General features: G+C 43.4%; 1 protein-coding gene and 2 non-coding genes across 5 annotated transcripts; all 3 read right to left on the bottom strand.

Moving 5' to 3' along the window:
* Positions 1 to 373,800: 373,800 nt before the first annotated feature.
* pik3r3b (phosphoinositide-3-kinase, regulatory subunit 3b (gamma)) lies at positions 373,801 to 984,577 on the bottom strand. 3 transcript variants are annotated; one of them, XM_041207743.1, is made up of 16 exons: positions 984,467 to 984,577; positions 983,388 to 984,044; positions 810,647 to 810,739; positions 804,399 to 804,476; positions 661,530 to 661,661; positions 615,144 to 615,345; positions 610,644 to 610,729; positions 401,456 to 401,567; positions 400,799 to 400,897; positions 383,749 to 383,929; positions 383,038 to 383,163; positions 381,215 to 381,357; positions 379,667 to 379,843; positions 379,458 to 379,532; positions 376,907 to 377,077; positions 373,801 to 374,685 (listed from the first exon to the last, which is right to left on the bottom strand). In XM_041207743.1, the coding sequence occupies exons 2-16, from the start codon at positions 983,698 to 983,700 to the stop codon at positions 374,487 to 374,489; spliced, it is 2,187 nt and encodes a 728-aa protein (XP_041063677.1). In that variant the 5' UTR covers positions 983,701 to 984,044; positions 984,467 to 984,577; the 3' UTR covers positions 373,801 to 374,486. The 3 variants fall into 3 exon arrangements, with proteins under 3 accessions (XP_041063677.1, XP_041063678.1, XP_041063679.1); XM_041207744.1 differs by lacking the exons at positions 610,644 to 610,729; positions 615,144 to 615,345; positions 661,530 to 661,661; ... (2 more) ...; positions 983,388 to 984,044; positions 984,467 to 984,577 and adding an exon at positions 417,610 to 418,022; XM_041207745.1 differs by lacking the exons at positions 610,644 to 610,729; positions 615,144 to 615,345; positions 661,530 to 661,661; ... (2 more) ...; positions 983,388 to 984,044; positions 984,467 to 984,577 and adding an exon at positions 416,162 to 416,265.
* On the bottom strand, positions 476,156 to 476,258 carry LOC121289490. The gene has a single exon (XR_005945586.1). It is a non-coding gene; the product is annotated as a U6 spliceosomal RNA (small nuclear RNA).
* On the bottom strand, positions 629,946 to 630,109 carry LOC121289477. The gene has a single exon (XR_005945576.1). It is a non-coding gene; the product is annotated as a U1 spliceosomal RNA (small nuclear RNA).
* Positions 984,578 to 1,153,433: the final 168,856 nt, after the last annotated feature.

Here is a 1,153,433-nt window from a genome sequence, read left to right as displayed (position 1 = left end):
TGCAGCAGCTCGCAACTTAGTGGAGCAGACCATCAGGATGCTGAAGATGTGATTCTGGTACCTGGACTGGTCTGGTGCAGCCCTGCAATACAGTCCATGGAGGGTGTCACACATCATTGTTATCTGCTGCATCCTTTACAACCTGGTGCTGCAACACGGAAAGGAGCTGGCTGAGGAGGAGATGGAGGAGCTGCACATCTCCTCCAATGAGGAGGACGCCGACAGGGTTGAGGGTGAAGGGGCCCTCAGTGGTGACAACGATGGGGATGAGGCTCTTGCACTGGCTAGACAAGGCAGGCACACTTGGGAGGCCATCATAGCTGCCAGATTTGCGGAGGATGATGATGACATACAGTGAGGTGCCCCCAGAGATCCCCACATCGCAGTTGTGAATGTTTGACTCCAGTCTGGGTTATCGCAGCGTCACTACCCTCTGTGAGAATGTTCCTGTCATGGAGATGCAGTGGAGGCCCTAATAGTCACTCAATTGCAGGAGGATGATGACGACGACATGCAATGAGAACACTTCACAGATCTTCACATTGCCTCTGAGAATGTCTGACTCCTATCTGGCCAAGAGCAGCTCGCTTGCGCTCCCAGATCAGGGCCATCTCAGAGACTCAGCCATGAAACTTTAAACACATCGGATGCTGTGTCCACCTTCAGCACCTCACCTCTTCAGGAGCTGGTGCACAGCATCACTGATCAAAGATGCTGGTGTGATAGGGGCCAGCCCCACCTTAAAGGTGCTGAGAGCACATAGAGAGAATGACAAAGCTCTGTGGTGCCTGCCCACTACATTCTGGCAGCAATGACCAGCAGCGTCGAGGTGCAGGCAACAGTAATGTTTCCAGGGAGTGTGAGGCTGGACCATCACTGTGGTCTGAAGACCACACAGATCACAGGGAAGAGGCCCTGGACTGAGACACCTGCCTTTTATCTTGTGCAGAAAGGTTTCACATCTGACTGACAAGAACATTGCTCATCAGAACAAGGAGTCATAGGCAGGGTGACATTCTTAGGGGTTTATTGACAATAGTGAACAGCACGTACAGGTGATCAACACCCATGGCCAGGCTGTGCAACTACTTTTACCTAACTTTCCTAACCCTGCTGCTACATCTTGGTGCTCCCCTAACAACCTCAGCGGAGGCGGAGGCAGCCTGCTGACTGCAACACCAGGTCTGTGATGACGCCACATGATGTCTGAGTTTCCTCTGGAGTGTCAAGACTTGGAGGGCCCCAGCCTGCTTTTGGGGTCCTGTTGTGTGGCAGTGGCACCCTCCTCGGCCTGTGAAGCTGGAGCTGGTCACAGGAAGAGGGGATTCAGATGGGCCTGTCACTCTCAGAGTTACCTGGGGGGATGACCCTGAAGTGTGCACCTGCTGATCCTCCTCCCTACAGGTGCCTGAGGGCCCCTCGCTGACTCCGGGAGCGGAAGGGGAGCTGAAGTGAGATCGAGCTGCCCAGCACCCCTGTCGCGATGGACTTAAGACTGTGCAGCAGTGCAGGAGTGACGTCCTGGACTAAGATCTCCATGGCAGCCACCACTCTACCAGTGTCCACTTTGGTGCATTGGCATGCCGGTGCTATCACCTCAGATTGAAGATGGATGGACTCCTCCACCGTGCCTTGCAATCTGAGGAGTGCCATGGACATCCCTTCCTGTTGTTCCCTAGCTTGTCTTTGCAGCTCCAGCAACTCTGACATGACCAAGTCCAGAGACTCGTCATCTGACTCGGACTCAGCAATGTTCTGGCCTCCAGCTGTCCTCTGAGTGCTGGGGACCTAGGAAGTCCCTGCCTCAGTCTGTTGTAGATCAGAAAGTGCGATGTGTTCACCAGACTGTGATCCTGAGGCTACTGTAAAGCTAGGTCCCACCAAGGTGTGTGTCTCTGTGCTGGTGGAGGGTGTGGGTGAGCACTGTGATGGGACTTCAGGGAGGATGCCTTGAGAATCCTCTTCAGAGGTTTCTTCGGAGCTTGGAGGCCCTGGGTCATGGACTCTGTTGGCTGTTTGGCAGATGTGCCTGTGAAAGCAAGGGGAGATAATTAGTACATGGCAGTGGCCTGTGAAAGAGGACACATCACTTATGGCACGGTTGTCTGATGAATGTTGCACTGCTGGATCCTCACTTGATAGAGCAGCACTGACCTCACCGTCAGCACAGAACCGGCCCGGTCATCGCTGGTCAGCTGGATGGCTCTGTTTTCAAAATCTGTCAGAACTTTGATCTCTGGCATCCCTACACCTGTCTGCGACCTTTCCCTCTGGTTGTGAGCCAGTTTGTCCTGCGTGGATAAAGAAGGGGAAAGTGTATCAGGGTGCCTGCCGGGCCAGATGATAAGTATGCCTGGCCTGTGTGGGTGGTGAATGGTCCCATTGACGAGATGAGGACAATGACGGTGAATGTGAAAGAGTGAATGATGAACTCCCTTGCACTGGCAGTGAGTGAGGGCCCTGTGGTTGTGTGATGGGTTTGTGAGTGTGTGAGTTGGGAGTGATCAGAAGAGTGACTTACCCTAGTGGAATGGAAGAGATCATTCATCCTTTTGCGGCACTAGATGGCTCTCCTCCTCTGAAGGGTGTTGATTCTGACCACTGCTGCCACCGCTTCCCAAGCCGGGTTGGTGACATTGCTACCCATCCTAAGGCCAGAGTGGGGGTAGAGGGCATCCCGCCGGGCCTCCACAGTATCCAGCAGTCGTTCAACGTATCTGTCGTTGAAGCAGGGGGACTGCAGTATTTTTGCCTTTGCTGGCTGTGTCTCCTGGGCAGCGGTGGTGAGCTGGTGGCAAAGAGTGCTTTGCTGGTGGCTGCCTTTTAAAGATGGTGGCTGGCATGATACAACAGCGGGGTGATGGTGAGTGGGTGAATAAGAGCCCACTTGCCATGGAAACGGCGTGGTTCACAGGAGTGAATTTATAATGAGGTGGGCTCGGGAAGATACGGTGTGAAAAGCCGCCATTTTCATTGGTGGGTAGGATTCCACTACCCGTTACTGCACTTAGTGCAATTCTGGGAAAATTCTGCCCAAAGAGTTCCAAGGTCTCACGACCCTCTGAGAGAAAAAAATTCTCCTCATCTCTAAAAGAGTGGCCCCTAATTTTAAAAGAGTGACCCTCGTCGTTCTGGACTCAGCCACAATAGGAAACATCGGACTGAATTTTCCATCCCTGTTGGAGTCAGGCATCATGGTGGGTGTGAGCGGACAATATGGTGGGAAGGCAAAAAATCGGCTTCACATCATCGTGAAACCAATTTCCGACTGTCCGCTCTGCCCATCAATGGCGGGCTGTGTTTCCCGCCTCCAGATGTCAGGAACATCATTTTAATACATTTGCATCTCATTACAAGTCCTGCTCGCTGGAATCAACCCATCACGCTGAATCACCCGGCTTCACAACACCATTTATAAGGGGTGCGCCTGGTGAGCTGAACTTCGAGTGGAACTCAGATTGCTCACTAATGTTGCCCAGCACTTGCGAGGGTCACCCCTTCGATTTCAAGGTTGAGGTGCCACGCGTTCAGGCGAGGGCACAGGGCAAGCCTTTTCCACCCGGCTGGCTGACAGTGTGGAGCCGAGGCAAGGGCTGCTCTGCTATTGGGCCAAGTTGTTGGGGGGGGTGCAAGGCACCACTCTGTGCTGAGAGTGGGGGGAGGGGTGCGAGGGCTGCATTGCATCTGAGGCGATTTGGGCTGGCATGGCAGCCTGGTCTGATGTTAGTGCAAAAGCACGTGTGGGGTGGGGGAAGGGAAGGGTAACTTTGTATAAAGCGACCATTCTTCCGCAGCTGAGACGTGATTTAAGTCGGGCCTCTAGCTTATCTGCCCATTCAATCAATGCAGAGGCATGAAAGTGCCACCAAATGCTCCAGAGCTTTTCAACCCTCAGGCACAGTCTGTAATCTAATGAGTGGTTTAATGGACTGTAGAATAGTTGGACGTCTGGGCAAGTTGTACAATCTTCTTGGAAAAGCTGGCCATGGTACAGTCACTGGTGGAGGTGCTCACAGCCTCTTGTCATCATTCAGTTTTGGACCAGTAGCCCCTATGGTTCAAGCTAACAGCACAGTGTGGGTTAGGAGAATGCCTGTGCCTGAGCTGAGAGCACAGCATGCAGTCCAGTGCCCAAAGATGCCACCAGTCGGTCAGGTGGAGTGGGGCGGAGTTGGGTGGGGTTTCAGACAACCATGCAAAACACTAAACTCTGGACATATAAGTGGTGGCCAGCACTCTCTAGGATGTGTTAAGGGGCCTTCAGACTTAACTAAGGGAGGTTCTTACCACACCCATGTTAACCCACATATCTCTCTCTTTTATCCTGAAGGAGGAGTGGAGCTAGGTGGCCTACCTGTGTACTTCATGGTGTAAAGAGAGTGGATACAACGGAGAAGAGAGCGAAGGAGGCACCTGGCTGGGTAGAGGGAGGAGCAGCACCCTCAGGGTGAAGGGGTGGCTGGGGCTCCCATGCATGCCGCTGAAGAGCCACAGCGAGCCATCACTGCTTAGTGCCTAGCTTGACCCAGGGTCCATAGGCGGCGCTTGTCATTCCTGTAGATGACCAAGAGCCAGTGTCACCAAAGACTGTGCGTGACTACGCAACTAGGCAGTCACATCTGCCACATGCTGCAGGATTTGGCCCCACGCGGACATGGAGGACATCCAGTGCCACTGGCTGTGAAAGTGACTGCGGCGCTCAATTTTTACACCAGCGACTCCTTTCAAGGCTCTACAGATGACCTCTCTGGGATATTGCAGGCCTCCATGCACAAATGCATCCATGAGGTCACGGACACCATCTTTGCCAGGCCACACAACTTTGTGCATTTCGCCTGGGACCAGGAAAACCAGGAAGCAAGATCGCTGGATTTGCCCAGATCTCTGGTTTCCCACAGGAGCAGGGTGCCATCGACTGCACTCATGTGGCAATCAGATCTCCGTGGCAACAAGCAGTCAACTATATCAACCGCAAGGGCTTCCACTCGCTGAATGTTTAGCTGGTGTGCGACCACCACAAATGCAGCCTCCAGGGACTTTCTGTGACTCCTGAATTCTCGGTAGGTCTCAGATCCCCGATGTCTTCCAGGGTCCAGAGAAGATGCAGGGTTGGCTCCTTGAGGACAAGGGCTACCCGCAGAGGACATGGCTGATGACACCCTTGTGGCAGCCCCAGAGTGCAGCAGACAGAAGGTACAATGAGGTGCATGCTACAACTGACACCTTGGTGGAGCAAACCATTGGAATGTTGAAAATGAGCTTCCAGTGCCTGTACTGGTCTGGTGGAGCCCTGAAATACAGTCCGCAGAAGTTGTCACACATCATCGTCGCCTGCTGCGCACTTCACAACCTGGCACTCTGACAGGGAGAGAAGCTGGCTGAGGAGGAGATGGAGGAGCTGCACGTCTCCTCCAATGAGGATGACGTCAACGGGCATGAGGGTGAGGAGGTCCTTGAAGGCGAGGATGATGGCGATGAGCCTGCTGCACATGTTGGTCCCACCGAGGTGTGTGTCGCTGCGCTGGTGGAGGCTGTGGGTGAGCGCTGTGACAGGTCTTCAACGGTGCTGTCCTCAGGGTCCTCATCCAAGGTGCTGTCGGAGCTGGAGTTGGGGCCAAGGTTGCTTGAGGGAGATGTGGCATGTGAGAAAAAGTGGAGATTATTAGTGCATGGCTGCCGCAGTACACAGAACAGTGGACTCGCAGGTGAGTCGCCAGAGAGATAATCTGGTGCATGATCCTCATTTAGATGCTTGGCACCGAACTCGCTGTTGCCACAGGAATAGTCCACATCATCTCTGGTCAGCTCTAACGTGCAGTCTTCGAAGGGAGTGAGGACCTTGATATCTGGCTCTCCACCCCGGGCCTGGAACCTCTCCCTTTTATTGTGTGCAATCTTGTCCTGTGTAAAGACAGGTGGAGAGAGTGTGAGCAAGGCGAATGCCAGGTCAAATGGGAAGGATGCCTGGTGCGCGTGTGTGTGCTGAGTTGCCTTGAATTTTCCTAAATGCCCTGCTATAACATTTTTAACAATAGCTCCTAACATTTTCCTTATAACAGATGTTAGGCTAACAGGCCTATAGTTTCCTGCTTTCTGTCTCCCTTCCTTTTTGAATAAAGGAGTTATATTTGCTACTTTTGAATCTAATGGAAGCTTCCCCAAATCTAGGGAATTTTGGAAAATTTAAACCAACGCATCAACTATCTCAATATCCAGGCTTAGGCTGACAAGTGGCAAGTAACATCTAGAAGGACAAGGGCAGTAGATAAATGGGAGCACCACCACCTAGAAGTTCCCCTCCAATTCACTCACTATGACTTGGAAATATATCATTGCTCCTTCACAGTCGCTGGATCAAAATCCTGGAACTCCCTTCCAAACAACACTGTGGGTGTACCTACACCACATGGACTGTAGCAGTTCAAGAAGGCAGCTCACCAGCACCTTCTCAAGGACAACTAGGGATGGGCAATAAATGCTGGCTCAGCAAAGCCCCTTTCCCATGAACGGATAGTTTTTCAAAAGCCACTTCTTTCAAGACTTTAGGGTGAAGTTATCTGGACCTGGAGATTTGTCAGCCCGCAGCCCCAGCAATTTGCTCAATACTACTCCCCTGGTGATTGTAATTTTCCCGAGTTCCTCCGTCCCTTCCATTTCCTGATTCACAGCTAGTTCCGGGATGTTATTTGCCTCGTCTATTATGAAGACCGAAGCAAAATACCTGTCTAATCCATTCGTCACCTCCCTACTTTCCATTATCAATTTCCCAGACGCACTCTCTATAGGACCAATGCTCACTTTGTTAACTCTCTTCTTATTTAAATATCTGTAGAAACTCTTTCTATCTGTCTTTATATTACTAACTAGCTTTCTCTCATACTCTATTTTTTCCCTTCTTATTAATCTTTTTGTCATTCTTTGCTGTCCTTTATATTCTTTCCAATCATCTAAGCTGCAACTGCCTTTGTGTAATTATACACTTTTTCTTTAAGTTTGATACTGTTTTTAGCTTTTTAGTTAGCCATGGATGGTGGGCCCTCCCCTTGGTATTTTTCTTTCTCATTGGAATGTATGTATTGGGCAAAAGGTTTAGCTTGGTGGGCTAGTACGTGCCCGACCCTGACGAGTGCAAAATGGTGCGTGATGACATCGGGTGATTGTCCTGACGTCATTGCACACTTGCATGATATTCTGGTTGGTGGGCACATGCCGGAGAGGGCAGCGTGCCCGTCAACAATTAAGAGGCCTATTAAGGCCATTAAAAAGTTAATTAAAATGGCTGGCGGGCAGGTGAAAATGCCAAGCGGCCTTTGCTCTTTGCACTTTTATGGAAGCCTCATTCACGGGCGTGAATAAAAATAAAATAAAAATTTTATCCACCGCTCACCACGCTCGCACCTCACCCCCTGCACATGTTTCACGCTGGGCAGGCCTTAGTTGGCCCACCAACATGAAATTGCAGACTGGCCCTGATCGCAGGTGGTGGTCGCCTTCCCAACCGGCCCCACCGATCCCGCCCAACAAGGGCAAGATTCTGCCCATTATGTGTATTCTGAAATATCCCTCTAAATGTCTACCACTGAACTCCTACTGACATATCCCTTAGCCGCATTTGCCAGTTCACTTTAGATAGCTCTGCTTTCATACCCTCATAATTGCTCTTATTAAGTCTTTATTTAGTCTTGGATGCTTTCGTTTCTCCCTCAAAATGAATGTAAAATTCAAACATATGATCGCTGCTACCTAGGGGTTCCTATCTCATTGCTGAACACCAGGGCTAGCATAGCTTGCTCGCTTGTTGGCTCCAGAACATGCTGTTCTATGAAACTATCCTGCAAATATTCTCTAAACCCCTCATCTACGCCACCTTTGCCCATCTGATTTTTCCAGTCTATATGTAGATTCAAATCCCCTATGACTATTGCTGTACCTTTCTGGCAAGCTCCCATTATCTCTTCTTTTATACTCTGTCCTATTGTGTAGTTACAATTAGGGGGTCTGTACACCACTCCCACAATTGACTTCTTACCTTTATCATTCTTCATCTCAACCCAAACTGCTTCAACATCCTGGTTTCCTGAACTTAGATCACCCTTCTCCAAGGTGCTAATGTCATCATTAATTAACAGAGCCACCCCTCAACCTTTTCCTAACTTCCTGTCCTTCCTAAATGTCACATACCCTTCAATATTCAGGTCCCAATCTATACCATCCTGTAGCCATGTCTCTATAATGGCTATCAGATCGTACTTATTTGTTTCTATTTGTACTGTCAGCTCATCTGTTTTGTTTTGAATGCTAAGTGCATTTAGATACAGAGCCTTTAGATTTGTCCTTTATATTTTTGTATTGTCTAGCCTTATCTGCTGATTTACACTTAGATTTGTACCCTCTGTCCCTTCCTGTCACAGTCTGTTTATCATTTCCCGCATTAATACCTGTCTCTCTTGCCTTGTCTCAACTGTTTGGTTTACTACTCTTGCCCTCACAATTCAGTTTAAAACTCTCTCTAATTCCCTAGTTGGTCACTCGCTAGGACACCAGCCCCAGCACGTTTCAGGTGTAGACCCTTCCAGGTCCCAATTTCCCCAATACTGGTGCCAGTGCTCCACAAACTGGAACCCACTTCTCTCACACCCATCTTTGAGCCACGCATTTCTCTAATTTTATTTGTCCTACGTCAATTTGCATGTGGCTTGGGGAATAATCCAGAAATTATTACCTTTGAGGTTCCGTTTCTTAATTTGGTGCCTAGCTCGTCATACTGACTATGCAGAGCCTCCTTCCTCATCCTGTCTATGCCGTTGGTACCTACATGGACCATGACCACTGATCCTCCCCCTCCTACTACAAGTTCCTCTCCAGCTCTGAGCAGATGTCCTGAACCCTGGCACTGGGCAGGCAACAAAGCTGTCTGGACTCTTCCTCTTTGCTACAGAGAACAGTATAAATTCCCCTTACTACCACTACATCCCTTTTTGCTCTCCCCGCTACTTGAATGGCTTCCTGTACCACGGTGCCATGGTCAGTTTACTCATCCATCCTGCAGCCGCCACTCTCATGCAAGCAAGCTGAGAGAGACTCAAACCCGTTGGATAATTGCAGAGGCTCACACTCCTGCACTCCTGCCCCTGGGTCCCCTTACCTGCCTCACTCACAGTCACACCCTCTTGCCCCTGGCCACTGACCAAATCAGAAGACCAATGATAGGAACACAGATTTTTATAGACCTATTATGCAGAGGTGTAATTTCAATACCTGCCAAAGACTTAACTCGTTTGGACAGCATTAGTTTTAAAAATAACAAAAAAAAAAATCAAGCTCATCCAATGGCAAAGCCACATAGAGCAGTTTGATTCTTAGGCCCCAGTTTTAATTCTAGGTGGATTTTGGCTGGATGGATTGTGGGGTGACAGTAAAACTAACACACTGTCTCAGAAAACAGGCATGGGACCTCATTGTCATTTCACAGGCAGGTTTCACACTTGATTTGCTGACTAGTTGGGAAACTCATTTACTTTATCAATGGATATTTTCAGAGGATCATCCAGAGGCCCACTTAAAGTGAGGCTGCAATCCTTTCTGTAAGATTTTTCAGTTTCATTTCTGAGAAAGGATTTTTTTTTTCATTGGAAGAGGGCATCACTGGCTAGGCCAGCATTTATTGTCTATGCCTAATTCTTGAACTGTGGAAGTCCATGTGTTGTAGGTACACAGTGCAGTTAGCAGGAAGTTTAGGAGTTTGATTCAGTGACAGTGGAGGATAGAGTTCCACGTCAGGATAGTGTGTTACTTGGAAGGGAACTTGCAACTGGTGATATTCTCATGTGTCTGTTGCCCTTGTCCTTCTAGGTGGTAAAGTTCATGGGCTTGAAGGTGCTGCTGAAGGGGCCTTGGTGTGTTGCTGCAGTGCATTTTGTAGATGGTACACACTACATTGGTGGTGCACAGCGTGCTGATAAACCCAGTCACTTTGTCCTGGCTGGTGTCGAGTATCTTGATTGTAGTTGGAACTGCATTTATCCAGACAAGTAGGGCGTATTCCATCACACTTATGACTTGTGCCTTTGGGAATCAGAAGGTGAGTTTCTTGCCATATCTAGCCTCTGACTTGCTCTTGTAGCCAGAGTATTTATATGGCTGATCCAGTTAAGTTTCTGGTCAATGGTAACCTCCAGGATATTGAAGGTGGGGATTTAGTGATAGTAATGGCTTTGAATGTCAAGAGGAGATGGGTTACATTCTCTTTTGTTAGAGATGGCCATTTGCTTACACTTGTGCGGCATGAATGTTACTTGCCACTTGTCAGGCAAGAAATCACTTGTGGGAGTGGTGTACAAGCCCCCTCACAGTACCCACATGGTAGGACAGAGTATAAAGGAAGAAATAATGGGAACTTGTCAGAAAGGTACAGAGATAATTATGGGGGATTTTAATCTACATATAGACTGGAAAATCAGATGGACAATGGTAGTCCAGATGAGGAGTGCATAGAATGTTTTCAGGATAGTTTCTTAGAATTGCATGTTCTGGAAGCAACCAGATAGTAAGCTATTCTATTGGTATTGTGCATTGAGATAGGGTTAATTAGTGACCTCATGGCGAAAGTAGCCCTAGGTAGCAGTGATCTTACTATGATTGAATTACATTCTGTTTGAGGGAGAGAAGAGTGGGCCTATGACTTGTATTTTAAACTTAAGTAAGGGTGATTATGACGGCATGAAAGCAGAGCTGGCTAAAGTGAACTGGCAAATTAGGTTAAGGGATAGGTCAACAGAGATGCCATGTCAGACATTTAAGGGGATATTTCAGAATGCACGGAATAGATACATTCCAAAGAGAAAGAAAAATTCCAAGGGGAGAACCCATCCTCCGTGGTTAACTAAAAAAGTTAAAGATAGCATCAAACTTAAAGAAAAAGCATATAATTGTGCAAGGATGAGTGGCAGGTCAGAAGATTGGGCAGAATATAAAGGACAGCAAAGAATGACCAAAAGATTAATAAGGAGGGAAAAATTAGAGTATGAGAGAAAGATAGCCAGAAATATAAAGACAGTTGGTAAGAATTTCTATAGACATTTAAACAAGAAAAGAGTCAAGAAAGTGAGCATTGGTGCTGTAGAAAGTGAGTCTGGGGAATTAATAATGGAAAATAAGGAGATGGCAGATGAATTGAACAGATATTTTGCATTGGTCTTCAACATAGAGGATTGAAGTCACATCCCAGAAATAGCTGTAGATCAGGAAGTAGAAAGGAGGGGGGAACTCAAGAAAATTTCAATCATCAAGTAAGTGGTACTGAGCAAATTGTTGGGGATGCGGGCTGACAAGTCCCAATCCTAGGGTCTTAAAAGAAGTGGCTAATGAGATAGTTGATGCGTTGGTTTTAATTTTCCAAAATTCCCTAGGCTCAGGAAGGTTCCATTAGATTGAAAAATAGCAAAAAGAGGGGAAGACAGAAAACAGGAAACTGCAGGCCAGTTGCTTAACATCAGTCATAGGGAAAATATTTGAAGCTATTATTAAAGATATTATAAGAGGACACTTAGAAAAATTCAAGGTAATCAACATGGTTTTGTGAGAGGGAAATCATGTTTAACCAATTTATTGGAGTTCTTGGAAAAATTAACAAGTGCTGTGGATAAAGGAGAACTGGTAGATGTGCTGTACTTAGATGTCCAGAAGGCATTTGATAAGGTGCCAAATCAAAGGTTATTGCAAAAAATAAATGCTCCTGCTGTAGCAGGTAACATAATGGCATGGATTGAAGATTGGCTGGCTAACAGGATACGGAGAATAAGCATAAATGGGTAATTTTCTGGTTGGAAAGATGTAATGAGTGGTATGTCACAGGGATCAGTGTTGGGGCCTCAAATTTTTACAATTTATATAAATCACTTGGATGAAGGGACCAAAGATATGGTTGCTAAATTTGCAGATGACTCAAAGATAGGTAGGAAATTAAGTTGTGAAGAGGACATAAGGAGGCTACAAAGGGATAGGATAAGTGAGTGGGCAAAGATCTGGAAAATATAGTATATTGTGGAAAATATGAAGCTGTCCATTTTGGCAGGAAGAATAAAAGATGAAAAGGGAGAAAGTCTAAAGGAGGCACAGGAACAGAGGGACCTTGGTGTATATATATGTACATAAGTCATTGAAAATGGCCGGGCATGCTAAGAGAGCAGTTAATAAAACATATAGTATCTTAGGCTTTATTCATAGGGACATTGAGTACAAACTTAAGGAGGTCATGTTGAACTTGTATAAGACACTAGTTAGGCCTCATCTGGTATACTGCATTCAGCTCTGGGTGCCATTTTTGAGGAAGAATGTGAAGGCGTTGGAGAGACCGCAGAGGAGATTCACAAGAATGACTCCAGGGGATGAAGAACTGTAGCTATGAGGATAGATTGGAGAGATTGGGACTGTTTTCCTTAGAGAAAAGGCTGAGAGGCGACTTGATAGAGGTAATCAACATCCTGAGGCATATGTACAGGATAAGTAGTGAGAAACTGTTCTCAGTCAAGGGAGTATCAAGAACTAGAGGACATAGGTTCAAAATAATTGGCAAAAGGAGTAAATGTGCTGTGAGGAAAAATATTTTCACGCAGAAGGTGGTTGGAGTCTGGAATGAACTTTCTGAGAGGGTGCTGGAGGCAGGTTAGATTGAGGTATTCAAAAAGAAATTGGATGGCTATCTGAAAAGAAAGAATGTGTATTGTTACAGGGATAAAGCAGGGGAATGAGACTAGGTAGAATGCCCTTTCAGGGAGCCGGTGCAGACTTGATGGGCCAAATGGCCTCCTTCTACATTGTAAAGATTCTGTGATTCTGTGAGAGGCTGAGGAACCTGGGTGTCCTAGTGCATGAATCACAAAAGGTTAGTATGCAGGTACAGCAAGTAGTTAGGAATGTTATCATTTATTGCGAGGGGAATTGAATACAAAGCTAGGGAGGTTATGCTTCAATTATACAGGGCATTGGCGAAAGCACATCTGGAGTACTGTGCACAGTGTTGGTCTCCTTATTTAAGGAAGGATGTAAGTGCATTGTAAGCAGTTCAGAGAAAGTTCACGAGATTAATATCTGGAATGCGAGTGTTGTCTTATGAGGAAAGGTTGGACAGGCTAGGCTTGTATCCACTGGAATTTAGAAGAGTAAGAGGTGACTTGATTGAAATTCATAAGATCCTGAAGGGTCTTGACAGGGTGGATGTAGACAGGATGTTTCCTCTTGTGGGAGAATCTAGAATGAGGGGTCACTGTTTAAAAATAAGCGGTTGCCCATTTAAACAGAGATGAGGAGAAATCTTTCCTCTCAGAGCTTCGTGAGTCTTTGGAACTCTCTTCGTCAAAAAATGGTAGAAGCAGAGTCTTTGAATATTTTTAAGGCAGAGGTAGATAGATTCTTGATAAGCAAGGGATGAAAGGTTATCAGGGGTAAGCAGGAATGTGGAGTTGAGGTTACAATCAAATCAGCCATCGTCTTACTGAATGGGAGAGCAGGGTCAGGGTGCCAAGTAGGCTGCTCTTGCTCATAATTCATATGTATGTATGTCTTGCTGCATGTGGGAATGGGCTGCTTCTGTATCTGAGGAGTCATAAATGAACTGAATGCTGCGCAATCATCAATGAACATCCCTACTTCTCACTGTGTGATGGTGGGAAGGAGATTGCTCTGAAATCCTTTTCTTTATTCTTTCATGGGAAATAAGCATCAATGGTAAGTCCAGCGTTTATTGCCCATCCCTATTTATGCTTGAGCAAGTGGCTTGCTAGGCCAGGACAGGACATTTAAGAATGAACTACATTACTGTAGGTCTGGAGCCACATGTAGTCCTATTAGGTAATGATAATGGATTAGTGGACTGGATAGTCACCTTGGCCACCATTATTAAAACTCACTTTATATTACAGATTTTTTAATTGAATTTAAATTCTACCAGCTGCTATGGTGGGACTTGAACACATATCCCCAGAGCATTAGCCTGGGCCTCTGGATTACAAGCACAGTGACATCACCATTACTCCACCATCTCCTCCAGTTACTAGCAAGCCCCTAAGTTCCCTGAGGCTTTCCTTGAGATCTTGCTGATAAAAGGTTAGAATATGGAGGCAAGTTATTTTGCCAGCCATTGGCAGGAGGATTCTGAAAAGCCAACACTTGATTTTTAGGCTTATTGGGTGACTGCGATCTTTGGAACCAGAATTGGATGTGAATTCTACTCTCAGCTGTGATTGGCTTCTGACAGTGATTTTGCACTGACTGGCCAATTAGCTGCCAGCCAGCGTGAAAGGCATGCTGGGAGAGGCTCAGCATTGTCGGGGGATAGGAAGAAGGCGGATGCTGTGATGAATGAGGGTGGGGCGGGGGGTTTAAAAGGAACTCCCCAAAGGTTGGCAATCATTGTGGACCTGCTTCAGAGAAGTGTTGAGATTTTCCAAGCATCAGGTTACTGTTTTGAGACCCTGTGCTGTGAAGTGTGGTTTGAATATGTCTTCTGCACCTGAAATCCATGCCAGGCAGGATGGAATTGGCTGGAGCCAGTCTGCCCCCTGCTTTTCTGATGAGTGCCTGTGGGTTCTACTGGAGGCTGCCAGTGCACGATGAGCGATATCGCTGCCACGAGACAGAAAGAGGAGGCCATCACGCTCAACAAAGAAGGCATAGACGGAGGTGGAAACTCTGGTCAGCGGACATGATGAAGTCCGAAGCACCTGGATACAGTCCAGGAAGAGGGTCAATGACCTTCTGCACTCTGCCAGGGTGAGTATTGATTCCAGGTGTAACCAGACGTGGAGAGATGTGTTTGTGTGTGGTAGCAATTGTTGGGACTCCCAGGTGTGAAATCCTGAGCTTAATTTTGCACATTTTCCTGTGCCGATAAAGATTGCATGTGATTAGATCAGATGGCTGGCATGTATGTAAGGGTGAAGTGTTGCAGTATGATGGGCACTTGAACCTATGTCTTTGTGGGGGAGGCTGGTATGTTGTGGCATCTAGAGGGGGGACTAATGAAAGCACTATTGACCTCACTGGAGAAAAGGAGTCACAATGCACAGGAGTGAGGACGAATGGGTGGTGGTGTCCCTAATCTGCTGATATTAAGTCAGGCCTTCAGAAGGCGTCTGAACATTGTGATCAGTCCACTGGTTGCAGAAAGGCAGAGGCCTCTGAGGAGGTTGAGAGTCCAGTGGACGGGGAAGAGTTTAGGGGAGGGCATGAGAGATGTAGGGCAGGTGAAATCCACTAATCCCTGTTGCCTGTTCAGAAGTCTTTGCTCAGCCGGATGTCCATTCTGAGAAGCTACCAGATTGCAGGCACGCTGCGTTCATAATGTGGCTCGAGACTTACATATATTCTCCCTCCCTCAGATGGAACATCCTCTAGACCCCAAAAGGAGCGCACGGACCCTCCCTTGACATCAGAGGTTGACCTGCCGCCAGATGCACCTGCATCACATCATCCCTCTGTACCATGCACTGGCACAATACAGGCATGCCAGTGGGCATAAGCATTTTGGAGTTGATGACAGTGCACAATAGGGAAGGAACATCACGCTCACTTGAGGAGCTGGTGGAGCCAAAGAGTCCACAGGGCAGCGGCAGTCGGAGGATTGCTGGAGACCAGAATGATGTTGAGCCTGAGGCAGATTTTGAGTCACTGGAGTCATTTATTAGGCGGCAAATGCTGGATGTCCAGCCGGAGGCACATGGAGACCTGGCAGAGATTTCTGAGGATCTGCGTGTCATGGTCTCTGCACTGGAGGAGTCCATGCGGAGTGTGAGCAATGTGTTGATCCTGAGCTCAGAACACACAGCCTCCTCCACAGCGAGAGTGGCGACTCTCATGGAGCGGCAGCTCCAGGAGCTCAATCAGGGGTTTCTGGGGTTGTGTTAAGACCTGCGAGCTCATACACTGGCAGTGACCTCAGCAGGTCACTGCCAATGTGAGAGATGGATGAGGCATCTAGTGACTTTGCTGACGTCTCATCATCTCTGGTGAACAGGGAGGTTCAAACAAATCTCATGTTGGCAGACAACCTGCAGCTCCAGGCATCCGGGGGCTCCTCTCAGGGTGCTGCTATTGATGGCAGGAGCTCCTCTGCCCCTTTGCCAGTGACCATCATCCCTGAAGAGAACGCAACGACTAAGGAGTGCCCAGCCATGGTGCTGGGCTCTCCTGCCCAGTCGGGCCCTCACGGACCCTGGTGACCAGAGGACGGCTGCCGAAGTCATCAAGGCCAATGGGCATCAAAGTCAGCAGCCTGTCTCCAATGCAGCTGCCAGCGAGGGGGAAGCACTCGTAAGGGGAAATTTAAATCACTATTGTCTTGTTCTTTTTCAATGATGCACACAGGCCGCCAACATTATAGCTGAGCTAACTTCATTCATAACATATTTTCCTAACATGAACACATATCTGTGCAGTAACTGAATTCTATCAAGACAGGCTCCAACATGTGTTATCTGACCTTCAACCCCCTAAGTCAGGTGACTCCATATCTAGCACACAGTACCACATAGTATCTAATACTGGAGTCCACTACCACAATCAGCTCTTATCATGACATTTCCCTTTTAAAAAAAATCAAACTTTTACACAACTCAGATACACAAAGTCTCTTATCTATTCTTTATCACTCTGTTTTGATCAGTCTGTTTTGTCTTTTAATCATCTCTGTATCTCTGTAGTTTTTTCACAATTTTCCACTGGATGTTCTGAATGGTGGCAGAGGTGATTTTGAAGGACAGGGAACCTTCTCCAGCTTTGTGTCACTATCACCCCTTGGATAGTATTCAAGACTCTCAGGCTTTGTCTGGTTATCTGTTGCTTCACTGGTGCATTCTGGTTTTTGATCTTCAGCGACACTTTCTGGTTCAGAGAAGGGTTACGTTTCATTTGTTTTCCATAAGAATGTCCAGTCTTTCCTGTACTGTTGTCTGCTTGGAGTCTGCACTATGTAAGACCTTGGTTCTCCTTTGATTCCTGTGACAACAGCAGGATTCCAGATCCCCTTATTCTGAATCCTCACTGTCCCTCCCATGTTCAGGCCAGGCAGAAGTCGGCACCTCAGTCAAAGTACTGTTTCTGTTCCTGCTGTCTTAGTTTGAGCAGGTCCTGCACACTACAGCTCACTGGCTGGGGAAATAACATTTGGGGCGCAGTTCTTAGTCTTCTCCCCATCAGGAGCTATGCTGGATTTGATCCAATGCCCTCTAATGCTATATTCCTGAAATCCAGGTCTCTTCCATCTGTCGTTGCCTTCTTCAACTGGTGTTTTAAGATCTGCACAGAACGTTCCACCATTCTGTTGGATTGTGGATATTTGGGGCTTGACTTAGTGTGGCAAAACTCCCAGTCCTGTGCAAATTTGCGAAACTCAGTGCCTAAGCATTGTGGACCGTTATCTGAGATGAACACTTCAGGTATGCTGTGGTGAGAAAAAATTGATTTTAAACGATTTATTACAGTGACGCTCTCACTATCATTTCTCAGCAGCACCTACTCAAAAAACTTTGAGTAATAATCTACTGCTAGTAGGTACTCACTGTTGTCAAAAGTGAACAAGTCCAATCCAATTTTCTGCCAGGGCCTCCCTGGAACACTATGTGGTTGGAATGGTTCTTTTTGTTGTGACTTACTGTACTCTTGACACACTGCACACACATTCACCATTTCCCCGATTCGTGCTCCCATTCCAGGCCAATACATTACATCTCAAGCTCTCCTCCTGTATGTTTCTGTGCTGAGGTGACTTTCATGTTTGCCCTGCAGCATTTCTTTCCTCAGTGTTGCACAAATTATGATCTTTCCTCCCTTAAAAAGTGTTCCTTCTGCTACACGAAGTTCCTCACAAAAGTTCCAGTATTCTTGTACAGCAGAAGGGGCTTCGCTCAGATGTGTGGGCCACCAGGTTGCACAATCTGCTGCAGTTTTCTCAGGGTGGTGTCGTTCTTGGTCATTTCCCTGACGTCATCCAGTTTGGTTACAGCCACAGGTAAGTTCTTTGTCAACAAGTGAACCTGTGTTTCAATTTCTTTATCTTCTTCCTCCGTGATGGGTAGGTATGCACGTGACAGAGTGCCTGCAATGTACAGTTCCTTCCTCAGTTTATATTTAACTCTGACCTGGTATTTCTGCAGATGCATTAGTAATCTTTCGATTCTTGGCGGTGCACTGTTCAGGGGCTTTTTAAGTATAGCTTCCAAAGGCTTATGATCATTCTCTACCACTACATCCTTGCCATAGGCAAACTGCTGGAAACATTCTAGACCAAACACAATTGCTAGCATTTCTTTCTCCATTTAGGCATACGGCTACTGTGTTTCAAACATTGTCTTTGAAGTGTATGCCACTGGTGCCTCATTTTGCAAGAGGACAGCCCCCAGGCCAGCCTTTGAAGCATCCACTGAGATCTTGACTGGCTGACTGACATCAAAATACTTTAACACTGGTGCCTGGGTCAGTGTTCTCTTCAGACTGGTCAAAGTTTCCTGGTGACTTTGTTGCTGGTGCCATTCCACATCATTTTGTAGAAGTTCTCTGAGAAGTGCTGTCAGGTCTGACATGTTCGGAATGAATTTCCCAAGATAGGTTACTGTTCCCAAAAACCTCCCAAGTCTTTCCGACATTCTGGAGGTGGCAGGTTCATGACTGCTTCGATTTTACTCAGGTCCAGCTTCAGTCCCTCAGTTGTTAGCACTTGTTCCAAGTATTTGATTTCATGAAGATCTATTTTGTACTTTTCCTTCTTCAGCTTGAAGTTCCTTTCTCTAGCTCTGGCCAGCACCTGTCTCAGTCTGTGGTCGAGTTCTTCTCGTGCGGCTCCCCAGACCAGCACATCGTCAATATAGGTTTCCATACCCTCTAACCCTTCAAACAGCTGCTTCACTGTTCTGTGGAATGCCTCCAGAGCTGAATCAATATCAAAAGTTAAGCGTAAAAACCTGTATCGCCCGTATGGTGTGCTGAAGGTACAGAGATAGGAGTTGCGTTTATCTAGCTTGACCCGCCAGAAGCCTGAACTCGCATCCAAGACTGAATAGTATTTGGCATCAGCTAACTTACACATGATCTCTTCTACTGTGGGCAGCTGGTAATGATCTCTTTGTACTGCCTGGTTTAGGTCTCTGGGTGCCAAACAGATTTACAGATTCACACCTGATTTTTCTACAGTTCCAACTGATTTAACACACTTTGTCGGTTCTTCAGTTTTCTTGATGATATGAAGTTTCTCCATTCTGTCCAATTCTGCTTCCAGTCGATCTCTCAGCATTACTGGTATTTTCCTGGGTGGGTGTATTTTGGGTGTCACAGTTTCATCAATCTTTATGGTCTGCTTTCCTTTTAGGCAACCAATCCCCTAGAACACGTCTTTATACGCGCTCGGGTGTCATCAATGGTGACAGTTATTATTCTCTTGATTAACTTCAGATTTTCACAAACTTTGATTCCAAGAATGGGTTTTGCATCAGCTTTCACCATTATGAATAGAAGTGCTCGAGACCGTTTTTTGTAGTTCACTTTAAGTGGGCACTTGCCTTCTGCTGTAATTTTTCACCTGTATAAGTAGGCAGCTTCACTTTTGTTTTAGTTAGCTGTTTTTCTTTGTTTACCTTATGACACAAGCTTATGGGAATGACATTTGCTCGTGCACCTCTGTCAAGCTTGAAATTCATCATCATGTTGGCAATTTTTTATTCAGCCTTCCACTCGTCTTCTTTGGAATTTGTTGTTAATGTGCCAACAAAATGTTCCATTTTAGTGTGTGTCAATCGTGTGCACTTTCTTCGATTTACACATCTTAGTGAAGTGATTTTGTTTATCACAGTTCTTACATTGCTTTCCGTAGGTTGGGCAACTACATGGTAAATGTTCTGTTCCACATTGGCTTCATTTAGGTGTTTTAATAGCAGTTTTGTTCTTTTTACGTTCAGACTGTCTATTTGTTCTTTCCCGATCTATTTCTGTTGACTTGCATCTAACTGGTTGACCTGTGAGGCTTATCATCTTCTGTCATTTGTTTAATCTGGCATTTCATCATCTCTGCCACTCTGCAGATATTTATTGCTTTCTCCAGCGTGAGATCAATTTCTCTCAAAAGCCATTCTCTCAAAGTGTCATTTGCGATCTTGCAAATTATTCTATCTCGGATGAGTGATTCTTCAAGTTTTCCAAATTCACACGATTTAGCTCATTTTCTCAGCTCAGTTACATACTGAATAATGCTGTCACTGCCTTGTGTGCACGTAAAAAATTGGTATCTTTCATATGGGATGTTTTTCTTAGGGCGGCAGTAGGCTTCGAATTTTTCCATTATTTCTTTCAAGTCATTTTGTTTCTCGTCACTTTCAAATGTGAATATATCATAGGCTTCTAGGGCTGCTTCCCCTGCTACCTGAAGAAAGATGGAAGACAGTACCTGAGGGTCTTTTTTATCACTGCCCATTGCTGTGAAGTACAGTTAGAATCGATGCTGGAACCTCCTCCAGTTTTTGGCAAGATTTCCCTCCAAACTGAGCTCAGTTGGTGGTTTTAGAACTTATATTGTTGCATTTAGTTTACTTCTGACACTATGTCTTGTTTTTTGTTTCAATGATGCACATAGGCCGTTGACATTGTAGCTAAGGTAACTTTACTGATAGCACATTTTCCTAACATGAATACATAGCTGCAGTGACTGAATTCTATCAAGACAGGCTCCAACATGTGCTATCTGACCTTCAATCCCCAGGTCAGGTGACTTCCTATCTAGTACAGAGTACCATATAGTATCCACTACTAGAGTCCACTGCGACAATCAACTATTATCCTGACAGCTATGATTACAGAATCATAGGGTTTCACGGGTGAATCGTTTATCATTGACATGTGTGTAATGGTGTTTGTATATCTCACACTTCACTATTACAATGTGAGATCATGTCCAATAGCCTTAGTGTTCTTCATGCAATTGTTAGGGTGGAGGCCTTGGAGTTGTGTGTCACACATAGACTGGGCTGGAAAGTTTATCTCAGAGGGAGGGACATGAGTGGAGGGTGACAGGAGGGCCTCATCAGCACTGATCAGTAAGGAGGCAGTCCCCTCGAGATCATTTTGACTCCTGGCTTTGGAGTCTTAAATGAAAGTCCTTGAATCAAGGCCTCCCTGATCTCCCTAATTACCATAAGCATCCTCAATGCGGGATCATGCTCCTCACCCTGGGGCTCTTCAGGCTCCTCCTCAGACTCAGCACTGGAATCGCCCTCTGCAGCCTCTGGAACAGCATTGCTGTTTTCATCTTCCAAAGGGTCCCTCCCTTGAGAGAGCCAGATTGGGTAGGGTGCAGCAGACAACAAAAATAGGGGAGATGGGCTCCAGAGGATATTGCAGCAATCCCCCTGAGCAGTCCAGGCAGTGAAACCTCATCTTGAGTAGGTCTATGGTCCTCTCAATGATTGCCCTTGTGGAGGTGTGACTGCAATTGTAGCTCTCCTCAGCTGCAGTCCTTGAGTGTCTCAGTGGTGTCATCAGCCACCTTTTCAGTGGATAGTCTTTGACCCCCAGTAACCAGCCATCCAAGCGAACTGGTGCAATGAGCTGTTCTCCTTCCCCATCATTCTCAACAGTTCCCTCCTTCCCATCATGTACTTCATCACCCAACATAAGAGCATACCATACCACCTCTAATTCTCATTAGAAACACACACTTAACTCTTCTTTAACCCCTTCACTGCAACCACTGGAAACATTCTCCTCTCCTCATTTGCTAGCCTTTGCACAATTGCCAACTTCTCTCATAGCACCTGGGATTGACGCAGGATGTAGGCATCATGGCAGCTTCCTGGATAACTGGCACAAACCTGCAGTGTCTCATTCCTGTGGTCTCACACAATCTGGATGTTTAGAAAGTGGAAGCCCTTTCAATTGACAAAGGTACCCAATCCCATCTGGTGCCTTTGTGGGCATGTGCAGGCAGCCAATGGCTCCAAAATTTGTGGAAATCCTGCAATTGCAGCAATTCCTCTGGCTTGCTCTGTCTGGCTGGCCTCATCTGTCCTGAAGTGAATGAAGGTATTGACCCTTTGGAGATAAACTTGATGCAGCTGTGGTCTGTGGATTGCGAGACTCCACTGAGATCTCCCACTACCCCTGGAAAGAATCTGAGGCATAAAATTTCAGGACTAATGTGTCACCTTCAGAGCCACTGGCATGGGATGGCCACCTTTACAGTTTGAGACTATTTTGGAGCTGATCATGTTGCAGGCAGAGGTAACATTTTCCCTGGAGAGGTGGAGCCTTCTTCAGCACTGAATCTCTGTCATGTCCAGGCAGTATGGTCGTTGCCTGTATGCTTTGCCAGCTGGGTATTAGCGCCTTCTCTGGACCCTCGTCCCTTGTAAATCCTGTCCCTTCTGGCAGCGCCTCTCAGTCCAGAGGGCAGACTCTGGGACAGTGCCTATGGGCAACTGGCCTCCTCTCCCTCTGGGCCCTCTCCTCCTCTTCTGAGGAGGTCCCTCCAGCTGAGTGCACAATCCCCATGTTTGACCTGATGGTTGCACACGTTTCAGCACTGAAGGGGCCTTTCTGTGGAAAGCCTCTTCAAATGTTAAGCAATCAGAGAATTATCCAAAACACCCAAAAAATGCCAATAACAATCTATAAGCCACCAACAAACTCCTAACTCCTCACCTTACCAACATCCTCTGGGCCTTTTATCCCGCCCTGGGTGTAGAATGAATGAAAAATGTGAAGGCCGCCTGGCTGATTGGCCCTTGCGCTGAGTGTAACAGAGCACAGGCCGCTCAAAATCGCTGTCAACTGAGGATTTAATTAGTCCTTTAATTATCGGTGGGCACCTACCAACCGAAATATCGTGAGGTGGCGTGATAATGTTGGGATGCCCTCTTGACGTCATCACACCCCATTTCATGAAATATCAGGCCTGCCGCCTGCCCGCATGGCAAAAGTAAAATTCTGGCCCAGGTTTACCTGGCATGAAGAGACATTGCACAGGTTGCCAGCTCCAGGATCACCCCTTTCAGGACCAACACAGGAAACGCTTTAATCAGCTCACAAAAATAACAAGGGTAGGTAGAGCTCTTCATTTCTACATCTTTCTCAACAATACATGAAAACAGCTCTTTCTCCTTCCCCATCATTCTCAACAGTTCCCTTCTTCCCATCACGTACTTCATCATCCAACATAAGAGCATACCATACCACCTCTAATTCTCATTAGAAACACACACTCACCTCTTCTTTAACCCCTTCACTGCAACCACTGGAAACATTCTCCTCTCCTCATTTGCTAGCCTTTGCACAATTGCCAACTTCTCTCATGGCTCCTTCACACTCCACGCACCTGCTTTCAGTTCAACATCAGATTACAACTTGTTTCTTCACCCTCAGTAGCTGTATAATAAGCAAAGGTCCCAGCCAGGCCCTCGCCAGGGAAGATGTATTATATCACATCCCCTCTACTGGATAAGTCATCATACAACACCAAGGAGAAGAATAAAACCATGGGAAAACCAAACAACCTCATTGTGCTGTTGGAGCTGAAACATCAAGTATTAGCACCAATAGCTTTTTCCAGAACTGTCAGGATAGGTGACTTCAAGGCTGGAGGTCTTCTGTGAATAAGGTCTCTATTATTTGTACTCCTTCACAAACATCTGAAAAATGCAGACTCACACAGTGATGTCCTGGGTCTTAGATGATTAGCCTCCAACAAGCACAACTGAAGCTGTAGTGTGAAGAAACATTAAAGTTTAGGCAGAGGGATATAGAAAGGTTAAGCAGCTGGGCAAAAATTTGGCAGATGGAATATAATGTGGGAAAAGTGAGGTTGTCCACTTTGGTAGGAAGAATAGAAAAACAAAATATTATTTAAATGGAGAGGGACTGCAGAATGTTGTGGTAGAGAGGAATCTAAGTGTACTTGTACAGGATCACAAAAAGTTAGCATGCAGATATGGCAAGAAATTAGGAAGGCAAATGGAATTTTGGCCTTTATTGCAAGGGGGCTGAAGTATAAAAGTAGGGATAGCTTGCTACAACTGTACAGAGCATTGGTGAGACCCCACCTGGAGCACAGTGTATCGTTTTGGTCAGTTTACTTCATGGGTGACATACTTGCATTGGAAGCAGTTCAAGGAAGGTTCACTATACCGATTCCTGGAATGAGGAAATGTTGAGCAGGTTGATTCATTGGTGCTTAGAAAAATGAGAATTGACCTTATTGAGACATATAAGATTCTGAGGGAGCTTGACAGGAGATGGAGAGGATGTTTCTCCTTGTGGAGGAATCTAGAACTAGGGGGCACTGTTTCAAAATAAGGGATATGCCATTTAAGATGGCGATGAGGAGGAATTTCTTCTCTCAGAGAGTTGTTAGTGTTGGAATTCTCTTCCTCAGCGAGCAGTGGAGGCTGAGTCATTCAATATATTTGAGGCTAAGTTAGACAGATTTTTGACTCACAAGGGAGTCAAAGTTTATGGGGACAGACAGAAAAGTGGAATTAAGGCCACAATCAGATCTGTCATGTCCTTAGTAAATGACAGAGCAGGCTCGAGAGGCCGAATGGCCATTCCTGCCCCTGTCCTTCTGTGCTGAAACAATTCTATAATTTCCAACATTCTTATAGTCCAGCTGCAGCATCCAGGAGTTCATTACACTCTCTAAGATTACCAGTAGAGTGCTGATGCCTAGTGGGGCTCTTCCAGTGATGTCCTGGGGCTGAGATAATTGGCCTATAGCAATCACAACCTCTTCCATGTGCTGTTGCTAGCTTTCCAATGGGAAGGAGTATCCAGACCCTTGAAATCAATTAAATATTTTCTGTTGCTGGGCAAGTTTCTCTGTATATTTGAAAATGTAGAAGAATAAAATAAAACAACCAGACAAACACATCAACAGATTAACTCAACAGCATAAGTCAAATGGCTCATACCTTGTGATTCAATGAATTAATTTGCATAATCAAATGCAACATTCAACTGGATAATTTAATTTGCGGCTGACAGTAAATCAAGATGCCGCTCAATAGTAAATTGTGAATTTTGCTGACCAATGCCATATCACCTTTCATTTATGGTTTTCACAGAAAAAGAGATGAAATGTGATCTCAAAATACTTGAGGAAATCCTGGAATTGACATGGAATTTAACTGTAAGTAGTCACTGTAAATAGGTGGCCCCTAAGATTAGACAACTCTATCACTGTCTGCCTGGCTGCTCTCAGTTAGTGAAAAATGTTGCTTGAAGATCTTAGTTTTGCTGTGTGGACAAAACAACAAATATTAATTAATGGTATCTAAAAGGTTGCATGTATAAATTGTATGGAATGTAATGTTTTATCTTTAAAAAAAATCTTGTAAATAATCTGTTATCTTCAATTTTACACAACATAACTGCTGTAAATGTTATTTTGATTACATATGTTTTCTCTTCTGTACAATCCACAATATGTAACTATTATCGGAATATCTCATTATAGAATAGATAGTATCTAATGCTATCTATCAACTTGTTATTATCCATTGACTGCTTTTCATCATTTGTTTTAGGCCTAGAAATTTGGCTGCATATCTCCCATTTTTTCAGACACTATGCCGGCCTACTAAGACCTCAAAAGAGTAGGCAGAAAACATGTCTCTACTTCTGTGGTCGTCGCCATATTGGGTAAGGGGAACAGAGATGTCATTCACCCAGACATGAAGCATGCATTATGACTTTTGCATATGCAAACATTAGGCCTAATGGATGCTCAAGGCCCCTGCTCTAACATTGCTTTACCCTGAGATAGCAAGTGCCACCATGGGCAGCACTTAGGGAAATAGATCCTATGGAATGTCCTTGACCAAAGAAAGAAGCAACATACCAGAATGTGGAGCTGTGGAGCCAGGAGAAGCAAGGCTGCTCCCCTCAATCCATATTAAAGACAACTCCAAATCCCAATTCCTGGGATTTGCACAAGAGAACTTTCCTGATCTGTATGTTTCTAGACAACAAGGAAGGAGACAGTGCTGGATCTAGTTTTGAGGAATGAAGTGGGCAAGTGGAATATGTTTCAGTGGGGAAACAGTGACTGTTATATCATCAGGTTTAGAGCAGTTATGAAACAAGACAAAGAACATTCAGACATGAAAATATTAATTGGCAGAGGACCAATAATGGATCTGGCCCAGGCAGATTGGAGTCAAAGATTATCAGACAAACAGTAACTGAGCAATTGGAGGTCTTCAAAGAGGAGTTACTTTGTGTACAGACTATCCATATTCCCATGAGGGAGAAAGGAGGTGCATCCAAAGCTAGCATCCCCAGATGACTAAACAGTTCAGATTAATTTTTCTTTTTATTCATTCACTGGATATGGATGTCATTGGCTAGGTCAGCATTTATTGTCCATCCCTAATTGCCCTTGAGAAGGTGGTGGTGAGCTGCCTTCTTGAACTTTTGCAGTCCACATGGTGTAGGTACACCTGCAGTGCTGTTAGGAAGTGAGTCCCAGGATTTTGACCCAGTGACAGTGAAGGAACAGCAATATATTTCCAAGTCAGGATGGTGAGTTGCTTGGAGGGGGAACTTCCAGGTGGTGCTGTTTCCATGCATCTGCTGCCCTTGTCCTTCTAGGTGGTAGAGATTATGGGTTTGCAAGGGACTTTCTATGGAACCTTGGTGAGATCCTGCAGTGCATCTTGTAGATGGTACACATTGCTGATACGTTGTGTCGGTGGTGGATGGAATGTTTGTGGATAAGGTACCAATCAAGCTTTGTGGATGGTGTCGAACTTCTTGAGTGTTGTTGGAGCTGCACTCATTGAGTTAAGTGGAGAGTATTCCATCACACTCCTGACTTGTGCCTTGTAGGTGCTGGACAGGCTTTGGGGAGTCAGGAGGTGAGTTACTCATTGCAGATTTCCTAGCCTCTGACCTGTTATTGTAGCTACAGTATTTATATGGCTAGTCCAGTTCAGTTTCTGGTCAATGGTAACCCCCAGGATGTTGATAGTGGGGGATTCAGTGATGATAATGCCATTGATTGTCAAAGTGCGATGGTTAGATTTTCTCTTGTTGGAGATGGTCATTGCCTGACACTTGTATGGTGTGTATGTTACTTATCACTTGTCAGTCCAAACCTGGATATTGTCCAGGTCTTGCTGCATTTGGACATAGACTGCTTCAATATCTGAGGAGTTGCGACTTATGCTGAACACTGTGCAATCATCAGCGAAAATTCCCATGTCTAACCTTATGACGGAAGGAAGGTCATTGTTGGAGCAGCTGGTTGGGCCTAGAACACTATCCCGAGGAACTGGAGCTGAGTTGATTAACTTCCAAAAATCTCAACAATTTTCCTTTGTGCTAGGTATGACTCCAACCTGAGGAGGGTTTTCCCCCGATCCCCATTGACTCCAGTTTTGTTAGGGCTCCTTGATACCACACTGTGTCAAACGTGGCCTTAATGTCAAGGGCAGTCACTCTCACCTCACCTTGTGAGTTCAGCTACTTTGTCCATGTTAAAACCAAGGTTTTATGAGGTGAGGAGCTGTGTGGCCCTGGCAGAACCCAAACTGGGCATCAGTGAGCAGGTTATCGCTAAACAAATGCCGCTTATAAATAGCACTGTTGATGACCCCTTCCATTACTTTACTGATGATCGAGAATAGACTGATGGGGTGGTTATTGGCCTAGTTGGATTTGTCCTGATTTTTGAGTACAGGACATACCTGGGCAATTTTCCACACAGCGGGTAGATGCCAGTGTTGTAGCTGGACTGGAACAGCTTGGCTAGGGGCGCGGCAAGTTCTGGACCACAAGCCTTCAGCACTATTGCCGCAATATTGTCAGGGCCCATAGCCTTTGCATATCCAGTGCCTTCAGCCATTTCTTGATATCACATGATGTGAATCGTTTCTATGGAACCTAAGACTGGCGTTTGTGATGCTGGGGACCTCTGGAGGAGGCCAAGATGGATCATCCACTCGGCACTTTTGGCTGAAGGTTATAGCAAATATCTTTTACACTGATGAGCTGGGCTCCTCCATCATTGAGGATGGGGATATTTGTGGAGCCTCCTCCTCCAGTGAGTTGTTCAATCATTCACCACCGTTCACGACTGGATGTGGCAAGCCTGCAGTGCTTAGATTTGATCCGTTGGTCGTGGGATCGTTTAGCTCTGTCTATCACTTGCTGCTTATGTTGTTTGGCATGCAAGTAATCCTTTGTTATAGCTTCTCCAGGCTGACACCTCATTTTTAGGTATGCTTGATGTTGCTCCCGGCATGCCCTCCTGCACTCTTCATTGAACCAGGGTTGACCCCCTGGTTGTTATAGAGTGGGGGATGTGCCAGGCCATGAGGTTACAGATTGTGTTTGAGTGCAATTCTGCTGCTGCTGCTGATGGTCCACAGCACCTCATGGGTGTCCAGTCTTGAACTGCTAGATCTGTTTGAAACTATCCTATTTAGCACAGTGGTAGTACCACACAACACGATGGAGGGTATCTTTAATGTGAAGGCAGGACTTTGCCTCCACAACAACTGTGTGGTTGTCATTCCTACCGATACTGTCATGGAAAGATGCATCTGCGGCAGCCAGGTTGGTGAGGATGAGATCAAGTGTGTTTTTCCCTCACCACCTGCCACAGACTCAGTCTAGCAGCTATGTCATTTAGGACTTGGCCAGCTCGGTCAGTAGTGGTGCTATCGAGCCACTCTTGATGATGAACATTGAAGTCCCCCCCACCCCGCAGAATACATTCTGTGCCCTTGCCACCCTCAGTGCTTCCTCCAAGTGAGGTCCAACATGGAGGAGCACTGATTCATCAACTGAAGGATGAGGATACGTAGTGATCAACAGGAGGCTTCCTTGCCCATGTTTGACCTAATACCATGAGACTTCATGGGGTCCGGAGTCAATGTTGAGGACACCCAAGGCAACTCCCTCCCGACTGTCTGCTACTTTGCCACCACCTCTGCTGGGTCTGTCCTGCCATTGGGACAGAACTTACCCAGGGATGGTGATGATGGTGGCATCTGGGACATTATCTGTAAGAAATGATTCTGTGAGGATGACTATGTCAGGCTGTTGCTTGACCAGTCTGTGAGTCAGCTTTCCCAATTTTGGTACTAGCCCCCAGATGTTAGTAAGGAGGACTTTGCAGGGTTGACAGGGCTGAATTTGCTGTTGTCGTTTTCTGTGCCTAGGTTGATGCCGGGTGACCCATCCAGTTTCATTCCTTTTTTGAGACTTTGTCACAGTTTAATACAATTGAGTGGCTTGCTAGGCCATTTCAGAGTCAACCACATTGCTGTGGAGTCACATGTAGGCCAGGCTGGGTAAGGAAGGCAGATTTCCTTCCCTAAAGGGAATTTGGAAGCCAAATGGATTTGTCCTGTTTTTTGTGTACGGGACACACCTGGGCAATTTTCCACAGAGACGGGTAGATGCCAGTGTTATAGCTGTACTGGAACAGCTTGGCTGGGGGCGCAGCAAGTTCTGGACCACAAGCCTTCAGCACTATTGCCGCAATATTGTCAGGGCCCATAGCCTTTGCAGTATCCAGTGCCTTCAGCCATTTCTTGATAACACATGATGTGAATTGAATTAGCTTAAGACTGGCGTCTGTGATGCTGGAGACCTCTGGCAGAGGCCGAGATGGATCATCCACTCGGCACTTTTGGCTGAAGGTTATAGCAAATATCTTTTACATTGATGTGCTGGGCTCTTCCATCATTTTTGAACAATTGCCAATGGCTTCATGGTAATCATTAGACTCTTAGATCTTCGTAGTTGAATTTAAATTCCACCAATGCCGTGGCAGGATTTGAACCGAGGTCCCCAGAGCATTAACCTGGGTTTCTGGCTTACTAGTCCAGTGACAATGCCACTGTGGAGCGTATTGAATTGGCTGAAGACTAACATCTGTGATGCTGGGGACCTCCAGAGGAAGCCAAGAAAGATCATCCATTCACCCAACACTTCTGGCTGAAGATTGTTGCAAATACTTCAGCCTTATCCTTTGCACTGAAGTGCTGGGCTCCTCCATCATTGAGCATGGGGATATTTGTGGAGCCCCCTACTCCAGTGTGTTGTTTAAAATGAAATAGAAAAAAGAGGCTTGTGGCAAATTTCAGGTTCATAATACAGTAGAGAACCAAAATGTATACAGAATAAGCAGGGGAGAGCTAACAAAAGGAAATAAAAGGGGCAAAGAGAGAGTATGAGAATAGCTTAGCAGCTAACTTCAGCCAAAAGGGAACCCAAAAGTGTTTAGAGACATAAAAGGATGAAAATTCAACTCCAAGGGTAACACAAAATGGGCGATATCAGAACAATGATACCCAGGAGCTTAATTGACCAGGGGCCTCATGCTTGATGCTCACCTTGCTGACACCACACTTGTCACTCATCCTGAGTTTAAACAGGGCTTGAGCTTTATGTTGAACTTTCCATATCAATGTTGGACATTCTAATTTTCTTTGTAAAGTGATTTTATAAACTTACCCATTTTCTATTTAGTAACAATGTCATGAAGAGATTAATGTCTATAATATTATTGGAAATTATTTTTTTTAAATAGAGTTTAGCAGTGTCTGTCTATGTGTGTGTTTGTGTGTGTGTCTTAATTAGATTAAAGCCAGCTAGGGTCTTTGATGTATAGAAAGAAATAGGTTTGAAATGGTAATTAGATAAACATGGGAAAGTTTGGAAACATAGGTGTTAAGAGTATACATTTGCATTTGTTGAATAAAGCATTCAAGAGTGGGAGTAAAATCTTGCACCTAGCTGGGAGACACCAAGCAATGTGTTTATATTACTAATAAAATTAGCAGGATGAAAATGTTATTGTTAGAAGATGTGACGTTAAAAGCCTAGGATGCAATGGAAAATTTACATTCAAAGGAAAAGCTGGTTATAAACAGAAAGGAGTTTGTTTGTGTAAGTCAGAGGCATTTAATATCTAACCAGTCTGTATGTGTGCAAGGAACCTCATTTTGAATTCATAAGATCAAATGTGCTTTGCCTGGGGTCTTTTAAAATCTATGCATTTTACTGTTGCCTTAATGGGGGTGTAATTGAGAGTCAGATTAATTAGGGGATTTTTGAAGTTATTATAGTAGTAATTTTGTAGACATATGTATGTGCTTACAATTTTCTTGCGCTAAGAAATGTTTAATTTAATTTTATAAAAAAAACCTCTTGAGACTCGGTGGTCTTATTACTACTGAATTCAAAGCCTGTATTTCGAAACATACAAATTGCAAAAATGGATTATGACAGTTGTTTCAAGTTTCCCTCTGGGATTTGAGCAACTCAGCCCTTACCATTGGCTGTGTCATAATAAACAAATAATACTTTACATTTTACTCTACACAGAAAGGTTATGCTCCACATAAAGTAAACTGGGAAAGGGTAGATCTTAACTTTGCAAAATTATTTAAAATTGCAAGTTGTCAACCTATTTTACCTCTCTTCCAATCACTGAGAATAAAAATAAAAATGTACCCCAAAGAATTGTTAAGTTGGCAAACAGAACTGGAGATAGAATTCAGTCATGAAAAGCATAACAAAAATCTGTACAATTAAAACACACATAACCTTTATAGATTTGTTTTTGAACATGAATCCATCTTCAAAATGAATCATATAAACTCATTTTTGAGCCTTTTTTGTAATTTATAATACCACACAAGATACATTGAAGAATAGCTGTGTAGGTTAGTTTAACTTTTCCCTTATTTTGTAAATTTGAAATGGATAAATGCAACTGAATACATCCAATGTGAATACATTTGACTAGTTCAGGTGGTTAGGATGTTTGTTTTCAATAAAGCTTTACTGCTACCAAAACCTGTTTGGTTTAGCAGAAAAGATCCAGTTTCTAATCAGACAAAGCAAGATTATTGAGATGGCAGAGGAGGGGTGGGGGAGGGGGTGGTGGTGGTGGTGGTGGTGTGGTTGGTGAAGAATAAATACAAAATAGAAATGAAACCAAAACATAATTGGAGAAGGTCTCTGAATTAGAATTGTATTTCTATCCTCTTCACAGAATCACAGAATTGTTACGGCGCAGAACGAGGCCATTTGTCCCATCATGTCTGCACCGGCTCTCTGAGCATTTTAACTTAGTTCCAATCTCCTGTCTTTTCCTCGTAACCCGGCAGATTGTTTCAGTTTAGATAATCATCCAATGCCCTCTTGAATGCTTCAATCAAACCTGCCTCCACCACACTTCCAGACATAGCATTCCAAACCCTAACTACTCACTGTGCGAAAAAGTTTTTTCTCACTTCGCATTTGCTTCTTTTGTAAAGCACTCTAAAACTATGCCCCCTGGTTCTTGATCCGTTTACGAGTGGGAACAGTTTCTCTCTATCTACTCTGTCCAGACCCATCAATATTTTGAAAACTTCTATCAAGTCTCTTCTCAGTCTTCTCATTTCCAAGGAAAAAAGTCCCAACTACTCCAATCTTTCCTTATAACTGAAGCGTCTCATCCCTGGAACCATTCTCATAAACCTCTTCTGCACTCCCTCCAATGTTTTCACATCCTTCCTATAGTGTGGCACCCAGAACTGTACACAATACTTCAGCTGAGGTCTAACCAGTGTCTTATATAAGTTCACCATAAGTTCCTTGCTCTTGTACTCTATGCCCCGATTAATGAAGCCTAGAACACTTTATGCTTTAGAAACAGCTCTCTCTACCTGTCCTGTCACCTTTGACTTATGTACATATACACCCAGGTCTATCTGCTCCTGCACACCCTTTAGATTGGTTTCCTTTATCTTATATTGTCTCTCCATGTTCTTTGTACCAAAGTGTATCACCTCACACTTCGCTGCATTGAGCTTCATCTGTCACCTTTCTGTCCACTCCACCAATGAGTCAATGTCCTTTTGAAGTTCTACACTGTCCTCCTCAGAGTTTACAATTCTCCCAAGTTTTGTGTCATCCGCAAACTTTGAAGTTGTCACCTGCACACCATTTATGTATATCAGGAAGGGCAAGGATCCCAATCCCGACCCCTGGGGAACTCTGCTACAAACTTTCTTCCAGCCCAAAAAATACCCATTAACCGTTACTCTCTGTTTCCTATCCCTCAGCCAATTTTGTATCTATGTTGTTACTGTCCCTTTTATTCCATGACTTATAACTTTTCTTACAAGTTGATTGTGTGGTCCTGTATCAAACACCTTTTGGAAGTCCATATACACTACATCAACAGCCTTGCCCTAATCAACCATCTCAAATACCTCTTCAAAAACTCCAGCAAATTAGTTAGACAAAATTTTCCTTTAACAAATCCTTGATAACTCTTCCGAATCAATCCAAATTTTTCAATGTGGCTATTAATTCTATCCAGAATAAATGGTTCTAGAAGTTTCTCCACCACCGAAGTTAAACCGACTAGTCTGTAATTGCAGGCCAGATCTTTACAACCTCTTTTGAACAAGGGCGTAATGTTTACAATTCTCCAGTGGTCCGGAATCTCCTCCGAGTCCAGGGAACCTTGAAAGATTATTGTCAGTGCCTCTGCAATTTCCACTCGCTTTCTTCAATATTCTTGGATGCATCTCATCTGGTCCTGGTGTCTTATCAACTTTAACTAACGACAGCTTATCCAATATCTCCTTATCAATTTTAAACCCTTCTAGTGACTGAGTTTCCTCTTTTGTCACCATGGCCTGGGCAGCATCTACCTTGTAGATAAAGACAGATGCAAGATATTCATGTAACGCCTCAGCAATGCCTCTTGCCTCTGTGTAAATCCCCTTTTCGGTCCCTAATCAGCCCAATTCTTCCTTTTACCACACTTTTACTATTGACATGTTTATAGAATACTTTGGGATTTATTTTTTATGTTAGCTGCCAGTCTTTTGTCATAATCCCTCTTTGCTTCTCATGTTTGCTTTTACACATCCCTTATGAACCTTCTGTATTCAGTTTGGTTCTCAGTTGTATTTGCTACTTGACACCTGTCATAAGCACACTTTTTCTTCTTTAACTTAACTTCTATCTTCTTTGTCATCCAGGAAGTTCTGGATTTGTTTGTCCTACCCTTCCCTGGGAAGAGAACCTCCCACTGTTCACTGACAGCCTGGAGGAGGATACACAGGGAGTCATCATTAAACTGTGGGGCCATCCATAATTGTTACTCAGCTGTTTCTGGTGGATGAGAGTGGTGATTGACTTTGGTGTGTGAACTTCTGTATCCAGCCTCTAGTGGCTCACAGTGAATCAGGAGCAATGGGGCTGACAGGATCAGGGTAGCCTCTCTATCCTTGACTGCCTGCATCTGCAATGCCCTCTGACCTTCTCTTCCAGACCCCAACTTGAGCAGAATCTCACTATTGGTGTCCCTTTAAACCTCCTGCCAGCAGCTTCTCCACCCTTGTCACTGCCTCCAAGCCCACCCTGTGTCTCTCTGTTGCCAGGTTTCCCATCAGCCAGCAGTTAGTTGGCCATCCAACGTTTGATTGATACATCCACTTCCGCTCCCATCCACGTCACCATTTCACTCCCCGTAAAATTCTGCCTTTCCAGTTGTAAATCAGTTATGACCTATATATGTTTGAGTGATCTAATGATAGAATGACACACTAGTGTTTGCTTTAACCTGTTCTTTATGTGCAGAAATAACTAAATGTCATAGTATTTCTATGCTTGTTAAAGTTAAATAAACTGAACCAAACATGCTGAATCACAAGCATTGTACAATAAAAGGTCTGGTTGTTAATGGAAGCTGTGAAGAGAAGGTATTTTCATAAGTTGGTTTCCCAGGCAGTATAAAACCACAAATGTAACCATGCCCATTTTCTCTGGGGACTCCCTTTTTAATTAATACACTTGTTTTTAGGTTTAACTGATTTTAAGAAAATACTTTTATCTTTTTTCCAAACTGCATAATAAAAGTATATTGCTTTATGGTTAGACTGCAAAAACCAAGGAACCGTCTATTGCTTCAGCTTTGCAGTCTGTCTTTAAAACTGCTAAAACGTTTTCTTTCTGTAACTCTTTTTGTAGTTTTAAATTGTGCAGCTGTTTGTCAGATCTGTCAAATATTTGCCATTCATGTGAACTGACATGATGTTAGATTGTTGGCTAGTTGGGCTGTTCATGTTTCTATTTTAGAAAAGAGTTTTATAAGCCTTACTGTCTTTCAACAAAGCTGTAAAAAGTCTTGTTAAAATGATTAGCTTTGCTCTGGAACAAAACAAAGGATGTTTCTTTAGAAAATTTAGTCTGAACGCAATTTTTTTTGAAAGACTCAGTAATGCCCATGATGACAAATTTCTTTGTGAAACTTTTGTCTTTTGTATGTAAGTTTATTTAAAACTTAAGGAGCAATGATTTAAGAAAAAGTGTCTGATCAACATCAGCCCCAAGGGTCATACAGGCTCGAAACATTAACTCTGTTTCTCTATTCACAGATGCTGTCAGACCTGCTGAGTTTTCCCAGCATTTCCTGTTTTTATGTCCGACCAACTTCTTGTTTCAATTTGGGTAGAAAGAATAGCCAGACAGCCACTGATCAATTCCATTTTGATAAATGTTGCACAAAACTGAGGCCTTCTGATGTAACTAATGTCATCACATTGTATGCATGTATGTTTAATTTTCCATATAGCTTTTCAGAAAACTATTTTTCATCCATTGGTAAATCATTATTCTAATACCTCTGTCCACAAATATTTCCCTGGATAATCTACTGACTTTGGAATTCCAAAAATGCTAGATTTTAACATGTTAGAACCAGGAAGGAAGATAAAATAATCCAAGTGGTGCCATCCATTGACCTAACAAGAACAATACAAGAACAATGTTCTTATTAGGTCAATGCACTGTACCACTTGAATTATTTCATCTCCCTTCATGGTTCCACCATTTTAAAAATCTTGAGGAAACTCGGAAGAGGAAAAGTTCACTTGACCCAGCACACCTGCTCCATGGGTCATGGGCAATATGTTCAATAATGGATAAAAGCAAAATACTGCAGATGCTGGAAATCTGAAACAAAAATAAAAATAGCTGGAAAAACTCAGCAGGTCTGACAGCATCTGCGGAGAGGAATACAGTTAATGTTTCAAGTCCATATGACTCTTCATCAGAACTGAGGAAAAATAGAAATGAGGTGAAATATAAGCTGGTTGAGGGGGGTGGGACAGGTAGAGCTGGATAGAGGGCCAGTGATAGGTGGAGGCAAAGAAATTCAATAATGGATTCCACCTAAATCATTTAAAGTCCTGAGGAAAAGCAGTGGCATGTTTGGTGGAGAAAATCTGCAATCATTCTGACGGGAATGTGGTAGACATGCGGTGAATTAGGTCGAGGCTCAGATATGCTAGGTCACAGCCTTCCTCAGGAATTTCTGTAGAGCTTTGTAAACAGCATAACCCTTTCCCAGTCCAGATAAGGCCTGGGGTATAAAAGAGGCATTTCCAGTGACCCAGCTGGAACGAGAATGGATGATGATGACCTACACTCCCAAGGATCAGGAAAATTCCTCAACCCCCTCACAAAAGATGCCAATAGGGGTACAGAGATTATGTTTCAAGGAGGGGATGCTACCATCCACCCCATTAATAGTGCAATCCACTGCAGTTGGATGACTGCATGCCTCTGATGACTTCGGCAGCGCCCCCTGGAAAGCCAAGGTCTTGAGGGCCCAGGATTGCTTTGGCTGTCCTCCCATGGGTCAGCTGCTCCCTCTGCAGTGACAGAGGACAAGGTTAAAGGGGACACAGGCAAAGGGGACTTGGAGGGAGAGCACAGTCTCTGAGATTCCCCAGTGGATGACCCAGGGGTGACCAGCTGCCGCACCTCCTACTTAGGGTGCCCGGGGGCCCTGGACTGACTTCTTGAGAGGAAGGAGCACCTGGACAGATGTCAAGGTGCCCCATTTCCCTCTCGGGTTGCTACTGCAGGAACTCACCCATGGCTACCGTACACATCTCCACATTCTGCTGCACCAGGGTCTCCATGGCATCCGCCATCCTTCCTATGGAGACCTCCATATGCCCACATGTGGGCACCACTTCATAAGAGAACAGGCAGGCGCACTCCTCCGACTCGCATGCCACTCTGTTAAGGGCTTCCAACAGCTCTGCGTGATCTTCCCCTGTCTTCTGCTGACTCTCCACGATGAGTTGGAAGGCTGAATCCAGAGACTCGTCGGCTGACTCGAACCTCACAGGTGCCACTTCCTCAGCAGTCTTACGAATGCCAGGGAGCTCAGCTGAACCTGCTTCCTCCTGCTGAACATGTGTCCCATGCAGTGACCACTAGATTGTGAACCCAAGCCTGTCCTAGATCTAGGTCCCAGTGGGGTGTGTGTCTCTGCACTGGTGGAGGGCTTGGGTAAGCGCTGTGATGGGTCTTCCAGGCTGTTTATTTCCAGCTCTTCAATGGAGGAGGTGTCCGCTTGGCTGGAGGTGAGGATGTGGATGGAACTGAGGGATTGGCTGGCTGAGGGTGTCGGTCACATGGCAGACTCCCTGTGAACCAAAGTAGAGATAATTAGTGCATGGCAGCAGAGTCAAAAGCAGGAGAGAAAGCACTCACAGCTGCATTGAGAAAGGGATGATGTGGTGCAGGATCCTCACGTGGGTGTTCACCACCGACCTCATTGTTGCCGCAGGCATGGACCACATCATGACCAGTCAGCATAATGGTACATTCCTCAAAGTGAGAGAGGAGCCTACTGTAGACCACTCCACCCCTATCTGGGACCTCTCCCTGCTGTAGAGAACTAGCTTCTCCGGCATGAAAGCAGATGAAGAGAGTGTGAGCAGGACAAAGAGTATTGCGTGGGATATTCGTGTGGTGAGTGAAGCCATGGACGGAATGAGGAAGTGAGCTCAAGAGGGTATGAGCCTGATGGAGATGTGAGGCTGTGGTGTTATCCCTTGGTGTGTGAGATCCTTGTGGATGTGTGATGGGTTTGGGAGCGTGTGAGTTGAGAATGATGAGAAGAGTGACTTACCCTGGTGGAACGGATGAGACCATTCATCCTCTTCCTGCACTGGATGGCTGTCCTCTTTTGCAGGGCATTGGCACTGACCACCGCTGCCACCACCTCTCATGCTGGATTTGTCACCTTGCTTGCTGGCTTTCACCCAGAGTGTGGGTAGAGGACATCGCGGTGTGCCTCCACTGCTTCCACTAGGTGTTCATGGTAGGCGTCACTAAATCTGGGGGCAACATGTTTACTCCCTTTGGCAGCCATGAATTTGCAGCAGCTTCCTATCCCGTGAAGAATGTTAACTCTTTGCAGAGGCAGCCTTGAAATATGGCACCTGATTTACTGATGGCCTGAGGTGATGGCAGGGCGGGCAAGTGAGAGGCTGCCCTGCCAGTGGCCCAGCGTGTTTCCCAGGAATGCATGATTAATGAGGCGGGTTTGGGACGATACAGCGTGAAAGGCCGCCATTGCAGCCAGAGGGTAAAATGCCCTTTTTCCCTCCCGCTGCTGCACTTAGTGCAAATCTGGGACGATTCCGTCCTGTATCTCTGCCCAAGAAAGATAAACACAGCAAGGCGATAGAACATTTTCACTTTGGCAAGGTACTTGCAGCAGTGGTAAATTACCATTCCTAATCTCTTATCCACTTGCAACTTTGTTAATGAACATCAATTATTTATGTACACATTTAATGTTTCCTATCTCAATTTGCATAACCTAATGATTTGTTAAAGTTTATTACTGAGCTGAAAAGAGATATGGTGCATAGGTAATTTAGATGTAACCACTTTACACAGAGGATGGTAAATATGTGGAATGAATAGCTTGTGGAGGCAGATGGTGTGGGAAATTTAGAGGATACCTGAAAAATCTATATTTTGAAAGGGTTAGATGTTTGACAGGTAATCATTTTTGGGTCCTGCCAATGGATTCCAGACTTTTCTACTCTGTACTTTCCTGTTTTATTCTAAAATGAGTGTCAGGATTTTCCATTCCAGTCCTAAGTCCCATGATGGGGTGGGAACCGGAAATGTTTCACTGTCATATCCGAGTGCCATGTTTAAAAGGCCCCCAGTCATCAACTTTTTTTGTCACAAACCCACCGTGGAAAAAGGAGATGGCCCAACGATCGCAGGGAGCTCCGGCCCTCAGATTCAGTTCATCCAAAATTCAGCACAGTAATGACCTCGCCCACAGACCTATTGCAGAAAAAAGCTAAAGTAGTCTGGAAGGAGACATGCCAGACAGCTTTCGAAAAGTTGAAAGCCATTTTAATGAACAAACCAGTGCTAGAAGACCCAAACTTTAACCAAGCATTTCAAGTAGCCATTGATGCTAGTGACACCAGGACAGGGGCTGTCCTCCTCCAGGAGGATGAATCAGGAATAGAGAGACCAATCGGGTACTTCTCCAAAAAACGAAACAAACATCTGAAACGATATTCTACAGTAGAAAAGAAAACCCTAGGCTTATTACTGGCTGTCAAAAACTTTGAGATACATGTCTGAAATGAATACACAGAGACGACAGTCTATACTGACCACAGCCTTTTAACCTTTGTGGAAAAATTCAAAACTCAGAATGCCATGGTATTCCACTGGAGTTTGATTCTCCAACCATATCACCTAAAATCATCCACATTGCAAGGAAATTGAACGTGATTGCAAATGCCCTGTCCAGAACTTACAGAGACCCAGTTAGAACTAAGGGGATAATTCAGACCAAGGATAAGAGAATGAATGGGATTGAATGTTTTTATTGTTTTATGTATTTTCTCTTCTTTTCTCAAGAGAGGGAGGTGTCATAACGACAGGAAGTTGTGACCAAGTAAGATCTAACTACAACTTCACCAGCTAACCATAGATATATTGCACTATTTAAAGAAAATACTTAAAAAAAAATACAAGAAAAGACACTGATCAAAAATGGCTGCCATGAGTTATTTGATGCCTGATACTGTAAGTTGGCCACTTCTCTGGAAAGTTTCAATATGAATTGCACTGCAGACTTGTTGCATGGAATTTCACAGGTTTACTTCAAACAGGGCCTCTCTTGAAAGGAAGGTTTTAAAATGCAAAGTACTGGACTTTGATCAGCAATAGTTCTATCAAGACAATGGGAATTGCTAACTAGCCAGGTACTCATCAGACATTCAAAACCCCAGTGGATGACAAAATAACACTATCTCCTGTTGGTTTCTATCTTGAAATGTATTAAAGGTTTCGGAGATGATAAGATCAAAGAAATGAGATTATTTGTTTTCAACAATGACTGCAAGACATGCTAATTGAATTGCTTTCCGGGAATATACGGACAGAAGTTTCAAAAACTGGTTCTGCCAAGCAGAATCAGGAGGAGGAGAAAAAAAATCGCAATCATCTAAAAACACTGCTGGAAGAGAGCTCTCCCTCTCTGAAGCTAAAAGAGTATCTTCAATAAAATGCAGACCTGAACCTGAACCTCAACTCCAGAATTCTACAGGGAAGCAACTAACTTCAAACAGCTGCAATGTTCAACAATCTACACCTCAAAGACAAGCAAAGGACTTAATCATATATCCTTTTAACTTATTATTGGACTCTAACTTTCTTAATTCTGATATGTGTGTGTGTGTGTTTATCATTGTGTCTTTATCATTTTTTCTTGGATTTAGTAACTAATAAACTCACTCTTTCTTTGACTCAAGCAAACCTGGTTTGATTTGCTCTTTATTAACAAATAAATACATTTGGGCTGGAAAAGGCATTTACAGGGAAAATAAATTTTAACACCTTTGTTGATACCAACTGAGGGGGCTGAATAGAAGAGGAGCCAGCTCACTCCTCCTCACCCGGTCATAGCAAAATCAAAGATTTCCCACTAACAGATTCCATTGATTTGAGTAGTTGTAGACAAGTGCCCTTTAAATGTGCTGGAAATGACACTATGCATTCCTCTTGCTAATTAGCCCAAAATGGCTTTGGAGTCTTAGTTGTGTTATGGTCTCGGTGGGGAAACCATAAACCAAAATAACCAAATTTACTGAATGACCACCAAATGAAGAAATTACCGATAAGATTTCATTTTATCACAAATTAAAATCAACATAAATTAAAGTGAATTTACAGGCAAATTATACTTCAAATAATAGGATAAATTTCACATTCAATAGCCAACACAACAAAGGTACGTCTTACACAACCACAAGCATTCCCCTTCAGAATGTATGGCATTACGTAGCTATCTAGTTCCACAAGATGCTGTTCTTTACTTACACAGGATCAGGAGTCCTATCTGACAACAGCTTTCACCCTCGAGTTTCATGGGCACGATTATCATCAGCAAGACACACTTTTGTGAACTCTCTCTCTTCATGTCACCAGAGCCCTGATGGCATAGCTTTCCAGAATTCCTTTTCAGCTGAATAACCATTAATACACTGGTTCACAGTTTGGCCACTTCTGGTAAAACACTCAGATATTTTGTGTGTCTAAATTATTCACACAGCCTTCCAGGTTTTAGACCTTTTAGCCAGTTCACACGGTATCTCCATAAGGTCCTTCCTTCTTTCCTGCCAAACAGAAAAACCGACCACCTCTGGGAGAGTTTTAGTTCTGCTCCTCACAAAAAGTCCTGCGCATTCCTCTGTCTGGCTCTGCTTTCTCTTTGTGTCTGCATCTGTGCTGATTGCCTTCAGCATCCAACTTCTTTGTCTTGCAACTCTCCTTTGTGTCCGTTCATGGCTTCTGTCTTACCTTTCTTCCTGTAGGTACTGCTTCCAGGTCAAGGGTCACCATCACACAGACTACTATTTCTTATTATCCAAGAAAATTACAGTTGTTTTACAATTGATACAAACTCTTAAAAGTCCTTATCAAGCCTTCTTAAAAACAACTTCAGGTTCCACAGACATTTTATGAAAATTACAAGTTTTTCTTACTATATTGCTTACAGGTCAAAGGGTGCCACACACGCAATCACTGTTTGTATACTGCAAAGAGGCTCCTGCATGTTCCTGGAGCTTCCCAACTTCCCTCTAGAGGGATGCAGCAAAATTGCTCTGGCTGGCAGCTAAGACAAGGCTGTAAGAACAATGCTACTATTTTGAGTGCATCACTATTCCTTCCCCACCCGCAAAGGAACAATTAACTCTGCCCTCTCTAAATTATTTGCCTGACCTTTTCCTGCTTTCACCTTTTGTGCTGTAACCAGGTTAGCTCCTTAAAAATTAAATTGCAAATTTTAAATGGATTGCACTTTGATAATTTTTTATTTCATTTTTTTAACAGAAGTTTTATCTATTCATACGCTTCAGCTTGATGGAACCATGTTGGCTGTGAACTTTGTCGGTGATCAATGAGGGTTACATTTCTTCAGGGTTAGAATGGTTCTATTGGTATCTCTGGCTCATGGTGCAAAGCTCTATTATAGAAAAATGCACTGGTACTTCCAGAACTGAGCAGGAAGTGTGTAAGGGAGTTAAAGACTATGAATGAAAGTTCTACCGCTATAGCCCAAAAGCCCAAAGTCAAATATAACAATGTATATTTATAACAATTATCCATTGTGCAGACTTTTTAAAATAATAATGCTCCTGTTAATAAAATTTTGCTTAAATGGTTTAAAATACCACCTTTACAACTGTCTGGGATTTACTCTTAGCGAGCATGAAATATTTAAAGCTGACATTTACAATACAGAAAATGAAACAGACAAACCAATAAAACACAAAGCAATAAAATGGAATGTTATGGTCAGAGGCAGGGTAGTGTAATGGGAAAGGAATTACGTCCCAATTCAGAGGAGCTTTTGAACCAGTATCCCTTAAAACAGAATTCTTTTGATGATTTGTTAAAATTGAATGTGTCCATTCCATGTTTGATACAAACAGATTTTGTGAAAGCTCTGTGATTAGGCAAGTAAAATTATCCTGTAAATGTTATGCTCTAAAATTGCAATACTTCTGCCTTTCTGAGGCAGTTTGCTATATTTTGCTATGGTCATTCATTTCGGGTTTCTGGACAGTGTATTCACCCTGTTGGGAAATTAGCCCCTCTGCTGCTCATGTCCTTTCTAATTCCAACCCTTCACCCAATTTACTCTACGTTTGAAAACATAGTTTCCTCAGATTAGTGGAAGTTGTGGTTTGAAGGAGTATTTTAAAAATTTGCAGGCATCTCTGCACAATATTGTGTGAATTCTGCAAAGCAGCCATTTTACTGATCCATAAAGATGAGGATTGGTCTCACCGTTTTGCATTTATTGAAATGGTCTGTGACTGAGGTAATTAGTAGGCAAGCGAGAACATGGCAAATGCTGACATTCTCACTGCTAGAAGCCCAACTCTTTTGGGCCTGCAGAAAGAATGCTGCACTTTGTAAAAAGAAATCTGGGGAGACTTGCAAAGTAAGCATGTAGTGATTTTCGTTTATTAAAACCTGGAGTCACCCAGTTGGCTCTAATCATTGCTGATAGTTCTAAGGAAAGTTCCCCTTCGTGCATAGCAGTTAGTGGAGCTGAGTTCCATTCAGAGCCTGTATACATGCTGTTGCTATTGAAAACTGCTTATTCAGCAGATTCCACTTTTACAAGCAGCCGCTTTGTGAGTGAAGGCCAGGCTGCCCTTTGTGCACAGCATTTACTCTTCTGCCTGAGGGAGCTTTTTTTTTAAGAATTTGTCGATTTTGTTGATCAGTTGCTGGAACAGGATCAGTGTGAATGAATGCCCTTTCCAAACTGAAAGGAAGTAAAACAGTCTTAAAACGTAAAAGAGAACAAAGTCTAGCTTTGTTTGAGACATTAACTGATCGGTAAGCTAAGCCGGTTTTTAAACTCAAGTTCATGTAAATTTTCAGACAAATGTGTGATTTATAAAAAAAATGATGACAAACAGAAAAGATTAACATTTATAAGAAGTTTCCAAGAATAATAGATCGAGTCAAATAGAATTCAACATTCAAACTATCAAAATTCTAATAAGAACAACATCTATCCATATAAATTTGCAACCCCGTTTGCAATTTATCTCCTTGTCTGGCTTTTCTTTCCTTAATGCCAGTTTTCCTTGTTTCCTTTGTTCTTTCATTTTTGTTGCACTCTTTTACTGTCCTTTATTCACTTTTAGAAGTATCAGCCTTGAATCAGTAGTATCTCTAGAGTCAGAGTTTGTGAGTTCAAGACCTATTCAGAGACTTGAGCACATAATCTAGTCCAGCGCTGATGTACTTAAAGACATCAGGCGGAATTTTCCACTCTTGGGACAATGTGCAGTGGCGGGTGGGAAAGGCGGCCGGATACCACCGGCCAGCGCAGCGGGTTTCCAGGCAGATTGTTCGTTTTTCACCTCATTACGTATGCATAAATGAAAAGCATGATGTATCACATGGCAAGGTGGGCTGGATTATGTCAGCCCCACTGATATCTCATTGGCTCCTATTTCCGGGCGCCATATTTAAACGGCACCCGTGCACACATCCTGCTCTCTGCAGTCCAGGACTTGTGGCAAGTGATGGCCCTGAGGAGGGCCAAGCACTGTGCTCCCAAGTTCAACAACATGGGACAAGCAGAACTCCTCCAGGCAGCTGAGGACGAACGAGAGATCTCTTACCCCTGTGATGGGAGCTGGAGGTCCACCAACCTCACAACCAAGACTTGGGAGCAGGTCGCCAGGGCGGTCAGTGCCAGTACTCCTCATAAGAAGACAGCTCTCCAGTGAAGGAAGAGAATGAATGATCCCATCCACTCTGCCAAGGTAAATCAGCCTTCTCCTCACTCTCAACTCACACCTTCATAAGGCTATCAGGCATTTGCAGGGTTACAGCCCACACTGATCTCACACATGTTATGGACATGAGAGGGTTTAATTAAAAACAGCCCTGATTTCTCCTCTCACCACCCGTCCGTAAACAGAAAGGCGTTTTTGATTTTTGATTTCCCTCTTTATGAGTGGTGACGTATTTTTCCCCAACCCCTCAGTTTTGGAGTGATCCAATCCTCTATTAATAAGCCCTCAGCAAACTCAAGATAGGGTAAAATCTGAGGGTTAGCTTATTTTACACATACTCAATACGTGGGGTGGGGTTGTTGCTATGTAACCCCAGTACATTCATAAAATGAAAGAGGGATAAGGGAAAGAAAGATTACAGAAAAAAATAAGAATTGTTGTTTCACGTGAGTCCAGGGTCTAGTAAGTCACTGTCCAAGGAAGGTCCTTTCAGATGGCTTTGTTAGGCAGGAGTCCTGAGCCAGAACCTTCAGGTCGGCAAGCAGGGCCAAATCTTTGGGTCAGTGAGCGGGGGTGGGTCCCGCTCGCCGACGCATAAAATGATGCGAGGTGACATCAGGCATGCGTCCCAATGTCACTGCACGTCATTCAGGTTTTCAGTTCAGTGGGCATGCACTGGAGTCGGCTGCACACCCGCAGAACTGTCAAAGGCCTATTAAGACCATTTAAATTCCAATTAAAATAATTAACTGAGCTGCTCGTCCAACCTTCCGTGGGCGGGATGAGGTTTCATGAAGGTTTTTAAACCTTAATAAATTTTTTAAATAAAATTCATAGACATATCCTAGCTCATGTGACATGTCACATGAGGGGACGTCTTAATTTTTTTTTTCCTTTGTTTAAATTTTTAAAAATTAACCTAATCTCCCTGAGGCAGCTCTGTGCCTCAGGGAGATTTCTGCACTCTTTCCCGTGCATGCATGAAAGAGCGCAGGCCCCGACTCAGCCTAGTCCCCCCCAATCTGGACAGGGAGCGCTCAGCGCTTCCAGGTGCATGTCATGCCCGACGGGTCTTAATTACTCCTCGGCCAATGGCGGCGCGCAGCTGATCGTGGGTAGCGATCAGCTGCGTATCCGCCCATGCCAACTCCAGCCCGACCCCCCCAGTAGAGAGAAAATTCTCCCCCTGGTCTTTTCCCTAGAAGTTCAGTTGAAGGCTGAGGCAGGTGAAGATGCAGAAAAGTATTCTTGTATTCTGGGAATTAATTCACTTTGTAGGTGAAATGCAGGATTCTTTCTAGAGACCAGGCTTTGAGAGAGACAGAGCCCAGAGGCAGGCTGCTATAGCTTGGAGTCCCATTTTCCCTTCTGAGGTTAAACTGTAACTGAAGATGGAGCTCAAAAGCTGTATAATTAAAGCAATTCAAACAGCTAAAGTCTCAATCATGTGAAAGGGTGGCTTCGGGTCGAGCTATTCAGCTAACAAGGCTCCTTGTGAAAACCCATTGGCCAGGATTTTCCGTTTGTTGGGTCGGCGCAGTGGGCAGGCATGGGTGCGGCCGGGAAACGGAATCGGGCCCCGACTGCGATTTCACACTGATTGGCCAATTAAAGGCCACCCAGGGTGAAATGTGTGCTGAGAATGTCAGTGCTGTCAGGGTGGGGGTGGGAGGAGTGTGAGCGCTAAGTCTGCACATGCATGAGGGATGCACACTGAAAGTTCCTGAAGGCACAGAGCTGAAGAATTTTACAATCAAAAATAAAGATTTTAAAAATAAGGGAAACATGTCCCACATGTGACTCAGGCAGATGGATGGGGACATACTGAAAATGATATTTAAAATTTATTATTTTTTTAAAATTACTGTTGGAAACCTCATCCTGCCCGTGGATGAGGTTTCCGAAAAAATCCAACAGCCACTTGGTCGATTCGCCCACCTGCCAATGGTAAGGTTGGATGGGAAATGAAAAGTATTGCTTAATTACTTAATTAATAGGCCTAATAGCCCTCTTAATTGTTGGCAGGTGTGCTGCTGACTCTCGTACGCATCCACTGACTGAAATATCGCGCAGGTGCACCATGGCATCAAGACGCTCGCCTGATGTCATTGTGCATAATTTTACACTCAATCAGATTGGGCACAGGAACGTAAAATCCTGCCCATTGTGTTTTGAGCAGGTAACTGTAGAACCATTGGCACAATGTTGGAGATAAGGAGTCACAAATAGCTCTGCCTTTGTCCATAGCTGGCTGATGCTTTCCCCTAGGAGCTCAGTTGAAGGCTGAGGCAGGTGAAGTAAAACACCACTGATTCTCTCAAACACACTCTTACATCTTCATCTCTTACCACATCCTGCTCGAGTCACGTCTTCAGCACATACATAGGTCCCCACAGCACCCACAGCAGACTGTCATGCTTCTCATCTGCCTTGGCATCCATCCTGCTTACAGTCTGTCCATCTGTCTTTATGGGGGACAAGATCACCCACAACAGGGAGAGATCCCAGACCAGAGTGGGGGATGCTGGAGTTCAGGCCACTCACCCTCTTTGAGGAGCAGGCTGCAGAGCTGGCTGGTGAGCACAGTGACCATTCCTGCACCAAAGGTGATCAGTGTCTCCCAACAAGCCAGTGAGGCCCCATCCATCAGTCTTCACCCACCTGCCGAAACAGCCAGTGCTCTTTAATGTAGGTTACTATCCAGCCAGTCACTAATTATCTCTTCTCTCTATTACAGCTACCAGCAAGAAAAGGAGGAGACACACCACCAACCAGCCCATCAGGCCCAGCCCCCAGGCCACCTTGGACGAGGATCCTGCGGGCCCACTAGATGTCGAGCCATCACTGAATTCACCTGCATCCTCCACCAGTGCAGAGACACATGCCTCAGTGGGACCTAGTTTTAGAGCAGGCTCGGGGTCACCATCTGGTAAGCAGAGCATAGATTTGGGTCTAAAGCAGGCAGAGTCAGTGACAGCCAAGGTGTCCAACGCTCAGAGGAGCCTCTGGAGTTATCCCTCAGGGAGATGTTGGAGTTCCAAAGGCAGGCAGGGGTACCGCAGACAGGGTTGTCAGAGGCCATAACCAGATTAGAATGGAGGATGGAGGAGTCTATCCACATTCTGTCTGATGTCATGGTACCGACATGCCAGCACATCGAGGTCAGCATTGGAAGGGTGGCGATTGCCACGAAGGCCTTGGTCCAGCAGAACACTCACTTTCTGCCAGATATGTGCATGAACCTGCACACCATCACTATAGCCATGAGTAGGATACATCAGTGGCTATGTGAGAGAAAGGGAGATCTTGATCTCCCTCCCGGAGCCCCTTTTCCTCAAGGAGTCAGAGAGGGGCACTTGGGCACCCACAGGAAAGAAGAATGTCAACTGGACACCCCTGACCAATCCACCCAGGACTCTCCAGGGCTGTCCATCCACCTCCAAGTCACCTCTTCCTGTGATCCCATTAAATCCAGCTGCTCAGCAGCCCCACAGCAGGAGACCCAAAGCAGGCCGGGGCCCTCCAGGCCTCACCTCCCAGAGGAAACCCACCAAGGTCATCACAGAGTACAGGGCAAAGAAGTCATCTGGTTGCCTTCACCTCTGCTGTGAAAGTCAGGGATGCACCAAGGTGTTGTGGTAGGGTAAGAAAAATTAAGAAATATTGAGAGCACAAACCTTCAGGTCCAAAGCAGCATCCTCCCATTTAACAGTCCGGCATCTGAGGCCTAGACACACACCTCTGATCTTGCATAGTTGTGACCATCTAGCAGACATTTCAGGAGTCATCAAGTGCTAGCTAGGTCCATAGCTCTGCATCATGCATGTGGAGAATGGGAACTACTATGGGGTGATATCTAGCTGTACACGCAGTCACGACATCATGCTACAGGCTGTTCACTCACTGTATATATTTTGCACATCTGTAAATATATTTTGCTTCTCTGAAAGTCTCAACTAGTGAAATCGCCTTTCTATCTGATGTATTACTCTGAGGTCGTAGAAGTGTAACAGATGCACCCCCCCCTCCTCACTTACCTCCCATTGTGTGCCTCAGGTCTATGGTGTCTCGCACAATCTCAGTACGGTGAGTTGCCTTTCTGTCCACAGCAGCAACATGAGCAAAGCCTTTTCCCCTATCGACATAGAAACATAGAAACATAGAAAATAGGAACAGGAGTAGGCCATTCGGCCCTTCAAGCCTGCTCTGCCATTCATTATGATCATGACTGATCATCCAACTCAATAGCCTGCTCCTGCTTTCTCCTTTGATCCCTTTCGCCCCAAGAGCTATATCTAACTCCTTCTTGAAAACATACAATGTTTTGGCCTCAACTACTTTCTGTGGTAATGAATTCCACAGGCTCACCACTCTCTGGGTGAAGACATTTCTCCTCATCTCAGTCCTAAATGGTCTACCCCGTATCCTCAGACTGTGACTCCTGGTTCTGGACTCCCCCACTATCAGGAATATCCTTCCTGCATCTACCCTGTCTAGTCTTGTTAGAATTATGTAGGTTTCTATGAGATCCCTCCTCATTCTTCTGAACTTCAGCGAATATAATCCTAACCGACTCAATCTCTCCCCATATGTTAGTCCCGCCATCCCAGGAATCAGTCTAGTAAACCTTCGCTGCACTCCCTCCATAGCAAGAACATCCTTCCTCAGATAAGGAGACCAAAACTGCACACAATATTCCAGGTGTGGTCTCACCAAGGCCCTGTACAATTGCAGCAAGACATCCCTGTTCCTGTACTCGAATCCTCTCGCTATGAAGGCCAACAAACCATTTGCCTTCTTTACCGCCTGCAGCACCTGCATGCTTACCTTTAGTGACTGGTGTACGAGGTCACCCAGGTCTCGTTGCACATTCCCCTCTCTCAATTTATAGCCATTCAGATAATAATCTGCCTTCCTGTTTTTGCTACCAAAGTGGATAATCTCACATTTATCCACATTATACTGCATCTGCTATGCATTTGCCCACTCACTCAGCTTGTCCAAATCACAGTGAAGCATCTCTGCATCCTCCTCACAGCTCACCCTCCCACCCAGCTTTGTGTCATCTGCAATTTGGAGATATTACATTTAGTTCCCTCATCTAAATTATTAATACATATTGTGAATAGCTGGGGTCCCAGCACTGATCCCTGCGATACCCCACTAGTCACTGCCTACCATTCGGAAAAAGACCCATTTATTCCTACACTTTGTTTCCTGTCTGCCAACCAGTTTTCTATCCATCTCAATACACTACCCCTAATTCCATGTGCTTTAATTTTATACGCCAATCTCTTATGTGGGACTTTGTTGAAAGCCTTCTGAAAATCCAAATAAACCACATCCACTGGCTCCCCCTCATCAACTCTACTAGTTACATTCTCGAAAAATTCCAGTAGATATGTCAAGCATGATTTCCCTTTTGTAAATCCATGCTGACTCTGTCAATTCTGCCACTGTTTTCCAAGTACTCAGCTGTTAACTCTTTTATAATGGACTCTAGAATTTACCCCACTACTGACGTCAGGCTGGCTGGTCTATAATTCCCTGTTTTTTCTCTACCTCCATTTTTAAATAGTGGGGTTACATTAGCTACCCTCCAATCTGTAGGAACTGTTCCAGAGTCTATAGAATCTCAGAATGTGACCACCAATGCATCCACTACTTCTAGGGCCACTTCCTTAAGTACTCTGGGACGTAGATTATCAAACCCTGGAGATTTATCAGCCTTCAATCCCAACAATTTCTCCAATACCATTTCCCTACTAATACTGATTTCTTTCAGTTCCTCCCTCTCACTAAACCCTGTGTTCCCCAACATTTCTGGTATGTCATTTGTGTCCTCCTTTTTGAAGACAGAACCAAAGTATGTATTTAGTTGTTCAGCCGTTTCTTTGTTCCCCATTATAAATTCTCCTGTTTCAGACTGTAAGGGACCTACATTTGTCTTCACCAATCTTTTTCTCTTTACATACCTATAGAAACTTTTACAGCCTGTTTTTATCTTCCCCATAAGCTTACTCTTGTACTCTATTCTTCCCTTCTTAATCAATCCCTTAGTCGTCCTTTGCTGAATTCTAAAGTGCTCCCAATCCTCAGGTCTGTTGTCTTTTCTGGCCAATTTGTACGCCTCTTCCTTGGATCTAATACTATCTCTAATTTCCCTTGTAAGCCATGGTTTGGCCACCTTTCCTGTTTTACTTTTGCGCCAAACTGGAATAAACAATTGTTGCAGTTCACCCATGCGCTCTTTGAACGCTTGCCATTGCCTATCCACCGTCATTCCCTTAAGTAACATTTCCCAATCCATCATAGCCAACTCATGCCTCATATCATCATAGTTTCCTTTATTAGGATTCAGGACCCTAGTCTCAGAATCAACTACATCACTCTCCATCTTGATGAAGAATTCTATCATATTATGGTCGTTCACTATGGTGGTTGGGCAATGCAAATCCTAGACTTACGTCAGAGGATCATATCATGTGGCCTCTTGAGTATAGATTTTGCAATTTTGTTTATTGTCCTGAGGCTGCTGCACTGAAGACTGGTCTATGTGGATCTTAATGGTTTTAATGGTGACCCACATTGGAGTCATTCTAACTTGTTGCATCTTTCAATGGCCTCCATGTAATGTCTGTCAGGCTTGGGTGTTGGTTACATTTCAAGTTGTAGTCGGGAATCTTAACTGCTCATAGCAGCCTGTAGCATGATGTCATGACCACGTGTACAGCTAGATATCACCCCATAGTAGCTCCCATTCTCCACCTGCATGATGCAGAGCTATGGACCTCGTTAGCACTTGATGACTCCTGAAATGTCTGCTAGATGGTCACAACAATGCAAGATCAGAGGTGAGTGTCTAGGCCTCAGATGCCAGACTAAATGGGAGGATGCTGCTTTGGACCTGAAGGTCTGGCTAGCCTGGTTTGACATAATCCCTGAGCCAACTCTCTGAAGGGCAATCAACATGGCTACCTGATTGTGACAATGTCATCAGTGTTCCAGATTTCCTGGTGTTTATCTGAAGCTGCTGGAAAATGTGGAGGCCTCACATGGGGGACAGAGCGAAACTCCACTACATCTGACATGAGTCCTTTATTATCAGTGAAGTTACTAAGTAATACCTAAATGCAGTGTCCAAGTTTACTGGGCCACCTAACACCCAGGTGCCAAGGCAATGCTGGACATGAACTTGGGAAGCTCCATACGAAGGCTGGGTCATGAATCCTTGTCAATGATCAGACGATAGTGATGTTGAAGCTCTCTTTGTGCACACAAAGCTGACCTGTCTCGCAGGCTCACATCCATGACTGAGCGTGACAGATCACTGCATCCTAAAGAACGATCTCATGCTGTGGACTCAGGATGAGGATGAGGCCAGAACTTTACTCTTGCAGAGGGATGGCCTGTGGAGAGATGCCGCAGCCCGGATTCAGATCAGTCCTCAGACTTTCACGTTAGAACCAGTGATTGACGATTTTCCTCCTTGAGGCCCCTTGCAACGCTCCAGTGCACTGAGGTTTGCGACGCTGCTTCTGCCTGTTGAAGGCTGCCATAGGCAGTGAAATGTTGCCGCAATGCTTGAAAAGACTGCGCCATATCTGATATCTTCACAGTGCGCTCTGGTGGAGTTCTTATCCCATGACAGAGCAGCCACATGCTCCAGAGGCTGTCTAGCCTTCCAAGAATGAGGCCATCGTCACACAAGATTGTGACTATTCATTCTGAGATTCATGTCCTTCATTGAGATGTTGAGCATAGCAAAGAAGATGTTAAGATTGAACCTGCACGGAGGGTACAGGTGAAAGAGGCTCATATGAGTTCGTCGCCTTCATTGTCCTGGAGCCTTGTGGCTCTGAGGATCTCACAGGCACGTCCGCAGTGTTTGGCCTGTGATATGGCCTCTTCCTCTAGGGGACTCAAAATCCTCACCCTCATTGACCTCATCCCGCTCAACATCCTTCTCATTGGAGGAGATGTGCAGCTCCGCCATCTCTCCATCTGGCAACTCATCCTCTCTATGGAGTGCCATCCCCAGGACTGTCTCTGCTTTTGCCCCCTCTTTCTTACCCCAACCCCAGTCATGTGTCTCTGTCCACCCCTTCCCTCCTATGCTCCAGTAAGTCACCTGCACCCCCCCTCCCAACACCCTGCCCCCACCCCCGCAACCCCTGCAGTTATGTGTCTCTGTCCAACCCTCCTTCCCGGGCTCCAGTCAACCACACCCCTCAATCAACCGTGTGCTTTCCAGCCCCCTCTTGCCTTCCTGCTGGTCTTGCCTGGGCAGCCTTGGAATGGAGTCGGAGCAGCCGCAGTGCAGTTGAAGGTAGGCGGCCACTGCGTGCACAAGCCTGGAAACTGTGTGTGAAGTACAGTTCGCCAGGTGCACATCAGTTCTATCTGGTTGTGATTCATGCCAGTCGAATGAGCTGCCAGCATTTGATTTGGATTGGGAGCGTGATTCCGGAGAGCTGGGTTTTTAATCAGCGTTCATGAGATGCAAAGGCATTGCAAACGTGGTTCACAACATGGCATAGTGGGCAACCCAACCCGCCATGTAACTTGAGAGTGGAAAATTGCAATTCATTTTTACGCCGGCAGGAAACTAACCTTAGGCCTCCCTCTAAATTTTCCAGTCCCACTTGCCATGATGCCCGCCGCTGGCAGATCAGAAAGTCCCGCCCCTCCTCCTTCACATATGACAATGAACTGCAGCCCTGCCTGCTCTATCGTTAAAGGTGGTGTAGGTTTGTAGGTAATGAGGAACACTGGCACAAGTATAGGAATTCTCAAGCAAGGTTGGGGGAAATAACATGTGGATCCAAATGGAGCAGCCAATTTGCACACAGCAAGGTTCCACAAATAGCAATGAGATAAATTATCAGAAAAGCTGTTATTTGGTGAGGGGCAATATTAGCCAGGGCAACCTCCAGCGTACTTGTTTGAACTGTGCAACGAGATCTTGCACATTCTTGTCATGGAAGAAAACCTATTGAAGATAGTACTTCATTGTGCTTCTCAAGATGAAGTATCTCAGTGTTGGACTATTTCTCTAGTTTTGGTGCAAATGTCAAAGATTTCCTGGTTAAATAGAATATGCATTGTGAGGAACAAACCTCCCTATACCCTTTCCTAGCAGCATGTTTTTACCCTGTTCCTTGAGGAAAGGTCCATTATGTCAATGCGTTTTCCACTTCCCACGTACATGCCTTCACTCGTATTGACTTTAATGAGTAATGGGGGGTTAAGTGGGGACACACTGGGTTGGATCTGGCCAGCCCCATGGAAATGGGTTGGAGGCAGGGGGACCGGGAAAGTCGGGGGAAGCTGTGTCAGGATGGCTCCCCAAAGCAGTGTCGCTGCCAGGGAGATTTCCCAGGGGTGGACATGGAACCAGACTGGCTGTCTAAACCATAGAGGCAGGCAGCCAATTAAGGTGATTAAGGCCCTATTAAGGGCAATATTGCAGCCTTGCTGACATTTTGCTGGCAGCCCTCCCATCCCGTGCTGGAGGCTGCCAACTCAATGGAAGTGGTGCCCCTGCGGCAGGCCTGGGGGGCCCATCCAAACTGGAGGCTCAAACAATTCCTCCGAGGGGCCTTCCAGCTTCATCCCTCATCATTACTGGATTTCATCCACTCTTCCAGGGGTGCCTACAGGCTGGGGCACCCTTGTGGTCCCTGACTTGCCTTAGAAGCGTCTATCTCTCTCAGTGTGGCTGCTGAGGCTCCGGAGTTGCTTGGCCTCTGATTAATCAGGAGGCCGCCTCCCAGAAGTTGGCACTGCCTGTTTCACTGCCTGCAAATGCAAGCTAGGGACCCCCATTTTGTCCCAACTGGTGGGGTCCTGAAGGCCGTGGGAAAATCCAGCCTAATAATCATTCAAAACCTGACTAAAAACATTCAAACTCCTGTTATTTAGGAGAATTACAATAAAGAAAAGGAGACAAGATTTTCATAGCATCAGAGGGGGCTAGATTCAAACACACCCCAGAGCTGAAAGCACTGCTTTTTATTTATTCATTCACAGGGTGTGGGCATCACTGGTTAGACCAGCATTTATTGCCCATCACTAATTGCCCTTGAGAAGGCGGTGGAGAGTCATCTCCTTGAACCACTGCAGTCCATGTGGTGTAGGTACACCCACAGTGCTGTTAGGGATGGGGTTCCAGGATTTTGACCCAGTGACAGTGAAGGAACGGCGATATATTTCCAAGTCAGGATGGTGAGTGACTTGGATGGGAAATTGTAGGTGTGGTGTTCTCATGCATCTGCTGCCCTTGTTCTTCTAGATGGTAGAGGTCCTGGGTTAGAAGGTGCTGCTGAAGGAGCTTTGGTGAGTTGCTGCAGTGTATCTTGCAGATGGTACACACTGCTGCCACCGTGTGTCAGTGGTGGAGGGAGTGAATGTTTAAGGTGGCAGATGGGGCGCCAATCAAGCGGGCTGCTTTGTCCTGGACGGCGTCAAGTTCCTTCAGTGTTGCAGGTGTTGCACTCATCCAGGCAAACGGAGGGTATTCCATCACACTCCTGACTTGTGCCTTGTAGATGGTGGACAGGTGTTGGTGAGGCAGGAGGTGAGTTACTTGTTGCAGGGTTCTCAGCCCCTGACCTGCTTTTGTAGTCACTGTACTTGTATAGCTACTCCAGTTCAATTTCTGGATATTGGCAAACCCCAAGAAGTTGATAGTGGGGGGATTCAGTGATGGTAATGCCATTGAATGTCAAGAGGCGATGGTTAGATTCTCTCTTGTTGGAGATGGTCATTGTCTGACACTTGTGTGGCGCGAATGTTACTTGCCACTTATCAGCCCAAGTCATAATGAGGTCAGGAGCTGAGTGGCCCTGATGGATCCCAAACTGAGTGTCAGTGAGCAGGTTGTTTCTGAGTAAGTGCACTTGATAGCACTGTCGATAACACCTTCCCTCACTTTACCGAGATTGAGATTAAACTGATGGGCAGTAATTGGCTGGGTTGGATTTGCCCTGCTTTTCATGGACAGGCCATACCTGGGCCATTTTACACACAGCCAGATAGATGCCAGTGTTGTAGCTGTGCTGGAACAGCTTGGCTAGGGGTGCGGCAAGTTCTGAAGCACAAGTCTTCAGGACTATTGCCGGAATATTGTCTGGGCCCATAGCCTTTGCACTATCCAGTGCCTTTAGCTGTTTCTTGATATCACGTGGAGTGAACTGAAATGGCTGAAGGCTGGCAACTGTGATGCTGGAGACCACAGGAGGAGGCTGAGATGGATTATCCACTCAGCACTTCTGGCTGAAGATTGTAACAAATGCTTTAGCCTTGTCTTTTGCCAAGATGTGCTGGGTGCCCTATTCTTGAGGATGAGGATATTTGTGGAGTTCCATCCTCCAGTGAGTTGTTTAATTGTTCACCACTATTCATGACTGGGTGTTGCAGGCCTACAGAGCTTAAATCTGCTCCATTGGTTGCAGGATTCCTTAGCTCCACTTATTGCATGCTGCTTCTGCTGTTTGGCATGCAAATAGTCCTAATTTGTAGTTTCACCAGGTTGAGATCATATTTTTCGATGTGTCTTGTGCTGCTCCTGGCATTCCCTCCTGCACTCTTCATTGAAGGTTGATGGCCTGGCTTGATGGTAATTGTAGAGTGGAGGATATGTCGGCCCATGAGGTTACAGATAATGTTCAAGTAAAATTCTGCAGCTGCTGATGGCCCACAGTGCCTCATGGATGCCCAGTCTTGAGTTGCTAGATCTGTTAAAAATCTATTCCATTTAGCACAGTGGTAGTGCCACACAGCACAATGGAGGGCATCCTCAAAGTGAAATTGTGGCTTCGTCTCCACAAGGACAGTGTGGTGTTCACCCCTATCAATACTGTCATGGACAGATGCATCTGCGACAGGTAGATTGGTGAGGTTGGGGTCAAGTAGGTTTTTCCCTTTTGTTGGTTCCCTCTCCAATTGCTGCAGATCCAGTCATATTCCTTAGGATACTGCCACCTCAGTCAGTAGCTGTGCTATCAAGCCACTCTTGGTGTTGGACATTGAAGTCACCCACACAAAGTTATTTTTGTGTCGCTGCCACCTTTAGTGCTTCCTCCAAGTGGTGTTCAACATAGAGGTGTACTAAATCATCAGCTGAGGAGGGTGGGGACAGCAGTGAGTTGTAATCAGCAGGAGATCTTCTGGTCCATGTTTGTCGTGAGACTTCATGGAGTCAGGAGTCAATGTTGAGGACTTATGGTGCAACTCCCCCCTGACTGAGCCATCAATTTTGCTCCGTACGTGCTGCCAGTGAAACAGGACGTACCCGGCGATGGTGATGGTGATGTCTGGGACATTGTCTATAAGGTATACTTCCATGAGTCTATCACAGTTTATTTTGCAGGATTTTGCATGAATGCTTGTGGACCATTCAAGAAGGACATTAGTGTTTGTTTGACGGTCCTCTCACTGAATCCACAAGAGGCAGCGGAGGCATTGCTATTGGAATTTTTCTAGTGATAAACGGTCCAGGTCTTACTGGTGTACAGGAGTGTGGTGATGATACCTGCTCTGTGCACTAGAATTTTTCTTGACTTGTGGAGGTCCTTGTTGTCAAACACTCACTGTTGTAGATTGTCTATGGCTGAGCTGGTGTTGGATGTTCTCTTCAATAGTGGTCTTTAGAGTGAGGTGGTTGCCAAGGTATGGGAAGTGCTCAACATAATGCAGAGTCCCTCCTTCAACATGTACAGCAGGGGGAATATTTGGCTGACCAGATGTGGGTTGATATATGAGCTTTGTTTTGGCAACATCCAAGGACAGGCCGAGTTTCTTGTATGCAGAATTGATGAGATCAAAAGTGACTTGCAAATCTGGTGCAGACTGGGCAATGAGACTGCAGTCATCCGCAAACTGTAGATCGTGTTTATCTTATGTTATGTGCCCCATGGATGATGAGGTTAAGGAGTTTTTTTTTTGATGTGTTTAAAATAATGAAGCAAATTAACAAGGTTGATGGAGATTCTTTCCTCTAGTAGGGAAATACAGAGCGTGAATGCATCAACTTGAATGTAGAATCTAAATGGTTAAAATCAAATCCAGTCAAAAGGAATTTTCCATATAAAGGACATATACAGTCTCAAAAAATGCAGAATCAATCAAAGCACTAAAAGGGAGATAAATACTGAGGTGGCAATGGGACGAATGAAGAAACACTTACATTTATATTAACAGTAATGGAGAGAGGCTAGCAATTAAAATTGAAAAATAAAAGACTGTAGATGGCAAACAGGCCGAGCGGGTGAATGGTCTGCTTCTGTTCAACAATAACTTGTATTTATTTAGCACAATAAAACATCCCAAGGAGCTGCACATGAGCATTATAAAGCAAAATGTGATGCTGAACCATGTAAGTTGGCCAGAATCTTGGCCAAAGATGTAGGTCCTGAGGAGCATTTTAAAGAAGGAAAATGAGGTAGAAAGGCAGAGAGGTTTAAGGAAGGAATTCCAGAGCTTAAGGCCTCAGAGCTGAAGGCATGGCCACCAATGGTGAAGCAATTAAAATTGGGAATTCTCAAGAATTGAAGGAGCACAGATATCCCAAAAGGTGTGAAGCTAAAGGAGATAACGCAGGGAGAGAGTGGGGAGGAAATGGCAGGATATGAAAAAGAATGAGAATTTTTAAATCAAGGCATTGTTTAACTGGGAGCCAGTGTAGGTCAGCAGGCACAGGGATAAAATGGATGAAGAGGACTTGGTGCAAGTAACGACATGGGCAGGAGCATTTCCAGTTCTGATCGACCTGAAAGGTTAACTCCGTTTCTCCCCACAGATGCTGCCTGACCTGCTGAGCTTTTCCAGTATTTTTTATTTTTATTTCAGATTTCTAGCATCTGTAGTATTTTGCTTAGCGTCTCCAGTATGTTTATCCAAATTGTTGCTGTGTTGTTTATGTTTGGAGATCATACTGTTCAAAACTGCAGTCTTCAGCCATTATTTCTATTGAAGTGAATTATATTAATTAAAATAACTAGTTCTGCCAAAATTTTACTTTAAATTTGTTTGCACCTGGCCTGCACACATCATTTCCCCACAGCAGTGCAGCTGAAATCAAATACTTCATGATGTGGGGCTGTGCAGTGTCACTCCTCTGCATTGTTGTTTCAGTGCTGCTTTTTTACAATATGTTTCCAGTTATTTCGATTGTTTTATGTAGTGTTTCCATTGAAAACATTGAAAGATCAGACACATTCATTGTGTTACTTTCATGGCATTTCATGCCCTCCTATGTAAAAATTTACAACAATCCCTTTCTTACAAGCTAATAAAGCCATTTTGAACATATGGCTTTAGGGGAGGAGGGTAGGGCCTATAAACATGAAATGCAATCATTTTAAAATGTTTAATATAATTTTTTTTTAGAACCTTAGCTTTATTACAAGTTTAAAATGGGCAACCTAAAATTATCAGGCTGTGTGGGGGGGATGATTAAGTTGCAAAATTAACTTGAATTCAACATGTATATTAAAATGGAACTGTAGATTCAAATAAGGTCTGTACTGAATCAGTTCCACTGCACATATGTTCACATTGAGATATTAAAGTTGTAATGCATTTTGCCCTTGCACCAACCTCCTGTGACTCAACATTTATCATCTCTCATCAGCTGGCTGAAATAGTTTCCAGTATAAAGATTGTGTTTGTAGAAAATTGATCTGGATTCTTTCAGAGCTTTGGAAAAAGAGCTATGTGAACGTAATGCAGAACTATAGCTGCGATGTTTTAACTACAGTAGCTGTACACAGCAGTCTTCATTTACACGACAAAATTGGATGACCACCTCTTCCTGATGTAAATGAAACCTATGTGCAGAGCGATTTAAGGAGTCTTTTCACAAGAGTGGTTTTGTATTACCTGTGCTGGAAGATTATTTTTGGAAGCCAGTCTTGCACATAGGCCTTTTTAATTTCCTGCAATGAAATATATTTGAAGCAAACGGCATCACCCATAACAGTACAGCTTGCCAAGAAGGAAAAAAAGGGCTAATTTAGCATCTTCTCAAAGAGCAATTTTAGTTAATAGGTGGGGCTAAGGACCAGAAGGCAATATTTAAGAGTCATATGCTGTATGCAATGGAGCTGTGTGAAGGAATAAAAAAGGCCATAATTCATTAAAATTAACTGTTGTTAAAAGATAATTGCATCAAAACCATGCTTAGTTGGTTATAGGAATGGCTGGTAGTATGCTATAAAGACTTGAACCAAAGATTAAGGGTGTAATTATAGATCACTATAGTCTTGATCTAGGATTCCCAATGTGGTTATCAAAATTGTAGTCACATTGCTCCTTCCATTGCTTGGTTCGCTGTAGGGAATTTGGTGTTTGGTAGTATGAAATGTAGGAAGACAAAATATTACTTTCTTTGTAGGGTGGCTTTGATGGAAGTACCTTGAGACATGTCACAATGAGAGGCACTGCTTGTTAATGTACTACAACCACTGGCAGCCAATGGAGGCACGTGACAAAAGATTAGCAAAGAAGCTCTTAACCCATAATATTGAAATAGTTGCCAATAAAAGGGTTAGAGATAAGAAGGGAATAACTTACACTGATCTACTTTTTATGAAGAACTTGACTTCAGACTAACACTGCAACTGCAGTAAGCCTTGTTTCCCATTGACGAGGAGGATTTTTTTTAGGTAAATGCCAATTTGAAACCAGTCTACTTCCTTTATGGGGTGTGTGTTCTAAATAAAATAGTAGTTAAATATTTTATGATACTCTATTCCATGTGAACTGAGGTCATGTGCTGTCAGCACCAAGAACGAACAATTGTCTAAAGGATCTTATTGACGAAAGGATGTTTGATACAGTTGCACACAATTGTTTTCTGTCACTATTTCCATATCAGAGTTTACTTGCCTAAATGGATGATTAAATTTTAGCAATGATGCCCAGAAAATTAGAGTTACTAATTGTTTTTTGATATCCTTGATCTCCTCTCACTGACCAGTAAGAAGTAAAATGTCAGATCAGTGAGCACTACAAAGGGCAACAGTTTGATTTCAAAGAGCAAGTTCTTTTTTGATGTCTTGCCCTCTCACGTCACTTACACTTGCCTACCAGAATGATTTATTGGACAGCACTGAAACTGACTCTTATTTTTGGACCAGAAATCTCAGGCACCAAAAAGAATCAGGGAAGGCTAGAAATGAACAGTTCTCGGGTGGTGAGAGATACAAATTACGGTATACCTGAAAATTGATTTCATTTCTCACAAAAGAGAGAAGATTCAAGCATGTTATACTTATCCACTAAAGAGAAACATGTTTTTTTCTTGTGGCGTGATTATAACACAACAAGGAATTTTTCCCCCAATATCTGTTAATGTTAGAATGTACAAACTGTGCAACCTATATTTCTTGCAGCAGTTTTCAAGGCCAAGAAGTTATATAATAAAGAGAGAGAAAATAAACTTTGAGTGTAAACTAGCAAGTAACATAAAAACGGACAGTAACAGCTTTGTTAAATATATAAAAAGGAAGAGAGAGGCCAAAGTGAACATAGGTCCCTCAGAGAATAAGGCTGGGGAAATAATAATGCGGAACAAGGAAATGGCAGAGGAGTTGAAAAACACTTGGCATCAGTCTTCAAGGTAGAAGGCACAAATAGCATTCCAAAATTACTAAATAATCAAGGGGCAAAAGTGGGGGAGGAAATAAATACAATAACTATCACTAGAGAAAAAGTACTAGGGAAACTCATGGAGCTAAAGGCCGTTGAGTCCCCTGGACCTGGTGGGTTGCATCCTAGGATATTAAAGGAAGTAGCTACAGGGATAGTGGATGCACCGGTAGTAATCTAGTAATCTTCCAAAAATCCTTAGATTCTGGAAATATCCCAAAGGATTGGAAAACTGCGAATGTAACGCCCTTATTCAAAAAGAGAGGGAGACAAAAAACCGGTAACAATAGGCCAGTTAGCTTAACATCCATCATTGGAAAAATGTTAGAGTCCATTATAAAGAATGTAATAGCAGAGCATTTAGAAATGCATAAACTAATCAAGCAAAGTCAACATGGCTTCATGAAGGGGAAATCATGCCTGACAAATTTATTAGAATTCTTTGAAGAGGTAACAAGCAGGATTGATAAAGGGGAACCAGTAGATGTAATATATTTGGATTTCCAAAAGGCATTTGATAAGATACCGCACATAGGCTACTTTAATAAGAGCCCATGATGTTGGGGATAGTATATTAACATGGGTAGACAATTAGTTAACTAATAGAAGACAGGGAATTGGGATAAGGGGGCATTTTCAGGATGGCACCCTGTAACTAGTGGAGTACCATAGGGAACAGTGCTGGGGCCACAATTATTTACAATATATATTAATGACTTGGATGAGGGAAGTGAATGTACTATCGCCAAGTTTGCGGAAAACACAAAAATAGATGTGAAGGCAAATGGTTAGGATGACAAAGAGTCTACAGAGGGATATAGACAGGTTGGGTGAGTGGGCAAAAACTTGGCAGATGGAATATAATGTGGGAAAATGTGAGATGATGCATTTTGGCAGGAAGAATAGAGGAGCTGAATATTAGTTAAATGGGGAAAGACTGCAGAAAGCTGCAGCACAGAGGGATTTGGGGGTCCTCATGCATGAATCACAAAAAGCTACCATACAAGTTCAGCAGGTAATAGGGAATGCAAATGGAATGTTGGCCTTTATTTCAAAGGGAATGGAGTATAAAAATAGGGAAGTCTTGCTATAACTATACAAGGCAATAGGTGGACCACACCTAGAATATTGTTAACAGTTTTGGTCCCCTTATCTAAAGAAAGATATACTAACATTGGAAGCAGTCCAGAGAAGGTTCACTGGGTTGATCCCGGGAATGGAGGGATTTTCTTATGAGGAGAGGTTGAGTAGTTTCGGCCTGTGCTCATTCGAGTTTAGAAGAATGAGAGGCAACCTTATTGAAACATATAATATTCTTAGGGGGCTTGACAGGGTAGATGCTGAGAGGTTGTTTCTCCTTGTGGGAGAATCTAAGACCAGAGGGCATAATCCATTTAAGACAGAGATGAGGCGGAGTTTCTTCTCTCAGAGGGTAGTGAATCTGTCGAATTCTTTACTGCAGAGGGCTGTAGAGGCTTGGTCGTTAAGTATATTCAAGGCTGAGATAAACAGATTTTTAATCACTAAGGGAATCAAGAGTTATAGAGAAAAAGCAGGAATGTGGAGTTGAGGTTTATCATATCAGCCATGATCTCACTGAATGGCAGAGCAGACTCAGTGGGCTGAATGGCCTACTCCTGCTCCTACGCCATACGATCTTATGGTCTAGTCCACTTGTGCTTATATTTTAATCAGATCAGGGGTTTCTTAGAAGACATGGTTTTATGATATAGAGTACTTACTTTCTCAGAAAATGTTGGGATAGGGGGGCAGTGTTTGTGGTGGAAGAGAAATACAGGGAGAGAAAAAGAGAGGATGATAAACACACTCTGGTTCTAGTCCAACAACTGGATATGCAAATTTTGACATTCTTTAAAATATGTGGTAATTTACATTTCTAAGCCCTTTCATGACAATACATTCCCACTGTAATATCCTAGTGCTGCACAGATCTGCTTGGATCTTCAAGGCTTTTCACTAAACCAGAAATTCTTAGTGCAACATTTGAAAGGGAGAATACCTGTTGAGCTGCATGTCAAAGTAATGTGCGTTGAATGATCAGGGAATCAAAAAATCTCATATCACAGAAGAAGGCCATTTGAACTGTTATGCCGGTCCCAGTTCTTTGAAAGAACTTTCTGATTTAGTATCAGATCTCAGCTTTTTCCCTGTAACCCAGCAAATTAATCTTCAAGTACATGTCCAATTGCCTTTTGAAAGTTCCTATGGAATCTGTTTCACCACCCTTTCAAGAAGTGGGTTCTATATTCGATTATCCCACTGTGTAAGAAATTTCTCTCTGTTTTCTCTTAGCTCATTTGCCAATTATTTTAAATCTATGACCTTTAGTTACCAATCCATCTCCAGGGGAAATAGTTTCTACCTGTTCTACAACAAAAAAATCATAATTTTGAATACCTCTATTAGGTCTCTCCTTAACCTTCTCTTCTCTAAGGAGAAGAATTCCAGCTTCTCTAGTCTCTCCACATAAGTGAATTCTCTGGTATCATCCCAATAAACCTCCCCTCTCCTGGGCCTTGATAGCCTTCTTAAAAGTGTGTTGCCCAGAATTGGTTACAATACTCTGGCTACAGCCTAACCAGAGATTTATAGAAGTTTAGTCTTACTTCCTTGTTTGTGCATTCAGTTGCCTATTTACAAAGTATCCCATACGTTTTCTTAACTGCCTTATAAACCTGCTCTGTCTCCTTCAAAGATTTGTGAATAAGTGCTCAAGGTCCCTCTGCACCCTCTTAAAATATTGCAATTTAGATTATACTGCCTTTCCATATTAAGTGCTTCAATTCACACTGATCCACATTAAACTGCACCTGCCATGTGTCTGCCCAATTCACCAGCCTGTCTATGACCTCCTGATGTCTGTTACTATCATGCTCACTGTCTACTAAGTTGCCAAATTTATTATCATCTGCAAACTTTGAAATTGTACTCCCCATTCCTAAATCCAAGTCATTTATATATAACAAGAGAAGCAATGGGCTTAATGCCGATAACTGGAACACTCCATTGCATACCCTTCTTGTCAGAAGAACATTCGTGAGATAAATCATTTAATTTTGCTTTATCTTTAGTGACAAATATTTAGCAGCCTGTGTGAGCCAGCTAATTTTTGGATTGAAAGCTCAATCATTTATGCTTAATTTAGGACTAATCCAAAACATGTTTTGATTGAGAGAAGTAGAAATGTGAGGAGGCATTAGGAGGCTCGACTATGGTGTGGCCAACAAAATATATCATTTGTCTGAACCATTGTCTACTTAAGGATTAGACATTGGTGCAACACCTATTGCCCGCTTCCTCCCTCAAGCTCGAGTTGATTAGTTCAATGGAAAATGACATTGCTTTTTGTGTCTACCAGTCAATCTATAACAATGTTGCATATGAGGAAATTGTGACCAAGTGTGGTCTTCAGGTGAAGCGGGATGAGAGGGTAGGGGTTAATTGGATCAATTCATACAGCTGTAAATCAATCCCTATGGCCAGAATTTCTCCCTTGGCGATTTGGGAGCGGGGCCCGGTCGCTGAGGGGAAAATGACGCAGGATGACGTTAGGAGGAATCCCCGACATCATCTCGGTCCCTTTAAATTTTCAGGAAGGCGGGCGGACAGCGAAATCAGCTGTCCGCCCACCGACCTGTCAATGGCCAATTGAGGCCATTGACAGAGTAATTAAAGTAATTAAAGGCCCTGCCCATCCAACCTTAAGGCTGGTGGACAGGCCAGTAGTCCCAGCGGACTTCTGATAATACATGAAACCTCATCCACATGTTCCTTGGTTTCATGTTCCTTTTTAAAATCTTTAATAAATGTAATGTGATATTTATTAACATGTCCCATCATGTGTGATGAGGGGGACATGTTAATAATATTTTTATTTCTCTATTTTTTAACTTTTGTACACTGTCAGTGATCTGCCTGAGACAGGACTTTGCCTCAGGGAGCAGCGCGCTCTTGCGTGAAAGAGTGCACTTTGACAGATGGGAATTCCCTCCCCCCCATCACAGGAATGCGCATAGCACTTCCTGTCGGGCAGGCCGCTGGGCGGGCCTTAATCGGCCCACCCACTCAAAATGGCGATGGGCCCAGTTTCGGTGGTGGGGGGGCGGCTGTGAGCCCACCACTGAGCCGGTGGGGCCCACACGCCATCCGAGGGCAAAATTCTGCCCAATGTTACAGAAATAGTCTGTTCTGATTTTAAGGTTTCTGCTTAAATTTGAATGACCACTTTTATCATGGAAACAGCCAACCTGAACTTGTCATGCTGCAGTTACATCTGCATGCCAGCCATGGCACTGCAGAACCTCCACAGCTGGGTAAGTGTAATTACAACTTGCCCCTCGTAGGAATTTGGTTTAAGCCCATTTTTAGCCCCAAAAGAGGCAGCGTGTTACAAGCATGAGCTAGATGCCAGAGGCCTGAGGCTCAGTTGAAATTGGTATAGGCAAGCTGCCAGTCATATTCCAGAGGCAACTTATTTGAGATTGAAGATGAAATTTGGATCTGCAGCTTCGCAGGAAGTGGTCGTCAGTCAAGTCCTGGGAGGGTTTTGAAGAATGGGAGGGGCAAGAGTTCAAGGGTGCTGTGTAGCAGGGAAGAACACTTCTGCTGTGGGTTACTTCTCAGGGCATAGCAACCTCTGCTTCACTCAGTGCTGACCAATGTTGCTGAAAGAAAAGAAAGTTGCATTTATATCATACCTTTCACAATCACAGAGTATCTCAAAACACTTTACAGACAAGTGCTTTTGAAATGTAATCAGTGTTGTAATGTGGGGAATGGAACAGCCAAATTGTGCACAGCAAGCTCCCACAAACAGCAATGTGGTAATGACCAGATAACCTGTTTTTGTGATGTTGGTTGATGGATAAATATTGGCTAGGACACCGAGCACAATTCCCCTCCTCACTTTAATGCCTCACCTGAAAGGTAACACCTCTAACAATGCAACACTCCCCTGATTTTAATGTTCAAGTCTTGAAAATTTTCTGACTCAGAGGGGAAAATGTTTATCAACTGAGCCATGCCTGACAAGGCATCTTTAAACAGAATTTAGGGTCCTTATTGGTGTAGGCCACCAATTTGATGCTCCAGGTTGAGTGTCAGTCAATTACCTTCAAGCAAAGGGCTGTTGCATTGGAGTGGTCCACAGGTAATTGCTTTAAAGACAAAGCAATTGAAGGCACTTGAGGTGGGCGTGGGCTACCATGAGAGAAAGGGCAATCAGGATGGGATCACCAGAACAGAAGGGCCAGTCGGGAGATGGTGAGGGGACTGGTAGAGAACAGCCAATTAGAAGGGGCCACCTTGAGGCAAGGCTAATCAGGAGGGGCATCACCAGAACAGAAGGACCAACTGGGAGATGCTGGGGGACTGGTAGAGAACGGCCAATTGCAAGGGGCCACTGGGAGAGAAAAGATGATTTGGAGGGAGGCTGAGGTTTCAGTCGAAAGTGTGATGTTGTGATTGGCCCAGATTTTGCACCGCTGAAAGAAACATCTCTTCACCCTCACAGGCCGGGATTTAACCCAACCCAGAAGTGGATGGTGATTGCCCTCCCGCTCTGACTCCTGTTTCCGGACCCATCTCGCGCTGATTGGCCAATTAATGGCCAGCAGGCGGTGTGACCAACTATTCATCGGCTGGCAGTGAGGACTGAGGTATCAGCCCTGTCATCAGCTGACACAGCAACGTGTGCTGGCACCATATCTAAAGAGCCATCTGCATCCGAACTCTGTCTCGGACCACTTTTGCTGCAGTATTTGTCCCTGCTAGAGGCTTCGGAAGAGCCCCTGAGGACTGACGCACTATTTGGCATTTTAGAAGTAAGATCCTGGGGGGCTCCACAGTTCAGTGACGACTCTGTGCACATTCTCCTCCAGGCTCCTCAGACAAGGGGGGAGGTCGAGGGACAGAAGGGGGTGACCTCCTTTTCTAACTAAGTAAGCTTGAACGGAGATTGTAGAGGCGGTCAGTGGCCATGGGGTCACCAGGGAACCTGGCTGCAGTTTTGCAAGCGGGTCAATGACCATCTCCACTCTGTAACATTGAGCGCCACACCTCAGTTTCCTTTCAGAGTCAGCAAATGGATAAGTGTGAAGGTATGGCTGCTGGGGAGGGAGAACCCACCATGTCATTGGTGATGGATTGAAGCTGCAGCATTTCCTTGGAGAGGAATGGCTGTCACTCTGTCAAGGTGTGTGAGCTTGGTATGACCTTCACAAAGTGGAATGGGCCAATGCCTCATGCATGCCAATGGCCACAAAGACAACAGCTTGGGTGCTGGCTGATAAGGCAATGGCCTGTCCTTGTGGGATAACTAATATTGTTCTTCCATGTTCCTGCGGAAAAGGACTCAGGACGCCAAGGAAATGGCCTGTCTTTTCTGCGTTGGCACCTGATCGCAGTCCCCTTTACGACCTTCTGTCACTTTCCCATCCTGAGGTTGCCCTCACAGGTGGCCTGGAGGCACTGCTGCTCCAAACTGTGTGCCCGTGCCTCCATTATCCTCCTTTGCTGGAGGATCTACTTCCTGAAAGAATGATGCTCGTGGCCTTTGGGCACTGCCAGGCTGAAGGGCCACCCTGCCACTGCATCGTTGCCCACCCCACCCATCCCTCAAGCCCCTCTGAATTGAGCCCAGTTCCAAGAGCTCAATGTTACAATGGGGGCTTTACCCCAGATCAATAGCTCTTCAACTTTCTCTTCTCCAAGCTAAACGCTGTCACCATGTGGTGCCTGTTTTCCCAAGAAGGCAAACTGCCTGACCCCGTGTCTGCTGATTGCAGCAATGACACCAGCTACTGACCCATTGCTGCCCTTAAAAAACTGTTCAGACTCCGACACCGCATGTCACCCATGCACTCATTGTAAAATTTGGCCCAAAAAATTGGAGCCTATTGGATCCTTAATGATGTTAAATACCTCTAAATTGCCTGTTTTGAAAAAGTATGTGCTGTTCGTACACGGGTTCCCATCCACAGCTGGTAAAATGCAATCCCAGCATGATGACGTTGAAGATCCTCCCCACACCACCTCACGCAATTTTAAGGCCTCCGTTGCTGTCCATCCCAGCCACAGTTTTACCCTTCTACTAGTAAAACCATCTTGTTTCCATCACCAGATGATATTGCCAACGAGACTGGCAAAGCAGCAAGCAAAAATCATGGCCACCATGTCTGTCTCAGGCCTTTTTGCTGATAATTGTACCCCAGCTAAAACATTTTTGCAGCATTTACTGCTCTTGTGGCTTTTCTATACCATACTTTAAAACTGGATAATTAAAATTAATTTTTAAAGTTTACAAATGCAACATATGTTAACCATTACACATCGGCACACTACACCAGGCAATCTGGCATATGCACAGCTTTAAAAACTTTTCTACCGAGCAGTGATTTAGTGCGCTGTTGTCAAAAAAATAGATTCAACACATATTCAAATGATAAAATGGAAACTCAATTTCTAGTTACATACCAGAGAAAGACCAGAAATGGCATCAGTCGCTCAACCTAAAATAAAAATACAGTTAATGCCAGTAATGTAATTATTAAATAGTATTGTATTTACAAAGGACAGGACAACAACAACAATTGGTATTTATAATTGTAGAAACATGTTTGGATGCCCTCTCAAGGGGAAATGGCGGTGCAGTGCTAATATCACTTGAATAGTAATCCAGAGGCCCAGGCTGATGTTCTTGGAACATGGGTTCAAATCCCACCACTGCAGCTGGTGGAATTTAAATTCAATTAACAAATCTAGAATTGAAGGCTCATCTCAGTAATGGTGACCATGAAACTGTCATCAATTGTTGTAAAAACCCATCTGGTTCACTGATGTAGTTTAGGGAAGGAAATCTACCATTCTTGTCTGGTCTGGTCTACATGTGACTGCAGACCCACAGATTAAATGCCCTCTGAAATGGCCTAGCAAGCCACTCAAGGGCAAATAGGGATGGGAAAAAAAATGCTGGGTTTGCCAGTGACACCCACACCCTGTGAAAAAAAATGTTATTATTAAATCGGCTACCCAATGCTCTGAAGTTCCCCCTTTAAACCTCTCTGTCTTTCCTGCCTTTATGATACTCTATAAAATCTAGCTATGTGACCGACATTTTGGGCACCTGTCCTAATATCTAATTATGTGACTTGGTGGCAAATTTTGTTTAATAATATGCCTGTGAAGCACCTTGGAACAGTTCAGTAGATTAAAGGTGCTATATCAATGCAAGTTGTTGATGCTCTTGTCTCTGACTCCTTATCATTAAACCATTAGAGCCTGCATGGATTCTTTGGGTGAATTTAATCAGAAAAGCATGACTCCCAACAGTGGGACATAAAGCGGGTGCCAGTTTTGGCCATGTGCCGAGAGTCACAATGTTGGGCACATGCTCACATGCAATTATGCAGCAGGGGTGGGCAGGAAGTGTCCACCCTCATAATCAGTTGACTCAATTCCAAGTTGGGATGGACTTTGAGAGGCCCATCCCTGCAAACATCCATTCGCTGCAGGCAGGGAGAACTGGAAATAAGTTTGCAGTAAGATCCTCCACCTGCAGAGCCATTAAACATTTTTTTTGCGATTCACAGCCTCCACCCACTTTGACAACTTCAAGAAGTATCCCAGATCACTCCTCCCTCTTCTCTACCAAATCATCCGCTTGGACAAGCATCACTGTCCCCCATTCATCCATGTCTGGATACAAAGCCTCAAGTTTCAGCAGTGCCACCCTCAGGTTCTCCTCCAGGCTGTCTGGGAACAGAGGGAGGTATCCTTCCCCAGGGTTGAAAATAGGAAGCCCTCCCGCTTGACCAAGGCAGCCTGGACAGAGATTACAGAGGGGCTGAGAAGCTGTGGGATTCAGGTACGAACATGGGTGGAGTGCCGCAAAAAGGTGAATGATCTCCTCCCATCCTCCTGGGTAAAAAGCAATGTGGTGTTGCATGGAAGGGCCTTTCATGAGGGTATCAAGCAATGGGACTTTGCAAGTCAGGAGAGAAATGGGCTGGAAAATGCGTGGCCATCATCAGAACCACATGACAATAGAGGCTAGACCATGTGGCAGTTGTAAATTATAAGGCAATTGGGTACCAGTTAGAATGAGTGGCCAGTATGTGGCATAGGGATGCATGGGGACAAAGATGTTAGGTGTCTCCTGACATGCCACTAAGTTTTCACTTTGTCATGTAGTACAAAGAGACCTTCAATGCCAGGGAGAGGGCCAAGACTGGAGGAGGACTGCCCAACCTAAAAGTTCTTATGCAATGTGAGGGGGAAGCCATTGGAGGTTGTGGGTGAACAGTGCAGCTGGTCCAAGGTAGGTGGAAAAGCTGGATTATCCAGACAGCAGAGTGAGAATTCCTCCTTCCTGGTGTTGACACATTGGCACATTAGAGAAATGTGTGAAACTAGTTTCCTGATAGACCAAGCTTCTCCTTAATGTCTTTCTTGTTGTTCTATACTGCAGGTCATCATCATAAGCTGAGAAGGCCCAAACCAATAGCGGAAAGCAATACTTCCACCTCTAAGGATGAAGACCAAGAATAACCAGAGGATACACTTGATCTGCTTCTCTCTCATCCTCCACCAACACATTTACACTCACACAGGTCTCGGAGGGTTTGTGTACAGAATTGAGACACAACACATGCTCATAATTGCCTCATGGACACATCCCAACAGCTGAGGGAGGCTGTGTCAGTTGAGATCCCGGACCGTTGGGAGGACTCTTGGGAATCAGTCTCAAGCTAAGCCCCAGGCTGATGGTGGACCTCTGGTCTCAGCCACAAAAGTCCGGCTGGAGATGCAGAACCAGGTAGGGGAGGCGGTGGCATAATGGTATTGTCACTGGATTAGCATTCCAGAGACCTGATCTGGGGACCCAGGTTTGAATTCTACCACGGCAAATGATGACACTTGAATCCGATAAAATAATAAAAGTCTAATGATGACCATGAAACCATTGTTGATTTTTGTTGTAAAAACTCATCTGGTTAATTAATGCCCTTTAGGGAAGGAAATCTGCCATGCTTACCTGATCTGGCCTACATGTGACTCCAGACCCACAGCAATGTGGTTGACTCTTAAAATGCCCTCTGAACGAGGGCAATTAGAGATGAACAATAAATGCTGGTCTAGCCAGCGATGCCTACATCCCATGAATGTATAAAAAAAAATCTGGTGAGGTGCCTTGCCTGGACAGTGGTGGAGTCCATCACTGTTGGGTTCTGCCATGTCTCCAGCATGCAAGCACATGGCTTCCTCCATGGGCAGGTTAGCCACTGCCAGGGAGAGTCAGGTCTATAGCATGATTATAAGTATGAAGACCTGGTCATGGGCTCATTATAGCAGTGGCTAGGTGAAAGGAGAATGAGGCACCAGGTGCCCCTGCTCCTCAGGGTTACGGGGGAATACATTACACACTAACAGAGAGGAGGAGTGCCTGCCACCACCCTGGCTGTATCCTCTCAGGGCACTGGTAAGGGGAGTCGGCCCTCCTCTTCCAGTGACCCCAGAGATCTCAGTAGGCAAGGCCCTCAAGGCCTCGGACCACCAGAATCATTGTATGAAATGGGACATTGCTCTTAACAGCCTGCCTCCTTATCAACTGCTAAAGTTGGGATCACACCATGGTGTAGTGGACGTAAGAGAAAAATTAAATGTCCTAGGGTGCATATTGCAGTGTTGTGCTTAATGATTGGCAATCGTTGAATGAAGGGCACTGAGATGCCTCTCACTTGTGTAGGCAGCAATGTGCCAGTGTGTTGGAGGTCTGTCTTTATTGAATGGTAATGTGTGTGGCATGATTTGTATTCTAAAGGCAATGTGATAGGCTGATCTTGCCCTTCCCATAATTTACGTGCCAAAGGGATTGGCTAAGGCTACTTACAAGCGCAGGAAGTGATGGGCTGCTGGTACAGTCATAGCTATGTCATTGTGGGCAAGGAGCAGAGAGATGACTCATCATAGCTTCAGTGACTTATGTGCCAGTGCGAAACCTGTATCTTCAGGGTCAGTCATCCCTTTACATCCTGTGTGATAAAGGACCACTCACCTTGACGTTCTAGGGGGGAAAGGACATGGGTAGTGGGGTAGCTCCACTGGAAGCTGGCAGTGGTGGGCACACATTCAGAGCAAGTAATGGTTTTCAGGCAATGTAGCAATGGTCAGGTAGGTACCTCATTCCTGGGCAAAACAATTGAAGATGAGCTTGGCTCTGATAGCTCTGGTGCATCTCTCCACAGCCCTGGCATTTTGCTGCAATATCTTTGTCCTCTTCCTCACATTTCTCTGTCATCATCATCATCTGAGGAGAGCAGTTCCTCCATGTCCTTGCATGGCAATTCCTCTCCCCTTTGCAATGGGGGGTTGGGCAATCCACAGCAGAGTACGACAATCCTGGACACCCTTTGTGGCGGGTATTGCAAAGCTCCACCAGAGTGGAGGAGGCAGCAGAAGCACATTTTCAGTAAGCCACTAGTCTTCTCTGTAATTGCCTGTTCGGTCCATGTGCTACATTAGAACACCCCACTGTAGGGCTGTGCAAATAACTCACTGGTGATATAAGCCCATCCTGAGGGGATGGCCCTTATCAGCCAGTGGCCTCAAATAGCTCTTGCAGCTGGGAGTTGCTTAAAATGCATGAGTCAGAAGAGCTCCCTGGGAAATGAGTACATAATTTTTTCTGGCGGTCACAGACCAGTTGGATGTTGAAGGAGTGAAACCCCTTCCGGTTTACAAGTACATGGGCTGTTCGCAGGGCACTCTAATGGCCACATTAGAGGCAGCAGATAGATGGGAACACGACTATCTGGAAGTTCCCCTCCAAGTCACTTACCATCCTGACTTGGAAATATATCGCTGTTCCTTCACAGTCACTGGATCAAAATCCTGGAACTCACTAGCTAACAGCACTGTGGGTGTACCTACATCACATGGACTGCGGCAGTTCAAGAAGGCAGCTCACCACCACCTTCTCAAGGGCAATTAGGGCTGGGCAATAAATGCTGGCCCAGCCAGCAAAGTCCACATCCCATGGATGAATAAAAAAACTGTGAGTGCAATTAATTACACCCTGTAGTGTGGGAACCGAGTGATGGGCCCGAGCAACTGCTCTTACAGCCTGGCTATCAGCATCTGTTGTGAATCAAATGAATTTGTTGGCCCTTCTGAACAAGGCATTGGTCACTGCACTTATGCAACTAAGTGTTGTAGTCTGCGAAATGACACACATGCAACACCCCCCCCACCCCACCCCCCGCCCCCATGGAATAATCCCCCACCCCTGGAATGAGCTGCCGGCATAGAAATTTAGAGCCACAATCACCTTGAAGGTGGCTAGAATCGGGTTCCCTCCAAAGCTGTGGGGCTGCAGGACTTGTTGAAGGACAGTGCTGGCCTCTTGGGAAAGCCTTAGGCATTTCTGGCATTGCCTCTCAGCCATCTGAGGGGAGTTGGTTCACATTCTGAACAGGTGCTGACATGCCAATGCTCTTCGGCAATGATGACAATCCTGATTGCCTTCCTCCTGACCTCCCTCCCCATCGGTTGGTTCTGGCTGATGGCCTTTGGACCTAGGTTGTTGTGTGAACATGGCCCTCTGGTGAATCCTCTCCTCCAATGCCCAAGATTGCAAAATATTGGGTGTATAAGACCCATTGCGAATCCATAAAGTGAACTGTGTGAGGAGGCAGTCAAAACTAAGAGCACCTTTGTTTACATGGCCTTCATTCCTATAGCAACGCATTTGACCAATGGGAATGCATGACCCTCCCACTAGCTACACCCAGAGCTCTCTTCCCATCCCATATTTGCCACCTCTCCCAATAACCTGATCCCCTTTGAGCTTAAAGTTTTGTAGCAGCCATGTCGATAGACTTGCAGAATGTGGCCCTGCATCTGCAGCCCATCCACCTCCATCCTCCCCTCCCACCCACAACCTTCTTGCCATCATCTTGGAGCCTCCCAACATCATCCTTGACCTGCCTTTGGTATCCCTCAACCCCCCTTCAGAGACCCTTGACCTGCCCTCCCACCAGCTGGACCTGCCTTGCTTCAAGTTTGATATCCCTTCTCTGATCGTTGACCTGCCAACTGCCTCCCATGGATATACAGGACCAGATTTCTGCAACGTCAGGTCCTTGTAGACTGAAAGCTGGCACCCCTCCCTTCAGGCACCTCCTCCCTACCCTGCTCACCCCCTCCCACATGCCAGTGTCCTGCTGCACTGTCATTCGAAGACCCAACCAGCACCACATTCTTGCCAGCCCAATTCTTGCACTGTTTGAGGACCCGACCACCACAACCCTCTCTCACTCTCCCGATTGTCCTTAATTCTACCTGACCATCCAGCTTCTCCTGCTCCCCTCTCCTGTGCTACTGAGTTAGACAGAGACAAAATATCACCTCAGATCCAAAGAATGAACAACCTCACCCGGGCTGCATGCCGTCTTTAAGTTGTCAGGAATCTGAAGCACGAGTTTCCTGTGTGCTGCTGCTGACTTAATTTGGTGAGGTTCCCATTTAATAAATATTTATGGTATCAATCACAAGGTAAATAGGTTCCCACCATTGGATGGTGTGATAGCCACTCCACCACTAACCTATCACTGACTGAATTTCTCAAACTCAACCCAACGTCAGGAAAGCAAGATTTTGCCTCCCACCTAATTAAGTGCCCCTGCCCGCCTTGTTTCCTGTTCCTACAGGCCCCATTAAATTCTGCCCCTTGGATTTTCAAATATAATGGTTAATACACCCAGCAATGCTGCATTTTGGATGTGGGTGACCACATTATCAGACATTCAACTCGGAGCTAGTTGCATTAAGAATTCACAAAAGATACAAATGAGATCATGGCTATATATATATGCAGTCTCACTGCTTGAACAGCATTACTGGAACTCATCCACTTTTTCAATTGGAACTCACATGCTTGGCCCATTTAGACATGTTATTCCTTACATTGGAATCTGCTTGGTGGCTGCATTAATTACTACAAATTGGTCCATAGATTTAATTGTTTAAGCTGTGGTGTTTTTGGGTTTCACTACAGCAGTTATTCATACTTCCCTCAAACTGCATCCCATTTGCCATTTATGGGTGTTAGTTGAGTCCCAGTATCTGAGCTTTCTGGTTAAATAGGACACGTAGGTTATCTGCTGCCCGCACCTCTCTGTTAGCTGGTTTTGAAACAGGAAGAGCAGATAAGAGTAGTAATTTTACACAGGCTAGCTTAGGAATTCAAGGTGATTCAAGCTCATTATGAAAAGGCCCATTGCCAATGGACATGTGGAGAGAAAGACCTGCCTCAACAAGAGGCAGAAGAGAATACCAGCCATCAGCCACTTGATGTGAGCTGGTGAACCTAAAGAAGGTATCTTGTGTTAGTTACATGCCTGATATGTTTCCTATCATATTTTATGGGCCAATGGATATACTGCTAAAATATAGGCATGGTGTGCAGTTGTTTTTAAGACTGTGAGACCCTCTAGCCCTCACCCCTCACACTCCTCACCCCAATACCACCGCTAAGCCCTCCATGCCACCTCCATGCCCCCATGTCATTTCAATGCTCCTTCCACAGCCCCCTGCATCCTCCATGCTCAGTCACCCAGAATGGACTATAGAACCCCTATGAGCCATATTTTAACAATGGCCAACCTTGAAATGCAATTAAAAACACCCATTCAAAAATCTCCTTTAAAAACTGCTGCTCTTGCAACCCTATAAAATTGCCAATCAGGACAGAGCCATTATGAGGCCATCTGTGAACTGTATCAACAGAAATAGATAATAGGTAGCCAGACATCTTCTTCCCCAGGTGCGCTTGGCCGAGGTCCAAAACTCACTATTGGATTAGATTAGTGGGGGTCTGTTTTCACAGGCAGAGTGCTGTCCTTGCTTTGATTGTTTGACATTTTTATGAGTTTGTAATAGATTATTATTTCTTTGAACTCTTTCTCTCAATGTCAGAATGTTTATTTGGACAAGATTAAAAGATGTGAAGTGAGGTAAAGTTTCTGTTATTGATCTATAATTGCTCTGTTTTATTGGCAATTTCATAGGGTTGTAAGAGCAGTGGTTTTTTTCAAATAAAATTTCTGAACAGATCCTTTTTCAAGTGCATTTCAAGACTTACCATTGTTATTATATGGCTCATTGATTCTTTAGTGCATCCTGGGTGAGTGAACATGAAGAATGCGGGGGACCATGGAAGGGGCAAGGAGGGGGCATTGGGGGCATCAGTAAGACATTTTGAATATACCTTTCAAAAGGTTCCTGAATCCAGACTATGATTTACGAATCCTCTGAGGGGCCATGAACCAAGTGTCCTTGAGAAGCTGTTTTGACTCCATGAAAATGGCAGAAGGGCTATAAGGTCCCTACAATTGCAATGGAATGGGCCAGGTCAGGAGTGCAGGGTGCAGGCTTACTACCCGCAACCTTATTCCACAGCAATAAAAATTGCCAGTGCCAGGAATAGGGGTGGGAACCCGGGAATTGGGTCCCCCCTACCATTTTTAAAGGCCTATGGAGTGGCCCGACTCCATAAAAATCTAGCACCGAGTATCTAATTTCTCAAAGGGAAGAAAATAGATAAAGAAAGGTCGAGCAGCAGAAACATATAGGAATCAGACACGGTTGTCAAGGGTATTGGTGCTTGTGCCTCCATTGAGGGACAGCACTTTAATCTGCAGCAGCTGTTCAGTGATGGTGGCTGAGGGATAGTGGGGCTTCAGCACAAAATGTGTTGGTGTGTCTGACTAGGAGCCACCTAATCTAGAAATGTTTCTACAAAGTCCTCTGAAGTGAAGTGAATGAAATTTTGTCTCAAGTCACAAGCATGTTGCTGCTCAAAGTGGGGCTGACATGTTCACTCACTGTGTTGCTTGCAGCCCCTTCCTATGTTGTTGCTTCATTTCATCCTGATGCTTCAACTCAAGACAAGCTAGTGGAATCTATAAAGAAGTGACTATGCATGTCAAATAATTTTGGGCAGACAATATGGCCGACTGCTGTGCAATAGGCAATTCCAAATCTGTATAGGCAAATGTATACAAATGACTAGTGAATCTAATGTTAAACAGAAAATCCAGGAATATCTCAAGTCAAGATAGCAGCATAAAAAAAAATTGCCAACCAAAGAACAAGCTCAAGAAATTTGAATGCAATTAATAGAGCTTAAGAGGACCTCGGAGTTTCTTTGCTGGTGGGCTTTTTGGCTATTAATAACTTTTTTTTAACTGTAGCAAAGATGCAAAGTATTGCAATTTCTGGAATGGATGCATCCTAGAACACACTGGTACATATTTTAATGAGGTTTGGACAATATAGTATCAGTCTCCAGTTCCAATGTAGACTCATGCAAAACTCAATGCTGGCACAGGACCAGTGCATTGACCAAATTCCCAATATTGCACTTTCTCACTGAAGTGTCAGCCTTTATTTTCTGCTCAAGTCTCTGGAGTGAGCCTTGAACCCACAATTTTCCACCTCAGAGACAAGAACCATGACTGACACCATCAGTGTACTTAAGGGACTGCTGAGCATTCTACAACCACTAGAAATGGGCAGGAGTTGCTCTTACTAATTTGTACCAGTATTAATATCTGAATTAAAAACCTCCATTGTAAAAGCAGTTAAAATCTATACTGGTTTTAAACTGAGTACCATTGAAAATCTTTTAGTTTTGAGAGATTTCAAGCTAGTTTAATCATCAGAACGTTCAAGCACAGTCAATCAAAGACCAATGCATGACAACATACAATGAACTATGCACACTTACCACCAGCTGGGAGCTCCATATCAAGTTTCAGGGACAGCTAGAAAAGACAGCTATACTATTGTGTACCAGAAAAAATACTTATTAAAAATCAAAGTAGAGTACAACATTCAATCATTGTGGATATATTTATGTTACCCCTGTAGTCAATTTGTATAAAGGGTTCATCACTTTGATGAGCAAATGAAAGAGAAACAGTATCTTGTTTTTCAAAGGAAGCAATAGTGACCTTTGATTTCTATTCTATGATTGATACAAAACTCAGATTCATCTGCAGCATAAAGAATGGATACTCATCCCCTTTGGATTTTAAACATTCTCTTTGATACTCAATAACACAAAGGATTGCAGAAAGCTTCCATAGTTTTATATATTTACTAAAGGACTTAGCTGAAAATGTATTGCAATGGACCAAAACAATGGGTTGTAACTTAAGTGTCAAATTTAGCGCTTTACACAATGTATGCAAGTTTAAAATAAATAGCAATAAAATGAATATAAGCCTATGAATTTGCATGAATGTACATCAGTTGCAGTATAATTATTGTTAAAGAACACAAAATAAATAAGATTATTGATTTTACTTGTAATAGGAAAGTAAAAATAACTGTTCAATTTATAGCACTGAAAATAGGTTTAGCACATTCAGCAAATGGTGCATCTTAGGACATATTCACATGACAAATTCAACATCAGTGGGAAACTGTTTAGGCTTTGCCATGGGACTAAACTCACATAGTGCAAATTGGATGAAACTAAGCCAAAAGTGAAGCAGAGTGAGTTTAAATTCAAGGGGTAGAATTTTTCTGTCGTTACCCATGCCTGACCTGAATGGGAGAAAAGTAGTGAGCAAGCGTCCTGATGTCATCGTGTGCTCGTGCGGCATTTCGGCCGATGGGTGCACACGAGAGGCGGTGGCGCACACAAGAGACAGCATCGTGCCCGCCGACAATTAAGAAGCCTATTAAGGCCCTTATTCAATTAATTGAATTGAATTTTTCACTGCCCGTCTGACCTTACGTCGGCGGGTGGGCAAATAGGTCAAGTGGCCTTTGCGTTTTTAGCAAAACTTCATCCATGGCGGGATGAGGTTTCGACCATTGATTTAAAAAAAATAAAAACTTTTAAAACTTAGAATCACATGAGGGGGCATGTATTCCTTATTTTCCAGTCTTTATTTTTCATGTCAAAATCTTCAGCTCCCTGAGGCAGGTCTATGCCTTCAGCGAGCTTTCAGTGAGCGCACCCGCGGGCATGCGCTGACTTCCACACTCCCCCCCTCCAACCCTGGGCAATGCTGAGCATTTCAATGTACGATTCACGCTGGCTGGCCGTTCATTGGCCAGCCAGCATAAAATCACGGTCGGGGCCTGATCGCGGGTGGTGGTCAGTTTTGCAACCACTCCTGGGCCCACCCGCTGCACTAGCCTGATGAGGTAAAAATCCTGCCCAAGGTCTACTCACCTACCAAACCCATCCTCATTAACGTACATTGGATCCTGACTCCTCAACACCTCCAATATAACATTTTCTTTCTTGTATTTAAATCTCATAAAGGCCTTGCCTGTGAACTCTTCCAGCTCTACCCCAGCCCCTCCCGCAACCCCCAAACTCTTCATTCCCTTGACTCTACGTCTGGTGCATTCCCATCTCTCTCTTCTATCCCCATTGGTGACTCTACTTATAGCTGCCTAAACCATAAACTCTGGAATTTTTTCCCTCAACCCCCATCTGCTTTTCCACTTCTCTCTCATCTTATAAGATATGATTTTTGAAACCCCTCTTCTGAAAGCTTTTTTCAACTTGGCACCCTTTTCTATTTTCATTATATTTCTGTGAAGCATCTTGGGACATTTGTCTAAATTAAAGGAGACATATAACAGTAAATTATTGTTGGTCAGTTACACCATAATGGTACGTTTTGAGCAAAGGAAAGCTGTTTCGTACTGACTCTACAGTTGTATTGTAAAATCATCCGTGGATTTAAAGAGAGATATTTTGCCCACTTAACCTAATTTTTCTGACCAGGATGTGTACTGGTGATGTAGAGTCTAACACAGATACTTACAGTTGAAATTACCCAAAGGCGAATGCCAATTCAGTTGTTCAATTATTTAACAAACTCCTCTTTGTTTTCCCACTTCTTTGAATTGAAAAGTCTTATTTGAATTTAAATAAAACATCGGCATTGTAAGTTATGTTAAACATGTCCAGCGATGTGCAACTTCATTAGGGACAACTAATCTTACAGTATTGTGATCTTGTGAGATTTGAAGTGCGTTAACTGTTCTGAAAATTACTCATGATTATATCTCCCAGCAGAAACCTGAAGGACGGACAGTTAAGACCCATCAAGGTACTTACCCGCCACCCTTACTAACCAATCTTTCCACATACATGGCAGCCAGTTTTCCACTAACTCATCCACCTACTGTGTTTTTGTTGCCTTTATTCTGGTGCATGGTAGTTATGTTCCTGGACTTATTGATAAGGCTGGAGACAATACTGTTAACAAACTCTACCTTTTATTTAACATTATGCTAACTATTTGCAAGGTAGTCTACACAAAACACTTTACATGGAATTATCTCTATCCATGCTCTGTTATCATGTGATCTTACATCACTGATTATGTAGACTATGTATTTACATATTTAATATTAACCCGTTATACTACCTCTCCCCCTAAGTCTCTGACTCAATAAATAATACTTAAATTATTCAACATCGACAATTGGTCTTTAGTTAATATCAGGACTGACTAGTTCCCACTACATCATAATGAAGACCCATGCAACAAATTATTGTGGTTAGAGAAGGGAATTCTTTTAACCTCACTTGCCTGTTGGAAAACTGATGTTATCAGATTAACTGCACATTTTACATGATGCCCGGATTGACTTTGACGGCAGATAACACAGTGTGATGTTGTGCTAAGCATCATGAACAAGGGTTAGCATCAGCACAGAAGAGGGCAGTAACAGAAGTGGCTTCTCTAAGCCCTGGGAATCTCTGAGGGTCTCCGGTAGTTGGTGGAGACCCTGGCTGTTATTGGGGATTGGGAGTGGGGAGTGTAATGGGGGAGGTCATGTGTAATTGAGGCCCAAGGCTTCCTTATGAGGCCCAGTGGAGCAATAAGCGCATCTGCTCTCTAGGTTGACAAGGAAAGCTGACAAGAAATGCTGCCTGGGTTTCTTGAGCCTAGGAAGCAGGTCCCAGGAGGTTTAGCCTGAAGGATAAGCCAACACTGACCTCACCAATCGCTTAGGTGTCAGCTTGTAATTGTAGATCAATCCTGTCCTGATTACATTAGGAGAGATATAATCATATGTAATTTTCAGAACAGTTAACGCACTTCAAAGCACACAAGATCACAATACTGTAAGATTAGTTATCTCTAATGAAGTCGCACATAGCTGGACATAATTAACATAACTTATAATGCCAATGTTTTATTTAAATTCAAATAAGAGTTTTATCAATCCAAAGAATTGGCAAAACAAAGAAGAGAGAGAGAGAGAGAAGTGGAGGGGGGGTGTGGTTGTAGGGACAAACAAGCAGTGATAGAAGCAGATCATCAAAATATGTCAACAACAATAGAACAAAAGAACACATACGTGTTAAAGTTGGTGATATTATCTAAACGAATGTGCTAATTAAGAATGGATGGTAGGGCACTCAAGGTATAGCTCTAGTGGGGGTGGGGAGAGCATAAAAGATTTTAAGATATTTAAAAATAATGGAAATAGTTGGGAAAAGAAAAATCTATATAATTTATTGGGGAAAAAAGGAAGGGGGAAACAGAAAGGGGGTGGGGATGGGGGAGGGAGCTCATGATCTAAACAACTTTAGTTCGTGAGCTCCCTCCCCCATCCCCACCCCCTTTCTGTTTCCCCCTTCCTTTTTTTTCCAATAAGTTATATAGATTTTTCTTTTCCCACCTATTTCCATTATTTTTAAATATCTTAAAATCCTTTATGCTTTCCCCACCCCCACTAGAGCTATACCTTGAGTGCCCTACCATCCATTCTTAATTAGCACATTCGTTTAGATAATATCATCAACTTTAACACCTATGTGTTCTTTTGTTCTATTGTTGTTGACATCTTTTGATGATCTGCTTCTATCACTGCTTGTTTGTACCTACAACCACACCCCCCCCCCCACTTCTCTCTCTCTCTCTCTCTTTCCGCACCCCCCACACACCTTAAACCAGCTTACATTTCAACTCTTTCTTGGACTTGAACTCAAGTTCTGTCGAAGGGTCATGAGGACTCGAAACATCAACTCTTTTCTTCTCCGCCGATGCTGCCAGACCTGCTGAGCTTTTCCAGGTAATTCTGTTTTTGTTTTGGATTTCCAGCATCCGCAGTTTTTTTTGTTTTTAAAACAAAGAAGAGTTTGTTAAATAAGTGAACAACTGAATTGGCATTCACCTTTAGGTAATTTCAACTGTAAGTAGCTGTGTCCGATTACGTGGCTGGGTCCGATTTTTATACTACAAGTGACCTGCTCGCCTGCTCAAAAGAGTAGGTTATTATGGGGAAGTAAGTGGGATTGGTGGGGGTTCCTGTCTCCATGCAGTTATTTTAATTGTTTCCCAGGTTTCTGTCAGGCTGGGGAAGTTAAAATTGGGCTCAATGATTTATTCACCTAGGAAGAGAAAAAAGAGAGTACAACTGTTAATGGGGTGAAAAGGATGTTGGAATGCAGTTAAAAACACTCTTAGTGCAATGTGCAATGAAATTTGGCAGTTGTAAGATGAATTTCAATCTTCTGATGAAGTAAAAAAAAACTACAACTTATATTTACATAGCACCTTTAATGGGATAAAACGCCGGTTTCACGGCAGCATTATAAAACAAATATGAAATTGAGTTGCGTAAGGTGCAAAAGTTTGGTCAAAGGGGAAGGTTTAAAGGAGGGCAGTGAGGTAAAGAGGTGGAGAGGTGCGGGGACTGAATTCCAGAGTTTAGGGCTTAGACAACTGAAGGCATGACCACCAATGATGGTGTGATTAAGGGATGCTCAAGAAGCCAGAATTAAATTAGCACAGGTATCTCAGAGGATTGTGGGGCTGGAGAAAATTACGATGGGGTGCTGAGATAATAGAGGGATTTGGGAAAAAAGGGTGAGAATTTTAGAATCAAGGTGTTGCTTGACCGGAAGCCAATGCAGGTCAGTGAGCACAGGAGTGACAGGTGAACAGGACTTGATGCGAGTTATGACAGAAGCAACAGAGTTTTGGATGACCTCAGGTTTATGGAGAATATAACATGGGAGATCAGCCAGGAGTGCATAGCAATGAAGTCTAGAGGTAACAACAGCAAGAATGATTGCTGGTTTCAGCTCATATCCTTAGTCCTCTTCTGTGCCCAGTGGCACATGAGGCACATGATTATGCCTGTTTCCAGGCATAATTTTTTCTGGAACAGGTCACCAGAGGCTGTAGTTTGAGTGGCACCACTCAGCATCAAGCATGGCTGACCAGAGGACTCTCCCACTCCTACTCCCTGCCATAGGCATATTGGAAAGATTTACAGGCTGATAATCAACCTATTTGGCCACATTATGAACGCACCTTCCTTGGCCATCAAGTCCTGGAGTGGGAATTGAACCCCAGAGCTTCCAGCTCAGATGCAGGGAGGCTACCCACTGTACCACAAGACCCCCTTTCAACTTATAAATCATGCTTATTTTTCGTAAATGTAAAACAAAGTTTATAAATAGTAGACGTTTGCTTATATCTATAGAAATGCCTCCAATTTTCCTGTCCCCTCAACCATGGAATTAAAACATATCGTTTAAATGTGGTTCACTGTGAAAAATTAAGGTAATAACCATTTTTAATGAAATCTTTTCAGTGGTTGGTGCAATTTTGAAATTATTAACAATATAAATAACTTCCTGTTCTTTCATGCAGTTCTTTTAAAAATTCATTTCTCATTCCATGTTGTTGGAATCGTAGCTTTTCTGCTTGGAGGCAAGCCAGAACTAGAGAGCGAAAGATTAATTCCAAGATTGATCACCTGGACGTTGGAAATGAGATCAAACACTGGAATTGTGAAATACTGTCTTAGGAAGCTCATTAAAGACTATGATGTATGTTGGGAATCTAAATAGTAAGGTTTAAAAACAAATTCCAGTCCCTTTTTAATTTGAGCCCATGGAAAATCAAGAATAAAGACTGAATGCTTTCTGGTCCATGGAACTGGGCAGCCTTTCAAACTGGTCTAGAAATAATGGTGAAAGGCAGAAGGGAGAATCTTAGGAATGCAAAAATCCCTGCCTCTGTACAATGTAAGCCAATTTCTGACAGCATTTTGGAACTGTTAAAAATTACAGAAGATTAAGAGAAAACAAGGTGGGGGAAGCAACTTTGACTTTGAGTGATAGCGTAAAATGGGTGATAGTGAATTGGTAGCCCAATTTCACTAATGTTCGACCCTTTGCTTCATTAACTGTTTGCCCTTAACTAAGTGATCATGATGAATATATAATCCTTGACAACCACTGTTGACAAGATATTTAGCCATGCAGTTGTGGGGGGGCAGTGTGGGGGGTGGTGGCATAATAGCTGAGTTTCATTCTGTCCTCCCCAATGTCCACATATACACATGTCCATCAGGAGTTGCTGCTCTAGCTAACAGAAGTAAGAACTTTGGTCCCCTCCCTAACCCAGGGCCTAAGCTTGGAAGCCAATATACACTGACCTGATTAAAAGTGCAATAGTTCGCATGAGGGTCGATGTCCTATCATAAAGTTGCTTTATTTTGGCAAATGTGAGAATAAAATGGAGGTTAAAAAGGTGCAAATCCTAATTTTAAAATCATTCATTTGTAAGAGGTCTCTTTCTCAGTGGAGAAAACATCCAATTCAACATCCTGCCTCACGTGATGCCTCTTCCTCTGCCACAAGTTGGCACTGTCATAGGGAGTCCAGCTATTTAAAGTGGGCAATTAAGGTTTCCCCCCGTTTTACAAAAAGCAACCAAACGCAAGGAAGTTTGAAAGTGAGGTTTGCAAATTACAGAGATGGACAAGCGGCACCTGAAAAAAATTAATGTTCCCTATTTTGTTTTCATTTGATGGATAATATTGTAATTATTATAGTGTAATTACACGCCATATCACGATGGCATGAAACCTATTTTTGGCCTTCTCGCCATATTGTCCTCCCACAACCTGCCATGATGTCTGAAGCCAACCAGGCTGGAAAATTCCAGTCTTAGTCTTCTCCCTGGACTGCATGTATTTTTTCACTCATTCATGGGTGTGAATGCTGCTGGCAAGGCTGGCATTTGTTGCCCATTCCTAACTGCCCTTGAGAAGGAGGGGGTAATTTGAAATATAAATGTCCCAAGTTAGATACAGTTGATCAAGGCCATTTGATCATCCAGAAAGGGTGCCTCTTTTTAACTGTCCTGTTTTAACATCCAACTGCTGCTTAAATGACTCTGGATCTTTTGCTTCCATTGCATTACTCTTAGCCAGGCTTGTCCAACCTTTTTTGCATGGGGATGCCATATTTCCATTTGTTCCTCACTCAAAAGCCAGAATTTTACATTGAATGTGTGAGTACACGCCCAACCCAGATTCACGTAAAATCGTGTGAGGAGACATTGGGCACCTGTCCTGATGTCAAAGCGCTCGTGAGCAACATTACAGTTGGCAGGTGCATGTGGGAGATGGAAACACGCCCGCCGACAATTAAACGGGTAATTAAGCCCATTAAGGAGCTAATTGTCAGCAATTTTACATGGCCTGTCCACTTTTAACGGTTGCTGGACAAACCAATCAGCCAGGCGGTCTTCACATTTTCGCTACAAACTCCATCCAGAGCGGGATGAAATGTCCGGGATTAAATAAACTAAAAGAAGACATCTGAGGGATGAGGTGTTATGTAGTCTGCTGTCAGGTGCTTGAATTTGTAGTATTGACAGAGTTTGCAGCAGTTTATTGACCTCATTTGATTTTTACAGTATTGCAGCTCCCTGAGGCAGCTCCACAGCAGCTGTCAGCCTTCAGGGAATGTCCATCCACATCCTCACTTCCCTCAGTGCCCACCCTCTTCCCACCCACCAACCCCACACTCCATTAGCGCTGAGCCTTTCTCATTGTGCGTTTCACACTTGCTGCCAGTTAATTGCCGGCCAGCATGAAATGGTGGTCGGGGGCCAATCGCAGCCGGAAGCAGATATCACATCCACTGCCAGGCCCACCAATCACGTGTGCCTAACAAGCTCAAGATTCAGGCCAAGGGGCCAATGATTTTCAAAAAGAAGTTGAGTGTGACAAAAAGAAACAACTTGATGAGCAAAATTAAAGCATTGTCAAAGCAATAAACTGATATTTTTTTTAAAATAGTAATTAATAAATTGACCATTAGAGGTTATCAGGATAAGTGTGTGTGTGTCTGGCTCAATCTCAGTCTCAGGGTGTTTACTCACTCACCCTCACTCTCACCTACTCTCACAATGGGTATGTGTTGGTGTGTAGGCATAAGGGCACTGAGAATCCTGAGACTGGGAGTGTGACATACAGACAGACAGACACATAAGAACGTAAGAACTAGGAGCAGGAATAGGCAATTCAGCCCCTCGAACCTGCCCCACCATTCAATACGATCATGGCTGATCTCATTTTGGTCTCAACTCCAATTTCCCGCCCGCTCCCCATAACCTTTCAACCCGTTACTAATTAAAAATCTGTCGATCTCCTCCTTAAATTTATTCAGCGTCCCAGCATCCACTGCACTCTGAGGTTGTGAATTCCACAGATTTACGACCCTTTGAGAAAAGTAATTCCTCCTCATCTTTGATTTAAATCTACCACCCCTTAGCCTAAAACTATGGTCTCTCGTTCTGGAATGCCCCAGAAGGGGAAACATCCACTCCATGTCTACTTTGTCTATCCCATTTAGCATCTTATATACCTCAAATAGATCTCTTTTCATCCTTCTAAACTCTCGTGAGTATAGGCCTAAACTGCTCAATCTCTCCTCATAAGACAAGACCCGCATCTCTGGAATCAATCTAGTGAACCTCCTCTGAACCGCCACCAGTGCAATTAAAGTAAAGGGACCAAAACTGTGCACTGTACTCCAAGTGCGGTCTCACCAATGCCTTGTACAGTTGCAACAACACTTCCTATTTTTATACTCAATTCCTTTAGCAATAAATGCCAAAATTCCATTTGCCTTCTTTATTACCTGCTGTATCTGCATATTAGATTTCAGCAATTCATGCACAAGGACACCCAGATCCCTCTGCACTGAAGCATTCTGAAGTTTCTCTCCATTTAAATAATAAGTCACCTTTTTATTCTTTTGACCAAAATGAATAACCTCAGACTTATCCACATTAAACTCCATCTGCCAAATTTTGGCCCATATCCTGTCCATATCCATTTGTAAATTTCTTATTTCTTCATTGCAACTTACTTTCCCACCTATTTTGGTGTCATCTGAAAATTTAGCTATATTACCTTCTATCCCTGAATCCAAGTCATTAATGTAGATTGTAAACAGACTCTCTCTCTCTCGCTGTAACTCTGTCTCACACACTCACACACTTACTCTCTCCCTCACTCTTAGACATATTAATAGTAGCGATCTCTCTTCCGTGCCCCAACCCGGGCCTTGCAGTCTCTCTCCCCACATACCCGGCCCGGCAGCCTCTCTCCTTCTTCGGGCCCCTCAGAATCTCTCCCCCATGGACCCGCATCACATTCTTTCTCCCCAAGCCCTGCAGAACCTCTCTTTTCCCCGTGCCACGTGGCACCTTCTCCTTGACCCGTGCCCCGCGGCACCTTCTCTTTCCCTTGCACCCCGCAGCATCGTCCCTCACCCCCACATCCCAGAGCATCTCTCTCTCCCCAGGACTCACAGCACCTTCTCTACCCTGGGCCCCCGCAACACCTTCTCTCCCCTGGTGCTCGCAGCACCTTCTCTCTCTTCTTTCCACCCGCTCTCCCCCCACCCCCCCTCCCCCCCGAAATCCTTTTTCTCCCCACAGCACACTTAGTGCCGCCGGTGATTGCTGCTCGTCCAATCAGAGGGTGTTTCTCTCCCATATTTTCTGCTGAGTGAGCCTATCACCAGCAAATGCTGGTGAGTGATGGCCTGTGATTGAAGGAGCAAACCTTGCAGAATCTTTAACTTCACTTACCTGTCTGAGGGCCAAATAGAATGGCTTTGGGGGCCACAATCTGGCCCACAGGCCATGGGTTAGGCAAGGCTGCCGTAAGCCCATTCCATGTGTTGATCACTCATTACATGATGAACATTCTGATATCAGTCCTAAATATACTTTTCATCGTTTGAACTTGTTTTCTCTTGGACTTATTATGGACTGTTATGGTACAGGTACTTGACCAATCAGATTGTGCAACTGTTTTTCTCCACAAGGGCCACCTAATTTAATTCCACTCTCTTGCACACATCCATAGCAGTATCCTCACAGTTTAGTACAAAAAGCATATACTTTTTCTTTCTGAGCCACGTAAACTTCTGTAATACAAACTCTCAAGTATTTTTCAATCTATTTTTATGCCTCAGTCATCCGATGCTCAAATAATAAAGGTAATTTTTGGTCATTTTTATTGCCAGAAATGAAAATGTCGCTTGAGCAAGTTGTTGAAGATTTTTTAAAAAGCATCATTTTGATCCTGTAATTCAGAATTCTGTTCCAGCAAAGTCAAGTGTGCCACCACTACGAGGAATCAAACCGGAGAACTTTATTGCATTTATTTAATCTTCTGGGAGAAATTTTAAAATCAATAGTTCTAGATTCTCAAATATGTCAGCAAGCCTCTCAAAATCTCCAAAGTAATGATAAAAAATGGCCCTTTAGATATGGGTTAGATAGACTTCAAAATCCATACCTTTCTTTGATGCAAAAGATTTATATTTTGAAAATAATCAGCTACAAATGAAAAGCATTGTTGTTACCATCACAGAAAACCTAGCTCTTTTGCAGTAAAGGAATAAAATAAGGTTCCCTGGCCCTCTTGCTACTTGATGAGATGAAGGGGGTCAAAGGAGAACAACATGTAAAAAAAATATTGCGGGGAAAAACTCAAATAAAAGTTAGTCAGATTCATCTTGCAGACTCTTGCAATGATATTTAATTTATCATAATTTAATTAAAATAATTAAATCAACAAGTCTGAGCTTGGACGGTGAGACTATTTGTATTTACATCCTTCCATTTCTGGGAGCAGGGTTTCAAAACAGCCCAGGTTGACGGCTATAAGCATCCAATGTGAAATGTTTGGGCTGTTTTAGCTTAGATTTTAATAGTCATTAGTCAACTACACAAAACTGCCCATTATTCAGCTCTAATTAATACTCAATTGGCCATTATGGTGAGAAAGTTCCTGCAATAGATGTTAAGCAAAAATGGAAATGTAGTGGAATGTGTTCTTGTAAGATTGGAGATTAAGACATTGTTGGGACAGAGTAGAATGAGATTTACTCTGCACCCAAGGCAAACCACAACTAATTTAAAAGTCTAAGTACTCTGGCAAAACTACGTTGGAACTATTGGCTGCAATTCTTCAAAAATGCATTAACAAGGACTCCCCTGTCACAAATCTTTTACTTTCCAAACATACTGAGCTCATTTTTCAAAACATTTGTGTTTTAGTGTGATCTGTTTAACTACAAAACAGTAACACTGATTTAGGATTTGTACTTCATTTCCAGTTAATCATTTGTGAAAGAACTGTGTTTGATCTGGTCTCTAACACTGGAAATGGGACAAATGAAAGGACCATCCTGGTAAAATAAGCATAAATTAGTTCTTTAATTTAACAAATGGATTGGTCTCATTTTTGGATAATAATGCATAAGTAAACTGATTCAATGTCAAATAAAAGATTACTTTGAAAAGCAGCACTTTTCTTTGTAGACCCATCCCTATTTTAAACTTTTAGAAGACACTATTCGCTGAATTCTTTAGGTGCTAAAGAGATGACCATGATTGGATCTTAAGCTGAAATGGGAAGACTTCAGTTTGGTGAAGGAGTTAAAGCCAGCACTAGGAATAGCAACCTGGGGACCTGTTAAACAGCTGATTGCCACTTAAGATGCCTGCGAGTGCTCATTAAAGAGGTTACATTGGATACGCACATATAAACATATGAATTAGGAGCAGGAGCAGTGCTACGACTGGTCCCTGGGTGAGGCCCTCCAATTTGTTAACTTCCCAATTTTGTTATGCTCCTGGATGAGGAAGAATGAGCTGGCTCACCTTCTTTGTTCAACCCCCTTGGATGGTTGCAACGAGATTAATTTATAAGGGATCCCTTCTCCCCATGGATACCTTTTCCCGAATCTATTTATTTTTTAGAAGGAGTCAATTTAACCATGCTTTCTTGAGTCAAAGAAAGAGTAAATTTATTAGTTACTAAAACCTCAGAAAAATAATGAAAATGCAAAACACATACACACAGATCAGAAATAAAAATAAAAAGTTAGAATCCAAATAAAAGTTTTTAAAAATATGAATCAGTCTTTGGCTTGTCCCTGAGGCATAGATGGTGGTACATTGCAGCCGTTAGGTTGGGTGATTCTGGTAGAGCTGACTTTGGTAGTTTCACAGTTAGTTTTGGAGACACTTGGTTCTGCAGAGTGGCTGAAGAGGCTGTCTTATTTCCTTTTTGATTGTGGCTTCTGCTGAGCCTTGCCTCCAGCAACAGAGAGAGAGAGAGAGAGACAGAGAAAGAGACTTCACTGGTAATTGCAGGGGTGACTAGTTGGTCCTCTTGTGCTGTCACTTTCACAATGCAACAGCATACTGGTTTTTTTTACCCATTTTTTACCTGTGTATTCCAGGGGAGGAAATAGTCACCTTTTGTTCATATCAGAACCAGTTACACATTCTGAGATACAAATCAATAGGAGATGGATTTTTGGGTGACTGCTGAGACATGCAAATTAGCCTTTTGTCTCTGCAGCCACAGGAGATTAAATTTCAGTCTTTTGTATCTTTCATATATCCCTTTAAAGTGTCTCTGCTTGAAGAAGGCCATTACACCTTTTCAGATGCAACATTCCATGTTCTCTCAGGACAGATCTATCAGTATAATCCATATAGGAACTTTCCAGAAAGTGGTCACTTTACATTATCAGCCATCTTTTGCTCAGTGTCCTTGCTTGTAATTTTTTTTAAAAACACACACGTCTTCCTCAAAAATTTCAATATGCTGTGAGTAATTCATGGTCTGTAATCTGCTGCTCGTGACAATAGGCCACTTGGTCCCTCGAGCCTGCTCCACAATTCAATAAGATCATGGCTGATCTGATTTTAACTTTGCATTCCTCCCTACCCCGATAACCTTTAACCTCCTTGTTTATCAAGAACTTAGCTCTGCCTTAAAGATAGAGTCATAGAGCCATAGAGGTCTGCAGCACAAAAAAAGGCCCTTTGACCCATTGAGTGTGCGCCAGTCAAATAAGTAGCTAACTATTCTAATCCCATTTTACAGCACTAGGCCCATTGCCTTGTATGCCATGGCATCGCAAGTGCACATCCAAATACTTCTTAAATTTTAAGAGGGTTTCTGCCTCTACCACTATTTCAGGCAGTGAGTTCCAGATTCCCACCACCGTCTGGGTGAAAAAATTCTTCCTCACATCCCCTCTAAACCTCCTGCCCCTTACTTAAAATCTATGCCCCCTAGTTATTGATCCCTCCACCAAGGGGAAAAGTTCCTTCCTGTCTACCCTATCTTCGCCCCTCATAATTTTATACACCTCAACCATGTTTCCACTCAATCTCCTCTGCTCCAGGGAAAATAACCCCCATCTACCCAATCTCTCCTCATAATTAAAACTCTCCAGCCCAGGCAACATCCTGATAAATCTCCTCTGCACTCTCTCTAGTGCAATCACATCCTTCCTATAATGCAGATTCCAGAACTGCACGCAATACCCTAGCTGTGACCTAACCAGCATTTTATACAGTTCCAGCATAACCTCCAGCTCTTATATTCTATGCCTTGGCTAATAAACGGAGGTATCCCATATGCCTTCTTAACCACCTTATCTACTGGTCTTGCTAACTTAAGGGGCTGGTGGATATGTACATCTAGGTCCCTCTGACGCTCGGTACTTCCTAGGGTCCTACCATTCTTCACGTATTCCCATGCCTTGTTTGTCCTGCCCAAGTGCATCACCTCACATTTATCCAGATTAAATTCCATTTGCCACTGATCAGCTCATCTGACCAGCCCATCTATATCCTCCTGTAATCTACGGCTATCCTCCTCAGTATATACCACCCCACCAATTTTCGTGTCATCCGCGAACTTACTGATCAACCCTCCTACGTTCAAGTCTAAATCATTTATATATACCACAAACAGCAAGGGATCCAACGCTGATCCCTGTGGAGCCCCATTGGACACTGGCATCCAGTCACAAAAACACCCCTCAACCGTCACCCTCTGCTTCCTCAGCCAATTCTGGATCCAACTTGCCAATTTGCCTTGGATCCCATGGGCTCTTACCTTTGTTATCAGTCTCCCATGCGGGACCTTATCAAAAAGGCTTGTTGAAGTCCAAGTAGACTACATCAAGTGCATTATCCTCATCTACGCACCTGGTAACCTCTTCAAAAAAATTCAATCAAATTGGTTAGACATGATCTCCCCATAACAAAACCATGCTGACTGTCCTTGATTAATCTCTGCCTCTCCAAGTATAGATGAATTATGTCTCTCAGAATTGCTTCCAATAGTTTCCCCACCACTGAGGTTAGACTGACTGGCCTATAGTTCCCTGGTTTATCCTTTCCTCCCTTCTTGAATAATGATACCACACTGGCTGTCCTCCAGTCCTCTGGCACCTTTCCTGTGGCCAGAGAGCTATTAAAAATTATTGCCAGCACCCCTGCTATCTCCTCCCTTGCCTCACTCAACAGCTTGGGATACATTTCATCCGGGCCTGGAGATTTATCTACTTTTAAGCCTGCCAGACACTTAGAACCTCCTCCCTTTCTATGCTAATTGCTTTAATTATATCACAGTCCTTCTGCCTCATTTCCATACCCATGTCGTCCCTCTCACTTGTGAACGCTGACACAAAGTATTCATTTAGAACCCTACGTACGTCTTCCTGCTCCACACACAAATTACCACTATTGTTCTTAATGGGCCCTACTCTTTCCCTAGTTATCCTCTTATTCTTAATGTACTTGTAAAATAACTTTGGATTTTCCTTTATTTTACCCGCCAATGTTTTTTCATGCCCCCTTTTTGCTCTCCTAATTTCCTTAATTTCCTTTCAAGGATATTCAAGGATTCTGACCCAACTGCCTTTCGAGGAAGAGAATTATAAAGTCTCCCAACCCTCTGAGAGAAAAGTTTTTTCTCATCCCTGTCCTAAATGGGCAACCCCTTATTTTGATGGCTACCCCTTCAAAGAACACTCTCTCCGAACAGACACCAGCTCCTGGAGAGTAAACAGGGCTTTGATGTTGATTTCAAACCCTACTTAAAGGAATACTCAACACTTAAAGGGATATTAACCATTTCATGGACAGTGCTGCTGGAGCCAAGAAGATGACCTTTGAATCATATTAGGAGACTTTCTAGGACATGTTGTTAAGTCCTCATTAACACTGGGGCAATATTTATTTCAGAAATTCCCTGAGAGATTCACCTGAAAAGAATAAGTGCTGAACTTGGAGTCACTAGAAGAAAGGGAATTAATTGGGCATGATCTTGCTAGGAATCCCCCTTAAGTCTGGGCAAAAAATGGGAGGAGGACACAAGGCTAGACAGAGGAGCCCCAGCTGCTCTTGGAGAGTGGGTTAGGGTGGGTATGGTGACAGCTTTCGCCTTTGTAAGTACAAGAAAATACTCCTCCTTTGGACCTTCTCCACTAGGACATCCAATGACACATCTGCGAAGCTGTGCACCCTTTCCTCAATCCCTGAGCCATCCTGCAATAGAGTGGCCGAATGTCAACTGGCAGTCTGGATTTCACCACAATGGGGACCTGTTCTGGTACCGGATGGTACCCAGTATTTGAAAAGATCACTGCCTCACACTGTTCGAAGCACTGCACAGCACAGGCAAGGGATGGCATATTCATTTTGTGAGCACTCAAAGTAAGTAATGATGAATCCAAAATGAAATATAGCAAAATCAACCAATTAGAGGGTCCAGAAGGTCACCCTATTGACTAAATGTTGGCTCATTCCCCTTATGGTCATATCCAGGTGGGTGTATGCCTATGAATAGAGGTCCTAGTGGACCCATCCTGAATCCTATTGACATCGTTTGTGAATAGCTGAGAAATTTGGGTAGTGAATCAGCAGCAGCACTTGCGGTTCATTTTAATTATTTATAACGGCAGGTCAGCTTGCCTCATAGTCATTTTCCATCTGTTCATGCACATGGGTTGACAGGTCAGGCAGCATAGCTTGTCCCTGTTATTTTTAACCCTCTGCCAATAGCCACCCTTTCCTGGTATATGCTGCTACATGCCAGCCAGAGGTCTCCACAACTTCAATTGAAGTGGGTGCAAGAAGCCCACAAACACTACTTTACGAAAACTACATCTAATCAGCAGTTGAGTGCTAACCCCGCACCTCCAAACTAGTTCAAATTGTGGTAATCAACATTTAGGACCAAAATTATCTGCTAAATCAAACCTTCAAACAGGCTAGTATTATTAGCCCTGCACCCATTTCACCCTTTGGCCAAAATAGCCCCCTTAGTTTTGCCTCACTCTTTCATTCCCCTGTGCTACAGTGGGCAAATAACTTTTAGGAATCACCGTGTGCTGGCTTAAACTAGCTGACAAGTGGAAAAGCAATGGGATTGACCCTCTGATTCTTCGGTGAGATGGGGAAGCACCTTGTCTCTGTTCTCCACAGATGACCCACTTGGCATCTACAATTCACCATGTGAACAAATCTGCATGGTATTTAGTTTCAACACGTTAATGTTTTCTTGTTTTGTGTGCATATTCTTACCTGTGCAGTATGTGGTCCTCCATGGTGAGTTAATAAAAACTGCAGTCCATTCTAAGTTGCCTGAGACCTGATGGTTCTCATACTGAAGTGGGAAAAGACCATTCTGCGGAAAGCACCAAGCAATTACCATGTCTTCAGAAACACTTGAGTTCCTTCTGTGGTTTTCTTCCACATTTCCTGCCTCAAGAGGTATCTGTTGAATAGACAAATAGGTGGGTCCTAAGAGGTTATTTAATCTTGATGGACGTTCCCTCTCATGATTTCCAACTGTCTGAGGAGTTTAGATTTAGATCTTAAATGATGTTCCTTTTAATCTGACCTGTGGACTTTGATCCATTGATGCATCTTCTACAGTATATGGTGCCTAGTATTTGATGTCATTCAATCATCAACCCTTGTAAATTGAACTTATTTTCTTCTCTTTTTCAGCATATATTTACTGCAGCACATATCTAATGCTAGTATTAACAATGTGTCAGTGTATTTGTAATTAATAGTATTAAGCATATAAATTGTAAGAATTGCAATTAATAAGAGAGATAGTAGATGAGACAACTAAAACTGTCTTTGTCACTTCTGTGGAGTTGATCAGGGAAGATAATATCTTCCAGAAGTTGTATTCATCAGCATTTTAAAAAATTTAAATCATCATCAACATTGGTTTAAACAAAGGTTAACAGAATCAACAGGAAGCATTTTCAAAAAAAAAATTATCACCAAGATGACAGCACAACAACCAAATAGAATTGAATTACAGTTCTGTGTTAACTCGATGAGGGGGATTAGAGTTTGGCAGCATAGAAGAGAACAGAGGAAAGAAAAGGCCTGAACATAAGAAACGTTAGGAACAAGAAAAGGCCACTGGGTCCAACAGTCCCCAACCTCTCCAATCGTGGTAAGAACAAAATAGTTGAAAGTTAACACATTCCACAATACACATTACCGTATATATTCTACAACAAACCCGTGAGTGTAAAATGCATATGCATTAGTTTCTCTGTAGGGTTAAAATCTTGAGCAGCAGCAAGGGTCAGTGTGTGTACACACTGTAGCTGTAATAGGGTAGGACAGGAGAACCATCGCTAGTTTAAACAGCTGTGAACATTGCTAATGGTACATAGGTGTGAAAAGCTGTGTGTTTAAACAGGTTTCTGTAATCATGTACCTGTCTTCAGGTTACAACAGATGTTCTAGCTGAATATGTACATAGGACAGTGGGGGAAGAGGGGACTGAAAATAAGAGAGAATAACTGAAATTAGAAAAGACGCAGAAGTCACATAATGTAAAGGAGGTAGAGGCAATTAAATGGTAAGTTGAGTGCAGACTGTGACATTAGTCGTCTCAATTTCTCTGCTCCTCTCACCCATTCTAATCTCTCTCTCTCTGAACTTACTGCATTCCATTCTCTCAGGTCCAACCCTGATATTGTCATCAAACCCGCTGACAAGGGTGGTGCTGTTGTCGTCTGGCGCACTGACCTCTACCTCACGGAGGCTGAGCGTCAACTCGCAGACACTTCCTCCTACCTCTCCCTGGACCATGACCCCACCACTGAACATCAAGCCATTGTTTCCAGGACTGTCACTGACCTCATCTCCTCTGGGGATCTTCCTCCCACAGCTTCCAACCTGATAGTCGCCCAACCTTGGACGGCCCGCTTCTATCTCCTACCCAAAATCCACAAACAGAACTGCCCCGGTAGACCGATCATCTCAGCTTGCTCCTGCCCCACAGAACTCATTTCTCGTTATCTTGACTCCCTTCTCTCTCCCCTTGTCCAGTCCCTTCCCACCTACATCCGTGATTCCTCTGACACCTTACGTCACATCAACAATTTCCAGTTCCCTGGCCCCAACCGCTTCCTCTTCACAATGGACGTCCAATCCCTCTACACCTCCATCCCCCACCAGGATGGTCTGAGGGCCCTTAGCTTCTTCCTCGAACAGAGGCCCGAACAATCCCCATCCACCACTACTCTCCTCCGTCCGGCTGAACTTGTTCTCACACTGAACAATTTCTCCTTCAACTCCTCTCACTTCCTCCAAATAAACGGTGTAGATATGGGTACCCGCATGGGCCCCAGCTATGCCTGTCTCTTTATGGGGTATGTGGAACATTCCTTGTTGCAGTCCTACTCCGGCCCCCTTCCACAACTCTTTCTCCGGTACATCGATGATTACTTCGGTGCTGCTTCATGCTCTCGTCGGGACTTGGAAAAATTTATTAATTTTGCTTCCAATCTCCACCCCTCCATCATTTTCACGTGGTCCATCTCTGACACTTCCCTTCCCTTCCTTGACCTCTCTGTCTCAATCTCTGGTGATAGACTGTCCACCAATATCCATTACAAACCCACCGACTCCCACAGCTACCTCGACTACAGCTCCTCACACCCCGCTTCCTGTAAGGACTCCATCCCATTCCCTCAGTTCCTTCGCCTCCGTCGCATCTGTTCCAATAATGCTACTTTCAAAAACAGTTCCTCTGACATGTCCTCCTTCTTCCTTAACCGAGGTTTTCCACCCACGGTTGTTGACAGGGCCCTCAACCGTCTCCGGCCCATCTCCCGCGCATCCGCCCTCACACCTTCTCCTCCCTCCCAGAAACATGATAGGGTCCCCCTTGTCCTCACTTATCACCCCACCAGCCTCCGCATTCAAAGGATCATCCTCCGCCATTTCCGCCAACTCCAGCACGATGCCACCACCAAACACATCTTCCCTTCATCCTCCCAATCGGCATTCCGTAGGGATCGCTCCCTCCGGGACACCCTGGTCTACTCCTCCATCACCCCCTACTCCTCAACCCCCTCCTATGGCACCACCCCATGCCCACGCAAAAGCTGCAACACCTGCCCCTTCACTTCCTCTCTCCTCACTGTCCAAGGGCCCAAACACTCTTTTCAAGTGAAGCAGCTTTTCAGTTGCATCTCCCCCAACTTACTCTACTGCATTCGTTGCTCCCAATGTGGTCTCCTCTACATTGGAGAGACCAAACGTAAACTGGGCGACCGCTTTGCAGAACACCTGCGGTCTGTCCGCAAGAATGACCCAAACCTCCCTGTCGCTTGCCATTTTAACACTCCACCCTGCTCTCTTGCCCACATGTCTGTCCTTGGCTTGCTGCATTGTTCCAGTGAAGCCCGACGCAAACTGGAGGAACAACACCTCATCTTCCGACTAGGCACTTTACAGCCTTCCGGACTGAATATTGAATTCAACAACTTTAGGTCTTGAACTCCCCCCTCCATTCCCACCCCCTTTCTGTTTCCCCCTTCCTTTTGTTTTTTTCCAATAAATTATATAGATTTTTCTTTTCCCACCTATTTCCATTATTTTTAAATATTGCAAATCTTTTATGCTCTCCCCACCCCCAGTAGAGCTATACCTTGAGTGCCCTACCATCCATTCTTAATTAACACATTCGTTTAGATAATATCACCAACTTTAACACCTATGTGTTCTTTTGTCCTGTTGTTTGTGACATCTTTTGATGATCTGCTTCTATCACTGCTTTTGCCTACAACCACACCACCCCCCCTCCGCTTCTCTCTCTCTCTCTCTTTCTCTCTCCCCACCCCCCCAACCCAAACCTTAAACCAGCTTATATTTCAACTCTTTCTTGGACTCGAACTCAAGTTCTGTTGAAGGGTCATGAGGACTCGAAACGTCAACTCTTTTCTTCTCCGCCGATGCTGCCAGACCTGCTGAGTTTTTCCTGGTAATTCTGTTTTCGTTCAGGAAGAAAATGTGCTGAGTATAACATTATGAACAAAATGAAAAATATTCAAACAGACTTGAGAACCAGGCTAACTGATGACCCAAAAATTCCATATGTAAATATCAGGAAATTTAAGAAAAGAATTGGGGGTCTATAGACTCTTGCCACCTATGGAAACTATAGCGTAGTAGACTTAGCTAAATAATATTGAGTGGCAAAATGATTATACATTTCTCTGTTTGAGAAAATGGGGTATTGTGTTTGATCAGGTATCTACTAGAATTTGCTTTCACAGCCATGTCTCTTCCCTTAGCAACTGTCTCTGGCCTCGACTTATTCCACACGGGCACCAACTGGAAAACAATCCTTTGTGTTTCCCGTCTTCCCACAATCACTGATATCTCCAAGATAATCAATGTTTCTTGAACTTCTGCTCTCACTGCATCCTGAAATATCTAAGAATTAGGAGCAGGAGGAGACCATTCAACCCTTTGTGCCTGCTCCGCCATTCAATACGATTATGATCTCGACTCCACTTTCTTGCCTTGTCTCCATTTCCCTTGATTTTTTGAGATCAAAAATGTATCAGTCTCAGTCTTGAATATGCTCAATGATTGAGTATCCACAACCCTCTAGGGTAGAGAATTCCAAAGTTTCACAATCTTCTGAGTGAAGAAATTTCTCCTCATTTCAGTCCTAAATGATTGACCCATATTCTAAGGCTGTGCCATAATGTTCTAGATTGCCCAGTCAGGGGAAATAACCTTTCATAACTACGCTGTCAAGCCCCTTCAGAATCTCGTACCTTATATGAGATAAGTTCTTCTAAATGCTGGAAAGTATAAACCTAATTTATTCAGCCTCTCAAAATATGACAACCCTCTCATCCTAGGAATTAATCTAGTGAACGTTCACTGTACCACCTCCAAGGCAAGTATATTCTGCTATAGGTATGAAGACTAAAGCTCTGTCCAGTATTCCAGATGTGGTGTCACCAAAGCTCTATACAATTGTAACAAGACTTCCATATTCTTGAACTCCAATCCCCTTGCAATAAAGGCTAACTGGCCATTTATCTGCCTAGGTGCTTGCTGTACCTGCATGCTAACTTGCTGTGATCCTTGTACAAGTACACCCAAGCATCTCCTAACATCAATATTTAAAGGTTTCATGCCAAAATTGGGAGAGCTGTCCCACAGACAACTCACTTCAGCCATACTCATGGAATCATACCTTACAGACAATGTCCCCGATGCCACCATCACCATCCTTGGATGTGTCCTATCCCACTGGCAGGCAGAAGGACCCACTGACTCAATCACCTTACCTACACTTCCCCACACCCTGCTTCCTATTCCATTCTCCTAGTTTCTCTGTTTCCATCACATCTGGTTTGATGCAACCTTCCATATTAGTGCATCTGCTATGTCATCCTTTTTCCTCAGCAGAAGATTCCCTCCCCCCATGGTTGATAGGGCCATCAATTGTGTCCTTTTCATTTCCCACACTTGTGCTCTCATTCCTTCCCGTCCCTCCCAGAACCATGATAAGGTTCCCCTTACCCTCACCTTCCACCCCACCAGACTTTGCATTCAACTGATCATCCTCTGCCATTTCCTCCAGATCCTGTGTGATGCCACCACATCTTCACCTTCTCCTCCCTTTTCAGCATTCCAAAGGGACTGATCCCACGGTGACACTCTGGTCCATTCATTAACTGCCTCCAATATACCTTCCCTTCCCTTCCCATGGCCCCTTTCCATGCAAGTGCAGGAGATATAACACTCTTTTCTCCTCTCTCCTCACCATTCAAGACCTAAGTGAAGCAGCAATTTACTTGTACTTTTTTCATTTTAGCATTCTGTATTTGCTGCTCATGACATGGCTTCCTCTGCAGTCAACTTTTCCAAACATCTCTGTTCAAGCTACAAACTTGACCCCAACTTCCAGTCACCTGTCATTTTATTTCCCTACCCCACCCCCACTCAGACTGTTTTGCCCTTGACCAGCCACATTGTGTTGAGGTTCATTAGAACAAGCTCAATGAACTGCATTTTGTCTTTCATATTGGCAATTTACAGCCTTCAGGACATTGAGTTCAACAATTTCAGGTCATAATTTCTGCTCCCATTATTAAATTCTTTGTTTTGTTTTTGGATGGCAGCTGGTGGTAATTATTATGTTTTACCCATTTATACCTTTGCTAAACTCATTTTTTGCTACTTTACTTGATTTCATTATCTGCACTCATAGGATTAGTTTCCACATATAAGCTGAAGACACAAAGCATTACATCTGTACTAGCTTTCTTTATACCTCTACTGCCTTTGTGTTGCCCAACAGTTTGTCCAACATCTAGTCTTGGATGAACTGCAACTTCCTCCAGCTGCAGCCCAATATTTTTTTGTGATTCTGCTCTGTAAAAGGAGGAGTAGGGCTGATTAGAGAGAGAGAGAAAGCTCCCAGGTTTACGTAGGTGGCAGTGAAGGTCTTAGTGATGGAGATCAACAGGAGGAGAGAGACTATTTTCTGTGGGGTCCAGGAATCAGAGCAGGTGGTCAGCGAGATCAATGCAAAATGTCAGCACCGAAGACTCTAGCAGCACTCCCAAAAAATTTTAATTGACATCACGTGGGTGGTCAAATTCATTCAATTGTTACAATCCCAGATGCAGTTAACACTGGACAAGTCAGATCCCAGAGTGAAGCTTCCTTGATAGATCCAAACATTTTTTAGAAATTATGGAGAAAAGTTACTGAATAAATTTACAGAAGTCTGCTGATCGACTTGAAATACAAAGAGTAAAATATTTATTAAAACAAGAAATGTGAACTATATTACGCCAAACAAAAAGGTTGGAAAGATCTCAATACAAACACAAGAAGCTGATTCAAATTCCCACTATTCCCCTAGCCCAGCAATATCTTTACAGACAGAGAAACCAGTGAAGAGTTGCCACTAGCTTTGCACAAAGGCTTCTTGCTTGGGACTGGCACAGTTGCAAATGGTTTGCTTCTGGTGAATTCCTGAGCATTCACTTGATGCTTCTCACCCAACTCGTATCTCTTCCCGAGGCACCCAAAACCACACTCTAAACTTCCTGTTTCTTCAAGTGCTGAGCAAACAAGTGAGTTCCCTAAACTCAGTCTTCCAATAGCATCTCTGCTAAACTGATCACTTTATTGAGTCCTATAACTGATTATTCAGTTGACTACTGTCCCACAAGCCTTCCAGTTTTTCTTCTCAGTGAGCTTAAAATCCCTGTATTCTCTCTCTGACACACACTCTGAACACCCCCTCTCAACTTCTGTCTGGATCATTGTTGCTAGGCAACAGTAAAGCTTTTCTACCTAGTTTTTTTCCCCAGAATCATTGAACTTTCACCGCCTTTTAGCCCATCTCTTTAACCTCAATGGTGTAAGAACTCATAAAAAATATAAAAACAAAAAAACTGCGGATGCTGGAAATCCAAAACAAAAACAGAATTACCTGGAAAAACTCAGCAGGTCTGGCAGCATCGGCGGAGAAGAAAAGAGTTGACGTTTCGAGTCCTCATGACCCTTCGACAGAACTTGGTTCTGTCGAAGGGTCATGAGGACTCGAAACGTCAACTCTTTTCTTCTCCGCCGATGCTGCCAGACCTGCTGAGTTTTTCCAGGTAATTCTGTTTTTGTCATAAAAAATATATATGTACAAACAAACCCAAAAGACCTGAAACCTTTTAGTCACAAGTCTATCCAGACTCTCAGACACCAAGGTTCATAAACAAAGCCTAAATGAATCTGAAACCATTTTTACCTTTCTTAACACAAATATATATATACATATAAATCAAACTAAAATTATACATTGTTCATAACACAATGCATCTTCACATGACACCTCCTAGCCACTAACCTCCCCCGCTGCTCAATGCATCACACCAGCATTACTCACCTATTAGCACACCTAACATCCAGATACTCCAATAAAAGCAAAATACTGCAGATGCTGGAGATCTGAAATAAAAACAAAATGCTAGAAAAGCTCAGCAGATCTGGCAGCATTTGTGGAGAGAGAAACAGGGTTAATATTTCTAGTCCAATATGACTGTTCTTTGGAACTGAGGAGAGGTAGAAATGTGAAGGCTTTTATGTGATCCTAGTGCTAGTCTGTATCTTGTTCTCATGTTTTGCTTTTAGAAAGCACTGAGCGTTTATTCTGCTATTAATACCTACTCTGGACCAATGCTTTGTCCCTTTACTACTCCAATTACTACTCTCTTTACTGGTTGTTCCATGAAATCTCTGTCATTTAATCTCTCCCGCCCTCTAACCTATCCCTGACCTCCCCTTTTACTCCAACTGACTGCACCCCGTCCCCTCTCCACCATTTTTCAACAGCATAAAACTCGTCACCTTGTTTCATGGCCTTGATCTGTCTAGTTACAGCAACTAGGCATGCAGTGATAAGTTTGGATTGCTGCTCTGCATCTCTGTCACTGCCAAATAAAATTCAGCTCTGAGTCACTGCAGCCCTATATTTGACCAGCAATCCTCTGCACAACATGCAGTAAGGAGAATAAATTCATTACATGCTGTTTAGGAGATGTATGAGCTAAAACACCATTTGTGAGGATTTGTTTTAATGATGTTTTGTTAATGAAACCAACTGTAACAAATTTAATCATTTAACTTTGTAATACAAGTTGAAACTTGCTGATTAAGCTATTCAGCAATGAGAGACAATACTTAAGCAGTCATTTTGCAAGGTGAGTGCAGGCTGCAGAATTGGCCCTGTAATGTTATCTTATTTTTGACCACAAGCCCTGTTTACCTCAGTTTCACCCCATCAGCTTCCCTTCACACAATACTGTAATTCTATAGTGCACACTACATTTAGAATAAAGCCTGATCCAGAGTGCCTTTTGTGTCACCAACACATCAAAGAATGTGAATGATGTAAGACATTGTAAAAGCAAATCTTGAGTGATACAACAATGTCTTCCGAACCTCAAGGTAGTGTCTTGTAACATCCTCCTATATGTATCATTTGGGATTTATAGTACTTGGACCTTGTTTACATGACTTGCTTACCTCTGAAAGCAAGAACTCTGGATGCAATTGTAACTAAAGCAAAACCATTGTCATCAGGCACTCGATCTGGAAAGGTTTTCGCTTGCTGCATCTGACTGCTCAGTAAAGTAAATCAGTAGTGGCCATTTTGACACAATTCAGCATTTTAGTTGGGCTGTTATGCAGGACATATTCCAGCCTGTAGTAGAGTATTGCTTAAATGTTGGCTATATGATATAAACTAAATGGGGCAGATTTTGACTTTCTGTGGTTATGTAAAATTACTTCAATGGATATAAAAATCACGAGAAGTAAAAATGGGTGTCAAAACCCACTTTACACAATTGCACATAGTCAAAATCTACCTTTTTGAGTGCAATATTGATTACCTAACATTGAGCAAATATCTGTTGCATTTTTTCATCTGAGGCAGGCATTCCTAAGAAATGTTTCATGAAAATTAAGATTTGCAAAGTACAAAGTGTAGCTAAACTATCTGCGGCCATTTTAGGCCTCCAGAAATTTTTGTTTTTTACAACCTAACTAAAGTTGAAGCTCGTGGAATTGAAGACAGATTATTAACCTGTTAGATTATTAATTGGCAGAGTGGCAGGAGGAAGAAAGTAGGGATAAAAGACAGGTAATCTAATTGGCAGGATGTGTGGTGTCCCACAAGGATCTGTTTGGGTGATGGAACAGGAAGTCACATCTCCAAATTTGCTGATGATGTAAAGGTAGGATGTCTTGTAATCAGCGATGATGGAAGCATAAAATCACAAAGAGATATTAATAAATTAACCGAATAGGGAAAATTGTGGCTAATGGATTTCAAGGTAGATAAATGTGAGGCCATTCGTTTCAGATGTAAAAAGGATAGAACACGGTATTTTCTAAATGGTGAAAAGATGGAAGCCATGGCAGGATAATGAGGCTTGATGTTCCCATTATACATATCATCAAAATGTCTTGAACAAGTACAGAAAATAATCAAAAGGCTAATGGAATATTGGCCTTTATATCAAGATAACACGAGGAGGGTAGAGGTCATGCTTCAGCTATACAAAGCCCTGGTTAGACCACAGCTGGAGTACTGTATGGTAGTTCAGGACAACATACTTTAAGAAGGATATATTGGCTTGTAAGGGTGTGCAGATCTACCAGAACTATACTTGGACTCAAAGGGTTAAATTACAAGGAGAGGTTACACAATCTAGGGTTATATTCCTTGAAGGTTAGTGATTAACTTGATTGAAGGATTCAATGTAGTTGCAGTATAAAGGGTTAACAGATGGGATATGGTAATGTATTACATAGATGATGATGTACTGCTGACATCATTGAGTCATGTGTTTGACACAAGAGAGAGAGAGAGAGAGTGTGTGGTTGGAACCATGCCTAGGATCTACATGCCTACTCTGTAACCTGTCTAGATGTAATACTACTAAACAAGTGTTGAGCAGATGCCAAAGTATGTCTACAGTCTGCCTAAGAACCAAGACCCATGTCTAGAATCCAAGCTGGAAGGGCACATCTCAGAACATGGTGGCAACCATGGAGGCATCGATGAGACATTGATGTAAAAAGACATCGGGGTTATTGAAGGAGCCACAAAGTGATAAAGCCTTTGAAAACTGCTTGAGAAATTTCAGCGGAAGAAGGAGACACACTGGAGAGAGGTAATGATGACTGTACCCGGTGAGCTGTCCCTGCACTTGCCCCACCCATTTGGCTGCCTCAAGAGCCTACAGAGTGGTCAGCAGTGATAGCTATGGAAATGCCATTTTCTCCAGTACCAAGCAGCATCAGGTCTTCACAAAAATGAGCTAAAGCTTCAAGTTACTTCCTTTCCTTATGCAGTAGACCCAGTAGCAGATGACGTCCTCTTAAGACAAGGTGTGCGGGAGTCTACCGTGGACTATTAAAGCCTTTGACACCTATTACAGCCCAAAACAAAATTTTGTAACTGAATGAGCATGTTTTAACCAGTGCTCACAACAACCTGGGGAATTGATTGAATTATTCCTAATCAACCTATATCTCCTAGCTAGTTCTTGCAGATTTGGGGCACTGAAAGATGAGATAATCTGTGATGGCATAATTGTGGGTGTCCTGGATGGAACATCTCTTTGAATTTCTGCAAACAAAAATGATCTTATTTGGATCAGTACTTGAGGTAGGTCAAGCTTAGAGCATTAATCGGGCTACAATTCATGGCGGCATCGAAGCTTCACATGGCTCCATAGATTAGGTCGGCCCACGGGCAGTGGCCCCACCCATACAAATCCCGCCAAATCAAGTGAAAGAGCTGGAAGCTCCAAGCCAGCAGCCATTTTGAGGTGCTTGCATTGTGGTATGAAAACCCAATATAGACGCCAAGACTGCCCAGCAGTTGGTGCAGAATGTTTCCAGTGTAGCAAAACTGGACATTTCAAGCACTTTTGCAAATCTAGTAATTTAATCAAAGTTACAGGCCAGAAAATATTTATGAAACACATTCCTTCCTAGGAATGGAAAGTCCAGAAAAGGACAAGACTACAGAGTTTGGAGGGGAAGTTGATAGTCATAATCCAAATTACTGGTTAGTTACCTTCCAAGTTCAACTCCAAGTTGGATACTACTTTTAAAATTGATGCTGGAGCTGTTGTTAACATATCAGCAGATGACATCAACTGGCTTCAGCCAATGACCCTTCTCCCATCAGACATCAAGTTACAAGATCTCAGTGGCATTGCCCTTCCAATAAAAGGCAGGATTATGGCTGCTATCAGCTACAGGGACCGACAGATTGTTGAATCTATCTATGTTCTTCACAATCAATATGCATCCTTATTGAGTGGTGATGTTGGCATACTTCTAGCAATCCTAGAAAAAAAGCTGATGGTCATCAGTTGAATGATTCACTGTCATCCATGCGATAATTTTCAACCTTTAAGATAGAAGCAGTGGAAATTCAGTCTTCAGAACTTGATGTGTGCAGCTCCAACAACACACAAGAAGCTGACATAATCCTGCAGCCCACTTGATTGGCACCCCATCCACCACCTTCAACATCCACTCCCTCCACCACCAACGCACTGTGGCAGAAGTGTATACTATCTACAAGATGCACTGCAGCAACTTACCAAGGCTCCTTCGACAGCACCTTCCAAATCCATGACCTCTACCACCTGGAAGAACAAGGGCAGCAGATGCATGGGGACACCACATCAGCAAGGGGCACATGGGGAGACAGGAGACTACGCTTGAGTGAGATGGGGACCGAGTGAGTATCGAATTAGGGTCACGTGGGAATTCGGTGCATGGGGGGGGGAAAGAGGTGTAGTATACATAGGAATTATTCTAAGTTAATTAAGAAGGTAATTAAATTAAGTTAACTAAATAACGTAAGTAACAATGGCAAGGCATGTGTTCTGTTGCTGCTGTGGAATGTGAGAGCTTTTGGATGCCAAAGTGATCCATGACAAACACATTTGCAGAAAATATAAGCAGCTAGAGGCTATTGATCTGGAAGCCAAACTGCAGACACTGCGCAACATGAAGGAGAGGGAGAAATACCTGGACACTTTATTCTAGAAGATGGTCATGCCTCTTAGAACAGAGTCATTGGTGAGGGACAGGAGTATGTGACTGTGAGTGAGGCAGGTAAAGGGACCAAGCAGGCAGTAGTGGAGGAGCCTCAGACTTTGTAATTGTCAAACAGGTTTGAGGTGTTCACAACCTGTGTGAAAAAGTGGGGGCTGCAAGGTTGGTGAGCAGGCTGGCCATGGCACCATGGTACAGGAAGCCATTCAAGCAGGGGGAGCGAAGAGGAATGTAGTGGTAATAGGGGACAATACAGTGAGGGGGATTGACACTGTTCTCTGTGGCAAAGAGCGAGAGTCTAGAAGGCTGTGTTGCCTACCCGGTGCCAGGTTTCAGGACATATGCTCAGGCCCCGAGAGGAGCTTGCAGTGGGAGGGGGAGGATCCAGTTGTCGTGGTCCATGTAAGTACCAATGACATAGGGAGGACTAGGAAGGAGGTTCTACATAGTCAGTATGAGGAGCTAGGTACCAAATTAAGATTACATGCAAATTGACATAGGGCAAATAAGATTAGAGAGATTAAAACATGTTTCAAAGACTGATGCGGGAGAAGTGGGTTCTGGTTTGAGGGGCACTGACATCAGCACTGGGGAAAGTAGGGGCTGTACTGTTGGGACAGTCTACACCCGAACAATGCATTGATTTAGACGATGGGAGCAAAGGCATGGTAGCTAAATTTGAAGATGACACAAAGAAAGGTAGGCAAGTATATTGTGAAGAGAACATAAGGAGGTTGCAGACAGATTTAAATAGGTTGAGTGAGTGGGAAAATATCTGACAGATGAAGTATAATTTGGGAAAATATGAAGTTTTTTACTTTGTCAGGAAGAATAAAAAAGCAGAGTATTACTTAAACAGAGAATGACTACAGAATTCCGAGCTGTAGAGAGATCTAGCTGTTCTAGCGGATGAGTCACAAAAAGTTGTTATGCAGGTGCAGCAAGTAATTATTAAGGATAATGGAATGTTACCCTTTCTTATGAGAGGAAGGATGTTATGCTTCAGTTATACAGGGCATTGGTGAGACCACATCTCAAATACTGTGTGTAGTTTTAGTCTCCTTAATCAAGGAAGGATGTAAATGCTTTGGAGGCAGTTCAGAGGAAGCTTACCAGATTGATTCCTGGAATAAGCTGGTTGTCTTATGAGGAAAGGTTGGACAGACTGGGTTTGTTTCCATTGGAGTTTAGAAGAGTGAGGGGGGGGGGCCTTAATTGAAGTATATAAGACCCTGAATGGTCTTGACAAAGTAGAGATGGAAAGGATGTTTCCTCTTGTGGATGAGCCTAGAACTAGGGACCACTGCTGTGAATTTAGAGGTTGCCCATTTAGGACAGAGATGAGGAGAATTTTTTTCTCTCAGAGGGTTGTGCGACTTTATTGTGGGTAGATGGGAATGTGGAATTTGAAACACAATCAGATTAGCCATGATCTTATTGAATGGCGGAGTGAGCTCGAGGAGCCGAATGGCTTACTTCTGCTCCTAATTCATATGTACCACCACCTGCAATTTCCCCTCCAAGCCACATGCCATCCTGACTTGGAACTATATCCTTCACTGTCACTGGGTCAAAATCCTGGAACTCCCTCCCTAATAGCACTGTGGGTGTACTTACACCACATGGACTACAAAGGTTCAAGAAGGCAGCTCACCACCACCTTCTGAAGGGTAATTAGAGATGGGCAATAAAAATGTTGGTTTAGCCAGTGATACCCAAGTCCCACAAATAGAATTTTAAAAAGGTAGATGGTCCTCCTGAAAAATCTTCGGGAAATCATCTCATTCTTTTCCTGACAGTCTTACAGTAAGTTGGTTGTTTTCTTCCTTCATTGTCTAAATTTGTTGAAATCTCAGGTCTTCAATGCCTTTTAAGTCTTTGATACTGCAGCGGAGGATACAGTTGTGATAGTCTTTCCTGGAGTTGAAGATCATTGCTCTTCTGAAGCTTCTTCCCAGAGTCCTTCAAGGGAGCAACAGGTTCCTCAAGAATGTCCTGAACCCTTCTCTTCTAGTCCCAGTGGTTCAAAGATTGATTCTCTTCAGTCTTCACTTTTGGATCAGTCTTTCGTTGAAAAGTCTTCATTGTCCTTGCACTTCAGTCCATCTAAAGCCTACACTCTGCTGCCCAGCAATGCTGACAATAATGATGCTAAATTGTTGTCATATCCTGCAGATAATGATGTCTTACCAGATGCAGAAGAAAGCCCTCGTCTCTTAGCCTAAGGGCCGAGAATGCTGAGGGGGATTGAATCCCCCAGGACAATGAGTTGGGGAAGGGAAGAGTGGGAGTTGGAGTTGAGTAGAATCTGTAGTTGTTAAAAGGAAGTCATAGAGATATATGTATAAATAGTTAGTTTCATGTTGTCAAAAAGCAGGGTATTACACTTGGGGGGAGGTGTAGGATAACAATTTACAGATGGGACATGATAATGTATTATGTAGAAGATGATGTATTACTGACATCAGTCAGTCATATGTTAGACTCTTGAGAGAGAGGTTGGAGTCATGCCTCAGAGCAACGTGCCGGTTGTTCAACCTGCTTAGATGTAGTACTAGTAAACATGTGTTGAGATACCAGAATATGTCTACAGTCTGTCTAAGAACAAAGTCCCATGCCTAGAGTCCAGAACAGTGGTAAGGAGAAGAGATGGGGTAGATCTAGAAAGAATATTTTCACTGGTTCAGGGAGTCTAGGACTAAGGGGCATAGTATAAAAATTAGAGCATGGCCTTTCAGGTGTGAAATGAGGAAAGATTTCTATACATAAAGGATTGTAGAAGTTTGGAACTGTCATCCACAAACAGCAATTGAGGCCACATCAATTGTAAATTATAAATCTGATATTGATAGACTTTCGTTATTCAAAGGTATTAAGGGACGTGGGGCAAAGACACATAGGTATATGGAGTTAGGTCACAGATCAACTGTGATCTCATTGAATGGCAGAACAGGCTTGAGGAGCAAAATGGCCTACATCTGTTCCTATGTTCCAATATGTCTAAGTTCCTAGCCCTTTTGATATAAAATATCTACTTTGGTACAGGTTAACTAAATAACAAAGCTTTTGTTTAGAAATGGAAATAAGTCTGAACAGTTAACAAGAGCATGGATGCTGTCCGAACATGCCAACCATGATGAATGAATATTCTACTTGTCAGTGTAAGTATATTGGATCCTGCAGTGAAGGCAACCCATCTCTACTGCCCACTCCAAATTAGTTCTTAATGATAAATCAATAAAGCAGACCATAGTCTATATTAAGTGACTGCCTGCATGTAACGACCACCTTAAAAATTCTCCAAGATTTCAAGGTACAATTAAATTTCACTGTACTGTCATATATCACCTCTTGCCACATAAACAAAATCAGTCAAATTAGCCTGAGGTGATTTTCTTTTTTATTAACTTAAGGCAAACAGCAACTAATTAGCTTTCCATTCATGAGCAAGTTGCCAAGGCTGGAAATGTAGACATTTAGACAGCCGCATATTAATTTTTATGTTATGTGTTTCTAAAAAATTGGATCCTACATCTATAAAATTTGAGTGGAAACCAGATGTCAGAAATTAGACAAAAGTTTGTTTGAAACAGCACGAAACATAGGAAATGCATTCTGTCTCATCGACTAAGCACACTAAATGGAATATTACTGAAAGCCAAACTGTGCATGCATTATCTATTGTGAGTCTTTCACCATGTGCCAGAGTATCAGTACCAGAGTGTAACATCTCCAAGGATGGGGGAAGGGAATTGGGACAAGCATTTTATTAAAACCTTGATCATTTTTTATGTGTGAGCAGTGGAGGTGGGGTTGGGTGAACATGTACTGTAACTGGTTTAACCTAAAAAAAATGTTATTTTACAGGCTGGCTCAAAAAGGTCATTATCATGCATTTTCCACTTTTCATGTACATTTACATCTTATATAAATAACTATAGAACACAACTGTTTTTTTGCACTTACCTGCTTTGGAATAGGTTTATTTTGTATTCCAGGCAATTAGTCGCACCATTCACAGTGTATATCTGCTGGAAAGGTCAGTCTGGAGAGGAGGGGAGGGGGGGTGGGGTGAGTGGAGAACAGATGCAATGAACACTGTCATACATTGCTCTCCAGCCTGCTAACCTTGTTCATTTTCACTCTTTTGTTTAGCAAAAAGGATTGAACCTGGCAGATTTTCGCACTTTGTGAAGTAGTTTAAAAATTCTTTTCTACCTTGCATACTCGTCTAATTAGACCCAGATGTCTGGCAATCGTTTTCTTGCTCTGCCACATTTTTTAACAGCTGCAGTTAAATATGAGTAGAGCCAAATACAACATCCGCTCTTTTTTTTACTTCATGTGCTTGGCTCAGTATTAGTGTGGCACCAGTTCTATGAAAGTCCTCAACCTTAGCTATTGAAAAAAGCTATGCTAATTTCCTGTCTGCCCAGGCAGTTTGGCCAATGAAAATTTCGATGACAGATTACACATTTTCCACCCTGTCCTATAGTGATCATCACAGGTGCATGAAATATGGTCAAGAATGAAGAGTAACATCAAATTAATTTGCCATGCCTGAAAGTATCAATGAGCATGTCAGAGGTTCACTGTGAAATATTTGCTTGTGACTTTATATTTCCTCAAAGCTTTAAAAACAAATCACCTTGGACTTATTTACTGTGGGCAGCATTTCCTTTTTAATAATTTCTGCTGGAGACCTGTTTTGTTGCCTCCAATCCAGAAAATATGAGGATGGAAATTTTTGTTCACCGTTACCTCAGTGTATCTGAAGATAAAGCCAATATTGTTACAATGAAGGGGATGTATGAGACCTGAAATATAAGCAGCACTGTAGAACCAGGCACAAGTCAAACTTGATGACATCTTTCCACCACATCCTTCAATTATGGTATCTATAGTGTTGAGTTCATTTTCAATGGAAACTCAGTTTGGGTTGAATGCTTGATTCCTAATTGGAAAATTGTGAGTTCAAGCTAATTGCAAGTCATATGGCTTTATTCACTGTTAAATCAATGGGTCTGATAGATTCCACCTTTCTGTTGAAGGGAGAGTTCATGATGACAAAGAGAAATTGGAAGAAACTGAGGATCCAAAGAAATTCTTCTTCTTGTGGTGTGCTGGTAACATCTAGCAGAATGAGTCCTGGTAATGGTGTCAGCATCAGAAATATTAGATTGATCCAAATATAAGTAATAAGTAGTTGTCTCTGACTTTGTAAAGTTGATGGCTATGTGTAAAAGTTGACTTCCTTGGAGTCCACATCAAAAATATGAAGATTGAATGCAGCAAAACTTTTTAAAAGCAGCAGAATGTCTACAAAACAACTCAGCTGCATTTGCCAGTATCTAATCTGTGAAAATGATGCAAAGTAAATGGTATTAGAAGATTTAAAGATTAAGCTGCAAGGTCTCATCTGGCAAGGCCAATGAAAATAAAATAAAAATCAATTGATAGTGCTGTGTCCTATACGAATTGAAGTATAACAAGCTATTCTAAATTTGTTTTTTAAATTAAGAATGAATTACCTAGGCAGGCACTTTATCCTTCTCAGGATTTGCACATGCTTAAGACTGACAGCCTGATCAACTATTCAAGACTGATAATACAGGAACATACAAGCAACTAAATTGATTAGTTCATTAGTGGAAATTTCAAACCCTTTCAATGCTGCTCTTGGTTGAGTAGTCTAAGATCAAGCTTTTTTATTTAACCTGAATTGTTTTCTGTGGCATTTCAGTATCCTTTCTCTATCCTATATTCTCATAAATACAGATATCACAACGTGGAAGCAGGCCATTTGGTCCAACCAGTCCATGTTGGCATTTAATCGCCACGTGAGCAAGTAATTTTAATAACATTTACCCAACCTGTCCCCATACCTCTTCAACCTATTCTCTTTCATTCATCTATCCAATCTGAAAAAGAACAATTATAGAAATAATTATCTGAATTTTAAAGTGCAGGAGCACATGGGGAGTTAAAACCGATGAAAGTGACAGCATCTGCTCCAACCCGCCGACATCCGTATTTAATTGCAACAGGTTAAGCTGCGTGTGAGCAACCTCCTCAGTAAAGGCAATATGTCCATTTCAATGCATTAATCATTCAATTGCATCCAGATCAACATGGTTTTTGTAATTTAACTGTTGGTTCATGGGTTACCTGGGCTTCCTGGAACTCGCCAGTGAAAGCAAGGCAAGAACACTCAGGCAATTGAGAGGGCTTGAGACATGACAGGGAAATATGCCAATAAGTTCTGAAACGACACAGTTGCTTTCTGATCTACTTGTGTGAAAGACCTTAGTATTTGTGCTGGGAGGTTATTTTGGCAACTTTTCAGGTTTGTCTGATCTCCACTTGGGAGATCTGGTGCTCTGGTCTGTTAGATCAGCATCATTTGTCACTTGGACTTCAAATGAGGACCAAGATGACCCACTGGAACAGCAACAGCCTGCTCTTCACAAACCTGCAGCTCCGCAGGAGAGCTGGGATCAGTGGAGAGGTGAACCCTGCAGAAGGCTATACCCATCACATGGTGTGCAGACAGATGATCAGCTTCTCTACATGTCTGAACACCAGTGTCTCAGTAGGCTGTCACTTCCGCTCGTGTAGGCTGATATTTGTGGCCTCCTGAGCTGATAGCCACACTTTACCAGTTCATGTTAAAATCACCAACATTCGCAACCTCTTTGCCTCTGGATTATCCCAGGGCTCTGCTGGAGACATTGGCTGCACACAAAAGCATAAGACTGGTGACTGATGCCTTGTTTGCCAGTGCAGGGGGTTATGTCAAAACTGCCACTGATGCCAGTTAAAATGAATGGAATTTCACCACTGCAGGGGCTTCCACCCACATCAATGTGCAGCTGATGTGCTTCCACAAAAGATGATTATACAGGATACACAAAGTTCCCCTGCAGGCAGCTGCCATGAGGCTTTCAAACTGTACCAGTCCACCCCCTGATCTTGTTGCACCTCAAAGCAGGCTGACCAACTGGCAGATCGGAGACCAGGGAAACCCAGTTCAAACATGGCAGATAACACCTGTGTAAAACCAAACCGATGAGGCTATATGACAACCAGATGTGACAATGAACAAGCAATTGGTATGCTGAAGATGTACTTCAACAGACCTGGAGATGCACACCAGCCAGGGTCTCCTAGCTGGTCATGATGTGCTGTGCTCCTGAACAATATTGCATAGCAGGGAGGTTTGGACCAGGAGGAGGAACAAGGCACGGAGCAAAGAGCCTCTTCCGACAATTCTTAGCAGGATGAGGAGGTGAACGATGATGTGGCCAGTACACCAGAGGCACAAATTGCTGCCTGGGATGTCCTTATAATTGCAAGTTTTAATTAGGTTCCACCAGTGCATATATCTGACAGTCATATGCAAAAACCCTTCCACCGCTCAGCCCCTTCCCTCCAACGCCAATCAGGCCTGCATAGAACCAAGTATCCCTTTCAGAGACACACATTGCTCACAATCAATGCATGTCTTATCATTCATCATGGGCAGAATTTTGAGCTTGGCGGGCGGGCATGGTCGGCGGGCCCGGGAGTGGCTGGGAAATGGGCCACCGCCCACGATCGGCCCCCAACCACGATATCTGGAGGGCCAATTAAGGCCCACGCAGCAAGAAACGTGGTTCTGCACTGGTCGGGTAGGACCGAGCAGGAGCGGGGACAGGGGCCTGTCAGCTGCCCGGTCCATTGGTGACCCGGTGGCTGGTTTAAAAACAACACAGACAGCTCCTTGAAGGCCACTGGAGAAGAAGACATCTTCAGTGTTGTCAGCAGGAAATTATGGCTTCCAGTGTGGTTGCAGACACCAGGCGGGAGGGCAGGTTGGGTGGGCACACAGCCACCCGTTTTTCAGATGAGTGTCTCGTGGTCCTCCTGGATGAGGAGGCTGCCAGGAGGGACACCCTTGTCACCAGGAATGGGAGGAGGAGGCCACCTCCATTGATCATTGAAAGACAATGACACCATGATGCAGATCTCCATGGTCTCACCAGGGTGCCTGGCATGCACAGTGACAGTGTGATGACTTAAACTAATGACATGTTGTTGTTCTCCCTTAGATTTGCCACCATGTACCCAATTGCAGGACCCTGAAGAGCCACCCCTAATGCCAAGGGAGCGCCAGGAGTCACACCCACTCTCTGAACTAGGCACCAGCGCAGATACCAGCACCTCAGTGAACTTTAGATCCTCGGCTAGAATGTCGGTGCACATTGGTGAGGGCACTTCACACTAGCTTGAGATGCAGGTGCAGGCAGCAAGTGCCCAGGGCACTGGCACTCAGAGGACAGCTGGAGATTAGGATGATGCTGAGTCGAAGGCAGATAATGAGCTTCTGGAGTTATCCATTAGGCAGCAGATGCTGGATGTCCAGCGAGATGCGCGGAAGGATCTGGTGGAGATCCATGAGGGTTAACGTGCCATGGTCTCCTTTATGGAGAAGTCCATGCGGAGCATTAGTATAGTGTTGACCCTCTTGCTGAACGGACTGCATCCTCCACTGACAGAGTGGCGACTCTCATGAGAGGCAGCTCCAAGAACAGAATCAGCAGTGCCTGGGGTTGCGCTCGGACAGATAAGCCCTCACACAGACACTGATCTCAGGTTGTCAATATCCATGTGGGAGATGGGTGAGGGACCCAGTGTCCCAGCTAGGTGCTGTCCAAAAATGGTGAGCAGGGAGGTCCAGAGAGACATCACATTGGCGCATGAGCTGCCTGTTCTTTCTGCGGGCTCCTCTCAGGGCACTCTGGATGATGGCAGCAGCTCGTCTGCCCCTCTGCCAGTGACCATGGCATCTGATGAGGCTGCGGTGACTGGGGAGATGCCAGCCATGGCACTGGCCGCTCCCTCCCAGGCTCCACTGGCCAGAGGACGAATGCCATGTTCATCAAGGCCAACAGGACAGTAGAGTTAGCAGGCTGCCTCCAATGCGGTGCCACTGAATGGGGAGCACCAAGACATAGCACTCGCAAATATAAGTTTAATGCACCATGAGCACAAGGGGGACTGGTCATGGGTGATCTTCTGTTGTGCAATGTTTTGGTTATGTTTACTGGTCTGGGGTTGAAAACCAGAGAAGGTTCTGTTAATTTGTTTGGACTGTCAAAATGAGATAAATTTTCTTTTGTCGTAATGGCCTGAGTATGCTTCACCTTTTTTATTTAATGTTGTGTATGTAATGCTGGATGTAGGTGGCTCCAAACTTTATTGCACAGGCACTGAGCATGGTCAAATAAAAGGGTCATTTCAGACATCCGGGATGGAGGTGGTTTCCCTGGCATGAGGTCGTAGCACTTATTTGACAACCTAGCTGAAGGAATCCCTGGTGTCTCTGCCTCCCTGAAGGTTACCGAGGTCTGCCTCTGCACCCTCAGCATTCTCCTCACCATGCTTCTCTTCTGAATCAATACTGGGTTCATCATCTTTGTCCTGTAGAGCTGCATCAAGATCCTTTTCTTCTAGTGGGTCTCCCCTTGCTAGATTGTGGAGAGCGCTGCATTTGACTATGTTCAGTGGCGCCCACTCTGGAGGGTATTGTAGTGCTCCCCCTGAACATGCTAGGCATGAGAAATGAATCTTCATAAGACCTATGGTTTCTCCACCACCGTCCTTGTGGATGCATGGCTCCTGTTATACCGCTGCTGTGCCTCTGTTCTTGGGTGGCAGAGAGGCATCATGAGCCACCTTTTGAGGGGATAGCCATTGTCACCCAGCAGCCATCCATCAAGTCGGGCTGGAGCACTGAAGAGCCTCGGCACCTGGGCGTGTCTCAGATGTAGGTGTCATGGGAGCTGCCAGGGTACCTTGCACAGACTTGCAGAATATGCATCCTTTGGTCACACACTATCTGCACGCTCATCAAGTGGAAGCCTTTCTGTTTATGAAGGCACCCGGCTGACCCACTGGGGCCTTTATGGCCACATGTGTGCAGTCGATGGCACCCCGGACATGGGGGAACCCAGCAATCACTGCAAAGCCATTGGTTCACTCAGTCTGGCTGGCCTCGTCCGTAAGGAAATGGATCAAAGTTGATACCTGCCTGAACAGAGCTTCTGTCACCAGCTTGACACAACTGTGGACAGCTGATTGGGAGACTCCATACAGATTCCCCCACTGATCCCTGGAAAGAGCCGGAGGCATAGAAGTTGAGGGCCACTGTGACCTTCAGAGCCACTGGCATGGGGTGTCCACCCACACAGTCGGAGCTGATCTCAGGCTCAATCATTTGACAAATGGACTTCACTGTCTCCCCGGAGATGCGGAGCCTCCTTCAGCATTGCACCTCAGACATATTGAGGTAGCTGCATCGCCACCTGTTTACCCTGGCAACAGGATAGTGGCATCTTCTGCAGTCCCTTCCTCCTTGTAATACCTGCTGGCCCTATGCCCCTGTGCCTGCGCCTCTCCTCCCACAGGTCCCTCTCCTACAAGTTGCATAGGGACACCTGACCTCCTCTCCCTTCTGCTGCTCTCTTCTTCCTCACAGGAGGTGCCTCCAGTGGAGACCACAATCCACATCACCAGAGATACAGAAGTCTGTCTGATACCTGGAAGAGTTCACACGGTCTGAATCCTTCAGAGTCCTTGGAGACACCAAGGAGACCTGAAATGAAGCCTGGAAATGCTAAGAATGAAGCCCCAAACAGAGATGAAGCTGCCAAGTACCAATAAGTCACCAGCAGTAAGCTATCTACCAAACTCCTCACTACTCATGCTGGCAATGCTGCTGATCCTTTTTAACCCATCCGTGGGTGAGGTTTTGCAAATTGTCGGCCGGCTGCCTGCCCAGTTAGCCTGTTTTGCCCGAGGAGCACAAAATCGCACGGGCAATGGAAAATCGGTGTCAATTGCCTTTTTAATAGACTTAACCAGCCTCTTAATTAATGGCGGGAGCGGCTCTGGCTCCTGCTTGCGCCCGCCCACTGTAATATCACACGATGATGTCAGGATGCTCACCTGGCGTCATCGCCTGCTATTTTACACTCTAGCAGTTCAGGCACGTGCCCGCCTGCTCAGTGAAAAATTCTGCCCCATAAGTGCAAAGGCCACCTGCCAGACAGTCGTCAAAAATAGGCAAAACAGGGAAGTTATGAAAAGACTTACAACTTACCAATCTAACAATTTGTAATATACCCATGTGCATTTCCTTGTAAAACCACAAATCTTTACTCTTCCTCTTCCAAGCACTTCAACGTGGTGCAACCATCTCTGTCTTCAGCAGAGGTAGAGGTGAGCTGCTTATATCCCTGTTTTGACATGGAGATGTTCTTAGCCTATGTCCTTTGGGTTTTGGAGTCCACCAAAACTTCTCCACCTGCTCCTGTGCAATAGTAAGCTTGGCCATTGGGAAACCAGGTAGCATGTGGCACACTGAACTGAGGGGTGGAAAGGATGAGTGGCAACACGACAAGTGTGGTTGAGCCAAGTCCCTACTTCCATGCCCCTTTCACCATCAGCCTTCTCATGGCCCATCCACGCTTCCCTGCTTGCAAATCAGCATGGTGCTGAAAAGCCAAGACTCAGATTTCATCAATCTTATTTAAAGTGGCATTCATTATGTGCAAAGCATTGGCGAGGGCCTGTGTGCACTCATCCATTTGATGCTCCATGTATAGTCCATGCTGTACTCTTTCCATGGTCAAAGGCATCATTGCAAGTGTCTGCAATATCATGCTTGGGACAGACCACTCCAATTTCTCTTAAAGCATGCACAGTGTGATTGGAAATCATGTCAGTAAATCATACATTCTTTGCCACTGTCCCAAAAGTATGCTCTTTTTTGACAGCCCCCGAGGTTCAGCATCTGTATTCAGATGAGCAGAGCTTGGAGTGTCCTGCACCCTCCGATGCAGACTCTCCACTGAAGTCTGTCTCGCCACCACCTGCCCTTGCTCACTTGTGATGTGCGAGTCACCAGGCAAAAACTGAAATATCTGCCAAACCAGTCCCACTGAAGTGTGAGTATCTGAGCTGGTACATGGTCTGCATAAGTCCTGTGAAGGTGCACCCTCAGAGATTGGCCTCCTCTGAGAGTCATTGTTGTCCCTCTGAACCACCTCCTGCATGCAGGCCCTTGAAGGTCCTTTGGGAGATTAAAGACATGAATTAGAACTGTCAAGGGAGAATGTTTTCTGCAAATATTACGCATATGATCATATCTCACTTGCTGCTGATGCCAAACCAACATGAGTGAGTGTTGTATGCTATATGACTGAGGGATCTTTAATTCTGTGGGAGCCCCCCATCTCCCCATCTCTGACTACCAAACTGTGACTCCACTGATGTCCAGTGCTTCCTGCTCTTCATTTGCCAGTTGAAAGATAGCTAGGGGACCACCTCCAGCTCTTTGCCTCTGCCTTGAATCCAGTGCTTTCTTCTTTTGCAAGGAGAGAAAAAAGAGACCAATGAGTGATAATAATCACATGCTTTGAAGCTTCTGCTAATTGCTTCCATTCTGCATACAACTCCACAATCTATCAAATTGCATGTTTGGACTGTCACTTTAAAGACGAGTTGAATAATCAACTCTGGCAGGTCATCATCATGCTCACTCACACCAATTCATTGGGAAACCTGGAAATAATATGCAAGTGCTATGACAGGGTTAAAAAGCCATTGACAGATGTGCTGCACTTACATCTGAGTTCTTCACATGGTACTGGGGCTTCCCACCAACCCAATTATCTTAAAATCTAGCCCAGAGATTTTTGCTATATACAACATAGTTAAAGGAATACAATGATTACATATAGCCGACAACATTTGCTATTAACTCACATGCAAGCCCTGTGGTAAAAGTGTCCATCTTTCATCGTTTTGCAATAATGCATTTTGTGTTGCATTGTTCTACCACTAAAATCATTGCAACAGATACAAGAGTAGAAATTCTGATTGGCAAGCTTCTTAAACAAATTTTTTAGATACTCATACTACAGACCCGTGTGTTTTTATGTGGTGGCATTAACCAGTTATTTTAATATCACACACAGGAATGTATTATGAATGTGTTAAGCATTTGTGCATGAAATGTGCTGATCAGAATTTCTATTCTACTGTAATTAATGCTACGCAGCATTTTTCACATTCTAAGTGCAATAGACTAGCTAAAACACCAAGGAAGCAGTTTATTACAGATTGGATCTTAATATCATAAGTCAAATTGATAGTTTGCAGAGGTGCTAAACATTTATACTGTTTAAGTGACTTTCAAATTGCATATTGAGTCCTGCTTTGCTACATTGAAATATTTTCCACAAGAACGCTTTGGTTTCTTTCTTCAATTTGGTTTGACTTTTTGAAATAAAATTAATTGTTGAAGATGACAGGGCAAGTTGAGAAAGTATTAAAAATGTAAATGGAATCCTGGGCTTTGTAAATAGAGGCAGAGAATACAAAAGGAAGTTATGTTGGGCTTTTATAAAACACTGGTTCGACCTCAACTGAAGTACTGCCTCCAATCCTGGGCACCATGTCTTAGGAAGGCTTTAGAAAGGATGCAGAACAGATTTGAGGATTGTTCCAAGTTACATAGATAAATTGGAGATGCTTGGGTTGTTCTCCTTAGAGAATAGAAGGTTGAGAGGGCTAGACAGAGCAGATGGAGAAAAACTATTCCCATTGGCAGTAGGGTTAAGGACCAGAGAACACTGTTTTAAAGCAATTGGCAAAAGAACTAAAAGTGACTTGAAATCTTTTTTACACAGCGGGTGGCCACAATCTGGAATAGACTGCCTGAGAGTGTAGCAGAGGCAGATTCAATCATGACTTTCAAAAAGGATTTAGGTAAGCACCTTGAGGGAAAACAATCGCAGGGCTTTGGGGAATGGGCAGAGAAGTGGGACAAGCTAAATTGCTCTTGCAGAGAGCCTGCATGGACTCCATGGGCTGAACAGCCTCCTTTCTGTGCTGTAATCATTCTATAATTCAATTAACTAGTTGCTATCTTTACTACCAATCTTAACTAATAAAACATACATATAGTTATAAAGTGTTTTTTCATCAGGCTACATCTCAAAGCACATGACAAAAATAATTATTTTCCAAGTGTAGTGACTGATTTTGTAAGTGTGAATGTACAAGCATAATTCAAAAAATCTTCCTTCTCATCCTTGAAATGAAATAGTGCTCCTCTCAGGCCTACTAGAATGGCCATAAAATTCAAAGAATCTAGCTGACAATGGGTCGCCGTCTATGATCAGGCCCCGACCACAATTTCACGCTGGATGGCCAATTAACAGCCAGCCAGCATGAAAGGTGGGCTGAAACGCTCAGTGCTGCCAGGGTGGGGGTGGGAGGAGCGTGAGCACTGAAGCCTACGCAAACGCGGGGGAGTGCACACTGAAAGCTCCCTGAAGGGACAGAGCTGCCTCAGGGAGCTGAAGGATTTTAAATACAAAAATAACATTTTACAAATGATGTAAACATGGCCCCACATGTGACTCAGTCACATGAAGAGGGACATGAAAAAACTGTCGAGCAAATTTTTTATTAACCGTTGGAAATCTCATCCCACCAGTGGATGAGGCTTCGTTAAAAATGCAAAGGCAGCCTGGCCTTTTGGCCCTTCTGCCACCTGAATGGTTCAGCAGGCAGCAAAAAATGCAAATTAATTCATTGCTTAAGTACCTTAATAGGCCTCTTAACTGTCGGCGGGTGCGCTGCCACCTCTCGGGCACACTCGCCGACCTAAAGATCGCGAGAGTGTGTGATGACGTCAGGAAACTCACCCGGCATCATCGCACACCACTTCACTCCCACTCTGATCGGGTGCGCACCCGCGTGTGGGACAAAAATTCTGCCCCTTATGAATTTTGTCCAGTCTTTGTTTTTCTGGTATGAACCATAAAAACTGAAATAAAAGATGAACCATTCTGCTTTTTTTCCATTTTTAGAATAAGGGGCTGACCATTTAGAACTGAAATGAGGAGAAATTCCTTCACTCAAACGGTTAAAGTCTTTGGAATTCTTTATCCTAGTGAGCTGTGGATGCTCATTCGACTCTATTCAAGACAGACACTGATAGATTTATGGACACCAGGTGGTAACAAGAGATATGGGGATAATGCAGGAAGGGGGAATTGAGGTAGAAGATGAGGCATTATCTTACTGAATGGCATTAAGTCCCTCCTGCTACATTGACACCACCACTTGCTCCATATGTGGCCTGCGCACTGTGACTTAACTTTTCAAGTTCCCGAGTGTATTCAACAGGTATGCATAGTTGTTCTTGTTACAGTACTTGAGAAAATGTTGGAGAAAATGTTGCTAGATGCTGTCTTTCTCTCAGCTACAGAAACTTTTGGGAGTTTGCCCATACAATAATAAGAGCAACAAGTTAGAATCTTGGCTCCAATAACATCCTTAAATAGATCTTGCATTGCAAGGAAATGGGCAGAATTTTCATTTTTAAAAATTATTTGTTCATGGGATGTGGGTTTCGCTGGTTGGGCCAGCATTTATTGCCCAACCCTAATTGCCCTTGAAAAGGCGGTGGCGAGCTGCCTTCTTGAATTGCTGCAGTCCCTGTGGTGTAGATACACCCATAGTACTGCCCAGGGTGTTGACTCAGTGACAGTGAAGGAACGGCAATATATTTCCAAGTCAAGTGAGTGGCTTGGAGGACAACTTCCAGGTGCTGGAGTTCCTATATGTCTGCTGCCCTTGTCCTTCTAGATGGTAATAATCATGGGTTTGGAAGGTGCTGTCTAAGGAGGCTTGGTGAATCCCTGCAGTGCATCTTGTAGATGGTACACTCAACTGCCACTGTGCGTCAGTGGAAGTGAATGTTTGTATATGGGGTGCCAATCAAGTGGACTGCTTTGTCCTGGATGGTGTCAATCTTCTTGTTGCTGGAGCTGCACCCATCCAGGCAAATGGAAAGTATTCCAACACACTCCTGACTTGTGCCTTGTAGATGGTGGACAGGCTTTGGGGAGTCAGGAGGTGAGTTACTCAACGCAGGATTCCTCGCCTCTAACCTGCCCTTGTAGCCGCAGTGTTTATATGGCTAGTCCAGTTCAATTTCTGGTCAATGATAATCCCCAGGATGTTGATAGTGGGGGACTCGGTGATGGTAATGTCATTGAATATCAAGGGGCGATGGTTGGATTCTCTCGGGAGATGGTCATTACCTGGCACTTGTGTGCCATAAATGTTACTTGCCACCTGTGAGCTCAAGCCTGAAAGTTGTCCAGGTCTTGCTGCATTTGGTCATGGACTGCTTCAGTGTCAGAGGAGTCATGAATGTTGCTGGACTTTATGTAATCATCAGCCAACATCCCCACTTCATTCTCACCTCTTACATCACTTTGGAGGAGTGTAGGAATGAAAGCATGGCTGAGAGGATTGCACATCAGTAATTGAACCCATCTGATTATCCAGTATTGAAATTTATTGAAGGAAAATCCATCAGGTTCTGTAGGGGTGTGCAAACAGCTTGATGGAATGTCTTTCTGCATTCTGCCTAATAAATACATATGTAATCTTATATCCTGTAGATCTAATAAGTGCAAAAGAAGTTTTAGTATTTATTAATACCTGTTTGAGAAATGTCTGTCCAAAGATCATTAAATCCTGATAAAAGTCTTGGGGAACAAATCCTATGGGCAGAATTTTATGTCTGACGTGCGGGTGGTGGAGTCCTCATGTCAGCACTTAAAATTTCGGGCGAGCGTCCCAATGTCAGCGCGCGGCATTGTGATATTTAGGTGGGCAGGCGCTATGAAGCACGACATGCGCCCACCATTAATTAAAGGCCTTGTTAAGGCCCTTAACCCGGCAATTGATGCTGATTTTGAGGAGCCCGTGCGATCTTCACCTCAGCACACGGGCCCAACGGGCAGGCAGGTAACTGATTTTTTAACAAAACTCATCCACAGGCGGGATATGTGGGCTCATGAGGGTTGTTAATGTTTTATCTGAAGCATTTATTGCAGAAAGTGTTTTAAACTTTCCTGTGTGATTGTTAGCATTTCACATCAATTTCCAGTAGCTTTCTCTGTACTTTGAAGCTTCAGCTCACCAGTCTGCAGACAGTAATCTTTATCGGGCCTGCAGCTTTCAGGAGGCCTCCATTTAGCCAGGGTATGTGTTCTGACATCTCCACTGGAGGCAGCTCCTCTGAGGAGGAAGGGAGGGATAGAATAAGGAGGAGGTCAGGACAGGACAATCAGCCTCCAAGGGAGCGGAGGCCAGGCGTAGGCACAAGGGACGCAATGCCAAGAGGTTGTCCAAGGTGCAAGGGGCCACAGAAGATGCCACTATACTGCTGCCAGGGTATACTGGCGGTGAAGCAGCTACCTCAATATGACTGAGGTGCGGTGCCGAAGGAGGCTCCGACTGTCAAGGGGGACAGTGAACTATATCTGTCAGATGATTGGCCCTGAGATCTCCCCTAACTGTGTCGGTGGGCACCCCATGCCAGGGGCTCTGAAGGTCACAGTTGCCCTCAACTTCTTTGCCTCCAGTTCCTTCCAGGGTTCGGTGGGTGATCTTTGCGGTGTCTCCCAATCAGCTGTCCCTACTTGTGTCAAGCAGATTACAAACGCTCTGTTCAGAAATGCATTGACCTTCATTGACTTCCACTGCGACCAGGCAAGTCAGGCACAGCGAGCCAGAGGCTTCGCGGCCATTGCTGGCTTCCCCCATGTCCAGGGTGCTATACACATGTGGCCATCAAGGTGCCAGCAGGTGAGGCCGGTGCCTTCGTCAACAGGGAGGGCTTCCGCTCTATGAACGTCCAGATAGTGTATGATCACAGGATGCAGATTCTGCAAGTTTATGCAAGGTACCCAGGCAGCTCCCATGACGCCTACATCCTCAGACACTCCCAGGTGCCAGGGCTCTTCTGTGCTCCAGCTCGGCTGGATGGTTCGCTGATGGGTGACAAGGGCTGTCCCCTTAGAAGGTTGCTCATGACGCCTCTCCGCCATCCAAGAACAGAAGCTGAGGTGCGTTACAATAGGAGCCACAGCACCACAAGGGCTGTAGTAGAGAGAGCCATCGGTCTTCTCAAGATGCGCTTCCATTGCCTGGACCGCTCGGGGGCGCACTCCAGTACCCCACAGATCGCGTCTCTGTGATATTGATAGCATGCTGAGCTCTGCACAATCTTGCACTGGAAAGGGAGGATGCAGTTGACAATGAAGACCTTGACGCAGTGGATGAGGTTGCACATGATGAATCCAGCAGTGGCTCAGAGGAGGAGGAAGCACAGGGCAATGATGAGGGGCAGCACGCCAACCCGCTACTACACCAAGGAGGCAGGGACACCCAGGACACTTTAATTCAATGAACCATCAGCTAGCTCCACACACATGGATCAGCAGGGCCGGCATTGCCTGGTGTTTCCACACGTGGCACTTAGGTGCTACATCTTCCACCTCATCAGCTGCAACTAAGGGCTTAGTACAGAAACATCAATGTCCACTCAAACACTCATGATATGCCTGTGAAACGTACAAATGCAGCGGAAAGGAAACACCCTCAGCCATGGTCAGAAATGTGGACTTTATTGCCACCAAAATAAACAACAAACGTTGCTCTGACACACATAATGAAATATTCCCTAATCTAGGGCCAACACAAATTCACCAGTGACAAAACAATGGAGTGCCGAACGTGCCTTATGCTTAAGTTTGCGGGTGCTATGTCTAGGTGCTGCCCCATCGCTCAGAGTGGCTTGTGAGACAGCCTGCTAACTCTGCTGTCCTGTTAGCCTCGATGACCTTGGTGACTGTCCTCTGGCTTGTGGAGCCTGTGATGGCCCCGCCTGGGAGGGAGTGGCCAGTTCCAGAACTGGCATCTCCCCAGTTGTTGCAGCCTCAATGGATGCATTGGTCACTGGCAGAGGGGCAGAGGAGCTGCTGCCCTCATCCGGAGCGCCCTGAGAGGAGCTCGCAGCGATGATAGGCAGCTGCTGCACCGATGTGAGGTCACATTAGACTTCCCTGCTCACCGCAGATGGATGGGCACCGAGCGGCGATACTTGGTGCCCAGAACATCTCCCATATTGCGAATGATCACCTGTGACCATTATCACTGTGAGGGCTTGCAGGTCAGAGCGTAACCCAACTGGAAGATTCTCATCTGCTAGAAGACCCTTTCCATGAAAGTCACCAATCTCTCCGGCTTTGGCGCCATCGGCACTCTCTGTCCATGCCATCTCCTCCAGCAATTGTGAAGTGCCCTCTCCACTGTGCCCCAGGACACTAGCCGATGTCATAATCCCCGCCAATGTGGTTGTCGCTGCACTGGTGCCTGGCTCGCTGAAAGGATTTGGCGCAAGTTGCAAGTCTTGGCCCTCAGGTGTGGAGGGGGGCTCTTGGTGGCGGCCATGCGGTGGTGATGCTGAAATTAACAACAAGGACAGTGCATCAGTTAGCGTTCAGTCAGTAACACCATTCATCCCTTTCCCCCCCCCAGCCTCATAAGTCGCTCACCCTTCAAGAACCTAAGGAGACGAACATTGGTGGGGTGGTAAATAGTCAAGAGAAGGCCCAAACATTACACACGTATACAGACAGGCTGGTTAGATGGCCTAAGGAATGCCACATGGAATGTTATGTGGATAAGTGTTGATTTAAGCACTTGGGCAAGACAAGCAAGGTACGGGAATACATGAGTAATAGTAGGACTGTGGGAAGTCACGACGATTACAGGGGCCTTGCTGGGCAGGCCCGTTAAGGTAGCAGAACAGGAACAAAAGGCGTTTAACAAGGTCAAAGCCAGACTTGCCTTTATTAGCCGAGGAATAGAATGGAGGAAAAGGGAGGTCATGTTGCAAGTGCAGAAAACGCTGTCAAGGCCACAGCTACACTTCTGCGTTCACTTGTGACCTGGGCTTCATGGGAGAAATGGCATTGGAGTGGGAAGAGTGCAGAGGTTCCTGACCTGGATGCATACTGGCCTGGAGAGTTGGAGTGATGAGGAAACATTACATACACTTGTGACATTTGCCATGGAGCACAGGAGATTGACAGGTCATATTATTGACCTTCATACCATTGTGAGGGGCATAGAACAGGTGGACAGAAGGCAACATTTCCTCTTGGCGCAGGGATGACTAACGTGGTGGCATTTATTTAAGTTGAGTGCCATGAGGTTGACAGGTGAGGTGCTGAGGACCTTTCGGACAGAGTAATGTGGGACGCACTGGCTGAAAGGGTGCTGGAGGTACAAACCCTCCTAAGATGCAATAAGTCTTTGGATGTGCAGCAGCGATGCCATGGCATGTTAGGCCATGGGGATAGTGGTCACAAATAGGATAAGGTGACTTTGGAAGGTGCTAGAGACACGCATCCTCAAGGGGCCGAGGGACCTTTGTGTATGACCCACACGTCTGACTGTATCAGTCTGTGAATGAGCAGTGTTGCTGCATTAATGATTGCAGCAACCATCAGTGCTTTTGATGGTGGGGAGACAGAGTGGATGGGACTGTGGCCCTCAAATACCTGGCAGCTGCACCCCAGCCTCGCCGACACCTGCCATCCTGGCCACCTGCCTCCTCCCCAGCTCCATGGCCTGCTCCTCATAAGTGGTGAGGTGCTGCAGCATGGCGTGCCCACCACCAGTCGGCAGATGCTCCCGGCTATTGTTGTCTGATTTTGCCTGCAGAACAGAGAAGAGCATTTATTGAGCTGATCGCTCATGTATTCTGCACGTGCATGCCACACCCCAAGCACAGTGGCCCATCTGAGGCCTCCAGTGGCTCCTGTCCACACTACTGGTGATCAGTCCCCAGAAGATAGTATGGCTGCTCCCAACCCCCTCCCCCAATGGCCACCTTGGACACATTCGGCGTCCATCACTTTGAATAACACACGGGTCTTAGCACCCATGGCAAGAAGGCGCAACTAGGTGTGGCAGATGGCTCTTGGCCATGACACCTTGAGGATCCCCTTCCACCATCTCATCCCCATCCATAAGTCATGTGTTGGAGTTCTGAGTATATGTCCAGCTGCATCCCCTGCTGGTTGCCCCCACACTACTCAAACACAACAAACACCAACATTTGCTGTGGGGAGAACTCATCTTCTCCTCAACCACTAAGGCTGATGTAAGCATGGTCACTATCTGTTTGCCTACCCAGCGTGCACCAAATGCCCAATGCAGTAACAACACTAAGACGTGGGGTGGTGGGGGGCCTCAAAGGCTAAGGCTCTCTGCTGAGTAAAATGGCCAAGGCCGACATGGTACTCACCCTTCCAGAGCACAACAAATCATTGAAGCACTTGCGGCACTGAGTTCCTGTGCACCACACAGCATCTTGAGAGCTGACCACCTCCACCACCTCCTGCCACGCCTGCCTGGTCACATGGGGGGCCCTCCCCATCCCATCCTCGGGAAACAACACCTCCCAATGATTTAACACCTCTTTCAGGAGGGCAGTAAGATGGGCATCGGAGAACCGAGGGGCACATTGGCCTCCCACTGGCCTACACTGTAGCCTGACCCCCTCCTCCTCCTCTGCCCTCACCTCTTCTGGAGCCCGGCCGCTGGCTGTGGTGAACAGCCTAAAGGAGGCTGCCTGGCTGTTCTATATACAGAATGCTGGTTCCCCATTGGAACCGGTGGTCTGAACACGCCCGCCGCTGATTTGAATTTCCCGCTGAACTCAGGACCCTGAAATGTGCTGGGTGGGCCTTAATCGGCCCACCCGTGCAAAATAGTGGCACGACCTGTTTCGCCGGAGACAATCGGCTCTGCGCCCACCGCCGATTGGGTCAGGCCCACCCACCCGACAAACGCAAAATTCAACCCTATAAGTTTAACTGGTCAACTACAAAGAGCAAGAAACCAACAAAAATAGTCCAGTTTTGATTCTACATTTCTAAGTCACAACAAAAAGTAGGAAAACAAGTCTATTTTTTGGAAAAGCCTTAACAATTTGGTGCCAACAGCAAAACATTTTTTTACATGAAATATAAATGTTAACAGGTTTCAACCGGAGCTGAGTGGTGAAGAGAACAATGCGGTTGATTAATTAAAGTCCTTGGCTCCTACCTCATGTTTTAATTAGCTCTCTGACCTTGATTCCAGCATAAAATCTGATGGTTAATTCATTGAAAACATACAGAATTCATCAATCTGAGTTGTACACAACCTCTACCACGGTGCTGACATTGCCAGCAACAGTCAAAGTCCCCAGCAATCTGAGCCTTTTTGCCAAGATCAGTTTCAACTTCAATCAGTATACTGTGGACAGATCCATCAAGGAGACCATGATCTTTGTTCACCACAGCAAACACCTTCAATGCTTTCCCAATATAAAAACAACAGCAAGATTAGAAGGCACTGCAATCCTTCCAGCTTACACAATTTCCCCAAAGTCCAAAGTGTATTTTGCTATGGAATCCCTGAGAGGCAATGCCAACTTGTCAATGGCGCCATTCATCAAATGCACAGGCTTGAGCTCCATTGAGGTAGCTCAATCCATGTTTCCCATAAAAAGAGATGTTCATTCTTTTATTTTGAGATAATATCCTGTGTTTGGTTTATTTGAAAGAGGAAAGGCTTGAAAATGGTTTCTAGAAGATCAGAATGGCCCTTTATCCCCTGGCAAGTTATATAGTTTTTTGAAGCAGTGCTTCAGGTTCCTGGACATACCAGGAAGAGTAGAGCTCTACAGTGGATCATTTTTGTTTGCTACGTGCCACACAGCTTTGCCAACTAAAGAGATTTAACCATGGAGGAGGTACATGAGAATGCCTGTTAACAGATAAGGGCATTGATAATGACCCAGACAGTTCACTGCTACAACCCTGTGCCAGATGACTTTTGCCTAAATTCCTGAATCTCTCTGGTAAAAAAGAGAGGCCTCAACTTATTATATTATATTGTATTATATTATATTCTATTTTTATTATATTATATTATATTGTATAACAGATGTCTCAATTTGTGAACAACGCAGTGGCCCAATACTCAATCACATCATTGTCCTCTGCAATACATTAACTACCATATATGGTCAACATTTGATCTACAGCTATAAACTGCAGATATAATACTTTGCACCTTCATAAGTAAACTGTCTAGTCAAGGTTGAAATAAACTGAAATCATTATTGCCTTTTAAATAATGTGTATGTGGCTCAACTACTTTCCTCTTGGCAACAGTGTATGATATGTTTTCTGGAATATACCTTAGTGCTGAATCCTTCTCCAATGGGTAGAATATGTGAAATGGCTGGTTGCTGCTTATCAATGTGAGCTTCTTGGGACTGAAATGGCCTTGTACCTCTTCATGATCAAAAGGTGGCCCTGCAATGTTTGATACAGTAGTGGTTTTCTGGCCCATCTTCTGTCATTTGAGTGTGGCACTGAATGGCCTTTGTGTGTGTGGTCTTACCTTGAGAGACAGCAACCTCATTTGCCCCTCATCCAGTCATGCTTCTGCCACTCCTTCACAAAGTTCAATGGGCTACTTGGGAGCAAACCCCTAGGTAACAATGAGCACACTGAAGCTCTGCATAATTGCATTCTCAATCTGATCCTCCATTGTATTGAAATCAGACAAGAATATCCCTTATATTTTAAGCCAAAATCCTTTAGAGCAGTGGTCTGAAAATTCTGAGGCTACAATTAGCTTGGGAATTCTCTCACCGGCTGTCAATTTATTATCCATTTTAACTTATCGCACAAACTCAAAATGATCCCCATTGGGTGAGTGAATATGGGTAAAGAAATATCAGCAAAAACTGGTTCATGCCCTCAGTGTGTGGGAGGCAATACAGCCTTATCCTTCACCATTCTCTTTGCTCTCATCATCAAATATTCCCACAGCTGTCTCTTCAAAAGCAGTCATGGATTTAAAAGAGTGTACCATTGCTCCCTACCGTTCTTTGCTCACTTCTCCTGAAATTAAGAAGTAGCATTAAAAATTTTAGAAGTCTCATAAGCACATACAATAACGCCCATGTCCATAGGAACAGGAGTAGACCGTTTAGCATCTTGAGCTTGTTCTGCCATGTAATGTAATCATGGCTGATGTGCGTGCCTTGCCTTATATCCCGTAATTCCCTTGATTAACAGAAATCTATCAATCTCCATTTTAAAACTAACATTTGAACGAATATCATTTGCAGAAGAGATTTTTTAATATGCTTTGCATATAACAGTGTTTCCTAAAGTCACTCTTGAACAGTCTGGCTCTAATTTTTAAGCTACATCCCCCAGTTCAAAATTTTCCAAACAGCATAAATAGTTTCTCTCCATCTACCTGTTCCCCTTAATATTTTGAAAACTTCAATCAAAGCACACCTTAATCTTCTAAATTCCAGGGACTACAATCCTAGATTGTGCAATCTCTGCTTACTTAGGAGGCAGCTAATATACTAAACATCCTTTATTAGCATTTTAACACATTTTAAAAACCCATGCTGCATTTATACTTTACTGTATACTCTCCACAGAATTATATTCTTTACAGGAAACAGTTTGGATTTACTCCCAGCTTCCAACAGGCTCACCTCACCCCGTTTCGCTGAGTTGTAACATTCAGTTACCATTGATGGTCCTTTTCCTCAGTCTTCTGAGAAGTTCCAAATAAACCTCCAGCGACATGGCTCACTCCGGTGATTCCTTCCCCTGGCAATGCCAGAATGAATCTTCCAGTGTCCTTAAGTTTCCAAGGGTTCTGTCCCTTCAATCAGAGAACACCGATATTTGTTCATTTCCCCCTGCTGTCCGCAACAGCTGCTGTTCCTCTCTCTCTCTCTCTCTCTCTGCAGGACACACATACACATGCTTGCTCTCTCTCTCTGTCTCTGCGTCCATGGTTTTGTTTTATCCCGTTCATAAACGATTGATCACTAAAGTTGAAACTCGTGGAATTAAGGGCAAAATATTGTCTTGGTTAAGAGATTGGAGGAACAGTAGGAGACAAAGAGCAAAGATACTCTAATTGGCAGCATGTGACTTGTGGTATCCCATATCAATCTGTGTTGGAGTCTCAACTATTCATCATATCTATTCACAACTTAGACGATGGGACAGAGATCCACATATCCAAGTTTGCTGATGATACCAGGATAGTTGACATTGTAAAAAGTGTAGGTAGAAGCATAAAATTAGAAAGAGATATGAATCGATTAAGTGAATGGACAATGCAGTGGTAAAGGGATTTCAACATAGGCAAGCATGAGTTCATCTGCTTTGGATTTAAAAAGAATAGATCAGGGTATGTTCTAAATAGTGAAAAGCTGGAAGCAAAGAGTCCTTGTATGTAAGTCATCAAAATCTGATAGACATGTGCAAAAAATAATCAAAAAGGCTGATAGAATGCTTGCCATTATATTCAGAGGACTGGAATTCAAGAGGGTAAAAGTCATGCTATGGATATGCAAAGAACCATCAGCCAGTCTGAGAACTAGACTCTGAAGCTAGCTATAAGTCATCAAGCAGCCAAAATACTTAACCTGTTCCAGTTTCAAAGTTCACCTGAGAACCAACCGCCTAGATATTTGACTCCAAGGAACCTCGCAACCTGCTGGAAACTCTTCGCATTATAAGACCCTTACTCCAACTTTAAATCATTGCAGCCAATCAAGAAACCGCAGGCTTGCCACACGGATGACTAAAAATCATAAATCAGAGACAGAATTAACTGTAATCTATAAAAATGCACTATCTTTACCTGTATCCAATCTGTGTGTGTCTGTGTGTGTGTGAGAGAGAGAGAGAGAGGGTGTGGCCTTGCCTTAATTCATAGTTAATGTGTGGGAATAAATAACCTTCTTTATTTTAAACTCACAAAAGCTTGCTGCTGATTATTTAAAAAAAAAATTGGAATCCATGCTCCAAGGGTAAGAAAAGACTCACGTCTTTCCATACAAAACATATTGATTGCAGGCAGTAAAAGAGCACAAATGTTCTGCCTATGACAATACCCTTTGCAATTTTTTTCCTGCTCTCTTTTTATTGTTCTTGCTATCTGTTTTGTCACCTTTTACTGCCTTTCATATCTTGCACGTTTGCCAGGATCAGCACTACTTTTTTGCATTTTTGTATGTTTTTCCATTTTGTTTCTTACGTCTTTAGTTGTCCGTAACTGCTTTTTTGGTAAGTAGAATTCTTGTCCCTTAGGGATATAAACTGGTCCTGTATCAAGTTAAATTCTCTTTTGAACACATCCACTGATCTTTTGCCATTTAATCCAATAGCAGATTTGTCCAGTTTACTGTGGACTGTCCCTGTCTCATCCCACTGAAATTGACCTTACTTAAATCTAAACTCTTAGTAGCTGTTTTGTATTTCTCCCTTTGCAACACTACATCAAATTCAATCATATTATGGTCATTGCTAATTAAATGTTCATGGACCATTAGGTTGTTAAGTAAATATGGCTCATTACTCATTATTAAATCTATTATTGGTTGCCCCACTGTTGGTTGTGGGGCATATAGTTATAGAAAACAGTTTTAAACACACTCAGGAAATCTTGCTACCTTTCTCACATGAGTTTATCTACATATCCCACCTATATGAAACTTAAAATCCCCTGTTAAAACTATTCTGACTTTTGCAACATGCTTGTCTAATCTCTGCATTAATACATTCAGCTACTTCACAGTTTCTATCAGATGGCCGCCCACACACCTTTCTTTTGGCATTAATGCTGTTTTTCTCCACATTTCTTAGTTCTGTCTCTTCATTTAATTACTTTATGTTGTTTTTGTTTTCCATTTACCTGTAGTGCTTAACATACAATTTCTGATTGTTGCACTACTCTCTTAGTTTATTTTAGAATTATTGTCTGTGCTATCTTTTCCACCTAAGCCCTCTCTCACCATTTACTAATTTAGAGGCCTTGCGGCCTACATGTTTATCCTTTCCACTAGGACCCTGGCCCCAGCCCAGTTCAGGTGAAGCTCAACCCAATGATTCAGTTCCTTCCTGTCCCTATACTGGCATCAGGGTCTCATAAAATGGGACCTCTCTTTGCCATGTCCCACCTTCAGCCACATGGTCACCTTCCTAATCTGCTTATATGTATGTCAATCTGCATGTGGTTTGGGTAATAGTCAAAAAAATTAAGTATGTTCTTTTATGCCATTTGTTCCAACATGGACTGCAATGACTGGATCCACCTCCTCTCTCCCCAACGTCCCATCAATGCCTCATCCTGGAACCAGGTAGGCATCATAGCAAGTGGGAATCTCGACCCTACTTACAAAGGGTGCCACCTGTCCCTGTAATTATAGAATACTAGTATCATATTATGCTTCCCCTCCTCCCCCTTTCAGATAGCTTCCTGCTCCAGGGTGCCATAGTCAGCATTCTGGCTGTCTTCATCCTTCCTCTCATAGGTAGCTAGTTCATTTTGCCTGCTAGGTGTTTTTGACTACTGTTCAAATCTTGTGCTGTTCTCCTGACCACTTCACCCAATCCTGCACTTGGTGTGATCGGAAGAAAATGAACACCTATCACACAGCTAGGTTTTGCAGAAAACATCTTTAAAAATGTAAATGTGACATGTTTCCAGTTGTAAATTCCTGCTGAAAAGTGTGCTCTGTTGCAGAATGAGTAAACATGTAGATCAATGGAAGAGCCATTTGCTTCCATGAAACCACAGTCCACGCACAATAGTATGTGAAGAAACTTTTTGTGAGGTGCATACTTTGCCCAACTACTTAGTATATGGAAATATTAAATACCTCTAACTCAGCAGATTTTTTTTGATGCCTGAAACAATTCTGCATATTTTGGCCTCCTCCTGAGCTCCCCAACATCACAGCTGCCAGCTTTCAGCCAATTCAATTCACTTCACATGATGTTGAGAAATGGCTGAAGGCACTGGATACTGCAAAGGCTATGGGCTCTGACAATATTCTGACAATAATACTGAAGACTTATGCTCCTGAACTTGCCTCACCCCTAGACAAGCTGTTCCAGTACAGCTACAACACTGGCATCTACCCGGCAAAGTGGAGTACTGCCCAGATATACCAAGTACACAAAAAGCAGGACAAATCCAACCCGGCCAATTACAATCCTATTAGCCTACTCTCAATTATCAGTAAAATGATGGAAGGGATCATCAACAATGCTGTCAAGCGGCACCTGGTTAGAAATATCCTGCTCATTGACACCCAATTTGGCTTCCACCAGGGTGACTAATCTCCTGACCTCATTACAGCCTTGATTCAAATATAGACAAAAGTGCTGAACTCCAGAGGTGACGTGAGGGTGACTGCCCTTGACATCAAGGCAGCATTTGACTGAGTATGGCATCAAGGAGCACTAGCAAAACTGGAGTCAGTGGGAATCAGGAGGAAAAGTCTCCACTGCTTGGAGTCATACCTAGCACAGAGGAAGATGGTTGTGGTTGTTGGAGGTCAATAATTTCAATTCCAGGACATTACTGCAGGAGTTCCTCAGGGTAGTGTCCTAGGCCCAAACGTCTTCAGCTGCTTCATCAATGACCTTCCCTCCATCATAGGGTCAGAAGTGGGGATGTTCACTGATTATTGCACAATGTTCAGTACTATTCATAACTCATCAGGTACTGAAGCAGTCCATGTCCAAATGCAGTTAAGACCTAGACAATATCTAGGTTTGGGCTGACAAGTGGCAAATAACATTCACTCCACACACATGTGCCAAGTAATGACCATTTCCAACAAGAGAGAATCCAACAGTCACTCCTTGACATTCAATGGCATTTTTATCACAGAATCCCCCACTATCAACAAACTGGGGGTTACCATTGACCAGAAACTGAACGTGACTAGCCATGGAAATACTGTGGCTACAAGAGCAGGTCAGTGGTGAGGAATTCTGTGGCAAGTAACTTGCCCCCTGACTCCCCAAAGCCTGTCCACCATTTAAAAGCCACAAATCAAGATCGTGACGGAACACTGTCCATTCGTTTGGCTAAATGCAGCTCCAACAACAGTCAAGAAGCTCAACACCATCCAGGACAAATTATCTGGCTTGTGTGCATCCTATCCACAAACATTCACTCCCTCTACCACCGATGCACTGTGGCAGCAGTATGTATCATCTACAAGATGCACTGCAGGAACTCACGAAGCCTCCTTAGTCAGCACCTTCCAAACCCACTACTATCTAGAAGGACAAGGGCAGCAGATACATGGGGACACCAGCACCTGGATGTTGCCCTCCAAGTCACTCACCATCCTGACTTGGAAATATATCGCTGTTCCGTCATTGTCGCTGGGTCAAAATCCTGGAACACCCTCCCTAATAGCACTGTGGGTGTACCTACACCACATGGACTGCAGCGGTTCAAGAAGGCAGCTCACCACCACCCTCTCAAGGACAATTAGGGATGGACAATAAATATTGCCTAGCCAACGATGCCCACATCCCATGACTGAATTTTAAAAAATGCTTTCAGGTGTAATGTTGTCAGCTTCCATGATGACCGTCATCCTCTTTCAGGCACTGAAATTGTCCTGAATTGTTGAATTCTGTAACCTTCCTTTAACTTACCTCATGAAACATAGAAACATAGGGCAGAATTTTATGGTAGTGGGATTTTACGTTCCTGCCGAAGCCAATGAGGTTTACAGTGTCTCGTTGTATTTTACTGTCCCGTCCCCGCCGAAACGGAGCCATAAAATTCTTCCCATAGAAAATAGGAGCAGGAGTAGGCCATTCAGCCCTTTGAGCCTGCTCTGCCATTCATTATGATAATGGCTGATCATCCAACTCAGTAGCCTGCTCACGCTTTCTCCCCATACCCTTTGATCCCTTTCGCCCCAAGAGCTATATCTAACTCCTTGAAAACATACAATGTTTTGGCCTCAACTACTTTCTGTGGTAGCGAATCCTACAGGCTTACCACTCTCTGGGTGAAGAAATTTCTCCTCATCTCAGTTCTAAATTGTCTACCCCATATCCTCACACTGTGACCCCTGGTTCTGGACTCCCCACCATCGGGAACATCCTTCCTGCTTCTACCCTGTCTAGTCCTGTTAGAATTTTATAGGCTTCTATGAGATTCCCCCCTCATTCTTCTGAGCTACAGCGAACATAATCCTAACCGACTCAATCTCTCCTCATTTGTCAGTCCCGCCATCCCAGGAATCAGTCTAGTAAACCTTTGCTGCACTCCCTCTATAGCAAGAACATCCTTCCTCAGATAAGGAGACCAAAACTGCACACAATATTCCAGGTGTGGTCTCACCAAGGCCCTGTACAATTGCAGCAAGACATCCCTCCTCCTGTACTTGAATCCTCTGGCTATGAAGGCCAACATACCATTTGCCTTCTTTACCACCTGCTGCACCAGCATGCTTACCTTCAGCAACTGGTGTACGAGGTCACCCAGATCTCTTTGCACATTCCCCTCCATCGATTTATAGCTATTCAGATAATAATCCGCCTTACTGTTTTTGCTACCAAAGTGGACAACCTCACATTAATCCACATTATATTGCATCTGCCATGCATTTGGCCAATCACTCAGTTTGTCCAAATCACACTGAAGCATTTCTGCATCCTCCTCACAGCTCATCCTCCCACCCAGCTTTTTGTCATCAGCAAATTTGGAGATATTACATTTAGTTCTCTCATCTAAATCTAATATATATGAAGCAATAGTTTCAGTTTTCATTTTGTGAATCATCGAGCTTTCCCTTACTGTGGCTCCATCACAGCTTCACTTTAAAAGATACAGCAGGAGTTTGCCAAACTGCCTTAGGTTAAACATCATGCTGCCTGTTTATTCGAATGATTGTAGTGTTCAGCTGAGTGGAGCCTATGCTGTTGGCTGGCTGAATGCTCAACAGGAAGCCTAGCAGTGTGCATGGCTAGTATGTGCTCCAACTAGCTTGCATCTCTTCAAGACAGCCTACCCTTCTTAAAGGGGCATTGTACTTATTATAAGGAAGCTTCTGCTGCTGACTGCATATAGTGCAAGTGGCTGCAAGGAGGAGGGCACCAAAAGGAGCAACACCCAAGAGTGAGATCCTCCAGGTTCTCGGATGTGGTGCTGGAGGCCTCAGTCCAGGAAGAGAGGAGAAAGGCCGTGTTTCCACATGTTACTAGGAGGCCTCAAGGTAGGGTATGGGAACAGGTGACCAGGCAGTCAATGCTCTGAGTCTGTCTGCTAGGACCTGGCAGCCAGGCTGCAAAAAGATCAATGGTCTCACATGAGTGGTCAAGGTCATTGAATTTGTCTTCACATGATTCCTCTTCCCACCATACCACCAACCTACTCAATGCACCACACCCTGCACTCACCCATCAACAGTCCCTGGCACTCAGGATTCAGAACTAACATTCAGATACCCTATCTCACGTACCTTCCAAAGATGCAACCTCATACCCACCTCTCACTGCTTCCATATACCTTCAGCTACACCCACTATTTTGAGGCCTGCAGCTTTCACTGCACCAGCTCTGACAGAACTGAATGTTGTGGCCAGTGGAGCTGGAAGACACACAACTTAAAGCTGCTACAGTTATGGGGTCATATTTCCAGTGCCTCAGAGTATGTAATGCTCTGAAGGCAGTGGAATTCAGCCTGGAGAGAGGAGGAGATCTGCACAGAGGGAAGAGGAGGACAGCTTTCCACAGAAGGCCCTACCCAGCAAAGGTCTTCAGGGGCAATTCCTCTACATGCACCTCAGCCAGAAGCAATGCCGGAGATACCTGCAATTCACCAAGTGGTTAATCACATAACTGTGTTACTGTTCCAACAGGACCTGCAGCCTCAGAGCAGGGTGAAGACGATGCTGCCAGTGACCATCAAGGTCACTGTTGCTCTCAATGTTTACGTGACTGGATGCTCCTGAACCAGAGAAAGGCACATTTGAAACATTTCCCAGTTCAATGTCCATTGCTGTGGCGGAGCCCCTCTACCCAGGAGATGCGAGTTCCATTGGCTTCTCAATAACCAGAGAGATGGTGAATGAACGGGCATGTGGCTTTGCCAGGTTAGTGGGATTCCCAATGGTACAGGGGGACATTGACTGCACTAGTGTCTCTATAGGTTCCACTTGTAAACAGGGAAATGTACAGGAGCCACAAAGTGTTTCACCTGATTGATGTGCAGTTAGTGTATGACCATGTCCAGTGCATTATGTCGGTGAATGTCCACTATTCTGGCAGCAGCCACGACGTCTCCACCCTGGTGCAGTCTGCAGCTCCAGCCATGCTCGGGCACGATGGAACTGAATTTTGTGACAGGTGAACCTGGGAGAAGCTTGAGAAAATTTGTAACCTTAGATTGTAAAACAGAATTTGATATCTAGTCCAAAAACAAAAATACCTGGAAAAACTCAGCAGGTCTGGGAGCATCTGTGGAGAGGAACACAGTTACCGTTTCGAGTCCCTATGACTCTTCAACAGAACTAAGTAAAAATAGACGAGAGGTGAAGTATAAGCTGGTTTAAGGGGGTGGGGGGGGGTGCGTAGGGTGGGTGGGCCAATAGAGCTGGATAGAGGGCCAGTGATAAGTGGAGATAACCAAAAGATGTCACAGACAAAAGGACAAAGAGGTGTTGAAGGTGGTGATATTATCTAAGGAATGTGCTAATTAAGGGTAGAAAGCAGGACAATATCTGGTCGTTGTATAGGGCCAGATTGGAATGCAATGCTTTAGCTTATTACCAACTCAGCAGTCTAACTCTTAAGAATGTACTAATTGAGTTGCCCACATCACAAATGACATTGAGACCCTGGGCACAAGATGAGAGAGGATTATAACTCCCAATCCATTATGGATAAAATCCAGAAAATTCTCTTAGAAAACTGATATCATTGATCGATAGCCAGTCAAAACCCACACCCAGCACTAGCGGCCACGCAGTGCTCTGATGGTGTTGTTTCTTAGATGCCCTTGGGGTGGGGTGCCTTCCTCCTCTGATGGGTCCATCATTTGTAATGCAAATTTGTGTGACAGTGAGCCCACAAGCATGATCTTGTGACCTGACACTGATTCTATCACCCCCAATTGAAACAGGCACCTCAGCATCCAAATGTGTGCTACTCAATAACTCTGTTGGATAAAAGACAAGGTTACCCTCACCAGAATTAATTTCAGGCCTATGAAGCGACAGGAGGTAAGGCTTTCTCTTGAGTACCATATCTGGCTGCAAACAGCAACAGATTCTTCTCTTGTGCACCCATTCATTCAAGTTTCACTCCTGCTAGCTCGTCAAAAGCACTTACAAACCTTACCAATAGGTGAAAATATTTAAAATACTTTTAAAACTAAAATAGGAATTAGATGAGGTAAAGTAAACAGATATAAATAATTAAGAACATGGAGAGAAAATGGACAAGATAATGGTTGAAAAAGAGGATTGGTGCTTATTTTGATGTCAGTGTCTGAGCTGAAAATGTGTATAAATAATTACTGGCCCAATTCAATGAAATTCTCTGGAGTTTTTGGCTCTATAAGAGTTACCAACATGATTTTTGGAGCATACAATATAATAGTACAAATCTTTATAAAACAATTATTTCATTAAAAGTACATAAATTGTATTGACTGTTAGGTATTCATTTTATTAACAAAGATCCTTTGTTTATGAAACCATTAATATTTTAATGTCGTGTACCAAATTATGATAACACATTCATCTTTTCAGTCAGTTCCAAATAAAAGTGGAAAAGGTTGAAAATTTGTACTTCTCAACGTCAAGAGAATTGATCATTTTCCACTTCTTCAATCAGTGCCAGTATCAATTACTTTGAAATCAGGCCAAAATTGGTTATAATGATGTAAAACTGTTTCTACACTGGCCCAAATTTTAAAAAATATCCAATGTTTCACCAAATGACCTTCCTTTTCCCATACCATGGAGAGGAAGAATCTTGTGCTAATTATTTACAAATTATGAGCAACTCAGTTCTGTGGAGCAGCGGTCAGGAAAGTTGAATTGACCCTGCCCAAACTCATTTCATTTAGGACACTTACATAAGAGTTTATTTTCTTTATTTGTTCATGAGATGTTGGCATCACTGGCTAAAGCAGCATTTATTGCCCATCCCAATTGCCCTTGAGATGGTGAAGGTGAGCTGCTTTCTTGAACTGCTGTAGTCCATCTGCTGTAGGAACACTCAGTGCTGTTAGGGAGGGAGTTCCAGGATTTTGACGCAGCAACAGTGAAGGAACAGCAATATAAGTCCAAGTCAGGATGGTGTGTGACTTGGAGGGGAACTTGTAAGTGGTTGTGTTCCCATGCATCTGCTGCCGTTGTCCTTCCAGGTGGTAGAGGTCATGGTTTGGAAGGTGCTGTTGAAGAAGCTTAAGTGAACTGCTGCAGTACATCTTGTAGATGGTACACATTGTTGCTACTATGCACGGTGGTGGAGGGAGTGAATGTTTAAGATGGTGGATGGGCCACCAATCAAGAGTGCAGAGATTTTAATCCCACCAACTGGACCCAAGACCCAAAGGGCAGTGTTCCAACTCACAGAACTACCAATATTAATATAAATCTTCATATAACAGTTTGGTTAACTCAGCAGTCTGTTGGTGACACCAATCTACTTATTGGATACTAACCAAAGCTGAAACAAGGGTATTGAAGAAAATATGAGTTTTCTCATGACCAAAAAGAGACAAACTTCCTCAGAAACCTCCTTTCCCCTATTTAAAAACAACAGAATCTAAACATTTTCTAACAAACATGTCTGCCAATAAATATTTTGATAGAGCGCTGTGATGTGGTGAGATACAGTCTCATAACACTGCAGTGAACAATGAAATTGTGTTTGGCTTCTGACTTCAATGTGACAAAAAGGATCTCAGTAAAAATGGTCCCAACAATGCATGTTAGACCAACAGAAACAATTTTGTTAAGAAAGAGCATGAGAGTCAATGCATATCATACGCCATTAAAGTAATACTAGGGAGAACATACAGGCAAACGAACATATGAATTAGGAGCAGGAGTAGGCCGCTCGGCCCTTCAAGCCTGCTCCACCATCCAATAAGATCATGGCTGATCTGATTGTAACCTCCAGTCCACAGATCTGCCTACCCCCGATCACCTTTCACCTGCTTGTTTATCAAGAATCTATCCAGCTGTGCCTTAAAAATATTCAAAGACTCTGCTTCCACTGATTTTTGAGGAAGACAGTACCAGAGACTCATAACCCTCTGATAGAAAAAAATTCACCTTATCTTTATCTTAAATTATGACCCCTTATTTTTAAACCATGACCCCCTAGTTCTAGATTCTCACACAAGAGGAGACATCCTTTCCACATCCATCCTGTCAAGACCCGTCAGAATCTTAAATTTCACAATCAAGTCCCCTCTTACTCTTCTAAACTACAGTGGATACATGCCTAACCTGTCCAACCTTTCCTCATAAGGTAACTCACCCATTCCTGATATTAGTCTAGGGAAAGTCTTCTCTAAACTTCTGCTAACATATGTATACCTTTCCTTAAATAAGGAGATCAAGGGCAGAATTGTCCCAGATTTGCACAAAGTGCGGTAGCGGGCAGGTAAAAGGATGTTTTACCCGCCAGCTACAATGACAGCTTTTCGCGACATATCGTCCCATCCCCGGCACATCCAGCCTCATTAATTATGCATTCATGGCCTGAATTCTACCCTTGGAGTGCGCCTGAAGTTGGTGTGGCCGGAAGCGGGTGTAAAACCTGCTCCCAGCTGAGTTTGCTCTATGAATGCCATCTTGCTCTGGGTGGCTAATTACGGCCCCGCCCAGCGTGAAATGCGACCGCCGGATGTGTTCTCCATGGGCGGGGGGTGGGAACGTGTTGGGCAATGGGTCCAATGGGGACCAGGCGGGGTGTTCAAAAAATTGAAGAGGCAGCTCCCTGAAGTCTGCCAGGAGTTGTCGGGGATGCTGAGGGAGCTGTTTGGAAGCATTCCAAGAAATGTCCTGGCGTCCAGCCATGGCCTCAGCAACTGGTGGTCATGGAAGGTGAGAAGGTAAGTCAGGTTGGCACTCTGCCCCCACCCCCCCATCCACCCACCCCCCTCCCCCCCCACCAGCCGTTTCTCAGATGAGTGTATGGGAGCACTGGTGGAGGAGGTCAGTGCCAGGTGGCATATCCTAATGCCCAGGGATGGCAAGAGAAGGCCGCCCCACCTGACCAAGAAGGCTTGGACAGAGGTTGCCGCCCAGGTCAGTGAGCACGATGTGGTGCACCGCATGTGGCTTCAGTTCTGCAAAAAGGTTCAATAACCTGCAAAGCTAAGTGCAGAAATGGCTTGGAGCTGTGCGCAGAACTTTAGTCAGGTGCCCGTTGCTCGGAAGGTTCGGGGTCTAAGAGTGTGTATGCCAACTGACACTGAAAGCTGCCCTGTCAAGGCTGGGATGTCAGCACGACTGGCCTCAGTGCATTGCAGGGTGGGAGGGCAGACAGGGGGGAACCAGGAAAGGACATTCAGGCAGACGGAGCAATAATGAGGCTATTTTTCCCTGTCAGGAGAAGAGCAGTTATAGTGGTGCAGAGCGCTGCAGAACTGGTGGAGGAGTGCCAAATCTGTGCATCCTCACAAAGCATGAAGGTGATACACTGGAGCTGGAATGCCACTGGCCAGCTCGCTCCTCCAGTCGCGGTGAGGAGGGTGTCTTGGATGAAGGTAAGAGAGCAGGTGACTGATGCGTATGCGGTGGGTACTGGAAACACAATGGGCTTCTCTCATCAGAAACTGAACTGTCATAGCCAGAGAGCCCATTGAAGCTTCAATGCAGATGGCACCATACAGCAGGTCTCCACTGTCTCCTCAGCCCACCTAGCATGCATAGTGGCTATGATGATTGAATGTACTGATCTTTTGCTCCAGTGGATGATGTATCTTTTGTACTGTCGACCCTGAGGACCCCCCATTGATCTCTGAGGAAGACATCCCACCTGCACCAGCGTCACACCATCTCTCTGCATCAAGCACCAGCGCAGATGCTCACACGTCGGTGACCATTTGTTATTTGGCTTCGCAGGTAAAGCACAGTAGTGAGGGCAGATCACACTTGCATGAGGAGCTGACAGAGGCAGAGAGCTCCCAGGGAGCTGACAGTGGGGATACAGCTAGAAACCAGGGCCTGTGTCTGAGGCAGTTGACGAGCTTCTGGAGTCGTCCATCAGGTGGCAGATGCTGGATGTCCAGACGGACATGCGGGGAGAACTGATGGAGATCCATGAGGGTCTGTGTGCCATGGTTTCCATCATGGAGGAGTCCATGCGATGCATGAGTTCTGCTTTGACCATTAACACTGAGACCACAGCCTCTTCCATTGAAGGAGCGACTCTCATGGAGAGGCAGCTTCAGGAACAGACTCAGGGCTTCCTGAGGTTCCTCAGGAGGTCACTGCCAATGTGAAAGATGGACGAGGCACCTAGTCTCCTGGCTAGGTCCCCGTCCACCAATGGTGAGCAGGGATGTGCAAATGCACCTCATGCTGGCAGTCGAGCTGCCTGTCGTCTCTGTGGGCTTCTCCCAGGGTGCTCTGGATGAGGCCACCAGTTCCTCTGCTCCTCTGCCAGTGCCACTGTATCTGATGATGCTGCGAGGACTGAGGAGTGCCCAGACATGGGACTGGATGCACCCTCCTAGGCAGAGCCTGCTCAGGCTCCAGCAGCCAAAGGATGATCGCCAAGGTCATCAGGACCACCAGGACAGCAGAGTCAGCAGGCTGCCTCCAACACCACTGTCAGCGATGGGGTGGGGGGGTGGTGGGGGGGACACCAAGACACAGCACCTGCAGATATAAGTTGAGGGCACCTTGAGCACAAGGTGACATTTTTTGCGTTAATCATTTTGACACTTGTTTTAGGGATCGACACTTTGTTTGTTCTTTGTTTGTTCAAGTGAAGTAACATAAATATTTACCTGTCTTAAATGGGGTGAGTTGACTGGATGGTTTGAATAGGTGCCAGATGCAGCACGGGCTTGTAAAAGTGTGGCGTTGTGTGGTGCTGGCCCACTGGGTTGAGTTCTCATTTATTGATTGTTAGAAAAGGAGACAGTGCCTTTGGTTTGACAAGGCCTTGATGCCTTGGATGCCTAGCTGACAGTTCATTCCATCAAAGCATCCCTGCTGTCCTTGCCTCCATGTGGGTTCCTGTCCTCTGCCTCGAGACTCTCACTCTGCACCTCCCCAGGGTCGTCCTCTGAGCCATCATTTGAGTCATCCTCCGTGGGCTGTGGAGTTGCCTCACTTTCCTCAGCCTCCAGTGGATCGCCCCCTTGCCAGAGCCAGGTTGTGCCGGGTGCAGCATATGATGACAATGAGGGAGACACACTCTGGAGGATACTGCAATGCTCCCCCTGACTGGTCCAGGTATCTGAAGTGCACCTTCAGCAGCCCAATGGTCTTCTCCACCACCGCCCTTGTGGAGGATTGACTCATGTTGTATCTCTCCTCAGCCTCAGTTCTTGGGTGATGGAGTGGGGTCATCAGCCACCTCTTCAAAGGATAGCCCTTGTCACCCAGGAGCCATTCATCCACTCCTGCAGGAGCCACGATCAGCCTTAGTACCTGTGAGTGCCGCAAGATGTAAGCATCATGTAAGCTCCCAGGGTAACGGGCACAAACTTGGAGAATCTGTGCCCTGTGGTCAGAGACAATCTAAACATTCATTGAGTGGAACCTCTTTCTGTTTACAAAAGCTCCAGGCTCACCCACTGGACCTTGATGGCCATGTGAGTACAATCTATTATACCCTGGACGCGGGGGAACCCAACAATCGCAGTGAACCTCATGGCCTCTCTGCCTGGCTCATCTTGCCTGTGCAGAAGTGGATGAACATGTGAATGTGTCTAAACATAGCATCAGTCACGAACTTGATGCCATTGTGTGCAGATGATTCAGAAATATCACACAGATCCCCCTACTGAGCCCTGAAAAGAACCAGGGGCATAGAAGTTGAGGGCTACTGTGACCTTCAAAGTCACTGGCATGGGGTGTCCACCCACGCAGTTGGAATGATCTCCGGACCTATCATGTGACATATTGCTGTCACTGTGTCCCTGGAGAGGCGGAGTCTGCTGCGGTACTGGACCTCGGACATCTGGAGGTAGTTCGAATGCTGCTGATCACTCTAGGCACTGGGCAGTGGTGTCTTCAGCGTGCCCTTCCGCCTTGGCCTCCCTGCTGGTTCTGCACCAACTGAGCCCGTGCCCCTCCTCTTAAAGGTCTGCCCCTGGGATGCTGCCCATGCCCACCTGGCCTCCTCCCCTCCTGCCCCTCTCATCCTCTTCAGAGGAGGTTCCACCAGTGGAATACACTATCCCCATTAGATGGGATGCAGAGGACCAATGCCTTGAAAATGAAGGAGCACTGTGCTGCAATACTCAGAGAAGCCTTCCAGGGAAGATAAGGACCTGAGTTGCTGCAAGGCAGGCTTGACAATCAAGCGAGAAGCCAAGAAACTCTGGGACAACTCTGTACTCACACAGAAAGGACTGGCAATGACAGAGAAAATGCTGCTGCTCCGGGGGCTTTTTGTCCAGCCTGTGGATGAAAAAGTGATTAAAACATGGGGAAGAATCTTCTGTTCGGCCTGTGGGGGTGGGCCCTGCATGCCAAAACGTAAAATGACACGCAGTGATGTCAGGTGTGCATCCCCAAGTCACCACGCATCATTCCGATCTTTCGGTTAGCGGGAGCGTGTCAGAGCTGGTTGCGCACCCGCCTAACTGTTAAAGGCCAGTTAAGGCCATTAATACACTAATTAACCTAATTGTCAGGGCTGCCCACCCAACTTTAAGGTTGGCGGGCAAGCGAAGAGCCCAGGCGGCTTTCGCATTTTTCATGAAATCTCATCTATGGGTGGGATGAGGTTTCATGAAGGGTGTATTAAATTATTAAATATTTTTTAAACATTTGATAAACATGTCCTGCGACAACAATGAGGTCGGTGGTGAACACCCACGTGAGGATCCTGCACCACATCATCCCTTTCTCAATGCAGCTGTGAGTGCTTTCTCTCCTGCTTTTGACTCTGCTGCCATGCACTATCTCTACTTTGGTTCACAGGGAGCTCTGCCAAGTGACCGACACCCTCAGCCAGCCAGTCCCTCAGCTCCATCCACGTCCTCACCTCCAGCCAAGAGGACACCTCCCCTCTTGAAGAGCTGGAAATAAGTAGCCTGGAAGACCTGTCACAGCGCTCATCCACACCCTCCATCAGCGCAGAGACACACACCTCGGTGGAACCTAGATCTAGAGCAGGCTCAGGTTCACAATCTGGTGGTCACCGCATGGACACGTATCCACAGCAGGAATATCAGGTTCAGCCGAGCTCCCTAGTACTCAGAGGACTGCTGGGGAAGAGGTATCTGTGAGGTCTGGGTCAGATGGCACGCCTCTGGATTCAGCCTTCCAACTCATCCTGGAGACTCAGCAAAGACAGTGGAACATAACGCAGATCTGTTAGATGCCCTCAACAGAGTGGCACGTGAGTCGGAGGAGTGCGTCCACCTACTCCCTAATGAAGTGTGCCTACATGTGTGCACATGGAGGTCTCCATGGGAAAGATGGCAGACGGCATGAAGACCCTGGTCCAGCAGAATGCGGAGATGTGTGCAGACCTGTACTCCATCGCGGTAGCCATGGATGAGTTCCTGCAGTGGCAATGTGAGAGGGAAATGGGGCAACTTGATGTACCTCCAGGTGCTCCTTCCCCTCGCAGAGTCAGAACGGGGCCCTCGGGCACCCAAAAGGAGGAGGAGCAGCAGCTGGACACCCCTGGGTCACCCATGCAGGAATCTCAGGGGATATCCTCTCCATCTGAGTCTCCTTTTCCTGTGACCCCCTCAACTTCTGTCACCTCAGGGGAACAATTGGCCCACAGGAAGACAGCCAAAGCAAGCTGGGGCCTTCATGGCCTTGGCTTTCCAGAGGACACATGCCAAAGTCATCAGAGACAACAGGACCAACTATTGCACAGGCTGTCTCCACCCCTCCTGCGGATGTCAGGGCAGCACCTAAATGTGTTAGACCTAGAAATGTTAAGAAAATCTGTTCATAGTTGGTTGCACGCATGAACATATTTTGTCCCTTTATAATCCGAAAATATATTCACTTTCGTTGAATAATGTGTAATGTTGTCCTTGAGCTTCATTGACAGGTCTGCGAGTCCTCCCACTGCATCGCCCCCTCCTCCACCCCACCCCACCATTAGCAGTGCAGCTGCGCGCAGCTGGAACACGAGTGATTCTGGAGGGAGGGGTGTGTGTGTTTGTGGCAGGCATTCTCCCATGCATGTGGAGCCTCCTTCCATTAACTCATCTTACTGACCCGAGCATTTTCAATGCTGCCTGCTGAGGTTCACTTTCAGTTGTCCATCTGAGCTGACCTGCATCTCCACCCACCCACTGATCGCACTCCCATGCAGCACCTGAGCCCGTCCAACATGAGGCTCTGCTCATTTTTGTTAGAGAAAAATGGTAGTTGTCGTATTTCTGCTCAGCTTCCCTGTTCTTTCCCTTCCCCTTCCCTCAGTCACCTATGTCCATTCCCCCACCACTGTTGACCCCTGACATCACCTTCCACCTCCCCACTATCGCCTACCAACCCGAACCCTTTTCTTTCCAGGTGAAAGTGTACATTCCCTACCTTCCTGAGAATACTACCCGCATTGAACTCCCTGACCTCCTCATTCCCACCCCCAAGGTCCATGTCTGCCTCTGAGTCCCCAACAACCACATTCACCCATCCTTTCTATCACCACCGTTGCGCCCTTACCCTCCCACCCCTCCAGCTCACTTCAGCCCCGCTTATACTCATCATTTCCTCTTACCAGATCCACCCTCAGTTCACTCCCCAGGAGGCAGCCGTTGACTCCACAGAGCCTTCTCTTGCACATTCACCTGGACATTGTCCCCCCTTACTCCCTCCTCCACCCTTACTCCTTTCCCCCCAAACTCCTTCCCTGACACCTTCCTGTCCCCTTACACCTATCTCCCCACTTGCCACATTCTCCCCCATTACACCCTCCTCCCCCTATATTCCCTCCTTCCCCCTTCCAACTTCACCCCCCCGAAAACCTTTGTACACCCCCCAACCTAACACACACAACACCTTAATTCCCCTGCCTCTCAAACTCAGCCCCCCCACCCCCCCCGTACATCTTTCTCTCCCAGTCAAGCCTTGACCTTCCTCTCCCACCAGCCCCCCAGTTCACCATCCTCTCCCACTCAGAGCTCAACCTTCCTCTCCCCACCCTGCTGATCATCCGTAGCAGCCCATGGCCAAGGCCGTGATGTTCCAAAGCAGACCTGAGACATTAGCAGAGATCTTCTAGCTTCCAAGAGCTGCTTTGTGACAGAAACATGTCCATAAGAATCCACCCAACATGAGATGCACGCGTTCCTCCAGGGGTCCGGTGGCTCTGGGGCTCCAGCAGCTTTTCTTCGGATGTCCGCGGTCTGAACAAGGCAATAACAGTAAGCCCTGGCTTCTGCATGTCACACTTGTTCAGATATGTTCTGGGCCAGTGTGTTTTCCTGCCAGCATAATGGTAAATCTGGCATGGGGGACAATTCCGGTCTGGCATTACTTTGCAACCCATTAGTGGGATGCCAAGTGGGTTCATGCCAGTCCCCAGTGGGATTGGTGTTCCGCCATGGAGGAACATGGCCATGTTCCGGCAGAGAGCATCTCTGCAGATGGTGGAACTTGAATTCAATAAACTTCTGGAATTAAAAACCTAATGATGACCATGAAACCATTGTCAATTGTTGTAAAATCTCTACTGGTTCACTAATGTCCTTTGGGGAAGGAAATCTGTCATCCTTACCTGGTCTGGCTTACACATGACTCCAGACCCACAACAATGTGGTTGACTCTTAAAAAGGGATGAAACTGCATGGACTATGATGTTGGTACCTACATGGACCATGACAACTGGATCTTCCAACTGCATGTTCTTTTACAGCCCTGACCAAATGTTCCGAACCATGGCACCAGGGAGGCAACATGGACTTCTGGACTCTCGCTCTTTACGACAGAGAACAGTGTCAATCCCTCTCACTATACTGTCCCCTATAACCACTACATGCCATTTTACTCCCCCCACTTGAATGCCTTCCTGCTCCACAGTGCCCTGGTCAGTCAGCTCATCAACCCAATCTACCCAGCAGAAAAAGGGTAAAATGGAGCATTCATTCTTACCGCTGTTATCACTGGATTCCTGCTGGTTGCCATTTTAACTGCTCACTGTAGTAAGGTGTCTGAGGTGTCGGCAAGGACAGGCTGACTTTTTGAAAGGACAGGCAGGAAGGAAAGGTTGGCGGGGTAGCTTTGTTAATACAAGATGGAGCAAGTACAATAGCAAGATATGATCTTGGATTGGAAGATGTAGAATCCATATGGGTGGAGGTAAGAAATAACAAGGGGAAAAAGACACTGGTAGGAGTTGTCTTTTGGGTCCCTGTCTGTAGCTATACTGTAGGACAGAGAATAAATCAGGAGATAAGAGAGCATGTTAAAAAGGCAGTATATTAATCATGGGTGACTTTAATTTTCATGTAGATTGGGAAAATCAAATTGGCAGAGGTAGACACAAGCAAGAATTCACAGAGTGTATTCAGGACAGTTTCTTAGAATAGTATGTTGTGAATCCAACCAGAGATCAGGCTATTTTGGATTGGGTAATGTGTAATGAGGCAGGTTTAATAAACAATCTCAGGGTAAAGGATCCCCTAGGAAACAGTGACCATAAAATGGTAGAATTTAGCATTCAGTTTGAGAATGAGAAATTTGGGTCAGAAACAACTGTGCTAAACTTAAATAAAGGTAATTACAATGGAATGAGGGCAGAGCTGGCTGGAGTGAATTGGGAAAGGAGTTTAGCAGAAAAGGCGGTTGATGAACAATGGCAGACATTTAAGAAATAGTTCATGACTCTCAACAAAGATATATCCCAGTGAGGAAGAAGAATTCAATGAAGAGGATAAACCAACCATGGTTAACCAAGGAAGTTAAAGACAGTATCAAATTGAAAAAAAAACATACAACGTGGTAAAGATTAGTGGTAAGCCAGAGGATTGGGAAAGTTTTAAAAACCAACAAAAGATGACCAAAAAAATAATAGAGGGAGGAAATAAACTTTGAGGGTAAACTAGCAAGTAATATAAAAATGGACAATAAGAGCTTCCTTAAATATATAAAAGGAAGAGGGAGGCCAAAGTAAACAAAGGCCCCTTAGAGAATAAAGCTGGGGAAATAATAATGGAGAACCAGGAAATGGCAGAGGAATTGAATAAATACTTTGCTTCAGTCTTCATGGTAGAAGATACAAATAGCATTCCAAAAATACTAAATAATCAAGGGGCAAAAGAGGGGGAGGTAATAAATACAATAACTATCACTAGAGAAAAAGTACCAGGGAAACTAATGGGGCTAAAGGCCAATAAGTCCCCTGGACCTGATAGGTTGCATCCTAGGATATTAAAGGAAGTAGCTACAGAGATAATGGATGCACTGGTAATAATCTTCCAAAAATCTTTAGATTCTGGAAAAGTCCCAAAGGGTTGGAGAATGGCCAATGTAACACCCTTATTCAAAAAGGAAGGGAGACAAAAACAGGTAACTATAGGCCAGTTAGCTTAACATCTGTCATTGGGAAAATGTTGGAGTCATTTGTAGTCATTTGGAGTCATTTGGAGTCAAATGTAATAGCAGAGCACTCAGAAATGCATAATCTAATCAAGCAGAGTCAACATGGCTTCGTGAAGGGGAAATCATGCCTAGCAAATTTATTAGAATTCTTTGAGGAGGTAACAAGCAGGATAGATAGATCTAATATATTTGGATTTCCAAAAGGCATTCAATAAGGTACTGCACATAAAGCTACTTAATAAGATAAGTGCCCCTGGTGTTGGGAGTAGTATATTAGCATGGATAGAGGGTTGGTTAACTAATAGAAGACAGAGAGTTGGGATAAGGGGACCTTTTTGGGGTGGCAACCTGTAACTTGTGGAGTGCCACCCTTTGGGACTTTTCCAAAGTCTAAGGATCAGTGCTGGGGCCTCAACTATTTACAATATATATTAATGACTTGGATGAAGGAGGTGAATGTACTATCACCAAGTTTGTGGATGACATAAAAGTAGGTGAGAAGGCAAGTGGTGAGGATGACACAAGGAGACTACAGAGGCATTTAGACAGGTTAAGTGAGTGGGTAAAAACTTAGCAGATGGAATATAAGGTGGGAAAATGTGAGGTTATGCACTTTGCCAGGAAGAATAGAGGAACTGAATATTATTTAAATGGAGAAAGACTGAAGAATGCTGCAGCACAGAAGGATTTGGGAGTCCTTGTGCATTAATCCCAAAAAGTTAACATACAAGTTCAACAGGTATTAGGGAAGGCAGGTGGAATGTTGGCCTCTCTTTCAAAGGGAATGGAATATAAAAATAGGGAAGCCTTGCTAAAACTATACAAGGTACTAGTTCGGCCACAGCTAGAACACTGTGAACAATTTTGGTCCCCTTATCTAAGGAAAGATATAATGATATTGGAGGCAGTCCAGAAAAGGTTCACTAGATTGATTCCGGGTATGGAGCGATTTTCTTATGAGGAGAGGTTGAGTAGCTTGGGCCTGCAATCATTGGAGTTTAGAAGAATGAGAGGCGACCTTATTGAAACATATAAGATTCTTAGGGGACCTGATAGGGTAGATGCTGAGAGGTTGTTTACCCTTGAGGGAGAGTCCAGGATCAAAGGACATAATCTCAGAGTAAGGGGGTGCCCGTTTAAAAAAGAGATGAGGAGGAATTTCTTCTCTCAGAGGGTAGTGAATCTGTGGAATTCTTTACCACAGTGGACTGTACAGGCTGGGCCATTAAGTATATTCAAGGCTGAGATAGAAAGATTTTTAATCAGTAAGGGAATCAAGGGTTACCAGGAAAAGCAGGAAAGTGGAGTTGAGGATTATGAGATCAGCCATGATCTCACTGAATGGCAGGGCAGTCTTGATGGGCCGAATGGCCTACTTCTGCTCCTATGTCTTATGGTCTGTCAAGAAAGAGTCATCATGCTCTCTCTGTCCTGTGTTTTTTCCCCTGCTGGTGGAGGCTTGTCAGGCCCTGGCTTCGGGCCCTGGAGGATCTGCCTATAACTGTATCTGGGCCCAGATTTGCACCTTCGTTGCAGTCAAACCTGGTGAGCAACTATGGCCATTAGGAAGGCTGGCTGCAGGATGTCAAAGCCACATCTGAGAGCCTTCATCTGCTATTTAATATAGTAAGACCAAGTGAAGGTACATTATTGTCATGAGTTTCATTTTCTGTATGACATTATTGCCCAAGTCCTCTTTTGGACCTAGAAAAGACGAGACTGCAAAGGTAAGGAAATTATTTAAATGATAAGTACTTGACAGATTACTGGCAGCAGTGAGCCATGCCAGGTTGTTGTGTTCTGGATGCCAGTGAGCATGTAACTGAAATCGTTAAGCAGAAAGAGAGGTGGTTGGGAAGGTGCTGGCAAATCCTACTGTTACAGACCTCCAACTTTACCATCTGAGATGCTGACTGCTGTGTGTCTTTCCATTATCTCAATAATGGCCTCCTATAGAGCGGAGAAATTTTGTAACCAACAGAGCCTCCTCTTCCATTGACTGCCTATCGCATGCAAGCTTGCTTGCAAGAAGAATAGAAATAGGTTAATATGTGCTGTAGCTTTCATCCCTCACCATGTATGGGTCAGCTTATCACAGTGAGGATGAAGACATGTTGAAGCAGCAACTAAGGCCAAGAGTGAGAAATGGTTTTGAGAGCAGTAATGGTCATTGAGGGCATGAGTGAACACAAAAAGGAGGTGCGGTGATACCTTTCCCACTGACTTATGGACAACCATGAAGCAAGGAAGGGAAGCAATGATTGTGCAGAGGTGAAGGGATTCTGTAAGGCTGTGCATAAAGTATGAGAGATGTGAATAGGATTCTCACCTTGGCATACTTGGTCAGATCATTAAATTACTTTCTGTGTTGTAGCCTGGCCCTGAAGAAAGCAATGCTTTCATTCACGTGTTGTGCTACTTCTCGCCATGCCCTTCCACTAACACACCTTGGCACCCATTGTCCATCCAAGGGAAAGGGAACCTTGCTCCTCTCATAAACCTGATCTATTGGCATCTTAAGCTACATATGAATACCTAGGGCCCTCCTAGAACTCTCCCTGCAGTTTCACAGTGTTGCTCCATTGATTTAGTAATGGCAACCAAAAATACCATTCCCTTAAACTGCACGGACCTTTGAGAACCTACAGTAGTTCTGAATTTCCCTCCTTCCAATTGGCAATTTACCTATGGAAAGCATGTTTTGTACTGGCAGCTCACTAGAGCATGCAAATCAGAGTTGATCTAGAATATGGAACTGGTCTGTTAGAGTTCTTCCGAAGTTGTTTCAAGCAGGGTGGATGTACTGTATTTGGATTTTAGAAAATATTCAGTAAGGTGCCACACAAGAGATCATTCCACAAAATTAGGACCAATGGAATTGGAGGTTATATACTAGAATGGATTGAGGATTGGTTAACAGAATAAGGATAAACTGGCGATTTTCTGGTTGGCAGACTGGGCCCACTTAGGTACAGCAAAGATTATTTCTTGGGCCTCAGCTATTTACAAAACATATCAATAACTTGATAAAAACAAAAAACTGTGGATGCTGGAAATCCAAAACAAAAACAGAATTACCTGGAAAAACTCAGCAGGTCTGGCAGCATCAAGAAGGGTCATGAGGACTCGAAACGTCAACTCTTTTCTTCTCCGCCGATGCTGCCAGACCTGCTGAGTTTTTCCAGGTAATTCTGTTTTTGTTTTTGATATCAATAACTTGGATTGGTTTAAGTGTAATGTATCCAAGTTTGCTGATGATACAAAACTAGGTAGGAAAGTAAACTGTGAGGAGGCTGCAAAGGGTTATGGGCAGGTTAAATGAGTGGGCAAGAGCATGACAGATGTAATATGTTGTGGAAAAACATGACGTTCTCCACCTTAGTAGGAAAATAAAAAAGAATATTTATTAAAAGGTGATAAAATAGGAAGTGTTGGCATTCAGAGGGACTTCAGTCTTGTGTATGAGTCACAGAAAGTTATTTGCCTTTATTACAAAGGAAGTCATGCATAAGATTAAAAAGTCCACACAGGACCCCAGCCTGTTCAATTTTTTGGTAGAAAAGTTTCTGGCTCTGATCCATTTCTAGATTTTTACATCAGTTTCAACGTAACTTCAGTCTTATCCCAGCCCTCAGGGACTCTGTTTATAATCGCATTTAAAGCAGTATAAACAAAAACCTCATAAATAAAGAGCAGTGTGGACTAAGGAGGAAAAGAGATAGTGTTGAGATTGTAATGTGCAAAACAATTTCAAAAATAAAACTGGCATTATGAAATATTTTGAGTTGAAACTGCAAATTCAAAAGACAAAAATGAGAAACATTGGGTTCCCCATCTCAGATTTGCACTAAGTTTTACGCACCAGCTGCAATGGTGGATTTTCTTGTTGTATCGTCCCAAACCTGCCACATTACTTATGCATCCCCAGGAAACATGCCACTTCCATGGCCGGCAGGCTCTCATTCACCTGCCACGCCATCACCTTGCCATTTCACCACACCGGACACCGGATTTTAAGTCCAGCCTCACATATACATTTCAGTGTTTCCAGCCCATGACTACAGCAGGGAATTTGTCCATGAAAGGCAAGAAGACTGCAGCCCCCAGGTTTAAAGCCTGGAATGCCATTTGGACACCGTGAAGGCCCACATGGTGTCCTCTACACCTGCTGTGGTTGCAGGATGGGCAGAGGAGTCACCAATCCAGCATGGCAGGCTCTGGCAGCAGTGGTCAGTGCCAAAGTTACACAGAAGAGGTTGGCCACCCAATGCAGATAGAGAATGAATGATCTCATCCATGTAGCCAGGGTAAGGCAACTATCTCATCACTCTAAATTCACACACTCAAGCCCAGCACACATTCACTGGCATCTCACTCACAGGCAGCTCAAGGGACATTGCCACCCATTCTCACACACATACCCTCACATGTCCATTTCCTCACCTCCTGTGGAGACTGCCTCCTCAGCCCTCACCATTTTGAGGCCACTTAGACAGATCAATATGTGCCCCCACACACACCTTGGGTTTCCTTCCTGCCCCAGTACAGGTCCCGTCCTGCAGCCTCTTCCTTGCCAGGAGCCACTTCTCCCCCTTCCCCAAGCAAGCCATAGCCCTGCGGCCATTGAAAAGCCACCCACACATGGCTAATCTGGTAGATAGAGACCTACCCATGAGCCCCCTAAAAGTGACGTAGTTCTGTCTGTGAAGCCTGGCACTGATGACTGTGAGTGCTGACCAAAGCAAGGTAGTCAAACAAATCTTGAACTCTCAAGTGAAGTGCAGCTGGCCAAGTGCATGTTGCTTATGTGCTGTTGTGAAACACGTCGGCATGCTTTCTTGCCGATGTGGGTGGACGATCCAGTGGGCGGTGGGTGAGGGGGTTGGGGGGGGGTGGGGGTTGGATGGTGGGGGTGCAGTGGCGTGTGATGAGTCGAGTCTGGCGGGCTAGCCTTATAATGATATGCTGATGTATTACAATTAGGTTCCCAATGCCCGATGGCAGGAAACACGGCCTGTCATTGGTGGAAGGAGCGGACAATCGCAAACTGGTTTCACGATGTCGTGAAACCGATTTTTGGCCTTCTCGCCATATTGTCCGCTCATGCCACGAACACATCCGATGGGGCAGGCATGGAAAACACCGGCCATTGTCAAAACTAAAATATGTCTTTTTTAAATGTGCGTGCACCACATTTTATTGAGACATAAAGCTGCCATTTTAGCATTAGTATCTGCTTTCTATCCAATGTACACAAATGGAAACCAGGATGCAGGTCACTGTTTTTGACTTGACAAACAGCTGTATTCTTCAGTTGGACATTTACATTCTACAGAGCAGATGAAGTCCCATTGAAGAATATAAAGAGCCTTCTAGGTTCGACATTTTAGAGTCAAAACTATAAAGGTCTTCAATAATTCTGCCTGATAATTACAGGTTTCCAAATGATACTGTACCCTTGTCTTTTCAGTCTGTCTCTGTAATGTCTGCTTTGGATAATGTTTATACCACAAACACCATTAGAGTATTGCAAACTTACAAATGCAGTGAAAGTACAGTACCTCCTACTTTACTGCATCATTCTTAATTGCACTGTGAGCTGCCTGTAGCACATGGAGCCTTTTTCCTTTGCTTTGCTGCAGGCAATGTTCATTATTTGCTGGGAGTCACTGCCATTGAGTCTGGCCACCCTCTGCTAATAGGTGTCCGTTCTTTGTCTGCGAGCTTTGACAGCAAGTGTCAGTAAGCTTTATGATCATTGGAGTATCACAGCTGAGCCTGGCACTGTCCTCAGCCAATGCCCACAGATATTCCAAAAATTGTCACTGGTTTATTTATTTTCCCCTATCTTGGGACTTGCTTCCAACACTCTCACCACAGAGTCAGAAGGTTGTGAGTTGAAATCCCATTCCACAATGTGAGTACATAATCTAAGCTAACATTTTAGTGCAGTACTAAGAGAGAGTGTTGCACTATCAGAAGTTGAGATAGTAAAATTGTTTGCATGTTTACATGGACTCCATGGCACTATTTGAAGAAAAGCAGTGAGCTGCTTTTGTCTCCAGGTCAACATTTTTCACTCATCCAGCACCACCAACAATTAATTCATCGTTCATCTCATTAATATTTGAAGGAATGTTACTATTTTTTACATTTACATACATAACAATAGTTACAACACTTTAAACCCAATTTGTGTGATGTAATGAGATACTACATAAATGTAAATCTTTTTTTTGCCTAACATCACTCCATTTGAGATTGGCTAAATTGGCTTTGGTACAACCCCAAAGAACTGCTTCAAAATCAACACATACCTCTATTAATTCACTGTAGGTTCAGGTCGTAACCCAAAATTGGACCTCACATTGAGCTACATACGTTGTTCTTGAGCTTTGCATGCCTCTTCCTTATCAATGTACTGATTGCCACAATGTTATCAGGCCTACCTGAGGCTGGGACTCAGGAGACTCCTGGCCACCTCTTCGAATATGGCTGACAGCCAACAGGAACACCACCAGAAAACAGGCAGTACAGGCCATGTCTTAAACTTATTAAGAGAGTTATGGCAAAAGCATGCCAGGGAATCAACAAACTTCCACGGCCAATTGGACCGGCCTTTAAGAGGGTACTGTATGTGCCATGATGTTACTAATAGTTAATCAGTGGAACTTACTTTCAGTGCACAACTGCAGGGACTTTGATATGCAGCTGCAAAGTGACGTAAAGGTCAGCTGCCTTGCACATAGGAAGGCAGAAAATGCTGAAATGGCACACATAAGCTAATGATAATTCACCAAGCAAACACCAGAAGCAATCCAATCTGTGCCTCATCAGTATAATCTTGAGTGTAGGAGCATGATTTGTTAGTCTTGTTAATAAGTACATTCATGCTAACACTTTTTCAATTGCATAATATTCTCTTGTTTCTATAAATTTTGTGAATATAAGCTTGTAAAATATTTACTTTTTTGGAATTCTGAAAGCAAATTATGTTTAAATTGTATCTCAGGCAGGAGACTGATCTAAACTGATTGCTTTGTGTGGCAACTTTCCAATTTTTATTTATTAGCCCTGGTCTGGTTTCTGTGGTGACCAATGTTATCTTAGTGTATGTAGTGAAGAGAGCATTACTGCGTGCAGAATAGAGTGCAGACTTCAAAGGTATTTTGTAGTTTAATAAGGATTACCATGAATTTATGATTAAATAAATCTTCCTTTTTCCTTCTGGAAAATCTCTTATCAATGAATGGGGCTAGCACATGCACACTGATAGGTGAAGGAGAACATTGCTTTCAAAACATTTCTGCTTAATGTCTGAAACCCAATAGCAGGAGAGGCATCTTTCCCTAAAATGTCCAGATTTATTATTTAAACTAATTGGTTTATTATGAAATTGAGAGGAGAGTCAATGGGAAGTACTCGACATTAACCTGCAGAAATGCTTGCAGATCAAGTAGAAAATAAAATGCACAGAACTATCTGTTTCTAACAGGAGAACTATTTATTCCAAGCATTATTGTCAGTTTTGCAGAGAAAGAAATTCATTGGCGAAATTATCCTCTGTAAACTAGGGGAGGTCTTGTGGTGCAATGGGTAATTTCCCTGCCTAGGAGCTCTGGGTTCAAGTCTCACACTGGGGCTTGATTGTCATAGAAGGTGTTTTCATAATGTGGCCAAGCTTATCATTGCTTGATTATCAACCTACAAATCCCTATAATATGCCTATGTCAGGTTCCATTTGTTTTGGTCTGTAGTGGGAGTTAGCATTTTAATAAAACACTCTGTATTAGTTGCAAATGCTATATGTATTCCATAAAACTGATAGAGGTGATGATGGCTTTCCTAATATACCTTTTAAAAACATACAGAATATGTTTAATAACTAAGATGTAAAAATTAAGTTCTCCAATCAAATCAAATGTTTCCATTACAAATGGAAATAAACCACTAGAATTAAAAATAATTCATTGTACATCAGCAAATCAAATGTTGTCTTGTCTGGTAATTATACATACCTGTATATACCTGCAAATATTGTGTAACCTAAGGTATAGCATATAAACTGTATCAAAACATTTCCTGCAAACCTTGTACAAAGCAGGAAACATCTGTAAGCTTTGCTACGTGAGTTAAAGTAAAACCGGTAGTTTTGTCAATCTTGACATGGCCTTGGATAAACTAGTGCTGGTGATGTGGGAGTCATGTGCCTAATACTAATCTGCAGTTGCTGTCAAAAGAAACAAGAGTCCAACCTTGAGTGCAATATAAATGTGTGTTCTGTCCTGCAAAAGTTGATGTTAATGTAAGCACCATTCATCCTCCTCTAGACAAGACGACAGGACAGTTTGAGTGAATACTTCTCCACAGCTGTCAGCAGTAATACGCTGTGACAGGCTTATAGGAGTCAGTGAGACAAGATAGGCAATGTTAGTTTCAAACTGTCTTTTGCCTCCCCCTTCCCTCTTGCTCAAGTCATGAGCCTGATAATGGAGTGGTTATGCTATGTTTCATAATTAATTTAAGAATTGAAATAATTAAGACAGTTTAAGAATAAATAGTCATTTGATAGTACAAAACTTGAGTATTGCTGAGAAAAGGGATGTCAAAGCTTTTCATCTTTCACTCATTGGGACACTTTGCCAGATTCCAACATAAGTGGAAAACAGCAATTTATGCTGTATGTGAAGACTGTGCTGATTGGTTGGCAAGTAGAATCTGATTGGTAGAGGCATTGCCATGGAGAATGCACCAGTAATGGTAATAGTTAACTGCCAAACATTGTTTGAAATTTAAATCAGGAAGTTTGACCCTGATTGGCCAAGGCATTGCCCTGAGGAATAAGTCAGCGAATGGCTGTCACTTATTTTGTTTAGCTAAAACTGGCACAATGTATGTGCATGTTCTTTCTGTCTGCAAAGAACAGGACCTGTGTATTAATATATGTAGCTTCTAGTACACGCAAATGTGCCACACCACGAGCCCCACTAACAATCTGAAATTGGTTGTCAGCGTAATTCTTTACATACTGAAGATTATTTAGCAAATGTTGCCCAATCACAGAATCACATCTAATGTTGAATACTGGGTTTTGAGTTTTGCAAACACAGGCTGGTTGGATACAGTCTGTACCTTACCTATTGTGAACAACAGCTGGGACATGCTGTTTGATATGATCCACCAGTCTATGGGACGTACAGCCTACATACCTAGCTTCACACTGGCACTGAATTCATATACCACGTTACTCATTTGTGTGATAGGCTGAAGGTCCTTTTGGCTTGACGGCCACATCCTGTTAGTGGTGGATACCACTTGTATTGCTACTGCATAGTAGCAGCGTGAAAAAGCTAGCTTCACCTATTGTTCAAATTTTTGAGATTTTTTGCCCTTCCATGGTAATCTGCGGTAGACTGGGCACTTTTAAGGGTCGAAAGTGATGGCCTTAGACCCATTTATGAGTTTGCCTGATTCACAGCACAAAATGATCTGATCAGGGTAGCCATTATCCTGCAGGATACCTTTGATGCAAACTATTTCAGCAGCAAGCTTGCAAGGTGAGCAAATGGCTCGGGCCCTGTCTACAAGGTTGCCAATAAGACCAATGTTAAAGCATGTGGAACTTTAAGAATCCCAATGCATATATTAACCAGCGAAGGTAGGTTTGTGGTAGATCATGGTAAAGAATCTCCTGGCAGATTTCTCAACTGGTACATCAAGGAAGGGGAGTTCATTTGACTCCTCCATTTCTAAGGTGAATTTGAGCACAGGATGGATTCCATTAAGACATATAAGAAAACTATTATACGCAGCTGCAGATTTAAATACAGCAAACATTCACATTGGCGAGACCAGAAGATCCCACTGGCGTGAGGGGCTGGAAAATTCCAGCCAGTGAAAAAACAATAAATTATGACGTTACAGGAAACTCATAAGTTGATTGGCCAGAAAGTTCTTAGCACAAGGGACTGTGTATAAATAGCTTGGTTAGTTCACTATTTTGAGGAAAAGTTTATAAATATCTGGATAAGAAAGAAAAGGTAAAACTTTAAACTTCAGAACTCAGTAATTTATTGGTAAGTGTACTGTTTTATTATTGGTAAGGTTTATTGGTGGTAATAAAGCTTATTGGGAGTTGTAGGAGTTATAGGTTATAAATTAACTAAGTTACAAAAAACAATTAATTAGCATTTTATTGTGTTTACTTAACTTCCAATTTTAGTGCAGTAAGTAAATAATTTGAGGCATGGCAGGGCTGCTCACACCCGCTGAGTGCACATCCTGTACCATGCGGGGACTCCAGCACACTACCCATGCTCTGGACAACTACATGCGCAGAAAGTATCACCAAATGGAAAAACTCGAGTACTATATCTTGGAACTCGCAGAGTTGCTGCTGTCACTGAGGTTCATTTGTGAGGATGAAAGCTTTGTGGATAGCACGTTTCAGGAGGTGGTCACCCTGCACCTTAACAAAGTGCAGGCAGAGAGGGACTGGGTAACAGGCAAACAGGCAAGAGAGACAAGGCAGTGCAGCATTCCCATGAGGACATCCCACTTTCTAACAGTAACTCAGTTCTGAGCACCAAGGGAGAGAGGGTTCCTTTGGAGAGAGCAGCAAAAGTCATGACCAGAACACCATGGGTGGCTCAGCTGTGCAGGGAGGGAGGAGAAAAGAGAGAAGAGCAATAGTGGCAGGGGATTCTATGGTTAGGGGAAAAGATAGGCACTTCTGTGGTCACAGACGTGATTCCAGGATGGCATGTTGCCTCCCTGGTGCAAGGGTCATGGATATTACCAAGCAGCTACAGAAAATTCTGGAGGGTGAGGGTGCCAGAGGTCATGGTTCACATTGGTATCAATGGTATAGGTAGAAAAAGGGATGAGGTTCTGCAGGCTGAGTTTAGGGGGATAGGAAAAAGATTAGTGAGCAGAATCTCAAAGGTAGTGTTCTCCGGATTACTCCCAACACCACGTACTATTGAGTATAGAATTAGGGGAATATACCAGGTTAATGCACAGCTGGAGAGATGGTGCAGGAGGGAGGGCTTCAGATTTCTGGGGCATTGGGACCAGTTCTGGGGAAGATGGGATCTGTACAAGCTGGATGGTGTACACCCGAATAGGACCGGGCCAAACGTCCTTGCAGGGAGATTTGCTAGCGTAGTTGGGGAGGGTTTAAACTAGATTGGCAGGGGATTGGGGAACCAAGGGCAGATTCAGATAAGGCAAATCCAGAGCAGGAGGCAGAAAATTAACAAGTGATTCTGCAAGGCAGAAGAGGCAAAGGTTAAAAAGTGTACAGCACAGGAATTTGGCAATGTTAAAAGGCATATATTTAAATACAAGGAGTATAGCAAACAGAGTTGATGAACTGGGTCACATAGACAAATGGCAGCACGATATCACTGCTCTAACAGAAACTTGGCTTAAAGAGTTACAAAATTAGAGTTCTCAAACAGGATAGGGAGGGTGATAAAAAAGGTGGGAGTGTAGCATTATTGGTTAAAGAATCAATTACAGTTGTGGGAAGGGATGATGTACTAAATGAATCATCAATTGAGGCCGTATGCGTTGAACTCAGGAATAAAAAAGGGGCAGCCACACTACTAGGAGTGTACTATAGACCCCTTAATAGTGAGAGGGAGATAGAAGAGAAAATATGTAGGCAAATTTCTAAGTGCAAAAGCAATAGGGCACTAATAGTTGTGGACTTCAACTACCCTAATATCAACAGTGTGAAGGGCACAAAATTCTTAAACTAAATTCAAGAGAATTTTTTTAGCCACCATGTAACAAGCCCAATGAGAGGGAGTGCAATTCTAGATTTACTCCTAGGAAATGAAGCTGGGTAAGTGGGTGAAGTAGTAGTGGGGGATCATTTTGGAGATGGTGGCCATAATAATATAATTATGGAAAAGGATAAAGATAGAACAGGAGAAAAAGTTCTAAATTGAGGAAAGACAAACTTTACGAACCTGAGAGGTGAACTGGTGAAAGTGCTTCTTGAAGGGAAATCAGTGACAGACCAATGGGAGGCATTCAAAAGCAAGATTCTACAGGCACAGTGTAGACATGTCTCCAAAAAGAAAAAGAGTGGTATTGTCAAATCTAGAGCCCTCTGTTTAACTAGAAGCATAAAGGGTAAGATAAAGCAGAAAAAGGAAGTTTATGACAGTCAGAAAAGAAATTAATATGTTAGAAAGCCCAGAAGAGTATAGAAAATACATTGGTGAAGTAAAAAATTAAATTGGAAAGCAAAGGGAGGATATGAAAAAATATTGGCAGGTAAAATCAAAGAAAACCCAAAGATGTTTCATTAGTACATTGAGAGCAAAACAATTAGTAAGGAAAAGGGGAGGGCCTGTTAGGGTTGTAGAAGGTAACTTACACGTTGATGCAGAAGATGTGGGCAAGATTCTTACTGAGTACTTTGTTTCTGTCTTCATAAAGGAGAGGCATGGTGCAGACATTCTAGTTAATGAGAAGGTGTATGAAACATTAGTAAAATAAGCATAATCGGAGATGAAGTACTGGAGAGACTGGCATCTTTGAAGATGGAAAGTCACCAGGGCCAGATGGATCTTATCCCAGGCTGTTAATGGAAGCCAGGGAGGAAATAGCAAATGCCCTAAGGATCATTTTTCAATCCTTACTAGATACAGGTGAGGTACCAGAGGATTGGAGATCTGCAAACATACCATTGTTTAAAAAGGGGGCAAGGGATAGGCCAAATAATTATAGGCTGGTCAGTCTGACTTCGGTGGTTGATAAATTATCAGAATCAATCACTTAGAAAGGCACAGATTGATCAGGGATAGTCAGCATGGTTTTGTTAAGGAAAAGTTGTGTTTTACTAACTTAATAGAATTTTTTGAAGAAGTAACAATGAGGATTGATGAGGGTAGTGCAGTGGATGTGGTCTGCATGGATTTTAGTAAGGCATTTGACAAGGTTCCACAAGACAGACTTGTCAAATATGCCCATGGGGTACAGGGGATCTAAGTTGGATCCAAAATTGGGTCAGTGACAGGAAACAAAGGGTAATGATCAATGGATATTTTAACGAATAGAAAACGGTTTCCAGTGGCATTCCACAGGGCTCAATGTTGGGGCCCTTGCTGTTTGTGGTATATATTAATGATTTGGACTTAAACGTGGAATGTGTGATTTGGAAATATGCAGTTGACACAAAAATCAGCCATGTAGCTGATAGTGAAGAGGATAGCTGTGGACTCCAGAATGATATCAATGGTTTGGTTGAGTTGGCGGAGAAGTGGCAAATGGAATTCAATCCAGAGAAGTTTGAGGTAATGCATTTTGAGAGAACAACCAAAGCAAGGGAATACTTAATAAATGGGAGGATATTGAGAGGGGTAGAGGAAGTGAGAGATCTTGGAGTGCATATCTTCAGGTCCCTGAAGATGGCAGGACAGGTGGATAAGGTAGTAAAGAAAGCATATGGAATGCGTTCCTTTATTGCATGAGGTATTGAATACAAGAGCAGAGATGTAATGATGGAACTGTATAAAATGCTGGTTAGGCCACAACTGGAGTTTTGTGTATAGTTCTGGTCACCGCATCACAGAAAGGACATAATTGTCCTAGAGACTACAGAAGAGATTTACAAGAATGGCTGGAAAATTGCAACAATGAGGAAAGATTAGGTTTTCCTTAGAACAGAGGAAACTGAGGGGTGACTTGATTGAGGTGTATAAAATTATGAGGGGCCTAGATACAGTAGACAGGGAAGACTTGTTTCTCCTAGCGGAGAGGTTAATTACCAGTGGTCACAGAGTTAAGGTGAGGGGATATTAGGAAAAAATTTCACCCAGAGGTTGTTAGGTGTCTATTTGCTGTTGGATTGGTGGTTGCAGCAGAAACCTCAACTCATTTAAAAAGTACCTGGATCTGCACCTGAAGTGCTGTAACCTGCAAGGTTATGGATCAAGTGCTGGAAGGTGGGATTAGAATGGAAGGCTAGATTTTTCAGTCAGCACAGACACAATGGGCTGAACAACCTCTTTCTGTGCCATAACCTTTCTATGGTTCTATGTGTAGAATTGGCCCTAGTTGTCTGGGGTTCAGTAGAGGTTTTATCCTGACTCACTCCTAGTGGCATTTTGGCCTCAACAAAACCCTTTCTTACTCCCACATCAGCCTGAATGAATACTGAACATGATATTTGCTATAGGATCTGGACTAAATTGATAAGAAAAAAAGACTTTCATTTACATAGCATATTTCATGACCACTGGATATCCCAAAATGTTTTACAACCAATGAAGAATTTTTGAAGTGCAATCTCTGTTGCAAAATGTGGGAAACATAGCAACCAGTTTGCACAGAGTAAGCTCCCACAAATGGCAATGTGATAATGATCGATCGGTTGTTTGTAGTGTTGATTTGAGGAATAAATAATTGGCCAGGGCACAAAGGATATCTTCCCCTGTTCTTCTTCAAAGTAGTGCCATGGGAGTTTTACATCCACCTGCAAGGACAAATATAGCCTTGGTTTAATGTTTCATCCAAAGATGACACCACTGACACTGCAGCACTTCTTCTGTACTGCACTGGAATGCCAGCCTGATTGTTGTGCTCAATTCATGGAGCGGGACTTGAACCCAGAATTGTTTGACTCAGAGGCAACTAAGCCACAGTTGACCCAAACAGAATAAAACAGAGCTAGGAATATATATTTACTATAAAATATCTGTTTTGTGCATGCCATGTGTAAATTCTGATTGTTTTGCGTACAATGCCTGTCTGTCAGTTTTGTTCTTCCTCAATGCTTAAAATATCTTCCTCGTCAACATTACTTAAATCTCTGAATTCTTTTAGTTTCTAACTAGTTATTTTCCATTTTTCTTATTCATCATTAATATCATCTTCCTCCCAAATCAAAATTTTCTTCCCAATCTGATTCTACCAAAATAATCATATTCCATGAAAATAAAATCCCAGAAATAGCCGTCACCAAAATTCACCACCCACCTAACTATGTATTTCTAAACTATAACCTATCACTTAACAAATAGAAATGGTTCATAAAGAAAAATGTTATCCATAAATGTGGCTCTGATGACTTCCATCCTCTTCTCCCCAAACAGCATGACACACACCACTAGGTCTGTTGCTTATATTTCACAATTGACATCCATCAAATTAATTCTCTATATTCTGAGACTTAATGGAATGGCCCGATGTAAACATGAGCATGCACCTATCTCAAATCAACCACCGTATGTCATCACATAACCAAAGCTCCAGCCAATGGACAAAGAAATGTGTTTCTTTACATAATACAAAATACAGATTTTTTACAGAGGCAGTAAAAGCTGACTGGTACAATTTTAAAAGGGGTGCAGGAACAGAGAGACCTGGGGCAAAATTTTTAGCTCGGAGCGCATGCATGTGCCCAACCCACTCGAGCGTAAAATGATGCGTATTGATGTCGGGCTAACCTCCCGACGTCAGCACACCATTGCGTGACATTTCAGTCGGCGGGCGCGTGCCAGAGTCAGCAGCATGCTCACCAACAATTAAAAGGCCTGTTAAGGCCATTAACAAAGTTATTAAAAGAAATATAAATTCCTAGCTCTGTTCACAACCTTGGTCACACATTTGATCCCGAGATGAGCTTCCAACATATTCGTGCCATCAAAAACCACCGATTTCCACCTCCATAACATTGTCCAACTTCACCCCAGTATTAGTTCATCTTCTGCTGAAACTATCATTCATGCCTTTGCTACCTCTAGACTCTTTTATTCCAACGCACTCCTGGCTGGTCTATCATATTCTACCTTTGGTAAACTTGAGATCATCGAAAACTCTGTTGTCTGCGCTTTAACTCTTCACAAGTCCCGTTCCCCTATCACCCCTGTGCCCACTGAGCTACATTGGCTCTTTATTTTCTTATCTTTGTTTTCAAATCCCTCCATGGCCTTGCCACTCCCTATTTCTCCTCCAACTCCACAAACCTCTGAGATATCTTCACTCCTCTAATTCTGGATTCTTGAGCATCCCAATTTTAACTGCTCCACCATTGGTGGCCACACCTTCAGTTGCCTAGGCCCCAAGCTCTGGAATTCCCTCACTACACCTCTCCACCTCGCTACTTCACTTTCTTCCTTCAAGACACTCCTTGAATCCAAAACAAAAACAGAATTACCTGGAAAAACTCAGCAGGTCTGGCAGCATCAGCGGAGAAGAAAAGAGTTGACGTTTCGAGTCCTCATGACCCTTCCACAGAACTGACTGAATATAAGGAGAGGGGTGAAATATAAGCTGGTTTAAGGTGGGGGAGGGGGTGGGGGGTGGGGAGAAAAGTGGGGGGGTAGTGTGGTTGTAGGGCCAAGCAAGCAGTGATAGGAGCAGATAATCAAAAGATGTCACAGACAAAAGAACAAAAGAACACAGAGGTGTTGAAGGTAGTGATATTATCTAAATGAATGTACTAATTAAGAATGGATGGTAGGGCACTCAAGGTACAGCTCTAGTGGGGGTGGGGTGGAAAGACTAGCAGGGCATAAAAGATTTAAAAATATTGGAAATAGGTGGGAAAAGAAAAATCTATATAAAGTATTGGAAAAAACAAAAGGAAGGGGGAAGAAACAGAAAGGGGGTGGGGATGGAGGAGGGAGTTCAAGATCTAAAGTTGTTGAATTCAATATTCAGTCCGAAAGGCTGTGAAGTGCCTGGTCGGAAGATGAGGTGCTGTTCCTCCAGTTTGCGTTGGGCTTCACTGGAACAATGCAGCAAGCCAAGGACAGACATGTGGGCAAGAAAGCAGGGTGGAGTGTTAAAATGGCAAGCGACAGGGAGGTTTGGGTCATTCTTGCGGACAGACCGCAGGTGTTCTGCAAAGTGGTCGCCCAGTTTACGTTTGGTCTCTCCAATGTAGAGGAGACCACATTGGGAGCAACGAATGCAGTAGACTAAGTTGGGGGAAATGCAAGCGAAATGCTGCTTCACTTGAAAGGAGTGTTTGGGCCCTTGGACGGTGAGCAGAGATGAAGTGAAGGGGCAGGTGTTGCATCTTTTGCGTGGGCATGGGGAGGTGCCATAGGAGGGGGTTGAGGAGTAGGGGGTGATGGAGGAGTGGACCAGGGTGTCCCAGAGGGAACAATCCCTAAGGAATGCGCCAGAGGGGGTGAAGGGAAGATGTGTTTGGTGGTGGCATCATGCTGGAGTTGGCGGAAATGGCGGAGGATGATCCTTTGAATGCGGAGGCTGGTGGGGTGATAAGTTAGGACAACGGGGACCCTATCATGTTTCTGGGAGGGAGGAGAAGGCGTGAGGGTGGATGCGCGGGAGATGGGCCAGACACGGTTGAGGGCCCTGTCAACGACCGTGGGTGGAAAACCTTGGTTAAGGAAGAAGGAGGACATGTCAGAGAAACTGTTTTTGAAGGTAGCAACATCAGAACAGATGTGACGGAGGCGAAGGAACTGAGAGAATGGGATGGAGTCCTTACAGGAAGCGGGGTGTGAGGAGCTGTAGTCGAGGTAGCTGTGGGAGTCGGTAGGCTTGTAATGAATATTGGTGGACAGTCTATCACCAGAAATTGAGACAGAGAGGTCAAGGAAGGGAAGGGAAGTGTCAGAGAAGGACCATGTGAAAATGATGGAGGGGTGGAGATTGGAAGCAAAATTAATAAATTTTTCCAAGTCAAGTATATTTTTAACTCCTTAAACCCTACCTACCAAGCTTTTGGTCATCTAACCTAACATCTCCTTATGCAGCATGGTGTCATATTTTGCTTTATAATGCTCCTGTGAAACACCTTGGGATTGTTCATTACGTTAAAGGGGCTATATAAATATAAGTTGTTGATGTTGGTAATGATTCTGCTATTGCCATTTACTATTCTTTTAAACTTATCTTTTGTTTGTTTATTTGTCCCATCACCCCTTTGCTTTGGATTATCATCCCTTTTTGTTAATAATCTATCCCACCTTGCACACTATCACAGACCTTCCCTTTTGTTCTTTGCTGTGCTGCTCCCAATACCTACTGTGCTTACTTTCATCAGTAACAGTTTCCAGTCTTGATGAAGTCACAGACATGAAACTTTAACTGTTTCTCTTTCTACAGATGCTGCCAAACCTATTGAACATTTCCAGCATTTTCTGTTTATATTTCAGATTTCCAGCATCCGACTTCTGCAGCAGATGAAAATGATCGGGTTAGATTCTGTGCAGTGTGCAAGACCTGAGCTAATAGTAACGTGCAATATAAGGTCTATACTCATTCCTCCCTTCTGTTGTTCTTGAAATCATAACTTAAATGCTACTCTGCCTGCAGCTGAACAGGTAATTTTCCTCAGCTCCTAGTCATAGGTTGTAAAGAAAATTATTTGTGTTCCATCTCTAGTCCCCAAATATTTTTGGCATCTATTGAATAGTGCGTTTTCATTGTTTTCCCAGCTAGTTATGGCTTCCACAAGAGGCAGTTCTCCAATAGAAGCATGTCGTGAAATGCAAATGGACTCCTAAAAGAACCTGGCAAATCAAACATGCCTGAAACTAAGCAATTTCTAAAAAGTGGCTGACTCATATCCTGCACTGTGAACATTGTTTAACTTGAGCTTTGTTTCAATTCAATTTTGAGCCAATTTCTTAATCTGTAAATTGACTATTTTTGGCTATAATGCTCCCTTTTCTAGCATGTCAAGTGTTTCATACTTTGATCTTACCAAAGCTAGTAAATGAATGTTTCTGCTACGTGACCAGAAATTGCACATTCTACACCCATTGCATTCGCTCCCATTAATTACATTTTTTTAGCTGTTAAAATTCCATTTTTGCCTTACTTTTTGGCGGAAGCTCAGATCCTTAACAAAGACATAATCAGTGTTGCTAAAGCACAGTAGTTTTGCACAGTGGGGGTGGTATTGAATGCAGGTGATGGAGGCCGGAGAGATGGCAAGAGCATCGACGGAATTTAATGCCTCTCAAGCACCTAAGTGGCCAGCAGTGGCCTTTCCTGGGATCAAGAACCCTGGAATCCAGCTCCCTGAGAGCTGCCAGCCAATCAGAGGCTGGCAGCTGTCCATTGCAGGCAATGCAAATGGTGGGGAGTGATGGCAGCTGCCAGCAATGCATCCTGGGAAAGGACTAGGATCATTGAGGGACTCCGACCACAGATGGGTGAGGCTGGGATGTGGGTCATGGGGTGTGGATTGCAGGAGATGATGGGGGGTGGGGCGGGGGGGGTGCGGGGTGTCAGCAGCAAGGGTAAGAGGATAACTCTCTGTGGGATCCACTCTTTCCAATGCCTGGTCCCTTGATCAGGCACTGAGTGCCTATCAACGAGGATTCCCACAGGGAGCAGGCTTTCTGTATCATGACTGCCCCGCCCACCATTGGGCAGATTTTTGCTCACTTAAAGGCCTCAGTTGGCAGTTTTGGGGGTGAGGGGTGGGGAAGGCCATCCATGAGTCTTTTTGCCCAGACTTAATTGTGGCATTGGTGGAATCCGCCCTTCTTGTCTGTTGAGCCATGAGAGCTTTTAAAATATGTTTTTCTCATTTCTGGATAAGTAGAATGATTTTTTTCTACATTTGCAACATATATAGAAAGTTGTAGATTTTGTAATATTTCATGCAAATTTCATTTCTTCACCTTTTCCTGCTATTACTTCAACAGTTCAGCAAACATGAAGAACAAAATGTGAACCATTCTACATGTTAGAAACAAGGCCATGACTTTCAAAAACTTTACAAGAACAAAAAACTCAAACTAATATTTCAATGGAAATTTCTTATCAGCAGATGCTTTAATTACATTTTTTTCCTTTCAAAATAAGCGATGGCTGGGATGAGGCGCGTTATACTTTTGGCTTCCCTGAATCAAGTACTTGCGAGCAATATATCCAAATGCAGTACAAGTCTCTTAATCTGCCAATGACGTGCCTTTCCCATAAATTCAGATGATAGCTCCTAACGGATCACATTGGATAATTCCATCCCCTTCACCAACCATTCTTTGCCACTCTGAGTCAGACTGTCAACTTACTCTGAATACCAAATTATGTGCAGTTTGTTGTTGTGGGATTGTAGGCACTGCTGGGATTTGAATTCAAATCCATTAAAGTCTTTTCATGCTGTTTGCTGTGAGATGCCTAAGTGAATTGAGAATGGCTAGCTTTGACCCTGTTCTTAATAGGGTCCAAAGTGCAAATGTTTCCATAATTAGCACCAGTACCTAGTAAATCTGTGGTCTCAATCAGAAGGGCCACAATGTGGCTCATGTTAGTGACAGAAATATTATTCTGATGAAATATGGGTGTTCTCTTGAGGATGTAATTAAGAACACAAGGAACATTACTTGGCATCTAGTCCATGTTGATATATTTGATCTTGGTATATTTGATGTAGGTGCAATAATTATTTTTAAAAAAATCTCCATTGCCCACAGCTCGATTAGAAAAACAAATGCACTCCAAAAGAAAACAAAGAGAAAAATGTTTTCCAATCTGTAAGTTATACTTGCTGATGTTTATGTAAAAATATGTCAAATTTTTATCCATTCATGGGTTATGGGCACCGCTGGGTAGGCCAGCATTTATTGCCCATCTCTAATTGTCCTTGAGAAGGTGGTGGTGAGCTGCCTTCTTGAACCACCACAATCCTCATGCTGTCAGTACACCCACTGTGCTGTTAGGGAGGGAGTTCCAGGATTTTGACCGTGACAGTGAAGGAATGGTGATATATTTCCAATTCAGTATGGTGAGTGGTTTGGAGGGGAAATTCCAGGCGGTGGTGTTCCCATGTGTCTGCTCCCCTTGTGCTTCTAGATGGTAGTGGTCGTCAGTTTGGAAGGCCCTGTCTAAGGAGGCTTGGTGAGATCCTGCAGTGCATCTTGTAAATGGTACACGCTACTGCTACTTTGTGTGGTGGTGGGTGAGTGAGTGTTTGTGGATGGGGTGCCAATCAAGTGGGCTGCTTTGTCCTGGATGGTGTCAAGCTTCTTGAGTGTTGTTGGAGCTGCACTCATCCAGGCAATTGGAGAGTATTCAATCACACTCCTGACTTAAACTAAGCATCAATGAGCAGGTTATTGCTAAGCAAGTGCTGCTTGATAGCACTGTTGATGACCCCTTCCATCACTTTATTGATGATGCAGGGTAGACTGATGGGGCGGCAATTGGCTGGGTTGGATTTGTACTGCTTTTTCTGTATAGGACATACCTGGGCAATTTTCAATATTGCCAGGTAGATGCTGGTGTTGTAGCTGTACTGGAACAGCTTGGCTAGGCACGTGGCCAGTTCTGGAGCACAAGTCTTCAGTACTATTGCTGGAATGTTGTCAGGGCCTATAACCTTTGCAGTATCCAATGCCTTCAGCCATTTCTTGATATCACGTGGAGTGAATCAGATTGGCTGAAGACCGGCATCTGTGATGCTGGGGACCTCCGGAGGGGGCCAAGATGGGTCACCTACTCAGCACTTCTAGTTTAAGGTTGTTGCGAATGCGTCAGCCTTATCCTTTGCACTGATGTGCTGGGCTCCCCCATCACTGCAAATGCGGATATTTGTGGAGGTCCTCCTCCCTCCTGTTCATAACATTCCAGAAATCAGAAAGACAAAGATATCCTGGAAAAAACAGAGCAAGTCTGTCAGTCTCTAAAGTGTGATAGGACTAAACCTCATACTGTATATTTTTATAAAATATATATAGATATATATCATGGCTATTTCTAAAAATTTAAAAGCGGATAAAGACATTTTAAAATTGTTGAATTTATGTCCGTCTGTGACCTCTGAACAAAAGGAGCTACCTGGCAGTATCAAAGAAATTTGCACCTTGTTATCTCTGAAGAGACACTAATGAAGCACCAAGTTCAAAGGGAACTATACAAATGCCATCTGCATTTCATAAACCAGGCTGGCCAACTGGAGTCTACCCGTCTGCTAGGACAAAGGCCCCTACAACCTTCCTTTCAATTCTTAATAGTTGAGACATTTAGCTATCTTGGGGACCCAAATGAGGGATATATACTCTTTGTCAAAGACACTGTGAAGAGGTGGCAGTCATGTGACATGGGCCCCTAGCTTTTGTAACCGGTAATATTGCATTGCTGTGCTAAAAAATGTCAGTCTGCCATTTTACCATCTAACCAGGAGCACCACAGAAAAGGAGCTCTGCCCAAGCTGTATACCTGACCCCATCCAGACTATTTCTGCTGGAACGTCTGTACCATCCCCAACAAGACTGATTCACCTCTGGGTGCCGATCTCATCGTGTGAAGTCAACTCCACCAGAAAAGTGAATTATACTGCATCGGTTTTCAACATTCCGACCTCCATGAAGGAATACCTAATTGGACTTTGATTCTGGACTCTGGAACCCACATGAGACACCATTTCTTTTCTCTGTGGTCTTTGCACTTTAAATCTTTCTTTACTCTATCCCTCTTTTACTGTATGAGTGCAAAGCGGGCAACATTACAACCCACCCCCCTTCTACATTTGAGCATGTGCAAATGAGCTGATTCTACCTCGTGTTTGCTGGGGGGTGGGGGTTATTAATAGAAATTGGATCACACCAAAACCTAGAGGTTGGGAAATATGCCACCACTTATAACGGGGGAAGCAAATCAAAAACACCTTTCTGTTTAGGAACAAGTGGTGAAAAGAGAAATTAGGGCTCCCCCTCCTCCTGTCTGTAACAATGGAAAGAAAAGACGAGTGCCCTTCTTCAGGACTGACATATGAAAAAGGGAAGCTTTTTCATCAAGTGAGAAATAAGGGGGTAACAAAATACCTAGAACAGAGGACATTAATGGAATGAAGCTGTTCAAAGAAAAGCAGGAGATTGTTTTGATGATGTAAAAGAGCAGCTTAGTTAGGCAATAGAAATATAAAGATATAGGGCAGAATTTTTCGCTCAGCATGCGGGTGTGCACCCAACACGCCCTCAAGCGTAAAATGGTGCACAATGACATCAGATGAGTGTTTCAGCCAGTGATCCGCGGGTGCCGGATGCACGCCCGCCATTAATTAAGAGGCCAGTTAAGGTCATTAAAATGTAAATTGACACCAATTTTTCATTGCCTGTGCGATGTCATATACATCGCATGGGCAATATGGGCAGGCAGCCAGCCGACAATTTTAAAAACCTTATCCATGGGCGGGATAAAAATAGTCAGCAGCATTGCCAGTGTGACTAATGAGGAGTTTGGTAGATAGTTTGCTGCTGGTAACTTATTAGTGTATGGCAACTTCATCTCTGTACAAGGTTTCATTGTTAGCATTCCCAGTCTTCATTTAAGGACTCCTTGGTGTATTCTTCCCACCTGGAGTCGGCAGCTACATTGCAATCCATAACTTTTACTCTCCTGCTGACAACCCCAAAGATGTCTTTGTTGCTGGCAGCCTTCCAGGGCCTGACTCTGCCGGTTTTAAACCGGCCGCTGGGTCACCATTGGACCCGACGGCCGACAGGCCCTTATCCCCACTCGCCCCTTCCCAATATTGGGGAGACGCCATTCATGCTCAGTGGGCCTCAAAATTCTGGCCATCAAAGAAATAAGGATGTGCTAATGTGCTAAGGGAATTAATAGGCCAACCAAGGAAACTAAAAATACAGAAAACCCACAGGTCATTTCTGAAATATTTAACAGAAAATCCAGAAAAATAAGTGGGGCTGCCAGTCCCAAAAGAGCATCAAATATGCAAATCCCTCCCCGCCCCCTTGGGTGGGCTCCCGAGCTGGCAGCGGTCCAAATTAATTTGTGGAAGTATTACCCCGTTCGTCTGGAGCCCACAAGTAAAACTGAACACAGTGTTCCAGGTGGGGTCTGCCAATGTCTCTATGCAGCTGAAGCATAACTTCCTTCCCTTTGTATTGCAGCCCTTTAAAGCCTTGTTAATTGCTTTTGGTACCTGTGCACTAGATTTAGTGATTTGTACACTTGGAGATCTAAATCCCTTTGTTCCATCACAGTTCCTAGTCTCTCCTTAAAAAAAACATTCAACGGCTACCATGTGCCAACTACTTCCTTCTTCCTGTAGCCAATGCTCGCCATTAAGAAAATGTTCCAATTTGTCAATTTTGAATCCAAAGTGGATGATCTCGCTTCTCCCATTAAATTACATCTGCCACAGTTTTGCCCATTCATTTAATCCCCAAAGCCACATGGATGTAGTTAATACACCCCATCACTCTGAAAAACACTTGTTCCAAGTGTTCCTTTCTCTGTAGTTAGCTGTCCATGTGTCTGTAGTTGTCAAGCTAACTTTAAAATCAAGTTTCTTCAGCAGAAAATTGTACAACAATAACGTATGACACAAGAACACAAGAAATAGGAACAGGAATTGACCATATGGCTCTTCGAGCCTACTCCTATTTCCTTAGTTATACCTCTTAGCCCTCCTGTCAAGGAGTATTCAGTGCATTGGCAGATCTGGCTCCCTAAAATGACTCCGTTGCATAAGAGTTGAGAATTGTGAGCAATTAAGACCAGTGTTAAATAAACATTAGTCAACATAGCTTTAAGCTAGAATGAAGCTGGCATCCCTTCAAAATGAAGCTGGATTGTGGTAATGGCCCAGTTTAGTCACTGTACAGGCAATTGAGTTATACTCATGCACAATGTGGAGGAATAAGAAGAAATTAAAAAGGACTTTTCCTAATCTCTTCCAATTTTATCATACTAAGACATCTGACAGGTTGCAGCTTTGTTTTGCCTGCTTTCAAATTTATTTTTGAACAACTGCTTTACAACCTAAAGATATGTCTTAAAAGGATTTATTAAAAGACAAATTTGCTGACTGGGCTGCCAAAGGCACAGATGGGAAAATTACAAACTATCTGAGTGAGAGACCAATAATTTAATAATGAAATTGCAGCCGTTATGATTGTGCGCCTTACTCAGCACAGACTGAGGGTTTTTTTGAACAAAGCCATAAGCACAGTCGAGAGCAACCAAGGCCCAGATTTTCACTCCCAGGTCAAGTGTATGGAGATGGGACAGTTCCCGGCTCCATGAACCCGACCCTTAAAAATGGGTGCCCAAACTTCCAATTTTTGGTGTGGAGTGTCACAGGCTAGAATAGGAGTCAGAGTGGGCGACTCCGGAAATAATGAGGGATCAGAGGTGGGCCTGGCGTGGTTTGGGCCGGGTGTAGTTAAAAAGCGGGCCCTCAGAAAGGCCCATTTGAGAGGCCAATGGTGTAGTCCTGTGCCTTGGAGGAAACGTCATTTCTCTTGTCAGGCGACTGTTCATGCTGTAAATGTTGTCCAACTGTTATCTGACCCCACAGCGGATGGGTTTTCTATGGTAGGATCATTATTCTTGCTGCCTAATCAAAGTGTACTCTACTGAACCATTGAAAACATGGAGTCGATACTCAAGACACAGCCATGGAGATGGCATTATCTTGCCACCACTGCCTGTTACAGATATTATGCAGCACGCAGTATATTATGAGGGTGGTGGATGGCTTGACCCCTCCCCCCACCCCACCCCCCCCCCAACTCTGAAGCAAAGTCAATGGGGAGGAAGTGCTGCCCTCTGAAGCTGCCGGTCAACTGGATTGGCTGGCATCTCCAGCGGTCCCAACAGTGCTAAGAATGCATTAGTGGGTGCTGCCAGGACTGCAACCAGTCCCAAGAAGGAGGCCCAATGGATCCTGGAGCATGGTAAATCTGGGGTATTGAGTGGGGAGGGTTAGGTCAATTCAGGGAGAGGGCAGGTGGATGTGGGTGGTAAGGAGGGATAACCCACCCCCCCACGACGTGCAAAGGGCACCCACCGAAGATAGTACCCCCTTCCTTCCTGCTCTTTAAAAAGTCTTTTGAAAAAAATCGGTCTGCCCATTCCTGCCTGACTGCCCATGCCAGCCCTGTTATGGCATTAGCAATGTATTACTGGAGCCAAATAAAAACAGGAAATATTGGAAAAACTCGGCAGGTCTGGCAGGATCTGTGGAGAGAGAAACAGAGCTTAAGTTTCAAGTCCATATGACTCTTCTTAGAGATCTTGCTTTTATTTTGCATTATTGAGGTCAATTGGCTTGTTAACAAGTCAATTGACCCTATATTACTTATTTAGGTATGGCAGGCAGGCTGCTGATTTCGGCACCTGCTCGCCTGTTGTGTTATGGGGGAGCTCAGGGGTGGACAGGAGGTGGTGGGGTTGGCACCTATCCTATTTTAAATGCCCCCACCCCTCACTGCTGAAAACATACCTGCAGGGGGCACATAAAATCCAGCCCATTGGGTGGATGAATGATGAACAGTACCATGGTCATTACCCCATCCACTTGCCCTCTCGCCACCCATCTATCAGGATACACCCACACTGTTGGCCCTTGACCATATTCCTCACATTGGTACACTGTCACGGCATAACCATGGGACTAAGGGGGGGAAACCAGCAGGGCTGCCAATGCTCGCGGGCGGAGAACAGCATGCAACCCTGGAGTGACAGTCGCAACATACATGACACCAACCTATTGTACAGAGCCATTTTCTCCACTAAACCTTACTGTAATCACTGCAGAGTTGATGAAAATGGTTCGTGCTTATAAGCACACGAATGTGAATGAGAGCATCGTAATGTGAATGGTTCGCGACCCTTTTCAATTTACATTTGTATTGTTAGACTGTCACACAGAAGAGACATGGAGGAAGGGATGGGTTCATCTGTTTAGGCGCCGTGGCAATCTCCATGGCCATCTGTTCCAAGGGACAGATGTGTCTCAGTCAGGCTGACCTACACCCAGTTTGGGCCATCTCTGTGGTGTTTTCTGCCCTTTTGGTCTGCAACAATAACATGAATTTATGTTAGCCTGATATATAATACATGGGGTGATATTGCTCTTCACTATGTCTGTATTTTCTGACCAGGGCTTCAAGGTAAAGGTCCAGAAGTGGAGACCAGTTCTCTACCCGACTGGCTGCTATAATCAACCTGCAGCAAGCAAAAAAGGTCTGGATTCAAAGAGCGGCTACAATGAACGTAGCAGACCATCCACGCTCATGGATTTTGTTCAAGAAAAGGTTCAATGACCTGTTGCAATCCGGTAATGTGAGTAGCTTGGCACATCCGCACAGAGCTCCAAGGGGTCATATCTGCACACTGCAGCTTGTATGTGGCTTGTATGTGTACACAGCTCATGTAGGTGAGCACAAAAAACACATGTGATTGAGAATAGTGATGCACAGACATAGTGAAGAGCAATATCCCCCCATGCATTATACATCAGGCTAACATAAATTCATGTTGTTGTTACAGACCAAGCCTCTCCGTCATGGTGAAAATCTGGGCCCAAGCATCTCTGATCCAGATAGCATCCAACTTCGACATACAACATTTACTTACAAAGGTTATTCTACAGTACCCAATTCATTTAGATATTATATGTGTATGAGAACTTCAAAGAAATGACTCAAAGCAGTTGGAATTATTCTTCCCATTCGAATTGCCTGCAGCTTTGAAGGAGAGGTCAGTTTCAGAGAGATGCTATTTATGCTGTCATGCTGGTCACCTTCAGTTTTCACTGCCGAGTTCTGGCACTCAGTCGTAGATTGGCAGGACAAAGTGGAAAAATGCCAAAAGCATTGAACTTGAAATGATCATTCAGGCCATCATACCCATTCCTTCCATAGTCAAAAAACTCAACCCACTTATAAAGTCCCTTAAGCAAATACTCCCCAAATCCAAAGACACAGTAACTTGGCAGTGAAAACTGAAGGTGACCAGCATGACAACATAAATAGCATCACTCTAAAACTGACCTCTCATTCAAAACTGCAGTCAGTTTGAATGGGAAGAATAATTCCAACTGCTTTGAGTCATTTCTTTTAAGTTCTGATACATGTATAATATCTAAATGAATTGGGTATTGTAAAATAACCTAAAACATTCAGGCCTTGTCAGGTCACTATGATTCAATCTTGCCATGCTGTCCGCCACAGACAGGCCCCCTTTTCCCTAACTCCAACAGCAGAGGATCATTGGGTGTTTGATGGTCTCAATTTAAAGCTATGACCATGACTTTCAATGTTGTTCCCAAATAAATATTTATCTAATTCCTCCTTGAAGGAGCTAATGATCAAGCCTCAGCTGTTTTTGCTAAATACACACGCAGATCTGTGGAGGAAAATGTTTCCTCTAATTCATTGTCTCTAGCTTTATATACTCTAGTCTACTAATGTCAAAAGGCCTGCTTCCATCTACATCACATACAGTATGCCATTTTAATAACTTGGATCAATTTTCCTCTCAATCTTTTCTCCAGTGATAACAACTTCAATTCCATGAGCTTCAGGGCTGTTGTCAGGCCAAATTTATGCAGCTCCTTTCAGAAAGAATTACTTGACTGAACCTCAGCTCTCTTCATTTGTTTAGGGCCCTAACTTCAAAATAGCCTTTCTCCCAGAGGATCCTCATCATTCTTCTCTGAACCCACTTCAAAGCACCAATATCCTTTTAAAAGTAGGGTACTGGAAATTACATAAATATTTTAGAGATGGCCTCATTTGTAATTTATATGAGGTTATATACATTATCACATGCCAAATGATCTTAGTATTTGAAAGCAGCTACAGAGAGACTGGAAACCTTCAATGAATGATTAGTAATTGTATATGGATCTTCTAACGGAAATCATATTCAGGGCCTTTCATAAGTTTTTATTTGCCATAGGACATCTTATCCTGATATGTGTTAATGTTACAACTTAGTGTTTTTTTAATGTTTTCTCCATGAATAGCCTAATAGCAGTCCTTGTAAGTGACTGTGGCCCCTACAATCGACAAGCTGTGCCTTCTCTATACTATTTCCTCACAGTGGTATATACACGATAGATCAGCAATTATACATTTTGTAGTAATCTGCTTACCTGATGCACCCTGCCAGAGGGCTTTGCACTGGGAGGAATCTGAGGTAAAATGGGAAGCCAATGCTCCATTGAAGTCAATCCCTGGTTCCAGAGTTTGTGAACTCAGTTTTTGAGGTTTCCTCTAAAAGCAAGTATGCAGAATAAGCATCACACTCAACTGAAAGCCCTGAGAACCATCCCTGAGGTCCTGAGACAGATGGTAGACATTGCAGCAGGGTCCAATGCTGCTTTTAATGCCAATATCCAAGAAAGATTCAACACAATACAATATTACATGGAGCCAGCGACAGCACCACAAATCTTTGCATCTGTGTCACTGACATGGGGATCTTCAGATCAGGGAGTGTATTCAGTATGGATGTTTTGATCACTGGCTTTCAGGTCTTGAGGGACAAATTATGAATATTAGTAGATTCAAGATTCAATATATCCAACCAGAGCGGATTGACAAAGTAAATAGAATATTGAACTGTATGATCAGGGCAGTAAAACACAAGTCAGGGAAAGTCTATAGTGCTTGGGTCAGACCACACCTTGAATACTCCGTTCAGTTCTGCTTATTGAGACATAGGAGAGACAGTCAAGTGCTGGGGCCGTCTTCTGGTTCTTTGTGGCATAAAAACTGAACTCATTTAAGAAAAAGCAGTAGAGGGGGGAATTTCAGATTTTTCCTGGATGAATTAAATAAGATGAAGTGAACAGCCCTTCTCATTCATAGGTATCTTGTGAACAGGCAATTATTGGGTATAGTGAATGTGAACATATTCAAACATTCAATAAACAATGGGCAGTATTTTGATTCAACAGGAAGTAGAGGAAAATGGGCTTGATGCCAAGGCAGGACATAGACTTCTAATGCTTGAGCAGATTCTACAAATTGTACAATGAGCTGTTTCTGTTCCTATGTTCTTATGTTTTTGAATTTATAACTTTTTTTTCCATAGAAAGAGCAGTATTTTAACAAATAGGTTCGCTAAACTTCAAGCCTAGCGTTTGCAAGGAAACAAATTTTGTGACATTTGTGGCTACTGTGCCTTTTAGTTGTGAGTACGTTGAATCTTTTCAGAATGTACGGGAATCTATTACGTTATGCTTTTGCTACATTCCTCCCAAAAATCACATTTGTAGCTTATGTAGAATCATAGAGCAGAATTTTACGTCCAGTGGGTGGGCGCGTGCACTACCCAATCAGGCGTCAAATAGCATATGAGGAGGTTGGGCGAGCGCCCCGATGTTCGCGATATTCCAGTCAGCGGGCGTGCTGTCGACTCTCGTGACAATTAAGAGTCCTATTAAAGCCATAAAAATTATTAATTAGGATGGATTTTTCGCTGTTCATCCAACCTTACAGTTGGCGGGCAGGTGAATCAGCCATGCGGCCTTTGCATTTTGAGGAAACATCATCCACGGGCGGAATGAGGTTTCCAACAATAATTTAAAAAGACATTAAAAATGTTGACATGATTTTCATTATGTATATGTTCATGTGCATGAGTCTTATGTGGGGACATTTTTTTCAGAATTTCCACATCTTTATTTTTGATTTTAAAATTCTCTAGCTCCCTGAGGCAGCTCTCTGACTTCAGGGAGCTTTCATTGCACACTCCCCCATGCCTGCACTGACTCCAGCATTCGCCCTCCTCATGCCCTCACCTCGGCAACACTGAGTCTTTCAGCACGTGTTTCACGCTGGCTGGCCATTAACTGGCCATTAATTGGCCAGCCAGCATGAAATCACGGTCGGGGGCCAATCACAGGCAGCGGGCCGTTTCCCAGCTGCTCCCAGGCCCACCCACCATGCCTGCCCGATGACCCAGAAATTCTGCCCAGAGAATGGCTACAGCCCCCAAGGAGGCTATTTGGCCCATTGTAACTGTATCAACTCTCTATAAAAGCACCCAGCTAGATCCAGTTCCTTGCCCTTTCCCTGTAGCCATGCAATCTTTTTTCCATTTATACAGTGATCCAATTCCATTTTGAAAGCCATGGTGGAAGCTACCTCCACAACACGCTCTGATATTGCATTCCAGATCCTAACCACTTGCTGCATGAAACTTTTTTTCTTTTATTGCCTTTGTTTCTTTTGCCTTTAATCAGTTTTTAACCCTTCTGCCAAAGGGAACAGTTTCATTCTGTCTATTCTGCCCAGACCCCCTCATGATTTTGAACACCTCCTTCAAATCACTTCCCCACTTTCTAAGGAAAACAGCCCCAGTTCCCCCAATCTATCCCTACGTAACTGAAGTCCCTCATCCCTCGAACTATATCTGTGAATCTTTTCTGCACTCCCTCTAATGCCTTCACACCCTTCCTAAAGTATGGTGCCCAGAATTGGACACAATACTTCAGTTATGGTCGAACTAGTGCAATATACAGGTTTATCATCATTCCCTTGCTTTTGTACTCTACGGGCTGGATCTTACGCCCAGTAACCCCATCCACCACCCCCCCACCCCCCACACTGCCCCCCCCCCCCCCAACCCCCCCCCACCCCCCCCCCAACCCCCACCCACCCCCCCCCCACCCCACCCCCACCTCCCCCCTCCCCCAACATAAAAAGTCGGTCGGGAATGGCCCACAAAAAGCCGGCAGCCCTACAATCACTTTACTCTCTGTGGGGTGTTAATTGGCTCAGGGTGACACTTCCTAGGGATCCAGGGAGGAAGTCCTGCCTTAGAAAGCTGCTGGCCAATCCAATTGGATGGCAGCTCTGCAGTCCCAGCAACTCCAGTTTTGAGCAGTGGCCATTTCTAGGACTATAGCCAGAATCCAAAGAAGAGGAGGCCCCAGTGAGGATGTGAGGGAGGTGGGGTCCAGGTTTGAGAAGCTAATGGGGAAGGGTTATAGGGGAGGTTATGACCTCCATAGGGCACAGGGAGCCCCCAAAGGAGAGCCACCCCTTCTTGCCCAACACCAGCTCACCCAATAAAAGCTGCTGGACTATCCACTTGGCATGAGCCTCCCCATGCCGTGGGTGAAACAGCAGTGGGGGCAGGATGAGGCACTAAAATGAACATTAATTGGTAATTTCAGGGCCTCAGTAGGCCCAAGGGCGAGCAGGTTGCCCAAAGCCTCCACTGCTGCTCGTAAAATGGGAGGCAGGTTGGGGGCAGGTGGGCGTGAAGGTGGCGAGCAGGACACATGCTGCATTTTTCAAGGCTCTCCACCTTCAATCAAGCTGGTGGCAGACTGTAAAATCCAATCCTATGCCTTGATTTATAAAGCTCAGGATCCTGAATGCCTTATTAACTGCCCTCTCAATCTGCCCTGCCACCTTCAATGATTTGTGCACATTAACTCCCAGATCTCTCTGCTCCTGCACCACCTTTAGAAATGTATCCTTTAGTTTACATTGCCCCTCCTCATTCTTCCTACCAAAATATGTCACTTCAGACTTCTCTGCATTAAATGTCATGTGCCACGTCTGCCCATTTAACAGTCTAAGTCAACTTGAAGTCTATTACTATTCTCATAGTTCACAAAACCTCCAAGTATTTATATTTCTTAATACTTCATATTTCTTGAACATTTGTTTTATCTACAGTACAAAGTGACAATACTTCAATATTGGCTGTAAAGCACTTTAGGATGTCCTGAGATCCTGAATGGCACGATACAATGCATGACTTTCTTTCTTGCTGTAGGTCATCTCAACCTGAAATGTTGGCCTGAATTTTCACCAAGTTTGATTGACTTGGAAGCTCTTTTAAAATGGTGGGTAGGTCTCGATTTTGGGATCCAGACTCCATTCCTGGGCTGTCTAATTTTTGGGAGTACCTTTAAAGGGTGTGGACTGGTTCCTGTCAAAAGTTCACATCCTACATTCCTGATCTGGCTGGCTCCATTGTGGAGATAGGCATGTCCTACTCCACAATTTTCATGGAGTCAGGCCAGGGTTTTAAAGAGTTGCGGTTCATGGCCACGTAGAAGAGTCTTGAACCCTAGTGTGCATGAGGGGACCTTTTAAGAGGTAAATTCAAAAGGTCCCCCTTATACCCCCTGTGCAAGCTCTGCCCTCCCACCCACTCTCTCAAGCCCCTCATGCTCCCATGCCCATCAACCCATCCCCTCAGACTGCTCATGCCCCCAATGCCAAGCTAGGATACTTCCATGCCCACTGACATACAGCACACTTTCTAGAACCAATTAACCCATAGTGTAAAGTGGTATGTCTGAAAAAAAGCTTTGAAAAAAGTAATCCTTTGATAACTTTCCCCTGCGCTTGAAAAAAATTCTGAACTGCAAGCTAATAAAGGTGTCAATCATCCAGGCCTTTCACAGTTTCAAAAAGCACAAACCCTTTAAACCACTTAATTTGTGTCAACAAACATTATAAAACTGGCTGCAGAGATCCGAGCGCCAGAGCTGTTAATAAAACAAAGTTTCCTCTGGGATGCAAGTATTCTTATATTAGAATAGTTGCCTGGGTGCTCAGCCAACCATATGTAATAAGGCTTGGCTGACAGCTATTGGAACACAAGAACACCTATATCCCAGAGGAAGCATTGTTTGATTGACACTTTAGGCTCTCTGAACTTTGTGATCAATTTCATATGGTTTCAAGGGTTTCTGGTTTTTAACACTTCAAAGGTCCTGGATGATTGACACTTTTATCAGCTTGCAGTCCAGGCTTTTTTTAAGCATAGGAGAAAACTATCAAGGGATTGCTGTTTTTCAAAGTTTTTTTTTACACATGCCACTATACACTGTGGGGTTCATTGGTTCTAGAAAGTGTACTGTGGATCAATGGGCATGGAAGTGACCTAGCTTGGCATAAGGGCCATGAGGGGCCATGGGAGTGGGTAGAGGGACATAGAGGGCATAAGAGGCTGAGGGGGTGGGTGGAAGGACAGAGATTGGCAAAGGGGGTATGAGGGGCACAGAGGTGGGTGGGGGCATGAAGTGGCATGGATGGAGCATAGGGAGTGTTTGGATGATGAAGTGGGTGTGATTGGAAAGGGCTGGGGGGGCCTTTGTGTTCTTTTTTACTGGTTCAAAGTCCCACGGCACCGAGGCAGGCCTTTTAAACAACCCTCCTCAGCACCTGGCTGTCCCTGTGGCTGCTTCCACACTTCATCACAGGTCGGCTGGCCCAACTCCAGCCTACACCCTGCCCCCAGCAATGAAGATCCTGCCTTTCTCCTGAAGCAGGCGGACCTAGCCGGGAATTTTCCCAACTCCCCCTACCCGCCTCGAGGTTGAAAATCCAGACCATTAACTCTGTTTCTCTCTCCATCAGATCAGCTGAAAATTTCCAGTATTTTTTGTTCTTATTTCAGATTTCCAGCATCCGCAGCATTTTCCTTTTGTATAAACATTTCTACACTAGTATCCAACAGTGGAATTTTCTGAGCCAGTTTCTTTAATCCATTGTGCCACTTAATCACCTAATAATCATGATATTGATATACTGTATTACATAACCACTACATAATGAGGAAAACCCCTTGTGTTGTTTTCTTTTTGTGCATATGAATTTAAATTGTGTTGTACAGAATTAATGTCGGCTTTCAGGGTTTCTTTGATTATTTTTTTCTACAGAAATGCTCAAATGTTGGGTTTTTAAGGTGGTTTAACCCAAGTTTTTTAATAAAACACTGACATGAAAGGTGGTTCAAATGCTAATAGGCAAGGCATTGAAGTTGTTTCTCTAAAGACCAAAACCCTAAGCAATTTATCAGCCAGTCTTGGGTAATCAATATACATCTCACACCAACTGTTTTGGGAGAGCATTGTCCTGGGTATTCAGCAAGAATCGTCTTGCATAAGCCCCTCTAGTTTTGAACTGAAGGAGATTAAAGTTAAGACAAAAACACTAACTGTCAGGTTTTTAAACAAAACGTTGCTGGGAATGTTTTTACCAATCTCAGAAGGCTAAAATACAAGAGGGTCATTAAAGATATTGGCCTGAAAACTAGTATAATTAACCCACTACGGTTGCTTTTGATTCAGGCAACATACAAATTTCATGCTACCTGCTGATTTGCATGATGGGTGCAAAACACACTGCTGAGTGACTGTACGCCTCAGCTGGAGGCCCACATTTGTGCAACACCAGCATTGCTTAAAATTAGCCTGCACTACTTAAAGCCCCTGTTAAAGGAGAGGTGCATTCTAGTTGGAGCAGGTGCTGGAACTGGTTACAGAAGAGAGAGTGGGCAAGAAGAACACAACCCTGGTGCAACAGGGCTTCTCAGCCATTAGGCTAAGGTCAAGAGTGGTATCTATTTGATCAGAGTTTCGAGTCTTCTAGTTTTGTTTGATTTTGGCTGGATCTCAAAGCTGGCTTCAGTTAATGTTCCCAATGCCCCAGCGAACTTCATTATGATTGGTGAACCTTTACACTGGGCTCACTCCTAATGTCAACAAAGTGAAGACTTGTGTTCAGTATGGTCAATATCAACACCGGAGCTCCAAGCCAAGGGATGTGTAACCATGAAGAAGTGGGAAGGCAGCAAATCAGTGGACTACATCTTCTTTTTAAAGAGAATCCTAATCAAATTTTGTAGAGAAGCAAATAGGCAAGGTGACATGTGGTAGCAGTGCCTCCTCTCCATTACAGGTAAGAACCTGCTCATGAGGTGCTAGGTGGTTTCAGTGTTGCTGTACATGCTGTAGTTTGACCCATACCTCACGCCTGATCCAGTGCAGTTATCTGAGCCATTTTCCCCTTTATCTGGAGATCAAAAATGAACTATGTCTGCAGGGAATGATGTACAAATCTCCAGACTAAGTATATGAACACGGTCTCCTTCTTAGCTATTGGCAATGTCATCCTTACCCTGCACTGAGGCTGCAGTTGTAGCTGTTGCAGATTTCAGTGAAGGCCTCCTTAGTGAAGTGAGGATATCTGAGGCACTATTCCTCACTGAGGTTCAAGTAGGACAATGAATGCCCTGTGTGGACATGACTGCCTGCTCAGAGCCCTTCTCTCTTTCTTCCTCCTCCCTCTTCCAGCAGCTTGTCCTGATCTGTGTCACCGCTACCCAGCCTGTCTGTCACGATGAATCCAAGATGGGTGTAAGCTAATGCACCCATGTCTGGAAGCAAGTGGTTTGTGCAGAATCCTTAAAGTCAAGACAACATGCAGCAACACGTGCCACACCCCCCAATAGACTTTAGCAACTTTAAAGAAATCTGGAAATCACCAAACAGTTTTACAATCCCAGAAACAGTCTGTAGAAATCAATCAGAAACTAACTTGAATGTAACTAATGATCCGTTTTACATACCAGTGGCTGCAGGAGTCCTTCTTGTTCTTGGGCATTCATTACCCACTTAAGGGCCTGAGTGGGCCGACAGGTGGCCCAATGCCACCCCTGCTGCCGGTATAATTGCGGTGGGGGCAGGGGCGAACAGGAAGGTGGCGGTCAGGAACCAGCTGTATTTAACAACCCCCGTGCCTTCAAACCCATCGGCGGGGTGCGCAAAATTCAGCCCCAGGTGTTACGGAACTAAATTTCATAGCCGTGTTATTTAAGTCAGGCAAGGTGGCCCACTGATGTGAGGTAGTGTAATATTGTTGTTATTTTGTATTGTTCCACAAATAAAAGTTACGCTTGTTGAATTAATTGAGTTTGATTAGAATTGTTGATTTGTATGTTCATTTGCTGTGAAATGAAGTTGCTTAAAGATTGATACTTGGTGCCATTTTATCAAGCATTTTTGAAAAGATTGGCTAGGTGCACCAGGGAGCACAGTGAAAGACATGAATATCCAAGCTCAGCTCACAAGATGGCAATTTTGCTGCCTCCCTGAATTATGCTATTTATATTTGGGTATTGGAAAGTACAGGCACCTTCCTGAACATAAGAAACAGATTTTCGGCTTCAAATGCAGTTGGCAATTGGGTGGTATTGTGCCCAATTTGAGAAAATTTATTTTTCTCGAGTTCCTATGCAAACATATCCACATATTGCTGATTGTAAAATCTACCATTACCCAATCGGGCATTGTTTTAAAGTGTAATTTTTGAAAAAAAATTTTGCTTAACAATATTGTTTGCAGGGCCATAACTTCCATGGAGTGGTAATCAGAGTCGAATTGCCACTCCGCTCCTAGTTACTTAACCTAAAATGAAGCTGCCAGGTGAGGCCAACTCAGACTGTGTGAGAAAGGTGCAGTGCAGTGCAGTGGGTTCCTGAGACCTTGTGTCGAGGGCAGCTGATTTGGAGGTAAGGAAGGCACGTCCCCTTTTTCATAGCACTAGCTGCTGAAAAGCAAGTAGTTTAAAAGTCCAGCCACATTGAGAAGCCAGGGAGAAGGTAAATTTGTAAGGTAAGTGGGTTATATGCGGGGGTCAGGGGAGGGGGAGTGGTGTGGTGCACGAGTTCAGTAGGGGGGTGATCAGGGAAGGTAGAGTCCTGATTGTATAAATTCAAACACATGCTTATTGGCCTCTGGACACTGGTGATTTTGTTGTATTTTAGGAAGAGACTGACAATCACAAGTTTTTTTCAAACTTTATAAAACTTAAAAAAACTTTTTAGCAGTGCAAGACCATCTCTTTCATGCGGATTGATATGGCTAGAAAAATATTAAATAAACAGGAGTCCGGTGCTGTCATACAGCAGGTAGCATTCCCTTGCGTTAATGCACTGCAAAAACCATATTACTTCCCCCTAAGACTAGTGCTTAAAGCCTTGTATATTTATTAACCAAACCATATGGTACCTTGATATCTATTCAATTATTTAGTAAACTTGTAACAATTTATTAGAAGTCTCCTATGTCCCAGAAATGATGCCTTCATGCTTAGTGTGAGTTAGTATTACAGTAATGATTGCTACCTATCTGTGGTATTCGATACAAAGAAATTCTGATGGGATGTCCAACTTGAGCTTTTGCATTCTTTGAAATGCAGAAAATGCCACATGACAAATTAGTGTGTGCGTGGGCTAAAGTTAATGGATTTATTTACAAGTAATGCAAAATGTAAAAGCAGTGAATCCCATCGAGATACATAAAATGATAGAATCATGGACTAGTACAACACAGAAGTGTTGTTTGCACTAGTTTGCACTAGCTCTTTCAAAGAGCAATCCATTTCAAATCCATTACTTAGAAAGTAACATGTGGAATTTTAACACCAGAAAATAGGAAGATTTGGGTGAGGTTGGAGGTTAAAATGTTGGATGGAATCTTGTGCCTTGCCCCATGGCGCATTTGGTGGTGGTGGGGCATTTGATCAGCCAGCGGGATGGCGGGTAATGTCCCCGCCACGTTCCTGCCTTCACTCCAATTAAGTCCATGGCGGAGAGACCTGTGGATGTCCTTCCTGCTGCACTGTCAACTGAGGCCCTTAAGTGGGCAATTAATTGCTGCGTAAGGGCCTCATCCTGCCACCGCTGGGATTAACCCACCTGTGGCACTTGCCATGCGGGAAGCACGAGAAGCAAACCCTGGGGTGTTTGCTTGTGGACTCCCAGGAGAAGTCCCTCGTTCAAAGGTACTCAGCGCCTGATCGGGGGTCCCGCATCTGGAAAGGGGCGGGGTGCCCACTGAAAGCCGTCCCCCTGCCCTTGCTGCCAAACCCTCTACCACCCCTGTGGCACAATCTCCCACATCACTCACCTGCGCCTGAGTCTCTCCTCAAACTGAAGCCTCAGGTGGGTGTAATACTGGCAGTAGGCTCTGCCTCCCCAGTGGTGCAGCTGCGTACAGGAGAGCTGCTGGCTGGCCTCTGATTGGCTAGCAATTCTCCATGGGTATGACTTCTGCCACTGGGGTCCTTGATCCTGGGGGAAGGCCCACCACTGACCTGTCAAGTGCCCGAGTGACACTTAATTCGACTGGCCTTCCCTAGAGTAAAATCCTCCTGTCACCTTTATTGAATCCAGCCCAAACTCCACAGTGTGCAGGACATCCTTCACATCAAGGTTACCCGCACTCTACCAGCTTTCCAGCTCTCAGCAGGTCGAGTAAGCTGAAGCTCCCCCATAGGATTAGTCCACATGAAGTTAAAATATCTTAGAATATATTGATGACTCAGCTTGATGACTGGTAGAACTTTGAATAAAACAATCTTTTAAAGACATTCATGATGTAACATTACATGTGGGTTTTATGATATTGTCATGGATTTCAGGTTACTATCTGTGTTTTGATTAGTATCATGGAAATTATTCCATGTTTGAGCCAGACCTTTACAGTTACCTTGTGAGGTGGAGTACTAATGTCTAGGTATTACTATTTTTCTGTAAACATCTCCCTTTCATCATTCAGAAGTCTCAGGTATTGAATTTGTGTGGTCTACAATCTATCAATTTGCAGGCACAAACATTTCATTTAAGTTGCTCTGCTTTTTGATTTTTGCACAAAGGTGTGCACACAAATAAAGAAAAACAGCCATTCTTCACTCAATACACTGGCAGGTTTGGACAGTTAACTCTTTTAGATATGTAACTGGCTGGAGTCATTCTTAAACAAATGAATTCATCCTTTCGCTCAAAAATCATGTACCGTAAAATAGACAAATCTCTATGGACAGAATTTAACGAGGACTCTGGGAATGGGAAGCGGGTCTAGTGGGCTAGGTTCATCAGGTAGGAGTCAGAATGTCAAAATCACAAGGGAGGGCTTCAGAATGAGAAATTAAGTCAGCAGCTTGGCAGTGGCGGGTCAAGCCTCACGCCATCCCATGTCAGGTTCCTCCCTTTGCATGTCATGAATACTTATGACATTAAAACCTTTTGAAATGTTGTCTTACCTTCAAGGCTAAGTCAGTGGCGCTGGGGAACCTCGTGACACCGGTTCAAGTCCATTTAAAGCATGCTTTGGCCAACTTTGTGCAGTTGTGTCTGAGGTGAGTGGTTGCCCTCATTGAACATTCTGCAGCACAAAGGAGAATGGCAGCTTGCCTCATGGATGGAGGCTGGCAAGGGCAATTCAGGGTTGTTGTGGGGGAGGTGGTCAGGTGGGGACATGGAGAGTGGGATAGGGCAGCAAAGAAGGATAGAGGATGGGGTCGGGGCAAGGGGGAGTGTAAGAGGACACCAAAGGAGGAAAGTTGGTGGGATCTGAGCTTGGGAGTGTTCAGTGAGAATGGGTGTGGTGGGAGTTTGCAGTCAGTGTAGGGAAACAAAATGAGGTGCCTAAAGGGCAGGACCAGTACTGTTCACATATGGGCCCTGTGTGTCAAAGCCAAGGTGCTGGCTGTCAGAGAGAATGTTTACAGTCACAGAGGGAATTTTGACTTGGTAGGGGTGCAGGTCCAGCTTGAGGTAGGGATATTCAAATGTCTCGTAGGGTGGTTCATGGGATCTAACAGAAGTTCTAAGAATGATGTGGGGAGGGTCTAGGAAAAGAGGAGGAATCTCAACCGGGATGGGGGTAGGATAAGGGGGGGAGAGATGGCATGTCCAATTGAACGATGACAGGGTCCAGGGTGACAGGCGGAGTTTCTAGGGTTACAAAGGGAAGGCGTACATTGATATTGGGAGGATCAAGAGGGATGGGGACAAAGTCGAAGATGACAGGGTGGAGGGTCATGGATTGCAAAGCGCGGGCCACTTGCACACTGTAGCTGGCCATTTTCAAAAACTCACTTGTAGCAGCCAGGAGTACAGATCCAATTGGGAGGATAGGTGGAGTTTTGGGTGTGGACTATAGGATAAGTAGAAAATCTTGCTGCTTAGCAGCCGTATGGTTGAAACACATGGACCTTTAGGTTCTCACATGGCTGTCTGCCCTTTTCACACAAGTCACTTGGCACACTATTTATAGTCTCCTACATTCAACCTTCTTATCCTCAGGAGCAGGAGGATGCGACAAAGGAGGGCTTCCGCTGATCAACAACTGAGGCCACAAGGCCAGTAGCAGGCAGCACCAGAGTGGGAGGGTAGTAAGCATAGGGCCATCCAGGGAAGGCATCAGAGAGGAAGATCACTGACCCGGCAGTGCATCTTCAGGACGTGGACAAGCTGCCTACAGATGCCAAAGAGTAAATACTAGAGACCCCTGAGGATGTCCTGGGAAACGGTCACTGAAATCTGCCAGATTGTGCAGCAAGACCAGCAGCCACATGGATTTGTCAATGGCCCTTAAAGTGACTGTGGCGCTCAACTTTTCTGCCACCAACTGCTTCCAGAGCTCCACAGGTGACATGTGTGCCAGCTTACAGGCTACCACACACAGGTACATCAAAGAGATGACCAATGCCCTCTTCCATCATGCCAATGCGTTCATCAGGTTCGCCATAGATGATGAGAGCCAAATGGCCAGGGCAATGGGCTTTGTGGCCATCGCTCGTTTCCCTAGAGGGGTAACTGGGCAAGGGGTAATTAACTGCATGCATGTTGCCATTAGAGCTCCCTCAGAACAATGAGTGGCATATATGAACTGCAAAGGATTTCACTCTCTAAATGTCCAACTGGTTTCTGACCACAGGTGGAGAATCATGCGAGACTGTGCTAATTTCCCAGGGAGCTCTCATGATTTGTGTATCCTGTGGAACTCCCAGCTTCCTGAGCTTTTCGAGGCTCCTTCCAAAATTTATGACTGGATCCTGGGTAACAATTACTTTTCTGCCTGCCCTGTTTGATGACACCAAGTGAAGCATCCCCACAGTGCAGCAGAAGAGCACGACAACACATCCCACACCTCCACCAGAGCCATCATCAAACAGACCGTTGGCATGTTAAAAATTTGCTTCCACTGTCTTGACAGACCATAAGATCCTAACACCACACAGCGTTTCACAGATAGTCATGGTATGTTGTGAACTGCACAATGTGGCCATGCAATGTGGCGAACCCTTGCATCGAGGTGACGGGAAGGAGCAACACTCCTTCTCAGATGAGGAAGAATGGGATGACCATCAGAAAGGGAAATGTGGATGAGCCTCCAATGGATGTCAGGACCACGGAGAAATATGCCAGGGATTCCAGGAACAATCTCATATACATGAGATTTGACCAAGATTGAGGCACATACATTACCCTATCCCATCGCTGGGACAGATTTGCCTTCTCAACCCCTGCCGCCCCTCCTCCTAGGGGCCACCTCTAAACCTGCATCTTCTACCACCTAGAATTGCAAGGAGTGTGGGCGTCTATCCTGCACACCATCTACAGAAGACCGTTACCCAGAAGAACTGATGCTCCAGTGGGTATACACCAAGCAGCTTATAATAACCAAAATCTCAGACCATTGACTTTACAATAGGCAGCCCCTGTCCCTGTGCAACACAATCTGAGGCAAGACCTCGACACCGCATAGAGTGCAGAGTCTGCAGAACCCCCATCTTCCTCTATGTCCCACAGAATTGCAACCATCTAAATGGGCACACACATTAACATTAAATAAAGACTGAAAGCACTAGAAATACTTAACAGGTCTGGCAGCATCTGTGGAGAGAGAAACAGAGTTAACATTTCAAATTGCATATGACCCATCTTCAGCCTTTCCTTTTGATTATGTGTCTGCTTGTCCTGCAGGAGAAAGTGGAGATTTGGTGACTTGACAAATGCCAACTCAGCCCTTTGTCTGCACCATCTCTATCACTCATACTGGCCCATCGATGTATTAGTTATTATCCAATCACTCACTCAACCAAGACTGTCACATGTTTTGGCCTCAGGTGCCAAGCAGTCCTGAGCTGACCACACATTCACCAGGCCATGCCTAGCTGCACACCTGCACGCATACATATCCTAATGCCCACACGACAGACGATCGCATGCCATCATGCCACTTACCTGGGCAGATCAAAGGACAATATATTTTATTGAGGGTGTTGTGATAGGATAAGCTTAAGGGGGGCTGAGGGATATGATGGGTTGCAAAACCAAATTGACCAAATTGCAGAACAAGCAGAGGTGGACATGGAGCCTCCCTGCTTGTCCAGGTGATCCTTTTATACCTGCTGAACTATCACCTGACAGCAGGACCCTCCAATGGAAACTTGCCGTGTTTCTCATGCCCACCGCTGGCCCTTTAAGTTTTCCTGTGAATCGCATGGGTGCTGGCTCCTGATATGAAAGCAAAAGAGGCGCTTTCTTCCGGTTCTGCTGTCAGGCGTGCCACTGATTAAATTCCACCTATTTTTCCACATCTTGTTCTGCATTTGCAGTAAGGGGCAGAATTTACTGCTTGTGGGAACTCGATCCAGTACAGACCACTGTGCTGTTCCCTGCCTCACAGGTTCATGGTGAATCATGTACAGAGTCTGATACTAGACACTTTGCCAGCTCCTTCCGAATTCTCACTCATCTACAACATCTAAGACAAACAAATCTACTAGTTCTTCCATTTTCCTGATTTATTCACTTATAGAGTCCATTACTAGGCATTTTTTCTGCTGCAGAAGCACTTTGCCACTGTTGAAATTGCTCAAAATTGCTTGGCCAAGACTGGAAAGCATAATGCATGCTAGTGCCCCGCCACTTAGTGACACAGCGTGCTGGTAAACCACACTTTTGCAGCTCCAGATGACCAAATACAGACCATCAAGTAATTTTCTTCCTTCCTATACAATATTGCAAATTGTTTTATTTTATTCAGCAATTGACTTTCAAACACTGAAGATGCAAAACTTCAAAGAAATAGTAAATCATCGTGCAGCAGTAATGTGAAAATAAGATGGTAACTATGGTAACACAGTTCACAGGTCCGACAGCTTGATGTAACTTGATTTAAGTATGTGAAGCTGTCAGTATAAGTACTTACGGACCACTATTACAAAGCATAAAAGAGGTAATTATGTACCATCAAAGTTAAAGGCAGAATTATTGAATATTTGCTGAATTGTCTTAATAATCTTTCTGTAGATCTAATAGAGCTGCTATAATTCAGCACCATTACTCAGAGGGATAATGACACATTATGTGGAAATGAAATAGTTGCCTTGAGATAGTGGGCATGCTGTGGGGCAGCAAGGAGTGGAGAGTCATGGATCACCTTAATGTGTGCCAGCCAAATAGAAGAACTAAAGCAGGAATAGTCACTGAAATTTAGCTCGACTGAATCCCTCTTATATTTCTTTGTAGAAAACACATTGGTAAGGATGTTGACACAAAGAAGCTGGGTTTCAGTCAGAGATGATTTTGGGTACATTTTCATCTTTACTGCTGGGGTATAATACACTGCCCAGGCAAACTATGGAGAAGATGCTTGGCAGAAAGAGCTATACACTCGTACCGCAGGGGTTCTCAAACTGTGGTCAGCAAGGTTCCCCCAGATGGTCCACAGGCTACCAGTCTTGAGAGGAAACCACTGCTGAAGCCAGAACCGCCATCCTCACCACTCGCATGATGTCACACAACCAGACAGGCTCCAGAATGTGCAGATGAGTCGACAAAAGCACAAACTACAACAAGGTAGTTTTAAAGGCAATATTTATATTATTGTTGGTTTTCTTTGATTAAAATAGTCATAAGATAAATCTTAGTTCCTCAGAAGAAAATTATTGTGATGCTTTCAGAACACAGAATAAAATATTTCAAAATAAATATTTTTTTTGTTGTATTAATGTTTGTAATCTAAAAATGAACTTTTTTTTGGAGTGACAAGCGAAAGTGGGTGGTGTAGGATCAGGAGGAGGCCCACGTGTTCTTTTCCCCTGCCTAAGTGGTCATCAGACAGTCATTTTGACTTCGTGCAATTGCATAAAATGGCTGATAACAATTTGGCCACCTGTTCTACAACTCTCGTGAATGTTAATTCCATGGAGTCACAATGACCCTGAAAGTGCTTTATTCCAGGGTGCAGCTGAACATAATAGATGCTGTGGCACAATTTGAAGAAAAACAGAAGGTTATCATGGTGTTCGGGCAACATTCCTTCCTTAAGCAGTATCGCCAACCATACGAATGAACAAACTTTCCATTTCTCTGGCTGGCCTCTAGTACATCCTGACCCTCTCGTTGCCGATGAATGGCTGTTGTGCCATCAGCCACCTAGGTCCCACTCTCTAGAGTTCCCTCTTTAATTCCCTTTGGTTGTTCATTTTCTCCTTTTTTAAGGCCCTCCTTAAAAGTCACATTTAATACCAAGCTCTTGGTCCCTCTTCTCTATACCTTGGTGAAGCTCCTTGAGATATTTTTCCATGCTAATAGTACATTGTTGATTTTGTTACAGCTGGGTGAGGAGGAGTGAATTGGCTCCCCTTCTATTCAGTCCCCTCGGCTGGTCGCGACAAAGGCTTAAAAATTTATTTTCTACATAAATGCCTTTTCCAATTCAAATGTATTTTATGTGTAATAAGGAGCCAATCAAATCAAGTTTTCTTGAGTCAAAAAAAAGAAGTTTATTAGTTATTAAACCCGAGAGAAAAATAATAAAGACATGATCTATCGATCACACGCACACACACACACACACACACACACACACACACACACACACACACACACACACACACAGAAGTAAGAAAGCTAGAGTCCAATAGAAAGTCAAAAGAATATAGGATTAAAGCATTTGCTTGTCGTAGATTGTAGAACATTGTGGGCATTTGAAGTTAGTTGGTTTCCTGTATAATTCTCAGTTGCCTTGATTGATTCAGGTCTGCACTTTGTAGACACTCCTTTAGCTTGAGAGAGAGATATTTTTTGCTTTCAGATGACTATCATGTTTCTTTCTCCTTTTTCCTGATTCTGCTTCTTAGACCCCGTTTTTTAAACTCCTGTCTGTATATTGCCAGAAAGGCATTCGATTAGCATGTCTTGCAGTCATTGTTGCAGACCAAGTAATCCCATTTTTTGATCTTTTCATCTCTGAAACCTTTGACACATTTCAAGATAGAGATAGGGTTATTTTGCCCTCCATAGGGGGTTTTGAATGTCTGATGAGTATCTGGCAGCTTAGCAGTTCCCATTGTCTTGATAGAACTACAGCTTATCAAAAGTTCAGCACTTTGCATTTTAATACCTCCCTTTCAAGAGAGTACCTGTTTGAAGTAGACCTTGGCACCCCTAGGTTGAAATTCCATATGGCAGGTCTGCAGTGCAATTCATACAGAAACTTTCCAAAGGAGTGGTCAACTTTACAATATCAGATCAGGTGACTCATGGTAGCCATTTTTAGTTCAGTGTCTTTTCTTGTATTTTTTTTTAAAACAGGTCTTCTTTAAACAGTTCAATATACCTGTGATTAGCTGGTGAAGTTGTCGGTAGCTTTCACTCAATCCCAATTTCCTGTCATTGCGACATTATTATGATTGTTATTATTTAGATTTGTCATTTTGGTCACTGTGACACCAAAAATATACTCAAGCCCTGGAACTGGTGCAAAAAAAAAGAGCCACAAGGATAATTCCCAAACTCAGAAGAGTCAGCAAGGAGAAACATTGGCTTTTCAATATTAAAAGCAGACATCTGAGGGTGATTTTATAGAAATATACAGGATTGCAGAAGGTAATTCTGGAGAATTACTTTAAATCAAATCACGAAAGCGGACAGGAGATCACAGATTCAAACAAGCAAAAGGCAAATTTAAGACTGAAAATAAGTTTTCTTCACATAAATAATGATCAATACATGGGACGAACTTTAAGATACAGCAGTGAAGATGTAAACCCTTGCATCATTTAAGAATCAATTGGATAGCATAATGGGTGAACTTTGGGGTCATTTATGATGGAAGCTCAAATAGATCAACTGGCCTTCCTCATCCATAATTAACTTACATTCTGGTGACGTGTGTTTTCATGACATTTGCCTACCTAATGACAGTGATTGTAAGTTGAAAAGTACTTAATTAGGATATGAAGCAATGTCTGATTTAGGATGTCAGATGAGGTAGTTAATGAATGCAAGTTGTTCTTTCTACTTTAGAGGGTGGTACTTTCTGCTATATACAAATCAGAATGTCCTCTGAAATGTAATTGGAATAAAACTCAGATGAAAATGGCATGCCCTGATAGTTACAGGGAGGCAGGAAGATAAGGCTGAAAACAACTATAGGGCCCAACAAGGGGCCCTGGAGGTCTTGACGTTTGTAACGGCAGGACCTCATTAACGTTTTCTAGTTCCCTCTCCCAAATGGCAGCCAGCCAAATGGGCATGAGAAAACACCAGCAACAGGAGACTACAGGGGATGCTCGACAGTGTTTGGAAATGGGGGAAGTGGGGGTATGTAGCCAATCGTGACTGGAGGGCTTGGGGGGAGATCTACATTCAGGAGAAGGGGAAAGGTTGGTGATCAGGGCTGGGTAAAGGCTGAAGGCTTCCATGAAATGCCTGGGGTAATACTCCTGCTTCTCCTGGGACACTTAGAGAACCAGGCCCCTCTCCACTAGTTCAGCTGCCAAGTTTCCTGATCCCTTGGAAATCTGTGCACCAGCAAACTTCAAATTGGGGTCCCAATTGAACTGTGGGAGCCCAATTTAAATTAATTGTTAAATTAAGTTAATCTTCAAGTTAATTAGTTGTTCAACCCCCTGCCTCTGGCCTGGTCAGTTGCACACCCTGATATCTACTGCTGTAAAAAGGCGGTGGTCGCATGCACAATGTGTTGGGGTCACATACCATGCCTTTCACTTTTTAACCCCCATGACTCTATTCCACCTGTCCTGGGGAGCACGGTGGTTGTGGAAGATTGGGGAGTGTGAGGGATGATATTGAGATGAAAATTTCTGCGAAAAGAACAATGAATGATGCATCAACCTCATTAGAAAACTTGAGTTCTCCATAATAACTTTTGGGAGCAAATTTTAATAAAAATACACCAATAAATATCATTCCAGCAAACAAGCCTTCCAAAATTCTTAGGGAAAGACTACCAATTCTGCAATGGTCATACATAAACTTAGAATGCCTGGTGCACAGAGATTTGTGACACTAGCTCATCAAATAGTGATATCAGTCCCCTACAGCTGACCAGGACAAATTGGAGTTTGCAATGTATAGGAGCGTTAGGGATTTCCACAACTCTTGAACATCAGTTATTAGGGATTATGCATTATTTAAGAATATACTTTTTTTCCATTTTATGTGGCAGTACTGACAATATTGTCTAGGGAATTGGTTTCAAGGAATTCCTGGGAATGACAGCTTGACAGCTGATGTTGAATTAACTTATGCAGTTGAAATAATGCAATTGTAGCAGCTGTCTGTATCTATCTCCACTGCTCTCTCACCCTCCTGGACTAAGTGACTCATCCAATCCAGTTTCCCAGGTGATTCACTGTTTAAATAAAATGGAAAGGCAGAAACAAAAGCAATAATGCTGAGGTCAGCGATAAATTCTTCTTTTACAATTTCCCCTCGTGGGGAGGGGACACAGTTTCAAAATAAGGGTCTCCCATTTAAGATGGAGATGAGGAGGAATTTCTTCTGACAGAGGGTTGCTAGTCTTTGGAATTCGCTTTTACAGAGAGCAGTGGAAGCTGGGTCATTGAATTTCAAGGCTGAATTAGACTGATTTTTGATCTACAAGGGAATCATAGGTTAAGGGGTACAGACAGGAAAGTAGAGTTGAGGCCACAATCTGGTCTGACATTATCTTATTGAGGGACCAAATGGCCTATTCCTGCTCCTATTTCTTATGTTCTTATGTTTTTATATAGGCCTCGTATCCGTTTCTCCAGCAAACAGGGTAGCAAACGTGCAGAGTTTGAGGCACTGGGCAGCAACACGGGAGAATGAAGATTTTCACACTTATAATTGGATACAAATATCTCAAACAGCATTGTAGATGTACCTATCCCACATGGACTGCAGCGGTTCAAGGAGATGGCTCACCACCACCTTCTCAAGGGGAGTGAAGGGTGGGCAACAAATGATGGCCTTGCCAGTGATGCTCATATCTTATGAACAAATTTAAAAAAGCATATTCTTTTGTCTACTGACTTCTTTTAGCTGCCTTATAACGGCTAAATGGGTCACATCATGGCTTATTTCGAGGGGGTATCTCAGCACTCCCTAACTCTCACACAGCCAGCTGCATTGTGTGGCCTTCCTGGGCTGACAGGCATCTGAGATGTTCTGCCAGTGGCTCAGGATTGTGGCCAGGATATTGAGATGAGGGATCCCTCCCTGATACTGGAAGGTTTGGTGGGTTCAGCAGCAAAGGTTTCTGAGCAGGATTGGGGTGGGGGTCTCATGGCTGCACTTCCAAACACTGTACTAGCCTATGAACTTTCCAACTACAGACTTTGCTTATGTCCATAACTCCTCTCTCCATTACCTAAATCTATTGCTTTATTGAAAATATTGGCATTGATTCAGCCATTGGAAATTTCCTCAGGATTTTCCCCATCAGCAACTGTAACTTTGCTGGAAGGTCAGCAGAAATCCTGGTTCAAAATGTAAAAAGAGATTCTAATGATCCTCCAGCAAACCCAATCAGGAATCTCCTGAAGAAGTATCTGGGCATGTATTTTCCTGCAATAATGAAGCTTGTAGTAGAGGTATGAGGCTTTAGATGGCAACACCTGCAACAATATCTTGCATTAATGTGGCGCATTCAACATGAAAAAAATATCTGAAGGTGCTTCACAGTTATAATCAGGAATAAAAAAGCCAATAGTCTCAAAATGGAGTTCCATAGAATTGCTTGTTGGCAGCACAATTAGAGCTCCAAGGAGCTAAACCGGCAGCTAATTTGCTGTCAGCCACTTCCAGCATAGCCCACATGGATCATTGAGTTTAGAAGGGTGGGAATGTGGGCAGGCCATGTTGCACGAGAGGCATACAGGATGGATAGATTATGACATCACTCAGTGTCTAACACTGCTTTGGCACCTGACCTGTCATTTTGGACCACACAAACCCTGTTTGCACCCTCCCTTAAACACTGCCAGCTGGACATGCGCTTAGCTGCACAAGGGACCCCCACAGTAGAGGTATTTAAAAACATGACATGGGCTTTTGGGAGAGTGCTTCTGACTTTATTTAATGCTTCAGAATTAGTGGAAGTATTGTGTACTGCATTGTTTGAGGAGCTCTCACAAGTTGGAGTCAGAAGGGACTGGTACTGGAACTTTGCAAGGAACTGAGTGGAAATTGAAGATCACAGATCAGAAAGCTTGCTCTCATTCATGGAGACTAAAGTTTCAGTCCCTCTTGAGCTGCAGTATGACATGGAGATGGAGCTGAGCCAACAGGGAGCTGTGTAGCAGGAGGAGGGGGGGGGGTTGTTTCTAGAAAAACTGTTGCCATTGTTTTTGGCCTCATCACAAACTCTGTAGCCGGCTATTGGTGTCATTCCCCTACCCAGAACTGTCTCAGGTTGAACCGGACTGTTTGTAATCATGGTGTCCCATCTGACTCTGAGGTTAACTTCTGACCCTAAAACCTCTCCTATTGCCTAGGTCCACCTCTGTAACAATGTCTATCTCTGCCTCTATCTCAGCCCATCCTCTGTCAAACCTCATCCATGCCACATTTGTCAACTTCAGACCCCATTATTCCAATGCTTTCTTGGACGATTTCATATCGCCACTCTCCATAAACTTGAGCTCTATCCTATCTTGCAGTAAATGCCATGTATCTGTTAACTGAATACTTATTGACGAAACCTGACACTGCACAGCTTATGATTATTTCCCACCGAAAATAGCTATTGCGTTCCTATTTATGTCCTAAGGCCCCGGTGTTTTATCATGTTACGAAACACAGAAACCGGGAATTTAGAAACTGGTAGACACGTTTGTAATTCTGCATCAATTCCTTTTTAAGGGCTGCATTGTTTTCAGTCTCCTTGCTAGCATGCAATTCTGATGAAACAATGACTTGAAGCTGCTTTGTAGAGAACTGCTTAGTAACTCGTGATGGCAATTATGGATGTTCTGAGGTAAATTCTATCAGTACCTCTGACTTTTACAGTTTTTGGGTTGGGGTGAGGGGGAGGTGGGTAGGTACATTTGTGAACAATTTACTTAGCAGCTCCTCTTCTTAACCTATAGAGCTGAATCTTTAGCTCAGCTAGCAGGGAAGTGGCCCGCTTGTCGAGGTGTGTGTCCCGACATCACGGTGCGTCATTTAGACTTTCAATTCGGTGGGCACACACCCGAGTCGTCTGTGTGCCCGCTGAACTGTCAAAGACATAGTATGGCCATTTAACTCTCAATTAAAATAATTAACGGAGCTGCTCGTCCAACCTTAAGGTTGGCGGGCAGGCAAAGAGCCCAGGTGGCCTTGACATTTTTCATGGAACCTCATCCACGGGTGGGATGAGGTTTCATGAATGATTTTAAATTTTGACAAAAATTTTTATTGAAATTAATGCACATGTCCCAGCTCACGTGACAGTTTCACATGAGGGAACATGTCATAAAAATTTTCTCACCACTTTATTAAACTTTTTGGACTTAAAACTAATCTCCCTGGGGCACTTCAGTGCCTCAGGAGATTTCTGCACTCTGTGACGTGCATGCGCGAAAGAGCACAGGCCCCGACTCAGGCAACCCCCACCCCGCCCACACAGGGAGTGCACAGCGCTTCCGGGCGCGCATCACGCCGGGTGGGCCTTAATTGGCCCACCCACATAAAATGGCGGCCCAGACCCGAACGGTCTGCGCCCATCCGCACCCGCTCCCACTCCGCCCACCCGACAGGCAGAAAATCCTGCCCATGAAATACCTATCCAGATTCCAGGCACAGCAGTTAGATAGACTAGCTAAGTAATCCTTGATACAAGCTTACCCAGTTCTCTTTGTTGCCAAACAACGTCTTCAAATGTACAACAGTAATGTTCTTTTCCCCCCAGTTAGCCATTTTCCATGACTACAGATGGGGTTGCAGACAACAAAATTCCATCACCATCGGAGTATTTACATTTGTGTCTTATAGCAACTTGTTTTAGCTACAGAATATTTGGCAGACTTTTGTCAACTTTTAAAGATACATTTGTCTTTTTGGAATTAAAATTAAAACATCCAACTCAGGCCGGGTGAGAAAGGCACAGTGCAGCAGGTTCCCAAGGCCTTGCGTTGAGGGCAGCAGAGTCAGAGTTAAGGAAGCCACGCCCCCTTTTTTTACAGCACTAGCTGCTTTAAAGCAGGTAGGTTTAAAAGTACAGCTACTTTGAGAAGCCAGGGAGAAGGTAGGTTAGGAAGGTAAGTGGGTAGGATTAGGGGTTGGGGGGCTGGGGTTGGTGGGGTGGTTGGGCGATGGGTGCACGGTGGGGTGGTGAGGGGGAGTCAGTGGGGAGGGAATCAGGTGGTCAACGGGGGGGGGTGGTCGGGCATTCAAGGGGGGTTGTTAGTGGGGTGGTGGAGGTCAGGTGGTGGGAGGCCAAGTCAGTGTGGAGGAAATTGGATGGTCAGTTGGGGGGTGTCAGCTGGTCAGAGGTTTGTCAGTGGCGGGGGTGGGGTCTGGTGGTCTTGGGGTGGCCACAGAGGGGGGTTGCGGAGAATAGTCGGGGGAAGGGAAGGGCAGCCTGGGGGCTCCACTGGGGGGGGAGGGCTTGAGGGTTGCGGAGAGTAGCTGGGACTTAGTTGTTGGGGGTGGTCAGGGGGTGGGGGGTGTAGTCAGGGGTTGGGTGTAGTGTGGGGGTGGGGACGGAAGTCGAGGAGTGGGGGGGGGCCCATGGGAGGATAAGTGTATAGGGGTGTGGGGGAAGTCCCATACTGGGTTGGAGGACTGTAGCGGGATGGTCCCATAGGAGGTCTTCTGTCTAATCTTCTGTCCTACATGCATAAAAACATATCTAATATTTTGAAGATCTGTGAGGCTGAAAATTTGTGGCTGTGTCTGTCGGGGAGGTGTGTGATGGAAAAGGCTTTGTGGGTTCCTGATATGACAGGTCCAGCCTTCCCTGCCAGTTCCCATGTGGGGCCTTATTGGGCCACACTCCCCAACTCCTACCTCAGGATTGTTTTCACATTGGTACGACCCTCATATGCACAGTATTTCCAGCAACAACAACGTGCATTTATATAGTGCCCTTAACATAGTAAAATGTCCAGAAGCATCATCAAACAAAATTTGACACTGAGCCACATAAGGGCAAGTGACCAAATGCTTGGTGAAAGAGAAAAAAGCGAGTGTTCTGGGGTAGCAGGCTAGAAGAAAAGGGTCTGGGAAAATAACAGGGAGCCATGTCAAGATGGCTCCATGGCACAGTCCTGCCACAAGCTTCCCAGCGACGGGCCTGGATGCCGATTGGCTACTCATCAAACAGAGCCAATTTATACAATTAAAGGCCCTATTAAGGGAATTTCACTGGGAAGCCGGTGGTCTGGAGTTGCATGGGGAAGCCACTGACTTCATGGAGACAGCCACCCTGCAGCCGTTCAAGGGGCCATTGGAGTGGAGGTTCCATGCCCCAACGAGGGGGCCCTGGGCAAGGCAGGCAGCACCTGTTGCCTCAGCAATCCTTCTGCAGCAGCCTACCTGCTCCTGGTTTCGAATTTTTTACTTATCTGTTCAAGAGTCCCTCCATGTTGAGGCACCCTCTCGATTCACAACCTATCTCAGCAGCACCCACCTCTCCCGGTGTGGCTGCTGAGTCTTCAGAGCTGCCAGCCCTTTGGTTGGGCTAGCAGCATCTACATCCCACCCACCATCTTTAATTGGACGGTGCACCTGGAGGCGGCCAACTTAGGAAACTGCCTCCGGGAAAATTGTTGAGCCGGTCCCACTGCCAGAAAGTGTGGGCTTAGAATCCCCATTTGGTCCCAAAATTGGGATCCAGAAGCCCATGGTAAAATCTTGCCCTGTGTATCTCGGACAGGTTCCTTCTCAGCTCTCTCCTTTTGGGAATAAAAAGTTAGTTTCTTCACTCACTGTTTATCTTAATAATTCAATCCTCTGTCACGTATACAATCCTATAAAACTTGGAATAATTGATAAACAGCTTGAAAAAAGCTAACAGAAGTTCTAAAAAAGAGTTGTTCACTCCAAGAAAGAGCTACAACAAAGAAACAAGCCTGAATGACCACAATCCCAGTTCAACATAACTGAGTAAATTAAACTCCTTTTCAGGATTGTTATTAGCGTTTGGTGATCATTTTCCACAAATTCAGTTACTTTTCTGTGAAAAGTGAAAACAATGGGTTCATTCTCATTAGAGTTTCCCCTCCGCTACGCAGAGGAAGCATTCAGGGCCAGTGGTTTTGAAGGACTGCAAAGGGGTGAAATGGGGCCTGTAAGGTGCATTACACACTAGACCCAAAAAACGTGGGACAAGGTATGGTGTAAGCAGTTTGTTGATTTTGGGTCACAAATACAGACAGTGTAAAAAGCGACTTCAAACACTGCATACAAAGTGGATAGTTGGCATCCATGAGTTATACCTCGTCTTGGTCAACAGAATTACTGGAGTCTAAGTTCAAAGTCAATAACATTGGTAAAATGAACAGAATGATAATAAGTTTAGCAGTGAGAAGATCCATGTCCAATTTGCATGTCTGTTCAAGACACTGCTACTCTAGCTGAGCCAATTTGTAGGCAGTCATGGCAGTGGCCTGAAAAGAACATAAGTCCCCGTCCTGAAGCCTCTCCACCCCCCGCCCCGTGCTCCTATTGTCGCCTGCCATTTGCTGCAGCTTTGATGGGGAGGCCCCAAGAAGAAATTTAGGATGATCCTCTAGCCTTACTGTTCTGACTTACCTTGGTTGTGGTTCACATGTATCATGACCCATTTTGCACACCAATGAGTTTAAGTCTCATAGGTTTATCTACATAGTATAAACATTTTAAAATTATTTATTTTCCTAGAAACTGAGTTGTGAAACCTTTAACTTTTGCTTTTTATCCCTGGCTAAAGTAAATATTGTAGAACTATAAAAGCAAAATATAAAATTACATTTTTTTTTAAATCCTACAAAATACTAACTATTCAGTATGATTAGAGTAATTCATGTTATATATTATATCAATAAATACAGCTTCTGTCAAAACTTTCATGAGGACAATCTCACTCAGCCTCTTCTGAAGTTCCCCACCATCAGCAATGTTGATGTCTAGCCTGTATGGGTCACTTGACTAAGAATCAATTGAAGAATACTGAAGGTTATGGGACCTGACAACAAATGGACTATGGTGCTGAAGGCCTGCATGTCACAATTAGTTACTCTACTAGCTAAGCTTATCCAATGCACCACTTGGCAATTTGCCCTATGCCCCCGTCCTGATGCCTCTCCCACCCCCGTGCCCCTTGCCCTATTGTCGCCTGCCATTTGCTGCAGCTTTGATGGGGAGGCCCCAGGAAAAAATTTAGGATGATCTTCCAGCCTTACTGTTCTGACTTACCTTGGTTGTGATTCACATGGATCATGACCCATTTCGCACACCAATGAGTTTGAGTCCCATAGGTTTATCTACATAGTATAAACATTTTAAAATGTGCCCTATCCCTATCAACAAAAGAAACAAGATAAATCTGATCTGGCCAATCTCATCCTATCAGCTTCTTCCCAAACTTCCAACATTCCAAAAGGGGATACATTTCTAAAGGGCTTCATTGCCTGTAAAGCACTTTGGGATGTCCTGAGGTCATGGAAGGTGCTATATAAATGCAAGCCTTTCTCATTTTATTCAGTGAGAAGTCAGTGCAGAGTGTGACAGGACAGTAGAATGTGGAGATTAGATTTAATGGGTGTAATTAGATGTAACAATTGAAATTTTAATTTCTATATTTCACTGTATTTTGAGGTTACATTTATTTTAATTTTAAATACTAGGGTATGGAAAGTTGCTTATTTGTTGCCTTGATATTAAATTGGTTTAAAGTGGTGATGGGTAAATATTGAATACCAAAGAGGTGTGATTAGATGTCTGATTGCCAGTTTCTTTCCCTGGAAAAGATGGGATATTGTTTAAAGTGTGACGGGATAAGTGAATAATGAGAGCTTGATTTTGAGATATGAGAGTCCATTGGAGCGTTTAAGAGGTGAGAGTCCTGCAGATTTTAGTCTTGGCTTTTGAACTCGAGGAATTCTTTACCCAAAAGTTAAAAGTTGCATAAAGTAAGTAAAAGTTTGATTCTTGCAGCTCCTGGCACTTGTGGGAGTCCAGACAATCTACATTTTTTAAAGTTAAAAACAAAGGGCTGGCAATTTAGGCAACCCTTATAATGCATGTGGAGTTCTACATGGGCTACCATGGATTCTGAGAAGCAGCATATTTGTATTGTGTTGAAGCAGTAACCCTTCAGAGCACAGTGGCCCATCTGAGGCCTCCATTGGCCAGAGGGCCTTTGTGCTCAAATAAGAATTGGCCACACTCTGCAGCGTAAGAGAGGGTGATGAGTTTCAGGATTGCACTCTCCACCATACAGTTACCCAAAAGGGAGCATTGGACATCTCAGGACACAGGAATATCATAGAAAGGAAGATGTGAGCGACATATCTGCAAGAGTAACAGAGGGACAAAACTCACAGCCGAAAAAGAGGCCCAGATTTTCTGGAGTGGTGCAACAGAGCAATATTGTGGCACTAATATAAAAACAAAAAAACTGCGGATGCTGGAAATCCAAAACAAAAACATAATTACCTGGAAAAACTCAGCAGGTCTGGCAGCATCGGCGGAGAAGAAAAGAGTTGACGTTTCGAGTCCTCATGACCCTTCGACAGAACTTGAGTTCTCAAGTTCTCAAGTTGAGAACTCAAGTTCTGTCGAAGGGTCATGAGGACTCGAAACGTCAACTCTTTTCTTCTCCGCCGATGCTGCCAGACCTGCTGAGTTTTTCCAGGTAATTCTGTTTTTGTTTTTAATATTGTGGCACTGTTGAGTATGGGAATAAATAAGTGAGTGCAAGAGGCAGATGGGCTACAAGAATAGTGCGGCAGTGGTAGAGCAATCTTTTTTGCAGTTGTGACCAGGAATCCCAACAGTTACTTTTCCAGGGTGAAGAACATCGGGGAATAAAGTGGGGTAAAGGCCTGGAAAGGGAAGGAGAGTAACTGGAAATTGTGGCCCACATTGGACATTGTTGTGAGTGGTCACTGATCACCAGTAGTGTGGACAGGAGCCAATGGAGGCCTCAGATGGGCCACTGTGCTTGGGGTGCGGCATGCACGTGCAGAGTACATGAGTTGGTACCATTGACAGAGTTGATCAGTAGTCATTTCTTAGATGGAAACTTCATGTTTATTTACAAAGATATTCAGTGCAACACAAGTGCTTCCAACTCAAACTCTATCTCTACGCTACTACTAACTACTGACTACTGAGGGAGCCTGCGCTACTCTCCTATTGGTTACTAAAGATCATGTGATCTTCCTTATACAGCATTATTCTTAAAGGTATATTACACACTAAATAAAACTATAATTACCAGATCCCTCCCCCTTTACTCAGGTATACATTTTATATTTACAAGTACAAATTTCTCAAGACAACAAATATTTACACTGGGTATGGAATTTACAAATTCAGTCTTTCAGGTGGTTTCCAACACATGTCTTATGGATGGGGATGAGATGGTGGAAGGGGAGCCTCAAGGTGTCGTGGCCAAGAACCATCTGCTGGCCTCGGTGCCACACCTAGTCGTGCCTCCTTCCCACGGGCACTAAGACTCGTGTGTTATTCAAAGTGATGGCTGCCGAATGTGTCCAAGGTGGCCATTGGGGGAGGGGGTTGGGAGCAGCCGTACTATCTTTTGGGGACTGATCACCAGTAGTGTGGACAGGAGCCAATGGAGGCCTCAGATGGGCCACTGTGCTTGGGGTGTGGCATGCACGTGCAGAGTACATGAGTGATCAGCTCAATAAATGCTCTTCTCTGTTTGGCAGGCAAAAACTGAGAGTAATATGCGGGAGTGGCAGTGGACTGGTGGGCACGCCATGCTGCAGCACCTCACCACTTATGAGGAGCAGGCCATGGAGCTGGGGAGGAGGCAGGAGGCCAGGACGGCAGGTGTCGGCGAGGCTGGGGTGCAGCGGCCAGGTATTTGAGGGTCACAGTCCCATCCACTCTGTCTCCCCACCATCAAAAGCACTGATGGTTGCTGCAATCATTAATGCAGCAACACTGCTCATTCACAGACAGAGACAGTCAGATGTCCCTTGGCCCCTTGAGGATGCGTGTCTCTAGCACCTTCCAAAGTCACCTTATCCTATTTGTGACCACTATCCCTATGGCCTAACATGCCATGGCATCGCTGCTGCACATCCAAAGACTTATTGCATCTTAGGAGGGTTTGTACCTCCACCACCCTTTCAGCCAGTGTGTCCCACATTACTCTGTCCGAAAGGTCCTCAGCACCTCACCTGTCAACCTCATGACACTCAACTTAAATAAATGCCACCACATTAGTCATCCCTGCGCCAAGAGGAAATGTTGCCTTCTGTCCACCTGTTCTATGCCCCTCATAACGGTATGAAGGTCAATAATATGACCTGTCAATCTCCTGTGCTCCATGGCAAATGTCACAAGTGTATGCAATGTTTCCTCATCACCGCAACTCTCCAGGCCAGTATGCATCCAGGTCAGGAACCTCTGCACTCTTCCCACTCCAATGCCATCCCTCCCATGGAGCCCGGGTCACAAGTGAATGCAGAAGTGTAGCTGTGGCCTCGACAGCGTTTTCTGCACTTGCAACATGACCTCCCTTTTCCTTCATTTTATTCCTCGGCTAATAAAGGCAAGTCTGGCTTTGACCTTGTTAAACGTCTTTTGTTCCTGTTCTGCTACCTTAACGGGCCTGCCCAGCAAGGCCCCTGTAATCGTCGTGACTTCCCATGGTCCTACCATTACTCATGTATTCCCGTACCTTGCTTGTCTTGCCCAAGTGCTTAACCGAACACTTATCCAAATAACATTCCATGTGGCATTCCATCTGACCAGGCTGTCTGTATGCGTGTTTAATGTTTGGGCCTCCTCTTGACTATTTACCACCCCACCAATGTTCTTCTCTTTAGGTTCTTGAAGGGTGAGCGACTTATGAGGCTGGGGGGGGGAAAGGGATGAATGGTGTTACTGACTGAACGCTAACTGATGCACTGTCCTTGTTGTGAATTTCAATATCACCACCTCATGGCCACCACCAACACGCCCAGAGACCCCCTTCACACCTGAGGGCCAAGACTTGCAACTTGCGCCACATCCTTTCAGTGAGCCAGGCACCAGTGCAGCGACAAACGCTTCAGTGGGGATTGTGACATTGGCTGGTATCCCGGGTCACAGTGGAGAGGGCACTTCACAATCGCTGGAGGAGATAGCACGGACAGAGAGTGCCAATGGAGCCAGCACCCAGAGGACTGCAGAGGACCAGGCAAATGCTGAGTCGGGCAGTGATGATGTGCCTCTGGAGATGTCAGCCATGCAGCAGCTGCAGGACAAATGGCAGGGTGCGTGGAAGTATCTGGCAGGGTTGCATGAGGGTGTGCTTCAGTTGGTCTCTGTGGTGGAGGGATCCAGGCAGAGTGTCAGTGAAGGTATGAACCTCAGGACAGAGCTTCAGGCTTCCTCCATTGAGAGATTGGCGACTTTCATGGAGAGGGGCTTCAATCAGATTGAGACTCTTCTGATTGGGTTACGCTCTGACCTGCAAGCCCTCACTGCGCTAATGGCCACAGGTGGTCAATTGCAATATGGGAGATGTTCTGGGCACCAAGTGTCGCCGCTCGGTGCCCATCCATCTGCAGTGAGCAGGGAGTCCAATGTGACCTCACGTCGGAGCAGCAGCTGCCTGTTGTCTCTTTATACAGACTGCTGGTTCCCCATTGGAACCGGTGGTCTGAACACGCCCACCACCGATTTAATTTTCCCGATGAACATGGGAGTCGGAACCCTGACGGCTCCTCTCAGGGTGCTCCGGATGAGGGCAGCAGCTCTTCCGTCCCTCTGCCAGTGACCATTGCATCCACTGAGGCTGCGACAACTGGGGAGGTGCCAGTTCTGGAACTGGCCACTCCCGCCCAGGCGGGGCCATCATAGGCTCCATGGGCCAGAGGACGGTCACCAAGGTCATCAAGACCAACAGGACAGCAGAGTCAGCAGGCTGTCTCTCAAGCCACTCTGAGTGATGGGGCGGCACCAAGACGTAGCACCCGAAAACGTAAGCATAAGGCATGTTGGGCACTCCATGGTTTGTCACTGGTAATTTTGTGTTGGCCCTAGATTAGGGAATATTTCATTATGTGCGTCAGAGCGACGTTTGTTGTTTATTTTGGTGGGAATAAAGTCCACTTTTCTGACCATGTTTCCTTTGTGCTGCATTTTTATGTTTCGCAGACATCTCATGAGTGTTTGAATGGACATTGATGTTTCTGTAGTTGCAGCTGATGAGGTGCCACGTGTGGAAGGGCCAGGCAATGCCGGCCCTGCTGATCCATGTGTGTGGAGCTAGCTGACGGTTCATTCAATTAAAGTGTCCTGGGTGTCCCTGCCTCCTTGGTGTAGTAGCGGGTTGGCGTGCTGCCCCTCATCATTGCGCTGTGCTTCCTCCTCCTCTGAGCCACTGCTGGATTCATCATCTGCAGCCTCAACCACTGTGTCTAGGTCTTCATCGTCAACTGCATCCTCCCTTTCCAGCGCAAGATTGTGCAGAGCTCAGCATGCTACCACTATCAGAGAGACGCGATCTGGGGGTACTGGAGTGCGCCCCCTGAGCGGTCCAGGCAACGGAAGCGCATCTTGAGAAGACCAATGGTTCTCTCCACCACAGCCCTTGTGGTGCCCTGCCTCCTATTGTACCGCTGCTCAGCTTCTGTTCTTGGATGGCTTAGTGGCGTCATGAGCCACCTTCTGAGGGGACAGCCCTTGTCACCCAGCAGCCAACCATCCAGCCGGGCCGGAGCACTGAAGAGCCCCGGCACCTGGGAGTGTCTGAGGATGTAAGCATCGTGGGAGCTGCCTGGGTACCTTGCACAGACTTGTAGAATCTGCATCCTGTGATCACACACTATCTGCACATTCATGGAGTGGAAGCCCTTCCTGTTGACGAAGGCACCGGGCTCACTTGCTGGCACCTTGATGGCCACATGTGTACAGTCTATTGCACCCTGGATGCAGGGGAAGCCAGCAATGGCTGCGAAGCCTCTGGCTCGCTATGCCCGACTTGCTTGGTCACAGCGGAAGTGAATAAAGTTCAATGCACGCCTGAATAGAGCGTCTGTGACCCACTTGACACAAGTGTAGACAGCTGATTGGGAGACACCACAAAGATCGCTCACCGAGCCTTGGAAGGAGCCAGATGCATAGAAGTGGAGGGCAGCTGTGAGTGTCAGAGCCACTGGCATGGGGTGCCCACCCACACAGTTAGGGGAGATCTCAGGGCCAATCATCTAACAGATATAGTTATCTGTCTCCCTTGACAGACCCCCCTTCGGCACTGCACCTCAGTCATACTGAGGTAGCTGCTTCGCCGCCTGTATACCCTGGCAGCAGTATAGTGGCGTCTTCTGTGGCCCCTTCCACCTTGGACAACCTCTTGGTCCTGCGCCCCTTGTGCCTACGCCTGGCCTCCCAAAGGTGGCTCCCCTGGAGGCTGATTGTCCACTCCTGGCTTCCTCCTTATTCTATCCCTCCCTTCCTCCTCAGAGGAGCTGTCTCCAGTGGAGATGTCAGAATACATACCCTGGCTAAATGGAGGCCTCCGGAAAGCTGCAGGCCCGATAAAGATTACTGCCTGCAGACTGGTGAGCTGAAGCTTCAAAGTACAGAGAAAGCTATTGGAAATCGATGTGAACTGCTAACAATCACACAGGCAAGCTTAAAACCCTTTCTGCATTAAATTCTTAAGAAAAAAAATGAACAATCCCTCTGATCCCACATATCCCACCCGTGGATGACATTTGTTAAAAAATCAGTTACCCGTCTGCCCGTTAGGCCCGTGCGCCGAGGCAAAGTTCGCACGGTACCCTCAAAATTGGCGTCAGTTGCCGAGTTAAGGGCCTTAACAAGGCCTTTAATTAATGGTGGGGGCACATCGTGCTTCATAGCACATTCGCCCACCTAAATATTGTGATGGCGTGCACTGACGTTGGGACACTCACGCGACATTTTAAGCGCTAACTTGTGGGCTCTGCCGCCCGCATGTCAGCCATAAAATTCTGCCCATTGTTCCCATGAAAGGTCCTGCATATTCAAAGTATAACCACACCCATGGTCTTCCTGACCACTCCCAAGGGTATAACGGAGCTGTTTATGGTATGACATTGCACACAATTCTTCACTAAACCCTCTATTTCACCATCCATCCCAGGCCACCATACGTAGCTGCATGTTATGGTCTTCATTCGGGATATTCCTGGATGTGCACTATGTAGTTCAATTAACAGTGGCTGCCTTTCCTTTGGGGGTGCTATCACTCATGCTCCCCACAATAGGATACCATCCTGGCTGATTATTTCATGTCTTCTGTTAAAGTACGGTTTCATTTAGTCAGATACGGGTTCTTATGACCAATGATGAAGCACTTGTTCTCGTACTAGGACTGGGTCCCAATTTGTGCAGTCTCTAATCTGTCGAGCGCCTACTGGCAAGGAATCTAAAAAATTTAACAATAAATCAAGCTCCTGTGGAACTGGGATATCCTGGTCATTTACTTATAAAGGCAAATGACTAAGTACATCGGCGTTTGCCAGGCCTATGTACGAAAGGGTACTTGTATGCTGTCAGGGTTAAAGGCTGATTTGTGTTTCTGTGTATTCTTTCTACGTACCTTCTTTCTAGCGCTGACTTTAATCTCGGCCTTCTTTTTGACTTCACTCTTGGCCAGACTACTCTCAGGTGCAAGCTCAACTTGAGTGAGCTCAGTGGTGAGTTGAGTCAGCTCAGTGGTTGAATCTCCCAAAATTTCATTTGTCTGCTTTGAAAATTCTGCGACTTTTGCCTCCTAAGCCTCTTTTGCTTCATTTAGCTGATTCTTCAGCTCTTCCATCTGTTTTTTGTGTTTGTTTGCTGCCTCCAGGAAAATTGAGCATTGTTTGTGTCTTCTCTGCCAACTCATTCTTCAGTTTATTCAGAGAGGTGCTGAATTCTTTGTTTCTCTTCATACTTTTCCAGGGATATAAACTTTGACCTGAAGGAGTCCTGTAGAGTGTGAAGGTCTTTCAGCAGGCTTTCTTTTTCCTTTCAGAGGTTGCTCACCTTATCTTGAACTCTGTTATCAAGTGTGGTCTCTTCGAGTTCCTTTTGCTGTCCTACCATGTTTTGGCTTGAGACAGCCTGCACTTCATCGGGTTGTTGAGTCCTTACACACTCCTTTTCTAAAACAGGAACATTTTCTGCTTCCTTTTGGAATCTCAGTGGCCAATCAATGTTAATTTTCCTTAGCCAGTTTCACCCTAGAAGGCTTGGTGCTCTGCCTCTCAATACCAACACTGGTAGCTTTGCCGATTGGCTTCCATAATGGACAGTTACTCTGCCTTTGACTTAATGTCTTCACCCATGCATGTTTTTAGTTTTGCAGCTGTTTCTTCAAATTGATGTTCCCCATTATTCATATATCTGTAGTGGAAACTCCTGTGTCCACTTCCATTCTAACAGGTCCGCCAATTAATTTCACTGCTACAAATATTGGTTCTGTTTTTCCAACTTTCAGATTAAGCAATGAGTAAATGTCTGAATTTGTTGTTTCAGGCTTTTCTACCTTGTAGATCTCACTGGGTTTTTTTCTTTTGTTTAAAAGTCTGCTTGAATCTTTCCTTGCATTGTCTCATTATATGTCCATTTCTGTGACAATAATAGCATTCATTTTTTTATATTGCCGATCATTAAAAGACTGTTTGTTTCCACCTCTATTGAAATTATTTCTGCTAAGTTTATTTTCCTTATTTTGTGGCTAGCGGGGGCTGTTTCCCGTTTCCCAGCAAAGGCTTGCATTTTCACACCCTTTTTAGCTGAGGTTTCCCACCCGATGTGCAGCATGGTGCCGTTTTGCACACCCTTTATGGCTTTGGAATCACTTACTGCATTTTCCATGTCCAGTGCTATCTCTAGCACCTTCTTGAAATTTAATCTCTTCTGAATCATGTTCTCATTCACACCTCACACTAAACGATCTCTGAGCATATCGTTTAGAGATGTTCCAAACTCACAATGTTCCGTTAACTGCTTCAAACATGCCACATAGCATGCAACTGTCTCTCCTGGGGCTCTACGTCTCAAGTTAATCTTGAATCTTTGCATCATTACTGAGGGCTTTGATTGATAACGACCCTTCACAAGATCCACCAATTCATCAAAACTTTTTGAATCAGCGGCAGTGGGTGCCATCAAATTTCAAATCAAGCCATAGGCTTTATTGCCACATGTACTTAAGAAGATCACTCACCTCTTCTCTTCGCCCATAATCTCGATCGCTTGGAAAAAGGTGAGACATTCAATGAAATGAGACCAGTTGTTTGTTGCTGGATCAAAAGAATCAAATCTTCTGAATTGCAACATTTCGTTGATTTGAACGGAATTTTACACTCACTGGTCGAGGTAGAGTGCCAATTTCTTTTCACTTGATTTCTTCTGTTAAACTTGTTTTATCCTCATCACCAGTTTGTTGTGAGTGGTGGCCAATTTGGTACAATTGATAGAGTTGATCCGCAGACATTTCTTAGGTGGAAACTTTATGGCCAGGAGTTTACAGTCGGCGTGTGGGGACTGGCCCGACATGCCAGCACATAAAATGAAGCGCAATGACATCAGGCATGCATCCCGACGTCATCGCAATGTTTCGTTTGGCTGGCACACGCCGGAGTCGGCTGCATGCCAGCCAATAATTGAAAGGCCTATTAAGGCCATTAACAAAGTAGTTAATTTCAAGTTTACGCCTCCCATCCAACCTTAAGGTTGGTGGGCAGGCGAAAAGGCCAAACAGCCTTTACGTTTTTTAGGAAACCTCATGCATGAGCGAGATTAGGTTTCCTAAAGTTTTTATGAATTAAATAAAAAGCTTTTCTGAAAAATAAAAACATGTCCCACCTCATGTGATACAGTCACATGAGGGAACATGTTTCATTAAATATTTATTATATTCATTTATCTTTTTCAAAAGCCCTTCAATCTCCCTGAGGCAGCGCCATGCCTCAGGGAGATTGAAGTGCTCTTACGCGCATGGACGAAAGAACGCTGGACCCGACTCTGTCCTCCCCATGCCTGCACAGGTCCACTTGTGTATTACGCTGGGCAGGCCTTAATTGGCCCATCCACATAAAATGGTGGTGCGGAGCCAATTGCGGGCAGCATTCAGCTCCACGTCTGCCCCGACTGCGCCCATCGAGCCCACCCAACGTGGGAAAAAATCAGGCCTATGTTTAAGTACAAAGATACTCAGTAGCAACTACACGTGTGCTTCCAACTCAAACTCTATCTCTACGCTACTGACTACTAACTACAGACTACTGACTAATGAGGTAACCCACGTTACTCTGCTATTGGATACTAAAGATCATGTGATCTTCCTTAACAAGCATTAGTCTTAAAGGTTTATAACACGCTAAATAAATGACCATGAAACCAGTGTCGATTGTCATAAAAGCCCATCTGGTTCACTAATGTCCTTTAGGGAAGGAAATTTGCTGTCCTTACCTGGTTTGGCCTACATGTGACTCCAGGCCCACAACAATGCAGTTGACTTTTAAATGTCCTCTGAACAAGGGCAATTAGGGATGGGCAATAAATGCTGGCCTAGCCAGTGACGCCCATAGCCCATGAACAAACAAAAAAAGAACCATAATTACCACAGACATAGAACACAAGAACACAAGAAATAGGGACAGGAGTAGACCAAAGGGCCTGTCAAGTCTGCTATGCTATTCAATATGGCCATGGGCCTTGGGCTTCACCTTCACTTTCTCACCCATTCCCCATATCCCTTGATTCCCTGACAGACCAATAATCTATCTATCCATCTATCTATCCCAGCCTTAAATGTGTTCAAAGATGCAACATCCACAACTGTCTAGGGTAGAGAGTACATCTGAGAACTGGTAATGGCAGTTTTTTTTTCATTTGTTCATGGGGTGTGAGCATTGCTGACAAACCAGCATTTATTGTGCATCCTTAATTGCTCTTGAGAAGACGGTGGTGAGCCACCTTATTGAACGGCAGCAGTCCATATGCTGTAGGTACATCCACATTGCTGTAAGGAAAGGAGCTCCAGGATTTTGAACCAACAACAGATATAATTCCAAGTCAGGATGGTGTGTGGCTTGGAAGAGAACTCGAAGATGATGGTTGGCTACTAAAATAACAGCTTTGAACCGATGAGAAATTTTGTGATTGGCTATGCTTTGATGCATTATTTTGTGGGGTTGAGCTCCTAGCCTGAAACCTTACTATATACAAGAATGTGTCATAGGTGTAGCTTCAGCACAATGGCCCACATTTTCGCACCCGAAGGTGGGCAGAGTTGGGAAATTTTTCAGCTTGCCAAACATGCCTTGGGAAAAAGTGGGGGATGTAGGTGCATGCTGGATTTGAGCCTGTTGGTCCAGAAATAGTTTGGAGGCAGCCGTAGGGGCTGCCGAGTACTGAGTGGGCTGGTTAAAAGGCCCACCTCGATGTTCTGGGACTTTGTCCCAGTTTGTGGTTGAATACCAGGGCTCACAAGGCCTCATCAGATCATACCCCAGTACACCTCATCCACTCCACATGCTACATCCATGCCAACTCATGCCAACCCATTCCCCCACCAACCACCCCATGACCCCTCATACCCTCCATGCTGAACTATTCCCTAATTCATTCCCATGGCTCCTTATAGTCCCAAAGGCAAAATAGTGCCAACTCATGCCAAAAAATGCCCCTCCACCCATGGCTATTTACTCTTACACCCTCCATTTAACTCACCCAGTATCCACCATGGGCAGACTTCAGGAGCCATGCTGAGATGAAATAAAGTTTTAAGTATCTGTTAGAGACTTGGCTATGTAAAATACACATTCATTGATGAAAGCCTATTCAATACTTTTAAATCCCCTCAAGTACTTGATCCTTTATAAAACAAACATTTGTATTCATAGCCCCATATGAAGGACAACTAATCCCTTACTAACCTCTTGGAGCTGTCAAACTGTTAATTTACAGCCTCCCACTGTGATAATGATAGATCATGGAAGCTGTCAAGTAGTAATGTTACTATAATAATAGCCCTTAGGGTTGTGTCAACAAACAGCTATTGAAACTGAAAGCACTGATTTTTTTCAACTCAGAGACACAGCAAGCTGTTTTAATTTAAAGGGCATGGGATTTAAACAACTTGACAGCTTCTCAGTTCCACAAATGTTATCCACCTTTTACAAGCATAAGGACCACACTCCAGCAAAAAAAAAAGGGGGTCTGTTTGAACTCAGCACTGAAAAAGTAGTATCTGTCAGGAATGGGAGTGGGACTTCCAGATCAAGGGTCCTGGCACCATTTTGGATAAGGTGTGGAGTCTCCAAGGATCCATGAAAATCTGGGCCTATCTCCTTGATCTAATCATATGGCCATGTGCTTACAGCAGACAAGATTCCTTCTCCAAATCAGTGAGGCATGCTAAAGTTTCCTCTTTAAGGCTATTTCAAAATAGATCTGAGCCTACAATTTCTGATGTGTTGATCTTACAGTTACCCCAATATTTTGAATTCACTAAAGCCGGTCACAGGTAAAACTCATTTGATTTAACTGGGTCTCCCAAATTACCGTAAGTCTTCAGGGCCCCAGATAGAATGCTGACCTGAATTTAGTGTAAGTCCCGCCTTCTGATGTCATAGAGAATTTGGTACAGAATGAATAATTGGATGTTCTGGAAATCTTGATGATATCCGTTGCTGATGTAATTATGCCAGTAATCTGCAGATATACACCCGTCAAACAGTACAAGGCAGAATGCTAGGATAAAGTTTGCAGCTAGTCTACATGTAGATTAACACCACGATTTAGGTTGAATGTAGGAGAGTAGTGCATTCAGTTTGCTGCCTAATGATTTGGTTTTCTTGGACTTTAATCAGTAGAGGAGGCTTAACAGCAGGCCAAGTGAAGTGGCTCATTCCCATTTGAATAGACCTACATATTTTCTGATTGCTATGCTGGTGAGGAGAAACGGATATACTGACTGTGCAAAAGCTTTGAAACTTGGCCAATGTTGCTTAAGCTAAAATCTTATTTTATTAAAGTTGATAGTTACCACAACGAAACTGGCCCAGTTTTGTAATGCATTCTGACTAACTGAAACCCTGAGGTGGACGGATCAATAATCCCCATTATTGGATGTCTCTTCTTGAAATACCATTTAATGGATTACAGAACCCTGGATTTCTGAAGTCTTGATGGTAACAGCAACCAACATTCCCAACAGCTGAACTCCTTCACGACTTGGTTATTTGTACACATTTTTTTCATTAGGGCAGCCTGCTTAAGCAACTCTTGCCATTTATCAGTGCTTTTATTACTTTAAAAGGAGCCAATCATTCAAATGTAGAATCATCTTTTTGTAAAGGGAGGAACATTGATTTCAATGCACAATCCTTTTCAGAGTCAGGGGTGCTGATTGGCTGCATTAACATGTGGTTACAGGAGATAAATTAACTAACAAAAATAAACTTTAAGGGTTTGGGAACAGACTTTTCTTTTAATTCATTTTGAGCCACATTGCATTTGCACTAACTAAAATTTGATTTGAGTCGAGTCAACTAATTTCTCATGTAAAGCAGCAACTGTAATCCTGCTGTACTTTGCTTCCCCACAGTTCCAAACTCTGGGAGGCAGCAGAAGGGGCTTCTAAAACTATTATCAAGTATACATTCAGAATGGCTCCTTCTTGGGGCAAGATCTATGAAATGCAGCAATGTTGAAATCAAATTATTGATCTGTACCAGCAGGAACAAGGCTCAGTACGTGCCTAACCAAAACAAAATGTTAACCATTAGCAACCAGTTTTATGCCCCATCAGCTGTCAATCAACTTGCCCTCTGACATATCTCCCTGTAGAGAAATATCTTATCGTTTTTTAGTAGACTTCTCCAAACATCCTGACAATGATCTAGAATTACCAGCTGGATAATGTCAAATGTAAATCCACACCACTGGTTTGTGGTGTGACGTTCAGTGAACCAATTCACTGCCCTATTACTGCCTGTCTGTTAGATTTTTAACTCTATGGCATCAATGGTAATCTGACTATCCTAAAGAATATCATCTCATACAGGAAAATAGCCAAATCATGAATTAGCCATCTTAAAGATTGTATTTAAAGGGGAAAATTACTCTGACGATAATTGAGATGAGTGGCTAGAGCTTACCTCTAGATGTCTTCCAATGAGTATTTTTAAAAGGAAGAATTATACCCTAGGATTTAGTTTTCAATCTGGGATTGGGAACCCACCACTTGGATAATTTCTGGGTCCTGATCCAATGTCACATCTGCAGTGCCCACATGAAGCAATCTTCAGAAGTAAATGCAATTGGGTGGGCAGTGAGATGAGCGCCCAATTAGCAGCACCGAGCTCTGTCACAAGGTGAGAGCTGCCTGCAGAACATGAGCATCAAAGGCAGATAGCAACCATGACAGAGCCTGCTGCTGCCTTGCAGAAGAATGAAGGCAGCACATCGGAGGGCCAGCACTCTCACCTCTCATGAAAGCGGCCAAAGCGCCAACTAAAAGATACTGCGCCCAACCTCACATAAAAACTCCTAGTGGGAAAAAATCTTTCATCGTTAAAAAAATGAGTTAACCGTTCCACATATTGAAGTTGACAGCTGTCCACTAATGAGTATCAGACTATTCAGGTTTGGCAAATCAGGGATTTGCAATTTGAAAATTGCCTTCTGGACTTTCCTGTCCCATTAATAAATTCCTCAAGGAGATTAATGGGCTATTAATTAAAGGGGGTTCCTGACTCCACATACTCCACTCATGCTTTGGAAATTCCAATGGGTGTGGAGGTGTCAGGGCACTAGTATGCCAGCTGGTGACCTATTTTCAATATAATAAATTAAAAACAAAATACTGCAGATGTTGGAAATCTGGAACAAAAACAGAAAATGCTGGAAAAACTCAGCAGGTCTAACAGCATCTGTGGAGGGGGAAACAGAGTTGACATTTTGAGTCTATATGATCCTTCTTCAAAATTAAAGAGAGGTAGAAATGTGATTAAATTTATATTGTTAATGAGGGTGGAGTAGGTGAAGCTGGATAGAAGGCCAGTGATAGATGGGGGCTAAGAAGAGATTGACAAAGATGTCATGAACAAAATGACATAAGTAGTATTAATGGTAGTGTAAGAGCTAAAAAAATATGCTGATAATGGCAAAGGTAAGAAAGCAGAATGTGATAATAGCAGAACAAGGGTAAGCACTCTGAAAAGAACAACATGAACAAGTGACAGATGGCCGTTGTGGGGGGAAGGGGTAGTGGTGGGAAAAAGGATCGAAAATGAGATAAAAGGTGGGGATTAACATATGGGATAAAACAATGAATGAATGAATAAAAATAAGAATAAAAAATAAATTAATAAAAATGAATTTTGAAAAAAGGGATAAAAAAGGGGTGAAGATAGAGGAGACAATTCATGGTCTGAAGTTGTTGAACTCAATGTGTTAAGTCCAGAAGGCTGTAAAGTGCTTAATCGGAAGGTGCTGTTCCTCCAGTTTTCATTGGGCTTCACTGAAACATTGCAGCAGGCCAAGGATGGACATGTGAGAATGAGAGCAGGATGATGCATTAAAATGGCAAGCAACAGGAAGGTCTGGGTCATGCTTGTGGACAGATCAAAGGTGTTCCGCAAGGCGATCCCCCAGTCTGCATTTGGTCTCTCCAATGTAGAAGAGACCGCATTCGGAGCAGCAAATGCAGTAGACCAAATTGAAGGGGGTGCGAGTGAAGCACTGCGATAAGTTTAACAGGCATCATACAATCATGGTACATTGTTTGTGCCAGTGTTTACAGGGCTGGGGAATGCTAATATTTTCAATGTTATTCTTTGATTTCGTTCCAAGATACAGTCAAAATACATAATTTATTCAACCAGGTGTGAGGGCAGAGGTGCGGGAGGTGGGTTGGACACGGGTGGGGACCCTGTCAACCACAGTGGGTGGGAAAACTTGGTTAAGGAAGAAGGAAGGAATTGAGACAAATTAAAGAAGAAATTTTCAAATTGCACATGCTTCTGTTCTTGCCCCCATAGTAATTAAAATCCCTACCCTGATTTCAGTAGGAATGGGCAGTTGGGGGAGGGGTGGGGCTAGCAGTAAACTCCTTTTATCTTGCCAGCATGAGGACCATGTAATTTTATCTGCTGGGGCTCATTTGAATAAGATAGACAGGATGTCCATCAATTCTTCTGTCCAATAACAGAGGAAATGGGCTCTGGTGATATTGGCAAATGGTGCCTCTTTGCAGCATATCTGCTTCCGACTGCCTGATTAAAATCCTGGTGGTCAGCACTAACTTTTTAACTTTACTGTAAGTTTAACAGGCATCATACAATCATGGTACATTGTTTGTACCAGTGTTTACAGGGCTGGGGAATGCTAATATTTTCAATATTATTCTTTGATTTTGTTCTAAGATACAGTCAAAATACATAATTTATTCAACCAGATAGAGATCATTTCTGCAAGAAAATGCTTTGAATGCAGTAAATAATTCTGCTTAAATCAATAGCCTGACACCCACACAACTTAGTTTAAACAGTTTAATTGTTATTTGGAGTCCTGCAGACAAATGATACTCCTGCAGTCTAATATAAATTAGATTATAATTAATCATTTTAGTATAATGTACTATATTAATACAAATGATTATATTAATTAATGGTCTGACTGCAGCAGTGACCCTCATATTTGTGGGTCTCAAACTGCTGCTCAGATTATAGTTACAGCGAAAAGCATGGAGTCATATTCCTTCACTTTTAGCAATTGGAATCCTAGATTTGATGGGAGCACAGCAGGAGGGAAACTAATTAGGAAAAGAAGGTGGACAGAGGCTGCAGGTTGAGCACTCCTTCCTCTAGTACCCAATTTTGCCAATAAATTTTTTAATAGTACAGAAATGCAGAAAGGTAGCCAAACCCAATTTTCTGATGGGAGACATTCCCTAAATTGGATAGGCTACAGTTGCAGGGAAAGCATCCTAGAGAACTTCACCTGTAGCACTCTTGGTTAAGGATTGGAAGTTTGTGCAAGGAAGCAGCTCTTAAAGTGATGCAACCACCCTTTTAAGAATTGGTTGTGATGGGGACAGAAAAATGATGTAATTGGGCACATTGGCACAGTGGTGACAGGTGGGCAATGCTACCTTGGATGCTGCAGAGTTAGAGCTCTCGCCATATGAGATACACAAAAGGAGGCTGGTGTTTTTGAGATGTTGGCTGACATCTAGAAGGAATGCAGGTGCAAGCTGCACAAGGAGAGGACACAACAATTCCAGCCAATCACCTAGTTGTAAATAAGGAATGGGTTTGTTAGTATCTGGAGGAAAGTGATAGAAAACCCCCCAAAATCCATACCCTTTCTGGAGTATTCCCACCATGCTATTGACCAGAAATATGGTATGGAGCAAAGGCCTCATACTTAGGCCAAGACTGGGATCTACACTCTTATGTTTGATGTCCAGGAATGTGGCAGAATATTATTCCTCCCCAACCCCAACAAGAGTAATGAGAGAGGATGAGGCAGGGACTCCCTGTGCCAGGAGTTCCTGCATTTATGCCCTTTAGTGGGCATAACATCAGAGGAAGTTTGCTCTGTTAGACCAAGCATACCCACTCACCAAACATTTATAGAGGGATCAAGCTGGGATTGTGGCCTGAACATCCAGGAAGAAGGCAGGTTTTGTTTGAAAATGAGGAATTCTATGAATGCAACTTCCCTACCTGTCCCTGCTAAATAGCTGAGAGCATTAGGAGAACATTGATGTTCACAGGACTGGCAACCTCAACCAGACCTGCCAGCCTAGCTAGCATTGTTGCAACCCCAGTGTGCTCCCTGCAGCACAGACATTGCCATTGGTAAGCAAAATAGGGAATGTTCTCCTAACTCTGGACGATGCTTTGTAGTCACCAGCAAAGGCTCCTGGTGTGCACATCTCAGAATTTCCAAAGTGGATCACGTCACACCTCCCCACATTACATTCTATCTGCCATTTACTTGTCCACTCACTCAACCTGTCTATATCCCTTTTGCAATGTCTTTGTGTCCTGCTCACTGATTTCTTTGCCATCTAACTTTGAATTGTCAACAAACTTGGATGCATTACACTCAGTCCCCTCAGTTTCTAAATAGCTGAGGTCCAAGAACTAATTCTTACAGTACCCTATTAACTATAGCCTAACAGCCAGAAATTAGCTCTGAAAATGAGTCATATAGACTGGAAATGTTAACTCTGCTTCTCTCTCCACAGATGTTGACAGCGTGTTGAGTTTTACCAGCATTTTCTGTTTTTATTTGAGATTTCAAGCATCCACAGTATTTTGCTTTTAACCTGAAATTAATCAGGTTTTAGTACTTTGTGTTTTCTGTCTGTGAACCAATCTTCAATTCATGTTGATATTTTATCCCCAATCCCATGAACACTAATTTTGTACCTTATCAAATGCTTTTCGAAAATCCAAATACACTCCATCCACTGGTTCCCCCTTATCTGCCCTGCTTGTTACAACCTCAAAAAAATCTGTACACGTTTGTCAAACATGACTTCTCTTTCATAAATTTGTGTTTCCTCTGCTTAATCATATTATGATTTTCTAACTGTTCCATTACCATGTCCCGAGTAATAAATAGATCCTAGTATTTTCTCTACTAACTGCCAACTCTCAAGGAAGATGCTGAGACCCCAGCCCCCCATCCTCTGCCTGAGGGTTTCCCATCCACAATGGTGGCCTGGCAGCTGTGGCTATATTTTAATCAAAAATTTTTATAAGTTTCTTCGAGGGTGCCTCAAGATGGAGGGCACTGATTGACCAGGTCAGGGAAAATCACTGCCGGGTGACAGTTCCCCTGACAGTGCAGGTTTGGAACCCACATTTGTTACCAACATTGGGATCCCGACTCAAAACTGAAAATTCTGCCCATACTTCCTGTTTTCTCTCTGCCTCCTTTCTTGAACAGTAGGGTTATGTTTGCTACCTTCAATCCATGGAAATTGTTCTAGAATCTTCAGGATTTTGGAAGATCAAAATGAAAGCACCCGCTATCTCTGTAGCTACCTCTTTTAAAACCCTCAGATGCAGATCATCAGGTTCAGGGGGTTTGGCAGCTTTAATTCTCCAGTGCTATCTCCTTCCTTCTTCTTAGGCAGTCCCTCAAGATCAAAGATAGCTTGCTTCCACTCCACTTCAATAGGCTCTGAGATAGCTGGTAAGTCCACTAGATGATCTATAGACTCTGTTACATGTAAGGCAAGTGGTGCTTGAGTAGGAGGTGTTTGGAGGATTGTACACTCCTTTGATGCCTCGACTTCATCTCTGTGTGCTCCTCACAAAGTCTCTCAATGTGTTTGTTGCCTTCCCAAATAAACAGTCTTCATTTTGGTCAGTCACAAGCCGGGAGCCAGGGACTCCCACGCATCAGCAGGAATGGTTGATCTTTTCAGCAATGCTTTCAGGACATCCCTAAAGCATTCCTGCTGCCCTGCTGGGATTCTCCAGCCCCAACAAAGTTCTGAGTAGAACAGTTGCTTCAGGGGTCTGATGTTCAACATATAAAAGATATGTCCTACCCAGCGGAGCTGGTTTAGAGTGATTAGTGCCTAAATACCAGACATGTTGGCCTTGGTGAGGACCCTGCTTTTCAATCGTCTTTCTCCATCGGATTCAGAGGAACTTGCGAAGGCACCACTGATGGTAATTCTCCAGTGCTTTGAGGTGCTTGTTATAGGTAATCTACCTCTATGGAGCATATAGGTGCGCCGGGATCACTGCAGCCCAGTAAACCATGATATTAGTCTTGGGTTTAAGATTCTGGCCCTCAAATACTCTTTTCCTTAGTCAGCTGAAGGGTGAGTTGACACATTGGAGGCAATGATTAATTTTGTCATCCATTCTGCCTTCATCAAAAGGAGGCTCCCAAGATACGGAAAATGGTCAACTGTACTGCACATGCAGCTCAAGCAGTTATCACAAAAGCAACACAGCAACACATATTGCATCTTGCTCATGAACGACATCCAGGTGTTGTCCAACAATGATCCTATGAGGCAGTCTGGTGTCCAGCAATAGATCACAGTCAATAGAAGACTTCATTAAGAACTGCACAGTTTATACAATGAAAAATCTGTTAAACTGTGGGCAGAATTTTGCCCTTGATGGGCGGGCGGGCCCCACCAGCTGGGCAGCGGCCAGGCAGCCGATCGTCACTGCCAAAATGGTCTCCACCGCCATTTTAAGTGGGCGGGCCAATTAAGGCCTGCCCACCGGGCCACCTGACAGGAAGCGCTATGTGCTTCCTGTGTGGGCGGGGGGATTCCCCAATTGCCAGAGTGAGCTCTTTTGCGCGCATCACACATCTCCTTGAGACTAAGTGCTGCCTCAGGGAAAGTGCTGAAAGTTTTTGAACGGTAAAAAATAGAAAAATAAAAAAATTATTAACATGTCCCCCTCATGTGACAGTGTCGCATGAGATGAGACATATTAATAAATATCACAGAAACTTTATTAAAGTGTTTTAAAACTGACATGAAACCCCATCCCACCAGTGGATGAGGTTTCACGTTTTTTCAGAATCCCACCGGGGCTCCTGGCCTACCCGCCAACCTTAAGGTTGGACGGGCAGGGCCTTTAATTGATTTAACTACCCTGTCAATGGCCTCCATTGGCCATTGGGGTTCCCACCAACATCATCATGCATCATTTTCGCGTTGGCAAGCGGGCCCCGCCCCCAGCTCACCGACGGAAAAGTTCTGCCCCATGTCTTGCACCTCTACAACTGCCCCCATGGCTAATAAAACCAAGGCAAAAACTCCAAGCTGATATTTTTGGAGAAGGGCAACCAGCCCCTAGGAATCCATATTTTCTGTTTGTTGTTCATCGTCTACTTAGCAAATGACCAGAAATTGCTGCAACAAATTCCATAACCACCACTTCAGTCACTGACATTCTAGACAAGTTGTTTATGAAATGGGGTTAGCTTGAGATTATCATGCAGGACCATAGACCAGTTTGTTTCCAGTCAGTTCACAGAGTTCCTAGCAACGTAAGGAATTCATCAGCATCTGGCATCGCGGTACAACCTGCAATCAAATGTTGACATTGAGTGATTCAGCAGGATGATAAAGCATAGTCTGAGAGCTAGTGTGTCAGAGGGGAAATATAGCACTAGGACATAAGTGAACCAGATGGGTATTTACAACAATCAGCAATGGTTTCACGGTCATCATCAGGATTTTAATTCTAGATTTTTATTAAGTTTAAATTTCACCATCTGCCATGTCAAACCCAGGTCCCCAGAGCATTACCCTGGGCCTCTGGGTTACCACCAGTCCAGTGACAATACCACCACGCCACCGCCTCCCTGCTGTGGATCACTAGGGTTTGTTTCACCTGCAAATGTGCACTTTTTCTATTTTTCCACACAATGTAAATATTAACAAACGACATCAGGCATGTGAAATTCTATTGTTTAATGGTGAGATAGGAAAAGAGGGTTGAAGTGGTGAAGGGGACCAAAGGTCCTTGAAAGAGTTCAGTGAAATTTCTGGACAGATGTGCATCCATCATTGGTGATAAGAGTAGGTTTATTCAAGGCTGCATATTTAATAGAAATCTTCCCAAGAACGCTCAAAATTCCAGACCAAACCATCCTCTCAGGTTAGAAGGGTTCACCTGAAATATGCCTGGATCAGGTGCTCCCTCATGTTGATGGTATCCTATAAGACCATAAGACATAGGAGCAAAAGTAGGCCATTTGGCCCATCATGTCTGCTCTGCCATTCAATGATATCATGGCTGATCTGATAATCTTCAACTCCACTTTCCTGTCTTTTCCCCATAGCCCTTGATTCCCTTACTGATTAAAAACATGTCTATCTCAGCCTTGAATATACTTAACGACCCAGCCTCTACAACCCTCAGCGGTAAAGAATTCCACAGATTCACTATCTTCTGAGAGAAGAAATTCCTCCTCATCTCTGTCTTAAATGGGCAACCCTGTACACTGAGATTATGCCCTCTGGTCCTAGATTCCTCCACAAGTGGAAACAACCTCTCAGCACCTACCCTGTCAAGCCCCCTAAGGATCGTATCTGTTTCAATAAGGTCGCCTCTCATTCCTCTAAATTCCAAAGAGTACAGGCCCAATCTACTCAGCCTCTCCTCATAGGGGAGAATTTTCTCCCCGTCGTGGGGGGGGTGGGGGGGGGTGGGGGGGGTTGTGTGGGGGCAAACACGGCCGAGTGCGCAGCCGATCATCATGCCCGCAAAAGGACATAGAAATCTCCCTGAGGCACAGTGGTACCTCAGGGAGATTACTTTCACATATAAAACATTGAATAAAGAGAGGAAAAAAATTTAAGGACATGTCCCCTCATGTGAAACTGTCACATGAGCTGGGACATGCCCATTAATGTTAATAAAAATTTTTCCAACACTTTGAAAACATTCAAGAAACCTCATCCCGCCTGTGGGTGAGGTACCATGAAAAATGCAAAGGCCACTTGGGCTCTTCATCTGCCTGCCAACTTTAAGGTTGGACAGGCAGCTCAGGTCAGTTATTTAACTGATTGTTGAAAAGATCAAACATGCCCACCGAACTGAAAATCTGAATGACGCGCAGTGACTTCAGGACGCACACACGACATCACCCTACATCATTTTATGCCTCGGTGAGCGGGGCCCACCCCCACTCGCTGAGCTGAAGATTCTTCCCATGAGAAAAATCCCTCCATACCAGGGATCAACTAGTGAACCTTCTCTGGACTGCCTCCAGTGCCAATATACCTTTCCTTAGATAAGGGGGCCAAAACTGTTCACAGTATTCTAAGTATGGTCTAACTAGTGCCTTGTATAATTTTAGCAAGACTTCCCTATTTTTATACTCCATTCCCGTTGAAATAAAGGCCAACATTCCATTTGCTTTACCTATTACCTGCTGAACTTGTATGCTAGCTTTTTGTGATTCATGCATGATGACCTCTGTGCTGCATCTTTGAGTCTTTCTTCATTTAAATAATATTCAGCTCCTCTATTCTTCCTGCCAAGGTGCATAATCTCACATTTTCCCACATTATATTCCATCTGCTAAGTTTTTGCCCAATTACTTAACCTGTCTATATCCCTCCGTAGACTCTGTGTGTCATCTCACCACTTGCCTTCGCACCTATTTTTGTGTCATCTGAAAAATTGGCGATAATACATTCACTTCCCTCATCCAAATCATTAATATATATTGTAAATAATTGATTCCCAGCACTGATCCCTGTGGTACTCCACTAGTTACAGGGTGCCATCTTGAAAATGCCCCCCTTATCCTAACTCTGTCTTCTATTAGTTTGCCTCTCCTCTATCCATGCTAATATACTACCCCAATCACTATGGGCTCTTACCTTATTAAATAGCCTTATGTGTGGTACCTTATCAAACACCTTTTGGAAATCCAAATATATTATATCTACTGTTTTCCTTTTACCTATCCTGCCTGTTACCTCCTCAAAGAGTTCTAATAAAATTTTCAGGCATGATTTCCCCTGTATGAAGCCATGCTGACTCTGCTTGATTATATTATGCATTTCTAAATGCACTGCTATTACATCCTTTATAATAGATGCCAACATTTTCCCAATGACGGATGTTAAACTAACTGGCCAATATTTACCTGTTTTTTGTCTCCCTCCCTTTTTGAATAAGGGTGTTACATTGGCAGTTTTCCAATCCTCTGGGACTTTTCCAGAATCTAAGGATTTGCATCCACTTTTTGTGTAGCTACTCCCTTTAATATCCTGGATACAACCCATCAGGTCCACGAGACTTACCAGCCTTTAGCCCATTTGTTTCCCTAGTGCTTTTCCCATAGATGGCTATTGTATTTATTTCCTACCCCCTCCCCCTCCGCTTTGGCTCCTTGATTATTTAATATTTTTCTGTTGAGACCCTTGAGCCCATCATGGGGCCCAGCTACCTCACTGTGCAGCCAGTTTACCTGTTTTCTGTACCTTCCCCCTCCTCCTGCTCTTCCTCCGATCAGCTGTGTTGGTCCTGGGCTTCATCCCCTTCAAGGCTGTGGAGAGAACAACAGAACACAACAACGTGTGAGCAGATGGCTCTGTGGCTCCATCTCGGGTTCACATAAAGGGGTGAGTAATCATCTCTTCAAGGAATATCCCTTATCCCCTAGAATCTATGCACAGAGTTTGGGAGTGGAATGAAGAGTTGCAGCACTCTTGTCTGCTGGGGTCTGAAGGAGTCGCAGCAGTTTTCAGGATACAGGGGACATACATGCAGGAATCTCTTGTTGCACTCGCAACCCAGTTGAAGATTGAAGGAATGGAAGCCCTTCCTGTTGATGAATCTCACTAGCTGCTCAGTTAGTGCCTTGATGACCACTTGGGTTGAATTAATGATGCCATTCACCAGTATCCAGTATTGGAGACAAATCCAAATGCATTTTGTGCCTGTGAAGCTGATTCCATCTGGAATTGAACAACCGGCCAGCTGTCGTATATAGGACATTAGAAATCTTTGAGGTACAATTGTATGCATGGTCAGCCTTTGCACCCAACACCAATTAAGACCCTTAAGTGGCCAATTAGGGGCCTCTTCCTGCCACTGCTGGGATTAACCCAGCTCCAGGTGAGCCAGCCAACGTGCCGCCTGCACAATTGTTAAAAGAGTACAGGGGGATGGGAAGACTGTCTTTTGGACATTCGAATCCTGATTGAGGACACAGGTTTTGGGGAGGAGGATACCCGCTGAGAACCAACCTCCCAACCCACTTTGTTTCTAAATCCCCTGCCTCCCTCTCCCAGTGACCCCCACAGCGAGAAACAACCCCTCCCAACTCCCCATCCCCTACCATTACTTACCTTTCTCCTGGGAGCTGGGACTCTGGGGATTGCCATTTTACCAGCAGCCACAGCCTCCTCCAAGGCGCTGTCGACCTCTGATTGGCCTGCTGGTGTCCTGGATCTGCCTGATTCCAATGAAGAGGCAGTACTGGTCTCTCACCAGCTCTCCAGTGGCAGGTGAGACCATCACCTCCAACAGAAGATTCTGTCTGTGGAGTCTCATTCCTTCAGATTTTAATGGTTGGAGATTTTAAAAATGTTAAATGTATTTTTTTTTACTTTTCTGTCTATTTTGTTTCTCCCTATTAATCTAATTTTTCACTCTCTTTATTTCTCTTTCAGTACCCCAATTGACAGTGAGTTCACTGACTCTAATTTATACTTCCTCTCTGCCCTTGTGTTGGTTATCTCACAATTCTGCTATCTGTTTGATTAAGGATTCACACAGTTGCCTGCCCTTTTCATTCAGATCCCAGATACCTTGTCGCCTTTGCTGTGAATATATTAGCTCACATTTCAATGGCTTGTCACGTGGAAATTTTAAAAACTTAAAACGCACAAGGACAAGTCTTACGAATGGCAGATGCTGTTAAATTCCCTTCTACAGCAAATTCAGGCCCATTATGAATTGCAATAATGGCACCTTGTGCTCTTTTACACAAAAATATTGCAACCACTCACCACAGGTGACAGCCTAAAGCACTAGTCAGACCCACAGGGAGACCAATCACTTAATAAAATAGAGTTTCTTTCCATCAGGTTGAATTCACAATGTTTTTATTTCTTGGGGAAGGAGGAGGGAGAGGAGTCAGAGGGTTTGATGCCAATAAATGGTGCTGCACTCATACAAGCAGATGTTTCAAATTCTCCAAAATAATAATGCAGGTATTTTCAGGCCTTTTACTGATGTTGTGACTCTGCGTCGCTAGAATATTTATCCAGGGTTTTTCTTGAGTGCCTGCCAACTCTGTGCTGTGGAAATAATAAACCACTTGCATCTGAAAAAACAAAATGTAGCTTTATAAAAATGACTTGGTACCATGTACGGCTAGAAATGAAAGTGAGGAAGCTGAAAGAAACCAACATTTGGGCAGGATCAAAGAAAACTTCCTTGCACCGTGCTTAAAAAGTTTTTTCCGTTTATTTGAGCAGCTTCTGAAATGAAGGCTGCTTTTGTTCTGGTGTATTTTTTTTTTCACTTTGATGCAATGCTGAGCCCTGATAAACGTTGTAAAATTTCACCATTCATCCTTTAGTACCAGCCAATGTAATATAACTTCTGAACAAAAATTCAATATTGAGTTTATTCCATAGGTAGTGTAACCTCATCAGCCTTTCCTTTTTTAATTTATGTTTTTAAAGAACGACCTGCATTTATATTGTGCCTTTCGCCACCGCAGGACATCCCAAAGAATTTTAAGCTTTACTGTATAAGTCAATCAAATGTCCAAAAAATGTTTTTATATAGATAGGCATTAAGGAAAGTTTGAGTGTCTCACACTAGACAAACCTGGCTTGAGCATACTCTATGTTGATACTGATTTCAAAAAGTGTATAAATATTTCATTATCATTCACTAATATCCTTCACTCAACAGCAGAAAGTCTGCCAAGAAATCTTTAAGGCAACCTGATTTGGAATACAATATATTGGTGGAGTTACTAGGATTTTATTGATCATGGCAAAAAAAAAGGTCATTGTAACATAGAATAGCTATTTGGCCCAATGTGTTTGGCCTGGGGGCAGCTCCTGTTCTATCTCTTGAAAGTTTATTTCCATTCCTTTCGCTTACACATTTTTTATATCCTTCCTCTCAAATATTTTCCTAATTCCCTTTTAAATGATGCGATAAAGGCCAAGTCCTCGGCCATAGAAGCTATATCATGGGAAACTGTGATTGAAGTGTGTGAATTTCTAACTACCAATTTTATTGAGTGAAAACTCATGGGTCCTGTTATTTCAGTGCTGAGTTCAAACAAACTGCATTTTGCTGAAGCAAGGGCCTTAACCCAGAACGTGGGAGATCTTATAAGGTTCAACATAAATACTTGTGAAGGGTGGATAAGGTCTTGAGAACTGACAAGCTGTGAAGTTATTTAAATCCCCAGTCCTTTAAAAATGAAAAGTAATAAGATGTTTGTGTCTATGAAAGTTGAAAAAAAATCTGTTCTAGCACTTACAATAGCTGTTTGTTGCCATCCTCAAGGACTATAATTATATCATTTTTAATGCTTGGCTACATTCCACAACCTACGATTATTTCATCAGAGGGTCCTAAATTCACAGTTTGATTGACAGCTCGGAGGGTATTAAAGGATTGGAGTCATGAATGCAAGTCTGTTTTTATAAGGGAATAATTACTTGAGAGTTTGAATAGGCTTTCATGAATGGAAGTGTTTATAATATTTATAATTTGAAGGCTGTCATAGATAGTTACACCTTTATTTTATTTCAGCATGGCTGAGGTCTATCCATGGTGGATACTGTGTGAGTTGGCATTGAGGATGTAAGGGCAAAGGGTTGTAGGTAGGGCGTATGGGTTGGATTCAGTTGGCAAGAGGGCCATAAAGGGCCACAGGTGTGGGTTGGGGAATGAGTTGGCATGAATTGGTATGGGGGTTGATTGGGTGTGTAGGGTGAGGGCTGATGGCCTAAACGTTATGGAAACAACTAGGACAAAATCCCAGGAAACCAAGCAGGCCTTTTAAACAGCGCACCTCGGCACACAGCAGCCCCTGTGGCCGCCTCTGCTCTGCATCTCAGGGCGGTGGGCCCAACTCCAGCCCACACCCACTCCCTGAGGTGAAAAATCAGGCCTGACAGAGAAGTTTCTCCTGAGACGGGTGCAGTGAGCTGGCAAATTTCCCAACTCACAATATCGGCCTCTGGAACAAAAATTCAGTCCAATGTCTCTCTCTTCCTGCAACTATTTCCCTCATTCTTTCCTATTCTGTAATTATTTCTGTGAAGCTTCTCACTGTCTTTCTGTTGCCATCCATTCCTTTTCTTTCTATATATTTTCCTTTCACGTTTCTCACTGTAAAATTTGTGGGGAAATTTTTAACCCCCAAAAATAGGTGTGTTCAGAGTGGTCGGAAAGTTAAAATTTAAAAAATTCTTATCCAAACCCAAGCTGCCTCAAATATGCCCACTTCTGGTTATAATGGTGGTGAGAAATGAGGTGGTGACCAACCCACGCTCAGGAGATGGATACCTTGTTTAAATAAGAATTTTTCAGGACAACCTCCCACCTTGCAATCTCCCCCACAAGCATTCAACGATTTCCTCCAGGGGCCTCCCATACTCTCCTCCACTCTCCCCACCCCGTGCTCTCCAGGCTCCCCCGTGCTCTCCACTCTCCCCCATGTTTTCCCCCAGGCAACTACGTCCCTCCCCCCTACCCCACCCCTCCCCCACCAACCATGTTCTCCAGTCTCCTCCTTGCTCTCTTCTAGGCTCCCCGGTGTTTTCCTTCAGGTGCCCCCTGTACACTCCTCCAGGCTCCCCCGTTCTCTTCTCCATGGCCCTGCCCACATCCTCCATTGCCCCCTTGCAGTGTCCTTCAGGGACCACCCCTCCCGTGTCCTCCAATGTCCCCTGCAATTTCTTCTATTGGCCTGCTACAATCCTGCTATATTCCTCACACTCCACCTCCCCCCACCCCATGATCCCTGATTTCTATCTCCTTCCCCTATGCTTCTCAGCTCCACCCTGCTCTCATAAGTCAACCTAACCAACAGGCAGCCAGCATATCAATGTAGGTGGCGGTGGTCAGGAAACTGATTACAAAAGATGGATGAAAGGTCCCAGATCTGAAACGTTAACTCCGTTTCTCTCTCCACTGATGCTGTCAGACCTGGTAAGTATTTCCAGCATTTTCTACTTTTATTCCAAAAATGGTCATCAGGTTTAGCTGTCCAATTCAGCATGATTTGAGGGAAACCCATTCTCTGGATCTTAGACTACAGGAGGAAGGAATCAGAGTAAGTGCAGAAAATCTGGCCACAATCTTCCAATCTCCTTCAATATAGGAATAGTGCCAGAGGACTGCATGATTTCAAATGTTACATCCCTATTCCAAATAGGGGAAAGGAGTAAACCCAACAATTCCAGAACAGTCAGCCTAACATCAGTGATGGAGAAACCTTTGGAGACATTAATCCAGGACAAAATGAAGTGGCACATGGGAAAACATAAGTTAATAAATGAAAGGCAACATGGATTATATAAAGGAAAACTTTGGTTAAACTTATTGAGTTCTTTGGTGAAGTAATGGAGAGGGTTGATGAGGGTATAATGGTTGATGTTGATATATGGACTTTCACAAGGCTTTTGATAAAGTACCATATAATATATTTGTTGGCAAAATTAAAGCCCATGGGATGAATGTGACAGCCAAAGCATGGATACAAATTAGCTAAAGGACAAAAGCTGAGAATAGTGGTGAACATTTTTTTCAGGCTGGAAGGAAGCATGCAATGGTATCCCCAGGGGTTGATGTTGGGACCGCTGCTCTTTTTGATATATATTAATAACCCGGACTTAATACACAGGGAATCATTCCAAATATTGTAGATTACATGAAACTTGGAAATGTAGTAAATAGTGAAGAGGATAGTAACGGAGTTCAAGAGGACATGCTGGTAAATTGGGCAGATATATGGCATGTACAACTTAACCCAGAGAAATGTGAAGAGATTACTTTTGGTAGGAAGAATGAAGCAAAGCAATATAAACTAAATGGTATGATTTTAAGGGGGATGCAGGAACAGACCTGGGATGTACGTACACCAAGATTTCAAGTTAGCAGGACAAGTTGAGAAAGCCATTAAAGAGCATACAGAGTCCTTGGCTTTATAAATAGAGGCATATATTACAAAAGCAAGGTTATGCCAAGCTTTTATAAATCATTAGTTAGGCATCAGCCAGAGTATTGTGGCTCTGGGCCCCACTGGGTTACCATTGACCAGAAACTGAACTGGACTAGCCATATAAATATTGTGGCTACAAGAGCAGGTCAGAGGCTAGGAATCCTGCAATGAGTAACTCAACTCCTGACTCCCCAAAGCCTGTCCACCATCTACAAGGCACAAGTCAGGGGTGTGATGGAATACTCCCCAATTGCCTGGATCACTGCAGCTCCAACAACACTCAAGAAGCTTGACACCATCCAGGACAAAGCAGCCCGCAAGATTGGCACCACATCCATAAACATTCACTCCCTCCACCACTAGTGTGGCAGCAGTAGCAGCAGTGTATACCATCTACAAGATGCACTGCAGAAATTCACCAAGACTCCTTAGGCAACGTCTTCCAAACCCCCGACCACTACCATCTAGAAGGACAAGGACAGCAGATAGATGGGAACACCGCCATCTGCAAGTTCCCCTCCAAGTCACTCACCATCCTGACTTGGAAATATATCGCTGTTCCTTCACTGTCGCTGGGTCAAAATCCTGGAACTCCCTCCCTAACAGCACTGTGGGTGTACCTACACCACATGGACTGCAGTGGTTCAGGAAGGCAGCTCACCACCACCTTTTCAAGGGCAACTAGGGCTGGGCAATAAATACCTGGCCCAGCCAGTGAAGCTCACATCCTGTGAATGAATTTTTAAAAAAATTTAGGAAGGATGTTAAGAAAGCCTTGGAGAGAATGCAGAGGGTGTTTGCTAGAATGATAGCAGGTATGAAATCACAATTCCATAGAGAAACAAGAAAAACTGCGGTTGTCCTCCTTAGAGCAGAGAAGGTTAAGGGGAGGTTTGATAGAAGTGTTCAAAATCATGAAGGGTTTTGAAAAGGTAGATAAAAGGAAACTGTTTCAAGTGACAGATGAGTTGGTAACCAAAAGGCACAGATTTAATTAATTGGCAAAAGTCCCAGAGGAAAAAAAAATACAGTAAGTTGTGATTTGGAATGCACGGCCTGAAAAAGTGGAAGCAGATTCAATAATGACTCTCAATCGGAATTGGATAAATACTTGAAGTGAAAAAATTTACACGGTTATGGGAAAGGAGCAGAGGAGCTCAAAACCTAGCCAATGAATTTTCTCAGGGCTTCTCTTGCTTTGCTGCTGTAAATTCAGCGTGAGCCTGAGGATTTTACCAAACCTCTGCTGACGTTATGGCGGTGGAGCAGAGAGAAGCCCCAAGGAAATTCACCCCCACCCCAGCCATCCTGACTTATCCAGTTCAACTGAGTGAGTAATGAAAACAGAGTTGATCAGGGGGAAATTGCAGAAAATCGCATATTTTTTGTCTCACTCGCATACATCCGTCCACAAATTGACAGGTGCTTCCTGCGCACATGAGACGTTCCAGTGCTAAATTGGACACAGCTAAAAGTGGGCAGAGATCCAGCATAGGGTCTCTGTCCAAATTTCCAGTTGAGTTTGATGAATTTATACTTGAAAATTGTCCAAGCCCAATTGGGAAATCTAATCTCTGGTGCTGGCACTCGGGAGCTCTGAGGATCTGGGATTGTTGAGCACTGGGTGTGGGGGGAGGGAGTTGGGAACATAGCCATGAGCACCGATTCCAAGGAAATGTAGAAATGTGAGAGGTTTTCACTTTGTTTAAACATACTAGGCATTGATCCATGTAATGTGAAAATGAGTATCATATGTAGAGATTGGCAGGGGGACCTTGGTAGAGGCAGATACAACGACAGTGGAACTTATTTAGCCTGATTGATTTGGGTGACCTTTAGTTTGACCATTACATCCGGTTGCTTACTGCACACAGTAATGGGGTGGTGCACTTTGTTAATAAGACAGACAAGGAACTGACAAACAGTATTAAAGAGCTACAAACTCTAGATATGGCATAAATGCATCAGAGGTTAGAGAAAGACATTAGACTAAGGCAGAATATTGTGGCCATAGTTGAAGCAGCAAATGAATTAGAGGAAATAGCAAAATGCTGTCAATTTATGAAAGGTAAGGTAAGCCTCATTCAAAGGTTTCACATAAAGTAGAAATGGAAACCATTTTAACTAATGCCCTATTTACCTTGGAAAGCAAAGCGGCCAGCAGTTGAAAGTTAATTTTAAAAAGCTTACCATTAGTTGCCTGAAGTCCACGTGATGCAATTTTCAGGCAAACTTGCAAATTGGCAACCAACTCTATAGCTGAAATAAGTGAGAGTCTACTTGACTATGCAAATTGAGAGCTTACAGGTTTGTAGGACCTTATTGTCAATTTTCAGTACCCGTAGACGAAACGTGCACTGCACATTCTCTGGACATTGGTACTAGGCCTTGAATAGCCAAACTAGCAGTCCTTAATGGAACCTCTAGAGGCTGCTCAAAAATGGCAACTGAAATATTTCCAGTGTATTTTTGTGGGGCCAGGAGAAACAGAAATGCTTCTCATCCTCCCGCAAATGTACTGTAATATGCAGCCAGGTGCTCATGGCCCTTGCTGAAGTGCGGTCCCTGCTTTCTGCAGTTTTCAACCAGTTTGATTTTGCTAGGGATCTTCCAGTTTCCCACTCCCACCAGCACTCTGTGACACATTGACCTAATGCAAGCGAGATATTACGATCTGATCACTCTGCCCACGGTTCAACCAATATGGGTGAATGTTGAAGTCACCCCAATGTCTCCGGTTATTCTGTTTGCAGCTATGGTGCTTGTAGATGGATGTAAAATTCCAAGGCAGAGAAAAGGCCCTTGGTTAAGGATGAGATTGAAATGTGTATCATGAGCATTTCTTTCATATTACGAAAAAATGGCAATCTGATGAATATACATTGAAAGCACTGTGATGAGTTTGTAGAGTGCAAACTGAAAATAATTAATTCCAAAATGATCACCCTTTTAGAGTTCCTTAGTTCCCCTTTCCCAACCTCATATCTATCTTTAATTCATAAAGAATTTTGGTACAGAATATAGCAGAAACATCACAAAGGACCTTTTTTTTTACAAAAAGGTGTGTTAAATTCAGTTATGTAAGTAATTAATAAAATTAATTTTATACATTAACAAATATTTGTGTGCAGGCTGTTTTGAAGTCCATTTTATTATCAGATTAGTTTATGCTTAAATGTGTCTTTTTCAACTTTATAATTACACCTCCAAACATGAATTTGTCACGTTAATTTCAAATTATGTTGTGTGAAAATGCATATGAAAGCATTGATAATTCAAACTTTGAGCTTATTAGGCTCTTGAGGCTCATTTTACAATGCTGTCAATGCTGTTAAGTAATGGATACCTTACAGTAAAATTTGCATTAATAAACTAGTGTGGCCTATTTGGATAACACAGCCCAGGGTACTGTTTCGAAGACATTTCTTTCCAAATGCCCAATCTTACAAAAATAACTTCTACCGCCAATTCTCACTTAGGTAACTGAATAAGGAGACATGTCAGCATTGCCTCAAGACAAAGACATGTTCAAGACACTAAATTAAAAAGCATGACCCTGTAATAAAATGAGAAAACACACATATTGTCATTAAATGGAGTGGGTAATCAACAGTGCTATCCAGCTTAGCAATAATCTGCTCACTGACGCTCAGTTTGGTCCGCCAGGGCCACTCAGCTCCTGACTTCATTACAGCCTTGGTTCAAGGAGGGACATAAGAGCTGAACTCCAGAGGTGAGATGAGAGTGACTGCCCTTGACATCAAGGCCGCATTTGACCATGTGTGGCATCAAGGAGTCCTAGCAACACTGGAGTCAATGGGAATCAGGGGGAAAGCTCTCCACTGGTTGGAATCATGCCAGACACAAAGGAAGATCGTTGTGGTTGTTGGAGGTCAATCATCTCAGTTTCAGGACATCATTGCAGGAGTTCCTCAGGGTAGTGTCCTAGGTCCAACCATCTTTAGCTGTTTCATCAATGACCTTCCTTCCATCATAAAGGTCAGAAGTGGGAATGTTTGCTGATGATTGCACAACATTCAGCACCATTCACAACTCTTCAGATACTGAAGCAGTCCATGCTCATTTGCAGCAAGACCTGGATAACATCCAGGCTTGGGTTGATAAGTGGCAAGTAACATTTGTGCTACACAAGTGTCAGGCAATGACCATCTCCAACAAGAGAGAATCCAACCATCACCCCTTGACATTCAATGGAATGACCATCGCTGAATCCCCAACGATCAACATCCTGGTGGTTATCATTGACCAGAAACTGCACTGGACCAGCCATATAAATACGGTGGCTACAAGAGCAAGTCAGAGCCCACATCCCCTGAAAGAATATTTAAAAAGTTCTATATCTGTATTTTGAACTTCTAACTCAGATTTTCTCACCATTCAACTGTTCTCCTTCTACATAAACAAGAATGACACAGAGGGCGGGATTTTCCACACCCACCCGCCGCTGGGATCTTTCGGTCCTGCCGCAAGTCAATGGGTTTCTGGCTAAGGTGCCACCTTGCCCACAGCGGGTCCCACTCGTGATGGGGCCAGAAAATCACAACTAGTATTCCATTGGATTTGAAGCACTTTGAGTTCCTCTGATATGTTAAGTCAAGTTATAATTAGCTTGATCTGTGCTTGCATTCCTTATGAAAAATAGGCTTTTTCTTCATGAAGATGTTACTCCTTTAACTTTTGGTAGCCAAACAATTTATATTAGTCGATCTGTTGCACATGAGGAGTCAAGACAAAGTGTGCTGTTCAGGTGAAGTGGGATTAGAGGGCAAAATATAATTGTACCAGGCCATGTAGATGTAAATTAGTCCCTTCTTTATTGGTAAAAAAACTGTCCTTATTATGATACAATACTGTGATTTTCTGTTTACATTTGAAGTTAAGTAGCAAAACCTGCTGGCATTTTGATCATACTGTTTCTTATAATCTTGTAGCAATCCTGATGCTGAACCAGGAGCAACAGTGCATAGCTTGTCCTGTTTAGGACAAGAGCAGCTGGTTTGGTCCCTAGCAGCTCAGGTAAAGCAGAAGATCAGGAGGCCACTCCTTTCACTCGCACCAAATAAACTTTTCCGTGTTCTTAATTTCTGCTTTAAGCTTGAGAGACTAGTTAGATCACAATGGATTGCACTGAGCTTGTAGTAATTATAAATGTTTCTGCTGTAATTGATGAGCATGCAGGAACTCATTACAGATGTACTGGGTGTATGTATTTTATGGAAGACTCTCTTAGTTATTTAAATAGCTAATCATCTTTCAGCCAGCTTTCTGGGATTGCTACAGAGCTCCTATTCGAAATTACTAGTTCTTGGATTCTCTAAACACTGGGAAAATACTGGCACTTTTTCTGTCAATTTTGCTCCCCTCCCCTCCTCTATCAATGGAGTCCAGTCATCCAGTGGTGCCACAGTTGACTTGCCATTATTCATCACATGACAGAGAATGCTGGAGGTCGGTGCACAATGAGTGGCATCACAGCTAAATCTAATCCTTTCCTCACCCAGGACCCACATATCGGACTTCAAGCATGGTAATCAATAGGAGCCACAGCGCTTTCTGTTCTCTCACTCAAGAGCGCTGATGCCAATTTTAGTGCTCCTACCAACAATCTAGTTGAGGGCAGCTAACTCAGCATAAACCAATGATCAAACCTGGGACCTGTGTGTTCTGTCAAAATAATAATTTCTTATGAAATATCCCATACATTTAATTCAGAAACAATGGCTGGAATTGTTGCAGATTTGCACTAAGTGGGTGTTAAAAAAGGTTGTTTTATCTGCTGACCGCGATGGCGGGTTTGTGCGCCGTCATCCCATTCCCGATGTCTCCCACCTCGTTAAAAATCATTGACAGGAAACACTCCAGATTGCTGGTGGGTGGGCTCGGATTTGCCTGCCACGCCATAATCTCAGCGCTTCCTCGCTCTGGGCGCCATATTTAAAGCGCACCAGAGCTTGATCTATTTCATGTCTACAGACCAGGTCTGCTCCAGGCGACAGATGGCCCCGAAAGCAAAAAGAACGGCAGCCCCCAAATTTAGAGGCACCTTTCTGGGGTGCCTGCTGGACGCAGTGCAAGACCACCACAATGTCCTCTAAACCCGATCTGGCTGCAGAAGGTCCATGAGAGTCACCATTCCAGCCTGGGAGGCGGCGGCAGTGATGGTCAGCACCACCAGAGTACAGAGGACAGCCATCCAGTGCAGGGAGAGGATGAATGCTTTCATCCATTCCACCAGGGTAAGTCAACTACCTCATCACTCTCAACGGTCATACTCCCAAACGCATCACACTTCTACAGGGATCTACACTTCAAGGGGCAACACCACTAACTCTCACACACCCTCACATCTCCATCAGGCTCATAACCTCTGGAGCTCGTGTCCTCATCTTGTCCATGTCTCCGCTCATCATACAAACATTCCATGCAGTGCCGTGCATCCTGCTCATTCTCTCGCCATCTGTTTCATGCAGGAAAAGCTGGCTCACAACAGCAAAGAGAAGTCCCAGACCAGGGTGGAGTGACCCACATTAGGCCCCTCACTCAGTTTGAGGAGTATGCCATCGCACTGACTGGTGAGGAAGTGGACTTGTGTGCAGCGACGATAAGATTGACAATGAACACCCACATGATGATCCTGCACCACATCATCCCTCTCACAAAGCAACTGTGAATTTTCTCTCTCCTGCTTTTGACTCTGCTGCCATGCACTGATTATCTCTACTTTGGTTCACAGGGAGCTCTGACAAGCGACCGACATCCTCAGCCAGCCAGTCCTTCAACTCCATCCACATCCTCACCTCCAGCGAAGAGGACACCTCCTCCACTGAAGAGCTGGAAATAAGCAGCCTGGAAGACCCGTCACAGCGCTTACCCACACACTCCACCAACGCAGGGACACACACCTTGGTGGGAGCTAGATCTGGAGCAGGCTTGGGTTCACAATCCGGTCTTTGCACAGACACGTGTCCGCAGCAGGAGGAGGCAGGTTCAACCAACCTCCCCTGCACTCAGGGGGCTGCTGGGGAAGAGGTATCTGTGAGGTCCAAGTCAGATGACCAGCCTCTGGATACGGCCTTCCAACTCATCATGGAGAGTCAGCAGAAGGTGGGAGAACGTCACACAAGGCTGTTGGAAGCCCTTGACAGGGTGGCACAGGTTTTGGAGGAGTGCATCCACCTGTTCTTTGATGAAGTGGTGCCCACATGTGTGCACATGGGAACAATGGCGGACGTCATGGAGACCCTGGTCCTTCAGAATGCTGAGATTCACGCAGACCTGCAATCCATTGCAATAGCCAAGGGTGGGTTCCTGCAGTGGAAACGTGAAAGGGAAACAGGCACCTTTACATCCCTCCAGGTGCTCCTTCCCCACAAGGAGTCAGGCCAGGGCACTCGGACACCCGAAGTGGGGAGGCGCAACAGCTGGGCACCCCTGGGTCATCCACTCAGGAATCTCAGAGACTCTGCACTTCCTCCAAGTCCCCTTTGCCTGTGACCCCCTCAACCTCGTTCTCTGTCACCAAAGAGGGAGCAGCTGACCCACAAGAGGACAGCCAAAGCAATCCTGGGCCCTCAAGGCCTCAACTCTACAGAAGATGCACACTGAATTCATCAGAGGCAACAGGGACAACAGGGGCAACCATTACACAGGCTGTCTCCACCCCTGCTGTGGATGTCAGGGCAGCACCTAGAAGAATTGGTAGGCCTAGAAAAGTTAAGAAATTCTGGTCATGAATGGTTACACAGGTAAACACATTTTGTCACTTTATAATCTGAAAATACATTCACTGAATAATGTGCAATGTTGTCTTTCAGCTTCACTTACAGGCTTCACAAATCCTCTCACTGCATCCCCCCCACTAATAGCTCCACTGCACGCAGCTGGTCCACGAGTGATTCTGGAGAGAGAAGTGTGTATGTGGCAGGGCCTTTCAGAGCCTCGTGTAAGCACTGTCCCACACACACGGAGCCTTCACGTATCACACTCATCTCACTCTCCCGAGCGTTTTCAGTGCTGACTGCTGGGGTTCTCTTTCAGTTGTCCATCTGAGCTGACCTGCATCTCCACCCAGCCACTGATCACACTCCCATACAGCACCTGAGCCCGTCCAACACGAGGCTCTGCTCACTTTCAATTTCAACATCAAGCATACCGTTAGCTCCCCCGTCCTCTCTCTCCCACAGTCATCCATGTCCTTTTCCCCATCACTGTTGACCCCCTGGCATCACCTTCCACCTCCTACCAACAGTCACCAACCCGAACTCTTGATGTTCCAGGATGTCCAGGTGAACATGCACATTCCCTGCCTTCCTGAGAATCCCACTCACATCCACATTGACCTCCCTGACCTCCTCCTTCCCACCCCCAGCATCCACGTCTGCCTCAGAGTCCCCATCAACTATCCTTGCCATCCCTTCTACTGCTACCAATGCACCCTCACCCTCCCACCTTACCAGCCCCCTCTGCCCTATCTCATACTCACCATTCCTTCCTACCATGCTCACCCTCAGTTTGCTCCCCAGGAGGCAGTCATGGATTCCTCAGATCCCTCCCTTGCACCTTCACCTCCTCCACCCTTACTCCCTCCTCTGCCCTTACTCTCTCTTCCCTCCAAACTCCCTCCTCCCCTCGGACAACTTCCCCCCCGCCGAACTCCCTCTCTCACAACTCGCTCCACCCTTACACCAACCTCCCCACTTGCTGTATTTTCCCTCATTACACCCTCCAACCCCATACTCACTCTTACCCCCCCATCCGACACCTTAGTCTCCTCCCTCCCAATCTCACCTTCCCCCAGCACATTTTCCTTTCCCAATCAAACCTAGACTTTCCTCTCCCACCTCCCTGATACACCTTCCTTTTCCACTCACAGCTAGACCTTCCTCTACCCCGTCATTACCGATCATCCATCGCAGCCCATAGCCAAAACCGTGATGTCCTAAAGCAGATGCAAAGCATCAACGGAGACCTCCCACCTTCTGAGAGCTGCATCAAGGCAGACCCATGAACACAAGATTCCACCCAGCATGCAGTGCACGTGTAGGACTCCAGCATCTTCTTTTCCTCGGTTATCTGCGATCTGAACAAGGCCCTAAAGGTAAGTCCCGACTTCTGCACATCACACTTGTCCAAACACGTTCTGGGCTGGCATGTTTTCCTGCTGGTGTAACGGAAAATTAGGAATGGGGGGATGATTCCGGTCGGGCATAACTTTGCACCCCGTAACCAGGATGCAAATCAGGTTCACCCTGGCCTCCAGTGCGATTTACATTCTACCATGTTGGACACCATCAGATGATCCCATTGTGCTTCTACACCGGCATGAAACCTATTTCTGCCCCTCATGCCGAATTGTTCCCCCACCCCCGACGCCAACGGCACCGGACGATTCCGTCCAATATAGTCCTATATTTTCAACAGAAATATCTACTGTTTTATTCAGAAATATGAACCAATAGACAGATGGTCTGGAAATTTTCAAAATATAAAAATAAAGGAAATCTTTCCAAGGTGCAGAAAGAGTTTTGGTGCTGGATGTGATGTACTTTGATTTCAGTAAGGTCTCTGGAAAGGCTGGTACTGAAAATAGAGTGGAAATTCATAGAAAAACATCAGTTGAAATATTGTACAATGGATATGTAATTGGTTGACCAATAAAACTCAAAGGGTGGTATTACAGGGACTGCCATCAGCGCAGGAGACTATTAGTGTTACATTACTGAAGTGAGTAAATAGTAAATCTAAAGAATGGGCTCTCTAGGAATAGGCTAGCAGCAGAAATGTTGATTGATTCCAATGCAAATTGGAAAGATAACATTTTAGGATATGAGTAACTTGAAACATGGCACACTGTAAATGTACATGCTTGGAAAAAACAGGTGCCTTTGGGCATCTTCCTCCTTCAGGTACCATGCCCTAAGAGAGCATTGGCAACCATGGACTTACATTGGATTTCTCCCTGATTATGCTTGGCAAGGTACTACAGTGGTTTGCCGTTGCCTTCTGCAGTAAGGCTGAACAGGAAACTCTTCCACTCTTACCACCTACTATCAGGCGCACTGGGAAGATTTACAGGAGCTTTGGGCCCAGAGTTAGGGACGCTACCAGTGTGCCACAAGAGCTCCCTTGGACATATTAGCAATTTTGTTGTTACCACGGGGCCATTGTAGACTAATTGATAAAGATTGTTGGCTGTGAATAATTAACAAATCTATCCTTAATGCATGATGCAACAACCAGAATGATAGAAGCTAAACTAGGTGGACCTTGGTCTTTTTTCATCTAAAAATCCCTATGTAACATTCATAAAACACCCTTTATAAACGCAATGTCTTACCACTTTTAGATACGAAAATACCAAATATTTTTACTATAAAGATGCAGGATCAGTTATATTAATTTCTATCATAAGGCCTATTAAATTGTTAGCAGTGTAAATTTCAGCATTGGTATCCTGTACAAGAATTCCACCTTTTACGACTTTGTACTTCCATGACAGTGCCAGTGATATGGTTCGGTTTTAAGGGATTAGTTATGGCATTTTTCATACCATTAATTATGCTCCTGATGTCATGAACAGGAATTAGACAAAATTTGACGGTACAAGATAACTTGTTTTTCAAGCCACACCAATTAGTATTTTGGCACAACATGAGCCATAATACAAAACCAATCCCCAAGCATTAAAACCTGCTGACACATTTAATCTTATTGTTCATTATTGCTGATCTCATTCATGTTCACTAACGTTGAAAAAGTATTTACAAAGATTAAAGCAGAGAACATTAGAAATGAACAGCATTGAAAAAAGAAAAATCAATCAGCATCTAAGGTGAGAACCCTCATCACACCTTAGCGTTCTGATGCAAGTTCCATGTGTAAAGAGAATCTGTGCTTTCCGGACATTTTCTGCTATTATTTCCACTATTTGCAGTTTATTTTCCATCTTCCACAAAAAATACTATTTTAAAACTGAAACAGAAGTAAAATCCCAAAGGCAAATTCAAAGTGAGTGTGCCAGAGATTTATGATGTGATAATCATACACAGTGTTAACATCGATTCCACATTGCTCCTGTTGATAGCTCATTGCTGGAATCAATATTTATTTCCTCACTGTGGTTTTATTTCATTACTTGTTGCAATGCAGCAGAATAAAATGAAATTATTGTTTGTGGAAGATTAATATTTATAAAATGCTGTCATTCCTTGCTCGTACTTGTTACCTAGACTTGTTTTGTGAGTAGGAGCTAAACAAGCAGAAATTACTTTCCATTCATAACATCTACTGCAATCTGTGTTAACAAATGTTTTAATGAAGAAGGTTATTTTTGTCCTTTCACCCCTGGGACTTGGTTAACATTCCAATTCTGACCAGTGGAATGAAAGTTTCTTCTGTCTATTGCCTATAAGAGTACCATATAAAAGGACCTTACACATAGGAGTTCACTTAATTCCTATACGTCACAAACCCACAAACCAAGACAGCCTATAATTTGGACAGTTTCACTCATTTGAGATTACAAGAATGGCTAACTGGTGTGCAATTTGAAAATACATGGGAAGGACTTGTCAGGTTTCAGTGTACAGGACTGCTAAGGCAATGAAGAAAAGTTTTCCCTTCCCACAGCATCACATCCAAGTGATACCTAACTAAATATACCAATTCCAATATAATGGCCCAGATCTTGCGCAAAGCAGCAATCATTGTCAGATTGCCACTTGACTTGAACTTTTCCACACCTCAATGCTGCTCTGCAGTTATTGCCGGGTCTTCCGGGCCCGGTTTCTCCAGAAATGCAGAGCACAGCGTCCCTCGGAGAACTCCATTGCAACTCTGTAGCGTGGAGGTAAGACAAGACCTGTCCCTTTTTTATGGCACTAGCTGCTGTATATTAAGTTTAAACGTCCAGTAAATGTTAGTGAATGGGGGAATGGCTGAGTAGCTGAATGAGTAAATGGATAGGGTGGGTAGGTGGGTGAGGTAAATGGATAAATGGGCAGAGTGGCAGGTGGGTAGCATGGCAGGTGGGTGAGGTGACAAGTGTGTAGGGTGGCAGGTGGGTAGAATGGCAAGTGGGCAGCATGGTAGGTGGTTGAAGTGGGCCAGGGACTAGTGGGCTCAAGTTGGGAGAGCAGTTGAGTGGTTAGGGGCTAGTCTGGTCTGGTCAGGATAGTCAGGTGGTTAGGGGGTAGTCGGGGAGTAGTCAGGTCAGAACAGGGGTAATCAGGGTAGGCGGAGTTCAGGGAGTAGTTGGGGTTCGGTGGGTAATGGTGGGATCAAGAGCGGAGCCACTTTCCTGCAGTATCCCTGCATCCCTTGACATCTTTAATATGTAGAAATCTATCAACCTTTGTCATGAACACACTCAATGACTGAGCCTCCACAGCCCTCTGGGGAAGAGAATTCCAAGATTTACCACCCTCCAAGCGAAGAAATTCATCTTCATCTCAGCCCTAAATGGTCAACCTCTTATTCTTAGAATGTGGCTGGAATTTTCCCTCCCTGTTAGTGTTGGGCATCATGGCAGGCGGGGTGGGGGGGTGGGGTGGGGAACAATTTGGCGAGAAGGCCAAAAATTCGTTTCTCGCCATCATGAAACCAATTTGTGATCGTCTGCTCCACCGTCTCTACCTCCCAGACCAGTTGTAAGGCAGGGGTGGCTTTTCAACAGCTGCAGGGCTAGGACTTGCTTGGGGAAAGGGGAGAAGTGGCCTCAGGCAAGGGAAGAGGCTGCAGAGTGAAGCTATACTGGAGAAGGGGAGGTTTCCCAAAGTGTGTGTTGGGGCACATGTTGATATGTGCAAGTGGCCTCAAGATGGTGAGGGTTGTGGAGACAGTCTTCAGTGGGGATGAGGCCAGATGGACATGTGAGGGTATGTGTGAGAGAGTGAGTGGTGATGTCCCTTGAGCTGGCAGTGAGATGCCAGTGAATATGTGATGGCCTTGAGTGTATTAGTTTAGTGATAAGATGGTTGCCTTACCCTGGCAGCATGGATGAGATCGTTCATCCATTTTCTGCACTGGATGGTCGACCTCTTGTGTGCAGCATTGGCTCTGACCACCTCTGCCACCGCCTCCCAAACCAGAGTGACGAGACTGTTGGGCCTCCTACGGCCAGAGTCGGGATAGAGGACATCACGGCAGGCCTCCATGGTATCCAGATGGCGTCCCAGGGATGTGTCACTGAATCAGAGGGATGCACTCTTCTTGGTTTTTGGGTCCATGTCTTCATCGGAGCAGTCCTGGGCTGCAAGCATTGAGAAGTGTGCAGTTTAAATATGATGCCCTGCATGAGGAAGCATGGCAGGAAAATCAGTGGCCACCCACCAGCGAGACACATGTATCCTGTGGCTATATAATTAATGAGGCAGAAAAGGGATGATACAGTGCGAAAACCTGCCATTGCGGCCGGCTGGTAAAACGACTTTTATCCCACCGGCCCCACTGCACTTTGTGCAAACCTGGAACAATTCCACCCTGTGTCTGCTGGTTCCACACCACCATCCCCCCACTCTCCCACAGCTAGGGAAAACATCCTTCCTGTTCAACCTTGTTGAACCCTGCGAGAATTTCATATGTTTCAGTGAGATAGCTTCTCATTCTTCTAAACTCTGCAGAATGCAGGCCCAGTCTCTTCAATCTCTCCTCATTGGTCATGTGCAGAGAACATAGATCATAGCAATCAATTTCACTTGTTCATCTGGCATTGACAAGATGCTGGAGGCTCTAGAATGGGGCTGCTAGCCTTAACTCCCAATTAAGAAAGGCGATGCAGCCAGCTCCATTTTGAAAGAGGCTTACCTTTGGATGTCCAAAGCACCTCCTGTTTCAGGTGATAGGCTCCTTTTAATATGGAAATCAGGTTCCTATGATGTAAATAGGACCCCGATTGCCATTATACATCCCAGTTGGTCAGAACCTGTGCAGTATGCACTCCAAAGTTTCACAAAAAAAGGAACAAAAGAGGTCCCACAAAGAGGAGTGTTGAATTAGTTTTGTGGGTTCCGGAGAAATTGGAGTACAGTCATGGAACCCATAAAAATAATCTGGCCTTCTGCTATCCCGGGATCATTACCCACTGTGATCATGACACTGTCGCCCAGCCCCCTCCCCCACCACCCAACAATCTCCCCACTCTTTCCCATCCCCACAAACTAGCCTTGTGGCAGCCTCCCCAGTCTGGTGACCTGCATGGGGAAGCCTGTTTGACCTCAGCTTGCTTGCCAAACTTAAGTGAAGTTGGCGCTTTTCACAATCAAAATTAGGGAACTGACCAACACAATCCAATCCTGTAGAATGCTACTGCATGGAAACAGAAATTCAGCCCATCAAGTCTGTGTCATAGTTTTTCTCCTTATGGCCTAATCCCACCTTCCTGCTCACACTATCAGAGCCTTTAATATTGCCCTTTTTCAAGCAATGATTGAGTTCAATTTTATAAGAATTTCTGAACTATGATGGATGTATCCAGAACAAGGGGGATAATTTTAAAAGTAGAGCAAAGCCAGGTAGGAGTGAATTGAGAGAACATTCTTTCACACTTTCAGTTGTACAAATATGGAACTCTTTTTCCTACTAAAGGCTGTGGATTTTGGGTCAACTGGAATTTTCGTAACTGAAATTGATAGATTTTTGTTAGAGAAAGGTATCAAAAAATATAGAGAAAAACTGAGTAAATGAAACTGTGGTATGGTTCAACCATGATCCAACTGAGCAGAGGAACAATGTCTAGACATTGAATAGCATTTTCTTGTTCCTGCTTTCTATGCTTTAAAAGCAGCATGTGGCAGAAAAGTTTATATTGTGACCACCTTCTATGTACAATATGCAATAAAACACTGTAATCTAACTAAGCAGTAAGTACAATTAAGTCCTCTTTGGCTGGTTCCACATTGCAGTTGTACAAACCTCCCTTTCGTTCTTTTTGTGATTATCTAAATTTTGCCTTTTCTCATTAGCCTCTCAATGCCCAGTGGAAACAATCAATGCCTATTTACCTTATCATAGCTCTTCATAAGCTTGAATTCTATTGGAGCACTTTTAAACATCTTAGCTTCAGTGAAAGATTCCTAACTTCTCAAGCCTTTCATCACAATTATAACAGCTTAGTCCTGGCAACATCTAAGTAAATTTATACTGCAGCTTTATTATATCTTTCCTGTAATGGACTGCTGAAACTGTGGCCAACACAAGGTCTTGTATAAACTCAATTTAACTTCCCTTCTTTTGTACTTTATGTCTCTAAATACAAAGCCAAGGATACTGTTTGTCTTATTAATGGTTTTATCTATTAATGTTGCTATCTTTAATGCCCTGTATATTTGCACAACAAGGTCCCTCTGCTCCTCAACTGGTGATCAATAGTGAATACAAGAGGACATACAATCTTATCATTTAAGGTGAATTTTGTTTCCCTATTATCCAAAATGTATTTCTTCACATTTTTCTGCATTAAAGTACATCTGCTGCCTATCTACTCAACATTCTAGCTTATTCCATGTCCTCCTGTATTCGTTATTGATTACCAAGTGATGCTAGTGGATTAAAATGTCTTCAGGAGGCATTACAACAGATATTAATGCTACAGGCAGTTATAATATAAAACATCTAAAACATTCAAAGGAAACAATTCTTATTATTTAAATTTGTGATTAAAATAAATACTGATCACAATTGTAAGGTAAATTATTATACTACGTATTATTGAAGTGACTGAGTGTGTAATAATTCTGAAAACTGACACCTTTGGTCTTTCTGTAACATTACAATAGCCCTTGATAACATCTAACATTTGTATAAATTAATTGATTACCTGAGACTGGTACAAATATTTCCTGTGCCTCCCTGTACAGAAAGCCCTGCATTTATTAAAGTGCTTTATTGTGTCTCTCAAACTCTTCAAAACATTTCAATATAATTTATTTTGAAGCTCTGTGACTTGTTGTTGTGTTGACAAATGCAACAGCAGGTTCTGCACACAGTAAGATCCACAAGTTAGATAAAATAAAAGTTTAGTAAAATACAGGAAGTCGGTCACAAACCGTATGCAATGTTGTAATCAAACTAAGCAATAAGTATAATTAAGTCCTCTTCAGCTGGCCCCATACTGCAGTTGTACAGCTGAGTGAGGCAACTTAAACTGAGAAAAGTACTTCTGTTTCATGCACAGTAACATCTTAATCGCTGACAGACAAACTACTCATTACAGAACTATACGTCACTGAAAATGATAACCAAGAAGAAATGAGCAGAGACAGAAAGGCCTCTGGACCTAGAAAATTTGATGGCATTACACACATTTATTAGGTTACTAAGCAAGCTGCATACCTCGATATGACAGGTGGAAAGTACTCCTACATTACAATTCAGCCACCATATTGAAAGAGGTAAATAAATAGGTACCCATAAGCCACACCTAAAACAGCTGTTAGGCCCTTTGCATATGTAAATAAAGGATTTAACATCTTTTGAGGCCCCCTCTGCCAAATTGAATTGGCTTGAATGCAGCCTGTGTAATGTGATCAGAAAAACCATACCTATATGTAATCTCACCAACAGCCCTTGAAGGGGCTGCTGCAGGCCATCAGCAAAAAGCAAGTTGAAAAAAAAATACTTACCTGACTGTTAAGCTGGGAGGAGCAGGAGCCTATCTTTGGTTCCTCAGCCTACCATTATAAATCTCCATATCCTGTTCCTTCCCTAAACAAAAACAGAAAATGATGGAAATACCCAGCTGCTCAGGCAGCATCTGTAAAGAGGGGAACAAAGTTAACGTTTCAGATCAACAATCTTTTGTCAGAACCACGAGGTCACCTACCTGAAACATTAACTGTTTCTCTCTCCTCACCTGCTGAACATTTCCAGCATTTTCTGTTTTTATTTCAGATTCCCAGCATCTGCAGCACTTTGCTTTTATATTTAAAGCTTTGGTTTGACTTCTCTTTCTCCCTGATGGCTTTCACAATTTTTTTAGCTATTCAAATTGGACTTACTCTTTCCTGTCTCTGAGCTATATCATTCATCCATCTGAAAAAATAGCTATTTGAAACTATTCCAGTCCTTATCTTTTTCTTCCAGAACCTTTTCGCATTTTACCATTCCCCTGCATTCTCTCTTACCCTTCAGATCAGTTTGCTTAAGGGTTAGCTTTTTAACGGGCTTCCTATTGCTTTCTACCCTCAAGTTTTCCCTGGCTATCAGAACATTTAAATGCAGCAAGTGGCAATGATGAGGGAGAGCACTGAGCTGGGAAACTGGTCAGCCCTGTGGGCCCCTCCCTATAGGTAGCAGTGTCTTTGGCAAGCTGAGGGGTGGAGCCAAATGCCATGAGGCAAGTGAGAAAGCAGTAAGGACAAATCCAGGATTTGTGACTCCCAGTGTGGTGGGACAAAAGGCCAGGAATAGAGTACATTGAAGCTAATGATGATGGCTAGAGCCAGAAAAGGGAATTGGAGACTTAATCAGACTGACTGGCAACACCCCTGAGTCTGAGAAACCTCATGGAGAAAGAGAATGGGGCAGCAGCAAGGATCTGGGGCATCAGCTGTGAAGATTCACTGTAAATAGCTTGTTCCTTTAAGTAAAGCTTTCCCTTGAGGATTTGTACAGCTTTGATGCCAGTGAAATAAAGGAACCCTGCTTTTTTAACCTTTGTGCCGTCTGTGTATTTAAATCCCACGTTACACAAGATTAGTAAATCCCCTGGGATAATTTTGGTGAAGGAGTGAAAACAGGTGCTAAATAGATGCTGTGTTAACAAGGCACGCCTGTTTGAAATTCTTGTATTAGCATACAATTTTAAGCCTAATTGTTGATTACCTTAATTTGAAGTTGCCTGAAGGTGCTAAAACAGACACCTGCAAATTGCGCACCTAAGCATTGTTCAGATATTATTTTCCTGGTGTAGTCTATGTGGATGTTAAGCTAAATGGCCTATAGTTAGTTAACTGTTGTTTGTCTCCTTCCCTTTTTGAATAAGGGTGTTACGTTGTTACAATCCTCTGGGACTTTTCCAGAATGTAAGGATTCTTGGAAGATTACTACCAGTGCACCCACTATCGCTGTAGCTAATTCATTTAATGTCCTAGGATGCAACCCGTCAGGTCCAGGGGATTTATCGGCCTTTAGTCCCATTAGTTTCCCTAGTACTTTTTCCTCTAGTGATAGTTATTGTATTTATTTCTTTGCCCCCCACCCCCCATTTTCCCCCTTGATTATTTAGTATTTTTGGAATGTTATTGGTGTCTTTTTATTCGTTCGTGTGATATGGGCGTCACAGGCTAAGCCAGGATTTATTGCCCACCCCATTTGCCCTTGTTCAGAGGGCATTTTAAGAGTCGTCACAATGCTGTTGGTCCGGAGTCACATGTTGGATGGCAGATTCCTTCCTCAAAGGACATTAATGAATAAGATGGGTTTTTACAACAATGGTTTCATGGTCATCATCAGAATTTTAATTCCTGATTTTTATTGAATTCAAATTTCATAATGGGATTTAAACATGGGTCCCCAGAACATTACCCTAGGTCTCTGGAATACTGGTCAAGTGAAAATACCACAATGCCACCACCTCCCCTTATACCATGACAACTGATACAAAGTATTTATTCAATTCCTGTGCCATTTCCTGGTTCCCCATTATTATTATTTTCCCAATCTCATTCTGTAAGGGGCCTATGTTCACTTTGGCCTCTCTCTTCCTTTTTATATATTAACAGAAGCTCTTATGGTCCGCTTTTATATTACTTGCTGGTTTACCCTCAAATTTTATTTTCTCCTATTATTTTTTGGTCAGCTTTTGTTGGTTTTTAAAACTTTCCCAATCCTCTGGCTTACCATTAATCTTTGCCATGTTCTATGTTTCTCCCTTCAATTTGATAGTCTCCTTAACTTCCTTGGTTAATCATAGTTGGTTTATCCCCTTCCTAGAATCCTTCTTCCTCACTGGGGTATATCTTTGTTGTGAGTCATGAACTATTTTCTTAAGCATCTGCCATTGTTCATCAACAGTCTTTTCTGCTAAACTCCTTTCCCAGTCAACTCTAGCCAATTCTGTCCTCATTCCTTTGTAATAGCCTTATTTAAGTTTAGCACAGTTGTTTCTGACACAAGTTTCTCACCCTCAAACTGAATGCTAAATTCTAACATGTTATGGTCACTGTTTCCTAGGGGATCTTTTACTCTGAGATCTTTTATCAAACCTGCCTCATTACATATTACCAGATACAAAATAATCTGATCCTTGCTTGGATCCACAATGTATTGTTCTGTTATAAATACACTCTATGAAGTCTTGCTCATGACTACCTCTACTAATTTGAGTTTCCCAATCTATATGAAGATTAAAGACACTCATGATTAATGTACTGCCTTTTATACATGTCCTCATTATCTCCTGATTTATTCTCTGTCCTACAGAACAGCCACTGTTATGGGGCCTATAGACTACTCCCACCAGTGTCTTCTTCCCGTTGTTATTTCTTACCTCCACCCATCGGATTCTACATCTTCAAATCCCAGATCATTTCTTGCTATCGTACTTATTCCATCTCGTACTAACAAAGCTACCCACCACCCTTTCCTTCCTGCCTGACCTTTCGAAAAGTCACATAACCCTGAATATTTAGTTTCCAGCTTTGATCTCCTTGTAGCCATGTCTCTGTAATGGCTATAAGATCATACCCTTTAACCTCTATCTTTTATGATAATTCATTTATTTTGTTCCGAATACTGCATAAATTTAAGTAAAGAGCTGCTAATTTTGCTTTTTTACCAGTTTTTCCCCCTTTTGACCCTATTTACTGTTTTTTTTAATGGGATTTGATTGAAACATATAAGATCCTGAGGGGTTTTAACAGGGGGGATGTGGAGAGGATGTTTCATCTTGTGGAAGAACCTAGAACTAGGGGGTCACTGTTTAGAAATAAGGGGTCACCCATTTAAAACAGAGATGAGGTGAAATTTCTTTCACTCGGGGTTGGGGGGTTGTGAGTCTTTGGGACTCTGTTCCTGAAAAGGTGGTGGAAGCAGAGTCTTTGGCTTGTGTTTTACCTTTGGGGGGCTTGCGTGATCAGCAGGCCTGGGAGCGCTCACTAAATAAGCCCCCAACTGTATTCGGCACCCGATCGCGCTTCCACAGCGTGAAACACGCGCTGAAAAGCTCAGCGCTGCTGGGGTGGGGGGGAGGGGTTGCGAGAGGAAGGTGGGCAATGACATTTCCACAGGCGCAGGGTGAGCGCTGCAAGATAGCTCCCTGAAGGCAGACAGTTCCCTCAGGGAGCTGCAGACCTGAAAATGCTAAAATAAAGGTTTAAAAAGCTGCAAAAACATGACCACGCATCACAAACAATCGCCTGAAAATAAAGCTGATAAAAATGCTGCCCACAGATATTTACTTTTATTTTATTTCACAATGGAAACCTCGTTCTGCCCTTGGATGAGGTTTGATAAAAATCGCAAAGTCTGCCTGGCCGATTCACCTGCCCACCAACCGTAAGGTTGGATGGGCCACAAAAAGTTGGAGACAATTGCCCCATTAATGAGCTTAATTGCCTTCTTAATCGTCGGCAGGCACGCTTCCAACTTTTGCGTGCACCCACTAAGCGAAATATAGCACAGGTATGCGATGATGTCGGAACGCTCACCCGATGTCTTCTCACGCGCTTTTACACCCGATCAGGTCAGCTGCGCATCTGCCCGATGGACATAAAATTCAGCCCTTTGAATATTTTTAAGGCAGAGGTTGGAAAGATTCTGGGTAAGCAAGGGGGTGATAGGTTATCAATGCTAGGTGGGATGCAGATTTCTGGTTACTATCAGATCAGCCATTGTCTTACTAAATGCCGGAGCAGGCTCGAGGGGCTGAATGGCTTACCCCCACTCCTTGTTTGTATGTTTTGTATTACCTTAAAATGTGTAGGTGGCCGTCCTATACCAGTGGCTCTTAAGGTGACAATGGTCCTGAATTTTATTGCCTTGATTCTTTCAGGGCTCAGTGGGAGATCTCTGTGGTGTTTTCCATTCAACTGCTCACAGCTGCAGCAACCTGGTCACTGATGCTCTGTTCAGATGGGTCAGTAACTTAATTCACTTCCAGACCTACAAAGCCAGCCAGGCTGTTCCCAGTATCCAGGGAACCATAGATTGCACTCATGTGGCCATAAAGGTACCAGTGGGTGAGCCGAGTGCCTTCATCAATAGAATGGGGTTCCATTCCCTGAATGTCCAGGTAGTTTGCTCCAGGTACCCTGGCAGCTGTCATGATGCATACATCCTCCAACACTCTCGAGTGCCAAGGTTCTTTATCGCTCCAGCTCACTTGGATGGTTGGCTTCTGGGGGACAAAGGCTATCCCCTGAACAGGTGACTCATGACACTACTCAGACACCCAAGGACAGAAGCAGAGAATTATAACCACAGTCATGCCTCCACAAGGGCAGCAATTGCAAGGACCATGAGCCTGCTCAAGTTGAGGTTCTGCTCCTTGGACCAATCAGGGGGAGCACTTCAATATCCTCCTGAGAGCATCTCATTATTGTCGCTGTGTGCTGTGCACTGCATAATCTGGCTCTGTCAAGGGGAGACCATTAGAGGATGAAGACAGTGATGCTGCTCCACAGGCCACAGAGGACAACTCAAGTGCTGGATCTGAGGAGGAGGCAGTGGGGATGTGCATGTTGAAGTGGGAGACAGGGAGACCAGGGAGGCCTTGATTGACCGTACTTTCAGCTAGGCATCCAAGACATGGCTTGAAAGTGAGGGCAAGGGTGACACCACCTTACTGATGTTTTTGATGAGGACACCCTGTCACCCTTAAGTCAAGTTATGACCTTTGAAATGAGGTTTTCAGCCCTTCCCCTGTGTCAAACGTAACTCCCAGGCCCATCAACTCTGCAAAACATGGGCCTGAATCTTACGTTCATCGGGCCCGCATAGTCGGCGGGCCAGGAAGCAGATGCAAAGCGCACTTCTGCCCGCAACCGGCCCCCAATCGCAATTCCACACTGGCTGACTAATTAACGGCCAGCCAGCATGGTATACACGCCGAGAAAGCCCCAGCGCTGCTGGATGGTGGGAAGAGAGCAGGCACCCACCAAACTAAGATTGCAGGTGGGCACTTCTAGCCAGCTCTCTGAAGGCAGACAGCTGCTGCGAAGCTGCCTCAGGTTGCTGCAGACTAAATGGCAGGAAAAAAACTCACCAGATTGTGTCTATGCAGCACATTCAAGCATCTGACAGAATTTAAAAAACATCAGTCCCCAGTTATCTTTTTTTAAATTATATTTCACCCCGGACATTTCATCCCACCCTGGACCGAGGTTTCAGCAAAACTGTAAAGGCCGCCTGGCTGATTGGCCCATCCACCGATTGTAAAAGTAAACGGGCCGCATAAAATCGACTTCAGTTGCTCCCTTAATGGGCTTTATTGGCCGCATAATTGTTGACGGGTGCGCTTCCAAACTCCGCACGTGCCCGCCAAGTGAAATATCGCACGAGTGCACAATGACATCAGGACGCTCACCCAACATCTTCTTGCACAATTTGACACACTGTCAGGCTAGGCACGCGCCCACAACCAGTGTAAAATTCTGGCCATGAAGCAGGTTTAGGACATGACACATAATGAGATATTTATATGCTGGTCACTAAAATACAAAATTAAACAGAACACACGTCTCAGCAAAACTTACATCACCTGTGACAACCTCCCTCGTGCTCAAAGTAAGTTAAACTTCCATTTGCAAATGCTACATCTGGGTGCCCCCCACTTGCTGGCAGCAGCTTTGGAGGCAGCCTGCTGGCTCTGATGTCCTGTCGGCCTTAATGAGTTTGGCAGTTGCCCTCTGGCTGGCAGAACCTGTGCAGGCACTGTCTGGGCGGGAACTTCCAGTGCCATGGCTGAGCATTCCCCAGTTGTCACGTTCTCATCAGATGTGACGGTCACTGGCAGGGGGGAGGAGGAGCTGCTGTCATCGTCCAGAGCACCCTGAGAGGTGCCCGCACATACAAGCTACAGCTCATCTACCAACATGAGGTTGATTTGAATCTCCCTGTTTAACAATGACGGACGGGCACCCAGCAGGGTGCCTCACCCACATCTCACATTGGTGTTGACCCACTGAGGTCACTGCCAGTGTGTGGGCTTGCAGGTCTGAACACAACCCCAGAGACTCCTGATTCTGCTCCTGGAGCTACCTCTCCATGAGAGTTGCCACTCTCTCTATGGTGGAGGCTATCCATTCGGAGCTGCGGATCAACGCAGTGCTCAAGCTCCTCGTGGACTTCTTCAAGACAGAGACCATGGAATGCAGACTCTCAAGGATTTCTGCCAAATGTTCCCATGCCTCCCACTGGACATCCAGCATCTGCCTGATGAATGGTTCCAGAGGCTCATCATCTGCCTCCAACTCAGCATCGCCCCGGTCTCCAGCAATCCTGCAACTGCCGGCACCCTGTGGAGACTCTGCCTCCATCAGCTCCTCATGCAAATATGATGTGCCCTCACCACTGTGCACTCCCATCTGATCCAACATGCTAAAACAAAAACAGAATTACCTGGAAAAACTCAGCAGGTCTGGCAGCATCGGCGGAGAAGAAAAGAGTTGACGTTTCGAGTCCTCATGACCCTTCAACAGAACTAGGTGAATCCAAGGAAGGGGTGAAATATAAGCTGGTTTAAGGGGTGTGTGTGTGTGTGTGGGGGGGGGTGGTGGTTTGGGTGGGGGGAGAGAAGTGGAGGGGGTGGTGTGGTTGTAGACAAAGTCACATTGGTGGGCAATAGCATGTTGGATCAAAACAAAAAAACTGCGGATGCTTGAAATCCAAAACAATAACAGAATTACCTGGAAAAACTCAGCAGATCTGGCAGCATCGGCGGAGAAGAAAAGAGTTGACGTTTCGAGTCCACTTCTGTTGAAGGGTCATGAGGACTCGAAACGTCAACTCTTTTCTTCTCCGCCGATGCTGCCAGATCTGCTGAGTTTTTCCAGGTAATTCTGTTTTTGTTTTGGATTTCCAGCATCCGCAGTTTTTTGTTTTGATCCAACATACTATTGCCCACCAATGTGACTATGTCTGCGCTGGTGATTGGTATGAAGAGAGGATGTGACGCGGATGCATCTGTCCGCAGCTCCGCAGGGGTCAAAGGAGGGTCCTCAGGGTCTGCGGCAGGTCAGAGGCTGGTGCATCTGAGGAAGGGAGAGAAAATATCAATTGCAAACATCTTTACAAAGTCACTGTGCATGCATTATGGTTGCTTGTCACAATGGACAACTGCCTCAGTGAGACATTCTGATTGGACAAGCAACGGGGACACGTGGTTTGAACACTTCATTCAGAATACCACTACCCTACATCTCCTATACCCTCCCCCAGTCTCTTCTCTGTCCACTAGATTCTTACCTTCCTTCGAGACCACTGCCTCTCTGTGACCTGTTGACCTTGCTCCACACTAGTGCCAAATCGAGGGATTCTGCCTCAAACTTTGACAGGATCAGGGGGTTGATCACCCCACCACCCATTTGTACGTGTCCCTGTGCATTATGGCTTCTCTTCTCCTGTACGGACAAAAGTGCTTTCATTAGTCCACCCTCTACCTGCCACACCGTACCAGCCAGACCTCCTCCAACACCCCAACCACAGGAGACCCAGGCTGAGGTGCCCATCAGATTGGCGCAACTCACCCTTGCATACATTCAAGCTAAGCCGGCTCATTTCCCAGCCTTTCACAGCACAGGAATGTGTGTCATTTGGCACTCTGCATCTCACACCCCTGAGTGCCACCGAGTTCAGCCACCCCCTAAGACATCGATACACATTCCAAGGTACAGAAGGTCATTGAATCATTTACGGCACTGGATCCAAGTGCGGCGCACAACATCATTAATTGGCCAGCCAGTATGAAATTGGGGTCGTCATCCAATCGTGGGCAGCAGCGGATCTCATATCCACTTCCAGGCCCACCGGTCGTGCACACATGCCAAGGGTAAAATTCAGGCCTTAACCTGGGCAGCCATTGCTAGCATATGCTTCTACATTTTTACCAAGACAGCATCTTGCACTAAACATGAGCTAAATTAGCAAGCCAGCTAAATACCCCATCTTAGCCACCTCAGATGTTCTTTAGAGCTTATTGTATCCAGACATGATCACACCACTAATATTCCCTTACCTCTACTTTGCTTACTGTTACCTTCTCATTCATTAGCACTAAATCCAATGTTGCATTACTCCTTGTGGGTTCATTTTAGAAATGGGTCCCTCAGTAAATTCTAACACTCACTTGAGATTATCCACTTTGTGGACATCAGACAATAAGAGGAAGATGGCAATCTCCCAGGATTACTTGGCATTCATCTGTCTTATCATTATTTGTCAGCTGTTACGGCTTCGCAATACAACTGGAGACCATCCTGAGATAATGGTGTAGGGAGATTTCCTGCTGCCAATTAATTGCTGAAGGAGAAGTCAGTTTACAACAAAAGGGATATGTGAATATAAAAGCAAAATACGGCGGATGCTAGAAATCTGAAGTAAAAACAAACAATGCTGGAAAATCTCAGCAGATCTGGCAGCATCTGTAGAGAGAGAAACAGAGTTAATATTCCAGATCCAATATGGTATTATATGGAAGGAATATGTTTACTGGAGGAGTCTGGCCACATTACATCGTCAAGGACTAGGCCTTCCAACTACAGAACTAGGATAAGAAAAGGGATTGTGGAAAAGCAGAAGGTATGACCCCCATTTAAAGCCTTTATATGATTTGTCCATTCTTTGCCCTATCATTTTTAGTTATGAAATTGCTGACATAAAAACTTCCATAGACCAGCAGCCCCATTCCAGCTCTTTGGTGAAGGCTACCAGGCAATATGTAGTAACTGAAGGTTTGGCCTCTCATTCTGTCTATCAGGGGTCTGTTGATTGTTCTTGGAGGCTCTGACCAATGAGTCATAAGTTCAGGTAATCCTGAGGCGGCAGGGCTATCTTGTCGAGGACCTGGTTCAAGCACGTACAGAAAAGCTCTCTGTACTAAAGTAAACTGTTTCTTGTTGAAAACTGTCCGGTCAGCCAAGTTATTGTATTTGGCGACGAGGGTAAAATAGTTCCAACGCTGCACCTCGCCTTGTTAACATGAGTACAGCAAATCTTAGGAAAATAGAAAAGAATGCTCACCAGTCATGCCACTCTTTGGATGAATTGATCCTTATGATGTGACTATGGAGGACTGGAGCCAGCAGCCTGAATTTTTCAGGCAGCGGGCAGGCTTGGCGGGGGTGGTCGCTGAGCCGATCACCGCCCGCAATCAGCTCCATGCCGCCATTTTACACGGGCGGGCCAATTAAGGCCTGCCCAGTGTAAGATGCAAGCCATAGCACTCAGTACTTCCTGTGCGGGTGGGGAAGGAGGGAGACTTGGGGCCAGTGCTCTTTTGTGCACGTGCGCGAAAGAGTGCTTCAATCTTCCTGAGGCATGGTGCTGCCTCAAGGAGATTGAATTGCTATTTAAATTATTAAATAAAAGGCTTCAAAATTGAATTAAACATGTCCCTGTGTCACATGAGATGGGGCATGTTTTTATATGTAGGAAATTTTTAAAATTTATTTAATAAAAGCTTTCAGAAACCTCATCCTGCTAGTGGATGAGGTTTCCTAAAAAACATTAAAGCCGCTTGGCCTTTTCGCCTGCCCGCCAACCCTAAGGGTTGTATTACCAATTACATCAATTACTCCCTTAATGGCCTTAATAGGCCGTTTACATATTGGCAGACATGCAGCCGACTCTGGCGCATGCACAGTGAAAGAAATATTGCAGGACTGCGCCATGACTTCAGGACACAGGCCCAGCATCATCGCGCGTCATTTTATGCATCAGTGCGTTGGGCCCGGCCTCGCATGCCGACTGAAAAATCCTATCCAGTATGTTGAGCACCTTGGTTTTTATTTTGGAGCACACGAAATTACCATGGAGGAGAAACAGAAAGCAACCCTTTTGAGTGTATGTGGCAGCAAAATGTCCAATCCCACCCACAGCCTGACACCCTAAACGGGCCCAATGCTAAGACCTTTAATGAATTAGTTGATCTTGTGAAAATGTATTACCAGCTGAAGCCATTCATAATAATGCAGATGTTTAAGTTTGATTCCAGAGTTAGAGTTCCAGGAGAGTCCATCACAACCTATATAGCGAAGTTGAAGCAGTTGACAGGATGCTGTAACTTTGGGGACACACTAAATGAAATGTCGCGGTCCCGATTAGTTTGTGGAGTTTGCAACGACGCCATTCAGCGCGTTTACTCGCAGAGGTCAACATCAATTTGAAGCACGCCATGGAAATAGCACCAACATGGAGAGTGCTGTGAGAGACTTGCAACCTTTAAAAAATCTTCCTCTCCCTCCCAGAACCATGATAGGGTCCCCCTTGTCCTCACTTTTCACCCCACCAGCCTCTGCATTCAAAGGATCATCCTCCACCATTTCCACCAACTCCAGCATGATGCCAATACCAAACACATCTTACCCTCATCCCTCCCCCCCTCCCCCATTGGCATTCCGTAGGGACCGTTCCTTCCGGGACACCCCGATCCACTCCTTCATCACCCCCAACACCTAAACCCCCTCCCAAGGCACCTTCCCATGCAATTGCAGAAGGTGCAACACCTGCCCCTTTACTTCCCCTCTCCTCACCATCCAATGGCCCAAACATTCCTTTCAAGTGAAGCACACTTGCACTTCTCTCAATTTGATCTACTGCACTCACTGCTGCCAATGCGGTCTCCTCTACAATGGAGAGACCAAACGCAGACTGGGTGACCGCTTTGCAGAACACCTTCCGTCTGTCCGCAAGCATGACCCAGACCTCCCTGTCGCTTGCCATTTCAACACACCACCCTGCTCTCATGCCCACATGTCCATCCTTGGCCTGCTGCAATGTTCCAGTGAAGCTCAACACAAACTGGAGGAACAGCACTTCATCTTCTGACTAGGCACTTTACAGCCTTCCGGACTTAACATTGAGTCCAACAACTTCAGACCATGAACTCTCTCCTCCATCCCACCACCCTTTATCATCCCCCCTTTTTTCTATATTCATTTTTATTTTTTAAAGTTTATTATTTTTCCTCACTTTCATTATTATTATTTTTAAAATTTATTTCCATTTTTATTCATTGTTTTATCCCCAGCTTTTAGCCGCTTCGATTTTTTTTCCCACTAGGGCCATCTGTCACTTTCCAGAGTGCTTACCCTGGTCCTGCCATTGTCACATTCTGCTTTCTACTCCTAATGTCACCATTAGCACCTCCTTTAGCCAGTACCGCCTACCAACAACCCTTTGACCTTTTATTTATTACATCTTTTGCACTCTCTCCTTTGCCTCTACCTATCGCTGGCCTTCTATCCAGCTTCACCTATTCCACGCCCCTTAAGCAGTATATATTTCACCACATTTCCACTTCCCTTTAGCTCTGAAGAAGAGTCATTAGGACTCGAAATGTTAACTCTGTCTTTCTCTCCACAGATGCTGTCAGGCCTGCTGAGTTTTTCCAGCATTTTTTTGTTTTTGTAACTGAACTCAAGTCTTTTCTGGGCATGATCAACTATTATAGCTGCTTCTTGCCAAACTTATCAACAGTGTTAGCTTGTTGTTAAAAAGGAATCATTGTTGGTCATGGAATTCATGACAGAAAGAAGCTATTACATTCATTGTGTTTATTGGTACACCACGACCCATCGAAAGAATTGGTATACATGTGATGCCTCCCCTAATGGTGTGGGAGCTGTGTTATCACACAGAATGGAAGGTGGATCAGAAAACCAATTGCCATGTCTCCAGAACCCTCTCCACAGCCAAGAAGGGTTACTCCCAACTAGAAAAGGAAGGTTTTAGTCAGTGATATTCAGAGTGAAGAGGTTCCATCTCTATCTGAATGGACAACTTTTCACCATTGTGTTGGACCATAAACTATTAATGGGTATATCCGGTGAGGATTAAGCCATTCCGCCAATAGCATCAGCAAAAATACAATGTCGAGCTTTGATGTTATCTGCTTATGAGTATATCTTTATGTACTGCCCTGACTTGCATCGTGCAAATGCGGACACACTTAGTCGTCTCCCGTAACCAGATAGCATTGTACATGTTCCAGTGCCACAAGAAGTTGTACTTGTACTGAATTTCTTGGATTCTTCACCTGTGTGTGCGAAGCTAATTAGAAATTCGGTGAGCAAAGATCCAATGTTGTCGAAAGTCAGAGACCTTGTATTGCAAAGGTGGTCAAACTCACTAGTATCCGAAGAGATAAGATCATTTCATGCCCAAAAAACAGAATTAAGTTGCGAAGGTGGAATCTTGTTGTGGGGTTCAAGAGTTGTCGTCCCTTTGCAAGATAGAGAACCACTCTAGACAGAGCTTCACAATGCATATCCAGACATATTGACGATGAAAATGCTAGCATGGAGCTATGTCTGGTGGCCAGGCATTGACAGTAACATTGAAAGCATGGTCAAGCACTGTCTCCATTGTCAGCAACAACAGAAGTTGTCTGTTTCAGCTCCACTATACCCGTGGGAGTGGCCTGGTTGACCCTGGGTTAGATTACAAATTGATAATGTCGGACCATTCTTAGGTACCATGTTTTTATTGATCATAGATGCGCATTCTAAATGGATGGTTGTGTATGAAATGAGATCACTGACAGCGAGCGCATCTATCAAAAAGCTGCATCATTGTTTTACGGAAGTCATCGTTTCTAATAATGGTCCAGTGTTTACTAGTACAGAGTTTCAGGGATACATGAATTTAAATGGAATCAGACATATCAAAACAGCACTATATAATCCTCATCAAATGGTTTAGCTGAAAGAGCTGTGCAAACTTTCAAATCTGGTATGAAAAGATTATCATAAGGTACTCCAGAAACTCAATTTTCCTGTTTTCTTCTTAATTATCGTACGATGCTTCCTTCAACTACGGGTTCAACGCTGTCTGAATTATTGATGAAATGCCGCCTACATACAAGGATAAGTCCTGCGTTTCTAAACTTAGAGGGGGAGGTAGTGAAGAATCAGACTAATCAAAACACTGAATTACGATATTCATAGCAAAGCTTGAAGATTCACTGTAGGAGACACAGTTTTCGTGCACTATTTTGGAAGTGGACCTTGTTGGGTTCTTGGTACAATTGTCTCAGAAACTGGTCCCTTGTCCTTCCAGGTGGAAGTGGAAGACCAAATTGTTCAAAAACATGTGAATCATCTTAGGAATAGAGAGACATTCCGTCAGCCAGCTGTTCCGTCTGTGATTAATGTCGAACCATTAATCCCTGAGGTGACAGACCAACCTAGAATAGACATGCCCGATGTCTCTGTAGAGTTGCCAATCCCTGAACCGCCACTTTATAATGATGTATCTGGTGCTGCATTCCTGATTATGTTGATCCAGTGGAAGAACCTCAAGTGGTGGAGCTATGCTGCTCTAACCAAATAAGGAAAGCACCTCAGAGACTTAATCTTTAATCATTCGAGTTGTATATATATATATATGTTGTTGGATATTCATGTGTTTTCTGCAAATAGAAACTATAAAAAAACAAAATGTAGTAACTGAAGGTTTGGCCTCTCCTACTGTCTATCAGGGGTCACGTGATTGTTCTTGGAGGCTCCAACCAATGAGTCCTAAGTGCAGGTAATCCAGTGGGGTGGGGGTGGGGTGTCAGCAGGGCTTTCTTGTCAAGGACCTAGTTCAAGCACGTAGCATCTGAAAAGTTCTCTGTCCAGTACGTCAAGACATTACACAATGCTTTCCCTCTTTCAGTGTCTGGATGTATGGTAAAAGGAACTGCCTTGCATGTAGGTGGTGTTTTATCAATAATTCAGACAGCTTTGAACCGTAGTTGAAGGAAGTGGCGTACGATAATTAAGCCTCAGCGTTCTCTGTACTTGGGCCATCACGTTCCCTAGCACCCTGACACTCATTCTCATTCTCCAACATAGCAACCTAGATTGATCCATGTGTGCATTTAAATAGTCATTTTAGAGCAGCTGTTGGATGAACCATAGAGCACAAAAGTGAACAGAAGCTGGTGCAGATCTAGGAAAAACAAGACACCCCTGGCCAGCAGGCCAGCTGCCATCCAATAATAGCCAATGAGGGCCATGCAGCACAAACATTTACAATTACTCTCAGCTCAGCCCAATGTATTATTAATCTTCTTCAGTTCTCTCTCCAAAGGCATGCCCTTAGAATTACTAAACCAGAGCGAAGTGCCTCCCCCCTGCCCCTGAGCTAACCAGTTCCCCCAAGTGTTTCTGCTAGTCTCTCAAAATTAATGCAATTCTAACTGACTACAGATCTCTGTTCTATGTGTTCTAAAAAGGACAGATTGCACCTGACTCAGCATCAGAGATGCTACAAGATTATAAGAAACAGTATGAAGAAAATGTGTGCTGACGTGATTCATATTCTCATACTAACATTATACATATAACTCATTACATCAATATCTTGATTTCTGGTGCTGGATATTTAAAAGAACGATGCCTTTGAAGCATGAGAGATTGTTATTATTACAGAACATGCCTAGAAGCTTTCAGCACCTGTCAACTAGGATGGAGGAACCTAGAATCTGTATTTGTGAAGTTCCTATCCACAGCATCAAAATGGCATGAGTGGAAGCTCCAGGGACATTTCCACAGACTCATATTGCCAAGGCATTTATCCCAGTATTTGCATTTCATTAATATTCAGGCTACTGCTATACAGATCTTTGGCTGCAATGTCATCTCCTTGGACATGGTAGATAGCTTTGCAAAAATGGAGAAAGGTATCCATAGGAATTTCAACAATACCAATGGTACTGTAGGGCCTGCTGACCAACTTCTCAGTAGTTACACTGACACAGGCTATGAACAGGAATGGAACAAACCAGGCAATGGATTATTATGGTACCTCTCATTGCACTGAATGAAGCTGCAGATTAGGTCATCAAGCACAACACGCACAATCTGTTAAGCAGAAGAAACATGTGGTACCAGGCACTGGATTCAGAGAAACTTCGCAAAATGGTTACAGCACAAGGAGGAGGCCATTCAGCCTGTTGTGTCTGTACTGTCCTGCTGAAGGAGAAATTCATCAACCTTCCCCCAGTAATCCTGCACATCCTTCCTTTTCAGATAATAACCCAATTCCCTCTTGAATGCCTTGATTGACCCTGCCTCCACCACACTTGCAGGGAGTGCATTCCAGATCTTAACCACTCGCTACATGAAAAGGTTTTTCCTCATGCCGCCATTGCTTCTTTTGCCAATTACCTTAAATCTGTGCTCTCTTACTCATGATCCTTCCACCAATGGGAACAGTTTCTCCCTATCTACTCTGTCCAGACCCTTCATGCTTTTGAATACCTCTATCAATTCCATTCTCAACTTTTTCTTCTCCAGGAAAAAACAGCCCTAGCTACTCCAATCAATCTATGTATCTGAAATCCTTCATCCCTGGAACCATTCTGGTGAACTTTTCTGCATTCTCTCTAATGTCTTCACATCTTTCCCAAGGTCCAGCACCCAGAACTGGACACAATACTACACCTGAGGCCGAACAAATGTTCAATACAAGTTTAACATAACTTCCTTACTTGTGCTCCATGCCCCTATTAATGAAGCATAGGATATTGTATGCTTTATTAACTGTGCTCTCAACCTGTCCTGCCACCTTCGATGATTTATGCACATAAACACCCAGGTCCCTCAGCTCCTGCACCCCCTTTAGAATTGCCCTGTTATGATTCTTGACCAGAACCCCAGGTTTTTGGTAAGATTCGGTTAGGGACCAATAAAGTTTTGTTTAAAGTAGAGAACGTTTGATATTCAAGACACTTAGTGAATAAAGCCACAAGATTCCGTGTTTTGAACAAGAAAAAATAAACTTTACTTTACAAGGTCAGAAAAATAAAACAATTTACATTATCTAGCTTACACTCTAACATTCATGTTTAATATGAGGTACATGTGAATTAACAGGCAAATTGTGGTCAAACATACCACACTGCACATTAAATGGCAAATGTCACCAAGGCAGAGTCCATGAATTTCTCAACAACCCATCAAGCCGTCAGTAAACACTGTGAGTCATTGAAACTCTGTCTCTCATACGAGGGATTCCAGTCTCCTCTTTTGAAGATCTCACCTTGGAATTCTCCCAAGTCGGATGGCATCAACAATGGCCCCCCTCACAGGGTTTCAATCTTGTCTCCTGAGATTCCATTCCCTTGGATTCCCAAATCTGCACTCAAGCTCTCAAGCGCCAACTCACAAACACAACTTCAGCTGCACCAAGCAGAACGTTACTGTTCCAAATGGGTACCTTTGCCCCAGAGAGGGCAGCACAGAGTCACCAAACTTCAGCTGCCTTCTTGGATCTTCTTCAATTACCAGGGCTGCCCTTGAGCCCTCTTCACTTAAAGTCTGCTACCCGCAACCCTTTTCCTATTTGGAACTTTTTTCTCTGCTCTTCTTAACTGAACTGGGACCTCTTCCTGTCCCTGTCCCCTCTCTGGGACTTTTCTTTTGGGACCTCTCCCTGTCCCCTCTCCCTTTGGGACTGCTCCCTGTCCCTTCTCCCTACCCCTACCTGAGACTCTTCTTCTCGATGGCACTCTGCTCTTGGTCACCTGACCTGGGATATCACACCATCTTTTCCTTAAAAACAGGCGCACTGGACCCAAAGAACATAAAAATGCTGATCTGCGCACGTGCAGCCCACTCCCAACCTGCGCATATGCAAAAGCTTTGAGGTCAGTTGGGAGTTGAAGTTCCCAACCTCTGTTCTCAACACCAACGTAAGTTTGATTTTCAGAACAGGATGGTTAACTATGTTAAAGGCACTATAAAAATGCAAATGCGTGTTGCTAGAGTTGACTCCTGTTAACCAAAAAACATTAAAATCAGTAGCATGGAGAGGGTAATGTGTGATGCATTAGAGCCTTTTAATCAGTGCTATCATAAATCAAATAGAAGAGTAAAAACTGGTGCCGCTGCATCCGCTTTTCAGTTTTCGAATTGAGCATAAATGCACTAGCCACAGTGCTGTCTCCCACATGCCAATGGCGACTGAAAAACATCAGGCCCAAATTGGATCAGATGATGTTTTTGGTGTCCTTAATTCCTGCATAGTGTTGCCAACCCTCCAGGATTGGCCTGGAGTCTCCAGGAATTCAAGATCAATCTCCAGGATGCTGCTGTGTGCAACCTTGGAAAAATATCATAAGGACATTAAAAAATATCATTTTAAAAATTTTCTTTGAACATTCCTCTTTACCAGATAAAAAAATATTCAAAATGGGTGGGGGGGAGAGGAGGCTGTTTGGCAGACAGTCAAGCATTATCCAATTAGGGAATGAGTCTTTTTGTTTTCCAATTGGCATAGGAAGGCAGTATGTCACAGCGTGGATGTTTGGTTGACTGATGGCGGGCAAGTCATGATTCATTTAATTGCAGTTGGCAACCCAAAGCATAAACCAGATCCTGGACCTTTGCAGGCATCAATGAGGGGCCTAACACCTGTTTTAAGCTCTGTCTGAGAAATTGGACTGTCCTGAGTAGAACAAGTTTGGGCCCACTCCACTCAGGTTTCCGGCTGTGGAAGTAGACTAGTCGGTGAAAAGGTAGGGGTGTGCACTCCACGCATACTATCAGTTATGGACCAATGGGCCCATAAACAATTTCCATACCAAGGCATCTTACATGAATTCTTTTATCAGAGAGAGAGAGAGAAAACAATTTTCAATGGATGCTGCATCAAAGTCTGTAACATAATTGTGTCACAGTGAGTGTCTGGTAGACATTAAACTGTGATAGTGGCCTGAAAATAACCCGCATGCACTTAATGAACAAAGGGGGCACTACCCATTGGATTTGCATTGCAATCAATTACATGCTCTTGAATAAATGTCTCTTATTCCTGATTGCCTCATCAGAAAATGTGTAATTTGTCCAACTATTATTTCATGATGGGGCAGAAGATGAAAAGCTTTGCTGCTGTGACGCCCTTGAGTTGAACCCTTGGAATCAGGAATAACCACTGTCCCTAAACAAATAATTATTGTGGTGTCACTGAATTTTGGCAGTGACACTGCATGAAGATAGAAGCTGCACAAACACAATGGTTTGGTAGGAGATTAAGTTTGCTATGATGCGTAACAAAATACATTCATTTCACAACTGAGTCGTTCAGGTGACATCATCAACTCATAATGTTATTTGAATGACAGGACTATTCTACCAGGCTGTAACTGCTCCAATGGATGGGACAATTCATTTCAATTTTACCAGGCTAGAAGGAGTTCAGAGTCTTATTATGACGTCCTTACCAGAGCAATGGGTCACTGCAACCCATAATCGGAAATAACATATTTTTATTTTGTAGATTCGTGCTGAGTTACGCAGTACTGTATTTAAGTTAAATACAGTTTGGTCCGCAGAGCAACACATCTGTTAATCCATAGATGGAATTTTTTTTCTTTTGCTTGTAACACAGTAAGCACAAAATGAATAACCTGATAGGATTATACACTTTTTGATTTGGAGTTTTATCAAAATCTCTAATGGCTTATTCTGCGACATCGTGTAAGGCTGTCAGTGCTACAAGTTCTTCCTACATTTCAGGGCAAACTCCATAGCAGTGGAATTACTGAATCATAGGATTCTGTACCGATTCAGCCCTTTGTGCCTGTAATGATACTCTGAAAGAAACACCCAATTTTGATTCATTCCCCTGCCTGCTTCCCATATCCTATTACACTTTTGTTTTCAAGTATTTATCTACTTCCTTTTTAAAAGCTATAATGGATTATGTTTCTACTAGTCTTTTTTGAAAAAGGCATTCCAGGTCTCAAAAACTAACTGCATTAAAAAGAACCCCCTATTCTCTCCATTTGTTCTTTTGATAATGGTGGAACTGTGAAAATACATTTTCCTATTTACTTTAAATACTAGGGCTCAGATTTTGTGCTAAGAATAAAGGTGAAGCTATCAGTGCTCATTGTTATTAAGGAGCGATTCAGACAGCAATTTCGGGAGTACACACTTATGCAATTAAATGTGAAAATCCAGATGTTATATGGTTCCCGTGAACCTGCTCATACATGATTACTCTACACTCTTAACAGGACTTCGCCAATAGACCAGGCATTGAAATCAATGTAAGGGCCTAATGTCACAGTACTTATCACTATCTACCCATTCAACATTCCAAAAAAAAATAGGGCTGCTGTAAGTCAATTTTTAAAATTATGCTGAGCTATAATTACTGCCAATTTGGCATTGAACATTTAATTCTCTCTATATATATTTATTTTTCCCAATTTTTATTTTGTGTCCTGTACATAATTTAAATCTAATTTATAATTCCTGGATTAGAGTCTGCTGGGACTTTTAACCTGCTGAGTGGTTGGGAGTGGGGACGTGGTGGGGGGTAGCTTGGAGATCTGGTAGCTTGGAGGACACCCAGAAATAAGTTAGCCTGTCTCACAATGGCATTTTAACCCAGCCACTGCATTTGCATCTGGATTCAGGGTTTCCCAAACAATTATCGTCAGCAAGAACAGTGACCACTCACAAGAGTCGATTTCAACACCGCTAGTTAAAGGGACACTGCAAAGATGACAGTTGATGCACTGTGGAGGTGGGGGAACAAAAGAGTTGTCGTAAATTGAGTGCAAACAAGCCAAATAGGCAATGCCCTTTATTGATGACTCTCCTGGCTTTAAAGGTACGGTCAGCAAAGGCTGGCAGGGCTTCCTCCCCAATGGGAGAAAGAAAGTAGCCACCACTGAACAACCCCAGCAACAACTTGTAATTATATAATGCCTTTAACATAATAAAAGCCACGGTGCTTTTGTAATGCAAGATGCATTACAAAGCAAAGCTTTATACTGAGCCACATGAAGAGATATTCAGATGGATGACCAAAAGCTTGGTCAAATAAGAAGATTTTAAGGAGCATCTTAAAGGACGAAAGAGAGGTAGAGAGGCGGAGAGGTTTCAGGAGGGAATTCAAGAACTTTGGTACTTGACAGATCACGGCACGGCCACCAATGGTGGAGCAATTAAAATTGGGGCCAGAATTAGAGGAGTGCACATACCCCAGTGAATTTGGTGGCTGAAGGAGGTTACAGAGATAGGGAGGGCCAGGCCATGGAGGGATTTGAAAACAAGGATGAGAATTTTAAGATTGAGGCATTGCTTAACTGGGAGCCAGTGATGGTCAGCTGACAGAGGGGTGATGGGTGAGCAGGACTGGGGCCAAGTAAGCACATGGCAGCACAGTTTTTGATTACTTCCTGTTTATGAAAGGCAGAACGTGGGAGGCTTACCAGGGGTGCATTGGAATAATGAAGCCTAGAGATAACAAACTCTTGGATAAGGGTTTCAACAACAGATGAGCTGTGGTGGGTGGAATTGAGCAATGTTACGGAGGTGGAAATAAGCAATATTCATGATGGCATGGATATGAGGTCAGAGGCTCATCTCGGGATCAAATATGGCACCAAGGTTGTGAACAGTCTGCTTTAGTTTCAGACATTTGCTAAGGAGAGGGATGGAGATGGTGGCTAGGGAGCAGAAGTTGGAGCGAGGATCAAAGACAATGGCTTCAGTCTTCCCAATATTTAATTGGAGGGAATTTCTGCTCACCTAGTACTGAATGTTGGATGAGCTGTCTGAAAAATAAGAGATTGGGAAGAGTTGAGAGAAGTGGTAGTGAGAGAAAGCTGGGTTTTGTCAGGGTACCTGTGAAAACTGTCTTATGAAAGCAAGAAGGCTTGGCTGGAGGTTGCACAGGAGGTAGGCAAGAGGTGCCTGGTGTTAGGCTCCTGGATTCTATGCCAAAGTGACCTAATCAAGGCAGAAAAGTTGAGTATAGAGGCACATTCAACCACATCCTGACATGTGTTTTACCCCAACCTCTTAATCTGCCTACTCCAGTACATCAGTCTTCAAACCAACTTACCTTGAGTTACACACATGCCTCTCTATGCACTTCCTCCCATTCCCACCTGTCCATCCACCATTAACACTCGGCCTCATCTTGACGCAATCTCATGCCTCTCTCTCATAGTCATCCTCAATAAATGCTCTCATGGTCACATGTTATACAACATCCACTTATGTTGATTTAATGCCAACAGCAACTGAAATATGATCATGTGTACAATGATCACTTAAAACATTCTTAATTCAACAGTTCTTATTCACGTCTTTAATCTCCCACAGAGGCTTCACCTGGAGGAGGTGGCCCAGAGAATGATGATAACTCTTAGACAAGATCACACACATTTTGAAGGTGCACCATCACCGGACTCATGCAGGCAATGTACCAGTTCAGATACTCACGCTTTGCTGGGGGCGTTAAGGTAGATATTTGAGTTTTCATCTGATAATTCAGACATCAAAAGTAAGCAAAAGCAGATAGTGGAGACAAGACCAGCATTAGAGAGTCCAGACAGGATGGTGTAGAATACATCGAGCTCTGTGCAACCGGATGGGGGGCTGTTTACGAAAAGGACATTCCTGGAGCAACAGCAAGAACGTGTGATGAACTGATGCATACTTGCAGACAAATTGGAGGAACCCATCTCAAGCATGAGAGGTGTGATGTTGTAGGCCATTGTGATGATGCCTTTGACCATGGAAAATGTGTCTACCTCACAGATCAGCAAACATGGAAAACAAACGATTGCATGCAGTCCCTCACCAATGGCCTCTTAAACAGAATTGATGAAATCCTAGCCTTAGCCTTTCATTGCACCACTGATCTGCTCTCCAGCTCATTGCTTACAGGGAAATGGAGGTGGGCAATGAGAGGGATAATGATGAAATGAGACATGGGAGCGGGGTCTTGGCTCAAAGCACTTCCATTTCTTACACTTTGCCACTTTTCCCTCCACCCCTCAGTTCAGTGTGCCACATGCTGCCTGGTTTCCCAATGGCAGATGGAGAAGTCTTTTGCGGGCCCCAAAGCCCAGAGGACATTGGCTAAGAACATCCCCATGTCAAAGCAGGGATGTGAGCAGCTCGCCTCTACCTCTGCTGAAGACAGAGATGGTTGCACCATGTTGAAGTGCTCGGAAAAGGAAGAGTAAAGATTTGTGGTTTCACAAGGAAATGCACATGGGTATATTACACATTGTTAGTTTGTTAGGTTGTATGCTTCTGTTTTATTTTCGAGTCATGTGAATATAATTTGCTTACACCATTATCCTATCTTGTCCATTTTAGAATGATGTCTGACAAGGGATGAATGGTAAAACAAGACTTAACGCTAAGCAATGGGTAGCTGTGGAAGTGATACTGTGGCTAAGCAATGGGTGGCTGTAAAAGTGGTTGTTTTCAGGATTATTTTGTGTTGGAGGGGTGGTGAGGGCAGGGTGACTTGTGTTTAGCATGTGGCTGCCAAGTGGGTGCACTGATGGAACCTAACTGAACCTTGTCATTACTTGAGCATTCAGGGCTTCTTCAACAGCAACATACACTGCTGCTAGTGCATTGGCCACATAACATTCCTCCTCCTCATTTGAAAAGATCTGCGCTCTGTGCCTTACTCCTCTTGAAAATCTAAACTTTGCTGCTGTACAAGGTTGTGCTGAGTACAGCACAACATGACCATTCTGCAGATCCTGGCTGGTGTGCAGCGAAAGCTGCGCCCAAATCAGCCCCTGAAACACATCATCAGCATGTCAAGCACTTGCTCAATGACACACCTCTTTGTCATATGGATTTCATTGTAGTGCTCCCGATTTGGTTCCTCACAGCTGTCCTCAGTCATGCTTTAGGTGGGTTTCTCTTGTCTCCAAACAGCCAGCTGGTAGGTCTGCTTCAAGGTGCAAAGAGTTCTGGGAAGATTGACTGTCACAGGACAAAAGCAGCATGACTGCTTTAGGCAGCTACCTGCACAGTGATCTTTTTGGGGTTGCACACCAACTGTACATTGATGGAGTGGAAGCTCTTGCTATTCACAGGTATTCCTGGGTGATCTGGGGGACCCTTAAATACCAGATGTAACAGTCTATGGTGCCATGAATCTGTGGGAAGCCATTTCAAACTGCAAACATGAGCACCCACTCTTTGATACCGGCATCATAGATGGCAAAGTCTAAATAATCGGCTACTTGACAGACATGGCATTGGTGCGATGCATTAACTTATGGGCAGCCAGTTATGAATTCCTGCAAATGTGCCTGGAAGATCCCTGGAAATAACCACAGGCAAAGAAGTTGAGGGGAGTGTTGACTTTGAGCAGGTCCACTTGACAGCAGATCTTTTTCCAGGGGACTGCAAACATCTGCCAGGGCCTGACACAAAACCTTGAGTCTCCTGTGCCACAGATGTTTTGACATATCCAGGAAGTTGATCCACAGCCTAGACACCTCCTATGAGCTGCATGTCTCTGTTCATCCCCCCTCCTCCCCTGTGGAGTGGCAGATCTCTGACAGGAAGGCTGCTGCTGTTGCTTCTACTACTCATCCTGGTGGGCATGTGGGTGCTCATCCTGCTGCTAATGCTGTTGGTATTGGTACCCCTGCTGGTGGTGCTCTTTACACTACTGCTGTGCTTTTGTCACGTTGCTCCTCAGCTGAGGTCCAAGCTAAGACTGTGTAAGTGGCACCCATACTGATCTGATACATCCCAGATGCAAAGTGAGGAATAGCCACACAAACCTCCCATGCATTCAAAGTCACCTCCAAAGAAGTGTCATGCCCAGAACAGGAATGAAGATATTACAGATTTTTTATGCTGTATTTTAAAATGGACACAACAGCTTTTAAGAAGGCTGGCAACATATTGGGTAACTTTGACCATCTCAGCTCTAGTCAGATCTGAATGAAACTCAAGCAAATATCTCATTTAAATATGGATGATCACAGCTGTTATAATATGCCTTTGAGGGATATCAGCATGACATCACCAGAAGGGAAATGTGTCATGTGATCCAGTCTTAGTTTCACTTTTGCTTTGAGCAGAGCGCACACCCAGATCTGATGTCTTTCATATTGATGCTCTTTCAGAGAGCCAGTGCAAGCCCGATGGGTTGAATGGCCTCCTTCCACACTGTAAAGATTCTGTGATTCTGTCTTCAAGTTTATACCTATGTAAAGCTGTTCCCATGCCTAGTCTAAATGAATGAAGCCACAACATGTTTACCAAATCCCTTATGAGCAGTTGGTGCCTTGTATCGTGTACAGTAAATAAGTCCCAGGTATTATATCATTATAATAACACAACAACAGCCACTTGTGAAATTCACAAGTCTCTTTGTTAAAGATGATCTGCCGACAGAACGAGACTATCACACATCAGCCAACTCACCTCTCTACTTCAGCCTGGGCCATAAAGATATCGGAATACAATAGCCATGGGTCATCACGGTCGGGGGGCAGGGCACAATATGGCAAGAAGGCCAAAAATCAGTTTCATGCCGGTGTGAAAGCATAGTGGGATCATCTGATGGTGTCCACCATGGCAGAACGCCAGTCCCGCTGGAGGCCGGTGTGAACCCAATTTGCCTCCTGGTCATGGGATGCAAAGTAAGGCCTGACCACAATCGGCCCCCACATCAGATTTACAATTATGCGGTGGGAAAACACGCCAGCCCCTACAACACGTCTGGACAAGTGAGACGTATAGAAGTCGGGACTTACCGTTAGGGCCGTGCTGAGATTGGGGACATCTGAAGGGCAGAAGATGCTGGAGTCCTACAGCTACCAGACCCTGGAAGAACATGTGCATCATATGCTGGGTGGATTTTCATGGACATGGCTCCATCGCAAAGCAGCTCACAGAAAGTGGGAGGTCTCCGTTGATGTCTTGGGTCTGCTATGGAACATCACGGTATTGGTCATGGGCTGCTATGGACAATTGGCGATGGAGGGGCAGAGAAAGGTCCAGCTGTGAGAGGGAGAGGAAGATATACTGGGGAAGAGTGAGGTTTGGGGGGGAAATGAAGGTGTCGGGGGTGGTGAGGTTGGGAGGGGGGAGGAGAGAGTAGGGGAGGAGGAGCGTGAAACAGGGGAGAATGCGGTAAGTGGGGAGGTAGATGTAAGCCCGGAGGAAGGTGAAACAAAAAGAGTTTGGATGGGGAAGGTGTCTGGGGGAGGAAGGCTTCAGGGTGAAGGAGGGAGTAAGGGGTGGGGGTAGAAGTAAAGCTGGAGAAAGAAGTGAGGGCGTCTGAGGGAGTCAGGAAGGGGGAAGAAGTAAGGCTGAAGGAAGAAGTGAGGCTAGAGGAAGAAGTGAGGCTGGGGGAAGAGGTAAGGCTGGAGGAAGGAGTTGGGAGGGGAAGGACTAGGGGTGGTGGAAGAAGTAAGGGTGTCTGAGGGAGTCAGGAAGGAAGAGGGACTAAGTGGGGGAGCCGGGTCCAGGGGAGTGGGAGGATTAAGAGGGTGAGGGGTTCAGTGGGGGAAGTGTTCTGGGGGGGATGGGGCTCCGGGGGTGAAGGGGTCTAGAGGAGGGAATGCCCAGGTGAACATGCGAGGAAAGGGGCTGTGGAGTCAATGACTGCCTCCTGGGGAGTGAACTGAGGGTGGGCGTGGTAGGTGGGAATGGTGAATGTGAGAGGGGGTGGAAGGAGCCGGTAGAGTGGGATGGTGAGGGTGCGCCGGTAGCAGTAGATGGGGCAGTGAGTGGGGTTGGTGGATCTTGGAGGCAGACACGGAGACTGGGGATGGGAAGGAGGAGGTCAGAGAGATCAATGTGGATGGAGGTGTGATTCTCATGAAGGGAGGGAATGTGCATTTTCACAGTTTCTTCTATATAATGGGAGGCAATGGCATAGTGGTATAGTTGCTGGACCAGTAATCCAGAGACCCAGGGTAATGCTCTGATGACCTGGATTTGAATCCTGCCACGGCAAATGGTGGAATTTGAGGTCAATAAAAAAAAATCTGGAATTAAACGTCTAATGCTGACCATGCAACCATTTTCGATTGTTGCAAAAACCCATCTGGTTCACTTTAGAGAAGGGAATCTGCCGTCCTTACTTGGTCTGGCCTACATGTGACTCCAGACCCACAGCAATGTGGTTGACTCTTAAATGCCCTCTGAACAAAGGCAATTCGGAATGGGAATAAATACTGACCAAGCTAGCTACGCCACATCCCATGAATGAATAAAAGAAGACAGATAGAGAGAGTGTGAGCAGGACACATGGCACTGCATGGAATGTTTGTGTGATGAGGACGCAAGCACCAGAGAATGTGAACCTGATGGAGGTGTGAGGCTTTGTGTGAAAGTTAGTGGTGTAGTCCCTTGAGGTGTGGAATCCCTATGGATGTGTGATGGCTTGGGAGTGCGTGAGTTATGAATAATGAGGTGATTGCCTTACCTTGGTGGAATGGATGAGAGCATTCATCCTCTTCCTGGCTGACCTCCTCTATGCTCTGGTGGTGCTGCCACTGCCTCCCAGGCCAGATTGGTGACCCTGGTGGACCTCCTGCAGCCAGAATAGGGGCAGGGGACATCGCGACGGCCTTCCACTGCATCCAGCAAGTCCCTCAGAAAGACATCACTAAATTTGGGGGCCGCTGTCTTCTTTGCTTTTTGAATCATCTGTCACCTGGAGCAATCCTGGTCTGTAGACATGAAGTAGGCTGTGCTGTGGTGTGCTTTAAATGTGGCATCCAGAGTGATGAAGCGCTGAGGTCATGGCATGATGGGTAAATCCAAGTCTGCCTGCCAGCGACCCGGTGTGTTTTCCTTGAATGCATTATTAATGAAGCGGGATGCACCAGGAACGGAACGATACAGCTTGAAAACCCTCCACTGTGGCCAGTGGGAAAACAACTTTTTTCCTGAAAAGCATTCTAAAGGTTAATTTAAATAGGATGGGTCATTCAGTTACAAAAGCCCTGGCTGATTCAAAACTCTCAAAGCGTGAAAAGCTACAACATAGGATGTGGAAAAAAAACCTTTTTGGAGAAAGGACTTTGAACTCGTAATTGGTCACATGATTAAGGCAGCCATGTTTGTTACCTATTCAGATCAAAAACATCATGACAGAGACCATCTGGTATACCATCTAAAAAGCCATCGAACCAGCTGCATGACAACCATGCAACCAAGGAAATACAATAATTTGAAAGTGGGAGAAGGATTCTCCCCAACCTGTTCATCTTCAAATTCACCAGAGAGCCAGCCTCCTGGCTCTACACAGAGCCTCACAGTTTACTGAAGATCTTCTGCTTTACAAAATCTCCACCCCATTGAAAGCATGAAGGCATCTAAGAAACAAAGGCTACTATAAAAGAGATTAAGTATTGCTTTGTTTCTTCAGCTATATCTAATCTTAGTGTCTGTGGTGATGTTTGTGTGTAAGATGTCATGCTTTAAACCTCCAAGGCAAATGTATGTTAATAAATAATCTTGCTTATTTTTAAATTCACAAAAGCTTGCTGCTGGACATTATCTAAATTGGGTCTAACCGCTCCACAGGTATGAAAACACACTAAACTCACACATAAAAGTGCTTTGATCATGAACAATAAGAAAACACACAGGTCTTATTTGCTCGGATGATGGGGTCTTGCTTCCCACCACCCAATGAGCTCCGAATGCGCCCCAGCAATTTCATGCTCGAATGAGCATTAAGTGCCTTAGGCACAACTTCTGGCTCTCAGGAGGGAGAGAGTCCCGCCTTAGAGACCTGCCGGCAAATCTGATTCAAAAGCGCTGCAGTTGGCGGGAGAAGAAATGCAAGAGGATGCCTAAGACTAAGTCCAGGCATCAGAGGCCCAGGTAAGTTTAGAGGGTCCCAGGATGGGGAGGCTAGAGAAAGCTGTGGGGGTGCAAATGAAGTGATCGGGGTCTCAGGTGAGAGGCCAGTTGGGGAGGAGGGAGTTCCGGAGGCCAATGGACCTTAAGGGGAAGGGCTGGACTTCAGAGGGGGGCTTCCGATGGAGGCGTACCCCCCTCACTTTCCTGCCCGAGATGTAATTCTGTGGCCAGGATTTTATGCTCCCCCACCAATGGGTTTTTAGGCAGGGGGGGGCATGAAATTGAAAGGACAGGATTCCCTCCAAATTCCCACTTGCCCCAATTGCCACAGCAATTTTACACTGGGCTGGGCAAGTCCTCGGACGCGAAGCCCGCCTTGCCCCAGTTGAGGCCCTTAAGTGGCCAATTTCTAGGCTGGTGGGGGGTTAAATCCTGCATGGGGGAAGCCTGAAAATCACAGACTTAGATCTGGAGTGGGAAGTGTTGTTGGGGGCGGGGTGGGGATGGGGTTGCCCTCCATCAGAAGGCCCCTTCTGAAGTTGGGCACCCCCCCTTAACGTCTGGTGGCCTCTGTACCTGCCTCCCCCTCCTGGCCTCTCCCCTGTTACCCCAGTCACCCCCTCTGCACCCCCTCAGGTCTTCGCTACCCTCCCTGCCCTGGGACCCCTTGAGCCTATCTGGGCCTCCAGTGCTCACACTTAGTCTCAGGAGTCCTCCCACATTTATTCTTCTGTCCACTGTCGCGCCAGGGACTGGAGAGCTGCCGGCCAATCTGATTGGCCAGCATGAACTAGCTGCTGGGCACTCGGAGTCAGTGGAGATGTGTTCCAGGTCGACTCTTCAGATGGCAGGCAGTGAGACGCCACCATCCGAAAAATTCAAACCTGTTGATTTTCAGCCTTTCCCCACCCAACTTTATTCCTCCCACCTGTCTAAATATTGAGACTGGGCAAGAAATAGCCCTTAATTGGCCAACAATTGGTAACTTAAAGACCTCAGTTGGCTGGGCTTCCCATCTGAGGCCTTGCCCACCCCAGCGTAAAATCGCTGTCTGTGTGATTGGGGTTGGCGGGAATCCTGTCCCTTCAATTTCACGCTCCCCCACCCCACCATCCCCTGCCACCTGAAAACCCCCCAGCAGGGAAATGTAAAATTCTGGCCATTAACCCTGTCAGTTACAGTAATAAAAGTCACCTGTAATGAAAATAAACACTCAGAAAGGTATTGTGAGAAAAAGCCTTTCACACGATTAGGCAAGAATATTTATGGGGTGTTTTGTCTGTCACTTCTTCCAGCCCCTCACCTGTCTCTGTGTTCTCACATGACTTGCATTGGCGAGTTCCAGGAAATGTAGAAATCCTGTGTACACACAGTGAGCCTCCAAAACCCTATTAATGTAGCTCTTTATGACCTATTGACATTTTGATTGGCAATCCTTGTTAATATTCCAGAAAGCCCGATGGTGAAAGGTAGAACTGGAGCCAATCTTTTTACACTTTCACGAGCATTTTTTTTTTACAGTTACATATTACCTCCTAACCACACAAGTACAGTTTCAATCTGTGTCCATTTATAGGAGCAGAAGTGAATTCCTTGTGAATGCTCACCACCTGCATACAGTTAAACACAATTTGTAGACAATTAACATTCCTGATGGGGCTGCTTGCACGAGGCCTAATGTGATGCTGTTAAATTTGGAAGTCAGCGGGTTCCCGATGTGTTGTTAATTTCAGTGCTTTTAACAACCTGCTCAAACCCACTCACCCTTGCTAGTTAAAATTCCCGCTGCCTGGCTCAGTGAGCCTGTCTCAATCTGACTGGCTGAACAACCTCACTATTATTTGTCCTGCATGCTCACAAACACCATAGATCCATATGTCAAGGGCATCATGCTGGATCAGTTGCCGGATTAGAGCAAGTCTCCGCTCAAAAGCCTCCAAAAACTTTGGGCTGGAATTTACAAGCAACTCAGTCCCCAATCCTTGACCCCAGCTAAAAAGTCAGGGGGAACCCACCCACGATTCTAATGACTGCCCCAAAGTAATTTAATGCTGGGAGCAGCGTTATTCACATTATGGCAAGACTTGTGCCCTTAACTCAGAAGGAAGTCCCGCCTTGTGAAGCTGTCAGCCAATCAGATGGCCAGCAAGCAGCTCTGTATTCCCAGCAGCTCCAGCTGGGAGTGGTGGCCACTGCTGGGAGGACACACCTAGGGTCCAGGTAAGTTTAGAGTCAGGGGTCTCGGCAAGGGGGATAGGTTCAAGAATCCAGGCATTGGGGTTTATGGGGGAGGGTGCAAAGTTGGGGGAAAGTGCCTCCGGTGAGTCCTGGGGGCCCCAAAGGATGTCTCCCCACCTTGCCCACCAGCAGCCTGTGCAGCTAAAGCTGTAAAACACCAGTGACAGTGGGATGAGGCCTTTAAGTGATCATTAATTGGCCACTTAAGGACTTCAATAGACCCGAAGGTGTGTGGGCCATTTGACCTCCCCTGCCCCTGTAAAATCACTGATGTCATCTTAGTGAATCTCTACCGCACCATCTGCTAGACATGAAAACTCCCGTAAATGGGGATATAGACCAAAACTTAACTTCCAATGAATGAATGATTAATATAATTTTAGAATTAGCTTTTTGTTTCTGTACTCCATACACTTGCTTACAAAACTTAGGGTCCCATAATCTTTCTTTAGAAAACAGCTTTATCAACTTGTCCTCCCATTTTTAAAGAATGAATGCATCTAACCATGTTAGTGTCTCTGCTCTGTCCTTCTAAAAAATGTCTCAGTTTAGTGTGTATTCATTTTCTTTATTCTTCCTCACAAAATATTAACACCTCGTTTATTCCTACAATAAATTTCACTTGACTTCCATCTGTCCAACCTACAAGCCTGCTTATGTCCTCCTGAAACCACTTTCATTCCTTTTCACCGTTAGTACTGTCTCAATCACTTTGCTTCGATGTTGATGGAAGCTTAGGTGGCAGTCGGTGACGTTTGTACGATAGTGCATCCTAGTAATCATAATTGATTTTGCATCTTGTGTCTTACTGTTCACCACAGTGATCTACAGATCATATACTTATTTAGTGCAGTAGTCTGATCCAGTTATTTTCTCACCTTAGTCTAGTACTCTGTCCCATTAATCACATGGCAAAAACTGCAGGATATGCTAATAGTGTCTTCAAAGAAAGCTGAGAGGAAGGTAATACCCCATCCCATCTTACTTCAGTTGCATATACTTGTGTTTAGCATTTTACTGTAACATTATCAGCTGATTACATTTGGTTCAGTTCCCAGTTGCATAGAGAGTTAACGTTATTGGAACAATTTGGAACAACTTCCAACCCCAGAACTATCTTTTGGTGAGTTACAAATGCTGGATTGTAAAATGGATCCAGAATTGGGGAATTTTGGTCAGAGGTAATTCAAAAGGAAATTGGAAAAAGAAAATGTGCATTTATATAGTTCTTTTTGTGCTGTCAATTCACTGGAATGGTTCCAGGGATGAATTATGGATAAAAGCAAAATACTGCGGATGCTGGAAATCTGAATTAAAAACAAAAATAGCTGGAAAAACTCAGCCGGTCTGACAATATCTGCAGAGGGGAATACAGTTAACATTTCGAGTCCATATGACTCTTCATCAGAACTAAGGAAAAATAGAAATGAGGTGAGATATAAGCTGCTTGGGGAGGTGGGGTGGGGGACAGGTAGAGCTGGATAGAGGGCCAGTGATGGTTGGAGGAAAAGAGGAGATTGCCAAAGATGTCATAGACAAAAGGACAAAGGGGTGTTGACAGTGGTGATATTAGCTAAGGAATGTGCTAATGGTGACATTAAGGGTAGAAAGCAGAACGAGAAAGTGACAGATAGCCTTAGCGGGGGTGGGGTGGGGGAAAGGGATCAAAATAGTCTAAAAGTTGGAGATAAAACAATGGATGGAAATATATTTAAAAATAATAGAAATAGGTGGGAAAAGAAAAATACATTTAAAAAAATATATTTAAAAAATTATAAATTATTAGAAAAAGGGGGATCAGAAAGGGGGTGGGGATAAAGGAGAGAGTTATGGATAGATTGACTTATGGATAGATTGGCTCCCTAGAGCAGAGAAGAGATTTGATTGAGGTGTTTAAAATCATGAAGGGATTATTTAGAAAGAGTAAATAAAGAGAAATTATTTACAATGGCTGAAGGATTGAAAACCAGAGGGGGCAAGTTTAAAGTGATTGACAAAGGAAGAGGTGACAGGAAGAGGAACATTGTTATGCAACAAGTGGTTAGGATTTGGAATTTACTGCCTGATAGGATGCTGAATACAAATTCAAAAGTAGATTTAAAAAGGGAATTGGATATGTACTTGAAGGAGAAAAGGTTGCATGGATTTGTGGAAGAATATTAACTGGATTGCTCTTCGAGAGAGCTGGTGCAGACTCAATAGGCTGAAAAGCCTCCTTCTGTGCTGTATTGTTCAATGATTCTATGATTCTATGAAATTTACATTCCAAAGAGAAAATAAGAATTTTCTACATAAAAAAGTTAGTCATTTATGATTAATCCATTTCAGAATATTTATCATCTCTCCAGAAATTAAGGTTGTCACTAAAAAAAATGCATTCCAAGAATAAGAATCTATTCATTAGGCCAGACTTTGTGTTAATTTGCAAAAGTAGGCCAACGTTGGCAGTAGCTATAAGTACCAAATGATGTGGTTTTCACTTGGCTCAGTCAACACTTTGTACAGTTCCTCTGGGAGCTGAGTTAAATCATTAATACATTCTGGGATAGTTTTGTTTACGGTTCAGTGGAGAATGGATAATTCAACTGGAGATTTGAAACTAAAATTTTGGATCATCTTCCAACAAGTAGGATGGGTTTTGCCTTTGGAACTTCCTAAATACAACAGTGATGGCTTGGGAGAGGGGCTGTGGTCTGAGAAATTCAATCACACCTGGAAATAGGGCAGGAGTGTGGGGTGCAGGGTGCAGACACATGATTTATGCATCTGGCAAGTGACCACAGGAACAACGGGTAATTGGTTCAGGGGTCACATTGTTTGGGATGGGTGTTGGGTGCAGGAGGTGGGGTGGAATCAAGTGTCCCTGACGCTAGAAAAACAGCCAGCCCAGAGGTATGCAGTGGCTGGAAACAGTAGGAAATATTCGGAAAAGTGTAATATGGTTGCAAGGTCTCAGCCAAGTTCTGTGATGCAGTGTTAGAGGCTTTCAGCAGAAGAACCTGATCCCTATGGTGGAATGTAGTTTGGAAGCAGTCATGGAGGTTTGATTATGTGACATCCTGATCACATGACAACTGACCATGTGATGCATGACCTCATGTCATCCTATAAAGGTTGCAGATCCTTTTGTAGTTAAGTGCTTCTGTTCATGATTTTGGGCCAACAGCTGCTGTGTAACAGATTGCATGAACCAGGGAGTCACCCGTGATCAAGGAAAGGGAAAAACCAGAAAAGACTATACATTTCACAGATCCTCCACTTCATAGACCTACACTCCCATTTCAAAGACTGGCTTAAAGGACAGAAAGCAGAGGCCAGAATTTTCCATGCCCACTGACGTTGAGCGTGTTGGGCAACGTGAGCGGACAAATGGCGAGAAGGCCAAAAGTCAGTTTTATGATGTCATGTAACTAGTTTGCAATCGTCTGCTCAGCCCATCGATGGCGGGTCGCATTTCCTGCCATCAGATGTTGGGAGCCTCAATGTAATACATCAGCATAAGGCTAGCCTGCCGGACTCATTTTCCCCCGTTCGATCATCCACCCAACAGCATATAAAAGGCATGCACTTGGTGGGCTACACTTTGAGGGGAATTGGAAGGTGAGTACACAATAACGTTATGGAGCACACGTGAGGGACACCTGTTGGACTTCAAGGTTGAGGCGTGTTGGGGCGGTGGGGGCAAGTGCTGCCCTGCAGTTGAGTCGACTTTGGTTGGGGGTGGTTGGGAGCGGGTGCAGGGAAGGCTGCTCTGCTATTAAGGCAACATTTGGGAGGATGCAAAGACTTCCCTGTGGTTGAGATGAGTTTGTTGGGGTGGGGGCAAGGGCTGTCTGTGGTTGAAGGTAGCACACAAGCATGTGTGGGGGGGGGTGGTGTGCAGGGGAATGGGCAAGGGAAGCGGCCACACATTAGGCAAAGCTTGTATAAAGTGACCATTCCTCTGCTGCTGAGACAGTTCAGGCACAGCCACATTGGAATATGACTGGCGTCGGGCCTCTGGCTTATCTGCTCACTCACGCAACACAAAGGAATCAAAGTGTAACCAAGTGCCCCAGAGCTTATCACCCACCCTCCCCCTGACACAGACTGCAAACTAATGAGTGTTTTAGTGCACTGCAGAACTGTTGGACGACTGGGCAGGTTGTACAATTTCCTTCAGACTTAACCAACAGAGTTTCTTGGTACGCCCATGCTAACACACATGTCTCTCTCTCTTTCATCCTGCAAGAGGAGTACATCAGGATCATGGAGCCTGGTGAACAAGCTGTATGCCTTGTGGTGGACATAGAGCGAAGACGACAAAGAATAGAGCAACTGAGGTGCCTGGCTGCGTAGAGGGAGGAGCAGCAGCCTCTGGGAGAAGGGGCGGCTGGGGCTCCCGCACATATACCTGAAAAGCCACAGCAAACTGTCATTGGTCGACACCTAACTTGACACAGGGTCTAGAGACACCAACTTTCATTGCTGCAGATGACTGAGAACCAGTGTCGCGAAGACTGCGCATGTCCAGGGAACTGATCGGTCACATCTTCCAGCTACTGCAGGATTTTGCGCCACATGGACATGGAGGGCATCCACTGCCAGCAGCCGTGAAAGTGACAGCAGTGCTCATTTTCTATGCCAGTGGCTCCTTTCAGGGCTTCACAGGTGACCTCTGTGGAATTTCACAAGCCTCTGCCCACAAATGCATCCATGAGGTCACAGATGCTATCTTCCTGAGGGCACACAACTTCCTGTGTATTTCGCCCAGGATCAGGACAGTCAGGATGCAACAGCGTTTGGATTTGTCCAGATCTTGGGTTTCCCATAGGTGCAGGGTGCCATCGACTGCACTCACGTGATGCTCAGATCTCCGTCGCAACTCGCAGTCAACTGTGTCAACTGCAAGTGATTCCATTCACTGAATGTGCAGCTGCTGTGCGACCACCACAAACACATCCTGCAGGTCTGTGCGCAGTTTCCAGGGAGTGTCCACAACTCCTACATTCTCAGTCAGTCACAGATCCCTGAAGCCTTCCAGGATTCACAGAAGCTGTAGGGATGTCTCCTCAGGGACAAAGGCTACCTGCAGAGGCCATGGCTGATGACACCTGTGCAGCGGCCTCAGACTGCAGCAGAGCGAAGGTATAATGAGGCTCATGCTGCAACTCACAACTGATGGAGCAGACCATCGGGATGCTGAAAATGTGGTTCTGGTGCCTGGACCGGTCTGGTGGAGTCCTGCAATATAGTCCGCAGAGGGTGTCACACATCGTCCTCGTCTGCTGCGCCCTTTACAACCTAGTGCTGCAACGGGGAGAGGAGCTGACTGAGGAAGAGATGCTGGAGGTGGAGCTCTCCTCCAATGAGGAGGATATCGATGGGGTGAGGAGGTCCTCAAAGGCAACGATGATAGTGATGAGGCCCTCACACTAGCTAGATGAGGCAGGCGCTCTCAGGAGCCCTCATAGCTCCTGTGGAGGATGATGACGACATGAAGTGAGGAGACACCATACAATCTTCACATTGCATCTACGTATGTTTGACTCCAGTCTAGCTTATCTCAGTGCCAATACCCTCTGTGATAATGCCCCTGTCATGGAGAAGCAGTGGATGCCCTAATAGTCACTCAGTTGCAGGAGGATGATGACAACATGCAGTAAGCATACTCCATAGATCTTCACATAGCCTCTAAGAATGTCTGACTCCTGTCTGGACTCATGTTCTGTGATCAGAGTCATATCATAGAGATGCAGCCATGAAACTTTAAAAGCATCTGATCCTTTGTCCGCCTTCAGCACCTGACCCCTTCAGGAGCACAGCATCACTAGTCACAGATGCTGAAGAGATGGGGGCCAGCCCCTCCTTAAAGGTGCTGAGAGTACACAGAGAATATTATGGAACTTTGTGACACCTGCCGCTACATTCTGGCAGCAATGACCAGCACCATCAAGGTCCATCTCTGCCCTGCTGAGGAATCCTGGCCGGCAAACTGGCAGGAACTGGAGACGAAAGTCACCGCTCGCCTGCAGCGCTGGACAGGACTGCTCCAAGTGCTGTCTTACCGAGGTCAAGTTCTGTCATAAACCAGCTGATCGCCGCTATGTTGTGGTATCGGCTGGTCACTTTGACCCCTCCCCCGGACTTTGTCACAAGAATCCAGAGATTGTTAGTCGACTTCTTCTGGGACAAAAGATTGCACTGGGTCGCTGCCGAGGTTCTGAGTCTCCCGCTTAGGGAGGGTGGTCAGGCGCTAGTGTGCCTACGCACACAGGTGGCGACTTTCCGCCTTCAGACCCTGCAGCGATACCTCTACGTCGAGCCTCCTCCTAGATGGTGTGCCCTGACGACGTATTTCTTCCGTCAGGTGCACGGCCTGAATTATGACGTGCAGCTCCTGTTTATAGAACAGCTGGGCCTCGGTGGCTCCTTGCAGGCGTTGCCCGTCTTTTACCAGGATCTGATCAAAGTCTGGAAAGTGGTCGCCTCGCGACGCAGCTCTCCCCCGTCAGGAGTAGCGGCTATCGTTAGAGAGCCGCTGCTCAGGAATCCGCCCCTCCGTCCTTTTCAGTGGTTGGCGGAGAGGAGGGCTGTGGCCGCAGGGGTGACCAGGATCGGGGACGTGCTGGGTGGCGGAGGACTGGGCTGGATCTCCCGCAGGAGTTGGCGCGACGCGCGTCTGTGAGTGTCCAGGTCGCAGCCGATGCCATCCAAGACCTGAGAACGGTCGTGCTCGGACCCGATGTAATTTTGGGTCTTGAGGCGGCCCAGGTGCGCGGTGGTCTTCCGTCTGAACGTTCCCCTGTTCGGACAGAATTCCACATTGGCCCCAAGCCCCGAACCCTCCCTCGGGTGTTGGTGCCCCGCAATATGAGCCGCCTCGGGGACATGCCCTCCGTGCCTTTTGGCACGGCAAAGAGGGGCTTTTTGTACGAACTGCTGCTGCACACCTTCCATTTTCTCGCCCTTGTCCGTCGCCCGGACACGCCCTGGCATGCCTTGTTGCCGTCTGGCAGCGGAGGCCCCCGATGGGAGGCCCTCTACGGAGGTGTCCTCCCCCTTTCTATCGGGGACCTGGGTTGGAGGGTGTTGCATGCAGCAGTCCCCTATAATAAGAGGATGCATAGGTTCACGGACTCTCAGGACACGTGCCCTTTTTGCGGTCTTGTGGAGTCCGTGGACCATGTATACATAGGGTGTTGTAGGCTGCACTCCCTTTTTAGTTATTTGAAAAACCTTTTATTGATGTTTTGTTTGCACTTCAGCCCCACGCTCCTGATCTATGGGCACCCGGTGCGGAAGGGGGTCGGGAAGGAGGAGGACCTCCTCGTGAACCTGCTCCTGGGCCTGGCCAAGTTGGCCATTAACAGGTCCAGGCAGCGGGCGATCGACGGGGGAGTCCCGCCCGATTGTTTGTCCCTCTTCCGCGGCTACGTTCGCTGCCAGATGTCCCAGGAGAGGGAGCACGCGGTGTCTGCTGACACTCTCGAGGCCTTCCGTGCTCGGTGGGCACCGCGGGGACTGGGGTGTTTTGTTGACCCCTTTAATCACATTTTGATTTAAAGTTTGTAAGGTTCCTTTAAACTTTGTCCTTGGTTTTACAGCTGACCTGAATTAGGGGCTGTGCCTGATTTATCCCAATTTTGTTGATTTGGTTTTCATTTAAAAGATTATCAAGGTGCAGGCATCAGTAACGTGCCCAGGCGGTGTGAGGCTGGACAATCACTTCGGTATGAAGACTGCACAAAGCACAGGGAAGAAGCCCTGGACTGAGAAAAAAGGTTTCACATCTGAGTGACATGAACTTGGGAGTTTATTGAGAATAGTGCACATTATGTACAAACGATTAACACCCCTGCCCAGGATGTGCAACTACATCTTCTTAAGCCACTACCTAAATAGCCAAGTGGTTATGGTACTGGGTTTGTAACCCCAAGATCAAGAGTTCAAAACTCACAATGGCAAACTATGAAACAATGTAACTTCATCTGAAACAGATGGAAATGTGTTTGTACTCGATAGAGTTACATCTTCTTAACATTCTTGACCCTGCAGCATCTTGCTGCTCCCCAGATATCCACAGTGGATTTGGAGGCAGCCTGCTGACTGCTACACCCTGACTGTGATGACTTTGATGGGCACCCTCTAGAGGGCTGAGTCTTGGTGGGCCTCTGCCTGCTTTTGGGGCTCTGCTGTGTGGCAGTGACACCCTCCTCGGCCTGTGAATCTGGAGCTACTGAGGTCACAGGAATAGGGAATTCAGATGGGCTGGACGCTCCCGGAGTAACCTGAGTGAATGGCCCCAGGGTGTGTACATGCTGATCCTTCTCACTATGAGTGCCTGGGGGCCCCTGGCTGCCTCCTTGAGGAGAAGGGGTAGCTGGAGTGAGATTGGGCTGCCCTGCACCCCTCTTGCCTACACATTGATGGAGGCCAACTATGGCATCATTGATGGAGCTCAGCCCACGCAGCAGTGCAGGAGCGACATCCTGGACCAAGGTGTCCACGGTGGCTGCCATCCTACCAGTGTGACCTTGGTGCGTTGGCATAACACCTTTATCACCTCAGCCTGAAGGCGAGCAGACTTCTCCATCGTGCTTTGTAATCTGAGGAGTGCAGCAGACATCCCCTCCTGATGTTCCCTAGCTTGCCTTTGCAGCTCCAGCAACTGTGACATGACGGAGTCCAGAGGCTCGTCATCTGACTTGGACTCAACAAATTTCTGGCTTCTGGCAGTCCTCCGAGCATTGGACACCAGGGAAATTGTTGCCTCCACCTGCAGTAGATCAGATATGCTCACCAGATTGTGATCCCAAGGCTACTCTAAAGCTAGATCCCACCGAGGTGTGTGTCTCTGCGTTGATGGAGGGTGTGGGTGAGCGCTGTGACAGGACTTCAAGGAGGGTGCCTCCAGATTCCTCTTCAGAGGTTTCTTCGGAGCTTGGAGGCCCTGGGCCATGGACTCTGTTGGCTGTTTGGCAAATGTGCCTGCGAAAGCAAAGGGAGATAAATAGTGCATGGCAATGACCTGTGAAACAGGACACTTCAGTCACAGAATGGTTGGCTGATGGATGTTGCACTGCTAGATCCTTACTTGGTACAGCACAGGACCGGTCCTAGTCATCGCCAGCCAGCTGGATGGCTCTGTTTTCAAAGTCCGTGACAACCTTGATTTTAGGCATTCCTCCACTGGTAAGCGACCTCTCCCTCTTGTTGTGTGCCAGCTTGTCCTGTATGAATAGATATGAAGAGAGTGTAAACAGGATGCCTGCCAAGTATGCCTGGCCTGTGTGGGTGGTGAGTGGTCCCCTGGACGGGATGAGGACAATGAGCGTGTGTGTGAGAGAGTGAATGGTGATGTCCCTTGAACTAACAGTGAGTGAGGGCCCTGTGGATGTGTAACAAAAACAAAAAGTGCTGGAAAAACTCAGCAGGTCTAACAGCATCTGTGGAGAGAAAGACAAAGTTAACGTTTCGAGTCCATATGACGCTTCTTCAGAGCTAAAGGGACTTCCTTTATGGCGGGTCTCCACTGCATCCAAAAAGCACTCAAGGGATGCGTCATTGAACCTGAGGGCTGCAGTCCTTTGCTTTTCAGGTCCATGTCTTCTTTGTAGCAGCCGTAGGCTGGAAGCACTGAGAGGTGTGCGCCTGGCTGGACTTTTAAGTATGGCACCCGGCATGATGAATTGGTGAGGTGATGGTGTGGCAGATGAATGAGAGCCCGCCCACCATGGAAATGGCATGTTTCCTGGGAATGCATAACTGATGCGGCGGGTTTGGGAAGATACAGCGTGAAAAGCCACCATTGCCGTTGGCCGGTAACTTGCTACCACACTTAGTGAAAACCTGGGACCATTCCGCTCAGAGAGTATTTTCTGGATGTCTGATACTATTTTGAAGGAGGCAAACTCACTGTTCAATTAGGGGCAGCGAACATTTTGGGGAGGTGGGATGTAAATGCGGTGGGCCATACTTAAAGGGCACCTGGCAACCATGATTGTGAATGCTGGCCTCCATGGCAAAGGCAGTGCCCAAAGGCAATGGCGTAGCAGCTTGTCAAGCACCCGTGGAAGCTGACCCCATGATTCACTGATGCCTCCCTGGCAGTGCTGTTAAAGGCAGTGGTGGCCCAGAGGATCATTCTGTTTCTGGACAGCAGCAGAAAAAGGCCAAACAGTCAGACAAAGTCAGCATGAATGAAGGTGTCTCAGGAGGTCAACAGCCTGAATGTGGTCTGGAGGTACAGTGCAGGAAGCACTTCAATGACCTACTGAGTTCTTGCCAGGTGAATGCAATCCAACACCCAGATGGTAGCCTCCAGTTCCGGAGTCACCTGCATTCCCACGAGCCAAGCAGCCTGAGGGCGCATAGTGCTCAGGGACAGTGAGAATTTATGTGCCCAGATGCACTTGTGAGCCATGAGAAATGCCCACACCGCTGCAGCTATGGACATCACATGGATGAATTGCTGGATGTGGTCATAGTCTTAACTGTCCTGCTCTTGACCTTGGAGAAGGAAACGCACACAACACCTAAGCAGCCTGGGGGAGTGGCACACCTCACTATTCTGAAGGCCATGGAGGAGGAGTAGAAGGCCCTTGATGATGCCTGTTTGGCAGCTCAGCAGGAAATCAGTGAGGGTGAGACAAGTACCTGTCCCACTGGCACTGCAAAACCAAGGGCAGACATCATGGGCATTTCAGCAGTATGTAGACACAAGTGAGCAGTCTGCCTCCACTTCTACCTCAGCCACAAGACAGTGCTGCATCAGTTGCTTCACTTTGAAGTTCATATGGTGACTTCTGTAATGTTTCTGCTCACTGATTAGGCTTCAATAAAAGAGTTGATGGTTGTGCACTGATTTATGGGATCCAATTACTTTGAGGGATTGAGTTGTTGTGCGATGCAACATTGGGTGGTAGGAGGAACTATATCTCCGATGGCAACGTGTCTTCCAGACATTATGGGGAAACAGGAAAAGTGTCTGCATGGCTTCATTTTGGATGCAGCTGCTCCTTGTGGGAGAGATGTGGTACTGGGTCAAATGCAATTCATGATGTGCTGCCCTCAGGAGAACTATGCAAGGATTTGTGCAGCCTGATCCTCCCCACCATACTGGTCAATGGATCAACATCTCATCTGGACTTCTGGAAGGCTTTGCAGTACAGAAGCATCACACCCCACCATATCTTTCTCCGCTGAAGATGTGAGTCACTCCTCTGCATCTTCCCTCTCAAGGCTCATAGCTCTCTAAAGGGCCATGTTTTGCAGAAAACAGCAGACCCACCACGTGTGAAACATTTGAGGGAGTGAATTGGAGGGTAACCCCCTCCCCCACCCACCTCTGTTCCCAAACTCCCTGCAACGGATTGGTTAAGGAACCAAAACTGCATCTTCATGAGTCTAATGGGCTGTTGTCTGGTGGCCCTTGTGCTGAGATGGGAGTGGCTCTTGAGACTCTGTGCCTCCAGTGTAGGGTTAAGCACAGGTGTCAACAGTGCTTTCTTCAACAGCTAGTCTTTGCCATCTAACAGCCATCCACATAGTTTCTCTGGTAGCCTGAACAGCCACAACACTTGTGATTTCATACACTCCCTTTTCCAAGATCTTCCATTTCACAGATCCTCCATTTTATAGGTTGCCCCATTTCAGAACCTCCTTGCTTGCTGAGATTTGCTGAATGGGAGATTCTCCAGTCCCCTTCTGTCTGCACTCCACATGAGTGTAGCTTTCTTTGGTAATAGTGGTGTGGAGCCACTGAGCCAGAGGCTTCTCTAACAGTAGCCTGTTGGAGTCAATGGCCGGAGCAGGCATGTTGTTATCCTGAGAGAGGAGGCAATACCATTCTAGTGAGGCTGCACTTCAGTCCTCCAGTGTGCAGGAGCCCTTACCAATACTGGTCCCACAGCCAAGGGGCCACGTCTGAACTTCCCTGTGTGTGTGTGTTGGGTAAGATAGAAGTGTGAGGGATAAGATGTGAAGGAATCCTTTGTGACATCTGCTTCATTGTGCCACAGGGCCAGCTGAACCATATCACCATACTGAGATGCTGAAATCAGAGGCTGGGATTTAGTGATGGTGTTCTGAAAAATGGATGTGGTCTGGTCCTAATTCTAGACTAGAATTTCTGATTTTTAATGGCTGCCAACTTTACATGAACAGTAGCCAGGAAATGCTCATGTAGGAAAATCTTCCAGCCTTTACAAATCTGGCAGACAGACCTGAAAATTGTTTCTTCATAATTCAATGGGGGTCCACACTCTACATATGCACCATGCGATTTTCTGACTTGCCTTTCCCATAGGTGTGTACTACCCTTGCAAAAATCTGCAAGTTCCTCATTATAGATGAATAGAAGTATTATTAAGATGGATTGGAGGGTGGATTGAAAGCCCAGTCTACTCCCTGTCTGATGTCCCTTTCCATTAACTGAATAGAGCCCTAGCATCTCGCAAAGGCAGCACCCCTGACAATGCAGCATTCTCTCAGCACCACACTGAAGTGTCAGAGCTGGCATCCGTAATGGTTTTTGAACTCAAAACTTTCTAACTGAGCAGAAAAATAGCCACCACCTAAGTCAAACTGATATTGAAACAATAACATGGAAGGAAAATACTACAGATGCTGGAAATCTGAAATAAAAGCAGAAAATGCTGGAAACAGTCAACAGGTCAGGTGATATCTGTGGAGAAAGATACAGAGTTTACACTTCAGACTGATGACCTTTCATCGGATATTTAAACCTCCAGTTACAGGTGTTTGAATGATTATGTCACTCAGCATTACGGCAACATTTAACAGCAGGCAAACAAGTTTGTCACATGGTTAGAAGGGAGGTCTTAAAGGGATATTTTGTGTTTTATGCTTCAGAGATATGCAGGGATGACACACAAGGGGGCAGGCAGGAATGTGGGGTTGTGGTTACATTCAGGTCAACCATGATCTTATTGAATGGCTCGAGGGGCCGAGCCGCCTACCGCTGATCCTAATTCATACGTTCGTACTTATATTTGTGTGTAAACCATCATAAACAACAAATATATGTACATCGAGTCATTCCTTAGAGTTCGGAGTGCCTGTTTTATAAATAGTATATAAATAGTATTTGAGATATGAACATTGCTGATGACAGCGTTGAGATCTACGAACTTGATCAACTCGATGGGGTGAATGAACAACTTCGCAGTCGCCCATTGAGAAAAGAAATGTATCCTCATAATTGCTATCCCCAAAATATTCTAGTCTGCTTGCTATCAAGAGTCTCGCGTTCCACTTGGTGTTGTCATTCAACAGTAACTAAAGTGGTAAGATATCGGCTTTGCTCTGCTAGAGGCACCTAAAGATAGCTCTGTTGCATGTCGAGCTCCATGAAGACTGTGGAGTCATGAAATGATGCTGATAGTTCTTGGATCATAGGAAGTGGATAATTGACTGGAATGATAGCTTTATTGATTTCCTTAAGGTTAATAGTCTAAGTTTTCCATTTTTGTAATGTGCTATGACTAGATTCAATATCCATAGAGATGAGTTGGCTTGTGCAATAATACTGTCTGCTTCAAGTTGTTTCAGCTCCTGTGACACTTCGGCACAAATTGCAAACAGCAACTGTCTCAAATTTTGGGAAATTGGTATAATCGATGTGTTGATGTAAGGAGCAGTACCCCTTAATCTCACAAATCCAGTCAGTAAAGAAGAATACTGTTGTGCATAGCCAGTATTATTGATCACATTAATGTGTGCTCCAAGGGGGTCTTCAAGTTTGAAGGCATGCCTATCCAAAAGCTTTACCCCAATAAGGCTTCTGCCTTTCACTACGTAGAATGTAAACTTGCCTAGGGTGATGTTTTTGTAGTGTACTAGAACTGCAATCATTTCCAAAGCCAGAATAATCAAGTCAATGTAAGCTTGAAGACTGCCTGTCGCAGGAGTGAAAAATAGTTGTGAAAAATAATTACGGTAGAGTTTGTCGCTCAATATAGATCCTTTTGCACCAACATCAATGAGGAATGACACTGAGATGCACATGATCTTGACTGGGCAATCCTTAAAATGACCTGGTGCTTCAACATCCATGATGCGATGCATATGCCATATTTCACTCTCAGGAAAAGATTCCATGTGTCAAATTGATGAAGTCTTCTTCTTCGATAACTTGCACACCTTTGCGAAATGGTTCATTTTGAAGATGAGTTACACTTTTTCCCTTGAGCTGGGCATGGTTTTGGGAGTCAATGGTTTCCTCGACAGTTTGGTACATTTTTGAGGGTATCTGACTGTGATGGGGGAAGTTTTGATGAGCCTGCTGAGGTCTCTTAATCCATAACCCTTGCACTTGAGCTGGTTGGGCAAGCTGTGTTGATGACCTTGAGTCTGAGAGTGCATTTCTGTGTAACCTCTTCAAATCTAACATGGTGGATTCGATTTGGACAGCCAAGGTTGTGGCTTTTTCCAAGGTTAAATCATCATCCTGCATGAGTAGGCATTCCCTAATTTGTGGAATTGAAGTTTTTTCAAAAAGTTGGTCATGGATTAGTTTGTTAATTATGTGCCAAATTTACATGTGAAGCCAACTGCTGCAACGCTGCCCTGTATTGTTTTATGGGCTCAACACTTCGCTGGCATCTCTAGCAGCATGTATGTCATACTTTTCTTCATGCTGAAGTATTTTTCAAGAGCATTTATTGCCATATCAAATATAAACTTGTTTTCTGTGAGCTGCTCAAATATGTGCTGGCCTTCTGCCCTGAGGCAAAGGGCAAATATTGCCTTCTTATGGGTCGCTACTACCTCCGTATCTTCCGGGCCCATAGCAAGCAAGTAGGTCTTGAACCCCAAAATCTATAGATTCCACGGTAGGGGTGGGTCTCCTGGTGAAGGAGGACAGGTCCTAGAGCTGGTAAATTTAAACTTTTCTCCATCCTCCATCCATATTGTGTTTATGCCTTGGAGACATGCAATGATGACATATCAGGTTCTATGTGTGAACATGAACACACTCACAGGCTTGACTAACAGCATACAGTTCAGATTAGAGTCACAGACACATACAATCAAAAACTGAACAATTGAACACAAGAATACATCATTCATCATTAAGACAGGGCTTGCTGTTAAATTGCTCCAACCACTGTTTTTAATGTTTGAAGTGGTAGAAGATCAAAGAAGGCGAGAAAGAAATCAAAAGTGGCACCAGGACCAAACTGTCCACACCCTTCATTATGTCTATGATTAGATGCGAATTTCCTGGCTCACTTATATGACAATAACTGGCAGACCTCAGAATGGGCAACTTTAATCCTGCCCATCCAGGAAAAAGCTAATGGTTAGACATTTAAAATCGCCTGTGTGGTCTCACCCACACTGGTCGCTCATGACCACAATTTTAAACTCCTCTTTTGAGTAGGGTAGGACACCCATCAATGTGATCCTTCTTCAAGTGTGCAAATGAAACTCTAACGATGTCAACAAAATATGATTGTAAAATGCATAAGGTATATAGATATATCTTCATAATTTCTTGAGTTTTGTGGAAGTAAAAGTGAACATGCCTGTTTAAATAATGCTGATAATATTTTAAAAGACTGTGCATTACACTTCTTATGATAATGAGAAAAATATTATCTTTGAAATTATTATGCACATTGAGGAAAAATTCCACATAGTTAGAGATTTATACTGTATTTAAAATCTCCTGATCCTGCCACAGTAATCCGTATAGCATACAGTTATTATACATTCAGTTTAAACATCCATTTGAATAATCTCAGTGGCTCAGTGGGTAAATGCACTGACCAGTACAGCACAGAATCATGTCTGGCCCAGAGAGCATCAGCAGCTTGTGTTGTTAGCTGATTATAGGGTGGCATTAATAAGAGTAATGTTGGGCAATCCGTCACTTTGCAGAGTAAAAACAAATCAGGCATCAGCAGGGATCCTGCTCATTATGCAGTGATGTCTAATTTAATAGCCTGCATTATGTTCAGAATCATGTTTCCTCTCAATCTACTTTTCTTCAATTAAAATAAGCTCAGTTGTGCGTATCTGTCTTCATGGTGGAACATTGAATGCTAGATTCATGTTTCTCACACTTCTGTGAACTGTGTACCATTGTCCTTTTGAAAGCAAGGCAAATAGCCTTCAGTACAAAAAAATTAAGGTGCTTCATGGAAGAACTGATTGGACACCAACCAGAAACTGGGAAAAGAGTTTAAAGGTGGGAGGAGATATAAAGGGAAAGGTTTAGAAAGTGAATTATAGAAGGAAAGCCAGGGTGGCTGAAGGATTTACTGGCTAATAGAGTGGAGGCACCTAGTAGTCCAAACTCAGGAGAGCAGTGTCATTAGACTTTTAATACCAGATTTTTATTGAATTCAAATTCAAACCCAGGTCCCCAGAGCATACCCTAGGTCTCTGGATTACTAGTCCAGCGACAATACCACTACACCATCACCTCCCCTGTTAATAATTATTTGTATCCAAATCAAAAAGTTAGACATTTACCTGTATCCACAAAGAAGGTATGGTTAATTTGGAAAATATACTTTTTCTTCAAAAATTTAAAGGTCACAAAATTAAAATCAACAAAGCCTCACATTTGTGTGATTATAATTTCTGGGTCTCATGTTAGGAAACTGAAGTCTTTGTTTGAGTTTGGTCATAAAATGATTACTTGGTTGCTCCTTCTTCTCTTCAGGCGTTTTAGTAGCAGAGCCCTCTAACCTGTACATCAATGCTGACAATGGGCACCTCCTTGTCTAAGGCTCAAAATTCCAACACAACCTGTTATGCAATTCCCTAAAATATAACAATACAACTTTTGCAGAGTAAAGATATCTCATAATGTTTGCCGAATCATTGTGAGAAACATGTGTCAACTCATTATGCTTGCTAATGGGTAGTAGATTAGCAGAGGCCAGATATATGGATATGCTAAATATGATGGACAGGGACAATAGATAAATCATTGGTAAATGCTGATTGACTCCAATAAACATATGCAATTAGGATTCTGTTGAACTTGTATGATGTACTGTTAAGCATATGGAAATTTATGTAATTAAGACATTTCTTCAGGGAGATACTCTTGGAATCTACTTAAAACATGCCTGTCAGACCCAAATTTCATATGGTAATTGAAGTTAGTTATTAGCACAAGTATCCATAGATGGTGCTTTATCATTCATTAGGAAAGGTAGAGCACAAAAGCCCATAGGAATATTCATTATTTATTCTTCAATTTTCTTCCACTATTGTGAAACAAAACACCATATTTACACAGGTAAAAGTCAAAATCGTGTAGAAGTCGACCCCATGGTGTTTGGCCTAAAAAATGTAATTTTCCATGTACTATGTAAAATTTAACCCTTAGTTTTTCAGAGATCAAAGCCCAAAAATTCCAGAACCAAAATATAATCTCTAAAATTACATCAAAAGCATCAATTCATTATTCATTAAAAAAATTACACTTATCGTATTTCCTCCAGTTCCTACTTGTCAAATAAGACAGGAACAGTGTAGGTCAATTTTGATTTTTGAGGGGAGAAGAGAAAAGAGCACAGGACGCAGGGACCAACTTCCAGAGTGAACATCAAATAAAGGATTTGTGGGCTCAACCATCAACCTCAGCCTTCCTAGGGAGGGGAGGAAATCGGCCTTGCCAATCAGGGCCCTTTTGAGTGCCAACTAAGTCCAGTCCATGTGCTAAGGCCTAGGTAAAGCGTTGGGGGCTATCACTGTGACCTTTTCTAATACATTGGCACTTTCCTTATCCTTCCCTTTGCCCCGGCCCAGAGTAGAATTGAAACTGCAGGCCCAGCCAACACCGCTGCTTCCTCTCCCAGGCATGTGGATCAGGGAGGTGGGTGGTGGGGAAGCGCCCTAATAAAAACACAGAGAAAGAGAGACAATAAACAGCTGATGAAGGCACTGCTACCCCCGTTACCTTCTTTTGACAGCCATGTTAGGTGTGCTGGGGGGGGGTTGGTTTTAGTTGAAAGTAAGCCCCTCAAAAACATTACCTATGTAAAAGACAACCTCTTAACCTTTTACCTAAAAATATGGTCACAAAAATTAGAGCTTTTCATGGGTATATATGTATGTTTACCCAACTTTGTGAATTTTCCTTAAATCCTTTAGCATCAAAGAGAATTTTAACACTTTGCTGTGTTCCTCTCCTTTAAAAAAAATAATCTTATTTGTTTTTCCAAATACAAAACAAATTTCCCCAAACATTTGTCTGCACTGGGGTGCTGTTTTTGGCTGCAGTAGAGAGCTTCAGTTGGAGTTTGGTGACTGAGGGAGTTTAAGGATTAAATTAAGAATTAAATTCTTTTTAAGTCTAGTCTTTCTTTAACTTAGCAATTAACCAAAAGTTGTTGTTAGGGCTGGAAGAAGGTGATTTTTAGTCCAGCCTTAAAACAGGGCTCATACAGGTTCTGCTTGTAGCTGCAACTAGTTAATTAGATAAAAGCAAAATGCTGGAAATCTGAAACTAAACCAAACATAGCTGGAAAAACTCAGCAGGTCCGACAGTATCTGTGGAGAGGAAGACAGAGTTAACGTTTCAAGTCCAAGTGACCCTTCATCAGAATTGGAGAGAAATAGAAATAAGGTGAAATATATGCTGTTTAAGGGGTGTGGAACAAGTGGAACTGGATAGCGGGCCAGTGATAGGTGGAGGCAAAGGAGAGATTGCCAAAGATGTTATAGACAAAAGGACAAAGGGGTGTTGACGGTGGTGATACTGGCTAAAGGATGTGCTAATGGTGACATTAAGGGTAGAAAGCAGGACTAGCAAATGGCAGATGGCCCTAGTCGGGGTGGGGTAGGGGGAAGGGCTAAAAGGGAAATAGGCTAAAAGGTGGAGATGAAACAATGGATGGAAATAAATTTTAAAATAGTAATAGAAATAGGTGGGGAAAAATATATATATTTTTAGAAAATAATTATTATTACTAGAAAAAAGGGGATTGGAAAAGGGGTGGGGATGGAGGAGAGAGTTCATAATCTGATGTTGTTGAACTCAATGATAAGTCTGGAAGGCTGTAAAGTGCCTTATTGGAAAATGAGGTGCTGTTCCACCAGATAACTGGCTTAATCAGGTTTTCAGAGGCTAGGTTCGGAGAGTATAAAAGTAGGCTATCTTATAGTTCTGACTTTGTCTGCACTGGAGTGCTGTTTTGGCTGCAGTTGAGTGCTTTGGTTAGAGTTTGGTGACTGAGGGAGTTCATTGAGGAGGGAGGAGGTGCTACTTCCTTTTTCCACCTTTGCTCAGAAAGAAAAGCGGTGGCCCAGGTAAGTAGGAACTGGTGAGTAAATTAGGGAAGTGTAATTTTTTAAAGTTCTGAAGCTTGGATTTAACTGCAGATTGCCAGGAAAAGGGGAAATTTAGGGCCAATATAATAAAGTAATGCAAATAAACCAAAGTAGAATAAAGTTAATATAAGGGAAGTACAGTTAAGACATGGCAGGGCAGCTCAGTCAAGTGGAATGCGTTTCCTGTAATATGTGCAAAGTCATGGATGCTACCAGTGTCCTAGACGACCACATGTGCAGGAAGTGCTGTCGGCTGCAGAAACTTGAGCGCTGGATTTCAGAGCTTGAGCAGTGGCTGGAGTCAATGTGGTACATATGCGGATAGCACATTCAGAGAGATGGTCACACTGCAGTTTAAATGCCTGGAGACAGAAGGGGAATGGGTGACCACCAGACAGTCCAACAGAAGTAGGCAGGTAATACAGGAGTCCCCTAGGGTCCTGCTCACAAATCAGTTTTCCATTCTGGAAGTTGGTGAGGGCACTGGTTCCTCAGAGGAGTTCAGTCAGAGCCAAGTTTGTGACACCACAAGCAGCTTGGCTGTATAGGAGGGGAGGAAGAAGAAAGGCAGAGCTATAGTGATTCATTGGTTAGGGGGGCAGACAGGCAGTTCTGTGGCTGTAGACGTGACTCCAGGATGGCATGTTGCCTCCCTGGTGCCAGGGTCAAGGATATCACAGAGTGGCTGCAGAACAGGGGGAGGTTCATCAGCCAGAGGTCATGGTCCACATTGGTGCCAGTGACTTAGGTGGAAAGGAGGATGTGATCCTGCATTCAGAATTTAGGGAGCTAGGTAGAAAATTAGTAAGCAGGACCTCTAATGTGGTAATCCCCGGATTACACCCAGTGCCACATGCCAGTGAGTTCAGAAACAGGAGGATAAGGCAGATGAATGCGTGGCTGGAAAGATGGTGTGGGAGGGAGGACCTTAGATTCCTGGGACACTGGGACTGGGTCTGGGGGAGATGGCACCTGTACAAGCTGGACAGGCTGTACCTGAACAGAGCTGGGACTGAGTTCCTTGTGGGGCGTTTTGCTGGTGCTGTTGGGAGGGCTTTACACCAACTCAGTAGGGGTGTGGGAACCAGGAGAAAATATTAGAGGAGTACCATAGTGCATAAAATTCTGGGAGGGTAAAGTCGTGGTAAGGGAGAAAGTAACAAAATCTAAATCAGGGTTACTAAGCATGTATGTGAATGCATGGAGTATAGTAAATAAGATTGGAGAGTTACAGATGCAGATTGCCATGTGGAAATATGATGTTGTGGCAATAACAGAGATCTAGCTCAATGAAGGGCAGAACTAGATGTTAAATATTCTTGGATACAAGGTGTTCAGAAGAGATAGGACAGGAAGGAAAGGAGGATGGGTGGTGGTATTGATTAAGGAGAGCATTGCAGTGCTGGAGAAAGAGGATGTCCCAGAGGGTTCAAGGACAGAATCAACTTGGCTAGAGCTAAGGAACAAAAAGCATGTAATTACATTGCTCGGTGTAGTTTATAGGCTGCCAAATAGTGAGAAGAACTTAGAAGAACAAAACTGCAGGAAAATTGCAGAGAGATATAGACATTATAGAGTAGTTATAATGGGGAACTTTAATTACCTGAATGTAGACTGGGACAGTGGCAGTGTAAAGGGTAGAGAAGGGCAAAAGTCCTTAGATTGTGTTCAGGAGAATTTTCTTCAACAGTATGTGTCAATCCAACAAGAAATGATGTACTGTTGGACTTAGTTCTTGGAAATTGGGTCGGCCAAGTAGATCAAGTGTCAGTGAGGGAACATTTAGGAGACAGTGATCATTGTATTATATGTTTTACGATCATGATAGAAAAGGATGATAGGCAATCCAGAGTAAAAATAATTAACTGGACAAGAACTGATTTCAATGTGGCAAGCTGGGCCAGATAGATTGGAATGAAAGATTGGCAGGAAAAACTGTACTGAACAATGGGCTACCTTCAAATAAGAATTGGTTCAGGCACAGTCAAGGTATATTCCAACAAAAGGGAAAGGAAAGAGCTCCCTGGATGAAAAAGGAGATTGAAATTAAGATAAAGAAGAAAAAGTGTGCTTATGACAGGTATCAGGTAGAAAATACAACTGAGAACCAAGAGGAATACAGAAGGTTCAAAGGGGAGGTGAAAAGGCATATAAGAGAAGCGAAGAGGGATTATAAGAAAAGACTGGCAGCCAACATAAAGGAGAATCCCAAAGTCTTCTATAGGCATATAAATAGTAAAAGGGTGGTAATAGGAGAAGTAGGGCCGATTAGGGACCTAAAAAGGGAATTTACACATGGATGAAGGGGCCATGGCTGAGGTATTAAATGAATACTTAGCATCCACCTTTACCAAGGAGATAGATGAGACCCAGGCCATGGTGACAGAGGAAGAAACTCTGTCACTAGAATGGTTCAAAATTGACAAGGAGGAAGTGTTGAATAAACTGTCGGTACTTTAAGTTGTCAAGGCACCGGGACCGGATGAGATGCATCCAAGGATATTGACGGAAGCGAGAGTAGAAATTGCAGGGGGCACTGGCCATAATCTTTCAGTCTTCCCTAGACTCAGGAGAGATGCCAGAGGACTGGAGAATTGCAAACATTATAGCCTTGTTCAAAAACGGTTGTAAGGATAAGCCCAGCAATTACAGACCAGTCAGTTTAACTTCAGTGGTGGGCAAGATTCTAGAAACAATTATTCGGGATAGAATTAGCAGTCACTTGGGAAAGTATGGATTGATAAGGAAGAGCCAGCATGGATTTCTAAAGGGGAAATCATGTTTAACTAACTTGCTGAGGTTTTTGAAGAGTTAACAGAAAAGGTTGATGAGGGTAATGCTGTTGATGTGGTCTACATGGACTTTGAAAAGGCATTTGACAATGTCACACAACAGACCTGTGGGAAAAGTTATTGCTCATGGAATAAAAAGTATATTAGCAATATGGATACAAAATTGGCTGAGGGATAGGAAGCAGAGATTAATGGTCAATGGATATTTTTCAGGCTGGAGGAAGATTTGGAGTGAAGTTCCCCAGGGGACAGTATTGGGACCCTTGCTTTTCTTGATATAAATTAATGATCTAGATCTTGGTGTGCAGGGGACAATTTCAAACTTTGCGGATGATATGAAGCTTGGCAGTGTTATGAACTGTGAGGAGGACAATGTGAAACTTCAAAAGGACATAGATAAATTGGTGGAGTGGGTAGATAGGTGACAGATTAAGTTCAATGTGGAGAAGCGTGAGGTGATGCATTTTGATAGGAAGAACATGGACAGACAATATAAAATAAGGGGTGAAATTGTGAAGGGGGTGCAAGAGCAGAAAGACTTGGGTGTATATGTGCATAAATCATTGAAGGTGGCAGGACAGGTGGAGAGAGCAGTTAATAAAGTATATAGTATACTGGGCTTTATTAATAGTGGCATAGAGTACAAGAGCAGGGAGGTTATGCTGAATTTATATAAGACACTCGTTAGACTTCAGCTGAAATATTGTGTACAGTTCTGGACACCATATTATAGGAAGGATGTGAGCACATTGGAGAGAGTGTCGAAGAGGTTTACAAGAATGGTTCCAGGAATGAGAAACTTCAGCTATGAGGATAAATTGGAGAGGTTGGGACTGTTCTCCTTGGAGAGAAGAAAACTGAGTGGAGATATGATAGAGATGTTCAAAATCATGAGGGGGCTGGACAGAGTAGATAGGGAGAAACTGTTCCTACTCGTAAAAGGGTAAAGAACAAGAGGGCACAGATTTAAAGTGATTTGCAAAAGAAGCAAGTGTGATGTGAGAAAAAACTTTTTCACACAACGAGAGGTTTGGGTCTGGAATGCACTACCTGAAAGTGTGGTGGAGGCAGGTTCAATCGAGGCATTCAAAAAGACATTATTTCTATTTAAATAATCATCTAATGTGCAAGGGTATGGGGAAAATGCAGGGCAATGGCACTAGGTCATAATGCTCATTTGGAGGGCCAGTACAGACATGATGGGCCGAATGGCCTCCCTCTGTGCCATTAAGATTCTGTGATTCTGTGAAAAGGCAACACATATACATACAACTTTTTTGGAATCATGTGCCATCCAGATGAGAAAAACATGTTTAACCATTCCTGTAGACTAGGTGTTAGATTTATCTCATCTCAAAACATGTTGTGATCATCTCTCAGTTAGGCTTCAGTTCCATTAGTCAACTCCTAAGCATTACATCTGCTTAGGTAGATGGTATATTAACGTAATACACCATAATCTAACTGTCATCACCTAGCATTCTGAAGCTGCTTAAGACCATAAGTTTTTCTATAACATTCCAATATCACTGATATTGGCTGCGATTTTCCGGCCCCATCTCATGCGGGACCAGCCGTGGGCGAGGGGCGCGCTCCAGCCAGGAGTCCATTGACTTGTGACGGGACTGGAAGATCACGGCAGTGGGCGGGTATGGAAAATCCCGCTGATTATTTATTCCTTTACCATCTTGATTAAGGTCATATGACGATGTCCTTCTCAACATCTGCTGCATTGTAACATGTCCTTAATTCTACAGGTTGGTAGAGGAAAGCTTACAGTAAGTAGAGTTATGTTTCTAACGTACTAAAGAAACTACTTCAACTTGTCATCCCTGCATGGAGAAATATAATGATACTTACACAATTGCATCATAGCTTTGCTCAAGTGATTCAGCGGACACATTGTTTTATGACACTAGATATGTTATCCACAAAATGTGTTGGAAAAACAGTGACTATGTGACTGGTGCCTGATGGGTGGTGGGAGTCAAGACATTGTGGTCAGGGAGGGAAGAAATGACCAATTAAGAACATTTTTAGGGGCAGCAAGGAGACAAAGATCAAGAAGGTGTAGGAAGGCTTCCAGAACTGCAACGAGGAAAGAGGAAAAGCAGAGGAATAGGAAGTGAGTGGAGGATAGGGAAATGAAGGAGAAGGCTTGTTGTTTTTCACATATAGCAGGGTGAGGGCTGGAGGTTGGTCAGAGATTTTGCCTTTTTGAGATGTGAGGTGTGAATTGTGCCTGACTGTGGAAGGGAGGACTAAAGTGTGATATTACCTTAGCAAATAGCGGTGTGCAAATTTTGACTCAGGTGTTCAACAACTACCTCAACTGGCAGAAGTATGGGCCAGTGGCCTTGGGCCTGGCTTGTTTCCAGTGGGTGGGGTTTTATTCAGGGGAAGGTTGATGTTTTTTAGTTTTCAGGGATTGCTTGTCAACAAAACAGCTTTTTCATTTGGCAGGTAACTGAAAGGTTGATTCTTCTGGTTCCTCAGAAGGCTGCACACTTTTAGTCACCCGTCAACGACTGACAATTCGAATGAGCGAGGGAGGGGTCGGAGAATCTGTTTCCCATAAAAAATCCTATCAAAGAGTTTAATCAGCAACTCTGGTGGCTGCTGGGGTTAGATGAGACATCTTTTTGCAAGCTGCAGTTGCCATTTCAGCAGGTTTGTTAAATTACCTTTCTGTTAACTTTTAAGGTCAAGTGTCCTGTTGATTTTTATAAGATGCTCTATATTTCCTTATATTTGCAGCTGATTCAACTTACTTATTTTTTCTTTCATGGGATATGGGCATTGCTGCCTAGGCCAGCATTTATTGCCAATCCATAATTGCCCTTGAGAAGGTGGTGGTGAGCTGCCTTCCTGAACGTCTGCAGTCCATGTGGTGTAGGTACACCCATTGTGCTGTCAGGGTGGGAGTTCCAGGATTTTGACCCAGCGACGGTGAAGGAACGGCGATATATTTCCTAGTCAGGATGGTTTGTGGCTTTGAGGGGAACTTACTGGTGATGGTCATCCCATGCAACTGCTGCGCTTGTCCTTCTAGATGGTGGAGGTCCCGGGCTTGGAAGGTATTGTTGAAGGAGCCTTGCCGAGTAGCTGCAGTGCATCTTGTGGATGGCACACACTGCTGCTACTGTGCATCAAAGTGGATGGTGAGAATACTTATGTTGGTGGATGGGGTGCCAATCATGTGAGTTGTTTTATCCTGGATGGTGTCAAGCTTCTTGACTGTTGTTGGAGCTGCACTCATCCAGGCAAGTGGAGAGTATTCAATCACACTCCTGACTTGTGCCTTGTAGATGATGGACAGACTTTGGAGAGTCAAGAAGTGAGATACTCACCTCAGAATTCCCAGCCTCTGGCCTGCTCCTACAGCCGTAGTATTTATATGGCTAATCCTGTTCAGTTTCTGATCAATGGTAACCAACAGGGTGTTGATAGTGAGGGATTCAGCTATAGTAATGCCATTGAATGTCAAAGGGAGATGGTTAGATTCTCTTTTGTTGGAGATGGTCATTGCCAGGCACTTATGTGGTACAAATGTTACTTGCCACTTATCAGTCCAAGCCTGGATATTGTCCAGGTCTTGCTGCATTTGGACATGGACTACTACATTCATCTGCGAATGGTGCTGAACATTGTGCAGTCATCAGTGAACATTCCCATTTCTGGCCTTATAATAAGAGAAGGCCATTGATGAAGTAGTTGAAGGTGATTGGTTAAAGGACACTACCCTGAGGAACTCCTGTAGTGATGTCCTGAGACTGTTATGATTGACCTCCAACAACCACAACCATCTCCCTTTGTGCTAGGTATAACTCCAACCAGTGGATAGTTTTCCACCTGATTCTCATTTACTTCAGTTTTGCCAGGACCCCTTGACACTTCACTCATTCTAATGCTGCCTTGATGTCAAAGGCAGTCAATGTCATCTCACCCCTTGGGTTCAACTCTTTTAACCTTGTTTGGACCAAGACTGTAATAAAGTCAGGAACTGTGTGGCCCTGGTGAAACCCAGACTGGGCATCAGTGAGCAAGTTATTGTTGTGTAAGTACCACTTAATAGCCCTGTCAACGACCCCTTCCATCAATTTACTGATGCTTGAGAGTAGACTGATGGGGTGGTAATTGGCTGGGCTGGATGTGTCCTGCTTTTTATGGACAGGACATACCTGGGCAATTTTCCACATTGCAGGATAGATACCAGTTTTGTAGCTGTACTGGGACAGCTTGGCTACAGACACGGCAAGTCTTTATTGCTATTGCCAGAATTTGGCCAGGGCCTGTAGCCTTTGCAGTATCCAGTGCCTTCATGTGGAGAGAATCAAATTAGCTGAAGACTGGCATTTGTGATGCTGGGGACTTCAAGAAGAGGACGAGATGGGTTATCTACTCAGTGCTTCAGGCTTAAGGTAGTTGTGAATGCTACAGTCTTGTCTTTTGCACTGATGTACTGGGCTTCCCCATCATTGTGGATGGAGATATTTGTGGAGCCTCCACCTCCTGTCAGTTGTTTAATTGTCCACACCAGTCATGAATAGATGTGGCAGGACTGCAGAGCTTAGATCTGATCCTTTGAGATCGCTTAGCTCTGTCTATTGCATGGCGCTTCCAGTGCTTGGCATGCAAGTAGTCCTGTGTTGTAGCTTCACCAGGTTGACACCTCATTTTTTTAACGTGAAGAAGAGACTTCATTAAAAGGAGTGTGCTGTGGTCACTCCTATGGAAACTGCCATGGACAGATGCATCTGCAACAAGTAGATTGATGAGGATGAGGTCAAGTATGTTTTTCCCTCTTGTTGATTTCCGCACCACCTGTCGCAGTCCCAGTTTAACAGCTATGTCCTTTAGGATTCAGCAGCTCGATCAGTAGATGTGCTACCAAGCCACTCTTGGTGATGGATATTTAAGTCCCCCACCCAGAGTACATTCTGTGCCCTTACCACCCTCAGTGCTTCTTCCAAGTGGGGTTCAACATGGAAAAGTACTGACTCATGAGCCAAGGGGGTGGGTGATGGTGTTGGCGGGGTGGGGGGCATGGTTGATGGTAATCAGCAGGAAGTTTCCATGCCCATGTTTGACCTGATGCCATGAGACTTCATGAGGTTTGGAGTCAATGTTGAGGACTCCTAGGGTAACTCCATCCTGACTCTATAACACTGTACCGCCACCTCTGGTGGGTCTGTCCTGCCAGTGTGACACACATAACCAGGAATGGTGATGGTGGTGTCCAGAACACAATCTGTAAGGTATCATTCCGTGAGTATGACTATGTCAAGGTGTTTGCTTGACAAGTCTGTGAGACAGCTCTCCCAATGTTGGCACAAGCCCCCAGGTTAGTAAAGAGTACTTTGCAGGGTTGACAGAGCTGGATGTGCCATTGCCTGTCTGGTTTCATGCCTTTTTTTAACTCTGTAATGCTTTGATGCAACTGAGTGGCTTGCCAGGCCATTTCAGAGGGCAGTTAAGAGTCAACCACATTGCTGAAGGTTTGGAGTCACATGCGGGCCAGACCAGGTAAGGACCGCAGATTTCCTTTCCTAAAGGACAAAATGAATCAGATGGGTTTTTACAACAATGGTTACATGGTCACTATTATTGAGGCTGGTTTTTAATTCCAGAATTACTATCTGAATGTAAGTTCCACCAACTGCTACGGTAGGATTTGAACATGTGTCTCTAGAGCATTAGCCTGGGTCTCTGGATCACTAGTCCAGTGACATTACCACTAGGCCCAGGCCAGGCCTTTCCTCTTTAAATAACTTTTCCTTTAGAACCTTTTTACCTGCAGTGTATGATTCCATGATTAGGCACTTATTTTTCTTTTATCCAGTCCTGTAGAGTCACATAAAGGTCTGCTCACAGTCTCACCTACAGATGCAATACATTTGAAATTTGATAGCCATACATAGCTATGATGGCCATGATGCTGTCCATAGTGAATTAGCTAATATGGTGCTTCATTTGGACAGTGGGGTCCAATAGTATAACGAAGAGTTGGAGCATGTGTCATTGTTGAGCCTCATAGAAATTATAAGAAACTGAATGCAAGCAATTGGAAATGCTTGAATATATTTGAGAAGTATTTTGGGAAAATAGTGATGACAAAATACTGTGAATTCTACAAACTGGGCAGTAAAATGTCAGTGCTATCACTGTCACCACCTGAGTCAGAAGGGCATGTGTTCATGTCTCACTCCAGAGACTGGAGCACATCATTCAGGCTGACACTTCAGTATAGTACTGAAGGAGTGCTGCACAGTTGTTCAGATGAGAAGTTGGCCCCTGTCTGCTCAACCTGGATGTAATAGATTTCATGGCACTATTCAAAGGTGAGTTCTCCAGGTGTCCTAGCCAACATTTATCCCTCAACCAACATCACTGAAATCAGATTATCTGGTCATTTATATCATTGCCATGAAGCCTCACTCTACACAAATTGGTTGCCACATTTCCCTCCATCTGTCACCACACTTCAAATGTATTTAATTGTTTGTAAAGCACTTCAGGACATTCTGTGGGTGTGAAAAGCTCAATATAAATGCAAGTTCTAATGCTTATGAATGCATACATGTATGTATTGGGTCAAAATCCTGGAACTCCCTCCCTAACAGCACTGTGGGTGTTCCTACATCATATGGACTGCAGCTGTTCAGGAAGGCAGCTCACCACCACCTTCTCAAGGGCAATTAGGGATGGGCAATGAATGCTGGTCTAGCCAGCGACACCCATATCCCATGAATGAATTTTTAAAAACTGTTTAAGTTGTTTTCTATAATGTTTATCCTTAACACTGTTTCTCTCTCCATTTGCCTGGCCCACTGAGAGTTTCCAGCATTTTCTGTTTTCATATCAGATATCCAGAATCTGTTGTATTTGGCTTCTGTTTTAATATTTTGGATGTTCTGATGAAGGTTCTCCACCTTAAGCATTACTTTGCCTTCTCTATTTTCTAATGCTGAAGCCCCAGAATTTTTGAACTATTGGATAAAAATCTAAGGAAGTGCTGTTAGCACTGTAGAGGTATTAGTAAGACTAGTCTGGTGTACTTTGATTGGTAAACTGTGTCCATTGTGATAGAGTGTAGTGCTATGTACATTTAAGAGAATGTAGTTTAGTTGACCATGTGACTGTATTGACCAATTGCTACACAGCGCAGACTTCTTGGGTAACAGGAAGTCTAGAGCTGGAAGGTGATTGAAGAAGCACACCAGGTGTTAATGCTCTGTTCTTAGTTCCAATAAACTACCAGTGTTTGTTCAGTTAATCAGTCTATCTGCCTATATTGCCTCAAGCACCAATTAATATGTTAATATCAAGGGCGCAGCTAGGTTTACCAGACTAAGCAAACCTAATAACCAAAAACATAAAACTGGCGACAAGGATAAACCGGATCAATTGATGGCACTCAAGGAAGCAGCGGTAAGCCAGCTACGTTACTACCTTGAAGCTGTTTGAAAGCACAGTCTCCTTAATCATCGTGTGCCACAGTTTGGGCATCTTGAACCTTTTGACCCCATTTCCGATGACTGGTCTCATTACGTCGAACACCTAGCATCCTTCTTTACCACTAATGACATCGCAGGGGAGGACAAGAAGAGGGCGATTCTTTTGTCCACATGCGGGATCAAACCATATGGGCTGATCTGCAGCCTCACGTCACCTAACACCCCCAATACGAAGACTTTCGACAAGTTAGTAAACATTGTAAGAAACCACCTGAAGCCAAAGCCTTCAGTCACAATGCAACGTCTTCGATTCAATTTGAGGAATAGGCTTCCAGGAGAGACAATCACTGGCTATGTAGCTGCTTTAGAGGAATTAATGAAATATTGTGAGTTCGGAACTTCAATTAATGACATGCTGAGAGACCGATTGATATGCAGAATCGGGGACGATGCTATTCAAAAGCAATTGCTATCTGAAATTAATCTAGACTTCAGTAAGGCATTAGAATTGGCGTCAGCCATGGGGAGTGCAGTTAGAGACTCAGAGGGAATAAAAGATATACAAAATGGCGCCATCCATCTTGTAGGGCGGGAAGGGCTGGTAACAAAAGGCATGAAAACATCAGACTCCACAGAAAGGCGGAGAATGCCCACCATATACAGACCATTGAAGAACAACAGTACCTCAGTGAAGACCCACAACATTAATGAGAGAAATGCATCCAGGCAGCCAGCAGGCGTTCGACAGTTCAGAAATATCGAATGCTTTTCTGCCACCACAATGTTCACATAATGAGGCCTTGTTAAGATAAGCTGAGAAAGCATTTTAAAAACAAACGTAGAAATCACGAAATCTGTCCGGTTGAAGAACCAGAGGAAGCAGACTCTGACATCTGTTCATTTTCCAACCTGAAAGTGGGTGGAACTGAGCCAATCCAGGTAGTCATTAGAGTCAATGAATATCCCATCAAGATGGAAGTCGATACTGGGGCATCAATGTCTGTCATAGGAGAACCTAGGTTAAGACACTTGAATAAAGAAGTCCATCCTTTAAGTTTGGAACAATCAGACACTAAATTAAAAATGTATACGGGTGAAGAGATAAGAGTGAAAGGGTTATGTCAAGTCCTGTGCAGCATGGGGATCAGTCTACAAATTTATCCCTATAGTAGTAGCTGGGGTGGGCCCCAGTTTAATTGGTCGCAACTGGCTCAAAAGGATTAAATTGCAATGGACCGAGATTTTTCAAAGCAGAAGAGAAACTTATAGGAATTGTTACAAAAGTACACTTCCATTTCCAGTGACGAGCTAGGAAGGATTTGTGGGCTTCAAGCCAAACTCCACGTAGACCCTAACACAAACCCCAGATTTATCAGAGCCAGACCAGTTCCTTATGCTCTACGGAACAAAATCGAGACCAAGATAAACAGGCTGGGAAAGTTGGGTATCTTACAACCAGTGCAATTTTCCGAGTGGGCAGCACCCATAGTACCAGCCCTGAAACAAGACCAAGGTGTTCGCTTATGCGGTGACTATAAATTAACTGGAAATAGAATGGCCAAACTTGATAGACACCCGATACCAAAGATTGACGAATTATATTCGAAATTGGCACATATTCAAAACTTGACATGAGCCATGCCTACCAGAGGTAGAGTTGGTAGAAGGCTGTAGGGAATTTGTGACCTTCAATACACATCAAGAATTGTATCAATATACTCGACTATCCTTTTGGATTTCATATGCGTGTGTAATTTCTAGCGTACCATGGAAAATCTGCTTCAGGGACTGCCCCATGTTATTGTTTTTCTGGATGATGTCACTGGACGAACTGACGAAGAGCACTTAGCTAATTTGGAAGAGGTGCTGAAATGCTTCTCACAAGCTGGGGTACACTTGAAGCGAGAAAAATGTATTTTCCAAGCCAAAGAGGTAGTTTACTTGGGCCATGAGGTCGACATGCAGAAGAAAAGATCAAGGCTATTCGCAAGGCACCAGCACCAAGAAACACTACAGAACTAAAAGCCTTCTTAGACATGATAAACTACTCTGGGCAATTCCTCCCAAATCTATCAACTGTACTGGCTCCGTTATACACATTGCTTAAGAAAAACCATAAATGGATTTGGCAAGCTCTGCACCAGGATGCGTTTCTGAAGGTGAAGCAATTGTTAAGATCATCGGCCCTACTGGGCCACTTTGACCTAAAGAAAGAATTAATTTTAACTTGTGACACATCCCCTTATGGAGCAGGGGCTGTACTTTCACATCAGATGGCAGATGGCTCCGAGCAACTCATTGGTTGTACATCTCACACACACAGTGCTGCAGAGTGATGATATTCTCAAATTGAGAAGGAGGGCTTGTCTGTTGTGTTTGGTGTTCGGAAATTCTATCAATACCTCCACGGCCGCCATTTTCACATTATGTCCAACCACAAGCCTTTGCTGGGATTATTTGGAGAGGATAAGGCGATACCCCCATCAGATCAGATCAGATCCAGAGATGGGCACTGATATTGGCTGCTCATCAATACACTTTTATTCACTGATCGGGAATCCAAATTGCACATGCTGACACACTCAGCTGCCTCCCCTTGTCAGATAACAACATGAAGGTTCCAATTCCCCAGGAACTTGTCTTAGTAGCAAATATTTTGGATTCCTCCCCTGTCCAGGCTAACCAAATCCCTAAGTGGACAAACCAAGGCCCGCTTTTACCTCACGTCCAGGAGCAGGGCTTGAATGGTCAGGCGAGCCAAAGTCTGGTGACATGGGCAGAATTTTCTGCCTGTCGGGCGGGCCTTGTGGGAGTGGGCGCAGGCGGGTGTGGACCCAATCGCCGCCCACGATTGGGTCCGCGCCACCATTTTACGTGGGCAGGCCATTTAAGGCCTGTCCAGCGTGAAACGCGGCTCCCGAGGACAGCGGGAGTGGGCGGGCAGCGGCGGGATTGCTATTACCACCAGGTCCAATGGTGACCCGGCATCCTGTTTTAAAAAGTTGCTACAGTTTTTCAAAGGCTGTGAATCATGGCCAGCAGAAGGGCTCCCCAGAGCACTGCTGGTGAGCAAGCCAGGCAGGAGGGTAGGGCAGGGGGGTACTGTGCCCCTCATTTCTCAGCTGATTGCCTTGCTGCCCTCCTCGAGGAGGTGGCAGCACGGCGGGAGGTCCTCGTACCCAGGGACGGGAAGAGGAGGCCCCTCCACATGACCAAATGTGCCTGGGAGGAGGGGTGAGCTCCCGCGATGTGGTGTGACACACCTGGATCCAATGCCCGCAAGCGTTTCAATGGCTTCTTGTGCTCAGGAAGAGTGAGTACCATGTTGGCATTTGGCACTTAAACCAGCAGGTAGACTTTCACTCCTGGCCGCCCCCGCCCACCAAGTCTGAGTGTAATGACTGCATTGAATCATTGACGGCACGTGTCCTTCACTGGGTGAGCCAACAGATATTGCCCATGCCTCGGCCACCCTGAGAGGGTGGTGATGAGATGGGTTCTGCACCCGCAGCATGTGGTACAGTGACACCCACATTACCGTTTTGGGGACAGCCTGGAGGAGCTGTACCTAGGTGCAGTGCTGGAACTGCAAAACATGTCAAAGTCAGGGTGCTGACATGCTGGGAGGAGAGATTCCAGGTGGCGGGGCACCGATCCATCTGCTGCCCTTTGCATTCCACGTGCTTGCACCTCCTTGCTTTGCAAGGTTAGACCATGTGGTGCCAAATGTGATGTAGGCAGCATTTGGTCAAGGAGGGGACAGACCTGGCATCTTTGTGTGAGTGTGTGGCAGCTGCGGGGTGAGGAGGCACTGCTGCCCTGCAATGTCCCATTTGGGTTGGGGTAAGCCGGCCGCGAAGAGAGTCCAGGTACAAGTAGCACTAATCAATGTTCTTCTCTTCTTTTCAGAAGAAGAATGCTCATAAGCAGCTGAGCAGTTGAGGACTGGCGGATGGCCGCCCCAGTTGGCCATCATTACCAGGTTAGAGCAGGAGGCCCTCGATCTGGAGAGGTGCCATGCACCCAGGTCCACCGGTATCGGTGAGACAGGGGTGGCACAGGCAGGTATGTTTGTCCAGCACTGAGGTTACCATTAGTGTCCCAGCAGCCATGGCAGTGCTAAATGTTCAGTGATTTAAGTTTGCAACATGGCTTGACCATTGCATATGGAAGGATGAGCGCATAATGATCCGGGGGATAGGGATGCACATTGGCATTGTTTCCACGTTAACTGATCCAATGTCCTTGTTCTTCCTTTCAGCATCAGCGGATCAGGGCTGGCTGGAGGAGGCACAGGGGCCCCCTCTCACACCGGAGGGCCCTGAAGTCTATGACCTACCAGCGTCACACCATCTCTGCCAGGCAGGCACCAGCGCAGATACCAGCACCTCAGTGGGCATTAGATAATCGGCTAGTGGCCCGGTGCACAGCAGTGAGGGCACTTCACAGTCACTGAAGGAGCTGGCGGAGACAGAGATTGCCCATGGCACCAGCAGTCAGAGGACTGCAGGGACCAGGCACATGTCAGGCAATGGCTGATGATGTGCCTCTGGAGTCGTCTCTGAGGCAGCAGATGCTGGATGTCCAGCAGGGTGTGCGGGGAAATCTGGCGGAGATACGTGAGGCTATGCTTGGCTTGGTCTCCGTGGTGGACCATCCCGATGCAATGTGCATCATGGCCAAGCACCATGCGTCCTCCATGGAGAAAGAGGTAACTCTCGTGGAGAGGCTCCTCCAGGAGAACAATCAGGGCTTCCTGGGGATGTGCTCAGACCAGCAAGCCCTCACATCGGCATTGTCCTCAGCTGGTCAATGCCAGTGTGGGAGATGGTCTGGGCACCAAGTTTCCCAGCCCGGTGCCCATCCATCTATGGTGAGCAGCGAGGTCCGAAACGACCTCATGTCGGCACAGCAGCTGTCTCTGTGAGCTCCTCTCGGAGCGCTCCAGATGAGGGCAGCAGCTCCTCCGCCTCTCTGCCAGAGATCGTTGCATCCGATGAGGCTGTGACGACTTGGGAGATGCCAGCTGTGGGACTGGCTGCTCCCTCCCAGGCGGGGCCAGCACAGGCTCCACGGGCCAGAGGACGACCACCAAGGTCATCGAGGCCAACAGGACAGCAGAGTCAGCAGGCTGTCTCAGATGCCAGTGCTAGTGAGAGGACAGCACCTAGACATAGCACCCGAAAGCATAAATTTGAGGCACCTTAGGCACGCCACGGGTTTCTTTCTGGTGCTTTTGCATAACCCCGCAATGAGATCATGATTAGTTGGTGTGCTGGTTAACACCCTTGTCATTTTGTTTCCTTAAGTTCATTTTGTTATATCATTAAATTTAGACATGTGACCATGGCTGAGGGTGCCTCTTTTCCTCGGCAGGTGGATGGTTACCTATGATATTATGATTGGTGAATGGGTTGTGTCACATTGAGCTTTATTGACAAGGCCCTTAGTTAATATTCCTATCCAGGCAGATTTAGAACTCAGGTATCGAGTATGGAGCCTACAGCACAGGCTTTTGTTGCAGGTCCATCTGTGGTGTTCTAGCTGAAGGTTCATTGGATTAAAGCCTCCCGGGTGTCTCTGCCTCCCTGGAGTATGCCCGCGTCAGTGTCTACCCCCTCAGCATTTCCCTGTGTGTGCTCATCCTTGGACTCACTGCTGGAATCATCGTGTACAGCCACAGCCAATGCGTCTATGTCTTCATTGTCCACAGCATCCCCCCTTTCCAGCACAAGATTGTGGAGAGCGCAGCATGCAACCACTATCACCGACACATGATCTGGGGGTTACTGGAGTGCACCCCCGAACAGTCCAGGCGTCGGAAGCGCATCTTGAGAAGAACAATGGTCCTCTCCACCACAGCCCTTGTGGTGCTGTGGCTCCTATTGTAATGCACCTCGGCTTCTGTTCTTGGATGGTGGAGTGGCATCATGAGCAACATTCTAAGGGGATAGCCCTTGTCACCCAGCAGTCATCCATCTAGCCGGGCTGGAGCACTGAAGAGCCCCGGCATCTGGGAGTGTCTGAGGATGTAGACATCATGGGAGCTGCCTGGGTACCTTGCACAGACTTGCAGAATCAGCATCCTGTGGTCACACACTATCTGCACGTTCATGGAGTGGAAGTCCTTCCTGTTGACGAAGGCACCGGGCTCATCTGCTGGCGCCTTGATGGCCACATGTGTGCAGTCTATAGCACCCTGGACACAGGGGAAGCCAGCAATGGCAGCAAAGCCTCTGGCTCACTCTGTCTGGCTTGCCTGGTCCCAGTAGTAGTGGATGAAGGTCAATGCAAGCCTGAATAGAGCGTCTGCCACCTGCTTGACACAAGTGTGGACAGCTGATTGGGAGACACCGCAAAGATCACCCACCGAGCCCTGGAAACAGCCAGAGGCAAAGAAGTTGAGGGCCTTTAGAGCCACTGGCATGGGGTGTCCATCCACACAGTTAATGGAGATCTCAGGGCCTATCATCAGACAGATAGAGTTGACTGTCTCCCTTGAGAGACAGAGCCTCCTTTGGCACTGCACCTCAGACATATTGAGGTAGCTGCTTCGCCGCCTGTATACCCTGGCAGCAGGATAGTGGCATCTTCTGTGGCCCTTTTTGCTTTGGACTTCCTTTTGGCCCTGTGTCCCTCATGCCTGCGCCTGTCCTCCCAAAGGTGGCTCCCCTGGAGGCTGAATGTGCACTCCTGGCCTCCTTCCCCCTTTTGGCCCTCCCTTCCTCCTCAGAGGAGGTGCCTCCAGTGGAAAGCACAACTCCCATTCCCAGGCTAAGGGAAGGCTTCCTGAAGCCTGCAGGCCCCAAAAATGATCTTTACTGTAGAGTGCTGACCCGAAGGTTGTGAGTCCTGTCCCAGCATCTGGTATGAGTTTTGAAGTATTTCTGCTCACAAAGGCAAGTATCAGTAACTTTCCAAATTAAATATCCGACTTAGCACATTTGTGACCCCTCTTATCACGCCCGTGGATGAGGTTTATACAAATGTGTCCTACCTGCCTGCTCGTTGCGCTCGTGCGACGACCTGAAGATTGCACAGGCCCTGAAAAATCGCCGTCAATTAGTGCCTCGGGGCCTTAAGTGGCCCGTTAATTAATGGCAGGCGCGCAATGGAGATCATCGTGCGCATGAGCACCCACCGAAACATCGTGATGGCGCACCGTGATATTGGGACGCTTGCCCGTCACCGCGCGTCATTTTATGTGTTGGTGTGTGAGGCCCGCCCCCGCATGCCAACGGGAAAATCCTGCCCCTGAAACCCTATTTCAATCGCAGATATGAGCACACCTGCCAGGACGGCAAATTGCTCTGAGGAGCAAGGATTATCATGCTCCCGAGTGGGGCCAAGGCCATAGTGGCTGAATTACACAGCACTCAACCTGGCATTAGTAGATGCTCATGTGCAGCTACTTGTGGTGGCCAGGGATGGATGTGGACATCAAAACCCTTGTCAAAACTTGTCTTCAATGTCAGCAGGTATAAAAGCTGCTTAGCTCCATTGCACCCCTGGGAATGGCCAGGGAGGCCATGGGTGCACCTCCATGTCGACTACATGAGGCCCTTCTTGGGCACGATGTTCCTTTTACTCATTCATGCCCACTCAAAGTGGATGGATGTCTATGCAGTCTGCTCACCCATGTCTGCTGCCACCATAGACAGTTTGCGACAGAGTTTTGCAGTGCATTGGTTACCAGAAGCGCTCGTGTCAGACAACAGGACTGCATTTACCGAGAAGGGGGTTTCAGAAAATCAGGCCAAGGCTGTTGAGCTGCGACATTCAACACACCCGAAGAATCCTCCTGAGAGGCTTGACTTGTAAATAGTTGTTCATGTAAATAATTGGGATGTTGTGAAGCTTGTCAATTGTACTTTCAAGTAAAGGAGGAGGGATGTGGTAAAGTGGAGTGCTATGTACCTTTAAGAGAATATAGTTAGTTAACCATGTAATTGTATTGACTAATCGCTACACAGCGCAGGCTATTTGGGTGACAGAAAGTCTAGAGCTGGAGGTGATTGAAGAAGCACACATTGTGTTAGTGCTTTGTTCTTAGCTCCAATAAACTACCAGTGTTTGTTCAGTTAATCGGTCTCTCTGCCTATATTGTTTCAAGCACCAACTAATGCATTAATATCAAGGGTGCAGCTAGGTTCGCCAGACTAAGCAAACCTAATAACCAAAAATTTAAAAGTGATCATACTTACAAAAAATATTAATGTGGTGAAAAAGATTGAGAGAGGAGTAAGAGAAGTAATTTCAGGTGTAAATGACGTAGGCAGAATAAGTAAGCCAGGGCTATTTTTAATTATTATTTTAGGGATGAGGCCATCACTCACAAGATCAGCATTTAGTGCCCACCCAAGGATAATACGCTCGAGGGCCTTTTGAAACTACAGCAGTCTGTCTGATAAAAGTACTCCTACAATGCTTGTAGGGAGTTCCAGGGATTTTACGTATTGATGATGAAGGAGTGGTGGATATAAATCCAAGTCAGGATGGTGTGCAACTTGGAAGGGAAAATGGACGTGAAGGCGTTTCCAGGCATTTGCTGCCCTTCTGCTTTTAAATGTTGATGCTGGGTTTGGGCCAATAAAGAGCTATGGTATGCTGTGAAAGAGTTTAGGGAGGGGAGTGAAACTGTTGAAGAAAATTAATAAAGTGGATGTAGAGAGGTACTTTGCAGCAAATCAGCTTGGAAAATCATAATCCATAATTATAAACTAAAGCAAGCTGTACTTTAGTTTAAACAATAATTTTTTCATGTTTCAATTTGTTGGCCTGTAGAACAGACTACCAGCTAGTAGAGTAAATACTGACTGGTGAAATGTTCAAAAGGGAATTGAGAGACGTGCATTCAGGGTAAGCTTAAAAAAAATGATGTGATCAGATCAAGCCCTGAAAAGTTGCTTTACAGAATAGTGGCATATATGTATCCACAATTCTGTTTGCAATGATGAGATTTTGCAGTCCACCCAGGAAAGGCAGATAATAAAATGCAAGTGTTCCCTATAAATAGAGAAGGAAAAGTATACGGCATCAACTTGGCCTTTTATAATGATTTTACAGCATTCAATCACCGATCAGTATTGATAGAGATCTGTGCGTCTTTGGGGAATATGTGAGGTATAGGAGAGGGGAAAGATTAAATTTAAAGATGTAAAATTCACCATTTTTTTTAAATGCTCTGACAATCCATGGGACAAATAATTATAACCTTGTTATGTCTAGAAGATGGTAACTCCCGAGTATATGTATTTATCTAAAAAATGCTCTCTAATCAGAATAAATAATGTTCAATCGTTTAATTTTTCAAATGTTAGAAACATAAATATTTAATATATATTATTAGTAATTAGGATGATTATGAGGAATTAGCACAACTATTGTTTAACAATCATTTAGCAATTTTTTTGAGTAATCCAACAGTCTGGTTACCATTGGAAACCGTAATGTTAAGGCAAGTTCCCAATGTAACCCACCAATAATAATAGAACTTGGTGAAAATTATAATTTTAACTGATTCAGGTTTTGAAATATATATAAAATCATAGAATCATACAGCACAGAAGGAGTGTATTTGACCCATCATGTCTCCGTTTGCCCTTTGATGGACCTAGCCAAATATTTCCATTCCCCTGTTCTTTGAACATAGCCCTGCAAATATCTCCTTTACAAGTATTTATTCAATTCCCTTTTGAAAGCTACTCTTGAAACTGCTTCAATCAGCCTTTCAGGCAGTGTATTCCAGATCATGGCCTGAATTGTATGTCAGCCACACAGGTGTGCAGTAGTCATGACGCGTCATGAACTGGTGCGTGATGATGTTGGGATTGCTTCCTGATGTCATGGTGCTGCCTTGCGATTCTTTGGTTGGCAGGCACACAAGAACATTGGAAGCGCACCCGCCGGCAATTAAAGGGCCAAGTAAGGACATTAAAAGTCCAATCGACCCTGATTTTGAGAGGCCTGCGCACTTTTACGCCTGGTACATGGGCCAATCAGGCAGGCAGGCTTCACGTTTTATGATCATTCTAGATCCAGGGCAGGATATAAGGCCCAGAAGGAATGGAGAGGTTAGGAGGTAGGAGTATTGAAGTGATTTGTGAGTGTGTGAATTATAGTTCATTTTTTGAATCATTTTGTTCATTTGGATAATTTTAGGAGGTTTAAATCTTTGCAGAGGCTTTCTTCAGATAGGCCCTGTCATACTTTAGGTGAAACCGCTGTAAGCATAAGGTTTGACATGAATATTGTGTACTCTGGTGAAGGGACCTCCTCAGATGAGGAGGAGAGGGCAAGAAGGGAGAGGAGGCCAGTTGACTGCAGACAGCACAACAGAATCTTCCCTCAGGACTGAGATGCAGAGCCAGAAGGGGTGGAAGGCGTTCCAAGGGAGAAGGGGAAGGATAAGGTGCCAATACCCAGCTGGAAGAGTATACAGGCTGCGATCCAGCTACATTGACATGGCAGAGGTAAAGTGTCGAAGAAGGCCCCCTCTCTAGAGAAACCATCACCTCCATTTGTGACATAATCAGACCCAAGATGTCCTCAAACTCTGTAGGTGGCCACCCAATGCCAGTGGCTCTGAGGGTCACAGTTGCCCTAAACATTCATGCCTCGGGTTCATTCCAAGGGTCAGTGGGAGATCTTTGTGAAGTGTCACAACTTTCAGTGCACAGCTGCATCAAACTGGTGAGAGATGCATTGTTCCAAGGGATAAATACCCTCATTCAGTACAAGACAGGTGATGCCAGCTAGGCAGAGCGAGCCAGAGGTTTCGCAGCAATAGCAAAATTTCAAGAATTCAGGGAGTCATTGACTGCACACATGCGCCTGTCAAGCACCTGCAGGGGAGCCAGGGGCCTTTGTGAATAGAAAATTGTACAATTCTCTGAACATTCAGACAGTGTGTGATCACCAGCACAAGATCCTGTAGGTTTGCGCCAGGTATCCTGGAAGCTTCCATGATGCGTACATCTCCCAGGTGCCAAGGTTCTTCATAGCCCCAGCACAGTTGGATGGCTGCTGCTGGGGGACAAAGGATATCCGCTCAAAGGTGGCTGATGCAATGCCTCAGACACCCAAGGGCACCAGCAGAGGAGAGGAACAGCCAGAGTCATGCCTCCACAATGGCAAGCACTGAGAGGACAAGAGGCCTACTCAAAATGAGGTTTCACTGTCTGGACCACTCAGGAAGATCTCTCCAATGTCCTCCAGAATGTAGTGGTTTTCTGCTGTGCCTTTCACAATCTGACTCTCTCAAGGGGGGAGCAGATGGAGGGTGAAGATAGCAATGATATTCCAGAAGCCGCTGAGAATAAATCCAGCACTGAACCTGAGAAGGAGCCTGATCAGCCTCAGGGTGATCAACAAGATCCAGCAATGAGGGAACTTATATGAGACAAGGAGACCAGGGAGGCCCTGATTCAGAGAAGTTTCCAGTAGGACTCCAAAGTCAGAAGCCCAAATGTTCACAATCAGACCACCACCTTACTTAGAGCTAATGAGGCCCTCCTGGTACCATCCTCTTTGCAGCCCAATCGATGTCTTACTCAAGACTTCCAAGCCTCCTCCCTAACTGTGACATACAGCACAATTTGACATGATGTCACATTTTACTAGTGATTTGTGACATACACAAATAACAGTACACAAGTGACAATGACACATGATTCACCTGTGAAACATCTTCTGTGATCATAGTGACTTAAATTTCCCTTTACGAGCACTACTTCTTGGTGTTTCCCCTCATCAGCAGCTGCACTGGAGGCAGGCTGCTGACTCTGATGCCTCGTTGGCCTTGATGACTTCAGCGGCCGTCCTCTAGTCACCAAGAGCTGTTTGGGCCCCCACTGGGCAGGAGAGCCCAGCACCATGGCTGGGCACTCTTCAGTCGTTGTGGTCTCCTCAGATACGATGGTCATTGGCAAAGGGGCAGAGGAGCTCCTGCCATCATCAGCAGCACCCTGAGAGGAGCCATGAGAGGATGCATGGAGCTGCAGGTTGTCTGCCAACATGAGATTTGTTTGAACCTCCCTGCTCACCAGAGATGATGAGACGTCAGCAGAGTCACTAGGTGCCTCATCCACCTCTCACATTTGCAGGTCACTGCCACTGTGTGGGTTCATAGGTCTTAAGGCAACCCCAAAACCCCCTGCTTGAGTTCCTGGAGCTGCTGCTCCATGAATGTTTCCACTCTCTATGAAGGATGTTGTGTACTTAGAGCTGTGGGCTATCACAGTGTTCAACCTCCACATGGACTCCTCCAATACAAAGACCATGGCATGCATTCCCTCAGGGATCTCTGCCAGATCTTGATGTGCATCCCGCTGGACATTCAGAATTTGCCACCTTATAGACAATTCCAGACACCCATCATCTGCCTCAGGCTCAATGTTGTCTTGGTCTCCAATAATCCTATGACTGCCGGTGCCCTGGGCACTCCCTGCCTCCACCAGCTCCTCAAGCAAGTGTGATGTGCCATCCCTAGTGTGCACCATCATCTGCTCCAGAAAGCTCATTCCCAATGTGCCTATATCTGTATTGGTGCATTGTACAGAGAGAGAATGTGGCGCCAGTGCATCTGGCTGTAGATCATCTTCTGATGTCAAGGGAGAATTTTCCAGGTCAGTCTGCAGTCTTGAGGATGTTCCATCTGAGAGAGGGAAAAAATATGTAAGTCTCAAGCAGCATTAGGAACTCAGTGCATGCATTCTGGCTGCTTCACGGAATGATCATTTGGCTGAGTAAAGACTTCTGAATGGATGAGCAATGGGGATTAGTAGATTTCACCTGTGAGTCCTCCATCACTGCCCTACATCTCTTGTACCCTCCCCCAATCACTTCCTCGTCCACTGGACTCTTACTGTCCTCCGAAGCCCCTGCCCTTTTGCAACCAGTGGACTTCACTCCACAGTCACATGCCGTCTCCAGGATCTGCTCCTCCACTGGAGTTAGCAATGCCAGATTGGGGACAGCACCACCAGTTTGTCCTTGCTCCTGTGCATTGTGACTCCTTTTCTCTTGTAAGGGCAGTAGTGCTTTCATCAGTCCCCCCTCAACACGCTAGAACACTCTGTCCTTCCCCCCAAAGTTGCAGGTTTAGCTGCCCATCCCATTGCAGCACTTCACCCTTCCATATGTGCCAGCCATCCTGTCTACTCACATGCAGCCTTTAAGCGCACAGGAAGACATGCCAAATTAAGCTCAGGGCTTCACACCTGGGAGCCCCAACAAGTGCAGGCACACACAAATATATCGCTCCACATTTACATGGGGACTCAATACTTACTCTGGCAGAGTGCAGAAGGTCATTGAACCTCATCCTATGCTGCATCCAGTTCCTTCTACTACATCATGGCCACTGACCAGGGATGCCACCCTCGTCCATGCCTTCTTAGTTAAGTGTGGAGGCTTCTTCTTGCTGTCTTGCAGCAGCAATATCTCCCAACGTGCACTCACAGCCTCCAGTATAACCTGTAGGCACTCATCTGATAAGTGAGAGGCCAAGTGGCTCCAGCCTTTCCACCTCACCTGGCATGGATTCTGGGTCCAGAAAACATTGTTAGTGTCCCAGCCATGCCTTTCTGCATAGTACATCACCAAGTTGTCTGTGTCTTTAAAGATTAAAGCACCTTTCTGAGACAGTTCCTCCACAATTGTAAAAACAAAAAACTGCGGATGCTGGAAATCCAAAACAAAAACAGAATTACCTGGAAAAACTCAGCAGGTCTGGCAGCATCGGCGGAGAAGAAAATAGTTGACGTTTCGAGTCCTCATGACCTTCAACAGAACTCCACAATTGTTCTTCCCTTCAGGGAGCTACTTATAAAGTCCCTGCCCACAGTTACAATCATTCTGGAGGCCTTTCTCCTCTAATACTCCCCTGTTGGCGCTGTGCTTCTTTCAGCGCGTTTAACGCTCGCCAACAGTTAATTGGCTGGCATAATCACTGTCTGGAGCCAATCGTAGTTGGGAGCGGATTTCACATCCATTTCCAGTCCCACCAATCACGCTCGCCTGATCACCCTAAAATTCACACCCACATTCTTAGAATGATCTATTGTATTTTCTTAAATTCTCCCTACCCCAAGATCATTGACTAAAAAATACCAGATGTAGTCCAAGATTATAGCTGAACTGCTATTATTCAATGGAACCATTAAGACATAAATAAAGGGTCATTTTGATATTACAATTGAAAACCAAGGCATTGAATTTTAAAAGTAGGCTACAGACATTGTGACATTTCCACCGAATTTAGGGGCGTAATTTTCCCAGATTTGCGCTAAGTGCGGTAGCGGGTGGGTAAAGCGACGTTTTACCCACTGGCCACAATTTGACTTTTCGCCGTATCATCCCAAACTTGCCGCATTAATTATGCATTCCCAGGAAACACGCTGTTTCCTTTTTGTACAGGCTCTCATTCGCTCGCCACACCATCATCTCGCCACTTCACCATGCCAGGCGCCACATTTAAAATGCAGCTGCATGCACACCTCTCAGTGCTTCCAGCCCATGACTGCTGCAAAGAAGACATGGCCCCGAAAGGCAAAAAGACTGCAGCCCTCAGGTTCAGTGACATGTCCTTTGAGCACCTTTTGGATGCAGTGGAGGCGCACCATGATGTCCTCCACCCCCGCTCCAGCCGCAGGATTGACAGCAACCCCACTAATCTGGCTTAGGAGGTGGTGGCAGCAGTGGTCAGTGCCAATGCCCTTCAAAAGAGGACAGCCAACCAGTGCTGCTACAGAATGAATGATCTCATCAGTTCCACTAAGGTAATCACTCTTCTCATCACTCTTAAGTCACACGCTCTCAAACCCATCACGCATCCACAGGGATCTCACTCCTCAAGGGGCAACACCACTAAATCTCACACACACCCTCACATCTCCATCAGGCTCATATCCTATCCAGCTCGTGTCCTTATGCTGTCCATGGCCCCGCTCACCACACAAATATTCCACACAGTGCCATGTGTCCTGCTCACACTCTCTCCATCCGTTTTCATGCAGGAGAAGCCTGGTCATATCAACAGGAAGAGGTTCGAGACAGAGGATGGAGTGGCCCACATTAGGCCTCTCACTCACTTTGAGGAGTATGCCACTGCAGTGACTGAGGACATGGGAACATGCTTGCAGTGACAGTGAATTTGGCAGCAAACACCCACATAAGGATCCTTCACCACATCATCCCTCTCTCAACGCAACTGTGAGTGCTCTCTCTCTTGCTTTTGACTCTGCTGCCATGCACTAACTATCTCTACACTGGTTCACAGGGAGCTCTGCCAAGTGGCCAATACCCTCAGCCAACCAGCCGCTCAGCTCCATCCAGGTCCTCACCTCCAGCCAAGGAGACGTCTCCTCCATTGAAGAGCTGAAAATAAGCAGCCTGGAAAACCCATCACAGCACTTGCCCACACCCTCCACCAGTGCAGGGACACACACCTCGGTGGGACCTAAATCTAGATTAGGCTCGGGTTCACAATCTGATGGTCACTGCACAGACACATGTCCAGAGCAGGAGGCAGGTTTGTGCAAGCTCCCCAGCACTCGGAGGACTGCTAGGGATCAGGCATCTGTGAGGTCCGAGTCAGATGACGAGCCTTTAGGTTTGTCCTTCCAACTCATCCTGGAGAGTCAGCAGAAGGCAGGGGAACATCACGCAGAGCTGCTGGAAGCCCTTAACAGAGTGGCACATGAGTCAGAGTGCATCCGCCTGCTCTCTGAAGTGGTGCCCACTTGTGCGCATTTGGAGGTCTCCATGGGGAGGATGGCAGACGCCATGGAGAAGCTGGTCCAGGAGACCTACACTCCACCACTGGAGCCATGGGTGAGTTCCTGCAATGGCAATGCAAGAGGGAAATGGGGATTTCGACATTCTTCCAGGTGCTCCTTCCCCTCAAGGAGCCAGTCCAGGGCTGCCAGACACCCAAAGGGAGGAGGAGTGGCAGCTGGACACCCCTGGTTCATCCAGTCAGGAATCTCAGAGGCTGTCCTCTCCCTCCAAGTCCCCTTTGCCTGTCACCCCCTCAACCTCATCCTCTGTCACCACAGACAGAACAGCTGACCAATGAGTGATTCTGGACGGAGAAGTGTGTGTGTGGCAGGGCCTTTTAGAGCATTGTGCAAACACTCTCCCACACACACGGATCCTTCACGTATCACACTCACCTCAATCTCCTGAGCATTTTGAATGCTGCCTGCTGGAGTTTGGTTTCAATTGTCCATCTGAGCTGACCTGCGTCTCCGCCCACCCAATGATCATACTCCTATGCGATACCTGATCTCACCCACCACAACTCTCTCTTCACTTTCAATTTGGATAGCATGGCCTGGATTCGCTTTTTCGTCAGGTCCCCAGTCTTTTCCCCTCCCCCAGTCACCCATTTCCTTTCCCCTATCACAGTTGACCTACCTAGCATCACCTTCCATCTCCACCCCACCCACCCCCCATCCCGCCTCACTCCGTGACCTACCAACCACAACACTTTTTCTTTGGGGATCTCCAGGCACATTCCCTTCCTTCCTGAAAAATTCCACCCTGATCCACATTCACCTCCCTGACCTCCTCCATCCCACACCCAGGGTCTGTGTCTGCCTCCAAGACCCCACCAACCACCCTCACCATCCCTTCTACTGCTACCATCGAACCCTCATCCTCCCACCCTACTGCCTCAATCTGCCCTCGGTCATTACCGCTATTCACTCATACCACACCCATCCTCAGTTCGCTCCCTAGGAGGCAATCATGGACCCATCACACCCCTCCCTTGCACATTCACCTGGACATCCTCCCCTCTGGGGCCCTTCCCTCCGGAACCCCTTCCCACCTGGAACCCCATCCCTCCCCCTTAGACCTCCCACTCCCCCAGACTCCCCCGCCCAAACCCCCCCCACCCCCCCCACCCCCCCCCCCCCCCCCCCCCCACCCCCCACCACTTAATCCCTCCTATTTCCTGAATCCCTCAGGCACCCCTACTTCTTCTTCCATGCTTAGTGCTTCCCCCCTCCTGACTTCTTCCTCCAGCCTCACCTCTTCTTCTAGCCTTACTCCTTCCTCCACCCTTCCCAACTCCTTCCTCCACCCTTACTCCCTCCCCTCTCCACACTTCTTCCTCACCCCCGGATTCCCTCCCCTTTCTGCACCCCTTACACCCCTCCTCTGGATTCACTCCCCTAACCACACTCCGTCCCCCTCTAAACTCCTTCCCTTACACCTTCCACCCCTCTTACACATACCTCCCCAGTTGCCATCTTCTCCACCGTTACCCACTCCTTCCCCACTCCAAGCCTCAGCTCCCTGACACCTTCATTCCCCCACCCTCCCAACCTCTGCCCCCTGACACCTTCATTTCTCCCCCGCCTCCCAACATCAGCCCCCGGACACCTTCATTTCCCCCCCTCTCCCAACTTCAGCCCCCCAATACCTTCATTTCCCCCACCTCCCACCCTCACTAACCTCCACCACCCCCCCACCCCACCCAACGCTTCTTCCTCTCCCAGTTGATCCCAGACCTTCGTCTCTCACCTCCCCCACCGTCATCCATTGTGAATATCAACGGTGACTTTACAATTTCCACGAGCTGCTTCTCAGCAGAGCCACGTCCATTGAGAATCTACCCAGTATGCCATGGGCGTTCCTCCAGTGTGCCGTTGCAGACAGGCTCCAGCAGTTTCTGCTCCTCGGATGTCTGTGATATGAGCAAGGCCCTGGCGTTAAGTCCCGGCTTCTGCACGTCACAGTTGTTAAGACGTGTTCTGCACCAGTGTGTTTTCCCACTGACCTGGGTGGACGATCCAGTGGTCTTATAATGATATGCTGATGTGTTACATTGAGGTTCCCGACGTCTGATGGTAGGGAATGTGGCAGACTGAGCAGACGATCGTAAACTGGTTTCACGATATCATGAAATTGATTTTTGGCCTTCTCGCCATTTTGTCTGCTCTCGCCAGCGAGCACGCCCAATGCCAGTGGGCACAGCCGATCCTGGCCTAGAAAAAATGTGATTATCAAACATGTCACTAAACTTAGTGGAAAGATTATTGAGGAGGACTGGGGACACAGCAAGTTAGAATGCTGCCCTCTCATACCTAGAGAAACAAAACTAGAAAGATTTGGGAATGTGTGTGGGGGGCGGAGAGATAGAGAGACAGAGAGGTGGAGGGGGTTGGTGTGGTTGTAGCGACAAACAAGCAGTGATAGAAGCAGAATATCAAAAGATGTCAACAACAATAGTACAATAGAACACATAGGTGTTAAAGATAAAGTTGGTGATATTATCTAAACGAATGTGCTAATTAAGAATGGATGGTAGGGCACTCAAGGTATAGCTCTAGTGGGTTTTTTTTTTATTTTATATAATGGAAATAGGTGGGAAAAGGAAAATCTTTATAATTTATTGGGAAAAAAAAAAAAGAGAAGGGGGAAACAGAAAGGGGGTGAGGATGGGGGAGGGGACTCACGACCTAAAGTTGTTGAATTCAATATTCAGTCCGGAAGGCTGTAAAGTCCCTAGTCGGAAGATGAGGTGTTGTTCCTCCAGTTTGCGTTGGGCTTCACTGGAACAATGCAGCAAGCCAAGGACAGACATGTGGGCAAGAGAGCAGGGTGGAGTGTTAAAATGGCAAGCGACAGGGAGGTTTGGGTCATTCTTGCGGACAGACCGCAGGTGTTCTGCAAAGCGGTCGCCCAGTTTACGTTTGGTCTCTCCAATGTAGAGGAGACCACATTGGGAGCAACGAATGCAGTAGACTAAGTTGGGGGAAATGCAAGTGAAATGCTGCTTCACTTGAAAGGAGTGTTTGGGTCCTTGGACGGTGAGGAGAGAGGAAGTGAAGGGGCAGGTGTTGCATCTTTTGCGTGGGCAAGGGGTTGTGCCATAGGAGGGGGTTGAGGAGTAGGGGGTGATGGAGGAGTGGACCAGGGTGTCCCGGAGGGAGCGATCCCTACGGAATGCCGATAAGGGGGGTGAAGGGAAGATGTGTTTGGTAGTGGCATCATGCTGGAGTTGGCGGAAATGGCGGAGGATGATCCTTTGAATGCGGAGGCTGGTGGGGTGATAAGTGAGGACAAGGGGGACCCTATCATGTTTCTGGGAGGGAGGAGAAGGAGTGAGGGCGGATGCGCGGGAGATGGGCCGGACACGGTTGAGGGCCCTGTCAACGACCGTGGGTGGAAAACCTCGGTTAAGGAAGAAGGAGGACATGTCAGAGGAACTGTTTTTGAATGTAGCATCATCGGAACAGATGCGACGGAGGCGAAGGAACTGAGAGAATGGGATGGAGTCCTTACAGGAAGTGGGGTGTGAGGAGCTGTAGTCGAGATAGCTACCACGCGGAGGCTGAGCGTCAACTCGCAGACACTTCCTCCTACCTCTCCCTGGACCATGACCCCACCACTGAACATCAAGCCATTGTTTCCAGGACTGTCACTGACCTCATCTCCTCTGGGGATCTCCCTCCCACAGCTTCCAACCTGATAGTTGCCCAACCTCGGACGGCCCGCTTCTATCTCCTACCCAAAATCCACAAACAGAACTGCCCCGGTAGACCGATCGTCTCAGCTTGCTCCTGCCCCACAGAACTCATTTCTCGTTATCTTGACTCCCTTCTCTCTCCCCTTGTCCAGTCCCTTCCCACCTACATCCGTGATTCCTCTGACACCTTACGTCACATCAACAATTTCCAGTTCCCTGGCCCCTACCGCTTCCTCTTCACCATGGACGTCCAATCCCTCTACACCTCCATCCCCCACCAGGATGGTCTGAGGGCCCTTAGCTTCTTCCTCGAACAGAGGCCCGAACAATCCCCATCCACCACTACTCTCCTCCGTCTGGCTGAACTTGTTCTCACGCTGAACAATTTCTCCTTCAACTCCTCTCACTTCCTCCAAATAAAAGGTGTGGCTATGGGTACCCGCATGGGCCCCAGCTATGCCTGTCTCTTTATGGGGTATGTGGAACATTCCTTGTTGCAGTCCTACTCCGGCCCCCTTCCACAACTCTTTCTCCGGTACATCGATGATTATTTCGGTGCTGCTTCATGCTCTCGTCAGGACTTGGAAAAATTTATTAATTTTGCTTCCAATCTCCACCCCTCCATCATTTTCACGTGGTCCATCTCTGACACTTCCCTTCCCTTCCTTGACCTCTCTGTCTCAATCTCTGGTGATAGACTGTCCACCAATATCCATTACAAACCCACCGACACCCACAGCTATCTCGACTACAGCTCCTCACACCCCACTTCCTGTAAGGACTCCATCCCATTCTCTCAGTTCCTTCGCCTCCGTCGCATCTGTTCCGATGATGCTACATTCAAAAACAGTTCCTCTGACATGTCCTCCTTCTTCCTTAACCGAGGTTTTCCACCCACGGTCGTTGACAGGGCCCTCAACCGTGTCCGGCCCATCTCCCGCGCATCCGCCCTCACTCCTTCTCCTCCCTCCCAGAAACATGATAGGGTCCCCCTTGTCCTCACTTATCACCCCACCAGCCTCCGCATTCAAAGGATCATCCTCCGCCATTTCCGCCAACTCCAGCATGATGCCACTACCAAACACATCTTCCCTTCACCCCCCTTATCGGCATTCCGTAGGGATCGCTCCCTCCGGGACACCCTGGTCCACTCCTCCATCACCCCCTACTCCTCAACCCCCTCCTATGGCACAACCCCTTGCCCACGCAAAAGATGCAACACCTGCCCCTTCACTTCCTCTCTCCTCACCGTCCAAGGACCCAAACACTCCTTTCAAGTGAAGCAGCATTTCACTTGCATTTCCCCCAACTTAGTCTACTGCATTCGTTGCTCCCAATGTGGTCTCCTCTACATTGGAGAGACCAAACGTAAACTGGGCGACCGCTTTGCAGAACACCTGCGGTCTGTCCGCAAGAATGACCCAAACCTCCCTGTCGCTTGCCATTTTAACACTCCACCCTGCTCTCTTGCCCACATGTCTGTCCTTGGCTTGCTGCATTGTTCCAGTGAAGCCCAACGCAAACTGGAGGAACAACACCTCATCTTCCGACTAGGGACTTTACAGCCTTCCGGACTGAATATTGAATTCAACAACTTTAGGTCGTGAGTCCCCTCCCCCATCCTCACCCCCTTTCTGTTTCCCCCTTCTCTTTTTTTTTTCCCAATAAATTATAAAGATTTTCCTTTTCCCACCTATTTCCATTATATAAAATAAAAAAAAAATAAAAAAAAAAAAAACCCACTAGAGCTATACCTTGAGTGCCCTACCATCCATTCTTAATTAGCACATTCGTTTAGATAATATCACCAACTTTATCTTTAACACCTATGTGTTCTATTGTACTATTGTTGTTGACATCTTTTGATATTCTGCTTCTATCACTGCTTGTTTGTCGCTACAACCACACCAACCCCCTCCACCTCTCTGTCTCTCTATCTCTCCGCCCCCCACACACACACCTTAAACCAGCTTATATTTCAGCTCTTTCCTGGACTCGAACTCAAGTTCTGTCGAAGGGTCATGAGGACTCGAAACGTCAACTCTTTTCTTCTCCGCCGATGCTGCCAGACCTGCTGAGTTTTTCCAGGTAATTCTGTTTTTGTTTTGGATTTCCAGCATCCGCAGTTTTTTTGTTTTTAGATTTGGGAATGCTCAGCAGGTCAAGCCGCATCAGTTGACGTTTCTGGTTTTAACATTACAACCTGAAATATCTGACTTGTACTTTTCCATAGTTGCTGACCGACTGCTGAGTATCTCCAGTGTTTCTGCTTTTGTTTTCAAATTTCCAGCATCTGCAGTATTTTACATTGTGTCTAATTTCCAGCATCACAGTTTGAATCCATGCAGCAGCGATTAAATAGAAGTATCCTCTGTCCATTTGTACTCGAACTCCAACTTGAAGTAATCTCAGTCCTCTTGATTTGCTCTTAATTTGGCAGTAAATGAGCAATCTCACTCAGACCATAGGGTGCCTGGTATGAGTAATGCAAAATGCCACACAGACATAGTGGGATATCTAATCTTGGATCTCTTGACACTGACGATGGATTCCTGAAATGGAAGCATTACATTTCATTACATTTTAAATATTGCAGGAAAATTAAAAATAGCATTCTTAGCAGCTACTAGGGCCCTTAAAGGAGTAACTGACTGTGCCAGATCAAGAGAGTTTGCCTGAAGCCTCTACAAACTAAAATTATGGCAAGCCACAAAGATAATGGAAGAGGGAAATCATATGGACAAAGGATATATTTTTTGATTGTTACTCTTGCAGGAGATTATGGTGAACGGGCAGTGTGGGGTCAGGAGATCAGGCAGAAATTCTGATGGTCAGGTCTCCATCCATAATATGTCATGCACACACTTTGGGAAGGGGACAGGTAAGTGGACAAAGCGACCAGGCAATCACTTCATTTTAATATTATAATAAAATGTAAATAATATGTTGATAAATGTGCTGCAGTTTCCATTGGTCTTTCTCACATGAAGCATTCTTTGCAGGACTGTTTAGCGGATATTTAATCAGATTTAAAATGAGACTTGTAATTTGGTCTCCAAAATTAGTATTTTGTGTATCAGTAAGAGGTGGTAGAGAAAAGTACCCAACCAGAGCAAAGAAGTGGATAAGATGAGGAGACAAAGTGATATTGAAATATCTTTGCAGACAACTAAGGCCATATGACAACCTCAAACAGATAGAAACATAGAAAATAGGAGCAGGAGTAGGCTATTCGGCCTTTCGAGCCTGCTCTGCCATTCATTATGATCATGACTGATCATCCAACTCAATAGCCTGCTCCTGTTTTCTCCCCATACCCTTTGATCCCTTTCACCCCAAGAGCTATATCTAACTCCTTCTTGAAAACATACAATGTTTTGGTCCCAACTACTTTCTGTGGTAATGAATTCCACAGGCTCACCACTCTCTGGGTGAAGAAATTTCTCCTCATCTCAGTCCTAAATGGTCTACCCCATATCCTCAGACTGTGAACCCTGGTTCTGGACTCCCCCATCATCGGGAACATCCTTCCTGCATCTACCCTGTATAGTCCTGTTAGAATTTCATAGGTTTATGTGAGATCCCCCCTCATTCTTCTGAACTCCAGCGAATATAATCCTAACTGACTCGATCTCTCCTCATATGTCAGTCCCGCCATCCCAGGAATCAGTTGGGTAAACCTTCGCTGCACTCCCTCTATAGCAAGTACATCCTACCCCAGATAAGGAAACCAAAACTGCACACAATATTCCAGGTGTGGTCTCACCAAGGCCCTGTACAATTACAGCAAGACATCCCTGCTCCTGTACTCGAATCCTCTGGCTATGAAGGCCAACAAACCATTTGCCTTCTTTACCGCCTGCTGCACTGCATGCTTACCTTCAGCGACTGCTGTACAAGGACACCCAGGTCTCGTTGCACTTTCTCCTCTCAATTTATAGCCATTCAGATAATAATTTGCATTCCTGTTTTTGCTACCAAAGTGCATAACCTCACATTTATCCACATTATACTGCATCTGCCATGCATTTGCCCACTCACTCAGCTTGTCCAAATTACACTGAAGCATCTCTGCATCCTCCTCACAGCTCACCCTCCCACCCAGCTTTGTGTCATCTGCAAATTTGGAGATATTACATTTAATTTCCTCATCTAAATCATTAATATATATTTTGAATAACTGGGGTCCCAGCACCGATCCCTGCAGTACCCCACTAGTCACTGCCTGCCATTCGGAAAAAGGCCCGTTTATTCCTACTCTTTGTTTCCTGTCTGCCAACCAGTTTTCTATCCATCTCAATACACTACCCCAAATCCCATGCGCTTTAATTTTACACGCCAATCTCTTATGTGGGACTTTGTCGAAAGCCTTCTGAAAGCCCAAATAAACCACCTCCACTGGCTCCCCCTCATCAACTCTACTAGTTACATCCTCGAAAAATTCCAGTAGATTTGTCAAGCATGATTTCCCTTTCATAAGTCCATGCTGACTCTGTCTGATTCTGCCACTGTTTTCCACATGCTCAGCTATCAAATCTTTTATAATGGACTCTAGAATTTACCCCACTACTGATGTCAGGCTGACTGGTCTATAATTCCCTGTTTTCTCTCTGCCTCCCTTTTTAAATAGTGGGGTTAAATTAGCTACCCTCCAATCTGTAGGAACTGTTCCAGAGGTCTATAGAACCTCAAAAGATGAGCACCAATGCATCCACTATTTCTAGGGCCACTTCCTTAAGTACTCTGTGATGTAGATTATCAGGCCCCGGGGATTTATCGGCCTTCAATCCCATCAATTTCCCCAACACCATTTCCCTTCTAATACTGATTTCTTTCAGTTCCTCCCTCTCGCTAAACCCTGTGTTCTCCAACATTTCTGGTATGTTATTAGTGTCCTCCTTTGTGAAGACAGAACCAAAGTATGCATTTAGTTGGTCAGCCATTTCTTTGTTCCCCATTATAAATTCCCCTGTTTCTGACTGTAAGGGACCTACATTTGTCTTCACCAATCTTTTTCTCTTCACATACCTATAGAAACTTTTACAGTCAGTTTTTATGTTCCCTGCAAGCTTACTCTCGTGCTCTATTTTCCCCTTCTTAATCAATCCCTAGGTCCTCCTTTGCTGAATTCTAAACTGCTCCCAATCTTCAGGTCTGTTGTTTTTTCTGGCCAATTTGCATGCCTCTTCCTTGCATCTAATACTATCTCTAATTTCCCTTGTAGCCATGGTTTGGCCATCTTTCCTGTTTTGCTTTTGTGCCAGACAGGAATAAACAATTGTTGCAGTTCACCCATGCGCTCTTTGAATGTTTGCCATTGCCTATCCACCGTCATCCCTTTAAGTAACATTTCCCAATCCATCATAGCCAACTCGCGCCTCATACCATCATAGTTTCCTTTATTAGGATTCAGGACCCAAGTCTCAGAATCAACTATGTCACTCTTCATCTTGAAGAATTCTATCATATCAAGGTTGCTCATCCCCAAGGGGCCTCGCACAACTAGATTGCCAATTATTCCTTTCTCATTACACAATACCCAGTCAAGGATGGCCTGTTCTCTTGTTGGTTCCTCAATGTATTGGTCCAGAAAAACATCCCGTATACACTCCAGGAATTCCTCCTCCACGGTATTGTTACTAATTTGATTTGCCCAATCTATATGCATATTAAAGTCACCCATAATTACAGATGTTCCTTAATTACATGTGTCTCTAATTTCCTGTTTAATGCCATTCCCAACATCACCACTACAGTTTGGGGGTCTACATACAACCCCCACTAATGTTTTTTGCCCCTTACTGTTTCTCAGCTCTACTAATACAGATTCGACATCGTCGGAGCTAATATCTTTCCTCACTATTGCGTTAATTTCCTCTTTAACTAGCAATGCAACTCCATCGCCTCTTCCTTTTTGTCTGTCTTTCCTAAATACTTAATACCCCTGGATGTTCAGTTCCCATCCCTGGTCACCCTGCAGCCATGTCTCCGTAATGCCGACTATATCATACCTGTTTACATCTATTTGCGCGATTAATTCATCCACTTTATTGTGAATGCTCTTTGCGTTAAGGCACAAAGCCTTAAGGCTTGTCTTTTTAACATTACTTGTCCCATTCCCACTATTTTTCACTGAGGCCCTCTTTGATTCTAGCCCTTGATTTCTCTGGCTATCACTTTTCTTATTCTGCTTTCTGTCTTTTGTTCTTGTCTTTAATTCCCCCTCCTCTGACTCCTTGCATAGGTTCCCATCCCCCTGCTATTTTAGTTTAAACCCTCCCCAACCATCTAGCAAGTGTTCCCCCTCGGACATCAGATGAGAATATCACATAAATATCTCATCCATACAATGCATTAAAAGTCCTCTCCACATCTACATCACACAGCAGCCGACTATATTTTCCTTCAACAGTGACTTACCATGTCTCCTATACCTTCCACCTATAGCTATTTATACTAAACTAGCTTTAGCAAATTGCAACCAAAGTATGATTATCCAGAAGTTGAGTATGTGTGACTAGCATTTTCCACCTAGTCCTTCCCTTGGTGGCAAAGTGCAACTTATTGCTCTAAAGCAATAATCGTTCTTTCTCAATACTCTTACAGTGTCAGGAATACATTAGATGGTTGGCTGCTGGACCTAGGTTGGAAGGTTTGGGGATTGAGGTGTCCCTCTGCTTGTTTATGTTGAATCATGAAACGGCTCTGAAGCTATGGGTTGAACCTGTTCCCTTTGTGCCACATATAGAACCATTTAAGCAGGATTGTTGGCAGGGCCAGGTTCACTTTGGCTAGAGGGGCATATCCTTGACCAGTGTCTACTGCAGCTGGGCTCCTTTTGATGCCACTCACTCAGCATGTCCGGTAATCTCTTTGGCAGTAGACTGCTGGACATCATTGAAAGAAGAAAAACCTTGCATACTCCTCTATCCAATCACCTTGCATGTTGAAATTGAAGAAGAGAGCCAAACTCCTTCATCAGAGATTATCCAGATCTATTTAGCCTTCTTCCAAGGTGGGGGGCTCTGCTGCAGATCTTCTTGCAGCAGCCACTTCCTTCACAATGGGCTGCAGGTGGGCTAGCAGTTCATATGGCAAATGAACTCTTCAACTCTAATTGTTACTCTTGCAGGCTTGTTGGCATTTTCTTTAATGACAGCAGAAAATGATGGACAGGAAGCATTCTTCTTTACAATAACCCGATGAGGTTAGGATCCCAGGACTTTGCAGCTAAGGATAGACCCAAGCTCGCCTCTATGTTCTATTTTAGAAAGCCAGGTGGTGAAGGATAGAATCTTCATACAATTCATAACCTTTTATTTACAGAGATACACATTACAAACATGCACTTCGAAACCCAACAACCGCTGTTTCAGTCTGTTCCCATATATAGGAGTATAAGTGAATCCCCAGTTGATGTGCACCACCCGAAAACAATGAAATAATTAATGTACAATAAACACACTGGTTGACAGGTTGCTGCTCCTTCTTGACTCATGCTCACTAATGCTTCATGTTTCAGCCTGAGAACCCAGTTCATACAACATCCTTAAGTTCTCTAGGTATTTCAACAATTATATAGCAAGAAGCCTGACAATTCTTTAACATGCTCACATAACTCCTCACTAAAGAACAGTCTGTGTATTACCATCTTGTTTAGGTCAAGGGGTGAATCGTGTTTAAGTGTTGCTTGCTTAACCGGCTTTATCATGTTGGATTGAATTTGAGTTCATCAACTCTTAAATAGGATACCCACAAGCTAATCCAATGAAATGGATAAATTGTGCAATAATTATATGAACATACAAACAAGGAGCAGGAATAGGCATTCAGCCCCTTGGGCCTGCTCCGCCATTTAATAATATCATAGCTAATCTGATAACCTGAAATCTGCATCCCAAATACCCCCTTGCTTACCAAGAATCTATCCACCTCTGCCTTAAAAATATTCAAAGACTCTACTTCCACTACCTTTTCAAGAAGTGAATTCCAAAGACTCACAACCCTCTGAGTGAAAAACATTCACCTCATCTCTGTTTTAAATGGGTGACCTCTTGTTTCTAAACAGTGACCGCTATTTCTAAATTCCTCCACAAGAGGAAACATCCCCTCCACATCGACCCTGCCAAGACCCCTCAGGATCTTATGGCCTGAATTTTTCCCACGTCGGACAGGCTCAACGGGAGTGGTCACGGAGCTGACCACCGCCCACAACCGGCTCCACACCGTCATTTTACACGGGCGGCAGGAGGGATAGTTGAGGCACAGAGCTGCCTCAGGGAGATTGAAGCGCTTTTGAAAAAAAAATAAATGCAATAAAAATTTAATGAAACATGCCCCTTCATGTGACACTCACATGAGGTGGAATATGTTTTTATTTTTCAGGAAAAGTTTCTATTTAATTCGCCAAAGCTTTAGGAAGCTTCATCCCGCTCGTGAATGAGGTTTCCTAAAAAGCCTAAAGGCCACTTGGCCTTTTCACCTGCCTGCCAACCATAAGGTTGGATGGACAGCGTAAACTTAAAATTAATTACTTTGTTAAGGACCTTAATAGACCTTTCAATTATCAGCAGGCGCGCAGCTGAACGAAATATCGCGAGACAGCACAATGACATCAGGACGCGTGCCCAACATCATCGTACGTCATTTTACATTCTGGCGTGTCGGGCCCGCCCCCGCATGCCAACTATAAAATCCTGGCCTATGCGTTCCAATCAAGTCATCCTTTATTCTTTTAAACTCCAGCAGACACAAGCCTAGTCTGCCCAACCTTTCCTCATAAGACAACCTACCCATTCCAGGTATTAGTCTGGTAAATCTTTCCCTGAACTGCTTCCAATGCATTTACATCCTTCCTTAAATAGGGTGACCAATACTATACACAGTGCTCCAAATGTGGCCTCATTAGTGCCCTGTACAACTGAAGCATAACTTCCCTACTTTTGTATTCAACTCACTTTGCAATAAATTCTGACATTCTATTAGCTTTCCTAATTACTTGCTGTATTTGCATACTAGCCTTTTGTGATTCATGCACTAGGACACCCAGATCTCTCTGCACTTCATAGCTCTGCAATTTCTCACCGTTTAGATAATATGTCTCTTTTACTCTTCCTGCCTAAATGGACAATTGCACATTTTCCCACATTAGGCTCCATTTGCCAGATCTTTGCCCATTCACTTAACCTATTTTTGTAGCTTCCTTATGTTCTCTTCACAATTTACTTTCCTATCTATCTTTGTGTCATCAGCAAATTTGACAACCATCCCTTCAATCCCTTCATCCAAGTCATTTATATAAATTATAAACAGTTGAGGTCCCAGCACTGATCCCTCTGGCATGCCAGTTGTTATATCTTGCCAACCTAAAAAGACCCATTTATGCCTACTTTCTGCTTCCTGTTAGCCAGCCAATCTTCTATCCAAGCCAATAGGTTATCCCCAATACCATGAGCTTTTATTTTCCACAATAACCTTTGATGTGGCACTTTATCAAGTGCCTTCTGGAAATATAAATACATTACATCCACTGTTTCCCCTTTATCCACAGCATGTTACTTCCTCAAAGAACCCCAATAAATTTGTTAAACATGATTTCTCTTTCACTAAACCATGTTGACTCTGTCTGATGACCTTGAGCTTATCCAAGTGCCCTGCTATAACTTCTTTAGTAATAGCTTCTAACATTTTCCCTACAACAGATGTTAAGCTAACTGGCCTGTAATTTCCCGCTTTCTGTCTCTCTCTCTGTCCACCCCCCCACCCCCCCTGCCTTTTTTAATAATTTGCTATCTTCCAATCTCATGGGACCTTCCTGGAATCTTGGGAGTTTTGGAAAATTAAAACCAATGCATCAACTATCTCACTAGACACTTCTTTTAAGACCCTAGGATGAAATCCATCAGGATCCAATTCTGGTCAGCCCATAGCTCCAGCAACTTACTCAGTACCACTTCTCTGTAATTTTTCTGAGTTCCTTCTCCACTTCCATTTCCTGCTTTATTGCTGCATTTGGGATGTTACTTGTATCCTCTATAGTGAAAACTGATGCAAAATACCTGTTCAATTCATCTGTCATCTCCTTGTTTTCCATTATCAGTTCTCCAGATTCACTTTCTAACAGCCAACATTCACTTTTTTAACTCTTTTCTTTGTCAAATATTTATAAAAACTCTTACTATCTGATTTTATATTTCTGGCTAGCTTTCTCTCATACTCTAATGTTTCCCTACTTATTAGTCTATTGGTCATCCTTTGTTGTTCCTTATATTCTGTCCAATCCTTTGACCTGCCACCTGCCTATGCACAATTATATGCCTTTTCTTTAAGTTTGATACTATCTTTAACCTTTCTAGTTAACCACGGATGGTGTGTCCGTCCCTTGGACTTTTTTTTTAACTCGTTGGAATGTATGTATTCTGTGTACTCTGAAATATTACCTTAAATATTAGCCACTGCATCTCTGTTGACCTATCCCTTAACCTAGTTTGCCAATTCACTTTAGCCGGCCCTGCTTTCATGCCCTCATAATTGCCCTTATTTAAGTTTAAAAACTGCATCTCAGTCCCATTTCTTTCTCCCTCAAACTGAATGTAAATTTCAATCATACTATGGTTGCTGCTACCTAAGGACACCTTCGCTGTGAGACCATTAATTACTCTCATCTCATTGCACAATACCAGGTCTAGTAATGCCTGCTCTCTGGTAGGCTCCAGAACATTCTAGTCTAAGAAACTATTGATTGCAAACTCGCATCAAAACTCAAATAGTATGTGAGCAACTCATGGACACAAACATATGTAATCAGAGTTACCTAGCAATTTGAATGGAAAATGATGGACAGAATTATTTAAATGACTAGTGGAGTTTACACCACAATTCACTATAACTTTGTACTGCAGCAGGAAGTTCCTGTGGTGCATTGGGTCGGGTCTCTGCCTATGCGCCAGAAGATCTGGGTTCAAGTCTCACTCCAGTACTTGATGGCCAAGGAAGGTGTGTTCTTGACGTGGCCAAACAGGTTGGTCAGAAACCTACAAATCCTTCCGATATGGCAAAAGTGGGAGAGTCTCCTGGTCAGCCAGAACTGTGTGGCATCTGCTGTGCAACAGCCTCCCCATGTTAAAAGAGTCCATGGGTTATACTCCCTGGCAAGTGTCCTCCTTATTTTGAGGGGCTGCCAGGAGAAGTAATTCAGCATTAGTCAACATTGGGTATTAATTATGGCCTTGATCAAAGCCTGAGATTATTACAATTCCTGGAGATCAAATAAATTAACAGCATTAAGTATCAGCTTATCATACAGCTCAGCATCTGTGTGCGATGAGCAATTTTTCAGAGTTTATATGATCTAACACTTTTCCAGTTTATAGAGCCGTGTCCTTTGGAGCAGTGATTGGATAAATCTCTTTGATTCTCTGCAGGTATTGTGCCCCATCAGCACAGAAATTATCTGTTCTACTTAAATTTTTGGTTCTGGCTGAATGCACTTTATGCACAAGCAATTATATTTGAGCAGGCTTTATTCTCATGTTCCCCACTCTTAGACAATTGTACAGTTAAGTGATACTGATGAACTAGTACTCCTCCATGTTGAACACCACTTGGAGGAAGTGCAGAGGGTGGCAAGGGCACAGAATGTATTCTAGGTGTTGTAAGCCTGTTGTTTTTGATAGGACCGCTCTTGTTCTTGAGCTCTTTGATAATCCTGGGCTTCTAGGTCTGGAAGTAATTTTTTGGGTAGAGTGGGAAGCTGTGTTCGGAGCTTTATGCCCATCAACGGTTCTTGCAGTGGAATAGACCCGTCTTTTAGGAGTGCAGCAGGAAATTCTCCTTTTCCTTTGACAGTGCTTTGATAGTTCAGACACTCCTTTCAGCTTTGCCATTGGGTTGGGGATATCTCGGGGAATTTGTGAGATACACAAACCCGTTGTTAGCTGTAAAGTGTATGAAGAAGTCTTTGGCAAATTGTTGACCATTATCAGAGACAACATGGTCCGGAATGCTGTGTGTTGCAAAGATTTCCTTTAAAGCCCACATGACTGCCTCAGTTGTTGTAGTGTATTGACATTTGACCTCAGTCCACCTGGAGAAGTAATCAATGACAATAAGGAAGGATTTTCTTTTAAACATAAACAAGTCCATCCCCAAACGTTCCAATGGCCTGCATAGGAATTGAGTTGTGATAAGGGGTTCCCTTTGTTCTAGTCTGTGCACTGTACACACTTGGCACAAAGAAATCACTTCTCTAGATCTTGATATTCCCAGCCATTACACGGAAGACTGAGCCCGTGCTCTGCATTTTGTGATAGTCGTCTGGCCCTGGTTTATTCTTTCCAAGATATCTGGCCAGAGTGAGAGTGAGAGTGGAATCACCAGCCTCTCGTCATACACCAGCAAACCATCCGCCATTGTAAAGTGCTTCCTTTGCTCAAAGTAAGTTTACATCACCATAGCACTGGGATGCTACAGTGGCCAACCTTACATGTATTGTTGGCGAATGCAAATGCATTCCTCACCATACATCCGCGCATGATGAATTTCTTTCAGCTTTTTAAAGCTTGCTGGCAATTATGCTACAAACTCAGGATGAGTTTGACATCCTGTTGCGTAGGATAGTCAATGGTAGCTCGGGACAATGTGCCCATTGTCATCTGCAGCTTGCCCTGGGCATATACTGTTTCATAGGTGAAGTACATTAATCTCAACTGGAATCTCTGGATTCTTGGAGCATCCTAACAAGTTCGTTTTCATCAAATAAGGAATATAGGGGTTTGTGGTCTGTCTCTAAGCTGATAGTATAATCTAAGAACTTCTTGCAAGCCCACATGAATACAACAGCCTCTTTCTCTATGACCATATACCTCCTCTCAGTGTCAGACAATGCCCGAGGCACATTATAAACCAGTCTACAACACCCATCTAGTTGTTCTTGAAATAATGCTGCCCGCAACTGTGGTTGGTAGTGACGGGTCATAATAAGCTAAAGTACCCAGTGAAAGCAGCATATCCTTAACTTTTTGAAATGCCTGCTCCTGGTGTGGATCCCAATACCATGCTTGGGCTTTCTTTAATAGCTGTGTTATGGGCTCAGTAACTTGTGTGCTAGGATAGGCAGGACTTTTGCCAGCTGATTAACCATTCCAAAGAATCATTGAAGTTCTGAGATGGAATTCACTAATGGCTCTTGTTTTTTGTGGGTGTGCCATTATGCCATTGCCACTAATAATGTGCCAGAGGAAATGAATAGATGTTTTCAAGAATTCACACTTTTAATTAAGTGTCAGGCCTTCTCCTTGCAGACGGTTTAAAACTGCTTTATCCCTCAGGTCCTGGTCATCTCTTCCAGATATAGTTGGACTTGTCTCATTAGTGGATGTGGCATCTTCCTGGGTGTGAAAAGACATACAGGTTTAACATCTCTTCGCAAAGTAATGCTATATTCACTCTTAAGTCTTCCCAGACTTGGGGAAGACTTTTCTGAAGCAATACCTAGATTCTTGCTGACTGACTTCTTCCACTTTCCTGATAAGACTGAGGTCAATATAAGCTCTTCTACTTAGAAGAGATGGGGCTGAATTCTACTTTGATTGGGCGAGCGCGTGCCCAACCTGATTGGTGAGAAATCGCACAAAATGATGTCTGGTGAGCGTTTCGACATCATCCTGCGCTCACGCGATATTTTGCTCGGTGGGCACATGCAAAAGTCGGAAGCACGCCCACCGAGAATTAAGCGAACAATTAAGCCCTTTAACAGTGTTATTTTTCATAGTCCATCCAACCTTATGGTCTTTCCCTTATTCATCAAATCTCATCCAAGGGCGGGATGAGGTTTCTGTTATTAAATAAAATAAAAATAAAAATCTGTGGACAGCATTTTTATCATCCATATGTTCAGGTGCCCGATTGTGATACTTGGGCATTTTTGTTCTGATTTTCAAAACTTTATTTTGTGGTTTTTGGGTCTGCATCTCTGAGGCCACACTCTGCATTCAGGGAGCTTTTTCTCAGCGTTCACCCGTGCTCACGTGGATGTAATTGCCTGCCCTCCTCCTGCCCCCCCACCCCCGGCAGTGCAGAGCTCTTCAGCGTGCGTTTCTTGTTGGCTGGCCGTTAATTGGCCAGCTAGTGTGAACTCATGGTCGGGGGCCGATCGCAGTCGGTGGTCCACTTCCCGGCAGATCCTGGGCCCGCCAATCGGGCCAGCCCACCGAGCTGAAAATTCAGGCTGAAAATTCTTGATTCTGTAGATTGTACAATGCTTCCAATATCTGCTTTCCCTTGTACTGGAGTGTTGCCTGTAACTTTACTTTCACTTTTAGTTCGATCCCTCCTGGGACTGTATAACTGGGTTTCCGTTGGCTGCAGGCAATGCATTGGTAAACATTGTCTGATAAAACCATTACACTTGCTCCAGTATCTAGTTTAATGTTGGTGATACATCCATTGACATATATATCTGTGTTCCAGAATGCATTAGGGTCATTGATCTCACCCAGGAAACATTTTATTCTTCTTCTGCCGGAAATTCTTCAACTTCGTTAATGACTTTATGCGCGAAGACTTTTTCTTTGAAACCTTCAAAATTAGAAGTTTTACTTCAGCACATCTTCCCAAAATGGTCAATTCTGCTGTAGAGAAAGCATTCTGCAATGTTTGCAGGACACTGTTCATGCCTGTGGGTCTTATTGGTGCCACAGCGCCGCTAGGGTTTTATGGCATCTTGTACTTTCCCTCCAAATTGTACCTTCTTTTCTGATCCTTCCTTACATTCCTGGGCTTAAGGAATTGTATAGTCACTGGAATTTCCTGGGCCAAGGTAACTCTTCACCTCTCAGTACTGCAGTATTGCCCTGTTCTGTTTACGGACCTCTGTTTATCTCACCAGCTATATTGCTTTTTTCTTCAGATTGCAATAAATCTGATACGGGTTCATCAATAACACTGATGACAATGTGGCCTTGTACTAATTCTGTCTTTAGGTCTCCATACTTGCATCCTTCAACCAGTCTGTAAAGGTCATTAATAAAAACATCCACTGGTTCACTTGGTTTCTGGACCCTTTTGCTGAATTGGGCCCTTTCCAGAATCTTATTGCTCCTCAGGCTGAAATAGCTATCAAAGGCTTTTAAGGCTTCTTCAAATTTATCAGCAGTCTCATTGATGCCCTGTCTTGCAATATCATCTGCTACTGTTCCTATGGAGTAAAGTGATGTGTTGACATGTTCAGCTTTAGACTTAGGCCAGAATTTTTCTGTCGGCGAGTTGGGGGCAGGGCCCGCTTGCCGACACAGGATGACATCGGGCGGAACCCCTGATGTCATCACGCACCATTTAAATATTCAGGAAGGCGGGCAGACATCCAAATCAGCTGTCCACCTGCCGACCTGTCAATGGCCAATTGAGGCCATTGACAGGATAATTAAGACAAGTGAAAGCCCTGCCTGTCTAACCTTAAGGCCAGGAGCCCCAGCAGGCTTCTGAAAAAACATGAAACCTCATCCACTGCCGGGATGAGGTTTCGTGTCTGTTTTTAAAAAGTTTAATAAAGTTTAAGTCATATTTATTAACATGTCCCATCTCGTGTGACTTGTCACATGAGGGGGACATGATAATTTTCTTACTGTTCTATTTTTAAACTTTGAAGCACTGTCAGTGATCTCCCTGAGACAGCACTTAGTCTCAGGGAGATGTGAGCTCTTTTGTGAAAAGCGCACTTTGACAATTGGGGATTCCCTCCCCCTCTGCCCAGGAAGTGCACAGCGCTTCCCATCGGGTAACCCGCTGGGTGGGCCTTAATTGGCCCCCCCACTCAAAATAGCGACGGGGCCTGCTTCGGCTGTGGCGATCGCCTGCCCGTCCGCACAGAGCTGGTGGGGCCCACCCGCCCACCAAGGGCAAAATTCTGCCCTTAGTGTCCAATCCTGAAGTAATTCAGAACCTCAAGAATCTTTTTCTCCAAAGTGCCCAGTTTTGAGTTTGATTTGGTCTTTCCATGTGCCTAAACCTGCCGGGTAGCATAGATTTAGGATCCATGGCTTTTCTAAGCTCTTAGGTGGTTTAGCCAAAGTTTTAAATTTTCCTTCCAGCATTTGAAGCTTTCCTGCGCTGTTCAGCCTCTCATTGAGATCCTCTGCAGTCACTGTCTCTCCATAGGGAATCTCTCAGCTAGACTCGGTATTTATTTCTTGAATGTTAAAAACTGTTATTTCAATAATCTCTTTACTCCCTTTCCCTGGAGCATTGCAGTCACCACATGTAATGGCCCCGGCGCCCCAGACCCCAGAGTTTTCTATTACTTGCCCTTGCTAAGGATCTGGTTTTCTCAATGCTGCCTGCCCAGTACACTATTAAAATCAATTTTTACCCTTTTTAAGGGTTGCTCACCAGTTCCATGATGTCTGCTTGGTTCTCTGATTCGAAGCCTACAATTGCAGGATTTTCGTTAGACTACCTCTCGCTGTGGTGCAGCCCTGAATAACCTTAAAAGTTGATTTCCTGACTCTTCCTGCCTCCACTTCGTCTACGGAGCAGCTTTGGAGTTTCTTCAACCGTGTCTTACAGAGTTCCGCAGTTTTGATGCCACTGTTACAATTCTGACATTAATCTTCTTTAAAATTGAATTTTCAGTGTTTTGGGGTCCATCACTGCTGCCACCTTGTTGTTAGTCTAGCTTCCAAATAATTACTGAGACGTTGGTATGTTCAAACAACAACTGATTCATTTTATACAACTGAACTACATACAGCTATCCATGACTAGATGTGACACTGCTGAAGCCATGAACATCCTTTCCTCCTCTCCTAGTCATGTGTTATCTTGCCTCATCATGATAGGAAGTTTTTCTTTTAAACACAGTCTCACAATAACCCTTACACCCTCCAAGCCACATATCACCCTAACTTGGAACTATATCACGATTCCTTCACTGTAGCTGTATCAAAATCCTGGAAATCCCCTAACAGCACTGTGGTGTACCTGCACCACAAGGACTGCAATGGTTCAAGAAGATAGCTTCTCATCACCTCTCAAGGTCAGTTAGGGATGGGCAATAAATGCTAGCCTTGCCAACAATGCCAACATTCCATAAATTATTTTTTTAAAAACATAATTTTTTCTGGAACTGGCTGGTTTGTTGTATAACATTAAGTTTATAAGTTCAGTCTAATTTTAATCACTTTAGAAAATTTCTAGCCACTTCCCAACAATTAACAGTTGAACATTATATTGAGTGGACAGCTTTCAAAGTAAAACACTATTTTGAGAACATCTTTGCCAGTTTACAATGCATTAAACTTAATTTTTGGAATTACTTTTCCAAAAGGTCACATGGCAACAAGCTCAGTTAAAACGACAGTAATAAAATGTACCTGCTACAATAAAGGCAAGCATGTGGAGATCAGGAAGAATTGTTTTCTGAAGAGTTAGCATGCAGCATTAGCCAGGTTGCAATATGGTGAGCAAATCCTGTGAGCTGGATAATTTGCATGAGAGTAACCCTCCTTTAATGCACTTCCTGTAAGAGGATGTCCAAGAAAAAACCCAGGAAATGAACCAGCCCACTCCTTGCTCCAGCTTGGCATATGGTATACACAGCAACCTGAGAATCCCTTCAGTGGCAGCTGTGCCCATTAAGAAATGCAGCAGCACATTATTTCCTGTCCCAGTCTGCCAACAAGCAACCAACACCAGCCAGTAGTTTGCCACGTGCAATGAATGGGCCAATTTCAGAAACTGCATTTCTGGCAAGCAATCTGAGACCCTGCTGCTTCAGTCCTGAAAAATTGTGCTGAATCTTGACAGGTTCTGAACTGAATCATGCAGTAGGCACATTTACACTCAGGTAAGACTTTGACATAGCTCTTAAGATGTTGAAAGATGTGTTCCAGGTGGTACTTCTTTCCTCACCATTATTTATAGGGCCTCAAAATATTCGGAGAGATTCTCAAGGCCTCAGTACACAGGCCCAAGCAGAATGAAGTGGGAGATGTACAGGACATCTGACATAAGCTAATATACCAATGTAATCTTCAAAGTCAATACCCAATAACTTTCTGGAGCTCAGCATGAATTCAAGGACTGCTTCAGTTGGTTAACACAATGATATGCTAACTCCTGAACAACAGCATGCCTCAAGGCAAACCTTTATGTCGATGAAGGATTTAATTTGACCATTTAATTAGAATGTTTGTGCTACTTACTAAGATTTTGATTTTAGTCTGGATTCATTCATATGTCTAAATGATGATTCCTCAAGTATACCTCCTGGATAGATGGCAGAAGAAAAGTACCAAGGCAATAAAACTTTTTATTCAGAAGGCTAAACAAGTAAAAGGAAGAATTCAGAAGGATAACAAAGTAAAAGGAAGAAAAAAAAGAAATGCATTTATATAGCACCTTTTATGGCCTCATGGTGTCTCAAAGCACTTTACAGCCAATTAAGGGTTTTTGAATTATAGTCATTGTTGTAATGCAGGAATAAGAATCTTTCTTGGCAATATCAGCCTGTCTTTTAACACAGATAGGACCTTAATAACAGAACCACATTTTCTTGGGGATAGCAGGAATAGCGTAAAGGTTTGAGCGTAGAGGTTTGAGGGTGGAGCGTAGAGATCTCAACATTCGGTTGAATAGCATTTAAATTGGTGTTCCTTCTCCTGGCACAGTCAGGTGCAAGCATCAGAAAAACTGTTGAGGAAGTTTGCACTGCTACTCGGGTAAAATAGGCAGGAGAGTAAGTTGCAATGAAGAAATAAGAAATTTACAAATGGATATGGAATGATTAGGTAAATGGGCCAAAATTTGGCAGATGGAGTTTAACGTGGCTAAGTGTGAGGTTATCCATTTTGATCGGAAGAATAAAAAGGTGACTTATTATTTAAATGGAGAGAAACTTCAGAATGCTTCAGTGCAGAGGGATCTGGGTGTTCTTGTGCATGAATTGCTGAAAGCTAGTGTGCAGGTACAGCAGGTAATAAGGAAGGCAAATGAAATTTTGGCATTTATTGCTAAAGGAATAGAGTATAAAAATAGGGAAGTGTTGTTGCAACTGTACAAGGCATTAGTGAGACTGCACCTGGAGTTCTGTGCACAGTTTTGGCCCCCATACTTGAGGAATGATGTAGTTGCATTAAAGGCGGTTCAGAGGAGGTTCACTAGATTGATTCCAGAGATGCGGGGCTCGTCTTATGAGGAGAGATTGAGCAGTTTAGGCCTATACTCGCTAGAGTTTAGAAGGATGAGAGGAGATCTAATTGAGGTATATAAGATGCTAAATGGGATAGACAAAATAGACGTGGAGTGAATGTTTCCCCTTGTGGGGCATTCTAGAACGAGAGGCCATAGTTTTAGGCTAATGGGTGGTAGATTTAAATCAGAGATGAGGGGGAATTACTTTTCTCAAAGGGTCGTGAATCTGTGGAATTCACTACCTCAGAGTGCAGTGGATGCCGGGACGATGAATAAATTTAAGGAGGAGATAGATTTTTAATTAGTAATGGGTTGAAAGCTTATGGGGAGAGGGTGGGAAATTGGAGTTGAGGCCAAAATGAGATCAGCCATGATCGTAATGAATGGCGGGGCAGGCTTGAGGGGCTGAATTGCCTACTCCTGCTCCTAGTTCTTATGTTCTTATGTATGTTCTTATGGAAGTGAGAACAAATAAGTAGCATTTGGTAGAGACATGTATAATTCTGGACATCCTTGGTGTACATCTTTCTTTCATGGGATGTGAGCGTTGCTGGCAAGGCCAGCATTTATTGTCCATCCCTAATTGCCTTCGAGAAGGTGGCAGTGAGCCACCTTTTGAGCTGTGATCTGATTGATGTTGCTGGATATCGTTACGAGCGGGATGAGAGGAATGCGCAGATTACCTAGCCCCACAACTCTGCAGGGCATGCCATTAGTTTAAATGTTTAATTTATTCATCAAAATGGCCAATTACTTACCTTTGCTACTGTTACCCAGAATAAGAGAGTCTTTAACCAGGCTTCTGACCCAAACCTCCCTGTCACTTGCCATTTTATTGCCTTGTGCATGAATCGCTGAAAGCTAGTTTGCAGGTACAGCAGGTAATAAGGAAGGCAAATGGAATTTTGGCATTTATTGCTAAAGGAATAGAGTATAAAAATAGGGAAGTGTTGTTGCAACTGTACAAGGCATTAGTGAGACCGCACCTGGAGTACTGTGCACAGTTTTAGTCCCATACTTGAGGAATGATGTAGTTGCATTAGAAGCAGTTCAATGGAGGTTCACAAGGCATTCATGCTCTCTTGCCCACATGTCTGTCCTTGGCTTGCTGCATTGTTCCAGTGAAGCCCAACACAAACTGGAGGAACAGCACATCATCTTCCGACTAGGGACTTTACAGCCTTCCGGACTGAATATTGAATTCAACAACTTTAGATCTTGAACTCCCTCCTCCATCCCCACCCCCTTTCTGTTTCTTCCCCCTTCCTTTTGTTTTTTCCAATAATTTATATAGATTTTGCTTTTCCCACCTATTTCCATTATTATTAAATCTGTTATGCCCTGCTAGCCTTTCCACCCCACCCCTACTAGAGCTGTACCTTGAGTGTCCTACCATCTATTCTTAATTAGCACATTCGTTTAGATAATATCACCACCTTCAACGCCTGTGTTCTTTTGTTCTTTTGTCTGTGACATCTTTTGATTATCTGCTCCTATCACTGCTTGCTTGTCCCTACAACCACACCACCCCCCCACTTCTCTCCCCCAACCCAACCCACCCCCCAACTTAAACCAGCTTATATTTCACCCCTCTCCTTAGATTCACTCAGTTATGTTGAAGGGTCATGAGGACTCGAAATGTCAACTCTTTTCTTCTCCGCCGATGCTGCCAGACCTGCTGAGTTTTTCCAGGTAATTCTGTTTTTGTTTTCTTTCAATAAAGTCAGAATGATTGATTTATTACAAAACAACATATTTTTTAACAAGTCGCAAGAACTGGTTAACACACAATTGTAATCTGGAAGTGTAACTATCTATTCCTTTTTTAAAATTCCCCAGCGCTCACACAGGCAGAGGAAAGACACACAAGAAGTCTTTGAAGAGATGGGCAGTTGGGAAAGATGTTATAAGAATATTATAAATTTTGCAGGGTTTCGACACTGTTGATCTGGTGCCGCCTCATGTGAAGGCTGTTCGCTGGTCATCCTAGTTGTCATGATGTTCTTTCCAAAGGAGCCACGGCATGGATGTAAATAGGGCCAGATCAATCTTTCTTGTCCTAGTGTTTCAGGTCCAAACACAGACAAGCTAAACGCAGATGAGAATTCCCTGACTGTAGGTTGTTAACCACGTATGGAATTTCAGGCAAAGCAAGGAGAGAGCCAGTTAAGGGAGCCTTCTTTCTTAGCTTATTCCCCAAAAGACAGAGTTCACAAACAAGTTCAAAACTTAAAGCTAGTCTCTGCCATGTGATTTCCAGTAAATCACTTGCCTTTGCCTTCATCAGTTTTTCCCCCATTAATTAAAGTGATTGCAGTTCAAACAGCTCTTCCCCTTCAAGTACCATGCTGGTCAGGTGATTTCTTGGAAAAGGCATGCTTGTTGACAGTTCCATATGAACAAAAGAGGAACAGGAGTAGACCATTTGGTCCCTCGAGCCTGCTCCGCCATTCAATAACATCACGACTGATCTACTTGCGTTTCGATTTCCACATTCCCATCTAACCCCGATAACCTTTGACTCCTTTGCCTAACAAGAAACTATCTATAGGCCTGACAGCATCTGTGGAGAGAAAAACAGAGTTAACGTTTCAAGTCCGTATGACTCTTCTTCAGAGCTAAAAGTAGCTCTAAAGTCACACAACCATCAGAGAAAAAATTTCTCCTCATCTCTGTCCTAAAAGGTTGACCCCTAATTTTAATACAGTGCCCCCTAGTTCTGGACTCACCCACAAGAGGAAACATCCTTTCGATGTCCACCTTGTCAAGGCTGTTCAGGGTCTTGTATACTTCAGTCAAATCACCCCTCACCCTCCTGAACTCCAGTGGAAACAAGCCCAGTCTGTCTAATCTTGCTTCATAAGACAACCCACTCATTCCAGGTATCAATCTAGTAAACCTCCTTTGAACCGCCTCCAAAGCATTTACATCCTTTCTTAAATAAGGAGACCAAAACTGCACACAGTATTTGAGGTGCGGTCCCACCAATGCCCTGTATAACTGAAGCATAACATCCTTATTTTTATGTTGAATCCCTCTTGTAATAAAGGATAGCATTCCATTAGTCTTCTTAATTACTTGCTGTACCTGCATACTAACTTTTTGTGACTCCATGTACTAAAACACTTAGGTCCCTCTGCACCTCATGATTATGCAGCCATTCTCCATTTAAGTAATACTCTGCTTTTTTGTTCTTCCTGCCAAAGTGAACAACTTTGCATTTTCTCACATCAAACTTCCAAGGTGAACTTATGACCTTTTTTTAAAAAACCTCCAGGTTAGCATCCAAATGTCCAGATAATGTAGTCTTTCCATATTTTAGAAGAAAAATATAATTTTAAAAGCTATGATTCTAACAATATGAATGATAATTCATACCGATTAACTGAATGATGTAAGTCAATATATAAGTAAGTCTGTACCCTAGGTGTTATTTAAAAAGATGGAATTAACATGGCAATGTAGATTGAAGACTACTGTTTAGTTATATCAATTTTATAGTACCTTTGAGGGCTGTATGGGTTAAATGTTAATCCCATCCATTGGAGATATTTCAAACTTCCGTAAACACATCTTATTCGATTGACAAGAATGACAATCCATTAAAGTATACTAAGGAAAACTCAATTTTGTTATAGGCTTTGTTTCAGCATGCTTTCAAAATATTAAGAATTCTACATCTGTGAAGGTGCTTACCTCAAGTCAGTGTATGGTCTCTAGACAGCAGAAAACCTCTGCAGCAATGATTCACATTGTAGGACATAAACACGTGTTTTCAAGATACAATATATTTTGATATGGTGAAGATAACAATAAAGTTTATAATTATTGGAACATATGTAGTTTTGTACTGATCACTTTCATTGACTTATTCTCTAATTTAGACAAAGCACGAGTTGTTCCTGAGCCTCAGTCTCAACATGAGGAAAACTTTGGCAGCAGACAGCACATCCCAGTGAGCTGGGGTAAAGTGATAAGATTTGTCTGTTGATTGCTGGATTTCACTATCATTTACAGGTCAGGCAGGTGAGTGTGAATCATAGGGGAGGCAAGGCAACTTTCAGGAGCAGTCACTGACATCAAACTTGAATAGTTAGCCTATTACACAAAATGTAATATGGATGGAATGAAAATTCCACTTGGCCCCCTTTTTGCAACAATTCATTTACCCGGATTATTGTATATTCACCTTTTTATTTCCAACCCTTTCTGATGTACAGTCTCAACTAAAACTTCAGTCTGTCTTTTGCTTCTGCCTACTGAGCAATACATTGCATATTTTCAGGACTTGTCTATTTTCATCCTAATACTAGCAAAGCACCCTTGACATTGTTTATGCTTTGAAGGAGGTGTGGTGGTGGAGTGTGGAATGTCATTTGAAAGGATTTGAATAGAAGTTGAAAGAAATGTGTTCAGAGACCAAATTATGTTTTGGTTGGTTCCTGAAAAATTTAAACCAATGAGTATTTTTTGTGTGATAAACACACTTAATTGATCTCCCCTGCTATGGTGGGTTGAAGGATACATTGTTTTATAACAAGTATGTTATATACTATTTGACACAAATTGTATTATTGGGCTACCAAAGTGCATCTGTGTGCAACTAGAGCACCTCTTTTCAGGTCCCAAGGTGTAATAATTGTGCCTTCCTTGGGCACATGCTTTTATTAAAAATGTTGCTTTCTTGTTTATACCACTATATCATATTTCACCACATACCAAAAGCCCTGGTTAGATGGATCAAGGGTTATCAATTATTACTGTAAAGAATTAACTTTCTCTTAAAGATTACAATTAGATTTTTGAGGAGGAAAGTGTTAATTGAAAGGGAAGTGTGTTCATTGTACAATAAATTCTTATGAAAAACAATTTTGCTTATGCACTGGGCTCTATTCAGGGACATGACATTACTCTCAACCACTCAGCTCAGGTTTTCATTTTTATAATCAATGGCATGTCAGAATTTTGTCAAACTGAATAACATTTTCATCTTTAATAATTTGAGGAAAGATTATATTGGATAGATGGCAACCATGACAGCATCAATTAAGGTGAATGCAGCACTTGCGTTTATTCTGGTCTCTATTTTAACATATGTTTTTATACCTTCTTCCCCAGTCACAATATTTTTTTAAAGGCTCCTTCATGAGCAATACCAGTATTTGTTGCCAATCCCAAACTGCACTTGAGGTGGTGGTGGTGGTGGTGGACTGCCTTTTGAACCGCTGCAGTCTGTGTGAGGTAGGTACACCCACAGTGCTGTTGGGGAGCGAGTTCCAGGATTTTGACCCAGCGCCAAGGAAGGAACAGTGATATAGTTCCAAGTCAGGATGATTTGTGACTATGGTATTTAAAAGAAGTGTCATTATGTTGCATTATACAATCAACTGGATAATATCCTCTTCTCTATCTTGTTTAGGTGATTGATTCTACAATTAGAAACTCTGGCACCAATTTTAACCTAGCTCACCCCATTGGAACTTGTCAATGGAGCACAAAATTGGGCAGAGTCCAAAATGGGTTTCTGACTCAAAGCCACCCTGTTCCTGCTGGCATATTAGAGTCAAATACAAAAGCCCTGATTTTACCCTAATAATAGTGCATGGAGTAGTGTTCTCATGCATCTGCTAGCCTTGTCTTTCTAGGTGATAAAGAAACCTCGGGTTTGAAAGGTGTTGTCAAAGGAGGCTTGGCGATTTACTGCAGTGCATCTTTTGAAAGGTACACACTGTTGTCATTGTGTGCTGGTGGTGGAGGGAGTGAATGCTTCAGGTTTTGGGTGGGGTATCCAAGGAGCATGTTGCTGTGCTGGATGGTGTCCAGCTTCTTGAGTGCTGTTGGAGAGTATTCCATCACACTCCTGCCTTGAGCCTTGTCAATGGTGGACAGGCTTTTGGGAGTAAGCAGGTGAATTACTTGCTGCAGAATTCCCAGTCTCTGACCTGCTCTTGCAGCCACTATTTATGTGGCTTTATATTTCTATATGGTATTTAAAAGTAGTGTCATTATGTTGCATTATACAATCAACTGGATAATATCCTCTTCTTTATCTTGTTTAGGTGATTGATTTTACAATTAGAAACTCTGGCACCAATTTTAACCTAGCCCACCCCATTGGAACATGTCAATGGAGCACAAAATCGGGCAGAGTCCAAAATGGGTTTCTGACTCAAAGCCACCCTGTTCCTGCTGGTGTATTAGAGTCAAATACAAAAGCCCCAATTTTACCCTAATAATAGTTGCGGATTCCTTATTTAAAGCACTATGTCATGTGGAAGGCCACCCATGAACTAATTAAGCATGTATTTATGATATTAAAAGAGGGCCCAATTGACCCATTTTATTTGGGCTATTACTTTAAGGTAACAATGATAAAGACTATGGGGCAGATGTTCAACAAAATCTCAGTAAAGACTTTTTTTCTTTTATCTGGTAGGTATCTAGCACACACAAACACCTATTCACTTTTCAGTCTTCAAAAGAAATAGCTGAGAAATGCGTGCAGGTAGTTTCTCATTTACTTGTATCAACTGAACCAGCTTTCCCAATGTGGTGTCTAAGGCATAATTTGTTAAGTGGCAAGGATTAGCCACCCCTTAAATGTGTGCATAGGCACTATGAGATTTTGCAATCATGCAACTTTGCAGCATTGAGCACTATTGGGCTTGTCATTATCTTGGATCATTCTACGAATATTAGCTTGCAGGGGATGGGATATTTCCAGGTGAGGTTGCAATAATTAGCAGCATAGGCTACACTCAAAATCACTAAGATAGTTACGATAGAACAGAACTGCTTGTTTACAGCAGTCATCGACAAATTTATACTATAGTTCATTCCCCCCCGCCCCCCAACATAAAAGGGGATTCCACTTCAAAAGCACTTTTGGTACACAGCATCAGCAGGTGAAGAGCAAAACTCCTCTTACTCAGGTTCAAAACACTATAGAGGGAATAGCTGAGGCATGCAGAACACTTTCCAATGAAAATACACCTATTAAATTTCTCCTAAAAAGAATTGAACTATCCCCAATCATTTATACATTCACAGCTACTTAGATTTCACATCTCCATTTCTCTCTAGATCCAATGTGGTGTCATTGTACTACGGGACTAGCTATTATTTTTTTTTAAATTTTTTTTATGGGATGTGGGCATCACAAGCAAAGCCAACATTTATTTCCCATCCCTAATTGCTTTGTATTGGTGATCTGCCTTCTTGAACCCTTGCAGTCCATGTAGTGTAGGTACACCCATGGGATTTTGATTCAGTGACGGTGAGGGAACAGCAAATGGTTCCAAGTTAGGATGGTGTGAGACGTAGAGGGGAATTTGGTGGTGTTCCCAAGCGCCCATTCCTCTAAGTGAGAGAGATAGCAGGTTTAGAAGGTGCAGTTGAAAGAGCCTTAGTGAGTTTCTGCAGTACATCTTGTAGATGGCACACTTTACAGCCATGATGCACCGATGGTGCAGGGAGTGAATGTTTAATGTGAGGGGTGTCAATCAAGTGGGCTACTCTGTCCTGGATAGTGCCAAACATCTTGAGTGGTGTTGAAGCTGCATTCAACCAGCCAAGTATTCCATCACACTCCTGACTTGTGCCTTGTAGATTGTAGTCAAGCTTTGGGGAGTCAGAAGGTGAGTTACTTGCCAATGACCAGCCTCTTGGCCTGCTTATGTAGCCACAGCATTTACAAGCAGAGTTGATAAAGGGGAACCGGTAGATGGAGTGTATTTGGATTTCCAGAAGGCATTTGACAAGGTGCCACATAAAAAGTTATTGAACAGATAGGAGTTCACGGTACTGGGGTGATGTATTAGCACAAATTGAGGATTGGTTAACACACACAAGACAGTGAGTCAGGATTAATGGGTCTTTTTCAGATTGGAAAGACGTAACCAGAGTGCCACAAGGATCAATCCTAGGTCCTCAATTATTTACTATCTATATTAATGGCTTGGAGGAAGGGGCAGAGTGTAATGTATAAATTTGCTGACAATACAAAAATAGGTGGGAAGGCATGTTGTGATGTGGACGTGAGGAATCTGCAAGGGGATTACAGATAGGTTGAGTGAGTGGGCAAAAACTTAGCAGATGGAGTTTAATGTAGGAAAGAGGCAGGTCATGCACTTTGGTAGGAAGGATCAAAAGGCAGACTATTATTTAAATGGAAAGAGACTCCAAAAATGTGCAGCGAAGAGGGATCTGGGTGTCCTTGTGCATGAAACACAAAGTTAGCATGCAGGTGCAGCAAGTAATTAAAAAGGAAAATGGAATTTTGGCCTGTATTGCTATGGGGTTAGAGTTTAAAAATAGGGAAATCTTGTTACAACTGTACAGGATGTTGGTGAGGCCCCACCTGGAGTACTGTGCACAGTTTTGAAGCCCATATTTAAGAAAGGATTGGAGGCAGTTCAAAAGAGATTCATCAGGCTGATTCCAGGGATGAAAAAGTTGAATTATCAAGAACGGCTAAACAGGTTAGGCCTTTATTCATTCGAGTTTAGAAAAATGAGGGGTGATCTTATTGAAATGTACAAGATTCTGAGGGGGCTTTACTGGGTAGATGTTGAGAAGATGTTTCCACTAGTGGGGGAATCTCGAACTTGGGGACATAGTTACACAATAAGGGGACATTCATTTAAAACTGAGATGTGAAGGCATTTCTTCTCTCAGAGGGTAGTGAATGTCTGGAATTTTCTGAGCCAGAGAGTTGTGGAGGCTAGATCACTGAAAGTATTTAAGGAGGTGGTAGATAGTTTTTTGAATATCAGTTGAGGGCTATGAGGAGCTGGCATGAAAGAGGAATTGAGGCCTGGGGCAGATCAGCCATGATCTTATTGAATGGCAGGGCAGGCTTGAGGTGCCAAATGGCCTAGTCCTGCTCCTATTTCTTATGTTCTTATGTGGCTGGTCCAGTTAAGCTTCTGGTCAATGTTCATGCAAGAGGATGTTGATATTGAGGATTCAGTGATGGTAATGTCTTTGAACATCAGGCCAAGATTCTCTCTTGTTAAAGATTATCATTGGTTGGCACTGGTGTGGCGTGAATGTTACCTGTCCCTTATCAGCCCAAGCCTGAATTCTGTCCAGGTCTTGCTACATGTAGGCACAGGCTACTTCAGTGTCTGAAGGCTATGCAATCATCAATAAACATCCCCACTTCTGACTTTGTGGTAGAGTGATGGTCAGTGAAGGACAGCTGAAGATGGTTGGGCCTAGGATACTTCTCAGAGGAATTCCTGCAATTATATCTTGGGGCTGAGATGATTGACTTTCAACACCCAGAACCATCCTCATAATGCCAGCCAACTGAGTTTTCCTCCTGACCTATTGACCACTTTTATTATGGTCTCCTTGATGCCGTATTCGGTCAAATGTTCCTTGATATCAAGGGCAGCCACCAGTATTCCCTTTAAAGCTGTGCAGCAACCAGAAAGTCCCCCCATGGATCACACACAAGTCAGTCCTCTTAAAGTTGCTGTGGCCAAGCAATTAAATAAATCACTTGCACATCCCCAAACAAATCAGATGAAATGTTGGACATCACTGGCACCTCACCTGCGGAATTCAGCACTTTTGTACATGTTTGGATCAAGTGAGGTCTGGAGCAGAGTACAAATGAGAGGAATACTTATTTAACATTTTCTGTTATTTGTGTCATAGCAACACTGGACTCGAGGGATAGGGATGTCTGTTGCACCCTCAGTTTCCAGCACTACTATAGGCGGCACAAACACCATTTAAAATATAAATGGGCCCAAAGTCTACTTGGTGGACAAGCATTGGCATCAAGTTCAAAAGGAATTAGAAATCTATACAACTGAAAAGAGGCTACAAGTGGCTATGCTGAGGCAGGCTTGAGGTACTTGGTGAAACCATTCCAGACTCCCAATGCAGGTGGAATCTCCAGAGAGTTCACCATAATTATTCACATGACGCCCAAGACCCAAACATTGGCCCCAGGAAATAGCACATGCTTGTGGCAGATGATAAACTATAATGTTAGCGCACACACTATACAATTGAAACACCATAAAAACTCAATCAGAATAGACAACTCTTGTAAATCTCATATATACAAATAAAACAGTTTGCTTACCTACCATGAATCATTTCCAGTCCCAATTTTCTTTTGCAATAATTTTATCCACTAAATTCCCTTCATGATAGGGATGGGAGGACAGATAAATAATCTGTTCCCAGCATTGTGTTTTCTCAAAAAAAAAGTGGAATAAATAATGAAGTTAAAGACAACTGTAACAAGAACAAGTCTCTCACAAATTTGACTGATCATTACTGAGAGCACATGGAGATGCTGAAAGCATCTACAGCATTATCAATGGGCACATCACATTTCCCAAACCTAATGATTAGCTGAACAACTCTAGTTGAAGGACATTATAACAGGGTGCTTGGAACAATTTAAGCAGAGTCAACATGGTCCTGTGAAGGGGAAATCACATTTAACCAATTTATTAGAGTTCTTTGAAGTAACAGTTTTTTAATTCATTCATGGGATGTGGACATCGCTATCTAGGACAGTGTTTATCGCCCATCCCTAATTGCCCTTGTTAGAGGGCATTTTAAGAGTCAACCACATTGCTGTAGGTCTGGAGTCACATGTAGGCCAGACCAGGTAAGGACAGGTTTCCTTCCATAAAGGACATTAGTGAACCAGATGGGTTTTACAACAATCAACAATGGCTTCATGGTCATCATCACATATTTATTGAATTCAATTCCTGGGACATGCTGGGACTTGAACCAGGGTCCCCAGGACATTACCCTGGGTCTCTGGATTACTAGTCCAGTGACAATATCACTACGACATCGCCTCCCGATAAAGGGGAACTGGTGGAAGTACTATGTTTAGATTTCCAGAAGGTATTTGATAAGGTGCCACATCAAAGGTTATTGTGAAAAATAAAAGCTCATGATGTAGGGGGTAACACATTAGCATGGCTAGAAGATTGGCTAGCCAACAGGAAACAGAGGGCTGGCATAAATGGGTCTTTTCCTGGTTGGCAAGATGTAATGAGTGGTGTGCCACAGGGACTCAAGTTTTTACAATTTATAAGTGACTTGGATGAAGGGACCAAAGATAAAGTTGCTAAATTTGCTGATGACACAACAATAGGTCGGACAGTAAAATGTGAAGAGGACACAAGGGGGCTACAGTGGTATATAGATAGGTTAAGCGAGTGGGCAAAGACCTAGAAAATGGGAGTATAATGTGGGAAGGTGTGAAATTGTCCATTTTGGCAGGAAAAATAAAAAAGCATCTTATCTAAACAGAGATTGCAGAGCTTTAAAATGCAGAGGGATCAGGATGTCCTACTGTATGAGCCGCAAAAGGCTGGTGTACAGGGACAGCAAGTAATTAGGAAAGCTAATAGGATATTATCACTTATTGTGAGGGAAATTCAATACAAAAGTGGGGAGGTTATGTTTCAGTTATACAGGGCATTGGTGAGACGATATCTGGAGTAAAGTACACAGTATTGGTCTCCTTATTTAAGGGAGGATGCAAATGCGTTGGAAGTGGTTCAGACAAAGATTTACTAAACTAATACCTGAATTGGGTGGGTTGTCTTATGAGGAAAGGTTGAACAGGCTACGCTTGTATCTGCTGGAGTTTAGAAGAGTGAGCGGCAACTTGATTGAAATATATAAGATCCTGAGGGGTCTTGATGGGGTCGATGCAGAGAGGATGTCCTTGTGGGAGAATCTACTACTAGAGGTCACTGTTTAAAAATAAGGGGTCGCCCATTTAGGACAAAGGTGAGAATTATTTTCTCTTCGAGGGTCATGAGACAATGGAATTCCCTTCCTCAAAAGGCGGTAGAAGGGATGTTTTTAAGGCAGAGATTGATAGATTCTTCATAAGCAAGGGGGTGAAAGGTATGAGGGGTAAGTGGGAATGTAGAGTTGAGGTTACAATCCGATCAGCCATGATCTTATTAAATGGCAGAGCAGGCTCGAGGAGCCAAGTAGCCTACTCCTGCATCTCAGTGCTTTGCAATCTCTCACCATTTAGATAATATGCTTTTTATTTTTGCTGCCAAACTGAACAATTTCTGTGGAAGGGTTATGAGGACTCGAAACGTCAACTCTTTTCTTCTCCGCCGATGCTGCCAGACCTGCTGAGTTTTTCCAGGTAATTCTGTTTTTGTTTTGGATTTGGATTTCCAGCATCCGCAGTTTTTTGTTTTTATTTCTGTGAACAATTTCACATATTGTTCATATGCAAGTGAGAAGAGCAGACATCATCGCTCTAAACGCACACCGTCCAACCCTTCATAGGCAATTATTGAGTCACCGTCTGGTAATTCGCTATCCAGTAGCATCACGGGAGAGCTGCAATGGTTCAATGAAGCAGCCCATCAACATCATCATCTGATGACAATTGATAAATGCAGTCTTCCAAACATTCTTTATAATAGATACTAGATTATGTAAACAATAGGCTGAGGAAAACAATGGTTGTTGGGGGTGCAGCGGTGATGGTTCATGTGTATAAGTTACACAAAGGACAAATTAGGTTAGATGCTAGGCTGTTCTTTTTTCAGAGAATAGTAGACCTGTGGAACAAGTTGTGTGTTTGTGTATATCTTCAGGAGACAGCTGGACTGGTTCCTAGCTCATAGAAGTAGGTATCAATTTGTGCAAATCATGGTCAACGTAGATTTTTTTTGACTAGTTTTTGTTACCTAGAGGTATTTTACAAATTGTTTTCCCTAATTGCGTGTATGGTTTTGAACTTTTTTTCCCTTGGAGCCTACATAGCACCTAGTCAATACAGAATCTCTTGATCTTACTGTATGATATAAGCCAGATGCATCGGCTGGTCTTTTCCCATCTTGACATTTTCCTATGGTCATATGGCTGGGAACTAGAAAAACCAGTATTTCCATTACTTGTTTAGCCCAGCATATTTAATTATCAAGTTAGACCAGACTGAAGTTCATAACTGAAGAGAGCTGTGTGATCGAAGTGGAGATTTCAGACAATATTATAGTAAACTTTTGATAGCATTACACTAATCTTCACATCACTTAAGATAATGCCTCATTTGTGTATACTGCAGTGTATTGCAAAGAACTTTCTGCAAAGATCTCTCATTTGCATCCAATCAAAACCAGAAGTTTTTAAAAACTTGCATTTATTAGCACTTTTCATGATCATTGGATGTCTCAAAGCACTTTACAGACAATAAAGTACTTTTGAAGTGTAGTCACTGTTGTAATGTAGGAAACGTACAGCTAGGATAACAGAACTGCACAGGTCATCATTTGGCCCATCATGGCTGAAGCAGCAATTTGCCTAGTGCCTTGCTGTGCAGTTACAGCAAGTCATTAGGAAAACTAATAGATTACCATTTATTGTGAGGGGGATTATGCTTCAGTTATACACAACACTAGTGGGACTACATCTAGAGTAGTGTGTACAGTATTGGTCACCTTATTTAAAGGATGTAAATGCATTAGCAGTTCAGAGAAGATTTATCAGATTAATAACCGGAAGAGCCAGGTTGTCTTATAAGGAAAGGTTGGACAGGCTGGGCTTGTAGAAGAGTCAGAGGCAACTTGATTGAAACATAAAAGATTCTGAGAGGTCTTGACAGGGTGGATGCGAAAAGGGTGTTTCCTCTTGTAGGAGAATCTAGAACTAGAGTCACTGTTTAAAAAAAAAGGGTCGCCCATTGAAAATGAAGATGGTGAAAATTTTTCTGAGGGTCGCAAGTCTTTGGAACTCCCTTCCTGAAAAAGGCAGTGGAATCAGAGTCTTTGAATATTTTTAAGGCAGAGACTGATAGATTCTTAGTAAGCAAGGGAGTGATAGGTTATCGGGGTAAATCTTATTAAATGGCAGAGCAGGCTCGACGGGCCAAATGGTCTACTCCTGCACATCCCCTGCCTTTACTTAGTGGTACTGCAGCCCTTTCTTTTTCAGATAATGATTGGCACAAAGCAAATTCCCACAAGCAGCAAAGTGGTGACGACCAGATAATAGTGTGAGAGATGTTGAATGAAGGCTAAATAATGGCCAGGACACTGGGGAATAACCCCTTTGCACTTTTTCAAAATAGTGCTGTAGAATCTTTTACGCCCACATGTGAAGAGCCTTGATTTAAAATCTGATCCGAAAGGCACACCTCCAATGATGCAGCATGCCTTCAGAACCACACTGGAGTGTCAAATGTGATTTTTTTTTTTGCTTGTCTTGGAGTGGTACTTACAACTCAGGTGGGAATGCTACCCACTGATCCTCTCAGAAAGGTCAAGACACTTCCTTGAGGACCCCATATATAGCTGTTACAACAATAAGCCAAGCATGCATTTGCAATATCACACTTACAACCTTTTGATAAGTTTGTATTGCCAGTTCATCAGATCTTTTCAATTAGACAATCCATAAGAAGCCAGTTCTCAAATGAGGCTAGAATGATATAGTCTTTCAGAAGCTCTAGAAACATTAAGGGTACTACAACTCCATGCTGAATGCTAAGGACTCCATTTCTCAACCATCGAGATTAGAGAAATACATGTCAACCACTTGGTTCTGAAACCAATTTGGCAATCATACAGCAGTTTCTCAATTATGACATTTCCATAATTTGACATAACTGGCAACAACCTGGATTTATATAACACATTTAATGTGGAAAGACATTTCAAGGCAGAAAGGCGTAATCAAAAAAAACTGGATGCTGAATCAAAAGGAGGGGGGCGGGTATATTAGAAAAGCTTAACTAAAGCTTGGCCAAAGAATTGGATTTTTAGACAGGGTCTGAAAGGTGGATGACTATTAAACCCAAAAGTGAAAATTTAAGGTGTCAAGGCCTCATTGCCAATGTAAATCAGTGAAGAGGCAGTACGTGGGGGTTGTCACAGGAAAGAATTTTTGCTGATTTTTGATGAGCTCCAATTTATAGAGGGAGCAAGAATGACGGGCTGGCCAAAAGCAACACTGCACTTTAATCACGTGCCAAGAGGTGGACTGAAGATGACAAAACTGATTCTGTGATTGCCAATCCCAGAGTGCTAACTTACGATGATGCATCTTTTATCTAATAAATCTTTAGTTGTAAAGAGCAGAATGGTTCTTTATGTTCAAATTCTAATTCAATCACAAGTCTAAAAATGTTTCAATGCATTCTGTGTTTACAGACAATACTTGCTGCATAAGTAAAATAAAAGCCTGTACACATGAATCAGCCCCATCATCAACAGTGCTCAGGACATCTGCTGTGCACTCCAATCAAAAGTGATTACAGATCATAATTGTATTATTCCTTGCCGACTGCACCCCATTGGTCATCTCTGCTCTTAAGAGAGGTCGACCATCAAAGCACAGAAAGTGTTGTCGTGCTGTAAAGTGTTCAGAAATCCCAGATATTACAGCAACACAGAGATTAGGATTTGTTTTGCAAAGGAAAAGCCCTCAAGCCAATCCAGACAAGTCTTTTCTTGAGAGGCAATCTAGCTCAGGAAACAGACACTACAAGCTCTAAAAATGGGTGTTTAAAAACAGGTATGAAGAACTAGCTTTGTTAAAAGTAACAACCAGAGCTTGACATATGGATACAAACAGTAGCTTCAAAATTCCAGATCATTTGCAATCTACCAGTGGAAGCATGATTTTTTTTCCACTGAAATTACCACACAAGACAGACTGACATTTATGTAATGCCCTTTTATGACATCAGGGCATTCCAAAGCTCTGATCTTTAGCACCCTTATGTGTCATTGATACACAAGTCTAGGTCTCTCTGCAGTATAGGAGCATTCTACCAATTGCTCAAAATGATGACAACTTGTCCATCAATCTGTGTAATGCTTCAGTCCAAACACCTTAATTATGAGACAGAGCAGCGGCAGAGAAGAAAAGGAAGCAAATCCTGCACTTTGGATCCCATTACCTCATGGGGCTTCCTGCCCATGTCCAAAGATCTGCGAGTCACGAATCAGCCTGTTCAGTCACCTAAAGACTTGTGGCAGAAACTCACAACCCTGAGCAGATGTCATCCTCGAATCAAGGGACAGCCAATGAAGAAAGCTCTCTATAGCCAGTGAAGTAATGTTGAATGTAGTCACCATTGTAATGTAAACCAAGTATCTCCCATTAGTGAGATAATAAGGGTCTTTTCCACAATTGAAGTAAAAGTAGCATTCTATTATTCTCCACTATGTAGATGGCATACATCTAAATACTAATTTGAAATAGATTCAAACATGATTTCTCCATCCTGGAAATAACTAAAGACCAAAAAACACACGAGATGATAACATCACAACTAATGCGACATCAGCAGCACTGCAGGAAGACAAATTTTGGAAATCGTAAGTCATATGTCTGACAATCAATAATACTGAATTGCATCAAATTAAATCCTTTAAAGCAAAATATTCCAAGATTTTGGTTGGTGCAGATTCTATAGGAGTATCCTTGTGCTTTTTCTTCTAATATAGAACAGGAACATAATCAGCTGTGCAAAAGGAGAAAGTAATAGGTGGTATTGGTTTTATTTTTGTTGAAAAGTTAAACCCTTCACACTGATTCTGAACAAAATACATTTTTATTCTGCAAGATAGATGAATATGAAGTTATGGCAACTTGACAAAAAAGGAAAAAAAAAAATCACAAAAATTCTGAAGACAGTAGCAGTTACTGTGTGTAAAGTGAAACACAGAGTCAATGCTTATAATGCAAAAAATCCCATACATGCTGTGACCAGTTATTGGTGTCACAAAAGACTCAGCTGCAGACTAGGAACAGAGATTTGTACAACTGATACAACCTAGTGCAGTATACAGTTATCTGTAAAGTATAATATACCAGGACTGGGAGCAGATGCTACTCTATTAGTTGTAATGCACGATGTGACCTTTTCTTGTAAGCTACATAAGTTCATATTAAACTACACCATTTACAGACAGAACAAAGCTGAATTACACAGATACAACAGTCAACATACTTAAGTTACATGCTGGGTTTTGTCTTTGAAAAGTGCATGAATTTTTTTTTAAAAGAGCAAAAGACAGAACGTGCGAGCGAGACAGACAGAACGAGAGAGAGAGAGAGAGAGAGAAAGGGGGAGAGCACAAGCGAGAGCACGCAGAAGAGCAAGAACCTGACAGAACAAGAGACAGAGCAAGAGCTAGAGGAAAAACCAGAGAGCAACAGACAGAGCAAGACAAAGAGAAAGGAGAATACACAAAAATGTCTTTTTTGACCCCACTGCCTGGAACAAATCGTGTAAAGCCTTCTGTCCTGCAGAGAACCAAAACAATCCAATTCATAATAAAAAATTAAAATGATCAAAGAATATAATCAAATAAAGCAAGTATTATCAGGATAGAACTTTTGTTTTTAAAGTATTCGTAAAAAGAACTTGAAAGCACACTTTGCTGCATCTAGCTTTCCTTAAAATAAAAATGTGCAAATACTGACTAAAAGGCATTAAAAAAATAATCTCAGAACACTTCAAGTTAACAACTGGTGACTATGGCATTGGAACTACTGTGTTGCTCAAAAATAAAGAGTTTCTACTAAGGCTGGGAATTCTCTGTCATTAACTTATTATAAATAATGTGCTTTCTCCATAAGCATTGGAAAAACAAATACTACAAAAGCTTAGTTAGTTACCAAAGGGTGGTGATGCAGTAAGATATGTAAATTTTTCTTCCTGCCACCTTCACCTCCAAAAACAAATCTGGAATCGGTGTTCAGAGTCCAACAGCTCAAAGTACAACTGAATTAAATTTGGACAGTTTCAATTTAACTGACATGAATGCTGAATTCAACAGGATTTTCAAATTCAATGACAAATTAGCAACTTGGAAAGGCTGCAGTGGATTGAAGTCAGAGATATTATTCCACTGTTGGAACTTAGAAATACTGTCATATAGTATTGTAGGGCTTCAAATTTATAACCGATTTGGGAAGCATGATGTAGTCACTATGAAGGTGAAGGAAATATTGCTGCTGCTCAGGTAGAATTTTGCATTTTCAGTATTAATTTAATATTGTTTAGTATTGTAGATAATACAGTATCATTTTTTCTCTTTTGGTTAAGGGTGATCTACTGACTCAAACCAATCTCAGTCCTTTAAGATTCCCTCATTTTATCAGGCCCTGCATTATGCTTTGTATTATATACACAACCAACTGATTGAATGCCACAAATAAACAATCTTGGGGAGGGGAATAATAGTCATACGTGGTTTTTTTTTTTTAAAAACTCAGCGCACCGCTCTTCATGTAGGTTTGTCTGTACAACTTTTTTCCCCCCAAATACATTTTGTGCTCATCAAGAGGACAGATATCAATAGAGAATGAAGACCACATCCCATTGCTGTCACCCTATTAACATCAAGCAGTCTCAAGTTTAAAAGGCAGATGCAGAGAAAAGCTACTTTTGCTCTGCCTTAATGTTCCTTTGTCATCAACTTCCTATGATATCAGTCTGAAATTTTAATTAATTTTATTTCCAATACCAAAACCATCTTCAAGGCCCAAGTCACTAAGCAATTCAGTGCCAGTTAGTGGGCAATTTTGATTTGTAGTCCTCTGTCCTTTTGGTACTAATCAACAAAAGTAATTTTCCTTGCGGCCTTTGCAGACAGAAGAGTGTTTATCTAACAGTGTGTGCCAGATTTAAACTGAGATCCCAGAAGCGAAAGGGTGAAATATTGCTACATAACCTACTGCTCCTCCTAGTGTCGTCCCCTTTGGTTTTTAATTAAAGATTTTTTTTTACGTTCAATGAATGGTGTTAGTTCTGGAAAATACACTTTAAATGAAAAAATACATTTTTTAAAACAGCATTGAGAAGCCCAATGTGTGGGTGAAGGGACATGATTTTTAAACCATACCTCTACAAACAATGCCACAAATTGAATAATTCCCCCTGACAACTCCGGAAAAGCTAAACTCTCAAGGCAATTTCAATCGCATACATGTAAAATACATTGTGTCAAGGAATTGAATGCACTTCATAAACCACATTTTCTGCAGCGATGAATTTCCTTGGATGTTCCTAGTAGAATAACAATTTAAAATGAAGGGTCTGATATTACCTTGTACTGCTCCATTCCCAACACCCCCCTCAGTGATTAGTACAGGAGAAATTTCATCAAGCTAGAACTTTAATTCTAGCCAACACTGAAACACTAGGTTATTTCAGTTCTTAAAAATTTTCATGAAGCTTTATTTATAAGTAGCTTCAAGATGTCTTGTAACAGATTCACCCTGCACTAAGTTGTCAGGCGTGACACTTCTCTTTGTTCAAAAGGAAACATCAGAATATGACCTGGAATGAGATACAGTGCTGGCAAGTACCCTTTTTTACATTCTCTCGTTCTTCTCCCCCTCTCCAACAGCCATAAACAAGTGCTGCAAAATCATGAAAGAAGTTGACCTGTCCTTCCACTTAAAACAGGATGCATGGAGAGGTCAGATTATGCAGGGGCGGGGAAGTGAAAAATGAGAAAAAAGCAGGCAGGGGAAAAGAAAAGTAATCACCAACTTTAAAAAATATAGATCAAAAGGTACGAGATACTTAAGCCCTTAAGCTAAGATTGCTTCAAACTTTGTTTAATTATTGGCTACATGTTTGTACAGTAGAATTTACTTAAATAATGAATCAAAACATTGATCTGAAAAATCAGGATAAATATTGTCAATTTAAGTTTAATTCAGTCTTTTCTAATTTACCCCAATTAAACAGTGCACAAATTTTATGTGTACACACATACCAGTCTGCAACCAATTTTATTACCACCATACAAAACAAAATCTGTCAATTGGAGTTTTTAATTTCTTGGGACATTGCCCCCTCTCTCCCCGTTTCTTCATTGTATTTTTTATTTTCAGTCTTCCTGCCTATCTTTAGCTGAAAGGGCAGGATGGTCTTGAGACTAATATAAGCATCATCACGCTCTTCCTGTTGATTTCACTTCCTCCCCCAAACCATCCAATGGGAGTGCTCCACCCCCATGAAGTGCTTCAAATGTAGAGGTCTTAGTAATGCAGCTAGGGAATGCCAGCTGTGGCTGATGCACAACTGAGGAGCGTGACACTCACTGGTAGACTTGTAGGGATGTATTTTTTCCTTAACATTTTTAATCACACAGAAGGAAGATTGTATTCTGGTGCTAGGTTTGATGATGATATTGGGGGGGTGGGGGGGAGAAAGGGATAAAACCACAAGATGGCATCCATGGCATTACTACAGAAAAAAAATCAATATTCCTACAACTTCCCAAATAGGGCTCATTTTGCACAATGTTTGATTTTAAACATTTCTTAAATTTGACCAAATTACCCAGCCTTAGTATTTAAAAAAGCAAGGCTCTCTCAGGAAAGCGTAAAGTATAAAATACCCATTTAAAAAAAAAGCCAACTTCTATAATATTAGCAGAAACACTTACGTTTCTCAGAATGCTTCGTAGTGCTTCCAATATTTGCATTTCAATCCTTTTCAGAAGTACCTACCCCACCCACCCCTCCCCCCACAACCCACTTCCTGTGAATGCAGGAAACATACAATGTTCAACTCCATTCCAGGGTGTGATTCACTTTACCAGTACAAAAAAACATTCAACAACAGAAATAGGATTGCTCAAGTACAGAGAAAAGAGCTTTTAGTGAGTGGGCCACAGTTACAGCCGCACCATTAATACATGCTGGACAAGCACCAGCACCAGTTTGTGCACAGTGATGAATTAAAAAGCCGTTTCCATTTTGGCCATGGTCTGCAGTTGAGCAGAGACCCTCACAAAACAAAATGGCAATGTTTCATGAACTCCAGCTGCCCTCAAGACCTAGGGATGCATTTTCTTTTGCCAAGTTCACTGTTAACATATAGTGCATCAGGTGTCTGCGATATTAAAGCCGCTACATACTTTAAAAAATCAATCCCATCTGGATGGCGCAAAAAATCCTAACTATTTATCATGTTCTGTAAGTTCCTAATTGCCTGGAAACAGAATTAGAAGTGCACTGAACATACCCTGGCCCTCTCAAAAGGCAAGGCCTAATTTTCACATGAATTACATTTTTCACAGAGGTCAGTACTTTTTAACATCTATAGAACAAAAAAGGGCATGAAAATTTCAACAGTTGCATTGGTGCATAAATAGAACAATGGTTCGGGGGAAAAGGGAGAGGCATGGAGTGGAAGTAACTGGTGCTAGGCCTTGTAGACTTTTGGCAGAGGGAAAAAGACAATCACTTCATATATTTGTGAAAATATTATGGATGGCCTGTTAACATTCCAGATCTGAAAAAAGTACTTGAAACAAAATCAGATTCAAGAAAGTGAGACCAGTGCTGCAAAAACTAACTGCCATCTTATTATTTTTTAAAAAATTATATATTTTTTTCCAATTGCACAAAAGGCCCAGTGCATCATGGGGCCCTCATTTCTTGGACAAACCATATTCTTAAACCACGACATACCAAGAAGCATGCTCAGTGGATTTAGAAATTAGCCTCTTACACCATTTAAAATTAAGCTGTTCACAGCACCTCCAAATACCTCTCCCCACCTCTCAAAAAGAAAGTGAAATATAGTAAAAGCCATATTGAATAGATTGAATTCTAAAAATATGAAAGATTAACTGAGTTTTTTGTTTTCCATTGAAAAATGAATAGGTATCAGCCAACAATTTACCCCAATTCCCCATGCCTCCTTTAAGTGATAGGATCTTTCTTGGCCATCCAGAAGAATTACAAATTGCATTCTCCTTTCAACGAACAATGAAACAAGATTATTTTGTTTCTTCGCCCCCATAGTTTAATTCCAAGCTGCTTTAAAGTACTTGCCTCCTTATAACTATGTTTTGATGTTCACGTTTTGGGTTAAATATGACTAAAAATAAAATGACAAAACTTTAGGTTTATGTTAATAACATTATGCATTTTTTTTAACACTAATGTTTTGGTGTAAATATGTGCGGCTGCAGACATCTGAATGAACATTAAGTGCTAAAACCATCATCAAAAGATGCCCTGGTCTTTTCATTTTGGTTATTTTTTTGTGAAGAGCTCTAGAGTCACAGAAGCCATAAAATGTTCTTTATTTGTATTTCTTTTTTTAAATTTGTACTCCAGTACATTGAAAATGACCCTTTGTGCAACTTTTTTTTTTCAAATTTTGCCAGTTTTAAACTTTTTTTTTGTCAGAAGCTCTCCTGAATGCCTTTGGTCTTCTTTCACACAGAGTTCAGTGTCCTCCAACAAGTGAAAGAAATCAGATAATCTGGTCAAGTCTAGTTCAAGAAGAATACGTCGACTAAACTAAAAATGCAAAGAGGTCTTCTTCGTACATTGGGTGCTCTGGTCAGAGTTGCGCTAGATATTGTAGAGATCTGAAGTTAAGACTAACAGAGTTCTCACTGGCTGTTCCATGAAAAAGAACATCTGAAAGTTGGAGATTTTTAAACTCTCACGATGAATAGCCTAGAGCCATCAGCACCAGACTGTTTGGACTTAAGTTTCAGCTCCACACGAATGACACCAAAACAAAAACCAAAAAAAAAGATACATTTCCAGTTTTTTTTGTGTGTTTCTCTGTGACTGAAATAAAAGCAAAAAAACAGAAAGTCACAGTTGGAGTTTAGGTAGCACCAGGTCACCTGAACTCTTGAGTACGCCACTGTCCTGTTCATATTCTGTACTCACTGTGCAAAAGCAGCCAAGTACAATGCCCTCAGTGTTCTGTAATCTGTCACTGCCGACTCAAACATTCATCTGCGCAGAGAGGGCATCTGGCTGTAGACGGGGTAGGCCAGTCTCACATTCAGAGAGTCATTGTGCTGGACCAGTGAAGTTTGTTGGTAATGCAGCACCAGGTCTTTAAGAGTGCTGTACAAGTTGTAAGGTTCGGCAAATCCATAACCCCTTGGCGTGCTGTAAATCACGCAGTGCTTCACTTCTCCATCAGCGCTGCAAGGGGAGGCAAGCAATTGTTAGCAAGGGAAAAAAATCCTATGACATCACATATTAGGCAATCAGCTTGTTCTATTAACTCAAGGCCACCAAGCTGACTTCAAGCCAGTTAACACAACAGTTGAAATGCAACATTTCAGGCTTTTAAAAAATATGTAACAGTATATATAAGTAAATTTAGTAACTGGATATCTGACATGTTGCACTTAGGGAAACATTTCATGTAATCGCAGCTAAGGGAACTCCATGGTACAGAAATCTATGTTTATTCTTCTCCATGTGTCACTGCCCCCCAACTTTTAGGAGGCCACTCCTGTTCCATTAATAGAAGATGCCCAGTGTAGACAGAAGACAATTTACACTCTAATTTTCTCTCTTGCTCACCTAACTACTCCTTTCTAATTCCTTCCCCACCTAGTATGCAGCCAAGATTAGACAGACATCACTAGCAACGTAATGCAGAGAACCACTTACCTTGAAATATGAAGTTAAAAATGTTGGTCACTTCAGTTTGCACATATATTCGCTAATTTTGTGTAGAACTTGTGAACCAGGACAAAGTCACTTTCAGATTCCCTTCCTAGTCCTTAAAAACTTAGATAATACTATTTTCTTGCTTTTAATAAGACCAGATTTTACTTCTTTAGCATGGGTTTATAGATCAAGTGCTTGATCACTTGGAACCATTTTTGTTGTCTGATTCTGTACCATAAGCCCAGCGACTAATATTGCACAAAAAAGGCAAGAGACATCTCACTTATATTTTAAAACTTCACTTTCACTTCCCATGAAGTACTTAGTCTCGATTCCCTGGCAACTTCCAAACACACATACTTAAGTATTTGATTTCTTTTTACACCAAAAGGTTTCCCTGCACCCAAACTGTTTAGAAAAATGGGCTTTTAAAAGTTTATAGAGATCCGAATCAAAATTTACTATTTCTTAGGAAACTAATGCTTTCATCATGATTTGTCTGTACTTTGAATATTTAGCAAAGCTGATTTCAATTATTAAAAGGATCTAGATACCATTTAAATCCAGCTGTTTTCCACTATGACTCTTTCATGTGGTCGCTTATTTTGGACTGCCTCTGAATTAAGAAAAAAATCTCCCATAAGCTTATGCCCATTTGGTGTGTTGGCAACTATAAATAGAAGTTTATCCATGCAGCTGGTCAAAGTGCCACCAAGGTCTCTCCTCCCAGAAGAAAGACTGCTTTAATTCTTTGAGGCGGTGAGAATTTGGATTTTTACTGTAGTTTATTGTGAATGCAGCAGAAAGGCATTCTTTTTCAACACAATCATCCCTTCTGAAGCATATCAAACTGTTCATTCTGTCCCACAGAGTACTGGTCATGTGCCAGGCCTTGTAGACAAAGAGCCTTCAATGTATCCCTTTGGTACCAGTTCTGAAGAGCTAGCTTCCCATAGGATGAGCTCTGCCCTTGGTCTGGCCCCAAGCTGTGGAAATTGGATGCTTGAAAATAAAATTAGAAAAATGGCTGGCTAAGGGATAAGGGACTTCCAGGAACAGGAAATGAGAAATCACATTAATATATCGAAAACATTTTTAAGACACCTGTCTTGCACAAGCTTTGTATTTATCTCACCTAGGAAAGAAAAATGCTAATGTTAGAATCTGACTCATCTATTCCCTCACGTTCTTCGACTAATGCTCGTATTACTTCTTGCCTCAACCAACAGCTCATACCTTGTTTTGTGGTATCTCCTGCCAAACTGGATAGCTCATTCAGATCTCATTCTGCATTCTATTCACTGACCAACCAATCCTGTTTTCAATGAGAACTCTGCTCCCTCCCCTCATCCGACAGCTTATACCTAAACCCGTATTGGGTTGCCTTGTTTTATTCCCGCATCAGTCAACTGAGATGGGTAGTAAGTCTGTGTAATGTAAAGGGAATTGAGGAGAAAGGGGAATCAAAAGGGTGAGGTAGCATAATAAGTGCTTAAAAAAGGCTGCCCACACTGCACCTGCTGTAATGTGAAATATGCATTAATTTCTAAAATTTACATTTTTAAATAACCAATGGCATAAGTTACTGATAAATTCCTAGATAAGACTTCCTTCAAACAGAATTACAACCTGTATACATGGTAATGAAGACTAACGATGGAAAAAATTGACTCAACATGGCATCAACAATGGGATTTTCTTGAGTGACAAACATGATTCCTTTAAAACAAAACATGATACTTACACCACAGAACAGGCATAGCAGCCTTTTTTACTGCTTTCCCTGATTAGGAAGGCACCATCTGATTTTCCTCGAAGCAAATCTTCAGCTTGTGTTCGATTAATAGCTCCTACAAACCAGGTCTTCTCATCATAGTGAGGAAGGTTTTCATCTTCTTCAGTAATGAAATATGTGCTGAGATGAAATTGTTTATAACATGTTACGCTATTGAACTTTGTACAGTGCTCTCACAAAGAGTGATGTGAAGAATATTTGCTATCTTGCTCCAAAATTCCAACTCTACGATTAACTGTTTATGTTAAACTGGGATAGCAATGTTAAAGCTCTAATGTTTATACCACCACATTAGTTTAATATTTACAAATCGTCTAGAAACTAAACCTTCTCAGCAACATCATCCAAATGCAGTGTTCATTTTCATATGTATTCTGACAACACCCAGCTCTATCTCACCACCACCTCTCTCAACTCCTCCACTGCCACTAAATTATCAGACTGTTTAACTGATGTCCAGTACTAAGAATAGAAATTTCTTCCAATTGCATATTGGGAAGACTGAAGTCATTGCTTTCGGTTCCCGCACCAGATTCCATTACCTAGCTACTGACTCCACCTCCCCTTCCTGGCAACAGTTTGAGATTAAGGCAGTCTGTTTGCAACTTTGATGTCATATTTGATCCTAAGATGAGTTCTAACCTCATATTCCTGGCACCATTAAGGTTGCCTATTTTCACCTGCAAAACATTGCCTGAATTCACTCCATCTCAGCTTAGCTGCTACTGAAACTCTCACTTACACTTTCATTACCCCTAGGATTCAGCTATTCCAATGAACTCCTGGCGGGTCTCCCACATTCTACCCTCCTTAAACTGGAAATCATCCAAAGCTCCGCTGCCCTTTTGTACTTGCAGCCAGTCCCATTTCTCTATCACCCGTGCTCGCTGACCTACATCAGCTCTTGGCCAAGCAACATCTTGACCTTAAAATTCTTATCCTCGTTTCCAAACCCCTCTACAGTCTCACCCCTCCCTAACTCTGCAATCTCCTCCAGCCTCACAACCCTCTGGGATATCTTTGCTCCTCAAATTCTGGCCTCTTGAGCATCCCCAATTTTAATTGCTCCACCTGTGGTGGCCATGTCTTCAATTGCTCAGGCTCCAAGCTCTGGAATTTCCTCTCTACACCTCTCTACCTCAATTTCCTCCTTTAAGACGCTCCTTAAAACCCATTTCTTTGAACAAGCTTTTAGTCATCTGAGCTAATATCTCCTTATGTGGCTTGGTGTCATACTTTGTTTTATAATTCATAAAAGTAGTTTAAGCAAGGCAATTACAAGTAGTGGCAAATGTCCCCTCTTCTTTGCAGTACCAATCAACTTGATATAATAGCACATATAAGAACTCAGCCTGGCTGCCTGCAACATGGAGTCAAAGCCCATGTAAATAGATGACCCTGATTATGAGACATACATTTGGTTCATCACTGGCAAACTGAAGAATTGAAAATACATCAGATTACTTGCCCTTAGTGCTGAATCTGTCTATGGGCCTGTCTATTCAAATCAATAAGTTTACATTCCCATTAAGTACAATGGATGGGACCCAATATGTCAAAATTGGACACTAAAAATAAATGCATACTGGATGGTCTGCATTAGTTATCACTAGCACACTCAGTAGAAGTTCTTCACTATGCTTTGTAAATGTGATCTGAAGATACTGTACCAACTCTTTGAATCCATTTCTAGATGCCTGAAAACTGGATATAGGCTCCTAGATTTATTAGTTTCTTACAGGAAAAGATATTTTTTAAAAAAAACCCTATCCTTCCCAAAAACGAATGTCAAGATAAAAACAGAGAATTCTGTAAAGCTGAAATTAAAAGTGCCAGAACCAGAGATTAGGCAATTATGTTCTGACAAAATGCTTCTGATAAACCATTAATCTTTCTCCAGATACTGGCAAGCCAAATTTGTCACTAACTTCCACTCCCCATCACATTCATACAAGCTTGCCTGATCAAAATATAACTACGAACTGAAAATGATCATATTAGACTCAGCTTAAATTCATCACAATGTAGAATTTCTTTTCAAGAAAGTAAATCTTGTTTTAGCTGCAGATAAAATATTTCATTCTAATCTGAACTGCTTTTCCTGTACATTATCACAATCCTGGTAATTTTGGTAACTAATGAAGGGCAAAGATGCATGCAAACAATGAGGATGGGTTTATATAAAGCTATACCTTGGCCCTATGTAACACATCCAAAAATAAATTCACCATATAGCTGACGAGCAATTCCTTATTCCAGCTCAAAATTAAAAATTGTCTTTGTGGCAAAGCCCTTCCAAGTTACACTAAGGGTGATCTATCTACACAAATTCTCTGCCATTTTTGAATGTGAACAAATCTAAATACAGCAAGTTTTCATGGAAAACCTTTTCTAATATCTTAAGGATGATACTAACTGTATTCCTAGTTCAACTTAAGGTAAGAGGGAAAAAAAACTAGTATTTTTCAACAATGTGACTTACAAAGACAACTATACTTACTCATCTGCATTTTCATTTTTGATTCCAAGCCAGTCATTTATTCTCTTTTGACGCACTCCTTTGTGATTGAGCCATCTGCAAGATGGAGAGGGGGGGAAATCCATAAATTTTTAATTGTTATATTGCCAACATTCAACTATACTTTGCCCCTCAGAAAAGTAAATCCAACATCATTTATTTCCTCATTTATTTTATATGTTTCTACTTACACCAGGTACTGATCCCTGATCTTTCGCAGTTGAATTAGGTCAGGCTTGATGCTATTCATTTTCTTGTCAATCTCCCGGTTATCGGACGCTTGCTTCTTCAGATCCTGTTCCAGGCGCATCTTGCTGTCATGTATCTCCCCAAGACGAGACTTGAGTTTTTCATAGTTCATCATTATCCTACCACACAAAAGATTTTACAATTATTGGCAACTAATGCATATCAGGATGTTGTGTGGATGGCACAAACTGTTTACGCTTTCTCATTTTCAGTCATAATGTGCATGTTAATTATTTTCTCTATTTTTCCTCCTATATTCATAGCTGCTTATCTCTAATTTACCTTCTAACTGACATTGTATACCAGTAATAATCTGTTCAGCTAGCTGCTTTACAAAAATATACTTTATGGAAATTAAAATCGCCCCTTTTATCCACTGACTCAATGAAGCAAAACCCATCAATATATTGATTTGAGTACATTATGGAGAAAATTCCTGTTATAAATCAACTAGCCATAACCACATTCTTACCCATAGACATTTATATCAAAATTTGCAGGTGACATTAAATTTGGAGCAAGGATAATGCTGAGGAAGACTGCGACAAAGTTCAAGACATCGACAAACTGGCAGAATGGGAGTGTAAATGGCAAATTAATTTCAATACAAGTGTGAGGTGATCTTAATTCCTTCTACCAAAAAATAAGTTTGACTACTCTTTAGAACATAAGTATAAGGAGAGAAAATGGATTTGGGGTCACAATTAATAAAATTAAGAAAGGTTCATAAAATCATAAAAAATGCAAACAAAGCACCGCAGTTCATTTCCAGGGGAACTATTAAGAGAAGTAAAATTTTAAAAAATTATATTAAACTTTTATAGAACATTGGTTATACCTGTTTTCTCTATATTACAAAAAGGATATAGAGGCACTGGAGAAAATGCATAATAGATTTACCAAGATGATAGCAGAATTGAGAGGGTTCAAATATCATGTAAGACAGAACAAGCTGGGGGCCTTTCTGGAGAAAAGAAACTGAAGGGTGGCTAGATAAAGGTCTTTTAAGACTATGAAAGGGATTGATAAGGTTTATGTGATGATGTTTCCATTTGTGAGGAAGCCCTAAATCATAAATAAGATAGCTACTAATAAATTCAATAAAGAATTCAGCAGAATTTCTAGGTTTATATAAGACATCCATATTCTACCCAGAATGATAGAGTGTGAACTCACTACCACAGGAAGTAGTTGACGTGAATAACATGTCTGCATTTTAAGGGGAACTCGAGGAATAGAAGGGGAGAGAGGAATAGAAGGATATAGTGATAGGGTGAAGTAAGGCAAGAAGAGCACAGATCAGTTGGGCCAAGCTACTTATTTTGGTATAGTAAGCTTTAAATGAAGGTCCTTGTTATGTGTAATATTCTGCTTTACGTTCAAGTGAGGTGGGGGGCGGGGGGGGGGGGGGGTGATAGGCTTCTTTTATTCATCAGACAACTCCATATACCTAATATTTGAGGAGAGAAAAACATTTAAAGCAATAGTACCGCTCAATTTCCTTCTCATTCCCTTCCCTGCGAAATCTCTCGATATATTCTTTGCTGTAACGTTCTTGAGTGTGACACTGCTCTTCAAATATTTTTATCGTTTCATTAAAGGCTTCAATTGCAGTTCTCTTCATTTGTATTTCCTGTTGGAGACAGATTGGTTTTACCTTTAAGTGACAGGTTTACAAGTTATATTTCAAAAAAATTCAATAAATATTTTTTTTTACTGTAATATGCACATGGAAATTCCCTGTATTCTATTGTAAACTACAGTCTAGAGTCAATAAATGTCAGAAATGGTTGCAATATTCTTTAATGAATGTCATTTGGGGTGGCCTTGCAGTAGACTCAAATATATTGCAAAATTCAATTCTGCAACCCTTTCTCAAAATAAACTGTATTTTTAAAAATGTGATTTAGTCTAGTCTAATGGCCATTACATCACTGCTACCAATGGCTTTGGTCAGCACTTCTGTACAGGCCATTACGTAAGTAACAATGCTGTTGAGATGGAGGTCAACATGTCCTGGAACCAAGCAGCTCATTCCACCTGTACAAGTTAGTGGTGAAGTTTGGTCATTGATCTGCATTTTCTCCAAATGTCAATGAAAGCACAGTTACACATTATGGCATTAAAAATATGTTGCGATTAACAAGGAGAAAGGGAATTTATTTGGGAATTTTTGTACTGTGAAATTCAAGCCTGCAGTACAAACCAGGTGCAGATTCCACAGTAACGCAAACCTTTGGCCACAGTGCAGTGGGTTCAGATAACAGGCAGAGAGAGAAGCAAATGGCAATAGCCTAATTTCTAGGTTTATATAAAGCCATCCATATTCTACTACTTGGCAAAGAAAGCTGTACTGTAGTGCAATTGTTTTAGGACAATCTTAATACTCAATGTTGGACATTAATTCAGAAATTAACAAACCACTTTGAACACGACACTAAAATTATTATCCAAGCGTACTACTGACATCAGCACAACTACAGAATATAACAGGAGCTACAATGTTCCTTAAAAAAGTAATGAGATTTCTGGATCAGTATGATATAATCAAATCTTTTGAAGAGTCAGATAGCAACTTTTGCTAAAATGTGAATTGCAAGATTAGGGAAACTGTATTCAAAAAACTATTTCAAAAAATGCACTGTGGCATCAACATTTCTGCAAAGTATGCAATTTGAGAGAACTTGACCTTAGCAGTAAAAGCAAACCGCAAAACATGAAACACGTGAAGGTGATGTGCCAGCTTCACATCTATTAAAAAATAACCAAAACCGTTGCTAACACATTAATGAATACATTAAAAGTAGTGATACTTTGAAATACAGTCCCCAAAGGAAGCATCCCAGTTTTTGAAGAACAAAAAGGTGGTGACGCACAGATTTTACAGTCCTAATAAATTATTGAAAATAGTGGCAACCTCACCAATAGCTTTCAGTGTAAATACCATCGTGTATCAGTGTCAATATTGCCAATGCCAAAATACAGGACCAAAGCTAAATGAAACCATCTCCAAAATCAAAAAGGAATGAAATGCGAAAAGGCCATTTAAGTCAACACCCTTACTCCTACCAGTGTGTGTGCAATTTACCCCATCGTGCACTTCACATCATGTCTTAAAAAGGAAAGAACTTCAAAAAATATCTCTCCTATTCTCATCATCAAATCTCAATTATCCAGCCCTGGCTTAACAAATTTCTTCTCCTACTCCAGCAGCACAGTTACAAACCATTTGAGTTCCACTGATTGGATTAGATTGCTGCTTTGCAATTACTGTTGGGTACATATCACTCTGTCAGACTTGTACTTGGCATACCTGTGAAGTCCGTGTATATTCTTCATAAAGCCGGTCATATTCTTTACTCTTATCCTGATATTGGTTATGGTATTCCTGCAGTTTTTTGCCAACAGCATCAATATTGTCTTCTTTTACCACCTGATCCTGTTTAACAAAGTAAGCAACAAATCATACAATACATATATTATCAAGATTAGCTTTATCATGAAGACAGATGCTGCTAAAAATTAGGTGTACAACTAGAAGTAATTGGATATAACTTCCAAGAAAAAGAATCAGCACTTTATTCCGAAAGATCATTTTCATTTCACCTAGCAACTAATTATAATAAGCATACACTGTGCAACCAGTGCGTCTAATACTTCATATAAGGTGTGGAGATTTCCCTGCTTTATGAGACACAATACAATCTATCTACATAGCGATTTCAGCACCAAACTAATAATCAAGTTCATGACTGCATTGAAAATATGGTACAACACATCCAATACCTGAGGCATCTGGCCCATTTAGAATTAATTACAAATTTTCCGAAAAAAAAAACTCAGGTTTGGTATGACAGATTAATCTGTCACATTTATCACTCTTTGACCACTTGTATTTTTAATGGGTAGCCAGTTCTCTTACAGTAACCACACCTCACTTAGTATTCCTTTTTAATATGGCACCCAAAAACCACATTATTAGAGAGGCTCAATTACCAAATCCATGAAATAAATGCTCATTTACCTGCTGGAACTTGGAGACTGGATACATTAATTTCACATCCAGCTTTGGGTTGTACTGGGCAAGGGACTCATGCCTGTAATGGTTAATCAGTTCCACCACTGAGTTAAAAGTGAGTGGGTCAGAGAAGCCATACTTTCCATCTCGATGGTATATTTTGATTAGCTTGTTATTGCCTCCTTTCCTACAAAAAGGACAGATATAAAGGCAGTGGTCAGTTGAGCAGCTTAACACTCAAGAATATGTCAAAGGAATGAAATTTAGACTTACAAATGGAGATACTAGTGTAGCTCGGCTTTTGAGGGCTGCATCAAGGCAAACAATAGTAACAAACTGAGCTTCAGCTGGACAATGAGACAAAGGTTTGAATGTCAGCTGTGACTCATTTAGTAGCACTCTTACCTTGGAGTTGGAAGGTTGGAGGTTCAAGTCCCACTCCAAATCTTAAGTAACAATCTAAGCTGACACTCCACTGCGGTACTGAGGGAGTGCTGTACCATCAGGGGTGCTGTCTTTGAAATAAGACATTAAACCAAGGCCCCATCTGCCCTCCCAGGAGGGGCATAAAAGATCCAATGGCACTATTTATCAAAAAAAGAGGAGTTTTTCCTGGTGTCCTGGTCAATATTCATCTCTCAATCAACATCACAAAAACAAGACCATTGCTGTTTGTGGGAGTTTGCAATGTGCAAACTGGCTGCCATGTTTCCTACAACAGTGACTACACTTCAAAATGACTGCATTGGCTAGAAAGCACATTGGGACTTCCAGTGAAAGGTGCTATATAAATGCAAATCTCTCTTTTATTAATAGCAGTCCTTTTGTGCAAATCTACTTAATGATCAGTTTGCACAATCCGAGACCATATTCCTCAGTGAAGGCGCCCTATAGTAACTGAATACTCCATTGTGGAGAAGAAGGAGCAACTTACAATATTAGCTTTGTCACAAGAACTGTGGTGCAAAGTGAAGTGTATTGATTTTCAAACTTTTTTTTATTTTTAAATTATGATAACTGCTGAAAAGCACTTGTAGTGCCTCTGTAGAAAATACAAAGCAATCGTTGATGGCAATTCACTTTTCAGCCCAAGTCAAATAAATGTAAACCAGTGCAAGATGATGTGGCCTCTACTTCATCCCAAAGTGCCTTGAATTCCAGTATCATGCAGTCAGCTCCCCGGTAACAAAGTAACATTTTCATTTCCTAGAATGTTGTTCCCAGGTAAAATCAATCGATGCCAGTTTGGGCCTTCACAAGTGGGTTCACTTGGGACTGAGTCAGAGATGGCTTTCATTCCATCATTCAGAAGTGGATTCAAACTCAGGCTCCAGCACAGCATTTTAAACTTGATACATACACATACCAGATGGCATTTCACTCAGTACAAACTTTTAATGGGAACTCGCTCATACTGTCAACTTATTGGGCAAATAGAACTCTGAATCCTTCCTAACAGAAGAGATGTGCTTTTGAACTGCAATTTACGACAAGGCTCCTCCGTTCTCAATTAAGTCCACTTCTAAAGTAAGACTCACATTATGGTAAACACAAATGATGGACAGTAAATGTTTGATTCCCAGTAACATCAAGCTTTTCACAAAAGCTAACAGTCTATGGCATACACGTGTCCATTTATTCTTCACCAAGATTTATCCTTATTCAAAAAGGTATTTAACTATCTTTTTATGTTCTTACTTTGGTCTTGGGTTGCATTCTGTAGGAGACAGAAAACTACTAAATGTCTCAGGAAAAGCCCTGGTTGAATAGAGTGGCTGGCACCGAGTTGTAAAGCAGTAACCCAAATGAAGTAAAGCTTGATTACTACCAGAACTCAACTGACTTATTGCCTCAAAATAGCAACCAGTTATGCTCGCAATTCTGTCTAATGACAGAGGATAAAGGAACAAGTCCAAGTCATCCAGTGCTGTTTGTGTGTGCCTCCTTGTAGCCAGCAATAGATTGCTACTGGCAGAAGTTTGGGACCAAGTCTCCACCCTATCCTCTCAGTTGAGGTCTCATGGCCGGGGAGTTGATAAAACAGAGTAGAAGCCAACATGAGTTAAACAACAAAAAGACTAAAATTAGATCTAAAACTTCCATAGTGCATAGTTTTATTACTTTTTAATAAATCTTGGGTTTCTATACCAATGTGCTAGGCACAGTTAATTGTTGAAAGTTGCATAATGTAGGTGTTGGAGCAATAAAGTTAACAGTGATCTATAACTTGTAGGAATCAAAGTTTTGAGTTCAAGTCCCCCTCCCCAGACTTGAGCACAAAATCGATACTAACACTCCAGTACATTACCAAGGGATTGTTGTCTTTTGGGTGAAACATTAAACTGAAGCCCTGTCTATCGTCTCGGGATCTAAAAGATCTATAGCACTATTTTGAAAAGCAGTAGGGGGGCAATCCCCAGTGTACTGGCCAACAATTTATTCCTCAGTCAACATCACTAAAACAGATTAATCTGGTCATTATCACATTGCTGTTTACACAAGTTTACGGTGTGCAAATTGGCTGCCATGTTTCCTACCTTACGACAATGACTGCACTTCAAAGTACTAATTGGCTGTAAAGCACTTTGGAATATTCTGAGCTTGTGAAAGGTGCTACAGTAATACAGTACAAGTTTTTCTTGGGTTTAAATTAAATTGGCAGGGGGATGGGCACCAGCACGTAGAAACAGAAAAGAGGAACACGGTTATAAAGTGAAAGTGTTGGACAGTACTAGAAAAGGAAGTGGTTCCATATTGGATAAGAGGGATAGAGGACCATAAGGAATAGTTATTTGGTAGTACAGACCTTGAATATTACTGAAAAAAGAAACATGAAGCTTTTCATCTTGCACTCATCAGGATACTTTGCAAGAATACGGGGAAAACAACAATTTATACTGTGTGTAAAGACTGGTTGGCAAGTGGATTCGGACTGGTAGAGGCATTGCCATGGAGAATGCACCAGTGATGGTGACTGACAGTTAACTGCCAAGCATCATTTGAAATTTAAACCAGGCAGCTTGACCCTGATTGGTCAAGGCATTGCCCTGAGGAATGAGTCAGCGAATGGGTGTCACTTATTTTGTTTAGCTGAAACAGGTGCAATGTGTGTATATATTCTCTGTCTGCAAACAACAGGACCCTGTGTATTAATATATGTAGCTTTCAGTACATGCAAATGTGCCACACTGCGAGCCCGAATGACAACCTTAAATTGGTTGTCAGCATAATTCTTAACACAGAGAATCATTTAGCAAATGTTGTTCAATTGCAGAAACACATCTAATATTGGATAATTTGTTTTGAGTTTTGCAAGCATGGGCTGGTGAGGTACAGTCTGTACCTTGCCTGTTACACTCACTTCACATACAGTATAAATTGTTGTTTTCCCCTGACATCGGTGTTCTTGCAAAGTGCCCTGATGAGTGCAAGATGAAAAGCTTTGACATGTTTCTTCTTTCAGCAATACTATGAGGAATGCAAAGACATGTGAATAATGTTAGTGAGCTAAGCACAACTAGCCATGTAGGGACATGATGCAGTAGCAATAATGGAAATGTGACTGAAAAATTATGATATCTGATGGCTTAATATTCAAGGACAAAGCACTCATAAGAAAGAGAGAAGGGGCCAAGGGAGGTGAGGTGGCAGTACTGGTTAGGATAGATACTGTAGCATTGGAAAGAGGGATGTCCTTGAGGGGGCAAAGACAGAATCCATTTGGTTACAGTTCAGAAACAAAAAGTGTATGCAAATAATCGTTTGGTAGTACGAACTTCAGTATTTCTGAAAAAATACATTTTTTGTGGAAGGTTTCAGAGTCTACTTGCCAACCAATCAGTACTTTCTTCTCATACATTATAAATACACTGTTTTCCCTGACATTGGTATTTTCTTGCAAATTGTCCTGATGAGTGCAAGATGCAGAGTTTCAACAAAAAAGTCTTTCTTTCAGTAATACTCCAAAAGGGTATGATGATGCAACTGGGGGTATTCGATAGACCTCCAAATAGTATGAGAAGCAGAGGAGCAAAACTGCAGGGGAAATCAAAGATGTACAACAACTAGAGTGGTGACGCTCGGGGACTTTAGTTGATTGGGATAATGTTAGAGCAAGGGGAAGACGGGAGAGGAATTTCTGAAATGTGTTCAGGAGAACTTCCTTGATCAATTCTGTAGTGCTGTTCTCGTCCAACTAGAAATGAGGCATTTCTGGACCTGACACTGGGAAATGAGGTGGACCAAGTGTCTATGGGTGAACATTTGGATAAGAGTGATCATGTTATAAGATGTATAGATTTTGAATATTGCTGAAAAGAGAAATCTGTTGCCAACAGTCTTTGTTTTGCACTCATCAGGACGAACACAAGAGTGCCAAATTTCAAACAGTCACAACAGTTTATAATAGTGGACAAAAGGGGTGCTGATTGGTTGGCAAGTCAACACTGGCCGAGGAATTGCCATGGAGAAAACAATAGGGAATAATAGGCTCTGATGCTTCCAGTTTATTTAAAAAAAACACAAGGCTTGAACATATTCCTTTTGTATGCAGAGAGCAGATCTCTGAGCCCCGAGTCCTTGAAAGTGCACCAGCGGATCTAGCACAAGCATACTGTGGTATACCTAATGACCTGTCTGATTTTCACATGCAGCGCGAATGTCTGTTGGGCTTGTGAGGCCTCAGGGCCAACCCAGGCATACATATTTGCAAGCCTGACAAAGAGACTGGGGTAGTCATCCTAAACAAGCGTGATTATGTTGACAAAACGTTGATATTGCAAAGGCTATGGGCTCTGATAACATTCTGGCAATAGTATTGAAGACTTGTACTCCACGACTAGCCACGCCCCTAGCCAAGCAGCTCCAGTACAGCTACATTACTGACATCTATCTGGCAATGTGGAAAATTGCCCATGTATACCCTATACACAAAAAACAGGACAAATCCAACTTAGCCAATTATCTCCCCAACAGTCTACTGTCAATCATCAGCAAAGTGAAGGAAGTTGTCGAAGACAGTGCTATCAAATATCTCAGTAATAAGCTGCTCACTGATGCTCAATTTGGGTTTTGCCAGGGCCACTCAGCTCCTGACCTCATTACAATCTTGGTCCAAACATACACAAAAGGGCTGAAGTCAAGAGGGGAGATGAGAGTGACTGCCATGGCAACATTGTCAAGGCAACATTCGACCAATGGCAGAATCATCCCAGATTTGCACTAAGTGCGGTAGCAGGCGGGTGAAATGACATTTTACCGGCCGGCCACAATGGTGCCTTTTTAGGCCGTATCTTCCCAAACCAGCTGCATTAATTATACATTCCTGGGAAACACGCTGTTTCCACAGTGGACAGGCTTTCATTTGCCTGCCATGCCATCACCTCACCGCTTCACCACACGGGCGCCACGTTTCAAATCCAGCCACACGTGAACCCCAGTGCTTCTAGCCCACGACTGCTGCAAAGACGACATAGCCCTGAAAGGCAAAAAGACGGCAGCCTTTTGGACGCAGTGGAGGCTCGCCACGACGTCCTTTATCCCCGGTCTGGCCACAAGAAGGGCAGCAACATCACTAATCCAACTTGGGAGGCAGTGGCCAGCGCCAATGCCCTGCAAAAGAGAACAGCCACCCAATGCTTCTACAGGATGAATGGTCTCATCCGTTCCACTGAGGTATTTCATTCTTCTCATTACTCCCAACTCACACTCTCAAACCCTTCACACATCCACAGGCATCTCCCAGCTCAAGGGACAACACCATTAACATACACACCCCCTTGTAAGGATCCTGCATATCATCCCTCTCTCAATGCAAATGTGAATGCTCTCTCTCCTGTTTTTGAGTCTGCTGCCATGCACTACTTTTGTTCATAGGTAGCTATGAAAATCGGCCAACATCCTCAGCCAGCCATTCCCTCAGCTCCATCCACGTCCTCACCTTCAGCCAAGAGGGCACCTCCTCCATTGAAGAGCTGTAAATAAGTAGCCTGGAAGACCCTTCACAGTGCCGACTCACACCCTGCATCATTGCAGAGACACACACCTTGGTTGAACCTAGATCTAGAGCAGGCTCGAGTTCACAATCTGGTGGTCACTGCAAAGACAAATGTCTGCAGCAGCAGGAGACAGGTTTGTGGCAAGCTCCCTGGCACACACAGGACTGCTGGGGATCAGGCATCTGTGAGTTCAGAGTTAAATGACGAGCCTTTAGATTTTCCCTTCCAACTCATCTTGGAGAGTCAGGTGTGGCAACATCACGCAGAGCTGTTGAAAGCCCTCAACAGAGTGGCACGTGAGTCGGAGAAGTGTGTCCGCCTGTTCTCTAATGAAGTGGTGTCCACAGGTGCATGTATGAAAATCTCCATGGAAACCCTGATCCAGTAGAACGCTGAGATGTGTGCAGACCTGTACACCATCACAGGAGCCATGGGTGAATTTCTGCAGTGGCAACGCGAGGGGGAAACGGGGCACCTCAACATCCTTCCAGGTACTCCTTCTCCACAAGGAGTTAAGCCAGGCCACCAGGCACCCAAAGGGAGGAGGAGCGGCAGCTGAAACCCCTGGGTCATCCACTCAGGAATATCAGAAGCTGTCCTCTCCCTCCAAGTCCTCTTTGCCTGTGAGCCCCTCAACCTCGTCCTCTGTCACCACAGAGGGAGCAGATGGCCAAATAATGACTCTGGAGGGAGAAGTGTGTGTGTGGCAGGGCCTTTTGGAGCTATGTGCAAGCACTCTCCCACGCACACGGATCTTTCACTTTTCACACACCTCAATGTCCTGAGCATTTTGAATGCTGCCTGCTGGGGTTCGCATTCAGTTGCCCATCTGAGCTGGCCTGCATCTCAGCCCACCCAATGATCACACTCCCACGCAGCACCTGAGCTTGCTCACCACCACTGTCCTTTCACTTTTGATTTGGATAGCATGGTCTGGATTCACTTTTTCGTCAGCTCCCCAGTCTTTTCCCTTCCCCAGTCACCCATTTCCTTTCCATCACAGTTGACCTACCTGCATCACCTTCCACCTCCCCTCCTTGTCCTACCAGCCACAATCCTTTTCCTTCAGGGATGTCCAGGTGAACGAGCATATTGCTTTCCTTCCTGAAAATCCCACTCCTATCCACATTCACCTCCCAGACCTCTTCCTTCCTACCCCCAGGGTCATCTGCCTCCGAGTCCCCACCAACCACTTTTACCGTCCCATCTACCACTACTGTCAAGCCCTCAAACTACTGTCTCATTCTGCCCTTGGTCACTACCACCATTCCCTCATACCATGCCCACCTTGTTCACTCCCCAGGAGGCAGTCATGGACCCATCAGATCCATGATCCATCACCACCAACTTTTCAAGGGCAATTAGGGATGGGAAACAAATGCTGGCCAAACCAGTAATGCTCACATCCTGTGAAAGAATAAAAAAATGATGTTCTTAATGATTGTTCCAAATTCATATCTGTTGGATCTGCTGCCAAGCATGATCGTGCAGCCTTGCTCAAAAGCAAGCTTTAAAAAAGTTTGGAACAAAAATAGAAAATGCTGGAAAAGTCAGCAGATCTAACAGCATCTATGGGGAGAAAGGAGTTAACATTTTGAGTCTGTATGACTCCTCTTCAGAGAAGGTTGTCCAGATTTCCAGCATCTGCAGTATTTTGGTTTTACTTTAAAAAAGTTTGTTGGGCTTGTGCAAGAGTAGCAAGCTGCCTTACGATGTATATGATAGTGAGCCAAGAGGACAAATCCTATGTCCACTCATATAGGGGCTGCATTAGATGCACAAAAGTGATGTCCCATTATGCCCTATTTTATCAATGACTGGTTCTGCTCAGTATGAACTGGCCAAATGATTGAGTGTACTATTACAGACAGTTCTTCATGATTTTCCACATACACTAAGACTATAGGTGAACTACATGTTGCTAGCAATGCCTTGTCTATGCGCTTGTTTGACATTGTTAGCTAATTTACGTATGTACCTTTGAAGGAAGCCATCGACATTTGCACCATGTCACTATATCATAGCAAGCTAGACCTGCTGCCATTTTCTGAATCTGCATCCATTGAACCTATGAACTTAGTAACTTGCGCAGTTAAGTTCAGTTGTAATGACACTATTTATGCCTAAATAGATGGTGTAGCCATGGAACCCCCTCTAGGTCCAGCACTTGCTAACATTTACATCAGATACGCATTTTCAATGGAATAAGCCCTAACCTCCTACCCGCTGCATATTTCTGATATGTAGATGGCATGTGTGCAACCTTTGAATCTGCAGCCGCATGTAAAGGTGTTACATTCCTTCATGCACTCCATCCCCCGCTCTAACTTGCTTTTGACATGGTTTTGTCTAATGCGCAGCCTTTCCTCAACATGCTGGTTGAGGAATCCGCTAAGCATTTCTCCACTGCTGTACACCACAAGCCTACCTTCATTGGTTTACGCTGGGATTCGTATAGCTCCACAAGCCAAGAGATTGGCCTTATCAGCAATCTTGTAAATAGGGCTTTTGCTCACCTTGTAAGCTTGACACAGAAATAGAATGCATCAAAGCAATACTGTAGAACAATGGCTATCTTGTTCAGATCATTGTTTGCTGCATATCGCACAAACTTGCAAATGGACAAAAGACCACCACATTTGGACCTGAAAAGTGCTCGATTTACCTCGAATTACCCAGGAGAGGCAAAGTATCTTAAAAATTTGAACAACAGGTTAAGCAAGCTGTATCATGCTGGTACTATGCAGTGGTGACGCAAGTGGTATTTTCCACTAATAGGATGCTGCCGCCAATCCAAAAAGACATTCTGCCTACTACACAATTGAGCAACGTCATGTATGAATTTCAGCCCGGGCATATAGGCCGTACATGCCCAAGATTGGCTGACTGAATGCAACAACATGTTCTTCTGGCTGTTCATAATAGGTAGAGTACACACTGTACTCAGCCAGCCCGCACTTAAAAAACCCAAAACAAAATATCTGTTAGTTGTGATGTTGCGAATGAGTAGTACTTGCAGAACAATCCTGAGTGTGCTAATAGCTAAACTAAAAACCAATTTTAGATGATCAGTCAAACTTGCAATGTGACTCATTTATGCTTGCTAGATGCAACATACATTCTTACACAGGGACACGTTATCATACGTACAACTTTGTGCCTTTTTTGAATTACCCGGAAGCACAGGGCCTCTATAGTTCCCGGTTGCTTTCTCCATGGCAGCACCTCAGCCAATCAGAATTGACTTGCCAACCAATCAGAACCCCTTTTCTCCTGTAGTATAAATTGTTGCGATTACTTAAAATTTGGCATTCTTGTATTGTCCTGATGAGTACAAGATGAAAATCTTCAGCAACATGTCTCTCTTTTCAGCGATATTCAAGGTTTAGATTAGTAATGCAGAAGAGCAAGGACAATCTAAAAGTAGAAAGTCTAAATTGGAAGAGAGCTAATTTCAATGGGATGAGAAGGGATGAAACCAGGGTAAAATGGAATCAAAGACCTACATGAAAAACTGTAATGGAACAATGGTTGATTTTTAAGCAAGTGATGCTTCATGTAGAGGCCAGGTACATTTCAACAAGGACAAAAGGGAGAGGAAACAAAACCAGGGCGCCTTGGATGACAAGTGATATTGAGAATATGATGAAACAACAAAAGAGGATTATGATGCATGTCAGGTGCATCCTTCAAGCAAGAACCAGGTTAAATACCTTGGGTTGAGAGGGGAAGTGAAGAGGAAAAGAAAACTGGCAAAGAGAGAATATGAGAATAGAATGGCAGTCAACATAAAAAGAAACTCAAAAATCATCTACCAACATGTAAATGGTAAGCAGCTAGTAAGAAGTGGAGTGGGTCCTATGAGGGGCAAAGAGGGTTACAAATGTATAGAGGTGCAGAGCAAGCCAAGAATACTTAAATAATACTTTGTAACAGTGTTTAATAAGGAAGGGGAATCTGACAACATAAAATTGGTAAAAGCAGAGATAGTAGAGGTATTGGATGGGGTGAAAATTGAAAGGGAGGTGGTAGTGGAAAGACTGGGTATCCTTAAGAGGGGTAAGTCACCAGATTGGGATGGCTTGCATCCCAGGTTATTGAAGAAAGTAGGGATGGAGGTAGATGAAGGGCTTGCCACAATCTTCCAATCTTCCCTAGATACAGAGAAGGTGTCAGAGAATTGGAGAGTGGCAATTGTGACATGCTTATTCAAGAAAGTGCATAGAGACTGAGCTAGCAACTACAGTCCACTTAGTTTGATGTCAGTGGTAGCTAAGGTTTTAGAAACAATAATCAGCAGGGAAAAAGATCAACAAGCAAAAGGTTTGAGTTATTTAAGGAGGATTTGTAAAAGGCAGATTGTGCTTAACTAATCTAATTGATTTTTTAAAATGAAGTAACAGCGGGAGAATGATGACGAATTGAATGCAGTGTCTGATGTCAACATAGATTTTAAGAAAGTATTTGACCAAGGATCACAAAGGCTGGTTAACAAAATTGTGGCGTGTGGAATAGGAAGTTCAGCATCAAATTGGATAAAAATTGGGTTAAAGACATAAAACAGCTAGTCAAGCTAAATGGTTATTTTTCAGACTGATGGATAATAGTGGAGTTTCCAAGGGTCAGTGCTAGGACCACTGCTTTTATTCCTATATAAATGACTTGGATATTGGAACCAAGTAAAATTTCAAAATTTGCTGAAACCAAACTTGGAGGAGTGGCAAACAGTGAGTATGATACCAATCAACTACAACAGGACATAGATAGGCTAGCAGATTGGAAGGAATTTAATACAAAGAAGTGTGATGTGATACATTTTGGCAAAGGGATAGGGAGAGGTAATTTAGATTTAATAGCACAGTTCTAAAGAGTCTGCAGGAACAGAGGGGTCTGGAGGAGCATGTGCATAGATTTTTGAAGGTGGCAGGACAGATTCAGAGAGTGGTTAGCAATGCATGTGGGATCTTGGGCTTCATAAATAAAGGCACCGAGTACAAAAGCAGGCAAGTTATACTGAACCTTCACAAAGCTCTGGTTAGGCCATAACTAGGGTATTGTGTCCAGTTCTTGTCATCACACTTTAAGGAAGATATGAGGGTCCCTGAGAGGGTGCAGAGATGATTTACCAGAATGGTTCCAAGGGTGACGGATTTTAACTAGGAGGTTAGCTTGGAGAAGCTGGGGTTGTTCTCCTTGGAGCAAAGGAGATTGATAGAAGCGTACAAGGTTATGACAGGTTTGAATAAGGTAGGCTAGCAAACCCTGTTCCCATTTGCTGAAAGTACGAGGATTAGGGGGCACAGATTTACGGTGTTGGGCAAGATGTGCAGGGGGAATATCAGGAAGACATTTTTTAAACAGCTAGTGGTAATGATCTAGAATTCACTGTCTACGTGGGTGATAGAAACAGAGACGATCAATGATTTCAATGATGGGCATTTGAAGAAATAAGCTTGCAGGGATGCAGCAGGGAAATGGGACTGATTGGACAGATCCACGAAGTGTCGGCATCGATTCGATGGGCCAACTTGCCTCCTTCTGTGCCACAAATGACACTATGACTCTTTTCTTTATACACATCTTCTCATCACTGACGTAACAGTAATATCAGTTTTGGCTACTGCAGATTTTGGGTCAGCTACACTATATACAAATTATGTCCTTTGTTCTAAAAAAAAATAAGAAACAAGGAGCAGCAGTAGGCCATTCAACCCCTTGAGCCTGATCTGCCATTTAATAAGATCATGGCTTATCTGATAATAACCTCAAATCTGCATCCCACCTACCCCCAATAAACTATCATCCCCTTGCTTACCAAGAATCTATCCGCCTCTGCCTTAAAAATATTTAAAGGCTCTGCTTCCACTGCCTTTTCAGGAAGAGATTCCCAAAGACTTAACACCCTCAGAATTTTTAAACAGTGACCCCTAAATCTGGATTCTCCCACAAGAGGAAACATCTCTCCACATCCACCGTCAAGTCCCCTCAGGATCTTAAATGTTTCATTCAAGTCACCTCCTACTCTTAACTCCAGCAGATACAAACCTAGCCTATGCAATCTTTCCTCATAAGACAACCCGCCCATTCCAGGTATTAGTCCAGTGAACCTTCTCTGAATTGCTTCCAATGCATTTACATCCTTCCTTAAATAAGGTGATTAATACTGCACAGTGCTCCAGATATGGTTTCATTAGTGCTCTGTATAACTGAAGCATAACCTTCCCCTCACAATAAATGATAAGATTTTATTAGCTTTCCTAATTACTTGCTGTGCCTGCATACCAGCCTTTTGCGATTCATGCACCAAGACCACCAGATCCCTCTGTAGCTCAAGAGCTCTGTAATCTCTCACCATTTAGATAATATGCCTCTCGCAGAATCACTAGTGTAGAAGGAGGCCATTCAGTCCATTCTGTCTGCACCGGCTCTCTGAGCGTTTTAACTTAGAGCCAATCCCCCCATAATCCTGCACATTGTTTCTATTTAGATAATCATCCAATGCCCTCTTGAATGCATCAATTGAACCTACCTCCCCACACTTCCAGGCAGTGCATTCCAGACCATAACTACTTGCTGTGTCAAAAAGTATTTTTCTCACCTCACATTTGCTTCTTTAGCAAAACACTTTAAAACTGTGCCCTCTGGTTCTTGATCTGTTTACGAGCAGGAACAGTTTCTCTCTATCTACTTTGTGCAGGCCCCTGATTATTTTGAAAACTTCTACCAAGTCTCCTCTCAGCCTTCGCCTCTCCAAGGAAAACAGTCCCAACTTCTCCAATCTTTCCTCATAACTGAAGTGTCTCATCCCTGGAACCATTCTCATAAACCTCTTCTGCACTCTCTCCAAGGCATTCACATTCGTCCTAGGTGTGGCGCCCAGAACTGTACACAATATTCCCGCTAAGGTCTAACCAGTGTCTTATTATATAAGTTCATCATAACCTCTCAGCTCTTGTACTCTATTATTGAAGCCTAGAATACTTTAGAAACAGCTCTCTACATGTCCTGCCACCTTTAATGACTTTTGTACATATACACCCAGGTGTCTCTGCTCCTGTACACCCTTTAGAATAGTATCCTTCATTTTACACTGTCTCTCCATATTCTTTGTATCAAAGTGTATAACCTCACTTCTCCACATTGAACTTTATCTGTCACCTATCTGCCCACTCCAGCAATGTGTCAATGCCCTTTTGAAGTTCTATACCATCCTCCTCAGTTTCCAATTCTCCCAAGTCTTGTGTCATCCGCAAACTTTGAAATTGTCCCCTGCACACCAAGATCTAGATCATTTACACATATCAGGGAGACCAAGGGTCTCAATATCGACCCTTGGGGGAACTCCACTACAAACCTTCTTCCAGCCCGAAAAATACCCATTAACCATTACTCTCTGTTTCCTATCCCTCAGCCAATTTTGTATCCACGTTTCTACTGTCCCTTTTATTCCATGACCCATAACTTTCCTCACAAGTGTGTTGCGTGGCACTGTATCAAATACCTTTTGGAAATCCATATACACCACATCAATGACCTTGCCCTCATCAACCATCTCTGATAACTCCAGCAAATTAGTTAGACATGATTTTCCTTTAACAAATCCATGCTAACTCTTCCAAATCAATCTAAATTTTTTCAATGTGACTATTAATTCTATCCCAAATAATTGTTTCTACAAGTTTCCCCACCACCGAAGTTAAACTGTCTAGTCTGTAATTGAACTCTTATTCTTCCTGCCAAAATGGATAATTTCACATTTTCCCACATTATACTCCATTTGCCAGACCTTTGCCCACTCACTTAACCTAACTATATCTTTTTGTAGCATCCTATGCCCTCTCCACAAATTACTTTCCTACCCTGGGGTCATCAGCAAATTTGGCAACCATCCCATCCACCCCTTCAGTCAACATCTTGCCAACCTGAAAAAGACCCATTTATGTTTACTGTTTCCTGCTAGCCAGCCAATTTTCTTTCCATGCCAATATGTTACCCCATACCATGAGCTTTTATTTTCCACAATAATCTTTGATGTGGCACTTTATCAAATACCTTCGGGAAATCTAATACAGTACATCCACCGGTCCTATCCACAGCACATGTCACTACCTCAAAGAACTCCAATAAGTTGGTTAAACATGATTTCCCTTTCACAAAGCCATATTGACTCAGCCTGATTACCTTGAGCTTCTCCAAGTGCCCTGCTAAAGCTTCTGATGACCCAATGTGTTGAGGCACTCCTCAGCCTGATGCTGAACTACAAAGATCAAGAACATACCAAATTCACTCACCTATCTGTTCAGACTTGTTTCATCACCAACACCTCTGAACAATTGTCCAGTGCGAAATGGATGCAGAGAGGAATGAATGGTAAGGAGTAAGCTCCTATCACCTCCTGCAGCTTTTGTTTAAAAAGCACATGTGCACAGGTGCTGAGTGAAGACAAGACTGGGGACTACTGCAATGCCCTCCCCAAAATGTCTGTTGATGTTTATTATCCAGTTTACACAAGATAAAAACCAACTTGGACAGAAATCAGAAGGATGTCACTGCCTTTGGAAACAATACACAAGTTAATGCTGTGAAGAGAGTTAAGGATACAGGACAAAACTGAAGAGAAAAATCCACTAATGGACCCCAACTGATCCCTCTTTTAAAAGAAATAGAGCAAGGTAATAAAGTAACTACCTTTCAAAAAACCTTCCATTGCAATTAAAAAGCTTAGAAGGAATTGTGCAAGAGTTCTTATTATTTCACTGAACTTTTTAATAAGCTAATCGTGACAGTGAATTAAGGGAGCACAATGTTGTGCTAAATGGGTAATTGGCTGCATTAACAATTCAAACAGGAGTTTGTGTAATTTTCCAAGGCAAAAAAACATCAGTGCTGAGAAATACTACTACAGCAGTCAAACCAGTACAATAAGATTTAAATTAAAAGTAGAAATGGTTTCCCTTTTCTGCACACATCATTACTAAGTTTTCCTTTGATCATAATAGAAATAAAGCACATTCTGACTGACTAATCATTGATCTTTTAAAATGCAATGGAGGGAAATCAAATATGACCAATATCTTGTGACACAGACTGAAATCACTCAATGAGATACTAATAATCCGCACTAGCAAGCCCAAGACAGAGAACATAACTCTAATACAAACACTGAATTGAGTGACAAATGGTTCGATTAAGTCTTTAGTGGCAAGGTGGTCTATGTAAGGCACATCTTTCCATTACACATTACACTCTAGCTAGATACACTAGCATGCCTACAACATAACATTCCAGTATATTCTAGATACTCCCAGTATCAAGAGTGGATATCAACATAATCCAGCTGGCAAGATTTTATTAAATCAAAATGTAAGTGCAATTTGTTACAAATTAGTTAAAAAATGAAAATCAAGCACAAACTTTAATTCAAACAGGCGTACAAAGAATTCAGTTCAGGCACACTGAACGTGAATAGTCTTCTCATCCACATAGGTGAGTGTTAGGTATTAGTGGAAAACACTATGGGTGAAGGAGGTACGAGATTCATTGTTGACCAGTCACGTTAATTGCTAATGCTAATGAAATCCCAGGGGACTGCAAGTAAAATTATTCAGCAACCCAGTCAATATTGTGTAACTAAACTTTCTAAAAAAAGCTTTTGATTAAGTGCCGCACAAAAGACTAAGTACATTTGAGTTTGTGGGATTAGCAGCAAGATTTTGGGTCAGATAAGGAGCTCGGTAGACTGTCTTGTGATAGGAGCACTGTGTGGGGGCAAGTTACTCATGGACTTGCACAGAAATTGTTACTGATGTAGTTGCGCTACAGCATCTTCATCACTGATCCAGATGAAGGCATCAGCAAAATTATTAGCAAGTTTATGAAGGACACAAAAGGTTTGAGCAGATGTAAGGACTGTAAATGAAAATGAGATCTAAATGCAATGGGGGGAAAAGATCCATGTCTATGTTAAAATACATCTGCCAGAGAGGTGCAACATGAAACAGATGGAACAATTACAAGCATGGAGAGTTGCGTACATGAGCTTACTGAATGAGAGAAACATCAGATGCTTATAGTGAATGATTCATTGAAGGTATAGGAGCACTAACGAAAGACTATTAAGAAAGCAAATAGAGTTTGAGAATGTATTATTGGGATAATTAGAAGCAAAAAGTGCTTTTCTTTCTTTGAACAAAACCTTGGTCAGGCCACATCTAGGACAAAGTGCCCAGTTTTGGACACAGTGGGTAATAGAAGCCCTGAAACAGGGATCCGAGGAGGTATCTAGTTTTGGGGGTAAGATGAGGAAAAAAAAAAATGTTTTGGGAAATACGACTGACGTCTTAAAAATAATGAAAGGGTTAGACAGTGTCCATATAGGTATGTTATTGAGCAAAATAGGCATAGGGGAAATACTTGTACATTGTAAAAATACAAAATTAACTTAGATGCTAGGAGGTACTTCTTTTTACCAGGTGTACCAACTGCTGACATAAGTTATTGGGATGTACAGAGTGTGCAAATTTATTGCAGACATTCAAAGGGGAGCTGGATGAGTTCCTGTAAGTGATTGAGATTAGAGTCGCCAATCATTGGTTCCCTAAAGCTTCAATTCTTGCCTTCAGGGGTCAGAGAGAAGTTTCTCAGTGCTTTGTCCCCAACCACTTAAATTGACTTCTGGTTTTTTTTCTGGCCTCTTCGAGGAGACTGCTTAGAACGATGGCGCATGCAAGTAACATCATGCCAGGGCAGGCCAGGCTTAATGAACCAGATGGTTGTCTCCCATTTGTTTTCTGTCAATTCTTCCCTATGAGTTTCTGTAAGGATGCAAAGATAGTCGGGCATGGGTGATTCTAAGAGTGAGCAAGGGATTTGTGGATGACTTCTGCATCATTTACACCTTGCTAGGTTCAAAAAGTGAATAGTAAATGTCAATGCAGAAGTTTAAAAATCTATCAAAGCACTCTCATTAAATAAACAATGTCTTCTCTCCTCAATACAGACTGTGAAATAGAACTAGCATTTTAACAAGAAATATTTCAATACTCCAACTTATTGTGTACCTGAGGGTCAAAGTATAATCTCCCTGCATCTTGGTGGAAGCATCCCGCACAAGGAATGTACCATCTGGCATGTCTCGCAACTTATCATTCACTTCTTCCCTATAGATAAAAAAAAGTGGTGATTAGACTGGGCCAGGAGACATCTATTGTGAACAAGCAATATTATCCCTGAGAGCTGCTCCTCTTAAAACCCAACCTGCTAGATTAGCACGATGACAAGACTAGCAACATGATTCTGATTGCTTTTTTTTATACACATATTAATTATGCATCGTTACTATTCCAATTGCATTTAACGCTTTATATAAGTCTCAACACTTTACCTTTTAGTTCTTCATCTTTTCCATTTCCTAATTAAGAGAATTCTTATTGTTAACTAGCTTTGCGTTCCTGTTTGATCTTGCATGGATAGGCTCATTAGGAAAGTTGCTGCTGCCAGAAAAGATTTTTTTTGAAAGCCATATTGCTTGATTCAATTGATCCCTATGACGGAAATTTTGTGTGACACACAAAATGGATTTTAAGCTGTTATTTCAGTTAAATTTAGCAGCAGGATTAGGCTGGAGGCCCTTAACTAAGTCAATTGGTTTTAAGCAAAACCGGCAGCTACATCTCAACAGATGATAGGAGTGTACCAGGCACAAATGATATACTGACCTAGAGATATCTCCCCAGTACCACTCAGCATCTTGTAGAGATATGCTTCCACTATCTTTGATTCCATTGGCAGTTATTGACGTCATGGGTTTAGGTGGCTTTGGAGGAAGAGCTGCAAGCAACAGAAAGAGACAAAATATTAATATAAAAGGAGAAACCCAAGAGTCCTCTAAATTTCTTTTTGATCCCAGTAAAATACCTATGTTCGAACAGAAGAGAAATTCACCAGCACAAGTAATGTACACTTTGGGTGTTGATTTACTGTTTATCAACTTTGATTTGCTATGTTTTTATTTATTAATTTATCTATGTGACACTCTACAAAGTGGATAAGAATTTTTTTGGATAAAGGTCATATTGACCCATAAACCAACCGATAGATGTTTCAGATGAGTAGAAACAAGGTGGCAAGTGTTAACAAACAAGGAAGGAGCTAGCTGAAAAGCAGAATACTATAGATGTTGGAAATCTGAAATAAAAAACAGAAAATTCTGCAAATACTCAGATGCTGCAGGTCAGGCAGCATCTGTGGAGAGAGAGCAGAGTTAGCTTTCCTAGCTCTGATGAAAGGTCATCAACCTGAAACATTAAGGAAAGGAACAAACCAGATTCAATACAATTAAAAATGGTAATGGAGAAACTAATGAGATTCTGTTGCTGCTGTATAAAATGTTTACAGAACTCTATTCACCATTACACTCCAAAGAAGAAAACGGTCAATGAATCCGACGTGTAAAATCAGCGGAGGATGTATAAATATGGTGACGTATCTTAGAAGACTCATGTTCTTTTATTAACTGCTTCTGGAAAGTGAGCGAGTTGAGGAAACCCCCTTGTAAACAGCTTTGGATTTATTTTCTCCTCCATAAAAGGAAACACCTAAATGAATAAGACTATACAACCACACTGCCTAGCTGTACAGTGCACTGCAGGGCAATCAATTACATTTCCTGCCCATTTCAGAAGGGTTTTGTGCACTAAGTTTACTACTTCAGTGTTGAATTAAGCTCCATATGGCACAAACTACTCTTAACTTCAAGAATAAATTAGAAGTTTGTATCTTGCTTTGAAAAGCCATAAGCTCAGCGTGGTTGAGTAAACAATTACAAAACAATGTTATGTAGCCTGAAATTAAGGAAAAATAAAAATCATGGGTACAATCTAGTGCTTTTTATTCTTCCATGGGATGTGGGCATCACTGACTAGGCCAGCATTTATTGCCCATCCCTAATTGACCTTGAGGCGGTGGTGGTGAGCCGCTTTATTGAACCACTGTAGTCCATAGGTATGCTCACAGTGCTGTTAGAATGGGAATTCCAGGATTCTGACCCAGCAACAGTGAAGGCTAGTCAGGATGGCATGTGGTTTTTGGATGACGGGGGATTGCAGGTGGTGATGTTCCCATGCAAATGCTGCTCTTATCCTTCTAGGCGGTAGATGTTGAGGATTTGGACAGTGACACTGAAGGAACCTTGGTGAGTTTCTGCAGTGCACCTTGTAGATGGTATACTCTGCTGCCACTGTAGATTGATGGTGGAGGGAGTGAATATTTAAGATGGTGGATGGGATGTCAATCAAGTGTGCTACTTTGTCCTGGGTAGTGTCAAGCTTCTTGAGTGTTGTTGGAGCTGCACTCACCCAGGCAAGTGGAAAGTATTCCATCATACCCCTGACTTGTGTCTTGTTGATGGTGGACAGGCTTTGGGAAGTCAGGAGGGGAGTTATTCGCTGCGAAATTCCCAACCTCTGCACTTCTACAGTATTGTATGACTGATCCAGTTCAGTTTCTGATATCCCAAGGATGGTGATATTGGGGGATTCAGTGATGGTAATACCACTGAATGTAAAGGCAAGATGGTTGGATTCACTCTTGTTGGAGATGTCATTCCCTGGCACAAATTTTAGTTGCCACTTATAAGCCCAAGCCTGAACTTTGTCTAGCCTTGCTGCACATGGGCACAGACTGCTTCAGTATTTGAGAAGTTGCGAATGGTATTGAATATTGTGCAATCATCAGTGAATATCCTCACTTCCGATCTTAAGACGGAGGGAAGATCATTGATGAAATAGCTTAAGGTGGTTGGACCTAATTGACTACCTTGAGGATCTCCTGCAGCAATGTCCTGGGACTGAGATGATTGAATTCCAACAACCACAACCATTGTCCTTTGTACTAGATATGGCTCCAACCCAACGGAGATCTTTCCCCCAGATTCCCATTGACTTCAGTTTTGCTAGGGCTCTTTGATGCCACACTTGGTCAAATGCTGCGCTGGTGTCAAAGGCAATCACTCTTACCCCACCTTTGGAATTTAGCTCTTTTGCCCATGTTTGGATCAAGGCTGTAATGAGGTCAGGAGCCAAGTAACCCAAACTGAGTGTTGACTTAACAGAACCCAAACTGAGTGTCAGTGAGCAGGTTATTGTTGAGTAAGTGCCACCTAATTGCACTGTCAATGACGCTTTTCATCACTTTGCTGATGATTGAGAATAGACTGATGGAATGGTAACTGACCAAGCCAATTAAAAAGAAATGAGAAACCAGCATAATTAAAGATAGCCAAACCCCTAGGACTAGCTATTTTCCACCAAAAGGTATTGAAAGGTGGTGAGGAAGTTGACTTACTGGCATCAGAGTTTTGGAAAATCATGAGCCTCTATTCTGGAATTGTCACCTTGTGGTAAATTGCCAAAGGCGCTCCATTATTTAAGAAGGGCATGTGAGATAAACTAGAAAATTATAGGCCTGTAAGTCTAACATCAGTTATGGGTTTATTAGGAACAGTGAAATTAAGCATTTGGGAAAACAGGAGCTGACCAGAGATACAGCACAAATTTGTAATGGGCAAGTCATGTCTAAACTTTTTTTTACATATTCATCCGTGGGATGCAGACATCACTGGTAAGGCTGGTATTTATTGTCTATTCCTAATTGCCCTTGAATGGTGAGCTCTTTTCTTGGATACAACTGAGTGACTTGCTAGCTTATTTCAGAGGGTAGTTAATAGTCAACCATATTGCTGTGGTTCAGGAATCACTTACAAGGTCTGATCTGTATGAATGGATAGATTTTCATAGCTAAGGCAATTAGGGGATCAGATGAGTCTTTACAACAATTCGGTAGTTTGATGGTCACCATTATTTTTATTCCAGATTTTATTTCATTAATTGAGTTTAAGTTCCCCAGTTACCCTAGTGGGATTTGAATTAATGAACTTGGCTGAATTTTTTTATGATTTTGTCCAAGGATGTTATTGATATGGACTTCCAGACATCATTTGACAAGGTTCCACAGAAGACAGAGGCTGTACATAAAATGAAAGCGTATGGAATTGGGAGGCAAACCCATTGGTTTGGATAAGGAATTGGTTAGGATGTAGGAGACAGAGAGTAGGGAATAATGGGAATGTACTCAAATTGGCAGGATGCAACTAGTTGCTTTCCCCAGGGATTTATACTGGTCTGCAATCTTTCACTATATTTAGAAATGATCTGGGTGAAGGAATAGAGAGCCATATATCTAAGTGCGCCACCTAGCTTAGTGCTATCAGCAAAGTAAACAGAATAGATGGGAGTAGAAAGTTGCAAAGCGGCATCAATAGATTAAGTGAGTATAAACTATCAGATGGAGTTCAATGTGGGGAAAGTGCAAGGTCATCTTCTTTGAACACAAGAAAGAATGACCAGAGTATTTTCTAAACGGCGGGAACCTAGAAATTCTGGATGAGCAGAGAAATTTATAGTCAATGAAATCATTAAAACCAAGGTAATTGCAGAGGCTAATGGAATATTGGCCTTTATCTCAAAAGTGGACTGGAATAGAAGATGGCGAGGGGGTGCAGAAATTATATAACAGCTGTACAGAATTATGGCTAGAACCCATTTGGGGTACTGCATTAAGTTCTGGCCGCTCCAGCTCAGAAAAGATACATTAATCTTGGAGAGGAAAGGGAAACAACAGATTCACCAGATTGATATCAGGACTACAAGTGTTAAATTGAAAAGTGTTACACAGACTAGACTTGTACTTTCCTGAATATTGAACATTAAGGAATCAATTGATTGAGGCATTTAAGATAATTACAGAATTTGATAGGGTACAGAGAGAGAGGGACACAGACAGAGCGAGAGAGAAACTATTTCGTCTGGTGGGAGGGTCCAAAATTGTTCAGAGGTGAAGTCAAAAACCACTTCACACAAGGGTTGGTTGAAATCTGGAACACTCCTAAATTTAAAAACAGATTTCTGTTGGGGGTGCTGGTTAGCTCAGTTGGCTAGGCAGCTTGCGTGTGAATCAGATTAATGCCAACAGCACACGGGTCAATGCCCATTCTGGCTGAGGTAGACTTGGGCTTGCCTCCTTGCCATACCTGTAGTTAAAAAAAATCATGGCATTTTGCCATGGTTTGATGAATAATCACCAAGGACCTGCCTTTGGGCAGAGAACTCAGAAGATGATTTTTGTTAGGCAAAGGTATTTAGGGTTAATGAACTAAAGCAGATTGATGGAGTTAAGAATTAAATCATGGCTGATCTATATAACTGAGTTGTGCAGCAGAGTCGAAGGACTGAATGGTCTACTCATGTTCCTATGAAAAATGGTTTACAATTGACTTAAATCAGTGCTTCATTAAAATTTAACTTTATTAAAATATTTGAAGTCAGATATATGTTTGAAGTTCTAAGATTAAATTGAACCAAATTTAGAATCTCAAAGTGATCCAAGTTTTGGGCACTTCAGAATTTTTATCCAGGACAATATGCAGAAATCAGTGTTTAAATCAGTGAAGACATTTGCTTACACAGATCACATAATGGTTAAACACAACTGAACTGAAAGTATTGGTCATTTCAAGAACAGAGTACAATTCTCAGCTAATGCTTAAGCCAGTTATATAAAGTCACTATGGTGTAGAATTCTACTGACATAGGAGTCACTGTTATACTCTAGGGCTTTAAAAACAAAAAGTCTCAGATGTAGGCAACTACCAGATATCAAGTATCATAAGCCAGCTTGAACATGTTAAAGTGCCCAAAAGAGCCTACCCTCATTCAAATAATGTGCCGAATTGTCTTATTCATGATAATCATCACCTCTTTATTGTTGGCCTCCAAAAAGCTGTATAACCACAAGTAGCTTGTACTCATATACAGTTTCAGTTTCTTTGCATACTGTAGGACATGACTCACAAAACTAATAGGGAATTCCCATTGAAAAATTTTAGAAAAAACTAATGGCATGAATGTTGCTCTTGCTTGGTGAAACTGAAAATGATTTACAAGGTCACAATGATTTTCTTTTTGGGTTTCCCTTCCTACTCATTTCTCTCTTTCCCCCCTCCACCCCCCCCCCACTAAATCTTATTTGGATTCTAATATGGATCCCGATACATGAAGTAAGCTTCCATTTATTGTAGAACTTCCTGGCCAAATGAAAATTACATTGGGAAAGAAATGGTAACATTTACCTCCAATCTGCTACTGTACATCTTTCCCTCAAGTTGATATTCCCCTAAGACATAGCATTCCTTTTAGCAAACTATCCAAGAGCTGACCATATTCATCCAACACAACTGGCAACAGGTCACCAGTCATGTTAGAAGCAAACTCATCACCTGAGCTTCTAGACTATGAAATTTAGCAAAAAAACCCCAGACCTTTTATATCTCAAGGGTTGGCACAGTGGGCCAGAATGCTCCCCTTTATCCTGAAATATATGGGTTCAAAATTTGGTTTACGCTGATAAGCTATCCCTTCAATATGAAATACGGCAAGGGACAATCAAATTCATGTAAATCCTTAGAACAAAACTAGTCTTAATTTATTTTAATGACAATTTTACCAGATGCAGCAGGGATGTCTAGTATAGAAATTTAAATATCAGAGCGCGCTCTGCTGAGGTTGAATTGAAAAGCCTTTTCTGAATAGTTTTTGTGAGATCTTTACTCTGCATCAAGCAGAAATTTCTAGACCCAACAATGGATCTAAAAGCCATCATTACTCTCCAGGTATGTTGTCCAATAGAACTATGTACAACCAGTGAACAACCTTTTCACAACACATCAAGCACTTGAGTCAAATATAAAGGTAAAAAATAAACAGCACTTTCATTTAGTTCTTGCATAAATTTTCTCCCACACCAATCCCCGCCGGCCCCTAACCATCCCACTTCTCTTTCTTTGTAGCCATCCCCTTGAAAGCATCAACCCCTGCACTGGTTCTCCCCCAATTGCCAAACTTCATGCTGCAGTGTTGATAGAGAACTTCTACTACTCAATGACAGACATTACAACTGAACCCAAGCTAGCTTTCAAAATCACATGCACACTGTTCTACTAGGGATCAGATAGAGATCAGCAGTGGTCACTTGGCTAATTTTCTGTTTTCTAAATTGGGGTTCTGATTCCAATTGTAGTACCTTTATCACTGCACTAGCTGAGATCTGTTACCTCAGCAAAGACTGGTGATCATACTTTGGCTCCTTTTCTATTGATATAGTTCACTGGATGAACCGAGTGCTCAGTAGAACCATTAGTCTTACATTTTTGATCTGAAACAGATACTTGCCTCGGCCTATCCATCAAACATACTTATCAGATAGGCAATTTTTAAATTTATATGAGCTTTTCCACATACAACTGATAAATATTCCCACAGGACATCAAATTCATTCCACCCACCACAAAAAAAACTCCCCAAAATTTCCCCTACAATGCAGATTTTTGAATCCCATTTACAAAGCAAAAGACGCTTCCTCTCAAGTTTAGGGCAAGACAAAGAAAATAAAACTCACTTGAAATTGTTCTATCCAATATATTTAAAAGGATAATTTTTGAATTTATATCCTGTTACCCTATAATTCTTCTTCCAGAAAAAGAACACACAAATTTGATAAACTCAAGTCAAAACAGCTAGAAAATCTTATTATCCAAAATGGAAATGCAGATTGTTTTGTTTTTTTTTACCCTTCTTTAGAATAAAACTAGCCCCCAAAAAAATCATTATTTCAGATGCCAATCAATATTCCTGATCATTTCCACCACTTTGTTTTTAAATTTAGTATTTATTCAAACACAAATAAAAGTTATCTAGGACAAGGCAAAAGGTATTAATTTAGATCCAAAAGTCAGTCTTGCAAGGTTAATATTTTGAACTTTCCATCTTACTGGATTGTGACTCTCAACCTTAGAGAAGCTCATTTAACACCTTAAACATTTAACACATTAAACAACATTTACTGCTAATCAAATAGACCCTTAAACTGTACGCAGCACTCAAAACAATGCAAAAGAACACTTGCCACTTTTGAAAATTTTACGCCAATTTAAAAAAACTTAACTACCAAATCTTCTAATAATTGAATCTAAAAGCCATAATTACTCTCCAGGTATGTTGTCCAATAGAACTCTGTACTGTTAGTTTGCTTTGGCAATTGCTATGGTTACAAATTCTTAACCTCCAATCACTCTTGCTGATACAATACGAGTACAAAAATGTGCCTTCTAAGGGACACATCAGACATAACCTTTCCATTATGTCATTCTCCACAATGTAATGCGATTTGTTATGACATATTTCTATCCATTTTTAAAAATCATTGCAACATTTCCCCAGACTTCAGAAAGCATATGTGAGGACATCGAGCTATGAGCTCATTTAAATTAACTATGCTTCACTTTGAAACTAAAGAATCCAAGGCCCATCCCTTCTCTCAAGTTCATAATCAGGCAACACAGACCAGAACTTCGTTCTGGAAAAATACTTAGGCAATTATTTAACATTGCAACCAAAAGCTTTTGATTTAACTATTTTGTAAGAAATGAAGAGAGACAGTACAAAACATTATCATACAATTTTTACCATTTAAAACTTCAGATGGTAGAATGGCTAACCTGAAGTATCCCCTTTAGTTATCATCAGGATTATTGAACAACAAATAAACAGGAAAAGAGTGATGAATTCTAAATTCAAGTATTATGAGATGATCCAATGAATTGCATCCTTATACATAGTTCAATAGAAGTGGATTCAGTCAATTTGTTAGAAAGCAAAATGTTTCTTGCCTACCCCATGCATAAATGGAACATCACGACATTTAAGATTTAAAAGAACTTTATTGTGGCTTTTAATTCAAAATGAACATTATTTCCACCGGCCCCATTTATCTTCTTGTCTGGTAAATGCTTTTGTGTATTCTTCTTTTGCTGGAAAGAGGGCAAAGGGGACCGGGAACAAAGATTCTGAAAATGTGAATGCTGCAAGTGTAAAAAGGTATATGTCCAAATGTGGTGTCCATATCAAAAAAATGTAGACTATCAAATGCAAATACTATTTTGCTTAATATTTTAAACCAATGACCACAAAGAAAATATATATTCTCTTGGCAAGCTCACTAGTTCAAAAGTGGGTCGAAAGGTGCCTTCCACGTTTCCATCACTGCAATCTTGAGCTTAACTGAAGTCATGAGGAATGTGGCAGGTGTTTCACTATTTTTGCCCAGCAAACGCTATTGATCAACACTGTTGCTGAACAATTTGAAATATTTCAATTTTGAAAAAACTTTCAACTTGTGTCAACACCAAGATTGTTCTAAAGAGGGTATACGCTTTGCGAGCACCCCTAACTTAAACAGATATTAGAAATGTACAGGTGGACACAAGCCTCAGGTTTGGCTTCATGTCACTGTGTTAAAACAAGACTTGCCTGTAACGTTTGCTTTAATTGGATGTGCCTAAGTCATTTTTTTTTAAAATAAGCTATATTGCACAAATTAAATAGAAAAAAATTATATCTACTATGATAGGTTACTCCAAGGAGGCATCAGAGTCTGAGGAATGTGCACATTCTTAAGCAGAAACAACTACTAAACTGGCAGCTATCAGCTCAGATTCGCCACAAGTGAACCAGATCCAAACTATTGAATGCATACACAACTGCACCACTGAAAACACTAAGTGAGTAAATTATACTGCATGCGGTGGTGAGTTGGACTAATTCGGCTTTGCTCCAACTCTTTCACTAGGTAGAACTTATCTTCATGATTGACAAAATAAAACATGCATTTCACCCTAAAACAAATGAGACAAATAAGTGCTGTCCAGATTGACCACACAATCCAGAAGCATGTGCTCCTATTTTCCATTTGTTAACACTTCACACTGTCTGCTAAGCCTCCACAGTCCTTTTGGGGATTACTTCAGGAATGGGCGATTTCTACGGGGTCTTTGTCACTGTTTAAAAGGTCACTGGTGTCAGCAAGGTGAGGAATAGTTTGGTTAAGGCAAACACGCCTGGGCTACTAATATTATGCACTTGGTACAGTCTAAGATGGTAGTGCATCAATTCTTTCCAAGTAATTGGATTCTGGACATTCATACCGGTGTAGTCATTACAGAAGTCACATCCTGAGAGCTCTTTAAAATGTGAATGTTGATGACATGGTAAAGTCCATTCTTTAATGAACAATCTGTTCTGACCCCAGGGGTAAAACTTTTGACTGGGGATTTCTTGCAAGTCCTGGGGACATTAAATAAATTAGTTGTTATATATTTGTTAGATTTATATTTCACCACATTCCCAGCTACTTCAACTACCTATTTTACATCATTTAAACCTTTGTCCCAAAATACAGTTGGTTACGCTGAATGAAGCAGTGTGAAATATTTTGTTATAAATATTAGCATTTAAAGTTAAGATACATCAGAATTTCCTATAAAATATGCCTACATATTTCAGTGAATTCTTTGGTTAAAGCTCTTGATGGTTTGTCAGTCAAAATATACCAGCAAACCTTTAAAAATATACCAAATGTTAACAGTGGTTCAATTTAAGCCAGCAATGCCCTTTTAAAATAAATATACTCCAACAGTCCATCTGCAGTAATAGAAACAAAAAAAAGTTTAAATACTTCAGAAGGAAAATGAATGACAGGCCCACTTTCTGAAACAGCGTCAGATTTCCCCAGAACGCCCAGAGATGGCATCCAGAGCCATTCCTCAAACTATAATTTTGAGGTTTAACCCAACAATCACGTCATTTAACTATTACCTAATTTTAACACAGCTCTCACAATGCTGGCGAAAATGAGACAGGGTGGGAATTGTCTGGCTTATCTGACATACGTGAAACGATCTTGAGTTTACTGCATTTCTGAGTGAAGAGAAAGCCATTTTGGAAAAATCAGCAGGAACACCATTTACAAAGCATCATTTTTTGGTCTGTATAATCTGGGCATTATTTGTTTTTAATATGAGGAACACATTAGGAAGAAGGGATAATTATTTTGATAACACTCTTATCCAAGCAAAGCAAACATCATGAATAACCAGGGAAAGCAGTTTGAGAGAACTGGTAAAATAATTCAAGGAAAAAGACAGTTTTTAAAACTACAGTATTACATACATATAATTGCAGTCGGCAAAATCTAAAAATTCAAACAGTACTCAACTTCAATAGAAATTAACATGTAGTAATTTTTTGATCAATAAATGCTTATGTTTCCAACAGCATGTTTTAAAGTTTTAATCCTGACTTCTTTGTAATATAACTGCCATTCTTCATTTCAATAGATATTTCAGAGTGTTGCATCTTTACTGCCTTACCGTGTATGGCAAATGTTTCTGATAGGAGGCTGGCGTGCATTACTAGTGCAGTATATCTACTTCATGCATTGTCAGTTCCTTTATGTGTGCCGGATTCACTCCTTGGTATCATGCTTGCTAATGAGGTTGAACTCGGCATTTGCTGAACTTTAAGTCCTATATCAGAGGCTCCTGGCAGTATTAACCTTTTAAATGGAGACCGTGTTCTAGCCAATCAGAATGCAGCATGAGGATCGTATGTTTCTGACGTCGTAGAGGATAGTAGTAATGTGCAAGTGCATTACAGCAAGCAGCAGATATTAGGGACACCACATTAAGTTCTCTCTCATTATATATATAAAAATATATATACATATGGAAATATAGGAAAAATAGAAGCCATCCTTTATTCCGTACATAGCTAATGTTTGGAACTACACCACTTCCTCTGACAAATCTCTATAATCCTTCATGTGATAAAGGTATTTCTTTACTCAGGGCCTATACATTAACAATTCCTTACTGTTCAATCTATCCCAACAATTCCCCCTTGAACCGTTGCTGAGGTTTTTGATAACCAGCAGCTGAGGACCTGAAAATGAAGACAATTCAGATAAACCATCTGCAGTGCAATTTGAAATAATCACTATTTAAAAAATCAAATTGATGAGACCAATTTTACATACCTTAATAGTTGCAACCAGTCTTTCCTCCCCCACAACTATTACTGGCAATGTAAAAAAACTTCCTTCAGCTTACTGCCCGGCTGTTTGGGAATACTATTCAAATGTCCTAATTCATCAATAGATACGGTTCTTCTCACCAGAAAGATAATCTAAAACTATGATCCAATTTCTGTCTTACGTGTAAAGTAATACAACAACAAAGAAAAACAACTACATGTCTGCAAATATGTTATCACTTGGTATACATGTAGTTTAGCATAAATCACAAATACTACACAAACCCCAATATCTCAGTTATGCAGGAGGTTCAGCTGATGTTTATTCTTTAAAATTGTGTTTTTCTAGAAATGTAGTACAAATGGTACATGTATTAAACATAGCATTAAATCGTAGAATAGTACAGCACAGAAGGAAGCCATTTCAATCATTTCCATCTCAGTTTGGTAGTGTGCACTAAGTTGCAATTGAAGCACAGTGAACGTTTAAAATACAAAACATTATTACTTAAACTAGCTTTTCGTTCAACTCTTCCACAACATAAAAATCTAATTCTACTGAATCCTTAACAGTATTTTCCCCAAATGGTGTAGGTACACTGGCATGAAGAAAACATGGTACACCAAGATTTTCACTTGTGCTCTTGAGAAAGCTAATGAAAGACAGGTTTTCCATCCTGCCTTTTAATAATTGTCTCATAACTATCTTATTCATTGACATTAGCTTCTGCTTGGAAGTCTATAAAATAGTAAAAATCAGCAGTCGAGACAAAAAAAGTTGAAGTGGTTGACTTCAAATGTAAAACCATTAGCATTTTTCAGACTTGAAATGTTCGCACAGTTTAAGATTCTAAATTGACTTGCACTAAAATGTTGAGTCACAGGACCATGTAGTTCATATAACAAATTCAGTCTGCCTCATCTTCCACTACTAATAGTGCAGTTATTGCTTGAAAGGTTGGGTTGCTAGTATACAAAATTTCTTTAATTTTTCTAAAAATCCATACATCCTTTGGCTGTGCTGCACGTACCACTAAAATTATGTTCATTGGTAACATACAAAGTTGGATCCTAGTACCTGATTTGTTGAGAGTTTTGTTCACTGCTTCAGTTCTGGGTAACTAAGATGCTTATTAGTAAAACAATACAGAATATATTTGATTCTCCCATGTCTGAATCATCACAGAATAAATGGTCAGACCTCTAGCATTTTCCTTTATTTCCCCTCCAGAATAACTGTTCTTATATGTGAACTCCAAATCTCCACAGTGCATCATAATGACACCTATTTAAACAAAAATAAACTTCTCAGGATCCTTCCACTTTCACCATCTAATTTAGAAATGCTGGATATTTACTGCAATTCCATTCAGAGAAAGTTGTCAATCATACATTCATTATGAGCCCAACACAGGAGTCTGAAATACACAAAGAATCTCATATGATATGACTCAAGATCTACTGAAGTGCCAATTGAACATACACTGTATGGCCAGTAGGCACCCCTAAGATAGTTTATGCCTAACAGCAGTAGCTATTTGCCTGGCTTAATCCAACTGAGCCCTTGTGACCAGCTGTTCTAAGTATGGATCTTTCATGGCACATAGGTTCTTGCTTTTTGGTTACACCCTCTGAGCATGAAAAGTGGCAGTACTATTAAGCTGCAGCTGTCATATAGTAAAGCAGAGCTCTTACCAATCACCAAGCTAACATTATTCTGTTTGAATTGCATGGACAATTATGCTTTGGATCAGTATTTTAAAAGTTTGGGAAAACTGAAAAGTGAGTGAGGAAGAGAAGTGAGGAAGGGAAGTGGAGGACAAATCTGCTGAGTCAAGAAATACTTTGGTAGTACTGTATAAGATTTTGACAGTCTGGTTAATTTGCACTAGATGAATAATATCTAAGCTCAATCAGTAGCAAAGTGCTTCTAATAGACATTTGTATAGAATACTGTGCCATTTGTGGATAGATATGTTTTTGCCAAAATATTTATGAGGCAAGCATTGGGCTGATGAGTTAAAAGGAGCTCATACCCTGTTGCGGCCTGTGCATCTGTATAACTAAAACAGCTTCTATTTGGAAGGGATATTTGACAATACTGCTGTTGCAATCACAGTAAAGCGTCTTTTGAATTAACAGTATATAGATGAATACTCAAGTAGAAGCAAAGTTCAAATTGCATAACTGATTACTTCTTGGAGACAGCCAACAGTGGTGTGGGACCAGAGCTGCTAACATGACATTGCTTGTATATACTATTACGTCACTACATTGGTATTCAAAGATAAAAAATAGGATGCCGTTTGTACTAAAACATGCTTTTTCAAATTAATTATTGCTGCTAAAAATAATCTTTGCTTACATTAACACTGAAAGCTCAAAATATAAGAATCTGCCCCATCATTGCATTGAACAATAAAATGCATTATATTTTTAACGTGTACATTGAGGGTGCATTTGGCCAAAAAGACCCGAAATACAAAAACTACAAAGCACTTAATTATAATTGGTCAGCAAAATTTGATTGAAAAATTTTACAGGGTACTAGCAATATATGCTGTATTGTATTTTTTCTCTGTGGCCTTCCATGTAGGACTTGGTAATTTAACAAGGAAATCAACTGCAATAACACAGTTAAGCAACCCCCTGATAGAACATTAGTACAATGCTCAGCTGTTTTAAGAAGGCTTGCTGTTGTGATATTATCAGGGGGTTGAGACATGATCACCCCGCCCTCCCCCCCCTCCCTCCCCACCTTCTCCCAGCCCCCTTTAGTGGCTGTGTAATCTTAGCTGCATAATGTACATGGCTGAGTCCCATCAGGATGTGAAGGCTGGAAAAAATTAATGTAACGAAGGTGGTGTTAATTCCTATCACTATGCATCTGGTAACCGTATGAAAATAAATAGTGGGTAAAAATAGGCCAATGATTGCTCTGTTGCTAGTGCAGTTACTTTTCACTTTTGCACAGAGATTTTGGAAAAATATTAAAAAATCAATAGTCTTGACTTTTGCAAAGAGTTCTGCTCACTGTGCTATTGTCTTCTCAAACCTAAGTGACATCATTTGCAAGGACTCGGTGGTGGCTGTACATCTTCAGAATACAAATGATATTCCTGCCAGCATTATAGCACCAGTCCCTAAATTGTACTGTGGCTTTAATTAGCTTTATTCTTAAAAAAAAACACACCATGCTCCTTATTGTCATCCACTTAAGTGTATTTTGCAGCTTTGACTAATATTTTTGCAAATGCAAAATGTCCAGGGGCAAGATTGCAAACCAGTTGGTATTGAAAGGGTTACTAAGCAATACATTCCTTTAAAAATGTACATCAACTATTTTAAAATTGTTCAACACATCTACTGCATTAACTCACCAAGTATAAAATAAAAAGTTAAAATGGCTGGTTGCAGAAATAGATGATGCCTCTGTAATCTCACCTAAGAATCCCTAGACATTGCAACACGATCTGTGGTGATCCAAAGGGAACAGCAGCCAGAAGAAGGGGGAAGTCTGGCCAAACTCTTATCATTACAATCACATCCAGAAAGTCGCCAGGCTACCAGGATTTCATGGTCTGTGTAGCAGCGCTCTGCTGGGAAGAGGCTGGCCAGTGGATCAGAGCAGTGCTGAGTTCACATACCGATTAGGTATTCAAAGCTCATAAAGCACACTCCAGCTTCCAACAGAAATGACGCCAAGTTCAAGCAGAATCATGTTTCTCTTCAATAAATATTAAAATGAAACATCTGCAAAGCTCCACCCCCCATCATTACCACCTACCCCCCAACCCCCAATCCCTATTTGAAAACGGTTAGATCCTCACACTCTCCATTGTCTCCTAATCTGTTGGGACTCTTTGTTTTAAAAAAAGGGGGCATTATTAAACTTTTATCTTTTCATTATTAACTCCAAGAGGACCAGATTCCCTTGGAAACTTCCACATTTAGCCATACCAGCCCAAACTGCCTACAAAAATGGATACTCTGACAGCAGAATTATTGAGACAAATCAAATTAAATATTTCACTCAAAAATCCTGTGAGCAGACATGGCCAAAAAAAAGCAAACCGTAGCATTCAAAGGGCCGATGATGATTATTTTGTACTTTTCTAAATACACTCTCAGAATACAATAATTGGAGTGATCATTCCTAATTAATAATCTTAGAAAATTCTTCATATCTTTGTAATGTAACGTACTGTCAATTTTCCCTTACCTTTACCTCTCCAGAAAAAGTAGGCCAATGTTAAGACTTTAGAAATATTGCTTCTAAGGAAGCAATATTGCTTTTTATTCTATCTGCAGGGCTAATGTGGCCTACAAAGAGATCCTCTTATTGCCTATGCTGTTCACATTAACTCCTTTGGATGCAAAACTTTCCCTCTCCTGGTTATGATAACAGGGCTCCTAGCATTCTACAGAAACCAGCTTTTAAAAGTTTTTTTCTTAAAAAAAACATAATTGTAAGAATGCAACCAAAATATTCCCCATTTGATAAGAACCTTGACTCAGGCACTCAAAATGAATTATTGAAGTCCTTTATAAAGTTTCAGACAGCAGATAAATTCTGCTTTGAATGTGTATAAAACGTTGTACTGTTCAGGAAAAAAAGTGTCAGCGCAACCATGATTTCCAAGTTCACCATGTCAAAAGCTTTTCCAAGGGTTATAGAATAAAATCAGTTCAATGCCCTGAAGAGTATATGGGGTTCAGGCCCGACCAGCAGTAGGACAGAAAACTGCAAAAGCTCTGCACAGACTAGTGAAAACACAAAAGAAACAAAGGGGGGGGGGGGGGAGGAGAAAACCCAACAAACTCAGGCTTTAAGTAACTAAAGAATGAGAGAATAAAAAGATAGCAAGATAAAATAGTAAGAATTGTGTTACCTGGAGGGTCCATTTCAATGTAGAATATTAACTCTGTTGAATAGGGCATCATCACTTCTCTCCAGTCTGCATCAGATTTGTCCATATTCCAAACTGTGTTGTACATTGTCTACGCAGTATTAATATCTTTCTTTATATAAAAATGTTATCATACAGCTTTACACTTTAACAGTATTTCTGAATCCCTGCTTCAGATGTGCTCTTAAACATTTTTTTTTGTTTTTGTTGTTGTTTCGTGCTGAGTTTAAAGGCTCCTGGTTGAAGAAGAGGAAAAATAAAAGCAGTAACAGTCATGGGATGAATGAACGTAGAAACCAGCTCTACGATTGTGGGCTCAGTGGAAGCAGAGCCTAGGCTTCATGTTCCAGCTGGAGGAGGAGGAAGAGGTGGTTGGGGAGGGGGGGGGTGTGTGAGAGAGAGAGAGAGAGGGGGGGGAAGAAGGCGGGGCTGACCCGTGACCTTTCACATCAGTGAGAGGTACCAACCACAGCCGGAGGGGGGGAGGGGGCGGCCGGAAACAACATCCCATAGCCAAATAAAACCGCTTAAAACAACAATGTGTTCCGTGCAACACATTCTAATCTAAAAGGAAAAAATCCGACCCTGATTTTATTTATAAATAAAAGAGAAATGTTTACATGTACATGTAGTTGGGGGGGTGGGGGGGGTTCTCTCTCCTCCCCTCCTCACCCCACCCCCGCGCGTGGTGGTCCAGCCCGGGCCCGACTTGCCCAGAAGCCGCTCCGCCGCCCGCAAACTGCCGGCGATTCCGCAGCGAATCAGAAGGAGATCTAGGAGCTGCGGCTTTGTCTCCCACAGGCTCTTCATCAATCCCCGCCTCTACCCCCCCTCCTCCCCCCTTGCGATCCGGAGCCAATCACCTCCCAGCAGCTCCGACAACCGCGCGCTGATTGGCTGCGCAGTTACCAAGCCGGACAAAGGCTGAGCTAGAATACAACAACAACTGTGGCTGCAAGGGGGAACCAACAGATGGCCGAAAAGCTGAGTGCAGGCCAGTCAGTGAAACCCTCTCCCCACCATCCCTGTCCCCATCCCCCTCTCCACCCAGTGCTCATTGAATTGTGTGCTTCCTGCCATTGTGTGACTGCTGGAAGAATACACGTTTCTGAGGGGACAGTTACTTAAAACCAGACGGGCCAGAAATCAATGTTCTGCAGATTGTGTTCAGACACCGAGAATTAAACCTTGCTGCTTTTTTTTTTCTCCGCAAATAAGCCGAGGAGCCACAAGATTGGCTGCAAAGACCTTTAATCCCCAGTGAATCCAACCATCGTTAACCCTTTGTTCTACCAGACAGGAATATTTAAGTCACCACAGAAAACACCAAGCCATTTCTTACAGACCAGGATATTGTGTAAGCTATTTTGCTACAGAAACATGATGTTATCGTTGAGAGATTTTAAATATAATTTACTTCTTCACCAGTTCAACAATCATAGACTAAAGCAGAGAAGCCTGTCAATTTAACATTTAAAAACTATAGCATTTAATTTACAGCCATTCATGTTAGTACCTTTTCACATAAGAATAAAATCATTGTGTAGCTGCGAATCAGTTTTTAAATTTTAGTTACCGGTACTGCTTTAATCTCTCCGCCTCCCCTACCACCACACAAAAAAACCCCTCAGCTTTAAAGAGTACATGAATTAGTTCTGAAGACAAAAAGAAAATCGAGTCATGTTTGCTTTTGTTGAAATGTTCTACAGTGGTGATCACCAGCACTAATATGCTCCTTTAACAAAATACCTCCACACAACGTTAATCTATATTTAGATTTGCATTGCTGTCATCCTTTGTATTGTGCAGTCAAGAGAATTTCACGTGAATAAAATCCACAGTTTTAGTTCAGAAAACGTATTTAACTGTTTTCTTTACAAGCTAGTGAAATGAGAAGCTGGTTAAATTTCACAGCAGTCATCGCCAAGGATTGTGTGCTAAAAGAGAACTTAGCCTTTAAGATAAAACATTCCTTCATCAGGCCTACACATCACCAACCAGGCTGTGTTAGAACCTAATATGCAGTTTAGCATTGTCAAAACTGAAAAATAACCCAATTTTTAGCTAAAGCTGTAACAAATATGCAGTTTTTCAAGTTCAGAAAACAATTTAGACATGGTATTTATGATTTTAAAACAACATCCAAACTTCGGACTGAACTCTGCATGTTTTGAACCAAGAATTTAGGTTTCAAACAGGACTTACAATCAGTCTAGTTAATAACTCAAGAAATGGATTCTCATCAACCAAACTCATTTGCTTAAACCTGAAACAGCTTAACCCTGGGTTAAGTTTTCCTGCAAACTTTGTGTACAATTTGTATCGTTAACATTTAAACTCAACAAGAAACAGGTAGCTCCATATAAATCACAAATTAAAGTTCAATATTTCTCAATGTATCCACTAGGTGGGGTATCTGATCAGTGATCACCCTCCATTATGGCTCAAAAATTGTGCATTGTGGCTCCTGAGTCATAAGGATAACATTAAGAAACAGATCTCTTTCCTGCAAGCTGAAGGAAGAAAGACTATGATACATATTGGAACAAACTACTAAGGAAGATCATGATCTTTTGCAAAGTATCTCTGAAAATAGTCTGCTCAATCTTGATCTGCTTAAATTCTTCAAAGTCTGTATTTCATAAATGAACACAGCAATCACAATTCTGTGCTCTTTTAGATATTGTCAGCTCTACTGACAACATACGAATATACAAATTGGAAGCAGAAGTAGGCCACTCGGCCCCTCAAGCCTGCTCGCCACTCAATAAGATCATGGCTGTTCTGATATTGTAACCTCCTGCCTACCCAAGATAACCTTTCACCCTTGTTTATCAAGAGTCTATCTCTGCCTTAAAAATAGTCAAAGACTCCGCTTCCACTGCCTTTTGAGGAAGGGAGTTCCAATGACTCGACCCTCGGAGAAAAAAACTCTCCTCATCTCTGTCTTAAATGGGCAATCCTTTATTTTTAAACTGTGACCCCAAGTTTGATACCCCTCAGGATCTTAAATATTTCAAGCAAGTCATCTCTTACTGTTCTAAATTCCAGTGGATACAAGCTTAGCCTGTGCAACCTCTCCTCATAAGACAACCCGCCCATTCCTGGTATTAGCCTAGTAAACCTCTGAACTGCTTCTAATGCATTTACATCTTTCCTTAAATAAGGAGGCCAGTACTGTACACAGTACTCCAGATGTGGTCTCATCAGTGTCCTATACAACTGAAGCATAACTTCCCTACTTTTATATTCAATTCCCCCCGCAAAAAACAATAACATTCTATTAACTTTCCTAATTACTTGCTATACCTGCATGCTAGCCTTTTGTGGTTCATGCACGAGGACACTCAAATTCCTCTGAATCTCAGAGCTCTGCAATTTCTCACCATTTAGATATGCTTTTCTATTCTTCCTGCCAAAATGGACAATTTCACATTTGCCCACATTATATTCCATTTGCCAGATCTTTGCTCACTCATTTAACCTACCTATGTCCCTTTGCAGCCTCCTAGTGTCCTCTTCACTTACTTTCCTACATATTTTGCATCATCAGAAAATTTAGCAACCATACATTCTGTCCCTTCATTCAAGTCATTTATATAAATTATAAAAAGCTGAGGCCCCCGCACTGATCCCTGTGGCACACCACTTGTTACACCCTGCCAACCAGAAAATGACCTATAAATCCCTACCCTCTGTTTTCTGTTAGCTAGCCAATCTTCTATCCATGCCATTATGTTACCCCCTACACCATGAGCTTTTATTTTCTGCAATAACCTTTGATGTGGCACTTCATCAAATGCCTTCTGGAAATCTAAGTACAGTACACCCGCCAGTTCCCCTTTATCCACAGCACCTGTTACTTCTTCAAAGTACTCCAGTAAATTGGTTAAACATGATTTCCCTCTCGCAAAACCATGTTGACTCTGCCTGATTGCCTTGAATTTTTCTAAGTGTCTAGCCATAACATCTTTAATAATAGCTTCTAACATTTTCCCTATGACAGATGTTAACTGGCCTGTATTGTCCTGCTTTCTGTCTCCCTCCCTTTTTGGAATTACATTCGCTATTTTCCAATTTAATGGAACCTTCCCTGAATCTAGGGAATTTTGGAAAATTAAACCAATGCCACAATTATCTCACTAGCCACTTATTTTAAGACCCTAGGATGAAGTCCATTAGGACCTGGAAATTTGTCAGCCTGCAGCTCCGACAATTTGCTAAGTACCACTTCCCTGGTGAGGTGATTGTAATTTTCCTGAGTTCCTCCCTCCCAATTTCTGATTTACAGCTATTTCTCTGATGTTACTTGCATCCTCTATAGTGAAGACCAATGCAAAATACCTGTTCATCTGCCATCTCCTTATTTTCCATTATTAATTCCCCAGACCTACTTTCTATAGAATTGACATAGGACAAGCATAGCATAACTGCTCACTACACAACTGTTCCTGAAAGATCACTGACCCACTAAGTTATTCACTGTGAAATGCATCTACTTTTTCCCCCAGAAATGTTACTTGACAGTGCTGTGTGACAGCCTTGGATTATTTTATTTCCTTTTAATATTGGTTTCTTTAGATAAATAGTATGATATTTCAAAGCTTAAAATGGAGTTTCAAAAAAAACCCAACATGTTCTTGTGAGCTGTAAAGCACATTGCGTTCTGAACTTCGTCAAATATAACTGTTGTAACTCAAACCTCAAATGAAGGCTATCAGAGCAGCAGTATCCCATTTCTAATTATCTACATGTCAATTTCATAGGTTCAATCGAAGTCAACCTTTGATTTCTGTATAATCATTTAGTAGTTGGACTGTTAGTAAATGGATTAACACAAAGAAAATATAAATTAATTTTATATCAAAATTATTTAATATAAATAATTAGGACAATTCATTATGGGTACAACACAAAAGACCTCCAAATACTCTCCGAACAAAGCTTATTACTTAAGTTTTTTTTTTGAAGTCGTCTTCACCTGCAAGATTCTATGAGGCAATTACGAAAACTAATTTTATGTGTGTTGTTGAGCATGCAGAAATGCTGCACTGTTGGGTTAATAACTGGGATCGATGTGATTTCTCTAATGTACTCATTGCATTAGCCCTGAATTGCTTCAGGGAGTTATGGGAATCCCTAGCTCTAGCTACTGCATACTTAGTTTCACACCAGCTTTAACCAGCACAGTGATGTCATGCCTAGTTGCAATGTGACCTGCTCTGCTCGCTTGATACAACATTCTACCAACCGTTTCAAACAAGTTATTCTTATTCCAAGTTATTATCAGTTGCAAGCACTGTCCTACCTCCACGGAGAAATTAATTACGTTTTGTTCTTCTGAAGCAAAGAAAGAAATTTGTAATTTATGGTTTCATTCTGTTCTTTTTAACAGAGCTGGTTGCAATACAAGCAGTATAATTCTAACAGGTTTCAATATTTGCCTTCTGTTCTGTTTTCCCCTATAGATTACCTCTTCTAATAATTTTCATTCCAGATTGCTTTACTGCCATATCCCATTTATTTCTGCTGCTGAACTCAAGTTCTCTTACTACCAAATTGTTAACCTTAGTGGTATCCTGGACCACAATGCCTTGTTCTCTCAATCCTAAAAATAGCATCATGAAGTGAGAAGCCTGGGATTCAGAATTAGTCTCAAATATAATCCTGTTTGATTTAAAAAAAACTATTCAAAAGTTCAAGTAGTTAAATGTATCGTCTATGAGCCACATGGCCCAGAAGCTCCCAGGTTTAATCTGTGCTGATAAATTTAATTTCAGTAAAGTGAAACTGGTGCACCTGAACTCAAGAGCTAGAAAAGAAACACCAAAGTTCACACTCCTAAGCACTATCCAGGAATGTCACTTGGTTAAAAAATGCATGTATATTCAGGCTCCGCTGTGATGATACACAATCAAATAGTCTGTTGCTCTTGTTAGATTCTGGTTCAATGGATGCAGCCTGCCTTCCCATACTTTACCCAAGTGATCATTCTCCATCTATGAAGCATCATAGTCAACCCTGATCTTGCCCTGAGGGAGACACAATTTTCAGCAGAGACCAGTGGTTACTGATTTGGCATACATTCCTCTTTAGTGCCAGGGGGAGTAAAACCAAATGTAGTGCTGCACTGCTGCCCTGGATGAGATTAAATAAATCCATATCAAACTAAAGGTCTTCCTCTTTGGAAAATCCATTAACACATTAGGCAGTGCTCTTCCCTAAAGTGTCATCAGGAAGCTCTAGGTAGCTTCTTCTTGAGAAGATGGGCACAGAAATCCTGCACGGCAACACCTACCTTAGTAACTGGCTTCACTGAAGTAAGCTAAGAACCAGCTTCTTGCTATGATTAAAATTTGAAGGTGGTTAAGAAATCCTAACATCGGATTTCCTTCCACACTTGTACATTGATAAAAGTTTGTTAGATAATTCTGATGGCACTAAAAGCAGAATAGCTATTTTATTTTTAACCTATCTTGTTTGACTTCACACATTGACACCATCACTAATTAAATTGCATAATTATTCACACAAAAGATACATTCTGCACAGGGTGGCTAATTGTGAGGATGTAAAAACCAATTTAGTACCTAAAACAGGTAAATAATTATTTCTGTCCCAGGTTAGCAGAGAATTATTTGGCAATCTAGTTGGATTGTTGTCCGAGAATATCCCTGATTAACATTCAAAACCCCTTTTTAATGTGCATATTGCCATTTTGACATGTCCAGCAATAATGAAAGCTTAAGGAAAGTAATGCTTACTCTGAATGTCAATTAGAGTACATCAACTTAATTTATCAAAAATATACTGTAATAATTATTTGCAGGATGTGATGAGAAATGTCAAATCCTACAATAAACTGCTGGCACTTTCTCAAAATTACCTTGTGCCTTTTTTTCCCTTCAGCAGGTGCCTGCTAAATGATTGCTATAAGGTGACATAAGATTGATTAAGCAAAGCCACCTTGTGCCAAAGTTCAGTCCCTGTAAATGGGGTTTGCATCTCATTCTCTGCCTCAGTCAGTTTTGCTCTGAAGGGCTTTTCTTGGTTGATCGGGTCACAGTAAGCAGAAGAGCTGCCACAAAGGAGAAGATTGAATGGGGAAAAAGGCATCACCTTTTCAAATTTGTCTCAACAAGTTGGACTACAAAAGAACAGCAAACTCTTTTACAATGAGCATAATTCATGATCTTTGACTTCTAGAAGCAGTTGGAAGCCATGTTTATTTATGGTTTATTTTTAATTCTCTCACATTTCCCTTTCCATTTCACGCTTAATAGTTATTTAAATGTTTCTTTTGTTTTAAGTTTCCATCTTTATTTTTCATTCTTTTCTCCTATTCCAGTTATATTCTTCTTTCTTACTATCTTAACAAAATATACCACAAATGGTCCTGTTCCAGAGCCTGAAAAACATACCCCTGTATAAAGAAAATGCAAACAGACAGCATTGCAAACAAATATCTTAGTAGAGAACACACAATTTATATATATATTTACATGTATTTTTTTTAAGTTGAGCAAGAAAAATGAAAAGAGACCCCGTATTAGCCTTAACCTTAAGTATTCCACAAAATTTACCCTTATCTATTTTTCCATTAATCATAAAAATATTTTTTTCTTCAAGAACAAACTAAGACCACTAGACTAGCAATTTAGGTTGTTGGTATCGTGTGAAGATAATCCTGTCCATAGCGCAATGATTACTATTTTTCATCTCTTTCTCTCTCCACCTCCCCCTCATTCCCTTCTTCCTAAAGTCTGAAGGTTAACTGTCACACGTCTGGTTCATTAGAGATTTCCTCTTCCACTTTATTCTATCTGACACAGAATACAGCAAAGATAAGGCTGAACTACTAGAAATCTAAAATCACCTAGTTTATAATTTGTCAGGATAGAGAATAGCATTGAACCCTATGGAAGATTTCATCCCCCCACTGCCTGCAGAACCAAAGAAAACTACAGATAGATGGGCTTGTGGATTTGTGGGCTCAATTTAATGAGATTGGCATGATGGGTTGTGCTATCACTAAACAGTCTTTTCAAAGCTGCTACTCACAAGAACTATACATAGACTATTTAAAAAACCCATATTTATTATCTGTATGTGGTGTGTATAGGTATGGAAGAAATTGTTGCAATGTGTAGTAATAGACATTTTAAATGATTAGCTCAGTCTTAAAGGGACAGTGTCTCTCTCTGTAAGCTCTAACAGCCTGAAAACTATAAACCCCAATACTGAAAGGAAGAATCTACAAAACACTTGTGAGATTGGCCTTGTGCAGAAACTTAGGCAACATCAATAATAATACAAATAATTTGGACAAAAAAACTCCAGCGGCACTGTACTGCAAAATCTATAATTGTCTTTCTTAGTAAGCTTATGAAAATTACATTGTAACTAAAATACAACATGGAACTTTTTCAGACAGGTAATGGAACCTTATTTTAAAGAAAAGGTTTCAAAGATAATTGAAATTTAAAAAGTAATTACAGTTGAAGAAATGCAAACAAGTTTTATTGTTTCTTTAAAAATAAATCCCCAAATATAATTGATTTCTTTTGCATTATAGGGGGAATAATCAGTACCAAGATCGATACCAAAGCAGGAAATTAATCTCCGGTCGTTTGCATGACACTTAGAATGACATTTAAATGGCTTAGGATCATCACCTAGACCCATGTATAAATACACCCAGCACCGCCACAATTACAAGTAACATCTTTAATATAGAAAATTGTATTGCTGAAACTGAAAAAAAGAATCTACAAGACAGTTGTGAAACCAGCGTTGTGTAGAAACTTGGGCAACATCAAGAAGAGAAGAACAATTGGATATTAATGAGATGCGGATGCTGAGATGGATGTGTGGAGTGACGAGAAAGGATAAAATCAGGAACCAGCACATCAAGAGGTCAATGAAGAATGTGGGAGCATCGAAGAAAGTAGCAGCAAAACGATTGAAATGGTATGGTCAACTGTTGCGGAGAAAGAGTGGAAATGTGGTGAAGAGATTTATGGAGATGGGACTGCTAGGAAGAAGGAGAAGAAGAAGGCCTAAGACCAGATGGAAAGATGCAGTGGTGAGAGATTTAAACGGAGTGGGATTGGAAGAGGAATGGGTGGCAGACAGGAAGAGATGGGAAAGGCTGATCAACCAGCATTGTGACAACCCCAAGTAAAATGGGAGAAGCCAAAAGAAGAAGAAGAATGTAAAAAATTTCTCAAGATGCTTCACAGATATATAGGCTTGGATTTTCACTGAGTTGGGTTGACTCGGGAGCCCTTTAAAAATGGCTGGTGTGTCCTGATTCTAGGTTTCCCAAGCTGTGCAATTTTCGTGAGCATCCTTGAAAGGTGCGGGCTGCTCCCTGTCAGAAGTCTGCATCCAACATTGCTGATCTGGCGGGCTCCATTGCAGAAATAGCTATCTCCTACTCTTCTGCAATTTACATGGAGCAGGGCCAGGTTTTTAAAGAATCGTGGTTCACAGCTTCTTAGAGAAGTCATAAACCCCAGTGTGCCTGAGGGAACCTTTTAAAAGGTAAGTTCAAAAGGTCCCCCTCATACCCCTATGCCAAGTTATGCCCCCCACCATCTCTTCCCTTCCACCCAGAAAAGGTGAAACTATCCTGGAGAAACAGAGTTAACATTTCGAGTCCAATCTGACTCTTCTTTGTAACTACTTCTTCTTAGTGCCGAAGAAGAGTCATATTGGACTCAAAATGTTAACTCTGTTTCTCTCTCCACAGATGCTGCGCAATGCTGAGTATTTCCAGCACTTTCTGTTTTTGTTTCAGACCTCCAGCATCTGTGTATTTTGCTTTTATATTGGACGAGTTGAGTTTGGAGGTGGCAAAGGCAGTTTCCACTGGTGGATGGAGTAGGGTCATGGCAGAAGTGGGCAGTGTTAAATAGGTTGAAATAAATGGTCCTTGATAAGAGAAGATATGGGGTCAGAAATGCATCTTGGGCTTAACAGGACACTGAGGATATAAGGAGTCTGCTTCTGCCTCACGGTACCCAGGGAGATGGCTGGAATCATTAATGAGAGTCTGGGTAGGAGGGATAGGTAGTGAAAACAATAGCTTTGCTCTTTTCTATATTTAGCTGGAGTATGTTATGACTCATTTCAAGACAGGACGTTACTAAAGCAGAATAGGGGCCAAGAGAGATGATAAAGGATCATATGGTTAATTCTATTGTGAAGTTTTACAGAGTTTTCAAGGAGAATGAGGAGAGATACTACACCATGGATTGCCTACTCATTATACATCCATCCACCCAATTTTCTATTTCATTGACTTCAAAAGGAAAGGAAACAGGCCAGGATTCCTAACAGGCAGCCAATAATTCATTTTTATAACATATATTGTCCAGTAGTGCATTTAAGAATGTAATTATTCAACAGGGAATGATCAAAACAAAAATCCTTTCCTATTAGCTAGCTCTACTAAAGCCCTAGAACTGTGAGCATCCTTGATGACTTACAAACTGGTTTACCTGGAATACTAGTGTACGCAGAATCAATGTTAAAAAATGGTATGCTTTTGTATGACTATTCCCAACAATAAACGGCACAGGATGGTGTGCTAGGATTTTCTGTAGACTAGGAAGATGTAGCATCATATTGAACCATGAACAGTATAATTATTAAGTGTAAGAATACCTGCTTAGACACAGTACCACATAGTCACACTCTGCTTCATCAAGCCACGTATTTACACAGGTAGATGCTGTTAATATATTCACAAACAATTTTTTGCGGTTGTTTTCTTATGTGTCACCTCTTTTGTAGTTGTGACTCCTTTATTAAACCACAAGTAATGCAACCAAGCAAGCCATACGTACTCTGCTGTCCATCCTATTAATACATATCCCCAATTACGCAGCAATTGCATGTTATCTTAAACCATGAAAGCAAATCATGATTGATTGATTATTAACTTCTATCATGCAGGTGGTATTATTTCATTTTCTCTTTGGGGATAAATTTTCTAGAGTTTATACCTTCCATTAATGCTAGGCATTGCCATCATGATTGATTACTTTTCCTTTTGATGATCCATGACCTAAGACAGGATGAGGAGCTATTTTCTGAAATTCTTACTTTCATTTATATCGCATATTTCACATACTCAATATGTCTTGGAGTACTTTGTACCACTGAAATACTTTTGAAAAGTCATCAGGTAAATATGGCAGCCAATCTATGTACAGCAAAGTTCCATAAACAACAATACATTAAATGAACAGTTAATTTGTTTTTCTGGTAGCATTGGTTGAGAGACAAATGTTGAATAGGACATTCAGACAATTCCATGCTCTTTTTTCAAACAGTGCCATGGGACCTTTTCTATTCATCTGAACAGGGTATCAGATTAATATGCCATCTGTAAGACACCTCTAACAATGCAACACTGCCTCAATATTGCACAGGAGCATCAGCCTAGATTAGATGTTGAAGTCCTGGGACAGAATCTTCTGTTCAGTGAGTGGGGGTGGGGCCCGCTCGCCAACGCGTAAAATGACGCAGGTGACGTCAGACCATTAAGGCCATTAAAAAACTAATTGAAACCATTAATGGACTTGCCCATCCAACCTTAAGGTTGGAGGGCAGGCCTGGAGCCCTGGTGGGCTTCTGAGAAAGCATGAAACCTCATCCACAGGTGGGATGAGGTTTCATGAGTGATTAAAAAAATCTCAGAATATTTCAAAATAAAAGTTATGGACATGTCCCAACTCATCCACAGTGTCACATGAGGGGACATGGCAGTGAAATTTTTTTCTCATGTTTATTTGAAGTTTCAAATTTGAGCCGATCTCCCTGAGGCAGCACTTTGCCTTGGGGAGATCTGTGCACCCTTTCGCACACGTGCAAAAGAGCGCACTCCCTCCCCCACACCTGTACAGGGAGCGCATAGCACTTCCTGGCGAACGTCATGCTGGGCGGGCCTTAATTGACCCACCCACGTAAAATGGCAGCCGATCCCCAATCGGGGGCGCCGACCGGAACCCGCCCACCTGTGCCCGCTCCCGCACATCCCCCTACCAGGGGGAAAATGTTGCCCCTGGAGTGAAGATCAGGCCCACAATCTTCTGACTCAGAGACAACAGTAATACCACTAACCAACCGATAAGTGGGGTTATAATTGGGTAATATGACAGAGAAGAAAATAAGTTAATTTTAAAAAGATCCAATACTTTTGCACTTATTGTAACAGTGTGCTAAGCGAAAGTGCAGTGGTCTTGTATCCATTATAACACTGTTATATAACTAACCACTGCATTAAAGAAACACACTAATTATGTTCTAGAAATCCTCAGAAGATTTGCCAAATATTCCCAACTACCATACAGTAAGGAACATTTTAACTCAACTAACAGAAAAGTCACTACATAAAAAGTGCCCCATCACAGCACAAATGCTATTAAAGTAGTCATTTTTTTTTAAAGCCTCAAGTTGGCCAATGGTTTATTTGGTAATTATACCAGTGTGTAACAACCACACACTCCACAAAGGGTCCAAGTTCATTTCACTGTTTGTGTTGTGTTAAGTGACCTCAACTGGATCATTACAATTGTCAATGCTGCTGGGCTGGGGAGAAGGAGAAAAAACATAAACAGGGGTCCTACTCCAGATCATTATCCAGTGACCATGTTGGAAAGTGTACTTACTGTGAACATTATACGATGGGTCTATTCAGGCCTACTTAGCACAGATCATGGATAAAAATGATCAATTAAGCAAGATTTTGGAGTGCCCACAATATTGTATCCTAATATTAGTTAGCATTTTTAGGAGAGGGGAGAAAATGGAGAAAATAGAAGAGGGAGTAGAGGAAAGAAATCACAGAAGAATTCCTAAGAAATGCTGCTTTCAGCAGTAACACGGTGGGGGCAGAGTGAAGAAAGGGAAAAGTGAACTGGAAAAGTGAGATAGCATTTGCAAGGCCATCCCAATAACAAATTAATATTTCAATATACTTGGAAACAGTCATGAAAAATTGACTTAACATCTTTTTAATGTCTGCTTTGCGAAACTGATGTAATAATTAAACCCTGAAAATGAGAATAAAGTACACTGTCAGTGCCACTGGTTCTGCAAGTGTAAGTGATGATATCACATTTATCGGCACTGATACTAACATACAGTAACAGCCCCTAAACCCAATTTTCTTTCCAGAAGCTACTTCTGCCAATTTTCTTTCTTGCTGCGTCAGACTCGCTGTTCTTACATTTTTTTAAAAACTGTACCGATACCTTAGAAAATCAAGAAATATTTCAACTGAGCATAAATAGTCACTCTGTTTCAGCATATAAAATGTTCCTCTTTCTTCAATAATGTGCTGGGAGAGCAGCCCTGTAATATAAAAGCTGTAGTGTTGTTACTACAGGGCAAGCTTTTTATTTTGCATGGAAATGATATTGGTGCAAGGGCTTCAGTAAATGCATCTACTTGTTCACACCTTTCTTGAAGAACCAGTTGCTACTTATAACCAAACCACTTCAGTGTATACAGTCCTGTACCTTGTGTGAAGGATTGGCCTTTACAGACTGCGGCACAGATAAATAAACATGAAAATGGCAGAACCACAGGCCAGAATTTTGTCGGAAGGCCTGAGGTCTTGCTGCCGGGATCAAAAGCAGTTCCCAAGCCTGTACAGGTGGATGGTAGGACTCCGTCCGTCTCTCAGATCTACCCGCTGAACCAGACAACTAGTATGCAGCAACCTCGGCTGCACAACTGACAGAGATCAGTACTGCTATGTCTGCAGACAGAAGAAGGCAGCGCCTTTGAAGGGCAGGAAATATATTTTTTAAGATGTGCCGAGGCCAAGGAGCCAGGCCCCAGCAATCGGAGGGGTGATCCAACAGTGGCAGCATCATGTTGCACACAGGCACCTCCTTGGGAACCCTCTGAATGGCTGCCTCCCCATGGAGCTGCGTCCTGTCCTAATCTGGTTAAATGCTAGTGGGGCAGGAAGTGGTTGTTAATTGGACAATTAATTGTATTGATTGGCCACCCACCTCTAGTCAGGGGGTGGCCATGCTGTTGCTGCTTACACCATTGACAAATGTCCTGTTAATTGTATATCAATGTATTTAATTATATGAAGGTGAAAGGCATTAATTGGGGTTACACTTGAGTACATATAAAGAGATACTTAGTGAAACTGTACAGGAGTTGAGTTAGGAAGTGTACGCTTGTAATGTTTCACCTCGCAAATAAATACAAAACTGAGTAAATATTGACTCCAGCACTATCCTTCACCGACTAGCTTTCCAAAGTAGAACATATCCCATAGTGGCAGAAAGACACGCGCTCCCCTCCTGACATGTTCGTCCGCCATTTTATAAGCCCCCCTGCCTCCCAGGACATCTCCAGAGGCTTGGTAAAATTCAGTCTGATGTCCTCACAGTTTATGTACAGAAAATTACAACAACTTCCATTTATAGAGCATCTTTAACATAGGAAAATATCCCAAGGCACTTCACAGGAGTGTAATCAGACAAAACTTGGCACTGAGCCAAAGAAGGCGATATTAGTAGGGGTGATTGAAAGCTTATTCAAAGAAGTAGGTTTTAAGGAGGATGTTAATTACTACTATTATGGCTTTACATCTTTGAAAACAAAGTAAAGTATTATTTGTAGCATAGAATAAGGGGAGAAAATATGACGCTCATTTAATGGGGCAGAAAAAGGATGTTAACAGCAATTTGGTACATTGACAAAAAAATGGCACTTTAAGCCTAGGGGAAAAGTGAGGGGGTTGATTTAGAAATGGACCCAAGTATCTGATACCTTTTCTGCTACATCTGCACTAAATATTTGGAGATACTGAATGACAGGACTGAATTCTGTGACAGGTGCTGAACGAGAACATTATTATATTCATCCAAAATAATGAGCAGTCTGTTTGCGAACTTTATTGAGATAAATCAACAAAAAAAAATCATGTTCACAAAGCAAAGAGGAAAAGAACTTTCAAAGCTATTCAATGCTTGGTGAGGAAATTATTGGTCCTAAAATAAATTTAATGGACTGTTGGTACAGACCAGAGTTGGTTGGAACTGAGACATACCACAGGTAAAGTGCAGAAGGAACATACTTAAATAAAAGCAATAATCATGGCTGGTGATGGAGGAATAAACACTTTGGTGTCACTTGCAAGCTACTGAATTACTGGGTTTAGCAAAAGCTACACTCTCACCCCTCATTATCCTGCAAGCAGAATTCTTCAGCTATAATGGACATGTAAGTCTGACATCATTACAGGTTGGAGAATACAAAGAATAAAACTCAAGTACATTTGGGCAGCATCAAGGAAGCCACAAATATAAACAGAAAGTAGATCATAAGAAACAAATGGATGGAGCAGGGGGGTGGTGGGCACTTTCAACATCTCAAAATGCTATGCCGGCTGTGGCTCAATCGGTAAAACTCTCATCTTTGAATGAAAGTTGTGGGTTCATTTCCCATTCCAGGACTTCAGGACAATAGTCAAGGCGGACACTCCAGTGCATTACTGAGACAGCGTTCCTCTGTCAAAGGTTCTATTTTTCAGATGAGACATTGACCCAAGCCCTGTCTGCCCTCTTAGGTGAATGTAAAGATCCAATAACACTATTTCGAAGAAGAGCAGGGGTGCTATCCTCAGTGTCCTGGCCAATATTAATGCCTCAATCAATGTTGCAAGAAAAGATTATCTGGTCATTATCACATTGCTATTTGTGGGAGTTTGCTGTGTGCAAATTGGCTGCTGCACTCCCTACATTACAATAGTGACTAGACTTCAAAAGTTCTCATTGGACAATATTTTCCCCCCCGTTGGGGGGGAAGTGCGACAGCTGGTGTGGGTGGGTGGCCCTCCAATCGGCGTCCCCTATTGGGGATGTGCTGCCATTTTTCATGGGCGGGCCAATTAAGGCCCGTCCAGCATGATGTCCGCACGGAAGTGCTATGCGCTTCCTGTGGGGGGGGCGGGGGGAATGCAGAAGTGTACTCCTTTGCGTATGCATGTGAAGGAGCCGTCTTAGGAGACTAAGTGCTTAAGGTTGGACGGACAGCTGCACTAATTCATTTAATTGTTTTTTGAATGGCCTCAATAGGGCATTGACAGGTCGGCGGGCTCACAGCTGACTTGGCTGCGGCCCCGCCGACCTGAAAATGCAAATGACATGGGATGATGTCAGGAGTTCCGCCCGATGTCATTCCGCGTCAGCAAGCAAGCCCCGTCCCCATCCGCCGACAGGGAAATTTGTTTCTTGGCTGTAAAGTGCTTTGGGATGTCCTATCGTGATGAAAGGCACTATATAAATACAATGCTTCCCTTGGCTAACGTTCAGGTTAGAAAAAACAGACACTTTGGAAGGTAAGACTACAAAAAAATTGAAAACAAGTATTGATTGTTTGATCCGCATGGGTATAAAATCTTGGAATTTTTTTTTATTCATTCACGAGTTTGCAGGCTTCACTAGCTGGGCCAGCATTTATTGCCCACCTTCTTGAGCCTTCTTGAGCAGCTGCCTTCTTGAACTGCTGCAGTCCATGTGGTGTAGGTACACCCACAGTGCAGCTAGGAAGGGAGTTCCAGGATTTTGACCCAGCGACAGTGAAGGAACGGTGATATATTTCCAAGTCAGGATGGTGAGTGACTTGGAGGGGAACTTCCAGGTGGTGGTGTTTCCATCTATCTGCTGCCCTTGTCCTTCTAGATGGTAGTGGTTGTGGGTTTGGAAGGTGCTGTCTAAGGAGACTTGGTGAATTCCTGCAGTGTGTCTTGTAGATGGTACACAATGCTGCTGCTGTGCTTTGGTGGTGGAAGGAATGAATGTTTGTGGATGTGGTGCCAATCAAGCGGACTGCTTTGTCCTGCAATAAGGTTTCTAAGTGCATTGTTTTCAAACAAAAAGGAATTGTGTCCCTACAGACTTGGGAAATGAACAACTATAAACAACTAAAATCTTTCAAGATACAGAGATGTGGAGATACCTCACTCTTTTCGAATGATATTTTTGTTGAGGGATCCTTGGATACAATGAGCTTTTGAAATGACACAAGGTTCTACCAACCATTTCATATTTTTTTCAACTAAGAATGCAACTAGTCAGCATATACCTTACAGATCTTAACCACAGCAGTATCCCTCCAGGGACCTGTCAACGAAGACAATGTGATTATCAGAGGAGTTTCAATCAGCTAATCGTTACAAATCAGATGCAACTGTAAAATTTAATTCCAAGCAATGAGCTAAAATGATGCAGTAAAATCAAAAGACCAACCAAACAATATACTGTTTGGTGGTGAAATTCTGCTAGTTTCACTGCAAGAGTAGACATGAGTATGAAGTGGTAAAATGTTAGCAAAGACAGTTTAAAAAGTGGAATTATCTTACTACAAAGGCAAACAAAACATTCCCTTAAACAATAACTCTTATTAAGCAAACCACATTAAAAATTATTGCTTGCAATTGACAGCATTTGCTCTCTGTAGAATACACCATTAAGCTATTAACCCAAATCTAACAGCAATGTTATTTGAGGTCATAACAATATATAACGTATTTAAACTGGGAAGTTTAGTGCATTCTTCCTGAATCCTTAGCAGCAGGTTAAGTAGCAGCCTAATGTTGCTACTGAACTTCATTGTGTGTTGTATGGTTAATGAGGCAGCAGTTGCCCTCTGAGGTGGGCTTTACCCAGGTCTCTGCTTCTCTCCAGCAATAGAAATGCTGTTGGCAGAAAGAGGGACTGCCAAGTTATCTAGTTGCATTATATGTGGGTTAAAGGTTAACTTGGCAGGATTACACTGGTATAGTTTTGGTAACATTTTCATATCAGTACAGTGCTGCAAGGTACAAATGCAAAGCAGTAGCTCCAAATAAAATGTATTTCATAAAGTTGAAGTTCCTCCATTATGATGCGTGAACACATGAATTATTGTTGGTACAAACATAATGGTCCAAGTGGCCTCCTGTATTGGCAACATCTATGGTTCCCTGGCAATACTTCCCTTTGAAAATGATTCCCAACAGCTATAAAAAGCTGAATTTGTTCATCCTAAGATCACAGTACATCCACACCAGGCATTCTTTCACCAGCTCTCTGGTAACGTGCCTGTTTTGCTTGACAACATAGGCTTGGATCGTCAGATTGCCACTATGCTCGTAAATTCCCTCAACTCGATGCTACCTTCGCATTTCTTCTGGGACCTTCCGAGCCCGACTTTTCCAGAGATGCACAGCGTCTCTTAGACTCACAGGCATTTATAGCGCAGGAGGCCATTCAGCCCATTGTGTATGCGCCAGTCAACAAAGATCTGACTACACTATTCCCATTTTCCAGCACTTGGCCAATGCAAGTGAATACCTAAATACTTCTTAAATGTTATGAGAGTTTCTGACTCAACCACCCTTTCAGGCAGTGAGTTCCAGACTCCGCCACTCTCTGGATGAAAAAATTTCCCTTGAACTCCCCTCTTCTACCCTTCTAGCCTTCTACCCCTTACGTTAAATCTATGCCCCCTGGTTACTGACCCCTCTACTAATGGAAAAAGTGCTTTCCTATCCCCCTATCTATGCCCCCCATAATCTTATACACCTCTATCAGGTCCCCTCTCAACCTTCGCTGCTCTAAGGAGAACAACACAGCCTATCCAATCTTTCTTCATAGCTCAGACCCTCCAGCCCAGGCAGCATCCTGCTAAATCTCCTTTGCACCCTCTCCAGTGCAATCACATCCTTCGTATAATGTGGTGACCAGAACTGAACACAGTACTCCAGTTGTGGCCTAACCAGCATTTTTTACAGTTCCAGCATAACCTCCCTGCTCTTGTATTTCCATATGCCTTTTTAGCCACCTTTTCTTCCTGCCCTGCTACCTCCAAGGATCTGTGCATATGCACATCAAGTCCCTCTGATCTTCAGTACTTTCCAGGGTCCTACCATTCATAGTGTAATCCGTTGCCTTGTTGGTTCTTTCCAAGTGCATTACCTCACACATCCATCGGGGAACTCTGTCCAAGTGGAGTAGAGTGGGAGTAAAAATAGGATACACCTCTTTTTTACGGCACTAGCTGCCATATGGTAAGTTTAAAGGTCCAGTCTGAATGTCAGTGAATGGATGACTGAATGGGTAAGTGCATAGGGTGGATAGGTCAGTGAGGTGGGTTGATGCATGGAGTGGGTAGATGGGCGAGGTAAGTAGGTGAGTGGGTAGGGTAGGTGAGGTGGTTAAGTGGGTAGGTGAGTGAGGTGGGTGAGTAAGTGGGTAGGGTGGGTAACTGGGGGAGGTGAGTAAGTTTGTGAGGTGGGTAGAGTGGGCGTGGGTAGGGTGGGTACATGGGTGAGCAGGTAGGTAGGTGAGCCAGGTAGGTGGGTGAGTGGGTAGGTGGGACAGGCCGGGAAGGTAGTCGGGTCTGGTGGGAGTAGGAGTTAGGTGGGGGGCGTAACCAGGTCTGATAAGAGTGGTAGTTATTTGGGGGGTAGGCAGGTCTGATCAAGGGGGGCTAGGAGGGTTGGGAGTTTAGTCGGGGTGGGGTTCACGGGGTAGCCTCATGGCCAGTAGGGGTTGTTGGGTTGGATTGGTCGAGAGATAGCTGGTTGGTCGGGAGGGTAGTTGAATGATCGGGGGTGGGTAGTTTGATAGTTGGGGCGGAAAGTTAGGTCCGGCGAGGGATGGTAGAAAGTGGAGTCGGGGGGCTAGTTGGGTGATTGTGGTTGATAGTTGGATTGGCTCGGGCGGAGTAGTCGGAGGCAGGGGGACTCCCCCTGGTCAGGGGGTGAAGCCAGGGCTTCGGGAGTCAGGATGGGGTTTAATTGGGGGGAGGGGCCACTGGAGGTAGTTAGCGGGTCAGTGGGTAGTCGGGTGTTCCGGGTAAATGATTGGGCATCAATTCTGAGTTACCCAGGTGTTAGACTAGGTTTTAATCTGTCTAACATTTCCAGGGTAACTGTTCAGATAAGTACCGTGGAACTGTCCGAAATCTCCAACTCTAACTCAGAGTCAGAAATGTTGGCGGAGAGTTCCAGGAAGCAGGGCAATTGCCTATCGGAGGTTGAAATTTCCCAGGCAATTCCCACGTAGATCAACATGTCAAGACTTCCATATGGTCCCGATGTGCATCTCTGGTCATACATCCGGCCTCTGACGATGCGGAGACCGAAAGATTTGGCTCACGGTAACAGTAATGATGCTATGATGCTTTGGACTGGAATGCTGAGTATTGTTGGAGTTGCTCTCATTCAGGCATGTGCAGAGTATTCCATCACTCCTCTGAATTGTGCCTTTTAGATGGTGGGCAGGCTTTGGAGAGTCAGGAGGTGAGTTACTCACAGAATCCCCAGCCTCTGACCTGCTTTTGTAGCCACAGTATTTATATGGCTGCACCAGTTAAGTTTCTGGTCAATGGTATCCCCAGGATGTTGATGGTTAGGCATTCATGGGAATGCCATGAATATCAAGGGGAGGTGGTTAGATTCTTGTTGGAGATGGTAATTGCCTGGCACTTATGTCTTACTATTTTGAAGTATTTGAGGGTGAGGGGAATCTGTCTAAATAAATAATACCCACCCAATAATTTTGGATCTTCTGTACTGAGGTGAATTGCATAATAAAAACAGCAAATAAGACTTTCTCATCTGTCTATACTTAAAGTTATGTAAAATAAAAACAGAGAATGCTGGAAAAAATCAGCAGGTCTGACAGAAGCTGTGGAGAGAGAAACAGAGTTAATGTTTTACGTCTGTATGACTCTTCTTCAGAGCTGAGTAGGGTGAGAAGAGTCATACAGAGTTGTAACTTTAACTTTCTTTCTCTCTCCACAGATGCTGTCAGACCTGCTGAGTTTTTCCAGCATTTTCTGTTTTTATTTCAGATTTCCAGCATTCGCAGCACTTTGCTTTTATCTTAAAGTTATATGATTTGGTTTAAATTTGACTGTTGCGCCAGTATTGTCTAAAATCCAAAGGAAACATCTAATGGATTTGGTTAATAGATTATTGAAAAACAATTGTAATTTCAGAAATACTTTTTTTTGTCCATCTCTGCAACACAGCTTGATAAAAAAATACTTGTTCCAGCCCCACTGGCTTCGGGTGTCATGGTGTGTGGGGGAGGGGGGGGGGGGTACAAGATGGCAAGAAGGTCAAAATTTGGTTTCTCGTCGTCATGAAACTAATTTGCGGTCATCCGCTCCACCTATCAATGGCGGGCTGCGTTTCTCACCGCCGCACATCAGGATCCTTTCAATACTTTAGCAGTTCATTATAAGCCCTGCTTGCCAGAATCATCCCCCCACATCAAATTTACCACCCACATTGGCGTGACTTCAGAACGGCGTGCTTCATGACTGCCATTAAAAGGCACGCACCTGGCAACCTGAACTTCGAGGGGAACTTGGAGCTGAGCGCACACAACCTTGCGCTGTGTTCGTGAGCATCACCCATAGGACATCAAGGTAAAGGTGCCACACATTTGGCGGGGGGAGGGGGTGCCACAGGCAAGTCACTTTTTCCTGGCTGGCTTTCAGTGCGATGCCAAAGCAAGGGCTCCTGTGCAGGTCGGGTTGGGGATGGGAGGGCAAGGCAGCACAGATTGAAGAAGTAGACAAGCACATGCTGGAGGGGTGGGGTGCAATGCAGCACAGACTGAAGGAAGTACTCCAGCACATGGCGGGGTGGGGGGAATGGGGGGAGGAGGGATGCGAAGCTTGTCAAAAGTGAGCATTCTTCTACAGCTGAGACTGTTCAGCTGCTCCTCCATTGACATGCTTGGAGTCAGGCCTCTGAAACTTTTCTGCCCACTCAAGCGATGCAACAGCATGAAAAAATGCCACCAAGTGCTCCATTACTTTTCAGCCCTTGGGCACAGACTGCAAATTAATGTGTGTTTTAAGGGGCAGCAGAGCAATTGGCCGACTGGGCGAGTTGTAGAATCCCCTTGTGAAAGGTGCCCATGGCACAGTCACTGGTGGAGGCGCTCACAGCCCCTTGCAATGTCTTTATTAAGATTTGGACTAGTATCCAACATGGTTCAAACTAACAGCGCAGCCTTGCAGTGCAGTGCTGAGTTGAGAGCATGCATTCCAGTGGCCGAAGCTACTGCTGATCGGTCAAGTGGAGTGGGGCGGCACTGAGTGGGGTTTCAGACAGCCAATAAGTGTACTACATACTGGCCATCCAAGTGTGACCAGCACTCTCCTGCATGTGTGACTTCAGACTTAACCAGCAGAGGTTCTTAGGTCGCCAATGCTAACCTACATGTCTTTCTCTTTGATCCTGCAGGAGGAAAACATCAGGATCATGGAGCCTGGTGATTTAGCAGTGTGCCTCATAGCTTACAGGGAACAGAGAAGAAGAAGAGTGTGGCCAAGCTGCCTGGCTCAGCAAAGGGAGGAGCACCTCCCTCAAGATGAAGGGGCGATTGGGCCTCCTGCGCATGCAGCTGAAGGTCCACAGAGAGTTGATGCTCATAGGCCCTCGCTAGACATAGGGTCTACAGAAGGCGCCTGCCATTCCTGCAGATGACTGAGAACCAGTGTTGCCAAAGGTTGCACATGTCTAGGGAACTGGTCAGTCACATATGCTACCTGCTGCAGGATTTGGCGCCATGGGGACATGGAGGGCGTCCACTGCCAATAGCCGTGAAAGTGAACATGGCACTCATGTGCTCCTTCCAGTGCTCTATAGGTGATCTGTGTGGGATCTCTCCAGCCTCCACGCACAAGTGTATCCAGTGCGTGACTCTGCATTGGCAGAGGATGTAGGTGAGCGCTGTGACAGGTCTTCAATTAGGGTGTCATCATATTCTTTTCGAGGTGTCTTCCAGGTTTGAGTCGAGGACCTGTCTCATGGACCCCTTTTGCTGCTTACCAGACGTGCCTGCGAAAGCAAGGAGAGATCATTAGTGCATAGTAGGGGACTGTGGAACAGGGGAACTCACTCACAGCATGGTTGCCTGATGGATGTTGTACTGCTGGATTCTCACTTGGCTGAGCACCGCCGACCACACCATCAAGACAGAAAAGGCCCAGATAGTCGCCGGCCAGCTGGCTGACTCTATTTTCAAAGTTTATGAGGACCTTGATGTTGGGCATTCCTCCACCAATCTGTGACCTCTCCCTTTTACTGCGTGCCAGCTTGTCCTGCATGAAGACAGATGGAGAGAGTGTAAGCAGGACGCCTGCCAAGCCAGATGAGAAGGATGCCTGGCATTTGTGGGTGGTGAGTGGTGCCATGGATGGGATGAGGTCACGATTTGTAGGGCAGATAAGGTGTTTGTGAGAGAGTGAATGATGATGTCCCTTGAACTGGCAATGAGTGAGATCCCTGTGGATGTGTGATGAGTTTGTGAGTGTGTGATTTGAGAGTGATGCGAAGAGTGACTTACCCTAGCAGAACACAGGAGATCACTCATGCTGTTTTGCCACTGAGTGGCTGTCCTCTTTTGCAGGGCGTTGGCGCTGACAGCCTCTGCCACCGCCTCCCATGCTGGATTGCTGACCTTGCTTGCTGATCTTCACCCTATGCGGGGGTAGAGGACCTCATGGCGGGCCTCCACTGTGTCCAGTAGGCACCTGAGGGAAGGCGTCGCTAAATTTGGGGGTGGCATGTTTCCTCCCTTTGGCAGCCTGCTTGATTGGCACCACATCCACAAACATTCACTCCCTCCAACACTGACCCACAGTAGCAGCAGTGTATATCATCTACAAAATGCACCGCAGGAATCACCAAAAGTCCTTCAACAGCACCTTCCAAACCAATGACCACTACCATCTAGAAGGGCAAGGGCAGCAGATAGATGGGAACACCACCACATGGAAGTTACCATCCAAATCACTCACCATCCTGACTTGGAAATATATCGCCGTACCTTTACTATCGCTGGGTCAAAATCCTGGAACTCCCTTCCTAACAGCACTGTGGGTGTACCTACATCACATGGATTGCAGCGGTTCAAGAAGACAGCTCACCATCACCTTCTCAAGGGCAACTAGGGATGGGCAATAAATGCTGGCCCAGCCAGCGAAACCCACAAGCCGTGAATGAATTTTTAAAAATTTATGTTTAAACAATGACTGAACAGCAACTGGCAACAATGTTGTGACCATTCCATCTCCCATCAACCTCACTTGCATAAATATTGTAAGATAGGCAGCAATGAGAAAAATAAGGTATTGATTGAAATGACAGTCATAGCACGAGTTGACTCTATGGGTGAATAGGACCCAATGGACTATAGTTATACAGAGCAATGTGGTTAGTTATTGATGTGGTTAATTAAATAGCCCATCAACATTCACTCTCTAGCCTTATATAAGAATAACCACTTTGCGCTCCTGTCATTAAGGAAGAGTAGGAAAATTGGTGGTGAAATGGTCTTAAAAGCCACTTTCAAGATTTCAGGGGACACCAGATTATAGGTGCCATTCTAAACTAACTTGCCAAGTTAGAAACTGATGGGGTTGGATTGGTCACTCGTTTTATGCCCCACCCAATTTTAGTTTCCATTAACTTCGTCGGCAGGCGGGTTAGGTTAAAAAGGCCTGTATAATGCCTGCTGCAGTGACAATTTTCTTCACATGCCAAAACTTCTTTAGAGCAGGATTGCCTCAGTACAAACAACATGCTTTAACATCGTGAATGATTCAGTCTCATCCCCGATATGACCACATTAATATGGTACCATCTCAGAATCGATTCAAATGAGACCCAAATACAAAGCTTCTGTTCCAAACCCAGTGCTGATTGAACTGAAGGAGTGACCTCTATACTTGACTATACCTGGCATGCTGAATATTTTTCCATTTGTACAGAGGGAAGCACCAATATAAAAATTGATTATAAGTAATTATATTTTACAGCAGTTGGCATAAGACTACACAATTTGAAAAAAATTCTGACACTTGTGAGCAAGATTGTTGGGGTAGTCATGGCATCTTTACGTAATTCCCAAATGCGTGTACTTTAGTTACACCACAAGTGTTTCCTTTGGCAAAAATAACCAATCTAATCGGGGTCAACTTTACTTTCACTCTCAACACAGAAGTTCATTTAGGTTTTAAACTACACAGCAGAGTATCCTCTATCCAGTCTATTTCTGATAAACACATAATTGCTTTGCCAAGAAACCATACACTTCAATAAACTAGTCAATTGGAAAATCTCTGAACTGAAGCCTATTTACTCGATCAGTCACCCAGCATTTTTGGTTTGATCATACAATGGCACATACTGAACTAAAAGCTATAATTGAACAGACTTCAGAGGTTTCCTGCTGTCTCAGGTTTAATTTGGAGGCAGACAGATCATACTTCTTGCTGGACATTAAAAATTTGTTAATTAAGAACTTTTTCGACTTTCAATTAGGCATTATGTACTCTAAGAGCAAATGGGAATTGATCCACTGGAATTGCAGCTTGTGGAAGTGAATGGGAAGTGGATTGATGTATTGAAGCAAGACTGTGAACTGTAATTGTACAATGTAAAGTGGGAGTAACTGTGTATGGAATTTTATGCAGTGCGAAAGATTGAGAAATAGAATTCTAACAATTGACTGAAGTTTAGCACTAAAAATCAAGGCTGACACTCCAGTGCAGTACAGTGGGAGTGCTGCACAGTCAGACATCTCTTCAGATGAGTCATTAAACTGAGGCCCTTTATACCCTCGCAGGTGGACATAAAAGAGTTTTCCCTGGTGCTCTGGCCAATATTTATCACTCAACCAACATCACAAAAAAGTTTGTCTGGTCATTATCAGATTGCTGTTTGTAGGAGCTTGCTGTGTGCAAATTGGCTGCTGTGCTTCCTACATTACAACAGTGACTACACTTCAGCAGTACTTTGTTGGCCGTAAAACACTTTGAGATGTCCGATAATTATGAAAGATGCTATATAAATGCAATTTTTTTATATATAGCAGGAGTAACTGGAAAGTGGATTGGTCTTTTAGAATTCCAAGATCAGAGTACATTTAACTAGAACAATTCAGTGTGGCCTCAGCACAGCATACTCCTGAATCCTCCCTTTTCAATCCACAAACAATACTGAATATGCTGATTTCTACTGACAACCAGATTGTGTAAAGCAAGCTATCTTTGCAGCATCTGTTTTACCCAGCTGGATCCTTCCTCCCCAAAATAAAAGAGAAAGGGGATTTCGATGATATTGCCTGCCCAGCTGAGGCATGGCGGGCTGGTAGCTAAGATAACCTGGGAAATGTACCTGTGGACATTGCGATCCTTCTTCATAGTCTTCCATATTAACCTGCTCTTCTGAGGAGGCAGTAAAGAGTCCCATCGAAAACTGTCATGATCATCTTTGAACCAGACAGTTGAGGTCTAATGTCATCAGGGTGGGTCTGCTATTTTAACCAATGGCCTGTGCGGGGAATCTATTGGAGTTTTCCTGCCAGATGAAAGCTCGTGGGAAGAAGAGAAAGGGCCAGAAAAGGCTCAACCATATAATATTGTCAACTGTTTTTTAAACTTTCCTCATGGAGCCAGGAGGAGCAAAATGGCCCTCTGGGCCCTATAGCGAATGATTTGGCCTTCCCAACCTCAGGCTCCCCCTTTGCCCATGAGGCCCTCCTGAAAACCTACCCTGGTGATCTACCCAAAAACTACAGATTGGTCCTTCCTGTTCCTACTGGCAGCCTCCTGCTGCCCTACATTGTGTTTCTGCCCATCAGCCACTGCACTCCCACTGTACTGGATGCCAATTGTTGACAGGGAACTGATGGGACATGCAGATGAGGCAAAGAATAAGGATCAACTGGACCTAATGTGCCAAGGTAACACTGGTTTACCCTCTCCACCCTAAGTTAAAATCAGGTCCCCAGACTACTACTTAACTGGCCATCGCTACATTGATTAATCAATTTATTTAATAGGGACATTATTGCTCTTTTGGGAGTTGAAAGAGAGACAGATCCTGCAATGGCCAGGAAGAGCAGCTATGAACCTCTCACAGCCACAAAACAATTATGTTCATTTTATAGCAAATACCTGCTACACTGTAAACTTTTGTGATATTGAGCTGTAGGGTTATTAATTTTTTCCTAAATAAGGATTTTTCCCTTCCATTTCTCAAGTTTGCATATGCATATCTGGTTCAGGTTCTTGCTGGTATGAATGAAACTGATTTTCACGCTGATAACATTCTCCTCATTTAGCAGCTAAGCTGTACTTGCAGTTATATTTAAGGAACTGACTCCAATTTTTTTAATGCATTCATGGGATGTGAGCATCGCTGGCTAGGCCAGCATTTATTGCCCATCCCTAATTGCCCTAAGGTGGTGATGTGCTGCCTTCTTGAACATACGAACATACGAAATAGGAGCAGAAGTAGGCCATTCGGCCCTTCGAGCCTGCTCCACCATTCATCAAGGTCATGGCTGATCTGTCTGTGTTTGAGAATTCCACATTCCCATCTAACCCCGATAACCTTTGATTCCCTTGCCTAACAAGAATCAACCTGACTCTGCCTTAAAAATATTCAATGACCTCAGCTTCCACCGCCTTCTGAGGCAGAGAATTCCAAAGTCGCACAAACCCCTCAGAGGAAAGATTTCTCATCTCTGCCCTAAAAGGGCGACCCCTAATTTTAAAACAGTGCCCCCTAGTTCTGGACTCACCCGCAAGATTAAACATCCTTTCCACTTCCACCTTGTCAATACCATTCAGGATCTTGTATATGTCAATCAAGTTACCCCTCACTCTTCTAAACTCCAGTGGAAACAAACCCAGTCTGTCTAACCTTTCTTCATAAGATAACCCGCTCATTCCAAGTATCAATTTAGTAAACCTCCTCTGAACCGTCTCCAACGCATTTACATCCTTTCTTAAACAAGGAGACCAAAACTGCACACAACATTCGAGATGTGGTCTCATCAATGCCCTGTATAATTGAAGCATAACACCCTTACTGTTACGTTCAATTCCTCTCGTAACAAAGAATAGCATTCCGTTAGCCTTCTGAACTACTTGCTGTACCTGCATACTAAATTTTTGTGACTCACACACCAGAACACGTAGGTCCCTCTGCAGCTCGGAATTCTGCGGCTGTTCTCTGTTTAAGTAGTACTATGCTTTTTTATTCTTCTTGCCAAAACTGCTGCAGTCTATGTCATGTGGGTACACCCACAGTGCTGTAAGGGAGGGAGTTCCAGGATTTTGACCCGGTGACGGTGAAGGAGTGGTGATATATTTCCAAGTCAGGATGGTGAGTGGCACGGAAGGGAACCTCCGGGTGGTGGTGTCCCCATGTGTCTGCTGCCCTTGTCCTTCTAGATGGTAGCAGTCGTGGGTTTGGAAGGTGCTGTCTAAGGAGCCTTGGAGAGGTCCTGCAGAGCATCATGTAGATGGTATTCACTGCTGCCACTGCACATTGGTGGTGGAGGGAGTGACTGTTTGTAGATGGCTTGCCAATCAAGCGGGCTGATTTGTCCTGGATGGTGTCAAGCTTCTTGAGTGTTGTTGCACTCATCCAATCAAATGGAGAGTATTCCATCACACTCCTGATTTTTGCCTCATATATAGTGGACAGGCTTTGGAGAATCTGGAGCTGAGTTACTCATCGCAGGATACTGAGACTCTGACTTGCTCTTGTAGCCACAGTATTTATATGGCTTGTCCAGTTCAGTTTCTGGTCAATGGTAACCCCCCAAGATGTTGATAGTGGGGGATTCAACGAATGTCATGGGGTGATGGTTAGATTATCTCTTGTTGGAGATGGCCATTGCCTGGCACTTGTTAGCCCAAGCCTGGATATTGTCCAGGTCTTACTGCATTTGGACATGGACTGCTTCAGTATCTGAGGAGTCGCGAATGGTGCTGAACATTGTGCAATCATCAGCAAACATCCTCACTTTTGACCTTATGATGGAAGGTCATTGATGAAGCAACTGAAGATGGTTCGGCCTAGAACGCTACCCTGAGGAACTGAGGAATTACATCTGTAGAAAATCTCAAGAACTGACCTGTGAGCTAAACACTTTCAGGTTGCTCAGCAATCTTCAGAATATAATAAAGGAACAATCATAGAAGCATAGAATAGTTGCAGCACAACAGGAGGGCATTTGGCCCATTGTGTCTGTGCCAACTTTCAGCAAATGCAACTCAGCTAGCCCCACTCCCTACCCTTTCCCACTTAGCCCTGAAAATGTTTCTCTTCAATTGCTTATCCAATTCCCTTTAGGCTACAATTGAATCTGCCCCCAACACACTCCCAGGCATTACACATCCTAACCATTCTCTTTGTAAACATGTTGTTCCCCTTGTCACTATTGACTCTTTTGACAATCACCTTAAATCGTGGCCCTCTGGCTCTCGACCCTTCTGCCAGTGGGAACAGTAACTTCATTTACTCTGTCCAGATCATGATTTTGAACACCTCTATCAAATCACCTACTTTCTCTAAGGAGAACAACCCCAGCTTTTCCAATCTATCCACATATGAGGACTCTCATCCCTGGAACCATTCTCATAAATCTTTTCTGCACCCTCTCTAACGCCTTCACATTCTTCTTAAAGTATGGTGCCCAGAATTAGGCACAATACTCGTTGAGACTGAACAAGTGTTTAATAAAGATTCACCATAACTTCCTTCAGAAAAAGCTTAGGGTACAAGGCAAAGTCCCTGGAATAAAGTAACTAAATTCATGCCGAAGTACATTACAAAAGTATGTTCTAAATAACCCACGAAGGATGGAATAAAGATATACATTATTACCATCTTAATCACTTGTATTTGGAACTTGATTAGTTTATTTCCAAGTATAAATCAAAATTAAATCTTCACGAATTTATGAGGCACTTTTCTTCCAGTCAAGTGCTATTAATTGTAAAATTGCATGATATATTGTGCCTTAGAAAAACTCAAACCAATGATCTGCAGAGATTGGGTTCAATGTTGGTATTGCTGAGAATATGATCATTGCTCTAGTGATGCTTCAGATGATTTCTCAAGTTGACTGAAACAGAAGAACCTGCCTAGCCAAAGGCTGGTCTCATGCAAGCCATAAAAATGGTCCCTTTATCAATTATGGATTAAGATTTCACAAAATGAGAGACTGGGAGAGGAATAGGAATTCACAAAAAAGATAAACTGCAGTCATATGCAAACAAAATAAGAAAGAGAGTAACCTGTCACTAAAACAGTTACAATATACTTTCCCATAAATAGCATATTTTTGACAAAAAAGCTACATGGAGTAAATGCAAGTAGACAGGTAGTATCACCTTCTTTTGAGAGGCACAATCCATTCAGATATATTGTTGTCCCCCAATATATTAATCACAGATTCAGCAATCAAAAGGTACAACTAAGTTTTGTCATTGAGTTTTTATAAAATATTGATTTTTTTCCAATATTACCTGCTTTGTTGTGTGAAAGTACAACAACTGCAAATTAAGACAAGTTACAGTATGCCACTGGGAAATCTAAAACTATCTTAAATATCTAGGTTTAATATCCAATATCAAAATACCATTCATTATGAGACAGTTGTTCTGTTAGAATTGAAAGAGATTTTAGAGTTTGAAGAACTTTGGATCCTGAACATCGTTTACCATCCCTCCAAAACTTCAAGATTTACAATGGAGGTACTTTTGGATTAAAATTCCTTAATGATACTATTATCTTTATTTGATGTCTGATTGCATTCTCAACTCTGGCTCAAAAGCTCATGGGTTCAAGGCCCCTCTTAATTTGAGCAGATAATATAGGCTGACATATTCAGTGCGGTACTGACGAGTGCTGAATTGTCAGCGCTGTCGTCTTTTGGTGGATATCTTAAACCTGATGGAAATTGAGCAGTTGATTGACTGGCTTGGCTGCTGGTGGAGTGGGGAAATCCTGTGGCACAACGCTGCAGCCCAGGAGCAACCAGGTTTATTGACTTAAGATAAAAGCAAAATACTACAGATGCTGGAAATCTGAAACAAAAACAAAAATGGCTGGAAAAACTCAGCAGGTCAGAGGTGAAGAGTCATACGGACTCAAAACGTTAACTGTGTTCCTCTCCGCAGATGCTGTCAGACCTGCTGAGCTTTTCCAGCCATTTTTGTTTTTGTTTTAGGTTTATTGACTGTTGGGAGTAGAGATTGCAATGAGTGGATAGAGAATGGTTGCAAGGGTTGTGGATGTTTGTAAGGTGTTTGAATATCATCAGAAATTGACAGGGAGGAGGGTGAGTTAGGTATTGGGTTGCTCAGTATTCATGGTGGTTCAGAAATAGGGAAATCGTTTGGGTGGTGGGAGGGCAGTGGTGGGGGGAAGTAAACACTCCTGCTCCTCCTGGCCCACAAGCAAAGCTGTAAATACACTTATCTTACCTTACAGCTCCAGTCCTCTTCGCTTCCTTTGTCCTGTTGAGTTTCCTGATCCCTGGGAAACCCAGCCAATAAAAGTTAAAAATAGAAATGCTGTTAAAATGAAGCATGCAGTCTCCTTAACAGGTTTCAGCAACTGACCCATTTCCTTAGAATGGATTGGTTACCCCTGGCCCCATAATTATCCCTCTGGTAAAATTTGAAGTGGATGGGGTCTGAGGTGGGTTGGGGTCACTGTTTCATGTGTTTAGTATTTTAAACTGCCACCCGACCCAAACCCATCAATTTTGGAGGTTAAAATTATTTTTATATTTTTGTGCCTAATATGCCACGCATCTGTGTAAATTCAGATTTCCACAGGGTTGAATGATGTGTATGACTGGTAGAACCTTTCATGCGTCACTTTGCACCATGAGAAACAAGGCAATAGGCATGCCTGCAGTCATAGTCCTCTGGCACCAGAGCAGAAACTGGATCTCCACATGTGAGATCACATCATCACCACAAGGACTGCAGCAGTTTCAAGCAGGCCCACAACCACTTTCTCAGAGCAACCAGGCATGGGCAATAAATGCAGCCTTGCCAGTGTTGCCCACATCCTAAGAACAAATATTTAAAGAAAAACCACTGAATACAAGAGAGTTGACAGGCCTGACCTTAACTCTTCATTTCAGAATAAAAGTCATACTGCATCAATAAGTCATTCCTATTTCCCAAACCAACCAGAATTTTGCCCTCTTTTGGATGTATTTAGTGTAAATTAGGATATTCCTTAAATTGGATCATCATCTAACTCAATGACCCACCAAATGTGTTTTTCCCACTTGTTTTCATATCGCATTTTCTCTTCTATCCATAGCCCTACTATTTATTCATCATCAGCATTTTGTATGTTGGTGACAACCTTGCCAAGTCAACAGATGTTCCTTTCCATTGAAAATCTAATTGTCTTTGGTTCCTTACTTCCATTGCTCAGATCACCTATAGTCTTCCCAATGACATTGCTTTCATGCCAGAGCTCATCTTTTTTCTTGTAAGGGAAAATTAGGAATGTTTAAAAATAAATTAATAGGCCATTGCCCAGGGCAAGAAAACAAATCAGAACACTCCTCTTTAAACAATCATAAACCCTTCTGTGTAAATACTAACTTCATGTGGGACTTTGTGTTCTGAAAACATGAGGGGTTGACATGGGCTCCAGTTCCAAGTGCTTTATTGAAACTTGGCTGACTGCCAAAGTTCAAGGTCTAACTTCTGTAGACCCTATATATTGGTTTTTACTATGTTTAATTCTTTTTTGCAAGAGGGGTACCAATGTAAAAATATAGTCTTCCTTTGAGTTGCATCAGAGTATATAAAGTGGTTGAAATAATACATTCCATAACGAACATTGAGCTTTTTCCAAAAAAAATGTAACAATGTACATGCAACCACAGCCACTTTCTAATGAAATTAGATGAAAACTCTTTGATTCATAGCCCTTATGTTGTTATACACATAAAATAAAAAAGTGCCTATGCTATGCTACACACTTGAAGTGCTTTAATAAAATCCTCCACAATAGTTTCAGCTAATATTGTCTAATGGCTCACAGTGAATTTAAAAAGACAGGAATGAGATGTAGCATTGATAAACTACTTGCCATTTCTGAAGTAAAATGTAGATGATATTCTTTCAAAAGACTTTTTAAAGTGGCATTATCATGTCATCAAGGAAAATGGGGAGGTGAGTAATAATGGTAATAGCTTGGAATGCTGCAGAAAATTGTTAACGACCTTGGTATCCAACTTCATGTCAATCCAGGCATATGATGCATTCTCTTTTAGGAACACAGTTTCTGTCTTAGTCCATTAGACGTTCTATTCAAGCTTATTTTAAAAGAACTCCCATTATATTCTGCAAAACTACCTCAATTAAAGCAAAATGCTTGCAGATTGGTGGTCTGCCTCTTTGTCGGATATTGTCCACTAAGGTTTGTTGCAGTCAGGAATTTTTAGCTCGCTAGAAATTAATTTTGATGAACAGGTTCCCTTTGATCAAAAAGAGGAATATTTTAAAATCGCTTAGATTTAATTAATGAGATGATATTCTAGAAAACAATGGAGAGATTACACATAAAATAAAATATGCAGGTAAGGTAATTTTATGCACCGAAATGAGGCATTAGAAAGGATTCATAGAAGGCCTTCAAAGGATCATTTTAGATGATTGAGCTGTGAACAGAGTATACGTAAACTAAATGTATTTTCATTAAAAGTTTAATGTGAAATCAATATTTGTCTTTACTTTCTCTCCTCAAACTATTAACTTATATATTAGGCCACAAATACTAAAGTGTGCGATCAACCTTATGGTAACTTACCCATGTGATCATTCTTCATGTTAAACCTACGTGTGAGTGCTGGCAAGCTATTCCATCATATTAATTATAATGCACCTAGTACTCCCAAGGCTGAGAGCAGCCAACTCAACTCAGACTGAAACTCAAACTGAGTCCATCCTGGGATGCATGACTTTGTGCTAATACATTAGGAAGTGCTTTCATTGCCTAAATCAGAATTCAGTTTGTTAAAATACAGAATAAATTACAAAAGTGGGTGCATTACAGCAATTTTACATAAAATCAGGGAAAGTGAACCAGCAGAAATAAGCTAAACAAAACACAAACTAAATTCTTCACATTCAAAGTTCATGGACTTGTACCTGGATGACCAGCTAGTAAAATATCTATATTCATTATGTTGAAGCCTTATAAAGGAAGTTGGATTATTTCTGAGTAAGTGGGGGATAAAGAGAAAGATAGGATTTTTAAAAAAGGATAATTAAATAATTAAACGTTGATGGCAGGGATTTGGTACAGCTGAATGACATTTCCCAATTCCTGTCTTCTTATATTCATTAATGTCTGGAAACTACCATTTTTTTATGATAGTGGAAATTTCATGAGGTGCCACTGTTTTCTAAATACATTCCACTTAGGTATAAGATTGTATCAGCTTGTTTCAGCTATTAGAGCACTAAGAAAGCAGCAAGTCAACTATGTTCATAAAGCTCCTAATTCATACTGCATGGTACAGATGCCCAGGTAATCGATTATCTGGAACATCATAATACTGGGCATAACACTCATAGGCTCTAAGATTGATCTGTATTGATCACGGCATCAATCATATTGGGAGAGAAATGTAGTCATCTCAGCCAAAAGAAAATAAAGTGAGGGTTAGATCAATGATTGTGTTGAAGGGCTGTGAAAGTTGACAAAAGGTCAGCATTGCTGGAACAGATCCAACCAATCTATCAATCCACAAAAATTCTTTATCCTTCGAAGGAAACCATAGCAACCATTTTCTGAGACGAAGTACATACGACCTTTGGAGACAGCTACTTTTCCTGATTGCTAATTTCCCAGTATTTATTTGGAGTTTGTAACAGAGCAAAAAAAAACAATTTTGGCATCTTTATTTGTATAAATCATTTCAAGTCCAAGCTCATTCAGCTATCCTTTAAAATGATTATAATAATGATTTCCCCATGGCATTGCACATGATGAGTGAAGACCAAGTATAGTCTTCAGATAAAGTGGAATTAGAGGATAGAGATGGGGGTTGGGGGGGGGGGGGTGCGGCGGTAGGGCATTAATTACATGAGGTTGAACAAATGTAATTCTGGCCTCATTTTAATTCCATACTTCTGTCCTAATTTGTATAACACCTGGAAATTAATTGATCATTTTAGGTTGAATAGCAAAACCTGGCTGGAGCACAGACATTTTTCTGTAGTATAGGCTAAATAGCTAGGACATGCAAATACAGAGCCATGACTGGTAGGATGATATAATTAAAGCATGACAGATTTACATAAGCTGTTTCCATTATAATATGGGCAAAGAAATTTATGTAAAAAGCTGACAATAGGAAATATGATTTTGTAAATAGGAGTTGCATGCAGACATATGGGCCCATAATTTCCTGGAATGGTACAAACAACAAAGTATTAATTATGCAGCTTCCTGCCCCAATCTTCACATTGCAAATATACATAAAACTTTCTTGAAAAAGTAATATGACCATTGCGCTTGCTGTAATGTATTCAATCAGGGACCTCAGAAGTTATGCAGCCAAAGGCTTACCCCATTTGTATCAATTAAGCAACTCAATATTGGCGTGACGTGTGTCATAAGATCATGAATCCTGTCACAATGTTGAATTAGATCAGCAGCAGATAATTCTTTTAGTCTGGGCACAGTCAACTGCAGCATTCAGAAACAGTTCATGTTATATATTTTTTAAACTATTACAGCGTTTTTTTCAGTCTAAGGGGTCGAGGCAAGAAAATTAGCCTGTATTCCAGGAAATTCACAATAGGTATTGCCTTGATGGCACAGTAATGGAGTTATTATAATTAACTTTTCAGAAGTTCCAGGAAATTATGGTGTGGCACGACTAATGATGTAACTCAATTAAGCCACAATTTCCTGGAACAAGTGTTTATGCAGACATATGGGCCCGGAATTTCCTGGAATTCCATTAAAATGGCTGAACGAGTATTTGAGCTAAGATTTTTAATATATTATAATAATGAACCTAGAAGCCTTTTGTTGAAATGGAACTCAGACTGGACCTAAAATGAAAGCTAAATACTGTGGATGCTGAAAATCTGAAATAAAAACAGAAAATGCTGGAAAAACACAGCAGGACTGGCAGAATCTGTGGAGAGAGAAACAGAGTTAACATTTTGAGTCCGTGTGACTCTTGTTCAGAGCTCTGAAGAAGGGTCCTATGGACAGGAAACATGAACTTTGTTTCTCGCTCCACAGATATTGCCAGACCTGCTGAGTTTTTCCAGCATTTTCTGTTTTCGTTTCAGACTGGACTTAACCATTCTGTGCCAGAATGAACACAATTAAATTGCTTCCAACTTCAAACATTGCTATTACTGGGATAGATTTTATGTCAGAATCAATTCAGAGACTGTATTATGTAATGAGTTGCTGATTTCATTGCTATATCTCGATCCTACTATCTCCTGAATCCCCTGGTTCTCCTTTCTTTTTGTCCACTGGTTGGCAGGAAATTAAACTGAAGTCAATTGACATGTGCAAAGAAAATTATTCTTTTAAGGCTACCCTATTGAGAATCAGTTGTTAAAACAGGTCAACTCCACCCAAATGTCCAACTTCCATTTGACTTCCAAGGCAGGATTATGACATGGTTTCAGCATAAATGTAGTATAAGTAAGTACAGGTATTAAATCCCTTTTAAGTATTTATATAACTAAGTGTTACTTTTGATGATTATTTTCAAGAAGCTTTAACAGAGAGACATGCAAGACAAACCTGGTCTGAATTCTTATTCAAAATGCATGACAATGACTAACTACAAAGATGGCTGTACCACTCTTCTGGTGTTGAACAATTTATTAGTGCATTTTTTCTTCTCAATAAGATGGTTCTCCCAGTACAATTCTGTCTACTCAGCAGGTTAACATTTGAAGCTAAATATCCAGGTCACATGGCAACCCACACATGATCACATTCAGCACAAAGTCAGGGTGACCCAAATTAAAAGTGATCCCTCAGGGGAGACTGCCAAGTGTGTTTAGGCAGTGGGTAGTTTTGAGTCACATGCCTAACCGGTGCAACAACCATTGACGGTTCACAACAGGATGCTTGTGTGATTGACCTTACTTCTTCACCCACATATTATGCAGCAAGTTTGAGACTTAGGAGAACACAAGAACACAAGAATTAGGAGCAGGGGTAGGCCTTTAAGCACCTTGAGTCTGCTCCATCATTCGATAAGATTATGGCTGATCTGATCAACTCCACTTTTCTATCTGCTCCCCATAACCCTTGACTCCCTTGTTGATCAAAAAGGTATCTAATTCAGCCTTGAATTTATTCAATGACCTAGCCTCTTCTTTCTAGGGAAGAGAATTCTATAAACTAATGACACACCAAGAGAAAAAAAAATCCTTATCTCAGTCTTAAATGGGAGATAACTAATTTTTAAACTGTGTCCCCTCGTTCTCGATTTCCCCATAAGGGGAAACATCCTCCCAACAACCACCCTGTCAAGTCCCCTCAGAATCTTATATGTTTCAATAAGATTGCCTCTCTTTCTTCTAGACTCCAGTGGGTATAAGCTCAAACTGTTCAATCTTTCCTCATAAAATAATCCCTTCGTCTCAGGAATCAGTTGAGTGAACCTTATCGGAACTGTTTCTATTGCAATGATATCCTTTCTCAAATAAGATCAAAATTGTACACAGTACCCCAGATGCCGTCTAACTAAGGCCCTATTTGGTTGCAGTAAGACTTCCCTACCTTTATACTTAATTCCCCTTGCAATAAATGCCAACATTCCATTTGCCCTCTTAATCACTTGCTGTATCTGCATACTAACTTTTTGTGATTCATGTACAAGGACACTCAGATCCCTCTGTGCCATAGAGTTCTGCAGTATCTTTCCATTCAAATGATATATTGTTTTTCTGTTCTTTCTACGAAGTGGACAAGTTCACATTTTCCCACTTTATACTTAATGAGCCAATTTTTTGCCCACTCACTTAACCTATCTAAATTTCCCTGCAGACTCTCTATATCCTCTTGATAATTACTTCCCTATCTACCTTTGTGTCATTCTCAAATTTAGCTACCATACATTTGGTCTGGTTTATACTCAAATTTAATTTGAGTGAAACAGAGGTAATAGCTGGAATCTTCTCCCCTGTGGTGAGTTTGGGGCAGTTGAGGGGGTCGGGGGGGTGCATTTAATCATGCGAGTGGGTGGCTGGTGGGGACCCTGCCACCTTCCCCACCTCCAGCCCATTGGGTCCATGGCAGGAAGGTTCATAGATGATCTTCCTGCCAATTAATGCTCACTTAAGGGCCTCATCCTGCTGCCACTGTTATTAACTGTGCAGTAGGTCGGGGAATCACAATCCAGGGAGCACAACAAGAAAACCCATGTGGGGTTGCTTGTGGGCTTCTGGGGCTGGGGGGTGGTGTGGTCTGGGTTCCTCATTCAAAGGCACTCAGCACCTGACTGAAGGATGCGGCATCAGGAAGAGGATAACTACTGAGAGTCACCCTGCTGCTTCTCTTGCTGCTCACCCCTTCTAATGCGACCCCCACTGTGCGACTTCCTCCTGCCATTACCCTACTGTAGCCTGGGACCCTGCGATGATCCTAGGCCTCAGGTGGGTGTTGTATTGGCAGCAGCAAACACCTTCCTGGTGGAGCTGCCAGTCAATAGAGTTAACCAGCCTCTGATTGGCCAGCAGCTCACGGTGGAGCTTCCTCCCCCAGGATCCTTGATTCCAGTGGAAGACTGGCCGCCAATTTGTTAAGTGCCTGAGTGGCAGATGATGCGATGGATTTTTCTGGAAAGAAGCCATGTGGGACCCTTGCCAGCTCTTCAGCCAGTGCTGAGACCCAGGTCGTCTCCATAAGATTCTAGCCAATCTTTCAGGTCAATGACCTTTTATCAGAACTGAGATCATCAACCTGAAACATTAACTTGGATTCTCTTTCCACAGATGTTTCCTGGCCTGCAGAGTATTTCCAGCATTTTCTGTTTCTATTTCAGATTTCTAATATTCGCAATATTTTGCTTTTGTTTCATTTTTAGTAAACAGGGCCAAATTCCTTCACTTCTGTTCCCAAATAGCATCTTAAGAAATGGGTACTTATCTTGCTTCTCTTTTACTCTTACACTGCACACAAACTTCCCAGTGACTTTTGTGGTGTGAGGCTGTGACAATATAAATTACAGGAAAATGAATGCAAGAGGGCTTTGCATAGATTTTCTCTATATAGCATAGGTGCAGATTAGTGCATAAAATCTAATGCTACTGCTTCCCCTGTGCTGCAATTTAAGTTCTAGTTGTGTTAAAGGGACAGGTTATTGGAGTCTATTAAATGCTGAAACTTTGACAAATTCTTTCCAATTCATTTTGCTGCATCTAAAAGTTATTGTAAAGATTGTACTATGTTCCTAAAACCAAGAGGCCTGTTTTATTTATTTTGCAACCCCAGTAGAAAATACTAGTTTCAAATATCCTTATTATGATTAGCCTACCTGGATAAGAATGAAGAAGAGACGGAATATGCACAGCACATGCAGCAGTCAGTCAGAAACAAATTTTGCAAAGGTAGCCTTGAATGGGTAACAGGCCTCTTATTTTTATATTAAAAGGGCCTAATGCCCATTTCATATGCAGAGTCTTTACAAATATGGTGGGTGGCACTATATATATCAGGTATGGAATAACTTTGTGCTCACCATATTGGATGTTTGAGCACTTATTTCACACTTATGAAAAGGGCACAGCCATTGTATTTCTAAGCCAGCATATCTGTAAGATCCCAGAAGTGGCAGTCTCCTTCTTAAATTCATGGCTAATGTTCATTGCGTGCTGAATTCAAATGAGCCTCAAGGAATTTTAGACACTTAACTCTTGGTTTCTACTAAGAGCACATTTAGTGCATTTAGTACCAATACTTTCACATTAGTATAGACTAATCTTCTCAGAAAATATCAATATTAAAAATCTAGCAAATGAGCACCTGTGCATGAGGATCAGTAAAGAAGTTCCTTAAAGCTACTGTGATCCCATTATTTTCCCTTATCTCACAATGTGCAGGGTATTGTCAAGGAGAACTTTACAAGAGAGAAATACTTGATTTTTAAATACCATCAATTTTATAAATCTTTCTGAAATGTACTTGAAAAATTACAATTACACAACATAGTCACAGTGAATAACCAGTTTTCCCATGTTTTACGCACTTATAAACAGAATGCAGATGTTTGCAATGAAATATTAATAGGAATTTTCTGCTCTACAACTTGCTGCTCAATTTCAGCTACTGTGAAATATCGTCTATTATGGAGAACACGGAGTCCATCTGGTTATTGCTCTAAACTTGCTGCAATTTGGCAGGGTGTGTGCAATTCTCAAAATTGCTGGTATAAGTCAATCAGAAGTAAATACAATGGTTATTTAGAAAGCAGTTTGAGATTTCCACAACCCCTAGAAATCTCAGAGTACCTTACAACTCAGTAAAATTTCTGTTATCCAGCGTGCTCCAGGAATGGGAGGTGCCGATAAATCAAAAATACCGGTTAACTAAGACGTAGGATGAGCTCCTGGGTGATCTCTTAATGATGTGGGTGTTGAAGTCTCACGAGTGCTGTGGGATTGCGTGAATCGAGTGAGCAGCGTCGAGGGAACATGATGCTGTAGAACAGTGGGACATGATGCTGTAGAACAAGGGCAGGCTATCGATAACAACTACCCATGTGTTTCACAATTATTAGTGGTAATGTGAGAGCGGGACTGATGGGGAGCGGTCAACATAATCACTCAGCAGCAAGTGTTGGCACCAGGGACGAGGAATGGGAGACATGGTCGAAAAAAAATCTGGTTACTAGAGCGTGCTGGTTGGTACAGTGCCAGATAACCGAAATTTTACTGTAATTAAACATTTTGGATGTGTAGTCACTGTTTTATTGCAAGGAAACACAGCAGGCAATTTGTGCAAAGCAAGTACCCACAAACAGCAACGAGATAAATGTCCAGATAATCTAATTTGGTGATATTGGTTGAGGGATACATGTTGGCCAGGTCACTGAAAAAACTCCCCTCCTCGTCTTTGAATAGTGTTGTGGAATCTTTAATATCCACCATGTGGTTTCATGTCCCATTTGAAGGGCAGCATTTCCAAATCTGAAGCTCTCCCTCAGTACTGCACTGAAAAGGGTCTTAAACCCATGACCTTCTGAATCAGAACGAGAGTGTTGCCACTGAGCCATGGCAGCCACCTTAACTTTCAGTCAGCATTTCATTCAGTGCCATTTTAGCTGTTATCACCATGCAATTAACAGATGATAGTAAAACAGCTGAAATGAAAAGAAAATCGAGTGGGGTGTTAAATGGGAAGCTGATTCACTATTGCTCATATGAACAGGATTTAAATTGCAAATGCTGCTAAGAGTCAAGATTCTACATGACATCTTTGTTGCAACCTCAAAACCCTGGACCATTATTGTGTACAACCCCTCTGCCGTGAGCAATAAGGTACAACTATCAACCATAACTCATAATCAAGGATGTGTGCTCATTGCAGAGGAACTGCACTATGTCATTATACCTTCCCATCATTTGTTTTAAATGGTGGTGTTGCTTTTATGTGGAAGATGGTGTCATGATGTAACTGGTGATCAGGTTACATCATTATGTCGCAGATGATTGAATTGAACAATAATCATACTTTTAATTAAAACCAGTAATTTCCTGAAGCGTAAATGCATAAGGTCACACTAAATTAGACACTGAAGTCTAATTTTGCCATCATGGCAAAACAGAGACTGCAGAAGCCTGTGGTGCAGTTGTACCCCTAATGTAGTGGAGGAGAAAGCCAGATGCAGTTGTGCTGATCTTAAAGCCAGCAGTGAATGTGAATTGGCTACAGGAACAGGGCCACTCGTTAACGGAAGTTTAGCTGTACTGACTGAAAATCACAAAATGCAACCAGCTAGCAACTCTCATTCCCAAGCTCCCAGGTTTGTCTTGGAGCCTATTAAGGAAGTAATCTCCTGGACACATCTCGCTAGCCATCAGAAGAGGATAGGACATTGAAAAATTGTACCCTTTACTACTTCCTTTCACTAGTTTTTAATATTATTTACTATTAATGATAAAAATATTGATAATGGGACAGAAATTTGTTTGAAAGGGCAGAGTGGCTGGAGGCAAGAGTTCATGTGATGAAGCCTCCAAGAATATGCCCAACAACAGGTGATCCTTAAAAGGGCTGTGACTTGTCATTCAAGAGGTGCAGGCTGAAAAATTAATCTACTTGATTACAACCATATGGCAGAGACATATGTGGGCAGCATTGCTCCCTTTGTTGTCTAAAAATTGGAGGCCCTAATGCAGAGGGTGTATCAAAGGAGAATAGCTCTATTTGGGCCTGATGGCCACTCACCAGTCATGGCACAGGTGCCATTTGCATGAAGAGAGGGGGCTTGCTAACTAAGCCAACCCCATCCCATATACTTGTCATATTATTAGGATCAAGGTAAAATTTGTATCCTTACTGTCACACAAATATCTTTTAGGGCTTTAAAGCTTGGGATGAAACTAAGTTTGGTGTTACTACATGCTCTGGGATGTGCAATATGAAGCACTGTTGAACCATCATTACCCTTTTGTACTCACTCCTCCTGTGTGCCTGAACTGTGCAGCAGACTTTTCTTGAAGGTGGAAGTGGCAATCAGTGAAGTCAGGTCAAGAGGCTTCTCTGATTATGGAGCGGTTTTTATTTGAATCAGCAACTCTGGCTAAACTCCTGCCCTGTGAAAACTGTGGGTCCTCTCCAGCTGCTGCCCCTCTTCCACAGGGAATGTGATTAAGATGTTGGCCCTTCCAAATGCCCAGTTATTATGCACAATACATGTACCAACTACAAAGACAGTTCTCCTTTGGCTTGTCCAGGGACCTGGAGGAATTATAGCTATAGATAAAGTGCATTAGGGGATGCTGTCCCTTCAGTAATCTTCTTCATCCTAATTTTGCAAAATGTTTAGAATCTTTAAAGTAATACTCAAGTTCACCTCTTTACATGGTCCGAGGGCCTTCCATCGAAATAAACTAATGACTGAAGTTAAATGTGGTGCGAGGGAAATAAAGGCCGGCATTTACTGGCTTCGGGCGTGAGCGGACAATATGGCGAGAAGGCCAAAAATCGGTTTCACAACATCGTGAAACCAGTTTGCAATCGTCTGCTCCATCTACCAATGGCAGGCTCTGTCCCCCACCATCGGATGTCAGGAACCTCATTATAATACATCAACATGTCATGATATGGCCAGCACACCAGACTCATCACCACCCCCCGTTGGATCATCCGTCCACTTCGGTGGGAAAACACGCTAGTGCAGAACACATCTTGACAACTGTGATGTGCTAAAGTCGGGACTTAACGCTAGGTTTCTCCTGCATGCAAACATATAGAGAGTGTGTGAGCAGGACACATGACACTGCGTGGAATGTTTGTGTAGTGAGCAGAGCCATGGACACAATGAGGATGCAAGCTCGAAAAGTTATAAGCCTGATGGAGATGTGAGAATTAGTGGTGTTGTCCCTTGAGATGTGAGATCCCTGTGGATGTGTGATGGGTTTGTGAATGTGAGTTGAGAGTGGTGAGAATAGTGAATTACCTTGGCAGAACAGATGAGACTATTCATCCTGTAGTGGCACTGGATGATTGTCCTCTTTTGCAGGCATTAGCACTGACCATCGCTGCCACCACCTCGAAAGCCGGATTAGTGAGGTTGCTGTCCATTTTGCAGCCAAAGCGGGGGTAGAGGACATCATGGCAAGCCTCCAATGCGTCCAAAATGTGCTCGAGGGACAAGTCATTGAACCTGGGGGCTGCAGTTTTTTTTGCCTTTTGGGGACATGTCTTCTTTGCAGCAGTTGTGGGCTGGAAGCACTGAGAGTTGTGCGCGCGGCTGGACTTTAAATATAGCGCCTGGCGTGCTGAAGCGGCGAGGTGATCGTGTAGCAGGTGAATGAGAGCCCGCCTGCCATGGAAATGGTGTGTTTCCTGGGAATGCATAATTAATGCAGCGAGTTTGGCATGATAGTGCATGAAAAGCCGCAATCACAGCTGGTGGCTAAAACAGTTTTACTCACTCACTACCACACTTTGGGCGCAATCGTCCCAGATTTGCACTAAGATACAAAAATTAAATCTGCTCCAAAAACTTACTTTGTGGCTTCAAATTGCCAGATACCAAAGACTTTCCGTGCCCACATTTATGTGTAAGGATTATTCTGTGGGCCAAGCCCCAACAGAACTCATGAATTGTGGACCTAATTTTCTTCCTTTATACGTGACTCCCCTACACATAAGCATGTGTGGTCTCAAGAATTTGCTCAAAAATGCCATTCGGAAAATTGGGACTTGCAAAATCTGGGCCATAGCCTCTAATATAGTGTTAACATGTTACTGCAACTGCCACTGTAACTGTAATAAAAACTTTTTTTAACGAGCATGCTGTTCCCATTTGTTTCTGCCTGATAACTTCTGAGTATGGCAACACTTTCCCTGTAAGAACCCTGTAAACATTGTAGTGCACTAGACTTTATGACAAGCCTCAGGCGAGTTTCTAATCAGGCTTTTTGTCTGTTTTAAAGTGTTAGATCCCATTGAAACTGAATGTGATTTGTTGATTTAACGCAGCCGAACACTGATAAGAATCAGATCCTCGGATTATGAGATTAACAGATGAGAGAACTGACACCTAACCATTATTAGAATGCAAGTTTTGGGAGCCAACGTAGCATACTTTGTAGTGAAGTGTGTGCTGCAGCAAATGCCTCATAACTGTAGACCTCCTGTGGCAATTTTTATGAGGGTGAAAATGCTCAAGGGACAAAGCAGTGACTTGTAGCCATATTTGCTGGTATTGAAGGGCCACTTAATCCCCAAGAAGATTTTTTTTAAAGTTTTTATTAAAACTCACCAATGAACTAAAGTAAGAGTAACGTATGCTGATTTGAAACAAATCAGGATGTTGCCCACGCATTAAATTCGGGTGAACTGAAAGGTAACGCACACCAACTGTCACATGTCAGCATTTTAAAACTATTTTTCCAAAGGAAAAATTTGGATTTCAAGTGGTGAGTCTTGAAAGCAAAGTTAATTCATACAACATTCGGAAAAAATAAGTACTTGGCCAACAGGTGGCTAAAATGTTAATAAATGTTGTTTGCTCACAGACTATAAATAATAAGTAATTTGTTATCCTGATTTGACACTTGATAAACTCCTCACACTCACAGGGTTGGTAGACACCAAGGCTCAGGCAATCAGCAAGGGTCTGGCATCAGTCCTCCTAATGGACTGTGTAAAAATATAGAGACACTGAGGCAGTCGAGTTTCCTTTTAAAAAACAAAGTCAGTCAGGTTTTGAACAAAAAGGCTGAGGCCAAGCTCTGGCTGGCCAGGCTCAGAAGAAAGTGGCAGATCATTTAGATGTTGCCAAGGTGAGTGGAGATAAGAGTTCTTTGGGAGAATTTCAATGAGCCAACATATTGGAAGCAGCATAGGCAAAGTGTGGGGGGAGGGGGTGGCAGTGCTACTGTGGCAGTCAGGAAACTCATAAGTAAGTGCACAGCATCTGTCAGTGATTTTTTAACTTAGTCATTGCATTCAAAGTGTGTTGACACTAATCAAACTGAGGCAACTTCGGTGGATCAGGCAGGTCTGCAGGATGGAAGATGGTCACATACCCAAGGACTTGCTGTATGGTGAGGTAGCTACAGCCAGATGACCAGTGGGGTGCCCAAGGTTCCGCTTCAAGGATGCTGCCAGACAGGAAGATGTTGAACATTGACTACCGCACCTGGGAGTCACTAGCTAGTGAAAGAGGGAAATGGTGACAACTCCTGTGGGCTGCTGGGCACCATGACAACCAGTGGCTGCAACAACTTGGTAACAGGCACCAATGTTGAAAACAACAACCTGCAACATCACTTGTCAGCTTCATGTGTGGCAGAACCTGCCATCAGCAAAGGTACACTAAATGAAGATTCCCCCCCAACACCCACCTAAATGGATTGTTTGCTGCATTTGTCCATCATCTCTCATAGATGGAAGGATGCCAACAATAATAACATTGCATTTGAATCTGACTTCCAGGTTTCCCAAACAATTAGCGTGAGTGGGTGTAACAATCCGGATGAGTCGATTTTAACTCCACAATTTAAAGGGACACTGCAAAGATGACAGTTGGTGGATTCTGGATGTGGGGGAACAAAAGCAGTGACCGTTCTAATGAAGTCCCAATGTGCCAAGTCTATGCCTCCCTTTACTAACGTCTCCCTGGATTTGATGCTACTAATCTTTAAGGGCCCACAGGGAGATAGTTGTCCCTATTAATGGGAAGAAGGGGCATGCCACTGAAAGCAAGAAGCTGTGGTTAGAGGTTGTTCGGGAGGTGAGCAGCAGGAGCATGGTGCCACGCTTCTAAACTCAGTACTGAAAGTAGTTTACTGATCTAATCGGAGCAAGAAAGTCGAGTTTAGAGGCACATTCAACTACATCTTGATGTGTGTATTACCCCATTAGATTTCCCCCAATAGGAAACATCCTCTCCACATTGACCCTGTCAAGACCCCTCAAGATATTACATGTTTCAACCAAGTCGTCTCTTACTCTTCTAAACTCCAGCGGATATAAGTCTAACCTGTCCAACGTTTCCTCATAAGACAACCCAGGCAATCCAGGTATTAATTTAGTAAACCTTCTCTGAACTGCTTCCAACACATTTACAGCCTTCCTTAAATAAAGGGACCAATACTTTACACAGTACTCCGGATGTGGTTTCACAAATGTCCTGTATAACTGAAGCATAACCTCCCTACTTTTATATTCAATTCCCCCCACAATAAATGATAACATTCTACCAGCTTTCCTAATTACTTGCTGTATCTGCATACCAGCATTTTGCAATTCATGAACTCAGACCTCTAGATTCCTCTGCACCTCAGAGCTTTGCAATCACTCACCATTTAGATGATATGCTTCTTTTTTATTTTTCCTGCCAAAATGGACAATTTCACACTTTCCCACATTATACTGCATTTGCCAGGTTTTTGCCCATTCACTTAACCTATCTATATCTCATTGTAGCCTCCTTGTCTTCTTCACATCTTACTATCCTACCTACCTTTGTGTCGTCAGCAAATTTAGCAACCATACCTTTGGTCCCTTCATCCAAGTCATTTATATAAATTGTAAAAAGTTGACACCGCAGCTCTGATCCCTGTGGCACACCACTGGTTACATCTTGCCAACCAGAAGAGAGCCATTTATGCCTACCCTCTGTTTCATGTTAGCCAGCCAATCTTCTATCCATGACATTATATTACCCCCTACACCATGAGCTTTTATTTTTTGCAATAACCTTTGATGTCTTACCTGATCAAATGCCTTGTGAAAATCTGAAACAGTACATCCACTGGTTCCCCATTATCCACAACATGTTACTTTTTCAAAGAACTCCAATAAATTGGTTAAACATGATTTCCCTCTCACAATACGATGTTGACTCTGCTTGATTGCCCTGAATTTTTCTAAGTGCCCTGCTATAATGCATTTAATAACAGCTTCTAACATTTTCCCTATGACAGATGTTAAGCTAACTGGCCTGTAATTTCCTGCTTTCAGCCTCCCTCCCTTTTTGAATAAAGGAGTCACATTTGCTATTTTACAACCTAGCATGTGGCTGCCACTTGGGTGCACTGGTGGGACCTAACTGAATCTCGCCAGTGCAGCAATATGTTGCATCACATTCCCCATCCTCGGAAACTTCTGAAGAGGCACTGTGCTCTGCGCCTTGCTCCTCCTGAAAATCCAAACCTCATTGCTGTGCAAGGATTTACAGAGCCAAACACAATATGACCATTTTGGAGACCCTGGCTGGTACGTGTTGAAGGGCGAACTGCAAACCTGAGCACCCGCTCATTGTTACTAGCATCATTGGTGACAAAGTGTACATAATTGCCTGCCTTTGCAGATATGGCATTGGTCACCTGTATGATGCATTTGTGGGCAGCTGACTATATCCTCAGCAGATCCCTGGAAGGAGTCAATTAAGCTGATCCATTGATGTGGGGAAAGCACAGTGTGTTCATTACTTTGCATTAATAAGGCAAAGCTAAGTTGTACCGATTGAACTAAGCAAGTTCAATCATAAAAGTTCCATGTCTGTACTTGCAAAGCTTTTTCCCCATCCAAATTAGAAAGGATTGAAGAACATATATGACAATTATCCAGGTTAGATTACATGAGGACTATTGTTACATCCCTAGGTTACATTATTGTGTAGTGGATATTGGCCAGTATGGCAACAGCACTTTTTGTAAGATATTCAGATTACTTATGGAAGGTCTAAGGCAAATTTAAGACCCTAAATTTCTAACACCAACCTACAAACTTGGAAAAGCTGTTGATCAGGTTTAGAAAGGCTGACAACTCATAAGACAATGCACAACTGGTTGAAGTTGTTCATGCATAATGTGATGATTTAACACAATGTAGCATCCTCTATAGTTACACTATTATTTGCATTTTCTTTTCAGTTATATCTCAATGCGATAATAAAATTGGCCAATACTTTCAATTTTCCACCTTCATTTAGTAAGCATTAAAATACTCATAGGAACAACATGTGTTGTTGTTTATTTACTTGGTGGGAGTATTTATGTGGTGTATGATGAGGGTAAATATTGGTCAGGACTCTAGAGATAATTCCCCTGCTCTTCTTCAAAATCGTTGCAAGTGATTTTTCATGCCCATCTGAGGGGACAGGTAGGGCATTGATTTAATGTCTCTTTTGAAAGATGGCACCTCCAATAGAGCAGCACTCCTTTCAATAATGCACAGAAATGCTAACCCTCAAAGCTAGAGATGCAGGGTGTGACCCTTGAAGCAGTATTTTTAAAAAGTGTTCAATGAAGCCGATTGACAAAGGAATCTGCTGGAAACACATATAAATTCTTTCCAGCACCTCCTGGTACCAGTAACCTCTGCTGATCAACTTTCCAGCCTGTGTCACAAGGTGGGGTGTTACAGGAACCTACATTTAAGGGACCATGCATTCTATAAGCCACAGAGCAGCATGGCCAGTGAGGGGGTCCCAGACAGTCTCTTCCAACGCCTAACTTAGATTCTTCTTCCGCTACCTCCCCACCATCCCACTATTCTCTCCCCATAACCCCAGCCTTTAGATGAACTGTAATGCAGAAACAAAGTCAGAAATTCTACATTCCCACTTTATGGGGCAGCTTGAGGGAAGGGATGAATATCAATCAGACTAACACCAGAAGACTTCCTCGACACCAGTTTGTACAATATCACTCATACTGTAACAAAACAGCCCTCCGACCGCAGCCTTCCATTTCTATACAGATTGGTCATCTCAAGCTATGCTGGAAAGTGTGCCTTTATGCACAAAGATGTAAATAGTTTTACATAACATTGTTATACTGTAAATTAGCAGTAAAAACAATACACAATTTCTTAGCTAATTTGATACATTTGATTCCAGCTTTGATTTCTTCAGGCTAATTCCACAAAAAAGTCACACTAAACCATATGCTGCAAAACCTTGGGAAAGCATAGATTCAGCAGTGGGTGAAGAGTAATGTATCCAACTTCAATGTGTTAACAAGGAACAAATTCACATTTATATAATGCCTTTTATATTAGGCCATCCCAAAGCACTTCTAAGGAAATGAAGCATTTTTTGAACACAGAGATAAAAACAAAAAAACTGCGGATGCTGGAAATCCAAAACAAAAACAGAATTACCTGGAAAAACTCAGCAGGTCTGGCAGCATCGGCGGAGAAGAAAAGAGTTGACGTTTCGAGTCCTCATGACGTTTCGAGTCCTCATGACCCTTCGACAGAACTTGAGTTCGAGTCCAGGAAAGAGCTGAAATATAAGCTGGTTTAAGGTGTGTGCGTGGGGGGCGGAGAGATAGAGAGACAGAGAGGTGGTGGGGGGGGGTGTGGTTGTAGTGACAAACAAGCAGTGATAGAAGCAGATCATCAAAAGATGTCAACGACAATAGTATGATAGAACACATAGGTGTTAAAGTTAAAGTTGGTGATATTATCTAAACGAATGTGCTAATTAAGAATGGATGGTATACTCAAGGTATAGCTCTAGTGGGGGTTTTTTTAATAATGGAAATAGGTGGGAAAAGGAAAATCTTTATAATTTATTGGAAAAAAAAAGGAAGGGGGAAACAGAGAGGTGGTGGGGATGGGGGAGGGAGCTCACGACCTAAAGTTGTTGAAGTCAATATTCAGTCCGGAAGGCTGTAAAGTCCCTAGTCGGAAGATAAGGTGTTGTTCCTCCAGTTTGCGTTGGGCTTCACTGGAACAATGCAGCAAGCCAAGGACAAACATATGGGCAAGAGAGCAGGGTGGAGTGTTAAAATGGCAAGCGACAGGGAGGTTTGGGTCATTCTTGCGGACAGACCGCAGGTGTTCTGCAAAGCGGTCGCCCAGTTTACGTTTGGTCTCTCCAATGTAGAGGAGACCACATTGGGAGCAACGAATGCAGTAGACTAAGTTGGGGGAAATGCAAGTGAAATGCTGCTTCACTTGAAAAGAGTGTTTGGGTCCTTGGACGGTGAGGAGAGAGGAAGTGAAGGGGCAGGTGTTGCATCTTTTGCGTGGGCATGGGGTTGTGCCATAGGAGGGGGTTGAGGAGTAGGGGGTGATGGAGGAGTGGACCAGGGTGTCCCCCTCCTATGGCACAACCCCATGCCCACGCAAAAGATACAACACCCTGGTCCACTCCTCCATCACCCCCTACTCCTCAACCCCCTCCTATGGCACAACCCCATGCCCACGCAAAAGATGCAACACCTGCCCCTTCACTTCCTCTCTCCTCACCGTCCAAGGACCCAAACACTCCTTTCAAGTGAAGCAGCATTTCACTTGCATTTCCCCCAACTTAGTCTACTGCATTCGTTGCTCCCAATGTGGTCTCCTCTACATTGGAGAGACCAAACGTAAACTGGGCGACCGCTTTGCAGAACACCTGCGGTCTGTCCGCAAGAATGACCCAAACCTCCCTGTCGCTTGCCATTTTAACACTCCACCCTGCTCTCTTGCCCATATGTTTGTCCTTGGCTTGCTGCATTGTTCCAGTCAAGCCCAACGCAAACTGGAGGAACAACACCTCATCTTCCGACTAGGGACTTTACAGCCTTCCGGACTGAATATTGAATTCAACAACTTTAGGTCGTGAGCTCCCTCCCCCATCCCCACCCCCTTTCTGTTTCCCCCTTCTTTTTTTTTCCAATAAATTATAAAGATTTTCCTTTTCCCACCTATTTCCATTATTAAAAAAAACCCCACTAGAGCTATACCTTGAGTGCCCTACCATCCATTCTTAATTAGCACATTCGTTTAGATAATATCACCAACTTTAACTTTAACACCTATGTGTTCTATTGTACTATGGTCGTTGACATCTTTTGATGATCTGCTTCTATCACTGCTTGTTTGTCACTACAACCACACCCCCGCCCCCCCCACCTCTCTGTCTCTCTGTCTCTCCGCCCCCCACACACACACCTTAAACCAGCTTATATTTCAGCTCTTTCCTGGACTCGAACTCAAGTTCTGTCGAAGGGTCATGAGGACTCGAAACGTCAACTCTTTTCTTCTCCGCCGATGCTGCCAGACCTGCTGAGTTTTTCCAGGTAATTCTGTTTTTGTTAAGCATTTTTTGAAGCCTAGTCACTGTTGTAATGTAAGCCAATTTAGAAGAACAATGGGATAAGTAACTAGATAATCTGTTATAGTGTTGATGGTTAAGGGATAAATGTTGCTTGGTATACGGGGTGAACAATTTGTCTTCAAGTCGCGCTATGGCATCTTTTACATCTACCTGGTAGACAGCCAGGACTTTAGTTCAGTTCTGTCGAAGGGTCATGAGGACTCGAAACGTCAACTCTTTTCTTCTCCGCCGATGCTGCCAGACCTGCTGAGTTTTTCCAGGTAATTCTGTTTTTGCTTTAGTTCAATGTTTTGTCCAAAAGGCAGCACCTCTAACAGTGTAGCACACTCTCAGCACCTCACTGGATTGTCAGCATAGATTATACACTTAAGTCTATGGAGTGGGGTTTGATTGCACTTCCTCGAAAACAGAGGTGAGAATGCGACCACTGAGCCAAGACTGAAACCAAGCTATGTGTTGTTGAAATAGAAGTACGTGAAAGAAGCTGTGAGTTTTAAAAATTTCTGAAAAAGAATTGGTGCTTCCACTACATTTATTTTCATGGAGGTGGATCGCTCCACCTCTGACAAGAAGATCCAGTGAAAATAAATTCACCACTAGTTAAAATGTGTTACATTACAACCTCAAAAGATATAAATTAATTTTATTTGATTTTACTTGCTATTGTCAGATTTAAAGGGCTCAGTTAGAAAATGGTTTTCTTCAGTCATCAACAGTTCTGAACATTTTTTTTCCAATTCAGGAACACATTTGAGAATAAAATTGCAAGTAGGAATATTTACTGCTTTCTTGGTGCAACCAGTGAAATTTCTCAAGAATTTACAGCTAGTGACAGAAAACAATATTTGCCATCCTTTGTATAGAAACTCCAAATGTTGCCGTATTGCACTCTAAACGAAAAGATAAACCTAGGACATAGATGAAGAAGGCAAAAATATACGTAAAAGCTGCACTGAAATTTCGACAGTGATACTGAATGGCCTACTCCTGTTCCTGCATCACTTCCATTGAATTGATACAAGCACAAAATGAATTAACGCATATTATATTGAGCTCGGGAAAAAAAGAGGCCAAGTGCACTCCTACTTGAACATAAGCAGATGCTCAATGGTATTGAATGATCTAAGAAAAGAATTGACCTTCTGACATTTTAAAAATTAAAACATTTCCACCCCCCACCCCTTGTCATAATATATGCTGTCTGCACAATGGTTTGTAGGATCATAAGTTTGAATACTTAAGTTGCACATTTATAGGCATATTACACAATTTTGCATTTGTGGAGAGATCTAGCAGTTGCGACTGTGGGAGCTCGGTCAACAGAGGGGCCTATGGGGCCTACCTTTCTTTAATCATGATGTAAAAATTGTAATGTTTAAGAAATGGCCTTACACCAGCTAGACTCGCCATTTATAGAGATGAGAGACTACTTCAGGTTGGTCCCACACCACTTCTGATAACAATGTTCATTTGTGCTTAAACGTGTTGGCTTAATCCACAGTTACACTAGAGATTCTGCATTATTATGATGCAAAACTTTGGTGAATTGACATGCGATCTACAGTTTAATTGACTATTTAATTAATATCCCACAAATACAACTGTCTCAATGATCCTATTACTAAGAATAGTTGCCTTTTTTGTCTTTCAAATAATGTACAAAGCTGAAATAAAAACATGCCAGACCTGCTGAGTTTTTACAGCATTTTGTTTTTATTTCAGATTTCTAGCATGCGCAATATTTTGCTTTTATTTTAATGTACAAGACTGATTCAATCAGCCATTCAGTGCAATTGTTCCATTTATAGGAATTCTCAAATGACCTCAGGTTGGAAATGACATTCTCTTAAAGTGATACTCCCTGCTCTAGCATTTACTGTGTAGGATTTCTTTTTATTCAGGGCAGTTAAGGGTTAAACCAATCATAAGAGCTGCCATAATTCCACTCTCAGAAAAACAGAAACTGTTGCAAGTTAGCATGCAAATGCTAGGCATTGCAAGATGCTGGCACATGTCTGGAAGGGTTTTATTTCTGTAACAATTTTGCACAAAGGTCTTGTACTTCCTCAAGATTCTCTATTATATGCTGCATCATTCAAGTGAATGTTGAACAAAGCAGATGCTGCGATGTATATATTTCTAATATTCTAAAAGACGCATTCTGTTACGTCTTTCTCCATATCACACATGTAAAATGTTATTGTGTTTCTCTTCTACTGCCTTATTTTGTAAAGAGGAAAGTGGGGTAACAGTGAGATTAGGAAAAAGAAAGCCCTCAACATGCACTTTCTATTGCTTCACAATATATGTCCAATTTCAAAAATCCTAGGAAGTCTGAAATTGCAGAAACTGTCAATTTCAATCTGAGCTATTTTCTCTTATTTCCCAATACGCTGCCAATGCAAAGGTACAGTTCCATTGGACAATGAGAGCACCCCTCCATTTTGTTCAGCTGGTTATTTGTCAAGTATAGCACTAGACAGGAAACAGTTGGCAGGCTATTTGATAAGGGAGCACATCACAAATTATCCTGCGATTCCTACTGGAAAGTGCACTCCAAAAATCTTATGTCATTTGCTGATGGTTTGAACAACTTCATGTACAAGAATTCCTGGCATTAATACAAGAAATGACGTGTGAAGTTACACTGTTTAAACTGAAGCAAATATATAATTATTAATGTTAACCACTTCTTCACTCTACCATGCTCAGTGATTACCCCAAGCTTAGGGATGGGCAATAGATATACAATTATTGACATCCATCACAACAGAACAAACATAAAGGCAGTGTAGAATAAAGATATCTGGCATAGCAAGGGTTAAAGCGAGATTGAGAAACAGTACCGCCCACAGTGTGATGTAAAGAGACACATGACCAAAGGCTAGAGTCAGTTGTGGACTAGACAGAGACCTGTGTAGAAGCAAGCATGGAGTTAACTCACAGCTTGGGCTAAACCCTGTATATATGTACATAGTAATAAACATTTAATGTTCAACCATTAGACTCAGAACCTCTTCTTATGACCTACTGAACATGCAACAGGCAACACCTTTCAACACATCATTAATGCTTTCTCTTTAAACAAATCTGGCTGAAAGGCAGATTAGATGTACAGGTTCTGTTATACTTTTTTAAAAACCTGTATCTTTGTAATGGTTGGTCATTTTTTTCTCAATACATTACAAATGACAGGAATCCTATTTTAAGATGTTGCCATTTTAACCAAATTCAATTGACTTTTTGTGAGTCACATTGTCTTTTACAAAAATGACTTCGCTCAGTTCAGAATACAGAAAACCTCATGATCGTTTGCACTCCTTTGCATTATGTTAAAGTAGGAAGAAAATACTCTTAGTGAGTAGCTTAATTAACCTAACTGCAATCATATTGAAAAAGTCAATAAGCATGGACATAAATGATGCGGTAATAATTAAAAAGACTTCAAAAATGTTTGTTTAAATCATACAGGAGCCAACTGTTAGTCCCTTTCAATTGTTTCTGAAACTGATTTTGCTGATCTGAGTTCAGCAGTGTCCGCTGAACTGTCAAAGGCTTATTAAGGCCATTAACAAAGTAATTAAGGTTGTGAGGAATGCTACCCATCCAACCTTAAGGTTGGTGGGCAGGCGAAGAGCTCAGGTGGGGGTCTTCGCAATTTTCATGAACCCTCATCCACGGATGAGATAAGATTTCATGAAGGGTTTATAAATTGAATAAAAATTTTTGAAAAAATTATAGGACATCTCCCAGCTCATGTAACAGCTTCACATGAGGGGACATGTCCTTAAAATTATTTTTCACCTTTATTAAATTTTTCAGAACTTAAACTAATCTCCCTGAGGCACCTCTAGGAGGCCCTGATTCAGGGAACCCCCCCGCCCGCACAGGGAGTCTGCAGCACTTCTGGGTGCGCATCATGCTGGGCGGGCCTTAATTGGCCCACCCATGTAAAATGGCAGCGCACATCCGATTGGGGGGTCTAATCAGGTTCGTGCTCGCCTCCAACCCGTGACAACCCCCCCCACCCCCCCCCCTCCCCCCCCCCACCCGATGGGGGGTAAATTCAGCCCACAGTCAAGTTTTCTACTGAATGATGTCTGCATCGTCCCTCTGTTCCCAACAACATAAAATTAAGTCTGTGTTAAAAAGTTTGGGTAGGGGGTGGGGTTCGCAGTTACAATGATTACTGCCAACTCAGTTGACCGACTAGGACATCAGCTCTGGAGATGGTTCCCATCCTAAATATTAACCTCTTTCTTTGAGATTCTGTCTGGCCTACTGCACCTGTCCAGAGTGGTCACATTTGGTTACAACTTTTTAAATGATATATAGGTTCAGACTGCATCTGAAAGAGAGAAGATAATATTTCAGATGAGACCCTTCATGATTCACACTGATTTACACACGCACACAGATGCACAATCATGTACATTAACATATAGGCTGGAGTATATGACACTGAAGATACTGGATGACTGAACATACAAAAATATGAACAAGAAGCAGGAGTAGGACATTCAGCCCCTCAAGCCTGCTTCGTCATTTAATAAGATCATGGCTGATCTGATAGTAACCTGAAATCTGCAATCCACATACCCCCGATAACCTATCACCCCCTTGCTTACAAAGAATCTATCCACATCCGCTTTAAACATATTCAAAGACTCTGCTTTTACCCTTTTCAGGAAGAGAGTTTCAAAGACTCTCAGCCCTCGGAGTGAAAAGATTTCACCTCATCGCTGTTTTAAATGGGCAACTGCTTAATTTTAAACAGTGACCCCTAATGAAATACAAGCTCGTATTCCAGCTGAGGGATCCAGCTGATATTGATCCCCAGGACTGGATACTTGTTGCTAAATCTGCTGACACATGTTTATTTTTTTAAATGATTAATTTTGTTTTTATTATAGAGAACCTCCAAAGGTATTTGAATATCTTGAATGGTGAAATATAGAAGAAATTCGCCACTGAAATATCAAGGCATCCATGATGATATAAACTGAGGGTGAATTTTGAGAAGCTTGTCGAGATGCACAACAGCCATGTAGCACATGCCAGCCCATTTTCTTCTGTGTAATTTATGCACATTGGTCCAGATCTTCTTTTCTCTGCATGGTCGTACCCTGGACATACCCCACGAGATGCACTGGGGTACCCCTTGGAAGTCCCCAAGTACTGACTATGCGGGAAATGTCCGGGCATTTTGGACCTCCAATGGGCAATTCCCCTGTGTCTGAAACCCTCCGAAACCCTCTGAATTAGATTCAGAGAGGCGGATGGTTCTGACTCACTTACCAGAATTGTTACCCAGAAAAGTTAGAAGAATTAAAACCAGTTCTAACTCCTGGGTAACTATACTACTGACTCCCAGACGATCCACCCCCACCCCTCTGATTCTCCACTGGGCTTCCCGACTACCCTCCAAACAATCCCCAACCAACTGACTAACCCCTGACCCGCCGACTACCCCCTGATCTGACGAACCCTCCCTCAACCTAACTACCTCAACCCATCCTCACCCACTTACCTGCCACCCTACCCCCTTATCCACTCACCTGCCACCCTACAATACCCTCACCTGCCCACATGCCACCCTACCCCCTCAGTCACCCACCTGCCACCCTGCCACCCTATCCCTTCACCTACTTACCTTATACACTTACCTTCTCTCCACAGCTTATCAAAGTGGCTTTGGGACATTTAAATTTACTGGAATATGGCAGCTAGCGCCATAAAAAGGGGGTGTGGGTTGGCAGCCCCCAACAAACCTGCCCTACGAAGGAAGTACTCCCAGAACGGGTGTGCTCTGCGTTTCTGAGGAGGCCTGGTTTGAAAGTCCAGGTGAGAAATGCAAAACTTCGGTCTAAGGGAAGTAAATGGGGCAGAGTGGCATTCCAACAGTGATTGCTACTCCATGGAAGATTTAGGCCATTAAGTTGAGGCATATAGGTGTGTTTTTGTTTTGTTCCTTTTGTCAACATTTTTTGTTCTGAACTTTATTATCATATTATGGTAGATGCAAAAGGCAATAAGCCATTGTAGGATAATATGATTTGATCTAGCATTCTGCTGTGCAACATAATCTGAACTGCAACAATATTGCTGCAATTTGTATTTTTTCTGATATTTTCTCCTGTGGCTGACACTGAAGTTAGCTCCCATAAGTAAGCCTATGCTTCCCATGAGCTGATGCAAGACCATGTGCAAAAAGCAGGGCTAGTCTGCCCTGGGTAAACAATAGACAAGTTTATTGTCTTTGATTACATTTACAATTTCCAAAGCAGGCACATCACTTCAAAAGATGATTCGTAATTATCAGGCCAGATACTTTCATAATGTAAGACACTACAAACAGCTTGATTCACAAGTTGAATTATTTACAGCAGCAAGCAGAAACAGGAGTTATTGAAGTCAGTAACAAAGCAGCTTTGAACCAACTCTGAAAGGGTTAATCAGACAATCCCATCAGCTCCATTCCCTTGAATGGTTTTCTTTGCAGATTTTTTTCAACGAAAGATAAACAAAGGAGTAGCTGCTTGATTCCTACTGCTAAAACTTCCTTGAAATCATGTAAACTTTCCTATGGAGTCATGTCAAGCCTGCGTCTGTTGCTGTCAGGTCATTAAAGAAAAGGTGGCAAGCTTTCCAACCATAAAACCCTTTGAACTACAGTCCTGCCTTGAGGAATCAATCTGAGAAACAGGCACTTAACTCAAACAATTAAGAGTAAACTCAATAATGCATACATAAGCTATTTAGGTCAACGGTTTTGATGAAGCATTGCAATGTCCACTTGTGGTATCTAACAAGTACCGTCTATGCTCAGGCTGTCTTGTTTAGATTATGTTTTTTTTAATATGGAACGCTTCACAAATTTGCATGTCATCCTTGCACAGGGGCCATGCTAATCTTCTCTGTATCGTTCCAATTTTAGCATATGTGCTGGCGAAGCGATGCCTCATGTTAATTGTTTCTAGTGCTTGGGTGTACTCTGTGATGACTTTTCCAGACATATAAATCCGTTAGCAAACAGTACTGGCTTATCTAATTTATTTCTGATATACTTAATAGAGTCTAAAGAACAGAAGTTAATGTCCCAACATGTAGCTGCAGGAACCATTTTTCAGGCACTATCTTTCAGAAATTGTCCTTCAAGATAACAAACGCAGTATTCGGGGGGAAATACATATGCAACGAGCAAAGATAATCTGTTGTCACTATCTGATGCTACTTCACATTACAGGTGAAATAGCGGATTCTGAATTTGTTATTTTGAGAACAGTGGACACCTGGGGGAGGTTACAGGATTGGATTTCATACAAGGTTTCAAATGGCTTACATAGAGAATATTCGTGACCTGTGAATCTTAATGCTTAGCCTCCCATTGAAGGGTACAGGTGGCATCATACATCAGATCACTGGTTTGGAAGCCACCTCAATCCTGAACTAATTCTTTAAAATATTTGTTTCATCATTATTCAGTAGTTTTAATTTAAATTATGGACTTTTTTTCTGCTGACCAGGGCTGTCAGTGCAGCAGTTAACAGAAAATAAACTTCGTCATTAATATATGACAATACTTGCACTGAACTGTTATTTCATTTCTGCAAGTTTATTGCAAAATTATACTTGCAATTAATTACTTGAAAATTCTCTAAGTAGTATATAATACGAGACTTTCTCTTCAAAACTGTCCCCATATCTATTGGGCAATTGCATTGAAGTCAATAGCTTTGCAGTCGATATACTCAGTGAGTAAAGTAAATTAGATCCACAGAAATATGTTCATGAACTTGGTGGTGTTTTAACTTGTGCATATTTAGTTAGGTTCCCTCGCACTGCTGAGTTTAGCAAATCTCCAAGCCAATTCTGGTGACAAAATCATCAGGGGCAGAATTTTCTGCTTGTCAGCTGGGCATGCGCCTGACCCAAATGAGCATAAAATGACGCGCAATGACATCAGGCGAGTACCCCGATGTCATCGCGCACTTGCGGGATATTTCGGTTGGCGGGCGTGCACGGGAGTTGGCAGCGTGCCCACCGTCAAGTAAAAGACATATTAAGGCCATTAACAATCTAACTGAATTAAATTTTTCGCTGCCCATCCAACCTTACAGTTGGCAAGCAAGCAAAAGGGCAAAGCGGCCTTTGCATTCTTTGCAAAACTTCATCCACAGGTGGGATGAGGTTTCGATTTGTCATTGAAAAAATTTCTAACATGCCCCAGAGTCACATGAGGGCGCATGTTTTTTTAACACCTTAAAATGTTTTATTTTTAATTTTTTATATTTTCATCTCTCTGAGGCAGCTTTATGCCTTGGGGAGCTTTAACTGCGCGCACTTGTGTGCATGCATGAAGTTCCCCACTTGCCCTCTCCCCCCAACCCCACACAGGCGGCGCTGAGCGCTGCAGCACATGTTTCACGCTGGCGGGCTTTAATTGGCCCACCAGCATGAAATCGTGGTCCGGCCCTGATCGCTGGTGGCTTCCCTACAGCTCCCACCCACCGCCGCCGAGCCTGCCCAACGAGGGCAAAATTCTGCCCCAGCACTCACTCATCATTGAGTTATTTAGCTTTTACTGGCTCTAACTCCCTTTGGCTAATTCAGTAATTAGCTCCTTCACATGGCAATCACATCTAAAGCTACACAAGGGAAAATTAAGATGCAAAGTTCGTATTTTTCTTTGGAAAAGAAAACTCTAAAGAAAGAAGTTACATTTATATTTAATGATCTCAGCACATCCCAAAGTGCTGAATTAAAGTAGAAAATATAGCAGCCAATACAGCAAGGTCCCACAAACAGAAATGAAACAAATGACCCAATCATTTGTTTCAGGTGTAGTTGAGGGATAAGAATTGGCTAGGACACAGGGAGAACTCTCCTGCTTTTCCAATGATGTGTAATATTTTACACCCACCGGAGAGGGACTCAGTTTAACACCTCATTTGTAAGACAGCGCCCCAGATAGCGCTGCACTCCCTCAGCATGTTATCCTAGGTTATGTTGTCTGTGACATCTTTTGATTATCTGCTCCTATCACTGCTTGCTTGTCCCTACAATCACACCACTCCTCCACTTCTCTCCCCCAATCCAACCGCCCCCCCCAACCTTAAACCAGCTTATATTTCACTCCTCTCCTTGGATTCACCCAGTTCTATTGAAGAGTCAACAGCACTCGAAACGTCAACTCTTTTCTTCTCCGCCAATGCTGCCAGACTTGCTGAGTTTTTCCATGTAATTCTGTTTTTGTATGTGGTCTAGTATCTGGAATGAGGCTTGACCCGACAATCTACTGCCTCAAAGGTAAGAAGGCTAGCACTGAGCCAAGGCCAACATCCAGTTGACAGTACTGGTGCTTTACAAAGTCTGTATCTGTCTAGAAATGGAATCTCTTTTTTGGCAGGTTATGCTAAACACCCATATCACTGCTATACACCACTGGTCTTGATAGAGTTGATTTAATGCTGGACTATCATCTCAATCAGATTTCACAGATATGGTTGTTGTATTAATCTTTCACAAAGTTGTAACGAAGCAGCATCAAAAGAGCTTCAAGTCTGTATGATAGGAATCTATAGAATCAAACATGCTCTGAGAAAAACCTCCATGGCCTACATCACACTGTTAAATCTGCCCCTCTACACAGCTGAATGCTTGGAAATGGCATTGTTCAAACGAATTGATTTTCTTAGAAAGAACTGATTAGTTGTGGCTTATCTAGGGATAAATACTTACCCTGACACCAAAGCCTCCTTTTAACATTTAATTGCATTCCCAAGTCACAGTAAATATGTTTATAAATTTCACATAATTAATCATGAGCACCCTTTACAGTCCCCAGAATATACACTCGTGAGGAGGCACCTAGTATTTGTGCTCTGACAGATAGCATGCTGTTCCCATGGTAGCTTTCCTTTGTGTTCTCTCGGCTGATTTATAAACATGTTATAAGGTACTCAGAAGAGTTTACCTTCTTTAGACTGCCTCCCATGTGTGAAAACTACAAGGCTAATTCCTTGTTGTTACAGAGGGTGGGAGGGAGTCTATGGATGGCACAATCACATGAAAGGTAAGTGCTGTTGAGTGCAATTATTAAACTATAACTGCACAATTTATTATCACAGCCTCTAAGATAATGGCAGTGACTGAAAGGGGAATTTGTAAATCATTCTAAACAGGGAACAAAGTAGTAAGCACATCAATTAGAGAAATGTGACCTGGCTCAGCATATTACTGATATGGAAGTTAGCAAGACTTACTGCTCCTGTCTGATGCAGTTAAGAATTTGTTTTGATGCTGATGAAACTCAGCATGATTTAGCCACAATTAACAAGAGCTTTCATACAGCATCACTATATAGTGTATTTAAACTGCTTCACTGGAAATAGGAATTCAAGAAATACTGATGACCTGTACATGTTTTCTGCTCCACTGCCTCTGATCCCAAATCCTACTTGGCATCTCCAAACTAAAGAGTAATGAAGTACAACAGGGAGGCAGTTTATCACGGTAACAATCTGCATCTACTTAATCCCCTTTAAAGATTATTCCTTCAAAAGTATCTTGTGATGACATCATCGCCCAGAGTTGGGTTTGGATAAATCTCTAGGTATTGTTCATTCCAGTGTTAGGCATTTTCTGATTGGATTATTAGGTCTCTATCTATTTAACTTAATCCTAGCTTAATGAATCCCTGATATCTCTTAACACCTGGCAGTCTGCATATTGCAGATGTTATGAATACAGTTTAGACAAATGAGGAGCTTTCTGTATGAATGCACTGTACAAGATCAAATTGTTACCAATTAGTCGATAAAAGGCTTATATTTTTAGCTGCTTGTGACAGCTGAATAGCATTTTCTCTCAATCTGAAATTAACTACTTCATTCCCTGCATACCACATCATGCACGGTTAACATTTTTCCTTTCTCCCCTCAGGAAGGAGAATATTATTAAATAAGGAAAACCCTGTCAAAAATAAAAATGCACATCAGCAAACTTAAATGAGAACTTGGAAATTCCTGTCGAAGTGTTAGATATCCTGCACTGCCCCCTGTTTGCAGAAAGCTTATGGTGAACTGATGAAAATCACATGGTCAGACTCCAAGGTCACCTTGTAGCATGGGCTAAGGAGGTTCTCTATGCGCTGTCTCTCTGTCTGCACCAGGTGATAAAAGCTATACAATGGCGGGGTAGGGTGGGGGAAGGAAAAGTACAATCAAAGGTGCTGCATCTTCAGGTGAATAACTTCAGACACTGCATATATACACAGAGAATTGTTTTGCACTGGCTACAGAACGGCCATACATCCTGGGTACATGAACGTTTCTGCCACTGCACAAAACACATTGCAAATATTCCCCTGAAACAGTAAGGCTTAATTTTTAGACCCAGCCTGGGCCAGGATCAGAGGCAGGCAAGTACTAAAAATAATATCATGCTGGCATTAGTCGATGAGTCCTTTAAACAACATGATGATTAGAGCAGTCAAGGGAGTGCATTTTAGGAATAATACATGATGTCACAGATCTTCCAGTCTCTGGGTAGTTGGAGACTGGAGATACCCAGGAAAGTGTGTTATGGGACCCTTCAGAAGTCCCAATGCAAGAAGTCCATGGGAATTGCCCTGGAAGTTTGAGCTTCCGATGGGCAATTTCCTGTTCCCTCTGAAAAAATGTCCAACTCTGAGTTAGAGTCGGAGACATCAGAGGGTTCCAACTTACTTACCTGAACAGTTATCCAGGAAATGTTAGAAAAATCCTAGGCCTGAAGTTTACTTTTGGCAAGCGCATGCGATTGGCGGGTCTGGGAGCAGGAAATGGGCACCCAACTGTGATCGGCCCCCAGCTGCGACTTCACATTGGCTGGTCAATTAATGGCCAGCCAGCGTGAAACACATGCTGAAAAGCTCAGAGCTGCCGGGGTGGGGGCGGGAAGAGGGTGGGTGATGACATTTCCACAGACGCAGGGTGAGCGCTGTGAGAAAGCTCCCTGAAGGCAGGCAGCTGCCTCAGGGAGCTGCAGATCTGAAAATGCTAAAATAAAGGTTTAAAAAGCTGCAAAACAATGTCCATGCATCATCATAATCAATCACCTGAAAATAAAGCTGATAAAAATGCTGTCCACAGATATTTATTTTAATTTTATTTCATAACGGAAATTTCATCCCACCCTTGGATGAAGTTTGATGAAAAATGCAAAGGCTGCCTGACCAATTCGCCCGTCCGCCAACCGTAAGGTTGGGCAGGCTGCAAAAAATCGGAGACAATTGCCCCATTTATGGGCTTAATTGCCCTTTTAATTGTTAGCGGGAGTGTTTCTGACTTTTCTGCATGGCTGCCAAGCAAAATATCGTGTGAGTGCACGATGACGTTGGGACACTTGTCTGGCATCTTCTCATGCAATTTTACGCCCGATTGAGTCGGGTGCGCACGCCCAGCCACGGGATGGAAAATTCAGCCCCTAGTCCAGCTCCTGGGTAAATATACAACTGACGCCCCCTGCCCAATCACTCAAACTGATACTCCCCCAACTCCTCCCCAACCCCACCTGACTAGCATCCGCCATCTAACTCCCCCCACAACCCAATATGACCTGATCATCCCCCACCACCTGACTCCCCCACTGACCCCCGATACCTCCCCGACCTGACCTGACTAGCCTCTGATCTGACTACCCCCGACTCACCCCCTGCCACCCTACCTACCTCACCCACCTATCCACCTGCCAACCTAATACCTTACCTACCTCACCGATCTACCCACCTGCCACCCTATCCACTCATCACCCTTACCCACTAATCTTACCCATCCTATCCCTTTTTTTCTGGAGCTCTTTACTTGAGGGAAAATGGCAGTTACTGCCATAAGAAGGGGATGCGGATTCTCTGCACTGCTCCCAATGAGGTTTGCTGCACTTAGTAGGATGTGAGGGATCTCCCATCGAAAGATCACTCAGAAAAACTGGAGGAAGGAAAATGTGCATTTTTTTGCCTGATCAGGTTCAGAAATCGGGAGTGGAATCTTCCGCCAGCAGTGGAAAGTGTGGCGGGCCGGGAAGCTTAATTTGGCGTGAGGCCAAAGATTAGTTTCCTGTTGTCAGAATGAACTGATGGAATTTTGTGCTCAGGACTTTAAAGGTGGTTTAAAGGCCGGTTAAGCTTTCCAATGAACAATGTTGGGAAGCCATTTTGCATGCATTAGCATGTCATACATACTCATTAAAAGGCCACCTCACTGAAATTAAGCTCCCCACCAGCGGGATGTTAGAACGTTCAGTTTCATGACTGTATTTGAGCGGGGTGCACCTGGCGAGTTTCACTTCTTCCATGACTTTGAGGTTAGTAGATGCTGCTTTCGCCTTGACCGCTCATAACTTCACACATATTGGGTGTTAGTAGCACAAGCTGCGTGAAGGCTGGAAGGTAGTAGGGTGGAAGAGTGGACCTGGGAGGCTGGACCTGGGAGACAGGGTAAGGGGGGGAAGGTTGTCCTTGTGCACTTTAAATGTGGCGCCTGGACCTTTGAGCCCATGAGATAACGGCAGGAAGGATGGCTTCCTGCACCCCCCGCCACAAGATTCACCACGCTCCTCATGGATGCATAAGTAATAAGCTGAACAGCGCAAGATTGCATGTGTTCAGCTGTTCCACCCTCTAGAAGGGATCATCTTACATTTCCGTGGCTAGCACTGAACCTAGACTTCAGAGCAGAAGATTCTGCCCAAGGTTTCCGATCCTGATCTGAAGAACTGGGTCAATATTTCTTATGGTTGTATAAAATAACCTGAATGTTCAAGGAAACAACAACTTACACTTATTTAGTGCCTTTAACATAATAAAACATCCTAAGGCACTTCATAGGAGCATTATAAAACAAAATATGACACTGAGCCAAGAAGGAGCTGTTAGGTCAGATGATCAAAAGCTTGGTCAAATAAGTTTTCAAAGACTTAAAGGAGGAATCTGATGGACACAGGTCGAAAAGGAAACCAGGGGAACATCCATACTCCTCATCAAAAGTGCAATGGAATGTTTTACATAGGATGGCAGATGAGCCTCAGTTTAACATCTCATAAAAAAACAGTACCTCTGACATTGTAGCACTCCCTCAGTATTGCAGTGCAGTGACAGTTTTGACTGTATGTTTAAGTCTCTGGAGTGGAACTTGAACCCATGATCTTTTTCACTCATGAGCAAGATTCCAATCATTGAACTATGGCTGACACTATGTAGAGATGAGGAATTTTTTTCGGTTCATTCATGGGTCAGCATTGTTGCCCATCCCTTGAGAAGGTGCTGGTGAGCTATCTTCTTGGACCATTGTATATGGTGTAGGTATACCCAAAGTGCTGTTATGGGGGGACTTCCTGGATTTTGCCCCAGTGACAGCAAAATAATGGTGATATGGTTCCAAGTCAGGGGGATCTTGGAAGGTGGTGGTGTTCCCATGAATTTGCTTCCATTGCCCTTCTACATGGTAGATCAAGGGTTTGGAAAATACTGTCAAAATAGCCTTGAAGAGTTGCAAAAGTGTATCTTGGAGATGTAGATGGTACACACTGCTGCTATTGTGCACTGATAGTAGAGGGCGTGACTAGTTAAGGTGGTGGATAGGATGCTGATCAAGCATACTGCTTTGTCCTGGATGATGTCGAGCCTCTTGGGTGTTGTTGGACCTGCATTCATCCAGGCAAGCAGAGATTATTACATCAGACTCCTAAATTGTGCCTTGTAGATGGTGGACAGGCTTTGGGGAGTCAGGAAATGAGTTACTTTCCTCAGAATTCCCAGCCTCTGACCTACTCTTGTGACCACAGTATTCATATGGCTGTTCCAGTTAAGTTTCTGGTCAACAGTAACTGCCAGGATATTAATGGTGGGGATTCAGTGATGATAATGCTGTTAAACGTCATGGAGAGATGGTTAGATTCTCTCTTGCTGGAGTTAGTCATTGCCTGGCCCTTGTGTGATGCAAATATTACTTGCCTCTTATCCGCCTAAGCCCGAATGTTACCCAGGTGTTGCTGCATTTGGGCACAGACTGCTTCAGTATCTGAGGAGTTACAAATGGCACTGAACATTGTGCAATCATACACGACATTGTGTATGCATTTCAGTGCCAACGTGATACCAGGTACATAGGCCATACGTCCCATGATAGGTGGATAAAAATAACTGCATGTTCCTTGGGTTGTTCATAATATACAGAGTACTGACCATACTCAATCAGCCCACGCTTGCAAAACCAAAACAAAACATCCACTGTTTGACATGATTCTGTGATTAAGCAGCGCTTGTTGAGCAACCCTGTGAATGTGCTAATAGCTACACTAACAATCAATGTAAGGTAACCAGTCAGGTGCGTAATGTGGGTCATTTATGTTTGCTAGAAGCAACATACATTCATATGCAGGGCTTCGTCCTCTGCAGACAAAAGGTACATATTCAAGCCTTGCACCTTTTCTAAATTACACAGGAGCTTGGGGGTCTATAGTTCCCTGTTGCTTTCTCCATGGCAATGGCTAGGTCAATCAGAGTCGACTTACCAGTCAATCAGCACCCTTTTCTTCCTTAGCATAAACTGTTGTGATTGTTTGAAATTTGGCATTCTTCTGTTTGTCCTGATGAGTGCAAGACGAAAAGCTTCAGCAACATGTCTATATAGTAATATGGAATAACTAATGTGTTTGCATCAGAAACCTCCCCTACTGTGCCTCCCCCCAGCCCTCCCTTTGAGGTACCTAACATCATTAATCATCCAAGCTTGACACGATCTGGGATATAGCAGACACATTGACCCATTTACCATGTCTGCAGTATGCACTACCAATAGGATACACTGGAGCAATTCATCAAGACCTTTTCGGCAGCACCTCTCAAACCCAAGACCTCCCCTACCTAGAAGGACAAGGGTAGCAAGTGCATGGGAACACCATCACATCTAGTTTCAACTCCAAGTCTCACACAGTCTAAGCTTGGACATATATCGCTGTTCCTTCATTGTTGCTGGATCAAAATCCTGGAATTCCCTACCTCACAGCGCTGTGAGAGTGCCTCCATCACATGGACTACAAGAGTTCAAGATGGCAGCTCACCTTTTCAATCGCAATTAGAGATGGGCAATATATGATTGCCTTTCCAGTGACACCCTCATCCTGATAATGATGTTAAACAAAGCTTTCAATGTGCTCCATCTGCATTCATTACAGAAGTACAAGAAATACTGTGCAATCAATGTGACACAAATTCTGATGTATTTACACATTTTTATCTTGTAATGTATAATTGTTCATCACTTGTGATCAGAAGGTTTACAGTCCTCATACAGAGTATTTGGGGTTTTCCCTTTTTCCTGCCATTTCTACTAAGTATTCAATGAAAACATGGCTCTACATTAGACCAAAAAGAAACCATGCAAAGTCTAATGCCATGGAGTTGATTTAAAATTTAAGAATGTGGATTGCTTACCAAGCTTTGTTGATACAGTTATTAAAGAAGGCTGTAAGAGAAAATAATGATCCATTATTTGTTATTAATGATGATATTACACATCATTCCTTGCCTTGAACTACAATTATGGAATTTTCCACAACATGTGGAAACAGGAAAGGAACTTATTTGGACAAAAATGTACTTTCTAAAAAAAAAGGTGTAGGAAATATTTGTTTTAATATTAGATCCCAGCTGATTGTGTTGGTAACAAGACATAAAGCTATTTGGAGGGAATAGGAGTTGAGGCATTGAGGAAAGGCAGATTAGATTAAGGGAAAAATCAAGGAGCTAACATCCCTTTGTCAGCTATAGGTCAAAACAGTACTTTTGCAGAACACAAAATATCTTGTTTGCTTACATTACTGTTAATGTTACCATCACTATTATAGCAGAACCCACATTCTCCACTGTTACTCTAAGGGTGGGTCCCTGTGCCTGCTGACTGCATTGTACCAGGAAGGTGAAAACACATCATATTATGTTTATAACTATCTCCAGAGTTTGAGTATTACTTTGCTTTTTAAAGGCACTAATCAGATCCAGTGGAAAATAACAGGATTCAACTCGTACTACTTCCCAACTATAATAGTTTGGTGTACTTGATAAACAGAGAAACAACTCTTCCCAAAGTACACTTAACTGGTGATAGGATTCTGATTCCATTAGTGAGGGTGAAACTGCTTCACAATTCTCAGCTTGGTTGTGGGGATGAAGGCTATTTAATGTACCAGTTTCATTCAGATTCAATCTGAATTAATTGCATTCTCATTGAGAAACCACTCACATCCATCACATTAGAGTTGAAGTGACTCACGTAGAATCTGAATGAATAGTTTCAGCCTTCAATCCAAAACATTCTTAATGAACTGCAGCACTGAAAATTTTGGAACATTTAATGTCTTTTTTTTCTAGTCCAGTACAAATCATGCATTGAGCTACCAACTAGAAAGGCACAGCTTTGCTCCCTAGTTCATTACATAATGAGTTCCTTAATATTGAATAGAGGCTACATATATTTATCAGAGGACAGGATAATAGGTGGGATATGTGTGATCTAAAGAATATGAGGAATAATACATGGAGAAAGATCACTTTAAAAGATGAAGTAAAATGGGAACTACAAAGGGCTAGATTTTGGAAAACAAAATGTTGTGTGCACACACTTTGAAAAACTAGTACATTCCAGTTACAGTTCTGCATAACTTCAACAATACACCACAAAGCATAATTTTAGATCCTTGCATTTTCTTAATAGGAATAAAGATATGCCAATTGGGTTGGGACCGGGTGCAGTCAGAGGTCCTTAAAACGTTGACCTCTGAGATCTTCAGCATTCTGGTCAAGGTTCTTGCAGTTCTATGACTGAATGTGATCAAATAAATTGCACAAGACGGATGTGAGACTGCACCAGAGATATCTGGAATGTCCATGTTAATTCCAGGAATTAAGCCGCTAAATTCAGGCCCAGATCATGGCTTCTGCTGCACCTAAAATGTTGGCTGACCCATTCAAAGTTAGAAATGTGCATCTTCTCAATGTGGGGTGGGGCTATGTTAATGAGCAGAAGAGGGATTCAGCAGCGGCTGCACTAAAGTGGTATGAAATATTGAGGAAATTTGGGTCATCGTGAAAATGTGAATAAACCAGAGTTCCCTCAATCTTTTATATCTAAAACTGGTCCAGCTTTATACTCATTCTCTTAACTTTGAAGGAAATTCTGGGCTCATGATCACTTGCCTACTTTTTTTGCACTTTTCAGCAAAAGATGGGGAGGGGACATCAATGGACAGTAATTTGGAGTAGGTAACAAGTCTACTTTATTTGCTCCATACCCAAAATCAGGAACATCTTGGTCAATTTTTGTACCACTGATGATATCCTAAGACAGCGGTATTCAGAATGAGGCCCTCAGCCCACTTGTCTTTCCTGTGGCCTGCTCACCAGCCCTCCTGCTTGCTAACTCCCTCCCACTCAGCACCTCTCCTGCTTGCTGGTTCCCTCCCTGACACTCCAACACACCACCGCCCTTCCACTTGCCACTCCCCTTCCCGATCCTTCCACCCATTGCTTCCCTCCTGCTTGCAGCCTCTCCTGCTCGCTGCTTCTCTCCCTGACCCTCCCACTTGCAACACCTCTCGCTCCCTTGCTTGCTTCCCCCCTCTTGTCACGAGCTTCCCCCCTCTTCCCGAGCATAGAGTCATGGTTCAGGAGAGGGAAGTGATGAGTTGAGAGCAAGGATCAGTGACTGGGAGGGAGGTGGTGAGCGGCAGGGTCATGGAATCAGGAAGGCTGGGCAGGAAAATGGTGAACAGAAAGGTGGGGGAGGGAAGCAGCAAGCAAGGGAGTTGGTGAGCAGGAGGGAGATGGTGAGTGGGAAGGCTGGGGAGGGAAGAAGTGAGTCTAGAGAGGCAGCGAGTCGGGAGAGGTAGCAAGTTGCAGGCTGGAAGTGGTGAGCACGAGGTAAGTTGAAGGAATTCATCATTAGTAAGTTATTAAAACTTCTTACATTATTAAGAATTAATAAGAGAATTTTTGGGCCAGTTAGCTTCAAGACAGCCATTAGGTTTTTAATGGATTGTAGATCATGAAGATCATATGCCAAACTCCCGAATCAAGTACTCTACTCAGATCTTGATTGCAGCAGGAGAATCCCAGGTGAACAGCAGAAACATTTTAGGGTTGTCCTCAAAGCATCCCTGAAGAGCGAGACCATGGCTTGTGACCGTGCGGCCAAAATGGAGCAGATTATTAGGGAAGGCACCGAAAACTTCGATGGGAATGTGCAGGGGTGAAGTCTAGGTGATGGAAGGAGGGCACAAACCTCCAAACAGCTTACCTACCCAACCCTTCAAGCACTATCTACCCTCATGTGGCAGAGTCTGCAGATCACACATTGGAATTATCAGCCATCTCAGAACCTATCAAATCAGAATGGAAGCAAATCATCCTCGAATCTGAGGGGTTGCCTAAGAATAAGAATGTAAAAGTTACAGGTCAGCAATGTAACCCACGCTTATTACATGTCTCTTTTGGAAGCATGTTTTTGTTTAGCACATCGTTTTTTAGGAACATATTAGGAGTGCTAAACAAGAGATAGCTTTATAAAGTAGAGAAATTATGCTCAATGTACACTGAAAGCTAGGTTAGATCACCCTTGGCATATTGTCTACAGTTACTAATGAGTTTATCTTTCATAAACACTTTTTGTCTTTTACGTACCAAGATCCATTTTTTGAAGAAATAAATCACAATGAATCTACAAGTATTTTTTAAAATTTCTATATGTAGCATGAAGTGTCCAAAATCTCAATTGGCAGTCATTATTTTCTAGTGAAAACCACTGCCCTAAAATGTGCTAACTCAGCACAGGCGAGGGACTGGGGGACTGACTAGACACTTTCCTCAACTATGCAGCATTTATCCACAGAGCTATTGGGAAAGCTCTCATATGCTGTCAGACCTGCTGAGTTTTTCCAGCAATTTTTTTTTATTTTATATGTCAGCTTGGTTCAGTGACCACACCTCTTGTCTTGGAGTTAGACGTTGTGGGTTCAAACTCCATTTGAGAACTTAATCTCTTAATCCAGGATGACACCTCTGGGCCCTATCAAGGGAATGCTGTATTTTTAGAGGTGACCTCTTTCAATGAGCTGTTAAACCAAGGGCTAGTCTGTCTGCATGTAAAAAATGAGCAGGGAGCTCTCACAATGCCCTGGTCAACATTCGTCCCTCAACCAGCACCACTGAAACAGATTAACTGGTCAGTTATCTCATTTGCTGTTTGTAGGACTTTGCAGTATGCAAATTCACCACCACCGTTGCCTATGATATGATTATAATTAAATGCAAAGTACTTTGCAATATTCTGAGGATATGTCAGGTGCTATATTAACACCAATTCTTCCAGAATAAGCCTGTTATAAAACATACTCCAAAAACTAAACAATAAAACAGAAAAGGTACAATAATCGTAAAGATAGGGAATTGATGATCTTGGTAGGTGCAGTGAATTACAACATCGTCATTGATCTTTTGGAACATGGCTTTGGAGATATTGGGAAGAAAACGAGATGACCTTATTCAAATGATGGCTAATTATGAAAATAAAGTTAGCATTCTGGTGAAGCAATACAGTTAGGAGAATGTGGTTATTGTGAAGCTTTGGTAGGGAAAGAAAAGAGTTTTGCACAGGATTTAACCTCTGCTGTTTCTTAATTGGAATAATTGATGCTAACTAACAGGGGTTGCCATAAATGGAAAAATATTCTCACCATTGAGATGAATGCAAAATTGACAACTTACCAGAAAAAGAAAAGAAGTCAGCTTTAAAGCTTCATTAGATGGGTCAACTTGGAGTTTAGGCTCCACAAAAAGCCTTCATTTGAGGTCAGTCAAGCATATGACTAATTACATCACATGAAAAAAAGGATGATAATGTAACGAAGCAAATTATTGCCATTTCTCAGAACTTTATTCACATGCCCAGTTGCACAAATGCTTGTTTGTTAGTAAAAGGGTTTGTATACTGACCATATAATTTCAATTTTTAGAACTGAAACTGTTTTGCTATTAAGTATTTATTTTAAGTAAATAAAATACATCTTACTCCGTCATCACAGATTTCATGCATTCAATTTATTAAATTAAGAATGGTAAAAGAATGGAAATTTTAATGTTAATCAACCTCAAATTGTACTACCAGTCATATGAATTTGGTGAAATATTTTCAAGAGCTGTTCCAAGAACTCAGTTTGCCATGGAAATGATAATGCCCCTTTGGTTTCCAGTCACAGTAATTGTTACATTAACTATCTGCCTTTTTAATTTATTGAGCAGAGAAAGGGTTATTTGTGTTATACACCTCTTGCCAATTTGAATCCAAGTCCGAAGCAGCTCTGAAAGTGTTAACGAACTTATCACTAACTGAATATCTTGGTGCAGTGCCCTCATGTCCTAAAGTAAGTCATTTTGCTCCTGCATTACAACTCTTTCCCCTCCATTGCTTTCAAAATATTGGGTTGAATTTTATGATGGCATCCCAATGGCAGATCCCGCACTTGGAAGTTGGTGGACTTTCGATTTACGGGTTCACTGTCGTTGCACGCCCCATAAAACGCTAATTGCCACCAAATTAGCGGCAAAGACGGGTGACAGACAGTCATCCCACACAACGAGTTACAGAAGCGGGAAGTCGGATCTGAGGCTTGAGGCTGTGACCCGGAACTAGGTCATGACCAGCCCCTTAAAAGGCCCCCTGTCAGAGGTCAGCTTCAGGTGAGCCCTCAAATCATACTGGAGGAGAACAAAGTTTTGAGCAGTGAGGATTTTTGTCCTTTGCGGTGTATCCAGGTAAGTAAATGTTAATTAGTGCTTATGTCTATCAGACATCTACGGCCTCATAGTAACTCCGTTTTTAATAAATCAGCAAATCCACCAGCTTTAGAAACTGCGTTGTGTGCACTGATTGTGTCTTTCGACGTACAGATGTCTGCGCCATCAGAGCAAGGAGAGAGGTGCTCCCGAAGGGGCAAATCTGCCCCCAGGTTCGTCGACACAGCCCTTGGTACACTCCTCCATGCTAGATGTGACCAGCTTATTCTAAGCAGAGAGAACAGTTGGAACCACAGGCAGATGTGTGCTACGTGAGTGGAGGTGGCCGAGGTCGTCGCTATTTACCACCCGACCAATTTTCATGTCATCCGCGAACTTCTTGATCATACTCCTACATTTAAGTCCCGCCCGTGGATGAGGTTTCATGATAAATGCGAAGGCTGCCTGGGCTCTTTGCCTGCCCGCCAACATTAAGGTTGGGAGGACAGCTCACTTAATTAGTTTAATTGGTGTTTAAATACCCTTAATAGGCCTTTGACAGTTCAGCGGGTGTGCAGCTGACTTCGATGCATGCCTGCTGGACTCAAGATCTGAATGACACGCGATGATGTTGGGACGGACGCCCGACGCCACCCATGCGTTATTTTACGCGTTGGAGAGCGGGCCCCGCCCCCACTCTCTGACCTGAAAATTCTGGCCCATCTGTATTATTATGGGTGAGTACAGGAATGTGGCTTGTACAGGCTTCGGGAGTTGCTTTTTGTAAGTGCGGACATCTGGTAAGTTGATGCTTTGCAAGGCTCCACACAAACCGTTGCTGTATTTAGGCACCCTGAGTGTCACTGCCATCTACCCACTCATGGCCAGAGGCATTCACGGTGGCATTGCCCATGTTTCATTCTCGCCATCGTCCTCAGATGACTGGTCCCCTTCTGGCCTCTCATCATCCTCCAAAGTAATCTTTTCTTTGTACAGCTATGTTGTGTAGGATACAGCAGACCACGGCCATCAGAGAGACCCGTGAGGTGGAGTACTGCAGTGCACCTCCTGATTGGTCCAACATCGAAAGTACATTTTCAGAAGGCCGATTGTCTGCTCCCCTGTGGCCCTGGTGCTGTTCGGACTCTCATTAAACCTCCCCTCTCTCTCAGATCTTGGGACCCTCACAGACATCATAAACCATCTCTTGAGAGGGTAGCCCTTATCTCCCAACCCACCAAAGCATCCGGGCTGGTAAAAGAGCCAGAATATATGAATTCTTGAGGATATATGTGACATGGCTGCTGCCTCAATACCTGGCACACACTACATCACCCGCCATTTGTGGTCACAGACCAGCTGATTGTTGATTGAGTGGAATTCCTTTCTATTTATGAACATACAGGACTGCTCCACAGGAGCCTTGATGGCTACATGGGTGCAATCGATGGCTCTTTGCACCCTGGGGAAACCAGCAATGGCTGCAAATCCTCAGGCCCTCTCCATTTGGCTTCGGGTATCAGTGGTGAAAGCTATGTAATTGCTAGCCCTCCAGAGTATTGCATCCGTAACCACCTTAATGCCGTGGTGCACAGCCAGCTGGGTTATCCCTGGGTCCCTGGATGCTGCCTGAAAAGAACCTGTTTCGATAACGTTCAGTGTCACTGTTAACTTTGGCAGTTTGCCAAGATCACTCCAGCCAGGATCTCAGAAAGGGATATGACAGTTGCCCTTGAGAGCCTCAGTCTTCTTCGGCACTGAGTTTCAGTCTTTTGGAGGTAGCTGAATTGCTGCCTGTATGCCCGGTGCAGCAGAGTCTTTGGTGCTTGCAAGGTGCCTCCCAAGGCTCCTCCTGACCATCGGAACCTGGTGCTACTCTTGCCCCATCCTGAGGACCCACTGCCTCCTGGGCCTCCCTCTGATCTCTAATCTGCTCACCCCCTCCTCCGCCTCCTATTCCTCCTTATCCTCCTCTCTGGAGGTAGCGCCTCCCACTGTGACCATAATCCCCATCTGTGTATGAGAGTTGGCACCACTCACCTCTGGTTGATGGAGGAAATATTAAATGAGGTTTCAGATGACCGCTCTAAATGAAAGGATAGTCCTTCTGAAGATACAAAATCCGAAATTCTGCAATGTCCAGTCAAATGACCACTCCCTGCAGCCAGAGGTCTCTGAACTGCAAGGCTGAGTCTCTGCTCCCAGCTGCAGTTTAAAAACTTGTCAGAACAAGCTCGCCCTTAAACAAATGGCTTTCACACCTGACGAGAATCTGACCTTGAAGGTGTTTTATTGCCTTCAGCCCGTATTATTGCACTCTGACTTAATTGGCTTAATAGGCATTTAAATTGAAATTTGAATAACGCGGACGGGTTTGCCGACCTTTTGACCTGCCCGTGTACGGTATTATGCTAAACCGGTGTGATGACGTTGGGAATGGCACCCGATGTCATCACGCCATATAATATGCTCCGCGAAACGCTCCCGTTCACAGATCGTAAAATTCAGCCCCATGTTTGTGGTCCTTGCACTCTGTAAGGGTGAAAATTGCCCTTCTAGATGCTGAAATTTAAAATGTTGGAAGGACAGTAATACCCTCTCCTGGGTATTTTCAGATGGGCTGGAGTTATCTCTCATAACCTACCCCCACTCCACTTCTTTTGTAGTAATCTGTTGACTGCATTTTCTGTCCACAGCACCTGAGCAGTGTGACTGCACAATCTGATGACTGGGTACCCCCATTCTGCACTATTTTCCTAGGTAAATTGAAATTTCTAAGGTCCAAAATACTGTTTAAACAATTTTTTTTTAAAAAGCAATTACATTATTTATAATAACATTGATACATTTACTGTCATTACTGTCTTTTAATCCCCCCTTTAAAATTTTAATTTGAAGGCCTCTGCCTCTCTCAAATGCCTAGGGTAGCAGAGTATTTTTGCCCAGAGCTAGTGTCTAGGCTGACTTTGGATTGTACAGTTTCAGCATGTATAGTGCACCTAGTTTACAAGGATACAAGAATATACTGGTACCAGTCAGCTTCCAGGACTTTCTGCACTGGAATTTTCCTTCAAATAATTTTCAAAAACAAGATTAACTTCAAAAGTTTTGAGGTAAAATATATATTGAATGTTTTCTCTTTATGAACAGATAAAATATGTGCATGAAAGAAAATAGCAACATAAAAACTTTACAGCACTGAAGGAGGTCAATTCAGCCCATCTTGTCCTTGTTGCCTGAAAAAGAGCTATCCAAATGAATCCCAAGTTTCAATTTTTGGTCCGTAGCCCTGTAGGTTCATATCACACTTCAGGTGCGTATCCAAGAGTTTTTCTAAATGTAGTGAGGGTTTCTGTCTCTAGCATCCTTTCAGGCAGTAAGTTCCAGACCCTCTCCACACTCCAGGTGAAAAATTTCTTCTCTCTAAGCCTTCTGCCAATTACTTTAAATCTGTGCCCCCTGCTTACTGACTTCTCTGCTAGGGAAATTGATCCTTCCTATCCACTCTATCTAGGCCCCTTATAATTTTATGTGCCTCAATTTTTCGACAAAGCAAATGAGAGATGATTTGACTTCAAAATTCAACTGGTATGTGTATCTTTTTAAATGAAGAATTTTCCTTCCTTTCTTTCCCTTTCTCTTCCTTCCTCCCCTTACTTTCTAAGATTTATTCAATACAAAGTGATAGGTTCAACAGCTCTGTCAATAACCACATTCTCCTAACTGCATTGCTTCACCAGAATGCTAACTTCATTTTAATGAAAATCGGACTGCCCACTCATGCCCAATTGCCCACACTAACCCTTTTATCGCATGGGCAGTGTATTATTGGGTCAATTGGCTTGGTAACGAGCTTAATTATTTCTCTGGACTCTAATTCAACTAGCGTGTGTGTGTGTGTGTGTGTGTGTGTGCGCGCGCGCGCGCATATGCAAAAGTTGGAGCATATTTTATTATTTTTACTTAGACCAGTTTAAGTCAAGAAAACCTGCCTGTTTGTGACTTTTATGATCACATAAACATGCGCTGAATTGGCAAGTATGTCCTTTTCACAAAAACCCTGTTACAATTAAACAGGAAGTGGGAAAAGAGGGGAGCCATTCAAGCCCTCTTGATCAGATTGTAACAGTTTATTTTCTTACCCCATCACCACCGCCTTTGGCTCTGGAAGACTAACTCTTTTGTCATTCAATCTCGTTTGACTTCCACCTTATCACAGACCTTCCTTTTGTCCTTGTCCCACCCACCCTTGCTCAAAACCAATCACATGTCTAACTTATCCCAGTTTTGATGAAGGATCGCGACTTGAAACATTGGGCTGAATTTTACATTGATCGGACGGACGCGCTCCCGACCCGATTGGGCGTGAAAATGCGTGAGATGACGGTGGGTGAGCGTCCTGACTTCATTCTGTGCTCGGCAGGCACACGCAAAAGTCAGAAGTGCATCCGCCGACAATTAAGAGGGCAATTAAGCCTATTAATGGATCAATTGTCTGTTATTTTTCATAGCCCGTCAAACCTTACGGTTGGTGGGTGGGCAAATCGACCAGGCAGCCTTTACATTTTTCATCAAATCTCATCCGAGGACAGGATGAAGTTTCCATTATTAAATAAAATAAAAATAAAAATCTGTGGACAGCACTTTTATCATCTATATATTCAGGTGCATGATTGTGATGCTTGGACATTTTTTTTTCTGATTTTCAAAACTTTATTTCATGGTTTGTGGGTCTGCAGCTTTCTGAGGCAGCTCTCTGCATTCAAGGTGCTTTCTCTCAGCGCTCGCCCGCACCCACACTGACAATATCGCTCGCCCTTCTCCCACCCCCACCCCAGCAGCGCTGAGCTTTTCAGCGCACACTTCACACTGGCTGGCCATTAATTGGTCAGCCAGTGTGAAATCGCGGTTGGGGCTGATCGTGGTCGGCAGTCCGTTTCCTGGCCGATACCTGGCCCGCCAATCTTGCCCGCCTGCCGAGCTGAAAATTCAGGCCGTTAACTCTTTTTTTTTTCTCTCCACAGATACTGCCTGGCTTGCTGAGCATTTCCAACATTTTCAGTTTTTATTTCAGATTTCCAGCATCCACAGCATTCTGTTTTTCAATAGAATCAATGTTACCTGTTTAATATTTGTGGAATATTACCTTGCTTTATTGCAGACAACTTGAGACTGTTCTTTAAAACAGTCAGGTAGAATTGAAAACAGGGGATGGGTAAGCAGTTGAAATATCAAAACAATTGCACAATATTGGATGCCAATCGTCAGGGTCACTTGTGCTGTAACCGATCAGCTTTTGTGAATGCAGTTACTTACTAATACATGTTGCCAGTGAAGTTCTAAGCTGGCTGCCGGGTACATGAAGGAGATAGGTTAACATTTTTATATTATATACATAGGCTTACAAAGCCTTACGTAAATTGTAAAACTCATCAAACGTGCCTGAATTTTGTGTCGTTTTACAAACCGTATACTGAACAAAGTAACTCCCAATTATGACCTATTCTTAACAAAATAATCTTCACAAGCAATTCATTGACATTGAAGCCACAGTTTGGTGAATTACTGTTTGTACCAGATAGATTTAGGTGGGAACTCAATTGAGTCATTCAACAGAAATTACCAAAAATAAATCTGAGGTGGATAAATGTGCCTTCCTGTCTGTGACATGTGGGGAACTGAGTTTTTTTTCTTGGGCTGGTGGGGAAGTTACCTTGCATCGCCACGTGCTGTGGCTGATATTTATGTCTTCTGATTAATGCCTCAGTTATATCATAATTCTGTTTTCCTGCTCTGAGGTCTTATGAACAAGATTTAAACAGTGATGCACTGCTTGGGAATTGGCATGGTCCATATTGTTTAATGAAGTGTTTTCACTGTATGTACAGTGTATGTACATGATCACTGTATTCACCATAATCATTCACAATGTAATCCTAAGTCCTGAGTTAGTGATAAAAAGCACGATTCAGGTTTGCTCTGAACATTCAAATACATTCTATGCTCCACATCACCCACTCCTCCAATAAAAATAACCTTTACAAAGAAAATCAGTATCAACGCAGAATGGGAAAATATTAACCTTTTATGTGAACTTAATAGTTTTATTAAAAAACATTAATGAGTTGAGAAAGAATCAGTAATTATGCCAAAAAATCTTTTGAAAGGCAAGAGAAAGACAAAGGGCGGAATTTTCCGTGCCCGCTCGTGTCCGGCATGCTTGGCAGCCTGAGTGGACAATATGGTGAGAAGGCCAGAAATCAGTTTCACAATGTTGTGAAACCAGTTTGCAATTGTCCATTTAGCCTGTCGGTGGCGAGCTGCGTTAGCTGCCATCAGAACCTCATTGTAATAAATCTGCATATCATTATAAGGTCAGCCTGCTGGAATCATCCCCACATGGTGGATCATCTGCCTAAGTTGGCGTGATTGCACAGGGCTGCCCTGTGGTTGAGGTGACTTGGGCAGTGGTGGGCAAGGGCTGCCCTGCAGTTGAAGGAAGTGCACAAGGACATGTGGCTTGGTGGGGTGGCTGCGGTGGAGGGGGGGGCGGCTGGGGAAGTGGCCACGCATTAGGGAAACCTTGTATAAAGTGACCATTCCTCTGCAACTGAGACAGTTCAGACGCAGCCACATTGACATGTGCGGAGTCAGGTTGCTAGCTTATCTGCCCACTCAAGCAACGGAGAGGCATCAAAGTGCCACCAAGTGCTCCAGAGTTTTTCACCCCCTCAGACACAGACTGCAAAATAATGAACGTTTTAGCGGACTGCACAACAGTTGGATGACTGGGCACGTTATACAATCTCCTTGCTAAAGCTGGTCAGGGAGCAGTCACTGATAGAGGCACTCACAGTCTCTTTCAATGTCAGCATCCCAGTTTGGACCAGTCTCCCCCTTGGTTCAAGCTAACAGTGCAGCCTTGCAATGCAGGTTAGGAGAAATCCTGCGCCTGAACTGAGAGCACAGCATGCAGTCAAATGAGCAAAGCTGCTGCCAATCATTTAGGTGAAGTGGGGCAGAGGTGATTGGGGTTTTGGGCAGTCATGCAGTGCACTAAACTCTGGCCATCCAAATGGTGGCCAGCACCCACCAGGATGCATTAAGGGCCTTCAGATTTAACCAAGAGAGGTTCTTAGTATACCCATGCTAACCCACGCATCTCTCTCTTTCATCCAACAGGAGAAGCACATCTGGAGCATGGAGCCTGTTCAACTAGCTGTATGCCTCATCGCGTACAGACAGCGGAGATGACGGAGAAGGGAGCAATGGAGGCGCCTGGCTGTGCAGAGGGTGGAGCAGCACCCTCCAGAAGAAGGGGCGGCTGGGACTCCCGTACATGTAGCCGAAGAACCACAGCGAGCTGTCATTGGTCGGCGACTAGCTAGTCACGGGGTCTATAGACGCCGCCTTTCATTCCTGCAGATGACCGACAAGCAGTGTCAACGAAGACTGCGCATGTCCAGGGAACTGGTCGGTCACATCTGCCACCTGCTGCAGGATTTGGCACCACGGGGACATGGAGGGCATCCATTACCAATAGCCATGAAAGTGATAGCAGCGCTCAATTTCTACACCAGTGACTCCTTTCAGGGCTCCACAGGTGACCTCTGTGGGATTTCACAAGCCTCCATCCACAATTGCCAACTTCACAAAGGCACACAACTTTGTGCATTTTGCCTGGGACCAAGAGCGCCAGGATGCAAGGGCTATTGGATTTGCCCAAATCTCGGGTTTCAAACAGGCACAGGGTGCCATTGACTGCAGTCGCTCAGATCTCTGTTGCAACAAGAGGTCAACTATGTCAACCGCAAGGGTTACCATTTGCTGAATGTGCAGCTGGTGTGTGACCACCACAAACACATCCTGTAGGTCTGCGCACAATTTCCAAGGAGTGTCCACGACTCCTAGATTCTCAGTTGGTCATAGATCCCTGATGTCTTCCAAGGTCCACAGAGGCTAGAGCGTTGGACCTAGGAGACAAGGGCCACCTGCAGAGGCTGTGGCTGATGACGCCTGTGCAATGGCCTCAGACTGCAGCAGAGAGAAGATAAAATGAGGCTGATGCTGCAATTTGCAACTTAGTGGAACAAACCATCGGGTTGCTGAAAATGAGGATCTGGTGCCTGGATCAGTTTGGTGGAGCCCTGCAATATAGTCCACAGAGGGTGTCACACATCATGGTCACCTGCTGCGCCCTTTACAACCTGGTGCTGCAACGGGGAGAAGAGCTGGCTGATGAGGAGGTGGAGGAGCTGGAAGTCTCCTCCAATGAGGAGGATGTCATTGGTGATGAGGGCAAGGAGGTCCTTGAAGGCGACGATGACAGCGATCAGGCCCTCACTGGACAGGTGAGGCAGGTGCGCTTGGGAGGCCCTTATTGCTGCTAGATTTGTGGAGGATGATAATGACATGCAGTGAGGAGACACCATGGATCATGACATTGCATCTATGAACATTTTACTCCAGTCTGGCTTACAACGGTGAACATACCCTCTGTGATAATGCTCCTGTCATTGAAATGCAGTGGAGGCCTAATTGTCACTCGATTGCAGGAGGATGATGACAACATGCAGTGAGGACACGCAATAGATCTTCACATAGCCTCTGTGAATGTCTGACTCCTGTCTGACTGAGGGCAGCTCGCTTGCGCTCTGTGATCAGGGTCATATATCATGGAAACGCAGCCATGAAACTTTAAAAGCACCTGGTCCTTTATCCATCTTCAGCACCTGACCCCTTCAGGAGCACAGCGTCACTGGTAACAGATGCTGAAGAGATGGGGGTCAGCCCCTCCTTAAAGGTGCTGAGAGCACACAGAGAGAATGACGGAACTCTGTATCGCCTGCCCACGACATTCCAGCAGTAATGATGAGCATCCGCCGTGCAGGCATCACTAATATGTCCAGTGAGTGTGAGACCGGACCATCACTGTGGTCTGAAGGATGCACAAAGCACATGGAAGAGACCCCGGATTGAGACACCTTCCTTTCCCTTTATCTTGTGCAGAAAGGTTTCACATCTGAGAGACACAAACACTGCTCATCAGAACAAGGAGCCATAGGCAGGGAGACATTGCTGGGAGTTTATTTACAATAGTGAACATTATGTACAAGTGATTAACACCATGCCCAGGCTGTCCTAACCCTGCCGCTATGTCTTGGTGCTCCCCAGACATCCACAGCAGAGGTGGAGGCAGCCTGCTGACTGCTACACGCTCTTTGTGATGACCTTGGCGGACCTTGACCTGGAGGGCTCCAGCTTGCCTTTGGGGTCTTGCTGTGTGGCAGTGGCACCCTCCTGAGCCTATGGAGCTGGAGCTGTTGTGAGGAGCCGGATGGGCCGGACACTCCCAGAGTCATCTGGATGGATGGCCCCATGGGGGGACACCTGCTGATCCTCCTCCCTGTGGGTGCCCGACGGCCCCTGGCTGACCCCTTGAGGAGAAAGGTTAGCTGGAGTGAGATTGGGCTGCCCTGCGCCCCTCTCACGTACACACCATTGGAGGCCAGCTACGGCTTCGGCAATGGAGTTCAGCCTGCGCAGCAGTGCAGGAGCGACATCCTGGACCAAGGTCTCCATGGCAGCCGCCATCCTACCTTGACCTCGGTGCGTTGGCATGTCGGCGCTATCACCTCAGCCTAAAGGCAGACAGACTCCTCCGTTGTGCCTTGCAATCTGAGGAGTGCAGCAGAGATCCCTTGCTGATGTTCCCGAGTTTGCCTTTGCAACTCCAGCAACTGTGACATGACCGAGTCTGGAGGCTCGTCATCTGACTCAGACTCAACAAATTTCTGGCCTCCAGCAGTCCTCCAAGTGATGCAGATCTGGGAAGTCCCTTCCACCACCTGCTGTGGATCAGAAAGTGCGATGTGCACACTAGATTGTGATCCTCAGGCTACTCTAAAGCTAGGTCCCAACAAGGTGTGTACCTCTGCGCCAGTGGAGGATGTGGGTGAGCGCTGTGATGGTTGTCTTATGAGGAAAGGCTGGACAGGTTAGGCTTGTATCCACTGGAATTTAGAAGAGTAGAAGGTAACTTAATTGAAACCTTTAAGATCCTGAGGGGCCATGACAGGGTGGATATGGAGAGGATGTTTCCTCTTGTGGTAGAATCTAAAACTAGGGGTCACTGTTTAAAAATAAAGGGTCGCTCATTTAAGACACAGATGAGGAGAAATTTTTTCTCTCAGAGGGTAGTGAGCCTTTGGAACTCTCTTCCTCAAAATGCGATGGAAGCAGAGTCTTTGAATATTTTTAAGCCAGATCTAGATAGATTCTTGATTAACAAGGGGGGTGAAAGGCTATTATGGATAGGCAGGAATGTGGAGTCGAGGTTACATTCAGATCAGCCATGATCTTATTGAATGGTGGAGCAGGCTCGAGGGGCTGAGTGGCCTACTCCTGCCTCCTGCTCCTAATTCTTATGTTTGTATGTACTTCAAGGAGGGTGCCTTCAAATTCCTTTTCAGAGGTTTCTTTGGGGTTTGATCAGAGGTCCTGGGTCATGCACCCCATTGGCTGTTTCCCAGTACCTACAGAAGCAAGGGGAGATCATTAGTGCATGGCAGTGGCCTGTAATACAGGACACATCATTCACAGCATGGTTGTCTGATGGATGTTGCACTACTGGATCCTCACTTGCTAGGGCAGCGCCGACAGAACGGCTCTGATCCTCACTGGTCACCTGGATTCTGTTTTCAAAGTCCATGAGGACCTTGATTTCAGGCATTCCTCAACTGGTAAGCGACCCCACCCTCTTGTTGTGTGCCAGCTTGTCCTGCATGTATAGATATGAAAAGAGTGTAAGCAGGATGCCTGCCAGGCCAGACAATAAGTATGCCTGGGATGTGTGGGTGTTGAGTGCTCCTATGGACGGGCTGAGGACAATGACAGTGAGTGTGAGAGAATGGTGATGTCACTTGAACTGGCAGTGAGTAAGGGCCCTGTGATGTGTGATGGGTTTGTGAGTGTGTGAGTTGAGACCGATGAGAAGAACGAAGGAGATAATTTATGCTCTTGCAGCACGGCGTGGCTGTCCTTTTCTGCAGGGCGCTGGCACTGACCACCGCTGCATCAGCTCCCAAGCCGGATGGTGATGTTGTTGTCCATCCTGCAGCCAGAGTGGGGCTTGAGGACAGCACGGCGGACCTCCATGGTGTCCAAAAGGCACTCGAGGGACACATCATTGAACCTCTGGGCTGCAGTCTTTTTTGCCTTTCAGGGCCATGTCTTCCATGCAGCAGTCCTGGGCTGGAAGCGATGAGAGGTGTGCACGCGGCTGCACTTTAAATATGGCACCCAGTGTGATGAAGTGGCGCGGTAATGGTGTGGCGGCCAAATGAGATCCCATCTGCCATGGAAATGGCGTGTTTCCCGGGAATGTTGTCCCGGTAATTAATATGGCGGGTTTGGGATGATAGGGTGCGAGAAACCGCAATTGTAGCCAGCGGGTAAAACATCATTTTACCCGCCCGCTACCGCACTTAGTGCAAATCTGGGATGATTCTGCCCAGAGACTCAAACAGTTATTTATTTGTTGTTTTACTCCAGAAAACCAGGCATTGAAGGATAAGACTGAAGTTTAATCTTTATGTACTTTTATAAGCTTTTATTTATAGAGATACACATTACAAACATGCACCTCCTAACTCACCAACCAAGTTTCAGTCTTCTATATATAGGAGCACAAGTGAATCCCGAGTTAAAGCCAACTACTTGAATACAATTAAGTACTCAATTACTATACAGTTAACATTTGTTAAATGGCGTTTTCTTAGTTTACTGCAAATACCACATGATGAGCTAATTTTGCCCTATTTCTGCCTGGAACCCTGTTGCCTTAGGGACTCCTCAGCCTCTAACTGGATTTCAATAAAACTGCCAAATTGTTAGTATACTTAATAAGGGCCAGATAATCAGCTCCCATGGAATGGAAATGTACTTTTGGTGTAGTAGATCTTCTGTCTACAATACAGATGGGCTTTTGACTTCAGCCAATTTTTCAGGTTGAGGTAGATTAAATTAGTTTGGTGACCTTCACTATGGGGTCCACTTGAAGGGAAGCAGAGTTTGGCTGTGACAGGCTTGTTGCGTTGCTGCTGGTTGAATGTCCTCAAAAAATAATTGTCTAAAATATGCACCTGTGTGATCAGTTTTGCTTTTCAATCTTTACAGGTGCCAGGCATTAACAAGCGTCACAGAATATGGCACAAATGATGGGAAATATATTGGATGACATATCTCAGCCACTGAATGCTGTTACAATAGGCTGGCATATACACAGGCACGTGTATTATATCTCAGCCTTCAGTTTCAGTGAAGAAATCAGAAGGTTATATAACTGGGAAAGTATCCCTAACCCATTTCCTCTTCCTGTCCACATGGTTTCACCAACAATTTGACAAGGAGAGATCTTGGGAAATGGGGGAGGCGGAGACACCCTTGCTGGTTTCACTGTTTAACTGTTGAACGGCCTAAGTGAAAGTAAGGAAAAAGAAACACATCTAATATCTCTATTTCCTCCATCACACTATTTCTGACATATGTCATAACATTGCCACAATTGCTGTAAAGTAAATGAGGGTTTGAGACACAGCTGAAGGTGTACTTATGGTGGGTATGCAACAAACTTAATGTTGTGCAATGTTTTGCAAATGCCTTTTCCAGCCATTATGAGAGCTGACAATGAGAAAGTCAGAAACCATTACTTTAAGAAATGTGCAAACCTACACCTGGGCAGTTCTTTTACTATTACATGTTTGCTGTGAAATCTTCCCTGTTCTGTAAAGAAGATGGATTCCACAGACAATATTGCAGCAGCAATACTTAAAGCAGAGCTGCAATACAGTCAAATATCATTTGCGCTGTATTCCCCGAGAGGATTGTCTTCCAAACAGGAATCAAATGGTCCTTTTCACAAGACATGTCAATGCACGGTAGACTTTATAAAACATTTGAAATGAACATGATTAGGCATGCTAGCAGTGTAAGATCAGCTGTTTACAATGCAACTGTACAGATTACATTATTACACTGTCACAAAAATAATGATTGATCAGTATTGATCTAAATCCTTGCCCAAACAACAAATGCACCCTGATTGAGATTTCACTGCTCAAAAGTCCACAAAGCTTTTCCTAAAGTTCATCATTTTGAGACTTGTTTTGAAACCTACATTGAGGTTCTTTGTTTTGTTGGAACAAGCAGCCCTCTCTTGACCTGAACGTCTCACCCTCATCACTTTGCCTTCTGAATCTAAAAGTAATTTGATGGAGATAAACTCATTATTAAGGAAAATCAATTGGATTCATTAGCTTTCATTCCCTTTCCTGAACACAAATGTGATTGTTGAATTGTATTTTACTGTACACAGAATTTAACTTTGAAACTGCTATGTGTAACAGTGCAAGTATTTTGAAAGGTAAAATAAAATTGTAACTTTTAAGTGCTCCTATTTGTGTCATACCAAGGAAAAAGCTGAAACAGTGAACATGAAGCTATATAGTTTGTAATACTACTTAGATTCTCCAGCGACTAATTTCAGCTAATAAATTAGCTCTGCTTCCCACATACATATGAATGGAAAACAAAGGTTTATCTCAGTATTCGAGCAGTGAAATTGTATAGGTGGAGCATCACCCACTTTCAACTGATTCATCAGCAGGTCTCTACTTAAAAATAATAATCCAGTCAGGAAATGCATATGGAACTGAGTATTATGAGGGCAGAAATATCCCAGTTTGATCCTCAGCCTGTGCTGAATTAGCTGTTCTATGTTAGAGCTGCAGTAAGGGTTTTATAATTAGTTTCACTGCTCTTGAGCTGGAAGTGAAAGTAACAAACAGCCAGAGTGCTTTTAATGGCTCCTGGAAAATGCACCTAGGTATCAGGTAAGGTTAAGCTGTGATATCTTTGTATATACTAACAATGAGTGCCAGCATATTGTTCAATTACAAAGAATGGTTTAATGAGTAAGGTACTGGAGATGCTGTTAGTGGCCATGATCCATGTCCCAGAATGACTCAACAACCTTCAACAGAGGAAAGAGAAAATTAAAGGTTGGGGGGAAGATTTAACTGATGTCCTTCCATTTACCAGCTCTGGTTATGGAGTCACTTATGGATCTTGTGGTGAATGTTGACAGTGCCTTTTTTCTGTTAGTTATTTAGAATTGTTACAATCATTACTAATTTACCTTCTCTTCATTCAGAAAAATGTTGCTGAATTATAAAAAAATTGAAAGTAGGCACGTGAACAGAAATGTGGGATAATGATGGAGTATACAAAAGAAAAACATATATATAACTGGATAAGTAAAATGATTGAGATACAAGGATACTGGATACCTTCCAATGACAATATAATCTAAAATAATGAACAAAGTACAGGCTATTGATATAAGAACATAAGAAATAGGAGCAGGAGTGGACCATACAGCCCCTCAAGCCTGCTCTGCCGTTCAAAACAATTAGGTCTGATCTTCTGCTTCAGCTCCACTGTCCCACTTACTCCCCATTTCCCTTGATTCCCTGAGACATCAAAAATCTGGTTCCTCATGAGGCTTTTCACATATTACATGGGGTTGCCATAATGCTTGTTGATCACCATTATATCAACCAGCATTTTTTGGATTTGGTGGGTGGCTTCACAGCCAGATGCCCATCCTGTCACTAACTATCCTCATTTAACTAGACTGGGGATTGGTACACGCTGGCTTGCCTGCACCAGTGGCTGGTTTGGAACTGCACAGCCCTGAGCCATATGATAATACTTGAATTATTATTAAGTTTTGAGTGGAGGATGTGCCACAACAGATTTGCTAGAAAATAACTGACAATATTTGAATTGATTGAGTTCTGTCTGCAGTGCCTGTTTTATTTACATATGCTTTTGACATCAATGTGCAATTTAAATCTTGGTGATTAAGGCACTTATATATCAATATTTTAAAGTAGACTCCAGAAGTCTGCTGCCAGTATATGAAAAGTGGATTTAACAGCTTGAATGTCAGACCTGGCTCACAGATGCCATATTCTCAGAATCCAACTTAAACACATTGTATTAGCCTTGGCTCAGGGAGTCAAAAGGTCATGGGTTTTGCCTCACTCTGGGGACTTGAGCACATAATCCTGGATAATACTTCAGGGCATAATTGAGTGAATGCTGCACTGATCAAGATGCCATCTTTCGGATGAAACTTCTAACTTCAGGTAAAAATTAAAATTTCCATCACAATATTTGAAGCAAAGCAGAGACATTCTTCCATTACGGTGACCAACATTTATTCATCAACCAACAGGTGGATGAATGGGTTATTTGCTCATTTATCTCATAGCTTTTTGTGGGCGCGTGCTAGGTGCAAATTACCTACTGTGATTCCCCACATGTCAATGGCCACATTTGGGGTGCCCTGAGGTCTTGAATGGTATTATGTAAAAACAAGTTAATCCTTTCTTCCTTAAGAGTGCCTGAATCCCTAGTCCATGTCGAAACAACAAATGCAACTTGCTAACGTATAGCGCCTTTTACATAGTCAAACATCCTAAGGAGCTTCACAGGAGCGTTATCCAACAAAATTTGACAAAGAGCCATCTGAAGCAATATTAGGATGTGACCACAAGCTTGGTCAACAAGGCACGTTTTAAGGTCAGTCTGAAAGGGAAGAGAGAACAAAGAGCAAAGAGGTTTAGGGATGGAATTTGAGACCATCGAACCTGAAATCAGAACACAAATTATTCGATCATAAATCTGGCACAACAACTTGCATTTACTTAGCACATTTAATGCAGAGAAGCATTCCAAGGTGTTTCACATGGGCGTAATCATCACAAATGGATATTGAGCAAAAAAAAGTTAGCATTAGGAGGAATGACCAAATGTTTGGTCAAAAATGGAGGGTTTTAAAGGAGAAAAAGGAGAAGAAATTTAGCGGGGGAATCACAAGCTTAAGCCCTAGATAACTGAAGATGTATCCACTAATTGTGGGGCAAAGAGACATATGAATTAGGGGCAGGAGTAGGCTGCTCAGCCCTTCGAGCCTGCTCGATCACTCAATGAGATCATGGCTGGTGATTGTAACCTCAACTCCATCCTCCCGCCTACTCCCGATAATCTTTCACCCCCTTGGTGGAGAGACCAAGGTCACCAAGGTAGTACAACTGGAAGTACAGTGAGAGTGTAAATCAGGGCAGAGACCTCATGTAAATAGATTAGTAACTACTTTTTCTTTGCTTTTGTATCAAAAAAATTGACCCACTTTGGAGGGCAGCAGAAGAATATCACACTTATGTGTTGTCCTCTGTTTTTCTGCATTCCAAAACTCAAAATACGATTTCACACAACAGAATCACAATATTCTTTCTAATGTCACAGAAACTTCCTCATGGCATGGTTAAGCAGCTTAAATTCCTTCAGAGTTTACTCTCTGTCAGCACAGAAACAGTGGGAATCATTTGTTTAGACTGTAACCTAGGTACAAACTCACAATTGTGTTGCTCAGAAGCTGTAAAGCACTTTTCCTGGCAAAACACAAATGGAATCTGAACTGTTTCATTTTAATACTATCCTACTGGATTGAAGGTCTGTACCTTAAGTCCCACCCACTTTAAACTGCCATAAGCAGCCAGCATGACTTATATGGGCACAAAAACCAGGGTCTGCATCACAAGTAAGGTAGCAAGCCAGAGAGAGGAGCGGTGGAGATAAGGCAGTTAAGTACTTCTAGATGCATGTGTGTGAGTAAAATGAGGAAAGAGCTTAAAACAAAGCAAGTTCATCAAATCGATCTAAATCTGGCAAGATCACATGTAGGGCAGGTTGAAAAAACCATGTAAAGGAAAGGTTTACTATTGGAGTAAAAGAGCTGTCAGAGAGGAGCGTCAGAGTTATCGAAGAAGAGATTTGAGTTCATGGCATTACCATCACTGAATCTCCCACTGTCAACATCCTGGGGTTACCACTGACCAGAAACTGAACTGGACTACCCATATAAATACTATGGCTACAAAAGCCGATCAGAGGCTAGGAATCCTGCAACGAATAACTCACCTCCTGACTCCTCAAAGCTTGTCTACAAGGCACAAGTCAGCAGTGTGCTGGAATACTCTTCACTTGCCTAGATAAGTGCAGCTCCAACAACACTCAAGAAGCGTGACACCATCCAGGACAAAGCAGCCTGCTTGATTGGCACTACATCCACAAACATTCATTCCTTCCACAACCGACGGACAGTAGCAGCAGTGTGTACCATCTACTGCAGGAATTCATCAAGGCTCCTTCAACAGCACATTCCAAACCCATGACCACTACCATCTAAAAGGATAGGGGCAGTAGATAGATGGGAACACCACCACCTGGCAGTTTCCCTCCAAGTCACTCACCATCCTGACTTGGAAATATATCACCGTTCCTTCACTGTCACTGGGTCAAAATCCTGGAATCACTTCCTAACAGTACCTACACCACATGGACTACAGCGGATCAAGAAGGCAGCTCACCACCACCTTCTCAAGGGCAACGAGGGATGGGTAATAAATGCTGGCCCAGCCAGTGAAGCCCACATCCTGTGAATGAATAAAAAAAAATGAGTGAGTAGTCTCTCACTCACTTTTTCAGAACCGCTTTTACTGTGGGGAGTAGGGAGTCGGAGCCTATCCCGATAGGCAATGGGCGCTAGGCAGGGTACACTTAGGACAGGATGCCAGTCTATCACAGGTCACACACTCGTAGGCACATAAACTAAGGCAATTTAACTGGAGCCAATCCACCTAACCAGCATGTCTTTAGATGGTGGGAGGAAACTGGAGCGCCTGGCAGAAAGCCATGCAGACACGAGGAGAGGGTGTAAATTGTGTGAATATAGTCTTCAATTGATAATTAGACACAGAACCTATTTGGTTAAAAAGTCAGAAGATTTTCTTAAGCCGAAGAGTAAAGAATTTGCAATGAGAAACAGGTCTGAGCTTCTTAATATATCAGGCACTGTGGATTTCTATTCTGAGAGCAGATGTCCACAGTGAGAGTAATGTGATAGTCTCCAATGTTGAATTGAGAAATTTTAGCTCTTAAATCTGTGGCTGTGGAAAGATTTCCAAAATGTAACATGGAATCATTCTCAGATGTATTGTGAAGATAACTGTTAAAGATGATATCTCTCAGTAGAAAACATTCTACATGAGCAGGGATGTCATCACCCAAGAAGTTTTAATGGCCTCCCACAACCATCTGTCCCAACTGTATGCTGCCAGCTGCACAGTGGTATAATATTGAAGAGCTTGGTTATGTTTAGCAAGGGAACTCTTGATTAAATTAGCTAAGTGCTAGCTCTGAAAGGTCTTTCATTGGCTTCACTTTGGATGATTAAGTTAAGCCAGGAAACTGTGTACAATCTCCTGGTTGCTATGAGCATCAGGTTTATTAATTAACTTGTCTAATTGATGATGTAGAATTTCAAGCAAGAACACCTTCCATATGAATACATGGAGAAAACTATGACAAAAATGTCAACAGAAAATGTGTATGGCAATGGTCCCTTTGACTAATTTATCCTTGGGGCTATGATTCCAGTTGTAAATGCAATTAAATGGGGTGAGCTGAGGCCTAAATTTGCCTCAACCCTGAGTGGTTTTAGCAGAAGCATCTAGGAAATATGAAGAAAGCTCCAGATTCCACAGAGCTAAAGGGTTCTTTTTCCACAAAGAAAAACATTGTCCATTGTTTACTATTTCAAGTTGTAGCTCAAAAAGGAGCCACTGAATTTGAGCAATCCCAAGGTGGAATCTCTAGACTGTGCTAGCTGTTGGCTGCTTAAGGACAGACTAAAGGAAGAATGTCCCAATCCTGTTTTTGTACAAGACAGAATCTGGGAGCTATAGAAGTGCAAATTCTTTCTGTTTCTAACAGAAGATAATTTTAATTCTGGGCTGGTTTTCAGCTGGCAAGCAGAGTTGAAACTCACCTGGTGCTTCAGAAATGAGGTAGAGGATATTTTAACTCTCAGGCCTCATTTGAATGCCTCTGTCCAGGTTACCACACATTCCAGTTGGGTTTCTGCCATAGAAACTCACAGCCCAGAGGTTGTCCACTGACAGCAGGGTAATGGTGGTATTGACATGTTACACAATTGATCCTCCTTGTCCCACAAGTCAAGTAAGAGAAAAGATGCAAAATGGACTTTTCTGGGTTGCCTCTGTCCCAAATGTTCTTGACCACTGAGCTGGACTCTTGGGAAACATACTCATGCTAACAACACGAGCTGCCTAGTAAAAATTTCAGTCCGATTTCGATGATGCCATTAGGATCTAACAAAATGACTCGGCTAGCTTTGGTCAGGTGGTGCACTTGCCGCCCATTCAGGAAGGCAATTGAAAATCAGAATCTACCTACTAACAAAGGTTCCAAGATGCATGAGTAATGACTGATTTTAATGTCTCATCCATCCAATTTTCACCAGGTGGATAAAATTAAAATCGCTCCCCCTTTTTTTTACAATATGTGAAACAGAGTGAAGATGGTCACTCTTACTGGAGCTTGCCACCATAACTTGGTACACCAGGGCTTTAACAACAATCTGCAATTGTTTAGCTTATCCCAGCAAAAAGAATTTTCAATCTAGCAATGAAAAGTTTTTCCTTACTTCTGGATCTCCTGAAACCTGAACTACCTCTGACCCAATTTCTTATTGTGTCTTTCGTTTCCTTCAGTGGAATTCGGGGTGCTACTGGCACCTGAGGAAAATGCAACTCCTGAGCCTGAATATCCACCCAGCAAAAGTGAAGGACTGAGAAGAGGAAACTCCTCTTCTTGACTGATTCAGTTGGCCCACTGAAAATCCTAAGAAAAATTGTTGCTGCTTTTGTCCAGAACTCTGAATGACATCAATGAGGAGGAATGGAAGGGTCAACTCAGTGATATACGTAAGCAGATCTGTATTGACCATCATTCCTCACGAAAAGGGGTTCTCTACAGTAAACAGTTCTACTCAGGACAAATAAAAACAGAAAGGAAAAGTTTTACCAACTGTTCAACAAAGTTTGAAGAAACAGGGTGTACTTTGCCATTTATCACAGAATCACAGTGCAGAAGAGGTCCTTTGGCTTTGGAGAGTCAGCAGGTGAGTTACTCATCGCAGGATTCCTAGTCTCTGACCTGCTCTTGTAGCTATATTATTTATATCACACAGAATCAAACAGTGCAGAAGAGGCCCTTCGGCCCATCGAGACTGCACCCGACATGTGAGGAACACCTGAGCTGCCTATCTAATCCCATTTACCAGCATTTGGCCCATAGCCTTGAATATTATGATGTGCCAAGTGCTCATCCAGGTACTTTTTAAAGGATGTGAGGCAACCCGCCTCCACCACCTTCCCAGGCAATGCATTCCAGGCTGTCATCACCCTCTGGGTAAAAAAGTTTTTTGTCACATCCCCCTTAAACCTTTAATTCTGTGTCATGACACACTTTGATGTTAATTGAATTTGCTAACTCCAACAGTTTTAGGAATACTCAGTTTCTTCAATATTCTTAGAAAAAAAGCCAGATCTGGATATGGATAAAACCACGAGCATGCTGGCACTTTGCTATGGGAACATGGCATTCCATTCGTGAGGAGCAAGTTCTGTCCAGCTTAGAGATCTATATTCTGCCAGCTGCAGTGGCTAATTCATTACAAGCAGGTAAGGAACAAAGGCTGAATCAAGGCACCTCACACTGAAGTTCAGCCTTTTGAATGGTGAGAGACTGGGGAGTATTTTCAGTCAGAGGGACCGAGGTGTACTTGGACATGAATTATATAAAGTTAACATGCAGGTGCAGCAATCAGTTAGGAAGATAAACGGTATATTTTTGTTACAAACTGGGGTATAGGAGTATACAATTATTCAGGGCATTGGTGAAGCCACACCTGTGTGCAGTTTTCATCTTCTTATCTAAGACACTTACCGTAGAGGGAGTGCAATAAAGGTTCATTAGACCAGTTCCTGGAATGAGGGGGTTGACCTATGACCAAGACTGAGTAAACTAGGTTTATTCCCTGGAATGTAGAAGAATGAAAGGTGATCTAATTGGAACATATAAAACTATTAATAGGCTTACAGGGTAGATGCTGAGAAAATACTTTCCCTACTTAGGGAATCTGGAACATGGGATCATAGTCTCAGAATAAGTGGTGAGCCATTGAAGACTGAAATGAGGAGAAATTGCTTCACTCAAACGGTGCTGCATCTTTGGAGTTCTCTACCTCATGGAGCTATATATATATACGTATACACTCTTATATACTAAGCCATTGAGTATATTCAAGACAGAGGTTGACAGATTTTTGGGTACTAAGGGAATTAAGGGATGTGGGGGCAGTGCAGGAAAGTGAAGTTGAGATAGAAGATCAGCCATGATCTTGTTGAATGGCAGAACAGGCCTGAAGGGGTAAATGATCTATTCCTGCCCCTGTTTCTTATGTTTTTATGTTCTAATGAAGCTGGTAACTCTGATAGCTAGATCCTTACATTCAAATCACCAAGGTTTCCTTCAATTTCTGTAGACAGAGGGAGGTGCTGACAAGCATGTAGGACCTTATTGAGGCCGAGTTACTGGAGTTGATGCAGAACCCTAGCGCACATTTTTATAACTACATACAGAACTAAATCAGGCTGATGCCTCACAATTACTTCAGAAAGTTGACCAGTACTTTCAGCTTGGTAAACTTTAGAAACAGTCAAGGACAAATAGAAACATCAGAGAGACAAAAGACCTTACACTGATAGTATGCCTAAACCCTACAAGGTCATTTGAAACAAAATTTACTCAGTTACCTATTGTCTGAAGTTGTTAGGGGGGATATTAAAACAGGTGGAAGAATGGATAATATCAACAAAGGATCATAAAGGGGAGTGTGCAGTGGGCTCTACCGATGTTTGATTTGGAGAAGGTTCATGTTAGAAATACAAACATATGAAAAATGGCAGACAAAAAAAGATCTACTAGTCCATCCAGCCTGTCCCATATAGTTGTGATGCTTTGTGCATCACAATCCATCACTGCCAATCCCAACCAGAAGGTATGTAATCTCCTGAGAGAGGTAAAATAAGTAAAAACACATGTCAATCAGCAGGAAGAATTGACCACCTAGACATCAAACATAGCCCAAGGGCAGAATTTTGCCCTCATCGGGTGGGCTTGGCGGGGGTGGCTGGGAAGCCGACCACTACCCACGATCGGGGCTGGAATGCGATTTCATGCTGACGGGCCAATTAACGACCGCCCAGCGTGAAACGTGTGTGTCAGTGTTCCCTGTGGTGGGAGAGGGGGAAGGGCAAGTGCATAAGTTCACGCATGCATGCGAGTCCGTGCAGGAAAAGCTCCTTGAGGCACAGAGCTGCCTCAGGGAGATGAAGAGTTTTTAAAATTAAAAATAAAGATTTTTCAAATGTTAAAAAACATGTCCCCTCATGTGACTCTGTCACATGAGCAGAGACATGTTAGAAATTAGGATGACATTTAAAAAATTTTTTTTAATGATGGATCGAAACCTCATCCCACCCATGGATAAGGTTTCACAAAAAATGCAAAGGCCGCTTGGCCTTTTTGTCTGCCAGCTAACCGTAAGGTTGGATGGGCAGCAAAAAATTTAATTCAATTACATTCTTAATGGCCTTTATAGGCCTTTTAATTGTCGGCGGGTACACCGCCGACTCCCCCGCGCTCCCGCTGACTGAAATGTCGAGCATGTCATTTTACGCTCAAGGGGGCCAGGTGCGCAACTGCCCACTCAGCAAAATATCTTGCCCCATGAGACCACTCTGGCCCTGGTCAACTTTACTAGGCACCCACCTTGAGTACATCAGTCAGCAATAGGTTCAGCTCTCGTTTGAAGGAATTCAACATATCAGTATTCACCATATGAGCTGCAATCTGCTCCACAGAAACACTATGATCTAGAAACACAATACCTTACATTCATCTCCCAATATCTATAACTAAATCATTAATGAAAATTAGTGGAAAATCACTTGTGACTGGTCTCTGAGCAGATCCAAATCCATCTATAACCTATTGTGCTGAAGATCCAATCACTGTCAATTCCTCTCAGGAAGGAATTGTTCTGGCTTCACATATTACACTGACAGTTCAGTGCCATTTCCTCACCCACCTTGCTCCTTTGAACAGGTATATCAATGATGCTTGGAGATCTTTGGCAGGCAAGACAGAATTGGCCAGGAGTACAGTGAAAGCTGCTGGACAAGCTTACCATATGTAGAAAGGAGAAGCTGTCCTGTCAGCATGAACTCAATTATTCAACTTTTGAAACCCTGGCTACTGGTGTGTTCTGCATGAGTTAATATCCAAATCCATCTGCAATCAGTTATATCCTTAGTTATTCTGCACCCTGTTTGTCCAATCCTGGAATATAAAAATTGTGTCTAGGATCCTTAAATGGTGAGAGATATAAATAAAACTGAAGCGATCCAACAGCATGCACGAATCTGCATGAATCAGTATGGAGTATGCACAAGTGTCACATCTTTGTTCAAAGATTTGAAATAGGAATCACTACAGCAAAGAAAGTAGAAAAGTAGACAAGTAAACTAATCATGTTCTATAGGATATGGAATGGGCTGGTGGGAATTGACTGAAACAAGTAACTAATGCACTCCGACAACGACATTACACGAGGTAGCCATCCATACAAACTTTTGTTTCCAAGACAGCCTATCAACAATCTTTCTTCCAAGGACAGTCCCACAATTGGGACTGTGGAACAAGCTACTAAAATAAATAGTCACTTGAAATCCTCTAGACCCATATCAGTTTATTTCCATTTATAAGTTTTCATTTTCAGGACCACCATATCAGCAGGTCATGTCTGGTTAATTTGCGCTAACCATATAAGTATTGGCGGGTTGAAGATGTTAGTCTCTGACGTCGACACAATCAAAGAAGAAGCAGAAACTCAGCTCTTGTGACAATGTTCATCTAAGGGTTCTGTTCTCCATTGTGAATTCTCAGCAGAGCTTCAAACGTCTAGAAGCAATGGTGTCTGTGTAAACTGTATGGAAATGGGAATGGCCAAGCTGGGTCAGACAAAAAATGATAAATTGTTGATCCCTACAATCTGACTTTGATGGTAAAACAGCTTGTACCTCCCCTCCTTACTATTCAAAAATGTCTGAGTGTCAACAGTGAATGCCTTCTCTGGCACTCATTAACATCTCCAATACTTTCACATCTGTACTTCACAGATACCGAATGAGCAGATTGTTACAATATCTGCTTTATACTTCTCCAGTTGTCCACTTGTTCTGTGTAAGGGACTAGATGTCAGTACAATTGAAATTTCTCACAGGAATGACAAATATTCTCAACAAGTGCTGTATGCAATGATTGATCTGATGACAACCAAGGAGAATGACAGGGAGGCCCTAAACACTTAAATCATTTAGAAGCAAATAGCATCAGACTCTTTCTAATCAAAATCTTCACCAGGATTCAATCTTTCTTTGAGACAGAGTTTGATAAAATGCAGGCTGAAGCTTTTAATGTATTGGGGAACTTAGTCAGGTGTGGAAATGGAGATTCCAAATCCTGCTTCTTCGACAGATCCATTTAAACCTGGTCCGCTTGTTGTTGCAGCTGAGTGAAAACAGCAAAGAGGTCACTAGCTTTTATTTATCTAATTGCGATCATAATATGACCAAATTCAACACAGTGCTTGGAAAAGAGAAACTTGAAATGGCTACTAAGATTCCAGATTTAGGGTAAGGCTGATTTTGATGCAATGAGACTGAGATTGCCCGCAGTAAACTGGATAAATCTGTTAATCGGTAAAATGACAGAAGATCAGTGGGAAGGTGTTGAAAAAGGAATTTAATTGGATACGGAGCCAGTTTACACCCCTAAGGGGCAAGAGCTCTATTTACCCAAAAAAAACCCAGCCTCACACAATGAAAGACGGAAGGGACAACATAAAATTGAATGAAAAAACATACAAATATGCAAAAAAAAAGGCACAGGACCTGGGGAATTGGAGAGTTACAAAGATTATCAAAAGGATGACAAACAGGTTATAAGAGCTACAGAAAAGGGAGTATGAAAAAAACTTGCAAGAAATATCAAAATTAACACAAAAAATTATAACCTTATGAGGAAAAAGAGGCTAGTAAAGCCCCTTGACCACTGATAACAGTGATATTGTCAGTGAAAATAAGGAAATGGCAGAATAGCAAATACTTACTTTGTATCAGCATTTACAGTAGTGGACAGTATGCCAGACATCCCAAGGAAACTAATAATGCATTAGGAAATATGCAAAAAAAGGCAAATCTCTCCCATTCCCCAGGACCTGTGCCTTTTCTTTTGCATATTTCCTAATCTCACCAAAATTAATGTAAGCAAAATAATAGTAATGAAGAGAATAATGGCACTAAAGAGTGACAAATACCAAGAACCAGATGGTTTCCATCCCAGGATTTTAAAGGGATTGGTGAGAACATTGCCAATTCCGTACCTATAATCTTCAAACATTCTCTCAATTTGGAAACTGTTTCTGCAGATTGGAAAATTGCACATATCACTTTGCTATTTATGAAAATTGACAAAGGAAAAAGACTAGGGATAAAATGGTCATTCTCAGTTTTGCAGGCTGTAACTAGTGGGTTACCGCAAGGATCACTGCTTGGGCCCCAGTTATTCACAATCTATATCAATGATTTAGATTTGGGGACCAAATATAATATTTCCAATTTTGCTGAAGACACAAAACTATGTGGGAATGTGAAACAAAAACAGTTAGCCTTTTGTCAGAAAATTTTGTATAGTGCCAGAGGACTAGAGAATTGCAATAGTTACACCCTTGTCCAAAAACATTGTAGATAAGCTCACAACTACAGGCAAGTCAGTTTAACTTCAGTGGTGGGGGAATTTCTAGAAAAGATAACTTGGGACAAAATTAATAGTCACATGGACAAACACGGGTTAATTAAGGAAAGCCAGCATGGATTTCTTAAGGGAAAATCTGGAGTTTTTTGAAGAGGTAATGAAGAGGGTCGATGAGGGCAATGTTGTGAAGTGGTGCGCATGGACTTTCAAAAGGCAATTGATACATTGTCACACAACTTGTGAGCAAAGTTATAGCACTTGAATAAAAGGGGCAGTAACAACATGGATACGAAATTGGCCAAGTGACAGGAAGCAGAGAGTAGTGGTTAATGGGTGTTTTTTGGGCAGGAGGAATGTTTGTAGTGGAGTTCTGAAATAAATTAGTATTTGTAAAAAAGTAGTACTGGAGAAATTAATGGGACTGAAAGTTGATAAATACCCTGGACCTGATAACTTACATCCAGCGTGTTGAATAAGGTGACTGTAGAGATAATGGATGCGTTGGTGGTCATCTTCCAAAATTCTATAAAATCTGGAATGGTTCCTGCAGAGTGAAATGTAGCAAATGTAACCCCACTATTTAAGAAAGGAGGGAGAAAGAAAACCAGGAACTACAGACCCTTTAGCCTGACATCAGTAATAGGAAAAATGCTAGAATCTACTATAAAGGTTATGATAACTGGACTCTTACAAAATAGTGGTAGGATTGGGCAGTGTCAACATGGATTTATGAAAGGGAAATCATGTTTGGCAAACATGTTAAGAGTTTTTTTGAGCACATAGCTAGCAGGATAGATAAGGTGGAAGCAGTGGATGTGGTGTATTTGGATTTTCAAAAGGCTTTCAATAAGGTTCCACACTGGAGGTTAGTAAGCAAAATTAGAGCACCTGGAATTGGGGGTAATACATTGGCAATGGCTGAGAATTGTTTAACTGACAGAAAACAGAGAGTAGGAATAAAATGGTCATTCTTAGCTTGGCTGGCTGTAACTAGTGGGGTACCGCAAGGATCACTGTTTGGGCCCAAGCTATTCATAATCTATATCAATGATTTAGATGTGGGGACCAAATATAATATTTCCAACTTTGCTGATGACACAAAACTACGTAGGAATGTGAAACAAGAACAGAGAATGCTGGAAAAACTCAGCAGGCCTGGCAGCATTTGTGGAGAGAGAAACAGAGTTGATGTATCGAGTCTGTATGACTCTTCTTCACAGAGACACAAAGAGATGCATCCTTTCCAGCATCCACAATATTTTGCTTTTATCTCTGGGAATGTGAGTTGTGAGGAAGATGCAAAGAGGCTTCAAGGGGATTTAGACAGGCTAAATGAGTGGGCAAGAACATGGTATATGGAATATAATGTGGAAAAAATGTGAAGTTATCCACTTTGGTAAGAAAAACAGAAATGCAGAGTATTTCTTAAATGGTGAGAGTTTGGGAAGTGTGGATGTCCAAAGGGACCTGGATGTCCTTATTCATAAGTTGCTGAGAACTTAAATGCAAGTGCAGCAAGCAATTGAGAAGGCAAATAGCATTTAGCCTTTATTGCAAGTAGATATCAGTACAGGAGTAAAGAAATATTGTTTCAATTGTATAGAGCCTTGGTGAGACCACACCTGGAGCATTCTGTAAAATTTTGGTCTCCTTACCTGAGGAAGGGTATACTTGCCATCGATGGAATGCAACAAAGGTTCACCAAACTGATCCCTGGGGTGGCGGGATTGTCCTATGAGGAGTGACTGGGCCTATATTCTCTGGAGTTTTGAAGAATGAGAAGAGATCTCATTGAAGCATACAAAATTCTTACAGGGCTTGACAGGATAGATGCAGGAAGGATGTTTTCCCTGGATGGGGGGTGTCTAGAACTAGGGGACAGAGCCTCAGGATAAAGGATAGGCCATTTAAGACTGAGATGAGGAGGAATTTCACCACTCATAGGATGGTGAATTTTTGGAATTCTCTACCCCAGAGGGCCGCGGAGGCTCACATATTGAGTAAATTCAAGAGATCGATAGATTTCTTGATATTAAATATATCAAGCTATATGGGGATAGTGTAGGAAAATGGCGTTGAGATAGAAGATCAGCCATGACTTGGTTGAATGGAGGAGCAGGCTAAAGAGGCTGAATGGCCTACTCCTGCTCCCATTTCCTATGTTCTCCAGGGGTCAATGTTGGGACCCTTGTTTTTCCTGACATATTACTGATGTAGACCTTGGTGTACAGGACACAATTTCAAAATGATACGAAAGTTGGAAGAATTGTGAACTATGAAGAGGATAGTGTAGAGCTTCAGAAGGATATAGATAAGTTGGTGGAATGGGTGGACATGTGACAGATGAAGTTCAATGTGGAGATATGTAAAGTGATTCATTTTGAAAGGAAGAACATGGAGAGACAATGTAAAATAAAGGGTAGAACTCTAAAGGGGGTGCAGGAGCAAAGGGACCTGGGTATATATGTGCATAATCATTGAAGGTGGCAGGACGGGTTGAAACGTGGTTAATAAAGTATACAGTATCCTGGGCTTTATAAATAGGGGCACTGAGTACAAGAGCAAGGATTTTATATTGAACTTGTATAATACACTAGCTTGGCCTCAGGTGGAGTATTGCGCCCAGTTTCTGGGTGCCACATTTTAGGAAAGTTGTGAAAGAATTGGAGAGAGTGCAGAAAGGATTCATGAGAATGGTTCCAGGAATGAGGAACTTCAGTTATGAAGATAGATTGGAGAAGTTAGATCTGTTTTCCTTAGAGAAAAGCAAGTTTAGAGGAGATTTACTAGAGGTATCCAAAATCATGAGGGATCTGGACAGAGTAGATAAGGAGAAATTGTTCTCGCTTGTGAAAGGATCAAGAATGTGGGGGTACAGATTTAAAGTAATTGGCAAAAGAAGCAAAAGTGATGTGAGAAAATTTTTTTCATGCAGCGAATGCTTAAGTTCTGGAGTGCACTGCCTGAGAGTGTGCTGGAGGCAGGTTCAATCGGAGCGTTCAAAAGGGAATTAATCTGTTATCTGAAAAGGAAGGATGTGCAGGATTACTGGGAGAAGGCACGAGAATGGTGTTAAGTGAATTGCTCATTTGGAGAGCTGCTGCAGACATGATGGGCCGAATGGCCTCCTCCTGTGCTGTAACAATTCTGTGATTCTACAGTCTATAATTAGAGTGACTGAACATCTTGAAAATTACAGCTGATCCGAGATAGCCAGCATAGACGTGTAAAAGGTAGATCATGCCAAATGAACCTGATTCCATTTTAAGAAGTGAATAAGGTAGTGGACAGGGCAATGTCTTTGCATGTTATGAGGACAGGGCTGATGGGTGAACAGAACTTAACATGGGAAGAGTATGTGTAGCAATCAAAATAAACAGAATGCTGAACTACATAGAAAAAATTAGTATAGGTTGCTCTGCCAGTCTGCATCTTGAGTAGTCCAGTTTTTGACATCAAGATGACAAGGAAGCATTCAAATCCAGGGATTAATGTGTAGGAGAACTACTCAGCCATTCCCTAGTGGCAGTAAAAACTTGGTTTTGAGAAGAGGTGATTGAGAGAGAAGTTCAGGAGACATAAAGATAATAAATTATTGAGTTAAGGAGAATCTCAATAAGTATTTCAAATAAACCAAGATACTAAGACATACAAGTGTGGTTTCAAACTAATAGAATTTAGATCTGATGTTGAGATTTCTTTATGTAAAGATATTTCAACTCCTGGAAGGTCTTCCAAACTGGAGAGTGGTAGCAAAATTTTTAATTATTCAACAGACATTTGGATGTTTTAATGGTGTAAATGTACTTTTTTTTCCAGATGCATGAAGTAAGGTGGCTTGAATTGCTTTCTTCATCCCCATTTATAGTATGATCTTACACAGCTCAGTTGCTCAGGATGAGGTGCCGAGCCATGGGCTTAGGGGTGTTACTGTTGGAGCTGGGTGGGGGAGGGGCAGATTTTGCAGGTGGAGTCAACACCCAAGTTTTTAACAAGATATATACTCTCAACAAATGATTTGTTGACAAATTCAGGTCACTTTCAAAGTCAATAAACAGACCATGTCCAAATCCATGTACAGTGTTTCCTGTGTGATTACAAACCCACCCTTAGTACACTTTTAAACACAAGGCTTTTGTTCAACATCACAAGTAAAGCATAACATACTGGCGAGCGTGTCTGGTCCTCTGCAGCTGCTCTGTTATCAACCGCCCAGTACTTGTGAATAACTTAAATGTTGGAACTCAAGCTATGACATACAGAGAATTACATCAGTGCCTGTAAATGACTTGAGATATCAACTGTATCCCATATTGTCTTGTCTAAGACAGGGAAAGAAGCCAGAAAATCTCCCTGATCATGTTTCAGAATGGACGAGACAGAACTAACCCAAGACACGGAAGACCTCTATAACAATCATCTTAATCTTTACGAGGAATAAAAACATGTAGCAGTTCGTTTTCTAAATGTGTCCATTAAGCAACTCATGCGTACTGAAAAAGGTGACTTACTATTTAATCTGAATAATCTTGTAACCTTATACAACTCAAAAGATGCTTCTTTTGTTCCAAATAACTAGCTGATGTTAGCTTCCAGTAATACTAATGCGCCCAATGAATAGCACTGCTTTTCTTCCTTTTTTTGCCTGGCTTAACCTTTTCTGTATGGCTCTCAATTTCAGACATTGCCCAGGGCAGGACTGCAGTCCTGTCAATTGGGCAAAGTATCCAGCTGTCCAATAATGTTGAGAAGCATTCTTTTCTTTACTAGCACTTTTTATGCATTACGGTTAATAAAATGTCTTTGCTTAAACCATTTTTTCAAATCTGCTTTGCCAGATCACCTTCACATTCAAGTGTAATACACTGATTCAATTTATTTCTGCATTTAGTCATGACAGTTATTGAAAATCACTTTATTGATCTGTAAGGCAATACGATACAAGTACTGTTTTACAGGGACAAATGTAACACCCTAGTCTGGGCAGCTAGTTACTTTAGTTACTTTTACCAAATTCAAGTTATCAGTGAGGTGCAAACCTCTGACGACCATCCTTCTCCCACTATAAGACCTTTCTCTTGTTGTGCCGCAGTGGGTATTTAGAAACAGATAGACAATGTCAGGGAGATATTTTAATTTTGCAGATTCATGTGAACTAACAGGGAGGGTGGGAATGTTCTTTTACATTATCACAAAACAGACAATGGAGATTTGACAACTCACTTTACTAACCTACCAACACCCTGCCCCCAACCTCCTTGCCTCACCATTTTCTTTTCCATTGACTTCAATAGCTGCCAATTTACCAGTTTTGCTCAACTGCCAAAGACCAATTTCACTCCCAGAATCGCTAGGAATTCATTTAATCTAGGATGAGACTAATCCCATTACTCTGAATTTAAATCCTGTTTATATGAAAATAATGATTAAAGATTATTTTTTGAGCATATTTTTCCCCAATCGGGCTTATATTAATAATAGCAATAAAGAATATTGCTCTGCATTTAATTTATGTGAATCAAGCAATTTTTTTGTTAAGTGAAGTGATTGACCTATATAGTGCACTAAGTTGCTGATTTTGCGTATAATAAAATTGACCTGAAAATGATAAGTAGTGTTGGAAATGAGTGCTGTTGCTTTAAAAATCAAAACCAAACCACAGTGCAATTACTATACAAAGGATGAGTTTCAATTTTATATCCAACTAAATGTAATTATTCATGCTGACATGATATTTTAATATCAAAATAATAATTTATGGGACCATTTTATCTTTTACAAATTTGAATCATTCATTTTTATACACATTGAGGCCTTGGTATAATGTGCTGTACAAAAGATTCTCTTTCAGAAGATTTACTAATCATGTTGGACAGAGGTGAAAGGGGTCATTCAGTGACTGTCTTGCTTATGTGACAACGGTTTCATTTGATCAATCCCATCACCCTCCCCTGGGACACAGCTAAAGTTACATTGTACAACCGGTTACTTGTATGCTATTGCATTAGAAACAAAACTAGCTTTGCTTTTGTCCTGAACTGTTCAACTCATAAATGTGATCCTTAACTCAAAAGAAGAAACAAAAGGTCTGTTTTGTGTCTGCTTTATGTCTTTTCTTGCCTTTTAACAGCCAGGTACGCCTCAATCTCTTTCCTGATATGGTGGAAACAGTCTATACACACATATATACACACTACAGTATATCTATATCGGAGGGGTTTGGGTTCAAACAATCCCACATCATCTTTTAAGGCAATGCATTGAAAATGTAATAGATTCTTATGGAAAAATGGTTGGAACTCGAATTTACTGTTCTTCATCAACTTCGTGGTGGAGGTATATAAATGTCAGAAACTAATATAAACCAGTATCACAGGTGTTCTGATGAAAAGTCACTGATCAGAAACTATGTGCGGGATTTGGTTACCGAGGCGGGTAGCTTGAGTCAGGAAATTTCCCAACTTGCTGGACCCGCCTCAATATAAAGTGCCCCGGTACACACAATGTTTGCTCTAGGGGTGCAGGCGCGGGATGGAGTCAGGCCCACCAACCCTGGAAGTACAGTGTCAGCAGCCACGGAGGCAGGAGAGTGCCAAGGTGAGTTGGTTAGAAGGCTCAGTTTGGTTCTCTGGGGCTTTGTGTTAGAAGATTCAGGCCCTCTAGCCCCCACCCTCACATCTCCACACACCCTCCTTATACCTCCATGCCAACTTTTGTCCCCAGCAATCTCCCATGGCCGCTCATACTGTCCATGCCAACTCAATGTCCCCAAGCCATTCCCCATGACTCCCATACTGTTCATGCCAATTGAATGCCAACTCATGCCTCTCCCATGCCCATTCAACCTGTATACGTGACCAATGAGCCATACAATAACAATGGCAAATGTGGAACTGCTGAGAGAGGAAAAAAAACACCCAAGCATGCATAATGAGGCTTGGCTGTGATCCCAGATCAATAACAGCATTAGCTCAGCACTGCAGGGGGGGGGGGGGGGAGTGGGGAGAAGGTGCCGGGGGGTCTTATTTTGACAACTGAAGTGAATTGTTGGCTTTGCTTGATTCTTTAAAGTTTGTTTGTGGGATGTGGGCATCGCTGGCTAGGCCAGCATTTATTGCCCATGATCAGAGGGCATTTTCAAGAGTCACATGTAGGCCAGACCAGGTAAGGACAGCAGGAATTAAAGGACATTAGTGAGCCAGATGGGTTTTTATGACAATCAACAATGGTGTCATGGTCATCATCAGACTTTTAATTCCAGATATTTATTGAATTCAAATTCCACCATCTGCCATGGCGGGATTTGAACCCAGGTGCCCAGAGCATTACCTGGGTCTATGGATTACCAGTGCAGTGACAATACCACTACGTCACCACCTCCCCATCATTGATACTTAAAGTGTATTTTCTTTAGTCAATGGCCCAGACCTTTCATTTCCTGGAGGGGCTGTATGCCATAGGTCCCCTGGAAGATGCACCGGGGGATTCCCCATAAGTCCACAGGCAAAGTCTCTATGGGAATTGCCCGGGAAGCTTAAGCTTTCGATGGGCAGTTATCCTATATCAGGAATGTCCAAAACTTCAGATGGTTTTGACTCTCAGCAGAATAGTTATCAAGGAAAAATTAGAAGGATTAAAACCATTTTTAACTCCTGGGTAACCATGGTACTGACCAACGCAACCACCACACCCCCCCCCCCCACCCCCCCACCAACTTCCAATGGTCAGCCCCCATCTCGACTACCAACCCATTGACCACCTGACTCCCCCCAGCCACCTCATCTCCATTTCTACCTGCATCCCACCCGACAACCCCCTGCCCCCAACTACCCCCCCCCAACCCGACCCCCTGACTACCCTCAAACCCCGACTATCCCCCAACTGCTACCCCACCCCTGACTATCCCCTAACCTGCATTTCTAACCCCCATCAACCACCCTATGCCCTCCGACTACCCCCTGACCCCCTGCCTGTCCCCATGACCACCTACCCTGCATGACCACTTGAACCCCCTGGCCACCCAAATAGGCCAGGGGGTTCAGGTGGTCATGCAGTGTAGGTGGTCATGGGGACAGGCAGGGGGGTCAGGGGGTAGTCCTGACACCCCCCACTACCCCCCAAGCTCCTAAACTACCCCCCCCCCAGAACCTCCACCTGACTCCTCTGTCCACCCTACCCCTCCCCCTGACCACCCGACTCCCACCAACCACCCTAGCCCCCCTGAACCCCACCCCCACCTTTGACCCATCCTACCCACTTAGCTTACACACTTACTTTCTCTCCTGTCAAAGTGGCTCATCCGGTTTACTAGCTAGTGCTGTTAAAGTTGGGGGGGGGTGGGGGGGGCGGTGGTCGTGGCTTCACTTCTTCCAGTGCTGCTGCACAGAGAGGAGCCTGGAGCTGCTGTTCTGCACATTTCTCACCAAGCTCAGGTTGGAAGATCAGGTGAGTATTGTGCAGCTCCCAACCTGAGTAAGTGAAAAGGAGTGGAGTGGCAAGCTGACGGTGATTGGCACTCCGAGGAAGTTCAGGACCTATGTCACAATGTTTATTTGGACGAGATTAAGAGTTGTGAATGTTTGAAGTCTTTGGATACTTTAATGGTCTGTCTGATTGACACTTCTATAGGATTGAAGGAACAGAAGTTTTTTTTTTTACAAAAGATGATTTGTGAATGGGTGTTTTTTTCCCTCTCAACACTTCCACACTTGCCATTATTATTGTATGGCTCATGTTATGGATCTAGAGCTTACAAGGTGAATGGACGTGGAAGAGGCATGAGTTGGCACTGAATTGGCATGACAGTGTAAGGGGCTATGAGGATGGGTGGGGGGCTTTCAGTTGGGATGGAGAGGGTATGGGGGGCATGGAGGGGATATGGGGTACATGGCTAAGACCTTTTGAACTTAATTTTCAAAAGGTTTCTGAAGCCCGTGTAGTTCTGAAGAAAATGGACATTTTACTTTTACAAATCAGAATGGAATATGGAAAATTTAGCTTGACACAGTAGATTTCAGGGAGACAGGTGACCTTCTTTTGCGTATCCTATACAGACAGGGATTGGCTCATGTCAGGGCATGCCTCTGGAGAATCATTAAAATGCAAGCCACCTTTCCAGGTACTGATGACTGCCCCTCTCCATTTCAATTAAAGTGACTCAGGGTAACAATACCTGATAGACTTGCTGGCCTCATGGAGTTGGAAATGCAAATAAAGATATTTGAAGCCTATTCATAACTGGATTGTTGATGGAGTTCATAAACATTCCCCATTGTGAGATACTTGCTTAGATCATCTAACTATTTGTGTGGATAATGGGAACATCGATATTGTGGTTCCATGACAGAAACTAGAATGTGATAGGAAATACCTTATTTACTCACAAGGCCACCCCAGAGCAAGCAGTCTGGTATTCAAAGACTACAGGGGGAAGCCATCTTGCTCAACAAAAGGAAGAACCTGCCTAGAAACTCACCCACAGAGAAGTGGGGCTCAATCATTTAACCTGCAGAATTATATTTTCACGACAAGAGCCTGGCCACAACTTTGACTGGAAAACCCAGGAATCTCCTGTTGTTTCAATTAAGCCAATGGGAGTTCATTGCCAGAAACTTCCAAACCCCATTGTCAAGAGACAATTTTCAGGCCTGCAATGTTTCCAGTTACCATCTTGAGAACTCATAGCAGGACTTTTATTTTACTTTTTAAGAAATTTAAGTGCATGCTACATCTTTTGTAATGATCTATTTTTGCAAATGAGGAGTAGGTGCTGTGATTACATTTCAGCTGTTGTGAAAATAAATGTTTATTCTTTCTCTTTATTTTTAAACTTCCTTAAAAACCTGTCTTGTGTCCGTTCTTGAAAGTCTTGAAAGTGCTCAAGGAGTTAAAACACTTCTTTAAAACACACCTTGTTGCAGTCAGTTGAGAGGTGAAAAAAAGGGGAAACCATCCCACCATCTCTCCCCTGCCAATGAGAAGACAATGGTTCATAACTCTTCTGAAGGGCCGTGAACTACAAGTAATGGAGAAGCTGGCCTGACTCCATGAAAACTGTGGGGGGCTAGGAGATGCCTACCACCACAATGGAGCCGGCTGGGGTGGGGTGTGAAGAGTGCAGGCTCACTGCTGACACCCTTATCCCATGCCAGCGAAAACAGGGCAACGGGAATGGGATCCGGAATCTGGGAATCAGAACCTGCCTGCAATTTTTAAATGGCTCCGAAGTCATTTTGACTCTGTGAAAATCCGGACCATTAACTCTGGGTGGGATTTTCCAAGAAATCCATGATCATCCGATCCTGCTGAAAGTCAATGGATTTATAGCTGGGCCGCCGAATCTACCACAGCAGGTCCCACCATTACGCGGCCAGAAAATCCCAGCCTCTGTTTTTTTCACCATAGATGCTGCCTGACCTGCTAAGTATTTCCAGCATTTTTAATCATAGGTGCCAATGCTGGAGTTAGGAATAAAAAACGGACTAAGATATACCACTGTTATTATTTTCAGGGATCACTGTTAATTCTTCCTAGTATCGACAGTTGTATCAGTTTGTATTCTTAATGCCTCATTAGGCCAAACAATACCTATATGCTTGAAACTTATTACTCAGGGCTGCTCCTTTTGTTTTTTTTTATGAAGCCAAAAACTAAAGTCCTCGTTCATGTTGTTTCATCTTTTACTGGTGCTCTGGGAATCACTTTCTCTGATTCCAACTATTTTTCATTGACAACTGCAAACCTGTAGCCTTACCATAATAAAAAATGTTTACTTTGATGAATTATTATAGTATTATTTTGGCACAAGGACCATCTCACTGTCAACAATATATATGCAGTAATATTTTTCAAAGCAACCATTTGTAAGGACAATAATGTAGATTCAGGACCTTGCCTGTGATCTTTATCAAAGTCCCATACTTCATCCACACTTACACAGAGCTTTGTTTTATTTCCTCAAAGAAACAGCTGACTGAACCAAAACATTTATGATATCACCATAATTAATCCTATGTTTACAAATACTGCTGCGGGAGGGGGAGGACAATGCTCAGGCAGGCCTAGAGGCCCTCCCAGCCTGCCTTGGTGTGATCCCACAGACCACTGGCCATCCTGTAAAGGGATTCTCTGCACTCATCCCCATCCCCACCTCAGCCGTGGTGGCCCAATTGCTATACATTTTTTAATTTAAGATTGAAAAATGTTGGTGAGAGGGACACTCCATGTTGAAGGTGGTGTAGTGGTAATGTTGCTAGACTAATAACCCAGAGGCCCAGGCTAATGCTCTGGGGACATGGGTTCAAATTCCACCATGGCAGCTGGTGGGATTTGAATTCAGTCAATAAAATCTGGAATTGAAAACTAGTTTCAGTGATGGTGACCATGACAACAATTAATGATTGTCGCTAAAACCCATCTGGTTCACTAAAGTCCTTTAGGGAAGGAAATCCGCTGTCCTTTCCTGGTCTGGCCTACATGTGGCTCCAGAGCCACAGCAATGTGGTTGACTCTTAACTGCACCCTGAAGTGTTCAGTTCAAGGGTAGTTAGGATAGGCAACAAATGCTGGCCTTGCTAGTGACATCCAGATCCCATGAAATAATAATGAAAAAAAGTTACTTACGATCAATTGCACTACTGCTCCTCTCATGCCGGAAGACCTCCTAGTCATCCTCCAGCTTCAAGATAAGTCCGCCACACTTCATTGGACAGGGAACCTGTCTCCATATCAATTAACAGGGTCCCTCAATCATAAATCCCAATGAATGATTGTTTCCCTGGGGGCAGGTTTGAAACTGGAAACAGTCCCAATTTCTGCTTCCCACCTCAAGTAGGAAAAAATCCAGCCTCCTGGGTTGGATCCCAGACATCCCAGAACCACTGGGGAGAATGTTCTGCCTCTTGCAAAAGTGAAATGTATTTGATTTATATCGATGCAGTTTATCATGGGTACAAATGCAAAGCACAAATTTCCCCTCAAATCCGCAATAATTGTCATAAAATTGGAAACCTCATTCAGAAAGATGGTAGGAGTGGCTGGTGCAGGAATCAAAAATATCGTACAGATAATAAAGGATTTTTTTTGGAGGTTGGGCCAAAGCAGATGTCTGAACTGAAAATGCTTTGTGCAGACAAGTGGTAGTGCCCAGGGTATAAATGGGTGCAACTCCTCAGCATTGATATTGGTCACCTTGTTAAGCAGAAAATATCATCCCAAAACATACAGTTATCAAGCAAAAAGGTAGGGCCTGTAATATTCATCCAATTAAAAATGTAAGAGTCGTTCCCGGTTATCCAATAATGAATGACTTACGTGCATATCATAGGCATATGCCAATGCTGAAGCAATATTAAATGAGTCACTGTTAGTAAAAACCCAAATAATACATGCTTCAAATTCATCACAGCTATTAAATTCCAAGATTTGGATAAATAGCTACAATGATGGTAGATTTTTAAATTGTTGGGGTAGCAGAAAAGAACTTCAACAAACAAAACTACTGGCAACCACTAACAGGATCTAAGGGGTGTGAATTGATAGTGGGATAACCATAACCATAGCAGGCCCAATATTTTACTTTGCAACATGCAGGAGGCAACTCGAATTCATCTTGTGCTCTGGTGCTGTGTTCATCACCCAGCACTGAATTTGTTTTAAAACAGCCTGAGTGCACAAAAACTTTGAATAACTTGGTACGAATATACACAACGGCTGCATTTTTATACTACTGTTCATTACAACTGGTTATTATGATATTTATACTTTAGGACCTCCATTGCTAAACCACAGCTGTTCACTTCACTTAGGTTGTCGAGGTGTCCAATCTTCTTCCTGAAAGAACTTTCTGTTTTCCAATTGTCTTAAATATGGTATTTCCATGTGTTTAAAACAAGATTAGTGAGGCCTGTTTTAAGTTTGTGTTCTGATAGAGCCTACAACCAAAGTTTTGTGTTACCACATAACAGTAAATGTCCCTGAACACAGCATCAAATGTATATTAAGAATTCATAAGGCCAAGTCCTTATATTAATTAATATATAATAGCTTAAGGATCATGTAATGAATACGGCATAGCTTTTTTTGTCTCACCAGCAATCTGCTAAATGGGTCATATCTGTAATGTGTTAAAAATATTACATCTACACACACTTCCCATCAACTTTTTCTATTATAATTTTCTATGCCTGCATTTATAATGAAAAACTGCCTACGTAAACTTGTCATGCTGCAATCACACCCACTTGCTCAATGGAGATACTGCAGTGCTATTTAGAGGCTGTAATTATAGTGTGTTAAGTTTAGATAAGCATTTGCTATTATAAATATGGATCTAAGAATGAGGGGGTGAAGAAAAGAGAACAGCAGAAGGTAGGGAGAAAAGCAAAAAGATTTAGTGAAAAAAAGTAGGAAGGAATGGGAGGTGGTGAAACTGCAAGATGGAGATGGTGGAGACAGGTAAGAGAGGAACAATAGTTTTGACCCATGTGTAAGGTGTGGGAAGGCAACTAGTAATACACTAAGTCTTATGCTAGATATGTTTGTTATCAAACTTGTTTACTTCGTGTGTCATGACTTTGTCAGCCTGTGACACTTTCTCATGTTTGCCTAACATTTGGGATAATGGTTGCTGATAATATTAAAAAATACTTGAATTACAGAGCACCTTTGATGTAGTAAAATGTCCCAAGGCGCTTCATAGGGTTGGCACTAATCAAAACATTGAGCTACAAAAAGTTATTAGATCAGAAGATCAAAATCATAGATTTTAAGCGAGCATCTTAAAGTAGGAAAGAAAGAGGCCTGATGAGGCATATGAAGGGAATTATATAGAGCTTAGGACCTTGGCAGCTGAAGACAAGGCGGAGCAATTAAAATCTGGGATGCTCAAGAGACCAGAATTGCAAATACCTCGGTGGGTTGTAGGGCTGGTGGAAATTACAGAGAGGAGTGAGGCCACAGAGGGATTGAAAATAAGGATGAGAATTTTAAAATCAAGGTATTATTTAACAGAACCAATGCAAGCGCAGGTGTGATGGGTGACTGGGACTTGGTGCAAGCTAGGACAGGGACAGCGGAGTTTTGAATGACCTCAAGTTTATGGAGGTTAGAAAATGAGAGACTGGACAAGATTGATTTGTCATTGTCAGGTCTAGAGGGAACAAAGGCATGGATCATTTCAGCAGCAGATGACTCGAGGCAGGGGTGGAGTCAGGCGATGTTACGGAGGTGGAATTAGGCTATAGATATGTGGACAAAAGCTCATCTTGGGGTCAAATATAACATCAAAGGTTGGGAACAATCTGGTTTAGCCTCAGGTGCCAGGGAGATGGATGGAGTTGGTAGCTAGGGAATGGAGTTTGTGGCAGTGATGAAAGACAATGGTTTCTGTCTTCCAATATTTAGTTGGAGGAAATTTCTGTTTCTTCTTTATTCATTCATGAGATGTTGACTTCATTGGCTGGGCCATCATTTATTGCCCATCCCTAGTTGCCCTTGAGAACAAAGAACAAAAAACAAAGAAAAGTACAGCACAGGAACAGGCCCTTCAGTCCTCCAAGCCTGCGCCGATCATATTGCCCATCAACTAAAACATTTTGCACTTCAGGGGTCCATATCCCTCTATTCCCATCCTATTCATGTAGTTGTCAAGCTGCGTCTTAAACACCACTATCGTACCTGCTTCCACCACCTCCTCTGGCTGCGAATTCCAGACATTCACTACCCTCTGCGTAAAAAACTTGCCCCCACATCTCCTCTATAGTTTTCTCCCCTCACCTTAAATCTATGTCCCCTAGTAATTGACTCTTCCACCCAGGGGAAAAGCTTCTGACTAGCTACTCTGTCCATGCTACTCATAATTTTGTAAACTTCTATCAAGTCGCCCCTCAATCTCCGTCGCTCTAGTGAGAACAATCCGAGTTTCTCCCACCTCTCCTCATAGCTAATAACCTCCAGACCAGGCAGCATCCTGGTAAACCTCCTCTGCACCCTTTCCAACTCCTCCATATCCTTCTGGCAATGTGGTGACCAGAATTGCACGCAATATTCCAAGTGTGGCCTAACCAAGGTTCTATACAGCTGCAGCATGACTTCCCAGCTTTTATACTCAGTACCCCTGCCAATGAAGGCAAGCATGCCATATACCTTCCTGACCACCTTATCCACCTGCGTTGCCACTTTCAGTGACCTGTGGACCTATACACCCAGATCCCTCCGCCCATTGATGCACTTAAGGGTTCTGCCATTTACTGTATAATTCCGGCCTGTATTAGACCTTCCAAAATGCATTACCTCACATTTGTCCGGATTAAACTCCATCTGCCATTTCTCTGCCCAAGTCTCCAACCGATCTATATCCCGTTGTATCCTCTGACAATCCTCTTCACTATCTGCAACTCCTCCAACCTTAGTGTCATCTGCAAACTTACTAATTAGCCCAGTTACATTTTCTTCCAAATCATTTATATATACTACAAACAGCAAAGGTCCCAGCACTGATCCCTGCAGAACTCCGCTAGTCACTGGTCTCCATTCAGAAAAGCACCCTTCCACTGCTACCGTCTGTCCTCTATGACCAAACCAGATCAAGAAGATGTTGGTGAATTGCCTTCTTGAACCGCTGCAGTCCATGTGGTGTAGGTACACCCACAGTGCTGTTAGGAAGGGAATTCCAGGATTTTGACCTAGTGACAGTGAAGGAACGGTGATATATTTCCAAGTCAGGATGGTGAGTGCCGTGGAGGGGAATTTCCAGGTGGTAGTATTCCCATCTATCTGCTGCCCTTGTCCTTCTAGATGGTAGTGGTCATGGGTTTGGAAGGTGCTGTTGAAGGAGCCTTGATGAATTCCTGCAGTGCATCTTGCTGATGGTAAGCACTGCTGCTACTGTCTGGTGAAGGGAATAAATGTTTGTGGATCTGGTGCCAATCAAGAGGTCTGCTTTGTCCTGGACAGTGTCAAGATTCTTCAGTGTTGTAGGAGTTGCACTCATCCAGGCAAGTGAGGAGTATTCCTGGCTTGTTCCTTGTAGATGGTGGACAGGCTTTGGGGAGTCAGGAGGTGAGTTACTCATTGCAGGATTCCTAGCCTCTGACCTGCTCTTGTAGCCACAGTATTTATATGGCTAGTCCAGTTTAGTTTCTAGTTAATGGTAACCCCCAGGATGTTGGTAGTGGTGGAGTCAGTGATGGTAATGCCTTTGAATGTCAAGGGGTGATGGTTAGGTTCTCTCTTGTTGGGGATGGTCATTACCTGGCACTTAGCGTGGCACAAATGTTACTTGCCATTTGTCAGCCCAAGCTTGGATATTGTCCAGGTCTTGCTGCATTTGGATATGGACTGCTTCAGTATCAGAAGAGTCACAAATGGTGCAGAACATTGTGCAATCATCAGTGAACATCCCCATTCTGACCTTATGATGGAAGGAAGGTTATTGATGAAGCAGCTGAAGATGGTTGGGCCGAGGACTCTACCCTGAGGAACTCCTTCAGTGATGTCCTGGAGCTGAGATGACTGACCTCCAACAACCACAACCATCTTCCTCTGTGCTAGGTATGACTTCAACCAGTGGAGAGTTTTCCCCGATTCCCATTGATTCCAGTTTTGCTAGGGCTCCTTTATGCCACACTTGGTCAAATGCGGCCTTGATGTTAAGGGCAGTCACCCTCACTTCATCTCGGGAGTTCAGCTTTTTTGTCCATGTTTGAACCAAAACTGTAATGAGGTCAGGAGCTGAGTGGCTCTGGCGGAACCCAACTGGGCATCAGTGAGCACGTTATTGCTAAGCAAGTGCTGCTTGACAGCACTGTTGATGACCCCTTCCATTATTTTACTGATGATTGAGAGTAGACTGATGAACAGTAATTGGCCAGGTTGGATTTGTCCTGCTTTTTATGTACAGAACATACTTGGGCAATTTTTCACATAGCCAAGTAGATGCCAGTGTTGTATTTGTACTGGAACAGCATGGCTAGTGGTGTGGCAAGTTCTGGAGCAGAAGTCTTCAGTACTATTGCTGGAATATTGTCAGGGCCAATAGCCTTTGCACTATCCAGTGCTTTTGGCCGTTTATTGATATCACGTGGAGTGAATCGAATTGGCTGAAGACTGGCATCTGTAATGCTGGGGACATACAGGGGAAGCCAAGATGGATCGTCCACTCGGCACTTTTGGCTGAAGATTGTAGCAAATGCTTCAGCGTTATCTTTTGCGCTACTGTGCTGGGCTGCCCCATCATTGAAGTTGGGGATATTTGTGGAGCCTTCTCCTCCAGTGAGTTGTAAATTATTCACCACCATTCACGACTGGATGTGGCAGTACTGCAGAGCTTAGGCCTGATCTGTTGGTCGTGGGATCTCTTAGCTCTGTCTATCTCTTGCTGCTTATGCTGTTTGGCACGCAAGTAATCCTGTGTCATAGTTGCACCAGATTGGCACCTCATTTTTAGGGATTTTTTAGGGATGCCTGGTATTGCTCCTGACATGCCCTCCTGCACTCTGCATTGAACCAGGGTTGATCTCCTGGCTTGATGGTAATGATAGAGTGGGGGATATAGAAAGCCATGAGGTTACAGATTGTGTTCAAGTGCAGTTCTGCTGCTGCTGATGGCCCGAAGTGCCTTATGGGTGCCCAGTCTTGAGTTGCTTGATCTGTTCGAAATCTATCCCATTTAGCATGGTGGTAGTGCCACACAACACACATCCAGTACTCTCACCTCATCTTGGGAGTTGGACCAGCAGTATGACAATTCAGAGACAGTGGAGGGTCCAGAGACATGACGGTTGATGTTTCTAGCGTTCATGTGGAAACAGAAGATTCCCTTGCAGACATCCGAACACATGGTGGTGCTGTTTTGCCTCTTCTTTTGACTTAACTGACCTGACCCTGACCACATAAGGGGAGGTAGTGGCATAGTATTATTGTCACTAGGCTAATGTTCCAGAGACCCAGGGTAATCCTCTGGGGGCCTGGGTTCAAATCCCACTATGGCAGATGGTAAAATTTGAATTCAGTAAAAACCTGGAACTAAAGTCTGATGACAATGACCTTGAAAACGTTGTCAATTGTTGTAAAATCCCATCTGGTTCACTAATGCCCTTTAGGGAATTAAATCTGCTGTCCTTTCCTGGTCTGGCCTACATATGACTCCAGACCCACCGAGTCTTAAATACCTTCTGAACAAGGGCAATTAGGGATGAACAATAAATGCTGCCCTAGTCAGCAATGCCCACATCCCATGAATGAATATAAAAAAAAACTTCTGGGTCTCCTAGCACTGTTTCTTCAATCTTCTGGTGCTACTCTCTATTTCCCTTGACCTAGGCCCTTAGCCTCATAGCCTATCAGCATATCTTCAACATGCTTCTCTTTCTCCCTCTACTATTCATCACTATGGCCTCTCTACTGCATTTATTACTGGTTTCTGCACTGAATGAGAAAGGCATTTTTTTACTTTGCAAAACACGATGGCTAACTGAAATATAGGGTCTGGCATTAGTTTCTTTCACAACGATATGTTAAAGGGGGATAATTGGGAGAGAGGTTGCATAAGCAAAGAGACAAGCATAAGGGGAGGGGAGGGGTAAATGAAAATGAGTGTGGGACAGGAGGGGAAGAAGAGGGAGGGTGGCGAAAGGGAAGAGAAACTGAAAATATACAAAGAAGCCATAGGAAGTTTGGCAGGGAATAAAGGACCAAAGTGCCAAAAGGGACTAGTAGATCAAATCCGAGCGACAGATAAAAAAAAGAAAAGGCAGAAAGCAAAGAACACAACATAACATGCAGAAAAGGGGACAAACACCACCAAAACAACTGAATGAATGACCAAAATAGAAAACAAGAAGACAAGAGGCACACACAAACAAAACGAAGGTAGCAGAGACAGGCAAGAACCACAAATCGACTTCCACATGCAATACTTTAAAAATCTCCTGTTTCTTGTGTTTTCCTAAATGTGTTGCACACACTTTGAATAACAATTTTCTCATCATACATCTCCCCATGGTTACAAAAATGCTTAGTCTCTAGCTGATCATGAGCAACACCGTGGAAGATCTGCTAATATCTAAGATTATAAAGTCATTATAAAATAAATACAACATATGAAGATATTAATGATGGTAATTTTAATCAAAGAGTTAACAGTCTGACCACTCCAAATAGCTAGTGAACAAGATCAGGCTACTGTTGGCCAAGTCATTAACAGCAGCGAAGTTGCCAGTAACCCCCTCTGCTCAAGCACAGATGGTCTATTATATGTTTTCAGACAGTCCTGATAAAACCAGACTGATCATCATCCACATGATGATAACATGGATACAGAAAGACTCACTTAATCATTAAAACCTGATGCTGCTGCACGTGGCAGAATAAAGGATTTGGTTCAGAAATCAAACATCTATTTTGATGCTAAAGAAAAGTCTTGCTTTTTGTAGGCTTGATTGCTCTTTGCAACCAATAAATTAGTTAATGAGACCACTCCAAATTTCTTTAGTTTTATATATTGTGATGTGTATTGGACCAAGGAATGTAATTCAATGTTGTTGAGACATAATAAGCATGGCTAATGCCATGAGACAGAAGTTCCCCAAAAGGAGAGTTTCCCAGTGTTGGTCATGGGATCAAGGGCATATGCTGAATACAAAGGAGAGGAAATCAGTATGCTACCCTTCAATTGTTATCCAGTGATAATTCCCATGCACATTGGGACAACAATAACATGGTGCAGCTGTAATGCTCACTATGACTTCTGAGACTGGCACTCATTATTTAGACCCAGATACGAAGAGAGTGAGGTAGTCAAGAATTGACTGTTGCTTTAAGGGCACCCTAATATGAATATTGCCCTTCAGTAGGGGGACAAAAAAATGGAGAAATCTCACATTCATACGTCCAACAATTAAATACTGGATAGCAATATGTGTATATTTGCATTGGATATTTTAGAGTTTCATTAAAAATGTACATGCAGAATGAATGGGTTTATGCTAGCCACAGTGAGAAATGTATAATGCTGACTTGACCCTGCTAGTATTCATTGCTGATCTGGATTCAAGGTACGAAGAATGTATGTTTTACCTGTAATCACTGTAGGAAAAGCATGATCGGTCAATGCTATACGTTTCTCAAAAATATTTTTAAAAACACTTCAAGAAAGAGCAATCTCAAATTCAGCATGAATATTTGTATACCCAAGGTCTAACATTTTGCTAAATGTTATTTCTTCTGTTACATTCTTGAGCTGCTACATACCTCAACTGATTGGACCTAGCACACAAGATCCTCATACATGGGACTTTGCAGTAGCAAAGCATTTGAAGAAAGAAAATTGTGGGTTAAAGAATTAAAGCATCACTTACAGTCAGATAATCCTATGTTCATGTGACAGTGAATTCATAACTCACACCAAGGAAAATAAAAAAAAGGAACATTTACAAAGGAGTCTTATTCCCAAAGTTCTAAAAAAGTAGGCAATTATCCACAAAAAACATGTCTATATAAACAGGCCTATTACTGAGTCAAAAAGAACCCAAGTTTAACTGTCCAAAGAGTTATTCTTCTGAAGGTGTTTGCCTCTGGCGTACGAAGAAAAGGAAAATACAAAGTTGGATTTTTGAGCCAACGTTCCTTAGGAAATGGGCAAAAGTAACAGAAATCTGAGGTATTGTTTTACCCAGAGCGGATCTAAAGATTTATTACAAGATTTTATGGAATTGAACCAGGGGCTGATGGGTGAAATAGATTATTTCCAGCTTCTTCAAAACATAAAAACCATCCAAATCAAACATCTTCTGATATAAAGAGGAGAAATGTTTGATTCCGAAACAAACAAACATGAGCTGAATTTTAATTCTGGGGCAGAAATGGGGCAAAGTGAATGTGCCGCCTTGCTTACATATAGCCAGCCACTTGCCGACTTGCCGAGCAAACTGCTGGGAAGTCAGCGGGAAGTGGCTGCCTACTCATTAGAATCAGGCGGCAGGAGTCTGCCACTGGGGATCCAGAGAAATGATCCCCAGTATAAAGTAAGATCACCAGGACCGGAATCCAGGTTGTGGGAGGGTGGCGGATGCCCAGGACGGTGAAAACTGAAGGATTCCTTGTGGAACACTCCTTCGCCTGGGCCCACAAGGACAGGCATAGGGCTGAATTTTCGCTTTGGGGGACAGTTTACAGCTCCTGAATGGGGGGGCGGTGGGGGGTGGGGTGGGGGTTGGGGGGGAAATGGTTACTTTGGAATTTTGAGTGGGCTGCCCCCTTAATTGGCTTGGAAATAGGCTCCCTGTCCAAATAAGAGTGGTGGGTGGGGTCTAGAAGCTGGAGAGCCAATCCTGGAGAGCTGGTACCTCAGCCTGCCACTGGGTACCCAACTCCAGGCAGTTGAACTGTCCCCCTATTGCCTCAGGAAACTGAAGCCCAACTGGAAAATCCCAGTCAGCCTCCTTTACTTACCATAAACAAAACTCTTCATGGGGTTAATTAGCTGCCCAACTCATGGGGGTGGGCAGCTTTGCCGGGCCCCAAACTGACCTCCCCCAAAATGGACAATACCAGGAATGGTGTAGGGAAATTGGCACACTGGCCACAGTACTTTTGGGCCCCATTCATCTCCTGCCCCAACCTTGGTAGGGCCCAAACATTCTGCCCATAATTTTAATATAAACATTCGCCTTTTATGATTCTGTGCCTGGCAGATTTTGCTTGGTGAGGGATCCTTATTCCCCCTTATAGGTTTCGGGTTAAGATGGCAAATTGATGATGCTGTTAGAGTGCGATCTGATACTTGAAGAGGACCTCACTGGCTGAGGGTATCTAATATTTGTAGTTTTAGTGCAGTGAGAAAATGCTTGTTTTCCAATGGCTGTGTATTCACTAATATTAGTGTGACCAACTAAAGTAATTCACTTCAGCGGTGAAAAAAGTTTTCAAAATCAAAATGGCTGATTCTGAGCTCAATTGAGGATGAGAAAGTGATAGAGGAGAGAGAGAAAAAAGAGAAGAGAGAAGACAGAGGGAGGGAAGGTAAATTGTAGGAGACATGGCACCTGTTCTGGTAAGACCGCTTTCCTCACAGCACTGGATCAGTGCTCTAAGGAAACTGGTCTTTAACATCTGCTTGTTCTCACTTCAGTTTTCTTTAAAAGTGCTATACCTCTGCTTTTTGTAAATATACAGTATATTGGAGCACCAGAGTTGGGACTAACAGGGATTCCAGCAGGATGCAGATTTCAGGTTACTATCAGATCCATGACCTTATTAAATGGTGGAGCAGGCTCAAGGGGCTGAATGGCCTATTCCTGCTCCTTATTCATATGTGATGCTATCTCAACAGTCTCACCTCTTACCAGGATGTCCAATTGAAAGTGGACAGAAACAGGAACTGCCAGCCCCCTGGATGCCCCAGTGCTTCTGAGGAGACCTGTTATAGATGGAACATCTTCCAGAACCCACTTGCCAGCTCTGCATACCAGATGGCCTCAAATCAGCACTGGTTTTTGAGGCCAAGGTCTTATAACTATTAAAATAAGAAAAGAATGGTTAATTTTAAAAGGATAATATGCACAGCTTCATATTTTCCAGCTGGATCAGTGGGCAGCAAACAGGAGTGGCAACCTTTCCCTGGCCCAGGGGCATTGAAGTGAACTGAAGCACCATCTAGTCCGAGATCAGCTAATTCAGCACAAACCTGGGAACTTTCCAGCCTCTACGTGGCACTTACCAATAATCCACAGGGACCATTGTTTCATCTTTCAAAGCAATTCAAAAGGCAACATATATTGATGAAAGAAAAATAAAAAAGGGACCAATGTTAGAAGTTAATCATGGATTAGTTTAATTGTTTATTTTTGAAAATGGCTTGATAGGAAGTTTTCTCCGTTAAAGTCTTAGAAAATGCTCTGAACTGGTGGTGTGAATGCTGCAGATCATCAACCTGGATATCGAAAACAGAGCAATATTCCGATTATTGTTAGATCCCAGAAAGAAGGCTAACAACTTCCATTATTAGCTGCCAAGCAGGTTGACCCTGCGGTTCTACCCTAAAGGGTGCCCACCTTCAAGAAATGTCTGCTAATTACCTCCATTATTCAACAAGTAAATGCACTATCCATTGTGGCATTGAACAAAATAGATCAGGCATGACCCAGACAACAGACAAATAGTCTTAAGATTGTGCAGGTATTTCAGTGTCATTAGCTTCATAGAATGCTCATCAAACATTGCCCTGTTCTAGTGTGGTTGTAGCTCGCTCCTCTGGGACTGGGTTCAAATCTCACTCTTGGGCTCAAGAACAAAAATCAATGCTGACACTCCTGTGCAGTATTGAGGGAGAGCTACACTGTCAGAGGCGCTGCCTTCCAAATGAGATGTTAAACTGAGGCTCTATCTGCTTCTTGAGGTGGATGTAAAAGAACCCATGGCACAATTTTGAAGAAGAGTAGGGAAGTTATCTCCAGTGTCCTGGCCAATATTTATCCCCCAATCAATGTCATTAAAATAGATTGTATACATTGCTGCTTGTGGGAATTTCCTGTGCGCAAATTAGCTGCCACGTTTCCTACATTTACAACTGTGACTATACTTCAGAAATACTTCTTTTGCTGTGAAGCATTTTAGTGTGTCCTGATGTCATGAAAGATTTTATAGAAATGCAAGACTTTCTTTTTTTATATATACATTTATTAAAAAATCAAAAACTGAAATGTAGAAGGGATTATGTTTCGGGATAAGTACAACAAATTATATACAACTTCTGAAGGTTAACAACTTTTTCCTGATTGACTCAGCAAGTATATCCAGAAAATAGCTGACCCATATAGACAAAGAAAGTCTCATGTTTCAACCCTAGTCTGTGCCAAGTCAGTTCCTCTTCGCCTCGGCACACCAGTTTGCTGCAATTAACCTCAGTCCCTCTGGGTACTGGAAAAATCAGGTGTAGTATCCAGTAATCACAAAGATAATTTGTGCTTTACTCCAACATGAATCAGTGCTTCAGGAAAGGGGAGTGTCACCATCATGTAAAAGTCATTTTCTTAAAGTAGTCCGTGAGCTAAGAACTTGTGTGCATGTATGTGTGTATGTAGCCCGCCTTTTAATTTATGAGTGGTTCAATTTAAAAATAATCCAGGAGCTAAGCTTTAGTCTTAAAAAAGCTAAAGGTTAAGTTATTACAAAAACTACTGCTGAAAGTTACTAAGGTAAAAATGTTGAAGTTATTAACTAAGGTGTGGATAATAAGATTAAAATGCAGATAAAGGAATAAGATACTTAAAGATGAGATTTCTTATCCATCTCTGTGAGATATCATTGCAGGCCCACTGCTGCAGTCAAGGAGTTGAAACTTCAGGTTCAGTTTAGCAGCTGCGATGGCTTCTACAGTTGATTATTCAGAGATTTGTCTTTTCAGATGGACTCAGCAGGTCAGCAGATTTTTGAGAGAGAGAAGATTTCCTATTCTTCACTAATTCTGCAGTTACGGAATTTGCAGATTGCCTGGACGCTTTTGGCGGAATAGCAGTTGATTTCTTAAGACCTTTCTCTTTGTCCTCTCTTGGCCAAAAATCCTCTCTGAAGTTGTTTCTCAGAGTGCTTGCTTTCCTGGGTTTCTGCAAAAATGGCTGTTCTCAGCCTGTCATTATCATAGCCAAAACAACATGTCTGCTACGTTAATTTCGATGAAGCACTGTTCCACTAGGCAAAGAAATTAATTATATTGAGGTCCTTTGAATCCCTTCCTGCTTCCTGTTCCTTCAGAAGTAGAAGCGTTTTGCACCTCTTTGCAATTTTTAAGGAATCTTTGTAGCCAGCTCTAGAGATTATGAGTCTGACAAGGTAAGGCCCAGATATAAGTGATGCAATAATAGATATTAATGCACATTATGGGTTGGATTTAACAGGGCACCGAGGTTACCCACCAGTGAAAAATTTGAGGCAAACTTGCCCCCTATTTACAGCTCATCCCGCAGGGATCTAATGCTCAGAGAAGTGTTACTGGTTTAAGAGGGGGACTTCTGTCCCCACCTAGATCTGAAATCTTGCCTCTGAGGACTGCTGGTCAATCAAATGGCAGGCAGCTCTCTGCTCCGAGCAGCACCACCAGTAGTGGTGGCCACTGTTGAAACTACAACAGTCCCCAATGCCAAAGAGCCAGAGTGGAAGATAGGTTGAAGGTGGGGGTATCACTGGGGCCAAGCTAGAAGGATCTGGCAAACAGGGGACAACTGTGGTGGTGGTCTTGAATAGGCAGGCTAGAAGGGGAGGGGTGAATTACTTTGTGATGGGTGGGTGCTGATCCCACTGTTGGCCCAAGAAGCCCATTAAGGAGGTATCACCCTTGCCCACCACAAGCCACTTAAGGACCTCAATTATCTGACTGGTGGGTGGGTAAAATTGCAGCGAGGGCAGGAGTGGGCAGATCTGTGGCGGGAATGCCTCCCATGGCACTTTACGGGTCCCCTCACCTGCAAGCCTGCAGTCGGGGGACATAAAATCCAGCCCTCTGTCCTCACATCCTGTTCTGAATAAATAGGAAAACATTTGCTGACATTTACCAGCCCCCGCCCATGAGTATAGTGCTCTTTTGATACAAAAAAGGTCTGAATAGAGAGATCAGTACACAACAGAAACCAAAATAGGAATATAACCAGAAACTCCTTTGGTTTAAATGTGCTTTCTCATCAACAAACACGCTACATTGATGCAGTCGACTAAAATAAATACTCTTGTATTGCCGCTGGAGCCTTGGCTGTGGTGTCAGGTTCTCTCAATTATTTAGACCTGTTTAATCTTAACACTCAGTACATGGTACTGCTGTCCCTCTCTTATGACAGCCATCTCATTAAGCCTGAGTGCTACAGACTGAAAAAGCTCCAAAGACTGTTCTGGTGTCTCAGCTACTTTGACCTCTCTGAATGCTGCCTAAACGTCACCCATCTCCACATGTCAGTTGATAAAAGTGTCAAAACCTCAGGAGCAGAAGCCTTAGGTTTTAGAAAAAGAATCCAGCAGAATGTGAACAAATGAGATGCAACTGAATTTAAAATTCTGGCCGTCTTTACAATCCACAAAAATGTACAGTACTGATGGAGGCCATTCAGTTTGCTGTGTCTGTACCAAGATCTTGCTGGAGAAATCTAAAATTAATTCCTTTGCTCTGTTCCCTTCCATTGCTATGCATCATCATCTGCTGTTCCCTTAAAAGATACAACAGGTTCTGTCACAATTGTTCGCTCTGGCACAGCATTCTATGCTATAACAACTCTGCATAAGTAATATCTCTTAGGGCGCATTTTTCAGGAAACCTTATCCATGGGCGGGATGATATTTTCTGAAGCTTTTACAAAACAAATAAATAAAACTTTCCCACCTTTACAAACATGTCCCAACTCATGTGACAGTCACATGAGGGGACATGTTTGAATAAATTTTTAATTTGATTCTGTCATAATTTTATTATACATTCAATCTCCCTGAGGCAGCTCCATGTTTCAGGGAGATTTCTGTGCTCTTGCGCGTGAAAGAGTGCAGGCCCTGACTCTCCCTCCTCCCCCCACCTGCACCTCCTTATTAAAACACCTCAGAATTTCAAAACTCCAATTGAGGCCTGAATTTTGTTTGGAAATGCCAGCAGAAGTCTGAATCCTGAAGTCCCACCAAAAAACCTGGCCTCTGCCATTTTTACAGGGTTGTGGGGGGGAAGGGGGGGCAGTGGGGGTGGATGGGGGCAGGTTCTAAATAGCACATCCATAATTCCTAGAGGCAGCTGCCCATATAAATCCACGACTGTCTCCACTCATGTGTGATTTTGGTGAGGTGGGTGACTTGAACCTAAAATGTGCAAATTAGACCTGGTAGGAGCAGATTGGAACTTTGTGGATTTGTTTGGATAGCCAAGGTACCCTTTTGGAGAGGTAATGTACCCCTTTGGATATGGTCCAAGGACACATTTGGGAGAGGTTAGGCTCCCTTTGGGGAAGATAAGGTACGCTTTGGGACAAGCCTTTGGGGTTGTTAAAATTAGACATGATTGTGTGTAAAATGAGCATAAACTCATTGGAACTGTCCAAGTTGACACAGAACTATCAAAATGTCAAAGAACTGTCAAATTCATTGGAACTGTCAAAGCTGTCAGGGGATTTAACTCTGCTGGGTTTTACATTTTTAAAAATGCATTGAGTTTTCTTTTAAAACATGTTTGATATTTCATTCTGTCTGTCGACACAATACTGAGGGTTATCATTTTAGGATTTGTGCTGCATGACTGATTTTACAATCTAACATTATTATGGTGGGGTGCCTGTTAAATGAGTAGTTTGATTGGCAGCTCCAACTGGTTATAGGATAGAAAGTTTGTTTTCATAAGAGATTAGTTGAAGGAATTTCTATTCATTTTTTTATCAGTGAGAGTGTTTTTTTTTAAATAGTGACATCATCTTAGACACATAGCTATATTTTATGTCAGCATGGCTCCCAAGGTTTGACCATGGTGGATACTAGGTGAGTTGGCATGGAGGGAGTAAGGGCAAAGGATGGTGGAGAGGGGTGTATGGGTTGGCACGAGGTGACACTAAATTGGCATGGAAGTACTAAAGGGTGATGGGGATGTGGGGGCAATGGATTTGCATATGGAGTATAAGGGACCATGGGGGATAGTTAAAATGGCATAGGATGGCATTGGGTGTGAGGGCCCCTGGGGGTGGGTACAGGGCAAAGGATGGTACTGGAGTATGAGGGGCCATGTGGGTGGGTAGAGGGGCACTGGGTAACATCAGGTGTATGAGGGTCATGGGGGTTAGTAGAGGGGCATAGGTTGGTATTGGGAGTAACTGGGGCCATGGGGGTGGGTGAAGAGCATGAGGTGGCACGGGTTGGCATGGATGGGACATGTGGAGTATGTGTGGGGTTGGGAGGGGTGGAGGGGGGTGGAGGGGGGTGGTGTGTGGGCTGATTTTGTTTTGTTCATTTTTAAACTAACTGCCAGAGCACAAAGGCAGGCCTTCGGCCTGTCTCATCTCTGCAACAGGCAGCCTCTGCACCTGTCCCTGGGATGGCAGGTCTGACTTCTAATATAGCCCACCGCTTGCAACTCTTCCCCACCAGAATGAAAACCCGACCTTCCGGGTCTCTTTTTCCTGTGTTGGGTTCTTGGAGCCGGGAAATGTCCCGAATCTGCGCATCCAGCTTGGGAGTGAAGATCAGGACCTAAATTTCCTATTAGTCTTCTCTGCTCCAGTCTGGTTTCATCTACCTGCATTCACACTTTAAAAGAGCTTCATTGTGAATCTCTCTGTTCTTCTCAAGCTTCAGCTCGAGGATTTTTCCAATTCCTTGTTTTTCTTCCCAAAATATATTTAAAACTTTCATGTTGAAGGGGGTTTAAGGGGAAGCTAGATAAACACATGTGGAAGAAAGGAACAGCAGGTTATGCGGATAAGGTTAGATGAAGAGGGAAGGCATGTGGCTTGTGTGGACCAAAAACATTGACAAGGACCAGTTGGGCTGAATGACCTTTTTTCTGTGCTGTACTTTTTAGATTTCATGTCTTTTCATTAGGCCTCTAATATTTCCCTGCCCATTTCATTTTATGTCAAAGTTTGATACTATGCTCCTCCTAGTCAAGTCAACCCACGTAGGGATGGACACTAATATTGGACCCAACACTGACCCCTGGTGTCATATCATCCAACCTTTTCCCAGTCTGAGAAATATCTCTTAAACTTAACTCCTCATTTTCTGTCATCAAACTTTCCACCATGCTGCTATATTTCTGGTTTTACCATATGCCTAAACATGTGGAAATCCATCCTTAAACCTCTTCGTTATCTACAAAGGCAAAATACCATGGATGCTGTAAATCTGAAATAAAAATAGAAAATGCTGGAAATACTCAGCAGGTCTGGCAGCATCTCTGAAGAGAGAAGCTGAGTTAACGTTTCAGGTTGATGAACTTCCATCAGTTGCAAGGCTGTCTGATGAAAGAACATTGATCAGAAACGTTGGGGGGAATTTAATGTGGGCGAAGGGGGACTCGCCCACTGGTTGGAGAATGGGTGAGAGCTCTGTGCTGCTTTTCTCCGCAAGGCCCGATGCAATTATCAGGTAATCAGACACTTACCTGGAGATCATCGGGCCTTCCACTGAGTCCTAACCCTTGCAGGGCAGCAATCCCACCTCCAATCAGGGGCTCAAGGAACTGTTGTTCTGGCAGCAGCACCAGGAGCAGTGGCCATTGCTGGTACTGCAGTGGGGCCTACTGGAAGATCGTTGAAGGATCCCCTTTTGGAGGTGAGTGCGAGCCGGATGAGGGTCGCAGGAAGGGGATTGCAGGCTGGGGTGACAATGGAAGGGGTTTGGCAGCAAGGATAGGGGTTTTGACCATCCCTTCCCAATGCTAGCTCCCTTGATTGGACATACAGTGTCTTTGAACAAGGGACAACACAAAAGTATGCAGGCAAACCCAACAGGGTTTATTGGGCGACCTTCTCAGATGGCAATTCTCCCAGGCATCATTGGCTGTATACGAGCGGTTGTGGGATAAGGACCTTAAACAGCCCTTAAGCTTATCTTTCTTTGAAGTGTTTTTTTCAATGTCTGTTTGTTTATTTGGACAAGATTAAGAGGTGTTGAGAGGGTTGAAGGTTTCTTCAATGGAACTTTCACTTCATGCATTTGATTAACAGTTTTGTGAGAATGTAATAGGGGCAATGTTTTACAAAGGGACTTCTGATATTTTGATTTTTTTTCATGAGCATTTCAAAGCGTTATTATATGGCTCACTGGTTGTGTACCTGGTGCATACTGGGTGAGCATGGAGGGGGCATGGGAGGTATGAGGAGACATGGAAAAAGCATGGCAGTGGGTGGATGGGGACATAAGTCTGAGGACTAGATGGCTTAAGAACCATGAATACAACAGAGCCGATGTTCCAGTAAACGGAAGTGGGCCTTCTAACCTGCTGGCCTTCCCATCTAACTGCCACTATTGCCATCTCAGGCCTACCTCGGAGGCAGCAACCCCAACTCCTGCTTGCACCCAATTCTTGGAGACCAACTTACCTGGCAAATGGGCTGCCCATTAGAAATTGGGACTGTGACATTAAGAAATGGCCCAACCCTCAGTTCCCAACCTGGAGACGAAAATCCAGCCCTTGGTGTCTGTTTGTTTTTCTGGATATTTTTAATTTTAAATTAACTATATAAATGTAAGTTATTCTGTGAATTAATTCTGTTTGAACTCATATTAATTTCTAATTTTGTTCTCAATTACTTCAGTTGCAATATGATTTATGTTTCATTGTGAGCTTGCAAATCACACTTTCAATTTTTTCTAAGGATATTTAAAATCAAATACTTGTGCATGTTCCTCTTTCCTGCCTTTGCTTAAAGGGACTGATTACAATTTACTCAAATACATCTATGTGAACAGCATACAGCCGGTTATCTAGTGGTCATCTGCATCAACAGCTTGATGGACATGCTTCTTTTTCTACGTAATTCCTATGCCAAAACTTTCTAACCTTTGGCCCTGATTTAAATGAATATCACTTTATTAGTGACTACCAAACCCATGCCTGAGATAAATTCATATCATTGCCTTTTAGTAAACTGGTAATACATGCGTTTACTTTCCTTGCCATTTAGTACATTTAACCATCAATAAATACAGCAGATGGATGTTACTAAAACACCAGCTGCGCCAAACTTCAGTCTAGACAGTCAAGCAGTTCTCAGGTTCAGGTGCTATCCTGAAATACTGAGAGGAGAAGTAAGGGAAGCATGAGAAATGATGGGGTGGTAGAAAGGAAAAGTAGAGGGAAGGAGGGAGTGTAGAGACATTGAATTGAGAACTGCTGCTGATGAGAGAAAAAGAGAAAGGGAAAGAAAAGACAAAAGGACAAAAATACAGGGTGAGAAGCAGAGGTAGAAGAGATATAGGGATAGAAACAATAACATTGGGTGGAATCTTGTAAAGGCAACAGGAATCTCATTCACCAGCTGGAGAGCCAGCAAGAACCCATGTCACTTCTTTTCATGAAGGCTTGCAACAGCTTGTGCTACTCAGGTGCTTGACAGGTCAGCGGTGGGCCTTCCCCAGGATCAAGGGCCCAAGGAACGAAAGTCCCGCTTGCTGCGAGCTGCCAGCCAATCAGAGGCCAGCACTGGGGAGGCAGTGGCTGCTGCTGATACTACACCCATCTGAGGCCTCAGATCAAGGAACGAGCCAGGCACAGCTGACTGATGTCAAGGAAGGCGGTCGTGTGGTGGGGTTCACGAGGGAGAAGGGTGGGAGGAAGGTCGGCAGCAAGGGCAGGGGTGTGGCTCTGAGCGGGCACGCTTCCTGTTGCTGGGTCCCTTGATCAGCCACTGAGTGCCTTTGAACAAAAGACACCACTACTCCCACACAACACATGCCACCCCACCCTCGGGAGCCCACAAGCAAGCATGCCAGTGTCTGCTTGTCGTGATCCCTGCGTGGTGAGTTCCTCATAGGTTAATAGTAGTCGTGGTGGGATGAGGCCCCTAAGTGGGCATTAATTAGAGTGGACTTAATTGGGGTGGAGGCAGTAGGGTGGTGGGATACCCTCCCACCTGATTAAATGCCCCCTACTACCAAACTCACCACAGGGAGGGGGCACAAAATTCTGCCCATGATGACAGCTGTGGCAGGTCAGAGAGAATCCATATTCTTTGACTTACTGCCTGCAGCACTATGGGAGAGTCTTGTGACAGCTACAATTGCCACACTTTCCCCATCAGACTTTGCTAATAACATCTTATTATCACAAAACAGAGTAACCTCTGACCCACCACAAGGAGATTTCCTAATTATGGGAAGATAATGGGTATATACAGGAATGAGTTCAGGGGCTTGATTTTCAATCTGAATCAGGAACCTGATGGCCAGATGCCTTCCAGGTCCTGACTCCAGGTCGCAACTGTGTTGCTCACACGATGCAATCTTCAAAGGCAGATGCTCTAATTGGGTCTGCAGTGAGCTCAGTGCCTGATTAGCAGCACATAGTTCTGCCACAAGGCGAGAGCTGCCTGTGGAACATGGGCATCAAGAGCAGACAGCAAACAGGACAGGGCCTCCTGCTGCCTTGCAGAAGAGCAGAGGCAGCACATCGGAGGGCCCGCTGTCTCACTGCTCATGAAAGCCACTAAACAGCTAGCTGAAGGTTGCCATGCTTGATCTCATACAAAAAACCCCAAGTGGCAAAAATGTTTCATCATAAAAAAATGAGTTAATTGTTCCCTGCATTGAACCCGACAGCTGTGCCCTAATGTGCATCAGGCTCTTTGGGTTTGGCAATTAGCAATTTGAAAATTGCCTTCTGGCCATCCCCAACCTGTTAACAAGCTCCTCAAGGAGCTCAATGGAGAGTTAATTGGAGGTGAGCAGGTTCCCAATTCCAGCCCCCTGCCCTCGCGTTTAAAATTGCCGTGTGTCCCAGAGGCATTGGGACACTGACATGCCATCTGGGAGCACTATTTTCAAAGTAAACCCACTCATGTTCTTGCCCCCATGGGTGAGTTGAAATCCCAGCCCTGGGCCAGATTTTCATGCTCCCGAATGGAGTTGGGACTGAGGAAATTGCCGCCAAGTGTGGCGGCCAAAGATCTTGTCTCTGTTCCCTCCCTTGGCCATTTTCATGAGGCCAGGGGAGGAAGTGGGCCCTGCAACCTGTCCAGTCCTGTGACAGATTAATCTGGTAACATTATGTGCTCATTGAGAGCCCACCCCAGGTAAGGTTTTAATTTTCATGGAGGCAGCCAGACTTTAACAGCTGTCATGTCTTACACCAGTTGCATAGAGGGTGAACCATGAATTGAAGGCTGGAAGAGTTTAAAAGTTAAGTGAAATGGTTTTGCCTCCTTTGCTGTACAATATTGTGGTATGAGTTGTATCTATGTTCAGTAAGGTGAGTTATGACAGTGCTGTGATTGGAAAATGTAACTACCCAGATCATTAGTTGTGCCAACTGGCAAGCTATCAAATAAAAGATCAACATTGTAAATGTGGAAAAGCCTTCAGATGAGTTTAAAAAGTTCCTTAAAAAGATAAGGGTAGCCTAGTATGATAACCAGGTGTAAATATTTAAACTTTTCCCCTTGCTTTTTTGTGTTCAGTCTGGACATCCGTTGAGATAACAGTTCTGAAGTCTGTTTGTTTACTCAGGGAGTTTTATGGCTGCAATCCAGCAGCCTATCCTATTATAAGTGCATTGCACTTTTTATACAGCTGCTTTGAAGAGTCCGTTTACTCAGGGAGTTTCATGGGCTATTCAATGGCTTCCATGGAATAGGACTTGTGAGTTCTATTGATAAAGGCGATAGTGGGTGAGGGGGTGAGGATGAAGCATGAAGGTGATAGAGGTGAGGGTGAGAGGGGTGAGGATGATGGGGTGTGGGTGAGGGGGTGAGTAGGGGTTTTAAAGTGGTCAGCAGGTTCAACTATATAAAGGTGAGCAGTTGACTACCCCAAAAACACCAGGCTGAGGTTTTATGAGAACGGCGGCACACCTTTTAATCTGTCCACTCGGGACTTGGCCCTCCTCCCCTCCCACATCTAGCGGCAGGCCCATCTCCAGGCCATTTAGGCCTGGAACTCTGGAAGGTCCTGCCTCCCACATTCTCAGGATAGAGTTAGGATCACAACGGCAGGATTAATCCCATCTCCTGATTCCCACCTCTGACATGAAAATCCGACCCCTAAAGTCTCATTTTCTAGATCTCTACCACTGGCTCAATAAATCAGCCATAAAATACTAGGATATTACCAGTAGAATTTTTCTTAGGACAATTTTTTCAAACTAACAACTATCTGGTATTGAGTTCAAAGCTGGTCGAGTTTCACTCACTTTGTTTTTGGACATAATTTCATTGATCAAATTCTAGCTTGGAAACACATGGATGCATTAATTTTTCTATGCAGTAGTGAATAATTTGACCAAAACTGTCAATATTTGCCAACCTCTGAAGGTTCTGTCAATTCCTGAAGCTTTAAAAAGAATTTGATATTTGACAAGGACAACCTAATATATATCTCTGGGCTTGAATGTACACTGTCATCATGCAGTATGAAATTTACATCACTCGCATTGGGCTCAGGATAATTGTGTATTGTTATCCCGTACCTGCTAATGGGCCTTATCCAATTTTTGCTCCCTTATATACCATGCCTGGATGTAAGGAGACAATCATGAAGTCAAAACTAAACAAAAATGCATAATTTTTTGCCACAGTGACATTTAATTGTATTCTGAAAAACCTCAATATTTTTGCCTCTCTTCCTTTACTTGTCAGGTTGTTCCAAGCATATCTCTGTTTCCAGATTTCCATGTTCTGTGGTGACAGACTATCTCCTTTGTAGAAAAAAAACCATTATAAACTACAAAGCTGATTCCAGATGCATTCCAGTGATTCAGAGCCATCATCACACATTTTTAGATATTGTTTCGCATTGGGCAGAGTAGATTATATATTTTTTCTTATCATGGGCTTTTTTCTGTAGTCAGGGTCCCCCCCAACCCTTCAGCTCAAGAGAGCTCCCTTCAAAGTTGAAATACTGCAAAATAATCACAGGGCACATCTGTTATTCACAATTTCAATCTTAAATAGTGAACTTATCTTAAAGAAATGTTATTCAATTATGAAGGACATCACAACTGCTCTAATATCATTCTCATCAGAATCTTGCACCATTGCACTTTCCAGAGCTGCCACTAGGCTATAACCAGGAGCAGGAACCCCTGCAATAACTTCTCACTCTCTAAAGCTTGTTGTGGCACTCCAATTGTTGTCCTCCGAGATCACCACATTTGTCGTAAATGGGGAATCACCTTGGACCTTTGCCTCCATAAGGCTGGTTGATGTTTATACTCTTAAAGCCACAGGGAAAGTTGGTGACAAGACTATATTAAACTGTTGCAATAATAGTTCACAAGGAAGAATGCAATTTTTTTTTTTTAAATCTGCCTATGCTCTTATTCTTTGTTGAAACAGTGATACTTTCCTGATGGAGTAACCCAAACAGTAGTTTTTTTTGTGAAAAATCATTCTGAAACTAACCCTTCTCAATGTAAGTGAGACCGCAATTGTTATAATTTTGAGGGGGTTAAGACAAGAAGAAAACTGAAACTGAGTAAAAATGAGAAAGAAACTGGTCACCAGACCCCTCAAACCCAGAAGATTAATTAGCATGAATTAGCCCCCAGTGATTCCTTGGGGTTTTTATGAAGTAAATCCTCCAGCCCCAAACCCTCACCCACCAATAATAGCTATTAGCAACTTAGCAAATTCCTGTAGGATCATCAAACGTCATGGGCTTCCTGCATAGATCATTAAATGTAATCCCCCCAAAAATGAAGAAGAGTAATGTGTTTGCAGAGCTAAAGCTGAACCTTTCAGTAATGGTAATGGCTGGTGAAGGAGTGAAGTTAAAACAGCATGTGCTTGGCAAACACTCAGGATGTCAAAGTGAAAACATGTGCAGCAAGTAATAGACAAGGCTAAGCGATTCCATAACTAATGGATCAGATCTAAGCTCTGCAGTCCTGCCACATCCAGTTGTGAATGGTGGTGGACAATCAAACAACTCACTGGAGGAGGAGGCTCCACAAATATACCCATCCTCAATGATGGGGGGAGCCCAGCACATCAGTGCAAAAGATAAGGCTGAAGCTTTTGCCTCAATCTGCAACCAGAAGTGCCAATAGGATGATCCATCTCGGCCTCCCCAGGAGGTCCCCAGCATCACAGATGCCGGTCTTCAGCCAATTTGATTCACTCTACGTGATATCAAGAAACGGCTGAAGGCACTGGATAGTACGAAGGCTACGGGCCCTGACAGTATTCCAACAATAGTGCTGAAGACTTGCGCTTCAGAACTTGCTGAGCCCCTAGCCAAGCTGTTCCAGTACAGCTACAACACTGGCATCTACCCGGCTATGTGGAAAATTAACCAGGTATGCCCTGTACACAAAAAGCAGGACATATCCAACCTGGTCAACTACTGCCCCATTACTCTACTCTCGATCATCAATAAAGTAATGGAAGGGGTCTGCAACAGTGCTTTCAAGCAGCACTTACTTAGCAATAGCCTGCTCACTGATGCCCAGTTTGTGTTCCGCCAGGGTCACTCAGCTTCTGACCTCAAACATGGACAAGAGAGTTCATCTCCAGGGGTGAGGTGAGAGTGACTGCCCTTGACATCAAGGCCACATTTGACAGAGTGTAGTATCAAGTAGCCCTAGAAAAACTGGAGTCAATGGGAATCAGGGGAAAACTCCCCACAGGTTGAAGACATACCTAGCATAAAGGAAGATGATTGTGGTTGTTGGAGGTCAATCATCTCAGTTCCAGGTTTTCACTGCAGGAGTTCCTTGGTGAAGTGTCGCAGGCCCAACCATCTTCAGCTGCTTCATCAATGACCTTCCTTCCACCATAAGATCAGAAGTGGGGATATTCGCTGTTGATTACATAATGTTCAGCACTATTCGTGACTCCTCAGATACTGAAACAGTCCATGTTCAAATGCAGCAAGACCTCGACAATATCGAAGCTTGAGTTGACAAGTGGCAAGTAACATTCGCGCCACACAAGTGCCAGGCAATGACCATCTCCAACAAGAGAGTATCTAACCATCAACCCTTGATGTTCAATAGCATTACCATTGCTGAATCCCCACCATCAACATCCTGGGGGTTACCATTGACCAGAAACTGAACTGGAGTAGCCATATAAATAGCGTGGCTACAAGCATAGGTCAGAGGCTAGGAACCGTGCGGTGAACGACTGACCTCCTGACTCTCCAAAGCCTGACCACCATCTTTAGGGCACAAGTCAGGGTTGTGATGGAAAACCCTCTACTTGCTTGGATGAGTGCAGCGCCAACAACACTCAAGAAGCCTGACACCATCCAGGACTTGGCAGCCCATTTGATTGGCACCTCTTCCACTAACATTCACTCCATCCACCATCGACACACAACAGCAACAGTGTGTACCATCTACAAGATGCTTTGCAGAAACTCACCAAGGATCCTTAGGCAGCTCCCTTCCAAACCCACGACTGCTATCATCTAGAAAGAGAAAGGTAGCAGATATACGGGAACACCACTACCTGGAAGTTCCCCTTCAAGCCACTCACCAACCTGACTCGGAAATCCATCACTGTTCCTTCACTGTTGCTAGGTCAAAATCCTGGAACTCCCTTCCTAACAGCACTGTGACTGTACCTACACTACAGGGATGGCAACAGTTCAAGAAGGCAGATCGTCACCATCTTCTCAAGTGCAGTTAGGGATGAGCAATAAATGCTGCCCTAGCCAGCAATGCCCACATTCTGTAAATTAATTAAAATAGTTATATCTTTGATATTAGATTCTGTATCTCTTTGCATTTTAGAAGGACGGTGATAGAAACGGTCATAGAAGGTCCATGGACAGAACCTTACTGATGGACTGGATATTTCTGCTTGTCTGTTATTATGCATTGTTATAAATATTCTAATCTATAGACAGATAAAAATAATGTTTGCTGTATGTAACACTGTAATTAACAACATGAACCTGATTTGGGTTGGGGTAGTGGCTGGCTTTGTTTTATAGGTAATACATTTCTGACCACAAACCAACTTTGAGAAGCAACGTCAGCCATTTCATCAAAGTACCTAACTAGTTCAAAGCTTCCTTATAGTGACACTCAGTAACAATAAACCTTACATTATAGTGATTAACATTGCCTTTTTCTTTAGGATCAAACTGGTATAAAGCTCTAATTACTTCTGGAATAAAAGTATCACATCTAATAATATATAATCTCACTACTTCAGACTCTGGGCAGAATATTACGTTGGGTGGGGGGGGTGGGCGCGCGGACACCTCACAACCCCCACCCACCGGAAGCACAGTCAGTTCGAACCGACTCCTTCCATGCTGGCCTGCCCCGCAGCCTTAACGTGCTGTGGGCAGGCTAAATAGGGATAGTGCAGGACTTCCACCCCTCACTGGGGAGGAAGTCCCGCTCTTGGGAGCCTTTGGCCAATCTCCCAGCAATCCTGGCAGCACCAACAGCGTATTAGTGGGCACTGCCAGGACTGCAGCAGTAAGGAGAAGGCGACCCAATGGTTTCTGGAGACAGGCAAGTCTGGGGTCTTAGGCAGGGAAGGTTTGGGCATTTAAGGAGGGGGAGCTTGGGTGTTGGGGGTGATGGGTTTAATGCAGCAGGCGCATAGGAGGGGGGGGAGGACCGCCCACCCCATCCGCAAAGGACAGCCCCTAATTAGTATCTCCACTTCCTTCCCACCCTTTAAAGAACTTTTAAAAAACTGGGCAGCCCATTTTCATACGATGGCCCACACCAACCGTTCTAAGGCATGGGCAGCTATTATCAGGGGCAGTTGGATTCATAACAAGCCAAATTGACCCTTGATTATCTATTTAAATATGGGCTGTTGATTTTGGCATCTGCCTGCCCCTTGTGTAATGGGAATGAACTTGGGGGTGAGTGGGAAGGTGGTGCAGTGGGCAGCTGCTCTATTTTATGTGGCTCCCTGCTGAAAACACGCCCAGTGAGGTTAAGTAAAATGCAGCCCCTTGGCTTAATACATAGAAGAACTTGAGTATTGCTGAAAAAAGACATGTTGTCAAAGCTTTTCTTCTTACACTTGTCAGGACAATTTGCAGGAATACCAAATGTGAAGGGAACAACAATTTATACTGCATGAGAAGAGAATGCTGATTGGTTGGCAAATGGCCTCTGATTGGTAGAGGCATTACCATGGAGAATGCACCAGTGAACTCTCAAAACCAATAAAAAAATCTTCTCAAGTGGTCAATTGGTTGTATTAGCAAACACTTACTCGCTTACCACATCAAATGTAGATAATCCTTTAATAATGTCTTAAAGCTGTCAATCAAAATATAAACACAGGCCCCTGCTGAGATAAGTGGTTCAGTAGATTTTGAAACTCAGTAAAGCATGCATAATAGGCTCAACTGTCAAAACAAACCCTGGGAAATCTAAATAATGGAGTGTATTGAAACTGAAAAAAATGGCTTTTCTAAGGTACACCAGATGTCCTGTCAATCAATACAGTCCAGAACCAGGTGGCTTTTTAAATTTGTCTCTATGTAAAAACTACTAATCATATTTTTTAAATTTAAAAGAACTCTAGGCATTTAAATCACTTCAGATTATTGCACTAGAAGTCCTAAGCAGTTTTCTTTTCAGTTTTGAATGCATAAGAGCACTTTTCCACAGGGAAAAGTACTCTAAAGCATCTCAACACTTAAACAATGCTGGTCAATGTAATGGTCAATCTATATTTTCAGGACAGAGCCCTATGATGAATCACTGCAGTTGAAACACATCTATGTTTTAATACAGCATTTAGTAGTGACATTTGAAGTTGTCAAAACATTTAACACTTACCTGTCAGAATGTCCCTGATTCCTTAGCAGGTTTCCTCCAGTGATCATGGATACTCCAACAAGGTGGGGTTTTTTTTCGGATTTTCCAAAACCCACAACAGCATAGGAAATTCCCATAGGGTGAACCTAGCCTCAGAACAGGTGCATGAAAGTCGTGACACAAGGCCTTCCTGGCCCGCGTGGGTTAATAGTTAAGTGTTGGGAAGGGAGAAGGAATTAGTTTTTGCTGTCAAGAACTTCAAAACTTAAGGTTTTCTGATCCCATTTCTGCCTCCATCAGGAGATGAAAATCCAACCCAATATGTCTACTATATCCCTTGAGGAATTCAGAGTCAAAAGGTGCGCAATAGAATACTGCTGTCCCATATTGTATTGCAGTCCCACCTTGCCCAATCTCAACTGTAATCCTGCAATAGAACAGAGGCCCAAGATCAAGGGGGTCAATCCTTAGTCAACCATAAATGCCATGCCCACATGTCCCAGCTCTAGGATTATGTCGATTGTATTTCATTATTCTGTGTATGCAATGTTTTACCATCCTTTTAGTAAAAGATTCAAAATCTTTACACTTGCATTTCTTGTAGCTATTGTTGAACAACTTTCTCCCTCATTAAATCTATTTTTATTTTCTAATTGGTTACTTATTTTTCTTTTTTTATTCATTCATCACATTTCATAAAATAGTTTCTCTCAAAATTCAATTTTCTCTCCACATTCTACTAAAAAAGTATTGCCTGTCCTGCTCAAGTAGAAATCAAATTTTGTGAGGTACAACTTCAATGACAACTGCTCATATCATCCCAGAATAAACACTTCTATTTAAAGTTTATCATAACAGCAGGGGCTAGATTTGCAGTCTGGGGTCAGAAACCAACACCCAGAACCCATGCACTTCAGTGACATGATGCAATTTTTAAATGCATAGGCCCTAATTGAGCCAAAGGTGAGGTCAGCGCCCAATTAATGACACCGGATGCTGCTGGAAGGTGGGGGCTGGCTCTGGAAGGCAATTTTCAAAGGCAGATAGCAGCCATGACTGTGCTTGCCCTTGTCTTGTGAAATGGAACAGGCAGGAAAGAGCAGAAGGCCAGCAACCTCACGGTCCAAATATGTGCTGAAACGGTCACTCATCAGGATCTTAATCCACTCTGGTCAAGTGGTGGCAACTCATTTTGACTCTCTTTTTTTCCCAGGACAATAAGCCAGCTACCAAAATTAACAATGGACCCCTCAGTGCTCCAAACAGGTATGAACTAACGTGCCCCAGAACGTTTGCTCTTCCTGTGCGTACCTTTGAAAATTTGATTCTGTCCCTCCCCAGCCCATTAAACAAGCTTTTCAATGAGCTTAACAGCCAGTTAATTGGAGGCATGCAGGTTGCTGGCTATACCCATCGCCCCTCCCATTGAAAACTGCAACTGGTCACAAAAACATTGGAAGGCTGACATTTCATCCGAGAGCATTATTTTCAAAGGTTGCCCGCACTTGGCCTCATCCCCAAGGATAACTGAAAATTCAGCTCCAAGAATTTGCAAAAAATAATAAATTTGTATTCTAGGTAGACTCTCTTCCCATTGTTATACAACAGTCACTCTGTTTTCCGCACTCTGTTCCTTGTCAACCTGTGTTTCACACTTTATCGCTCATTCCTATGCCTGTTTTATCTTTCCAGTTAGGTCTTAGTCCTCATTGCTCTCTATTTCTTGTCCAGTCACTGTGTTGTAGATTATCTGTCCTAAATTTTCAGTTCTCTCTGCTCACAGTCACTCTCCAGTCAAATGTCCTCTAACTCCCAAGAATGCATATGCTGTCAACTCTTTCCCCCTCCCAGAGGAACAGCAGGTATTATATTCAAAGTGAAAAAAATACTTAGGAGGAATGGACTATATAATCACCTGTTTGGCATTATATTCACAGGCCTCATAAATGATCCAAGAAGAAAGGCACCAAAATCATCAAAGGGTTAGATGCACAAAAGCCAGAAATGATTCTCCAACCAACCCTAAAGTTTCTATAGAAACGTGTTTAATTTATATAAAATTCAATTCCATCCAAACTGGCTTAATAAAACTGCCCCAGATTACTGAAATGTACTTGAAGTAGCCTTCAAAGCCTCTCTCCCTTTGCTCTGAGCAACAGGCTATTTTTCAAGTTTGTTTGAACTGTGTTTTTCAAGAATAAAAACACTCTTCAATATGTACATCTCTGTGCATTTTCCTGGCTTCCTATTAATTTTGGCATAATCTTAATGCATATATTCGGCCTGTAATCTCAGACCCCATTGTGTGGTGAGCATGCTGTGAATGAAATGAATAATTTATTATTTTAATGATAAGGAGGGAATTATAACATGCAGCTGGAAATCCCAAATACCAAAATAAACTAATTTTATTTCTTATCATAATCAATAATTTTAATTTTAGAAAATATATAACATGGCTTCATGTAATAACTGGTAATATTTAGAAACATCAGGATTTAAGTGATAGTAATCAATTCTTTGGGCAGGCTGACATAAGATATTAAAGTACCGGCTTAACCATTTAAAGCTCTGAATCACATATGGTTGTTAATAAGTACTTCGGGACAAATCACCATTACCAGCATGGTAGCCCCCATGGTGCACTATTTTTACCACAAAAAAGACATTCAAAGATGGGCTGCAACGTAACATTTGATGAATACTGTACTCATTATAGTGACACTTTACATTGAAGTTAAAATCCATTTCCCAGTCCATGTACATTGGGAAAATCCCCTGGCTTGTGCTGTGTTAGCTTATTTCAGGCTGTTGGGATTCATACAATTGGCCTCAGTACTTTTGAGTTAGGGTTGAGAGAAAAAAAGTCAGAAAGCACAATAAAAGTTCAACCACATCACTAGCTGAAGGCTCTATTCTCAAAATTTAAACTTCCATAACTAAGAAAATACCCATTGTTTCCATGATATTGAAGAGTCATATATCTGAAATTAGCATCCTCTAGTTTGTGAAAAAACTTCAATTTTGCTCCCTTCTTCCCTGAACACACTGATCTATCCTGGGATATAACAGTCACAATTCAGTATGGTTGGTCATGCTGCTCCTGTTACCTTGCTCAAGTAGCCATTTGTTATATGTGAGCCTATTGAGTGACTTTGCAACAGGCTATTCAATTGGGGGCACAATGCAGTCAAGCACAATTCTGTCTTCAGCCAATGTGCACACACATGTACTGACTGTGCAGATAGCCATCAGCTGCTCTTTTTCTCTCTCCTAACCCAGCTCAGTGAGGCTATTTTCAACACTCCTGCTCTCCTGGTTAACAAGGAATTGAACCTGGGACCTTTCTGATGTGTAAAATTTAGTTTCACGATGGGCTGTACATTTAACAACTGAATATTGGTGAGATTCAATAATACTTGTAGAAAAACTAGTTAACCATCCACAATATATTAAAATTCATTCATAGAGCACACGCTTGCTGTCACATTTTAACCTAGCCTCTGTCTCATCATATGCTACACCATTCAAGGTCTGCTGGTTTTGTATAAAGTTCAAAAAGAGATACTTTGAGTGCCTTATAAACCCAACTTTCTGATACTTGCTGGAATCTGGTAGTTCAACTAATTTCTTTAACAGCTAGCTTTCTGTAGAAACATATATGAATGGGAAACGTGTTTGTCTACCATGCTGAATGTTGCACAATGACACAAGTTGGTAACTTCAGTTCACACTGTTCCACATGACAGCATCTTTCATCACAGGAGCCAAAATCAATCCTGCTCCTCCATCACAATTTGTTGATGGAACCTCAGGTGCTGCAAGAATAATATCCACCCCCTCTATAGTGACATAGTGTAAACATTAGACATGATTGTGTTACTGTCAGCATCGGCATTCATCACTGCTCCCTCACTCTGCAGTTAGAGGAAACAAAGAAATTATTAGAAGACAAGGCTCCAGGCACAGTAGTGCAAGTGAACAGGATGCATAACAATTAAGGTAAATGTGCGATGGAATGGGATAACCCTACATCTCGTTGTCATTCCTTATTTTCTCTCAATAAAGAGAAAGGAAATATACTGAAACTCACCTCAAACTCTATTTAGAAGGGTTGCAGGGTAACTGAGTGTGTGTGTGTGTGTTAGGGGATGATGGAATGGGGGAAAAAGAGAGACAAGATAGCATCTGCCTTTGCAGATATTGAAACCTGACTACAGTCTGAATTCATTTAGGGTGGTTTTTAATAGAGAAGATGGGGTCTCATCCTCCTGCTGGAGAACAGGTGAGAGACCCACGTCGCCTCTGTTAGAGAAAACCCACTGAATTAACATCAACCGGGCACTCAAATGGATAGCGGCAGGCATTCCCCAGGATCAAGGATCCCGGGGATGGAAGTCCCACCTACCGAGAGCTGTTGGACAATCAGAAACTGGCAGCCCTATTAACGGCAGTGCCACTGGGGAGGTGGTGGCTGCTGCTGGTATGACACCCATTTGAGGCCAGGATCGTCTTTGGATCCCAGGCCACTGGGAGTAATGGTGGGGTGCAGGGGGTGGCTCTGAGTAGGTCACGCTTTCTGGATTCCAAATCCTTTGATCAGGCACTGAGTGCCTTTGAATGAGGGAGCCACAAGCAATCCTGCAGGAGTTAGCTTGTTGTGCTCCCCGCTTGACGAGCCCCCTGCCCGTTGCTGAGTGCATGTCGGTGGTGACAGGATGAGGCCCTTTAGTAGCCATTATCTGCCCGCTGAAGGGCCTCAATTGGCAGTGGGGCAGGAAGGGTGTCTACGGGCCTTCTTGCCATGGACACAACTGGGGTGGAGGCGTGAAGGTAGCAGGGATCCCCATCAGCCACCCTCTCACTTGATTAAATGCACCCCATCACCAAACTTGGCACTTGGGAGAGCATTAAATTTCACGCTTAGCATGGGTATCAAGATGACAGAGCCTGTCTTGCCAAGAAATATTTCTTTAAGAGCTCCACAAAGTCACAGCACCAGATGTAAAACTAGGTAAATTCAAAGCAGATGGAACTCAGCAACCTGTACCAATCAATACATATATTAATATAAATCAGATATCATTAGTTGTCAAGCAAACCAGTTCTGAAGGATTACTGAGCAGTCAGAAAGTAAATCCCTGAATGAATAATACCAATGTCTGGAATGCTACTGCCTCAGTCCTGACCACGTGCAATGTATATTAAAATGTAATTTTTACATTTGTTCTGAAGAAATCAATGGTGAAAGAAAGAAGAAAGAATGACTTGCAAAGACTTTAAAGAAAGTTTTAACAATTTCAAGGAAGATACTTCCCCCCTTTACTTCCATGAACATGTTTTAAGAATGGAGTAAGGCTCAGTTCCGGTACAAAGGAATGAAAAGTCCATTCCTAGTATACTTGCAGGTTTGAAGAATTAGCTCCCTGTACGCAGAAATCTCGGCTCTTCCTCCTCACAGAATCACAGTGCAAAAGAAGCCCTTCGGCCCATCGAGTCTGTACCGACATGTGAGAAGCACCTGACCTACCTACCTAATCCCATTTACCAGCGTTTGGCTCATAGCCTTGAATGTTATGACGTGCCAAGTGCTCATCCAGGTACTTTTTAAAGGATGTGAGGCAACCCACCTCCACCACCCTCCCAGGCAGTGCATTCCAGACCATCACCATCCTCTGGATAAAAATGTTTTTCCTCACATCTCCCTAAACATCCTGCCACTCACTTTGAAATTATGTCCCCTTATGACTGACCCTTCAACTAAGGGGAACAGTTGCTCCCTATCCACCCTGTCCATGCCCCTCATAATCTTGTACACCTTGATCAGGTCGCCCCTCAGTCTTCTCTGCTCCAGTGAAAACAACCCAAGTCTATCCAACCTCTCTTCATAACTTAAATGTTTCATCCCAGGCAACATCCTGGTGAATCTCCTCTGCATCCCCTCCAGTGCAATCACATCCTTCCTGTAATGTGGCGACCAGAACTGAACACAGTACTCCAGCTGTGGCCTCACCACTATACATGACCTCCTTACTTTTGTAAGTTATGCCTCGATTGATAAAGGCAAGTGTCCCATATGCCTTTTTCACCACCCCACTAACATGACCCCCCCGCCTTCAGAGATCTATGGACACACACGCCAAGGTCCTTTTGTTCCTCAGAACTTCCTAGTGCCATGCTGTTCATTGAATACTTCCTGGTCAAATTACTCCTTCCAAAGTGTGTCACCTCACACTTTTCAGGGTTAAGTTCCATCTGCCACTTATCTGCCCATTTGACCATCCCGTCTATATCTTCCTGTAGCCCAAGACACTCAACCTCACTGATAACTACCCGGCCAATCTTTGTGTCATCCGCAAACTTACTAATCCTACCCCCCACATAGTCATCTATTTTGTTTATGCCTTTCCATTCATTGCACATGACTAGAGCTTCTTGGTTTACTGCTCTTGATTGTATGTGTTTGCCCGACAACAGTTTCCTTCAACAACCAACAGACCAAGAACATAGATGTCCCAGAATCTTTCACACATGTTAAGTGTGCTGCTCAAATCCATCACAAACCTAGCACTCCAACCAGGGAGTTACATTTGTTTTAGCACTTGGACTGACTTCAAAGTTCACTCTGAGTAATACCAATATTTAACAAAGGGTGCATGAATTGCATTGAAATAAAAGCGGGGAGCTCTAAATGTGAAAACCCTACATTGGCACCAGCAGGTGATAGGAGGCATCGCTAATGTCATCAATTTAGCATCTGTGTGACAGAGTGGCAACCTTTTGAAATGGAAATTCCAGACTGAGACCCACTGCCCACAATATACTAGAGTCTCTGGCTCCACCGTAGCTCCTTCACACAAAGCTGTTCCCAGATGCTCACAGTTTCATGTGTTAAGAGCATTAAAGTGGGCCTTGACATATGAAGCTTGGTGGGAAGCTGGGGGCTACTTGAAGCCAAACTATGTTTATTGGTTTGGTTTTCATCACGTGACTGGACAAGGATGGACAATTTTTGATGTCTTGTCAGGGACATGTTGCTGAAGTTGTGATTCTTCCCCTTGCCAATATACAAAATACTTCACTGGAGTGAAGATTCAAGGAGTATTTAAACAGTTTTTAACATTTGTTCTTCATCACCTGTTTTATGTAAAAATGCATTCAAATTTGCAAGATCAGCAGGTCCGGCAGCATCTGCCAGATGAGAGAAACAGGGTTAATGTTTCAAGTCCAAGATGATTCTTCTTTGTTAACTCTGGGTGAAATTTTCACGTCCAGTCAGCAGCGGGCTTCGTGGTGGGCAGGAGTGGAAATTTTCGAGTGAGGCCAAAAATCGGATTGCTGCTAGTAGGAAATCAGTTCGGAATTTTTTCCCCACTGCTTTCACAGTGATCTGATGGCGGGTCGAGTTTATCACCGATCCATACCCTATTTCCTTGCATTACCATGTCATGAATACTCATTAAAATGCTACTCGCCGGGAATCATGTTGCTCCTTCCAGTCGAGCACCAAGTCAGCAGGAAATTATACTGGTCTGAATCACATGGAAATGTGTGGCATGTAGCTGTCTGCCCTCATTTGGCTCGTGACTCCAAGGTGTGTGCAACATTCAAAGCCTACCTGCAACAACACTGTTCTGCATTCTCACAAATGCTAGTGAGATGCCACACTGGTGGGGGTGTAGGGTTGGCCCACTCACTGGCTTCCTCTGCACTCTGGGAGGGGGTCTTATGCTCCTTCTCAGGCAGGGCTGCACTCTGAAACAGAGACCAGTTTTCCAGCATTGCGTCCGGGGAGGTCTGGGGGAAGGATAACAAAGACACGGGGGACATTGGGTTATGGTGGGGTTGCAGAGGGTGGGTCAGAAGATGGCAACCTGGGGGACAATGGGCTATGGTGGGGCTGGAGCATGGGGGGCCGATGGCAGGCAGAGGAGAGCCCGAGGTTGGGGAAGCTGGAGCCTGACATGGAAGAGTAGAATGCAAACACAGATGGGGGTGGATGGGAATCGAACTGTCTGAATCGGAGGGGATGCACACAAACTCCGGAATACGGGGTGAAGGGCGGGGTGGGGGGTTTGTGTGGCAATGGAGGGATGGGTTGCACAGAAACTCATGGAGTTGGGGGAGGGGAAAGACTTGCATATGAGGGATGTGTTGCACAGAGATTCATGGTGGTTGGGTGGGGGGCTGGTGGTGGCAGGGAGACTGTGTTATCCTCAGTCAGGAAGGAATGGGAGAGCTTATTGAAAGACACTCATAATTCCTGGTCTGGGACCAAGAGGTTGGGGTGAAAGGTTAAAAGCAGTCCTGGGGCTTTTTGGACCATGCTACAGGGCGATGCATGGCATGTATTTCATAGTCCCGCTCCTCGGAGGGGCATTGTCCATGTGAACAGTTGGGGTAAGGCACAGCTTGGTGTGCAGGTGTGGTCATGGTCTTACAGTTGGTGGCCATGGAGGTGGCTGACTTGGTACTAGGCTGCAGGTGGGGTGGGCATGGTCAGGGGAGACACCTGCAGCCTGTAAGTGGGGAAAAGGGGAGGGGGGTACTCAAAGCTCTCCTGTGGGGGGGTTCTTCTTTGTATGTGACCATGCACACAGCCTTGAGATGGGGATGGGAGGAGTCCACATAGGGCATGGGGACATCAACAGTGATGTGTTCGGGGGGAGGGCAGGAATGTCCACCATAATGACAATGGGATCCAGGGTTACTGGGGGAGGCTGGAGAATAAAGTCTAACTGCACAATGTGTGGTTCCAGGAAGATTGGAGGGACCAGAGACCACTGACAAGGGGAGGGTCAAAAGTTGGTCTCAAACTAAAAATTCAGCACCACTATCTTGAAAGCCCGAAGTTGTTGCGCAGTTTGAAATTGAAGCTTGAAAAGAATCTGCACGGAGCATTCTGAGACAGTGTGGGAGGAGCCCATGGCTGGTCCAAGGGGCTCTTTCAGGGGGCATGCTCAACCTGCTTAGTGTCACAACACTGAAATAGAGTTAGAGCTGAGAGAAAAGAGGAAGACTCCCTTGAGAAGGCACAATGGAGTCACTGCCTTTTGGTGCACTTTAATGAGAGACTGCAGGAGTCATTGGCTTTACAATACAGTTGCTATACTTTTGAGCTTTAACAGAGAGGCATGTGAGAATGGAAATTACAGACAGCCCTAAGGAAGTACTGCTGATGCATATCTGCCAGGTCATCAATGAATGCCTCTAATGTGCTTCCTCCAATTGGCATGGATAACAGGCCAAAGGACATCCAGTCATTGCTGAAATGCAAGTTGAGCTTAATCAGTATACCAGATCAGAGATTGCAGCAGTGCCTTTGGTAAGGGTGCACATTTTATGAACGTGTCCAAACCTCTGTGGGATTGAGATGTCAAGTACCAGGTTTGGCATATTGGTCACCTGGATCTGTGAGTTTGCATCTCAGCTGCAAGGCTGTATCAGGGAAAAGCTAGTGGTGTAGACGTAGCTCTAGGGCATGATATTGGCTAAAAGCAAAAAACTGCGGATGCTGGAAATCCAAAACAAAAACAAAAATACCTGGAAAAACTCAGCAGGTCTGACAGCATCTGTGGAGAGGAACACAGTTAACATTTCAAGTCCGTATGACTCTTCAACAGAACGGATATTGGCTTTCTGTTTGCGAATACAGATCTACCATATTTGTCCAGTATTCATTAATCTGTTGCATCTATCAGTCCACAGGGAGAAGGAGGATTGAATACTGGAGCCTGCGCTTAATGCTGTCTCTTTCATGGCTGTGATAAGATTGAGGAGAAGGGCCCTGTGCCGCCTAGCGCAGTTTTGAGAGGAAGCCCGGCCTCAGGTCCATGTCCAATGGAGTCCCAGCAACACCCAGAGGATGAGGAGGTTAGACCTATCCCACGGAGGTGAAACACACGACCAAGGGCCTACTTAAGAAGACTTTCCTATCTGGAGATGAGTGAAAGACAATGCTGTGCTTGTCTGCGCTTGTCAAGAGGTGTGGTGGACCATATCTGCCACATTCTGTGGGAGGGTCTAATGCCGCATGGACTGGGAGGACATCCCCTGCCAGTACCCCTAAAGATCATCTGCTGCGCCCAATTCTTTTGCCTGCGAATCGTTCCAGGGATCCACTGGGAACCTATGTGGCATCTCACAGTTCTCAGCAAATAAATGTATCAGGGAGGTGAGAGATGCCCTCTACAGTAAGGCTCATCATTATGGGCTGAATTTTATGCTGATCGGGTGGGCGCGGGCCCAACCTGAGTGGGCATGAAGTCACATGAGATGACGTTGGGTGAGCGTTCCGACGTCATCCAGCGGTCGAGCAATATTTCAGTCGGTGGGCATGGGCAAAGGTTGGAAGTGCACCTGCTGACAATTAAGAGGACAATTAAGCCCATTAATGGTGCAATTGTCTGTCATTTTATGTAGCCCGTCCAACCTCACGGTTGGTGCACGGGCGAATCGGCCAGGCGGCCTTTACATTTTTCATCAAACCTCATTCACGGGCGGGATGAAATTTCCGTGATGAAATAAAATAAAATATAAATAAATTTCTGTGGACAGCATTTTCATTAGCTAAATTTTCAGGTGACTAATTATGATGTGTGGACACTTTTTTCAGCTTTTGAAACCTTTATTTTTGTTGTTTCAGGTCTTCATCCCCGTGGCAGCTCTCTGCCTTCAGGGAGCTTTCTGTCAGTGCTGGCCAGCACCTGCATTGTTGTCATCGCCTGTCCTCTTCCTGCCCCCACCCTGGCAGTGCCGAGTTTCTCAGCGCACGTTTCACGCTGGCTGGCTGTTATTTGGCCAGCTGGCATGAATTTGTACTTGGGGGCCGATCACGGTTGGCAGTCCAATTCCCGGCTGATCCTTGGTGCATCCTCGACATCTGCAGCAGAGGTGGAGGCAGCCTGCTGACTGCTTTGCCCCATTGTCTTTGATGACTTTGGTGGGCACCCTCTAGAAGGCCGAGACCTGGAGGGCCCCAGACTGCTTTGGGTTTTTCTGCTCTGGGGTAATTGTCCCCTCTTCGGCCTGTACGGCTGAAGGTGATGGGGTCACAGGCAAAGGGGATTAGGATCGGCTCGACACTCCCGGTGTCACCTGAGTGGATGGCCCTGGGTCTCCAGCTGCTGGTCCTCCTCCCTGTGGGTGCCCAAGGGCACCTGCCTGACTGCCTGAGAAGGGGCAACAGGATGGAGATCAAGGTGGCTTGAGCCCTCTTGTCTAGTCACTGATGGATCCCACCAATGCCTATAGTGATGGACTGCAGGTCTGAGTGCAAATCTGGCAGGTTCTGCTGGACCATGGTCTCCAAGGCAGCAGCTACCTTCCCATGGAGATCTCGAGGCACTTGCATGTCAGAGCCACAACATCAGTGGACGGACTCCTCCATCCTTCGCTCTAGTATGTTGATTGTCGCTTGCAATTCTGCCTGATGTTCTGCTGCCTGTCTTTGCATCTCCAGCATGTGTGAGATGGTCGTTTCCAGAAGCTCAACATCTGACTTGGACTCAACAGGTGTTTCGTCTACTGTGGGGACATGTCTATGAAGTGTTCCCCAGGATGTGACCCCGAGCCTAATCTAGAACTATGACCCACTGGGGTGTGTGTCTCCATGCTGGTAGAGGGTGCAGGTGAACACAGTGACGGGTCTTCTTAAAATGGCTCCTCATCATCCTCCTCAGAGTGGCCTGGGGACTGGGGCTTCTGTTGGCTCTGCTGGTCCATCTGGACCTAGTGCTGCCTGTACGAGAGAGAAGATAGACTTAGTCCATGAACAGGCTGAATACAACATTGCAGTCACTCACTTAGAATGTCAGGATGTGATCAACTCATTGAGGGCTCACGCACAATGGCTTGCTGTGAGAGGCTGATCTCACCTTCCCCACAGGAGCAATTTCTGTCCTCCCCTGTCAATTTGGCGGCATCCTCCTCGAATTTGGAGAGTTCCTGGATGTTGGCTGTCGTTCTTCCAGTCTGGGATCTCTCCCTCTTGTTGTGCACAAGCTTGACCTGCATGAAGACAAATAGATGGAATGTGATGAGAAGAGATGGAGGAGAGGTTGGGAAGCATGCATGTCCACTGTGTGTGCTGAGCCCTCCCCGGTAAGGGCGAAGGATGAAGTTTCTGTAGCATGATAGATAGATGCTGATGATGTTGAAGTGTCCATGAGATGATCAGTGCTAATGTGTTCCCTGCTAATATTGTGCGAGATGCCTGAGTGCATGATGCCATTATGACAGTGTGAAATTGCAGTAAGCTGAAGGTTGACATCCCCCGGTGGAATAAATGAGATCATTCATCCTCTTCCTACACTGTATGGGGTTTCTTGGGCAGGTGCCCAATGAGTTGACCTCCCTTGCACCCACCTCCCAGGCCGGCAAGGTGAGGCTGATGGCCTGGAGCCTCGCTCGGGTAGAGGACATTCTGGTGCTGGTGGACTCCACGGATGAGGTCCCTAAGGGTGTCATTACTGAACCTAGGGGCAGCTTTTTTCTTGGGCGCAGCCATCTCAAAACATTTCCTGCACACAGCTGGGCTGCAGTGAGTGAATGTATGTGTTCTGGTGGCATTTGGACCTTCGACCCCATAAGGTAACAGTGGGGCAGATGAATCAGTTCCCACTCCACCATGTGATTCGGAGAGCTACTCACTGATGCACAACTATGGCAGACTGGTCAGACAAGTGAGGTCCCTTGGGATACTGGGAAAGGTGGTGTGTTGGATCTGAAATTGGGTCAGTGAGAGGAAACAAACAGTATTGGTCGATGGATGTTTTTGCAAGTGAAAAATGGTTTCCAGTGGTGTTTCACAAGCTTAGTGTTGGGGCTCTTGCTGTTTGTTGCATATATTAATGATTTGGACTTAAATGTGAGTGGCATGATTGGGAAATTTGCAGATGACACAAAAATTGGCCACGTAGTTGATAATGAAGAGGATAGCTGTTGTCTCCAGAATGATATCAATGGTTTGGTTGGGTGGGCAGAAAAGTGGCAAATGGATTTCAATCCAGAGGAGTGTGAAGTAATGCATTTGGGGAGGAAAAACAAAGCAAGGGAATACTCAATAAATGGGAAGGTAATGAGAGGGGTTGAGGAAGCGAGAGACCTTGGTGGCAGGACTGGTGAATAAGGTGGTAGGGAAAGCATGTAGAATGCTATCCTTTATTGGGCAAGGTATGGAATGCAAAAGCAGGGATGTAATGCTGGAAATATATAAAACGCTGGTTAGGCCACAACTGGAATTTTGTGTACAGTTCTGGTCACCACATTACAGGAAGGACATATTGCTCTGGAGAGTGTACCAAGGAACTTTATAAGAATGTTGCCAGGACTTGAAAATTGCAGCTATGAAGAAAGATTGGATAGGCTAGTGTTGTTTTCCTTAGATCAGAGGAGGCTAAGGGGTGACCTAATTGAGGTGTACAAAATTATGAGGGGCCTAGATAGGGTAGACAGGAAAGACCTGTTTCCCTTAGCTGAGGGGTCAATTGCAGGGGGGCATAAATTTAAAGTGATTGGTAGGATTAGAAGGACATGAAGAAAAACCTTTCCACCCATAGGGTGGTGGGCATCTGGAATTTATTTCCCAAGTTGGTCATTAAGACTGAAATGCTCAACTGATTTGAGAGGTACCTGGATCTGCACCTGAAGTGCTGTAACCTGCAAGGCTACAGGCCAGGTGCTGGAAAGTGGGATTAAAAATACGTGGCTAGTTTCTCTTTTCTCTTTTTATGGCCGGTGCAGACATGATGGGCTGAATGGTCCCTTTCTGCACGACAACTTTTATGATTCTATGGTTCTATAATTAATTAGCTTCTGAGTGTGAAATCGGGTGTGATTTACCTCCACCCCGCCAAGCAGGGAACATGCTGTGAAACCTGCCCACTACCACACTTAGGGCAGGATTTTCTGCCTGTTGGGTGGGCGGAGTGGCAGCGGGCGGGCGCAGACCCAATTGCCACCTGTGATCGGGTCCGCGCCGCCATTTTACGCGGGAGAGGGCCAACTAAGGCCCGCCCAGCGTGAATCGGGGCTCCCAAGGACAGCGGGAGTGGGCAGGCGGCGGTGGGACTGCAATGACTGCCAGGTCCAATGATGACCCGATGGCCTGTTTTAAAAAGTTGCTGCAGCCTTTCAAAGGCTGACAAACATGGCGACTGGAAGGGCTCCCCAGAGCGCTGCTGGTGAGCAGGCCAGGCAGGGGGGCACTGTGCCCTTTGTTTTTCAGATGATTGCTTTGCTGCCCTCCACGAGGAGGTGGCAGCACAGTGGGAGGTTCTCGTACCCCAGGACGGGAGGAGGAGGCCCCCCCATATGTTCAAAACATGCCTGGGAGGAGGTGGTGGAGGTGGTGAGCTCCCGCGATGTGGTGCGACACACCTGGGTCCAGTATTGCAAGCATTTCATTGACCTGTTGTGCTCAGGAAGGGTGAGTACCATGTTGGCATTGGTCACTTAACCCAGCAGGTAGGCTTCCCCACTGGTGCCCACCCACCCCCACCCACCAAGTCTGAGTGTAATGACTGCATTGAATCATTGACAGCATATGTCCTTTGCTGGGTGGGCCAGCAGATATTGCCCATGCCGAGATTAGCCTGAGAGGGCGGTGAAGAGATGGGTTCTGGCCCCGCAGCATGTGGTACACTGAGACCCACATTACTGTTTTGGGCAACTTGGAGGAGCTGCACCTGGGCGCAGGGCTGGAACTCCAGGAAATGTCCAAGTCATGGTGATGACATGCTGGGAGGGGAGCTTCAAGGTGGTGTGGCAGCGATCGATCTGCTGTCCTCTGCACTCCACATGCTTGTGCCTCCTTGCTATGGAAGGTTAGACCTTGTGGTGCCTAATGTGATAGGCAGCGTTTAGCCAAGGGGGTGGGGGTGGGGGGGGCAGGCCTGACATCTTTGTGTGAGTGTGCGGCAGCTGCGGGATGAGGAGGCACTGGAGCCCTGCAATGTCCCACTCTGGTTGGGGTGGGCTATGCGTGAAGAGAGTCCAGGTACAAGTAGCACTAATCAATGTTCTTCCCTCCATTTCAGGAGAAGAATGCACATAATGCTGCCGAGCGGATGAGCACTGGTAGCGGCCCAGCACAGTTAATGATCCTCAGCCACTTTGAGCAGGAGGCCCTAGATCAGAGAGGCGCCTTGCGCCCAGGTCCACCGGTGTCGGTGAGGCTGCAGTGCCACGGGCAAGTATTTATGCCCAGCAGTGAGGTCACCATTGTTCTCCCTGCAGCCATGGCAGTGCTAAATGTTCCGTGATTAAAGTTTTCAAAATAGCTTGACCATTACTTATGGAAGGATGAGCACATAATGATCCGGGGGACAGGGATGCACATTGATATTGTCTCCATGTTAACTAATCAAATGTCCTTATTCTTCCTTTCAGCATCAGCAGAGCAGGACAAGGAGGAGGAGCAGCAGGGCCCCCTCTCACACCTGAGGGCCCTGAAGCCTCGGACTCACCAGCGTCACACCATATCTGCCAGGCAGGCACCAGCGCAGATACTAACACCTCAGTGTGAATTAGAACATTGGCTAGTGCCCTGGGGCAGAGCGGTGAGGGCACTTCACAGTCACTGGAGGAATTGGCAGAGACAGAGAGTGCCCATGGCACCAGCAGTAGGAGGACAGCAGGGGACCAGGCACATGCTCAGTCGGTGCCTGATGATGTGCCTCTGGAGCCATCCGCGTCGTAGCAAATGCAGGAAATGCGGACGGGTCTGCGGGAGCATCTGGGGGAGATACACGAGGCTATGCTTGGCTTGGTGCCCATGGTGGAGGAGTCTACGCGGACCATCGCCAAAGCAGTGAGTCTCATATCCGAGCGCCATTCCTCCTCCATGGAGAGAGAGGCGACTCTCGTGGAGAGGCTCCTCCAGGAGACCAATCAGGGTTTCCTGGAGATGCACACGGACCAGCAAGTCCTCACTTTCGTATTGACCTCAACTGGTCATTGCCAATGTGGGAGATGGTCTGGGCACCAAGTTTCCCAGCTCGGTGCCCATCCATCCACGGTGAGCAGGGAGGTCCGAAGTGATCTTACTTCGGTGCAGCAGCTGCCTGTTGTCTCTGCGGCCACCTCTCAAGGTGCTCCAGATGAGGGTGGCAACTCCTCCGCCCCTCTGCCAATGACCATTGCATCTGGTGAGCCTGCGACGACTGGGGAGATGCCAGCTGTGGAACTGGCCATTCCATCCCATGGGGGGCAGCACAGGCTTCACGGGCTAGAGGCCAAGGTCATCAAGGCCAACAGGACAGCAGAATCAGCAGGTTGTCTCAGATGCCACTCCCAGTGAGGGGTCAGCATCAAGACGTAGCACCCGGAAATGTAAATATAAGGCACCTTAGGCATGCCATAGGTTTATCATTGGTGCTTTTATGTTGGCCTGCAATGAGGTCTTTATGAGTTGGTGTGATTTTTAATACCTTTTCATTTTGTTTTCTTAACTTTCTTAGTTAATGTTCCTATCGAGGCAGATTTTGCACTAAGGTATCAAGTATGGAGCCTGCAGCCCAGGCTTGTCCTGGAGGACCATATGTGGTGTTCTAGCTGAAGGATTGTTGGATTCAAGCCTCCTGGGTGTCCCTGCCTCCCTGGAGTATGCCAGGGTCAGCGTCTACCCCTCAGCATTTCCCTATGTGTGCTCATCCTCGGGCTCACTGCTGGAATCATCGTGTGCAGCCACAGCCACTATGGCGACATCTTCATCGTCCACTGCATCCCCCCTTTCCAGCACAAGATTGTGGAGAGCGCAGCATGCAACCACTATCACCGACACACGATCTGCAGGGTACTGGCGTGTGCCCCCTGAACGGTCCAGGCATCGGAAGCGCATTTTGAGAAGACCAATGACTCTCTCCACCACAGCCCTTGTGGTGCTGTGGCTCCTATTGTACCGCTGCTCAGCTTCTGTTCTTGGATGGCGTAGTGGCGTCATGAGCCACCTTCTGAGGGGACAGCCCTTGTCACCCAGCAGCCAACCATCCAGCCGGGCCTGAGCACTGAAGAGCCCCAGCACCTGGAAGTGTCTGAGGGTGTAGGCATCGTGGGAGCTGCCTGGGTACCTTGCACAGACTTGTAGAATCTGCATCCTGTGGTCACACACTATCTGCACGTTCATGGAGTGGAAGCCCTTCCTGTTGACGAAGGCACCGGGCTCACCTACTGATGCCTTGATGGCCACTTGTGTACAGTCTATAGCACCCTAGACGCGGGGAAAGCCAGCAATGGCTGGAAAGCTTCTGGCTCGCTCTGGCTGGCTGGCCTGGTCCCAGCGGAAGTAGATGAAGGTCAATGCCCGTCTGAACAGAGCGTCTGTAATCTGCTTGACACAAGTGTGGACAGCTGGTTGTGAGACACCTCAAAGATCACCCACTGAGCTCTGGAAGAAGCCAGAGCCATAGAAGTTGAGGGCAGCTGTGACCTTTAGAGCCACTGGCATGGGGTGTCCACCCACACAGTTAGGGGAGATCTCAGGCCCAATCATCTGACAGATATAGTTGTCTGTCTCCCTTGAGAGACGGAGCCTCCTACAGCACTGCACCTCAGACTTATTGAGGTAGCTGCTTCGACGCCTGTATACCCTGGCAGCAGGATAGTAGTCTCTTCTGCGGCCCCTTCCGACTTGGACTACCTCTCGGCCCTGTACCCCTTGTGCCTGTCCTCCCAAAGGTGGCTCCCCTGGAGGCTGAATGTGCACTCCTGGCCTCCTCCCCCTTCTAACCTCCCTTCCTCCTCAGAGGAGGGGTCTCCAGTGGAGAGTTCAGCTCCCATTCCCAGGCTAAGGGAAGGCTACCTGAAACCTGCAGGCCCAAATAAGATTCCTCGCTGCAGAGTGCTTACCTGAAGGTTGTGAGTCCAGACCAAGCAGCTGGTGTGCATTATGAAGTACTGCAGATCACATAGGCAAGTATCAGTAATATTTGATAAAGCACACTTGTGACACTATTGAGCCCTCTTATCCCGCCCACGGATGAGGTTAATACAAATGTCTCCCACTCACCTGTAAGTGACCTGTTAATTAATGGCGGCCACTCATTGGAGATCAATGCATGCCTGCCCAATGAAATATCACGATGACGCAAGGTGATGTTGGGACGCTCGCCTGACGTAATCGCGCGTCATTTTATGTGTGGGCGTGCAGGGCCCGCCCTCCACATGCCAATGGCAAAATTCTGGCCTTCGTCTCCAAAATGGAAAATTCCACCTTCTGTTTTTCTCTCTCCACAAACGCTGCCAGACTTGCTGAGCTTTTCCAGCATTTTGATTTTGTTTCAAATTTTCAGCATCTGCAATAATTTACTTCCATTCAAATTTGCAAGCGTTAGTTCATTAGGTTGAACATTATTGTCAAATAAATGATAGAATATCTGGTATACTGCTTTAAAGGCTCAACAACTAATTGTCCAATCTGCATTCTTAGTTGTGACAAAGGGAGATGAAATGGGATGAAAAAAAATACTTTTTGTTCAATTAAAATAGCCTCTTATTGTGTAATTCAAGAGGTAAACATGTTTATCACTTCCACTTACAACAGCAGTTATTGACAATGTCCAAATTACTAATGCCTGATGCATCTGTAAGATTTTTAATTAATTCAGCTCTGTAATTACATAGGATTAAAAAACATTCAAAACATGAGAAAAGCAAAGCCAGAAATCTCTCAGTTATCCTTAAATGATAATCAGAGAGTATATCTCATGATAAGTCTGCATGGTAAGCTGTGCATCCCTAACAATGAATAGTGAAGTTAATCTGACAAAGGTTATTTAGGTCAGACTAATGAGTGGAGAAAATGGGGATCTCCTTGGAGCACAGCCTAGCCCTGTGTGTTTATTGATTTAACAGCACTCAGCTGTGAATCTTACTTCTTAAAAACACAATCTTAATGACCTAAATGTAGAGTATTAATTTTAGCTTATGTGGTTAAAAAACAATCTGGTGGTGCAGAGATATTTGAATGCCCAGAGTCTTAATTTGATGGGACTCCCTGCACTCAGTTATATAAACGTTTCGCAAAAAATATGTTGATCTCTGCACCTGACAGACAACAACTTCAACAACAACAACTTGTATTCACATAGTGCCTTTAAAGTAATAAAAAATCCCCAAAGGGACTTCACAGGAGTGTTACAAAGCAAAATTGACAACCAGACACATAAGGAGATGTTAAGGTCATGGAGGTAGTTTTTAAAGAGCACCTTAAAGGAGGAAAGAGAGGTAGAGAAGTGCTGTGGTTTAGTGAGGGAATTCCAGGGCTTAGCACCTAAACAGCTGAAGGTCATCAGTGATGGAGCAATTAAAATCAGGGATGCTCAAGAGGCAAGAAGGGAACATTGAAAATACTTCTTGCATTTGAAAAATGTATGATTGGAGACACTACAGAAGTGGTCAACCACATAGCAATGGTACAAGGACATTTCTGCTAGTTCTGATCACAGGCTTGTGAGTATCATGACTCTTCCAGGATACTCAAGAGCCAAATAGGAGTCTGGCCTAGCTTCAAAGTTCCTGAAATGGCTTGTTGGCATTAGGACCTCTTCCCACAACAAACATTCCCTTCGATGCTGGGCTTTTCTACAGCAGGAGTTCCTGTGACTGGCTTTCGAAGGAACCTGGCTTAAGGTTGGCACACATATGAACTGGCTGACCCAGTGCCATTGTGGGATCCACTTTGGGGTTTAGGTTGTGTCAAGGACAGCACAGTTTAAGATTGGCCCCCATCTTTGCTGGGAGGGTCAGTAGATCTCCAGTGGGGCTTGAAGCCCCTCTAGCCAGCCACCGAGGCTGCAATTTGTTTCACTGTACAAAAAGCAGGCTCCTTTGATGTACCTCAAATGATGTGGGGATTTAGATGCAAATTCGGTGACCTCTCCACACCTTACATACTCCGATAGGGGTCACTGGCAGGTGATGTCAGGTTAGGTTGCTGCAATTAGATCTAGTTGCTACTCCATTGGAGAATCGTTCCAGCTCCTCCCATGAGAAGCAGCACAAACAGCTGAAAGTGCTCTGGGAGTTTTGCTGGTCAGCAGGCAACTGGTAGAATCCCTACTCCATTTCAAATCTTTTAACAATAAGCATGAAAGTAATATATGTGTTCAGCCAAAGAAGTGTCAAAACAACAAGCACCTCTCAAATAAAGTCAGGCTTTTGCAGCAAAAGAAACTGCAATCTATTTCCTTGCTTGTAAGCAACACAATCTAGATAACCTCCTGCTGCCTGCATGTCACCACATTTAGTATCAGATATATTTAGGTTGTAACAGATATATTTGGGTAGTAACAGCACACAAATCTGGACAGCAATCGTGCATTTCTGGTGGGTGTTGCAAATTATGTTTCCTGCACATGCTTCATTTTAATATTTTAATGAGGGGTGAGGTTATCTGATGTTTCATGATGGTGCTGTTTCCCTGTCATAAGCATGACCATAATGTGAATCAACATATTTTTGGGCACTCTTTGATTTAAAGGGACAGAGCATGATAAAATTCAGGTTTGGATGGATAGTTTATAAGTGTTCCTGTGCAATTTCTGTGAAATATTTTTCCTGGCAGACTTGAGTTGATGAAAGATTTGGTGCCACCGAATCTGGCACCACCACATTTTGATTAGGTCCCTATTAGGGAATTTTTGCTGAGGAAACGCTTTCATTCCTATAAGAAGGGAGGCAAGGGATGGATTAAAGGTCATCAGGCAAAGAAGCACCAAAGGATGAGTGCACCCCATTTTAGAGTGGGCTGCCCTGGGCTAGTCCAAAAGATAATGTCTGCTGAAAGCAAGAATACCAGGGAGAGCATGACAGGAATTGTGTTACAAGCTACAATGACACCTTAGCCAACCTCCTCCATAGGCAGTAACAGACAAGGTTCAACTTTTTTGTTTCTTCCTCCTTCGAGGCTAACACGGACAACCAATGTGATGTATGGCACAACTGATTTGTCAGTGAGTCCAGGCAGCCATTTCATCTGATATCTGGCTGAACTTCAACAGGAGTAGAACACAGTCGCCAAATGTTGCCACACTGGTGTTTCCCAAAATCTAGCTGTCCCACTCTTTGAAGAACATGGTGAAAAAGTCAGTGCTTTGACTTGTCCAGGCCCCGTGGTAGTGCTGACAATCCAAAACTAATAGAAGCTTGACTGGATTTATAATGCTGCTACCAATGATTTTCCAACACAGCTTGCATTATGAGATACTAATTGTGCATTAGCAATGATTGTTAAACAGGTTGCTTGGCAACACTTTGCATCATGTATGTATAGATCATGAACTTTGTAATTGGACCTGAGGTAGATATTGATTAGCATTTTCTTAAGGGGTGCTAGCTTCTGTGATGTGTTCTCAGATCTTGCACCTAATTAATGCAGCACTGCAAAGCCACCACCTCCTGACAGGCAAGTTATCCTCTGTGAAGGCTGCCCTGAAAAGTGACAAACAGGACAATCTTCCTCCCATGCATCTCACTCAGCAATGTCTCTATTTCACCAGCTGTCAAACTAGGACAATCAAAAGTAACACCAACTCACCAGCAGCCCACAGACTCAGGCCTAGATTCTTGTCTGCATGCCAGGTGTGCAGAGTCAGGGTATTCCAGGTTCTCTGTGAACGCAACTTCCAAACATGTCTAACTGAAAGTCAGATTTTCCTGGGTGGTGGATTATAATAGTGGTCGGGCCGGGTGGCCCTGGAATTAATGCAGAGGAGGCAGGCTTGGGGAAGGCCTGCTTCTGACCGCTGGTACTATATCGAAGAAGAAAAAAAGTAAAACAGCCTTCCAACCCTCACCCCTCACACACACCCCATGCCTCATCCGTGCCAACCTATGCCCCCCCGTTCATCTCCCATGACTTCACATACCCCCATGCCAACCTACGTCCCCTTCCCCACCCCTAAGGTCCCTCATACACTCCATGCCTGCCTATACCCCTCTGCCAACCCCCCATGGTCCTTCATAACCTCCATGCTAACCTATGGCCCTCTGCCCACTCCCTATAGCCCCTGTTATGGCACAGGGGAGGTAAATGCCATGCTGCTCAAATCCCAGAGGGAAACTTGAAACAGCTGCCACAACTGCTTTTCAATTTGTACTTTATTTCGAGATGCATGCCTTGAATTCAGTAGTAATAAGTTCACCGAATCTTAAAGGTTTTTACAAAAACAAATTAAACATTTATTAATAGAAGAAAAGATTTTAAGCACATTTATAGGTCTATAAATTACTCCTATAATAATTCCTAAATCCCTTAATTAATCTGACTCCCAGTTACACTCTGTTAAGGCAACAGTAAAAACAAATACATTTCAACAGACCCAGGCAAAGCACATAATACCCTGGACAGTGGTATTCACAATGATTTTTCTCAGCTTCGGTTTCTGTATACAGCAACTGGATGCATAGAGGCTGGAGGCTTTTCACACCTGTTAGATCTTAGAATGTCTTTTCCCTTACACATAACCTCATCTCCTTTATACACGTTTCTCCCTTTTTAATGTAAATTCCATTGTTCCAACATGTCTTTGCAACTTCCTTTTTCTCATAATATAAATTTTTCATAGTACTCAAATTATCTGTAACCTTTAGGAAAAATAAACACACTTATTGGCTTAGCTTCTTATGGCTAGGTTTAACATCTTACCATCTCTTTGAAAATCAAACTAACCTAATTTATCTAAGAATGTAAATGTTCCTCACACCTCACTTTCTAAAACTTCAGCCAAGTTTGCATTTTTAGCATTTCTAACCTAGCTTCCCTTTTGATAACTAAAAGCTCCAGACCAGCTGCCTCCAATTAAATTAAATCCCCCATACACATCCACACAGAGAAGCAAATCCAAACCCCACTATTAACCTATCCTTTACAATAAATCACAATAACATTATGAAAATTATTATATTTTCATGACACCCCTCAACCTCCTTGCCAACCTATGCCCCTCTGCCTAACCCCCATGGCCTTCATACCCTCCATACCAACCTATGCTCCTCTTTGCATCCCCATGGCCCTTTATAGCCCATATCCCAACTTAGTGCCAACTTATGCCATCCTATACCCCCACCCACCATCCTTTGTCCACACACCTACCATACCCACTCACCCAGTATCCACGACGTGAGACCTCAGGCACCATGCTGGGATTAAATAAAGTTCCAATTGTCTATTGCAGACTTCATTCTTTTTTAAAAAATACTCTTTTCATAAAAAAAACACATTTACTACATTTATATTCCTACATTATCCCTTATAACAAATATTTCATTCAATTGCATAATCCCTTATGAAAACAAGCATTGAAATTCATAGTCCCAGATCAAGGAGTCCATACCACCTGGAGCTATCAAACAAACTGTGAAATGGCAGGCACCCTACTGTGAACATGGATAGTTGCGAAATCTGTCCTGCAGCACTAATCCAGCAATGGTAATCCTAAGGTTTACATCAACAGACAAAGTGGAATAGCAAGCAATTTTTTTTTTAACAGTTCAATCAATTTTTTCAAAGAGTTAAAGGGCAGGAGTATTAAATACCTTGACAGCTTAACAGCTCCCTTTGACAGTACATCTTAACATTTCAACATTTGTTTTTGACAGCTTCTCTTGATAGTTTATCTTGACACTTTTGACAGTTGTTTTGGACTGTTCCAATGAGCTTCACAGTTCAAATGAGTTTATGCACTTTTTACACACATTCATGTCTAATTTTATATATCCCAAAGGGCCCCTGACCTCACCCAAAGGGCACCTGACCAATCGTAAATGACACCTGACTTGTCCCAAAGGGCACCTGACCTCCTACAAAGGGCAGTTTAAATCCCCCATAGGTGTCCGGGGACGATATACAAGGGGGTACCTTACCTCTCCAAAAGGGTACCCTGGCTATCCAAACGAATATACAAATTTCAGCCCTGATCCTGCCAGGTCTAATCTGCACACGTTGGGTTTCAAGACACCTCTCACAGAAAAATCACACATGAGAGGAGGTAGCTGCTGATTTCAATGGGCACATGCACAAATCCCGACCTGGGTCCATTCCTGCCCCCGCGAAAATGGTAGCTGCTATGTTCTGGGGTGGGACTTCTGGATTCCAGCTCCTTCCGCAATTTTCATCCATGATGGTGATGCTCTCAGTTGGTGCAAAAATCTAGGCCTCAGTTTCCTGCTTTCACAGTTATTGTGCTGGGAAGTGGGCACTTCAAGCCACTTTCTTACCCGAAAATTTGTTTGGAAAGGCTTAAACACATATTTAAAAATACTTTTAGCTTTTTAAAAGACTAACATGATTTTTGCTTGGTTTAGAGTTGCTTGGTTGTGCAATTGTTCATACTTCCTTCAGAAGCATCTGTCTCTCTGGTCTCATGCAATAATGCCATTCTCACTTTCCAGCGATAGGGAGAGAGAGGAATTTGCTAAAAAGGTTTGGTACTTTATTTTATTCACCTGAGCTTTCTCCACCTGTTGTCTACTGTTGACCTATGCAATTCAGTCACATTGTTATCTGGCAGTTTTTCTGCAAAGGCATTCAAGATCCAGTTACCAATCTAAAATGAAGTTTACAATTATTTATTCATTTCCGTACATTTCACACACAATATAAATGGTAATGGTCACAACACTTACGACAAATGCGAGATTCAAATACATCAGTACATAGGGATTGTTGTGATATGTTTGTATGGGAGAGGGAGATCGTAAACACTTTCTTGAAGGTTGACTCCCCTCCACAGAGAGAAGGAGAGAGATACGAAAGTCATGACGTATCATATACGAAAGGTCTTTTGACCATTAGTTTTTACAGGGTCACTCAGTTTCTTCTGTCTTGTGTACTTCTTTTTTATAAACTAAGGTTTTTACGTTAAATATTTATTTCTCTGTAAGCCATAGGTTACCTTTGAAAATATACCATTCATTTTGCAGGTTGTGTCTGAATAAATGCAAGCAAAAGCACATAGAATATACTGTATTTTACTCATCAATATTAACAATGTCTTTGCATTAAAATGGTGATTGTACAGCATTATAAGAAAACAATGATGAATTCAAAGATCTTTTTAACATAAGCATCTGTGGGCTAGTGATGTCACGGAAATGATTAATTTATCATGTCAGTTAAAATTCTCAAGACATTTACTTAACATTTTTCTTAACATTACTTACTTAACATTAATCTAACAAATTAATAAGCTTAATTTATAGAAGTGAGATACTACAGATGGGGCATCATACTGGTGGTGGCTCCTCATGGATCCTAGTTTTAAAATATTCAGTTTAAACATCTCCCTGTTTGTTGGCTCTGGTTAAATTAAGTTTATATGTAGAGTGTGTTTGCATTGAAAAGAACACCAAACCAAACACAACCTCAAGCACAACTTCAAATAATCAGATCTTTGCACTTTAATTCAAGCATTTTCTCATTGACACAATAGTTCTACTGAAGGACATTCAATGGGAGCTTGCCAGGTGATTTTCAGCTATTCCAAATTATACTTTAGGAGGGTTAACCCACCCCAAAACATAAACAAAAAAAAACCCATACACGCATAAACTGTCTCTTCAACTCTTCCAAAGCTTTTAATAGAGAACCTTCATGGAAAATCAATGGCATGTGATTTAACCAGTTGCCATAAAAATAAAGACAAATTTGAGTTTTATTGGATTTTTCCTCCTGCCTATTTATTTAGTGAGTCATGCAATGTGTGAATGATGCCAACTCAAGTTTACTTTGTAGGATTCCATGTTAAATAAACTCCACACTAAACCAAATGTGTTAGTTAGTGGATGTTAGTGTTTAAAGAACTATCTGACAGCAAGATCTGACTCAGCTCAGAACAGCACAATAAAACCTGACTTGGCTCTTTTTTCTTGAAAGTATCAAAGAAGCTGATTTATCACATGCTCTAGGGTTTAGTGTCTTTTTTTTCTAGGTTTCACCACAGGCAGATGCTGGCTGCTTCACTATAATTGTTTATGTCTGTAATTTCTTCTATCATTCAAAAAGCAATGTTTGACATGACTCTTCCAACTTCAGTCCACTTTCCTGAATTAATTAACACAGGCAGGATTTAGCTAGGATTTTCTTCACTTTCTACATATGTGTATACATGGAACAACCTCCCTTTCTCACCCAAGAACACACTTGTTATCCTAAGACTGCTTTCCCATGGAATGGTAAGATGCTGTGACCACCTACATGGTTAGCTCCACAACATTGGTGCTGCGGAAAGTTGCTTTTGGGAGGCCAGGTACTTTGTAAAGGGAAAGGAAATGTTGCCCAGTCATCTTGGACACATATATATTTTATATATATATATATATATTCTCATGGTTGCTACTATTTCACATTGGTAGAACCAATGGGGCAGATTTGTAGCTCATCTTCTCATGTGAAGAAATATAGTCCTCTTATTACGGTGAATTTCATTAGCCATCTAATTAATTTAAGAAAAGATCATTTTGCCATACTGTGCACTGTGATTCATGGAATACTGCATTCAAAAGTCCAATTTCCAGGAACATGCAGACTTTCAATAAAATGAATGGAATTAACTTTTTAATGATACAAACTCCCACTGAGGTGGGTGTCCAAAACAAAAGACAATCCATACTCTACGTCAATGCTCCTTTTATATTTCCACAATGGCTGCATTTAGACAAGTGAAACTTGTTATTATTCTTTCATACACATATATCAACATACATCTGACACTGCTCCCACTCATAGTGCTACCATCAGCAGAGCTTCACTGACAGCAAAAAATTAAACTGCAACTTCACTCGCACAATGAAAACAAGTATTAAACTATTCAATTTGCTCAGATTTTGCAATCAGCAGCCAAAACGACAGCTCTTACAGCTGACCTCGAAGAATACTGCTACAAGTGATCTCTCTGGTGTGGATTTCCCCTTTCCTGATGTTGCTTTGACTCCCACATCAGCTCAAGGGGATCTCCAGCATCCAGCAACAGTGATCTCATCAAGCAGGCCAAGCAACCAATAAAATCGAAGCATTCTCATACACAGCGTACTGGGAAACAAAAACCACTGAGTAACCTTCACTTTTTAATCAGTTTACAGACAGCAAGATGAGGATTGGGGCACACATGTGGAATTAAGGTAAAAGCTGAAATATTCACAAACCTAAATATTTTTCTAAATCTGTAGATCTTTTTATCATAATAGAGAAATTTGACATTCTACAAATATAAAATTAGTTTTCCAGGGCCAGAGAATAATAACAAGCTTAATATGCTGTTAAAAACCCAGTTCTACCTCATTCAACAAGTTGAAACATTTTCAAGGGACTTTACAGTGAGGCTAATCGTGTTCATGTCAATTCAAGTGATTTCAGAAGATTTCAATCTGCAGGAAGTTCAACAATGCACCCTGTGGAGAAGCAGTGAAGCGGTGATGGCAACATTTAACTACGCACGTATGCAGATACCAGAAGTTGCTGTCGGTTTTACAGTTGCAATGATGGTGAGTAGGGCTGGTTGACTCAGTTAGCTAGTTAGTTAGCTCATTAGTGCTTATTGGCATAGGCTCACTCCTAGTACTGACTGGGTTAGTTTTTGGGGCCTGCCTCTTCTACTTGCCTCATTGTAATGTCATGGCATCATTGAGGCATGATTAGCAACCCTCAGACAATGAGGACACTACATGAAGTTAGAGAATATAATGGTGGATGCTGACAGTTTTGTCATTATTGCAACCTCAAAATTCAGGCTAGCATCTAACTCAACAATCCTGCCTCTGAAAGGGCCAAAGATGTGGTTAATTAAGCTGAAATATTATCTAGAGAAAAGGGTTAACTGATATTCAAATAGATCTTTTTGCAGCTGATGAAGCTAATGGTTAGTCTAATATCATATTACACAGGGCTACAAAGAATCCACTGTGATAGTAGCACTACACTTTAGTTGGGGCGTTGTTGGACTATTGCAGACAAAGTCATGCTTCTAAATGGCCAAGGTGACACAAGCAAACTTAAACACTACTTTCACATTACAAATCATAAACTCTTTGTATATTGGCATATGCCATAATTATTTAGCTTTGGACATGACTGGATAACAGGACCCTGACTTCGAGATTAGAGTCTTACATTTCCCATATAGTATTGGTTCATTGAGGATTACTACTTGGCTTTTAGCCTTATTTCTATCTTCAGTGTTCTGTGCAAGCCATCTAGAAGGTTTCAGCTTTCTGCCGTCATTCTTCCTCATCTGAAAACCCAGATAAATTGACTTGAGATAGTAAGTTAAAATGCCCCAGAGGAATCTCAACAGGACGCTGACAAGACAAATGCATCAGAGAGTTATAGAATCATTGGGCAGGATTTTCTCCCTTCGGGGGGGAAGTTGAAGAGCGGGTGCACAGAGGTGCACCTCCGATCGGCACCCCCAATTGGGGGCGTGCCGCCATTTTACGTAGGCAAGCTAATTAAGGCCCGCCCAGCGTGACATCCACATGGAAGCGCTGTGCGCTCCCTGTGCGGGTGGGGGGGAATCCCTAAATCCAAGAGTGCGCTCTTTCATGCATACACACGAAAGACCGCACTTATCTCCCTGAGGCAAAGTGCTACCTCAAGGAGATCAGCTCCAATGTACAAATTATTAAAAATAGAAAAAAGAAATTCCCTGACATGTCTCCTCATGTGACACTGTCACATGAGTTGGGACATGTCCATAACTTTTTAAAAAGCTTTAATTAAATTTTTAAAAACCTACATGAAACCTCATCCTGCCTGAGGATGAGGTTTCATGCTTTTTCTAATGCCTGCCAGGGCTCCCGGCCTGCCCGCCAACCTTAAAGTTGGACGGGCAGGTCTATTAATTAGTTTAATGACTCTGTCATTGGCATCAATTGGCCATTGACAGGTCGGCGGGCGCACAGCTGACTTTGCTGAGCCCCGGCCTACCTGAAAATTTAAATGGACGCGGTCATGTCGGGAGTTCTGCCTAATGCCACCATGTGTCATTTTATGCGTCAGCGAGCGGGCCCCGCCCCCAGCTTGCTGACAGAAAATCCTGCCCATAGAGTTTTACAGCACGGAAAGAGACCCTTTGGCCCATCGTGTCCGTGATGGTCATCAAGCTCCTATCTACTCTAATCCCACTTTCCAGCACTTGGCCTGTAGCCCTGTATGCTATGGCATTTCGAGTGTTCATCTAAATACTTCTTAAATCTTGTGAGGGTTCCTGCCTTTACCACCCTTTCAGGTAGTGAGTTCCAGATACCCCCCACACTCTGGGTGAAAACATTTTTCCTCAAGTCCCCTCTAAACCTCCTGTCTTTAAACCTCCTGCCTATTATCTTAAATCAATGCCTCCTGGTTATTGACCCCTCCACTAAGGGGAAAAGTTTCTTCCTATCTACCCTGTCTATGTCCCTCATACTTTTGCGCACCTCAGTCAGGTCCCACCTCAGCTTTCTCTGCTCTAAGGAAAACAAACCCAGGTTACCTAGTCTCTCTTCATATCTGAAATGCTCCAGCCCAGGCAACATCCTGGTGAATCTCCTCTGCACCCTCTCCAGTGCAATCACATCCTTCCTACAGTGTGGTGACCAGAACTGCACACAGTACTCCAGGTGTGACCTAACACTTTATACAGCTCCATCATAACCTCCCTGCTCTTGTATTCAATGCCTCGACTAATAAAGGCAAATATCCCATTTGCCTTCTTAACTACCTTACTTACCTGTCCTGCTGCCTTCAAGGACCTATGAACATGCACACCATGATCCTCTGATCCTCTGTACTTCCTAGGGTCCTACCATTCATCGTGCACTCCCTTGTCTTGTTAGTGCTCCCTATATGCATCACATCACACTTTTTAGAATTAAATTCCATTTGCCACTGTTCTGCCCATCTGACCAGCCAGTCTATATCGTCCTGTAATCTAAGGCATTCCACCTCGTTACTTACCACACCACTAAGTTTTGTGTCATCTGCGAACTTACTGATCATACATCCTACATTCATGTCTCAATCATTAATGTACACTGCAAACAGCAAGGGTCCCAGCACCGAACGCTCCAACACTGGACACAGACTTCCAGTCACGCAAACAACCTTCGACCATCACCCTCTACCTCCTGCCACTAAGCAAGTTTTGGATCCAATTTTCCAAATTGCCCTGGATTGCATGGGCTCCTATCTTCTTGACCAGCCTCCCATGCAAGATCTTGTCAAAAGCCTTACAGATGTCCATGTAGACTACATCAACTGCACTATCCTCATCTACACACCTTGTCACCTCCTTGAAACATTCAATCAAATTTGTTAGACATGATCTCCCCCTAACAAAGCCATGCTGACTATCCTTGATTAATCCTTGCCTCTCCAAGTGAGGTTAATTCTGTCCCTCAGAATTTTTTCCAAAAGTTTCCCTACCACTGATGTTGGACTCACTGGCTTATAGTTCCCTGGTTTATCCCTACCACCCTTCTTGAATAATTGTACCACATTAGCTGTCTTCCAATCCTCTGGCACCTCTACTGTGGACAAAGATGATTTGAAAATTAACGTCAGGCCCCTGCAATCTCCTCCCTTGCCTCCCACAGCAACCTGGGATACAATTCATCTGGGCCTGGGGATTTATCCATTTTTAAGCATGCTAAAACCACTAATACCTCCTCTCTCTCATTGCTAATTTGTTCAAGTATATCACAGTCCCCCTCCCTGATTTCTATACCTATATTGCCCTTCTCTATAATGAATACAGATGCAAATCACTCATTTAAAACCTCATCTACATCTTCCAGTTCCTCACACAGGTTGCCGCTTTGGTCCCTAATGGGCCCTCATCTTTCCCTGGTTATCCTCATGCCCCTAAATATATTTGTAAAATGCCTTTGGATTTTCCTTTACTTTACCCACCAGTGTTTTTTCATACCGCCTCTCCACTCTCCTAATTTCTTTTTTAAGTGACCCCCTGCAATTTCTATACTCCTTTAGGGCTTCTGCTGTTTTGAGACCTCAGTATTTATCATAGCTTCCCTTTTTCTCCTTATCCAATCCTGTACATTCCTCGACATCCAGAGTCCTCTGGATTTCTTGGTCCCACTCTTCACCTTTATGGGAACACGTTGGCCCTGCTTTCTCTCTAATTCCTTTTTGAATGAGTCCCATTGCTTTGATGTAGATTTTCGTACAAGTAGCTGCCCCTAGTCCACTTTAGCCAGATCCTGTCTTATCATATTAAAATTGGCCTTCCCCCAGTTCAGAAACTTTATTTCTGGCCCATCTTTGTCCTTTTCGATAACTACCTTAAATCTTACTGAGTTATGGTCAATATCACCGAAATGCTCCCCACTGATACTTTTACCACTTGCCCAGCTTTGTTCCGTAAAACTAGGTCCAACACCACTCCTTCTCTTACAGACTTTCTACGTGCTGGCTTAAAAAGCTCTCCTGGATACATTTTAAGAATTCCACCCCATCTAAGCATTTCACACTTTGTCTATCCCAGTTAATATTGGGAAGTTGAAATCCCCTCCTATTATTACTCTGTTATTTTTACACTTCTCTGATATTTTCCTACATATCTGCCCTTCTATCTCTCCCTGACTGTTTGGGGGGTTGATAGTACACTCCCAGCTATGTGATTGCCCCCTTTTTGATTTTAAGTTCTACCCATATGGCCTCATTTGATGAACCTTCTAAGATATCATCCCTCCTTATTGCAGTAATTGACTCCTTGATAAATATTGTGATACCACCTCCTCTTTTACACCTGAAGATTCTATACCCCAGAATATTGAGCTTCCAGTCCTGCTCTTCCCTCAGCCATGTCTCCATGATAGCAATGATATCATATCGCCATGTGTTAATCAACATCCTCAGCTCATCTGCCTTACTTGCAAGACTGCTTGCATTAAAATAAATGCCATCCAGGCACTTCCCATGCTCCTTTGTGCCTTAACTTGACTATATATGCTCTGCCTTCCAGACTGACTTGGTTTTACTTCTGTACTTGTCTGTACATCACCCCCTACTATACCTCCACTCTGTATCCCATCCCGCTGCCAAATTAGTTTAAACCCCCACCAACAGTACTAGCAAACGCGCACTCAAGGATGTTGATCCCATTCAGGTTGAGGTGCGATCCGTCGGACTTGTACAGGTCCCATCTCCCCCAGAAATGAACCCAGCGATCCAGGAATCTAAAGCCCTCCCTCCTGCACCAACCCTTCAGCCATGCATTCATCTGCATTATCCGCCTATTCCTATACTCACTAGCACGTGGCATCGGGAGTAATCCAGAGATTACAATCTTTGTGGTCCTGCTTTCCAATCTGCTATCTAGCTCCCTAAATTCTTGTCACAGGACCTCATCCCTCTACCTATGTCATTGGTACCAATCTCTGACTGTTCGCCTCCCTTCTTCAGAATGCCTGCAGCCGTTCAGCGATATCTTTGACCCTGGTCCCAGGGAGGCAACACACCATCCTGGAGTCACGTCTGTGGCCGCAGAAACGCCTGTCTGTACCCCTCACTATTGAGTCTCCTTTATGCTATATTCTTTTCTTATTTATAAAGATCTGCATATTTCCCATTTTGTGTTGAGGTTTGCTGCGATGTTAGTGTGGGAGTTTCAAGCATAATTGCAGTCTAGTTGATTATGCTATATGTGTTCATAACCTGATTAAGTTGTACATTTGTGGTGGCTGGTACAGCAAGTAAGGAGTGTTAACAATGAGTTAGCATGAATAGATTGATCAAATTATATAAAAAATATGATGGATTCACATTATTTTATGTGTATATGAATTAAAAATATTCTATTTATATGGAGGAATCTGAAGCATTTTGGTCAGCTGAGTATGGATTGCTGTTTTTAGGGAGGGGCATCACCAACTGATTAGTTTTTATTTAGAGGTGATTAATGAAGGCATACCTCATCAGATGGGAGACAAACTGGGAAAGCAGCCAGTGGATAACAAGGGAAAGAGGACGCTGAATGACGTAAACTCCAAAGCCTAGCCCCAATGAAGTTAATGTATCTCTTGTACATGTAGAAGTATAGGAAAAATGTACAGCTACAAGCATATCTCCTATCAGCCTTTCACTGAAGATTGTTTGCAGCAGTCACTATATCTTGAAGGAGAAAGACCGAGAAGGAAAATAAAGTAACAAATATCTTTGTTTTGTACATATTCAATATATTGTACATTCTCCATATTATAATTTTCATCATTAAAACGTATACAGAAAATATATTTTGCCAATACTGTATTACAATAGTAAATTAGAAAGTGTTTTCTTTTTCTGGGCCTTACTGTGTAACAGATTCTGACCAAGTAATTATGTAAATGACTTGGTTCACAAGTGCTTCTCTGCAGATTAACACACAATCATAAATGCCGTTTCAATGGCGGGCAGGCTCCGATTCACCTGCCACACCATCACCTCGCCACTTCATCATGCCAGGCTCCACATTTAAAGTACAGCCGCACTCAATGCTTCCTGCCCAGGACTGCAGCAAAGAAGACGTGGCCCCAAAAGGCAAGACTGCAGCCCTTGAGCACCTTTTGGACGCCGTGGGAGCTCCCTGTGATGTCCTCTAATCCCACTCTGGCTGCAGCTACATTACCACTATGGCTTGGTAGGCGATGGCTGTGGTGATCAGTGCCAAGGTTGCACAGAAGAGGTTGGCCATCCAATGCAGATAGAGAATGAATGGTCTCATCTATGCCACCAGGGTAAGGCAACCATCTCATTACTCTAAACTCACACACTCAAGCCCATCACACATTCACTGGCATCTCATTCATTACCAGCTCAAGGGACATCACCACCCATTCTCACACACATACCCTCTCATCTCCACCTGGCCTCATCCCCTCTGGAGACTGCCTCCTCAGCCCTCACCATCTTGAGGCCAATTGTACATATCAACATGTGCCTCCACACAAACTCTGGGATACCCTCCCTCCCCAGTACAGCCCTTGTCCTGCAGCCTCTTCCCTTGCCTGAGGCCACTTCTCCCCCTTCCTCAAGCAAGCCCTCAACCTGCAGCCATTGAAAAGCCATCCATATGCAGCTGATCTGGTAGGTAGAGACCTACCCGTGAGCCCCACTAAAAGTGACATAGTGCTGTCTGTGAAGCCTGGCACTGATGACCAGTGCTGACCAAAGCAATGTAGGCAAACAAACCTTGAAGTCCCGGTGCACGCCTTATATATGCTACATGTATATTTATATCTATATATGTTGTGAAACATGTTGGTGTGTTTTCCCGCTGATGTGGGCGGACGATCCAGTGGGGGTGGGGGAGAAGTTGGGGGGGGGGGGGGGTGGTGGGTGCGGTTGGGTTGGGTTGGGGTAGGGGTGGTGGGGGATGAGTCCGGTAGGCTGGTCTTATAATGATCTGCAGATGTATTCTAATGAGGTTCCCGATGTCCGATGGCAGGGAACACGGTCCGTCATCGGCGGGCTGAGCGGATAATCGCAAATTAGTTTTACAACGGTGTGAAAGCAATTTTTGGCCTTCACACTATTATGTCCGCTCATGTCACCCAACACGCCCGACACCGATGGGCATGGAAATCCCGGCCTCTAATTTTCCCTTTTTCAATGTGTGTCACCGTCATCTCTAGCTGAGGTGGGGAATTAACTGACTGGTAAAGCTACAAGCGGATTCGAAATCTCACCAATCTTCAATTCAGTTGATCAGAGCATCCACATGTTGCACATAGCACAGCTCTTCAACCTGAAAGAAAATGTGTGCTGGCACGTGCCTGTGTTAACATTGCTCAGTACAGATAGCAGACTAGGGCTACTGGATCAAATGGACACAGGGGAAATTGGACGTGGGTCTGCACATGCTCATATGGGAGCTCACCTGATTTTCCATCCTTTAAAATTTTTGCATTAAGAGCATGTGCTCCTTGCTATCTGATTTCTGATATCTGATATCTGTCGTGCTCTGTCAGTCCAAGCACTAGAACAAGAAAATGTGCACCTGAGTGTTTATCGCAATCCAAGATGTATGTGTGAGTGACAAATATATACTTCCACCAAAATATCTCAGTACACCATACATTTGGTTGGTACTATATCTACCAATCTGTGACAGCACATTGCTTCTCTTCCAATTATTAACTTTTTTTCAGAGTCTAACTTGTAAATAGATTCAAATACTTCAGTAATATAAATATAGAGTGGAGAAATAAGGGTATTTTAACTAATTTAACTAGTTTGATTTAGCTCAGTCCCCACTTGCCCTTTTTTGATTTTTGTTCTGAGCTGCATCAGGAAAGCATTTGATTGTAATCTTTTGTCAATGTTTCTACACGTTTACTGATTTTTTCCCCTCTGCTGAACAATAGGAGAGATTCAAGAACAACTCATTTGAAATTACAGCCCATGCAAAGACATCATTCCTTATCCTGTAGTACTTATAGCCTTTTTAATTTACTTATCCCTAATTTTTGTCATCTTTATGTGAATCCTTTATCTTCTGCGTTTAGCAAGTCAATCGACAAGTGGTGGTTGAGGCCTGATGCAGTAAGCCCATCTTTCAGTGTCACAGTGGTGTTATCAAAGCACTTTTCTTTCAGAGAATGCTTGCACAAGGGATTATGTGGAATGGATTTTAGGGCTTTCGTTTTGGCATCTGAAGAGTGAACTAACAAAAGCTGCCACGAGGATTCATTACAGATTGCAGCAATTGGTCAGCATGAAGGGCTGTCAACAGACATTTTCCAACACGTGCAAACCACAATCCATCTCAGCAGTAGAGTAAAAGGGCAGAATGGAGTAAGTGCTTACAATCTGTACAAACAGCTTCTGGACCAATGAGCAGAGGTGCAATTAAAGAAATTCTGTATGAAAACATAGTGACACAGCATTTCAATACGCTGCTACGATATGCCTAATACGAGTGTTGGGGCACAGCTGTGAGCCCACAATTCCCCAAAATAGTTGCAATGGGATGTTAAGTTATGAGCTGGAATGAAGAATCAAAATGCTTTCTACCCCTTTCCATCCCCCATGTAAAAGAGGAAATAAGACTATAAGACCATAAGAGATAGGAACAGAAATTAGGCCATTCAGCCCATCAAGTCTGCTCCACCATTCAATCACGGCTGATAATTTTCTCAACCCCATTCTCCCGACTTCTCCCCATAACCTTTGATCCCCTTACCAATCAAGAACTTATCTATCTCGGTCTTAAATACACTCAATGACCTGGCCTCCACAGTCTTCTGTGGCAATGAATTCCATTACAGACTGAATCATCCTTAGTGCTTAAAGTCAGCCAGATATATCTGGAATATCATCATGTCTCTAAGACTCTGTTGCCAATCTCCTGCCTTCAGGAGAGTCCTGAGTCTCCTGTAAGACAAAGTGTTTTCCCATTATTCTTCTGTGCCTTATTGCAAAAGCACTGAATTTTATCCCAAAGGCTGATCTTCTCCCTCCAGGACAGCGTTGTGGTCACCCATTTGTCATGCCCAGGCAATACTGATTCATGGATATATGGAATATACATTCAAAATGGACACTACTTTTAAAAAAATGATGAATGGGCAGTCGGCCTTTAAAACAAAAGGGAGTTGAGCGGTCAGGTGATCTTATTCTTTTCTGGCATTATATATAGAACTGGAGCTAATTTTCAAGTCTGGACAAGATGTTAAAATGCAAATGAACTTTCAGCACATCTCATGACAAGGCATTAAAATGAAACTGACCTTTCCGTGGACTAATGGCCTCCCTTGTCTAAATAATTATATAAACTATTTCGTAATGAACTTGCAGATTTTCAGCTTCGGAATGGAATTCCAAAGAATGGGTGTGAAAAAAAACATTCTGTCACAAGCATATGTGAATAGGTGAAACAAGAATATTGTCTGTCAATGGCCAAGTCATCAGAGACCATTTGTGAGGGCATTGAAAAAACAGATGCAATGGTCACATGACAGAACCCAAGCTTCTGATAAGGTACATTTAATAAGATAAATTTTTGGGAGCAGCAAAGGAAGAAGAGATCGAAACCAGCAGAGGAACAGAATCCTGTCAAAAATCTATCAGCAGGAAGAGAATTTGGGTTGGCCTTTACCTGCCTATTTGAAGAACCAAACCAGTTTTTGCTGCAGGGGCTGAATTGCACGCCGACTGGAGTGATGCCAGAGAAACTTGCTACAGCAAGCAGAAAGCCACTGCAAATCCATCTTCATAAACCTCCAAACTCTATTTCTTCAGTGGACCCAAAAGGAATCACAGGCCTGCAATGCTTCTAGACTTCATCTCAAGAGAAATAAGTGTGACAGTGAATTTTTGGACTTTTAAGATCTAAGTGCATGCTACATCTTTTGTAATCACCAGCTTTTCCTGAATGTGTGTGTGTGTGTGTGTGTGTGTGTCTGGGTGAATGTGTGAGTAGGTGCTGTTGCAAATACATTTCAGGTGTTGAATATTAAACATTTATCCTTTTTTAAAAAACTTACGAAAAGATCTGTCATTTTTCTGTTCTTAAGAGCTACAGCACTCAGGGGGTTAAAACACTTGTCTCTATTATACACATCTGTCTTCATTCAGTCAAGAGGTATGAAAAGGGGGAAACCATCCCACCATCTCCCGCCTGCTCGTAACACTTTGAAATGGCTCCACTTTCTAAATGAGCATGGTGCCATGGCCTTTATATGTATGAAAGTTAAGTTGGCTATGCAATGGCTGTTACAGGCATTCTGACTTTCACAATATATTATCATTTGCCTTCCTCACACAGTCAAGCCTGGTAATTTATAGATCAGTTCCAACAATATCAATGCAATGAAGCACTTGAAGAGAAATATATATTTTTAAAAACAATTAGCAGATAGAATGTTAAGGTTAATCTGAATTATTTGTAACTTGTTTTTGAAAAGGAATATTAAGTATGAAGCCCTGTTCCATTTGACTCCCATGAAACGTCTGTTTTCAGGTGAAATATTTTGCTCAACAGGATGAGCATTGTCAGAATCGAACATTTTTCTACTTCTGGGGTCCAGTATCACCTTCAAGCCTTGAGATCAAGTGCAACAGAGTTAGGAGTAACCTCTACTTTACCCCAATAATATGCCTTATTCCAGGTTTTGAACAATGCTGCATATCATTCCTATTCCCTGTAGGATAGTATCAATGTGGCTTCCTTTGAGTGAGATCCTAGGTTTGTGTCAATTAGTGAGGAGTTAGGGACAGCTCATGCTGGATTTAAAGGCATCAGGATGTTGGTATGACTGGTCTAAATCACAGGAACCATTCTTTCTTTACAGCCAGCACATTGTAATATACAAACTCAAGTCATTACCAATCTATCTCACTTCATCTTTATTGAGTCAGCAGATTTCTGTGGGATATACTTTCCAAGCTGCTCATTTCTCAACATATTTATTTTACTGAACTGTTTCCTGTAGCAGTTTTATTATTCTAGTTGTCACTCCCATTGTAGAATTTACAATGAGGAGTAGTTCTTACAGCAACAAGATGCATTTTACACAAGCTTATATGCATGTATAATTATTCCTTCCAGGGGCCTGTTACCTTTCTCAATAGGTCTGAATAGGCCAGCAATGGCAATAATACTTTGTTAACATGTATTGGCCAGAGATGAGTGTTTTCACTATTTGGCCCACCACCAACCATGCAAAGCAGTCTTCTCCAATTAATTGCTTGGCACTTAACATTTTTGCTGCCCAAGACCCCATTACCATCAATTAATCCTTCTATGCTACTGCCATTACCTCCACCCTACATGTTTGCCACTGACTTTGGAGCTGCTGTTGGTGACAAACCAGCAATATAAATGCAATGAAATGGACAGTTGAGTGTTTATGGGGCAACTTTATGTTATAAAGGCTTATGCATGGAGCACTTTGAATCTCAACAGTCCCAGTTAACAATATAATTGTTGTTCTTTTCCTGTTATTACTTCACTTTTTATGGGACTGGACAGAGTACACAAAATTTTTTATACATGGGTTCCCAGTTTGATTCAAAACGAAAGCATTTTCAATGGCGATTAGAGCTTCCAGAGAGTTTGTAGTTTGAATTTTTCTTCCAATGAATATTCTCGTGAAGATTTTAGTTCCTCCTGGGGCACAGTTCCAATGATTCCAGTTCCAACAGCCATTGAGTATCTCACCCAAGTGACCATGGCCTCAATTTTTGCATAGCCAGAGAGGGTCCCCCTCTGCTCAAAAATGTCAGCAGAGACCCAAATCCAGAAGTCCATCCCCCGAACTCCGCCTCCACCATTTTCTCAGGGTGGGGGGAGCGCCAGGCTATAACTTGCACATCCATGTTTCCTGAAGGCAGCTGCTCATGAAAAGCAGTAGCTGCCCCTATTCTTCTGTGATTTTGGTGAGGTAAGTGTCTGAAACCTGAAGTGTGCACATTAGATCTATAGGAACAAGTTTGAACCATGTGGATTCAATTGGAGAACCAGGGTACCCTTTTGGAAGAGATACGGTACCCTTTGGGAGAAGTAAGGCATCTTTTGGAATAGGTCAGGGTCCCTTTGGAATTGTTAACAGTAGACATGATCGTGCATAAAAAGTGCATGAAAGTAAAAAGTGCATTGGAACTGTCAAGCTGTCAAAGAACTGTCAAGCTGTCAAAGACTGCTCAAGCTGTCAAAGAACTGTCAAAGTTGTCAAAGAACTGCCAAATCTCATTGGAACTGTCAAAGCTCATTGGAACTGTCAAAGCTGTCAAAGGACTTAACTCTGCTGGGCTTTAATTTTTTTTATAGTGTATAGAGTTTTAAAAAATCAGTAACTGCTGTTCTGCTGTTTCACTCTGTCTGTTGACCTAGATCTGAGGGTTATCATTATAGGATTTGTGCTGCAATACTGATTTTATAATCTAACATATTCATAGTGGGGTGCATTATAAGTGAGCAGTTTCATTGGTAGCTCCAGGTGGCTATAGAATAGAAATGTTTGTTTTCATAAGAGATTAGTTGAAGGAATTTCAATGAATTGATTTATTAAAAAATGAGTTTTTTTAAATAGTGACATAATCAATAGATGCATAACTTTATTTTGCGTCAGCACGGCTCCCAGAACTTTGCCATGGTGGATATTAGCTATGTTTTCATGGAGGGGGTAAGGGCAAAGGATGGTGGGTGGGGTCATGGGTTGGCATGAGTTGACACTAAGTTAGCATACGATATAAAGGGCCATGGGGGTGGGTAGAGGGGCATGGGTTGGCATAGGGGATATGAGGGGCCATGAAGGTGATTTGAGGAGCATAGGGTTGTGTTGGGAGTATGAGGGGCCATGGGCATGGGTAGAAAGGCATATGGTGGCAGAGGGAGTATCAGGGATCATTGGGTTGGGTGGGGGCATGAAGAGGCATTAGTTGGCACAGGTGAGGCAAGGGGAGTGTGTGGGGGCAGAGGAGGGGGTTGAGGGATGATTTTGTTTTAATCATTTTTAAAAACAAATTCAATGAAGTGCTGGAACACAGGGACAGGCCATCCGCCCAGGCCGCCTCCACACCGGCAGCCTCCGCACTTATTCCCGGGGTGGCGGGCCCAACTTCTAATCCAGCCCGCTCCTCAGGAACAAAAATCTGACGTTCAGGACCTCTTTTTCCTGATTTGGGTTGGCAGATCCAGGAAATGTCCCATCTCTGCGCTCTTGACCCAGGCGTGAAAATCTGGATCCACGTTTGGGCCGAGACAGCGAATGTCAGCAATCAATACTATCGAGACTGACCCTATTCTCACTTAACATCCAAACAGCCTGCAGGGTTTGCAGGATAGAAATCAGGAGCAGAATCTATCAATAGGTTTTCCCTCTCCTTAGTCAAAGGCACTGCAGGAAATGGTAGCATCCAAACTGCTGCCCTGTGTGAGGTCAACAAACTCAGCAAAGACTGGGACTTTCAGGTCTGTATGGCTTAATGCGGGGGTCAGCAATCCCTGTATGGCTTAATGCAGAGGTCAGCAATCCTTTTATAGCTGAAGAGCCTTTCACAAAATAAAGTGCCGAAAATAAAAACTACTGGGAGCTGCAAGACGAAAATTCGGAATTTCTAAATCAAATGCCCTGTATGTTCAATATGTGCACAGAATTAAAACAATTCCTTCAGTTATTGATTCTCATGGTAAAAATAGCTTCTATTAGTGCATTCAGAATAATTTATTATTTCAGCTATATTAGAAACCATTATGCTCACAGCCATAAAACCTGTTCCTCAATTCAAAGGCATTAACCATAGCCACGGTATAGCTACACCTTGAACAGGTTTATTTAGAGCACAAGGTGTTTATTGTTAAAATAATCATTTGAAACCATAAAGTTCAGCATAATGTTGAGCTTTTTATCCCCATAGTAAAAACACAGCTCTTACTCTTCTTGACTTAACTGTTTTTATGCTTTGATCTAACGGAAAAGGTTGCGAGCTGCAAATGAGATGTTAAAGAGCCATATGGGGACCTGGAGCCATGGATTGCAGACCCCTGACTAAGCACATGCAGTACCTTTACTCACTAAACCAGTAGCTGAAATCTGATTTATCAAAATCAGGTTATGCTACATTTATCAGCCAGTGCACTTCAGTTCAGATCATTTTATGTGGAAGCTTGTTCGAGGATTTTGGACTGCTTGCAGGTACAAAGTGAAACCAGTTTGACGAAGGAATGAAAGATTCACGGGTGGAATTTTATGTTCTCTTGCCAGTGGGTCTGCAGGTGGGGAGAGCTTGTAAAATTCCTCAGATGGTCTTCCCACCACCCACCCGCCCACCTTGACCTTTCCGCAATTTTACGGTGGGACGGGCAAGGCCCAGGCCAGCCTGTCCACCAGCATCCCAATTGAGGCCCATGAGCGGCCAATTCATGACCACTTAAGGGCCATTTCCCACCCAGCCTCAATTTTTCAGCTGGTGTGTGTTGTTTAGGAGCAGGGGGAAGCCTGGAAAGTGCCTGCTCAGGCCTTAGGTGGGATGGGGGTGGGCGCCTCCATCAATGGCCTTCTTTCAACATAGGGTGCCACCCATCCCCCTCCCCCACAAGGTCTTCCCCTTGTGGGTGCTCCCTTGCCCCCCAGCCTCTCCATCAACACACCCAGCCCCACTCTGCCCAACATACCCAGGCCTCACCTCCCCTGCCTGCCCTGAGACCCCAGGCCTAATCCTTTCCAGTCCCGAAATCCAGGACTTAGGCCCGGGTTTTCAATGAATCAGTTTGACTTGGGAGCCCTTTAAAAATGGCAGGCAGGTCCCAATTCCTGGATTCCCAACCATTCCCAGGCTGTCAGATTTTTGGCAATGCCTTTAAAGGCACTCCTGACCTGGCCAGCTCCATTGTAGAGACAGCAATCTTCTACTTTTCTGCAATTTTCATGGAATCGGGCCAAGGTTTTAAAGGGCTGTGGTTCAGAGCCCCATAGAGGAGCCATGGATTCTAGTATGCATGAGAATTCCTCTTAAAAGGAAAGTTCAAAAGATCCTCCTCTTCCCCCCATGGCAGGTTCTGCCCTTCCACCCACCCTCTATGTCCCCTCCTGCCCCCTAAGCCAGGTTCAGCCTTTCAGATCTTTTTTTTCAAGCATGGGGAAAGTGATCAAAGAATTAGCATTTTTTCAAAGCTTTTTTTTAAGAAATCTCACTCTATGCTGTGGTGAACACACTGTGTAGCAAGTGTACAGTAGGTCAATGGACATGGAAGTGCTACAGCCTGACACAGGGAACATGAAGGGACATAGTGGATGGGTGGAAAGGCAGAGTAAGGCATAGGGTGCAATGAGGGGGTCTGAATGGGTGGTGGGGTCATGAGGTGGCATGGATGGGACATGGGGAGTGTTTGGATGATGAAGGGGGTGTGAAGGGTGAAGGATGAAGGATGGAGTGCTTTTGTGTTTTTGTGTCACTAGGACAAAGTCCCACAGTACCAAGGTGGAACTTTTAAACAGTCCGCCTTGGCACCCTGCAGCCCTTATGGCTGCCTCTGCACTTCTTCCCGGTTGGGCTGGCCCAACTCCAGCTTGCACCCTGCCCCCGGCAATGAAGATCCCGCCTGGGCGGGCATTTTCTCCCGATGGGGGTGGGTCAAGCCTGGAGTTTCCTGACTCCCCCTACCCACCTCGAGGATGGAAATCTGGGCCTTAGACACTGGGGACTGCATGCAATTGGGACTGGAGAGCTATCGGCCAATCAGATGTACTGGCAGCTCTCTGAGGTGGGGCTTCCTCCTGAGTGAGGGGTGGAAGCCCCATCTCCAGTCAATTAATGCTCCTTGGAGCATTAAATGGCTGTGGGGTAGCCAGTATCGGCGGGAATGCATTCTCCACAGCCTCAGGGGCTGGGCCCAGGAAACCCCACCATCTAAAAAATCTGGCCCTCACCTATGAAGTTAGATTGCCATTTGTATTCAATTGCAATCAAAGCCTGTCCAGCAAATTTTAATTTGCATTTTAATAAACTTGAAAGATCAGTTTATACAGGATTTTTGTTTGGAAATTAACTTTCCTGTGTCTGCATTAATTCAGCTAAGTACATTTTATTTTAACAAGAGTAAACAAAATACAACCACTATTAAAGTGAAAATTTTATTAAAAATATATAGAAATGTTGCCATATAATTTTTTGCTTTATATATAAATAATGTGATCACAATCAAGTAATCTGTCTCCACCTAATAGTTAATAAGGTAATTTATTGAACCTCATTAAATAAATGGATATGCTTCAGTTTTTTTATGAGTTTCGAGTAATGTACTTGCAGTGTTTGCTTTGTGTTCCTTTATTTAAAATGTATTTGCATACCCAATGGTTTGATATGGTACTGAGCTATATAGTTCTGTATTTCCAAGGTTAGATCTTTGTTTTTTTTGCAGAGTTAGTTTGTCCCAGCCAAGGCAGTGCTGATAATTAATGCAGCCTCCTGGCTCAGAATCAGTTTTAGTCTGATTCTGTCTCTGTGAAACATCTCAGGATGAGTTCCTACAGGCGCTATATTAGTTCAAGTTGTTGCTATTCTGCTAAAGTCTGGAGTACAGTAAGCAGTCTGATGCATAGATATGAAGTTCACTCTGCTCAAATTTCTGAGGTCATAAATTACTCATTCTTTATGTAGTTCTCAGGGGAGGGCTGAATCTTTGGAAATGTCATCCTTTAGATAAAGCATTAAGCTGGAGCTGGGTGTGAATGCCCTTGTAGTTTAGGTGGACACAAAACATCACATGATCCAAAGAAGTACAGAGAGATCCCTCGGCCAACATTCCTCCCTTGCCCAAAACACTAACAACTGATTGATTGTTCATTCATTTTGTTGCTGTTTCTGGAACCTTGCAGTGCCAAAAATGGCTACCCTCCCTTAACTCCATAACAGTAGTGATTAAAGTACAATTCTTTTGTGAAATGCTTTGAAATAATCTGAAAGTTGCTATTTAAAAGTCTTTTATTCCTTTCTTTCTTCAGGTAAATTTGATTCTACCAGGTGCAATAGCTCTATTAAGTAGGTTGTGTGAAGATGTTACCTAGTACAAAAAGCATCATTTGATATCAGTTGACTCATTTAAGTTGCTTGCAAAAACACACCAAACTATATATTTTGTCACATCAGATTCTCGAACAGTCCTGCAGGTCTATTTCTGCCTCTAAATATATGTCTTTGTTTTACAAATCATGGTCAGCACCCATTCAAACTTGTTAATTGAAATGGCCTCAGTCTGTGCCTTGAGAGAGTCGTTATAAAACTGTTGGGAGTTCTGTTACACTGGAAACTAGTAATAACGCAACCTGGTTAGAGGCCTGGGCACAGGGTAAGTGTCCACCCTTTCAGCTAGGAAATGATTTGTGGTATGGGGGTGGAAAGGATGGAAGAATCTAAAGGGAGGAAAAATAATAAACTGGGAGTGGGGTGGAAATGCCAGACATTACAAGAATTATGTATGTAGGAGTGAATGTGCACTGGTTTGAATTTTAATGCTTTTAACATTTGGCCCTAAGGCTATAAAAGCACTGAAAGCTTAGTTAATTGAATGAGTTCATCCAAAAAGTTTTTTCCTTGTTGAAATCAGATGAATTAGCATAGAAATAAAGCTTAACTTTTCACAGCAGTAAAGATAAGCAGGAGAGACCCCTAATTGTTCAGACTCGGTGTTGGCTTCATGCTAGTTTTGAGTCCACAGGGACAATTAATGTCTAGCCTTCTCAATGTTACATTTGTCATCCAATATACCAATGACATGTCTTGGTCCCCAGACATTTGCAAATGATCTTGGATCAGATAAAGGCCTTTTGATAAACTTGCCCAAAACTAAGGCCAGTTCAACACAGTGCCCTTAAACACCATTTTTCTAAAATCTCCTCACCTGAGCTGTGTGAAAAGCAGGTAAAGATTCAATTTCCTGCAAGTCATTTCAGAGCAGAGCCTCATAAATCACACTAGCATCTGCGTTGTCATTCCAAATTACAGTTGACATAGGATAAGGGCTGGCTGGCTATCTGGACTTGGTCTCACTCTGTAGCAAATGCATCAATGACCCTGGCTTGAGCTATGAGCTGCATTTCCAGTTGTTCTGACACCGTGGAGAGTCAAACTTCACATCCAGACATTTATACCAACAATTACCATACGAGAGAGAGCTTGTTGAAAATCCAACAGTGAATGGCTTTTTAGATACTCATGGCACTTGGTGGGGAATCATCAAGGCTACATTAGAAACAACAAACTATTAATATAATAAATTAATGATGCCTAATCCATGTAAAACATTTTATAATATCTTAATGTGACTCAAAAAGCTGAGTGCAATATTGTTTTTTGTCAAGGTAAATAAATATGCAAATGCTTTTTGTAAGTTCTGAATCCCTCTTACGTCTTCTGCTCCTTCAATTAACAGTTCAATCATTTGACTTCCTTTGCAAATTTTTCAGAACTATTTTCTGTTGTACAATATCTGCAAAAATGATGATTGCACAAAATATTAGATATTGTACGTTAAAGTGAAGAAGTGATGTTTGCAGTTAATCAGAATTAATCGAAAAATGTAAGCTTATTCGGCAAATACGTTCCCTTGGCTCACAAAATAAATGTTTTCTTTTTAAAAATCTGATGGAGCAAATGAATCCTTTGTTTAAAATATGCATGTATGAAGGGAGTAATCTCATTGAGGGATTTTGATGTATACTGCAGCAATTTATGACAGTCACCTGAATATTGCTTTTCTGCAGAAATGTTCAGTGTTTAGGACTTCACTTGTTATCAAGCAGACAATGACAGCTGTTGCGCTCTGTAGAGTGATGCTGTTTGGTGCCAGTGATCATGAAGTAATTGCTGTAATTTAAAAAAAAAATCTTTCATGGGATGTGAGCGTCACTTGCAAGCAGCATTTGTTGTCCATCCCTACTACCCTTGAGAAGGTGATAGTGAGCTGCATTCTTGGATTTCTGCAGCCCATCTGGTGTAGGTACACCTACAGTGCTATTGGGAAGGAAGTTCCAAGCCTTTGACCCAGTGACAGCGAAGGAACAATGATATAGTTCCTAGTCAGGATGGTGTGTGGCTTGGAAGGGGAGTTCAACAGTTAAGCAGAAGAAAATAATACATTACATTGTACAAAACAGCAAATACCTAGGAGGAGTTAAAAGTGTTCAGAAAACATTTACCATATTACTATTTTTTCCTGACATGATTCACAATGCCAGAACAGCCAAGCTTAAGTTACAGGATTGAAATATTTTTCCCTATTAAGTATCATTCTAAAGTTAAAAGGGTTATTTGTACATCCTTATGAAAACCAAGGTCTAATGTTGTGTTTTAAACTACAAGCACAGTGGAAATAAAATGTTATTTTTCCAGGTATGTTGCAATGTTGCACAATTATGCTGAGTGGTGACACACCAGTTCTGTTATTCTTTTCCATTGAATTTCTGACGCATGTGACATCACTTTGGAGAGCTACAGAGCAAGATCTAGAAACCTCTCTCTGGGAGAGAAGATGATTCATGGTTCACTCTCAAGCATATCTTGAAACTTGGCCCTGAGTGGCATGGCAGCATAGTGAACTAGTTAATCTCTTAATCATATTGTTTATGTCCAGGATATTAGGGGCAGGGAAGGAGAGTATCAGAGGATTCACCTTAGATCTTTTCCTTGCCATTTTTCTTCAGCTGATTTTTTTCTTCTTTCTAGAAGTTTTGACTTCTTGTCAGTAATGGTGCTATGGCCACCAAACCCCTCTGATCCTTCATCTAGATGGCTAATCATGTTGTGAGCCTTGAGGATAACTGACGTATTATTTAACTGTGGGGAAAACAAAAGAGCAATTCTATTCTTGCCTGATATCTCTACAGGCACACTTCACAGCAGGATAGCAATCAGGAGCAGGAACCCAAACCTCTACACTCTTCTCTAGCCTAGGATTACTGGAACAACCAAATGACATTCCTTCTGAGCTATGCTGACTCAGCAATAATCAATGGTCAATCCTGGAGGTTTTCTAGACTGTATGGCTCACCTACTCACTCAGTAAACTGACGAAGCCATTGGCAAAAAACTTCAAAGAAAATCAGTTGGTCCGGTTGGAATATTCACAAGACATGAAACATTGATTCTACTTAACATTTTCAGAAGAACAACTGCATACAAAGCGTGGGCTACTTTTCTGTAGACGTCAGCAAAAGCTACCAATCCTTCTTTGTAGGGCCTCCATGAAAACACATCACCAACACAGCGTGGCCTCTGTTCGTCATTTAATCATCCAAACTAGCACTTTGCTACTTAATAACATAGAAACTCCTTTGTTTCTTTTTAAGTTTCCTTTGTCACACAGCACAACAGTTGGAGTCAAAAATAATCTGTTTGTCATGCAATAACGTCCAGATGGTTGCTTAACTGCATATTATCAACAATCATGGAACTGTATCATAGGTCAAAGAGTTCTTTAGTCATTCCACACAACACAACAAAAACTGAGAACAGCACAAAGGAGCTAGCAGCAGAGTTCAGAAAATATATTCCTACCGAGAGAAGACTATGGGTAGCATCAAATAAGAGTTTTAAATGGCTGCAAACAATTTTGAGATTTATAATAAAGCTGAGATTTCACTTAGCTCCAGCCACAGACAACATATTCTTATCTGTTAACCAGGAGTACCTTGTATACTGATATCTCCTGGATGGCTGCTCTGTGAGAGTACTTGCAGGACCCATCATTTAATAGGGATAATACTCTGGAAGGCCATTAATGAAATTCAAAGGGAAGAGTAAGTAACATTTCCCCTGCTGGTGTGAGTTGTCCAACATAATGTTGTTTCAAACATGGGTGGGACATCAAATTCGTGACAAAGTCAATGATCTTTAGTACAAGCAGAAATCTAGGAGAGTATCATATATGGCAACTGAAAAGAAACAACAGCTGTTCAAAGAGAACACAAGGTTTACTTAAGCTATTATTTAACATTGTTTTATCTATAGTCCTTGGTCCAGGAAAGCTCTTCTGTGTAAGTGAAACCATCATGTTAGTACTTAGCAAACAAATTAAGAAAGCTATGGGCCCTCCCTTTTTATAACAAAAGAAATGTGAGCTCCGTTTTGCTCAGCTTATGCATCTTTGGTAGATTTCTCACACAATTCATGCTATGGTTACATATAAGTGAAGTAAACATATGAATGGGCTACTTCAAAATAAATGATTGTGCAGAGTAATCCAAAGGGACCTGGGTGTCCTTGTTCATAAATCACTGCAAGCTAACATGCAGGTGCAGCAACTAATTAGGGAGGCAAATGGTATGTTGGCCTTTACTGCAAGGGGATTTGAGTACAGGAGTAAAGAAGTCTTGTAGAAATTGTATGCAACCTTGGTGGGACCACACCTGAGCTATTGTGTACAGTTCTCCTTAACTAAGGAAGGATATACTTATTGAAGGTTCACCAGACTGATTCCCGGGATGGCAGGATTGTCCTGTGAGGAGAGATTGAGGTGACTGGGCCTGTATTCTCTAGGGTTTTGAAGAATGAGAGGTGATCTCATTGAAGCATACAAAATTCTTGCAGGGCTTGACACGATAGATGTAGGAAGCATGCTTGCCCTGGCTGGGGACATAGTCTCGGAATAAGAGGTTGGCCATTTAGGACTGGGATGAGAAATTTCGTCACTCAAAAGATGGTGGATCTTTGCAATTCTCTACCCCAGAGGGCTGTGGGCGCTCAGTCATTGAGTATATTGAATGAAAGGTCGATAGATTTCTAGATATTAAAGATACCAAAAGATAAGGGGGTAATTCAGGAAATAGGCATTGAGGTAGAAGATCAGATATGATCTAGTTGAATGGCTAAATTCGAGGGGATCAAATGGTCTACTCCTGCTCTTATTTCCTTTCTTCCTATGTACTCCTGGCTGGTCTACCATATTCTGCACTCCCATAAACTTGAGGTCATCCAAACTCTGCTGCCCGTGTCTTAACATGCAGCAATTCCTGTTCTCCTATCACCCCTGTGCTCAATGTCCCACATTGGCTTCCAGCCAAACAGCTTCTTGATTTTAAAATTCTCATCCTTGTTTTTAAATCCCTCCATGGCTTTGCCCCTCCCTAGCTCTGCAATCTCCTCCTAGTCCACACCCTCTGAGATATCTGTGCTCCTCTAATTCCGTCTTCCTCTAATTCTGCATTCCCAATCATAGCTGCTCCACTACAGGTGGTCACACCTTCAGTTGCCTAGGCTCCAAGACCTGGAATTCCCTCCCTACACTTCTCTGCCTCTCTACTTTACTTTATTCCTTTAAGATGCTTCTTAAAACTTACCTATTTGCCCAAGCTTTTGGTCATCTGTCCTGACATCGCTTTACGTGGCTCAGTGTCATACTTTGTTTTATAATGCTCCTATGAAGTACCTTTAGGTGTTTCATTACATTAAAGATGCTATATAAATATAATTTCTTATTGTTGTAGTCAAGTACATGAAATATAATCTACATATTAAAATGAAAACTAGTCTAAATAATTGGAAATAAACCAACAAAAACTGACATGCTGGAAGACATATAACTCTTAAAAAGAATTAATTACAGGTAACTACAATCCTCTGTTGCTCAGCTCTAAGAACATAAGAAATAGGAGCAGGAGTAGGCCATTTGGCCCCTCAAGTGTGCCCCACCATTCCAGAAGATCATGGCTGATCTGCCCCAGGCCTCAATTCCTCTTTCGTGCCAGTTCTTCATAAACCTCAACTTCCCGATATTTCAAAAATCTATCTACCTCCTCCTTAAATATTCTCAGTGATCTAGCCTCCACAACTTCCTGGGGTAGAGATTTCCAGGCATTTGCTACCATTTGAGAGAAGAAATTCCTTTGCATTTCAGTTTTAAATGAGTGTCTCCTTATTATGTAACTGTGTCCCTTAGTTCGAGATTTCCCCACTAATGGAAACATCTTCTCAACATCTACCCTGTCAATCCCCCTCAGAATCTTGTACATTTCAATAAGATCACCCCTCATTCTTCTAAACTCTAATAAATAAAGGCCTAATCTGTTCTACTGGGCCACCCCAACATGGTCCCACTCCTACGTGACTCAATGTATTTAAGGCTTCTTTTCCTACCCCCTCAGTCGCCTTTAGTCTTCCAAAGAATTTCTGTGTTGCCCGTCTCCTCCCCTTTTATATACTGCATCTTGATTGGCGCGGTTCAGCTTCAAATTCTGTGCTAACGACACCCATTTCTACTCCTCCACTATTTAGTTCAAATCCACGTCCACTTCTGTGCAATAATGCCTGTTATGGACTTAAGCAAGGTAGTATTTCAAGGCTCTGTATCTCTGTATGTCAAGAAATGTATAACCTCTGCAAAACTTGACTGCCCAGAAGCTGATTAAACAGTGCTGCAATTGGAAGGGTTGAGAAGGTGGTGAGTGGGGGAAAGAGGGAGGAAGGGGTGGGGTTGTTGTGCGAGGTGGCACAGTGTGATGATGGTTATGGTCTTTGGCAGCGACATCTTATAAATCCCTGCAGATGGATGATCAGCAGAGATTCAACTGGCATGAGGTTGGCAAAAATTTTCCAGCTGGTACTTCTACCTACTGATCCTATGCAAATGAAGTGCTTTTCCAGCGATATTGCTTCTTTTGCCAATTACCTCAATCTTCTCAATGCTTTCACCCAATAGGAACAGTTTCTCCTTATCTACTCTATCCAGACCCCTCCTGATTTTGAGCACCTCTATCAAATCTCCTCTCAACCTTCTCTTCTCCAATGAAAACAGTCCCAACTTCTCCAATCTTCCTATCTAACTGAAGTTCCTCATCTGTGGAACCGTTCTTGTGAATCTTTTCTGTGTTCTTTCTAATGTCTTCTTAAAATGTGATGCCCAGAACTGGATACAATACTCTAGCTGAGGCCCAACCAGTGTTTTATATAGGTTTAACATAGCTTCCTTGCTTTTCTATGCCCCTACTGATAAAGCCCAGGATGCCGTATGCTTTGTTAACCACTCTCTCAATCTGTCCTGTCACTTTCAATGATTTTTTTTAATCATTCAAAGGATGTGTGCTTCACTGGCTAGGCCAACATTTATTGCCCATCCCTAATTGCCCTTGAGAAGGTGGTGGTGAGCTGCCTTCTTGAACCGCTGTAGTCCATGTGGTGTAGGTACACTCAGTGCTGTTAGGAAGGGAGTTCCAGGATTTTGATGCAGCGACAGTGAAGGAACGGTGATATATTTCCAAGTCAGGATGGTAAGTAGTTTGGAGGGGAGCTTGCAGATGGTGGTGTTCCCATCTATCTGCTGCTCTTGTCCTTCTAGATGGGAGTGGTCATGGGCTTGGAAGGTGCTGTCTAAGGAGCCTTGGTGAATTCTTGCAGTGCATCTTGTAGATGGTACATACTGCTGCCACTGTATGTCGGTTGGAGAAGGAGTGAATGTTTGCGGAAGGGGTATGCTGCTTTGTCCTGGATAGTGTCGAGCTTCTCAAGTGTTGTTGGAGCTGTACTCATCCAGTCAAGTGGAGAATATTCCATCACATTCCTGACTTGTGCCTTGTAGATTGTGGATTGGCAGTGAATTACTCACTGCAGGATTCCTAGCCTCTGACCCGCTCTTGTAGCCACAGTATTTATATGGTTAGTCCCGTTCGGTTTCTGTTCAATGGTAACCCCCAGGATGTTGATAGTGGGGTATTCAGTGATGGTAATGCCACTGGATGTCAAGGGGCAATGGTTGGCACTTGTGTGGTGCGAATGTTACTTGCCACTTGTCAGCCCAAGCCTGGATGTTGTCCAGGTCTTACTGCATTTGAACATGGACAGCTCCCTCTCCTCCTGCACTTCCTTTAGAGCCGGGCCTTTTATTTTAAATTGTCTCTAAACTTTCCCCTGACCAGAAAGAATCACTTCACAATTTTCTGTATTAAATTTCATCTGTCACCTGTCTGCCTGTTCCAACTATGTCCTTTTGAAGCTCTCTGCTATCCTTCTCAGAGTTCACAAGTTTTGTATCATTTGCAAATTTTGAAATTGTGCCCTGTACACCAAGATCTACATCATTAATGTACATCAGGATGAGCAGGGGTCCTAATGCCGATCTGTGGAACTCTACTATAACTCTTTCTCCAGTCCAAAAAACAGCCATTCACCACTTCACTTTGTTCAGTGTCACTCAGCCAATTTTATATCCATGTTGTTACTGTGGCAAAGGGTTAATTTGTAGATATTTTTGCATTAGAAATTTTTCAAGTTGTAGGGCTGACATGGGGCAGTGTTTTCACTTACAGACCCACATGCAGTGTGAACCTGGCGCCATGTCAGGAAGCTAGAAGTTAGTTAGTGGCAGAATACCTGCCCTTCCTTTCACAAAGTTCCTCACAGTTCTCTTGATGGCCTTTGAATGAATAATGAACAAGAAGCACAGTCTGTGAAGTCCCCTTTCTACTTTGATCAGGAGCGAAAGGAAGCAGAAATGTATTTCCCAACATCAAATAAAGTTACCTATCCAACATAAACTTAATAATATGAGATTGTCTGCAGTTTCCAGCTATAAAGTGCCTGACTAAAATTCATTTATCAACAGACTACAAATTGCTACAAATGGACCATCTGCAGAACAAAGCCAGCAGCCAGCAGGTAATAGCAACTCAAATGATTTTTCAATTAAGAATTATCATATAACAGCAAATGGCTGTCATCCAGTTTTGTCCCTAGGAATGGATGCAATAAAACGCTGAGGTACACGGCTCCCAGAGTTGGGTTATTTCTTGAAGCAAGCCTAGTTTTAATGCTCAAGTACTATAACAAGATGATGGGACGAAAACTGACTATGGACAAAGTATTCCATTTTGGCACATCTTTGTCACTATACATGTTACGCTTCATTCATTTCAGATATACAGTTTCACTCATTCTCCCCTAATATACCTTATATAAAAGACGTAAGGCTGATTCAATAATAGAGAAAACCTACGAAATATTTTTCCAGGAAGAAGTCCATTGTCCATCATGAATGTTCCTAAAGCAATTCATTGTGAAAATTTACTACCTCAATATCTTTCACTTATATAGCACTTTTGACATAGAAAATACATCTCAATGCACGTCATAGAAATGTACTCAGGCAAAAAAAAATCGACGCTAACTCAAACCAGAATTGGAAGATTCTATTGTCTTGCTAATTTAAAAAAAGTCCTTTTTATTCATTCCATTCATCCCTTCTTCCTTTCCTTTGCCAAAAGTGCTAACACCTGCTTGGCACGCACTGCCCCCATTTGTGTTTTACCAACTAGCCACTTAAAGAATCAATGTGGTTATTCTTTGCCTGGATCCAGTTTAATCATATAAAAAGTGATGGTATAGATTAGGAGAGTTAAAGTGCACTATCATTACAAATAAATGTTTAAAGATATATCAGCAATGCCCAAAATTGATACAACGGTGCAAATTTAAGTATCAAACACAGTCAAATGCCACTTATGTGTAATGTTATTATGACAAAATGTTGTCCCTTCTCAAACAAAAATGCATTGCTGAGTATTTTCTCAAAAGACGATATCCCTTACGTAGGTTGAAATGCCACGTCTGCATGCACCTTCTCATACAAATCCTCCGTGACTTATGCATGCTCCTTGAAATTTAAAGAAAGTTGATAATATTGAAAATAGCTTCTGTATCTAAATTGAATCTGTGTAAAGGCCAACAAAGAGTCTATTGTAACCATCTGCTATCTAAGACATATATAGAAATACCTCAAAGCGCTGGGTTACGAAAAAAAATGAATCTGCCAAGGAAATTTCATAATACAGAAAAAGAATATTGGCTTCCTACCTGGTGCAGCTTGCATTTCAGCCAGGCCTCCAGTCATTATAAGTGCCTCAATGATCTTGATGTGGTGCTCTGGATTCACATCAGCACTGAAAGCAAATATAACCAGCATTTAATATTTCTGTATACATTCATCCTGATAGAATTTCTGGTTCAAGCACAATTTACAACACTTGGCCTGACATAGGCATTCTAAAAATTCTTGCTACTGACTTAAATTTCCCAAACAGAGAAGTGTTTAATAAATAGCGATCAAGAGTTAGATGTGGAAACACTGCAAGTCACGGATAGAAATTCAAATAAACGCATTCTTCCCACAGCTTCCTATGCTTTTTCAGAGCTGCTGACAAAAGCTTATAATCTCACGCCAGCTCAGAGCTCTGCAACAAGTACCTTTCATTAATCTATGCTGTGTTCTGTGGTGTATCATACCAATATTGAATTCTACTGAAGACTGCATGGGGGTAGTTAGCCCTCGAATGGAGAATATATAGTCACCATCTCCGTAACTGCAGCAAGTTTATCTCCTCTTACCAGTTAAACATAAGTAACTAAAAATGAAAATGTGCCAAACTTAACTTTGGTTAACTTCTCATGACCACTACGCCACCTGCACCCCCCACCCCCAAACAACCCTCTCCTCCACTACAAGTCTTCTATTCCTCCTCTGCACTTCAGGCTTTGAAAAGCTAATCTCTACAGCCAGTCTTGATTTACCTTGCATTCTCTCCTACCCTTTTCAAACTTCATGATGTTCTGTGCTCTGGGTACTGGACCGTCGTTTCTCCATTTTAAAACACACATATCCGAACTTAGCACCTTTTTTACAGCTCATAAAAGTTGCTGATGGTCTGAACTATAACAGCAGTACAATACTTTGTACAAGTGATGCAGAGAGAGTTTCTTGGTAGATAAACTGACATTCTTACACTTCAGTTAGCTGCAGTAAAATATCTCATGCCCTGACCGCAGCAATATTTTTTTGCCCAATGGAAAAAAATGTCTATGTCAGATAAGATCACTGCAGTTTATACTGTCAATCCCCTTGCCCCTCAGCTACAAGACAGAAGTCAACCCACACAGGTTGGTCTCTTTTGGACAGATGTGTGGTTATACTGGAGTACAGCATAGCCCTATTACCATTGCTACACAGTTAGAAGCATCCAGACATAGGTATTGCATACAATCGCTGATAATTAATAAGAACTGCTAACTGAACAGATTATATGCTACTTATCTTGTCTGATAGTTCCAAACAAAATAATCTTCCAAAAAATACAAAAATATGGAGAACCAGTCACACAAACTAATCTCATAAGAACAGCATTCAGAAAATCTGTTTTACAGAATGGCTCATTATCAATTCATGTGCCGGTCACTGTGCAATAAACAATAAACACTGTGGATAGATTAACCGCTGATATATCATCACATTTATTTGCAGCTCCATCATTGATACAGAACTCCCACAAGGTGCCTTCCCTGAAACTTTCCCCTTACCGCAGCATTCCTGTAGCTCTGAGCAACAGTGTAAGAGTGAGAATTTACTATATTACCTCACAGTATCAAGAAAGCACCATGGATGCATGAGTGTAAATCAGGCCATCGAGGAAAAGTTGGCACATTGCATGCGGTTTGAATCAAGTGAAAATCCTCAGCAGCCAAATGTAATTAGAATGTGCAATCTCATAAAACATCGTGTGACTAACACCTTGTTCTGTTGTCTGGATGAGGCCATATCAGTCAGCATGCACCTAATGCATTAGACAATTGATCAGCATTTTCCAGACCTTTCCCCAACATTTCCCTGACATCTGACCATGTAAATGTGCCAATGTCAGGTCCTGTTACTGAGATAAATTATTTCGAATTCAGCATAATTAAAACCATTTTACTTTAGTGGTTTGACTCAATAAAATGTAATGAACGAACTCTGAAACTTACACTCTATTCCTTCTCGAAATTTTATATTCTGCTAGATGACAGAAAGTTTCTCACTTTTGAACCTAGTGTTAACTCACTATTAACACATTAATCTAATGATGTCATGAATTTGGAGTGCTACCAAGTCTACTATCTCCACTCATGAAAAGACTGAGCTAAATAAAATGTCTACTCTTCAATTTCAAAGTTCAAAAGAAAGGTATAGAAGATTGTGAGAGACAGGTCTTTTTGACGATTCTGTGACATTTTATAATTATAACATAATATTTTATCAACTGTGGAAATTACCTCTGTCCACTATATGTGGTGAAATCATAAAAGTATTTACAAGAAAACTATGTTTATAATTTCACTATAGCTCCAGTCAGAGGAATGGTGAACTCAGTCTTCTCTCATTCTATGGCACAGCCCTGATATCAACCTTTTGATTGTTTCTTACACTTTAATTTTTAACCTAACTAGTATGTACAGAATGACAAAAGAAAATACTGTGGATGCTGGTAATCCAAAATTAAAACAAAGTGCTGGAAAAACTCAGTATGTCTGGCAGCATCTGTGGAGAGGGAAACAGAGTTAATGTTTTGAGTGCATATGATTCTTCTTCAGAGCTTGAAGCTCAGAGCTCATAGGCAGAATTTTGCCGTCAGCGATCAGGAGGCGGGGCCTGCTCACCGACGCGTAAAATGAAGCAGAATGATGTCGGGCGGACCCCCCAACATCATCCTGCTCCATTTAAATTTTCAGGAAGGCAGGCCCGCAACAAAATCAGCTGCAGGCCCGCCGACCTGTCAATGGCCAATTGAGGCCATTGACAGATCAATTAAAGTACTTAGCGTACCTGCCCGTCTAACCTTAACGTTGGTGGGCAGACCAGGAGCCCCGGCGGTAAACAGATAAAACATGAAATCTCATCTATGTGCGGGATGAGGTTTCATGCAGGGTTTTAAAATTTTTAATAATGTTATTATGTTAATTATGAACATGTCCCATGAGGGAAACATGTTAGGGAATTTTTTTTTTCTATTTTAAATATTTTTAGTAGCGATCTCCCTGAGGCAGCACTTAGCCTCAGGGAGATGTGCACTCTATCATGTGCATGCGCAAAAGAGCGCACTCTCGCTTTTGGGAAATCCCCTCCGTCCGCACAGGAAGCTTCCCGCCGGTCGTCACACTGGACTGGCCTTAATTGGCTGCCCACGTAAAATGGCGGCGGGGCCTGCTTCTCCGGCGGGGATCATCTCCCTGCCCGTCAGAGATTGGGTTGGGCCCGCCCGCCCAACAAGCAGAAAATTCTGCCCCATGAGTTCTGAAAAAGAATCATAGGAACTCAAAGCAATTCAAGTTTCTCTCTCCACAGATGCTGCCAGACCTGCTGAGTTTTTCTAGCACTTTGTTTTTATTATTGAATAATAGGCCTTAAACACTTACAAAATAAACACAGCAAATTACTGTTAACGATGTTATGCCCATTAATTATAAAGTCAATAATAGACTAACACTGACACAATATAAGCATAATTTTGATCCAACATACCAAAGCAAATCCCATGCATTGCTATCTTATATAACTCTAATGCCATGTATGATTCTGAAATAGGAAATCGCAGTCCAACCATAAAGCATGAATACACACTTGGTGGAGAATGCAAATCACTCTTAAAATTCTCTGAGATATCTCAGCATTTTTGCATTAAACTGATGTTTTCCATAAGCTTTTTATAAGTATGAAGCATTGAGTGAATTGATTAGTAAATGGGCTCTTGTACACAGATTAACATATTTGCTTGTATTTATATGGAAGGGAATGGGCGATTTTTATCTGCCTACTGCCCCATTTTCAGACTGAACAGAATTCAATTTTAAAACATAATTACTGCTCATTTTTCACCCAAGGCTCGGCCGACTCAATTTTTGTCCAATGCAATTGGTTGTTCTGCATCCTTTAATGGTCCAACTGCAGGTTGTTTAGAAAAGATGCTTTCCCGGCCCCAACAGAAATTTTCTGGCCTAATATTGGCCACTCTGTGACCATTGTCTGGACTGCCTCCTCAACAGCTTTTAAAGATTTACTCTCAGCTCTGAGGAACAACCAGTGGATTTACTACCTCCCTCCCATTGATGAGCTGTCCATTAGCATTCTTTTGGTGTTGGCAGCTCAACAATCAAATTGAAGATGCAACCATGAAAATGTTTCAGCACTTTTGCTAGTTCCATTGGGCAGATGATGCCAATGTTCCACTCAAGAAATCGGCTGAGTGGAATTTATGGAAAGCATGACCTAAACATAATTCTGATCAAAAGCCAAAATTAGCAGAAGGAATGAAGTTCAGATGGGGCATTCTGATCGCCAAACATGAATTCCCAAAATGCTCTTCCATTACACAAAAGTTTATGCTAAGATTGCTAGTATGTAAAATATAACCAATCAGTTCCATGTTTCTCTAGACTTAAGCTGTGCAGCAAAAATGCCACCCTTAGGAGATGTTATAGAAGTCCTTCTTCAGTCCTCAGACAAAGATTACATTTTTTTGCAAGTTATTGGTTTCCAAAATCATTTACCTTGATAGTGAATGCCTGAAGAAGACGTCACTGAAGATTTCGCCCAGAAGCCTTGGGGTGAGATGGTTTACGCCTTCACACTGACACACTTTACAGAAGTGCTTCACCAGACACTGCAGAATAAGGCAGTGTGGCTGAGGCAGGCTGGGAGATTCCACAATTCTTCTAATTTGCTGGACGCACTCATCAAGATTCTGGATTTCTGAATAACACAGATCAAGTTATGTTAGGGCCTGCTTTCAACATTGTTAAATATAAGAACCTCTTGGCTATGTATGGCGCAGCATAAACGTTCTGTAGTATCCCACAATATAGTATGGCACAGATACCTGTAATTTCCCCACAAAGAGTTCTGAATACGAGCAGTGCTTTGGAAAGGTGCATAACAAAAGGCCTAAGAATGGGAGAAAATTAAAATCAGAGAGTGGATCATACAGGGGCATCATCTTAGACCTCCTAATGGGTGGGATTTTCCAGCATCGCCCGCGGCAGGCATCATGACGGGCGGGAACGGGACATATTGGAAAAATCAGATTACTGCCGTCATAAAAGCAGTGCGGGATCATCCACTCCAGCCGTCAATGGCGGGCCGCAATTCCCAATGCAGCATTTTGGGGACGTTATTTTAATACATTTGCATCTCATTATAAGGACTGCTCGTTGGCATCATCCCCCCACATTGGGATCAAGAGGGCACATCGGCATCCAATTAGACTGATGTGTTTCACAACAGTGCACCTGGCGACCTGCACTTTGCTCGTGACTTCGAAGTTCGTTCGTCTACCTTCTATCGCGGCAACTCAGACTCAGCACCAGGCATCTCAGGCAGCACCACTTCGCTTTCAGGATGGGTGTCAGAGGCAAGTCTCTACCAGACCTACCAGCCCAGTGGTAAGGTGGGGGGTGGCTTTTAATGTACTGCAGGGTAAGGGCTCCACCGGGGAAGGGGGAAAACTGACCTGAGGCATGGGAACATGTTGCAGGGCAATGGTTCCACTGGAGGGTTGAGAAGAATGGGTAAGGTTGCACTCAAGTACATGACTGGGGAGTGGGAAAGTATCCTCAGTGCAGAACGGGGAGAGGGTTGGTTAGAGAATGACATAAGCGGCTTTGGGCCAGAATAGGAGGATCACTGAGTGAAGAAGCGCTTCATTGTTGAGCTTGCAAAGACTGTCCTTGTCTCAGTCCAGGCAGGGGGAGGGCACGTCAGTCCAGTGTCGGTCGTGTCCAGCATGTTGTACACAGGGTGTTGTCTTAACATCACGCTCGTTGAACCAGGGGGTTTCTGGCATTATGCTGAGCCTCAGATGGCACACTTAGTCAAGGGAGGCATCTGCAGCCTTTAGATGGGGAAAGGGTATTTTGGGTGCATTCAGGGGTGTCTGAAAGAGGGGGAGGGGCTTATATGTCAGGCTGCCTCAAGATGGGGAGGAGTAAGGGCCACATGGGCATAGGCACATCTACCTCACCATGTTCGGGGGTAACAAAGGGATACCCATCACAATCACTGTGGAATCAAGGAATACAGGTGGAGGATTGAGAAGTTCTAGGAGGGAGGGAAACCTGATCATTAAGCTCCTACAGGATGACGGGAGGGGTTTCCACACTCACAGGAAGGGTCCAAGGCAGTCTGGTAGTGAGACCTCAGCACCACCATCTTCCAACCTGCAACAATGGCGCAGGACAAAATTAAAATTAGGAGATACTCTGCTGATGAGAGCTCTGAAGGCCAATTGGAGGGTAGGTGCATGCACTGGCGGTGGGGGAGGGCAGTCAATTAAAAGGGCACCCAAATGAAATGTGTATTCCCAAATGAGGAGAGATTCACAGCTGAGACATGTTAGGAGCCTTTCAGTGACAATGCAGGGAATCAGGAAAGTGAAGCTATGATAAACATTCATGCAAGACTAATCTCTTAAATTGACACTAATCAATCTCCTTGTATTAACCCCTTGTTCACAGCATGGAGATTCCCCAGAGTGACAACTCACTCTAGAGTAATTTAGCGATTGGACAAGCTTCAGATGAATGTTATAATTGTATAATTCACGGAAGAGAAGCTTCAGTCCTCCCTCAAATAATCTCAGTTCCTGACTAAACATTTTCCCTCGTGTATTCCAAAGAGTATGGTATTAGAATGAATGAGGATCCTAACACCTGGCCAAAGCAATCTCCTAGCAGTTGGTTATGTAAAGGGGGTGGGAGGCGGGAAGGCACACACCTTGAAATGAACCCTGTGCTGGCCTGGATTTTTGGGGTGATTAATTTCTGACACGGGAACAAAGCCCTTGAACCCACATTCACCGACAAATCATCGATAGGAATAAGACCTTTGCAGGACCATGCTGATTCATGCCTGTTTCTCATTGATTTTGCAGAGAGGAGACCATCTGGAAGATGGAGGCTGGATTTACTGCTGCCTATGTAATTGCATACAGGCAAGAGAGAAGAAGGAGCAGATTGGGATGGGGGCGCTTGGTTCGCCAAAGGGAGGATCTAAACCCTTAAGACCAAGGGGCAGCTGAGCTCCCTCTGGATGCAGGGGATGAGGCTCACAGATAGGTTGTGTGTAGGTGCTTCACAAGACTGAGGGTGTACAGAACTCACATGTCTTATCTGCAGTTGAGTGATAGACTGTGTTGCCGACGCCTCCGCATGTGCAGGGATCTGGTGACTGAAATCTGCCACATTCTCCAGGAATTGGCACCAAGGGGGCTGGGAGGGCTTCCATTGCCACTGGATGTGAAAGTACCCGCCACACTGAACTTCTACGCAAGAGGCTCCTTCCAGGGCTCCCCTGGGGACCTCTGCAGGATCTTTCAAGCATCCACATGCAAATGCATTCATGAGGTGGCAGATATGATTTTTGCCAAGGCCTACAATTACGTCAACTTCAATAGAGATCAAGCAAGTCAGGTCATTACAGCAGTGGGCTTTGCAGCGATTTACAGATTCCCACAGGTGCAGGGTGCCATCAACTGCACCAATGTGGCTATAAAAGCCCCTTGACAACAGGCCATCCAATACACACATCAGCAGGAAAGGCTTCCGCTTGCTCAATGTACAGCTGGTCTGCGACCATAAGAAACTTATCATGTAGGATAGCGCCAACTACCCAGGAAGTGTCCATGACTCATACATCTTGAGTAGATTGCAGATCCCAGATGTCTTCAAGGGACCACACAGGATCCAGGGTTGGTTCCTCCGTGTCAAGGGGTACCAGCAAAGGACATGGCTGACGACACTTATGAGGCTGCCTCAGACTCCTGCAGAGAGAAGGTAAAACAATGCTCATGCCTTTACCTGAGCATTGGTGAAGCAGACCATTGGCATCTTACAGATGCAATTCCCATGCCTGGACAGATCTGGCATAGCTGTCCAGTACTCACCCCAGAGGGTGTCATGGATCATCATGGCTTGCTGCGTCCTACACAACCTGGTGCTGCAAAGGAGGAGGACTTGCCAGATGCCGATTTGGAGGAGCTGCATGTCTCCTCCAATGAGGAGGACATCAAAGGATGTGAGGGCGTAGGGTTTGATGAAGCCAAGGCTGCAGGGGAAGAGGCCATACCATGCGTCAGAAGAGGCAGGCGTGTGCATGAGGCCCTCATAGCCACCAGATTCCATGAGGAGGATGATGAGTTGCAGTGAGTACCCTCTTGGATAAGAGTCCTCCATCATGGGCCACCATGAACACCAGCGTTGCTATTCCTCTCATCTCAACCATGCACTTCAATATGACAGTGAATAGTTACGCATCAGGCTCACAATGTTCTGATCCTTTGAAGGATGATGACGCCTCGGGAGCATGTGTCCTTGCTGAGATGAGGTGCTAAATGGAGGAGGGAATCCCGGCATCAGACAGTAAGTGCTGCCTCTTCAGTGTCTCTCCAGCATCCCAGCCACAGCGGCAGCCTACAAGAGGCAGGTGCTGTACCACTATCCTCAGTGGACTCGTAGCTGTATGCCTTCAATCTGACAAAGCTCCTCAAGGAGAAGCATCTCCCATAATGGGATAATGTATTCTGTACAATATTTATGGTGAAACTGATAGGTGACATGTGGGCCAAGGCATCCGAGGACATTCCACAAGTGTGCGTGTATTCAGAGCTGACTCCGTCATCTGTGTCACCTTCTTCTCTATTACATTAACATCCGGTGCTCTCAGTTTGGGTTCCTGACCTGCTTTTACCCTCACCTCACTATGCATGTGGACCACCTGAGGATGACGACATTCAACCACTTGCGTGCCAGTCATTAAAATGCCTCCTCTTTAAGAGACACATTGTGCCCCATGGCCAGCCTTGGTCCTTGCGAACTCCAAAATGCCCAGACATCATGAGTTCTGTACATCAAGGTGATGAGTCATTGCTGATAAAGCGCAGACTTCATCTTCAGTACATCCTCGCTCCTAACCCATTGCTCCCCTCAGCTTTGTCTAAAGCTTCCAGAGCATGCTTAAAGGCTCCACTAATCACCAGATATGACCACTTGCAATTAGCATCACTCGTCTCAGCAAGTTTTTAGGTGATGGGATGCACAGCGCTGCATCCCAACATTGTGATAAGAGCCTTGTGGCTGCAATGCAGACAATTACAGGTTGAGAAACACTTAAGGTTGTAGGTTCGAGTGCCAGGGCAATAATGTGGCTGAGAAGGGCACAGCTTCAGTATCCACATATTGGTGAGCTTAGCAGATGTACACTCAGAAAGTCGGAAACATGGTTGGCAGACAGGAGCACACACGAGCTCTGAATATGGGCATATAGCATGAAAACCCTGCCAGATGACAGAAAGCACATGGAGTTGCATGATATATGGCCCTTCCCCATGCATAAACACATCTCTCCTTGCACACTGCACCTTCAACTTTCAAGAATGCAGATGAGATAGGAGAACACCTCTGCCTCAATCTTACACAGCCAAGAATAAACAAGACATGACCCTGCAAAGCATATGAATGAGACTCGTTCCACAAACATACTTAACATTAAGATCAAGGCCTCACTGCTGCTGAGAATGACCTGGAAAGGGGCCACACAATGTGGCGATATGAAAGCATAGTACATAGACGAGAATCCCATGATAGCAACATCTGGGAGGGATGGCGGGGGGGGGGGGGGGGGTGGGTGGGGGTGGGGGTCACCATGGTATCACACCTGATTGACAGCAACACAGCTCATCATAAAAGGAAGATGTGAGAGGAGATGTGAAATGGGTGGTATTCTATTTACATTGGTGAACATTATATATATATGTTGTAAACACTATGCCACCATTGTGCTCCTAATTTTTTTTTAACTTTCCTAACCCTACCACTATGTCTGGGTGCAAGCCTGACATCCAGAACAAAGGTAGAGGCAGCCTGCTGACTGCTATACCCTGTTATCTGTGATGATTTTGGCAGGCGTCCTCTGGACGGCCAAGACCTGGAGGGCCCCAGCCTGCTTTGGGTATCCTGCTGTGGGGCAGGTGCACCCTCCTTGGCCTGTGGAGCTGGGGGTGATAGGGTCACAGGAAGAGAACAGGGATTGGCTAAGAGACTCCTGGAGTCACCTGGGTGGATGGCCACAGGGTGTCGAGCTGCTGGTTCTCCTCCCTATGGGTGCCCCAGGGCCCCTGGCTGACTCCTTGAGAAGAGGTACCTGGAGTGAGAGCGAGGTACCCGCCTCCTTTTGTATGTCCGCTGATGGATGCTAGTGAATGGCTAGTAATGGAGTGCAGATCCTGCACCAGTGCAGGACTGATGTCCTGCACTAAGGTCTCCATGGTGACCAGCATCCTGCCAGTGTTGACCTCGGTGTGTTGGTATGCCAGCGCTATCACCTCAGAATGAACGAGGATGGACTCCAATGAAACCTGAAGAATGCAGCTGACATTCCTTCCTGATGTTCCCAAGATTGTCACTACAGCTTCACTAACTAATTTAGGTCTGGAGGCTCGCCATCTGACTTGGACTGAGCAGAATCCTGGCCTCCAGCAGTGCCGGTGACCCCATGCCTCTGCCTGCTGTGGACCAGATTGTATAATGTGCTCACCAGATTGTGACCCCAAACCTGCTGTAGAACTAGGTCCCACCAAGGTATGTGTCTCTGCATTGGTGGAGAATGTGGGTGAGCACCGTGACGCATCTTCTGCTGTGGTATCCTCAGGATCCTCATCCGAGGTGTTGTCAGAGCTCCAACTAAGGGCCTGGCTGGTTGAGACCGTTGGGAACTTGGCTGAGGTTCTTATGACAGAGAGATAATCAGTGCATGGCAGGCGACTCTAAAACAGGACAATGCACTGACAGTATAGTTGTCTTAGGGATGAGCTGGTGAAGGATCCTCATGTTTGCCACCAACCTCACCATCGCCACAGGCACAGTCCATGTCCTCTCCGACCAGCTCAATGACTCAGATTTTGAACTGAAGACCTTGAGTTCTGGCACTCCACCAGGTCTGGGACCTCTCCCTGTGATTGTGAACTATCTTATCCTGCATAGAGACAGGTGGACTGTGTGAGCAAGACACACACCAGGGCAGACGATAAGGGTGCCTGGCATGTGTGAATGATGAGGGGAATCATGGACGGGATGAGGATGAGATCTCCAGTGGAGATGAGGCCAGATGGATATGTGAGGGTGTGTGTGAGAGAGTGAGTGGTGATGTCCCTTGAGCTGGCAGTGAGCGAGATGCCAGTGAATGTGTGATGAGCTTGTGAGTTTAGAGTGATAAGATGATTGCCTTTCCCTGATGGCATGGATGAGATCATTCATCCTCTTTCTGCACTGGGTGCCTGACCTCTTCTGTGCAATGTTGGCACTGACCACCAATGCCACCGCCATCCAAGCCAGATTGGTGAGCTTGCTGGACCTCCTGCAGTCAGGGTGGGAATAGAGGGCATGGTGGTGGGCCTTGGCTGCATTTAAAAGATGTTCTAGTGAGGCATCACCGAATTTGGGAGCTGCCATCCTCTTGGCTTTCATGTCTTCAGTGGAGCAGTCCTGAACTGCAGACATCGAGAACTCTGTGCACGACTGCACTTTAAATATGGCGCCCAGAGCAAGGAAGCGGTGAGCTCACAGCAGGGCGGGTGAATCAGAGGCTGCCCGTCAGCAAGATGGCGTGTTTCCTGTGCGTGCATATTCAATGAAATGGGAAGCAGACAATATGGTGTGAAAACCTGCCACTGTGGCTGGCGAGTAAAACGCTGATTTTCGCACCTGCCACTACACATAATGCACTGAGGAGAAAATCCCGCCTTTTGGATCAGATTTGTTGCCCACCCTGATGTATAGACCAGGGAGAGCTGAAAGAGGGGAGCAGAGAAAACAAAACACTGTAATTTCCATTATTTGTGCTTCATTACATGTCATAACGCAGAATACAGTATTGAATGAGGTGTTTCACAACCCACTGACATCAATTAACTCCTTGCTGCCAGAGATCACCTTAACTGTTCAATGAAGATTAAATTCAATATATATTACTTGTACGATAATTTTCTTCTTTCCTGTAGCTATGATCTTGGTGTTCCATGTATGCAACAGCAAACTGGAAGAATCTTGAGTGTCTGTTAATTTTAATTATTCATAAAAGCAGTTAGCTTGTGATTGGTTAACTCGAAAGTGGGCCTTGGCTAGATTTTCATCTTTGCTTTTCATGTAGTTAGGAGCAGTAGGAAATTGACAGATCTCCTAGTGGAAACTGTATTCTGTTCATTTATGTAACATAAACTGGTTTGTTGGTTTGTTACTATGTCTTCTGTACAGGCAGGGGAATCACATGTAGTGGCATATGTGAAATTACAGTACCAAATAAATTCAGCAAGCGTGCTACATAATGACCCTTAGATCATGCTTTTGTCTAACTAGATTTCGAATAGTAAACAGCGTAATGTGGATCGTAGGTGATGCGAGGTCTATTCATTGGACTAACCTTGACGCTGAACTCCTATCCACTGACCTGCTGAATACCCACCAGACTACATGACTACCCCCAACCAGCCAACTATCCTCCCACCCAACTGCCCCCTGACCACCTGACTACCCTCTTGACCCGACACGACCAGACCCATGATACGACTAGCACCCCCCCCAGTGCCCAACTACTCCCCCGACCTGACATGAGTAGCCCCCGACTAGACTCAACCACAACCCCCAACCACCTGACAATCCCCCGACCTGACCTGAGTAACACCCGGCCATACCCACCAACAAACCAACTACCCTCCTGACCGACCCGAGCCTACCACACTCCTGACTAACTGACTATCCCCCCCCAACCTGACCTGACTACACCCCTGACCACCTGACTAGCACACTGACCCAACCTGACTACCCCCCCAATCCGACTACCCACCCACCTACCTATTCCCCTACCCACTTATCCACTTACCCTCACCTCACCCACCTACCCATTTACCCACCTCACCCACCCACCTACTCACCTCTACCATACCGTACCCCCTGCCCTCCCTCACCCACCTACCCACACCCACCTCACCCATTTACCGACTCATCAACTTATCCATTTACCCACAGAGACCACCTACCCACTCATCCACTCACCCATTCACTCACCTATTCACTATCATTCAAACTAGACCTTTAAGCTTACCATATGGCAACTAATGCCATCAAAAGGGGGCATGTCCTATCTTCCCCCCGACTCTACTCTGCTCTGACGGAATTCTCTGAGGGATGCTGTGCTCTACATTTCTGTGAAATGTGCAGCAATGTCGAGTTTGGAGGAATTTTCAAGCACAGCGGCAATCCGACGATCATTGCTTCTGCTCGGAAGTTCCAAGCCCAAATAATTCAAGCTCAGAGAAATGACTTCCAGGTTGATCATGTGTAACCATCAGTCCACACAGCTGTGTGCATGCCAGTACTTGTCACTTACTGCAGCCTGCATTATCAAGTCAAAGTCTGAAACACTAGCTTTCCTGCTATTTAATTTCTTTATTTGATGAGATTTAACTAAAAATACTGGGCAGAATTTTACATCCCGACCCGAGTGGGTACGAAATCGCGTGAGGTAATGTCAGGTGAACGTCCCGACGTCATTGCACACTCGCGCGATGTTTTGCTCGGCGGCGCCCGTAAAAGTCAGAAACATGCCCTCTGACAAGTGAGAGGGCAATTAAGCCCATGAATGGTGCAATTGTCCACAATTTCTCGTGGCCCATACAACCCGGTTGGCGGATGGGCGATTTGGCCAGGCGGGCTTTGCAATTTTCATCAAACCTCATCTGAGAGGGGGTGGATGAAATCTCTGTTAGGAAATAACATAAAAATAAATATCTGGGGATAGCGTTTTTACGAGGTATGCTTTCAGGTGCTTGATTGTGATGCATGGGCATTTTTTTTGCAGCCTTTTACACCCTTATTTAATTATTATCCGGTCTGCAGCTCCCTGAGGCAGCTGTCTGCCTTCAGGGAGCTCTCTCGCAGCACTCGCTCACACCCACTGTGAGGTCATTGCCCGCCCTTTTCCTGCTCCCATCCTGGCAGCGTGTTAATTGGCCAGCCAGCATGAAATCACAGCCGGGGGGGCCGATCGTGGTCGGCGGTCCGTTTCCCGGCCGCTCCCGGGCCCACCGATCACATTCACCCACCAAGGGTAAAATTCAGGCCATTGTTTCCATTTCAATTCCCTGAGTTTCACTCATGGTATTCCCCGTTTACTTGGTAATTGTTCTACACATATGGCTTGGCCTGCACATGTGGTCTACTTTTCCAATTGTAAACCTTGACAGCGAGTACTGGTTGACAGTTTAACTAGATTGGGCTTTACAGTTGAGCCCAGTTGGGTCCTCAGCTGATATCCACACAAAAGCCATATCAGAAGGGGTCTTGGATAGTCATCAAGAGCAGGAATCCTTGCCGGTTTCTGCTCTTTAACCAAGGTTGTAATGAGCTCTTTAACCAAGGTTGTAATGAGGTCTGGTGCCTGGCAGAACCCAAACTGAACATCAGTGAGCAGGTTATTTTTGAGTAAGTGCCACTTGGTAGCACTGTCGATGACGCCTTCTGTCACTTTTTGATGGTCAAAAACAAATTGATGCTGCTCCAATGACCACTCAGCTTGCTGTAGGGAGGCTGCCTCCATAAGCTGGCAGCCTCCAGACTTGATGGGAGTGGGGCACTCCACTGCCTGTGATGCCACAAAATCACCCTTAATTGGGGCCTTAGCCAGCATAATTGGCTTTCACTTATCTCTTCAAGAAACAAGGAAGACAGAAAGCAGGAAACTGCAGAGCAGTTAGCTTAATACCTGTTGTAGGCAAATTGCTGGAATCCATTATTAAGGAGGTTATAGCAGGACGCTTAGAAAATCTCAATGTATTCAAGCAGAGTCAATATAGCTTTGTAAAAGGGAAATCATGTTTAGCTAATTTATTGGTGTTCTTTGAGGATGTAACAAGCAACATGAATAAAGGGGAACCTGTGGATGTGCTGTACATAGTTTTTTAAAAATTTGTTCATAGGATGTGGGTGTTGCAGGCTATGCCATCATTTATTGCCCATCCCTAATTTCCCTTAAGAACTGAGTAGCTTGCTAGGCCATTTCAGAGAGCATTTAAGAGTCAACCACATTGCTGTGGGACTGGAGTCACATGTAGGCCAGACCGGGTGATGACAGCAGGTTCCCCTCCCTAATGGACACTAGTGAACCAGACAGGTTTTTACAACAATTGGCAATGGTTTCATGGCCACCATTAGACTTTTAATTCCAGATTTTTTTATTGAATTCAAATTCTACCATTCCATGATGGGATTCAAACCTGGGCCCCCAGAGCATTACCCTGGATCTCTGGATTACTAGTCCAATGACAATACCATTACGCCACTACCAGGAGACATTTGATAAGGTATCACATTAAAGGTTACTACGCATAAATAAGAGCTCATAGTGTAGGGGGTAACACATTAGCATGGATAGAGGATTGGTTAGCTAACAGGAAACAGAGTAGGTATAAATCGGTCATTTTTGGATTGACAAGATGTGACAAGTAGAGTGCCACAGGTATCAGCGCTGGGGCCTCAACTATTTACAATTTATATCAATGGCTTGGATGAAGGGACCATATATATGGTTGCTAAATTTGCTGATGACACAAGATAGGTAGGACAGTAAGTTGTGCAGAGCATACAAGGAGTCTGCAAAGGACATAGATAGATTAAGTGAGTGAGCAAAAATTTGAGTATAATATGGGAAAATGTGAACTTGTCCACTATGGCAGGAAGAATAGAAAAACAGCATATTACTTAAATGGAGAGAGATTGCAGAACTCTGAGGTACAGAGGGATCTGGGTGTCCCGATACCTGAATCACAAAAAGTTAGTATGCGGGTACAGCAAGTGATTGGGAAGGCAAATGGAATGTTGTAGTTTATTGCCAGGGGAATAGAATATAAAAGTAGGGGTGTTTTGATGCAATTGCACAGAGCATTGGTTAGACCACATCTGGAGCACTGTGTACAGTTTTGGTCTTCTTATTTAAAAAAGGATATAAAAGAAGCAGTTCAGAGAAGGTTCATTCGACTGATGCTTGGAATAGGGACGTCATCTTATGAGGAAAGGTTGGACAGGCTGGGCCTGTATCCATTAGACTTTAGCAGAATGAGAGCTGATCTTATTGAGACATATAAGATCCTGAGGGGAATTGACAGGGTGGATGCTAAAAGAATGTTTCCCCTTGTGGGAGAAACTAAAATTAAGGGACACACTTTAAAAATCAGGGGTCTCCCATTTAAGACAGAGATGAGGAGAAATGTTTTTCTCTCAGAGGGTTGTGAATGTTTGGAACTCTCTTCTCCAGAGAGTGGTGGAGGCAGGGTGATTGAATATCTTTAAGGCAGAGGTAGATAGATTCTTGATTAACAAAGGAGACGAAGTTTATCAGGGGGTAGCTGGGAATTTGGAGTTGAGGCCATACTCAGTTCAGCCATGATCTTATCAAATGGCGAAGCAGGCTCGAGGGGCTGAATGACCTACTCCAGCTCCTAATTCCTATGTTCTTATGTACCTTTCTCTGTGGAACAGGGAGCTGACCCCATTCACAGCCAACCCCTGGGAAAGTTCCCCAGAAGTGGGAATGTCGAGTAGCCATCCCAACTCAGCTCCCTCCTACTTTCCTGACTCCACCACCTCCAAGCCCACCATTGTGAGGCAGTGAACTTCAGCCTCATGCCGTGGGCATATACGAACAGAATTGGTAACAAGTATTTCATCCTCTCAAATACAACAAACAAGAACAATAATTTTAACATCAACAGTTTGCATTCATATAGCATCTTTAATGTAGAAAGATGCTCCGAAGCACTTCACAGAATCATAATCAGAAAAAATGGGCTTTGAGCTAAAGAAAGAGATATTAAGATGGGTGATCAAAAAAATTGGACAATGCGGTGGGTTTTAAAGAGAATTGCAAAGGAACAGAGGGAGGTGTGAAAGAGAAGGGCTTTAGGGAGGGAATTCCAGACTGCGGAGTCCAGGTGGCTGAAGCCACAGCTACCGAGGAGGAAGACATGAGTTTTGAGTCAGAGCAATGAAGCCCTCTCAGGACGGGAGGTGGGGCAGTGGGTGCAGGGCTGGAAGAGAAAGGAAGAGGCGAGGCCGTGAAGTGTTTTATACATAGGATAAGAATTTTGAATTTGAGAGATGATGGACCAGTGGCCAATGTAGGTTAGCAAATACAGGGGTGTTGAGTTAGCTGGACTTGAAGCAGGGTAGGATATGGCAGACAACGTTTAGATAAGCTGAAGTTTTTTGAGGACGGGAGGATGGCCAGGAAAGGACTGGAATAGTCGAGTCTGGAGGTGATAAAGGCATGAAGCAGGGGCAAATGTTACTGAGATCAACATAGGCAGCTTTGATGTCTTGTATGTTTCCAATAATAAAGAATTCAAATCAATTATATAAAAGACATACATTTTTGTCACATCGTCAATAATTTTTCCTTAGGGTGGATAATCTGTAAATGACTTGTAGCAATCAAGACAGACTGGAAATTTTAGGAAAGTTAAGAGAAGTAATAATATGAAAGCAGATATGTTCTGAGGGGAGAGCCTCAGTGTTGGAGCCCCTACTGCGTTTTATCAAGATTCGGAAATAAAATGCAACTGCAGATGATACTGAACTGGGAGGAAAGGAGGGCAAAGTCTAAACGAATGGATTGTTTACTTTGACATCAAACTATAACTGCTCCCCTAGCCATACAAATAAAAAAGAATTTGAGCATGCCTCATTTACTCTGTGGATGGATTTGGTAACATTGAAGCAAGAATGCATGAGATTCGCAAATGCACAATTGTTTCAACAGTGGTTTTAGTGAAACTGCATATGAATGAAGCACAACCTTTCACAATTAATTTTGTCAGGGCCCTACCCTGTCTGGCTATGACCAAAATTGGTGAAGTTCCATACAGAGCAGTAATGTGGAAACCCAACTGCTGCCAATGTAAAGGAAGGCTGAGCGATCCATGGGCAGATCCATGACTGCAAATGTAAACCAAGGCTAGAATTGTCTCCCCGTTGAGCGGGGTTGTGCGGGGGCGGCACGGAACCTATCGGCGCCCCTGATTGGGTCCATGCCGCCATTTTACGTGAGCGGGCCTGCCCAGCTTGATGCGTGCCCTGAAGCGGGCGGGGGGGGGGGGGAGCAGTTCCCTGAGTTGGGGCCTGAGTCGCACATGCGTGTGAAAGAGTGCAGAAATCTCCCTGAGGTACAGAGCTGTCTCAGGGAGATTAGTTTAAGTTCCAAAAATCTTAATAAAGAAAATAAATTTAAGATATATCTCCTCATGTGACAGTGTCACATGAGCTGGGACATGTCAATGAACTTTGATGAAAAAATTTATTTAATTTATAAACCCTTCATGAAATCTCATCCCGCCCTTAAGGTTGGACGGGCAGCTTTCTCAATAGGCTTAATCAGTTCATTAATGGCCTTAACAGGCCGTTCGGCAGGTGCGCAGCCGACTTGGCCCCGCACCCACTCGCCAAGCCGAAGATTCAGCCCCGAGTGTCGCCAGTAGGCACTGTTTACCTTTGGCTTTAAAAAGCAGTTTTCATTGGAGGTACCCAAGGACATGCCTATCTGAGGAGGACTTCAATGTCTCCAGCAAGAAAATTGTTGACTCATGCTCACTTTACACTACAGGATTGTTTCTTTGTGCATTCTTGCTATTAGGGGCACTCCTACAAACACATAGGATTTTCCATTCTGCTGAGTTTTTCCAGGTATTTTTGTTTTTTGTTTCAGAATTCCAGCATCCGCAATATTTTGCTTTTATCTTAGGATTTTCCGTCCGTCAGGCGGGCGCGGCGGGCAGTCCCAGGAGCAGCTAGGAAACGGCCCACTGCCTGCGATTGGCCCTTGACTGTGATTTCACGCTGGCTGGCCAGTTAATGGCCAGCGAGCGTGAAAGGCACACTGAGGAGCTCGTTGCCGGGGTGGGGGCAGCAGGAGCGTGAGCGTTGAAGTCTGTGCGTGCACGAGGGAGCGCTTACTGAAAGCTCCCTGAAGCCACACAGCTGCCTCAAGGAGCTGAAGAATTGTGGATTCAAAAATAAAGATTTTAAGACTGAGAGAAACGTGTCCCCACATGTGACTCAGTCACATGAACAGGGACATATTAAAAATTACACTTGAAAATTTTAAATTTTTTAAAATCACTGTTGGAAACTTCATCCTGCCCGTGGATGAGGTTTCCTAAAAAATGCAAAGGTTGCCTGGCCAATTCGCCCGCCTGCCAACCGAATGGTTGAACGGACAGCGAAAAATAGATTTATTTGAAAAAAATGCTTTTTTTCCAGTGAAGAGCACGAACGCTGTCCCCCACTACCACAAATTTTGCAGTTGAGTATCCCGCATTTGGGGACATCGCAGGTTTCAGCACACCCGAAGTGCAATGGGCTAGCCTCGTCCTGGGAAAACCACCTTCAGGATCGTTGTCTCTCTCCTGCCAGGAAAATAGATTTAACTTAATTGATTAAGAGCCTCAATAGGCCTCTTAATTGCTGCTGACTCTCGTGCGCGCCTACCAACCAAAGTATTGTGAGAGTACGTGATGATGTCAGGATGCTTGCCCGATGTCATTGCGTATGATTTTACGCCTGTTTGGGTCAGGTGTGTGCCCACCCGACGAACGGAAAATCCTGCCCATAGAGATACTCCACACAAACAAATAGTTCCAATCATATTTACCTACCTGCTCCCATCTCACTTCAACCTTTTTCCTGCATCCACCTATCAAATCAAATTTTTATGTTGATATGGTATTGCTTTAGCCACTAACCCTTGAAGTGAATACAACAGTCTCACAACTCATTGTAAAGAGGTTTCTCCAGCTCTCTGTTCTGAGTTTCTTTTATTTAATTTTGTATCTACACCTCCTTGTCTTTAAGTCCTGTAGTGCAAAGAGGTCAGTCTATCTCATTCTCTCCCTCCACTTTGTTATTTTTCTTTTGCATCTGGTGGCAATATATATTTATTAATACCAGATGCAAATATTACACAGCAAATATTACAGTTACCATGTAGCAAAGCAGTGTTGGTTTTGCTTTAATTGATTTTTTATTTAAAGATTTGCTCAGATAAATATTTGATGCATAAAGTCAAAACGATATGGCTGTTAAACTATTGTATTTTAATAAACTGCTTCAGTAATGGTGCAAAGTAAACATGAAAAATTTTGCAGCCTCTGCAGTTCATGTTCATTATCGTAGACTTCTCTGGACATAGTAATATCCCCAGTGCCAACTTAATTGGAAATCAGACTAACTAACTTACTGTTGGACAGTTGCTTTCTCAGCCCAGTTCCACATTACCATTTGGGAAGGTATGGTGACCAGATGCATAGTTAAAAATAACTGCACATGTGCAAGCTTGTGCATGAGCAGCTGTCTTTGTGTTGTTCTGGCTGCTGTGGAATCTACACCACATTAGAACGTAGACAATTTCAAGTACCAGGACCTGAGCTGGTATTATAGAAATGCTTTCTAAAACAGCTCTAAAATATACACATAACATCAGTTTTATTTGACCATGTCTGGTGCTGCAACCAAATCTGATAAAGGGGTCAAAGGTACCATGTGTATGTTGAACTGGAAAGGTTTGTGATTGCCATTTAGCAGGGCAAAAGGGATTAATAGTGCATTTTCCATTAAAATTATAATGTACAAGGTTAAGCTCTGACTTAAAATTTGAGTTCTGAATTGAAGAGTTGGCTGTGGCTGGTTGCAGCACCCTAGCCACTGAGTCAGTAGATTATAGGCTCAGGCCTCACTCCAGAGACTTGAGCACATAATCTAGCTAGAAACTTCAGTGCAGTACTGAGCGAGTGCTGAACTGTCAGAGGTGCTGCCTTTTAAATGATATGTTAAACTGAAGCCCCTGTCTGCTTGCTAAAGAGATTGTAAAAGACCTCTTGGCATTATTTGAAGAACAGGAGAGTTCTCCCAGTGGCTTGGCCAACATTCATCTCTTAACAAAAACAAAAATACCTGGAAAAACTCAGCAGGTCTGACAGCATCTGTGGAGAGGGATACAGTTGACGGTTTGAGTCCGTATGACCCTTCATCAGAACTAAGACAAATAGAAATGAGATGAAATATAAGCTGGTAGAAGGGGGTGGGACAGGTAGAGCTGGATAGGGGGCCAGTGATAGGTGGAGGCCAAGAAGAGACTGCCAAAGATGTCATAGACAAAAGGACAAAGTGGTGTTAATGGTGGTGATATTATTAAAGGATGTACTAATATGGGCATTAAGGGTAGAAAGCAGGACAAGCAAGTGGCAGATGGCCCTAGAGGAGGTGGGGGGAAGGGATCAAAATGGGATAAAAAGTGGAGATGAAATAATAGATCAAAATAAATTTAAAAATAGAAGGGAAAAGAAAAATATATTTGTAAAAAAAGTTATAAATTATTGGAGAAAGGGGGATCGGAAAGGGCGTGGGGATGCAGGAGAGAGTTCATGATCTGAAATTGTTGAACTCAATATTCAGTCCAGAAGGCTGTAAAGTGCATAATCGGATGATGAGGTGCTGTTTCTCCAGTTTGCGTTGAGCTTCACTGGAACGTTGCCCCAGGCCAAGGTTGCACACGTGGGCATGAGAGCAGGGTGGTGTGTTGAAATGGCATCTTTGTCTATGACATCTTTGGCAGTGTCTTCTTGGCCTCCACCTATCACTGGCCCTCTATCCAGCTCTACCTGTCCCACCCCCTTCTACTAGCTTATATTTCATCTCTTTTCTATTTGTCTTAGTTCTGATGAAGGGTCATATGGACTCGAAATGTCAACTGTATCCCTCTTCGCAGATGCTGTCAGACCTGCTGAGTTTTTCTAGGTATTTTTGTTTTTGTTCCAGATTTCCAGCATCCGGAGTGTTTTGCTTTTATCTTTGCATTCATCTCTTAACTATCACCTAAAACATTTATTATTCATTTATTGTTTGTAGGATTTTACTATGCACAAATTGGCTACTATCTTTGCCTACACAATCATGGTGATTGCACATCTAAAAGTGAGATATCAGATGCAAAGCACTTTGTGAAATCTCAGCAAATTCTTTCTGTTTTGCATGGTGTTTAATTCAAGACCTTTCAAGCACAAGCATTGAGACTTTAAACATCTCAGGAAACACTGCAGCTATACACCAACATGTCTTCCTTACTTATTACTGAAAAACAGAAATCCTCACATTAGTTTTAACACAGTGCAATTTCTTCTCTGATATATTTTAATATTTGTGTGGGGTTTCTCAATTGAAAGGCTGATCACACTCATCCTAATCCTGAGCTAGTCCTGGATATAGATTTCAGGTACTTTAAGGCAATGTCCCAGATAATTAATTCAAGCAATCCATACAATTCGAAAAAAAAGTAACACTGTAGAATACTCCCTGGTAAAACAAAAATTGCAATTAACAGCTTGGTTGTTTCCAGTCAGATAACAGGCAATGCTGTGAAGCTTTAAGCAAATTTATATATGAATATTTAACATCATCGAGATCAGGAATAATGGAAGTTGCAATACATTGCATGTACAGGCAACTGACAGTCCAGCATTTAATAAAAATTATTTTGATCATCTGGATGGATTTTGCACCTAGCTCTTCTGAGGCAATACAAGTAACTTGTTTCTAAGTGATTTGTAAGCCTGAAAATCTAGCCAAACAAACGTTGACCTAATGAGTGGCTGTTTACGGAGAAAATGATGAACAAAGGCTGAATATCCTCTTCACACATCAAAATCTATTTCAGTTAGCTAGGTGTGGATTACATTACCCTTAGGGCCTCACATCAAAACCTTCTTAGCAGACACGTCAAATGCTGTGGCATTAATTTTAAAAATCACAACATCTAGATGTAACTATAAACTCAAATAATAATATATGATATAGAAATTCTTATGAGTTATAAATTTTCTTTTAACTTAATTTTGTTTAGCTGCTTGATGTGCTTTATGGAAGTTAAGATTGATTCATACTGTTCACTCATATCTGAACCCGTTTTAATGCATCAATTTCTATTTTCAGCTGTGGTAACCAAAATATTCCTTCCATTCCGAACTGGACTGATCATTAAAAAGTAAAGAAAGATCATATATTTTTATAGCATCTTTCATGACCTCAGGACATCCCAAAGTGCTTTACAGCTGATGAAATACTTCTTGGAGGCTTCTCTCTTTTGTAATATAGGATATTTTGATAGATTTGATAATGTAGTAATGTTTGATAGACCAGGGAGTCAAGGATTTTGGGGGGTGGGGGGAACTGGTGGGTAGACAAGAAAATGAAGTTGAGACCACGCTTAGTGGTCTTAGTACTTAGCAATAACCTGCTCACTGATGCCCAGTTTGGGTTCCGCCAGGGCCACTCAGCCCCTGACTTCATTACAGCCTTAGTTCAAACATGGACAAAAGAGTTGAACTCCCGAGATGAGGTGAGAGTGACTGCCCTTGACATCAAGGATGCATTTGACCAAGTGTGGCATCAAGGAGCCGTAGCAAAACTGGAGTCAATGGGAATCAGGGGGAAAACCCTCTGCTGGTTGTAATCATACCTAGACAGATGGAGATGGCTGTGGTTGTTGCAGGATAGTCATCTCAGTTCCAGGACATCAATGCAGGAGTTCCTCAGGGTAGTGTCCTAGGCCCAACCATCTTCAGCTGCTTCATCAATAACCTTCCTTCCATCATAAGGTTAGAAGTGGCCCATTTCGATCCCTTCCCCCCACCTCACCCCCACTAGGGCCATCTCCCACTAGCTTGTCCTGCTTGCTACCCTTAATGTCTCAATTAGCACATTCTTTAGATAATATCACCACCGTCAAACCTCTTTGTCCTTTTATCTATGACATCTTTGGCAATCTCTTCTTTGCCTCCACCTATCACTGGCCCTCTATCCAGCGCTACCTGTCCCAACCCCCTCTACCAGTTTATATTTCACCTCATTTCTATATTTCCTTAGTTCTGATGAAGAGTCATACAGACTCAAAATGTTAACTGTGTTCCTCTCCGCAGATGCTGTCAGACCTGCAGAGTTTTTCCAGGTATTTTTGTTTTTGTTTCAGATTTCCAGCATCCGCAGTATTTTGCTTTTATTTTAGAAGTGTAAATGTTCGCTTATGATTGCACAATGTTCAGCACCATTTGTGACTCCTCAGGCACTGAAGCAGCCCATGTCCAAATGCAGCAAGACCTGGACAATATCCAGGCTTGGACTAACAAGTGGCAAGTAATATTCGCAATGACCATGTCCAACAAGAGAGAATCTAACCATCACCCCTTGATGTTCAATGGCATCACCATCACTGAATCCCGCACTATCAACATCTTGGGGGTTACCATTGACCAGGAGCTGAACTGGACTAGCCATATAAATACCGTGGCTACAACAGCACGTCAGGCGCTAGGAATCCTGTCATGAGTAACTCACCCCCTGACTCCCCAAAACCTGTCCACCATCTACAAGCACAAGTCAGGAGGGTGATGGAATACTCTCCAGTTGCCTAGTTGAGTGCAGCTCCCACAAGCTGCCTTTACTCAGGAACCTTGACACCACCCAGGACAAAGCAGCCTGCTTGATTAACACCCCATCTGCAAACATTCACTCCCTCTAACACTGACGCACAATAGCACCAATGTGTACCATCTACAAGATGCACTGCAGGAATTCACCAAGGCTCCTTAGACAGCATCTTCCAAACCCATGACCACTACCATCTAGAAGGACATGGGCAGCAGATAGATGGGAACACCGCCACCTGGAAGGTCCCCTCCAAGTCACTCACCATCCTGACTTGGAAATATATTGCCGTTCCTTCACTGTTGCTGGGTCAAAATCCTGGAACTCCCTTCCTAACAGCATTGTAAGTGTACTTACACCACATGGGCTGCAGCAGTTCAAAAAGGCAGCTCACTAGCACCTTCTCACTGGGCAACTAGGGATGGGGAATAAATACTGGCCCAGCCAGTGATGCCCACACCCTGTGAATGAATGGAAAAAAAAGATCAGCCATGACCTTATTGAATGGCGGAGCAGGTGCAAAGGGGCGAATGGCCTCCTGCTCCCAAGTCCTATGTTCCTAAATGCAGCAACCGCTCTGTGCATTGTGATGCTCCAAATACAGCATTGAAATAATGGCCAGATAAGAGTTTTAACATCTCATCTGAAAGCACTCCAACAGTGCAGCACTCCCTCAATACTGCTACATGTTCTTTTCTGCATTAACCTCCATTAAGATTTATCTGTCTAACTGTATAATTGGTCCGGGTCTCACTAAAGTCTCTTTGAGCCATAGATCACCCTTCTTAATATCTCCTGATTTGACTTGCCATCCATTTTTTTGTCTCATTTCACCTCTGTGAATTACTTTGAGACATTCTTCTACATTAGAAGCACTAGACAAATTCTTGGTGCCATTGTTGAATAATCAATTGCCTTTCCGCTTCTTACCTGTTCACATAGCTTTAGGTCACAAACACATTTAATAATTCTACTAATGACATACGGCCATTTAAAAATGTGTGAATAAAAGTTTTATAATAGACCAGTGTTTTTTTTTTGGGAGATGGAGCTTTTCCTATTCATCACCATCCTAACTTCTGTTGCTGAACCAGTTGTCAATTTAATCTTCTCCGCTAATCTCACATGAAAAGCATCAGTGTTAAATACACGCTAACAATCATGAGAAAAGCTGAAAGATGCATTACAGGATAAATTCTGCATTCTCATGATTATAAACCACAGTTTTTCTGACCACAGAATTTGCTGAATTTGCCTTTACATATATTTAAAATAAGTTTTCTGAACTTTGTGAATGAAACAAAGAAATGCAACTGAATTAAGAACTTGTTTCTTATCAGGATAGTCTAATGATGTAATTTTCACCATTTCCATTTTACTGGACAAAAAAACTAAATTTCAGCTTCCTTTGTTCAAAGCTGAGAAATGCAATCAGTGCAATTGATAAAACACTCAATACCACCACATCAAATACATTTCATCATCACTATTTCTGCTTGCAAGACTAGCTCAATCTCAGTTATGATCTTGTGAGTCAGCCAGTTAGCTTTCCTCGTGAAAATATAAAATATAGTTCACCGAGGGGCACTGTTCAGTATATAAGATCCTACTTATCAGGTGAGATTTGCAAGGTTCTTGGTGAATCCAAGTTTATCAGAATTTGGTCAACTCAGATGAATGCTACCCATTCCATACGACTAGTGATAGGAGTGAAAACTACTGAGCTGCCAATAAAACTGGCATTTAAGAAAGCATAATTCAATTTGGATTCAACCAACTTTGCAAAGTCTCTGTATGTGGAAGGAATATAGGGAAAGCAACAAAGGGTAAAATAGAATGAAAATATTCAAGTGCAGATTGACTATGGGTCTGAGACCTATGCCAGGCTCCATAACAAAATATGGGGCTCCTGCCAGAGCACAGTTTCATGTCAGCATAGTGTATTATGACATAATTCATTTAATAATGAGTCTATGCATAAGCAATCCGCAGACCTATTTCATCATGTACAATCGTATTTTTAGAGATTGGGGTAGGGGTGAACTGGTGTCTTGTGTAATGGGCAGGGAGGGGTCTCAAATGTTCTTGGAACCCATGGCCCCTAGATTTCTAAATCCAGCTCTGAAAATGCCTGATTACAGGGAAAGAAATATTGAGAAAGATTGCATACATAGCAAAGTACATTTTCAGAGTAGTGCTCATTACATACAGAGAGACATCTTAAAGTGCTTTAAGGGCGATGGATAGTGCATGGACACCGAGGGGTTGGAGGAAATGGAAGAAGGTCTAGAGAGACAAAGGCATGGACAAAGGGGTGGGTCTTAAGAAGGTTTGTGAAGATGGGGCAGGTGGTGGAAAGGCTGAGAGAGTTTGGGGCACATGGGTGAGGGGAGACAGAGGCAGGTGGTAATGGTAGAGCTATGGATCAGAAATAGTTCCATATTGCAGGATCAAAGGGTGTTTGCATTGACATTGGGCTGGAAGAGATCACAGAGGTCAGAAGGAATGAGGCTGTGAAGAAATTTGAGGGTGAGGATAATAATCTTAAAGTTATTAAATAACCTCTGAGGCACAGGTTGATGATGGAGCTTGATAAGGTGAGGAGTGACAGGGGTTGTGGGTTAGGACAGGTATAAAGCCATTCTAGATGACAGTTTATGGATGGTAGAAGTGGGAAGTCTGGCAAGAAGGCATTGGAGAATTCCAGCCATGAGTTAATAAAAGCAACGATCAAGTTATCAGTGAGAGAGGGGTAGAAGTAGGGGCACAGGGTGATGTTCTAAGAAGTGACATCAGTCATGGATCAGATGTGGGGAGAAAAGCTGACCTCGGGCCACCTTTAGACCCATCCTATAGACTTGCACTTGTTGATAATCAAGGCATTGTTGAGGTGAATGTGCCGAGAAGGAAGAAGCCCATACAGACTCCGTCTGTAGTATCCTTGGGTGTGATTGCAAGACACCAAACTCTTCTTAAAAAAAACCTTGCATTTATGTAGCACTTTTCAAGATCACCGGAGGCCTTAAAATGCTTTACAGCCAATGAAGTACTTTTGAAGTGTAGACACTGTTGTGATGTAGGAAATGCAGCAGCCAATAATCACACAGCAAACCTCCACAAACAGAAATGTGATAATCTGTTTTTTGTGATGTTGATTTAGGGACAGATTTTGGCCATAGCACTGGGAATAAACCCCCTGCTCTTCAAAATGGTGTCATGGGTTATTTTACATCTACCTGAGCAGGCAGATTGTGCCTTGGTTCAACACCTCATTGAAAAGATGGCAGCTCCAGCACTCCCTCAGTACTGTATTGGAGTGTCAGGGTAAAGATTTGTGCTCAACTTGGAGTGAGACATGAACCTGGAACATCAGAGACAAGAGTGCTACCTACTGAGCTACAGTTGGCACGCAGGGTTGAATCTTCTAAGGAGTGGCAATCACTGTTGGATTGCCACTCTGCTCCTTTTTTTATATACAGCACCAGAGCACTGTATTTCTCACCTGGACTTCCAAAACGGGCCTCTTCAGAAGTGCGGAGCATACCTGTTCTAGAAGTCTCCCTTCATAACGCAGGATCATTGGAGAAAGCCAAGCAACACCGCATTTTTATAGCACCAGCTGCAGTATTTTGCTAAGTCTTCAATCACTAACACAGTTAAAAGTTTTAGGGCATTTAAACAGCATTTCATTGTGTTAGTGAATGAGTGTGAATGAAGTGAATGGGTAGGATGCCAGCTTGGGGGGGGTGGTAGATGGCAGCATGGGTAGGGTGGCAGGGTGGTAGGGAATCAGGTTGCATTTGGGGGAGGGAGCCAGAGGGTTGGGGAAAGAGTGGGAGGGAGTTGGAGGATCAAGGGGGAGGGGAGGTTTGGTGGGGTGTCTGAGGGTCAAGGGGGAGTCCGAGGGTCGAGGGGGAGTCGGAGGTTTGGGAGGGGATGGAATCCGAGGATCGAGGGGGAGTTGGAGTTTGGGGCGTGTCCGAGAGCCGAGGAGGAGTTGGGGGATTAGGGGGAGTACAAGGGTCAGAGGATTGGGGAGAGTCGTAGGGTCAGGTTGGTCAGAGGGTCAGGGGGCTGGGAGAGTTGGGGTTGGAGAGAAGTCAGGGGGTCAGTGGGGAACTGGTTGTTTAGTTATCCATGAGTTAGATATGGTCTTTTCCTATCCAACATTTCCCAGGTAACTATTTTGTTAAGTGAGTCGGAACCCTCCATAGTCTTTGACTCTAGCTCAGACTTGGAGACCTTTTCAAAGAGTTCAAGCTTCCCAGGCAATTCCCACGGAGTCCTTGCGTTGGGACTTCTGAATGCATCTTCCAAGGTACCTCCAGGGTATGGCCATCAGGAAGATCTGGGCCTCACTGTCACTTTACAGCACAATGAACAGAGTGCTTCCCAATGAAGAGAGAAGAGCCTGTAAATGTATAGGGTGGGATGGAGGATTGCAGAAATGTCCTCTGTTGAAATTTGCAAGGTCAATAGAAGGGCCATGAACCTTTGGGGGTTCAGCTAGACTGCATCACATTCAGGGCTGGCAGAAGACTGCTGGCCTAGAGTAGGAGCTTAGATGCTCCCCAATATCAGTAAGAAATTCTGTTGCTTCTAGCAACCCATTATCTTTGGGGGTCAGGGTCATAACACTAGTTTGGATTTGATCAGAAATGTTACCGATCAGTAAAGTACAATAAGCCTGCTAACAGGAACAATGTGGCACACTTTTTCATTTTCTGTGCTTTGAAAAAAGTTAAGAAATAGTTTAGAATTCATATAGATGTTATTCTGAAGATGTCTGAAAATCAGCATCAGGGAGACAAATATTACGGCCCAGGATATTGCCATACCACTATCTATCAGCTTTGATAATGTGATGCTCTAGGTTGGTGATAGCTTCACATATCCAGGCTCTACAATCACCAGCAATCTGTCAGTAGACGCTGAAATCGACACACACATCGCCAAAGCTGCAGCTGTTATGTCCAAGCAGCGAAAGAGAGTGTGGAACAACAGCGACCTGACTGACAACAGCAAACTGCGAGTCTACCAAGACTGTGCCTTCAGTGTACACCTCTGCTGTGGTGAGACCCGGACAACATATGCTCAGCAGGCGTAACCTCAGCACCTCTTGGCAGGACAAGATCATCAATTTAGAGATCCTGGAATTTGATAATTTCATGAGCATATATTCATTGTTAAACCAACAACATCTGCACTGACTCATTCACTGGATGGATGACAGCTGATATCTATAGGCCTTCTGCACAGTGAACTAGCTATTGGGTCACAACCGCCTGGGTGTCCACGCTTACGTTACAAGGACACCTGCAAGTGAGATATGAAGAGGCAGACATTGACACTGACAACTGGGAGACAGTTGCTGACAGCCATTGTTATATTATCTTTTTCAAGAGTAATACTAATGAAGCTGAAAAGCAGGCAGAGACTTTGAACATAGAGCTTTAATGGAGACTTGTTGTTGCTTCAACTTACATGCACTAACCAACTGTGCAAGGGAACTGAATCATGTGATATTGCATCATTTCCTGTCATGACATATGTATTAGCATAAACATATATTTAAGTAATCGTATTTAGCAGACTAACAAATACACTGTCACAACAGCCGTGACCTATCTGGAGGCTGACTGTTTGGAAGAACATTGGAAGGGGCGAACAGAAATGAAAAGCTCAGGTGGCTGAGGAAAGAGTACAAAGAAAATAGAGGTCAGTGAGTCGTGCACCTTCTCAGCCCACTGTCTTCCTCTGCAGCAAATCCTGAGCCACACTAGACAATGTTTAACAGAGTTGGCCACCGAGGCACAAATCATTGTCTTACAAGACAGAAGGCTGCCATGAAGATGTTACTCTGTTCATTCATATATCATTTGTAAAATATATTCATCTGTTTTAGAATTGGCATTGTCTTACTAAAGCATTCATCAGCCAACCTATCATAAGATAGGAGAAATGCAAATGATGGTACATACAAAACAATAGTATCATGTTCATATTGCAAGATTATTATGACCCAGATGTCAGGCACGATAAGTAAACTCCTGATTGTGAAGGATGTCGGGTCCAGTTAAAAAAGAGTGCAATGAATTTGAACGCAAAAGAATATCCAGCACAGCCCGACCATTTCTAACAAGTTTCTTCCAGGAAGGGGAATAATTGAAAATTCCCCTCTATGAGAAGCAGAACAATGAAAACGATTCACAACAAAACTGGACGCAATAAAAAAAAAGCTAGTATGTATCTCAGGGAGAAAAAATTCTGTGGCTGGAAAAGCAAGCAACAAAGGATTGCTGGTATTAACAATGTCTCATGGTTGTTTGCGAACACAAATGTTGGTTTGGACTCAGCCTGTACCTTACTTGAATATTTCACTAGATATTATGTAAAAATGCACAGGATTTTTAAAAAGTCTTTAGAGATTTTTGGGACAAATTCTATTGGAAAAAAATCCATATTGTAAATCTTAGGAGATGGTTTGAAAATAAGAATCAGAGGCGTTACAAGGGAGACCATAACACTTGCCATATGTTGTGTGCACGGACTTGTTTGGATATACAGGAAATTTTCATGATATCTGTGCTGACAAAGGCCATTGATGAATCTTGAAGTATTTATAATAATCCCAGCACTTAGAGTTCATAGGTCGCCACCAGCTCATTGGTAAACTGGTGGATGATGAATGAGTTTAAAGCCTATCTCAGCAAGTATGGATTAATTAGAACTCGAAGACTTGCCCTTGATCCAACATGGTTGGAACATTACTTACTCCCTGCTGCTTTGCTTGCAGTGATTACCAATGATGCGTGCCCCACAATGGAAACTCAAAATGAACTTTAAACTCAGCCAGCTGCTGTTCCAAATGACCTTATCCTTCAGGAGGTTAAACCTGTCCGTACAATCTCAGGCCCAGATGGACCCTCGCTCCTATTCTTAGCAATCCGGATATTTTTTAAAAAGTCTATTCTGAATCATTAGCACGTATTTAATCTTATTAATCAAATCAATTTAAATGAATAGCAAAAGACAAAAGACCCTTCTTGGTGAGCAAAATAAATGATTAGAACTTATTTTCTGACGTGACACAGATGGGGAAGCAATGCGATCATATTTACAGCTTAGTTACTTATAGCTTTAACTGGAATAAACACTACTGAAAAGCTTTTATATATAACGATGATACTGTGCAGTGCCACACATTTTAAAATTAAATACATACAATGCAACATATTATATGATGAAATTACCCTCAGCACACACAAAGAAATGAAAATAGAACCCAAATTGTGTACAGTAGAAATTGACATTATAGGGTTATTGACATTATGGGCCAGATTTTGGCTACTGAGGCAGGTAGCTCAAATTGGGAAATTTCCCGCTGACCCCAGAAGCAGTGCATAGGTGACAATGGAGGTGGGGAAGTGCCAAGATGGGCTGGTTAGAAGACATGCTTCAGTTATTTTAGAAGTTGTTAGGCCCAAAAGCCTTCATCCCTTACACACCCCCATCAACCCACTGAGCTTCACATTCCTGTGATATCACAACCTCAGTTGAACTAGTCTCTGTCCCTTGTATGATACAAGGAGGTGTGTTTAAATCTTTATTTGAAGTGTGTGACGTAAGCATTTCTAACCCTTCAAGGAACACCATTGAGTGAGGGCAGCTCATCAGTATTGGTATTCTAGCGGCATTTGTGTCCCTTCAGTGACAATGGCAGAAGAAAAGACATGCACGGGAGAATATCCCTAGGCGTGTCCGCCTCTCAGTTGCAGCAGTGTTGGCATCATTAGATGACAGTGAAGGCTTCAAGTATTCTCTCGCATTGCTCTTGTTCCTAAGTGAATTCTCAGCTCCAGAATAAGCTCACTCGCCGGGTCCCATGGACCAAAGCAGAGATCATAGCCTGGTGATTCATGAGGCCAAACACACATGTGTGAATGCGGGACTTGTCCTCACTGTGAGTGGTCGGACATCCCCTGAGATGAAAGAAAACGGCATTGAGGGCTAGGAGAAATGTGGCCATATTCCCTCACTTACCTTTACTCTTCCTGGAACCTGTCAGTGATGGATACATCTCCCACACCTTTCTTCCTCCATGGTGTGATTGCCCTCATAATGACCCTCAGCAGCCTCCTGAGGTTCCTGGGCCTCTGGATCTTCATCCTCCGATGAGCTCTCATCCTCCTCCAGGTTATCCTCTGGCAGGGGATCACCTCTTTTCATAGCCAGATTGTGAAGGGCGCAACACACACGATGATGTGGGAAACCCTATCGGGAGTGTACTGGAGTGAGCCACCTGAGGGTCCAAGCATCTGAAGCACATCTTCAGAAGCCCTGTGGTCTGCTCTATATGGGAGCGAGTAGAGCTGGGAGCAGTGTTGTACCTTTTCTCGGATGGACTCTGAGGTGGCTCATCGGTGTCACTGGGTTTCACTGGGTATCCCTTATCCCGAAGTAGCCATCCCTGCAGATGTAATGGTCCCCTGAAAATCTCAGGCACCTGAGAGTGACTCAGGATGTAGGCGTCAGGGCAACTCCTATGGTACCAGGATGAAGAAGGGCCAGGGCGGCACCGACAGAAGAAGCGGCAAAATGCTAGGGAGTTGGAGGACGAGACACCCAAGCTCTAGAACATTGGAGACAATGAGGAGACCAGCGCACCCCAACTTTGCCCACAACCCAAAGAGGCCAATGTACCACAGCCCCAGGAATCTGGGAGCAGTGAGGCGCTCAACGCACCCCAGCTCCGGGAAGCTGGGAGCAGCAACGCCCCAGAGGGGGAGAGGATTGGAGAAGCTTCTCCAACAGAGGTCATTTCAAACCCCGCTCTCTGCACGGACCCCCAGACGCCACCCAAGCAGAACACCGCCAATGGGGAGGTTCAGGGCAGTTTCCTCAGGCCATCCAAAGTGAGGCATTTTGAGCACACTATGGGTATGAAGAAGCAGACTAAAGGTCTGGGACTCTCAGCGTCAACAGGTTTGGTAAGAGAATAAATGCTTTAAAATGGGTTTAAAGATTGTATCCATAAATATGCGTAGCATTAAATCTACTACGTGATGTGTTGCGACCTTGGATTACCTTGCCAAGGTCAAAGCTGACCTGTTGTTTCTGCAGGAGTGTGCGATACCGCACCTCAGCTCCTACAGGCGATGGTGGTCCCATGGGCCATCGATCTGGTCGGGAGGAAACGACTCTCGTTCCTCCGGCCTGGGGATTCTGCTGCGGGGAGGCAAGGGGCTGAGCGGCTGGAGGTTTTTCAGCAGCTCCCATTGCTGCTGGCGACCTCCAGGCCGGTCATTCTGGGCGGTGACTTCAACTGCATCATCGATGCGGCTGGACGATCCGGCAGGGCCGACAGGAGATTGGATGCTACGTCCAGATCCCTGATGAAACAGCTAAGGATGCCAAGCTGCACGACGTTTTCAGCAACCCTGCAGACGGAGCGCAGCATAGATACACCTGGTCACGGCCTGATGGGTCCATCTGTTCCAGGATAGATTTCCTGTTTGTGTCCCGTACATTTGCAGTCAGATCCACCGACGTCAAGCCGGTGTTTTTCTCTGACCACTGCCTCCTACTGGCTGACTGCCACTTAGAGAAGGACCAGAGGGTTGGCAGGGGGTTATGGAAGCTAAACGTGCAACTGCTGACCCCAGAGAACATTGAGGAGCTCAAGAGGGATTACAAAGGTTGGAGAACCGTGAAACCCCTCTTTGAGTCACTGACACACTGGTGGGAAGTGATCAACGGAAACATCAAGAGGTTTTTCATCCTCAAAGGCACCCAGAAAGCTAGAAAGGAACAGAGGGAAATCTCCCGACTCCAGAAAAACATGCAGAATCTGCTCCGGTACAGTCGATGGGGGTCGATGTCAAGGAGGAACTCCAAGAGGTGAAGAGCCAGCAAGCCTCGCTCTTCGCCTCGAAGGCCTCCAAGATCATCTTCCGTTCCAGAGTCCGTTCCGTGGAGCAGGACGAGACATGCTCACGTTTCTTCTTCCAAAAGGTACACAGAGAGAGCTCTGTGATCAGCAGCCTGAAGGAAGAAGATAGCTCAGTAAATTCATCACAGTCCGACATTTTGAGGATCAGCAAATCCTTTTATGCCGGATTTTATGACGTGAAGCCCACAGACAGCACGGCCTCCCAGTCCTTCCTGTCCTCTATCACGGAGGTCTTAGACGACAGTACACGGGAGAGCCTGAACAAACCGCAAACTCCTGACAAACTGACTAAGGCCCTTGAGTCCTTTGAGAAGAGTAAAACTCCCGGAAGCGACGGCTTGCCGGCGGAGTTGTATTTGGCTCTGTGGGACTGCATGGGCCCGGACCTGCTAGAAGCATACGAGAGTATGCTCTTAGCCAACAGTATGTCAGAATCCACGAGGAAAGGCACTATCACCCTCATCTACAAGCACAAGGGGGAAAGGAAGGAAATTAGAAATTGACGATCCATTTCACTGTTGAATGTGGTCTATAAGATTCTGTCCAAGGTCATCGCCAATCGGGTCAAATCTGCTCTGGAATTGGTGATCCACCCTGACCAGACCTGCACTGTGCCGGGCAGGAAGATCTCGGACAGCCTCGCGCTGCTCAGGGATATGATTGCCTATGTACAGGACAGGGGCGTGGATACCTCCCTCATCAGCCTGGATCAGGAGAAGGCCTTTGACAGAATATCGCACACCTACATGGTGGATGTGCTCTCCAAAATGGGGTTTGGGGAGGGAATTCGCAATTGGATCCAACTGCTCTACACTAACATCAGTAGCGCACTCTCAATCAATGGGTGGGAATCAGATAGCTTTCCTATTAAATCTGGAGTCAGGCAGGGCTGTCCTCTCTTGCCTGTTCTTTTCGTGTGTTACATAGAACCCTTTGTTGAGTCCATCAGGAAGGATCCGGGCATAAGAGGAGTGATGATCCCAGGCAGTGGAGGCACTCAGGTCAAAGCCTCCCTGTACATGGACGATGTCGCCATCTTCTGCTCGGATCCGCTGTCAGTGCACAGACTGATCCACATCTGCGAGCAGTTCGAACTGGCCTCGGGAGCCAACGTAAATCGTGGGAAGAGCGAGGCTATGTTCTTCGGGAACTGGGCTGACCGATCCTTTGTCCCCTTCACTGTCAGGGCTGACGGCCTGAAGGTGCTGGGGATATGGTTCGGAGGGACCAGGGCATGCGTTAGAAACTGGAAGGAGCGAGTGTCTATGGTGGAAAGGAAACTGGGCATGTGGGAGCGACGCTCCCTCTCCATTGCGGGTAAGAACCTGGTCATCAGGTGTGAGGCACTCTCGCTTTTGCTGTACGTGGCGCAGGTCTGGCCCATTCCACACTCCTGTGCGATGGCGATCACCCGAGCCACCTTCCGCTTTATCTGGAGGTCGAAAATGGATCGTGTCCGCAGGGACGTGATGTACAAGCCTCTAGATAAAGGGGGAAAAAACGTGCCTAACATCTCCCTCATACTGATGGCCACCTTTGTGTGTGGCTGCATCAAGTGGTGCGTAGACCCTCAGTATGCAAACACCAAGTGTCACTACATGCTGAGGTTCTACCTGTCCCCAGTGTTGCGAAGGCTGTATCTGGTCACGCTGCCACCGAATGCTCCAAGTAGTTGGACTGTGCCATACCACTTGTCCCTCGTGGAAAAATTTATGCAGAGAAACAACTTTGACCACAAGTCCATCAGCATCAGGCAGTGGTCAGCACGTAACGTCTTAGAGACCCTGTGGGAAAAGGAGAGGGTGGATCCTGTGGGATGGTTCCCCGACCAGACTATCAAAGTCATTTGGCAGAATGCCTCATCGCCAGAACTTTCCAACAAGCACCAAGCTGTAGCTTGGCTGGTGGTGAGAAAAGCCCTCCCTGTCAGATCCTTCCTGCACGCCAGGAGTCTCACCCCCTCGGCACGTTGCCCTCGAGGTGGCTGTGGTGGGGAAGAGACCATTGTTCACCTCTTTGTGGATTGTGCCTTTGCAAAGAAGGTCTGGAGAGAGATGCAGTGGTTTCTGTTGAGGTTCATCCCGAGCAGTTCTGTGACACAGGATTCTGTTCTCTACGGGCTGTTCCTAGGGACACACACTGAGACAAACATCAACTGCAGCTGGAGGATCATCAACTCGGTGAAAGACGCTCTTTGGTCTGCCCGTAACTTGTTGGTCTTCCAGTGCAAAGAGTTGTCCCCGACCGAGTGTTGCAGACTGGCACATTCCAAAGTCCAGGACTACGTGCTGAGGGACGCACTAAAGCTTGGGGCAGCTGCCGCAAAGGCACAATGGGGAAGGGTCGCTGCCTAAGACCTTTCTGCCACAGTGCACCAAGAGCTTGGGAACTATAAAGAGCCCCTCGGGATGTACAGCTCAAAATGAATGTCTGCCAACGATTGTAATATTCATTGTTTGTACTGATACACCTGTGATTCAAGTTGTAAAAGTTGAACCTGATTGTATTTTTGTGATGGTGATTTTGAAATGGTTTGAAATGTTGTTGAAGATTTATGAATAAAGTATATTTTTGCAAAATAAAAGTCTTTCTCCTTTCTTTCTAAGCAGACTCCTGGTCACTCTTGCGGCAACAGCAAGTTAAAGGGCAACCCCAGAAAGGCCCATTTGTGTTTGCCCTTCCCCCTCAGTCCTTTCACAGCCTTCCTTCCCCATTGCCCATCTTGGTTTTGTCATCCCACCCTTACCTCACAGCCCACACCCAGTGAAGCACTAGCTTCTGAAAGCGGAGTTCTGACTGACCACTACTGCACAGTGGTGTCCTTGTGGACAACAGTCTCAGCCACTGGGAGTAGAAGGCCCCCGCACCCTCCCCTCCCCCCAAACTCAGCCGCAGTCCTGGTCACTGTCTGAAAGTGGAGGCCTGTATGAGTACCACAGCACAGTGGTGTTCTTCGGGACAATGTAAGCAAAGAACAGGAGCAGTCCAGCCCTACAGTGACCATTCATCATGTGATTGAAGCTGATGCTGAAAATCTTTTATTCCAAAACCCAAAAGAAGGGCAGTCTGCAGACCAACAATAACAATGGCGCAGGCACAGAGAAAGGCTGTGGCATCTTGCCTTTCAAGAACTGTAAGGCTTAAAAGTCTTTTATAAAGCATCCTCCAGTCCATTTCCGAAAAGCTCCAAGTTCACCTGCAAAGAAATTGGACCTCCGGCTACGACAGCCGCCAGTTCCTGTCTGCATAACCTGCTGAACCAGTCTCCCTTCGAAGGAACCCTGCAGTTAATTCGGATCTGACCCCAGGCATCTGAATTTACCTGAATTACAATTCCAGAGTGGGAGAAGCTCCCACTGGACTCTCAAAGACATGTGAACTGCTAACCATTCTATTTGGTTCTAATACTTGTAGAAGTGCACTGTCATTTGTAATTGTATCTTTCTTGGGTATGTAGCGTGTGATTGACATAGCGATAGACTTTCCAGGGTGAGTGTGTGAATAAACAATCCTCCTAGTTTAAAACCATGAAAGTCTGTTGCTGGTGACTTTTAAATTAGCTGCATACTAATGGGAGTTTGGGAACACATAGATTACAGACAGAAGGAAACTCTTGAGTTTTTCCAGGTAATTCTGTTTTTGTTTTGGATTTCCAGCATCCGCAGTTTTTTTGTTTTTATTACAGACAGAAGGGAAGTGGAATTGGGGCTTTCAGTTAATCTCTCTCTCCCCTGTCTGTAACAATAGCTACTTGTTTCGCAATTCAGATTACACACTTAGCTCAGGATTTCTGAATGAAACAGCAACCTAAATTTATCAACATTTGTCACCAAGGGTGGAATTGCCCCAGATTTGCACAAAATGCAATAGCAGGCGGGAAAATCAATGCTTTACCCGCCAGCCACAATGGTGGCTTTTCACGCCGTATTGTCCCAAACTTGCCACAATAATTATGCATTCCCGGAATACACACCATTTCGATGAGGGGTGGGCTCCGATTCGCGTGCCACACCATCACCTCGCTGCTTCATCACGCCAGGCACCAAGTGCAGTCGCGATCAGTGCTTCCAGCCCAAGACTGCTGCAAAGAACACATGGCCCCAAAAGGCAAGGAGACTGCAGCCCTCGAGCGCCTTTTGGATGCCATGGAGGCCTGCTGTGTTGTCCTCTACCCCTGCTCTGGCCACAGGAGGAGCAGCAACATTACCACTCTGGCTTGGTAGGCGATGGCTGTGGTGATCAGTGCCAATGCTACAAAGGTTGGCCATCCAATGCAGCTAGAGGATAAATGGTCTCATCCATACAGCCAGGGTAAGTAAACCATCTCATCACCCCAAACTCACACACACAAACTCATCACACATTCACTGGCATCACTCATTGCCAGCTCAAGAGACATCACCACCCATTCTCACACACACCCTTACATCTCAATCTGGCCTCATCTCCTCTGGAGACTGCCTCCTCAGCCCTCACCATCTTGAGACCAATTGTACAGATCAACATGTGCCCCCACACACACCCTGGGATACCCTCCTTCCCAGTACAGCTCTTGTCCTGCAGCCTCTTCCCTTGCCTGAGGCCACTTCTCCCCTTTCCCCAAGCAAGCCCTAGCCCTGCAGCTGTTGAAAAGCCACCCACATATGGCTAATCTGGTAGATAGATACTAGCCCGTGAGCCCCCCTAAAAGTGACGTGGTGCTGTCTGTGAAGCCTGGCACTGATGACTGAGTGCTGACCCGAAGCAAGGTAGGCAAACAAACCTTGAGGTCCCGAGCGAAGTGCAGCCCACCAAGTGCAACCTTGTATATGCTGTTGTGAAACACGTCGGTGTGTTTTTCCACTGACGTGGGTGGACACTCCAGTGGGGAGGGATGATTCCTGCTGGCTGGCCTTATAATGATATGCAGACGTACTAGAATGAGGTTCCCAACGTCCAATGACAGGAAATGCAGCTCCCCAACGGTGGACTGAGCAGACGATCGCAAGCTGGTTTAATGGCATCGAGAAACCAATCGTGCCATATTGTCTGCTCACGCCACTGAACACACCTGATGCCAGCGGACACGGAAAATCTTGGCCTAAATCTATTATTGATTACAATTTTATTTAATCAATGCAATTTCTACTTTAGTTCAAAATAGCAAATGATATAAAAAGAAATCAACTGTTTTGGCTTAATGAGTGAATGTCATACATAACATGGTAATAGGCTACATAGAAGAGCAGGAGAAAATGCAGAGAATATAAAACTATTTTACTTACAATTAGTGCAACCCTCCATTTGAGCATCTGGGGATACACCCCCCAGAAATTATTTAATCTTGCCATGAAACATGGTACATTATGAAAACACTTTCTTTAAAACTTCTCAATTGGTAGATTTTTAGTCTTAAATAAAAAGGAAAGGCAAGTAAAAAGTTCCTATTGTTTCTTCTGGTTGAAGTCCTACCTAACATAGGGGGTTCTTTCCAGGTTCTGACTCTGTCCTGCAGGTAGCAAGATCTGACTTATCACAAAACCAGGAATTTATGTACAAAGAACAGAGATAGGTCCTAGAATGAAGCAGCAGCCTCGGATAATTGGGTCTAGCAGTATACCTGCTAACCAAGTATACAGGCAGCTGACCTAAGAGTTTACAAAAAAAAGGTAACATCAGACTTTTCTCTCTCCCCCTTCCGACACCCCACCCCACCCCACAAGCTTTATTCTCAAGAGTCGAATGAAGGTCCCACAGTTACAAATGCAATGATAATTGATACCTAACTTAATTGATTACCTTAATTAATTAGCCTTGTGTTCACTTGGAGCCAAAAAATGTTCTCCTCAATTTGTCCCAAAATTTGAAGAGGAGGATGTAGAGACTTTCTTAACAGCTTCTGAGAAGTTGACAACTCAGTTACATTGGCCAACAGAATTTTGGATACTCCTAACACAGGGTCAGCTGGTAGGGAAAGCTTGTGAGATTTACACTGTTGTCTGCTGAGATCTCTGCCAGTTACAATATACAAAGGCTACTATCCTCAGTGCCTACGAACTAGTGATGGAGGCATACCACCAACAATCCACCAAAAGCCTCACAGACTTATCTGGAATTTGAAAGAATTTAACAGGTAGCTTTTGACTGGTGGGTTCGAGCTTTAAAGATAGATCGCACCGATGAAGGGTTAATAGAGCTGGTACCGCTAGAGGAGTTTTAAAATGTCTCCCCCACAGCCTCAAAACTCACACAGAGGAACCAAAGGACTTCCATGGTCAGAGCAGCTGCAGTCATGGCTGATGGCTACGATTTGACCTACAAACCTCTAAGACAAAACAAAAATGGTTCAGATAGCTCTTGTCAGCAAAAGAAAGATCAAAAGGAGATAGAGAGAACAGAAATTGACGCCACAGGATAAGAGAGTAGAGAAGACAGGTCAAACCAATTTCTAACTTTTAAAAGAAAGAACCCTGAAAATCAAACTAGCAGGATCACACCCTGCTTGCTTCCAGTGTGGCAAGCCAGGTCATATCAAAGAAAAGTGTCAGCATGCAAAAACCCTCACAGGAGGCAGTGAAGCCAGCTAATATCTGTGGCCATGAAAGCCATGAGTCTCTGTTCAAATGAAATTGAAGGCCCAAACACCTACAAGGATTTTGTATTTAAGGGGAAAGTGGCCCTTAGTTTTTCAAAGCAGGAGAAGGAGATCAGTCTGAGATACTGACAGCATGCAAATTCTGCTAGTGGCAGGGATGAGTGAGTTCCTGCCCAAGAGCAGAATGAATACTGGTGTGCTTGTGAAAGGACTCACTGGAGAGTGTGTAGAAGTGTAGTGAAAATGTACCTGCAGGGCGAGCTCATTATGGGGCTAGTAATGCTGGGTGCAAGCCCAAGCTTGTCCTTACAAGGGGTAGACATTTGGTTAGGAAACAACCTAGCTGGTTGGAAGGTAGTAACCCAAAGAGTCCAGGGCAGTCCAGAGAGAGACGGGAAGGCTGGGGATAAGCAGTAGAATTCTGCATAGATGCAGAGGGTTGAGGAAGAGACAAAGGTCCTGCAGGGACTGATAGGGCCCATAAGAGTTGAAGAGGCCAAAAAAAAGCCAACAGAATTAAAAAGAGTCAGGTTAGAACCGGCAGTGTTAAAAAGGGCCAGCATTGGGCCTGTTGGACTTAAGATGGCCAAGACAGAGCCAGAGAAAAGCAAAAGTGATAGAACAGGAAAGGCAGAAGTTGAAGGGAATGAGCCTGAAGTATGGCTTTCAGAAACATTTTTTCTGGATTTAAATGGGAGGTAGGGGAGCTCACTAACAGGCAAACAGATAGTGAGGGAGATGCCTCAACCAGTTGAAGAGCCACAGAGCAGTATAGCAGAAACTGGTCAGTCACCTGTGGGCAGTAGTGTCCCAAATGACAAGGGACTGATTGGGGTCCAACCCATCCCCAAAGTAACAGACATAGGGAAGTCATTACCCCTGAAATTGAACTGCACTTGTGCCAGCCATAAGGAAAGTTTGAGTGCAGCTGGCACAGACTTAAACACAGAACCCTCAAAGGACCAGGTTAAAAACTTAAATCCACCCAAACCCAGTAGTTCATAATTGAAGACCACTGAAAAAGGGATGCAAGGGCGGAAACCAGACACCTCACACGGGTCGAAAGACAATGCCCCCAAACCCATTATCCTAAAGATATGAATCATCAGTGGACAGGACCTAATTTACCCAACTCCTGGATTGTAGACATGGCCATGAAAATGGAAGGGCTTTGCAAAACTCCGATCCAAGCACTCAGATCAATCTGCATACTAAAAGCCTTCAAACAGAAAATAGCCTGGTGAAATCCTACAGTGTATTAGAAGACTGTATGCATTCAGAATTTTTTTCCAATATTAATTGCACTGAACAGCTTAGGTCCAGTAAAGCCACCAATCTTGATATTGTTGTACTGTCATTCATAAAAATCACCAGATAATATGTAACTGGGGGATTTTAAGAGAAAAGGAATGCAACAGAGAAACTGTAGCTGTATCAGATAACTGCGTGGGAAAGTCAAAGTGCATTTGGAGAGTCCATGAGCACTTTTATCATTTGCTTTGCAAAAAATATCATGTTAAAAAAAGTAACAGAATTACATTTTTTTCCCAGTGGGAGAGAGGAGTGTCATGCCTGTACCGGTATGAAGATATTACATTTAATATTTGTGTAAGCTCTGGGTTTAGTTTCACCATTTTTCAAAACACCTAGACTGTTGCTCCTACTCTTAAGGTGCTTCATGGGCAACCAGCTCCCAGTCTACGACAATGCCCCCTGTGGTCAGCTTCTGCAAAGCCTGAGATATTGCTCAAGATGGACTGTCCTCCTCCTCCTCCATTGGAATACACAGCATTGCCCACATCATCTTCCAGCTAGTTCTTCAGTTGTTCACAACACACAAAAGTGTAAACTAGTTAGGCTGCTTAATTTGCACTTAGCAACAAAGTGATTATAGATGTATGAATAGGATCAATGATAGATTGCCAACAGCTAGCTAAAACCACTTTTACTCATGAGCTGACAAGTTTCTGTGTTTTTTATCTTTCAAAATCTGGAATGAAACTTGCTCCAAGCTAGTTGCGGACCTAGTTTCTGGCTATAATAGCTATATAAATCCAAATACCCTTTCTTGGTAGAGATATTATTTCATAATTTCATTACTTGCTTCACTAGCAAATCCTGGAATCTAAATCTGACTGTGAGTCTATAACCATGTATAGCTCGCTATGAAATATTGTGAAAGCACAACAGCCTAAAACTTAATGCTCTGCTATATTATACTTTGCTGACAGCATCTGGTCAGTGTGAGGCAGCTATTAATAAGACAAATCAGGTACGTGGGTGTCTCTGGACAACATTAGGCTACAAGTCAGAATGAGATATACTGACATTGTACAGATCATTGGTGGGGTTATTTCTGGAGTATGCATTGCAGCTTTGGTAATTTTACTCTAAAAATCATATAAGTACAATGAAAAGGTATGGAGAAGATGAATCCACAATTTAAGTTATGAAGAAAAGCTCATCAGAGAAAAGAGGGTTGAGGGAGATCTGTCTAGAATGCAACAGAAGCAAATAGTCTTGGCAGTGCTGGGGCAGTTAATATAGAATTAGAGGACACAAACATAATATACATAATATTCATGAGTGAGATTGGAGATTCAAATTATCCTACTGGATATTGGATAAACTCCAAAGAAGGTATTTGATTAGAGGTCAATTGGCACTTTTAGAAAGAAATGGGATCAATATCTGTTGAGAAGAAAGATTGAGGGTTCTAGAGAAGATTAGCTCTGAGGTTATTTTTTTCAGGGGTGAAGCCAGTGAAGGAAATTAGCATTCATTGAAATAGGAGATTAGTAAATGGTGTTGGAAGTAAGTCCACAATGGAATAAACATGTACAGACTCTGGGTCAAGCTGACTTAATGATCTGAATAGCTCTTTTACATTATGGGTTTTTAAGATTGTTTAATATAAATACTAAATCTTAAAGTTAGGACAAATGAAAATCCACAATTCTTGTTCAGAGTTCAAGCAGAATAACATAGATTCCAAAACAAAAACAAAAATATCTGGAAAAACTCAGCAAGTCTGGCAGCATCTGCGGAGAAGAGCACAGTTAACATTTTGAGTCCGAATGACCCTTCAAGAGAACTAAGTAAAAATAGAAGAGAGGTGAAATATAAGCTGGTTTAAGAGTGGGGGGGGACAAGAAGAGCTGGATGGAGGGCCAGTGATAGGTGGGGATAACCAAAAGATGTCACAGACAAAAGGATAAAGAGGTGTTGAAGGTGGTGATATTATCTAAAGGAATACGCTAATTAAGGGTAGAAAGCAGGATGAGCAAGGTACAGATAGCGCTAGTGGGGGTGGGGTGGGGTGAAGGGATCGAAATAGGCTAAAAGGTAGAGATAAAACAATGGATGGAAATACATTTAAAAATAATGGAAGTAGGTGGGAAAAGAAAAATCTATATAAATTATTGGAAAAAAAAGGAGGGGGAAACTCAGAAAAGGGGGTAGGGATGGAGGAGAGAATTCATGATCTAAGATTGTTGAACTCAATATTCAGTCCGCTGTTCCTCCAGTTTGTGTTGGGCTTCACTGGAACAATGCAGCAGGCCAAGGACGGACATGTGGGCAAGAGAGCAGGGTGGAGTGTTGAAATAGCAAGCGACAGGGAGGTTTGGGTCATTCTTGTGGACAGACCGCAGGTGTTCTGCAAAACGGTCACCCAGTCTGCGTTTGATCTCTCCAATGTAGAGGAAACCGCATTAGGAGCAACAAATGCAGTAGACTAAGTTGAGGGAAGTGCAAGTGAAATGCTGCTTCACTTGAAAGGAGTGTTTTGGCCTTTGGACGGTGAGGAGAGGGGAAGTAAAGGGGTAAGTGTTGCACCTTCTGCGGTTGCATGGAAAGGTGCCATGGGAGGGGGTTGAGATGTAGGGGCTGATGGAGGAGTGGACCAGGGTGTCCCAGAGGGAACGATCCCTGCGGAATGCCGCCGGGGGGTTGAAGGGAAGATGTGTTTGGTAGTGGCATCATGCTGGAGTTGGCAGAAATGGCGGAGAATGATCCTTTGAATGTGGAGGCTGGTGGGGTGATAAGTGAGGACAAGGGGGACCCTATCATGTTTCTGGGAGGGAGGAGAAGGCGTGAGGGCGGATGCGCGGGAGATGGGCCGGACACGGTTGAGGGCCCTGTCAACCACCGTGGGTGGAAAACCTCGGTTAAGGAAGAAGGAGGACATGTCAGAGGAACTGTTTTTGAAAGTGGCTTCATCAGAACAGCTGCGACGGAGGCAAAGGAACTGAGAGAATGGGATGGAGTCCTTACAGGAAGTGGGGTGTTAGGAGCTGTAGTCGAGGTAGCTGTGAGAGTCGGTAGGCTTGTAATGGATATTGGTGGACAGTCTATCACCAGAGATTGAGACAGAGAGGTCAAGGAAGAGAAGGGAAATGTCAGAGATGGACCATGTGAAAATGATGGAGGGGTGGAAATTGGAAGCAAAATTAATAAATTTTTCCAGGTCCAGACGAGAGCATGAAGTAGCACCGTAGTAATCATCGATGTACCGGAGAAAGAGTTGTGGGAGGGGGCCGGAGTAGGACTGGAACAAGGAATGTTCCACATACCCCATAAAGAGACAGGCATAGCTGGGGCCCATGCGGGTACCCATAGCCACACCTTTTATTTGGAGGAAGTGAGAGGAATTTAAGGAGAAATTATTCAGTGTGAGAACAAGTTCAGCCAGATGGAGGAGAGTAGTGGTGGATGGGGATTGTTCGGGCCTCTGTTCGAGGAAGAAGCAGAGAGCCATCAGACCATCCCAGTGGGGGATGGAGGTGTAGAGGGATTGGACGTCCATCGTGAAGAGGAAGCGGTTGGGGCCAGGGAACTGGAAATTGTTGATATGATGTAGGGTATCAGAGGAATCATGGATATAGGTGGGAAAGGACTGGACAAGGGGAGAGAGAATGGAGTCAAGATAGCAAGAAATGGGGCAGGAATAGGCTAACACGATCGGTCTGCCGGGACAGTCCTTTTTGTTTTTAACATAGATTCCATTTCAGTTCATGTGTCCTGTTTGTCTATTTTTTTTCTAAGTACATGCAAGGCTAAAGACATAATGGGTAGAAATTGTTATGCATTGCACCCAATTTATAAATGTGAATCAGAATCAAAGCATACCAACTTACACTGGGCTGTCCTGTGTCCATTCCACTCAGGCATTGTTGCCAGTGCTAAATTCGTCAAGGCCTGTTCTCTTAGGCACCAAGAACAAAAACGAACTCAAACTTAAATCTACCACAACGTTAGGGAACAGGTAAGCAAAAGCGCTAATAACATATACATATGCATGGAGCAAAAACCCTCATTTATTCCACAATGTGTGCACAAAGGTTTTATGTTCAGTAACTTCAAAGCCTGAGTTCCAAGGATGCTGAGAGACAGGTTTGTAAACCTTGATGTACCTTTTGCTCTGAGTTTGAACTAGAGAGGTTTGTGACCATTTTATAAAAATATTATTGCTTAACCTTATACACAAAACTAAATATATCCCAGCTGGAGTTAACATTTTCTAGCAGCTGGAAGTTAACTCACCAAGTTAAAAAAAACTTCTCCAGGAGTTTCCAGCCAAGAGATTTTTAATGGCAAGAACTGTTGATAATACTTCAGTCTATTCAACATATTGTAATTGATACCCAATACAAAGCAGGAAAAAAAGGACTCAGATGCCATAATGGTGAGATTTATAACTGTCACCTGAACTCCAAGATAAACACCTTTAAATTGGTCTAAAATCATCTCTTATGTGCACTGTAAAGTTTAAGATGTGATTGTAATTAGTTTTGGACTAGTAGCAACCGCTCCATAGTGATCATGTAGAATAACAAACACTGTAGGGTTATTGAACGCCACATCATTCCTCCATGTACCTTAACTTCCCTTCTTTTCTCTCCAATGGTTTTCCCCCTTTACACTTTTCTTAACATGGTGTTCATGTTGGGCATGTTATTATAGGCAGTGGCATTACTCCCATACTCTCATCCAAGCGACATCCTAGTGAATATATTGGGTTATCAATGGCTGAGAACATCACTGCCTTACCCTCAAGCAGTGTGGTCACCAGGTAGTGATTGGAGGCGAGCAAGTCTTTATAAATTTTTCTGATGCTAACTTGGCATGATGATACCCCAGCTTACCCTTGCTGAAATCAATGAATTCAACACAGACATGTCTTATAACTGACTCATTACTACACCACACGATGTACTTATTCACTGAGCCATTGAAACAACCCCATTTTATTAAATTTATCATTAATTTCACAGGTACATGTTATTATCAATTACACAGGGTATTTTATTTCCCTCAATTTTTGGAAGAGAATAGCCTGCTACTTTATTTACTCTTGTCAGATTCTATAGGTCATTTTTCTGTAAAACTACTTCTCCAGCATCACACATCCACTGTGATATTATATATCCAATGTGGCAGACTCACTGGTTTTCATTAGCAATTGCAATTTTAATAAAGTTATAGCGATACGATGATAGTGAGCACTTAAGTAAAACAATATAATTAACTTATATATTTTAAAAACAAGGGCAGGACAGAGATGAATAAGATGAGATTGTGGCATTAGGGTAAAAACTGACACAAATACTGCTATGAGCCTACCTAAGCAGCAGAAGAGGTTTGAACATTCATCTGTCAGCATCAAAAATTACTTTCCAACAAGTAAAGTTGCTCTTTGTAGCAAAATAAGCACCAAAATAGAATTACAATAAAGTTTAGCCCATTGTATAATTGAGATTAGCTCCACTATCAGTTTGTGCATTCAACTGACAAGTTTATTATGTACGTAATATTTAAACAGAATGATTGATCACTAAAACTGCAATCTCCCTTTTATTGCATTGCCCAACCCAACAGCATTAAAAAAGGTCACCTGATTCTATTCACTTGTGTGATATTATGCCTGTTATCAGTATTCATTATAGCTACACCATCCTAGTAGATTGTTACGCATCTGGTCCATCAAAGATAAGCTGCCATACCTGTTTTTTCCCTCTAATGCTAACTGCCTTGACGTCTTGGCTTCAGTTATAAATACCAGATACTGATGATGGAATAGAAGAAATGAGAACACCTTTCAGAAACACAGGGCTGGATTTAGTGCAGGAAAGGCCGCCCGTGGCAGCTGTGGGATGTCGATTAGGCTCATTAATGAGCCAATTGATATCCATTATCCCTAAGCCCACCGCAATTTAGTGGTGGCTAAGGGATTAAATAGGGCCTGCACGGCTTTCCTGCACTCTCGGATGTCCACCCAGGAAATTCTGACAGATCTGCCAGCTGCCTCCTGGGAGGGGTCTATCATACTTATCGAAGGACCCAGAATTGGGAAATGGGGGGGGGTGGGGGGGGCACTGAAAGCCAAACCCCTACTCTTACCTTTGATTTCCCCCTGGCCCCTCCACCCCCATGACATCAATCCTGCAATCCCCACACCACCTTTACTCACATTTGGCTGGGGTCCTACAGTCATCCTGGATCTCTGGCGGGTGCACTGCTGTGAGCTGCCACCATTTCTGCTGGCACTAACAGCAATGGACAGCTGCCAGCCTCTGATTAGCTGGCAGCTTTTGGAAGGCAGGACTTATGCTGCCGAGGACCTCATTTCCAGGGAAGGCCCACTTAAATGCCTGAAGGGCATTTGATTCTATTGGGCCTTCCCCATGGAATGGATAGGGTTCCCTGCCTGTCCTCCAATTGATGGGTGAGGCCCCCTTTGACCCAACAGAATCCTGGCTATAATTTGTACATATGTATATGGTTATGCTATTCAAGGGCCAGGTGCATCTAAATTAAAAGTGGGTTAAACTTTAGGGTTCATAAACAAACCCAATATGAATCGTTTTGGACTATAAATTCAATTGAATTGTAAGATGTACTTTGTTTATTTTTCATCGACTGTGAATGTGAGAAAGATGTTTTTGACATTTCTTTTGGAATGTTTGCTGTACTTTCTCCCTGGTCGACATGATCTCCCTGTGGGCACACATAGGCACGGTTTTAGGCAGTTGACCTGCTCACACAAATTCTCCAATCTCCAGCTGAGAAAACTACAACAAACTACTAGTCTGGTTTAGGGATGAATCTTCTTCAGGTATCTCCTTCCTAGTGGAGGATTGAACCTGCTGGTGTTCAAATATCCATTTGTATCATATTTTAATGCCCCTCCCACTGGCAGGTTTTTCCATTTCTGCCAAAGTCAATGGAATTTTGAACGGCTCGACGCATTTTACGGCCCTGCCCCCACCGCGATGGGTCTGTAAAATTCTACCCAAACCTCATCTTTAAAGCTGTGCAAAAACAGCCTCTTAGCATTATTAAAGCTATTGGATTCAACAATGATTTTCCTTTGGATCAATATTGAACATTTTGAACTGCTCCAATTACACATATACTGTCTATAATATTCTTCGGAGTTGATTGATATCTTTATTACTTCAGTAATATTTTATGAAGATGGAGGTGATGTATGTCAGTTCTCAGATGATTAGCCCAGACTTTGGCTCCAAGATTGGAAAAATAATGATACTATACATCAGTATCTTGAATACTGGATTGAAGTGATAAATAAATCCATACCTAGTAATTTATTTATTAAAAAGCAACAGTAAATTATTTTTAGTATCAATGTTGAGATTATGTTTGATTTTAATAAGTGAATGATTGTGAGTGCTAGTACTGAAGACATAGCTGCAGCCAGCTAGCTGCAAATAAAAGAAAACATTTGCTTTTTGTTTGTTCTCCATCGGTACAGTTTTTAGTCACTGCTGCAATATCAACCATTTAATCGTACTTGTCCATAACGTCTCATTTTTATTGGTTCCAATGGTTTAAAGACCAATCAAGGATATGCTAGTGAGACAGGCTACACCATCCTGCACCAAGTGGGCATTGCGGCCATTTTTATTTTCAAACCCATTTCTGTTACCTCCCTCTCATTGAATGGTGGAGCAGACTCGATGGCCTGAATGGACTACTACTGCTCCTGCGTCTCATGGTCTTATGGTCTTACGCCACACTAGTGTAGAGTTCCACAGGCACCAGGAACTCTTACTTGCCTTGCTCAAGTTGCCATCCTTTACGTATTTATCTATTAACAGCAGGTTATTCCACTATTCCACTGTGGTGTGGCATCAAAATTGAGCCTGATCATGATGATTTGACAACAATGGAAAGTCACTGAGTTATCATTGGGTAATTTAACTCTTCCTGCAAGGGATGTCGAGGCTAATTGCAGTCCCTCAAATGCTGCTTTGAAAATAAGCTAACTCCTAACGAGGAATGAACCCAGAAGCTTCCTGACTCAAATAGCACTGTACAACACAAAGCAGTGTACTTATTCACTCAGCTAGCACAGAGCTTGCCATTTTAATAAAAGTAAAATAGACAGTGCTGTGATTGGGTAACAAACCTCTGATCCTGATCTGCTGAGACAACCTATACACATGACTATCAGGGTTTAAGTAGCAGATCCAGAAAAGATTCACTTTAGCCCAATAATGAAAGATTTGGTTAGTTTAAAAGGTCAGAAGCAGGGTTGTAATTTAACATTTTTTAGTAAGCAAAGTTACAAAAAATTAAATATCCTAAATCTTTAACACATTACACGCTCATGTTTTTGAAACAGATATTATATCTCAGTCAACACTTTCAAACACAGATTTTCTTATTTTAATTTTAAGAAGGTAAGAAAAATGATTAAACATTTCCAAAAACAGAACAAGAAAGCATTTTTTACTTTATCAGGCTATTGTGCATTATAAAATATATTCTTCTTTCAAGGAATGGTACAAATCTTAGGTCATCTGCAGCATTTTACCTTGGGCAGTGTAGACTAGCTCACTGTAAATAGCTGGTGGAATCACAGGTGAAGGCAGCCCTCGTATGTAATGCTTCAGTGCATCAGCAATGATGTGGATGTCATATTGATCGATATCAACAGCTGCCATATCTGCAACATAATGAAGGGGGTTAGAAACCAGACAGATTAGCATAATTCCTGTGCTTCCTTATAGCATGTTTGTTGTCGACAGCACAGTCTTATCGGCTGTTATAGCTTTGATTGCCCAACTAAGGGTAAAACTATATTTAGTCTGCTCACCCCCTAAGTTAAAGCGTAGTCATGATTTAATGCATCAGAACTGCCAGGTACTTGATCTGCCCGCCCCACTTCCTAAAAGGTTACTTTACTTCCTGCCAGGTCATCTCGCAGCCTTTAAAGAAACAATTTAACCTGCCTGGACACAACAATTGGGATAGCTATTGGTTCATAATGGAAGAGCTTTTGGTTCTTTCACCTAAAGAAAATCCATAAGACAGCTCAGAAATGCAACCACTTGACCACTTCTTATCAGAGAGCCAGAGATTCATACCCAATGGTTACTTGATACCTGGCCTTGCTGATTTGTTCTGCAGTTCTTGAATAGGGCACTAGTTGGAACATCAAAAGAGGATGAAAGCAAAAATAGTCCCTTGGGGCAAGAATGAAAAAATAATCTGTATTTTATGACTCTAACCCAGGTGGAATTCCAGCTATTCAATAATTGGCACAAATGGCATCACCAAAAACCCAACCATTTACTGAATAAGGGGAGAATAGGTGATAAGTGAGTTGGAAGACGAGAAGAGGACAAGTGCAAAATGACACATGGGAGAGATTTTTGAGATGAAAAAGTCAAATTGACAAAAATGGAAAGCGATGTGTCACGCTTTAACCATCCCCAGTGGCAGGATAATGAGGGATAAAGTTAATAGCAAGATGCCTATAGCACACTCTGGAGAATGGTATTTGATGTACTGCGCTAGCAAAACAACTTCTTTGATATCATGGTTGCATCATCAAAAACATTTTAGTCCTACTCAATAGCTTCAATGGACTCATTATTATTGCAAGGATTTTGTTCTGCTACAAGAGCTTCAACAACATTAATTTAAAATTCATCCTTAAGATTGCAACTGTGAGAATATTGACTTCTCTTAGTTATCAGCTTTGATATTAGAATAGGCTTTTCTAGGTTATGTTCACTGTTCTGTTTCTGGATTAGCTTGCCTCCTGCACTATTCATTATGAAGTAAATCAAGCAGATCCATAATGAAGTAAATCAAGCAACTCCATATAACATAATCTACAAGATCATTCAAATTCAAACAAGATTGCATCTCTTTTACTCATTATTTGACTAACTGATAAAGCTATTAAAACTTTAATTTAATCAGCAAGCCTGAGATGAATTATTAATTCTAAATGTTTTCTTTCTGTACCTGTTTGTTGAGATGATTAACTATGGAGCTTTTGAATGGAATATTATCTGACTTTCTGCATGAAATACTTTCACTCTGAGTGCAGCATTTCAGATGGTGGACAGAGGCAGAATACTCTCTGCATTACTATGACAATTTATTTCAACTTCAACATCAAGTTTTGGGTCCCTTCCTTCCTTGATACCTCACAATCAGGGCTCCATTCAAAAGCCCTGTGGTAACCTATAAAAATGTGGTTTTTCAGAAGTGAATGTGGTTACAGGTGGAAAATTTGGCAGAGAAACTGTAGCAAAGTTTAACAGTCTCTCAACTTCAAAGGAACCACTTTATTTGAACAACTTTCAGTGGTTTTTGAGATACGATAAGGTGCTTATGTAACGTAAGTCTTTCAGAGCATATTTTTTAAGATGTGCAAAAGCTTTGTGAATAAGAACTTTAGTGCCAATTAGCACTGAATGGTAGTAATGCCTTTATCCTCACATTCAATGAATTCTCGGAGCACTGTTAAGAGGCCAAAGTGAAAACACATCATTATATTAGGAAAACAGAAAAACAATACAAAGTCATTTAAATTGGCCATTCTTATGAAGAATAAATTCAAGATTGATGCAAGATTAAGGTGTCACTCACATTTAGTTAATTCAGGCTGCTATTGAAACACAGGCCTGAATTTTACAGTAAGCGTCAGGTCCCCAACGTCCCAGTAGAAAGCAAGTCCCATGCTCCTACTTGCTGGCAGTGACATTTCCTTGGTAACTTTACCACAGACCGACTGCTAATTAACCACTGTAGGCCCAACATCCACTTAAAGATGATTGGTGGGCTCCTGATGCTGATAGGCCAATCAGGGGGTTGGCAGCTCTGAAGTCTCAGTAGTGCCTTAGGGAGAGGTGGGTGCTGCTGAGGTGTGCAGGAGGCACCAGTAACAGGGCCAGGTAAGTTTTAAAAAAGATTTTTTTAAAATCAAGGGCTGGATGTTGGAGGGGAAGCCCCTCCAAGGAAAATGATGGGGCCATGGAGGCTGCCTTCACTAGCTGTGGCTCTCTCTTTGGCCCACTCAGCCTATCCCCTCAATCTACAACAACCCCTCCCCCACCCAAGGCTGCCATCGGGAAGCCACCACTATTTAGCCAGAAGCACCGTAAAATAGCCCTTACTTGTGCCTATAATTATGGTAATTTGCTGCCCACCTGCTTGGAGTGAGCAGCCTCTCCACAACAGTTTCACCACTGGGAAAATGTCCTGGCAGCATCAGAGCCACATTAGTGAGCTGACCCGACATGGCTCCCTGCCTCTCGGCCCACCCCTATCAGCCAGTAAAATCCCGGCCAATGACCCGAACTGAGCCTCCGTAGCAGGAGCATCTAACTTAGGAAGTCTCTGTCCTTGAGAGCACCCCCTAACCATCAGGAAAACAGTGGAACTTAGGTGGAATTTCAGGGCCACAATCTCAGGTATCAGCTTTTTAAAGTTTGCTGCAGATATTTGAAGGCAAAGCATCGGGTGGAATCAGCCCAGATTTGCACTAAGTGCAGTGGCGGGTGGGTAAAACGACCTCCTCAGCCCTCACAACCTTGAGGCCACTCACACGGATCAACATGTGTCCCCACACACTCTGGGATACTCTCCTTCCCCAGTACAAGCTCTCATCCTGCAAACCTTGTCCCAAACCCGCCGCGTTACTTGTGCATTCCCGGGAAACATGCCGTTTCCATGGCGGAAGGTTCTCATTCATCTCCCACACCATTACCTCGCTGCTTCATCATGCCGGGCGCCATATTTAAAGTCCAGCCGTGAGTGCACATCTCAGTGCTTCAAGCCCACAACTGCTGCAGGGAAGATGTCCATGAAAGGGAAAAAGACTGCAACCCCCAGGTTTAATGCCTGGAATGCCATTTGGATGCTGTGGACGCCTGCCATGATGTCCTCCTCACCTGCTCTGGCTGCAAGACGGGCAGCAGAATCACCAATCCAGCATGGCAAGCAGTAGCAGCAGTGGTCAGCGTCAATGCTACACAGAAGACGTTGGCCATCCAATGCAGATAGAGGATGAATGATCTCTTCCGTGCAGCCAGGATATGGCAACCATCTCATCACTCTAAACTTACACACTTAAGCCCAGGACACATTCACTGGCATCTCACTCACTGCCAGCTCAAGGGACATCACCACCCATTCTCACACACATATCCTCACATGTCCATCTGACCTCATGTGGCCCAACACACACCCTGGGATACCCTCCTTCCCCAGTACAGCTCTCATCCTGCAGCCCCTTCCCTTGCCTGAGGCCACTTCTCCCCCTTCTCCATCAAGACCTAGCTCTGCAGCCATTGAAAAGCCACCCACATATGGTTGATCTGGTTGGTAGTGACCTGGCTGTGAGCCCCCCTAAAAGTGATGTGTTACTGCCTGTGAAGCCTGGCGCTGATGACTGCGAGTGCTGACCGAAGCAAGGTAAGCAAACAAATGTTGAAGTCCCGACTGAAATGCAGCAGGCCAGTTGCACATTGCTTATGTGCTGTTGTGGAACACGTTGGCGTGTTTTCCCATCGATGTGGGTGGACGATCCAGTGTGGCGAGGGGGGGCGCGGTGGTGGGGAATGAGTCTGGTGGGCTGGCCTTATAATGTTATGCTAATGTATTACAATGAGGTTCCCAACGTCTGATGGCAGGAAACGCAGCCCACCATCAGCGGGCTCAGTGGACGATCACAAACTGGTTTCACGCCATCATAAAACCGATTGTGCCATATTAACCGCTCAAGCTACCAAACATGCCCGACGCTGGCGGGCACAGAAAATCCTGCCCATCATTTCAGTCAGATCCATCAGAAACTTGAGCTCGATTCAGATTTAGTCGTGGTCATTATAGCATTACTTATAAGAGAACAAATTGAATTTATTGGCATGCATATATAAGTTACCTCCTTGTCAGAGATACACTGCAATGTATAGAATTATCAGAAAGTCAGATCTACACTACAGCCACTTTGCAATTCAATCTGTTGCTAAACATACAACCTAAATCCTTAAGCAATGACAGTTCCTTTCAGCTCAGATCTACAAAACTGATAACATTGTACATTCCAATAATACATTAGCACTGTGAAGACAGCAGTATAATTTTGCATTAAAACTAGAAAGAAACAGTTGATCCTGGTCATGCAAGACTGGACCATCTTCCACCACATTCCGTAATACCTTACTCCATCAGCTTTTTCTGCCCCTCTCCACTCCATAGTGACAATTTATTCATATCCCATCTGACATGACATACTGTTGTCATTGGTTTCCTTTCCCATTTCCCATCCAAACCTCTATGTGTACCCCATGAGAAAGAATGAATCCAAGGAGTAACTGGTGAGTTTTGGCATAAAAAGACATGAAATAGGGACTTAGCTGAATATGTTTAAACTGTTTTTCCATACACTGAGGGTAACTTTGACTTTGAGCAATCATGTAAATATAGCATGCAAATTTGGCAATCCATGTAATGTAATGGGCTAAAAACAAAAAAACTGCGGATGCTGGAAATCCAAAATAAAAACAGAATTACCTGGAAAAACTCAGCAGGTCTGGCAGCATCGGCGGAGAAGAAAAGAGTTGACGTTTCGAGTCCTCATGACCCTTTGACAGAACTTGAGTTCGAGTCCAAGAAAGAGTTGGAAAAAAAGCTGGTTTAAGGTGTGGGTGGGGGGCGGAGAGATAGAGAGACAGAGAGGTGGGGGGGGTTGGTGTGGTTGTAAGGACAAACAAGTAGTGATACTGAGACAAAAACAGAATTACCTGGAAAAACTCAGCAGGTCTGGCAGCATCGGCGGAGAAGAAAAGAGTTGACGTTTCGAGTCCTCATGACCCTTCGACAGAACTTGCGTTCGAGTCCAAGAAAGAGTTGAAATATAAGCTGGTTTAAGGTGTGTGTGTGGGGGGCGGAGAGATAGAGAGACAAAGAGGTGGAGGGGGGGGAGGGGGGGTGTGGTTGTAGGGACAAACAAGCAGTGATAGAAGCAGATCATCAAAAGATGTCAACGACAATAGTACAATAGAACACATAGGTGTTAAAATTAAAGTTGGTGATATTATCTAAATGAATGTGCTAATTAAGAATGGATGGTAGGGCACTCAAGGTATAGCTCTAGTGGGTTTTTTTTATATAATGGAAATAGGTGGGAAAAGGAAAATCTTTATAATTTATTGGAAAAAAAAAAGGGAAGGGGGAAACAGAAAGGGGGTGGGGATGGGGGAGGGAGCTTACGACCTAAAGTTGTTGAATTCAATATTCAGTCCAGAAGGCTGTAAAGTCCCTAGTCGGAAGATGAGGTGTTGTTCCTCCAGTTTGCGTTGGGCTTGACTGGAACAATGCAGCAAGCCAAGGACAGACATGTGGGCAAGAGAGCAGGGTGGAGTGTTGAAATGGCAAGCGACAGGGAGGTTTGGGTCATTCTTGCGGACAGACCGCAGGTGTTCTGCAAAGCGGTCGCCCAGTTTACGTTTGGTCTCTCCAATGTAGAGGAGACCACATTGGGAGCAACGGATGCAGTAGACTAAGTTGGGGGAAATTCAAGTGAAATGCTGCTTCACTTGAAAGGAGTGTTTGGGTCCTTGGACGGTGAGGAGAGAGGAAGTGAAGGGGCAGGTGTTGCATTTTTTGCGTGGGCATGGGGTGGTGCCATAGGAGGGGGTTGAGGAGTAGGAGGTGATGGAGGAGTGGACCAGGGTGTCCCGGAGGGAGCGATCCCTACGGAATGCCGATAAGGGGGGTGAAGGGAAGATGTGTTTGGTGGTGGCATCAAGCTGGAGTTGGCGGAAATGGCGGAGGATGATCCTTTGAATGCGGAGGCTGGTGGGGTGATAAGTGAGGACAAGGGGGACCCTATCATGTTTCTGGGAGGGAGGAGAAGGCGTGAGGGCGGATGCGCGGGAGATGGGCCGGACACGGTTGAGGGCCCTGTCAACCACCGTGGGTGGAAAACCTCGGTTAAGGAAGAAGGAGGACATGTCAGAGGAACTGTTTTTGAATGTAGCATCATCGGAACAGATGCGACGGAGGCGAAGGAACTGAGAGAATGGGATGGAGTCCTTACAGGAAGCAGGGTGTGAGGAGCTGTAGTCGAGATAGCTGTGGGAGTCGGTGGGTTTGTAATGGATATTGGTGGACAGTCTATCACCAGAGATTGAGACACAGAGGTCAAGGAAGGGAAGGGAAGTGTCAGAGATGGACCACGTGAAAATGATGGAGGGGTGGAGATTGGAAGCAAAATTAATAAATTTTTCCAAGTCCTGACGAGAGCATGAAGCGGCACCGAAGTAATCATCGATGTACCGGAGAAAGAGTTGTGGAAGGGGGCCGGAGTAGGACTGCAACAAGGAATGTTCCACATACCCCATAAAGAGACAGGCATAGCTGGGGCCCATGCGGGTACCCATAGCCACACCTTTTATTTGGAGGAAGTGAGAGGAGTTGAAGGAGAAATTGTTCAGTGTGAGAACAAGTTCAGCCAGACGGAGGAGAGTAGTGGTGGATGGGGATTGTTCGGGCCTCTGTTCGAGGAAGAAGCTAAGGGCCCTCAGACCATCCTGGTGGGGGATGGAGGTGTAGAGGGATTGGACGTCCATGGTGAAGAGTAAGCGGTTGGGGCCAGGGAACTGAAAATTGTTGATGTGACGTAACGTGTCAGAGGAATCATGGATGTAGGTGGGAAGGGACTGGACAAGGGGAGAGAGAAGGGAGTCAAGATAACGAGAAATGAGTTCTGTGGGGCAGGAGCAAGCTGAGACGATCGGTCTACCGGGGCAGTTCTGTTTGTGGATTTTGGGTAGGAGATAGAAGCGGGCCGTCCGAGGTTGGGCGACTATCAGGTTGGAAGCTGTGGGAGGGAGATCCCCAGAGGAGATGAGGTCACTGACAGTCCTGGAAACAATGGCTTGATGTTCAGTGGTGGGGTCATGGTCCAGGGAGAGGTAGGAGGAAGTGTCTGCGAGTTGACGCTCAGCCTCCGCGAGGTAGAGGTCAGTGCGCCAGACAACAACAGCACCACCCTTGTCAGCGGGTTTGATGACAATGTCAGGGTTGGACCTGAGAGAATGGAGTGCAGTAAGTTCAGAGAGAGACAGGTTAGAACGGGTGAGAGGAGCAGAGAAATTGAGACGACTAATGTCGCGCCGACAGTTCTCAATGAAAAGATCGAGAGAAGGTAAGAATCCAGAGGGAGGGGTCCAAGTGGAGGGAGAATATTGGAGATGGGTAAAAGGATCTGTTGAACTGGGAGAAGACTCCTGCCCAAAGAAGTGAGCCCGGAGACGAAGACGGCGGAAGAAGAGTTCAGTATCATGCTGAGCCCGAAATTCATTGAGGTGAGGGTGTAAGGGTATGAAACTAAGTCCTTTGCTGAGCACTGAACGTTCAGCATCAGAGAGGGGAAGGTCAGGGGGTATAGTGAATACACGGCTGGGGTTGGGATTGGAAGAAAGGGTGGGGACGGAGGAACAGGTAGGGGTGGGGGGTCCTAGATGGGTGTTGGTGTCTATGAGTTGTTGTAGCTTGCATTCCTTAGCACTTGAGAGAAAGAGAAAAAGTTTCTTGTTGAGGCGTCGGACGAACCAAAGGATAAAATGAAACTGGGGGCACGCGCAGCTTTGAAAAAGGGTACGGCGGTGCTGCTGGAGGGAGAGGTCGAGTGTGTTCATATGGCGGCGCATGGCACTGAGTGTGGATTTCAGAATGTGACGGGAACAGCAGTCCGAGAAATGTTTTATGTCCCGGAGATACCTGTAATCCTGGGTGGGTTCGAAACATGAGGGGTGGAATTTCAGTTGAAATCCACGTGGGGTAAGTCGGAGACGGAGACAGTCACTGAGAAAGGAGATATGGCTGTGAAAGCGGGTTTTAGTAAACACCTTGCCAAACACTAGGAGGGAAATGGAAAGCAAAGAAGGTGAGCAAGACAACAGAGAGATACGGAAATCTTGTCGCAGAGAGGAACAGAACTTCTTCAAGGAGGTAGGCATTTCTTGAAGAGCAGTGGCAGTCAATTAAACACAGAGATAAAAACAAAAGAACTGCGGATGCTGGAAATCCAAAACAAAAACAGAATTACCTGGAAAAACTCAGCAGGTCTGGCAGCATCGGCGGAGAAGAAAAGAGTTGACGTTTCGAGTCCTCATGACCCTTCGACAGAACTTGCGTTCGAGTCCAAGAAAGAGTTGAAATATAAGCTGGTTTAAGGTGTGTGTGTGGGGGGCGGAGAGATAGAGAGACAAAGAGGTGGAGGGGGGGGAGGGGGGGTGTGGTTGTAGGGACAAACAAGCAGTGATAGAAGCAGATCATCAAAAGATGTCAACGACAATAGTACAATAGAACACATAGGTGTTAAAATTAAAGTTGGTGATATTATCTAAACGAATGTGCTAATTAAGAATGGATGGTAGGGCACTCAAGGTATAGCTCTAGTGGGTTTTTTTTTATATAATGGAAATAGGTGGGAAAAGGAAAATCTTTATAATTTATTGGAAAAAAAAGGGAAGGGGGAAACAGAAAGGGGGTGGGGATGGGGGAGGGAGCTTACGACCTAAAGTTGTTGAATTCAATATTCAGTCCAGAAGGTTGTAAAGTCCCTAGTCGGAAGATGAGGTGTTGTTCCTCCAGTTTGCGTTGGGCTTGACTGGAACAATGCAGCAAGCCAAGGACAGACATGTGGGCAAGAGAGCAGGGTGGAGTGTTGAAATGGCAAGCGACAGGGAGGTTTGGGTCATTCTTGCGGACAGACCGCAGGTGTTCTGCAAAGCGGTCGCCCAGTTTACGTTTGGTCTCTCCAATGTAGAGGAGACCACATTGGGAGCAACGGATGCAGTAGACTAAGCTGGGGGAAATGCAAGTGAAATGCTGCTTCACTTGAAAGGAGTGTTTGGGTCCTTGGACGGTGAGGAGAGAGGAAGTGAAGGGGCAGGTGTTGCATTTTTTGCGTGGGCATGGGGTGGTGCCATAGGAGGGGGTTGAGGAGTAGGGGGTGATGGAGGAGTGGACCAGGGTGTCCCGGAGGGAGCGATCCCTACGGAATGCCGATAAGGGGGGTGAAGGGAAGATGTGTTTGGTGGTGGCATCATGCTGGAGTTGGCGGAAATGGCGGAGGATGATCCTTTGAATGCGGAGGCTGGTGGGGTGATAAGTGAGGACAAAGGGGACCCTATCATGTTTCTGGGAGGGAGGAGAAGGCGTGAGGGCGGATGCGCGGGAGATGGGCCGGACACGGTTGAGGGCCCTGTCAACCACCGTGGGTGGAAAACCTCGGTTAAGGAAGAAGGAGGACATGTCAGAGGAACTGTTTTTGAATGTAGCATCATCGGAATAGATGCGACGGAGGCGAAGGAACTGAGAGAATGGGATGGAGTCCTTACAGGAAGCAGGGTGTGAGGAGCTGTAGTCGAGATAGCTGTGGGAGTCGGTGGGTTTGTAATGGATATTGGTGGACAGTCTATCACCAGAGATTGAGACAGAGAGGTCAAGGAAGGGAAGGGAAGTGTCAGAGATGGACCACGTGAAAATGATGGAGGGGTGGAGATTGGAAGCAAAATTAATAAATTTTTCCAAGTCCTGACGAGAGCATGAAGCGGCACCGAAGTAATCATCGATGTACCGGAGAAAGAGTTGTGGAAGGGGGCCGGAGTAGGACTGCAACAAGGAATGTTCCACATACCCCATAAAGAGACAGGCATAGCTGGGGCCCTTGCGGGTACCCACAGCCACACCTTTTATTTGGAGGAAGTGAGAGGAGTTGAATGTAATGGGCTGTCTATTCACAATCGTACGAAGTCAAAATAACCCCAATTAACACAAAATCCTTGGTGCAGACCTTCCAGATTTTCTCCTTCTGATGTCTGTCTGTGCAGGCTTACATATATGCATCAGGGAGTAAAATAATAGGTCTTAAAATCCATAATCAGAATATTGCAAATAAAAATATGATTTCCTGCTTTTCCTTTGTAAATATAATGCTAAACTACACTACGTCCATACCATAATGGATACATCTTCACTGTGTTCCGACTCGGTGAGGATGGGTGCAAGGACTCCCCGTTTTTTACCACTCTTTGATTGATTGTAACAGGATTTTTTGAAATTTATAAGGATGAATGTGCTAATTCAGTGCATGCACTTAACTGTTTATGTGCTGATTGCAAAGTACTCAGTCCAACAGGCTCTCTTGAGTTTAAACACAAAAAGGGTCAGCTTTTATTGTACTAAAAACCCACCCTGGTAAAGATATAAAAATATTTGAAAAGATAAACACAAGTCCTGACATCATAACACACACACGCACATGCGAAAATTACAAATCATAAAGTAGAGGAGATTAACTTCTGGCCAAATTAAGATTCAACAATAAAAGATAAATGAATAGAGAGTTCACTGATTATGAGTGCTTCGCTGTTGTTCATAGCTGAAGCAGTTCTGTCAATGGTGGTTCTTGTTTTTTCTCTCTGGAAATGCTGGTTTGGAATTTGAAGTCTTCTTCAGAATTTCTCTGTGTTGTCCTCAGTATGATATAAACAGCAGATTTCATGTTAGTTGAAAGAGAGGGAGAGGCACACAGCTTTGTTGTTGTCTTCAGATGTTTCTTCCCTAGGCTGCTTGATTTTAGCAGCTTGTGCTTCCTTTTTCTACACTTGGCAGTAAAGATGGCTGTTGTCATGTGACTGGCTTTCAAATTGCACAGTCATTGTCCCCTCTAGCAGTAGGATTCTCTCTCACCTGTTCTTAGAAGCTCTATAAGTCAACAGTGGCCTCCAACAGGTCAGCGCATTAATTCTTTGTATCCTGTAAACCATTGTGATAGCCAAAGGTGATTGAATATTAATGTCTCAGCTATTAACTCCTTGAATGGTCCATTTCCCCCTTGATAATGCAGAAAGGACGCTTTTACACTCCATTGTCTCTCTGAGGGTTCAGCAGATTTGATGACTCCATGACAGGGAATGTGCCTTCCACAAATGCAAATTAGTGGTCATTTTAAAATCAGTGTCTTTGCTTGGCAAAAATCCTTTTAAAGTGGTTCAATATATTTCTGACCAGCTGACGAAATTAAAGATTAATATTCCACATTGTACACAATACATCGTTGTGACAACCGTGAGGCCATGTTTATTTCAATGTACATGGTTATGCAATAACAGCACTGTATGAATGTGACATATCAGCCACATGACTGATTGCAAACTATGAAACTGCTATCTCTGCTACAGATTCTATATGAAATAGTGAACAGAATATTAAAGCCTTTATTAATGCTTGTAGATATCCAGTGGCTTTGCTCATGGCTATGATGGGATCTGATACACAACTGAGATACTTAGCCGCTAACCTGGCTTCTCTGGTGACTGCTCATATTTGGGATTCCCTATGGGAATGTCACTGCATCTGGACTGCTGAAATCATTTTCCTTGTAAATTCCAGACTCAAAAATCAGAAGAGCCAAGAATGAAATGTTTAACTTTCTTTGTTTAAAAGATTACTATATATCTGAAGCGTGAGACACATGTATTAATCGTGATACATGCGTATATACTAGCAAATGCCTATACTATTGCTTAGGTTGATTCTGAAGATAGGCTGTTTTATAATGACTGGAGTTATATGTTAATTGTATATCAATTGTGTGTTAATTGGTTTCAAGTGGTGGGAACAAAATAGTAGTTTGGTCATACAGAACTTGAGTATTGCTGAAAAAAGAGACATGTTGAAGCTTTTCAGCATGCATTCATCAAAAGACTTCACAGGAATACCAATGTAAAGGGAAAAGCAACAATTTCTACTGTACACGAAAAGAATACTGACTGGTGGCAAGTGGACTCTGATTGGTAGAGATATTGCCATGGTGACTGACAGTTAACTGCCATGCATCGCTTGAAATTTAACACAGGCGGCTTGACCCTGACTGATCAAGGCATTGCCCTGAGGAATGAGTCAGCGAATGGCTGTCACTTATTTTGCTTAGCTGAAAAAGGCACAATGTGTGTACATGCTCTTTCTGTCTGCAAAGAACAGGGTCCTGTGTATTAATAGATGTTGCTTCGAGTTCAAGGGAATGTACCACACTGCAACTAACAATCTTAAGTTATTCAGGGCCCGATCACAGGCGGTGGTCGGCTTTGCGACCGTTTCCAGGCCCGCCCGCCGTGCCCACCTGACGAGGGCAAAATTCTGCCCATGCTGTTTGATACAATCTACCAGTCTATGTGACATATGGCCTACATACCTAGCATCACGCTGGCACTGAAATTCATATACCACATTACTCATTTGTGGGATAGGCAGCACCTATATAGTGAGTATTAACTTGGGCTTCATCTATGCTCCTATGTATAGGAGCAGGTTGAAAGAGGTGGATTAGAGGAGCTTGATATACATATATGTCTCTGTAAATAAAAGCTTATAAGTTGACAAAGACCAGGCTCCAGTTCGATCCCTCGTCCCACATAATTCACAAATAATAGTCTGCTGCCTAGGTGGAACAGTGTTTAAGCTAGCCCATTCCTTTAAGGGTAGAAAGGAAGGAAACATATGTTTTTTGAAAGATGTAGTAAAAAGAACACACTAAGGAAACTTCATAAAAAATATGCTTGTGACGGCAACTATTGGATTACATAGTAAGCCATATACCACAGCCAAGTAACAACTTTTTACATGGAAGAACTGGCAGGTACCAGGGTATAGCTCATAACTAAGAACATAGGAACTTAAGAAATCAGAGCAGGAGTAGGCACTCCTCGAACCTATTCTGCCATTCAAAAGATCATGGCTGATCTGATCTTGCTCTCAACTCCACTTTCCTGCTTACTCCCCAGACCCTTAGACTCTTCTATCGTCTATCTCTTCTATAGAATCTGTCTAATTGGGCCTTGAATATATTCAATGACAGCCTCCACAGCTCTCTGGGGTAGAGAATGAACAACCCTTATGAGAGAATATACTTCTCCTCATCCCCCATTTTAATTGGGCAACACCTTATTCTGAAACTGTGCCCCCAGGTTCTAGAGTCCGCATGAGGGGAAACATCCTCTCAGCATGTAGCCTGTCAAGGCCCCTCGGAATCTTAAACAGTATGTTTCAATAAGATCGCGTCTCATTCTTCTAAACTGTAATGAGTATAGGCCCAATCTGCTCAACCTTCCTTCAGAAGACAACCCCTTCATCCCAGGAATCAACCTAGAGAACCTTCTCTGAACTGCCTCCATTGTAAATATATCCCTCCTTAAAGAAAGAAACCAAATAAACTATTAATGGAGCTCAGCAGTGTCACCTAAAAAGAGATTATTATCTGACAGTGAGCAGTGCCATAGAAGATTCACTGGTATATTATAAAAGTAATGGATATGTGCAAGTGGTTTCAAAGTTACAATCTCATGTGAGGATTCAGAAAACAGTTATAAACCATTTGAGATTTACTCTTGTAATTTATGATGTATGTGAACCTCTTTGTGATATTCTTAATCATTCCTAAATTTCCATCTTACTTCCTAATATATATATGTTGTATTTCTCTAACATGAATTGTATTATTTTTCAGTAAAACCTGACTGAACATATCTGTGAAACCTTTGTCAACTAGGGCAAAAGCAAGGCTGATATCATTTGAATATGCTCAACAATAATCAATCATGTGCAAAATGTCCATTGTGCTTCCAAATACAAGAGGTAAAACAGTGCCTCAAGGCTTTGCCCATGCATGATTGACTTTTGATTTGGTTTAGAACTTTACTATCTTTCCTACAACAATTCTGCAAAACCAATAAAATATTTACAAAATACAGGTAATGGAAACCTTAAAATGTTTAGAAATGAAGGCTGAACTAGTAGCTGTAAAGGTGCCATGTTAAATGGGCAGTGCCAACCCAGATTTTGGTGGCACCCAAAATTGCTCCAAATTTAGCACTAATTGACACAAAACTAGCAATTTCATGATGGCACATGATACTAGGAATGGAAATAGAAAAATGTTATATTGATGCAACAAGGGGTACTATTCTGAGCCTTTTGATGAAGCAGAATAAAGGAAGCATTATTCTGTGTCAAATCATGCTGTGCCTGATTTGGGATTAATTAATACAGCCACACAGAGCCAAATTTTCCCAGCTCAGTAGAGGCAGGGAGGGCTGGGAAAATGGCGGGAAATCCCATTGGCCCAGCTCCCCAGCGCTGTTCTACTTCTGAGTGGCTTGTACAAGGAGGGGCTGGCAAAAGAATCGACAGCCCAGTCCTTGGAGACAGGCAGGCAATGAAGCCAATTAAGTCCTCAATCAAGGGCCGTTTTTCCCCACTGCTACAACTTTGCCAGCATTGCATAGCCCCCCATTGTAAGGTTGGAGCTCCATGAGTGCTAAATTAATTGGCAGCATCTGGGAGCTACAATGCTCACAGCGGCCCAGGAGTGGCCACAAGCACTCTTCTGGAGGGGTCAACCCTCCACCCTGAGGTCCCTCACGGCACTTTGTCACCTTCTCAATGCTGAAGAGGGATTTTGAGGTGTCCCCTAGGTATCCCTCTTCCCCAGCAGAGCTTATCTTTGCTGGGGCTGTTGTTTGGACATTGCTTGGCCTCCTATTGGGCCTCTGCTTTCCTCGTCCACTCGCTATCCTTAATTGGATGGCAAACGTGACCAACTAGGAGCTGCCTCATGTAAAGCTTCTCCAACACTGCTGAGTGTGTGGGCTCCGGACTTGCATATGTGCCTGATGCCCACAGGAAAATTCAGCCCAAAGCACCTGAAATTTTACCTGAAACTTAGTTCAAGACATATGAATTGCCATATTAAAAAATAGTATAGCTTATTTGCCAAAGAGAAAATTGTAAAAAGAAAACATTTTCTTTGTTTAGTGGTTCAAGTTAATGCCTACTTTGAGCTAAATTAGAACTTCAAATTGGGGTCCATTTGCTGACCCACAAAGATAATTCCAGCAGTTCCATAAATGATCCCATGAATAAAGCTTGCCCAATTCAAGTGAAAGTGAACTTTGTTTTAACTTGTCTTTTTTGAATGTATTTTTTGTTTTCGTCACTGTTAAACTCCTTCTATAATATTCTCTAGGCTTCTGGCAACAAAGTGAATGAGTATCCTAAGCTCATATGTTCTTCGATTTTCCCTTCAGCTCCATGGATAAGAGGCACAATTACTCTGTGCCTCTTGTTCTCCACTTCCCACCCGCCTCCATAACCCAAGATTGGGAATATGCAATTCACCTATGGCTGCACTAATCTGGAAATGTCCACTTTCGTCTGTCTTTTCAAGATGGGCAGACTCAGGCCTGGTTGGGAGACCTGAGGTTACCAGGTACAGTAGTGATTAATGTATCAGCTGTGACTCAGTTGGTAGCACTGTCATCACTGAATCACAATGTTTTGGGTTCTAGTCCCACTCCAGGGCTTCAGCACAAAATTCAAAAATTGCTAACACTCCAGTGCAGCACTGAGGGAGTGCTGTCTTAATGAGATGATAAACCGAAGCCCCATCTGTGTGCTAGGGTGGATGTTAAAGATAACATGGCACTATTTTGAAGAAGAGCAGTGATGTTATCTCTGGCGTCCTGGTCAATATTTATCTCTCAAGTAACATCATAAAAACAGATTATCTGGTCGTTATCACATAACTCTGTGAGATTTTGCTGTGCACATGCTAGCTCCTGCATTTCCTATATTACAACAGTAAGTACACTTCAAAAAATAACTTAATTGGCTGTTAAGTGCTTTGAGATGTTCAGTGACTGTGAAAAGCACTATATAAATGTAATTTTTTCCTTTGTATTTGTAATATCCTCGTGCATATCTATCTCATGTGACAGTGATTCAGTACTAATCTCAAAACCATTTTGATTACCTTCAGTTTCAAATAATGGATGTAGATTTATGTCTTTGCTGGAAAAAAAATCGAAGATCAACTTTTTTCTCACCCCAACAACCCTATTTGCAAGTCAGAATGACATACCAAAACCTTAGTGTGGGTGGTTTATGGGGAAGAATCCCCCCCCCCCCCCCATTGGGGGGAATTGTGCAGAGGCGGGCGGGAATGGGCGCCCCCGATTGGGACCGCGCCACCATTTTACGTGGGTGGGCTAATTAAGGCCCACTCAGTGTGACGTGCGCTCGGAAGTGCTGAGTGCTCCCTGTGCAGGAAGGGTGGGTGGGGATTGATTCCCTGAGTCAGGGCATGTGCTCTTTTGCGCATGTGCACGAACGCAGAAATCTCCCTGAGGCACATTAGTTTAAGTTTCAAAAATTTAAATGAAGAAAAGAAAAATTTTTAGAACAGTGTCACATGAGCTGGGACAGACATGTCAATGAAAATTAATGAAAAACTTAATTTAATTTATAAACCCTTCATAAAACCTCATCCCACCCGTGGATGAGGTTCCATGAAAATTGCGAAGGCCGTCTGGGCTCTTGGTCTGCCCGCCAACCTTAAGGTTGGAGGGGCAGCTCAGTTTATTACTTAAATTGATTTTTAAATGGCCTTAATATGCCTTTGAGAGCTTGACGGGTGCGCAGCTGAGTCGGCTGCGCGCCCGCCGAACTGAAAATCTAAATGATGGGCGGTGACGTCGGGATGCCTGCCTGACATCACCGTGCGTCATTTTACACCTCAGCTAGTGGGCCCCGCCCCCGCTCACCAAGCCAAAAATTCAGGCCATGGTGTCCTGTTATTTTTGAAGTACAGCACAACAAAACAGTTTGAATCATATGATTCAATACAAATTTTTGTTTAAATTACCGTTTTTAACACTAATCTTTGTTGACCGATTGAGTCCGTTTAATATTATTTTCCAGAATCTTCTGCAGTTTTTTTTACTGCGCAAAAATGAATTTTGTTCTAATTCTGTTCCCGATTTCAATGTAAATATGCTGGAATTGCCAAATGGAAGATAGTCAAGACAAAGCACTGGGAGTCTGGGCAAAGGCTGTGATGAATTTATGAATGTGTTACTTTAAGTATTTTTTTTAGATTTAATATCTGGTATTTACTTCTATGTGGATTTGGATCCTTAAGCGAATTCCACTTTTTCCACTTAATAACAACAGGGCATAGAAATGTTTTTGATTCTAGGGGAATATTTCAAGAGTAATGAACTGGTAGAGCACCAGCTGGTCCCCAACATGATGTGCTCCAGAGTGGTATAATGTGACTTTGTGCTAATAGTGATTATGCAGGAATTTGCCCATCTCAGCCATGTCCCAGAAATAAGAGGTGTTAGTGTAGCCAATTGCTATGTCATAGGCAGGTTGGGAGCAGTGTGTTCATCAGAGAGACATTAAGGAAATACTTTTTTGACAGGAATGTTGTTGAATGGCATAAAAGCTAACGGATACCTTTAGTACAATTGCAAATCCTTGTAAGATTTTTTGGTGACAATTTTTGGCCTTTCGGCTTTTTGCCAGCACTACCCTTCCAGAAAAAGGTCATGAGAGTCTATTATTCAACTGCACCTTTTTGAAGACAGCAGAGACTCCACATATCTCCTTTATTGGATGTTAATGGCAGATACAGTGATAAATAAAGTATAATGAGCATCTGATCACTGCAGCACATTGGCATTCAGAGTCCTGGCAGTTTATTAAACAATTCATCAGTCTACGATCAATGTAATTAACAGTCTCTGAACAGATGGAAAAATGAGCAGCTACATCAGTGTCACAGCTTTAGTTGCTGCACAGTGCAATAAGAGAAAAGGTTGATTACTTCTAAGAATATATGTGAGCCCTTTAGCCATCAAGGCCTTCTGTCTGCCTCGAACATTGTCAGCGAGGGACTGGAGGTTGCAATAGGTTGTCATGTAATTATGTAGCATTATGCATATTTGTGTACCATATCAATGTGGAATAAATAGCATAACAGTTGTCCAGAGTGCAGAAATTACTTCTTATGAGAAACAAACCAGTTTCAGTTTGTGGCTTAAAAGGCCAACATCAATTCCACAAGGGGGAAGTTAAATTATGAATAAGTATGCTCACTGACAGATATTAGCTAATACTCTGATGAAACCTAGAGGGGGATGGTAACATGGAGCCACAACCAATAGTTGTAAGAAGCCAGTTGCTTTGCCATTTGTAGGGTTGATCGAAAGATCCTTGCTCACTGGAATGGATGCATTAAAAGGGATCTCCTGGATATTAGATGCATTAGAAATATATAGTTCTCAATTATTTGATCTTTTACAGGATATTACTCTCAAAAATGTTAAAAATATACATAGGTCCTTTTGTTTGAACCAGTTTAAATTAGCCACATTCTTCATCTTAAATCTCATTCCAAAAGTTTTCTTAACACTGTCAAACCCTTCAAACACTCTAAATAATGAATGTGGATAGCAAAATCATTTTTAACTTCTGTTCTATAAACTCTATCTCTCTTGCATATGCAACAGACAGAGTTGGAAGAGAACTGAAACAATTGTCCCCATCCCCTTCCCCTTACTGTCCATAATCAGTGTGTCTTTGGAAGGGTAGATGCGTATATTTCTCATTCCCTGGACATGTGCTAATTTTTTTAACAATCCAAAACAAGTTTTTATGTGTTTAAATAAAGAGGATTATTTATTCACACGTTCACCCGTAAGTCTAAATACTACCTCAAACACTCACACTCGTACACACACACATTTAAGAAAGATACAGTTCAAGAGGCTTGTACACTTTTACAAGTTGTGAACAAAAGAATAGTTCACAGTTCACATGCTGGACTCATCATAGGAAAACAGTCATTATAGTTTAGACAGTTTCAATAGCTGTAATTGTATACCAGAGATTATTGTAGGATTCCCTCCTAGAGATGAATGTTCACACAGGTCATTAAGTGAGTCATCTGTAGTTACCTTACCAGGAGGTCAAGTGTCTGTTCTGGTGGGCACTGAAAAGGAACAGGCTGGGGAGACTTTTAACGGTCTTCATGTTTTAAAAAAGTCACGTATCTTACCACCTTTGGTTGCTGCTTATGCTCTCTGCAGACAGTGTTCTTGTGTAGACTTACTAGCTTCTCTCTAGTACTTGGGCCTTAGTTCTTATCCACAGCCAGTTTCAGTCACATGATGGCAAGTTTCAGTGCCTTCCATTGCCCACATTATGGGAGCCAGGATGAGTGGTTATCAATCATTCTCCCATTGTGTATCAATCAACATACCAGCTACAATTAGCTCACTGGAAGACCTTATTTGATATTCCATTTCCATGCTCTGACAGCCATTGTTTGCCACCAATATTTTCTATTGAGCTAGTAAGAATGGTTCCTTTGTACCTGAGAAACCCATTAGCATTTGAGAACTTTCCAGAGGCATTTTCAGACATGAGTTAATCCTTTGTGCCGAAATTGCAAAAGTCACCTGACCTCTAGCAGCCATTTTAACAGTCCTGTCAGAATCCATTTTCAAATTAAAGACTGTTCCAGAAAATTATATATTGAATGCAGCCCATGTTTAAAGTTACGAATGAGATATGCCCTCACTGGACATGGCACACATCTCAGTAGGAAAAAGTCTTCACTGGCATGGCTGTTGAGAAGAAAACGGAGCTAATATCACTGCCACATTTAAATTTGTGTATCTAAAAAGCTTAAAACTGACAACACAAAGGTCGGAAATCAAAAAAAGCCTATCTGACTAATTCTCTTTTTCCCCAGACTGCAAAGACCATTTTGGGTCATACTCTTAGGATTCTGACACCCTCTATTGGACTGTGCTTGACTGCATGTGAACCTTTTCCTTTCCATCATGACAAGATATGAACTATAGATGGATAAAGATTTGCTGGATAAAGATTTGCCCCTCTGTGCAGCCACAAAACAAGAAAACTCAAAAATGTTTCAACGTGTGTGCAGGAAAACAAATAATTCTTTTGACTATGTCTCCATTTTAAAAGAACAGGCATATTCAAAACCCAAAGTATTTTTTCCACATTGCTTAGCTGCATTGGTAGAGGCTTGCCAAGTAGGTCGCCTGCCCAGTGTCACACTTGGAAGATTTTGTGTGGCAACTCAGCTGCTGAAACCATGTGCTGAATTTTGCAGTGGGGCGTATTGCTCGCGCCCACCACCCTGCCCCCAGTTACAAAAGTCGGTTCCAAATTGACCAACATTGAAAAAAAACCGTGCTGCCTGTAGCCTAAAAGAGCACAGAGTGTTCCGCCCCGCAGTGGGAGGAACTTCCACCCTCGAGAGCCGCCAATCTGATAGCTCTAGCAGTCCTAGCAGCGCCAGAACTCAGTAGTGGGCACTGCTGGCCTGGGAAGATGAGCAACTGGGCTCAGGTCAGTCCCAGCTTTTCAGGTGGGAAGAGATCTGAGAGCCTACAAGGAGAGGGCTAAGGGAGGTGGGGGAGTGGTGGGTTTCGGGGGCCAGGAAGGGAGGAACAAAGGGTGGGGGTGCGCCCCTGATGCACACAGGGGACCCCCTGAATGATGTGACCCCTCCTTCCTTCCCGCCTTTTCAACAAAGTTATTTAAAAAACGGTCATCTAAACCTCACCTGCCTACCCACGTAAACTGTATTATGGCGTGAACAGCATAATATTCAGGTCAATTGGCTTGTTAACAAGCTCAATTGCCCATTAATGATTTTCTTCAAAATGGTGGGTAGGCTGCCGATTTTGGTGCCTGCCTGGCAACCGTAAGGGGACTAGGTTGGGGATGGGCAGGAATATTTTACATGCACCCCCTGCCAAAAACCTGCCCAGCGGGTGGGGTGCATAAAATCCAGCCCTATAATTCATGCTTTTGTCACCTCTAGGCTCAGTATCTCCAATATTTTCACTGGCCTCCAAAGCTTGACCTTACATAAGCTTCAACTCATCTGGAACTCAGGTCCCATTGCGCACAAAGTCCACACACCCAGAACCTCATCTTCCATGAGCTCCGCCGCATTTGATGGATCAACCTGAAAATCTTCACTTTGGTCTGTTTTTCCAGCATAAATGGGTCAGTAGGCATTGGATCACTGCCCCATCCCTTGGAGCTTATGAAGTAAATGTTCTGAGCGTGCGTGGGTAGTGAGTCACTTCGCCTCACACCAGCACTTTGGAAAATTACAGGTGTGCTGCTCATGAGTTTACGCTATTTACAGGTGGCAGCGAGCTTGCTCACGACTGGTACAGACTTGAACGTTTTGGCTTATATTTCTTCACAAAGAGCGGCTATTGTAATTGAGTAATTTGAGATTTGACAGGTCAATAAAAGGAAACAGCATCTAAAATCTGAAAAATAAATAATAACTACCATCAATGAACGTACAAACGATTACCAATGATGATATAGTAACTACCATTTTAAAATGAGGAACTTTAAACTCATGTACAAGAGCCATCTTGTTCACCGCGTGACATACCATCCTGTGCACACTGTGTGACACACAAATATACATGTAGCTAGTTATAACTTGGTCTCTCCCATAGCTACCTTTCCTGATATGTCATATTTCCAAGTTGTAAATTCTAAGCTAGGCTCCAATGACTCCAGGTCCCTTCCTGGAGTTCCCGATCTAAGTGAAATTGATCTCACATTACACAGAAAAATCTTTTATCGGTACTTCTTTGTTTGACTTTGATATTCCACACTCACACAGTAGCTGCTTTTATGGAGGCTGTATATACAGGAAGATTTTTTTATATATGTTTTCCCAAAGTCTTAATGACTCATAGTCTACAGTCAAGAAAACATTAACTTAATGTGCACTGTGATCTTAAATGGGCAGCGGCTGAGCCCAGTCTTTTGACATTAACAAGGTGGATACCTGGGACCCGGACGACATCTTGTGTGAATGATAAACACCAACACGGGTTGAGGAGGCTGTTTCTGTGCTGTAATTTAGATGCAATTCCATGTGTTCAGTAGATTGTGAAGAACACTACTTTTTCAGGTATCATACAATTCTGACCTTGTACATCAGTTTTGCTCTGCCCTAAAATTTTTAGGATGCTTTTTGTCCCTCTTCACTCCAAAGTCATGGAAAATTGATTTCTCACTTCTATAAACCCCCAGTTTCCTTGCTGCTTAAGTGTTAGCCAGTGCTACATTGTAGTTGAGATGTGAAAACTAATTTCTTACAGCTTCTTAAAAGGGGCTTGAAACATATTACAAATAGGCATTTTGGCCAGTTCCCATTTAATAATTTAAACAAGTTGAGTAGAATATTATTTTTTACATTATATTATTATAATATAATTATTATTAAATAAATAATTATTATATTATTTACCACTCCATTCATTTGAGACAAAATTACTGGTACGTAGCACAATAGGGCAGTCTGCCAAAACTCCACAGAGAGACCATGCACTGCTTGTGGGGTCCTCTATTACCTCTGAGCTGTGCAATGTGGCTCAATGGAGGCACCCAGCCTCACCACAGAAAGGAAGGAAAATTAGAGGGGACCACACTATTCTTGGAATCCTTCTAATGGTGAGTTGACAACACCATAACCAGAAGTCTACTTTCTGTCCATCTGGCCTCTTTGTCACAGGGATGGCTCTGAGAGATGAGAAACACATGCACGGATAACTAAAATCATTGATTAAAAAAAAGTTTATGTTCATGTTATGGAGAGAACATAAGGAGTTTGGCAAAGGTTAGGTAAGTGAGCAAAAATTTTGTAGATGGAGTATAATGTGGGAAAATATGAACTTGTCCACTGTGGCAGGAAGGACAGAAATGCAGCACTTTATTTAAATTAAGAGAAATTGCAGAACTCTGTGGTAATGGGGATCTGGGTGTCCTCGTACATGAATCACAAAAGTTAGTATGCAGCTACAGCAAGTGAAGGCAAATGGAACGTTGTTGTTTATTGCCAGGGAAATGGAATATAAAAGTAGGGATATTTTCTGACAGTTGTACAGGGCATTGGTGAGACCACATCTAGAGTACTGTGTGAAGCTTGGTCTCCTTATTTAAAAAAGGACATAATTGCATTAGAAGCAGTTCAGAGAAAGTTCACTCGACTGATTCCTGGATGAGGGGGTTGTCCTATAAGGAAAGGTTGGACAGGTTGGGCCTGTTTCTATTGGAGTTTATAAGATTTAGAGGCAATGTCATTGAGACATATAAGACCCGGAGGGGACTTGACAGGGTGGATGCTGAAAAAATGTTTCCCCTTGTGGGAGAGACTAGAACGAAGGGACATCGTTTATAAATAAGGTCTCTCTCATTTAAGACAGAGATGAGCAGAAACTTTTTCTCTCAGAGGGCCCTGTGTCTATGGAACTCTCTTCCCCAGAGAATGGTGGATGCTGTGTTAGATAGAATCGTGATTGACGAGGGAGTCAAAAGGTATAAGGGGTAGGAAGGAAAGTGGAGTTGAGTGCAGATCAGCCATAATCTTAGTGAATGGTGGAGCAGGCTTGAGGGGCCAATGGTCTATACCTACTCCTAATTAGTATGTTTGTATGTGCAAAATTGATGCATTATACTCCCAAAACCATTCTTACAAACATAAGCTGCTGAGCTCATCAGTTGCCTGAACTCTTGATGCACAACAGAAAATGATAGATTAAAAAATAAATATATAACAATTCTGTTTTAGAATTTTTCAGAAATATCCTCAATTTTCCAATCGTGGAACAACTAGAGCACAGGAGGGGGCCATTTGGCTCATTGTGTCCATGCTGGTTCTCTGCAAGAGCAACTCAACTAGTCTCACTCAATCCTATGTGGCCTGAAGCCCTGAAGGCTTTTCCTCTTCAGGTGCTTATCCAATTGCCTTTTAAAAGCCACTTATGCAGTGGATTCCAGGTCCTAATCTACATTAAAAAAATCTTTTCCTCATGTTCTTTTGCCAATTACCTTAAATCAATGTTCTCTAGTTTTTGATTCTTCTGCCAATGGGAAGACCTTCTTCCTATCTATTCTGTCCAGACCCCTCATGATTTTGAACATCTCTCTCAAATCTTCTCTCAAACCTCTCTCCCGTAGGGAGAAAAGTCCCAGCTTCTCCAATCTATCCTGTTCAAAATCAGGAAGGATTGTGGTGGAGAATGGTGTTAGTCAGGTCTACCATCAGGTTCTCAATTTTTATATCCTTCCTCCCATGGCTCAAAGGACCCCCCATGACTGCCCAAGACTTCCCTGTAAATACTTTTGCGGTGGCCGGGGGGGGAGAGTGGGTGGTGGTGGTGGTGGTGGTGGTGGCGGGGGGTTGGGGTGAAGTTTTCCTTTGCAGTGGCTTTTCCAACAATCAGCCACTCTTACTGCCAGACCCAGGAAGCACCAGGTAATGCCTGAGGTCCTCCCTGGAAAAGTGGCCGTCATACCTACTGGTGTGAGGAAGGAAAGAGCCTAACCCTTCAGCTCAACACCAGACACCTACTATGCAAGCCTCAGTCTAGTAAAGATCTACAAAATATTGAGCTACCGACATCTCCAGGCCCGTTCTGGCTCCTTTCAGTGCTCTCACTTCTCCTCAGGATGTTGCTGATAATTTTTCTGGGGCTACCACTGTGCTCCCACTTGCTGATAGCCAGTAAATAAACTCACTTCAGCCTCTGTATATCTGCATGGCACTCCAATTACTGAGTAGAGATTTTTTGCAAATACTCAAGGTGTTTTTAATATTTTAAAAAATAGCTTCTCTTGACTGCCAATGACTTGACATTTGCTGGCAACTTCTGTATCTTTTCTGAGGACATGGAACAAGAAAAATATAAACAACAACGCACATACAATATCCAACAAGTATCTAAATAATACATAAATTATAGAGGAGACAAGGGACTAATTTCAAGGCTGTAATCTAATCTCAAGCTTCAGATGATGGATATAAACCACTCAGACTTCACTTTTGTAGTTTATGATCTCATCTGAAGCTTGCTATTAGATTACATTTGGAGTAAAGGATGGTCTGTTGAGGGGGTGGGTGTTCCAAATATTGCTGTGCACCTTGAGAGCCCTCATAGCTGTAGGATACATTAAATATGCACCAATTTAGGCTCCAAAGTCCCAATTTCAGTAGCATTTGATTCAGTGAATAAAAAGGGAGAAAAAGATGGAATATCAAAACAGTCTTCCCTAAGATGCTCTTAAACACAGTATGATAGAGAATTTAATAAATATAGTAGACATCTGGTAAAGAATACTAACAATCCACTCATGTTTGTTTGCACATATTAGCACTGCGTTATCTAAACTGACTGCAAACTACCCATTTCACTTATGGCTTGATTGAATTTTTCTTAAGGGCACTAATGGAGAATACATTACTTTTTAACGCATATTCTTGCAAAAAAATTTGCAGAGGTAGCTAATACTTGTTTCAGGCAGGCACTCTGGATAGTTGTAAGTTGCTGGCATCTAATTTGGAAATTGGAATATCAAATAACAAAAAACAAATAGTTGTTTGGTAGCACAAAAAATCTTTAGTGTTGCTGAAAAAGGACATGTCCTTGAAGCTTTTTGTCTTGCACTCATCAGGACAATTCACTGTTTCAACTAAACAAAATAGGCGACAGCCATTCTCTGGTTCATTCTCTAGGGCAATGCCTTGAACAGAGTCAACCTGCCTGGTTTGAATTTAAAGAAAGCTTGGCAGTTAACTGCAACTCATCAGTTATCTAGTGCATTCTCCATGGCAACGCCTCTACCAATCAGAATCCACTTGCCAACTAATGAGTACTCTCTCCTCTTGAAGTATAAGTTGTTGTTCCTTATTTACATTTGGTATTAATGTGAATTATCCTGATGAGTTCAAGATGAAAAGCTTTGACACCATGAGCTGAATTCTCCGATTGGCGAGTGGGGGCGTAAAATGACGCGCAGTGATGTTAGGCGGGTGACCCGAAGTCACCGCACATCATTTAGATCTGCAGTTTGGTGAGCGTGCAGCTGACTTAAAACCTAATTAACTCAATCAAATGAGCTGCCTGTCCAACCTTAAGGTTGGCAGGCAGGCGAAGAGCCCAGGCGGCCTTCGCATTTTTCAGGAAACCTCATCCACGGGCGGGATGAGGTTTCATGAAGTGCTTTAAAATCTAATAAAAATTTTTACATTAATTCTTTGACATGTCCCGGCTCATGTGACAGTGTCACATGACGGGACAAGTTTTAAAAGTTTTTTTTCTCTTTTATTTAAATTTACACATGTCAAACTAATCTCTCTGAGGCACGTCCGCCTGCACAGGGAGCGCTCAGCGCTTCCGGGCGAGCGTCAAGCTGGGCGGGCCTTAGTTGGCTCGTCCACGTAAAATGGTGGCACGTCCCTGATCGGGGGCGCCAACTGGGTTCGTGCCCGCCCTAGCCTGCTCCCGCACGACCCCCCAGGAGGGGGGAAAATTTTTCCCCATGCGTGTTTTTTCAGCAATACTAAAAAACAAATTGCCGCTTGATAGTATGGAACTTGAATATTGCTCAAAAGAGAGACATGTTGCCAAAGCTTTTTGTCTTGCACTCATCAGGACCAGCACAAGAATGCCAAACTTCAAACAATCACAACAATTTATGATACAGGAGAAAAGGGTGCAGAATACAGACCATACTCAACTATCCTGTGCTTGCAAAACCCACAACAAAATGTCTACCGTTAGATGTAAGTCCACAATTAGGCAGCACTTGCTGAACAATCCTGAGGTGCACTAGTAGCTGCACTAAATTCAGATAATCATTCAAGCTCGTAATATGGTTCACGCTAGTTAGAAGTGACATACATTCATATGCAGGGACCTATTCTCTAAAAACAAAAGGAATATGTTCAAACCTAGTACCTTTTTTGACCTACCTGGGAGATTGGGGAGCTTACAGTTCCCCATTGCTTCTTCCACAGCAACTCCTTAACCAATCAGAGTCGTCTGCCATCTATCAGCATATTTTTCTCCTGTACAAGTTGATGTGATCATTTGAAATTTGGCATTCCTACATTTGTCCTGACGTGTGCAAGATGAAAAGCTTCGGCAACATGTCTCTCTTTCCATAAATAAAAAACAAATTGGAAGTGCAATTTATGTTTTTTTACCTGTAATGCATTAAGCCTCCCTGATGGGAAAGCTCCTGTCCTGACTTTCAAAAGACAAATTTAGTGTGTTATAACAAATAATACTACTGCTATAGAGCGTGCCTGTTAGAATGATATAGCAACATATATTTAAATGTTGCTTGTGACAACTTCTGCAGTATGTCCTGATGTAGGAGGGTATTCATCTCTGTTTACCCTTGTGGTGAAAGCTCTCCCTCCATCTTCTTTCTTGGAAAGGACTTCATTTAATTCTTTTTTTTGAGTTTATTTTATGTACATTGAGATGGTGGAGTTTACAGCACATCTTTGAAGATGTTTGCTACACTCCACCATAAGTCCTGTGATCTAAAATTCATACAGAGAGGAATTAGCAATGTTGAAAGTTCATTGCGAGTATTCAATGTACCTCCACATTGTAAGTCATAAATTCAACATATCTTTGGGATCTACACAGCCACATAAGCTTCACTATCCACTTATATAGAGATAGGAAGAGTGTTTAAAAGCTACAGGCAGTTACACTATCTTCCCAAACATAAAGCTCCATATATATAAATGCTACCTATATTGAGATGTTCAAATGTTTTAGGTATATATATATTTAAAGCTTTAAATACAAATCTAAGTGACAGGATCTGTTGACAGTAGGTGAGTCTTGCAGTATTGAAAGGGAATACTGTAAATTAAACTAGAATGTAAACAATTGCAATGAGGAAAATAAGGAACTTTATTTTGAGTCTGTTAGCAGTTTCATCAAGAAATTGTAAGTAGCTTTTATATAGCTCAATTCAGTTCGACCAGTAATCAGATTAGCTCCTTAATGGTTTACTTGTTAAATGCATTTAGGTTGGAACTGAGCCATACAGATCATGGAAGTTCCTCGGCTTAATTCCCATACTGCACTGTGTTTGCTGGTGTCCCACATAGTATGATCAGAGTTATTCCAGTCCCCCTCACTGTCCCAGGGCTAGGAATGAGGAAAACAAACCTCTACCACTTCTGCTTTTATTTTTTGCCGGATGTGATTTTGGTTCTAAAATACATCTACTTAAAGGAAAATTACAAGAATATGCGGAAACAATCAATTTTCTGACAGCTGCACCTCAGCACCGCCGGACTCTGAAGGACATGTTTGCCCTCTGATGTCCAGTGTTGCTCTGGATGGCAAAGGGAGATTTACATTTTAAATCCCGTGCAGGAAGTTGGCCCAATTGCAGGTAAATTGATTTAAAATTCCACCTGGGAAGGTTTTTGTTTAATTCCATCCCTCTTTGGCTACTCCACAGACTGCCAACCATGACATACTGAGGCAGGCCTTCTGCTCATTCCCAGATTCACCAGGACGACTTAACTGAGCCTGTCCTTAGAAAGAAGGCTAAAGGTCACGAGGTGCATCATGACAGCATGCAGGCTGCGGTTGTCAAACCTCCAGGGTTGCCCTAGAGACTCTAAGAATCCAAGATTAATCTCCTGGACACTGAGGAGAGCCAGGAAAAAAAAAATCAGGGCTGCATTAGTAACATTGTGTGGGCTTTGTTTAAAAAAAATTCTTAAACATTGCTATAAAAGTATTGGAGATGAGGGAAAAAGGCTGGGGAGGGAGCAGGGAGGAGGGAAGGTCCAGGAATACATTGAACCAGAATTGGCAACCCCACAGGAGGCAGACGTTCCATTCCATGGTACTTACACTAGGAGCAAGCAGGAGATCAAGGCCAGCTCAAATGAGCGTGTTTATTTGCAAAATTTTCTGCTGCAAAATAACCAAAGGTTTGCAAAGCTTCGGGTTGGAGATGCATACAAAGAAAAGGAACATATACTTCTAACTAATGATATTAACACACAGCTTATCCTGAATTTATTAGCTTAAAGAAACAACAAACTATGCCTTAAGACTGTTCCTGCTGTCGAATTAACTGATAATTGTGTCAATGCTATAACCCAGCAGCCAAAGCATGCATCATTTTTCATTTAAAATTGCAGTAAAGAGTTTGCACTGTGCTGTACATAAGGGAACTTTGACCTTGGCCTGGCATGCTGCAAAGCCTCCTATTGTGATGACAGATCTTTCACACAAAACAGCACACACACAATGGTCGCATTTGTCATTACTGAGGCGATGTGGAGCAATGAAAAATTAAACCAGCCGTGTGGAGAGGTGTGATTGCTGTTTCTACTGCTGAGCTAACATCTCACACACACAAAAAAATTGCTTTTTTAAAAAGCAGTGGGAGATTTGGACAATGCATTAAAAAAATTGGACCGCAGGGAACTTGATGGCCATTTCAATGAGTATAAATAGGAAGGGGCTGTTTGCTTGACTAAAACTAAGAGAAACTTCAGGGCAATCAATCTGTTATTACAGAATTATGAGCAGTTATTAAGGTAAAGTCAGATCAACATATCTTAATACAATATCTCACTTTCTTTTTGAAATTAGTGCTGTGGAATCCCCATAGTTCAAGTAATGCTGCATCAGGGAGTATTTTTTGTTGTCTCCTGTGTTCCCCCTTTTTCTATCCTAAGGTAATGAGTTATACTGTGATAAAGTTCCACAGGCACGAGCAGGCTCACCAGGTGCTCATCAAAGGGGGTACTCGTCGTATTGGAATGCGGATAGTGTGTGACTGTCAGCAAATCGCGGCAATAGCAAGACTGTCAATTGCCCAATTGGTTCCGTTTGGGAGGCAGAGCTAAATAGACAAAGTTGATCCTATCTTCACTCGCATACCTTGTAGCAGAGATCACTAAATAGCCTTCAGGGACACAGATGCTGCTTGATTTTTATTTCTGTTCCTGACCTAGGGTGCTCTCAGGCGAATTGCTCCAGCCTGACTGTTATCTCAGCTATTACTAGGTATCTCAACACAAACCAGTGATTGAGTTTCCTGATCTGTATTACTGACGTCTGAACTGAGCAGTGAATTTACTAACTTTGTGCAACTCCCCATTTACAGTAAAGAACCACATCAATATATTGTCAGGGGGCTAAGCCCTCCCCCTATATTTCTATAAAATATACATGTAGCTATCTATCATCATGGCTAATTTATACATTTTTTAAAGAAGTAGACGAAGGATTTAAAATTACCGAAATCCTGGCTGGCTATGACTCAAACAAAAGGGACTTTCTAGCATTCAGAACAGCTGTCATCTCATTATCTCTGAAGAGACGCTAACTACCCAGTGACTGCAGAGGCCAAATTCCAAAGGAATTGCACCTAGGCTATTTACATTTCTGAGGCTAGGCCTGGCTAATGGAGACTACCAGTGCGCTAGATCTAATGACCCTGTAAGCTCTTTTGAAATTCTTAATGGTTGAAACATTGCCAATAATCCAGGATAAGGAATATACATTGTTTGTCCAAGCCAAAATGGTGAGGTGGGATTCACAGGACCCCCTCCTTCCCCAACCCCCGCAAAGCTGGCGGAAGCTGTAATATTGCCTTGTGGAACTGCAAAGCAGTCTGCATCTTCCATCCAGCAAGCAGCAGCTCAGAGCCAGAGCTCTGTCCAGGTTTAAATGCCTGGTCCCATCTACACTATTTCTACTGGGACTTCTGAACTAGCGCCTACAAGACTAATTCATCTCTACGTGCCTAACCCATCATGAAAAATCATCTCTACTGGAAAAGTGAATTCCAGCATCAATCTTCAGCCTGCTGACTCTGTAAAAGAATACATCATTGGACTCTGATTCTGGACTCTGGACTCAGGTAAAACACTAATTCTTTATCCTGTGGTTTTTGCCCTGTAAACCCCTTTCTTTCTCTATTCCCCCCTTCTTTTATTGTATGAGTGAAAAAGGAGGCTACGTTGTGACCCTTCCTCTTGTGTTTGAGTGTGTGCAAATAAATTACCCCTCTGAGTTTACCGTATCTCGGGTTTGCTGTGGAGTTGCTAATAGTAATTGGATCACATCAAATCCTAGGGGTTGGGAAAATACGCCACCACTCATCAAGGAGGAAATTACAATCATAACACCTTTCTGTTTACTGAAAGGTGGTGAGAGGAGAAGTCAGGGCTGTTTAAATTAATTCCTCTCCTGTCCATAACAATGTGTAAATAGCTACACAATGCCTACATTACAACAATGGCTATACTTTTAAAACATTAACTCATTTCCTGTAAGGTACTTTGGCTTGTCCTGGGGTTTTGAAAGGCAAAATATAAATGCAGGTCAATTTTTGTTTCCAAAATATATTTGGGTACCACTGATATAATGACTTTAGACATTAAAATATTCTGTGCCTGCAGCGATCACCAATGGGCAGCCCAAACCACTTTACCACTTTCAGCTTTGTGCCTTAGCTTCACTGGCTGCCTAGTGAAGGGGTTAATTGGACAATATTGTTGGAGTGGGGGAGGGGTGGGGGTGGGTGTACAAGGGCATGGTCTTTAATCACATTTTGGTTTAAAGTTTGTAAGGTTCCTTTAAACTTTGTTCTTGGTTTTACAGCTGACCTGAATTAGGGGCTGTGCCTGATTTATCCTAATTTTGTTAATTTAGTTTAATTGTTTTAACTCTAAAAGAGTTACAAGGGCATGGTTATTGGTGGGGATGCAAATGCTGGAGGTAAAAATCTGGATCTCTCCTAAAGGCAACAGAAGCTGAGGCAATTGAAATTTTCAAATTGATCGATTTTCATTGGGTAATGGTATCGAGTGATATGGAGGAAAGGGAGACAAAAGGAAATTAGGTACAGATCAGTCATGAGCTAATAAAACAGGTCAAGCTCCAGGGGCTGGATAACCCATTGTTGTCCCTATGGTTTTCTGATTCCAGGGCCTGAATTTTACCCTCAGCGGACACACGTGATCGGGGGGCCTGGGGCCAGTCAGGAAACAGGCCCCCGCCTGCGATTGGCCCACGACCGTGATTTCAGCCAATTAAGGCCCGCCCAGTGTGAATCACGTCTTCCCAATGTTCGGGGAGGGCCGGGCAGGGGCAGGGCCAAGGGCCTGTTGGACACCGGGACCAGTGGTGACATGGGAGGTGGTTTAGAAACAGCACAAGCAGCTCCTTGAAGGCTGTCAGAGAAGAACATATCTTCTGTGTTGTGAGCACTGAAGTTATGGCATCAAGTGTGACTGGAGACGCCAGGCAGGAGGGCAGGTCAGGTGGGCACTCGGCCTCCCATTTCTCAGAAGAGTGCTTTACGGTGCTCTTGGAGGTGGCTGCCAGGAGGGACACCCTTGTCTCCAGAGATGGAAGGAGGAGGCCACTGTACCTTATAAAATAAGCTTGGGAGGAGGTGGCAGCCGAGGTCAGCAGCCACAATGTTGTGAGGTACGCATGGGTGCAGTGCTGGAAATGGTTCAATGACCTGCTGCGCTCAGCTAGGGTGAAAACTGTGTTGCCATAGATCAATGTGTTGAAATGTTAAGGTCTGGCCATCCCCCCGTGGAGCTCAAGGGTGTTAGAGTCTGAGTGCCAAGCTGGCCAAGGGAGCGAGCCCAGGCTGCTTGGACTGAGGGACTTGCAGCTTGAAAGCCTTCACTCAGATATGCCCTGTGAGGTGTTCCTCAGGTGGGGTTGGCCAAGCTGCAATGGTGCTGCAGGTAGAGAGTGGACTAATCGATGCTCCTCTATCCTTTCAGGAGAAGACAAGCCATAACAACATTGAGAGGTCAGACAGGCGGAGGCCCCCCAAACCTCCTAATCCTGACCAGATTTAAGCAGCATGCCTTGGAGCTGGAGAGGCGCCACACACCTCGGTCAGCTGGCCATGGAGAGGCTGGGGTGTCAGATGAAGGTCAGAGTGCAGTGCACAGAGGTGAGAGTTTCAGATGGTGCAAACATTCTTGCGCAGTCTTATCATTGAGGGGAGCCTCAAAACTGGATTCCCCATTGATCATTGAAAGACAATAGCACTAATATGCAGATCTCCATTGTTTCACTGGCATGCACAGTGACAGTGTGATGACTTAAACTAATGACATGTAGTTGTTCTCTCTTAGATTTGCAAGCATGGACTCAATCGCAGGACCCCGAAGAGCTACCCCTGACAGCAGAGGACCGCCGGGCTTCAGCTGCACCTGCATCACACCCACTCTCTGAACCAGGAAACAGCATAGATACCAATACCTCGGTGGGCATTAGATCTTCGGCTACAATGTCAGTGAGGGCACTTCATTCTCGCTTGAGGTGCAGGCATAGGCAGAGAGTGCCCAGAGTGCCGGCAGTCAAAGGACTGCTGGAGACCAGGACGATGCTGAGTCAAAGGCATATGATGAGCCTCTGGAGTAGGACATTAGGTAGCAGATGCTGGATGTCCAGCTGAATATGCAGGAGAATCTGGCGGAGATCCATGAAGGTATGCATACCATGGTCTCTGTTGTGGTGGGGTCCATGCAGAGCGGTGACTCTCATGGGGAGGCAGCTCCAGGGACAGAATCAGGGGTTCCTGGGGCTGCGCTTGGACCTGCACCCAATGAGGCACCCAGTATCCCAGCTAGGTGCCTGTCCATCAATGGTGAGCAGGGAGGTCCAGAGCGAACTCACATTGGTGCATGAGCTGCTTGTTGTCTCTGCAGGCTCCTCTCAGGGCACTGACGTGACACTCGTAAATCTAAGTTTAAGGCACCATGAGCACAAGAGGGGCTGTTCATGGGTGATCTTCTGTTCTGTAATGTTTTGTTTATGTTTATTGGTGAGGGCATGAACACCAGAGATGGTAATGTTAATTTGTTTTGAGTGTGAAAATTACATAAATTTTGCTTCTGTCATAATGGCCTGAGTATGCTTCACCATTCTTTTTTTTGGTGCAGGGGCCGCCAGTGCATATTGCTGGACGTGAGTGGCTCTAAACTTTATAGCATAGGCATTGAGTGCACTTTGGCTTTGAATTGAAAGGGTTATTTCAGACATCCAAGATGGAGGTGGCAGCCCTGGCATGAGTTGGAAGCAGATTTTTGGCAACCTAGCTGAAGTAGCATTGGATCAAGGTGTCCCTGCCTCCCTGCCTCCCTGGAGGGTACAGAGGTCTGCCTCCACGCCCTCAACGTTCGCCACACCATCCTCCTCTTCTGACTCACCAGTGGATTCATCCTCTGTGGCCTGTAGAGCTGCCTCAAGATCCTCTTCCTCCAATGGGTCCCCCCTTGCCAGTGCCAGATTGTGGAGAGCGCAGCATGTAACCCTATCAGTGACACCTGCTCTGGGGGGGATGGGGGTGGTATTGTAGTGCTCCCCCTGAACAGTCCAGGCATCAGAAGCACATCTTGAGAAGAGCTATGATCTTATCACTGCCCTTGTGGAGGCATGACTCATATTGTAATGCTGCTCTGCCTCTGTTCTTGGGAGGCAGAGAGGCGTCATAAGCCGCCTTTTCAATGGATAACCCTTGTCACCCAGCAGCCATCCATCCAGTCGGGCTGGAGCATTCAATATCCTTGATACCTTGTGGTGTCTCAGGATATAAGCGTCATGGGAGCTGCCAGGGTACCTTGCACAGACTTGCAGAATCTGCATCCTGTGGTCACATACTACCTGGACGTTCGAGTGGAATCCCTTCCTGCTGACGAAGGCACCCGGCTGACCCGCTGGCACCTTGATGGCCACATGTGTTCAGTCTATTGCACCCCAGATGCGGGGGAACCCAGCAATCGCTGCAAAGCCTCTGGCTCACTCAGCCTGGCTGGCCTCGTCAATACGGAAATGAATAATTGTCAGTACTCACCTGAACAGCGTTTCTATTACCAGCTTGATGCAACTGTGGACAGCTGATTGGGAGACTCCACAAAGATCCCCCACTGACCCCTGGAAAGAGCCAGAGGCATGGAAGTTGACGGCCACTGTGACCTTCAGATCCACTGGCATGGGGTATCCACCCACACAGTTGTAAGTGATCTCAGGCCCAATCATCTGACAAATGGAGATCACAGTCTCCCTGGAGAGATGGTGCCTCCTTCAGCACTGCTCCTCAGACATATTGAGGTAGCTGCATCTTTGCCTGTAAACCCTGGCAGCAGGGATAGTGGCATCTTCTGCAGCCCCTTCTACCTTGGACTACCTGCTGGCCCTGCACCCCTTGTGCCTGCAACTCTCCTCCCACAGTTCGTTCCCCTGAATGCTGCATTGGGACACTTGGCCTCCTCTCCCTTCTGTCCCTCTCTTCCCCGTCAGAGAGCACAATCCCCATTACCAGGGTAACAAAAGGCTGTCTGAAACCTGGAAGGGTCCACACGGTCAAAATCATCTAGGGGCCTTGAAGACACCAATGAGTCCTGAAATGAAGTCTGGAAATGCTAAGAATGAAGCTCAGAATGGAAATGAGGTTGTCAAGTTCAAATAAGTGACCAGCAGCAAACTATCTCCTAAACTCTTCACTACTCACAATGGCAATGCTTCTGACCCTTTTTATCCTGCCTCTGGATGAGGTTTTGCAAAATGTGGGCTGCCCGCCTGCCCATTTTGCCCGTGCGACGATTGCACGGGCAACGTAAAATCAGGATCAATTGTGTTTTTAATGGCCTTACGTGGTCTTTTAGTTGATGGTGGACATGGCTCCAACACTCTTGCGTGCCTGCTGACCTGAAGATTGCTCGTGTGTGGGAAGATGTTGGGACGCTCGCCCGACATCTTCTTGCGCTATTTTACGGCTGATCGGGTCGGGCATGTGCCCGCCCATGGGGCGTAAAGTTCTGCCCCAGGTATATTCACAAAGTTTAAGAGAAATGTTCATGGCCTCCCAGTGACCTGTTCATTCATTTTGTAAGGCTGCTGATTTTAGCACTGCCACAACTGTGGAACAGAGTGAGCATAATGGGCCTAAGTGCAGCTGAAAGGTAGTAACAGTTAATAAAGAAGAGCTCGAATAGGAAAGGAAGCCCTGACTGACATTGCCATGTTACGAAACTGTTCAAAACAGCATAAGATTTTAGAACATTATTGTCCATTATTAAACGTGAAATTTATATTGTCTGTGCTACTTCAACCCCACTGTATATTATTACCTAAAAGCAATCATTTGAAAGACTAACATTTAACATTCATTTGTTATAAATGCCCTTTGCAAACTCAGCATGCTGTGACTATCATGCAGCTGCTGACTCCAACTCCATAAGCTATTCATGGCGAAATCAGATTTCTGACCATAATGCCCAAATCATAGCATACGTTATGTATATAACAAGTCACAGCAGAATAGATGGCACAGGAGGGTAGATATCAGAACAATGCTTATTTAATAAAAAGAGACTGGGGCTGGAAACTAAAACCTCCTAATGATCTGCTCACGGCATCTTAAAAGAGAACTTAAATGACTTTAAATTAAGGTAATGCAGGAATCATTCACAAAGACAATATTTTTTAAATTCTCTCCTGGAACTGGTAATGCATACGACCATAAGACCATAAGACATAGGAACAGAAATTAGGCCATTCGGCCCATCGAGTCTGCTCCGCCATTCAATCATGGCGGATAAGTTTCTCAAACCCATTCTCCCGCCTTCTCCCCGTAACCTTTGATCCCCTTACCAATCAAGAACCTATCTATCTCTGTCTTAAATACACTCAATGACCTGGCCTCCACAGCCTTTTGTGGCAATGAATTCCATAGATTCACCATTCTCTGGGTAAAGAAGTTTCTACTCATCTCTGTTCTAAAAGGTCTTCCCTTTACTCTGAGGCTGTGCCCTCGAGTCCTAGTCTCTCCTACTAATGTAAACATCTACCCCACATCCAATCTATCCAGGCCTTTCAGTATTCTGTAAGTCTCAATCAGATCCCCCCTCATCCTTCTAAACTCCATTGAGTATAGACCCAGAATCCTCAAACGTTCCTCATACGTTAAGCCTTTCATTCCTGGGATCATTCTCGTGAACCTCCTCTGGACCCTCTCCAGGGCCAGCACATCCTTCCTGAGACATGGAGGTAGTTTCAAAGGAATTGGCAACCTTCCATTATTTCTTACCGGAAGTGGGGCTGGGGCTGGCGGTGGTGGGGTGGGGACGAGGGGGTCGGTGGGTGGGCGGGGGGGGCATGTCTGATGCCAGACCATTAAAAGTGGGTATTCTATTCGACCAGTGAAGATACCATCACTGAACCTGTCTTTGGGTGCAATTGTCCCAGATTTGCACTAAGCGTGGTAGCGGGCAGGACAAAGGACTTTTTACCACCGACTGCAGTGACGGCTTTTCATGCCATATCACCCCAAACCCGCCTCATTAAAGATATATTCCTGTTACGATGGTGGGCAGGCTCTCCCCTCGTACTCCCTTTACCTTGCCCCAACCTCACTCCCTGACATCTTTGTTCTCTGCCTCCCAACCTCACACCCCCAACACACCTTCCTTCCTACACCTTCATCTCCCACCCCTTCGACGATCATTTGTAGCAGACCATGGCCAAGACACTGATGTCCCAAAGCCGACCCTCAACAGTGATTTTCCACCTTCCATGAGCTGCTTCGCGTTGCAGCCATGTCCATGAGAATCCACCCAGCACGCAATGGATGTTTTTCCAGGGTCCAGTTGCTGTCAGGCTCCAGTATCTTCTGCTCCTTGGATGTCCGCAATGTGAGCAAGGCCCTGATGGTAAGTTCCAACTTCTGCATGTTGCACTTGACAAGATGTGTTCTACACCGGCTCATTTTCCCACTGACATGGGTGGTAAATTTGATTCTGGCGAGCTGGGCTTATAATGATATGCAGACGTATTACAATGAAGTTCCCGATGTCCGATGGCGGGAATCGTGGCCAGCCATTGACAGGTGGAGCAGATGGTTGTGAAACCGATTATTGGCCTTTCCACTATATTGTCTGCACACCCCCGCCATGACACCCAACGTCAGTGGGCACAGAAAATTCCGCCTTTTATCAGACATCTGCACACACAAGGTTCCCAGCACTGTTTGTTGTCTGGAGGTCAGGAGCACAAATTGGCTCTCTTTTTCTGCTCAGTTGGTACCATGGAGGGCAAATGTAGCAGATCCACTGCTATCTGGACTGAAATCAGCATTGACCATGTAGCGAATCTGGGGTCTTGGGATGTTTCCCCAAGGTTTTCAGTGCAATTTGCCCAAAATTAGCCAAACGGGGCACAAACATCCAGGAACTTCAAGTGGAAATTACATTCAACACAACATGAGTGTTTGCAAACTTTTGCACTTGTTTAAAAAACATTGGGTGGAATCTTCTGTTCTGAAGTCTAAGTTCGGTGGCAGAAGCAGAAGTTGGAGTTCTTTCTGCTGGGGGGGCAGGGCGTCTGACCACTCATGATTTTGCCCTGGTCAGCTCATTAATTATGCTTCCTTGCAGAGCATGGTGAATCTCATGGCTGGAGCGGGCAGGAAGTCACCGTCCCTACCCTTACTTCATGGGGTCGAGGGTCAGGGCACATATTTAAGGTTCCCCAGACAGCCTCTCTCCCTTCCCCGCCCTCGCCTGCCTCCCATGTCCAGCCTTGGTGCAGCCTGCGCTATCGGCGCCTGCTTTGAGTCATGATGTGAGTGGTCCCCAAGCAGCATCTACTGACCCCAAAGTCATGGAAGAAGTCAAGCTCACCAGGTGTATGCCACTTATGTGCAGTCGTAAAAGTGAACATTTTAATTTCTTGCTGGCGGGGAGTTAATTTGGTGATGGATCTTAATTCCAGCAAGGTGGCCTTTCAATGAGCATGTATGACATGCTAGTGCGTGCAAAAGGGCTTCCTAACATTGTTCATCGGGAAGCTCACCCCGCCTTTAAATTTCCCAAGAACAGAATTCCTACAGTTTGTCCTGGCATCAGGAAACTGATTTTTGGCCTCACGCCAAATTAAGTTCCCCTGCTCGCCACGCTTCCCACTGCTGGCAGGACAAGAAGATTCCACGCATTGTGGTTGAAGGTGGTCCCACTCAAACTGGCCATGCCTCCGGATGGAGTTAATCACCATTATTTCAGGTAATTGTGCGTATTTCCGGGCCTTCAAAGAGCATCTGTGCTTTGAATGGCTATAAGTTGAGAGAGGGGAATGTGCAACAAGACTTGGGTGTCCTCGTACACCAGTCGCTGAAGGTAAGCATGCAGGTGCAGCAGGTGGTAAAGAAGGCAAATGGCATTTTGGCCTTCATAGCGAGAGGATTCGAGTACAGGAACAGGGATGTCTTGCTGCAATTGTACAGGGTCTTAGTGAGGCCACACCTGGAATATTGTGTGCAGTTTTGGTCTCCTTATCTGAGGAAGGATGTTCTTGCTATAGAGGGAGTGCAGCGAAGGTTTACCAGACTGATTCCTGGGATGGCAGGACTGACAAATGAGGAGAGATTGAGTCGGTTAGGACTATATTCGCTGGAGTTCAGAAGAATGAGGGGGTTCTCATAGAAACCTATAAAATTCTAACAGGACTAGACAGGGTAGATGCAGGAAGGATATTCCTGATAATGGGGGAGTCCAGAACCAGGGGTCATAGTCTGAGGATACGTGGTAGACCATTTAGGACTGAGATGAGGAGAAATTTCTTCACCCAGAGAGTGGTGAGCCTGTGGAATTGGCTACCACAGAAAGTAGTAGAGTCCAAGACATTGTAAGTTTTCAAGAAGGAGATAGATATATCTTGGGGCGAAAGGGATCAAAGGATATGGGGAGAAAGCGGGAGCAGGCTATTGAGTTGGATGATCAGCCATGATCATAATGAATGGCGGAGCAGGCTCGAAGCGTTGAATGGCCTACTCGTGCTCCTATTTTCTATGTTTCTATCTTTCTACGCAAAGGCACTAATAAGCATTCTTTAAACCATTTTTAAAATTTAATACAAAGCTGATTTATGTACACCAATGTAACTGGTAAATAGTTTAAACTCATTTTCACTTATTTAAAATCAGGTTACTTCCAGGTGGTTAATGAGATAATCTGATTAAAATTCTTTTTTTTGTGATAAACTCATTTTTACCTGTATTAATAAAGCTGTACCGGGCCACACTTAAATATGTTAAGCAATATTTTTAATTCAATTTAAAATAAATGTGCTAAAACACAGCTCGATTGTGCTGGTTCATGACTAATTGTATGTTTTTATGATATCTGGAAATGTCGGGGAAAAAAACCTCACTTCTCAAAACTAGAGCAATTTTGAGCACAATTTGCATCCACATCATTGAAAGTGCCCTAAGTGGGAACTCTTGGCCACAGTTTGTTTTCATAATTTTATTTAATGTAGATTTTGACTTTTGCCAAATGATTCTGTTTTCCGAGTCATATTTTCATACTGCCATGGCTCGCAAAGCCTTATCTATCACTTTTGCACGAAGGGTTAAACTGAAAAGAAGAGCTGAGGAGATCACATTTTCTTGAACATGAGCCTGAACTATGAGCTAAAGCCTAGTTTTCATGATGATATGCTTCTTGGCTCTACAGTAGTCACGGCCAATCAAGCTTCTCTTAGGAATTCACTTTCTCTTTGAGAATAACACATTACAGTGGGACTATCTGGTTACATGAATCGAGTTGGCGCAAGGCACTTTGGTAATGAAGCTCTCCCCTAGCAACATCTGAGTGGAGACTGCAGCCTGCTTCCCATGATACAAATGTCCCATTTGGACATGATCATTGAAACCCAGTATCCGAACAGCTCAATATCAGAAGATGGCCAATACTCCGTAATTGAAAGGCATTAAGCAGTACTTTCATGATTGTCATTCTGAAGTACCATCTCTGAAAAAGAACCAAAGGGCTCCAAAATGCTGGGAAATTCACCAAAAGATGTCAGATTATCCATTTTCTCCAATGACAATTGTATTTAAATGAGTGCTGCAGGAAAGTTTGTTGGGATTTAACCATCAATACCACAGGAGAAGATGGGGTATAGACTTGATATCTAATCAAAGTAGATTTTTAATACTGCAGTGAAATTTTGGTTTCATCACTTGAACTGTGGAATGTTCAAATGCCTAAGTTTCTGCATCACTTTAGTAAAACCTTCAAGTTACTTAGAATCCACTGAACTATATTTTTACATTGTATGCAGAATAAAAAAATACTTTCCCTATATAGCATAGCTCACCATGTCTCTCAGCCCTTTCAAAATGTTTTATAAAGAATGGTTACAACGAAATGGAGTCACTGTTGTTTGCTGGCAAATAGCACTGAATAATCTCAGATATAACATAGGAAAAATTGACAATTACAAAATATAGTTATAGCAAAACTAAGCCAGTTGAAATATTTCAGATCAATTCAAATTTGGGATTCAGGTTAAAAAGGTCCAAAAGTTAATGTTCTAATTTTGTAACTGTAGATGCATGGTACAACACTTAAAAGAAAACAAAGAGCTTGCTTTTATATAGCACATTTCATATCCTCAGAACATCCCAAAACATATCACAGCCTCTCATAAATTAGATATAATTGTCAGCTTAGATCCTGTGCTCAAGTCTTGGAGCATGTCATGAATCCCTTAGCTTTAGATTCAGAGGTCAGAGTACTACTACAGATCCAGGATGACACTTAGGGAACATGATGCTTTGACTCAAAACATTGCATCACTAGTCATATATGGACTCCAATAGATTTTTGTTCTTCATTTGACCAGGAACCCAGGCACATACACCATGCCTTACTCACTAGTCTAATAGTGATTCAAGATAAATATATCCCTTTCACCCAAAATTGGTTAGGCACATGCCCATTGCCAAGGGGCAGGCATCACTTATCAGCAGAAAAGCTAAAGGCAAGACACTTTGAAAAACTAACCCTAGCCCCACCGTGTTGCTGATCACATATGATTTACAAATATATTTCTTCTAATCTCAGTTTTACCAAAATCTTGGATGAGTCATTTGTCAATTGATTCAATGGCCAGAATTTTCTAGTCACCCCCCGGGGCGGTTTTCCCGTGGTGGGGCCGGCAAGCCAGTGAAATCTCGGTTCATATCGAGAGGACCAGAAGATCCCACAGACGTGAGGGGCTGGAAAATTCTGGCTACTGTTGCAAAACTGGTTGCATTATTTCCCACTGCTTTATTCATTTAGTTTACATTAATTTATTATTTATTGTCGTTTGGTAGTACAGATCTTGAGTATTGCTGTTAAAAAGACGTTGTCAAAGCTTTTCATCTTGCACTCATCTAGACAATTTGCAAGAATATCAAATGTAAAGAGATAAACAATTTATACTAAGTGAGAAGAGAGTGCTGATTGGTTGGAAAATGGACTCCGATTGGTAGAGGCGTTGCCATGGAGAATGCACCAGTTAACTGATGACTGACAGTTAACTGCCAAGGTTTATTTAAATTCAAACCAGACAGGCCGACTCTGATTGGTCCATGCATTGCCCTGGGGAATGAACCACAGAATGACTGTCACATATTTTGTTTAGTTGCAAACAGTGCGATGTCTTTACATGTTCTTTCTGTCTGCAAAGGACAGGGCCCTGTGCATTAAAATATTTGTAGCTTCTAGCACACATAAGTGAGCCACATTGCATGCCCAACTGATAATCTTAAATTAGTTGTCAGTGTAATTCTTAGCACATTCGGGATTGTTTAGCAAATGTTGTCCAATTGCAGCATCACATCTAATGTTGGACACTGTGTTTCGAGTATTATAAACATGGACTGGTTGGATATGATCATTACTTTGCCTGTTGCAAACAGCCAAAGGGACATGCTGTTTGATACGGTCGCTTGATACGATCTCAGTCTATGGGATGTACGGCCTACTTACCTAGCATCACGCCGGCACCAAAATTCACACTGCACATTCCTCATTTGTGTGATAGATAGAATGTCTTTTTGGCTTGATGACAAACACCACCTTTATTACTTCTGCATGGGAGCAGCATGAAATGGTTAGCTTCACCTGTTGCTCAAATATTTTAGATACCTTACCTTTCCAGGGTAATCTTGAGGTATCTGGCCACTTTTTGGGACCAAAAATGGCAGCCTTAGGCCCGTTCATATGCGCGATATACAGCGAGCAGTGATCTGATCAAGGTAGCCGTTATTTCGCAGGATGGCTTTGATGTACCCTATTTGAGCATCAAGAGTTGTCATGATGAGCACAAGATGAAAAGCTTCGACGAAGTGTCTTTTTTCAGCAATACTTACTTATTTATTTACTGCCTAGATTAATCAATATGCCATGGTTATATGAAATCTCATGATGATACAGCAAAGAATGCAATTGAATCATCAATCACAAAATGAGGAAAACAAACAAAATATGGAATAAAAGTTATGTTTAAAATTGATGTGTCTCCAAATACTGCCAAGGATTCATAATTAGGCCATCTGTGTTTCTCCAGATGGCCTTGTTATGAATGCTTGGCTGAGCTCTAATACTCACTACTGGATTAGCTCAACAAGGATCTGTTTGGATACACTGAAATGGAGTGGTAGCTTTGGTTAATTGACATCTTTATGAGGTTATAATAAGTTATTCTTTCTTTGAGTTGTTTTTCAACATCTGCACATTTATTTGGGCAAGATGAAGAGGTGTGAAGTGAAGCAAAGCTCCTGTTATTGATATTATAATGGCTTTGTCTGACTGGCATTTTTACAAGGTTGCAAGAGCAGCAGTTTTTTTCAAAGCGTACTTCTGAATGCATTTTTTTCATCAGCATTTCAAGAATTGGCATTATTACTATATGGTTCATTGGTTCTGTACATAGTGAATACTGGGTAAGTCAGCATGGAGGGGAAAGGGGGGCACAGAGGGGGCATGTGGTATGGGTTAGACCTTTTATACATACCTTTCCAAAGGTTCACAAATCCAGACTATTGTTGATAACTCTTCTGAGGAGCCATGAACCATGAGTCATGAAGAAACTGGACTGATTCAATGAAAATTTGGATGGGGAGGATTATGAGATGCCTTCCCTCACAACAGAACCGGCCAGGTCAGGAGCGCAGAATGCAGCACATGGAATGGGGCCAGGAATCCAGAGTCGTGTCCCATCCATCATCTTTAAAGGCCTCCAGCGTTTGCTTGAGTTGGTAAAAATCTGGCCCTGAATGTAGAAAAATGTTCAAAAATTTCCTTCTCCTTTGGATACCGTGCTTAAGAGGGCATTGGTGATCATGGGCTTCCAATGGATTGGTACATGATTATGAGTAACAAAGGCATGGTTGAGGATTTCAGAAGCAGATAGTCTAACGAAGGCTCAGAGGTAGGTAATATTACAAAATCAGAAGTATGCCATCTTTGCGTTGGAGAAGATATGAGGTTGAAACATTGACTTGAGGTTAAACATTGCTCATTCAATATGAGACAGGGGCCAAGGAGGGGGTTTAAATCAGTTGCAAGGATGCAGCGTTTTGGGACGGGGCCAATGATGTTAACTTTTTTCTTCCCAATTTTTAACAGGAGAAAATTGTGGGTCATCAAAGATTGGATATCTAAGACAAGGCATCTGACATCACAGAGGCAGAAAATAGGTTGAGAAGTGACTGAGAGATAAAACTGGGTGTTATCAGATGCTAACGGATAGCATGTAGATGAAAAAGAGGAGGTGGCAAAGGATAGATCTTGGGGACACAGGATATAACAATGGAGGAGCAGGAAGAGAAGCCATTTTTGAAGATGCACTGGCTATAAGGTAAAAGTGGAACCAGGAGAGAACTGAAGGGCAGAGGTGTGGTATTGGAAAAGGGTGGTGTGGTGAAAGGTTGCAGAGGTTGAGGAGCATGAGGAAGGATAGTGCACCATAGTTACAGTTGCATACAGTGTTATTTATGACTGATTGTTTCAATGTGGTAATGTGATGTAAAACTGACTGGGGAGATTCAATCATGGAGTTGAAGGAAAGATGGGCATGGATTTGGGAGGTGAGGATATATTCAAACTTTGAGTAGGAAAGAAGAAAATACTGTACAAAATAGTACATCACAACACAGCGTCAATTACAAAAGATTGAAAATTAGTTAAAAATAGAAACATTAATTCCTAGCCACGTATGGCCATTTCTGGAACCCTTGTGTTTTATGACTCAACATGATTTTACCACCAGTAACTTTTGGCAGTAGTACCATCAGCAGGCGATCTCCTCAGATTGTTCTGGAGGACACAGCAATGATGGCAACAAATATAAATATCACCATGGGAACACTGGTTGCATTTGCTCTGGCTGTGAGTAGGCTACCCCTTTAGGCTACACAGGCTTGAGTAGGAAGGCACCCTGCTAGATTTTCCATAACTGCTGGGGAAAATCTGTGACCAGAAACCAAAGCTGCAATTTGCAACCTGCTTAATAATGGCATGTGCATAAGTTTGTCATTCTGAGGTTAGTGGTCTGTTACCACCAATGCTGTGGAATATGTAACACAATGTAGATGGAGGAAACTCCCACAGCACTGAAACCTCCAATATATTTCAAAAAATGATTCCGTAATATAAATGTATCTAATGTATGGAGCTCTGTACTATGGACACATGCCAGAAACTTGGAACTGAGTTATGAATGTCCAAAGCTGTTTAATTTACGATTCTTAAAATCAGCATGCAGAGGATACCTTTACCCCATTAACCTGGGCTGCATTTGCAACCAGATCCCTGAGGAGAAAGAACAGTTGTAGCCCTTTGATCCCCATAAAAACTGATTTTATAAAATAATTCAGCCTTAACTGTAAAACAGTTTTGAGAAGTGTGCAAATCCAGCAAGGTTAGCTCATGTAAATGTATGAACCTTAGTGACTGAAGGTCTACAAAAAACACTTAAATAACATTCTCTATATTTGAAAACACTCATAACTTAAATGGTTTAATCTCAAACCTATCACAATGGAGTCAATATCAACTGGTTTGCTCACTTACAATACTGATTTTAAAAGTTAAAGCTATCCTCCATTGCAGCTATGACTAATTACTAAATTCATTTTCATCGTTGTTCATTGAAAGTTTCACAATCTTTCAATCTTGAATTTTAAAACAACAATTGATTTTCCCTTACTAAACATTATCTAATGTCAATAATTAACATAAAACAGGCAAGTCTTTTTCTTAAATTTGGCATGATGATTTTGGCAGTCTGCTTCACCATGCATCATGCCAAACAAGCACCGTGCTGAATGAAAAAAATACCAAGGGCAAGATTTTTCACTTGGCATGCAGGTGCGCTCAACCCGCCTGAGCATGAAATACCGCGTGATATTTCAGTCTGCAGCGCACCTGCCAACAATTAAGAGGCCTTTTAAGACCATTAACGTAATAATTAATGGCGATTTTTCGCTGCCCATCCAATGTTATGGCTGGCAGGCGGGTGAATTGGCCAGGTGACCTTTGAATTTTTTGAGGAAACCTCATCCAAGGGCGGGATGAGGTTTTCGATATTAAATAAAAAAATAAAAATGTTTGGGCAGAAATTTTATCATCAATATGTTTAGATGAGTGATTCTTATGGGTGGAAATCTTATCCGGAATTTCACAATGTTTATCTTTGGCTTTTAAATTCTCCAGCTCCCTGAGGCAGCTCTCTGCCTTAAGGGAGATTTCGTTGCGCGCTCCCCCTCGCCCGCACTGACTTCAACGCTCGCCCTCCTCCCCCCACACCCCCCCCCCCCGCCCCGCCCTGACAGTGTTGGGCCTTTCAGCGCCCCTTTCACACTGGTTGGCCGTTAATTGGCTAAGCAGAGTAAAATCAGGGGCAGATCGGGGGTGGCGGCCCGTTTCCTGGCCGGCCTGGGCTTGCCCACCACGCCAGGCTGACAACCCAAAAATCATGCCCCAAGATTCTTCAGGTCCAGCTCCCCACTGCAAATTTATGCATTTCCATGGCTACTCATCATGCAGAATCAGTTCAAACTGTGACCATTTTTCACCTTAACTTGAGGACTTTGATAGCAAATATTACTACTGTGTTTATGTTGTATGACCCTTGATTTCCTCACTGCCTAAAACATTTCCAAAATTGACTACGTTCCCTCAAATTGGCACCTTGCATGCATGTTATTTTTTAACTAATGTTTTCAGTTTATACACACACACCCATATACGATACATAACCCGGTGGGGGGGAACAGACGGTGTGCAAAGGGAACATGCAGCAAGGGGTTAGCTTCTCCCATTGTATTTATATGTTTACTTAAAATGTTAGTCATTTCTTATGTTCATCACTTGTATTTGCTTATTTCTTATGTCCATTTGTAACTATTTTTTCCACTTTTACCTGCCATTTTTTCAACTCTTGTTCTTATTTGATGCCCATTTGGGTTTTACCATTATCCATTCTTCATCTGGGTTCTCAGATAGTGTGACATTATTTCCTAATCACTGAGTTATCATTGACACTATATCATGACAACTAACTTACTTATGGCAATAGTTATTCCCAAAATAGCTTTTTTCAGGCTTCTCATCAGGATTGAGAACAACTCTTTTGATTTTTTTCCTATCCTGTGAAGTTTTGAACACAAAGCGGTTTACGTTTTGACATTATGTGACCCTTTGTGTCTGAGTTTACTAAAAAAAAAATCAAAAATCTTGAAATGATTAAATGCACAGCATTAATAAACCTGTATCTGTCTAACACATTCATATATGGGAGGTGAGAAGATAAGTATCATTATGCACTTTGTAACACATTACATACTTGATGTGAAAATTATACCAACACACCAAGGCTTATTCAGGCAGTCTTTTGAATCAATCCAGTTAGCTTCAACTGGAACCTTTTCCTGTTCAAAGAATCACTGAAGCAGCTACATGGCTACTGGTTTGACTTAATTCTAATGTTGCATTTTGCCAATCAACTTGTTCCAGCAGAAAACCAACTGGCCCTAGTAAGATTCAAACGGTTGCATTTGAAGTCAACTGGACCAGTGGAACTACAACACGTTTTCCATTGTATGTGCCAGTTATTCCAGTTGTATATAGTTACACCAGTAAACAAGTCAACTGGCCCCAGTGAGATTCCAATTGTCCTGTTAAATCCAACTGGACAATTAGAGATGTCAGCTGGTGTCCAGTTATAATCTCCATTCATTTCAGTTAAAACCTGTTATTCTGGTAGAGGCGCCAGTTATGGCCAGCTGGATTTTGCAACTGGCGGCAACTGATTTTTCCATGAGGGGCAAATGCCTTTGGCTCAGCAGATGTCAGAGTTGTAGGATGGTGTGACTTGTGCTATTGAGTAATACTCGAAAGCACTTAAGATTGACACAAATTCAGGCTCTGTGCCAGTGCTTTTTAGCTATGCTGATTACCATCAACTCTGTAGAACAAAAGACAGGAGGATTCCATTCCTCCTCTGGCTGCTTGCCAGAGGTTGAAAACTGGATAACACAAGTTTAGCTTCAAGATCTGTCCTGGATTGAACTTTTTACCTTCCACAGACAAAACTCTATTTCGGGGACTTAGCTGCCAGAACCAATTTTCAATAAGGACCAGCCCTGTATAAAGAGGTCCAATGAAAGTCTTGAGTTCAAGGTATATTTGTATCATAAGGTTGTACCTTTTACCAACTCCAGAGCTGGTTAGGGACACAAGAAGTGCTGTGAGTCCTGAACTCAGATTTTTGTTTTGCTGCTAATATAATCAATCAACCCACTAATACGTAATTAATCATAAGATACAGAACGAAAGGAAAGATTGGATCTCTATCCCTAGAAATGTAAAGTCTTTTGGTGTTCTCAACAGCCCAGTCAAAATGCCGATGGGTGGCAGTGCTATTGAGTACACAGGGGGCTCCTGCATTTGGGTTTGGTTTGATTCCAAAATGGACCTTTTGGAAGACAAATGGTTCTTTTCCTATCACAATTCACGATAGTGGAATTGCCAGTTTGCACATTGACATTCAGGGATGAAACAAATTTTAGCCTTTATTAGGAAAGTTTTATGTTGTAATTGTGCTTTTTGTAAAAAAAAACAGTTCCTTAGGGATCATTGGTGCAACCACCCCTCCAAAAAACCTACATGTTTATCCCTCACTCCCCATCCCCCCACCCCGCCCCCCAGGAATCCACCTGCCTCCCCTGTGTTCAGCAAGATTATCCATCCCCATGGCTGCTAATCATACTGAATTGCTCAGCAATGATTCAATGTTTTTCAACTTAAAGGCTGGGATTTTATGCTCGGCCAGGAGCCCTGTACTCTCGCTCCCCTGGCATAAATGTCGGGGCTGAGCCCACTGCCAATAATTGGTTTGAGGTGGGCCTTCTGCCTGCATTGAGGAGGAAGTCCCTGCTCCGAGAGCTGCCAGCAATCAAATGGTCAGTTAGTCCCAGGAACACTACCTGGAGCGGTGGCCACTTCTGGGACTGCATCCTGCCCCAACAGTGATTATTACTGAAGCCAGACGCGAAGCGGGGGTGGGGAGGCAGTATTGCCTGGGCCTGGCTGGCAGGCCCTGATGAAACAGGCGAGGGGGATAGCGGGCCAGGATGGACTGGGGGTTGGCTGGGGGTGGGGTGGGGTGGGGAAATGCAGGAAGGAGAGAAAAGCTTGGGGTACCTCCATTGTGCATGGGAGCCGGTTAAGGAAGAACCATTGCTGCTACCAGCTCAAATAGGGAAAGCTGCTGGCATCGGCCTCTGCTCGCCACAGGTTAAGTCCCAGCGGCAGAGGGAAGAGGCCATAAATTGGTCACTTAAGAGTGGGGACTTCCTCCTCAATGAAGACAGAAGGTAGCCATGTAGGTTTTTTGGAGGGGTGGTTGCAGAAATGATCCCTAAGGAACTTCTTTTCAAAAAGCACGAATACAACATAAAACTTTCCTAATAAAGGCAAAAGTTTGTTCTGTCCCTGAATGTCAATGTGCAAACTGGCAATTCCACTATCGTGAATTGTGATAGGAAACGAATCATTTGTCTTCCAAAAGGTCCATTTTGGAATCAAACTAAACCAAAATGCAAGAGCCCCCTGTGTACGCAATAGCACTGCCACCCATCGGCATTTTGATTGGGCTGTTGAGAACACCAAAAGATTTTACATTTCTAGGGATAGAAATCCAATCTTTCCTTTCTTTCTGCATTTCATGACGTTCTCATAATGTATTGATTAATTATATTATATTACTTAAGGGACTCAATTGGCCCATTGGCAGGCAGGCTGCCCGGCACCTTCCCCGCAACAGGTAAAATTGCATTAGGGACATATCATTGTGCCCACTTTTATGCCCCCCTGCCTGCCAACCCACCCTGGGGAGGCATAGAATTAAACCCCAGGGCTTTGGTAGACAAAGTTACTGATTATATTATTTGTTTACAATCTTCTAGGAAGAAAAACATTTTCAAGACAGAAAACCAATAATTGTAAGCACGGTTCTGGTTTTGATGGATGTCCAACTGAGCAGTCACCATGAAAAGCCAGCTGCCTAAAAACATGCTTTTGAAACATAGAAACACAGAAAATAGGAGCAGGAGTAGGTCATTCGGTCCTTCAAGACAGCTCTGCCATTCACTATGATCATGGCTGATCCTCTACCTCAACGACATACTCCCACACTCTCCCCATACCCATTTGATACCTTTAGAGTCTAGAAAACTATCAATTTCCTTCTTAAGTATATCCAGTGACTTGACCTACACAGCGCTCTGTGGTAGAGAATTCCACAGGTTCACCACCCTTTGAGTGAAGAAGTTTCTCCTCATCTCAGTTTTAAATGGTCTACCCCATATCATCAGATTGTGACCCATTGTTCTAGAGCCCCCAGCCAGAGGAAACATCATCCCTGCATCCAGTCTATCCAGCTGTGACAAAAATTTTATACGTTTCAACGAGATCCCCTCTCATTCTTCTGAACTCGAGTGAATATAGGCCTAGTCGGCCCAATCTCTCCTCATACAACAACCCTGCCATCCCAGGAATGAGTCTGCTGAACCTGCACTGCACTCATACTATGGCAAATATATCCTTTCTTAGGGAAGGAGACCAAAACTGCACACAATGCTCCAGGTGTGGTCTCACCAAGGCCCTGTACAGCTGCAGTAAGATATCCTTGCTCCTGTACTGAAATCCTATCGCAATGAAGGCTAACATACCATTTGCTTTCTTAACTTTTTGTTGCACCTGCATGCTTGCTTTCAGCGACTCGTGTACAAGGACACCCAGATCCCTTTGCACATCAACATTTTCCAATTTATCACCATTTAAATAATACTCTGCCATTCTGTTTTTCCGACTGAAGTGGATAACTTCACACTTATCCATGTTATACTGCACCTGCCATGTATTTGCCCACTTGCTCAACTTGGCTAAATCGCTTTGAAGCCTCTCAACATCCCTCTCACCATTCACAATCCCACCTACTTTTGTGTCGTCAGCAAACTTGGAAATATTACATTTGGTTCCCATATCCAAATCATTGATACATATTGTGAATAGCTGGGACCCAAGCACTGTTCCCTGCGGTACTCCACTAGCCATTGCCTGCCATTCTGAAAAATACCCACTTATTCCTCCTCTCTGTTTCCAGTCTGCTAACCATTTCTCAATCAATGTCAATATATTACCCCCAATCCCATGTGCTTTAATTTGTACACTAGCCTCTTATGTGGGACTTTATCAAAAGCTTTCTGAAGATCCAAACACACCACATCCAGTGGTTCTCCCTCATCTATTCTGCTGGATACACCCTCAAAAAACTCCAAACATAATTTGACTTTCATAAATCCATGTTGACTTTGGCTAATCCCATTGATATTTTCTAAGTGTCCTGTTATCACATTCTTTATAACAGACTCTAGCGTTTTCTCTACCACTGCTGTTAGGCTAACCGGTCTATAATTCACTGTTTTCTCCCTCCCTCCTTTTTTTTAAATAGTTGGGATACATTTGCCACCCTCCAATCTGCCTAGACTGTTCCAGAATCTACAGAATTTTGGAAGATGACAACCAACGCATCCACTATTTCCATGGCCACCTCCTTTAGTACCCTGGGATGTAAATTATCAGGCCCTGGGGATTTTTCGGCTTTCAGTCCCACTAATTTCTCCACCACTACTTTTTTTAGTAATACTAATTTCCTTCAATTCCTCCTTCTCACTACCTTTGAATCCCTAGTATTTTTGGGAAGTTATTTGTGTCTTCCTCAGTGAAGGCAGAACTAAAGTAGTTGCTTAGTTACTCTGTCATTTCCTTGTTCTCTATTACAAATTCTCCAGTTTCAGACTGTAAAGGACCTACATTTGTCTTCACTAATCCTTTTCTTCTTACATATTTATAGAAGCTTTTACATTCCTCTTTTATGCTCCTTGCAGCTGATTTGGTAATGGTTTCATCATCATCACTAAGATCAACAGACATGATGATGTCTAGTGCATCATTCAAAGCATCTCTACAGATCATTGTTAGTCTCACTGAGATCGGTTCTTTGTTACCTTATAGAGCTGCTTCAATGATACTGGTTAGAGCCAACCTGAATTCGTCCTTTGGTGGCTCAATTCATTTTAATTAGAACCCACACTTCACATTGGCGTGAGGAACAATTTGGAGTTCCTCATCTTTGGAAAACTTTCTGTTGACAGTGATACTTAGCTGGTAAATTTTGAATCTCCAGGATAAGACTTTTACAATACAATTATCTTTCCTGGTGTAAATTACAAGGGTTAACATAGCAAGGAAGAACGTTCTGCGAACTATATTTTAGGGACGAAGCTGTCCCCTCGAAATAAAAGTAATTAATATTAATAGTATTTTAGTTGCTGAAGTAAGTGCAATTTGATGCGTATCATTTCTGGTAATGTCACAAACTTTGGGCAGAATTTAATGTTGCCGATGTGAGTCCCGTCCACTGGTTGGAGAGCTTGTGGGAAACCCGTGTTACTTCCGTGGGGGAAGACCTGACTGGATTAAGTGCTTCTCAGGCACTTAACTGGCCAGCTTTGAGGTTTCCTTGGGATTTAGGACCCTGGTGGCAAACTTCCTGCCTGTTGAGAGTTGGACTCAGATGAGTGAGGGCGGGATGGGGGTAACAGGGAGGGGATAGAGAAAGCAAGACTTTCAATGCCCTTCCCAATCCCAGATCCCTTGATTGGACAGTGAGCGCCTAACAACGAGGGATTCCCACTAGGCCGCTAGCAAACCCGACACAGGGATAATCGGTGTTAATTGGCTCATTAATGAACCTAACTGACATCTCACCGGGAGCAGGCAAGTTTACCGCTTGGGCCCCTTCCTGCCTCTGACTTCATCACAAGAGGTTTCCACTGTCGGGAGACTGACATGCAGCCTCTCCCATGATTAAATGGGTCTAGCCACCTTATTTCCCACTCTGATGGGTTGGATTCAATTCTTCTCTTTGTGTCACAAGAGTAAGATTTTTATACCCTGCCCTTTCTTTATATAAGTCAATATTTCAGATAGAGACTCTTGCATCTTTAAAGAAAAAGTGGCTAAACATCTGAAGCAGGCAATTATACATGACTATTGGGAGCAAGCAATACAATGGAATTAGTTTTGGATTCTCTAGCAAAGTCATGGTCTAGACATGATGGGCTGAATGGCCTCCTTCAATGCTATTAACATCCATGGTCAAATGCTTAGAGCATGGAAACTCTGCGGTAGTCCAATAGAGTGTTCAATATATTATTGCATGAATTCATCAAGACAATTGTCATTTCTCCAGGCATTTTCTGAGAAAAGGCAGCTAACAATGTAGGAGAGAAGGAATAGAGAATACCAAGATACAATTTTTTGGCATTTATTACTGTGGTCTCATAAAAAGGACTTTCATTCATGCAGTCATCTTTATGATTAGGTAACTCGGAATGGGGAAGATAAAAAATAAGCAATTAGTTCTTGTACACACTGTTTTAGTTTCAATATTTAACAGAACACGTCTGTCTGTTCTCACAGAGGTTCAACTTGTACTCAGTGGTGACGCATGCTCTATAATGGCCTTGCTCCTTGCTCTTTAGTGCTGGCTGTTCTCAGATTAAGAGAATGAACAGTGAATTTAGATCCATCATTCTTAGGGCCTGAACTCTTTATGGACTCCAGCTTGTTACTGCACTAAAGTGGAACAAAATCCTTAAAGTTGGAGAAATCTGAATTTTGATCCCAATCAGACTATTTGGGTTCTGAGCATCTGCGTCTTTAAAGCAAAAATAGCGTGTATAAGGATCAGGGCAAGGAAGCTAATGGCTAAACAAGAAAAGTAGACAGCATTCAGGTAGTTTTCTTTATTTACTTAAAGGGCAATGTTCCTTTGTGGGGAGATATACTCAATATAAACATCTCCACAGTCCATCTTAAACAAAACCACTGGCATGGAGGAGAGACAGTGGCATAGTGGTAACATCACAGAACTAATAATCCAGAGCCCTGGGCTAATGATCTGTGGGCATGGGTTCAAATGCACCATGGCAATGAATCATAGCAATGGTGACCATGAAACCATAGTCAATTGTTATTAAAAACCCATCTGATTCACCTATCTTTAGGGAAGGAAATCTGACAGCCATGTGGTTGACTCTTAGCCCAGTGCAATAGTTGGCCTGGCAAGAGAAATGAAGCTGGATGGACCACCTAGGCACCAGAAATGACAAACCTAGCCCTTTGATTCTGCAAAGTACTCCTTACTACCATCTGGGGGTCAACATTGAGAGAGCTGTTGAACAGACTTGTCAAGCAACAGCTGACATAATCATACTCACCAAATCGTACCTTACAGGCAATGTCCCAGACACCACCACCATCATCCCTGGGTATGTCCTGTCCCACCAAAGGTGGCAACACAGGGGCACAAGGAAACCTCCTGCTGATTACCACCTACCGCCACTCTGCTCCCCCTCCATCAGCTGATGAGTCAGCACTCCTCCATGTTGAACACTAATTGGAAGAAGCACTGAGGGCGACAAGGGTATGGAATGTACTCTGGGTGGGGGACTTCAATGTCCATTACAAAGAATGGCTTAGTAGCACGACTACTGACCAAGCTAGCCGAATCCTAAGGAGTATAACTACTAGACTGGGTCTGCGGTATGTGTTGAGAAAACCAATGAGAGAGAAAACCTAACTGACCTCATTCTCACCAATCTGTTACAGATGCATCTGTCCATGACAGTTTTTATAGGAGTGACCACTGCACAAACCTTGTGGAGATGAAGTCCAGTCTTCACAACGAGGATACCCTCCTTCATGTTGTGTGGCACTACCACTGTGCTAGATAGGATAGATTTCGAACAGATCCAGCAACTCATCCATGAGGCATTGTGGGCCATCAGCAGCAGTAGGATTGTATACAACAACAATCTATAACCTTAAGGCCAGGCTATCCCCTAATCTACCATTACTACCAAGCCAGGGCATCAACCCTGGTTCAATGATGAGTGCAGGAGGGCATATCAAGAGCAGTACCAGGCATACCTAAAAATGAGGTGTCAACCTAGTGAAGCTACAACACAGGACTACTTACATGGCAAATAATGTAACCTGCATGTGATTGACAGAGCTAAGAGATTCCACAACCAACAGATCAGATCTAAGCTCTACAGTCCTGCTATATCCAGTCACGAATGGTGGGGAACAATTAAATAACTAACTGAAGGAGGAAGCTTCATAAATATCCTCATCCTCAATGATGGGGAAGCCCAGCACAGCAGTGCAACGGACAAGGCTGAAGCACTTGCAAACATCTTCAGCCAGAAGATGGGATCAATGGGAATCAGGGGGGAAACTCTCTGCTGGTTGGAGTCATATCCAGCACAAAGGAAGATGGTTGTGGTTGTTGCAGATCAATCATCTCAGTCCCAGGACATCACTGCAGGAGTTCCTCAGGGTTGTGTCCTTGGCCCAACCATTTTCAGCTGCTTCATCAATGACCTTCTTTCCATCATAAAGTCAGAAGTAGGGTTGTTCGCTGATGATTGCGCAATGTTCAGCACCATTTGCAACTCCTCAGGTACTGAAGCAGTCCATGTCCAAATGTAGCAAGTCATGGACAATATTCAGACATGGGCTGACAAGTGTCAAGAAACATTCACACCACACAAATGCCAGGCAATGACCATCTCCAACAAAAGAGAATTTAACTATCTCTCCTTAACATTCAATGACATTACCATTGTTGAATCCTCCACTATCAACATCCAGGGGGCTACCATTGACCAGAAGCTAAACTGGACCGGACATATAAATATTGTGGCTACAAGACCAGGTCACAGGCTAGGAATCCTGTGGTGAGTAACTCACCTCCTGACTACCCAAAGCTTGTCCACCATCTACAAGGCACGCATCAGCCTGACTTGGAAATATATCGCCGTTCCTTCACTGTTGCTGAATCAAAATCCTGGAACCCCCTTCCTAACAGCACCGTTGGTGTTCCTACACCACAAGGACTGCAGTGGTTCAAGAAGGCAGCTCACCATCACCTTCTCAAGGGCAATTAGGGTTGGGCAATAAATACTGGCCTGGCCATATCCTGTAAATGAATTTTTAAAATTTGCGTTTTCACATCAATTTATAATTCTGGGCCTAAGAACAGCAAAGATGCTGACCCATACTTACATAAGGTATTATTTACCTATATATCAACAGTCATTGATGATAGCAGCAAAAATAACCTGCATTTATATAGAGCTTTCAATATAGGAAAACATACCAAGTTTGTTTGGGATCATAGAAAAGTAATGAGAAAACACATCCAAAGTAATACACTATTCTGAAGAAGGGTCATATGGACTTGAAATGTTAACTCTGTTTCTCTCTCCACAGATGCTGCCAGACCTGCTGAGTTTTTTCAGCATCTTCTATTTTTGTTCCAAAGTAATACATTCTGGCAGCAGGTTTGAGCATTTTATAGCGCTGTATGAATACTGGCATGAATATTATTATTGCAAGCTACTCACTGACAAATCTGCTGTTTACAGCACTGTGGCAAAACTCTTCAGCCGATGAACTAACACTGTAGTTTTCCAGCAGACTACCCCCCCAACCAGTTGACTACCCCTGGAAATGACCCAACTAGCAATCCCGACCACTCGATTACCCCCTGGCCCCCGACTATCCCCGACATGACTCAACTACCCCATCACGCTAAGCCCCCCTATCATTGACTCCCCCCCCAACCTGACCAGACTACCCCCTCAACCACCTGACTACCACCTGATCAGACTTGACTAGACCGACCTGACTACCCCTCCCAACACAACCCGGCAAGCTCCCAACCCAACTACCTTCCAGTCCACTTGTCCATTTACCCACTTCACTCACCTAACCCCTACCAATCTAACTACCTACACCTCCTACCCCCCATCTGCTCACACACCTAAACTCCTAACCATTTAAGCACCTAACCTTTACCCACTCATCCTCTGACCCACCTACCTACTTACTAACTTGCCCACTCACCCATTCACTCTTCCATTCACTAACATTCAAAGACCAGACATTCAAAGTTACCATACAGCCGCTAGTGCCCGGACTCCACTCTGCTCTGACAGAGTCCCCAAGTTACACTGCGCTCCTCATTTCTACTTTTTTGGTTTCCTACTATAAGTCCCAATGGTACAAAAGTTAGAGAGCAATAGGAAATTCAATTCTCTGACCAGTGGTACTGCCCTCACCATAAAGAGTGAATGGTCAATGCAATGCAGTAAAAATGCTCCATCACGATCAAGGTCAAAATTTTCCTGTTGGTGTGTGGAAGCGGGCACCGCACGTTCGTGTGTAAAATGACGTGTGGTGACATCGGGCGAGCGTCCCAACGTCACCATGTGGCATTACGATATTTCACTGGGCGGGCACGCGATGATGTCCGGTGCACACCCGCCATTAATTAAAGGGCCACTTAAGGCCCTTGAGTGTTCAATTCATGCTGTTAATACAAGTGTGTTGTATCTGCGTGCCCGTTGCGCACATGCAATCTTAGGGTCGGCGCACGAGCACAACGGACAGGCGGGTAGGACACATTTGTATTAACCTCATCCACAGGTGGGATAAGAGGGCTCACTGGGGTCAAATAAATACTTGACTGTCACATTCACTTGCACAGTCAAGTATTTATTTATGAAAGTTTTTCAAACTTGCCTGTGTGACCTGCAGTACTTCAAAATGCATACCAGCTGCTTTTTCTGGACTCTTAATCTTCAGGTCAGCACACTGCAGTGAGTAATCTTTTCTGGGCCTGCAGGTTTCAGGAAGCCTTCCCTTATCCTGAGAATGGGAGCTGAACTCTCCACTGAAGGCACCTCCTCTGAGGAGGAAGGCAGGGCTAGAAGGGGGAGGAGGCCAGGAGTGCACATTCAGCCTCCAGGGGAGCCACCTTTGGGAGGACAGGTGCAGACACAAGGGGTGCAGGGCCAAGAGGTAGTCCAAGGCGGAAGGGGCCGGAGAAGACGCCACTATCCTGCTGCCAGGGCATACAGGTGGCGAAGCAGCTACCTCAATAGGTCTGAGATGCAGTGGCGAAGAAGGCTCCGTCTCTCAAGGGAGACAGTCAACTATATCTGTCAGATGATTGGCCCTGAGATCTCTGCTAACTGTGTGGGTGGACACCCCATGCCAGTGGCTCTAAAGATCACAGCTGCCCTCAACTTTTATGCCTCTGGCTCCTTCCAGGGTTCGGTGGGTGATCTTTGTGGTGTCTCCCAATCAGCCGTCCACACTTGTATCAGGCAGGTTACAGATGCTCTGTTCAGCCATGCATTGACCTTCATCCACTTCCGTTGGGACCCAGAAAGCCAGGCACAGAGAGCCAGAGCCTTCATGGCCATTGCTGGCTTCCCCATCTTCCAGGGTGCTATAGACTGTACACATGTGGCCATCAAGGTGCAGCAGGTGAGCCCGGTGCCTTCGTCAACAGGAAGGGCTTCCACTCCATGAAGGTGCAGATAGTGTGTGATCACAGGATGCTTATTCTACAAGTCTGCGCAAGGTACCCAGGCAGCTCCCACGACGCCTACATCCTCAGACACTCCCAGGTGCCGGGGCTCTTCAGTGCTTCAGCTCGGCTGGATGGATGGCTGCTGGATGACAAGGGCTGTCCCCTCAGAAGGTGGCTCATGACGCCTCTCCGCCATCCAAGAACAGAAGCTGAGCAGCAGTACAATAGGAGTCACAGCACCACAAGGGCTGTGGTGGAGAGAACCATCGGTCTTCTCAAGATGTGCTTCCCATGCCTGGACCGTTCAGGGGGCGAACTCCAATATTCCCCCATATTGTGTGTCAGTGATAGTGGTTGCATGCTGCACTCGGCACAATCTTGCGCTGGAAAGGGGGGATGCTGTGGACGATGAAGATGTCGACGCAGTGGCTGTGGCTGTACACGATGAGTCCAGCAGTGAGTTCGAGGATGAGCACACACAGGGAAATGCTGAGGGGGTAGATGCTGATCCGGGCATACTCCAGGGAGGCAGAGACACCCGGGAGGCTTTAATCCAACAAACCTTCAGCTAGCACACCACAGATGGACCTCCCGGACAAGCCTGGGCTGTCGGCTCGATACTCAACACCTAAGTGCAAAATCTGCCAGGTTAGCAACAGTAACTAAGGGCCTTCTTAATAAAGCTGAATGTCCAACAAAGCACTCATTACAGTTTTGGAAACCATACACATGCAGAAGAAAAGAGGCACCCTCAGCCATGGTGACATATCTGAATTTAATGTGTCAAGCAAAGCAGCTTATTATAAAATAAAAGACAATAGTGTTACAAATCAAATAAAATCATAAGAGCCTCATCTTGGGCCAACACAAAACCTAAGGTGCCTGATGCTTTCATTTCTGGGTGCTGTGTCTTGGTGCTACCCCATCGCTATGAGTGGCATCTGAGACAGCCTGCTGACTCTGCTATCCTGTTGGCCTTGATGACCTTGGCAGTCGTCCTCTGGCCCGTGGAACCTATGCTGGCCCCGCCTGGGAGGGAGCTGCCAGTTCCACAACTGGCATTTCCCCAGTTGTCGCAGCCTCACCGGATGATACGGTCACTGGGAGAGGGACAGAGGAGCTGCGCCCTCATCCGGAACACCCTGAGAGGTGTCCGCAGAGCCGACAGGCAGCTGCTGCGCCGACATGAGGTTGCTTTGGACCTCCCTGCTCACCGTGGATGGATGGGCACTGAGCTGGGAAACTTGATGCCCACACCATTTTCCACACTGGCACTGACCAGCTGAGGTCAATGCCGATGTAAGACCTTGCTGGTCTGAGCACATCCCCAGGAAGCCCTGATGGGTCTCCTGGAGGAGCCTGTCCATGACAGTCACCACTCTCTCTATGGAGGACGTATGGCGCTCAGACATGTGGCTCAGTGCTTCGACAATTGTCTGCATAGAATCCTCCACCATGGGCACCAAGCCAAGCATAGCCTCATGTATCTCCCCCAGATGCTCCCACAGACCAGGCCGCATTTCCTGCCCCTGCTATGTCGTGGGTGACTCCAGAGGTACATCATCAGGCACCAACTGAGCATTTGCCTGGTCCCCTGAAGTCCTCCGATTGCTGGTACCATGGGCACTCTCTGTCTCTGCCAACTCCTCCAGTGACTGTGAAGTGCCCTCACCGCTGTGCCCTGGGACACTTGACGATGTTCGAATTCCCACCGAAGGTGCTAGTATCTGCGCTGGTGCCTGCCTGGCAAAAATGGTGTGACGCTGGTGAGACTTCAGGGCCCTCAGGTGTGAGAAGGGGCCTCTGCTGCTCCTCCTCCCGGTCCTGCTCCTCTGATGCTGAAAGGAAGAACAAGGACAGTGGATCACTTAGCGTGGAAACAATGACAAAGTTCATCCCTGTCCCCCGGATCATTATGTGCTCATCCTTCCATAACCAATGGTCAAGCCATGTTGCAAAATTAAATCATTTAACATTCAGCACTGCTATGGCTGCTGGGAAGACAATGCTGACCTCACTGCTAGGCAAACATACCTGCCTCACCGTCACCAGTGGACCTGGGTGCAAGGTGCCTCTCCAGATACAAGGCCTCCTGTTCAAACCGGCTAAGAATGGTGATCTGTGTCTGGCCACCACCAGTCCTCGCACGCTCTGCCATGTTATGAGCATTCTTCTCCTGAAAATGAGAGACGAGCATTGATTTGTGCAAATTGTACATGGGCTTTGTTCGCATACGGCCCAAACCAACCAGAGTGAGATATATCAGGGTTCCAGTGTCTCCTCACCCCGCTGCTGCCGACCACTCACACAAAGATGCTAGGTCTGTTCCTATGCCACCCCCCCACAGCTGGACACATGCTGCCTATATCATATTTGGCACCACACAGTATATCCTTCCATAGCAAGGAAGCACAAGCATGTGGAGCGCAGAGGGCAGCAGATGGCTCGTTGCTAGGCCACCTTGAAGTTGCCCTCCCAGCATCTCATCACTCCATGTCCTGGAGTTCTAACACAGCACCTAGGTACAGCTCCTCCAGGTTGCCCCCAAATCAGTCATGAGGGACTCAGTGTAACACATACTGCAGGGGAAAAACACATCTCTTCACCACCCTCTCAGGCTGACCTCAGCATGGGCAGTACCTGCAGGCCCACCCAGCAAAGGACACATGCCGTCAATGATCCAATGCAGTCATGACACTCAGACATGGCTTGGGGGGGGGGGGGGGGTGTGCAGCAGGTGGGTTAAGCCAACCTGCTGGGCTAAGTGGGCAATGCCAACATGGTGCTCACCCTGCCAGAGTGCAACAGGTCATTGAAGCACTTGCGATGCTGGATCCAGGTGCGCCGCACCACGTTGTGGGAGCTCACCACCTCCGCTACCTCCTCCCAGGCACATTTCATCATGTGGGAAGGCCTTCTCCTCCCGTCCTGGGGAACCAGCATCTCCTGCCGTGCTGCCACCTCCTCGAGGAGGGCAGCAAGGCAATCATCTGAAAAACGAGGGGGCACATGCTTGCCTACCCTCTGGACTGGCCTGCTCACCAGAAGCCCTCTACTGTGGCCTTGCACTTGCCATTGTGAGCAGCCTAGAAAAGGCTGCCAAGCTTTCATTTAAACAGGCTGCTGGGTCATCATTGGACCTGGCAGTCTGTGCACGTCCCCAGCTGCCCGCCCGCGTAAAATGGCGGCGACTGGCCCAATCATGATTGGTGCCCGTGATCGGGTCCGTGCCCGCCCACTCCCACTCCGCCCCACCACCAACCGGAAAATTCAGGCAGTTGTGTTAACACAGTGATCCACTCTACAGAATAAACTGATTCAGGATTCAACTTAAAGGTTTATCGTAGGCTGATAGCGCAATTCTGAAGTCCTTTTATAAGTCCTGCTATAATACGAACATTGGCTTCATGTTAAGGTGGGAAATTTATAGCTTTAATATGTGCTTGCAGGTACACCTTCTTTACAATGTGATTGCAGGCACACCTGGATTCACAATCAAGAGCAGCCTGAATGCAGGCAAAATAATTTGTACATAAGCACTGATTTTTCTTGCGTGATGAGGAACTTCAATCAGGAATAAAACTGGAGATGATATGACGTCCAGGACGTTTAGGGAGATTCAGAGATCTTTGTGAGCTCTGCATTTTCAGACTGCAGACAAAAGCTAGTAACATGACACTAAAATGAAAGTGATAGGGCAGGCAGAGTATTTGCCCTCTCTCTAAAAGTAGGACATTCATGGGGTGTAAAGAAGAATGTGTGGCCATTAGGCTTGACACTCAAAGCTGCAGGAAAATATGGAAATTCAGAGTCCCAGTTTGGGAAGATAGTTTGCCCTATCAATATAAATTTGTTTCCACCTCCGGCCAGTTGTCTTATCAGCATGTTCACATGTACAGGAAATGCTGATGTTAATTGAAAGTTGATGTATCTCCACATAGTGAAGGAGTAAAACCTTTACCCTGAATCTGGTTTAAATCATCGTAAATTCAGTTGACAGAAGCACTGCTGTCCAAATGATGAATATCTGCCAGTGCACTTGGTGTGCGTACTTAAATGTTTATATGTGCCACAGACACTCCTGAAAATTTTTCTTCTCGCACCCCCCCCGCCCCATCAGTTATTAATTTCTCTCACTCTTTCTCCCCTCACCCAAGGCACTTTCCATTAGCTAACCGAGAAACTGGCCCAATGGCCTGTTCCAAAGTATTTGCCAATGCTCCTCAGTATTCAACTGTGCGAAGAAGCAGGAGAGTCCTCTAGAAGTAACCTAGTAGTAGATTTCTGATTTTCTTTGCTTCCTTCCACCATAGCACAAAGACGTAAAAACTGCATCCTACCACTCTGATGGTTCAAGCACATTATGCTTTCCAGTATTTTAAAATCTTGTATCAACCATCTAGCTTTCATGAATTATTATTGGCTCAACACCTCATCTGTAAGGCAGCACCTCCAATAGGGCAGCATTCCCTCACACTACATTAAAGTATTACCCCCAGCTGCTATCAACTTCCTTGAAGGAAGCTCATTTTCTGTGCCTATTTGGATATTTAAAAATAGTCTACAAGAATTGATATTGTCCAAGGTGACTGAAGTTTAAAATATTGTGATCTTCATAGAATATATTTTACAGAGAGGTCAGTTCACATTTGAACAAATAATATCCATTTTTAAATTAAATTGGTACCTGACATATGAAAAGAAAGATCATGATCAGGAATTTTCAGTGCACTATTCTTTGTTAATCTAATAAGTCGTTCACCATTTTCCTATGTGCCATCATGTATATATTCATTGAGAAAGTTGGGAAACCTAAGATATGATATTTTGCTAAGCAGTAAAGAGTTACAGAGTGAAGGTTTTCTCTATATTTCAGTCATTTGTGATTTCTCACAGAAGAAATCTTCCAGATTAAATGTGGCACAGATATATACTCATCAGCTCCTGCAAATGACGCACACTACACATGCTATAGTTTTAGATTCTTGTAATCGGAAAACTGAGCAAGACAGTGGGATTCCAAACTGCTGGCACTGAGGGTTTATATTTTTTGCTGTGGCATGCTTTAAGTAGCGATCTCTGTAAAGATGAGAGGGCAGTCTTTCTGGTGTTTCAACTATAATTCTTAGGGTTAATAGAAGTTCAATGAAACTTGTCATTTGGTAAATTAAAAAGCAATAGGTTAATCACACAAAAAGATCTGGTAAGCCATTCAGAAGACAAACAAAATCTGCCACTCTAATGAGCTAAATACAAAAAGAAATATTTTCGTTTCAGCTATTTTGGATGAACTTTAAGGCCTGCATGGGCTTGCCTGGTCTATTCTGCTGAATACTGTACACAGGGCGCGTTTACCCAGTGGTGCTCACATTACTTGAGCTTAATGAGGGAACATATCAGTCAGCACATTTGCTTTTCTTGAATTTTTGGAGTTCTGTTGTACATCTCAGTTAACAAGGCTTATAACATGCATAAAAATGCACATGCTGGAGATGGTTGACTTATGAGCATGGCCTTCGCTTATTAAATTATGTTGTTTAGTGATATGTGGTTACAAAAAGTCATTTGTCTGTAGCTAATGTTTGACGCAGTTCATCTGAATTCAGAAAAAATGTTTGAGTGTGTTTTCAATCCTCCTAAAGACTTCAAGTAAACATCTGACTGTAAGACAACATGACCCAGTAGGTCAACAAACTTTGACAATTTGCATGCTTGTTATCGGGAGCAGTTGCTATCCAGCAGCCTTGAGTTGTAAGCATCTTAAACATGCCCCTCTGACTGTAGGCCTTGTAATAAGAGACACAATGTTGATGCAGTCTAAAGGCAGACACGAACAAATGATGTCCTGTGTCATTATAACAGGTCAGATCTGTCCTGTTTAATATCATAAGAATCTCAATGTTACATATTTTTGTTGGGGGCATTTAAAAGCAACTTATATAAGTGCAAGAAATTTGAAAATTTGATCAGGACTACAACATCGATGGTTCATACGAAGAAAGAAAAGCTCGCATTTATATAACATTTTTATGATCACCGGACGTCTAAAAGTGTGTTGGAACCAATTAAGTACTTTCTGAAGTATGGTTACTGTTGTAATGTGGGAAATGCAACAGCTAATTTGTGCTCAGCAAAGTCCCACAAATAGAAATGTGATAATGACCAGATAATCTGCTTTTTTGTGATGTTGATTGAAGGCTAATATTGGCCCGGACATCTGGGGTAACTCTCCTGCTCTTCGTTGAAGAAGTGTCATGGGATCTTTCACATCCACCTGCCTAGGCAGATGGTGCCTCAGTTTAATGCCTCATCCAAAAGACAGCACCTCTGACTTTATAATGTTCCCTCTGGAGCTGCACTGCACTGGAGTGTCAGCCTAGATTTTTATCCTCAAGCCCAGAGGGGGAACTCAAACCTGAAGCCTTGGGACGCAGAGGTAAGTGTGCTACCAACTGAGCCGAGGCTAACACGCTTAAATATAATAGCACAATTTCTGGGTTCCTTTTCTTCTTTGATGTCTTTAGTTATATTTGAGGGAGTATGTGAGACTGGCCTGGTAAAACATAATGGAAGTTCTCTTGCCCTATTGTTCAACCAGGAAGAGAAGACTCACAGTCCACTTAAATAATAAATTTGGAAAATGGATAGAAGTAGGCCATTCAGCCCCCCCAGTCTGCTCTGCCATTCAATTATATCATGGCTGATCTGTACCTCAAGCCCATTTGTACATCATTGCTCCATAACCCTTGATACCCTTACGCAAGAAGAAAATAGTGATCTCAATCTTGAAAATTTCAATTGGCCCAGCATCCACAGCCTTTTGGGGGAAAAGTTGTAAATTTCTACCATCTTCTGTATGAAAAAGTCCGTCCCCTGATATCACTCATGAATGGCCTGGCTAAAATTTTAAGATTATGACCCCTTGTTTTGGATTTGCCTACCAGAGGAAAGAGCCTCAGTCTGGCGAATCAATAGCCCATGGTTAATATATCCTTCCTGTGATGCAATGCGCTGAACTAAATGCAATACTCCAGATAGAGCCTGACCAAGGCTCTGTACAACAGAGGCATCGCTTCCTTCCCTCTGTTTTGTAACTCACTTAAGATAAGTGCCAATATTCTATTAGCTATTTTGATGACTTGTTATGCCTATCTACTAGCTTTTGATGATTTGTATAAATGAACATCCGAATTTCACCATTCAGAAAATTCTCTGATTTGTTTTACTTGGACAAAAATAATTAATATAGATTGCCAATTTATTTTGTGCGCTATCGTATCAAATCTTTAGAGAAGCAATCGGCGTCTCAATAGCATATTATGGTATGATAGTGGTTATGTTATTGGGCCAGTAGGTTTTGATGAAAGGTCACAGACCTAAAACATTAGCCCGGATTTTTTATCCTAGTGGCAGGAATCACGGGACGTGCCATTTCCTGACATCGCAATCCTGGCTCCAGAGTGGCAGTGTCCACCCACTGGGGGTGGGGGGGGGGGGTTGCTGCTGCTGGAGTCAGGACCCTCATTTCCTCAAGCAGGCCCAAGGCAGGAACAGATGCGAGTGGATGCTGAGGCTAGCAGGTTAGATGTCCCGCCTCCACTCACTGGGACATTCAGTCCAATTCTATACATGAGTCTTAGGCACTCTTGCCCTCACCCACCACCCCAACATCTGTTGTTCTGCTTCAAAGGCTCAACAGATCACTGGAGTGTCAATAAAATAAACAATTAAATTACAGCGGAAAACTGACACATTACAATCTTAACCTCAATACTCTTGAATGCAGAACAGCACTTTATCTTCTGGATAAAATATTCGAACACTTTCACAATGCTGGTCAATTTAATTGTTGCTTACCTTTTCTAAACAAAGCCCTAGTATTGTTCACTGTATTAAAAACATATTTAACTCATCATATAACATTCTATCTTGACATGCAAAGTTATCACTTTTAACTGACAAAAGGTTCCCGACTCCAGACTAGGCTTCCTCACTGTTTAAGATTCCTCTGAGGTGCCATGTACAATGTCTCCAACAACTCCATGGAAATGGTGGAGGGTCTAAAAAGTCCACCCCCACAATGGAGTAGACAAGGGCAGGATTGCTGCGTGCAGGCTCGCTACCTGCACCCTTATCTCAGCTCCATAATAATCCCACAGAACAGGAGAGAGGACCGGAATCCTGGAATCAGTCCACCCACCTCTGTTCGGATACGGACAGAGGCATGAAAATCCAGGCCATTAACTCATTTGTTTCGCCACAGAGACTGCCAGATTTCCTGTATATTTCCCTCTTTTTCTATTTTTATTTCATATTTCCAGCATCTGCAATGTTTTGCTTTTGTAAAAATCCAGAAACCTAGACTGATGATCCAATGACATGAATTCAAACCCCACTATGGCAACATGGGAGTTTAAATCCTTGAAATAAATCTGGAATACAACAACAATAATTGAAACATAGAAACACAGAAAATAAGAGCAGGAATAGGTCATTTGGCCCTTTGAGCCTGTGCCACCATTCACCATGATCATGGCTGAGCCTCTATCTTAACATCATGCTCCTGTGCCCTCCCCATACCCCTTGATGCCTTCAGAGTCCAGAAATCTATTTATTCCCTTCTTAAATATATTCATTGACTTGGCCTGCACAGCCTTCTGAGGTCGAGAATTCCACAGGTTCACCAGCCTCTGAGTGAAGAACTTTCTCCTCACCTCATTCTTAAATGGTCTACCTCGTATCCTAAGATTGTGAACCCTTGTTCTAGACCCCCCCCAGCCAGAGGAAACATCATCCCTGCATCCAGTCTGTCCAGCCCTGTCAGAAATTTATACATTTCAATCTCTCATTCTTCTAAATTCCAGTGAGTACAGGCCTAGTCGGCCCAATCTCTCCTCATATGACAATCCTGCCATCCCAGGAATCAGTCCGGTGAACCTTCGCTGCACCGCCCCCCATGGCAAGTATATCCTTTCTCAGGTAAGGAGACCAAAACTGCACAATGCTCCAGGTCTCACCAAGGCCCTGCACAGCTGCAATAAGACATCCTTGCTCCTGTACTAAAGTCCTTTCGCAATGAAGGTCAACTTCTTAACTGCTTGCTGCATCTACATGCTTGCTTTCAGTGATTGGTAAACAAGGACACCCACGTCCCTTTGTACATCAACATTTCCCAATCTATTACCATTTAAATAATACTCTGGCCTTCTTACCGAAGGGGATAACTTCACATTTATTCATGTTATACTGCATCTGCCATGTATTTCCCCACTCACCCAACCTGTCTAAATCACCATGAAATCTCTTAATGCGCTCCTCATCGCTCACATTCCAACCAAGTTTCATGTCATCAGCAAACTTCAAAATATTATTTGGTTCCCTCATCCAAATCATTGATATATATTGTGAACAGCTGGGGCCCAAGCACTGATCCCTGCGATACCGCACTAGGCCCCGACTCAGGGAATCCAACCCCACCCCCTACCCCGCCCCTCACGCGCAGGGAACATTCAGCATGTAAAATGGCGGCGCAGACCCGATCGGGGACGCCGATTTGGTTCACGCCAGCTTCTGCCCATACCCCGCACAACTCCCCCCCCCCCCGCAACCCCCACCCCCCATTGATGAGGGGATAATTCTCCCCTTAGTTTCAGATCAGATTACTTACTTTCCACCTAATGAAGAATTCTGTCATGTTATGGTCACTGTTCCCTAAAGGACCCCACACAACATGATTATTAATTAAACTTTTCTTGTTGCACAATACCAAATCTAAGATAGCCTGTTCCCTAGTCGGCTCCTCAACATACTGGTCTAAAAAAACATCTTGTACACACTGCAGGAATTCAGCTGCCACAGTATTATTGTTAATTTGGTTTGCTCAGTTTATGTCGATTAAAGTCACCCATAAAGTCACCCATCAAGTGACCATGAAACTACTGGATTGGCATAAAAACCTATTTGACTCACTAATCCCCTTTAGGGAAGGCCTCATCTGGCGAGTCCAGACCCACAAAATGTGGTTAACTCTTAAATGTTCTCTGAAATGGCCTAACAAGCCAATCAGTTGCATCAAAACAACTACCAGTTGTTCATGAAGGCAGCTCAGTATCACCTTTTCAAGGGGAATTAATTGAAGATCGGCAATAAATGCTGGCCTTGCCAGCGACACCCATATCCGTGAATGAATCATAGCTTTGTCCTGGAAATGTACAAAGAGATAGGCTTCTGAAAGGAACACCCAGGAAACTATGCAGTTTCATTTGATTTATAATTCTGTAGCTAGAAGTCGCCTGAAATTGGCTTTAAATGCAACATATTTTTGCTAGGTCACCAATCTACTTCTTGGTGTACTGTTAATGGCGGAGGTTAACAAAGGGCTCTCTAAAGATTCAGTGTCATGAAAAATGCCATCATGGACACTTAGTGTGGTCAAATATTGAAAACTGCTCGGGATTCAAGACATTTATTATTGTTTTAAAAGAAAGAAAAGAATAAGTCAGATAACTATAGCCTAGAATAAGCCAAACACTGGGTCAGCTTCTAAAGGTCATAATAAAGGATAAACTGAAAAACATGAATTAATTAAGGACAGTCAAAATGGATTTGTAAAAGGACAAATTTAGTAGAGTTCTTGCAGGAAGTAATGGAGTATATGGATAAAGTAAACTGCATGGATGTTATACAAATTTTCAAAATGCATTTAATAAGTTTCTGCATTGCAAGTTTGTTATAAAGTTAAGACACATGGTTCAAGTTGAGGTGGGTGGGTGTTGTGGTGGATATTTACCTTTGATTTCAATGGGATGAAAATTGAGTGGATTGTACAAGAGTGATCTTGTCCACTAGATTACTGTCCAGGCAGTGAAAGTGAAAATGACAATGTTCCACAAGGATAGGAAGTTGATAAAAAAATAAAAACCAGATTAGTAGTTAAACAATACTTATTTTTAACAGGAGAGTCGTAAACGGTGCCTTCCTCCAGTGATCCTTACTTTTGCCAATATATATCAATAATCTGGATTTGATACTAAATCAACAGTTATAGATGACCCAAAAATAGTGGGCAGGACTTTCTGCTCATCGGGCGGGCATGCACAAGGGTTAAATGACATGCGATGATGTCAGGTGAGCGTCCTGATGTCATCGTTCACTCGTGTGATATTTCGGTCAGCAGGCATGTGCGGGAGTTGGCAGCACGGCCGCCGACAAATAAAAGGCCTATTAAGGCCATTAACAATCTAATTTAATTAATTTTTTCATTGTCTGTCCAACCTTATGGTTGGTGCGCAGGTGAAAGGGCCAAGTGGCCTTTGCATTTTTTGCAGAACCTCTTCCACGGAGGGATGACGTTTCGATCTTCCAGTAAAAAAAAAATTTTCATACTAATTTCTAACATGTCCCTGCTCACGTGACAAAGTCACATGAGCAGGGATATGTTTTTTAACTTCTTAACATGCTTTATTTTTCATTTTTCATATCTGCATCTCCCTGAGGCAGCTCTGTGACTCAGGAAGCTTTTCCTGCATGTACCTGTGCAGATGCGTGAAGTTCCCCGCTGGCCCTTCTCACCCCCCACCCACACAGGCAGCGCTGAGCACTGCAGCACGCATTTCATGCTGGGCAGGCCTTACTGGCCTGCCAGCATGAAATCACAGTCACAGCCTGATCGCGGAAGGCAGTCAGCTTCCCAATCGCTCCCACCCACCCCCACTGAGCCTGCCCGACAAGGGAAAAAATCCTGCCTAGTGAATGTGGTTAACTATGAAGAGTTCTGCAGAACATAAACAGATAAGTAAATTGGGTAGATAGATTTCAGATGGAGTTTTATGTGAGGTGATACAATCTCACAGAATGAAGAAAGATATAGGACATATACGCAAAATGGCAAAACTTTAAAGGGGCTAGTGCAGAAAATCTTGGGGATTCACAATTCTTTAAAAATGAGATGCCAATTTGATAAAGCTTAAAATGAAATATAGTAAGATCCTAAGTTTTATAAATAGCGAGTATAGAGAACAAAAGCAAAGTGATAATTCTAAACCTCTATAAATAATTGGTTAGGATGTCGTTGGAATATTGTGTTCCTTCAGGGCACCTTTCTTTTGAAGGATGCCATGGCCATGGAGAAGTTTCTGGAAACAATTTATCAGAGATGGGAGGCTTTAGTTATGAGAAACTGGGACTCTTCTCATTAAATCATAGAAGCCTGGAGTGCAAGTTAAAAGAGATAAGAGATCTGAAAAAGGTGCACAAAATTCTGAGGTCTTGATAAAAACATTATCGATTGGTCCATGAATCAATGTGAACATAAATTTAAGATCATCACCAAAAGGAATGGGGCAAGTTAGGAGAATTTTTTTTTTTACACAGTAGGTTATTGGAACGCTTTCCCAAAAGCTGTGGTGAAAGCAGGGTCCCAATCTCTCTTAAAAGGGAAATGGATAAATAATTGCAAAAGAAAACTTTTAAAAGCTACGGGATAAGGAAAGGGAATTATGAGTGAATAGACAGCTCTATCAACTCAAGAGGCATGATAGGGCCAAATCACCTCCAGTGTTCTATAATTCCATATAGGGCATAACATGCATGGCACAGTAAATAGCACAGTGTTTATGGATTTTTAATTTTCCTGGGTGTGAAGCTCCTAACACCCACCAAAGGGATCCTCCCCACTTCCTCCTATCTCCTTCCCATTGTATTTGTACCTTCTCCCAATCCATCTGACTACCTTTTCCCCGAGGACTCACATTTCCCCCCACTGTCAGTGCTCAAATACTGCCCAATTGCACCCCACAAACTTTAATACTTTTCTTCCTTCGCTTGTCCAAAATTTCGGGCATTTTAACAGGTAGAAGCAATAGCTAATTTACAAACCTGCTTGTGATGATCTTGTTTCCTTAAAACATTCAAAGTATTTTTTACAAGATGAAACTTGACTGAGGAGAATTTTGACACTCAGGGGAACAACATTCCAAACTCTGCAATATTGACACAAGATTTATTTATCTCTTGAACATAATGGACCAAAATTAAAGCTTTATGAAACTGCTAAAATTAGTAACAACATAATTAGAAGTAACCAATTCATCTTTCAGGTACACAATAAACCTCATTCATACGAACTACTTTATTACAAAACTACCATAAGACATAGGAGCAGAAATTAGGACATTCGGCCCATCGAGTCTGCTCCGCCATTCAATCATGGCTGATAAGTTTTTCAACCCCATTCTCCCGCCTTCTCCCCGTAACCTTTGATCCCCTTACTAATCAAGAACCTATCTATCTCGGTCTTAAATACACTCAATGACCTGGCCTCCACAGCCTTCTGTGGCAATGAATTCCATAGATTCACCACCCTCTGGCTAAAGAAGTTTCTTCTCATCTCTGCTCCAAAAGGTCTTCCCTTTATCCTCAGGCTGTGCCCTCGGGTCCTAGTCTTTCCTACTAATGGAAACATCTTCTCCACGTCCACTCTATCCAGGCCTTTCGGTATTCTGTAAGTTTCAATCAGATCCCCCCTCATCTTTCTAAACTCCATGGAGTATAGACCCAGAGTCCTCAAATGTTCCTCATATGTTAAGCCTTTCATTCCTGGGATCGTTCTCGTGAACCTCCTCTGGACCCTCTCCAGGGTCAGCACATCCTTCCTGAGATATGGGGCCCAAAATTTCTAAATGTGGTCTGACCAGAGCCATATAAAGCCTCAGCAGCACATCCCAGCTTTTATATTCTAGTCCTCTCGAAATAAATGCCAACATTGCATTTGCCTTCCTAACTACCAACTCAATCTGCAAGTTAACCTTAAGAGAATCCTGGACTAGGACTCCCAAGTCCCTTTGCACTCCAGATTTCTGAATTCTCTCCCCATTTAGAAAATAGTACATGCTTCTATTCTTCCTACCAAAGTGCATGATCTCACACTTACCTACGTTGTATTCCAACCGCCACTTCTTTGCCCATTCTCCTAACCGGTCCAAATCCTTCTGCAGTCTCCCCGCCTCCTTTAACCTGTCCCTCTGCTTATCTTTGTATCATTTGCAAACTTAGCCAGGATGCCCTCAGTTCCTTCATCTAGATCATTAATGTATAAAGTGAAAAGTTGTGGTCCCAACACTGACCCCTGCGGAACTCCACTAGTCACCGGCCGCCATCCTGAGAAGGAACCCCTTATCCCCACTCTCTGCCTCCTGCCAGACAGCCAATCTTCTATCCATGTTAGTACCTTGCCTCTAACACCATGGGCTCTTACCTTACTGAGCAGCCTCCTGTGCGGCACCTTGTCAAAGGCCTTCTGGACGTCCAAGTAGATAACATCCATTAGCTCTCCTTTGTCTAACCTACTCGTTACCTCCTCAAAGAATTCTAACAGATTTGTCAGGCATGACCTCCCCTTGATGAAACCATGCTGACTTTGCCTTATTTTATCATGCACTTTCAAGTATTCTGAAATCTCATTGTTAATAATGGACTCTAAAATCTTAACAACGACCGAGGTCAGGCTAATCGGCCTGTAATTTCCCGTCTTTTGCCTCACTCCCTTCTTAAACAGGGGGTTACATTAGCGATTTTCCAGTCCTCGGGGACCCTCCCTGACTCCAGTGATTCCTGAAAGATCACCACTAACGCTTCCACTATCTCTTCAGCTATCTCCTTCAGAACTCTGGGGTGTAATCCATCTGGCCCAGGTGATTTATCCACCTTCAGACCTTTCAGTTTTCCTAGCACCTTCTCCTTGGTAATGGCCACCATAGTCAGCTCTGCCCCCTGACTCTCTTGAATTTTGAGGATGTTACTTGTGTCTTCCACCGTGAAGACTGACGCAAAGTACCTATTCAGTTCCTCCGCCATTTCTTTGTTCCCCACTACTACTTCTCCAGCGTCATTTTCCAGCAGCCCAATGTCCACTTTTGTCTCTCTCTTACCCTTTATATATCTAAAAAAAACTCTTGCAATTTTCTTTTATATTACTGGCTAGTTTACCCTCATATTTAATCTTCTCCCTCCTTATTTCTTTTTCAGTTGTCCTCTGTTGGTCTTTGTAGGCTTCCCAATCCCCTGGTTTCCCACTGCTCCTTGCTGCATTGTATGCTTTCTCTTTAGCTTTTATGCTGTCCCTGACTTCCCTTGTCAGCCATGGTTGCCTCGTCCTCCCTTTAGTATTCTTCTTCTTCCTAGGGATGAATTTTTGCTGTGTCTCCCAAATTATTCCCAGAAACTCCTGCCATTGCTGTTCCACTTTCTTTCCTGCTAGGCTCATCTCCCAGTCAATTCTGGCCAGCTCCTCCCTCATGCCTCGGTAGTTGCCTTTATTCAACTGTAATACCGTTACATCTGATTCCAGCTTTTCCTCTCAAATTGCAGGATAAATTCTATCATATTATGGTCACTTCCTCCTAAGGGTTCCTTCATCTTAAGCTCCCTTATCAAGTCTGCCTCATTACACATCAGTAAATCTAGAATTGCCTGTTCCCTGGTGGGCTCCACCACAAGCTGCTCCAAAAAGCCATCTCGTAGACATTCCACAAATTCCTTTTCTTGGGATCCACTACCAACCTGATTTTCCCAGTCTACCTGCATATTGAAATCCCCCATGATCACTGTAACCTTGCCTTTCTTACATGCCTTTTCTATCTCCTGGTGTATCTTGTGTCCCACATTCTGACTACTGTTCGGAGGCCTGTACATAACTCCCATTATGTTTTTTTTATCTTTGCGGTTCCTCAACTCTACCCACACAGATTCTACATCATCTGACCCTACGTCATTTCTTGATATAGATTTAATTTCATTTATTACTAACAAAGCAATCCCACCCCCTCTGCCAACCTACCTATATTTTCGATAGAATGTATATCCTTGGATATTTAGCTCCCAGTCCTGATCCCCTTGCAGCCATGTCTCCGTGATGCCCACCACATCATACCTGCTAATTTCAATCTGCGCCACAAGCTCATTTACATTATTTTGTATACTGCGTGCATTCAGATACAACACCTTCAGTCCTGTATTTCCCGTCCCCTTTCTCATTGTCGTCCCTTTATCTGATGTGCTTGAAGTTAGATTCCTAGCCCTTTCCAAACACTCTCCTGACTAACTACCTGACATAAAAAAAAATTGTCTAGGTTCTGGCTGAATTGCAGTCAGCAGAGAGCTTAAACTTTGACAAGATGACCCCTGATAAGAACGACTCTGATGGTCCATACGAGTTTGTTGTTATGACATTTGACAATATGGGCTGGATAGTCAAATCAGTGCAATGAACCACCCTCACCGCTGACATGGTTTTCTGACTGCAGCTCACTCCTCCCATCCTACTTCTTCTCCACCTTCCCTTGCCCTCTCCCACTCCTCTCATCCTCTAACCTCCTTCTCTTCTACCCCCTCCCATTTCCCCATCTATTCTCTCTCCCCTCTATCTACTCCAACTTTCTCTCACCCTCTACTCTCCTTTTTCTAGTCCCTCTAATCCTCACTCCAATTAACCCCACCCTCTAACCCTGCTGAATTTGAATTCTGCATTTAACCTTAACCCTTCAAGTGTAATATCACATGAGATCAGCTTCAATCTACATATAAATATGATACACTTGTGCAACATACCTCAGGATCACACCATACTCTGGGCATTACACCTTTATTAAAGTAAAGTTTTAAGCTACGCTTGCATCTCAAAAACTCATCTTAAAATTTTGAGTTCATAAAACAGAATGGCAACTGTAGAATAGATAAATCAAGAGGAAAGTGGGCAACAATGAGGTCTAATAGGAGAAATGAAAACAGTCATTGAAACATCAGCAACCTGTAAAACTTACTAGTAGAAGAAGAAAGGAAAACCAAGTAAAGTCATGGCATATATTTCATGGAAAATCTTTTGGCTGCCACAATGATTTCTCCATTAAATTGAGGACTTACTACTGGAAAGTAGGTTTACAATGTCGCAAAAAAAGTGTAAAAAAAAGCAATATTTGCATGGATGTAATTAAGCTTACTCAGAAAATATTATTTTAAATCATGTCTTGCAATGATTTCCAATGCCTCTCTGGGAATTCTGGTGCTTGGTATCATGAGTTTTTCAAAGAAAGCATCATCGGTTGAAGAGATGCAACCAAGTGGCAGGCCACAACTTGCACCACACATCTGGAACTACAATGAGCTGATTTTTTTCTTACGTAACAGGCAGCCAGATTGGCTAGTCACAAAGTATGCCAGAGCTTGCCGTTTGTAAGCCCTGCCTATATATAAATGACAAAAAAACCCAATTCAGCGTACACATATTTGGGAACATGAATCATTTAAAAAAAAAACTATGAAGCATCAAAAGCATAAATTTTTCTTCTTTTCCTGAGGTAATGTTGCTGGTTAAAAGGTAATTTGCAGTACTTATTGCATAATTTCTTTATAAAATGTATCACATAACATACATGACAAATGAAATTAAGATCGGACATGGCTTGATCTTTATGTTTTCTGAGTGCTTACAGAACAGAATTCTTTCATTTGTGCTTATGTCAAAACAAATTGAAAACAAAATTATGAAAATTAATCCTCACAGAGTTTATCATCATTCAAGACTGGAAAGAAATTCTGTTAACAGTCCTTGCATAAAAGAAAAAGAATTACAATTTTTAACAATAAAGAACTTATGCAAAGTGTTTGATCAAGGCAGACTTGAGGTAAATAAAATTGCTCCATAGATTCATCTAGAAGCAGCAATGAATGAGCTGGGAATTTCTATCAGGACCACTACCTAATGAAATCACAGACAAAAGGGTAGGGCACATCAATTTTAATACAGCATAGCTTAATACAGGCTGCTCTTATTCAAAATTACTTAATTATCTGGTAATTCAATTTTCTCAGTGCGAAAAATGACTATCAGGAATGGAATATATAGAATTACCTAACTATGTGAATTCAGTAGATGATGATTGGAAGGTCAGAAGAAAAGTATTGACACCAAAGATAGGAATGACTCTCAAATTATGATATATATTTCCATATTATGTACGAATGCGTGCAATGTATTTTTATTTTTAAATTCTTTTGAATCCAATTTTCACTCCTGTTCCCTTTTAAAGGCATTGACTGTTCACTAACATAAGGCTATAGGCAATGGGTAACTTTTGCTAGTAAATGAGTGGCCATTATCCCCATGTGAGCCTTTTAAGTGAATTTGGGAGTTGATTCTATCATGAGGGGTATCATAAAGAAACCCAATCTTGTCCTCATCCAACACAGCAGAGTTCACTGGACAGTGGTCAGGAATGGGAATCCTAGAAAATGCTTTCATTTGTAATTCAGGGATATATAGTCAATTGTAACACCTTTACCATTGCCCTAGCAATTGGGCACAAGCTAGGGATCCAAACTTGGACTTCCTTTTTGGCAGAGGTACTACTGGACACTACTGGAGAGCTCTAATCTGCATTTTGAAGATCTACACCAAACAATCTTCAGATGGAGACCAGTAATTTCAAATATCCATACTAGACAGGCATTATGAAAATCTAAAAGCACCTGTTCACCTTGTTCATAAATGCGGGGCCATATGTTATTTCTGACCGCCAACCAAAATTGTGTGTTTTCAAAATTCTCGTGAACGTAAATGCGTTCTAATTTGCTGCCGCAGGCTGAATGCTAAGGAAACATGCATGCCAACTTGTTTGATGTGAATAAGTTCTAAACAGTAATTATCCTTGATAGTGTCTTGCACCAGGTTATATAATTATAACTAAAGCATGAGCTGATGCATTAATGGACGCCTTTAGAATTGCAGAGTGAGACTGTAGTACTCTGTTTCTTCAGCTTCCAATCAGCAACACTAATTATAAGGAAACACAATTAAGTAATAGATGTCTCTTGCAGCAGATGCTGCCTGTTTCATTGATGATTTTCATACTGTATTTGGATTACTAGGAAATGGCACACTGGGTTGGGTTTTTGACTCAGAGGCAGGGAGGGAGCGACGGTGCTGGATAGGGAAGCACAGAAGAATGGGGTGGGTGGAGTTCGCGGGGGGGGTGGGGTGGGGGTGTAGTTTGGAGATCAAAAGCCGGAGCAGCAGAGAGAGGTTTGGGGGTGCTGAAGTCAGGGTGTTGAGATATTGGAGATGGAGGGGATAGTAGATCACAGGCCAAGTTGGGTGGGGATGGGGGGAGAGGGAGAGGGAGGGGGGGGGCGCATTCAATCACAAGAGCTCAGTGGCCAGAGTTAAATTTGAAATTGTGGATTATTACGAGGCTGCCAGCCTGGCGATAATATTTAAATTGCCAACCAGCTTCCTGAGAGCAGGTTGGCTGGCACCCTCCCTCCCCTGTTAAAACCAGCAGTGGGCAGGCTGAAGGTGGGCTGGGGTCAGGATTCAGATTTTTAACACTTTAACCTCCTACCTGGCCTGAACTCACCCATTTTTTGTGGTTAAAACTTCCCCTACTTTGCTGGTTGGTCTCACTGGCTCTACAAGTTAGCTATTACAGACAGTCCAATTTTGTAGCTTTATTTATGTGTGTGCTTTGCTTTGTTGGACATCATTATCAAATTGTCTGGACAGATCTCTTGCACTTATAATAACTGTAGTATAAGGGTCTGGTGCGTAAAGAGTAAATGTGAGATGGAGTACAGCACTGTCACACAATGATGTAAGAGAACACATGACCACACCTAGGAGTCAGTGTAGTGTTGGCCAGAGCCGTGCGTAGAAGCAAGCATGGAGACAGCTCCTAGCTTGGACCTTTACTGTACCGATGTATATAGTTTCTAGTAGTTAATAAATACTTACTGTTGAACTACCTAAGGCTACGAATACCTTAATAAGATCTACTGAACAATGCCCAAAACCTTACAATAACTTTTACGAATCTTGACAATGAATTCTTAAAAAGACACTTCCCATTGAAATAAATCTCCAGCTTTCACTTCAGTCTCAGCATTTTGATCATCTGAATAATTCAAAAAGGTGCGGAGTCCAGCGTACTTGATGTGTCCCTCTTCTCTCTGTTTCTTTTCCCCCAATGCTTTTGGATTCCCTGAGCCACTTGTTCATGTTTATGATCCAATTCCTTCCTCCATTCTACATTCTCAGTTAGGTATGATTAGCAGCTTTCTTTTCCTTCCCTCAGCATCAGAAAGCATCAAAAACTGAATTTGGCTTCAGCAGACATTGTTCCTTTCTTCAAACTTGCATGGGCATTCTTCTTGGATCTTCCAACTTAGTGCCCCAGCCTCTTAACTATTTCAATAAAACTGCAAGCTTGCTCCACCAGTGGCTTAGCTGCACCGACCAGTGTGAAACTGAACAACAGAGGCAAGAAAGATCCCAAGTGGGTTGAATTAGCTGATCTCAAGGCAGGGAGGGAAAGTTATGAAAAAATTTGATTGCTATCTATTGACCGGTACTGGAAAGTGTGCATTTCTTGATCTTAGGAACAGAAATAAGCTTAGCTGTATTGACTCCATTATTCAATAGCCTGTCAAAACTCACTTGTACAATTCAAACATGAAGAATAATCAGAAGCATTTGTATATGCACCAAATTATGTCCTAGTTAATGGTTTCAGGAGACAATAGGACCACTGGGAGCAGGGAAACAAACACAATGCTACAAGGTTTATTTTAATGATAGCTAAATGATAACCAGAACACAATCATTTTAATGAAATCCAATTAAAAAGATAGGCAGAAATTGGTCAGTGCTACAGAAGATGGTAAAAGAATTTCCACCAACTGCCAAAGATGGAAAAGAGCAAAACCACAGCTAATGATTGCTCTCAAGATGGCACAAAGCTGCCCTTACACAAGTTTCTGAATGAAAAATGATGCATGTCACCTCTGAAGAGCGAAGAATGCCCCAGTAATAAAGAACAATGTGCAGTATTGTAGGTCCATGAGAGCAATAATTATCTGGTATTCAAGGAGCAAAACTGACATAACAGTCTGCAACTTAAAGGAATATGATGTGCAGAGCGTAAAAAATCATTGCACATATGTGAAAGAATTGGTTATCAAGATACACATAAAAACTAATGCCTGAAATTTAATAAAGTTTGAAACCAGGTACAGGGATAGTGACTCACAATTTACTTGCATCAGTTGCTTCCAATGTAGGCAACTTGCAAACTTTGTGAATGCAATGTATTCCCTTCTCTTTTCAATAGGGTGTCAGTGACCTTCCTTATACAATAGTGGATGGTGAACTGCGAGATATTGGAGATGTTGCCTGCTCCAGCCTGGAAAGAAGTTCAGAATCACAGTCACCTTTCCAGCCACTGGCAATGCCGTCTTCACCTTGCTCTCAGGCTGCAGGTCTGCCTGCCACAGGTTGCATGTTTCAGTGAGTACCTCCTTAGTGAAACAGAGACGTTGCATACAATGGGTGGAACTTAATGCAGATGGTAGGGGTCTCACCCACTGGCTGAAGAGCCGGTGAGAGCTCCACATTATCTGATTTGGGGAAAGCCCAATGTTCTTAAGTGCCTCTTAAGTGGCCAGCGGTGGGCCTCCTCCACGATACTGCGGGGGAACTAATGTTCTGCCCCCGCATGTTGTTGGCCAATCAGAGGCAATGCACCTAGGGGGAGGCCGAGGATTCCTGAGGGACCCAGCACGCAGTTGAGTGAGGGTGGGTTGGTGGATTGCAGGGTGGGGTTTCAGGAGAGGACGAGGAGGGGAGTCAACAGCATGGCAAGGGAGTAGCTCTCAGTGGGTGACCCCTCCCCCCCTTCCCGAGGCCAGATCTCTTGATCAGACACTGAGTGCCTCTGAATGAGGGATACCCCTGGAGACCACAAGCAAACGCAGTAGGGTTTGCTTTTCGGGCTTCCTAATTGGCGACTGTCCCACCCACTGCTGGTTCAATACCAGCTGTGGCAGGATGAGGCCTTTAAGTAGTTAAAATGCTCACTTAATGGCCTCAATGAGCGACAGGGCAGGAAGGCTGTCCACGAGCCTTCCCACCTCTGACTTAATTGGGATAGAGGCAGGGGGTTGGCAGGATTCCCATCCTATCCTCCTGCCCAATTAAATGCCCTTCCGCCTCCAAACTTGCCTCAGGGAGGGCATTAAATTCCACTCAATATCCCTTACAGAGGGTGAGATAGGAGAATTGCTCTCTGAAAACACTGAGTGGTGTGGCTCTTGTTGAGAGCCCTTTACCCCCTCGTTCCTCTTCAAGCAACTCGTCCTCTGATATGTTGCCTCTGTTCATTCTCCCTGTCATGCTGCAGTCCAGGGAGGCTGGAAACTACATGGTCCACGACTGGGAACATGTGGTCTGAACAGAACCTTTGAATTAAGAATCAAAGCCTTCACCGCGTGCTACTCCACTCCCTGCAGACTTCACCATATTTAAATACTGAACTAGTAAACCTCAAACACTTCTACTAACTCAATAACAACCTGTAGAAATCAACCAACAACTAACCCAAAAATAGTTGACAACTCCATTAAATAGTGTTGTGTGTGGGGGTGGTGGTGGAGCAGGAGGGTTTCCTTCCTGCTGTTAAATACTTGTTCAGCTGTGCGAGCTTAAGAAAGAGTAGTAGCTGAAACATTCAGTTTGAAAATGGCATCATTAGAGCCAAATCAACATTACCCATTAACTGACATCATGATCTGCCTCCTCTGCTACTTCTAGCTCATGTTATTAGTGCTTTTGCTAAAGACATTACCAAAATGGTGTCCAGTGTGGTCAGCAAGTATGTGTGCGTGGATGCCATTATGGATATGAAATGGAACCTGTAATGCTGAAAATACGTGCGCTATACGCAACTGAGTTTTGTGGCCAATGATTCCTCAGTTTTGCATGCAACTGTAGGATTATAGCATAAACTGATACTCTTACAGAGTACAGATCATCATCAAAATAAAAACTTGATGTCACCATTCACTGAACCACAAGAGTCCTTTGTTCCACCCTACTTAAAACCTTTTACCCTTCTCCACCCAGTGTGTGGCGCCAACTCTATGCAAACCACAGACCAGATAAACTCTCACATTACAGGCACTGTATAAGAAAATTGACTGAAGAAAGTATTCAACACAGTAATAATCCTTGTCTGGATCGTCCCTACTCTTACTTTTCCTTCTTACAAACTTTTCTCATGTCCATCACATCTGGCCATGAGTTTAAATGTACCCTAGCAAAGTGCACACAAATCTCTCTCATACTCGCATTTAGATAACTTTTGAAAGCACACAAATACAATAAGTTAGTAAGACTATTTTTTCAATACAACCTTTTACTGAATCCTTTATATGGTGAGTTACAGATCATTTCAATAGATTGCTTACAATAAAAAAATAGAATCTCAGCTCCAGTCCCAAATGTTTCCTGGAAGCGCCCCTGAAAACTCTTGTTCAAGCTGACATCTTTAGCTTCACCCACAAGCCAGCCAAGCAGCCAGGAAAATACAGCAAATAGTGTTGAAAGCTTGGATTTAATTCACAGCACAAAAAAACCTGGTACAATAAGTGCGCAGAATTTAACAACTTCATTCCAAAAGGTTCACAAAGGCAAATTATGCCTTCAGAATGTTTGGGTCCTATTAACAATAACGTGACATTTTCAACAATTGGAACTCAAAAAAATTGAGAAAAATCAAAAGATTCAAAGACCATAAAAATGCATAAGAAGGAAAGACTAACCCAGTAGTGATATGATTTTGGTCCTATGTTCAGATGTGTAAATTTGCAAGCTATTGAGGGTCATGTGCAAAAGTTACACCATGACAGTATGGAACAAGCTTTGTTAGAGCAGCTGCTCTTTTACTGTCTATCATCTTGCAAGGTTACTATGCTCTGTTAGTTAATCTCAACCTGGGTACATTTGAGGAGCAGCAGTTGGCTTCATCATCTCTGGGTTATAGGTTGGGGTTGGGGAGTTAAGTGAAGGTCCCTTACCCTACTCTCCATCCATTTACACTAACAGTTAAAAACTGTGTGTGTAGATACCAAGGGCAGGAATAGAATTGACTCTGATGCCCTCCAATACCAAGCAACCTGCCAATGCTCACTTTCTATGTACATTAATGAGGAATGGCCACTTAAATGAGGTGCCAGCATACTGCTGTACAGCACTCAAGAAGATAAGAGGGAGAGGGGAGAAAACTGGTGGAAGGAAGGGGAGGGGAAGGGGAAGGGGAAGGGGAGGGGAAAGAAAATTGTAAAACTTTTGATGTTATTTTACAGTAAAAATGCAGTGACAAAGTTGGTTGAATTTGTCTCCGTGATCCACCAGCCACAGCCAGCAAACTTTTGAAAATAATTGGCTTGTCGGAAGAAGAATGTTGTAGAATTTCGGACAATTACCATTGCTTGATTTTTTCAATGATCTCAATAATGACTACATTATGAGTGCGTACATACTTAAGAATCAAATGAAGTAAATTGTTAGACTGAGGGCATTTGGAAAGCCTGTTACTTGACAGAACATAAAATCATAAGTCAAGTCAGAACTGCTGCTGTCATATTGAGCAACAAAGTGGAAATGTCACCCGATCCAGACAGGATATATTCTACATTACTGAGGGAAGGAAGTGTGGAAATTCAGGACCCTCTGGCCATAATCTCCCAATTCTCCTGGGATATGGAGGAGGTGACAGAGGACTGGAGAAATTGCAAATGTTGCACTCCTGTTTAAAGAAGTGGAGAGGGATAAACCTGGCAACTAGTTGGACAGCCGTGGGAAACTTTTTGAGACAATAATCCGGCACAAAATTAATTGGCATTTGGAAAATATAGGATAATAAATGAAATGCAGCATTTTTGACTAAATTGCTTGAGTTCTTGAGAAGATTGAGAATTGCTCAAGTGCTTGAGAAGATTGATGGGAGCAGTGCATTTGGTGTTGTGACTTTCAAAAGGCGTTTGACAAACTGCCACATATTAGAATTGTTAGCAAAAGTAAAGACCATGGAATTAAAGGGACAATGCCAGTATCGATACAAAGTTAGCAAGGAAGAGGAAGTAGAGAATAGTGGCAAATGGTTGTTTTTTCAGATTGGAGGCAAGCAGACAGTGTTGTCCACAAGGGTTGGTGTTGGATCCACTTCTCTGTTTGATATATATTAATGAGCAGATGACACAAAACTCAGAAATATAATTAACAATAAGAACAATGGTAAAATAACAAAGGGCAAAATATATTTGACACATGAAGTATGACGTAATACATTTTTCTACAAGAATAAGCAGAGACAATATGGACTAAATGGTACAATTTTAAAAGAGATGCAGGGACAGAGAGACCAGAGAAGTATAAAAGGCTGTTAAAAAAGTATATGGAATCCTTGGATTTATTAGAGGAATAGAGTACAAAGCAAAGAAGCAATGCTAAACCTTTGGTTAGGTCTCATCTGAAGTATTAGGTTCAATTCTGGATACCACACTTTAGGAAGGATTTCAAGACCCGAAGATACAGGAGAGATTTACCAGAATGGGGCCAGGAAGCCTTCACTCGAAGTGATATCAAGAAACGGCTGAAGGCGCTGGTTACAGGAAAGGCTAGGGCCTGGTGATTTCTGTCCTAGACTGCTGAGGGAGGCTAGGGAGGAGATCGCAGGGGCTCTGACCCAAATTTTTAATTCCTTTATGGCCACAGCAGAGGTGCCAGAGGACTGGATAACAGCTAATGTGGTTCCGCTATTTAAGAAGGGTTGTAGAGATAAGCCAGGGAACTACAGGTCAGTGAGTCTCACATCAGTGGTAGGGAAACTATTGGAGAAAGTTCTGAAGGAGAGTATCTATCTCCACTTGGAGAGGCCAGGTTTGATCAGGGATAGTCAGCATGGCTTTGTCAGAGGGAGGTCATGCCTAACAAATTTGATTGAATTTTTTGAGGAGGTGACCAGGTGTGTAGATGAGGGTAGTGCAGTTGATGTAGTTTACATGGATTTCAGCAAAGCCTTTGACAAGGTCCCACATGGGAGACTTATAAAGAAGGCAAATGCACATGGGATACAAGGTAATTTGATAAGGTGGATTCAAAATTGGCTTAGTTGTAGGAAGCAGAGGATGATGTCAGAAGGATGCTTCAGTGACTGGAAGTCAGCGTCCAGTGATCTGTGCTCAGTCCCCTATTATTTGTCATTTATATAAACGACATAGATGACTATGTGGGGGGTAGGATTAGTAAGTTTGCGGATGACACAAAGATTGGCCGGGTGGTTAACAGTGAGGTTGAGTGTCTCGGGCTACAGGAAGATATAGATGGGATGGTCAAATGGGCAGATAAGTGGCAGATGGAATTTTACCCTGAAAAGTGTGAGGTGATACACTTTGGAAGGAGTAATTTGACAAGGAAGTATTCAATGAATGGCATGGCACTAGGAAGTTCTGCGGAACAAAGGGACCTTGGCATGTGTGTCCATAGTTCTCTGAAGGCGGAGGGGCACGTTAGTGGGGTGGTGAAAAAGAAGGCATATGGGACACTTGCCTTTATCAATCAATGCATAGATTACAAAAGTAGGGAGGTCATGTTGGAGTTGTATAGAACCTTCGTGAGACCACAGCTGGAGTACTGTGTGCAGTTCTGTCGCCACATTATAGGAAGGATGTGATTGCATTGGAGGGGGTGCAGAGGAGATTCACCAGGGTGTTGCCTGGGATGAAACAGTTAAGTTATGAAGAGAGGTTGGATAGACTTGGGTTGTTTTCGTTGGAGCAGAGAAGACTGAGGGGCGACCTGATCGAGGTGTACAAGATTATGAGGGGCATGGACAGGGTGGATAGGGAGCAGCTGTTCCCCTTAGTTGAAGGGTCAGTCACAAGGGGGCATAAGTTCAAGGTGAGGGGCAGGAGGTTTAGGAGGGATGCGTGGAAAAACTTTTTTACCCAGAAGATGGTGAAGGTCTGGAATGCACTGCCTGGGAGGGTGGTGGAGGAAGGTTGCCTCACATGCTTTTATAAGTACCCGGATGAGCACTTGGCACATCATAACATTCAAGGCTATGGGCCAAGTGCTGGTAAATGGGATTAGGTAGGTAGGTCAGGTGTTTCTCACGTGTCGGTGCAGACTCGATGGGCCGAAGGGCCTCTTCTGCACTGTGATTCTGTGATTCTGATTCTGCTGAGGTGAGGTGACAGTGATTGTTCTTGACATCAAGGCAGCATTTGACCGAGTATGGCATCAAGGAGCCCTAGCAAAACTGGAGTCAACGGGAATCAGGGGGAAAACTCTCCACTGGCTGGAGTCATACCTAGCACAAAGGAAGATGATTGCGGTTGTTGCAGATCAATAATCTCAGTCCCAGGACATCACTGCAGGAGATCCTCAGGGTGGTGTCCTAGGCCCAACCAGTTTCAGCTGCTTCATCAATGGCCTTCCTTCCATTATAAGGTCAGAAGTGGGAAATACTCTGATGCACAATGTTCCACACCACTCGCAACTCCTTAGATACTAAAGCAGTCAACATCCAAATGAGCAAGACCTGGACAATATCCAGGCTTGGGCTGACAAGTGGCAAGTAACATTCGTGCCACACAAGTGCCAGGCGATGACCATCTCCAACAAGAAAGAATGTAACCATCGCCCCTTTAGATTCAATGGCATTACCATCACTAAAGCCCCCACTATCAACATCCTGGGGGTTACCATTGACCAGAAACTGAACTGGACTAGCCATATAAGTATTGTGGCTACAAGAGCAGGTCACAGGCTAGGAATTTTGTGGCAAATAACTCACCCCCTGACTCCCCAAAGCCTGTCCACTATCTATAAGGCACAAGTCAGGAACGTGATGGAATATTCTCCGCTTGCCTGGATGAGTGCAGCTCTAAAACACTCAAGAAGCTTGACACCATCCAGCACAAAGCAGCCCGCTTGATTAGCATCCCTTCCACAAACATTCACTCCCTCCACTACCGACGAATACTGGCAGCAGTGTGTACCATCTACAAGGTGCACTGCAGAACTCACCAAGGCTCCTTCAGCAGCACCTTCCAAACCCACGACCACTACCATCTAGCAGGACAAGGTCAGCAGACGCATGGGAACAGCACCATCAGGAAGTTCCCCTCCAAGCCACTCACCATCCTGACTTGGAAATATATTGCACTTCCTTCACTGTCGCTGGATCAAAATCCTTGAACTCCCTTCCTAACTCCACTGTGAGTGTGCATACACCACAGGGACTGCAGCGGTTCAAAGAGGCAGTTCACCAGCACCTTCTCAAGGGCAATAAGGGATGGGCAATAAATGCTAGCTTAGCCAGTGATGCCCACACCCTGTGAAAGAATTTTTAAAATGCCAGTGTTGTACTGAAGAGAGGTACTAGCATGCCCTAGCTAAGGTGTTCCAGTACAGCTGCAACACTCACATTTACCTGACAATGTGGTCAATTGCCCCGGTATGTCCTGTTCTCAAAAGGCAGGATAAATCCAAAGATAAAAACAAAAAACTGTGGATGCTGGAAATCCAAAACAAAAACAGAATTACCTGGAAAAACTCAGCAGGTCTGGCAGCATCGGCAGAGAAGAAAATAGTTGATGTTTCGAGTCCTCATGACCCTTCAACAGAACAGAACAGTTCTGTTGAAGGGTCATGAGGACTCGAAACGTCAACTCTTTTCTTCTCCGCCGATGTTGCCAGACCTGCTGAGGACAAATCCAATCTGGCCAGCTACTGAAGCATCAGTATTCCTTCAAATATCTGCAAAGTGATGGAGGATGTCGTCGACAGTGCTATGAAGTGGTGCTTACACAGAAATAACCTGTTCACCGATGTTCGGCATGGGTTTTACCAGGGCCACTCAGCTCTAGGCACCATTACAGCCCTGGTCCAAACATTGACAAAAAAGCTGATTTTCCAGGGATGAAGTGAGAGTGTCTGCCCTTGACATCAAAGCAGTATTTGACCAAGTATGGCATCAAGGAGCGCTGGCAAAACTGGAGTCAATGGAAATTGGGGGGAACCTCTCCACTGGAACAAAGGAAGATGGTTGTGGATTTTTGAGGCCAATCATCTCAGTCCTAGGACATCATTGCAGAAGTTCCTCAAGGTAGTGTCTGAGGCCTAACCATCTTCAGCTTCTTCATCAATGACCTTCCCTCCATCATAAGGGCAGAAGTGGGGATGTTTACTGATGATTGCACAATGTTCAGTGCCATTTGCAACTCCTCAGATGCTGAAGTAGCTCATGTCCAGACCTGGACAACTGACAGCAAGTGACATTTGCACCACTGAAATGCCAGGCAATGACCATCTCAAACAAGGAGAATCTAACTTTCTCCACTTGACATTTAAAGGTATTACCATGGGGAATAAATCCTGGCCTCGGCAGTGTTGCTCAAATCCCAAGAATGAGAAACAAAATGAGGGACTTCAGTTATGTAGAGAGACTGGAGAAATCAGAGTAGGTAAGGTCAAAAGGTGATGTGATAAAGGTGTTCAAAATCATGAAATATTTTGGAAGAGTACATTTTGGAAAACAATTTTAAGTTTTAAGATGGTGAGTGAACGAGATTTAAGGAGATTGACAAAAGAACCATGTGTGATATGAGAAAATGATTTTGCGTAGCAAGTTATTATGATCTGGAATGCACTGCCTGAAAGAATGATGGAAGCAGACTCAAAACATGCCCACCTGATAGAAAGCCTCTCTCACTGTACATCTAATTCCCATTGCAATTGAAACTAAACAGACTAACACAGGTATGAATTTCAAATGGACAGATGGAACATCAGGGTTGCCTCAAAGTGGCCCAGATGCATTGATTGGGCACGGGCCACCCCACAACTGAGTTAGTCACAACTGTGCACATTTTATGCTATAAGATGGGTGCAGCAATGTTAAATTTAGGCCCCAATGGTCTTTTAACAAAATATTCCTGTGAGATTTGTAAAGGAAATTGCTGAAAAGTGGGAAAACCACAGTTGGATAGTTCAGCCAAAGCATTAATACCACTTTTGGGAAGTGAACCATGTGTCATCATGGGTAAATAGAATTCATGGTTAAGAACAAAAGGTGCTGGAAAAACTCAGCAGGCCAGGTAGCATCTGTGGAGAGAAAGAACGTTAACATATGTTTGTCCAGCACTTATTGTTCTTATTTTCAGATTTCCAGCATCCTCAGTACTTTGCTCTTGGAATTTGTGGTTAGTTGGTTGAAGAAATATTCCCAACATATGGGACATAGGTGAATTACGGCTCATTTATTTTAGTGTGGGATTCAGCACAAGTATTTGATTATTTCCTGGAATCTGGGAGCAAGGACCCTTACCAACAACAAGTGGGCTACTCTGAAGCTTGTAACGTTACCGTGGGGCTGGGCTACAGCCACTTCAATTCAGAATGCCCAGTGGAATTTTGCTTACATGACTAAAAAGTGCAAATATCGTGCTCAAAGTAGGAACATCTGTATTTATGTACTCTTCACAAACAAGATTGATAGCCTTTAACAGCTCAAGCAGACATCAGAAAATCTCTTTTCCTACTCGAAAGTTCTAGGCATACAGGCATGCTCTTTTAGCAGAGGAGAAAAAAAAAGCAGTTGACCAGAATTTCACCCTCTGCCAGGATAAGGCCTTCAGTTGGCCACAGATGGAGCTGAACTTGGACAGACTCTGAATTGCGACCACACACTTATTCTGGGAGGGGAGGCCGATATTTCTACTATAATTCAAACAATTTCTTTTGGAGGCCACGGTGTTAACTCTCCTCACGACAGGTGTTAGAGGGTAACTGGGATGAGGGGGTTTAAAAATGAGAATATGGGGAAGATGCTCCCAATCAGGACCGGTGCCAAAGGCCCCAAGTTCCCGCTGCTGGTTTTCCTGCCCAGTAACTATGGGCAGGCTGTCAATTTGGCCAGATGTCAGGCAGGAAATGCAAGGAAAAAATGATAATGAGGCCCTGTCATTAAATTCAGCAGGATCTCCATGTCCCTTCGCTGGGTCCCTCAGCCATCTTCAGCGTCCCTCTCTGCCTCCCCATAAATATCGGGGCCTTTGTCCCCTTTCAATTTGGATCTAAATAAATAAAGAGCAGCTGTCATTAATATGGCTCAAAAGACACTTAATCCCTCAAAGTGGCCTTGTTAGCTTGCACTGTAACAGGCAACAGACTTATCACCAATGGCCTTTTCTTTAAGTGCAAAATTTCATCATAAATCCTTAAAAGAGAAACATAAGCATGACACTATGAACCTTTGCATAGTGCATAAAATCATGCTCACAGGACAGTTTACATCACAGTACTGACAGGTTGGAAAACGAAAAGGCCGGAAACAATTGGGGGGGGGGGGGGGAATTTTCAGCACCCGGCCGCTGCCGCGATCTTCCAGTCCCACTACAAGTCAATGGACTTCTGGCTGGGGCGCCGCCTCGCCCACAATGGGTCCCACCCACGACAGGGTCGGAAAATCCCGGCCAATGTCATGGATTACTAGAATGTGAACATTGAACACATTTGTCCAAAAGTGTCCCACTTTCATTTCAGTGGCAATGCTATTAATTGTTTATAATAAAAATATTAATGCTTCTGCTAAGAGGGATGGAACTTCAGGTGAAAATTTTAAGCATTTGTGAGCTATATGCCATAACCCAGTTTCTGGGCCAATTTCACTGGTTTGGGCTGATTAGAATTCAGAAACAGAGAAATAAAAAAAACTTACATTTACATAGCACCTTTCGCCATCACCAGGCACTCAAAAGAGCTTTACAGTCAATGGAATACTTTTGAAGTGCAGTCACTCTTGTAATAGAGAAACAATTGACAGCCAATTTATGCACAGCAAGCTCCCACAAACAGCAATGCGATAATGACCAAATAACCTGTTTTTGTAATTTTGATTGAGGGATAAATATTGGCCATGACAACAGGGATATATCCCTTGTTCTTCTTCGAAATAATTTCATGGCATCTTTTATGCCTATCTGAAAGGGTAGACAGGGGGTCTAGCATGGAGTCATAGATTCAAAGAGTCATTTATGGCACAGAAGGAGGCCATTCAGCCCATCCAGTTTAATCATAGAGTAATACAATCAGTCCCATTCTCCTGCCCTATATCTGTCACCCTTTGAGTTTATTTCATTCAAGTGTCCATCCAATTTACTTTTGAAATCCTTGATCATCTCTGCTTCCACCATCTTAATGGGCATCAAGTTCCAGGCCATTACCCCCGCTATGTACGATCTTCCTAATGCCTCCCCTGCACCTCTTGCCCAAAACCTTAAATCTGTGCCCCCTAGTCCTTGTACCACCAGCTAATGGGAACAGTTTTTCCTTGTATACCTTATCTAAACTTGTCATAATCTTAAACATCTCTGTCAAATCTCCTTTGCTCCAAGGATATCAGCACCAGCTTCTCCAACCTAATCTTGTAGCTAAAATCCCATTTCATCTGAAACATAGAACCTCTGACAATGCAGCACTCCTTCAGACCTTTACTGGAGTGTCATTCTTGATTTTTGGTGCTCAGTTCTTGGAGCAGGACTTGAGCACACAACCTTCTAACTCAGAGATGAGACTTCTACCAACTGAGCCATGGCTGACACACAAAGAAAATGAATAAGAGCTTGTTTTATATAGTACTTTGCATGTCCAAAGTACTTCACAGCCAATGAACTGCTTTTTGAATAGATGTAATGTAGGGTAATGCTGTAATTACAATGACCATAGCTCATAAAGGCATCCCCTTCAACACATTGTGCGTTTTTCTCTCTTAATACCATCTATGCTTATGACCTTTGAGTGAGACTATCAATCTTGTGTCAAATTGTGAGGAATTTTGTAATGTGTACACAAACTCACCAGGAACTTGAATGAAACTAACCAAACACATTTCACTGGGGACTCTTGCAGTCAGCAAAGAAAGGAAACTTTCATTCCATTAGCCTGAGATAGATTCATATCCACATTCCAGGAGCAAGGAGGGAATATTTTAACAGAGTGCCACAACAAAATACCAAGTATTGGGGTTTGGAACAGAATACGTGGTACAGAAAGTGAATTGGGAAGAAGAAAGAATTGATATAAAAAGGGAAGAAATTAAAATATTTATAGTTGACAATTTACAGTTACTCACATTTGGCTGATGTTATTACTTTATTAGGGGTTATTTCAGCAGTACGATGGCTCAACATTTTTAACAAATAGCTTATGGTGATTTGAATTTTCCTGAACTAACCATTCATCTCAAGGTTAAAAAGTTCAGTTAAAAAAAAATTGTGATGTACTTTCTGGATGAGTTCAGTTGAGCAAATGAGTAAACATCAGCAAACTGAGAATCACTGGATTGGATTTTAATGCGCAGACACACTTGGCAGTAAACAGGTGTTGGTGTGATGGCTGAATATGCATGGAATCCTGGGAATAGGTGAGGCCCATCTGTCAATGGTGTTTAAGCCCAGCCACTGCATCAAAATATTAATTAGCGGGCTTCCCGAACAATGATGGTCAAATGGGGGTGATGATGCCTCACAGGATGTGATTTCAACTCCACTATTTAAAGGGACACTTCATTCATGCAAGTTGAAGCAGTTGGAGGTGGCACAAGAAGTTAACAGCAGGACCGTGATTCTATGCTCCTGGATCCAATGCAGGAAGCAATTCAATGACCTGAGCAGGGCAGGAAGCGTGTGAGAAATGGCACTTTGATTTGTGTATCACCCCAATCACTCATTCAACCTTGTCATGCAAAGCTACTCCAGCACATCACTCCACATCTTACCTTGCAGGTATACACATCACTATCTGACTACTGACTATTCACTTCCACGCATCATCATCTGCCTATCTACCACTGACACACACCGTCATCCTTATGCAATGCCACACCTTTCCCTCACAGTCACACTCACCAAGTGTTCTCCATCCATCCGTTCAACACATTCCATTACTCTCACTCAGCGCTCTCTTCCTTTTCTCCTTGCAGGAGGAGAGCACAGAACATGGGGGCAGAAAGCTTAAGGTGGCCCTCCAGCAATTTCTCAAGTGACAGCTGCAGGGGGAGACTCAAAATCAGCATGCCTGGTCATCAGAGGTATGGGGATGTAGGTCGCCAAGCTATCTGGGCAGAATTAAACAATAGACTGTCAGATGACATACAACACTCACTCATGTTGACTTAATGTCAGGAGCGAGTAAACTATAGTCAGTGCATAATGGTAGCATAAGCCATTCTTATCTTCACAGTAATTATTTATGTCTTTAATGTTCCACAGAGCCAGCAAGTGTCCTGCAGGAGGTGGTCCAGGAGGATGACAACAACACCTCAGAGGAGGTCTCACTGATCACCATGACAGGACTCATCCAGGCCAAGCAGCAGATCAGATTCTCACACTTCAGTGGGACGTTAAAGCAGTCTTCGTCTGGTGACTCACACATCACAAGTGAGCAAAAGCAAATGGTGGACGTGGAGACTTCAGCGGATAGACTGCATAGGACAGTACAGGATACTCCAAGCTCTGCCCATCCAGACGTAGATGCTGAAACCCTGGGGCAGTTGATGAAAAGAATAATTCTAAAGGAGCCACAAAGAATGTGCAAGGTACAGACATACATTCCAGCTGCACTGTGCACACTTGCAGAGAGATTGCAGGAGTCTGTCCCCAGCACAAATAGTATGATGTTTTTGAACATGAAAAGAGCGGCCACCTGTATGGAGCATCAAATACATGAGTGTACACAGGCCCTAACCAGTGCCTTGCATGCTATGAATGCCACCTTAAGTAGGATTGATGAAATCCTCACCTTGGCATTTTATCATCCCACTGTCAGTGAGTGCTCCACATACAATTTCTGTTTTATATTTGAGCCATATAAATATTATGGCTTTGCACCCTTTGCCATCTTGCCCATTCTTGGTCGCTGGCTGGTATGTGGCCTTTCCAGTTTTTTGAAAACATGAACCGACCCTGGGCAATGGGTCAGGTGGGGGTGGGGTGAGGGGTGGCACTGAAAGAGATAGCTGGTTGTTTGCAGGACTGCTTTGTGTTGGTGGCATTGTGCTGGTGGTCAGCTGGGATGGGGTGAGGAGTAGGTGGGGAGAATTAATTACTTTTTCAGGCAGGTGTCAGATGGTTGAGTGCAGCTCCCACAAGCTGCCTTTACTCAAGAAGCTTGACACCATCCAGGACAAAGCAGCCTGTTTGATTGACACCCCATCCACAAACATTCACTCCCTCCAACACCAATGCACAATAGCAGCAGTGTGTACCATCTACAGGATGCACAGCAGGAACTCACCAAGGCTCCTTAGACAGCACCTTTCAAACCCACGATCACTACCATCTAGAAGGACAAGGGCAGCAGACACATGGGAACACCACCATCTGCAAGTTCCCTCCAAGCCACTCACTACCCTGCCTTGGAAATATGTCACTGTTCCTTCATTGTTGCTGAGTCAAAATTCTGGAACTCCCTCCCTAACAGCACTGTGAGTACACCTACACCACTTGGACTGCAGCGGTTCAAGAAGGCAGCTCACCACCGCATTCTAAAGGGCATTTAGGAATGGGCAATAAATGCTGGCCTAGCCAGCAATACCCACATTCTATGAATGATTAAAAAAAAATGTGCTGAGGGAGCAGCAAGGTTCTTGAATGCTGCCTGGGAGGCCTTGGTGCAGACATTGGATAAGAGAAGGGACATCTTCTTTCCTCACAGTCAGCAGGAAGCTGCACACCACAAGCTAACCTTAGAGTCCCTTCTTTCACTTCAACAGCTAAAAATGTGGAAGCACGTGTGCCAGACATGAAAGGGGAATTAGCCTTTTTGAAGATGTGAACCCAATGTTTCATCATGAAACATTGTAAAATGAAATATATTAAAGTTTTTAATCCCAGAATTTAGCTCCAGAATCTCACAATGTATAGTTAGAATGTTTTAAATACAATGAGTTATGAGCCATTTTGATCTACAAAATGATCAAGTAAAAGTATAGAGCTCGCCTCCAAAAAAACAATTATCTTGGGCCCCAAAAAATTATCCTTATCCATAGCACTTCTATATAGACAGTATTAACCTAGAATGATCCAAATCACGGCTCCAGCAGTTGAACAGAGTGAATAATTAAATACTCCAGTGTTCAGTGTTCACTATTCCCACTGATCTTGTATGAAGTATTGTAAAAATGCCATACTATTACAAGAATAGCTAAAATCTCAGGAGATCACTGGTGTCACAAATGGCTAAATGGTGAAGAAAAATATGATATAATCTCAGGCAACAAATGTTGAATTATAGATCTAAGACATAATAATTGATATTGCTTTTCATGAATCATGTAGAGCCGAGAAAAGTGCCAGGTCAGGCAGGGGTGAATAAACAGAATAGACCAGCTTGTTCAAAATCTAACTTTAACCCGAAGAAGTTCACAGGCAACGCTGCTGCTTCACAACAGCTTTGAGAACCCTTTTTCTTTGGATAGACTGACATACTGACTTAGTACAGCAAATTTCAAATAAACATGGATTGAAATGGTCCTGCTGGCTCAGTGGCTAAGTATTGGGGAAATTCTGAGTTAGTTGATCTAAGTGGAATCAAGGATACAGTTGTTACAATTGGAGGATGTGTGCCTGGGCTAGACAAGGGAAAAATATTCCATACTACCCACTCCTGATTTGAAATCCATTGATCCCTGGAGGCAGGTATGTGCCTGCATATTAGGTGAGGAGAGCATTGTGATGACCTCGTAGTTGAATAGCTTTCTGGTATCAAACTCACCCACGAACACCTGGCACTTTTGGAAGTTATCCGTTGAACTGTATGCCCTCAGCCCACTACCTTCAGGGAAGGAATAGAGAAAATTAAAGAGTTGGGTGGACAGAATCGCAGACAGGTTAAAATGGCCATTTGTCCATTAGTCTATCCAAAGCAAAAAGCTGGCAGCACCATAGACAAATGAATATTTTAATCTTCCTGCAATTTCGTTCTGTTGCATCAAAGTCCAAATCACTGTAGAGAGAGGCTAATTCTTAGCTTACCCAATGCAAAATGAAATTCGCCATCATATTTGTAGCTACCAAAAGGTGGTACCTATGTCCACTTTTGTAACAGGGGTACAAAGATAGAGTAAAGTAAAAGGAAAATACTGCAGATGTTGGAAATTTGAAACAAAAACAGAAAAAGCTGGAAAAACTCAGCAGGTATGACATCATCTGTAAGAAAAACAGAGTTGACGTTTCGAGTCCAAAGATAGAGTGTTCGGTCCTTTCACCTTGTTTCACGATTCAGTCAGATCATTGGCATCATTTAATGACTCACTACGAAATGATGGCGCACTTGATGGCTTCCATTACTTCAAATTTCACTGCAACATCCTTGTGCCTGGTTTTGAATTGAAAGGCAGGGCCTTTAACATAAGATGGTAATACTAAAGGACATGATTATAAGGCTACTGGGCTGGAGCAGGGATCAGCACAATTAATTGTGGCTTGGAAAACCCAGGATGTGTGTCTTTTTTGTGAGATTGTTCTGTGTGCCTGTGCATTTGGCATCAGGTCAGCTGGATCCAGGATTGGCCTAGTGACTATTTCTGGTCCCAAGGACAGCTGTGCTTTACCAAATTATTTCTCCCCTCCAAAGAGTACTGCAGTCCTTTGCTTGATGTAGATTGTGAAAATTAAACAAAAAACACCACTTGTCCTTTGTTTGGCTTTGCCCATTCCACTCACTTTTTGTCTTTGAGGAGGTAAGGAAGGCAATCTGCTCCTCGGCTCCTGCCAAGATTGCTAGTAAATGAGGCACCAGGCATATCTACCCAGTGCCACAGGCATACCCACCACGCGCCACTCATTAAGGGTGAATCATTCATACTGGCTATAGAGCGTAACCTACTTTATGTACATCACTCTTAAAAATAAACAGAGCTGCATGCGGATAAATAAGTTTACAAGCTTTAGTGTTCGTTATGATCATATTCGTTCCTAGTATTTTGCTATTGTTGACATCACTGACAGAGTATCTGTAACAGGTGCCGGGGGAGGGGTGGGGTGTGGGGATAGGAAATCTATGTCTTGGATGCTGAATTTCCCTCTGTCCTCGCATGGATCTTACCAGACCTCTGCTGGCTGCATTTATTAGATTTTTAGTCTTTATTCCAATATTTCTCACATGCTCAATGCCAAAGACCACACCTGTAAGTGAGCTCTTGCTGCCTACACCAAAGGGTGTGACTTTCTACTTCTGTTAATGTAGTGTGCTGCCCAAAGATCAAACAGAAAATACTGTTACTGTATTTAGCTTACTCAAGATGATTGTGATTCTTAGCAGAACAATACATACAGACCTGCAGACTGGGTTTAGGATATAAAGAATAACAGAATGGTTTACAGCACAAAAGGAGACCATTTGGCCCATCGTGTCTGTGCTGCCTGTCTGAAGGCCCAATTTACCTGGTGCCACTCCCCTGACTTCCCCCCTGTACATTTTTTTCAGAAAATAATCCAATTCCCTCCTAAACACCTCGATTGAACCTGCCTCCACCATACTCTCTGGCAGTGCATTCCAGGTCCTAACCACTCGCTGGGTTAAAAAGTTTCTCCTCCTGCTGCCATTGCGTCTTTTGCCAATTACCTTACATCCACGCCTTCTTCTTCTCGATCCTTCCATCAATGGGAAATGTTTCTCCCCATCTACTCTGTCCAGACCCCTCATGACTTTGAATACCTCTATCAAATCTCCTCTCCACCTTCTCTTTCCAAGGAAATATTGTCTTAACTTCTCCAATCTATCTACATAACTGAAATCCCTTATCCCTGGAACCATTCTCATGATCTTTTCTGCACTCTCTCTAATGCCTTCACATCATTCCTAAAGTCAGGCATCCAGAACTGGACACAATACTCCAGCTGAGGCCAAACCAGTGTTCTATAAAAGTTTAACATAACCTCCTTGCTTTTGTACTCTATGCCCCCGTTAATAAAGCCCAGGAAATTGTATGCTTTATTAACCATGCTCTCAACCTGTCCATCCACCTTTAATGATATATGCACATACACACTCAGGTCCCTCTGCTCCTGTCCCCACCTTAGAGTTGTATCCTTTATTTTGTATTGTCTTTCTGTGTACTTACTGTAAACTATGGAACAGTTGTTTTGTTCATTCTTGGTATGTGGTCATCACTGGCAAGATGAACATTTAATTCCCATCCCTAATAGCCCTTGATTATTAGAAGTAACAGAACAAATGCAGCAAGAGACAATATAGCAGCTTGCACTATGTTGAACAAAAGCTTTAACCAATGCCCCTTTCCCTGGGTAAAAAATAAAAATATGCAATTTGTTATCTTTACTAACAATATTAAATCTAGACAAGCAGCCCTACTGTATCTCTTATACAGGGGGATTCCTAATGACCCAGGAAGCCTCACCAGCTCTGGTGCAGAAATCACTAGCTGGGAATATCATGGCCCAGATCTTCCACTCTCCGGAAAGTCGGAGACTGCACATACCCCCCAAGATACACTATGAGACCCCTCGGAAGTCCCAACATAATGACTCCTTGGGATGCTTGAACTTTCAGCGGGTAATTCCCCTGCTCCTCCGGAAACATCTCCGACTCTACCTCAGAATCAATCCTTTGGATGGTTTCGACTTACTTACCAGGAAATGTTAGACAGAGAAAACCTAGTCTAACTCCTTGGTAACTACAGAACTGACCCCCCAATCACTCACACTGACCTCCAGCCAAAACTCTCTCCTTGACCTCCCGACTACCACCCCTGATCCCCCGCCTACCCCCAACCCTCCAACTACCCCACAACTTTAACCAGACTCAACCTGACTACCCTCTACAACCCGACTCCCCTCCCTGACCCTCAACTCCCCCACCCGATCCGACCTGACTAGCCCCTACCACCCAACTCCTTGAACTTCCCCTGACCCCCACCGACCCGACCTGACCTGACTTCACTGCATTACCTACCCCTCACCTGCCCTACTGCCTTACCCACCTGACTCACCCTAACCAATTACCCACCCTACTCCCTTACCCATCTTAGCTCCTTACCCAACCAGCCCCCATACCCACCCTACCCCCTTACATGCTTACTTTCTCTCCATATTTTTTCAAAGAAGCTTCGGGACATTTTAACTGTTCACCTACCAGAACACAGCAGCTAGTGCCGTAAAAAGGGGGTGCGGTTTCTGCACGGATCCTCTCCGCTGCTTTCTCCAACCTTTCTTGTGCTGTCTGAGCTCTGCAGCATCCTCCATCAGAAGATTGCCCACAATAATTGGAGGAAGGTCAGTGCGCATTTTTTTGTCTGACCAGGGTTGGCAACAAGGGTTCCAACCTTGTTGGAATGGAAGATTCTGGCCATTGTCTCAGATATATCTCTTGCAGTCTCTGAAGTTGAAAATTGGCATGCAAGAAAATCATACTTTCAGATTGTTGCAATGGATTTTTGGACTCCAAATAAACCTGAGACCTTAGATCATTTCCTTGTGTTAGCTATCAACTTATTCTAAATTGGTTAATTTCAGGACAAGGCACTCTGCAGTAACTAGTTGCTACTTGCTTTGCAAACAAGACATGTTTGCATAGGAAGAAATGCTTAAAGTGGCATTTGGAAACTAGACCAGATGTGTATGCTAAAATAAAATTCTTTGTTCCAGTCAGGCACCCTCACACAGCTCTTTTCTCAGGTGCATCGATGACTATATCGGTGCCGCTTCATGATTTCATCCAGAATTGGGAAAATCAATCAACTTCCAACTTCCACCCTTCCACACAATCCATCTCCGACACTTCCCTTCCCTTCCTTGATTTCTCTGTCTCCATTTCTGGGCATAGACAATGGTCACAATATACTTACAGACCCTGGCTACTGGATGGCTTAATAGAGCAAATGTCTGAAATCTTTTCCACAGCAACTTGCACGCATTTTTATATTATTATGAAGACACGAGGCAGCAGTAGCAATGGTAGGGAGGTCTTGTGGTGCAGTGGTAGTATCCCTACCTCTGAGCCAGAAATGCTAGGTTCAAGTCCCACTCTGGGATTTCATCGTCATGGAAGGTCTGTTCATAATGTGGCCAAACAGGTTGGTTAGCAATCTGCAAATCCTTCAAATATACCTATGGCAAGTGGTAAGAGTGAGGAAATCTCCTAGTCAGCCAAACCATGTGGTAGCTGCAGCTCAATAGCCTCCCCATGTTTAAAGACTCCATGTGCAGACTCTTGCCTTGGGTTGCACTCTGTGGCAAGCATCCTCCTCACTTTGAGGGGCTACCAGAGATGATGTATGTTGCAAACAAATTACAAGAAACCAGTTGATATATCACGCAGCAGTGAGAGCTGAGAATAACTGAATGAAATGGAGATATTATTACTTCAAGGAGAAACTCTAAGCACTCCCTGTGATAGCGTGAAGTTATTCAGCTCCTGCTAGTCTAAGACATTAAAAATCACATTGTGATCTAGGTCATCCTTCAAGTAAATGCCAGACTGTTCCTTCCATACACTTCTCCCTCTCTAAGTTCTATTATTCATCCACTCATGCATGCGATGCCAATCTCTGAGTTTTTTCACATAAAAAATTCTTCCCTTTTCTCCTGAGCTAACCACAGGGTTGAAATTCCTGAGTGTGCTATTTTAGCAAATTCATTCACTTGAAATTAATAAGGCAATCTTATTGTTAGTGAATTAAATTGGTACTCAGAGTGATTTCATCTCATGTGGCTAGTTTTTAATCTCAGCTGGGCTATAAAAGAGAATCTGAAAAAGCAAAACCCAGTGCTTGTCACAGGGTTAGAAGAAAACAGCTCACCAGAGATCTGGGAACAGCTGGGCCTGTTCAATACCTCTTCCTGACCAGTGCACGGCAAGGGTGATACCTAAAAGGAAGCTGCAACATAAACTTCAGGTAAGTATCACCACAGCCAGCTTCTACTCACTACCACTACACAAAGTGCTCAATGGAAGTACCATAAAGGTGTGTTTGTGTTTACATATAGACCACTTTTCACCAGTATTGCAGCTATTGTCATTAGGATCAATTTTGCAGGGTAGGGAAGGACGTTTAACACTGTGATGCTTGTTGGGAGCATGAATTGATAATAGTGTGGTAAAGGTAATGCAGCATCTGGGACCTCAGTGTATGTGTGACCAACAGTGTGTTTCCTTAAGGATACTGAAACCCAAGATCAGCCATGATTGTATTGAAAAGCAGAGCAAGCTTGATGGGCCACATGGTCTACTCTTGCTCCTATTTCTTATGTCCTTTTCGGATTGAGCAATAAACGAGGAGCAACTGAAAAGGAGGGTGAATTGAGGTCTAATCAAAAGGGAAAAGAAAGACTGAGAAAGAAAGATTGAGCCCAAAGAGAGAATCAAGAAACAGATGGAAAGGAAGAAAAAAAATTAAAAATTTGACCTTTAAATCTCTAACAACAATTTACTACATGCAGTTTCAGGGTCAGAGACCCTGGAATTGCATTAACAATTATCACATTGTTAGAAAGGGACTTACATTGTTAAACTCCAGTACTAACTTTCTCCAAGTTTAATAAGCAACTAACATGCAAATGCAGCAGTTCTTAAAGACAGTCAGGAGGAGGAGGGCAAGGTGATGTTCGTGCGTAGCAGAGTGGCTTAAATCGACCAGAAAGTTCCAGGGAGTTGCAGCTCATACTATCTGCCTTAACCCCTGAATTGCTAGTTAATTTGAGCATTAATAATAAGTGCATCATTAACAAGCTGTTACTCATCCAGCAAGATGGTCCGGTGTCGTATTAGAAACTAGATTGAGTTGATCAGTAATCTCTGCGAGTAAGTTTTGAATTCATCCAACTGACTGTTTTAAAAGGAAAACTAAACAGCTGAGGTGTAGTAACACCTTTTGTGGCCCTTTTCTCATCTTCTCAAGTTTTAATAGCTAACGCAACGTCAGCTTGTTTCTCAACACACACGGTGCACCCTCTATCATAGTTGGGTTCAGCCTAGGTCACAATCATAAAATTAGATGAATATGGGCTTCTCCAAGAAAATGCTGGGGCAGTCTTGGTCATCGGCCCCAGATACTAATGATTTTCACAATTTTGTGCTTTCAGTTTAACAGAATCACTGCACTATGGATTTTTATTGATTTCATTTTTTTTTAGCTAATCTTGACAACTCATGGTCTGAGATAAACAATGTTCTTTGTGTTTCAACCTCATTTTACATAACTCAGAAGAATACTTCTTCACGAACATCCAAAACATGGTGATTAATTACTGTGGGCAGGACTTTTTGCTCGGCGTGCGGGCATGCGCCCAACATGCCTGAGTGTAAAATAGTGCGTGATGATGTCAGGGAAGCGTCCCGATGTCATTGCGCATTCGCGTGATATTTTGGTTGGCGGGCGTGCGCAAGAGTTGGAAGCGTACCTGCGCCCACCACCAACCGACCCGCCCGACATTCAGAAAATTCTCCCCTATATGTTTAGGTGAGTGAGTCTGATATGTGGACATTTCTTTCTGCATTTTAAAACCTTTATTTGATGGTTTTAAATCCTTCAGCTCCTTGCCTTCAGGGAGCTTCCATTGCGCGCTCGCACTGACTTCAGCCCTCGTCCTCTTCCCACCCCCACCCTGGTAGCGCTGAACCTTTCAGCGCGCCTTTCACGCTGGCTGGCCATTAACTGGCCAGCCAGCATGAAATCGGAGTCGGGGGCCGATCGTGGGCAGCAGGCCGTTTCCCAGTCGCTCTCAGGCCCGCTCACTGCACCCGCCCAACGGCCTCAAAATTCTGTCCTTTATTTCTATTAAATTTGTCTGCTTAGTGACTTGGGACAGAATTTCTTTGTTGGCTTCAGGATCCCACCATGAGACTCATATGGGGATCTGAAGCCTGCACTCAGTGGGAAACAGTCACTCAATGTGATTCCTCCCGAATTGGCCAATTAGTCAAGATTAGACCAGAGGGCGGACTAGCCATCTAAATAAAAGATGGCAGGGAAGTGAGCGGGATGGAGATGCCCTCTCTCCTATTTGGAGACTGATTGGCTGACTGGCCGCTTGCAGGTGGGTACCCCTGCTGCCCATCATGACGACTCCAGGAAAATGGCCTGAGGAGAGATTAGAGTAGAGAACAAGAACGCTGGCCGGAGGTGCAACCTTCGTGCCTGCCTTCCTCTGTGCCCATCCACACCAGGGGCTAAAAATTCAACCCTTGGTTATAAGCAAATCCTGTGAATACACTTCAGTTGTCAGTGAACTCAGGTAACCCTGAATGGTATAATTAAACGGACCATCAGACATAATGAGTAATATGACGTTGGTTAGACACAGACACGCACATATACTCTCCATTGTTTCTTGATCCACCATCCTCAATTTGTTGAGTACTCTGAAATGCCCCTATTTAATTTTTGTGATAGTAGTATGGGTTTTTCTTTCTAGATAATCACTAGATCATTTCAAAAGAGCATGCAGAAATTCCTGGATATAAATTATATTTATATATTATCGCTGCTCTGAATGCCAACTCAGTGTGAAAAAGATAATAAATAATGCACAATACATAACAATATCTTTATAATGCCTGAAAACTTGTAACATCAGTTTTTTTTCTTGTGAAAATCTTTTGTAATGCCCGCACTCCAGAGACTGTCCAAAATAATCTTTGATGAGAATGCTGTCATGGTCTCAATCTCTGCAATCGTACAAAATACGAAACCAGCTGCTTTTATCTAGGGTAATAATCTTATGATGTCATTTTATGCAATGATCAATGGGTTTAATTCGCTAAACAAACGTCCCATTTTAAAAATCATTTCATTTGAAAAAAATCAGCGTTATCTTAATTATCCTTTTGTATATTCCTATCCATGCAAATTCTGGTAAAATTAAAAGGAAGCTATGGTACATCAGTAATCAATCCATATGAATATTACAAAGCAAAATGAAGGTGGACATTGCCTTTTAATGATGTCGTCTCACGCATTTATCAAAAACTCATCTAAAGCCCTATTCAGCGAGTGATCTTTTGACCCATTTCTCGTCTTCCTATTCATTTTCAAGACTGAGCGCTTTCTTGTCTGATCCCTGGCTGCTCTTACAGGATTATTCTCCTTTCAATTGATAATGGCATAAAATTAAGGGAACTATTGTGTATAAACATAATGCATTTCATTCTTGGAACAGCATCACAATAAGAGAACAAATTATTGTTTCATTCCACTTGCCTTCACCCAAATTCCATTCTGTTTTAACATTGTTCAATTTAGTTTGTCTATGGATCTACCCCATAAATGAGATACAGCTGGTTTTACTATATATTTGGGATAAAAACATTGGCCCTGGGTTATTCAGCATTCGCAGAAAATTGGCTGCTATTCTGTACCCCAAAGTAATAAATGTACCTGGACACCACACCTTTATTGTATATATACCTCTACTGTACTGTTATTACATTAACTACATTATTGTAAGTCTAATTATCAATTGTAATCAATACCTTAATCTTGCATATCTAATAAGTGATTGTCTGTAAAGTGCTAGCTGTGGAATCACTAGACAGTGTTTCCATGGGGAAAACATGTTCCCTGAATAGCTAGTTTTGCCCCAGCCTAATGCTCCCTTTGTGCCAGTTTACTGTTGAAATTGGCTCAAGGTTCAGTTGTAGAATCCATTTACTTTCTTTGTAATTTTCCCACAAACCATATTGGAGCTTTTTTCTCATGGGCTAAAGTAATAAATAACTGAATAAATTATTCACCTGTGGAGCAGCATACCATTCTTTCAACATGGTGTAAAACTCTAATGTCTATGAAAGGGCCAACTATTCCCTAGTGGATATGAACTTACAAACCTATAATTTCTTACAACTGGCCATTAAACTGGCAGTTTAAATAAGACACAAGGACATGCAGCTGCTATGAAGATGGTAAAATTTGCATTGGTGCAGGTCTTCCAAATTTATATTGAAATTGCAACAAGCCATTCAGCTCAAGGAGTCTGCGTTGGTGTTTACCCTCAATAAAGTTGGAGCTCAGAAACATTATTTGCAGCGAGGAAAAATTCTTATTCTTTACATATTCAAGTTCATTTAAATTAGTTTCCTCATCCCTCCTTGACATGCTATGTGCAGGTAGAAATTGGTCCATCATCTATTTGTGAGAGAATGAAAGTAATAATTGACTACCCTCACAGCAAAAGCACCAGCTGGAGTGATACTGAACTATATATAAGTGGTCAGCAAGCTCCCAGGTCTGGTCGCCTCTATGTGCTGAATTAGCTGACCTCAGGCACAAGGACACCACAAATGACCTCAGGACCCTGACCTGCACCCTGGCTCCAGCTGCCATCAGCTTGCAGTGAGGGCAGGGATGGCCTCAGCTGTGTTGCTCCCACAAAAGGACATTTTATTGGTACTGCACATTAGGCTGTTACATAAGGGTAGGAGTTGCCCAATACCAGTGGAACTGCACTTCAGTGAGAATCAGTGAAGTCAAGAATGGAGAGAAGAAAGGGAGTAAAAATTGAGGGAAGGATGAAGAAAACACAACAACCCACATATTTCAATTAATTATGGGAGTACTAAGGGGGGAGTCAATGGATTTCTCTCACTTAGACATACAATTTTAAAATATAAGGGACATTCATTTATTGGGCTTTCCATGTTTACTTATTAAAATTAAAACGTCTTCTGTTATTCAAAGAATAAGTGATCTGGATAGGCAGATCAAGTTTGCTTTGTCGGATAGTGGCATGGAAATGGGGTAGCATTATGCAACTAATGCAGTTACTAAATCTAGTCTCATCAAATTTACTATAAAGACACCGGAAAAAAGACAGTGCTCTTCCGTGAACAGCAAAGGAAAGGTTGGTAGTTTCATAATGACATATATTAATCACCTAGTTTAAATAATGACATGGATGTAATCTGCTGTTGAATCATGGTCTCAAAACAGCATCGTGTGTCATTATTTAGCCAACATAAACTCTGAATGTCTGTATTTAGCAAGTGTTTAAGGCAGTGTGGAAAGTTTCTGTTGCTAACCTGAATGAACTCAATTGATTTACTGCCAAAAACACAATTTTGTGTTTTCATAGCAAAATGTCTCCATTTGTTTAATGCCTCATCATTCCTGTCCCACCCTGGTTGTACAATTCTATCGTTCTGTAGTAAATGTCCTTTATTATAGCATGACTCCCATAGATGAGTCAGTGAGTTAATAAAGTAAACTGGTGCAGTGCCAAATTAGAGTAAGGCCTAAATGCTTCTTAAGGCAGTGTTGTTGTAATAGTCTGTGCTTGGGATCATTGTATGGAATTACACTAAATGAATCTAAAATGGCGCATCATTTATCATTTACCATTATGTGCTTTTTTTGATGATGACAAAGTAAAACATCCACTCTATTCACTTAAAGTCAGCCTTTGAAGGCACTTTGAAGTCGTATTGATGGTGATTGTAAAGAAAAACACAATACAGAAGAATGATAATAATAAATAATATTGATTGTTCCTGCAAATAAAGATGAAATTCAAACTGCGTTCTTGTTTACAAATATACACCAATACTGAGATAATGTTTAAAGTATACCACCGATTTGTCACACATTTCTAATTTGAGCTCGTGCCTGAGGTCTAAAGAAAATGGTTAATACTCAGAAAAGCTGCCCACTAGGTGAAAACACTGTCCTTGCTCAGTAATAGATTCCCAACATTAATCCCCTTCCTCATACCTCATGGGAAACTATAACCTGGGGCAAAATTTTTGGGTCATTGGGCGGGTGCGGCGGGCAGGCCTGGGAGCCGGTGATTGGCTCCCGCCTGCGATTTCATGCTGGCTGGCCGATTAATGACCAGCCAGCGTGATAGGCGCGCTGAGAAGCTCAGCGTTGCTGGGGAGACGGCAGGAGGGTCTGGGCGTGCGTGCGGGAGAACACACTGAAAGCTCCCTGAAGGTAGGCAGCTGCCTCAGGGAGCTGAACAATTTTAAAATCAAAATTAGAGATTTATAAAATCTGAAAAAGATGTCCCAGCAGAGTGCTCACTCACAATAACATAAACAGGATAAAAATTCTGCCCAAAAATTTATATTTATTTTTTATTTAATTGTGGAAACCTCATTCCCCCCCCCCCGAAATGTCGTGCGAGTGTGTGATGACATCAGGACGCTCACCTGACATCATCGCTCGCTATTTTATGCCCGATCAGGTTGGGTGCGTGCCCGCCCATGGGGCATAAAATCTCGCCCATGGTGTATCTGAATGCCTATTTATCAGTTTTTATTTGAATAGACCATTTTATTGGACAAAAGTGTAATTCAAATCACTGTAAAACAGTATAGACATTTTAAAAAAATATAACATTCAAATGATAGAAAATTGTTAAAGAAAAACGTGGAAATGGGATGTTGTATCTGGATGCTGCTGCCCCTGGGGCTTCAATTTTATTCACCTCTTTTACAGCACTAGGAATCCTCAAGTTACTCATGGTTCACCCACAACTCATGCAAGGTTTCTAAATTGTCTGCTCACTGTCTGTCTCTCCAGAGAATGTATTCCACACTTCATTGCTGAAAGCTGTCTGCACAAATGAGGTACATGTATCTCTCATGACTACAGCAGTTCTACTGACAGGTGTTTGTGGTGAAGTGTGCAATACAGTTTAAGTTAATGATAGAAAAGATACTATACCAAGAGATTGATAACAGTACGTCTTTATTGTACAACTGAAAATATATTAATAATATTAAGTATTCAATAATCCCCCTTTGCTTCTACTGTATGCATGATAGGCATAAATATAGTTCATTACCTGGTCAATTGATTTATCCCTCTTTAGTTCCTTGTTACGGTGCTAGAAAAGCACATTTGACCATTTGATTACTATCTATGCTACAGTTTGAGGCACTTTCTGGTTTCTTTTAGTACTTTATAGCTTCGAAAAATCTATCCAGGTTCATACAACAGCAGGGAATTTTGTATCATCTTAGGTACAACAATGTAGACATACAAAGTTCCTCCTACGCAGAAAAACATTTGATAACATACTATAAAAGGGAGTAAAAACTGGGGGCATGGAGTAGAAGGAGCAGAAGAGAAAGCAGAATTGGAGTTATAAGTGGATCCAGAAGCAGGGTCATTTATGAGAGGCTTTGGGAATCTTTTGGAAGGTGGTTTGCTGGAAGGATTTTGGAAGGGAGTTCTAAAGGGTATTTGGCAGAATGCCTGAGTGGATATTGAATAGAGTGATGTGTGGAAGCAGATACTGCATGAGGGGCTGGAAGAAATCTGTGAGTTAGGTTACAGTGAGTTCGTGGAAGGATCCTAAAATTTATTTGCTGAATTATGGGGAGTTAGTGCAATTTAACAAGGATGGAGATGGAAACATGGGGACTTCTCACAAGTTATAATTTGTTAAGGGTAGATGTGAACAAAGCATAGTAGGAGAGTGCAAGAACAGTTGAGCCTCAAGGTCAAAAAGGCATGGATGAAAGCTTTTAGCAATGGTGGGGAGAGGTAGCGATGGAGATGGCCAATGTTGAATAGCTAGAATAAAACACTCTTGGCAATAGTGCAGATGTGGGGAGAGAATCTCCATATGGGATCAAGCAGTATCCCAAAGGAGATCACTCAGATAGTAGAATATCTTACAAGGGCTTTATCAGTCATGTCTGATTATCCATGGTTAAATTTAAGTAGACTGCATTTACCCATTCTTTCAGCTGCCATGGTTGAATATAAAACTGAATTAAACCAACAAGCATCAACTAAATGCACCTTTCATAACATTCTCAGTAATGAGCTTTCAGCTTCTGGATCAGGAACTGCAAGGGTCAAGCCCCACTCTAGATTATCCCCTTGAATGGAGGCTGAAGACGTGGCTCTGAATTCAGGGTTAACATCCAGTGAATGTGGGAATATCATCATGTAGATTGTGGGAGCACGTAAAATACTCCTGCAGTATAGACCTAACCACTTTGCCAACTGATACAAAGATGGTTACAGCCACAGAAGGAGTGTTCACAGCCTGGTCTGTCAGATTGTTAATCATCCTGCAAATTTTTATTACCCTCCATTTATAGAGTCCATTGTGGCTCAGTTGGTGGTCCTCTCAATTTTGAGTCAGATGTTTCTGAATTCAAAGCCCACTCAAGATCTTGAGCTCAAAAATTAAGGCTAAAACTCCATGTGCTGTGGTGAGGGAGTATTGCACTGTCGGAGGCGCTGTCATTCGGATGAGACTTTAAACCAAGGCCCGTTTGCTCTCCCAGATGGATGTAAATGAACCTACTACACTATGTCAAAGAAGAACAGGGGTGTTATCCTTGATGTCCTGGCTAATATTTATCCCTCAATTAACGCCACAGAAACAGATTATCTGATTGTTATCACTTTGCTGTTTGTGGGAGCTTGCTGTGTACAAATTGGCTGCCACATTTTCTACATTACAACAGTGAACATAACTGGCTGTAAAGCACTTTGAGAAATCCAGTGCAAGGTGTATATAAATACAAGCTTTTCTTTCCAAGGGATAAGTGAAGATACAAAATGAAACAACAATAACACTTATGGGATAATCAGATAAGCTCCAAGATGGTTCAATCAATTAACTTATGGTGCCGCTATGTTGTGTAATTGTTTTTTCAGGAGTATTCCTCTGATGTGCTAGAGCCTCGGTACTCTGAAATCAAGTTCCGAAGAAGAGTCATCTTGGGCTTGAAATGTTAAGTCTGTTTCTCTCTCCACAGGTGCTGCCACCAGACCTGTTGAGTTTTTCCAGCATTTTCTGTTTTTATTTACTGTGAAACCGTTGCTGCTTACATTATGAGGAAATGTAAAATACCGGCAGCAATGGAGGAGTAACAGTATACATAAAATTGAATTTGCATTTGCTCTTGTTGTCACTAGGTTTCAAAGCGCAGGTGTTCCCTGATCTTGTGGGCATGGGATCATTGCTGAGAGGTCCTGTTGGAGTGCTCAGCCTGACAGGGGCCTGATAGAATTGAGAGTAGCACAGTCGATGTTCACATTTGTCTCCAGCTGGATGGACAAAATAAAAGCTCTCTTCTGGTCGGCTTCTCTGTTGTCAGAGATCCTGGCACAGCTTCATTGATATTACAGGCCAGTCACTGGAATTGTGGCTGCTTCTCAGGACAATGCTGCAATAGAAAAGCAGCATCAGATGCTACTGCTGAATGTCAATTGCCCAGCAAAATCCTCTGCCAGGCTGGTTCCATTAGAAGAAGGATCCCAATGAATCATTGCCTCAATAACAAAGCCCTGCTTTACATTCCAGAAACATGTGGATTGAGAAAGGAAGGAGAGAGAGGTCTCACCCACACAATACATATTACACTAGATTCCCCTAACAAATGAAACAACTTAACATTTGGCATTCGAGAATTAGACACCAATTATTCTGATTTTACACTTGCCATCTGGTTAGAAGGATGAATGCACATGCATCTGCGGACATTTCAGTTTTTTTCCCCAAAATCTATCCTGATTGACAGTCCCTGAAATCTAGTTAGAATTCCAAAAAGTCAAGCATCCACCATTGCTAATGGCTATCTGACCTAAGAGGGCATGTTATATTTAAAGTGTGGCAGGCAGATGCTGAACTTGGCCTCGTCTTTGTATTTCATCTTGGACAATTGGCTAAATGCCTCTTGGATTTTTCTTTAAGTTAAAAAGTGATCCATTAACTCAAAAACTCTGAAATTAGATGGTTAGACAGTGTAACTTAAAAGCATTCATCTGAAATTCCTCTCGCCCATGCTAGAGGAGGCTGATAACCCCATTTGTTATAAATGGGCTAATGTTTCCACTAAACTAGTGAAAACATATATTTTTTCTTCTTTATTCTATCACGAGGTGTGGGCATTGCTGGCAAGGCTAGCATTTGTTGCCCATCCCTAATTTCCCTTGAACCAAGTGGCTTATTTGGCCATTTCAGAGGGCAATTAAGAGTTAACCACATTGATGTTCAGCCACTATTATTACAAGGCATCATTTCAGAGCCAAAGTGAATTTTTTCTGACCCCTGTGCACAGATTTTTAGTCATTATCAGCAACAGGCTGGGTTTAACATGGCCAGTTCTGAGGATCTGTCTCTGACAGTACTCTCAGGGCTCATGGATTTTCTTTTTCTTTTTGATCCTTTCCAATAGATATTTGACCATACTGCTGTGCAGTTGTTCCCTTAACTCCGTCCAGAAATATGGTTCACAGTCTCATCTCCAGTTGGTACTTCACCAAAATCTTGATTGTGTTCACAAACTGCCTGATGGACAGAAATCACTACCTCAAATCAACACTTTCTACTGGGTCCCATAATGGTATTCCACAATCTGTCAAGCTGCAATAAAGCTACGTCAGTAAGCGATATTTTTGGCACAAGTGAAAAAAAGAAGTGGAGAACCGCTCCTGAAACTGTGCTTAGTTAATCATTTATAATGTGAGTAGTTAAAGAATTGCAGCCATGCACTCTGCCTGCTTGCAGCCTAACTGCATTTTTTCAGGCTGGTGATACAGTGACAGATATAATAGCATCTCCATTTCATCCGTCACCTCAGCATCTAACCTCATGCCTTGATTTGTAGACACAGGGCAGCAGACCTCAGAATGACAGAGCCCATGGACACAAACTACAAATTCATTGCAATTTTAAAGGGATAAATACAACAGGAATTGCCTGTGTCAAACTCAAATATACTGAAAGCTGCACAGTCCAGAGAAAGTATGAATTACTATCTGCTCAGTAGTTTCATTTCCAATCACAGTGATAACAACTCAAAGCATGAATTAATTTTTTAAAAAATTCTCACTCAGTGTCCAGATCATGAAAGCTTAAATTATTGTTGTGCAGGAAGCGGAGTCTGATTATTTTAATGTGCACACACTGACAACTTTTGATTAGCGCCAAGCTGAACAATGTTGCTCTTCCCTGTTTTTAGAATGCTTGCTTTCCATGATTCCAACACTAAGAGTGAAAATAATGCAGCAAGGGATAAATAAGACAGTCCCATCAATCACATACTGGGTAATACCAAGGGCCTAATATACAACAGTGCCACCAGCTAGCGCCCCGTGGTACTACAGCACTAGTCACCTAACTGAATTCTCACCAATTAAACAGGTCTCCATCCAGGTTACTTCAGTAGGATCAGAAACAATCAAAACTGTTGCCTCAGTTGGACCAAAGCTGATTTAATATTTAATGTTAATTGGAATCCTTTTAAATCTGGCACTGCACTCACTACAAATGATTGTATGTAGTGCTGCTGGCACCGAAAAAAACACAGAGAACAAATATTAATGTTAGTCTTTAAAAGACTCCTCCTGATTTTGAAAACATCTAAATTGGGATATGTATATCTATGTGATCAATGTGGAGCACAAATGCTGGCCGGTTGCTGTGCTGTAGAATCTATGTAGCTTAATGCCTTAACAAAAACAGAATTACCTGGAAAAACTCAGCAGGTCTGGCAGCATCGGCGGAGAAGAAAAGAGTTGACGTTTCGAGTCCTCATGACCCTTCGACAGAACTTGAGTTTGAGTCCAAGAAAGAGTTGAAATATAAGCTGGTTTAAGGTGTGTGTGTGGGGGGCGGAAAGATAGAGAGAGAGAGAGGTGGGGGGGGGTGTGGTTGTAGGGACAAACAAGCAGTGATAGAAGCAGATCATCAAAAGATGTCAACAACAATAGTACAATAGAACACATAGGTGTTAAAGTTAAAGTTGGTGATATTATCTAAACGAATGTGCTAATTAAGAATGGATGGTAGGGCACTCAAGGTATAGCTCTAGTGGGGTTTTTTTTATATAATGGAAATAGGTGGGAAAAGGAAAATCTTTATAATTTATTGGAAAAAAAAAGGAAGGGGGAAACAGAAAGGGGGTGGGGATGGGGGAGGGAGCTCACGACCTAAAGTTGTTGAATTCAATATTCAGTCCGGAAGGCTGTAAAGTCCCTAGTCGGAAGATGAGGTGTTGTTCCTCCAGTTTACGTTGGGCTTCACTGGAACAATGCAGCAAGCCAAGGACAGACATGTGGGCAAGAGAGCAGGGTGGAGTGTTAAAATGGCAAGCGACAGGGAGGTTTGGGTCATTCTTGCGGACAGACCGCAGGTGTTCTGCAAAGCGGTCGCCCAGTTTACGTTTGGTCTCTCCAATGTAGAGGAGACCACATTGGGAGTAATGAATGCAGTAGACTAAGTTGGGGGAAATGCAAGTGAAATGCTGCTTCACTTGAAAGGAGTGTTTGGGTCCTTGGACGGTGAGGAGAGAGGAAGTGAAGGGCAAGTGTTGCATCTTTTGAGTGGGCATGGGGTGGTGCCATAGGAGGGGGTTGAGGAGTAGGGGGTGATGGAGGAGTGGACCAGGGTGTCCCGGAGGGAGCGATCCCTACGGAATGCCGATAAGGGGGGTGAAGGGAAGATGTGTTTGGTGGTGGCATCATGCTGGAGTTGGCGGAAATGGCGGAGGATGATCCTTTGAATGCGGAGGCTGGTGGGGTGATAAGTGAGGACAAGGGGGACCCTATCATGTTTCTGGGAGGGAGGAGAGGCCCCTTATCGGCATTCCGTAGGGATCGCTCCCTCCGGGACACCCTGGTCCACTCCTCCATCACCCCCTACTCCTCAACCCCCTCCTATGGCACCACCCCATGCCCACGCAAAAGATGCAACACTTGCCCCTTCACTTCCTCTCTCCTCACCGTCCAAGGACCCAAACACTCCTTTCAAGTGAAGCAGCATTTCACTTGCATTTCCCCCAACTTAGTCTACTGCATTCGTTGCTCCCAATGTGGTCTCCTCTACATTGGAGAGACCAAACGTAAACTGGGCGACCGCTTTGCAGAACACCTGCGGTCTGTCCGCAAGAATGACCCAAACCTCCCTGTCGCTTGCCATTTTAACACTCCACCCTGCTCTCTTGCCCACATGTCTGTCCTTGGCTTGCTGCATTGTTCCAGTGAAGCCCAACGTAAACTGGAGGAACAACACCTCATCTTCCGACTAGGGACTTTACAGCCTTCCGGACTGAATATTGAATTCAACAACTTTAGGTCGTGAGCTCCCTCCCCCATCCCCACCCACTTTCTGTTTCCCCCTTCCTTTTTTTTTCCAATAAATTATAAAGATTTTCCTTTTCCCACCTATTTCCATTATATATAAAAAAAACCCCACTAGAGCTATACCTTGAGTGCCCTACCATCCATTCTTAATTAGCACATTCGTTTAGATAATATCACCAACTTTAACTTTAACACCTATGTGTTCTATTGTACTACTGTTGTTGACATCTTTTGATGATCTGCTTCTATCACTGCTTGTTTGTCCCTACAACCACACCCCCCCCCCCACCTCTCTCTCTCTCTATCTCTCCGCCCCCCCACACACACACACCTTAAACCAGCTTATATTTCAACTCTTTCTTGGACTCAAACTCAAGTTCTGTCGAAGGGTCATGAGGACTCGAAACGTCAACTCTTTTCTTCTCCGCCGATGCTGCCAGACCTGCTGAGTTTTTCCAGGTAATTCTGTTTTTGTTTTGGATTTCCAGCATCCACAGTTTTTTTTGTTTTTAGCTTAATGCCTTGTAGCTCGTAAATGCAAGAAAATGTACAACAGCACCAACTGTATGCACTAGGATACAATTTTTGTCCTTTTAAAAGAGATCAGAAAAAAAGGTTTGTATCTTGACTGTTACTTGCTAAATATTCATTTAATTTAAATGTTATATTGTTACATGGTATTTGTAAGTTCATTAGAATGACGAACATCTTCATATATACACATAACTGTATTATATACAATTAGTCATTTGACAATACAGAACTTAAGTACTGCTGAAAAAGGACATGTTGTTGAAGCTTTTCATCTTGCACTCATCAGGACAGAATCACAAAAATACCAAATTTCAAAGGGAAAAACAATTTATACTGCATGAGAAGAGGCTGCTGATCAGTTTCAAGTGGACTCTGATTGATAGAGACATTGCCATGCCAGGAAACATTCAATTGCCAAAATTGTTTAAATTCAAACCAAATAAGTTGACTTTGATTGGTCAAGGCATTGCCATGGAGAATGACCCAGAGAATGGCTGTCCCCCAAATTTGCAAAGGACAGGGCCTTGTGTGTGAATATATATAGTTTCTAGAATACGTAAGTGAGCTACACTGTGAACCAACTGAAAGTCTTAAATTGGTTGTAGTGTGATAGTGTAAGAATTACATTAACAACCAATTTAAAATTATCAGTTGGGCTCACGGTATGGCTCACTTACGTGTGCTAGAAGCTGCATATATTCACACACAGGGCCCTTCCCTTTGCAAACAGAAAGAACATGTCCACACATTGTGCCTTTTTTAAGTAAATTAAAGCTTGACCTAATATTAGACTAGTTTGCCTCTGAACTGCACCCAGCTTTAAAGCAGGAATTCTGGGTGCATAGGTTTCTGACACTCACTTGCAGTTTACATTGGTGCATCTCCCTCAAAAAGCCATACAGGATACTCCGATACAGTGCTATTTAGGCATGAAACAGGAGCAAATGATTAACATTGATTTTCAGGCATTAGATCCAAAAGAAAAAAGCCCCCATCATGATCTACTCCTTTAAACAGAAGAATGCATGCATTATATTATTTCAATATACCATGTACCAAAGTTTGACAATCTGCTATCAGTGAGCTGTAGAGGATGTTGGTAGTTTGTGTTGTTATTTGTTTGTATATCAGCTAGCCAGTTCTTACACAGGCTGTAATGCCACAATTGCATTCAGTAAAACATCAACTTTAGTTAATTTGATGGCTAGACTCTGTTTAAAAGCTTTAAGAAAAATCTATTTGATTAACCTCATCCCTGCCCTTCATTGCCAGTAGCTCTGGAATCAGGAATTCCTGTAGATCTGTCATCCCACTAGTCAGCAGTAATGTATGTATTCATAATGTTCTTGAAAAAACATAGACTCAGTTCCTAAGCAGTCCTACTTCGGCTGTATTCATAATAAAACAGTAATAAACACATTCATATTGGAAACGGATGTTTTAAAATTGCAATAATAAGGTTTTTTTAAATTCCCAGAGGTTTTTGCCCTCCTCTCCTGAGGGTGCCGACTCATGCTGGAAAATAGATTCAGTTCCAGGGATAATGGTCTCTTACCACAGCCTCACTCAAACTATTATTGTAATGATCCTTCTCACATCTAAAGTCACAGCCTTTGAAAGATTTCCTGTAAGGGAAATTACTGTTGTAACACTGATGCAAAGAGAATGTATTTTAATTATTATACAATCAAGCTGTACTGGGAAACTGAGATTACAACATGACTCATGGCATACAATGATAAAAGGCAGGCATGACTCTGATAAAACATCACCCCCGAGTGGTAGACTGTAGAAATTTAGTTACTAACTCCACATAAAACTAAAGAGACATTGCAGAGTAAACTCCTACACACAAACGAAGACTAGGGTGGAGGTGGATTGTTAAGAAATGATGTGAGATGCTAGCTATAAGTTGCACTATTATAATTTTGAAACCATGATAAAACCTGAGTTAACTCAGTTCATATTTTATTGCAGTAGTACACTTTGTTACCAACAATCCTGCTCCTGTTTTATCCTAGGTAGATAGATCAGTACTTTGCTGATATAGAGTTTATGAAACTGACCTGGAATTGACAGAGCAAATCAAAGGGAAAGAGATACAACTTGGAAATAGGCTAAACTATCATTTGCTGTAGGCCAACAAAGGCTGTCATTACAAAATTAATTGACACAGCATTCCCTTTCACTGACCTCCACTCCCTTCTCAAGACTGCAAGAGATTTATAGGTTTTTAACTCTGGAGTGCTTCTTTCTCTTCAGAGCATCTGCAAAACCACATTTTAAGGGATCTTGACAGGTGACAGAAAACATACAAGCTCACAAAAGGATTTCCAATTGTGTGGAAATTAATTTTTTAAAATTGATTTGGAAATATTACTCTGACGCAATGCAACATCTGAAAGTATTTTTCACAGTTCTACACTTTTCATTTGTCACATACACAGTTGGTTTGTGGGGAAGATCTACATACTGGAGTAGACCACATGAAAAATGGGTGGTAAAGAGATCCTATTTAGGGGCTAACTGCATCCAATGCCATTTTGGTTTGGGTGCTGTAGAGGTATTCCTGGCAAGCGTTAGTCTCTTCAACATGCTAATTAAAGATCTAACACTTGTTTTAAGGTGTAAAGCAGAAGTTGTTTTATGTGGAATGTAACATGCATTCAGATCACATATGGCTAAACAATGGTCATTCAAGGGATCGCAGGAGACAGTCACCAAAATGGTAACTTCTTAAAAAAACTGGAGTTGGAAGAATCTGGAGGGCCACTGCTCACCCCTCTTCAAATTGTCTTGTTTGTCCTCACATTAGTCCTGGGCATTCAGCTGGCATCCCAGCTAGCTATTTTACTCCTCCCCCTTCCCACTCATGACAACAAGCTGTCTCATGGACCATGACTAGCACTAACACCTCAGCAGCACTATCCTAATGAGGCCAGTGGACCAATTTCACATGGTCCTACAACTGGTTTCATTAGGTTTATGCAGGAAGCACTGCATTGGGCACAATCCAATTTTCAGGCCATTAATTCCTTGTGTGTTTCTCCAATTTGACTCAATCTCAGTTAGCTTTCCCAACTCCGTCAATCTGAAGAAAATGTATGTTTATGCTAATATGCATGTCATCACAGAAAGTGATGCAGTATCATGTGATCCAGTTCTCTCGCACAGTTAGTACATGCAAGCTGAAGCAACAAGAACTGCCATTAAAGCTCTGTGTTCAACCTCTATGCCTGTCCTTCAACTTTGTTTGTATCAATCTAGGAGAAGTTAATACAACATAGTGGCAGCGGTAGTGAATTGACAGCATTGAACAGCAGCTGTAAGCAATAATGTATGTCAGAAGCCCTACTTGAAATGCTGCAACTAGATCACCATTCTCACATAGGGAGAGAAATGGTGTGAGTAAAGTTTGACGGCATTTTAGGCACACTCCCGGTTTTGGCCTGAGCCGGCCAGCCAAAAATCAATGGTAGTTTCAGCAGCAGATATCAATGCAGTGGATTCCTTCATGTCATTTCCCAATCGTGCCCCCCACGTTCAAGTCCAAATTGTTAATATATAACACAAACAGCAAGGGTCCCAACACCAAGACTTGTGGAACTCCACTTGAGACAACTTTCCATTTGCAAGAGCATCCATCACCATTACCCTTTGTTTCCTGTTACAAAGCCAACCTTTTATCCAGTTTGCCAGATTACCCTGAATCCCATAGGCTTTTACTTTCCTGACCAATCTGCCATGTGGGACCTTGTCAAATGCTTTGCTAAAATCCATGTACACAACATCCACTACACTACCTTCATCAACCCTTGTCACTTCCTCAAAGAATTCAATCAAATTTGTGAGGCAGGATCTTCCTTTAACAAAACCATGCTGACCATCCCTGACTAGTCCATGCCTTTCCACATGACAGTTAATCCTATCTCTCAGGATTGATTCTACTAATTTGCTCACCACCGATGTCAGACTAACTGGCCTATAATTGTTTGGCATTTACTTTGATTTCTTTTTAAATAATGAAACTACATTTGCATTTCTCCAGTCCTTTGGTACCTCCTCTGTATCTAGTGAAGATTGGAAAATCATCCTCAGAGCATCTGCTATCTCCTCCCTGACTTCCTTCAGCAGCCTCGGAAACAATCCTTCGAATACTTCTCTCTTTATAACTATCCCGTTCAATATCTCACAGTGTTCCTTCTGGACTAATATATCTACATCCTCCCTTTCCTTTGTAAACATGGAGACAAAATATTCATTCAAAACCCTTTCCACAGCCTCTGCATCTACACACGAGTTTCCATCTTATCGCTGATAGGTCCCACTTTTTCCTTAACTAACCTTTTAGCATTAATATATTGGTAAAACATCTTTGAGTCATCTTTAACTTTACTTGCTAATCTTTTTTCATGCCCTCTCTTTGATTTCCTTATTTCCTTTTTTACTTCGTCCCTGCACTTCCTATATTCGTCTAGGCTATCTGCAGTGCTTAGTTCTTTGTGCCTGTCGTATGTTTTCTTTTTCTGTTTGATCTTCCCCTGTATTCCTCTAGACAAACAGGGGGGTCTTGATTTGGCAGTACCACTCTTATCTTTGTAAGGGACATGTCTACTTTGTACAATTAGGATCTTGCCTTTTAATGCTTCCCACTGGTTTTCTACTGTCTTATCCTCCAGCAGTGCTGTCCAGTCTACCTCAGCCAAGTTCCTTCTCATTTCTGCAAAATTTGCCTTCCCCCTGTTCAAGACTTTTACTCCTGCCTTATCTCTGTCCTTTTCCATGGTAATGCTAAATCTAACTGAATTGTGATCACTGTCCCTGATGTGGTCGCCAACTGTCACTTCACCTACTTGCCCTTCTTCATTCCCCAATACAATTGCATCTCTTCTTGTTGGGTTTGTCACTAATTGGTTGAAAAAATTTTCCTGGACACACTGCATGAATTTTTCTCCCTCAGTGCCTCTTATATTGTTTGAATCCCAGTTGATATTAGGATAATTGAAGTCTCCTACTATTATTGCCCTCTTGTTCTTACAAGCAGAAATTTGCCTACATATTTGTTTTTCTATCTCCCTTTCACTATTTGGGGGTCTGTAATATACTTCCCATAGTGTGACTGCCCCTTTTTTTATTTCTAAGCTCAATCCATAAAGCCTTGTTTGTTGACCCATTTAGTATATCATCCCTTCTCACAACTGGAATTGATTGTTTAACCATTAGTGCCAACCCCCCCCCCCACCAACCCTCTTTTTTTATCTCCTACTCTATCGTGTCTGAAGACTCCATAACCAAGGATATTAAGCTGCCAGTTTTGTCCCTCCTTTAGCCAGGTCTCCATTATAGCAATGACATCCTGCTGCTATTTGTCTACCTGTGTCTTTAACTCATCTACCTTGTTTGGAATATTCCTTGCATTGAAGTATAAACAGTTTAACCCCGTCAATTTCCCTTGCTGGACAGTTTGTAAACTTTGCTTCTCCTGTAACTCCATGTCTATCACAACATCCCTAGCTAATGTTCTACCTCCACTTTTCTGATCTGAAATCTGAATCTGACCTATCTGATCTTACTCCTGGGATCTCATCCCCCTGCCACACTAGTTTAAATACTCCCCAACTGAACTAGCAAAAGCCCCCGCAAGGACACTGGTCCCAGCTCTGCCTGGGTGCAGCCTGTTCAGTTTGTACAGGTCCCACCTTCCCAGAACCGGTCCCAGTGCCTCAAGAACCTGAATCCCTCCCGGCCACACCATCTCTCCAGCCACGTGTTCATTTGGTCTATCCTCTTGTTCCTGCTCTCGCTGGCACGTGGAACTGGGAGTAATCCTGAGATTACTACATTTGAGGTCCTGCATTTTAATTTTTCTCCTAACTTCCTGTACTGAGCTTGCCGGTCCTCATCCCTTAGTTTATCTATGTCATTGGTACTAATGTGTACCATGTCCTTCCCTCCCCAGAATATCCTGCAGCCGCTCTGTGAAATCCTGGACCCTGGCACCAGGGAGACAACATACCATCCTTGATTCACGTTTGCGGCCACAGAAGCGTCTGTCTGTGCCCCTAACTATTGAATCCCCTATCACTATAGCCCTGCCACTTGTTTTCCTCCGGCTCCTCTGAGCAGCAGAGACACCCATGGTGCCGTGAACTTGGCTGTTGCTGCTTTCCCTGAGAGGCCATCCCCCCAACAGTGTCCAAAGCAGTATATCTGTTAGGGAGGGGGTTGACCACAGGGGACTCCTGTACTACCTTCCTGAGTCTTTTACTGTTCCTGATGGTCACCCATTCCCTTTCTGCCTGTGTAATCTTCACTTGCAGTGTGACGACCTCGCTAAACGTGCTATCCACGACTTGCTCAGCATCGCGGATTCTCCACAATGAGTCCACCCACAGCTCCAGCTCCGAAATCCGGTTAGCTAGAAGCTATATTTGGACACACCTTCCACACACATGGTCACCAGGGACGCTGGAAGCTTCCCTCATTTCCCGCCTCCTGCAGGAGGAGCATATCACAGGTCTGAGTTCTCCTGCCATGACGTCCTTCTTGATTAAGCTAGTTACTCCCTTAAAAAGTACGCTAGCTCTGGGCCTTATTTATGTTAGCTAGGAACCTTGTTTCTTGACTAATTATACTTGTACAGTGCTACTCTATTGTTTTAGCTCCTACCTCAGTATTAAGCAATGAATTACTTTAATAGATTGAAAAAAAAACTCACCAGGATTTACTCACCAGTCAGCTGCATTTTTTAAAATCCACTTTCAGAAGAGTGTCCCTCGCAGGTCTGGTGCACTCCTGAAGGTACTGCCTCTCCCTCTCTCTCCATTCTTTGACAGTGGGTCTTCCTCGATCCCCTTCTGAGTTGCGGTGACTGCGCTGACTTCTCCCAGAATGCTTCTCACTCCTCACTACTGGCCTCTGTTGGATTCTGAACTCTTCGAACAAATTCTGGAGTTGGTTATCACCTCCACACCTATTGAGGTGTTCCAGAAATAGCTTCTGGAAAAGCCGACACACTGTGGAGAGTATACTACATGATTGACATAGGTTGACATAGATATGAAGCAATTATCACAGGGAGGCAGTATTTGCAAGAGTTAGGGTCCAGAATGACTGCCTGTACAATATTCAAGACACCCAAGCAAAGAAAGATATGCAGTAACTGTGAACTCTCCCACAAACTGTGTCGATGCCCACATACGCAGAAATGTGCAATGTCTGCAGGCCTAGGGGGCACTGGGTCAAACTTTGCAGCAGGTCCAGCAGCAGGAATGCAGGGAGAAGCCAGACTTGGCAGCGCTCAAACAGCAGAAATACGTCATCCAGGGGTGAAGGGAAGCGAGGCAATTCCAGGCATTGCCAAAAGCACAGACCCATCCATGGAATGGAGGAATGCCTGACCAAAATGGATGAGGTGGATCAGGCTGCAGCACTACAGGTAAACAGCTGTTTTACATGGAAATCATCAAATTATCAAAACAGAAGTTTTGTAACACTTCAGATTGTCTGCCCCGATAAGACGGGATGGCATCAACTGAGAGTGAAGACTGATATAGGTACAAGTGGCAGCACGCTACCTTTCAATATTCTCAAGGACATGTACCATAAGGCATGGATATCTGTGGTCGAACCTACAAGCTTACAGAATACAATGGCTTGACAACAAAGTGCCTACGGTCCCTCATCCTGGAGTGCAGGTACAAAGAGACAACCTGGTCTACTCAAATGTTCTACGAGATGGTCATTCCAGGATTGTAGGTGGACAAAATCTGTGAAAGCTTGGAGGATGCCTACAATATAGATCTCATGTGCTTTGGTCAAAACAAGAGGGAGGAGCTCCAGAGGCAGACTTCTCAAGGCCCCATTCTCCAAGCTCTGTGGCAGATCATTATAGAGGGTTGGCTCAAGGCCATCCGGGAGATTCCTATGGATCTGAGAGTGTATTGTCATACTGAGATGGGATTGGTATATACAATGGAGTACTATCCAAAAGACACCAAGTGCTCAATTCGGCAACATTTCATGTGACACACTTGGGCAGCCCCACCAAGGACAAATGGGAATAGAGAGAATAAGATAACTTGCTCGTGAGTCAGTGTTTCGGCCCAGCATCAACAAGGGCATTGACCAGGTGGTGAGATCTTGCAATGCATGGGAACACCAAGCTCTTCAACAGAAAGAACCTCTCCAACCCCATGACATACTGTCATCACCATGGACCAAGATAGCAAAAGATTTGTTCCCTGCGGGCAGAGAAGACTGTCAGTGACTGACCATCATTCCAAATTTCCTATTGTGTAGAAGCTTTGAGACACGTCGAATACAGCAGTGGCCAGCACCATTAGTGCCATCTTTAGTCTTTTTGCTGCTGTTATGGATGGAGAGAAGAGATGTAGGATTATTTCTCCCTTTTTCCACCTCTCAACTGAATGCAAAAAGATGTATTTTTGAGGAGTGTTTTAAACCCTTGAGTGCTGTGACTCCAAAGAGCAAACATGAAACAGGTGTTCTTGTAAGTTTACATTGAAAGAGAGGATAAACATTAACAACACCCAAAATTTAAATGCAACAAACACCCACTCCTCAAACACAAACACACACACACATAAAAATATGATTTCTAAGAACATTACATGCATTTAGATTAATAAAAGAGTAAAAAGAAACAGGGCACTTTTTAAACAATCCTTAAGATGGTGGTTGAAACATTGCAGGCTTGAAGGATTCTCTCTTGGTTCACTGAAGACAAAGAATATTGGAAGTTTCTAGCTTTTTCAGTTGAAACTGTAGTTGAAATCCTGTAGTGAAGATTATAATCCTGCAGATAAAATGCATTAGCCCCTCTTCATTACCTGAGATGACTTTCTTTTCAAGGCAGGGTTCTTTCTGTGTTCTGGGAGAGATCTCACCCTCTGAAGTGTTGATCCCAGGACTCACTGGACTGCCCTTGTGGATTAATAGGCATTACCTAACACAAGTTAGTTTCAACTGTGACAACAGTATAGGTGTTTTCTGTTGTCCACACAATGGGTTGATGACTAAGCAATTTGTCACACAATAGAGGGTTTTCACTATCTCATCAACACTCCAGCTATGATAAGCTTCCAAAATGTCTTTATCTGAAATTCCATCTTCATGGGTTCAGTCAGTCTGGTAGCCATTATCATCTTAAGTCTCTTCCATTGAAATGGTGAGGCGCTAGTCAATCAGCACCTGGGAAGGCCACTTGCATTTTAAGTAACTGAGATATGAACAGGCATATTTATCTCTGTCAGTATAGAAACCACTTAAGAGTCCACCTGACTCCTCTGGAGTCTATTTTGTTATGGTAACTTGTCCATTCCATGCTGCTTTTTAAAAAAAGGTAAAATGTCCATCTTCCTAATAAGTTTTGTGGGATATTACACAACCATAACACTGTCCCGGTAGAACTGGTATCCAACAATGGTCCACATTACATAGGAAAACTGTTCCGGGATGTTTGTGAATGAAGGAGTTCACCAAGGATCCTTCGACAGCACCTTCCAAACCCACGACTACTACCATCTAGAAGGACAAGGGCAGCAAATAGATGGGAACACCACCACCTGGATGTTCCCCTCCAAGTCACTCACAATCCTGACTTGGAAATATATTGCCGTTCCTTCACTGTCATGGGTCAAAATCCTGGAACTCCCTTCCTAACATCAGTGTGGATGTAGCTATACCACATGGACTGCAACAATTCAAGAAGGCAGCTCACCACCACCTTCTCAAGGGCATCTGGGGATAGGCAATAAATGCTGACTCAGCCAGTGAAGCCCACATCCCATGAATGAATAAGAAAAAAGGTCCATCAACAACGTCACTTTATTACCCTGATAAATTCGTTCAAATGGGACAGCTGAAGGTATGGTTAAGACAGTCAAATCTCTGATCCACAAATGTTTGGAAACTGGGCAAGATATCCAAGTTGTGTCATTGCATTCATGCAAGGCTGTTAAACTCTGGATTACCATCACCTGTTGAAATTCTGTTTGGCCAACTGGTAAGAACCACACTATCAAGCTATCTTCTCACCAAGTAGTCTTTATCACAGATTGATTATATTATAGATAAAATAAATGAAAGACATGCTTAATGTGCATGCAGGTGAGGATAACCTCCATTTTACGTTGGCTAGAAGGTGAGGGTCCTACACCCACAAGAACAGACATAGATCCCAGCAGAGGTGTCCAAAGTGTTCAAAGAACCACCTTCATATGAGGTGACAACCCCAAAGGGTACAGTGCTGCAAAGGAATCAATCTCACCCCAGGGAATTCTCTACTAACCATGCACAGACAACCAACCAGCATCGTTCACACATGTTTATGTATGTTTTGCAGACAAAGAGGTAACAATCAACACACCAACAACTGAGGACAATCCTCTCAAACACACTCTTCAGAAGGAGAGTACAGACAGCTCAAGAGCACACTCACATGTCATTGTCACAAGGTCTGGTCCAGTCAGCCAATGACCATTGTGGTTCCAAATGTAGACAACACCATGAAAAGGAATGTTGCAAATGTCCTTGTCACAGTTGAATGTTTAATGTAAATGTTATTATTGTCAACTTCTTGCATTCCATAGGAGTTGCTTATTTTCATATCCATATTAATGTTGTACTATATGGGGTTGTTATTTAAGAGAATGGGGATATTGACAGTGTATTTGTTGGTATATTAAATATAATTATTTCAATATGTTCATGCTGATATGTATGCCATCACAGGAAGTGATACAACATCACATGATTCAGTTCTCTTGCACAGTTGGTTAGCATGTGTAAGCTGAAGCAACAAGAAATCTTCATTAATGTAGAAAGAAATAATACAACAGTATTCACTGGCATTGCATTCCAGCCATCTCTGCTTCCACAGTTCCCTCATACCTGCTTATTTGGGAAATATAAGATGCATTTTTAAAATCTAGTGATAGAATACTATACTGAGGGGAGAATTCTTTTATTGTTTTACCCATCCTTACGTGTTCCTCGCCTTCACTCTGTGTTGCACCTCATGTCAGTACACAGAGATGGGCACTGATTTATCATTTCATAGAAGAATGCATTAGAGTACCAGCCAGCGAAATGCTAGTGCTTTTCCTGTTCTTACACCATTCTGTACAGAATTACTCAGGTGTCAATGTGCTAGGGTTTGGAATTTTCTTTGCACCACTTTCTAATTAAAGGGTGTGATGAGTTTCTGTAAACAGAGCTGTCTCTTATAGTCTGAAAACCACATCTTTTCATTCGCCATTCTGCAGAGTGAATGGATTTAGGGATCAATAATTATCTGAATTGTGATGAATTGCAGATTGGAATTTGTGTAGGTATCTCACTATATCTTAACTCTATTCAAATGGACATTGCAACAGGGCAGAGATTTGACAATTTAAACTAACAAATCAAGTTCATTATTTACTAAATCGGTTAAGTACTAAAATATAGTGAGCTGGACCATTATTGGAGTACAAGGTAACTGTGATTTATAATAGATAGTTCATCAGAGCTCTCATCATCCCTTTTTCAGCAGTTAGAAAAAGACAATTACATTTACAAGAAAGCCTTCAGTGAATATTAACAATCCAGGCTTCGCGTGACCTTTGGGAACAGAATGTTGTCTTGTGCTTTATCTTGCAGGTAGGAAGTTTTACAACATATGGTTGAATTTAATGCAGGCAGCAATGGACCCAATAGTGGACTACCCTGTCTTGTCCATTTCTGGGAGAGTCAGCCCGATTCTGTGCCCATCAGAGTGTTAACTTCCTGGCATCAGAGCTCTGGAACCTTTAAGGGTAGTGATCCTGCCTCCAAGAGCTGATGGCCAGTTGGAGGGCTGCCAGCTCTTCGGTCCCAGCAGCACCATCGGGAGCAGTGGCCACTGCTGGGACTACAACCCGCCTGCAGCAGCATCACGGACACCACCCTGGAGACCAGGGGAGTGGGACTGGGCACATAGGGCCAGTTGGGCAGGTCTTGGTGAGGAGGTGAGGGGGGGTGGGGTGTCATTGGTGAGGGCAGGGTGGAGGTGTTTCCTTAGGGTTACAGGGTACTGATCAGGAGGACACCACTCCTGAGCCTGCAGGGAGGCCACCAGCTTTTACTGGGCGGTTTCCCCACATGGTTCTCCCACAGCTGGTAAAATATCAGTGGTGGCAGAAGAAAGCCCTTAGCTGGCACTTAATTAGCCATTTAAGGCCCTCAATTGATCTGTAGATGGAAAGACTGTCCTCAATCTTCCCTGCCACTGACTGGATTGCAGTCAGGCACTCCACCACCGCACCCCACCCACCCCCCCACTGCCTTCCGTACGGTCACCACCACCCCTCCCTGCACCCCACCCCCACCCCCACCCCTGCCTCTGGCTCATCTAATTTAAATTATACTGGCAGCACAATGGCAGAAATCTCAGCAGGAAGGAGCCAGGTATGCCATGGGAGCCTGGGAAATTTAGTGAGAGCAGCACAAGAGCACAATTTCCATAGTTAATGTTCTCCACACAGTCAATATCTGAGCAAACTATTGGAAGAGGTGCTGAAATAATTGATGCTACAAAAGAAAACTTCTCTGAGGCTGATGTGATAGTGTTGCTGGCCCAAATTACAGAGTGGAGAAATGGTGTTGAGGGAGCAGTGGTGGAGAGGCCATCACACGTAGCAGTAAAAACCATGTGGAAGGGGGAGGCCGCAGCTGTGAGTGGGACCTCTAAAACTCCAAAGACCCCTTGCTGTCTCAGAAGATTATTAATCTTGTGAGATTTGCATGTTCTTAGATTAATTATAGGACTGGTAATTAAATCACAGAGAAGCAATCTAGTATTCCCCATAACAACAGTCAAGCATTGCTTTTTAGGATATCATGTGGCACCATTTTACAAGGTCACCTGTAGCATTCTGTCGAGTATTTCATACCCTACAATGCACACAAATGTATCACATTTTATAACGTAGGTGCCTTACACTTACCATTACTACCATTCATTTCACAAACGCGGATCTGGGGACTGCAAGAGTTGATTAACAATCCTGCTCACGCAGCAGAGTTAGTGCACAAGGAAGGACAGGCCACAAGAGAAGAGGATGCAAACATCATCATTTAAGAACATATGATAAGAAAGGAAAACTGATTGGCTTGAACTCTGGCCTGCCAGACAGGCATGGAGATGTGGGAATTACTGTGTTTTCAAAGGATACATGAGGATGCATATCTTTTCTTATTCAATGCATTCTTCAATCTCTTCGCCAATATCAGACACATACGGAAGTTCTGAATGGCCATTCCCGGGAGAGCTGGTAATTAGTTGAAATAATGATGGAGTCCACTGTCCTGCTGTACTCCAACATCTGGGAGGGATTCAACCAGTGGAAAGGGAGTCTGGAGAAGGTGACAACTATAGGAGACCCTGCTGAACTCACCCCACTTCATGGCAGATCCAGAAAATTCAGTCAAGTCAATGTGGACGCTTTGAATGAAGGACTAAAGCTTTTGAGGATGGTTTGGAGAAATCATTGTCAACTGGGTTACAAATTGCAGAGGGCAACATTTCAAGCTGTAAGATATTCAATTAGTTCTATCTCGGGAATTTAAGGATCTCGCTGATTCTGGGGAGTCTATTCTCCTATGATCATTAGAAACCAGAATCCTGTCTCCATTAGCAGTGGAAAAGAAGCTGCTTTTCCTCAAGACAGCAGCACAGAAGAGAACTGATCACCCCCCCGTCAGAAACCTGCATCTTTAATGACATCTGAGGACATCTAGTTCACTAATGTCCTTTAGGGAAGGAAATCTGCTATCCTTACCTGGTCTGGTCTACATGTGACTCCAGGCCCACAGCAATGTGGTTGACTCTTAAATGCCCTCTGAAAAAAGGGATGGACAATAAATGCTGGCTTAGCCAGCAACGCCCAAATGAACGAATATATAAAAAATACAAGACCATTTCTTTCCCCGGATGTGGGCAGCCCAAGGGAAGCATTACCTCCATTCCAAGAAGCTAATAATAGTTTGCAGTATCTCAGACCCTAGGCCCTCAGATATCACAGAAATGTTAGCACTGAAGGGAGAACTCAGTTTTATTAAACTGCTACAGAAATATTAAATGAGAATAAAACCAGATGGAATACACAGCAACATCAGCTTAGGCACCAACAATGAGGATGGGAGACTCTGCCTCCTCAAAGGTGCTCCTCACTAATGTCTGGGACATGGACCAAGACTGGGAGAGCTCTCCATAGATTAGGCAAGCAACAGTCTGACATAGACATACTCCCAGAATCATACATTTTAGCCAATGTTCCAGACTCTTCCTTCACGTCCCTGGGTACGCCCATTGGCAGGACAGAATCCCCTGAGGTGGTAGCACAGTGGTATACATGCAATCCGAAGGGAGTCCTCAATATTGATTCCAGGCCTCATGAAAAAGAGTGGGAAAGCAATAGTGTTAGGGAATTTTATCATGAGGGCAACAGATAGGCGTTTCTGCGGCAGAAGATGTGACATCTGGATGGTATGTTGCCTCCCTGGTGCCAGGGCCAAGGATGTCAGTTGTAGGACATTCTGAAGCAGGAGGTCGTGGTCCATATCGGTGAAAAGAGGGAAGCAGCAAATAAATTACAAAGCAGGACCTGAAAGGTAGTAATCTCAGGATTACTCCTAGTGCCATGTGCTAACGAGATCAGGAATAGGAAAGTAGACCAGACCAGCTGGAGTGATGGTCTAGGAGGGGGAGATTTCGATTCCTGAGGGATTGGGACAGATTTTGGGGAAGATGGGACCTGTAAAAGTTGGATGGGTTGCACCCCAGCAGGACCGGGACCAATATCCTCGCAGGGGTATTCGTCAGTACTGTCGGGGAGGGTTTAAACTAGTGTGGTGGGGGATGGGAACCTGATTGGGGAGACACAAGAGAGGGAAACAAAGGTAGAAATGAAAAGCAGAAAAGTAAAAAGAAAAAGTGGAAGGCAGAGGAAAATAGATGTGTAGAAATGTAAAAAGACTAGTCTGAAGGCACTGTATCTGAATGCAGGGGACAGTGTCAATAAGATAAATTAAGAGCGCAAACAGATGATAAGGGGTACAATTTGATTGTGATTACAGAGACAAGGATGCATTGTGACCAAGGCGGGAACTGAATATCTAAGGACATTCGATATTTAGGAAGGACAGGCAAAGGGGAAAAGGAGGTGGGATGGTGTTGTTAGTTAAGGATTAAATCAGTGCAATAGTGAGAAAGGATGTTGGCTCAGAAAATCTAGATGTAGAATCAGTCCAGGTGGAGCTAAGAAGCAACAAGGGTCAGAAAACATTAGTGGAAGTTGTCTATAGGCCTCCAAACAGTGGTGGTAAATTAGGGGACAGCATTAAACAGGAAATTAGAGATGCAAGTAACAAGGGTGCTCCAGTAATTATGGGTGACTTTAATCTACATATAGACTGGGCAAACCAAATTGGCAATAATACTGTGGCGGATGAATTAATGGATGGTTTACGAGGTGTTTTTTATACCAGTATATCAAGGAACCAACTAGGGAACAGGGTATCCTATGATAAAAGCAAAAAACTGCGGATGCTGGAAATCCAAAACAAAAACAAAACTACTTGGAAAAACTCAGCAGGTCTGGCAGCATCTGCAGAGAGGAACACAGTTAACATTTCGAGTCCGAATGACACTTCCAACAGAACTAAGTAAAAATAGAAGAGAGGTGAAATATAAGCTGGTTTAAGGGGAGGGTGGGACAAGTAGAGCTGGATAGAGGGCCAGTGATAGGTGGAGATAACCAAAAGATGTCACAGACAAAAGGACAAAGAAGTGTTGAAGGTGGTGATATTATCTAAAGGAATGTGCTAATTAAGGGTAGAAAGCAAGACAAGCAAGGTACAGATAGCCCTAGTGGGGGTGGGGTGGGGTGAAAGAATCGAAAAAGGCTAAAAGGTAGAGATAAAATAATGGAAGGAAATACATTTAAAAATAATGGAAATAGGTGGGAAAAGAAAAATCTATATAAATTTTTTTTCCAATAATGTATATAGATTTTTCTTTTCCCACCTATTTCCATTATTTTTAAATGTATTTCCATCCATTGTTTTATCTCTACCTTTTAGCCTTTTTCTATTCCTTCACCCCACCCCACCCCCACTTGGGCTATCTGTACCTTGCTCGTCCCACTTTCTACCCTTAATTAGAACATTCTTTAGATAATATCACCACATTCAACACCTCTTTGTCCTTTTGTCTGTGACATCTTTTAGTTATCTCCGCCTATCACTGGCCTTCTATCCAGCTCTACTTGTCCCACCCTCCCCTTAAACCAGCTTATATTTCACCTCTCTTCTATTTTTACTTAGTTCTGTTGAAGGATCATTCGGACTCGAAACGTTAACTGTGCTCCTCTCTGCAGGTGCTGCCAGACCTGCTGAGTTTTTCCAGGTATTTTTGTTTTTGAACAGGGTATCCTACATTTGGTATTGTGCAACAAGAAGGAGTTAATTAAAAATCTTGTTGTGCAGCGTCATTTAGGGAACAGTGATCATAACATGTTACAATTCTTCATTAGGATGGAAAGTGAAGTAGTTCGATCTGAAATTAGGGTCATACATGTAAACAAAGGAAACTACTAAGATATGAGGGGTGAGTAGGCTACGATAGATTGGGGAATTTCAATGGTGGATAGGAATGGCAAATACTTAAGAAACGAATGTATGCATTGCAACAGTTTTACATTCCTTTCTAGTGTGAAAAACACAACAGAAAAAGTGGCTAACTATGGCTAACAAAAGAAATTAAGGATAGTATTAGAGCTAAAGAGGGGTCATATAAAGTTGCTAGAAAAAGTAGCAAGCCTGAGGATTGGGAGTAGTTTAGAATTCAGCAAAGGAGGACCAAGAGTTTGATTAAGTGGAGAAAAATAGAGTATGAGAGTAAACTTGCAAGGAACATAAGAGCAGGTTGTAAAAGCTTCTACAGTTATGTAAAAAGAAAAAGATTAGTGAAGACAGATGTAGACAAATGTAAATTAAAAACAGGGCCTCAAAGGTAGTAATCTCAGGATTGCTCCTAGTGTCACATGCTAACAATATCAGGAATAGAAAAATAGACCAGACGAATGCGTGGTAAGGGAGATGGTGTAGGAGGGAGGGAATTAGACTCTTGAGCGAATCAGAAGAATATATGAGTCCAAAATTCAGTCTGAAACAGGAGAATATATAGTACAGAACAAGGAAATGGCAGAACAATTAAACAACTACTTTGGTTTTGTCTTCATGGAGGAAAACACAAATAATTTCCAAAGAATACTATGAATCCAAGAGTCTAGTGAGAAGGAGGAGTTGAAGAAAATTAGTATCACTAAATCTACATCCCAGGGTACTAAAGGAGGTGGCCATGCAAATAGTGGATGTGTTTTCTTCATCTTCCAAAATTCTGTAGATTCTGGAACAGTCCCGGCAGATTGGAGGGTGGCAAATGTAACTCCACTATTTAAAAAAGGAGGGATGGATAAAACAGGGAATGACAGCCCGGTTAGACCAACATCAGTAGCAGGGAAAATGCTAGAGTCTATTATAAAGGATGTGATAACAGGACACTTAGAAATATCAACAGGATTAGACAAAGTCAACATGGAGATCATGTTTGACAAACCTATTGGAGTTTTTTGAGGATGAAACTAGCAGAATAGATAAGGAAGAACCAGTGGAAGTGATGTATTTGGATTTTCAGAAAGCTTTTGATGAAGTCCCACATAACAGGTTAATGTACAAAATGAAAGCACATGGGATTGGGGGTAATATATTGGTACGGATTGAGAATTGGTTAACAGACAGGAAACATGGAGCAGGAATAAATGGGTCTTTTTTGCAGTGACAGGCAATGACTAGTGCGGTATCCCAGGGATCAGTGCTTGGGCCCCAGCTGTTCACAATATATATCAATGATTTGGATGAGGGAACCAAATGTAATATTTCCAAATTTACTGATAACACAAAACTAGGTGGGAATGTTAGTAATGAGGAGGATGTTAAGAGGCTTTAAAGTGATTTAGACAAGTTGAGTCGGCAAATACATGACAGATGCAGTAAAACGTGGATAAGTGTGAAGTTATCCACTGCGGTAGGAAAATAGAATGGAGTAGTATTATTTAAATGGTGATAGATTGGGAAATGTTGATGTACAATGGGCCCTGGGTGTCCTTGTACATCAATCTCTGAAAGCAAGCATGTAGGTGCAGCAAGAGGACTTGTGTACTGGAACAAGGATGTCTTACTGCAGCTGTACAGGGCCTTGGTGAGACCACACCTGCAGTATTGTGTGCGGTTTTGGTCTCCTTACCTAAGGAAGGATATACATGCTATAGAACGAGTGCAGCAAAGGTTCACCAGACTGATTCCTCGGATGGCAGGATTGTCGTATGAGGAGAAATTGGGTCGACTCGGCCTGTATTCACTGGAGTTTAGAACAATGAGAGGGGATCTCATTGAAATGCATAAAATTCTGATAGGGATAGACAGATTGGATGCAAGGATCATGTTTGCTCTGCTGGGATGTCGAAGACAAGGGGTCACAATCTCAGGACGTGGGGTAGGCCAATTAGGGCTGAGATGAGGAGAAACTTCTTCACTCAGAGGGTGGTGAGCCTGTGGAATTCTCTACCACAGAGGGCTGTGGAAGCCAAGTCACTGAATATATTTAAGAAGGCAATAGATAGATTTCTAGTCTCTAAAGGTATCAAGGGGTATGGGGAGAGAGTGGGAGTATGGTGTTGAGATAGAGGATCAGACATGATCATACTGAATGGCAGAGCAGGCTCGAGAGGCTGTATGACCTACTTCTGCTCCCATTTTCTATGTTTCCAAGTCTCTTGGCATCAGGTCAAACATGGGCAAGGAGACCTCCTGCTGATTACCACACCCAACCTCAGATGATGAATCAGTGCTCCTCCATGTTGAACACCAATTGTAAGAAGCATTAAGGGTGGCAAGGGCACAGAATGTACTCTGGGTGGAGGACTTCAATGGCCATCACCAAGAGTGGATTGGCATACCACCATTACTGACAGAGATGGCAGAGTCCTGAAGGACATAGTTGCCTGGCTAAGCCTGTGGCAGGTAGTCAGACAGCCAACACAAGGGAATAACCTACTTGACCTCATTCTCACCAACCTAGCAGTCATACAGTTTGTCCTGAAGAAGAGACCTCCGTAGCTTTTCAGCGCTGATCAAATGGTCTAAATACTGACAGCTTCTTTTCTGGATGTCACTTTTTAGAATTCCTTTTTCTCTTACAAGTTAAAGCACCTCTTCATTTGTCTAATGGCTGTATAGAGAAATTTAAGAATATACCTAAGGATCCACATTTCAAAGGCCTAGGCTTCAACAGCAAGAATTGCCAACCTCAGATTCTCTGATATTTTGGGGGACATGGACCATGAATATAATCCCAGTTGATTGTAAATATTCCATCTAGTTGTTTTCAAGCATTGCAACAAGGCATCATTGACACAAGGTAATTATAGCTCTTATGGCACATCAATTCAGCATAAACATATTGAAACGAATTGTCAGTTTCTGTGCTGTGAAAGTCAATATGGTGATGCACGTAACCGGTTAGCATAAATTATGAGATGGTGCTAGGCACAAACTGCAAGACACTCTCAATCTATCCAGACTTGGACACCTTTCATTGAGCATATACTGGCTTACTCAATTCATATTGATGTTTTCATTTTTACATAATGTTAATTCTCCTCTGAAGCACTGGTGGTCCGAGTACGTCATGAATTCTAATACAAAAAGCTTTGCCTGTCATCCCAAATGAGCTGAAGATATAAGGACTGGAATCCTTTGTTGTTCATGCCAATTATGAGTGTTTATATTTGGGGTATGCAATATGTGCAATCTCAATGGAGTAGCGTTCACTTAACCAAATACTTCCATCTTGATGAATGGGTTCTTGGAAACTTTACCTTTTAAACAGCAGTGCACATTCTCGGAAGAGAAGGAAGAAGACCCAGGATTCAGGCTGAGTGATGTCACCACATGCTAAGTTCAGCATTAACATGTGGGAGAGCTACCACTGGGAGTGTGGGTGCTCCTTTGTGCAGAATTTATGCTGAGGTTCTTCGTGTGAACCTGTGCCTGGTAGAAACCCATGGCCCCAAAAAGGCATATTTGATGACTTAGTTCCTCCTCAACAGGCTACTGTAGCCACAACAGTAATCCCAGATTGGAAATTTAATGGAAGAGAACAACCTACAGAGTCCCTTCCTGCATCTTGCCAAACACAGCACCTTCCATTTATACTTGAATCTGCAGACTGACTAATTGATCAAGTTTTCCACTTACAAAAGCAAACACTTTTCTCTCTAAGTAATCAAAAACACAGTCTTTTTTTTTACATAAAAACGTACAAATTGCTCAATTTGTGACAGAACTCATATTAACACACTGAAGGAAGCACTTCAACTTGCTTATTGGCTTATTAAGCTCAGAAAATTTCCAAGAAGGCAGTTCAGCTTTCAACAACTCAAGGAAAAACTTTATTCAATTGCTGTATTATAGCAGAGCTGTAGTGGCAGCGCAATATAAATGAGATAACAATGATGCCCTCCACCATGCACCCCCCCACCCCACCCTGAGAAGGCACAAATTACTATGTAAATACAAGTGCCATTTTTCTGGTCATGTAAAAGGCCAGCCCATTCTTATAGGTAACAATATGGTCCTGACATCAGTAATCTGCAAAGACTTTACCCTACATATGAAATAGTATGTAAATAGATGAGAACAATTTTAATCACACCTTTCTTTGAAGAACTGTATCATTGATTTTCAGTCACCAGCAGCGCTCTGAAATCTTTCCCATGTAAACAAGTCGGATTCTGCAGCTCCCACAGCCCACGTCTATTGCAAAGTTGAAGAGGATGTCTTTAATTGCTGGAATGAGGACAATAATGCCAAAACCTGTCTCACTTTCCTAACTGCAACGGACAGTGAAAATCCAGTAAGGTTTTGGCAGGCAAGCATTAGTTAGTACGTGTGAGGCCAAGTATGGAGTGATTCTATGCTTGAAAATTAAGACTGCGGCCATGATTTTCCGTACCCGCTGGTGTCAGGCGTGTTCGGTGGTGTGAGCGGACAATATGGCAAGAAGGCCAGAAATCAGTTTCACAGCCCTGTGAAACCAGTTTGTCACTGCCCACACCGCCTGCAGATGTCGGGCCGTATTTCCCGTCATCGGACATCAGAAACCTCATTGTAATCCATTTGCATATCATTATAAGCCCAGCTCGCCGGAATCGTCCCCCCCCTCGCTAGACATTCTGCCACTGCACACCCATATGTTTCACAACAGCCTATAAAGGGCGTGCATTGGCGGGCTGCACTTTGAGGGGAATTTGGAGGTGAGTAGATAGTAACGTAATGGAGTGCTTGCCCGGGTTGCCTGTTGGACTTCAAGGTTGAGGCGCGTTGCAGGGGTGGGGGCGAGGACTGCCCTACTGCCCTACAGCTGAGGCAAGTTGGGGGAGGGGGGGAGGCAAGGGCTGCCCTGAGGTTGAGGCACATGGGGTGGGGGAGGGATGGAACAGTATGTACAAGTGATTAATGCCCTTGCCCAGGCTGTGCAATTATATCTTCTTAGCTTTTCTAAGCCTCTCTTGGTCCTCCCCGGTAATCCACACCAGAGGTGGAGGCAGCCTGCTGACTGCAACGCCTGGTCCATGATGACCTTGGTGGGCATCCTCTGGAGGGCTGAGACCTGGAGGGCCCCAGCTTGCTTTCGGTTTCCTGCTGTGTTGCAGTGGCATCCTCCTAGGCTTGTGAAGCTGGAGCTACTGAGGTTACAGGAAGAGGGGACTCTGATGGGCCGGACACTCACAGAGTCACCTGGGTGGATGGCCCCGGGGTGCGCACCTGCTGATCCTCTTCCCTATGGGTGCCCGAGGGTCCCTGGCTGACTCCTTGAGGAGAAGGGGAAGCTGGAGTGAGATTGAGTTGACCTGCATCCCTCTCGCCTTCACACTGTTGGAGGCCAACTATGGCATCAGTGATGGAATTCAATCCATGTAGCAGTGCAGGAGTAATGCCCTGGATCAAGGTCTCCATGGCAGCTGCTGTTGTCCTAACAGTGTTGACCTCGGTGCGTTGGCATGCTGGCATTATCACCTCAGCCTGAAGGTGGACAGACTCCTCCATCGTGCCTTGCAATCTGAGGAGTGCAGCGGACATCTCTCCTTGGTGTTCCTGTGCTTGTCTTTGCAGTTTCAGCAACTGAGACATGACGAGTCCAGAGATTCATCATCTGACTCAGACTCAGCAATGTTCTGGCCTCCAGCAGTCCTCTGAGTGCCAGGCACCTGGGAAATCCCTGGCGCCTCCTGCAGTGGATCAGACAGTGCGATGTGCTCACCAGATTGTGATCTGAGGCTACTGTAAAGCTGGGTCTCACCGAGGTGTATGTCTCTGCGCTGGTGGAGAGTATGGGTGAGCGCTTTGACAGGACTTCAAGGAGGGTGCCTCCAGATTCCTCTTCAGAGGTTTCTTTGGGGCTTGATTGGAGGCCGTGGGCCATGGACTCTGTCAGCTGTTTGGTAGATGTGCCTGTGGAAGCAAGGGGAGATAATTAGTGCGTGGCAATGACCTGTGAAACAGGACACATCACTCACAGCATGATTGTCTGATGGATGTTGCACTGCTGGATCCTCACTTGATAGAGCACTACTGACCTCACTGTCAACACAGGACTGGTCCAGATCCTCGAGGGCCAGCTGGATGGCTCTGTTTTCAGTCCATGAGGACCTTGATTTCAGGTATTCCTCCACGGATCTGCGACCTCTCCCTCTTGTTGTGGTCCAGCTTGTCTTGCATGAATAGAGGTGGAGAGAATATAAGCAGCACATCTTCCATGCCACATGATAAGTATGCTTGGCATGTATGGGTGGTGAGTGGTCCCATGGACAGGATGAGGACAATGAAGATGTGTGTGAGAGAGTGAATGATGATGTCCCTTGAACTGGGGGTGAGTGAGGGTGCTGTGGAGGTGTGTTGGGTGTGTGAGTTGAGAGTGATGACAAGAGTGACTTACCCTGGCGGAATGGAGGAGACCATTCATCCTCTTGCGGCACTGGGTGTCTGTCCTCTTTTGAAGGACGCTGGTGCTGACCACCACTGCCACCGCCTCCCAAGCCAGATTAGTGAGGTTGCTTCCCATCCTGTGGTCAGACCTGGGGTAGTGGACATCACAGTGAGCCTCCACTGCATCCTAAAGGTACTTGTGGGGCGCGTCAGTGAACCTGGGGGCTGCAATCTTTGCCTTTTAGGTCCATGTCTTCTTTACAGCAGTTGTGGGCTGGAAACACTGAGAGGTGTGTAGGTGGCTGCCCTTTAAATATGGCGCCTGACGTGCTGAAGTGGTGAGGCGATGGCGTGGAGGGCGAATGAGAGCCTGCCCACCATGGAAACGGCATGTTCCCGGGGATGCATAATTAACGCAAAGGGTTTGGGATGGTATGGCGTGAAAAGCCACCATTGCTCAGTGCAAATCTGGGATGGTTCTGCCCCACATGTATCATGGTGCCAAAGCATGTTTTCACATACAGTCAAGTACTTTTAGAGTTGTAGACACTCCTGCGACGAATTTTCATGCAGAAAGGTCTCACAAACAACAATTACATCAATGACCAACTGACATATGTTTTGTGCTGTTGATTAACAAGAGAAATGTTGGCAAAGATACAAAGCGGTTCCCTAATCTTCTTCCAATGGTGCAATGGGATCTGTAAAGTTTATGTGAACCAGCAGAACAAGCAGCTCATAGACGGTTTAATGCATCAGAGGGACAATAATTCCAACAAAGTAGCACTCCCTCAATACGGAAATGAAATGTCAAATTAATATATGTGATCATATCCCTGAATGAGATGTTGGAGTCATTCATTACGTATCATTTTCATGGACTCAATTCCAAATCTCTTCAACTTAGAAGCGACATCCAGTTTACAAACTGCACTTGGACTTCTGTTCAGGGAGCAACTTTTTTTTTACTGCTTGTATTACAATTATAATCTATTGCGTTCATCACTCAGCTGGTTCTCAACTCTCTGCAGATCAGCAGCAATGAGTTGGCTGGAACGCAGCCACAGTGTGTTCCCCTTGCTCAGATTCAAGACAGACAATGGCAATCTGAATGCAGACCACTCTTCTATATCTACCAAATAAGCACAGAGTACAAAAGCAAGTAGTCAAATTCCTTATGAAATAAGTAATGGTGTGAATAAAGTAGTATTTACCACAAATGCAAGAGCAGTAATAAATAATAATAAATATAACAGCGTTTAGTTAACATTGATTCTCCCAACCATAAGGCCTTAAGGCGTAGGAGCAGAAGTAGGCCATTCAGCCCATCGAGTCTGCTCTGCCATTCAATGAGATCATGGCTGATCTGATAATCCTCTGATAATCCTCAACTCCACTTTCCTGCCTTTTCCCCATAACCCTTGACTCCCTTACTGATTAAAAACCTGTGTATCTCAACCTTGAATATACTTAACAACTCAGTCTCTACAGCCCTCTGCGGTAACGAATTCCACAGATTCATTGCCCTCTGAGAGAAGAAATTTCTCCTTATCTCTGTCTTAAATGGGCGACCCTGTACTCTAAGATTATGCCCTCTGGTCTTAGACTCTCCCACAAAGGGAAACAACTTCTCAGCATTTAACCTGCCAAGCCCCTTGACAATCTTATGGGTAGAATCTTTCCCCTGTTGGGGGGTGGGGGGAGTGTAAGAGTGGGCATGCAGAGACGTGCCCCCCCGATTGGCGCCCCCAATTGGGGGCGCGCCGCCATTTTATGTGGGTGGGCCAATTAAGGCCACCCAATGTGACGTCCGCACGGAAGGGCTATGTGTTCCCTATGCCGGTGGGGGGGGGTAATCCCTAAACCCGAGAGTGCGCTCTTTTGCGCATGTGCACAAAGAGCGCATTCATCGCCCTGAGGCTAAGTGCTGCCTCAGGGAGATCAGATGTACATTAAGAAATCTGAAATATAGAGATAAAAACTTCCCTGACATGTCCCCTCATGTGACACTGTCACATGAGTTGGGACATGCCCATAACTTTTACATACACTTTAATTACATTTTTTAAAACCTACATGAAACCTCATCCCACCTGTGGATGAGGTTTCATGATTTTTCCAATGCCTGCCAGGGCTCCCGGCCTGCCCACCAACCTTAAGGTTGGACGGGCAGGTCCATTAATTAGTTTAATGACTCTGTCAATGGCCTCAATTGGCCATTGACAGGTCAGCGGGCGCACAGCTGATTTTGCTGAGCCTCCGCCTACTGAACATTTGAATGGGGCGCGGTGACGTCGGGAGTTCCGCCCAATGTCATCCCGCGTCATTTCACGTGTCGGTGAGCAGGCCCCACCCTCCACTCGCTGATTGGAATATCCTGGCCTATATGTTTCAATAAGATCGCCACTCATTCTTCTAAGCTCCAATGAGTACAGGCCCAACCTACTCAACCTCTCCTCATAAGAAAATCCCTCCCTACCTGGGATCAACCTAGTGAACCTTCTCCGGACTGCCTCCAATGCCAGTATATCTTTCCTTAGATTAGGGGACCAAAACTGTTCACGGTATTCTAGGCATGGTCTAACTTGTGCCTTGTACAATTGTAGCAAGACTTCCCTATTTTTGTACTCAATTCCCTTTGAAATAAAAGCCAACATCCCATTTGCCTCCCTATTCCTGTTGAACTTCTATATTAGCTTTTTGGGATTCATGCACAAGGGCTCCCAAATCCCTCTGTGCTGCAGCTTTATGCAGTCTTTCTCCGTTTAAATAATATTCAGCTCCTCTATTCTTCCTGCCAAAGTGCATAACCTCACACTTTCCTGCATTATATTCCATCTGCCTGTGGAGATGTGTCAAGATCCTCTTCCTCCAGTGGCTCCCCCCTTGCCAGTGCCAGATTGCAGAGAGTGCAGTATTGAACCATAATCAGTGACACCCACTCTGGGAGGTATTGTGGTGCTCCCCCTGAATGGTCCAGGCATCGGAAGTGCATCATCAGAAGACCTATGGTCCTCTCTACTACCGCCCTTGTGGAGGCATGGTCCTATTATAATGCTGCTCTGCCTCTTGGGTTGGTGGACAGGCATCATAAGCCAACTTTTCAACTGATAGCCCTTGCCACCCAGCAGCCATCCATCCAGTCGGGCTGGAGCACTGAAGATCCTCAGCACCTGGGAGTGTCTCAGGATGTACGCATCATGGGAGTTGCCAGGGTACCTTGCACAGACTTGCTGGATATGTATCCTATGGTCACACACTATCTGCATGTTCATGGAATGGAATCCCTTCCTGTTGATGAAGGCACAGGGCTGATCCACTTGGAGGGGGGGGAGGGTCACATGGCCACATGTGTGCAGTCGATTGCACTCCGGATGCGGGGGAACCCAGCAATCGCTGCAAAGCCTCTGGCTCACTCAGCCTGGCTGGCCTCGTCCGTACAGAAATGAATAAATGTCATTACCCACATGAACAGAGCTTCTGTCGCCAGCTTGACGCAACTGTGGACAGCTGATTGAGACATTCAACAAGGATCCCCTACTACTGACCCCTGGAAAGAGCCAGAGGCACAGAAGTTGAGAGCCACTGTGACCTTCAGAGCCACTGGCATGGGGTTTCCACCCACACAGTTGGAGGTGATCTCAGGCCCAGTTATCTGACAAGAGGAGATCACTGTCTTCCTGGAGAGGTGGAGACTCCTTTGGCATTGCACGTCAGACATATTGAGTGGCTGCATCGCTGCTTGCAAACTCTGGCAGCAGGATAGTGGCGTCTTCTGCGGTCCCTTCCACCTTGGAATACCTGCTGGCCCTAAACTCCTGTGTCTGCACCTCTCCTCCCACAGGTCGCTCCCCTCCTTCTGCACCTCTCTTCTTGCTCAAAGGAGATGCCTCCAGCAGAGAGCACAATCGCCATTACCAGGGTAACAGAAGGCTTTCTTATACCTGGAAGGGTCCACACGATCAAAATGCTCCAAGGGCCTAGGAGACACCAATGAGTCCTGAAATGAAGTCTGGAAAAGCGAAGAATGAAGCTCAGAATGGAAATGAAGCTGTCAAGTTCAAATAAGCAACCAGCAACAAACTATCTCCTTAACTCCTCACAACTCACCCTGGCAATGCTGCTGGTCCTTTTTATCCCACCCTTGGATGAGGTTTTGCAAAATGTGGGCTGCCTGCCTGTCTGTTTTGCCCGTGCGACGAGTGCGAAATTACACAAGCAACGTAAATTTGGGTTCAATTGCGTTTTTAATGGCCTTAAGTGGCCTCTTAATTGATGATGGGTGTGGCTCCGACACCCGCACATGCGTGCCAACCTGAAGATGGTACGCGTGGGGGATGATGCGGGGATGCTTGCCCTGACGTCTTCTCGTGCTATTTTACGCCCGATCAGGTTGGGCGCAATCCCGCCCGTGAAGCGCAGCAATCTGCCCCCGAATAACTTTGGCAGAAATCCAAGTCATACTGTTTCTCGAGAAATTCTGCCGACGTCACAGTGGGGGCTCACCGGCAGCTCCAGTAGAAATTCTACCCCACCTTAATTATCAAAAAGCAGAGATCCTTGTGAACATATTAAATTAAGGCACTGCCTTTCAACATGACAACAATAATCAAGATGTTTACGGTTTCTTTAATGCAGAAACACTAATTGAAACACAAAATTATATTCTAATAAAATTCATCCAATGGCCTATACTGAAGGCTCAGTTTTAAAGTCAACATATCACTGAACATTTAGACCAGCAATGTGGCCTCTTAATTGATGATGGGCGCAGCTCCAACACCCGCACGCGCCTGCCAACCTGAAGATTGTATGCATGCGGGTGTTGGAGCTTTGATTCCTATTCTGTACAGAGTAAAACATTAATGTTATTGGTAGTACTAGTGTTAAAGTGCCAGAGTGGTACTTTAGGTGCTAGAGTTGGCTGCAGGAGGGTTACAGAGGAGAAAATCAACTTTTTTGCTTCTAATTACCATTGTGATCCACCTATAAAGTAGGCAAGTACAAATATTAGGTTACAACACTCAGTTTCAAACATGAATAAGACACACATGGACAAGTTAAAAGAGGGTGTGGAACTGTATCCTAACAGGAGTGCTGGAGAGGAAAACAAAACCATTTAATATTGAAGACATCAGTTCAATTCTTTCCAAATAAAAATCACAGTGGAATATTTTAGTTGCTTTTCAATCCTTGGTTTCTTACCAATTTCAAGAGCTTCCTTGAGCTCCAAGCCGCCAGCTGAGCCAGGGGGAGGCCTGTAGAGGGTTTCACCTTCTGTACCTTTCAGAGAAAATGAACAAAGTTCAATTCAAATGGGAATATGATTAATGCATTGTTCAAATTTATGGTGCAACAGCAGAAATGATCGCCCCAAAATCTACCATGAGGCGCATCCTAATGTTTATACCAAAAACAAATTGCTGGAAGTCTCAGGCACTGACCCTGGAGAACTTTCCAAGATCAGGGGAACACTCCTCATTAGGCAGCCAATTTGGGTACCTGATAGTGAAGAAGCCAGAAAGACCGGCTGAAGACAGTTAGGCCAGAGGGTTTATCAGACTCTCCGCACCACCAAAAACAAAGAAAATGCTCCCAGTGGCCTTGTTTTTGCAGGGGTCCCTTGAACTCAAGAAAAACGGGAACTCCTCATCTAGGGAGTTCCTGCCCCAAGCCTAGCTCCTTTCTATGCTGATGGCCATTGTTGGGGTGGGCCAAAACAGGCCATGGATTTTCAGTATCAATGGAAGCCTTTCACTAATTTATGGGCTGTAGAATTTAACCAATAGCAACAGTTCACCAAAAGTAAAAGCTACAAAAGTTGCAACCAGTGCTGTGCTACACAGTGTTTGCTCTGTCACATCATTGAATGCTCCCAATGCTACAGGGGGTAAAGGTTAAGGAGGACAGGCAGGAGAGTGGAGTTAAGCCACAATCAGATCAGCCATGATCTTACTGAATGGTGGAACAGGCTCGAGGGGCCAAATGGCCTACTCCTGCTCCTATTTCTGATGCTCTTGTGTACAAACACATTGCATTGTACCTCCAAAATTGTTAATAAGTTTTTCATTCATTCTTTTTATTCTGCTTATTGAAAAGAGTCACTAAGCAAACCATTAATTGAGCAGAAAACAGTTAAAGCTGCAAGTCAAAAATAATAGAGTGAATCCATTTTAAATATCCTCTATATTTCAATGCTATGTCATTTGATTCAAAACCTGCAGTTACATTAATTTGCCTTAGAGGTAGATGTGCCTCATAATGAATCAAAAGAATGACCTCTGAGGGCAGATTTCACACTGAGAATTGGCTCTGCAACAAATTTAAAGAGCACCCTCTGCTGCTACAAGGACTTAATCAAAGCACAGTTAAAAAAGGACTGTTCATCGCAATTACATTTGTTATGACCGGTTCCCAGCAAGGTCCCCCAATTTGTTAACTTCCCGCAAGGGACCCCAATTTTGTCATTCTCCCGAGTGAGGAGGAATGAGCTGGCTCCCCCTTTTTATTCAACCCCCTTGGTTAGTCGCAACAAGATTAATTTAAAAGGGACCCCTCCCCCCGTAGATACCTTTCCCAGTCCATATGTATTTATATTTTTAGAAGGAGCCAATTTAACTGGGCTTTCTTGAGTCAAAGAAAGAGCAAACTTATTAGTTACTAAACACCCGAGAAAAATCATAAAACGCAACACAGGCACACACAGATCAGAAATGAGAAGTTAAGAGTCCAAATAAAAGTTTAAAAAGATGGATGAATCAGTCTTTTACTTGTCTGTAAGGGGTAAATGGTGAAACTTTGTGGACGTTAAATTGGATGATGCTGGTGGAGCTGACTTTGGCAGTTTTGCAGTGGGTTTGGAGACGCTTGATTCTGCAGGATAGCTGAAGAGGCTGTCCTATTTCCTTTTTGATCTTGGCTTCTGCTGAGCCTTACCTCCAGCAACAGAGAGCAAGAGAGAGACTTTGCCTGCAACTACAGGGGTGACTAGTTGGTCTTCTTCTTGCTGTCACACACACAGCACACCAGCACACTAGCACACAGTGCACTGCTCTACAGTCAGCTTTTTAATTAATTTTCCCTGTGTATTTCTGTAAGGGGGAAACAAAAATATGTCTTGCACTCAGAGTCTGTTGTCTTTGATCTCTGACTATTTTACACATTCTGAGATGTGAATCAACAGAAGATGGATTTTACATGGCTGCTGAGATGTAGTAATCTGTCTTTTGTCTCTGCAACCACAGGAGATTAAAGTTCAGTCTTTTGCATCTTTCCTATCTCGCTTTTAAGTGTCTCTGCTCAAAGAAAGTCATGACACCTTTTCAAGGGTGACATTCCATGCTCTCTCAGGACAGGTCTATCAGTGTAATCCACATGGGAATTTTCCCAGAAAGTGGTCACTTTAGATTAGCAGCCATCTTTTGCTCAGTGTCCTTGCTTGTATTTCTTTAAAAACACACAAATCTTCCTTAAAAAGTTCAATATACCCATAATTAATTTGTGGCTGTAATCGGCTTTTAATGACAGCATATAGTCCTAAATATCAGCAAAAGGGGCCATTATGGTAGTTGGGTGCAGCTGTGAACAGTGCCCATTACCTTTAGGACTTTCGAACCTTGTCCTGATTGAAGAAATTAGAGGGTAAGTTATCTGCTTGCGCGCTCCTGGCACAGAACCTCATTCACTTGGCCAGCACATTTGTAAATCACGCTCGCACAGACCATGATTTTCTATCTATGAAAATTAACGAACATAAAATCCTGAGCTGGCTGCACGTGTGCTTCCTGCAAAAATTGAATCAGGCAGGAAAATAGGTGTTCACAAGGTATCCTCTGTGCTACCACAGAAATGATCCTCCCTCCACTATGTTTAAAACCGGATCTATTTGGATAGAACAACTTGTCTACTTTTGCTGACCCTTGACACTCCATGTATAAGGATTTCAAATGCTGGTCAGCAGCAGCTCTGAGAAAGATGAGTAATACAGAATTCACTCAGTATTTGTATTACAATATCAGGCTTGGGAAATGACTGGTGTGGGTTTCCAAGGCCTAACCTTGCAGACATAAGGAGGTGCTGGATAGAAAAAAGGAAGAAGAAAAAAATAGTGTATCAAGTTGCCCTGGACCACGTGCCAGAGAGGTGGAGGCCAGAAGGTAGGTGTCCAGTATATCCAGTCAGGAAAGGTCCCTTACGTAAAAGACAACACAAGGAGAAATGGGGGAAAGAGCTGACTGTAAAAGAAGGGATTAAACAGCTGAGAGTATTCCCTATTCATGAATTAATTGTGGGGGACTTCTACACAAAATGTCTCTTCCTAGGCTGCTGGCAGTTTAAAGGTTCAAAGCTTTAGAAAAACTATGACACAGGAATAATTGTACAGCATCTCCTTTTGTAAAATTTAGACAATGTGCTAATTTAGACAAATACAATGCTTTTAATACCTGCAGGTTATTTCTTGGCAGGCTATGGTCTTTAACATTGTGTGCAAACTGGGTCGTCATTCTTTTTAGTTGTCTGAAATCCCAGACATCACAAAAAGCCATATTAATTATATAATATCGGGAATTGAAAGCTCTGCAACATTTCAGAATTTTCAGTGGCTTAAAGGGGAAGGCAACATGTTTGGCTAATTTGGAACATAGCAACCTCATTATACACAGCAATATTTGTAAAGCAGTGCAAGAGGTAGAGAACGCCATCCAATCTCCACTGAAGCTCTCCTTCAGAAAATGAGACAGAAGAGCGAGAGTGGTCCCGAGGAATGTCAAATAATCTGCTTGTCACAGGCACAAATATTCCCTTTTACCAGCTAGCAGACAAACTCCATCTACCCAATTTTCATGTTATGCGCTGACATGTTGTTGTGGTAGTCCACTCCCCAGCGGACCACCAAAAGCATGTCACTACATTTTGCTCCATGTTTCCCTCCACTTCAACAACATTAAAGAGCCTGAGGGGGTCTGGGGGTGATACAAAGGCTATCAGAGAGCAGGGAAGGAATGGAGACAGGTAGGCAAGCAACTCCTCACAATTAATGTTTACTGCAGAACATCACAGCGTTAAGTTAAAGTAATACATCAAGTGCACTCCAATATCACTTCACAAAATTACGCTTCCTGGAGGAGTGGCTGATGGAGGGGACACAGTCAGAATGTTGCACTGCTACGTATATTTCAGAAAAGCATTCTGGAAACCTGACAGGACTTGCAATTGCTGCAAATGCAGGTGTGGATCGTATTGTTATGGTAAAAATTAGACCACTTGACCTTAGTTCAGTGCTAGTGTTTGTCTCCATACGAGCCACCTTAATCCCACTCCCTTGCTTGCTCCCCAAATCCTTTAATATTCCTCTTTTACAAACAATGGTCTAATTCCTTATGAAGAGACTTAGGGATTCAGCAGTTTGTGGCAGAATTCTGCTCTGTGGAAAGGTGTTGGTCTGGTGCCAAAGAGGGCAGAAAACTTGATTTCTGCTGCAAGATGTGGAATTTGGACAGAATGTGGTCACGTTGGAATTCAGCCCTGTTTGCCCTGGTTTTTTAAAATCTGGTGGGGGTCATGGGGGCACCTTCCATCTGGCCCTCATTATTTTAAGGGTGCAAGTCGGAAGAGTCCCATTGGCTTCCCTGGAAAATTCTATCCTTTACACTTTTGAAAGGTCTCAGCAAAACTTACACAGTTTAGAGTTAGATAGTGGCCTTTAGGAGGCTGAATTCCCTTGCAATAAATAAAAGGCTAATATGCCATTTTCCTTACTAATTGCTTGCTGCTAACTTTCTGTGTTCTTTGTATGAGCACACCCGAATCTCTTTGAACATTAACATTTCCAAGTTTCACACCTTTTAAAAAAAATCCTGCTTTTCTATTCTTATGATCTAAGTGAATAACTGTACACTTCCCTACATCATACTCCATCTACCATCTTGTTGTCCACTCACTTAACCTGTCCATATCTCTTTGCAGCCTCTGTGTCCTCCCCACAGCTTACCTTTCCACCTAGCTTGGTATCATCAGTGCCCCACCCTCACCTTCGCCATCATCGGCACCTCACCTTCCACCCCACCAACCTTCATATTTAGCAGCCCATTCTCCACCATCCGCCATTTCCACAGTGACACCACCACCAATCACATCTTCCGCTGCCCTCCCCTTTCAGCTTTCCGAAGGGACCATTCCCTCTGTGACACCCTGGTCCACTCCTCAGTCACCCCTAAAACCCATTCCTTTCCCTACGGCATCTTTCTGCAAGTGCAGGATATTCAACACTTGTCCTTTCATCTCCTCCCTTCTCACCATCCAAGGCCCCAAACATTCCTTCTAAGTGAAACAGCGATTTACTTGTACTTCCTTCAATTTAGTATTCTATATTTGCTGCTCATGATGTGGTTTCCTCTACATTCGGGGGAACAAAATGCAGACTGCATGACCGTTTTGTGGAACACCTCCATTCAGTCCACCAACATGACCCTGAGCTTCCTGTCACGTCATTTTCGTTCTCCACCTTGCTCCCAGTCGACCTTTCTGTCCTTGGCCTGCCAGCGTTCCAATGAAGCTTAACACAAGCTCGAGGAACAGCACCTCATTTTTCGTCTCAGCACTCTATAACTTTTCTGGATGCAACATCGAGTTCAACATCTTTAGATCGTAACCTCTGTCTCCATCTTGTCCTATGTGTTTTTTTCTAGCATTTTTTGCATTATTTATCCCTTTGTGCTGCATTCAGATGGCTGTTTTGTAGCCATTCATGCCTCATTATGACAAAATCTTTGTTACTTTACTATACCCATTACCACTCTGTTTATCTTTTGCATCAGGAAATCTTTTGTCTCTCCTGCCCACCACCCTATCACAGACCTCCCCTTTTGTTCTTCCTGCCCTCTCCCCCTTCAACTTGCTTAAAAACTCTTACATTTCTATCTTCCTTCTGTCCTAAAGTCATTGACCTGGAACATTAACCCTGTTTCTCTCCAGAGATACTGCCTGACTTGCTGAGTATTTCCAGCAGTTTTTATTTTTATTATAGTTAATTACATCTCTCAGTAACATTCAATGAATTAATTTTAATGAAATTACTGTTGTTATGCAGCTGAATGTGGCGGCAAGATTAAAGGCTAGAATGGTAAAAATGGTCACAAGATGAATAATTTATTTTTTGTGCTATTAGGAGAAGCCCTACTCTTCTGTGAATAACGTTGGGAGGGTCTTCAATGTCCAGCTGAATAGGCACAAGGGCATCACACATGGTACTCCTTCAGTACTGACCCCTTTGTCAGTTAATGTGCTCAAATCTAGCAATACAGCTTGAATTCATGCCCATTTGAGTCTGAGGCAAAAACTGGACAGCTCATGCTTTGAGAATGACCTCCATGCACATCTCTGTGTACATGCTCGTGATATACCTGCATTTGTGTTCGAAACAGGGCAACTGGGAGAATTTGTGAAAATAGTACCTTTCTTCTCCAAGGCCTCAATCAGCTTCATCACAATCTGTGGTGCTTGATCCGGCAAAGTTAACAGCTCAGTTAGCTCCTGCCCCAAGGGAACTGTCAATGTAGAACACAGAAAGAGTATTTATTATGCTAGCCTGCAGCCTCCTCTGAGCATCAACTAAACTGGATTTTTAATCATGGTAACAAGCTGCAAAACATTCCGTATTCTTACACTTATTCTTATCATTTTCGACATGGGGTTCAGTTGGCTATTCCATCAGATAGATGGCTTTGAAAGGTACATTTCTATTATTGCAATTACCATTCCCCATGTGCAAAACAATTTCAGAGCTGTCCTTGGCCACTATGAGGCTGCTCTTTCTAAAATTGGATGAATCTGGAGTACATATTTGTATAAGCTCTTAAAATGGAAGTTACCAAATACAAAAGACTTTTAATGGTTCGAGCAAAGATGCCTCTTGTTATAAAATAATGTTAGTTCAACCCCTTGAGAATGACAGTTTTGGAGTTTGCGGCCTTCAGTGTTACAGAATGTTTGGTCATGGGCTCCTTCTCACTGTGTTTCACACATTGATTTTCAATATGCCAAAATGAGGATCCAGCAAACCAAGAAGCTGACCTTAACACTGCAGGAATCCTGGCCTCTGCTCCAGCCCTGCTGAAGTTCATGGGTTTAGTAGGGGGTCACAAGTGTTAGGGCATCGATCCCCTGTCTCCTCCCATCCCACCTTCATGACCATGTGGAAGTGGTGGGAAAATATAGCAGAAATTTCTGCCTCTCATCACTGGTGGTCCGGGTTCCCAAATGGGACGCACACCTGCCCATCTGTAAATCATGCCCAGTGAGTCCAAGCTCTGATTGAGCGTCATGGCACAGGGGCTTTCGAATGGAAAAAAGTGGTTCAAGTGGATTGAAGCCACTCATCTAATCTCAGGCTACAACGTTATTTTCATACATCAGAGAGGTCTCTTCTCACATATCATGATCTCACTTGACCTTCTGAATCAGAATGTTGCCTTTTATTCATATTCTAAATTACAAAACTGGACTGTAATTGGTAACCATAGCCCCAAGTATTAGTAAAGTAGCAAGTAAGACTTTACTAATCTGGCTAGAACATACCCTGATGCTTATGTGACAATGATAAAGGCATTGGTTCAGGGTTTCTTCGATCACCTATTTTCTGCTTTTTCTACACAATCTAGCCATTAAGAATTTGTGCCTAAAATTCCTGCAAAACCTATTAGCCTATAGTGTGACATTTAAACTGGTGTAAATTAAGCACTAATGCAGTGGTACTATTAAAATGAGGAGTGGCCTCCTGCCCTCTGCCCTGGTGCCTCCCTCTCAGAGCAATGTGCCTCTGCTGCTGCTGCTCCTCTTCTCATTATTATATGGACAGCTTGTGCCCTTTGAGCAGGTCATGCCAGCTACTTAGTCCTTTGAACACATTTTGGGGGCAGCGATACGAAAAATTGCAGATGCACTGAGACTGGCAACACTTGGTTAACAAAAGAGTACACAGTATTTAAATAACTACAGTGTCATTCTTTCATTGACATTGCCTTTGATCTTTAATATTAGAATTGTTGCAATGAATTAGGGAAAAAAGCTATTTCAAACACAGGTTGCACGGTATTTACTAGATATAGATATAAAACATCACAGGCTTAACTTGGTTAGACCATCTGTATGTATTATTTATCTATTAAAACCTTGTTAATGGCAAACCCTGTATTCTGCCAGACAGATGGTGTTTTCTTTGCATTTTTAATGAACCAATTTGCAAAGCTTGTGAGAAGAATCAAAAGAATAAGCAAAGCATAAGAAGCTGACTCTGGCAGTATCTTCCAAGAAATCAGCATTGCAGAATCATTCCTTCAGGCAATATTTGAAAACAAATCTGGACTGAAGCTGGTGATGGATAGAATTTCAGCTGTCGCCATTTAGTTGTGTGAATTAAATAGATTTTCTGGGACACAAAGCACTGTGACAAGGAATCTATCTTTGTCATAATGCATTTCCTAAATATAATTTCACAATCCTTTCCATTGCAAAGCAGTAGTTTTCCAGCTCTTTGTTTAAGTAATAGTGCACATTTAGTATGTTTTCCACAGGCTTTTTTTCCTGGTCTTCCCTTTATAGGGTTCTCCTTTTTCCTGTTCTACATGTTGTTTCCTGGCCAAGATGGCTACGGGCAGATGGATTGCTCCCAGGTCTCTTCTAGTGTTACTTTCAAGTGTCTGTGGATGATACACCAACCATGTTCTGCCTTCCACCGTGTAGGGGAATGGCTACAGTGTGCAAAGTAAGGAGCGTAAGGGGAAAATAAAGCCATAAGATTGGAGCCTCCTGCCTGTTTAGTCCCACCATCACACCCAGCTACCACACTCTTCACCCATCCTCACCTAGAATATGGGGATACCTGAAAAACTTCCACTTAAAAATCTTCCCAATTATTTAAAGAACCAGAAGAAACTTTGGTCGGAAGATAAATAATCTAAATATGTACCAGCAGCCAATCCTCTTACTGGTTAACAAAACAAATAAACAGCCACCTTTCTGGAGCAAACACAGACAAGCATGAAGATGAGGGGCTGACCCATTATGTTATGCGCTCATATCTATATCTATACACATGCAGGTACACACGTGCAAAACACACACACCCAAGTATATAAACACAGATGTGCAGGTACACACATGCATGCACACAAGTACACACATGCATGCAGACTTCAAGGCGCATACCTGCAGGTAGACACACCTGCAGGCACGCGCATATGCGTACATACACACACACACACACACAAACAAACACACACACACACACACACACACACACACACACGTTATGACTTAGGTGTATGCTGATGAGGCATTATTCACACAGTACCTCTCGCCCCTTTTATGGGCAGAGAACTGGGCTAAACTGCAGCAAACCTCCACAACAGAAAACTGGATATTAGTAGCTAACGACTAAAACCCACTCAAATGATCAACTAACAAGACGTGAGGTACTGTTGTGATACATACCATTCTCCCACAGTCTGTCTTTTCTCAACATGTTCAGAATATATGTTGCCAGTTCCCTCAAGGTAACATTAATTATACTCCATAGTCAATGGTCCAGTCTGTGAGATTCTGAGCGACCAGAATTGCACACTATCTACCTCAAGGCAGCTTTATTAAAGTCAGTAAAGTCAATGCGCAAAATAAAATACATGTGACTGATGTTTCTATTGGGATAATGGGCAGACCACGAGTATCAAGCCAAACCACAATAATTGTGCTTTGACAGAAGAAATAATAACTCTGATTGGTAAGAATCAGATTTCACAGATTTGACTACAGTGGTATGAAAAATTGGAAAAATTCGAGCTGATTCAATGTCACCTATTATGTGCCCACCAGTGAAGTTGAATTTTCCTGCTGTATTCAGGGGGTCAGTCTCTGGGCAATGAGAGACAGAAAGACAGCCCATGCCAAGTGCACTATGTTTCCTGCTAACGCAAAGTGGCCTTGCAGGATGGCCACCGATAGCTGCCTGCACACGTGCAGAATCCAATGACATAAGTGTGCGCGCGCTGGGATTTGGGGTGTGGATAGAGTGAACCTCAGTGATGCCAATCTTGATCTATACCACAAACATAACACAACCAGGTGGAAAGACTAATGCAAACCATCTCTTTGAACTAATTAAATTGTGCTCAAATTTCCCGTGACCCACACAAGGCACATCTGGCTGGCCTGAATTTCAGAAAATTCCCCCCTTCCTGAGCCTCACAGCAGATGGGCAATCGGGGCATGGCCCCCCTGTGGTTTCCGGCGATCGAGATGGGGAGGGAAAAGGGACATTTCTGATCCACCCAGTGATGGCCACAATTCCATTTGCAGCCCTCTAAAAAGTTCAACACAGTAAATAAGTGTTAACTTGATACTACCCACACTGCAATATTTGCAATTCCAGAGCCAGTGATGACCATGCATGCTCCCTGATGCACACTGCCCCCATAAAGATGGTGGCCACGCATACAACTGTGCATGCACAGCGCTGGCAGCCAACGCAGCCTCCCAAGTGCTTGGCTCTTTTAATATGCAAATACTCAGCTAAACAAAGTGCAGCTCCACCAATACTATCTGGGTTGTTGCTGCACTGGATCCCTCACTTCTGAGAATGGACAGACCCCTCACTTAACCCCCTTCCACTAAAAATGCCTTTGTTCTGCAGTCGGTCACTCACTAGAATACTGCGAAGGAGGAGAGCAGGTGAGCTGCCCCAGGGTGCCTGTAACCTGCCAAATGTGTGTTAGTGAGGCCTGGCTCACACATTGACATTAGCAACCATACGAAGGAAAATTACCCCTACCACAGTAAAGTTGTTTAATGAGAGTAGTCAAATGCTAACTGTTTCATAGCAAGCTACTGTGTTATGGTGTTATATTGATAGTGCTATTTTGAAACATTTGACCAAAAAGCTATTTTTCCCCTTGGACCAGTTCTGGGATAATCAGCAGCAATTTTTGAGCTTACTTAGGAAATGATGCCACAAGTTTGATTTAATGCTATGAACTATAACCTTTAATTCATTTTGCAACAGCTTCAGAGAGTTAATAGTGGTCCATTTATACCAGTGATATCCACTCCACTACAAAAGCACCACTGACAAATGTCACAAGTTCACTGTCACGTTTTTCATTGAACCTGATTGATTACTTCAATCATGTCTTAACTGAATAAAATCTCAAGGTTCCACACTGATACAAATCCCAACAGCACAGGCTTTTGTGCATTTTGCTGCTATTTCCCTCTGCTCCCCAGAAATGAAACATTCACCCATCAGCATTTTCCTCTGGAAAGAGGACAAACCCTGTTAAATATCAGAAACAAGCCATCACAGAAGCACACCAATAAAATCAGCTCCTCTATATTCCAATTATTACTATTAAGAGCAACACTACCTGAAAAGAAAAGAAAAATAACCTTTAAAAACACAATATTCTTTCTAGAAGCACTTAGTACATTTAGTCACAGGTCCACTGTGTCAAATATATAGCTTCACTGTGGTACCCCATCTCTCCTTGTGATGTTTCCTATGTCTCAGTTGTCTTTTTCAGAACTACAGTGTTTTGAAGCAATGAAACTCCGTTTGCCATAAGTGCAAACTCTAGTTAAAGATATAGGGACAGAATTTTCATTGGGGTTGCCCCAACCTTCCATTGTAATTTTAATGGGTGTAAACGAAGGCCTGGACACGAGAAAAAGGAGGGATAGGTTAAACTGGTGAATGGGCTGAAGGGCCAGTATCAGGGAGACTTACTTCACCTAAATAGTAACCAATATTTAGAAAGGTCTTCAATGTAGAGCAGTGGAAGTAAAAGCCTTAGACTCATCAAGAGTCTGTTGGATGACATGATAGCAGCTACAATTTTCTTTAAACACACACTTTATAAAATGCTCCAGCACTGTGGCAGATTTCTCAGGAGTAACAAGTAACAAGCCACGGTAACCTTGCAGATTGAATTTTTTTTAAAAAGACATTCTGCCTCGATTCCACTGATATAAAATAATGAGGCTTGAAAGAAAGCAGCAATCTTCTACAGCAGATAACTTTTCACTCAGATGAAACTGGAAAATTCTGGAAATGTCTCACTGAGGCGAGATATCATGATGTCTGGAAATTCCTGTGCGCTTCTTTGAGTGAATATTAACATTGCATTTTTTCTCTCTTTCCTTCTGGTCAACTGTCTTAGCCCTCAGAGTTGTCTACCAGGCTATCATCACTGTTGTTCTGGAGCCAGCTTGAGGAGATACCACAGCATAAGAACATTAGAAATAGGAGCAAAAAGAGACCACATGGCCCTCAAGCATGCTCCTTTATTCAATATGATCATGATTGCTCTTCTACCTCAAATCTACTTTCCTGTCCACTCCCCACATCTTTTGATTCCCTGAAAGAACAAAAATCTATCTACCTACCCCAGCCTTGAATGTACTCAACAACCCTCTGGAGTAGAGTATTTCAAAGATCCACAATCTTCCAAGTAAAGGAATTTTTCTTCATCCCAGTCTTAAATGATCAACTCCTTATCCTGCAGTTATGCCCCTGCGTTTTGGATTCCCCAGCATTCAGAGGAAATAACTTCACCATGTCTGCTCAGCTCCTTCAGAATCTTGTATGTTTCAATGAGAAGAACTCTCATTCTTCTAAACTCCAGAGTATAGGCCCAGTTTACGTAGTGTCTCATCATATGACAACCCTCTTATCTCAAGAATCAACCTAGTGACCCTTCCCTGTACCGTTTCCAAGACAACTATATTCTTTTCTTCCTTAGATATGGACACCAAAACTCTGCACAATACCTCAGTTGTGATGTCACCAAAGTCCTATACAATTATAGCAATATTTCCTTTTTTGTATTCCAATCCTCAGGCAATAAGGGCCAACATGCCACTTGGCTTCCTAATTGTTTGCTACTCTGTGTTCTTTGTACAAGTACACCTACATTTCTCTGAACATCAATAATTAAAAGTTTCATGCCTTTTAAAAAAATTCTACTTTTCTATTCTTACTACCAAAGTGAATAATTTTACACTCCCACATTATACTCCATTTGCCACTTTGTTGCCCACACATTTAACTTGTCTACATCTTTATCATCTTTCCTTCTGTCCTGGAGGGAAACCCTTGTTGAATTCCTTGCACTGTAAACGATATCCACTGTATAATTCTCACATTTCTGATGGCCACACAAGAGGATCTCATGAAACCATAAATATTTTAAAAGTGCACAACTAAACAGGCTTCTGATTAAGACATGTATAGAGCATGGGAAAGGAGGATGATCCAGTATGTAATACATACATGACTTTGTCACTTAATCTCGGAAATCAGCCTCATTTGTGACCTCATTGTGGCTCTGTTTCCGTCATGTAACCGTTATAAAGTTGCAAAGTACTTAGAGAGTGGTTTTAACCTGCTCAAAAAAATTCATACAGCAATCTTACTGCTGTAAATATGTTTGGAATTTTTGATTCCTCTATTTCTAATAAACTGCACTGATACAAGTAGCACCAATTCTCTTACCAGCCTGATACTTTCATTCACTTGGAAACTCTACTGGACCCAGTCAAAAGAAGCCACTCTTTCTCTTACTGCTACCTTCTGGCTCCCAGCCTCTGTCCCATGACTACAAGGTCTCAAGTCCTATCATCAATGTACACCGTATAAATATCGCCAGAATATTTGTTGCTACCTTCATCTCTACTGAAGGAGTAAGTTACTAAGACCAGGCATTTTCTTGCAGCTGCTCCTGCTCGTCCTCTGTAATGTCACCAGAAATGTGATGGACACCCCATTAATGAGTGTAAACAGGACTTCTGCAGTATGCCAGTAAAGTGATGGCAGTAAAGTGGGAGTAGCTCCAATAAAATTCTGAGCCTTAGTGTTAAATTACATTATTTGGACCGCTTCACAATTGGGGCAGAGCCACTGGAAATAATGCTTTCCTTTGTTCAATGTTTAAAAAAAAAATTCTTAAATAGCAGGAGGTCCTAAGGTGCAGTGGATGACATCCCTACCTGTGGCCCAGAAGCTCTGGGTTCAAGTCTCCCTTCAGGACTTGATGGCCATGGAAGGTGAGGTCATAACATGACTAAATGTGGCAAGTAACATTCGGGCCACACAAGTACCAGGCAATGACCATCTCCAACAAGACAGAATACAACCATTTCCCCTTGACATTCAATTGCATTTCCATCGCTGAATTCCCTACTATCAACATCCAGGGGGTTACCATTGACCAGAAACTGAACTGGGACCAGCCATATGTGGTTACAAGAACAGGTCAGAGGCTAAGAGTTCTGAGGGGAGTAACTCACCTCCTGACTCCCCAAAACCTGTCCAACACCTACAAGGCACAAGTCAGGAGTGTTAGACTGGCGTTTAAATATGATGCCCAGACCTTCGACCCCGTCAGTTGACGGCAGGCGGCGAATCAGCCCCCGACCCTCCAGGTGATTCGGCTTGTGCATAATTAATGAACAAGCGTGGAATGGGGCGTGAGTTCCGGGAATTCCAGGTGGGCAGTGCTGAAACTGCCTGCGACTGTATTCAGTCTCCTAAATGGAAAATTCCGCCCAAAGAGTCTATTGTCTCTATGTTTTGGAATAAGCTTCGATAATAGCAGGTGTGAAATTCCACAGAGGGGTAATGTTTAGACTACTGGAGGTCAATCATCTCAGTCCTGGGACATTGCTGCAGGAGTTACTCAGGGTAATGTCCTTGGCCCAACCATCTTCAGCTGTTTCATCAATGACCTTCTTTCCATCATAAAGTCCAAAATGGGGATGTTCGCTGATGACTGCACAATGTTCAGCACCATTCATGACTCCTCAGATACTGAAGCAGTCCATGTCCAAATGCAGCAAGACCTGGACAATATCCAGGTTTTGTGCTGACAAGTGGCAAGTAACATTCGCACCACACAAATGCCAGGCAATAACATCTCCAACAAGAGAGAATTTAACCATAGTCCCTTGATGTTCAGTGGCATTATTACCGCTGAATCCCCCAATATCAATGTCCTGGAGGTTATCAGTGACCAGAGACTGAACTGGACCAGGCATATAAATACTGTGGCTACAAGTGCAGGTCAGAGGCTGGGAATCCTGTGGCAAGTAATTCATCTTCTGACTCCCCAAAGCCTGTCCACCATCTGAAAGGCACAAGTCAGGGGTGTGCTGGAATACTCCCCACTTTCCTGGATGAGCCCAACTCTAACAACACCCACGTAGATTGACACCATCCAGGACAATGCTGCCCGCTTGATTGATACCCTATTCACTACCCTCAACATTCACTCCACCCACTACCGATGCACAGTGGCAGCAGTGTGTACCATCTACAAGATGCACTGCAAGAACTCACCAAGGCTATTTCAACAGCATCTTCCAAACTCACAATCACTATCACCTAGAAGGACAAGGGCAGCAGATGCACGGGCACACCATGACCTGCAAGTTCCCCTCCAAGCTACACATCATCCTGACTTGCAACAATATCAACATTCCTTTGCTGTCGCTGGGGCAAAATTCTGGAGCTCCTTCTTAACAGCACTGTGGGTGTATCTACACCACATGGACTGCAGCAGTTCAAGAAGGCAGCTCACCACCACCTTCTCAAGGGCAATTAGGGATGGACAATAAAAGCTGGCCCACCAGCGACGCCGAAATCCCATGAACGAATAAATCAAAAGAAGTATTTCCATTAGAATATTTCCATTAGACTATTGTCATTAGAGTATTCACATTAGAGCATTCCCATTAGAGATTTCTTCAGGGGACTGCACTTCCATTCACTGCTTGTTTTCTTCTCACGTTTGCTAGTGAGCCTATCAGCAGCAAACATGGGAGAGAAACAAGCTGTGATTGGAGGAACAGTGAACACTGGTAACTGTGATATTTGAAGATAGAGAGAGAGAATCTGGAATGCATGGAGCCTCTGTTCACCATGCTTTCCTGTCACTCTGGCTGTTTTCCTCTGGCTGCCGGCATTTGGCCCAGCTGTGGCTGGGTTCCCCGATCTCCCCCACCCCCTCCAGGTTTCCACCAGTTCTCCCCGTGTCCCACTAATTCTCCCCGTGTTCTCCCAGTTCTCCCTGCATTCCCCCATTCTCCCTATGTACTCATCCCATGTCTCAGTGCTCCTCTCGGTGCATTCTGGCACTGATAGGCCTCAGGCCTTGCTCCAGGTCTCCCTCTGTTCTCATCGGACCTAGTGCCCCCTCAGCCGGTTTTGTGAGTGAGGGCGAGCGTGTGCGTGTGAGAGAGAGGAAGAACCTGTGCATGTCAGAGAGAGAGGGTGAGAGAGTGGGGGCAAGTGTGAACGTGAAAGAGAGAGAGAGAGGGTAAGCATGTGGTTGTGAGAGAAAGAGAGGGCGAGCGTGAGTGAGAGAAAGATTGTAGGTGTGAGCCTGTGTGAGAGAGAGAGAGGGCAACGATGTGCATGTAAGAGAGAAAGAGGGGGCGAGCATGTGTGTGAGAGAAGGAGAGAGGGAGAGGGAGAGGAAGGGAGAGAGAGAGAGACCATGTGAGTGTAAGAGAGAGAGAGAGGCAGAGCATGTGAGAGAGAGAGGGAGAGGGCTAGTGTGTGCATGTGAGTGAGAGAGGGGTGAGCTTGTGCATGTGAGAAAGGAGAGTGTGGGTGTGTGAGAGAGAAAGAGAGGGGCAAGCATGTGGGTGTGAGAGAGAAGGAGAACATGTACAAATGCGGGAGAGAGAGGAAGAGCTTGGGCATTTGAGAGATAGAGGGAGTGGGCTAGTGTGTGCATGTGAGGGTGATTGTGGGCATCTGAGAGAGAGGGAGAACATGTACATGTGAGAGAGAAAGAGGGGACAAGTGTGTGCATGTGTGTGCGTGACAAAGAGAAAAAGAGAGAGAGAGTGACCGTGTGCGTGCGAGAGAGAGAGGCAGAGCATGTGCATGTTGGGTGGTGGTGGGCAGCCAAGTGTGTCCATGTGAGAGAGAGAGGGAGAGAGAATGAGCATGTGCCTGTGAAAGAGTGAGGGCAACCTTGTGCATGTGAGAGAGGGAGAGCATGTATATGTGCAAGAGAGAGAGGGGTGAACGTGTGCGTGTGAGAGAGGGAGAGTGAGGGTGGTTGTATGCATGTGAGAGAGGGAAAGGGCGAGCGTGTGAGACAGAGGGAGAGCGTGTGAGAGGGCAATCATATGCCTGTGTGCAAGAGAGTGAGAGAGGTGAGCACGTGTGTGTGAGAGAGAGGGTAAGCACATGTGTGTGTGAGAGAGAGAGTGAGAGAGGGAGGGTAAGCACGTGTGTATGTGTGAAAGACAGGGTGGTGAGAGGGAGGGGAGTGTGTTTGTTTGGCTCACTCCCAGTCTCAGGGTTCTCATTCACCCTCACCCCCACACATGGACAATTGAGCACCCTGAGACTGGGGGTAAGCCAGACACACACTCTCATCCTCTCATACTCGAATGGCTGTCTTTATTTATCACTCACTTTTTAATTATTAATTTAATGCTGTGTTTTTTTTGCTCAGCAAGTTATTTCTTTTCATACATCAGCTTTTTAAAAAAAATTCATGTTTAATGTTGCACCAAATCTCTCTTTCCAAAAGTTGCTCATCAGCTCCCCGATTATGAGAAATATTGAAACATAGCCCCCCATGAGAAAAGGTTGGACAAGCATGGATTAGAGCATTCTCATTACAGCATTCCCATTAGAATATCATTAGAATATTCCCATTAGAATATCGTCATTAGGATATCACCATTAGAATATACCCATTAGAGTATTCCCATTAAAATATAGCCATTAGAGCATTTCCATTAGAATATCATTAGAATATTCCCATTAGAGAATTCCCAATAGAATATCGCCATTAGGTTATCACCATTAGAATATCCCCATTAGAGTATTCTGATTAGAGTATTCCCATTATAATATTGCCATTAGAGTATTCCGACTGAAACATTCCTACTAGAGTATTCCCATTAAAATATTGCCATTAGAATATTCCCCTTAGAGAATTCCTATTAGAAAATCCCCATTAGAGTATTCCTATTAGAATATCACGATTAGAATATTGCCATTAGAGTATTCCCATTAGAGTATTCCCATGAGAGTATTCCCATGAGAGTATTGCCATTAGAGTATTCCCGTGAGAATATTGGGAATTGGACAAGCCTGAGAAGCTTTCCACTTTGCTGGATAAATGTAGCTCCACTGGAACAGTTTGGCTGGATCCCTTACTGTAAGCAATTCAATTTACCTGTAAAACATAGCAAGTACCCATATGTTGACAATCTGCATAAAATTACATTTGAGTAACTGGGCTGAAAATTTGTGGTCAGGTGCCTGTATCACCAGAATAAGTAGCATGCTCGTCACAAAATTTACACATGCAATACCGGCAATATCCACAGAGTGGTGCCACAAGAGTTTGCGCACCAAATAAATCAGCACGGTTTTCTGGAGAAGCAAAGAAAACAGCAGCAACCAAATACCAACAGAGGATGGTTATCATCTGAATTTGGAAGCAAGATTGCCAACAAAATTACTTTATATCGAAACATTACATCTAAAGCATGGGTACTGAGGGAAACCTGAGGAATCTGCTAGTACCTTGTAGGGATTAATGGCTAAAATTGTGGCTTGCACTATGTTTTGCTGTCACCATGGTTGCCAACTGTCTGCATTCGAAACAGGCAACTTGTTATATCAATGCCTGTCTCTTCCACTTGCTATGCAGTGGTTAAAATAATGCTTCTAAACCTTATTCATTCATATTTTGCCACTTCAATGTACGTAAAGCACACTAGACATAGGCCTTATTTTAGCAGATATGACGCAAACAGGGATAAAAACAAAAAAACTGCGGATGCTGGAAATCCAAAACAAAAACAAAAACAGAATTACCTGGAAAAACTCAGCAGATCTGGCAGCGTCGGCGGAGAAGAAAAGAGTTGACGTTTCGAGTCCTCATGACCCTTCGACAGAACTTGAGTTCGAGTCCAAGAAAGAGTTGAAATATAAGCTGGTTTAAGGTGTGTGTGTGGGGGCGGAGAGAGAGAGAGAGAGAGAAGTGGAGTGGGGGTGTGGTTGTAGGGACAAACAAGCAGTGAAAGAAGCAGATCATCAAAAGATGTCAACAACAATAGTACAAAAGAACACATAGGTGTTAAAGTTAAAGTTGGTGATATTATCTAAACGAATGTGCTAATTAAGAATGGATGGTAGGGCACTCAAGGTATAGTTCTAGTGGGGTTGGGGAGAGCATAAAAGATGTAAAAAAAAATAAAAAAAAATAAATAATTTTTTTTTTCTTTTTCTCTTTTTATAATGGAAATAGGTGGGAAAAGGAAAATCTATATAATTTATTGGAAAAAAAAGAAAAGGAAGGGGGAAACAGAAAGGGGGTGGGGATGGGGGAGGGAGCTCACGACCTAAAGTTGTTGAATTCAATATTCAGTCCGGATGGCTGTAAAGTGCCTAGTCGGAAGATGAGGTGTTGTTCCTCCAGTTTGCGTTGGTTTGTCCGCAAGAATGACCCAAACCTCCCTGTCGCTTGCCATTTTAACACTCCACCCTGCTCTCTTGCCCACATGTCTGTCCTTGGCTTGCTGCATTGTTCCAGTGAAGCCCAACGCAAACTGGAGGAACAACACCTCATCTTCTGACTAGGCACTTTACAGCCTTCCGGACTGAATATTGAATTCAACAACTTTAGGTCGTGAGCTCCCTCCCCCATCCCCACCCCCTTTCTGTTTCCCCCTTCCTTTTCTTTTTTTTTCCAATAAATTATATAGATTTTCCTTTTCCCACCTATTTCCATTATAAAAAGAGAAAAAGAAAAAAAAATAAAAAAAAAATTATTTATTTATTTTTATTTTTTTTACATCTTTTATGCTCTCCCCACCCCCACTAGAACTATACCTTGAGTGCCCTACCATCTATTCTTAATTAGCACATTCGTTTAGATAATATCACCAACTTTAACTTTAACACCTATGTGTTCTATTGTACTATTGTTGTTGACATCTTTTGATGATCTGCTTCTATCACTGCTTGTTTGTCCCTACAACCACACCCCCACTCCACTTCTCTCTCTCTCTCTCTCTCTCCGCCCCCCACACACACACCTTAAACCAGCTTATATTTCAACTCTTTCTTGGACTCAAACTCAAGTTCTGTCGAAGGGTCATGAGGACTTGAAACATCAACTCTTTTCTTCTCCGCCGATGCTGCCAGACCTGCTGAGTTTTTCCAGGTAATTCTGTTTTTGTTTTTGTTATGATGCAAACAGGAATGGGCAGGTGGCAATCAATCAAAGAGACATCAAATACACAGTGCCCGGCTGTGTCAAGGTTCAGACTCTTTTGGGATAGGCCAGAAGATTGCTTTCTATCCAGTTCTGTAAAAGCAACTCTTGCTAAAAATGCAGGAATCACAATTCTCTGAATCTCAACAGACAGTAATTTTTAATAATTGGGGCAAGGGCTAATTTTGCCACAAAATATACATTAGTCTTTGAATTACGCAAGGTTTATGAATTTGAAACCACACAAATTTATGTGATTCTCAAGGTGTCAACCAGCCTTACCGTCTGAGAGATAGATAGCTGACAGTATTTGTTGAAGAGAAATGGAAGTGGCAGAAACATAATTTTTTTTATTGAGATTAAACACTGGAGATAGTACATGTATACATATAAAGCACAAAGCCTCCTCCCATACTACTACTTATACCCATTGCACTATATACATGCCTCACAGAAAACAGGACTCAATCTGTTTCCCAGTAATTAATGATGTCACCTATAAGATAAATTGCTATAAGGTGAGTTGAGCTCTAGGAACCATTGGACCATGAGTCTGACATTGAACAAACCAATAGTCAAGCCAATCCTGCAGGAAAGCAGGCAATTTTGCTTGTGCTCTCTCAAGAGGCACTTGGATGCATTAAAAAGAGATCTCAGGAAAATGACCAAGCTTTCTAAGGCGACTAAGTTGTGCCAAAAGGCTCCAGTAAAAAAAATCCTCCTGAGATAGGATATGTAGCAGATCTTCAGACTAATGAAAAATACAGATGAGGTGGAAGTAAAATATGAATATAAGTTTTTATTGTTGTTGAAGCAAGTGTTCATCTTGGACAACTAGAAGGCAGAAATTAAAAATTAACAAGCAGCAAACAGGTAAGGGATTAGAAAAAATATCACTTCCACAGGATAGTGGAAATGTGGAACAAGCTATTGAAAGAAAATAGTTCATTTGAGTTAGATAATTTTTTTAAATATTTATTCACAGGATGTGGATGCCGCTGGCTGGGCCAGCATTTATTGCCCATCCCTAATTACCCTTGAGAAGGTGGTGGTCAGCTATATTCTTGAACCGCTGCTGTCCATGTAATGCAGGAAAAAGCACACGATACACACAAAGGTTCTAGCTCAGTGATCCTTTAATCCTTTATTGTACTGGCATCTAAAATAGAAGTACGTTCCTGGAAAAAGCTTATCCTAAAGAAACAAACACCTTACAATGCACGACCATTGTTCAACACTCCAAAACACAGAAAGACTGTTGAGAGCTGCAACTCCTTGTCTTGAATAAGCAATGCTGTAGACTTAAAAAAAAATGCAGGAAAAGCTCAGCAGGCCTGGCAGCATCTATGGAGAGAGAAACAGAGTTAACATTTCGAGTCCCTATGAAGAAGAGTCACGTTGGACTTGAAATGCCACGGACACCGCTCCCGAGGAGACGCAGAGGGGCCGAAAAATTCCCCGAGCCAGTGCTGTCCCACTCCATCACCACCTGCTGGCGGGAACCCCGCCGACATCCAACATGGCAGCTGTGGGGCCCGGTGTGAGCTGGGGAGACAACATGGCCTCCCTGTTAGAATAGCACATTACAATTTGATCCAAGATCTAAACAAAATGAGCTTGGCTTTCAACTTGAGCGGGGGCATTAAACTAGCAATGTCAGATTAACTGCTCATTATACAAGAAAAAGGAGAATTGACCAGGGTACATAAGGGGAGAAAATTCAATATCTGCAGTTTCATACCCGAATCAAAGTTGAAAGTTTTGCCTTATGTAAATACACTTTACAGCCAACGAAGGACTTTTGGGGGAGAGTTTTCTCCTCTTCGGGCGGGCATTCCGGGAGCGGGCACATGCTGATTAAGGCTCGCCCAGCGCTTCCTGCACGCGTGTGGGGAGGAGGGAGAGACGGGGCCTGCACTCTTTCACGGAAGAATGCAGAAATGTCCATGAGGAGCTGCCTCAAGGAGATTAATTTAGTAATCAAACATTGTAAAAAAGAGAAAAGAAAATTACTCAGGCATGTCCCCTCATGTGAGTGTCACATGAGCTGGGACATGTTTATGTATTTTAATAAAAAACGGGCAGCCCAGACAATCAGTTTAGCTAGGTGATTATTGGCCTTAACAGGTTTTTGACAGTTCGGCGGACGCACAGCCGACTACGGTGCACGGCCGCCGAACTGAAGATCGGAATGATGCGCGGTGACATCAGGACGCACGCCCAACGTCACCGCGCATCGGCGTGTGGGGCTCGCTCCCACACACCAACCAGAAGACTCAGGCCTTGAATGTAGTCACTGTTGTAATGTTAAAAAAAATGTGGTGTTAATTTGCACACAATAAGCCCCCATTAAGAGTAATGAGGTAGAAGACCGGATCACATGTATTAGACATTGGCTGAGTGATACCTATTGACTAGATATATTGAATCTGATTTTCAAAAATTGCCAAAGATAGGATGTGAACATGAAGAGAAAGGTCCATACTCGTATCAGTCGCTGCACTGTGGTCCTTTGTTCCTGTGTTTACAATTTCAAATCATTGGCCAAATAGTCATTTGGTAGTACAGAATTGCGTATCGTTGGAAAAGGAGACATGTTGTCGAAGCTTTTTGTCTTGCACTCATCAGGACAGATATGCAAGAATATTAATTTTAAAGGGAACAACAATTTATACTGCATGAGAAGGCAGTGCTGATTGGTTGGCAAGTGGACTCTGATTGGTAGAGGCATTGCCATGGAAAATGCACCAGAGAACAGTCAACTGCCAAGATTTTGTTGAAATTCAAACCAGGCAAGACGACTCTGATTGGCCAAGGCATTGCTATGGGGAATAAACTTTTGTTTAGTTGAAAAAGACACAATGTAGGGACATGCTCCTTCTGTCTGCAAAGGACAGGGCTCTGTGTGTGAGTGTATATTGCATGACAACCAATTTAAGATTATCAGCGGGCTCACTGCGTGGCTCACTTATGTGTGCTAGAAGCTACACATATTCATACACAAAGCCCTGTCCTTTGTGGACAGAAAGAACGTGTACACACATTGAGTTTTTTTCAGCTAAACAAAAGCTTGGGAGATAGCCATTCCCTGGTTTATTCCCCATGGCAATGCCTTAACCAATCAGAGTCGACCTGCCTGTTTTGAATTTAAACAAAAGCTTGGCAGTTAACTGTTCTCTCTACCAATCAGAGTCCACTTGCCAATCCATCAGCACTCCCTTCTCATGCAGTATAAATTGTTGTTCCCTTTAAAATTAATATTCTTGCATGTCTGTCCTGATGAGTGCAAGATGAAAAGCTTCGACAGCATGCCCCCTTTTCCAGCAACACTCAAGTTGGTCAAATATTTTTCTGTATTGAATTTACTGTCCGCTGTCATGATGATTTGGGTTGCCGCTCTTAACTGTTCATTGGTACTCAGGATGCCATCTTTGACAGTGTTCTCAGGCAATGCATTCTCTATCAGTCCCAGTGCACAGAAAAGACAAGCTAACGGAGCCTAAATAACAGAAAGGTTATTATAAACTGAACCATCTGCTCAGGATTAATACTAGTGAAAAGCAGAGTCTCTCTAACCTCTCGTCAATGACAAGTCTGAGGTTAGTACTGATTTGAACAAGAGAGGGTGTTTAAATGTGTAGACTTGCAACCAGATTTCGCAACCTTGTCTTTGCTCACAAACTGCTTGACTCTTTGTGGTATACTATATGCACACCCAGATATTGGGAGCATATTCAATATGTATCTGTGCACACTACAAAAAAGTGTTACTTTAATCATCTTGTGAAAATATTTGAAGTTGATATGAGTGGGATGCATAAATAAATGATATGTACTGTGAGAGCTTGAAACATTTGCAGCATATTAAACATACACAAGGAAGAAGAGAAAAGAAATAGAAGTATTCTGTGAAGGTATCAAACACATTAACAGTGCAAGCTGGCACAGACTATGGTACTAAGCGACAGTATAGGCTTTGTGTTTGCCAAATGTCCTGAAATGTAAGTGTTAATTAGTGGAAATTATTAACCATCATTTTGTAGTGCAACAGCTAGTTAAAAAAACCTGATAGAAAGCTCATGCTTGATAAAGCCACATTTCAAAAATTTGCATCTCTGGTTAAAGCAGACAAGGGATAGTCCCAGCCCCATTTCTTCTCATCTGGTTCTGCCAGAAAGCATTTTTCTCACACTCTGCTGCGTGCTACGCTTTCTAAATATTAATGCCAGTATTCGCTGCCCTGCTGTGCCAAGGACACCCAGTCACTATCAGGTTTAGTGGAAAAAACAATTTTAACTAGCTTTCAGCAGCAAATTAAAGTGGTCCTAGCACGCGAACATATGCTAACAGGATTCAACTAGGGGCCTTTCTTCCCTGTCATGGAAAGATGCCAGAAATGCTGCTCCTTTGAAAAAAATATTTTCCATCACAAATCTTTTTTATTTTTGCTGTTCTCAGCAACCTTTTTTTTCTAAATTTACAAATGCTCAGCTGGCTGACAGGGGCTAAGCAAGATCGTTAAAATCTAAACTTTAGTTTAATTCCAGCTGTTTCCTGAATATTTTGCATTAGTAGGGATTTTTTTTAAAAAGTTAATGGATTACATCTTGCTTCATTTGTTGAGGCAATTAACTTCCGAGATAGGTCTCCAATCTGCCAGCTATGAGCGGTAAGTTCGCTCTAAATTATTGGAAAGTTATTGGAAAAAGGATAGAAATTTAAAAAGTTGGGATGTAAAAAAGATTCTGCAGCTGAGAAACATTAAGAGTAAATGTTCCAGTGTTTCACTTGATTGAAAAAGTATTTATTAGACTGTATTCAAAGCATGCAAATTCTTCAATGTCTACACTGCAGGAATACAGTAGTGTACTAGGGTATGGCACTGGGCATGTAACTTAGAGGTTGTGAGTTCAATCCCACTATAGCAATTCATGAAAATACGTTCAATAAATACATTCATTTGTAGGTTCAAACCCAGAAAAGTCACCACAAAAGCTGCTCTAGCCCTCTGAGGATGGTATCCTGTCACCCTTAGGCCATTGCCTACATATGAATTCAGTCCTACATGCAATGACCTCCATAGACCCCTGAAAATTCTCTTTCACTAACATTAGGGAACTGACTTATAAGTTTGGAGAGCTGTCCCAAAAGGAAGATAATCATTTATCTCAGACTAATTATTGCAGACCGTCATCGCAACTCCAAAACATTGCTGCTAGAGTTTCGTAGGGTGGTACCCTCAGTCCAACCACCTTGAACTACTTCATCACTGAACTTCTCCCCATTAGAAGTGCAGGAGTGAGGTGGTTCATGATGATTCTACAGGGTTCACATCCATTCACAACTCTTCCAACAATGAAGCAGCTCACACCCACCTACGATGGCTTTGTATTACCTTGGCTGACAAGTGGCAAATAATATTTACACGACAAAAAAATGCCAGGTGATGACTGTCTCCAACAAAAAAGAAACACAACCCCCACCCCTGCCAATCTTCAGTGGTGCCGCTATTGCTGAATTTACCCAATATTATTATGCTAAGGGCCATGACTACCCAAAAGAGTAACTGCATTAGCTATGTCAAAACTATTGCCATAAGAGCAGGACAAAGGCTGACTATTCTGGGATGAATAACTCACTCCTGATCCTTCAAAGTCTTTCTACTCCCTAGAAGGCTTAAGTCAAAAGTGTGACAGAATTCTCCTCATTTGCCATTGTCATGTCAATAAGCCATGAAAAGAAATAAAAACTGAGTCTATCAAAACATTTTTTTTGCTATTTTAAAATTGACTTTTGCTGAACCATAAAATGGCTACTGTAGGTCACATTACTCAATATTGGCCATCTGTTCTGAAAGCTTCTAATGGAGAATATACAAACACTCTCATCCTTGTGGAATCTCACACCCCATTGTAAGGCCACATTATAATCAAAAAACTAGAAGGCTAAGGTAAGAATTGGCCCCCAGTTGTGTGATAGGCAGTGACAGTGAAACTCATTATACCTGAAGAGGCATTAACAGCCAGCATTTCACTCCCGCAGCAACATAGAATAAGCTCAACATCATCAAGGACTGAGCTGCCTGCTTGATCAGCACTTTATCCACAGGATTCAATAGCCATTTCCTCAACATTAACTCGCTGAGGGGCACAGCTGGATGACCTATTCCCTGGCACCACACTCTACCAGTTCTACAAAGTGCGGTCAAAGTCATAATCATCTGATGTACATGCCTGTGACTTTTTGAGCAAATTAATCATCACAGTTGTCACTTTGTGTTGTCAGTATGTGTGTTATGATCCATGATAAGAAATGTCATTGTAAACTAGATGAACTGAGAAACACATGGAATTGTATTGGAGGCAATACTTTTAATGCGTATAGAATTTCAGATAACGATTCCAAGGTTGATCTCTGTTAATGATATCATGTTATTTCAGTTGAATTTGTAAATGCATTTCCACTACTACATGGTGCTGACAACTCACAGAAACCAGAGGAAATCTTTTATGATGTGGTTTAGAATCTAAATGGTATAAGTTAATACAAATTGGTATTTCACAATTCCACCCAGAAAATAACAAGAATTTCAATTGAAATGAAATACATCTAAATTGTGATTTGTATGCAGCATTCAGGACACTATTTCTCAAGCCTTTCTTTGCTGATATCTACAACTGCCATGAATCATATTTGTTTGCGGAAAGGTAAAGGATACTTAATGCTTCACAGTTCTGCCATCTCCAGTCTTGAATGGTGCTGGACAATTAATCAGCTAACAGTAAAAGGAGATTCCACAAACATCCCAATCCTCAAATGATGGGGGAGCCCAGCACATCAGTGCAAAAGACAAGGCTGAAGCATTTGCAACCATCTTCAGCTGGAGTAGATGATCCATCTTGGTCTCCTCCTGAAGTCCCCACAATTATAGATGCCAGTCTCCAGCGAATTCAATTCATTCCATGTGATATCAAGAAACAGCTAAAGGCACGGAATACAGCAAAGGCTATGAGTCCTGATAACATCCTGGCTATAGCACTGAAGATTTGTGCTCCAGAACTTGCCATTCCCCTGGCCAAGCTGTTCCAGTACAGCTACAACATTGACATCTATCTGGCAATGTGGAAAATTACCCAGCTATACCCTGTCCACAAAAAGCAGGATGAATCCAATCTTGCCAATTACTGTCCTGTCCCATCAGTCTACACTCGATCATCAGCAAGTGATGGAAGATGTTGTTGATAATGCTATTAAGCAGCACTTACCAATAATCTGCTCACCGATGCTCAGTTTGGGTTCTGCCAGGGCCATTTGGCTCCAGGCCTCATTACAGCCTTGATCCAAACGTGGTCAAAACAGCTGAATTGCAGATATGTAGTGTGAATGACTTTTCTTGATACCAAAGCAGCATTTGACTGAACAGTGTTATGTAGGACATTTGGGGAATTTTTGAATAGCACTATGGGATCTTTTGCATCGCCCCAAACAGGCCAGATAATTCCGTGTTTAACATCTTATATGAAAGATGACAGCCCTGGTTGTGCAGCACTCATTCAGTACTGGATTGAAGTGTAATCTCGGATGCTGTGTTGAAGTGCTAGAGCGTAACTTGAAACCTCAGCCTTCTGAAAATAAAGACTTACAGTCATATAGCACAGGAAAAGGTCGATCAAACTACTCAAAGTGTTTCAGGTACAATGGAATTATTTCCAAATACATGGACTGTTGTTATGTAGGCAAACACACCAGAAGCTTGTTGCACAAGCAGCAACAGGATGAATGATCTATTCAGTTATATATTGGAGCACTGGGTAGTAAGCAGTGTCCTTACACTTGCAGGAATTGAGTTTCAATCCAGCTTGCTTGAATGTCTCTTTCTCCACTTCTTTAATGCAAGGTCTTTCATTAAGTAGATATGAGTCTGCAGCACAAACATACCAGAGAGAAAGTGGCTATATCACTCAGCCAAGTCACAATAAAAATAGTGAATAAGAACTAAAAAATAGGGCAATGTAGTAGGAATTTTCTTTTTGCATCTAATTAATGCTGCAACTGTCCCAAGAATGATCAATGACTACACTGGTGCCAAAAATGGAAACGCACACCCTCCTTAGCATAGATGCTCCATAAATGATCGCAAAAATCTCACCGCTTTATATAAGAAAAGAAAAACAGTTTTAACAAAGATAAATATTTAAAATATTCTCCTCCTATCATAGCTAACAGTTTCCAAACAGAAAGACACAGCATCCTCACAGTGCACTGGTAACATCTCATCAAATAACTGATACTCAGGATTGCACAACAAAAGCAAGAAAGTTGCTTTTTGTGTGTATTTCAATCAAGGCACAGATAGAACTGTGTTGTGGGAGTAAGCTTCTGCAGACAGAATATTAAGTAGCTGAGAAACTGTAAGCAAATATTTATGTGTTGCATTCTTAATTAATCAGAGCTGTGCAGATTGTTTTTCTTGGTTCTTTATCATTAGTACATTCTTCTGTCAAGCAAATAAGAAACATCAATTAAGCACTAAACACTCTCCCACAAATTAGAGATACAATCAGGAATCTTTGGCCAACTGAAGTACCTGGTTTATAATAAGCTTTGCTGGTAAAATTACTTAATAGGTGTTCCAGCTGGTGGATATAGAATATTACTGCCGGCTAAAACTAGTTACCCATGGCACTCAACATATTTTGCAATACTGGGGGTAATTTATTGTTTGAATAAAAGGTTTCATGAAAATGCATCTGTATTTCTCTTACATTGTTGCTGCTGTGATAGGGACAGAACGAAATTATTTGTTCATCAACGCTGAGATTGATGGTGGTCAAAAATTCCCTGAATACAAATCCCAATTATTATTATCTATCCCTTGGAGTATAAACTGGGAGTGGGGCAATGCTTGTGTTTGTGTGTGAAAATGAGAGTGGGAAAGAGAGCAGAGAAGGAGAGAGGGGCTTAGGAGAGAGACTGAGGGGAAGGAAAAATAGAGAGGATTTTGTGCGCTCAGAGTGAGGCATTCAGACTGAGCAGAGAGTGTGTGTGTGTGTGTGTGTGTGTGTATGTGTGTGTGTATATGTGTGTATGTGTGTGTGTATGTGTGTGTGTGTGAGTGAATGAAACAATTAATGACAAAAAAAGCTAACACAAAAAAATGAGCTGGAGCTAGACAATAGTTAATTGTGTAACCAATGCAAGATTACGATGGGTTTTTGCATAAAGAATATTTTGAACTTGAAAATCGAGCTATAACTATTTCATATTGTTCTCCATGTTTAGGCAGCTCTCACCATACCATGCATCATTCCCAATCTAAGAGTTTCAACAAATAATTCATTCCTGGGTACCATAATGTTACTTCACCATCCTGGAAAGTACCTGACCTCCACTCAGCAGCTCTCCTCTAAGGCAAGATCAAGACCGGGAAGTTTTATGAACACCGCAGGGAAACTCTCTCTTTATAAATCAAAAGTCTTGCAGTTCTTTCTTGTTACTGCAGCTGTGACCACCCAAAGCATGACTGGGCAGGCATATCTGTGGCCTATTTAATGACCGAGTCATAACTCTGCAACATTAAATCAGAATGAAATTTGTACAGCTATAAATTAAAGGTTTGTTTGCTACATGAAGTTCTTTTCATTAATACTGACTATATTGGACAATGAGCTATTGTGGCTCCATTTTATGTGTCATCTGTTTTTACTTTGTAGAGAAGCTGTGCTGATAATAAAATAAAATGCTTTTTAGCACAATAAAAAAGAAAAATCATTTATCATGAAGAATGTTCAAACCCTGCCAACTGCCACGACACATCACTGAAAATTCAGGCTGAGCAGTTTCTTAAAAAGTACATTGTCTTATGATAAAAAATTTTCCTTCACTGATTCACTATTGTGGGGAAATAAGGAGCTGAAAATGGCCATCATGGAATCAAAAAAATTAATGAGACCTAGTTATATTTTTCTGTTGGAGAATGGAGCAGAATGTTCCAATTTTGGATCCCAATGCTAATATGAGGTATTATATTTGCCCATTCTATCTGACCTCACTAACCTTAGGACAGAAGCTTCTACTACACCAATGCAAATACTTTCATTTTGATGTCACTCCCAAAGGCTTCTTTTGCATTAGCCTAGTGATATAATATGAATTCAGGAAGAATAATAGGCATTTTCAAAGTCAACTCCACTTGGAATGAGATTCAGGCTTTGCCCAAATTAATTTCACTTAAAGGTCTTATGGTTGCCATTGAGATGACATCATCTGACTAAACCTATCCCAAAGATATAATGACAGTGTTTCAACTGAGTCTACCCATTTACTCCTTGCAATTCTACCACTTCTAATCAAGAGAACACCCAATTGCAAGTTATTTAAAAGGGCTGTTTTTATTAAAAAGTTTGACAATTCCTTGGGGAGTGTGAAGAGCCATTCTTTATTTCTGCCATATTTTGTTATGGATAAATGCTGTAATAATGCATTCCAGACAACGCGATGACAACCTTTCATTAACATGGTTAACAGAGGCTTAGATTCAGCAAAAGCCCCCACACATCAAAGACTACAAGACAAAAATACTTTCCTAATTATTAACAAGAAATTAATCCCATTAGGATATATTCTACAAGATGTTAACAAGAAGCAATGCCACTGAATGAGAAAGGTACAAGTTAACAAAAACAGAAAAATGCTGGAAATACTCAGCAGGTCTGGCAACATCTGTGGAGAAAGAAACAGAATCAACGTATCAAGTCAAATAAAATGCTTCTTCTGTTCCCAGGAGTCATATTCAACTCAAAACATTTCTCTCTCGACAGATGCTGCCAAACCTGCTATTTCCAGCATTTTCTGTTTTTATTTCAGATTTCCAGCATCCACAGTATTTTGCTTTCATTGTAGGGCACAAGTTAATGTTTGTTTGACCTTCATTTTTTAGATTAGTAAAGCAAATGAACATATCTAAAACAGACTTAAAATAATTGACGGTTGCCCGAATTATAGGGGGACTCATCATTACCACAATATTTGTACGATAACTGCAACTTAGCAAAGATAGTAATACAATTCACCCAAGATTCAGAACAAAATAAATTGATCTGGAACCTGAGGACCCAAGAGTCAGGTCTGACAATCCATATAGCAAAATGATAAACATTCCTTTGGGGTCCTTTCCTGGAAGCCACTACAGCTTTACTTGCAGATCACCCTCAGAGCTAGCCAACTAGACATAGTTGTTTAGGCACCTAAACTATTACTTGATGGAAGCTATAATTAGTTTCTTCTCTGCTGGTTGTTCCAGCCAATCAGATTCACAAGTACGCTGGGTGGAGAGGCCAAGTCTGCCAAGTGCTAAAAAAACGTGCTTTGCATTTCAACATCCACTTAGTGGTTATAAAAAAAAATTGCAATCTTATCTAGAACATGCTACAATTTATTTTCTGAAACCTTCCACAGAACTATTTAGTGAAGTCAAATTTATCTCCATCTGTTAAATAACACTACTCTGAGATTAAAAATACAGTGGTTGAGTCTCCTATCCAACATCACTTTTAAAAAGCTTTCTTTTCCATGATTTCCCTATTTGTTCTGTGCAGTTTTCTTTGATCATCTAGATTGCCATGTATTTTGTTCTAGCTAAGAATGAAAGGTAATTGATCTCACTGAGGTCTTACTGCTCTTGCTTGACTGTTCCTTTTGTGACCCCATTTCAGTTACTTGGATATCAGTTTTATCACATGCATTGTCTTTGCACCAGCCTAGAAATCCAGGTATTTTATTTTTCCAGGTATTTTTATTTTTGTTTTAGATTTCCAGCATCCGCAGTTTTTTGCTTTTATCCAAGATCTATCTTGTTCTTTTAACATCCCGATACTTGCATGATGCAATTAGCAGCATGTGACTGGCACAAATACACAGAAATACTGTCAAGAAAGGTTAAAGGAAAAGTTCTTAAAAGCCTCTAGGATCAATTCACTACCTGCGACACTGAGCTATTTTGTTGCTCCCCTCCATAGTTTTCAAGATTGAATGGCATGTTCTTGTGACATAAATTTCGAGCCCTAAATGGCAGGCATGAAACTAATTTATCTTAATGGTGCCCATCTAGCAATTTTATGACACTCGATTTATTTCAGAGGAGGCATGTGGTGAATTGGCAAATCTTTCAGCTTTGTCAATGCTCATGGCAGAACTGCACAAATAAATGGAATGGGAAAACTGGACAGCTTCTACAGTGGGTGCCTGATCGGCAGTACAAGTTTTAAGCATAGAAAACAAGTTAACAATCAACTCAAATCCTTTCTGCTAACTGCCAATGCTTTATTGCTCTTATAAGAGTGAAATCACCGTTTTCAAAGTTAGATAGTAAATAATATTTTATTGATATCCTTTTTTTGCAACTTTAACATAAAAGAGTTTAAAACAATCAGATGGGGCTTTGTCTGTGTAACATATTAAAGTCTGAGAGAAGTCTGGCTTATAACAGGTCTATATTTTACTAACAACAAATAATCAGTAATTGCTTTAAGAAATCTTGTGCTGGATCTACGGAAATTGTGTAAATTGTAGCCTTTAGCCATTGAAATTCCAGGCGAAAGACTGCTCCAATTATATTGGTCGGGAAACAGATTACTTGATAAAAATGCAACTTGAAAAATGCAGGTGCAATAATTGCCAAATGGACTTCTCCTTAATCCAAATTCACTAGTATTTCAAATAGTCGTTTAGTAGTACAGAACTTGGGTATTGCTGAAGAAGAGACAGGCTTTCAAAGCTTTTTGTCTTATACTAGCTCATAAAAAACTACCAACTGAAATGGAGGAACAACAATCTATGCTGCACTCTCTTCTCACTCAGTATAAATTGCTGTTCCCCGTTACAGCTGGTAATTTCTTGCGAGCTATCCTAATGAATGCAAAGTGAAAAGTTTTGATAGCACGTCTCTTTTTTCAGCAACATTCACTAAAACCCAAAGGGTATAAGGAACATAACAGGTGATTTAGTGGTTATGCTGCTAGATTAGCAACTAAGAGTTAGAGAATTCATGGTGAGATAGGATTAGATGAAGTAGGAAGGGAGGAGGTTTGAGGGGACCACAGACTAGTTAGGCTGAACGGTCTGTTTCTGTGCAATAAATTCTATAGGCTGAATGTTAACACTGTTGGGGGCAAGTTGATGGGCGAACGTGTGCAGGCACGCTTCCGATCAGTGCCTCCAATCGGAGGTGTGGCGCCCCCAATTGGGCACGCGGCGCCATTTTACATGGGCGGGCCAATTAAAGCCCATCCAGCGTGATGTCTGCAGGAAAGCGCTATGCGCTCCCTGTGCGGACAGGGGGGTTGGGGGGTGCCTAAAATTGAGAGTGCACTCTTTCACGCATGCGCACAAAAGAGCGCACTTATCTTCCTGAGGTTAAATGCTGCCTCAGGGAGATTGCCTCTACTTTCAAAAATATTAAGAATAGAGAAAAAAAATTCTCTTACACGTCCCCTCATGTGACAATGTCACATGAGTTGGGGCATGTTCATAATTTCCAAAAAAACTTTATTAAAATTTTTAAAACCCTACATGAAACCTCATCCCGCCTGTGGATGAGGTTTCATGTTTTTTCTACTTCCTGCCAGGGCTCCTGGCCTGCCCGCCAACCTTAAGGTTGGACGGGCAGGTCCACTAATGACTTTAATTGATCTGTCAATGGCCTCAATTGGCCATTAACAGGTCGGCGGGTGCACAGCTGACTTTGCTGTGCCCCCGCCTTCCTGAAAATTTAAATTTAATTGAGTTCCATCCAACGTCACTGCACATCATTTTACGCGTCGGCGAGCGGGCCCCGCCCCCTGCTCACCAACGGCAAAATTCTGCTCTATGTAATATTCCAAAATGGTAAGATACGAAAATGGATTAAATAAATCTAGCAATTTATGAATCAGTGCTAGTAGAATGGTACGAAAAATTGACTTGTTCACTTCAGAGGAAGGATGCTGCGATTCTTAACAGGTTTGGCTAGCATGTGACTATTGTCCACTGATATTTAATGTTATATTTTATACAATTGCTAAGAAGAGAGTGCGCTACCATGTTCTGCGAGGAAGCAGGAATGAAGAATAAATGTAGATTTGCCAGCATCATCCCCATCTCGGCAGCAGTGTCATCAGTCATCAGGATATAAAAAAAGCAGCAGATTGAGTTCATCAGGTCTGACAGCATCTGTGGAGAGAAAGACAGCAGTTAACGTTTCGAGTTTGTATGACTTCTTCAGAGCGGACATATGGAAGTCAAATGGACTCAAAATGTTAACTCTGTCTTTCTCTCCACAAATGTTGTCAGGCCTGCTGACTTTTTCCAGCATTTTTTGTTTTTGTTTCAGGTTTCCAGCATCCGCAGTATTTTGCCTTTACTATAGCAGATTGAGTTTCCACTTTAGGTGCAATCAGCTATCTAGGTGCAAATTGCTGCCAGGATTGCATTAGTTGTGCAAAGTGTTTTCCCCCTAAGATTCCGCTGAAACGTATCTACATTATTCAGCATAAAATCTGTCATGAAGCAGCACAATAGGGCAGTGTTTTAGAATGTAATTTTAAAAATACATTTTGGCGTCATACTCAATCCAGGGTGGGATAAAATGTCCAGGATGAACTAAGGAGTGATGGTGTAGTGAAGTAGTTTTGTCACAGGACTGGTAATCCAGAGACCCAGGGTAATGCTCTGGGGACGTGGGTTCAAATCCCACCATAGCAGATGGTGGAATTTGAATTCAATTAAAAAAAAATCTGGAATTAAAAGTCTTATGATGACCATGAAACTCCTGTTGCTAAAAAAAAAATCTTCTGAATGAGATTTCTTAATTATTCTGATGGTATTGAACTTCAGAAGTTTCAGACTGGAGAATAGTATCTGCTGGAAACTGAATGGAACCAGTTTCTGAACTAAAATTAATGTTTAATGCACCTTACTTCATATGAATACAACATGCAATCTATCTTTTAAAATCCTTGGAACGAATCTTTGAAATGCAAAATCATTTCAACCTATGTTTGTTGATTGAGGTATTGTCACTGGACTGGTAACTCAGAGACCCAGGGACCTGGGTTCAATGGCAGATGGTGGAATTTGAATTCAATAAATATCTGGCATTAAAAATCTAATGATGACTATGAAACCATTGTTGATTGTCATTAAATCGCATCTGGTTCACTAATGTCCTTTAGGGAAGGAAATCTGCTGTCCTTACCTGGTCTGGCCTACATATGACTCCAGACTGCTGACTCTTAAAATGCCCTCTGAACAAAGGCAATTAGGGATGGGCAATAAATGCCCACATCCCATGAACGAATAATGAAAAAATGCTTCAGGTTTAAGGTGTTGTGAGTTCTGCTGTCAGTTGCTTCAATTTGCATTACAGAGAGAGTTTGCAGCATTTTTTGTGCTCTCCAAGGCAGATCCACAGCAGTTGTCAGACTTCAAGGAGCTCATTGGAAATACCTGCCCGCAACCTCACTTCTCATGGCACTTGCACTCTTCCTACGTACCTCCCCCCACGTCCCATCCACCTCCTCGGCAGCACTGAGCTGCTCTCCGTGTGCATTTCATGCTGGCGGCCAGCCAGTGTGAAACTGCGTTCCGGGTCCAATCACAGCCGGACTTGGAAATTGTGGCCGCTTCTGGCCTGCTGATCAAGCGCACTCAACAAGCTCAAAACCCAGGCCTATATTTATAAAGCAACAACAAAGCACAACTGATGCAGTAGAAGACTCACCTTTCAGCAAGTAGAAATCAGGACAGAAAACCACCAAATATGAAAGTTACAAAAGTACAAATCAAATAGAAACTAAACCAATTAAATTGCTCCAAGGATTTTGTGAAGATGATATGAACCATAATCTGCAGTAGTCCTATTGCTGAAAAATTACAGGCTACATTTATAGATCAAGTGCAGAATTTTCTGCCTACTGGGTGGGCACGCCCAACCCAATCTCCAGCGGGCGGGGAGCTGATTCAAGCCAGGGAAGTGGGCCCAGCCGCCATTTTACATGGGCAGGCCAATTAAGGCCTGCCCAGCGTAACATCCGGCGGGAAAGGCTATGCGCTTCCTGAGCAGGCGGGGGGATTCCCCAAAAGCGAGAGCGCGCTCTTTCACGCATGCCCACGAAGGAGTGCCCATCTCCCTGAGGCTAAGTGCTGCCTCAGGGAGATTGCTGACAGTTCTAAAAATATTACAAATAGAGAAAAAGAATGCTTAACATATCCCCCTCACATGACAATGAGGTGGGACATGTTCATAATTTACACTAAAACTTTATTAAACTTTTTAAATCCCGACATGAAACCTCATCCCACTGGTGGATGAGGTTTCATGTTTTATCTATTTGCTGCCAAGGCTCCTGGCCTGCCCACCAACCTTAAGGTTGGACAGGCAGGTCCTTTAATTGTTTTAATGATCCTGTCAATGGCCTCAATTGACCATTGACAGGTCGGCAGGCCCGCAGCTGATTTTGCCGTGCCCCCGCCTACCTGATGTTTTAAATGGGGCGGGATAATGTCGGGGGTTCCCCCCAACATCATCCTGCATCATTTTACACGTCGGCGAGTGGGCCCCGTCCCCTGCTCACCGACAGCAAAATTCAGCCCCAAGAAACCCTTTAAAATGGAACCATTCTACATAAATTGCCCCCAAAAATTCTCAGGGAACCCTCCTTCTGAGTTGCAAACCTGAGGCTCAATCTGCAGCACATGGACGGAACATGAGTCATTAAGATCAACTTTTATTTTCTAAAGGCCTGGGACATCCAGAATGGTTACAGTCCATTTTTTAATCCCTGCATGCCCCAACCTTTTCCAGGCCTCAGGCCAGTGGTAAAAAAGCTGAAAACTGATGATTTTTTTGGATAAAAAATATTCAAAACAACATAATACCTTAATTCTTGAACTAGAATGGAACTATCCACATACAAAAGATTGCTCAAAGCAGCATGGCATCAATGTTCCTTTTCAGATGGCTTTGGAAGATAAGGCTGATTTTACCTAAGGTCATTTTGCTTTCAACTGAAGATTTGTTTTCTTTGGCTCACTGCATGTATTCAAATATATGATTACTCACCTTTGTTTTTTGTAGGTTTAATGTATTCTATTGTGTCAAAAAGTTGTTAAAATGGATTAGCATTCAGTTTTTCCTTTTGAATGAATGCTCTGGTGAAGATGAACAGTGAGGTTATTCTCATATAATTTATTTTCTCAGTTTTTCTAACCAGTGTCAGCATTAAGTACTCCTAAGTCAAGAACAGCATAAGTTAATAAGACGAGTTTCAAAGAAGAGTCACATTGGATTTGAAATGTTAACTCTGTTTCTCTCTCCACAGATACTGGCAGACCTGCTGAATTTTTCCCAGTATTTTCTGTTCTTATTTCAGATTTCCAGCACTGCAGTATTTTGCTTTTCTCTAAGTTAATAAGATATCTTTGCCACAATCCCAATTGCAAAACAGACTTAAATATTCCAACAGTGGGACACATCCAGTTCCTAAACCAGTCAACTTTATGCCCTTGCAAAGCAATTCCAATTTAGTGTAGTTTTGAAATATGTACAGTTTTATACTGTGCATTAGGTACTGGATTGAAATACATGTCATTCAGAATCCATGCAACAGGGAGAAGAGAATTGATCATTCTGGCCTGGATTCAAGCTGTGGCCCAAGAGCTGATCAGCTCCACCATCAACTTCCTGAAGGATTAACACTTCTGTCATTACATGGTATCATATTAAGACATGAAACCCTGTGATGCATATTTAAAAGACCAGAATACTCATCATGACTCAGGGAGACTTATTATCTTTCAGAATTTAGTGAAGTATTCCTGTACATCTTCATTTCAAATTTATCTTCTAAGTTAATGGTGGCCATTAATAGCGTATTTATCAAAAATTGATATATGGTAATTTTTCAGGTAATTCCAGAGCTATGAATCCAGTGCATTGAGTTCTTCTCAAAGCTACACCAATAAAGCCATCAAAGGGCAATGGGAATAGTTGCCAATTTGTAAAGACAATTCAGGCACTGCCCAGAACAGGGAAATTGCTAGCTATTTAGTCCCCTTGCTAGTGGCTTAGAATCTCCAGCTGTTCAGGAATCCTCCCACATTCTTTCCAAGTAACAAAACAGCATGGTCAGCAATCAATCCAAATCATACAAGTGGCTAACAGTAACAGGTCAAATCACAATAATGGGCTGTCACTCTACTGTACAGTATCTCTGCCATAATTCTAACTGTAATGCCAAAACTCAATTCAACCTGGTACAAAACAGGCAGCTGTAAATAGCACATTTCAAATCAAGATGTACAAGGCTGTCCTCTGCCTGGATATGTCAGTCTGGATACATTGAGGTAAATTGGTTGGCCCCTGAAAACAGGCACAGGGGCTGAGTTTAAAGGGCATGTACACATGATTATATTGCTTAAATGCAACATTAATTCTTTCATTTTCCCCTGCCTGAAATTGCAGAGATTTTTAAATAAAAAAAAATAAAAATGTATGGACAGAATTTTCATCATGTATATGTTCAGGTGACTGATTCTGATGTGTGGACATTTTTTTCCGCCCGCCCTACTCCCGCCCCCACCCCAGCAGTGCTGAGCATTTCAGCACGCTGTTCATTGGCCAGCCAGCGTCAAACTGTGGTTGGGGGCTGACTGCGGGCGGCGTTCTGTCCCAGGGCTGCTGATCACGCCCACATGCTGACCTAAAAATCCGGCACAGAGAATGTAAATTCCATCCTGAGGAACCATGCTAGGTCACCCTAGAAAGATTATACATCTACAGGAGATACAGAGTAATTGAGAAGCTTGACTGGTTAGGTGAACTGATTGGGCATTCAGGCTAGACGAGATTTAGTTTTCATGTCTTGGAGATCAGTTCTACAATGAAACACCTAAGGGAAATAAAACCTTAAAATAAATAGATCTAGAGAAATTTGGTATTTAAGTTCCCACCCTTAGGTTAACCAAAGAACACAAAACTCGTCATTTTTAGACGTATTTCACATGCTTAACTTCTGGATGAATATTCCAGTATAGCTGGTTTCACAATATTTCTGATGGTTGAAAATGGGAATTGTTGTCCTTTACTGTTGTGTGGGCTGAACTCCTTCGCTGACATTATAGTTGGCCTCCAACAGTTTCAACACTAGAGGGGCGTGAGGCAGCTCGATCTCACTCCAGCTTCCCCTTCTCCTCAAGGAGTCAGCCAGGGGCCCTTGGGCACCCATAGTGAGGAGGGTCAGCAGATGCACACTCCGAGGCCTTCCACCCAGGTGACTCCAGGTGTATCCAGCCCTTCCTGTGACCCCATCAAATCCAGCTCCACAGACTGAGGAAGGTGCCACTGCCACACAGCAGGATCCCAAAAGCAGGCCTGGCCCTCCAGGTCTCAGCCCTCCAAAGGATGCCCGTCAAGGTCATGGGTCAATGGACAGGGCATAGCAGCCAGCAGACTGCCTCCACCTCAGTTGTGGATGTCAGGGGAGCACCAAGATGTAGCGGTAGGGTTAGGGGCTATGAAGATGTGGTTGCGCAGATTGGGCAGGGGTGTTAATCACTTGAACACAGTGTTCACTTTGTTAATAAACTCCCAAGAATGTCTCTTTGCCTATGACTCTTTGTTCTGATGAATAGCGTTTGTGTCACTCAGGTGTGGAATTTTGGTCCCTGCACAAGAGAAAGGCAGGTTTCTCAGTCCAGGGCCTCTTCCCTGTGCGTTATGCAATCTTCCCAGCACACTGATGTTGCGCCTTCACTGTCACTGGACACATTAGTCATGCCTGCACCTCAATGGGGCTTATCATTGCTGCCAGAATGTCCTGGGCCAGCAGCACAGAGTTCCACCATGCTCTCTGTATCTCATCAGCATCTGTGTCTGATGACAGTGTGGTCCTGAAGGGTTCAGCTCATGACAGATGCCATAGGGTCAGGAGAAGTCAAAGCTTCCCAGCTGTATCTCCATGATATGATCCTGTTCACAGAGCGCAAGTGAGCTGCCATCAGCCAGGAGTCAGACATTCACATAAGCTATATGAGGATCTATGGAGTGTCCCCACTGTATGGCATCATCATCATCCTGGACTGTAGGGACTATGGGCATCCACTGAGTCTCCACGGCAGGAGTCGTATCACAGAGGGTATGTGTGCCAGACAGGAGTCAAACGTTCACAGATTCAATGTAGGATCTATGGTGTCTCCTTGCTGCAGGTCGCCATTAAGCTCCACGAATGTAGCAGCTATGAGGGCCTTCCAAGTGCACCTGCCTCACCCGGCCAGTGCGATGGCCTCATTGCCATCATCCTTACCTTTGAAGACCTCCTCACCCTCATACCCGCTGACGTCATCCTGATCAGAGGAGACGTGCAGCTCCTCCATCTTTTCTTAGCTGGCTCCTCTCCCCATTGCAATGCCAGGTTGTGAAGGGTGCAGCAGGTGACCATGATGCGTGTCACCCTCTGGGGACTGTATTGCAGGGCTCCACCAGACCGGTCCAGGCACCGGAACCTCATTTTCAACATTCTAATGGTTTGCTCCACCAAGGTGGGAGTTGCAGAAGGGCTTCATTATACCTTTGCTCTGCTGCAGTCTGAGGCCACCGCACGGGTGTCATCAGCCATGTCCTCCGTGGGTAGCCCTTGTCCTCAAGGAGCCAACCCTGCAGCCTCTCTGGACCCTGGAAGACATCGGGGATCTGAGACTTACTGAGAATGTAGGAGTTGGCGACTGGGAACTGTGTGCAGACCTGCAGGTTGCATTTGTAATAGTCACACACCAGCTGCACATCCAGCGAGTGGAAGCCCTTGTGGTTGACATAGTTGATTGCTTGTTGCTATGGAGATCTAAGCGCCACGTGAGTGCAGTCGATGGCACCCTGCTGCAGTGGGAAACCAGAGATCTGGGCAAATCCAGTGATCTTGCTTCCTGGCTTTCCTAATCCCAGGTGAAATGCACAACATTGTGTATCTTCATGAAGATGGCGTCTGTGACCTTATGGATGCATTTGTGCATGGAGAATTGTGATATCCCACAGAAGTCACCTGTGGAGACCTGGAAAGAGCCACTGGCGTAAAAATTGAGCACCACGGTCACTTTCACGGCCACTGGCAATGGATGTCCTCCATGTCCCCGTGGCGCCAGGTCCTGCAGCAGCTGGCAGATGTGACCGACCAGTTCTCTGGACATGCTCAGTCTTCAGCAACACTGGTTCTCAATCATCTGCAGAAATGACAAGCGCCATATATAGATCTTGGGTCCAGCTAGGCACCAACCAGCAATGACTCGCTGTGGTGCTTCAGCGGCATGTGCGGGAGCCCCAGCGCCCCTTCTTCCTGAGGGTGCTGATCCTCCCTCAGCCCAGCCAGGTGCTCCTTTCTCCTTTGTCTCCGCTCTCTGTAAGCCATAAGGCACACAGCTGGGTCACTTGGCTCCTGATGTACTCCTCCTACTGGACGAAAGAGAGAAACGCATGGATTAGCTTGGGTGAACTAAGAACCTCTCTTGGTTAAGTCTGAAGGCCCCTAACACATCCCAGAGAGTGTTGGCCACCACTTCGATGGTCAAAGATTAGTGCACTGCAATGCTGCTCAAAACACCAACCATTTCCACACCATTCCACCTAACCAATTGGCAGCAGCTTTGCCCATTGGACTGCATGCTGTGCTCTCAGCTCAGACACTAGCATTCTCCTAACCCACAGTGCAAGGCCACACTGTTAGCGTGAACCATGGGGGAAACTGGTTCCAACCTGAATGATGTCATTGTAAGGGGCTGTGGGCGCCTCCACCAGTGACTGCTCTATGGCCAGCTTCCAAAAGGAGATTGTACAATGTACCCAGTTGTCCAATTCTTCTGTAGTCCATTAAAACGCTCATTAGTTTGCAGTCTGTGCCTGAGGGGTGAAAAGCTCTGGAGCACTTGGTGACACTTTCAAGTCTCTGTGTCGCTTGAGTGGGCAGATAAGTTAGAGCCCTGACTCCAAGCATGTCAATGTGGTTGCTCCTAAGCTGTCTCAGCTGCGGAGGAATGGTCACTTTTTACAAGGTTTCCCTAATGCATGGCCACTTCCCTTGTTGTCCCACTCTCCCCACTACACATGCTTGTGCACTACCATCAACCACAGTGCGACCTTTGCCCCATTCCCCCTCAATTCACCTCAACCATGGGGCAGCCCTTGCCTCGGCACTGCACTGTCAGCCAGCCGGGAAAATGCAACTTGCCTGCGCCCTTGCTTGAATGCGCAGGGCTTCAACCTTGAAGTTCAACGGGTGACCCTTGCAAGTGCTGCGCAACGTTACTGTGCACTCACCTTTGAGTTCCCCTCGACGTGCAGCTCGCCAGGTGTACGCCTTATAAATGCTATTGTGAAACACACACTGATGTGCCTGGATGATCCAACGTGGGGAGATTATTCCAGTGGTCAAGGCTTAAAATTATATGCAGATGTAACAAAATTAAGTTTCTAATGTGTGGCGGTGGGAAATGTGGCCCGCCATTGACAGACGGAGGAGACGGTTGCAATCTGGTTTCACGACATCGTAAAACTGATTTTTGGCCTTCCTGCCATATTGTCTGCTCACAGCGCCATGAGGCTGGATGCCAACAGGGGTGGAAACTATCTTATTTGTCACAGTAGAAAAATAAGCAGCTTCTATAGGTTAAGCCCTGTGAAGAGTTTTAACAAGCACAGAAGATGTTTTTTTTGCTAATATTGCACAGATTTAAAGATAAGCTCATTGATACAGATTTTACTAACCTATAATTCCTGTTTTAATATCATGGGAATATTTGTCATAAACTCTGGCACATGGTTCACACTGGAAAAGATGTCACACCTGCACTTTCTATTCCTAACTCTCAGTTAAATCTTATAAATCATGTACCTGTGATTAGATACTACACAAACATGGCTGAAATTGTGAATAACAAATGGGGTTATAAGAGAGCGACATAGTCATGTGTTTATCTTCATTTTCGATATCATGTAAAAATGAACATGCACTCAATAATTTTTGAAAGTGGGGCAGATGGATATCTGAAAGATTAACAAAAACATACAGACATAGAAAAAGAGATGAACAGGGAAAAGTAAGGAGACAGATAGAGAGATGCAAAGCACCATTACATGCATGGTTGGGCAGCAATATCTTTTGCCTCATCTTTTATATTGTGGAAATATTAATATATGGCAAAGTATTTGTTAATTCTGAAAATCCTTAGGCACAACGGATAATTAAGCAATAGGTTAGCATTTTATATAACATAAGCATTTTAAAAAGAAACAAAGAAATCAGAGCTCGAATAGCAATCACAAAGAATGCGTTTTCCAAACATTAAGGGCCAGATTTTCACTACTGCAGCAGGTAGTGAGCGAGGGTAGGGTGGGGTGGGTAGGAAGTGTCAAATAATGTTGGGCAGGCTTGATGGACCAGCTGGTCATTTCCTGTCCATCATTTGGGTTTATAATTTTGTCTTACCTAGTGCAATTAATTGCATGGATTTCTTGCACTAAACAAGGCAGTCGATTTTTTAACAAAATCAAATGGGTTTTGTCCTCTGGCAGAGCCATCAGCTGTAATACACTGCAGCAGACGGCCCAACCACATCTCTCTGCATCACTCAAGGTGGGTGACTCAGCAGTGGAGGGAATATTGCCGAGAAGCCCATTAGAATCATGCTAACCACCTTAGCTTAATGGTTTAGGGGACCAGCCATAGGCTGGATGGTATCTCAGCCTGCCACAGTTGTGCCAATGTCAGAAGCCAAGAGGAAAGTCTGTCCCAATTTCTCCACAATCTGGCAGAGTGTGCAGCAAAACCTGATCAGGATTGGGGCAAGGGAAAGAAATCAATGCAAACTATTCCTCTTTTAAAAGTCCAATGTTCAACTATCTCTTGCTATTTCAATATTTTGGGGAAAAAAAGCTCAAATAACGAAGACTCCAAAAGTGTCCAATTTTAAAACGCTTGCCATATGTTTGCTTTCTGTCAACAGCTGCAACCTGAAAAATGATCGGCCAAAATCTGGTCTTCTGGCCATCCAACTCCAGTGGAAAGCCTCACCAGCAATACCCGAAATGCCCAGTGTGACTAATAAATGGCCTTAGAAAACTAACAGAGAGGCAGAGAGGGAGAGAACATATGCATGTGGCAATGGTAAATAGGATTTAAAAAAATATATAAATGGTGAATAGGTACACATAATATATAATATCTCTCCTGATCAGCCATCATAATTTTGGGAAAGATCAAAGAGAACCCTGGTGTTACGCATGGTCTTTTACACCAATCTTCCGTGTCGGCCAATTGGGAGGATTCCAAATGAAATTTGATGCACTGGTTTTGATGGACTAAATGTTGAAACCTGTAGATTTGCATCTGAAAGTTTCCATTTACTACATCATCTGTGACCGCAACCACAATATTCCCCCCGGGGCTGAAATTTGGCAAAACCTTAAGTCATTATAAAGATCATTGAAGGGCATATACATCTATAATTTAGATATATTTCCACTGAAACTCTAGCTCTTTTTTGAGTCTCAATTCATTCCCAGAACATTGCTGAATCTGAAAAGTATCTGGAGACAGAGTCCTTTTGAGGGAGGTGACGTTCCTAATGGCTAATCTAATATCATTTAAACAGTCAGGAATTAAACATATTTTCATCCTCTACTATATTGTGCAGAAGTTGTTTATTTGTAGTATCCAAGTGTCAAAAGTGAAACTTTAATTACACACTGAGTGAATGCTGACAATTTACTTGCATGAGGTGCTGTACCGTAGTATGTATGTTTATCTGTCAGCCTCTATTTATTCAGGATATCCTACTGGGTAAAAGGAAAGTGGTTGGCTGCACTTATCAAACATACTCATACAGAATGGTTACAGGTCTTCTCACCTCAGTAACATGCAAATAATGTCAGGTTGCAGAACAGAACTAGGCATGTAAAAGAAAACGGTTTGCAACACTCTTTTCTTATGCCTACTTTAAAAACAGGAACTGCACTGAGTTAGCACCACTCCAAGCGTTTAAGGAATTACATTACTGCAAAGTTAATACCAGTGGTAAGGTATAGATGGTGCACTGCACAGAAACAACATGTATAGGTGCAGCGGGCAGTCTAATACATGGTGAGTCTTTAAGCATCTTTTAAACTAGGAGCGTGCAATATTCCCTCACCACTTTCTCTGGCATGCTTCAGCTTCTGCAAAGGTGTTTTGATATAGGAATTTGTCATGGAGGAGACTCATCTCCACAATGGGAGAAGCACTGGGAACCAGCAAAGAACTGTCTCCCTACCCTCAGGGCTATGGAATCACAGAGGTGCAAATCACTCATGCAAATTACTTTTCTCCTGGGTTGCTAGCAGTGGTGCCCAGGAAACTAAGAATCCTCCTACAAAGGCTGAATGGCAACCAGCAATGGGTACATGACCAACATTCCCTTCTCTAACCTGGGGAAGCTGATACGACTGCATTGGTTTAAATTAGCTAACAAAGGGCAGACCTGAGTCAAGTATGGCGCTTTTCTGGTTTGTACGGTCAGCTACTTAAGTTCACTGTGCCAGCAGGGAACAGCGTCTCTCAGTAAAATTTCTGAACATGGGACAAAGTGGTCAATTGCAGCCCACTAAAAAGAAGCACTTGTATCTATGTAGCGCCTTTCTTCACCTTAAGACATCCCAAAGGCCTTTACAACCAATGAAACAGTTTTTGAAGTGTCATCACTGTTGTAACATAGCAGATGTGGCAACCAACTTTCACACAGCGAGCTCCCACGTACAGCAATAGTAGGATGCATCACAGTGTCCTCAGCTATGACCTTGGGTGGAAAATGGGCAGTCTAAGGAAAATAGCCAGTTTTTAAGTGGGGCCAGGGCAAAGAGGAGAGTAAACTTGGCATTCTGCAAGTAGGTTAACTGCATTCTGTAAATAAAATATTCTCTGCCTAAGCACTTTGCATTGAAGGTCACCCAGTACCAAAAAACCTTCAGGGAATTTTTTTGCATAGGTTCAGGGCATGTGGTTTCAATTTAAGTAAAGCCATTTGTACATTTAGATTCAGAGGAACTAGCACTGACACTTTAATGAGAACATAATCCATTTTCCAGACTCTTATTGGGCGCCAAGATATTACTCTATGTGTCACAGGTTATTAACTGCAAGAAAAAGCTGCATATCTCATACTGAGTTTCTTAAAGAGACAGCTTCCCTTTTCCCTGAATCAAATATTTTAGTAACTTTTTTTTTGTAAAGTTGGTTATGAAGTTAAAAATGTTCACAGCCCGTGTTATTGTGATTTTTGTTTAAGACTTGCCTTCAAAGTAGAAACTTGGAGTGACAATAAAACATTGTTGCCTAATGTGGAAGAGGAAAACGCTTTTCAGCTCACTTGTCTCTCTGAATCAACAAAATACTTTTCCTTTTTTATGCCAAATTACTGCTTAATGATCTTTCCCTCCTTCTCCTTGGATTCCTTCTCCCTGCCACTTGTGAGAGGTGGGCACTCTGACTGGTGCCAGGCCACTGTCACTAGCACTTGATTCTTTACTGGCAGGGGTTGCCTTGTGTGGCATGTTCTCTCAGTACTCAGCTTTACTTTGCATTTCCCTCAAGGTCAAAATGTCACCATGACAGAAATTTGGAATGTGAACCTGTGGTAACTGGATATATAGTCACTCCCTCCTGTCAATCACGGGTAATGTGATGCACTGTGGCAGCTCCGACCAGTGAGCTCTTTGCCTGTGCAATCCGGGGGGTTGTGGGGGGAGTGGGACTTTGCCGATGAGAGTGCTGGTCAAGCATGCAAGCACGGATAATGTCCGTGTAATAAAGTTTAACTGTTTCTTGATGAAACCAGTCTGCTCCATAGAGTCATCACGTTTGGTGACAAGGGTAAAATGAACTTCGACTCTGCACCCCACCCTGTTACTGTGAGTAAATTGAATTTTAAACAAAAAAAACTACTCAGCAGCCATGCCGCTGTTTGGAAGAATTGACCCACATGGTGCTAATACTGAAGATTGGAGCCAGTATGCTGAGCGCCTCGGATTTTACTTTGTAGCCAATGAAATAACCGAGAAGAAAAGCGGAAAGTGATCCTCTTAAGTGTGTGTGGCAGTAAAACGTATAACTTGATTTGTAACCTGAATGCCCCGAGCTCGCCCAATTCCAAGTCATATAGCGAATTTGCAGAACTAGTGAAAACACACTTCCAGCTGAAGCCATCCATGATAATGCAGTGTCTTAAATTCAAGAATTCGGACCCGAGAGAGTCCATCACAACCTATGTAGTGAAGCTCAAGCAGTTAACAGAATACTGTGGCTCCGAAGGCAAAGAAATTGCTGCACTTGTGGCATTTAATGGTACACTGTAACCCATCGAAAGAGCTGATATTAACATTTGGTACCTCTCCTTACAGTGTAGGAGCTGTGTTATCACAAAATGGAAAATGGATCAGAAAGGCCCATTGGTTAGGTCTCGAGAGCCCCTTCCCAAGTGGAGAGGGGCTATTCTCAGTTAGAAAAAAAAGGATTATTGGTATTGTTTGGTGTAAAAAAGTTTCACCAGTACCTACATGGATGACATTTTACCATTGTGTCGGACCATAAGCCATCAACGGGATTATTCAGCGAGGATAAGGCCATTCCGCCAATAGCATCAGCAAGAATACAACACTGGGCTCTGACATTATCTGCGTATGAGTATACTTTCGTGTACCGCCCTGGCTTACACATTGTAAATGCAGGTGCAATCAGTCAACTCCCATTACCAGATAACATTGTAAATACTCCGATTCCACAAGAATTAGTGCTATTACCGAATTTCTTAGATTCTTCACTGTGTATGTAAAACAAATTAGAAATTGGGTGAACAGAGATCCAATACTGTCAAAAGTCAGAGACTTTATTTTGCAAGGATGGCCAAACTCACCTGTATCTGAAGAATTGAGACCATTCCATGTCAGAAACAGGAATTAAGCTGTCAAGATGGAATTGTGTTGTGTGGTTCAAGAGTTGTTGTCCCATCACAAGGTAGACAGCCACTCTTGACAGAGCTCCACAGTGTGCATCCAGGCATATCAAAAATGAACATGCTTGTGCAAAGCTATGTCTGATGACCAGGCAATGACAGTGAAATTGAAAGCATGGTCAAGCACTGTCTCCAATGTCAGCAACAAAAGAAGTTGCCTGTTTCAGCTCCACTACATACATGGGAGTGGCCTGGTCCCCCTGGGTTCGACTACATATCGATTATGTAGGACCATTTTTAGGTACCATGTTAATTGTTGATGCACATTCAAAACGGATGGATGTGTACGAAGTCAAATCACCAATGTCAAACACAACTATCTAGAAGCCACCTCACTGTTTCAGCATTCCGAAATTGTCTTTTCTGATAATGGTACAGCTTTTAGTGAGTTTCAGAAATTTATGGATCTGAATGGAGTCTGACATATAAAAACAGCCTTTTGGCATCCCTCATTGAATTATCTAGCTGAGAGGGTAGTACAAACTTTTAAGTCTGGTATGAAAAGATTATCCGCAGACACTCTGGAATCTCGATTTTCCCGGTTTTTCTTCAGTTATCGTACAACACCACATTTGACTACGGGTTCAACACCGGAGTTATTAATGAAATGCTGTCTGCGTACATGTTTACACTTGGTGTTTCTGAATTTAAAGGGGAAGGTAGCGCAGAACCAGAGCAATCAAAAATTTAACCATGATATATACAATAAAGCTTGCACGTTCAGTGTAGGTAACACATGCAAAATTTCAGCAGTGGACCTGATTGGGCTCTGGAAGCCTTTGTTTCAGAGACTGGTCCATTATCTTTCCAAGTATAAGTGGGAAAGAGAATTGTCCATAAGCATGTAGATCACATTTGTGCCAGAGAGACATTCCATCAATTAACTGATCAACCTGTGATTAACATTGAACCATCGACTTCTGAGCTGTACGATCAACCTAGAACAGACATTTCAGATGTTTCAGAAGGGTTACTAAATCCTGAACTGCCCAGTTCTAATGATGTGTCTCGCACTATGGGCAGAATTTTGCCCTCGCTTGGCGTGCGGGCCCCACCGGCTCAGCGGCGGGCAGGCAGCCGAACTCCAGTGCCGAAACGGGGTCCGCCGCCATTTTGAATGGGTGGGCCAATTAAGGCCTGCCCAGCAGCCTGCCCGCTATGTGCTTCCTGTGCGGGAGGGGAGGGATTCCCCATCTGTCAAAGTGCGATCTTTCACGCATGCACGAAAGAGCGCACATCTTCCTGAGACTAAGTGCTGTCTCAGGGGGATTACTGACATTTAAAAAACGTTAAAACTAGGAAAATATAAAAATTATTAACATGCTCCCCTCATGTGACAATGTCACATGAGATGGGACATGTTAATAAGAAGCACATCAACTTTATTAAAGTTTTTAAAAACTGACATGGAATCTCATCCCGCCAGTGGATGAGGTTTCATGTATTATCAGAAGCCCGCTGGGGCTCCTGGCCTCCCCGCCAGCCTTAAGGTTGGACAGGCAGGGCAGTTAACTACCTTAATTATCCTGTTAATGGTCTTAAATGGGCAGACAGTTGATTTCGCTGTCCACCCGCCTTCCTGAAGATTTAAATGAGCCAGGGTGATGTCGGGGGTTCCTCCCAACGTCATCCCACGTCATTTTCCCGTCGGTGAGCAGACCCCGCCCCCAAATTGCCCATAGCTCCAGGTCCTGTTGGAGCTGTATAGGAACCTCCAGTGGTAGAGCTACGCCGCTTTAGTCGTATAAGAAGCGCACCTTAGAGACTTGGGTTATAATCATCTGAGATTGTATATATGTTTATTGGATTGTTTAAATATTTTTCTGTAAAGAGTAATTGTAAAACACTAAAGGGGGAGAAAATGTGGCAACTGGATGTATAGTCACTCCCTCCTGTCAATCATGGGTCATGTGATGTACTGTGGGGGCTCCGACCAGTGAGCTGCTAGTGCGGGCAATCCGGGGGTGGGAGCACGGGGGGGTGGGGCGAGGATTTTCCGATGAGAGATCTGGTCGAGCATGCAAACACTGAAAATGTCTGTGTCATAATGTTTAACTGTTTCTTGACAAAACCAGTCTGCTCCATAGACTCATCACATAACCTATAACTCAGCAGTCCTTAGTTAGCAAATTTGGCACCACCAACTCACGTTTCAATAATGGATCTTCCAAATCTTTCTACCATTGGCTGTTTTACAAATATTAGAAATAAGTGTGCCAAACAGCAGGTTAGATTTACAAGGATGACCAATGATGAAATAATGCAAAGCATTAGGTTTGTTAATGAGCCACTTGACACCAATTATTCCTGAGTTGAAATTTTATGGTGGCTCAGGTATTAAATGGGAGTCACGCAGCTTTCCCATGCCCCCTGTAGACTGCCCAGGGAACCCTGTTGGGTTTGCCTGCGGCCTTGGTGGGGGCCCAGCATTGGAAAGGGGATTTGGAGTGGGGCTGGCACTCAAAGCCGCTGACCTCTCCTTGCATCAGACCCCACTCACCCCTCTCCGGTGACCCCCTTCCCATGACCCCATTCTATCCCACTCACCTGTGTCCTGGGATCCAGTGATGATCCCTGGTTAAGTCCTTAAAACGTTACTGGCAGCAGCCACTGCTACCGGTGGTACTGCAGTAAATGGTGAGCTGCTGGCCTCTGATTGGCCAGAAGCTCTCAGGGGGTGAAACATCCACCCAATGAGTCCTAAATACTAGCCTGATGCCTGATATAGGCACTTAATTTTGTCAGGTCTCTCCCGTGCAAGTGACACAGGTTCTCCAACCGGTTGGTGAGACCCCCGTCGCCCACATGATATCCCAGCCTGTATCAGCATCAAGCTTTCCTAGGCCACATGTAGCAGAGGACAATATTTTCCCCAATGGTGTTCCATAGCTTACAGCAGAAACCACATGCTGTCAGGAATGAGGAAAAAATTGTAGCAGGCAGGATATGTAATCCATGCTAAAGAGATTGGGAAACAAGGTGAAAAAAAAATTCCTCATTCCCACCCTCCAGCCCAGTGATCACATCAATGGCATCGTTATATCCACAAAGCTGTATGCATCATTCATTCCTGATTTTCCAGTCAAACAAACTTTATATATTTAAAGCCAACTAGGAGGAAGTTTGTGCTGTAAATCCATGCCCAGCCCACTTGAAACTGCACTGAAACCATCCCAACACATTTTGTGCACTGTTCTTACAGCCAGCAAAGAGAGGGAACTTTAATTCTGTCAGCTGGAGCTGAACTTGAACCCAGGTCTCAGATGTGACAGATCAATGATTACATTATGCAGCTTTTACTGAAATGTTACTCTTTTTAGTAGTAACAACCCTGCATATATTATAAAAGAACACCATGACATTTTTATTCATGGCATTTAAAATAATTAATTAGCAAATGTAGTAACCAATTAATATCGAGGAGCAGTAAATTCTTCTTCATGTAATGATCTGTTTCCCAGGAAAACTATATTTAGTGAATATGAATTCAAATCAAATTATTTGCTATAAGTACTTTCTGGTCACTATCCAATTATAAGGTATCATGTAAATGAATCACTTGCAATTGCAGATGACTGTGTTTCATTTGAATGTGGCACTAGTTTAAACATCGACTGTTGGAAGGCAAAACACAGCTAGAAGCAATTCCAATCTGAAAAGAAATTGAAGCTCAGTGGATATTTCAAAGGAGTAAATAAAATTTGTTTTGTCTACCCAGTGCAGAAAGTACAAATGCCAACATATCTAGGCTAGCACCATCAAACCATGAAATGCACTTCAACGTATGCATAATCGAAGAGTGCCAGATGCAGTCACTATGCATACACAACCGTGTTAATTCGTGTCTATACATCTTCAAAGAGATGGGGATTTTAAAGGTATCAGACTGTGTGAGGGAGGAGCCAAAAAGAACAAATTTTAATGCTGCAGTGTGAAATGTTTCATTTCTCAATTGCAGAAAAGAATTGGTTTAATCTAGGTCTCTTCAGGCATATAAACTAACTTAAGGATTGGGAAAAAAAACAACCAATTTAAACACCCTTTCTCTATCTGAAAGCAATGTTGATACATCCATTCAGCTTAGATGGGAACTCAGCATACAGATCTTTACTCTGCACCAGCTGGCCCTTCATTAAACATCACTTCCAATGCTTCAAGTTGGAGGTGATAATGTTTATGCTTAAATGTGTGATTCTCCTTGTTCTGTGCAGGGATCATGAGTACGTAGCCACACTTACCCATTTCAGTATTGTATTATCATTACATGTATATGCTTGTGCAAACTTCATGGCCACTGCCATATCAATAAGACATGAAATCAAAACTATGCATATCAAAACTTTTGTTTGCTGCTATTTTTGAATGAACCTAAAAGATGGCTGCTATCAGTCACATGACTCAGAGAATTCACCACCTGTTCTGGAGGCTTCCAACAGAGATTATAAGAACAAGAGAGTTCCAATCTCATCCTTGTGGAATCTCACACTCCCTTGTAAGGCCACATTATAATCACAAAACTAGAAGGCTAACTAATGAATTGGCTTCTCAGCAAGGGCGATAACAAAGACAGAGACAAACTCATTATGCCTGAACAGGTGTTAACAACCACCATTTCATTCCTAAGGGAAACAATGGATTTTGGCCAGAAACTGCTTGTGAAGTTGCAATTAACCCATTAATGGTTCACATCACAAGCTCCATGCTTCTATCCTCTTGGACAGTTTTAATATTACATATCTAGCCTCAGAGACCCGTCTGCTGATTACTACCAACCTGAAAGGAACAACAGCAGGTCTCCTGACTGATCATTCAGCCAGCCACCATCTCTCAACTCCTCGATGACTGTTTTATTTTAAAAGCATCCGACCATCAGCGGCCAAGCAGTATAGATGCAGAAACCTTATCGTGCTGTATGCTCATTCGCTTTCAAAGATTTTCATGTTGCTGTCTCCAACCAGGATATCATTTGAACTGAACTCTGCCACAAAGGAAACACCTTTTGGACTTTGAATTTCTGGACACTGGAAATCATGTGAACTATGAACATATGAACATAGGAATTAGGAGCAGGAGTAGGCCACTCGGTCCCTCAAGCCTGCGCTGCTATTCAATAAGATCATGGCTGATCTGACTGTAACCTCTACCCCATATTGGTGCCTTCCCCTATAACCTTTCACCCTCTTGATAATCAAGGATCTATTTAGCTCTTCCTTAAAAATATTCAAAGACTCTGCTTCCACCACCTTTCGAGGAAGAGAGTTCCAAAGATCCATAAACCTCTGAGAGAAAAAGAATTCTCCGCATTTCTATCTTAAATGAACGACCCCTTATTTTCAATCAGTGGCCCCTAGTTCTAGATTCTCCCACAAGAGGAAACATCCTCTCCACATCCACCCTGTCAAGACTCTTCAGGGTGCTAAAGGTTTCAGTCAAGTTGCCTCTTACTCTGCTAAACTCCAGTGGATACAATCCTAATCTTTCTTCATAAGACAATCCACCCATTCCTGATACTAGTCTAGTAACCCTTCTCTAAACTGCTTCTAATGCATTTACATATTTACTTAAATAAGGAGACCAGTACTATACACAATACTCCAGATGTGGTCTCACCAGTGCCCTGCACAACTGAAGCATAACCTCCCTACTTTTGTAATCAATTCCCTTCACAATAAATGATAACATTATTAGCTTTCCTAATTACTTGCTGTACCTCTGAACCTCAGAGCTCTACAATCTCTCATCATTTAGATAATAAACTTTTTTTAATTCTTCTTGTCAAAATGTACAATTTCACATTTTCCCACATTATACTCCATTTGCCAGACCTTTCTTCACCCACTCGCTTAACCTATCTATGTTCTCTTGTAGCCTCCTTATGTCCTCTTTACAATTTACTTTCCTACTCATCTTTGTGTCATCAGCAAATGTAGCCACCATTCCTTCGGTCCCTTCATTCAAGTCATTTATGTAAATTGTAAAAAGCTGAGGCCCCAGCAATGATGGCTGTGGCACACCACTCAACCTGCCAAGCAAAAAAAGACTCATTTATGCCAACTCTCTGCTTCCTGTTAGCTAGCCAATCTTCTATCCATGCCAATATGTTACCCTCCCAAACCATGAGCTTTTAGTTTCCACAATAATCTTTGATGTAGCATTTTATCAAATGCCTTCTGGAAATTTAAGTACAATACTTCCACCTTTATCCACAGCACATGTGACTCCTTCAAAGAACTCCAATAAATTGGTAAAACATGATTTCCCTTTCACAAAACTATGTTGACTCTGCCTGATTGCCTTGAATTTTCCAAGTGCCCTGCTATAACATCTTTAATAATAGCTTCTAACATTTTCCCTATGACAAATGTTATGCTAATTACCCTGTAGTTTCCTGTTTTCTGTCTCCCTCCCTTTTTGAGTAAAGGAGTTACATTTGCTACCCTTCAATCTAATAGATACTCCCCTGAATCTAGAGAATTTTGGAAAATTAAAACCAGTGCATCAACTGTCTTACTAGCCACTTCTTTCAAGACCTTAGCGTGAAGTCCATCCAGACCTGGGGATTTGTCAACTTGCAGCCCCAACAATTTGCTCAATACCACTTCCCTGGTGATTGTAATTTTCCCGAGTTCCTCCCTCCCTTCCATTGCCTGATTTACAGCTATTTCCGGGATGTTACTTGTGTCCTCTACAGTGAAGACAGAAGCAAAACACCTGCTTAATTCATCCACCATCTCCCTATTTTCTATTATCAATTCTCCAGATGCATTTTCTATAGGACCAATGGTCACTTTATTAACTATTTTCATATTTAAATATCTATAGAAACTTTTACTATCCAGCTTTATATTACTAACTAGCTTTCTCTTGTACTCTAACTTTTCCCTCCTTATTAATATTCTTTTCATTCTTTGCTGTTCTTTATTTTCTTTCCAATCTTCTGACCTGCCACCCATCTTTGTGTAATTGAGTTTGATACTGTCTTCAACATTTTTAGTTAACCGTGGATGTTGGACGCTCCGCTTGGAATTTTTCTCACATTGGAATTATCTATTCTGTGTATTCTGAAATATCCTTTTAAATGTCTGCCACTGAACCTCTGTTGACCGATCCCTTAATCTCATTTGCCAGTTCACTTTAGTGAGCTCCACTTTCATGCCTTCATAATTGTCCTTATTTAAGTTTAAATTGCTAGTCTTGGGTGCATTTGTTTCTCCCTCAAAGAGAATGTAAAATTAATTTGCCTTCACTATGAGGATATCAATTAATCCTATCTTGTTGCTTAATACCAGGTCTAGTATGACTTGCTCTCTGGTTGGCTCCAGAACTTGCTGTTCTAAGAAACTAACCCAACATCATTCTATGAACTCCTCATCTATGCTACCTTTGCCAGTCTATATGTAGATTAAGATCCCCCATGATTATTGCTGTCTCACCTTTCTGACAAGCTCCCATTATCTCTTCTTTAATACTCTGTTCTATCATGTAGTTACAATTAGAGGGCTTGTACACCACTCCCACAATTAACTTCTTGCCCTTATGGCTTCTCATCTCAACCGACCGCTTCTACAACCTAGCCTCCTGAACTTAGCTCATCCCTCGCTAATGTGCTAATACCATCATTAATTAACAGAACCACCCCTCCACCTTTTCCTAACTTCCTGTCCTTCCTGTCACATACCCTTCAATATTCAGGTCCCAATCTATGTCATCCTGAAGCCATGTCTCTGTAATGGCTATCAGATCGTACTTATTTATTTCTATTTGCACTATCAGTTTACCTGTTTTGTTTCAAGTGATACGTGTGTTTAGGTACAGAGCCTTTAGTTTTGTCCTTTTATTATTTTGTAGTGCCTAGCTTTATCTGCTGATTTAGCCTTAGATTTGTACTCTCTGTCCCTCTTCTGGCACAGTCTGTTTATCATTCCTATATTAATACCTTTCTCTCTTGCCTTATCTCTACTCTTTGGTTTACCACATCTTCCCAACTAATATTCATTTTTGTGGTTCTTTTACTGTTATCCATAGTTGTAAAAACTCCAGTGTGTGTGTGTGAGGTTGCGAACATCCCCCCTCCCTGGGTTTGAATGTGAAATAAACTAACCTTCTGGGTTAATCATTACAAGAGTTTGCGGTGTGTTACTTATAAAATTGGGCCACACAAACTGAGGGTTTGGGGAATACGCCACAGCCTACTTTAAAAACACTCAAAACACCTCTGCTTATGGACAGATAGTGAGAGGGTGAAGAAGTTCAGCTGGCCTCTCTCCTGTCTGTAGCCACAATAATGTAGCATTGTGAACTCATGGAATATATGATTAATATGGCACATACCAGTCATTCTACTGTCACCTTGCAATCTTCACAATTCACTGCCTCCTATAACATACAGATCCTCCATTGTTTTTTCATATAAAATTGTGAACCTGATTTTTTTTACTTCTAATACTTTACTTGCTAACATTCTCTGGGTTCGTGTAACAAGTTTTACATACATCATTCACAGCTACTCGTTTTCTTCATCAGTATATATGTCCTATAACTGCTTTACAATAATATTCAGGTTTACTTTTGAGCTCTTCTTTAACTCACACACCTTTTTTCAAAACCCCAGGTAGGTCCTTTGTCTTCTGGAGTTCATCTGGTCTGACACATATTTCCATATTGCAACCTTTTTTGAATTACTTCTTTTCTCACTCAGGTTGTTCCATTACTAAGCTCCTTAATAATTACAGGGCCTTGACAATAAATCATTTTTTTCTCACTTGGCTTTCAGATATTTTCTCCAAAAACTGCCCCCGCATCTGAATTTAATGAGCTTGCATATGGATGCTGGCTACGTGCTTGTTAAATGCTGAAGAATTGTTCAACAATCACTGTTGCAGGTGTTGCCTCATTTTCACTCCCATAAACATCCTCCTTAAGGGAAGGCAGCAGCGTAGTTGCATTGTCACTGGACTAGTATTCCATATAAGGAGGGTAATGCTCTGGGAACCACAGCACATGATGAAATTTGAATTCAGTACAAAATCTGGAATTAAAAGTCTAATGAGACCATGAAACCATTGTTGATTGTCATAAAAACCCATACTCAATAGGTTCAAAGGACTGATGTCCTTTAGGGAAGGAAATATGCCATCCTTACCTAGTCTGGCCTACATATGACTCCAGACACACAGCAACATGGTTAACTCTTAAATGGCCTAGAAAGCCAGTTCTCAAGGGCAATTAGGGATGGGCAGTAAATGCTGGCCCAGCTAACAACACCAACATCCCATGAACAAATAAAAAAATGTTAAAAATCAGGCATTTAAAAGTGAATGTTCCTTCAATTTCATTTTCTGTTAAAGCTTAGAACAAAACCTGATTCTCTCCACTTTTTTAATGCAGAGAGGACTGTCAAGTTCATTGTTTCTATTGGAACCATCAACTTTCAATGGGGATTATTTTCAACTCTGCAACATGGGTGGCAATCTGGTAAAAGTGGATCACCCGCTCTTAGAAGCTGCCCTATGTTCGTCCCATTGATTTCTATACAAAGGAGGAACCTGCTATTAGGTGGATTTCCTGACCTTAGAACAATACAAAGCACTCTACAGCCAATAAAGTGTTGTCACTGATGTAATGAAATAAATGTGGCAGCCAATTTGTGCATAACAAAGTCTCACAAACAGCAATGAGATAACGATCAGATAATTTGGTTTTATTTGGAGTTGTTGGCTGAGGGTTAATATTGGCCGGATGCCAGGGAGAATTCTATTTTCACAGGAGAATTTGTAGGATGCAAATCAGATGGGTTTCACAAGGGGCAGGCAGGTCTCTCTGCCATAGATAAAAACAAAAAAACTGCGGATGCTGGAAATCCAAAACAAAAACAGAATTACCTGGAAAAACTCAGCAGGTCTGGCAGCATCGGCGGAGAAGAAAAGAGTTGAAACGTCAACTCTTTTCTTCTCTGCCGATGCTGCCAGACCTGCTGAGTTTTTCCAGGCCTCTCTACCATGTTATCCTGCATGCAGCAAAGTTGAAAAGGACCCTGCTTATAGCATCTAGTGACTAAAACTGGGTTGGGAAGAGTGCAACAATATGGACAGTGCTTCCAGTTTAGAATGACTTTCAAAAGAGCTGCAGTCACATTTATTGATGGGTGACATTATCTAAGAATGGAGCATGATCGGCTGGAACTTTTAGAAAGTATCCTCAGGCAGGTTTGTGGAGCAAACTGCATTGGTAACAGATCTGATTGTGGAATACACAATGTTAAAGTAGGGAAGATATATTTCTGCTTATCCATTATAGAAGCCGAAAACAAAAATCTTCCCCTCTCCCAAAGCTCAGATATTGCATTCAGTCCTTTATGTACATGGCAATGTTGTTCAAAGATGGGACACGTGCCAAGTGAACCAGCAAACTACTTCTGAAAGTATCAATCCCCAGCACCCAGACAGACACCAAAATCCTCCAGCCACACTTTACTGAAGGACAATCATATTCTTACTGTTATAATAGTTTTCTTTTGACTTGCTTGTTAGAAACCCTTTCCTTTGCAGTAGGTCATAGGTATAAGTGTCCCCAAGCATTATTAGTAGGGGACAAGAAAACCAGAGGTCGACTCAAGCAGTTTGCTTTAGCCTGAACACAGAAGAAATAAACAGAAATATATCAAATTTAGATGTGGCAAGATGATGATGATTCTGATGATTTCTTTAATCCTCAACATTGTGCAAATGTGAACAAACCAAGTCTTCACATTTCACATATGTGTGCTACATAGATCCCATGAAAGAGAGAAAGAAGGTATTTCCACTCAACGAAAATTAGAAATAATGGTGGCACCAGTGGATCAACTACAATAGTGCCATTGTCCCACTCAAATATTATATAAATCGTGTCCTCCAATTTAAACGTATAAATATTTACCTCATGCAAGTGGTAGCATAATAAAGAAACAAGGAATAATGTTGCATGGCAGCAATCTTTTCTCAAATAAAGTTAGCAGATTTCACAAAGCAAATAAAAGCTTTGATTACCTAATTTAAATGCGATAAATGCTAGTAGCTCCATGCACCAAAGACACCTTAACAATCTCGAATGAGTAATCCAGTGTTCCCAGTAGTTCAGCAAACACATTGAATGTGTACCTGACTAATACAGAACAGGAAAGTCCCAAGTTCAAATCCTGGTCTATGCTGAGTCAGCTGATCTCTGTGATGCTAGAGGTGATATAGTTGATTTTAATGTTCCCAATTTAGGGAGGGGCTAGTCATCCAGGGTTCTGGCTGCTGATCATTTTACTGGAAAGTTTACTGCCTGAATCAGAAACATTAAAACCAATTATCTCATAAGGTCAGCAGCTGTGTTCAAAGTTGAGCACAACGTCAGGCTGCTGATTCAGCCTGAGACAGCGGTGGAACCCATTGGCGAGGGAATAGAGTTTCTGCCTTGGATTGAAGAAGGTGCTTTGATAATCCTAATGTCTAGCTGAAGGAAGTTATGGTTTATCCTGGACTAAAGGATGAACAAGCAATGTGACAGCATGAAAGTTGTAGTTGGCGGAAATGTAGAACTGGGCGTTATCCACCTACATGTAGAAGTTGACCCCATGTCTGTAAATGATATTGTCAAAGAACAGTATGTTGTTAAGGAAGAGGAATGGAATTAAACATACATTCTTGGGGCAAGCCCAGTGTGATGTTTAAAGGTTGGTAACAGAAGTCATTGGTAGAGAAGCGCTGGCTAAACCAAAAGTTTAGAGTAATCAAGTGGCTTCCACAATGGGCAAGCATTCCTCTCTGGAAGGTTACCCTGCCTGTAACAAAGGCAAAAAGGGCCCAAATATGTGGCATCTACTGACGAAAACTAGGTTGAGAAGAATCCAACACTACGGATGGTATTTCTAGTTTAGAATGACTTTCAAAGGGCTGCAGTCACACGCATTGATGGGTGACATTATATGAGAATGGAGGGTGACTGCTTGGAACTTTTAGAAAGTATCTGCAGGCAAATTTGTGGTGTAAACTGCATTGGTACCAGATCTAATTGTGGAATAAGTGTTAAAATAGGAAATATATAATTCTGCATATCAATTATAGAAAAACTGAGGAGGAAAATGAGGTACAATGCACTGTGGTCATAGTCACAAAGAATGTTAGGTGTGGTTAGGGCCTTTTCAGTGCTTTGGAAGGAGCAGAAATCTAATAGGAGTGTGTCATGTAACAGGGCATTCACTGCAGGAGAGGAGCACAGATCTGAGAGGTAACAACACTTTGAGTGAGAAAATATGATTGGATATAGTTAACAAGGACCGAGGGCTGGAAAGTGAGTTTCTAAGGGGCAGCAATGAGTTTTCAAAGGGAAGAGGGCAGTGAAAGGAACAGTGCTGAGGAAAATAAACTATTTACAATGTCAGCTACTGTGGGTCCAGTGAGGAGAGTGGGATCAGAAATTTAGTGCAAATGGGATCGAGGGAGCAGGAGTTGGAAATTATGGAGAAGCCCTGGGGCTTAGAGGTGTAGGAAGGAGGATTTGGGTGAAGGGCATTACAAAGTCTTAGTAGGCAAGAGATTGGAGGAGAGGAAGCATCAAAAGCAGTTAAATGGATGGATGATCACCACATTGATGAAAAAGTTATCCATGGTCTCCGTGTACTTGCTAGAGTTGAAGATGGAGGGACTGTGGAGTGTAGTTCAAGGAGGCGATTTATAGTAGAAAAAAAGGTGCCTGGCATTATCTTTCCCCTCTAGGATTACCCTGGATCGATGTTGCCCAGTACTATTTTGCTGAGTGCCAAACTTGTGGTGGTCAGATCACCACATGATACAAAATATATGCAATATTAATAAAATAAATACACAATCTTTCAAAAATAGGTCTGAGGTTTTAAACACTCAACAATCAAGACTGATACACTCAAGGTCAAAGCCAGGAGAATGGCTCAACAGGATTTTGCAAACCAAGACCATAAGACATAGGAGCAGAAATTAGGCCATTCGGCCCATCGAGTCTGCTCCACCATTCAATCATAGCTGATAAGTTTCCAAAGGTTCTGCAAAGCAAGCTTCCTCTGTACACTCTTAAATGGTGGTGATAATCTGTTAACTGAAGTGTTCTGTTTCCGACAGCATGCTCCAGTTTATTTAAAAAAACAATGTTTTCTGGAGTAACTTGTCTTGTTTTATCAAAATTAATATATTAAGAGAATCAGGAAGGAAAAGAGTCAACAAATCCCTAAGTATTGGCTTCTGTATTCTGACTTGCCTTGCTTTCGCTCTGTTCACCATTTATGAACACAGCGCCTGGATTTTTAAAAAATTCATTCATGGGATGTGGGCTTCGCTGCCTGGGCCAGCATTTATTGCACATTCCTAGTTGCCCTTAAGAATATGGTGATGAGCTGCCTTCTTGAACCGCTGCAGCCCATGTGGTGTAGGTGCACCCACAGTGCTGTTAGGAAAGGAGTTCCAGGGTTCTGACCCAGCGACAGTGAAGGAACGGCAATATATTTCCAAGTCAGGATGGTGAGTGACTTGGAAGGGAACTTCCTGGTTTGGTGTCCTCATCTATCTGCTGCCCTTGTGTTTCTAGATGGTGGTGGTCGTAGGTTTGGAAGGTGCTGTCTAAGGAGCCTTGGTGAATTCCTGCAGTGCATCTTGTAGATGGTACACACTGCTGCTACTGTGCATCGGTGGTGAAGGCAGTGAATGTTTGTGGATGTAGTGCCAATTAAGCAGGCTACCTAGCCCTGTACGATGTCAAGCTTCTTGAATGTTATGGGAGCTGCACTCGTCCAGGCAAGTGGGGAGTATTCCGTCACACTCCTGACTTGTGCCTTGTAGATGGTGGACAGGCTTTGGGGATTCAGGAGGTGAGTTAATCGTCACAGGATTCCTAACCTCTGACCTGCTCTTGTAGCCAGAGTATTCCTATGGCTAGTCCAGTTCAGTTTCTTTTCAATGGTAACCCTCATGATGTTGCTTGTGCGGGATTCAGTGTTGGTAATGCTATTGACCGTCAAGGGGCGATGGTTAGATTCTCTCTTGTTGGAGATGGTCATTCCCTGGCACTTGTGTGGCGTGAATGTTACTTGCCACTCATTAGCCCAAGCCTGGATATTGTCCAGGTCTTGCTGCAATTGTACATGGACTGCTTCAATATCTGAGGAGTTGCAAATGGTGCTGAACATTGTGCAATCACCAGCGAACATCCCGGCTTCTAATCTTATGATGGAAGGAAGGTCATTGATGAAGCAGCTGAAGATGGTTGGGCCTAGGACACTACCCTCAGGAACTCCTGCGCTGATATCCTGGAGCTGAGGTGATTGGCCTCCAACAACCACAACCATCTTCCTTTGTGCTAGGTGTGGCTCCAATCAGTAGACAGTTTTCCCTTGATTCTCACTGACTTCAGTTTTGCTAGGGCTCCTTCATGCCATGCTCGGTCAAATGCTGCCTTGATGTCAAGGGCAGTCACTCTCAACTCACCTCTAGAGTTCAGCTCTTTTGTCCATGTTTGAACCAAGGCTGTAATGAGGTCAGGAGTTGAGTGGCCCTGGCAGAACCCAAAATGGGTATCAGTGAGCAGTTTATTGCTAAGCAAGTGCCGCTTGATAGCACTGTTGATGACCCCTTCTATTACTTTACTGATGATTGAGAGTGGACTGATGGGGCAGTAATTGGCTGGATTGGATTTGTCCTGCTTTTTGTGTACAGGGCATGCCTGGGCAATTTTTCACATTGCTGGGTAGATGCCAGTGTTGTAGCTGTACTGGAGTAACTTGGTTAGGTGCGGGGCAAGTTCTGGAGCACAAGCCTTTAGTACTGTTGCTGGAACATTGTCAGGGCCCATAGCCTTTGCATTATCCAGTTCCTTCAGCCGTTTCACATGGAGTGAATCAAATTGACTGGAGACTGGCATCTGTGATGCTGAGGAGGCTGAGATGGATCATCCACTCAGCACTTCTGGCTGAAGCTTGTAGTAACTGCTTCAGCCTTATCTTTTGCATTGAGAGCTCAGGTCCCCCATCATTGAGGATGGGGACATTTGTGGAGCCTCCTTCTCCAGTGAGTTGTTTAATTGTCCACCACCATTCACAACTGGATGTGGCAGGACTGCAGAGCTTAGATCTGATCTGTCGGTTGTGGGATCACTTAGCTCTGTCTATCACTTACTGCTTATGGCACACAAGAAGTCCTGTGTTATAGCTTCACCAGATTGATACCTTGTTTTTAGGTATGCCTGGTGGTGCTCCTGGCATGCACTTCTGCACTCTTCATTGAATCAGGGCTGATGGCAATGGTAGAGTGGGGGGTATGCCAGGTCATGAGGTTACAGATTGTGTTTGAGTACAATTCTGCTGCTGTTGATGGCCCACAGCAGCTCAAGAATGCCAAGTCTTGAGTTGTTAGAACCGTTCGAAACATATCCCATTCAGCACGGTGGTAGTGCCACACATGATGAAGGGAATCCTCAATGTGAAGGTGGGACTTCATGTCCACAACGACTGTGTGGTGGTCAGTCCTAACAATAGACAGGTGCATCTGTGGCAAGCAGGTCAGTGAGGATGAGGTCAAGTATGTTTTTTCCTCTTGTTGGTTCCCTCACCAGCTGTTGCAGACCCAGTCTAGAGGCTATGTCCTTCAGGACTTGGCCCGCTTGGTCAGTAGTGGTGCTACTCACGGAATCATACCTTTTCTGTAAGGTATGATTCCGTGATGGTGACTATTTCAGGCTGTTGCTTGACTAGCCTGTGAGACAGCTCTCTCAATTTTGGCACTAGACCCCAGATGTTAGTAAGGAGGACTTTGCAGGGTCGTCAGAGCTGACTTTGCACTTGTTGTTTCCGGTGCCTAGGTTGATGCCGGGTCTGTCCGGTTTCATTCCTTTTTTGAGACATTTTAGTGGTTTGATACAACTGAGTGACTTGCTAGGCCACTTCAGAGGGTATGTAAGAGTCAACCACTTTGCTGTGGGTCTGGAGTCACATATAGGCCAGACCAGGTAAGGACGGCAGATTTTCTTCCCTAAAGGACATTGGTGAACCAGATGGGTTTGACTCATAGCCTACCTCCTGTAATCTCTCCTTTTACACCAATAGCCTCTTTTAACAGAGTTATTAAGATAAAGGCTGAATATTTTTGGTTATTACTTTATCACCCCAGCTTGCCAAATTACATACTTCAACTCTCATGCATTGCTGTCCGTTGCTCATGCACATCAATTGTTTTGTGAAAACCACCAACAGCCCACTAAACAAGACCAGGTTCTTCAGGTAGCATCCCCTGTGTCACTGAATCCCCCGAGAAATTTTTGAGAGCGATCAGACCATTATCCTTCCTAAGGCTTCCACAGCAGTTCAGGCCTCACAGATCTAAGTGTATTATCATTTAGAGGCATCCAGAAAGAGCAGGAACAGAGAAGGTAACAAACAATAGACTATGTTACTTGTTTCATTCAGTAAATGCCCCTTCAGCCTCCAGGTCAGTAGAGACCCAACAAAATAAACTATATTCTGTTAAGCATCATCATGGCCTGCGCGACATGGGACTCCTGTCCACCAGTAATGTGGTTGATTCTTCCTTGCTCAATTAGGGGCAGGTGGCAAAAAGCTGCAGTGAGTGGTTCACACAAACTGCTGCAACTTTTAATACAACTCAGTATTGTGTGGCTCCAAAAATGAACAGCATCAATTTGCCACATTTGTGTCACCAATTCACCATATGTGGTAAGTGGGGAGTGCAATGGACAACAATGACCCAGGTTAATTATAGCAGAGGGGAGTGAGGCTTAGGTAGAGCTTTATATGGTCAACCTAGATATTCTTGTACCATTGAGTGGGAATAGATTAAGTGATTAACTATGCACAGACCTGATGGGCTAATAGGCTGTAATATACTATTCTATGGCTCTCCAATGTACTGCAAAATCGGAGAACTTCACTGTGAATCTCTAGAAGGCTTGGGCACCTGACAGTGAAGAACCTCCAATAATGTTGTAAAACTTGTTCCCTACAACACACTAACTAGACCAACTAAAACATTCTTTGAGGAACATTAAATCATCGGGTTTTATAAATTGCCTGCTTGAACCTATTTAGGCATGGCTGGTCTCTCCTTTTACAGGTTTCTCTTGCTTCAATTTTTTAAAAAATAATTTGACAGTAGCTTAAGACCTAATGTTCTGTCTTTCCATTCCTGATTTCCCTACACCAGCTGACAACGTAGCTAAATAGGAAGATGGTCAGTATGTTCTGCACTCTTTTGAATTTTGCTGCTATGATGTGTGTGAAGTACAGGGAAGACTCTTTCATTGATCCTCTGCAAGAAAACACTGGCATTCAGATCTGAAAGATTCGTTGAACCATTTAAATTAATTCCTGACTATTATTTGAGCTCCGGAAATGGTTTCATAGCCACACTAAATGCTCAAACCTGTACATCAGATGACAACATTTTTCCATTTAATTTCAGATAAAATGTCTTTTCCCAACTCACTTGATTTGGCTGTTTTAGTATTTGATCTCTTCCTTCCATTTGCCTGGCCTGAGACTTGCAGTAGCTTGTTCAAAGAAATTGCAATTCTCCTTCAATATCAGGTTTCCAGGATCTGAACATGTTTTAGTCCCACGTAAAAGAACTCTGCATGTACAACTAACCTCATTACATAGCTGCAGAAAGAGTAACAAACAGAGCACTGTGCAGATTTTCATAGATTAAGCTAACTGACTTAAGTGCCTCTGGCACAGTGTGATTGATTCACACAATGACTGTACAGCCCTTTACAAAATGGCATCAAACCTTTCTAGCTTTTTCATTGCAGCAGTCTAAATGAAAATACTCTGAAACTTCTGTGTCCATTCATTTATTTCTCACAGTTGGTAAGTACACTGCCTGGTTTAGTCCTGATTTGTGCTGAATTTACAGATATTAGTGGGGTATCTACAATGGAGCTTTGTCTCCCTATGCAAAAATCTTAAGAACAAAAATCAGACAGGGTTTCTACATATAATCCACAGTCCAAAAATAGACCAGACTTATGGTGGTATTTAGATTCCACATGAGCCTCCTCCCACACTAACTGCCTCTTCCTACCCCGCTAGTGTATCCCTTCTCTGTCACATCTGGGGGTCTGGGGGAAGGTGGTGATGGAACCAACAAGAGGGAAAAACATACATGACCTCATCCTCACTAACCTGCCTGACACAGATGCATCTGTCCATGACAGTATCGGTAGGAGTGACCACCGCACTGTCATTGTAGAGATGAAGTCCTGCCTTCAAATTGAGGATATCCTCCATTGCGTTGTGTGGCACTACCACTGTACTAAATGGGGTAGGTTTCGAATAGATCTAGCAAGTCAAGACTGGACATCCATGAGGCACTGTGGGCCATCAGCAGCAGCAGAATTGTATACAACCACAATCTGTAACCTCATGACCCAGCATATCCCCCAATCTACCATTAACATCAAGCCAGGGGATCAACCCTGGTTCAATGAAGAGTGCAGGAGGGCATGCCAGGAGCAGCACCAGGCATACCTGAAAATGAGGTGTCAACCTGGTGAAGCTATAACAAAGGACTACTTGTGTGCCAAACAGCATAAGCAGCAAGTGATAGACAGAGCTAAGCGATCCCACAACCAACAGATCAGATCTAAGCTCTACAGTCCTGCCACATCCAGTTATGAATGGTAGTGGACAACTAAACAACTCACTGGAGAAGGAGGCTCCACAAATATCCCCATCCTCAATGATTGAGGAGCCCAGCACATCAGTGCAAAAGATAAGCATATTCTACAAACTTCAGTCAGAAGCGCCGAGTGGATGATCCATCTCAGCCTCCTCTGGAGGTCCCCAGCATCACAGATGCCAGTCTTCAGCCAATTTGATTCACTCCACGTGATATCAAGAAACGGCTAAAGGCACTGGATGCTGCAAAAGTTATGGGCCATAACAATATTGCGGCAATAGTACTGAAGACTTGTGCTCCAGAACTTGCTATGCCCCTAGTCAAGCTGTTACAGTATAGCTACAACACTGGCATCTACCCAGCCATGTGGAAAATTGCCCAGTTATGTCCTATACACAAGAAGCAGGACAAATCCAACCCGGCCAATTACCGCCCGATAGGTCGACTCTCTATCATCAGTAAAATAATGGAAGGAGTCATCAACAATACTATCAAGCTGCACTTGCTTAGCAATAACCTGTTCACTGACACCCAGTTTGGGTTTCGCCAGGGCCACACAGCTTCTGACCTCATTACAGCCTTGGTTCAAACATGGACAATAGAGCTGAACTCCTGAGGTGAGGTGAGAGTGACTGCCCTCGATATGAAGGCAGCATTTGACAGAGTGTGGCACTAAGGATCTCTAGCAAAACTGGAGTTAATGGGAATTAGGGGAAAAACTCTCCGCTGGTTGAAGTCATACCTAGCACAAAGGAAGATGGTTGCGGTTGTTGGAAGTCAGTCATCTCAATTCCAGGACATGACTGCAGGAGTTCCTCAGGGTAGTGTCCTCGGCCAACCATCTTCAGCTGCTTCATCAGGGACCTTCCTTCCATCATAAGGTCAGAAGCCGGGATGTTCGCTGATGATTGCACAATTCACGACTCCTCAGATACTGAAGCAGTCTATGTCCAAATGCAGCAAGACCTGGGCAATATCTAGGCTTGGGCTGACAAGTGGCAAGTAACAGTCACGTCACACAAGTGTCAGGCAATGACCATCTTCAACAAGAGATAATCAAACCATCGCCCCTTGACGTTCAGTGGCATTACCATCACTGAATCCCCCAGTATCAACATCATAGGGGTTACCATTGAACAGAAACTGAACTAGACTAGCCATATATATGCTGTGGCTACAAGAGCAAGTTAGAGGCTAGGAATCGTGCGACGAGTAACCCACTTCCTGAATCCCCAAAGCCTGTCCACCATTTACAAGGCACAAGTCAGCAGTGTGATGGATACTCTCCACCTGTCTGGATGAGTGCAGTTCCAACAACATTCAACAAGCTTGACATCGTCCAGGACAAAGCAGTCCGCTTGACTGGCATCATAAACACAAACATTCACTCCCTCCACCACTGACGCACAGTAGCAGCAGTATGTACTATCTACAAGATGCACTGCAGGAATTCACCTTCGACAGCACCTTCCAAACCTACAACCAATACCATCTAGAAGGGCAAGGCAGCAGATAGATGGGAGAACCACTACCTGGAAGTTCCCCTCCAAGTCATTCACCATCCTGACTTGGAAATATATCACCGTTCCTCAATTGTCGCTGGGTCAAAATCCTGGAACTCCCTTCCTAACAGCACTGTGGGCACACCTACACCACATGGACTGCAGCGGTTCAAGAAGGCAACTCACCACCAGCTTCTCAAAGGTAATTAGGGATGGCCCTAAATGGTAATAAATGCTGGCCCAGCCAGCGAAGTCCACATCCCAGGAATGAATTTTTAAAAATCTGGATCGACAACTGCCCCTTCTCCTTAAATGTATCAGTGCTATCTGCTTCAGACTCTATTCATTTCCATAATGGTTAAAGCTGGCAGCATTTACACATTTAATCTCCTTTAAGTTCAACCATGATGTCCATCGTGGGCAAAAAATCTGCTGATGTACACAGGCTAGTCTAACGCATCAGGAATGAGTACTAAGGTAAGGTACCTTAGTATTAAAATTCCCCAGCACAAATTGATGCTTCCAGCACACGTGCTGGAAAAATTGGGAAAATAACTTAAAAGTAGGAAACATTTAGCAAATGTTTTCCTTTTAATATCTGAGTGATACAACAGCTTAAAATGATCTGTTCCTTTCATTCTATGTTAGTTTACATACATTACCCTGCGTATCAAGAAGTAGCTATTGTCACGTAACCTGAAATTGCAAACATGATCTTACTGGAATCAATTCAACATAATTGGAAGATGCCAAAAAGGATTACGTTGGAGATGTGCTGTTGTCCCAATTCTTTGCCAAGAGGTTAAGCAAGTGACCTTTTCTCTGCAACTCATGTTGTGCCACCGTTTGACACATAAATGACAAAGGCTATTAAAAACCTATTTTTTTAACCTACTAAGAATTCAGTGCTGTGTAAATTAATTATCAGCAATACATGTAAGCATCATTACCTTATTCAGTTAATGCATTACCCTAATTCCAACCTCTTGAGCATCCCCGATTTTAATCGCTCCACCACTGGTGGCTGTGCCTTCGGCTGCCTTAGCTTTGGAATTCTCTCCACCTCACTTTCCTCCTTTAAGACGCTTCTTAAAACTTACCTTTTGACCAAGCTATTGGCCAACTTCTCTCATATCTCCCTTTGTGGCTTGGTGTTTTACATTAAAGGTGCTATATAAATAAAAATTCTTCTTGTTGTAATGACATTTTCATCACTGCTGCGTCGAAATATTAATGCAGCTATTCCCAGTGAACTAACGGAAGGGCACTTGTTTATATTTGTCAGGTGATCATTAACATAGGACTTGACTCATTTTGGGATACCAATCTTTAATAAAAAAGAACTTCTCACATTTTAATTGTTTCAGACCTTTGAACAAGAACAGCTACATACAGAAGATCTTTATATATAATTAACTGTATCTACCTTTCCTGTGTATAGTGCAAGCATTAGACATTCAGCCCTTTTTGATTCTTTGATATAGAGGTTGTTGTAAAATTATCCATTTGGATGAGGTCAGCTCAAATTGAATTCTGGTTCCTGGTGTGGATCACAATGATATACTTTGAGTCTGAGAAGGGAGTGAAAAATAGTTCTGTAAAACATTTTGCCCTTCATTAGGAAATGCAAAAAAGATCATGCTGGAGATGTGCTGTTGTCCCAATTCTTTCTCAAAACTTTAAGCAAATAGCCTTCTCTCTGGAATCTACTGCATGTTCCATGTTAAAGGTTTGATTCCAATCTCTCTGGGCACAGATATTAATGTGAACATACATTTAAAGAGAAGAGCCATTAATTTGCATTCATGTTTCATAAAGGGACACCAAGGAAAGAATTTTAATGATACATTAAATCTACCATGAGAAACTGTGAGACACTTGCATGACTTTTTCAACTAAGAGCAGAGAAGAATGAAAACATCTCAGATAGTCATCATTTCTCCTTCTCTGAGTTTATTTGATGGCCATTTTTCTTGTATTATTGCTTCTGTTTATGGCCTTTGAAGGATGTATTTTATGTGCTATTGATTTATGAATGCAGTTAACTGTGTGACAAACAGCCAAAAATACATGGGGGGAATTTGACCAATTATTACTGATATCCAATCTTCTCCTTCATCTTAGCCAGTTGCTCAGGATTGGGGATGACTTGCTGCTATTCCACTTCAAGGACAAGGGCAACAGATACATGGGAACGCCACCACCTGGATGTTCCCCTCCAAGTCACTCACCATCCTGATTTGGAAATATATCACCGCTCCTTCACTGTCACTGGGTCAAAATCCTGGAACTACCATCCTAACAGCACGGTTGGTGTACGTACACCACGTGGACTGCAGTGGTTCAAGAAGGCAGCTCACCACCGCCTTCTCAAGAGCAGCTAGGGATGGGCAATAAATGCTGGCCTAGCCAGTGAAGCCCACATCCTTTGAATGAAAAAAGAAAGGGTTCTAAGAAAGCTGATAAGTCCAATGTGTGATCTGCAGACTCTGCCACATGCAGGACAGGTGGTGCTTGAAGAGTTGGGTAGATGAGTTGTTTGGTGGTTTGTGCCCTCCTTCCGGTGCTTCAACTTTGCCTCTGCGCATTCCCATGATGCCTCCCAATGTGTTTGCTTCCTTCCTGAATTAACCTTCTTTATTTTGGTTAGTCACAAGCCAGGGTCTCCCATGAGTCAGCAGGGATGTTTGACTGCTTCAAGGATGATTTGAGGACATCCTTAAAGCAATTCTGCTGTCTTTCTGGGAGTCTCGTGCAGTAACTGAGTTCTGAGTAGTCCAAAATACCCTGTGTATAAGAGTTGTGCAATTGCAAATCTGAAGCAGTTAAAAAAATAAATCAGCAATTGCTGTGCCTAAAGCACACCTACAATGGTGTGTGTAAATGGAAAAATTGCACAAGCAAACATTGTGAAGAGACACAACTGCACTGAAGGAAATGGTTTGCAATAATTTTGCACAGAAGGCCAAAGTTTTTTGAATGAGGCAGAGAATCTGTCCTTCAGCTTTGAGAAGTGCTGATTTGGGAGAGATTATAGGTGTGCCAAAAAAAACACATGAGAAAATAAATTAAGTCTTCTCCTGCCCAACAAGTAGATAGATCAATATTTAAAGAGTCCTGTAAATATCCCACATATAAACAGTGCCTGTCTGTGAGCCAATACCTCAAGCAAATGTCAGTTTTAAAAATGCAAGCTGTGTAAGTGTGCGGACTGTTCTCGGAGAACAGGAAGTGTAAAAACATAATATCATAGAGCCATAGAATGGTTACAGCACAAAAGGAGGCCATTCAACCCATCATGTCCATGAAGGTATGGTTTATGCCATTTAACTATGTGTCCTAGAAAACAAGTAACATACTTGATATAAACTAGCTAAGCACAAAGGGATCAAAATAGATTATATTATTGCTTGACAAACAATCCTCCAGGATATTTTATACATATTCTACACTGTCTTGTAAGATTCTTAGAGGGACTTTGAATAAATCCTGCAGGATCTCTTCTAACAAACTGTAAATCCTTCAACACTCAATTAGGTCTTAGGAGCTTTACAGTAATAAGATGCTGGAGGGCATTTTCAATCTAGACATAAACATAAATTGGTTTGCACTGTGCTGTGTGCACCTCACTCTAAATCACTGGGTTGTTGTAGAGGTGCATCAACCGACTATTTTGGTAACTGTTTCGATTATTGAAGTGATGAATTGAGCACTCTATTTGATTAACGTAATTTTATGCATTGAGAGATAAAGTTTCCTCTTGAAGAGCTCTTTGATTTTCTACAGTTTCAGTACAATGGCTTGTTTTAAAACAGCTGGAAATTTTAATAAGGAGAAAGCACACAATCCAAATCACATCTTAGATCAAAAACCTATGGTTTGGAATTCACCACAGCAGCAATATTGGCGATGAAACCTATAAATTAGGCTGTTGTGCTCTCTGGTCATCCAACAGCACATGAATGTTGCAAGTTACTGGGGAAATAATTAGAATATGCCACATCAAACACAGCATTGAATTGGGAGAAGCATGGCAAATGCCTGATATACATCCAAGATACCAGGGCCCAACATACAATGGCATAACAGCGACATGTTTAGTCACAGTGGCTCTGATCTGATAACATTTGGATATCACTATATTGTATGAACATAAGGGAGAATTTTCGGCTTGGCGAGCGGGGGCGGGGCCTGCTCACCGAGGCGTAAAATGACGCGGGGTGATGTCGGGTGTGCGTTCTGATGTCACCACACGTCATTTAGATTTTCAGTTCAGCGGGCGCACAGCCGAGTTGGGTGCACGCCTGCCGAACTGTCAAAGGCTTGTTAAGGCCATTGATTAACTAATTAAGCCTATTGAGAAAGTTGCCCGTCCAACCTTAAGGTTGGCGGGCAAGTGAAGAGCCCAGGCGGCCTTCACATTTTTCATGAAACCTCATCCACGGGCAGGATGAAGGGTTTAAAAATTAAATCAATTTTTTCATTAAAGTTCATTGACATGTCCCAGCTCATAAAATTTTTAAAACTTAAAACTTATCTCCTTGAGGCACAGAGGCACTCCCGACTTAGGGAAACTTCCACCCCCGGCCGCACAGGAAGCACACAGCACTTCGCGGTGCACGTCATGTAAATTGGCAGCGTGGGTCCAATCGGGGGCGTCAATCGGGTCCGCATCCTCCCGCACAACCCCTCCGATGGGGAGAAAATTCTGTCCATATATGCAGGCAAAGCAACAAAGTAAAGCAAAAGCAAACTTTGATGAATGAACAGGCATAAGGGAAGCACAATTTGAGGTTGGAGATTGTGTTTGAATCAAACGGACAAATCCAACCACAAACCTGCATCATCTGTATGAGGTCCAAAACAGATCAAGAAGTTGCTTGGTACCAATGCTGATCTGTTGGATGACAACACAAAGTGGAATGCAAGACGCTTGATAGCAAGCCGGCCAGGATATTTTGAGGATAGTAATTATGGAGATACATTTCCTTTTCCTATGATCACACGCCTCAGCTAGTTGATCACACAGAAACAAAACATCAGATTCACAGATTTAATCACAGATTGGAGAGACCTTCATCTTTCAAATACTATTTCTGTACTTGGAGAAAATGGATGAATCAAACTTTAAGAATGATTCAATTGAAAATATTGGGCCATAATCTCCCAGCTCCCCAGCATCGGATTTGGGGGGTAGCCCAAAGATGCACTAGGGAATCCCTCTGGGAGGTTCCCAGATAAGGGTTTGCACAGCAATTGCCCAGAAGTGCACACTTCCTCTGAACAATTGTGTTGGGAACTGTCCAAAAATGCGGTTCAGGTTGCAAATTTCAGATGGTTCAGATGGTTACAACAATAGTTACCCAGAAAATGTTAGAAAAATTAAAACCTCTTCTACCATCTGGGTAACTATTGTAAAGGCCCAGACAGGTTGCCCACAAGGCCCCAATCCCCCAGGGGACTCCTCCACCCCTCACTAACTATACCCCCACAGTATTCCCCACACGCCAATCCCCCCATGCAATTTCCTCCACCCGCACGGGACTCCACACCCTACACCAACAGCCCCAATACACACCACAATCCCCCCGCCCCCCACCGGCCTGACTCTTATCCCCTGACCCGCTACATCCCCCATGCCCTGACCCACGCCCCCGAAATTCCAATCCCACAGCCCTCGCGATGTGCAACCACCCAGCACCCCCATGTCTGACCCCCCAGCCCCCTCCCGATGTCCTAGCCATCCCTCCAGATGTCTGACCCCCCACCCCCTCCTGATGTCTGAACCCCCCAGCCTCCCCCAATGTCCAATCGCCTCACCCCCTCCCAACGTCTGAACCCCCAGCCTCCCAATGTATGACCCCAACCCCAGCAACACCCCCATCAATGTCCAACCTCCCCACACCCCCCAATGTCTGACCTGCCTCCCAACCCCCCTGAATGTCCGGCCCGCTGCACCCCCTTCTGATGTGTGACACCCTCCACACCACTCCCGATGTCTAATCCACTCCACATCCCCTCTCGACCTCCAAACACCACCCCCCCCCCAATCCTTTTCACCTACCTAGGCACTTACCTTCTCCCTGGCCTGTCAATGTCAATGGGACCTTTAAACTTACCTGCTTTACGGCAGCTAGTGCAGTAAAAAGGGGACGTGTCGTCCTTCGCTCCGACTCTGGTGGACTTCAATGCTGGACTTCAGAGACAGCTGCGCTGCTTGGATCTTGCCTGAGTTGGAAGGTTGGGCAAGACAGGCACGGAAGAAATTTGGTGTAGGTAAGTGGGCACTGATTGCCACTCTGAGTAAGCTATGGCCCAATGTCTTTGGTTAAAAGGAGAAAAGATGTAGTGTTCAATGGTTTGATTGATCTGTGTTGGATTTTGTTATTCAGTTCTCTGACTTATTTAACTCTACTTGATTGCTTACACCTGGGAGTAGAGCTAACAATCTAATTAAACAGAGAAGTTCTAGAAAAGAATCTGGGTTTTGGATGACGCGGTGTGTGTGTGTGTGTGTGTGTATAAAATCCTGTAAGTTCTGAGATATTTAAAAGTATTGTAAATAAACCTATTGCAGATTTGGAACTAGTGTCATCTCTGCATTGCTTTGAGATAAGTCAGGCATCTGAGATGTACAGCAACATGGGGCGGGATTTTCCCCCCCTCGGGGGCGAAGTTGAAGTGTGGGCGTGCACAGGCATGCCTCCGATCGGAGAGCACGAAAGAACGTACTCATCTCCCTGAGGCTAAGTGATGCCTCAGGGAGATTGGCTCAACTGTCAAAAGTATTAAAAATAAGAAAAAAAAAATCCCTGACATGTCCCCTCATGTGACAGTGTCACATGAGTTGGGACATGTCCATGATTTTTTAAAAAAATGTTAATTACATTTTTAAAAACCTACATGAAACCTCATCCTGCCTGTGGATGAGGTTTCATGCCTTTTCTAATTCCTGCCAGTGCTCCCGGCCTGCCCACCTACCTTAAGGTTGGACGGGCTGGTCCATTAATTAGTTTAATGACTCTGTTAATGGCCTCAATTGGCCATTGACAGGTCGGCGGGCGCACAGCTGATTTTGCTGAGCCCCCATCTACCTGAAAATTTAAATAGGGCGTGGTGACGTGGGGAGTTCCACCCGACATCACTGCGCATCACTTTACACCTCGGCGAGTGGGCCCCAGCCCCCGCTCGCCAACAGGAAAATCCTGGCCATGGTGAATGCATAACAAATACCCTGGTGTTAAGAACATTTTCAGTTTTAATCAAATGATTTATATTTTGTACTTTTGATTAAAAAAAGAGGAATGTTGATTAGTGAAACAATACTCCCACAATCTGAGCTGCAGATGTTATATGTATTGTAAAACAACACTGTGATACTTTGTGGGAAAAGTACAGAGGACACCCGGCTTCCTTTATTAGATGGACAGTCAAAATTCTCCCAGCTGCCTGAATTTCTTCAGGTACCAGTAAATGACCAGATTTTTCTCATTTTTAAAAACTCTTCTCATCCCCTGAGAAAGCTTTATATTGTAAAAATGACATTTTTGGTTCAAACACTGTGGCATCTCACATGGTGTCCTGGCAACATGTTAAAATTTATATGACGGCACTGTAAGTCGCTGGTGTGCCACATCCCCAAGCTAAAACCTAACTTGACAAGAATTATTTTCCAAACTCAGCTATGAGTTATATAAATGATAAAGTGGATGCTTTCCAACACAAGAAGATTGCCGCAAAACTCAGTTGCTTATCTTTAGTGCTACAGGTGCCATTTTGTGCCTAAAATGGTACCCACGCCACCATGCAGAGTTTTGGTGCAGGGTGTCATTTTGCGTATTTCAATAGGGTACTCAGAATGTCAGCAGAAGCATACAGAGTAGGCAGATTGTGAGACCAGTGCACGCTGATTTGACCTTGGCAGTGTCAATTTTGACCTGAAAGCTTCAGCTAATGCCCTCTCTTAACTCTGCACTCCTGAACATGTATTCGCAGCAGGCAAGACCCTCCACCAGTGCTATTTAATAGGATCATCAACAACTTTCAGGGTCGTTGCTGCTTGATTTCCATTAGCTACTGCTCATTTTATGGATTGGCAGACAGCCATCAGCGGGTGAGATTTCTGCTCCCAAGGTCCTTGATCCCAGGGAAAGGCCCACTGGTGACCTCTCAACTGCCTGACTGGGATGTGGTTCTGGCAGGTCGTCCCAGGAGGAGGCAATGTGTGTCCCTTTCCAGGTCTTCAGCTGGCAGCCATGACCCCTATCGCCGCCTCCATAAAAATCCCCCCAAGTTGTTAAAGGCTGCATCCAACAGCCCGGCTCTTCCGCAGGGGGAGAAATCATTGTCAGATTGCACTCCACTTGAATTTTACCTTGCCTCGATGCTGTTCCACATTTCTTGCCGGGTCTTCTGAGCCTAGTTTCTCCAGAAAAGTGGAGCATACCATCTCTTGGAAAGCTCTATCGCAGTGCTGTACTATTTGGGGGGGGTGGGAGTGTTTGGAGTCAACATCCTTTTTTACAGATTACGGTAAGTTTAAAAGTCCTGTGTGAATGTTAGTGAATGGGTGAATAGATGAATGAATGAATGCACAGGGTGGTAAGGTGGATTGGTGAATGAGGTAAGTGGAAAGGTGGGTTGGTGGGTAGAGTAGTTGAAATGGTGGAGGTTAGGGTGGCAGGTAGTTGAGGTGATAGGTGGGTGAGGTAGTGGGTGGGTACAGTAGCAGGTTGGTGAGGTGGTATGTATGTAAAGTTGCAGCTAGGTAGGGTGACAGTGGGTAAGGTGGCAGGTGGTAAGGTGGTAGGTGGGTAAGGTGGAAGATGAGTGGGGTGGAAAGTGGAAAAGGTGATAGGTAGGTAGGGTGACAGGTGGATCAGGTGGGTGAGTGGATATTTGGGTCAGGTCGAGAGGGGTGGTCAGGTCAGGTCAGAGGGTTGTCAGGTGATGGGGGTTAGTCAGGTCCAATTGGGGGCGGTCGGGGGTTAGCATTGTAGGGTGGCGTAGTCAGGTCGAGTCGGCGGGTAATTGGGTGGTCGGTGGGTAGTCAGCTAGTCAAGAGCAGTAGTCGGATTGGGTCGGGGGGTTAGTTGGAGGGTCTGTGTGAGTAATTGGGGGGGTCAGTCCTGTTGTCACCTAGGAGTTAGACTGGGTGTTTTCTGTCTAACATTTCCTGGGTAACCATTCAGTTAAGTACATCAGACCTGTCCAAAATCTCCAACTCTAGCTCAGAGCTGAAGGCTTTTGTGGAGGGCACCAGGGAGAAGGAGAACTGTTTGTCAATAGTTCAAACTTCCCATGGAATTCCCATGGAGGTCAGAGCATCGAGACTTCCAAGGGGGCTCTGACGCACATCTTGGTTCAGACATCCAGGCTCCGATGATCTGGAGACTGCAAGATCTGGGCCATTGTAAATCTTGAGTATTTCTGGAATATTAAAAATAAGGACTTTTGAAAAAAATTTATTAAGACCCCAGCAAGTGAGCAACAACACTTATGTGCTTTTAATAATGTCAAAACGCAGGTTAAAGGCACTAAAAAGTATGTTTATTTAAAAATATTTCATACAGTTACAGAGGGAACCTACTCAAAAATAAATCTCACAAATTGAATTGGTACCTCCTTCACAGAAGCATTTGTTAGAATCATTCCAATCATTGCCTCATAAATATAATCCAGCCTTGCCCTACTTCCTCTGCACTCCTCTATTTATACTTTTCCTTCTCCTCTCTTCCAAGTACTTTTGTTAATGGTTCCAACAATGCAGCCACCTCTTTCAGTCTCCAGCGCAACTTTGACATCCTCCAATGACCTACAGTTCTCACCTCCTGAAGACATTTGACTCTCCTCTTCTAGTCCCTCAGTAAACCCTTCAACTCCCAGTCCCTTTAACATGATTTTACTTGCTTTTTTTCCATCCCATCGGTCTTTATTTGCTCCAATCCAGGCGATCGTCCTCCTCCTTCCCCACCCTCACTCTATGTTATCCCAATTCTGACATAAACAACATGTTATATTTATATAACACCTTTAACAAAATGAAATATCCCAAGGTACTTCACAGGAGTTTTGTAAAAAAATTGACACTGGCCTACGTAAAGAGATATGAATGCAGATGACAAAAGACTTGACCTTTTGGTTCTACACCTCTGCCCTATTATTGACTTGGATGTTCACTGCCTTAGCTTAACACTGATCCAATTATATTCACCCTCTAATCCTTTTTAATTTGAATGCTGAATATAGTCCCGACTTCCATATGCAACTCCACAGGAGGTCAATTAGTTTCGCACAGAACTTCACTTTTTACCCCAAAAAAGTACAATGATTTAACAAACCAGTACAAGCTGCTGGACCGAAACACACCAGAAACCCAGGATCATGGAGGGATCCAGGCCAGATTTACATGATGGCGAGAGGGGTTTTGTTGGGTGGGGGTTTTTGGGGAAGGGGTGTGTCGGGAGGTTAGCAGCAAGGGCGGGGGTGGCTCTCAGCAGACTGCCTACCCTGCTCCAATCATTCCTGATGCCAGGGTCCTTCGATCAGGCACAGAGTGCCTTTGAATGAGGGAACCCCCTGGGATACTGCAAACAACCCGCACAGTTTTCAAGTCATGCTCCCCACATGGCGACAGGTCTGCCTGCCTCTGGCCCTTAATTGTCTCTAAAGGCCCACAATTAGTGGCAAGGCGGGAAGCCCAAGCACAGGCTTCCTCACCTCATAGTTAATCGGGGTGGAGGCAGTAGATGGTGGAGTCCACACTTGCCATCATCCCCACCGATTAAATGTCCCCCTGACCGCCATGGGGGAGAGCATAAATCCAGCCCTAAGTGTGGTCTTCATAACATTTAGGATTGTAGGCCAATGTGGATTTTTATACAAAATAATAAAGAAAGCTTGGGAATTCAATGATCTGAACCATGTACTTTACCATGAAGTTCATTGAGATTTTAATACTGCTATGAAAGAGAAACTTTATTCACATTTTGATCTTTTCCTTTGATGAATTCTGTGTTTGAACAATGTTGTTGTGTTCTCCAACGAGAACTAGAAGCTTGACCTACATAGAATTTTGTCTAGATAAGCAAATAACACGTATTCATATAGGGCTTTATCACATCCTCAAGATGTCCCAAAGCCCTTTGCAACTAATTACTTATTGAAATGCAGTGGCTGTTGTGTATGCAAAGTGACAATGATTTGCATCTTTATGTTGAAACCAGTTAAAATGATTTGTTCAATGCTGCAGTTGTGTCAGCCAAAACACTGGCATTGAGAAAGTAAAACACTTTGAACATAAAATTAAAAGGCCCCTGTTGAAACCAATATTGTAATAGTTTGTGCTGCAACAGAAGTCACATTTACCTCTGTGCAATTTTCGACAATGACCAATGCAGCAAGCAAAATAAAGTTTCCAGTGCACACTCTAGGAAAGGGAGCCTATCTGAATGCTACTGTCATTATTCTCTGCAATGTTGATTGGACCTCCCACTTGCTAATCCTTTGGATACTTCTTTGGTTCCGAATGTTTCTCCTTCCTTCAACAATTATAAACTCTCCATAAAGCCCAAGACTGTCCAAGATTTGTGGTACTGTACCCAAATCTAGCAACTCTCATTCTCCTAAAGCAGGTATCGGAAAAAAGGAACACCTGTGTCTACCAGGCAATTTCTCATTCACCACAACCCTTCAATCACTCAGGCACAAAATTCTTACCAATACTACTCTGCTCACTGCTTGATTTCATATGGTTTCTATACTGAGTGGCTGATCAGCTACATCAGTCTTACCAGCAGACAGCAAATGTCAAAAATTGACTTTCTCATCTCCATTAGGCTTTCCTTCTTCCTACTTCTAAAAGTTGAGCTTAGCCTGTACTAAACACCACTTCTCAACCATGATGTTGTCTTGTGCACTCCACACCCTCAAAGTGCTCAGAAAGGCAGATTGTGAAGACAAAACACAACTGTGGTAAATGTTTATATTTTGGAATAGAAACCCAGTCCAATCGAAAAGTTAATCACATCAGGAAACATTAAATGGCACTGCGATCTAACTTGTAGGAAAAACTTTAATAAACAACTTATCAGTATGTCACTAAATTAAGATGTTGGCCTGAAGCATGAAATGAAAATAGCATTTTCAGCATAGGATCTTTTATACACCTCAGCTTTTAAAAATACCTTTTAATTTCAGTGGATGACAATAACCATACAAAACTAATTAGTTGATTATAGCCAGCAGGAAAATTAATAACATCTCTAACCTCAGCTAATTAAATCCTCTGTTTAGTTCCTAAGGCGAACGACCTACTTACAGGCCAGAATAATATCCAAGAACCTCTTACAATCCCTTGAGAAACTGAATTCCATTGACACTCGTCACTGCTGCAACAGGAAATCATTCACGGCAGATTGTCAAAATTGATATATGTTTCAGATGAATTAGAATTTTTTAATGAATTCAATATGGAATACAGTTAATATTGACAGCATTTATATATTATTTGAAATAATAATCACTACATGGCTGAATTTACAATGTTGCATGGATTGGTCAGACATCTCACTCTTCGGATGAAAAAGAACTATTGTTGCCTCCAAACCTCTTCGAAAACAAAATCAACTTTTATGACATTATTAATAAGTGTTTGTTTTGGAAAGTATTCGTTGTTTTTTCCTAGTATAGCCTTTACCAGTTACACTGTACTCTCTCTAGGCCTAATGGGACCATGATGTTCATGAAGCCTGGCATAAATATTCGTAAAATGTTTTTGAACGGTTTTAATGATTTGAAAGGTATGTCATTATGTACTTATATATTATTTTATTACTCCAGTATGTTATAAGTTTCCCACTTCCAGTAGGCTTCCTACCATTTGTGATGCCAAAAGTGGCCACGGGGCAGGCACATAGGATGGAAATGTAGACGAGGATTTCATGGCTCCGTCAATTCAATGGACTTTTGACTGCCTCGCCGCATTTTACGGCTCTGCCTTCACCGCAATGGGACCATAAAACTCTGCCCGTAATTTCAGTTCATAGCTTTGTTTTGCTGTTGCTGAACGTTCATTGAAAACATAGGAACATCGGAATTGCTAAATGAAAAGTTCCATCTTATTTGACTTTCATTATCAAAAACAGACAATTCCAAGATCACCCCGCATGCTTCAGCCTTACTCTCCAGCATTTTCTACGTCGAAAGAAAGATTTGCATTTGTAAGGTGCCTTATCACAATCCTTTGAAATATCTGAAAAGGCTTCATAAACTATAAATATATACAACCTTCCGACTAACAATATTCCTTGTTTACAGAAATCCTGATTGAATTAGAAAATGTCTTAGCAAACAATTCATACCAGTTTCCTCCCTGGATTATCTTTACCTGTTATCATGTTTTATTAAGATTCAATTTTATTTTACTGTTTGTCATCAAAACAAGCAAGATACTTTTCAGCTTCAGATTCTACTGAAATGATTTAGAATATTTAAAATTTGTTCATTGCTGAAGTTATGTTACTGTTAAGTGCATAGCATTAACTGCAGCTTTAACAGCCTAATTATAATTAGGTGTATAATTGTGTTTTTCTTAAAAGCAATCTTTAGGTCAAGCCCAAATGCTACTCATGCTGTTTTGCCTTTCAAAACAAAGATATATTAGAGAAATCTGATTTTCCTCCAAGTCTTACTTGCAATAGTCTAACCAATACCTGCACCCATCTAAATGTTGTTCCTATCATTTGCTCTGGCTAGCCACAAAAATCCAGTTATACAAGAAGAGCTGCCCATTGGTTACAAAATGATCTTCAGGCAACCAGGGGCTCTGTTGGTACTTTGATAAAGCTTGATTCACACTGGAAGGTATTGTTTCTCAGTTGGCCACAGCCCACAGTAGATGCCCTTTCACATACTTGTTGACTTGCACCTTTTCACCTTAACCTAGATAGGATCCATCACTGGCTTTTAATCTTTTTTAAATTTGCAATGTGAAAGGACTCCAAAGTGTGTTGGAGTTGCAATGTAATGTAGAAACTGTCACTGAAGCCCCTCTTCATAGTTGCCTTTGAAATGTGACTGCCATTGTTACTCTCTGTGGGAGAAGTTGGGCTTTCTGAGTATGCAGTTGAACACTGGAGATTAGAGATCACAAAGGATTCTAAAGGTGCTATCTGAGTAATCGCAGTTCCAAATATGTTATTTCTGAACATGGTCAGCAGGCCCTGTGTACTCAATACCATTGTGAAGCAACAAAATACTAGGAAGTGCCACCAACAGAACGTTGTTTACAAAAAGCAAATAGTTACAAAAAAATTACCTTTAAAACATTCTTTTTAATTTCTACATTTCTGATGATTATACCAAAACATTCCAAAACAAAATATACTGAAATAATCGCTGGAAAAGGAAAAGTCACTTCCAGAGACTTTGCAGATTTTTTTTTTATTGCAATCCAGGGTTATGCTATCTATAAAAAGCAGTATAATTCTAACCTAGCCAATTGCTGTCCAACAGCCTCCTCCTCATCATCATAAAAGTGATGAAGAAGTCACCAATAGTGTCAGCACATGACACCTACACATAAATAACCCACTGAATAATACACAGTTTGGCTTCCACCAAAGATGCACAACTCCAGATTTTACACAACCTTGAACCAGGTATGCACACAAAAGGTGAATGCAAAATGGAAGGTGGTTGTATCTGCTCCATACAACTGAACATGTATCAAGCGCCAGTGGCTGCAGTAACAACTGTCACAAAGGAAGATAGTGTAGTTGTTGGAAGGCAATCATTGCATCCGCAGAAGATCACCACAGGAGTTCCTCAGGGAAGTGTCTTTGGCCAAATTCTCTTCAGCTCCAACCTTCAATTCATCACAAGATTGGGAATGAAGTAATTTATGGATAATTCCATATTGTTCAGCTTCATTCATAGCTCCTCTGATTGCTGAGATCCCACCTTGAGCATCACTACCAACCAAAAGCTTAATTGGACCACCCATATCAACACCATCTCAACATAGACTGGTTAATAAGTGATGAGTCCATTATTTCCTCACCCCTCAATGCTTCAAAAACATCTACAAGACTCAAGACTCCGATAAGGAGTATGATTGAATACTTACCTGAATGTAGACAATAACCTTCAATAAGCCCAAAACCATCAGGACAAAGCAGTCTGCTCAGTTGGTTCTCCTGCCATTGGATCCAATGGGCTGAGTTTACTGCAGGCTTCATGGCAACAACGTTGGGCCAAAAAGTACGTCCCAAGTCCGCATGCCAGCAGAGGGACCAGCTCAATGATTTTACCACAGGTGGCCTCCTAATTGGCCACCTGCAGGTCCACCATCCAAATAAGGGCAGCAGGCTGGCTCCTGATACTGTCAGCCCAATCAGAGGGCCTATATATCTCTCAAGGCCCAGTAGTGTCAAAGAGAAAGGTGGACAGCTGGGTGACCTCGGGGTGCCTCAAGATAGAGGCTTCTTCAGAAAGGTATGTAAAAATTAAAATTTAGGGGATAAAGGGGGAAGGCCCCAGGGAATGGAGGGGGAATGTTGAGTGCAGGAGAGCTGCTTTTCCTGCCTCTTTGGGTCAAGGGTCCTGGGGGTCCAGTGGCCCACCTGTGCTGCCACACGGAGGCCGCCTAAATGAAGTTGGCAGCCCCCAAACCTGGTGGTGGCGAGAGGAGAGAGGGGCGTCCTGCCACCTGCAAAATGTCACCTGCCCTGTAAATGGTCCTTAATAAGGTCTTATGAAAGCAAATTGGATGCCCCACTGCCCACCCCCACCGTTCCCCCCGTTCCCCCCTGTCCATGGAGTAGCGGCCGCCCTGACTCGCACTGGGAAACTTCCCTGGAGGCAGGACAGCGATGAATAGCATCCCAACGTGGCCCTCCCACTATTCTGCCAGCCACACCCACCTTCATTCCTGCTACCTGTGGGCTGGTAAAATTTAACCCAAAATTCACCAACTCCACCACTGACATACTGCGGCTTCAGTACGTTCTAACTCACTAGCTCACTTCAACTGCACCTCCCAGCCCTGTGCCATCTAAGAAAGAGAAACAGTAAAATTATGGGGACAACTTCATCTTTATTTCCCCTTCAATTCCATCAATAATGACCTGACGTGGACACATAACTCTGCTTCTTTATTGCTGGTGTGTCAAAATCCTGGAATTCCCTATTTAAAACCATCATAGGCACACCATCACTGCACACAATGTAGCTGTTCTCGGAGAAGGCCTGCCATCACCTCCTCAGGGCAGCTCGGCATAAATAATAAATGTGGTTACTGAATCATATTGTGAACAGATAGAAAGGAAAATATAACCACCATTTCTGGAGGAGAAGAGTGTAAAACTGAAAGGGAATGACATTCTGAACTATCCTTGAATGTTGGTTAGAGAACAGTATTAGCATAGGCATGAGAGCTGGTTCGCCTCACATTCCCCATGTTGGGGATGCAAGATACTTTTGTTTCTTAATAAAGAAGAAAATAGGAGGCACTAAAAACCCTATAAGAAAGGGGTTTTAGATGATGATACTAACTCTTCGCATCTGACCATCGATTTCTCCAAAAAGAGTGAAGATACCAATATGAAATCTTAGATGCACTGTCAAGGGAAAGCACTCGAAAGGTAACATTTTAAAATAGTCAAATTACATAATTAAGAAATGCACCACTTAATTATTTGATGAAAATTAAGGAAATGAACCAGAATATTGATGCACAGCTTACAAGTTGTGGAGGGCTCTTTGGAGCACTTTAGGCATTTGCTCTAAATTCCTCTTCATGATTTACTAATGCAGTGTAAACTGGTTTATGCCCATAAAAATAAAACTTAGTGTGAATGCCATAACAGCGCTGATTGGAAAATATACTGCACTTAGGTTTCCTTTTGCTACCAGGATACATATTGCATGTTTGCAGTTAAAAAATAATTTGATATTCTGCTGTCTGAGCGTCCCTTTGTCAGCATCAATTACTGGCAAATCTTTCAGTCCCTCCCTGTAGCAAATGCCTCACTCTCTGCACATTGACATTTCACTCAAACTTTTTGTCTCATTTCCCATGTCAATGCAAATTCTGTATTAATTAGCTTCAATTGTTTGCTGTTTATAGTGAACAAAAGGTTTTTGCTTTCATTTAACCCAAATGCGCAACTGAGAAAGAATCACAATCGATTTCCTATTAATTCAGAGGTCATCGGCTTCCTGTTGTAATAGATATTAATTTAAGCAACTTTACATGGATTGGGAATATCCTCAAAATCAAGGTCAGGGCACTTGCGCCACAAAATACACAATGAGTGTCCCTTTCCCTCAGCTGTGGGTGAGATCCACATGAGGAAATGGATGACTGCTTTGTCTAGCGTGATTCAGGCTCATGTAAAACCATGTGAAATACCAGTAATGACGTGCAGTGTGCAGATAGAAAACAATGTATTGAAGCATTTCTAGCAAATTGGGAACTGTGCTTGCTTTATTTTTTATTTAAACAGCCATTCATGTGTTAGCAATCAATGAGAAAAACATTAATTCAACTGCAGAGGCAGCTCCTGGCTCCTTTGGCTGTTTTGTTACTTGAACCCTTAAGGCACTGTTAACAATTCACTGGTTTCAAAAAGCTCTCATTCCAAAAGGGGGCTACAGAGAGTGTTGGAGTTGCAATGGGAGAGGACTACAGAGTGCTTGGTAATATCATCAAGTAGGCATTGCAATATTGAGGTCTTGTGGCTCAGCCAGCTGCCTTTGAGCCAGAGAGTTCAAGTCCCACTCCAGGATTTGTTGGCCATTAAAGGAGTGCTCATGATGTGGAACATCAGTTTAATCAACCTTCTAACACTTGCCCACTATTCCCCAAATGGGAAGAAAAAGTTTGTGAACAAACAAAACCATCCGAATTTTGCACAGACATTGAGTACCAGCTGCGCTGGTATTTCTTGGCCCTTCCATCCCCTCCCCCAGAAAAAAGATGTAAAATTGGACAAAAAGTTGCACGTTAATTATTGTCACATCAATTCCAGATGGCCTGTTGCATGGAAAATGTCTGACTACCAGTCTAGAGAAACATGAGTCATTGAAGGGAAAACTAAATAAGTTATCTTCTACTCTGAAGAAGAGTCATAAGTACTCGAAACGTTAACTCTGTTTCTCCCTCCACAGATGCTGCCAGACCTGCTGAGTTTTTCCAGTACTTTCTGTTTTTATTTCAGATTTCTAGTATCCGCAGTATTTTGCTTTCATTCAAGTTATCTTCCATAGTTGTCACAACATGCTTTGCCATAGCTCATGGGGTAGGTTTTGACTTTCTGAAATTCTGCTGGGGAATCAGCCACTGTTTTACATCTTTTCATTCCCCAATGCCCACTATGGAAATAAAAGTTGGGAGAGATGTAAAACTCTGCCAACTCTCTATCGGCCATTTTACATTATCGCACAAAGTCAAGGTCCATCGTCACGTATTAAAGCATCAGCATTAAACGATCAAAGTTGGCCACTTTTGATCCCATGAAGTTTAATTCAAAAGAAAGAACAAACTTGAATTTATACAGAGCATCCAAAAGAACATTTCACAGTTAAAAAATACATAAAAGCGTTTGAAGTGTAATCACTCTTGTAATGTAGGGAAACTTCCATTTGCACATAGCCAAGCCCCACAAAAACCAGTGAGATAAACAATCAGATAACCTGGTTTAATGGGCAGAATTTTCTACTTGCCGGGCAGGTGGGCCCGACATAATCTCCGGCGGGCGGGAAGTCGATCTCCACCGGAGAAGCGGACCGCACCGCCATTTTACGTGGGCAGGCCAATTAAGGCCTGTGGCATCTGGCGGGAAGTGCTATGCGCTTCCTGTGTGGGGCGGTGGGATTCCCCAAAAGCGAGAGTGCGCTCTTTAGCACCCATCTCCCTGAGGCTAACTGCTGCCTCAAGGAGATCGCTGATACTTTTAAAAATATTAAAAATAGAGAAAAAAAAACCCTTAACATTTCCCCCTCATGTGACAATGTCACATGAGATGGGACATGTTCATAAATTACACTAAAACTTTATTAAACTTTTTAAATCATGAAACCTTATCCCGCTGGTGGATGAGGTTTCATGTTTTTTCTATTGCCCGCTGGGGATCCTGGCTTGCCCGCCAACCTTAAGGTTGGACGGGCAGGGCATTTAATGAGCTTAATTATCCTGTCAATGGCCTCAGTGGCCATTGACAGGTCGGCAGGCTCACAGCTGATTTGGCTGTACCCCCGCCTTCCTGAAAATTTAAATGGGGCGGGATAACATTGGGGGTTCCGCCCGACATCATCTCGCACCATTTTATGTGTTGGTGAGCGGGCCCCGCCCCCCTGCTCGCCAACGGCAAAATTCAGCCGAATGGTATTGTTTGAGGGATAAATGTGGGCTGGGCACCACAAGAATTTCCCTGCAAACCTTCTAACACAGCCACGGGATTCTTTTTCATTTTTTATAACTTCCAAATAAATGCTCATGTTAGCAGCAGTACTAATAGCTCCAAGCTAGAACAACAGGTAATTTAACTGTAATGGTTGCTCAACACATAGAACTATTTGAAGAAATCGTGCCTTGATGACAATAGGTGATTTGTCACCCATATCCTTAAATATAGTCCGTACTTCAGCATTATGTTAACTCTGAATCTGTCAGCAAACCAGCTTTCTGGTGCTTCTTATTCCCGAGATCAAAATAAGGAAGCAAATACATCAAAGAAATAATATACTGTATATCAGAAGACTACGTATTGAAGGATGCTAGTTAATCAATGCAGGTCACAGCACTATATATATCTGAACCAGATGTTGGAAGTAGTGCTTAACTAAATTTATCTATTCCAACTATGTCCTTGGGGATACCCAGAGGATTATAGGACAACATAATATACTTGGCTATAACCATCAGCAGTAAATTTTAATTTGGCAGTGCTGAGTTCTGCAAAAGCTATTCTACAGATGTTTTGTGAAGGAGCAAAAAGCATTTTAGATCTAATATTCCCAAACAATTATAGCTTGTATTTTATTATCAAGATTTAATGACAATTAAGTTTCATCCATAATGTTTTGCTTAATTTGGAATGAAGTAATTGTTGAAGGCTAATATTAATTGTTCTCCATGAACTAGTTATGACATTGAGTTTACACCAGAGTGAGAATTCATACCAATTAGTTATATTTCAACTTTAAGTGCAGAATCTTCTGTTCAGCGAGCAGGGGCGGGGCCCACGCGCCAACAAGTAAAATGACGCGGGGTGATGTCAAGCGTGCGTCCCAACGTCACCCCGCATCATTTATATTCTCAGGTCGGCAGGCGTGCAGCTGACTCAGCTGTGCGCCCGCTGACCTGTCAACAGACTATTAAGGCCATTAAAAAACTAATTGAAACCATTAATGGACTTGGGAGCCCTGGCGGGCTTCTGAGAAAGCATGAAACCTCATTTACGGGCAGGATGAGGTTTCATGAGTGATTAAAAAATCTCAGAATATTTCAAAATAAAAGTTATGGACATGTCCCAACTCATCCACAGTGTCACATGAGGGGCCATGGCAGCGAAATTTTTCTCTCATCTTTATTTGAAGTTTCAAATCTGAGCTGATCTCCGTGAGGCAGCACTTTGCCTCAGGGAGATCTGTGCGCTCTTTCGCGTGCATGTGTGAAAGAATGCACTCCTGGCTCAGGGAATCCCTCCCCACCCGCACAGGGCACACATAGTGCTTCCTGGTGGATGTCTTGCTGGGCGGACCTTAAATCACCCACCCATGTAAAATTTCGGCACGCCCCCACCCCCCCCCAACCGGGGGCGCCAATCGGGAACTCACCTTCCCACGTCTCTTCCCGCACATCCCCCCCAATGGGGGGGAAAATGTTGCCCTAATATATTTTTAACACAAAAAATATTTTCTCTATTCCCTCAACTTGGTCTCTTTTGCATTCCCCCTCGAGTCCACCATTGGCCGTCGAGCCTTTACCAATCTTGGCCCGAAGCTCTGAAATTCCTTCCCTAAATCCGTCTGCCTCTCCATCTCTCTCCTCCTTAAAACCCATCTCTTTGAACAAGCGTCCCTCAATCTAATATCTCTTTCTTTAGCTCTGTTCATTTTTCTCTGCCTCTGCTCTGTAAAGCACCTTGGGACATTTTTCTGCATTAAATACACAATGTAAATTCATGTTGTTGTTGTTGCTATCCTCATTCCTCATCTCTTGTAATCTCCCAGGATGAACACCTAGAACTCCGTATGACTGCACCAAGCAACTTTGAGTCCTCCACTGGCCCTGACCTTTATACCTTTTTGTACCTTATCTGCATGTTTAGTCTGTTACACAAACATAAACGCTACACTAGCAAGGGAAAAATTAATTTTCAATACTAAGGTGTACATCAGCCTGCCCCTTGCGAAGTCTAAAGCATTAAAATGTTCATTTAAAATCTGCACAGTTTTTACAAAACCCAATATTTTTATCAGTGACATCCTATCTGAGAAAAAGCAGTTCAGTCATACCCGGCCATGTTGCATTTATAGACCTGTGTAAATGGTCTAGATTTAATCGTTTTCTTTAACTTACTCAGTGGTACTACCTTGGGGCCATGTTTGCTGCAGTCCCTGATTCTCAGAAGACACTATGGCCCAGATCTTCTGATCAGGATCAGAAACCCTGGGCAAGATTTTTAGGTCGGGCATGCGGGCATGATTGGTGGGCGGACCTCCGCCCACGAACAGCCCCCCAACTGCGATTTCACGCTGGCTGGCCAATTAACGGCCAGCAGGAAGTGCGCTCTGAAATACTCAGTGCTGCCAGGGTGGGGGCAGGAGGAGTGCGGGCACTGACATAAGCGTGGGTGCAGGCAACTCCTGAATGAAAGTTCCCTGAACACAAGAGAGCTGCTTCAGCGAGCTGAAGACTTTAAAACCAATAAATAAATTTTTTAAAATCTGGAAAAAATTATCTGTGCATCACAATCAATCAGCTGAACATATACATGATATGTCCATACATTTTTCTTTTTCTTTTTATTTCACAATGGAAACCTCATCTCAGCCTTGGGTGAGGTTTCATGAAAAATGCAAAGCCTGCCTGGCCGATTCGCCTGTCCGCCAACTGTTAGGTTGGACAGACCATGAAAAATCAGAGGCAATTACAACTTTTATGACCTTAATTGCCCTCTCAACTGTCGGTGGGTGCGTTTCCGACTTTCGGCTGTGCCTGCTGACCGCAATATCGTGTGAGAGCGGGACACTCACCCGACATCATCCCTCACAATTTCGCCTCCGATTGGGTCGGGTGTGCACCCGCCTGCCAACCTAAAAATTCTGCCCCTTATTTCCAACCCCTGATCAGACAAAAATATATGTATTTACCTTCCTCCAGTTTTTCTGAGCGATCTTTCTCTGGAGGGTAGCTCACAAATGATTGAGTGCAGCAAATCTCGTGGGAAGCAGCGCAAAGTATTGTCACTGAAGCCACGCCTCCTTTTTATGGCACTAGCTGCCGTATTCCGGTAAGTCAAGAATTTAAATGTCCCAAAGCTGCTTTGGAAATGGCTGTGGAGAGAAGGTAAGTGGGTAAGGTAAGTGGATAAGGTGGTAGGGTGGGTGAGGGGGAAGAGTGGGATGGGGTGGGTAAGGTAAGTGGTTAAGGGAGTAGGGTGGCTAAGGGGGGTTAACTGAGTGAGGGGGTGGGTGAGGGGGTAAGATGGTCAAGATAAGTGGGTAAGTTATAGGGTGGGTGAGGGGGTAGAGTGGGTAAGGGGGTAGGGTGGAGATGGGGTAGGATTGGCAGGTAGGTAGGGTTGCAACTGAGTGAGGTACATGAGGTGGGTCGGAAGGTGTTGTTGGATTGAGATTGAGATTGTTTAGTTTGTGTTGCGGGGGGCAGTAATTACGTTGGGTTGAGGGCTAGTCAGGTCTCATCAGAGGGGGAGTCAGGTGATGGGGGCTAGTCACGTCGAGTCGGACACCGGAAGATCTGGGTCTATCTCATTACAGATCTGCAGGGTAGAATGCTAGCATTAGGGTTAAGCCAAACTAGTATTCCAAAACATCCAATTATAACAAGAATTACAAAAATGATACCAATGTGAAAGAAAGGGATTTAATTTCCATGAGTAGTTCTCCCGAATGGTGTTTACAATGATTAAGAAGATAAGAATGTAAGTAGTAGGAAGAGGAGAAGACCATATGGCCCACTGAGCCTGCTCCACCATTCAATATGGTCATGGTTGATCTTGAGCTTCAAACCCACTTTCTTGCCCACTTCCCATGTCCCATGATTCCCTGAGACCAAAAATCTGCCTATCTCAGCCTTAAATATATTAAATATTGGAGCATCCACAACTCTCTGTGGTAGAGAATTCCAAAGATTCACAACCCTTTGAGTGCAGAAATTTCTCCTCATCTCAGTCCTATATAATTGGCCCCTTATCCTGTGCCTGTGTCCCCTTGTACTTGATACCCCAGTCTGCGGAAACAACATCTCAGTATCAATCCTGTCAAGCCCTTTCATAACCTTCAATGTTTCAATGAGATCGCCACTCGTTCTTCTAAACTGCAGAGAATATAGGCTCAATTTCCTCCACCTCTCACCCCAGGGACTAATCTAGTGAACCTTCGCTGTACTTCATCCAATGCAAGTATATCCTTCCTTAAATATGGAGACCAAAGTTTCATGCAGAATATCAGGTGGAATCTCACTAATACCCTGTATAATTACAGCAAGATTTTTTTTATTCTGTATTCCAATCCACTTTCCAAAAAGGCCCACATGCCATTTGCTTTCCCAATTGCATACTAAATTTTTGCATTCCTGCATGATTACACTCAAGTCTCTCTGAGCATCAACATTTACAAGTTTCATGATTTTGAAAAAAAATTCTGCTTTTCTGTTCTTATGACCAAAGTGAATAACTTCACATTTCCGCACTATACTCCATTTGCCATGTTGTTACCCACTCAATTAACCTGTCTATCTCACTTGCAGCCTCTTTCTGTCCTCCTCACAGCTCACATTCCCACCTTGCTTTATATTGCCAGCAATCTTAAATCATTACTCTCTGTCTCTTTGTCTAAGTCCTTAATATAGATATTAAATAGCTGAGGCCCCAGCACTGATCCTTGCGGCATTCCACTAGTCACAACCTGCCAACTTGGATAAAGCCCCATTTATCCCTGCTTCCTGTCCATGAACCAATCCTCTGTCTGTGCTAATATATCATCTCCAACTCCATGAGCCCTCATCTTGTGTATTAAACTTTTGTGTAGTGAATGCCTTTTTGAAATCCAATATACTACATTTACTGGCTACCCTTTATCTACCCTATTAGTTAATTCCTCAAAAAACTCAAAAGGTTTGTCAAATAGGATTTCCCTTTCATAAAACCATGTTAATTTGTTATAATTATATAGTATACTTTTCTAAGTGCATGGTTAACACTTACTTAATATTAGTTTCCAGCACTTTCCCAATGACTGATATCAGGCCTATAGTTCTCCGTTTTCTCTTTCCCTGTTTTCTTGAATAACATTTGCTAACTTCCAATCTGCTGATACTGTTCCAGAATCTAGGACCAGGATTTTCCGGTCGACGAGCGGGCTAGCAGGAGCGGCCACGATTGGGCCAATTTACAGCCAGCGTGAATCGCATGGTGCCTGTGTGGTTTTGGGGGCGGAGGGGGGCCGGTGGGGGGGGGGGGGGCGAGTGCAGAAGTTCGCGCACGTGGCCGAGCGTGGGCAGTAAAAGCTCCCTGAGGCACAGAGCTTCATCAGGGAGCTGAAGATTTTCCAAATAAACAATGAAGAACTCAAAAATGTTAAAAAAACATGTCCCCTCATGTGACTGTCATATGAGGAGGGACATATTACAGATGAGTGCAAAAAATTCTTAATTTTTTAATCACGGGTCAAAACCTCATCCCACCCATGGTCGTTTTTTCTGCCCGTCAACAAAACAGTTGGACAGGCAGTGAAAAATTTTGATCAATTAGTTCACTAAGGGCTTTAATAGGCTGCTTAATTTCGGCAGGCGCGCCATTTGTGCGTCATTTTACACTCGTTTAGGCCAGACAAGTGCAATATTCTGCCCTAGGGAATTTTGGAAAATGATAGTCATCGCATCCACTGTCTCTGCAGCTATCTCTCTTAGAACCCTGGAGTGTAGACCATCATGTCCTGGATTTTAGTCCCTTGAGTTTCTCCAGTACTTTTTCTCTGCTGATATTAATTGTCTTAATTCACTTACTCTTATTAGTCCCTGTGTTACCCTTTATTTCTGGTATGTAACTTATGTCTTCTATTGTGAAGAATTACAGAAAATATTTGTTCAATGTCTCTGCCATTTCCTCATTCACCATGGTAATTCCGCCTGTCTCCCCTTCTAAGGGACCAACATCTGCTTTAACTACTCTCTTCCTTTTTATATACTAATTTATTGGCTAGTTTACTCTCATTTGATTTTTTTACCTCTTTAATCAACTTTTTGGTGGCCCTTTGCTGGTTTCTAAAACAGTCTCAAATTCTCGGACTTAATACTATTCTTTGCAATATTATAAGCTTCTTCTTAATCTAATACCACCTTATATCACGTAAGTATGAGGGGAGAGTTCCCTCTTTCCACTGTACTGGTACCAATGCCCCATGAATTAAAACTCATTCTCCTACATGAATCTCTCAGTCATGCATTCGACTCTCTGATCTTATTTACCCCCTTTCCAATTTGCTCGTGAGTCAGATAGTAATCCAGAGATCATTACCTTTGAGGTTCTGTTTTTTAAATTAGCCCCTAGTTGCTCATGCTCCCTCAACAGAATCTCCTTTTTAGTCCTACCTATGTCTTTGGTACTCATGTTGACTACAGAAACTTATCTCCCACTCCATGTTTCTCTTATGCCCGGAGGGAATGTCCTTAACTCTGGCACCGGGCAGGTAACAGCCTTCGGGACCCACGCTCTTGGCTGTAGAGTATAATATCTATTCCCCTAACTATATTGTTCCTGACTACAGCTGCACTCCTTTCACCACCCGCCCCACCTCTGACTTGAACGGCTCCCTGCACCACAGTGCCATGGTCAGTTTTCTAATTTGCAATGCAGTCCCTCCTCTCAACCACACAAGCTGCAAAAGCCTCGAACCTGTTGGAAAATTGCAGGGGTTAGGGCTCTCCACTGTGATTGTCTGAGTCCCTATACCTGCCTCATTCGCAGTCATACTCTTCTGTCCCTGACCAGGGACCTAATTAGTCTCCTGATGTATCACAGTGTCCAAAGTTCAGACTCCAGCTCATCAATTTGGAGCCTAACTTCCTCGAGCTGCTGAAACTTAGTGCAAGTGCGGTTGTCGTGGGTCACACCGCTGTCCGCCAGCACCCACACACTGCAGCTGCATCACCTGCCCTGCCATCTTTATTGTGTTTGATTTCACTAATTAGGTTACAAGTTTAGAAATATCACTCAACTACTATGTGTAGTTTTATTAAGTGCTTTAACTAGTCATGCTATCAATGCCCATATAAGGGCCTCATCCCAACTCTGCTGGTTTGAACCCAGTGACAGGTGAGGTCTTGCCATGCAAGGAACATGACAAGAAAACCGGTGCGGGATTGGTTGCGGTTGGGTATGGGGAGGGAGGCGAGGCCTTGTTCAAAGGCACTTAGTTCCCAATCAAGGGACCTGGCATCGGGAAGGCAGGGGGTGGGAGGGTGGTGGTGCTGAGAGCCAACCCCTGCCCTGCTGTTAGCACGCCTTCTCCACAACCCCTTCCACTATCACTCACCAATGGCATGGGATCCAGCAACAATATTCGGCCTTATGTGAGTTTAATACTAGCAGCAGCCATCACCTTGTCGGTGACACTACCATTCAATAGAGCTGCTGGCACTGATCAGCAGGCAGCACTCAGCGGGCAGAGCTTCCACTCCCACGGTCCTTGATCCCAGGGAAGGTTTGCTCCTGCCCAGCTAAGTGCCTCAATTGCACATAATGTGGCGGGCTTTCCCTAAAAGAGGCGAGGTGGGTTCTCCGGCTGGCGGGCGAAAGCTCCGTCGTTTCATTAAATATTGTCATGGAGTTGAATGCTGGAGAAAGATGATGGAGGAAAAGGTATGGATCAACCAGATAAAATGCTGCGGAAAGGCCAAAAAGGACAAAGAGGGGTAACATGGGGATCCTAGACACATCTGTGGGCTTGACCAGGGTAACCTTGGTACAATGACAGAGGTTCATTTCTAGAATCTGTTCCTGTTCTTTAGGTATCAATTTTCGTGCCCGCTGCATGGGTGACTCACACAAATGAAGATTGAACCTGTTAAGCCAATCGAGTGAGCAAAGATCATGCTCAGTGCAGAACTTATCATTTAAAAACTGATTTAAAAAAGTGTGTGGTAGTCTACTGAGAAAAAGATGCACACATCATCAGAGCAAATGTTGCTGTTGACTAGCGTGCCAAGAAGTCTCTATCAGTTTTGAGAAGCGCAAAGAGAACAAGACATGTTGCAGCGCGCAAAATTAAAAGCAGAAGGAATAGAAAACAGTTTTTTAAAAAATGGGGATTTTGGGACATAAATCACATTTTCCTCCTGCAGGTGAGAACTAGTAAGGTCTTAAATCTGTCATAAGTTTTACGTAAGTTTTAAGTTAAAGGTGAATAATAATTAGAACCACGTTGCTCATGGCAGCACCAGCAAGTTGCCTGACAGACTCGGAAAAGATTTGTCACACGTCAATCAGTAGTGAGGATTCTTTCATATCATCGTCACTGGCTAACTGCATATAACCTATTTATTAGAAAATGCATTAATTTATGGGAACTTCAACATCTTTATAGTCTCATTTCAGTAAAATGTATACAGGCTATCATCAGAGGACGGCCAAGAGTATTTAATTCTTTTATAAAGAAACTTTAATTTTAATGTGGAAGTAGGGGCCACTATGACACAAGAGCGCGTTAATTGAGATGATCACTCGTGCTGATTGGAAAATGCAAATCAATTATTTTGGATTTAGCTACATGAAATGATATCCAGTCATGCTTCAAACATGCAACTAAGAGAGCTGATGAAAGATCATCGACCTGGAACACTGGGTAGAATCTTTCGGAGGTGACAGGAGTCTCGGCCGCCAGCTGAAGGTTCTTTCATGGGATGCGGCTGTCACTGGCAATGCCAGCATTTATTGCCCAATCCCTAATTGCTCTTGAGAAGGTGGTGGTTGTCGTATTTTTATAATGATATAAAGGCACCAATCAGTCATAAGGGATTGAGTAAACACATTGTGGGTTTCTTTATTTAGACTAGGCACATGAAAACACTTATACAACAGTAGAAAGACACCAGCAGCACACATGTGCTGTGTTCTGCTCACAGGCCAAAGTGAAACTGAGGCTGGATCAAATGACATTCTTGCCTTCTAGTGATAGCATGCTGCTACCCTTAAAGTACAATGTCCCTCTTTTTTTTTTGAAAGATACATTTCCCCCTTCCAGAGAAGTATAACTATTTACAATACATGTCCATGTTTAGTTACCATTATATAAGTGTATAGGACTGCTGAATCTATGAGCCTCCAAAGCTTGGAGGTAATCTGCTGGTACACCCAGATCTTATCATGGAAACTTTGCCTGGAGGTTTCTTTAATTGCTCACAGTGACCTGTGGGGTTGTCACTCTTGGATGTTATTCCTGGGGCTGAATTCTACGCTGATTGGGAGGGTGTGCACCCGACCCGATCGGGCGTTAAATCGTGCAAGATATTTCGTTTGGCACGTGCACGCGCAAAAGTCGGAAGCACTCCTCCCGGCTGTTAAGAGGGCAATTAAGCCTATTAATGGCGCAACTGTCTGTCATTTTACGTAGCCTGTCCAACCTTTCGGTTGGTGCATGGGTGAAGTGGCCAGGTGGCCTTTGCATTTTCAATAAACCTCATCCACGGGCGGGATGAGATTTCTGAGATGAAATAAAAACGTAAATAAATTTCTCTGGACAGCATTTTCATTAGCTAAATATTCAGGTGACTGATTACGATGCATGGGCACTTGTGTTCAGCTTTTGAAACTTTTATTTTTGCTGTTTTAAGTCTTCAGCCCCTCGAGGCAGCTCTCTGCCTCACCCGCACCTGCGTTGACATCATCGCCCGCCCTCTTCCTGCCCCCACTCCGGCAGCGCTGAGCTTTTCAGCGCATGTTTCACGCTGGTTGGCCGTTAATCGGCCAGCTAGCGTGAAATTGTAATGGGGGCTGATCGCGGTCAGGTGCCCGTTTCCCGGCCAATCCCGGGCCTGCCAATCATGCCTGCCCGCTGAGCTGAAAATTCTGGCCCTGGTTGCACTTGGAATCTAGCCCTCAATGCAATAGCACTGTACAGTGGTTGAGGGGCTGGAATGGATCTGATTTGTCCTCTGTCACGCCTCACCATTGTGCTTTTCGGCAGAATTTTCAGTTCAGCAATTCACCAATTCAGGCTCGCCCAGCAAGAAACATGGCTCCCGACTGATCGGGAAGGGCTGAGCCCAGGAAGGGTGAGTGCCGTGTTGGCATGGGTCAGTGTGCAGAAGTGTTAAGGTGTGGTCATCCCTCCGTGGAGCTCAGGGGTGCTAGAGTCTGAGTGCCAATTGTTAATGATGCCAGAGCTGGCCAAGGGCGTGAACCCTGGTTGCTTGGACTGAGTTCCTTCTGGCTTGAGGGCCGCAACTCGGATGTGCCCTGCAGGGTGTTCCTCAGCTGGGGTTGGCCAGGCTGCAACGGCATTGCAGGTAGAGAGCAGGCTAATCAATGCTCCTCTGTCCTTTCAGGAGAAGACAAGACTTAACCAATCAGAGAGGGCATGTGCAGGCAAAGGCCCGCCCAACCTGCTCCTACTCACCAGATTTGAGCAGGATGCCCTAGAGCTAGAGAGCTGGCACGCTCCACATGCAAGCGGGTGTGGAGAGGTCGGAATGCCCGTGCAGTGCACAGAGGTGAGCGCTTCGGGTTATGCAACCATTCTAGTGTAGTCTCTTCATTGATGGGAGCCTCAAACCTGAAGTCCCCATTGATCATTGAAAGATGATGGCACCGTGATGCAGATCTCTATTGTCTCACCTATGTGCCTGGCAAGCGCAATGACAGTGTAATGACTTTAACTAATGACATGTCCTTGTTCTCCCTTAGATTCGCCAGCACGCACTCGCTCTCTGGACCCCAAAGGGCCACCCCTGATGCCAGAGGACTACCAGGGTTCATTTGCACCTGCATCACAACTGCTCTCTGAACCAGGCACCAGCGCAGATACCAGCACCTTGGTGGGCATTAGATCAGCGGCTAGAATGTCGGTGTACATTGGTGAGGGCACCGCTCTCGCTTGAGGTGCAGGCGGAGGCAGAGAGTGCCCAGGGCGCCGGCAGTCGGAGATCTGCTGGAGACCAGGGCGATGCTGAATCGAAGGCAGATGATGAGCCTCTGGAGTTGTTCATTAGGCGGCAGATGCTGGATTCCAGTGGGATGTGCAGGAGGATCTATGTGCCATGGACTCTGTTGTGGAGTCCATGCCGTCATGGCCCAGCACACTGCCTCCTCTATTGAGAAAGTGGTGAGTCTCATGGACAAGCAGTTCCAGGAACAGAATCCAGGTTCCTGGGGTTGCACTCGGACTTGCAAGCCCTCACACAGGCAATGACCTCAGATATCCCAGCAGATGCCTGTCCATCAATGGTGAGCAGGGAGGTCCAGATCAATCTCACGTTGACACAGGAGCTGCCTGTCATCTCTGCGGGCTCCTCTCAGGGCGCTCTGGATGATGGTAACAGCTCCTCCGCCCCTTTGCTAGTGACCGTGGTATCTGATGAGACTGTGGCAACTGGGGATATCCCAGCCGTGGCACTGGCCACACCCTTCCAGACGGGGCCAGCATAGACTCCACTGGCCAGAGGATGACCACCAAGATCATCAGGGCCAACAAGACATCACAGTCAGCAGGCTGTCTCCAATGCCGGTGCCAGTAGGGTGGGGGGAGGGGGCACCAAGACGTAGCACAAGTTAAAGACTTGAGCACAAGACGGACAGTTCATGGGTGATTTTCTGTTTATTTATGTTTGGTTTATATGTCTGCTAGTGTGGACGTCAACACCAGTAATGGTCATGTAATTAGGCATTCAATGGACAATAACATTAAATTTGCTTTTGTTCTGCTGGCCTGAGTACGCTTCACCTTTTTTTTCCTCTGGTGCAGGGTACACCAAGATGTAATGCTGGATGTGAGTGACTTGATATTTTATTGCACAGGCATTGAGTGGACTTTGGTTTCAAATGACAGGGTCACTTCAGACATCCGGGGTGGAGGAGGTAGCCCTGGCATGAGGTGGAAGCAGATCTTTAGCAGCCTAGCTGAAGGAAGTTGAATCAAGGTGCCCTGGATGTTCCTGCTTCCCTGGATGCTACCAAGGTCTGGCTCCACGCCTCAGTGTTCTCCTCACTGTGCTCCTCTTCTGGCTCACTACTGGATTCATCCTCTGTGGCCTGTGGAGCTACCTTAAGATCCTCTTCCTTCAATGAGTCCCCCCTTGCGAGTGCCAGATCGTGGAGAGCGCAGCATGTAACCATATCGGTGACACCCGCTCTGGGGGGTATTATAGTGCTCCCCTGAAAGGTCCAGGCATCAGAAGCGCATCTTGAGAAGATCTATTGTCCTCTCTACCACCGCCCTTGTGGAGGCATGACCCGTATTATAACGCTGCTCTGCCTCTGTTCTTGGGTGGTGGGGAGGCGTCAGAAGCCACCTTTTCAAGGGATAGCCCTTGTCACCCAACAGCCATCCATCCAGTCGGGCTGGAGCACTGAAGAGCCTCGGCACCTGGGAGTGTGACAGGATGTAAGTGTCGTGGGAGCTGCCAGGGTACCTTGCACAGACTTGCAGAATCTGCACTCTGTGGTCACACACTATCTGCACGTTCATGGAGTGGAATCCTTTCCTACTAACAAATGCACCCGGCTGACCTGTTGGCACTTTGATGGCCACATTAGTGCAGTCGACTGCAGCCTGGCTGCGAGGGAATCCAGCAACTGCTGCACAGTCTCTGGCTCACTCAGCCTGGCTGGCCTCGTCCATATGGTAAAGAATAAATGTCTGCTCTGGCCTGAACAGACCTTCAACCATCAGCTTGACCCAACTGTGGACAGTTGATTGGGAGACCCCACACAGATCCCACATTGACCACAAGAAAGAGCCGGCGGCTTAGACGTTGAGGGCCACTGTGACCTTCAGGGCCACTGGCATGGGGTGTCCACCCACACAGTCGGAGCTGATCTCAGGCTCAATCTTCTGACAAATGGAGGTCACGGTCTTCCTGGAGAAGCGAAGCCTCCTTCAGCATTGCACCTCGGACATATTGAGATAGCTGCATCACCACCTGTAAGCCCTGGCATCAGGATAGTGGTGTCTTCTGCAGTCTCTTCCACCTTAGGCTTCCTGTTGGCCCTGCGCCCCCCCCCCCAACTTTTGCCTATGCCTCTCCTCCCACAGGTCCCTCCTCTGAAAGCTGCACTGGGGCACCTGGCCTCCTCTCCCTTCTGTCCCTCTCTTCCTCCTCAGAGGAGGTGCCATCAGCGGAGACCATAATCCCCATTACCAGGGTAAAGGAAGGCTGTCTGATACCCGGAAAGGTCCACATGATCTGAATCCTCCAGGGGCCTTGCAGACACCAATAAGTCCTGAAATGCTAACAATGAAGCCCTAAACAGCGATGAGGTTGCCAAATATCAATAAGCAACCAGCAGCAAACTATCTCCTAAACTCCTTACTATTTACACTAGCAATGTTGCGTACCCTCTTTATCCCACCTGCCCCTGGATGAGGTTTAGCAAATTGTCAGCTGCCCGCCTGCCCGTTTTGCCCACGCGACAAGCGTGAAATCGCACAGGCAATGTAAAATCTAGCTTATTTGTCTTTTTAATGGCCTTAACTAGCCTCGTAATTGATGGCAGGTGTGGCTCCGACCTCCACAAGCGCCTGCCGACTGAAATGTCGCGCAAGTGTATAGGGACGCTTGCACAACATCATCACTCACTATTTTACCTCCGAGCGGGTCAGGCACGCACGTGCCCACTCAGCAAAAACTCTGCCCTCTGTGTGTAATGACTTTGTAGGACCTAGATTCTTAACAAATCCTTGTCACCTTGGCTGGTTGCCATGGACCTCCTGTGGGATCCTAGATGCGAACTTGTTGTCCCAACTCTAAACTTACAATTCTGTTATTCATTTTTATCATACATTTGGTTATCTTCTCCTGTAGTTTTAAAAGTTTCTCTCTAGTTTCTGAGAGAGTAGAATGGATAAGAGTAGATAAACTGGTACACACTGTTCTGCCAAACATGAACTCTGCTGGTGATGGAATAATTGCACCCAGGGTGTCACTCTCCGATGTGGCATTGCCATGTGTAGAGTTTGTATTGCAGAGAAAAGAGACATGTTGAAGCTTTTTGTCTTGCGCTCTTCAGGACACTTTGCAAGAATGCCAATATAGTGGGAAAACAACAATTTATGCTGTATGTGAAGAGAGTGCTGATTGGTTGGCAACTGTAGATTTTGCTTGGTCTGTCTACATTTGAGAATTGGAGATTTCACCATGCGCATCATATGTTCAACTAGGCCATTAAATCGAGGGTAACGAGGAGAAGAATTAGTGTGATTGATACTCCACTTCTCACACATATCCCAAAATGGCAGACCATTATCCATAATGATCTCTCAAGCACACCAAATAAATTGAAAACAGCACTTAGAGTGCGCACAATAGTTGTGCTTGATGGATTGTGCAATTGTCGAATAATCAGATACTTGGTAAAGTAGTTAACAATGAAGTCAGTTCCATGGACGTGAAAGAGGTTGGATGCGATTTTGGTCCAAGAATGGGTAGGAACTTCATGTGGAATCAATGGTTCTTTGTGCTGACATGGCACATGCTCTTGACATGCCTCGTACTTCTTGACGATGACTTCAATGTCATTGTTCATACCCAGCCAAGAGACTATCTCTCTTGTGATCTATGGCCATGTGTGAGTGATGAAGTTGTTGAAGAATATCAAGTCACAAAGATTGTGGTATGACGACCTACCTGCCTTTAAAAATGACTGCCTGGGAGATGCCTTTCTCGTCCTGGTAAGGCCAAAATGGTCTCACTTGTTAGTGGACATGCTGGATTGAATCAAGCCATCCTTTGATGATGGTTTTCCACAGTTTCTGTAGTGTGGAATCTTTTCCAGTTTCTTCTTGTAGTTGCTGGTATTTGTATTGCGTAAAATGTACCAGACCAGTTGACGGACTTGCTTTCTCCTACAAACGTAACATTGCAGTTCCCTTGAAACTGCCAATTTTGTCAAAACATTCTGGATATTGATGATGTTAGGTTGTGAACTGAGCTGAGGTTGATCTGCTGTATGTGCTCTGACTGATTCTGTGGATTGTCAATAGTGCAAGATCATGGCATGCCAGTAAACCTACAATCACTGGGCCTTTAGTCTCCACGATGTAAAACTTCTGTGCCACCCAGGAGGATTGATTATGCTTGTACTCCAGGATAATGGCTCCTGCACATGAAATTAGTGAACCATTGCACACTGAAAGTTGTGCAGTAGTAGGTTTTGTCATGACCTTCCATGTCTGTGGATACATGTCTTTTAGTATTCGCAGGGGTAATGTGTTGGCACTTGCCCATGTCAATCTTGCCCAATTACGAGTAGTTATCAGCTTTGAATCTTGGCAAACACTTCAGATGGTGGGACGGTATCTATGTACTCCACGAGATTGATAGTGTGAAACACGTGTTCACCGCTCATCATCTCATTATGCACACCATCGTCATTTTCTGGTTTGTCAGTCACCTCATGTATATGTTTCTCATGGGATACCGGAGGGCCATTCTTATTGCTTGAAGGTACCCTTTGTGCACGGTCTGTTTGGATCCGTGCACAGCTCTTTGTAGCTGCATCAGCCTTTGTTCTAGTGCTCTGCCACTCCCAATGGCCCTTTCTGCCACATGTTTTGCCGAATTCCTTGGTGCATGCAGGAGATCATACTTTCCATATGGTGTGCTAGGTTTGGGTGTTCTAGTGAGTGTGTCAACAATCGGGGTTGTACTTAGGATCTGTAAGCTTTGTCAACCTGCAAGGGTTGCTTCGTACTTACTTGCATCATTGAGTAGCTCTTTGATGCTATATGTTTTAAGATTGTAAAGCAGATCTTTCTGGAATGCTTCCATGGGACTGGATACGATCACTAACTCAACAAATCTGTCTGCTAACTCTGCGACTGCAAAATAGAAGTACGTTTCTTTGCAACTGTTGATGAAGTGGTCTATGGATTCTGTAGGCTGACATGAACTCTAATCAATGAATGTGTAAGTTTAATCTGATTCTGAACTGGTCTTCCAATGTAGTCCATATCTTTTGGGGGTCCTTTAGCTTTTCTTCTGTTATCCTGATGTGTTCAGCCTATGTAGATCTTCATTCCCAGTTGCTAGGTGAATTTTTATGGCTTGCTTGCCTGGTTCAGACACACCTGAATCGAGAAACAATAGCTCTGTACGCTGTTTAAACATTTTGAATTCAGATAGTAGGTCAGCTGCATCCTAATTCAAACTGGGGATTTTTTTGGGACATTCTGACAATGTCCCTTTGACTTTCATCCTTATTTTATTCAATTTATTGTTCAGCAACTCTTGAAGCCAACCGTTATAATTGTAACCTTCCCTATCCCAATTTTATGATGGTATTGTTTGGGTTTTTTTGTGTTATTGGACTCTCCCTTGTTCACCATCAATCCGGCCCACACCCTGGTCACTTGCTTTTCTCAGCTCATGCTAACCCAGTGCTATCATTGAACTGACAGGCTGTGCACTGCAATCTCATCAGGAAGGATCCGTCTGCTTACTAACACTTTGTTCGAGCATTATCCCAGCCTGCGTCTTCAAAGCTTTTCTTTGCAGCCACCACACTGCGATTTCAGCATTCTCCGAAGCTGCAAACTCGTTGCGGTCCGACCAAAATGTCAAGAGAGATCTCATGCCATGTAGCACGATCTATGGCTGTTCACCATGTCGTACCTGTACTTAATCTTGCTGCCATGCTGTTTACTACCATTGAACACCATTTCGTGTTTTTTATAATGATATAAAGGCACCAATCATTCATAAGGGATAGTGTAAACACGTTGTGGGTTCATTAGTTTTCACTAGGCACATGAGAACATTCATACAACAGTAGAAAGCTTGAAGACATCAGCAGCTTAGTGTAGGCTGTGTTCTGCTCACAGGCCAAAGTGAAACTGAGGCTGGATTACATGATACACTTCCCTTCTGGTGATGGCGTGCTGCTATCCCTTAAACCCTTAAGGGATTCTTGAACCACTGCAGGCCGTTTGGTGTAGGTACACCCACCGTGCTGTTAGAAAGGGAGTTCCAGGATTTTGACCCAGTGACAGTGAAAGAACAGCAATATAGTTCCAAGTCAGGATAGTGTGTGGCTTGGAGGGGAACTTGCAGGTGGTGGTGTCCCCATACATCCGTTGCCCTTGTCCTTCTAGGTTGCAGGGGTCATGGGTTTGGAAGGTGCTGTTGAAGGAGCCTTGCTGCCACTGTCTGGCGAGAGCCCATGTCGCCTCTTTTTGGGAAGGTCCACCGCATCTTGTGCCACTCAGGCATTTAACAGGCCAGTGGTTGGCCTTCCCCAGGATCCAGGACCTCGGGGACGGAAGTCCCTCTTGTTGCGAGCTGCTGGCTAAATCAGAGGCCAGAAACTGTTCTGCACTCGGTGGTGCCAGCCGGAGATGATGGCTGCTGCCAGCACTACATACAAGGATTGAGGAGGGACCCAGGCACAGGTGAGTTATGACAGGAGGAGGGTTGTGTGGAAGGAGTGGAGGTGGGGGTGGGGGGTCATCAGCAGGGTTGAGGGGTAGCTTTCAGTGGGCCTCCTTCCTGACACCGTTGTCTCGACCAAGGACTGAATGCCTCTGAATGAGGAACACCCCTCCCCTGCAACCCCACCCCCCACCGCTGGGAGGCCGCCAGGGGGAGGGCACAAGATTGCACCCATGACCTCTGTTTCTCTCACCTCAGATGCTGCCCGACCTTCCAAGTATTTTGAGAACTTTCTGTTTTTATTGAGGAGAACATTAAGTTTGCTTTATGACATTCACACCTAATGAAAAAAAGGAACTGGAACTCTTAGAATAGCTACACACGGGCTAAATTTATCTCTGGGCAGCATCAGGGGATAAAGATAAATAGGGATTTGCAATAGACATATCATTACATTTTGCAGTTTTAAATTCTTCCAGAATATATTTAATGAATTTGTACTTATTAAAGTGACAGCTATATGAAGTGATGCAAAATGGAACACTTGCAAGTGTTAGAATCAAGCAGTTCTAGGTCAGGTGTAGAACAGCATGGTTTGAACGTATGGTTCTCATTATTCTGTTCCAAGGAAAGTTGTCCCTACTGCAGCAGTGTGACATTTCTAGTTTCCACACCAGTGTGAGGTTGCCAGCCTAAAGCCAATTAGCACGACAAACAGGGCAGAATTGTAACTTGAGGCCTATATTCATCGGGAATGACTGAGGACTGCCAAAACTGATTTGATATAGCAACATTGGCAGCAGAGGTGAATCTTCACCTACCAGGGTGGTCAAGGCCCCAGAGAAGAAAGGATAGCATTATGTCCCACTGATTAGCCAACCAAACGGAATGTCAGTCACTAAATATTATGGAGTATTCTGATGCCCTGCTACTTGATTAACTGGAACACTGACTAAATGTTACATGGTAATAAAGCATGCTAAAGACACCGAGGGACAGAATATCATTACTACAGCAACTTTTTCTCCAATTCTTCTCATTTGAATTCAACATCAATGAATGAAAATTGATCAAGTGACTCCAAATGGCTTTGCAGTTTGCAAATTATAGCTATAATTGTGATTAAGACAATTTGTTGTGGAAAGAATCCAACAGAGATAAGGGAAGTGACAACCGTTTCATCTGCTTTACAGAGAATTTCTATAATAGATAGGCATTGAGTGCATTCTCAGTGTCAAGCTACGAATCAAAGCAATTTCAAATCTGTCCTTATATCTAAAACGACTGCAAGTCCACTTAAATGCTTTTGCTGATATGATATGTGGTTTCTTCACTTACGTTGCAGCTGTACAGTGATAAATCAGAAGGCTTCAATCCCTGTTGAGGTGATGGGGAAACAGCCATTAACCTTCTAAGATGACTTATCTGGCAATAGCAATCCAAAGTCACAGCTCGACAGGTAATTGCCACTGTTGCAAAGTGCCAATGTTTCAATTAAAATTTCTGTATCAGAACAATCATATCTGATGAGCACATTTATCGAATTTGCCCTTTTGTTTTCTGTTAACAGCTGCTATAAAATCAGTTCTTACGACAATAACGCCGCCAAATGAGCAATTTAAAGATTAACGACAGAAATCTAATATTGGATTCCATGGTTTAACAAAACATATAAGAAACATTTCCCAGCTGTTTTAATAAATATTTTATCAGGAAATATAATTTGTGAAAAGCTTAGTAGTATAATGCATTAATGCGCAGATCCAATGTGGGGAAAGGAAAAGAGGGTTTTATTCTCCATCTGCTCCGATTAGACCTGATTTCACATTGGCATCAGACGCCAAAAGTAGAAAAATATTTAATTTCCCAGTACTCACAAGTCTAATCAAGATGAGAATTTTTTATTAGTTCTGGAATGAATGGGTCCAGCTGCCTTATACTTTTCTGATCAGGACCTTGAAGTTTTGGTGGAAGGGGTCCAGAAGAGGAGACCAGTTACTACCCTGCTGGCTGCTATAATCCACCTGCAGCAACCAAGAAGACCTCATGACATCATGAAACTAGCTTGTGATCATCCATCAATGGCGGGCCACATTCCCCATCTTTGGACATCGGGAACCTCGTTGTAACATGACAGTATATCATTATAAGGCCAGCTCGCCAGACTCATTCCCAGTGGGAAAACACGCCGATGTAGAACACACCTTGACAACTGTGACGTGCAGAAGTCTGGACTGACCGCCAGGCCCTTGCTCACATCGCAGACATCCAAGAAGCAGAAGATGCTGGAGCCCGACAGCAACAGCACACTGGAGGAACATCCATGGCAGGCTGGGTGGATTCTCGTGGATGTGGATCTTGTGGGAAACAGCTCACCGAAGTTGGAAACTCACAACGGATGATGGTTGAGGAAGTTGGAGAGGAAGGTCTAGGATCAACTGGAAGAGAAAGAGATGTCGGGGGGGAGTGGTGAGGTTTGGGGATGGAATGAAGGTGTCGGGGGAGGAGGTTGGTGGAGAATGAAGTTGTTCTGGGGGCGGTGAGGTTCGGAGGGGTGATGGAGGTGTCAGGTGGGTGAGGTTGGCAGGGAGGGAGCATGAGGGGAGGAGGGGGTAATGGGGGAGAAGGTGGAAACTGGGAAGGTAGGTGTAACGGGGTGGAAGTTGTAAGGGAAGGAATTCAGAGAGGGGAAGGTGTATGGAGAGGGGAAGGAGTCCAGGGGGAGGACTAAGGGGGTGAAAGGGTTCCGGGGGAGAAGGGGTTTTGGAGGGGACTGCGTTCTGGGGGGAAGGGGCCCGGGGGGGGGTGGGGGGGGGGGGGTTGCGTTCCAGGAGTCTGGAGGGGGGGGGGTTCCAAAGTGGGTAAGGGGTTCTGGGGGAAGGGATCAGGAGGAGGGAGAATTGGTTCTGGGAGGGAAGGGATCCGGAGGGGGGTATGTCCAGGTGAACTTGTGAGGGAGGGGTCTGATTGGTCAATGACTGCCTCCTGGCGAGCGAACTGAGGGTGAGCGTGAGAGAATGGTGAGAATGACGGGGGCAGAGTGAGGCGGCAGAGTGGGATGGTGGGACAGTGGGGGTTCAACAGTAGTGTTGAAAGGGACGGCGATGGTGGTTGGAGGGGACTTGGAGGCAGAGTTGGCCCCTGGGGGCGGGAAGGAGGAGGTCAGGGAGGTGAATGTGGACGGGGGTGGATTTCTGGGAAGGAGGGGAACGTATAAGATCCTGGGGGCACTTGACAGGGTGGGTGGAGAGGATATTTCCTCTTGTGGGAGAATCTGGAACCGGGGTCACTGTTTAAAGATAAAGGGGTTCCGGGGAGAAGAGGTCCAAAAGGGGGGAAGGGATCAGCGGGGAGGGAAGTGGTTGTGGGCGTGGGGAAAGGTCTGGGCGGGGGAGGGAGCTGTACAGATGAATGTGTGGAGAGGGAAGGGAGTCCAGGGGGAGGAAGGATTGCAGAGATAAGGCAAAAGTTTTTCTCTCAGAGGGTCGTGAGTCTTTGGAACTCTCTTCCTGAAAAGATGGTGGAAACAGAGTATTTTAATATTTTTAAGATGGAGGTGGATAGATTCTTGGAAAGCGAGGGGGTGATGGGTTATTGGGGGTAGGTGGGATGCAGATTTGAGGTAACTGTCAGATCAGCCATGATCTTATTAAATGGCGGAGCAGCTTGAGGGACTGAATGGCCTACTCCTGCTCCTTGTTCATATGTTCGTATGTTCGCCTGGACATCCCCGAAGGAAAAGGGTTGTGGCTGGGAAGTCACGGAGGGGAGGTGGAAGGTGATGCAGGGGGAGTCAACTGTGATGGGGGAAGAGGAAATGGGTGACTGGGGGAAGGAAAAGGCTGGGGAGCTGATGAAAAGGCGAATCTAGGCCATGCTGTCCAAATCAAATTTGAAAGGACAGTCGTGGTGGGCGAGATCAGATGGTGCATGGGAGTGTGATCATTGGGTGGGCTGAGATGCAGGTCAGTTCAGATGGACAACTGAAAGTGAACCCCAGCAGGCAGCATTCAAAACGCTCAGGACATTGAGATGAGTGTGAAAAGTGAAGGATCCGTGAGCGTGGGAGAGTGCTTGCACGAGGCTTTGAAAGGTCCTGCCTCACAGACACACACACACTTCTCCCTCCAGAATAACTTGTTGGCCGGCTGCTCCCTCTGCACTGACAAAGGATGAGGTTCAGCGACTCACAAGCAAAGAGGACTCGGAGGGAGAGGACAGCCTCTGAGATTCCTGAGTGGATGACCCAGGGGTGTCCAACTGCCGCTCCTCCTCCCTTTGTGTGCCCAGGGACCCCAGCCTGACTCCTTGAGGGGAAGAAGCACCTGGAGGGACGTCGAGGTGCTCCATTCCCCTCTTGCGTGGCCACTGCAGGAGCTTACCCTTAGCTCTCGTGATGGGGCGCAGGTCTGCAGACATCTTCACGTTCTGCTGGACCAGGGTCTCCATGGCGTCCACCATCCTCCCCACGGAGACCTGCATATATGCACACGTGGGCACCACTTCATCAGAGAGCAAGCAGACTCCTCTGACACTCCTCCGACTCGTGTGCCACTCAGTTGAGGGCTTCCAGCAGCTCTGAGTGATGTTCCCACTCCTTCTGCTGACTCTCCAGGATAAGTTGGAAGGCCAAATCCAGAGGCTCGCCATCTGACTCGGACCTCACAGATGCCTGATCCCCAGCAGTCCTCTAAGTACTGAGGAACTTGGCTAAACCTGTCTCCTCCTGCTGCAGACATGTGTCCATGTGGTGACCGCCAGGTTGTGAACCTCAGCCTGCTCTAGATCCATGTCCCAACGAGGTGTGTGTCTCTGCGCTGGTGGAGGATGTGGGTAAACGCTGTGACAGTTCTTTCAGGCTGCTTATTTCCAGCTCTTCAATAGAGGAAGTGTCCTCTTGGCTGGAGATAAGGAACTGGATGGAGCTGAGGGACTAGCTGGCTGAGGATGTCAGTTGCTTGGCAGAGCTCTCAGTGAACCAAAGTAGAAATAATCAGAAACAAAAACAGAAAATGGTCGAAAAATGCAGCAGGTCTAACAGCATCTGTGGAGAGGAAAACAGAATTAACGTTTCAAGTCCGTATGACTCTTCTTCAGAGATAATCAGTGCATGGCAGCATAATCAAAAGCAGGAGAGAGAGCAATTACAGTTGCGTTGAGAGAGGGATGATGTGGTGCAGGATCTTCAGGTGGGTGTTTGCTGCCGACCTGACCATCGCTACAGGCAGGGTCCCCGTCCTCACTAGTCAGCGCGATGAGTGAGCGGCCTAATGTGGGCCACGCCGCCCTGGTCTGAGACCTTTTCCTGCTGATCAGAGCAGGCTTCTCCTGCATGGAAACAGATGGAGAGAGTGTGAGCAGGACGCATGGCACTGTGTGGAATAGTTGTGTGGTGAGCGGAGCCATGGACATCATGAGGACACGAGCTCGAGAGAACATGAGCCTGATGGAGATGTGAGGGTGTGTGTGAGATTTAGCAGTGCTATCCCTTGAGGTCTGAGATCCCTGTGGATGTGTGATGGGTTTGTGAGTGTGTGAGTTGACAGTGATGAGAAGAGTGAGTTACCTTGGCCGGACAGATGAGTCCATTCATCCTGTAGTGGCACTGGGTGGCTGTCCTCTTTTGTAACGCATTGGCGCTGACCATCGCCTCCCATGCTGGATTGGTGGTGCCGCTGCCCCTCCTGCGGCCAGAGCAGAGGTAGAGGACATCACGGCGGGCCTCCACGGTGTCCAAAATGCATTCAATGGACGCATCAGTAAACCTGGGGTCGCAGTCATTTTGCCTTTTGGGGCCATCCTGTCTTCCGCACAGCAGTCGTGGGCTGGAAGCACTGAGAAGCGTGTGCGCAGCTGGACTTGAAATACGATGCCCAGCGTGATAAAGCGGCAAGGTGGTGGAGTGGCAGGCAAATGAGAGCCGGCCTGCCATGGAAACACCGTGTTTCCTGGGAATGCATATTTAACGCGCCAGGTTTGGGACGATATGGCATGAAAAGCCACCACTGCCGCCTGCAGGTAAAACATCGTTTTATCCGCCCGCTACTGCACTTATTGCAAATCTGGGATGATTCTGCCCTGTGTCTTGAGACTGTTTAAAGCATTCTGCCCTAGTTCTCTTATATATTCATTCTTTCATCGTTTGGCAGTACAGAACTTGAGAATTGCTGAAAAAAGAGACACAGCTAAGCTTTTTGTCTTGCATTCATCAGGATACATGCAAGAATACCAAAATGAGGGGAAGACAACAATTTATACTGTATGTGAAGAGAGTGCTGATTGGTTGGCAAGTGGCGTTGCTGTGGAGAATGGACCACTGATGGTGACTGACAGTTAACGGCCAAGCATTGTTTGAAATTTAAACCAGGCAGTTTGACCCCGATTGGTAAAGGCATTGTCCTGAGGAATGAGACAGCGAATGGCTGTCACTTACTTTGTTAGCTGAAACAGGCGCAGCGTATGTACATGTTCTTTCTGTCTGCAAAGAGCAGGGCCCTGTGTATTCATATATATAGCTTGCAGTACACGCAAATGCGCCACACTACAAGCCTGAATGATAATCTTAAATTGGCTGTCAGCTTAATTCTTAGCATACTGAAGATTATTTAGCAAATGTTGTATTGCAGAATCACATCTAATGTTGGACACTGTGTTCTGAGTTTTGCAAACATGGGCTGGTTGGGTACAGTCTGTGCCCTGCCCATTGTGAACAGCGGCTGGGAAATGCTGTTTGATACGATCCACCAGTCTTTGGAATATACGACCTATATAACTAGCATCAAACTGGCACTAGAATTCATAGAACACATTACTCATTTGTGTGATAGGTAGAAGGTCTTTTTGGCTTGACGCGCAGCATTCTGTTAGTGTTGAATACCACTTGTGTCGCTACTGCATAGTAGCAGCGTGAAACAGCTTAGACATGTCTCTTTTTTCAGCAATATTCCAATCTTTCTTAGTACAGCTGAAAGAAAGCACGTTCCCCTTTTAATGCTGTAAGCTGCACATCATCTGAATCACAATTCTGCCATTTGGCAAGAGGCTGTATCTTAGTTCAAAATGTGGAAAAATGTTCCATTCTCCAAACAGCCATTCTTTGTTTTAATGAGCACAAGTGCACACAAAGTGCTGAGAATAAATATTAAAACACAGTTTAAAATTTAAAAAGCATGAAACATTTAAGTATTACACCTGTGTCAGGAATCATTAATTGATGGAAGAGCGATTTAAATGGATTCAGGAATATATTTTAATTGCCTTTTCAAAGAGGAACATTTGACCAAATGACTTAAAACAGAAAGAAACTTCAGTTAGTTTTGTTTGAACCAAGGTTCTTGTTTGATAAGTTAGAGATTAGTCTGCCTCATCGTTAAGTCATTAAGGACATAAAAATTTTGTTCAATTACTGATAGTCATTCTCCACTGTGGCTTTTTGGGACCTAAAAATGAAATCCTAACCAAAGTAACCAATGTACTAAACTATGAGCATTGGTCAGCTGAACTGAGGACAGATAAAAACTTTTCAAAACATTTGCTCCCTCAGCCAGTCCCAGCTGCAAAGCTGTCAATCATTTGATTGTTTCATGTGAAACATTTACCTGAAATATGATGCAGGGTTGAAAGTGCTGATGCGGCTGAGTTGAGCGCCTGCTTTCATGGATGTGACAATTTGAATTATGTTAACTGAGTTTTTTAACGTAGTCATGGAGAGGATTGATGAGGGTAATGCAGTTGATATTGTGTATCTGGATTTTCAAAAGGCATTTGATGAAGTACAACATAATAAGCTTGTTAGCAAATTAAAGGCCATGGGATTAAAAGGGACAACTGCAACGCAGATACAAAATTATGTAAAGGACAGAAAACAGTAATTACTGGTGAGTCGTTGTTTTTCAGACTGGAGCAAAACATACAGGATAGTTCCTCATGGGTCTGCATTAGGACCACTGCTCTTTTTAATATATGTTAATCACCTCAACTTGGACATACAATACTTCAAAGTTTGCAAATGATACAAAACTCAGAAATGTAGAAAGCAGTGAGCAGACTTCAGGAGAGGATACACAGACTGCTGAAATAAACCAACAGCAGATAAAATTTAGCACAGGGAAATGTTAAATGATTGATTTTGGTGGGAAGAATGAGGAGAATATGAACAAAATGGTACAATTTTAAAGCGGAGGTGGTTGGGGGGTGGGGGGGGGGTGGCCTCAACAAAAAGGCCTAAAGTGTATAAATTACTGAAAGTGGCAAGTAGAATAGGCTGTTAAAATAGGGATTCTTGGCTTTGTTGACTGAGGAATAGAGTACGGCAGCAAAGGATGGCAAGGACTTTGAGAGGGTGCAGAGGAGATTTCTTGACCTGTACCAAGGGCAAGGGCCTTCAGCTATGTGGAGAGACTGGAGAAGCTGGAGATTTTCTCCTTAGAGCAGAGAAGGTTAACTGGAGATTTGATAGAGATGTTCAAAACAATGAATAGGTTTGGTAGAGTAAATAAGGAGAAACTGGTTGATACATAGAAGAGACAGGTTTAAGGTGATTGATAAAGAAACAGAGGCAAGAGGAAACGTTTTTTAACACGGCAAATTGTTGTGATTCGGAATGTGGTGCAGGAAATCCTTGCTTAATATCACCCGCACAATGTTGTTTTATGTTCACATTACTCTCCAATTAGAAACCTGGATTTGCACTGTGTTGCTGCTGTTTTGTGTTAACTTTGCAGTAAGCCTGGATATTCCTGCACTACTCCCATTTTCAGCATGCGAGAACTGGTTCTTGGATGAGGTGGGGAGCAGGCAGTCTTGGGAGGGGGTTATGAGCCTCAGACTGTTTTATATAACATCACGTTTTCCAAGAACCAATTAACGATGTTAAGTGAGGACTTTCTGTACATGAAAGAAAGCAGATTCAATACCACCATTTAAAATGGAATTGGGGAAAGAACAGAGGAGTGGGATTAATTGAAGCACTCTACCAAAGAGCTGGCATAGGCACGATGGGTTGAATGGTCTCCTTTTGTGCTGTATCATTTTATGATTGTATCTATCATTACCAGGCTGAAAGCCACACACTTCTGCAGACTGACAACAGGTGGTGAGGATCAAGCTTCCAGCCATTTACACATGGAAAAGATTTATAAGTCCAACTGACAACCACTGGTGACTGCACTCAAAATGCAAAGGTCAACTGTAGATCTAAAAAGAAGTAAATATTCTTAGAATCTAAGGGCGTCAACTTCATAGGGGTATAAAATGGACACTATCAGATCAAGTGTCCCACTTTTGCTTCCATTTGCTGGGGCTGTTTTACGCCCCACCAAAGTGGAAAGTTCTGATCTATGTGTTCAAGCACTGAAATCATTTGTAAACATTGTAAATAAATGGCACATTAGTTGAGTGGTTGTGGACTAATAACACGTGTACTGGATTTAAAATCCAGCAGATTGTGAGTTTAAATCCCAAATGGCAGTTTCAGCATTTGAATTCACTTTAAACAAAAAACTAGCACCAATAAAAGAAAAGTATCTGGCTTGTTGCAGAAACCCTGCTGGCTCACTAATGCCCTTTATGGAAGGAAACCTGCCAGTCTGACCTTTATGTTACTCCCACACGAAGAGGTTGACTAACAGCTCACCTTCTGAGGTGGCCATAGGGTTGGGCAATAAATTCAAGCTTAGCCAGTGAAGTCCCCATTCCAAGAATAAATAAAAGGGATTGTTTGCCAGTTTGAGGGGGAGGCAGATGTTTGAAAAAGTGCATTTCTAAATCTGCAGTATGAAAAATATTAATATTACAGAGAATTGAATGACTTTCCAATGACATGGGGGCTGAATTTTATGAAGCGAGTCAGGACACCGATGTCAGAATAAAAAGCACATCCCGAGCCTGCGCTTGGCAGCAGTGGGACCAGCTCAGCAATTTTACATCGGCAGCCTCCTAATTGCCTGCCTGTAGACCTGGGCAGGATCGTGATGCAGCAAATCTGAGAGCCAGTAGTTGTGAAACCTCAGTGGCCCCACCAGGAGACGTGGTTGCTGTTGAGCGCTGCAGGAGGCCTGGGGCCTACAGGAATTAAGTAAAATTAAAATTATGAGACCGAAAGCTGGCTGGGGAAACCCCATCAGGGAAAATCACGCTCGCAGCCCTGTTTTTTGCTTCACTGAACCTCCCACCCCAGGCTGCCACTGGGAGGCTGCCTCCATTTAGCTGGTGCCCCCACACCCCCCACCATGTGGCAGATGGGGTTACCATGCTGACATCAAAATGGCGATGGGACTGTAAAGTGGTCCCTAATTGGGTCTTTAATTATGGAAACAGGCTGCCTGGCTCCGTGAGGCAGGCAGTCTCTCTGCTTCCAGTCCCACCTTCAGCAAAACTCCGCTAAGCGGGGTCTGTGTTGGTAAGCTGATCCAACGTGGCACATGCAAGTTTACCATGCCCTCCCCCACCTCCACCTCCTAGCCACTTCTTGGGGTCCAGTAAAATCCTGGCCCTTGAAACAAAATAATAAATAAAATCAACTTTAAACTTCAACACAGTCAATCCTGTTTAACAAAAGCCATCCCCATGTCCAATATCATTCCTATTCAGCATCATCATGGTTTACGTAGAGAATATAAATGCCATGATTGAGATTGAATAAACACCTCCATGTGACAGCTAGCATGCTATAAATCTCCAAACACACTAAAGTCTTGAAAGTGGAGATGTTAATTTAGATCCTGTCTATGATATAACAGACTTAATTCTACTACAGTGTTTAAAATAGAACCTTCAAGTAAATTAGTGTTTTGTGATAGCACAAGCACGAAAATAGGCAATAAAATGTATAATAACCACAGCTCTCTCAAGCCATGTGTGATAGAAGCACAAATCCTTTCACCTGCAGTTTTAATGGATGGCCATTTATTATTTGATTTCCTTTCCATTCAACAATAAACTTTGAAACTGTCCTGTGAAGGGGTTTTCTGGCATTGTAATTCCCTAAAAAATTCCATTAAAATAACAAACACAAAAGTTAAGCAGAATTAGCACCGTAATAATGCCAAGGAAAGCATGATGGTATTAGAGTCTAACTAATAACAGCCTAATTGCTATGGTTTAATAAACAAATTGCTGCAGTGCTAAGATTTATCTCTGTGCAATAGAAACAGATCTTGTTCAAATGAATATAATCTTGTATATACTTGTAAAAGTAAAGTTGAATGTTAAGAAACTAAACATTGAAAATATGCCCACCATCTGTTGAGCGATTCAAGTCACAGTAAACAGCAGAATAAAGCTAATAAAAGCAAAGTGCTGGAAATACACAGCTGGGAATATAAAGCTGTTTGTACCACAGCAGCTGTACAGAGAAAAGTCAGGTTTACATTTTGAGCACAGTGATGTTCAGAAAAAAGGGTCTGCCAAAACATTAATTAGCCTTTTCTCGCCACAAATGCTGACTGGCCTGCAATGTATTTCCAGCACTCTCTCTCTGTTTCTGTTTCAGGTTTCCAGCTGATACTTTTTTCTTATATTACAAACCTAAACAACAGCTAGCATTTCAGATTTACACTGGACTCATCCAGATTTTATGTAATACTTTATTTTCCTGTACCCGTGCATTTGGAACTGGACCTAGTGATCCAGGAATAGCAATACAATTTTACAACCTCTGTTTTCCTCCATGGCCAAATATGTTCATAATTTTTGCCTCATGGGACAGTATCTTTGGATCGGCGAGCAGGGGCGGGCGTAAAATGACGCGCGGTGACATCACGCGTGCATCCCGACGTCACCACGTGTCATTCAGATTTTCAGTTAGGCAGGTGTGCACCCGAGTCAGCTGCGCGCCTGCCGGACTGTCAAAAGCCTATTAAGGCCAGTTAACTTTCAATTAAAACAATAAACTGAGCTGCCCGTTCAACCTTCAGGTTGGCGGGCAGGCGAAGAGCCCAGGCGGCCTTCGCATTTTTCATGGAACCTCATCCACGGACAGGGTGAGGTTTCATGAAAGTTTTTAAAGGTTTGAAAACATTTTAAATAAAATTCATAGACATGTCCCAGCTCATGTGACATTTTCACATGAGAGGTCATGTCCTAAAAAATTTTTCTTTCCTTTGTTAAATTTTTTTAAACTTAAACTAATCTCCCTGAGGCAGCTCTGAAGCAGGTGTGCTTCCTCCAGGTCTCCAAGTTTGCCCAACCCTCATACAAGCCAGAAACTCCACAGCATGTGGGGAATCAAGACTTTGAGGTTTCCCACATGTTACTGAAACCTCTAGCTCCCAGCACATCAGCAATTAAAAATTGCCTCTAATTTGTCACATGACCAGCCTTTCAGTCAGTTAATGTCCATTTCATATAAAGATATGAATATTGCAGATATTTTATTATGGAAGGGAAGCAGAGTACAACAAGTAAACTAGTAAAAATATTTAAAGTTAAGACAGGAAAAAAGAGAAAATGAAGTAAAATAATCCCCTGCCCAAAAGAAGATTTAGAGGTTAATATTTCATGTTCAGCGAATGAGGCAGCCTCTTGACCCTGTGCTAATCTTATTAACAAATCAACATTTTTGCTAATCCTGCTGACAATTTGTAACAACAATCAATTAGCATGAGGCTGTCAACTCTAATGCACTCTCTGGAGATTACGGGTCCAGTGTACACTCAAAATGAACACCCACATTATTGCTAAAACAAAGGTCACCAGTGTGCAGGGGTTTTTTTTAACAATCCATGACTGACCAAACAAGTGATTAAGTTCCAAGTTGAGTATTTTCAGCTGCGCTTGCCAGTTGTGAAAGTTAAAAACAAATTGCCACTCACCAAAAGATGTCCTTCAGTTATCTTGTTGTTACAATAAAAACCTTCTGAGAACTCTCAGAACCTTTGGCATTTCCAATATTTCTGTTCTCTTATATATTTGTTGTGTAAGGACTCAATCCAGCGAGAAAAGACAAAATACAGATCATTGATAGGTCAGACAGAAGTAAAGGCAGAAAAACAATCTTGTGTTCTGCTAAGGCCTAGGAACTATGGGCTCTGAATAAATAAGCTTTTATTTTATTATATCGTGCTAATAGACTTTTACTGCTGATTTGGAACTGCATTCTATGATAATGTCCATTTTTTCATAAAAATCAGAAAGCATGGCTTTCATCATAAAATCTTGATTCGATCTTAAGACTTCAATTTTGCTATGACTTAAAAATACCCCCGTCTAAACATTCGTTTGAGATCACCATGAGAATCATATCGATGCAATGATTCATTATTCTAATGTTGTAAAAAGCTGTGTCTTTACGCAAGCTACATCAGAAAAAGTAATTTCTAGGCTAATGACCTGACATCTGTGTAGCTTTTATTTTCTTTTAAATTATAAACACTGTGGAGATTTTGGGGATGGTTTAATTCTGTTTGGATTAAGTTTCTGCCCTTAATTAGTGTCATGGGATATACCAACAGCCATGTATGTTCTCAATATCAATGACAATTAATCACTTTAATGAAAGTTGATGACTGCGAAATACATATTCTACACATTTTACCATTGTTATCATTCTTGTGACACAGAACCTTTTGCAACAACTGGCTGTTTTTGGTTGAGGGACAATTGTAAAAATTCTGCAGCCCACCAATATATAGGTGGACGGGATTTGTTTGAAAGGGATGAATCAACCCTGAGCTGATCCTGGCTTAGCTAATGCTAAACATGATATGGGTGCCAAAAAGGGATACATTTCCAATGTCTGGATGCTGCTCTATTTCCAGAAGCTGGACAACATATATTTACACCATGCTACATTGGGAGCTGGTAAATCTCCAAAACATTTAATAGTGCAACAATGAATAATATTGCTGCCAAGTTAATATTTCAAAACAGGTCAAGATAAACACATGAATTTCATCATTTGTTATATCCATGACTTGACCATGCTATTCCAGCATTATAAGGGATGTAGGACAAATCTGTAAAATGTAAACCGCATTCACTGTATCCTTATTGAATCATACAAGATTAGTCGCCAATCAAGAGGAACATCAAAGGTGTAACATTTGGTGTGCAGTAAAGTGGAAGAATGGGGATCTGTTCCCAAAAAGATTCATAACAGATATTTCTGAATTAGACATTGGCAGGATATCATTTTTGTATTTGTTTTGTGATCAGAATTCTCCAAGAGACAGGGTACTATTGTGCGTTACAAATAAAGTGGATAAATGTAAAAGGCATATGTTTCAGAAAAAGATCCAATCTTTCGAAACAGCCCAATGGGGTCAGCAGTAAATCCTGGGTAGTTACACAGCGTACTCTGAGGCACCAGGAAGGGTAGGAAAGCTACATCTTACTCCAAGCAGAATGACTATCATAGGGTTTCTTATGCCTCTTCTAAAATGAGAAAATTGTTATAAATGTGAGGCACTTTGTAACCAAACCCTCTTATAATGTACAACATTAATTTGCTCCAATTGGAAAAAAAGGCAAAATTCAAAACCAAAATGGAATGCTGATATAAATATTCAAGGGAGATAGAAATGTGTTGATCTCAGCATATCCCAGAAAATCCTTTTGTGCACAATTTTCCCTCTGCTCCAATGGTACATTTTATTAATAGTTAAGAAAAATAAATCCATAAATGGAGCATAAAAAACTGATTGCATCCTCTGCAATTGGGACTGAAGTCTTCAGTACACAGTCTACAGAGGTTACCAATTCCAAATGCAATTTAATATCACAAAGCTTTTTCTTTAAAGAGAATGTAAAATTGTTTTAAAACCTTCTGGGATTTCTGCACATATACAGTGCTACTCACTGCCTGAAATGTTTCTGCTGGTGAACTAAAACATCAGTAAAAGGAATGATTAGTAATGGTTCTGATCTATGGTTTAACTTGTACATTTGAACATAGAACTGAATGAGGTCATGTTTTCATGATTACACAAAGCATATCTGAAAAATTGCCAACTAAAATTATTTAGAGTTATTTGGAAATGGCAAAAGAATAACACAGTACATCAACCCAGTAGTATGACAGTGAAATTGTTAGCATCAGCACCCTGCAGTTAAAATTATGGCTTGGTGCAGCAACCTACTAATGGGATATGATGCTACACCATTGAATAGTAGGGAGTGGGATGAAACCCATGGTTCCCCCCACAAACTTGAAGCCAGGTGGAAGCACTTTCCTGGGGGAAAAGTCTACTTCAATCTGCAGTGCCATCATTCAACTTCAAGCAGTAAGCCACAGAGTGACATTGACAAGACTGAGAGCAGCTGCTTGGACACTCTCCCAGATGGAGGGCAGGAGATAAATAACTAACTAATAGATTTCAAAAAAGGCTGTGCTATAGTTCCTCTGCCAGACCATTTAATCTATATACCTTGGAAAGGGAAGCCAGGTGTCCTTGTCATTGTCTTGAGTTAGGAAATGCAATGTAGATTATGTACCATGAATACTCAAATTACCACGATTTCTGAAGTAATTTCCTATTGGGATGGTGGTGGTAATGAACACAAGATTGGGACACATGTTTGCATTTGAAGTTAATTTAAATTTTTTCTGAACCCCTTGGAAAATCAGGGATTAGGCCCAAGAGGTAATAGGCTACAAGCCTAAAAGCATTTTAGTTGCAGGAATTCTTTGCTTTTCCTGTTAAGAATTCCACCTGTAATATTTAACCCAAATCGTTTTATCAATGGGCACCCCAAAATGTAAATTGTGTTTCTTAATTAAAAAACAATCTCCTGAAGTCTGCAGAAGTAGTTCAAGATAAATACTGGATAAATGCAGGGATTATAATATATTTGTTAATCTAATATTAAACATGTGTCAATTAATTTATTGCAAACTAAGATAAAGGGCTGGATTTTCGCCTCCCAATGGGGGTGCAAATTGGGTCGCGAAATGCTGAACTTTGATTTTTTTTGCTGGAAAAATAATTTTCCTATGCCTTCCTGACCCTACACAATTTTCATGTGGCTTTTTAACAGGTCGGGAAGACCTTGGGTACAAAACGCACATGCACCTCTTCCATGATCAGGGTCTGTGTTGTGAGGACCCCAGGGAAGCTGTATTTCCTCCCGCACACTATTTTCATGTGCTGGTGTGGGTTTTGTAAGCTCTAAAAAAACACACCTCCTTGGTGAGTTTGCGGCCATTAGGGGAAGCATCCTGAGGAGTCAGGAACATTCTGAAAGGTAAGTGTAAAATGTTTCGATGTTTCCAAATGTCACTATTTAATGCTGTGTTGCAAAGTAGATGTGTTTTAATGCAGTGGTTCTCATGGAGGTCTGTCCTGCAAAGGTAAGTTGATCCTTTTTTTTATTCTTTTGTTGTCTATCCCTTATTGCCCTTGATCTGAACATTTCAGAGGACAGCTAAGAGTCAGCCACATTGCTGAGGGTCCAGAGTCACTTGTAGGCCAGGCTGGAGTAAGGATGGCAGATTTGCTTCCCTAAAGCAGATTAGTGAACCAGATGGGTCTTTACAACAATCAATGATAGTTTCATAGTCACCATTACTGAGACTAACTTTATATTCCAGATTTATTAATTGAATTTAAATTCCATCAGTTGTTGTGGTGGGAGTTGAACCCATTTCCTAGACTTCTGGGTTACTAGTTCAGTGGCATTACCACTGTGCCACCATCTCCCCCATATTGGCCAGCACTGTGTAATTGTTGACATGCGGTACTTTGCTTTTCCAATTGTCAAACATGCTATAACGCATTAAATCGTAAGAATCCTGTCATCCTCTGCTGTCATTTTTCATGCTGTAATTTAAATCAACTAACGGCTCTGACTGTTTAAAAAACCCTGCTTTTGAAAGTTGAAAAAATCTCTGCACCTTCTCCTCCATTGATTGACAGGCACTCTGCTTTGAAATGGGAATGGGACAAAATTCCACCTGTTGCTTTCAGGCAATGTAGCTGGAAGATCTTATGATGCTGACTGTAGCCATTACAAATGCTTGGCTGGATTTCAAAAACCAAAAATGGTTCAGCTCAGGCGTTCTATTGATGCAAGAACAACTGAAAATTTTAAGAGGCTGTACCAATAGAATATGACTTTGATGTGGTTGTTTGTTTGTTTACACACCCAATAGGCACTTAATGGATTATAATTGTTTTGCACTGGAGCAGTGTCTTTTTCTTTCCAGTACCAATGACACCATGTTGGAATTCCAGGTCTTATTGATTGTTAGAAGTTTATCTTTTCCCAATGATTTAAAATTCCCATTAATATTGCACGGCTCCTGTGGACTGTGCGTAGTGCATACTGGCTGAGTGCCTTTGGAATCTGGGGTTGCATAGGGATCTGAGATGACATGGGGGCAGCATTGAGGGTGGGTGGGGAGTGAGGGGGCATGGGGGATCTGAGCTGGTAGGAGGTAGCATGGGAAATCTGAGGTGGCATAGGGACTTGAGGGGGCATGAAGTGGTATGAGGGTGGGTGGGGAGTAAGGGGGGGGGGGGTGAGGAGCCTTCAAAATGATGTTGGGAGCTGGGCTGCTGTGCTGGAGAACTAAGATGGGCCTTCAAACTGTCTACCTCTGTGCTCACAATCCCTCACACTCCACTGCGGCCCGTGAAATGCACTGTGGGGAAAGACAAAATTCCTGGGAAAGTTCACACTTGGGTTGGGGGTACATTTTGGAAGGCACAAAAGAGCACAGACCAGGTTTCCCCAAGCCCATACAAAAATGTCTAGATGATACCTTCCAACTTTTGAATTTTTGTACATGTTCCCTTATAAAAGACTTTCTGTGTGGGGTTAATGCAACAGAGAACTTTTACTGCTGTCAGAGTGCAGGAACTAAACTTAAACTATTTTAAGACAATATTTTTTACTTGTCTTTCTGAACCAAAATCCTGACACAGTTAGTTAAATGATTTCAGAGACCACTCTATGATATGGAGACGCTTATTGAATTCCCTTAGTCTCCAAGGTTTAAACATGACAGCCAGGGCTGGTAGGGTTGCCAAAAAAAGGGTGTATGCAATGAGACGCCAGTTGGAATTTTAATGAGCCTCTGGATTTGTACCTATATGTTCAGTGTGTGCCAAACCGAGAGGAGTGAAGAAGCCAGAGGTGAGATTTAGCTGAAATCTATAAAGGCAACATGCTGAATGGATGACAAGCAACTTCACTTATAGATAGTAGAGACTGTCCTGTAAGACTTAATTTTATTCTAAGCAAACACTACCCTTACTTGTGATATCAAATATAAATATTGATAGTTCAGTAAATTTACACAATTACCTTCCCCTTATGAGTTTAAATCTGCTCATTCTGATTCTTGACAACCCTTTTTGAAAAGAAACCAAAAAGCCACCCATGTAGAGTTGAGAAGGATTTGGCTGCAGGCACTTTGAAGAAGTACAGTAATTGGGGAAAGACATTTATTTTAGATAAAGACTGTGAATTTCTGCAGGTATTCTTCAGCTCGTCCACTATAACCACAGTGGAAAAAGACAGTAAAATCACAGGAAAATTCCCCATTATCAACATCCTGGGGGTTACCATTGACCAGAAACTGAACTGGACTAGCCATATAACTACCATGGTACAAGAGCAAGTCAGAGGCTAGGAATCCTGCAGCGAGTAACTCACCTCCTGACTCCCCAAAGCCTGTCCACCATCCACAAGGCACAAATCAGCCAGGAGTGTGATGGAATGCTCTCCACTTACCTGGATGAATGTAGCTCCAACAGCACTCAAGAAGCTTGACACCACCCAGGACAAATCAGCTCGCTTGTGTGCACCCTATCCACAAATATTCATCCCTCTACCACTGACGCACAGTGGCAGCAGTGTGTACCATCTACAAGTTGCACTGCAGGAATTCACCAAGCCTCCTTATACAGCACCTTCCAAACGCATGACCACTACCATCTAGAAGGATAATGGCAGCAGATACATCACGACCTAGAACTTCCCCTCCAAATCACTCACCATCCTGACTTGGAAATATATCGCCGTTCCCTCACTGTGGCTGGGCCAAAATCCTGGAACTCCTTTCCTAACAGCACGGTGGGTGTACCTACACCACATGGACTGCAACAGTTCAGGAAGGCAGATCATCACTGCCTTCTCAAGGGCAATTAGGGATGGGCAATAAATGCTGGCTTAGCCAGCGACGCCCACATCCCATAAATGAATAAAACAAGCTTTGCAATTAAAGAACCACCTTTCAATTTTGGTGAGATGAGGTTCCGTCAGTCACTGCTGTAAAGGAATTGTGAACATGACTACAATTTGGCTGTAAATAACAAAAAGAGGAAAATTGCTTCTAGTCTCTGATTTTGCAAAGGCAGAGATTGCCAATGAGACTGCTGGCCAAGTAACCTTGATTATTTATGAAGGCCTACCCCACAAGTGGAATTAATTGGCAATTTACTGGTCAACATTGTGCAATCAATGTACAAGGCATGAGAAATCGAATAGCTCCAGAAATCAAATGGTTTGGGGAGTTTCAATCCTGGCTGACCTAACTAGGAGTCAGAATTTGGTACTTAGAATGGTTCACAAATTTACACGCCATTTAAGGCATGTCCTAAATGCCACTGACAGTGAGGGCGGGAGAGATGAGTAGCCATGCAATTAATAGGTTTAGGCTACAAATTCCATCATTTCTGTGGTTCTGCCTTCTGCTACTCTAAAATGGGGGTAATTTAAAACAATCACAGTGGAAGGATTTTGCTAGAATGTTAAAGGTGAATTATTGTGTTTAATTGTGCCTTTAGATACAGACTCAGAACTTTGAATCAGTATTTTATCAACATTATTGTTGAAGCCCTGAGCTTCATTTGGAAGTCTACCTTGAGACAGGGTAATTGCGAAATTTCCCTAAAATATACTGAGAGGAGGATTTTCCAATCAGGATTTCTCTCTTTATGATAAATCTGTTGGAAGAAAAGAAGGAGAAACAGCAGAGAGTCTAAATGGCAATGTGACAAGAAATTGAGGCCTCACTCATAACCAATCACCAGGGTGTTTAGACCCATCAGACCTTACTATCTCCCTGAAGTTATGTGTGAGGAGGCAGGATTGCAGCTCCAAAGGACTGGACGAGTTTTATACTAAGTTCTGTAAACTGCATCAAGGAAACAGACCAAAATTAACTAGACTTCAGAAAGTCATCACAGCACTTAATTTTCTGGCAACATGTGATTTTTTGGTCCCAATTCTTGCATAAGGGAAGTCACGAATGCTCTATTTGCCAGTTCATTACAGCTGATGCAGGAGCAAGACAAAGGGGAAAGGGGATCATTGATTTTGATTAGATTGTGGGGTTTTCAGGAGTACTTGGAGATACTGACTGTATTCATGTTGCCAACAAGCCCCTATAATCAAATGTGTGAATTGGAAGGTATTTTACGGCCCCAATGTCCAACTGGTGTTTGATTACAGACAGAGCTTTCTGCATAATGCCCACTATACAAATGTCTACAATTGGCTGGATTTTATGACCCCGTAGGCACTGGTTGGAAGGTAGGGGAGCATAAAATTAGGCAGCATGCCATGGGTGCTGCTCCCAGTGCCTACGCCCAACCCTACACCTGCCACAATTTTACCAGTGTTCGTGACCAATTAATGGCCATATAATGGTCTCCTTCTGCAGCTGCTGGGATCTTGCTCATGGTGAGGGAGGCTGGCACCAAGGGTCCAGCCCAGCAGGTTTCACTGGGCCAGTTGGCAGTCGGCCAAGGGTAAGCTGGTTGCCTCGACAGACCCGCTGTGCCCATCGGAGGTCTGCTCTTCCCCTCCATGCAGTTACCCTCCACACACCTCCCCATCCCCCGACACCAACTCTCTCCACACCGGCATCCCATCTCCCTCACCCCTCTCACTGGAGCCTGTCAGCCTGGCCCTGGCAACCCCAGACTTAATTTCACTGAAATGCCTTCTTCAAGACGTTGCAGTCCCAGCACTGACCACCACTCTCAGTGGTACTGTTAGGGCTAGAGCACTGCCAGTCATTGGTTGGCCATCCCCTTTCTCCCACAAAATCCAGCCCCATGACCCTTGCATCCTGCAGCACGTCAGTGTCCATGGATCATTTCAAAATTAAGAGCAATATCTCACCTCATTTCTTGAAGTTATTATTGTGGCTGCTAACCAGTGAGAAAGGCCATCTGTGAAATAGAGAAGTCCGAAAAACTGATTCACATTCACTCTCTAATTAAAATTGAACAGGCCATTGGCATGCTAGTGGATCAATTCAGGTGCCAAGATATGGGGTTCCCTCCAGCATCATTTGTTTTGTGGTGGCCCACAATACCCTTTACATTTTAATTCTGCAGGAAGGCCTAGACTCCTGAGAAGACAGAATAAGAAACTGAATGCACATAGTCAGAACAACTTGGACATGAGGACCATACAGCAGGGTCCCAGATGCCTTCCAGGAAAGAGTGGTGACACTGACTGATCAGATAGACTTTCAAGATGTCTTATCATATAACTTTACAGCATCTGTAATAAATAGGATGTTTCACATAAGTTAAATTCACAACTTATTCAGAATAAGCCATTCATTACCAGCCCCATGAATATCTCATGCCCATAAAAATCTTTCCCAACATCTTTCCCATTCCTGGTAACTTGACTTCCAACAACATTATGAATGTGAGCAATATATTGTAATCAGCAAAAAACATTTAAGGTTTCATAACTGAAAGTCACATAATTTCACCAATCTGTGTTCCCCCTCAAGTCCTTTCCAGCTTCCTGTTATCTGTTGGAGCAAGGTCTTTACCTTCCGACATGCTGGTTGTCCTTTAAATACCATCCAGCTTTAAATCTTGCAATCGTGCTCATGAAATGACTTGCTTTGCCCTCCCGCACATATTTTCTGGACCTTCCAGGTAAATCTCACCAGTTGCAGGCAGGACACCCACTTGTGTCCAGCCTAATAACATTATAATGAGTTGATCCCTGGGTTTCCTACATGGTCACCATTGGAGTTATAGAAAGAGGAGAAGTCCTGCCCTACTGTACTTCCAGTGGCAGATTGAGAGACCCAGGATTTTGAGGCTAATGTGCATACGGTCTGAGTAAGCTGAATTGGGCACAGTGTGAAAATGGAAAGGGAATAGTTAACGGAACGTTAAATTGGCCCAGCTAACATAGTCAGAAATGGCTGTTCATTTATCACTGAAGCTTTCAAAAATGATTTGTGTCCCATAAGCCATAATGAGTTCAGCATGTTGCATTAAATTTGTTCTCGATGAATGGTATTCCTTCTGAGAGTATATAATATCCAAAGTTCCTGGCATTTTACTATAAAATAGTGCAGCTGTGACACAAATAGGAAACAAAGTCTTTCATTCTTTAGCTAAATAGTGCAGAGTTCAGTTAGTTTCTTCAACTGTAGCAAGTGGCTACGGTAGACTTTTACAGATTAATGTTCAATAAAAAGCTGGTTTGCATTTCACTTCCAATCATTGTGTAAACTATTTGCATTACATTCTCACAAGCTATAAATAGTACAGCAATAAATACACATTTACTGCTGACAGTGCAGACGAGAGGTGATGACAAGTGTGCTCTTCCAGAGGTACAGTAAAAGAATGGTTTTTTTTGTACACATGGATGATGATAGACAGCACTACAGGGAATTAAATACCTAGCAAGCTTTTTGAAAGAGGTAAGCACATTAACAGAAAGCTCCCAGTTATATTTGTAGCGCACTTAAAAAAAATTGCACATATGTGTCTAAAGCATATAGTAATAATTTCCTATATTTATAAAAAGGTAGTGAAACATGTTTGAAGTTTCAAGGCATTTATGAAGTTTTTTTTTGATTTTCTCATTCAAAGCGTCTTTGTTTTCCTGCAATGAAATCACATGATGTGTTGTGCTTTCAAGGAGAATCTAGAGAACAAGGAGGCCAGTGCCAGCCATGCAAGCACCATTGCTCTAGCCTGGCATGACTACAAAACATGGTTTTCACTGATCTATGCTTCAGGCACTGAAGATGCAACCTCTCCTTGCTAATGGCATTTTCAACTTTTGGCAACATTTATTTGTTTAACATTCAAAACTGAGACTTTCTTAGCTCCTGCTTCAGATAGACATTGATGAGTTTGCTCATTAAAATGGTCTCAAAATCCAAAACATACATGCACACAGTGATACCATCTTCCAGCAATTTTTCACCAGGAAAATCTTAACTTAGGAGAAACTCCCATGAGCAGGTAATGAGAGACTCTACTTGTGTGGATTCCTCAGTAATTGGATTTAGAGGGTCTCAACTGATGGATTCCCATCTGTGTCAGATATACAAAAATAAAATAGTTGCTACTGTGATCTTTGTTCAGTGACCCTTTGCTGAGAAGTGGGGACATCGGGCTCAGCTGTGAAGCACTCCACAGTTGAACAGCCTGCCAACGCTCACTGTCCAGCTTCAAATATTAAGAACTGCTACTTAGGCAAGGTACTGAAAGCTGCTTGTACCCACAGACCTACCATCATCACCAATGAAAATAAAATAAAAACTGCATTTTCTCTAATGTAGGAAAGATAATTGCTGCATTCATATTTAAATCGACAATTTATTGAGGTATAGGGCTGTGCATGATGGAAAATTTCACCCTGCTTCAGTAGAAAGGCTGCCTGAGGCTGGCAAAGTTGCAGCAAAACAGCATGTATCCAGCCTGTGCTGCACCTGCTGCTTCATACTAACACTCTAGTCAAAAAAGGAGAGAGCTGTCACACCCACCACTAACACCTTTTTTCAAAATAAAAAATGTGTTGGAGCAGCTATCCAGCCTTTAATGTCAACTGAGCTTTTAACAAAATGCATTTGCTCCAGCTTGAGTTACCCTTAAAAACGAATATCAAGTATTGAACTAAAGTCGACCTTACTCACCAGTGATATGGAAGAGCCATTAAATGCACTGCATCAGTCTAATAAGTTACAGCTCCAATTCTGTCAATCATTAAACTGTGCAAGTCTTTAATGCCAATTAATATTGTTAATATCCTGTTAAAGACTGTTAACGTTTAAAAAAGAAATCTAAACACCCAGCAATCAATCAACAGAACTACGCCACAAAATTTCACATTTGTTTTTGTTAAAAATGAACTTCATTTTATATTTAAACAGAAATTAAACAAAGCAGAAATCATTAACTTAACATTATGACTTACAAAGACTTGCATTAGAAACTCAGTTCTACTTTTTACTTCCCCCAAAAGTTCCCTTATCTTATGAAATCTTGAATTCACTTTTCCTGAGACCAACCCAAAAGGAATGCCACAGCCTTCCGGAATTTACTTTAATATTCCTTAGCATTCCAACTATCTATTGAGGTACAAATTACATGAGGATCCTTCCATTAGCTTTTGGCTTAAGGTATCTTTCAAGTTTCTTTGAAGACCTCATGACCATGGACTCTTCAGCTCCTTGTCCTGGCTTTGGACATACATAGTCTGTTTTTTCCCTTGCCTGCTCCCACAGCTTCTATGCCACTCTTCCTAGCTAACTATTCAAGCTGACTGCTTTATGCAACAAGGCTCTTTAAGGACCACTGTAGGCTTTTTGCACTAATTGCAAACCAAAGCAAATCTTCCAGTTACATTTCCCTCACAAAACCCAAACTGAACTATCTGCTTCTGTCAGCAAACACACACAGGTGCTCCACCTTCAATGACTATCTCTATGGCAACACAACATGCTTGGGATGATTCAAACAGAAATGCAAATGAATTATTTTGCCTTCAACAAACTTTTTGATTCTGCAATCCATATGAATAATTCATATGTATTCATAAATCATGGGGAGGCAATGGCATGGTGGTATTGTCGCTGGGCCAGTAATCCAGAGACCCAGGTAATGCTCAAGGGTTTGAATCCCACCATGGCACATGGTAGAATTTGAATTAAAAAAAAAATCTGGATTAAAAGTCCAATGATGACCATGAAACCACTGTCAATTGTTGTAAAAACCCATCTTGTTCACTAACGTCCTTTAGGGGAGTAAATCTGTCGTCCTTACCTGTTCTGGCCTACATGTGACTCCAGACAGATACCAATGTGGTTGACTCTTAAATGCCATCTGAAATGGCCTAGCAAACCACTCAGTTGTACTAAAACCACTACAGTCACAAAAAAGGAATGAAACCAGACGGATCACCCAGCATTGACCTAGGCACCTGAAATGACAACAGCATTCTCAGCCGTTGGCCTGCAAAGCCCTCCTTGCTAACATCTGGGGCGAGTGCCAAAATTGGGAGAGTTGTCTCACAGACTAGTCAAGCAACAGCCTGACATAGTCATCTTCACGGAATCATATTTTACAGATAATGTTCCGGACACCACCATCACCATCCCTGGGTACGTCCTGTCCCACCAGCAGGACAGACCCAGCAGAGATAGTGGCACAATGGAATACAGTTGGGAGGGAGTTGCCCTGGGAGTCCTCAACATTGACTCCGAACCTCATGGCATCAGGTCAAACATGGGCAAGTAAGCCTCCTGCTGATTACCATGTACTGCCCTCCTTCAGCTATCGAACTCGTGCTCCTCCATGTTGAACACAACTTGGAGGAAGCACTGAGGGTGGCAAGGGAGCAGAATGCATGCTGGGTGGGGGACTTCAATGTCCATCACTAAGAGTGGCTCGGTAGCATCACTACTGACCGAGCTGGTCAAGTCCTAAAGGACATAGCTGCCAGACTGGGTCTGTGGCAGGTGATGAGGGAACCAACAAGAGGGAAAAACATACTTGACCTCCTCCTCACCAACCTGCCTGCCGCAAATGCATCTTCCCATGACAGTATCGGAAGGAGTGACCTAGGCACCTGAAATGACAACAACCCTCTCAGCCGTTGGCCTGCAAAGCCCTCCTCGCTAACATCTGGGGCGAGTGCCAAAATTGGGAGATTCATTGTGGAGACGAAGTCCTGCCTTCACATTGAGGACACCCTCCATCATGTTGTGTGGCATTACCACCATGCTAAATGAGATAGATTTCGATCAGATCTAGCAACTCAAGACTGGGCATCCATGCGGTGCATGGACCATCAGCAGCAGCAGAATTGTACTCTAACACAATCTGTAACCTCATGGCCCGGCATATCCCCCACTCTACCATTACCATCAAGCCAGGGGATCAGCCCTGGTTCAATGAAGGGTGCAGGAGGGCATATCAGGGGCAGCAGCAGGCATACCTAAAAACGAGGCATCAACCTGATGAAGCTATAACACAGGACTACATGCATGCCAAATAGCATAAGCAGCAAGTGAGACTGAGCTAAGCGATCACACAACCAATGGATCAGAGCTAAGCTCTGCAGTCCTGCCACCTTCAGTCATGAATGGTGTTGGACAATTAAACAAGTCACTGGAGGAGGCGGCTCCACAAATATCCCCATCCTCAATGATGGAGGAGCCCAGCACAGCAAAAGATAAGGCTGAAGCATTTGCTACAATCTTCAGCCAGAAATGCCGAGTGGATGATCCATCTCGGCCTCGTCCAGAGGTCCCCAGCATCACAGATGCCAGTCTTCAGCCAATTCGATTCACTCCACACGATATCAAGAAATGGCTGAAGGCACTGGATCCTACAAAGGCTATGGGCCCTGACAATATCGTGGCAATAGCACTGAAGACTTGTGCTCCAGAACTTGCTGTAACCCCTAGCCAAGTTGTTCCAGGACAGCTACAAGACTGGCATCTACCCGGCTATGTGGAAAATTGCCCAGGTATGTCCTGTCCACAAAAAGTAGGACAAATCCAACCCGGCCCCATCAGTCCACTCTCCATCATCAGTAAAGCAATAGAAGGGCTCATCGACAGTGCTATCAAGCCGCACTTGCTTAGCAATAACCTGCTTGCTGACGCCCAGTTTGGGTTCCGCCAGGGCTACTCAGCTCCTGACCTCATTACAGCCTTGTTTCAAACATGGACAAAAGAGCTGAACTCCCAAGGTGAGATAAGAGTGTGGCATCAAGGAGCCATAGCAAAACTGGAGTCAATGGGCTTCAGGGGGAAAACTTTTCATTGGTTGGAGTCATACCCAGCACAAAGCAAGGTGGTTGTGTTTGTTGGAGGCCAGTCATCTCAGCTCCAGGACATCACTGCAGGAATACCACAGGATAGTGTCCTCAGCCCAATCATCTTTCTTCCATCATAAGGTCAGAAGTGGGGATGTTCGCTGATGATTGCACAATGTTCATCACCATTTGCGACTCCTCAGACACTGAAGCAGTCCATGTCCAAATGCAGCAGGACCTGGACAATACCCAGGTTTGGGCTGACAAGTGGCAAGTAACATTCATGCCACACAAGTGTCAGGCAATGACCACCTCCAACAAGAGATGATCCAACCATCATCCCTTGATGTTCATTGGCATTACCATCACTGAATTCCCCACTATCAACATCCTGGGGATTACCATTGGCCAGAAACTGAACTGGACCAGCCATATAAATACTGTGGCTACAATATCAGGTCAGAGGCTAGGAATCATGATGGGTAACTCACTTCCTGATTTCCCAAAGCCTGTCCACCACTTACAAGGCACAAGTCAGGAGTGTGATGGAATACTCTCCACTCACCTGGATGAGTGCAACCCCCACAACACACAAGAAGCTTGACACCAGGACAAGCAGCTCGCTTGATTGGCACCACATCCACAAACATTAACTCCCTCCACCACTGATGCACAGTAGGAGCAGTGCGTACCATCTACAAGATGCACTGCAGGAATTCACCAAGGCTCCTTTGACACCACATTCCAAACCCACGACTACTACCATCTATAAGGACAAGGGCAGTAGATAGATGGGAACACCACCACCTGGAGCTCCCCTTCAAGTCACTCACCATCCTGACTTGGAAATATTTTGCTGTTACTTCACTGTGACTGGGTCAGAATCCTGGAACTCCCTTCCCAACAGCACTGTGGTGGACCTGCACCACATGGACGGCAGCAGTTTAAGAAGGCACCTCACCACCAACTTCTCAAGGGCATCTAGGGATGGGCAATAAATGCTGGCCCAGCCAGTGAAGCCCACATCCAGTGAACAAATAAAAAAAATTACTAATGGAGTATTAGGTCTCTTTTTCCAGACTCCTGGGCTCCATTACAAGCTTAGAGATGGATCATTCATTGTCCAAGTTTTTTTTACTATCAACTCTGACTTTGCAAGACAAACATAGGTTAGCTTTTTAAGTGTAATAAACCCAAGCTTGTTTTGATTTGCATTTACATCAGAGTTGCTTACCAGTTTCTCAATCAGATGCCCCATTAATAGTTAAAATTTTAATTCCTAAAACTAGAAGTTATATCCTAAAACATATGAATTATGAAGCAGATTTTTGTAACAATATCACATGTTGTACAAGGTCAAAATGAAATTGGAAACATTGTATGCAGCAGTTCCCAGGCTAAAATGAAGCTCTGCGACTTTTCAGATGTTTGATGTTCTAGGGCAAGTTACACTTTCCATAAATTAATAATTCCATTTGCAACTCTTCAGATACTGATGCAGCCCGTGCCCACATGCAGCAAGACTTGGACAACATTCAGATTCGGGCTGCCAAGTAGCAAGTAACATTTGTGCCACTCAGTGTCAGGTAATGGCTATCTCCAACAAGAGAGAATCTAACCACCTCCCCTTGAAATAAAATAACATTATCATTGATGATTCCCCACCAACAACATTCAAGAGGCCATCATTGATCTGAAACTTAACTCGACTGACTACAAGAGCAGGTCAGAGACTGGGAATTCAATGGCGAGTCACTCACCTCCTGACTCCCCAAAGCCTGTCCACCATCTACAAGGCACAAGTCAGAAGTGTGATAAAATAATCTCTATTTGCCTGGGTGAGAGCACCTCCAACAACAAAGCTCAGCATCATGTATGAGAAAACAGCCCACTTGATTGGCCCCTCATCCACCTTCTTAAACATTCACCCCTCCACCAGCTGTGGATACAGTGTGTGCCATCTGCAAGACCTTCTCAAGGGCAACTAGGGATATGCAATAAATGTTGGACTTGACAAGGATATTGTGATTTTGGATTAGAAAAGTATAACATTTAAATATTTCAAGCCCTCAAATACAAAACCTAATAGTTGATTTTCCTCCCTGCTGCCACTTGGATGCCAGTCACCTGCAACACCCCTGAAGCGTGCTACCTTTGACCTGACCTGAACCAACCTAAATCCCTGGGTTCAAGTCACTGATACTACTGGACAGTCGGTAAGCCCAACCCCTGGAATGGAGGCGGAAAATCTGCTGTTGTTGCAGATAACAATGGCTACTGTCCATTTTGTGTTGATTATTGACACAATATCCATGGAATTAAAGGGCCTTGCCTTCTGGGTTCTGTATCTTTTCTGCCTGTGCCTCTCCAACCCTCCAATTGGAGAGGGGCTTGACATATGTCATAAAGCCTTTTGGGAGAAAGCTGGAAGGTGAGGCCAGAGGACTGGAAATGCGCATTCAGTTTTATTAGCATAGCTGGCACCAATTGCACACTCCCTCAGAGAATGTTTCAGAAATGCCAAGATACAGAGAGGATTCCCAACATTACAGGTGTGCACCACTTTTATATTTTGCAACAGGAAATGTGATCTTCAGGCATAAAAGGCAGGAAAATTTTCCCTTAGCTACTATCAGCTTCAGAATTATTATTCTGGGAAGCAAACATGGAAACAATTAGAGAGGTCAGCCTACAATAAAGTATGGCCACTTAATTAATGGCCACTTAAGTGCCTCATTCTGCCAGGTGGGAAGCCCGCAGCTTTTATTGCAAGAGCTCTTGTTTGGCAAGAGTGGGTGTTCTTTTGAGTTTGCTGTGCCTATTGGACGTACCCACCACCCCCGACAAAACTCAGCTCTCCACAGATGCTGCCAGACCTACTGAGTTTTTCCAGCATTTTTGTTTTTATTTCAGGTTTCCAGCATCTGCAGTATTTTGATTTCATCCCCCAAAGGTTGTAACCCCCCTTAATGCTGCACAGCCGGCATCTCAAACCCACACCCCCACACCCACATCCCTCCCCGCCCCCCCCTTGCTGGGTTCCGCCTGCCAGCCCCACTGATACCCCGGACTTACCTTGGAGTCCAGCTCCATAACCTCTTCTCCAGGCACTGGCTGTAGTCCCAGCAGTGGCCACCGCTCAAATCTGGCACTGCTAGGACTGTAAGAGCTGCCGGTCAATCTGATTGGCTGCCAGCTCTCTAAGGCAGGACTTCCTCCCCAGATAGGGGTGGAAGTCTCACCCTGAGACAAATATCGCTGCTTCCAGCGTTAAATGGCTGCAGGGCAGCCAGCATCTTTTAGGGCAGGCTCATGACTGACTTTTTAGTTGGGGAAAGTTGGGAGGGGGGCAAGAGTGCAGGGAATATGACACCCCGTAAAATCCAGCCCAAACCCAACTCCTCCAATTAACGGCCAGCCAGCCGGAATAAAAATCTCAGTGCTACTGGGGTAGGGGCGGAAGGAGCATGGGCAATGACGTCAATACGACTGTGGGCGAGCGCTGAGGGAAAGCTCCCTGAAGGCAGAGAGTTGCATCGTAATCGCGCGTCATTTTATGCATCGGCCAACGGGGCCCACCCCCCCCACGCTGACCCGAAGATTCTGGCCTTTGAGTTGAAAAATAATTGCTGCTTGCAGTTTCAACAGCTGCTAACTGACATAACCCCAAGTGTATCATTGTAGTATTATACTGGAGTAAGTTCACAGTTGATTGTCAGTTCTAAGAGGTTATTAAGGGATTAGCTGTCTTTGATGAATACAAATGTTTGTTTCCATAAAAGATTAAGTACTTGAGGAAATTTAAACATATTGAATGTGCTTTTATCAGTGAAGGTATTTTTATGGTACATATTATGAAGTCTGTAGTAGATAATTAGAACTTTATTTCATCTCAGCATGGTTCCTGAGGTCTGCCCTTGGTTAATGCTGGGTGAGTTGGTATAGAAGGTGTAAGGGCAAAGGGTGGTGAATGGGCTGGCATGATTTGGCACTAAATTGGCATAGAAGCTATAAGGGGCCATGGGAATGAGTGGGGGCATATGTTGGCATTGAGTGTATGAGGTGCCATTGAGGGGTGGAGTTGCAGTTTGGCACAGGGGATATGTGGGGCCATGAGACGGGTGGGGGCAAGGGTTGGCATGAGTTGGTATGGATGAGGCATGGGGAATGGGTGGGAGGTGAGAGGTGTGAGGGCGAGGGGACCTAATATTAAATAAAAACAACTGGGATGAAGTCCCAGGGCACCAAGACGGTCTTTTAATCAGCCCACCTCAGCATTCGACAGTTCCTGTGGCTGCCTTCCAAATGTTTATGGAGGCATTTCCGGCTTAGCACCATTTTCCTCTAGTCTTTTTGTGGGTCAAGAATGCCTAGTGTGCAAAACGTACACCTGCTTTCACTGAGATCACGTTCCCCATTTTAAATGGGGGACGAAAACAAATTTCCTTCCGCACACCATTTTCATTTGATGGTGCGGGATTTTGGAAGCCCATTAAAAGCACGCTACGTTTGAGAGTTTGTGAAATAAAAGGAAAGCCTGCTGAGGAATCAGGAGCATTTTGAAAGGTAAATGTAATGTGTTTTCACACGTCAAATGTTGCTGCTAGGTGCTGTATTATAATTTAGATGCATTTTTAATACAGTGATTCATCAAATGGATCTATCATTTAAAGGTAAGGAGGCCATTAAATTGGCCAGCCTCTGGTATTTATTTACATGCATTACAGTGTTTTTCCAATGGAAAAAGCACCATACTTCAGTGAAAAATGTATCAAAATGTCCTGTCAGCTTGTTCGGTCACTTTTTCTATTGTGATTTAAATTGCTCTGCACCTGTTCTTACCTTCCCAGAGAGCAGTCTATTGTTTGGACAGCTGTGCTCACTATCAATGCTTGACTGAGTTTCAAGCAATGATGGGTTTCAGCGCACCGTTGGTGTGTTCCATCATCTGAGAATGATTGACTGCTTCAAAAAGTTGTAATAACAGATTGTGCATTTGATTCGTTTTCTGGTTTGTTGACACAAGCTAATACGATTACAGGTATTACAAGTTTTTTTCAAATGCCAGAATGGATTTTTTTCTCTCAAAATCAAAAGGACACCCTGTCATATGTCAAAATTTTAAAAAAGCATCTGTCTAACCTAATATCTAATATATCTGGTGCCTTAGGTCTGTCAGGTTTCCCAGTGGCACCAGATGATATAACTAGCCAGGCAGGTTATCCACTCTTCATCAAGCAAATGACATCCATTAATCTAATTGGGGTGACTTGGTCAATATGTGGATTTTGCACTTATGTATACACAGATACAGCTTTGAAATTGGGAAGCAGCTAACACAACACATTAATTCCCTGAGCTTGTTTGTCGCTGTAGGTCTGCACAGTAAAAACTCAATCTAAACTCCAGAAGTCCATGAGTCAGGTAAAAGGAATGGACTCTGGCGCCAGCTGAAAGTTGCACATTTCCTTCATCAAACTGAGTGAATGTGTGTTAAGGAATACAGCTGCAGAATTCCAGCCTGTGAATGCCAGATCTGTGTTCCACCTTGGCTCGTATTTTAATGAGCTGCCATGCTTTTTACATCGAATCAGTGCGAACCTTTCAAAGGCACGCACAACATTCCAAGCTGATACAGAACCAGTAGTAATCTGAAGTCAAAGCGTATAAAACTGGAGCATTACCATGTTTGACAGTTGAGCAAATCCAAGACTACAAGTTACCAATTATGCAACAAATAAATCTACAGTAGAATTTCAGTCTGAGGATTCAGTTACGTTACTTCACCAGCTGTTCTCAGACTATCCAAAACATATTATCCTGAGAAGGCATTCAGTATCACAATTCCTGGTAATGTGAATTTTAATGCGACTTGTACTCATCTTAAAAGCATATTTCTTCATTTTGTTTATCAATCCCTCCTGGTCCCTTACCCCACAACACCAGACTTCGAATTCAAGGGGCCGAATGGCTTACTCCTGCTCCTATGTTCCTATGAAAGCAGTCAAGCAGGCCAGTTACTCCAAATCATTGACCAATTTGCCAACTATTTGGAGGCATACATGATTAACACACTGTTGATCTTCCTCGCTCACTGTAAGAACACACCTATGTTATGCTCACATCTCCCCAGGAAAGCTTTGCCGAGATTTAGAAACCATTGTGCAAGGAATTCTAAAGGCAACCTGTTTTCCTAGCACACTTTGGTCCAGTAGATTGCAATCTTCTTTTGCTTCCTTCCAGCTAAATTTTCTCTATGAAAGTCAACACATTTTTTAATCTTTTTTCTACTTCCATGTAATTTCAAACATGTTGACATGGCTGGTGTTTCCAATGGTAAGTACCTAACTTTTGAATGCAGTCATAGAATGCCATCAATTTGTCATATCACAGAATTCTGTTGTTACAACAAGTTGTTATCCAGAATCTTAATATTATACAACTGAAAAAAAAACTGGCATCGTGCACAGCGTGGGAGAAAATAAGAGAGTAAATCTGCTAGTTACTGTTGTTAAGCTTTACATAGTTCACTCAAAAGGTAATATTAGAGGCGTAAGACAAGACAGTCTATTATATTTTTGCTAGATAGTAGTGCATGACATGAGAAGATCTAAGTGAAGAATCTTAAAATAAAAGGATGAAAATAAGTTTTTTCTGTCAACTGGTAAAACTCAACTCTTCATCAACTTATTGCAGGAAAGACTCTAGTAAGTAAGGCTTTCAGAACATCAATACGTGGACTGCAGCAAATCAAGAAGGCAGCTCACCTCCACCTTCTCAAGGGCAATTAGGGATGGGCAATAAATGCTAGCCATGCCAATGATGCCCACAGCCCATGAAAGAATGAAAAATAAAAACATCTTTGCTCTCAAAATGGGCTTTGTTTATAAGCTTCCAGAAGTTGATGAATACATATGCTATTATAGGAATTCAAACATTTTTAGGTTGACCTCTTTGTCATTGATTATTGATCATCTAAACACAGGAGGAAAATATTCCCTTAAAGAAAACTTACATTAATTTAAAGCCAAGAGTGGTTGATTTCAGGAAGACTAATATCACATCAGAGTAGTTAAATGTACCAAAAAGGTTGACTGTTTCTGAGCTTAGAGAACTTTTGCTGAGCTCCAGAGGTCTCTTGATGACACTGTATAAACCCTACCCTGTCACATTCACACAGTTTAGACCTGGCACTGGCACTTTGATCTATCAGCCTTTTTCATGAAGGCGATACACTCATAACATACATTTATAAAATGAGATCATCTGCACTTAAGACACAACCAAATTTAAACCAATTTTTAGGATATTTGCCTCTCTAAGTATTAGGTTCTACTTGATTCATTATCTAGTTACAAACTCAATTGCACAATACTAAAAAGAACAAAATTTATCACATCTCATATGAAAACTGAATACCAAGAGCCAGAAAAATATTTACTTGTATACTGAAGGAAATAGCTTCAATTACAAGGACATGTATGCTAGAGACCTTTTGAACCCTCACCTCAGAACCCATTGGAGAATGCTCTGCTCAATCCAGTCTCATCTTTGCAGATAAATTGAGCATTGACTTCATAGTTTATGCCATCTTATTCCCTTGGTGTGTGACTGGCCTGTAATAGATTCCAGCTGTGGGTCTACATATAGCTTGTTTTGGCTACAGTAATCTTACACGTGTAAGCCACTGATATTCAGCACAGAGAACTCATGTGATACAGATTTTTGTACCTGGTTAAGCCCTCAGTATGTCAGGAAAGCTCTACTATTCAGGCATCTGTCCCAGCTTGTCCTTCTGCTCCTCCTAAAAATAACACCTGCCTTAGATGTTTTCTCAACAGCAAGGATTAAAATAAAGCTTATTTATAGAAGCTGATTTTGCCAATGGGTAACTTGTTTGCAAAATTATCCAGCCAGTGAGATAGACAGAGAACATAAACATGACATTACAATTTGTTGAAATGAGACATATTAATATAAAAGAAAGCATTGATCAGTTATAGCATATTACTTATTGGAAGACCAATTTAAAAAACTGCCAAAATGCCTTTAAACATAAATGACAAACGTGATAAAAATATTTTCAGACTTGATGTAGGGAGGGAAACAATTTTCTGCATAAATATAATCTCTTAAATGCAAAACTAAATCATTGAAAATGAAGACTGGGCTTGCACCTCTGGCATCTTGATTCAAATCAGCTAGATGAATGGAAAGTTTTGAGACAGATTTTAATTCATGCTTGCTTATGTGTTTTATTTAATGTAAGGAAGCCCAGAACATTATAAGACATTGAGAAAACACTTCCAGAAAACACTACTTGCCCAATATCCATGAGCATATCACAAAACAAAGTGCTCACCTTGCTCAGATTTCCAGCTCTTCAGATTGAATAGGATGCAAATGATCCTAACTTAACTTAAATATGGTAACTTGGAATTTGTATCGGTATTTGAGACAAATCGCTTTGGTTGCAGTAAAATTCAGTTGGACAATTTAATATGCAGCTTAATACATCAGGGGAGGTTGGGGGTGCAGTGTGGGGTGGGGCAGGGCAGGGTGGGGGGGCATGGGGCAGGGGGGTTGTGACGGAGGCAACAGAAAGTAATGTGATTTAGCACTAAGTTAGCCAGCTTGCTCAAGATATGGTAACAGAATATGGGAAGTAGAAACAGAACAGTGGCAGAATGAGGTGGTGGTGCACAGATGATGATAATCTGTCATTGGAGAAATTTATAAGTCGCCTTGCATTGAATCTTTTCTTTTTTCTCAATATTTCTGATTCCTCAACATGATCATTGATAATCTTCATTAATATGTAAACAAATAAATTATTTAAAAATACTAAAGGGCCCTGCACATAATTATTTTGCAGCAATATTATCAATAATTTAATTGTATAAAAAATTAAATTGCTCTCTTCATCAATCATGGCTTTCCCTGAATCACTATTCCACACTGACCACCCTACATTATGAAATTAAGCAGATTTCTTGAAAAATGTTGTTATTAAACAAAATGAGTGGTGGTGTGGTGGTAATTTTTTCTGGAATAATAAGCCAAAGGCCCAGACTAATGTTCTGGGGACAAGGGTTCAAGACCCACCACTGCAATTGTTGGAATTTGAATTTCAATTAATAATCTGGAATTGAAAAGCTAGTCTCACTAATGATGACTGTGAAGCCATTGTTGACTATTTAAAATCATCTGGTTCCCTAATGTCCTTTAGGGAAGGAAATCTGCCATTCTTACCCAGTCTGGCTTACATGTGACTCCAGACCCACAGCAATGTGGTTGATTCCTAGCTGCCCTCTGAAATGGTGTGGCAGGGCAATTAGGGATGAACAACAAATGCTGCCCTTGCCAGCAATGCCCACGTCTCATGAAAGAATAAAAAAAAATTATAGCCAGAAACATTTTAAATTAAAGAGGGCTCTCAAGCATTTGCACTTTCTAAGTATTTAGTTCCACAGCTCTGTATAACATTTTTGAAATATTTATAAAACATTACTATTATAAAAGTAAAGGACTAGTTGAATAAGCCACAATTCAACAGTGGTGGATTTTATCAGATTTGTTGGTGTACAATAATTTTATTACCTTCATTTTATTTTTTTTTGCATTCCTATCTTGAGGTTCCATTTACATACATCACACCTTTCAATCTGCAATGTGTTGAAGGGTTAGAATTGCACTCAATATATGGGGTACGGTGTGGTTTTCTCTAAAACTAACAACACTGTTGTTTTTTGCACACTTGGCCATTTTGAGCATCACAAATCTTTATCTCAGTGGCTCAAGTTATTATTAACATGTCCCAATTAAAACAAGGCAGCTGAAAAACTGTGGTGTATCAATGTCCGTTTCTCAATCTTTTAACAGTGCTGCTCATCAGGTAGTGCATAATGGCTTGGAGTGGCATGTCTCCCAGTATTCAGCTTGAAATGTGGGATAAGACCATTCATCATCTCCTGGACAGGCCAACTGGGATCAGGCAATTGTAGGTGCACAAAGGGATCAGAGTGCCTTATAGCTTCAGCAGTTGTTTAATAACTGTTCATTCATACTTCAAATGACATCCTATATGACTGTGACTCTGGTTAACTATCCCTTCTGGTCCTTCCCGACCTGTCGGCAGCCTTCAAAATGGTCAACCATATCATCCTCCTCCAACGTCTCTCCACCATTGCCCAGCTGGGTGACGTCTCACATAGGCCAGAAACAACTTATACTTATATAGCACATCTAGTGTAATGAAACATCCCAGGAGCATTATAAAACAAAGTATGACATCGAGCTATGTAAGGAGATATTGGGTCAAAGACATTTTAAGGAGTGCCTTAACGGAGAAAAGCGAAGTGCAGAGGTGGAATAGTGTAAGGAGGGTATTCCAGAACTTGGGGCAAAGGCAACTGAAGGCACTGACACAATGGTGGAATGATTAAAAATTGGGGATACTTTAAAGGGCAGAATTAGAGGAGTGCAGATATCTCAGAGGGTTGTGAGGCATGAGGAACTAAAAACAAATAAATCCCAGGGTACATGGTAGTTATTCGAGAGCATAAAGGAAGATTGGGGAGAAGATCTGTGAGGTGTTGATGGTGATTTTCAGGGTGTTAAAAGACACTGAGGAGGTAACATGGCCCACATTTTCAAAAAGAGGATAAAGCTGGTAAAGACAGTGAAAAACCCATTAGTTTTACTTCAGCATCATGTAAAACAATGCAATCAAATATCAGGCGCAAGCTTGTTTATCCACACAATAATAACTTAACAAATGGTAGCGTTTGCGAATTCAGGAGGAGAAGCTGTTGCCTAACCAGCCAAGTTAAATTGTTTGACAAGGTCACAAGTGAACTGTGGTGAACCCTGTGATGTACTCAAACTTCCAAAAGGTTTGGCAACTACTACTTATTAAGTAAACTCAGGGGATGGGAGTTTAGGATAAGCTGGGAAATCACTAAGATCTGGCCTGAAAGTATACATTTTATGTGGTCATTGAATGCCTCTTCAAAGGTCTTTTCCTAGCAACCACAGGACTAGTCTCAAACACTGTTCAATTCACCGTATCTCCATCACACACCTAATATATGAACAAGGAGCAGGAGTAGGCCATTTGGCCCCTTGAGCCTGTTCTGCCATTTAATAAGATCATGGCTGACCTGATAGTAACTTCAAATCAGCATCCCTGATAACCTCTTGTTAATCAAGAATCTATCCACCTCTGCCTTAAAAATATTCAAAGACTCTGCCTCCAGGGCCTTTTGAAGAAGAGAGTTCCAAAGACTCACGACCCTCTGAGAGAAAAAATTCCACCTCATCTCCATTTTAAATGAGCGACTCCTTATTTTTAAACAGCGACCCCTAGTTCTAGATTCTCCCACAAGAGAAAACATCCTCTCCACATCCACACTGTCACGACCCTTCAGGATCTTTTAAACGTTTCAATCAAATCACCAATTATTCTTCTAAACTCCAGTGAATACAAGCCCAGCCTGTCCAACCTTTCCTCATAAGACAACCTGCCCATTCCAGGTATTAGTCTGGTAAACTTCTCTGAACTGCTTCCAATGCATTTACATCCTTCCTTAAATAAGGTACTTAAATAAGGTACCAGTCCTCCAGATGTGGTCTCACCAATGCCCTGAACAGCTGAAGCATAACCTCTCTACTTTTGTAATCGATTCTCCTCACAATAAATGATGACATTCTATTAGCTTTCCTACTTATTTGCTGTACCTGCATACTAGCTTTTTGTGATTCATGCACTAAGACACTCAGATCCCTCTGCATTTCAGAGCTCTACAATCTCACACCATTTAGAAAATATGCTTCTCTTTTATTCTTCCTGCCAAAATGGACAATTTCACATTTTCCCACATTATAATCCATTTGCCAGATCTTTGCCCACTCATTTAACCTATGTATATCTTTTTGTAGCCTCCTTATGTCCTCTTCACAAGTTACTTTCCTAAATATCTTTGTGTCATCAGCAAATTTGGGAACCATCCTTCTTGCTCACCCTCCATGGGCTACCTCATCCTTCAGGCATCAGGAGGAGGAAAAGATGTCTGAGGAGGCAGCGTCACATCTGACTAGCCCACACAACACCAACAATCTCTATTAGGACTCATACCTAATACTCATATGCTTCACCTCTTCCTCACACACTTAGCACTGCTGCAATCCTCACATTTTGCACACATTGCCAGCTATTTAAAAATGTTGGCCACATCAACTAAACATATTGTACAATGGTGACTGATACATTTCCCTCTATAGGAGAAGCTGGCACACAACCAGAGGCAGCAGGAACAAACTGAAGGGGGAGAGGAAACCTGCAATTCTAACCCCCATGGAGGACTGGAATGTGAATCTAGTTTTTGAAGTACACTCATTTAAAAAAACCATTATGGACTGGCAGTGAAATCCTAATGCACAGCAATGAGAATGACAATTCTACATTGTATCTATTTTTTCTTAACAAGAGGAGCACTAGTTATTTCCCCAATGGGTTAACAAGTTTATCGAGGGAGCTGCAACAAAAATGAATGCTGGAAGTGGAATGGCACATATTTCCCGCATTTTCCCCGTGTTGTTCATTTATTCAGTGAGGTGAACCATGCTGACAATGAAGATCTTAAGTTAGATTTCTAGTTTGTGCTGACTGAACTGCTTTCAACCAGGACTGTAGTAGAGAAATTGCACAATGTCCTTGAGTTAAGAATAAAATGGGCCAGTACTCCCACCACTGGTTTTCAAACAAGGAACCCCTACTGGAAACTTATACAAACATTGCATGAGAAAGGACCTGGCTCAGTGGTGATGCCCTGTATATAAATAGCCCAGAGCCACTCACTTAGTGAGTACAGCATTGGGTAGATTCAAGAATTTAGTTTCAAACTTAAAGTTTGTTTTCTTTTTGAACTTTTCAAACAACCTGAATGTAATTTGTAAGATGCTATATTATTTTTCTGGCTACTATAAGTCATGAACATTCAACATTACCACTGTAAAACCATAAAAGTGTATATTTAGAATCATGGGCAGAATATTACACTCGGCGTGAGGGCGTGCACCCAACACACCCCGAGCGTAGAATGACGCGCAAAGACATCGGGCGTGCGTCCCAACATCATTGCACAGTCTCGCGATATTTTGATCGGCAGGCATGCGCCAGAGTCGGCTGAGCGCCCACCAATAATTAAAAGGCCTGTTAAGGCCATTAACAATCTAATTAAATTCACATTTACGCTGCCATCCAACCTAACAGTTGGCGGCAGGCGAAAAGGCCAAGCAGCCTTTACATTTTTTAGGAAACCTCATCCACAAGCGGGATGAGATTTCCTAAAGCAAATAAACATTAAATAAAGACTTCAGTTTTGAATTAAAAACATGTCCCAGCTCATGTGGGACAGAGTCACATGAGGGAACATGTATTATTAAATTTTTATTCTCTCCATTTTTTTTACGCAGCGCTTCAATCACCCTGCGGCAGCTCCATACCTCAGGGAGATTGAAGCGCTCTTTCTCGCGCATGCCAGCTCACCCTCCTCCCCCCGCCCGCACAGGCAGCACTCAACACTGCCACTCGTGATCCACGCTGGGTGGGCCTTAATTGGCCCGGCTGCGTGACATCGCGGTGTGGAGCTGATCGTGGGCAGCGGTCGACTTCCCGACCACCCCCGCCAAGCATCCCCGCCAAGGGCAAAATCCGGCCCATAGAGCCTTACAATTCAGGAAGAAGCCACTCAGCTCATCGTGTCTTTGAAAGAGCTATCCAAATTTAATCCTATAATGCAGCTTTTTCCCTATGGCCCTGTAAATTAGTCTTCTTCACGTACATGTCTAAAAGCCTGCTGAAAGGTCCTATGGAATTAGATTCCACCCCCCTTTCAGGTAGTAAATTATAGTTCTTAATAACTATATGAAAAATATTCTCTGCATCTTCCCTCTAGTTCTTTTGCCAATTATTTTAAGTCTATGATCTTTGTTTACTGACCCATTGTCCCTTTAAAATCCCATGTGCTTCTATTTTCCAAATAAATCTGTTATATTTATTACTCTAAAGCAGCAGTGTAACTAAAAATAATTGCTCTCCACCTAACTGATGAAAGCATTGCATATGTCTTTTAGCCAAAGAGTCAATCATGACGTGGCCCATTTCTGTATCAAAACATCAAGGTTTCTTCCGCTTTCTACAACTGTCTTACCTGAACTCCACTAATTCAAGGCAAACTAAGGCTTTTAGCTTTAATTTTCAGTCAATGCCTCAAAACAATTCTCAGCAAAAAGAGTATGCAACAGATTTCTTTATAATCCCAAAATATTTCTCAGGTTGTTTAATGTGTAAAAAGTGGCAGTACATTTGGGTAAAAGCAAAACACTGCGGATGCTGGAAATCTGAAACAAAAACAGAAAATGCGGGAAAAACTCATCGGCCAGGGTTTACAGGTTGGCGAACAGGAGGCGGGGCCCACTCGCCAACGTGTAAAATGACATGGGATGACGTCGGGCGGAATTCCCACCTTATTTCAATTTTCAGGTCGGCAGGGGTTCAGCAGAATCAGTTGTGCGCCCACTGGACTGTCAATGGCCAATTGAGGGCATTGAAAAAGTAGTTAAAGTGTTTAATGGACCTGCCCATCCAACCTTAAGGTTGGTGGGCAGGCTGGGAGCCCTGGCGGGCTTCAGAAAAAGCGTGAAACCTCATCCATGGGCGGGATGAGGTTTCATGTAGGTCTTTAAATTTTTAATAAAAGTGTCAATGAAAGTGATGGACATGTCCTAACTCATGTGACAGTGTCACATGAGGGGACATGTCAGGGGAATTTCACTGTTCTGTTTTTAAAATTTTTTCACACAGGAGTCGATCTCCCTGAGGCACCACTTAGCCCCAGGGAGATCAGTGCACTCTTTCGCACGGATGCGTGAAAGAGCGCATTCCCAGCTCAGGGAATTCCCCCCACCCGCACAGGGAGCGCATAGCGCTTCCTTGCTGACATCACGCTGGGCGAGCCTTAATTGGCTCACCCACGTAAAATGGCGGTGCGCCCCCAATCGGGGGTGCCGATTGGAGGCGCGCCTCCACGTGCCCGGTCCTAAACATCCCCTCCTAAATTCTGCCCATTCGGTCTGACAGCATCTGTCAAGAGAGAAAAACAAAGTTAATGTTTCAAGTCCGTATGACCCTTCTTCAGTACATTTGGGGTTTGAATTTGTCTTGGGCCATACAGCAAGGCAAGTAATAGCGAATATCAAAACAAAAACAGAATTACCTGGAAAAACTCAGCAGGTCTGGCAGCATCGGCGGAGAAGAAAAGAGTTGACGTTTCGAGTCCTCATGACCCTTCGACAGAACTGTTCTGTCGAAGGGTCATGAGGACTCGAAACGTCAACTCTTTTCTTCTCCGCCGATGCTGCCAGACCTGCTGAGTTTTGCCAGGTAATTCTGTTTTTGTTTTGGATTTCCAGCATCCGCAGTTTTTTTGTTTTTATTATTGATAGCGAATATCATCCTGCTTTGCACTCCATCCAATTTTCTTTTCCATTAGACAGAATGCAGAGTGGACCACCAATTCACTAGCATCCACTTTGCACAATGCCTAAGACAGGTTTATTCCCCATGGTCCCTTTAAATTCTTCTTCTCAGTTTTCTTAACATTTAAAAGTCTCCGAAAACAACAGTACCATTATCTAATGAAACAATCATCAATGGTTCATTAGTCCTCCATGACTTGCCAATTTCCAATGAGTTTTCTAAAATAGTATGAAGCAGGTTTCCATGGTGGGTTTAGTACACTCTTCTGAGGACCTATGTGGAATCTCTAACAAAAGCAGTTAAAACTCTGAACATAGTAAATGGTGGTTGGAGTAAAGTGCTGACCTTCATTTATAATTGAAAACACAACCAAAATTATGCAACAAAAGTCCAATGTTCTGCATCCTTGAATATATTGATTTTAACTTCTGTTGAGCATGTTAAAGGGGTGATATTGGATTGGCCACTGTTTGTACATCCTATCTGAAGTTAGCAGATGGGAAAATTGGACCACCTGTATAACAGGCAGCTGATCCAAAATCACCAATTTACACTATAGTCAAATTAAAATGACCCCTTTTGTCGTTGTAGAACATTCCTCCCTCTCTGTTATTAAACTATTGGCAGAACTTCATTTATTTGAAATGGCTTTTATACTTCCATTAAAATAAAAGGCAGACAATTTTCATTCAAAACCACTAAGTGTATATACGTATTTGTTGCCAACAGTAAAGTCTGGGCTATAATGTAAAACATTTGGGTCTTACAAAGGTCCCAAAGCCACTTGCTCACCCTTCATGGGCTACCTCATCCTTCAAGCATCATGAGAAGGAAGAGATGTCTGAGGAGGCAATGTCACATCTGACTAGCCCACACTCCGCCAACATGAACACCAGCACATCATAGCGATGTAGCGCATATGTAGAGTTAGTGGCATATGGTGAAGGACACTGCCCCAGAATGCAGGAGAAGGTGTCTGAGTCAGAGTCAGATTGAACATCTGTGCATATTCCCTCTCAGAGGAGGGAAGAAAGTCATGATGATGTTCCAGTGGGAATGGAAGTCAGAAGTCACCTATGCGGTACAGTACTTGCAGCATCAACAGCAAATGTGTGGACATTTGGCGGAGTTCCCTGAGGCAAAACGATCTCCTGGAATCTGAGTGCAGGAGTCCATAGTGGTGATGAACTCTAACCTTGTCTCAAGGGCTCAACTGCATGACCTCCACCCATAAGACAATGGCCAATCTCATGGAGAAACACATGCAGCATTACTCGGAGTGGATCCAAGAGCAGCATGACTTCCTGCAAAAGGTATAAGGCTCACTCAGTAGCCTGGATCAGTCTGCTCAGAGTATGAGTGCCAACATCCATGGAATACACAAAGTTCTGTGTTCCCTTAGCTGGACTTTCACACTAGTGGCACAATGGTTGCTGGAATGGATGACTGCTGCGCCCGAGCAGCCAGCCCTGCTAACCCACCTGAAGGCCAACCTAGGACTGTGGAGGTTAATGAGGAGGGTGAAAGGTCTGAGAGCACCTCAGCACCCACATCTTCTTTTAACTCTCCAGTCTCTCCACCAGAGCCTTCGTCTGCTCTACTTGCCCCAGTGACAATAGCTGCCTCTGCTGAAATGCCACATAGCACAAGAATTGAGCAGCCTGCCTCCACCTCCTCTGAGGCAACACTGAGGGCACTATGTAGGAGCATTCATGAGGATAGGGGACTGTATTGCCATGATCACAGATGGGCTCACTGTGGTTTCATTTCATATAGGAACACGAGTAGGCCATTCAGCCCATTGAGCCTGCTCCGCTATTCAATATGATCATGGCTGGTCATCCACTTCAATGCCTTTTTCCCACTCTATCCCCCTATCCCTTTACATCATCGGTATTTAGAAACCTGTCAATCTGTAAACATATTCAATGACTGAGCTTCCTCAACCTATCACTTTGTATATATCACAATCAAGTAAAGAGGGTATCTGCACCTGCACTGATGCACCTGTATGCAGCTGATTGTAGTATACCCTTGGAAAGAGCTGGCAGCATGAAAATTCAGAGCCACTGTGATCTTAAGTGCCATGACAGGGCATGTGAATCTGCAAAGTGTGGTGCCAGATCTTGCTGCACCATGGCACATATCTAGGTAAACAATTCCTTGGTTAATCTGAGCCTGCATCTGCATTGGTTTTCTGTCATATCCAGACATGACCTCTGCAGTTGGTATACCATTAACTTAGGATAAAAGCCATGTTAAACTCCTCCTCCTCCTCTTCCTGCCGGGTGCACCTTGTTCTGCCTCCAGCTTCTGGCCTTGTCCTGTCCCTCTGGCCACACGCTGCTCCCGCTCACATGCCTCTATTGCATGAATATGCAACGGTGCCATCTCCATTTTGCAGCTTCTTTGCCACTATGGACACTTGTCCCCTTATCTGGCACACTATCTTTCATCCCACCTGGAAGCCTGAATTACGAGGGCCAAAAATATCTGCCCTTCCAAGGCCACAGGCCCCAACATCCAACCCCTTTGGGTGTCAGCCACACATACAGCTGTGTTTAAAATAGTTGAGCTTCTGTGGCACATGCCAAGCTTTATAAGCTCTCCAAAAGGGTATCTGACTTCTCTAAAAAGATTCATGACCTCCCCAAAAGGATACCTGACCTCTCCCAACGGGTACCTAACCTCTTCCAATGGGTACCTAACCTCTCCAAAAGGATACTTGACTTCTACAAACGGGTACCTAACCTCACCCAACGGGTATCTGACCTCTCCAAAAGGGTATCTGACCTCTCCAAAGGGGTACCTGACCTCTCCAAAGGGGTACCTAACCTCTCCAAAGGGGTACCTGACCTTTCCATAAAATTTACACCTTTTGCTCAAAGTTTTAAGGCCCACGAGTCGTGTTCTGGAAATCTCTGTGACAAAAATTGCTTCTGATTGAAGGCAGCTGCCCTTTCAAATGTGCCACTGCCTCCATGAACTGCGCATGTGCAAAATCCATCCCGCGCTAGCTCCCGCCCGGCAAAAACGGTGGATGCCGGATAGAGGGTGGGACTTCCAGATCCAGGGGTCCCAGCGCCATTTGTGATAAGGCGGGAGCTCAAACGTAAGAGATTGGTTAAAACCATTTTGCAAATAACTATTGTTGGCAGCAGAGAAAGAATGCAAAACTGCCATCAGTGTAGTCAGGCCCCAGAAAAGAAATGATAACGTTGCTGCTCTACCTAATACCCCACCCAAGGGTCTATTTTTATATATATATATATATACATACATGTGTAATATGTCATTTTTCAACTACAATTTGTATCTATATAGCACCGTTAATGTATTAAATGTCCCAAGTTACTTCACAGGAATGCTATCAAACAAAATTTGACACCATGCCACAGAATGAGACATAGGGAAGATAACTAAAAGGTCAAAGAAGGAGAAGCAGCTGAAAAGAGGAAAGAGAGACAGACTGGTTTCAGGAGGGAATTCCAGAGTTTAAGGCCTTTGGACAGCTGAATGCATAGCCATCAATTTCAATCAGGGATACTCAAGAAGCCAGAATTGAAGGGATGCAGGTATTTTGGAGCATGGGGTGACTGGAAAAGACTATACAGATGGCAGGGGGTGGGGGGCAGGCGATGGAGGTGATCTCGTGCATCTGCTGCCCTTGTACTTCTCAGTGACAGTGGTTGTGGATTTGGAAGGTGCTGTTGAAGGAGCCTTGGTATGTTGCTGCAGTGCATCTTATAGGTGGTACACACTGCTGCCACGGTACGTCAGTAGTGGATAGAGTGAACGTTTAAGGTGGTTGTGGCCAATCAAGCAGGATGCTTTGTCTTGGATGGTGTCAAGCTTCTTGAATGTTATTGGAGCTGCACTCATCCAGGCAAGCGGAGAGCATTCCATCACATTCCCAACTCATGCCTTGTAGATGGTGGACAAGCTTTGGAGAATCAGGAAGTGAGTTACTCATCGCAGGATGCCCAGCCTCAGACCTGGATGGTGAGGGTGAGTGTCTGGTGGGGGTTGGAGTGGTAGGTAAGGTTTAGTACCATAAAATTAAATACTGTAGGCTTTTCAAAAATTTTCTTTTGAGTTTAAACCAGCATATAAATAGCAGTCTAAATTTTTATTATGTCCTAAAATAGGCATAATTTTGATATTATGTTATGTTGACCAGAAGCTTCAGAATCTTGGGCCTCATCAAAATAAATGTAAGAAACGAAAAACTGGGAGCAATGCAAAGCAAGGTGTTGACTCACAATCACCCGTTTTATTTCTCTTGCAACATCTGGGAATGAAATCCTTATTTGTCACTAGGAGATTGCTTAAAGGAAGGCTTTACAAATCTCTGCTCCATCCTAGGTTTACCCCAGATAGACTGTAAATTCACAGTGTACAATACAATTTATATGACAGCTTCTGGAGGAAGAGGAAACAATCTAGCTCTTGTGTTAAGATCGTACTGAATTTTTGTACCATGTTGTACAGTTTACTGTGAGCAGGCTTTGTGGGGTGAAATTGCCAGGAGAGGAGTGTGTAATGGGTTCATGATGAATCAGGAACATGTTTTACACTGTGCATGGTTCTCAAAAGTCTCTTCTGTTGACCTCAATCTTGGTCTTTTGTCTACTTACCTATTATCCCACTCTATCTTGATGCCTTTATGAGTTTTTTGAGATATTGAAATATCATGATAAAGTTGTGTTGGATAGTAGATATTGAAAATATAATATAGTAGAAGCAACAAGCAGCAGAGTCTTCAGACTTGCTGACCAAGAAAACCCAGGTACAACTGTGAACCATTTAGCCTTTGTCCTCTGGCCTCTTAAAAGTTGTGTCACACAGAGACACCTGAGGATTCCAATGCTTCATGCTGACAGTGAAGACCTGTATTGTTCAATCATTCCACTTTTTGCTCAGGAGCTATTTTCTCTTTCTACCCTATCTGATTACTGATAAAATAAAATCCAATTACACCCCTTGTATGAAATAATTATATTGAATAATATGCACCCAAGCAGGGAAACATTTTCTACTTCTACAGAATGAAAAAGATCTTGTGCAGTTTACTTCAGGTGCAAGCATTGAATCTTCTCCCAATATGAATTTACTGTCACCATGCCCAAATGGTGCAATGCACAGAACATGTTAATGAGGGCTGAGGCAGTCACTGAAATCAGTGTTATCCTCTACATGGTGTTATAAATAACAAATGGGATATTTTCCTGTCAAATTAACAATATTGCATGGTGCTGTTAAAGTAAAATTTGTATGCTCTGGTTTGGTTAATAGGTGTGGGATCACCTATAGGGCAAACGCAAAGTGACATTGCATTATCACTGTTGCTGCTCTTAATATTAATGACACATATATATCAGATGATATTTGTAACCAGATGCCAAAAATGGGTGTTATCATTTTACTAGGACCTTTCGGTTATTGTCTGGTGGGTTTTGTTATTCATTCACGGGATTGTGGGCTTCACTGGCTGGGCCAGCATTTATTGCCCACTCCTAGCTGCCCTTGAGAAAGTGGTGTTGAGCTGCCTTCTTGAACCACTGCAGTCCATGTGGTGTAGGTACACCCACAGTGCTGTTAGGGAGGGTGTCCAAGGATTTTGATCCAATGACAGTGAAGGAATGGTGATATATTTCCAAGTCAGGATGGTGAGTGACTTGGAGGGGAACTCCCAGGTAGTGGTGTTCCCATCTATCTGCTGCCCTTGTCCTTCTAGATGGTAGTGGTCTTAGGTTTGGAAGGTGGGTTTGGATTGGTGAACCCTGGGCTGCAAACAAAGATGACAGCTTAACCGATCTTATCTAAAGTCTTCTGGCAATATAAGGGAGCATGTTAAATTCCCTACACAGCAGATTCAACAGCCTTTACTGGCCAACTGTTTAGTTGATGTGTAAAATAGAATGCAAGGAGATTTTTCTTGTTTATCATTTGTAGTAAATCATAAATACACATTTATTTTCACATTTATTATTTTGCTACAAATAGCTCAAAGACGAAATCTTTACTCAGATGGCTTCAAAATTGTGCATTACCTGGAGGGAGGGAAAGGGTCATGTTAATAGTTCTATTCACAATCAATGCTCTGATTCATACTGTAACATCCCCATCATGTAAATGGAAATTAAGACACCAAAAATTGTTTTGAAGCATTGAATAAAGCTTTCTCCCCAAAAAGTGATTTTATGAATTTGCGTAATTTTCAGTGGAAAACTATAGCATTTTTCACGTGCTTTGGATGACTACAGAGTTGCCGTTTTACACATTTGTAAATCAAACGTAGTGGATAAATGGATTCATTATTTTCAATTTTTGCCCAAGACAAATGTGTCACCAGTGATGATCTAAATTCAGGATTATAAATTAGAACAACTATAGGAAGATTGAAGAGAGGACAATCACCATTGCCCAACATTGGCCTTGATCTCCAATTCCCCACTGCACAAATCTACACAAGTTCCTCTAGTCAAATTATGAACAGATGTTCCATGGTAGGAATACAAAGTCTACCCAAGTTTCATATTGGCAATGAGATATATTGAAGCAATCTGATAGGTATGTGAAAAGATTCTGAAAGAATATTAACATTCACAATAAGCAAGGAAATACAATTTCAACAAAGTTTGTTATTCATTTGGGTGGCTGAATCAAGGAGCCCTATCATTTTAGTACCAATACTGATTTTGAACAGTTTGAAATGTGTAACCTAGATGCATGATTTAGAAACTGTTTTAGGGTAAAAAAAAATAACAGTACTTTGGCTATTCCCATATTGAAGCAGCCCCAGGAAACTAAATCTTTGAAAAAATAATAGTCTGTAATAGTGAAGAGGCTTGTAATATTTTAGTCAAACTGGATGAAAATAAGAGAAAACCATCAAATTAGACTCCGAATGGGAGGTTGAAAAAGAAAAAGAGCAGGCAGACCTTCCAAAGGAAGATTGACTAAAATAAAATTATAATCATGACTTCTGGCCTAATCATACATCAAACCTAGATATACAAGGTAATGTTGAGTTTAAAATATACCATGAATTTATATGGTAAATTCAATGATCTTGCCCTCCCAGTAAAGAGTGTGCACACAGTGATCGAAGGTTGAAGAATTGAGGCTACGGTGTCATTGCCCTATCTCCCATCTGCGCTTCTTGAAGCACAGTTTTGAGCAGAGCATATTTACCCTATAACGTAACAACTTTTTCAAATGAGTAAGTCAATTCCTATGAAAGTTTACAAGCATCTTATCTTGCACATATATCAGATCACAATTCATTGGTGTTGATAATTTTACCAGTTACATTTTGTTTTTCTTTCTTAATAAGTCTTCTCTGATCCCCCAAGTGAGAGTCCTCCTTCTAAGCCAAAAGGCTTCAAATGCTAAAAAAAAATCATAAGTGCAGTACACTTTTCCACCATCAATGGACAGCATGAAAAGCAATATGAGTCTGTTTAAATCAGGACTTTCCTGATATTCCACTTTCTCAACAAAAATGCCCTGATGAAAATCACAGAATCGTTATGGCGCAGAAGGAGGCCATTTGGCCCTTCATGGCTGTACCAGCTCTCCAAGTATGCAACTCACCTAGTGCCATTCCCCCACCTTCTCCCCATAACCCTGTACATTCTTCCTTTTCCGATAACAGCCTAATACCCCTTTGAATGCTTCAATTGACTCTACCTCCACCACACTCTCAGGCAGTGAATTCCAAACCCTAACCACTCATTGCATAAAAAAGCTTTTCCTCATATCACTTTCGCTTCTTTCACGAATGACTTTAAACCTGTGCCCTCTTACTCTCAATCTTTTCATGACTGGGAACAGTTCCTCTCTATGTACTCTGTTCAGACCCCTCATGATTTTGCATATCTCTATCAAATCTCCTCCCAACCTTCTTTTCTCTAAGGAAAATAGTAAACTTCTCCAGTCTACCTTCATAACTATCTTCTTATGTTTCTCATCCCTGAAAACATGAATCTTTTCTGCACCCTCTCTAATGTCTTCACATCCTAAAATGCAGCACCCAGAACTGGGCACAATATTCTAGCTGAGGTCAAACTAGTGATCTATACAAATTCAACATAACCTCCTTGCTCTTGTACTCTATGCCCCAATTAATAAAGCCTAGGATACTATATGCTTTAACAATTTCTCTCTCAACCCATCCTGCCACCTTCAATGATTTATGCACATATACACCCAGCCCCCTCTGCTCCTGCATCCACTTTAGAGTTGTACCTTTTATTTTGTATTTTCTATCCATGTTCTTCCTACCAAAATAAACCACTTCACATTTCTCTGCATTGAACTTCATCTGCTACCTGTCCGCCCATTCTGCCAACTTGTCTGAACATTTGAGCTTCTACATTATCCTCCTCACAGTTCACAATGCTTCTAAGTTTTGCAAACTTTGAAATTGTGCCCTGAACACCAAGGTCTAGGTCGTTAATACATATCAGGAAAAGCAAGAGTCCAACACTGACCCCTGCGGAATCCCACTAGAAACCTTCCTCCAGCATGAAAAACATCCATTAACCACTACTCTCCTTTTCATGTTGCTCAGTCAATTCCATATCCACGTTGTTACTGTCCCTTTTGTTCCATGAGCTATAACTTTGCTCACAAGTCTGTTGTGTGGCACTGTATCAAACGCCTTTTGGAAGTCCATGTACACAACATCAACAGCATTGCCCTCATCAAACCTCTCTGTTACTTCTTCAAAAGCTCCAGCAAGTTAGTTATATTTCTTTTTAAAAATATTCTTTTAAAATGTGTGAAATCAGTTCTATAACTGAGATGTGGCAATTGTTGTAAACATTATCCCAACATGACACACTAGTTGGTATTAAGTCAAGCCAACTTCCAACATCAGACCTCCATCATCTCTTCTTTGCTTTTACATGTGGTTTGGTTAAATGCTATGAAGCACCGAGTCATGAACCAGAAGGACTACCACTCAATAATATTGTTTTGACCTTTGTATGGCTGAGCAAAGAGCAAAATAATGCTGACCAAGCATTTAATCACCTCCAAGATGATATTGCACACTCTCAGCCAGTCTTGCACCACTGGTTTTCAAAAGGTCTGAGTTCAATCAAAATGAGTAACTGGGAGAATGGAAATGGCAAAAGAGTTTGGATGAATATGTATGGGAAAATGCCTTCATAAAATCCAGCAATTAATTCTTGACCTTTATATTGCTGCTTAATCTCTTAAGCTTATTTTTGTTATCCCTTTCTTAATTTAACTATTTTTACTCTGGATTTCTATTGTTTTTAGCCTCAGCAAACACAAAATAATTTTAAATTTGTTTTTATTCACAGACCATGGTGAAAAGCCATTGTCCATACTACAAGGCATGAGTGTTCAGCTAAGCTGAAAAGAACAAGAAATACTCTGAGATAAACCAGTAGCAGTAGTAAAGTAATTCCGAAGTCTTGAAGGTCTAGGAAAGAAATTCCATGTGGAATGTGACATGAAGATAGATTGCGAATGCGAGTACTTGTATAGTCTTATCAACTGAAAAAGAATGTTGGGAAACAAATGCACTTCACAGCAGGTCTTTTGCAAATCTCAAGCTTTTCATTACTTTACCCCAACATATTGGCACAGATAATGAAGCTTCTGAAGGCTCATAGGAAAATTTACTCTTTAAAAGGTCCTTGGGGATTATGTAAATTGTTGGAATTTTGAAAATTCTGTTTCTAATGGTATTATCATGGAAAAACTGCATGGCAATGTTACCCATACACTTTAAATTCAGTGTAAATTATGTCCTGGGTTTGAAACCACAGTAACAAGCAATCAATATTATGACTCATTGTTCAATGTGATGAAGCCTAGTACAATCACGCCTGATAATGGTTTTCTAACAGGCAAAGCTTCATCCCTGTAGTCTCTAATTCTCAGGGAAAATGTGGTGTAGCCAAAAGATAATGGAAAGCAGAACCTCATCTTAAAAAACTAACTTAGAAATACACAAAAACCTTGTTGCTGTAACCTTGATGACCACATCCTCCAGAAAGCTTTGCCTAGGTCATAGTTGGGAACAGTCCTACGATATTGTGCATCGCTACTTGTTGTATAATGCATATATTTTACTCAACAGTACTCATTTAAAGCAACAATTCTGTTTACATTAATAATGTATAGAGTAATCAATTTTCTCTCACACCACATTAAATGTCATGAACTTGATTTTACGCCATTTCCCCTTTACTTCGCCAGGTATTTTCAGTGGGGAGGGGCATGTAAAATATGAGGAGTGGAAAGACCAATGTCTTTTTGACAACCCCCAACCCAATCCCCATTATACGTTGGCGGGCAGTGTTGAAATTGGGAGCCCACCTGCCATTTTTAATAAAATAATTCATGGACAGTTGAGCTCATTACTAAGCCAATTGACCCATATTTCATGCTGCCCATATCATAAAACAGTTGGCAGACGTGAGCTGGGAGTCTGTTTTTGAAAAAATATTTTGGAAAGGCAGGAAGAGGGGGGCACAGCATTCATGGGGGCACGGGAGGGAGTGGGGGGCAAGCCCTTTGTGCATCAGGGGGAGGAGCAACTCACCAAAGATGTCACCGCTCCCCTTTGTTCTTTCCCACTTGGCCTTGGCCTCCAAAACCCACCCCCACACCCCTTGGCCCAGCTCCCGAGACTGCCCAATCCCTCTCCACCCTAAAGCCCTGGGTCTTACCTGGCTCTGGGATCCATCAAAGTTCTTTGTGGGACTGTTTGCAGTTCCAGCAGTGCCCACTGATCAGTTCTGGCACTGCTGGGACTGCTAGAACTGCTGGCCAGCTTGATTGTTCTTGAGGGCAAGACATCCCCCCACTGAAGAGTGAAAGTCTCCCCCTCAGCCTGTTTGACCTGGCAGCAGCACGTTATTATGTTTTTTAGGTCTATTGGCTGCTGGCCTCCTCTTGCAATGGTGGGTGAGGTTAGCAATGTACCACCACCCCTCCCCAACCCTGTGAAATTCAGCTCTATGAGGAACTATGATACTGTCTTTTAGGAAGGCTTTAGGAGCTAAATTTACTAATTCCCAGAAAAGGGCTCGGCGATTGCAATGTGGGATGAAAGGGTGCCCAGCGATTACAATGTAAGCAGCATGCTAACTTCATGCAGCATGCTCATTTCAATGATTTCAATGTTCAAGCAGCGCTAACTATGCTTCTGCTTGACAGGACACATTAGCAGTGGGTGAGTATCTTGAGTAGCTTGCACCAGTTAAAGCTAGCCAACATTGTTCAAAGCTATCCTGCACCGTTTAATGGGGAGATGCGCTGTGGTGGGAGGTGCTGGAAGATGTGCAGCAAGTCTCTCTGATCTGGGAAAATTGAAGAATGGGCTGCTGTGCTGGAGGCCAAGGAGGAGAGATGTCCTGAATCCACACAGAGCCATGAGGTCCTTCAGATATATGCTCAACAGGAGGTCAGGGCCAGAAGTCAAGCCTGAGGACCTGGATTCAGTGTTGCAAGAAATTCAATGACATCATATTAGGGTCAAGATCCATGAATGCATCTTTAAATACCATATTTAACCAATTGCACACTAGCCTCAGACACTGCTTAATTCAGTAGACCCCCAGTCATCTACCAACAAACTGAATCAATAAGGACACATACCTGACATTCATATTCTTCACCTCACCCTCACACACTTAGCACTGCTACAAGTCTCACACCCACATCTCACAGCAACTTACATAGCTGCAAGCTTTTCAACTCTGACAGCCACATCATTCAAACTGACACAGTTCCCTCTCCCTAGCATAAAAAGTGGAAACACAACTGGAGACAGCAAGGACTCACTAATGTAGGGCAGGTGCCTCTGTAGTTCTAATTCCATGGAGGAGACAGTGCTGGCCATTCTGGGAAAGGCCATTGCTGAGTTTTTGGCCAATGGTGGGGCTCAAATCATCAAAAAATGACAGAATCCTCTTACCTAATTTTGTAGGATATAGTGTATTTTCATGGCTTGTTCTTATGAATAACTTCATAGTACTCTTTCAGCAAAGCATGACAGTTAACCTTGCTTGAAAAGATGTCAATGTGTAACTGTTGAGTTATTTATGTTATCTTGCATGTACGCAATTATGCAGGAAAGGAAACGTTTCTAGACTGTGAGACTGCATAGGTGGATCCTTGCTAAACCTGAACCAAGTGTGGGTAGAAATCCCTTACCTCTGGACTATGTGTGGCGTAAAGGTCATAGGAGTTGTAATAAAATATTGTCTGAAGCACCTTTGCTTGACTAAATGTTGAAAAACATGTTTTTCCAAATCGGCACCTGTGTAAGAGCAATGGCAGAGACAAAGAGATCAAAGTAGGTAAAAATGAAACAATAGAGTTGTAGAAAATGAGCAATATCAGACAAGAATGAACTTCAGGACTTTTGTAAAGGTCGGAAACAGGAATCATCTGATATTAGCTCATGACGAATGTGCAGAGAAAGTGGGCAGCAATGGATGCTAATTAAGTAATTTTGAACCAATGAAATGGACAGGACTGTGTTTTACCTAATATGGCATAAGGCCAAGGTTGAAAAAGCATATAAGGGAAAAGCTTGTTGAAAATCTCAGTGTGCACCAAGAAAAGCAACTAGCCTATGGTCAGTAGAACACAGCAAGAGGCAGTGCCACAGTCAACCAGAGAACTGTGAGCCATATTTTAGAAAGAACTGATTGTATACCGCTGCCTTTGTTAAGTATCACATTTTTGTGCTTTTTACGATTAACTTAATAAATACTGTGAAATTTGTAACAACATTCTCGTAGCTGGATGGTCTGTGGCTAGTCCGAACTAAGAGTCTAAAAATTGTATGAAAGAATTAGGACAGAAACAATTCTAAACTTACAATCTTCCTTCTCACATCCACTTTCCCCTCATCCCACAATCTCTTCTGATTTACAAGTTGCAGATGGTGTAAGCATGCACCTCTTAGTTTACCCCCCATTGCCTGCACCACAATCCTGTGCCTTTCTCCTTTCAGATACCCAAGAAATGCAACTTGGTCAGGTGGTGGAGGAATTGCAAGAAGACAGCGATAATGATGAAGAATCACGGTCACTTGGTCTCACACTCAGAGCCACTAGCTCAGATACTAACACTTTGTGCAATTTAGAGGATAACATAGAGGCTTCATGTGCTGCAGCCAGGGCAGAACGCAAGAATTGTGCAGTCATCGAAGAGTGAGGTCGCATAGAAGTTTCAGTGCAGAGGACCCGGATGAGCACTTTGATGGTGCAGTGCACAGTAGAACACTGATGGGTATGCACAATGAAAAGTTTTGTGCTTCAGCATATCTGCCTAAAAGCCTGTGGTCAACGTCAAGGAGCATGGAGGTATCTGACACCAACTTGGCACAGGACTTTGAATGAAACTTGGAGCCCATCCTTTGCAGAATAGAAGTGGTGGCCAACCCCACTTGCACACTTGTGGATCCAACCATGATTCAGCATCTGATGGCCAACCTCACTGCTTCCATTGTAACTCAAGTAGTATCCACCCAACATCTGAGTGCTGCAGTGGAAGCTCAGACTGTTGCAAGGTCAGCTTGTTGCCATACATCATTGCTGTGGATTACAATGTGCAAAGGGGCATGAAAGGGTGTCACAGCAGATTACTAGGATTGCTGAAGCACCAACTAGCGCACTCTTCCCATCACCTCCTCATCCCCCACTCCACCCCCACAAGTGGCTGTGGCTCCATGAAGCACAAACTTGCTGTCCTCTCTCAGGATGACAGCATTCACCCTCCCACTCTGCCAGTGCCTTTGCTGTTGCCTATCAATCAGACAGCTGCTGCCTAGCTTGAGATGGTGCAACCCTTTCTAGGCCCAGAGCTGCTTCAAGTCATCTGCAAAACCATCTACAGTCTCGCCCATTGAAAGTCAGCAGCCATAAGCATCATTGACGGGCACTAAGGGAATGAACATGGGTGATTCATTGACTTTTGTATGTAATATGGAATGATTTCATTTATAAATTTGGTTTGGAATGTTTACTTTGTGGTGGCTTTTACATTTGCATTGTAGCCAAACACCATGATAGTCAGTGACAAAGGAAAGGTAAGGTGTGGGACTCTTGGTGAATGGCAAATTGGGTTTACTGTTGTAGATATTACACTCGGATGCGTTCTTCATAGACAGTCCGGTCAGAAAGGACTGTCTAGGTTATCTTTTCCCTCACTCTTCCTCTGTCTAGTCCACCTCATTCTCCTGTTCCTCCTCCTCTTCATGCTCCACAGCTGCTTGCTATATAGCTGGTGGTAAGGGCAATGACCTCATGATAGCGAGGTTGTGCAGCATGCAGCAGATGGCCATCAATCTTGACACCTGCTCAGCTGTGAATTGCAGGGTTCTTCCTGAGTGGTTCAGGCAGCAGAAGTATTGGCCTGGATTTTGTGTAGTGATGACGGATGAAACTGAGTAACAGCCATCATTGCTTCTATTAAACTAACAACATTTCTGATATAGAAGCAGAAGACCTTAGAAATACTTATCATGTCTGGCAGTATCTGTGGAGAGAGAAACAAAGCTTCAACTCAATGATCTTGCATCAAAACTGGAGTCCGCATTTGAGCAGCCAATGTGGAAATCTGGAAGTTGCTGTCAGTGATTCGATGCTTCCTCATTGTGTATGCTGTTGAAGATTCGCTGGCAGCAATCAAGTAGAAATAACTGAATGGATTAAAACTGCCCTTTTATGCTATTAGTTTTGTTGTAAAAAAAATGCCTGGAAAAGTTACATCTTGTTGAATGAGGTGTAACTGGGTTTTAAACAATGTACAAAGCTCATAGTTACTGCTGAACAGCCTTACTTCCTGGCTTGCTGACTGTGAGAACAATGCAATGTGATTGGCTGCTAATCCTGTTTAATGACATCACTATTGCTGGACATCTGGAGATCCCTTGGTGTCAGATTTAAACTGACATTGGGAAAGGGAAAATCCACAACACAAGTTAGATCACAGATCTCTGTGGGCAGCTTTCTTCAAGGTCAATGGGAAACCCTGCCACTTTGCCACTAACCATGAAATCCAAACCACAGTTTCAACATGCCAATGGTCTGCTCTGTCATGTTTCGTGTGCCAGCATGGCTTTGATTATATGCATGCTGTGCACGGGTTGTGCACCGGAATCGTGAGCCATGTCATCAAATGATTGCCCTTGTCATCTCATAGCCACCCTCTGGTTTGCTCTGCTGGCTCAAATGCAGCTAGCACATTGGACAGGAGGAAAATGAAGGTCTCATGACTGCTGCCAAGATATTGATCATTGACCTGCATGGTATACTGTGATTGGTTACACTCCAGTTGGGCATGAGGAAGTGAAATCCCTTTTGGTTCTGTATATAGAAGAGTTGACATGCGGAGCCTGCAAAACGACATGTGTGCAGTCAATGGTAGCCTGCATCATGGGGAAGCCTGCAATGTTAGCGAGGACACAAGCTCACTCTGTTTCTCTCTGGCAAGAGAGGATTAAATGTAATTAGTTCTCATTAAGCAGAGAGCCTCAGTGACCTACCTTATATCATAGTGGATATAAGATGCAAGATGAACTGCAAGATGCTGTGAATATTGCAGCCTGGAAGCAGGCTGACACATAGAAGTTCATCGTTGTGTTCACCTTCACAGCCACTGACAATGCAGTCCTTGTACTGTCTGAGGTTTCAGTTGTGGTTACAGCAGGTGGCAGATTTCAGTGAGAATGTTCTTGTTGAAGTGCAAACATGTCATACATTGCTCCTCACTGAGGTTCAAGTAGACCACCTGCTCTTTGAACACGCAGGCTAGATACAGCCTTCCACTGAAAGCTCTTCTCCTTCTACCTTTCCAGCAGCCTGACCTGCTTTACATAGCCTCTTTCATTCGCCAAGATCCACTGTACTTTAAGAGGAATGCCTACTAGTGCACCCATTACTGGAAGCCACCGGTTTGTGCAGATGTCTTGAAATCAGCAAACTCCTTCAGCACCTGCAATACCATGCCCTATAGACTCGGGCAACTTTAAACAATGATGGAAAGTGTCAAATATTTGTAGAATCAAAGGCTCAGCTGTAAGAGATTAAGAGAAACTGGACCTTGAAGTCCAAAGTGACATCGTTGACATCACAACATTATTATATGCTGATTAACGTCATGATCTGCATCCTCTGAATACTCCATCAGATGATCAATCCACTTATTAACATATTCACCAGTATGGGTTTCTGATATGATTTGCCCCACAAGTATGCCCGTGCACCAAACACCCCATATTGTGGCTCTAGGATCACTCAATGTGCAAAAAAAAGGTCCAATTTCTTGCCATTTTTGTTCACACTCTGGGACAGGAAACAAAGATTAATTTTGCTCAACCAAAAATTATATTGAAGCACACACACATGCTCTTCTTTCACTTTTGTGACAGTTGTAGCTATCAATCCTCAGCTGGATTCAGTAGTATCTCACACAGCAATGAATTGTGCCAAAGCATACTTAGGTTTTACAAAGCTGCACAAAGGCAGTATTCAGCAGCCAGCCACTATTACTTCACCATTACAGTGTCAAATGATGTAGCAGACAATCTCAGACAAGCATATCAGTGAAAGGCAACAATCAAAACAAACTACTTGTTCAAGAATGTTGATCGTTTTCCAAAAATCATAGTTGGGTTTGGCACACATACGACTGCAGCAAAGATTAAATCCTTCCACCAATTATGAGTTATATGACTCAAAACAGGTAGAATAATTGGTGAAATAAATTTTAATGTTCCATTGAAATATATAGCAAAGGATCTAACTTTTTGCACTGCTGGCTCACCTTCGGCTCAATTTTTAATAAATGTTTCCCAGCCAATCCTCGTTCTGCATAGCAGAGTACTCCATGCTCACCTGTTCACATCAACTGAATTGCCATGGATTCAAAGGCCTTTGCTAATAGCTGTGTGGAAATTCGGACTGCAATCTTAAGCCCTGTGTGAAAAATGCCAATGGCAGAATCCTTATACAGCAGTTTTGAGCTAATATAATTCACATACGAACTTACGGATTAGGAGCAGGAGTAGGTCATTCGGCCCTTCGAGCCTGCTCCGCCATTCATTGACATCATGGCTGATTTAAGCATTCTTAACATGGTGTCATATGGTAAATTAATATGGTCCAAATAGGTGAGCAAGGGTATCCCTAGCCTGGCATACAAGAAACAACTGAGAAACAGATCAAGGAATGAACAGTGCGTGAGGTAATAAAAGGAGATATTAAGAATTTAGCTATCTTAGAGCCATACAGCACAGGAGGAGGTCACTCAGCCTCCTGAGCCTTTGCCAGCTCTTTGAAGGAGCTATTCAATTTGTTCCAGTCCCCTGCTGTTTCCCCATAGCCCATAGCAAATCTTTTATTTTTCAAGTCCATATCCAAATCCATTTTGAAACCTGCTTCCAGGACTCTTTCAGGAAATGTGTTCCAAATCATAACATATCATCTTTAAACCTGTGCCCTCTGGTTATTGATCAACCTGCTAATGGTATTCAGTTTCTCCCTATGAATTGCCAGTAAGCTTCAAATCATAAAATATATGAAAAATAAATTCTGGAACTCCATAATGAAACCCCATGAATCCAGGAGGCAATGTATAGTGGTAATATCACTAGGCTAGTAATCCAGAGGCCCACACTAATGCTCTGAGGGCGTGGGTTCAAATCCCACAATGGCAGCTGTTAATCTCTGTAGTGGTGACCATGTAACCATCACCAATTGTTGTAAACCTACACTTTAGGGAATGGAAATCTGCCATTGTTATCTTGGTCTGGCCTACATCTGCAATATAGTGGGCCTAGCAAGCCCCTTAGTTCAAGGACAATTCGGGATGGGCAACAAATGCTGGTCTTGCTGGTGGCCACATCCCATGATCGAATAAACAAAAAAAAAGAAAATTGTAGTCAAGCTCACACATTTACTTGTGTGAACATTTACAGATTTCTTGGAAGAATTGGCACATTGAAGAAAGATTTTGTCACCGGTTAACTGAAACATTTAACATCATTATTCCAAATCCTTTTTGCTCATTCTTGAGGTGTGGACAATAATGATACAGCCACATTCATTGCCCATTTGCGGTTGTCCTGAGAGCGTATAGAGTCAACAAATGTTGGATTGGAGTTACACGTAGGTGTGACCAAATAGGGGTGATCCTTGAAGAACATGCCTGAACCAGTCGAGCTTTTACAACAATCCAGGAGTTTTCATGGACAATTTTTGGTGCTAGCCCATAAATTCATTAAATTCAGTTTCACAATTTTCAATATTAGGTTTTGAACTCATGAACTGAATTGTAGGTTACTAGTCCACTGAGTCTCATAACATAAATGGGCCTGTTTTTTTCAGTAGGTTGTTTTGTTGTGTTCAGTGCTATTTACCCAAAATTTGAAAAATGGGCACAACAAGACTGTTGGATTTCAAGGGAAAATTATGTCCAGTGCAACTCAAGTTTCCATGATGCCTTGCTCTAATTTTAAGAACGTCAGGATAGCAGCCTGCCCTGCCCACAAAACTGGTCAGGCCTTGAGATCAAATTAACCTCCATTACAATTTTCTGCTCATTGCGTCCGTATGAGGGCCTTTGAGGAGGCTCTTAAAGTTGGCTCTTTTGAGAAAAGGAACTCATGGGCACATTTGAAGCAATATTGAATATAATTTTCCTTCTAATTTACTAAGTAACTGACTATTCTATACCTAGCAAATGATTCTGTATAGTATTTATGGGCTCCATAAAATGCAGTGGGTCATCTTCCCGTCATCAACCCACCTGCCACTGACCTATCTGAAATTTAATGGGGAGGGTGAAGGTGTCATTGGATGGCTCTTAGGCCTACTGAGGCCCTTATGTGACCAATTAATGGTATCATCCAGTCCCATACGGGCTCAGTGTTAAGCAAGTTGGTGGGCGAACCTCCCTTGGAACCATCGGAGGCACATTCCCTTTACCCTCTCAAACCAAGCCCCCCATTCTTCCTCACCCTGACCAGCCCGCCTGGCTCCAACAATACCCTGGATCTACCTCCAAATCCGGGCTCCTCTTCGTCAGGACTGCCTGAATTCCCAGTAGTGGCCACCGCTCCTGACTGGATAGAGAGCTGCTGGCCATTCGATTGGCCAGCAACTCTCTAAGTCAGGTCTTCCTCCAGAGATAGAGGAGGAGGTCTCATCTTAAAACAATTGACACTGCTCCCAGTGTTAAATTGCTGCAGGGCAGCTACTTGGGTGGTGGGGGTAGGCTCCCCACCAACACCTCAACATTTTAGCATAAAATGCAGCCCATGGTCTGGCTGGCTAGAAGTTTGGCAGAAGTGCCCTTGAACCAAAGAGAACTATTTTGGCAATTTAAAGTCCAGAATTTTAACAGAATTAACAGCCCTTCATTTTATAAATCACACGAAATTAGGTGTTTTATCATGTTATTAGGAATATTTAAATGAATCGTCAAGTGATAATTACAACCATGTGTTTATTCCAAATACAAAATTAATGTCAGTTAAGGTGAAGTAACAGCCAGTAATCAATCTGTCATTTCGGAAGAGTATGATCATTTCAAAATCTTGTTTACGCTTCTGAGGGCATTGCCTTCAAAAGCCTTCATTTTTTTTTGATAGGGTGCTGGTTTACTAAGTTGTTTGAGCAAACAAATATTAATCAGCTGTATTTTTATCTGCAGAGCTTTGTTGGTTTGTGCTTTAGCTCTTACCAGCCCCGAGGTGTTCATTGTTCATCATTCATTAGAAGCCAATGGCCATGTGTGTGAAGTAATTACTTCTGTTCAGTCGAGGATGTCAGACAATCTAGTTCAGTGCTGAAGTTCGGTCCTGAAGTTCAGTCAGATTTATTTACCTCTTATTCCCCGGTCTTGCAATATTCATTAAATCACAAGGAAAAAGTCTAATGCATTAATTTTAAAATTATGTGTATGTGGGAAGAAAACAATTTCAAGAAATCTCAATTTCATAATTTTTTACATCTTTACCAATCAAGGCAAAAACCATGAATAATCCTTAAAATAACAAAATAACATTTGAAAGATTTGCTTTAGTTCCCTCAGCATGGTAAAATAATTTTGGGGAAGCAATGTCTTTGATCATACAGTTTCCAGTTGTGGTGTATGTAAAATGGCAATAGTTAAGAATGTATGAGTTTGAAGTTATGGTTTTTGTGACTTGTAACAATAAACAACAAAGGTTTCAGAGGAGAAAATTATAGCCAGCCTCAAACTTCAGGAGATACAGAGGTCGTAATAGGCTAGGCACATTCCGCTCTCCTTATCTCTCTGATTCTAAGCAGTATCCCTTTAAATAGTAACAGCTAGCATGCTTGAGATATAACCTCCAATTGTTGCTGATTTTTAAGGGCACTTTCAGTGTCAATCTTGACTCAGTGGGTAGCACTATCGCTTTGCGAGTTACAAGGTCAAGGATAGAGTTTAGCCCCACTGCAGAGAATTAAGTATTAATCAAGGTTGACAATTCAGTGCAGCACTGAGTGAGATGGAAGGGGCTATCTTTTGGATGGAATGTTTAGCTGGGATCCATCCCACAACATTATTTGAAGACATTCTCCTGGTGTCCAGGCTAATATTTACCCCTCATATCAGCAATAATAAATTATCTGGTCATACTTTTGCTGAAAGTTGTGTGCCCTTGCTGTGCACAAACTGGCTGCCAAATTTCTCAACATTACAAATGACCACACTTCACAGAATCACAGTGCAGAAGAGGACCTTCGGCCCATCGAGTCTGCACTGACACGTGAGAAACACCTGACCTACACACCTAATCCCATTTACCAGCACTTGGCCCATAGCCTTGAATGTAATGACATGCCAAGTGCTCATCCAGGTACTTTTTAAAGGATGTGAGGCAACCACCTCTACCACCCTCCCAGGCAGCGTATTCCAGACCGTCACCACCTTCTGAGTAAAAAATTTACTTCAAAGTAAAGTAAAAGTAAGAAAAACGTAAAGTGCTGTAATGAGCTTTAGGGCACTGTAAGGTCAGAAAAGATGCTACGTAATTGCATTTTTGTTCATTGTTACAGACTATTCCATTGCTGATGTATAGCTGCCTGTGAGCAGCGTTCCATAGGTGATATGGTGTCCCTTAAATATCCCTCTGCGCTTCCCAATTACTCAATTTTTTCAACAGCTACAATATAAGAAATATTAGGAACACTTGAATTTAGGGGATTGTGAGAAAAAGCCAAAATTCTTCCATACTGTGATGCTGTCTTAACCTTATTTTTTAAACAGAACGGCTTCAATTTCCTAAGAAATATGAGGAAAATATTTTCCAGCATTTCTTTAGGTAAAAGTAACTGGAACATTTCTGAGAGTTAATCTAAAAGAATTATACAGCTACAATAACTGACAAGTGCCTCATTCAAATGTTTTAATGTTTTATCTATGATAAATGTAGCAAACACGTGCAATATGCAACTTATGAAATTACCACTGTAGCAGCAAACCAACTCATCTTTTTCACAATACAGGGATTTAAGTAACAGATTCCTACAAGCACAACAAACACATGCAATAAAAAAGACATTACCTTAAAAATTATAAAGATGAAACAAAACCTGGAATTAGAATTATTCTAATGCAGGTGAGAAAATTAGAATTTTGCCCAATGCCTAGCCGACACAGACAGATTACCTCCATTAAAAAAAAGCAGGCAAGTTGTCATTATTATCAACCATGTTGTGTCCACAGTTCCCTAACAGCAGCTTAAATGTGCCAAGATAGTCAACATACAGACAAATATCAGTTTGGGCATACTGCAGAACCAGTTACTAAGCCCTGCAAGTTACTATTTAAAAGTCAATATATTGTACACCTCCAAAATTAAAAATAAAACATTTCATTAGGGGTTTCTGATTTGGATTCATATTGTCAGCATTCCAGTTACCTGCACCTGAAGAAAAACTCATCTTCAACATATTACAGCACATATCCACTTGATTGAAATGGAGTTCAGGCAGTAACACAGTTCGATGATCCTGAAGATTTTTAATTATTTGAACATCTCCTACTGTTTATAATGTAACCTGAATCTCTTGATGGCACTATAGCGTATTAACTGCCTACATTACTTGCATGAGATAGCTGGGGTTAAATTTCATAAAGTCTACGAGAGTCAGGTTTTACGACTAGACGAATCAAAATGTCTCCGATCCTTATCAAAATGCTCTGAATCTGATGTCAGAAAGAAAGTTCTTCCAAGGATGATAACAGTCTCGTTAATCAAATTTTATGCACAAAAATACCAATACTGTTTCTTATTTCAGCTCTTTACTCACAGCAGTGGCACCAGGTAAAACCAGTCCTGACACAAAATAATTGCAGAATAAGAAAACAAATATAGCTACAATAACTGACAAGTGCTTCATTCAAATGCCATTATAAAAAAGGTGGTAATGAAGGGGCTTAGTGCCCCCTACTTCTGACCATGTGTGAGGAAAGCAACATCTTTCCTCTGAAAACAAGGTTGCACTTAGTACATATTTGCTCCATTTAGTATGATTTTCCCAACGAACATTGCAGCCATGCCCTGATGAGCGGGTTAATTATGAGGAGACCAAGCAAGTTGGCACAGTGCGACATCCTGTATAAATCCTGTGAATCTTTATACTTCATAGTGCAGCATGATTTGGTTTCTGAATACCACCGTTTTCCAAAACAATCCAGGAGGCAGTAGAAGTGAATCTGAATGGACCTGAGCAGCACAGTTGAGCTGCTTAACAAAGATCTGGTCAGTGATCTGACAGTAGAGCCTCCAGGGCTCAACCTTCCTTGAAAACGCAACAGAAGCCACACATTCCGTGGAAAGACATCACACATCCTCCACAAATGGAATTTCAAGGACAGCCCAGCCTGCGTCTGTGGTCATCCCGATCAGATTGTTCGCCACATTGTGAATGTGGTCTACAAAAATTTGCAGCACAATTCAATACAATCCATCTAACAATACACTGTGCTGTGACTTGGCTGTCCAACTTGGACCGTGAGTCAAAAAGCTGCAAGATGTCATAAGCAAGAAGAAGAAGTGCATCTGAGCAATAACAAATTACTTGCCCCTATTTGTAATTTAGGCACGTTTCTCCCAAATAAATTAGAAAGTAAACTTCTACACAACCTCCAGTTATGACCCTTCATTTCCATTTGTTATTGTGCTCCCAGCTTGTGAGCTGGTTTCATCCTTGTGTACTTTCTTACGAAGCTTATGATCATTGCCTGATGATTGTTTATATGAAAACACACAAGTAAAGCAAGACAGAAGCTTTGAAATGAGAATTATGTTTCATATGTCAGATGCAGAAATGAGTTGAAGCTCTTACCCACCATCTATTTGTAGTCAAAGGGAGATGGAAACTCAATGCACAATCTATTAAGCATGTTCTAACATTTAGGTTGTACTGTGAGTAAAGCACACAATACTCAATCCTATTTTATATTCTGCAAGCATATGGCAACTATCTTGCAACTGGATAGAAAATAAATGTTGCATCAGACTTGCAATTTTTTCTTTTTTTCTCTCGGAGTCCATGTTGGACTTAATTCCCTGTAAAACATAAAAATTCCTGTAAATGTCAGAGTGTTAATCTGTTAATAACATTTCTATTCTGACCCCAGGTAGACCTTTCTCCAAGGCACAGGCGCCACTTTGCAAACATGCTCAGAATTAATTAGAAAAAGGAGACCTTTTTTATTACACATCTGTAATGTGCAGGGAAATTATTTTCCAACATCTTTCAGTGCTTCCCTGGAGTCTTGCTGCTGGGGTGTACAAACCAGAGAACTAGTAATCATAGGACGGAATCCTGTCCCTTTGAAAATAATGGAGGGGCCGGACCATTTCCGCGTCCTGACCTCGCACTTACTGGCAACAATGCCCACCCATGCATTCTTCTGGAAAGTAGCTGGATGCCTCTGAATTTGCCATCCAATGAAGAACGGTGGGCAGATTCCTTTGACTGTAAGCCCAATCATACAAACATACAAATTAGGAGCAGGAGAAGGCCACTCAGCCCTTCGAGCCTGCTCCACCATTCAAAAGGATCATTGCTGATTTGATTGTAACCTCAACTCCACATTCCCACCTACCCCTGATAACCTTCCACCCCTTTGTTTATCAAGAATTTATCTAACTCTGCCTTAAAAATCTCCAAAGACTCTGCTTCCACTGCCTTTTGAGGAAGAGAGTTCCAAAGACCATGACCCTCTGAGGGAAAAAATATTCTCCTAATTTCTGCTTTAAATGGGCAGCCCCTTATTTTTAAATAGTGACTCTTAGCTCTAGATTCTCCAACAAGGGTAAACATCCTTTCCACGTCCACCCTGCCAAGACCTGTGTCATTAAGTCTATATTGCCTCTCCCAAGCCCTTCTGCCAAAATATATCACCTCACACTTCTCTGTATTAAATTCCTTCTGTCGGTTGTACGTCCATTCTGCTAGCCTGTCTATGTCCTCTTGCAGTTGATTGGCATCATCTTTGATGCTTGCCAAACCTGTAAGTATGCTAACATTGGCAAATTTTGATATTTTACTCTGTATTTCAATATCCAAGTAATTTATATATATATAATATAATATACATGTATATATATATGTATATATATGTATAAACTGTGTATAATATATATATAATTTTACTCTGTACTTCAATATCCAATTTATATATATATAATATAATATACATATATATGTATATATAAACTGTGTATATATATATATATATAATAATACTTATCATGACCCACTGTTTTTTGTCATTAAGCCAATTTTTTATCCAAGCTTACACGGACCCTTCTATTCCACGAGCCTCAATTTTGTTAAGCAATATTTTATATAATACTTTGCCAAATGTTTCTTAAAATCCATACAAACAACATTCACTGCATTCCCTTCTTTGTTCATCAAAAAAATCAATTAGTCAAGCATGATCTGCCCTTTACAGGTCTGTGCTTCTCTCCTTAATTAATTCAAACTTCTCCAAATGCCTGTTGGTATTTTCCCTGCTGATTGTTTATAAAACCATACCCGCTAATGATGTGGAACTGTCTGGCCCACAGTTGCTATGAGTGTCCTTACACACTTTCTTGGAATAATGGTGCCACATTTGCCACTTTCTGATTCTCTGGCACCTCTCCCGTGTCTAGGACAGATAAGAATATAATGGCAAACCCTACCACTATCTCCTCCCCCACTTCACTTATGACCTGGAACGCAAGTCATCCAGACCAAACAACTTGTCCACTCTAAGCATAGCTAGCCTTTCTAGTAAATCCTGCCTTTCAATGTTCACTCCATGCAATACCTGTACCATTTCTCCTTCCACTGATATTTTGTCAGCATGCTCTTCCTTAGTAAATGTGGATGCAAAGAACTAATTATGTATTTCAGCCTTGCCTTGTGCCTCTAAGCGTCTATCAATCTTTTTGTTCCTAATAGGCCCTACCTTGTTTGTCTCTTACTATCTGTTTAATATTTACATGTCGGTAGAAGATTTTTAGGTTCCCTTTTATGTTAACTGCCATTCTCATACTCACTCTTTGCCAGTCTTATTTTTCTCTTCACTTCCCCTCTCAACTTGCTGTATTTCACTTGAAGAATTCACCTGACATGCATCATACTCCCTCTTTTGTTTTTGATCTTACAGCTTTAAGGAAAAAAAAGCCGCCACATTCTCCAAAGAACACACAATTTCAGAACAGCCTGACATGTAAAAACAAGTAGCCACACAGAATTTGTAATTTAAACAGCAGGTATACATATCATTCCTACACCTGTATTGGAGGGATAAAATCAGAAGTTCTCAGAACTTTGAAGGGGAAAGCCAAAAGTTAAAGGCAGAAAATTCATTTTCCAGAATTTTCCAGTCAACATGCTGAGGCCGTAACTCAGCCGATTAATAAACAAAGGCTGCCCATGCTAGATGGGGTGGGGGGCAGGGGGTGGGATGGGGTGGTACAGCACTCCATCATTAAAGATAACCCGCTGCCCCACCCAGGCGATACCCATAGAGTTACACCTGTGGCTACATCCTATGGATGGGTTTTCCTCTCCACAATAATGATCTGACAGCTGTAATTAACATTTTGAAGATTCTTCAGTGGGTGCCTCCATTCTGAGGCACCCTCTCTTTCACCTACCTACAATGGCAGTGTTGACCCCTGACTTTGGGACTGCTGATTTTTCAGTGATGGAGGGCCTCCCATTGTCCACCATCCTTAACTGAACGGCAAGCATGCCATCTGGCCACTAATTGACCGGCTTCTTGGAAATTATGGCAGGCAGCATGTGGTATGGGTCAGCCCCCAGAAATGATCCCAGCATTGGGGTCCCTACCTCAAAATGAAAATTCAGCTCACTGTATTCCATTCAACTCTTCACCCTCTTACTGTGGTACTGAACACCTCTTGTCTCTCCCCCCACGCACCCCCTGCCACCCCAATTAATACTAGAACTCTTTTATCTCTTCCCCATTAATTCAATCTGGTACTTTTCTCCTTCTCCAACCCAGTTAATCTGGTGCTCTGCTTCCACTCTCCCAGATCATTCTGGTTCTTTCTTCCCCTCAGATTTCATATTTACGTTCTTTGCTTCCTAGCAGCCGTCTCAGTGCAACATTGACAGATGGATACCTGGCAGCATATTACATTCTGTCAACTTTTTAAAGTTTTCCTTGACAGTCAAGTACTTCGTGCTTTATATGCTACAATACACACTATCAAACATGAAAGAAAATCAAAAACTAAGCCAAGTAATAATCTTGCAAAATACAAAGCAGTGGGATGTAAATTATTGCTAAAGGTGGAGCTGCTACTGTGGACCCAATTTTAACTGTGCAAGTGGATGGGTTTTGAGTGGGTTAAAATTTTGCCCATATAACTCACAAGTGAGAAAGATAAAAGTGGATCATAACTTTTCCTCAAATTTAGACATTGACTAAAGCCCATGTCCTGCTGGCATATATTTCACTTATGCACTTGTAGTCTCGTTTATGGGAAGAAATAACATTTTAGTTAGTGCTTTTATTGCTCAAGAAAATCAACTGAAGTCATTTAACTGCTGCACCCTATCAGCTTTATTTTCACAAAAGCATTCATATAAAGTGAAAGCAAGACTGTGTTGACCTATACTGTATTGGAGGTTTTAGGTTGTGTTATTCTTAAATCTATGCACAACCACTGGCAAGCATTTCTAATAAAATACAGAAAGCCTTTAAAGTAATTGTGGGTTTATCTAAAGAATCAATTAATTCAGGCTTTACAATGATGCGATCAGTTATATAAACTAGGTGTTATAAACTTCTATACTCAACTTGGAATGGGTAGATAGAGCAAAAAATACCTCAAATTAAACAGCATTTGGCATATTTTGAATTATTTAATTTGAATTGTGTCAAATTCAAAGCAGTTACAAATCTTGTTCTGAATAATCAATAATATTAATCAGAAAAAACATTTCCCTTCAGATAAGTGAGTGACCTAAAAGTTGTTAAAATCAATGAGTCATTTGGATTTACGGAAAATTAACATAGAGGAGAGCCTTCTGCAAAAAGCAAATAATGTAGAAACACTCAAATACAATTACTATAAGGAACCCTGTTACAACCATCTTTACTAAAAAATATCTTTTAACTTGCTGTCAACACCTACATGTCTCAAACAAAAACGACTCTGCAGCTTTCAAATTGGAAGAAAATAGCTCCAGAAGTGACGTTATTTCTGCTAAACGACAAAACACACAACCTGTCGCGCGCGCACACACACACACACACACACAACTCACACATATACACGCATGCATACATACTCACTCGCAAACACTGTTTCAAACTGCCTGCTGAAGTGGAAAAGAAATCCACTCAATTGATTAGTGTAGAAGATGTAACCCTAATGCACAGCACTCAAAATGATAACATTTCCCACTTCCTAATCAATAGGTAAACATATAATTCTCTTTTATTAACAGCACACAGTCCAATTTTAAAAATGCTCTAGTCCTTAATTCACTGCTTCCTCAAAGGCCTTTTGTACTAAAAACGCAAGATTCCCATGATGTTGAATGAAAAGCGTTTGCACTGTCTTCAGTTCAGCTTTATTGACCAACGCAAAAGCCCAATGGTCGATACAAACCCCTCTCATGAATCGAGTTTATGCCTCAGAATTCAAAAATCCAAACAATAAAAAGGTGCTGAAATGATACTAACTGGAACAATATGTGTCAATATTTTCAGTTTTGTTTCTCATTAAAAATATAGGGTATTTTTTTTAAATAAAAGGAATATTTGGTAATCAAAAACAGTCTGCAAGCTTCAATAGATGAAATATACAAAATAAAAATGTAATTTGTTATTTCTGATTTTTAATGAGATTCGTAGATTCTAAAATTAAATTGTATGCAAAAGGTCAGCTCTGAGCTAACAGAGAGGTTTTGAGTAATATATTTAATTCTTATAAACAATTGCTTATAAATATGTCAGGAAAGTGTATCTTCTCTGGCATTTAAAAATCTTGATTTCCAAGTTTATTTTCTTCAAACTATTAAGCCAGAAATGTAACATTTCCATTTTCTCTTTAAAAAAAACCAGTGCGGTGTATTTCAATAGAACAAACCTTCCCTCATCTAGTTGTTTATTTTGTGTCTTCAATTGTATTTGAGTTCAACCAGGTAGAATGCTTCTTCGGTGTATAAGCAAAGTCTTATATAAATGCTTATCAGCGTATAAGCAAGGTCTTATATAAATAATTATAAAGAATGTGGCACCATTTAAAAAAAAACTGCTATTATGCCATGTCCAAAGCACAAGCACCTCCATTTTTCATGTGTAATGGCTGCTATACATTCAGGCTTCTGGGCTCAATGCAGTATGCAGCACTATCTTTAGCGCAAGTCCAAGCTAATCATATATTCAGAACTGTGGTTTCAAACATCTTTCTGCATTTTTAATAAGCCCAATTTTTTTCAAGAGGTACTGTAATCCTCAAAGAGGGCCTTCCTCTTTTGGATAACATATTGATCAAAATATCCTCTACAAATCTCTACTTAATCATCTCATAAATTAGCAGCAACCTTCTGAAATTGGAAAGTTTCTAGAATCTGTTTCATACATGAGCTCTTGCTGCCCTCATATCTTAGGCACTAACTCACGAAGCAGATATGTTTTATCGATTTCAGAAAGATATTTGAAATTTCTACCATGTACTGCACTTATCAGCACTCTGCAGATAAATGCTTCTAAAATACTGCTACTGCAGCTTTTAGTTCACAATAAAAAACACTTGCTTTTATTGAAAACACAAGGCATTTATTGCAACAGTGACATGGCAATTATGGCATAAAGTTAATAAAATTTTTCACAGCAGTTTAACTTTACGTAATTCCAATAAAAAGCATAGCCACTATTGACAGCTCACTACATTTAATTTGTTTCACATGAAAGTCATCTGTGTTACCACAACTCAGTTCCACCATGCTAGCCTGCTCACCTAATCCAGCACGTTCTCCCAAAGGGCTATTCAATAACTCCCTGAAACTATAGATCTTTTTGTTATTCAACTGACCACTTTATATAACATATATGTTTTGCCGCTGAGACCTCAAAATATGTTACAAATGATAACAGGTGTAAAATAAAACATTAATAAATTTTGCTTGTTTAATGCCTCATATTTACTTAAATAACAGCCTGGTATCATAACCCAATGTTGGATGATTACGCCTGCAATTCATTTAATCTGACCTACAACCAACTGCTACTGAAAAGGTTATAACAAGAAAAATGGGACTTGCGAACAAAAAACTGCTTTTGTGTCAAAGTTGTTTGAACTGAGGATGATATCCTTCAATGAGAAAAGATCAGCACAGACATACTAAACAAAAGCTATCAGAAATATTTTCAGTACTTCCTTGCATCTTACCCTTGACAGGAACTATCTGGTTTTGTACCTGTCTCCCAGCAGTTTTAAACCTGAAACTCTGTAATTGCTTTGTGTTAATTCAAACTTAATTCCAGCTTTTAAATTAAAGACCCTGGATTTTAACTTTGATGCCTTTTCAAAAAATATTAAAAACAACATTTGTGTTGTCCTGTAATAGGAACCAAAAGATAAGAACACCTGGAAAATGCGTTGGTTCTCTGGTTTGATTGCACAATGGGAACTGCAGCAACATTATGATTTATTGAACCTTGCACAAATATCTGAAACTCTGCAACATATAACAAGAGCACTCTGAGTTAAATTATGGAACTCTCAACCAGTGCCACAATTATTTAATGGTACCATCCAAGTGGAGTTCTCTCAGTTTTGAAAAACGGTAAGTCATTGCTAATGCTTTAATGAAATGACGAATGCTTGAATGGATTTATGATGTATAATTTGAATTTTGCTTTTTTGAAGAACAACATGTCCTTAGAGTAAATAGTGCTCTTTTTACGCAGCATACAATAATTCAATCTTCTTCCAAATTATATTAACATAGCCCAATATCAATTCAGATAGTTAGAGATTTTTCTTTGAACCACCTAAATGGATTTGGTATTTTCCTCAGGTAAATAATTGGAAATTGGTGAGGCAGTTGGATATGTTCACTGTTAAGCTGCAGTTTTCTATCTGATAGAATACCTTAAAAGTAATATATGCAGTCTGCACGGTGGAACTAAAATGGATAGGAAAATATAGAAGTGCAATAATTTGATGACAGAATATTGAGACTTAATCCAGTACTTTCAAACCTGTTTATCAAAAACATTTTTAAACAAGGTCAGAGTAAAATGTGATAGTGTTTAAGATCAGAATTGTGTATTTTAGAATATTAGTACAATGTATCAATCCATTTTAAAACTTCAATTCATGAATTACCTAGATACCCGTTAAACTGACCCAAATCAAAAAGGGTCCAGAACATTTGGCGAGGTTAGTGAGGCAGGAGCGCTGAATTCATATTCATTTTTGAAAAATAAAGGGTGAAAATCATAAATTAGCTCCACCCTTCTAGGCTTATTTTCATCATTGAATTTTATACCATCGCTCACCATTGTAACTAGTGACTTTTTCTACCTTTTATCTACCAAATATTCAAAACAGCACACATTTCGTCCATTTCGTTCTCAGCAAAGTGTCATACATTGATGGCTAATGGGTCAAAACTGTTGCTGCCAATTCCATTAGGGACCATATACTATTTCAATATTCTAAAGTTTAATAAACAGTCGAGCGAGGTGTTTGGGGAGCACATACCATTAGTGGAAGCTGAGCTGGCCGCTGGGGTGGGAGGTACTGGTCTTGGTCTTGGCTTGGGAGTTGGAGGCACAATTCGAACCGGTCCAACAAACTCAACATAGGTCCCAGGGAAGTCTCCTTTCTCTTTGTTTCTCTCGTTAACACCATTTAGCCACCCTTTGGGATTCTTCTCATCTCCCTCTTGATAATTCGCCGTCAACAGCACCGACTTGCTAACGGTCAGAACGTCACCCGGCAATAAGTTGATGTCCTCTTCTCTCTCCTTCTTGTACTCAAACAGAGCTCGGTACTGGAAAGCCTCGGTGCACATTGCTCCAGGGATTTAATGCCGCGTTTTTTAAAAAAGTGGGGTGGGAGGTGGGGCGGATTTGAAGGTGGTGGACTCCTGAGAACCAAAATGTGACTCTACCCTAGAACTCAAGGTCAACCTCGAAAGCTCCTTAGTTTGTTCGGCAATGGGAAATCGCCGCTGTCCCACTTGGTGCCATCTCCATTCTCGTCACTTCGATGGTGCTCGGGCCCAAGTTGTGGGACACTTAAACTTTGCAACGTCTGCCGGTTGCTTATTGGCTTTTTTCTGCCTCAGTCAATCCCGAATCAAGCGGGTTCCATCCGGACGTTCTGTGTGCAAGACCTTTCTGTAATCCAACCAAACTGTCCAGAGAGAGAGAGAGAGAAGGTTGTTAAACAGGTCAAAGGCAGTCCCCTGACACTCGCCACTACACTATTTGTTCAAGACACTAGGGGTGTGAATACGGAAGTACATGAAACACACTGACAGTATTTGGGGACAGAGAGGTCTATCTGATAATTCAATAGAGAACAAAATCGTCCTCGCTGCAATTATCTCCAAAACACACCCGTCTTCAGTCACTCAGCACCTACTCTAAAATGTCAGTGAAGCTGTTAACATTGAGATACAAAAAGAGAAAGTTCAGCAAAAAAAACGCAGATAAAAATGAAGAAATCCCAGGATAACAGATTGTAAAAAAAGAGTGCAAGCAACATGTCAAAAAACATCGAACAGCAATTTATGCCAGACCCCTACAGGTTTTAACGTTGGAGTACACAAATACCTCTCTAGATCTAAGGCGATTCCCCGGTAAGATGTCCACGCCTGGTGGAGAGGATTCAGGGAGCGTATCTCCCCACAGTGTCTGCTGAAGGTGACGCCTGCTGCCTTCTCATCATTGGCTTTAATTGCGGTTGCTTTATTTCGGATATAGGCTGAAAAATCCGGGACTCTGCAGTCTGGACTGTTCATTGCAGTCACTTCCCCCCCCACCACCCCCCCAGCCAGATTTTCAGTATTTATGGTGTGACGTGTCTAACACACACCTACCCGTCTGTGATAAATTGCAAGTGAAAGTCGGTCATTGCACTGCAGAATCTGTGCAGATGCACGGATCCCGCCCCTGGTAGGAGCAGAATGTGGTTCACTCACTGGGTTGCAGCCGCAACGTGTTGCACGAAAGCATGGTGACCGGGAGGGCACTATGGAGCGAAACTGCAGGGAACTTCTGGCATTTTCAAGAAGGGGTTTGGGGGAACCCAGTAAGAATTAAATTCTAGAAATGTTTTCGTTTTAGAAAAAGGTTTCCTTATTACAAAAATATTTTTAGGAATTATATAATAAAAGTCTAAGCGAGGATGTCGGGGTAAATGTCTCAACATCAAGAATTTAGGCAGTTACCCACTATCATTATCATTTAACATGCTCTGCCGCACTACCTCCATTCACCCCTACACTTCCTTTATATTGTCCGACATCAGTCTTTGATGATACACAATAAAATAGAATGGAATATTCAGAAGGCTGAAGCCGTCTTCCCCATCCACTGCAAACTCTAATCCTCAAAACTGACTCCAACATCCTCCAACGCCATTGTCTTAGATCAAACCAGATTGCTCGCAATGTCTTCAGCCTACTTGTCCGAAGCTGAGAACCAATCCTGTATCCTCTCCACCACTGTCTACTTCCATCTCTGTAACATCATCTGCCTCTGCCTTTACCTCATCCCACCTGCCATTGAAATACCCATGCATGTCCCTACCACTTCCAGATTCCAGACTGTTCTCCTCCCAGTTAGCCTCCTGGTCTCTAACTTTAATAAATTTCAGCTCATTCAAAACTCTGCTGTGCGTATGATAAGAACACTGGGATCGATACCCTGAAAATAATATTTATCATGGGCTCCTTCTGAATCTTTAACACCCTCTCCATAACTTCATCAAGGAATACACTGGGGCTTACCACCCTATGCCTAGGAGAAAATAATGCCCAGATTTGACAAGCCCAACAATTGTACATCAGGCAGTACATAGTATTTTAGCATTTACACCATCAGCCTCCCATGCCTCCCATAAGGTTATGTACAAACTGGTGAGTAAATTAATTCACCCTTTCTTACCAAATCATCAAAGAAGAAAGCAGATAATAAAGTCACAAACTATTGATTGTTAATTATCCTCATGGGATCACAGCATCATTTAAAATTGAACATTGAGCAAATTATCTAATAGAAAGAATTAACTGATGGAATGAATAACAGAGATTACAAAGGTAATTCAGTTATGTCATGGTGATTCAACATTATTTAGATTGCTGATTATAATTTGGTGGTTAAGATGTGTCAGAGATTGATAACAAAAAAGCTGTTGGGAGTAATTTATGACTAGACTCCTTAGGGAACAGTCAAGTTACCAGCTTTAGATCACCAGATTATTGGATAGATTAAAGGATATATGCATTTCAGAGCAAATAAGTGCTGGGGTTTTCCCCTAACACTCAGATTTGCCAATAGGACACACTGTGATTCAGTGAATTGTATGCCAGGACACTGGGTATGATGTCATCACCAGTGTTTAGTGTCAATGGATAAATCAGCTGCTTTCTTTTTCATATTGCAAACCCCAATCTAGGTTTCCCATCCACCTAAAAAACTATTTATACGTGACAATAGTTGGTGGCCAGAAAACATAAAATAAAAACATTCTGTTGAAGGGTCATGAGGACTCGAAACGTCAACTCTTTTCTTCTCCACCGATGCTGCCAGACCTGCTGAGTTTTTCCAGGTAATTCTGTTTTTGTTTTAGAAAACATAAAATGTTTATTTAAACAATTATTTATCTAAGCTGATAGTTTTTAATCAAATAATAGCTCCAGGCTTAATACAGAGAAGTACTTTCAAAAAATGTTAACACATATAATTTGCAGAGTAAATAAAATAGTTCGATGAGCAGTAAATTAATAAGAGTTTGTATTATATAAAGAGATTCTGGAGTGATGTGTGTTGTCCTGTTTGGGTTAGCATACCATGCAGGGTATGAAGTGCATGAAGTTGCACTCCTCAAGCAGAAAGCTGCACAACTTGACAGTCAATTGGATGGGCTCTGCAACATTCATTCTAAAAGTTTCTAGGAGTAGAGAAGTTGGGGAGGGGCTCAGTGATCATTAGCAGACAGGGCAGGAAGTAACATGTACGGGTAAAAAGGGGATGATCTTTGAAGCTGGATTTTTTAATAGGTATACCTATTTAGGTATCGGTGATATACACAACAGGGGAGCATAGAAAAGGGGTAACCATGAGAGACTACTAGGCACTGAAAAGCAAGTGATTACTCATGGAGGAAACATCTCTGGTATTAAGAATAGGCGAACTGAGATTATAGGGAATTATATGGTTAAGGGCTAGATAGTTTGCCTCTGGACATGATTCGGAATCCTGAATGGTACACTGTTTTTGAGGTCAAAAGATTCAGGCCATCAAGAAACAAATACAACAGGTTCTGAAATGGCAGGTCAAGCAGCCAAAGGTTATGGTTCATGTGAGAACCAGTAACATAGATTGGAGCAAATTTGAGCTTTTTCAAAGGAATTTTATACAGTTAAATTTTAGGTTAAGGAGCAGAATCTCCAGGATAGATGACTCTGGATTACTCCCGGTATCTCATGTTGGACTACATGAGAAGATAAAGATTAGAATTGTCAACAAATGGTTGGAGAAATGAAGTAGAAGGCGGGGGAGGGAATTCAGATTTCTGGGATTCCATTTTTGGGGCTAAGAAAAGCCGTATCTGTAAGGTGGTCTTCACCTGAACCAGCAAGCCAGCCATATCCTTAGAGAAAGATCAATAGGGCAGTGTGAAAGATGTGAAATGGTATGGGATTGGCGGGAGGGCAGTTGGAGGGGAAATCCTCAGGGTATTCAACAAATATGAGGAAAAAGACCAGAAAAGCTTATGAGTAATGTGGCCACATTTATCCTAGTTTTAATTCTGAACAAAAATATACATAGCATAAGAAATAAAGCAAGTTAAAAGAGGCAAAAACTTCGCTTAAAGACTTGCTTAAAGACCAGGCCACAAGCTAGGCATGGTTGGAAGGTAAGTAGTCCAGGCAATAAGGTCTTAAGGACAGTGACATTAGAAAGGTGGTGGGGCAGCACAATTGATAAAAGGTAGAATAATATAGTGATAAGAATAAGAGATTTCAGCCAGAGTGATCAGGTAGTAGAAATACAATGGGCAGGATTTTAAATTTCGGCAGGGCTCCCCTTCCCCCCACCCCAGGTGGCAAGCTGGCCTGGGTTTCCCCACAGCCATTTAGTGCACAGAATGGCATTAATTGTCTCAGGGCAAGATTTCCAGACCCATCAGGGGAGGAAGTCCTGCCTTTGAGAGCTGCCAGGCAATCAAATGGCCTGCAGCCCGCTTGTCCCAGTAGTGCCACCAGGAATGCTGGTACTGCATCCAGTCCCCTGAAGACAATGAACATGGAATCGGATGGAAAGGTAACTTGAGAGAAGTAGGGGAGTTTTGGCAAGCACAGGCTACGAGGCCCTGGCAAAGGGGGAAAGGTGGGTGGAGACCAGGACACAGGCTAGGGAAACCCAGGGGCTCCATAAAGGAGCATCCACCCCTTTCCCACTAATAGTCCAAGGAGTGCAATCTGGCAGGCTTCAAACTGGACTCTGGCCTCCACCAGTCATGGAAAAAAACTGCAGTGGGGCAGGAAGAGCCCATTAAATGGCCTCAGTTGCCCCAAGAGTGGGTGGGCTACCCTGACATTTCCACTGCCACATTTAAAATTGCAGTGGGGTTAGGAGCGGGTGGGTAGGCTCTGGGAACAGCGCCCATGGCTTTCTGCTCAATTTTACACCCCCCATCCACCTACCAACCCACCCGGGAGAGCATAAAATTCTGCCCAATGTGTAGAATTAAAGAGCAAAGGATGCAAGTCCCTAGTAGAAGTGTCTACAGGTATCTTGTCGGCAGTGACATAGTGGGCGATGATGGGAGATCATGTTGAAAACATTACATTTTCAATGGGAGATTTTAACTTTCACAGACTGAGAAAAACAGAGTAGCTCAAGTAACAAAGGGCTAAATTTGATTGCCCCCAAAAATGGCTGCGGATATTGCAATGCAGTACCCATACCATGGTTTCTAATGCAGACAGCCCACCAGTTTCGTGCTGCCTGCTAATTTGCATCATTACAGTGTGCAGCCAGTGCTAACCACACTGTTGAGTGGCTGCACACCTCAGCACCTCAGCAGGGGGCCCAAAATTGTGCAAGGTCAGTATCACTTAAAATTAGTCTGCACTACTTACGGGGGTGTGGGGGGGAGGGGGTGCATTCTGGTTGTAGAAAGTGCAGGAAGTGTTTATGGGAGAGAATCTGAGATGGAGAAAGAGTGAATTATGGCATAAAAGGGAAGAGAATGGACTCCAAGGTTTTCTGATTTTGTACTGGAGGCACAGAGGAAAAGAGATGACATCTATCCACAGAGGGCCAGGAAGCCCTTTAGATAAACTCTCAGAAGTTTGTTGGACGAGATAGCTATGGAGCCCATTGCCAGGAGTCAAGCCCAGAGGACCTGGATTCAGTGCCGCAAGAAGTTCAATGACCTCACATGAATTGTCAAGATCATCTTCAAACGCCATATCCCACCAACTGCATCACTAGCCACAGACATTGATCAATCAACCACACTCCCAACTCTCAACTATCAACAACTTCTATCATTTTTCATGTATAACATTCATACCTTCACTTCACCTTCACATACTTAGCATTGCTGCAAGCCTCACATCCACATCTCATAGCTTGCATATACTGCCAGGTATTCAGTCATGACAGCCACATTAGCCAAACAGATCGCCCGGCATTCACTCACACAATTCTCTCTTGTTTGCAGAACAAGTTGGCACATCACCAGAGGGAACAGCGGCAATTGCTGAAGTTGTTGCAAGTGATGGAACCGAAACCATCAAATATGATGGTGCCCTTATCTTTCAATCGCCTTCTCACATCCCACTTCCCTCTCATTCTGTAATTCCACTAAATGACAGGCTGCAGATGGTGTGAGCATGCACCTTTTTCTTTCCAACCCTCCCCTCACCACAAACTACCCTTGTACCTTTCTACTTTCAGGTACCTAAGAACTGACCTGGCCAGGCGATAATGGAAGAAAAAGGGGTGGAGGCGCACGAAGATGATGATGAAGAAGAAATACCATCACTTGATCTCATCCTTACAGCCACCAGCTCAGATACTGACACTGTGTGTAATTTAGAGGCTAATATAGAAGTGGAATCCACACATGGTGAGACACCGGGTACATGTGGCTGGCAGCCAAGGCAGGGGAAAATGGTAATGCATCAGCCAGCAAGGCTATGGAGTACAGTGCTCAAAGGAGCTTGCAGGCTATCACAATGTTCCAACAAACTGCCCTCCATCAGATCGCTAGGACTGCTGAGGTACCACACTGGCGAATGGCAGTCATTCCATGGAGCACGAATCTGCTGTCCTCTCTCAGGATGTCAGCATTCTTCTCCCGACCACTTCTTCTCCACCAGAGCCCTTGCTGTTGCTTGTCGTGACCCAATGCTTCATGAGGTACCAGCAAAGATGTCCTTACTGGAGTACAGACATCTGACACATTGTTTCTTGCTGAGGCTCAGGTAGGAGGCATGCTCTCTGAACACCCTGGGCAAGTATGGGCTCCTGCTGAGAGTCCTCCTTCCCTTTGTTTTGCTCCCACTTCCGACAACTGTCCTGCATTGTGTCACCCTACCCTATCACATAGTCCAAAGTGTATTGCAAGCTACTGCACCCACATCTGGGGGAAAGGTGTATTGAACTCCAAAAATGCAGTGCTGGCATTAAATAAGCAATACAATCAGATTGACATCATGATTTTTTTACTGTGCAGACAGTATCTGTGCCCATGCTAATGCCCTCACCAAAATGGCAGCTAACTGACTCGCACCAGTGGTATACGTACATTGAGAATACCATTTGGGAACTAAAACAGGACTTGTACATTTAAAAAACAGGCACTAAGGAGTCCAACTATGTGGTCAATGAATTTCTTGAATATATTCAGCTCAGGTTCCTAGAGCAATCCATTTTTAGAACAAACAAGGGAACAGGCCATATTGGGTTTAGCGATGAGCAACAAAACAGAATTAGTTAACAATCTGATAGTAAGGGAGCATGTTGCAAGTAGTGACCATTATATGACTGAATTTGATTTTGGGTTTGAGAGAAAATGGGAAGTTAGAAAACAAGCTTTTAAATTTAGGTAAGGCAAGGTTCGAAGAGATCAGCATTAATTGAGAAGAAACTTGGTTGAATTGTTAATGGGTAAACCTACAGATCAAGCATTCAAAGAATATTTAGTACAATACAAAACAAATCATTGGCAGCCATCTGTCTCATGAGACAATTGTCTGCAATGTGGTGGTCAACTCTATTTTAAGCATTGCCTGGTGTGGTTCAGGAGCCCCACTTTGGCTTGGCAGTCTCTGCCACATTTGTTCCAGAAGAAAACAGAGGACTGAGAAGATGCACAATTCACTGGCATCTGATTTTGCCTTGGCCCTCTTCTCAGCCAGCTGAGTTTTCCATTTCTGCTCACTTCTTCCAATGTCTTTCCAAACAGCCAGCCTCCAGCAACTGTCTCCCAGTTGTCAATGTCAATGTCCACCATCTTCATAACTCGCTTGCACGTGTCCTTGTAGCGGAGGTACAGATGCCCAGGAAGTCATGACCCAGTGGCCAGTTCACCATACAGAATGTCTTTGGGTACACAGCCGGCATACATCTGATGAACGTGGCTAAGCCACACAGATGTTGTTGGCTTAGCAATGAGCATTCGCTGATGGAATTAGCATGCTCCAGGACCTCGGTGTTGGTGACCTTGTCCTGCTAAGAGATACTGAGGATACGTCGGAGACAACGATGGTGGAAACTGTTCAGCATTTGTTGTCCAGGTCTCACTACTATAGAGGTGTACACTGAGGACACAGGCTTGGTAGACTCACAGTTTGATGTTCTCAATCAGGTTGCTGTTGATCCACAGTCTCTTACTCAGCTTGGACATAAGAGCTGCAGCTTTTGCGATGCACCTGTTGATTACAGAAACAAGGAAGATTGCTGGTGATTGTGAAGCCTAGATATGTGAAGCTATCAACAACCTTCAGCATTACATTGTCAATGTTGATAGATGGTGGTATGGCAACATCCTGGACCATGACAATTGTCTTCCTGATGTTAATGGCCAAACCAAGCTCTTTACAGGAATTAGAGAGTCTATCCATTTGCTGTTGAAGGTGTCCTTCAGTATGAAATATTCGTATGGCATTGTCAGCATACAGGCTCTAAGCACCCACTAAAGCAGGTGAGCCATGGCAGGTCAGCACTTTACTAGTCAGGATTGCCCAACCTGTGTTGGTCAGAGACTGACCAGTGGGACATGATGTTCCCACCACCCCCCCCCCCCACACCGTTCGAGAAAGTCCACAGTAACCATTCTCTACTCCAATGAAGTTGGACTTATCATTTGTGACCGCTGTCCCCCAAGTTGTGTTAATACTCTGCAGAGAAATTGCAATGTCCTCTCTGGGGCACAAGTCTGGGCAAAATTTATGGAGACCCTGGGCTGGCCAAACATCAGAGTCTATCTCTCGACCTTCTTGGCTGGGTTCAAAGGAATGCAGAGTTTGCATGTTTGTCACTGACTTGGTTACAGGAATTGCTGGAAAGATAACATATTTAGATGTTAGTCCACCTTTGGGCTCCACTCTAGATTTTTTTGTCAGTTTACTCAGCTTTCAACTCGCCCAGGGTAACCATAAGTCAGTGGAGCAGTTCACCCATAGCTGGGAGTTTGGCTCATGAGTGCCAGGGTATGTCCACATGGCAGTGGGCCAACATACTGCATGTCTGGAGGCCAAACTCCTCCTAGTTCCTCTGAAGCTCTAGCTTGGGAGAACCAATTTCCATGTGTGTTGCCACGAGGAGGCACAGCTGAGCACTTGTTGATAGAGGTTGTACTGATAGAGAGAGACTTATATATTTGGTTCTATTTTTCAAATTGCTGTTAGCCAGCAGCACAGGCTGAAAATAAGAAGCAAACTTGCTCACAAAAGCAGGAAGCATGCTAACTCTCTTCATCCACACACTAGACATATCACATTGACCTGCTGGACATGCACCTGTTGGCTGTTTAGCTCAGTTTGTTGCAGCATGATGCTACTAAAAATGAGTTCAATCCCTGTACTGACCAACATGTCTGTTCAGTTGCAAATCATTCCAATTTACAAATCCAGTATCCACCCCAAAAAAGCAAATGTTCGATCTGGGCGGTTAACATCTATGGCCAACAAATGAAGCAACAGATATTTTTAAGCTAAAAGAAAAGGCTTACACTAGAGGAAATGGAAATACAGCCGTCAAGGAGAGTTATAATGAGATAGTATAATACAAGAGGCTACAATTCTGAAAGGATCATAAAGGGATGGTAAAAGCAGACTTCTTTCCAGTAGTTTGCAGGGCAATAACGAGGGGCCATGGGTACAAAATTTAGTTTAAGAGATTTAAAACAGAGAATAAAATAAAATCTTCACACAGAGAGCTCTGAGGGAATTCAATCCAATGATCATTGTTGAGGCAGAAACTATATCAATATTCAAGATTAGATTGGATAATTGAATGTGGGAAAAAGGGCTGAAGAGAGATGAGAACAGGGGGGTGGTAAATGTGATCAGTACTATTTGTTAACTTGGACAATAAACACCAACATAGACTGGTTTGGTTGGATGGCCTGTTTCTGTGTTGTAATTCGCGTTCATGCGCATCACAATCCATACGTGCCAGGTGGCACTATCACCTCACCCCTTCAACTCCTTAAATCTTCAGTTTCTTTTTAACAAAGAGCTTTATACCCTTTCAGATAAAGAGCTACGTTCTTGTATCTCTGAACGGTTATCTCTGGGTCTGTGGCCTTGATGGTTTATACCTCCCAGTTTGTTAGGAATGCTTTGTTTCAATGTTTTACTGTATGCAATCTGTATTCACTGTTCTAATTCATATTGGCTTTTATGTTTCTGAGGATTCAGTCTGACTTTATTATGACAGCACATTTAAGGGAATACTTAGTATTAAGTAGAGTATTTTCCCTTTATAATCACATCTACACCAAGTCCTACTCACCTATCACCTCGCAGACGTACATAATGGTTTTCCAGTGCTTCAAGTTTAACATTCTCACCTTTGTATTTTAATCTCTCCTTGGTCTTGCCTCTCCCTATCACTGTAGCCTCTTCCAGTTTTACATGCTCCACCCCTTCCATACTCTAGATTCCTCTGACTCCAGTCTCTTGTGCAGCTCCCCACTCCTCCTTTTCCCACCATTGGTGGCCATATCCCACTCTTCAGAATTCTATCCCTAAATCCCTCACCTTCTCCAGCTCTCTCTTCTTAAGAAAATGCTTATAACGTGATTCTTTGACAAAGGTTTTGGTGACCCCTACTAATAAATCCTTCTTTGGTTTGGTATTCATTTTGATTACATCTCCATTAAGTATGTTGAGGCATTTTTATTAATGTCACAATATATTTGTGTTGTTGTTATTGTGCTCCACATAACTGCATGCCTACCAAACACAGGTGATCTATATACAAACACATCATATACAAATGATTTAGGCCTGCTATAGGATTTAGTCATGTTTCAAAAGACAAGTTAAAAATGAAATCATTATGAGCAAGAAGGGAAGGGGGGGGGGGGCACAAATTCTCTTTGACTCAGTTGATGCAAGAAAGATTTTGAGTTGAATTTGAATAAGTGGATTCATGAATGGAGGCAACTAGTGTTGTGATATGATGTACATGTACCTTTAAGGGAGCATATTTTACACTGCTGTCAATCATTACCACTGACCACAGGGTATGATATAGTACTCCTGTGAGCTGAACTCAGTCTACAGCAGCAGTTAAAATCAAACATGATACTCAGTCTCTCAGCTAATGTTGTATGTGTATAGTTTTATCTTTTCATAAAGAACCTAGATTATTGTTTTACCAACCACTGTCATATGATTGGTATGTTATGTCAAATAGAAGAATGTAACAACTAGGTGCCTTTTAGGGGCGAGAAGAGCAGTTTGTTAGGCTAAATAGTCTATTTCATTCTGAAAAATTCTTATGTTCATATGGACAGTGGAAAGATGGTTATGATCAGGGATAGTCATATTATCTCTCTATCAGCATAACATGAACTTGAGTCAACACTCCAGCCAGTTCCAGCGAGAGGACCAAGATAAATCCACTGCTTGGAGAAAATTCTTCAAAAGGTTGGCTGCGCAGCCAAGTATCCACATGATGCTTGCTTTGGAATGTTGGATTTTGTCTTTGTCTTGGTCTTTTTTTATAGCCGTATAAATCATTCAACTCGATAGGGAGAACTGATGCTACAGGAAAAAAGGCATCCTCCACAAGTTTCAGATTAATGTTTGAATTCTATATTCAATGGAAAATCTTATGAAAAAAATGCATTTCAATAAATTTTAAGTATCAAGCTCTGATTGCACAGGCATGAGCCATCAAACAGGAAATAGGACATTTTCCCTGGTATTCACACATTTTCTTAGGAGCTAATTACTTTGTGTAGTGGCAACCAATGTGTTACAGGGCAAGCTTTTGAGAAACATATGTATGCATTAGCACATCAGCATCAGAAACACAGGCTAGGGGCAGAGAGTATGTGGGAAATATTCTGCAGCATGTAAGATCGTGGGACAAGATTAGCATTGGAAATTTATTATTTTGTACCTTTTCTCCCCATCTAAATTCCACTTCTAATTCAGTAAATACACAAGGGTCTTGTGCACCTTCACTCATTCCATTATTACACAGAAACATAGAAGATTTATAGCACAGAAGGAGCCATTTGGCCCATTATTCCTTATAAAATTAAATTAAATCTGTACATAATGAGCCAAATCAAAGACACAGAAAACATCTTCTCTCTGTGATCGAGGGTGCATTTTCCCTCTTCAATCACTCTGCAACCTTTAGCATGGTCCACCACACTACTCCCTCTTTGATGACACAATGTTAACAGGATTGCCTTCATTTGATTGCATGCTTACCTATCAAATCGTAACTGGAGTGTCTCCACTAATGGCTTCATTTCCTGCTCCTCCAATGAGATCTCTGAAGTTCCCCAAGTATTGAAGTCTTCCTCTTCCTCATTTACATACTTCCTCTTGGTAAACTTATGCGCTGACGGGGTAACTTCCACATATGTACTGACTATGCCCAGCTCTTCCTCTTCACCAGGTCACCCAACTGATGTTCCCTCTAATTTTTCTCTATGCAGTCTCAAAGGAACATTGCAGCAAACCCTTCCATTTTTGATGTGCTGTCAGACTGTTTAAATGACTGTTTAAATTCTCATCAAAAAGATCAACTCCTCCCACCTTCATAAAATCACCCACTGGCACCCCTGCCTCAGCCTATTTGTTGCTGAAATTCTCAAACTTACCTTTATCACTTCCAGACTTAACCATTCCAATGCTATATGAGCCAACATTTCACTTCCAAAACAAAAACAGAATTACCTGGAAAAACTCAGCAGTTCTGGCAGCATCGGCGGAGAAGAAAAGAGTTGACGTTTCGAGTCCTCATGACCCTTCGACAGAACTTGAGTTCGAGTCCAGGAAAGAGCTGAAATATAAGCTGGTTTAAGGTGTGTGTGTGGGGGGCGGAGAGATAGAGAGACAGAGAGGTGGAGGGGGTTGGTGTGGTTGTATCTATCACACCAACCCCCTCCACCTCTCTGTCTCTCTATCTCTCCGCCCCCCACACACACACCTTAAACCAGCTTATATTTCAGCTCTTTCCTGGACTCGAACTCAAGTTCTGTCAAAGGGTCATGAGGACTCGAAACGTCAACTCTTTTCTTCTCCGCCGATGCTGCCAGACTTGCTGAGTTTTTCCAGGTAATTCTGTTTTTGTTTTGGATTTCCAGCATCCGCAGTTTTTTTGTTTTTATCTCTTTCACTTCCAATACTCATTTAACTTCAGTTCATCTAAAACCCTGCTGCCTGTTATCAAACAGCATATCCCACCCAGCAGAGCTGCTTTTGAGTGATTAGCACCTCAATGCTTGGCATGTTGGCCTAGAATAGACCCTACTGTTGGACCACCATCATTGTCATCCTTGCTAAGCCACATTGATCCCAGTTCTGCATTACCTCCAATTTAAGATTCTCATTCTCAGTTTCAAATCCCTTCTTGGCAATATCCTTCACCATCCTAACCTCTTCTAGCTCTACAATCCCACCTCCAGAATTTTCCATTCTTCTGACTCTGTCCTCTTTTGCACTCCCTTTGCCCCATTGTTGCCAGCTGTGCCTTCAACCATCTGGGCTCAAGTTCCCTTCCAGCTCTCCATCTCTCTCCTCCCTTAAAACCCTTCCTAAAGTCCATCTTTGTAATCAATCCTTTGAACAACCTCCTTCTAAATCTCATGTCCATTTTTTTTCCATTATGCCTCTGTGATGCACCATGAGACATTTTTACAACATAAAAGGCTCTTTATTTATGCAAGTTGTTGTTAATCAATTTTTGTAGTTGGTCCTCATTAAATAGAACAGCTAAACTGAGAAGGTGGAAGGCCTTACTAGGCATAGACTGATGAGAAAATTCATTATCATCTACAATATGCCATATCAGCCTTTGGCTAAGTGAGGAAAAGAGTACTTGAGGACTGGGATCTGAAACCCGAGACTAAGATTATGGTTTACCGGGCAGCAGTGATCAGTATGCTCCAATATGCTTCAAAGACTTGGACAACCTGCAGCAGACACCTCAAAGCACTGGAGAAGTACCACCAGTGGTGACTTTGCAAAACAAAGAAATTGCAAAGTCCTCCAAATCCAGTGGCAAGAAAGGTGGTCCAACAGTAGGGTCCTATTCTAGGCCAACATGCCAAGCATTGAGGCGCTAACCACTCAAAACCAGATCTGCTGGGTAGGATATGCTGTTTGTATGCCTTACACCAGGCGCAATTACTCTACTCAGAGGTCAATTATGGTAGGAGACTCCCATGAGGATGAAGGAAACTCTTTAGGAATGTCTTCAAATCAACCCTGAAGAGGTCAAACATACCCACCGACTTATAGGAGACACAGGCTTATGGCCGACCAAAATGGAGAAAGCTTATTCTGGAGGGCACTGAGCATATCGAGAGACTTCATCGGGAACATGGAGAGATGAAGTTGAGGCATTGGAAAGAGTGCATAAACCTCCAAACAACCATCTAACCAACCATCTGCTCCACGTGAGTCTGCAGATAACATATTGGCCTTATCAGTCATCTTAGAATCCATCAGACCAGTGTGAAGCAAGTCATCCTCAATCCTGATGGATTGCCTAAGAAGAAGAAGAAAAGGAAGAAGACTGATGTGGGCTTGCAGCAATGACTTAAAGGGAAGATAGGGAAGTTGTGTCAACAGATTGTATAGAACCTTTAAAGGTTTAAAACTGCAAACGGAATGAATGTAAAGCAATAGACAGACCAGCTTCTAGCTTTACCTAATAGTAGGTTATAATCCTTTTAAGTAGAGCAGTGAATTACCATTTTCTGACATGTACTTCTCATGGATTATGGATCAAATCATGGAAACTATGTTGGCATTGAATCAGGGAAGTTGTGTCAACAGATTGTATAGAACCTTTAAAGGTTTAAAACTGCAAACGGAATGAATGTAAAGCAATAAACAGACCAGCTTCTAGCTTTACCTAATAGTAGGTTATAATCCTTTTAAGTAGAGCAGTGAATTACCATTTTCTGACATGTACTTCTCATGGATTATGGATCAAATCATGGAAACTATGTTGGCATTGAATCTGTATAGGAGAGTTAACTACATTACTTGAGTTATGTTTAAATATAATAATGAGGTCCCTCCCAGTTTCTGGCTAAAACATTGGCCACCTAAGTCATGATCCATCTGAAAACCACAATAGACTGGTCTCCAAAGATAAGGTAGAATTTAAAAAAAAACGACTTTGTCAGGCCACTGATCCATTTAGACCTTAGAACAGCATAATAACAAAATGAAATTCAGCCCAGTCTGTCTAAGTGGTATCACTTAAGGGGTTCTCAAGATCATCAGATTTTCAATTTGTGTCAAGTAGTAGCACTCACAGTCAGAAGACTGACTTCAAGTCATACTCCAGAGGTCTGAACACATAATCGAGACTGGTACTTTAGCAAAGTACTGAAGAAATGCTGCACTGTCAGAGGTGCTTTCTTTTGGTATGATATGAAACTAAGGCCCCCTGACTGCCTTTTCAGTTGAAGTAAATGGCCCCACGGCAATATTCAGCGGATCAGGAGTTATCCCTGGGCAACATCTACTCCTCAACCAACGCTACTGAAGACAAATTATCTGCTCATATATCTTATTGCTGTTTGTGGAACCTTGCTATCTGTTTCCATTCACTACAGCAATGACTCAACTTGAGAAATATTTTATTGGCTGTGAATCGCTTTGGAAGTACATGAGAGACATTATAAAATACAGATTTTTTTTCAACTTATTTACACTTTGCATCTATTGCAAAGAATAGAAGAATAAAACAGAACAATTCAGTTACAACCATTCATTGGAGCAATAATTTAGCTCAATATAGTAGATTGATCACGACCTTCAAAGGTGGGCAGCCAAACAGTTTCTGAATGGCACTGGGTTGATCCAATTATGGCAAAATATTTCCCCTTTCAAAAGATCAACTTAATTTAATTAAAGTCTACTGAAGGAATGTTAATGTTTAAAAGTTAAATTCAAGTTTAAAGGGATGTCCCTCTCTTCCTGCTGTTCATTGGCATCTCAAAAGGCTGAGCTGCACTCAGAGAATGTAATCAAGTTAAGTGTTGAATTTAACTACTTCTTGATCAATTTTTAACATGCTTTCAATGAATTTTAATTAAATGAGGCTGATCATTTTCATGGGAAATCATTTTGAATGGCTTTATTGGCACTTGGAACAGTGCAACAGCTGTTAACTAGTCAATTGTTTGAATTCCAGATGCACTGCTTAAGCTGCCGCTCAAAATGGCCAAATACATCATCCAAAATACTTCCCCACATAAAACGGTCACCCTAATTTCATTAAGGTCCACTGAAGGGTATGTTAGAAGTTAATTAAAATAATTGTGAGTTGAATCTAACTTTTGGACACCATTCTTTTCAATAAAAGACTTGACCTTCTTCTCAATTCTAACTGACTGATACAACAGACTTGTACTCTTCAGGATAACCAGTAGGAAAAAGCATGTTGTTTTTGATCTATGTATCCAAGTGATCACTTCAAACAATGATTATTATGTGTGTTCCTCCCCATGGGGACAAAATTAGGTAGCCCGACCCCTCCCAGATATCATGATGTGCAATTCGTCTATGCCTTTGGCATTCGATTCAGGCAGCACACAAACTTCAGGCTGCCTGCTCAGTTAATAATTGTAATGTGCAGTCAAGTGCTAAACACACTATTAAGTGAATGCACACATCAGCAGGGACCCCGAGTTCGTGCAAAGAGTGCACTACTCAAAGCTAGCCTACAATACATAAAACAATTTGTGGTGCAGGGGTGGTGTATTCTGGCTGCAGAAGGTGCTGAAAGTGGCAAAGAAAAAGTGTCTGACTTGCAAGAAGAGTGACTAATGGCACAATAGGGGAGAGAATGTGCTCCAAGGTTCTCAGGTGTTACATGGAGACTTCGCTGGAAGAAGCGGAGAGAAGGGTAGATGGGTTCTATCCACAGGGGGCGAGAAAGCCCTATAGACAACCTCTCAGAAGGTTGTGGGGCCAGATAGCCGTGATGGTTGATGCTAGCAACCACCCCAAAGATCTGTAGGCAGTACCACAAGAAGTTCAATGACCTCACATAAGTAGTCAAGGTTGGCGAATGCATTTTGAGATGTTATATCTTACCAGCTGCACCAGTAACCTCAGATACTCTTCAATTCACCTCACCCCCATCACTTACCTACCAACAGTATCTAACAATCAGGACTGATACCTAACTTTCATAGCTCCAGCTTACTCTCACACGCTTAGTATTACTTCAAACGTCACATTTGTATCTTGCAGCTTGAACACACTGCCACATACACATTGCACCATACTTATTGATACACGTTCCTTGCTCTTGAAGGACAAGGTGATGCACAGCTAGAGGTAGCAGCACTTAAATGCCAAGTCCTCAGCCTCAGTGGAGGAATTGATGCAGGCCATCATTGAAGTGGTCACGATTGCGGCTGTGGCCAGTGGCAGGACTGAAACTATTGAAGGTGACAATATACTCCTCCTTCTCTCGTCCTATTTTCCCTCATCCCTCAATTGTTTCTGATTTACAAGCTTTAAAAGAAGAAAAGCTCTTCTTCTCCCCCATCCATCACCACAACCGTGGCCTTTTGCATTTCTCCTTCCAGATACTCAAAAACTACAACCAGGACAGGAAGGAGGGGAAGATCAACAGGCAGGAAGACAGTGATGAAAAAGAAATTCTGTCACTCGCTGACATATTTGCAACCACCAGCTCAGATATTGACACTGCAATGACTTTAGAGCATAGCTTAGGGTCAGGACCTACAAATAACATTCATCCTCCCACTACTGCCACTTGACCTTCCCTGTCAGCCAACCAGCCCAGACTGCTGCCATTATGTCAAGCTGGAGCCGATCCGAAGCCAGGCCTTCAAGGCCCACAGCTGCTCAAAGTCATTCTGCAAGGCCACCCACAGTCTCCCCTTACTGAAATTCACCAGCCATTCACCAGCCATGCTACAGTCATTGGAATAATACTGCATAGGAGCACTAGGACAGGAAAAGGCATGGAGGACAGGCACTAAGGCAATGAACAAAGGTCATTAGCTTGACTTTTGTATGGGATATTGGATGGCTTGAGTGATTGGAATGGAATGGTTGTTTTGTGGGTTTTTAAGAATTTTTGCATTGTAGCCAAGAGGACATTGTGATGGTCAGTGACAACAGAAAGGTAGGGATATGACTATTGTCATGACAGCGGATTACAGCCCCAAATTACTTAAGGGCAAATTAAACTTTTTAAAGGAAGATACATGTTTTTTTGAAAAAGGACATAGAAGCAAAAGCTGGCTCAGAATGTAAACTAACCACTTTCTGGAAAATTCCTATGTGGATTATACTTGACCGACTAGCCCAGAGAGAATTGCACCTAAAAAGGTGTCAAGGCCTATTTCAGGCAGAGACGCTTGAAATGTAACAGACTGAACTTTAATCTCCTGTGGTTGCGGAGACAATGGAGACTGATTACCACATCTCAGCAGAAACCATCTCCTGTTGAGTTATATTCAGAATGTGGAAATGGTCTGAGTTGAAAGAAAGCAGATTCTGGGTGAAAGACATGTTTGTATTTTTGCTTCCAGGAATACACAAGGAAATGGGTTAAAAGCCAGCTGCAAACCTGATCTGTGTGTCCTGGTTCTGTTGTGCTAGTGTGTGCTGTGAAAGTCACAGCAGAAGAACATCAACTGGACATCCCTGCAGCTTGAAGGTAAAAGTCTATCTCTGTCTGGCTGGAGATAAGTCAGCAAAGCCACAGTCAAAAAGGAAACAGGACAACTCCTTCAGCTAACCTGTAGAACCAAGTGTCTCCAAACCAACTGCTCAACTGCCAATGTAAGCTTGACTGGATTCACCCAATATAACAATGTAATGGCTACAACAGTTCACCATCTACTCCTCACAGAGAAGCCAAGTACTCATTCGTGTATCTTTTCTAACTTTTGTTTTTGGACTCAACTTCTCATTTCTGATCTGTGTGAATGTGTGTTGCATTTTTATTATTTTTTTCTTGGGTTTTTAATAACTAATAAACTTACTCTTTCTTTGACTCAAGAAAGCCTGGTTAAATTGGCTCCTTCTAAAACATAAATAACTTTGGACTCAGAAAAGGTATCCATGAGGGAAGTGATCCCTTCTAAGTTAAACCTTGTTGCGACTAACTGAGGGGGTTGAATGAAGAAGGGGAGCCAGCTCATTCCTCCTCACCTAGGAGCATGACAAAATTGGGGTCCCAATCAGGGAGCTAACCGTTTGGGGAATCTCATCTGGGATCACAACAAATTGGGGGGCCTCACCCGGGATTGATCATAACATTATGTTGCTAATGGAAAATTGGGGTTGTGTTTATTGCTATTGCAGGAAGTTGACTTGTTCATGGACAATCCAGCCAGAAAGGGATTGTAATGATTATCTCCTCTTTCCCTCCTCAATGTATACCTTGTAGGAGGGCTGTGCCCTCATGATAACGAGGTTGTGCAGCATCCAGCAGACCATGACAAATCTTCACTTGTGGTCTGCCTAGTATTCCTGGACTCCTTGAGTGTAGTTCAGGCAGTGGAAACACTGTTTAAGTACCCCAGTGGTCTGTTCTGTCACATTAATGTGTAGCAAGTCTTTGGTAAATGCTGTCCACATGTGTGGAATCATGGGCCATGTGGTCTCCTGATAAACAACCTCTGGTTTGTCATTGTGGCTTAAATCTAAATAACACAGTGGTCTGAGGCAAAATGAAGGCATCATGACTGCTGTCAGAATACTGGGCACCGTCATGCATGAGCTAGATGTTGAGGAAGTGCTGGTACACCTCAGAATTGATAGGTTATACCTGCATAGCAATATGTGCCTTGTCAACAGCAACACGAACCATGGGGAAGTCTGTAACCCTCATGAAACTGCTGGCTCACTCTGCCTGCCTCTGAAATGCCTGCAATCCTCTTAGAACATAGAGCTTCAGTGACCTTCCTTATGCAACAGTAGATGATGAGCTGGGAGATGTTGCAAGTATTGCTCGTTCCGGTCTGGGAGGAGACAGTTCATGGCCGTGGCCATCTTCACAGCCACTGACAATACCATCTTTGCCCTGCTCCTCGTCTGCTTGCAACAGGTGGCGGATGTCAGTGAGCACCGCCTCACTGAAGCAGAGATATCACACACACTGTTCCTCATGCTCTTGAACAATCTGGATGGAGATGCCTCCTGCCAAGAGTTCTTCTCTCCTCCCCTCCTGCTCCCTGTTTGAGTAGTTTGTTCGCCTCTGCGGCATCTCTGCCCATTCTTCCTTTCATGCTACACGCCAAGAGGGATAGAACGTATCACATGCATGACGAGGAGGAGGTTTGAGCAGAACTCTTGAAGCCAAAATTAAAGCATTCACCACGTGCTTCCCCACTCCCTGCAGACTCCACCGACTTTAAATAGCAATACAAACCTCCAGACACTTCTACAAACTGGAAATCAATTAGCAACTCACCTGAAACTACTTAATGAATCATTTAAATAGCACTGGTAAGAGTGTGGTGGGGGTGAGGGGTCCGGGGTCCGGGGTCCGGGATCCGGGATCCGGGGTCCGGGGTCCGGGGTCTGGGTTCCTTCCTGCTGCTGTGTGCTTGTTCAGCTGTACAAGAGTAAGAGAGGGCTGTTATGACCGATGCAGTTAGTAAAGCGGAGTTATTTTAAAAGTCCCAGAGGGAAACTTTAAACAACTGTCATAACCAATAATTTTAGGTGTTATGTTTGAGATGCAACTCTAAACTCAGGAATCAGACCACTAGTTCTCGAGGTTTTACATTAAACTAAATGAAACATTTTATTAATTTACACAGGTTAAAATATATGTACACATGGCTATAAATTACTACTATCATAACTTTTAACAAATTCCCAAACTACTCTCCATTAAGGCAACAGCAACCCATAGACTTAACGAAACACCAGACAAAGCATTTTCACCATACACATTCAAAATGAGGTTCCTTTCACTGGGGAGCCAGCTGGAGGCTTGCAGCTGCCTTTTGATCTTACATTGCCTCTGCCTGCACACCTGAAAACTACTGAAGTTATACCTACCATCACTGATTGAATTCAAATTCTCATTGTCTCACCAGTCTCTTTGAACTTTATCTTTTAACAACGAAACCCCATTCATTGTACCAATTTTATTAGTAATATAAACATATTGCTTGGTAGCTGCTATAAAGGCATCAAGTTTTCACCCCACTTCTTGAATGCTCTATGCAAAAAATGCAAATGCACGCTATCTATCTTCCATTTCAAAACTAATGGTAAAATTGGGCAAAGTCAGCATGGTTTCATCAAGGGGAGGTCATGCCTGACAAATCTGTTAGAATTCTTTGAGGATGTGATGAGTAGGTTAGACAAAGGAGAGCCAATGGTTGTTATCTACTTGGACTTCCAGAAGGCCTTTGAAAGGTGCCGCACAGGAGGCTGCTCAGTAAGATAAGAGCCCATGGTGTTAGAGGAAAGGTACTAGCATGGATAGAAGATTGGCTGTCTGGCAGGAGGCAGAGAGTGGGGATAAGGGGGTCCTTCTCAGGATGGTGGCCGATGACTAGTGGAGTTCCGCAGAGGTCAGTGTTGGGACCACAACTTTTCACTTTATACATTAATGATCTAGATGAAGGAACTGAGGGCATCCTGGCTAAGTTTGCAGATGATACAAAGATAGGTGGAGGGACAGGTAGTATTGAGGAGGCAGGGAGGCTGCAGAAGGATTTGGACAGGTTAGGAGAATGGGCAAAGAAGTGGCAGATGGAATATAACGTGGGGAAGTGTGAGGTCATGCACTTTGGTAGGAAGAATAGAGGCATAGACTATTTTCTAAATGGGGAGAGAATTTAGAAACCTGGAGTGCAAAGGGACTTGGGAATCCTAATCCAGGATTCTCTTAAGGTTAACTTGCAGGTTGAGTCGGTAGTTAGGAAGGCAAATGCAATGTTGGCATTTATTTCGAGAGGACTAGAATATAAAAGCAGGGATGTGCTGCTGAGGCTTTATAAGGCTCTGGTCAAACCACATTTAGAATATTGTGAGCAATTTTGGGCCCCGTATCTCAGGAAGGACGTGCTGGCCCTGGAGAGGGTCCAGGGGAGGTTCACGAGAATGATTCCAGGAATGAAAGGCTTAACATATGAGGAACGTTTGAGGACTCTGGGTCTATACTTAATGGAGTTTAGAAGGATGAGGGGGCATCTGATTGAAACTTACAGAATACTGAAAGGCCTGGACGGAGTGGACATGGGGAAGATGTTTCCCTTAGTAGGAGAGACTAGGACTCGAGGGCACAGCCTCAGAGTAAAGGGAAGACCTTTTAGAACAGAGATGAAGAGAAACTTCTTTAGCCAGAGAGTGGTGAATCTATGGAATTCATTGCCACAGAAGGCTGTGGAGGCCAGGTCATTGAGTGTATTTAAGACCGAGGTAGATTGGTTCTTGATTAGTAAGGGGATCAAAGATTCCGGGGAGAAGGCGGGAGAATGGGGTTGAGAAACTTATCAGCCATGATTGAATGGCGGAGCAGACTCGATAGGCCGAATGACCTAATTTCTGCTCCTATGTCTTATGGTCTTATGTCTAATACCTATCAAAGCACGCAGACTAGCTGGCTTTAATCCAATTAAGACAGACCCACAAACTAAACTTCTATTTTAAAAGAACAACATTTTCCAAAATATTATATACATTAAGAGCTTCATAACAAGGGCATTAGCTGGAGCCTTGAACTCCAAAATGGCAGCACTGTCATCAAATCAGCGCTAATGTCTTACCCAAGATGGCGTGTGCATTGGTTCACACCAATGTGTGTGGGCGGCGGACACAATTTTGGAACAAAAAGGCACCCATAGTACCAAAGGTACATGTACTACACAATTGAATTTTGTGGTAAATATCTATACACTTGAATAAAATGCTTTTTGCAATGAGAGCACTGTTAGCCTTTGGATGCTAGGCCTTTCTTTTAGAAGTTAGCACAGATATTTCCCAAAGTGTGGCGGCTTTTGCAGAGTCTCCAGAAATGTGTCAAATTTTAATGAAGGATCTGCCACACACAGAAAAGTTTGAAAGCTACAAGTATAATAGTAACCTTCGAAGCCTTGTGTGCTACTACACATAGCAGAATATTGAGAATTTACCCAGTATTTATAAGATAGAAACAGGGCATTTGGCCCAACAGGTCCATGTGGGTATTTATTCCCCATACCAGCATCCATTCTAATAGATCCATTGCATTAGAATTAGTGTTTATTATTAGTGTAACAACAGCTAAGTAGTAGCTAATTAAAATGAACTGCTTAATTTAGGCACATGAATTCAACATAGCACTAATGGTAAAGAGCAAAGTATATGGGGGAGAAAGTATATGGGATTTTTGGGAGCATTAATACACAATGGCCTGAATTTTATGGTGTCGGAGCGGGCGCCTAGCAGCCCCAATCTCATGTAAAGCCTCACGAGGAGATGGCGGGGGTGTCCTGATATCATTGCGCTGTCACACAATATTACTGCCGGCGGGCGTGTGTGGATCTTGGAAGAGCGCCTACTGATTGTTAAAGGGCAATTAGGCCAAATAAGAAGAAAATTCACTGGGATTTTACATGGCCCGTGCAATTTCCCGTTTGGTGCATGGGCCACTTGGCCATCACGTTTTTAATGAAAACTCGATCCAGTGTGGGATAAAAGGTGAACAGGATCTTGGCAAGTTGAGTAGATAGGAGTTTTGCTGTGAGTTGGATGGAGGTGGTTTTCAGACAGTTCATTGCATTTACTTTGTGTTCTGGAGGACTCTTTGGTTTAACAGCATTTTCGGAGGCTTTCTGCCAAGAACCCCTTTCAGCGCACTACTCTATGCAATCTGTGGGCAGAATTTTGCCCTTGATGGGCGGGCGGGCCCCACTGGCCCCACCGGCCCCACCGGCTTGGCAGCAGGTGGACAGCTGATCGCCGCCGCCGAAACGGGCCCCGCTGCCATTTTAAGTGGGCGGGCCAATTAAGGCCTGCCCAGCATGATGCCCAACATGAAGCGCTATGCGCTTCCTGTGCGGGGGTGGTGGGGGTGATGGGGGGGTGGGGGTGGTGGATTCCCCAACAGTCAGAGTGCGCTCTTTCGCACATGCACCCGAAAGAGGGCACATCTCCCTGAGACTAAGTGCTGCCTCAGGGAGATCGCTGACAGTGTTTGAAACTTTAAAAATAGAAAAATAAAAAAATTATTAACATGTCCCCCTCATGTGACAATGTCACACGAGATGGGACATATTAATAAATATCACAGAAAATTTATTTAAGATTTTTAAAACCATCATGAAACCTCATCCTGCCGGTGGATGAGGTTTCATGTTTTTTCAGAAGCCCACCAGGGCTCCTGGCCTGCCCGCCAGCTTAAAGCCTTTAATTGCCTTAATTATTCTGTCAATGGCATCAATTGACCATTGACTGGTCAGGCGGGCAGACAGCTGATCGCACTGTCCCCCGCCTTCCTGAAGATTTAAATGGGGCGGGATGACGTCGGGGGTTCCGCCTATGTCATCCCACGTCATTTTTGCGTCGGCAAGCGGGCCCTGCCCCCTTCTCACCGATGGAATAATTCTGTCCTTTATCTCAGCAAATGGGGATTATCTATATTGCTGGAGGGACTTCCTCAGAAGAGAAGGAGAGGGCCAGAAGGGAGAGGAGGCCAGGTGCCTGCAGGCAGCTTCCCAGAATGGAACCTGTAGAAAGAGAGGCACAGCCAGAAGGGGGGTGCAGAGCCAGCAGGAAGTGCAAAGGCAAAAGGGTCTGCAAGAGATTCCATTATCATGTCGCCAGCGTTTACAAGCAACGCTCTTGCTACATGGACATGTCTGAGGTCCGGTGCTGAAGGAGGCTCCGCTTCTCTTGGGGCACTGTGACTGCCATTTACAGATGATTGGTCCAGAGGTCACCTCAAACTGTGTAGGTGACCAACCTACGCCAGTGCTCTTCAGGAGACAGTGGCCCTAAATTTTTACGCCTCAGGCTCTTTCCAGGGCTCAGTGGGAGATCTCTGTGCTGTTTCCTAATCAACTGCTCACATCTGTGTCAAGCTGGACACTGACACTCTGTTCAGTAACTTCATTCATTTCCGAACTGACAAAGCCAGCCAAGCTGTGAGAACTAGAGGCTTCGCTGCAATTGCTGGGTTTCACTGCATACAGGGAGCCGTAGATTGCACAGATGTGGCCATAAAGGCCCCAATGGGTAAGCCGGGTGCCTTCGTTAACAGAAAGGGGTTCCACTCCTTGAACGTCCAGCTTGTTTGCGATCACAAGACTCAGATATTGCAGGTATGCTTCAGGCACCCTGGCAGCTGCCACGATGCATACATCCTCCAACACTCCCGGGTGCCAAGGCTATTTGTCAGTCAAGCTGGCTTGGATGGCTGGCTCCTAGGGACCAAAGGCTATCCCCTGAAAAGATGGCTCATGACACCACTGAGACACCCAAGGAACGAAGCAGAGAATTATAATCATAGTCATGCCTCCACAAGGGCAGCAATCGCAAGGACCATGGACTTACTCAAGATGAGGTTCCGCTTTCTGGACCAATCGGCAGGAGCATGGCAATCTCCTCCTGAATGCGTCTCATTGTTGTGTGCTGCGCACTGCACAATCTGGCTCTGCCAAGGAGGGACCATTTGGAGGATGAAGACAGCAATCCTACTCCACTTGTCAAAGAGGACGACTCAAGTGTTGGGTCTGAGGAGGAGCCAAAGGTGAGGAGGCAGAGGCTGACATGAGGATCCCTATGGGAGGCATGGAGACCAGGGCGGCCTTGATTCTGAGAACTTTCAACTAGGCGTCCAATGCAAGGGGTCAAGGCAATGGCAAGGGTAGCGCTACCTTAATGATCTTTCCTGATGAGACATTCCAGTCACCCTTAAGTCAAGGTTCAACCTCTGAAATGAAGTTTGCACTCCTTACTTTGTTTCACAAAAGACTCCCAGGCCTATTCTCTTTCCAAAGCATAAAGCACACTAATGCCGTTGCACATAATGAGACATTTTTTGTAATGAAGCCACATATACAAATAAACCAGCACAAGGAAATTACCCGTGACAACTCCTTTTGTGATCATAGCGACTTAGACTTCTGTTTGCAAGTGCTACATCTTGGTGATACCTCTACCCGACCTCGCTTCTGCAGCATTGGAGACAGCCTGCTGACTCTGATGCCCTGTAGGCCTTGTTGGCTGTCCTCTGGTTGATGGAGCCTGTGCAGGCCCTGTAAGGGCGGGAGAGTCCAACGCCATGGCTAAATACTCCTTGGTCATTGCGGTCTCATCAGAAGTGACAGTCACTGGCAGAGGGGCGGAGGAGCTGCTGCCATCATCCACGTCACCCTGAGAGGAGTTTGCAGGTGTGAGCTGCAGCTCTTCTGCCAACATGAGATTGGTTTGAACCTCCCTGCTCACCACCGATGGGTGGGCAGCTAGCAGAATCATTAGGTGCCTCACCCATCTCTCACATTGGCAGTGACCTGGGAGGGTCCTTGGGCTCTGCCTGGCATGGTGAGGATGGCATCTCTGAGGGAGGAAGAGAAAATATCAGTAGCAAATATCATTACGACGTCACAGTGCAAGAACTCTGGTTGCTTCTCACAATAGACAACTGTCTCACAGAGGCATTGTGAATACACGAGCAGCAAGGAGTATTGATTGAAACATCTCATTCCAAATGCCTCTGCCATACATCTCTCACACCTTCTCCCAGTCTCTTCCCTATCCAGCATTGCCTTCCTGCCTGGCATGGGATGCAGGTCCTGAAGCCATAATTACGGTTCTGACAGAAAGTATCCTTCCAGGCACTGACACACTCACATACAGCTCCCTGAGGCTTCTGACCACCGCTTGGCAGCCTTTAGGGGATTCCCTGTTCACTTTCAAATCCCCCCCTGCTGGTCACTGAAGCCCATCCATTGCACCCAGTGCCCGGCCTGTTCCCAACCCCACTGGCAATGCTGAGCCAGTCTCAATGTGTTTCACACTGGTCGGCCGTTAATTGGCCAGCCAGCGTGAAATCTAGGTCGGGAGCCAATCACGGGCAGAAACGGATGTCACATCCACTTCCGGGCTTGCTGATCGCACTCCCATGCCAAGCATAAAATTCAGGCCAATGTTGTCGCCAAGGGCATGCTGTCTATTACCACCCAAAATGTCAACAATTGTTCTATTGGGAAATGAACAGGATTGCAGGAAATATGTTGAACCTAAAGTGTGAACAATTAATAGCCTATGACTTAATAAAGTAATTATGCAAGTGATCATCATATGATCCCCATTTATATTTATTTAGCAAGGGAACTAGAGTCTCTTATTGTTCTTCATCAACATTATATGCCAAAATTTACATATAAGGGTAAAGAACGAGGTAGATCAGTTAACATAGTGTGCAAGATACTTAATCACATCTCTGAAGGTCCAATACTATTGGACTTCATTTCCACACTGCATGAAAATCTCTCATAGTTATGATGAATGGCCTAACACAGTACAAGGCTCAGCTAAATCTCCTACCTGAGTAAGAAAACAAGTACAATGTTTTTTTATAATGAGCTATCGTGTAAAACTGTTTAACTGGCAGACAGACTTCCAGCTGTAGTCAGAAAGGTGAATATGTATCAATTTCCTGACTTCACCTGCTTAAGATACAGTCTGGACGTTACAGCATCATTTTAGCTCATTTGACATTCCTCTAACCTTGACAACATTGAAAGGGAACAGCAACAACAATAACCTGTATTTATATAGCACCGTTAATGTATTAAAACATTCCAAGGTGCTTTTATAGGAGTGCTATCAATAACATTTGACACCGAGTCACCAAGTCACATAAGGCATTATTAGGACAGATAGAGGTAGGCTGAGCATCTGAAAGGGGGAATGTGAGGGAGAGAAGTGCAGAGGTTTAGGGAGGAAATTATAGGGCTCAGGGCCTTGGCAGCTGAAGGCATAGCCATCACTGGTGGAGTGGCTAAGATCAGGGATGCTCAAGGAGCCAGAACTGAAGGAGTGCAGATATCTCAGAAGGCTGAAGGGCTGGAGGAGATCACAGGGATGGGGTGGCAGGGGGTAAAGCCATGAAGGGATTTGAAAACATGAAAGAGATTTTTGAAATCAAGGTGCTGCTTAATAAGGAGCAAAGGTTGGTCAATGAGCAGAGGGGTGATGAGTGAATGGGACTTGGAGCAAGTTAGGACACAAACAGCAGAGTCTTGGGTTTATGGAACTTACAGACTGCAGAAGGCAGGCTGGTATCTTTGTATGATGACCTGGGTTAAAATATCATGATATTGCTATAAAGTTTAGATTCCGTTTACAGAGGATGTACATCCAGAGATATGTAAGCCAGTTATGTTATGATCTTGGGAGATATCAGTAATGTTTTTATTATTCTTTTTTGGAAATCCAAAAATTAAGGTGTTACTAAAAGTATGAAGCCACAAGGTTCACGGTCTAAAACAATAGAATTTTACTAGACAGAAATCAAAGAACACACATATTAATAACTACACTATTTTAACTAGTTGATTATGTTAAAGATAGTAAAAGTGCAATGAACAGCAGTACTTATTCTCTAGACCAATCAGTTTAACTCAAATTTCCGTTTGACTTACAACCTAAAACTTAAATCAGATGCTTTTCAAAAACTGGAATATTAACCACTTGGTCTGAGTGCTTCGAAGATTTGTATAAAGGTTGAGATTTCTTGGGCCTTCTTCTTACTTCCGGCAGGATTTTCCCTTCAAATCTCCTCCAACTGTCCCACGGCTGTAAATTCCTAATTCTTAAGCGTAATTCTCTTAGAAACATAGAAACATAGGAAATGGAAGCAGCAGTAGGTCATTTAGCTCTTCAAGCCTGCTCTGCATTTCACTATGATCATGCCTGATCCTCTATCTTAACACCATACTCCCACTCTCTCCCAATACCCCTTGATGCCTTTAGAGTCTGGAAATCCATCTATTTCCTTCTTAAATATGTGCAGTGACTTGGCCTCCACAGCCTTCTGTAGTAGAGAATTCCACAGGCTCACCATCCTCTGAGTAAAGACGTTTCTCCTCATCTCAGTCCTAAGTGGCTACCCCGTATCCTGAGACTGTGGCCCCTTGTTCTAGATCCCCCTAGCGAGAGGAAATATCATCCTTGCATCCAGTCTGTCCAGCCCTATTAGAATTTTAGACGTTTTAATGAGATCCGCTCTCATTATCCTAAGTTCCAGTGAATACAGGCCTAGTTGGCCCAATCTTTCTTCATACAACAATCCTGCCATCCCAGGAATCAGTCTGTTGAACCTTCACTGCAATCTCTCTGTGGCAAGCATATTCTTTGTTAGGTAAGGAGACCAAAACTGCAAACAATACTCCAGGTGTGGCCTCACCAAGGCTTGTACAGCTGCACTAAGAAATCCTTGCTCCTTTACTCAAGTCCTCTTGCAATGAAGGCCAACATACCATTTGACTTCTTAACTGCTTGCTGCACCTGCATGCTTGCTTTCAGTGATTGGTGTGCAAGTACACTCAAATCCCTTTGTACATCAACATTTCCCAAACTATCACCATTTAAATAGTACTCTGCCATTCTGGTTTTCCTACCAAAGTGGATAAATTCACATTTACCCACATTATACTGCATCTTCCGTGTATTTGCCAACTTACTCAACTTGTCTAAATCACCATGAAGCCTCTTAACACCCCCCTCACCCTTCATATTCACACCTAGTTTTGTGTCATCAGCAAATTTGGAAATATTACATTTGGTTTCCTCATTCAAATCGTTGCTATATATTGTGAATAGCTGGGGCCCAAGCACTGATCCCTGTGGTACCCTGCTAGTCACTGCCGGCCATTCTAAAAAAGACCCATTTATTCCTAATCTCTGTTTCCTGTATGCTACCCAATTCACAATACATGCCAATATATTACCTGCCCCCCGCCCCCCCAATCCTGTGTGTTTTAAATTTGCACACTAATCTCTAATTTGGGACTTTAACAAAAACTTTCTGAAAATCCAAATACACCACATCCACTGGTTCTCCCTTACCTATTCTGCTGGTTACATTCTCAAAAAACTCCAGTAGGTTTGTCAAATCCCTTTCTTAAATCCATGTTAACTTTGCCTGATCCCATTGATATTTTCTAAGTGCCCTGTTATCACATCCTATAATAGACTATAGCATTTTCCTTACCACTGAAATTAGGCTAACCAGTCTGTAATTCCATGTTTCTCCCCTCCCTCCTTTTTGAAATAGTGGGATTAGATTTGCCCCTTCAATCTGCTGGTACTGTTTCAGAGTCTACAGAATTTTGGAAGATGACAACCAACACATCCACTATTTCAATGGCCACCTCCTTTATTACCCTGGGATGTAGATTATCAGGCCCTTATCAGCTTTCAGTGTCATTAATTTTTCCAGCACTTTTTTTTAGTAATACTAATTTCCTTCAATTCCCCCTTCTCATTAGACCCTCGATTCCCCAGTATTTCTGGGAAGTTATTTGCGTCTTCCTCCGTGAAGACAGAACTAAAGTAGTTGTTCAATTGCTTTGCCATTTCCTTGTTCTCTATTATAAATTCTCCTGTTTCGGACTGTAAGGGACCTACATTTGTCTTCACTAATCCTTTTCTTCTTACATTATTTATAGAAGCTTTTACAGTCCTCTCCTTGCAAGTCTACTCTCATAACTTATTTTTCCCCTCTTAAACAAACTCTTGGTCCTGCTTTGCTGAATTCTAAACTGTTCCCAATCTTCAGGCTTGCCACTTTTTCGAGCAACTTTATATGACTCCTCTTTGGATCTAATATTATCCTTAACTTCTTTTGTTAGCCATAGCTGGACCACTTTTCCTGTTGTGTTTTTGCACCAGAAAGTAATATATAACTGTTTCAATGCATACGTTCGTTCTTTCAATATTAGCTGTTGCCTATCTGCCTTTATGCCTTTTATTGAAGTCCCCCAATCTATCTTAGCCATCTCATGCCTTATACCTTAGTATTTTTCTATGTTTAGATTTAGGACAGTATTTTTGGATTGGACTACTCCTCTTTCCAACCTGAGGAAGAATTCTAGCATGCTATGGTTGCTGTCCCTAAAGGACACCACACAAGATTATTTATTAACCCCTTCTCATTGCACAATAGCAAATCTAGGATAGCCTTTTCCCCAGTTAGTTCTTCAATGTACTGGTCTAAAAATAATCGCATACACACTCCAGGAATTCATCCATCACAGTATTATTGCTAAGTTGGTTTGCCCAGTCGGTATGTAGATTAAAGTCACCCATGATTACTGTAGCACCCTTGTTAGATGCATCTCTAATTTCCTGTTTAATACCGCCCCCTACCTTACCACTACTGTTTGGAGGCCTATCCCACTAATATTTTCCGCCTCTTGTTGCTTCTTAGCACTGAGTGTTGTCTTGGGCTGCATTTGAGTGCTTCATTTGGAATTTAGTGAGTGAGGGAGCTTTAAGGGTTAATTTAATTTAAGGGTTAATTTCCATTTATAGTTTAGTCTTTCATTAATTAAGCAACTAATTAAAAGTTGCTCTTTGGGTTGGGAGAAGGTGAATTTTAGTCCAGCTTTAAAACAGGGTTCATTCAGGCTCTGCTTAAGAACATAAGAAACAGGAGCAGGAGTAGGCCATTTGGCCCCTCAAGCCTACCCCGCCATTCAAGAAGATCATGGCTGATCTGCCCCAGGCCCTAACTCCTCTTTTGTGTCAGCTCCTCAGAGCCCTTAACTCCCCGATATTTCAAAAATCTATCTACCTCCTCTTTAAATACTCTCAGTGATCTAGACTCCACAACTCTTTGGGGTAGAGAATTTCAGATATTCACTACTCTCTGAGAGAAGAAATTCCTTTGCATCTCAGTTTTAAATGAGTGTTCCCTTACTCTGTAACTATGTCCCCTAGTTTGAGATTCCCTCATCTTCTCAACAAATATCCTGTCAAACCCCCAACGAATCTTGTACGCTTCAATAAGATCACCCCTCATTCTTCTAAACTCTAATGAATAAAGGCCTAACCTGTTCAGCCTTTCTTGATAATTCAACCCCTTCATCCCAGGAATCAGCCTAGTGAATCTCTTTTGAACTGCCTCCAATTCCATTATATCCTTTCTTAAATATAGGGACCAAAGCTGTACACAGTACTCCAGGTGCAGCCTCACCAACACCCTCTACAGTTGCAACAAGACTTCCCTATTTTTAAACTCCAACCCCCTAGTAGTACAGGAAAAAATTTCATTTGCCTTCTTAATTACTTGCTGCACCAGCATGCGAACTTTTTGCGTTTCATGCACAAGAACACCCAGATCCCTCTGTGCTGCACGTTTTTGGAATTTTTGTCCATTTAAATAATAGTCCGCCTTTTGATTCTTCCTACCAAAGCACAAGACCTCACATTTCCTTACATTAAACTCCATTTGCCAAGTTTTTGCCCACTTACTCAACCTATCTATATCTCCTTGAAGATTCCTTATGTCCTCAACAGAGCATGCCCTCCCACCTATTTTTGTATCATCAGCAAATTTGGATACATTACACTCTGTCCCCTCCTCTAAGTCATTCTTATAGATAGTAAATAATTGAGGGCCTAGGACTGATCCTTGTGGCACTTCACTATTTACATCTTTCCAATCTGAAAAAGATCCATTAATCCCGATTCTCTTTCTTCTGTGTGTTAACCAATCCTCAATCCATGGTAACACATTATCCCCATTACCATGAGCTCCTATCTTGTGCAATAACCTTTTATGTCGCACCTTATCGAATGCCTTCAGATATCTAAATACACTACATCTACCGGTTCCCCTTTATCAACTCTGCTTGTTATATCCTCAAAGAATTCTAGCAAATTTGCCAAGTATGATTTCCCTTTCACAAAACCCATTTGAATCTGTTTGATTGCATTAAGCTTTTCTAAATGTCCTGCTATTTCTTCTTAATAATGGACTCTAGTATTTTCCCAAAGAATGATGTTAGGCTGACTGGTTTATAGTATCCTACTTTTCGTTTCCCTCCCTTCTTGGGAGGGGTGTCACATTAGTGGTTTTCCAATCTGCTGGGATCCTCCCGGAATCCAGTGAGTTCAGGAATATTTTGATCAATGCCTCCACTATCTCTGAAGCCACTTCTTTTAAAACCCTTGGATGCAGGCCATCAGATCAAGGCAACTTGTTTGCCTAACTGTCCCATTAGTTTGTCAAATACTTTGTCCCTTGTGATAGAAACTGTTACAAGGTCTTTCCTCCCATTAGTTCCTTGCTTATCTGGTATCTTTGGGATGTTTATAGTGTCCCTCCATCGTGAAGACCGATGCAAAATATTGATTTAAATTATCTGCCATTTCCCTGTTCCCGTTATCAATTCTCCAGTCACATCCTCCAAGGGTCCCATGCTCACTTTAGCCACTCTCTTTTTATATATGCGCAGAAGCTATTGCTGTTTGTTTTTATATCTCTTGCCAATTAACTTTCATGATCAAATTTCTCCCTCTTCATTAACTTTTTAGTCATCCGCTGTTGGTTCCTTTAAAAATTCCCAATCTTCTAGCCTACAACTAGTTTCTGCTGATTTGTATGCTTTAGTTTTTGATTGGATACTCTCCTTGACCACCTTTGTTAACCACGGGTGGTTCATTCTTCTCATTAAGTCCTTCTTTTTGACCAGGATAAATTTTTGCTGAGTGTTATGAAACATCTGCTTAAATATCTGCCACTGCTCAACCACTGACCTTCTGCTTAGTTTATTTTCCCTGCTATAGACAACTCTTTCTTTATACCTCTGTAATTGCCCTTATTTAAGTTGAAGACACTAGTTTGAGATCCGAGTTGCTCGCCCTCAAACTGAATTTGAAATTCTACCATGCAGTGATCGCTACCCCCTAGAGGTTCCTTAACTAAAATATCTCTTATTAATCTCAACTCATTACACATTACTTGATCTAAGATAGCCTGTTCCTGGGTAGGTTCTGCAACAAATTGCTTTAAGAAGCAATCCCTGATGCACCTTACAAATTTGTCTTCCAGGTTGCCCATGTCAACCTGATTTGTCCAGTCAATATAGAGATTAAAATCACCCATGACAATTGTAGTGCCCTTCTTACACCCCTCCATTGTTTCTCAGTTTATACTTTGTCCCATAGTGAAGCAACTCTTCGGGGGCCAATAGATAAGTCCCACCAATGACTTCTTCCTCTTGTTGTTCCTTATTTCCACTCAAACTGATTCCACATCACAATCAGTTGCACCTATATCACTACTCACCACTGCAATTTAACAAAGCTACCCCACCTCCTTTTACTTTTTGCCTATTTTTTCCAGAATGTTGAATACCCTTGAATATTGAGCTCCCAGTCTTGGTCACCCAGCATCCACGTCTCTGTAATAGCTATCAAGTCATATTCATTTATTTCCATTTGTGCTGTCAACTCATCTATCTTGTTACAAACGTTACGTGCATTCCGATAAAGAGCCTTAAGCTTTGACTTTTTACCATTATTACTTGTTTCATTTTTGCTGCACTCTTCTGCTTATATTTTCTGCCCCTTCCTGTCCCACTTTGATTATTGTTCGCCTCTTCATTACCCTGCACCTCTTCTCTCTCGCATCTTTTTGATTTTTTAAACTTCCCTTCAATTCAACCCTCCCCCCATTATTTAGTTTAAAGTCCTATCTACAACCATAGTTATATGATTCACCAGGACACTGGTCCCAGCATTTTTCAAATGAAGCCCGTCCCAACGGAACAGCTCTCTCCTTTCCCAGTACTGGTGCCAGTGCCCCGTGAATCAGAACCCATTTTTCCTACACCAATCTTTGAGCCACGCATTTACCTCTCTGATCTTATGTAACCTGTGCCAATTCGCACGTTGCTCAGGTAGTAATCGGAAATTATTACCTTTGTGGTTCTGCTTTTTAATTTAGCCCCAAGCTGCTTGTAGTCCCTCAGCAGAACCTCTTTCCTAGTCCTGCCTATGTTATTGGCACCTACATGGACCACGACAACTGGATCCTTCCCTTCCAAGTTCCTCTCCAGCCCAGAAGAGATGTCCTTAACCTTGGCACCAGGTAGGCAACATAGCCTTCAAGACTTTCTGTCTTTGCTGCAGAGAACAGTATCCATTCCCCTTACTATGATATCCCCTATTACTACAACATTTCTCTTTTATTCCCCCCAACTGAATGGTGCTATGCTCAGTTCGCTCATCCTCTCTGCAGTCTGTGCTCTCGTCCACACTGGGAGCAAGAACCTCATACCTATTGGATAAGGCACAGGCTGAGGCTCCTCCAAAGCTAAATTCTGGATCCCCATACCTGCCTCACTTGCAGTCACACCCTCCTGTTCCTGACCATGGTCCAAATTTGATGTAATTAATCTAAGGGGTGTGACTGTCTAATGAAACACAGTGTCCGCAGCTCAGACTCCAGCTCATCAACTCTGAGCTGAAGTTCCTCGAGCAGCCAACACTTGCTGTAGATGTGGTCACCATGGATTGCACCAGAGTCCACCCACTTCCACATACTACAGCTGCAACACATTGCCTGCCCAGCTGTCGCTATTCAATTTAATTAATTAATTTGGGTGTTAAGTATTTTAGAGGTGAATTTCTTGACTGCACCCTTCAGCTGCAATAATGTTTCCTGATTTAAACCACTTGGCCAATCAAAAGAGACATGGAAGAGATACCCACCAATCACCTACCTGTTTTCCTGTCACATCACACATCAGCTCTGACATGTAGAAACAGGTAGAAGCCGATTTTTATCTCCCACTGCCATTGCCTTTCTCATGCAGGTCCGGTCTCCGTGTGCTGGGCCTCCATCTCTGCCGCTGATTTTTATCTCCTGTCACCACTGCCCTTCTCATGCACGTCTGCTCTTCATGTGCTGAGCCTCCCTCTCTGCCATCGATTTTTATCTCCTGCTGCTGCTGCCCTTCTCATGCAGGTCCACTCTCCATGAGCTGGGCCTTCCTCTCTGCTGCTGGTTTTTATCTCCCACTGCTGCTGCCCTTCTCAAACAGTTCTGCAATCCTCTAGTCTTGCAGCTAGGTAATTGGATTACTGGCTTAACCAGGTTTTCAGAAGCTAGATTCAGGGAGCATATAAGCAGGCCATCTACAATGCTGCCTTGTCTGCAATGAGTGCTGTCTTGGGCTGTACTTGTCTGCTTCAATTGGAGTTTGGTGAGTGAGGGGGCTGAGTGAAGAGGGAAGGAGGTGATCCTTTCATTTTCTACATCTCCTCAGAAAGAAGAGCAGTGGCCTTGGTAAGCAGGACTTGGTGCGTATTTCAACTATCCTTAATATTCTCTAAACTAGAGGAAGTAAAAGTAAAGGGAGCAATTTAAGGATAAGTCATGGCAGGGCAGCTTGGTCACATGGAAAGCTCCTTCTGTGCGATGTGGGAATTCAGGGACACTTTCAGTGTTTATGGTGACCACGTGTGCTGGAAGTGTCTCCAGCTGCAGCTACTTGAAATCCCACTTTTGGATCTGGAGCAGCAGCTGGAGTCACTGTGGAGCATCCAGAGGGCTGAGATCTTCCTGGATAGCATGTACAATGAGGTGGTCACACTGCAGGTAAAGAGTGCACAGGCAGAAAGGGAATGGGTGACCGCCAGACAGAGTAAAGGCACTAGGCAGGTCATGCAGGAGTTCCTTGTGTCCATCTCCATCTCTAACAGGTTTTCCATTTTGGATACTGTTGGGGGAGATGGCTTCTCAGGGGAATGCAGTGAGAGCCAAGTTAGTGGCACCACAAATGGCTCAGCTACACAGGTGGGCAGGTGGGTGGGGGGTGGGGGGGTGGGGTGGGGGGTAGGAGGAGAAAAAAGAGTGAGAGAGCAATAGTGATAGGGGATTCTATCATAAGGGGAACAGATAAACATTTCTGCAGCTGCAGATCTGAGACCAGGATGATATGTTACCTCCCTAGTGCCAGGATCAAGGATGTCACTGAGCGGCTGTGGGATATTCTGAAGGGGGAGGATGAACAGCTAGAGGTCGTGATCCATATCAGTGCCAATGATATAGGTAAAAAGAGGGATGAGATCCTGCAAGCAGAATATAGGGAGCTATGAAATAAATTAAAAAACAGGACCTCAAAGGCAGTAATCTCAGGATTACTCCCAGTGCCATGTGCTAGTGAGATCAGGAATAGGAGGATAGACTGAATGACTGTGTGCCTGGAGAGATGGTGTAGGAGGGAGGGATTTAAATTCCTGGGGCATTGGGACCGATTCTGGGGAAGGTGGGACTTGTACAAACTGGATAGGTTGCACCCCAGCAGGACTGGGACCAATATCTTCACAGGGGCACTTGCTAGTACTGTTGGGGAGGGTTTAAACTAGAGTGACAGGGGGTTGGGAACCCAAGCAGGGAGACACAAGACAGGGAAACAAAGATAGGAATGAAGGACAGAAAAGTAAAAAAGTAATAGTGGAAGGCAGAGGAAGCAAGGACTAGCAGCAAATAGGACTATAGTACAGAAAAATGCGTAAAAATGTTAAAAAGGCAAATCTAAAGGCACTGGGCAGGATTCTTCTCATGTCAGGTGAGCTTGGTGGGAGCCACCTCCAGCACACAGCCACCGAATGAAACATTGTGAGACTGTGCAATGACGTTGGGATGCACACCCGATGTCATGGCACGCCATTTTATGCTCCGGTGTGTCGGGCCCACCCCCACATTCCGACTGGAAAAGCCTGGTCGCTGTATCTGAATGCACCAAATTAACAGAGCAAATAGATGTAAATGGGCACGATATGATTGCGATTACAGGGACATGGCTGCCGGGTGACTAAGGCTGGGAACTGAATATCCAACAGTATTTGATATTCAGGAAGGACAAGCAAAAAGGAAAAGGTGGCGGCATGGCGTTGTTAGTTAAGGATTAAATCAGTGCAATGATGAGAGACGATATTGGCTCAGAAAATCTAGATGTAGAATCAGTCTGGGTGGTTGGTTCTAATGTCCTTTAACTCTGCAGTTGCTGGAAATCAGAAGTAAAAACATAAAATGCTGGAACACACTCAGCAAGTCAGGCAACAACTGTGGAGAGAGAAACAGAGTTTTGGTCTGTTTCTCTCTCCACAGATATTACCTAAGTTGCTATGTATTTTCCAGCATTTCCTGCTTATATTCCTAGCTGCTCACAACCAGTTAGTTTGGGGACAATGAGCTTGAAAGTGAACCTTGCTTACTAGCAGAGTCATGTACTTTTAGTATTTGTTACAATATGTGGCATGATAGGAATTAGATGAATCTTATTATGAAAACTGTAGTCCATTCATGAATATATTTTGTGCAAAATAAACCCAGTGAGTGCTGTTCATCAACATTTCAGTCAAGAAACTGGAAAATAGTTGTGTGTGGTGCACATGTGAGATCACAGCGTACAGAACAAGCAAGAAGGATAACCTGTTATATCCAAAGACCCTGCCATTGTTTATTGGGGAATAAAAATGCACTTTTGATCATGAAGAATGCAAGGTCCATTTTCAGGAATGACTGAACCAGAGGGAAAATCCATGCATTCCCGTGAAATTTGAAACATTGGGCTTTGAAAGACTGAAACTGTGTCAACTGCATGGTAGTTGACTCAATAATCGAGTACTTCAGCCAAGCAGGTTGGCAGTACTTTAGGACAGGGCTGATGTTTGTCCAGTCAGGCTGGCTCATTAATATTACCAGAATGGGGCACACTGAGGCACAGGACCATTATCATTCTGTTCCAGTGAACTCGCAGGCCACTGCCCAAGAAAGGATGCTACAGGTTGGACAGGTGGCAGGCTACCTACCAGCAAGCATTTCTTTACTATTAAACATTAACCACAACGTGAGTATTCTTGTTGGGATAATAATAATGAAATAGGTGTTTAAATTGTTTTGTGACAAACAGCCACATTTCAGGAAGCTGATCATTTTGATTCGGGGGAAAAAGCACTCAAGCACTCTTCTTGAAAAAAATCTATATTCCAGAGCTTAGGCTCTCAGGAGCTGAAGGTACAGCCACCAATGGTGGAGCAATTAAAATCAGAGATGTGAAAGAGGCTAGAATTGGAGAAGCGCAGATATCGCAGAGAGTCATAGGGCTAGAGGAGATACATAGCGGTAGCTTGCACAGACACCCCAAACCCCTGAACATAAAGAGATTATGGGCAGAACTTTTAGGTCAGTGTGTGGGCGCGTGCCTGACCTGATTGGATGCAAAATTGTGCAAAGTGGCGTTGGGCGAGTGTCCCGTCATCCCGTGCTCGCGAGATATTTCGGTCGCCAGGCACACACGAGTGTTGGAAGCGCACCCTCTGGCAATTAAGAAGATAATTAAAGTTGTTAAAGTTCCAATTGTCTCCAATTTTTCATGGTTACAGTTGGCGGATGGGTGAATCTGCCAGGCAGATTTCCATTTTTGATTAAACCTCATCTAAGGGCGGGATGAGGTTTCCGTTATTACATTTTAAAAAAATAAAAATGTATGGACAGAATTTTCATCATGTATATGCTCAGGTGACTGATTCTGATGTGTGGACATTTTTTTTCGGATTTTAAACACTTCAGCTCCCTGAGACAGCTCTGTACCTTCAGGCAGCTTTCATTCATCGCTCGCCCATGCCCGTGCTTATGTCAGCTTCTGCCCTCCTCCTGCCCTTACCCTGGCAGAGCTGTTAATTGGCCAGCTAGTGTGAAATTACGGCTGGGGGCCGATCGCAGGTGGCACCCTGTTCCCCGGCTGCTCCTGGGCCCGCCGATCACGCCTGAATGCCAACCTAAAAATCGTGTCCCATGTTTTATTCTTTCATGGGACATGGGCATCGCTGGCTAGGTCAGCATTTATTGCCAATCTCTAATTGCCCTTGAGAAGGTGGCAATGAGCCATTTTCTTGAACGGCTGCAGTCCATGTTGGCGTAAGTACACCCTCAGTGCTGTAAGGGAGAGATTTCTAGATCTCTGACCCATAAACAGTGTAGGAATGTCGCCATAGTTCCAAGTTAGAATGATGTGCATTGTGGAGGAGAACCTGCAGGTGCACTACTGCATTTGCACTATCAACATCCTCGGGGTTACCATTAATCAGAAACTTACCTGGCCCAGCCCTATAAATACTATGGCTATAAGATCAGAGGCTGGGAATCCTGCAGTGAGTAACTCACCTTCTGACTCCCCAAAGCCTGTCCATCATCCACAAGGCACAAGTCCGGAGTGTGATGGAATACTTTCCACTTGTCTGGATGAGTGCAGCTCCCACAACACTCGAGAAGCTTGACACCATCCAGGACAAAGCAGCCCGCTTGACTGGCACCCCATCCACCACATTCAACGCTCACTTCATTCATGTCCGATACATAGTGGCAGCAGTGGCATCTAAAAGATACACTGCAGCAATTCACCAAAGCTCATTTGACAACACCTTCCAAATCCGTGACTTCTACCACCTTGAAGACAAGGGCAGCAGATGCATGGGAACACTACCACCTGCAAGTTCGCTTGCACCTGCAAGTTCACACCACCCTGGCTTGGAACTATGTCACCTTTCCTTATTGTCACTGGGTCAAGATCCTGGAACTCTCTCTCTAACAGCACTGTGGGTGTTCTGAAAACACATGGACTGCAGCGGTTCAAGAGGCAACTCACCACCGCCTTCTAAAGGGCAATTAGGGATGGGCAATAAATGCTGAACTAGTCAGAAACACTGACATCCCAATGATCCTATGAATGAATAAAAAATAATATTTCCATGCCAGGATGGTGTGGGGCTTGGAGGGGAGTTTGTAGGAGATGGTGTTTCCATCTGTCTGCTGCCCTTGTCCTTCTAGATGGTTGAGTTTGTGGGTTTGGAAGGTGCTGTGGTAGAAGTTTGGCAATTTGCTGCAGTGTACATTGTAGCTGGGACAAACACACTGTTTCCACTGTGCACCAGTGGTGGAGAGAGTGAATGTTTAAGGTGTTGTATGGGGTGCCAATCAAGCCAGCTGCTTTGTCCTGCCTGATGTCAAGCTTCTTGAGTGTTGCTGGAGTTGAGGTCATCCAGGCAATTGGAGAGCATTCCATTAAATTCCTGACTTGTGCCTTGTAGATGGTGGACAGGCTTTGGGGAACCAGGAGATGAATTACTGGTGCAGAATTCCCAGTTTCTGACCTGCTCTTGTAGCCACAGTATTTATATAGCTTGGCCAGTTCAGTTTCTGGTCAATAGTAACTCCCAGGATTTGATAGTGAGGCATTCGGTGATGGTAATGTCATTGAATGTCAAGGGGAGATGGTTAGATTCTCTCTGGTTGGAGATGGTCCTCATCTGGCGCTTTTGTGGTACGAATGTTACTTGACACTAATTAACCCAAGCCTGAATGTTGTCCTGGTCTTGCTGCATGCGGCACGGACTGTTTCAGTAGCTGAGATGTTGAAAATGACACTGAGCACTGTGCAATCACTGTAAAATATCATGGTAAAGGCAGCTGTCAGATTCAGCAAAGATTGCAATGTCAGTCATTTTTAAAAAATACAAAAGGAGATTTGGACCCAGTAAAGACTGTGAAAATGTCAGAATGCAGGAGAGTAGTTAGAAGTTATTTTGTTTTAAGTCAAATAAGACAACCCACTGCTGTGGAGAATGACAGTATGTTGATTGTTTTGTATTATTACACAAAGGTAAGTTGCACTGTTCCTCTGTAAACTTGCTTGATGTGAAATAAAGAAGCTCAACAATTTGTATCTGGCCTTATCCTACCAAGTATTTGATCAATGTGCCTTCAAAGGGTTGAATAAACACATTTGAAAGACATGAATATCTGGGGTAATACTGTGTCAACTTGGCTTGATGGGTTGCATTCTTCCCTCTGAGTCAGAAGACTGCAAGGTTAAGTCCCACTCTAGATACTTGAGCATCCAGGCTGATACTCCCGTGCATTAGTGATGAAATGCTGCACTGTCAGTGACACAATGCTAAAAAGAGGCCCTGCCTGCTCTCTCAAGTGGACGTAAAAGCTCCCATGCCACTTAAGGGCAGGGATGCTCTCCTAGTGTCCTGTACAATAATTATCGCTCAATCAACATCAATAAAAAAAACCCAGATGATCTGCTCATGATCACATTGTTGCTTGTGGGAGCTTGTTGTGCACAAATTGGCTGCCATGTTTCCTACATTCCAACCCTGACTACACTTCAGAAGTACCTCATTGGTTGCTTTGGTATGTTCTATGATTCTGAAAAGTGTTATATAAATACAAACCTACCTTTTTATTGTTATACCTTTGGGTTTAACTGTCCAATATTTGGATGTTGGGCATATGGGCACATTTCTTACTGTCAGATGATCAAAAAGGTTGATTAGCCAAGCCAAGACCCTAAACTTGTAACAGAAATACTGAATCATGCTGATTAAGGATCAAATTTTCCAATTCAATGGATAGTGCAAATATCATATCTTAAGCATATGTGTGGTTTTGCTGGAGGCTATCGTTTCAAACAGGGTTTGTCTTATAATTGACTCAGACTGCAGTTTACCTATGTCAACAAATCAATAAGCACCTGCTTGTTTAATTGCTCCAATAAGCACTATTAGCAAAAAGCTACACTTTGAACTAGGGGCAGAGGTTTCCCCCCCGGCAGGGGGGATGTTTCTCTGGCACCTCCGATCAACGCTCCCGATCGGGGGTGTGCTGCCATTATACGTGGCCGGGCCAATTAAGGCCTGCTCAGTGTGACGTCCGCCAGGAAGTGCTATGCACTCCCCATGCGGGCTGGGGGAGGGGGGGAATCCCTTGGCCGAGAGAGTGCTCTTTCGCGCATGACAATGTCACATGAGTTGGGACGTGCTCATAACTTTTACAAACACTTTAATTACATTTTTAAAAACCTACATGAAACCTCATCCTGCATGTAGATGAGGTTTCATGCTTTTTATAATGCCCGCCAGGGCTCCGGGCCTGCCCACCTACCTTAAGGTCCATTAATTAGTTTAATGACTGTCAATGGCCTCAATTAGCCATTGACAGGTCAGCGGGCGCACAGCTGATTTTGCTAAGCCCTCGCCGACCTGAAAATTTAAATGGGGCACGGTGACGTCAGAAGTTCCGCCCAACGTCATCCCGCATCATTTTACCTGTCAGTGAGCGGGCCCTGCCACCCCCCCCCACCCACCTCCACCCACCCCACTTGCTGACCAGGAAATCCTGGCCTAGGCGTTTTTATGCAATAACCTTCCAAGCTGTCTTTACCATTCCCCATACACTTCCTCTTTTCTGTCTCCACTTTGTTGAAATTAAAGCTCTTTGAGGCTGATTTTAACACTTTGTGCAAAATGGTGGTCATCAGGTGGAGTGGCTCTGCTGCATGCCGCTCATCCATTGTTGCTGTCATTAAAGGCTGGAGTTATTTTGAAATTCCAGTTTCATTTTCATGGTTTTCAGTAAGCTGTGCATGTCAAGCCAGTGCTCCATTGGTGCTCACTGGCTGGAGAGGAAGGGGGTCTGACCAATACAAATTGGCAGAGAATATGTGGTGCATGCTCCTCCCAGCTTGTACCTTAAAAATAGAATTGAGGTCTAACAGACAGCATAGGATCCTGATTTGTAAGGCAGGCACTCCAGCCACCCATCTAATGGCCCCCACCCCATGACAGTGGTTGAAGCACTAAATGGGACAGTAATTGATCAAGTGACCTGACACAATTTGCAAGCCACTACTGCCTCATTTATGCCAGAAGCCATGTTAAAATTGGTCCCAACTATATCTAATTAATTGTTTCTTTAGGCTTTTATAACCAGGAGCTAATTACCTTTATTAGGTAAATGGATGGCATTTCTAGGGCTACCTTCATGTAGGGGGCATGAGTGGAAAAAAATGCCCTGCAAGTCAGGGGTTAAAGAGATGCTGAAAAAGAGCAGATTTCTGACAGAATTTTGTTCGATCTCAACTTCCTGGGCCACTCAACAGAAATATTATTTTAAGCTATTCTTAAAGAATTCAAGAATTTTTGAACCTTAGACTCTGGCCCCAGGCTCATCAGCATTGTTGTTATAAAGATCTCCAGTCAAGTTAAATCTGATATACATTAAGCATTCAAGTGACAGTGGCATGATATAAAACTATTTATGCCACTAATGTGGCAAGGCATTAATCACACCAGTGCACAAGTTGCACTTTTAGGTTTGTAGGCCATACAAAATCTCTCAGGATATGAATTGTACACTGGGATTTATCAAAGGTCATTGTTTTACTCTAAGATTAATAGCTAAAAATAGTTGCTTTCTTTAATAGTGAAAATATCTATTGAATGTTTTGCAAAACAGTTAAAATCGGTTCTTGATGCTAGCAAACTATTAACCATTAAGATTAAAAAATGCGTAAAATGTACACAAATATTGCTCCCATAATTTTTTAGGTTATTGATAGCATTGTTCCCTTACTGGCTGGGATTATGAGAATCTCCAAATTCAGCTCGTAGCAAACACAGCGAGGGTTTCCTACTTTGATTTTCAACAAGAAAACAACAGCTTCTCAAGTCAGATAGAATATGTCAAAGGAGGCCTTGAGTGTAGCCATGAATTATACTTTTTCTTTTACTGTTGACACCCAACTGAGAAGAGCAGACGTTCAGATTTCTAAGCTAATCACTGCTTCAGAATTCAGTCTATAATCATATTGATTGAATCAGGGTAAGTGACTTGAGAGTGCTGAACAAATTCAAGCTTAAAACAAGCATTTTGTACTCCAATAGATCATTACAGGAAATTTCACTTCAACTCTAAAGCCATTTAAAGTGGAATTGCTAATGGGATTACAAAAATATCCTAGTTATTTGCAACTTGTGTTTTAATATCCTGGGTTTTTTTTAATGTAAATGTAGCAACTGAGGGTATAGCCTCCCCTGCTGTCTATCAGGGGTCATATGATGTTCTGGGAGGCTCTGACCAATGAGCCCTGAGTGCGGGAAGTCTAGGGGTTGGGGCTTCCTGACAAGAGTCCTGGTCAAGCATGTAGCACCCAAAAAACTCTCTGTAATAAAGGGCAGAATTTTCCCCCTGTCGCGGGGGATGTTTAGAAGTTCCCAGTGGCGCTGTTGAATGGCAGCTCTTGGAGGTGGAATCTCTGCCCTTAAAGGGACAGGAGCCCTGATGCCTGACAATGAATTGCCTGATGGGCATTGAATATCATTGGGGCACCTAGAAATGGACAAGTCGGTTGTCCCGAGTTTTCCAACACCAGAGCTACCATTGCGGTAGTATGCCTTTAAGGAATAGGAGCATGACATCACTAGAAAGGAAGTGTGTCATGTGACCCAGTTTTTGTTTCACTTTTGTTTTCAGCAGAGCACACACACACACACACACACAGCTCTGCAGCTCTGATGTCTTCAAGCTTTATGCCTCTGAATAAATGTTTCCCTGTGCATCGTCTCAATCCCGCATGAACAATTGGTGCTTTTATATCATTATAAAAACACAACAACTGCCACTTGCATTAAATTCAACCTGAGTGCAAAATAATGGACTGAGATCCTTGCCCCTTAGTGAGGCCTAATTTTGGCCAGAGAGAGAGAGGCTTTTTTGAAGTGGTACATTGACACCATAGAGTCAGTCAGGCGGCAACAGACTGCAAGGGAAAACCTAGTTCAAGAAAAATATGCAGAGCCCTGAGAGATTATGGTGAATGTCTGAATCTACCTCCTCTTGCTTTTCCTCATTCTCAGGGTGGCTTGCACTGTACCATAACTAATTGAGCAGTCTACTGTTAACTGATTCTATGTTTGAAGTGCTGTCACTGTTCTGTTTCTCTTTGGTCACCATTGTAAGAATTTCCTTTTGCTCTTTGACTGAATGTGTTTGTCCATGACAGTGGCATTATGACCCTGAAATTATTGTAAGCTGTTTGGTAATTAGTCTGTTTTCAGTCATTCATGCACAGCAGTTCATGTTAGGAAAGTTATTTATTAATGAAGAATATGACTTAAAGGTTTTAACACAAAAAAGGCTTCTACTTTTAGAGTTTATAGTGACGTTACCCAGGGGTCGGTGTTAGGACCCCGATCTTACTAATTTATATCAATGACCTAGTGTACAGGACACAATTTCACAATACATGTATAAGACAAAACTTGGAGCCATTGTGAACAATGAGGAGGATAGTATAAGACTTCAAAAGGACATGGACAGGTTGGTGAAATGGTCGGACAAGTGTCAGATGAAATTTAATGCAGAGAAGTGTGAAGTGATTCATTTTGGTAGGAAGGAAGTGGAGAGACAATATAAAATAAAGGGTACAGTTCTAAAGGGTTGCAAGAGAAGAGGGACCTGGGTGTACATGTGCATAAATCACTGAAGGTGAAGAACAGGTTTGAGAGTTTGGTTAAAGCATAAGGCATCCAAGGCTTTATTAATAGGGATATCGAGTACTAAAGCAAGGAAGTGATGGGTGGAATTTTATGATTTGCTGAAGTCAATGGACTTTTGGATGGATCACTGAATTTTGCGGCCTTGCCCCCTCCACGGTGGGCCCATAAATTTCTGCCCTTTGTTAAACTTGTATAGCACACTGGACCATCCTCAACCGGAGTATTGATTGCATCCAGTTCCGGGCACCACACTTTAGGAATGATGCGAAGACATTAGAGAGAGTGCAGAAAAAATTTACAAGAATGATTCCAGAGATGAGGAACTTAAGTTACATCATAGATTGGAGTAGTTGGGCCTGGTTTCCTTGAAGAAGAGAAGGTTCAGAAGAGATTTGATAGAGGTATTCAAAATCATGAGGGGTCTGGACAGAGTAGACATGGAGAAACTGTTCTGATTTGTGGAAGGATCGAGAACCAGAGAGCACAGATTTAAGGTAATTGGCAAAAGAAGCAATAGCGACATGAGGAAAAACCTTTTCATGCAGCGAATGGTTAGGATCTGCCTGGTGGAGGCAGGGTTAATCGAGGCAGTCAAGAGGGAAATGGGTTATTATCTGAAGAGGAAGAGCATTCAGGGATACGGGGAGAAGGCAGGCAGTGGATTTTAGGTGCATTGCTCCTTCAGAGAGTCAGCACAGACATGATGGGCTGAATGGCATCCTTCTGTGCTATAATCATTCTGTGATACTGTAACAGTACATGACACAACCTGGAACTGAAGCAGCTTTGAACTGTACAACTGGTGTTGACCGTTAGCCATTGACCTCCATCTTTGTAAAGGGTCACAAGAGTTAAAATAGAAAATATTTGTACTAGGCCCAGAATGTTAGGACTAAGAATTTTCACTTCCTGGCTGGAGGGGCAGATGGGTTTGAACTTCATCAGTTGTGTTCTCTGTTTGAAAGTTTTAAATTTGTTGCAAACGGAACCCTGTTTACTTGAAATAAATAACAGAAAATGCTGGAAATACTCAGCGCATCAGGGGGTACCTGTGAAGAGTGAAACAGAGGGTGGAATTTTCCATGCTTGATGGCGTCAATCGTGCTCGATGGCATGAGCGGACATTATGGCGAGAAGGCCAGAAATTGGTTTCATGACGTCGTGAAACCAGTTTGCAATAATCCGCTTAGCCCATCAAGGCGGCCCATGGTTCCCACTATCGGATGTCGGGAACCTCATTGTGATATATCTGCATATCATTATAAGGCCAGCCCACTGGAATAGGGATGGGAGGAAATGAAGGTTTTGGTGGGATGAGGTTGGGGGGGGATCTAAGGTAATGGGGAAAAGAGGGAAATAGGGGAGGTAGTTGTAAGTGGGCTGGTAGGTGTAAGGGAAGGAGTTCGGAAGGACGAAGGAGTGCAGAGAGGGGAAGGAGTCTGAATGGGGGCGGAGGACCAAGGAAGGGAGAGACCGGGAGGGGGTGGGGGAAGGAGTTCCAAGGGGGGAAGGGGTCTGGCGGGGGGGATGTCCAGATGAACGTGCAAAGGAGGGCTCTGATAAGTCCATGACTGTCCCCTCAGGAGCGAACTGAGAATGGTTGTGGTGTGAGGGAATGGTGAAAATGACTGAGGGCAGAGTGAGATGGTTGGGTGGGAGGGTGAGGGTTCATCGGTAGCGGTAGATGGGACGGCAAGGGTGGTTGGTGGGTTGGAGGCAAACACAGACCCTGGGGAGATCAATGCGGGAAGAGGTAGGATTTTTGGGAAGGAAGAGAACTGCAAGTTCGCCTGGACATCCCCGAAGGAAAAGGGATGTAGCAAGTAGGTCATGGAGGGAAAATGGAAGGTCATGCCGGAGAGTCGTGGTGGGCGACGTCAGGTGCTGCATGGGAGTATTTGGGTGGCCAGAGATGCAGGTCAGCTCAGATGGGCAACTGAAAACAAACCCCAGCAGGCAGCATTGAGAATGCTCAGGACATTGAGATGAGTATGATACATGAAGAATTCGCAAGCCCAGCCACATCCACACTTCTCCCTCCATAATCGCTTGTAGGCAAGCTGCTCCCTCTGCGTTGACAGAGGTTGAAGGGGTCACAGGCAAAGAGGACTCGGAGGGAGAGGACAGCCTCTGAGATTCCTGAGTGGATGACCCAGGGGTGTCCAGCTGCTGCTCCTCCTCCCTTCGGGTGCTCAGGGGCCCCGGCCTGACACCTTGAGGGGAAGGTGCACCTGGAGGGATGTCAAGGTGCCCCATTTCCCTCATGCATCGCTACTGCAGGAACTCACTCATGGCTACCGCAGTGGAGTGCAGGTCTGCACACATCTCTGCTTTCTGCTGGACCAGGATCTCCATGGCGTCCACCATCCTCCCCATGGAGACCTCCATACGTGTACACTTGGGCACCACTTCATCAGAGAACAAGCAGACGCAGTCCTCCAACTTGCAAGCCACTTTATTGAAGGCTTCCAGCAGCTCTGCGCGTTCTTACCCTGTCTTCTGTTGACTCTCCAGGATGACTTGGAAGGCCGAATACAGAGGCTCATCATCTGACTCAGACCTCACAAATGACTCTTCCTCAGCAGTCCTCCGAATGCCAGGGAATTTGGCTGAACCTGCCTCCTCCTGCTGCGGACACGCATCCATGTGGTGACCACCAGCTGTGAACCCGAGCCTGGTCTCGATGTAGGTCCCTTCGAGTTGTGTGTCTCTGCACTGGTGGAGGGTGTGGGTGAGCACTGTGACAGGTTTTCCAGGCTGCTTATTTCCAACTCTTCAATAGAGAAGGTGTTCTCTTGGCTGGAGATGAGGACCTGGATGGAGCTGAGTGACTGGTTGGCTGAGGGTGTCGGTCACTTGCCAGAGCTATCTGTGAATCAAAGTAGGGATAATTAGTGCATGTCAACAGAGTCAAAAGCAGGACAGAGAGCACTTTCAGTTGTGTTGAGAGAGGGATGATGTGGTGCAGGATCCTTACGTGGGTGTTTGCCATCGACCTCACTGTCGCCGCAGGCATGGTCCATGTCGTCACCATTCAGTGCGATGGCACACTCCTCAAAGTGAATGAAGGGCCTAATGCAGGCCACTCCACCCTGGTCTGAGACCTTTTCCTGCATGAAAACAGATGGAGAGAGTGTGAGCAGGACACATGGCACTGGGTGGAATGTTTGTGTGGTGAGTGGAGCCATGGACGGGATAAGCATGTGAGCTCCAGAGGTTATGAGCCTGATGGAGGTGTGAGGGTGTGTGAAAGTTAGTGTTGTTGTCCTTTCAGGTGTGACATCAGATCTTCCATTCTCCGGAGAGTCATACCACAGATAACGTGCTGGGGAACCCCTCAGAAGCCCCCACGCAAGGACTGCATGGGAATTGCCTAGGAAGTTTCAAAACCTGTAGGGCAATTACCCTGCACCTGGAATCCTCCGAAATTCCGATTCAAGTGAAAGACTTCAAATGGTTCCAACTCACTTTGCAACATAGTTACCTAGGAAATATTACAAGGATTAAAACCAGTTCTAACTCCTGGATAACTATACTACTGACCCACCGAACCCTACTGGACCCCCTTGACTATCACCCCCCGATCAGCACCCCCCACCCCTTGACCATGTTCCTGACCACCCGCCACCGACCACCACCACGCTCAAAGTTAGATGGATCTGCATTTGACCATTGAATGCCTTGGAGAATACTGTAATACACAGAAATAATTTGGATGCTTTAGTACTTTCGATCCAGAGTGCAAAACCATACTGAGCACCTTCACCTGGAGGCTTATATCAAGGCCCAGTCATCAATTTGGAATCATTAGCTTTTTCCACTTGAACCAGAATGGGTTCAGCTGGAGGTCCTGCATTAAAATCGCCTCTTTTCAGGACATGGTTCTCATTAACATGTAATCAATTTAAAATTACTTCTGTTCAAATACGCTGCAAATTCCAAACATGCTGTGAGCTGCTGAATGATTATTCTTAACATTGCTGTGTCGCTCAAATCCTCCATGATCAACCTTTGTGCATGCATTTGGCTGCAACATTGTTCATCAATAAACATCTTTCAAAATGTCCGAGTAGCTTTAGTGTGTGGCCATTTACACCTGAGTGAAATCACTTTGTTTCAAAATACAATGCTTCAAACTCAGTGAAGAAGAAAAAAATATTGAAAATCCTTAAATGTGACTGAAGTGCAACTGTAGTTTAGAGGTAACTTCGGGCAGACATTATAGATTCAAAATTGCAGGCATCACACCTGCCATGTCCTGATGTGCACAGCTGTCGGATGAAGCTCCCGGCACTGGTACAGCCTAGATTAATAAAGCCTGCTGCATAGGATTCCCAATTATGCAACATCATGCACTTCTGTTCCAGTGACAGTGGGTGTGGGCTGAAGGCAGCAATCCCTATTCATATCATCAGTGAAGCAGAACTTCACAACGACAGGGTGGTAGTTCTGTACAAAATGTGATTACAAGCCATAAAATGCAGCAGTGTGACACAGTAGGAAGAGGCAACTGGATCTGTAAAGAGATGAAATAGTTAATGCTTCCCATTTAAGACAAATACTATTTATTGCAGGTTGTATTTTTCAAAACTGGCAATGATTTGTAGCGGTTTGTAATTCACAGTTAGATATCAATGGTCACTCCAACCTCTTCAGACAACTGCTATGCAGCATGTGAAAATCAATTACACTTGTTAAAATTTGCACTGACTGAGGTGATGGGTGTTAGTGCATGTCAAAAGCACACTCTTTACACTTTAGATACTTAAGGGGGGATTTGAATCCCATTCCTCAAGAGTTAAAATTGAATAGCTCTTTTTCCTGCTCTGATAACACCCAGTGGCAATTTTAATGTCGGGTGGTTCAGGTGTTTGCTTCACTCAGGTTGTTCCCTCATAAATATGCTAATTGTGCTGCTACTGCTCAGAAAGGGCTCAGGGCAACACTAACTGTGGCCTATAAATCAATGAAACTTGCCAGGCACTTAGCAGAGGATCGAAAGGCAAGTTAAAAGCCTTTTCTTTGCAGGGAGGATCAGGAATGCAAAGTCCGGGCCTATATGTGTCACCCTGAACTATAGGCAGCCCAATATTTTCTTGCAGACAGCTGAACATCTAGCTCTTTACTCCTGGTTTTGGTGGGCAGCTGGTTGGCAGGGATGTTAATGAAGCCTGGCAACCATGGAGACTCTTGTTCAGGAAGTTTGATTGCTCTCTCTGTCTTTTCTGCCTGGGAATTACAATCGATGCTCAGGTCAGCATTAAACACTCCTAATTGAGGAATGACACAGCCCGATGCAAAGTAAAACCTTTTACTTTCTATTTCAACAACACACCTCAACCACACAAGGTTGCCCTTGCCTCTGTTATTTCAGCAGATCACAGTCTGAATTACTTACGGGCATACTGAACTTTTTGGGGAATGTATGTTTTTTAAAAAAGGACATACAAGCAAAAGCTGGCTGAGACTTTAAAGTAACCACTTTCTGGAAAATTCCTAAGTGGATTACACTTGCCTGACATGTCCAGACAATGGAGACTGATTACCACATCCCAACAGAAACCATCTCCTGTTGGGTTATGTCTTAGAATGTGGACATGATCTGAGCTGAAAGAAAGCAGATTCTGGGTGAAAGACATGTTTGTTTTTCCCTTCCAGGAATACAGAAGAAAAGCGATTAAAACACCAGCTGCAACCTGATTGCTGTGTTCTCGTTTTGGTGTGATGGTGTAAGCTTTGAAGGTCACAGCAGAATAACATCAACTAGACATCCTTGCAGCTTGCAGGTAAAAGTCTCTCTTTCCCCTCTCTCTGGCTGGAGGCAAGTCAGCAAAGCCACAGTCAAAAGGGAAACAGCACAACTCTATCAGCTATCCTGTAGAACCAGGTGTCTCCAAACCAACTGCTCAGGTGCCAAACTCAGCTCTACCAGAATCACCCAAGTGAACGGCTGCAACGTTTCACCTCACGGACAAGCTAAAGTCTGATTTGTATATTTTTTTTAGCTTTTATATTTGGACTCAACTTGTCATTGTTGATCTGTGTGTATGTGTGTTGCGTTTTTATTACTTTTTCTCGGGTTTTTAGTAACTCATAAACTTACTCTTTCTTTGACTCAAGAAAGCCTGGTTAAGTTGGCTCCTTCTAAAAAATAAATATATTTGAACTAGGAAAAGGTGTCCATGAGGAAAGGGATGCTTTGTAATTAACCTTGTTGCGACCAACCGAGGGGGCTGAGTAAAGAGGGGGAGTCATAGAGTCATAGAGGTCTACAGCACATAAATAGGCCCTTCAGCCCATCGATTCTGTGCCACTCAAACAAGTACCTAACTATTCTAATCTCATTTTCCAGCACTAGGCCTATAGCATTGTATGCCATGGCATCGCAAGTGCACATCCAAATACTTGTTAAATGTTATGAGGGTTTCTGCCTCAACCACCCTTTCAGACAGTGAGTTCCAGATTCCCACCACCCTCTGGATGAAAAAATTCTTCCTCACATACCCTCTAAACCACCTCACCCTTATCTTAAATCTATGCCCCTTGGTTACTGATCCCTCCACCAAGGGGAAAAGTTCCTTCTTGTCTACCCTATCTATGTCCCTCATAATTTTATACATCTCAATCATGTCCCCCCTCAACCTCCTTTGTTCCAGGGAAAATAACCCCAGTCTAGCCAATCTCTCCTCATAACTAAAACTCTCCAGCCTAGGCAACATCCTGGTAAATCTCCTCTGCACTCTCTCTAGCACAATCACATCCTTCCTATAATGCGGATTCCAGAACTGCACGCAATACTCTAGCTGTGACCTAACCAGCTTTTTATACAGTTCCAGCATAACCTCCAGCTCTTATATTCTATGCCTCAGCTAATAAAGGCAAGTATCCCATATGCCTTCTTAACTACCTTATCTACCTGTCCCACTACCTTAAGGGACCAATGAATATGCACACCAAGGTCCCTCTGATTGTCAGTAATTCCCAGGGTCCTAACATTCATTGTGTATTCCCGTGCCTTGTTTGTCCTGCCCAAGTGCATCATCTCACACTTATCCAGATGAAGTTCTATTTGCCACTGATCAGTCCATATGACCATCCCATCTATCTCCTCCTGTAATCTAAGGCTATCCTCCTCACTATTTACCGCCCCATCAATTTTCGTGTCATCCACGAACTTACTGATCAACCCTCCTACATTCAACTCTAAATCATTTATATAGACCACAAACAGCAAGGGACTCAACATCAATCCCTGTGGAGCTCCACTGGACACAGCATTCAGTCACAAAAACACCCCTCAACCATCACCCTCTGCTTCCTGCCACTCAGCCAATTCTGGATCCAATTTGCCAAATTGCCTTGGATTCCATGGGCTCTTACCATTGTTATCAATCACCCATGCGAGACCTTATCAAAAGCCTTGCTGAAGTCCAAGTAGACTACATCAAATGCATCGCCCTCATCTACATAATCTGGTCACCCCTTCGAAAAATTCAATTAAATTGGTCAGACATGACCTCCCTTTAACAAAACCATGCTGACTGTGCTTGATTAATCCCCGCCTCTCCAAGTGCAGATTAATTCTGTCCCTCAGAATTGCTTTCAATAGTTTCCCCACCACTGACTGGTCTGTAGTTCCCTGGTTTATCCCTTCTTTCCTTCTTGAATAATGGTACAACATTGGCTGTCCTCCAGTCCTCTGGCACATCTCTTGTGGTCAGAGAGGTATTGAAAATTATTGCCAGCGCCCCTGCTATCTCCTCCCTTGCCTCACTCAACAGCCTGGGATACATTTCATTCGGGCCTGGAGATTTATCTACTTTTAAACCTGCCAGACCACTTAGGACCTCCTCCCTTTCTATGCTAATTGCTTTAACTATATCACAGTCCTTCAGCCTGATTTCCTTACCCACATCGTGCCTCTCACTTGTGAATGCCGACACAAAGTATTCATTTAGAACCCTACCTACTCCACACACATATTACCACTATGGTCCTTAATGAGCCCTAATCTTTTCCTAGTTATCCTCTTACTCTTAATATCCTTGTAAAATAACTTTGGATTTTCCTTTGCTTTACCTGCCAATGCTTTATCATGCCCCCTTTTTGCTCTCCTAATTTCATTTTTAAGCTCCCCCCTACACATTCTATACTCCTCTAGGTCTTCCGCTGTTTTGAGCTCTCGGTAACTGCCATAAGCCTCCCTTTTTCTCTTTATCAAATCCTGTATATCCCTCAACATCCAGGTCAGCTCATTGCTCCTCATCCCGGAGCATAACAAAATTGGGTTCCCTTTCGGGAAGTTAACAATTCTCATCTCATCTGGGATCATAACAAATTGGGGGACATCACCCAGGGACCTGTCGTAACACCTGAAACATGCTTTCCATTTTCCATATCAGGCATTCTGTGGCTGTTAGATATGAGATTACTAACTCGCACCAAATTAGGAAAAATAATGCAATGCCCACTAGAAACCAGATTAAGACTGCCCATAATCATTCCATCACTTCACAGAACATCTTTACAGCCTGCAAAGAGAGAAGATTTGTACTCAATGGTCCGGACTACTTTTCAATCTAGAAAGAAAAGAGCAAAAAGACTTGCATTTATATACTGACTTTCATGACTGCAGAATATCTCCAAGTGCTTTACAGCTAATTAAGTATTATTTTGAAGTGTAGTCACTGGTGTAATGTAGAAAATGCAGCAGCCAATTTGTGCACAGCAAACTCCTATAATCAGCAATAAGATAATGACCAGATTCTGTTCTTGAGATGCTGATTGAGGGATAATTGAGTGATAAATATTAGCCGGCACACAGGGTATAACTTCCCTGCTCTTCAGAACTTTGGGTTGCTTTTAAATCAACCTATACATTTACCAATGATATGAAAATGCCACAGCTGGAGCTGCAGGCTATCTGGTGGTGGGGTTCCCCCTCCATAAAGGCAGTTAGACAGCTGTGATCGTTTACTTTTATAAATTTTAAAAATGCTGAGAGGGTGCCTCCATCTTGAGGCACCCTTTCTCTCCTTTACCTGTATCAGAAGGCTACAACTCTTTCACTGCTGGTTGGCCTTCTATTGAACCTCCAGTAGTGACAGTCTTAATTGGGTGCCACGTGCACCCTCCGGCCATTAATTGGCCAATCCTGCAGAAAACTATGCCCAATATGGTGTGGGGTCAGGACCCACAGTTGATTCCAGTGTCGGGGCTCCAACCCCAAATGGAAAAGCCAGCCCATGTCCCAGAGATGAAAGGCGTCTCTCTTCATTATGCTAACCAGTTGCCCAAATAGCTCCTTGCATTTCTCTTCTATTTTATCATGTCACAAACATCTGAAAGCATTTCACAAAGTCTGTAGCTTGGTGTATCGGCTGGCTTCAAGCTGAATTTGATGGTCTCAATGCTTCCAATTTAAAGATGTAGATGACTGAGTTGGTTGTTCTTTGGGGGAGGGAAGTGCTGGGTTGGATTCTTTTTAGAAATTTCAGTCTGCAGCAGGGCACCGCTGGATGATCAGCAAACAGGGCTTGAAGTTTACCATGTGGATTGAAGCAAAAGGAGGCAGAGAACACGACTCAAGCCTTCACTCTAAGCTGCTTGTCCTCAGTAGTGCTGAGAAAACATCCTTAAAACATACAAAAAGTTGGCTTATCATGTGATCTTCCTCCAACTGCCAGGGGCATTCAAAAAAAGACATTGTCTGTGTATCCCAAAGGTGACTTGATTAACGTCTTGAAGCTATCTTGTCAGGGCCCCATTGTCTAAGTGATTAGTCTTAGTGGTCCATCTCTAACAGTTCAATACCTCAGACGATTGCCATAGATGACCATAAGACCATAAGACATAGGAACAGAAATTAGGCCATTCGGCCCATCGAGTCTGCTCTGCCATTCAATCATGGCTGATAAGTTTCTCAATCCCATTCTCCCGCCTTCTCCCCGTAACCTTTGATCCCCTTACCAATCAAGAACCTATCTATCTTGGTCTTAAAATACTCAATGACCTGGCCTCCACAGCCTTCTTTGGCAATGAATTCCATAGATTCACCACTCTCTGAGTAAAGGAGTTTCTCCTCATCTCTGTTCTAAAAGGTCTTCTCTTTACTCTGAGGCTGTGCCCTCGGGTCCTAGTCTCTTCTACTAATGGAAACATCTTCCCCACGTCCACTCTATCCAGGCCTTTCAGTATTCTGTAAGTTTCAATCAGATCCCCCCTCATCCATTTAAATCCAGAGTCCTCAAACGTTCCTCATATGTTAAGCCTTTCATTCCTGGGATCATTCTCGTGAACCTCCTCTGGACTCTCTCCAGGGCAAGCACATCCTTCCTGAGATACGGGGCCCAAAATTGCTCACAATATTCTAAATGTAGTCTGACCAGAGCCTTATAAAGCCTCAGCAGCACATCCCTGCTTTTATATTTCAGTCCTCTCGAAATAAATGCCAACATTGCATTTGCCTTTCTAACTACCGACTCAACCTGCAAGTTAACCTTAAGAGAATCCTGGACTAGGACTCCCAAGTACCTTTGCACTCCAGATTTCTGAATTCTCTCCCCATTTAGAAAATAGCCGATGCCTCTATTCTTCTTACCAAAGTTCATGACCTCACATTTGCCCACGTTGTATTCCATCTGCCACTTCTTTGCCCATTCTCCTAACCTGTCCAAATCCTTCTGCAGCCTCCCCACCTCCTCAATACTACCTGTCCCTCCACCTATCCTTGTATCATCTCCAAACTTAGCCAGGATGCCCTCAGTCCCTTCATCTAGATCATTAATATATAAAGTGAAAAGTTGTAGTCCCAACACTGACCCCTGCGAAACTCCACTAGTTACCGGCCACCATCCTGAGAAGGACCCCCTTATCCCCACTCTCTGCCTCCTGCCAGACAGCCAATCTTCTATCCATGCTAGTACCTTGCCTCTAACACCACGGGCTTTTATCTTACTGAGCAGCCTCTTGTGCGGCACCTTGTCAAAGGCCTTCTGGAAGTCCAAGTAGATAACATTCAATGGCTCAAATGAGACAGGAGATGTGAGATTTTCATACTCTCCTGAAGTCATTGTCTTTAATGAGTTTTGCAGACAGACTGACTCTACTCCAGTGAGTTAGAATGTGGAATGTATAGAAATGCAAATTGGGTTTCGCCACTTCGGGCTGTGAGTTTAAATCACTTTATTCTTTATGCTTTTAAAAAGTTTGTTGTTACAAGCTCAATTCAGATTTCCAGCCAGCTGGTTAAAAATCAATGGGCCGTAACCTCCAAGCTCCCTAGTGTCGGGTTTGGGGGGTACCCCAAAGATGCGCTGGGGAATCCCTCTCAGTAGTTTCCAGGTAAGAGTTTGCAAGGCAATTGCCCACTTTCTCTGAACAATTGTCCTGCCCTGGGAACCATCTGAAAATACGGCTTAAATCACAAACTTCTGATGGTTCCGCCAGGGCTATATCAATAGTTATTCAGAAAAAGTTCGATGAATTAAAACCTCTTCTAATCTCTGGGTAACTATTGTAAAGACTCGGAACCCCATCACGGGATTTCCCTCAGCAATTCTCTGTTGTCGAAGCAAGAGTCCAAAAATGATTTTAAAGGAAAATTTGGTATTCACTTGATAAAGAAACATATTGAAGTGTCTGGTTACTGAGGAGGAGAGTCAGGTTGGACTAGGTGGCTCATGTAGAGGAAAGCTCCAGCACAGATTTGATGGGTTGAATGGTCTATTTCTGCGTTGTTTATAACTATTTACAAGAATAAATCTTTAGTCAACATCAGCAAGTTCTGGAAACCTGAGTTAAACTAATGTAAATTTTGAAAATTGTTACAATGTTGACAAATTTAAATAAAGATTTAAACTCTGAATCAAAAAATGTTCCGTTAACACGGAGAAACTGACATTAAGTCTAGCATGCAGCATTATTACTAAATAGAGAATGCTCCTGTTTTGTTAAATCATCATATGATAGATAAATATAATTTTAATAGTTAATAACTCACTAGTAGACTGTGCAGGTATATTTCTCACCAATCAAATTGGAGATACTTTCAATAATGTTGCAGGGCATCTGAAAAACAGAAAGGCATGCTGGCTATTGCTATAAAAATTTTTGGATACATTTGCCCCAAGTGAAAATATATGCATGTGTTATGCTAATTTTCTGAGGGGAAGGCATTGCACTTATATAAAAATCGATGTTTTCACAATTTTAGACACGATATACATGTTAAAAGAATATTGCTGCATGCAGAAGTGTTTGACAAAGCATGACTGAATGCCTCAAATGACATCAAACACATTGAGATCAATTTTAACTTAAGCTGCACACCTGGAAACAGATGAGGTTGGGTGCAATGCTAATTTTACACAAAAGCAGAAAATGCCGGAAAAAATGGTCTGGTAGCATCTGTGGAGAGAGAAACAGAGTTAACGTTTTGAGTCCATATGACCCTTCTTTGTAGCTTGTTTTGTTTTTATGCTAATTTTACATCCTACCAGAGTTAACTGTCCATGGAAGTCAAAGAGCGGAACCGTCCCAGGTTTGCACAAAGTGTGGTAATGGACAGAAAAAAGGAAGTTTTTCCCGCCTGCCACAATGGTGGGTTTTTGTGCGGTTTCATCCCATTCCCAGTGCCTCCCACCTTATTATAATGCATTCCCAGGAAACACACAAGATTGCTGCTGGGGCAGCCTCTGATTCACCCACCCCGCTGTCACCTCAGGCCTTCAGTAATCCGGGCACCATATTTAAAGAATGCCCATGCACAGAGCTAGTACTTACGAAGGGATCGGAGGCTGCTGCAAAGGGAGGAAACATGCTGCCCCCAAATTTAGCAACACCTCCCTCAGGTGCCCACTGGATGCAGTGGAAGCCGCCGTGAAGTCCTCTACAGCTGTTCTGGTTGAAGACCAGGAAGCAAAGTGACAAATCCAGCATTGGAGGTGGTGGCAGCTGTGGTCAGCATCAGTCACTCTTCTCATCACTCTCAACTCATACAATCACAAACTCAGCACACATCCACAGGGATCTCACTCACAGCCAGTTCAATGGACATCACAATTCACTGTCTCACATACATCTTCAACTGCCCTACAGATTGTGTCCTCATCCCCTCCATGACACACAGCAGGGCCCCAAAAGCAGGCCAGGGCTCCCCAAGTTTCGGCCCTCCTGAGGCCACTCGCCCAGGTCATCACCGGCAGTCAGCAGGCTGCTATCACTTCCACTGTGGATGTCGGCGGAGCACCAATGTGTAGGGGCAGGGTTTGGAAGGTTAAGAAAGTTGCACAGCCTGGGCATGGGTGTTGGTCACTTGAACATAATGTTCACTATTGTCAATAAATGCCCAAGAATGTCTCCCTGCTTAATGCTCCTTGTTCTGATGAGCAGTGTTCATGTCACTCTGATGTGAAACCTTTCTGCACAAGATAAAGGCAGGTGTTTCAGCCCAGAGCCTCTTTCCGGTGCAGTGTGTAACCTTCAGACCAAAGTGATGGTCTGGCCTCACACTCACTGGACACATTAGTGATGCCTGCACCTCGATGATGTTTGTCATTGCTGCCAGAATGTGGTGGGCAGGCATCACAGAGCTCCGTCATTCTCTCTGTGTGATCTTGGTACCTTTGAGGTGAGGTTGGCCCCATCTTGTCTGCATCTGTGACCAGTGACGCTGTGTTCTTGAAGGGGACAGGTGTAGAAGGCTGACAAAGGATCAGTTGCATTTAAAGTTTCATGGCTGTGTCTCCATGATCTGAATCTTCTGGTTGATGTGCGGGGCAGACCCCGCTCGGCAACACATAAAATGATGCACGGTGACATCGGGTGTGTGTCCCGACGTCACTGCGCGTTAGTTCAACCTTCAGTTCAGCGGGCACACACCAGAGTCGGGTGCGCGTCCGCCAAACTGTCAAAGGCCTGTTAAGGCCAATGTTGAACTAATTGAAGTAGTTGTCTGAGCTGCCTGTCCAACCTTAAGGTTGGCAGGCAGGCAAAGAGCCCAGGCGGCCTTCGCATTTTTCAGGAAACCTCATCCATGGGTGGGATGTGGTTTCATGAAGCATTTAAAAATCCAATAAAATTTTAAATTAAAATTCATTGACATGTCCCAGCTCATGTGACACTGTCACATGAGGCGACGTGTCTGAATAATTAAAAAAAATCTTTTACTGACTTTTTCACAATGAAAATAAACTCCCTGAGGCAGCCCTGTGCTTCAGGGAGATTTCTGCGCTCTTTCGAGTACATACGTGAAAGAGTGCGGGCCCTGACTCAGCCGAACTCCCCCTGCCCACACAGGGAGTGCTCAGCGCTTCCGGGTGCATGTCATGCTGGGCGGGCCTTAATTGGCCGCCCACGTAAAATGGCGGCACGCAGCCGATCGCAGGTAGCGATTGGCTGTCCACCCGCCCCCACTAGCTCAGCACCGCACCCCCCCCCAACCCCAACCGATGGGGAGAAAATTCTACCCCATGATATGACCCTGATCACACAGCATAAAGGAGCTGCCCTCAAGCTACACAGGAGCCAAACGTTTATAGGTCCAAGGTGAGGATGTTAGGACTGTTCTTACTGCATCTTGTCATCATCCTCCATCAATCTTGTGGCTATGAGGGGTTTCTGTGCACATCTGCCTCGTCTGGCCAGGGTGATGGCCTCATCGCTGGCCTCCTCACCTTCATTATCATCATCCCCTCGTTATCATCATCCCCTCATTATCATCATCCCCTTTTGATATCCTCCTCATCGGAGGATACGCGCAGTTCCTCCATCTCCCCCTCAGCCAGGTCCTCCCCTCAGTGCCAGGCTGTGTAGCGTGCAGCAAGCGACCATGCTTGACACCCTCTGGGGACTGTATTGCAGTCTCCACCGGACCTGTCAAGGCACTGGAACCTCATTTTCAAAATGCCTATCATTTGCTCCACCAAAGTCCAGGTCACAGCATGAGCCTCATTGTACCGTCGCTCTGCTGCAGCCTGAGGCCGTTGCATGGGTGCCATTTGCCACTTCCTCTGCAGGTAGCCCTTGTCCCCAAGGATCCAACCCTGTAGCCTCTCTGGATCCTGGAAGATGTCAGGGATCTGAGACCTGCTAAGAATGTAGGAGTCGTGAATGCTCCCCAGGAATCGTGCGTGGACCTGTAGGATGTTTTTGTGGTAGTCGCACACCAGCTGAACACTCAGCAAGTCCTTGTGATTGATGTAGTTGACTTCTTGTTGCCATGGAGATCTAAGCACTATGTGAGTGCAGTAGATGACACTCTGCACCTGTGAAAAACCTGAGATCTGCGCAAATCGCAGCGCTCTTGCTTCCTGGCTTTCCTGATCCCGGACGAAATGCACAAAGTTCAGTGCCTTTGCGAAGATGGCATCCGTGACCTCCTGGAAATTATTGTGCCTGGAGGCTTGTACGATCCTGCACAGGTTATCCCTGGAACCCTGGAAGGAGTCACTGGCATAAAAATTAAGTGCCACGGTCACTTTCAATGCTACTGACAGTGGATGCCCTCCATGTCCCCGTGGCACCAAATCCTGCAGCAGGTGGCAGATGTGACCGACCAGTTTCCTACACATGCGCAGTCTTCAGCGACAGTGGATCTTAGTCATCTGCGGGAATGGCAGGCGCTGTCTATAGACCCTGGGTCTAGTGAAGCACCTGTGAGGGACGGCTCGCTGTGGATGTTCAGCTGTGTAAGCAGCAGGCCCTGTTGCCCCTTCATCTTGAGAGAGATGCTCCTGCCTTTGCCGAGCCAGGTGCCTCCATCGCATTCTTCTTCTTCTCTGCTGTCTATAAACCATAAGCCACAGGAGAGGTGCCAGAGGACTGGAGGACAGCCAATGTGGTACCATTATTCAAGGAGGGAGGAAGGGATAAACCAGGGAACTACAGGCCAGTCAGTCTAACCACAGTGGTGGGGAAACTATTGGAAACAGTTCTGAGGGACATAATTAATCTACACTTGGAGAGGCAGGGATTAATCAAGGACAGTCAGCAGGGTTTTATTAAGGGGAGATCATGTCTGACTAATTTGATTGACTTTTTCGAAGAGGTGACCAGGTGTGTAGTCGAGGTCAATGCATTTGACGTAGTCTACTTGGACTTCAGCAAAGCTTTTGATAAGGTCCCGCATGGGAGACTGATGACGAAGGTAAGAGCCCATTTGGCAAATTGGATCCAGAATTGGCTGAGTGGCAGGAAGCAGAGGGTGATGGTTGAGGGGTGTTTTTGTGACTGGATGCATGTGTCCAGTGGGGTTTCACAGGGATCGGTGTTGGGTCCCTTGCTGTTTGAGGTACATATAAATGATTTAGACTTGAGTGTAGGAGGGTTGACCAGTAAATTTGCAGATGACACGAAAATTAGTGGGGTGGTCAATAGTGAGGAGGATAGCCTTAGATTACAGGAGGATATAGATGGGCTGGTCAGATGGGCAGATCAGTGGCAAATTGTATTTAATCCGGATAAGTGTGAGGTGATGCACTTGCGCAGGACAAACAAGGCACGGGAATACACAATGAATGGTAGGACCCTAGGAAGTACTGAGCATCAGAGGGACCTTGGTGTGCATGTCCACCGGTCCCTTAAGGTAGCGGGACAGGTAGATAAGGTGGTTAAGAAGGCATATGGGATACTTGCCTTTATTAGCTGAGGCTTAGAATATAAGAGAAAAGAGGTTATGCTGGAACTGTATAAAATACTGGTTACGCCACAGCTAGGGTATTGCGTGCAGTCCTGGATCCACGTTATAGGAAGGATGTGATTGCGCTAGAGAGAGTGCAGAGGAGATTCAACAGGATGTTGCCTGTGCTAGAGAGTTTTAGTTATGAGGAGAGATTGGATAGACTGGGGTTATTTTCCCTGGAGCAGCAGAGATTGAGGTGGGCATGATTGAGGTGTATAAAATTATGAGGGGCATAGATAGGGTAGACAGGAAGAAACTTTTCCCCTTGGTGGAGGGTTCAATAACCAGGGAGCATATATTTAAGGTAAGGGGCAGGAGGTTTAGAAGGGATATGAGGAAGAATTTTTTCATCCAGAGGGTGGTGGGAATCTGGAACTCACTGCCTGAAAGGGTGGTAGAGGTAGAAACACTCATAACATTTAAGAAGTATTTGGATGTGCACTTGTGATGCCATAGCATACAAGGCTATAGGCCTAGTGCTGGAAAATGGGTTTAGAAAAGTTAGGTACTTGTTTTAGCAGCGCAGCATCGATGGGCCGAAGGACCTTTTTCAGTGCTGTAGACCTCTATGACTCTATGCATCACTAGGCTCCATGATCTTGATGTTCTCCTCCTGCAGGATCAAAGAGAGAGACACATGGGTTAGAATGGGTGTGCCAAGAACCTCTCTTGGTTAGGTCTGAAGGCCCCTTCATGCATGCCAAAGAGTGCTGGCCACTACTTGAATGGCCAAGTGTGTAGTGCGCTCATTGTGATGTCCGAAACCCCACCCACCTCTGCCCCACTCCACTTGACCAATTGGCGTCAGCTTTGGCCACTGGACTGCATGCTGTGCTCTCAGTCAGGCGCAGCCATTCTCCTAACATGCACTACAAGGCCTGTGCTGTTAGCTTGAATCATGATGGATACTGGTCCAAACCTTAATAAAAACATTGCAAGGGGCTGTGAGCACCTCCAGCAGTGACTGCACCATGGCCACCTTTCACAAGGGGTTTCTACAACTTGCCCAGAATCCAATTGTTCTGTTCCTCCTAAAACCCACATTAGTTTGCAGTCTGTGCTCAAGGAGCGAAAAGTTCTGGAGCATTTGGTGGCACTTTCATGCTTTTGCATTACTTGAGTGCCAGAAAAGCTTCAGAGGCCCAACTCCAAGCATGTCAATGGAGCTGCTGCAGAACAGTCTCAGCTGTGTAAGAATGCTTTTGACAAGCTTTTCCAAATGCATGGCCCCTTCCCTCACCACCTACCCCCCCCCCTGCCCCCACCCCTGGCATCGTTTCAGTATTTCTTTCAGTCTGTGCTGCCTTGCTCCCCACCCCCTGCCCCCTTGGTATGCATTTGAGCACTTTCTTCAGTGCTGCCTTGCCCCCACCCCTGCTCTGACCTGCACTGGAGCCCTTGACCTGGCACCGCACTGAAAGCCAGCTGGGAAAAAGCTACTTGCTTGTGCTCCCCTGAATGTGTGGCACCTCTTCCTTGATGTCCTGCACGTGATGCTCACGAACACTGTGCAAGGTTGTGTGCACTCTCCTCTGAGTTCCCTCGAAGTTCAGGTCACCAGGTGCATGCCTTTTAATGGCAGTCATGAAGCACGCCGTTCTGAAGTCACGCCGACATGGGCAGTAAATTTGATGTGGGGGGTGATTCCGGTGAGGAGAGCTTATAATGAGATGCAAATGTATTATAATGATATTCCCAACATGCGGCGACAGGAAATGCGGCCCGCCATTGACAGGTGGAGCGGATGATCGCAAACTAGTTTCACGACGGTGTAAAACCGATTTCTGGCTTTTTCGCCATTTTGTTCCCCCCTCCCCCCATCTACCACGGCACCTGGTGCCAATGGGCCAGAAAATTACGGCCAAATTGTAAAACTGCCACTCCAACCAATCCTATGGGTTTTCTGCCTGACAAGTTCGGTTTAAATTCCTTTCATTGTGTCATGTGATGCCATTATCTTCCTATAATCTTTCCCTATTCCTATTTTCAAAATGCGTTCATTCACACTTCTTATGACTATACATGTATTTGCCTTTCCTGCTAGTCTATGTCTTTTTGTAACCTTTCACAATCCTCACCACCATTCCCTTCTCCCATTTGTTGTTATCAGCATTTCAACATTGTGCCTTTAATTTCAGATCATTTATGTTTATGGAAACAAAAGTGGCTTCAATGTAGATGCCAGTGGAACTCCAGTCACCAGACTTTCCAGTCTGAGAAGCTTCCCTTTAACCTCACCGTTTTTTTATCGATCTCCACCCATCTCTCCTTCCATTTAGCTACATTCCGTTGTGTGTTAAATTTATCTTAAATCTCTCAGCCGGAAAATTGTTAAATCCTTTTTGAAAATCCATAAACTACACCCAGTTATTTTTTTTTTTAAACACTGTCCTTTCTCTTTTATTTTACTAGCTGGTTAGGCAGGAAATACAGCTCCATATGAGTTAGTGAACGTGGGCAAAAGTGAAATTGTCCATTTTGGCAGGAAGAATAAAAAAGAAGCATATTATCTAAATGGTGAGAGATTGCAGGGCTCTGAGGTTGAGAGAGATCTGGGTGTCCTAATGCATGAATCACAAAAGACTAATATGCAGGTACAGCAAGTAATTAAGAAAGCTAATAGAATGTTATTGTTCATTGCAAGGGGAATTGAATAAAAAAGTAGAAAGCTTATAATTCAGTTGTACAGAGCACTGGTGAGACCACATCTGGAATACTGTGTACACTATTAGTCTCCTTATATAAGGAAAGATGTAATTGCATTAGAAGCAGTTCAGAGAAGGTTTACTAAACTAATACCAGGAATGGGCGGGTCATCTTATGAAGAAAGATTAGACAGGCTAGACTTGTATTCGCTGGAGTCTAGAAGAGTAAGAAGGGACTTAATTGAAATATATGAGATCCTGAGGGGTCTTGACAGGGTCAGTGTGGAGAGGATGTTTCCTCTTGTGGGAAAATCTAGAACTAGAGGTGACTGTTTAAAAATAGAGAGTTGCCCATTTAAGACAGAGCTGAGAAGAATTTTTTTCTCTCAGAGGGTAGTGGGTCTTTCAAACTCTCTTCCTCAAAAGGCAGTGCAAGCAGAGTCTTTGAATGTTTTCACGGCAGATGTAGATGGATTCTTGATAAATAATTGGGTGAAAGGTTATCAGCGTAGGGAGAAGGTTACAATCAGATCAGCCATCATCTTATTGAATGATGGAGCAGGCTCGGAGGGCCAAGTGGCCCACTCCTGCTCCTAGTCTGTATGTTAGCCATGCTTCTCTAAATGTTTAGTAATTTTGCCTTATTGGCTCCAGTAATTTATGAAGATCTCAAATAAGGCTAATTAAAATATACTTTCCTGGCCTTAACTCAGACTCCTGTTTCATAGAGGGATGTCGCATTTGATATTTTCCAGTCCTCTACTACAATTTCTCTTTCCACATGAATTTGATAAGTTCTGATCTCTATTTCTCTCTAGCTTCCCTCAGGATGTGAATGATCATATCCCTGTGATTGGTGTACCCTAAGTCCAATTTTAATTGAGATTGTAACCTTCACTAACAGTTCCACACCCACCATTGTGCATAATATTGTACAGATCAGAGCAAAATCCATACCAATAGACTCCAGGACCTACCTTATTTTGAACTGTTGTGAAATGCAACTCCCACATGCTTTATGCTGCGATGCTTTCCATATCAAATTCAAATGGGTTCAAAGTAAAGAAGCTTAATGGAAACCTTAACATTCTAACCTGGAATATTTCTACAAGTAATCACGAAAATAACCAACATTTCAATGTCAGCAAATGTCAGCTTGTAATTCTCTACACTGCCTCATCATCCTTACTGTAGGCTGGTGGTGTAGTGTATTTTGAGAGGACAATTACAAACAGTTTGGAAATGTAACTTTGTAAATAGGAGTGCACCAAGATATTGCTTAGATAAATACGATATTTCCATCAGTGAATGTGGATCTTGAACTGAATCTGGCTTGGTAATGAAGTCTTTTAACATCATTCCTTCTATTGGAGAGAAACTAACAATTTCAGAAGGACATGGGCTCAATTTGCAGCTCAGTAGATGCACATTTTCCATCAGAATATAGTAAAATGCCACTTAAACGCAGTGTAATACAATATTTAAACATTCCAAAACAAATGGAGAAAAATACAAAACCACATAAGTGGTTATGAGCCACATTTCAGTACAGGCTTGGGAGTCCATATTAATATATGCCTATTTTAAACTGTCATATTCTGGTAAACAAAATGTTAGTGAGAAGAGGAGAATTCATCAGTGGTCCTATGATTTTAGCTTGTAAATTGTATAGTTGATTTATATAGATAATAGACACCAGGGGCTGGGTTTGCGCCACTGAAGCAGGTAACTCAAATTGGGAAATTTCATGACTCTGCAGACTTGCTTCAGTTTAAAGGGCCCTGTGAGACACAATTTTTGCTCAGGGGATGGGTCGGGATCGAGTTGGGGCTGTCGACCCCAGAAGCCAATTGTAGGCACTCATGGAGGTGAGCGGGTGCTGAGGTGGGCTGGTTAGAAGGCTGCCTCGGTTCTCTGGTATTTTGTCCCAGTTGTTTTAGAAGCTGTTAGGCCCTCTAGCCATTAGTACCCCCCCTATACCCCATCAATCCCTATCTACCCCCAAACCAACTCATGCCCCCCAAACACCCCCTACTCCTCATAGTCCCCCCAAGCCACCTTCATAGCCACTCACCCAGTATTCAACATTGGCAGACCTCAGGAGCCATGTGAAGATGAAAACAAATAAACTTCAAACAATTTAATATAGCTCTCACTAGTACACACTTCATTGTGGAAAAAAAAACTCCCATTCATCAAGCTCATTCAAAGCTTTTAAATCTCCTCAAGTCGTTAAACTGTTATAAAAACAAAAACACTTCTATTCTGTAGCCACATCAAAGACACCTAAATAGCCTCTTTAAACTGTCAATCAAACTATGAGCTCAGAATCCACTGTTGGGATAACTAGCTTTTGAAACTCAACCAAGTATTCATAATGACATAATAAAAGCCATTGGAAAATGTCAACAAAGGTCTCTATTGAAACTGTGGAACAGATTGTCATGTTTTTTCCAAACCTACACCCATGACCTGACAATCAAAATAGTCCAGCTGATGGGCGGAATTTTCCATGCCCTGGTGTTGGACATGTTCAGCAGCTTGAGCAGACAATATGGGGAGAAGGCCATAAATTGGTTTCATGACATCGTGAAACCAGTTTGCAATCTCCGCACTGCCCATCAATAGCGGGCCACATTTCCCGCTGTTGGACACCAGGAACCTCATTATAATACATCTGCATATCATTATAAAGCTAGACCGCTGGAATCATGCTCCCATGCTGGAACGTCTGAGTACCACGCTGACATGTTTGACATCAGTGCACTTGGCGGGCTGCACTTTGAGGGGAATTTGGAGGTGAGTGCACAGTAACATTACAGAGCGCTTGCGAGGGTTGCCTATTGGACTTCAAGGTTGAAGCGAGTTGGGGGGCGGGGCAAAGGCTGCCTTGCAATTGAGGTGATTCTGAGGGGGGTTGCAAGGGCAGCCTTGCGATTGAGGCGAATTGATGGGGGGGATGGGCAATGGCTGCCCTGTGGCTGATGGTAGTGTACAAACACTATATACATTGCCTTTCATTCCTACAGATGACCGAGAATCAGTGTCACCAAGACAGAGCATGTCTAAGGAACTGGTCGGTAACATTTGCCAGTTACTGCAGGATTTGGTGCGATGGGGAAATGAAGGGCATCCGCTGCCAGTGGCCATGAAAGAAACAGCGGCACTCAATTTCTATGCCAGTAGCTCCTTTCAGGGCTCCATAAATGATCTCTGTGGGATATCACAAACCTCCACTCACACGTGCACCCATGAGGCCATGAACTTCATCTTTGCAAAGGCACACAATTTTATACATTTTGCCCGGGACAAGGAAAGCCAGGACGCAACAACGATTGGACTTGTGCAGTCCTCGGGTTTGTACAAGTGGGGTGGGGGGCAGGAATTCAGCCACAAATCAGGGTAACCTTGTAAAAAGTGATCACTCCTCTGCAGCTGAGACAATTCAGGCACAGCCACATTGATTTGATTGGAGTTGGGCCTCTAGCTTCTCTGCCCACTCAAGCAACACAGAGGCATCAAAGAGCCACCAAGTGCTCCAGAGCTTTTCACCCCTAGGGCACAGACTGCAAACTAATGAGCATTTTAGTGGACTGCAGAACAGTTAGATGACTGAACACGTTGTACGGTCTCCTTGCTCAAGTTAGCCATGGAGCAGTCACTGGTTGAGGTGCTCACAGTCTCTTGCAATGATATCATCCTGGTTTGGACCAGCCTCCCCTTTGGTTCATGCTAACAATGCAGCCTTGCAACGTGGCTTAGAGAATGCCCGCGCCTTAGCTGAGCGCACTGCATGCAGTCCAGTGGGCAAAAGCTGCTGCCAATCAGTCACATGGAGAGGGGCAGAGGAGAGTGGGGTTACAGGCAGCCATGCAGTGCACTAACCTCTGGCCATCCAAGTCGTGGCCAGCACTCTCTGGGATGCATTAAGAGGCCTTCAATCTTAACCAAGAGAGGTTCTTAGTACACCCATGCTAACCCACGCATCTCTCTCTTTCATCCTGCAGGAGCCGTACATCAGGAGCATGAAGCCTGGTGACCTAACTGTGTGCCTCGGGGCGTACAGAGAGGAGAGATGGCAGAGAAGAGAATGATGGAGGTGCCTGGCTATGCAGAGGGAGGAGCAGCACCTTCAGGAAGAAGGGGCAGCTGGGGATCCTGCACACGCTGCTGAAAAGCCACAGTGAGCCGTCGCTGGTCGGTGTCTAGCTAGAACCAGGGTCTATAGATGGCACTTTTCGTTCCTGCAGATGACCGAGAACCAGTGTCTCTGAAGACTGTGCATGTCCAGGGAATGGTTCAGTCACATCTGCCAGCTGCTGCAGGATTTGGCTCCACATGGACATGAAAGGCATCCATGGTGCTCAATCTTTATGCCAGTGGCTCTTTCCAAGCTCTACAGGTGACCTCTGTGGGATATCACAAGCTTCCACCCACAAATGCATCCATGAAGTCACAGATGTCATCTTCACGCAGGCACATAACCTTGTGCATTTTGCCCAGGACAAGGAAAGCCAGGAAGCAAGAGGGATCGGATTTGAGCAGATCTTAAGTTTCCCATAGGTGCAGGGTGCCATTGACTGAATTCACCTGGTGCTCAGATCTCCTTCTCAACTCGCGGTCAACTATGTCACCTGCAAGAGCTTCCATTCGCTGAATGTGCAGCTGGTGTGCAACCACCACAAACGCATCCTGCAGATCTGTACACAGTTTCTAGGATGTGTCCATGACTCTCCTACATTCTCAGTTGGTCACAGGACCCTGACATCTTCCAGGGCCCACAGAAGCTGCAGGGTTGGCTCCTCAGGGACAAAGGCTACCCATAGAGGCCGTGGCTGATGACACCCGTGTGGCGGCCTCAGACTGCAGCAGAGCGATGGTATAATGAGGCTTATTCTGCAACTCGCAACTTGGTGGAGTCGACCATCGGGATGCTGAAAATGAGGTTCTGGTGCCTGGACCGGTCTGTTGGAGCCCTGAAATATAGTCCGCAGAGGGTGTCACACATCGCTGTAAAGGGTGCAGCAGGCAATGACCTGGCGCTGCAACAGGGAGAGGAGCTGGCTGAGGAGAAGATGCAGGAGCTGGAGGTCTCCGCCGTTGAGAAGAGCATTAACGGGGATGAGGGTGAGGAGATCCTTGAAGGCAACAATGAGGTCATTACACTGACCAGATGAGGTAGGCATGCTCGGGAGGCCCTCATAGCTGCTAGATTTGTGGAGGATGATGACGATATGCAATGAGGGCATGCCACAGATCCTCACATTGCATCTGTGAATGTTTGACTCCGGTCTGGCTTATGGCAGCGCACATATCCTCCGTGATAAGACTCCTCTCATGGAGACGCAGTAGAAGCCCTAAGAGTCACTTAATTCCAGGAGAATGATGATGACATGCAGTGAGGACACTCCACAGATCTTCACATAGCCTCTGTGAATGTCTGACTCCTGTCTGGCTGAGGGAAGCTCCTTTGCACTCTGTGATCAGGGTCATATCATGGAGACGCAACCATGAAACTTTAAATACACCTGATCCTTTGTCAGTCTTCAGCACCTGACCACTTCAGGACACAGGGTCAATGGCCACAGGTGCAGTGGAGATAGGGTCCAGCCCTGCCCTAAAGGTGCCAAGGGCACACACAAAGAATGATGGGGCTCTGTAATGGATGCCCATGATATTCTGGGAGCAATAACAAGCACCGTCAAGGTGCAGGCATTAGTAATGGGTCCAGGGAGTGTGAGGCCAGACAAAATAAGTGACAGCCATTCGCTGACTCATTCTTCAGGGCAATGCATTGACCAATCATGATCAAGCTGCCTGGTTTACTGTGACCGTCAGTGGTGCATTCTCCATGGCAACACTACTTGCCCAACCTATCAGCACCCTCTTCACACACAGTATAAATTGTTATTTTCCCCTTATATTGGCATTTTTGTAAATTGTCCTGATGAGTGCAAGGCGAAAAGCTTCGACATGCCTTTTTTTTCAGCAATGTTCAAGTTCTGTACTACCAAATGACTAGATAACTCTTTCCAGGAAGAAGTGAGCTTATACTATCCATACTGGCACACTGGTAACAGAAAAAGATAAGGCTACAGCAAATTGTTTGGATGGTAGCAGGAAGCAATAAAGAGACATAGGCAGAATAGGTGAGTGGAGTTTACAATGGGTAACTGTGAGGCAGACAAGTTGGAATATCTTCTTCATGCTGAGTTCTGTGTTCAGTTTTGTGCACTGCGCCTCAAGAAGAATATACTGGCTTTGGAGGAGATACGGTACAAATCTGCCAGAGTGATCTTGGGGCTTTTTAGGACAGGTTGCATAAAGTTAGCTTGCATTCCTATCAGTTTTGAAGGTTGAGGGGTGATCTAATCAAGGTCTTTGAAAAATTTTTGATTGGATCCATTTTGCCTGTTGGGGAGTTGAAAACAAGGGAGCATAATTTAAAGTTAGAGCTAGGCCATTTCATAGTGAAATCCAGAAGCCTTATTTTTCATGCAAAGGTCAATGAAATTGTGGAACTCTGTTCCCCGAATAGACTGTGGATTCTGGGTCAATAGAAAATTTTAACACTAAGGTGAGAGGTTTATTGTTGAGTTGAGGGGATCAAGGGATGTGGAGCAAAGGCGGGTCAATAGGGTTGAATACAGATCATCCATGATCTAACTGAACGGTGGAACACACCCAAAGGGATGAATGGCCAATGTTCCCACTACATCTGGTTGAGGAAGTTAAGAACAGGTGTAGGCCATTCAGCTGTGTGAGCAGGGTTTATGACTTTTCTGTCTTTTTATTTTCTTCTTACTTCTTTTCCACATATCCTATTATGCCATGGGGCAGAATTTCACCCATGTCGGGCGGGCTCGGCAGTGGCGGACGGGGGTGGTCAGAAAGTCAATCGCCATCCGCAATTGGGGCCAGAAGGCGATTTCACGTTGGCGGGCCAATCAGCTCAGTGCTGCCAGTGCGGGTTGGCACGGGGAGGGTAGTGCAAGTGGGGCGAGCACGAACATTGTGCATCATAATCTCCCTGAGCCACAGAACTGCCTCAGGTAGATGAAGAGTTATAAAAAATAAGAAAAGAAAAATGTCATGAAACGTGCCCCTTCACGTGACTTTGTCACATGAGCAGGGACATGTTATTAATTAGGTTTTAAAATTTTTATTTTATTTTTATTTGCTTTAGGAAACCTTATCCTGCCCGTGGATGAGGTTTCCTGAAAGGTGCAAGGACTGCTTGGCCTTTTTGCCTGCCCACCAACTGTAAAGTTGCATGGGCAGCAAAAAATTCAACTGAATTGATAATTTAATGGCCTTAACAGGCCTTTTAATTGTCGGCGGGCGCGCTGCCGAGTCCAGTGCGCACCTACCAAACAAAACACTACACGACTGTGCGTTGACGTTGGGACGCTTGCTCGATGTCAACGTGCATTATTTTCCGCTCGAGCGGGTTGGGTGCGTGCCCTCCCGCCGAGCTAAATATTTTGCCCATAATCTTTTTTCCCCTTCTAAGAGACTGCAGATTGTTAGTGGGTCAAAAGCAGCAAGATTGTATCAAGTAGTGACAAGACAAGCAGAAAAGTGGCAAACAGCAATCGTGATCTAAATGACATACTACCCATCTAAATTGGAGCTTATACATTCCCCAGTATTTGATAGCAAAGGAGCAAATATATATATGGGGCAGGACATTCCGGTCATCGGGTGGCTGCGGTGGCCGAGCGGGCCTGGGAGCAGCCAGGAAAAGGTCTGCCACCGGCAATTGGCTCCCGACCGCGATTTCACGCTGTCCGGCCAATTAACGGCCAGCCAGGGTGAAACGTGCGCTGCGGGGTGGGGGAGAGAGGAGGGTGAGTGCAGAAGTCTGCACATTTGTGTGGGAGCGTGCGTTGAAAGCTCCATGAAGGCAGGGAGCTGCCTCAGGGCGCTGAAGATTGTCGAAACAGAAATAAAGATTTTCAAAATGAGAGAAACATGTCCCCACATATGAACAGGGGCATATTAAAAATTATGTCTAAAAATGTTCACTTGTTTTAAATTACTGTTGGAAACCTCACCCCACCCATGGATGAGTTTTCATTAAAAATCCAAAGGCCGCCTGGATGATTCACCCACCTGTCAACCGTAAGGCAGTGAAAGGTTGCTTTTAATTGATGGATTAAGGGCCTTAATAGGTCTCTTAATTATTGGCAGGTGCGCTGCCACCTCCCGCACATGCCCACCGACCGAAATATCACGTGCTGTTTTATACCCAGTTGGGTTGGGCACATACCCATCTGTGGGACATAAAATCCTGCCCATGGGTTTCTATAGAGAGTCCCTAATGCAGCTCGTTTCAGCAACTAAACATCCAGCCCAGCAACAGATTTTAATTGTTAAACTTTAAGCTTGCGCAGTCTTTCAAAATGTGGTGTCTTACTTGCCCAACACCCTCAGATAGATTAGCAAGTTTATCCAATGCATAGCTGAGCCAGACAGGTCGGGAAATGACTTGAAAAGTGTTACAGCTTTTCTCTCCCTTGCTCAACAAAGATAGTTATCCTGATGTTATAATATTGAATTTCATTTCCATTATTCAGTCCTGTCTAATAGATTTCCATGGGTGTTATGAAAAAGAAGACTCAGAGAACCACAGCAAAATATACATTTACACCTATCCTGATAATTTTCAATCTCATTTCACAGGAAATATTTATCCAGCTTCTTTTTGAAGGAGCTGCTTAACAATTTTGTTGGAATTCTATTCCACATGCCTGCTACTCTGTGGGCAGAGCATGTTCTGTTATATTCATTACTTCTGGTTCTGCAAGTGCAAACCAATTAAATAACCTGATCAAGTAATATCTGCATTATATTCTGGATATAAACATCTGAATCAGAGAATGATACAGGGCTATGGGGATAGAACAGGGAATGGGATTCATTTTGTATTGTTCTAACAAAGAGCCAGGCACAATGGCCCAAATGAGCTGATCTGTACTATAAACTTTTATGGACTACATGCACTTCGGTGTCTCTTATCTTTTTTTTCCAAAATGAAAAGAGTTTCAGTTCAGTGAATCCCCCTTTCATAATATAAAGGCCTGAAAATTGGGATCATCCATGTCCTCCTTCACTGAACCATTCCCAATGCATTGATATTCAGTTAGTGTTGGAGTGATTGGATGCATTATGACATTGATCAATGAAATTTTGTCCACTGTTCCTTATGAGTCAAGAAATGAAATAAATGGTGCAAAACCCAATGGAGGGGTTTTAGGGGCACATGGTGAAATACATTTGAGATTGAGTTTCAGCTGGACTGACCATAATCTGCTTTCAGATATTGTTTCTTCCAATTGCCATCAAGTTCTGGGGATGATCTATGTCAAATATGAAGAATATTGGCCTGGATTTTCACCAAGTTGAGCCAACTTGGGAGCCCTTTAAAAATGGTGGGCAGGTTCCAATTCCAGGATTCCTGACCCCATTCTGGGCTGTCTAACTTTTAGGGGTGCCTTGAAAGGGTGATCCATGCAGTTAATTTCACAATGTTTGTTGACAGAAGATAAATGGTTTCAAGGGTTTGTGATTTGTGTTTTTTGAAACTTCAAATGGCCTGGATGATTGACACTTTCATTACCTTGCAGTCCAGACATTTTTTTTAGGACATTGGGGAAAATTATCAATGGGTTACTATTTTTCAAAGCTTTTTTTTTACATATAACCCTTATACCCTATGTGGTTCATTGGTTCTGGTGGGTCAACGGACATGGAAGTACCATAGTTTAGCATAGGGCTCATGATGGGATGTAGGGGGACATAGAGGGCATGAGAGCCCTGAGGGCGTGAGGGACTTGAGATGGCATGGATAGGGCATGTGGAGTGTTCAGATGGTGAAGAGGGTGTGAGGGGAGAGGGCTGGAGGGCCTTTGTGTTCTTTTCTCAATGGGGGGAGGTCTCGCAACACCGAGGCAGGCCTTTTAAACACACTTCTCAGCACCTGGCTGTCCCAGTGGCTGCCTCCGCACTTCTTGCTGGGTCGGCTGGCCTGACACCAGCCTGCACCCTGCCCCAAGCCATGAAGATCCTGCCTTTGTGGGCACTTCCTTCCGACGCGGATGGACCAAGCTGGGAATATTCCCGACTCCCCCTACCTGGCTCGAGGATGAAAATCCAGGCCATTGTGTTTGCATTCAGTACATGGCAAAAACTGAGTTTTCTAAATTACTCATGCAGTGCAACCAAGTTGCTCTGTAAACATTTGGCTAAGATGTGTGGTTCCCGCTATTCATCTCCAACATTCCTGTACAGCTAAAATAACTGTGAATCCTCTTGCATCCGTGTGTTGCAGCAGTTGATTTTGTTATTTCATAAACCCTCACATGGAGTTCAACCTTTAGCTAGCATTTTTCTTATTTATAGCAACACCGTGAATTTGTATCTGATACCTTGGTAGATTACAAAAATCTGTACCATAAATATTGCTTTAGGCAAAACATTTCAGTGGCTGCTTCTAGAGGATGTTTCAGAAATTCTCTCTGTTGGCACTTCTCAAATTTTACAAAAAGATCCAGCCTCAGAAAAGTGATGAGGTGCATTTGAAGGAAAATGCAATTTGGTCATAATTCCATAGTTGATAAACAGAAAAAGAAAATACTTAAAATCTGGACTATAAGCAAAAACATTCTAGAAATACACAGCTGTCTTAATCTGAATCATTCACCAGACTTTTCTGTTTTAAGATGGTGGTGATAAAACTGCAGTATACTTCCAACTGCTCATGTGAGTTGCTGAATACAATTTCTTTAAAAGAACTGATAAGAATTAAAATCTTATGCTAGCTGTTAGGAACATAGGGCAGAATTTTGCCCTTGTCGGGTGGGCTCGTGGATGAGGTTACCTAAAAAGTGCAAAGGCCACTTGGCCTTTTCACTTGCCTGCCAACCGTAAGGTTGGACGAGCAACAAAAAAGTTACATTTGATGGGACTTTAATGGCCTTAATAGGCCTGTTAATTGCCAGTGGGCGTGCTGCTGACTCACGCATACGCCCGCTGGCCGAAATATCACACGAGTGCGCGAAGATGTTGGGACGCTCGCCCGATGTCATTGCGGGTCATTTCATGCTCATTTGGGTCAGGCGCACGCCCGCCTGATGAGCATGATATTCTGGCCATAGAAACAGGAATAGGCCTTCAGCTCTTTGAGAATGTTCCACCATTCAACTAGATGATGGCCGATCTGTACCTTAGTGCCATCTATCCACCTTGGTTCCACAATCCTGAATTCTATAATCCCTTGCCAAACAAAAATCTATCAATTCAATTTTGAAATTTTGGATTGAGCCCGGTGGGGCTCCCCCCCTGGGAGAGTTCCAGGTTTCCAGTACCTTTGCCCCCAGTGATAACATCCACCAATTCATTTCATCTTAGATGAGGAGTTATTTCTGTCTATACTACCAATATTGTGACAACTCCATTGCCAGAAGGTTGCTTCTTATTCCCAATTGTGACTTTTCAATTTCTTTACCAAATGTTCTTCTAATCTCTGGTCATTTAGTGAATTCTGAGAAATTTTGTTCTACTCTCCGTGTTGAGACAATGCAAGCTCATTCACAAAACTCCCGGCAATTGGCTGAAGAAACAATTGGAGGTTTTGGTCCTCATTCACTCTGCCTAAAACAGGGGCAAAAAGGGCCAATTTTGAGGTCTGTGCCTGATCTGTACTTGGGGTGTATGTGCTGCCATGTTGGTAAAGGGGAAGGCAGCTTTACAATTAGCATTAGGCCCTTTGTCAAAGCAAATCAGGAACTTATTACCTGTCTTAAGCCCTATCCCAGAAATTGGTCAAAAGCTGGGTGGAGCATGCTTTGATTAGCTTTACCAGGAAAGGGACATTTACTGGAGGCTGCTGAAGAAAAGGTGAATAATTTTCCCTAAAAATTACTTGTACCCCTTCTGCTTCCACAGCATTACTGCAGGCATAAGCATACTAAACAGCAAAGCAGCCTGCGGTAGACAGAGCTAAGCGACCCCACAACTTACAGATCAGATCAAAGCTCTGCAGTCCTACATCCAGTCGTGAATGGTGGTGTGGTGATTGCTGCTTTAAGGTCAGCTTTACCGAGTAAGGGTCACGTGGTCAGAACCGCCAATCAGCGCCGAGCATGGGGAAACTTATACGGTGAGGAGTTTTCCTAGTCTGGAGGGTGTATTGTAACCTTGCTAGAGGCCTGCAGCTAATCCAGCAGCTCTAAAAATTAAGTTTGTTGTTCCACTAAAGAAGCCTCTCAGTAGTACATCTGGCAATGAGGATAAATGATCCTGGCACTGCGTCTTGCCCTATAAATGTGAGTATCTCATTTTAAAAAAGGAAAAAAATATATGCTCACCAGGATGCTTCTCTTTGGGAGGATCGACCCATTTGACTCCTCCGCGGAGGACTGGATTCAACACATCGAACGCCTTGGGTTTTATTTCCAGGCCAACGAAATAGGGGAGGAGGCAAAGCGCAAAGCAGCTCTCTTGAGTGCCTGTGAGAGTCAAACCCACAACCTTATGCGCAGTCTCACAGCCCCAAGTGCGCTCGACTCCAAATCGTTCAGTGAGCTCATGGATTTAGTGAAGGGCCATTTTCAGCCTGAGCCATCAGTCATCATGCAAAGATTCAAATTTAATACAGGGGTGAGGGCCCCAGGCGAATTGATCATGAATTATATTGCTACATGGAAGTAATTGTCAGAGGATTGTGATTTTGGAGCAACCTTGAATGACATGTCACAGGATTGGTTAGTTTGTGGTGTGAGCAACGACGCCATTCAGCGTCGATTGCTGGCAGAAGTCAATAAAAATTTTAAACGAACAATGGGGATGGCCCCGGCCATGGAGAGCGTTGAAAAAGATTCACAGGAGCTACAGAGCTTGCAAAATGGCACCATTTACCAGTTAGGGTGGGAACCTGCAACGAGGCGTGGCACCAAAACCGCAGGAGCAGCCGCGAAGCAGGAATCATTCCCAATCACCCAGAAATCAAAAAAATATACCGGAGACAATCAGGCAGCGATCCTGAGGTTCAAATGTTACCGATGTGGAGGTAACCACACTCCTGAAACATGTAGGTTTAAGGAGGCTGTGTGCTATTACTGTGGCAAAAGAGGACATTTGATAAAGCAGTGCAGAGCAAAGACCAGACTGCCAAGTAACCAGCCAGCGAAGATGTTAGAAGTACATAATGTGAAAGAGCCTGAAATAACTGATTCTGACATTCACTGTCTTCTTAATCTTAAAGTTGTCAAGGCAAACCCTATTACTGTCACACTCCACGTAAACAGGAAGCCTCTAGTTATGAAGGTGGATACAGGGGCTTCAGCCACACTGATGGGTGAGTGTACAGTTCAGTACCTGAGAGAAGGTACCCAACCCTTAACCCTGGAGAGAACTTCTGCCCAGTTGAAGACTTACACAGGAGAAGCCATAAAAGTTAAAGGCATCGTCATGGTACCTATGAGCTATGGGCAGCAGTTAGCCCAGCTCCCAAAATAATAGTGACTGGGGAAGGACCAAGCCTTCTGGGCCATGATTAACTAAAAGAAATCAGGTTAAATTGGTCCAAATTATTTCAAGTGCAGGCAGGAGGACTGCTAGTATTGTTTAAAAAGAATACAACAGCGTCTTTTGCAACGAATTAGGAAAAATCAAAGGCTTGCAAGCCAAGATTTATGTTGATCGAGAGGCAACTCCCCAATTTTTTTAAAGCAATACCAGTACCATATTCCTTAAGAGAAAAAGTGGATGCTGAGTTAAACAGATTGGAGGAACACAGCATCATACAGCTGGTTCAATTTTCGGAAAGGGCAGCACCTATTGTCCCCATAATGAAACCAGATAAGACTGTCTGCCTTTGCAGTGATTATAAGCTAACAGTTAATCCAACTGCCAAGTTGGATAAATATCCAATTCGAAGAATTGAAGATTTATATGCAAAGCTGGCAGGAGGTCAATGCTACACTAAGTTGGATATGAGCCACACGTACCAGTAACTCAAGTGAGATAACATATCCCGGGGGTATGTCGCAATAAACACACACAATGGCTTATTCCAGTATATGCGCCTACCTTTTGACATGTCCTTGGCAGGTGAAGTATTTTAAAGGATGATGAAGAGTTTGCCACAGGGATTACCATGGGTTATAGTATACCTTGACAATGTCCTCAGAACTGGATCAACAGAGGCAGAGCATTTAGCAAATTTAGAGGAGGTATTAAAAAGTTTTCTGGAAGCTGGAGTCTACTTAAAAAAGGAAAAATGCACTTTCCAAACTATTGAGATTACCTAAACAAAAACAAAAATACCTGGAAAAACTCAGTAGGTCTGGCAGCATCTGCGGAGAGGAACACAGTTAGCGTTTTGAGTCTGCATGACTCTTCAACAGAACTAAGGAAAAATAGAAAAGAGGTGAAATATAAGCTGGTTTTGGGGGGGGGGTGGGGGGGGGGGTGGGGTGGTGGGGAGGGGTGGGTGGTGGTGGTACAAGGAAAGCTGGATAGAGGGCCGGTGATAGGTGAAGATAACAAAAAGATGTCACAGACAAAAGGACAAAGAAGTGTTGAAGGTGGTGATATTATCTAAGGAATGTGCTAATTAAGTGTAGAAAGCAGGTTGAGCAAGGTACAGATAAACCTAGTGGGGGTGGGGTGAAGGAATCGAAAAAGGCTAAAAGGTAGAGATAAAACAATGGATGGAAATACATTTAAAAGTAATGGAAATAGGTGGGAAAAGAAAAATATATATAAATTATTGGGAAAAACAAAAAGGAGGGGGAAAATCGGAAAGGAGGTGGGGATGGAAGAGAGAGTTCATGATCTAAAATTGTTGAACTTAATATTCAGTCCGGAAGGCTGTAAAGTGCCTAGTCGGAAGATGAGGTGCTGTTCCTCCAGTTTGCATTGAGCTTCACAGGAACAATGCAGTAAGCTAAGGATGGACATGTGGGCATGAGAGTAGGGTGGAGTGTTGAAATGGCAAGCGATGGGGAGATCTGGTTAATACTCGCGGACAGACCGAAGGTGTGGAATGTTCCACATACCCCATAAAGAGACAGGCATAGCTGAGGCCCATGCGGGTACCCATAGCCACACCTTTTATTTGGAGGAAGTGAGAGGAGTTGAAGGAGAAATTGTTCAGTGTGAGAACAAGTTCAGCCAGACGGAGGAGAGTAGTGGTGGATGGGGATTGTTCGGGCTTCTGTTCGATGAAGAAGCGGAGAGCCATCAGACCATCCTGGTGGGGGATGGAGGTGTAGAGGGATTGGATGTCCATGGTGAAGAGGAGGCGGTTGGGGCCAGGGAACTGGAAATTATTGATATGATGTAGGGTGTCAGAGGAATCATGGATGTAGGTGGGAAGGGACTGGACAAGGGGAGAGAGAATGGAGTCAAGACAGCAAGAAATGAGTTCCGTGGGCAGGAGCAGGCTGACACGATCGGTCTGCAGGGACAGTCCTGTTTGTGGATCTGGGCCACCATGTGGATGCACAAGGATTACACCCCGTGGAAGCAAAGGTTAAACCGATAAAGGAGGCACCTTCCCCACAAATATCACTGAATTGAAATAATTTTTAGGGACGGTAAACTACTATGGGTGATTTTCACACAACTTATTGACTGGTCCCCCTGCACATTCTGCTGAAGAAACACTATTGTTGGTCCAGAAGACTCCACAGGAGGAAACCTTCAACAGAGTAAAACAATTGCTGCACTCCTTACCCTTGTTAGTACACTTCGACCCATCTAAAGAATTGTTTTTGGCCTGCAACACCTGTCCATATGGTGTTTGGTGCAGTATTGTCCCACAAAATGGCGACTGCTCTGAGAGGCCAATAGGATACCCTCTCAGTGGTTGATGAAGCTTATTCGCAGATCGAGAAGGAAGGACTGTCAATAGTCTTCAGAGATTAAAAATATTCCACCAGTACTTAAATAGCAGCACTTTACTATCATCTCCGATCATACACCACTTCTGGGCCTTTTCATAGAAGACAAGGCTATCCGGCCAATAGCCTTGGCAAGAATTCAGTGATTGACATTAATTCTGTCCGCCTATGAATACACTTTCAAGCACCGACCTGGGATGCAAATAGTGAACGCGAAATCCCTTAGCCGCCTACCCTTGCAAGAAAGCATCTTGTGTACTCCTGTACCCTAAGAAATCGTCCTTGCATTGAATTAGGCACATCACCTGTCTGCGGAAAGCAGATCAGGAACCGGACCAATCGAGATCCGCTTCTGACCAAAGTGAGAGATCAACAGGATGGTTAAATGAACCAGTCTCCGGGGAAATGAAACCATTTTTTACCCACAAATATGAATTGCATTGTCAGGGTGGCATCATACTCTGAGAAGCAAGAGCAGTTGCTCCTGTACCAGGCAGGGAACTGCTCCTAACCGAATTGCACAGCACCCATCCTGGCATTTCTAAGATGGAAATGCTCACCAGGAGTTATGTGTCGTGGCCTGGTATAGATGCAGATATCAAGAAGTTAGTCAAGCACTGTCAACAGTGCCAACTGCAACAAAAGTTGCCAGCTGCAGCCCCCCTACACACTTGGGAATGGCTTGACCAACCAAGGGTACGGATCCATATAGACTATGTGAGTCCATTCCTGGGCACAATGTCTTTGCTCATAATCGATGCACACTCAAAGTAGATGGAGATTTTTGAGGTGAAATCACCTATGTCGCATGCTACCATCGAAAGGTTACACCAATGCTTTTTAATTCACGGATTGCCCGAAGTCATTGTATCAGACAATGGAGCCGTATTTACAAATGTTGAATTTCAGAACTTCACCAGTCTAAATGGCATTAAACACATCCGAACTGCGCCTTACCACCCAGCATCAAACAAACTATCCGAGAGGGCCGTCCAAACGTCCAAGTCAGGATTTAAAAAATTGTCGGTGGAACCTTGGAAACTAAAATCTCATGCTACTTTCCTAACTACTGCATGACTCCACATGCAACGACGGGAACTCCAGCAGCAGAACTGCTTATGAAGAGTCGTTTTAGAACAAGATTGAGCCTCGTATTTCCAAACTTGCAAGGGAGGATAGAGAAGAACCAACGAATCAGAAAATAAACCATGATTTGCATAGTTGAGTTTGGAAATTTATAGTAGATGAAGCCGTATGTGTAACAAATTTTGGTAACGGTACAAGTTGGATCCTAGGGGTTATTGTCTGTGAGACCGGACCCCTTTCATACCAAATATACAAGGAAGGCTGGGTTGTTCATAAACACATGGATCAGCTGCTGGGAGACACTTCCACAGTCAGTGTTGTCACCAAGGAATGTTATCAAACCAGAGTACTTGATCGACCTGTTATAGACATAACTGATGTCTCCGTTGAATCAAATAAGGATGAGCTGCCTGTGCTAAAAGAGGTACCCATTATCGCAGTTCCTGTTTGTGTCAACCCTGTAGGAGACCCTCAGGCTATAGAGTTACGCCACTCCACCCAGAACAGAAAATCCCCTCAACAACTTGATTTATATTACTGGACCAAGTGTATAAGTGTATAATCTGAATTTATGACAAAGTGCCAGTGTGATAATTTCTAAGATTTTTGATATTGTTTTCTATTCACCTGTAAAAACTAATTTGCGTAAATAAGGAATGTAAAACAAGGAATTAAAGGGGGAGGGATGTAATGATTGTTGCTTAATCCAGCCTTACTGAGCAAAAATCACGTGGTCAGAACAGCCAATCAATACTGAGCGCAGAGAAATTTATAGGGGGTGGACCTTTCCTAGTCTGGAGGGTGTATTGTAGACTTGCTAGAGGCCTGCAGCTAATCCAACGGCTCTGTAAATAAAATTTGTCATTCCTCTCAGTAACTCAGAAACCTCTCAGTATTACATCTCTACATGTGGTCAACAATTAAACAACTAATAGGATGAGGAGGCTCCACAAATAACTCAATGATGGGGAAGCACTGTACATCAAGTACATGAAAGAAAAGGCAGTATTTGCAACCATCTTCAGGCAGAAGTGCCAAGTGGATGATCCATCTCAGCATCCTCTTGAGATCCCCAGCATCACAGATGCCAGCCTTCAGCCAATTCAATTCATCCCACATTATATCAAGAAACAGCTGAAGGCACTGGATGCTGCAGAGGCTATGGGCCTTGACAACATCCTGGCTATAGTACAGAAGACTTCTGCTCCAGAACTAGCTACACCCCTAGCTAACTTGTTCCAGTACAGCTACAACAATGGCTTCTACCTGGTAATGTGGAAAATTACCCAGGTATGTCCTGTCCACAAAAAGCAGCCTATCCACCAATTTAAACTTTCGCTCCCTCCACTGACACATAGTTGTAGCAGAATGTACTATGTAGAAGATGCACTGCAGAAATTCACCAAGGATCCATTGACAGCATCTTCCAAACCCGCAACGTCTATCAGGAGGACAAGGGCAATAGATTCATGGCAACTGCACAACCTGCAAGTTCCCCTCCAAGCCACACACCATCCTGACTTGTAACAATGTTGCTGTGCCTCCACCGTTACTGTGTCAAAATCCTGGACCACCCTTCCTAAGATTGATCAGTCCTAGGTTTGCATCATCAGCCAGAGTAGAATTTAAAGTCAGGAATCTTGTATTGTGGAAATTTGCAGAGGATCCTCTGACGCTAATTGGAAACACTATTCTTATTATAAGAAACATTGATATCTTTAAGCATTTGTGTTTGTCACAAAATTGATGATTTTCTCCTTTTTGTCTTCTCTTGACATTACTAATTGAGTGAAGGACTACCAAGCACTTGTCCCCAGCTAGACATCAGTGCTTTCAGGAAAGAAGGTGAGGATCGAAGAGGAGAAAATTGGCAGACGTAAAATGAGAAACTGTGCTAAGGTATGAAGATACATGTATCCTGTTAAGGATTACATGAACATTTGACTACTGCTAGAATTCTAGAGTCCTGTGACCTAACACCGTCATGAATGCTGATGGCACTGAAGACAACCCCTAGAGCAATTACAAATTCTTTTAAAAAATGATTCATGGGAAATTGTACGATGCAGAGTTTTCCACTGGAACAATAAGGCTATTTCCATTTTTCTCTTGACTCTCTTGTGAGTGCAAAAATGCTTAATACACACTAAGTAGCCTCAGTCCACAAGAAGTAAAAAGTACTTTGCGAGTAACAGCATGAAGCTGCATTACAAAGTTCAGCTCTGCCCTTCCTAGCTGCATGGCCTACCATCCGGAACAAAATTGAAAGTGACCTATACAGCAAACCACTGATGTCAGCTTAAATTTGCCTTCCTGTCGCTCCAAATACATTAAGTCCAGCATTATTTACAGCCTTGCTTTTAAAAACTGGATGAAGCTGAAAGCAGTGATGGAATCTATCACAAAAGTCCGCAACAGCTGACTCAACAGTTCCCATCTAACAGATTGCAAAATCAACTATCATAGCATTTAATCTCTTTTTGCAGAATAAATGCTATGAATGTAACAAAATTCCCCTCATTATGGTTATTCATCCATTTGTGCATTTTAAAGAGAAAGTCACTCCATGGCTGGAGGAAACGATGGGCTGCTCTGGGGAATGTTAGGATGTACTTGATTTTCCATATTGTCATCATCTAATTTCATTAGGAGAAATGGCAAGCACAGGTAACCTTCATGAAGTGAGGGAGTGAGGATGTAAACCATAAGATACAATAGCAATATTTTGAATGAAGTATGTGCTGTTCCCAAGACAACAACAGTAAGGGGCCCAAAAATCTACATAATTCTCAATTGAATAAAATACCGTGACAAGGATAGTTATATAATATAACAGTAACAGACCACACACAACTCTTATTTTAAAAAGGGGCAGAATTAATTGGCAAGTATCCTCATTTCTCTCGATAATCTCATTTTATCCTAAGACTGAATCTATTATTTGCAAAGGAAATTTGGATGGTGGGGGAGAGGTTGGGATCAAATGAAAAGGGGAGTTTGTGACTGGTGTTCAAAGAAACCCAGATTGGTGATTGCACTGTTTGCTGCATATGGCTCCATTGCAGCAAATGGCATTGCAATAAATGAAGGTTTCACAAGTTTAAACACAAATCATAAAATATAATGAACTAAGACCAAAGATGGAGTTAGCATTTGCAGATAGTGACCTCCCAATTAATCTAAACTTGAGTGCCTAAATGTATAACAGAAGGAATATTGTTGTAGGGTGGCCGAGTTGTACTATTTGTGATAAAGTTGATCTGCAGACACTTCTTGGGTGGAAACATTAAGTTTATTTACAATACACTCAGCGGCTACTACACGTGTGCTTTCAACTCCAACTCTATCTCTACACTGACTGTGAAGGTAGCCCGTGCTACTCTCCTATTGGTTACTACAGATCATGTGATCTTCCCTAATACGCATCATTCTTAAAGGTACATTACCCATTAAATAACAACATGATTACTACAAATATCTAACTATATTGTTTTGCAGATTAATTGATCAGTCTTGAAACTTGGCAAAAATGAACCTTCTTTGACTCCCCAAAGCCTGTCCACCATTTACAAGGCAGAAGTCAGGAGTGTGATGGAATACGCTCCAGTTGCTTGGATGAGTGTAGCTCCAACAACACTCAAAAAGCTTGACACCATCCAGAACAAAGCAGCACACTTGATTGGCATCTCTTCGACAAACATTCACTCCCTCCAACACTGACTCACAGTGGCAGCAGTGTGTGCCATCTACAAGATGCACTGCAGAAATTTAGCAAGGTTCCTTTGGCAGTACCATCCAAACCCAAAACCACTATCATTTAGAAGGACAATGGCAGCAAATATATGGGAACACCACCACCTGGAAGTTCCCCTCCAAGCCACTCACCATCCTGACTTGGAAATATATCATTGTTCCTTCACTGTCGCTGGGTCAAAATCCTGGAACTCCTTTCCTAACAGCACTGTGGGTGTACCTACAACACAGGGACTGCAACGGTTTAAGAAGGCAGCTCACCACCACCTTCTCAAGGACAATTAGGGACAGACAATAAATGCTGACTTAGCCAGCAATGCCCAGATCTTGTAAATGAATTTAAAAAATCTAAATCATATATGTTTAATACTTATTTATTATGAGCTATTATGGTATAATCCATCAGATTTCGGGGAACAGCCATGGGGCTGTTGGTTATTTGAATTTTAATAATAAATAATAAATTTGAATTATTTAAATTCAATTATTTGATTGTTATTAACAATGTACTAACCTTGCATTGTTTGACCTTGAAATGAGGCATCTGAGCTGTGGCCACATCGAGGTATATAATATAACATGAAAAAGATAAATCTGGAAAATTACTTCAAACTGAATAATGAGTACGAAACTAGGAAGAAACAAATTAAAACTAGTAAAAGATCAATTTAGAACTGACGTCAGGACGTTCTTTTTCAAAGAATGATTAATACATGGAATAGAATTCCATGTAGGGTAACATTGGAAATGGATGTACATAAATTTATTGGTGACATCTTATTTAAATTGCCAAGCTGAACATAATGAATTGATAGCCACATTGTGCAAGATTGCCAAGTGGAGTTGTTTCTAAACTAAATATATTGCTGTGTACATTCCTTGGTGTCAGAGGAAGGTTTTTACAGACTAACAATGTAAAAACAAGAAGCACCAATCAGAACTAAATATATGCAGACATGCAGCATTTAATGTCAGCCACTGCATCATCTGCGGTGCTCAATGTCATGGGTGATATAAAAGATGTTCGTTTTCCTGACCCTTTCCCAGGGAATGCCTATTTGCTGCATGCAAATGGCAGTAAAAACAGGGAAAGAGATTACTTTTGCTGGATTTTTGATCCATTTAAATTGCCCTGGATTTTCCAGAGCTTCCAGTGGGGGTTGAATAGGAATGCAGGAAAGAAGGTGACCTGGATCCAGGATACCCTTCCCGGATGATGAGGACTGAACACAGCAGTGCTCCTGGACCTGGGCAGACGCATGAGGGAAAATGAATAGTGTTTAAATATGACAATGGGTGGACAGTTCATTCTGCCAGTTTACCACTCAGGTGTGCAGTTGATAAACTCCCTCCCCTACCACCTACCCAAGAATACAGTAGTGGTACCATTGAACTGAAAATAAGCCTACAAATCTTCAATAAAACAGGGATAAAATGCTGCAGGTGCTGGAAATCTGAAATCTAAACAGTAGATGCTCCTGGCTTGCTGAGAATTTTCAGCATTTTCTGTTCCTATTCAACATTTTCAACAAAGACAGCAAAAAGAAACCCAGGAATCAATCATTAGTCAAACATTTCCTGTATGAAAAATAACCTAATGATTGACGGTCAACACACCAAGTCAAATGCTGTCTGAACAGCCTTCTTCCCCTTTTAGAGGAAATGGCATTCAAATAGTCATTTGGTAGTACAGAACTTGAGAATTGCTGAAAAAGGAGACATGCTGTCAAAGCTTTTCATCTTGCACTCATCAGGACAGATTTGCAAGAATACCAACTGTAAAAGGAGCAACAATTTATACTACATGAGAAGAGAGTGCTGATTGGTTGGCAAGTGGTAGAGGTGTTGCCATTGGGAATGAACCAGGGAACGCTGCCCCCCAAGATTTTGTGTAGTTGAAAAAGGTGCAATTGGCGGACATGCTCTTTCTGTTTTTTTCAACTAAACAAAAGCTTGGGGGGCAGCCATCCCCTGGTTCATTCCCCATTGCAATGCCTTGACCAGAGTTGACCTGCCTAGTTTGAATTTAAACAAAAACTTGGCAATTAAATGTTCCTTGGTGCATTCTCCATGGCAACACTTCTACCAATCAGAATCCACTTGTTAACTAATCAGCACTCTCTTCTCACGCAGTATAAATTGTTGTTCCCTTTACAATTGGTATTCTTGCCAATCTGCCCTGATGAGTGCAAGATGAAAAGCTTCGACAGCATGTCTCTTTTTTCAGAAATGGCATTCAAGTCGACATTGAAAACCCCTGATTTAATACACCCCAACTTGCAAAGAACCTTCAATAAGGCTTCACCTGAAAAGCTGTTGCACAGATTATCATCATTATCAGCTGACTATCTTTGGAGTTTATAAAAGATTAAGGTTCCAGGTACCATGGTAACATTTGGACTGAATAAAGAGCAGCTGATCGGAAGTAAGCAGTGAGTATTGATTAGACGAACAAAGTCAGCTGGTCTTAAAGGATGATTTTCTTTATGATTAGATGTTCTTTAAAATTAACAAGGGTCTTGAAATGTTGAGGTCAAGTGTTCATCATTTGATTAATCAAGAGAGTACATACAATAGTCATAAACATAAAATACAGCAGTTAGAACTACACCTGAAGATTGGGAACTCATTATATGACGATTTGCACATTTCTGAATTACATGCTTCCATCAAAAGGTAAGATGAACTCTATATAATTGAAAACCATACCTTATTAAAAACTGCAATTAATAAGCTGATTTAGTTACTAATGAGCTATTTTCTCTTGGGCTTATGAGGTATAATTTCTATTTGGTTAACTTACTAAAAAATTTTCTCTTGTTACACATAATTACTATGTCACCAAGTGAAACTTTTAATTATACATCTGTCTTTGATTTTTTAAATCATTTTTCACCAGCTAATTTTCTCATTCCAGTGGAAACTTTATTAAAAAGATAATATAACTGATAATATAAACAGAAAATACCGGAAATACTAAGCAGGTCAGGCAGCCTCAGATGTTTTTCTTTTACAAGATTAATAGTGTTCTTCCATCATATGATTGATCGCAGCTCCCTGAAACTTGGGAACCATTATGTTCTGGCAAGGCCAGGAGAATTTTATTGTGCACAGCAAATTATGATGATCTGGAAAGCGTTGCCTGAAAGGATGTTGAGGTTGATTGAATAGTAACTTTCAAAAGTAAATTGAATAGATATTTGAAAAGGAAAAAAAAAACCTGTAGCATTACGGGGACAGAGTGGAGTAGAATTAATTGGATAGCTCTCTTAAAGAACCTAATGGGCTGAATAGCCTACTTCTATCCTGTAAGCCGCCATGATTAAGCACATAGTTACTTTATATTAAAATCTGTTGTCTCTGTGAGGATCAATGTTGGTTCAAAAGTTCAGTGGTCGCTACCTTAGAATTTCTGTACACTTGTTATTTTAAGTATTACAATTTTAAGATTTATACTTCCCAATTATCAACCAAACATTAAAATTGTACATTAATACATTGTAAGGGCAAAACAATAGCTATTAAAATCAGTTACACAAGATTAGAGTTTTACACATAGGGATTGGAGGTAATATATTAGCATGGCCTGAGGATTGATTAACAAACAGGAAATAGAGAATAGGAATAAAGAGATCACATTAGGATCACAAGGTGTAGCTAATGCGTCAGAAGGTTCGGTGCTTGGGCCTCAGCTATTTACAATCTACATCGATGGGTCAGATGAGAGAACCAATTCTGTTGAAGAGTTATACGGACTTAAAATATTAACTGTGTTCCTCTCGCAGATGCTGCCAGATCTGCTGAGTTTTTCCAGGTATTTTTATTTTTGTTTTATAACATATCCAAGTTTGTTGATGATTCAATGGTAGATGGGAATAGAAGCTGTGGTGAAGACACAAAGAGGCTACAAAGGCTTTATAGATAGGCTAAATGATTGAGAAAATAGCTGGCAAACAGAGTAAAATGTAGGAAAGTGTGAAGTTATCCACTTTGGTAGGAAAAATGCAAAGGCAGAATATTTTTTAAAAAGTGAGCGACTAGTAAATTTTGGTATTCAGAAGGAGTTGGCAGATCCTTGCAACCAACTATGCAGGTACAGCAAGCAATTAGGAACGCAAATGGTATGCTATCCTTTATTGTAAGGGTATGGATGTATGAGAGTAAGGAAGCTTTGCTGCAATTATATAGGGCTTTGGTGAGAGTACACCTAGGGAACTTTATACAGTTTTCATCACTATACCTAAGGAAACATATCCTTGCTTTAGAGGGGATACATATTAAGATTCACTAAATTGATTCCTAGAATGAGAAGGCTGTCCTGTGAGAAGAAAATGAGTAAAATGGGACTATATTTTCTAGAGTTTAGAAGGATAACAGGTGATCTTATTGAAAAACATAGGCCAGAATTTTTAGCTCGTTGGGTGGGCGAGTGCCTGAGCCGAACGAGCGTAAAATGACACACGATGACATCGGGCGAGCGACCCGGCATCATTGTATACACACATGATATTTTGGTCGGTGGGCACGTGCAGGAGTTGGAAGGGCAGCCGCCAATAACTAAAAGGCCTATTAAGGCCATTAAAGTAATAAGTGAATTAAATTTTTCACTGCTCGTTCAACCTTACAGTTGGCGGGCAGGCGAAAAGGTCAAGCAGCCTTTGGATTTTTTAGGAAGCCTCATCCAGGGGCAGAATGAGGTTTCCAACAACAATGGAAAATTAAATTAAGATTCTGTCACACGAGCAGGGCCATGTTTTTTCACAATTTAAAATTCTTTATTTTTATTTCTTAAGATTTTCAGCTCCCTGAAGCAGCTCTGTTACTCAGGGAGCTTTTCCTGCACGCACTTGTGTTCCCCGTTTGCATCTCCTCCCAACCCCACCCCCCTCCCATAAAGGTAGTGTTGAGCACTGCATCATGCGTTTCACACTGGGCAGGCCTTAATTGGCCCACCAGCGTGAAATCGCGGTCCAGCCCTGATCATGAGCAGCGGGCTGCTTCCCGGCCGCTTCCACCTGCCCCCGCTGAGCCCGCCTGATGAGGGCAAAATCCTGGCCATAGTATTCTGAGAGGGCTTGCAGGGGGCGGTGGTGTGTGTGTCAGATCCACCTCTGACTTCTGAGCGGTTTGAATCGCTCCCACTCCCTGGGTTCTAGACCTTGGACTTATTTGGGGGTTGTGACAAAGTGCAGCAGACAACTGGTTTTGGTGCAAGAAAAAAAAAATGAGCTTATTGAAGTCACAAATGAACTTATAACATTAGGATTACACTGAGATTATACGGATTTACAAAGTACACTTAGTTAAGAATGGGGAACACATGGCATAACAAGGGAAAATCACACTACTAACCTCCTTACCCTTGTCCCACCCCAAAAACCTAACTAAATTGAACTAGGAGAGGTCAGGGATCATGCTCACCAACCCAGGGTTCCTTGACAGTTTGAAATCCAGCCAGGTAAGCCGGTTGCAGTTTTGGGGTATGTTCTTTGTATCCTCCGGGGTCTGCTGTCCCCACGTGGTCCTGGTCTGTGGAATTTGCGAAGGTTCTTCAGTTGGGTGGAGGGCGCGGTTGTGGGTGGTCGATCTTCGTGGAGGGCTGCGGTTGTGGCCTTGTTGTCTTCGGTTGAACCTGCCACCCCATGCCCCTTGCCATGATGTTGCTTGCGGGCCTGCAAACCTCCAGATCTTCTTCCTCCGCTTGGCTCAGCTCCCTGTTTAAACTCTGCAAAACTGCTCCCAACTGCTGACTGCCCAAGACAAACTGCTCACTCCAGATCTGCTGGCCCAGTTATACTGTTTTTCAAAAAAATTTCTTATCTTAATCCAAATCAAGGTTAGTTCTTTGTTTGATTTTGGTGGGCTTCCCCAGGCGATTGACGTCTTGTTGTTTTTAATGGGCTTGTATGATGTTTATCTTTGTCTTCCTGCCCCTGTAACTAGTCTTGAACTGAAAGCCATTGTATGTGTGGAGTATTGATGGGTTTGCATAATTGCATTGATTGTGGTCTTCCTGCCCCTGTAGTTAGTAGCGATTATTTAAGCAAGATTTTGATGGGCTTTACTTTCGTGTTGATTTTTTAAAGGGAAGAATGCGTATTCTGTCTCCTCTCGTTGTTTGGTTTCAGGTAAAAGTCCAAAAGTCATATCCTTGTTGATGATATGAAAAATGTGGGAATTTTGAGAACCTTTCAGGCTTGACAGGGTAAATGCTGGCAGGATGTTTCCTCTGGCTGGAGAGTCTAGAACTAGGAGTCAGAATCTCCAGATAAAGGATCAGCTATTGAGGACTGGAATGAGGAAAGGCATCCATCTCTCTACCCCAGAGGGCTGCTAATGCTTAGTCAATGAATATATTCAAGACTTAGTTGATTTTCGATAGAAATTAAGCCATGTTCTTCTTGAATGACAGAGCAGATTTGTGGGCCAAATGTCTTAGTCCGATTTCTTATGTTCTTTATGATCCTAAAAGCAGTATGAAGTACCATTTGAATCAGTCTGAGTAACCTTTCCTTATACTAGGAAATGTTCTGAATAATGTTGCCAAAAAGTCAGTGCTGAGGCCCCCATTGTTTCTAACTGAAATAAATGTTCTGGATTTATAAATACAATAGTGAGTTGGTCAGTTTTACAAATAATACCAAACTTGTGTGACAGAAAGAGAGAAAAAGAGTTCGAGATGGAACAAAATAATCTAAGTTGGTAGAACTGCAATACTGATAAATGCAAAGAGAGCAAATGCCCCTCCCCCCACATCTCTCTCTCTCTCACTCAATCACACAAACACACACGCAGACAGACACACAGACAGACAAACACACACACACACACACGATTTTGTTTGTCCTTCAAGGCAAAAATGACCATGTACGGTATCTGGGGTATGTAAGTGACTGCTAAGGCAGACCTGTGCTCAGGATGTTCTGCTGCAAATAGGATAGGATACCACAGTTGATTGAATTTTGAACGGGATACTGTGAGATATTGGCTCATGATTTCCTGTTCTTGCGTTTTCTCTCTTTCTCTGATATGTGCTTGCTTTTGAAGGAAGCAACTACTGTTTTTTACTTGGTTGCACCAAGTACAGTGATTCTGGATGAACTTCCAAAATCTTAAGTGAAACCTTTGACTGCCATGAGAGCACACCCCAGAAGATTTGCTTTGGGAAGTGAGTGTCAGGCATTCTGGTGACATGACCAGCCCAATGTTGTTGTGCATGTCTTAATATGGTGTGGGTGCTTGGCATGCCAACTCAGGTGAACACCCCAGTGTCTGGTATTTTGTCCTGCCATCTGATCTTCAGAGCTTCCAAAGCTCAAGTGAAAGTGGTTGAACTCCTTGGCAAGATGCTGGTGCATAGTGCAAGTCTTGCATGCGTAGAGTGGGCAGGACTATTGCTCTATAGACTTTCCGTTTGGCAGGCAGAATTACTTGTCTTCATTCCCAGACTGATGATCGAATCCTGCCAAAGGCTGCACTTGCTTTGGCAATTCTTGCATGTGCCTTGTCGTCAACATAAAGAACTCGAGAGAAAGTACTGCTGAGATAAGTGAATTTATGCATTGCTGACAGGTTCTGGTCATGAACTGAAACCAGGGCAAGAGATAGGGCTTTCCTGGAACAGGATGGTACATTACTTCAGCCTTACAATCAGCACAAAGAAAACTGAAGTTGTCACATGCATTAGACAATAGGTCCATACTATATTCCATGTTCCACTCTGATCTGGCAGCTAGTGCATAGTCATCGTCAAATAGGAAATCATGAAGCATGTCCTTGGAGATCTTGGCCTTTGCCTGGAGTCATTTTTGATTGAGCAGTTTGCCATCATGGGCCACAATCATGGAAAACATCAAAGAGCATGGCAGAGAAAAATATGCTGAAGGGTTTGGGCACTAGCGCATGGCCCTGTTTAACTCCATTAGTGAACAGGAATGGATCAGAAGACTCACCATCATCCAGGACATGCATGAGCATGCTGTCATGGAACTTTTGAACTATTGTGATGAATTTCTCAGGGCAGCCAAATTTTTCCATTACCTTGCAAATCAGTCAGGGCTGACTGTGCCAAAGACCTACTCAAAGGATACTAGGAATAGCAAATATCAATTCTGAATATTATTTCAAGTTAAACCCAGACTGTAAGGCAAATAGGTACAAGCTGTTAAAAGACAAATTCAGAACTGATATCAGGGACCACTGCTACACACAAAGGAAGTCATATCTCAAATTTTCTTTCAGGTGGGGTAGAGGAGGCAAGTTTTGAATTCACTTGGGAAGAAAGGGGATTGGTTTCTATGAAAGGTTCTACAACGGTTGCCTTCATTTGGACATTGTGATTGGACCAGGCCTGAATGACTGCCAAATTCATTTTGTAGAGTTTGCAACTTGACAAGAGCCCAAATAAAGTTGAATGCAGATCTAAACACAATGAAATCATTTATTTGGTAGCATCAAACAGTCATTGGCAAATGGGCATAGACAAAAACAAAAAAATGCTGCAAATACTCAGCAGGTCTGGCAACATTCATGTAGAGCGAAATAGAGTTAGGATTTCAGGTTGACGATCTTTCAACAGAAATATGATTTACAGAATGGGTGGCCTATTTTCCACTCTACTCGATTCTCTTTAGAAATGAAGTTAATAGTAGGGTGTAACACTAGTTCCAATTCACTATTGCCCATTTGGTGCTACTGTCAAGCCAATTTCATTACCAGCAATTGAATTAGATATTTTTATTAACCGCCCTCATTTGCCAATTATACTTATATTTCTGCATCATCTGCACTATATTGGCACATGAAGTATAGCAGAACACTGGTGTGAGACCATCAAATGGAATGCAATTGATTTTTGGCATGTGTTCTGAGACTATCTTAATAAAATGATCATACAACTTGTACTTCAAACTAGATGTAGTGTAAATGACATTAAGTTTCTAAACCCTCTAAATAACCCATTGGACCACCTGTAATGTGAGTAAGAGCTGATGGGATAACCTGCTGCTTGATAACAGTACAAATGTAAGTTGTCATTTTAATATCTAAAGCATAGACCTCCACTGAGTACAGAATGACATGGATTTGGCAGAATAATTGATACTACCAATAATTGGTAAAACAGATGCCTGCAATGGAACTCAGCTTATTTCAGCTTTTTTTTTCTGTTGTGCAGTTACTAAAGCTTAGCAAGTGATCTCAGCTTTCTTCCCTAACAGAAGGCCCCACAACGTCTGTGCTTTGGCAAAGCTCCACACTGACAAAAAATATTGATTTATCAGCGGTTCTTCATCTCAGTGGGCTCTTTTGCTCCATATTCTGCCAAGAAAATTGGAAGAGAAGTTTGAAGACTGCAATAAGATAATCCATTTGGATGTACTTTAAGCAGCAGTGGAAAAAAAACATGAGTGCTAGACCATTCCAGCCTCAGTCCTCAAAGCAATTTAGTTTGAATTCCCTTTCTTTTCTCCTGGTCCTGCTCCTTATGTGGATATTTCCCTTGCCCCTTTTGTTTCCTTTTGTTAGTTTCCATTTGTGAGACTTATATTTACTGGTTCAGGATGGTTATTGATTCACACTCCCATAGCAGAGTTCCAATACAAGATCAGGCAAGTACAATTTATAATTTTAGCAATGGTAAAAGTTTATATGGTTAATACTGATATAGAATATAAATCAAGAAATAGTGATTGACACAAGTGATAGTTCACCTGGATTTTGGCTGTATGGAGGGACATGATCTTTAGAGTTTAAAAGACATTCTTAAAAGTAACATACAATGGGCATTGTTTAATACAGTACTTCTATCAAGAATTCAGTTGGAGACTCTTGAGAAAAATGCCAATTGCTCCCTAAAATATTTGTTATCCAACGCTCATGTCCCATGTTGGATTTTAATGGAACCAACTTACAGACCAACATTAAACTATATTTCAAACCTCAGATGAGATCACAAAAGCAAAGAGCTTGCAGAAGTTAAAAATATAGTTAAAACGCTTAGCTGGATATTTGTATGGATTAACAGTGCAGCTATGCTGCTAATTTTGTTACAGTGCAAAGATGATTAGTTGCCATCTGATAGCTTTAATATGTAAAAGGCTCTCTGGAGAACAAGGTTCCAGTAAGGAAATGCATACAGGCACATAAGGTCCAAAATTTAAATTAGCTTCATGGAAAGTCATTAGCCTGCTTGATTTTGGAACATTATCTGCCCATAATAAAGAACAAAACCCTATAAATTCCAACAAAAGAGAATGAAAAACCTCCTGAAGAAGTAAAAAAATCTTTTGATGTAACAAAAATAGGGATTAAATTCATCTTGAAAAATTAAATAGGCATGGGGCAGAATTTTATGTCCTGTGGGCGGGTGTAGGCCCGACCCGATCAGGTGAAAAATAGCGCATGATGAGGTCGGGCGAGCGTCCCGATATCATCGTGCACTCGCACGATATTTCGGTCGGCGGGCGCGTGCGAGAGTTGGCAGCGTACCCGCTGATGATTAAGAGGCCTATTAAGGCCATTAATGTAGTAATTGACTGTGATTTTTTGCTGCCCGTCCAATGTTATGGTTGACGAGCGGGCGAATCGGCCAGGCGGCCTTTGGTTTCTTGAGGAAACCTCATTGAAGGGCGGGATGAGGTTTCTGATATTAATTTTTTAAAAAATGTTTGGGCAGAATTTTTATCATCAATTTGTCTAGGTGAGTGATTCCTATTTTTCAGAATTCCATAATGTTTATTTTTGGCTTTTAAATTCTTCAGCTCCCTGACGCAGCTCTCTGCCTTCAGGGAGCTTTCACATCGCGCTCCCCCTCGTCCGCGCTGACTTCAGCGCTCGCCCTCCTACCACCCCTGCCCTGGCAGTGCAGGGCCTTTCAGAACGCATTTCACGCTGGCTGGCCATCAATTGACAGCTAGCATGAAATTGCAGTCAAAGAACGTTCGCGGGCCAGCCCACCACGTCTACCCAATGACCCAAAAATCCTGCCCATGGTGTGTTAAATGGCCGAGATGAGTTTCACCCTCAACAGGTATTAAAACGCTTTTAGCATTTAAACCAGTCAATAAAATTAATGTAATATAATTCCATTCTTAGACAAATATTTAAAATATATATTTTAATACTTATGTATATATAATATATATTTTCCACATTTATTACAGAGTGAAATCAGATCTTTACTGTTTGCCTACGTACGCATAGTTGGCACAAAATCGGCCAATATCGATATGGGTGTAGCAATTAGACCTGTATGGTTGTAAAGCAGGCTCAATGAAGACCAATTTCAGTGACTAAAATCCCAAGCCCAAAGGAAGTCTAAAAGATGCCAAACCCAATGTTGATTCAGCCAATTTTTCAGGAATATACCTGGCAGCCACCTAACACAGATGTTAGGCCCAATATATGTATAAGTGAGTGTCTAACATCTGTTTCAGGTTTCCTCTACTAAATTCGATATCACAGAACAGAGCAGTGCAAGAGCCTTATGGGCCTTCTGGAACATGCACACTCTGGTGTGTATTTCTACTTTCGGAACTGAATCTGGATGCTAATGAATCTATATCCCTTAACTTTATTGCTACAAATATCAAAGACTATATGACAGGACTATATGACAGTTTAGCAGAATTGTGTAACCTTGAACAAGCCCTCAAAATGTACACTTAAAAATACAAGTCAATTGCTTATGGTGTACTATTTTCATCTAAATACATGAGAGAAGAGTGGGAAGGTTTGAAAATGCTCTTTGAAAGCTTCAAGTTGCAAAATTTCTCAATATATTTGAAAGTTTTATTCAGTGAAAAATTCAGACCATTTACTTCCATCTTTCATTTTTGGTCAATTCACTTTGCTGTGATATTTCACATCAGTGCTCCCTTGTGGGAGGTCAAGAACACCAGGAAAAGAGCACCACGATTTCATTGTTCCTTGAGTAAATTGGCATCAAATCAATAATGGGTTGCAATCATTTCTTTTGTGGAATTAATGCCGGCCCTTCATCATTGATCTGGTAGCATGGAAAGTCGTATGAATGAAGCATAGTAAGCAAACTATAATAGTAAATAGAGGGATTAGCAAGATGTGGTAAGTATCTCAGGGATATGTTTTGGGAATTACGTTGTTCTCCAAATAAATAAATGATTTGATTATGGGCACAGACGTATAGTAACATAAAAATAATTCATGAGTGCGCATTTTCTGTCTCGCCACATAATTACCTTTCCACCCATACTCGGTGGTAACTAAATCTTTTCCAGGCAATTTTTTGCAGCTAATTTTCATATAAGCCAATTTCTTCCAACAAGATTTTTTTTAAAAGAAGTGTTTTAAAATTGTATAGCTAAAAGAGAAGTGAAACCAGAAATTTCATCTTGGAAGTCTGAGGATTTTGATCAGATTAGTTCCGCAATCTTCACAACAAACAGTGAAACTTTAATTGACCCAAGGCGTTATCAAGATAGCAATGACACTCTGGCCATGAAAAGATACAGCTCTACCTCAGCAACAGAACTATATATTTGCAATAGGTGGTATAACATTCTGAAGTTTATAAAACAGTACATAACCCAACTTAACACAAGCATTTTTAATAATATAGGTAAGATTATTGGAGATTCACTGGCCGACTCATATCTTTAGTATAAAAATAGTATATTGAGCACATTAATATGTCACACTACAAGTGCCACTTTACAGAAGAAAAATAGAAAGTATCATAGGAACCTTCCCAGAATGCAAATTATCAGAGCTTGAAGCTTTTTCAGTCACCTCTGTTTACTTAAAGGTGATTCAAATTTGTCAAGCAACACCTTGATTTTAAAATTCTCATCCTAGTTTTCAAATCCTTCTCTAGGCTCCACCCCCCTAAATCTGTAATCTCCCCTCGGTGAAGACCAGCAAGCAAGGTCACCAATCCAGCATAGGAGGCGGTAGCAGCAGTGGTCAGCACCAATGCCCTGCAAAAAAGGACAGCCACCTGGGCCAAATGAAGATAAATGATCCCCTCTATTCCACTAGAGTAAGTCACTCTTCTCATCACTCCCAACTCACACACTCTTAAACCCATCTCACGTCCACTGGGATCACACTCACTGCCAGTTCACGGGACATCACCATTCACTCCCTCTCTCACACATTTTCTTCTGCACTATGGATTGTGTCCTCATCCCATCCATGGCACCAGTCACCATCCACAATCTCTCCATCTGTATTCATGCAGGACAAGCTGGCACACAACAAAAGGGAGAGGTTGCAGACTGGTGGAGCAATGCCTGATATCAAGATCCTCACAGGCTTTGAAAATAGAATCATCCAGCTGGCCCTCGACGACCTGAACTGCTCCTGTGCTGACGGTGCGGTCGGCGATGCTCAACCAAGTGAGGATCCAGCAGTGCAACATCCATCAGACAACAATGCTGTGAGTCTGTTCCCCTGTTCCACAGTCCTCTCTTATGCACTAATTATCTCCCCTTGCTTTTGCAGACACATCTGGGAAGCAGCCAAAGGGGTCCATGAGCCAAGTCCTTGACTCAAGCCCCGAAGACACCTTGGAAGAAGAATCTGATGACACCCTCCTTAAAGTCCCGTCATAGCACTCACACCAGTGCAGAGACACATACCTCAGTGAGACCTAGTTCTAGAGTAGCAATGGGGTCACAATCTGATGAACACTGACGGATCCACAGCAGGTGACAGCAAGGACTTCCCAGGTTTCTGGCACTTGAAGAACTGCTGGAGGCCAGAAACCTGCTGAGTCTGAGTCAGATGAGGAGCCTCTGGACTCGGTCGTACCTCAGTTTCTGGAGTTTCAAATGCAAGCTCGGAACATCAGGAAGGGACATCTGCTGCACTCATCAGATTGCAATGGATGATGGAGGAGTCTGTCCTCCTTCAGTCTGAGTGATATCGTCTGCATGACAACGCACCAAGGTCTACACTGGTAGGATGGCGGCTGCTATGGAGATCTTGGTCCAGGACGTCGGCCTCGCATTGCTGAGCAGGCTGAACTCCATCACTGCCACCACAGGTGACCTCCATCAGTGTCAACGTGAGAGGGGTGCAGAGCAGCTCAATCTCACTCCAGCTTCCCCTTTTCCTCAAGGAGGCAGTCAGGGGCCCTTGGGTACCCATAGGGAGGAGGATCAGCAGATGCACATCCCAGGTCCATCCACCCAAATGACTCCTGGGGTGTTCAGCCCATCCTAATCCCCTCTTCCTGTGACGCCAGAAGTTCCAGCTCCACAGGCCAAGGAGGGTGCTACTGCCACACAGCAGGACCCCGAAAGCAGGAGGGGGCCCTTCAGGTCTCAGCCCTTCAGAGTTTGCCCGCCATGGTCATCACAGACAGGGCATAGCAGTCAGCAGACTGCCTCCATCTCCGCCGTGGATGTTGGGGGAGTACCAAGACGTGGCGGCAGGGTTAGGAGTTAAGAAGATGTAGTTGCACAGCCTGGGCATGGGTGTTAATCACTTATACATGACGTTCACTATTATAAATAAACTCCCAAGAATGTCTCCCTGCCTATGGCTCCTTGTCCTGATGAGCAGTGTTTGTGTCACTCAGATGTGAAACCTTGGTTCCTGCACAGGTTAAAGGCAGGTGTCTAAGTCCAGAGCCTCTTTCTGTGCAGAGTGTAACCTTCAGACCAAAGTGATGGTCTGGCTTCACACTCACTGGACACATTAGTGATGCCTGCACTTCGATGGTGCTTGTCATTGATGCCAAAATATCATAGGCAGGCATCACAGAGTTCTGTCATTCTCTCAGTACCTTTGAAGTGGGTTTGGACCCCTCATCGCTTCAGCATCTGTGACCAGTGACGATGTGCTCCTGAAGAGGCTATGGGTGCCTCTCGAGCGTGCCGTCTGACCAGTGCGATGGTCTCATCGTCGGCATCCTCGCCTTCAAGGACTTCATCACCGTCATCCCCTTAAATGTCCACCTCATCAGAGGATACGTGCAGATCCTCCATCTCCTCCTCAGCCAGCTCCCTGCGCCCCTGCCGTTGCAGTGCCAGATCATGGAGCACGCAGCAAGTGACAATGATGGGCACAGCCCTGTGGAGGCTGTATTGCAGTGCTCCACCAAACCTGTTGAGGCACTGGAACTTCATTTTCAAAACGCCTGTAGTTACCTCCACCAAAGTACCAGTAGCAGCGTGAACCTTGATGTACTGTCTCTCTACTGTAGTCTGAGGCTGCTGAATGGGCATCATCAGCCATGTCCTTGTTCCCGAGGAGCCAACCCTGCAGCCTCTGTGGACCCTGGAAGATGTCAGGGACCTGAGAGCTGCTAAGGATGTAGGAGTCATAGATGCTCCCAGGGAATTGTGCGCAGACCTGTAGGATGTTAACTGCTTGTTGCCCTGGAGATGTGAGCGCCATGTGAATGCAGTCGATGGCACCCTGCACTTGTGAAAAACCTGAGATCTGCGCAAATCCCAGTGCTCTTGCTTCCTTGCTTTCCTGATCTCGCGAAATGCACAAAGTTCTGTGCCTTCACAAAGATGGTGTCTGTGACCTCCTGGATACAGTTGTGTTCGGAGGCTTGTGAAATCCCACACAAGTCACCTATAGAGCCCTGGAAGGAGCTACTGGCATAAATATTGAGTGTTGCGGGCATTTTCATGGCCCCTGGTAGTGGATGCCTTCCATGTCCCCGTAGTGCCAAATTCTGCAGCAGGTGGCACGTGTGAATGACCAGTTCCTTAGACATGCTCAGCGTTTGGTGACACTTGCTCTCAGCCATCTGCAGGAATGACAGGCACCATCTATAGACCCTGGGTTTGCAAGGCACCCTTAGATAATTTTTGTAACCCAGTCAGCTATATCTTCTACGTCCAAAATAACTTTAGCCGTGGATAGAGCCATTTTGCAGTTTCACCCACTTTAAAATCCCTCACACCAACTCCTGAATTCAATGCCCTTCTCATACTCATAACTTTAAGATTCACCAACTCCAAACCAATCAAGGAATTTCAAATGTCCTGCTAAGAGCCCCCCATTTGTTAATGACATGTCAGATGATGTGTGCCAGGTGGATCAAATACGCAAGGGAAACTTGGTCATTTTATCACAACGTCCGTGCAGTTTGTATTTCTTATGAAATGCGTGCACTGAATTCAGGAGTAATAAGTCCACCAAGACTTTTAGAGATCCAAAAAAATTAAATAAAAATACTTATTAACAAGATAAAAGATGTCAAGCACATACTACAATTACTACTATAGTAATTCTTAAAATTCCTAATTAACCTGACCCCCCCATGAGCGCTGGGCAAGGTTGTGTGCACTCAGCTCTGAGTTCCTCTCAAAGTGTGGATCACCAGGTGCACGCCTTTTAAAGGCAGTCGTGAAGCACACTGTTCTGAAGTAACGCTGATGTGGGTGGTAAATTTGATGTGGGGGGGTTGATTCCAGTGAGCAGGGCTTATAATTAGATGCAAATGCATTAAACGGACTTTCCCAGTGTGTGACAGTGGGAAATGTGGCCCGCCATTGATGGGTGGAACGCAAACTGGTTCCCTGATGACATGAAAACAATTTCTGGCTTTCTCGCCATATTGCTCACCCCTCACCTGCCATGATGTCTGACACCAAGGGGGCTGGAAAATTCTGGCCTTAGTTTTATAATGCTCCTGTGAAGCACCTTGGGATATTTCATTATGTTAAATATAAATGTAAGTTCTTGTTTTTCTAACCTTACAGGGCACAGGCCCAGACAGAATAATACATTGTGCGTTGCATGGTATAATAGTTCAATTGTTAAAAGTTAACACTCCATCTAACTCGTGTAAACAATGCCAGAGGACATTTCCAACACTGAACACTCTTACTTTTGTCACCATTTCATTTTTATTCTTCTGTTCTAAGCTGTATTCTAAACTTTATCATGGATTTTTAATTTACTAATTTTGATCTTATAAATTCCTACACATTCTTTGCTATAATTGTCCAAATATCTCCACACTGCATGCCTCCCTTTCCACCCTGGAGGCAGTCCTTAACTCTCCCACTGTTTATTCCTCTTTGCTTGGCTGGAGGAAAGGTTTAAATTTCACACATACCAAGCTTCAATCAGAATATATTTATTTTTCTTAAAAGGAGAGAAAGCTAGAAAGCTATTCTATTCCATCACCCTCTAGTTGGTGAACTATGGTGTTATGATCTGCTCAATCAAATGTAATGGATGGGTTTCCATTATTCACAGCTGACTTCAATGAATGTTGCTTCTCAAATGACCTGAGACTGGATAAACTTGCACAGGAATGTTTTATGACTCATCCATTCAGTAGTTGGAAGTTTGGGCTCGTTAAATTCAAGAATACAAAGAAAGATATAATTGAGTAATGTGAATTAGTTACAGTGCAATTGTCTCTCAATCTAAGACATCTGTGTAAACAATTTTCCTGAAACTTAATGCAGTGGATCATCTTTTGGCAAGAATTAATTCTTTAATTAGACAACAAATTGTTCAAAGTGCACTGTAAAATGTACCTAATAGATTGTAAAGCACTTTGGGGCATCTGGAGCTTATGAAAGGTGGCAAATGTATGCAGGACATTTCTTGCTTTTTCGTTCATAGCAAGTGGAAATTGTACAAAAGGGAATCGAGCTGGTGACAAGTAGCCCGGAAATTAGTATCACAGGTGCCAACCACCAGTGTTTTACTCTAATGTCAGCATTTGGAACCCAGGCCTGAATTTTACCTGTGGCGGGTGGGCACAGAGTGGGGATAAGGGGGTCCTGGCAGGAGGCAGAGAGTGGGGATAAGGGGGTCCTTCTCAGGATGGTGGCCAGTGACTAGTGGAGTTCCACAGGGGTCAGTGTTAGGACCACAACTTTTCACTTTATATATTAATGATCTAGATGAAGGAACTGAGGGCATTCTGGCTAAGTTTGCAGATGATACAAAGATAGGTGGAGGGACAGGTAGTATTGAGGAGGCGGGGAGGCTGCAGAAGGATTTGGACATATTAGGAGAATTGGCAAAGAAGTGGCAGATGGAATACAATGTGGGCAAGTGTGAGGTCACGCACTTTGGTAGGAAGAATAGAGGCATAGACTATTTTCTAAATGGGGAGAGAATTCAGAAATCCGGAGTGCATAAGGACTTGGGAGTCCTAGTCCAGGATTCTCTTAAGGTTAACTTGCAGGTTGAGTCATTAGTTAGGAAGGCAAATGCAATGTTGGCATTTATTTTGAGAGAACTAGAATATAAAAGCAGGGACGTTCTGCTGAGGCTTTATAAGGCTCTATTCAGACCATATTTAGAATATTATGAGCAATTTTGGTACCCGTATCTCAGGAAGGATGTTCTGACCCTGGAGAGGGTTCAGAGGAGGTTCACCAGAACGATCCCAGGAATGAAAGGCTTAACGTATGAGGAACGTTTGAGGACTCTGGGTCTATACTCGATGGAGTTTAGAAAGATGAGGGGGGATCTGATTGAAACTTACAGAATACTGAAAAGCCTGGATAGAGTGGACGTGGGGAAGATGTTTCCATTAGTCGGAGAGACTAGTATCCGAGGGCATAGCCGCAGAGTAAAGGGAAGACCTTATAGAACAGAGATGAGGAGAAACTTCTTTAGCCAGAGAGTGGTGAATCTATGGAATTCATTGCCACAGAAGGCTGTGGAGGCCAGGTCATTGAGTGTATTTAAGACCAAGATAGATAGGTTCTTGATTGGTAAAGGGATCAAAGGTTACGGGAAGAAGGCAGGAGAATGGGGTTGAGAAACTTATCAGCCATGATTGAATGGCGGAGCAGACTCAATGGGCCGAATGACCTAATTTCTGTCTTATGTCTTATGGTCTTATGGCACGATTTGCGGGCCCAAGACTGGCACGAAACGGGCCGCAACCCACAATTGGTCCCTGACTGAAGTTTCACGCTGGCTGGCCAATTAATGGCCAGCTCGTGCAAAATGCGTCTTCCCAATGGTCAGCAAGAGTCCAATGGCAACCCGGCTGGTGGTTTAAAAGTGGCACAGGCAACTCCTTGAAGGCTGCCAGGGAAGGGCATATTTGCAATGTACTGAAGACTACAGCTATGGCCTGAAGTGCAGTTGGAGATAGCAGGCAGGAGGGCAGGTCAGATGGACACTGGCCCCTCCCCACCGGTTTTCGGACGAGTGCCTTGTGGTCCTCCTGGAGGAGGTGGCTGCCAGTAGGGACAGCCTTGTCATCAGAGAGGGAAGGAGGAGGTCATTGTACCTGACTAAAAGAGCTTGGGAGATCCTGGCAGTGCAGGACAGCAGCCACGATGTTGTGTGGCATACATGGGTGCAGTATCGAAAAAGGTTTAACAAACTGCTGCGCTCAATAGGGTGAGTACCGTGTTGGCGTGGATCAGTGTGTTGAAGTGTTAAGTCTTGGCCGTCCCCACATGGAGCTCAGGGTGTTAGAGTCTGAATGCCAACTGTCAATGACTCCGGAGCTGGCCATGGGGGTGAGTCCTGGCTGCATGGACTGAGTGCCCTGTGGCTTGAGGGGCCACAACTCAGAATTGCCCTGCAACGTGTTCCCCAGGTGGGGTTGGCCAGGCTGCAATGGCATTGAAGATGACCCATAACAATATAGAAATGTCACGGACAGGTGGAGGCCCCCCAAACCTACTCCTTACAAGGTTTGAGCAGGGCGGCTTGGAGCTGGAGAGGCGCCATGCACCTTGGTCAGCTGGTTGTGGAGAGGCTGGGGTATGAGACGAAAGTAAGATTGCAGTGCACATAGGTGAGTTTTGGATGGTGTAGACATTCTTGTGTAGTCTCATCATTGATGGGAGTCTCAAAAACTGGAGTCAACATTAATTATATGAAAGACGAAGGCACCATGATGCAGATCTCCATTGTCTCACTCTGCCATGCACAGTGACAGTGTGATGGCTTAAACTAAGGACGTGTCATTGTTCTCCTTTTGATTTGCCAGCACACACTCAGTCGCAGGACCCCAGAGAGCTACCCCTGACGCCAGGGGACCAGCAGACTTCAGCTGCACCTGCATCACACCCACTCTCTGAACCAGGCACCAGTGCAGATACCAACACCTCGGTGGGCATTAGATTTTCGGCTAGAATGTCGGAGAACAATGGTGAGGGCACTTCATTCTCGCTTGAGGAGCAGACAGCGGCAGAGTGCCCAGGGTACTGGCAGTTGGAGGACGCTAGAGACCAGGATGTGCTGAGTCAAAGGGAGATGTTTAGGCTGCAGATGCTAGATGTCCAGTGGGATGTGCAGGAGGATCTGGTGGAGATCCATGAGGGTATGTGTGCCATGGTCGCTGTTGTGGAGGAGTCCATGCGGGGCATCAGCACTGCGTTGACCCTCATGGTCAAATGCACTTCCTCCTCCATTGAGAGAGTGGCAAGTCTCATGGAGAGGCAGCTCCAGGAACAGAATCAGGAGTTCCTGGGGTTGCGCTCGGATCTGCAAGCACTCACACAGGCAATGACCTCAGATGGTCAGTGTCCATGTGGAAGATGGATGAGGCCCCCAGTATCCCAGCTATGTGCCCGTCCATCAATGGCAAGCAGGGAGGTCCAGAGCGACCTCACATTGGTGTCTGTTGTTTATGCGGGCTCCTCTCAGGGCACTCTGGATGAAGGTAGCAGCTCCTCAGGCCATCTACCAGTGACCATGGCATCTCTGACGCGGTTGCAGCGAGTGGGGAGATGCCAGCTGTGGCACTGGCAGCTCCCTTCCAGGCAGCACCAGCACTGGCTCCACTGGCCAGAGGACCACCACCAAGGTCATCAAGGCCAACAAGACACCAGAGTCAGCAGGCTGCTTCCAATGCCGGTGCCAATGAAGGATGGGGGTTGGGGGTCACCAAGGAGTAGCACTTGAGTACAAGAGGGACTAGTCACGGGTGATCTTCTGTTCCGTAATGTTTTGCTTATGTTTACTTGTTTGGGAATGAAGACCAGAGAAGGTTACATTAATTTGTTTGGATTATGAAAGTGACATAAATTTTGTTTTATCATAATGGCCTGAGTATGCTTCACCATTTAAATGTTTGGTGCAGGATACGCCAGTATGTAATGTTGGACATGAGTGGCTCTAAACTTTATTGAACAGGTATTGAGTGGACTTTGGGTTCTAATAAAAGGGTCACTTCTGACATTCGGGATGGAGGTGGCAGCCCTGGCATGAGGTCAAAGTAGATCATACTCACCTTTTAATCAATGTGCCAGACTCCTCCATCACCATCCCTGGGTATATCTGTTGCTACTTTCAAGACAGACCCATCAGAGGAGGTGGCATAGTGGTATGTAGCTGGAAGGGAATGGCCCTACATTGACTCCTTGACATGAAGCCTGATAGCATCAGGTCAAACATGGGCAAGGATAGCTCCTGCTGATTATCATCTACTGCCTTCCCTCAGCTGATGAATAAGTGCTAGTCCATGTTAAACACTACTTGGAAGAGGACAGGGTAGCAAGGACACAATTGCATTCTTGGTGGGAGACTTCAATGCCCAAGTGGACTTTGCAGGGTCAACTGGGCAGGGTGTGCCTTTGTTGCTACTAGTGCCTAGGTCAATGCTGGGTGGTCGGTCTGGTTTTACAGAATCACAGATTGATCACAGTATAGAAGGAGACCATTAAGCCAGTTATTCTTATTCTTATTCACTTTTTCTGTAGCAGTTCGATACAATTGAATGGCTTGCTAGGCAATTTCAAGAGTGGTTTAATAGTTTCGTGAATACTTTAATCACAGAAAATGATTAATCTTCAAGGGCTTAGGACATTCTGGAAGAATTTGTGTTTTAAAAGACACTGTCCCTGAAAGGTTAATGCAGAACTCTGATAGCTAATCCCGGAAGAAGCATCCTTTTACAAGAAAGAGTAATTAAGCAGTTGAAGAAACACTGTCAATATCTTGACCCAGGTGAACTGTGTACATAGGGAGTCACATCAGTTTTATGGCCCTGGGGAAAACAAAATCTATGCCTGTAAGCCTGTGTTTTGAAAGGGGTTTTGGTTTTGCTTTGAGAAGAGAAGGACCGACTGCTTGAGAAGGAAAACAGATATACTGGCATTAGAGGTAGTCCAGAGCAGGTTCACTAGGTTGATCCCGGGGATGGAGAGATTTTCTTTTGAGGATAGGTTGAGTCGGTTGGGCCTGTATTCATTTGAGTTTAGAAGAATGAGAGGCGACCTTACTGAAACATATAAGATTCTTAGGGGGCTTGACAGGATTGATGCTGACAGGTTGTGGGAGAGTCTGGGACCAGAGGGCATAATTTCAGAGTAAGGGAGCACCCATTTAAAACAAAGATGAGGAGGAATTTCTTCTCTCAGAGGGTAGTTGATCTGTGGAATTCTTTACTACAGAAGGCTGTAGAGACTGGGTCATTAAGTATATTCAAGGCTAAGATAGATAGACTTTTAATCAGTAAGGGGGTCAAGGGTTATGGGGAAAGGGAGGAAAGTGGAGTTGAGGATTATCAGATCAGCCATGATCTTATTGAATGGTGGAGCAGACTCGATGGGCCAAATGGCCTACTTCTGCCCCTACGTCTTATGGTCTTATGGACAGCAGCTTTTTGCTGTCCAGAGCCTGTCCACAGCCGGAAGTGAATATAAGCTGCTCCTGAGATGCTCTACTTGCTGGGATAGAGTACTCTCGAATATTCCATGAGTCCTCCTGAAATACAGTGCCAGAATCATTGATTGTTTTGTGGATCAGTACTGAGAGACCAACCATATAACCAGGATGCCATTTCAAGAACTCCGCCATCTATCTTTTGAACCATTGACTTTTAACCTGTGTGTGTCTGGTGTGTGTCCCCTTGAAAGAGTAATTAATATGAAATCATATTCCATATTGTATGCTGATAAGCTTTGCCTTTCTATTACAGGACTGCTTTTATAAAAAGTCATATGTTTATTGTTTATTCAAAGAAACCCGGTTAAAGTCTCTTTTATTCTGGGTGCCAGGAGTAAAGGTAAACAATTGGCCACATTGATGGCTAAATTAAACTTTTAAACTATGGTATGACCTATGGAGCAGTGGGGCTAGATTAACTGCGCACTCCTCCCACACTGTTTGTAACAGTAGCATCGCTACTGACCAAATCAGGTGAGTGCTGAAGGACATATCTTCCAAAGTGGGCCTGCAGCAGGTGGTGGGATAACCAATGGGAAGAAGAAACCTACTTGACCTTGGTCTCCCCAATCTACCTGTCACAGATATAACTCTCAATGACTGTGACCTCTGCACAGTCCTGACGGAAACAAGTCCTTCTTCATATTGAGGACATGTTCTGTGGCACTACCACCATGCTAAATGTGATGGACTCAAAACAGATGTAGTAGCTCAAAATGGCGCATTCATGAAATGCTGTGGGTCATCAGCAATAGCAGAACTGTATTCAACTACAGCCTGGGACATCATGGCCCGGCATATTTCTCTCTACCATTACCATCAAGGGAGGGGACCAGCCCTGGTTCAATGAGGAGTACAGGAGAAAATGCCAGGAATTAAGTTCCAACCTGATGATGAAACAGCATGGGACTACATGCAGCCAAACTGTAGAAGCAGCATGCAATAGCTAGAGCAAAGGAATCCTACAACCAAACGATCAAATCAAATCTCTGCAGTTGTGAATGATACTTGACAATTAAACTACTAACAAGAGGAGGAGGCTCCCCGAACATCCTCATCCTCAACGATGGCAGAGCCCAGCGTGTCATTGTAAAATACAATCTGGAGGGAAGGTCATCAATGAAACAAGTGCAGATGGTTGGGCCTAGGACAATACCCTCAGGAAATCCTGCAGTGATGTCCTGCGACTTAGATGATTGATTTACAACAACTCCAGTCTTCTTCTTGTGTGTCCAATCTGCAAGCATCTTCAGCCAGAAGTTTCAAGTGGATGATCTATTTTGGCCTCCTCCTGAGGTCCCCAGCATCAAAGAAGCAAATCTTCGGCCAATTCAATTTGCTCCACATCGTTTCAAGGACCGGCTGAAGGCACTGAATACAACAAATGCTATGGGCCTTGTTAACACCCTAGCTGTAGTATGGAGGACATTTGCTATAGATGTAGCCACACTGTTAGCCAACGTGTTCCAGTACAGCTACAACACTAGCATCTACCTGACAATGTGGAAAATTGCCCAAGTGTGTTCTCTCCACCGGTTGGAGTCATACCTAGCACACAAGAAGAAGACTGGAGTTGTTGGAAGCCAATCATCTAAGTACCAGGACATCACTGCAGGATTTCCTGAGGGTAGTGGCCTAGGCCCAACCATCTTCAGCTGCTTCATCAATGTCCTTCCTTCCATCATAAGGTCAGGAGTGGGGATGTTCGCTGATGATTGGACAATGGTCAGTACCATTTACAACTCCTCAGATACTGAAGCAGTCCATGTCCACAGACAGCAAGACCTGGATAACATTCAGGCTTAGGCTAACAAGTGGCAGGTGACATTCATGTCACCCAAATGCCAGGCATTGACAATCTCAAACGAAAGAGAATCTAGCCATCTCCCCTTGACATTCAGTGGCATTACCATCACTGAATCCTTCACTATCAACGTCCTGGGGATTACCATTGACCTGAAACTGAACTGGGCCAGCCATAAAAATACTATAGATACAAGAACAGGACTGAAGCTGGAAATTCTGCAGTGGATAACTCACCTTCTGACTTCCCAAAGCCTGTCCACCATCTATAAGGCATAAGTCAGGAATGTGTTGGAATACTCTCCAATATTCTGGATGAGTGTGGCTCCAACAACACTCATGATGCTCAAGACCATCCAGAACAAAGCAGCTCACTTGACTGACACTCCATCCGACACCTTATACATCCACCACTCCCTCCACCACTGGAGCACAGTGGCAGCAGTCTGTACTCTGTACAAGATGCACAGCAGCAGCTTTCGAAGGCTTTATCGACAGCAACTTCCAAACTTGCGACTTATACCATCTAGAGGAACAAGATGCATGGGAACACTGCCACTTGCAAGCTCCCCTCCAAGGCACCCTCCATCCTGACTTGGAACTACATTGAAGTTGCTTCAATGTCACTGGGTCAAATCCTGGAAATAAACCCCCCCCCCCACCCCCTCTCCCCGCCGCATCTAACAGCTCCGTATTTTTATGGCTGGTCCAGTTCAGTTTCAGGTCAATGGTAATCCCCAGGATGTTAATAGTGGAGGGTTCAGTGATGGTAATGCTACTGAACGTCAAGTGGAGATGGTTAGATTCTCTTTTGTTTGAGATTGTCAATGCCTGGCATTCATGTGGCATGAATGTTACCTGCACCACATGGACAGCAGCAGTTCAAGAAGACGGGTCACTATCAACTTTTCAAGGGCAATTAGGGATGGGCAACAAATACTGCCCTTGCCAGTGACACGCACATGCCAAGAATGAAAAAAAAGCACCAGAATACTGATTTATCAATGTAGCTTGGACAGAGAAAAGTTACAGCTTAAACTGATAGGTTTTGGAATATTTTATGGGAATAATTAGGCCCCAAGACATGTAGGAGACTCACAGATTATTAATCACTTTCACAGAAGGGATTTACATTATTGAAACCACATTACATGCTGACATGAAGCTACATGCCTTTACTAAGTGACAATAAACAGAGTCAAAGGATTAAGACAATATTTGTTATAAAGCAAAGTTGATAAGTACTGGCATTATGTCTGGGGAATGGAATGTCATGATCTATTGCCAAAATGGAAATATAATTGTGAATTGACTGCAGGCTTAGAAATGCTCTATATAAATGTTTCTTTCCTTCACACAAAATATAAGCACTAAGTTAATTTTAAAATGCACTCTTCAATACATTAAAATAATTTTATTTGATAGGAACTCTGAAACACTCCAAACAAAACTCCAGAAATGAAATATAAGAAATTTTATTGGGAATATTTTTTTTCACACATCATCCCAAGGATTTTTATGTGATGTTTTCCTTTTCATTATTTATCAAATTAAACAGCCAATCTTTAAAATATGCTGCAGACATCTAAATTGTTTGAAATTACTATAAAGGAACAAAGCTGTGCTGATATTTTCAACCCACCCTTTGTGATCTCCCATGTGTTGTGTTTTAAAACTGGTTGATGGCTGCAGGGAATGTTGGAAAAGACTTGGAGTAGAATTCTCACAATGACATCATAAGTTCCCATTCCAATTATATTTTAAATTTAGAAAGAATAACCCAAATACAAATGGAAACCAGTTCCGGTATTAACAGCAAGCTGAAGTTCTGTAGAACTTACATCAATCAGGACTCTTCTCCCTTTCAATGTGTTCCCAAGAGTCAGCTTCTGTGGAATAGAAGTTGCTGCTCAAGTACTTCAAACAATAGCAGCCTTTCAGTCTTTCTCATCAAGTGATGATTTTTCACTTGTTAAAATTGATAGTGGCTGACAGCAAGATTGGAGGTGCCCATTTGTTCCTCTCCGTATATCTCTTTAAAGATGTGGTTCTGTAAAAATATCTGCTAAAATGTTACATTCTGTGTGACAGCTGGCTAGAGAAAGATTTTGGGGTGCATTATTAGGACAATTGATTACAAACCAGGCTTACTATTTTGTTCTTATATTTGACCTTGGTCAGGCTTCACTTGGAATATTACAGCCAATTTTGGTCTATGAAGATGGTGGATGATATTAAGGCTTAAGACGATGTTGAGAAGAGAGTCAGTCACTTGACTAATTCCTGGTATACGGTATCTTAGTTATAAAGATAGATAAGAAGAGTTGAGACTCTAGCTTTAGAAAATCTTAGACTTAGGGATGATCTGATTGAGGGAATATATTCTGTTACAGTGATATAATACCAAGTTAGGATGGCTTGGAGGAGAACATGCAGGTGATGGTGCTTGATATGGTTGATTCAGGGAAACTGTCCCATTATTGTGGGGGAACCTAGAATGAGGGAGCACTGTCGTAAAATTGGAACTTGTCCATTCATGAATGAAATCAGGAAGTATGTTTTTGCATGTTAAGTAGCGGAAATATGAAAGGTCAAATTGTCAAAAGGTTGTGGATTCTGGGTCAAGGTAAGTTTTCAAAACTGATGTCAATGTTTTTTTATTATGTAAGCCTATCAAGGCATATGAATGAAAGATAGGCAAATGGATTTGAGGAATAGATCAGCCAGGACCTAATTGGATGGCAAAGCATATTCATGGGCCTGAATTGCCTACTCCTGTTGCTATGTTCTGTTAGTTACACTCTGATGTTGGCTTGGTTCCTGGACAGTAGCTGAGCCAGGCAAACAGGGAAGATTTCATGCTGAAACTGTGAGCTGAGTTGGAGAATCTCAACCAGGATGGCACTAAGAAAATCCTCAGTGCTCTGAGCTCAGGGAGGGAAAAATCAGTCAAGGTGTCTGCTCATGCCCATTATCCAGCAATGGCCTACTTTAATTGCTAAGCAAATGACAACAAGTTGAGATTTGTTAGAGGTATTTTCGCAGTTGAATAGCCTACAAAACATTGTACAGCTAGAGTCATTAGCAGGCTCAAGTCAGACACAATGGGTAGAATTTTAAATTAAAAATATGGGCGTGTTTGGATTGAGGGGGTGGGGTGAAGTCAGAAAAATCTGTTTCTCAACCAAAACTACCTTCAACTAAACCATTTCTGGCTTTAACTGAAGCTGAAGATTGGGCAGGCAACCAACCAACTCCAAGGAGGCAGGATGCAGCCTTAAACAAATTCAACTTTTGAAACTTCCCAGCTCTCGGCCGTGTTTGCCAGTGTTGGGTAACCTGGCAGCTTTATCAAGGTGAGGACTTGGCAGATTCAGGAAAGGAGTGTCATCACACCTACCTCCTGGATCAACCTGCATGCTTGAGGAGCTTCTGCGATTTGGGCCTCCTGACAATGACTGTCCCTCTCATCCCCTGACCCTACCAGACCCCGATCACTCCACCAAACCCTAATCTCCTCACTAGGCCCCAATCCCCCACCAGGTCCCAACACCACATTCCCTAGCAGACCTCTATTTCCCTACCAGACCTCAATTCCCCCACTAAGCCCTGATCTCCCCATCATCACACCTCCAATTCCACTGCCACAAAGCCTCTGACCTCCCCCACTTCCATTCAGACACCAAACTACTCCTGGGATCAGCAGTCCAACCAATTGGCCATCTATTTCCATCCTCCTGACTGAGCTCCCTACCCAACTGGAGGACCAGGCTTATTAACAGGCTGGCCCCTAGAACCGATCACTGTTGTTAGAGACACACTGTGGAAGTAAAGCTCCTCAGCACGCGGGGGAATCCCAAATTGCGGGTCCCCTACAGACTTCTCCCTTGGGAGTCAGGTTAGTAAAAATTCAGCCCAATGCATCTGAAAGGACCTGTCAGTGGCATTTGCCCTGATCAAAGCCCCAAATATTTCACTTGTGCCATGTCATTCTGACACAGCAGAGGCGATCTAAGACTTAGAGCTGCACAACTCTTCAACTTCCAAAGAGCTATTAAGCCATCCCTGCAAAGTTATCAAACTCTTCTGGTCACAACTGTAATCTGTTCCTTCTTCTGTGAAATAAAAATCCAAAATGCGGGTGTTTATTCATTATTAAGTATGCAGGTCCTTCAACATGCCATCCCCTTGTAGAGGCTGAATGAAGAGAGCAATAATAAAACCCATTGTTAATGGCTGTGCGCACTCTACTAACATGTTTAACAATAAGCATTGTTTTGATGAATACTTTAAATTATTCTAATCTGTTGCAATGGTTGTTTGCCTTTCCCCTGGGAAAAATACTTTTGGCTATTATATAAGGAAAATTAATCTTTTGTTAAATTCGATTCATTTACGTTTCAAATCTCAACATAAATTCCACCATTTTCATTTCTGCTACATTAGCTTTAACTTGATAAATGTTGAACTTTGTATTCATGGTCATTGTCTCCCAGTACCAGATCCAAAGATTTTGCAAATTTACACAGTTAGTTTGGAACATATGCTGTAACTCAATTGCTGCATTCAGTTGATAAAATGTGAAAAGAAAACTCAAGCATGTTGTGAAAAATCACCTGGCACCGCCAATTTGTCACAACATGATCTGACCCAATTCTATGCTAAATAAATTCAGCCATGCAGTTTCTCGCTGTCAAGACTACAGCTGCTGTGGAGTCTGACATTGTTTGCAAATGTCACAGTCTTTTATCACACCTGCTGTTACCCTCTGTCATAAGGTTAAATGGCATTGAAAGTAACATGACGTGGAATCAACAGCTAAGGTAACAGTCCTCAGGTATATGGCATTTTGTGATAAAGGAACATTATTTTTGCTGTTGTGATACCCAGAATCTATTATACCATTAAACACATTAGTTGTCTTGCTTTCTCAATGAGATATGCTGTATCATAAATGCTTCTTTTAAGAGCTTAATTATCTTCATCCAAACACAGCTAATGCAGGATTAAGTTGTAAATCGATTATTTCAGCTGGTAATAAAGTAAAAACATAGCTACATTGATGTGGCCTTGTAGTCATGATATATTGATGCCCTAATACACTGCATTAGTGATGTGGCTTCTTTCACAATTCACAATACAGATTTCCTTCTCCTTTTCCATTGTTAACAACCAGTAAAGGTGTTGAACATATATCAGGCATTTCTGCGCAGGACAGATTTAGGTTAGTGGAAAAAAACCACAACAAAACTGTGGGTGACTCAAAATCACACATCCTCATAATCAGTTCAAGATGAGCATTGACAGAGGCCAAAATAGTGCACAGCAGGGTGAGGGAGTGGAAACTGATGAAACACAAGAAAAAAGTTTAAATGTGATGGAGGGGATGACAATGCTGTTGTAATATTACAAGAAAGACTTGGCCAACTGATGGGCAATATCTCTTCCCCCTTCCACCAGAATTTTTCTCTTTCCACTTGATTTATACCACTGTTCCTCTGAGCTTTCTTCTCTTATCCAATAACAACAAAGCTTGCATTTATTTAGCACCTTTAGTACAGTAAAACACTCCAAATTGCTTCACAGAAGTGTAATCATGAGGCACTATGGGTCATCAGCAGCAGCAAAATTGTACTCAACCACAACCTGTAACCTCATGGCCAGGCATATCCCCACCTCTACTGTTACTATCAAGACAGGGGATCAACCCTGTTTCAATGAAGAGGGCAGGAGGGCAAGCCAGGAGCAGTATCAGGCATACCTAAAAATGAGGTGTCAGCCTGGTGAAGCAACAATGCAGGACTACTTGCCTGCCAAATAGTGGAAGCAGCATACATTAGACAGAGCTAAGTGATTCCACAACCAAGGGATCAGATCTAAGCTCTGCAGTTCTGCCACATTCAATCATGACTGGTGGTAGACAATTAAACAATTCACTGGAGGAGGAGGCCCTACAAATATCCCCATCCTCAATGATGGGAGAGCTCAGCATATCAGTGCAAAAGATAAGGCTGAAGCATTTGCAACCATCTTCAGCCAGATGTACCGAGTGGATGATGATTCTCGGTTTCCGCCTGAGGTCCCCAGCATCACAGATGCCATTCTTCAGCCAATTTGATTCACTCCATGTGATATCAAGAAATGGTTGAAAGCACCGAACATTGCACAGGCTTTGGGCCCTGACAACCTTTGGACTAAAGATTTATGCTCCAGAACTATCTCTACCCCAAGCCAAGTTGTTCCAGTACAGCTACAACACTGGCGTCTAAATAGCAAAACGGAAAATTTCCCAGGTACATCCTGTCCACAAAAAGCAGGACAAATCCAACCCAGCCAATTATCGCCCTATCAGCCTACTCTCAATCATTAGCAATGTGATTGAAGGGGCCATCAACAGTGCTATCAAGCAGCTTTTACAGAGCAATAACTTGCTCACTAATGCTCATTTTAAGTTCTGCCAGTGCCACTCAGCTCCTGACCTCATTACAGCCTTGGTACAAACATGGACAAAAGAGCTAAACTCAAGAAGTGAGGGGAAAATGAGTGCCCTTGACATCAAAGCAGCATTTGATTGAGTGCCGCATAAAGGAGCCCTAACAAAACTGGAGTAAATGGGAATTAGGGGGAAAACTTTCTGCTGGTTAGAGTCATACTTAGCACAAAGGAAGACAGTTGTGGTTGTTGGAGATCAATCATCTCAGTACCAGGACATTGTTGCAGGAGTTCCTCAGGTTATGGTCCTCGACCCAACCACCTTCAGCTGCTTCATCAATGACCTTCCCTCCACCATAATACCAGAAGTGGGTATGTTCGCTGATGATTGCACAATGCTCAGCACTACTCGCAACTCCTCAGATACTGAAGCAGTCCATGTCCAAATGCAGCAAGACCTAGACAATATTCAGGCTTGGGGACGTAACATTTGCACCTCAAAAATGCCAGGCAATGACCATCTCCAGCAAAAGAGAATCCAACCCTTGACATTCAATGGCATTACCATTGCTAAATATCCCACTATCAACATCCTAGGGATTACCATTGACCAGAATTTGAACTGGGCTAGCCATATAAATACTGTAGCTACAAGAGCATGTCAGAGCCTGGGAATTCTGCAGCAACTAACTCACCTCCTGACTTCCCAAAGCCTGTCCACCATCTACAATGCACAAGTCAAGAGTGTGATGGAATACTCTCCACTTGCCTGGATGAGTGCAGTTCCAACAAATATCAAGAAGCTTGACACCATCCAGGACAAAGCAGCCTGCTTGATTAGCAACCTATCCATGACCTTAAACATTCACTCCCTCCATCACCGATGCACAGTGGCAGCAGTGTGTACCATCTACAAGATGCACTGCAATGACTCATCAAAGCTCTTTTGACAGCACCTTCCAAAATCATGACCTCTTCAACCTACAAGGGCAAGGGGAGCAGATGCATGGGAACACTACCATCTTCAAGTTCCCCTCCAAGCCACACACCATCCTGTCTTGGAACTATATTACCGTTCCTTCACTGTCGTTGGGTCAAAATCCTGAAACACACTTCCTAACAGCACTAGAGTTGCACTTACACCACATGGACTGTAGTGGTTTAAGAAGGCAGCTCACCATCACCTTTTCATGGGCAATTAGGGATAGGCAATAAAAGCTGGCCGAGCCAGTGACGAACACATCCTGTAAACAAATGAATAAAAAATAAAATCAGACTAAATTGAGACTGAGCTAAAGGAGGAGATATTTGGATGGGCAACTGAAAGCTTCATCAAGGGGTAGGTATTATGGAGTGTCCTCAAGATGAGAAATGTTTGGGGAGAGATTCAGAACTTAGCTGAGACCACAGAAGATACAGCCACAAATGGTGAGGTGAAGAGAATGGGGGATGTACAAGAGACTAGAGTTGGAGGAAGGCAGAGGTTTTGGAGGGTTGTGGGGCTGGAACAGGTAAAGCAGATAGAGGGAGAGGTTGAGGTCAAGGAAGGATTTAAACACTGAGGATGAAAATTTTAAAATTGAAGCATTGGTTTCTTCTGGACTTCAAATAGGTCACTGTACGCACACACATCCTTCTTTTTACATCTGGAGCAGTATTTTTAGTTTGGCAGGTGGGCCCGGAAGAGGCCGGGGAATAGACCCATGACTGTTATCAGCCCCTGACCACGATGTCACACTGGCTGGCCAATTAAGGGTCAGCCAGTGTGAAGTGCGCGCTGAAAAGCTCAGCGCTGCCGGGGTAGGAGCGGGAGATGATGTCAACACGGGCGTGGGCGAACGCTGACAGAAAGCTCCCTGAAAGCAAAGAGCTTCCCCACGGAGCTGAAAACCTGAAACTCAGGAAATAAAGTTTTTAAAATCAGGATAAAAATGTCCAAGCATCACAATCAGGCACTTGAACATAGAAATTATAAAAATGCTGTCCACAGATTTCTATTTTTATTTTATTTAATAATGGAAACCTCATCCTGCCCTTGAATAAGGTTTTATGAAAAATGTAAAGGCTGCCTGGCCGATTTGCCTGTCCACCAACCGAAAGGTTGGAAGGGCTACGTAACATAACAGATAATTGCGCCGTTAATTAAACATCCATCACACGGTCTTCTACACTTTTCTTAGAATCTCAATTCCTCAGCCTCTCAATCTTTCTTTCCTTGTACCTTCTTCAGTCTGTTAAATGCTAAGACTATTCATTACTTCATTACATACGCCTCAGCCATACTGTTCTTTACCTTAATTTCTCAATGAAACAACATCATTACAGCAATAAGTGTAGCTCCACTATGGGCATGAGTCTTGAGTCTTTACATTGTGCAATAATACTCGCTTAAGATTGATTTATAGAAATTATGGAAAGAAGAAAACGACCCCTCTCTATCGCAGTTGCATGCAGCTGTTACATCCACAATGGTGTGTGGGTGAGTGGCTGCCCTTTGAAACATAGAAATTAGGAGCAGGAGTAGGTCATTCGGCCCTTCGAGCCTCCTCTGCCACTCATAATGATCATGGCTGATCATCCAACTCAATAGCCTGCTCCTGCTTTCTCCCCATATCCTTTGACCCCTTTCGCCCAAGAGCTGTATCTAACTCCTTATTGAAAACATACAATTTTTTGGCCTCAACTACTTTCTGTGGTAGCGAATTCCACAGGCTCACCACTCTCTGGGTGAAGAAATTTCTCCTCATTTCAGTCCTAAAGGGTCTACCCCTTATCCTCAGACTGTGACCGCTGGTTCTGGACTCCCCCACCATCAGGAACATCCTTCTTACATCTACCCTGTTAGAATTACTTTAGAGCCTAGGGATCAAAGTCCAAACATTCAGAATTTGAAACACTTCTGTACACTTGTGGGTTGATGTTCTTCCCTGCACTATTTTGTACATAAAATAAATAGGTTAACAGTGTTATTAAAATAATCCACACGTTTGGTGTGAACAAATTAACCAAAAATAGCTACAAGGTAATGCCAATCCTTAATGATGCAGTAGAGTTTGGAGGTTGATCCCTCAGGGAATGTGACCTACATCTAATTAGAGGCTGGTGTCTGTCATGATTTAGATGGATCATGCATCTCATTCAGGAGGTTGCAGGTTCAAGTCCCACTCCAGAGACTTTGCACTAAATCTATGTTGACGATTCACTGAGGGAATGGAGCACTATCAGAGATCCAGATGAGGAATTAAATCGAGGCCTATCTGCCCTCTCAGTTGGATGCAAAAGATCCCATGGTACTGTTGAAGAACAGGGGAGTTTTCTCCAGTGTCTTCGTCAATATTTATCCCTCAACCAGCCACTGAAACAGATTGTCTATTCATTGTTTTCACTGCTATTTGTGGAATCTTGCTGAGTAGAAATTGGCTGCTGCATTTCCCACAGTGACCATGGCCCTAATCTTATACGGTTTCTAACTGCATGGATGGATTTAATTTTATTTCTGTAGGTTTCATGCCCACAGCCAGCCTGATTTACAGACTGAACTGACAGGAGATCTACAGCACAAGGCTGCAGCTGAGCTGAGAACAGGTAGGTCTAGTGGTTGGATGAGCAGATTAGGGTCAAATGGCTCTGATTGTGGGGTGGCAGTTGTTGGGGGAAGTGTCTGATCGATCACAGGGAGAGAGTACACAGATCGCGTGTGCGAGTGGGTAGCTTGCTGAGCCCGGAGGAAACTCCTTCGTTTCCCCTGGCCCAAAAACATTGCTGCAAAGGCACTAACCTCACAGATTCAGGCATTACTGTTCCTTTCTCCTGCCGGGTTTCCAGACACCAGGAAAACCCAGCCAACTGTGGTTAGAATCACTGTTAAAATAAAGATACACAGTCTTATTAAAATGTTTAAATGACCAACCCGCTTCCTGAAAATGCATTGGTCGCTGCCCCTTAACCTGCCTCTGAAGAACTGGAAGTGCGTGAGTTCAAAGTGGCCTGGCTTCTTGTTCCAGATTTTTAGCTTTTCAACCTCCCACTGAACATAATCCACCCATTTTTGGGTTTAACATATCCCCCTACTCATCAGAAACACTTCAATGGCTGTGTCATGAAAGGCACTATATAAATGTAAGTATTCCTTTCCATTACAGAGCAGCTTGGAATATAGGGGGATAATTTTCCTAGGGAAGGAAAGGCAGGTTTCTGTCTGTGTGAGAAATGCAATCCCCTTAAATTGACATTGGTCAGGATCCCAACATCATCCTGCCCTCTTCTGGGTTTCTGCCAACCGCGATTGAAGGTGATTGGGAAATCTCCTTCGATCGGTTGGGTAAGCAATTAAGTTACTTAAATAGCTAATTTTGAACTTTTTTAACCCTCAATACTAGACTTCTCAGTCATAGGACCCATTCTCTGACTTGTTAGCAACTCGCCAGGGTCGCCAAGTGAGTGCACAGTGAGAAGTACTTCTTCAGTGAAACTGACAGGCTGGGAAGCTTTGATCAGTTGAAATTGAAGAGCTCCAGACATGGCCAGGTGAGAGGCTGCTGTTCAAAGCACTTCTTCTCTGAGAAAGAGCTATCACTACTTTACAGGTGATTGCCAACTTCTTGGAAGGCACTTCAACTGACACAGCTTTAGCTGCACTTCCCTGCCGCTAGCCTTCAGCATGGCATGGAAGCAGATCATGTAGCTGTACCTTGCACCAAGGAAAGGAGAAACACCATCAGCATCAGTAGCAGACAAGCTCCCTCCTCCTCAGCCATATGTCCCTCTACAGGACAGAGGGAATGGATGCTGAGACCCTGTTGGAAGGAGGCAAGAGCCCGAATACAGGATCTACAGACAGAAGATCAGATCTCTTGACATGTCTGAGCATTAGCGCCTCAGGAGGCTCAAGACATCACAGCAGGTCACTCGTGATGTTTGCTTTCTCCTGGAATAAGACCTCCTTCTCGGTGGGCCAGGTGGTCATGCATTGCCAGTGGCTGATAAAGTGTCTGTCACTGGAAGGCCGCCACCTGGACCTCTGCTTTTTGCCAAGTTGTATGCTCTCTTCTGCAAGAAGAGAAAGCAGAGAGGTTTGAGTGTTCATAATGACTTGTGTGGCGAGGTGGGAAGGACACCATTTGTGACTGTAAGGTATGATGTGAGAGAACAATAGGATGAGGATGAGAGTGAATGTTGACTCTTCAGATGGTGATGTGTCTGCAGAGAGAGGGATGAGGTGCACAGAGTGTCGACCTGAGGAGTGCTCAGGAGAATGCTGGCCAAGTCAGAGTGTGGAGATTGGAACCTGAAAGTGTCATGCCATTCATTTTTCCTGCCCTCCTGAGATCCTGGATTCCCCCTATTTTACTGTCTCTGGGTTGGAGGGACCAGCCTGCTGCTGCTGCTAATATTCTTGGCCACTTCCATCCATGTCTGCTTGATGAGAGGTTTTCTTCTTCCTCCATTTGACAAACATCACCCCCCCCCCACCCCCCCCACCCACTCCCCCACCCCACCACAGTACCCCCAATGCCCTGAAAACCCTAATTGGTCAGGTTACCCAAAGGCAGGATAATAATGTTAGGGCTCATCTGGGAATGAGCCTTGGTAAAGGCTGCCAATTAGTGAATCAGGTCCCCAGCCCACAAATGTCTCAGCTGGGACTAAATGTAAAAGATTCCATCCATAATGTTTGTAGAAGCTTTAATAATTTGATTCATGCGCTGTATACCCAACCCCATAAAGACTATCCAGGATTCAAATGCTCCAGTAACTGGACTGCTGCTGTTTTGACTCAGTTTGTTAGAATGTTGCAAGTTAACAAAATCATCTGTCATTTCTCTGTCTGTACTGTGCCTAAAGCAATTTTCTCTCAGTGCATTAATCCTAACACAGAACAACAGAAGTGAGCAAATGTTAAGCCTTGCATTGAAGAGGACATGAAATATAAGTTGTAGTTCATTTGAACAGTTGGCTTATCAAACAGAAGAGCAATTAAACACAGAATTATTCTCGCTGTAATTGGAGTCCCATTACAGTGAGAAGGTAATCAAGGGCACATACTAATTAAATAAAATAAAGCACAATTCTCCTGGATAGAGAAAGGGACGATGTCCTTCAAATCTACCACTTGATTACTTGACACAAAACCACAGGCAAAGCATTTACAGGAATGAGGATTGTACCAATGTGACTATGCTGCAGTACTGAAAACAGTAACGTTTAAGTACCTAAATACAAAGTTAGGCCAAAACCAACACAGTGGTAGAAGCTGTAAAAACTAGGGAAAACATTAAATTTTTTTTGTAAATTGGCTACCCACTGGTACCGACCACTACTTTGCTTCCTTCTTCAGCTAGGAAGACAGAACAACTTGGGCTGCACATTCCTTTTAGACACACTCATCCCTTTCCATAATAAAACAATTTTTTATAGATGATGGTTTTAGAATTCCAAATAATTCCCAATTATGAAGAAAGGTTAGATAGGCTTGGGTTGTTTTCATTGGAGCAGAGAAGACTGAGGGGCGACCTAATCAAGGTGTACAAGATTATGAGGGGCATGGACAGGGTGGATAGGGAGCAGCTGTTCCCCTTAGTTGAAAGGTCAGTCACAAGGGGCATAAGTTCAAGGTGAGGGGCAGGAGGTTTAGGGGGATGTGAGGAAAAACTTCTTTACCCAGAGTGGTGACGGAATGCGCTGCCTGGGAGGTTGGTGGAGGTGGGTTGCCTCACATCCTTTAAAAAGTACCTGGATGAGCACTTGGCATGTCATAACATTCAAGGCTATGGGCCAAGTGCTGGTAAATGGGATTAGGTAGGTAGGTCAGGTGTTTCTCACGTGTCGGTGCTGTCTCGATGGGCCGAAGGGCCTCTTCTGCACTGTGATTCTGTGATTCTGTGAACTGTTAAACATTGCCTATTCTAGTCCAACTAGGACTTTTTTCTTCCAAATGGTACGTTAAGAGTTTAATCTAAAAAGAGTTTCAATACAGTGTAAATACAGAAACTTAAGCACTCCTGAATAGAATAGTAGCCTATTCCCTAGAAAAACAAAATGCATTTAGCTACTACTCAAGGGAAATAATAGGTCAACTGTTAGGCTACTGTGGAAATGAACACCTCAGACAAATAACATTTTGGGTTTAAAGCACCACTGACCACATCCAAGAAACCAACTAACCCAAATAGGCCGCAGTGTTAAACCTTTGCCCCAAGGTCAATCAAAGGACACTCAATTGTATATTCTTTTAACTTTTTTTAAATTGGACTCTAACTCCCTTTATTTCTGATACGTGTGTGTGTGTACGTCTGTGTGTTTGTGTGTGTGTGTGTTTTGCGTGTGTGTTTTGTGTGTGTGTGTGTGTTTTGTGTGTGTGTGACCCCTGATGATTGCATGAAGGCCGAATGCTTGATGTTGCGCTTTTATCATTTTTCTCAGGTTTAGTTGTTAATAAGCTTGCTCTTTCTTTGACTCAAAAAGCCCTGGTTTGATTGAATCCTTATTGTTCACAGCTCAAATAGTTAAGTACGTTTTGATTTGGAAAAGGCATAGCCTCATGGAAAATAAACTTAAATCTTTGTTGTGACCAACCAAGGAGGTTGAATAGAAGAGATCCAGTTCACCATTTCTCACCTGGTCATATCTGTGAAGATATGAAACAAACAGTGCTTAAATGGTTGTGTAAGTTCAGCAGCACATGCTAACTGATCTCTCAGGTGGTTATGTTTCATAATTTTCTCTAGTCAATGCTTCCGGTGAGATCACCAGCATTTGCTATTAAAGTAAAATATTAAACAAAAGTATCAGGAGAGGTTAAAGTTTAAGTTAAAACCTTGCGTCTGATTTTTAAGAAATGAAATAGCTGAGGGTGTGGAAGAACTGGACTCATCCTAACTATGGTACTGTGCTGCTTAGAAGGACAGAGGGATGTCACAGAGTTTATCAGCATCTCTTTGCATAAACGGGGAATGGGGGAAGGTAATGTGATCTTAATGATGTTTAGTTAACTATATACACTACACAAAACATGTAGGATAAGCTTTAAAAAATGTGAAACAACAGAAATAACAGTAGAGAAAATATATTAATGAAGTCCATCAACAGCTAATAGATTCCAGTTGATTGATTGATATTCCCAGACTCCATTTTCATCTCCTGGTGACTTTGCCTAATAGATAATGCAATTTGCAAGCACTCACAGAATGACATCATGCTTCCAAGTTAAAAGCATTATTAGGGATTTCATCTCACAAGGGATGCTTTCAATGCCAAAGACAAAGATATAAGTTTCCAAATATGATATGACAAGTATTATTGTTAGCTATACATTACAAAGTGACAATGGGACCATTTGACCACCCGATACATGTTAGAGATTCTGATCACTTATTTTCCTTTTTATGAAGGATAAAATTCATGTTTCATTCTGAAAGGTTTCTGAATTAAGGATATGTGAGTGAACATGATTATTTTATTACCTATTGTCTTCCAGCAGGCCAGGGGCCTCGAGGTCTCGGCTCTCCAGAGGACGCCCGCCAAGGTCAGCACAGACAGGGCGTGGCAGTCAGCAGGCTGCCTCCACCTCCGCTGTGGATGTTGGGGGAGCACCAAGAGGTAGTGGCAGGGTTAGGAAGATTAAGAAGATATAGTTGCACAGCCTGGACATGGGTGTTAATCACTTGAACATAATGTTCACAGTTGTCAATAAATTCCCAAGAATGTCTCCTTGCCTATGATTCCTTGTTCTGATGAGCAGTGTCCTTGTCACTCAGATGTGAACCTTGGTTCCTGCATAAGATAAAGGCAGGTACCTCAGCCCAGTGACTCTTCCCTGTGTAACCTTCAGACCAAAGTGATGGTCCGGCTTGACACTCACATTAGTGATGCCTACACATCGATGATGCTTGTCATTCCTGCCAGAATGTCGCGAGCAGGTGTCACAGAGTTCCGTCATTCTCTCTTGGTGCTCTCAACACCTTTGAGATGGGCCTGGCCCCCATCTCTTCAGCATCCATGTTTGGTGACAGTGTGTTCCTGAACGTGATAGGTGCTGAAGGCTGACAAAAGATCAGGTATGTTTAAACTTTCATGGCTGGTCCTCCATGATATGGTCCTGATCACAGAGCACAAGCGAGCTGCCTTCAGCCAGACAGGAGTCAGACATTCTCAGAGATCTATGGAGTGTCCTCGCTGCATGTCGTCATCATCCTCCTGGACTCTAGCGACTATTAGGGCATCCACTGCACCTACATGACATGAGCATGAACACTGAAAGTATGTGCACTGCTATCAGCCACACAGGAGTCAAACATTCACAGATACAAGGTGAGGATTTCAGGACTGTCCTCACTGCATCTTGTCATCATCCTCCACGAACCTTGCAGCTATGAGGGGCTTCTGAGCACACCTGCCTCATCTGGCCAGTGCGATGGCCTCATCTTCAGCATCCTTGCCTTCGCAGACCTCACCATCATTAACCCCTTCAGCGTCCTTCTCATCAAAGGAGATGTGCAGCACTTCCATCTCCTCCTCAGCCAGGTCCTCTCCCCGTTGCAACGCTAGATTGTAGAGCGCGTGGCAAGAACGATGATGCACACCACCCTTGGTGAACTGCATTGCAGTGCTCCACCAGACCTGTCAAGGCACCAGAACCTCATTTTGAAAATGCCTATCGTTTGCTCCACCAAGGTCCGGGTCGTAGCATGAACCTCATTATACCGTCGCTCTGCTGCAGTCTGAGGCCGCCGCATTGGTGTCATCAGCCACGTCCTCTCTGGGTAACCCTTGTCCCCGAGGAGCCAATCTTCAGCCTCTCTGGACCCTGGAAGATGTCAGGGATCTGAGCCCTACTAAGGATGTAGGAGTCATGGACACTCCCGGGAATCATGCACAGACCTGTAGGATGCATTTGTGGTGGTTGCACACCAGCTGAACATTCAGCAAGTGGAAGCCCTTGCCGTTGATGTAGTTGACTGCTTGTTGTCATGGAGATCTAAGCACCATGTGAGTACAGTCGAAGGCACCCTGCGCCTGTGGAAAACATGAGATCCATGCAAATCCCAGCACTCTTGCTCCCTGGCTTTCCTGATCCTGGGCAAAATGCACAATGTTCTGTGCCTTCGCGAAGACTGCGCCCATGATCTCGTGGATATACTTGTGTGTGGAGGCTTGCAAGATCCCACACAGGTCATCTGTAGAGCCCTGGAAGAAGCCACTGGCATAAAAGTTGAGCACCGTGGTCATGGCCACTGGTAGTGGATGCCTTCTATGACCCTGTGGCACCAAATCCTGCAGCAGTTGGCATATGTGACTGACCAGTTCCCTAGACATGCGCAGTCTTCAGCGACATTGGTTTTCAATCATCTGCAGGAATGGCAAGTGCCATCTATAGACCCTGGGCCTAGCAAAGCGCCTACGAGCAATGGCTCGCTGTGGATCTTTAGCGGCGTGCGCAGCAGGCTCTGCTGCACCTTCATCTTCAGGGTTGTGCTCCTCCCTTTGCCGAGTCAGGTGCCTCCACCGCATTCTTCTTCTTCTTCTCTGTTCCCTGTAAGCCATGTGGCACACCGCTAAATCACCAGTCTCCACGATCCTGTTGTTCTCCTGCTACCAGATCAAAGAGAGAGATGTGTGGGTTAGCATATGTGTCCGAAGAAACTCTCCTGATTAAGTCTGAAGACCCCTTCATGCATGCTGGAGGGTGCTGGCCATCACTTGGATGGGCAGTATGTATTGTGCTCACTGGCTGTCCAAAATTTCACCCACCTCCGTCCCACTCCACATGACCAATTGGCAGCAGCTTCGGCCACTGGACTGCATGCTGTGCTCTCAGCTCAAGTGCAGCCATTCTCCTAACCCATACTGTAAGGCTGCGCTGTTAGCTTGAACCATGATGGATACTGGTCCAAGCCTTAATAAAGACATTACAAGGGGCTGTGAGCACCTCCACCAGTGACTGCACCATGGCCACCTTTCGCAACTTGCCCAGTCAGCCATTTGCTTTGCTGACTCCTAAGACCCACATTAATTTGCAATCTATGCCCAAGGGGTGAAAAGTTCTGGAGCATTTGATGGCACTTCTACATTGCTTGAGGGGGCAGAAAAGCTTCAGAGGCCTGACTCCAAGCATGTCAATGGAGCTGCTGCAGAACAGTCTCAACTTTGGAAGAATGCTCACTTTTGACAAGCTTTACCAAGTGCCTGGCTACTTCCCTCACCCCTCTGCTCCCTCGCCCCCACCACCAGCATGTGCTTGTGTACTTCCTTCAGTCTGTGCTGCCTTGGCCTTCACCCCCAGCCTAGCCTGCAATGGAGCTCTTACCATGGCACAGCACTGAAAGCCAGCTGGGAAAACGCAACTTCCTGTGCCCATCGTGAATGCGCAGCTCCTCTTCTTTGATGTCCTATGGGTGATGCTCGTGAGCACAGTGCAAGGTTGTGTGAACTCAGCTCTGAGTTCCCCTTGAATTGCAGGTCGCCAGGTGCACGCCTTTTAAAGGCAGTTACGAAGAATGGCGTTCTGAAGTCATGCCAACATGGGCGATTAATTTGACGCAGGGGAAATGATTCCGGCAAGTAGGGCTAACAATGAGATGCTAAAGTATTGAACTTAGGTTCCTAACATGTGAAATGTGGCCTGCCATTGACAGGTGGAGCAGACGATCGCAAACTAGTTTCATGATGGAGTAAAACCAATTTTTGGCCTTCCCACTATATTGTTCCCCCTCCCGCCCGCCATGATGCCTGATGCCAGCAGGACCAGACAATTCTGCTCATTGTCTTCCATGGCTACGATATTAACTTGAAGGCAGATTGGGAGCAGGGTGGCAGGAGGGGGTAAGGAGTAGGTAGATGGGAAGGTGGAGGGGTGGGGTGGGTGGTTGGAGTGCAGTATGACATGGGAAGCCTGAAGGTAAACTCAGCATATCTGTCAATGGTGTGTTAATGCAGCCAACTCATCATCATTTCACATCTAGGCTTGGTGTTGGTTGCTTGGCAGCAGTGTGATGAGAACCACGTGGCAGAATCTCAACTCCAGTATTTATAGGGCCAATCCAAAGATGGTATCTGGAGGAACTTTGTTTTGCAGGCAAGCGAAAGTAGGGTGTGAATGAATTCAGAACACTCCAAAGCTGCTCCTCACTTTAATGAGAATGCTTTATTTTACTGCTGGGTCTGTGAGGAGCCAGAGATATATTATCTTCTCCATATGTGGGAGAAGGATACTTGCAGCTAAGACAAACGTTTGACTAGAGCTGGGTCAGGTAACTCAAGTGGTTGTCAGCAGGAGTACTGTGCCTGGATTCAGTGCAGGAAGTGCTTTACATTACCTATCTAGCTCTATGGGTGGAATCGCCGCAGATTTGCACAAAGCGCGGAAGCGGGCGAGAAAAACATTTGTTTTATGCGCCGGCCGCAATAGCTGCATCCTCCCATACTCACCTCATTAATTATGCAGCCATGGGAAACCTGCCATCTTGGTGGCAGGCAGCCTCCGATTTGCCCACCACGTCGCTTCTTCATGCAGGGTGCCGTATTTAAACTGCAGCTGTGCGCACACTTCTCAATGCTTACAGCCCAGAACAGCTCCGGTGAAGACATGGCCCCAAAAACCAAGAAGAGTGCAGCCCCCAATTCAGTAGTGTATCCCTGGGGCGCCGTCTGGATATTGTGGAGGCTCGCTGCGATGTCCTCTATCCCCTGCTCTGGCCACAGGAGGCTCACCAGTCTCACCACTCCGCATTGGGAGGCGCTGGCAGAGGTGGCCAGTGCCAGTGCCATCCAGTGCAGAAAATGGATGAATGATCTCATCCACGCTGCCAGGGTAAGGCAACTATGTTATTACTCTAAACTCACACACTCACAAGGCCATCACACGTTCATTGGCATCTTAATCACTGCCAGCTCAGGGGACATCGCCACTCACTCTCTCACACACATTCTCTCAACACCATCTGGTCTCTTCTCCTCTGGATTCTGCCTCCTCAGCCCTCACCCTCTTGAGGCCACTTGCACAGATCAACATTTGCCCCCACACGCACCCTGAGATACCTTCCTTTCCCAGTATTGTCTTCGCCTATAGCCTCTTCCCTTGCCTGAGGCCACTTCTCCCCCTTCCTCAAGCAAACCCTAGCCCAGCAGCCATTGAAAAGCCACCCACACATGGCTGACTTGGTAGGTAGAGACCTACCCATGAGCCCCCTAAAAGTGATGTGGTGCTGTCTGTGAAGCCTGGCACTGATGACTGCGAGTGCTGACCTGAACAAGCCTCCAAATCCTGAGTGAAGTGCAGGTCGCCAGGTGCACGTCACTAATGTGCAGTTGTAAGTGCCGACATGCCTGGATGATCCAACATGGGGGGGGGGGATGATTCCTGCAAGCAGGGCTTATTTTGAGACGCTAAAGTATTGAAATTAGGTTCCTGACGTGCGGCAGTGGGAAACGTGGCCCGCTATTGATGGGTGAAGCGGACAATGCAAACTGGTTTCATGACGGTGAGAAACCGGTTTTTGGCCTTATTGCCGTATTATAGCCTCCGCCCCACCCACCATGACTCCCAACACCAACAGGGTCAGAAAAATTCTGGCCATGTTTCTTTGAAACTTCCAGCTCCAATCTACACAACTCATTGATCCTCCTGACTTCGTGTTATTTGCAAACTTGGGCACATGTCTCTCTTGCTCTTTCATTCAAACCATTGATATACATTCCGAAAAGTCACAGAACCCAGTAAATGTCCCTGGGGAACACCACCTCATATTCTGTCAATCAGAGTAGGTTCCTTTTATCCCTACTCTCTGTCTCTCCCTCACAACCAATTACCAGTCCATGCCACAAGATTACCTCCAATTATGTACACTTATGTTTTTGCTAATAACCTCTTGGTGAGAATCAGAAGCTGATTTTTCACCATGCCCGATCATCTTTCCACTGAACTATGCAGAATGAATAGTTTAATCTCTTTTTGGAGCCTGGTTTCCTACTCTCACTATGACTTTTAGTTGGTTTGAAATTAAAACTCCTGGCTATTTTTTTCAAGTTAATGGAAAATAAAAACTAGCGTGGTGAAAAATCAGCTGCTGATTTTCCACCAGCCCATTTCATTCCGTTGACATGGATTAACTTCAGCACCACCATCTCCACAGTAAGAGCTAAAAGCCTCTCCACCAACTGCATGGCTTATTCCTCAAAGGTGATGGGAGGTCTAATGGTGGAGAAGCCCCCTCCACTCCCGTATCTTGCCTTTGACAGATATTGGGCTGAATTTTCTCAGCCCTCTGGAGACAGGCCAGAAGGTGACAGGGCTTCTAAAGTAGAGGCAGGACATACCTGGAGGAAAGTCTGACATCTTTCCGCTGCCACGCAATATTCCCAGGAACGGGAAAGGCTACAGCTTAGCTGCCTGCCTGCCTCCATTCAGGGGGCAATTAATTCAGTTGGCTGGCCAACTAACAGCCATTTTACCACGATGCCAGGAGCTTGCCAGTCTTGTCACAGCCTTCTGGCGTGTGGGGAGACCGCCACTTATACCATGGCAGCTTCCTGGCAGCTTCCCAGTGGAGGCCTTTCTTTCTGGCTACTCCATGGTCCATTGATAGGTCCCCCAGCAGCAACAGCTGCCTCCATTGGCTCCAATGCTGCCACTGTAGGGTTCATCCCTTTGATCACCGCAGCCTCCTGCCTGCCCCTGGCACACTGAGCAAATTTCTTACTTGCCTTTTAAAGGTGCCTCAAAATGGAAGTGCCGTCTCTCCCTGCAGCCTCAGCAGTGGCCCCCTCGGTTGGTTCTGCTGCTGGGGCTGCCAGGTTGCCAGTTCTCTGATTGAGCTGCAGCTCTGGGAGGTGGGCTGCTATTTCTCAGTTGGTTGGTGGTCCCTGGCCAACATCCTCTTAATTGACTGTTGCTGATAATATCGTCCCCATTGCCCCGCTGTCCTCTGGCATGGGCGTGGGAACAGCTTTCGGTCCCAGGGGTGGGACTTTGTTGATTCATGTAAAATTCCAGCCGTCATGTGTCAATTTCTACTGCAAAGAAATCAATAACGAAGGTTAGCTCACAGTTAAGGAGCGTCTGGTAAGTGGCTTGGGAGAGGTGATGTAATGGATATGGGGTGTGTGAGTGTGTTAAAGTGGACAGAAGGGGATCGGGGTTGTGCAAGGCCATTGTGTGTTAGAGGAACTGAACAGGCACAGAAGCACCTTAACCTGAGAGCATTGTGAAAGGGTAGTTGGGGAAGTGTTACGTAAACTGGGTGAATAATATGCTGATGGCCATGTTTTTTAGGAAGGCGAGAGGACTGCAAGTTTGTAATATTGCCCTCCAGGTGGCAGAATTGAGAAATCTGAATGTCTTGGTGACACCTGCGTCATGGGCTGGATTTTTAGCCCTGCCTAAGGGTGGGAACAGAAGTGGGTGGGCGCAAAATTTGGTGCAGCCTGCCTGTGTGTCACTTCCCCAGATCCATCCTGAACACAGGCCATGTTCTCAAAGGCAGGCTGGGGCTGGAGAGGGGTCAGCAGGGCTACCCACCCTCTAGTGGTGGGTAGTCAGTTGAGCTGCTTAAGAGCTAACAAGCCCCTTTTTCGGAGGCTGACAGGGGTTTTCTTCCAGGTCCCTGCAGGTGGCTGGGAATATTGGAGCTCCTTGGAGGTAGACTGGGGGAGGGTGGGTCAGTGCTCCAGGCAGACTTAGAGGCTCTCCCTGCCTAGCAGGGTTTACCAGTAACCATAGGCTGTTCTCCATCTTCAATGTACTCCAGCAAATCTTGAAGTTCTAAACCAGTAAAGATGTGCATGTCCCTTATAAAACCCACGAGATCTTGTTGCCATTCATTTCAATGGGATGAAAATCTGCTACGTTCAGTAAGGGGAATGTGATCTTCCCCATCAGACATTTCATCATCCATGTGATGCTTGATGCCCAGGCAGTAAAGTTGAAAACTTATTTCAAAACTACAACACTGAGAGTACAAGAGCATATACTCGCTCCTGATATGCAAGCTTGCATTATAATTTCAAAAGAAAATATAAAATTATACTGAGTTTTAATGATACCATCTACACATTGAAGACACAGATATCAGTGATCGATTTAAATAATGGACCACAGATATAATGAACAATGTGCACATTCTCTTTTTACTATTTAGATTCAGTAATTGAAACTTTGGACACTCCAAAATCATAATTGGAATTTATCCAAATGTTCAATATTTCACATTATCACATTCCAGGAAATGACTTCAAAGCTCTAATTTAATGGGCTCTAATTCAATTCTCATGTCTGAATGATGTTTAGTAATTTAAACATGGGTCTCATGGTTTAAAATATCATCTAAACCTCTTGATTAAGTGAAAGCCTTAAAATTCATTCCTAATTATCGAGTATTGTACCATTAAAGTCAGATTAGTTGGGCCTGGCTAAAATACTTTAACCTCATTCTATTTATCATAAGATTACAAGGTGATCTTAATTTTTCCATCTTAATTTATCCATCCAAAGCAAGTGCTTCCTCTTACAGAATCTGTATGTTTTCTGCTTCCTAAGCTTGTATTCATTTGAAGTGCTTCCCCAGGGCGAAGAGGAAGTGAGGCACCTCAGATTTTTTGGCAATTAATAATATTCCTCTGACTTCCACTTGGTTTGTGTCCACTTCTTTCACAAGATTGTTACTGCCACAATCCAAAGACTAAGTAAATGTAGCTTCAAGTACATTTTGTACAAAACCAAACATACAGCTGGGTGTGCTGAAAGAACTGATTACATGTTTGGTTTCATTCTTTGTTTGAACAGGCAGTCATGTGAGCTTAGCTATGGGTCACTGATACCTTTGGAGGAAGTGTATTGGTCCTCTGAAAGACCATTAAAAAAATCAATGGGTTATTGATGGATAAGAAGATTGTTTTGGGTTTTCAACAGATGGCAACTTCAAAGCTTTTATTTCCATTAATAATTATTTCCATTAATTATTGTAACATTCTGTCCGTGCTACTGCAGAATTCAGGCAACTGACAATTGCCATGCTTTTCTGTACTATACCATTGGCCTTAAAGAACTCCATCTAGCCACAGACTTAGCTCCATGACTATGCACACGCTAAATAAATAAATAAATAAATAAAATCCTCAGAAGGGAACTAAAACCATGAAGTCATTTACTTTTATAAACATTGATCTAAAAAATCATACAGAGAAAAATGAAAAGGCTGGCGTGACACAAGGATGCAGATGTTAGACCCTCCCATACAATGTCCCAAGTGCTGTTTAGGAAATGCTGACATGAGCCTAGAACTATCAACTAGGCCACTGGGAAAATTAAAATGGGACTTTCCTAGGCGTCGCCTCCAAACTGGCCACGGACAAATGTTGGCAAAGGCTTGGGAACAGAATGTCGTCTTTTCTCAGAAATGTACATGGTCAGCAAGAGGAAACGGAGCAGAAACAATAAATTCATCAAAAAACAAATCAAATATGATGTAGCACTCACAGATCATGGGGAAGTGGGTTCCATTTCAGAGCTACTAGTTATTTCCCTTGCAATGCAGGGAGTTAACTTCTGTCAAAATCTGGGTGAGCTTCATACAAGGTTGTGGGTTCAAGCCCTATTTCAAAGATCTGAGCATGTAATCTAAAATGGCACTTACATGCAGCACTGAAGAAATGCCATTCAGACGTTGACATGAGATTCTGTCCAGCTTCTCAGGTGAACGTAAAGGTTCACAATACTATTATGAAAAAGAACATGACGTTTCTCCTGATGCCAACATTTGTCACTCAAACAACATCCCTAAAACCAATGATTAGACCATAAGACATAGGAGCAGAAATTAGGACATTCGGCCCACCCAGTCTGCTCTGTCATTCAATCATGGCTGATAAGTTTCTCAACCCCATTCTCCCGCCTTCTCCCCGTAACCTTTGATCCCCTTACCAATCAAGAACCTATCTATCTTGGTCTTAAATATACTCAATGACCTGGCCTCCACAGCCTTCTGTGGCAATGAATTCCATAGATTCACCACTCTCTGGCTAAAAAGTTTCTCCTCATCTCTGTTCTAAAAGGTCTTCCTTTTACTCTGAGGCTGTGCCCTCGAGTCCTAGTCTCTCTTACTAATAGAAACATCTTTCCCACGTCTACTCTATCCAGGCCTTTCAGTATTCTGTAAGTTTCAATCAGATACCCCCCTCATCCTTCTAAACTCCATCGAGTATAGACCCAGAGTCCTCAAACGTTCCTCATATGTTAAGCCTTTCATTCCTGGGATCATTCTCGTGAACCTCCTCTGGATCCTCTCCAGGGCCAGCACATCCTTCCTGAGATACGGGGCCCAAAATTGCTCACAATATTCTAAATGTGGTCTGACCAGAGCCTTATAAAGCCTCAGCAGCACATCCCTGCTTTTATATTCTAGTCCTCTCGAAATAAATGCCAACATTGCATTTTCCCTTCCTAACTACCAACTCAACCTACAAGTTAACCTCAAGAGAATCCTGGACTAAGACTCCCAAGTACCTTTGCACTCCAGATTTCTGAATTCTCTCCCCATTTAGAGAATAGTCTATGCCTTTATTCTTTGTACTAAAGTGCATGACCTCACACTTACCCAAGTTGTATTCCATCTGCTAATTCTTTGCCCATTCTCCTAAAATGTCCAAATCCTTCTGCAGTCTCCCAACCTCCTAAATACTACCTGTCCCTCCACCTATATTTGTATCATCTGCAAACTTAGCCAGGATGCCCTCAGTTCCTTCATCTAGATCATTAATGTATAAAGTGAAAAGTTGTGGTCCCAACACTGGGTCCCAACATTGACCCCTGCGGAACTCCATTAGTCACCAGCCGCCATCCTGAGAAGGAACCCCTTATCCCCACTCTCTGCCTCCTGCCAGACAGCCAAAATTCTATCCATGCTAATACGTTGCCTCTAACACCATGGGCTCTTATCTTACTGAGCAGCCTCCTGTGCGGCACCTTGTCAAAGGCCTTCTAGAAGTCCAAATAGATAACATCCATTGGGAACAAAAACAGAATTACCTGGAAAAACTCAGCAGGTCTGGCAGCATCGGCGGAGAAGAAAAGAGTTGACGTTTCGAGTCCTCATGACCCTTCGACAGAACTTGAGTTCGAGTCCAGGAAAGAGCTGAAATATAAGCTGGTTTAAGGTGTGTGTGTGGGGGGCGGAGAGATAGAGAGACAGAGAGGTGGAGGGGGTTGGTGTGGTTGTAGGGACAAACAAGCAGTGATAGAAGCAGATCATCAAAAGATGTCAACGACAATAGTACAATAGAACACATAGGTGTTAAAGTTAAAGTTGGTGATATTATCTAAACGAATGTGCTAATTAAGAATGGATGGTAGGGCACTCAAGGTATAGCTCTAGTGGGTTTTTTTTTTTATTTATTTTTTTTATATAATGGAAATAGGTGGGAAAAGGAAAATCTTTATAATTTATTGGGAAAAAAAAAGAAGGGGGAAACAGAAAGGGGGTGGGGATGGGGGAGGGAGCTCACGACCTAAAGTTGTTGAATTCAATATTCAGTCCGGAAGGCTGTAAAGTCCCTAGTCGGAAGATGAGGTGTTGTTCCTCCAGTTTGCGTTGGGCTTCACTGGAACAATGCAGCAAGCCAAGGACAGACATGTGGGCAAGAGAGCAGGGTGGAGTGTTAAAATGGCAAGCGACAGGGAGGTTTGGGTCATTCTTGCGGACAGACCACAGGTGTTCTGCAAAGCGGTCGCCCAGTTTACGTTTGGTCTCTCCAATGTAGAGGAGACCACTCCTCTACATTGGAGAGACCAAACGTAAACTGGGCGACCGCTTTGCAGAACACCTGTGGTCTGTCCGCAAGAATGACCCAAACCTCCCTGTCGCTTGCCATTTTAACACTCCACCCTGCTCTCTTGCCCACATGTCTGTCCTTGGCTTGCTGCATTGTTCCAGTGAAGCCCAACGCAAACTGGAGGAACAACACCTCATCTTCCGACTAGGGACTTTACAGCCTTCCGGACTGAATATTGAATTCAACAACTTTAGGTCGTGAGCTCCCTCCCCCATCCCCACCCCTTTTCTGTTTCCCCCTTCTTTTTTTTTTCCCAATAAATTATAAAGATTTTCCTTTTCCCACCTATTTCCATTATATAAAAAAAATAAATAAAAAAAAACCCCACTAGAGCTATACCTTGAGTGCCCTACCATCCATTCTTAGTTAGCACATTCGTTTAGATAATATCACCAACTTTAACTTTAACACCTATGTGTTCTATTGTACTATTGTCGTTGACATCTTTTGATGATCTGCTTCTATCACTGCTTGTTTGTCCCTACAACCACACCAACCCCCTCCACCTCTCTGTCTCTCTATCTCTCCGCCCCCCACACACACACCTTAAACCAGCTTATATTTCAGCTCTTTCCTGGACTCGAACTCAAGTTCTGTCGAAGGGTCATGAGGACTCGAAACGTCAACTCTTTTCTTCTCTGCCGATGCTGCCAGACCTGCTGAGTTTTTCCAGGTAATTCTGTTTTTGTTTTGGATTTCCAGCATCCGCAGTTTTTTTGTTTTTAACATCCATTGGGTCTCCTTTGTCTAACCTACTCGTTACCTCCTCAAAGAATTCTAACAGATTTGTCAGGCATGACCTCCCCTTGATGTAACCATGCTGACTTTGCCCTATTTTACCATGCACTTCCAAGTATTCTGAAATCTCATCCTTAATAACGGACTCTAAAATCTTACCAACGACCGAGGTCAGGCTAATCGGCCTGTAATTTCCCATGTTTTGCCTCACTCCTTTAAACAGGGGGGTTACATTAGCGATTTTTCAGTCCTTTGGGACCCTCCCTGACTCCAGTGATTCCTGAAAGATCACCACTAACGCCCCCACCATCTCTTCAGCTATCTCCTTCAGATCTCTGGGGTGTAATCCATCTGGCCCAGGTGAATTATCCACCTTCAGACCTTTCAGTTTTCCTAGCACCTTCTCCTTGGTAATGACGACCATACTCACCTCTGTCCCCCGACTCTCTTGAACTTTGGGGATGTTACTCGTGTCTTTCACCATGAAGAACGACACAAAGTACCTATTCAGTTCCTCCGCCACTTCTTTGTTCCCCACTGCTACTTCTCCAGTGTAATTTTCCAGTGGCCCAATGTCTACTTTTGCCTCTCTCTTACCCTTTATATATCTAAAAAAAACTCTTGCTATCTTCCTTTATATTACTGGCTAGTTTACCCTCATATTTAATCATCTCCCTCCTTATTTCTTCTTTAGTTGTCCTCTGTTGGTCTTTGTAGGCTTCCCAATCCCCTGGTTTCCCACTGCTCTTCACTGCATTGTATGCTTTCTCTTTAGCTTTTATGCTGTCCCTTACTTCCCCTGTCAGCCATTGTTGCCACGTCCTCCCTTTAGTATGCTTCTTCTTCCTAGGGATGAATTTTTGCTGTGTCTCCCAATTTACTCCCAGAAACTCCTGCCATTGCTGTTGCACTGTCTTTCCTGCTAGGCTCATCTCCCAGTCAATTCTGGCCAGCTCCTCCTTCATGCCTCTGTAGTTGCCTTTATCCAACTGGTTACATCTGATTCCAGCTTTTTCCTCTCAAATTGCAGGGTACATTTTATCATATTATGGTCACTTCCTCCTAAGGGTTCCTTCACCTTAAGCTCCCTTATCAAATCTGCCTCATTGCACATCACTAAACCTAGAATTGCCTGTTCCCTAGTGGGCTCCACCACAAGCTGCTCCAAAAAGCCATCTCGTAGATATTCCACAAATTCTTTTTCTTGGGATCCACTATCACCCTGATTTTCCCAGTCTACCTGCATATTGAAATCCCCCATGATCACTGTAAGCTTGCCTTTCTTACACACCTTTTCCATCTCCAGGTGTATCTTGTGCCCCACATCCTGACTACTGTTCGGAGGCCTATACATAACTCCCATTATGGTTTTTTTACCTTTGCGGTTCCTCAACTCTACCCACACAGATTCTACATCATCCGACCCTACATCATTTCTTGCTATCGATTTATTTTCATTTCTTACTAACAAAGCAACCCCACCCTCTCTGCCAACCTGCCTATCTTTTCAATAGGATGTATATACTTGGATATTTAGCTCCCAGTCCTGATCCCCTTGCAGCCATGTCTCCGTGATGCCCACCACAACATACCTGCCAATTTCAATCCGCGCCACAAGCTCATTTACCTTATTTCGTATACTGGGTGATTAACATATTATGGGGCCTGACTGTGTACAATTTAGCTGCCACATTTCCTACATTGTATGTAAGTGAGGTGCCAAGCTCATGTTAGTAAAGGTATTGGAAGAGGAAAAAAGGCCATTTCGGTTTTATGTGGATTGTCAAGGTACACCAATGGCCATACTTTCAACAGCTATTTCCTTAAAGAGGCATCTAGCGCTTACATAGCGAAACAAATTTTTGTCTTTCTTATATGCTTGCAGATGACATGAATATCCATTAAAAATAGTAGAGTGGGGGCAGTCAACAGCCAGTTCATAATGTATCACAGGTTCTTCAAAATATTGCTAGTTTAATAAAGTACGTAACTATTGATGGTGTACATTGAGGCACAAAAGACAATGCAGAAGAGAAAAAGAATAACACCTAAACGTTGAGTGTTAAATTATGAAATTAGGCTTAAAGAGTTAGAGTTAATGACTTTGGAGAAAGTCTTGAAGGGAGATAGTTGAGATTCATAAAGTTAGGAAAAGATTACAGTTTGTAGGGGCTCAATTTTATGCCCAATCCGATTGGGCGTGAAATCGCACGGTATTTTGTTTGGCCGGTGTGCACAAAAGTTGGAAGTGTGCCCACTGACAATTAAGAGGGAAATTAAGTCCATTAACAGGATTTTTATCATCTCTATGTTTAGGTGCCTGATTGTGATGCTTGGACATTTTTTTCCTGATTTTAAAAAATTTTATTTCATGGTTTTCAGGTCTTCAGCTCCCTGAGGCAGCTCTCTGCCTTTAGGGAGCTTTCTGTCAGCGCTCGCTCACGCCCACATTGACGTTATCACTCGCCCTCCTCCCACTCCCACCCCAGCAGCACTGAGCTTTTCACTTCGAGCTTCATGCTGGCTGGCTGTACATTGGGCAACCAACGTGAAATCGCAGTCAGGGGCCGATCACGGTCGGTGGTCCGTTTCCCAACCGATCCCGAGCCTGCTGATCACGCCAATCTGCCAAGCTGAAAATTTAGGCCTATGAATGGATTGTCATGATAGGACAAGGAAATAGGCAAAAAGTTAGATTAGCTGCAAGGAAGTGTTGTTTTTCTCAATGGTTTAATTCTGCAACTGGTTACTGATGGGTATGCTATAATCTTTTAATAAGGCACTTGATCAGCTCCTGATGAAGAAGAACAATGGGGATGTATGAGTTAACTTAATTCACCTAGATAAGCATCATGGTTAATCAGTAGCACCTAGCGTGAGGGAACACTTATCCAGAATAGCTCCAGAAATTATTTTTTGTTACCTCTCCCAAGAGTCAGCACAGTCGGAAAAGAGGAGAACATGAGTTTGCACTGTCTACTGGAAAGGGCAAATATTGATGGGCGCAATGATATTTTCTTGCCCGTCTTGTAAAATACAGCCAAATCACTGAATATATGTGATTCTGTTTCTCCATCCACAAATTAAAGCAACATGAATAATTTAATTTAAATGAAGTGGGTTGGAAGAGAGTAAGACCAGAGGAGCTTCTAACAAAACATGACAAATGACAACCAGATAGAAACAAAGCATACTGAGAACAGAAATGTCCTCCAGAAAATTTTATCTCAAAACTTTATGAATCAGAAAAGATTTGAAATTGATTGAATTTTTTAAGGATAGGTAAAAATGGCTGGAATTTTCTCTGCTTGTTGGTGGTGGGTGTGATTGGCAAAGCGAGTGGACAATATGGTGAGAAGGCCAAAAATTGGTTTCATGCCATCGAGAAACCAGTTTGCGATCATCCGCTCCACCTGCCAATGGTGGGCTGCATTTGCCACTGCTGCATGTTGGGAACCGAATTTTAGTACTTTAGCATCTCATTATAAGCCCTGCTCACTGGAATCATCTCCCACATCAAATTTACCAAACATATCGGTGGGAAAACATGCCAGCCCAGAACACGTCTTGACAACCCTGACGTGCAGAAGTTGGGACTCACTGTTAGGGCCTTACTCAGATGACGGACATCCAAGGAGCAGAAGATGCTGGAGCATTGCAGCTACTGGACCCTGGAGGAACATGTGCACCACATGCTGGGTGGATTTATACAGACATGGCTTCACCACAAAGGTGGAAGGTCACTGTTGATGTCTGGGGTCTGCTTTGGTTCATCATGATCTTGGCCGTGGTCAGCTATGGATGATAGTCAAGGCGGTGAAGGGGGAAGTCTAGGTTTGACTGGGAGAGGGAGGTCTACCAGTGGGTGGGGTGAGGTTGGGAGGCGGGGAACAATGGTGTGGGGGGGGGGGGGTGCAGAATGAGGATGGTAGGATGGGTGTATGGATGGAGGAGGGTGTAAGGGTGTAAGAGAAGGAGCTCAGAGGGGAGAAGGAGCTTGGAGGAGGGGAAGGAGTCTGGCAGAAGGGAGTTTGGAGAGGGGAAGGAGTCCAGGGGGAGGTAAGAAGCTGGGGGAGGAAGGAGTAAGGATGGAGGAGGGGGTAAGGGTGGAGAAAGGGGTAAGGATTGAGGAAGGAGTAAGGTTGGAGGAAGGAATAGGGTGGAGGATGGAGTAAGGGGGAGGATGTCCAGGCGAATGTGTGTTGAGTCAATGACTGTCTCCTAGGGAATGAAATGAGGGTGGGCATGGTAGGAGGGAATGGTGAGTATGAGAGAGGGCAGAGTAAGCTGGTAGAGTGGGAGGGTGAGGGTACAATGGTAGCGGTAGAAGGGACGGCAAGGGTGGTTGGTGTGGACTTGGAGGCAGACACAGACTGTAGGTGTGGGAAGGAGGTCAATATGGATGGGGTGGGATTCTCGGGAAGATAAGGAATGTGCACATTTACCTGGACACCCTGGAAAGAAAAGGGTTCTGGCTGGTAGGTGATGGTGGGGAGGTGGAAGGTGATGTTGGGGGAGTCAACAATGATAGGGGAAAGGACATGGGTGACTTCAGGAGGGAAAATGACAGAGAAGCTGAAAACATACTTAACAACCACCATGCTTCTGAAATCAAAAGTGAGTGGAGCCTCATGTTGGACGGGCTCAGGTGCTGCATGGGAGTGCAATCACGAGTGGGCAGAGATGCAGGTCAGCTCAGATGGACAACTGAAAGTGAACCTCAGCAGGCAGCATTGAAAATGCTCAGGACATTGAGATGAATGTGATGGAGGAAGGCTCTGCGTGCGTGGGAGAGTGCTTGCATGAGTCTCCGAAAGGCCATGCCACGTGTACACTTCTCCCTCTAGAATCACTTGTGGTGCGGATGCATGTAGCTGAACTGCTAGAGGGGGAATGCGGTCAGAGGGCTCATGGAGACTGTAGATGAAGCTGAAAGACAACGTGGCAAAATGTGTTCACCTGTGCAACTGCTTGTGATCAGGAATTCTTAACTTTTCAAGGCTCACCACTTCTTCTATGTGCTGCCCTGACATCTGCAGCAGGGGTGGAGACGGCCTATGCGATGATTGGCCCTGTTGCCTCTGGTGACTTCGGCATGGGTCCTCTGGACAGCCAAGGCCTTGAGGGCCCTGACTTTCTTTGGCTGTCCTCCTGTGGGCCAGCTGCTCCCTCTGCGGTGACAGAGGTTGAGGTTGAGGGGCTCACAGGCAAAAGGGACTCGGAGGGAGAGGACAGCCTCTGAGATTCCTGAATGGATGACCCAGTGGTGTCCAGCTGCTGCTCTACCTCCTATGGGTGCCCGAGAGCCCCAACCTGACTCTTTGAGAGGAAAGATCACTGGAGGGATGTTGAAGTGTCCCATTTCGCTCTTGCATTGCCACTATAGGAAATCACCTATGGCGACCGCAATGGATTGCAAGTCTGCGTGTATCTCTGTGTTCTGCTGGACCAGCGTCTACATGACATCCACCATCCATTCCATGGAGACCCTCATACGCACACATGTGGGCACCACTTAATCAGAAAACAGACGGGCGCACTCCTATGACTCGCGTGCCACTCTGTCGAGGGCTTCCAACAGCCCTACGTGATGTTCCCCCACCTTCTGCTGACTCTCCAGGGTGAGTTGGAAGGCCGAATACAAGAGGCTTGTCATATGTCTCGAACCTCACAGGTGCCTCTTCTCCAGCAGTCCTCCGAGTGCCGGGGAGCTTGGCTGAACCTGCCTCCTCCTGTTGCGGACACGTGCCCTTGTGGTGACCACCAGATTGTGAATCTGAGCCAGCTCTAGATCTAGGTCCCACCGAGCTGTGTGTCTCTGCGCTGGTGGAGAGTGTGGGTAAGCCCTGTGATTGGTCTTCCAGGCTGCGTATTTCTGGTTCTTCAATGGAGGAAGTGGACTCTTTGCTGGAGGTGAGGACCTGGGTGGAGCTGAGGGCCTGGCTGGCTGAGGGTGTCAGTTGCTTGGCAGAGCTCCCAGAGTCAAAAGCAGGAGAGAGAGCACTCACACTTGCGTTGAGAGAGGATAATGTGGTGCAGGATCCTTTCGTGGGTTTTCGCTGCTGACCTCACCGTTGCCACAGGCACGGTCCATGTCCTCACCAGTCAGCGCAATGACTCTCTCCTCAAAGTGAGTGAGGGAGCTAATGTGGGCCACTCCACCCCTGGCCTGGGACCTCTCCCTGCTGATGTGAGTAGGCTTCACCTGCATGAAAGCAGATGGTGAGAGTGTGAGCAGGACACATGGCGCCACATGGAATGTTTGTGTGGTGAGTGGAGCCATGGATGAGATGAGGTTGCGATTCCAAAGGATATTTGCCTGATGGAGATGTGAGGGTGTGTGTGAGAGTTAGTGGTGCTGTCTCTTGGTGTGTGAGATCCCTGTGGATGTGTGATGGGTTTGGGAGTGTGTGAGTTGAGAGTGATGAAATGAGCGACTTACCCTGGCAGAACGGATGAGACCCTTCATCCTCTTCCTGCACTGGATGGCTGTCCTCTTTTGCAGGGCATTGGCACTAAGCACTGCTGCGACTGTCTCCCATGCTGGACTGGTGACCTTGCTTGCTGATCTTCACCCAGAGCCAGAGTAGAGGACTTCATGGTGGGCCTCCGCAGTGTCCAGTAAGGGCTAGAGGGAGGTGTCATTGAATCTGGGGGCAGCATGCTTCCTCCCTTTGGTAGCCATCAGTTCCCAGCAGCTTCCTATCCCTTTAAGAGTGCTAGCTCTGTGCAGGGGCACCCTTTTAATATCGTGCCCGGTTTACTGTAGGCCTGAGTGACGGTGGGGTGGGCGAATCAGAGGCTGCTTTGCCAGTGACCTGATGTGTTTGCCGGAGATGCATAATTAATGAGACGGGAATAGGACAATATGGCGTGAAAAGCTGCCATTTGCACTTAGTACAAATCTGGGATGAATCCACCCCATGTTTTCACTGGAGAAGTTCTGGGCTGCAAGCATTGAGAACTGTGTGCATGGCTACAGTTTAGATATGGCACCCAGAGTGAGGAAACGGTGAGGTAATGGTGTGGGTGATTCAGAGGCCGGCTGCCAGCGAGACGGCGTTTCCTGTGGCTGCATAATTATTGAGGTGGAAGCTGATGATACTGGGGTTGCGGCTACCGGGTAAAACGTTGTTTTTACACCGGCTCCCGCACTTGGTGCAATTCTGGGGCGATTCCGCCTGATATCTTGTCTTGCACTAATTGTTTTGCAACATGTACAAATAAGACCTAATAAAGTTGGAGTAAAGAACAAGTCACTTTCTATGATAACGAGAATAATATTTTTAGGATTCAAAACTTTTGGCATATGTGGCTTTCTTAAATCGAAAAGTTAGTTTTGGCAATGTGAAATAAATAAATTTGCTTTGCACAGTAAAACATGAAGATTATGACTATGATAAACTAACAGATTCAGGGAAATAACTGTCCCCCTGGGCCAGATTAATATTATCTTATATACATTTGGTCTGAAAAAATATTTAATAATTGCTGAAAAGAGAGACATGTTACCAAAGCTTTTCACCTTGCATTCAACAGGACAAACACAAAGATGCCAAATTTCAAATGATCACAATTTATATTACAGAAAAAAAGGATGCTGATTAGTTGGCAAGATGAACCTGATTGATCGAGGTGTTACAATGGAAAAAGCAATGGAGAACCAAAGGCTCACCAAGCTACTGGGTAATTCAAAAAATGCACAAGGCTTGAACATATTCCTTTTATTTGCAGAGATCGGGTTCCTGCATATGAATGTATGATGCTTCTAGCAAACATAAATGAGCATGACTGATCATCTTATATTGGCTGTTAGTGTAGCTATCCTGTGGGACAATGGCTATCCTGATCATATTATTGTTTGTTGTGTATCACGCAAACTTGCAAATGGGCCACTTTCAGGCCTGAAAAGTGCCCAGTCTACTTCAAATTAAACTGGAAAGGATAAGTATCTCAAAACTTTGAACAACAGGTTAAGCGAGCCATTTCAGGTTGCTACTATACAGTGGCGATTCAAGTTGTATTTTCCACTAACAGGATGCTGCGATCAGTTCAAAAATATGTTCTGCCTACCACACAATTGAGTAACATTGTGTATGAATATCATTGCCAGTGTTATGCCAAGTATGTAGGTTGTACATCCCAATGATTGGCTGACTGAATCAAACAGCATGTTCCTTCAGTTTTTCATAATAGACAGAATACAGACTGTACTCAACCAACCTGCGCTTGCAAAACCCAAAACAAAATGTCCACAGTTTGATGTGATTCCGTGATTGTTCAGCGCTTGCTGAACAATCCTGAGTGTGTGAATAGCTAAACTATCAAGCAATTTAAGATAATGAGTCGAGCTCCTAAAGTGGCTCATTTACTCTTGCTAGAAGCAACATACATTCATACGCAGGGACCCATTCTCTGTAAACAAAAGCAATATATTCAAGCCATGTGCCTTTTTTGAATTACCTGGGAGCTTGAGAAGCCTATATTCTCCGTTGCTTTCTCCTTGGCAATGCCTTGGCCAATCAGAGTGACTTGATACCAATGTGCACCCTTTTTCCCTGTAGTTTAAATTGTTATGATCGTTTGAAATTTATCATTCTTGAGTTTGCCCTGTTGAGTACAAGAGCATTGGCAACATGGTTCTCTCTTCAGCAATATTCAAATTCTGTAGTACCAAGCAGCTGTTGGTACAGTAATTTTAATACTGTGATAATCAAAATAAACTGCAACATAAACCCAGTCATAATTTGGTTGAAAATAAATTCACCTTACTTATGCTCCATCTGCCTTTCCTTGTTTCTCGGTTTATTTGTCTCTCCCCCCCAGTAACTCTTCTTTCCCAATGGATATTTCAGAATATTTCATAAAATGAGTACCTATATTGGCTCTTTGAAAGAGCTATCCAATTGGTTCCACTCCCTCTCTCCTTCCCCATAGTGTTGCAATGTTGCATAATCCATCAATTTGAATTCTTCTTTCTAAATCTTGAGATAATTTTTACATTTACCACCCAGGTTCATCACCAGCTCCTTGTAGAGCTATCCAATTTTCACTGCATATTTCAATAGGATGAAAATTGGGTCATATCTACAATGGGCGGGCAGGTGATCTGCTCTACCAAATTGCCACGCAAGTTACCCCATAAGGTGCATTTATCAGTTCTGAACAGTTCTAATGAAAGGTCACTGACCTGAAATGTTAACTCTGATTCTCTCTGCCAGACTTGCTGAGTATTTCCAGCATTTTCAGTTTTTATTTCAGATTTCCAGTGTCTGCAGTATTTTGCTTTTGTGTGAATGTTAAAAATGTGAAACGTCTTTCATGAGGCTTATAGGTGTCATGCTACATGATGTTCCACTTACTGACTGTAGAAGTCAGCCACGAATGTAAAAGGCTAGTTCAACATTATAATCCTATTGGTGTACTTAAATTAAAAAAAAACTCAATTTTTTTCTGAAAGAGAACATACTTTCAATCTAAAGCAACATTTGAAAAAAAAACTGAAGATTTTCTTAAATGGTACCTTACAAATTGGAGCAATTTTTCATTTTTTGAATGAGACAGCAGATAGCTATATGTGATTATATTAAGTATCTCAGCAGGAAAACACCTACACAGGTAACATGCATCTTTTCCAGTGGGCACAATATGGTCTCAGTTATCATTGTGTTGAATGGCTAATTCTGAGCCTGAATTCTACCCTCGGGGTGTGGCTGAAGTCGGTGCGGTTAGAAGCAGATGTAAAACCTGCTCCCGGTCAAGTTGGTGCTATGAACGTGGTCTTGCCCTGGGTGGCTAATTAAGGTCCCGCCCAGTGTGAAACACAACCACCAGATGTGTTTTCCGTGCGTGGGGGTGGGAATATATCGGGCACTGGGTCCAATGGGGACCAGGCGGAGTGTTCAAACAACAGAAGAGGCAGCTCCCTGAAGGCTGCCAGGAGTTGTGGGGGAGGCTGAGGGAGCTGTTTGGAAGCAATCCAAGAAGTGTCCTGGTATCCAGTCATGGCTTCAGCAACTGGTGGTCATGGGAGGTGGGAGGGCAAGTCATTCTGCCCCCTGTTTCTCAGATGAGTGCTTGGGAGTGGTAGTCGAGGGGGTCAGTGCCAGTTGGCATATCTTAATGCCCAGGGATGGTAGGAGAAGCTTGTCCCATCTGACTAAGAAGGCCTGGACAGAGGTCACTGCCCAGGTCCGTGGGCACAACATAGTGCGCCACAGGTGGTTTCAGTGCCCCAAAAGGTTCAACGATCTGCTGCAGTCAGCAAGGGTAAGTTCAGAAATGGCCTGGATCTGTGCGCAGAACTTTAGTTGGCTGCCCGTTGCTCGGAAGGTTCGGGGTCTAAGAGTGTGTATGCCAACTGGCACTGAAAGCTGCCCTGCCAAGGCTGGGATGTCAGCATGACTGGTCTCAGTGCATTGCAGGGTGGGAGGGCAAACAGGGGGAACCAGGAAAGGACATTCAGGCAGACGGAGCAATAATGAGGCTATTTTTCCCTGTCAGGAGAAGAGCAGTTAGCGCTGCAGAGCGCTGCAGAACGGGTGGAGGAGTGCCAAATCTATGCATCCTCACAAAGCATGAAGGTGATACACTGGAGCTGGAATGCCACTGGCCAGCTCGCTCCTCCAGTTGCGGTGAGGAGGGTGTCTTGGATGAAGGTAAGAGCGCAGGTGACCGATGCGTGTACTGGAAACACAATGGGCTTCTCTCATCAGAAACTGAACTCTTGTAGCCAGAGAGCCCATTGAATCTCCAATGCAGATGGTACCATACAGCAGGTCTCCACTGTCTCCTCAGCCCACCTAGCATGCATAGTGACTACGATGATTGAATGTACTGATCTCTTGTCTTCCTCCCGCAGATACACCATCCGCAGGTGCCACCGGTGACCCTGAGGACCCCCTATTGAGCTCTGGGGAAGACATCACACCTACACCAGCATCACATCGTCTCTCTGGACCAGGCACCAGCGCAGATACTCACACGTCGGTGAGCATGAGCTCTTCGGCTCCACGGGTAATGCACAGTGGTGAGGGCACATCATACTCGCATGAGGAGCTGACAGAGGCAGAGAGGTCCTATGCAGCTGACAGTGGGAGCACAACCGGAGACCAGGACGAGCCTCTGGAGTGATCCATCAGGCAGCAGATGCTGGATGTCCAGCAGGATGCATGGGAAGAACTGGTGGAGATCCATGAGGGTCTGTGTGCCATGGTCTCTGTCAAGGAGGAGTCCATGTGGAGCATGAGTTTGGCATTGACCTTTAACACCGAGCACACAGCCTCTTCCATTGAGATAGTGGCAACACTCATGGAGAGGCAGCTCCAGGAGCAGACTCAGGGCTTCCTGAGGTTCCTCAGGAGGTCACTGCCAATGTGAAAGATGGATGAGGCACCTAGTCTCCTGGCTAGGTCCCCGTCCACCAATGGTTAGCAGGGATGTGCAAATACACCTCATGCTGGCAGACGAGCTGCCTGTTGTCTCTGTGGGCTTCTCCCAGGGTGCTCTGGATGAGGGCATCAGCTCCTCTGCTCCTCTGCCAGTGCCACTGTATCTGATGATGCTGCGAGGACTGAGGAGTGCCCAGACATGGGACTGGATGCACCCTCCTAGGCAGAGCCTGCTCAGGCTCCAGCAGCCAAAGGATGATCGCCAAGGTCATCAGGGCCACCAGGACAGCAGAGTCAGCAGGCTGCCTCCAACACCACTGTCAGCGATGGGGTGGGGGGGCACCAAGACACAGCACCTGCAGATGTAAGTTGAGGGCACCTGGAGAACAAAGTGACATATTTTGTGTTAATCATTTTGACACGGTTTAGGGATCGACACTTTGTTTGTTCTTTGTTTGTTCATGTGAAGTAACATAAATATTTACCTGTCTTAAATGGGGTGAGTTGACTGGATGGTTTGAATAGGTGCCAGATGCAGCACGGGCTTGTAAAAGTGTGGCGTTGTGTGGTGCTGGCCCACTGGGTTGGGATCTCATTTATTGATTGTTGGAAAAGGGGACAGTGCCTTTGGCTTGACAAGGCCTTGATGCCTTGGATGCCTAGCTGACAGTTCATTCCATCAGAACATCCCTGCTGTCCTTGCCTCCATGTAGGTTCCTGTCCTCTGCCTCGAGACTCTCACTCTGCGCCTCCCCAGGGTCGTCCTCTGAGCCATCACTTGAGTCATCCTCCGTGGCCTGTGGAGTTGCCTCACTTTCCTCAGCCTCCAGTGGATCCCCCCCTTGCCAGAGCCAGGTTGTGCCGGGTGCAGCATATGATGACAATGAGGGAGACACACTCTGGAGGATACTGCAATGCTCCCCCTGACTGGTCCAGGTATCTGAAGTGCATCTTCAGCAGCCTGATGGTCCTCTCCACCACCGCCCTTGTGGAGGATTGACTCATGTTGTATCTCTCCTCAGCCTCAGTTCTTGGGTGATGGAGTGGGGTCATCAGCCACCTCTTCAAAGGATAGCCCTTGTCACCCAGGAGCCATTCATCCACTCCTGCAGGGGCCATGAACAGCCTTGGTACCTGTGAGTGCCGCAAGATGTAAGCATCATGTAAGCTCCCAGGGTAATGGGCACAAACTTGGAGAATCTGTGCCCTGTGGTCACAGATGATCTGAACATTCATTGAGTGGAACCTCTTTCTGTTTACAAAAGCTCCAGGCTCACCCACTGGACCTTGATGGTCACGTGAGTACAATCTATTATACCCTGGACGCGGGGGAACCTAACCATCGCAGTGAACCTCGTGCCCTCTCTACATGGCTCATCTTGTCTGTGCAGAAGCGGATGAACATGTGAACGTGTCTAAACATAGCATCAGTCACGAACTTGATGTCATTGTGTGCAGATGATTCAGAAATATCACACAGATCCCCCCACTGAGCCCTGAAAAGAACCAGAGGCATAGAAGTTGAGGGCTACTGTGACCTTCAAAGTCACTGGCATGGGGTGTTCACCCATGCAGTTGGAATGATCTCCGGACCTATCATGTGACATATTGCTGTCACTGTGTCCCTGGAGAGGCGGAGTCTGCTGCGGTACTGGACCTCGGACATCTGGAGGTAGTTCGAATGCTGCTGATCACTCTAGACACTGGGCAGTGGTATCTTCAGCGTGCCCTTCCGCCTTGGCCTCCCTGCTGGTTCTGCACCAACTGAGCCCGTGCCCCTCCTCTTAAAGGTCTGCCCCTGGGATGCTGCCCATGCCCACTTGGCCTCCTCCCCTCCTGCCCCTCTCGTCCTCTTCAGAGGAGGTTCCACCAGTGGAATACACTATCCCCATTAGATGGGATGCAGAGGACCAATGCCTTGAAAATGAAGGAGCACTGTGCTGCAATAGTCAGAGGAGCCTTCCAGGGAAGATAAGGACCTGAGATGCTGCAAGGCAGGCTTGACAATCAAACAAGAAGCCAAGAAACTCTGGGACAACTCTGTACTCACACAGAAAGGACTGGCAATGACAGAGAAAATGCTGCTGCTCCAGGGGCCTTTTGTCCAGCCTGTGGATGAGCAAGTTATTGAAACCTGAATTCCTCCACCCTTTTTGCCTGTACGATGAACTAAAAATCGCACGGGCAACGTAAAATCATGGTTAATAGGCGTTTTAATAAACTTAATTCACCCTTTGAGAGCGGGCGCTGCTCCGACTCCCGTGTGCGCCTACTGACCTCAATATTGCACGCGTGTGCGGTGACATTGGGATGCACACCTGATGTCATTTCACGCAATTCTACACGCATTCGTGCACCTGCCCAACCTTGGAACACAGGGCCTGGTGTTCGCTGTGGCACTGTAGATGCAGTTAAGAAGTTAAATGATCAGGATTTCAGAACATTCAGTGTCAGCCCTATTTTTGGTCTGTGGTGCACCTCTAACTTTAATTATCCTTTTCTAATTTTTATTCCTGCTCATATTCTATTGATATTCAGTTAATTTTTTAGATTCATCAGCATTCCTTTTTGGCAAAACATCTAGTTCCATTCACAAAATATACAATGTCATTATGGATTATTCTAGTAAAATACTCATATTTCCTTTCACTGAATTGTTATGGCGCAGAAGGAGGCTATTTGGCCCATTGTGTCTGCACCAGCTCACCGAATGAGCAACTCAACTCGTACCATTCCCCCACCTTGTCCCCACAACCTTGCTCATTTTTCTTTTTCAGATAGCAGCCTAATTCCCTTTTGAATGTTTCAGTTGAACCTGCCTCCACCACACTCTCAGGCAGAGCATTCCAGATTCTTACCACTCGCATTATTGTACTAATTCCTTTAAATTTATGCTCTCTTGTTCTTGATCCTTTCACAAGTGGGAACAGTTTTTCCCTATCTAATCTGTCCAGAGCCCTCATGATTTTGAATACCTCTATGAAATCTCCTCTCAGCCTCCTTTTCTCTAAGGAAAACAGTCCTTGTTTTGGGTGATATCAGTGAACCATTGCAGGGAAGCTATTGCTATTCTATTTGGACATTTTTCATTGTACTCTTATTTCATTTCTAAAAATTGTGGACCAATATTTGGAGTTTCCTTTCTCTCTGAAATGGGCTATTTTTGTAACTTAAAATTAATTACAATGTACTGCAATTATGTACCTTAAACTGTGCTTATTAGTAAAGTTCAAATGCTCACTTACAATGAATTAAGTGACAGTTTCTCATCTAATTTACCACTGCCTAGCTAAATTTGTCATTGATTCTAAATTACCATGTGGGAGTGGAGAAAACAGCACTGTATGACTCAGTGGTAAACATATGTGATGCATGCTTATGACCTCCTAAAGTTGGTCAGCAGGTTGGTTCCTTTGTTTCGAAAATGAAACAATGTAAAATGAAATTACAATAATGCAAAGATAATGAATTGAAAATTAGAACTAGATGATTAGCAAAATTAAGGCAATTCCAGTGTTTGGCTGCTGGTGTGGTAGCAAAATATGGCTGCTGTGTTGTGTTTGGGGGAGAGTATTGTAGTCCTTCTACTTCTAGAAATAGAAAGTTGATGCTCCCTTTGGTAAGAAATCCAGTTTAAAATAATTTAGTTTTAAAAACTTACAGCTGACCCACATTTTTACCGCTGTCAGTGAGGCCCACTTGCCTAGATTCCTTCAAGGGCCTAAGGCATGGGAATCAGATGCCCAGAGTCCTCTGATCCCAGCCCTGCCCTTCCAACAACAATGACCCTTCTTCAGAAGAGCAAAGACTGTGGCCCAGATTTTCATCCCCAGTTTGGGTGCACAGAGTCAGGAGATTTCCCTGCTCAGTGAACTGACATTTCAAAATATCCAGCAGGTCTGACAGCAGTCCATATGACCCTTCATCTTCTTCTGACTCGAAACGTTAACTGTATTCCTCTCTGCAGATCCTGTGAAATAGGAGGGGGGGTGGGTGACCCCGGAATGAGCTGCTGAGTGCAGAGGTGTTTAAATAAAAAAGAATAAAACAAAAAACAGCTCTCCAGCCATCACTCCTCACTCCCCCACCACAATTAGACTTAATGTCCAGTGGAAAACTGGGCCTGTGTGTTAGATGGTGTAATTCATTTATGTACAATGTTTTCCTTGCCATGGAGGGAGCCTGTGAACCCTGGAACTGTAACAAGAAAGCATTGTACACAATGATAAAGTGGCAGGATGAATAAAAATAAATTGAAGTTATATAAAGCAACTCCTGACATTCCTCAATTAATGCAACCATAAAGTAGGCAATAAAATGTTGGCAAAACATCCAGTTCCATGCACAAAATACACATTGTCATAATGGACAATTCCATTAAAGTCCTCACACACGTGTTCTACGATCAAAAGAGGCAGAAGCTTGCCAGCAATTCATGGTAGCTGTTCCGTTACAGATAGGATAATCCAAGAAATACCTTTCAAAAGCGCTCAGTGAAACAGCTCATGTTGTTGCTATCTTCATAAGGCATTACTATGTCTGGTGTTGCTCCTTGCATTAGACATAACAGGGGTCATTGCCACTAATAGAGACAGTTTATTTAAAGTTCTTTGACATTCCTGCTACATGTGCCTTGCGCCCACATTACAACAGTCTATAAACTTCATAAATACCTCATTGACTGTGAAGTGCTTTGGGAGGTTCTGAGGTCACGAAATGTATAAATTCATTTTTCCCTCTTTCTATGCTCAAGCAGTTAAAGATAATTGCATATTTTCTACCTGTTGGAATGTAAGAAAATGAATGGCAATGTCTGCAAATTTCTGACATTTCCATGGATAGAAATGCCCACATTTGCATAGGTAATAACTATGAGGTTAACAGCAGTTATATGAGGCTATGAGGCTAACAGTAGTAATAATGGAATCAATCAGAATTTACTTTTAATATGTGTGCATATGTGCATTTAGACATGGAAATACAGAAATTGCTATCAGAGATACCCTATTGCACAGGTTATGCTAGCACAGACCCTTTTGGCTAGATCCTGCACAGGTATCCATACAATAGTGAGAAGTTGAGGTAGGAGATTCAATTAAAAGAAGTCCTTAAAAGGGATTTGGATAAATCATTGCAAATTATTTACAATTAATGAAGAAAGAGCACAGGTTGTTCTTCAAAAGAACCAACATAGACTTGATGCACAAAATAGCCTCCATCTGTGCTACATTGTTCTGTGATTCTATGATTATTGTCCCGTAGTTTGCGACTATAGATACCACAGAATGTTAGGGCTGATATATTTAAGAGTAAATTAATTTTTAACAATGTGATAATTGATAATCACTGCCAAACAACCTCCCTGGCACTGCAAATTTAATTTTCTGCAGTATGGACTCTCATCCCTTCCAAAGTTAATTAGTGATGGCGATTTAAGAAAAAATCCCTTTCCTGATTCTCTCTTAATCCCACTGTCTTTTTAAATCTTTATTTTGCTTTGTGTACATGATTTAAATTTAATCTATACTCCCTGCTTTGTACTTCCTTGTTTAGATTCTGCGCAATTCAATAAGGATTCTTCAATATGCTTAGTGTCTCTTGTCCTGCTCACACATGCCTTTGATGCCCTGTGGAGCATACTGCACTGGATCAGACACAGGATTAGAGCAAGTCTCTGTTCAAAAGCCCGTTATAGCCATCAGCAAGGTTGACCTTCCTTCGCCACTGACTGCAAAATACAAACGAATAATGTTTTTTCTGCATAGCCCAGAAGCTCACCAATTAATAGACAATAATCATTAACACAAGATTATGTCAAAGGCAGAATTGATATTGGATGACAATGGGTTCAAAAACAGCAAAGTTGCTCCAATGAATCCTGGCCATGCTTGGTTAGGTATTGATCTCTCTGAATATTCCTAGGGTCCTGCTTTGCCAATATATGTACATTGAAGCAACTAATTCTCTCTGCTGAAACCAGAGGAACCTGACAGTCAGAAATTTGATAGAAAGAAAGTGCTGTTACTCAAGCTGTAAACTCCTGATAGATTTAACTTGTAAAAATTAGTGATATTTCTAAGGCCTGAATTTTTCAGGTGGTGGGCAGGCTCGGCGGGTGCGGGTGGCGGTGGTCGCCTAGGATTGGCTCCGTGCCGCCATTTTACCTGGGTAGGCCAATTAAGGCCCGCCCAGCATAATATGCGAGCTGTAGTGTTCAATGTTACCTGTGCATGCTGGGGGAGGAGGGAGAGTCGGGGCCAGCGCTGTTTCATGCATGCGTTTGGAAGAGCACTTCAATCTCCCTGAGGGAGCTCTGCACAATCTCTCCTCAGGGAGATTGAATCGATATCAAAATACTTAAATAAATGGTTTAATTTATTTAAAGATGTCCCTTCATGTAACTTTGTCACATGAGATGGGATATGTTTTTATATTTAGGAAATTTTAAACATTTATTTAACAGAAGCTTTAGGAAACTTATCCTGCTTGTGGATGAGATTTCCTAAAAAACGCAACAGGCCTTTTTGCCTGATAAAAACAAAAAAACTGCGGATGCTGGAAATCCAAAACAAAAACAAAAACAGAATTACCTGAAAAAACTCAGCAGGTCTGGCAGCATCGGCGGAGAAGAAAAGAGTTGACGTTTCGAGTCCTCATGACCCTTCGACAGAAATTGAGTTCGAGTCCAAGAAAGAGTTGAAATATTAGCTGGTTTAAGGTGTGTGTGTGGGGGGCGGAGAGAGAGAGAGAGAGAGAAGTGGAGTGGGGGTGTGGTTGTAGGGACAAACAAGCAGTGATAGAAGCAGATCATCAAAAGATGTCAACAACAATAGTACAAAAGAACACATAGGTGTTAAAGTTAAAGTTGGTGATATTATCTAAACGAATGTGCTAATTAAGAATGGATGGTAGGGCACTCAAGGTATAGCTCTAGTGGGGGTGGGGAGAGCATAAAAGATTTTTAAAAAATTTAAAATTTTTTTTTTTAAATAATGGAAATAGGTGGGAAAAGAAAAATCTTTATAATTTATTGGAAAAAAAAAGGAAGGGGGAAACAGAAAGGGGGTGGGGATGGGGGAGGGAGCTCACGACCTAAAGTTGTTGAATTCAATATTCAGTCCGGAAGGCTGTAAAGTGCCTAGTCGGAAAATGAGGTGTTGTTCCTCCAGTTTGCGTTGGGCTTCACTGGAACAATGCAGCAAGCCAAGGACAGACATGTGGGCAAGAGAGCAGGGTGGAGTGTTAAAATGGCGAGCGACAGGGAGGTTTGGGTCATTCTTGCGGACAGACCGCAGGTGTTCTGCAAAGCGGTCGCCCAGTTTACGTTTGGTCTCTCCAATGTAGAGGAGACCACATTGGGAGCAACGAATGCAGTAGACTAAGTTGGGGGAAATGCAAGTGAAATGCTGCTTCACTTGAAAGGAGTGTTTGGGTCCTTGGACGGTGAGGAGAGAGGAAGTGAAGGGGCAGGTGTTGCATCTTTTACGTGGGCATGGGGTGGTGCCATAGGAGGGGGTTGAGGAGTAGGGGGTGATGGAGGAGTGGACCAGGGTGTCCCGGAGGGAGCGATCCCTACGGAATGCCGATAGGGGGGGTGAAGGGAAGATGTGTTTGGTGGTGGCATCATGCTGGAGTTGGCGGAAATGGCGGAGGATAATCCTTTGAATGCGGAGGCTGGTGGGGTGATAAGTGAGGACAAGGGGGACCCTATCATGTTTCTGAGAGGGAGGAGAAGGCGTGAGGGCGGATGGGCGGGAGATGGGCAGGACACGGTTGAGGGCCCTGTCAGCGACCGTGGGTGGAAAACCTCGGTTGAGGAAGAAGGAAGACAAGTCAGAGGAACTGTTTTTGAAGGTAGCATCATCGGAACAGATGCGACGGAGGCGAAGGAACTGAGAGAATGGGATGGAGTCCTTACAGGAAGCGGGGTGTGAGGAGCTGTAGTCGAGATAGCTGTGGGAGTTGGTGGGTTTGTAATGGATATTGGTGGACAGTCTATCACCAAAGATTGAGACAGAGAGGTCAAGGAAGGGAAGGGAAGTGTCAGAGATGGACCACGTGAAAATGATGGAGGGGTGGAGATTGGAAGCAAAATTAATAAATTTTTCCAAGTCCCGATGAGAGCATGAAACGGCACCGAAGTAATCATCGATGTACTGGAGAAAGAGTTGTGGAAGGGGGCCGGAGTAGGACTGGAACAAGGAATGTTCCACATACCCCATGAAGAGACGGACATAGCTGGGGCCCATGCTGGTACCCATAGCCACACCTTTTATTTGGAGGAAGTGAGAGGAGTTGAAGGAGAAATTGTTCAGCCTGAGTCCTACTCCGGCCCCCTTCCACAACTCTTTCTCCGGTACATCGATGATTACTTCAGTGCCGCTTCATGCTCTCGTCGGGACTTGGAAAAATTTATTAATTTTGCTTCCAATCTCCACCCCTCTATCATTTTCACGTGGTCCATCTCTGACACTTCCCTTCCCTTCCTTGACCTCTCTGTCTCAATCTTTGGTGATAGACTGTCCACCAATATCCATTACAAACCCACCAACTCCCACAGCTATCTCGACTACAGCTCCTCACACCCCGCTTCCTGTAAGGACTCCATCCCATTCTCTCAGTTCCTTCGCCTCCGTCGCATCTGTTCCGATGATGCTCCCTTCAAAAACAGAGACATGTCCTCCTTCTTCCTTAACCGAGGTTTTCCACCCACGTTCGTTGACAGGGCCCTCAACCGTGTCCTGCCCATCTCCCGCGCATCCGCCCTCACGCCTTCTCCTCTCTCTCAGAAACATGATAGGGTCCCCCTTGTCCTAACTTATTACCCCACCAGCCTCCGCATTCAAAGGATCATCCTCCGCCATTTCCGCCAACTCCAGCATGATGCCACCACCAAACACATCTTCCCTTCACCCCCCCTATCGGCATTCCGTAGGGATCACTCCCTCCGGGACACCCTGGTCCACTCCTCCATCACCCCCTACTCCTCAACCCCCTCCTATGGCACCACCCCATGCCCACGTAAAAGATGCAACACCTGCCCCTTCACTTCCTCTCTCCTCACCGTCCAAGGACCCAAACACTCCTTTCAAGTGAAGCAGCATTTCACTTGCATTTCCCCCAACTTAGTCTACTGCATTCGTTGCTCCCAATGTGGTCTCCTCTACACTGGAGAGACCAAACGTAAACTGGGCGACCGCTTTGCAGAACACCTGCGGTCTGTCCACAAGAATGACCCAAACCTCCCTGTCGCTTGCCATTTTAACACTCCACCCTGCTCTCTTGCCCACATGTCTGTCCTTGGCTTGCTGCATTGTTCCAGTGAAGCCCAATGCAAACTGGAGGAACAACACCTCATCTTCCGACTAGGCACTTTACAGCCTTCTGTACTGAATATTGAATTCAACAACTTTAGGTCGTGAACTCCCTCCCCCATCCCCACCCCCTTTCTGTTTCCCCCTTCCTTTTTTTTCCAATAAATTATAAAGATTTTCCTTTTCCCACCTATTTCCATTATTTTTAAAAAAAAAAAATTTTTTTAAATTTTTTAAAAATCTTTTATGCTCTCCCCACCCCCACTAGAGCTATACCTTGAGTGCCCTACCATCCATTCTTAATTAGCACATTCGTTTAGATAATATCACCAACTTTAACTTTAACACCTATGTGTTCTTTTGTACTATTGTTGTTGACATCTTTTGATGATCTGCTTCTATCACTGCTTGTTTGTCCCTACAACCACACCCCCACTCCACTTCTCTCTCTCTCTCTCTCCGCCCCCCACACACACCTTAAACCAGCTTATATTTCAACTCTTTCTTGGACTCGAACTCAAGTTCTGTCGAAGGGTCATGAGGACTCGAAACGTCAACTCTTTTCTTCTCCGCCGATGCTGCCAGACCTGTTGAGTTTTTCCAGGCCTTTTTGCCTGTCTGCCAACCTTAAGGTTGAATGGGCAGCGTTAATAGTTACATCAATTACTTTCTAAATCGCCTTAATAGGCTGCTAACATATTAGCGGGCCCGCAGCCGACTCCGGCGCGCATCCACCGAAAGAAATATCGTGGGACTGCGCGATGACATCAGGACGCACACCCGATGTCATCTCGCGTCATTTTAAGCGTCGGCGTGTCAGGCCCACCCCCGCACACCAACTGGAAAATCCTGCCCTAAGAATTTTGGTCAAACTCTTGCACTCTTTGGCTGTTGTTTAGCATTTTATTTTCACTCCTAACATTCCCTGTGCCAAATGATTTCCTCCAACATACTGTTAACAAATTGGATTTTTGCTTGTGCTGCCTAAGTTGAATTTCTTAATTTACAATATTTCTGTAAGGCCAAATTGGGTACGTTTTTCTCAATAAGACAGTAAACTGGAACAAGGCTAGTTATCACAGTGATTTGGAGTGTTAATTGGTAAAGAAAAGCTTGTTAATCATAAATGCATTGGAGGTACAACACTGTGCCAATGACAGGGGCTAAATGCTAATTCATTCCATTTGCAGAGTGTAAAGTGTAACTAAACTAAATGTTTGAGAGCCCCATACTGCACATCAAATGTTACTAGCTTAACATCTCAGTCTCACCAAATAAAGGTAGTGCGAAGAAGATTTCTTTCCTCACTTGCTCTCACAACCACAACTTCCTCCTGAAAGTCAGCAACAGCCAGTCTGAGCCAGTTACTTGCATAGCTTGGTAAGAACTTCTTTTCAGTGAACCCTTGTTTAAGAAATTAGAGAAATGTCATCTTTATTGTTTTCCCATATCGAGAAGTGTAGTTAATTGAAAACAACAATATACAGGTTCTATTTATTCATGTATTTATTCAAAATTAGTTTGTTTTGATTTGAAATCATGCCCGATGTCAATGAAGTAGTTTCCAGTTTCTTCATCACGTGAGGAGAAAATGTTTTATGGGATATTTTAAATATCAATACTTACCGATTTACCGATTAAATTTAACCTATAAAAGTTTTCCAATGTGTCAGAGACAGAATGGACACGGATTTGCTGAAAACGAATATAATAGCAGTGGAGCTTCCACAGTGAACTCAATTCTTATGATGTAGACATTCCAGGAACTTATGGCACGAGCAATGCCATAATTTTCTGGGACTTCAAAGCTATTCTCTAGAAAATATTGAACAGTGAATCATCACAGCAAGCCTTCACCCCACCTACTGCACCAATTAAAATCAAGGGGCAGATCGAGTCCGCTGAATTAACTACACAGTGATCACCATAGCCACTTTGACCATTGCAGAACGGTGCTGAACAGCTCTGAATCAGTACAATCTGAATCAATAATCACACAGAAGGTTGCCTAAGGGCAATATTTTTACCGACTTGTTTTAGGAACTTTATTGAAATCGTAAATTGCAATGAAGTAATAAAATAAGCCTTCTGACATCCCGTTTTGATGTTCCACTGCTTGATACTTTATATTCACAGTTATTGACTTTGTGCATTAGGTATGGATTGCAACTGGCAATGAAATATTGCTGGAGATCATTGCAGCTTGGAAGATGACCCTCTGTATGGGTATCTTCTCACCACTGAGTTATACATTTGAACAGTTTCAGTACAAACTTATCAATCATGTTGAACTCAGATGGGCATTCTCTTCATATAATACTATGACCCATCTGCTTGTTATCAGATTGAAACCATATTCTAAAGGCATCCCAGTTGTGCCAGTATCTTTTGGGCCATGATATCTTGGATGTGCATCAGATATCAGCTGTACTTCTCCTGATCCAACACTGCACTCTCAGCTGTTTTCAAATTATTTTCCCATTGGAGGATTGGGGAGCCCAATGGTCTAATGTTGTTGCCAATAATATCATTGTGGTATGTTCTGGCCCATGGGCTGAATTTTCCCCCCGTCATGGGGGGCTGTCCGGGGGCGGGTGGGAGCGAGCATGAATCCAATTGGCGCCCCCAATTGGGTCTGCGCCATCAATGTAACCCCACTATTTAAAAAAAGGGAGTGATAAAACAGGGAATCACAGACTGGTTAGCCTAACAAGAGTGGTAGGAAAATTGTTAGAGTGCATTGTAGAGGATGTGATAACAGGACACTTAGAAAATATCAATGGGATTGAACAAAGTCAGCATGGATTTATGAAAGGGAAATCATGTTTGACAAACCTTTTTTGAGTTTTTTGAGGATGTAACCAGCAGAATAAATAATGGAGAACCAGTGGCTGTGGTGTATTTGGACTTTCAGAAAGCTTTTGATAAAGTCCCACATAAGAAGCTAGTGTGCAAAATTATAGCAAATAGGATAGGGGGTAATACATTGGCATGGATTGAGAATTGATTAACATAGAGAAGGAATAAATGGGTTTTTTTCAGAATGGCAGGTGGTGATTAGTGTGCTACCACAGGGATCAGTGCTTGGGCCCCAGCTATTCATAATATATATCAATGATTTGGATGAGGGAACCAACTGTAATATTTCCAAGTTTTCGGATGACACAGGGTGGGAATGAATGGTGAGGAGGATGTTAAGAGGCTTCAAAGCGACTTAGACATGTTGACCGAGCGGGCAAATATATGGCAGATGCAGTATAACGTGGATAAGTGTGAAGTTATCCACTTTGGTAGGAAAAACAGAATGGCAGAGTATTATTTAAATGATGATAGATTGAGAAATGTTGATGTACAAAGGGACCTGGGTGTCCTTGTACACAGAAACTGAAAGCAAGCATGCAAGTGCAGCAAGCAGTTAAGAAGGTAAATGGTATGTTGGCCTTCATTGCAGAAGGACTTGAGTACAGGAGCAAGGATGTCTTACTGAAGCTGTACAGGGCCTTGGTGAGACCACATCTGGAGTATTGTCTGCAATTTTGATCTCCTTACCTAAGAAAGGATACATATGTCATAGAAGGATTGCAGCAAAGGTTCACCAGACTGATTCCTGGGATGGCCGGATTGTCGTACAAGGAAAGGCTGGGCCGATTAGGCCTGTATTCACTGGAGTTTGGAAGAATAAGAGATTGAAATGTATAAAGTTCTGACAAGACTGGACAGACTGGATGCAGGGATGATGTTTCTTCTGGCTGGGGGCTCTAGAAAAAGGGGTCACAATCTCAGGATATGGGGTGGGTCATTTAGGACTGAGATGAGGAGAAACTTCTTCAATCAGAGGCTCGTGAACCTGTGGAATTTTCTACCAGATAAGGCTGTGGAGGCCAAGTCAATGAATATATTTAGGAAGGAAATAGATTTCTAGACTCTAAAGGGATCAAGGGGTATGGGGAGAGAGCGTGTGAATGGTGTTGAGTTAGAGGATCAGCCATGATCATAGTGAATAATGGGGCAGGCTCAAAGGGCCGAATGATCTCCTCCTGCTCCTATTTTGCTATGTTTCTACCTCATTTTAAGGTTTGTGATTTTTGATCTGAACGACGGAAAGGCACCATTCTGCGAATACAAATGCTGGGTTCCTCGCTAAGTGGCTCCACAGTATTACCAAAAGATTGGCAACCTGCCAGCCCAGATGCTGATTCTGAGCTAATACAAAATCCAGCTTTTCTTCATACCATTTTTTAATTTTTAAAGCTCCATCACATTCATTGAAATTACAACATGGAGACAAGCTATTTGGTCCAACCAGTCCATGTTGATGGTTACAAGCATTTGTCCTAATTCCATGTGCTTGCTTTGTTCCCATGTCGCTTTACTCCATTTTTCTTCAACCATCTACTTTATTCTTAAATGCTGGCATAGTCTCTACTTCAATCACTAACTGGGGTAGGGAATCGTTACCTTTTACTGGATAAAGGAGTTTTGTTCCACATTGAAATTGTTCCCCTTCTCAATTACCATTGTTATCCCCTTTTTACTGGCACCACATAGAAGCCACATGGAAACCAAGAGTAGGTTGTTCAATACTCGAGATGTAATAAATTTTACTTTGATCACATTGCTTGAAAAGCAACTTTTATAATCTTGGAGCCTTTGTAGTAGTCACACCATCTGGAGGTAATGTAGTTTTCCTTCTTGATGCATCACAGCTGCTGGAGCATTTATTTAATGAGTATCTTCTGCAGATTCTTCAGAAGCGAGTTAGCCCTATTCATGAAAGGAATGTGCAAACTGATGAAAGGCATTGTCACTCAGCTGGGTAAAAAGACAGGTTTTTTTTAATGCAAATTCCTATATTTATGGTGTATTCCCCATGGTGTACGACCCTGGGAAATAATACATGACCATAATGTTAAACATAATGTTAAATAACATTAACATAATGTTAAAAAATGGTTAAAAGAAAGTAGAACTGGGTAAAACAGGAATAAAACTTGAACGATTTTCCATTTCTAGATTTACAGATTTACTGAAAGCTGTTTAAGTAATAACTGTGTTGGAGAATGTGACAAATCGACAGATTCAAATAATAGAATCATAGAATGGGTGCAGCACAGAAGGAGGCCATTTGGCCTATCGTGCCTGTGCTGGCCCTCAGAGAGTACCACTCTTCAGCTTATTCCTGGAGCACTGCAAATTTTCCTTTTCAGATTCTAATCCAATTCCCATTTGAATGTTTCAATTGAATCTGCCTTCACTACACTCACAGGCAGTGCATTCCAGGCTCTCACCACCTTTTTGCCTGAAAAAGTTTTTGCTTCATGTCACCATCCTTCCTAAAGCCAGAACTGGACACAATACTCCAAATGATGACGAACCAGGTTTGTATACATGTTTAACATAACTTCCTTGCTTTTGTACTCCATGCCCCTATTGATAAAGCCCAGTGCTTTATTAACCACTCTCTCAAACTGTCTACCACCGTCAATGATTTATGCACAGATACATCCAGGTCCTTCTGCTTCTGCGCCTCCTTTAGAATTGTACCCTTTATTTTAGATTGTCTCTCCATTTTTTTTCAACCAAAATGAATCACTTCACTCTCCTCTGCATTAAATTTGATCTGCCACTTGTCCATCTCTTCCATCAACATCTCTGTGTCCTTTTGAAGTTCTACACTATCCTCCCTATGTTTCACAATACTTCCAAGTTTCACACCATCCACAAATTTTGGAATTGTGCCCTTTACAACCCAAGGTCTCAGTTATTTATATCTATCAGGAAGAGCAGGGGCCCTAACACCAATCCCTACGGAACTTCACTATAAGCCTTCCTCCAGTCCAAAAAGCAACCATTCACCACTACTCTTTGTTTCCTGTCACTCGGTCAATTTCATATCCATGTTGCTACTGTCCATCCTATTCCATAAAGTCTAACTTTGCTCACGAGGCTTTTGAGTGGCACTTTATCAAATGTCTTTCCGAAGTCCATATACACCACATCAACAGCATTACCCTTATCAACCTTCTCTGTTTCCTCATGAAAAACTCAAGCAAGCTACTTAAGCACAATTTGCCCTTAACAATTGATGTTGGCTTTCCTTAATTAACCTGCATTTGCCCAAGTGACTATTAATTTTGTCCTGAATTATCATTTCTAAAACCACCAAGGTTAGACTGTCTGACCTGTGGTTGCTCAGCTTATCTTTACACACTTTATGAAATAAGATTGTAACATTTGCAATTCTCCAATCCTCTGAATCCACTCCTGAGTTTAAGGAAGATTGGGAAATTATGGACGGTACCTCTGCAATTTCAGTTCTCACTTCCTTCAGTGTCCTTGGATGTGCCTCAGCCGGTCCTAGTGCCCTATCAACTTTAAACACAGACAGCATATCCAATACCATCTCCTTAACAACTTTATACCATTCAGATGTCTGAATTACCTTCTCTTTCATCATAAACTATGCAGCATCTTCTTCCTTGTTAAAGACAGATGCAAAGAATTCATTTACTACCTCAACCATATCCCCTGCCTCCATGCGCAAATCCCCTTTTTAGAACCTAATCAGCATCATTCGTCCTCTTACCACTCTTTTATTATTTATATGCCTATAGAAAATTTTTGGGTTCTCTTTTATGTTAGCTGCCAGTCTCTTCTGATACTTCCTCTTTGCTTCTCTAATTTGCTTCTTCAACTCTCTTCTGAACCTGGTTCTCAACTGTATCATCCACCGGACATTTGTCATAAGCACCTTTTTTTGTGCTTGATCTTAATCTCTATCTCTTTCACCATCCAGGGAGCTCTGAGTTGTTTGCCCTATTTTTCCCCTTTGTGGGAATATACCTTGTTTGTACTTGAATTATCTCTTTAAATTGCCTCTGAATAATCTCTTCTATGCTGATAATGCTTACATGCACAGTTTGCCAAAGTGCGGCCATTATTTTAAACACAATTCTGTCAAAGTCAGATCATACCATGGATTTAAAAGAAAATCAGGGTCAACCTTGTTTCTTGCCCTGACTGATGGGCATACTTTCAGGATAGCAGGATCAGTTTCCACAGACATGGAATAGGTGAACAAAATCTAGGAGATGCGAGTTTTTTTGAGAAAGTGATATGCTGAGTGAACCTTTGAAACCACAACTCCAAAGTGTACTGAGACTTCCAAAAAGCACATGACAACATTTCTCATGAAAGGCTACCAGTTGAGCACAAAGCAGTGAACTTTAACAGTCAACAGATGGTGGTCACTCTTCTTATTGCTCACCCGCCTCCATTGCCATCCCATTGGGTCCTACACGTAACTTCTACCTCCTCTTCTAAATAAAAAAAGTCACTATTCCATTAGCCTTTACTATTTTCGGTATCTGTTCATGATTTCTAATGTACCTGGACTCCAAATCACTTTGGATCTCCACTGTTTCTAACTTTTCACCCTTTAGAAAGTACCCTGTTCTAACCTTTTAAGATCCAGCCCTGCTTCCATGTTACTGGCTGGTGTGCCCAGGCAATTCTTCTTCAGACACCAACGATATGCATCAATGATCTTCCTTCTACTTCTAGGTGTTTTGTAATAGTAATAATTGTAATACTGTATTTACTGATTACTTTTCTATATGGAGGTCCAATGCTGAACTGGAAAGTTATTCTGAAGTTTCACCATAGTCCTGTGAATTTAAAATGGAAGGTATTATATCTCAATGGCAAGTTCGGATGGGCCACCAGGAAAAGTGCCGACTGAAACAGACGATTTATTTTGTCATTTTGTCATGCATTACTTGGGTTACTTAATTCTCATCAATTTATTAAGCCTTGAAGCAGAGTTGCAAAGCAGTAGAGTCAAAATCAAAACTATAAAATTGTTGTCTTAAAGTCACACCGATTTAAGAAAAGTTAAGCTTCTTGAAAAAAATAATGCGATTTCTTGTGAATTCTTTTGTCTTTGGATTTTTCTGTTCTCCAGAGGCTCGAGTAGCTGATGCTATTATGAGCAACCATAACCTGTACTCATATAGCGCTTTTAACATAATGAAACATCCTAAGATGCTTCACGAGAGCATTATAAAACAAACTATGACACCAAGCTATATAAGGAGATATTAGATCAGATGTCTAAAGGCTTGATCAAAAAAGTAGGTTTTAAGCAGTGTCTTAAAGGAGGAAAATGAGGTAGAGAGGTGAAGAGGTGTAAAGAGGGAATTCCAGAGCTTGAGGTCTACACAACAGAAGACATGGCCACCAATGGTGGAGTATTTATAATTGGGGCTAGAATTAGAGGGGTGAGGCTATGAAGCGATTTGAAAACAAGGGTGAGAATATTAAAATCAAGATGTTTTTTGGCCTGGAATCAATGTTGATTAGTGACTACAAGGGTGGTAGAGGTAGAATGTGGGAGATCAGCCAGGATTTTGTTGGAATAGTCAAGTCTAGAGGTAATGAAGAAATGAGTGGAGATCTCAGCAGCATATGAGCTGAGATGGGGTGAAGTCGGGTGATGATACAGAGGTGGAAATAGGTAGCTTAGTGATGGTGCGAGTATGTGGTCAGAAGCTCATCATGGGATCAAAAGTGACAGCAAAGTTGCGAACAGACAGATTTAATCTGATAGTGTTGCCAAAGAGAGGAATGGAGTCAGTAGCTAGAGAACAGATTTTGAAGATGAGAGCTGAAAACAATGGCTTCAGTCTTCCTGATATTTAATTGGATGAAATTTCTGCTCATCCAGTACAGGATGTCAGATATTTGGTAACAGTGGAGGAGTCAAGAGAGGTGGTGGTGAGGTAGAGCTGAGTGTCATCAGCGTACATGTGAAGGCTAACGCTGCATCTTCAGGTGGGGCAGCAATGCAGTTGAGAAATAGGAGGGGGCCAAGCATCAATTCTCAGGGGGACACCAGAGGTAATGGTGGGTGAGCAGGAAGAAAAGCCATTGTGAGTGATTCCTTGGCTATGTTTAGATGGATAAGAATGGAACCAGGTAAGAGCAGTCCCACCCAGCAGGACAGTGGTGGATGAGAGTTAGAGGAGGGTCGTGTAGTCAGCCATGTCAAAGGCTGTAGACTGGTCGAGAAGAACAAGGATGGAAATTTTAAAATGTCCAACTAGCTGTTATCATTCAGCTGTACTGTCAAGCACTTTGTAATCAGTGGCACAGAAACTATGGGAGTCAATTCCACTGGTTCAAATGTGGTGGAGCAGAATCCACATCTGGCCAAGCCAGTAGCTAGCTGGATATCCTATTTCAAATCCTCGGAGAGGCACACCATATTAGCAAGAACAATTCGGTATCATTCCTGATACAACTGCCAGGAGGTAGAGCAGGTAGCACCCAAGCACTTGAGCATCAAGCTTACTTCTTTTCCTTGGATCAAGAACACTGCACCATCCCACCCCCACCACCCCCTCCCCCTTCACCAAACCATCAGAATCATCTTTGCCTTCCAGAGTCCACATCAGGGGTTGGATCGCCAACTCAGCTGAACTCCCTTGCCCGTTGAATTTGGAGTCCCCCATGGTCTGGGATCAGTTGATCTGTGCCCCACCACCACCAACCCCACCACTGCCACCACACCTGCACCCCCCTCCAACCACCCCATGCTCCCACTAGTATCCGCAGGCAGTTTACCTGTGGTTGCCACCTCCTATTAGAAACCTATCCTGTCAATTAGGCTGAGTTCCTGGTGGGATCCTGTTAAAAAAATAGTTGCATGCTGTGGAGTCAAAACACAGCGTGTGGGTAAACCTGGATTTCTGGGTTTCGAGACCAAAACTCCCTCCTCTTAATTTACCATCGATTTTGGGCCCAATATCTGTTTTACAACTTGTTGGTTTTAAAAACAATAGAATAAGAAAGAAAAAACACAGAAGCAATGCAGGAAAGACTTGCATTTATCTAGCATTTCTCATAATCTCAGGACATTCCAAGTGCTTTGCAGCCAATTAAAGTACTTCACAAAGTTAGTCACTGTTGTAATGTAGGAAAACACAGCAGCAATTTTCACAAAACAAAATCCCACAAATATCAATGTGATAATGACCAGATAATGTATTGGTGATTTTGGTTGAGGGCTAACTATAACCAATACGCCAGCAGAACTCACCTTGTCTTCTTTGAATAGGTCAATGAAATTTTTTACATCTACCGGAGTTGCCAAGATTCATTAACTTTATATTAGTCCAAAAGCGAAATACGGCGGATGCTGGAAATCTGAAATAAAAACAGAAAATGCTGATCTGGCAGCATCTTTGGAAACAGAGAGAGTTAACATTTCAAGTCAGGACCCTTCATCAGGACTGGCCAGGTAAGTGGAGTAGTTTTAGCTGGGCCAGTCAGGTGAGCCTGGGTGAGGGGGTTGGACAGGGTGGGAGCAATTGGGAGGCCAGAGGTGTGGGGAACAAATAGGGGTTGGATGAATAAGAGGGAACCCTCTAACCCACAGTCCAGGTTTACCTGTCTCGCCACATGACTTGGGCACTCTTTCTGCCACTGGTAAATTACCAGCATCGGTGGGAGTATGCCCTTAAGTGGCCACCAATTAAGCCATGAAAGGCCTCAATTGCCCCAAGGGTGGGGAGATTGTTCAACACCTATCCCGCCACTGGTAAAATTCCAGCAGAGGTGGGCAGGCGATGGGCACAGCTTCCTCGCCTTCCATCTGATTTAACGACCATATCCCCATCTTCCTGCCTGCAAGAATCAGGAAGACTGCAGAAGGACTAATGCTAAGCCCTGCAGCCATGACACCTTAGCCCATTGAGGCACCTCAAGAAGGATATAATGAGCATACACTGCTAGCAAAGACTGAGGCCAGAATTTTCCGGCCTACATGTGGATGGTGGAACCCGCACGTCAGCGCTTAAAATGTTGCGTGCTGACGTTGCGCGAGTGTGCCGACATCAGCGTGTGGCATCGCGATATTTTGCTTGGCGGGCATGCTCAGCAGTGGGGTGTTTGCCCGCCATTAATTGAAGGCCTCGTTAAGGCCCTTAACTTGCCAATTGTCCTGGATTTTGAGGGTTCCGTGCGAACTTCAGGTCGGAGCACGGGCCCAACGGGCAGGCTGGTAGGAGATTTTTTATGAAAACTCATGCAATGTCAGGATATGTGGACTCAGAAGGGTTGTTCATGTTTTACACCAAGTTTTAATTGCTGAAAGCGTTTAAAAGTTGCCTGTGTGATTGTTAGCAGTTCTCATCGATTTCCAAGACCTCTTGTGTACTTTTAAACCAGTCTGCAGACAGTAATCTTTCTCAGGCCTGCAGCTTTCCGGAGGCCTCCATTTAGCCTGGGGGTATGGGTTCTGA

Source organism: Carcharodon carcharias, chromosome 16 (genome assembly GCF_017639515.1).
Source record: "Carcharodon carcharias isolate sCarCar2 chromosome 16, sCarCar2.pri, whole genome shotgun sequence".
Lineage (NCBI taxonomy): Eukaryota > Metazoa > Chordata > Chondrichthyes > Lamniformes > Lamnidae > Carcharodon > Carcharodon carcharias.
Note: the sequence above shows the minus strand (reverse complement) of the source record. Positions and strands in the feature narration are given on the sequence as shown.

What these genes read in the sequence shown, in the direction of transcription:
- pik3r3b (XM_041207743.1), bottom strand. Translation starts at nt 983,700, where the DNA reads ATGTGCACCGAGGCTTTCCAGTACCGAGCTCTGTTTGAGTACAAGAAG. An exon ending in TTCAGGCATTCACTATCAAG is followed by an intron (nt 610,730 to 615,143) that starts GTAAATGATTTT and finishes ATTTGCTTTCAG; the next exon opens with TGCTGATGTGAATCCAGAGC. An exon ending in AATGAGAAGGAAATTGAGCG is followed by an intron (nt 379,844 to 381,214) that starts GTACTATTGCTT and finishes TTTGTGTGGTAG; the next exon opens with GATAATGATGAACTATGAAA.